At 37.0% G+C, this 1,153,433-nt stretch overlaps 2 pseudogenes; one reads left to right on the plus strand and one right to left on the minus strand.

Moving 5' to 3' along the window:
* The first annotated feature begins 133,563 nt into the window (after nt 1-133,563).
* On the plus strand, nt 133,564-135,402 carry LOC123826629 (annotated as a pseudogene).
* A 96,448-nt stretch (nt 135,403-231,850) lies between these two features.
* Nucleotides 231,851-233,219, minus strand: LOC123826630 (annotated as a pseudogene).
* Between the last annotated feature and the right edge of the window lie 920,214 nt (nt 233,220-1,153,433).

The raw sequence follows: 1,153,433 nt of genomic DNA on the forward strand, positions 1-1,153,433 counted from the left end.
GTTTTGCTAAATTCATTTATTATGTGGAGTGTTTTATTTTTGTGGAGTCTATAAGATTTTCTATGTACACTATCATATCTTTGCAAACAATGAGAGTTTGTTTCTTCCTTTCCAATTTGGATGCCTTTTATTTCTTTTTCTTGCCTGATTGCTGTGGCTAGGACTTCCAATACTATGTTGAAAAGGAGTGGTGAAAGTGGATATCCTTGTCTTTTCCCTGATCTTAGTGGGAAAGCTTTAAGTTTTCCTCATTGTGTATGTTGTTGCCTGTAGGTGTCTTGCAAATGGCCTTTATTATGTTGAGGAAGGTCTCTCTACTCCCACTTTGCTGTTTGTATCATAAATGCGTGCTGTACCTTATTCAATGCTTTTTCCACATCTATTGATATAATCATGTGGTTTTTGTCTTTGCTTTTGTTTACATGATAATCTCATTCTTGACCCATTTATTGTTTAATAACATGCTATTCGATTTCCCTGAGTTTGAGTGTGTTTGAGTTTTTTCCTTGAGGTTAGTTTCTAGTTTCAGCCCCTTGTGGTTCGAGAAAATGCTTGATATGATTTCAGTTTTCTTGAATTTGTTGTGGCGATTTTTGCGTTCTATCATGTGGTCTATCTTTCAAAATGTTCCATGTGCATTTGAAAAGCATGTGCATTTTGCTTTTTTAGGATGAAAGGCTCCATAATATATCAGTTAAGTCCTTTTGATCTATGATATTGTTCAATGACACAATGTCTTTGTTGATATTTTGTTTGGAAGATCTGTCCATTTTTGACAATGGGGAGTTAAAATCCCCTACTATGATTGTGTTGCTGTCAATATCTTTCTTGAAGTCCTCTAAGATTTGTTTTATGTATTTGGTTACTCCTATGTTGGATGCATATATATTTACAATGTTTACGTCTTCTTGATGGATTCTTCCCTTGAGTATTATGAAGTGACCTTCTGGGTCTCTTTTTATGGCTCTTTTTTTTTTTTTTTGAAGTTTATTATGTCTGATATGGGTATTGCTACCTTGGCTTTTTTTTTCTGTCCATTTGCTTGAAATATTTGTTTCCAGACCTTCACTGTAATTCTGTGTATGTCTTTTGTTCTGAGGTGGGTCTCTTGTAAGCAGAATATGTGTGGGTCATGATTTCTCATCCATTCAGCTATTCTATGTCTTTTGTTTGGAACACGTAGTCTATTTATATTTAAGGTTATTATTGATAGGTACTTATTCATTGCCATGTTTTTGTACCTGTGTTTCTTTCTCTCTCACTTTTTTTTCCTTTTTAAAATGCAGACCCTTTAGCATGTCTTGCAGAGCTGGTTTGGTGGAGGTATATTATTTGAGGCTTCTTTTGTCTGGGAAACTTCTTATTTGACCTTCCATTTTAGTTGAGAGCCTTGCTGGATAGAGTAGTCTTGGTTGTAGGCCTTTGTTTTTCATTACTTGGAATATACCTTGCCAATCCCTTCCCATTTGGAGCATTTCCATTCAGAAGTCAGCTGCTAATCTTATCAGGACTCCCTTTTATGTTACTTACTGTTTCTCCCTTGCTGTGTTTATGATTCTCTTGGTCTTGGAATTTTGCTATTTATTTATGATGTGTCTTGAAGTGGGCCTCTTTGGGTTCCTCTTGATTGGGACTCTCTGTGCTTCCTGGATTTGTGTGACTTTTTCTCTCATCAAATTAGGGAAGTTTCCCATCATTACTTTTTCAAACAGGTTTTCTATCCTTTGCTCTTCTTCTTCTGGTATCCCTATTATTGAGATATTATTATGTTTCATGGTGTCCTGCAGTTCCTTTAACACTTCCTTGTTCTTTCTGATTATTTTTTTCCTTTTCTCGCTCTTTCTTGGTGTTTTTTTTCTACCATGTCCTCAAGCTCCCTGATTTGATCCTCTGCTTCATCAAGCCTACTTTTGATTCCTTCTACTGTGTTCTTCAATTCAGAAATTGTATTCTTCATTTCCTCTTGGCCCTTGTGGATCATTTCTATTTCCTTTTTCATGTTGATATAATTTTCAGCGATTTCATTGTAGTTTCCCTGTAGTTTCTGGTAATTCTCTGTGAACTCATGGAGCTTCCTGTTAAGCATTGCTTTGAACGGAATATCTGATAGTTGAGTTGCCTCTATATCATATAGCATTCTTTCTGAGACTTCTTTCTTTCTTTTCATTTGGGGATTGTTTCTTTGTCTTCCCATTGTTTGTGAGACTCTTCTTGTTTGCCTCTGCTTCTTAAATTCATCTGTTTCGACTCCCTAGGTTTGTAGTGTGAACGTCTATGGTAGGAGATCTGTGAGTTTCAGTGGTGCAGTTTCTTGATCTTCTCAACTTGCTGATCTTACATTGTTATTTATGTTGGCTCTCTGTATGTTTTTGTGTTTTGATTGTTGTCAGGCCTTTTTTTTGGTGGGTCCTTCCCTCCAGCTGTTTAAATGAGGGCCACTCTGCCCACCATGTCTTCTATGCTGTTGTGCTGGTGCAGACAGTTTGTGTTGAAGATGGTATTTTTGTCTGTCTAAAGTTTTGAGGCTTCTCTGTTCCCATTGTTCATTTCTTTGTTCTAGGTAATTTCTCAACATTTAGTTGTACTTCCAGATTGGTCCTGGGTGGCAATTATTGTGGCTTCCACTCACTGTTTCACCATCTTCCATATTATTTTTTGGTAGTTCCTTTATTGGTGGATTCTCTCTTCCAGCAGGTATACTGGTGTTCACAGCTCCCACCTACTCTTTTATGTGATCATTTGGAGGGGGGAGGGAAAATGGATTAAGATGGTAGGAGTATATTCTATGAGATTTAAAGTACCAACCCATGGAGAAGAGATAGGAGATCCTTTGGATAAGTATAGCATTAACTGATATTTCACCCAACTAGCCTCTTTTTAAAAAGGGTGGAAAAGAGTTAAGACTCTTGTTAGATGGGGGAAGTATTGTGAGTTGAATCCAGATAACAGTGAACTTATGGAAGTCAGATTATGGGATATAGTGAGAGTAAAGGATAGAAAATAGGCCTAGTGTACAAGAGAACAGAGTTAACCACAACAGTAAGAAAGTTCCAGATGACAGTGAACTGGGCTAAGATATTGGAGGGCTTCTCTCCAATATCTTCTAGTATTTGCAATAATATGGAACAAAAATAATTTCTAATAATACTGGAAAAACAATCCTATGACAGAATCTATGTGATGTGAATAATAAGAATAGGAAGTACATGACCTAGGGCAGTGTGCTATTGGAACACAAATGTAGTGAAAGGAAAATTAAAAATACACTGTGAAAGAGAGAACAAGGAAAACCAGTGAAACATACAATTGAACAAACAAAAGAAGAAATTTTAATAGAAAGAAAAGAAATAAAGAAAATACTAATAAAAGAAGTAAAAATAGTGAAAAATAATAAGAACACAAATAAACAATAACATGCAAATTCTCTGGAATAACAAAGTGAAATTTGTCTCACTTTTTCAGTTGTTGGGGTTAGCTCTGTGATTCCTCTTTGGGTCTTACTCTGGTCCTTTCACAGCTCCAGTTCTTATTGTCTCACTTATGTGAGAAATAAGAAAAAAGGAAATAAATAATAAAGCCTCCTGCTGGCTTTAAATTGGGAGAGTGATTTCTGCTGGTCTTCCTGGATGCAGCAGTTTGGGGGTGAGGGTTGGGTTTTGCTTTACTCCCTTATTGTGTTTTTTCACTGACACGGGCCAGGTCTGGGTGGCACTCTTCATAGTTTCCCAGCTTCAGCCCAGTTTCTCAGTTCACTGTCAGGCCCCCAGTGCCCTTCTGTGCCAGGCCTACACCTTCAGTCTACCACTTGTGCTGTCCTTGATGTGTACCAGTTAAGGGTACCTCATACACCACCTTATTGCTCTTTGCTGTATTAGGTGCTAGGCACTCTCAAAGTTTCTTCAGGGTAGTTTGTCTTCCCCACTGAGTTAAGTCTTTCTGGGGACTGCCGACGCCCTGAGCCCTGCTACTCTCCTCTGGCAGTGTTGCCTCCTCCTTCTTCTTAGCACCAGTCTGGCCCTACTGAGTGGGAGCACCTTAGTGGCTTTGGAGGGTCCCACATGGCCTCTGCTGCTGCTGCTGCTGCTGCTGCTGCTGCTGCTGCAGGGGTATGTGGGTGGATGTGCATCTGCAGGGGTGGTGGGGTCAGGTGCACATGGCTGTCCCAGAGGAGAGACAGAACCACCAAATATGTGGCGGGTTCCAACTGAGCTCTCAGATTTGAAGTGCTAACTCCTGGAGTTAGAAGTGAGGCCATTGAAGCCTGGATGGAACCCCCAGAGTGCTTGGAGTCAAAGTTCAAGGATTCACCCAAGAGAATAGTGACCAATGTTGATTGGAAAGGTCCTGTGTAGTGGCAAGGGTCCCTGAAGGGAGGGTCCTCTAAGTGAGGAACAAAATGGGATGGAAAAGCCAGGAAGGAAGCTCAAGCCACTGTCTCCTAGGGTTTCTGAACAATTCCATGGTCTGGGAATCAGGGTGACCAGAGGATGGGAGTGCAGTTCTCTGACTAGGTGCCCAATCCCAGGTTTCGGCACCAAAAAATGTTAGGCTGGAGTCGCTCAAGAAACCAGACAGATGCAGTGAGTTAAGGAGCAGAGTTTATTAGCAGGGAATAAGAAGGAAAGTGGAGCCAACCAAGGGAGGTTGGGGAGTCAACCAAGGGAGGTGAAGACTCATGGGGGAAAGTGGAGAAAGTGGAGCCAACCTAGGGAGGTTGGGGAGCCAACCTAGGGAGGTTAGGACTTGCTCAGTTGTTCTTAGGGCAGGGTTTTGAAGTGCAAAACCTGTGAAAGGTAATTGGTTGGGGTGTCAGAGTCTGACTGGCTAGAGCTGGTTGCTGGGTGCCATTTCTGCTGACCATTGTTCTTGATACATCTTGTCAGGCTTAAGTTAAAGCTGCATCCTGTTATGCTGGATAGGCTGACCCCAGACTCTAATCTTAGCCAGGCATTTGTTTGTCCTGAGCAGGGTCAGCAGGCAGTTTCTCAGGCAGGCATTTTCCCAGGCTACAGTTTCCCATGGTACAGTTTTCTTGCCTGGTGATTTTCCATTCCTCCTAGGCCTACCTAGGTCTGTCATGTATATATGTGTGTGCGTGTGTGTGCATGTGTGTGCGTGTGTGTGTGTGTAAATAATCTCAGCTATGTTTTTTTGTTTTGTTTTATTTTCTATTGGAAGTCATTGTGATATCCAAATCTGAGGATTTTTTAAAGATTTTATTTATTTACTTTTAGAGAAAGGGGAAGGAAAGGAGAAAGAGAGGGAGAAAAATAGCAATGTGCAAGAGATACATCAATTGGTTATCTCATACACTCCCAAATGGGGACCTGGCACACAAATCAGGCATATGCCCTAACCAGGAGTTGAACCAGCAACTTTTGCAAGTTTCAGCAAACTTGCCAGTTTGCAAGCTGGCACTCAACCTGAAATGAGAAAAAAAAAAAAAAAACAACAACAACAGCATTTCGTGCTGCCTGTCACATTCTGAACACAATAAGCAGAAACAGGGATTGAATTTTTATGGGCACTTTATTCAGATTACTGGCAATCTGAGAAGATGGCAACTTTAAACCCTAATGGACTGCCTTACATTTTTTTTTTCCCAAGCCAGCCTTTTTATAACAGAGAAGAAAGTTCAGTGAGGGGTTTTGAAATTCAGGGAAAATAGATTAAAAAAACTGCAGTATTCTAGCCCTGGGCAGTTAGCTGGCCAGCTTTTGTCTCTCTCTGGAACACAATGACTTGGATGTCTCCAGCTATGCCCCAGGAGGAAATTTGAGCCATACCTGCAGTTCCTGAAACAATAGCTTTAACATATGTATGACCTACTATGCTTATTAACTATTTACCTTAAACCAAAATTTTCCAACTCTTGAGTCCCCTATCAAATCCACTGAGCTATATCAGCCAGGGTATTATTATTATTATTATTATTATTACATTTATTACTATCATCTTCTCATCTAGAGTTCTCAGTATTGGGATGTTCCAGGATCTCATCTCTGTCTCTCTCCTCATATCTCCACTTCCCCTTTCCTCTCCCTTTAGATTTCAACCTTTCTTTTTTTCTTTCTTCTCTTTTCTACTTATACTCATGTCCTAAGTGTTTTATTCAATGCCCATGGCTTTAAATGCCAACCACACACTTATGATGCTTAAATCAGTTATAAGAACATTGATTCTGCAGTACTAACAGACAACTCCAAATTTCATTAGCTTAGTATAACTAAGGTTTATTTCTTTCCCATGCTGAAAATATATATATATATATATATATATATATATATATATATATATATATATATATATATATATATATATATATCATCAGGCATCTTTCCTGATTGTTGGAACCAGTATCTTTACAGGAGCTTTCAATATCTTATCAGCCGCAAAAAAAACAATGTAATGAATTGCACATAGTTTCCTCTGAAAGGTTTTCCTTGGCACTGAGATAGGTACTATTGTTAGGCAGAAGTCAGAAATGAGCAATGCAGAGGAGGGAGGGGGCCACCACTCTTATTGAACCCATGCAAATAGTTGGAATAGTTTTAGTTCAAACAAAGAACAACAAAGAAACCAGGAAATCAGAGGAAAGACCTTTGTGAGGAGCATGTGCAGAAGACCATACTCAAATGACTTAGTAAAAATTTCCATTGCAGTGGGTAATCAGGGAGAATGTGGGAGAAGACATGCATAGAAAAGACTAAAGCCAAAATCTCTGTCAATCAATATAGAACCCCTCCCTGTTGACAATGCAATAATCATGTATGTACTTAAGGCAGGAGATTCAGGTAAATGGGCTTTTTATCACCACCCTCAGCAAGCCTATTCTCTCCCTTGACAATATCCTAATACAACTGTTACTACTTTCATCTCATTGATCTGTAATTCTTTATTGTATCTGTGAGAAGAACCAAGCTTCCAGTGACATCTTTGGTGCCGTAACTCAGATATCTTCATAGAGTGAGTATTGTTCTCTGCCCTCTTCCCTTCATTATGCTTTCATGGTCTCCTTGGTTCCTTGATCTTTTTGCACTCTTCTATATTGCCTGAACTTTCTGCATAGTCTTATGGTACATCTTTAGATTCTTAACCTTCAGCAGAAAATCCAGCTTTCTAGGCCCCTCTCTTCTAACCATGCCTTCACATTCAATCAGTCTTGCTCATAAGTCTTCATCTTTCCTTTTAGATCTTTTCCTGCACACTTTTTCAAATCAGGCTCAATTCCTAAAGAATCTTCAAAGAGAAGATAAGTTGACACAAACCTGTCCTTTGTATGCTTTTGAGAGACAGAGAGTACAAATTTGAGTTCTCAACCTTCCCCTCTAGTTCTTTACCAAGATAGGGGTCTTCCTCTTCCTCCTTAGACATCCCCTTTGCTTAAGGCACAGGGACTCACGAGACTGGGGCAGTCCAGACCATTGGTCCTAGAGAGTATTTCTCCATTCTCAGAATCCTTTTACTGGATTAGACAGTTCAGTTTAGGCCTCTAATCTTATCAGGACATGTGGTTAATAACTCACTTGGTCCCAGTGTTACAGTTTTTACCAGGAACCTAGCTTATAAGATCCCACCAGGAAGCAATGGGACCTAAGTTTTCACCTCTACTATAGTCATACCTAGGCTCTACATGACTCCCTCCTTCTATATTTCCCTTTAGTCCTCTATTGTTTCCTTCTCAACCCCTGGGTTGAACCTCCAGTTCCCACTGCTCTAGGAGCTTTTTCAGCTTCCAAAAGAAAGTGGGAACTACCAAGATACTTCTTATCAAGACTCCTCATACAATTGGTAAGCAACCCCTCAAGAAAGGAAGGAACAGACTTGCCTCTGCCTCTGGCAACCCCTCAGAAACGGAAGAGCAGACTTGCCTCTGCTTCCACTCCATCCACTATGAAGATGTCCATTTGTGGATCCCAGGTTCTCAGGACACTGAGGCCCAGATCCCTAGTCTCAGGATGCCAAAACCTCAGCTTTAGACCCCAGGACACCAGGCTCTCTAACCTTACAGTATTTATCCCTTCCAGATGTGAAGCCAAGAGTCTATTCTTGCTGACAACCCTCTAGGATGTACCCATTCTAATTGGCCCCAGTTTGATCTCCAAAACATATTTCTGAGGAAAAAACATTTATCTACAACATGGCTTAACCTCAATATCAGCTAGGGGATGGGGAGGTTTGGCCACTCAACAAGCTTTAAATTACAATACAATTTTAGAGGTTAACCTTTTTATTTTTGGCAAACATCTTGGTAAGTGGTCTGAAACCCCATATGTGGAGGCATGCTTTTATTTAGGAGGTCTTGGAGATTTATGTGATAAGTGTAAGCTTATTCCCCACTACTTCACCCTCTAATTCCCAGCACCTTCAGAGCCTACTCCAGCTGTAGAAACTCAGTAAAAGTGCCCCCACCTTCTTCTTTACTTCTCCCATATCCAGGGCCCTCAGCCCAACCAATGGCCCATGCTTCCTCCCCTCTAAGACTTCCCCACCCATAAGACATTTATCTCTAGTGGAAACTGTAGGAGAATTCGGCCCCCCGTTAATCCACAAACCCTTTTATTTTATGGAGTTTAGGCAAATTAAAGCCAATTTTGGAAACTATCCTGACAATGCAGATAAACATAGACACTTTTCAACACCTCAACTTGGCTTATGAGTTAACTTGGAAGGACGTTTAGTTGTCCTGGGGCAGACCCTATCAGATACTGAGCAGGAGAAAGTAATAAAGGAGGACAGAAAATTTGCTTACAGCTTACATTTATCAGATAGCAAGTCCCCAAAGGTGAAATAACCATCCCACCAATGGATCCTGAATGGGATCATAACAGCTCTTCCCAGAAGTGGGAAAGGAATCATTTCCTGTTCTGTATTAAAGCAGGACTTAAGTACAGTCATCAGAAGGCTATTAACAATTCCAAGGTCTCTGCCATTAGTCAAGGACTGGATGAAAATACCACTACATTTCTTAAAAGGCTAAAAGAAGCATTCATCAAGCACACCAATCTAGATCTAAAATCACATGAGGGCTGGCTAATACTAAAAGACAAATTTTTAACTCAATCAGCCTCAGATATTAGGAAAAATTTACAAAAGCTCACTCAGGAGCCCAGGGTGTCCTTCCATGAAATGTTAACTATGGCAATGCAGTCTTTTACAACTGGTACCAGGGAAGGGAGGCTAGGACTCAGGAAAAGGAAAAAAAGCAAGGAGTTGAGGTATGACCAGTTTCTAGACACTGTTGCAGGACAGCCACAGCTACACTCCACAGGCATCTCACAGTCTACTGCCAAGTACACTAAGTGTCATGTATGCTGAAAGGTGGTGCACTGGGCTAAAAAATATACAAATGGTGACAAGCCATTCCAAGTGCCATGTTACAAGTGCAAAAAGGCAGACCATTGGGTATCTCTCTGTCCCTTCACTTGGAGGACTTTTGGGCCCTAGTCCACAGCTACCTTACAGATGGTGGCACAGTACTGATGTTGCCCACTCCAGTTGGCCCCAGTCATTGTTACTGAATTGGAGTCTTGGGTACACATGGATGTGGCAGGTAGGGTAATAACTTTCTTGCTGGGTACTGGGGACACCTATTCTGTCCTTACTTCCTTCTCTGTACACTTCTCCTCACAATCCTGCACCATCTTAGGACTAGCCAGAAAGCCTACAACCAAAAATTTTACCCTTCCTTTATGTTGTCTCTGGGATGGGTATTATTTCACTCACTTTTTTCTCATAGTCTCAAAGTGCCAAACCCCTCTACTCAGAACAGACCTCCTTCAATTATTAGGAACCAGAATAATTACAGGGGGCAGCCCTACATTACGGTCCCCATTTCAAATGTTAGTTGTTCTGGCTAAGGATCACCCAGATACCCTGACTCCTTTATGGGAAAGCCAAATTGCTCTGGCAGTGTGGGATAACAGGGTTGCTGGCCAACCTAAAAATGCCATCCTCATTCTTATTAGCCTCAAAGACCCCACACAATTTCCTAATCAGGAGCAGTATCCTCTAAGACCTGAGGCAAAGGCCAGGCTTCAACCTATCTCAAAATTCTTTTCCCACAGACTACTTAGACCTACCAGCTCACCCTGTAACATTCCTATACTAGCAGTCAGGAAAAAGGATAACCCCTATTGCTTAGTACAAGATCTGAGGATCATCAATGAAGCCATAGTCCCAGTACATCCTGTAGTACCCAATCTCTACACTCTCCTAGGCACCATTCTCATTGATTCTATCTGGTTCACAGTTTTAGATCTGAAAGATGCTTTTTTTCTGCATTCCATTAGACTTGAGGTCACAGTTCTTCTTTGCCTTTGAGTGGACATCTCCTGAAGGATCTCTACAGCAATTGACTTGGACTATCTCACTCCAGGGGTTTAAGAATAGCCCACATCTATTTGGCCAGGCTTTAGCACAAGATCTGTCTAACCTTCAAATAGATGGTAGAATCCTACTTCAGTATGTAGCTGGGCTCCTCATCTGTTTTGCAAGTAAGTAAAAGGCTGTCAACCATGCAATTGAGATACTTAACTTTTTAGCCACATGAAGTTACAAAGTTTCCAGATCTAAGGCTCAGTTGGTTCAGTAAATGAATTACTTCTTAGTTCTTGTCCTTTATCTAGGAAAATAGGGTCTCTCCCAAGTCAGGGTTCAGGAAATTATTCAGTTCCCTGAGCCTAGCACCTGGAAACAACAAAGGGCCTTTCTCAGTCTCACTGGGTATGACAGGTTCTAGATAACTGATTATGGCCTCATTACAGAACCATTTCATTCTTCATGAAATGGTTGACCCCTTGAGCCTCAAGGGTCAAGAAAATTTAGCCTCTTGCAAATGGGGACCTCTTGCAAATTCAGCCTCTTTGCAGAATCAGCAAAAGGGATTCAATAGACTTAAGACCCTACTCACTCAGGCCCCAGCACTAGGACTCCCAAATCCTTCCAAGCCCTTCCAGTTATATACACATGGGCCTCGGTGATCCTCACCCAAAAGTTAGTTAACACCCATTAACCCATAGCCTACCTATCCAAAAATCTAGACCCTAGACTTTTGGATAGGTAGACCTTTGCATGAGGATAACTCCTGAGCCATTGGGGTCCTCACTCTTCTCTACACAGGAGGCATTTAAATTAACCCTTGGCACCCCAATCCAGGCATACACCAGTTATCGAATTCCAGAGCTTTTACAGACGAAGGGCCACTACTAGCTCTCTGATAATAGACTGTCAAGATATCAGGCTTCTTAGAAAATCCTGATATTATCATCTCTGTTTATGGGATCTTAAATCCTGCCAGTCCCATTCCCAACTCTGTGAAGACTCACCTTTCTATTCCTGCCCTGAAGTCCTATTCATCTCCTTTAACCCTCACCCTAATCTTTCTGATGAGTCAGTAGACATTCCAGACGTGTGGTTCACAGATAATAGCAGTTTCGTTCTCGAAGGCAAAAGAATGGCAGGGTATGCAGTAGTTTCATTCTACCAGACAATAGGGGTATGAACACTACCTATCCATTCCCCATCCCAGATAGCAGAAATAATAGCTCTCATCCAAGCACTTACATATGCAGAAGGGAAGAGAAAAAAAATATTCACAAGATTCCAAATAAGCCTTCTTAGTCCTACACATGCAGTCATCTGGAAGGAAAGGGGTTTCCTCACCACTAATCACAGCCCTATCAAATATGGGCCCCAGATAAATCCTAGATCTCCTTGAGGTTGTTCAGAAGCCTCAGCAGATATCAGTCATTTTTTGTAAGGGACATTAAAAGGGGGTTTGGAGGTAGCCAAGTGAAATCACCTGGCAGATACCACTGCAAGACAAGTGGCCTTTTATGATATAAAAACTTCAGATAGCTCAGTCACTATGGGACTTCTCATCCCCAAAACACCTTTACCCTCTCCATCTTATACCAAGGAAGAACAATCTTGGGTGACACAGAAGGGGTTTCAACTTCTCCCTTCAGGATGGTTTAGCTGAGGAGCTATTTTACTCCTCCCCCCAAATTTACAATGGAAAGTCATTAAGTCCTTCCATGATTAACTCACTTGGGAAGGAGATCTTTAACTACCACTATTAACAGGGTATGTCAGGGAAAGGTGTTATCCAAAATTACCAATCAGGTAGTATCCTCCTGCCCTACCTGCCTTCTTAATAACCTCCAGGTGTCAAATAAGCCATCACTGGACCAGCCTCCCCAGCATAAGGGATCTTATCTGGGGGAAGATTGGCAAGTAGATTTCACCCAAATGCCCTTTTCCAAGGACATAAATACCTGTTAGTCTTCGTATACACCTTTACGGGGTGGATAGAGGTTTTTCTAACCCTAATAGAGAAGGTTCAGGAGGTAGCTAGGAAGCTCTTAATGTGAAATCTTTTCTAGGTTCAGGACACCCTACTCACAGAGTGATAATGGGGCACCCTTCACTTCCTCCATAGTTCAAACAGTCTTCAAGGCTCTAGAAATAGATTATGACCTCCATTGTGCTTGGCATCCCCATCATTGGGACAGGTAGAAAGAGCCAGTTTTTAAAATCAGCTATTAGAAAGACTACCCAGAAAACTTCTCCCTGGAAGGAGGCTCCTTACTCTGGACTAGAGTAGCCCCCAAGGCTTGGCTAACGTTCAGCCATTTGAAAACTTATATGGCCAATCCTTTATATATTAAGAACTCCTACTAGACACAGAGACTTTCTCCCTAGAAGCCTATGTGCAAATGGTAGCTCAGTTTCAAACTACCCTTAGGGAATTTGGCCTGTGGCAAAAACCTGGCTAGGACTCAGGCTAACCCATTATACACTCTGGGAGCCCAGGTTTTGATAAAGGTTTGGAAAGATGATTTCCCCAGTTGTTACTACAACACTCGTGGAAAATGTCTCTCTCTTTTCTTACATCCTCTTCAACAGCCATCAAGTTCCCAGTAGGTCCAGCTGAATCCATCATTCCCGAGCTAAGACATGGAAGGAACCAGCTGAACCAGCAGAATGGCAAAATGATTCTACATATTCTGTCAAGTTGGAAGATCTCAAATTTCTCTTTCAAAAACATCTTCTTTAGCTAGATAAGTATCCTGCTCTATTTCTATTTCTCTCTCTCTTCCTTTCTCTCTCTCTTCCTTTCTCTCTCTCTCTCTCTCTCTTTCTTTCTTTTTTTTTTCCTACTCCCACACAGTCCCAACCAGAGACAGCTTATGATCTGACAAACCACACGGTTCAACTCCTAAGGCTAAATATTTCCTTCTGGTTTTGACTTTCTACCCAGAGTTGGTGATATGTCCAACCCTTGCCCATGGAACAGTGGGAAAATATTTCTGCCATTCTAGATCAATGCACTTACTACTCAAATTCATGGGTCATTTTGGCATCACAGAAGTTTTAAAAGGGTCAACCCATCCTAGAATCTCTTAAGCCTTATTCTACTTTTAGTGCTTCTTTTCCCAAGGGAACAATCTTCTCTCATATAGTAAATCATCTAGAAGTGAAATACCCCTTTTATGTAGTTAGTGATGCTTTAAAGGGAAGCCCTATAAAATAAATACAAATATTACAATATCAGCAATGCTTCATAGTACCTAATCCTCCCCAACTATAACCTGCTATGGAGTTGGCTTAAAATCAAACCTTGAAGGAATAGGAAGGGAAAAAAATTCAAGGTCCATGCAGAAGGTGTCCAGCCATGTAATATGAAAAGTAGAGACATTTATTAAAGAAGGTATAAGATATAAGAAACACTGTACATTGTAACCTCACACATTCTCCCAATTTCCATAAGCTGTCCTGTCATATTTTCCAGAATCTCACTGATGGTCTGAACTCTCTTCCCTTTCAGAGATGATTTTAGTTTGGGAAAAGCCAGAAGTCACAGAGTACTAAATCTGGGCTGTAGTGGGGCTGAGTCACTTGGGTGATTTGGTGTTTTGCCAAAAAACTGCACGAGACATGATGCATGAGCTGGCATATTGTTGCGGTGAAGCTACTAATCACCAGTTGCCCATAGCTGTGGCTTTCTGAATCAGGAAAATACTTTCTGCAGAGGAATTGTCAAGCTTAATGCAAAATTTGATTCAGTTTTGTTGCTCTACTTGCTCAGTCATTTTGAATGCAATGGCCACTGTACACATGTTCATTCAATGGTGTCAAGTGTCTGCCACTGACTGGTACAGTGAAGTCATCATTGTTCACACATGTGCATTGCAGTCTACTCTCCTTGGCTTCCAGGTTATATTGATGTCATGCAAACCATTCTCATTATATTGACAGTGACTTGACTTTTTCCAGACAGGCCTCATACATACTCAGTTTCCTCAACCATCCTATCCTAACCCTTCCCTAATGGTAAAGCTATATAAGTCCCCCAAGGGAACTGCCTATTATGGCTCTGAATACTGTATGGGTGGACCCACCTCTTTAATTAATTAATTTCTCCCAAAGGAGATGGACGCTTGCAGTACTCTCTTTTGTAACTCCCATGTTGGTGTGCATTTCTGGTCAAAATGGGCTCTATCTTTACTGTATTTATAGGCAATAAGGACTTTTCAAATCCTAGCATTGATTCCTTGGTAGCAGCCTCTCTAGGAGCCCAAGGGGTCCAGTGGTGGGGAACCAAGCCAACAAACACCCAATCATTAGTAAAGGGAAATATACCAATGAGGGCCCACCTCTCAAACTCATTGATTACACTCTAGCAGCAGAACTACCCCTGTCAGAAGGAGTATACTGGATTTGCAGGTCCAAGGCAAAGCAGACTCCTTCTTCACAGTAGAATTTGCTCCCTTAGGCACATCCTTCCTGATACCTCCATAGCTTGGAAAAATACTACTCTCACATTCCCAATAAGGGTACAAGGATACTTAATGAAGAGGACTGGTCCTCTCATTCCCCTAATATCAGTGACAGGTATTCCCTCAGCTTTGGGAATGACCATAGGAGGATCCTCCTTAGGCATCTACCATTGCCTCTCCCGGAACACTGCTGAAACACTAACTAAAACAGGGAAGACTTTAGCATTCCTCCAAGAGCATATGGGCCTCCTAGCAGGGTCACCCTCCAGAATCAAAGAGCATTAGATCCCCTCACTGCCTCAGAAAGAGTCATGTCTCTATGTCCCAAGGAGCAGTGTTTCTATGTGAACAAATCAAGACAAATACAACAGAATATTAATGAAGATATCCTTGAGTCTACATCCAAAATTAAAACTTTGACCTCATTTTGGGATTCAAAGCCATGGCTCATGTCTTTATTCCTCCCTTTTATGGCTCTCCTACTAATCCTAATACTACTAATATTTGAACCAATGATAATTAACCTATTAACTAAATTCATTTCTTCTAGAATAAAGGCCTTAAAATTACAAATGATCATTATAGAAGGATATCAGCCTCTGAGACTAGATTCCTTAACCATCTATCATGGACCATTAACAAGATAGGAACCCAAAGTTACTATGCCACCTCTCCCCAGCAGGAAGCAGCTAGAACAGTTATCACCCCAGTAGTCCCCAAATATTTGGGTTCTTATTGCTTGAGGGGAAAATGTTAGGCAGAATTCAGAAATAAACAACAGGAAGGAGGGAAGGGGCCACCACCCTTGTTGTCCCAGTGCAAATAATTAAAATAGTTTCAGTTCAGGAAAAGAACAACTGAGGGAAGGGGTAATCAGAGGGAAGGCCCTTGTGAGGAGCATGTGCAGAAGCTCATCCTCAAATGACTTAGTAAAAATTTCCATTGCAGTGGGCAGTGAGGGAGAATTATGGGAAAGGACATATACAAAAGAGACTAAAATCAAAATCTCTGTCAATCAATATAGAACCCCTCCTGGATGACAATGCAATGATTGTTACCAAACAGCAAATAAGGTTCTGCTGCCCACCACCACACCTAGGCAAAATTCTGGAAGCAGAGATTTGGTAAAAAAAAAAAAAAAGGAGTCTTTATTCAAAAGCTATGCAATTTTGTAGAAACAGTTTTCTAAATGCATTAATCAGTTAAGCCTAACAACTAAGGATAAAATATTTAACTCTTGAGTTCCCTTACTAGGTTTTAATTACCTTATTTCTATATGACTAGTTTACAAACTAAAACAACTTAAGATACAAAAGCTACACAATTTTGGAGGAGTGTCAGTCTTCTTCCTAAGAGCCCATCTTCTCTAGAATACTCAAAGAAAAATAACTTTGCCATCCTCTGCCAGTCCAGACCAGTCCTAGGATATGGCCAGAGGTCCTTCTTCCATTTGAAATACTATCCTTTGGAAAATGCAGGCAGCTATAGCACATCATCCAAACATCCTTGAGGAAGAGAAGAGAGAGCCCGAGTCTCTGCCCTCCTAGTGTTTAAATTTTCTGGCCCATAACTCTATGTGCACCAGAAACATTCATCTTCTCAGCCAATGCCATCCTAGACTGTTTACCATTGCCTTGTGCAACCTCCTCCTACACCCCTCACTACTTCTCCCCAGTGATCTGATCAGATCTTTCTGTATCATAACCATGTATGTTCTTAAGCGAGCAGATTAAAGAAAACAAGAAAATGGGCATTTCCCTTAGCAGGCCCACTTTTCTCCACTGAGAACATACTGTATTTTGTCATGTATAATGTGCTTCGTGTATGATGCACACCCCACGTTTTTGGCCCAAACTTTCAAGAAAAGAATATTTTGTTTCAATTTTTAATTCAATTTTTAAATTTATATTTAGGTATTTGTTTTTTGTATTATAAAGAATTTTAGCATTTATTTTTGAAGATATTATGGCACAAGAAATTTTATGTAACAAATAATTACAAAACACAAGAACAGGTACAAGGTACAAGAAATTAGGTACAACAAAACCAATTATTGTATTCCAAGGTATTATTTTGCATACAGATATCGTTATTACTTTCTAGAGTTACATTTTTAATGCATAAGCATAAATAAAAGAATTAAAAACATTTATATAGATACAGAATTAGTACTACCCATGTATAATGCACATCCTTATTTTTCCCTCAAAAATTTGGGCAAATGTGTGCATTAAACATGGCAAAATATGGTACCAATAAAACTCTTACTTATCTGTTTTTGGCTTGCAGGTCTGTAATTCTTTACTGCACTGGTGAGAAGGACTGAGCTTCCAGTGACACTATTACTGTTCCATTTCTCAGGTGAAAAACTAAGGCATTGGAAGCTAAAGTAAGTTATGGAGTTGGGTTATGAATCCATAGGTATTTTACTATCACTATCTTATGAATGAGAGACCTAGGCTCAGTGAGGTTGGCGTATTTGTCTAGGGCATTTTCCTCAAGATAAGATCATGCATAAGTGGAAATCTGCATGAGATTAAAGACCCCATCCCCCATCACTTTCTACAATTACTGGAAGTCTCATTTCTGTTTCTGAAGTAATCATTATTATCTCTGTGGCCACCAAGTTTTACTGGAAAGAGAGTTCTTAACAACAACTAACATGCACTACTGTCTCACAGAAATTAGCTCTGTGTAAACAGCACTGTGAAGTAGTTGTTACTGTAATCTACATTTTAGCACGAGGAATTGAGAGCTAAGAAGTGAATGCTTGCTCTAAGTTCACAAAACAAGAGGCTTGCAGCTGGGTGGATGGCCCCTGATCTCATCACACAACTTTTGATAACTCAGCCTTCATGTGCTTTTCCAACCTGAACACATTTGCTGTTGAGATCCATCTCATATTGGTACAGGTTAGTAGGCCAGGACAAATGAAATAGGGAAACTGAGAAAGATAAATGGTTGAACATTTTATAGCCATCTGCAAAAATCTTATCTTTCCTAACCAAAGACACTTAAGAGTAAATGGTTTACACTTCTCCTTCTCAACCTGAGAGGGTAAATAGCTTAAGTCACCTGATTCAGGGAAAGAGAGAGCAGGCATGCAATTAGTGCCATTTGTGCTAACCACACTCAAGGATGGGTGAAGTCAGGAAAATAAATCTCCTTTTGACACAGCAGCATAAAAACTGATGAATATTGTATTGAGATCCTTCCCTAAGATCTCCCTTAAAATTCTTGCCATTAGAAAACAGATAAGAATCCTCTATATGTCCTCCTTGGAGAAGTATCTGTTCAAGTCCCTTGCCCATTTTTTAATTGGGTTGCTTGTCTTCTTAGAGTGGAGTCACGTAAGTTCTTTATATATTTTGGAGATTAAACCCTTGTCTGAGGTATCATTGGAAAATATATTATCCCATACGGTTGGTTCCTTTTTTATTTTAATACTGTTTTCTTTAGCTGTGCAGAAGCTTTTTATTTTAATGAGATGCCATTTGTTTATTCTTTCCTTTATATCCCTTGCTCTAGGGGACATACAGAGGATCCAGAGACACATGAAAAGATGCTCAGTATCCTTAGCTATCAGAGAGATTCAAATTAAAACCACAATGAGATACCACTTCACACCAGTCAGAATGGCCATCATACACAAAGAAACAAACAAGTGTTGGAGAGGTTGTGGAGAAAAGGGGACCCTAGTGCACTGTTGGTGGGACTGCAGACTGGTACAACCACTATGGAAAATACTATGGAATTTTCTAAGAAAACTAAAAATGGATCTACCTTTTGACCCAGCAATTCCACTGCTAGGATTATATCTTAAGAACCCTGAAACACCAATGCAAAAGAACCTATGCACCCCAATGTTCATAGCAGCACAATTTACAATAGCTAAGTGTTGGAAGCAACCTAGGTGCCATCAGTAAACGAATGGACCAAAAAACTATGGTACATTTACACAATGGAATTATATGCAGCAGAAAGAAAGAAGGAGCTCCTACCCTTTCCAACAGCATGGATGCAACTGGAAAGCATTATGCTAAACAAAACAAGCCAGGCAGTGAAAGACAAATACCATATGATCTCACCTTTAACAGGAATCTAATCAGCAAAACAAACAAACAAGAAAAATATAACCAAAGACACTGAAATAGAGAATAGGCTGACAGTGACCAGGGGGAGAGAGGAGGAAATTTCAGGGGAAAAGGGGAAGGGTTTACAGGAACAATATAAAGGACACATGGACAAAAACAAGGGCAGGGTGCAAATGGGAGGGAGGTGGGGAGGGCTGCGGGGTGGGCTGAGATGGAAGTAAAAAGCAGAAAATGTATTTGAACAACAATTAAAATAAAAAGAAAAAAAAGAAAACAGAAAACAGAAAGTAACAGATTTACTTTCACAATAAAGACCAGGATGGGCTCTCTCTGTGGCATGCCCACACCTGTCTTCCCTCCCAGTGGTGTACCTTTACTTTTCCCATCTGAACTATAAGGGTGCTGAGGAGACTTCCAAACAAGGGAACAATCCCTTAGTGATAATTTTTGACAGAGTCCCCTTGTCTCAGTAGAGTGTGTACTTTATAGGTACAAAGGGGGGAATTATATTGCAGGAATAGCTAGCTGTGGTGATATACACTTCTGCCTTCTAAGCTGATGGCTGCCATGTCCTGCTGTCATCATGTGAGGCAGGACACTTTCCTAACATGGAGAAGGGTGTGCTGGGCTCCCCACCACCTCCATGTTTAGCCTTCTGAGCAAGCCTGCAGGACTCTGCCTCCTTTGACAATCTCATTTCTTGAAAATCCCATTTGTTCTTCATGCTTTTCATTCTGCAACTAACGTGCCTTCCTCACCCTGTCCCCTCTATTCCCTAATTTTGTTCCCAGCACTGCAATGGGGGCCTGTTTTTGCTCATACTGAAAGAGAACCTTCTTTCCACCTTTATACCACTGCCACTGTGTTGGGGACTGTCCTGCCATGTCTCAGGAAGCTGTAACCCCCCATGACTTGGGCTGAGTGAAAGACCTCCAGACCAGGAGTCACTAAGGAGACAAAAACTTATTTCCCTGGCATGATCGGCAGTCAATGACGGGTAATAATTCTCTAAGAAAGAGAATGAATCTAAGACACGATCATGTGGGAATGCCCTGGGCGAAGGGGCTGTGGAAATGAAGGGGTGATGGACATCAACCCCTGTCCCCTTGGCTTTGTCAAAGCATGAGTCTTTGCTCTTGGATGTGAGAAATCCAAGTCTCCTGGCTGCCTTTGTCTTCTCAGGCCTGTAGGGGCAAAACAGCCTAGACCAGAAACGGCAGACCCCTGGGGTAATCAGGCCTGGGATATAGAATATGCAAGATCCTGTGAGATCTGTTTGCTGAAGGATGTTATTATTTTGGAATTTAAAAGCACAGCAAGAAACTTTTGGAACCTGTAGTTCTTTCATATGTTAAAAACCCCAAACCTTGCCTGGATTCTCAGCAGGAGTTCTGTCCCCACCTTTGTAAGTTGTTTACATCTTTTGATATCTTCTGCCAGACTATGAATCCACAAACTAAGTCTGTTTTCTCAATAAAAGTCTGCTTGAGTATGGACACGGGGTGCTCCCCACAAGAGGATTGGCCCTTCTGTTCCTATTTCCCCCACAGGACCTGGTTGTCTTCTGTGTATGTTTTTAGCATGTTTCGATGAACATCCACAGCCGAGATGGATACTCCTGGACGGAATCCACCACACCACTGACCCATTTTCTTTCCCCTATGTGACTTTATCCAGGGAAAAGGGAAAGAGTATACACTTTGGGGTTAGACAGTTTTGGGATAAACCTTGATCTTGTTACTTAGCAAGTGAGTGACTTTGAATGTGCCACTTCAATTCTTTAGCCTCAGTCTCCACATCTATAAAATTGGGGAGCCACATCTACCTTATAGGTAATAGGACAGTTAGAAAAGGAGCACAATCTCTGTTAAAAGTGCTTGGTTCCCAGGTAAAGGAATGGTAATTTTCTAGTCTACAGTTTACTCTCCAATTACTGTACATGTGCAATTGACTGTTGCTTTACATGCATGTGTATGTGCATGTAAATATACACATTTGTATTATATTCATTTAGTGCGGTTGCATATTCACACATGCCCAGATGGACAAAGCAAATGTCCCTTCTTTATCTACCAGTAAGTTTCCCAAAGAGCTCCCACCTGGCCTGCTAGTGGGAAAACTTAAACTTGCCAACTTAAAAAAAATCTGTTTCTTTTGAATTACTGTCTTTTTGGTTTAAATATATTCCTTTAGGTCACTGCTAAGACTCTCAGTGTCCACTCTGCCCTTCTCTATGCCAACGTGCAGGTTTGTGTGTGTGGAGAGCTTATTGTAACCTTGTGGGGGGAGCAGGAAGCTGGCTGCTGTTCTCCTCTTGCTAACCTGCCCTCGTTCTTCTGGCCACTGATGCTTTTGTGGGCTTTGCTGTTTTTTGGCTGATGAGGTCAAGGGTTTTTTTCATGGGGTACTCAAGGTAGGTGCTACTTCTGCTTGGCCCAACCTCAGCAATCCCTCATGCCAGTTGCATTCCTGAGATTTGGCTGTGATTTTCCTAAGTAATTCTGTTACAGAACAAGCAAAGGGGGCCTGAGTCGATATACTATTATTGAAAAAAAAGCCCCTAGGTCCGTCATGTCTGCCGCCAGAGGAAAGATGTCTCTCAATGCCAGAGATTTGTGAAAAGGAAAGGAAATGTTTATTTAATGCTATACAAACTTAAAGTAGTGACCTAATGTCTTTATCAAAAATCCCAAAGTCCCTTAAAACACCCACAAACAGACACAGTCCTTCCTTCCTTCCCCCTTTGCCCAGTCCAGAGTACCGTATCTCAGGAAAGGAAATAAAAGTCCATGGCTCAGGCAGTCCTCTGGTTATTCCCAGTTAGTACTCCATCTCAACTGGGAGACCTCCCTGGGTTCCCGGCACCCTCAGCTGAGTCGCCGGGATCTCTGCTAAAACCAGGTGGTGGTTCCCCCTTCTAAAGCTGTGGGGGTCCCCACTCTAGCAAAGGCACGTGATCCTCTCTCCCAGGGCCACAGGAGTCCCACTCAACCAAAACCATGTGCTTCTCTCTCCCTACAAAGCTGTGGGAAGGGAGAGTCCCCACTCTGCCAAAGCTGCATGGTTCTCCCTCTCAGGGCTGCGGGAGTCTCCACTCTGTCAAGGCCACATGGTCTCTCTCCAGTGGCTGCTGTGTCTGGGTTTAAATCCCCTAGCCAATCTTCCTCTGCAGCCCCATTTCTGACTCTTCCTACACTCAGGCACACTTGCCCTCAATCTGCTGTCTTCTCCAACTTTTCTGGTTGCCATGGTGGGTCAGAGCAGGTATGACCGCATGTCATGGAGCCAATCTTCTCTGAGCTCCCACACAGGCGCTGTAACTCGGGGGACCTGCCCCCCAGTCCCATCTTGGGGGGAGGTCCCTTTCCATCCCCCTGGCCTAGAGCATGGCCATAGCTATTTAGCATATCTAAGTGACCAGCCAAAGGCTATAGGTATGTTAAATGACCATGCCATGGATTAGCTGCAAAGCTGCCCTGCATGTTCTTGCTCTGTGTGCCCCTACCCCCAACTCACACCCCTGGGGGAAGGGGTGGAAACATCTTAAAATCTCCTGGATGCCTTGAGTTCTGGACCCCATTTCAAATGCCCATTTGGGGTCCACCCTCTTGGCTGCACCCTGTAACAATTCTTTACCCCAGTACACTAGCCAGAAGCATTGTTACCTGCCTCCTACCTGCCTATACAGGATGACAAGGCTGCTTTCCACCCTATGTGATAATATCCAATGTGACAGGGAGAAAGGAAACAGAACATACAAAGCTTTATTGGGACCCTTATTTTAGGATGGGTAGGGATTAAGAGTTTGGAGATCCGACCTATTTTTTAAAAGTTAATTGAGCAAGGCCAATAAAATGCCCTTCAACTAAAGACATTCTAAAAATAATAAATGCATTTTTACCCAATGGGGTCATGTAAACTTTTTATTCTTTTTGGAATAAAGAAAGCATGTGGATTCCAAACTTCTTTTAATATGTCACTCATGTATCACATATCAAGGGGCTGGTGTTGAGGAGTGAGAGAGGAAGACTTTTTTCTGACATGTGTGCCTTAAATCAGGGGCCCCCAACCTCCAGCCGAGGACCAGTACCTGTCGAGCCTGTTAGGAACCGGGGCTGTACAGCAGGAAGTGAGCTTGAATGTAATGTTCCTGAGTCATCCTGAAACCATTCTCCTGACCGAGGTCACTGGAAAAATTGTCTTCTACAAGATTGGTCTCTGGTGCCAAAAAGGTTGGGGAGTGCTGCCTTAAATTACCTATTGTTCATCTGGCTTTTAAAATATGAAGTTTTTTTTTGTGGTTGTGAAATATATTTTGGTGAACCTATAATTTTTGTGAGAATCAGAATAACTTTTTTATCTAACCATGTGAAAGCTACTCTTTTGGTTCTCAAGGTACTAATATTTAGGGATCAGTGAATAATAATAATAGCAATCATCATATTCTGTGTGACTCTGACTTCTTTGCTTAAGAGCTGATGAGAGGTGCATGGACCCTGCACACATTATTCTAGGGGAGGAGATGCAATCTAAACACTCGGATTTCAGAGGCCCATGACAAGTGTGCTCACACAGCAGTGAGAATTGATGTCTGAAGTTTCTTTTCATGGGGACACATGGAGAAGGAAAAAGGGGAATGTAGACCCCTGTGTACTGGGTAACAGAGTAGTATTTGTGGCATAGCCACCAAGAAAAAGGCAACAGGGTTGCATGTTATAGGGCCTGTGTCTTTTATTCCCTACAACAGCACTGTGAGGCTGTGGGCAGCTGTGGGTACCTCACAGTGAACAGGACTGACGCAGAGACAGGTGATCTGCTGTGAGCATTGAGCCACCTTGGAAGCCTTGGTCTCTCAGTGCCAATAGGCAGGGCTCAGAACTTTCACAGCAATCCTCAAGAAAACCTTTCTGTTTGATTTTTATAGTGAGGTCTGCAGAAGTTAATAAAGCATCCAGTTTTTCCAAGTGTTTTTTTTTTTTTCCCCTGAAGTGACAGGACCTGGACTTTACCTAGTTCTGATTGATGTCAAGTGTAGTAAACTTTATCATCAGGCAAAAGTTATCACAGAACACAATACATAAAAACATGAATAAAAGTAACATTAGCTATATACTCATTTTATAAATCTGTATTGTAAAACTTACTTGTAAAATTAGTCAATTGGGGTATCCTGACAATTGCAAACATTAGAAAAAAATTTAATGTGACAAACAGTGTTACATCAGCTTGAGTGTCCAATTTATTTCTGTTTTATATTATCTGAAAATAAATTTTTGGTTTTAAGTAATATACTTTTATAAATAAAACATAAAATCAAAGTAACATTTTTGTCAGCCATATTGTATTCCTTCCTTTAAATTCAAAGATAATTAACACATTTACAAGCAATCTTTCTGTGTGTGCTGCCAGAGAGCAGTGTTTTTTCTATCCTGTAGTTGTTTATTTATGTTTATAGGACAAAGCTTAATATTGTACATTTACCTCTAGAGAATTCATTTTGTTAACTTGCAGTGGATTTTGTCACCTTATTGGAATTTTTCAATTTTGCTTCTGAGATTTCAGAATCACTATTTGCCTTCCTTGCTTCAGGTTGATCCCCATACCTGAGTGGAATGCTGGCAACATCAGCATCGAAGTTATTGATAAGATGATCAGGATAGGGCTCTGGGTTGAGCCCTGTGGCATACCACTAGACACTATACTTTATTTTTTAATGTAATTTTATTTTTTAACAAATGTAAACTGATAAACAAATAGAAAGAGACTCATAGATACAGAGAAAAGACTTACAGCTGTCAGATGGCAAGGGGTAAGAGTGAAGAGATTAAGCAAAAAACAAAAACAAAAAAACCCTCATTGACAAGAGTATGGTGATATGGTGATTATCAGAATGAAATGGGGGGGTAGAGGGAGGTGGAAGAGGATATAACAGGAATAAATGGTGATGGAGGGAGACTTGACTTGGGGTGGTGAACATACAATACAATATACAGATGATGTATTATAGAATTGTACCACTGAAATGTGACCCCAATAAATTCAATAAAAAAGAAAGCATAGGAAAACTTAATATTTGAAAATTTTGAATTTTAAATTGTAACCAGTTGAAAATACTAAGTTGTTTCTAGTAACTCCCTTTTTTGTCTCAAGTCATTTAAACCAATCTCAAAGTTTGGAAATTGGGAAAGGAATAACAGGAATATTTTATTTCAAAGTTGATGTCCCAATGATATTTCCTAAAAATGTCTGTCTAATACTTCTTATGATTTCTTGGTCAATCTAATTTTCATTATTTGGTAGGAAATAATTTAAATATCATGCAAATTTCAATAGTGCAGTTATATGAAATCTGTGATTTCTCACTGCTTCTTTTGAAGTAGCATCTCAAATATGAAAATGGTCAATCCTTTTGTTCTGTGATCCACGTTGATTATAAATTTTGATATTCAGCTTCTTCATTTTATTTGCTGCTCAAAGTATAGTTATGCTGTAACTTTGTGCTTCCAGTCTGTAGAGGGCAGTGTTGTTACTTTTCACTTCCTGTTGCCTGAAGGGCTTGCCCAGCCATGGCTGAGCTGGACAGTTCATTCAGCTGAGTGTGTGCATGTGTGCTTGGAGCAGCTCTACAGACATGTAAGCAGACTTCAGATGACTCTCACTAAAGAATGTATCCTTTCCTGGTAGGAGATAAAAATTTCAAATTTAAGTATATGCTTTGAGATGGTAAGAGAGGAAATTTAACCTGAGGTTAACCCAGCTGCCCATGGGTACCTCAGCAGACTACCTTATGTAAAAATTTCACTATATAATATACTTGAATATATATGTTTTATTGCAGCTTAAATTTTATCAAAAATAAGTGAAATGAAATGAGAATTGGATACACAAAAAGTCACCCATATCTTAGATTTAGTTGAATAAATAGGAGTTCTGGGAGGGGGAGGGGAATAAAGATCTCATGTGCTGTGGGTCCTCTGGTCCCTTCATCTCCTTCAGTACTGACTTTACTAAGTAAATGTACGATTGTGAAATATACCCAGATTAGTAGTCTCCAGGGAAATTATTTTGAGGTATACTTTCATGTCCTTTGCTAATTCACTATTGATCAGAGTGGGAATTAAAAAATTGATGATTTTTTAGCTACTTCCTAACCTTGAGAGTTAGAGGACTAATTGTCAAGTGTTCTTGTGTGTGGAGTCCCAAGTGATGTGGGAAAAGAGAAATCTAGGCCCAGCCCAGGTCCTCTTAAAGATTTCTGAGGACCTGATCCACACCCATAAATACAGTACCAGTGAAGAGGGAGGATGCCAGCTATTCGTTCACATGCAAAGGGTTGAGTCAAGACGTCTCCCCAAAGAAAAATGTATTAGTGTATGTTCCTCAGTACCAGTTTCTGGGCTGGCTGATATTAGATCACCAGGGGACCTTGAAAAGAAAGTTTCTAAATTCTATACAAAGAAACATAATTGCTTTTGTGCTAGACTTTTAATAAATTCAATACTTTAAATTCACATCTTTTATCTGTATTCCCTGTGTACATAGGAAGGGACCCAATGATGCATCAAGTCTTCTAATGGAAAGAACAATAGCCCCGCCTATCCTGCCCCATTATTTCCCACCTTAGTCCTAATCCTTGGAAACAATTGTACTTTTTTTCTTTTCCTTTGGATTTTAAAAAGAGAAATAACATGTTTCATCCAAAGTCTGGTTTTTTACCTCCACTACTTCCATTATTGAGTTGATTTGTCATATTATTTTGTTTGTTTGTTTTACATTTCTAAGTTGGTATGTGTTCATAAAAGAGCTGCCTTCATCATTTTACTAAGAACTTCTAGTTCCTTCTGCATGTATTTATTGAGTGTAGCAGATTCTATTTTCTTGGTGATTTTCTTCTGAGATCCCATCACCCAAATTCTAACATGGACCTGGTTGCACAGATGGAATTCTATAGTTTCTTTTTTTCATTGAACTTTTGAGTTAGACTCCTTGTTTTGTTGCTGTATTGTTTGTTTATAAAGCACAAAGTGAAAGAATTTACTAGTGAAGCAGTGGAACAAAGAGAAGGACACTCCACAGACAAAGCAGCCTAGAGCCCTTGTTGTTGAACTCCAAGTTTTCCTTTATCTTGAATTCCATTCTTTTAATTTGTTGGAGGATTTTAGATCATTTAAATTTAAGAAAAAGATATATGTGAGATAAATTTTCTGAATCTCTCTATGTTTGAAAATATATCTATTTTGCCATCCTATTTAATCAATTATTTGGCTGTTGGTTTGCTATCAACTCTAAGATCTAAATAATTTCCCTTATAATCTGCGGGTGTGCTGTTGTACTTTTTTGCTAAAAAGGAGTATGGTATCATGGAAGTGTGAAATGTAAAACACTGATTCTCAAGTGTTTCTAAGGAACTTCCCCCTCCTGCATTCTCTCAAGACTTTTTAATTTTCTATTAATTTTGGTATTCTGTAGTTTCATAAAAGTGTGTTGAGATGAGAATTATTTTTCATTTTTTTCTGCTCATCTCATGATGCACCTTCTCAGTTCAATGACTTATGTCTCTGTCTAGCTCTCGGAAGTTATTCTTCTATTATTTCTTCAAAATGTCTTCATCTCCATTTCATGTTCTCTTTCTTAGAGTGCTTGCTTTGAAATCCAATGTTCCTTTTCTCTCATCTCCTTTAACTCTATGGTCGAAAAAATTTCCTCAGTGCCATTTTCTAGGCATTCTAATTAAATTTTTTTGATAATTTTTTTCTTTGGGCAATAGCTTGTTCTTATTTCCTCTTCTCTTTTTTAAAATAACATCCAATTCTTTTTCAAATTAAATTTAATATTTAATCTTTAGAATAAAAGTTGGGATTTTCAAGTTTTCTTTTGTCTCTGAAACAAGTAGCAATGGTAGGTAAGCCTCTTTTTTTCTGGTGAGGAAGGCAGTCTGTGATATCATCGTGCCTGTTCCTGGCAGGATTTGATTCAAAATGCATGGAGATAGCCATTTATCACCCCCTCTCCAACTACAGACCCTGACTTGTTGCTAGAATCAGGGGACTTTTATCAGTGGTTCCAACAACCATAATAGAAGTCTCAGTCACTGTCAGCTGTCTGTACTTTTGTTTTTCTCAGAGATTCAATATCAGGCTGAATGTTGCCTGCCTCTCATGAGTTCCCTGGTTGTGATTCCATCTATTCTGCCTTTCAGCCCTGCTAACTCTGACTTTACTCCTCTCTAGAATCTGAGTCCTATCTCAGTTGTCATATACTTCCATTCTTCTTTCGCCTTCCAGAAATATGCTGGGTATATTTTGACCACTGATGACCACCTTCTCATTGTCTCTTGTTTTAGTCATATATATTCATTCCAGTTTTTGCTTCTGCTGTCATTTTAGGGTCCTAGAGAAGACAAAACCAATGTATATACTTAGTTAACTATCTGGAATACAAAGTCTCATTTTGAGATGAATTTCTAGCTCTGTTGTAATAATATAAGGGAGATGGAGGTCAGTTATGGGGTATGAAACAGAGAGGGTGAAAAAGTGGTGTGAGAGATGGGACCTGGAGGGACATGAGGGCCAGGGAGTGCATTGAAATGGGGTTGGGCTGGAGATTCCCAGGGTCACTGTGGGTGATGGTGGGATGCCAGCACAGACTGATGGAGCAGGCGAGGAATGGGCAGCAACAATCTTGTTCTCCACACAACATTCCCTCTCTTGGGTACCCTGCAATTCTGACTTCTTTTTGCTTGTATGCACAGCCTCCAGTCTGGCTGAGTCCCAGTACAATATACCACCTACAATGTCCCTCAAACTGTAGTTCCCCCACCCTGCAGATGTCTGGTAAGCAGAAATGATAAAGCATGCTCTAAACATGAAGGGGGAATCCAACCATAATTTGTGGTAACACATCTGGTGTTATCAGTAGTTCTGTTCCTGCAATTAAAACACAGTGGAAGGCTGTTTTCAAATCTGTGAAGTCTTGTCAAAGGATGCTTTGTGCAAGTAAAAAAAAAGTAGCTTCTCTGAAAATGCTACTATTGCAATAACAACCATTATTGATTATCTAAATCTTTCAGACACTTTAAGGCCTCTTGTCAAAGGATGCTTTGTGCAAGTAAAAAAAAAGTAGCTTCTCTGAAAATGCTACTATTGTAATAACAACCATTATTGATTACCTAAATCTTTCAGACACTTTAAGGCCTACCAATTATTACAATATCATGGTAGGTGTTGTTATTACCTTTCTACATACCATATACCTGAGTCAAAAGAAATTGAAATAAGCATGAGATCATGCACCGTTAATGAGCAGAGGCAGCACTGGAGCTTATACCTCCCTGATTCATTTCCATTGTCCCTCTTAATGCTCTGTAACACTCCCACATCAGCACTTCTTGAAGTCTTGCTTGCATATACTTACTTTCTCTGTAGCCTCAGGGGTCTTAATAACTGGAAATAGCTGAGGAAATCAGGACCTAGCTCATTGACCTAGTGCTATAACAATCAGGAACAGCTAGGTCCAGAAGAGGCCCATAGCTCCAAACAGATTCCCATTCAGTGCCACTGAGGAACCCAAAGAGAGTGCCCACTGGAAACTGGATCTTGGTGTCCTAGTGAGGTCCACGGTGTCCTGTGGCTTCATCCCCAATTATTAAGCATTGAGTAGGCTGCCATGTGAGAATCAAAGAGAAAGAGTTGGAGTGGCCAGAAGGACACACATTATTTGCCACCCCCAAATAAGTTTTACCTTCTGAAAGGAAACACAGCAGACACAGTATATATGCCTCCATTATCTTGCATTTCCCACACTACCTTGTTTAATTTATTAAACTAATTAATTCATTAGTTTAACTAATATTTATTGAGCATCTACTATGGGGGAGATGCTGTTTTAGTCACTGAGGATATAACAATGAACAAAACAAACAAAAATCTCTACCCTTGTGGAAACTATAGTCAATTGAACAATTAGGAGTATCAAATGGTATAACAAAGTGTCAATATAAATAACTATGTAAAATGTTTATTTTTATTTTTTAAAGATTTTACTTATTTACTTTTAGAGAGAGGGGGAGAGCGGAAGAAAGAGAGGAGGAGGAAACATCAATGTGTGGTTATCTCTCGTGTGCCCCCTACTGGGGACCTTGGCTTGCAACTCAGGCATGTGCCCTGACTGGGAATTGAACCAGTGACCTTTGATTCACAGGCTGGCACTCAATCCACTGAGCCACACTAGCCAGGGTGAAATGTTTATGTTAAGTGATACCATAAACAAAGACAAACAACAGACTGAGTAAACAAATTGCAATCTACATGCCAAAGATTTATGTATAATATACACTTGCCCACTGATTTCAGATTGTGTCACATTTAAAAGATCATATAAGTTCAGCATCCTTGGGTAAATTAATGGGGCTCTGTGTGGTCTGAACAACAAAGTCTGGTGTAATGATACCTTAGAGATGTCTGCTTGAGGACCAAAGCTATCCACATATCAGCAAGCTTATGACTCAAATATGGCAAATACCTACTGTGCACCATTTGGCAAGCTCTGCATAATATAACCAAAGTTCTGACAAATTGAAAAAATGATACTGCAATAGAATAACAGGAACATATAATGAATAGATGATTTACAGAGAAAATGCCAGGGCTTAAAAATTATATGAAAGGATGCTCAACCTTACCAACAACTAGTGAAATGCAAATAAAGTTGCCTTTCCTATTGCCAAGAACATCATTTAATGCTGCTAATGGGGAGATGGGTACACTTGAGCTTCCTGGTGGAAATTTCAGTTTAGTATTTCTGTAAAACAGCCTGATATGAGATATTTTTAAAAATGATGCCATTGCGGACAAGGACAGTAGAGTCTTGCTTGTAATGTCAAAGAACTTGAAAGAACCAAAATATCCATTGATTAAAGACTGGTAAAATAGATATGCACATAGTACTGGAGTCCTGTGCTGTTGGGAAAATCACGAGCATCACCTCTATAGTGGAATGGAAAGAGTGTCAAGACATAGGCCAAGAGAAGAAAGCCAAGTGTGGATCCCTCTTTATGTCTAACTTCTAAGCAGTCTGAGTATGCCTGAGTGTGTTTGTAAACTCCTAGAACTCCGGAGGACTCCACAGAAGCTGATTAGTTTGTGTATCTGTGTCCTGTCTCTTGTTCTCCATGAGAATAAGACTGCTCCTTAGTGAATGTGTTGGGAATGAATGGACTCATCCCAAGGTAGGAGGCAGTTCCAGGGAGAGAAAAATCCAATACAGATCAAATTTTGTGTTTGAAAATTGGTTTGCACAAGAAGGTAGGCACAGCCTCAGGGATACCAATATGTGTACATATAGCAAAGTGATGAGCCTGTTTTCCAAACCATCCAGGGAAGCAAGAAGGACAGGCTCCCCAGTGCATGGTACCTGACTCAGCCCTCCAATGCTCTACTCAGACCTTCAGCACCCCTCAGGCTTGTTTCTGATGGAAGGGAAGGTACCTCATCACAGCTACATAAGGCCTCTGACAGGGACAGCAGGGGATCTTTTACTGTTTCCTTTTTGTGTGTGTGCATTTATGCACACTTTTGAATGCAGCTAACAGACAATTTTGGATCCTGTTTTTTAACATAATTCTATAATGTATATGATTTTTATATTAATACAAGCTCTTAGAGATAAAATAGGCTGTAGTTAGGTGATTGTACTGCTTCTATTATTTTTCTTTACAACAAATATAACTGTAATGAACATATTTCAACAAAAGAAAGGTTTTACCTTGTAGACTTTCCTTAGGGTACATTGTAAAAGGCAAAATTAGTACAGTACAGGACAGTTTGTTTTTAGTTCTCTTTGTCCCTATTTGATGAATATTTTACACTGGAGACCTGAAGCCATATTCAAAAGCAGCACTATGCATGTTTTGAACATTTATCCACAATTTGGACTGTTTCCACAGTCTAACCTGAAGATGGTGTCCTAGGTAACAAGAAGCGTAGAAAGTAGCTGTCAGGTGGGCTGTGGAGAGAGTGGTCTATGGTCTGCTCACTCTCTCAATGTGTGCAGAGACAGTCCTCTGCAACAGAGAGGTGCACCATCAGGTGAGGATGAGGAGCAGGGATGCTAAATAGAGAAGGAATGTTGATGAGGACAGGTTGAGATTGGAGGAGGGCAACAGAGATGATTCTGAGGTTTGTCAGATGAGCAAAAAGGAAAACAGAAGGGAGTAAGGATAAAAGGGACCAAAGAGAAAAAACAGGGATCTAGAGGGGGTGTTCATGAGTTCACTGGAGCTCTGGGGTCATCACAGGTTTATAGTTGACATGGTTTAGAGGTCTATCTGGCTAGAAAGAGGGAAGTTCTCCCATTTCCACCAATCATGGAAAGGGGTGTCCAATTTGTGAGTAAGCAGTAACATGAGTAAAATAAAAATCATTATGTGCTCAGAGTCCAAAACTGACTCAGGCCATGACCCCGACTCAAGTATGCTCTCCCTCCTGGTGTGAACTGAAATATCTAAAACAGAATGCTAATATCAGGGGTCCTAAAATAGAGGTGGGGTGGTCATTGGTGAAGTCAGATTTAGGCACTATGGTACTCAGATGAGAATAGGATTTTTGTATTTTGGGGCTTGTCATAGAAGCACATTATGAAACTTGCCACCCCTCCTTGTTTCCATGCCAACACTTAGCTCCCTTTCATCACTGGGACATGGACCACACTAATCACTTTTGAAAGAGCCATCATATCATTTTAAGTAACCAATTAGAAAGTTTATTATGTTCCAGATTGTGGTTTTTACTTTGTAAGCTCTGGCACTATTTGTCTCCACATAGCACAGTTCAGGTTTTCTCCTGAAACCATGTGCCCTGGATTCAATTCCTTTAGACCCTAAATAAACTTTTAAAATGTTTTATAGTCACAAATCTCTTTTTGGCTGACACTGGAAAGTGCCAGAGTGAGCCTTCTCTGGGTTGGAATTCCCACTGGGTGCTCAGGTTCTAACCCTGTGCAGTGTGGGGGGCATACCGGCTCCCAGAGGGTTAAGTCTAGCTTCTGGCCTGAGGAGCAGGTAGCATAGGGAGGGTTAGGAATCTGGAAGCCTGATGACCTTGCTGCTGTTACAGAGCCTGGCAGGGCCCTGGGAAGTCTGCATTCCGCTCTGCCATCAAGAACTGATCCCCAAAGCAGAGAGCCTGTGTGCCATCATCCTTGGCATGAGTCCTCATTCAGTTCTTCAATTTTAGTCACTCACCAGATATCCATAGAACCTCTGTTCCATCAGGTCCTGCCAAGAGGGAAAGGTACATGCAAGTACAAAACTTGTCATTCCAGGCCTAGTCCCTGTTCTCATGAGGTGCACAGTTGGGGGACAGAGACATAAATGCAAACAATATGAGATGTATAGTGTTAAAGCGGACTAGGAGATTGGTTCTTATTTTACTTGTGTGTCTGGGACCAGCTTAGTGGGGTGGCAGTGAGAGGAGGGTCAGGGATGGCTTCTCAAGGAAGGAAGTTCACACTTGGCTGTGGGAATATAATTCGGTTTCAACATCTACCATAGTCCCTGACACATAAAGAATAAGCCAGTGAAGAAGTAGACGCAGCATGTTTCTGGCAGGAGGCACATCCAGAAGAAGGTAGGGCACAGTGCATTCTGGAAGTTGTGTGTGTTTGTGCACATGCTGAAGAGTTAGTTTAGATTGCATATTAAACACTGAGTATACTTGCTTAGTCTCATTCTTCAGAAGGAGGAAGGATGAAATGTATGCTTCTCTGCTGCCTTTAGGCCCACTCAGACTGATCAGATTGGAGTCCAGTCACTCTGAGGAGACACATTTTAGACCCTCATAAATACCCATACTAGCAACACATGAGGCTCAGAGCAAAGGGAGACCATCAATTCACACTTTCCTTACTGAAATTCTTTATTATTTTAAGCAATACATTCATAGGACATATATTTTCCACAGATAAAAAGGTAACAAATTTGATCATCTTTTAGGTGACATAGTTATCCTTACAAGTTTCACAGCACTTTGCACATAAATTATCTTCTTTGAATTTGACCTTTTTTCCCCCTGAGGGCAATAAAAACTAGAAAAAATTTTTTAAAAATCTTCTGATTTATAATTGGACCATCAATTTGGTGACTGCTTGTGATATTTTCTTAATCTTTTTCAGTCAATCAACATCAAACATGAATTTCTGACACACAATAAATCTTTGACAGATACAATCAATATTATAAAGTAGCAGATGTGGACATTTATAGTATATTTGGGAACCTAATTAACTTATAAAACCACATGCATGGATCACCAAAGAAGTCAATTCTTATAATTTGCTTGGAGAAAACTATTCTTATAGTTTTCTGAGAACAACTTGTGCTTGACCAAGAGTCTCGTCTGGAGGAAGAGGGATACAAATAATACCTAAATTCTAGATCAGACCCCGCCACCCTGTTGTCCCAAAACTCAGCCTGGTGTTTTGGAGCTTCCTCTGTAAGATGGAGACATTGGCACCATTACCTGCAGCTTGGAATACATAGTAAAGCAGTTTTAAAGTGTTCTAATCACTTTCACACAATGTGGTTTTATTTTCCACAGTGGTCCTTTGAAATAGCTAGACCATGATGTAGCATTTGTATTAATAATAATTTTAAAAAAAGAGATAAGAAGTCTAGAGAAATTCCAAGGCATGCTCAGAGTTGCAAGGTCCAAGCAGGGTCTCCACCCACTGCTGCCATCTGGAGCTCTGGAGATACCTGTCATTGTTCATTGTTCATTGTTCAGAGGGCTTCCTATGTTGAAGTAGGGGTCTGCTCAGCTTCCTGACCTGGTAGGTCACCCGTCTGTGCAGGCCTTCCCAGGGTAGGCAAAGGAGATTAAGACAGCATGTGAGAATTTTAATGAAATAATATGTAGTTCTAACTTTAAAACACAGTTTATTTTCTCTAACTTTCTAATACAATCACCAAAATTTGCATCCTTCAGATATGAAATTTGCTTTTTATGGGGGAGTGGCTTTCTTCACCAAACTCAGACAAAATTAAAAAAAAAATCGTTAAATTTAGTCAACAACTTTGGACTTTCCTGTTGTTTTTAATATGAGTATTATTAAGATATAACTGATCCACTTAAAATGGGTAATTTAATGGCTTTTAGTTTATTCACAGAATTGTGCAAATACCTACAACCAAATTTAGAACATTTCATTACCCCAAAACAATCCTGTAATCATTATCAATCATTTTCATGTCCTCTGAAACTTCCTCCCCCTCACCAGCCATAGGCAATTACTAATCTAAATTATCTTTATAGATTTTCACATTATGGACATTTTACATAAATGACATTATACAGTATGTCACCTTTTGAATCTAGCCACTTTTACTTAAAACATTTTCAAGTTTTATCCATGTTGTAGTATAATCAAAAATGGATCTAGCCTCCTGCAGCTTTGAAAGCAGACACTTGATACTCGTGAGACAGGTGCTGGTGTAATGGAAAGTGGCTTATTCAGAAACTGGCCACCTGCATCTGATGGGGGAACTCATGTCACAAAGCCAACCTTAATAATTTCAATGCAGGCAGAGATTTTTATAAGGATGGAGAGGGAAAGCAGAACAAAAAATCAGGGGTAGGAAAATGAGAAGCACTGCTCCTCTGGTGAAGAGGGGCTGAGGGAGTGGGAATCTTCTCCGGCATCCTCCCCTCATTTCAGTGCTATCTCTCTTCAAACAGGAACTTGTAGATTTACTGCAGAGGTTTGGTCCTCCTGGCTGGCTGCCAAGCAGCCTCCCTCCTCCTCCCCCCACCCCTCACCCCAAAACCAGACTTCTCTAATCTGTAAAAAAGGCTAGATAAGGAATGAAAATACAGGGCTTTATTTATACCCTCTAAAGAAACAGGGTTGACTGCAGCCTTGTAAAATACACACCCTATTATTGCTTAATTGGAATGTTAAGTCATGGCTACAGTTGCATGCATTAGTACTACTTCATGCCTTTTTATTGCCAAACAGTATTCCACTGTATGGGCATAAACATTTTATTTATCCATCCATAAATTATTATCTCTTTTGGGTTAATATGAATAATTCTATTGTGAACATCTGTATACCTTTTTGTGTGAATTAGTTTTTATTTTTCTTGGCTGATGTATAGTAGCAGATTTGCTGGGTCAAATAAAATTATTTAACTTTTAAAGGAACTGAAATTTTTCCTGAGCATCTAGCTGTACCATTTTTTATTTCTACCAGGCCTACCAGGAAGGCCTCAGGGTTCTAATTTCTTCACATCTCCACCAACATATGTTATTATTTACTTATTTTTATTATAACCATCTTAGTGGGTATGAAGTGATATCTCACTGTGGTTTCCTTTTCCATTACCCTAATTGTTAATGATAATTGAACACCTTTTTATGTACTTATTGGAAATTGAGTGTCTTCTTTGGATAAATGATTATTCAAATCCTCTGCTCATTTTTAAATTGGGTTATTTGTCTTTGTGTCATTGAGCTGCAAGTGTTCTTTATATATTCTAAATACAAGTGTCTTATTATACATAGTATTTGCAAATATCTTATACTATTTCTGTGTCATCTTTCAGTTTCTTGGTGGTATCCTTTGAAGTACAAGGTTTTTAAAAATACTACCTGTGTTTGTTAGTAGGCTTTAGTAATCTCACTGATCATACTGTACTGCAATTCACTTAAATAAATACTGCAATGGAATACTGGAGACCCTGATCTATTTTCCAGTACTGATCTACACCGCCTCATTCTTTCATCATTGTATGAAATTATTTCAGGGTTCCCTTTTTTCTGAAGGGAGATGCCAATGCCACTGCACTCAGATTGATTTCATCTCTTACCACAAATAGTAGTGTCCATCACTAATATGAGTCAACTTAAGAAGTAGACACAGTGTTTAACCAAGAATGTTGAAAATTCATTTGGGGAGGCAACAATAAAACATGTTGTGTACTTAACTTATTGTTTTTATGATGTTTCTTTGTCTCTTTGCTGTCAGCGTAGGGAAGTTTGTGTTATCTTCTGTAGTTGAGAGTTGAGCTGTGTCTGCAGTGTTTGTCACCCTTATGTACCAGAGGCTTTAAGTTTCACCAGTGAATGAATGCTGTGTTTACTTTGTGGGCCAGTAAACCATAATATTTTCCTCAATGCCTGTGCCCATTTTGGTTCAGTTCTACTTATTTAGCTCTGTATCTTCACTTTGCAATGAATGTTAGATAGAATCTTTCTCTCACAGTGCTCCTAGCTCTGTTCCACTCTAGTTTTACTTCGTTCCAATTAGTTTGATAGGAAAAGCAGGGGTGAGGGCTTCTCTAATGTATGATTAAGTCTTCTTCTTAGGCAGTCACTTACTCTGTATCTTGGTGGGTTGGCATTCAGTTTTTCTACAAGCAATGGTGAACATAGCATGTATTCCTGCCCCTCTTTTCTAGGTAGATTTTTCTTTCTGGTTCCCTTTCCCCAGCTGCAGTAGGTTTTTCTCCAGTGCCCTTAGGCTACTGCTTTTTGTTGCCTTTTCTCTTGTAGAGTTAGGTTTCTGTTCTGTAGGACAGATAGGGAAATAAATGGTTGTGGGCCAGTGCTTACTGTCCAGCACCTCCTGCTAGCATCATGGGAAAGCCTTCTCAGGTTTCTCCTGGGTCTCTCTGTGAGCCCCTGGTGGGATCCTGTGCAAAAGCCGTTAACAAGGAGTGGACCCCTCTATGTTCTGAGCCCACAGAGTTTTCACATTCTCACACTAGCGTACATTCACACTTTAGTAGTTCACAGAAATTTTCTTGCTGAATCTTGTTACAGGCATTTAGTAGTGTCTTGTTGGGTCTCACTGCAGGTAATTCTCCAGATTCTCATTTAGTTTTTGCCTTGTGATTGATGTCAGTTCTCTAATGAGTCCAAGAAAAATAATTACTTTTTCTTGGCATTCTTTCTATTGCAAAGGTAAGAGCAACACTTTTCTAGTTCTGTACATCTGAAACTAGACATTTCTTCTCACTTTGAGTTGGGGAAGCAGAAAAATATGGGAAAGAGAAAAATTATGAAGAATCTACTTTGAACCATGTAGTGTGCTAAATTACTCATATTATCTAATGTATTCATTGAATAATTCTGTGAGGAAGAAACCATCATCATCATTATTGCCTGCTCATGCTCTTAATCTTTTTGTGTGCTGCCTTTGCTTTATCTTGTGTAATCATTACACCAGTCATCTGAGGCAAGAGATTATGATTATCTTGGTGCTGTTACATGACTAGTATTAGAAGAATACAGAATAAATGCCTATATTATAACCTAGTGCAATGTGAGGTAATTATTACATTATCTCCATATTCCTTCCCCTTCCCACTGAAAGGCTGGGATGGGATAGGATCTGTGCATTCAGAAATCCACTCATTCATTTACTGCCTCTGTGAGACTAAAAGAGTGTGGAAAGGCAATCACAGAGCAACTTCTCCCTACTCCAGATTGCCCGTCAGTCTCACAGCTGAGTGTATAGAGGTGCACTATCTAACTTCACCCCACTTGCTACTTTCTTATGACAAAATAACTTTTTTTAACATTCCAGAGTCCTGCTGCCTTACTTAAAATCAGTTTCTCTGTGGGAACAGCATCATCAGGTGAAGGTATACATTTGTGATCTATACAAAGTATATATATGTGAGGGAAATGCATCTGTTCTTGGCTCACCAAGATAGTCAATGGGAACAGTGGCCAGTGGCTGCTAGAGAAACAGCATATTTTCACACTTCTCATATTTTATCTCATTTTATATTTAAATCTGTGGTTTGATGATGTCCCTGTTCTTGCATAAGACTGAGCCCAGAAAAGGAGCGAAGGTGTAGAATAACCCCTTCTCTCTGAACCCAGAATTTCTAGTCCTTCTCTAAGGTCACCAGAGTCCTTTCTCTGGCTGCCTCCCTCTAATGTTTCTTGTGTTTCTTCTCTCACATGCTTAGATTCCCTTTGTTTTGGCTTCATTTCTCCCTCTTCTGCATATGCTCCTCCTCCCAGCCAGCTTGCAGACAAGTACATAACACCAGTCCTTGCTTTCCCTGTCCATCCCTACTTTGTTTTTTGCTAGCATTCTGAAATTATTCCTGATACCTGCACTTGTCTAATCTTTTTTTGGCTGCTGTGGAGCTGCAAGGCCAGACTGAGAATCTGCTAACTACAGACTCAAGGTTAAAATATCAGAATGCTTTGCAATCTGGGCTGGATTCACAGGTGCTGAATTTTCTTTTAGCTTTCAAAAGCCAACAAAGCAAAAGAAAAATTTTCAACACCTCCCTTCTGCCTTTTCGTTCCCACCTACCTTTTTCATTAAACATTGGGTGTGAGGAGGGCAGCCCTCTGGGAACAAGATTCAAGCCTTTGTTTTCTCCCCAGAAATTAGAAAGGGTGTGGTTGTAGGTCTCTGTGTCCACTGCCCCTCTCTGTTCGTCTCCCTTCTCACACTCGCACTTGTAAATAATGTCACTACCCCCTGAGGCCAATGCATCTGCATTGGAAGACATGCTAAGCACCTGTGATAACCAGAAACTTGTCAGGCCTGAGGGTGGGGCCATCTGCCTACTGCCATCATCTTCAGGCTTGGGGACACATTAACTCTCTGATAGAAGGAGGCCAACATTCTGCTGACAGATGGGAACATTCCATATAAAGGGGTGGAATCAGAAAGGATCTCTCCAAGAGGGTTAAATGATTTAGCTTCAGAGGTAAGGATCAGGATGTCCACAGGTGTCACAAATTGAGTTGTACTGAAGGAATGCAAAAAGGAAAAGAAACTGTCACTGCAGCTCCTTGAACACACCTAGCACATTCCATCTCAGGAACTTCACTCTGGCTGCTCTCTTTGCCTAAAACACTGTCTTTTCCAATCTGCACATGGTTCACTCTCTCCCCTTATTGTGTGTTTGTTCAAATACCACTTCTTGACCATCCTATAAAAATGTTCTTAAAAAATTTATGTTTTATGGCACTTATTGCTTCCTACCTCTAACTTATTTATTTTTTCTAAAATATAAGATTTAAGAGGACAGAAATTTGGCCCTGGCTGTAACTCAGTTGGTTAGATTATTGTCTTGATGTGCTGAGGTTGTTGGTTCAATCCCCATTCAGGGAACACACAAAAAAGCAACCAATAAATGCATAAATAAGTGAAACAACAAATTGCTGTTTTCTCTCTCTTTCTCTTGAGTCAATAAATAAAAAAAATTTTAAAGGACAGAAATTTGGTTTTACTATACTATATCCTCAGTAATAGTAGGAGCTCATTAAATGCTCATTAAATGTTTATTCAATGTATTAAACCTAAAGAACACATCAAGTGGGCCAGGCACCAGGCCAGGGGCTTTACACATTTTATCTCATTGCATATTCAAATCAGCTTGCTGAAACAAGTGTCTATGGTCACCTGTGTTTTATAGCTAAGATGACTGGTTGTTTCTACAGGGACTTCATCTCTGGCCTGTATGATCCCAGACAATACATCCTTCCCACTGAAGCATGCTGTCTTCTGAGCACTGATGACCCCGAGTCTGAGTCTTCCTCACTCAGTCCTCAGCATATGGCAGGAGGATTTTTAGTTAGGGCCTCTGAACACTGTCATAGATAAAGAGTTTGTCAGGCCCTCTTTCTGAATACACTCTTCTGGTCTGAAACTTCTCACATCTATTGTCCTCCTGGTTGGCTTCCTGTTTTTCTTAGAACATTATTATAGATGGTACCTCTCTGGATGCACTTCCTCAGCTTCTATTTATGATTTAGGGGTGGGTAGAAACAAATTTTACTTACTGAGATCCACCAAATTCACAAAGGAATGAACTACCAAAGCTTTTTAAGTCATTAATATGTGTGTTTTTCCTTGGCAGAGTTGTAGCTTTCTGGATCACAATGTACAAACAGCACAGGTGAGCTACTGAGAATGTGGAGAAGTTTGTTCATTTAACTTTTGCTTATTGGGGATCATGTGAGTGAGCACAGGGATGTCTTGAATGTCTGCATCCCAACATACTCCTTGTCCCTTTCAGCACTCAACTCAGGATGCTGCCCTGCACAGGGATGTCTTGAATGTCTGCATCCCAACATACTCCTTGTCCTTTTCAGCACTCAACTCAGGATGCTGCCCTGCACAGTTTCTTCAGGCTGCAAGCCTACTGTACTCTGTACAATAGTCACCACTCACCACTGGCAGGTACATCTCTGCTAATGCTCATGTTTCAGTTTTGAGTTACTGGTATGTCCCTTTCCTCACCTCATCTTCTACATTGCTCTCTACTTGTTAAGCTTCCAGCCGCATTACCTGACTCCATTCTTACCTGAGCCTTCAGACTTGAGGCTGTGCACTGTCATTCTGGTTCTTTGTGGCTTTTTCCATACTAGCTATATAGCCTTGGGCAGGCTTGTTGTAACACGAGCTGGTAGAGAACTTGGTTTTAGATTCTGCTCTATTTTGGAAGACACTTCCTCTGGGTATTCCCAGGCCCTGAGCAGAAACAAGACCTCTTCTTCAGGTGCTTCTAGATAGCTTCCTTTTTTTACTGTTTTTAAAAATTAATGCATTGGGGTGACATTGGTTAATAAGATCATATAGGTTTCAAGTGTAAGGTTTCAAGTGTACATTGCTATTGACTCTAGATCTATATATTGCATGGTGTGCCCACCACCTAAAGTCAAACCATCTTCCATCACCATGTATTAGGTCCTCTCCACTCCTCACCCTCTCATCCCACCCTGTTCCCTCTTGCAACAGCCACTTCAAAGTCTGTGTCCATGAGCTTCAGTTTTATATTTCACATATGAGTGAAATTATATGTTTCTTAGCTTTTTCTGACTGACTTATTTCACATAGCAGAATATTCTCAAGGTCCATCAATGTTGTTTCAAATGATCATTTTTCATCTTATGGCTGAATAGTATTCCATTGTGTATATGTACAACATTTTATTTATCCAATCCTTTATTGAAGGACACTTTACTTGTCTTCATGTCTTGGCCCCTATGAATAATGATGCAATGAACATAGGGGTACATGTATATTTGTAAATGCCTATTTTCAAATATCTGGTAGGTATTCAGGAGAGGGATTTCTGGGTCATACGGTAACTCTATTCTTAATTTCTTGAGGAACTACCAGACTTTTGCAGAATGACTCTACCAGTCTACGTTCCCACCAGCAGTCAAAGAGGGTTACCTTTTCTCCACACCCTCTCCAACTCTTGTAATCACTTGTCTTGTTGATAATAACCATTGTACCAGGTATGAGGTGGCATTTCATTCTATCTGTTTGCTGTTGGTGTGTCTTCTTGGGAGAGGTGTCTGTATGGGTCCTCTGCCCACTTTTTAATTGGAATGTTTGTTTGATTGGTGTTAAGTTTTATGAGTTTTTTTTAAAGATTTTATTTATTTATTTTTTTAGAGAGGGAAGGGAGAAAGAAAGATAGAGAGAAACATCAATGTGAGGTTGCTGGGGGCTGTGGCCTGCAACCCAGGTATGTGGCCTGACTGGGGATCGAACCTGCGACACTTTGGTTCGCAGCCTGTGCTCAATCCACTGAGCTACGCCAGCCAGGGCACGAGTTCTTTACATATTTTAGATATTAAACCTTGGTAGGAGCTGTTTGCAAATATCATCTTCCATTCAGTCAGTTGCCTCTTTGTTTTATTGTCAGTTTCTTTTGCTGTGCAGAAGCTTTTTAGTTTAAATAGTCATATTCATTTACTTTTGCATTTACTGCCCTTGTCTTTGGGGTTAGATTCATAAAATGTTCTCCAGTAACAAGGTCCATACATTTAGTACCTATGTTTTTGTGTATGTAATTTATTATTTTAGTCCATATATTTGGGTCTTTGATGTATTTTGAATTAATTTTTGTACATGAGGACAAATTGTAATCTAGTTTCATTTTTTTTTCATGTGGCTTTCCAATTTCTCAGCACCATCTATTGAAGAGATTTTCTTTTCTCCATTGTATGTTTCTGGCTCCTTTGTTGAAAGAATTTGCCCATATACATGTGGTTTTATATCAGTTCTGTCTCATTGATCTGTGTTTCTGCCAGTATCATGATGTTTTTGTTATTATAGCTCTGTAGTATAATTTGAACTCAAGTAGTGTGATACTTCTGCTTTACTCCCCCCACCCCCAGAATTGCTTTGACTATTTGGGGGATTTTTGTGATTTTTTTTTCTATTTCTTTAAAAAACGACATTGAGATTTTGATATAATTTGCATTAAATCTGTATGTTGCTTTGGGTAATATGACTATTTTAACAATGTTGATTCCTTCAACCATTGAACTCAGAATATCTTTTCATTTCATTGTATCTTTTTCTATCTCTTTTAATAATGCTTTGCCATTTTCAGCATATAGGTCTTTTTACATCCTTTGTTAAGTTTATTCCTAGGTATTTTATTCTTTTGGTTGTAATTGCAAATGGAATTTTTTTCATTTCTTTTTCTGAAGTTTTGTTTCAAGTATACAAGAAAGCAATGGGTTTTTTGTACATTGATTTTTATATTCTGCAACTTACTGTGTTTGTTGTTTCTAATAATTTCTTTGGTGGAGTCTTTAGGGTTTTCTATGTACAGAATCATGTTGTCTGCAAAAAGTGATGCTTTTGCTTCTTCCTTCCCAATTTGGATGCCTTTTATTTCTTTCTCTTGCCTTATTGCTCTGGATAGGACTTCCAGAGATTTGTTGAATAAAAGTAGGTATCCTTGTCTTGTTCCTGATTTTGGAGGAAAATATTTCAGTTTTTCATCATTGAGTATGATATTGGTTGGGGGTTTGTCATATATGGATTTTATTATGTTGAGGTACTTTCATTCTATACCCATTTATTGTTTTAATCATAAAACAGATGTTGTACCATATCAAATGCTTCTTCTTTATCTGTTGATAGGATCATATGATGTTTGTCTTTGTTGTTGTTGTTGTTAATGTGATGTACTGTGTTGATAGATTTGCATATGTTGAACCATCCTTGTTCCCCTGGAATAAACCCTACTTGGTTATACATATGATGCATTACTTTTTGATGTATTCTTGTATTTGATTTGTTAGTACTTTGTTTAGGATTTTTTTTTATCTGTCTTATCAGAGATATTGGTCTGTAGTTTTCTTTTTTGTTTTTGTTTGTCAGCATTTGTGTAAGCCTTGTCAAGTTTTAGTATCAGGGTTATGTTGGCTTCATAAAATTTGTTAGGAAATATTGCCTCTTCTTCAATTTTCTGAATGCATTTGAGAAGGATATGTTTTAAATTTTCTTTGAATGTTTGGTAGAATTCACTGGTGAAGATGTCTAATCCTAAACTCTTTTTTTGGAAGGTTTTTGATTGTCCTTTAATTTTCTCATAGCAGATTGGTCTATTTAGGTTTTCCAGTTCTTCATACTTTAGTCTAGGAAAGTTATATATTTCTAGGAATTACCCATTTCTTCTAGGTTATTGAATTTGGTGGCATATAGTTTTTCTTTAAAAAAATATTGTAATTTCCATTACCATTTAACCCCCTTATACATCCCTTTCCCCTGCAGTCACCACATTGTTGTCCATGTCTGTGGATCCTTTTTCATTTTTGCTCAATCCCTCCACCACTAACCTCCACCCCAATAGTTGTCATCTTGCTCTATAAGTTTGTCTCTATTTCTTGTTAGATTCCATATATAAGTAAAATCATATGGTCTTTTTCTTTCTCTGACTGGCTTATTTCACTTAGCATAATGTTCTCCAGGTCCACCCATAATGTCACAAATGGTTAAATTTTCTTCTTTTTTATGGACAAGTAGTATTCCATTGTGGAAACATCCCATAATTGTTTTATCCAATCATCTATTAATGGACACTTGGGCTGCTTTCATATCTTGCTGATAATAAATAAAGCTACAAAGAATGTAGGGATTCTTACATTCTTTTGGATTAGTGTTTCGCACTTCTTTGTATATATTTCCAGAAGTGAGATCACTGGGTCAAAAGGTGGATTCATTTTTAATTTTTTGAGTTATGTCCATACTAATATCCACAGTGGTTGCACCATTCTGCAATCCCACCAACAATGAAAAGAGGTTTGTTCTTGTTTCTCCACAACCTCGCCAGCAATTTTTTTTTTTTGTTGATTATTGATGTTAGCCATTCTGACAGGTGTGAGGTGATATATCATTTTGGTTTTAAATTGTATTTCTCTGATTATTAGTTACATTGAACATCATTATATATGTCTATTCACCATCTGTATGTAGAATTTAGAGACATGTCTATTCAGGTCCCTTGACGATTTTTTAATTGGATTGTTTTTTTGGTGTTGAGTTTTGTAAGTTCTTTATAAATTTTGGATATTAACCCCTTATTAACCACATCAGTGAATATGTTCTCCCATTCTGTGGGTTGTCTTTTTACTTTGTTGATGATCTCCTTTGTTGTGCAGATTTACTTTAGTTTGATGTAGTACTATTTGTTTATTTTTTTCTTTTATTTCCCTTGCCTGGGAAGATGTATCATAAAATATTGCTACAAGCAATGTCTGAGATTTTACTGCCCATGTTTTCTTCCAGGATGTTTATGATTTTATTCTAACATTTAAGTCTTTAAAATCCATTTTGAATTTATTCTTGTGTGTGGTGTAAGAAGGTGGTCTAGTTTCATTTTTCTGCACATGTATGTCCAATTTCCCAGTACCATTTATTGAATAAATCATCTTAAGTTCATTGTATGTACTTGCTTCTCTGTTGAATATTAATCAACTATAAAGGTGTGGGCTTATTTCTGAGCTCTGTATTCTGTTCCATTGATCTATTTGTCTGTTTTTATGCCAGTACCATAATATATTGATTACTATGGCCTTGTAGTATTGTTTGATATTAGGTCGCATGATTCCTCCAACTTTCTCAAGATCTCTGTTGCTGTTTGAAGTCTGCTTTTCTCTTTTAATTTTTAGGATTTTTTTCATTGTCTTTAAGCTTTGCCAGTTTAATTATGATGTATCTTAGTGTAGGCCTCTTTGGGTCCTTCTTGTTTGGGATTCTCTGAGCTTCCTGGACTTGTGTGTCTTTTTCCTTCACAAAACTAGGGAATTTTTCAGTCATTATTTCTTCAAATAAGTTATTGATCCATAGCTTACTCTCTTCTCCATCTGGTATTCCCAGGATACAGATATTGATTCACTTAGTCCCAAAAGTTTCTTTCTTTTTTTTTTTACTGTTTCTTTTTTTTCTTTTTATTTATTTATTTATTTATTTATTTAATCATTGTTCAAATACAGTTTTCTCCTTTTTACTCCCAATCCAGTCCCCCCTCCCACTCTCCCCACTTCCCTCCCATTACCACCCTCCCCTTAGTTTATGACCATGTGTCCTTTAAATTTGTTCCTGTGAACCCTTCCCACTGTCCCCTTAAATTCCCTCTCTCCCCTCCGGTCACCGTCAGCCTGTCCTCTATTTCAGTGTCTTTGGTTATATTTTGCTTGTTTCTTTATTTTGTTATTTAGGTTCCTGTTAAAGGTGAGATCATATGGTATTTGTCTTTCACTGCCTGGCTTGTTTCGCTAAGCATAATGTTTTCCAGCTCCATCCACGCTGTTGCAAAGGGTAGGAGCACCTTCTTTCTTTCTGCTGCATAGAATTCCATTGTGTAAATGTACCATAGTTTTTTGATCCATTCATTTACTGATGGGCATCTTGGTTGCTTCCAGCATCTAGCTATTGTAAATTGTGCTGCTATGAACATTGGGATGTATAGGTTCTTTTGAACTGCTGTTTTAGTATTCTTAAGAGAGAGTCCCAGCAGTGGAATTGCAGGGTTAAAAGGTTCATTTTTAGTTTTCTGAGGAAGTTCCATACTGCTTTCTATAGTGGTGGTACCAGTCTGCAGTCCCACCAGCAGTGCACTAGGGTCCCCTTTTCTCCACAACCTCTCCAACACTTGTTGTTTGTTGCTTTGTTTATAATGGCCATTCTGTCTGGTGTGAAGTGGTATCTCATTGTGGTTTTAATTTGCATCTCTCTGATAGCTAGCGATATTGAACATCGTTTCATGTGTCTTTGGATTTTCTGTATGTCCTTCTTGGAGAAGTGTCTGTTCAAGTTCTTTGCCCATTTTTTAATTGGATTCCTTGTCTTCTTAGAGTGCAGTCGTGTACATTCTTTATATATTTTGGAGATTAAACCCTTGTCTGAGGTATCATTGGGAAACATGTTTTCCCATACAGTTGGTTCTCTTTTAATTTTGATACTGTTTTCCTTAGCTGTGCAGAAGCTTTTAATCTTGATGAGGTACCATTTGTTTATTCTTTCCTTTATGTCCCTTGCTCTAGGGGACAAGTGAGTAAAAAAGTTTCTTCGTGAAATATCTGAGATTTCCCTACCTACGTTCTCCTCTAGGACTTTAATGGTGTCACATTTTATATTTAAGTCTTTTATCCACCTTGAATTTATTTTTGTATATGGTGTAAATTGGTGCTCAAATTTCATTTTTTTGCACGTGGCTGTCCAGTTCTCCCAACACCATTTGTTGAAGAGGCTATTTTTACTCCATTTTATGGTGCTGCCTCCTTTGTCAAATATTAATTGACTGTAGAGACTTGGGCTTATTTCTGGGCTCTCTGTTCTGTTCCATTGGTCTATGTGCCTGTTTTTATGCCAGTACCAGGCTGTTTTGATTACAGTGGCCTTGTAGTATAGTTTAGTGTCGGGTACTGTGATCCCTCCTACTTTACCCTTCTTTCTCAGAATTTCAGCAGCTAGTCGGGGTCGTTTATAATTCCATATAAATTTTTGAAGTGTTTGTTCTATGTCTGTGAAATATGCCATTGGTACCTTAATAGGAATTGCATTGAATGTGTAAATTGCTTTGGGTAGTATGGACATTTTGATAATATTAATTCTTCCAATCCATGAACACGGTATATCTTTCTATTTGTTTGTATCTTCCTTGATTTCCTTCCTGAGTGTTATGTAGTTTTCTAAATACAGGTCTTTTACCTCTTTGGTTAGGTTTATTCCTAGGTATTTTATTTTTCTTTTTGCTATTTCAAATGGGATTTTTTCTTTGATCTCTGTTTCTGCTGTTTCATTGTTGGTGTACAGAAATGCCTTTGATTTCTGGATATTGACTTTGTATCCCGCTGTTTTTGCCAAATTCATTTATTAGGTCAAGCAGTTTTTTGGTATAGTCTATAGGATTTTCTATGTATACTATCATGTCATCTGCAAACAGTGACAGTTTTGTTTCCTCCTTTCCAATTTGGATGCCTTTTATTCCTTTTTCTTGTCTGATTGCTGTGGCTAAAACTTCCAGTACTATATTGAATAGAAGTGGTGAAAGTGGACATCCTTGTCTTGTTCCTGATCTTAGTGGAAAAGATTTTAATTTTTGGCCATTGCGTATGATGTTGGCTGAAGGTCTCATATATGGCCTTTATTATTTTGAGGAATGCTCCCTCTATTCCCACTTTGCCGAGTGTTTTTATCATGAATGGGTGCTGTACCTTATCAAATGCTTTTTCTGCATCAATTGATATGATCATGTGATTTTTGTCTTTGCTTTTGTTTATGTGATGTATTACATTTACTGACTTGCGAATATTAAACCATCCTTGTATCCCTGGAATGAATTCCACTTGGTCATGGTGTATGATCTTTTTAATGTATTGTTGGATGCAGTTTGCAGGATTTGGTTGAGGATTTTAGCGTCAATGTTCATCAGTGATATTAGCCTGAAGTTTTCTTTCTTTGTTGTGTCTTTATCTGGTTTTGGAATTAGGATGATGTTGGCCTCATAAAAAGAGTTTGGGAGACTCCCATTATCTTGGATTTTTTGGAATAGTCTGTGAAGGGTAGGGGTTAGATCTTCCTTAAATGCTTTGTAGAATTCTCCTGTGAAACCATCTGGTCCAGGGCTTTTGTGTGTTGGGAGTTTTTTGATTATTGCTTCAATTTCATTTGTTGTTATTGGTCTGTTCAGGCTTTCTGCTTCTTTTCCATTGAGTTTTGGAAGATTATATTTTTCTAGAAATTTGTCCATTTCACCTAGGTTTTCAAATTTCTTGGCATACAGCTCTTTGTAGTAATTTCTTACAGTCCTTTGTATTTCTATGGTATCTGTTGTAATCTCTCCTCTTTCATTTCTGATTGTGTTTATTTGGATCTTCTCTCCTTTTTTCTTGATGAGTCTGCTTAAAGGCTTGTCGATTTTGTTTATCTTTTCAAAGAACCAGCTCTTGGATTCATTGATCCTTAGAATTGTGCTTTTAGTCTCTATGTCATTTAATTCTGCTCTGATCTTGGTTATTTCCTTCCTTCTGCTTGCTCTGGGCTGCCTTTGTTGTTGTTCCTCGAGTTCTTGTAGACATAGGGTTAGGTTGTTTGTTTGGAATGTTTCTAACCTTTTTAGGTGGGCCTGTATCACTATGAACTTCCCTCTCAGGACTGCCTTGGCTGTGTCCCATAAGTTTTGGGTTGTTGTGAGTTCATTTTCATTTGTTTCCAGAAACCTTCTGATTTCTTCCCTAATATCATTCTTGACCCATTCATTGTTTAATAGCATGCTATTTAATCTCCATGATTTTGAGTGTTTTTGTTTTTTTTTCCTTTGGGTTGGTTTCTAACTTCAGTCCCTTTTGGTCTGAGAAAATGCTTGGTATGATTTCAATTTTCTTGAAATTCTTGAGGCTTGTTTTGTGTCCTACCATGTGGTCTATCTTTGAGAATGTTCCGTGTACATTTGAAAAGAATGTATATTTAGCTTCTTTTGGATGGAGGGGTCTGTATATATCAGTAAAATCCATTTCATCAAGGGTATTGTTCAATGCCACAATATCTTTGTTATTTTGTTTAGAAGACCTTCCATTTTTGATAGTGGGGTGTTAAAATCTCCCACTATAATTGTGTTGCTGTCAATATCTTTCTTGAAGTCCTCTAAGATTTTCTTTATGTATTTGGGTGCTCCTATGTTGGGTGCATATATATTTACAATATTTATGTCTTCTTGATGGATTTTTCCCTTGAGTATTATGAAGTGATCTTCTGGGTCTCTCTTTATGGCCCTTTTTTTTGAAGTCTATTTTGTCTGATATGAGTATTGCTACCCTGGCTTTTTTTTTCCTGTCCATTTGCTTGGAAGATTTGTTTCCAGCCCTTCACTTTCAGCCTGTGTAGGTCTTTTATCCTGAGGTGGGTCTCTTGTAGACAGCAGATATGTGGGTCATTTTTTTCTTATCCAATCAGCTATTCTATGTTTATTGATTGGAGCATTTAATCCATTTACGTTTAAGGTTATTATTGATAGGTACTTATGCATTGTCTTTTTGTACGTGTGTTCCTCTCTCTCTCTCTCTCTGTCTTTTCCCTCCCTTCCTTAAAGCAGTCCTTTTAGAATCTCTTGCAGAGCTGGATTGGTCGAGGTGTATTCTTTTAGACTTCTTTTGTCTGAGAAGCTTCTTATTTCGCCTTCTATCTTGATCGAGAGCCTTGCTGGATATAGTAGCCTTGGTTTCAGACCTCTGGTTCTCATTTCCTGGAGTATTTCTTGCCATTCTCTTCTGGCTTGAAGTGTTTCCATTGAGAAGTCAGCTGTTAGCCTTATTGGGGCTCCCTTGTATGTTACTTCCTGTTTCTCCCTTGCTGCCTTTAAGATTCTCTCTTTGTCTTGAAATTTTTTCATTTTAGTTATGATGTGCCTTGGGGTGGGTCTCTTTGGGTTCCTCTTGATTGGGACTCTCTGTGTTTCCTGGATTTGTGTGACTTTTTCTCTCATCAAATTAGGGAAGTTCTCCTTCATTACTTGTTCAACTAGGTTTTCGATCCCTTGCTCTTCTTCTTCTCCTTCTGGTATCCCTATTATACGGATATCATTACGTTTCATATTGTCTTGCCTTTCTCTTAATCCCTCTTCATTCTTTCTGAGCCTCTTTTCCTTTTCTTGCTCTTTCTCGATGCTGTTTTCTACTTTGTCCTCCAGCTCGCTAATCTGATCTTCTGCTTCATCAATCCTGCTTTTCTTTCCTTCTACTGTGTTCTTCATTTCAGAAATTGTATTCTTCATTTCCTCTTGACCTTTGTTGAGAGTTTCTATTTCCTTTTTCACGTTTATATAGTTTGCAGTGAGATGGATGTAGTTTCCCTCTAATTTCTGAAAGATCATTGTGAGTTCATTGAACTTCCTGGTAATCATTGTTCTGAACTCACTGTCTGATAGTTGAGTTGCCTCTATTTCATTTAGAATTTTTCCTGAGGCTTCCTCGTTTCCCTTCAATTGGTGGTTGTTTCTTTGTTTTCTCATTGTTTGTGGGTTTCTTCTTTTTTCTTCTTGTTTGTGAATTTGATCTGTTCTGATTCCCTTTAATTATGGTGTGAACTTCTGTGGTAGAATATTTGTGAGATTCAGTGGTGCAATCTCCTTCGTGTATCCTGGTGTTCACAGCTTCCGTCTACTCTTTTTTGGGATCAGTTGGAGGAGTAAGGCAAAATGGTTTAAAACAGCAAGACAGTATACTATGATATTTACTTTAGCAGCCAGTAGAGAAGAGATGGGTTATCCTTTGGCTCCTTATAGTGTTAACCGTAATCCTCCACCCCACTATCCGTGTTTTAGAAAGAATGGAAAGAAGGTAAGACTCTTATTGGGGATGAGAGGATTGTTAATTGGATCTAGAAAGCTGTGAGGCTGTGGGAGGTCCGATTCTATGGTAGGGTTGGACTAAAGATTAGTATATAGGAGTAGTGAGTAAAATAATAGAGACAACCCCCACAATAGTATAGTTCAGAAAATTGCAAAGTGGGCTGAGATCAGGTAGGGGTATTGAGAAGCATTTACAATTGTATAGACTAGGTCTTACTAGCAGTAATAGTAAAGTGACAGTCTCGTGGCAGAATCGATGAGGTCTAGATAACAAGAATAAAGAGTATAGAACCTTGAGAGGTGTATTAATGGAACACAGATGAAGGATAGTTACTTATCAACACCTTGTAACTGAGATACCAGGGGGAACCTATCAAAGGACAGTATAACCAGCCAAGCAAAGAAGATTATACAGAAAGAAAAAGAATACCAAAATATTATTAAAATAAAAAATGTTGGAAAAGTGAGAAAAAGATAATACAAATTTACAGTAAGTTGCAAGATTTAAAAAAAAGGAAAGAAAAGCAGAAGATGTAGTGCAGGAGAGATAAATTTGGAGTGGAAAGAATAATATTAGGATGAATGGAAGAGAAACATAAGGGATTGCGAGATAAAAGTAATAAGAATTGAAAAATAATATGTCACATAAAACACAAGATAAAACAATCAACCAACAACAGCCAGAGAAACCAAACAAAACCAAACAAAACCAAAAAAAACAAAAACAAAAACAAAACAAAAAAAACCTCATGTTGGTTTCTAACTGGCCAGACCAGTTTTTCTGATCTTGCTGGCTTCAGCTGGCTGAGGGGCCTTTGAAATGCTTCTATCTCTCCCAGCCAGATCCCAGCAAGTCTGTCAGGTTCCCTGGGCGCTCCCGCACACACTGGCTCTCTGGATCTCACTTCCACGTTCTTCCGGACTCTGGGGTCCTGCAGGTTTCCAGCTCTATGATCTCAGGAGGCACCCCTGACGTTTTGGGATTCACTGCACCCTCCCTGGGGATCGTATAAGGGCACACCCGTCCCCCAAACTTTTGAGATTTGGGGTCTAGGATCGCCCTAAGTGCCTCGCCAGGACCCTTCCGGGTTCAAAACGCGTGAGAGTTTGTCTTCCCGACAGTGCGACCCAAGCTGTTTCCAGCTCCATGTTCCCTGCCGAACCAACCTCTGACTGGGTGTTGGTGCCTTTCCTAGCTCCCCCGGTCGGGCTGGCTGGAAATTTCTTAGCCACTAGTGTAGGAACGCACCAAGCGTCAAGTCCCTCTGGGATCTCAGTGGCGATTCAGGACTCCCTATGGGGCTCGAGCCTAGCACGGCCCAGTTCTGTACTCTCCACCAATCTGCACTTCCACTGGGCTAGGGGTGCGGGCGCTCTTCCAGGCTGCCCCTGGTCCTGTCGGCTAGAGGCCCTCAATTCTCCCAGGTCTCTGGGCGGGTGTTCATAGTCCATGGGCGATTTTTTCCCAGTCCAACTGGCCAATCTGTTCCTTCTAGCAACACTTTCTCCCCTGGAGTTGCTCACCCCCCGTATTCAGGGGAGGGAGCAGCGACTTCCCTCTCCCGGGAGCCCCAGGGCAGACCCCGGAGCACCGGGCGGGCCTGGGGTCTGCACACCCCTAGACCCCACGCTGATCCCTGGGCCCCTTTTGTCCTGTAGCAGTCTCCTTACCATCTGGTTTTCCAGTGAGTGCAATAATTTTTGATGTCCTGCTTTCCAAAAGTGATTCGGTAACCTAGCCCACTTGCTCTGTTTCTCCACCGATCTGCAAGTTCCGCCCCTCTTCACAGAAGCTGAGAAAAATACTGTCTAGAGTAAAGCCTCCATCTTCTGTCCAGGCCAAAAGTTTCTTAAACTATCCTCATTCTTTTAATTTTTTTTCTCTTTGATGCTCTGCTTGGCTATTTTTTTCTACCTTGTCTTCCAAATTTCTGATTTGATCCTTTGCTTCATCTAACCTACTGTTTATTCCTTCCAGTGTATTATTTATTTCAGATATTGGATTCTTTATTTCTGAGTGGTATTTTTATTGTTTTATGTCTTTTTTTTATACTGTTGAGTATCCTTATAATCATTCCTCTAAACTTTATATCTGATTAATTGCCTGTCCCCACTTCATTTAGTCCTTCTTTAGGAGGATTCTCTTGTTCTTTCATTTAGGGCATGTTACATTGTCTTCCCATTTGGCTGTCTCTTGGTGTTTGTTGCTATGTAATAGGTAGATCTGCAAAGACTCTGCTGCTGACCTAGTTCATATGCTTTATGTGAGTGGCATTGGGAAACCTATTTGAATCTATCAGTGATCTACAGCATATGGCTCCCTCTGCAGGGTCTATTTGTATGGAGACAGAAACAGGCTGTGCACCAAGGCCAGCTTTTACCAGCACCAGGCTAAGGGGAAGGTAAGCTAAAGTCACAGTTCCTAGAGATCTACCTTATTTGTTAAATTTAATTATTGATATAACTTCAAGCTGTACTCAGAAGCTCAGTAAGGTTATTGCTTCCTTTCAGGCTGATGCCACTTGGAGGGGTGTGCTCTGCCTGAGAATAATGGCTCCTACAACATGGGGAATGACTCAGCACAGGTATCCTGGCAGCCCTTTCTCAGTTTTCTTTCCAGAGCCACCAGCCCCAGACTCTCCTCATGCTTTTCTAGTCCATTCTGCCCTCCTGGGGCCAGAGTCCAGGGTAAGTGACTGCAAGCAGAATTTTGTGCATTGGCCATTTAAGAAGCTCTCTATGTCTCCTGCAGTGGGGTGGTTAGGAACCCCACTGCTTTTCACAGCTGGTTGTTTGAGTTCTTTTCCCTGCCCTGGTACCATAGGCTGGTGAGCCCAGTTTGGGTTTAGACCCCATATTTCTCAGTTGGAACCCCTTGCCCACTTAAATATTGCCTGACATTTCAATTGGTGCATGTTGATGTCCAACCAGCCCCCTCCTGCCTCCTCCACACTTCTTACCAGTCACATTGTGATGAAGTGGCTTCTTCTTTCTGACTTTGGTTATATATCTTCTCTCCAGTTTATGTTCAGTTGGCTATTCAGGATGATATCTCTATAATTTAGTTGTAATTTCAGTTTTGTCCCAGGAGGAAGTTTGTGCAGCTTCTTCCTTCTCTTCTGCTATCTTGGATCAGTATATATTCTTTCATAGTATCCTAGTATGATCCTTTGTATCTCCTTGTGTTTCTGTCTATTGATTTTGTTTGGTGGTATCCCTTTCTTCTTTCCTTTGTTTCTTCTTTTTTTAATTTATGTGTCTCAGTTTTTGGGTTTTGTGTGTGGTTGCCATTACCTTTATGAAAAAGAAAGTTGTATATATGCAGTAGTTTTTTTTTTTCTTTTGAGTGCATCTGATCTCCATCTTCCTTTGCTAGTACACACCTTTGCCCCTCTCCTTTTATGTTTTTGTTGTCACATATTATCCCTGTTTATGCTGTAAGTGTTTTTGGTGATCTCACTCATAGATTTGTGACCTTTTGTTCTTTGTTTCAGGTAGGAACCCCCCCTTTAGTATTTCCTGAAGTAAAGGTTTTCTGGTAATAAATTTCCTCAGCTTCTGTATATCCAGAAAGTTCTTTATTTCTCCTTCATATTTAAAGGATAACTATGCTGGATATATTATTTTTATCTGGTAATTTCTCTCAGTATTTTGAATATTTGGTTCCACTTCTTTTGGCTTGTAGAATTTCTGCTGAGAAGTCTGATATAACCTAATAAGCTTTCCTTTGTAGGTCACTATCTTTTTTCCCCTGGTTGCTCTGAGAATTTTTTCTTGGTCATTGAGTTTTGGCAGTTTTAATACAATGTGCTTTGGAGAAGCCCTCTTTGGATTAAAGAAAATACTGTATTTTGCCATGTATAATACAGTTTTTGTCCAAAGTTTTGAAGGAAAATAAGGATGAGCATTATACATGGGTATAATGATTATATATCTTAGGTATGATAATCCTGTGTATAATGTACAGAAAAATGTGGGTGTGCAAAATACAGTAGGCGTTCTGTTTGCCTCATGGATTAGAGGATCTAGTTCTTTTCATAGGTTTGGTAAGTTCTTAACCACTATTTTTTAATAGATTCTATGTTCCTTTTCTTCACTTATTCTGGAATTACTTTTTATTTTTCTGATGCAATTAGATAGCTCTCATAGAGCTCTTTTTCTTCTTCTTCTTCTTCTTCTTCTTCTTCTTCTTCTTCTTCTTCTTCTTTCTTTCTTTCTTTCTTTCTTTCTTCTTTCTTCTCCTTCTTCATGGTGGAGGGGGGGTGGTCAGGTCACTCTCATTTTTCCCTTTTCATTATTTTTAGATTTTTATCTTTGATATCACCAATTCTTTCTTCCATCTGGTCGGCTCTGCTTCTTGAAGATTTTTCATTATCTTTCCAAGCTGCCTCACTACTTTGGTTATTCATGGTGTTTGATGGGCACCTTCTTTGTCTAGGTATCTATTGTATAAATTGTACTTTACTAACAGATTTCTATCAAAGGGTCTTTCTACTACTTTTCAGTAGATGGCAATCACAAGTTTTTAAGCTCTATGAACTCCCAGTGCTGACATCTGTGGCTGCTATCACTATAGCCACTTATAGCCACGATGTTTAAGGGTGAGGTTTGTTTTTCCCCCTTGGCAATGGGGACCTCAGACATCTGCAGGGTCCCCTGCCACACACTACAAACAGGGATCAGTCACAGAGAGAAATAGCAATTCTGACAAAATGTTCTTGATTTTGAATATAATGTGCTTCAAATCCCAATACCAATGCCATAAGAGGTAAATTTGGAGAGTCTAAAAAGCATCAGGGCTCTGTGGCTTTGTTTCATTTGGAACAGTGACTGCACAAGAGCCAACAGTCATGGAAGAACTCTTGTACTATATTCTTGCCCAGGCTTCTTGGCTGGCTAAGCCAGTTTGCACCACACACTCCTGCATGAGTGTCTATCAAGACTCTGTTCCTCTCGACCAAATAAAGTGCTGACTACTGTCAGTTTCCACCCCTGTCTGAGCCAAGAACACTACAACCTCTGGGTGTCAGGTCTCTGACCATGGCCCATCTGAGCTTTCCTCCCTCCTCTCCTCCCCTGGTTGTTCCCATTTGTCCACCTTTAGATGCTTCAATGCATGGATCTTTCAGGTGTGCCTGTATGTTGAACAGGGGACCATTTGTTGAGTTATAGCTGATCAACTCATTGAAATTTGAGGGGGAGAGACCAAGGAACTATGTCACATTGCCATTCTTTTGATGTTGTCCTGTAGATGACTTCTAATAAACATCATTTTTTAATTTGATTTTGGGTGCCCTGGACCCTTAGGCATGCCATAAATGAAACAGACATTTCTTAAACTAAAATTCCTGTCTTGGGAAAGTTTTAAATCTAGTTCATTTATTTATTCAACAAAGACTTTTTGATAATCTGACATATATCTGAGACTGTCCAATGCTGAAGGTAAAGAGATATATGAAACTTATCTTTCCTGTCATGAAGTTCAGAGCTACAATGTAGGATATAGAAGAGGAAGAGTAGAATTAAGCAGTGCCAGTCAGTATTTGCTGAGCCCTTTCCATATTCCAAGTCCTATACCAGAGGCTTAACATACTCATTCTCATCTAATTCTCACAAGAGGTCTGTGGTTTTGAATGTCTGTAAGTCTTATACATAAGTACCTAACTGTTATTTTTGCTTTGTTCAGCCCCCTTGGAAATGTATTTGCTGTCAGGACATCTCAGGGACTCCCTGTAGACTGACTTGATGATAGATGGGAAGGAGTACTGAGCTAGACATCAGAGAAATCAGGACCATGTAGCTTTGCCCATAAGTGACATTGGTCTGCACTCAATTCACACTCTTCTCAGAGTAGAGTCTAGCCCACACTCTTGCTCTGCTTAACATCTGTCATGTTTTTCTAACTAATCACCCTCTAGCCACTTTCCCCACTCTGACAATCCTCTGTGCAGCAGACTGAGCTATCTTTACAGAAAGACAATGTAACCATCTTTACAAAAAGAAATTTAATTAAAGAGTCCCTGCCTTCTTTGAAATTCTTAAATGACTTTATGTTTCTTTAGGATTAAGTTCAAAATCTGTGGCTTGGCTTCTAAGGCAGTGATCTATTCCTGTTTAATGTGCCACTGATGTCATCACTTCCTTCTGGCTCACTTCATTATAGTACCTCTGGCCATCTCTGGCTTCCTGGAATGCAAAGCTCTTTCCTCCCTCAAGGCCTTTGGTTATACATTTTCTTTTTTGAAAGACCCTTCTCCCTTTTTAGGCTAATTCCTGTTTTTTTTTGACATTTTTCAGTTTAAAACTATCCTCCCTCATCTTCTTTTTTTCCCCTAGAAAATTTCAGGCCTCTCATTAAATACTTTTGTAGTACCCAATAATTTTTCTTCTAGACTTTATCATACCTAGAGTTGTTATACATAAGGAGAAATGGTTGCATTCACTAGTCTTCTTTGGTTAGAGGATCACTTGTAAAAAAATAAAGTCAACCTGTAGTTAAAAGAGTTGTTGCTAGTTATCTGAAGTTATGCTAACAAGAACATTAAAAAAAAGAGAACTTAACAGCTGATATAGGCAAGAATATGGCAGCAAGGTAGGAGGGAGCAGATTCTACTTCCTCCTACATACCGTAGAAAAACCTAACTGATCTATGGAGAAATGGAAAACAGCCAACAGTACCCCAGCATATATGAAGATAGAAGACCAAAAACTGTAGAGGACATTGAAAAACCAGACAGTAAGAAGAGTGCTTCAGGACAATAAGGTCTCTGGGACCAGTGCAGGGGACTAGGGCTGCAGCAGCCCCAGGCCCAGCGCCTGCCAGATTTTCCACAAGGTTTTTGGGAGAAAGCTGGGTCAACAGCTCCCTCCCCTGCCAAACAAGGTTTGGACAGCACCTGGAGAGACCTTGTTGCTTAAAGTTGCAGAGAGGGGAATAAGGACTAAGTGGCAAACATACAGGGGCTATGATCACCCACAGAGTCTCTGGACACAGGCTGGGGAATGTTGAGAGTTGGGCCGTGACAGACCCTGACCTCGATAGTACCCAGTCTGATTGGAGAGTTGGGCTGTGTGAGAGGCCAGGCCTCTGTACAGAGCAACAAGTTGGAGTAGAAGGGATTTTTCAAAAAGAAAAAGTGAAAAAAGAGATACTGTTTTGAAAATTCTCCTGCAGCAGTCACTCTGGCCTCCTCCCCACCCAGCTGGGCAGCACTCCTGAGATAGTGCAAAAGGCCCTGTGCATCCCCATAGCCCTGGGAAGGGTGCATACCCAAATCTGAGGGACCGTGGAGGTGGCCTGGCTGAGTATGCATGCCAACAACCCAGGGAGAGTATGCTCTGTGGAAGGCTCTGAGCCCACACCCATAACCCTGGGGAGAGGCATGCAGCTAGCCCTGGGGAGAGTATGCCACTGAACTGTTGAACTTAAGGGACCAGAGGCTGCTGGAGTACTTAAGGGACCAGAGGCTGGAGGTTGACTGACTGCTGATCAAAAAGGGAGAAAAGCTAAACTAATCTCCCCTCAGCTTGCTGCAGCCAGGAAGACCAGTAAAACCAGTTTGGCCAGAATGAAGCCAGCAAAAAGACTTTTTTTTTAAAGTAATTCTTTCTTTATTTTTATTTTTATATTATTTTTATCTTTCAAATCCTTTTTCCTCACTTTCCTTCTTTCTTGTTTTATTACTTTTTCCTTTGTTTCCCATTTTATAATTTCTTTTCTTCTTCTTCTTTTAAATTCCCACAAGTGAGGCAAAAAAGCCCTGAAACTGTGAAAAGACCAGAGCTGGACCCAAAGAGGGGTCATCCCAACAGCTGAGACAATAAAACAAATTACGCTTTGCTACTACAGAGAACCTGCAAGTAATTGCATATTTGTATTATTAGTTTTTCATTATTCTTACATCTTTTATTTTAATAGTATTTGTATATTCTCTTCTTTCTGTTTAGTATTCTTCACTTGGCTGATTAAATTGTATTGTTTGACAGGTTTCCCTTCTTCTCTCTTTCATAGTGTATCTCTAATTTACTGTTTCACTTCACTGGTATTCCGTTAGCACACTACTCAAGGTCTGATACTTCCTATTCCTGTTATCCAGATCACATAGATTTTGTCATATGATTGTGGATCCATTATCATTATAAATAATAGTTTTTCCATACAATTGTAAATACTATACAACACATTTCCCAGATCTTAGCCCACTTCACTGTTCCCTGAGGTCTATTGCTATAGTGGTTAACTCTATTCTCTCACACACTACACCTATTTACTATCCTTTACTCTCACCTTACCTCAGAATCTGACCTCCCACAAGCACACTACTTTCTAGATCCAACTCACAATCCTTCCCGCCACAATATGAGTCTTATATTCTTTCCACCCTTTCTAAAAAGTGGCTAGTGGGGTGGAATATCACAGTTAACACTATACAAAGCCAAAGAATCTCCTGTCTCTTCTCTATTGGCTGCTACTGTAAATATCATAGAATACATTCTTGTTGTCTTAAACCATTTTGCCTTCTGCCTCCAAATGATCACAAAAAAGAGTAGGTGGAAGCCGTGAACACCAGGGTGCCTGATGGAAGAGGAAACCCAACAACAAAGGAATCACCAACAGATAACAACAGAAGAAGGTGGAGGGAGTGTAAGCAACACTAACCATAATCCAGAACCTATGTGGAAATACAACTAAATAGTGGAGAAATTACCCAGAACAAACAACTGAACAAGAGCAAGAGAGAATCCTCAAAACCTTGTACACACAGAAAAACCAGCTTCAACAAAACTTTCCCACACCAGCACAACAAAATATAAAAGATGATGGACAAGGTGACTCTCAGTTAAACAGTTGGGGGGAAGGACCCACCAAAGAAAGACCCAAAAATAATTAAAACCCAAAGAGAAATACAGAGCCAATTTAAATGACAGCCCAAGACCAGTGACCTTGGGAGAACAATGAGACTGCACCACTAAATCTCACAGGTATTCTACCATAGAAGTTCATATCATAAACCCAGGGAGTCAAAACAGATCAATTTAAGAAGCTGAGGCTAACAAGAAGAGTCTCAGAAACAAAGAGAAGACAAAGAAACAATCGCTAAATGAAAGGAAAGGAGGAAGCCTAAGAAAGAATGCTAATTGAAATAGAGGCAACTCAACTATCAGACATTGGGTTCAAAGCAATGCTCATCAGGAAGCTCAATGAGCTCACAATAAGCTACCAGAAAGTACAGGGAAATTACACTGCAAACTATATCAACATGAAAAAGGAAATAGAAACTATCAACAAGGGCCAAGAGGAAATGAAAAATACAATTTCTGGACTGAAGAACACAGTAGAAGGAATCAAAAGCAGGACTGATGAAGCAGAAGATCGGATCAGTGAACTGCAGGAAAAAGTAAAAAAAAAAAAAAATCCCAAAAGAGCAAGAAAAAAAAAGAGAGACTCAGAAAGATTGAAGAGGGATTAAGAGAAATGCGGGAAAATATGAAATGTAATAATATCCATATAATAAGGATACCAGAAGGAGAAGAAGAAGAGTAAGACACAGAAAACCTATTTGAAAAACTAATGATGGAAAACTTCCCTAATTTGATGAGAGAAGAAGTCACACAAATCCAGGAAGCACAGGGAGTCCCAATCAGGAGGCATCCAAAGAAGCCCACTCTAAGACACATCATAATTAAAATGGCAAAATTTGAAGACAAAGAGAGAATCTTAAAGGCAGTAGGGGAGAAACAGAAAGTAACTATACAAGGGAGCCCTGAAAAGGTTAGCAGCTGACTTCCCAATGGAAATGCTCCAAGCCAGAAGAGAATGGTGAGAAGTATTACAAGTAATTAGAACCAGAGACCTTCAAGCAAGGCTACTTTACTTAGCAAGAATCACAATCAAGATAGAAGGCCAAATAAGGAGCTTCTCAGACAAAAGAAGTCTAAAAGAATACATCTCCACCAAACCAGCTCTGCAAGAGATGCTAAAGGGACTGCTTTAAGGAAAGGAAGGGAAAGGTGGGGGGGACACAGGTACAAAAATGGCAATGAATAAGTACCTCTCAATAATAACCTTAAATATAAATGGATTAAATGCTCCAATCAAAAGACACAGAATAGCTGAATGAATAAGGAAGCATGCCCCACACATATGCTGCCTACATGAGACCCACCTCATTACAAAGACCTACACAGACTGAAAGTGAAGGGCTAGAAACAATTTTCCAAGCAAACAGACATGAAAAAAAAGCCGGGGTAGCAATACTCATATCAGACAAAATAGACTTCAAAAAAAGGGCCATAAAGAGAGACCCAAAGGTCACTTCATAATACTCAAGGGAAGAATGCACCAAGAAGACATAAATATTGTAAGTATATATGCACCCTACATAGGAGCACCCAAATACATAAAGAAAATCTTAGAGGACTTCAAGAAAGATATTGACAGCAATACAATTATAGTAGGGGATTTCACCATCCCACTTTCAAAAATGGACAGATTTTCCAAACAAAATTATCAACAAAGATATTATGGCATTGAACAATGCCCAAGATGAAATGGACTTAATTGATTATATATATATATATATATATATATATATATATATATATATATATATATATATATATATATATGTATGTATGTATATATATTCAATATATTCAGAATACACATTCTTTTCAAATGCAAATGGAAAATCTTCAAAGACAGACCACATGATAGTTCACAAAACAAGCCTCAACAAATTCAAGAAAACTGAAATTATATCAAGCATTTTCTGTGACCACAAGGGGCTGAAACTAGAAACCAACCCCAAGGAAAAAATCTGAAAACACTCAAAATTATGAAGATTGAATAGCATGCTATTAAATGGATCAAGAATAAAATTAGGGAATGAATGAAAAAGTTTCTGGAGACAAACAAAAATGAAGTCACAACAACCCAAAACTTATGGGACACAGTGAAAGCAGTTCTGAGAGGGAAATTCATAGTGATACAGGCCTGCCTAAAAAAGAAAGAAATATTTCAAACAAACAACTTAACCCTACGTGTACAAGAATTCGAGGAACAACAACAAAGACAGCTCAGAACAAGTAGAAGTTAGGAAATAATCAAGATCAGGGCAGAATTAAATGACATAGAGACTAAAAGCACAATTTTAAGGATCAATGAATTCAGGAGGTGGTTCTTTGAAAAGTAAGAAAATCGACAAGCCTTTAAGCAGGCTCATCAAGAAAAAAGAGAGAGGACCCAAATGAACACAATCAAAAGTGAAAGAGGAGAGATTACAACTGATACTACAGAAATGCAAAGGATTGTAAGAAATTACTATGAAGAACTATATGCCGAGAAATTTAAAAACCTAGGTCAAATGGACAAATTTCTAGATAAACATAATCTTCCTAAACTCAATGAAGAAGCAGCAGAAAGCCTGAACAGACCAATAGCATCAGACAAAACTGAATCAGCAATAAAAAAACGCCTGATGCACCAAAGCCCTGAACCAGATGGTTTCACAGGAAAACCCTACATGGAATTTAAAAAAGAGCTAACCACTGTCTTTCACAGACTATTCCAAAAAGTCCAAAATGATGGAAGACTAAATTCTTTTTATGAAGTCAGCATCATCCTAATCCTAAAACCAGATAAAGACACAACAAAGAAAGAAAACTTCAGGCCAATATTGCTGATGAACATAGATGCTAGTATCCTCAACAAAATATTGGCAAACCACATCCAAAAGTAAATTAAAAATATCATACACCATGAGCAAGTGGGATTAATCCCAGGGATGCAAGGATGGTATAATTTTGAAAATCAATAAATATAATACATCACATAAACAAAAGCAAAGACAAAAATCACATGATGATATCAATAGATACAGAAAAAGCATTTGTTAAGGTATGGCACACATTTATGAAAAAAACACTCAGCCAAGTGGGAATAGAGGGAGCATTCATCAACATAATAAAGGCCATTTATGAGAGAACTGCAGCCAATATCATACTCAATGGGAAAAAATAAAATCCCACTAACATCAGGACCAAGACAAGGTTGTTCACTTTCATCACTTCTATTCAACATAGTATTGGAAGTTTTAGCCACAGTAATCAGACAAGGAAAGGAAATAAAAGTCATCCAAATCAGAAAAGAGAAAACAAAACTGTCATTGTTTGCAGACAACATGATAGTATACATAGAAAATTCTATAGACTCTGCAAAAAGACTGCTGAACCTAATAAATCAATTTGGCAAAACAGGGGGATACAAAGTCAATATCCAGAAATCAAAGGCATTTTTGTATACCAACAATGAAACAGCAGAAGCAGAAATCAAGGGAAAATCCCATTCAATATAAGAAAATGAAAAATAAAATACATAGGAATAAACCTAACCAAGGAAGTAAAAGACCTGTACTCAGAGAATTACACAACACTGAAGAAAGTAATCAAGAAAGACACAAACAAATGGAAATATATACCGTGCTCATGGATCTGAAGAATTAACATCATCGGAATGTCCATACTACCCAAAGCAATTTACACTTTCAATGTAATACCTATTAAAGTACCAATGCAATATTTCACAGACATAGAACAAACACTCCAAAAATTTATATGGAACCATAAACAACCCTGAATAACTGTTGCAATTTTGAGAAAGAAGAGCAAAGTAGGAGGGATCACAATACCTGATACCAAACTGTATTACAAGGCCACTGTCATCAAAACAGCCTGGTACTGGCATGAAAAGAGGCACATAGACAAATGGAGCAGACTAGAGAGCCCATAAGTAAACCCAAGTCTCTATGGTCAATTAAGATTTGATGAAGCAGGCAGCAACATAAAATGGAGTAAAAATAGCCTCTTCAATAAATGGTTTTGGGAGAGCTGGACAGCTACATGCAAAAAAAAAATAATGAAAATTGATCACCAACTTACACCATATATAAAAATAAATTCAAGGTGGATGAAAGATTTAAATATAAGTCGTGACACCATTAAAGTCCTAGAGGAGAATGTAGGCAGGAAAATCTCAGATAGTTCACACAGCAACATTTTCACTGATATGTCCCTTAGAGCAAGAGCCATAAAGGAAAGAATAAACAAATGGCATATCATCAAAATAAAAAGCTTCTGCACAGCTAAAAAAAAACCAGAATTAAAATAAAAAGAGAGCCAACCATATTGGGAAAATGATACCTCAGAAAAGGGCTTAATCTCCAAAATATATGAAGAACTCACACGACTTCACTCTAAGAAGACAAGCAACCCAATTAAAAAATGGGCAAAGGACTTGAACAGACACTTCTGCAAGGATGGCATACAAATGATTCAGAAACACATGAAAAGATGCTCAGTACCACTAGCTATCAGAGAGATGCAAATTGAAACCACAGTGAGATACCACTTCACCCCAGTCAGAATGGCCATCACAAACAAAACAACAAACAATAAGTGTTGGAGAGGTTGTGGAGAAAAGGGAACCTTAGTGCACTGTTGGTGGGATTGCAGACTGGTACAACCACTATGGAAAACACGATGGAAATCCCTCAGAAAAGTAAAAATTGATCTTCCTTTTGACCCAGCAATTCTACTGTTAGGATTATATCCTAAGAACCCTGAAACACCAATGTAAAAGAACCTATGCACTCCAATGCTCATAGCAGCACAATTTACAATAGCCAAATGCTGGAAGCAATGTAGGTGTCCATCAGTAAATGAATGGGTCAAAAAACTATGGTACATTTATAGAATGGAATTCTATGCCACAGAAAGAATGAAAGAGATTCTACCCTTTGCTACAGCATGAATGGAACTGGAAAGCATTATGCTAATTGATATAAGCTGGGCAGTGAAAGACAAATACCATATGATCTCACCTTTAACAGGAACCTAGACAACAAAACAAACAAGCAAAATATAACCAAAGACATTGAAATAGAGAACAGGCTGACAATGACTAGAGGGGAGAGGGGAGGGAATTTCAGGGGAAGAGAGGAAGGGTATACAGGAACAAGTATAAAGGACACATGGACAAAAAGTAGGGGCAGGTGGAAATGGGAGAGAGGTGGGGAGGGTTGGGGGGGTGGGCTGGGTTGGGAGTAAAAGATAGAAACTGTACTTGAAGAACAATTAAAATAAAAAACAAATTGGATTGTGGCTTATTAAATAAACAATATATACATAGAAATGTATATATATTCATAGAAGATTTTCTGGAGGAAGAGTGACTTTCAGAAAACCTTCAAGAATGAAAACTACTCCTTTCAACCCTCAATGTCTAACAGTGGCATGCAAAGCTCTCCAAATATTCTCATCCTTAGCTATTCAGTTTTGTCACTCAACATTTTTTTTCATTCCCACATACTCCAATCATAGCAAACTGCTTATATTTCCTTGTGCTGTGTCTTATTATTTCAGACCTCTGAATACTTCAACATGCTTTTTTTCAGCGTGGCTTTGGGAGAACACCCTTCTGCCTGGAGAGAACATCTCAGTGTTTGAGACCCAGATTCCTTTCCCAACAATAAGATGCAGTTGGTTTTTACTCTTTGTTCCATTATGTACCTTATAACACCTTCTTTATGTCATTTTTCTCTCTATTGTTCATTCTTTTTTGTCTTAGTAAGGTGTTGCTATATTTATCTTTATATTGTGAGTTTAAAGACAAGGCTTTGGGACTTACTGTGGGCTCTACTCCAAGTTCCCAGTAAGTAACTAATTAAAAGTAAGTGATTTGTTTGTTGAATTAGTGAATAGATAGATGAATTAATGACAGATGTGGAGCTAATATTTTGATAAGTCCAAGAGTCAGGCAGTTTCATTGGGTAGAAATTGGTTCATGTAAAGTTTCTGTGGGTGTCCTAGGGCCAGAATTGCATGACTGGGCACTCTAGCAATGTTAGTTGGACCTGGCTTCTCTCTTTTCTTCTTTTGTGCCTTCTTCTGAATCCTTAAGTTTGCAAGTTGGCTACCAACAGCTCCCAGAGCTTTAGTCTTTTAGGATCTACCAACAGAAGGGTTGTCTTCTCCAAATGCTCTCTATGAAGAGAAAGGATGCATTTTTCCCCAAAGTGACTAGGTGATATTTTTCCAGTTTCATTACCCAGACTGGATTGGGTTTTCAGTCCTGAACAGCATCTATGACTGGAGGTGAGTTTTGCTGAGGAGTCACTGCTCTGATGGAAAGTATGTGGAATTGGCTCTGAGGAAAACACATAGGAAACTGCCCAATCAAACAAAGATCTCTCAAAGAGAAAAGGGCAGGATTTGGGGGTAACGACAGTAACTACAGTGGAATGGAAAGCATGTACTCAAAGCCATTTATGAAGTCTATGTTGACCCTGCACTTCTATTCCTGGTTGGGTGTGGATTTAGGGTTCTTGCTCACTGACCTCTTGCTTATAAAAACAAGTGACAGTTATAAAACTAAAACAAAATAGGTATGTGTGGTGTGCATACACTTCCAGAATTTGATCTCCAGAGTTCATGACCTGATTCAAGGTAAAGGTGAAGCTACCATATCTCTGTCAAGATGAGGTGAAACAAAGAGGGATCTATTATCCAGAGAAGCCAATTTACTGCTCTTGGAACCACACAAATTCCCTTCAGGGGACACATTTCTTACTGTCAAATACTGTCTCCTATACTCTGAAAAATTACAGGTGCAAAAATCCTGTCCAGTAAAGGAAAGCTTCAGCATTTGAATTCTAAACTCACTTGTTACCAGATCAAGGTGGTCCAACATTGTGGATCCCCAACATGTACTTACTCACTGTTTCCCTTAATTCTCCCTGCAGTTACATTAGATGAGGCCTGGAAGGGCCTTCACAGGGAAGGGACCTTGCCTTGTAATTCAGACATGTCGTTTTATACTTTCTTTCTAAGAAAGACGTTCCGATTGTATTTAGTTATCTTATCCTCAACTGGGGGGCCTAGCTGGGTGAGCCTCATACCATACTCCACTTAGATGTTCTCCTTTGGCCTAGAATGTTTTCCATTTCTGACCCTTCTAGTAATAGCCAAGGAGAAAAATCATGGTGATTTACTTCTGGGGGGATCTACACAATGCACATGCTCCTCAGAAGGAGCTGACACTTTGTGCTCCAAGGCTCTCATGAAAATCCTTTTCTTTATATCAGATATCCATAATGTAATGAGAAATTAAAACACATATGATTTGAAAGACATAAATCCCAATGAATATAAGGTATTATTATGTAGATCTCAACTCTAGAACCCAGAGCTATTGATTTTAGATGTCTCATATGCTGTTGGGAGGTAGGTCAGACACCCCTTTGAGCTCCCTAAAGTATGTTCATGAAGAGCTGCCAGCCATCTCCTTCACCTTATGAGACTGGTCTTACTGCAGGCCACTATTTTTTTTTGTCTGCTGTTATTTGAGTTTTAAAATGTTTATACCACAGTCACAAACTGAGTGCAGAGGTTAGATTTAGCTCACAAGTGAGAACTGTGGTTTTAAAATGCAGAATATTTGCCTTATAACCTAAATTTATGCCTTCTTTTGGAACTACAGATCTGGCACCTCTAACAGTTGTTTCTTCAAGGCAGCAGTTGACTAAACCTAAGTAATGGCTACCTCTGTAGTGTCCACAGTCCTCATCATTCCTCATTGTCTCACACTTAGCCCATTTTGTCCATTCACACTAACTGCCTAGATCCATCCTTTCCTTCTTCTATGTTATCCCACACCTTATCTGACCAGAGAGTTGATTGCAAGCTGAATCTAGGCAGCTTTATATATTTCCTATGAGTTTCCCACCATTATTCACTTGTTCATTTATTTAGTAAACAAACATTGAGTGCTTGCATGCACAGAGCTCTTCTATATGCATGAGTGTATTTAAACATGAGTATTGAAACATAATTGGTCTCTTCTCTTAAGTAAGTAGAGCACAGTTTAGTTGGGAATATGGACAAGATGGCCAACACAGTGTAATATCAAACTTAATTAAATGGAAGAGACTACAGCATGCTTTGCAAATATAGGGGGCAACATCTCATAAGGGTAGAAAGGATAGTCAAGGAAGACTGCCAATCTTTTCAGAGAAGTAGCCTTGTGTTTTTTCTGAAAGAAAATTAAAACTGAATCTGGGGTAAAGAAGGTCAGGATGTTCCAAGTTGGGGAAGTCAGCTTGTGAAAGACAAGAGGTACTTTTGCACATGCACATAAACAGGCCAGTGTGCTTATAATAGGATTTGCAAATATATGCAGAGGGCCACCGGCACCATCTGATACACAGGAAGAAGCTTGGAGGATGGGAGTGTGGGATCTGCGGAGCTGCTTTGGCAGCTATCTACCCTGCAGAGGTCCTGAATGCATTGGATATTGAAAATCTGGACAACTGGAAGGAACTGCAGTGGGTCATCAGTAATGAAAAGAGCTGGATTGTAAATGAGTACAGAACTGAGAATTCCATGCACAACATCCTTAGAGGCCTCTATAGAGCAGGGACCTCCAGTAGATGAAGTTGGGTGAGCCAGAGAGAGGTCTGGCTTCTCTTCACCCCCAAGAATGACACAGGATCACTCCTAACAGCTCTCCCTCTGCCTCCAACAAAAGGATGGGGGATTACAAGCAAAAAAGACAACCATGCTCTACTCCATCCCACCTTTCTGGAGACATATGTCTAGCTCAAGAAAAGCACAACTTGTCACTTGATATAAGATTAATGTTTAAACAATTTATAATTACTAAGAATGACTGAGACCTACAAATTCTGCACAAAATGTCACTGATGGACAGGAAGAGAGCTTGACAGAGTCTGATTGAAAGGAGTGACTAAAAATGTTTACATGTATAGACTCCATTGGCTACAGAACACCTAATGTGTGGGTTATACAAGACTGACCAAGGTTCAAGTCAACACGAAGATTGTTTGATTGACTGATCCTGAGGTCCAGAGGCAGACAAAATGATGTTGCAGTAAGAGGGGGCAGGAGCAGTCATGAGATGTATAGGACATGTAATCCAGTAGAGTGACTATAATGCAAAGGCACCTGCCCATTTTGCAGATAAATAACCAGCAGGGCAGCTGACCTCTCCTGATGAGGCTTCTGAGGGCTTGGGCACTGAGTAAAGAAGACCTGGTAAGGCAGAATGAAGCAGGTGATGTTGGCACTCGGATAGTGCCAGTCGGATGGATGGCCCTCGAATGGTGGGGCAGGCACACTTGCTCTATCCACCCTGTGGTTGGGATGTACAGGTGACAGTGACCTCCATGTCACCTTCTGAATGCTGGCTTCTTATGTTCACAGTGGCAATGGATACATAAAAATTAGAGTGTCTGTTATGTCCCCTCTTATTCTCAATTACTGCAAATTAATTTCTGCAGAATCACTGAGAAGTAGGAAGATTTACAACAGATTAATTTTCATTTACTTTAATGAAATTGTCTAAATGCATAAATCCAAGCCTGCCTCATGAGCCGGCCTCAGGATCATGAATTTTTATAGCTCCTGCTTGGTTGACAATCTTTTTTTCCTTTCTTTCCTTCCTCCACCCCTCCCAATTCCCGTTGCCCTTCTTCTCTGCCTGCAGAGCCACTTGCATTCTGCACCTTTGCCAGACACATCTCAAGCCGGGAGATAAAAGCTTCCAGAGAGCTGTGTAAACTATATTTATGGACTGTTTCTGAGAATGCTCCTGTTTAGACATAAATGAGTATAAATAAAGCATGGAAAGTAATTTGCTTCAAGGAAGCTGATATTAGTGACTTGACATATTCATAAGTACTTGTATAATCAGATTTTTTTTTTTTGCCAGTGATACATTCTGGTCAAAAGTGTCTTATATTAGGAATACCCTTCTACTCATATTTAGAAGAAAACATCTTCCCATGTTTCCATATTATTCTCATGGATGCTTAGAAGCTCTTTTTATAGTGAGACGTTGCCGTGGGAAGCAAGGTGTACAGGGAAGACAAGTTTCCCATTAACTGAATCAGTGAAATCTCTTAGACTGACTTCTTTTGTTACATGCTGGGTTCTGTGATGGGACAGGACTAAGATGGCCCCATCCGCACAAGCTCACAATCTATTGGCTGCTATGGGACAGCAAGGCCAGGGTTAACCTGGATGAATCTACTCAGTTTCCTGTCTAATGCTAAGTACCTGCAAGATTGTTGTGGAAAGCTCCCAGAACATCTCTGGGGTGATGTCAACTATGATGACTACACCCTGGTGGAAGGCAGATCAATATCTGCAGAAGTAAAACATTAATCAGCTCATTTTGCCCTCTTTCATGACTTCCCCCTTTGGAGCATTGTCCAGAATGGTCTTGTACAAAACAGGTCATCGTATAAAAAAAAGTAAAAAAAACTTATCAGGTTATTGTTTTAGGAGGAAAAGACCAGGATCAGAAGACAAAGACAGCTTTGAAAAACAGTTCACACCATGTGTTCACCTCCACTGAGACCAGAGAAACTATGGTCCTTAAACTGGGTGAGCTTAGAGGTGCTCTGCTTTATTGGGATCAGCCTTGTTTACCTACACTCAGTACTACACAACCAGATAGAAAGCAATGCAGATGGATTTCCCCCAGGACATTTCCTTTCCCATCCTCAAGACTATTTTAAGAGTTAGAAAGGGAATAATGGAGCAATCAGGTGCAGAGATGACTGATGTATTTGAGTCTGGAGAGAGAAGACTAGAGAGGATCTATTGGCTTACTCCATTCATGAAGTGTCATGTGCTGGAGTGACTACAATTCAGTATGAAGAGAGGTAGGTTTGTGTGTCCAAGAAAGGATGAAGGGAACAGTCTCATTGACATGAGGATTGTGCCTGGGTGTCTCCGTGGTATAAACTTCTTGATTCCAAATCATGCCTCTTACCTCCATGCTCAGGGTATAGTTCTTTTTGCACAACTCATGAGTTGTTTGACGTGAAACACAGAGGCCTTCTAGGTTAAAAATTAGTAAGAATGTTTGGACTTGACTTTTTATAATTCCATGATCAAAACAGATCTTGCAGAACAAGAATAAAATCTAAATTGTTAGCTTTGCCCCTGAGGGTTTCATAGAAAAAAAAAAGAGAAGAATTCTGTTAATTATTTTCTCAGGAGAGACAACCCTGCCACCCTGCAAGCTATTTTGTAACAACCTAGGAGATGAAAGGGCATAAAAGAAAACTTCTCTTGAGACTATGAAAAATAAAGTTAATTCCTGTTCTCAGTATAAGAAAGCACAATGGAAATTTCTCTCACTGAGCCCACAGGTGGCTCTGTTCCCTGGCAATTTGCAGGAGGCTGATTTACTTCAGCATGCATTAACCAGAGTTGCTCACACAAGGGTTGTACCTGACACTGGGGCTTTCATTCTGGAGCCTCAGTGGGGCAGCAAGGCACAGACGTGGGCAGCCCAGCTTCTTCAGAGGGTCTGATTCTGCACAAAGTCTTTAATATGTTAGCAATTGCAGGGTGTAATAGAGGGTATAAGGCCTTTCTGGGGGAATACTGCCCCTAGAAAATGAAGAAGACCAGGGCTATTGCTTAATGGTCCAGTTATATTTACAACTCCAGCTCTGACAGCCTAGACACAGTCTTTCTTCCAGAAAGACTTCTCAATGGCTTGAGAAGACCACAGGCTATGACATACAGCCTTCATGGCCAATCACAGTTATTGGTACCTGGGACATGCATGTGCTCTTGCAGCTCTTCTTTTGAAATGTGAACTTCTTCGCAGATTTGGTTGTTTTGTTTTTTGTTTTTTTTTTCTTGAGGTGGCTATTTTCTAGATTTGTGTTTTATTTTCTCAAAGATATATTCCTGCCTTGCAATTATCTGTGTCGATGTTTTGTTTCCATATTAAATTATAAACTACCAAAGAGCAAGAACAGGGCTTCATCTTCACTTCTGTTCATAGCATATGAAAAAGCTGTGCCTGCCTCAGGTTTTACCTGCTTCTTACAGTGTAATCTTATATAACTGACCTAACCTTTCTGAATCTCAGTTTCCTTAAAATCTATACAATATCCTTCACCTTATATAATAGGTATAGGTTTCCTATAATGTATAGGTTTCCTGCAACCTGTACAATAACCAAGTGCTGGAAGCAACATAAGTGCCCATCAGTAAATGAATTGATCAAAAAACTATGGTACATTTACACAATGAGATACTACGCAGCAGAGAGAAAGAAGGGGCTCCTATGCTTTGCAACAGCATGGATAGAACTGGAGAACGTTATGCTAAATGAAATAAGCCAGGTGGTGAAAGACAAATACCATATAATCTCACCTTTAAATGGAAATCTAATCAACAAAACAAACAAGCAAGCAAAATATAACCAGAGACATTGAAATTAAGAACAATCTGACAATAACCAGAGGGAAGATGGGAGGGGTTAATAGGGGGAAAGAGGAGAAGGGTTTTTAGGAACAACTATAAAGGACACATGGACAAAACCAAAGGGGAGGGAGGTGGGGATGATTGAGGGGGGAATGCAGATAACGGTACTTGAACAACAATAATTTTTTAAAAAAGTGAGATAACAAACAACTAAAACAGGGCCTTACTGTTAGGATGAAATGGCCTGACAAGAAATTAATAAGGAAGCAAAATATATCCAAAGACACTGAAAGTGAGAACAGGCTGACAGTGACCAGACGGGAGATGGGAGAGGAGATGGGAAAAGGGTGAAGGGTTTGCAGGAACTATTATAAAGGACACATGGACAATAACAAGGGCTGGTGGAAACTGGGGAGGGAAGTGCTGGGGTGGTGGGGAGGAGTGTGGGGAAAAGGCAGAAAACTGTACTTGAACAACAATAAAAAATTTAAAAAAAGAAGTGTTAAAAATGTTAAAAAAAACTTGATTGTGGAAGCTTAATGATTGGTCAAAGTCAGACAACTATTTCAACCTATAGCCATGATTTTCTACTGATAGGTAGTCAAGTATCACAGGAATATGGTGAAACAGTGATGGGAACAGACAGCAAATGGGCATTCAGACTGTTGTCTGATTTTGAATCTGTCTTCTACTTGTAACTCAGTCAGAATCACAGTATCTGTACTTGTCTATCACAATATTACATAGCCAATAAAGTATCTAAAGAAGGTTCCCAATAGAGAAAAGATCATGTAGTTAATTGTATGTTCTGGTTCCTTATGATTGTTCTGTTTCTACTTCTACAAAAGCCTGTCTGACAGGTCTAGGCTTAGTTTTTAATGGAATCCTGCTAGTATCAGTTACACATATGTAATTAATGTGACACTGCACATCATGTTAGAATAGAAGCTCCTTGAAGGTAGTAATTTTTGCCTGATTCATTTACTCCTGTGTCCCCAGCACCTAGAACAGTATCTGATTTATGTGTTCAGTAAACAGTGGATACATACTGCAGTGCCCCTGTGTTTTTCAGCAGATGTGGTTCCAGCTGATTGGTACCTAATCCAAGCTGTGATCAACTTGGATTAGGCACTGTGAGGGGCTGGAAAATGAGGAAAGCCTGGCTGTCCAGTGTGACTGCCTCTTGTAGTTGTGTTAATTCAATACCTGAGGCATCTTTTAGTGATTATGTCAAAACAGCTAGTGTTCTAGGCAGATAAGCAAGGCTCATAAATCTGCTTAATACATTCTCTCTCTCTTTAACAACAAAAAAATTCACTTTGAGGTAAAATGTCTTAAAGGGGCCTTCAGTAATAATGCATTGCTTGAACAAAGAGGGTCAAACACATTACCTCAATATTGGGAGGAGTATTTCATTGTTACTTAGTGTCAACCATCATCTCACTTGACAACAAAGAACTAGGGAAAATAAGTGCTACCTAAGGCAGGCACCTTGGAACAGGCTGGATCCTTAATCAGAGGAGTACATAAAAACACATAATATTTTTTACAGAAAGTATGCTCTGGTGTTTATAGAAAGAAGGCTCTGGTGAGTTTATCCCTTCCTGCCAATGGGAATTTGACAGGATATGGCTCCAGGCCCCTTCTGAGACCACAGGAAGCTAAAAACTAACTGATAGTCAACAATTGTATTTCATTTCCTCTTAACCAACTCACAACAATCATAGAAAACATGTATTTCCAAAGGGGTTACATTCTTTGTTTCACATAATAACTGAAATAATAAATAACAACAGAATGTTTGTGGGAAATGTGTTACCTTATTTTACAAAGGATTTGACTAAGGTCAAAGAGGATAAATACAGGGCTTACAGGATGAGTATTTTAAAGAAGGGGGAACATGTGGGCAGAGACATTTTTATTTTTACTTGAATATGATAGCTGTAACAGGGTGGAAAAAGGTTATGGGGCTTTGGTCTACCTTTTTCCTTCATCTCAAAGTTTCATGCCATTCTTAAGTATGTTCTGTTTTGTAAAGATTTTAGAAGTCAAATTCCATGGAAAGTGAAGTTGAGTTTTACATTTACAGATTTATAGATTGGTTTTTAACAGCTTTATGGATTTATACCAACTTATTTATAAATTTTTAGAGTCTGATAGCCTTTTTTCTCTTCAAAAAAAGTGTTGTTCCATTCATTGAAATAATTTGAAAAAATTCTCACTAGCATTTACTATTTTTCTTCATAGAGCATTATCATATTCCTTGTTAATGATTGTATTTTTATTCTTTGTTCCTATTATAACTACAGTCTTTTTCTCATTTCATTTTCTAACTGGTTAAACTTTTTATAGTGGGGAACTAATGAATTTTATATGTTGATTTTGTAATCAACCACTTTACTTGGTTCTTTTTGGTTCTTAATTGTGTTCAGCTTTTGGCCTTTCTATATATACTCTCTTATTTTTAGCAAATGACAATAATTTTGAATTGTTTCCAATTTCATGCCTTCATACTTCTTTCTCCTGCCTACTTGTCCTGGCTAGGACCTCTAGAATAAGGATAAAAATAGGGGAAATGGCCAATCTTGTTTTTCTTCTGACTTTAATAGGGATGCTTTTAGTGTTTCACCAAGTATAACACTGGCTTTTGACTTAATCTATTAGTACTATTAATAATAGAGCTTTATTTTCACTATAAAATAAGGAATGGGTATTGAATTTTATTTAATAATGCTTATCTAGCAGCTACAGAAATGCCTATGCCTTTTCATTTGGTGGCTATATATTCTTAAACTCATATCCCACAGGATTGGTTGTTAATGAGTTATTTAAGACATTTACAATGACATCACTAGTGAATTTTGTCTATGTCATATCATTTTATGTCATTGTGTTGTGTGTTTTTTTGGTCATATTTTCATACCCAGAGTATGGTGATTTTATAAGTTTGATTTGGGAAGTTTTGGTCTCTGTGTATGTTCTGGAAAATTTTGAAAGCACTTGGGTATTCTGTTAGCTTAAGAAAGATAGAACTCATATGGAACCTGTGATGTGTGCTATCAGTTTTATATTCCTTTAAACCCTGTATTTCCTGTAAACTTATGTTTAAATCTAAAGACCATATAAAATTTATATTAAATTTTATTTTTTACAAGATTACTTTATAAGAGTTGCAGTGTACTTCTATTAGGAATGTTTAATTTTCTGTCTTCTTGTGATGTTAGTAGCTTGTGAGTCATTGTCCAGATCCATTAATTAATTGAAAATTTCAACTATTGCTGTCGTTATTCTATCATTTCTTTCTTCTTTATTTCATAGAATATTTTAATAAACAGTAAACTTTTCTTATCAATATTGAATTATTTTATGGTATAGTTCATGTAGTAAAAAAAGGATAAATGATTGTTATTTGGCATTTTTTCACTAATTTTAAAAATGATTTGTTTACTTAGCGAAGACAAGTATTTTACCTTGTTTGTTGTTTTTGTATTTTCATAAACACCTGGATTTAGGTTTGTTTGATGTGTTTCACTCCATTTGATTATAAACCTAATTAACACATTTTCTCATTTCTGGAAAATATGAGCTTATTAAACTTGATTCATGAATTCTTTTGACATAACCTTGTGGTATTTGATATTTTCATAATCTTGGTATTTGACAGAAAAAAAAAACTGTTATAACCTCATTGTGTACAGTTTGTTTTGCGTCAGGTCTGGAGTCATTTTTTCCAAGGAGTCCTGGTTTATCTTAGCAGGAAACTGTTTAGGGAAAGTATTCTGGGCATGAAGGGTGTTTACTCCTATTGGATCAGTTATTGTTTTTAGGACTTTTCCATGTATAGAGAACAATATTTTTAAGTGGTTTTGTATGTTTGTATTGATACTTTAAGCTCTAATTATGTGCATCATAATGATTGACTTTCCTTATTTCATACCACCCACTAAACAATTTTATAATAATATTGACACTGCTAGCAAAGAGGTTTAAGTTTGCTTGTGTGGCAATTGTTTATACTTCTAGAGAATTCCCACTGGGTATAAACATTAAAAAATATATTGTTTACAAGCCATCTGGAATAGCCTTTCTGCACATTACACAATCAAACAAATACTCAATTTGGGTCATTTCTTTAGTTATTTATTTTAAGGGATAGCTTTCAAACTGAAGTTTATTATAATTGTGGGTTTTTTTTTACACAATAAAGTCAAATGTACAGAACTAGGTATATGCAAAGAATAACAGTTATCTCTCTGTTTTCTTCCCTCTTTCATACTCTCAGTAGTCATATAAAAAATTGTCATAACAGATTTAAGTGGGGTTCTGACCAAGATGGAAGTGTAGATAGAAACCCTTCACTTCCTCACACAACCATAAGGAGGATAACAACCAATCTAAAAACAATAAACAACCAGAAGTGCCAGAAAATCAAACTGCATGGAACTCCAACAACCAAAGGATTAAAGAGACAGTCAACCAGACCAACCAGACTGGTAGGAGTGAGACAGGGCAGAAGGCCGGACAGAGAGAACCTGCAGCAAGGTGGCAGACTGTGTGGGCGGGGCTGGCTGAATGGGAAACCAAGACTAAGAGCTGACTGTGGACTACAGCAAGGGTTGCTATGGTGGGAGAAACTCCCAGTCTCACATGAGAGAGTTTAGTGAAAAGTGGGGCTAGAGCCCAGCAAGTAACCTGCATTGTTACTTCTCTGACCCCTCCCCTACAGACAGCACCACAATGCAGCAAAGAGGGTTGCCCTGTCCTGGTGAATACCTAAGGCTCCATCCCTAAGAAATTAAAAACTTATTTGAAAAAATAATGAAGGAAAAATTCTCCAGTCTGGTGAAGGAAATAGACTTCTAGGAAGTCTAGGAAACCCAGAGAGCCCCAAAGAAGTTGGACTCAAAGAGGAACACACCAAAACACATCATCATTAAATTACCCAAGATTAAAGATAAAGAGAGAATCTTAAAGGCAGCAAGAGGAAAGGAGAGAGTTACCTACAAAGGAGTTCCTATAGGACTATCAACTGATTTCTCAAAGGAAACCTTACAGGCAAGAAGGGGCTGGAAAGAAGTATCAGGAAAGGTAAGGGCCTGCATCCAAGATTACTCTATCCAGAAAAGCTATCATTTAGAATGTACGCACAGATGAAGTGCTTCCCAGATAAGGTAAAGTTAAAAAAGTTTATCAAAACCAAGCCCCTATTATATGAAATGTTAAAGGGGCTTAAGAAATTGAAGAACATCAAAAACTATGAACAGTAAAATGACAATAAATTCACAATGATCAACAACTGAACCTAAAACAACAACAACAACAACAACAACAACAACAACAAAACAATGAAAATAAATACTAAGCAAACAACTAGAACAGGAACAGAATCAGAAAAGTGGAAATCACATGGAGGGTTTTCAGTGGGGAAGGGAAGGGGAAGAATAGTGGGGGAAAGGTACAGGGAATAGAAGCATAATTAGTAGGCATAAAATAATGAGGACAGGTTAAGAATGATATAGGAAACAAAGAAGTCAAAGAACTTATATGTATAACACATGAACATGAACTAAGGGAGGAATGCTGGAGAGTTAGGGGGGTGCAGGGAGGAGGGGTAATAAAGAGGGAAAATTGGGAAAACTAATAGCATAATCAATAAAATATACTTTCAAAATTGTCATAACATATCATCACAAAGAAATATGTATCTTTTGGGAGTTATATTTTGATATTTGAAAATTGTACCTTTTAATCAGTATCTTGATAGATATATAACTTTTAAAATATTGCCTTTAGTTCCTCTTTTATTAGATATTGTCTGTTTCCTACTAAGAACAGTAATGGAATTAAATGGAAACTTCTCCTTACTTGTTCCTGTTTTTCCTTCTAGTATCTGATTTGATATAATATACTTTTATTCCCAACCAATCCCCAAAAGGCAATAATTAAACTTATTTATACCTTTTATAAATAAGTTTATAAAAGGTATCAATACCTTTTTAGGTATCAAAGGTATTGATACCTTTTTATACGTTACTCCATTCTCCCCTCTATTTTGCAACAGCATTTTTGAGATATAAATTGTACCCCATACAATTCACCTACTGAATGTGTACAATTCAGTGGTTTCTAGTAAATGCACAGAATTGTCCAACCATCCCAGTCTAACTTTAGAACATTTATATCACCTGCAAAAATACTTTATACCCATTTGCAGTAATACCCCATCCTCCTTTTTTGTCTATATAATTTTTATTTTGAGAAATTTTCATACAATTTGAATTGTATCTCCATTGCCAGAGGAATGGGGGTAGAGAGATGAGTGGAAAGGTGAAGGGGAATACAATCAACAATGTTGTGGTAAGTTTACATGGTGACAAATGATTAGGAGACTTAGTGTGGGGACCAAATCATAACATATATAAATGTTGAATCACTGTGTTGGTCCTCTTAAAGGACCAACTGACTAAATCAATTTTGCAGCCACTCACCCTGGGCTCTGATGCAGTGAGGGCAGAACAGACTACATTCATGTGAGAAGTAAACGAGGTTTGTTGCTACAGGGAGAAAGATGAAGGGACAGCTGCCATGATACCTGTGGTGAGTCACTCTCCCACACTGCAGATGCCATCTTTCTGAAATGGAGCACTCCCCTCCTATATCACCAGTTTGTGGGAATGTAATAGCTCCACCTCTGGACTCCCTGTAGCCCCAAACTATGTGCATGTGTCCTGCTAAAGAGCCAACTGCCTGGCAAGGATATGGAGGCCTGAGAAGAATCATAAGGTGTTGGTGAATGAGTTGTGTGTCTTTGAAATGGGGGCCATCCCTCAAATTTCTTGTAAATCTGACTGGTGTATCCCCTCACGGAGGATCTGCTAGTTTCGCTCTCCAAGCTCCCAGTAGCCCTACCTTCTTGCCTTCTGGTAGTTCTGCCCTGACCTGCTAAAGTCTGGGCAGAATAAAGGACAGAATGAGTTGTGTTGCTCTATGGAAGGGGCCACAGTCCCTCTTCCCCAGGCCTGTTTGCAACTCTCCCTCATGAAAGATCCACTAGCCCTATTCTCTGGAATCTTGGTAGCACTACACTGCAGAGATCAGACTCCTAGCAGGATCAAAGACAGATTGGTTGTCTGGCTCTAGGATAGAGGCCATTTTTCACTCATATCTGAGAGGTGCAGAGCCCTTCCTTCACATGACCAAATCTTGGTCTGGTTGGGCCTCATAAACTTTGCTGGCCTCACTTTGATGAATCTTTGAGACCCTACCCCACGAAAAAGGAGTGTGAACATCCAGCAGCTGTCCAGTAGAATTGGTATACCCTGGAACATTTGTTGAGTGACAGACCTTGCACTGGCACCAAATTTAAACATGTTAACAATCTGGTAGACATTACTCACCCTTACCTAGAGACACACTGAGAACTTACCTCATGCACCTTGACTGCCAGAGGCTCTTTCAGTGAATGAGCCTAAATGGTAGCTGTTAGGCAGAAGCAGGTGGAAGAAGATCTTGGGGTGACTTGGGACTTTTGCTGACCTGTTTCTTGGCCCAGTGCTGGTAAAATCTAGGGTTGATTCATAGGTTGGTCCTTACTGTGCACACCCAGGCTCTGCAGAGGCAGCCGCAAAGTATGGATTACTTTGTAGCTCCAAAAAGGTTTCTCAGGGCCAGTTAGGCAGCATCTGACACAGGCCAGCATCAGAGTCCTTCCCAAGATGCCCAAGAAACCACACACCCAGTGGCCAGATTCAGACAATGTCAGAATAGGATAGAAGTATTTCACAAGTGGCATGTCCAAAGGGAAATCATAGCAGGCATCAGATCTTGTTGATGTGACCTTTGGGTCATGTGGTTAGTACCTGCACAGCAGCTCATACACTGTGATAAACATTGGTCCTAACAATCAGACAGTCTGAAGGTTGACTTTATGAAAAAAATGGACCGATAGCAATCGCTTTTGTGGCAGGAAGGCACATATAACACACAAAAGGGACATTCTGGAGCACCCAACTCAGGAGTTCAAGGACACTGCAGCAATGGGTCCCACAGGACACCTACTACATTATACCATACTACCAAATTGGGAGTAAACAGATAACAACTAATACACAGAAGAAGAAAAAAAAAAAACAAAAACCTAAAGTGGCAACCAAAATGAGATAAATAAAGATGCCCTAAATGAAAGAACAGAACAAATCTCCAAAGAAAAAGTTAATAGAAGTAAAGACAAGCAATTTATCAGATATAGAGTTCAAAAACTGCTAATAAGCATACTCAAAGATCTTAGAACTACAACAGCATAAAGGAAGACATATAAACCATAGAAAAGAAGCAGTCAGAAATGAAGAATACAATATCTGAAATGAAGAATACACTGGAAAGAATAAACAGTATTTGGATGAAGCAGAGGATCAGATCAGCAATTTGGGAGACAAGGTAGCAGAAAACACCTAAACAGAGCAGCAAAATTAATAAAGAATTTTAAAAAAATGAATTTTAAATAATTTTAGTAAGGGACTTTTAGGATACCATGAAGTATAACAACATCCACATTCTGGTACCAGGAGGAGAAGAAAGAGAGCAATGGAATAAAATCTATTTGAAGAAATAATGACTGAAAACTTCTATATCTTGGTGAAGAAAAAATACACTCAAGTCCAAGAAGCACAGAGAGTGCCAAACAAGACTAACCTGAAAAAGGCCCACTCCAAGACACATTATAATTAAAATCCAAAGGTTAAAGACAAAACTTAAAAGCAAGAGAAAAGTAATTAGGCACAAGAGAGGTCCCATAAGATTGTCAGCTGATTTCTCAACAGAAACATTTCAGGCCAGAAGGGATTGGCATGCAATATTCAAAGTGATAAAAAACAAAGGCCTATAACCAAGAATGTTTTACCCACTAGTCTATCATTTAAAATTGAAAGAGAAATAAAGAGTTTCCCAGACAAGAAAAGGCTAAAGGAGTTTGTAATGCAAAGCTTAAATGCAAATAGCTTAAATGTTCTAATCAAAAGACAGGGTAGCTAGGTGAATAAGAAAATAAGTCCTATATGCATGCTGTCTACAACCGAACCACCTCAGAATGAAAGACAGCCACAGACTAAAATAAAGAAATGGAATAAGATATTTTATCAAATGGAAATAAGAAAAGGCTAGGGTAGTAATATTTATGTCAAACAAAATAGACTTTAAGACAAAGTCTGTAGTAAGAGACAACAAAGGACAGTATATAATTGTGAAAGAAGTAATCCAACAAGAGGATATGACCTTTGTAAACATTTAGGAACCTATCATAGAAGCTCTTAAATATGCATTCCAACATTGTTAATATAATGAGAATGGTTTGTGTGACATCAATGTAATATGGCAGCCAATGAGAGTAGACTAGAATGTGCATGTGTGAACAATGAGGACTTCACTGTACTAATCAGTGGGGGTGGTAGATACCATTGAGTGAACATGTGTACTGTATGGCTGTCACACTCAAAATTCCTTTGCGAGTAGAGCAATTAATCTGCATCAAATTTTGCATTAAGCTTGAACATTCCTCCATGGAAACTAGATGATTCAGACCACAGCTACAGGAAACTGGTGATTGGCAGCTTCATCATGACAATATGCCTGCTCATGCATTATGTCTCATGTAGTTTTTGGCAAAACATTAAGTCACCCAGGTGTGTCAGCCCCCCTACAGACCATATTTGGCACCCTGAAACTTCTGGCTTATTCCAAAATTAAAGTCACCTTTGAAAGGGAAGAGATTTCAGACTATCGATGAGAACCCAGAAAATATGATGGGGTAGCTTGATGGTGATTGGGAAAACTGTATGAGGTCCTAAGGTGTCTACTTTGAAAAGCACTGAGATGTCATTGTACATTGTACAATGTACAATATTTTTTGTATCTTCTTCAATAAATGTCTCTACTTTTCATATTACATGGCTAGATAATTTCTGGACAGGTCAATTATGTAAAACAAATCTTGATAACATAAGGGGAGTAATCAACAGTAATACAATGACAGTAGGAGATTTTAACACCCCACTAACATCAATGGATAGATCTTCTAGATAGAAAACTAACAGGGAAACAGCAGCCTTAAATGACAGACTAAATCAAATGGATTTAAAGGAAAACATCAACAAAATTAAAAGACTCCCCCCAGAATGGGAGAACATAATCACCAATACATCTGATAATGGGTTAGTATCCAAAATTTATAAAGAGCTTACAAAACTCAACACCAAAAAAATCCAAACAACCCAATTAAAAAATGGACAAAGGACCTGAATAGACACTTCTTCAAAGAGGACACACAGTTGGCTCATAGACATATGAAAAGATGCTCAATGTCACTAGTCATCAGAGAAATGCAAATTAAAGTCACAATGAGATATCTCACACCTATCAAAATGGCTATCATCAATAAATCAACAAACAAGTTTTTTTACTTTAGATATTGTACTTTTCAACTCCAGAACTTCTATTTAGTAGGTTTTTACAATTTCCCTATCATCATGAATATTTAGATGTTTTATTAAATAACATTATTTATATTCTCAATTTGAGAAGAATAGTTTTTAATATTTTATCTATGTATTAATTATATCTTTTAGTTATTTGCATATATTTATAATAACTGCTTTGAAGTCTCTATCCATAAAGTGTCATATCTGGCCTCTCTCATGAACATTTTCTGTTGGGTCTTCTTTTTCCCTGTACATGTGGCATGCTTTCTTATTTCTTGGAATTTTTTATGATACTTTTATTGTTATTGTGGAACGCTGAATATTTTAGATAATATATTGTAGTATTTCTGGTCATACTCCTTACTCTTTATAATTTCTTTCTTTTTATTTACTGTTGCTGTTTTGTTTGTTTGTTTAGGGAATTACCTGGATAAATTCTGTAGATTCTGTATTATTTGTAATAAAAACCATTAAGTTCTCTGCTACATTTTTTTAAAAGTTTTTACTTTTAGTTTTATGCTTAGCTTCCCAAAACCCATCCATAATTAATATGATATAGTAGTCATCTCTTGCAAATCAGAAGATATCCATGAATGTTGTGCCAGTTTGTCCAAAAGAATCTGTGTAAGAAGGCACACCTTCAAACTTCAGGCAGTTTACAAGACAGACTTAGCTTTTACTTCCTCCATGTGCAGGGCTTTAAGTTCAACTGTTACAGAACAGACCTGGGGAGTGAAAATGATATGCTATTACTGAATGGACCCACCCTTGTGTTCTGGGGGTTCCCCCAGCATACTAGGTTCACCTTGCCTACACCAGGGAAAGACATCTCTCAACACCAGAGATTGGTGAAAAGAAAAGCGACCATTTGTTTAAAAAGTTATACAGACTTAGAGTAATGACTTAATATCTTCATTAAAAATACTAAAGTCCTTTAGAATACCCACAAGTGCACAGTCCCTCCTTCTCCCCTTTACCAAGTTCGAGGTACCTTATCTCAGGAAAAGAAGAAGTCCATGGTTTAGGCAGCCCCTCAATTCTGGCACCATCAGCTGTGTTGCCACCAGGATCTCCAGTTAATCCAAAGTCATGTGGTACCTTCTCATGGCCCACCAGCAAGAAGCCTTTCACCCCTTTTCTTCCAGGCAAAGTCTCTCCTGCTTCCTAAGCTGTGTGGCAAAAAGGGAGCACCCCAAAGCTGTGTGGTCCTGAATCTCCCCAAAGCCATGTAGTCCTAACCAGCCCTGCATGGATGCTGTGCCTGGGTTTAAATCCCAGCACCAATCTTCCTCTGCAGCCCCATTTCCAACTCTTCCTGAAATCCACTACACCTGCTAGGATTCCTGTAATCTTCCAGCTTTACTGGGCTGCCATAATAAGTCCAGGCAGGTGTGGCCCCACAGCATGGAGCCAATCATCTCCAAGCTCTCATGCAGGCACTGTAAACAAGGGGAGTTGCCTCCCAGTTACATCATGGGTTGAAGTCACTACCATCCCCCTGGCCACAGCTAATTGACATATCTATGAAACCAGTTAAAGGTTATAGATATGTTAAATGACCATTCTAGAGATTAGAGATTAGCTGTTAAACTGTTGCTATTCAAAACAATTCTCAATGACCCTGTTCCATGTGTCCCAGCTCCCAGCTTGGACTTGTGCAGGCTTGTGGGGGGTGAGGATATCATATGTGTGTGTGTGTAAAAAACTATATACATATATAGTTTTTCTAATATTTCTTATATACTCTGAGTTCTGGACGCCATTACAAATCCCTGTTTTGGGGCCCCCCTTGCCTTCACCCTGTTATACAACCAGATAAGAGTGGGTCTCTTAACCAGGTTTGTTTTTTTTTCTGGACATGTGCATAGCCTTGTGCATGAGCAAACACTGAGCTCTCCAGGAATATGTCAGAGCCTTTGAAATTTCATATAGTCATCTTGTTCTCTATTTCCTTTTGTATTCTTGGCAAGCCTCTTATTTGCCATAAGAAAATCAAGTCATAGCCTTAGGCAGCTGTTATCAAGTGATTGATTTTGCTTTGTTAATAACCTAAGGGTAGGATTTTTTTTCCTTCTTAATGAGATGAGCTCTGAGTTGAAGATCACAACACCTGGCAATAGGGGCTTTCCTGACATTAGAAGTTTAGAAAACATATTTACTGTGCTTTTAAGATGGTTCCCTTAAAGGTGTTTTAGAAGAGGTCATTCATCTTTGTTGGCTACAAGAATAGTGGCTTTTCATGTCTATCACATTACTGAGTAGGGTATGGAGAGATATGGGAATAGCCTCAACTTAAAAGGTCACATGCCCTGCTGTGTTAAGAAGGTTCAGTAGTTTATCATAGATAAGTAATTTTAACTTTTCTGTGACTTCAGTTAATTTCAAGTTCTGAAATAGTTTTGCTTTGTCAGTTTTTTAAAATTGTTTTGTTGGAGAGCAGTTCACTGTGGCAATAGTCTTCACTATTCTGGTGATCATTCCTTCCCATTGTTGCTAGTTAAACTAAATCTTCATTATCAAAGCATATTGTTAGCACTTACTGTACTGTATTCCTTATAATATTAATTACATAGAATTCACTATTCACAGTATTTGGCATCCATCATGTAATCAAATAGAGGTTTGGCTGCCTGTTGCAATGAAAGCCAGACTCATGAGACAGGTGCTGTGGAAAAGGAAAGGAGTTTATTCATATGCCAGCAATCTGAGAAGATGATGTCTCTTGTCTCAAACCCAGCTTCATATCTTGGTGCAGGAAGAGGTTTTTATTAGGAAGGAGAGGGGGAGAGAACAAAATGATCAAGGGGAGCAGACCGGCACATCCAATCTGATACGGACCTCGAGATTAGTCAAGTGATGCACAGTCCAATATGATAAGAATCTCAAAATTGGTCAAGTGATGGTCTGGTGTGCTTCATCTTGGTTTTATATTATCCTAATTCCATGGTTGAAGGTCAGCAAATCTCCCAGAGCTGGGACAACTGAAGTTTGGAGTCTGTGTCTTCTGAAGTCAGTTCCTAGGATTCTTATACAAACATGCTATTCATCTACATGCTACATGTTTGTTAGAATATGTATTCTGACAAATATGGAGACAAATAAAGATGCCCTGGTTACAGAACAAACAAGGGGGGCCTGAGATGATATACTATTACTGAAAGAAGCCCCAAGGTCCGTTATGTCCGCCGCCAGAGGAAAGGCATCTCTCAATGCCAGAGATTCATGAAAAGGAAAGGAAATGTTTATTTAATGCTATACAAACTTAAAGTAGTGACCTAATGTCTTTATCAAAAAATCCTAAAGTCCCTTAAAACACCCACAAACAGACATAGTCTTTCCTTCCTTCCCCCTTGCCCAGTCCAGAGTACCATATCTCAGGAAAGGAAACAGAAGTCCATGGCTCAGGCAGTCCTCTGGTTATTCCCAGTTAGTACTCCATCTCGACTGGGAGACCTCCCTGAGTTCCCGGCATCCTCAGCTGAGTCGCCAGGATCTCTGCTAAAACCAGGCTGTGATTCCCCCTTCTAAAGCTGCAGGGGTCCCCACTCTCGCAAAGGCATGTGGTCCTCTCTCCCTGGGCCACAGGGGTCCCCACTCTGCCAGAGCCGCGTGGTACTCCCTCTCAGGGCTGCGGGAGTCTCCACTCTGTCAAGGCTGCGTGGTTCTCTCCCTCAGGGCCGCGGGAGTCTTCGCTCTGCTAAAGCTGCATGGTTCTCTCTCTCCAATGTCTGTGATCCTCTCTGCACTTCCACAGCTGCATGGTTCTCCCTCTCAGGGCTGCAGGAGTCCCCACTCGGTCTAGGCCAAGTGGTTCTCCCTCAATGGCTGCCATGTCTGGGTTTAAATCCCCGCGCCAATCTTTCTCTGCAGCCCCATTTTCGACTCTTCCTACACTCGGGCACAGTTGCCCTCAATCTGCTGTCTTCTCCAGCTTTTCTGGTCGCCATTGTGGGTCTGGGCAGGTGTGGCCCCAAGTCCTGGAGCCAATCATCAAGTTCCCATGCAGGCGCTGTAACTCGGGGAACCTGCCCCCCAGTTACATCTTGGTGGGGAAGTTACTTCCATTTCCTTGGCTTGAGCATGGCCACAGCTATTTAACATATCTAAGTGACCAGCCAAAGGCTATAGATATGTTAAATGACCAACCAGAGGTTAGCTGCAAGGCTGCTGCTATGCAAAACAGCTCTCAATGGCCCTGCCCCATTTGTCCCTTCCCCCAACCCACATCCTGGGGGGGGGGGGTGAAGACATCCTAAAATCTCCTAGACACCATGAGTTCTGGACCCCATTTCAAATGCCCATTTGGGGTCCCCCCTCTTGGCTGCACCCTGTAACACCCTAAATGAAAGAACAGAACAAACCTCCAGAGAAAAAATGCTCCTTATGCAGCATTTACAGAAACAATGTTAAAAGAATGGGATAGTGGGTTATAATTCCTCACTGTTATAATAGGCAAATGCATAATTCATGTTCAGAACCTGTCTTGTTGATGTCATTTTGTTAGACAGAAGTTTAGGAGAAGGAAGAGGGGTGGGAGGGAGCTATCCATAGTATTTGCAGAAAAAGCCCATGAATAACTTTGATTAATTGTGTGTGGCCACATATATGTTTTTAAACAGGATAACAAAAGATTGTCTTCAGTAAGATAAAAATCTGAGTTAACAGACCTCTATCCATACTTTTGCTTAAGAGGTCATGCCCTCCCTTGGAAGAGTATTCACCACCTTCTCCCACCAAATCAATAATAATTCCCTCACTCTACCCATCAAATTATCTAAGTCCTTGGTCTAAAGAGTCTGAGACCCTATGTCTTTCCCACCCATCCCAATAGGGCTGTTCTCTGAGAATGTATTACTAATAAGATTTTGTTTGCATGCTAACAGTTGCTGATCTGTGATTCTCTACTGTGTGGACAAGAAGAAATGAGCCTCCCACAACATTTCCAGTCATTTAAATTTATTGTAGCTCACTTTTAGATTCTTCAGGAAAGAATCATGAAAAAATATTCTCTATAATCTTGCATAAAAATAAAACTGTGCCTGTGACTTTTGTACTTGAATATCAGTTTGATGGGATATTGTGCATGGATACCAGCCTGCAGTATCCATCTCGGCTGCGGATGTTCATCAACACATGAGAAAAACACACACAGAGACAACCAGGTCCTGTGGGCGAATAGGAACAGCAGGGCCAGTCCTCAAGTGGGGAGCACCTTGGCCACCTTCCCTGGTGGGGAGAACACTCTGTTCCCCCTCCGGAGAGGCTTTTTATTCATTTCCTTTGAATAAGAATTCAGGTAAAAGCTCATTACTCATTACTAGGAAGTAAGGATCAAACAATAGATAACAAGGAAGTCTGAGGGCCTATTTTGAGTCAGGGTCAAACAGCTGTAAGACTTTAAGGAACAAACTAACTTCTTCCTTGGACCCTTATCATTCAACTGAGAGCATTCTAAACAAAGCAGGTTTAACAGGATCTTACATATTCTTTCTTAGGCCTGATCACCCAGGGAACCTGCCCTTTTCAGCATAGAGCTGCACCACCCTCTTTCATTGTTTCAGGCTAAGGTGGAGCAAGGGAACTAAGGCAACCAAGAGATAAGGAGATTTTCTCCCAGATGATGAGGACTCAGGCTATGTCAAAGCTGAGGAGCGAGGGTCCATCACCCCCTTTTGCTGTAGCCCCCAAAGTCCTTTTTTGAGGGCCTCCCATGTGATCGTGCCTGTCTTAGCTAATTCCCCCCTTGGGGAATCTTATCCATCATTGGCTAACCAAGCTTTGGGGTTCAGTTATGAATGAAGCAGAAAAAGCAGTGCTCCTGCCAGGGAGATAAGCTTTTGTCTCCTTGCTGGTTTATAGTCCAAGGCCACTCCCTCAGCCTTAGCCTTGGTGGGGGTTACAGCTTCTGATACCAGACAGGGTGGTTCCCAACAGGATATAAGGTCTGATTTATATTTTATTTTCTTGAATACCTTAAATATCTTATGATATAAAATGTGACCATCAAATAATCTCATGGCTTCATGAGTTTCTTTCCCTTGGAAGTTATTTGGTCTTTAGCCAAAGAATGGTTTCTTTTTTTTTTTTTAAGATTTTATTTTATTTTTTAGATAGGGAAAGGAGGGGGGGAGAGAGAGAGAGAGAGAGAGAGAGAGAGAGAGAGAGAGAGAGAGAGAGAGAGAGAGAGAGAGAGAGAGAGAGAGAGAGAGAAATGTGTGGTTGCTGGGGGTCATGGCCTGCAACCCAGGAATGTACCCTGACTGGGAGGATGGTTTCTTTTTGGTGTTACAATAATTTGAGTTTAATGTTTCTCAGTTCAGGACATTCTGGGTAGACTTTCACAATTATGTGACATACTATGTTACTATATAGATTCAAATAGTTTTAATTCAGAAAGTTTTTTGAATTATATTTTTAGTATTTCATTTGTTGCTTCCTTTTTCTTCCTTGGGAACTCCAAATCTATGTGTAATGAATTTCATTTGTCTTTTTTCTATATCTACTACTTTCTCTTGCATCTTTTTTTTTGGCTCCATTTTAGTTATTTATTTTTTCTTATCACAAATTACGATCTTTGTCTTATTTATCATGCACTTTTTTTGCTAATTGTTTATTTCTGAAATAATGGTTTTCTTTTTTATAACTTTCCTTAAATCTATCACCTCTGTTTTTAAACCATTCTTTACTTTATCTTATAAATTTTTAGTATTTTCTAATTGTAATTTATGTTACCTTTACTTGGTGTGTAAATTCCTCTTAATTTCTCTTGGTTAATTTTGTGGGAACATTTTCTGGGGGTCTTGTTTATTATATAAACATTTCCTAAACTCTGAAGAAAGAAACTCATCTGAATAACATTTACAGCTTTATTTCTTTGGAAATCCCATTGTTTTACAAAGAGGTAAGTCTCTTGTTTCACAAAGAAAGAAAAATATGGCCACAAGCTTTCTGAGATATGTCTTCTCTGCTTCTATTCTTAATTGTATTTATATCTTTTTTTAAAAAAATTGATTTCCTGGAATGGGAGTGTAGCTTGTAAATTAGAGATGCCTTAGGACCAATATTGCTCCAGCATAAAGTTTTCTAGGAGTAATCTGAATTGAATACTGTAGGGCTCCCTTCAAATTTTGGATACTCCTCTGAATTGGTTAGTCATACTTTTCAGTGATTTTGTGTCAGCTTTGGAGTTTGTCTGTTCTCATAGTCATGATGAACCCTATTATCTTTCTCCATGTGGATCTTGTAGGTGTTGATTTTTTTTTCTTGCTCCTGGTTGGGGATCTGTAGAATACCTGTTCACCAAATTTTATAATAAATGTTGTCTATATGTTGTTGTGTTTTTACTTAACTTATTCTTGTCATATGAGAGAGAGAGAGAGAATATTTTTAGAAGACTTAGGGAAATTTAAAAAGCTATAGTGACATTTGCAACACCTTTCTAATATTCTAATGATATTTTAACAACCCACTGCCTATTTTGTTGTTTCATAACATTGTTATTGAAAATCCTGTATCTTTTTTTGATTTCTTGCATTATAGAGACCATAGATTACTTCTTCAATTTCCTAGAAAAATATTGATCACAACATTTATTATGTAGATTGTGTAATATGTCTGGTGTATATTAATCAATTATCTATGTGTTTGTTTCTTTCTTGTTTACTTTGAATATTTTTACTTGTTTTGCTAATATTTTCTTTTTATTGCTCACTCATATCTTAAAAGGAGTTGAGGAAGGAGATAGTAGAGAGTAAGTCTTAATGAGCTAAATTTTTTGAAATATATTTTCTTTAGAAGATACTAAAAGTATTTATAGCAAAACTTCAGCAATTTGAGAGCCCTTTTATTTATTTATTTGTCCATAAAATGTTCACTCATGCTCAGGCTTAATTCTCCTGTAGAATAGTTATAAAGTCCTGCATAAAGATATTGTGTGTATTAGTGTGTGTGAGAGATTTAATCTATACTTTCCTAGACTTAATAAAGATCTAACAGCCACAGATTTTACCACCCACATTTTTTTTCTATTCTAACATGTAAATGGTAATATTTTCCTCCTTTGCCAATCCATAAAAGTCAAACAGGGTTCAGAAATACTCTAGCTTTCTGAACAACTTAATTTTTTACTTTCATCTCAAAGAGGAATTATTTCGTTCCTTTGGTGGGGTACTTTTTGCAGAGTTCTAATCCTTTCATAGACCTGAGGAAAACATATTTTCACTAGGTAGTCTGTATTATCCTTAACCAATATTTACCTTATTTGTTCTGTTCTCATCATGTATTGCATTTTTTGGATTTAGGAATTTTCTATTGTTATGGTTTTATCTTTAATTGTTTTTCTTCTTTCTAAGCTTATTTCTAAGAAGATATCTTCATTTTGCTATCTTAAACCAGGGTTATCAGAATATGTTCTACATATTATCTTTCACTATCAGCACTATATCAGCTTTACCAGGTAAAGGGGTCCTTATGAATTTTATCCTGTAAAGTCTTTTATTGTCATATCCAGAATATTTAACATACAAAAGTCTTATAGCTTTCCTATGAAAATGTTAACTTCTACTTTTTAAAGTAAACCTAATGCATTTTTTTTCTGTTTCACTTCTAGGAAGAACCAGTTATACAGCTTACATTCAGTTTTTCTTTTATTAATTGCCTCAGTATTTATTCAGTCCTTGCTATGTTCAAAACAACATTTGAAGTAGAAGATGAGAAAGTCCTTTTCTTCAAGGGCTTTCATTCTAGTGAGGGATAAAGACTAGTCAAAGAAGTCTGCATGACTTCTACAGGTCTTCATTGTAAAGGCTTCCTAAACTGTTCACCTTCATTACCTTAAAATTTGATTATTTTTTCTCTATAGTTCAGTCTTCTGAGGGTTTTATTTGATAAGATACTAGTTTCCCCAATTAATTATAAATACTACTGAACATTTTATAATGCAGCTTTCAGCAAATGATTGAATGTGTCAGAACTTTTAGGTAATATAATTGAAGCCTCCATCATAGTATAATTTTAAAGTGTACTGAATGCCAGACTTTTAAAGAGAGAAAATGAAGCAGATTGTGTAATATAGTGTAAAATAGCATTTACAAGGTGGTTAAAGTAAATCTTGTATCTACAGGAATATTGACTGCTTCTCAAATCAACCATCCATCAATGTGCAGAGCTTTCCAACAAAGAGGTTTTAATGAGTTTAACTTTTATTCTGTTCAAATTGCACCCATAGAATCAATAAAAACCAGTTGCTCTTTATTAGCATTGTAAGATACTAAATAACTGAGAGCTATAGATATCTTTAGCCATCTAGTTAATTATTAGTATTTTGATTACCTTTTAATTTTAAATTTTCTATGAAGTGAAATCCTGCTCTGTCTTCTCCTCCAGTGGTGTGCCCTAACCCCATTATTTCCAGAAGCTAAGAATAAATCAAACCAATGATAATTAGTGCCCATTTAACCCAGAAATCCTTAGACACAGCAATATGGAGACTTTCATCAGTCTATCCTGAACTCTTATCTACTCAGTTCACATTCTCTTGTGTGCCTGTTTTTACAATAGGCTCATTATCAAAGCTGGTAAATAGACATTTAGTTTCAACTAATCCCTGGTTACACCACTGAGTTTATCTTGTAAACTGCAGAGCTGAGCTGATTAAAAATTAGCTTCAGTGGGCATATCATGATTTCCTAAACTACCTTTCTTAAATTTTTTCCTGCTTTGACCCAAATTGCCCCTGAGCTTGCAGACCACATCTAGGCAATTGGATGCCATCTGTTTATGGTTGAAGATGATATTTTAGAGATGTCAAGCTGCTGTGGGGACCAGGAAAAGCAGTAGTCACCAACTGTAGCAAACATTAAGTCAATGGTGTTAGAATAGTTTCCCTGAAAATGGACTCTGAGATGGGGCTGGTATAGGACCAAGGCTTTCTGAGTTGTAATAATAGGAGATGAACCTCTAATGAAGTGAGAAGTCAGAATTAGGCAAAGAGAAATGATGACCTGTACTGTGGTCTCATATAAGGCCCCAGACAAGCCACAGGAAACCCTGAAACTGGGACAACTTTTCACAGGAACCAGGACTTTGCCTGTATCACCTTCCATCTTAGTGGCATAACCATGCACATACAGTTCCCTGTTACTGAGGGTAATTGTCCAGTATAGATAGAGCTGGGAACTTTCAGCATCCAATAATCCTGGAAGCTGGGATGTATATATTTGGATTTGAAATAAGATCTGGTTGGAACTCCAGAGAATCTGTATAGTCAGTTAGTTAGGAAACCTTAGGGTTAGAGAGTGTACAGTTGTGCTTCTTATATTTTTAGAAGTGTGATGATTAAATAATAACACTGCTAAAGTTTTAAAGCCATATGGGAAGATTTAGGTGTAATAATATCTATGTTTTTTCAAAATGAGTGGTTTTCAGCCCAGATCCCAAATAAGCAATGGATTTCCCCATAAGAAAGAATGAACCACAACCCTTTATCATCATAGACTACAGATAATGGAAGGCAGGACAAAAATGATTTGGATACATGGGCAGGGAGAAAATAACTTCGAACAGATACACAGAGAGAAAGATATTTTTGACTTTCTTGGTTTTAAGTAAAGCAAGAAATTGTCTGTTCAAAGATCATTTAGGGGAATCCAACTACTACCACAATATTGATTATAAAAGCTGGAATCCGTAAGTAACATTTGGATTTTCCTTCTCCAGTAAGAACAGAGTGCTTGCTATTGCCCAATGCTCCTGCTAACAAAAAAACTACAAAATGTAAAAACAATACAAAATCAATAGAGAGAAGATGGTGGCAATGTAGGTGGGAGCTGAGCCCACTTGCTCATTCACCCAACTGGGACAATTAGCCAATCCTCTGAAAAACAAAGTGAATGGCCAACAGAATATCAGTTGATATAAAGTTTGAAAGCCAAAGTATGCAGAGGATGCTTCAAAATGGCTGGTAAGGAGGTTTTATAGGCCAATGGGGGAGGTCCCTGCACCTGGCACTGAAGACTGTGGCTGCCTCATGACATCAGAGGAGAGCCAGGTCAGTGATAGCAGCCCAGCAATTTCCTCCCCTTTCAGGGTGGGGAAGTCCCAGACATGTACCTGAAGAGACATGGATGCATAAAGTCACTGGGGGGAAAACAAGGCAGCAAGGGACACACAGCTAGCACTATACCCAGTCTGGGTTACCAGTTGAGATAGTGCCAGAGAATTTTGGGGATACTGGTGACAACTGAAGCAGGGAGAGGAGGTGGGCCGTGACTAGCTGTTGACCCACATAGACTCTGGACTTGCCAGAAAGTTGGACTGTGTGGAAAGGCAGGTGGTGTCTTGGAGTGTTAATGGCACCCAAAGATACTTTTTTCATAGGGGGAACTGAGGTGCACCGTGCAGGGACCTCAGGCATACAGTGGATAGGCCAGAAAAGAAAGAGGAGTGTTGGCATGGTCTGTTTCCATTCAGTGCACCTCATGGACTAATCAAAGGGGTGCAAAGTGAGGTGGCTTATCAGTGCCAGCCAGGCATGGATGCATAGAGTGGGGGGTGTGGTCACACAGCACTCTGAGGGCATGGGCTGAAAACTGGGCACCTGTGATTATCATAGTCCAGACTGTGCCCCCAACCTTGTAGAGAAAGGAAAAAAAGGAGCCCAGCCTCACTCTGCCTGCAGGATCCAGGAAGACCTGCACAACTGGCTTGACAGGGTTAAAATCAGCCAACAAGATGCTTCTTTTTTTCCCCACACTAAGAAAATAAGACTGGAGACAGATCCAGAAAGAAGTCAGGAGGTGACAGCTGAGGCAAATTGCATTTTGCTCTTCATTCGAACTTGCATTTTAAAGAATTTTTCTTGCTTCTTTCTGTTGATTTAGTTTTTTGTTTGATTTAGTTTTATTGTTTTGTTTTTTGATTCTCCCTTTCATATTGCATTTTAATGTTTCTTCTTTCACTTCACTTGTATTCCAAATAACATACTACTCTTGATATTTTACTTTTTATTCTGTTTACTCAAATTATATATTTCTTATCATACTATTGTTATTATAAATCCCACACAGCATCCTACCCTGGTCTTAACTCATTTCACCATCTTCATGAGCTTTATTACTGTGGTTGTAAACTTTATTTTCTCTCATACTACATCATGTTTCTATCCCTTACTCTCACTATTTCTCTTCCATCTAACCTTGCATAAGCACTCTTCTGTCTAAAGTCAGTTCACATTCTTTTTCTCTTCTAATCAGAGTCTCATTTCTTTTCTGCCTTTTATGAACAGTGGCTAGTTGGGTGAAATACCATGGTTAATGCTGTACCTCTCCAAAGGAACTCCTATTTGTTCACTAGTTCTTTGTACTTTAAATCCAATAGAATACTCTCCCACTATCTCACTCCATTTTGCCTTCCCCTGCCCCTGATCAGTTGAATGAGGACTTTATTTCATTGTTTCCTCTCTCAATTTTACCCCTTCTCTCAACCTGGGCTTTACTCCTTACTCTTATTAGTTTGCTTCCTCCATCCTCTCAAAATAATTTTTCTTTACTGTAGACATCTCATATCCACTTCTGGTTTTCTGTAATATTCTTATTCCTGTTCCACCTTTATTAAAATTCATTCAGTTTTCATTGCTATTGGTCCAGCTGTGGTATTTTTTTTTTTTTTTTGCAATTTTGCTTGCATTGGTCAAGTACCTTCTCAATTTTACTTCAAACCTCATAGTATACTCTTCCCATTTCTTAGCCCATTGTTCCCATCACACTTTCATGTTTTGCTTAAAATTTAAATTTTGTTTTCTCCCTTTCTTTGCATTGGTTGTATCCCAACTCTTATTAATTCTACTCTGCCTTAACACTCAATAACATTTTCCTTTCTTTTAATTATCTCATATTCTCTTTGTCATATCTTATAATATCCACAATCTCTCTTCACATTATTTTAATCTTAGTTCAGTTGCTATTGAGATTGCTGATGTTGTAGGGAGGTTCTTTTTGCTGGTGTAGATTTGAAGGCCTGGTAATACTGCTTTCTTAACCAACACCTGTGCAACAGCATAAAAAACAAGGTGGGAGTTATGACTATCAGTAAGCCCACTGAAGGGGAAAACCTATCAACAAAGAAGGCACCAACAGGTAAAGCCCAAGTACAACAAGAGAGCCCACAAAAATGAGACAAAGGGGAACTTCAGAGCATCCAGACAAAAAGATCAAAGAGACCTCACCACTGAGTCACACAGAACCCCTACCACAGAAACTCTCACCACAAAGACAGCTGGCAAAGTGCAGCATCTTAAATCACAGAAACAAACAAAAAAAGTTACCTAAATGGGGGAGACAAAGAAAGAACCCACTGAAAAAAAAGAAGTAAAAATCCCTCAGTGAAAGAGCTAAATGAAATGGAGGCAATCAAACTATCAGACATGGAACTCAAAAGAGTGGTTATAAGGATGCTCAAGAAACTAAGTAAAAACTACAAGGAACTGACTGGAAACGACAATGTGATGAAAAAGGAAATAGAAGCTAAAAACAAGAACCAGGAAGAAATGAATAATACAATATCTGAAATAAAAAAATACACTAGAAAGGATTAAAAGCAAGATGGGTGAAGCAGGGGACTGAATTACTGAGCTAGAAAACAAGGGAGAAAGAAATACACAGGTAGAAAAGCAGCATGAAAAAAGACTAAATATATTTAAAGATAGCTTAAGGGAACTGCACGAAAACATGAAACATAACAACATTCACATCACAAGAATACCAGAAAGAGAAGAAAAGGAGCAAAGGATGGAAAACCTGTTTGAAAAAAATAATGACAGAGAACTTCCCTAAGTTAGAGAAGGGAAAAACCGTGCAAGTTCAAGAAGCACATAGGGTCCCAATCAAGAGGAACCAAGAGGCACACTTCAGAACTCATCATAATTACAATTTCAAATATTAAAGACCAAGAATCTTAAAAGCAAAAGGGGAAAAACAAGAAGTAACATACAAGGGAGTTCCAACAAGGATAGCAGCTAACTTTTCAACAGAAAAACTACAAGCCAGAAAGGGATGGCAGAAAATGTTTCAAATAATGAAAAGCAAAGGCCTCCAAATAAGATTACTCTACCCAGCAAGGCTCTCAATTAAAATGGAAGGTGAAATAAGGAGCTTCCCAGACAAAAGAAGGCTAAAAGAATATACCACCACCAAACCAGCATTCCAAGACATGCTAAAGAGAGTGCTTTAAGAAGATGAAGAAATAGAGTGAGAGAGAGAGGAACACAGGTACAAGGGGGAAAAATGAATAAGGAACTACCAATAATAACCTTAAATATAAAGGAAAAATGCCCCAGTCAAAAGACATAGAGTAGCTGAATGCATAAGAAAATATGACTCCCACATATTCTGCCTGCAAGAGACCCACCTCAGAAAAAAAGACCCACACAGACTAAAAGTGAAAGGTTGGACAAAAATGTTCTAAGAAAATGAACAGGAAAAAAGTGGGGGTAGCAATACTTGTATCAGACAAAATAGACTTCAAATCAAAGGCTATAAAAAAAGACACAGAAGGAACTTCATAATATTCAAGGGAATAAACCATCATGAAGACATAAAACATTGTAAATATATAGCCACCCAACATAGTAGAATCCAAATATATAAAGAATATCTTGGAGGACTTCAAGAAAGATATAGACAGTAACACATGTATAGTAGGGGATTTTAACAACCTACTCTCAATGATGGGTAGATTTTTCAAACAAAATATCAACAAGGATACTGCAGCATTTGACTTAGGAACAATGCCCTAGATCAAATGGATTTAACAGATATATATATATAGAGAGAGAGAGAGAGCCTTTCATCCCAAAGAAGCAAATTACACATCCTTTTCAAATGCACATGGAATATTTTAAAAAATAGACCACACGATAGGACATAACACGAACCTCAACAAATTCAAGAAAATTGAAATATTATCAAGAATATTCTTGGACTGCAAGGGTTTGAAACTAGAGACCAACCTCAAGGAAAAAAACTCAAAAACATTCAAATTCATGAAGATTTAATAGCATGCTATTAAATAATGAATGGGTTAATAATGAGATGAAGGAAGTAACCAAACATTTCTGGAAACAAGTGAAAATGAAATAAGTGAAAGTGAATACACAATAGTCGAAAACCTATAGGACAGAGAGAAGGCAGTACTGAAAGGGAAGTTCATAGCAATACAAGCCTATGTAAAAAAAGATAGAAACATTTCAAATAAAGAAACTAACCCAACATCTACAAGAACTTGAGGAACAACAACAAACAAAGCCCAGAGTCAACAGAAGGAAGGAAATACGAAGATCAGAACAGAATTAAATGACATATAGTCTAAAAGGACAATTCAAAGGATCAATATATCCTGGAGCTGTTTCTTTATAAAGATAAACAAAATCAACAAGCCTTTAAGAAGATTTATCAAAACAAAGAGAGAGGACCCAAATAAATAAAATCAGAAATGAAATAGGAGAGATTACAACTGATACAACAGAAATAAAAATAATTGTAAGCAATTACTATGAACAACTATATGCCAAGAAATTTGAAAACTTGGGTGAAATGGACAAATGCCTTGAAACATATAATCCTCCAAAACAAAGTCAAGAAGAAGCAGAAAGCATAAATAGACCAATACAGCTAGTGAAATCAAAGCAGTAATCAAAAACTCCTGGCACAAAAAAGCCATGGATTTGACAGGTTCACAGGAGAATTTTACAAAACATTTAAGGAAGAGCTAGCCCTTATTCTTTTCAGACCATTCAAAAAAATCCAAGAAGAGGGAAGACTCCAAACTCTTTTTTTGAAACCAGCATCATCTTAATCCCAAAACCAGATAAAGACACAACAAATAAAGAAAACTACAGGCCAATGTCACTGATGAACATAGATGCTAAAATCCTAAACAAAATATTGGCAAACTGCAACCAGCAATACATTAAAAAAATAATACAGCAAGATCAAGTGAGATTCATTCCGGGATGCAAGAATAGTACAATATTTACGTCAATAAACATAATGCATCACATAAACAAAGGGAAAGACAAAAATCACATGACCATATCAATAGCTGTGGAAAAACATTTGATAAGGTACAGCACCATTAGTGATAAAAAACACTCAGCAAACTGGGAGTAGAGGGAGCATACCTCAACATAATGAAGGTCATATACGAGAGACCTACAACCAACATCATACTCAATGGGCAAAAACTAAAAGCTGTCCCACTAACATCAGGAAAAAGAGAAGAATGTCCTCTCTCACCACTTCTGTTCAACATAGTACTGGAAGTTCTAGTCACACTGATCACACAAGGAAAAGAAATAAAAGGCATCGAAATTTCAAAGGAGGAAGTAAAACTGTCATTATTTGCAGATGGCGTGATAGTGTATATAGAAAACTCCACAGACTCCACCAATAAACTACTCGGACAATAAGTGAATTTGGCAAAACAGCAGGATACACAGTCATATTCAGAAATCAAAGGTATTTTTGTACACCAATAATGAAAAGTCAGAAATCAAAATCAAGAAAAAAATCCCATTTGATATAGCAACAAGAAAAATAAAGTAATTAGGAATAAACCTAACCAAGGAAGTAAAAGACCTGCACTAAAAAACTACACAACACTGAAAAAAAATTAAGGAAGACACAAACAAATGGAAGCATGTACCATGCTCATGGATTGGAAGAATTATCATCATCAAAATGTTCCTATACCCAAAGCAATGTATAGATTCAATGCAATCCTTATTAAAGTACCAATGGCAAATTTCACAGAAAAAGAACAAACATTTCAAAAATTTATATGGAACCATAAATGACCCAAAATAGCTGTAGTAATTTTGAGAAAGAACACCAAAGTAGGAGGGATCACAGTACCTGATTAAAAACTGTTTTACATGGCTACTTTAATCAAAACAGTCTGGTACTGGCATAAGAAGAGACACATTGATTAATAGAACAGAATTGAGAGCCTAGACATAAACCCAAGTCTCTATGGTGAATTAATATTTGACAAAGGGGACAGGAGCATAAAATGGAGTAAAAATAGTCTCTTTAACAAATGATGTTAGGAGATCTGGGAGGCTACATGTAAAAAATTAACACTCGATCACCAGCTTACACCATACACAAAAATAAATTCAAGGTGGATAAAAGATTTAAATATAAGTTGTGACACATAAAAGTCCTAAAGGAAAACATCGGTAGAAAAATCTCAGACATTCCATGAAGCAATGTCTTTACTGATAATGTCCCCTAAAGCAAGGGCCATAAAAGAAAGAATAAACAAATGGAACCTCATCAAATTAAAAAGCTTCTTCATGGCTAAAGAAAACAACATTAAAATGAAAAGAGAACCAACCATATGGAAAAACATATTTTCCAATTATACCTCAGATAAGGGTTTGATCTCCAAAATATATAAAGAACCCACACAACTCCACTCCAGGAAGACAAACAACCCAATTAAAAAATAGGCAAAAGACTTGAAAAGATACTTCTCCAAGGAGGATATACAGAGGACCCAGAGACTTATGAAAAGATGCTCAGCATCACTAGCCATCAGAGACATGCAAGTTAAAACCACAATGAGGTATCACTTCACACCAGCCAGAATGACCATCATAAACAAATCAACAAACAAGTGTTTGACAGGATGTGGAGAAAAATGAACTCTCGTGTACTGTTGGAGGGAATGCAGACTGGTGTAGCCACTGTGGAAGAAAGTATGGAATTTCCTCAGAAAGCTAAAAATGGAACTGCCTTTTGACCTGGCAATTCCATTGCTGGGATTATATCCTAAGAACCCTGAAACACCAGTCCAAATGAACCTATGCGCTGCAACATTTATAGCAGCCCAATTTACAATAGCCAAGTGCTGGAAGCAATCTAAGTACCCATAAGTTAATGAGTGGATCAAAAAATTCTGGTACATTTACACAATGGAATACTATGCAGCAGAAACAAAGAAAGATCTCCTACCCTTTGTGCCAGCATGGATGGAACTGGAAAGCATTATGCTAAGTGATATAAAATCACCAGGTGGTGAGGGACAAATACCATCTCACCTTTAACTGGAATCTAACCAACAAAAGAAAAAAGCAAGCAAAATATAACTGGAGACATTGAAATTAAGAACAATCTGACAGTAACCAGAAGGAAAGTGGGAGAGAATAATGGGAGTGTAAGAGGGAAGGATTTTCAGGAACAACTATAAAGGACACAAGGACAAAACCAAGGGTGGGTGGAATCAATGGAGGGAGGAAGGTTTGGCTGGGGTGGTGAGGAGTGGTGGGGAGTAAATGCAGACAACTGTAACTGAACAACAATAAAATAATATAAAAAATAAAGAGAAAAAATGTTTTCCTGAAAATAAAAAATTAGAGAAATGAAAAATATAATATATGATATTACAAGCCCAGTAGATTGGTTTAACAATACATTTTTAAAAATTAGTTAAAGTGGAGATTGAAAAACATATATGATAGTCAATAGAAAATTATGATAGAAAATATCTAGATTAAAACATGGAAGGCAAAAATAATAAAAATATGGAAAAGCACAAATGATACAGGAAATAGTGAAAATGTTTAATCTATGTATGATTGCAGTCCCAGAAGAAGAGGTGAGTGAGAGTGGTCTAGAAGTGATATTTGAGGAGATGCTAGTAAATAAATTGCCAAAATATATAAAGACATCAAATCACAGATTCAAGTAGATTTATAAACTCCAAGTAGAATAAATGCAAAGAAACATATAATTAAGCACATCAGAGTACAACTGCTACAAACCAGTCCTTGAGACAATTTTAACTGAGAAGGAGAAAATTCATTATATTAAATTCAAAGAGCAACAACAAAACTCACAGCTGTCTTAATAGAAATTACTGAAGCTAGAGACATGAAATGTTACTTAAAAAGTGTTAATATAAAATTAAAACCAACATATAATTTTATAGCCAACTAAACATACTTCAGAAAGGTAAAATAACAAACAGAAACAGAAAATTTGTAACTGAATCTACATTAAGAGAAATTAAAGAGTTATTTAGATAGAAGAGAAGTAATTCTAGGTAGAAGTATGAAAATACAGAAATGGATAAATAAAATTATTAATTGAATGAATGGGGAAATATATGTAAACTTACGTTAATTACAGAAAATTATACCTTGTACACTTATTGTCAATGTGTAATTAAAATACATAAAAATAATGCCAAATTTATAAAAGGGGATTAAAACTTTTAAAGAACTGACAATATCTCAGATGTATACAAGTAACTCATTTTTATTTTATTAATAAGTAAAAGATTGTAAAGACACAGGAAGAAGAGTAAAATTATTTATGGTAAGCAAATCAAGAGGGAAATTAAATGACAAAATATTATTTAATAGATCTATAGGAAGGCACAAAAGGATAAAAAGAGTTTATGAAACATAAAAACATTGAAAACAAATGGTGAAATAAATTTAAACCCAGCTACATTAATAATTATATCAAATTTATAGAATCTTTTATTGCAGATTATATGGAGCAATTATATAGCAAGACACATAAAAGAATATGAGCAAAACTTTTGCAGTGCTCAAAGAGAAATACAGATAAAAATCAGAAACTTGGAGATGATATATCCTCAAGATGAGAAAATAAAGATGTACACAGTTTTCTGGTATATGCTTTTGCCTCACTTAAGGGTATAGTGCATATGTTCTTCCATAAATTTATTCTCCATTATTCTCAACTAATTGTTGCCATCACAAAGCGCTGAATTAAGTGACTCTGATGAGGATAAAGATAGGTTTCCTTCTTTCTACAGTAAGGATCCTGGTGCCCAGAGTGGGAAAATCAACAAGCTTGAATCAAATCCAAACATTGCCAAGTTTCTAAAATAAAAATACATGTTTTATTTATCTTAAATAATACTAATTTCTTATAAACACAACAAAGTGAATTTCCTCTCTCCCTGAGGCTTTATGCTGTTTATGGCAAGAGAGTCGATAGCTGATAGCCCAGGTTGATTAAATTGAGCATAAAAAAATTTCCCTCTTGTAAGCATTAGGAGTCTTGGAATTTCTGTTGATACTTTCATCTTGTCTACCTTTAAAGTTCTGTTATTCATGGATATGAATTGGGAAATATCTGTAATGTGTGGAAAAAAGCACTGGGTTGGATTGGATGGAGTAAGGCAAACTTTGTTCTACTCAGATTCAATATGTTTTATTACCCACAAGTTTGTGAACTACTCTCAGTGTCAGGCTACTATCTCTGAAATGAGAGAAGCAGAAGGAATTAATAAATATAATATAAGGTAATGATGAAAATTAGATGCTTGCATCATTAAGTGACTTTTCTTGCATCATTTATCCTGCAAATATTACAGTCCTCTGTGCTTTGCTTTTCGTGTTGGGGATTTAGAGTTGAAGAAAATAGACAGAAATCCTTGATGTTTAGTAGAATATATTCTCCTGAGAAGAGACAGTCAATAAACTAATAAACAAGTGAAATGGTGAGTATGAACACAGTGCATGGCTATTTTATGTGGGTTCATCAGAATGATCTAATTAATAGTTGGTTTTTGAGTAGACACTTGAAAAAGTGACCATTTCATTCTAATGCTAGACATTTTAAAAACAGCATCAAAAACAGACATTTTACCAGGAGAATGCCACATTCATATAATCTGTGAATTATGTGATTTTTCACATAATCTGAGACCCCAGAGAGTGGAGTACAAACATGTGCTCAACTTAAAGTAGTGGCCTTGAGAATGCTGACTCATTGAGTAAGTCACTGAGATAAGAAGTTGCCTTGCACATGCATCTAAAACCTCTTCACAGGTCTACAGGGAGACTATGGTGGCTGAAGTGACTACTTCAGGTTGCAGTTCTGACAGGTGACATGGATGGCTGCTTAACATGGCCTGATTCCAAGCTGATGAGCAGAGGCTACTTGGCACTGCTCTTCTCATAATGAAGGAAGAAGCATGACAGGGCAAGTACAACTATATACATGGAAGGAAAGTTGATTGTGATTGTAGAAGCATAAGCATCCTAAAATCTCAGCAAATAAATGAAATCTTATAAGAACTACAACTGCATTACATTTTTTATTTGGGGGTGGGAGAAAACAGTTTTTCTTTTCAACACCATAACATGTTGTTTTCCTTATTTCAAAATTCTCTTTGTTTTGACTTTTGACAGTTTTATTAAAATATACCTTGTGTGAATTTTTTGAATTTGTTATATGTGAAACTTCTTTGTATGTGTAAATTTCCATCTTTCATTAAATACCCAAAGGTTTCAACCATTATTATTGATAATATTCTCTGTGCCCCTTTCTCTCTTCTTCTTCTCCCACTTTCATCATATATATGTTGGTCCTCTTCCTAGTGTTCCACAGATTCTTTAGGCTCTTTTTTTTTTATTCTTTTTAGTTTTTTTGCCCTCTGAAATGGATAATACCAGTTGTTCTGCATTCAAAATCACTGGTTTTGTTTTTTGCTCAAGTCTGCTGTTAAAGACCATTTATGATTTTTTTATTTCAGTTATTGAACTTTGCAGAGCCAGACTTTTTATTTGTTTCCCTTTTACAATTGCCATATCAATGAGATTATAATTTTGTTTATACTTTGTTTTTCTAGTTTCCCTTAATTTTTTCTATGATTTCCTTTTGCTATTTGAGCATGTTTATGTCAGTTGATTTAAAGTATTAATCTAGTAAGTTTAAGTCTGTTTTTTTCAAATGATATTTTGTCAAGTTATTTTATTTCTTTGAATGGATCATGTTTCCATGCTTTTTGTATGACTTGTCATTTTTTTGTTGTTGAAAACTGGACATTGAATACTTTAATATGGGAACTCAGAAAATTAGATTCTTCTCTTTCCTTGGGTTTGCTGGTTTTGATTGTTGAATGCTGCAGTTGATCATTAGTCTTTTCAAACTATTAACCTTTTCAAACTATTTTTGAAAAGACTCTATTTCTCAATGCTTGTAGGAACTAAAATCTCTGTTCCTTTAGCTTGTGTTCAGCTAATGTTTTAACAGATATTTTCTTGAATATCTGCATCTAAAATAAAATATACACAAACAACAAATAAAAAGAACATTTTCTGTTTTTGCAGAATTTTCCTTTGCTGAAATACTTCTTTAATACTTAGGTAGGTGTTCACAATTCTGCCTTAGTCTTCATTTAGTTCCTGCTTACACTGGCCCTAGCATTCCTCCAGAGGTGAAAGATTAGGTATCCCCAGGTAACTTTCAAGCATCAATTCTTCTGTGAGAATCTGTGGGACTTTATAAATTCCTAGTATACATGACACTATTGAAGTACATAATTTCTGAAACTCTCCCCAGTTTTTCATCTCCAGTTTTACATACTCTATAGTATATTTTTTTGTTCCAGGAAGCTGTTAGTGTTTTATTTATCTTACAATGTTTTCAAACAATGTTCGCACTTACTGAATTTGCTTTTTCACACTTACTGAATTTGCAGTTAGTGAAACAGAGAAAAACGCCTTTTGTCAGTTCTTCAGGTAACCTCCCTGAAGGTTACAGCAGATAAACAATAAATAGTGAATAAAGTCTCCTTTGCAAACTCCCTCTGGAACCAGGGGCAAGGCCCAGCACCAGAAATATGGGCTGCCATCCACTAGATTCCACTAACCTAGGAGGGGGTTGGACAGAGGCAGGTAAAAACACCCCCAAGCTTTCATATTATTTTTAACTTGCCTTTTTCTTGATTCATTGTCTACTTGGTTGCAATAAATCTTTCACTGTTTTCCAGAGTTCTGATAAAGTTGCTTCAGATAATTTGTTTGTTTTTTAATGTTTCTTTAGAGGAATAGGAGTTTAGAATTGCTTATCTGCCATTTTGCTGACATCACTCTTTGTGAACTTAAAAAACGTAATTCTAATAATTTGTATTTGGATTCTTTTATAGTTTACATATATATTAACTTAGAAACGTAATAATTAGATTAATATTTTAAAACATTTTATTTATTTATTTTTAGAGAGAGAGGAAAGAAAGGAGAAAGAGAGGGAGAGAAACATCAATGTGGTGGCCTCTCATGTGCCCCCTACTGGGAACTTGGCCCACAACCCAGGCATGTACCCTGACTGGAAATCAAACTAGGAATGCTTTGGTTCACAGTCTGGTGCTCAATTCACTGAGCCACACCAGCCAGTGTTAATATTTAATTTTCATATATAGTTATATATCACTATAGAATTCTGTTATATGTAATACTATATATGAATATACACACATGTATATATAATATATACTACATATATCCATATATACATTATATATAATACATACATACTATATATTATACATAATGTGTATATATACATAATGCACATACACATATGTATATGTATGTATATATTATATGTAATATAATATATTTTATATATAATATAATAACTAGTTAGCTGGTTACCTAATTAACTAGATATTTTACAGGATTGGCTAAGACTGTTAAGATGTTGTGTGTATACAGTGCTACAATATAAGTATTTGATAGATATACTTAGTGGTGTTTCTTGTATGCCTAATTTGCTGAAAGTGAAAAATTATGAATATGTTTTAAACTTAATTGAATGCATTTTCTACATACATTCAAGTCTTTACATTAATCCTTTCTTAATTTGTTAAATGTATCAATGTATTTCTAATGTTAAACCATTGCAGTTTGGGGCTTTTTTTACAACTTTCTGTATCCTATATGCTGTACTTTGTTTAGACATTTTTACTTATATTAAAAACTAAGCCCTGGCTGGTGTAGCTCAGTGGATTGAGCACAGGCTACAAACCAAAGGGTTGTCAGTTCGATCAGTCAGGGCACATGCCTGGTTTTGCAGGACAGGTCCCCAATAGGGGGCACATGAAAGGCAACCACACACTGATGTTTCTCTCCCTCTCTTTCTCCTTCTTTTCCCCTCTCTCTATAAATAAATAAAATAAAAAATAAATAAATAAAAAATAAAAGTGACTCATAATTATCCTTTGTCATGCAAGTCTTGTTAATCTGTTTTATTATGAACTCACATTAATTGTATAGTATGTGTGCTTTTTCTTATAAAAGCTTTTATATATTTGATATGCTATTTTTGAGTGTTTCTAATAATTACACTAAAACTTTAATAATTATAGCCTAGTGACAAGGAAATTTGTTATCTGAACCACTGTACTTTCAAAAGTGAAAATGTCACTACTAATATTTTCACTGAGACAATAGGCATAGACTAGCATTTATGACAGCAAAATGGAATATAGGATCACTTTTTTATAGAGCTATTAAATTTTTTATGTTCTTTAGTTAGTTTTTAAATTCATATTTTTCCAGTAATTTGTGGTTTTCCAAAGTTTTTTACTATGTCAGCAAAGAGTTTATCTTAATATTTTCTTAGCAATTAGCAATGTCTCTGAGATTATTTTTCTTCTTTTTTTCTATAACACTTCACTAGAGTTTTGCTTTGGTTTCTTGTTTATGTAGAATTATCTTTATTTACTACTTTAACCTTATTAGTACTTTGTCTGGATCCAACATTCTGTATTTGTGGTCATTTCCACTAGGGACTTTGATGGTATAATTTAATTATCTTTTCTCTTTTGTTGTTGTTCATGAAATATCTTTTGTCAATATAATTTTGTTATCCTTTCATGTTAATCTCTTTTTTCCTGTTTAGTTGCTTTAAAGATCATCTCCTTCCTCTGGGTATTCCTCTGTTTCTTTATACCCTGTATTGATAACAGCTATGCAACACTCTATTAGTATTTCTTTCATTAGTAACTTTTTTCTATTCCTTTTAAAATCTTTTTTAGATGGATATGAAAACTTTCATTTTACTTTTATTTTGTTATGTTTCTTTACATACTTTTCATGTTTCTGCAATTTACATTATGATCAGGCAGTGTCCCTCAGGCATCCAGTTCAGTATTTACCCTTCATCTCAGTTAATTTTTTTTGTAAACATAATTTACATTTTCAGGATCTCCATTAGACTTTTAATTTAATTTTCCTATAGTGCTAAGGATATTATTCCATTCAATTTCCCTATTTACTTTGTTGATAAGGATTAAGTTCCTTTGTTTGTTGAGTCTGTTTTCATTTATTCAAACATTTCACTTTTTGTAATATTAGAGGAATTCTGCTTTGGGGCTCATGCTTGGAGCTGACATTCCCATTGACAAGCCTCTGTATCTGCATGGTTTGTAAGAAGCAAAGGGTGAGCTGTGTTGCTGGAATTTGCATTCAAACTTGCCAGTAGAAGTAAGGTAGGTTTAGGATAAGTTATTGAAAGGTGAGTTGTCTTCAGTCTCTTGGAAACTCTAGGTTTACTTGTTGCCTCTTGTCCCTGGAATATTGGCCTTATCTCTGGCTCAGGCTCTGAAACCCACAGATCTTACCTGACAGTGGAATGCCCATTACTGAAACCAAGCCCTTGGAGTGGCTACTCTAGATTTTGCAGCATACACTCCTAACACTTAAAAGATAATGTTTACTAGCTTTTTATAACCACTTTCCTGATAATGTAACAGTCTTTGCACTTCAACTTCATTAACTCTCTTTTACCTTTTGTATGGTTATTTTACTGTATTTTAGTTGTCTATGTTTTATTTTATTTTTTATTGCTCAGTTACAGTTGTTCCCACTTTCTCCCCATTACTCCTTCATGCCCTACCCACCCCCACATTCCACTTTCAATCCTCCATCCTCTTAGCCCCTGTTGTCTTTCCCCATGGGTCCTTTATATATTCCTTGACTTGATCCTTTCCCTTCTTTCCCATATTACCCACCTCCTACTTCCTTCTGGTTACTGTCAGTTGGTTCTTTATTTCCATGTCTCTGGTTCTAGTCTCAAAGGGTAGAAGTTCCTTCTTTATTTCTGCTGTGTAGTATTCCATTGCATAAATGTACCATAATATTTTTCACTTTTTAAAAAAGATTTTATTTATTTATTTTTAGAGAAGGAAGGGAGGGAGAAAGAGAGAGAGAAACATCATTGTGCAGTTGCTGGGGGCCATGGCCTGCGACCCAGGCATGTGCCCTGACTGGGAATTGAACCTGCGATGCTTTGGTTCACAGCCCGCACTCAATCCAATGAGCTATGCCAGACAGGGTATTTTTTACTTTTTCTTTATTATTGTTCAAGTACAGTTGTCTCCATTCCCCCTCAATGCACCTCACCCCAGCCATCCCCAATTCCCACCCTTGATCCCTACCCCACTTTGGTTTTGTCCACGGGTCCTTTATAGATGTTCCTGAAAACCCTTCCCCCTCAGCTCCCTTTATCCTTTCCCACCCCCCTCTGGTTAATATCAGTTTGTTCTTAATTTCAATGTCTTTGGTTGTATTTTGCTTGCTTATTTGTTTTGTTCACTAGGTTCTACTTATAGGTGAGGTCATATGGTATTTGTCTTTCACCATCTGGCTTATTTCACTTAGCATAATGCTCTGCAGTTCCATCCATGCTGTCACAGAGGGTAGGAGCTCTTTCTTTCTTTCTTTCTTTCTTTCTTTCTGCTGTGTAGTATTCCATTGTATAAAAGCACCATTGTTTTTTGATCCATTCATTGACTGATAGGTACTTAGGTTGCTTCCAGCACTTGGCTATTGCAAATTGTGCTGCTATGAACATTGGGGTGCATAGGTTCTTTTGAATTGGTGTTTCAGGATTCTTAGGGTATAATACCAGTAGTGGAATTGCCTGATCAAAAGGCAGTTCCATTTTCAGTTTTTTAAGGAAATTCCACACTGTTTTCCACAGTGGCTGCTTCAGTCTGCATTCCCACCAACAGTGTACTAGGGTTCCCTTTTCTCCACAACCCCTCCAATCTCTATGATTTTTAATTATTGCTATTTTTATGCTGTCATTATTTATTTAGATTTAGCTACCTATTTATCATTTCACTATGTTTCTTGCATATCTGAACTTCAAACACACATAAGTTTCATTTGGCCAGAAGAACTTTATTTAGTGTTTTCTTTGGTGTGCATATACTCATAGTAAACTCTCTTTTCTAATATTTGTTAAAAATGTCTTTATTTCAAAAAGAGAACCAACCATATGGGATAACATATTTGCCAATGATACCTCATCTCTAAAACATATAAAGAACTCACATGACTCCACTCTAATAAGACAAGCAACACAATTAAAAAATGGACAAAAGGCTTGAACAGACACTTCTCCAAAGAGGACATAGAGAGGGTCCAGAAACATGAACAACAATACTTGAACAACAATAAAAATTTTTAAAAAATTAAAAAATAAAATAAAATAAATGTCTTTATTTCACCCTTTCCCTAAGTTTACTTTGCTTGGTACAGAATTCCTATTGGCAATTCTTTTCTATAACCATAAATTTAAGTATGTAGTTCCATGTTCCATTGTCTTCTGGCTTTCATATTTTCTATAAAAAATGAGCTCTTCATTTTAGTGTTAGTCTTTGAAGGCCATATGCCTTTTGTTCCTTGCCTTTGGTTTGCAGTAGCATTATTATGAGATTCTTAGATTTGGGCTTTCTTTATTGTCTTAATCAGTGTGGGCCTCTATAGAAAAAAACTGTAGACTCAGTAGTATAAACAATACAAATTTATTGTTCACAGTTCTGGAGGTTGGAGAACCCAGGATCAAGGTGGTGATATATTTGGTTCTTGGGGAGGGCTCTCTTCCTGACTTGTAGACAGTTGTTTCTTTACTGCAGTCTCAAGGAATGGAGACAGGAAACTCTGGTATATATTCCTCTTATAAGGATGTTAATCACATCATGCAAGCTCCACCCTCATGTCCTCATCTAAACCTAATTACCTTCCAAATGCCCCACCTCCTATTACCATCACACTGGGGGTTAGAGGCTAAGCATATTAATTTTGAGGACCAACACATTCAGTCCATAAAATTTATATTTTTTAATCATAGGCTTGATATATTCTGTCAGTTATTCTCAGCCACTATCTCCTTATGTCTGCCTTTAAGTATACTGTACTTCTTGTTTCTATTGCCTGATTTTTTCTTTTAGTCAAATCTTTTATATTTTTATACACATAATTTTCATTTAAAAGTTGGACATCATATCTGAAATGTTTAAAGGTAATTGAAGCTCTTAATAATGTTCTTAATCTTTACTCATAGAGAATCTATGTTTGCCTTGGAAAGTAGCTAGTTTAAGGACAAAATGCATTAACATAATTAGGGATTAAGATAATTAAAATTTGGGATTCATTCTCCATGATGGCTTGTATATTTCTAATTCTTTCTTATTGTCAGGGTGTAGCTCTTTTGCAATTCCTAATTAAAAGCCTGTTCTCTTTACCAGATATACTTGTTTCTGGTGGTTTAGTATCCTCATCCCTAAGGCACTGATGGTCTACCATTTGGCTTCTCAGCTTCTCTGCAGCTACTTTTGAAATCAATAGTCACTCAAAGGGAAAAGTAGTGCTGAATATTGAGCTTGTGTCTCATGATCCCCCTATTTCCAGTCTTGAAGGTAAACATTCTCTAACTTTGTAGCTCTCTGGTATATTCCAATAGAGTCAATTACATATCCCAACATTTGTACTTGCTTTCTTCACACAGGTTGATAAACCAAAACTTGCTTGCCATTGTAGGAAGCACAGATCCAGGAGGCCCTTGTTTCAAGCTCAAGACTATCACTAAACTGAAAGATATTTTGATCTTATGAATGTTATTTACCTCATTTTTTCCAGTGGGAACCATAATCTGCCATGTTCATATCATGAGGTATTGAGAAGGTCACATAATGTAATAGCTGTGGAAAAGATTTTCAAATGTGTAACTGTGTTCAATACATAGGTAATCTTCTCTCCCAAATAACAGCTCACTGTACTAGCAGTCATTGAACAGGAATTGCATGCCAGGGAGTGTACTATGCCTTTTCCAAGTATTAATTCACTAACCTAACAGCACTTCTATAAAATGAACACTATTATAACCATTTTGCAAATGAGGAAGCTGAGGCATATATTATTAAGTTAAACTGCTAAAAGTCACAGAGTACAGAGGTGCCAGAATTCAATTTAAGACATATGGAACTGAAACCCTTATTATTTTTTTATTTAAATAGAGTTGACATACAACATTATATTAGTTTCAGGTGCTAATATAGTGATTCAACATTTATATAACTAACAATATGATCACTATACTAAGTCTAGAAACCATTTGTCACTGTGTAAACTTATCACAATACCATTGAATATGTTCTTCTTCACCTTTTTCACCTATCCTTCCATACCCCTTCCTTATGGCAACCAACAGTTTGATCTTTGTTTCTATAAGTCTATTTTTATTTTGTTTTGTTTTATGTTTTATATTTCACATATAGATGAAAACATACTGTATTTGCCTTTTCCTATCTGACTTATATCACTCATCTGTGTTTTCACAAATGACAAGATTTCATTCATTTCATTTTTATTGCTGAGTAATATTCATATATATGTGTGTATATATATATATACACACACACACATATATCACATCTTCTTTATCCATTCATCTATCAATGGACACTAATGTTGCTTCCATATCTTTGGCTATTGCTGGTAATGCTACAATAAGCATAGAGGTGCATATGTCTTCTCAAATTAGTGTTTTTGTTTAATTCATGTAAATACATGTACAAAAGTTATTTGTACAAGGATGTTTGTTAAATATCATTTATCATAGAAAAATAAAAACACGAACAATGACCCACAACAGTAGTTAAATAAGTTACATTCACATGTAGATTTACAAAAGTCCTAAAGAGTTCCATTCCCAAGAATACAAAATGGCATAGGATATAACATGATTTCTAATGTGTATGTTAATGTGTATTTGTGTATATTTATGACATGTATCTTAAATCTATTATTTTAAACCCTTTAAATTATTCTTTTTTGGCATTATCTACCTGTCAGACTCTCATATATTTTTATTTATTTTTCTATTACCTAATTACATAGACAAAGAACCATCCCAAAAATACACCAAAAAATGCTACTGGGAATAGCTTGAAATGGTAGCATGAAGAGAATTTTAATTTTTATTAATTTATTGTTTAGTACTTAAAAACAGGGGGTGTCTCCAGAAAAGATTCCTACAGAATTTATAAATGAGTGGGTTAAACTGAAGGGTATCTGAAAAGGAGAACTTCAACCAAAGATGGCCAAAAAAAACACCCCTTGACTAGTAGTAAATGCAGAGACATCTAAAATGGGCTGGCCCTGAACATAGGGATGGCAGGTTGAGAGGGAGGGCTGAGGCAGTGGGCTGAGGTAGTCATGCAGCTGTGGGAGCTTCCCTTCAGGAATGAAGCTAGGACCATAGACCAGGGTCCAAAGCACAGAGAGTCAGTACTAAGATCATCCCACTACAGAGCATCCAGCAGTGCAAGGCCATAGGGCTTTTTGTCTCTTCTGATGAGAGACAACAACTGCTGGAGACAAACCCACCATCTTTTTTTTTCTTAAGAGGGCAAAGCACATGGTTCATTTGTGGCTATTCACCATGGGCCCCAACAAAGGGAGAGTAGTACAGACTGGAGTCATGCACAGAGAAGCTGGAGTAGGAGGCACTGAGGAGAGACTTGAGGGAGCAGCTCTGTGATTTTCAGAGCCAGGATATACATGGATTCTACAGTAGCCATCTTTCTTGAGAAGAGCTGGTAGTCCCATCCTAGGGGAAAAACAATTACCTTACCAGGTGGAATGCTGCAAGCTCCACCCTCAGAAATTCTGATTGCCACACCCTCTGAAACCATGTCTGCTCCACCTGCATCTTTTTTTGTTCTTTTTTCAGTTTTGCTCTGTCTTGGAGTTTTCTTTGTTTGTTTGTTTATTTATTGTTTCTATTATCTCTTATCTTAACCCTTGCTGAGGAGAGAGCAACATAATAGACTTAGGTGTTGTCAAAGACTGGCTGAAGGGTACAGTCAATCCATACACTTTCCTGGAAAACAGACTGGTGCTTCCCCCTCACAGGTGAGCCAATAAAACACCTGCCCAGTGTCTGGCAGACCCAAAATCTGGGATTTGGAGGTTTAGTAAGGGCTGTGCCCTGCTGAGTAAAGGAAAAAAATCTCTGTCAGACTCAGAATAGTGGCTTGGGGGAAGGGCAATGCACCCACTATATTTCCTGAAGTCTGAAAGGCACCTGGCATGGGAGATCCAGGAATCACAGCCTCCCATTTCTGCCAGAATCCCTCTCAGAAATAGTTGGGTCTGTGACTAGCCTAACATTGACAGCAAACCAACAGGCAGAGATAGGCAGAGGCAGATCCTGTGGTGACATGAGATGTTTACTGACATACCACTGGACCCAGTGCTGATTAAAGTCAGCTTTGCCAAGTAGCTTGGTCCACCCTAGGAACAGACAAGCCTGGATGAATTAGACACACACTGGATTACTTGTATCCAGCAAAAGACAGCTAGACATGGACAGCACCTGACATTAGCTTACACCAGACTCAGACATGAGAGCAGCATCCAAAGGGATAAACCAGCAGGCAAACACTTCACTCCACTGAGATGAATCCAGTTGGTTCTTTTTTTCATTATTTTTGTTATTTTTCCTTTTTTATAACCTTTTATTATTTTTATCTTTTTTCTTTTTCTTTTAGTTTTGGTGCTCTAATTTTTCTTTCATATCCCCTATATTACTCTTATCTTTGATTAGTCCATTGTTCTTTTCTTCTCTCCTTTTATTATTTTTGTCATGTTTTCTGTGTTCCTTCTTCTTTTTTTCTTTTAGTTCATTACTAAGATTAGTTCTCTTCCCCTTTCTCCTCTTATAACCAGTTTTCTTTCTTTTGGTCTCCTCATATTCTTTTTCCTTTCCCCCTTTCACTTCTATTCCATCGCTCTTTCCTATTTTATTATGTTTTGCTCTCATCATTGTTGATGTTGGGAAAGTTGCTTGTATTTGATGTTGTTTTACTTTGTTCTTCCAGCACCTATACAACAGTGTACAAGGTGTGGTGGGGGCTGAGCCTCTTAGAAGAGAGTTCCCACCAATGAATGGACCAATAAGAATCAGAACCCAAGTACAACAAGAAAGTGCACAGATGGCATTCCTAGAGCATCCAGATCAAGAGATCAAGGAGTCTGCATCTCTGGGTCCCACAGAACTCCTAACAGAAAAGGACCCTCCAGAAGACAGAGAGAAAAGCAAATCAACCTAGCATATAGAAATAAACACAAAGAAACACCTAACATGGGGAGACAAATAAATGACCTCCAAATGAAAGAAAAGGAAGAATCTTCAGAAAAAGAGTTAAGTGAAATTGAGGCAAGCTATTTATCAAACATAGATTTCAAATAATGGTATTAGGGATGCTCAAGAAACTTAGTGAGGACTACAAGGAACTTAGTGGGAACTACATCACCATGAAAAAGGACATGGAAACCTTGAATAAGAACCAGTTGGAAATGAAGAATACAACATCTGAAATGAAGAATATACTAGAAGAAATGAAAAAAAGGTTAGATGTAACAAAGGATCAAATGAGCAAATTGGAAGACAACAAGGTAGAAAAAAATCACCCAATCAGAGCAACAAAATGAAAAAAAGACTCCAGAAGAATGAAGATAGTTTAAGGGAACTATGGGACAACATGAAATGTAGCAATATTCATATCATAAGGATACGAGAAGGACAAGAAAGGAAGCCATGGATGGAAAACCTGTTTGAAGAAAAATGACTGAAAGCTTTCCTAATTTGGTGAGGGGTAGAGTTATTGAGGTTCAGGAAACACAGAGAGTCCCAATCAAGCTGAACTCAAAGAGGCCCACACCAAGACACATCACAATTAAAATGGCAAAATTTAAAGAAGAAAAGATAATCTTAAAGGCAGCAAGGGGGGATAGCTAGTTATCTAAAAGCAGCTCTGATTAGGCTATCAACTGATTTCTCAACAGAAACATTACAGGCAAGAATACATTGGCATGAAATATTCCAAGTAATGAAAAGCAAAGGCCTACAACTAAGACTACTCTTTCCAGCAAGGCTCTCATTTGAAATGGAAAGTGAAATGTTTCCCAGATTTAAAGAAGGCTAAAGAAATACTTTTCCCCAAAACCAGCATTGAAATTTTGCTAATTGGATGACATTAAGAAAAAGAAGAAATAGAGAAGGAGGGAGAGAGGGAGAGAGAAAAAAAAACACAGTTACAAAGGACAAAAATGCCAATTATAAGTATCTATCTAGTAACATTAAATGTATATGTATTAAATGTTCCAATCAAAAGAAACAGAGTAACTGAATGGATAAGAAAACATGACCCACAGTATTGTCTACAAGAAACCCACCTCATAACAAAAAATTTACACAGGCTGAAAGTGAAAGGATGAAAAAAAATATTCCATGAAAATGTACATGAATAAAATATCGGGCAGCAATACTTCATCAGACAAAATAGACATGAAACTAAAGTCATAACAAGGAGGAAAGAAGGTTATTACATAATATGTAAGGGAGAAACTAAAAAACAGGATGTAAACCTTGTTAATACATATGCACCCAATATAGGAGACCTAAATATGTAAATAAAATCTTGGAAGACTTTAAAAAAGAGACAGATGGCAAAAAATAATTGTAGAGGATTTTAACCAACCAGTGTTAATAATGGATAGATCTTCCAAACAAAAAATCATAAGGATATTAAGACAAGGAAATGACACTCTAGATCAAATGAACTTAATTGATATTTACTGAAAATTTCACCCCGAGGAAGCAAAATATACATTCTTCTTATATGCTCAGGGGTTATTTTCAAAGATAGATCACATGGTAGGACACAAAACAAGTCATAACAAATCCAAGAAAACTGATATCACATGAATCATTTTTTCATATCACACAGCTTAAAACTAGAAATTAACCTCAAGAATAAAGTTCAAAAACATTCAAATTCATGGAGTCTGAATAACATGTTATTAAATAATGAATGGGTTAGCAATGGGGTCAAGGAGAAATCAAAAAGCACTTGGAAACAAATGAAAATAAACACAAAATATCCAAAACCTGTGGGACACAGTGAAAGTAGTATTGAGAGGGAAGTTCGTATTACAGGCCTACCTGAAGAAGATAGACAGAATTTTAAATAAACAACCTAACTCTACACCAAAAAACTAGAAGACCAGAGCATAAGGAAGGAAACATCCAAGATTGGAGCATAATTAAATGACAAAGAAACAAAAACAAACAAACAAACAAACAAAAAAACCCCAATTCAATGGATCAATGAATTCAGAAGCTAATTCTTTGAAAAAATTAAAGGACAAACCCTTAACCAGAATCATCAGAAAAAAAAGAGAGAGGCCACAGAGTAAAACCAGAAGTGAAACAGAAGTAACAACTGACACAACACTGAGACAAATTATTTTAAGAACTTACTATGAACAATTATATGCCAAGAAACTGGACAACCTCAATGAAATGGATACATTTCTAGAAACGTACAGTCTTCCAAATCTGAATCAGGAAGAAGCAGAAAATCTGAACAAATTTATAACAACTAGTGAAATTAAAGCAGTAATAAAAAAACTCCCAGCATACAAATTTCCTGGACCAGATGGCTTCACAGGGAAATTTTACCAACCATTAAAAGAAGAACTAACACCGATCCTTCTTAAACTATTCCAAAGAATATCAAGAAGAGGGAAGACTTCAAAACTCTTTTTAAGAGGCAAATATCCTAATCCCCAAAGCAGGTAAGCCCACAACAAAGAAAATTACAGGCCTATATCTCTGATGAGTATGTATGCTAAAATCTTCAACAACATATTGGCAGACCAGATCTAGCAATACATTAAAAAGATCATACACCATGATCAAGTGGGATTGATTCCAGAGATTTGAGGATGGTACAATATTCACATATCAATACATGTCATACTTCACAGTAAAAGTGAAAGACAAAAATTACATGATCATATCACCAGATGCAGAAAAAATATTTGATAAAATACAGTGCCTATTTATGATAAAAAAAAGCAAAGTGGGACTAGAGGGAGCATACCTCAATGTAATAAAGGCCATATATGAAAAGCCTACTGTCAACATCATATTCAATAGCCAAAAACTAAAAGTATTTCCTTTAAGATTGGCAACAAGACAAGGGTGTCTGCTTTACCACTCATATTCAACATAGTAGTGGAAGTCCAAGCCAGAGTGATCAGACAAAAAATAGAATTAAAAGACATTCAAATTGGAAGGGAGGGAGTAAAATAGTCATTATTCTCAAACATTATAGTTCACATAAAAAACTCTACAGGGTCCACTTAAAAAGCTACTTGACTTAAGCTTTGTATTGGGGTACAAAGTCAATATTCAGAAACTGAGGGCGTTTTTATACAGCAACAATGAACTACTAGAAAGAGAAACTAAGAAAAAATCCCTTTCACCAAAGCAACAACAATAGCAACAACAAAATAAGGTGCCTAGGAATAAATTTAACAAAGGAGATAAAAGATCTGTACTTGGAAAACTATAACAACCAGAAAAGAAATGGAGGAAGATGCAAATATATGAAAACATATACTCTGTTTGGAAGAATTAACATCATTAAAATGTGCATACTATCTAAAGCAATCTATAGATTCAACACAATTTCTATGAAAATACCAATGGCATATTTCACAGGTCTAGACCAAATATTCCAAAAATTTATATGGAACCAAAAAAAAAATACCCCAAATAGCCTCAGTAATCTTGAGAAGGGAGAACAAAGTTGGAGGCATCACAATACCTGAAATTAAACTATGATAAAGGGCCACTGCAATCAAAACAGTCTGGTACTGTCATTAGAACAGACACATAGATAAATGGAACAGAATAGAGAGCCCAGAAATAAACACATGTCTTTATGATCAATTAATATTTGACTAAGTGGGCATAAACATACAATGTCTCAAGACATCCTAGAGAGATCCAAGATGGTGGAAGAGTAAGTGGAAACAACACTAACTACCTCCAAGGACCAATCCGGAATTACAATAAATTGTAGAAAAACCATCCTGAATAACCAACTGAACACTAGCTGGAGTGAAGCCTTATAACCACAGACAGACAGAAGAAACCACTTCATCACAATGTGATTGGTAGGGAGTGTGGAGATGAAAGATGGCTGGCTGGGCTCCCAGGTGGGGCAGCTGCAGATCCTGGGGGATATTTCAGTGACTGAGTGGCTCCCTTGAGAAGTGTTTGGTCTAAACACCAAGCTGGGCTCCCCAGCCTACAGCAGCAGAGCCAGAAATAGACCCAGAAAACATCCAGCTGTAAAAAGCAGCAGGGTTTCTGTCTGCCAGAGAAAGATGGATGAAAAGTCGGAGACACTCTTAAAGGGTCAACACACAAAATTTCACTCAGTGCCACTTACTCTGGGCTATGTCAGAGGAAGGGCAGAGTGGACTAAAGACACTTCAGGAGAGTCTGGGATTGATGCCTCCAGGGAAAGAACAGAAGGAACAGCCACCAGGATCCCAATACTAAGTCATTCTCCATACTACAGAAGCCATCTTACTCAGGCCAATACTCTTCTCCTAGTGGCATCATCCTGAGGGGAAGAAAGACCCTGCCCACAGGAATTACTATGCCCCACCCTGTAGACCTTAAACCAGTCTGCTGGTTATAGCCTAATTAGTTTAACAACTGTTCAGTTTAATAACTAATTAGCTTAACAACTAAGGCAGAAAATACAAAGAGGCAGCTAAAATGGGTAGACAAAGAAATGGACCCCCAAAAAGAACAAGAAAGTTCTCCAGCAGAAGAACTAGATAAAATGGAAGCAAACAATTTATCAGATAGAGAATTTATAATAATGATTATAAGAATAATCAAAAGCTTATAAAGGACATAGAAGCCATAAAAAGGACCAGTTAGAAATAAAGAATGCAATATGTGAAATAGATAATACACTGGAAGGAATAAATAGGTTAGATGCAGCAGAAAGTTACACTAGTGATTTAGAAGACAAACTAAAAACAAAACACAGTGAGAACAGCAAAACGAATTTTAAAAAATTAGGAGAGCTAAAGAAACATTTTAGACAACATGAAACATAACAATATCTGCATCATGGGAATACCAGAAGAATAGAGTGAGCAAGGAATCAAGAACCTATTTGAAGAAATAATGACTGAAAATGTTCCTAATCTGGTGAAGGAAAATGACACACAAGTCCAGAAAGCTCAGAGAGTCTCAAACAAGTTGGACCCAAAGAGGCCTATACAGAGACACATCATAATTAAAATGACAAGGCCTAAAAACAAGGGAAAAATCCTAAAAGCCAAAAGAAAAAAGCAGGTAGCTACATATCAAGGAGCACCAATTAGACTGTCACCTGGTTACTTAATAGAAACATCAGGCCAGGACCAAATGGTGTGAAATATTCAAGGTGATAAAAAAAAAAAACAAAGATCTACAACCAAGGTTACTTTAACCTACAAAGCTCTCATTTAAAATTGGAGAAATAAGGAGCTTCCCAGACAAGAAAAAGCTAAAGGAGTTTGTTAACACCAATCCAGTACTGCAACAAATGTTAAAGGGCTTGCTTTAAAAAAAGAAAAAGAGAAATTAAAAAAGAGGAAAACAGTCTAACAATAAAATGGAACTACACAAATATCTATCAATAATCACCTTAAATGTAAACTGCTCAAATTCCCCAACAAAAAGACAAAGTATAGTTGAATGTATAAGAAAACAAGACCCATTTATATTATATCTCCAAGAGACCTATCTCAGATTGAAAGATACACACAGAATAAAAGTAAAGGTATGGAAAAGAAAAAATATTTCACACAAATGGAAATCAAAAAATCTGGAGGAACAGTCCTTATGTCCAACAATACAGACTTTAAAACTGTGGTACATTTATACAATGGAATATTATGCAGCAGAAAGAAAGAAGGCACTCCTACCCTTTGTGACAGCATGGATGGAACTGGGGAGCATTATGCTAAGTGAAATAAGCTAGATGATGAAAGACAAATACCATATGATCTCACTATAAGTGGAACCTAATCACCAAAAGCAACAAGTGAGCAAAATAGAACCAGAGTCATGAAAATAAAGAATAAACTGACAGTAACCAGAAGGGAGGTAGGAAGGGGATAATGAAGCAGAGAAGGGGAATGACCATCAAAGAACATGTAGAAAGCACCCATGGACAAAGACAACAGGGTCAGGGGGAGGATTGAATGTGGGAGGTGGTGGTGGGTAGGGTCATGGTGGGAAAATGGGGACAACTGTAATTACACAAAAATTAAAAAAAAAGAACTAACTTAACCCCAAACTTAAAACAAAATACAGGTCTATAGTAAGAGACAAAGGATACTACATAATGATAAAGGGAGAAATCCAGTGAGAGGATATAACCCTAGGAAACATTTATGTATCCAACATAGGAGCAACTAAATACGTAAAGCCAATTTTGATGGACCTAAAGGGAGAGATTGACAGAAATGCAGTCACAGTCAGGGACTTTTCCACATTATTGACTTCAAAGCATAGATCTTCCAGGCAGAAAGTCAATGAGGAGACAGTGGCCTTAAATGACACACTAGATCAAATAGATTTAATTGATACCTTCAGAGCATTTCACCCCAAAGCAGCAGAATATACATACTTGTCAAGTGCACATGGAACATTTTCTAGATTAAACCACATATTAGGAGACAAAACAAGTCTCAATAAAATTAAAAAGATTGAAATCATATCAAGGGTCTTTTGTGCCCACAATGCTATGAAACTAGATATCCATCACAAGAAGAACAATAAAAAACACACAAAAACATGGAAGCTAAATAACATGCTATTAAACAATTAATGGATCAACAATGAGATCCATTGAAAAAGATACCTTGAAAAAAAAATGAAAATGAGGACAAAACCATCCAAAATTTGTGGGACACGGGGAAAGCAATCCTAAGAGGGAAATTCATAGCATTACAGGCCGATCTCAAAAAAAAAAAAAAAACACAAGAAAAAGCTCAAATAAAAACATCTAACTTCACAGTTAAAGGAACTTGAAAAAGAACAACAAAGCCCAAAATACATAGAACGAAGGAAATAATAATGATCAGAGCAAAATAAATAACATATAATCTGAAAAAATAATACAAAAGGTCAATGAATCCAAAGCTGGTTCTTTGAAAAGATAAACAAGATTGACAAATCTTAAATGAGGCTCTTAAAAGAAAAGAGAGGACCCACATTAATAAACTCAAATGAATGAGGACAAATAACTGACACTGCAGCTATGCAAAGGACTGTAAGAAAACATTATGAACAACTATATGCCAACAAAATGGACAACCTGGACAAAATGGATAAATTACTAGAAACATACAATCTTCCAAAACTAAATCAGAAAGAAAAGAGAATCTGAATAAATAAATTATACCCAGTGAAATTGAACCTGTAATAAAAAAAAACTGCCAACAAACAAAAGCATGACTTCATAGGGGAATTTTACCAAATTTTGAAGAACTAACACCTTTCCTTTTCAAACTATTTAATAAAATTCAAGAGAAAGGAAGGCTCCCAAACTTGCTTTAGGGGCCAGCCTTATCCTAGTTCCAAAACCAGAAAAAGTCACTACACAGAAAAAAAATTATAGGCCAATATCTGATGAACACAGATGCTAAAATCCTCAACAAAGTATTGGCAAATGGAATAAAGCAATATATTAAAAAGATCATACACCATGATCAAGTGGTGTTTTTTCTGGGAGTATAAGGTTGGTACAACATTCACAAATCACTAAATGTGACTCACCACATAAGCAAAATAAAGTATAAAAACCATATGATCATATCAACAGATGTAGAAAAAGCATTCAATAAAATTTAGCATCCATTTATGCTAAAAATCTAGCAAAACGGGAGTAGAGGTAACGTAGCTAAACATAATAAAGGCCACATATGACAAACCAACTGCCATCACCATACTTAACAGGCAAAAACTACAAGTGTTCCCCTTAAGATCAGGAATAAGACAAGGATATCTGTTTTCACCTCTCTTGTTCAGCATAGGTCTGGAAGTCCTACTCACAGAAATCACACAAGAAGAAATAAAAGGCAATGGAAAGGAAGTAGTAAAACTGTCTTTATTCTCAGATGACATGATTCTGTACATAGAGAACCCCAAAGATTACACCAAGAAACTAATAGAACTGATAATGAATTCAGCAAACTAACAGTATACAAAATTAATATCCAGGAATCAGTTGCATGTTTATATGCCAAGAGTGATCTAACAGAAAGGAAAATCAAGAACACAGTCCCATTCACAATTGCTTCAAAAAGAGTAAATTACCCAGGAATAAACCTAACCAAGGGTGTAAAACACCTGTACATGGAAAATTATAAGACACTGAAGAAACTGAAAAGATACAAATAAGTGGAAGCATATACCATGTTTATGGGTTCAAAGAATTAACATTATTAAAATGTCCAAAGCAATCTATAGATTCAATTCAATTTCTCTCAATATTCCAATGATGTATTTCACAGAGCTAGGACAAATATTTCAAAAATTTATATGGAAACATAAAAGGACACAGTTGGAGGAATCATGCTACCTAATATCAAACTGTACAATAAGGCTATAGTAATCAAAATAGCATGGTACTGGCATAAAAACAGACACACTGATCAATGGAACAGAATAGAAATCACAGAAATAAACACATACCTTTATAATCAATTAGTATTCAAAAGAACAACCAAAGACATACAATGGGCTAAAGATATTTTATTCAATAAGCATTATTGGAATAATTGGACAAATATATGCAGAAAAATGAAACTAGTCCATCTTGTTACACCACACACAAGAATGAATTCAATATGGATCAAAGACTTAAATGTTAGACCTAAAACCATGAAAATCCTAGAAGAAAACATAGGCAGCAAAGTCTCAGACATTGCTCATAGCAATTTTTTACTGGATATATCTCCTCAGGCAAAGGAAAACAAAAGAAAAAGTAAACAAATGGGACTACATCAAACTAAAAACTTTTTGCACAGCAAAGGAAATCATCAACAAAATAAAAGACAAAATGGGAAAACACATTTACTGATACACCTGATAAGGGGTTAATATCCAAAATTTATGAAGTATTTACAAAACTCAACAGCAAACAAACAAACAAACAAACAAATTATAAAATGAGCAATGGATCTGAATAGACACTTCTCCAAAAAGGACATACAGATGATCTATAGATATGTGAAAAGGTGTTCAATGTCACTAATCATCAGAGAAATGCAAACTAAAACTACAATGAGATACCATCTCATGCTTGTCAGATTGCCTATCATCAATATATCAACAAATAACAAGTGCTGATGAGGATGTGCAGAAAGGGGAATTCTTTTTCACTGTTAGTCAAAATGCAGACTGGTGCAGCCACTGTGGAAAGCAGTATGGAGGTACCTCAAAAAATTAAAAATGGATCTGTCTTCTGACCCAGTGATCAGAAAGAACATAAGCACCATAGTTATGGCCAAGGTAGAGACATAGGTAGAAACCCTTCACTTCCTCACACAACCAAAAGGAGGATAACAACCAATCTAAAATCAATAAACAACCAGAAGTGCAAGACAAGCAAACTGCATGGAACTTTGACAACCAAGGCTTTAAAGAAAAAAATCAACCAGAACAACCAAACTGGTAAGAATGCAAGGCAAGGCCATGTGTGTGAGGCCAGCTGAGAAAAACTTCAGGCTGTGGACTATGAGCAGTAACCACTGTAGGAGAAACTCCCAGTCTCACACGAGAGTTCATTGAAAAGTGGAACTACAGCCGAGCAAAAAAGCTGCATGGTTCCCTATTATGACCCCTTCTCCATAGACACTGACCCAATGCAGCAAAGAGGGTTGCCATGCCTTGGTGAATTCCTAAGGCTCTGCCCCTTTACAATATAACAGGTGCATGAAGACAAAGAAATATGGCCCAAATGAAAAAAAAAGAGCAAAACTTCAGAAAGAGAGCTAAACAATGAGGAGATATCCAACCTATCTGATGGAGAGTTCAAAGCTCTGATAATCAAGATGCTCACAGAAATGATTGAGCTTGGTCAAAAAATGAAAACACAAATGAAAGATACCTAAAACAAAATAAAGCAAAATATTCAGGGAACCAACAATGACAGGAAGGAAACCAGGATTCAGAGCAATGATTTGGAACTAAAGGGAAAAATAGACATCCAACCAGAGCAGAATGAAGAAACAAGAATTCAAAAAAGTGAAGAGAGACTTACAAACCTCTGGGACAGCCTGAAATGTTCCAATATCCAAATTATAGGAGTGCCAGTAGGAGAAGAACAAGAGCTAGAAATTGAAAACTTATTTCAACAAATCATGAAAGAGCACTTCCCCAACCTGGTGAAGGAAATAGACTTTCAGTAAGTCCAAGAAGCCTAGAGAGTCCCAAAGAAGTTGTACCCAAAGAGGAACACACCAAGGCACATCATCATTAAGTTACCCAAGATTAAAGATAAGGAGAGAATCTTAAAAGCAGCAAGAGAAAAGGAGACAGTTATCTGCAAAGGAGTTCCCATAAAACTACCAGCTGATTTCTCAAAAGAAACCTTACAGGCAAGAAGGAGCTGGAAAGAAGTATTCCAAGTCATGAAAGGAAAGGACCTACATCCAAGATTACTCTATCCAGCAAAGCTTTCATTTAGAATGGAAGGGCAGATAAAGCTCTTATTATATGAAATGTTAAAGGGACTTATCTAAGAAAAAGAAGATAAAAAATATGAACAATAAAATGCCAACAAACACCGCTATCAACAAATAAACCTAAAAGAAAAAAAAACAATGAAAAAAATCTAAGCAAACAACTAGAACAGGAACAGAATCAGAGAAATGGACATCACAGGGAAGGAGTTCAGTGGGGATGTACAGGGAAGAAGAAGCATGATTAGTAGGCAGATGGGGAGAAATAAAAAATAGTATAGGAAACATAGGACTCAAAGAACTTGTATGTACAACCCATGGGCATGAACTAAGCGGTGAGGAATGCTGGAGGGTTAAGGCAGGATGAAGTGGGGATAAAAGGGGGAAATTGGGAAAACTGTAACAGCATAATCCACAAAAAATACTTAAAAAAAGAAAGAACATAAGCATCTCTATGTTCATTACAGTGTTACTTATAATCACCAAGTTATGGGTGAAGCCGATGTGTCCATCAATAGATGAGTGGATAAAACAACTATGAAACATATACACAATGAATACTACTTGGCCATAAAAGAGAAGAAAATTTTTTCCTTTTGTGGCCATATGCATGAATCTGGAGTATATTATGCTAAGTGAGAAAAGTCAGTCAAAGAAAGGAAAATACCATATGATTTCACTCATATGTGCAATCTAATGAACAAACTGAACTAATAAGGAAAATGAGTACAGGCTCATAGATGGAGAGCAGGATGACAGCTATGGTAGAGGGGAGGTTAGTGGGTGGAGGGATTAAGAAAAAAGGAAAGAGGACCCATGGAAATAGACAATAGTGTGATGATTGCTGGGTGGAATAGGGTATAAGGGGCCTAAATGGTAATGTAAAAATATATGGTAAAAATTAAACTTTATTTATTTATATATTTAAAACTTATCAATGGTGCACTTTGTTTTATTTTTATTTTTATTTTTTCTTGTTCAAGTACAGATGACTCCATTTGAGGGGTCACCACTCTCCCCCGCCCCACCGACCCCCACCTCCCATCCCCAATCCTACTCCCCTTTGGCTTTGTCCATAGGTCCTTTATACATGTTCCTTGACTTGACCCTTCCCCTTCGTTCCCCCATTATCCCCCTCCCACTTCCCTCTGGTTACAGTCAATTTGTTTTTTTTTTTTTATTTCAATGTTTCTGGTCATATTTTGCTTGCTTGTTTGTTTTGTTGATTAAGTTCCACTTATAGGTGAGATCATATGGTATTTGTTTTTCACTGCCTGGATTATTTCACTTAGCATAATGCTCTCCAATTCTATCCTTGCTGTCACGAAGGGTAGGAGCTCCTTCTTTCTTTCTGCTGCATAGTATCCTATTGTGTAAATTTACCACAATTTTTTGATCCACTCATTTACTGATGGGCATTTAGGTTGATTCCAGCAATAAAGGTTAAATTAAAAAAATAAAATTAAGAAAAATGACAGTCTCTTCAATAAATGGTGTTGGAAGAACTTAACATGCAAAAAAATGAAACTAGACCATCAACTTACATCATACACCATGATAAACTCAAATTGGATAAAAGACTTACATAAGTCATGACACCATAAAAATCCTAGTGGAAAATATAGTTCATAGCATTTTAGATACGTTGTGTAGCAATGTTTTTTCTCATACATCTCTTAGGGCATGGGATATAAAGGAAAAAATAAATAAATAAATGGGACTACTTCACACTAAAAAGCTTCTGCATGTCTGAAAATAAAACAGTATCAAAATGGAAAGTGAACAGATGTGTGGGAAAACATATTTGCTAATGATACATCAGACAAGGGTTTAATCTCCAAAGAACTTGTATGACTCAAAACCAGGAAGACAAGCAATCAAGATAAAAAATGGGTAAGGAACCTGAATAGGTTCCAAGGAGGACATACAGATGGTCCATAGACATATAAAAAATGCTTAATATCATTAACAATCAGATATGCAAATTAAAACCACAATGGGATATCATCTCACACCCATCAGAATGGCTGTCATTAACAAATCAACAAACAACAAGTGCTGGTAAGGATGTGGAGAAAGGGGAGCCCTAGTGCACTGTTGATTGGAATGCAGACTGGTGCAGCTACTGTGGAAAACAGTATGGAATTTCATCAAAAAACTAAAAATGAAACTCCCTTTGACCGGGTAATTCCACTGCTGGGATTATACCCTAAGAATCCTAAAACACCAACTCAAAAGAATTTGTGCACTCCTATGTTCATAGCAGCATTATTTACAATAGCCAAGTGCTGGAAACAGTCTAAGTTCCAATTAATAGATGAGTAGATTAAAAAAAAACTGTGATACATTTACACAATGGAACACTATGTAGCAGAAAGGAAAAAGGGACTCCTACCTTTTGTGCCACAAGGATGGAACTGGAGACAATTATGCTAAATGAATTAAATCAATCAGTGAAAAACAAGTGTTATATGATCTGACTTATAACAGGAATCTAATGAACAGAATAAACTAATGAAAAAAATAGAACCAGAGTCATGGAGTCATGAGATAGACTTATAGCTGTAAAAAGGGAGAGGGAAGGTGAGGACTGATTGAAAGAAGGTGAAGGCAGTAGTCAAAGAACATACATGAAAGACCCAGGGACATAGACAATAGTGTGTATATTGTCTATGGAAGTGGGAGGCAGACTGGGTAGAGGGGGTTGAAGGAGGAAAAATGGAACAACTTTAATAGTATAAACAATAAAACATTAAAAAATAAGATTTTATAAGTTAATTGGTTTGTTTTACATTCCCTGAAGCTTGTGTTATATCTTAATGCCCATATTCTCCTTATATTGGAAATTGAGATTATGTGCATGTATGTGAAAGAGCATGTCTGTTTGAAAGTGTGTGTGTGTGTGTATTCTGACTATACATCTACTTCCAGGAGCATCTCATCTCAGCTTGCTCCTAATGGAATGCTGGTTTACTATCAAATAGAATATCATGTTCTTTGCTTGGGAAATGAAGAAAAGGAGTCAGGTATAATCTGGGAAATTATCATCCAAAATATTTTGCTTAGCCAAATTGAAAACCTTGTTTGTTTTTACTCTCCTTTTAAACTACTAAGCATTTCTGGAAAATCTTAAAAAAAAAGAAACCCAGCCTTTTTTTTCATTCTTCTTAAACAGCTGGCTTTGACTATTGCTAATCATTTATTATGCAATGTTTTCCCCCTCTGATGTGCATCTATCAAGCAGTTGTCTGTATGTATAAGTGTGGTCTCCAGACCACAAGTTTTCTTAGAAGAACTTATCTCTGAGTTTGAGTCTAGAATTGGCAGTCAGAGAATATGGGGAGATGTCATATTTAGATGATTTTCCTATACATTCATCTATTCTATAGAATGAGGATTAGTTCTTGCCTACAATGTAAGCTAAAATCCCACTGAATGAGGTGTGTTCCCCTCAAAACAAGGATGGACTTAATATTAGCCAGCATTAGATATCCCTGTAATTCTACTCAGCCTGTATTCCAGCAAGTGATTCAGGTGGTAGACACAGAAAATATTCTTAAAGGAATCAGTGACTCAGTGACTACAATAAAAGGTTAGTTTTTCTCAGGTATTTTCTTTATCGCATCCTGGAAAAGCACTTTGTGACTCTGAGTCTGTGTCATAGTGCCTTTCATCACATCCCTTTGGAAATGTCAGCTCACACAGAAGAGCTGCACACACCTGATGTCAGAGATTGTCTCTTTATGGAAAGCCCTGTGAGAGCTGTGTGGGTCATTTTCCCACCTACCTGCACTGTAGACCTTCCTAGACTCCATGTGCAGCATCATTAGGGGAAAGAAATAGTTAAATGTGGGAAATAGGTAAGTCAGAAGGTTTGTTCATAAAATGGGTAGAGACTACTCATTCCACAAATGTTTCCTAGGCTGATATGGGCCAACCCTAAAAGAGTGGTGAGAATAGAAGATATGTTCCTGCCTGCCAGGAGCTCTGGGAGCCTTGTGCCACTTGTAAAGAATGGGAGACCCAGAGAGGATATGCTCAAGGCACCAAATTTTTCACTGGAAGAGTTGAGGCCAGAATCCAGGGTCTTGTTTCTTTTTCCACATTGACCTTCCAAAAGAGTGCTACCAAATTGGTAACTAAATAATACCAGTGTGTAGTGTTCTGTGCCCTGCTTCCCTGTGCTTTATTATTCTTCCATCTATACTACCAAATCTGTCCTAGCTAATCTTCATCCATTCATTCAAATGAATATGTAGTATCCATGCGTGACACAAATAATACTCAGTCGTTTTTAATTTCTATTTTGTAATTTTATAGTTTGTATGCTCGCAAGCCGTCTCCAATTGTTGAGAGTAAAACATAAAAATATAGAATATATAAAATATATGAGGAGAAAAATAGCTAAAATGGATAAATTAAATACCTACTGATATTTCTTTTAACTCACTTTCTAATTAAAACAATTTTATGAATCCATATATTTATTTACTTATTTGAGAGATTAGAAATGGCACTTATCTCAGTACCTACAACCTTTTCCCAAGTTTTTCTAGAAAAAAATCTCTGCTTCTCATCCTTCTGTAAAACTGAAATTTTCTTCTCAGTGGTTGCCTCTGAATGAACAATTTGCCATTTTTCTTTGTAAATACTATAGCTTCTTGTTTTCTGTGTCCTGTATTTGAGGAGTGCATCTCAACCCCCTCCTTTGTTGAAGGTTTCTTGCTGGCACTTCAAACTACTACTTGTATCCTGTCTTCTCACATTGGCTGAAGGACTATATAATGGAAAGTACATTGTGAAAGGTACAGCTTCTGGTGCATCAAAAGAACCCTAAGAAGTAATTTTCTATAAATAGGGTGTTTTTTATACCAGCAGTAAAGTGGGGCTTAGAAAAATATCTACTGTCAAATGAAAAAGAAAAGTGAAAAAGCAAGTAACATATACCTTATCATAGCACAGAAGAGGCGTTTTCTTAAAAATTGCTCACAGTGACTATCTATGAATAATAGAAATTGAATATAGAGCATCATGGCTAAAACTAGAAGCAAGTTAATATAAAAAAGGACATGGAGAGATGACATGAATACTCTGTGAATTTGGGTAGCAAGCCAGAGAAGTGTGACTGGTGTAGCAAAGTGCCCTTGACATTTAGAGGCCTCAGTTACAAGTCATGTGATCCCGAGCACATCACAACCCTCTAAAGCTTGGGATCACTTGAACGATGGCAGAAAAAATCTTACAAATTGAGAGGTTAAATAAAATAGAACAAAAAATAGTGTCTAGTGGAGTGCCAGAGAAATGTAAACTATTTTTACCAAATTCTAGTTTCCTGGAATTTCTCTCCTGAGATGGACTATTTGAAACAGAAATTACTTTGAACATAGGAGCATGGAATGAGGTCACCTGGGCACTGATAAAAGTCAACAGAGGTCTTTTTACAATCTTCCAGTGCTTAGAACATTCTATGATCAGAAAATTCTACCTTGTGTACAGAATGTTGTTCAGAATTTAGTAGTTTTTATTTTACAGTATATAGCACCCCAACATTCAAATCAAGCTCAGTTATGGACTAAGGGATTGGGAATTTAGAAAGTGAGAAAGCACCAGGTATAGCTCTAAAGAAACCCATGATATTAACAAACCTTGCATTTTCATACCCTTCTCTGGGTACTTCTGGTGTCCTTGTTCCCTGCTTACACTAAACTTGCTGATAGGAAAGGTTAATTTGTAAATTACATATATCTTTCTAGAAGGGCAGATACTTGATGGAGAAAAGCATTTTAGGAATAAGAAAGAGGTGGGGGGAGTAATTATTTTTTCAGATGTTTTTCTTTATTTCTCAGGATGGCTCTGAACTGCAAGTGAATAATAGAAGCTACCTTCAATTGATTTGAGGCTTTTGTAATATTATAAAGTGGGGCAGTGGAAGTGTGGCAATACTGATTTCCACAGCTTAAGTAGACTCTGGAAGGAGTAGGCATTCACCCAGAATTTGCGAAGTAGAAATAATAAAAGAACAGAATGTAAAGATGATCAAAAGCAAGACAGACTGGAAGTGAGGTGGGGCTGTGCCTGAAGACCTGCAGATGACCCAAGCAAACAGATATGTGTGTAGGTAGGGTGGTGGGTGATGGGACACAAGAAGCAAAAGACATCACAAAATTGTGCTGTGCAGTTTAAACTACTTGACTATATTAAACAATTGTATCTCAGAGTGATATGGTACAGTCTGCCTTTTAGAAAAATGTTTTGGGATATAGTCTGGAGATAAACCACAGAAGTTCAGCTTGGAGGCAGAGAAATTGGTTGAGAGACAGCTGCAAGATGATGAGAGTCTGTCATGGGTCTTGATAGTATCATGGTAAGGAGAAGGCATATATAAGAGCTACTTAGGAGGCAGGATTGCAAAGACTTAGTGACTATTTTAGGTGACGGTGAATAAAAAGAAAGAGCCTGGCTAGCTCTCAGGTTTCTAACTTATGTCATGGTGGTACCACTAACTCAGCTATGAAGAACCCACTGGGTGGAGGGTGGAACGCAGGGATTGGAAGGAGATAATGAGTTCAGATTTGAGTGTTGAATTTGAGACTTCCACCAGATAGTGATGAAGAGCATGTCCAAGGTTGAAGGATATCAACTTGAGAAAAGTCACCTGTAGGTCACAGCAGTAGCTTAATAGGAAGTGAATCTGATTCTCTACCAGGGCTGTGTCTCTTGAGAGGAGAGCAAGGGACAAAAACCTGTAGAACATTAAGGTTGCTGGCATGAGCAGCAGCTACAGCCAGGCCAGATGGGCTACATGTGAGCAGCAAGTCAGGTGGACATTCATGGAGCTGTGGGCCATGACACTTCAGCATAGGCTGTTGATTGCTGTGGTAAGTCTCATAGGAAAGGACAATGCCAAAGTTTGTCTGCATGTTTCCTTCTTAAGAGCTGTAAGTTATTGGCATATTTTGCTTATTTAAAGCATGCACCCATACATCCATCTGCCCACCCCTCCATCATTCATTGGTCTCTCAGTATGTGGCAGGCTCAGTTCTAAGACTAAGCATGTTTTCTGTCATGTAGAAAGTCAGTTTATCCAACCAGTTGCTGAAGTCTGTACCCCTACCTGCTGAGAGAAGAATATGGATTACTCTGAGACCTAGAACCTCATGCCTCTCCAGAAGAGCCAGGAGAACTGAGTATGCTATTTGCCTAGTGGAAATGATTCTGACTCTCCATTGATACAGGATAAAGTTCTTGCCTCGGTATGCATGGCCATACATAGACTTTCCTTGCCTTCTTGTGCAGCCTAAGCTTTGCCGTTGAATCCTGTGCTTTATCAATGCTGAGTAGAGTGCAGGCTTTCAACACAGGAATACTTTGTATACAGTCCTTTTTGTAATTTATTTTCTTTTGTCTGGGAGGCCCCTATGTATTTTTAAGACACAGTGAGGGCATCACCTTCTTTATGAAATCTTTGGTGATTATCTAAACAGAAGTGACCTTGGGGGTAATGCGGCGCAGACAGAGTCGATTCAACTGGGTTCCTGGCTGGGCTATGGAGCAGGTGAATGAGCTGAAAGAGAAGGGCAACAAGGCCCTGAGCGCAGGCAACATTGACGATGCCTTGCAGTGCTACTCTGAAGCAATTAAGTTGGACCCCCAGAACCACGTGCTCTACAGCAACCTCTCGGCTGCCTACACCAGGAAAGGAGACTACCAGAGGGCCTACGAGGATGGCTGCGAAACTGTGGACTTGAAGCCTGACCGGGGCAAGGGCTATTCTCAGAAAGCAGCCGCTCTTGAGTTCTTAAACCGATTCGAAGAAGCCAAGCGGACCTACAAGGAGGGTTTAAAGCATGAAGCAAATAACCCTCAGCTCAAAGAGGGTTTACAGAACATGGAGGCCCGGTTGGCAGAGAGGAAGTTCATGAACCCTTTCAACATGCCCAACCGGTACCAGAAACTGGAGAGCGATCCCAGGAGGAGGGTGCCACTCAGTGACCTTTCCTACCGCACACTGATAGAGCAGCTGTGAAACAGGCCGTGTGACCTGGGCATGAAACTGCGAGATCCTTGGGTCATGACCACTCTCAGTGTCCTCCTGGGGTTCGACCTGGGTGGCATGGAAGAGGAGGAGGGGGAGGTCTCAACATCGCCACTGCCTCCCAAAAAGGAGACCAAGCCAGAACCAATGGAAGAGCATCTTCCAGAGAATAAGAAGCAGGCCCTGAAAGAAAAAAAGCTGGGGAATGAGGCCTACAAGAAGAAGGACTTTGACACAGCCCTGAAGCACTACGACAGGGCCAAGGACCTGGACCCCACCAACGTGACTTACATGACCAACCAAGCAGCTGTGCACTTCGAAAAGGGTGACTACAGCAAGTGCCGGGAGCTCTGCAAGAAGGCCATTGAAGTGGGGCAGGAAAACTGGGAAGACTACCAGCAGATTGCCAGAGCTTAGGCATGAATTGTCAATTCCTACTTCAAAGAAGAAAAAAACAAGGATGCCATCCATTTCTACAACAAGTCTCTGACAGAGCACCGAACACCAGATGTGCTCAAGAAATGCCAACAGGCAGAGAAAATCTTGAAGGAGCAGCTGGCTTACATAAACCCTGACCTGGCTTTGGAGGAGAAGAACAAATGCAATGAATGTTTCCAGAAAGGGGACTATCCCCAAGCCATGAAGTATCATACAGAAGCCATCAAGCAAAACCCAAAAGATGCCAAGGTGTACAGCAATCGACCAGCCTGCTACACCAAACTCCTGGAGCTTCAGCTGGTACTCAAGGACTGTGAAGAGTGTATCCAGCTAGAGCCAACCTTTATCAAGGGTTATACATGGAAGGCAGCTGCCCTGGAAGCGATGAAAGACTACACAAAAGTGATGGATGTCTACCAGAAGGCGCTAAAGCTGGACTCCAACTGCAAGGAGGCAGCAGATGGGTACCAACGCTGCATGATGGCCCAGTACAACTGACACAACAGCCCCAAAGATGTGAAGCAGTGGGCCATGGCTGACCCAGAGGTGCAGCAGATCATGAGTGACCCGGTATAGCTCATCCTGGAACAGATGCAGAAGGATCCTCAGGCACTGAGTGAACCTGTGTGGAAGATACAGAGACTTATGCCCATGTTACTCTGCAGTCACTGCCTCTGGGACCTCCCAGCACATGCATGGTCTCTTCTGTCTTCAAGTTTCATGTCTCTGTCCCCTGTGCCCAGTCACTGTCTCAGCTGCTTTCCCATAGCTGGTTATTTTTTATTTGGGGCTGTGGGCATGTATGGGGAGGGGAGGGTGTTCTTCCCAACTTCAGGTTCATCCCAACTGTCTTCACATTGTTCGCTCCACATCCCCTTCTCCAATAAAGCAAGCCAGTCAGTTTTGTTGTAAAATAATAAAAAAAAGTGACCTTGAAATGTGCTTAAAAGTCAGCTTCACCTTTTTTTCAAATCTTAATGTGTTCAATGGAAGGAAATAGTTCCGTGAGTACAGTTACTTATATTCTCTGAATCTGACTCCCCCTTTTTAAAACAAAAGTTGTGATGCCCATTTTGTAAGATGGTTATAATTATAAATACATTATTTAAAATATATATAATATATTAATATATAAACATGAATGGTCTGTTGCCTAATGAGTAGATCTTCAGTCAATAGCAACCTTTACTATAATTACTTTAGGACCTCATCAGTTTTTCTTTTATCACATACATATATTATTGCCCACATCCCTTATTGTGGTATCTAGTTTCTGTAGACCCCCCAATAAACCCGATTCCCTGAATTCAGGGATTTTGAATGCAAGGCTGCTTCCCTTGAATTTGAGTTGGACTGGGATTCACTTATAATTAATAGAATGTGGCATACAGAGTTTGGGTGGCTTCTGAGGCTAAGCTAAAGGAAACCCTGTGCTTTCCTCAATGATCTTTTGGCATGCTTGTTCTGGAGGGCGTCAGACACCATGTAAGGTGTGGTGTCCAGCCTGCGGCCTATGGGCCACATGCAGCCCAGGATGGCTATAAATGCAGCCCAACACAAAATTGTAACTTTACTTAAAACATTATGAGATATTTTCATGATTACATGTCAATGCATTTAATGTGTGGTCCAAGACAACTCTTTTTCCAGTGTGGCCCAGAGATGCCAAAAGTTTGGACACCCCTGAAGTGTGTTCAAGTCCCTGAGCCCACCTGGCTGTAAAAAAGCCCAAGATAACCACAGGGAAAAGTCACTTAAAAGTGCAGATGCATGACCAGCCCTGACTGTTCTGCTGTACCAGCCCAGGGGCTAGACCCATGAGTGAGAAACTATCTCAATATCCAGCATGCCAAGACCTCAGATATCTCCAGCACTGTGCAACAACTGACAGCAGCAATCAGAGACGTTGTGAGTAAGCACTGCATCATTGAGCCTACAAATCCACAACCATGTGAGAAAATGATACACCATTGTTTTAAGCTGGCAAATTTTGGAGTTTATAATAGAGAACTGGAACACATACTTATTCGAGAAAGTCACCCTCAGGTTAGGCAGGGCATTCCTGATTTATCGTGTCCACTCACAAATGGTGAAGGGGCTACAAAACACCTGCTTGTTTGGTGACCTCCTGAGGGAATGTGCATGCCATGGAGTTGGAGTCCATGCCTAGCTTTTCTAATATTGGACTTCAGAACCTAGCAGAGTGCTAGGTTAGTCCAAATGCTAGGTTAGTCCTAGCTTAGTGCCAATTAAGTGGAACTAAGACAGTTTTTTGACTAAATATTCACACCGTAATATGATTAGAAGTCTTGATTTATGAGTTCCTATAAGACAGGATTCAGTGATACAGGATTAATAATTATACTTACCACAGAAATGTGATGTAAGAAAATACTTTATAGGCTTAGCATATAGTCAATGGTCAATAAGTATTAGGCGATACATTGCATGGTGAACATTCAGCCAGGCTTGTGCTAGATGCTCATTAAATGCTTGTTGAGCTCAGCAAAACCAAATGGTTGAGACCTGAGAGAGGAGCACCATGGACCAACCCAGTAGGGCCCAGGGAAAGCTGCTAAATGCAGGACCTTTGAGGCCTTTGCAAGGTCCTACAAGGTTCTGTACATCTGATTACTGAGGAAATTTTTTCACTCATTCCACACCAGAAGTGTTAAGTGGGGAGTTACCAGAGTGTGAGTGGAAAGGACTGTGGACACCAGGGTAAGAATGTGTCTGAGGATGCCCTCTACCTCTTGGAACTGATAGACATTAACAGAGGAAAAAAATGGAAGGAGGAAGAAAAAGCACAGTCCATAATAGAAGGCACTGGAAAGATAAATGCAAAATAACAAATACAAAGTCAGGCATAACTATTTGGTTAGTGATGGCTGATGAGATGCGAGGCCTGCCTGGCTTCTGTCAAGCTCCATGGTGACCAGGAGCAAAGCCCTGATGTTTCTTGCCTGGAGTCCCCACTCAGGACTACTGCTGCAAATGCTCACTTGTCTCTCAGTGTGTTCTTCACATCACCTTGCCTATGGTTCCCTAAGCTAGAGAAGGGATTGCCCATTGTCATATTGTTATCCTGTTGCCACTCTGGCTTTTGACATGTGGTTATTCTTGGCTATGATCCTACATGCCCCTCAACATGGCACTGCATCTATACCAGACTTGTACAACTATCCACTTGTACCTTACCCACTCCTAGGAAAAGGCCAAGCCATGTTACTAATTTGAAAGCATAGCTCAGAAAAAGTAATATATCAATTGTGCCATAGTGACTAGCACAGTGTATTAATAGGACTGAGATAATAAGTGTTATAGTCCTCACAGCTCCAACCACTTTAGGTTCTGCAATCATACCTGAGGTGCCAGGCAGCGAACTTTGGGAAGAACTGGCCCTTGGGTAGCCCTTGGCTTGTTCTGATTCTTAATCTTGGATTAAGATAGACATAGACACCATCTTAATCCAAGAAGATTTCTGCTCTTTCTCCTCTATTTCCACTTTCACCCCTAAAAAGGCAATACCTCAAATGGATTCTAGACCAATTTTCTGCATTTCCCTCATAACAGCAAAGTTAATGGGGTTTGCTTTCATCTAGTATAAACCACTTTTGACAGTCCCATCAGTGGATCTAGTTGCCTCAACAACCAGTACTTTAGAAATAGTAGTTTATTTAATCTTCATAGCAAGCCTATAAAGAAGTGCTATTGTTATTATTTCTATTGAGGGGTATTATTATTCCAACAAAAAAACAAAGCATGGAGAAGTTAAGGTTATACAGGAAATACATGGCAAAATTAGAATTGCTGGATTTTGCCAGATAATTTTTATAACAACATACAATATTTTAATACAATTACATTCCATGCAATTTATTGTTTATCTGAAATTCATATTTAACTGGGCATCCTGTGTGGTTTTTTTATTATTTATTTTTAGAGAAGGGGAGGTAGAAAGAGAAGAAGAGAAATATCAATGTGTGGTTGCCTCTCATGTGCCCCCAACTGCACCCCCAAGAGGGGATGTGGCCAGCAACCCAGGTATGTGCCCTGACTGGGAATTGAACTGGTGACCCTTTGGTTCGAAGGCAGGCACTCAATCCACTGAGCCACACCAGCCAGGGAGGCATCCTGTGTTTTATCAGGCAATCCTAAGCAAAACAGAATTAATCTTGTTTTCAAGCAAGGCAATATTGTTCTCAAACCACCCTTCTCATAACCCCATCTGAAACATGAGGTGCTTGTAGATTTTTGATTTTTAACTCTCTCACTCAGTGAACTGTCCACATGCTCTGTCCTGGCCTAGAGCAAGCCTCAGCCCAGGTGCTGCCACACAGCCATTTGCTCTCCCCTGTCCAGCCCATACCGTGTGGCTCAGTTGTGGTCAACACTCTCATCAATGTAGGAGGGATCCTTTGATGTTTCATGAATAGACATCTATAAAAACAATGCAGGGGTAATACTGCCCCCTTTTATTTTCCCATTTGAGGCTTCCTTTCCACAGGCTTGTAAGAAAATGGAACACACAAATAAGAGAAAGGAGAAAAAACTGCCTCTCATCTGATCTGGCCCTCTTCAATCCCTCAGAGCAGAAAGGCAGACATTTCTTCATGGAAGAAGGACGAGTTAGTGACATTTTCTCATATTGCTGCATGCGATATTCACATGGACTCCATTTATGTGCAGGATAGTTTCTAAGAGTTCAGCTATAAAGGGCCACCAGTTTTATTTTCAATTGGATGAAAACATTTTAAATCACCCTCACCTCATGCCAGCCAAAGTCATTGTTTTCTTTATAGGTAATTTTCTTCTTTTTTTTCTAAGCAAAGTACAAAAAAGGGAGGGTTACATTAAAGGAAAGCATTTGTTTTTAACAATAAACCAAGATCAGTGGAATTAGATTTCCTATAAATGAAAAAAAATGACATTATATAAAAAATAAATTCTGCAGAGAAAATGAAGGGTTGTTGGCTTAAAATCACAAAATAAAACATAACATTTAAATTTTCTAAGGTTACTTCACATTTCCATGCTTTAAGCATTTGCTTCAATGTTATGAACATCTATATCTCAGCAAGAAATATAACCAATACTTTGATGACTACTGTTTTATCTCTCTCCTTTTTTACAAAATATGTGAAATTCTTGTTCTCTTAATTCTCTGGTGGTGCACTACATAGGATGTGAAAATCTTTTGAGAACTTCAGAATAACCAACATGTTTTTAGTGGTTGGGAGGCTAACGTTTTGAGTGAAACTTTTCATGAAGTTATTTGCCTAAAAGGAAATCAAGGGGAGGGTCTAAAGATTTAAAGAAGTGTGTGTGTGTGTTTGTGTTGGAGGAGGGAGAGAAGGTTTTTCTGGGATAGATCTCCTTCTTGCACAAGGAAGCAAGGCATATTAACCCTGGAAGTGAAGCTAGTTATAGCATCCATACAGCTATTCCTTTTCCTTCTATTCTTCCATGCAGTTTGCCCTTGCTTAGTACACCAGCCAAGGATGCCCAGTGCTGCCTGCTGCAGGTACCGAGGGAGATCACAGTTCCTATCATAGGGACTGTGGAGGGAGGCCTTGGTGGCATATGAGTCTGTATTGGTGCTAATTAAAACAGCATTCACTTGTTTCCTGTCTTCTTCCAGACTCTGAGAGGCCCTCACATCCAGCTGAAATAAGAGAGAATCTCTAAGAGCCACAGTGCCCTTCCTAATTCAGGAACAAGACATTGAACCATCCAGAAGAATATTTCTCAGGGTGTGCCTCTTCAGCCCCTTTATTGGACACAAGGAGTTTATGAAATCTGCAGAGCCCCCACTGAAGTCGTGGTTTATGTATCTCATTTACTTTTGTACTTACCTCAGTGGATTATTTTGAGAATAAAGCAGGATGAATTTTTAATGTCAGTAAGTTCTAGGATTGTTTGTTCTGCAGTAATGTATAATAGAACAATGCTGAAAATGAAGGGAGTCTAGTGCATCCAAGAATCGACAGTAATGGCTTCAGGAAGGGGTGAATCTAGAGGCTCAATTTATGTCATTAGGATTCTGTCACTCTCCAGGTCCAAAACTTTTTTTCCTTCATTTTTTTTTTCATTAGTTAGATTCTCTGTATACAATTACAAATATATTAACAGATAGCTCAGCCTTACAACCTGCTGAGTTAAGAGCCTCTGTAGAAAGAGAAAATTTCTGTCCTGATGATTGTGGAAAGGCCCTGGACTTTATTCTCCTAGGCACTAATAGGATAATGTGCCCAGGCCTGACCAAGCCCTCTGGGCTAGAGAACCCACTCCCATGTCCAGTGTCTTACCTGCTGCTCTGGAAAAGTTTAGCCCCACCCATAACAGGAGCTGAGAAAGGGAAAGGCTGACTTCTTAACAGGACACTGAAGTGCTATTATCAGGAAAGTGGACAACAGATGTGAAAACAAATGAACACATGCTAGCTCAGGTCATTATTATTCAGGGTGGGCCCTGGGTTTGGGTTTGGTCCAGGAATTAAATCACACAGAGTCTTTGACATGGAAGGATACACAGTTGCATGGGGGAGGCTCACATGAAAGCAAATCAGTGCAATAGAGTCTTACAGGTGCTGTGCTGTACATGCTGGAAGCAGGAGGGGTCTGTGTGACCTGTTGGGGGCATTCCTCTTAATGACCATGTTCTGATTTTTGGCAGAAATCCAAGTGCACTCCTTTGTTTGAAGACCCCATATTCTGGCTGATGTCTCTCCAATCTGGGTTCTGGATTGAACTTTACACTTTCCAACTTCTGCAGAAATAAGAGTCAGTGTGTCAAAATTGAGTAGGATGGTTCAGAGAATCACTTAAGAGCAGGGGGAAAATGAATCATCCTTTTACAAAGTCTCCAAATAACAAAATAAATCTGCTAAATTATTCAGGGATAAACTACTCTGTTCTCTGACCAGGGTGTTTCACAAGTTATTACTAGCTATCAGTAGCTTGTTAAAGTGCTTGGGTACAGGAAAATCAAACTGCACAGGTCCTGGGAGAGTCTGGTTTTATAAGTGGGAATCCATTCCAAGTGTGAGTTATCAGTTCTGCTCTGAATATCACCATCATTAACTGCAGGGTGTTAGTGAAACCTCTGACCTGCTGGAATCTCAACATTCATCAACTATCCTAGGAAAATGACCGGAGTAACTGGTGATTACAAAAAAGAATATCTTTGGATTGGAAAAAGTACTTCAGGTGCTAACTAGTCCCTGGGAGACAGATGTTCTGTGGTGAGTGCACTTGGCTTCTGTAAGAAAAGAGTCTACCCTCTTCTTCTTCCTGACTTATTTCTCTTTCTCCCTCTCTCTTTCCACCACTCTGCACTCTCATTTTTCTCTCCTTCTTTTTCAGGACTCTGTTCAAACTGAACCCTGACTGTACCTTCTGATTCTTCCAGCCTGAGGGGTGGTTTTGAAGAAATTCAGATCTTGCTTCAGTTTCCTGCTCTACTAGCACAAGCTCTGTGACTTGGTCAGGTCACCTAATATCCCTCTTGATTCAATATTTCTCAACTCTAAATTGAGGATGACAATTGAACAGACCTCAGAGAGTGGTTTCTATAAATCACAGACATAAAGTATCAACCCAATCCAAGGAACACAAAGGTATTCATCAATCCCCATTTATCCTTTTATTTCCTTTCCCTAATAGTCAGTCTCATCATTCCCAACTGAACTGTGAATTACAGAATGCAACACACAGACAGGCCATTATTATTAATATTATCATTATTTATTATTATTTTCTTATTATGTAGTAAAATATCTGGCTCATAGCAGATACTCATTAAATATTATTAAATGAGATGAATGACTATTTCAATAATACTTATCCTTAAGGTATTATTTCTGCTAATTCCTGTCCTCCAGGAAGCCCTCTTAGACCACTGCTGTCCACAGATGTACACCCTTTCCTTGGTGCTTCCCACATGGTATCTGTGACTGTGGAATTATTTTGTTAGTATCAAGGAATCACTCTCATCTGTTCCCCAGGTGGCCCTTAGGAGTTCCCCCTCTGTTCTTTCTTTGCTCCTTCCTCCAGGGTGGTCTACTTGTTACTCTTTGTGGCTTCCTTGTTATATATATATATGCATTTGAAGGCTACTTCTTAATGAGATTTTTGGTGATACTGGTGATGGTAGTTGTTTGCAATAGGAGTGTTGGTTTAAAAAAGAAAATTATCAAAGAATTATTTTAGATAATTTCCTAAAAGTAAAGAACCAGAGTGAAAAATTCCTTAAATGTCCAGCACAAATGAATAAATATTGATCTACAGAGAGAGGGAGAGAGAGAGAGAGACTTGTCTGTTTGCAAGAGGCTGCCAAAAATGAATGGTGACGAGAAATTGAGATAATTCCAGGGAGGAGAGTAGAATGTTGGAGAGGAAGGGTGTGTTCACAGGGGGATAAAACAGAATCCTAGGACCTTTTAAGCCTAGAAAGAATAGTCTGGGACTATAGAAATTGTAGTATAAAGACATAAGGCATACTTAAGTCCAGCATTCACTCACTCAGTCAGATTAGGAGATTATATTTGAAATTTAGAAAAGATACCTTTACAGATCTCTTAATATAACATAATAAGTATATATGTACTATATATTATACACATGTATTTCACATATATAAGTATTATGTATGTTATATACAAATATATAATTACATATAAATATATTAATATATAAAGCATTTATATATAAAATATGCTTGGTATATATCTGTATATCTACATATCTATATCTTAATCATACCTTTTTCCATGTCAGAAAAGGTAACAGGAGTTAAAGTCACAATCACGTTCTTTTTTTAAAGTATTTTTATTGATTATGTTGTTATAGTTTTCCCAATTTTTCCCCCTTTATGTCCCCTCCACCGTGCCCCCCAACCCTTCACCATTCCCCTCCCTTAATTCATGTCCATGGGTTGTACATATAAGTTCTTTGAGTCCTCTGTTTCCTATGCCATTTTTTATCTTTCTCTGTCTATTTTATGCCTACTAATTATGCTGCTTCTTCTTCCCTGTACCTTCCTCCACCCATTTCTTCCTTCCCCCTCACCACTGAACTCCCTCTGTGTGATGTCCATTTCTCTGAAAATGTTCCTGTTCTGGCTGTTAGCTTAGCTTTTGTTTTCATTATTTTTCTTTTAGGTTCATTTGTTGATAGTTATGAGTTTGTTGACATTTTATTGTTCATATTTTTAATCTTTTTTTCTCAAATAAGTCATTTTAATGTTTCATATGGTGATGATGAACTCCTTTAACTTTACCTTATTTGGGAAGCACTTTATCTGCCCTTCCATTCAAAATGGAATCTTTGCTGGATAAATTAATCTTGGATGTAGGTCCTGGTTTTTCATGACCTCAAATACTTCTTTCCAGCCCCTTCTTGCCTGTAAAGTTTCTTTTGAGAAATCAGCTGATAGCCTTATAGGAACTCCTTTGTATGAAATTGTCTCCTTTTCTCTTGTTGCTTTTAAGATTCTCTCCTTATCTTTAATCTTCGGTAACTTAATGATTATGTGCCTTGGTGTGTTCCTCTTTGGGTACAACTTCTTTGCGACTCTCTGGGCTTCCTGGACTTCCTGGAAGTCTATTTCCTTCACCAGATTGAAGAAGTTTTCCTTCACTATTTGTTGAAATAAGTTTTCAGTTTCTTGCTGTTGCTTTTCTCCTACTGGCACCCCTATAATTCAGATATTGGAACATTTCAGGTTATCTCAGAAAGTCCTCAGCCTCTCTTCATTTTTTTGGATTCTTGTTTCTTCATTATGTTCTGGTTGGATGTTTATTTCTTCTTTTTGTTACAAATCATTACTTTGAATCCTGATTTCCTTCTCATCACTGTTGGTTCCCTGAATATTTTGCTTTATTTCATTTTGGGTATCTTTCATTTGTTTTTTCATTTGAGTTCAACAAAACTCAATCAGTTCTGTGAGCATTTTGATTACCAGGGCTTGAAATTCTCCATCAGTTAGGTTGGCAATGTTCTTATCACTTAGTTCTGATGTTTTGCTGTGTTCTTTCATTTGGGCCATATTTCTTTGTCTGGGCACACCTGATAAGTTGTAAGGGGCGGGGCCTTAGTAATCCACCCAGGCAGGGCAACCCTCTTCACAGTGCAGTCTGTGGGGGAAGGCTCAGAGAGGGAGCAATGCAGCTCGCCTGCTCATCTCTAGTGCACTTTCCAACAGACTCTTGAGTCAGACTGGAAGTATATCCCACTGTGGCAATCCCAGCCATAGCCCACAGTCAACTCTGAGTCTCAGTTTCCTTCTTATGTGAGTTCCCCCCACGCAGCAACACAGAGCTAGGTAGTCAGCCCCTCTCCTCAGCCACCTCACCTCAGTTTCTCTAAGTTGCCTGCCCTGAAGGGTCCACCTTACCAGTCTGATGGTTCTGTTTGATTTTTTCTTTAATTCCTTGGTTGTCGGAGTTCCATGAAATTTGATTTTCTGGTGTTTCTGGTTGTTTATTGATTTTAGATTGGTTGTTATCCTCCTTTTGATTGTGAGAGGAATTGAAGGGTTTCTAGCTATGCCTCCATCTTGGCTGGAATTCCCACAATCACATTCTTGATCACAATAGATCTCTAACTATTCAGATGTGTAAGTTCTGTTTTTCCCAAGTATTCTCATGAGTTTTCAAACAAAATCAAGAGGTAGTAATTATTACCATCCTGTATAAATGAGGAAATGGAGGCTCATAAAATAATAATAATTGCAATTTTTATAGAAATCAAACTTTCAAGCACAGCCCATGGTATATAATATCTCATTAGCATGAAATAAACTTATGATACATGTATGTTAATCTTATTTTACATTTTTTAAAAACCAAAAATCAGACAATTTTTGTTTCAAATTTCACAATGGTGGAGGTTATCTCAGTAAATTGAGGAGCTGGGATTTTTAACTCTAGCAGCGAAATTCTGCTGTATGACAAACCATCTTAACATGTAGTGACTTAAAATAACAATGCATTTAGCTCATAATTATGTTTGTTAGCTGAGGAGTTTATAGTCTGGATTAAAGCCTGGTTGTGCTTCCCTTGAATAGATTCCTAATCTGGCCTCTTAGCTTTCCTTCTCTGAAGTCATGTCTTTAATGTAAAGGAAGCCTATGAAACAACTGAATAACTTTCTCACACTAAGTCTTGCTTATGCAATGTTGGAAACAGGGGACTTTGTCATTTTAAGCAATCTTAGTTCTTTTTACCAAGCTGGTTGCCCTTTTGCTATTAAGATTCCTTAAAAATTGTGTGGACTTTCTATTGACCAACTTAGCATAGATAGTCATATAATTATTAATGAGAGAGGAAGCAAAGGGAAACAGATATTAAGCTTAATAAATTGGGAAGCTGAATCAGATATTAGGACAGCATTCTCCTAAATTTGTGAGGAAGCTATAGCATTTACAGACTCATTCACATACTCCAGGGAACTTCCATTGAGAGGATTTAATCTGCTGAGAGATGGGAAATCTCCCCAGGGGATGCTGGCAGCCTTGAACCAGATTATCAGAGGAAAAAGGAAGGAAAAAATTCCTCTGCTGGGCATATGTGCAGTAGTAACCAAGAGACATAACAGAACTTTTGGCATGAGCAATAGAAGTCAAGGTGGCTCAGGAGAAGGTGTTTCTACTTGGGGACATGCACCCTAAGAGCCATAAAGTAGCAGGTGAAAAGGAGAAAGGTAATAAAATCAGATAGAGGGCCCAGAATCCCTGTAGATCCTGGAAAGGTATTGGTCAGTGGGTGGGCCCAACTCAAGCCCTGGAAGGATCAGGAAGTTGGCTTAGGTGGTTTGAATGGTCTGTGATCATTACCAAGAACCAAGAAAAAATGTGAAGGATTAACAGGAGTTTTGGGGCAGTTGCTTCTAGAGCCTGTCTGCCTTGTATGTCCCTGTGGGCATATTATTTTCCCCAACTCCAAATAAAATCTTGCTGCAAAGTTTAAACTTCTCTACCTCTTTTATTTGAAATTCCTTTCTCTAGGCACCACAAAGGGAGTCATTTTCATCAATAGCAATCAGATTATACACAAGTTCATTTTTTGAAAACCACACCTAAAGTGTTTGAGGTCTGTTTCCTTCTTGTACCCTTACAAGTAGTTATTTTGGGATTAGGTTCTTAGAAAAACATACCTTTAGAATTCTTAGGAACATATTTGTGTAGCTGAAAAAATCTACTAGGCACTATGATAAACCTTTCCAAAGTCTTAATAAAGGAACCTACAGCCACACTTTGTTTTGTCCTTGGCCCAGGGTATCTGTTTACTTTGAGACTTTTTACCACCTGGGGAGTAGGAATGAAAATTAGTCTCATTTTCCAATCCAGCAAGCTTGGGATCCTCTATTACTTTAGTATATATTGTTGTATATATGACTAACAATACAACATCCTGTCTGGAAAACTCAAACAGATGAAAAAAGTTATAAAGTAACTGCTTTATTCTTCAATTTGCTTCAGGTAACTGCTTTGCAAACTGCTTTCTTGCACAAAATGTCATAAGTTTACTGGACTCCACTGAAAGTTTACTGTCCTTGATAGTAGCTTCCCCACTGCTTTTCCAGTCTCTACCTGAAACCAGAAAATACACCAGAGCTCATGCTGCCTGTCACTTGCCAAACCCAATAAGCAGAGATAGGGATTGAATCTTTATGGGCATTTTGTTCAGGTGGCCAGTGATCTGAGAAGACAGTAGGTTTGCATCCTAAAAAAACTGTCTTACATTTTCTTTCCAGACCAATATTTTTATAACAGGGAATAAACAAGGTGCCCTGTGAGGGGTTTTGAATTTCAGGGAGAATTAGGTGAAAGAAACTGCAGTGTTCTTGTCCTGGGCAGTTAGCTGTTCCTAGGGATGGGTGGTCAGTCTCTCTCCCTAGAGCACAATGGCCCTGATGCCTCCACTTGTCTCTAGGCAGTAATCTTTAGCAGTGCCCCAGGAGGGCAGCTCTTTCTCCTAGGAGCCAGGATGGCCCTTACCTATAATTTCTGAAACAAAAGCTTTAACATATGCATTATTTTAGGCTTATAACTACCTTAAACTAAAGTTTTCCAACTCTTGACTCCCCTATCACATCCACTGCCCATTTGCAAAGTCAATGCCATGTGTTGAAGAGTTTGCTTTTAACAATAGCACCCCACTTCTAGATAAAAGCTTTGTATTGGTTCCCTTTTGCTACATACAGACCACCCCAAAACATAGTGGCTTCAAACAACAGCCATTTCTTTAGTTTAAACATTGTGTTTGTTACTTGGGCAGTTTGGGGGCATTCTTATATGTCAGTGGTCGCATGGTATCGGAGGGCCTCATATGTGTGGCAGTTGGCCAAAATATGACAGTGATGTGGCAACATATCCATCAAGCTCTAGTAGGCTTTCAGACTTCACCACTTGCTGGCTACTAGAGCATTCCCCAACTGTAAGAGGGCAGATCTCACCAGCAATTATTTTTCATTCTTTTGATTATATTGGAATGGCTAATGATCCATTGCCAAAGCACATCATGTGGCCAGCCCTGATTCAAACTGTAGAAAAATAGACTCCACTTCTTGTTAGTGTGGGATGAAATGTGCACAGATTCTCAATTTACAACAAAACCTTAGCTGATCTGAGTCAACAGTCTAGTATTTAATCACTGCTCTAAATGGCTTTGTGTTTATTATCTCACTAAAATCCACATAGCCAATTAATCTCCAGGGAAGAAAAGGATATTAAATTCTTCATACTAATACTTATAGCCAATTGAAGGTAAATTCTCTCTGTGTCAGATTATTATAACTGTCTAATGATGAAGGCAGTGAAATATTTTGGACAATATGGGAAGAAATTTCACTCATTACTGTAGAATTACTCTTCCATATTCTTAATCACATGTCAGGAAGAAAAGAAGGGAATCAGGATGCTAAGTAAAGTATCAATCTAATGGGTAAAATTATAAAGCAATCTAGATGGCTCACCTGTAACCACACGAAGATAGACTTAAATTTCTTTGGAGGAATAAATTGGCTTTTCCTAAAGTAAATTTAGGAAAAACATATCACGATGTCTTCTTGTTTCATTCCATTCCAATTTACCAAGAGTAACACTTCATACTTCATTCATGCTTGGCAGTTTACACAGCTGCTTACTTTCATCAATTCACTTAACTTTTGAAGTGTCTGGGTAGTCATAGCACACATTATTATCTCCATTATTAAGATTGATGAGTTTTATTCAGGTACCCAGAAAACCAGTGTCAAGGTAAAGAGAAGGGAAAGAGAAGACAGGACCTTTCACAAGGAGTTAGAACAGGAGGGGATCAGAGCATTATGAGGACATGGGGGTATTACAACAATAGGAAGCTTGCTTGAGAGAACTTAATGCTGCAAATACTGCGGAAAGTCTGGAACTCAGTACAAGGCAAGGCTTTGGAGATCAGAGAGTTATTGATTTTTGTTTTGTTTTTGAATTTTGTAAAAGAAGCTTCCTTGGGGGCAAGAGAAAAAGGAGAGATGAGGCCAAAACAAAAATGCAGGAGGTGAAGAAAGTCATGTAGCCGCATGAGCTGTTGGGTACTCATATGCAGATTTCCCAACTGTAATAAATGACTTCATAGCCCAGAATTCTGGATTCTTTTAAAGGAGAATATTGTTGTTCAGTGGGCTAGCTCCTAGTCATCCTAAAGCAATTTAGGGGATTAATTTCATACATGCAAGAGAGGCATTTACATGAGTAAAGATGTCATTTATGTATAAGTAGAAACAGCTTTTAAGATTATAGTAAAAATAAGGGAACAAGCATTTTGTGTAAGACTTTAAGTGCAATAGTTTATGTATACAGTTTAACTCGTTTAATTATTTAATATATTCAGTAAATATTTATTAATGCCTATTATTTGTCAAGAAATTTGTAAAGCATCAAGAATATATAGATGATTAAGATCTCCTCACTCAAGTAGTGCTGTCCAGTGGAAACATAATTCAAGGTGCATGGGTACTTCCTAGTAACTTCCCAGTCACTCACGTTTCAACTCAAACTAGCCACACTTCATGTGCTAAGTCAATATACTGGATAGCACAGGTCTGGGGGAGACAAGGATGGAAACAATTACCACATAATTTGAAAACACCTATGACAAATATGTCACAAGGTAAAATAAATGGTGACATGGGCCTTAAATTCTTAGATTACCCAGAATGTTTAAGCCATAGTTTCCTAGACTACTCCATTGATGTCTGGGCTAGAAAAATATTCCATCTTCTTATAAATATAAGAACAGCTTCATGCTTCCCACCCTCACTGAAACCCCAAGTGCATGCTAATATATTCAAAGTTCTGAGAAGGCTTGTGGAAAAGATCTTTAACATATTTAAGCTGAAGTGTCCTCACAATTATTGACAATGAATCCTCTCTACATGTGTCTTTTTAATAATTATAAATAAATATGAGAAAAAATGGGAAAAGCCTACTTAAAGAGTATGAACTCTATTTAATAGAATTATTCTGTATAATTTAGAGCTCTATTTCAACTCTGGTCAATACTTTCTATCTCATACATGTCTAGCTGGGTTTTCCTGCCATGGGTAAATCCAATGATTGGACTTCTATATTTTTAGGAATCTATTCCTAGAACACACGGTTACTTCTGTTTAAAGTGTCTTTTCTAACTTTCTCCTCTGTTTTTAGAAAAATTCCTTGTTATTTTACAAGATCCAATCTAAATTTCACATTTCCTCTTATGGTTTCCCTGACTCCCCATGGTAGAAGTAATGGTTTTCTCTACTGAGTATTAAAACAGCTTCTGTAATAGTAGTAGAAGCAGTTAATTGTGTACAAGTTTAACCTTCTTAACACAAGGCAGGGACATGGTCTTATCTGTCTCTCTATCCCTAGAATATGGGACAGCTCAAGGCACATACTAGGTACCTTTCTGCTATATGTTGTCCCCACTTACTGTCATATACCTAAAACCATTCATGTGGTTTTATTTTAATGTCAGGATTGCTTTGTTTCTTGCCCCTGCATTGCCCTCTCAATCCCAGCCATGTGTCACTACAGGCCTAAGAGATGGCAGGTGAGGCCTTGACTTGGGCCATAGGACAGCACTGCTCACTAAGTTGCTATGGCTGGAGGGACCAGATGGCCCATCTTTTGTGGCTGGCCCTCCAGCTCCCTTCTGGTCTCCTTGCCTAATTATCAAACCTTCTAATGAGGCTCCTGCTTGATCCCTGACTTCTTTAGTCCTGGTTTCTGCTGTGGTGCTGGCCTTGATAAGAAATTTCTAAGGCACCAAATTCCATGCCTTGCTTTGACCTCTGTCAAGGGTCAAAGGGATAATCCCACAGCCCACTTTCCTGAGATCCTGATATTTGGCTAATGCCTATCCTCCTGCCCTCAGAACATACCTCACTCTGGACTGTTTCATCATCCTGTGACCAAACCCTTAGCCAGCTATAACCACTTATTCTCCAAACATAATAAAATTGCAGAGAAATTAACTTACTTCATGGATTATCCAATTCTAACTCTGTTCAGTACATCTGTCCCCTCATCCTTTGCCATTACACCATTGCCAAACCTTTCTTTACTCGCACACTGTCAGCCATTACCTAACGTCATCCTAGTCTTAATTTACTACACTGTACTGGGTCTCCATTCTCCCTGATCTCCTTATTTATTTGCTTCACATTCCATTGCACTTATTGTTGAATCACATCAAGTGATCTTGGAATGAGGTGGAAACTACATAGTAAATATCCTTTTTATTTTTATCTTTTCTCATAGAGTAGACCTGTCTTAGGGAACAATTCCTGACAGCCCCATTGAGGAGATTCAGATAAAAAAAATCTAAAGATAAACATATCCAATTATTTTTCTGTTTCACATGCCTAACTTCATCACAAAGCAAAGACTTTTGGCTAATAAAAGCTATGCATCATTGCTTCAGGGATGCATCAAAAAGCAGTGCCCTTTGGGATGTTATGGAAATAAGAATTGTTTAATGCACAGACTTTTCAACACTGGCTTTGTAGATCTGAAAAATTAATTACCAAGTGTCACATTTTACTCCCCAAAAAGTAGGAAAAAAGGAAAGGCAAACTTCAAAGTGAGAGCCCAGGACTCTTTTCACACAGTAACATCTCAAAGTCCAGAGAACAGCATGCCATGTGGCTTCTTCCAAATAGCTGACTCTCACTACCCTTCTTTCCTTGAGGCTGCAGCACAGAGCAGGAGAGGATGCTCTTTTGAGTCCAGCAGGCTAGAGGGTATGAAATTCTGCCTCTTTCCTTAACTAGTGGCATGCCATGGGCAAGACCTTCACTTCTTTGAAGCCCAATCTGCCCATGCATAGCATACATGGGAATCACTCTCTACTTCATAAGGTACCTGTAAAAAATTATATCTATATAATTTAGATATAAGAAGTTATATCCATCTGTATCTATATATATCTATCTATATCATCTGTCTATATCTATCTATATCTTTATCCATAATCTATCATCACCTATATCTGTCTATATTCTATATCTTCTAGACTGACAGAAATCCAAAGAGGTTTTCAATAGTCATCTCTTGTTCCCATCCCAGCATACTTGTTTCAGTCTGGGAACTTCTGGGGTACTCTCTTGGTGCTTTTTCAGCAATTTCCATTTCTCTCTGCCTCTACCTACCATGACAATAGGGACCAGAAAATGTCAATACCCACACCCCAGCCAACCTATGTCTTTCTCACATCTTCCCTGAATTGATTCATTTCTTTTGCTTATGACCAATGTCATTGGAAAGTGACCTCCCCCAAAATGTATTCACAGAGGTTAAACTTCCTTTTAGAACTGGAAGATAGTTTAAAGATATAACGTTATCCACCTCCTAACTGAAAAGGTGGGAAAAGTGAGCAGTGAAGAAGAGATGTAAGTTGCCTAAGAATATGCAGGTTGGAAAGTCAGGTCCCTGACTTTCTCTGTATTGTTTTCAGAGAATGGACTTTGTGTTAGAAAGTTTAAGGTTCTAAATCTAGTACTGCCATTTACTTAGTATATGATGTTCACCAAGCTACTCAGTATTCCTGAGCCTGTTTTCTCATCTATAAAGTTGGCAATCTTTCACTTACTGAGATATGGAATGTGATAAAATTTTTTGGAGTAGTCAAATGGTTCAGGGTTTTCTACTCAGCTGGTTTTGAGAATGCTATTCTCTGTCTTTAAAAATCCTTCGTGCTCAGATAACTTCAAGGCATCCAGGTGAATTTCCTTAGTCCCAGAAGTCACCCCTAGTTATTATCAACCTTCAAGGGAAAGAATGTGGTTACCAGGCTGTGTACACTTCTTTTGCCTATTGTGATGACCACACAATGCATGCTCTAACTCAGGTGGCCTGGTTGCTCACAGCATCCTACATATCTTGCTAAGTCATCACTGATGATCAGGCAGCCAGGTGCCATCTCTGCCTCCTATAGATGGGGTTTGGAGAGTCTGCAGTTGTAATTGGAGCTTGCATCTCTTCTCTACAGTGTGGCCATCATAGATCTTGACTCCCAAAGTTATAGCTCTTTAGAGACCCACTTTTTCTATTTTTTACTCCACTGTAAAACTATTTTATTAAGGCATGCCCACAATCTCAGAATGGCTGAGCATGGAAGGATTCTAGTCACAGAAATATGCAGGACCCTGATCCATTCCTATCCTCTGACCTCCAAGTCACAAATGTTGATGTACCAAATTATTTTCTCTTTTCTGCTCCAATATGAACAGTCTTTTTCCAGGTGAAAATTCCATTATCTCAAGCAGAAATGGTACTTTTCTTCCAGGGGTACTTTGAGGATTAATGGTGTGAGGTGTCTGAAGAAGGTAGGTGTTTTTCTTTCATTTTTACCACTCAGAATGAAGGAAGACTTAGATAAAGAGGTTTATGAAGAAGAAACATAGGAAGAGCAAATTAAAAATTAAAGTTTTTTTAACCTAGAACACAGAAGGAAGAAGGCTGTGTTGAAAGAATATAGGAGAGAATTAACACTTTGCTAGTATAACTTTCATCATACTTTGACTTTTTAAAGTCTTTCAATTGTTTACATGTTCAAAAAACAAAATAAAATCAATAAGAAGTGAAGAAGACTAAACTAAAAACTTAAGCAAATGAATTCATTTTTTAAGTAATACCCTAAACATAGTGAAAGGGTAAAGAAATAAATCAGGAAAAGAATAAATCTTAGTAATTAGTGGCCACAGTATTTGACTCTATTCCTTAATTTGGGACATGGTAGGATAGTGAGTGTGTTGGCATGTGAGGGATATAGATCACAGCATTCTGAACTTTTGAGAAGTTTTTTTTTTATTTATAGGCATAATTCTAGAGCTATTTAGAACTGAACAAATAAGTAAATGTGTTTGTGCTGTTGGGAGCCAACTTTTTCCCTATAAAATAATTAATGTACCAACATGAACTAGGAAGTGAATTAGAATTGAAGATGTTGAAGTGAACTCAGGGTTTCTAAAAAATATATATATATATATATATATATATATATATGGATGGACTTGCATATGTGTTCCTATCTTCTCTATGTATGTTCATATTTATGTGAATAATAAGCATCTGTTTCTTATCTCTAACTGCTGGAAGAACCTAAAAACAAAGCAATCCTAGTAGTTATGAGCACAGCTAATGTTCCAGTCTTGATCTCTAATACCATTCCCATTAAAATGCACTAGGCCTAACAGAGAAATGGCTGATTTCAACCCTGGACAACATGGGTACAAGATGAGCTTGGGGGCAACTTGTAACATGTTCAAAAATAAGGAGTGTTAAAAAATAATGGGAGCATATCAAGTCAAATATAGAGCAAGTCAAATATAGAACACATTGAGAATCAAAGTGAATTATAAATTGCAAACCATTTAAAATGGAAATTTATGAGTCAACATGGATGATAGATAAATTGTACAGAGGAATTATAGCAGAATGCTGAATGTCATCTGTTGAATGCAGAGGGAGTGCCAGAGTTGGGAAAAATTGTTTTTTTGCAAAGGGGATGGGAAACATTGCATCAGGAAAAAAATCACCAATCGATGCCACATGTAGGAAAATTTTGATGAGGAGAAGGGTATTTGTATGGCCTTAAGATGTCTCCCTACATTCTATTTATTAGTGTAAGGGGAGGTAGTAATTGTCTGGTGAAGGGATTGGGAAACTCCTTCACTAAGTGACCCAAATTAATTTCATCTGTGAAGGGTATATGGCCATACAAACTACAATACCCTGATAGAAACACATCAATTGTGTAATTTTATAAGAATGCATAACCTTAAGCTAATTTGGAAGAAACATCAGATGAATACAGAATGAAAAACACTGTATTTAACCAAAAAAGGGAGATTGTATTATTCCAAAAAGACAATGTCAGAAAAGTCAAGGATAGCCTATGAAAATGTTCTAGATTAGAGGAGGGCCAAGAAGTATGACAACTAAATGGAGTACCCAACTCTACTGGATGCTAAGCTAGAGAGGAAGAACACTATAAAGAACATTGCTGAGTCAACTGATGAAATTATATCAGGATAGTAGGCCAGATAAAATTATACTACCAATGTTAAACTTACTGAAGGAGGTAATTGTAGTGTGGTAATATAAAAAGCATATTCCTGTTATTAGCAAATGCACACTTAAGTATTTAAAAGGATACGTTTGCTGAATTTAGCTTATCCCCAAATTAGGTAAGCAGGTAGATAAATAGATGGCAGATAATAGATAAATAATGTAGATGATAGATAGATAGATGATAGATTATCAGTTAGAATCAGTAGATAATAAAGCAAATAAAGTGTTAATAGTGGGTCAGTCTGGGAAAATGGCACATGGAAATTCTTCACACTGTTTTTATTTTTGCATTTTTTCTTTATTTTCTAAATTCTTTGAAAATAAAAGTAAAAATGTTTTGATATTGTGTGTAGAGAAAGCAAACGAGGGCCTTGGCTCTTGTGAAGAGCTCGTGCTGAAGAGGCTAGAGCTGCCAAGAACCCTCAGGGAGAGCAGAACTGGAGATGAACGTCCATTTGTCCATATTAGCCCTAGGTTATGTCTACCTCTCTTATATAAACATTACACAAAGTAATGAGTACATATTTTCCAGCTCTGGACAGTCTTAGTAACACTCTAAATGTCAGAAGTAATCCCATGCTTAATAAATCAAATGCAATCCAGCACTTAATTATCTTCTTTTTTTCTCTCAAATCACTTGTACTTATAAATACTTTCGGGAAAAGCAACTATAAAACAGTTTACCATTGGCTTTTGACTCTTGACCGAAGCCTAGTGGAGTGTCAAACTAAAGAGGAGAACTCTTACCAGTCGGGAAAAGTGTGACATCAGAGGAAGCTGGAGGTGAAGGATCAATGCCACAATTCCCAGAGTTAGCTTTTCAAGCTGAAAAGCTGTTTGTTTGTTTTTTCCCCAGTCAAAGTTATTTCCACATGCTTATGCTCACTTGATCTATGAAAATCTCATTGGAAAAGACAAACTCTAGACTACATCTATTTGAATGTTTTACATTCTATTTCAAACATCTCAAGTCAGTATTTTTAGGTTATAGAAGAGCAGGGTTTTTCTTGAAAATATTTAAAATTATTTTGAATAGATTTAGAACCCAAGGAGATATCCTTATACCTCCCTTTTCTCTAGATCTAGCTCTTTATCTCATATGTGTGTATACATATCTATATAACACACACATAATTTGTGCATTCACGCATACATATGTATGTGTGTGGTGTAAAGTTTCTCAACATTTTTACAGAAATGAGCACTCTGATCCTGTAGGGTCAGCATTTGTTCCTTACATGAAAAGGGGCTTGTAAAGTGCCTTGAGGACAATCTCATATGAACTGGGCTGAAAAAAGAATGCCCATTTGAGCAAACACAGAAACAGCATAATGCCTTCCTGACAATATCATGTTACTCACACTCCATCAACAGATCTAGGAGCCAAGGAGGGTTAAACTAACAGTTGGTTACTTCACCCTCAATAATTCAAAGGCAAAATCAGACTCTCCACATAATGTGATGTCAGTGGTTATGGGAACAGCTTGCTACCATTTAAAAAACTCCCTCCCTCCTAACAGTGACTCCAAAATTCTTCATTCAACAAAAAGCTAAACTCCTCTTACCTCCCAATTTGAAGGAAGCACAGTGTTGGTTCAAATAGATTCAACATACATTTGAAGTAAACCTCTCTGCTTCTGAGATGTGAGGAGAGGAGTTAGGAACTAGGCCTTAATTTTAAAACATCAGCTTTCTAAATTCTAACCAATCAAACTTCTGAGATTAAGAATGATTTTTTGGCTTTACTAATAAATTCTGTTTTATATCAAAAGATTTACCTCCAAGTTTAAGTGCTAATGTAAGGCCAAGCAGCTTTATGTTAATATGATGAAAACCTCCCTGGCTGGTGTAGCTCAGTGGATAGAGCAAGGGCTGTGAACCAAAGCATTGCAGGTTTGATTCCCAGCCAGGATATATACCTCGGTTGCAGGCCAGGTTCCCAGTGGGGGCCATGTGAGAGGCAACCACACATTGATTCTCTCTCTCTTCCTCCCTCCCTTCCCCTCTCTAAAAAGAAATAAATAAAATCTTTAAAAACATATATGATGAAAACCTTGTAAGCTATTTAAGTTCATATGGCTGCTTGCCTCTACATGAAAAGGCTCAAATTTGCCATGAATTCAACTGATATCAAATGTGTGCCTCTGATGTCTAGTCTATATGTTAGTCAATAAGGAGACAAGGACAGATATGATAGTGTCTACTTATAGGACTCCTGTTTTAGTGACAGACGCAGACATGTTAATGATACATGATGTATAACTTATTGAGTGGTACATACAATTGACATATAGAACTAATTGAATGAAAAATGAAGGAAATAACATGCAAGTGTACCAAAGGGACTCAGGGAATCTGAGTAGATTTGCTGAAGACTCCAGGTGAATCTGCTACGTGAAGAATGTGAGAAAAACCATACCCAGCACCTGGAACAATCTGTGAAAAACCACGGGAATGGGGAGGGCAGGTGGGTAGGAGCTGTGAGGCTGGAACCTGGGATGTCCTGAGAGTAGCCAGAGATGAGGCCAGGAGAGACATGCAGAGGTGCCGTGTAAATGGCCTCATATCCTAAGAAAGAACAATTGTGTCTGCATTAATCATATTTTTATATTTTATGATGCTTTGTCATCCTAGGACCTGGCTGACCTCAGAGAGACTGCCTTTCCCAGGGCTGTCTAATTCCTAGAGAGAGTAACCTACTTGCTTGTGAGCATGCATGTGATACATATCAACCCATCCCAATTCACAACCACCTGCCTTCTTTTGCTAGGCTCCTGCAGTCTAGAACATCATACCCCTTTCCTAAGTCACTTCTGAGCCAGCTATGGGGCAGCTAGGGATCATTCTTATAGCCCAGAGCTTGCTGAAGCTATTCAAACTCTCCAAATAGAACCCTGCTCAGGGGCTGATCTCACCTTATACATATGCATGCACCTTCCTATGAAAGCCATAATAAAGCCTCCTGCTCAAGTTGCCCTGCTCCTCCTGCCTCCTGCCCAAGCATGGTGCTTTCCTGAGTAGCCCTACACAAATTCCAGGCACATTTTAAAGCATTGCCCTGAAGGCAAATGCTGTACAACAGAGGCATTAAAGTATGTGTGGCTATGCTCCTCTTTCTAATAACATTTCTGAGAATCACCTGGAGTGAAGGGAGATTCAGACCCCTTAACTTAACTGGTAGCAGGTAGTTGCAATAATCGAAAACAGCAGTAAGGAGGGAAGAAGGGAATGGCAGAGAGGCTGGTAAAACTCTTGAATATAGCCATTGGCACTACTCTGAATTTTACATTCTTATAACTTAATTTTATTGTTTTTCTATCTTCTTATTTTTCTGGCAGATAAATTTCCTGTTGTTAGAGGGCAACTTTCTAAAGTTACTATCTCCTCTAATTTGCTTTTTCCAACTCGGCATGGACTGGCATGCCAGGGGTTCTCTTTATTAGAAGAGAATGTGATGCCCTGGCTGGTGTGGCTCAGTGGATTGAGCACTGTACTGAAAAGCACAGGGTCACTGGTTTGATTCTTAGTCAGGGCACATGCCTGGGCTGTGGGCCCTGTTCCCTGGTATAGGGTTCATGAGTGGCAACCACACATTGATGTTTCTATCCCTCTCTTTCTCCCTCCCTTCCCCTCTGCCTAAAAATAAATAAATAAAATCTTTAAAGAAAAAAAGAGAGAATGTGAGAAAGGGAAAATGGATTGTATGAGTGAAAGCTTGCCGAAGTCTCCTATGAGCCAAAATGTATGGAAACATTGGGTCATCTTTGAATCTTCAGAAATTCATGTTTGAGCTAAATTGTAGGTTCTCAGAGTTCTGAATATTTCAGATAGAGAAGTACCATTGGGATAAGTTGAAATCCTCAGAGATTTGGAAAGGTTAAAATATTATAGATTTTTCATTATCTCTGGCTGCAGCATAGGAGCAGGCTGGCCAGCACCACGTTCCAGCTCTGCCATTGGCTTCCCACTTCCAGTGAAAGCACGTGGAGTAATCTGCCCCATTCAGTGTAAGACCTAATAAAAAACCTACCAACAAAAGCCCAAGTTTGATAAAAATTAGGACAAAAATATAGCCTACCTGCTGTTTCCAATAGCATTGTAGCAATGATTTTCAGTAGAGAACAGGAGAGTAATAGGAGGTGGGGGTATGTGTTTGAGAGGAAGCTGACCTTCCTGAATTCAAGCCACATTGCCTCAGCTCACACATTTCTACCTTGCTGCTTACAGTTCAATTTTTTCTTTTAATTTTCAAAAGCTGGAAGAAAAGTTTTATTATGATATCATGGTTAACTGAAGCTTTCTTAAACTTGAGGTCCCATTTGCAATGTGGATTCATTTCATTGTAAGTCCCACCCTGAAGTGACATTCATTTGGGTGGAAGGGTTCTAGTGATGAGGAGTGACTGAATCTGACTGGGAGGCATGCTATTACAGAAGCCCACATAGGGATCCAGTTCAAAAATAAAGAGGGAATCCACATCAGAAATAGACAAGAAAAGACAGAGGTAGGCATGACAAATAAGACAGATTTATGGTGGAAATAATTAACTATGAGGTAGACATCTGGGATTACAAGGAGAGTTAGAATCAGAGGTGAAATGTACACTACCCTGTGTCATGAGGAGCCAACTTGTAAACAAAAGGCCACCCATATGTTGATCTTTCAATAAGAGTCGTTACATTTATTTTGTCCCACTTTGTATACATTGTATCTGATTCTGAAAACAATTGTTGTCCTCCTCTCCACAGTCAAGAACTAGAATGCAGAAGCAGGGTCACACAGGTGGGTGAAGGAATGAAGGATTCAAGTCATAGTTGCTCCATAACTTTGTCTTTGATTTTTTTTAGTTTTATGTGATGCTTCTCTTTCACTGCAGGGAAGAATGTGGACATTTGAAGATAGCACACTAGCCCAGCATATAGGAAGCAAACACAAAAAATATTCCTGTTATACTCCTGGAAGAGTTCACATATAGTTGTAGTTTTATGTTCCCACATAAAAAAGGAAGGCGCTGTGAAAGATAGCACAGGATTAAAATACAAAGGTATTAGAAAAGAATAAGATAATATAGGAATGGAGTTGGGTCAGAGACTGGTATAAACAGGTAGAACTTAAGGTGGGCCACAAGGAAAGTGAGGTGTGGGTTGGCATTACAGAGAGGTGATCCTGAGGCAGAGCCCTTCTATGACAGGGAAGGAGACTTGGTGCTACAGGAGGGAACTCCTGTTCTCCCCTCTATGCTAAATCTGTGCTGTGTACTATCTTTCTAACCATCACTATGACCCACCTGCTCCCATTCCATACACAGAAAGATATGTAGGAATGATGCAGATACCGGCCCGCAGTGTCTGAGTCATTATGGATGAAATGAGACATTCACATGGACTACTGAGTCTGGTGGAGGAAAAGGGACAGCATAACTTTCCTCTCAAGGAGAGCAAAAGCAGTGGCCTTGGGCATGACAGGCCTTTATTTCTATCTCTCTGCACATTACCTGATGGTCCTCATTTACCATGCACAGGTTCACTTTAGGTGGTTACCTTTTACAGAAAACAAAGGAGAGGATGCCAGTAATCACATCACAGAAGAAGGATATTTGCAAATGAAAAGGCAAAAGTGGTTGAACTGGTTTCACTTGTCCTTGGAAGGCTTAGCATGGATTTTAGGAAGTTATTTTGCAGTAAATGTCCTCAGTACAAGGTGAGGGAGTTTTTTAGCAAGAGCAAGACTCAAAGCAGCCTAGGCACATTGCAGACCTGATTCCCCATGGGAGAGCCTATCCATGGGTGTAGGTCCTGTGTGTTTCCGAGTGGGAGCTGTGACCATGCCAAGCAGAATGGTCTCCTACAAGGAAGCATAATCTTGTTAAAGTTCTGGAACTTGTATTGGGCAACATTTTATAATTGGTAAACCTGACTGTGTATTAAAAGGCAGCTGTGACCAGATCCCTCATTCTTTACCCTCCTTTCTCCTGTGTCCTCTGTGTGGAATGATGAATTTATCATCATCCCTGGCAAGCTCACAGACCTCTCTGTCCCCAACTTCTGTCTTAGTTGTGGCTGTTAAAAGTGTAAAAGTCTAAGGTTTAAGGATGCAGTTGTACAGAATTGGGGCACAGGATCAAGTGCAGAGAGAGGTCTTAACCCTAAACTTGGCTCTCCAAGCCCACCCTCACATATCTATGCAGTAAGGCTGCCTGGGGGTGTCCTACCTCACACAATAACACAATCATTGATCTGGCTCCTGATATCTTTCTCTTGAGCTTCAATGTACTACTGACCATCAGGATCCACTGGCCAGACCAGCCATATGACTGTGAATAGTGGCAGAACTTGTTGATTGCTTCCCTAATAACATTCACTCCCCACTGTTAATTTTTAAACAGGACACAGATATATATAACAGTCCTCCACCTTGAATCCATATATTTTCAGGAGGGAAATCCTGTCTCTGGCTCCAGAGGGTAAAAATGGATTGGTGTGAGTCCTGGAAACCAGTGTTTCTCAAACTGTAGTGCATAGACCCACCATATTAGCATCATCTGGAAACCAGAATCTCTGGGGCTGAGTTCATAATCCATATTTTAACAAGCCTTTTAGGTGATTCTGATATATGTTAGAGTTTGAGAACCACTGGTCCAAATGAATGATATGGCCCTTTTATTCTCACAAGTGATTGGATAAAGTCAATGGTTCTCATCTGGGGGCAGTGTGTGACTCCCTGGAGAATTTCAGCAATGTAGGGACACACGTTTTATTCTCACACCTGGAATTATTCATTTATTATCTGAATAATTCCTGCTTTTGTTCCTAGTTTGATTGTTCTGCTTGATCATCTTGGCCAGTGCTTGTCAAAGTATGGTCATGGACCAGTAGTATCAGCACCACCAGGACCTCATTACAAAGGCAGTTGTCCAGCCCTGCCTTAGACCCACTGAAACAGAAACTCTGGGGCAAGGCCCCACGACTTGCATTTTCATCAGCAATTTGGTCAATTCTGCTCAGTGGCTGACAAGCACTAATTTTTATTGTTCTCTTTGAAGTTCATAAATGACACTTTGCTACTTGGATCTCATGTGGTAATTCTGGATGTTTCTGGCTAGTACATGTTTTCAGGAGTTGGAGTCCATGCCACATTAGCTGTTAAATATTTTCATTAAATTTCTTTATGATGTTTATTCTACTCACATACTTAGTGCTTTCAGTTGTGTGTTTATGGTTGTAAATGAAGATCTGGGTGAGCTGGTGAAGGAACCTGGTTTTCTCAGGAATAGGGTAGGTCTGTTTGACACCTATAGTTCCTTATCAGGAATTGGGGCATGCAAACAATTCAGATTCACCTTTGGGTGCATACCAAAAGCAGGCAGAGTGGGATTCTGGGAGCAAGGCATGTGTTCTGAATGTATTACCTCCTGAGAAGGTTCACCTTTCCCTATTTCCTTCCTTGTCTATTATGGAGGCTGCCCTGCTTCTTGCACAGGCCCAACACAGCCTGGCAGGCAGTTCACTTTCTTCACAGAAGGTTTAGGCTTTTAGCCTAGAGGCAGAGGTTGCTACATCCCCTTACTCAGAGGCTGCTATGAGTCACACACACTGTGTTTTGACTTTCCTGATGCAGATATTTTTTATTTATTTTTTATTTAAAAATATTTATATTTTTCAATTACAGTTGACATACATTATACTAATTTCATGTGTACAAATACTGATTAACATTTATATATCTTATGAATTGATTACCCTGATAATTCTAGTACCTACCTAGCACCACATATAGTTAATACAATATTATTGACTATATTCCCTATGCTGTACTTTACATCTTTATGGGTACTTTTATAACTGGAAATTGGTATTCTTTTTATTTTATTTTATTTTATTTTATTATCATTTTTTATTTTTTTATTTTAATTGTCGTTCAAGTACAGTTTTCTGCCTTTAACCCCCATCCCAGCCCACGCCCCCAGCCCTCCCCACCTCCTCCCATTTCCACACCCCCCTTGTTATTGTCCATGTGTCCTTTATGCTTGTTCCTGCAAACCCTTCCCCTTTCCCCCTGAAATTCCCTCCCCTCTCCCTTCTGGTCACTGAAATTGAAAACAGGCTGACAGTGACAGTAATTTGTATTCTTAATCCCTTCATTTTTTCTCACCCAACCCTCAAATCACCCCCATCTGATAACTGTCAGTTGCTTCTCTGTATCTATGAGCATGTTTCTGTTTTGTTTCTGAAATTGTTTTTTAGATTCCACATAAAAGTGAAATCATATGGTATTTGTCTTGCTTTGTCAATTTCACTTAGCATAATACCCTCTAGGTCCACCCATGTAATTGGGGAAATGCAAATTAAAACTGCAATGAGATGTATCACCTCTCAAACTTGTCAGAATGGCTACCATGAATAAATCAACAAACAATACATGTTGTCAAGGATGTGGAGAAAAGGCAACTCCCTTGCACAGTGATGGGAATGCAAATTGATTTTCCCACTGTGGAAAACAGTATGGAGTTTCCATAATATAACTAAAAAGAAAACTACCATGTGACCCAGAAATTCTACTGCTGGGTATTTATCTGAAGAAATCCAAAACGCTCATTTGAAAAGATATACAATATATTTATTGCAGTGTTATATAAAATAGCTAAGATATGGAGGCAACCTAAGTGTTGTGATAGATGAATAGATAAAGAAGATATGGTACAAATATACAATGGAATATTACTCAGCCATAAAAAGAATGAAATCTGGATGCAGATCTTTAACTCAGTGCTTCCCAAACCTTTCAATCATTTATGTGGGGTCTGATTCAGTAAGCAGGGTGGGACCTAAGTGTCTGTATATTCAATGAGCTCCGAGGAGATACAGATGCTACTGATTCTGGACCCTGCTTTCAGTAGCAAGGCTTTGATTCAATACTCTGAACATGGCACTAGAGCTTTTTTCTGATCTTTGAATTTATTAATTTTAAGCTTCTAGCTCTTACAGCTCTACTCCTAATGGCTGAACATACACTATGCTTTGAACTTGTTCTTTCTCTTTATTCATTTTACACTGATGGCTTTTTTTTTTGTCTCCTTCAGTTTTTCCTCACAATGTCCTATATACAGACAGATCAAAACTTTCTTGTTTTCTCAGTACTATTTTCAAACTAGTATAAAAGTGTACATAGTATAGGAGACAAAACAGCCTCAAGTGCTAGATGCAATTACTTTTGATTTCTATGTAAAAATTACATTTCCAGGATCTCCGCACCTACTCATTTTAATATACACTATTGGCTTATAAGCTAAAGCATGCTACACTGTATGCTCTGGTATTCTCAAGAATCATTCTTGTGATCTACTTCATTAAGTTGCCATTTGACATCTTGTTTTAACCATCTTGGTTCACTCTAGCCTTTAGGACTTTGTGATACTGAGTCAGTTTTCAGGGCCTCCCAACATTCTCACCCCTGCCCCTTGAGCAGCTTGCCACTTCCCACAATATTAATCAAAGAAAAAGTAGCCAAAGAAGTAGCCTGGCTACCGAGTAGTAATTGCAGAACACCAGCCACACCTTACAAATTCTGCATCCTGGAATGTGTCCCAGTTCTTCCTGTTGTTGGCCTGCATTAAACATCCTGCCCCAGAGGGAAGCATCAAAGTCAGTATTTGATGAAACTAGGGAGAAACAGGCTGATCCCATTTTCGCATGGGAGCTATATATAATATTTTATTTCTTGAGGATGCCTGATTGTATAAATGCATATATGTGAATCTTTTTTTAAATTTTATTTTAATCATTGTTCAAGTACAGTTTTCTCCCACTTACTCCCATTCCAGGCCACCCACCCAACCGTCCCCTCTTCCCCCCCATTACCCCCCACCCCTAGTTTTTGTCCATGTGTCCTCCAAATTTGTTCCTGTAAACCCTACCCATTCCCCCCTGAAATTCCCTCTTCTCTCCCCTCTGGTCACTGTCGGTCTGCCCCCTATTTCAGTGTCTTTGGTTATATTTTGCTTGTTTCTTTGTTTTGTTGTTTAGGTTCCTGTTAAAGGTGATATCATGTGGTATTTGTCTTTCACTGCCTGGCTTGTTTCGCTTAGCATAATGCTTTCCAGCTCCAACCATGCTGTTGCAAAGGGTAGGAGCTCCTTTCTTTCTGCTGCATAGAATTCCATTGTGTAAATGTACCATAGTTTTTTAATCCATTCCTTTACTGATGGGCATCTAGGTTGCTTCCAACACTTAGCTATTGTAAATTGTGCTGCTATGAGCATTGGGGTGCAAAGGTTCTTTTGTATTGGTGTTTCAGGGTGCTTAGGATATAGTCCCAGCAGTGGAATTGCTGGGTCAAAAGGCAGATCCATTTTTAGTTTTCTGAGGAAGTTCCATACTGCTTTCCATAGTGGTTGTACCAGTCTGCAGTCCCACCAACAGTGCACTAGGCTCCCCTATTCTCCACAACCTCTCCAACACTTGTTGTTTGTTGCTTTGTTTATGATGGTCATTCTGACCAGTGTGAAGTGGTATCTCATTGTGGTTTTAATTTGCATCTCTCTGATAGCTACTGATATTGAACATCGTTTCATGTGTCTTTGGATTTTCTGTATGTCCTCCTTGGAGAAGTGTCTGTTCAAGTCCTTTGCCCACTTTTTAATTGGGTTACTTGTCTTCTTAGTGTGGAGTCGTGTAAGTTCTTTATATATTTTGGAGATTAAACCCTTGTCTGAGGTATCATTGGCAAATACGTTTTCCCATACAGTTGGTTCTCTTTCTATTTTGATAATGTTTTCTCTAGTTGTGCAAAAGCTTTTTATTTTGATGAGGTCCCATTTGTTTATTCTTTCCTTTATGTCCCTTGCTCTAGGAGACATGTCAGTAAAAAAGTTTGTGTGTGAAATATCTGAGATTTTCCTGCCTTTGTTCTCTTCTAGGACTTTAATGGTGTCACGGTTTATATTTAAGTCTTTTATCCACCTTGCATTTATTTTTGTATATGGTGTAAGTTGGTGCTCAAGTTTCATTTTTTTGCATGTAGCTGTCCAGTTCTCCCAACACCATTTGTTGAAGAGGCTATTTTTATTCCATTTTATGTTGCTGCTTCCTTTGTCAAATATTAATGGACCGTAGTGACTTGGGTTTATTTCTGGGATCTCTGTTCTGTTCCATCGGTCCATGTGCCTGTTTTTATGCCAGTACCAGGCTGTTTTGATTACAGTGGCCTTGTAGTATAGTTTAGTGTCAAGTATTGTGATCCCTCCTACTTTACTCTTCTTTCTCAAAATTGCAGCAGATATTCGGGGTCATTTATGGTTCCATATAAATGTTTGAAGTGTTTGTTCTATGTCTGTGAAATAAGCCATTGGTACTTTAATAGGTATTGCATTGAATGTGTACATTGATTTTGGTAGTATGGACATTTTGATAATATTAATTCTTCCAAACCATGAACATGGTATATGTTTCCATTTGTGTCTTCCTTGATCTCTCTCCTCAATGTTATGTAGTTTTCTGAATACAGGTCTTTTACCTCTTTGATTAGGTTTATTCCAAGGTATTTTATTTTTCTTTTTGCTATATCAAATGGGATTTTTTTTCTTGATTTCTGCTTCTGCTGTTTCATTGTTGGTGTACAGAAATGCCTTTGATTTCTGGATATTGACTTTGTATCCCGCTGTTTTGCCAAATTCATTTATTAGGTCAAGCAGTTTTTTTGTAGAGTCTATAGGATTTTCTACATACACTATCACTGTCATCTGCAAACAGTGACAGTTTTGTTTCCTCCTTTCCGATTTGAATTTCTTTTATTTCTTTTTCTTGTCTGATTGCTGTGGCTAAAACTTCCAGTACTATATTGAATAGAAGTGGTGAAAGTGGACATCCTTGTCTTGTTCTTCATCTTAGTGGAAAAGATTTTAATTTTTGCCCATTGAGTATAATGTTGGCTGTAGGTTTCTCATATATGGCCTTTATTATGTTGAGGAGTGCTCCCTGTATTCCCAGTTTGCCATGTGTTTTTATCATAAATGGGTGCTGTACCTTATCAAATGCTTTTTCTGCATCTATTGATATGATCACATGGTTTTTGTCTTTGCTTTTGTTTATGTGATGTATTACATTTACTGATTTGCGAATATTGTACCATCCTTGCATGCCTGGAATGAATCCCACTTGGTCATGGTGTATGATCTTCTTAATGTACTGTTGGATGGGGTTTGCCAGTATCTTGAGGATTTTAGCATCAATGTTCATCAGTGATATTGGCCTGAAGTTTTCTTTCTTTGTTGTGTCTTTATCTGGTTTTGGAATTAGGATGATGTTGGCCTCATAAAAAGAGTTTGGGAGTCTTCCATCTTTTTGGATTTTTTGAAATAGTCTGTGAAGGTTAGGGATTAGTTCTTTTTTTTTAAATGCTTTGTAGAATTCTCCTGTGAAACCATCTGGTCCAGGGCTTTTGTGTGTTGGGAGTTTTTTGATTACTGCTTCAATTTCTTTTGTTGTTATTGGTTTGTTCAGGCTTTCTGCTTCTTTTCCATTGAGTTTTGGAAGACTATATTTTTGTAGAAATTTGTCCATTTCACCTAGGTTTCCAAATTTCTTGGCATACAGTTCTTCACAGTAATTTCTTACAGTCCTTGGTATTTCTGTGGAATCTGTTGTAATCTCTCCTCTTTCATTCCTGATTGTGTTTATTTGGGTCTTCTCTCTTTTTTTCTTGATGAATCTGCTTAAAGGCTTGTTGAGTTTGTTTATCTTTTCAAAGAACCAGTTCTTGGTTTCATTGATCCTTAGAATTGTGCTTTTAGTCTATGTCATTTAATTCTGCTCTGATCTTGGTTATTTCCTTCCTTCTGCTTGCTCCAGGCTGTCTTTGTTGTTGTTCCTTGAATTCTTGTAGAGGTAGGGTTAGGTTGTTTGTAATGTTTCTAACTTTTTTAGGTGGGCCTGTATCACTATGAACTTCCCTCTCAGGGCTGCCTTGGCTGTGTCCCATAACTTTTGTGTTGTTGTGAGTTGGTTTTCATTTGTTTCCAGAAACCTTTTGATTTCTTCCCTAATATCATTCTTCACCCATTCATTGTTTAATAACATGTTATTTAATCTCCATGAATTTGAGTGTTTTGGGTTTTTTTCCTTGGGGTTGGTTTCTAGTTTCAGTCCCTTGTGATCCAAGAAAACGCTTGGTATGATTTCAATTTTTTTGAAATTGTTGAGGCTTGTTTTGTGTCCTATCATGTGGTCAATCTTTGAAAATGTTCCATGTACATTTGAAAAAATTGTGTATTTAGCTTCTTTGGGATGGAGGTTCTGTATATATCACTAAAGCCCATTTCATCTAGGTATTGTTCAATGCCACAATATCTTTGTTGATATTTTGTTTGGAAGATCTGTCCATTTTTGACAGTGGGGTGTTAAAATCCCCCACAATAATTGTGTTGCTGTTCATATCTTTCTTGAAGTCCTCTAAGATTTTCTTTATGTATTTGGGTGCTCCTATGTTGGGTGCATATATATTTACAATATTTATGTCTTCTTGGTGGATTCTTCCCTTGAGTATTATGAAATGACCTTCTGGGTCTCTGTTTATGGTCCTTTTTTGGAATTCTATTTTGTCAGATATGAGTATTGCTACCCCGGCTTCTTTTTCCTGTCCATTTGCTTGGAAAATTTGTTTCCAGCCCTTCACTTTCAGACTGTGCAGGTCTTTTATTCTGAGGTGGGTCCTTTGTAGGCAGCATATGTGTGGGTCTTGTTTTCTTATCCAATCAGCTATTCTATGTCTTTTGATTGGAGCATTTAATCCATTTACGTTTAAGGTTATTATTGATAGGTACTTATTCATTGCCTTTTATGTGTTCCTCTCTCACTCTCTCTTTTCCTTTCTTTCCTTAAAGCAGTTCCTTTAGCATCTCTTGCAGAGCTGGTTTGGTCGAGGTGTATTCGTTTAGACTTCTTTTGTCTGAGAAGCTTCATATTTGGCCTTCTGTCTTGATTGAGATACTTGCTGGGTAAAGTAGTCGTGGTTGCAGGCCTCTAGTTCTCATTACTGGGATTATTTCTTGCCATTCTCTTCTGGCTTGGAGTGTTTCCATTGAGAAGTCAGCTGTTAGTCTTATTGTGGCTCCCTTGTATATTACTTCCTGTTTCTCCCTTGCTGCCTTTATGATTCTCTCTTTGTCTTGAAATTTTGCCATTTTAATTATGATGTGTCTTGACGTGGGTCTCTTTGGGTTCCTCTTGATTGGGGCTCTCTGTGTTTCCTGAATTTGTGTGACTTTTTCTCTCATCAAATTAGGGAAGTTTTCCATCATTACTTTTTCAAATAGGTTTTCGATCCCTTGCTCTTCTTCTCCTTCTGGTATCCCTATTATATGGATATTATTACATTTCATATTGTCTTGCATTTCTCTTAATCCCTCTTCATTCTTTCTGAGCCTCTTTTCCTTTTCTTGCTCTTTCTGGGTGTTTTCTTGTACTTTGTCCTCTAGCTCGCTGATCCGTTCTTCTGCTTCATTGATCCTACTTTTCATTCCTTCTACTGTGTTCTTCAGTTCAGAAATTGTATTCTTCATTTCCTTTTGGCCCTTGCTGAGAGTTTCTATTTCCTTTTTTATGCTGATGCAGTTTTCAGTGAGTTCTTGTAGTTTCTCTGTAGTTTCTGGTAGCTCACTTTGAGCTCATTGAGCTTCCTGATGATCATTGCTTTGAACTCAATATCTGATAGTTGAATTTCCTCTATTTCATTTAGCATTCTTTCTGAGGCTTCCTCCTTTCCTTTCATTTGGGGATTGTTTCTTTGTCTTCCCATTGTTTGTGAGACTCTTCTTGTTTGCCTCAGCTTCTTATATTGATCTGTTCTGGCAACCTGGGTTTATGTTGTGAACTTCTTTTCTAGAATAGCAGTGAGTTTCAGTGGTGCTGTTTCCTTGATCTCCCAAGCTCACTGGTCTTGGGCTGTCATTTAAGTTGGCTTTGTGTTTGCCTTTGGGTTTTGATTGTTGTTGAGTTTTTCCTTGGTGGTTCCTTCCCACCAGCTGGTTAAATGAGGGTCACTCTGTCCACCACCTCCTGTATTTTGTTGTGCTGATGGTGGCAGGTTGTGTTGAAGCTGGTTCTTCTCTGTGTATAAGGTTTAAGGAATTCTTGTTCAGTTGTTTGTATTGGGTACTGTCTCTACTGTTTAGTTGCATTTCCAGATAGGTCCTGGATTGAGGTTTGTGTGGTTACTACTCCCTCCTTCACTTTCTTCTGTTGTTATCTGTTAGTGGTTCCTTTGTTGTTGGGTTTCCTCTTCCAGTGGGTATCCTGGTGTTCACCTCCTCCACCTATTCTTTTTTGTCATCAGTTGGAGGGGGAAGGCAAAATGGTTTAAGACAGCAACAGAGAATTGTATGCTATTTACAGTAGTAGCAAGTAGGGAAGAGATAAGAGATCCTTTGACTATGTATAATGTTAACCGTGATCTTCCACCCAGGTAGCTGATTTTTAGAAAGGATTGAAAGAAGATAAGACTCTTGTTGGGGATGGAAGGATTGTGAGTTGGATCTATAAAGCAGGGAGGTTGTGGGAGGTCAGATTCTGAGGTAAGGTGAGAGTAAAGGATAGTAAATATGTGTAGTGTATGAGAGAATAGAGTTAACCACTACAGTAATACAGTTCAGGAAACTTTGAAATGGGCTAAGATCTGGGAGGGGTGTTGTGAAGTAATTACAGTTGCATAGAACAGCAGTTATTTACAGTAATATAATGGCAACAATCATATGACAGAATCTATGAGATCTAGGTAACAAGAATAGGGAGTACAGAACCTCGAGTAGTATGTTAATGGGACACGGGTGAGTTAAAGGACAGTAGATTAGCAATACAATATGGAAAGAGATATCAGGGAAAAGCTGTCAGGTCATACAATATATCCAGCCAGCAAAGCAGACTATACAAAAAGAAGAGTAATATAAAAATACTATTTAAAAAAGATGTAGGAATACTGGAAAATAATAATAATACAAATATGCAATAACTTGCAGCTTCTCTGTAATAGCAGAGTGAAATTTATCTCACTGTCCCAGCTGTTGTAATGCCCTTTCTTTGGGTTCAACTTTGGTCTTTTCAAAGATCCAGGATTTTGTCTCACTTGTACGTATTTAGAAAAAATTTAAAAAAGTAAAAATAGAAAAGGCATACAAAGGAAGGAAGAAGAGATAAAATTGGAGGACAGGGAGGAGGAAGGAATAATACAAGAAATCAGGTAAGAGAGGAAAAAGAAATAAAAAGACAATAAAAAAATAAAAATTACAAAATTAAAAATTGTTTAAAAAAGTAAAAAAAATAATCAAATTAAAAAGTCTCTTGGTTTCAAAGTGGCCAAACCAGTTTTTCTGCTCTTGCTGGCTGAGGCAGGCTGAAGGATGATTAGTCTGGCTTTTCTTCCTGGGCCAGCTCCTCAGCCTTGTGCCATGGGTGTGGGAATCAGGTCTTTCCCCACGGTTACTGCTGTGGACTGGGGTGCCTGGATGCTCTCCCTGCACGTGCGCCTGTGAGTCCATATGCTGGCGCGCCCAAGACTGGGTAGCAGGGAGGCTGAAGCCACTGATCACTTTAGGAGAATTCCCCAAACAGTGTCTGTGTCCTCTTGAGAAATTCCTCTTGAAAAATTCCTCCCGTTCAATCCTGTAGCTCCCCACAGTGGCCTGGCTTCTCCCACTGCCAAAAGCTCCAGCCAGACCAGTGACTGTGAGGGTCCGGGTCCACTGCTCGACTCAGCCCTGCCAGTGTCCACAGCCTCCAAATGTGCTCACAGCCCCCGTGTGTTTGCCAGCACCTGGATTCCTCCCAGAGCTGCTCAGACCTTGTTTGGCTGGGGAGGGAGTAGTTGACCTGGCTCTCTCCCAAGGACCCTATGGCAAACCCAGCAGTGGGCCCCAGGCCTCGGGCTGCAGCCCTGGGACCACACACTGGTCCCGGGACCCTACTGTGTTGCAGCACACTTCTTAGGGTCTGTTCTTTGGTCTTTCGGTTCTGACACAATCCTTGGTCCCCTATTTTCAAAAATGCTGAAGTATGTTGTTTGCTTGCCTCTCTACTCCATAGATCAGTCAGGATTTTCTCCCATGAGCAGAGGAAAGCTGAATCTGCTCCTTCCTACTCCGACACCATCTTAGCCCCCCCATATATGTGAATCTTAAAAAAAAATCAAAGCCTGAGGGGTGCTCATCTAAAATTAGCAAGACTCCAAGGCAGATAATGAAAAAAGATTCTTCAAAACTTTATGGGCTGAAATCTGAGCCAGCAGCAAATCCCCTTGAAGAAGGACTTCATCTTCACCTCCAAGCGATATCTGACTGCCTCTTTGTCATCCTCTGACTAAAACCTGCAGCAGTTGGACTGTCTAGGTTCTCTGTATATACTGAGGTTTAGATACTGTCTTAAAAGTACAGACTGGTTTTTCAAAGGCTAATAAGGTTGAACTTGGCATCATCTGTCACTAATCAGTGGTTTTATCCTTGGCTCCCCTTTCATGTTCTGCTGCATTGAATTTACAGCCTTCTGGTTCCAGATGACACTGGTGATGCTGAGGGTCAGTGAGCAGGCAGGGAATGGGGATGGAGGAACTGTGCTGAATAAATGTGGTACTAGCAAAGTGGTGTATATCTGACCTTTATCTTTCAAATAACCTGTGTAAATCCAGACCAATGAATACATATAGATGGCCGTGTTCAGAGAGATAATGGAATTCAGTGAGCAAAATACAATATAAGGAAAAATTGATATGGTGGTCCAGTCCATACCACCCAGTTCTGCAGTTTGTCTTAAATAGCTTCTGTAGGTGATGTTAACTGACCAGGAATGGTTTGCTAAGGGGAATGGATGGCCAATTTTGTTATGGGAACAAATGATAAGTACTTGATCTCAGAGGTTATTTTCAGAAGGAAAGAGATATTGTTATGACAATGACCATCAAGAAATGTGTTATGGGTGTTTTTTCTCTAAATCAGGGCAAAGAAAAGAAAGCCCACCTGTGTGCCATGTCCAAAATGGCTCAGGAAGAAAAATTTAAGAGCCTGATTCCTTTAAAAACAAAACAAAACCCTGTTTAGTTTACCCCACATTCACACTTTTGCTTCACTTGTCAGTTGTTCCTGGAACTTCTTTCCCCAAGTACAAAATTATGCTTTCCTGTGTTGCTTTGGGCTTACCTCTCTATTTCAGTTTCAGCATCTCTGTGCATTGAATGAAGTTATCAGTTCTACTCCAGGCTGTAAAGAAACCATCCCTGCCTGAGCCAGTATCTCTTGAGATAGATTCACACAAGACACAAAGGGAATGTGGAGAAGAGAGTAACTTTGGAATATATCATCCTTCATACTCATTTCCTTGTGATTTCTATTCTTAATTATTAAAATGTGTCTCAGATTATTATTTTATGAAAAGTTATAGACCTTTATTAATTAAGGAAGCACTTGCTGCTATGAAAGGTAAGTCTTTAAATCTCAATGACAAGATAATACAAATGTATTTCTCATTTACACAGAGTTCAAATGGAGGTGGTATAAGGGAGTAAAAGATGCTCATAGTTATGTAGGGTCCAGACTAACAGAACCTCTGCCATTCCAATATGTGGCTTCTAGGTTTATGTTCATTTCATAGATGCCAGCACACAGGTGAAAATTAAAATTTGCTGTGGGGGAATTTAATATGCAGGCCATAAGGACAGATGATGCTACCTATTTCTAAGTAAGGGTGGGAATTTGGTTGAAATTTGTGGTAAAAAAAAAGAATGAGAAGTATTTAGTGAACAGGTAGCTTGTTGTTGGCACATGTCTACTTATGGAAAAGAGCTGGACAGGAAGTCAGAATGATTGAGTCCTTCCTAGTTCTGGTGCTGCCACTAACTTAATACATGATCTCTTCAGCTATATAATCTACTCTGTTATTGATTTTTGTACTGATAATAAATTATAATACCTAGTCTGTAAGAAAACTTCTGACACTAATAAGTTATGGATTTATATTAATGATAAAAATAATTTCCCTGGCTAGTGTGGCTCAGTAGATTGAGTGCTGCTCTGCGAACCAAAGGGTTGCCATTTCTATTCCCAGTCAGGCACATGCCTAGGTTGTGGGCCAGGTCTCCAGTCAGGGGTGCATGAGAGGCAACCACGCATTGATGTTTTTCTCCCTCTCTTTTCCCATCTGTTTAAAGATAAATAAATAAAATCTTTTAAAAATAAAAATAGAAAAGATAAGATCAATAGATAAAGAGAGGCCATTTATTTTTAGTTGTTGGTTACTATATTTTCATCTTATATCTTAATATTCATAGATTATACCTACCCACCCAAAGCATTTCACATATGTATTTGGTATGTTTATATCACTTGAGTTCTGTGAGTTTAAATGCATTTTAGCTTATCACAGTTCATTCATCTTGGTTAAGCTCCTAAACAATACATCCATAAAAACTGAGAATGAGTTCCAGAATATACATAAAGATTCTCTAATATGAGATAGGAAATACTAGTAACTACTAATTTGAATGATTTATAACAGAGCAGTCATTTGTTTCCATACTGCTATTTCTCCATCTTCATATGCATAATCTTCTGCCAAAGTTTATAAAATTTATAAAATTCATAAAATGTATTCACTACTTCTTCACTTCTAACCACCCATTAACTCTCAGCAATTTACAAGTATTTAATGTACCCATTACTTGACTATAATTATTTTGACTTCTTTTACTCCTCTGACATAAATTTTCAGGTCCATGAAAATAAGTCTCCAATATATTTCATGTCTAAGTCATTGTCATGAACTGTCAAATATTTAATTGCCTGTTGATTATTTTCAAGTGGGTATCTCATGAACACTTAAAATACTGACCATAAAATTATAATTAATTTATTTATGCATTAATTAATTCCAGATATCCTCAGTATATATTTTTTGCCTTTGGTTATGAAATAGTAACCAGCATCAGATTTACTTGCTGGTCAAAAAACAAACAAACAAACAAACAAACCAGAAAACCATCAAGTGGTATATGGCTGTAACCCCAGAGAGATGAAGAACCAAAGGGATAATCCTTCAGAATGCCCAGATTTAAAATGAAAGCATTTTTAGGGACCATCACCAAGGGAGGTGAAGAATCTTATTGAATTGAGTGGATAGAGAACAAAGATATGCAGAGCAGAAGAATCTTGTTGAATTGAATGGACAGGGAAAAAATATATGCAGAGCAGAGGAATTTTGTTGAGTTGAATGGACAGAGAACAAAGTCCAGGGAAGCTTAGGTGGAATGGAATTGCGGGGGCAGAGTACAAACCAGGAGAGATAGACTCAGAAAAAACTTCAAAATTTTTCATAGGTGTTCTTTAATATCTAGCTGTGTCCTAATCTGTACATGCATAGGTAAAAATTCCATGAGGTTGGAAAAGAACAGCTTCTAAGGAATTTCAAAGTAAATCATTACCAAAGTTCATATGAGATTGGGACATGTTTGAATTCTGTCTGGCTAAACAAGATACACCACACTAAAGACACTGAATAATCAACAGAAATGCAAAATGTCATTTATTTTGTAGTATGGCTAAGTAGTATGGCTAAAATAGTACTAGAGTAAAGACTATTACACTAGACTGACCTTAACAAAGGTTAAAACCGCTCTCAAATGAGTCAACCTAGTCCAAATTAACTTAATTCCCTGGCTAAACAAACTTCAGCACTCACTAAAGTCATATAATAATATAACATCTAACACATTTAAAATTATTAGACATATAAAGATGCAGGAAATTTTGATACAACTATGTAATATTCAGTCATTAGAAATGGACCCATAAATGATAGAGATGATGGAATTAGAAGATAAATAGCTTAAAATAGTTATTATATGCAGTATGTTTATAGGTTTTAAAGACTTTTAAGAACAGTCTGAGGTTTATAACAAAATTCAAAGGAAGGTACAGAATTATCATATACCACTTGCCCTAGCACATGCATACTTTCCCCATTAACAATACCCCCAATCAGAGTGATATATTTATTAAAACTGATGAACCTGTATTGATACTTTATAATCACCTGAAACCATAGTTTGCATTATGGCTAACTCATAGTGTTGTACATTCTACGGGGTTGAATAAATATATAATGCCATGTATCCATCATTATAGTATCGAACAGCATATTTTCACTGCTCTAAAAGTTCTCTATGCTCCATCTAGCTATACCTCCCTCCTTACCTCAACCACTTATCTTTTTGCTGTCTCCATATGTTCATCTTTTCCAGGATGGCCTATAACTAAAATGATACAGCATAGTTTTTCAGATTGGCTTCTTCAACTTAGTAATATGCATTTAAGAACACTCCATGTCTTTTTAAAAATATTTTATTTTTTAAAGATTTTACTTATTTATTTTTAGAGATGGAGAAGAGAGGGAAAAGAGAGAGAGAAAAACATCAATGTGTGGTTGCCTCTTACCTGGCCCCCAATGGGGACCTGGTCTGCAACCCAGGCATGTGTCCTGACTGGGAACCAAACCAGTGACCCTTTGGTTTGCAGACTGTGCTCAATCCACTGAGCTACATCAGCCAGGGAAGATCCCTCCATGTCTTGATAACATTTAATTTTAGCACCAAACATGTATAAAATTTGGTCTGGATTTACCAAATTTTATACATTTACCTTCTAAAGGACATCTTAGTTTCTTCCAAGTTTTTAGTGAATATGAATAAAGCTGCTATAAACATCTATGTGCAAGTTTTTTTGTGTGGGCATAAGTTTTCAGTTCTTTTGAGTACATATCAAGAAGCATGATTGCTAGGTTATGTGAAAATAATCCAAACTATCTTCCAAAGTGGCTGCACCACCTTGCATTCCCACGAATAATGAATGAGAGTTTCTGTTACTCCACATTCTCATCAATATTTGGTGTTTTCATGTTTTGGATTTTGAGCATTTTAATAAGTCCAGTAAGGATATATCATTATCTTAAGGGTATCTTATTTCTGTTTTTAATCTTTTTTATTGTTATTATATTACAGTTATCCCAATTATTTCCCCATTGCCCTCCTGTGCCCATCCCACATCCCACTTCCCACTTCCACTGTCAATTCTCACACTGTTGTCCATGTCTGTAGGTTATTCATATATGTTCTTTTTTCTAGTCCCTTTCCCTTCTTTCCACCACTATCCCCTCCCCCTTCCCCTCTGCTCATTTTCAGTCCTTTCCATGGTTCCAATGTCTGTAGCTCAACTTAGTTTGTTAGTTTATTTTGTTCATTAAATTCCTCTTATAGGTGAGATCATATGGTTAATTGTCTTTCACCAACTGGCTTATTTCACTTAGCATAATATTCTCCAGTTCCATCCATGCTGTTGCAAAAGGTAGTTCTTTCTTTCCCCTGCGTAGTATTCCATTGTGTTAATGTAGCACAGCTTTGGATCCTCTCATTTACTATGGACACTCATTACTGTTTTAAACTGTAGTTCCCTGAGCACATGTGATGTTGACCTTCTATTCTTATGATTACTTACCATCTGTTTACCTTCTTTGATGAGATATTCTTAAAAACTTTGACACTTTATTTATTTATTTATTTATTTTTATTGGGGTGACATTGGTTAATAGAATTATATAAGCTTCAGGTGTGCAATTCTATAACACATTATCTGTATATTATATTGGTGTTCATCACCCTAAGTCAAGTCTTCTTCTATCACCACTTATCCCCCTTTACCCTCTTCTATCTACCTTCACCCTCCTTCCTGTCTGGTAATCACCATACTGTTGTCTGTCAATGAGTTATTTTTCTTAATCCTTTCACCTTTTTCACCCAGGCCCCCACCGCTCTTCCATCTGATAGTTGTCAGTATCTTCTCTGTTGATATGAGTCTGTTTCCATTTTTTTGTTAGTTTACCTTGTTTCTTAGATTCCACCTGTAAGTGAAATCATATGGTGTTTGTCTTTCCCTGGCTTATTTCACTTAGCACAATAATCTTCAGTTCTATCCATACTGTTGCAAAAGATGATATTTACTTCTTTTTTACAGCTGAGTAGTGTAAATGTACCACAGCTTTTTTATCCACTGACCTACTGATGGGCACTTAGGCTGCTTCCAACCTAAATCTTCATTATTGTAAATAATGCTGCAACGAACATACTGGTGCATATAGTCTTCTGAATGAGTGTTTTAGGTTCCTTCAGATATATTCCCAGAAGTGAAATTGGTGGATTATTAGGCTATTCCATTTTTAATTTTTTGAGATAATTCCATACTGCTTTCCACAGTGGTACATTTTAAAATCAGATTGTTTATTTTATTTTTAAAATTTATTTATTTATTTATTTTTAGATAGAGGAGAAGGGAAGGAAAGAGGGAGAGAAACATCAATGTGTGGTTGCTGGTTGCCTCTGGTGTGCCCCTTACTGGGGATCTGGCCTGAAATCCAGGCATGTGCCCTGACTGGGAATCCAACCAGCAACCTTTTGGTTTGCAGGCCAGCACTCAGTCCACTGGGCCACACCAGCCAGGGCAGGTTGTTTGTTTTCTTATTGTTGAGGTTTAAGTGTTCTTTATATAGTTAGGATAACAGTCCACAATCAGATATGTTTTTAGCAAGTATTTTCTTCCAGTCTGAAGTTTATTTTCTTATTATCTTGACACTGTCATTCACAGAATCAAAGTTTATAATTTTAATGAAATCCAGTGTATCAACTATTTTTTCATTGACTGTGACTTCGGTGTTATAACTAAAAAGTCATCACCATTTCCAAGATCATCTAGGTTTTCTCCTATTATCTTCTAGGAGTCATATAGTTTTATATTTTACATTTAGATTTTTTATCCATTTTGAGTTAATTTGTGGGAAAGATGTAAGGTCTATGTCAGATTATTATTATTTTTGCATATGGATTTCTAGTTGTTCTGGCACCGTTTCTTGAATGATTGTCTGTTTTCCATTGCATTCACTTTGTTCCTTTGTCAGAGTAGTTGACTCTGTTTATGAGGGTCTATTTCTATACTCTCTATTTTGTTTCACTGATCTATTTGTCTAATTTTTTGTCAATACAATACTGCAGCTTTATGATAAACCTTGAAATCAGAGAGTATTTGTCCTTCAATATCATCCTACTCCTTCAATATTGTGTTGACTATTATGGGTCTTTTGCTTCTTCCTATAATCAATAGGATCACTTTGTTAATAATCACAAATAACTTATGGGATTTAGATTGTATTGTTTTAATTTATAGATAAGTGGGAAGAATTGATATCTTGACAATAATGAGTCTTTCTATCTATGAGCATTTATTTCTTTGATTTTGTTCATCAATGTTTTGGAATTTTTCTCATATGTACTTTATACATATTTTGTTAGATATACACTTAAATATTTCATTATGAGGGGGAAACTAATATAAATGGTGTTGTGTTTTAACTTCAAATTCAACTTCTTGATTGCTTGTATATTAACCTTCTACCTGAAACTGTTATATAATAAATTATTAGTTTTAGGAGGTTTTAAAAAATTAGGCTTTAAGAATTTTCTATATAGACAATCATATCATTTATGAACAAAGACAGTTTTATTCTTCTTTGTAAATATGTATGCCTTTATTTTTTTCTTGACTTATTTATTTCTTTTTTTTAACATTTAAAATGTTTTATTGACTTTAGGTTGGCTGGAAACCATTACCTGCGTTTATACTTTTTAAGATTATTTCACCTCATTGAAAAAAAAGATAAATGTTACATTACAGACTCGTGTGACTTTCATGTGTTTGCTTCTTGACTTATTTCATTTGCTACAACATCTACTACAATGTTGAAAAGGAGTGATGAGAAGGGACATCCTTGCCTTGTAGCTGATCTTAGTGGTAAAGTTTTTAATTTCTCACCATTAAGTATATTGTTACTGGTAAGTTTTTTGTAGATCCCCTTATCAAATTAAAGAAAGTCCTTCTATTTATAGTTTATTAAGATTTTATATTTAAATCATAAAAGGGTTTTGAATTTTATTCACTTTTTCTGCAGCTGTTGATATTAACTTGTGATTTTCTTTTTTCTTTTTGATTCATTTTTTTATCATAGAGTTGTACAACCATTACCATAATCTACTTTTAGAACTTTTTCATCTCCCCATAAATTTTCCTCCTACCTATTTGTAGTCAGTCTCCAGAAAATCACTTCTTACTCTCCAGCCACAGACAGCCACTGCTCTGATTTCTTTTCATTTTCAAAACTTTCCCTTTTTTTCCCCCTTGGAATTTCATAAGTGGGTTACACAATTTTAGTGTTTGTATTTGGTTTCTTTCATTTAGCATAATGTATGCTTTTATATGAATATACCACATTTTGCTTATTCATTCACCAGTTGTTGAGTGTTTGGGTTGTGTTTGGATTTTGGCTATTATGAATAATGCTACTATGCATTATTCACATACAAGTCTCTGTGTGGAAATAAGTTTCATTTCTCTTGGATAGATTTATACAAGTGAAATGCATGAATCATATGGTGAGTTTAAAGATAACTTTATTTACTTTGGAGTAGAGCAGTTGTTTATTTTTATTTTAGACATGCAATATTTCTTATTTATTCTATTATGGATTACATTACTTTGTTTTCAAATGTTGAACCAGCCTTACATGTCTGGGAAAAATCCCACTTGATTATGTTATATAATTATTTTTTACATTGGTGGATTCAATTTGCTAATACTATGTTGAGGATTTTACATCTATTTTGCTGAGAGATTTTTCTATGTGTTTTCCTTTTTTTTATAACGCATTTGTTTTTTTTTTTTTTTTTGTATTAGTGCCCCAGAGAATGAGTTAGGAAGCATTCTCTCTGCTTCTATCTTCTTAAAGACATTGAACAGAGTAGATATGGTCTTCTTTCTTAAATGTTTTTGGAGAATTCATCCACTTGAAGCTTTGGCTTTTGGAAGGTTATTAATTATGGATTCAACTTATTTAATAGATTTAGGTCTATTTAGGATGTCTATTTCTCCTTGTGTGAGTTCTGGCAGATTGTGTCATTCAGGGAATTTGCCCATTTCATATAGGTTCTAAAATTTGTTGTCATAAAGTTATTCATAATATTTATTTTTATACTCATAATGTTCACAAGAATTTACCTCTTTAAAAAATTTCCAACATTCACAATGTGTCCTCTCTTGGCTTTGTCAAGAATCAGTTCTGGGATTTGTTGATTTTCTTTAGTTCCTATTTTCATTTTCATTATTTCTTCTATAATATTTATTATTTCATTTCTTTGGCTTAACCAGGATTAATTTCTCATTTGTTTAGTTCCCAGAAGTTGAAATTTAGACTACTGATTCAAGACCTTTTCTTTTTCTTTTTGTAAGTGCATTTTTATTGATTATGCTATTACAATTGTCTCGTTTTATTCTCCCTTTTATCCCCCTCTCCCTGCATGCCTCACCTTTCAGTTCCCTTCCATTTAGTTCATGTCTATGGGTTGTACATATAAGTTCTTAGGCTTCTTTGATTCCTATACTATTCTTAACATCTCCCTGACTATTTTGTGCCTACCAATTGTGCTTCTTATTCCCTGTACCTATTTACCCCATTCTTCCTCTCTCCCTCCCCACAGATGACACTCCATGTAATCTCTCTTTCTGTGATTCTGTTCCTTTTCTAGTTGTTGACTTAGCTTTTGTTTTTGTTTTTTGGGTTTTTTTTTTTTAGGTTCAGTTGTCGATAGTCATTGTCATTATACTGTTCATAGTTTTCAATCCTCTTCTTTTTCTTACATAAGTCCCTTCAACATTTCATATAATAAGGGCTTGGTGATGATGAACTCTTTTAACTTGACCTTACCTGGGAAGCACTTGATCTGCCCTTCCATTCTAATTGATAGCTTCGCTGGATAGAGTAATCTTGGATTTAGGTCCTTGCCTTTCCTGATTTTAACTACTTTCCAGCCTCTTCTTGCCTGCAAGGTTTCTTTTAAGAAATCAGCTGAGAGTCTTATGGGAACTCATTTGTAGGTAACCCTCTTTTCTCTTGTTGCTTTTAAGATTCTCTATCTTTAATCTTGGGTAATTTGAGTATGATGTGTCTTGGTGTGTTTCTTCTTGGATACAACTTCTTTGGGACTGTTTGAGCTTCTGGGATGTTCATGTCTATTTCTTTCACCAGATTGGGGAAGTTTTACTTCATTATTTTAAAAATAAATGTTCAATTTCTTGCTCTTCCTCTTCTACTTCTGGCACCCCTATGATTCAGATGTTGGAATGTTTAAAGTTGTTCCTGAGGTTCCTTAGCCTCTCCTTTTTTTTTTTAATTCTTGTTTCTTCATTCTGTTGCAGTTGGATGTTTATTTCTTCCTTTTGTTGTGAATCATTGACTTGAGTCCTGGTTTCCTTTCCTTCACTGTTGGTGCCCTGTATATTTTCCTTTATTTCACTTTGTATCACCTTCATTTCTTCCTTTATTTTGTGACTATATGCAACCATTTCTGGGAGCATACTGATTACCAGTGTTTTGAAATCTGTATTTGATAGGTTGTGTATCTCCTCATTACTTAGTTCTTTTTCTGGAATTTTGATTTGTTCTTTCATTTGGGCCATATTTCTTTGTCTTGGCACAGCTCTTATGTTGTAAGGGGCAGAGCCTTAAGTATTCACCAAGGCAGGGCAACCCACTTCACTGCCTTGTGGCACTGTATGTAGGGAGAGGGTCAGAGAGGGAACAATGCCATTTGCTAGCTTGATAGACTCCAGCCCCACTTTCCATCACTCCCCTCACTTCTCACACATGCATTGTGCCTTTTCAGGTGCCATTTCAGGTGGGTGGGCTTGTGTACATTCTATAATCCCATAGGTCTCTGCGAGGGACTCTCCTGTGAGACTGAGATTTTCTCCTGCTGCAACCTACACAGATTTTTACAGCCAGAGGTTTTGAGGCTTCATTTCCCTGAGCTGAAACTCTGGGTTGCATGGTTTGTTTCATTCGCCAGTTGTCCCTCCCAGCTCATTCATCTGCATGCAAATGTGGTATATCCCATCCACCTGCCACTTAGTCATGTGCCTTCTACTCCCCAGCTTCCCATCTCTGCCCCTCCTACCAGTCTGGGTGAATATTTCTTCCTCAACTCTTTGGTTGTTGGACTTCCATACAGTTTGATTTTCTGGAAGTTCTGGTTGTTTCTTATTTTTAAATTGGTTGTTATTCTCCTTTTTGTTGTGCAATGAAGTATAGTTTATCTACCTATGCCTCCATCTTGGTTAGAACTCCCTTCTTTTCCTAATATATACAGTCAATACTATAAATTTCCCACTGAGCACTGCTCTTTCTGCACTCCACAAATTTTACTAGGTTGTATTTTTATTTTGTTCAAAATACTTTAAATTACTTTTGAGATTTTTATCTTTGACCCATGTGTTATTTAGAATTTGTTGAATCTCCACATAATTGATGATTTTCCAATTATCTTTCTGTTTTGGATGTCTAATTTAATTTCATTATAGTTTGAGAACAGACAATGTATGATTTTAATTTTAATTTTTTAATTTTTTTATTGTCAGTTACAGTTGTTGTCATTTTCCCCATTGCTCTCCCCTTCCCTGCCCACTGCCCCCCACCGCATTCAATCCTCCTCCCCTTGTCCTTGTCCATGGGTCCTTCATACATGTTCCTTGACTTGAATGTAAAGTGTGTTTTATTGCCCATAATGTGTTCTATCTATCATAGTAAATGCTTCATATAAGGTGGAGGAAAATATTTATTTTTCTTCTTTTGGATGAAGTAGTTTTTAGATGTTTATTGTATAGTTTTCTTGAGATCAACTCTGTCTTTACTGATTTTCTGTGTTAAATCAGTTCATTTCTGGCAGAAGGATGTTGAAGTCTCCAGCTATAATATTGGAAATATCATCTATGATTCACCTATTTACCCTTGTAATTTTATCAATTTTTGCCTCATGAAATTTGATGTCCTATTGCCTATGACCAATGCCTGTTTAGGATTATCATGTCTTCTTAGAGAATTGACCTTCTTAATAAGAATATTTTTCTTCATCTTTGATAATCGTTCTTGATTTGAAGACAGCTAAATATGAAGTTAATATAACTACTGCTTTTTTGGATTAATTTTAGAATGATATATTTTCTTCACCCATTTAATTCTAATTCATATTTTTCTTTATATTTAAAGTGTGTTTCTTATAGGCCACATGTAGTCGAGTGTTAATTTTTGATCTCTTGAACACTATTTGTCTTTTAATTGGTATGTTTACACCATTGATGTTCAAAGTGATTATTGATATAGTTGAATTAATATCTGTCATTTTATTATATTTAATTTTTATTTTAATTATATTTTATTGATTATGCTACTACAGTTGTCCCAATATTTTCTCATTCGCCCTCATTACTTGGCTACCACACTCCCTCAGGCAATTCCCATACCATTATTAATATCTATGGTTCATGAATATACATGCTTTGGCTACTCCATTTTCTATACTGCACTTTATATCCCCATGGCTATTCTGTAACTATCTATTTGTATTTCTTAATCCTCTCACCTCTTCACCACACTCCCATCTGGCAACCATCAAAATGATCTCTGTATCCAAGATTCTGACACTATTCTACTTGTTTGCTTAGCTTGTTTATAAATGCAATTGTGTGTGCACACACACGCACACACACACACATTTGATTTTATTAATCATAGTTTTGATCTTCTTTTTCTTAAATAAGTGCCTTTAGCATTTCATATAATAATGGCTTGGTGATGATGATCATAGTTTTGATCTTCTTTTTCTTAAATAAGTGCCTTTAGCATTTCATATAATAATGGCTTGGTATTAGAAGTTCTTTATCTGCTCTTTGAGTTTAAATGATGTCTTTGGTGAGTACAGCAATCATGGCTTTAGTTACCTGCTTTTCATGACTTTGAATATTTCTTGCCAATCCTTTCTAGCCTGCAAAGTTTCTTTTGAGAAATCAGTTGACAGTCTTATGGGGAACTCCTCTATAGGTAATTAACTGCTTTTCTCTTGTTGCTTTTGGGATATTTTCTTTATCTCTAAGCTTTGGAATTTTAATTATCATGTACCTTAGAATAGGACTCTTCATATCTATCTTGCTTGGGACTCTCTGTGCTTCCTGTACTTACATATCTATTTCCTTCATCAAATTACAGAAATTTTCTCATATTTTTTCAATCCAATTATCCAATTTACTCTCTTTCCCTTCTCCTTTTGGCACACCTATGATGTGATGGTTGGAGTGCTTGAAGTAGTCCAAGAGGCTGCTTACATTGTCCTCATTTTGGGGGGTTGTTTCTTCTTGCTGTTGTTCTGATTGGTTGTTTCTTGCTTCCTTATGTTCCAAATAATTGATCCAAATTCTTGGCTTCATCCACTCTACTGTTGTTTTTTGTAAATTGTTCTTTATTTTAATTAGTGTATCCTTCATTTTTGCATGGATCTTTTATATGTGGTTGAGGTCCTCAGTAAGTTGCTTGAGCAGCCTTATAAACAGAAGTTTGAGCTCTGTATCTGATAGATTGCTTATTTCATTTTGTTTAGCTCTTTTTCTTCATTTTTGATCAATGCTTTCATTTGGTCCATATTGCTTTGTCTCCTCATTTTGGAAGCTTCCCTGTTTGTTTCCATGTATTAGGTTGAACTAATATGACTCCCTGTCTTGGTAGAATGGCCAAATGTAGTAGGTATACTATAGGGTCCAGTGGCACAGCCTCCCCTATCACCCAAGTTGGGAATTTGAGCTGCACCCTTCATGTAGGCTGACTACATCCTCTTCTTGTATTTGAGACTTGATCGCTGTTGGCAGATTATTGGTAGGTGTTTACCCAGGCCAGTCAGCTGCAAAGACTGGCTGTGACCACTGACCATCAAACTCTGCCCTCTATGGAGAATCAGATGTGGAGATGCAATATGGTGTTGCTCTGATGTGATCTGTAACTATCCTCATGTCCACTTGGTGCACAGACTCTGGGGTTTCCCAGATGGTGCAGCCCAAGATCAGCCCCCCACCTGTGTTCTGCCCAGGACCACTCTGCCTAAGCTATAAAGCAACCTGAGATAGCTGCTACTTGTGCTGGGATTAGAGATTCCTAGGTGAAGCCAAGTTGTGAATCTATGCTAGATGGTGCTAGTGCCAGGTCTCGGGCCACTTAGAAGAAGGTATGGGGGATGGGGGCTCACTGAGGCTGGCTGTATCTTATTTGATAGGATTCAGAAAGCAGTGAAACATGAGCCAAGATTAGTCATTTATATGGAAAATATACAGTTAACAGTTTGGGTGGGCCCATAAGTTGGGGTGGATAGAGTCTCATGGTATCCCCAAGGTGAGCAAACAGTGTTAGCCAGGTTGACAGGGTCTCAGATATGGCACCAGACCATCGGCTCTATGGCTCTTTGCAGGAAGAGTTCAGAGAAGAGACAATGGCTTCTGCCTGCCTTTCTGGGAGAAAGCTGTCCTCCAGCTCCTGCCTTGATGCCAGACACACTTCAGTTATTCCCTGCTCACCACTGATGCCTTTCAAGATGCTACCCCAGTGTGATGCTATCCCAGTGCTGGAGCTCAGAGAGAGTGAGTCTGAGTAAGTATGTGTGTGGGCTCTTTAAGGGGAATTTCTTGGGATTCTAGAAGTTTCTTCCACTGACTAAATCCCCACTGTTTGTTTTTTTTTAAAGATTTTATTTATTCATTTTTAGAGAGAGGAGAAGGGAGGGAGAAAGAGAGGGAGAGAAACATCAATGTGTGGTTGCCTCTTGCACACCCCCTACTGGGGACCTGGCCTTCAAATGCCTGAGAATGTGCCCTGACTGGGAGTTGAACCCGCAACCCTTTGGTTCCCAGCCTGTCCTCAATCAACTGAGCTATACCAGCCAGGGCAATCCTCAATGGTTTTTGTAGTCAGATATTATGGAAACTTATCTTCTTGGCACTAGAACCCTGGGCTAGGGGACCTGGTGTGGAGCTAGGACTCCTCACTTCTGAGATATCACTCCAGAATTTTTACCCATTACATATGGACATAAGAGTAGCCCATTCTGTGTGTCTGCCCCTCCTGCTAGTCTGGATGGATGTGGTTTATTTGATTGTGTAGTTATAAGACTTTCATTCAGCCTAGTTTCTGATGGTTCTGAGTGATGGTTGTTCTATATTTTACTTATGATCTTGATGTGGCTGTGTGAGGAGGTGAGCCATGTTTACCTATGCTGCCATCTTGCACAGGAAGTCCCCTGTTACTCATTTTTATTTGTTTTGCTGGTTCTTATTTTTGCTTTCACTTTGTTCTTTACTTCGTGATTTTCAATAAGCATTTTATCTAAGACCATATTCTCTCCTTTTTTTCAAGTGGTTTCCTTAGAATTAGCAATATACATTTACAGTGAATACAACTCCATTTTTTAAAATAACAATATACCATTTAATGGGTAATGTGAGTACCTTATAAAAGCAAAGTAAGTTAAATTTCCCTTCATGTCCCTTATATCAGTGCTGTCATTAATTTCATTTTATATAAGCATATATGCATAAGCTTATATAATTTAATACATTGTTGATAGTTTTTTGAACAAATATTGTCTGTTAAATCAACTAACAATATGAAATATAAAGCATATTATTTTACCTTCATTTATTTCTTATTAAAAACTCTCCCTTTAGGTAGATCTGAATATCTGAACTATATTATTTTCCTTGCCTCTGAAGAACCTCTTCTAATGTGTCTTGCATGGAAGGTCTACTGCAACAAATACCTTCACAATTTATTTGCTTGAGAATGTCTTTATTTCATCTGGCCAAGATGGAGGCACAGCTAGACAATTGTGCCTCCTCTTTCAACCAAAAGTACAACAACAATTTAAAAACAAACAGAACTTCCAGAAAATCTAACTGTATACAAGTCCGGCAACCAAGGAGTTAAAGAATACCATTCATTCAGACTGGTAGGAGGGGCAGAGACTGGCAGCCAGTCTGAGAGAACTCACAGCAAGGCTGCAGCTGGAGTATCAGGGTGGGTGAAGCAGCAGCTGGCAGATCAGGCAGTCCCAGACTTGAGTGTAGATAAACAAGGAGAAACAACTGGGGAGTGAGACAGACCACTCAACCCAGGGTTCCAGTGTGGGGTAGTAAAGCTTCAAAACCTCTGACTGAACAAAACCTGTGGGGGTTGAGCAAGTAGGAGAAACTTCTAGCCTCACAGAAGAGTTTGTTGGAGAGATCCACATGGTCCTAGAATGTACACAAAACCACTCACCCTTGAATCTGTACCAGAAGGGCCTTGTGGTTAGTGGCAGAAATGACTGAAAGCAGGCAAAGAGCTGAACAAGTGAAATTGTTCCCTTTCAGACCCCTCCCCCACAGAAACTAGCAATGTGGTCGCCCCACCCTGGCGAATACCTAAGGCTCTGTCCCTTACAATGTAACAGGCATGCTGAAACAAACAAAAAAAATATTGCCCAAATGAAAGAACAGATCAAAGCTCCAGAAAAAAATGCAACTAAGCAATGAACAGATTGCCAATCTATCAGATGCAGAGTTCAAAACACTGGTAATCAGGATGCTCATGTAAATGGTTGAGTATTGACACAAAATAGAGGGAAAAGTGAAGGCTATAAAAAGTGAAATAAAGGAAAATATACAGGGAACCAAAGTGAAGGGAAGGAAACCAGGACTCAAATCAATGGTTTGGACCAGAAGAAAGAAATAAAGATTCAACTAGAACAGAATGAAGAAATGAGAATTCAAAAAATGAGGAGAGACTTAGGAACCTCCAGGATAACCTTAAATGTTCCAACATCCAAATCATAGGGGTGCCAGAAGGAGAAGAGGAAGAGCAAGAAATGGAAAACTTATTTGAAAAAGCAATGAAGGGAAACTTCCCCAGTCTGCTAAAGGAAATAGACTCTTCCAGGAAGTCCAGAAAGCTCAGAGAGTCCCAAAGAAGTTAAACTGAAGGAAACCACACACCAGGGTACATCACAATTACATTACCCAAGATTAATGTTAAGGAGAGAATCTTAAAAGCAGCAAGAGAAAAGGAGACAGTTACCTAAAAAAGAGTTCCCATAAGACTATCAGCTGATTTCTCAAAATAAAACTTACAGGCAGGAAGGGCCTGGGAAAGAGTATTCAAAGTCATGAAAGGCAAGGACCTAAATCCAAGATTACTCTATCCAGAAAAGCCATCAATTAGAATGGAAAGACAGATCAAGTGCTTCCCAGATAAGGTCAAGTTAAAAGAGTTCATCATCACCAAGCCCTTATTATATGAAATGTTGAAGGGACTTATGTAAGAAAAAGAAGAGGATAGAAAATTATGAACAGTAAAATGAAAACAAACTCAAAACTGTCAACAACCAAGCATGGAATAAATAAAAACAAAAACTAAACAAACAATTAGAACAGGAACAGAATCACAGAAATGGATATCACATGGAGGGTTATCAGCAGGGGAGGGGGAAGGGGATAAAGAAGGAAAAGGTATAGGGAATAAGTAGCATAAATGGTAGGTAGAAAATAGACGGTGAGAGGTTAAGAATAGTATAGGAAATATAGAAACCCAAGAACTTATATGTGTGACCCATGGACATGAACATATGTGTGTGTGTGCATAATATATATTATATGTAATATATATTTATATAATATATATAATTTTCTTATAGTGTTCCATAAATCCTGTATGCTCTCTCATTCCTTTCAATTCTTTTTTTCTTTTTTTCTCTTTTAAATGGTTAATTGCAAATGACTTGTCATGAGTTCACTGATGCTTTCTCCTGCTTAGACAAGTCTGTGACTGAAGTTCTTTACTGAATTTTTAAAATACCCTCATTGTGTATTTCAGTTCTAAAACTTCTGTTTGGTTCTTTTTTTTCTACTTGTTGAATTTCTCATTTTTGTTCTTTTATTGTTTTATTGATTTTGTTAAATTGTTAATTCTAGGGGTTTTTGCTCTCTGAGTTTCTTTAAAATAAATATTTTAAATTCATTGTTAGTCAATTTGTGTATCTCTATTTCTTAGGATCAGTTATTGGAGTTTTATTGTATTCCTTTAGTGGTATTATTTTTTCCCTTGTTCTTTTGGATTCCTGCTGCCCTGTGTAGGTGTCAATACATTCAAAGACACATTTAAAGTTACTTTTTCCATATTTTATGAACTTTATTTGATAAGGAAAAACTTTAACTGCAGTGGGGTGATGTTGGCATGTGCTGTGACCCTAGATATATTTGTGCTGGGCAACAAGTTTAAGGGTGTGTGGAGGCTCCTAGTCCATTGGGGCTAGGTGTTTCATAGCAGCTGAGATTCATGGCCTCAACACTGCATTATCTTTGGTGGCAAGAGATGCAAGGTTTTATTTGCAGCTGTTGGGGTTTTCATCTGTACTTCCAGGTCCAGCAACATGGGACCAGAGTTTTTGGAGCTGTGGTGTACACATGCTCACATGCAGGAGCCATCTGCATGTGCCTGTGTTGTGGCATAGTTGGCTGTAGGCACATATACAGTGGAGAGAGCCTAGGCTAGTGGCAGAACCTTGGGCCAACTATGGACTCATCATGCACAGCTGTGTGAAACTGGACTGTTAGCATTTACTTGTGTGGCTATCAGGACTAATTTAGGCATAAGCATGGCAGTGGGCGGTGGTGAGGAGTCAGAGAAGAATTGAGTACCTGAGAAGCTAAGAGTGCCTGGGCTGTTGGTGTGCACATATGCATTTTCAGAGGCTACCCATGGACACAATATGGGAGTTGGGTCTATGATCAGAGTCAGGGCCAATGATGTAGGTATGTGGCTGCAGGGAATAGCTGCAAGTATGTGTTGCAGTGTAATCCTGTGACAAGGGTGAGGAAATAGCTAACAAGTAGCTGCAGTGCCCTGGCTGTCAGTGTGCACTCATGTGGCTGCAGAGGTTATCTGAAAATATGAATGTGCCACTGGGCACTCATGGCAGGAGTTGGGGTTATAGTGTGCAGGTGGCAACTGCAGTCCCTAGCTATGAACTCACACAGGTGTATATGTCAGTGGCAGGAGTCACAGCTGAATCCTGGCCCAGGGATCCTGGCCCAGCAGCTTCAGGGATCTTAGCTGGAAGTATGACCTTGTGTGGCTTCAGGGGCTACACATAGGCATGCACACAGCATTGAAAACCAATGACAACAGTTGAGCCTGCTGGCATGTAGATGCAAACTGTGGGAGCTAACTTTGAACATATGGAACAGTGCTGACCCATTACAGGAGATGGGACCAACTCTAGGGTCCAGGCTGCTGTGGGGACCCAGGCCATTAACATGTGCTTGTTTGGCACCACAGACTAACTATGGACACACGTAGTGGTGAGGGTCAGCCATAAGGGCCTGGGCTGTTATCATGAGTGTGTGTGGCCATTTAGGCCATGACTGGCAACCAGTTTAAATCCTGGTATCTGAGGAATCCATTGTATAGGGAACCAGTTTGTTTTGGCCTGGCAGAAGTGACTCAGCTCTGTATGGAAAACCTATAGAAGTGAAGTGGTGTGCAGGAGGCAGACCCTCAAACTGGCTTTTCCCGTGAATATCAGGCCTAGAAAATGCATGTAGACTGTTATGGCTTGCTCTTGCTAAAACTCCCTCATTCTGGTCTAAAATGGTAGATGTTTATTGCCTATCTTCAAGGTAGTTTCCCCAGCTTGTGTAAATTTTCCCAAGGATGGAGCTAATCAGCTCACCACTTTTCCCTTCTGCATGTGTTATTTTCATTTCTTTGATTGTACCTAAATGTAGGCAACAATATTCTATATAATAGATAATAAGTCCTTCTTTGATGTGAAACCTAAGAAAAACAATAAGAGCCCACCTAGGCAAGGGTCGGTGTGCTCTCCTCTTGAGTGAGTGGTCGAAACACTCAGAGGTGCTCTCCTCGAGACAGTAGCCGTGCCATTCCCTTTTACTCCACAGGATTGCTGTAGCCTGTGCATTTGTTTTCACCTTCAGGCACAACAGGCAGACTCCGCTGGCCAGAATCTGCCACACCATAGTAGTGTTGGTTGGGATGATTCCAGTAGGGTAAGGTGGGGTAAAGGACAAAAGGAAATCATGTAGCTAAAATCTGAGATTGCAAAATCTCATGGAGTCCTTAGCTGTGAGCTATGCAGAGGATCTGCAGCAGCTGTGAGGACTTGGTTTCCTCAGTTGAAAAAGCCTTTAGATTCCTCTGTGAAGCAGTCTATTGGGGTGGCAGTGGGGGTCAATGATGTCAGCTGCAAGCCTCTAAAATGTCTGAAAAGCCTGTTGAGGTCTTCAGTGATGAAGTCTATTGTAATAGTCTATAGAGCTGGCTACTGGGAACCATGGTTGATCCTGTTGCAGCCTAACACTGACAGACTACCCTTTCTTGTTTCTATCCATTTATAAAATTATCAGCTACATCAGTTGCTGGTTATGGTGAAATTAAAACAGATTCCTTTGTGCATTGAGGCAAAAGGTTGAGAAAGCTGGTCATACGCTCTGCTGTCTTTTGCCCAGTGAGGAAAAATATTTTGGAGTGAGATCGCTCCTGGCTCTGACAAGGAATGAAACAATGCAGGCAAAATGAAACTTTTTAAATTCTTTGTCTGGTGTTACTCTTAGATATGTTTCTATTTTTTAAATTGTATTTCACTTTATTGTGTTTCACAAATTATTTTTAAAACTTATTTTTCAATTACAGTTGACATGAAATATTTGAAACATTGTAATAGTTTCTGGTGTACATCATAGTGATTAGACATTTACATCTTATGAAGTGATCACCCCAATAAGTCTAATACCCACCTGGTACCATTCATAGTTATTACAATATTTTTGACTATATTCCCTATGCTGTAAATTATATTTCTGTGACTGTTTTAATAACTGGTAATTTGTAAGTAATACTTTACATTTTTTAACACATCCCCCAACACCCTTCCCATCTGGCATCATCAATTTGTTCTCTGTATCTATGAGTTTATTTCTGTTTTGTTCTTCATTTATTTTTTAAATTCCACATGGAAGTGATATCATATGGTATTTTTCTCGCTCTATTTCACTTAGCATAATACCTGGTAGGTTCATCCATATTGTCACAAATGGCTAAATCATTCATTTTTATGGCCAAGTAATATTCCATTGTATATATGCACCACATCTTCTTCATTCATTCATCTCTTGGTGGACATTTAGGGTGTTTCCATATCTCATTTAATGTCAATAATGCTGTGATGAACTAAGGATTGCATATATTTTTTGAATTAATATTTTGGATTTCTTCAGATAAATATCTAGCTGTAGAATTGCTAGGTAATATGGTACTTTTATTTTTAATATTTTGAGGAAACTTCATATTGCTTTCCACAGAGGCTGCACCGATTTTCAATCCTGCAAAGAGTGTATAAGGATTCCCTTTTCTCCACATCCTTGCCAAAATTTGTTTGTTGATGTATTAATTATAGCCTTCTGAGATGTGAGAAATGGTATCTCATTTTGGTTTTAATTGCATTTCTTAGGTTAATGAAATTGAACATATATTTATATATCTTTTGGCCATCTGCATGTCCTCTTTGGAGACATGTCTATTCAAGTCATTTGCCTATGTTTTAAAAGGTTTTAATTATTTTTAAAGAGAGGGGAAGGGAGGGAGAGAAACATCAATATATTATTGCCTCTTGAGTGTCCCCTACTGGGAACCTGGCCCACAACTCCAGCATGTGCCCTGACTGGGAATGGAACCAGTGACCCTTTGGTTTGCAGGCCAGGCATGCAATCCACTAAGCTATACCAAACAGGCATTTGCCCATTTTTAACTGGATTGTTTGTATTTTGGTGTTAAGTTGTACGAGTTCCTTATATGCTTTAGACATTAACCTCTTATTTATCTTTGGTGAATATCTTTTTCCATTCAGTATGTTGTCTCTTCATTTTTTGATGGTTTCCTTTATAATGCAAAAACTTCTTAAGTAGATACTTGAGGCCCTCCAGAGTTATTTTTGTTCATGGAAAGCTGTCTAATTATTGTTCTTTATTGGGGGATGAAGGCTGGGGTCTCCTACTGTGCCAGCTTGGTGATGTCATTCTCTCCATTTTTTTAAAATTCTCAACTGAAGAGATGCTTACTGATTTTAGAGAGAGGATAAGGGAAGGAGAAAGAGAAGGAGGGAAACATCAATGTGAGAGAGAAACATCAATCCATTGCATTTAGCACACACCCTGACTAGGACCAAACCCACAACTCAGGAATGTGCTGATAGTGAATCAAACCCATGACTTTTTGGTTTGTGGGATGTTGCCCAATCAACTGTGTCATACCAGCCAGGGCCACTTTGGAAGATAATTTTACAGGGTACAAAAATTTTAGGTAGGTGTGTTTTTTCTATCAGCACCTTAAACATTTCACTCCACTGCCTTATTACTTACATGGTTTCTAAGAAGTTGGATACATATTTTTATATCCATACGTAAGGTATTTTGCTTCTCTCAGTTCTTTTTTAATTTTAAATTTTATAATAAAAATGCCTAGGCATAGTTTGTTTGTTTTAATTTCTACTATGTGGTGTTTTCTGAACTTCTTGGATATGTGGTTTGACATCTGTCATTAATTTGGGGAAATTTTATGTCATTATTGTTTAAAATATTTCTTCAATTTATTTCTTCTTCTGGTATACCTATTATGCATATATTATGCTTTTTGTAGTTGTCCTAAGGTGCTTGCATAGTCTGTGGGGATTTTTGGTCTTTGTTTCCTTTACTTTTTGGATATGGAGGTTTCCATTGATATATTTTTCACCTCAATGATTGTGTACTTAGTCATGTTCAGTCTACTAATAAGCCCACCAAAGACATTCTTCATTCCTATTACAGTATATTTCACCTCTAGAGTTTCTTTTTTGGTTGTATCTTAGGATTTTCATACCTCTGCTTACACAGCATGTTCTGATGTACTATCTATTTAGCCATTAGAGCCCTCAGCATATTAATCATGGTTGTTTTAAATACCCAATCTTATAGATTCAACAATCTGACATGTCTTTTTTCTGATACTTGTTCTGTCTTTTCAAATTATATATTTTTTTCTTTTGATATAGCTTGTAGTTATTTTCTTGATAGCTGGGCATAATATACTGGATATTGTGGTAGTGAGGTTTGGGGGTAATGAAAGTGTTCTATTGTTCTATTATTAGGTCTAGTCTTTTAATGAGCTTATGCTTCTGTACAGTAAGCTTCACAAGAATTTAAAGGTTTTTCCTCTTTCTTTATGTGAAAAAAATGGTTAGAGTGGGCTGGACTTGGGTATTCTTCTTTCTCCATGTCAGTCAGGCCCTGGTTAACTAGTTTTCCCCAAGTGCAGGCCTTTTAAAGAACAGAATTCTCTGGCTTTCCTTTCCACCTCCTTCTTCTGGAAGCACAAAGGGATTTTTCTTCAACATTTACTGTGAGAACCTAGTAGAGCTTCTAAAAGTACATTTTACAGTATTGTGTGGGGTGTCCCAATATGTCTGGGTTTTCTGAAGTTTTTAACTCACCTCTTGTCCACACTTAAGCCTCCAGTAATTCGCCAATTACAGCTCAGTTTTCTTTCCCATTGCCAATTTCATTTGGATGTCTCTGCTCCGACAGGCTGCTGCTCTTTGTGTTTACCTATCTGTTTTGCCAATCATGGGGCAGCAGCTTTTCCCCCTACCCTTGACTATTTAAAAAATACCAGAATAATTGATTTTTCAAGTTAGTTCAGCATTTTACTTGCTTGGATGGGGTGCTAACTTCAAAACTTCTTATATGCAGAACTAGCTTCTTATAGATTTTTAAAAATGTATACAAAATACAAAGAGAAATAGAAGATATTTAGAAACAAAAAGAAAATGTTTTTCTAAAATTCAAAGTACAAAGGGTTGGATAAAGGATATATTAAATGCTAAAAATAAAAAAGTCAGTAAACCTGAATATAAAGTAAGTCACACCAAGGCAAATCATAATCAAATTATCCCCAAAGTCATGATAAAGGAAAAAATCTTACAGATATCTATAGAAAGACACATTAGTTCAGAGAAACACAAATAAACACAATCTCAGGCTTCTCACAAACTGTGCTGGCCAGAGGACAATGCAAGAATATCTTGAGAGTGTATGTGTTGATGGGGGCAGAACCTGTCACTTTGAAATTTACCAAAGTGAAAATATTGTTAAAAAATGAAAGCAAATGTAAATTTTTTCCAAGTATTCAGAGTAAGACAGTTCATCACCAGCAACATTAGTCTAGGAAAAAAAAATAAACAAAACACTTCATACAAAAGGGAAAATTTACCAGATGAACCCTTGTATCTACACAAGAGTAAAAACACTGAAAGTGGCATATTCATGGAAAAAAAAACAAACAACTTTGTTTTTTTCAATATTCAGTTTCTAAAAAGATAATTGCTTATTTAAACTAAAAATAATAGCACCATTTCAAAGTATTTACAGCATGTAGTAATAAGCTATATGTCAGAAATAGTACAACGAATAATGGGAAAATAAAAAAATACTTTTGTAAAATTCTTACACTAAGCTTAAAGTTGTATAGTATTGTTTGAAGGTACATTGTGATAAGTTAAACATACATATTTTAAATATAAACTTGGAAGAAGGAAAAGAGAACAATTAAATAAAACAACAAAGATGTGTAGCTAATATGCCAATGGTAGACTTAAAATCAAATCATGAAAATATTAAAATAATCCAAAGAAAATGACAAAAGAAAGAATATTACAAATTTCAGAGTATAAAAAATAATATTAATGGAGCCACTTCAAAATGGGGTTGGAGCTGCCTGTCATCCCACCATAACCATCTTGCACATCTTATGCCCTCAAGTCTTGCAATGTTATAATGGAGGGGGGGGGCGTGGGGGATAAGTTTTGGACTGTGATTAAAACACCACCATATCCAAAAGTACTGTTTACAGGGATAACAAGAAAGCAGATATTAGGACTCCAGGACTGAAAACTTGAAAAACATTGCTTGGATTAGTGTCACTCTGTTAGCTTATATGCACCAATATAAATGCACTCCTTCTACTGATGTAACTTTTTCCTTTTTCCTTTCTTATACATACTCTTTACTTTGTCTCCTAATGGGAATATTATTTCAATTTATGCCTGAATAAGTGGTTCCTACATTGCTATTTTTATAATCTCAAATAAATGTTGTTGCCTCTCACTTTGACCTTTTATTTTCTAGGTCAACAAGATGGACCAAAACAAAACAAAATGATTAGCATCACGATAGATAATATCCAGCCAAACTAATAAGTATATTAAAAGTAAATATTAATGTATTCCAAATAAATGATAGAGATTAGCAAACTGGATAGAACAGGTACAATCCTATACTGTCTACACAATATACATTTTAAATATAAAGACAGAAATAAGTAAAAAAACATGATTAGGAAAAGATACAATCTAAAAATTATAAGCATAAAAAAGCTAAAAAGACATTGTTAGAATAAGACTTCAGAGAACAATAGAATTAAAGAAACACTCCACGATGACAAAAAGGTCAATTCATCAGTAAGACACAATAATCATAGATGTTATGCAGCTAATAAAAAAGCTTCAAAATTTACTAAGGAAAACTTGAGAAATTTTAAAAAGTATTGATAAACTCCACAATTATATTTGGATTTTTCACCTTATCTTTCTCATAAGTTGATAGAACAAATAGACAAAAATTGTAAGAAAATGGAAGACTTCAAAGAGTATCAACCAACATACTCTGATTGATATTTATAGAACACTACAACACAGAAACACAGAAAAGATTTTTCAGGTGAATATTGAAAATTCATTGAGATAGATAATACACTGGTACATAAAATAAGTTTAAACAAATATAAAATGATTGAAATCATGTGAAATACATTTTCTGATTAGAGACAAATTCCCTAAAAGATGGACATTAAACAAAGCTATCCTAAATAATTCAAGGTTTCAAGGCTGAAAGGAAAAATTACATGTGAAACTAAAAATATTGTACACTTAACAAAAACTAAAAGTACCAAATTTGTAGGATACAGTTAAAATAATGCTGGAAAAAGAAATTTACAGCTTTAAATTATTATATTTTAAATTTTCACTTAAGAATTATTTTATTGTTGTTCAATTACAGGTGTCTGCACTTACCCCCCCATCCCCACCGCTCTCCCTGACACCAGCCAAATCCCCTCTCTCCCTTGCTTCCACCTGACCCCCTTAGTTTTATCTATGTGTATTTTGTAGATGTTCCTGAAAACCTTTCTGCCCATTATCCTCTCCCACCTCTTCTCTGGTAACTGTCAGATTGTTCTTAATTTCAATGACTCTGGTTACACTTTGTTTGCTTTTTTCTTTTGTTGATAATGTTCCAGGTAAAGCTGAGATCATATGGTATTTGTCCCTCACCACCTGGCTTATTTTACTTAGCATAATGCTCTCCAGTTCCGTCCATGCTGTTGCAAAGGGTAGGAGCTCCTTCTTTCTCTCTGCTGCATAGAATTCCATTGTGTAAATATACCATAGATTTTTGATTCACTCATTTGCTGATGGGCACTTAGGTTGCTGCCAGCACTTGGCTATTGTAAATAGTGCTGCTATGAACATTGGGGTACAAAGGTTCTTTTGAATTGGTGTTTCAGGGTTCATAGGATATAATCCCAGCAGGGTCAATGGCATTTCCATTTTTAGTTTTCTGAGGAAATTCCATACTGTATTTCAAAGTGGCTGCAGCAGTCTGCAATCCCACCAACAGTGTACTAGGATTCCCTTTTCTCCACATCCTCTCCAACACTTGTTTGTTGATTTGTTTATGTTGGCCATTCTGAACAATGTGAGGTGGTATCTCATTGTGGTTTTAATTTGCATCTCTCTGATGGCTAGTGATGCTGAACACCTTTTCATACGTCTCTGGACCCCTGCATGTCCTCCTTGGAGAAGTGTCTGTTCAAGTCCTTTGCCCATTTTTTATTGTGTTTTTTGTCTTCCTCAAGTGGAGTTGTGTAAGTTCTTAATATAGTTGGAGATCAAACCCTTGTCCGAGGTGTCATTGGCAAATACTGTATTTTTTGGACTATAAGATGCATTTTTCCCCTACCAAATTTGGAGGGGGAAATGAGGGTGCATCTTATAGTCTGAATGTAATTTACCTGGCTTGCTACAGGGTGGGGGGCAGCATTGGCGCAGGTCACAGGTTATTAAATATTTTACCACATTTTTAGTTTCAAACATTTCTTTTCCTATTTTCTTCCTCTAAAACCTAGGTGAGCCTTATTGTCTGGTGCATCTTATAGTCCAGAAAATACTGTATGTTTTCCCTCATGGTTGGCACTCTTTTCATTTTAGCACTGCTTTCTTTAGCTATGTAGAAGCTTTTTAATTTGATGAGGTCCCATTTGTTTATTCTTTTTTTAATGTCCCTTACTTTAGAAGATATGTCTGTGAAGATGTTCCTGTGTGGAATGTCTGAGATTTCCCTGCCTATGTTTTCCTCTAGAATTTTTATGGTGTCATGACTTATATTTAAGTTTTTTATCCACCTTGAATTTATTTTTGTGTATGATACAAGCTGGTGATCAAGTTTCTTTTTCCTTTTTTGCATGTAACAGTCCAGATCGCCCACACCATTTGTTGAAGAGGCTATTTTTGCTCCATTTTATGCTTCTTTCCCCTTTGTCAAATATTAATTGACTGTAAAGACTAGGGTTTATTTCTGGGCTCTCTTTTCTGTTCCACTGGTCTATGTGCCTGCTTTTATGCTAGCACCAGGCTGTTTTGATTACAGTATCCTTGTAATACAGTTTGCTATCAGGTACTGTGATCCCTCCTGCTTTGTCCTTCTTTCTCAAAATTGCTGCAGCTATCTGAGGTTGCTTATGGTTCCATATAAATTTCTGAAATGTTTGTTCTATATCTGTGAAATATATCATGGGTACTTTAATAGGGTACTTTAAAGTACCCATTTAAGAATGGGTACTTTAATAGAGCATTGAATCTATAAATCACTTTGGGTAGTATTGTTACAAAGCAAACAAGGGGGCCCTGGGACAATATACTATTATTGAAAAAAAAAGGCCCCCAGGTCCATCATGTCCACCGCCCAAGGAAAGACGTCTCTCAATGCCAGAGATTCGTGAAAAGGAAAGGAAATGTTTATTTAATGCTATACAAACTTAAAGTAGTGACCTAATGTCTTTATCAAAAATCCTAAAGTCCCTTAAAACACCCACAAACAGACACAGTCCTTCCTTCCTTCCCCCCTTTGCCCAGTCCAGAGTACTGTATCTCAGGAAAGGAAATAGAAGTCCATGGCTCAGGCAGTCCTCTGGTTCTTCCCAGTTAGCACTCCATCTCGACTGGGAGACCTCCCTGGGTTCCCGGCACCCTCTGCTGAGTCACCAGGATCTCTGCTAAAACCAGGTAGGTGGTGGTTCCCCCTTCTAAAGCTGCAGGGGTCCCCACTCTGGCAAAGGGACGTGGTCCACTCTCCCAGGGCCATGGGAGTCTCCACTCTGCCAAAACCGCATGCTTCTCACCCTGTGCAATGGCTGCAAGGGCGGGGGGGGGGGTCGCCACTCTGCCAAAGCCGAGTGGTGGTTCTCTGCTAAAGCCACATTGTGATTCTCTCTCTCAGGGATGTGGGAGTCTCCAGTCTGTCAAAGGTACGTGGTCCTCTCTCCCAAGGCTACGGAAGAGTCCCCACTCTGTCCAGGCTGCGTGGTTCTCTCTTCAATGGCTGTCGTGTCTGGATTTAAATCCCTGCGCCAATCTTCTTCTGCAGCCCCATTTCTGACTCCTCCTACACTCGGGCACACTTGCCCTCAATCTGCTGTCTTCAGCTTTTCTGGTCGCCATCGTGGGTCTGGGCAAGTGTGACCCCATGTCATGGAGCCAATCTTCTCCCAGCTCCCACACAGATGCTGTAACTCGGGGGACCTGCCCCCCAGTCACATCTTGGGGGGGGGGGTCCCTTTCCATCCCCTGGCCTTGAGCATGGCCATAGCTATTTAGCATATCTAAGTGACCAGCCAAAGGCCATAGGTATGTTAAATGACCACGCCATGGATTAGCTGCAAAGCTGCCCTGCATGTTCTTGCTCTGTGTGCCCCTTCCTCCAACTCACACCTGTGGGAGAAGGGGTGGAGACATCTTCAAATCTCCTGGACACCTTGATTTCTGGACCCCAACTCAAATGCCCACCTGGGATCCCCCCTCTCAGCTGCACCCTGTAACAGTATGGCCATTTTGATGATATTAATTTTTCCAATCCATGAGCATGGTACATCCTTCCATTTGTTTGTGTCTTCCTTAATTTGTTTCTTCAGCATTATATAGTTTTCTGAATATGGATCTTTTATCTTCTTATTTATTACTAGGTTTATTACTAAGTACATTACTTTTCTTGTTGCTATATAAATGGGATTTTTTACTGATTTCTGTTTCTGATGTTTCATTGTTGGTGTACAAAAATGTTTTTGATTTATAAGTATTGACTTTGTATCCCTCTATTTTGCCAAATTCATTTATTAGGTTGAGGAGTTTTTGGGTGGAGTCTATAGGATTTTCTATGTACACGATCATGCCATCTGCAAACAATGACAGATTTGCTTCCTCCTTTCCAATTTGGATGTCTTTTATTTATTTTTCTTGTCTGACTGCTGTGGCTAGGACTTTCAGTACTGTGTTGAATAGGAGTGGTGAAAGTGGGCATCCTTGTCTTGTTCCTGATCTTAGTGGGAAAGTTTTCAGTTTTTCCCCATGGCTGTAGGTCTCTCACATATGGTTTTTACTGTGTTGAGGAATGCTCCCTCTATTCCCACTTTGATAAGTGTTTTTTTTTTGTATCATAAATGGGTATTGTAACTTATCAAGTGCTTTTTCCACATCTATTGCTATGATCATGTCATTTTTGTCATTCATTTTGTTTATGTGATGTATTACATTTGTTGATTTGCAAATATTGTAGCATCCTGGAATCCCTGGGATGAATCCCACTTCATCATGGTGTATGATCTTTTTAACATATGTCTGGATGTGGTTTGCTTATATTTTGTTGAGGATTTTAGCATCATCAGTGATATTGGCCTGAAATATTCTTTCTTTGTTATGTCTTTATCTGGTTTTGGGATTAGGCTGATGTTGGCTTCATAAAAAGAGTTTGTAAGTTTTCTATCTTCTTGGATATTTTTGAATAGTCTGGAGCTTTTTGATTACTGCTTCAATTTCATCAGCTGTTATTTGTCTGTTCAGGCTTTCTGCTGCTTCTTCATTCAGTTGTGGAAGAATATAGTTTTCTAGAAATTTTTCCATTTCACCTAGGTTTTCAAATTTCTTAGCATATAGTCTTTATAGTAATTTCTTACAGTTCTTTATATTTTTGAGGTATCAGTTGTAATCTCTCCTCTTTCATTTCTGATTGTGTTTATTTGGGTCCTCTCTCTTTTTTTCTTGATGAGTCTGGTTAAAGGCTTATGGACTTCATCTTTTCAAAGAATCATCTTCTGGATTTATTGATCCTTAGAACTGTGTTTTTATTCTGTATGTCGTTTAATTCTGCTCTGATCTTGATTATCTCCTTCCTTCTATTTGCTCTGGGCTGTCTTTGTTGTTGTTCCTCCTATTCTTATAGGTGTAGGGTTAGGTTGTTTATATGAAATGTTTCTGTCTTTTTTAGGTAGGCTTGTATCACTATGAACTTCCCTCTCAGGACTGCCTTTGCTGTATCCCCTAAGGTTTGGATTTTTTTAGAGCTTTAAATTATTGTATTGGGTTGGCCAAAAAGTTCATATTTTTTCCATAATATAAAAGTTATATTTTTTCATTTTCATCAATAACTTTATTGATTTGGATATTTTGAGTGTGTCAGCTATCTTCTGCATGGTATAACATTGATTGTTTTCAGTTAATGTCCTTATTTGATTGCTATCAACTTCAACTGGTCTACCCAACCATGGAGCATCATTTCACAAGAAATGTCCAGCATGAAACTTTGCAAACCACTTTTGACATGTTTGATCAATCACAGCACCTTCTCCACACACTGCACAAATCTATTTTTCTCTTTTCAGTTGTGTTTTTACCTTTGTTGAAATATTATATCATAATGTGCCCAAAATGTTGCTTATTTTTTCCATCTTAATATTAAAATGTCTACACAAAAATTCACCACTTTGAATAAAGTTTTTTTAATGTGCACTGATATGATATCTGTCACAAATCAACCTAACAAAATTGTTTCAAATGAAGTTAAAGAGAATAAGTGGTACTAAAAGTCAACTTATGAAAAAAAATCATGCAAACTTTTTGGCCAACCCAGTATAATAAAATGTAAATCTGAAATTAATGAATAAAATTTTGGTATAAACTACAAAATAAGAGAAAATTAAGCCAAAACTGTGTAGAAATCGTGTGATACTAAAGACAAGGAAAATATTAATGAAAAGACAATAATGTCAATGCCAAAAGTCCTTATTTTAAAAGATCAATAAAAATGACAAGCTTTTGCCTAGACACATGATGGAGAAAAGAGAGACAAATCATTATTAAAATCAGGACTAAAAAGGTGATGTTACATTAAACTGTGCAAAAGTTAAAGGCAATAACTAAACTCTATGGACAGCTTAATACCTATACACGCTCTGACAGTTTCTTCTAAGATACAGCTATCAAAACCAAAGGAGAAATAGAAAACCTGAACATTATAATACCTATTAATGAAATTGAATTTGTAAAACAAAACCTTTTCACAAAGAATATCAGGCTTAGATTGTCTCACTGATCAAGTCTGTCAGACATATTTTATAGAAATGAATCCAGTACTACAGAGGGTTTTTGGAAGATATAGAAGGGAAGAAAACTTATCAGGACATTTTTATAGGCCAGTATTACTTTGATGTCCTACCAGACAAAGATATTAGAAGATAAACTATAGAAAAACCATTGAGTAGAAAGATTTATCATATTTTTGGATTGCAAAGCTACATATTGTTCAGATGTAAAGTCTACACAAATCAAACTATGTATTCAACAGAATACTAATCATAATCTGAGTATATTTATGTTTTGGTAAAAATTGACAACTGACTTTAAAATAGATACAAAAATTTCTTACACATTGCCTTAGATTTCTGAGACTGCCATAACAAAACACCACAAACTGAGTTGCTTAAAATGACACAAACTTATTCTCTCACAGTTCCAGAAGCTGGAAGTCAGATAAACTTGTCCCTAGGTCCATGTTTCCTCTGAGACTCTGGGTGGAATCCTTCTTGCCTCTGCCTAGCTTCTGGTGGTAGCCGAAATCCTTCATGTTTCTTGGGTTGCAGTTGCATCAGCCCAATCTCTGCCTCCTTTGTCTCATTGTCATCTTTACATTGTCTTCCTTCTATGCATGTTTGTGTTTCTGTTCAAATTTCTCTTTTTATAAGGACACCAATTATATTGGATTAGGATCCACTGTAATGATCAAATTACCTTGATAATTTGTGAAAACCCTATTTCTAAATATGAGTGGGCCCCCCAAAACTTAAATTATCTGCTGGAGGGTGGGCCCCTTTAGTACTGCTTCCCCCACTTGGTGAGTGCTTTAGGCACTCATCTGTATCAGTGCACCAGCTGGTGTGGTTGTAAGAGGCTGTGTTCTGCTTCAGTGAATTTTTTTGAAGACTCTCAATACATTTGCCTATTTCATGATGAATGATTTATGAGTCCATCTGCTCACAATCCACTGAGTGTTCAACAGTTTTTAACCAAAATTGGCATTATCCCCATGTTGTACCCTTCCTATTCTCCCTATTTCACCCTGAGCAACATTTTATTTATTTGTTTGTTTCTCCAGATGAAAACAGCCCTCAAAGGGAAATGTTTTGCCAATGTGGAAGAGGTGAAATGGAAAATAGAAGAAGCATAAAAGGTACCAAAATTGATGAGTTCAAAACTGTTTTAAGCAGTGGAAAAAAATATCTCAATAGGTGTATTGTATCAAATACTTTTAAAGGTGACTGATATTTAAACATATAAGAATAAATAAACAATTTTTAATCAATAAGTGTTATCTTTTGGGAGGTTCTCCTTCATAAAATCACACTTACTGGCACTGGATGATAGAACTTTAGCACATCAATTTTAGAGACACAATTCAACCCATAACACACATCACTAGAAAATGAAAATCAGAAATATAAAATAAATAATGCATCATTATTATGTGCATGTAAGTCAACTATTCAAGGTCAGTTTAATGTTTGAAAATAAATCATTATAATTAATTTTATTAGAAGAATGAAAGAGAAAAATTAATATAATTTCAAAAGATATATAAGAATCATCTGAAACAATTAACTACACAATTATAATTTAAAAAATATAGAAAAATACTTTTTCAATCTGAGAAATAAAGTATATCAAAAATTGTACAATGAAAAACTATTATCTTTGATTGTAAAAGAGTAAAATTTTTTCGCACTAAGATCAAGAACAAGGCAAGAATATCCACTGTCATCCATGCCCCTTCAACATTTACTGAAAGTTCTAAAATGAGAATTTAGGAATGAAAAAGAAACAAAACCATATACATTAAAGAGGTAAAATTATTTTTTATTTGAAGATGATATGTGTTGTGAATTTAAAAAATCCTATTAAATATTTTTAAAACAATTACTAGAACTATTAGTGATTTGTCAATATTGAAGAATAAATGGTCAATCTACAAAACAAGTAACATTTCTATATGCTAGTACCAAACAATCAGAAATTCAATTAGCAAAATAAAATTTATTTATAGGGGCATTATAAATGTAAAATATAAAATAATATATTTAAAAAATAAGGCCAAACAATGAAAAAAGTTTAAGAAACATTATAGGAGACCTAAACACATGATATTTATTATAGTTTGAAATATTTTATGTTGTTATTTATCATTTTTCCCAAGTTGGTTTTAACATAATTCTAATCAAAATCAAAGCAGGCCATTTTGAAAAAATATAAAAACTGATTTTAATGTATATGAAAATCCAAAAGACCTAGAATAGCCAAACAATTTTGAAAGAACATTAGTTCACTTTGTTCATTAGGTTTTATATTTAAGTCAAATCAAAAAGAAAAAGGACTAATAGACATGAATAATGTTGTGGTGACTGCAGCAGAGACAGAGGTGGAAGAAGGTATATGATTGATAAATGACAAAGGAAAAATACAAAAGAAATACATACCATTTGATATTCTAACCATGCTACCTGGCCAAGGGTAGCGTGTATTTTTTTTAACATTAGGGATATAGTAATGATGGGAAAAGTTACCCATAATGATTTCATTCTTGTTGGTTGTAAAGTATATATCTAAGAATTAGCAACTACCTAAAAACACGAACTTGTTGCACTGGAAAAAAGAGAAAGAAGAACATTAGAAGAATAACTCTGATAAATTTCAAGGATTACTATAAATTAATAGTAATCAAGACAGTATGCAATTGGTATAAGAATAAACATACACAAATTTTAAAGAAGTATGGAGATACATGTTCATATGTATATGATCAACTGTTTTTATAACAAAGTACTAATTTAATTCAATAAAAGATAATTTTTAACAAAAATGATTGTGGAACAGTTGAAATCCATATGCAAATTTTTAAATGAAGTTTGACCTTTTCCTTATAGCATTCAAAATAATTAACTTAAAGTGTTTTTAAATCCAATTGTAAAAGCTAAGCCTATAAAAACTCTTTAAAAAATAATTTGAGAAAGTTTTTGCAGCCTTAGATTAGATAGGGATATTACAATTATGGGACATAGAATAATAAATAAATTGACCTTCATCAAAATAACAATCTTCCACTGTTCAACATAATCTAACTATATGCTACTTGCCAAATTATAACTTCAAATTCAAAGATATAGGTAAGTTTCATGTAAAGTGTGAAAAAGATATGGCATGCAAAATTAATGGTAAAAGAAGGACTGACTATATTAATATTTGCCAAAGTATACTAATTCTCAGCCAAGAAAATTATTAGAGACAAAGAGGTGCAATTACAAAAAAAGTGAAAAGATCAATCTCCTAGAAATATGTAATATTTTAACTAAAAATACACCAAATAACAAAGCCTCAAAACAGAGAAAAGGAAAACTAATAGAGATGAAAGAAAACAGGCAAATTCACAATTGTAGTTGAAAACTTCAACCTTCCACCTGCCCTACCCCAACCCTAGAAACTAACACATCCACAAGACAGAAAATCAACAATGTAGAGGAACTGAACAATACAACCAACCAACAGGATTTAATTTAAGTAATGTAACACTGCATTCAATCACAACAGAGTACACTTTTTCAAGTTTACAAGGAACATTCACCAAGATAGAGCATATTTGATCCATGAAACAAATGTCATTAATTAATCCCTTCTAAAAAGTTCATGGGTCAAGAGACAGTCTCAAAGGAATATGAAAAAAGAGTTGAATGAAAACATATGTCAAATTTTGTGAGTTATACATAAAATAACACTGAAGGAAAATTTTCTGCATTAAAAGCTTATATTAGAAAACAGAACAGTTATCTAATAATATAACTTCATTTCCTACCTCAAGATACTGGAAAAAGTATAGAAAAATAAATCCAAAGCAAGCAGACAGTAAAATATTATAAATAAAAGAATAAAATCATCGAAATTAAAAGCAGGAAATCCATAGAGATGGACATATAGGCTTTTCAACAATAAAGAGAAACTACAAAGAACCTGAACATCATAATGACAAAAATCTGAATGCTTTCTCCTATAAATCAGAAATGAGGCAAAGATGTCCACTTTCATCATTCTTATTTAACATTTTTTTTGCCAGAAGAATCATAAGTTTTACTCACTGCAAGAAGACAAGAAAAATAAAGGCATACATCAAAAAGAAAAAAAAAAACTATTACTGTTTGCAGATAATATTGTTATTTTTGTAAAAAAATAAGAACTTTTTTTAAAGAAGCAAATGGTAGTAGTAATAAATGGATTTGGTAAGGTCACAAGATATAAGATCAACATGCACAAATAAATCACATTTCTAAACGTAAACATGTAGAAACTGAAATCAAATACACAATACCATTTATAGTTCCTCCTGAGGGAAGGAAATACTTGGGTATACATTCTACAAAACATGTATGCAATCTTCACTTTGAAAATTACAAAATGGTGGTAAAATAAGTGAAAGAAGACCTACATATGTAGGGATATATACCACATTAATGAATCAGAAGACTCATCTTTGTAATCAATTCTTTCCAAATATATCTATATGTTTAACACTATTTCTATCAAAATATCAGCTAGTTTGTTAATGGAAATAGATAATCTTATTTTAATACTTACATGGAAATGCATAGGCTCATCAACTGATGGTCATTGGTGCTAATTCAGTCTCAGCAGAAATCCCCAACTCGGGGTATGGTGAAGAAGGAAAATTTATTCAGTGCAAAACAGCTCAATTGTGATACAGCAGGGCTGTGAAAACAGCAGGACGTTGAGGATGCCCTGGGGCCAGCTGGCTCTTGAAGCTAGAAAGTTAAAAGCTAGATAGCTCTGCTCTCCTCCTTGAGGATCTGCTTTGTATTGTTCTGGTCTGTACTGGTCTGCTGTACCCTGCTCTGGTGAGACATCTCTGGTGTTTTGGCTCAGCCAGGGGGACAAAGTCTTCAGTCTTTGGTGAAAAGGGAAAGTGTTCTCCTGAAGCCAGAGGGAAGTTGGCTTATATATTCAGAAGTCTCCACCCCTGCTTCCTGATTGGTGTGTCCTCATGCACATGAGGATTCTGAAGTTTTGCAACTCTTATTGGATGAAGAAAGCCTCAGCCATATTTATTGAAATAAAATTTCAGGAATTCCTTTATAAGAGCTAGTTCAGATGGCAGGAACACAGTATAGGCAGGCACTTCAGTGCAGACCTCTCCCTGAAAGGTGATTTGTTTGATAGGCCCATGTATAGAAATGGTTTGTAGATTTTTTTTTTTTTGAGTCCAGTTAGCTACCAGGAGCCTTTCTTAGAAGGTGTCTTCTTTCTTAAGGTTCACAGTTTCTAGAACATATAAATCTGATGAAGAATATTAAAGTAGGAACAATTATTGTTCCCAGGATTGTGACTTAACAGTATTCAAAAATGTGGTATTGGCAGAGGGATAAATACAGAGATCAATGAAGCATATATTAAATCAGAAAATTAAAAAAAGTATATTTGTTCTTTCAAAGACACAATTTAAAAAATAATGAAATTCTACTTCTGGGAATATAAGCCAAAGAAAACTGAAACAATTCAAAGAAATATATGCACCTTTGTCACAGGTGTGCACAGGTGTGCACAGGTAACCAGGTTCTTAGTGATCGAGAACAAAGAATTGAACCGAACACACAAAGTTTATAGCATAAAGAGAGAGGGGAGGTTTATTAAGTGATAGTACACACCACAGGACACGGGAGTGAGCCAGCTCTGAGCAGAGGGAAAAAAAAGGGCACGTGGGCTGGGGGGATTCTATTCTTATAGGGGCAGAAGCCCCCCTGCTAGTCTTTGGCGGGCTTTTCCTGTGCAGGTACAAGGAGTTGGATTTTCAAAGCTACTGCGCATGCGTGGTTTCCCATGACTTTCTTGATTGGCTACTGGAGAAGGGAGTCCCACAATGTTATTTCATTATAATGATATTATAATGAATCAGGGGTAGCGCGCAGGCGCATTCTATGATTCAGAGTTATCCCAGAAAACAGGAACAACCCGTCTTAGGGGGGTCTTTGTCATGTATAGGTGTTTTCTACCTCAGCCCTGCGGGGGCCTCGGGAGCTTCCTTCCTGACTACCTCCTGCCTCAACTTCCCCCTGAGAGACATGGTTCTCAAAAATCTTTTTGGGGTTGTTGAAGGATGAAGATCCATCTTCCATAGCTGCTTCAGGCTTAGATTGGACAGTAGACCCTGCCTATTGAGAACCACGGAACTCTCGCCCTATTCTATCTAGGGGTTGAAGAGGAATTCCTGAGGCCACCGCAGATGCTGTATGTTGGTCAGCTTCAACATCGTTCTCAGGGATTGGTTGGAAACCTTGGAGCGTCATCAGTTTGACGTGGAACTGCTTAAGTCTAGAAGAGACAAATTTAACAAGTAAATTAAATAAGCAAGGTCCTAAAAGTAGTAAAACGAGCAGTGTTATTAAGGGCCCTAAGAAGGGTAATAACCATGTTAAACCAGGGAACCAGGAGGTCAGGGCTTCCTTAATCCCTTGGCCCTGTTGATTATACTTATGTAGCCATTCTGCCTGTTCATAAATTTTCTTTATGTTAGTTTTGATCATTCCGGAATTATTTACATAGGTGCAGCAGGTTTTATTGATAAGAGCACATACCCCTCCTTGTTCTGCTAGAAGATAGTCAAGGGCAAGGTGGTTATCCATGACTACATTTGCCAATGAGTCTACTGATCTTGAGAGTCCAGCTAGAGTACCAGCAGTATCTTTGGAGATTTCTTCTATAATCTTAGTGAGTTCCCTTAGAGTGGCCTCATGATAGGCGAAGCCTCCCCAGGGGGCTGCAGCGGCTATAGTGGCAGCAGCTCCAGCCACTACTAGACCAAAAGCTCATTTTTTTTCTGCTGAGAGATGGACTCCCAGGACCCATGGTTATATTTATAACGGTAAGGTCTTGGGGTGCCAAGGTCCCTAAGGTACAGTCACCCCCATGTTTAGAGTTGCTGAGATGAGTATAAGCAATAGCTTCCTGAAGTTCTGAATGATCCGTTAGCCAGTTATTGGGAGTCCCACATAGCCAGACGAGCCCCGGGGGTGCTGCAATAACTGTGGCATTAGTGGAGTTATATTTGTTAAGGAGGGCATATGGCAAAGGGGGAAAGGCAGTCCTTAAAAGGGCCTAAGTTATTTCCTTGACCTTTCCCCCCTGCAGGAGGTGGTAGAAATTTTGCTAATACTCCTTGAAGAGATTGGTTTAATTTCCAAGTAGCACATTTAGAAGTATCGTTTGTATCTGCATTGTGAGTTTTGTCAAAGCAACAATGGTTAATATTAGGAATACAGTTAGAATCATAATTCGGGTAGCATACTATATGTGACCAATTTAAAGGTTTGAAAATTTCTTCCTCAGAAAGATTCTCTAGAAAGCTGGAACTTGAAAGAGAAGCCAGGGCTTTAAATGGGTCAATGGCCCTTGTATGAGTATTATTATAACATGGGGTACATCCCATCGTACTGTTGCACTTAAGAGAGGTGCTGGAGTAATTAAATGGCTTTAATTCTAGTGGGGTCATACGGAAACACAAAGGAGGATTTCTCTCCCATGTGACTCTTAAAGAAAAAGGGGAATGCGTGTAATTGGCAGAGGAATTCAAAGCACTGATTAAGGATTCATTAGCTATTGGGTAGGCTTTTATATGAGTATTATATCTGGAAGGAGTTTCCGGGTTAGGATGCCATATCCAACATTGGGCCAGGTTTTCTCCTGCTGCTAAGGTTCGAGAAGCATTCACTAGAAAATTTTTATCCCATTCCGTTACACAGGGTGCAGGCGAGTAGAGAATGGTTAATAGAAACAACAAAGACATTTTCATTTTAGACAATCCACCCAGATACGATTCCACCCAAAAGGAAGTGAGCAAGCCTTTATATGAAGCAGAGGACCAGTACGAATAGGAAGTTTTCAAGAAGTGCAACTATCCAGAACAATGGTGATCTTAGTGCACTGTTATTGGTTATTACTTATCTTTTTAGGGCTTCCTCCTTTTGAACAGGAACCTGAGGTCCTCCAGTGGCTCGCAGGTATAGTCTGGGCTTTGGGTCTCCAGCCGGTCCTGAGTCAGATTGGGATCCGTGGGGGCTAGTTTTACCCTGGAAATATGAACCCAACTATCGACCCCTAAGAGTTTCACAGCCATAGGGGGTACTCAGGGCTACCTGGTAAGGCCCTTTCCATTTAGGGTTGAGTTGGTCTGCTGGTGATCCCTCCTTCCAGGTTTTAAGGAGTACCCAGTCTCCCGGAGATATGGCAGTTTGAAAATTCCCTTTTGGGGCTGGTAAAACTTTATTTCCATATTCCTGTAAAGCTTTCTGCACTTGTCCTAAGTTTATTATATACTTAATTGCTTGATGGGTTTCTGTATCAAATATTAGATCTAGAGTCAAAAAAGGGCCGGGCGTACAACATTTCAAATGGACTGAGTTTAGTATTGGCCTTAGGGGAGCCCCTAATTCTCATGAGGGCTATAGGCAGTAACTTAGCCCAGTTTTCAGAAGTCTCTTGACAAAGTTTTGCTAATGTCCTTTTTAAAGTTTGATTTGCTCGTTCTACCTTTCCAGAGGACTGTGGTCTCCAAGCAGAATGAAGATAATATTTTATGCCTAGAGCTTCAGAAACTGCTTGAGTGATTTTAGAAGTGAAGGATGGCCCATTATCACTTTGTAGGGATCGTGGAAGACCAAACCTAGGTATTATTTCCTTTAAGAGAGCCTTTACTACTTCTGTGGCCTTCTCTGTCCTTGTCGGAAAGGCCTCAATCCATCCAGTAAAGGTATCTACCAGGACTAGTAAGTATTTGTATCCTTTACAAGGAGGCATTTTGGTAAAATCAATCTGCCAGTCCTCTCCAGGATAAGTCCCTCTTCGCTGAATAGGTTCTATCAGCGGGGGCAGGGATGGCTTTTGCCCAGAGTTGTTATAGGCACAAAGAGTACAAGCCTGGCAAATATTCTTTATGGTAGTAGCTATTCCCCTACCTATGAATAATTTGTTAACCATTGTCATTGTAGCATCCCTCCCAATGTGGAAGGAGTCATGCAAAGCCTTTAAGAACTTCCACTGGGAGGCTTGAGGAAGGAAGAGCCTCTGGCCAATATATATCCAGGGTCCTTCATGGACACCTCCTTGCTCCAAAGCCCAAGATATTTCCTCAGATGTATAGTTGGGCTTGATATCTGAGACATTTACAGGGGGGAATAAAGCCATTTGTCTATCAGTCCCTAGCGCTGCTTTCTTTGCTTCTTGGTCTGCTCTCCTATTTCCCTGAGAGATATGGGACATATCCTTTTGGTGGCCTTTGCAATGCATAACTGCCACTTGCTTAGGGAGCCTAACTGCTTCCAATAAATTTAAAATTTCTGGTCCATGTTTAATAGGAGAATTCTTAGCAGTGAGGAGCCCTCTTTCTTTCCATATGGAAGCATGAGCATGCAGAACAAGGAAGGCATATTTGGAGTCTGTATAAATATTGACCCTTTTTCCTTGTCCTAGAATGAGAGCTCGGGTGAGGGCTATAATTTCAGCCTTTTGGGCTGAGGTTGAGGGTGGAAGGGGTTGTGCCTCAATGGTGTTATATAAACTAACTACTGCATATCCTGCTTTTCGCTGCCCATTCTGTACAAAGCTGCTCCCATCAGTGAACCACTCATGATCAGGGTTTTCTAAGGGCTGGTCTAATAAGTCAGTCCTGCTCGATTGAGTAAGACTAATAACGTCTGAGCAGGAATGGATCAAATCTGGGGATGATTCTGTAGGCATTAAGGAGGCTGGATTTAGGGTGTTACAGGTCTTTATAGTTACTTCAGGGATTGTCTAGAAGAAGGGCCTGATATTTGGTCAGTCTATTTCCTGTTAGCCAGAGGTGCCCTTTCATTTCTAACACCCCTTGTACCTGATGTGGAGTTAAGACTTCTAACTTCTGCCCAAGAGTTAGTTTACTAGCTTCCTCGGTTAGCATGGCTGTGGCTGCAACTGCTCTTAGACATGGAGGCCACCCAGCTGCTACAGTGTCCAGTTTTTTTTGAGAAATATGCAACTGGTTGAGGCTCATTCCCTAGTCGTTGGACTAAGACCCCTAAAGCTATCCCTTGCTTCTCTGCTATGTATAGAGAGAAAGGCTTGTTTAAGTTGGGGATGCCTAAGGCTGGGGCTTCGACTAGAGCCTGCTTGATTTTATTAAAAGCCTGATCACATTCTTTTCTCCATATAATGGGTTCAGTGTCTGGCCCCTTAGTAGCTTCATACAGAGGTTTGGCGATTAGCCCAAAGTTGGGGATCCAAATCCTACAGAATCCTGCCATTCCTAAAAAGGAGCGAAGCTGCTGTTTAGTAGCAGGTGGAGTTAATTCAGTAATGGCTTTAATTCTCTCCTGTGATAATTGCCTACATCCAGGAGTCAAAATATAACCCTAAGTAATTTACTTTTTTGTTTGGTAATCTGAGCCTTTTTCTTTGATACCCGATATCCTCTTTCAGCTAGGAAATTCAGAGTCTGGATGGTATTTTGATCAGAAGCCTCCTTGGAGGGGCTGCAGATTAGTATATCATCTACGTATTGTAAAATGGCCCCTCCTTGTAGCTGTAAATCTCTAAGATCCTTTTCTAATACCCTAGCAAAGAGATGGGGACTGTCCCTAAACCCTTGTGGCAACACAGTCCAAGTATATTGCTGATGTATCATTGTCTTTGGATCAGTCCACTCAAAAGCAAATAAATACTGAGAGTCAGGATGCAAAGGGATGCAGAAGAAGGCATCTTTTAGATCTAATACTGAATACCACTGAGCATCATCTGGTATCTGCGAGAGCAAGGTGTAAGGGTTAGCTACTATTGGATGTAAAGGGATTACTGCTTCATTGACTAACCTTAGGTCCTGGACTAGCCTGTATTCTCCTGTAGGTTTCATCACTGGTAAGATGGGAGTGTTGCAAGGAGACTGACAAGGGACTATGAGCCCATGTTGTATAAATTTAGTTATGATGGGCTGTAACCCCTCCAAAGCTTCTTGTTTAATAGGATACTGCTTCCTGTGAGGGTAATCTGACCTGGGTTTTAACTGGATTTTAACCGGTAATGCAGTCTTTGCTCTTCCAGGAACCCCTGACTCCCAAACTAGTGGGTTTACTGCATCCAGAACTGAACTTGGGATTTCTTCCTGATTTCGAACACTACTGATTATCATCACCTTACTTAACTCAAATGGCACTTCAGGGAACAACAAGATGGTTCCCATCCGAGCTAAAAGGCCCCGGCCTAACAGAGGAATAGGGCACTGAGGAACAATTAAGAAGGAGTGTTTGAATATTCGACTCTCAAATTGGCAAGTGATAGGGAATGTATAAAAATATGCCTTAGGATTTCCTTCGACCCCCATTACCTTAACTGATTTGGAGGAAAGAGGTCCAGAGTAAGAGTTAAGGACAGAGTAAGTGGCCCCTGTATCAACAAGAAAGTCGATTTTCTTACCTGCCACATCTAGAGTTACCCGGGGCTCCTCGGTAAAGATGGGAATATGAGTATTCCCTGGGGCCGATCTGTTCCCCGGGCACCTTCAGTCCTCAAGAGTAGCCATGGCCTTGGGAGATGACCCCTTTCCACTATGGGAACGGGGGCAGTCTACCTTCCAGTGCCAGGGATCAGAACTGAAGTTCTTGCATAGAGGACAGGGCCTCGGAGGTGGCTGAGTGCAGTTCTTTGACCAGTGTCCAGGGCGCTTGCACTTATAACAGGTCTGATCCTTTTGCCCCTGATTCCTTTGAGGCCTCCCCGAGCTCCCCTGATGGGGCTGGTTTCCGCCAATGGCACTACTAAAGGCTAGTGCAAGGAGCTCTGCTTGCCTCTCCCTTTCCTTCTTTCCCTGTTTTCTTTCCTCCAAATCCCTATTGTTAAAGACTGAAAAGGCTGTATCCATGAGCTGATCTAAGGGGGTCTGTGGGCCCATTTGTAATTTCTGAAGCTTCCTGCGAATATCAGGGGCAGATTGAATTATAAAATGCTGCCCTATCAAGATTCAACCCTCCGGGGATGAAGGGTCCAAGTTTGTATATTTTTTGGAAGGCTTCTACTAGTCTGTTTCTGAAGAGAGCTGGGTTTTCTTTCTTGCCCTGAAAGATTTCCCTAACCTTTTCATAATTCACAGGTTTCTTGATGCAGTTTCTCATTCCTGCCAGTAAGCAATCTATCATTGCATCCCTACTCCGGATCCCTGCCTGAGTATTGTATTCCCAGTTAGGTTCCTGGTCCGGGACAGCTTGGGCAGCTGGCTGGTTAGTGCCAGGGTTCTGGGTATGCAGCTGATCTGCATACTTACGGGCCTCCTCCCAGATCCGCTGTTTCTCGTCTGGGGAACAGCAGGTGGTCAGAATTATGTACAAATCCCTCCACGACATACTGAATGCTAGAGTAAGAGTCTGGAAATTACTAGTGAAACATGAAGGGTCCTCTGAAAAACTCCCTAGCCTGTCTTTACATTGTTGTAAATCAGTTATAGAGAATGGCACTTGTACCCTTATAGCACCTTCAGGGCCTGCTACCTCCCTCAAGGGTAGGAGTGCAGGGGTGGTAGGGAGATAAGAAGTGCCACTTCTAGTATGTCCTGCAGGGCTGGGTTTTTCCTCAGCTGGTGGCTTTAGGTTATCCATAGCATAAGGTGGTGGAGAGGTCGCTCCCTCTAAGGTAGGGGCAGAGACTTCAGAACTCTGGGGTTCCCTTAATCTCCCTTGAGAGACAGGTGGGGAGCTAAGGAGGGTATCTTCTAATTGATCAACACTTGGGCCTGTAGGTTTTGTCAGGGTGGGAGCTGGAGCAAAATGAGGGATCTCGGTACAGAGCCATAAACGCCTGCACGTAAGGAACTTCAGACCATTTGCCTTCCCTCCGGCAGAATAGATCTAGCTGTAGGATAGTATTATAATTTGTGCTCCCATTCTCAGGCCATATCTCTCCACCCCCTAATTTATACTGGGGCCAAACAGTGTTACAAAAGAAAACTAATCTCTTCTTTTTTAAATTTTCGGGGTCAAATTTATCCCAGTGATCTGCAACCCAACGGTGATTTGGAAGGGATGGAAGATGTAGTTCCCATCTCGACTGCGGTGATCCTAAGAGAGAAGAAAACACAAAGATATTCCTTTGCAGACTAGAGGCGTCCCTCTCTTTGCTGCCCTTAGGAGATTCCTAGTGGGCCATGGGCGTCCCCTGGGATCCCACCGAACTACCAGACGTCTCTGGCGAAAGAGATTCTAGTGAGAAAGATACTCCCTTGCAATCGAGAGGCGTCCCCCTTTTCTTGCCTCAGGAGCTTCCTAGTGGGCCACAGGGCGTCCCCTGGGATCCCACCAAACTACCAGACGTCTCTGGCGAAAGAAATCCTAGTGAGTGTCGGCCGACAGAAATTTAAAAGACTTGAGAGAATCACCACAGTCTACTTTTTGTCTCTAACTATTGGGAAGGAACCAGTCCTGCATTCTTGAGCAATTGCCTATAATCCTGAAAATCCCAGACTCTACCCTTGTGGCCCTAGTACATTTCCATTTCTGTATTCTTCATCTACGGGGACCCTCATTTTCCTGTAAGCTTTAAGATCTGGGGAAAAGGAAGTGTCTTACTAGAAAAAATAATTTCTGGCCCTGTAAACCATTAAGAGGAGCACCAAGATGATCTTATTATAAAATGACTCTTTTCCAGATCACAAAGAAGACCCTTAAATATTCTATGTAATTTTCCAGAGCTTTAAGAAATTGTGCCTGCGTCTGAAATCTCCCAGAAGGGACCTCAAGCCATGTCAAAAACACCACCCTTCATACTGGAGGCGGATCTCGTAGAAGGACAATGAACTGAGAGGGGAAATTAAAATACCCTTATAGAAACAAGTAAACCACCTTAGAATTCCAAATTCAATTAATTAGGTAAAAGTGGCTCTATGCAGCCATTCTAGTAACCAGCGACCAGCAGGCACCTGTTGTGCAGTTCTGAGCGATGTTGCTGCTTACAATGATAGTATACACGTGGCAAAGATGGGAGTGGCTCATTCCTGCAACTGTACTTAGCGCTAGCCTAACAATGACCCCAAGGTAGATATCTTAGTACAAAGACAGCAGGAACCCTTCATACATAAAAGGCAAGTGGGGTGTGAGTGAAGGTATAAAGATCAGAAGTCAGTTGGGGAGGAAAAGCATAAAAGACTGTCCGTGGGCCTGATGAAAAGACTGCAAAAGGAAGTCATAGCGCAGGTGAGGTGGTGACTGATATCCCACTTGGAAGGTCCGACTATGCCTACTGGGAGAGTGGCCGCGGGGTGGGGCAGTGTTTTGTGCTTTCCACAGTGTGCCTGACCGTTGTGCGGACATTTTCTTGCACCTGCTGGGGACTAAGGCTAACCCCGTTCCGCATCCAAGTTATCCTATCACAGGAGTCTTCAAGCGGCAGGCGCCCTTGTGGCTTTTAACTGACCGACCTGTGCCCGCAAATTAGCGGCCGACCTTCCATCACGGAACATCAGAGTCACCGAAACAGAATAGGTGATAACGGAAAAGGGCATCCCGGGTGTCAGAGCAGCAAAAGGGGGCTTACCACTCCGGTGTCTTCTCCTGGCTGGCTCGCCAAAAACTGTCACAGGTGTGCACAGGTGTGCACAGGTAACCAGGTTCTTAGTGATCGAGAACAAAGAATTGAACCGAACACACAAAGTTTATAGCATAAAGAGAGAGGGGAGGTTTATTAAGTGATAGTACACACCACAGGACACGGGAGTGAGCCAGCTCTGAGCAGAGGAAAAAAAGGGCACGTGGGCTGGGGGGATTCTATTCTTATAGGGGCAGAAGCCCCCTGCTAGTCTTTGGCGGGCTTTTCCTGTGCAGGTACAAGGAGTTGGATTTCAAAGCTACTGCGCATGCGTGGTTTCCCATGACTTTCTTGATTGGCTACTGGAGAAGGGAGTCCCACAATGTTATTTCATTATAATGATATTATAATGAATCAGGGGTAGCGCGCAGGCGCATTCTATGATTCAGAGTTATCCCAGAAAACAGGAACAACCCGTCTTAGGGGGTCTTTGTCATGTATAGGTGTTTTCTACCTCAGCCCTGTGGGGCCTCGGGAGCTTCCTTCCTGACTACCTCCTGCCTCACCTTTATGTTCACTGCAGCATTATTTATGGCAGCCAAGATTTGGAAGAAACCCAAGTGCCTATCAGCAGATTAGTGGATATAAATGCTGTTGTATGTTTATACAATGGAATACTACTCAGCCATAAAAAAAGAAGGAAATCTGACAGGTGTGAAGTGGTATCTCATTGTGATTTTAATTTGTATCTTTCTGATGGCTAGTGATGCTGAGCAATCTTTCATATGTTTCTGGGTCCTCTCTGTATGTTCTCCTTGGAGAAGTGTCTGTTCAGTTCCTGTGGCCATTTTTTAAATGGATTTTTTGTCTTCCTATGGTAGAGTGGTGTGAGTTCTTTATATATTTTGGAGCTCAAATCCTTGCCCAAGATATCATGGGAAAATGTGTTTTCCCATACAATTGGTTCAGCTTTTGTTTTGCCAATGCTTTCTTTAGCTGTGCAGAAGCTTTTTATTTTGATGAATTTCCATTTATTTATTCTTTCCTTTGTGTTCCTTGCTCTAGGACATATACCAGTGAAAATATTGCTGCATGGAATATCTGAGATTTTCCAGCCATCATAAACAAATCAACAAACAATAGGTGCTGATGAGGTTGTGGAGACAAGGAAACCCTAGTGCAGTGTTGATGAGAATGCAGACTGATGCAGACACTGTGGAAAACAGTGTGGGATTTCCTCAGAAAACTAAAAATGGAACTGCCTTTTTAAAAAAAGATTTTATTTATTTATTTTTAGAGAGGGAAGAAAGGGAGAAAGAGAGAGAGAAACATCAATGTGTGGTTGCTGGGGGTCATGGCCTGCAACCCAGGCATGTGTCCTGACTGGGAATCAAACCTGCAACACTTTGGATTGCAGCCTGCGCTCAATCCACTGAGCTACACCAGCCAGGGCTTGGAACTGCCTTTTGACCCAGCAATTCCACTGCTAGGATTATACTCTGAGGATCCTGAAACACTAATTCAAAAGAGCCTATGCACTCCAATGTTCATAGCAGGACAATTTACAATAACCACACGCTGGAAGGAACCTAGGTGTCCATCAGTAAATGAATGGATCAAAAAACTGTGGTAAAGTTACACAGTGGAGTACTATGAAGCAGAAAGAAAGAAGGAGCTCCTAAACTTTGAGAGAGTATGGATGAAACTGGAGAGCATTATGCTAAGTGAAATAAGCCAGGGGCTGAAAGATAAATACCATATGATCTCACATGTAAGTGGAATCTAATCAACAAAACAAACAAGCAAGGAAAATATAACCAGGGACATTTAAATAAAGAAAAAAATGACAGTAACGGGGGGGGGGGCAGTTAATGGGGCAAAGTAGGGACAGGACTGTCAACATGGATAAAGGACCCATGGACAAAACCAAAAGTAGGATTGAGGGTGGGCTATGGGGGGTGGGTTAAGCAGTGGAAAGTGATGTTGGGAAAATTTGACACACCTGTATTCAAACAACAATTAAAAAATGATAAAAAATACAAATAAATTTTTTAAAAAGGAAATCTTACCTTTTGCAACAGCATGGATAGACCTAGAGAATATTATTTTAAGCAATATAAACCAGTCAGAGAAAGACAAGTACCATTTGATTTCACTTATTTGTGGAATCAAATGAACAAAATAAACAAAGTGGAGACAGATTCATGGATAAAGAAAAGAGACTAAAAACTTTCAGAGGAGAAGGGATTGGAGGCTACATGATAAGAATTGGAGGGATTAAGCAAAGTAAAACAAAGAAAGAAAAGGACAGAGACAACAGTATGATGATTGCCAGAAGGAGAGGGAGTGAGGGAGGTAGAAGAAGGTAATGGAGTGAAAAATGGTGATGAAAGAAAATTTGAGTTGGGGTCGTGAACACACAATACAATATACAGATGATACATTATATAATTGTATATCTCAAATCTATTTAATTTTATTAACTAATGTCACCCTAAATAAAGAAATGAGTAATGAAAAATAGCCCATAATTTCAATATTCTCAATAAAGAAAATATTTATATTAAGAATATATAAAGACCTTTTACAATTCAACAATGTGACAACTAGCTTATAAAAATAATCATCAGATACTTGAACTATTACTTAACAATGGAAGATGTACAAATGATTAGTTAATATGTACATGAAAAGTTGCCCCCATGGTTATTCAGCAAAGTGCTACAAATTAAAACACAATAGAATACTCCTACTCACACATTAGAACAGCTAAACCAAAAGTTATGGCAACAGTAAAAGTTGACAAGATTATAGAACAACTTCAACTTGCACATTCCTGGAAGATAGTGATATGGTACAATGACTTTAGCAAATGATTTTATAAATTTATAATAAATGCATAAAATTATTTATAATTTTAATTGTAAAACTAGCATATTACATAGCAATAGCAGTCCTAGATATTTACCCTACTGAAATGAAATATATGCCCATGCAAAATTTGTCATTTAATATTTTTAACACCTTAATACTTAAGACAAAAACTGGAAGCAAACCAATGGTCCATAAACCAATAGATAAACAGGTTGTTGTAATTCCATACAATGAATATTTCTCAGCAATAATAAGGAATGAACTTCCTGATACTCACAACATTAACAAATCATACTGAGTGAATGAAGGGAAATATACTTTGTAATTTCATTTATATGAGTCCCTAGAAAATCCAAGTCTAAATTGTAATAACAGAAACAGTTCAGTGGTTGGTTGGGGCTAAGTTGAATGGGATATGGCCTAAAGAGATGTTTTGAATGTGACAAAAATGTTGTTTCTTTTGATTATGGTGTTGGTCACGCAGGTGTGTCAAAAATCATAGAACTGCATTTTAAAATTTGAAACATTTTATTGTAAATAAAATGTGCCTTGATGTTGATTAAAAAGTATAGGTAACTATTTCAGGAATGGAAAAAATGCATAAATTTATATATCAATACAAGGGAAAGAAAAATAAATAAAGTTAATTATTTCAATAGAGGCAGAGAAAACTATCTATTATTATAGGAAGCAAGCATCTGCATAGCTGAAGAAAACATCAACAAAATGGAAAGGGAACCAACCATATGGGAAAACATATTTGTCAATGATACCTCAGACAAGGGCTTGAACTTCAAAATATATAAAAAACTCATATGGCTCCACACCAGGAAGATAAGCAATCCAATTACAAAATGGGCAAAGGACCTCAACAGACACTTTTCCAAGGAAGACATACAGAGGGCCCAGAGATTTATGAAAGGATGCGTACATCACTAGCCACCAGAGAGACACAAATTAAAATCACAATGACATACCACTTCACACCAGTCAGAATGGTCATCATTAATAAATCAACAAACAAAAAGTGCTGGTGAAGTTGGGGAGAAAAGGGAACCCTAGTACACTGTTGGTGGGAATGTAGACTGGTGCAACCACTGTGAAAACAGTATGGGATTTCCTCAAAAAATTAAAGATGGAACTGCCTTTTGATCCAACAATCCCACTGTTGGGACTATACCCTAATAATCCTGAATCACTGATTCAAAAGAACTTATTCATCCAAGTGTTCATAGCAGCTTTATTTACAATAGCTAAGTCCTAGAAACAGACTAAGTGCCCATCAGTAAATGAGTGGGTCAAAAAACTGTGGTACATTTATACAATGGAATACTACACAGCAGAAGGAAAGAAAGGACTCCTACCCTTCATGACAGCATGCATGGAATTAGAGTATATTATGCTAAGTGAAATAAGCCAAGCAGTGAAAGACAAATGCAATATAATCTCACCTATAAGTTGAGCCTAATCGACAAAACAAACAAATGAGGAAAGTAGAACCAGAGACTTGGAAACAAAGAAGAAATTGACAGTGACCAGAGGGGTAAAGGGAGGGGAGCAACTGGAGAAAGAAGGGGAAGGGATAAGCAAAAGAACACAAATAGAGGACTCAAGGGCACAGACAATGGGAGGATTGATTTTGGGAATGAGGTAGAGATGGGATAGGGGTGAGCAATGGGGAAAAAGGAGAGACAACTGTAAATGAACAATAATAAATAAAAAAGGAAGGAAGGAAAGAAGGAAGGAAGGAAAGAGAGAGAAAAAAGAAGTTTGAATTTGAAGAGACCTCCTCAAATTCTGTGCTTATCATTTCCTAACTTGGGTAAATAATATATCCAATTCAGTTTCCTCATCTGCTTTTATAAGTTTAATATTTCTACTTACTTTCAGGTATAGATTTAATAAATTCTATGCATTTTTCTTAATGTTATACTATTGAGAATAGTATTTCTTAAGTAATGCACTTGCTTCTCACCTATTACCATGTTAACATTCTTGTCACCTACCCCAGATTGCCACTCTGCTTTGATTTTCTCAGTCCTTGTTGAGATGTAAAACTACAACTGCCATGCTCACTGTTGCCCCCTAGCACTAGCACCACCCTGTCCCTTGGGAGATGCTCAGTTCTCTTATGTGAATAATTGAGTAGGTGCTCCAGGATCAAGGACAAGAGCAACTGCATGCTTTCTTTCTGTGGAATTTCCATTTCAATATTTCTCAGGCATACTTACTCTCATTTTTACTGTGAAATAAAATACCTAGTTTCTGTGGATTTCTGGGAGATATGGGAGTCTTTTCTTGCTGTCTTGTTGAGTCTAGTTTGAATATCCAGAAGAATCTCATACTAGGAGGCAGGTGGGGGCATCTTGGCACACCACGGAATGTTTGGGCATTATTGTATTTGCAGAGGCTCCCCCACATGCCAGGTTCATTCTTTCCCTTTATTGCCTAGCACTTTGCTACTGCCTGCCTAAATAGACAGTCATTGTGCACTAATCTTGATTAAGATTTTTTAAATTACTCATAGAGCTTATCTCTACTGAAAACTTATGTTACATATGGAGATCCTTGTAAGACTGGGTTACTCTATATAACACCTACTTTTCTTTCATTGGTGGAGAAAGCTCATAAACTTGTCTCATATGCAAATATAAGAAATGTCCAAATCTGTAAGAATTTTTGTAAGTTTATTTGAGCCTAGATGAAAATAATTGCAGGGGAGCAAAAATCTCAACATTGAGAAAATGCTCCAGAAAGTGGCAGTTTTACCACTTATTTTGTACATTAGAATGAAAGAACAAGACAGGAGGAGGTTGCATAAAATTCACTGGTGATAGATTAGGAAGGGTGGAGAAAGCAAAGGGGGGAATCTCTGGGATTGTGTAAAATGTAAAATGGATAGACACATACTTCCTTTACACCTTTATGTATGGAATACTTAACAGTCAATAATTCACATGATAACAATAACAATGAGAGGATTTGTAGTTCTCTTCCATATGAGGTGGTTGTGCCCAGAGGAGTCCAGAAACACAGAATTTATCTTGACATTCCAAAGGTATGTGATCATAGATCACAAAAGACAATAGCAAGGTCAATTAAGGAAAAGATTGACCTTTGTCAGGGAAGATTCTGGCCTAGGACATGACTACCTGCCATGAGCTGCTTTTAGTTAGAAAGTTTTAATTTCAGACCATTCTATGTGGTTACTTTCATCTCTGTGTTTGTAAGTCTGCCACACAGACCTTCCCTGAGCTTGTCAGGTTTAACACGTGACCCGTTTTTTTGTCCACACATATCACACAGCTAAGTAGAGACAGAGCCACAGCAAGAAACCAGATCCTTGAACTTATGACATAAAGAACTAATGCTGAATAGTAAACTTTAACTTACCTGGGGTGTATTCTTTTTGGCTCCCAATTATTACTCCTCCACCACCCTTTTTACATCTGAACTGTGGAGGTTGTATGCCCTGGGATAGATCCAACTTCAGTGTTTTTCTCTCCCAATATCTATGTTGGTCACAATGCTGAGCATAGTGCTGTTTATATAGACATTATGTGCCTGAAGATGTTCATTCAGTATTGATGAATGTATAAAAGAATGATGGCCTCATTTCACGTGTATCGACAAATACACTTTTGGGTGTTTGTTTGTTTGTTTTTAAAGTTTAGACTTCTATAAAACATCTGTGTTCTGACAAATAAATGCTTGTTTTAAAAGAATTTAATGTTTAGTTGAGTTTTATTTGTCTTTCTTGTGAAAGGAACAGTGATAGTTACATACATAAATGTGTGCCTAATTAACTGTTAGCTTATCTTCCTCTGAATTCATAACATCCACAGCAGTCTTGGCTCTAACAGAAGCCAATGTGATTGTAGGGGGTTAGCTTTTATTACACTTGGACCAAACAGAAAAGGTATGAAATTGTAATTGAAGTCTGTGGAAAGCAGAACTCTCTATTTCCCCCTCTCCTCCAGAGATTACCAATAGAATAGAGTTTGTTCTGCACAATAACTAAGAATTGGCAGGCTGGAAGCCTATATCACTGCTTTCCTCTCATCCTGCTGTCCTAAGGGCCAGAAGTCCTGAGAGAGCAGATCCTCAGAAAGATGCAGGCCAGCAGGTGCAACAATGGAATAAGGGAGCTCTATAACTCAGGGGAAATAAAAATAATCAGTAATTTTATTTAAATAAGCAGAATTACCCTAAAGAGCTGTTTTTCAATTTTAGCAGCACTAGAAATTTTGTCTTCCTAACTCAACCCCAGGTATTGCCTCTGCTGCTGGAATGAAATATTAGCAATAGAAACACCATTCCAGTTAGTCTCTATTCAACCCCAAACTTTAATAAAAATAACCTGTCAGCTTTGATTGAGTGTGATATCACTATAGGAGCCTTGAATTTAAACTGGGGAATAAAGAAAATTGCATAGTGTGTGAGAATACTTTGACTAAAATCGAAATTTTACTTCAGTCCCATCTGGCTGTCAAAAGGCCACTTCTAATACTTTCACAAAGTGATTTAACTTCACAGTAAAATATAAAAAAGCATAAACTGAAAATGCAAAAATTCAAACTACAAATTAAACTAAACCTCTATCTCCTTTGCAAAGTTTGAGCTCTAGTTCTGCACTCTCTGCAGGAGCACAATTCACAAACTTGTTTATTAGGCTCTGCTCCTCTTTCTTATTAAGCACATTCTGTTGGGATTTTAAATCATTTAAAGAAGAAAAAATCATCCAGAAATAGAACTCCTACATAATCTGTCAAGTACTTGAATTAGAATGCATTCCACACTTGCTTCAATATTTTGAGAGAAGGCAATATGGGGTTTGCTATGGAGAGTTAGTTGGCTGAGTTTGCAAAGCATATGGATCTCTTGGAGACATGAGCCATATTCCAGATCCCCTGGTGGTCCTGGGACATCCACTTCACATCCATGACTGGGAATATTACCTCATATTCCTTGAGGAAATTTTGCTAAAACTGATTCTGAAAAACCTAAAGAAAAATGCCATTTTGGTGATAGTCATGCATGAATACATGTGAATGGTGGGAACTCTGGTGTGTTTGCAGTGAGGCTCAGGGTCCAAATGGAGGATGGAGACATTCTGATGGTACCAAAAGCATTTTTAAAAAGGCATTTGCTCCTTTGTCTCACTGAACACTCTTTGATGCTCTATTCCAGTGTTCATTAAGAATCTATACAGAAAGATACGTACTGTATGATTTCACTTATATGTGGAATCCAATGAACAAAAAAGCTAACAAACAAAAGAGAAACAGACTAATAGGGACAGGGAACAGACTGACAGCTGTCATAGGGAAGGCCGGTTAAAAGGCTAGGTGGAAAAGGTAAAGGGATTAAGCAAAACAAAACAAAAACAAAAACAAAAACAAAAAAAAAACCCTTATAAATACAGAAAATAGCATGATGATTACCAGAGGGGAAGTAGGGGTGGGGAGAGGTAGAAGAGGGAAAAAAGGGGGTAAATATAAATGGTGATGGAAGACGACTTGACTTAGGATGGTAAACACACAATGGAATGTACAGAAGATGCATTATATAATTGTACACCTGAAGCCTATATAATTTTATTTCATTTTATTTAAAAATATTTATTGATTTAGGGAGACAGTTATTATTCCATTTATTTATGTATTCATTTGTTGATTTTTGTATGCACACTAACCAGAATTGAACTAAAACCTTGGTGTATTGGTACAATGCTCTAACCAACAGAGCTACCCAGGCAGGGCCTGAAATTTATATAAATTTATTAAGCAATGTCACTCCAATAAATTCAATAAAAAGTGATCTACAAAGCAATATGATAAAGAAGGCAGATGGGATGTTAGAGACATACTTCAGAAGTAGGCACTGTTTGCCTATTAAAAATATCATGTTCACCCAGATTAACCAGAGAATCAAAGAAAACAAAACCTCATTGTCTGGGAGGAGAAAAGTGAGGCCATGAATTCTATCAGGAGTTCTAAACTCTTTGAAGAGTTTAGTTTGGTCAGTGAAAGAAGCAGAAGTTCTATCTGTACTTCATTACCTCTGGGTAATCACACACTCTCACAGACACTCACCCACCAAAAAAATACAAGTATTGACAGCCTTCCTTATTCTTACCACCAAAACAAAATACAGAACACAAGCAACAAAATGAAGAATCATTGGAGGATTTGTCTTTAAGCCTATGGGTCTGGAAATTGTCTAAATTATTATTACATATCCCTTTTACAGAGAAAACTGATGCTTTGTTATTTAGGAAGGTAAATTACTTACCCAAGATCAACCAGTTAATAAGTGAAATTTAAGCCTTATTTCTTTTATTCCGAGTCCATACTACTGTTCTATGTCTCTGCTGCCATCCGTCCTTTGGGTCTCTTTTTCTAACAGGTGCCCTGCCATTTTCCCATTAAGTATACTCCAGTAGCCAAGAGTTTTTCACAGAATCATAACAAAATTATTCTTTTAATTTTCAGGATATTCTTTGATCACTTCTCACCTCCTTGTCAAAACTTACATATCTGATCCATCACTCCTACAAAGTCGTGCTCTACAATTTCCAATATCAGACATAATTTTTATATTAACACATTTGTTCTAAAGTACCAATGTCTGATAACAATGTATCACAATTATATCCTAAATTAATTTGTCAAAATGCTCCTTTAATTACACAGTCATGCTGTATTGATTTCTCCACTTGCTCCTACTTATTAGCTCTTAGAATAGAGTTTATGTTTCTGACTTCTCACATTGTGTTTTTCCAGCCAGCACATACTTCCCAGGCTTTACTCCCACTCTCTTCTGTATGCCACTCCTAGTTTTCACGCCCTGTTGGGGGATGCACTCTACATAAAACACTGTACACATACACTAAAACTTTTCAAAACATATTAGCTATGCAAAGCAATTTTACATATGTTGTTTCATTTAATTTTTATAGAACCTACTGTTCTAAGAATTACTACTACTATTTTGAGTTCCAGCCAAGGTGGAGGTGTAGGCAGAAATGCTCACTTCCTCACACAACCAAAAGAAGGATAACAACCAATTTCAAAACAAAGAACAACCTGAACTGCCAGAAAATCATCTTCATGGAAGTCCAACAACCAAGGAGTTAAAGAAATACTCATCTAGACTGGTAGGAAGGGCAGAGACAGACAGCTGGGGCAGAGAGGACACACAGAAAGGTGGTTGGGGGACCAGGCTGGTGAGAGGTGACTGGCAGACCTCACAGGCTCTCCCACTTTTGTGCACAGATAAGCCAGGAGGAACAATTGAGGAGCAAGAAAGACCACAAAACCCAGGGTTTAGCATGGGAAACTAAAGACTAAAAACCCCTGACTGTAAAAAAATTGTGGGGGTTTGCAGCAGCAGGAGGAAACTCCCATCCTTACAGGAGAGTTCACAATATGCTAGTGGGAAGTGAGGGAAGAGACAGGAAGTGGGAAAAGAGTAGAGAAAGTGGCATTGTTCCCTCTCTGAACCCACCCCCACAGACAAGGCCACAACAGCAGAAAAGAGGGTTGTCCTACCATGGTAAACACCTAAGGCTCCACCCCCTTACCCCATAACAGGTGCAATAAGACGAAGAAATATGGCCCAAATGAAAAAAAACAGATCAAACTATAGATAAAGAACTAAGCAATGAGGAGAAAGACACTATATCTGTTGCAGAGTTCAAAACACTGGTAATCAGGATGCTCACAGAATTGATTGAGCTTGGTTACAAAATGAAGAAAGAAATGAAGGCTACATGAAATGAAATAAAGGGAAATATACAGAGGAACCAACAGTGAAGGGAATGGAAACAGGACTCAAATAAGCGATTTGGAACATGAGGACAAAAGAAGCATCCAACCAGAAAAAAAAATGAAGAAACAAGAATGCAAAAAAAATGAGGCGAGGCTTAGGAACCTATGGGACAATTTTAAGTGTTCCAATATCTGAATTATGAGGGTGCCAGAAGGAGAAGAGGAAGCAAAATACTAAAAACTTATTTGAACAAATAATGAAGGAAAATTTCCTCAATCTAGTAAGGAAATAGACTTCTGGGGAGTCCAGGAAGCCCAGAGAGTCCCAAAGAAATTGGACCCAACGAGTAATACACCAAAGCACACTATAATCAAGTTACCCAAGATTAAAGGTGAGGCGAGAATCTTAAAAGTGGCAAGAGAAAAAAAAAAGAAGACAGTTACCTAGAAAGGAGTTCCAATAAGACAATCAGCTGATATCTAAAAAACAACAATAACAACAACAACAACAACAACAACAAAATCCTGAAGGCAAGAAGGGGCTGGAAAGAAGTATTCCAAGTCTTAAAAGGCAAAGACCTACACCCAAGATTACTCTATCTAGCAAAGCTATCAGTTAGAATGGAAGGGCAGATAAAGTGCTTCACAGATAAAGTAAAGTTTGTTAAAAGGATTCATCTAAGAAAAAGAAGATAATCAAAACTATGAATATTAAAATGATAAACTCATAACTATCAACAACTGGATGTAAAAAAACAAAAACAAAAACAAACTAAGCAAACAACTAGAACAGGAATGGACTCATAGATTTGGAGATCATTCAGAGGTTTATTAGATGAGATGGGAAAAGGGGAGAATGGAGGGAAGGTAGAGGGATTAAGAAGCAAAATTGGCAGGTACAAAATAGACAAGGAGAGGTTAAGAATAGTATAGGAAATGGAGAAGCAAAATAACTTAAAGGCATGACCCATGGACATGAACTAAGGGAGGAGATTGCTGGAGGAAATGGGCATGACAAGCAGAGGGGGACAGAGAAGGAAAATTAGAACAACTGTTAATAGCATAATCAATAAAATATACTTAAAAAAACTGAAAAAATTATCTCCTGCCCTCATGTAGCTAAGCAAATATAGACCAGAATTTATTATCAGTGATGGTATGGGTTTTTGTGGAAAACTTAAGTGGTCTGAATAATTTTAAACTGGTCCATGAAGTGAGGTTTATCACTGATAAATGGGCCAGTTATTTTAACTTGGCAGCATACCCTTGACTTAATAAATAAATTTGTTCTAGAAAATTTGTCTGTAGAGTGAAACTTGCCTTTGTTTCTGGTAACTTTCAATATAAAATTGAACACCTTTTCTGGTGGGAAAAGTCATTTAAATTGAAACTTTTATGGTTGTGCCATGTAAGCAGCAAAGGAAAGGAAGAAAAGAGATTTGTGTTCACCTGGTTTGTGCAGTCCAAATAGCAGCTTGCTTATCTCAGCAATATTTGGGAAACTTTCCCAGCTAGAATGCACTTTTTTTCAACTTGTAGTATCATTTATTTTTTTTAGGTTATAGATACAATTAACTGTAGCAAGACAGTGCTCAACACTATTTAAGCCTCATTTTAAGTTCTTTAAACTAGCTCATAATGTGTAAATGTGAATTCACATTTCAGTAAAAGTGGAAACGAGAATATGATATTAACAAATTTTTTTAAGATTTTATTTATTTATTTTTAGAGGGGAAGGGAAGGAGGGAGAGAAACATCAGTGTGTGGTTGCCTCCCCTGCTCCCCCTGCTGGGGACCTGGCCTGCAACCCAGGCATGTGCCCTAGACTGGGAATCAAACCATGACCCTCTGGTTCACAGGCCTGCGCTCAATCCACTGAGCCAGCCAGGGCGATATTAACAAATTTAATCAATATTGATGTTAACTACAAAATTTTTATGAAACATGTGGACTTTAATATACCAGAATTTGGCCTTTATAACCTAGCTTACACATAAACAATTATTTTATTTGTCTTAACTTATTTTGTGTTTCACCAAAGGCCCTCCTACAGCTTTTAGTACACAAAGAGATTCCTCCCCTTAGGACAAAGTGAAAAAAGAAAAATTCCCACCCTCCCAAAAAAAGCCTAACAGAATTATCCAATTCTGAATCATCAGGAAATACAACACCAGAAATAGGTTATGGGCTACTCTTAAATCTTTTAACCTAAATATAAAAGGAAGTTACAGTATTGACAGAAAAAACACACAGGTTTCTCATTAAACTTCATTTTAATGGGTCTCAAAATTCTGTGACAGATTTTGGTCAAGTTGTTTCCATTAAAAAGTAGTGATTTTAAGCCCCTGGCTGGCGTAGCTCAGTGGATTGAGCGCGGGCTGGAAACCAAAGTGTCCCAGGTTCGATTCCCAGCCAGGGTACATTCCTGGGTTGCAGGCCATAACCCCCAGCAACCGCACATTGATCTCTCTCTCTCTCTTTCTCTCTCCCACTCCCTCCCTTCCCTCCCTAAAAAAAAAAAATAAATAAAATATTAAAAAAATATTAAAAAAAAGTACTGATTTTAAAAACTAATGACGTAAAAATTGCCACACACACACACACACTCAAAACCCCAAATGGTCCACAAAACATTTTCCTTTCCTTCTGAAGGTTTTATGATGCATTGTAATCATTAACTAGTACTTTACTATTAAACTTAAGTGGCCCGTTGAGGCAAATAGTTCTGAGACTGTTCTTCCATCACTGATTAAAGCTGGGGTGACAGGAGTTGGGGATAATATTCATTTAATCTCCTAAACTTTCTGGGCAGACTTGGTGACTTTGCCAGCTCCAGCTGCCTTCTTGTCCAAGCCTTGATAACACAGCAACTGTCTGTCTCATGTCAGAAAGAGCAAAGCAGCTCAGAGGAGGACAGGCAAAGAAGCTCTCAACACACGTGGGCTTGCCAGGAACCATATCAATGATGGCAGCATCACCAGATTTTAAAAACTTTGGTCCACCTTCCATATTTCTCCCAAAGTGATGATCATTCTTTTCCTTCAGCTCAGCAAATTTGCAAGCAATATGACCTGTGTGATAATCCAGAACAGTGCATATCCAGCACATATTTGGCCTGGATGGTTAAGGATAATCACCCAAGCTGTGAAGACAGGTGCTTCCATTGGTGAGTCATTTTTGCTTTCACCAGCCACATTGCCACAATGAACATCTTTGACAGACATGTTCTTGACATTGAAGCCCACAATGTCATCAGGAAGAGTTTTACTCAAAGCTTCATGGTGCATTTCAACAGACTTTACTTCAGTTGTAACTTTGACTGGAGCAAAGATGACCACCATGCCAGGTTTGAGAATGGCAGTATCCACTTGGCCCACAGGGACAGTACTAATACTACCAATTTTGTAGACATCCTGGAGATGCAGATACAGAGGCTTGTCAGTTGGACAAGTTGGTAGCAGGGTACAATCCAGTGCTTCAAGCAGTGTGGTTCCACTGGCACTACCATCTTTATGGGTGACTTTACACCCCTTGAACCAAGGCATGTTAGCACTTGGCTCCAGCATGTTGTTGCCATTCCAATCAGAAATTGGCACAAATGCTACTGTGTCAGGATTGTAGCCAATTTTCTTAATGTAGGTGCTGACTTTTTAAACAATTTCCACCTATCTCTTCTGGCTGTAGGGCAGCTCAGTGGAATCATTTTGTTAACACCAACAATCAGCTGTTTCACACCCAGTGTGTAAACCAGAAGGGCATGCTTACAGGTCTGCCCATTCTTGGAGATACTGGCTCCAAACTCACCAACATCAGCAGCAGCAATCAGAGCACCACAGTCAGCCTGAGATGTCCCTGTAATCATGTTTTTGGTAAAGTTTAAGTGTACTGGGGCATCAGTGATGGTCGCATAATACTTGCTGGTTTTGAATTTCCATAGGGAGATATCAATGGTGATGCCACACTCACATTCACCTTTCATTTTATCCAAGACTCAGGCATACTTGAAGGAGCCCTTCTCCATCCCAGCAGCCTCCTTCTCAAATTCCTCGATGGTTCTTTTGTTGATCTCCCCACATTGTAGATCAGATGATCAGTAGCGGTAGACTTGCCAAAATCTAAATGTCCGATAACCACAATGTTGATGTGAGTCTTTTCCTTTCCCATTTTGGCTTCATTTAGCGGAGGTTTTCTCAACCACTTGTGTTCTGGTGGCAAACCCATTGAGGAAAAAAAAAAGCTTAAATGTACTTCTTCATAAGAATAGTTTTCTGCTCTCCTTCATCTAATGTCTTTTTTTTTTTGCCTCTGACCAGAAATCTCTAACTTTTCTAATTTTGTCTTTTCCTGTTTACCTATGGGATTTAGAGCTGCAAATATACATCACATTTGCAGTGACCAGGTGTCCTGGAAATATGGCTAGATATTATTTAATGAATTTAAAGTTTATTCTTAAGTAAGATATATTTAATTTACAGGGTTAAGTGCATTTAAAATGATTGTTGGAATAATCCCCCATTTCTGTGCTGCTTTTGTGGGGAGGGGGAAATAAACCAAACCACTTAGCACTTAATTCCACATGTTCCCTCTCTATCTGCCCAAAATACAGTAGTCCCTTGGTCTGCAGGCAGCACATCTTACATTTCTTTAGTATCTTTGATAGACCTTGGTTCTATGCTGGACACAGAGTAATGATTTGTATTGCTCTCTTGTCAGTTATGCCCACACCTGGCATGAGTTACCTCTCCCATTTACTGACATAGTTGTGAGTTGCTTCCACACCTGAGAGTGAGCAGATTGAAAATGAAGACTGCTTCTGACTCATGCCTATCATTCCCACACTCAACAACATTATGCCTGGTGTTCTGTGGGTGGCCAGTGAATGTGAGATATATAAACAAATGGATGACCATTTATTTTTATTTACTTAACTACTTCATTTTGATGTTATTGTGACACTACTGTCAGTACAACAAGCCCTCAAATAATGTTATTTTTGTTATAGTATTGATGAGAATCCATGGAAACTTAACTCCTATTTTATATCAATTAGCATATGGTAAAACTTATTTTGTTGGCTTAAAATTACAGAACCTATCAACTACATTAAACAGAGACTTATAGATCTTGGCTGGTGTGGCTCAGTTGATTGGAATGACATCACAGAGCCGAAGGGTTGTGGTTCAATTTCCAGTCAGAGCACAAGCCTAAATTGTGTGTTTAATCTCTGGTATATGCACATATGATCCCAGGTCCAAGTGCATATGAGAGGCAACCAATTGATGTTTCTCTCTCTCCTTTCCTCTTTCTCTAGAAAGCAATGAAAAAAATGCCCTTGGGTGAGGAAATAAATAAAGACAGTGTATACAAACTTTGCTTTCAAGGATTACGTGAGATTTATGGCATGTAACCTTCCTTTTTGCCCTACCAGGCCAGCTTTGACCTGTCCTAAAGGATAAATTTTTCCCTGACAGATTTCCTGAATCTTGAGTAAATGGTGGCCTTTGCCTGCCTGCTACTTGCACAAAATGAGGTACAAATTACTGCTATGTTCATTACTTTCATACATGCTCCTGGCAGTATGCTGAGTTCCTTAACACTTGTGTTAACATCAAACACAATTGTTTGATGTTTGTCAGCTGACAGTTCCTCTCCCCACACTGGACCTATGGAGAAGAGCCAGCATGGTCACAGGAGAGACCCAATAGAACACCACTCCCCACACTTTAGCTCCATGTGTTCTCCCTGAGCCAAAGATTTGTGTTGTTCCTGGAAAGTGCAGTACTATCATGCTACCTAATTGAGCCTTTTTTTCTATGTAAAAATAGAACAGAATGGATAGAATAGAATAGAATAGAATAGAATAGAATAGAATAATAGAATAATTCAATAGAAATGTCTCATCTAACATCATGCCATGTCTTGTGTCTTTAATTGCATAAACTGAATTCCTGTGGCTTAAGGGACAAAATGTTTTTAAAATAACATAGATTTTCAAAAATGTCTGGCTTATGTCTTCTGGCTACATAATAAAAACCTCTATTCCATCTTTGGATCCTGTGGTTTGTCTAAGAAATCTGGGGCATGGCTCTTCAGGGGTCCAGTGTGTTGTCTTGTTTCATCCCTTTTTGAGGTCTGCTGGCAGAATCCTTAGCCTTGTCATAAATCATAAAGAGAGCTTTCTCATTTAGAGACATCACCCTTCTCTAGGTATCACATGGATCCACCATCCCTGCAGACTTTCTGGTGCTCAGGCCTCCACAGAGTTGGCAAGCTACATTTTTTCTGTCTTTCTGTATAACACTTGGTTCTCTGGGCCCTCAAACAACACTGATATTATTCTGTGTCCTGCACATTTCTTTATGAAGAAAACTTCTTCAGTTTTCACTGATGCCTTCCATCTCAGAATTCAGGCCTTGTGAATGTGGCTGAGTGAGTGGGGCAGAGGCCATTGAGTCTCCTCCATGGCTACTGATCCTCTCAGTGTGTATGCAGTTAAGTCACTTTTGTGTTGAGGTCTCTTTCTGTGATTCAAAATGATATCTGAAGGCCAGAAGGGACCAGTTCCTCAGACAGGCCAGACTCTGAACCCCAGTCTCTTAATCTAGGATGAAATTTCTGCAATGATAATCCATCAAGAATGAAGTAGAGATTCAAATAAAAAATGGTCAGTGATATCATGGAGTGAACATCTGTCCACAGATTACTGCTCTTGTGCATCTGGTTGCGGCACATGAGTCAGCATAATCTGCAGAGAGATCAAGACAGTGGTGTGCACTCAGCAGCACACAGCTTCAGGGACAGTCCAGGGGCTGGATCCCAGTCTGTCTTCTTCCCACCTATGTGTAGTTGGCAAGTGTTTTAACTCTTTCAGCCTCTGATATCTTATCTAAAAATAAGCATGATACTCAGTTCCTCACATTGTGAAGATTAGAAATAATGAACACAACATCTAGCACTTATTGAATGCTCAACTAATATGATGGCTCCCTCTCCATTAATTTAGAAGGAATTTATAATCCAATGAGTGAGATCAAACTGCACTTAAAGCTTTCCAATTAAGATTAAATAAAGTATTTTAAAAATAGGAAATAACTTCTGTGCTTTAGCTTTAGAGACTCAACTTAAGTGGACGGCAGGATAAAGTTTTCTCTTAATTAGGGAAATGGCTAATATACCAACTTAGTGAAATCTGAGTCAGGAGAGGTTTTAAAGATTTCTTGACATCTCTCCTAATCCCAAGAGCCATTATAAATTTTTCTAGAGTTCTTCCAATTAATATTCATGCCTTTTATGGTAGTAAGGGATCATTACAGAGTCATCAACCCCCTGAATTATTTTCTGGAAATGCTCAAAAGCAAACAGTTCCATGAAATTCGACTCTGCTTGGTTATGCCTGACCCTGAGAAGGCTACATGAGGGTGCCCATATGCTATAACAATTATCTGTGTGCTAATTTTTGAGTCATGTGGAAAGTGGGAAAAGAGTTTTGCACAAATTTGGTAAACCACAGTACCTTGGGAAGCACCAATTAAAAGGATGAGAAAATGCTATTTGGAGTGAGTAAATATTGATAAAGACATCCTTTTGTACTTTATGGCACATAATATTATTTTTTATATTTCCAGAATTGCATAATGACATGTTTCCCCAAGGAATGCATCACCTTTTTCATCATTTATCATCATTTACACTCTGTTTAAGTGGAGTAAAGAATTCTCTAAATGTTATAAAAATAGATTGATTTTAGCAGTTTAATCAGAATGATTTATTTTTCTTGCTCTTTCAGCAGACTTTTTTTGTTTTGCTTTATTTTTTATATTTTATTTTATTTAATTATTTTTTAAACATTTTTATTGTTGTTCAAGTACAGTTTTCTGCCTTTCCCCTCCACCCCTCTCTGCCAATCCACCCTTCTCCACCTCCCTCCCCTGTTTGCACTCCCCCACCATGTTATTATCCATGTGTCCTTTATAATTATTCCTGTAAATTCTTTACCCTTTCCCCCCATTATCCTCTCCCCTCTCCTCTCTGGTCACTGTCAACCTGTTCTCAATTGCAATGTCTTTGGCTATACTTTCCTTGCTTGGTCATTTTGTCTATTATGTTCCTGTTAATGGTGAGATTATATGGTATTTCTCCTTCACCCCCTGGCTTATTTCACTTAGCATAATGTTCTCCAGTTCCACCTGTGCTGTCACAAAGGGTAGAAGATCCTTCCTTCTTTCTGCTGTGTAGAATTCCATTGTGTAAATGTACCAGAGTTTTTTGATCCACTCATTTACTGATGGTCAATTGGGTTGCTTCCAGCATTTGACTATTGTAAATCATGCTACTATGAACATTGGAGTGCATAGGTTCTTTTGGATTGGTGTTTCAGGGTTCTTAGGATATAATCCTAGCAGTGGAAATTCCAAGTCAAAAGGCACTTCCATTTTTAGTTTTATGAGGAAATTCCATACTGTTTTCCATAGTGGTTGCACCAGTCTGCATTCCTATCAACAGTGCACCAGGGTTCCCTTTCCTCCACATACTCTCCAACACTTGCTGTTTGTTGCTTTTTTTATGATGGCCATTGTCACCATTTTAAAGTTGTATCTCATTGTGGTTTAATTAGCATCTCTCTGATGGCTAGTGATACTGCACATCTTTTCATATGTCTCAGAACTGTCTGTATGCCCTCCTTGGAGATGTGTCTGTTCAAGTTCTTTGTCCATTTTTTTTAATTGGGTTGCTTGTTTCACTGGGGTCGAGTAATGTGAGTTCTTTAGAATTTGGAGATCAAACCCTTGTCTGGGGTATCATCGGCAAATATGTTTTTCCATATACTTGTTTCTTTTTTCATTTTAATGCTGTTTTCTTTAGTCATGCAGAAGCTTTTTATTTTGATGAGATCCCATTTGTTTATACTTTTCTTTATGTCCCTTGCTCTAGGGGACATATCAGAGAAAATATTGTTGTGTGGAATATCTGAGATTTTCCTATGTTCTCCTCTAAGACTTTAATCATGTCACAACTTATATTTAAATCTTTTATCCACCTTGAATTTATTTTTGTGTATGGTATGTGTATTTTTGTTGCTCGAGTTTAATTTTTTTTTTTTTGCAGGTAGCTGTCCAGCTGTCCCAACATCATTTGTTAAAGAGGCTATTTTTGTTCCATTTATGCTGCTGTCCTTTTTGTTGAATATTAATTGACCATAGAGATTTGGGTTGATTTCTTGGCTCTGTATTCTGTTCCATTCTTCCATGTGTCTCTTCTTATGCCAGTACCATACTGTTTGATTACAGTGGCCTTGTAATAAAGTTTGATATCAGATATTATGATCCCTACTTTTTTATTCTTCTTTCTCAAAATTGCAGCAGCTATTCAGGGTTGTTTATGATTCCATATAAATTTTTGAAGTCTTTGTTCTATAAGTGTGAAATACAGCATTGGTACTTTAATAGGTATTGCATTGAATTTATAAATTGCTTTGGGTGGTATGGACATTTTGATGATGGTAAGTCTTCCAGTCCATGAACAAAGTATATATTTACACTTGTTTGTGTTTTTCTTAAATTTTTTTCTTCAGTGTTGTGTAGTTTTCTGAGTACAGGTTTTTTACCTTCTTGGTTAGAATTATTCCTGGTATTCTATTTTTCTTCTTGCTATATCAAATAGGATATTTTTCCTGATTTCTGTTTCTGATATTTCATTGTTGGTGTACAAAAATGCCTTTGATTTCTGGATATTGAGCAGTTTTTTGGTGGAGTCTGTAGGATTTTCTATGTATCATGTCATCTGCAGACAATGACAGTTTTGTTTCTTCTTTTCCAACTTGGATGCCTTTTATTTCCTTTTCTTGTCTGATTGCTGTGGCTAGGACTTCCAATACTGTGTTGAATAGATGTGGTGAAAGTGGACAACCTTGTCTAGTTCTGATCTTATGGGAAAGCTCTAAGTTTTTTTCCCATTGAGTATGATGTTGGCTGTAGGTGTTTCATATATGGCCTTTATTATGTTGAGGAATGCTCCCTCTATTCCCACTTGGCTGAGTGTTTTTATCATAAATTGGTACTGTATCTTATCAAATGCTTTTTCCACATCTATTGCTATGATCATGTGTTTTTTGTCTTTGCTTCTGTTTATGTGATATATTACGTTTATTGATTTGTGACTATTGTACAATCCTTGCATCCCTGGGGTGAATCCCACTTAGTCATGGTGTATGATCTTTTTAACATATTGCTGGATGCAGTTTGCCAATATTTTGGTGAGGACTTTAGTGTCTGTGTTCATCAGCAATATTGGCCTGAAATGCTCTTTTTTTTGTTGTGTCTTTATCTGGTTTTGGGATTAGGATGATGCTGGCTTCATAAAAAGAGTTTGAAAGTCTTCCATCTTCTTGGATTTTTTTGAATAGTCTGTGAAGGATAGGGGTTAGTTAGCTCATGTTAAATGCTTTGTAGAATTCTGCTTTAAACCTGTCCAATCCAGGGCTTTTGTGTGTCTAGAGTTCATTGATTGCTGTTTCAATTTCATCTGCTGTTATTGGTCTGTTCAGGCCTTCTGCTTCTTCATTCAGTTTTGAAAGATTATATTTTTCTAGAAATTTGTCCATTTCACCTAGTTTTTGAAAATATTTTATTTATTTATTTAGAGAGAGAGGAAGGGAGGGAGAAAGAGATGGAGAGAAACATCAATGTGTGGTTGCCTCTTACATGGCCTCTACTGGGGCCATGGCCTGCAACTAGGCATGTGCCCTGGCTGGGAATTGACCCAGTGACTCTTTTGTTCACAGCCTGAGCTCAATCCACTGAGCTACACCAGCCAGGGCCATTTAATCTAGAATTTTAAATTTCTTGGTATATAGTCCTTGGTAGTAATTTCTTACAATCCTTTCTATTTCTGTGGTATCAGTTGTAATCTTTTCTCTTTCATTTCTGATTGTGGTTATTTGGGTTTGCTCTCTTGTTTTTTTTTGCTGAGACTGCTTAAGGGCTTGTTGATTTTATTTAGCTTTTCAAAGAACCAGCTCCTGCATTTATTGATTTTTGAATTGTACTTTTAGTCTCTATGTCATTTACTTCTGCTCTGATCTTGGTTATTTCCTTCCTTCTTCCTGCTCTAAGCTGTCTTTTGTTGTTCTTCATGTTCTTGTGGGTGTAGAGTTAGCTTGTGTATTTGAAACATTTCTATTTTTTTAGGTTGGCCTGTATCACTATGAACTTCCTTGTCAGACTGCCTTCACTATGTCCCATACGTTTTGGGTTGTTGTGAGTTCATTTTCTTTTGTTTCCAGAAACTTTTTGATTTTCTCCTGGTCTCATTTTTGACCCATTTATTAATAGAATGCTAATCAATCTCCATGAGTTAGGGATTTTTTGAGTTTTTTCTTTTGGTTTCTAGTTTCAGTCCCTTGTGTTCAGAGAAAATGCTTGATATGATTTCATTTTTTTTTTAATTTGTTGAGTCTTGTTTTGTGTCCTATCATTTGGTCTCTCTTTGAAAATGTCCCATGCCCATTTGAAAAGAATGTGTATTTAGCTTCTTTGGGATAGATGGTTCCATATATACCAGTTAAGTCCATTTCATCTAGGGTATTGTTCAATGACACAACATCTTTGTTGATATTTTGTTTGGAAGATCTATTCTTGACAGTGGGGTGTTAAACACTCTACTATAATTATGTTGCTGTGAATATCTTTCTTGAAGTCCTCTAAGATTTTCTTTATGTATTTGGGTGTTCCTGTGTTGGGTACATATATATTTACAATGTTTATGTCTTCTTGATGGGTTTCTCCCTTGAGTATTATGAAGTGACCTTCTGGGTCTCTTTTTATGGATCTTTTTTTAAAGTCTATTTTGTCTGTTATGAGTATTGCTACCCCGTCTTTTTTTTTTCCTGTCTGTTTGCTTGGAATATTTGTTTTCATCCCTTCACTTTCAGTTTGTGTAGGTCTTTTGTCCTGAGCTGGATCTCTTGTAGGCAGCATATGTGTGAGTCACGCTTTCTTATCCATTCAGCTACTCTATGTCTTTTGATTGAGCATTTAATCCATTTGCACTTAAGGTCATTATTGATAGGTACTTATTCATTGCCATTTTTTCATACCTGTGTTCATCTCTTTCTCACTCTTTTCTTTCTTTTTCTTAAAGCAGTCCTTTTAGCATCTTTTGCAAAGCTAGTTTGGTGGAGGTGTATTGTTTTTGACTTGTTGTGTCTGGTAAGCTCCTTATTTAGCCTTCCATTGTAATTGAGAGCCTTGCTGGGTAGAGTAATCTTGGTTGCAGGCCTCTGGTTTTTATTACTTGGAATATTTCTTTCCATTCTCTTTTGGCTTACAGCATTTTCATTGATAAGTCAACTTCTAGCCTTTTCAGGGCTCTCTTGTATGTTACTTCCTGTTTGTCCCTTCCTGCCTTTAAGATTCTCTCTTTATCTTGGAATTTTGCCATTTTAATTATGATGGGTCTTGAAATGGGCCTCTTTGGTTTCTTCTTGATTGGAACTCTGTGTTTCCTGGATTTGTGTGACTTTTTCTTTCATCAAATTAGGGAAGTTTTCCATTATTACTTTTTCAAACAATTTTCCTATCCCTTGCTCTTTTTTTTCTTCTCCTTCTGGCATCCTTATTATATGGATATTGTTATGTTTCATGTTGTCTTGAAGCTCCCATGTCACCTATTCATTGTTTCTGAGTCTCTCTTCTTTTTCTTGCTCTATCTGGGTGTTTTTTTCTACCTTGTGTCCCAACTCACTGATTCAATCCTGTGCTTCATCCAGCCTTTCTAGGAGGCTTTTTGTTTTTAACTGCTGGTCTGCATGTACCACATTCATCACCCACAAAAGATAAAAAGAAAAGCAAACAGTGTCAATTTTTTTCTGGACATGGTATCATTAGCCTTAGTGCTACATGAGATTGGAAAATGAACCCATGTCAGGAAGGTGTGAGTTGTGAGCACTGACAGCAGTATAGGACTACCTTCTCCCATGGGCAGAAGCTGGGAATTGGTATATTAAGGAAGGAAGAGACAGGGCAAAAAGAGAAAAAAGAACTGAAATATGTTTCCCTGAAGGTAAATCTTCTGAGTCACCTTGGTCAGGTAACTTCAGTTATTTCATCTGTATCTTATATAAAATGAGGATACTATTCTGCTCAAAGTATTTTTATAAGTATTAGAAATAATATATGTAGTTTTCTTGGAGATCAGGTAAAGAATTTAGTTCCCTTTAATCTAGTTATAACATTGAAAATTTTATTTGCACAAGGTGATATCAAGAGTATGCCAGTGGGGATCACAGGGAATGGTGATTAAGCTAATCTGTGTGGCCATCAGACATCATACTGTAGTATGATGTGTGGGAATTTAAAGCCAGAGAACATTCAACACTTTTTACTTGGGGTCTTTGGGAAAGGCAATCAACTACAGCTGTGAGTCTCCCTGAAAATTCCTAGCTGAATAGACAAATATACAAATCCCTGACTACCAAAACACTTTTCAGGGTTATGTTTTCAATAAGCCACCATGATAACGAGGTCTTGTCTCTGTTGAAAACAAAAACAGTTTTGCTTACTGAGTGCTATATCATGGTAGATTTTCCAAACCCCATGTTTTTAAGCTATAAGACAAACCCACTGAGTGCACAGCATCTATATAATCCCATGATAGGGACTTGGGGTAAAGGAATTAATGTAAATTGTGCTATTGCTGTGCTGTGGGTAATAGAATTATTTATTTTTGATCCAGGAGTCTTTTGCTAACCTTCATGAAACTGTAATAGGCTAACTTACTAGCTGGAAAGGGAAAACCATATCCCAGATTTCATAATGCCAGAGGTCAAATTATTTCATTCTTCAAATTCTTATTTGCTCATCTGTAGAATATAGATAATAATAGCACTATTGGAGGATTGCATGAACATTTAATAAATTATTAAATGTTAAGGATCTGGTCTTGTTCCTGAACAACTGTTGAGTGGTTGGATCATTTTCAAGGCCTCAAAACTGTGTGGATGTTGCTGGATCATTTCTACCACAGGTCAGAACACACCATCTAACAAAACATTTGATTTTCTTTTTTTCCCATGTGTCATTTTCCCTTACCACGGGGCATTAAGCAGCTTGAGAACAGAGTCTGCATTGCATGTCTTTTCTACTTCTTGTTGTGTTTAACACAGCATCATAAATACTCCCTATACCCAGAAAACACATATTTGAGTATTACTCAATGGGCATACCTCTGACCTTCTGGTAAGACCCTAAATTTCATGAACTTAGACAATCCTGTTTAACTTGTCTCTTTTCCCTTGGGAGACAAAGACACAATCAATATATTTGTAAAATTATAAATGTCTAAAATTATAAAGCAACAAAATAATAACATGTGTTTATTAAATGTCTTTTGCATACCACCTACAAATTAATGTATCATTTTAGCCTCTCAATAACCTTTCAAATTTTAAGAAACTATTTTACAGATTAGGAAACCAAGACTCAGCAAAGTTGAGTAAGTTTCCCAAAGTCAAAAAGCTACTAAGTTATATAAACAGGATTTGAATTTAGTGCACTCAAACTCCAGAGTTGTGTTGTTCAATGTGGTTTGGTAGCCTCTAGTCGTATATGGTTATTTAAATTAAATAATTTCTGAATGAAGAATATTCCCATTTCATAAATATAGAAACCAAGTCTATGAGAAGCAAGACATTTCCACAAGGTTGGAGTGTTAACAAGTAACACAACCAGGATCCAAACTTAGGACTCTTTGCCAAACTGGTACTATGGGTCTTTCTGTAGGTGCATGGTTTCTCTGTCCCCAGGATGTATGGCTGCTTTGTTTTTGGGTTTTTTTTTTTCCTCAGCCTTATTCAGCTGAGTTGCCTATAATTTTTTTTTCACTCTATGTGAAGGAAAAGCAAAGAATATACTGACTTACAAATAATTGATGACCAACAAATGTTGGTTGTGATGAATTATTATCCTTTTCATCAATCGATAATGTTACACATGTGGAGTGGTGTTACAGATCAAAACAAATCTGGAATCTGTGGATGGTAAAGCTGTCTCATAGCTGGCAGGTATGAGTACTCAATATTTCCCATAGGCTAAGCAAGATCCCAGTAAAAGATAAGGATTAGGAATATAACAGAAATTTAAAAAAAAAAACTACAATAGTGAACACCAGCTGTGGATGAGAGCAGTGAGGTCAATCTCAAGAAGTGGAGAGCTGACTGGACCTTGAAGGGTACAGAACTAGGAGGGCAAATTTCTTAGCAAGATTAGTCTTTGCTTCCCTTTCCAACCTGATTTTCTAATGACTCACAGTATTAAAACTCCATATATTTTGCATTTTCTCATATACCTTTGATGTTTCCTGTTACCTGTGTACTCGTGCTCCTATATTTACCCTAATAATATACTTAACTAATTCTTCCTTGTGTGTTATCTTTTAAGCCATGCATAATCCACCTGTTATAGGAGAAACTTCCAGGAACTCAGTTCTTCTTGTCAATGCAGTAAAGCATTAAATATTGGCGAGTCTATTAGTGTGCAGGTAGAGTTTGCTGGTGATCTGTTCTCATGGAAAAGAATGGGCCTACCTAAGGTTGGGGTGGGGGCTGAAAGGCATAGGTTCAGGGTGATGCAAGGTAAGGGTGGTGAAAGGGTCATGAAAATAAAGGCAGCCAAAGGCTGGCATGGCAAGTGCAGGGGTGGTGAGGCCTGGGGTGGCAAGCAGGCACATGACCAGAGGCCAGGTTGCTGGAGAGCCCAGAGTGCCAAGCCTGCCTAGCCCCAAGTCCTTTATTCTAAGGACTTATATAGTTATCAGGATCAGATGGGGGTGAAGAAGTTACACATTGATTGTTAGCTAAAGTGGTTCCAGCTCTGAGGGGTGGAAAGTGTGAGTGAATAACCAAAGGTGTTAATAGGGTTCTTCCTTTGGACACTGTGAGCCCTTTACAACCTTTCAGGCTTTGGGATGAAAGCACAGTTTCAAATGCTTTCTTTCCCAGATAGTGGAGATGATACATAGAATTTCAAGGGCTTCCCTCTTTCCTGCCTTTAATTGCCTTGTGGCCACTAATTCTACCCTAACACGTCCCCATAGGACTCATTAGTCATTGCCCTTTGTGCTACCCAAGAATCCTGGGCTTACTTCTAAAACTTTACTTATCTGATTTCTTTATGCTTCTATCTCCCTGGACCAGTTAGCTTGTTGCTGCTTAAGAAACCAATGGAATACTTAGTGGCTTAAAATAACAATTATTTATTAGTGATCATGAATCTGAATCAGCTGTATAGGTCTGATGATTTTAGCTGGACTTGGCTGACCTCAGCTGGATTTACATATGTGTCTGAAGTCAGTTTGTGTGCAACCTGGAATCTGGATGATTAGAGATGGCCTTACATAGATGGATATTTATCGGGAGACAGAAGAACTAGGCCATATTTCTTCCCAAAATTCAGCCAACTATCCTAAGTTCATTACTATGGCACTGACAAAATTACAAGAATAAGAACAGAAGCCTAGAAGGCCTCTTGAGGTTCAGGTTTGGAAATGCCACAATGCTGTTTCTACTGCATTGCATTGCCAAGACTGAAAGCCCACATGACACAAAGGGTGGCAGTCATATTGCAAAGAGGTGATAATTGAGGCTACTTTTCATAATTTACCACATCCCTTAGTGTCTCTTCTCATCAACAAGGATAGCAACTGAGTTTTGTACATCCATTTATGTCTAAAACCCACCAGAAGTTTGGGTTTTGTGAATGCTTTATGATGGTGCTGATGAGTGGAAAATATTAGAGAAAATATCTCAGGCAAGAAGAAATCAGAGAATGAAGCAAATCATATCTTGGTTGTCATTATGGAAAACAGTTGCCCTAGATGAGGATCTTTGATTCTTCTACTGCCAGGCCAAATCTGGAAATATAACAATCATATCATCTTTTGCTTTTTCCATATATTCCATCTTACCCTTCACTGACATCTACTCTTCCCACAATGCATACAGAAAAATATTTCTGGGGAGGGATATATGGCTCTGAAGATACTCCTGGTAAGCTTGGGGTGGGGGGCTCTGCCTGCAGCCCGCTCCACCCCGGCTGCGATGGATGAGAATAAGTCTACCAAGACATGATTTGCTTGGGGAAGAAAGGTGGCCGATCTCTCAAAGGAGAAGGGCCAAGAGACTTTTCCTCAATGGGCTTTTATTGGGTTCATTTGCACAAGAATACAGGTAAAGCTCATTAATCATTATTAGGCAGTAAGGATCAAACAATAGATAACAAAGAACTCTGAGGGCCTGTTTTTAATCAGGGTCAGTTAGCTAAATAGCTATAAAACTTTGAGGAACAAACTCACTTCTTGCTTGGACCCTTGAGAGCATTCTAAACAAAGCAGGTTTCACAGGATTTTATGCATTATTTTTTTAAAGATTTTATTTATCTATTTTTAGAGAGGGAAGGGAGGGAGAAAGAGAGAGAGAAACATCAATGTGCGGTTGCTGGGGGTCATGGCCTGCAACCCAGGCATGTACCCTGACTGGGAACCGAACCTGCAACACTTTGGTTCTCAGCTCGCGCTCAATCCACTGAGCTACACCAGTCAGGGCTGGATTTTATGTATTCTTTCTTAGGCCTGATTGCCCTGGGGAACCCACCTTTTCCAGTACAGGGCTGCACCACCCTCTGTCATTGTTTCAGGCTTAAGTCAGGCAGGGGAAGCAAGGCAGCCAAGAGAATAGGAGACTTCCTGCAGATAGAATGAGGACTCAGGTTTTGTCAAAGCTGAGGGGCGAGGTTCTATTACGCCCTTTTACTGTAGCCCACCAAGTCCTTCCCTGGGTCCTCCATGTGATCATGCCTATCTTAGGTGGTTACCCCTTGGGGAATCTTACCCATCATTGGCTAACTGGTCAAGCATTGGGGGTCAGTTATGAAAAAAGGAACATAAGAAGCACTCCTGCCAGGGAGATAAGCTTTGTTTCCTTAGTGGCTTATGGTCCAAAGGTCACTCACTCAGCCTTAGCCATGGGGGGTGGGGTACAGCTCCTGAAATCAGGCAAGGTAGCTCCCAACATCTCCCCCTTTTTTGTTTTTAAGATCAACTGTAGTTGTTAAGCCTGTGAAACCTACTATTTGCTGTTTTCGAATGTGATCACAAGAAAATAACTTCCATATACATCATAAAGCTCAAATAAAGATTAACACAAGGAGAAGCCCAAGGGCTGCCAAGACCCAAGCTCCTAAATTCAGTCCATAGAAAAATGTTACAAATGCAAGGGAATAACAAGAGTAACAGGTCTGGTTATATTTCAGTCTTTGAGAGAATTAGCATAGACTTCAGGAAGCGCAAATCATAAAGCAGCCTAAGTATAATGCAAGTCTGATTTCCCACAGGATAACTTCTTTATGGGTGTGGTCCTGCATGCCAACTCACTCCCTACTGGTTTTCCATGTGGGTGCTGAGCCACATTTCCATGTCTGATGAAGTGGTTCCATACAGGTAAGTACTATTTCTTAATACATACAGAGATGTTGGGCACTAATTCCTTGTCTGCTCTCTACAAAAATTAATTGGGTTGAACAGGTATGAAATTTGAGAGTCAAGCTCCTCATGCAAACTTATTTTCATATTTCCTCTGAACTCCTTCTTGCTCACTCACCCTCTTCTCTATAGAGTTTACTTTCAGTCAGAGTGGTGGGAAAAATTTCAAGAAGGAAAGACCTGCAAACATGGGAGATGGAAACAAGTAGTAAATGTAGGGTTAAAATCAAGTAAATCCTGTCAAAGTCAATTAATAGTCTATTAAATACTCTCACACAAAGATAGAGTTTTAGCTATCTCTGAGGACTCATTTTGTTCTTGATCATAGCTCCTTGGGAGGGGAAAGAGAGGCTAGAGTATAGTCACACTCAAAAGATTTTTCCAAATTATGTTTTAAAGAAGTATTAAGATCAAACATAGAGGGAAAGTTTTCATGGTCTAAATTTTTTGTCACTTTGAGATGTGCTTCAGATTATAAATTCTTCATAGAAATGCATACACCATGCTATTCTCAGTGTTACTTAAATTTATTTCACCACGAAAAAACTAAAGTAAACTCTATGAATTTCCATTGAAACATATTATAGAAAAGGGTACTCCATTCTTTTTCTTTAATGTAATCTTTATTGTGTTTTTTCAATCACCACTTAGTCCGCTTATGTCACCTCCCCTGAGAAATCTTTAAAACAGACAAGACAGACTTCTGGCCAAGATGGAGGTGTAGGCAGATACAATTTGCCTCCTGGCACAAACAAAAGTAGGGAAACCACAAATTTAAAACAAAAAAATAACCAGAACTGACAGAAAATCAAGCTGTATAAAAGTCCAATAACGACAATGTTAAAGAGGAAACATATGTTCAGACCTGTAGGAGAGGCAGAAACAGGCATCCCATTTGGAGAGGACTCACTGCAAGGAGGAAGTTGGAGGACTGGGGTGGGTGAGGTCCTACCTGTCAGAGAGGGAAGTACCATGCTTGCATGTATATAAACTGGGGGGAAAAACTGGGGAGTGAGACAGACCACGCAACCCAGGGTTCCAGCATGGGGAAATAAAACCTCAAAACCTCTTACTGAAAAAAACTGTGGGGGTTGAGATGGCAAGAGAAACTCTTAGCCTCACAGAAGAGTTTGCTGGAGAGACCCACAGGGTCCTAGCACATAAACAAGCCCACTCACCTGGATATTAGTGCCAGAAGGGTCCAGTTTGCTTATGGGTAGCAAAGGAAGTGATTGAAAGCCTATGGAGAGCCAAGCAAGTGGCATTGTTCTTTTTTAGACCCCTCCCCCACATACAGTGTCACAATGCAGAGACATGGGTTGTCCTGCCCTGGTGAATACCTAAAGCTCCACTCACTACTAAACAGCAGGCATGCTGAGAAAAGAAAATATGGCTAAAATGAAAGAACCGATCAAAACTACAGAAAAAATAAAACTAAGCAATGAAGAAACAGCCAACCTATCAGATGCAGAGTTCAAAACACTGGTAATCAGGTTGCAAAATGGAGGAAGAAGTGAAGGCTATGAAAAGTGAAATAAAGGAAAATGTACAGGGAACCAACAGTGAAGGGAAGGAAACAGGGACTCAAATCAACGGTTTGGGCCAGAAGGAAGAAATAAAGATTCAACCATAAAAGAATGAAGAAACAAGAATTCAAAAAAATAAAGAGAGGCTTAGGAACCTCTAGGACAACTTTAAATGTTCCATCATGTGAATCATAGGGGTGCCAGAAGGAGAAGAGGAAGAGCAAGGAAGGGAGAACTTATTTGAAAAAATAGTGAAGGACAACTTCCCCAATCTGGCAAAGGAAATAGACTTCCAGGAAGCTCAGAGAATACCAAAAAAGTTGGACCCAAAGAAATGCACACCAAAGCACATCATAATTACATTACCCAAAATTAAAGATAAGGTGAAATCTTAGAAGCAGCAAGAGGAAAGGAGATAGTTACTTATAAAGGAGTTCCCATAAGACTATCAGATTTCTCAAAAGAAACCTTACAGGCAGGAAGGGGCTGGGAAGAAGTGTTTCAGTTCATGAAAGGCAAGAGCCTGCATCCAAGATTACTCTATACAGCAAAGCTATCATTTAGAACGGAAGGGTACATCAAGTGCTTCCCAGATAAGGTCAAGTTAAAAGAGTTCATCATCACCAAGCCCTTAATATATCAGATGTTGAAGGGATTTATCTAAGAAAAATAAGATCAAAAACTATGAACAGTAAAATGACAACAAACTCACAACTATCAACAACTGAACCTAAAACAAAAACAAAAACAAAAACAAAAACAAACTAACCAAACAACTAGAACAGGAATAGATTCATAGAAACAGAGATCACAAGGAGGGTTAGCAGATGATGGGGGAGGATGGAATGAGGAAAAAGGTACAGGGAATAAGAAGCATAAGTGGTAGGTACAAAATAGACAGGGGAAGGTTAAGAATAGTATGGGAAATGGAAAAGCCAAAGAACTTATATGTTATGACCCATGGACGTGAACTAAGGTGGGGGAATGATGGTGGGAGGTGGATATAAGACAGAGAGGAATAAAGGAGAGAAAAAAAGGGACAACTGTAATAGCATAATTGATAAAATATATTAATAGCATAATCAAAAAATAAATTAAAAAGCAGACAAAATAAAACCAAATAAATGAAAACCAAAATAAAACAAAGCAAAACAAAACCAAAAAAACCCTCTCAAATGGTAATGTCTATCTCAGTATATATGAAAGATGTTAGCAGATGATACTTCTCTGAGAGAAGTAAGAAATTTTTTAAGGCAAAAACAAGTAAATTTATTAATAAAGAAGTGAAAAAATGTGTTGTCATTTGTTAAAGTACAAATATAAAATCTGAGGCACAAATCACAAAATATTTATTAGCTGCTTGATGATTATATGCTAAAAGAAGTGACAAAAGATGAAGAAGGAAAGTTGTCTTAAAGTTTGAATTTTATTTAGTATTAAATTAAAAGTTAAAAAGAAATAAATAATAGAATGACATACTATATATTTAAATTTTATATTGTTTTTATAGAAAAATTGTATTTTTAATTTTATAGGGTTGTTTTCTGTTGTTTAATTGTAGGAGTTCTTTATATATTTTGGCTGTCAATTCCCAATATTGAATATATTATTTGCCAATATTTTCTCCCATTGTACAGGTTACTATTTCACTCTGTCCTCTCATGAGCTAAAGTTCTAAATTTTGATGAAGTCCATCTTATTTTTCTTTTATGGCCTCTGCCTTATGGGCCAAAATTCATGTTATGAAGTTTTTCTTTTATGTTTCTTCTCAGAGTTTTATTGTTTTAGCTCCTACATTTAGGTCTTTGATCCATTTTGACTTAATTTTTCTTTATAGTGTAAGGTAAGAGTCCAGATTTTTTTATTTTTTAATTTTTTTATGGGTGAATATACAGTTTCCCCAACACAGTTTGCAGAAAAAAATATGTACTTTCCCCAGTGAGTAGTCTTAGTGCCCTTGAATAAAATTGTTTGATCATATGCAAGAGTTTATTTCTGAGTTTTTCATACTATTCTGTTGGTTTTATGTCTGTCTCTATCTAGGACCAAACTATTTTGATTACTGTGATTTGTACTAAGCTTTGAATATTTTCATTTCTTGAAAAAGGAATATAAGTGATCTTGTTGACGGAAGAGACTTGGTTCTTCTTGCTGACGTATGTAAAGAATTACATATCAGCAAATCTAGTAGTATGTAATCAGTTTATTAGTGGCCTGTTCCCATGGAAGAGAACAGGACTGGGTAGAGTAGGGGGTGGAAGGCTAAGTTCCAGGGCAAAGCAGGGTGAGAAGAGCAAGAGAGGCTGAAGACCAGGGTAGCAAGCCCCTGGGTAGCCTGAGGCTGGTGGCCAGAGGCCCTGTGGCCCGAGAACCAAGAGCACCCAGAGCCCCCAAGAGAAAGAACGAGTCCTTTGTTCTCAGGACTTATATAGTTGGTGCAATAGAAGGGAAAAAGGTTACATATTGATTAATGGGTAAATATGGTGCCAGCTTTCCTGGGGAAATGTGACTATCCAAACTTAGGTATGTGTGGGGGTCTGTTAGCCCACCCAAATCCTTATCTTGCTCCAGACCCTATTTGTTCATCTTGTTGTAAAACAAATATGTGACAGGAGGCAGTTAATTAAAATTGGGGCACTTTCTGAAGTTATTTATGGGCTCTTTCTGTAAGCATCAGGGACTCTCTCATAAAACAGATAGTGACCAGAGGTAGGCAATTAACCAAAATTGTTTTATGGGCTCTTTCTTTGGGCACCGGGGACCCTCCCACATTCAGGCCTTGGGATGAAAGCACAGTTTCAAGGCTTTCTTTCCCAGATAGTGGAAATGTTACATAGAATTTCAAGGACTTTTCTTCGTTCTTGCTAACATAGTGTTTCTTGTAATGTTGGGACACATGGCAATATTATCAGACCAGGCTCAGGACTGCTGAGTTAGCGTGTGAGACTTTTCTCCTTCCTCCTTTCTGCCTCGGTTTACTATTTATTCTACCTAATTGGTAAAAGGTGTTTCCTGGCAACCAGAGTGCTAAATGTCCAGCCGACAGTATTGCAGTCTCAGAGTTCTTCCTATGCTGTCTCCTGCCTCAGTCTCATCTCTGAGATAATTATCTTGGCAAAACATTACTAGTCAGCTAAAGGAATACCACTATTACAAACCCAGGACTACAGACCCAGACAGGAAACAGGCAAGGTGAAAACTGAGTGTAGGTCTGGCTGCCTACAACAACAAAATCCAGACTTGTCAACAGCTACTGGTGAGAAGGAAAGCAATTTATTCAAGTGCCAGCCATCTGAAAAGATGGGGGACTCTTGTCACAAAACCCTTCCTAACATCTCAGTGCAGGTAAGGGTTTGTAACAGGAGGGAGAGAGAAAAAAAAGAACAAAGAAATTATGGGGAAGGGGCTATGAACATGCAAACAGTGTTTTTGGTAGTCGCCATATAAGTCTTTAATATTAGCTGAAGTCTGGTGTTCAAGCTGTTCCAGACCCAGGCAGGATCCAGGGCAGCAGGTTTCTGCAATATACTGAAAAAAAAAAGACTGTTAGAGACTTGTGGCAGGCATGAGTAACTGGGCCTTTGTTTTAAGGCATACATCCTATTTCCTGAGCTGGGGAAAATTATTGTTTTTATTATATATTATTTAGTCAAGGAGGCTATTTTGCTGGTTAGAATATGATTGTATGCAGGATGTGCAAGATACATAGGCTCTGTAGGACATCTTCCCATAGGCCTTGATATAGATCTTTATGGTCATCATTCTTGAGTTGGACATCTAGGCTTTTTGAGAATTGCTTCCCTGTGACTGAGTGGTTGGCATCAGCCAGGCCTTGAGGGCAGGTTGTTCCTAGGGTCACACAGGAACAAAAATTCCTGAATTGAAAAGTATACTTGAAAAAATCTTTTAACATTTAACTCTAGCTTCAAGAGAAAAATCAGGTTAGAGTAACAGACTGGGTTTAACATTTAATATGATTAGCATGGGTCACTTTATATAAATTTTTTTATAAATGTATTTTGTTAGTATTTTCTCCTTTTAGTTTTATTCTGTGGCTAGTCAGACTCATAAGTAGCATAACACATTCATTCCTCGTTACAAGGTCAGTAAAAGGAATAATTGAATGCAGAAACAAACACAGGAAGCCAGAGTTGAGCTGTGCGGACGGCTTCAGGGTTCTGCTGCCATTAGACAAACGAGGCTTTTTATTATCAGCCCCGAACTTGGCCAACAGTCAGGAGCCCAGTCTTTCTGCAACAGCCATGTATATTATAATGAGATGAAGATAAGCACATCAAAGACATTTCATTAAACAAAGCTGAAGATTGCTGGTTCTGCCCTGGCCTCATCCTGAAGAGAGCTGGTGTCATTCACTCATATTGTCCTTGTACAGGACTGTCACAGCTTGCCTGTGATAAAGGCAGAGACTGTAACAGAGTGTCACTGGAGAAGGTTCGGCAAGGAGAAAACCCCAAGGTAATTGAAGATTAGAAGTACAGTCGTCCCTTGCTATATTGTGGTTCACTTATTTTGGCTTCACTGTATTGCGGGGCAATAAGTGAACTGTGAGATAGCGAGGGACAACAGTATACTTCACTGGTGAATACCCATATAGAATTTTATATGTTGTTAAAATTACATAGGTTTAAGAGTGCAGAAAGTGTTTAAGAGCATATGAAGCGTTTATAAGAGTGTGGGAAAGGTTTATAGGAGCATGGGAAGGGTTTATAAAGCCTTAAGATATATGTAAATAATAAAATAAATATAACACCACTATTTCGAGGATTTTTGCCTATCGCATGGGTCTCTGGAATGTAACTCCCTTGATAGGTGAGAGATCACTGTGCTTGCCCTTTCTGAGAAGGGAGGGGCCACCAGAAGAGGGAACTTGCCTGAGGCAGGTGGAAAGCTTGTGACTGGAAAGCATAAGAAAGGAGCTTGTACAGAGCCTGTGTGACTGGATACTTTTCCCTTTTGCTAAAAATGGCATCCAAAAGAAGGGCAAAAGAAAACATGGATCTCTTGCTCTCTTGGCTTCTTGGGCTCTGGCTTTTGTCCCACATGGGTGAAGGCAGCAAACATAGGGTCCACCTAGGGCTTAGAGCCTGCACAGTTAGAAGCCAACTCCTGTAGGCAGGGTCCAACACTGGGATGCATGCCTTGCTGGGCTCTAGTCCTTTGGACATTATGACCCAGTGAATCACAACACATGGGTCCTGGACTGCTTCTGTTTCTTTTGCCCTGAGAGCAATATACAGAGACTAAGAATAGCACAAGGAGACATGAGCTATTCCCCTTCTTGACTGTCTGAAGTGATCTGGCAGTGCACCCCAAACCTTGAGAGAGAAAGAGCTACAGTTAAATGATGGTGACTCTAAAACCCACAAGTGAACACCCAGAGAGGATGAAGACCTCTTTGCATGTCTAGCTTAAGCTCCAAAAGGACAGATAAACAATAATGGGGATGACTTTAGGTGGCAATCTTTTGGGAGCAAGGGAAGTTCTCTGTCTTGCAGAAGAGAAGGCTCAAAACAGGAAAGCTTCCAGCTCCCTCAAACTGGGAGTCTTCTTAATAAAAACCTATTTTCCTTTCCCACAAATTTTCATGTTATGCATATACATGGTGACAAGTGGTTGGACCTCATGCTTCTCAGTTATAAGACCAGGACCAGTATGTAACTCAGGAAACACCCACCAAGCCCAAGGAGATTTCCTCAAGAAGCAGAGGGTGAAGGTATTTATTTGTACCAACTTCTCTCAGATTAATATTTCCAGGTAAGATTCAGTTAGAAACCTCTTCCCTTGTCTACAGTTTCATCAAAATTTTCCTTCACTGCATTTGAAAAACAGTATGGTAATTACCAGAGTGAAAGGGGGGTGGGGTGAGAGGAGGTAGGAGAGTGTAAAGGGAAAATAAATGGTGATGGAGAAAACTTGACTTGGGGTGGTGAACACACAATATACTATACAGATGATGTGCTATAGAAGTGTATCCCTGAAACCTACATGATTGTATTAACCAATGTAACACCAATAAATTCAATTTAAAAAAAAGAGAGCAAAGAACAAATACTAAACAAAAGAGATCTTGTCATATATATTCCTTTATATGTTTTTGTTACAGAAAAAAGTTCAGAATTTTTTGGGGGGTAACTTCCTGTCCAACATTGATTTGTATCTAGAATTCTAACCTGATCTCTTAAGGGGGGAGGAGACCTACATGGCTGTTAGATTTTTAAGGGAATTTTGGTGATTTTGCCTGAGGATCGTCCAAACAATGTGAACCAATGTTATCACTTCATATAGTTGCCTTTCTAAATGCCTGAGCACAGTCTCAGAGATTTCAGAAATGCCAGCACTGGGAGAGAAAGATCAAATTTGGTGTATATGTTGTCTATACCAGAAAACTAGTGATCAGAGAGAGGAGACCACTTTCTCTAAGTCAGGTGGCCTATGGGTGGCAGGCTCACTGACTTGCTAGGTGTTTCTCACTCCACTGCCCACTACCATCCACAATGAGTTTAATTTACAGTTACCAAGAGGAAAATCAAAGCAGCAGCTGCTCCCTTCAGGTACAAATTCTGAAAACTGAATACATTCAGACACTTCAGGGTTTTAGCCAGGTACCTTGAATTTAATAAATACTCAGAAATTTCCTGCAGCCCTGGCTGGCGTAGCTCAGTGGATTGAGCACAGGCTGCAAACCAAAGTGTCTCAGGTTCGATTCCCAGTCAGGGTACATGCCTGTGTTACAGGCCATGACCCCCAGCAACTGCACATTGATGTTTCTCTCTCTCTCTCTTTCTCCCTCCCTTCCCTTACTAAAAATAAATAAACAAAATCTTAAAAAAAACATATCTATAACTTTTGACTGGTTTCATGGATATGTTAAAGAGCTGTGGCCCTGCTTTGAGCCAGGGGGATGGGAGTGACTTTGACCCATGATGTAACGGAGAGACAACTTCCCCTGGTTACAGTGCTCCCCCAGCCACTATGGCAGCCCAGAAAAGCTGGTAAAATACAGGAATGCTGGCAGGTGTAGCTGATTGTGGGAGAAGTTGGAAATGGGGATACAGATTCAGGCACTGGCAGCCAGGTGGGTCGGAACCACATGGTTTTGGGGCTCCCTTTGCTACACGGCTTAGGAAGCTGGAAAGCAGGATATAGCAGTGATGCAGAGCTCTCTATTAGCAGTTTGGAAGAGTACAGGAGAGATGTTGTGGGAAGGAAAGGGTTGAAAGGACTCTTGCTGGTGGACCATGAGAACGTGCCATGAGGGTTCGGAGCAAGAACTGGAGATCCCTGTGACACAGCTGATAGTGCTGGGAACCGAGAGAGGTTTGCCAGCTGAGCACAGATTACTGGGAAGAACCAGGAGCTAGCTGAGCCACGGACTTCTGTGTTTTCCTGAGACATGGTACCGCTGACTGGCCCAACTGGGCAAAGGGTAAGAAGGAAGGACTGTGTGTGTTTGTGGGTGTTTTAAGGGACTTTTGGTTTTAACGAAGACAAGTCATTACTATAAGACTGTATAACTTTTGAATAAATAGTTCCTTTTCTTTTTACCAGTCTCTGGCATTGAGAGCTATAATTTCCTGGCAGTGGGTAAGGTGAACTTAGTACTGGGGGACCCCAGGAGAAGGGGGGATCCATTTGGTAATAGTATTTTATCCCCCCATGAGTCCGTTCTGTAACAATATCTTCTTGTTACAGAATACAAGGGAGGGCCACGGGCAATGCATTATTACCAAAAGGAACCACCCAGGTTCGTTATGTCTGCCACCTTACAGGAAAGACATCCCTCAATGCCAGAGATTAGTGAAAAGAAAAGGAAATGTTTATTTAATGCTATACAGATTTAAAGTAGTACCTAATGTCTTCATGGAAATCCCAAAGTCCCTTAAAACACCCACAAACACACAGTCTTTCCTTTCTCCTTTGTCCAGTCTGGGGTACCATATCTCAGGAGAAGAAATAGAAGCCTGTGTCTCAGGCAGCCACCAGTTCTTCCCAGTAATCCATGCTCGGCTGGTAGGCCTCCCTCAGTTCCTGGCACCATCAGTTGTATTGCCAAGATCCCTGCTAAAGCCGGGTTGTGGTTCCCCCTACTAATGCTGCAGGGGTCCCCACTCTGGCAAAGCTGTGTGGCTCTCTTACATGTCCACAGCCACGTGGCTCTCCTTTCTATTGCCACAACCATGTGGTTCTCTTGGCACAATGGCTGTGGGAGTTTCCACTCTGCCAAAACCGTGTGGTTCTCTCTCCACAATGGCTGCAAGGAGGGGGGTCGTCACTCTGCCAAAGCTGAGTGGTGGTTCTCCGCTAAAGCCACATGGTGATTCTTTCTCATGGGGCTGCAGGAGTCCCCACTCTGCTAAAGACCAAGTGGTTCTCTCTTCCTGCACTGGCTGTGGCCCTGTCCCTGCACTGCCATAGGTGATTAATCCTCTCCCATCAATGGCTGCCACTTCTTGGTTTAAATGCCTGCACCAATCCTCCTCTGCAGCCCCATTTCCAACTCCTCCCACAGTTGGCTACACTTGTCAGCACTCTCGTATCCTTCTAGCTTTACTGGGCTGCCATGTTGAGTCTGGGCAGGTATGGCCCCATGTCATGGAGCCAATCTTCTCCAGGGAACCTGCCCCCCAGTTATGTCTTGGTGGGGAAGTTACTTCCATTCCCCTGGCTCAGAGCATGGCCATAGCTATTTAACATATCTATGCAACCAGTTAAAGGTTATCAATATGATAAATGACCATGCCAGAGGTTATCTGCAAAGCTGTTGCTATGCAAAACAGCTGTCAATGGCCCTGCTCCATTTGTCCCTTCCCCCAACCCACACCTGTGGTGGGGGGGTGGGGTGGGTGAGGACATCCTAATATTTCACCTTGAGTTCTGGGCACCATGGACACCCTGAGTTCTGGGCCCCATTATAAAACCCTATTTGGGGACCCTTCTTGGCTGTACCCTGTTACACTCTAATAAGAGGAAGAATAGTGGCATCTGTACTCTAGAAGGCATAAGGCAGTGTAGCTTCTGTACAAATACACTGCAGACAGAGCACAAGCACTGTACATGCAACTACAGTGGAAAGTCATTCTTTTGTCTTTTGGTCCTTTAGCCTTCTTTTTTGAATTCTTTTTTTTTTCTTCATTTTCCTCCTTCTACCACCCCTTTCTTCTCCCTCCCTTCCTTCTAAGGCTGGTGCCCTCAGGATTTCTTTTAGCTGCACCATTGTTACCAAACTAACACAAACAGGCTTATTTTTTTTAAAAGGTGTCTCTAAACCCAGAGTTACAGATAAGTGAGTGCCCGAAGACCTGGCTCTCCAATGGATTTTAGAGGATGCATTATAGAGGGGACTAAGGTAGTTAAGGTCATGGTCAGGGTTGTGGTCTCTATTAATTGGCTGGTACTAGGGTAGGCAGTAGTCGATCATTGCATCTGGTCAAAATGTCAGCCACGAAATTTCTTTGTCTGGTTTTGCAAGTGTGGTAGGTGGAGTCATTCCACTTTTTGGTCTGAACCTGAAACAAAACTGAGGCCAAGATGTTATCTTTAGTTTGACAGAAACTCTGCTTTTTTGTGTGTGTTCAACAGATGTAAGGCCTTGTTCCTACGGCTGTTTGATGCTGACGTAATTGTCTTGAGGGCATAATGATTAAGAAATAGAGGTATAAGATAAAGAGAAGCAGGTGAGTCAGGGTGTTTTTAGGCTGGATGAGGCCAGTTTGAATCAAAGGGAAGGAAAGGAGAGAAGGTCACGTTAAAGAAATAAAGTCTCTGTGCAGTTATACTAGCTTTCACAAAGGTGCACTCATCTATACATACTCCATCTAGTTACACACTTCTGACTTAGTTCCTCCAGGCTTCCCCAGTTAAGCTAGTCTGGTCTCCACTCTCTGGATCTTCCACTTCTTCTGGTAAACCATTTGTTATAAGTATGTTTAGATGACACAGCTAACATCATATGAGAAACACCCTCTCCCAATTAAACACAAGAAAGCCAACATATATTAACAGGATCTTATAACACTGTACAAAAAAGTTTCTAGATTGGAGATAATTTGGGTATTTGTGTGGGCTTTGGGAAAGGCTATTTTGGGGAAAGGCCTTAAAGAACTCCTCAGAGCCCATGGTACATGTCAGCCCTACTCTGCATGAACCACCTAGGGATGGACTAAAAGGGGACAACCATTGAGAAGCTTCAGGTGGTAGTTATTTATAAAATCTTACAATGATTCTCAAGTTCAGCTACACATTAGAATTAGCTAGAGGATTTCACAAATACCAGCTCCCAGGTCAATTAAATCAGAAACTATGGGAGCAGGACCTAGGTATCAGTATTTTTAAAGGCTTCCTGAGTCATTGCAATGTGTAGCCAATATGAGAACTATTTCTTGAAATTCATAATAACATAAAAGAACAAGAAAGAGAATGAGATAAATATCACTAATGGAATTGTTATGCACTGAAAATATCTAGGGCCTTTGTGTTAAATACCATACTTAATTTTTTTATTGTAAGATAATAAAACATCATTTAATGTAATTTCATAATGATACTATGAAGTTGGTAATAATATTCTTACTTTAGAGAGGAAAAAACTGAGGATCAAAGAATTTAAATAAGTTAGCCAAGGCTTCACAAGTCACAAGAGGCCTAGCTCAGTGAAAAACTATAGCTAGATGGTCTATTTGATTCCAAAGACAGTGCAGTCCTGAATCCAGTCTCCCTTCCTTGTTTCCTCTCCCTCTTGTTAGTCCACTGCTGTCGAAGAATCTCTAGAGTATAGGACGTACTGGTAACCACAGTCATAGCAAGTAGGCTGCTAAAGCTACTCAGGTGCAAACACTGTGTTACCATTCATGAAAAAGAAAGGATGGCTCAGAGGGCAAAACCAAGAGCTCAGAGGACAGAGCTGAGGACACAGAGCACTATCCCAGGACTGAAATTTCATCAAGGACCTCCCTCTAGTTTGCCCAACTGAGTTTCAAAAGTGCTTTGTGTTAGTAACTCTTATTTTCCTTCAGTTTTTCCTCAGTTGGGATGGTATGTTCATACCAGCTATTGTATACTAAGAGTGTTTGGAGAAGATGACTTGTTTTCTCAGTCTCACTGGACCACAGATTAATGTGATACCTTTAGAAGCCTCACCCACACTTGATTTAAATGATGAGACCTTTAATACTCTAATGGATGGGATCCCTGGGAAACTTCAAAGGTTTCTCAGAGAAAAATGCATGGTATATTATATATGCTTTCATACTGGAAGAACAGGAGTTATAGAGGCCACAGGATAAAATGTGGTGGGCAGAATCTAGGATGCTGTCATGATTTCTGCCCTTAATGTTCCTCCTATAATTTTGTCCCACCACATGGCAAAGGGATTTTGCATATGTAATTAAGGTTTCTGATCAGCTAAAATTAAAATAGAGCCAGCCAAAACTAATTACACAAATCCCTTTAAAATATTTTATTTATTTTGCTATTACAGTTGTCCTGTTTTTCCCTTTTATTTCCCTTCACTCTGACCCACCCCTCCCCATCAGCAATCACCCCCTTAGTTCATGTCCATGGGTTGTACATGTAAGTTTTTTAGCTTCCACATTTCCTATGCTATTCTTAACCTACCCCTGTCTATTTTGTACCTACCACTTATGCTTCTTATTCCCTGTATGTTTCCCCCATTCTCCCTCCTCTCCCTCCCTGCCGATAACCCTCCATGAGATCTCTATTTCTGTGATTATCTTCCTGTTCTAGTTGTATGCTTAGTTAATTTTTGTTTTTATTTTTTGTTTTTTTTTATTTTATTGATAGTTGTGAGTTCGTAGTCCTTTTAGTAAAGTTATTTCCAGTGAGAAAAGCACTCTGTTGCTGAGGTAAAGAGAACCACATGGTAAGGAATGATCTCAGGAGCTGAGAGCAGTCCCCAATTTGACATATGTATGTAACTTATAATCACATAAAAATATAAAACTAAATTAATATAGAAAAAGTTACATTAATAGCTGCTTGTTTCAACATTGTATCAGGTGTACAAGAAGGCTGAATTGAGGATGATAAAAGAAATCACCTGGCAAGCCCTGGCTGGCATAGCTCAGTGGATTGAGCACGGGCTGCGAACCAAATCATCGCAGGTTCGATTCCCAGTCAGTGCACACGCCTGGGTTGCAGGCCACAGCCCCCATCAACAGCACATTGATGTTTCTCTCTCTCTCTTTCTCCCTTCCTTTCCTCTCTAAAAAAATAAAAATAAATAAAATCTTAAAAAAAAAGAAATCATCTGGCAACCCAAATTTACCTTAAGCTCAGGTAACCCTAGAAGAATCTGAAGTTGGTAGTGAACCAAAACACCAGAGCACCAGCAAATCTCACACCTAGAACAATTTCTAACCAGGTTGGCTAAATTCTCCAAAGTAGCAGCCTAGTAGAAAAGACATAATCCTTTTTACATGTCTCTGTATGATTTACCTCAGGCTCTTCTGATCTATTTACACAGCTAAAATATTCCTTCAACAGACTCATCATCAGTGGACTTGAGAGTGAACTTGAATATAGGTCAATCAAATATACTCTGAATGAAAAACAACAAGATTAGAAGAATAAGAATACCAAGAAGAAGTAAGCAGAGGAGGTGGAGGAGGAAGATGGGGAGGTGGAAGAAGAAAAGAAAGACAGCATCAAAGAGCCACAAGACAATATCAAATAGCCTAGCATAAGTATAATTGGAATCCTAAATGAGAAGAGAAAGTGGAGCCCTGGCTGGTGTAGCTCAGTGAAGTGAGCCTGAGACAGTGAAACAAAGGGTCCCTGGTTCAATTCCCAGTCAGGGTACATGCCTGGGTTGTGGGCCAGGTCACCAGTGGGGGACAAATGAGAGGCAACCACACATAGATGTTTCTCTCTGTCTCTTGCTGCCTTCCTTTTCTTCTTTCTAAAAATAAATAAATAAAAATTTTAAAATAAAGAAGAAAAAAGGGGAGGTTAAATGTTTGAAAAGATAATAGCTGTGACTTGTTCCAAAGTAATAAAATAGATTCACAAATGGGATTCATCCCAAGGATGCAAGGATGGTTGAATATTCACAAATCAGTAAATGTAATATACCACATAAACAAAAGCAAAGACAAAAAACGCATGATCATATCAATAGATGCTGAAAAAAACATTTGATAAGGTACAGCACCCATTTATGATAAAAACTCAGCAAAGGGGGAGTAGAGGGAGCATTCCTCAACATAATAAAAGCCATATATGAGAGAACTACAGCCCACACCATACTCAATGGGCAAAAACTAAAATCTTTTCCACTGAGATCAGGAACAAGACAAGGTTGTCCACTTTCACCCCTTCTTTTCAATATAGTATTGGACGTTTTAGCCACAGAGATCAGACAAGTAAAGGAAATAAAAGTCATCCAAATTGGAAAGGAGAAAAAAAACTGTCATTGTTTGCAGATGACATGATAGTGTACATAGAAAATCCTATAGATTCCACCAAAAAACTGCTTAACCTAATAAATGAATTTGGCAAAAGAGTGGAATGCAAAGTCAATATCCAGAAATCAAAGGCATTTCTGTACACCAACAATGAAACAGCAGAAGCAGAGATCAAGGAAAAAATCCCATTTGAAATAGCAAAAAGAAAAATAAAGTACCTAGGAATGCCAAAGAGGTAAAAGACCTGTACTCAGAAAACTACATAACACTGAGGAGAGAAATCAAGGAAGACACAAACAAATGGAAACGTATACCGTGTTCACGGATCTGAAGAATTAACATCATCAAAATGTCCATACTACCCAAAGCAATTTACACATTCAATGTAATACCTATTAAAGTACAAATGGCATATTTCACAGACATAGAACAACCACTTTAAAAGTTTATATGGAACCATAAATGACTCCAAATAGCTGCTGCAATTTTGAGAAAGAAGAGTAAAGTAGGAGGGATCACAATACCTGATACCAAACTGTATTACAAGGCCACTGTAATCAAAACAGCCTGGTACTAACATAAAAACAGGCACATGGATCAGTGGAACAGAACAGAGAGCCCAGAAATAAACCCAAGTCTTTATGGTCAATTAATATTTGACAAAGGGGGCATCAACATAAAATGGAGTAAAAATAGCCTCTTCAACAAATGGTGTTGGGAGAACTGGACAGCTACATGCAACAAAAAAAAAAAAAAAAAGAAAGAAAGAAAGAAACTTGAGCACCAACTTACACCATATACAAAAATAAATTCAAGGTCGATAAAAGATTTAAATATAAGCCATGACACCATTAAAGTCCTAGAGGAGAACATAGGCAGGGAAATCTCAGATATTTTGCACAGCAACATTTTTACTGATATGTCCCCTAGAGCAAGGGACATAAAGGAAAGAATAAACAAATGGGATCTCATCAAAATAAAAAGCTTTGCCCTGGCTGGCATAGCTCAGTGGATTGAGCACAGGCTGCGAACCAAAGTGTCGCAGGTTCGATTACCAATCAGGGTACATGCCTGGGTTGTAGGCCATGACCCCCAGCAACTGCACATTGATGTTTTTCTCTCTCTCTCTATCTCCTTCCCTTCCCTCTCTAAAAATAAATGAATAAAATCTTTAAAAAAAGTTTCCTTAAAATGTAAAAATTTATTTAAAAAATAAAAAATAAATGAAAAGCTTCTGCACAGCTAAAAGAAAAAAAAAACAGAATTAAAATAAAAAGAGAACCAACCATATGCGAAAACATATTTGCCAATGATACCTCAGACAAGGGTTTGATCTCCAAAATATATAAAGAAGTCACACAACTCCACTCTAAGAAGACAAGCAACACAATTAAAAAATGGGCAAGGGACTTGAACAGACACTTCTCCAAGGAGGACATACAGAGGATCCAGAGACATATGAAAAATACTCAATATTGCTAGCTCTCAGAGAGATTCAAATTAAAACCACAATGAGATACCACTTCACACCAGTCAGAATGACCATCATAAACAAAGCAACACACAACAAGTGTTGAAGAGGTTGTGTAGAAAAGGGGACCCTAGTTCACTGTTGGTGGGATTGCAGACTGGTACAACCACTATGGAAAACAGTATGGAATTTTCTTAGAAAACTAAAAACGGATCTGTCTTTTGACCCAACAATTCCACTGCTAAAATTATATCCTAAGAACCCTGAAACACCAATGCAAAAGAACCTATGCACCTCAATGTTCATAGTAGCACAATTTACAATAGGGAAGTGCTGGAAGCAACCTAGATGCCCATCAGTAAATGAATGGATCAAAAAAGTATGATACATTTACACAATGAAATTCTATGCAGTAGAAAGAAAGAAGGATCTCCTACCCTTTGCAACAGCATGAATGGAGCTGGAAAGCATTATGCTAAGTGAAATAAGCCAGGCAGTGAAAGACAAATACCATATGATCTCACCTTTAACAGGAACCTAAACAACAAAACAAATAAACAAACAAAATACAACCAAAGACACTGAAATAGAGAACAGACTGACAGTGTCCAGAATGGAGATGGGAAGGAATTTCAGGGGAAAAGGAGAAGGCTTTACAGGAACAAGTATGAAGGACACATGGACAAAAACTCTGGGGAGGGTGGATATGGAAGGGAGGTAGGAAGGGCTAGGTGGGTAGGCTGAGATGGAACTAAAAGACAGAAAACTGTACTTGAACAGCAATTAAAATAAAATTAAAACAATAGATTCAGTAAATGTCAAACCATGAAGTAAGTTCATAGAAACACAAATAGGATAAATATAACAAAAAAAAAGAAGAATGACAGAATATTGAAAAACTGCTTAAATATATTGTATTTAAATTGTTTAAAATCAAAATAAAGAGAAAAAGTTTAAGGCACCCAAAAATAAAAGACTGATTCCACATAGAGAAATGAGACTTATAGTTACTTACTCATCAGAAATTATGATAGAGTTTTAGCCAAGATGGAAGCATAAGTAGAAACACTTCACTTCCTCTCACAGCCAAAAGGAAGATAACAACCAATTAAAAAACAATAAACTATCAGAACTACCAGAAAACCAAACTACATGGATCTGACAACCAAAGAGTTAAAGAAACATTCATTGAGACTGGTAGGAGGAATGGAGATAGGTTAGAGATGACCCGTGGCAAGGTGGTGGACTGCGGGAGCAAGGTGGCATTGACTGAATAGGAAACTAAAGACTTAAAACTTCTTGGTGTAAAATATAGTGGGGTTGAGAAGATGGGAGGAACTCCCAGTCTCACAGTAGAGTTCATTGGAAAGTTGGGCTAGAGTGGAGTGAGCAAGCAGCATTGTTCCCTCTCTGAACCCTCCCCCACAGACAGCACCACAAAGCAGCAAATATTTCCCCACCCTGGTGAATACCTAAGGCTCTGTCCTCTTACAATATAACAGGTGCACTGGGACAAAGAAATATGGCCCAAATGAAAGAACAGATCAAAACTCCAGAAAAAGAGCTAAGTGACAAGGAGATAGAAAACCTATCTGATGCAGAGTTCAAAACACAGGTAGTCAGGATGATCACAGAAATGGTTGAGCTCAGTTGCAAAATGACACAATAAATGAAGGCTACACAAAGTGAAATAAAGGAAAATATATATAGGGAACTAAGAATGAAGAGAAGGAAGCAAGGACTCACATCAATGATTTGGAAGAAATAAACATCAAACCAGAAAAGAATGAAGAAACGAGAATGGAGAAAAATGAGGAGAGGCTTAGAAACCTTTGGGACAACTTCAAGTGCCCCAAAATCTGAATGATAGGAGTTCCAGAAGGAGAAGAACAAGAGCAAGAAATTGAAAACTTATTTGAACAAATAATGAAGGGAAACTTCCTAAATCTGGTTAAGGAAATAGAGTTCTAAGAAGTCCAGGAAGCCCAGAGAGTCCCAAAGAAATTGAACCCAATGAGGAACACACCAAGGCATATTCTTATTAAGTTACCCAAGATTAAAGATAAAGATAGAATCTTAAAGGCAGCAAGGGAAAAGGAGTTACCTAGAAAGGAGTTTCCATAAGACTATCCACTGATTTCTCAAAATAAAACTAACAGGCATAAAGGGGTTAGAAAGAAGTATTCAAAGTCATGAAAGGCAAGAACCTACATCCAAGATTACTCTATACAGCAAAGCTATCAATAGAATGGAAGGGCAGATCAAGTGCTTCCCAGATAAGGTCAAGTTAAAAGAGTTCATCATCACCAAGCCCTATATGAAATGTTGAAGGGACTTATCTAAGAAAAAGAAAAAGATCAGAAAGTATGAACATGGGTGGGTTGGGATGGGAGTAAAAGATAGAAAATTGTACTGCAACAACAATTAAAATAAAATTAAAAAAATAAAAAGAAAGTATGAAGAGTAAAATGACAACAAACTCACAACTATCAACAATTGTGCCCCCAAAACAAACAAACAAACAAACAAAAAAGCTAAGCCAACAACTAGAACAGATACAGAATCACAGAAATGGAGATCACATGGAGGGTTATCAGTGGGGAGGGGCAAAGGGAGAATGGGAGAGAAAATGTACATGGAATAAGCATAATTGGTAGGTATAAAGTAGACAGGGATAGATTAAGAACAGTATAGGAAACACAGAAGTCAGATAACTCATCTGTATGACCCATGGACATGAACTAAGGCTGGGGGTGGGCATGGTGGAGGGTGGGGGGTGCAGGACAGAGAAGGGGGAAAGGTGAGAAAAATTGGGACTACTGTAATAGCATAATAAATAAAATATACTTAAAAATAAATTATTATGTATAAACTAGGACACTAGGAAATTAAAATGTGTCAAGAAGTTGATTTGTCCTAGCTATTTCAATGTGATTAGTTTCCTCAATTTCATGAAAAGTGACAAATATCACCAAATCTGAAATGTAAGTTCACAGGACCAAAGGTTTGGAAATCTGAAAATCAATTGAACCCAAATGAAAAGAGAAGAGCAGAGCTCCTAAAAATTTCCTTAAACTCTGGGCTTTTTTGAAACGTCTTTAGTCTTCTTATGTATGAATAAGATATTAGGCTTTATGATCTCAAATTCATTTCAAGCTCTCTGAGTATCCATCCCCTGTACACCCTTCTCACTTAGCTTAAGGTAGGGGAAGAAACAGCCCTTCCCTCATGCTACCACCCTCCACAAAGTCAGTAAGTATATCTACAAACTCCTCTCCTTCTCAACTTTTCAATCTAGCTATTTTACACACTTGAGTGGGATAATGCTGTACTGATAGTTTAGTTGGTATTTTAATTTCTTAGAATGTCTTCTATATATGGCTGTCACCTAGATCATTATTGAAATTTTACACATTAAATATCCTGGTATTCTAGAGTACCTTATGTACACTGTGACAATGATTCTCAAATGTTCATCTACATAACCCTCAAGCTGAATAATTGTCTCTTCAAAATAACTATGCCCTAATCCAAGAAACCTGGGAATGTTCCCTTATATGTTAAAAGGGATTTTGCAAATGTAATTAAAGTCATGATCTTGAGATGAAGAGGTTCTGTATTCTCCAGGTAGGCCCTATGTAATCACAGTGTCTTTAAAAGTGGGAGACAAAATATCAGGGAGGAAGTTGATGTGACAACAGAAACAAAAAGTTGGAGTGATGTAAAGAAAGTATGAGTGAGGCACTGGTCTCCAGGAGCTGGAAAAAGGCAAGTACACAGGTTCTCTGCTTGACCCTAACGAAGACTCTGATATCTAGATTATAGCCCAGTGAAACTGATTCTGGAACAGTATGAGAATGCCTTTGAGATACTTTAAGCCATTATATTTGTAGTAGCTTACTGTATAAAACTAATATTCATTCAGAAATGGTAAATGTGAACTACAAATATTACTTGCAGAGATTGTGAGTTGTTCAGGAGTCTTCAGTTCTTCATAAGCACCTTGGGGATGGTGATGCTGTTGGTTGTGAAATACATTTAAGAAATACTGTAAAGACCTCACTGATTTCACTTAGTGTCATGCTCTCCAGATCCATCCATGCTATCATGAAAGGTAGGAGCTCCTTCTTTTTGCTGCTATGACTGTACTATTCTGTTGTGTAAATTTACTATCATTTTTTGATCCACCTAGTCACTGATGGGCAAGTAGATTGCTTTCAGCATTTGGCTATTGTAAATTGTGCTGCTATGAACATTGGGGTGCATAGGTTCTTTTGAACTGGTATTTCAGAAGTCTTAGGGTTTAAACCTAACAGTGGAATTGCCAGGTCAAAATGCAGTTCCATTTTTAGTTTTCTGAGGGAATTCCATACTACTTTTCACAATGGCTGCACCAGTCTGCATTCCCACCAACAGTACACTAAGGTTCCCTTTTCTGCACAACCTTGCCAGCACTTGTTTATGATGGCCATTCTGACAAGTGTGAAGTGTTATCTCATTGTGTTTTTAATTTGAATCTCTCTGATGGCTAGTGATGCTGAGCATCCTTTCATATCTCTCTGGGCCTTCTATATGCTTTCCTTGGAGAAATGTCTGTTAAGGTCTTTTGCCCATTTTTTAATTGGGTTGTTTGTCTTCCTGGAATGGAGCCCTGTGAGTTATTTATATATTTTGGAGATCAACCCTTGTCTGAGTTATCACTGGCAAATACGTTTTTCCATATCTTTGGTTCCCTTTTCATTTTAATGCTGTTTTCTTTAGCCATGAAGAAGCTTTTTATTTTTATGAAGTCCTATTTGCTTATTATATCCTTTTTGTTTCTTATTCTAGTGAAATAAGCCAGGCAGCGAAAGAAAAGTACCATATGATTTCACCTACAAGTGGAACCTAATCAACAAAACAAACAAGCAAGCAAAATATAATCAGAGACATTTAAATAAAAAACAAATTGACAGTAACTAGAGGGGAAGGGGAGGTGCTAACAAGGGAATAAGGGGAAGGGTCATCAAGGAACACATATAAAGTATACATAGACAAAGGCAAATGGGGGTAGGATTAAGGGTGGGAGGTGGGTAGGGTGAGGTCAGGGGGAGTGGTGGGGCAAAAATGTAAACAACTGTACTTGAACAACAATAAACAAATAAATTAAAACCATAAAATTAATAAAGTCTTTTAAAAAGGAAATATTGTAAAATCGTATAAAATGTCCAGTGTTTTTTCATCATGAGCTAAGGGAATTCAGGTTTAATTTTTTTCATTCAATAATTTCTTTTTAATACTAACTTGACACTTAAGATGAAATGGTGTTTTAGATGACATTTTATATATGCTTCCAAACATGGCAGTTACAGAACTTAAAATTATTTTACATAGCTTTTCTCTTAGCATCAAGAAATTTAAAATAGAAAATGCTTTTTCCCTCTAGGTGAACATATTGTAATTTGATAGGGGGCAACACACTGAACCAGACAAGCTCAGGGGAGGCCTGCATGGCAGCTTTACAAAGTCAGAGACGGAAGTAACTGCATATAATTGTCTGAAATTAAAACTTTCTAACTAAAATCGCTTCGTAACAGATAGTCATTTCCTAGCATGGTATTTTTCTCTAACAAAAGATAATCTTCCCTTTACCTGAGTCTGTCTGTTGTCTTTTTGCATCCAAGATAACATACCTGATAATATACCTTTGGAATATCAAAGTAATTTTCTTTCAGAGAACAACCACCTCACCAGAGCAGAGACCAGAATTCCCCTCATTATTATTGTTATGGTGTTAATTGTTGTCTGTTTAACTAACCTATCTTTAGGCCTCTTCTTTTGAGTGTAATATACAAAATAAGGTACATAACTGCCATTCTCTGAAGAATTTTCTTTGTTGAGATTTTGTTTCCCAGCAATTGTCTTAAGTTTGGCTGAAATAAACTCATAAAAATTCTTACAAGTTTGAATGGGAATGGCTTACAAATATAAAGGACACATGGACAAAAACCAGGTGGGGTGGAAATGGGAGGGAGGTGCAGAGGAATGAGTGGGTGGGCTGGGATGGGACTAAAGGACAGGAAACTGTACTTGAACAACTATTAAAATAAAATAAAAATATAAATAAATAAATAAATAAATAATCCTTACAAGTTTGAACATTTCTTACACTGACAGTGTTAAATGTTTTAAACAGACTAATTATTTTCAATCTCATTTGGAAAAAAGGAGAAGGAGGCCAACTGTAGATACTTTCAGTATTTCCTAAATCTAATTTCACAGTGTTGTATGCCACCAGGTATAGTTAAACAACTATTTTTTTTTCTTTCACGAACTTTCCCCATGTGTTTCTCCAAGGGACTTTGCCTTCTTTTACTAGTCTTTTTGTAAAATATATGTACATTTTAAAAATGTACAATGTAAAAGTTCAATAATGATAATCGTGAGAATCCCAGAACAGCTCCAGAATGACCCTATATGGAATAGGAACTTTCAAAATCTCATGATGAGCTCTCCGAGGTCCTCCTCAGGTGCCAAATGCTTTATTTGGAACAATGAGGAAGCAAAGGGATTTGGCATTGTTGAGCCTAATGGGGTGGGGAGAATAAGCTTATTTGCTTCACTAGGAAGTTACAGCTTAACACACTTTAGGGAATCCCAGTATTGCCCTGCAAAGGATTAACACTCTTCCCTTCTCCCCTCCATTACCAGATTGTTCAGGGGAACACGGGAGGTAAGCACATGTTCATTAAAAGTCAGAATAGCTCAGGGGAGGTGCTTGACCATAGAGGCCTGTCAGTCTAACTACGGGATGGACACATCAAAAGCCCACAAAAGCTTGGGAAGTTGATTGGTTATTTTGAAAAAACTCCTAGTCCTTCCCAAGATAATATAATACCCAGGGGAACAAAGAAGTGCACTCTTGCGCGTTCTCCCTCTCTCTCTCTCTCTCTCTCTCTCTCCCTCCCTCCCTCTCTCTCTCTCTCTCTCTCTCTCTCTCCACTCTCTCTCTCTCTCAGTGACCTTTACTAGCTCACTCTCTCTATGGCCATGTAACCTTAGCAACTGTGTAGCCAACTGCCCTGTGGACTCCAGACCCAGGATCCAGGTGGGAGCATGGGTACAGCAGTGCAACTGGCAATAACACTAAGCCATCTGGATGGGAACTGAGACTACTTAGAAAACACCTATAGGCTCCAAAGGACCAAGCTTTAATATGAAACAGAAACTCTGGACACTGCCCTTTGTTTTTGCCTTGCTGAATACATGGTTGGGCTCTTTCACAGCAGGACAGAGATGAACTCTGGACAGCCTTTTGGGTTCACTTCAACTTTAATTAACTTTACCACAAGACCACACCTCCTGTATGTGTGTGTCCCTGAAAATCTTTCCTTGCAAACCCATGAAAGAGCAGGACTACATTAAAATGCTTCAGTTTTGTATTGCAGAGACAAAGTACATAAGAACAAGAATAAAATGGACAGTCATCTTGGAGAAGTCTTTCTGAAAAACGATTTTTTTACTACTAGCATGTCCAAGGGCGTTGAGACAGAGTCCCACATATCCTTTTATTGCCCTGTCACTTTATTCTCTTAGAGAAATCTTCCATATTCATGCCATCACCTCACCTTTCATCACACACATTTAAACAATTAAAGTCAAGACACAGATAATTCCTAACAAAAATGAAGTATTGGCTTCCATACCTTGGATTCTAGATCAATCTCTCTTACCAGGACCCATATATATGTTTTCCTCGAACAATGGTTTTTGAAGAAGTTTGGATTAGAGACATATAACTTAAGCAACTTTTTATCTTTTATAATACCCAGAAAGGATTGGTAGATGACCAGTCACCAACATCAACCTGACATACAGGAAATACTGGTGAACACTTAGAATTCTCAGACTGGATCTATCGATATCATCCTTTAGCCTCTGCTCTACTTCATTCAAATCTCTAATTCATGCTACATCACACTTAACTGTGTGTGATTTTACTTAGAATAAGATCTTGAAAGGCAATTCATGTCCAACTTTTTCTCATCAGTACTTTAGTGCCAGAGTGGGCCTGAAGTGATTAATTGTTAATGCCCTTATTTACTTTCAGGGGCCTAGGAGATGAATCTTTATGTTGTTAAACATACAGGATGTGTTATGGGTTTATTTAAGGGAGCAAAGATTACTTTTCTCTTCAGAAATTAGCCAGAAGTATTTTTTAAAAGGTGTTGCTTGTAATCTGTATCCATATCCAAGTTATTCCTTATTAAAACAGAGACTCAACACAGAGACTAGAAATGCAGAATAGAAAGAGAACTAAAGAACCAAGCAGGTGATCATAAGATAAGCATAAAAATGCAAGCAATGAAAAATTTTAAAGCATGATGAAAAATGTAAGTTTCCATAGAAATCAGTGGAGGGAGACCTACTTTGAAAATAAATTTCCTGTTTTTAAATATGCAAAGACCAATTATTTTTTCAGAGAGCAGTAACTGTTCTAATTCATGGTTGTCTTTTTCCTAAGTTAAATGAGATGAGGCAAACAGAAAGATGTACTCAGAGGAGGATCAGCAGAACTCATCCACATGATACACATCAATTAAAAGGACTAATTCCTGCTGAAAGTATTATTCTGGGTGGAGAATGCTTCTCTTTCTTCTGCCAATCTCCCATACTATCTTCATCCCTTGGTCAAATCCTCTCCAGGGCAAAGACAGAACTATTCTGATGGATCAGAATTCAGACAATTCTTTGGATTCCAATGAGAGTCCCTGCCCTCATGATAAGAATTGGGCTCTGTACTTCTGCTTTTCACATCTGGTGCTCAGGTACAAAGGGCACCTTTTGTTTTCTGTCACTTTTTGAAGAGCACAGCTAGCAAGTGTCTCAAAATTAACAGGGGAATACTCTCCTGCTGTATCTCTGACCTCTCCCAAATTTGTGTGTAAACTGAGCCAGCCAGGCTTTCTGTAGGCAACAATTTTTAAACTTGATATTGTTCTTTTAATAAGCTCAGGTATTCATAAGCATTCTGGTTTCTGGATTTAGACTTGGGGAGGAAGTAAAAAACCCCACATTAACCTAAGGCCTAAGATTTTTAACATAGATTAATAAACTAACAAAAGCCATTTCCCTCTGAATTAACTATATTTTTCTTTTTCCCAGCCTTATTGAGATATAGTTGACATATAACATCATGTAAGTTTAAGGTGTACAGTGGATATATATATATATATATATATATATATATATATATACATGTTATTACTACAGTAATAACACATCCATAACCTCATCTATCTGTTTGTGTGTGTGTGTGTATGGTGAGAACATTGAAGCCTACTCTTCTAACAAATTTCAAGTATATGATAATAATTGTTGTCAACTATAGTCACCATGTTGAATAATAGATCCCAGAACTTATCTTATAACTTGAAATTAATACTCTTTGACCAATATCTCCCTATTTCCCTTACCCCTCAGCCTTCAGTTCCTAAAAACTACCATTCTACTCTGTTTTTCTGAAATTTTTAAAAATATTTTATGTGAGTGACATCATACAATATTTGTATGATGTTTCATCCATATATTGTAATGGCAGAGGTTTTTTTTTTTTCTTTTTTTCTTTCTTTTCTTGGTTGAATAGCACCTCAATGAATATGGAGGTGCAAATATATTTTTTTTCTAGATAACCATTTTGTTTTTTAAGATGTATACCCAGAAGTGGAATTGCTGGGTTATAAGGTAGTACTATTTTTACTTTTTTGAGAACACTTTGTACTATTTTCCAAGTGGTTGCACCAATTTACAATCCTACCAACAGTACACAGGAGATCACTTTTCTTCACATCTTCACCAGCATTTATCTCTTAGCTTTTTAATCAAAGCCATTCTAACAGTTATAAAGTAATATCTCACTGTGGTTTTGATTTGCATTTCCCTGATTATTACTAATGTTGAGCACCTTTGTATGTACCTGTTGGCCATTTGTATAATTATTTTTTGAAAAAAAATTATTAATATCCTGTGCCCACTTTAAACTTGGATTATTTGTTTTTGTTTATTATACTGTGGAGCTATATTAGTTTCTTATATATTTTAGACATTAACCCTTTATCTAATACATGAATTGTAAATATTTTCTTCTATTCCATAGCTTGCCTCTTCATTCCACTGATTATTTCTTTTGCTCTGCAGAATTTTTTTAATTTAATATAGTCTGCCATATTTATTTTTGCCTTTGTTGCTTGTGCTTTTGGTGCCATATCTAAAAATTTGCCAAGAAAAAGTCAAGAACCTTTATCTTATATTTTCCCTTGGAAATTTTATGGTTCTAGGCCTTGCATGTAAGTCTTTAATTCATCTTGAGTAAATTATTTTATGAGTGTTGTAAATTGGGGATCCAATTTCGTTCTTGTGCCTATAAATATCCAGTTTTTCCAATATATTATTTAAAAGATTATTTTCTCCATTGAATATTTTTGGTTGTATTGTCAAATACTAGTTGACTGTATAGGCATGGATTTATATGATCCTTTAAAGTACTGCAAAATTCAGTTTTCTGGAATTTTGTTGAGATAATTTGTACCTGTATTTATTGGGGATATTGGCTTATAATTTTCTTCTCTTGTGGTGTCCTTTTCTGGCTTTGGTATTTAGGAAATACTAAAAGTGAGTTTGATATTTCCTTGGAAAGTGAGTTTTGAAGTGTTCTCTCCACTTTAATATTTTGGAATAGTTTGAGAAGTATTTGATTAATTTTTTTCTTTTTTTTAATTTTATTTTACTTTATTTTATTTTTTAGAGAGAGAAGGGAGATGAGAGAAAGAGACATCAATGTGCGGTTGCTGAGGGTCAAGGCCTGCAACCCAGGCATGTGGCCTGACTGGGAATCGAACCTGCGACACTTTGGTTCACAGCCCGCACTCAATCCACTGAGCTACGGCAGCCAGGGCTAATATTTGATTAATTTTACTTTAAATGTATGGTAGAATTTCCTAGTGAAACCACATGGTCTTGGGCTTTTCTCTGTCTGGATGTTTTATTTTCTGTATTCTTAATGTTCTCACATTTAACTGCTCTTCCCAGGGTTAGGTAAATTCAGAGATAGTGACCAATTTACCCAGGGTGCACCTTTCATATGCAAGCTAACCAATCCAGAGGTTATAAACTTTGATTCTCAATTTCTTTATTGGAATCTCACACTCTGGGGCAATATTCCCCTCCCCTAATTACCCCAGGGCCAAGTATCATGCAACTAGAGACAGTCTCAATGCCATAGAGCATGCCGAAATTATTCAAACTAACCTAATCCTGTTTAGCCTGCCTGGCCTTGCCTTCCCCAGGAAAACCACAACAGTCTCCTGACCACATTTTTCCTTTGTTCCCTATCACTTCTGATCTACCCTGGTGCTTCCCTGTAAGCTCTGCATGGTGTAGCATACCTCCTCCTTTTGAAAACTATGAGTAATAGCTTATGTTTTTACTGGCAATATCTCCCGATATGTTGGCTTTTTTATACCTAAATATACAGAACTTTCATTTCAAAACATATTTACACTTATTGGCAGAATTTCTCCTATTGTAGAAGCTTATAATGCCATTTATTCTCTTTCTCAATTTTCTTGCAGTTTAAAGTTACCATGAGATCTAGTTATGGTCAATAAGAAATAAGTATTTTACAAGGCTTCTGAACATGGTATTTATCTTAAATAACAGTAAAAAATGCTTGAAGATAGCTCTGCTTTTTTTAGGCTTTAATCTTTGGGCACAATTGTATTAGTATGTAATATTTGGAGGTGACATTGTTATCCTGCAACCATGAAGCCACGCATCTCAAAATGAAAACACATCTCAAAATACATTGAGGATCATGGCAGAGACAGAAAGAAAACTGCCTACATTCCAGAAGACAGTGTTGAACCTCTATACCTCTGTGCCCACCTAAGTATAGCCTTACTCTAGATGGCTTCTTGTATAAGACAGTAAAATCCTTACCATTGAAGCCCCTTTTAGTAGCTTATTCTACAATTTGTATAGAATATCATTCTAAATGGTACATTCTACTTCTCAGGGAGATTGCAGAGCTCTTCCCAAGATAATTAAAATAATATTTATTTCTCAATTGGATTCTAATATTTGTGTGCTTTTTCTCCACGAAACAAAACCTTGAAATCTCTAGAAGAAAAAGCTGTACAAAGAATCCTTAATATGTACTATGATATTCTCATTGTCCACCGCGAAACTTTTTGTACATTTTTAAGAGGAAAAATTAGAAAATTATAACAAATGCAGAGCAAAATATTCATAGTTTATTGTAGGTGGCTATAATGAATTAACTTTATTTTTTAAGTATTTTTAAAAGATTTTCTTTATTTATTTTTAGAGAGGAGAAGCGGGGGAGAAAGAGAGAGAGAGAAGCATCAATGTGTGGTTGCCTCTCACACGGCCCCCACTGGGGACCTGGCCCACAATCCAGGCATGTGCCCTGACTTGGAATCAAACCTGTGACCCTTTGGTTCACAGCCTATGTTCAATCCACTGAGCAATGCCAGCCAGGGCGAGTTAACTTTGTAATACTATGTAAAGTTCCGTTTATATTTTGTGGGTTTTTTTAAAAAGATTTTATTTATTTATTTTTAGGGAGGGAAGGGGAGAGAGAGAGAGAGAGAGAGAGAGAGAGAGAGAGAGAGAGAGAGAGAGGGAGAGAGAGAGAGAGAAACATCAATGTGTGGTTGCTGGGGTTCATGGCGTGCAACCCAGGAATGTACCCTGGCTGGGAATGGAACCTGGGACACTTTGGTTCGCAGCCCGTGCTCAATCCACTAAGCTACACCAGCCAGGGCTATATTTTGTGTTTTAAAAGAATCAATAAATAAACTTATAAGTTAAAAATGCCTCGAGCCAATGCAAAACTTAGAGATATGGATTAGGGAGGTAGTTATTGCATGGTAGTTAAAACTAAAGTCCCTGGAGGGAGATCACCTGAGTTTATAATTGTGAGTGAACATCTTACTGTGTGCATAAGAATAGGAAATGACAATTCAGGTTGCCTCAGTTTTCTCATTTTTAAATGGGATTATGATACTAGTAGTTAGAGAGTGCGTGTATGTATAGGGCAGTGTTAAAAGCATAGTAAGTGATGAAAGTATTAGCTGATATAATTAACAGCTATATTTTTACCTGCTCTTATTTCATCTAGTTCTTACAAAGATAAATAAGTCCCTTCAAGAAATGTTGCAGAACACACACACACACACACACACACATAGTCTCAGATACATAGTTTTCTCTATTACTTTAATCCTTTGTATGTTGTCTATGCTAACTTGCTCTTTTACTTCATAGCCTAATTTTTCAAGCAGTAATATTTTTTTAAGAGAAGGAAGGGAGGGAGAAAGAGAGAGAGAGAGAGAGAAATATCAATGTGCGGTTGCTGGGGGCCGTGGCCTGCAACCCGTCATGTACCCTGACTGGGAATTGAACCTGTGACACTTTGGTTCGCAGCCCACGCTCAATCCACTGAGCTATGCCAGCCAGGGCTCAAGCAGGAATATTGATAGCAGCCCCAGAAGCTCTATAATTTGGGTAGATAGTGTTTTTCCTTATTGGTTTTATTTAAATGTCAAAATATTATTTGCACTGAATTCCAGTTCAGGGAACAATAAAAGACTAAAGCTTGGTGAACTGGTAGAATACACCAGAACCAGACCCCTGGGAATCACTGCTGCACACTTTCAGCAAATTTCCTTACAGTAAAACCAACCTCTAAGTCACTCTCCTTTTATATATTATATTACCTTAGAGAACCCATGTGATATAGCCATTCCCATTACTATGTCTCTACTATACATTAAATACTATGCAAAGTATTTGATCTGAATTAGTTGATCTTAGGAAAAACTCCTGTGGTACATGAGGTTCAGAGGTATCTGGAACATCTAGCCAGTTGTCCAATATCATAGAGCTAGAAGGTAGTAGAGCCAGGATCAGAACAAGAGTCTGACTTTGCCCTCAATATTTGTCCCCCATGAAACTCAACTAATTTCTATAGGATAAAATATTCCTAAAATGATATTTTGTGATTTTTATTTGCTGATAAAATACACATGACATAAAATTTACCACTCACTAGTGACATTTAGTAAATTTATAATTCCATGCAGCCATCACACCTAGTGCAAGAAAATTTCATCACCTCAGAAGGAAACCTGATGCTCATTAAGCAGCCACTCCCCATTCCCCCTGCTCTCATTCATAATAACCATTGATCCTTCTTCTGTCACTAGAAATGTTCCTATTCTGCATATTTCATATAAATGCAATTGTATAATTATTTAATGGTTTTTTATATTAGAATTTATTTGAAATAGAAAACATATGAGCAAATTATTAAAATCTTAGCTTATAATGGGAAAATTTTTGATAGCTTAATAAAAGAATTTTAATCTTGGGACTTTTGCTTAATTTACATCATAAAAACTATTGCAAAAAGAGCATGGGATTTGAAGCAAAGAAGTTTGAATCCAGGGTCTATCTCAATTATCTTTTGACTTTGTGATGCTGTTACAGAACAGAACAAGGGGGGGCCTGGGACAATATACTATTATTTAAAAGGCCCCCAGGTCTGTCATGTCTGCCGCCCGAGGAAAGACGTCTCTCAATGCCAGAGATTTGTGAAAAGGAAAGGAAATGTTTATTTAATGCTATACAAACTTAAAGTAGTGACCTAATGTCTTTATCAAAAATCCCAAAGTCCCCCAAAACACCCACAAACAGACACAGTCCTTCCTTCCTTCCCCCTTTGCCCAGTCCAGAGTACCGTATCCCAGGGAAGGAAAATAAAGTCCATGGCTCAGACAGTCCTCTGGTTCTTAGTTAGTCCTCCTTCTCGACTGGGAGACCTCCCTGGGTTCCCGGCACCCTCGGCTGAGTCGCCGGGATCTCTGCTAAAACCAGGTGGTGGTTCCCCCTTCTAAAGCTGCGGGGGTCCCCACTCTCCCCAGGCCTCGTAGTTCTCCCTCTCAGGGCTGCGGGAAGGGGAGAGCCCCCACTCTGCCAAAGCCGCGTGGTTCTCTCTCCTAAAGCATCACGGTTCTCTCTGGGATGCAGGAGTCTCCACTCCGTCAAAGCCACGTGGTTCTCTTTCTCAATGGCCGCCAAGTCTGGGTTTTAAATCCCCGCGGCCAATCTTCCTCTGCAGCCTCATTTCCGACTCCTCCCACACTTGACTTCACTTGCCAGAATTCATATCCTTCCAGCTTTACTGGGCTGCCATCTTGAGTCTGGGCAGGTGTGGCCCCATGTCCTGGAGCCAATCTTCTCCGAGCTTCCCCGCAGGCGCTGTAGCTTGGGGGATCTGCTCCCAGTCACATCTTGGTGGGGAAGTTACTTCCATTCCCCTGGCTCAGAGATGATCACAGCTATTTAACATATCTAAGCGACCAGCCAAAGGCTATAGATATGTTAAATGACCATGCCAGAGGGTACCTGCAAGGCTGTTGCTATGCAAAACAGATCTCAATGGCCTTGCTCCATTTGTCCCTTCCCCCAACCCACACCCTGGGTGGGGGGATGGAGACATCTTAAAATCTCCTGGACACCTTAAGTTCTGGACCCCATTTTAAATGCCCATTTGGGGTCCCCCCTCTAGGCTGCACCCTGTAACAATGCTAGTGAAATAATTCAAGATAACATACTGAGTCTCTAGAGCAGTTTATATCATCTTGAGGTTGTCTTAGAATTTTCCTTCTTAAAAGGTTATGCTTTTGAAAGAAGTTTTAACTCAGGTAGAAGCAACTTGGTAGCACCATCCATATTGTCCAGAGAATCAGGAATAGTTTTATAAGTAATATTAAGATTAAAAACATAGAGGTGGTTAATTACATAATATGATTTGAAAGTCATCATATAACTTAGTGTCACCTCAAATATATTTCCAGTTAGATTGTCCACTGTATCAAAAAAAATTGTTTGTTTCAATATTTGTATCATAGTACCAGGTCTGCATTCAGGTTCTGCCTTTCTTAGGAGGGATCAGCTGATGAGTCTCCTGTCTGACTGTTGAGAATCTCTGTCTAAACATTCTGGCTGAAACCAGATCAAGTCATTTTGTGTTGCCCACTGGACCTGGTTTGCACTATTATTCTTCACAGTGGTCAGTTTTAAAACCAACATCTCAGCTTCCCACTACTCTGGTCTCATCTCTTATGCTTTTCTTTCTTTGTTTACTGTGGCTGATGCTGCAGAGACTTTAGCAAAGCCCATAAGTGCCTGGTATGTGGCACCTGGAGTTCGTTGTAATTTCTGGCCCTCCACATAAAAGCTTGGTGACTGTGAGCAAATTTCCTTACCTCACCTCTCTAAATTCCTGTTTCCTTTCTTGTACAGTGGAAAAAGTAGATTTTGTTGTCACACAGTTCTGGAAAGATGTAATCCAACTTACAATGATGTGCAACAAAATGGTGAATTTAATAGGGATTTTGGTGTTTAATATCCAGGCAAGATTGACTGAGCTGGTTAAGATTCCATGAGCGCAGACCTCAGTGTTCTAGAATAAACCTGCCTTGGTCTTCAGGACTCCACTGTGTACTGCACTTGCTGGATCACTCATGGACATGAATTTTGACTTCTACACAGTCCTGAAAATGCCTGCTGCTATCCCCACCTTACAGAAGGAGACACTGGTCTCGGTTAGATACATAAATAGTTAATAGAGCATGGATAGTACCTCAGGCTTTCGAATTCCAAAGCTGATGTTCTTTAAAAAGCCACTTTGCATTATATTGAATTCCTCAACAACATCCAAAAATAATTCACCTGTGCAGTCAGACATGTCTGTTTCATTCATTACTGTGTTCACTTTAATTGTGGTGATATTAATGTAGATAAGGGGTGACAGCTTTCATAATTATAATTTGAATAACCCTCAGGTTGTCTTTTATTGTTGCTTGGAAATGGGTCAGGGTTGTAGATGGAATATTTAAGTTGAAATGTCATTCCTAATACTTAATAGAATACAATTAAGATTTTATTGATTAATAAGTGTCTATATGAAATGTTCTATTTTTCTAAAGGCCAGTAATGCACCTGACTGTTTTCTAAATGTTAACATATTCAGATAATTTTAACAGCATCATATTTGCTGCCTAGACTATTTGAATTATTTGTGATTACCACGTTTTTAAACTCAAGTAAAGCAGCTATCTTTCAAAGTAAAAATGGTATTTAAATAACCTAAAATATGTGTTACAGAAAATATTTTAGATACCCATCATTTATGCTTATAGACATGTTAGCACCTCCCTGTATAGAACCTCATTTACAAATACATTTTTTAATTATTAATTTTTTAATTTTAATTGTTGTTCAAGTACAGTTTTCTGTCTTTTACTTCCATCCCAGTCCTCCCACCCTCCCAGTCCTCCCCACCTCCCTCCCATTTCTATCCCCCTAGTTTTTGTCCATGTGTCCTTTATACTTGTTCCCATAAACCCTTCCCCTTTTCCCCTGAAATTCCCTCCCCCTCTCCCCTCTGGTCACTGTCAGCCTGTTCTTTATTTCAGTGTCTTTGGTTATATTTTGCTTGTTTGTTTGTTTGTTTTTCTTAAAACTTTTAAATAATTATTTTATTGCTGTTCAGTTACAGTTGTCTGCATTTTCTCCCCACCGCCCTCCTGCACCCCAGCCAAATCCACCTCCCTCCCTTGCTTCCACTCTCCCCCTTGGTTTTGTCCCTGTGTGCTTTACAGTGGTTCCTGAAAACCCTTCCCCCCTATTATCCCCTCCCACCTCCCCTCTGGTTACTGTCAGATTGTTATTACTTTCAGTGTCTCTAGTTATATTTTGCTTGCCTTTTTTCTTTGGTTGATTATGTTCCAGTTAAAGGTGAGATCATATGGTATTTGTTCCTCACCACCTGGCTTATTTCACTTAGCATAATGCTCTTCAGTTCTATACATGCTGTCGCAAAGAGTAGGAGCTCCTTCTTTCTCTCTGTTGCATAGTATTTAATTGCGTAAATCACCAACTTACACCATACACAAAAATAAATTCAAGGTGGATGAAAAACTTAAATATAAGTTTTGATACCATAAAAGTCCTAGAGGAAAACATCAGCAGGAAAACCTCAGACATTCCATGCAGCAACATGTTCGCTGATATGTCCCCTAAAACAAAGGACATAAAAGAAAGAATAAAGGTATGGGACCTCATCAAATTTAAGAGCATCTGCATGGTTAGAGAAAACAGCATTAAAATGAAAAGAGAACCAACTATATGGGAATACATATTTGCCAATGATACCTTGGACAAGGGTTTGATCTCTAAAGTAGAAAAAGAACTCACATGACTCCACTCCAGGAAGACAAAAAAAAAAAATAGACAAAAGACTTAAACAGACAGTTCTCCAAGGAGGACATATAGAGGGCCCAGGGACATATGAAAAGATGCTCAGTATTGCTAGCTATCAGAGAGATTCAAATGAAAACCACAATGAGATGCCACTTCACATGGGTGAGAATGGCCATCATAAACAAATCAATAAACAAGTGTTGGAGAGGATGCAGAAAAAAGGGAACCCTAGTGCACTGTCAAGGGAATGCAGACTGGTATAGCCACTGTGGAAAACAATATGGAATTTCCTCAGAAAATTAAAAATGAAAGTGCCTTTTGATCCAGCAATTCCACTGTTGGGATGATATCCTAGGAGTCCTGAACCATTCCAAAAGAACCTATGCACCCCAATGTTCATAGCAGCACAATTTACAATAGCCAAGTGCTGGAAACAATTAAGTGCCTGTTAGTAGATAAATGGTACAAATGTATTAATGATGACAAAAAAGGGATGGATTAAAAGGGAGACCCTGAAAGCAATGAAGATCCTTAGAATGTCTCAGCAGCTTAGGATCAAATGTAATTAAGGAATTTCAAATTTCAGATGTCAATATAATAGCATGAATGAGACATACAAGTTTAAAATTTAGACCTAGTAGCCCTGGCTGGTGTAGCTCAATGGATTGAACGTAGGTTGTGAACCAAAGGGTCACAGGTTCGATTCCCAGTCAGGGGACATGCCTGGATTGTGGGCCAGGTCCCCAGTGGGGGCCACATGAGAGGCAACCACACATTGATGTTTCTCTCTCTTTCTCCCTCCCTTCTAGTCTCTAAAAATAAATAAATAAAATATTAAAATTTAGACCAAGTATATCTAACAAGTGGTATTTGGTAAAATCCTCTCTCCAGTGTTACTTAGTAACTGTTTCTTATCACTATCTGTTTCTCTGAAATGAGCTGAGTTGAGATGAAGATACTCAGACACTCAGTGCCTGATGAAAAGGGGTTAACTGGATGAAATTAGGAACAAGTAAAAATAGGTTAAGCAAGTTTTTTGGGCCAAAGCCTATCTGTACTGGACCAATACTATCATAAATGCAAAGAGAATCAAAAGCAGATATGTATTGTTTTGGGGTAAATTAAAAGAATGAAATATCTGTGATATATATATATATATATAGGTCTGACATTGTACTCTGAAGGGAATAAAATTACTGATGATTTGGAAATATTTTCTAGTTATATTCAAAATAAATATTGTTTGTTATGAAAAAGTATTTTGCAGCTGCATACATATGTGTGAAAAATAATATTCCCTATTATCTCTGTGTCAGGCACTGCATTATATACTGTTCAAATTTCACAGCAACCTCATAAGGTAGTTTAGTTATCCTCATCTTATATACCTTAATGCTAAATAACTTTGACAAGATTAAGTAACTTGCCTGAGATAATTCAATGTGTCTAAACAGCAAATTCTGGCCTTATTAGAACTTTCTGATAATAATAATAGCAAAATTCCTGGGTCATCCAGTTGAAACTGAATATTTGAAGGTGAGACCAAGGTATCTGCAATTTATTTATTAGTCAGGATTTTCCTCCAGAAAAACAGAAGCATGCAGATACTTTTTTATATAAAAGATCCTTGTATCTATATAAGATACCTGTATATATAAATAACTATTGCATATAGAAAAATTCCTCTATGTACATAGAAGATTCTTATATGTATATTAAAAATACCAGTGTGTGTGTGTGTGTATATATGCATATATATATTCCTATGTATACATAAAATTCTTGTGTGTGTACATGGTCCCTGTATATACATAAAATATTCTTATATGTCCATAAAAAATAGATTCCTATATCTATATTATGCTTGCACATATATATCTTGTGTACAGATAGAAAAGATAGATAGATGGATTTATAAGCAGGATTTACTCACACAATTATGGAAGCTGACAAGTTCCAAGATCTGCACTCAGCAATATGCAGACTCAGAGAAACACTGATGTAATTTCCAGCCTAAAGCCAGCAGGCTCAAGATCCAAGAAGACTTGTTATTTCCATTAATGTCAGAAGGCACAAAAACAGCATGACACTCCAGCTCAAAGCAATCAGGCAGGAGGAGTAGGCAGGAGGAGTTTCATCTTAGTCATGGGAAGGTCACCATTTTTGTTGTATTCAGACCTTCAGCTGACTGGACAGGGCCCACCCACATTAGATTGGCAGTATGCTTTATATAGCCTACTGACTCAAATATTACTCTCCTCCAGAAACACCTTCACAGATACACCCAGAACAATTGATCGAGTTGCCACTTCATTGCCCAATCTAATTGACAGAAAACTAACCATCACATGTAGTTTTGGAGATCTCTCCAGGTAATTCAGGTGCAAAAAAGCATGGAAATTCTGGAATACCCTTACCATTGTATTGGATAATTCTTAAATTTAGTTGCATATTGAAATTTCTTGTGGAGCTTCAAAACTACTAATACCTGTATCCTACCTTTATAAAGTTTGATTTAACTGGTCTGATTCTAATGTGTGTCTAGGGCTGAGACTGAGACTAGAGTGTTCTGAAATGTGGCTGGTGACCTTTATTTCCAGCTACCAGTCAGTGGGGCCTTTCTTGCTTTCTCAGATGGCATGCCCATTGCTCACCCCGTACTGAAAAGTGGCCAGGGATCAAATTACATCTTGAGCTTTTACATTTTAAAATGTACACAGAGACAAACCTAATATATCTTGTGGCCATCTCCATTGCATTGCTGGGGGAAAAAGTTTTTCCCAAAGGGCTTCAGACCTAATTCCCTGTTGCATACATAGACAAAATATGTGCATCTTTGCCCTTCAAGCCTATACCTTATGAGTCATCGATGACATTCACACACCTAGGGAATTGTTGTTCCAGAGAAATTCAGAAATGTGGTATTTTACAGGTTTTGCACATCAGTACATTTGCTGAATGAGTAATTGTACTCTGTGTCTTTTGCTGGTACTTCTTTATACATTTTCAGCAGCTGTGTTGAGAGAGGATGTGTTTGGACACAGGAAGGGAAAATGGCTCAGTGGCATCTGAACCTCACCTATCCTCAGGAAATCTTAGAAGGAAAAAAATCAATGTTTTGTGGATGATATGTGCTCAACAATTGTGCATTAATGACATCAACCCCTGCTCTTGAGTGTCTCCCATGTGACAACCACAGTCCAACACTGTGAAAAGGTTCAAGGTGTGAGATGAATCTCTGCTCTCACAGTAATATGCAAAGCAGCACAAATAGGCTCATGTGAAGCAAGTAGAGAAAGGGATATAGTGGGAGACATAGGAGGGTAGGAAAAAAACTAGGCATAAGTGAAAGATATTTGGAGAACTTGAACTGGGTCTTTTTTAAAAGTGGGAATCAGGATATGCTATTGTCACTAAAATCTAATGTCATTACATTGTACTCAGAGTTCATGTTATGAAATATTCCAATAATTTTGTGATTCATTGAGATTTAAATTCCCAATATATAATCTGTCTTACTGGAGATTATAGGCAAATTTAAATGAATTTACATTATACAAGTATAAATTGTATGAAGGCTGATTATACCAATTTGCTTAACAATGTTGTTCAAATTTTCTATATCTTAATGTTTTTATATTGTTTTCATTGGTTACTGAGAGATAGATATTAAATGTAACCTAGGGTCCAGTGTCCCACCTTATACCAATTAAACCAGAATCACTAGAAGTGTAATCCTGTAGGTAATTTGAATGTGTCAGCAGGATTGAGAACTACCATTCTAGAGAAAAATAAAATTCTTGTTCACATTATTTGTTGACATAAATTACTTCTATAATTATGTCAAGTGATTAAATATGTGCAAAATAGAGATTTAAACTTTGCTTGTAACTTAATAGTTCTTAAAGGACTACAAAATCAAAACAAATGTAAGAATTTATACAAAAACACAAAACCAATATTCAAATTAGCAAAATTAATTTAATGTCTTATGATTATGTTGTGCTAGAACAGCATTGCATCTCCTCATTTTTTTGAATTCTTATTTCTTTTTTCTTTTCTGGTTGTATGTTTTTTTCTTCCTTCTGGTCCATTCCATTGATGTGAGACACAGCTTTCATTCCATCACTATTGATTCCCTGTGCATTTTTCTTCATTTCACTTATTGTAGCTTTCATTTTTTCATCTAATTTGCGACCAAAATCAACCAATTTTGTGAGCATCCTGATCACCAGTGCTTTGAACTGTGCATCTGATAGGTTGGCTATCTCTCGATCACTTAAAAGTACTGATTGTGGAACTGTCACTTCTGTTTGAGCCATCTCCCCCCGCCCCCGCAACCCTTTGGTCTGGTCTTGCCTGTTAAGAACCTCCAGGACATCTTAAAACATTCCAGCATCCGAATTATAGGGGTACCAGAAGGAGAAGAGGAAGAGCAACAAGTGGAAAACTTATTTGAACAAATAATAAAGGAGAACTTCCCCATTCTGGCAATGGAAATAGACTTCTAGGAAGTTCGGGAAGCTCAGAGAGTCCCAAACAAGTTGGGCCCAAGAAGGAACACACCATAGCACATCATAATTACATTTGCCAAGGTAAAAATGAAGGAGAGAATCCTAGAAGCAGCAAGAGATAAGGAGACAGTAACCTACAAAGGAGTTCCCATTAGACTGTCAGCTGATTTCTCAAAAGGGCCCTTACAGGCCAGAAGGGAATAGAAAGAAGTATTCCAAGTCAGGAAAGACAAGGACCTACATCCAAGATTTCTCTATCCAGCAAAGCTTTCATTTAGAATGGAAGGGCAAGTAAAGTGCTTCTCAGATAAGGTCAAGTTAAAAGAGTTCATCATTACCAAGCCCTTATTTTTTGAAATATTAAAGGGATTTATCTAAGAAAAAAGAAGATAAAAATGTATAGTAAAATGACAGCAAACTTACAATTATTAACAACCATACCTAAAACAAAAACAAAAACAAGCTAAGCAAACAACTAGAACAAGACCTAGAATAGAACCACTGAAATGGAGATCACATGGAGGGTTAGCAATAGGGGAGTGGGAGGAGGAGAGAAGGGGAAATGGTACGGAGAATAAGTAGCATAGATGGTAGGTAGAAAATAGACAAGGGGAGGGCAAGAATAGTGTGGAAAATGTAGAAGCTAAAGAAATTGACACATGGACATGAACTAAATGGGGGGAATGTGGGTGGGAGAGGGTGTGCAGGGTGGAGGGGAATAAAGGGGGGAAATGGGACAACTGTAATAGCATAATCAATAAAATATGTTAAAAAATAAATCAATAAAACAGCATTGCCAGTGCTGGTTTTACTATTGAAAAGTTGTAGACTCAGTTTCAGTTCTATATTTAATCTGTTTCTATATTTTGACTTCAATAATGCTAATGAAAAATCTATTTTCCTATAAGCACTTTGTACTAAATTATATTATTAAAGAATTATTAGTTGGTTAAAAATGATCACTCTTTATCTTTAACCAAAATTCTGCCATCAAGCAATTCTTTCAGGCTAATATTAAGTAAAACTACGTTCAAATCATAGTATTTGATCTCTTTTCTAGATTATAACAGATTTTTAGTGTCCTCTAATTGTTTTGTAGAAAAGTAAGTGTATTCTTTATTAAAACCAAAAACATCATGGACACTGGCCCAGCTGGTTGCACTTGAAGTAGATTCAGCTCCCCACTACCATTGGTCCTTTCCTTTGCTATTACATGCATGGTCACTATGGTGCCTGAGTAAAACTTCCAGAATACTGACCAAAATGGAGTTCTGAGACTGGTGCTCAGTGGTCAGATGACACTTACCTCTGTATTTGTTGACCTCTGCAACTTCAAAATTGATTACCTGAGTCAAATGTATAGTGTCTACAGCACTGGAAGTCTGTCACTCAAAACAGTCCCTAATTACTCCATTGTTCTGTAAGGCAAAAGAAAATACTTATAAGCAAGGATGTTGATCTTACTGGATGTCAAGCAACAAAGATGTCCAGGTTCTCCAGTGAATAGAAAATTTGGTGCCATCATGCTTCTGTAAGTGTATGTGCCAAGCATTTGAAGAGACTTCACAGGTATTATGTATATCACTTCATAATTTAATAAACTTGCTTGGTCTACTTGAAGATAAAGTTGAGATTATAATGTTATTAAAAGCTGACATACTGTAATTATTTATGGAATGAGGAACATAAAACTGTTGCATAGCTATTACTGTAAAGCTTTGCTCCTGAAAGGCAGGCAGAAAAGAAATACAAAGGTAAAATGGGGCTGAAATTGCAAAATTATGAATCGAAATAACATAAGGAGCACATAAGTTCTTATTGCTTTTGACTTTGGTGATATGGATGTCCCTCAGAAGCCTGGACACTTCACCATGGATCTAAACACCCACATGTAGCCCAGGTATCAATAAGTAAAAGTAGAATCTTAAGGACTGATAGAGGGCCTCAAATCTTGAGCCAGGATTCTGTCTTGAGGTGGTCATGAAGTTATCCTGAATATTGTATTATACTACTAATTTACAATTTAAAAAACAAAGCAATCAAAACTATTATGTATTTAGAATTGTCATGGAAATTACAGACCCCCATTTCAAAAGAAATTGCTTCACATTATCAATACTACATTAATTCAGACAATAAACCCAGTAAGCAATTACAGTGTTTTCCTCTATGCTGGGCAAAGTGACAAGGAATAGGACTATAGAATTAAGTACTAGGTTTTGTTCACAAGGAGCAGCCATCATCTAAGATAAAAAATCATGTGTTCCCTAAAATTCTATAGTCAAGCAACATCACAGGAGCCAGAGTTTTGGAGAAGCACTATAATTTCTGAGGTTTGCTGAAGCAAAGTAGCGTGTCCATCCATATTTTTTACTTCAGTTACCACAAGAGTCTAAAAAGAGAACAACTTGAGCTGATGGCCACTCACTGTTGTTTGTGTAATAAATATCTACTCTGAGATTCTCCTTATGTTTCATTAGCTATTGTGAGAGGCTACTTGTTCATTCCTTGCTTAAAACTAGAAAATGAGAACCAGCATTCTATGCTTCTCGTAGGTTTACTAGAGAAGAGTGAAATGTATGGCAGTCCCTTCAGGTTTTGTACAGCATCTTGTCTGCATTTGGCATTGATGATGTCTGACACTTGTACTATTTTTCCAAGAGTCATTGAGTTTTAGTAGACTTGCTGAGGTAGGTTTTAATGAGGCAAGCTGCTTTTTCCCTCTTTATTAAAAATTTTCCAACTGGCCCTAACATGTTAGCAGCACTGTTCTTTGGTGCCTGAAAAGGTTTATGAGGTAAAAGACAGTATAGGACAGAAAAAATAGTTTTATTTTCTTTTTCTCCAAAGCACCTTGTTCTGAGCTTTCTTACTGAACTCACCAGTCTGTAGTATGATGATCCCCAGTACTGAGTGCAGAAACTAAGATATGGGTAGTTAAAATGAAAATACCAAACCAAATCAAATAAAAAATAATAACAACAAAATATATAAAGAATAATGGATAAGTCTAGGTACCAGACACAGCAGAAAATATGTACAAGAAGGAGGCAAACTGGGAAGATGGGTTTGAGGGAGGAACAAGTTCCAATTAGATAGAAAGAAGGGTAACAAAGCTATTACTGACGCTAAGAGTAGAATCTACGTTCTAGGCTGAACTGCCTAGTCCAAGTGGAGAAGACAATAGCACCAGCTGCAGAGAAATCGATGCGACAAGGTAGAGTGTCTTGTATTTATTTCTGTGCTAGGTAGGGCAGTATAAGTACTTCCTCTATCTTGGGGATGAATAAATTTAGATCAGCTTATTTGTGATCTACTTCCTCACCTCAAAAACCACTCAACTTTTAATGCTGAGGCCAGAGCTTTTATCATCCTGTGTCACTGAGACAACTATGACTTGCAGCTGAGCTGGGAATGGGGGCTGGTAGATATTATTAGAGACCTATTATTAGAGACCTGTAATTGAGGCAGGTGTGATCAGCTGCACAGAGGTTTACATTTAAATGACCTCTCTGGTTCTTAAATTAAAAGAAAGCAAACTATCAGGGGAAAACATCAAAAACACTTCAGTTTGTAAAGGGGAATTTCTGAAAAGTGATGCCAGACACTCTTGTCAACGTGCACAGCAGGTAGGATTCCTGAATGGGACTTTCTGACCCAAATTCATAACCTCTTGGCAAATGAAGTAACCAAACCCTGAGTGTGCAATGACACAACCAGCACAGGTCGCTGTCACAAACCATCAAGTGACAGCAGCAATGTGTAGGTCTGGACATGAGGTGGGGTGAGATGAGAGGGCTGGCAAGAGTCATGTGACCTGAGTCATGTGAACCAGGGTGCAGCATGGATCCTTGGTGCCTTGGTACATTTCTCTGACCTTAAGCCCACTCTAGGGAAGGATCACTGTCCTAGCACCATGGCTTAGTGGGAAAAGTGTATCTAATACACATCTTTGAAAGGTGCTATCTGGTGCTAATGAGTCCTCTACTCCTCTAAGTTCAGGTGAGCTATCAAATTTGAAATCAGTTGAATTAATCTTTCTGTGAGCATTTTTCTGTATACCTGAGCCTAGTCTCCTTCAGTCTCCCACCAGCTTCAGACCCAGATGTGGTCTGACACACTCCATTAAACCAAATCTGATTTTGCCCCGGGCTCTTGTATATTCTGTGACTTAGTGCAGTGGCCTCTAAATCCCTGATGTGTGAGGTGGATGACACAGGATTACATTAACTGGGCAGGGAAACTTACTGACTTGGTTTTCTCCCATTTCTGTGAAGTCAAGCAGCTTAGCCAAATAAGTCTCAGTGATCCAAGAGAAGAGCAGTGATCCAGAAGCTCAATTTACCCTATCTGCCCTGACCATGTTTCATGTTTCTAAGTTTTTCCTGTACATGGGTGACTTTTCCTGAAATTGTCAGGGAAAGTCTATTCTCATTATGGTTTAGGACCATGCTAAGAATGACCTCTGATCATCTGCCACCTTCAGCTTCTACTCTGAACAATCACCTAGAGGAGGACAATTTGAGAAAGAGGGAGCTAGCAGTTACCAAGTTCTTACTGCATTCTAGGCTCTGTGCTTGATGCTATCTATCTACCAATCTATCTATCAATCATCAATCATCTATTATCATATGTCTACCTTCTTACCTCCCTGTCATTTATCTATCATATATGTAATCTAAGAACTGTTTCCTTATCTTGAACAACTGGGACATTCCTGCAGAGTGCAAGCAGAAAATAATTTATTTTTCTGTGTCACATGTTTAAAGGTATTAAATGACTCCCTCTTTCTCATCCTTAGAATGACATTCATGACAGATCTGATAACTTAAGTTAATCTCATTAAAGGAAGATATTGGTAGATGGTTTCATAACTAATTAAAATATTCAGTCCAATATAATAATGAGAATTCTGAAGTTTATTAGATTTGAACCTTTTTCCTTTTTCAGTTCAGGTCTTTTGAGAGCTGGGACTCTGCAATGAAGTAAAGTGTCAGTCCCTTTGTTTCTCAGCTTCCTCTTGAGGTTTAGATGAAAAGATTTAAGGGTAGGAGGGAGGAGAAATGTAGAGACAGGGATGAGTTTGACCATGACTTTTCATTGCTGCTCTCTGGTTTTGGTGGGTGTTTATAGCTGACTATTTTTATTGCATAATACTTCAGGAGTTTTTCAGATATTTCCCAGTTGCTGGTATATTTTGTCTGCACTTTCCTTAAATCAAGCAACAACTTCTCCATCTGCTCACCCATCACTTTCCTCAACCCTTGGTTCTGGTGGCCTATCCCACTCATTTAATCACCTCACTTTTTCCATCTACTCACTCAAGGCCACATGTCAACCTTTTTTGCTCTAATTCTCATAATGGCTCAACAAGCAGGCCACCTTTTTGAGTCCTATTTTCTACATGAGGAAAGTAAAGTTGCATTAGGTCAAGTACCTTGTACAAGTTTACACAGAATGAGTGGCATTGTGACTCCCAAACTACAATCTCTATGAACCTGTGGTTTTACTCTGTGTATAACCATGTACTTCTTTTCCTCCTATTCATAGCCATAAGAATTTCCTATAAAAAATGTGTGAGAAAGCTACAAGTTGATAAATAGTTGAAAAAGCTCAGAGAAGAACATGCTAAGATAGGAGCTACAATTGTAGAACATGTAAAACACCCACAAAAGGACAACAGAAATAAAATTGCTGGGAAAATTTTTCATATCATTCCAACCAGCTGGGATGTGTGTAACATATACCAACAAAATTTCAAGTCTTTTTTCTCTTGTCTTTAGTATGTTGATAATGATTGGATGTCAGGCATGTTACATACCTGTCATTAATATCACAATCACTCATTATATATACTTTCTCTAGAAGTTTACAAGTTTCTTCCTGCCTCCCTTCCTTCTTTAACTTTTTTAAAAAGTTTAATTGGGGCTATAAATCACATAGTATACAACTTATCCTTCCAAAGTATACAATTCAGCGGATCTAAGACAGTGGAACAGTAAGTGGAAGCTACACTAACCTTCTCCCAGGACCAAACTGGAATTATAAATAAATTGTGGAGAAATTATCTGGAATAACCAACTGAACACTAGCTGGAGAGAAGCACTATCTCCAGCTATAAGCACAATAGACAGAGAAGAAACCACTTCATAACAACGAGACCGGTAGGGAGTGCAGAGGAAGTGAGAGAGGGATGACTAGGCTCCCATGAGTTGTGGCTGATGTTCTGTAAGTGTGTTTCAGCAGCCAAGGGTTCCCCCAAGAAGTGTGGGGTCTAAACCCCAAGCTGGGCTCCCCAGCCTATAGCATCAGAGCAAAAAAACAAAAACAAAAACAAAACAAAACAACAACAACAACAAAAACCCAGATAACATCCAGCTATGAAAAGTAGCAGGACTTCTGTCTGCCATGGAGAGATAGTTGGAGATGCAGAGACCCTTAAAGGGTCAATGCCGAAAATTTTGTTTGCAACCACTTACCCTGGGCTCTGGCAGAGGGAGGAAAGAATGGACTAGGGATGTTTGAGGAGAATCATGGGCTAGTGGCTCTGGAACAAGAACTGAAGAAACAGCTATCAGGATCCCTATGCTGAGTCCATCCCCATACTACAGAAGCTATCTTTCTCAAGCAAAGCACTCACTCCATGTGGCATCAGTCACATAAGGGGAAGCAATAGTCCTGCCCAAAGGAATTTCTCTGCCTCACCCTGTACTACTTAGGCTAAAATTCTTATCACAGATTGATTAAATTGAAAAAAATACAAGCCCAACAGTTGATTAGTTTAACACCTAATGCAGAAAATACAAAGAAACAGCAAAAATGGGAAAACAAAGAAACAGACCCCAAGTGAAAGAACAAGAGAATTCTCCAGAAGAACTAGATGAAATGAAGGCAAGCAGGTTATTATGTAGAAAGTTTAGAGTATTGATTATAAGGATACTCAACAGGATGAAAAAAAAATATATAGAAACCATAAAAAAAGGACCAGTCAGAAATAAAGAATACAGTATCTGAAAACAAATAATACACTGGAAGGAATAAACACTAGATTAAATGAAACAGAGGATCACATCAGTCATTTGGAAAACAAGGTAAAAAAAATCCAGGCAGAGCTTCAATAAGAAAAAAATATATAAAAAGATGAGGAGAGCTTAAGAAACATCTGGGGCATTATGAAACATAATAACATCTGCATCATGGAAATATCATAAGGAGAAGAGACTGAGCAAGGGATCAAGAACCTGTTTGAAAAAAATAATTACTACAAAATTCCTTAATCTGGTGAAGGAAAAAGACACACATGTTTCAGAAGCTCAAGAGAGTCCGAAACAAGTTGTTCCCAAAGAGGACTACACTGAGACACCTCATAATTAAAATGACAATGCTAAAAGATAAGGAGAGAATTCTAAAAGCTGCAAGAGAAAAGCAGGTAATTACCTACAAAAGATCACTAATTAGACTGGCATCTGGTTCTGATTACTCAACAGAAATATTTCAGGCTAGAATGGAGTAGTGTGAAATATTAAAGGTGATGAAAAGCAAGAATCTACAACCAAGGCTACTTTACCCAGCAAACCTATCATTTAAAATTTAAAGGGAAATAAGGAGCTTCCCAGACCAGAAAAAAGTAGAGTTTAGCACCAAATAAGTACTACAATAAATGTTAAAAGGATTGCTTTAAAAAGAAGAAGAAAAAGAGAAAGACAAAAATACAGGGGAAAATGGTCTAACAATAAAATGACACTGATACACATGGGCATGCCATGATACACATGGGCATCTATCAATAAGCATCTTAAATATAAATGGCTTAAATGCTTCTACCAAAAGATATAGGGTAGCTGAATGGATAAGAACATAAGACCTATATACACACTGCCTCGAAGAGACCCATCGCAGATCAAAAGATACACAGACTAAAACTAAATTAATGGAAAAAGATATTCTGTGCAAATGGAAAGGGAAAAAAAAACTGGGATAGCAGTACTTATATCTGAAAAACATAGACTTTAAAACCAAGGCAATAATAAAAGACAAAGAAGGACACTACATAATAATAAAGGGAACAATCCAACAAGAGGATGTAACTATAGGAAACATTTATGTACCCAACATAGGAGCACCTAAAAATGTAAACCAAGTCTTAATGGATGTAAAAGAAGAGATCAACAGAAATACAGTCATAGTTGAGGATTTTAACACCACACTGACTTCAATGGATAGATTTTCCAAGCAGAAGATCAACAAGGAGACAGTGACCTTCAATGATATACTAGATCAAATAGATTTAATTGATATCTTCAGAGCATTTCATGACAAAGAAGCAGAATATATATACTTTTCAAGTGCATGTGAAATATTTTCTAACATAGACCAAATTCTGGGACACAAAACAAGTCTCAACAAATTTAAGAGGATTAAAATCATATCAAGCATCTTGTCTGACCACAGTGCTTTGAAGCTAAAAATCAGTCACAAGAAGAACACTGAAAAACATACATAAACATGGAAGCTAAATAATATGTCATTAAACAATGAATGGGTCAACAACAAGATCAAGGAAGAAATCAAAAGATACCTTGAAATAAGTGAAAATGAGGACACAACAATTCAAAATCTGTGGAACATTGAGAATGCAACCCTAAGAGAGAAATTCACAGCATTACAATTCCTATCTCAAAAAAAAGAAAAAGTTCAAGTAAACAATCTAAACTTCACACTTAAAGGAACTTGAAAAAGAACAACAAAGTCCTAAATGAGTAGAAGGAAGGGTATAACAGTGATCATAGCAAAAATAGATGAAATAGAGGCTAAAAAATGATACAAAGGATCAATGAATCCAAGAGATGTTTCTTTGAAAAGATAAATAAGATTAAGAAACTTTAAACCAGACTCATCAAGAAAAAAAAAAAGAGAAAGGACCCAAATAAATAAAATCAGAAATGAAAGAGAAATAACAACTGGCACCAATGAAGAACAAACATTCGCAAGAAAATATTATGAACAAATATATGCCAACAAACTGGACAACCTGGACGCAATAGCCTTCTGCATGGTTGCACAGAGCCTCAGGGTCAACACAAGGTCAGAGCTTAGATTCTTCTAAGTCTTCTTTTCTTAGTATGTGCACTGTCCTGGACAGGCACATAACCCTAATGGGTGGTGCTGTTCTAGAGCATGTGAGAGGCATCATGGTGTGATATGATTGGAATATCAAGACATTTAAATATTAAAACTGATTTTAATTTTTACCCAGTTGTCTCATCCAGAGTAAGTTAACTTCTCAGAGTCAGCGAACTTCTGTATTCACAGAAATAAGTCAGATTTCTTCAAAGCCCCTATGGACATCTCATTTCCCAGATGTTCCTTTGAAAAATTTTATTAGCTTATTGCTTGATGCAAATATTATTCACTGCTTTATCCAGATGCAAAGTTAATTTCTCTTGATTGTTTTTAACAAATTCCCTTGGAAAGAGGTTTTTGCAGCATTGGGTGAGCTCTGAGTGCAGAAAAATAAAGTCAGCCATGCAAGATGGACCTTCTATGACCTGCCAGACAGATGAAATAATGACTACTGTCTGGAAATGAGGCTTTGAAAGAGCTTCAACCACATTCTGCCTCCTAGAATACCTGCCATGCTGCTGGTTTACACCATGATTTCAGGCTACATTTTTTTCAAAGCTACTGTGGAGCTGGAGCAATATTGATGGAAATAGGGAAAGTAAAAACATGGCAACATTCACTATGCTTACTGAGATTCAGCTGTTTTCTCAAATAAATTGCATTGCCACAGTGCTTTGGTTAATTCCCAGAGTTCTGAAAAAGTTGATCCTCATATTTTTGTTAGTTTTCTTACTGCTCTTAAACAAGAGATAATTTTCAGTGGCCTTTATTTCATGATTTTTTATGATATCTAGAGATTGCATTTTGAGTAATAAACAAGATTTAGGGAGAAATAGTGATTCCAGACCCAAGAGAAAAATGAGAGTTGAAAGAAAATCATTTACAACTCTTGGTTAGGAAGGCTGTGTTATCTAGATATTTGTTGTCCTATTGAGTAGCCACTAGTCACATGTGTCTATTTAAATTTTAATTAATTAAAATTAAATAAAATTTCATATTCATTTTAACACTCACAGTAGCAAGATGTCAAGGGTTCAACAGACACATGAAGCTAGTAGCTACCATTTTAAACAGTAGACATAGAATATTTCCAACCTCAAAAAAGTTCTATTGAGAAGTTCTGGTCTAGTGTGCACACAACACATCATTGTGTTAGGTGAACATCAACATAAGATTAAAATTGGTTTTAAGATTTACAAACTATCTCATCTAGAGCAAGTGAGTTACTTTTTTTTTAGCACCAAGGGTTTTTAAACAGTAAGGGATGCAATTTTTTTAGTCCAGAAAACACATATGAAAATCTTTTAGCCCAGATTTTGATACATAAGTACTTCATAAATGTTGTCTCTGTTCCTCCCCATGTACATATATTTATCATGTTTACTTTCTCCTGGAATACTTTCAAAGTAAATTTTTTTCTAGTCCAGATAATGTAGAACATTAATCTCTAAGCAAGCAGGTACTATTACACAGTAGAGAAAAAACATCATGAACAATCAGCTACTCAGAGACAGAGAAAGGGTCACTTTCCTTTAGTAAGGGTCACCTTTATTTGTAATGGTATTGCTGGGACCTCACTGCAGGTCCCCTCTGTTGATATTTTCAACCATCATGATTTTGGAAAGAACCACAGAATAGGGCAAACCAAGTCCTTCGATGACCTAGCCCCTCCTGCAGTGTGGGTCCTCTCTGTTCTTTGGCATTGTGTTCTCCTCCTAAGTATATCCCATTACTTCACCCACAACTTTTTTTCAAATGGGAACCTGTGAAACTGTTTTTACTTACAGAGATTTTTTTCTAAAGTAAATAATATTTTCTCTTTATACTTAAGCATCTTTAAGTTAGAATTTTAGTCTAACAAAATGTAAAAGCTGGCTACTTGAACTTTTTTTATAACTCATGTATTCTGAGAAGAAATATGTATCTGTCTCATTGCTAATAAATATATGATTTCATTGTGATATTATCCTTAAAATACTTACACTGGAAGAAATACAGACATTACAAGCCATGGATTTTTTGCTGGTATATTAGGATGGTCATTTCATATCAGAAGAAAAATGAGTATTTTAAAATTTTCAGGATTTATTTAAGTAGAACAAGGTTTCAACAGTGATACAATTTCTCTATTAGGCTACAGTTGTACAGTCGAAGATGGAATTCAGATTTTCTGGAACCAAGCTCTTAAATGTTGTAGCAATAATGTGGAACTCTTCCCCAACTATCTTCAGAAAAATAAAATAATCCCTGTATGTGGTGTTTCTTGTAAAGCCAAAAGTTCTTAAGTTTCTTTTTTAGAAAAAATTGGGGACTAGGATATTACAAAGACTAATAAAAGCTATACTTTTTCACATTTAACATATTTTTATTTTTCAAATTACAGTTGAAGAACAATATTATATCAGTTTCAGCTGTGCAATCCACTGATTAGATGTTTATATAACTTGTGAAGTTATGACCCTGTTATTTCAAGTATTCATCTTACACCACACATAGCATTACAATATTATTGACTATATTCTTTATGCTGTACTTTACATTAACATGACTATTCTGTAACTATTAATTTGTACATCTTAATCCCTTCACCCATCCTCCCAACTTCACTCATATCTGGCAACATTCAGAATGTTCTCTGTATTTATGATTGTGTTTCTATTCTGCTTGTTCATTTATTTTGTTTCTACTTATTTACTTATTTATTTTATTATTATTTATTTTATTTTATTGTTGTTCAAGTAGTTGTCTGAATTTTGCCCCCACAATACCCTCACCACAGCTGTCTCACCTCCCTCCCCTGATTCCACCTCCCCTTGGTTTTGTCCATGGGTCCTCTATATTTGTTCCTGAAACCCTTCCCCCCTTCCTCCCATTATCCTCTCCCACCTCCCATTTGGTTACTGTCAGATTGTTCTTAATTTCAATGTCTCTGGTTATATTTTGCTTGCCTAGGTTCCACTTAAAGGTGAGATCATATGGTATTTGTCTTTCACCACCTGGCTTATTTCACTTAGCATAATAAGTGAAATCATATGGCATTTTTATTTTTCTGTCTGACTTATTTCACTCAGCACAAACCGTCTAAGTCCATCCATGTTGATGTAGATGGCAAGATTTCATCCTTTATTATGGCTGAATCATGTTTAATTGTTATATATGTACCACTTCTTTACCCACTCATCTATTGATGGACACTGAGTTAGTTTCCATATCTTGGCTATTGTAAATAATGCTGCCATAAGTATGTGTGTGTGTATACACACATACTTATATATATAAGTACACACACACACACACACATATATAATCTTTTTTGATGAGTGTTTTGGGATTCTTTGGATAAATACTCAGAAGTGGAATTGCTGGGTCCTTCTTTATACCATTTTTTATAGTCTTTGTTTTAAAGTCCCTTTTATATGGTATAAGTATTGCTACCCCAAATTTTGTGTCTGTTTATATTTTCATAAAATATTTTTTCCTTGGCTTTACTTTCAGCCTGTGTGTTTCTTTCAGTCTGAAGTGAGTCTCTTGTAGACAGCATATGCGAGGGTTGTACTTTCTCCATTCAGCTCCCTATGTCTTTTGATTGAATCATTTAATCAATTTGCATTTGAAGTAACTTTTGGTAGTTATATGTTTATTGTAATTGTATTCATAATTTTCCTAAAAAAGACCCTTTCACATTTCTTGTAATAGTGGTTTGGTGGTGATGAAGTCTTCAGGTTTTCTCATCTGGGAAGCTCTTTATCTGCCTTCTGATTCTATACGATAGCCTTGCTGGATAGAGTAATCTTGGTAGGTCCTTGTTTATTGTCACTTTGAATATTTTGTACCAACTTTCTCTGGCATGCAAAGTTTCTGTTGAAAAATCATCTGACAGTCTATTTTTTGTTGTTGTTGTTCAAGTACAATTGTTTCCATATTCCCCCCATCACATCACCCATACCACCCATTCCTGCTTCCTGCTTCCCACCTTCAGTCCTACTCCTTTTGGCTTTGTCCATGTGTCCTTTATACATGTTCCTTGATGATCCTTCCTCTATTTTCCCCCTTCATCCCTCCTGCCCCTCCCCTCTGGTTACTGTCAGTTTGTTCTTTCAATTTTTCTCATTATATTTTCCTTGCTTGTTTGTTTTGTCGATTAGGTTCCACTTATAGGTGAGATCATATGGTATTTGTCTTTCACTGCCTGGCTTATTTCACTTAGCTTAATTCTCTCCAGCTCCATCCAGGCTGTTGGGAAGGGTAGGGGTTCCTTCTTTCTCTCTGCTGCATAGTATCCCATTGTATAAATGTACCATCGTGTTTTGATCACTCATTTACTAATGGAACTTTGATTGCTTTCAGCACTTAGTTATTGTAAATTGTACTGTTATGAACATTGGGGTGTGTATATTCTTTTGTATTGGTGTTTCAGGATTCTTATGGTATAGTCCCAATGATGGAAATTCGGAGTCAAAAGGCAGTTCCATTGTTAGTTTCCTGAGAAAATTCCATACTGCTTTCCACTATGACTGCACCAGTCTGCATTCCCACCAACAGTGCACTAAGGTTCCCTTTTCTGCACAACCTTTCCAGCACTGGTAGTTTGTTGATTTGTTTGATGGCCATTCTGACTGGTGTGAAGTGCTATCTTATTGTGGTTTCAATTTGCATCCCTGATGACTAATGATGCTGAGCATCATTCCGCATGCCTCTGGGCATTCTGTATGTCTTCCTTGGAGAAGCATTTGCTTAGGTCCTTTGCCCATTTTTTAATTAGGTTGTTTGTCTCCCTGGAGTAAAGTCATTTGTGTTATTTATGTATTTTGGAGATCAAATCTTTGTCTGAGGTATTAAGGGAGTTTTCTTGTAGGTAAGTAACTGCTTTTGTTTTGTTGCTTTTAAGATTCTCTTTTTTGTGTTTAACCTTTGGCTTTTTATTATGATATGCCTTGGTGTAGGCCCCTTTGGGTTCATGTTGCTTAGGACTTTCTGTGCATCCTAGACTTGGATGTTGATTTCCTTTACCAGGTTAGGGAAATTTTTATTCATTTTTTCAAATAATTTTCAATTCCTTGCTGTTGCTGCTGCTCCTCCTCCTCCCACTCTGCCTCCCTCTCCTCCTCCACCTCCTCCTCCTTCTTCTTCCCTTTCTTTTCTTCTTCTTCTTCTTCCTTCTTCTTCTTCTTCATCTTCTTCTCCTTTCTTCTCCTCCTTCTTCTTCTTTCTTCTTTTCTTCTTTCTTCTTCTTCTTCCCTTCCTTGTCCTCCTCCTAGCATACCAATGATATGAATGTTGGTATGCTTGAAGTTGCCCCAGAGGCTCTTTAAACTATCCTCATTTTTCTGGATTGTTTTTGCTGTTGTTGAGGTTATGATTGGGTGTTTTCTGCTTCCTTGTCTTCCAAATCTCTGGTTTTATCCCCTGCTTTATCTATTCCATTGTTGATTCCTGTTAATGTATTCTTCATTTCAGTTAGTGTATTTTTCATCCTCACTGCTACTTATTTTCTATCTCCATTTATATTTTTTCTATCTTCTTGTTCAAGTCCTCACTAAATTCATCTACTCTTCCTCTAAGTTCATTTTGTATCTGTATATCCAGTGTCTTGAACTCTGCATCTGGTAGATTGCTTACTTCCATTTCTTTAAAAAAATTATGGAGTTCTGTTGTGTTTTGTTTACCAGGTGTACTTGCTCTGAGGGTTCCTAGGAGACACAGGCCAAGATTACCCACTCTATGTGCCCTGCTCAGAGTCTCCTGGCATGAGACACAAATCTCCTGCAGATGGATGCTTCTTGTGCAGGGCTTTGAGGTACTTAGGAAGTCCAAGCTGTGAACTAAGGCTGGCTGCTGCTAGTACTGAGCATGGGGTTTCTTAGCAAAATATATGGGATTCACTGAGGCCAGATGGTGTTTGTTTAGGGTTTGTAAACCTTTGAAAGATTTTAGGAAAGTTTGAAGAAGGAGACATGATAGTCCATTTGCATGGGAAAGCCAGTGAATGGGTTTTTAATTTGTGTAGGATGGGTCTCAGGGAATCACCAGGGAAGAACAGTGTTAGCCAAGGTGATGGAGATTTAGATAGGGTTCTTGAAACCCTATCTAAAGTCACCATATGGTGACTGGTTACCAAGTCACCTGAAAACTAATTACTTGAAAATTAGTTAACAACTTATGCAAAGAAATGTAGAATTAATTATTCTATATTATTATAGATTCTTTGGGTATGGTAAATATTTTTGTCACTATTAAGAGTTTTAATTACCAAAATGGCAACACTCAATGGATTCTGAAAATGGCCAGTGTTAGATACTGTTGTTTGTAATTTTTAAAATTCTTGACCTACATGCTTCTATGCATCCAGTCTGTGGACAAATCACCTTATTTTCAGGGTTAAAATGTGAAAACAAGGAGAGGCACAGAAAGAAGTTCTAGAGGCATCTGATAAAGAATCAACTATGAGTTAACATCAGAATTTTCATTTGATAGAAAGTGGTTACATGAGTCAGAATTAGGGAGCCTAGATTTCGGGGCTTGTCTCTGCCACTAAGAGGCTGTGAAGCCTAGGACCAGTACATATCTAGTCTAGGCATTAATCTTCCCATTTGTAAAATTTTGGCATTGCAAGGAAATTTCTCAAATCTCTTTTTGCTCTGAGACATTATGTAGGAAAATATATAGATTATTAATGCTATTTACATTATCATATGGCACTTTAAATTTGAAATGTTTGGAATATTTCCTCACATAATTATATCAACATTTTGTCTAGGAGGTGGGTTGAAAGAACTTTTTTCCTTTTCTAGTAAGTTTTGCTTTAGGAAAAAGGACATACAAGTATATACTAGCATTATGTTTTAGAAAACTAAAACACACTTAATGTCCATTTTTTTAAAGATTTTATTTATTTTCAGAGAGAGGGGAAAGTAGAGTGAAAGAGAGGGAGAGGAATATAGATGTGCTAGAGAAACATTGGTGGGTTGCCTCTCGCATGCCCCCAACCCAGGATTTGCCCTGCAACCCAGGCACATTTCCTGACCAGGAATCAAACTGAAAACCTTTTGGTTTGCATGATGATGCCCAAAGCACTGAAACACTCCAGTCAGGGCTAGTGCTCATTATTTTCTAATTATAATTATAGGCAATGACCTATGGACTTGGATATAAATTGGTAGAAAAATATGTGATTTATGTTTCAAAATCTTTTTAACACCCCAGAACAAAGATAAATATATGGCTATGAAATGCCTGTCCATTTTCTCATATTTCAACTAGAACTTTGGTGGCCAAAGTTCTAGCATCATGTTATTCTTTGGACAAACTGATTTTAGAAAGGCATCAGGAGGCACTTTTGTGAGTTTTAAGGTTTTGCAATAGTCCATCCACTCCTGATATATTTTATGGTTTTATATTGTCTATGAAGATCAAATTTCCCCCACCACTATATTTTTATTATTGTACCTATAAAATTGTTTTTGAAATCATAAGCTTGATAATGCTATACCTAGTTTAGCATAGGTATTCATAAATGTAAACTTCCATTACCCAAGGTTTTATATTTTATTCTATATAATATTATAACATGAATTTATTTTAACAATTGTTTTGCTTAAAATTAGTTAAGATACACTTGCCCTTGCAATTAGATGCTTACTTTTTACTTAAAAGGCAATTTCTTATCTTAATATTAAGAAGAATATATTGAAAATTGTAATCAGGCTTTTGTGTGTTATTTTCTATGCAATCAGTTTTTATTTGAAAAGATATTTAGCAAATGGAAAATAATCTGGCACTTAACTAGTAAATATTTTATGGTGTATGTGAAAATTTTACTGAGAGCTGTGATTATATTTCCATGTGTCAATGGTAGCTAATTTAAGAAAAACAGCATTTTTCAGGCTATAAATTTTGCTTCCCAAAACATACTCCCTTCTTATCTTTAAAATTTTCTTTTTAAAAAATATTTTATTGTTGTTCAATTACAGTGGTCTGCATTTTCCCTCCAACCCCTCTACCCCAGCCGAACCCATCTCTCTCTCTCTTGCTTCTGTCCTCCCCCTTTGATTTGTCCATGTGTCCTTTATAGTAGTTCTTGAAAACCCTTCCCCTCATTATCCCCTCCCATCTCCCCTCTGGTTACTGTCAGATTGTTCTTGATTTCAATGCCTCTGGATATATTATGCTTGATTTTTTCTTTTGTTGATTATGTTATAGTTAAAGGTAAGATCATATGGCATTTGTCCATCACTGTCTGGATTATTTCACTTAGCATAATGCTCTCCAGTTCTATCCATGCTGTCATGAAAGGTGGGAGTACCTCTTTTCTTTCTGCTGCATAGTATGCCATTGTGTAAATGTACTATAGTTTTTTGATCCAATCATTTACTGATGGGCACTTAGATTGCCTCCAGTACTTGGCTATTGTAAATTGTGCTGCTATGAACATTGGGGTGCATAGGTTCTTTTGGAATGATGTTTCAGAGTTCTTAAGATATAATCGCAGCAGTGGAATTGCTGGGTCAAAAGGCGGTTCCATTTTTACTTTTCTGAGGAAATTCCACATTGTTTTCCACAGTGGCTGTATCAGTCTGCATTTCCACCAATAGTGCATTAGGGTTCCCTTGTCTCTACAACCTCTCCAGCACTTGTATTTGTTGAATTGTTTATGATTGCCATTCTCATGGGTGTGAAGTGGTATCTCATTGTGGTTTTAATTTGCATCTCTCTGATGGCTAGTAATGCTGATCATCTTTTCATATGTCCCTGGGCCCTCTGTATGTCCTCCTTGAAGAAGTGTCTGTTCAAGTCTTTTGCCCATTTTTACATTGGCTTGTTTGTCTTCCTCGAGTGGAGTCATGTGAGGTCTCTCATATATAGCCTTTATTAGGTTGAGGAATGCTCTATTGTCAGTTTGCTAAGAGTTTTTTTTCAAAAATGGCTGCCCTGCCTTGTCAAATGTTTTTCCTGCTTCAATTGATATGATCACATGATTTTTGTCTTTTGTTTTCTTTAAGCAATGTATTACTTTTATGTATTTGAGAATATTGTACCATCCTTGCATCCCTTGGATGAATCATACTTGATCATGGTTTATGATCTTTTTAACATATTGCTGGATGTGGTTTGCCAATATATTGTTGAGGATTTTAGTGTCTATGTTCATCAAAGATATTGGCCTGAAGTTTTCTTTCTTTGTTATGTTTTTATCTGGTTTTTGGATTAGGATGATGCTAGCTTCATAAAAAGAGTTTGGGCGTCTTCCATGTTCTTGAATTTTTTGGAATACTCTGTGAAGGATAGGAGTTAGCTCTTCCTTAAATGCTTTGTAAAATTCTCCTAGTCCAGGGCCTTTGTGTCCTGGAGTTTTTTGATTACTGGCTCAATTTCATCAGCTGTTATTGGCCTATTCAAGTTTTCTGTTTCATCTTCATTGAGTTTTGGAAGATTATGTTTTTCTAGAAATTTGTCCATTTCACCTAGGTTTTCAAATTTAATATATAGTCTTCGTAGTAATTTCTTACAATCCTTTGTATTTCTGTGTCAGTTGTAATCTCTCTTCTTTCATTTCTGATTGTGTTTATTTGGATCCTCTCTCTTTTTTCTTCATGAGTCTGCTTAAAGGCTTGTTGATGTTGTTTATCTTTTCAAAGAACCAGATCCTGGTTTTATTGATCCTTAGAATTGTGCTTTTGCCCTGGCTGGCATAGCTCAGTGGATTGAGCGCGGGCTGCAAACCAGGTATTGCAGGTTCGATTCCCAGTCAGGGCACATGCCTGGGTTGCAGGCCATGGCTCCCAGCAACCGCACATGGATGTTTCTCTCTCTCTCTCTCTCTTTCTCCCTCCCTTCCCTCTCTAAAAATAAATAAATAAAATCTTAAAAAAAGAAGAATTGTGCTTTTAGTCTTTCTTTCATTTAATTCTGCTCTGATCTTGGTTATTTCCTCCCTTCTACTCCCTCTGGGCTGTCTTTGCTGTTTTTCCTCAAGTTCTTGTAAGCATAGGTTTAGGTTGTTTATTTGAAATGTTTCTATCATTTTTAGGTAGGCTTGTATTGCTATGAACTTCCTCTCAGGACTGCATTTGCTCTGTCCCGTAAGTTTTGGATTGTTATGAGTTCATTTTCATTTGTTTCTGGAAACTTTTTGATTTCTTCCTTAATCTCATTCTTGACCCTTTCATTTTTAGTAGCATGCTATTCAATCTCCATGATTTTGAGTGTTTTCTTTTTTTTTTTTTTTTTCCTGAGGTTGGTTTCTAGTTTCAGTCCCTTTGGTTGGAGAAAATTCTTGATATGATTTAAACTTTCTTGAATTTGTTGATACTTGTTTTGTGACTTCTCATGTGGTCATCTATCTTTGAAACTGTTCCATGTGCACTTGAAAAGAGTATGTATTTTGCTTCTTTGTGATGAAAGGCTCTATATATATCAGTTAAATTCATTTGAACTAGGGCATTGTTCAATGCTGCAATATCTCTGTTGATATTCTGTTTGGAAGATTAGTCTTTCACTACTAAGAAAGATGTTGGTTGTAAGTTTGTCTGTTTTTTATAGATGCTATTTGTCTGGTTGAGGCCATTATCTTTAATTCCTGCATTGTTGACTGTTTTTTTTTTAATAAGGGATAAATGTATTTCTTCAAGTGAATTTTCTGTCTGTTGAGATGATACGTTTTTTTCATTTTTGGTTTGTTAATATAGTGAATTATATTAATTGATTTTAAGTGTTAAAAACAATTTTCTATCCCTAAAATAGAAACTGAACTTGGTTATGATGCATTATACTTGTTATGCACTAAAGAATTACAGTTGCTATAACTGTGTTAAGAATTTTTACACCTATATCCATAAGGTATATTTCCTATAATTTCATTTTCTTTTTTTTTAATTTTTAAGATTTTATTTATTTATTTTTAGAGAGGGAAGGGAGGGAAATAGAGATAGAGAAAGAGAGAGAAACATCAATGTGTGGTTCCTGGGGGTCATGGCCTGCAACCCAGGCATGTACCCTGGCTGGGAATCGAACCTGGGACACTTTGGTTCGCAGCCTGCATGCAATCCACTGAGCTATGCCAGCCAGGGCTAATTTCATTTTCATATAATATCTTTATATACTTACATTATTAAAATAGTGCTTACCTCATGCATGTGTTGGGAAGTTGTCTATTCTCTTCAGAATTTTTGGAAGAGTTTTTGTAGAATTGGGTATGATATCTTCAAATATTTGGCAGAATTTATCTGTGAAATCCTCTGTGCGTTCTGTTGTTATTAGGTATATTTTTCTATTAAGTTCAGTTTTATCAAATTCATTGATAGTGTTGTTCAAGGCTTTTATCTTTCCTGATTTTGTCATTTTTATTGATGTCTCCATTTATAATTTAGAATTTTCTGTTTAACAATTTAGCTCTGTCATTTTGTGTAATATGTATTTTGAAGTTGTTATTGGAGCCATTGTCTTTTTAAGAAATTGATTTCTTTATTATAATACAATGAGCCTCTTTATCTCTGGTAATATTTTTGCACTGAAATCCACTTATTTTTATATTAATAGAGGCATTCTAGCTTAATTTGTATTAGTGTCAGGATAGTTTATCTTATTTTTTATTATTTTACTTTTAAATGATCATTTTCTTTATTTTAATTTTATTTTTTTTATTTCCAATTATGGCTGACACACATTATTGTATTGGTTTCAGGTATACACCTCAGTAATTAAACATTGCATAACTTAATAAGTGATCATCCCGGTAAATATTGCACCCATTGGACACCATGCGTAATTATTAGAATATTATTGTCTATATTGCATATATTGTACTTTACATCCCCATGATCATTCTGTAACAACCAATTTTCGCTTCTTAATCCCTTTACCTTTTTCACCCATCTCCCAACATCTTCCCATCTGGTAACCATGAGAATATTTTCTGTATCCGTGATTCTGTTTCTGTTCTGCTTGTTTATTTTGTTTATTAGATTTGATTGTTGATAGATTTGTATTTATTGCCATTTTATTGTAAATATTTCTTCTTATTATTATTCTTCAAGAAGACCCTTTCATTTCATATAATACTGGTTTAGTGGGGATGAGCTTTAGAGTTTTCTTGCCTGGAAAGCTGTTTATCTGTCCTTGAATTCTAAATGATAGCTTTGCTGGATGGAGGAATCTTGGTTTTAGGTTGTTTGCTTTTCATCACTTTGAATATTTCTTGCCAATCCCTCTGGCTTGCAGTTTCTGTTGAGAAATTAGCTGCCACTCTTATGGGAGCACCATTGTAGGTAACTAACTGCTTTTCTTTTGCTACTTTTAAGATTCTCTCTTTGTCTTTATACTTTGGTATTTTAATTATGATTAATCTTGATATGGGACTCTTTGGGTTCATCTTGTTTGGGACTCTCCTTGGTTCCTGGACTTGTATGCCTATTTCTTTCATTAAATTAGGGAAGTTTTCTATCAACATTTCTTTTCAAATAAGTTTTCAGTTTCTTTCTCTCTCTTCTCTTTTTGCCACTCCCATGGTGCAAATATTGGTACAATTGAAGCTGCCCCAGAGGCTCCTTACATTTTCCTCATTTTTTACTTGTGTTTTTTTTAATTGCTCCTGTTATTGTAGGGTCCTGTGGCACAGCTTCCCCTATCATGCAAGCTGGACACACAAGCTGTGTCCACATGTGGGCTGTACACCATCCTTCTGTAGTTGAAAAGTTGAGCCTTGATTGCTGTGGGCTCATCAGTGGGAGGACTTTACCTAAGCTAGTCAGCTATGAGGACTGGCTATGACCACTCACCACCAACCATGGAGACCATCATGGAGAATTAGCTATGTAGGGGCCCATACCATAAAGCAGAACTTACTTCAGATGGGTTTTGGTGCCCACTGAGTCCACCCCTCTTGCGTGTCACTTGTGGAGATATTTGGGTGGTAGTGCTTCAGTGTGGTCTGAAGTTGTCCACTGGATGAGCTGGCTCTGGAGCCTCCTGGCAGGTGCAGGCCAAGGCCAACCACAGCCTGGGTTCTTCCTGGGTCCACTCAGCATAAGCTAAAGAGAGATTTTCAGATGGCTGCTACTCGTGCTGGGCTTACAAATGCCTAGATGAGGCCAAGCTGTGAACCCAGACTAGCTGCTAGTGCTGGGTCTGGGGTCACTTAAGAAGTATGTAGATTGCTGAGGCCAGGTGCTGTTTGAGAGAATTTAGGAAAATCTGAAGTATGAGCCAAGACAAGTCATTCAGTTGGAAAAGCCACTGGAAACAGCTTGAGTGGGCCTGAAATTTGGGTGGGGCTGGGCCTCAAGGAATTACCAGGTTTGGGTGAAGAGTGATAGCTAGGTTGATGGAGACTGAGATATGGCCACTGTCTGCCCGTTCTGTTGGGGAAGGGTTCATCAAAGGAAAAACTGTCTCTGCCAGCACTTCTATCTGGAAGAAAGCTGCCCCTCTGCTCTCCCCCTCATGCCAGACAATTCAATTTGTCCCTGCATGTTTCTGGTGCCTTTCAAGCTGCTGCTCCCATGCTGGAGCTTAGAGGGAGTGAGTCCAAGTAAGTCTGTGCATGGGCCCTTTAAGAGGAGCTGCCTGGTACTTGAGAAGCCTCCATCTCCTTCAGCCTCAGTACCCCTGGGATTTTATAACTGGAAGTTATGGGGACTTCTCTTCCTGCCTCTGGAACTGTGGCCTGTAGGACCTGATGTGGGGCTGAGATTCCTTGCTCCTCAGGGGGGACCTCCACAGCCAAGATATCTCTCTGGATTTTTATGCTTTGTTGTTTGGACATTGATACCATGTGAAGATTGATATATTTAGTTTTAAATTAATCACTTCAATATACAGGGATGGGCAAAAGTAGGTTTACCACATTGTTTGTATGGAAAATACTGCAGTAATTTATAAATAATAATACAAACATAAACTATGTTTGGATACTCACAACTATAAACCTATTTTTGTCCACTCCTGTTTTATTGTTTTCTCCACTAGCTCTTTGTATTTTTTAAATCATTTTTACTGCCTTATTTGAGACTGTCTGTTTTCTATGAATTTATTTATTTTTTACTAATTTTTGGTATAATTCTTCTTTTGTTATTTTAGTGATTGCTTTGAGGTTTAATAGTGTATTTCTTTATCTGTCAATTTTGAGTGATATTATTTCATGTTAGATAGAGTTTAAGGATTTTACAATAGCATATTTCCAATTCTCCAATTTCAGTCTTTTTGTTATCGCTGTTATAATTTTTTTAATATGTTGTAAATGCCACATTACATTGCTGTTATTTTTGTCTATGCAGTAAAATATTTTTAAGATATTTAAATATTGGAAAAATTATATATATTTACTTTTATAGTTATCTATTCTTATGCTTTTCATTCTATTTACTATAGTCATGTTCCCCTGGTATAATTTGTTTTTCCTACCTGAAGAGATTTTTTAAAAAATGATTTTGTGGTGCATGTCTGTGGCTGATCCATTCTTCCACCTTTGGTATGTCTGAAAAAGTCTCTTATTTTGTTTCATTTTGAGATATATTTTAATATTTATCGATTTTTAGCAGTTTTATTATAATATGTCTTGGTATAGTTTTTTTGTTGTTTATTGTGGTTGGTGTGTGTTGAGATTTTAGATGTATGGGCTTATAATTGTCATTAAATTTATAAAATAATGTTGGGCATTGCTACTTCAAATATTTTCTCTATTTTTCAGTCACTCCAAATTATACATAATTTAGGCTAATTAAAGTTGAATTCCTGACTAATGCTATCCTCATTTTTTGTCTGTCTTGAATCTTTTACTCTTTCTGTTTCATTTGAAAAGTATCTATTGCTATGATTCTCAAACCATTAATCATTTTCTTCAATATCTATAGCTGTCTAACCTGTCACTAACCTCATCCAGTATACTATATTTTATTTCAGGCATATTCTCAATTTATAATGTACAATTTTTATTATCTTTTTTTCTATTTCACATGTTTAATTTGACTTTCTTCCTTTTCAATATATAAAACATAGTTGTAACAATTATATAACATATTTGACAATTATTTGGAATTCTATTTTCTTAATCTATTTTTTGCTAATTTAAACATTTTTGTCAATTCTGAACATATTTAGATTTACTAATTTTGTCCCTCATTTTAGATCATAATGGCTTTCTTGTTTGCATGTCAAACATTATGAATTTTACCTTTTGGGGGTGCTGGATATTTTTATGCTCCTAAAAATATTTTCGATCTTTTTTAGGGATATAGTTACAATATTTAAAAATAGCTTGATCCTTTGCATATTGCTTTTAATATTTGTTAAGTGGGGTCAGAACAGTCATTGTTCTAGGGTAAATTACTCCACACTACTTTGATAAGACATTTCTGAGTACTCTACCCAATACCCCAAGATTGATTCAACTTTTTAATCTGTTGGAAGACACTACTTCCAGTTGTGACTGAGCTCCAAGTACTATTCATTGTGTTTATTTTATTTTAATGTACTTTATCTTTGACAGTAGTATTAGGTTTATACCAAAAATAGGTAGAAGGTACTGAGATTTCTAATATTCCCACGCAGAACTTCCAGGTATTACTATCCCATACCAGAGTAGTACATTTGTTTTAATTGGTGAGCAAGTATTGATTGATACAGCATTGTCACCCAGAATCCATAGTTTACCTTAGGTTTCATCCTTGTTATTGCCCCTTTTATGAACTTAGACAGATGTGTAATGACATATATTTACCATTACAGTATCATAATTTTATACTCTAAATATCCTCTGTGATCTGCTTCCTCACCTGATCCCTGGGTACCATTAATATCTTCATGATCACCATAGTTTTTCATTTCTCAAGATGTCATATAGTTGGAATCACCATATGTAGTCTTTCCAGATCCTTCTTAAACTTAGTAATATTTACTTAAAGTCCCTCCATGTCTTTTCATGATTTCATAACTCATTTCCTTTTAGGACTGAATAATTAATTGTCTAATTGTGCCATAATTTATTCATCTATTCACTCACTGAAACATGTCTTATTTATTTTCAAGTTCTGACAATTATGAATAAAACTGCTATAAATATCTGTGTGCAGGATTTTGTGTGTATATAGTTTTTAAATCCCTTTGAAAAGTATGCAGAAGCACAATTACTGAATCATATAGTAACAGTATGTTTAATTTTGTAAGAAACTCTCAAACTGCTTTCTAAAGTGGCTGTACCATTTTGCATTGCCATAAGGATGTAATACTGTTTCTCATAAGAATAGGAATTCTTAAAGCTTTATTTGTTCACTAGCATTTGGTGTTGTTAATTTTCCAGATTTGGTCATTTTAATAGTTATGTGGTGGTATCTTGTTTTTATTTGCATTTTTATGATGACATAGGATGTGGAGCATATTTTATATGCTTATTTGCTATCTGCATATTTTTTGTTAAGGTGTCTGTTCAGGTCTTCAGCCTATTTTTATTTACTGAATTTATTGGGGTGGCATTAGTTAATAAAATTATATAGGTTTCAGGAGTACAATTCTATAATATATTATCTGTATATTGTATTATGTATTCACCACCCCAAGTCAAGTCTCTGTCCATCACACCCTCTTGTACCTTTCCTACCCCCTTCCCTCTTGTAACTACCATACTGTTGTGTGTGTCTATGGTATTTTTGTTTGCTTAATCCCTACACCCTTTTCACCCAGTCCCTTACCCCCTTCTCCTCTGACAGGTGTCAGTCTGTTCTCTGTGTCTATGAGTCTGTTCCTGTTTTGCTCATCGGTTTATTTTGTTCATTAGATTCCACATATAAGTATGATCATATGGTACTTGTCTTTCTCTGACTGACATTTCGTTTAGCATAACACTCTCCAGGTCCATCCACACTGTCACAAAAGGTAATATTTCCTTCCTGTTTTTACAGCCAAGTAGTATTCCATTGTCTTAAGGTACGACAGCATTTTTATCCATTCATCTACTTATGGGGCTTGGGCTGCTTCCAAATGTTGGCTGTTGTAAATAAGACTGAAATGAACATAAGGGTGTATATATTCTTTCAAATAGTTATTTTTCTTATTGTTGAATTTTAAGAACCCATTGTATATTTTGAAAAAGACCTTTACCAGGTCGCTTTCAAATAGTATGTTCTTTAAGTCTGTGGTTTATCCTTTTTTTTTAAAGTGTCATTTCACTTTAAATTTAATTTTTTTTCAAGACTGACTTTTACAGAAAATAAAATTTTAATTTTAATGAATTTAAGCTCGGCAATTGTTTCACAAATTATACTTTTGGTGTATCTAAAGTCTTTGGCAAACCCAAAGTCCTCTAGATTTTTCCAGTTATCTTCTAAGAGCTGTATAGTTTTTCATTTGTCTTGCTTACATTTAGGTCCCTGAGTTTGTTTAGTTAATTTTTGTGTAGCTGTGAGGTCTGTGTCTAGATTCATTTTTTTTCGCATGGAAATATAATATTGTTTTAACACCATTTGTTAGGAAGACTTTTCTCCATTGTATTGTCTTTACCCCTTTGTTAAAGATCAGTTAACTATGTATTATTATGGGTCTATTTATGAACACTTTATTCTGTTCCATCCATCTATTTTTCTATTTTTCTTTTTGCCAGTGCTACACTGTCATTATTATTATATCAATTGATTTTGAATGTTGAATCAGCCTTGCATATCTGGGATAAATCTCATTTAGTTGTAATGTATAATTAGTTTTATACATTATTAGATTTTATTTGCTGGGATTTTGTTGAGGATTATTGCATTTATGTTCATGAGATATATTGGTCTATAATTTTCTTTTATAGAATGTATTTGTTTTGGTATTAAGATAATACTTCCCTCACAAAATTAATTAGGAACATTCTCTCTGCTTTCATCTTCTGGAAGATGTTGTAGAGAATTGGTATATTCCCTTCCATAAATATTTGGTAGAATATACCAGGGAACTCATTTTGACTTGATGTTTTCTGTTTTGGAATATTATTTATTGATTCAATTTATTTAATAATATACCCATCAGATTATTTATTTTTTCTTGTATAAGTTTTGACATTTTCTTTCTTTCAAGGAATTGATCTATTTCATCTAGGTTATCACATTCGGGGGCATACAACGATTCATAGTATATTTTTATTACCCTTTTAATGTCCATGGGATCAGAATCAATGTTCTCTCATTTTTAATAGTACAGTAGACCTTTAGTATCCATGGGATATTTTTCAGTATGTACTAAGACCCCCAATAAATGCTTGAAACCACAGATAGTAGTAAACCCCATATGTACTGTGCCTTTTCCTATACATACATATACTTTATGGCTTCTCTTTGGAATATTTGAATCAGCTGCATCACTATTCTTGAGCTTTGGGGCCATTATTGAGTGAAATAAGGGTTGCTCGAACAGAAACATGTCAATACCTTAACAGCTAAGCTGATACTCCAGGTAGTTGCTAAGGGAGAAGTGGGTAGGTAGCATATACAGTCGGGATATGCTAGACAAAGGGATAGTTTGCATTCTGGGTCAGACAAAGTAGGGCAGGTGAGGATTTCATCATGTTACTCAGAAAGGAATGTAATTTAAAACTTATAAATTCTCTATTTATGTAATTTTCCATTTAATGTTCTCAGATCATAGACAACTCTGGGTAACCAAAGTCATAAAAAGTGAAGCCACAAATAAGGATGGACTACTGTAGTAGTTTTTGTCCTCTCTGTTTCTTAGTTAGCCTGGTTAAAGCTTATAAAATTTATTATTTCTTCCAATGAACCAGCTTTTGGTTTGATTTTCTCTATTGATTTCTTGCTTTCAATATAATTGACTTTTTAAAGTTCTGCTTCTTTTGGCTTTAATATTTTTAAATATTCTATTACATATTCTATGTACTACTCTATTACAGTCTGATAACAAAGATTGCATAGTTTCTATTCTTTTAATTTTTAAGGTGTGTTTTATGACCTAGAATGTGATATATCTTGGTAAATGTTTCATGTGAACTTGAGAAGAATGTATATTTTGTTGTTGAAAGATGCAGTCTATAGATGTCCATTATATTCAGTTGATTGATGGTGTTGTTGAATTCAATTATGTTCTTACTGATTTTCTGTCTGCTGAATCTGTACATTTCTGATAGAGGGTTGTTTAAGTTGCCAAGTATGATAATGTACTCATCTATTTCTTCTTGTAATTCTATCAGTTTTTGCTGCCTGTATTCTTTATGCTCTCTTGTTAGGCACATAGACATTAAGAATTGTTGTATGTTCTTGGAGACCTGACTCTTTTATCATTATGTAATGTCCATGTTTATCTTTGATAACTTTCCTAGTTCTGAAGACTACTCTATCTGAAATGAATACAGTTTTCCTGGTTTCTTTTTATTTGTATTAAAATGATATATTTTACCTATTTATTTACTATTAATTTATATGTTTTTGTATATTTGAAATGGATTTCTTATAAACAATATATTATTGGGTTTTGTTTCTGATCTACTCTGGCAATCTCTTTTAATTGGTGCATTTAGACCACTAACATTTGATGTAATTATTGATGTAGTTTGGTTAATATCTACCGTATTTGTTTGCTTTCTACTGTTTGCCCTTGTTTTTTTTCTTTTTTCTTTTTTATTGTTGTTCTATTTCAGTCATCCCAATTTTCCTTCATTGCTCTTCCCTGTCCCACCCCCTCACTCCCACAGTCAACCCCCACCCTTTTGTCCATGTCCATGGCTTATTTATACTTGTTCTTTAACTAGACCCTTCCCCTTCTTTCCACTATTATTCCCTGCCCTCCTCCTATTTTCATATTCCATTCTTTTCTCTCTGTGAAAAGAATGTTTTTGGTGTGGTTTTGTGGGATAATATACAATATGTTGGTCTCTTCCCCTAGTATCTTGCACAGAGCTCTTAAAACATTTATAATTTCCTAAGTGACAAGAAAACATGGTACATCTCTTATTCTAATACTTGTCTTTGAACAGTCTCTGATGTAGGACTACTAAAACCCTTGTAGATTCCTAAATGATAAGAGCACTAGGAGCATCTTTGTTCTGTTGAGGTGACTTTGATGTAATATAGGCTCCTGGATGTCCTGATGGAAACGGGTCACCAGAAAAACCAAGTCATGATTAGAATCTTATAATTCTTAGCTCACTTTCCCTCCCCCATCCTTTAGAAAGGGCAGAGAGGCTGGAAACTATGTCAGGAAACTTTCATAAATCCCAACAGTAGGAGCTTAGGAGAACTTCCATACTAGCAAAAACATCTGTACCAGGAGGGAGATGCACCTCCATTCTATGGAGACAGAAACTCCTGCACTTAGCACCCTCTCTAATGTTGCTTTGCATATCACTCTATCTGGCTGTTCATCTGTATATCTTTTCTAAAAATTGTTGTTCAAGTACAATTGTTTCCATTTTCCCCTCACCACTTGCTTTTACCCCACCTATCCCCACCTCCCACCATCAATCCTACCCCCTTTTAGCTTTGTCTATGGGTCCTTTATATATGTTCCTTGACAACCCTTTTCCTTTTTTCCCACATTCTTTTCCTCCCCCCTCCTCTGGTTACTGTAAATTTGTTCTTTATTTCAATGTCCCTGGTTATATTTTGATCACATGTTTGTTCTGTTGATTAGGTTCCATTATAGGTGAGATTATATGGTATTTGTCTTTCACTGTGTGGCTTGCTTCACTTAGCATAATGCTCTTATTATATTCTTTAATAAATGTTAAATGAAAATGTTTCTAAGTTCTATGAACCTCTCTAGCAAAGTAATTAAACCTGAAAAAAGGTAGTGGGAACTTCTGATTTGCAGCCAAGTCATACAGACTTTGTGAGTAATTGGGAAATACTGCTTGCCATTAGCCTGTGAAAAAGGGAGGAAGGAGCAGTCTTGTCAGACTGAGTCCTTAACCTATGGCATCTGGCACTATCTCTGGGTACTGAGTTGACTACAGTATTGACTTAAACTGTAGGACACTTAGCTGATAACACAGATAATTGCTTCGTGTGTGGTAAAATCTCTACAGATTTTTAGGCTAGAGCATCACAAGAAAGAAATATAGTGTGGGATAACTGATTTTTGAACATGAGGAAAAGACTGTTTTTCAATAAAGGATTATTTTTAATTGTATTTTTTACTGATTTGAGAGAGGGGTAGAAAGAGAGAGAAACATTCGTGTGATTATTGGTTGCTTCTTGTGTGTGACCAGACTGGAGAATGAACCTGCAAACCTGGTGTATGGGGATAATGCTTTAATCAATTGAGCTTCCAGGTCAGGGCTCAATACAGATTTTAAGTGAGCATTTTACTTTTTTCCTTTTTTTTTAAGTTTTTTTTTTTTTACTTTTATTAGTGGTTGCCCTAAAGTTTGCAATGTATTTTTATAACTAATCCAAGTTCACTTTTAAATGGACCATAGTACTTTGCAGTGTGAATTTTATAAAATAAACTAATCTTAAGTCCTCCCTCTCATCCCTAGTATTATTGCTGCCATTACACATATATGTATGTATATGAGTATATATGTATATACGTACATACACATGTGTGTATTGTAGTCTAGTAGAAGTCTAGTCATTGTTAACATAATGAGAATAATTTGTACAGCAATGATGTAACCTGGCAACCAAATACAGTGGACTGGAATGCACATGTGTGAACAAGGATGACTTCACTGTACTAGACAATAGAAGTGGTAGATGCTGTTGAGCTAGCATGTGTACTGTGTGGCCATTGCGTTCAAAATGACTGAATACAGCAACAAATCTGCATCAGATTTTGCAGTAAGTTTTAACATTCCTCCATGGAAAATATTTGGGTGATTTGGAAGGCTGCAGCTATGGGCAACTGGTGCCTGGCAGCTTCATCATGACAATGTGCTGCTCATGCATCATGCCTTGTGCAGTTTTTTTTTGTGAAACATCAAACCACCCAAGTGACTTAGCCCCCTAGAGCCCAGATTTGGTGCCCTGTGACTTCTGGCTTTTCCCAAAACTAAAATCTCCTTTGAAAGGGAAGAGATTTCAGACCATTGATGAGATTCAGGAAAATATGATGGAGCAGCTGATGGCAATTGGGAGAACTGTGTGAGTTGCCAAGGTGCCTATTTTGAAAGGGACTGAGACATCATTGTCCTATGTACAATGTTTCTTGTATCTTGTATCTTCTTCAATAAATGTCTCTATTTTTCATATCCCATGGCCGGATAACTCCTGGACAGATCATATCTATATCTCTCTCTATATATCTATATCTATCTATATTATCTATCTATCATCTATCTGTCTATCTGAGGGGAGGCCCAAAAATGGAATTTGCTTATAAAATTATGTATTTATCCTTACATGTTTAAACTTTAGTCACCTTCAAAGTACTCTCTAATTGATGCACTATATCTATTGAGATGCTTTTTCCACTGCTCAAAACAGTTTCTGAATTTGCCAATTTTGATGTCCTCCCTTTGAGGACTTTTTTCATATAGGGAAACACAAAAACCTCACTTGGGGTGATATTAGGTGAATAGGGGGGGTGGGTTACAGGGGCCATGCTGTTTTTGATTAAAAACAGCTGAACACTCAGCACAGTGTGTGCAGGTGCACTTGTAAATCACCCATGATGAAATAGACAAATGTGTTATCTTAAAAAACAAATTCACTAAAGCCAAATGCAGCCTCTCAGAACAACGCCAGCTAGTACGCTGACACAGATGGATTCCTATAATACTCACTAGTGGGGAAAGCTTGTACTACAAGCTGCCTGCCCTCCAGAAGATAATCCCAGGGCTTTTTTGGTCCCCTTCACACATGTAATTATACACACACACACACACACACACACACACACATTTTGCTATTATATATTGTTTTGGACACTTTTATTTTAGATCAATTAATAATAAACATTAGTTTATGTTCACTATTTTATTTCTAATTCTCTTTTTTCTTAAATACAATTCTTACCTATATTGTTAGATTGGCCAAAAAGTTCTTTTGTTTTTTTCTGTAAGATGGCTCTATTAACACTCAGTTGTCTCTAACTTCATTGGAAACAGTTTTGTTTGATTGTATTGTGACAGCTGTCTTATTAGTGTGCATTAAAAAAACTCATCAAAATTAAAGAATTTTTGTGTAGCCATTTTAATATTGAAGACAGAAGAAAATAGCAACACTTTCAGCATATTATGCTTTATTATTTCAAGAAAGGTAAAAACTCAACTGAAACACACACAAAAATGTTCAGTGTGTGGAGACGCTGCTGTGATTGATCAAACGTGTCAAAAGTGGTTTGTGAAATTCCATGCTGAAGACTTTTTGCTGGACAATGCTCCAGTGTTGGGTAGACCAGTTGAAGTTGATAGCAATGAAATTGAGACATTGAGAACAATCAATGTTATACCATGCAGGCCTAATTGACATAGTTAACATATCCAAATCAATACAATTTTTGGTGAAAATGAAAAATATGTCTTTTATCACTACATGGATGTTTCGGCCAATCCAATATTTCCTGTTCTAAGGAAGTTCCTTTAACATTTCTCGCAAAACAGGTCTACTGTCAACAAATACCCTCAATTTTTGTTTGTGTGAGAAAGTCTGTGTGTCTTTCCTTTTTCAAAGGTAATTTTGCAGGGTACAGGATTCTAGGTTGTTGTTTTTTTTAATCCTTTATTTCACTACACTTTCTTCTTGTTTGCATAGCTTCTGAGGAGACAATGTATATAATTTTTATTTTGCTGCTTCATAGGTCAGAAATTATTTTTCCTGTAGCTTCTGTTAGGACTTTATCTTTGATGTGGTGTGGTTTGAAATACAATGCATAAGTGTAATATATTTGACATTCAATTTACCATTCTCTGAGCTGTCTCAAGTTAAGACTTGATATCTGACATTAATTTGGGGAAATTCTCAGTCATTATTATTATAAATATTTCTTCTCACCCCTATTATCTTTCCTCTCTTTGTCACATTTCTATTAAGCATACCTTTTTGTAGTTGTCTCATATTCTTGAATGTTCTGTGTTTCTTGTTTATCTATTTTTCTTTGCTTTTGGTTTTGGAGATTTCTATTGAAATATAGAAATTAATCTTAGAGATTCTTTCCTCAGCTCTTCCCAGTTTACTAAGCCCTTCAAAGGCCTTCTTCATTTCAGAGTTTTCTTGACATCTAGATTTTTTTGTTGGTGGTGGTAGCATTTCTTAGGATATCCATCTCTCTACTTATATAGTTCATCTGTCCTTGAATGCTGCTACCTGATCCATTAGAGCCTTTGCTTTAATCACAGTTGTTTTAAATCTCTAATCTGATAATTGCAACATCATCTGATTCTGCTGCTTGATCTATTTCTTTAAACTATGTGGTTTTTTGTTTTTTGTTTTTTTGCTTTTTAGTATGTCTTGCAATTTTTTTCTTGATAGCCAAACAACGTTCTGGTCAAAAACTGATATACATAGGCCTTTAGTTATTTAATAGTGAGTTTTGGTGGGAAGGAAAGAACTCTGTAGTCCTTGGATTAGGTCTCAAGTCCTTTAGTGAACATTTTCTTATGGGGTGTGAACTTTTACAAGGGTTTCTCAGTGTTTCTCCACCCCCTTAGGTAGGACAGGAAAAATGCAGTAGGCTGGAGTTGGGTATTTCCTTTTAATGATATGAAAAGCTAAAACTGAATGAAGGTGAATATTTCCATCTTCCTAGGTTAGTTGGGCTCTGATTAACACAGCAGTCTAGGTCTGGTTAAATACTTTCTCCTGATGGCAGACCTTATTAAGAATATAATGCCCTAGTATATTCAAAGATGTTTCTCTTTCTTCTTCCCTTCACTCAAGAATGAGGTGTGTTTTTTTTTTTTTTCTTTTTCTGGTATTTACTCCAAGTACCTGGTAGAATTTCAGGAGATTAAAAAGAATCACATGTATTTGAACCTGTGATGACTGAGTCCCCCGGAGTTTTTATCTCTCAGGATTTTATCTCTTTGCACCCATACTAAGCCTTCAGTCATTTGTTAATGACATTTCAGGTTTTCTCTCTTTGGCTCTTGTCCTCAGAGACACTTCTGCTCTAGGGCTTTGTCATTCTCCATATTTGCCTCAGGTCCTTCTAGTTTTGAGGGCAGAACTTTGCCCTGTAACCTCATTTCTTTTATGCACCTAAGGTTGGTTTTTGTTTGTTTGTTTGTTTGTTTGTTTGTTTGTTTTGAGGTTTCAATTTCCCTAGCTTTTTACTTGTTAGAGTGGAGTGGTATATTCCAAATTCCTTACATGCAGGATTGGAAACTGAAAATCTCAAGAACTCTTCTCTCTAATACTTTCATATTATTTCTTTCCAGACCTTGATTAGTTTCCTTACAAGTATGTATTGATCTGAACTCTGTTGAAAACCCAAGCTGAGGGGCATGTACAGACATCTAGGTTCCCATATATTTTCTTATTTTCCTGTGTAGCTGAATTTATCTTGTTTCCCACCCTGAAAACTCTAGTCCCTTTGGACAACCTTGACTCTACACCCTATATTTTCAATTGTCTCCCAGGTTCTTTTCATGTTCTTCCTTGAGCTGCAGGGTAGAATCTACCTTAACAAGCACTATGGACAATTTTTCTGTTTAACCTTTGTTGGTTTTTCTCCATTTCCATTTAGTCCCCTTGTACCCCCTTACCCCAGCAATCACCACACTGTTGTCCATGTCCCTGAGTCCCTTTTCCTTTTTTTTTCAATCCCTCCACCCTCTAACCTCCCCTCACAACCCTTAGCTACCATCCTGCTCTCCATCTATGAGACTATTCCTGTTTTCCTTTTCAGTTAATTTTGTTCATAAGATTCCACATATCAGTGGAATCATATAGTATTTGTTTTTCTGTGACTGGCTTATTTCACTTAGCATCATGTTCTCCAGGTCCACCCATATTGTTGCAAAGGGTAAAATTTTATTCTTTTTATGGCCAAGTAGTATTCCATTGTGTAAATGTTCCATAGTTGTTTTACCCACTAATCTGAGGGACACTTGGGTTGCTCCCATATCTTGGCAACCATAAATAACACTGTGATGATCATAGGATTGCTTATGTTCTTTAGAATTTGTATTTTGAGTCCCCTATTTCCAGGAATGGGACTGCTGGTTTGAAAGACATATTCATTTTTAATGTTTGAGACATCTCCATACTGTTTTCCACAGTGGCCACATCAGACTACATTCCTACCAACAGTGCAAAATGGTTACCTTTTCTTCACATCCTTGCCAGACTTGCTTTTTGTTGACTTATTGATGATAGCCATTCTGACAGGTGTGAAATAATTTCTCATTGTGGTTTTAATTTGCATTTTTGTAATGATTAGTGGCATTGAGAATGTTTTCATATGTCTATTGGCTATCTGTATGTCCTTTTTGGAGAAGTGTTTATTCAGGCCTTTTGCCCACTTTTTAATTGGGTTGTTTTTGTTTTGTTTTTCAGTGTTAAATTTTGTAAGTTGTCTATAAATTTTAGATATTAACCCCTTATCAGATGTATCAGCAAACATGTTCTCTAATCCTGTGGATTGTCTTTTTATTTTGTTGATAATTTCCTTGCTGCACAAAGTCTTTTTAGTTTGATATAGTCTCATTTATTTAATTTTTTCTTTTGTTTCCCTTTCCTAGGGAGATATATCCAATAAAAAACTGCTACAAGCAATGTCCCAGATTTTTCTTCCTATGTCTTTTTTCTAGGATTTTTATGGTTTTGGGTCTAACATTTAAGTCTTTGATTCATTTTGAACTTATTCCTGTGGGTGGTGTAAGAAGGTGGCTTAGTTTCCTTTTTATTCACATATATGTTCAATTTTCCAGCACCATTTATCTTTAACCCACTGTACATGCTTGCTTCCTCTTTGAATATTAATTGCCTATAAATGTGTGGTTTTATTTCTGGGCTCTCTATTCTGCTCCATTTATCTATGTGTCTGTTTTTATGCCAGTACCATGCTGTTTTGATTGCTATGGCTTTATAGTGTAGTTTGATATTAGGTAGTGTGATTCCTTCAACTCTGTTTTTCTTTCTTAGAATTGCTGTTGCTATGTGGGGCCTTTTGTGGTTCCATATAAATTTTTGAGATATTTGTTCTAGTTCTGAGAAATATGCCACTGGAACCTTGATGAGAATTTCACTGAATCTGTAGAGACTGAGTTTATGTGTTCTAATTCATGGTCTAGGTCTGATTTCCTCCTACTTTTAGTGTGAAGTCCTTCAAGGTCTCAATTGTGAGCCTGGTTGTTTAGATAAGGTTTCTACTTTTTGTTTGGATGTATATTTATTTTTGTGCATTGTAGAGTGAGCCTCTCAAAAGCTCTGTTTAGCCTCTCCGCTATCAAAACCTACTTTATTTTAGGTATTTAGGTTTCTCACCATGTTGTGCCTAGAAATTTGTGGCAAATGACAACAGGGAAAACATGCAGTAGCATATTGAGCTTCCTTCTGTGTGCTCTTCCCTGATGTAATAAACTACTTTTATTTATGTGTGCCTGTGTGTGTTCCACAGATGTCCTATTTGTTTATGATGGGAGGTTTATTTGATAAAAAATGCCAAGTCATAGCTTTAGGAGGAGGGCTATGATACTTTTTGAATTTCATCTTTATTATTCACAAAGTCTATGATCTTCTAAGTCACATTTTTGTATTTGTTTTATCTTTAAAATGAAGATAACCTATTTTATGGAGCTGGTAAAAAATATTGTTAGATGAGTTGCTTGAAAGCACCAAGTAAGTTAAATTCTTAAAGATTGTATTCATTTATTTTTAGAAACAGAGGAAGGGAGGGAGAAAAAAAGGGAGAGAGACACCAATGTGTGATAGAAACATTGATTGGTTGCCTCTTGTATATCCCCAACTGGGGACCTGGCCCACAACCCAGATATGCGCCCTGATGGGGAATTGAACTGGCAACCTTTTGGTCAGTGGGACAATACCCAGCCCACTGAGCCACATCAGTCAGGGCTAAGCTAATTTTTTTTATAAAACATGATTACAAGTTATATATGACATTATTTATAACAAGAATAAACCAGTATTAAAAATTGCAATGGCTGTAACCCGTAACATATACAATAAACTATATATCAAGTATAATTTTTATTTGAATAATTTATAACAATTCTCACAATAATATAGATTTATTTATATCTCAATTGCAAGACACCATTTAATGTCATCTTTTGTTTTAAATTTGTTCTGATTGAGCATTTTTTAGAACTCTAAGGTCATTTTTGTAATAATTTGAGTAGAAAAAATACAGACATTTCTACTTTAAATTAAAAAAAATATTGTGATTTTCAATTCTCAGGAAATGTGGTTTAGTTTTAGTACTTTATCCTCTGTGACACTAAGCAATCTAACCTGAATGATAGGAATGATACTGCTCTCCTCACAGGATTATTAAGATAATATATGTAAAGCCCCTGCCATTGTGCATGAGGTATAGACATCATTCAAAATTGTTGCCAATACCTAGCATTTGATTGTGTACAAATAGTTATATAAACTTTGGAATTCACATAGAATAGTAGGTAATTCGCTTCTAGAATTCCTTGGAAGTTGTTGATATAAGTTAATATAAATAATGAGCTAATGTTTTGCTTTTAATTTGCATGACATGACTTTTGAATTTTGGTTTACTTTCACTGCTCAATAAAACATATTTTGTCTTCTCAATTTATTTCCTGAACCTCAAATATTTCATCCCTTTGGCCTTTCTGAATAACTATTTCTGGATAATTTTAACTATAACTTGCTCAAGAAGTCTCTCTGTCTAATCCAATGATATTAGTTAGAATCTTCTAATTTAGTAGGCTTCTTTATTCATTACACATACCTGTATCAAGTATTGAAGTTGCATTGATCATTTAAATGTCTCTATCTTAGCCCACTCCCCACTAGAAACTCTTGTTCAAAGTGTAACACTGTGAGTTTTTTATTTCTGAATCAGAAGGGCTTAGATCAATGCTTGACATTTAGCAAATGCTTTGAAAATGTTTGTTTCAGGAACATATTTTTAAAAGCAGGACTAAAGAATGAATGAATGAATGAGTGTTACAGTATTCTCAGCTGTCCCACAGCTTTAGAGAATATCCATCTAATGTGTGCATAAGAAGTAAATTTAGCTAAACCAGTGCTTTCTCATCATGGCTGCACTTGTTGAGAACTTTTAAAATATAAATGTCTAGAGCCCTTCTCCAAAGATTTTGAATTACTTGGCTTGAGAGGAGAGAGTTCTGGGATTTGTAGATTTTAAAATCTTCCTAGGTATTAAGCATTTTATGTTTCAAAAGCATTGAAGCAGGACGAAAAAGCAGATCCGTTTTTAATTTTCTGAGGTATGTCCATACTGTTTTCCATGGTGGCTGCACCAGACTACATTCCCATCAACAGTGCAAGGTGGTTACCCTTTCTCCACATCCTTGTCAGCACCTGTTTTTTTGTTGATTCATTGATGATAGCCATTCCGACACGTGTTAGATATCTCATTGTGGTTTCAATTTCCATTTCTCTGATGATTAGTGACATTGAGAATGTTTTCATATGTCTGTTGGCCATCTGTATGTCCTCTTTGGAGAAGTGTCTATTCAGGTCCTTTGTTCACTTTTTAATTGAGTTGTTTGTTTTTTCTAAATTTTGGATATTAACTCTTTATCAGATGTGTTGGTGAATAGTTTCTCCCATCCATGGGTTGTCTTTTTATTTTGTTGATTTCTTTTTTATTTGCCAGTGATTCCACTTCTGGGAATATATCTGAAGAAACCCAAAATGCTAATTCAAAAGAACACAAGCACCAGTATGTTCAATGAGCATTATTTACAATTGCCGAGATATGGAAGCAGCCCAAGTGTCCATTAACAGATGAGTGGGTAAAACAACTATGGGACATTTACACAATGGAATACTACTAGGTTGTAGAAAAGAAGAAAATTTTACCTTTGTGACAATACACATGAGCCTGGAGAACATTATGCTAAGTGTAATAAGCCAGTCAGAGGAAGACAAATACCATATGATTTCACTGATATGTGGAATCTAATGAACAAAATTAACTGACAAGCAAAACAGAGACAGACTCATAGGTGTAGAGTAGATGGCAGCTAGTGGTCGTGGGGAGGTTAGAGGGTGGAGCAAAAAGGAAAAAGGGCTCATGGATATAGACAACATCCATAATTGGATGGACAAAAGTGTGGTGATTGCTGGGGTAAGAGGGTATAAGTGGACTAAGTGGTAATGGAAAACTACAGTAAAGATTAACTTTTAAAAAAGGCATTGATGTAACCATTCTCCTCCAGTAAGGAATACTAGAAAGTAATTATTAATTAATACATATGTGACACAAACACCAGCCTGCAGTATCCTCGGCATCATGGATGAGACATGAGATAAATTCACATGGACTACCAAGTCCTGTGGAGGAAAAGGGCCAACATGGCTACCTTCTCAAGGGGAGGGTGCCTCAGAGCAGCCCAGCCACTCTCTCAAAGGAGAGCGCCCCAATCCTTCTCTTCACAGGGTTTTTATTGGGTTTCAATTTGCACAGGAATACAGGTAAAGTTCTTTAATCATTGTCAGCCAGTAAGGATCAAACAATAGGTAATGTTCAAAGAACTAAAAAGGGCTCCCACTGAGTTTGGGTCTTATCACCTAAAAAACTACAGAACTTAAAAAGCTAAATTCATTTCCTGCCTGGGCCTTCATAATCTAATTAAGAGCATCCTCAGTAAGCAGGTTTCACAAGATTTTACATATTTCTTTTTCAAGTCTGATTATCTTGGAAGTCTGAAGTCCCCAGTGTGGATTGCACCACCCCTTGTTATTGTCACAGGCTTGAGTTGGGCAGAGGAGACAAAGGCATCTGGGGGATTTGGATGTCTCGAAGGCAGAATGAGGACACAGGCTTTGTCAAAGCTGGAGGGTGAGGATTGATCACCCCCTTTCTCCACAATCCTCCAAGTCCTTCCCTGGGGCCCCCACGTGATCATGCCTATCTTAAGTGATTCCCCCCTTGGGGAATCTTACCGTCATTGGCTAACTGATCAAGCATGGGGGCCAGGCAAGGAGCAAAAGCAGCGCTCCTGCCAGGGAGATAAGCTTGTCTCCTTAGTAGCTTCTGGTCCAGATGTCTCTCACTCAGCCTTAGCCATGGGGGGGTTACAGTTCCTGAAACCAGGCAGGGTGGACCCCAACACATATGTTGATTTTAAAATCTATGTAGAAAATCACAAATATGAAAATAATAGCAAACATAGAATTGGTTGAAAAATATAATTGGGTTCAACTTGGGAATACTGGTTATTAGATTTTCAGGAAGAAACTTTCAGACATCTGGAATATAAAAGATCTATCTCTAGTTTAAAACTGCATTTAAATTAATTAATTAATTCTTTTTTCTTTCTTTTATTGTTGTTCAGTTACAGTTGTCCTGCCTATTTCCCCCATTGCTCTCCCCTGCCCCATATATGCAAATATAAAATTTTATTTAGTTATTGCATAAATCCAAATTACAATCCATGGGAGTTCTTTATTTAAAATGACCATCAGAGCTGGAAGCAACATAAGTGCTCATCAGTAAATGAGTGGATCAATAAACTATGGTACATTTACTCAATGGAACACTACAGAGCAAAAGAAAAAAGTGCTCCTACATTTTACGGCAGCATGGATGGAAGTGGAGAGCATTATGCTAAGTGAAATAAGCCAGGCAGTGAAAGACAAATATCATATGATCTCACTTATAAGTGGAACCTAATGAACAAAACATACAGGCAAGCAAAATATAACCAGAGACATGGAAATAAAGAACAAACTGACAGTAACCAGAGGGGAGAGTGGGAAAAGAAGGGGAAGGGTCATCAAGGAACATATATGAAGGACCCATGGACAAAGCCAAAAGCGGGTAGGATTGAGGGAGAGAGATGGGGGTAGATGAGGCAGGGGAGAGTGGTGGGGGAAAATGGAGACAACTGTAATTGAACAACAATAAAAAATGAAAAAAAATGACCCTCAGAGTAATCCCTGTGCTGAGTTTGGTCTGGTCTGTACACCAGGGTTTACAGACAAGGGTTTGACAGCACAGACACTCACACACACACACACACACACACACACACACACAATCTCTTTATTCCATGTGCCTAGCACAAAGCCTGGGATACTAATATAAATCAGTACATATTTAATAAATGATTGCACTATTACTTATATCTTAAATTTTTATTTCAAATGCTGTGGGTTTAGAAAATTTAATTTTAGCACCTCATTTCTTTATCCTAGAGTTTATATCTATATCACATCATTTCCTTTTATTACAGCACTTAAATAACAACTAATATTTATATAGAGTGTGCTATGTGCTATAAATTATTCTTAGAAGTTTTATGTATATATATATATATTTCTCAGTTATGGTTAATAATAATTATATATGTACATATGTAAAATATCATTATTATCCCCATCTTGTACATGAGAAAATTGAAATACTGGTTAAAATTTACACTACACCCTGACTGGTGTGGCTCACTTGGTTGGAGTGTTGTCCTGTAACAGAAAAGTTGCTGGGGTTTGATTCCCAGTCTGGGCACATACTTAGGTTTTGGGCACACATGAATCTCAGTTCAAGCATGTGTGAGAGGCAACAGATTGATGTTTTTTTCTCACATCAATGTTTCTGTTTCTCTCCTTCCTCTCTCTAAAAGCAATGAAAAATTGTATTTGGTTGAAGATTTTTAAAAAGTTACACTACTAGATTTTGGTGAATGTGAATCCAGACAGTGTAACTGCAGCATTGGTGTTTTTAACCACCATATGCTCCTGCCATCTGACATCAGGTGTCATTAGTTGGAGATAACCTAATCTCAGGCAAGACAGTAACTTCCTGGAAGAAAGGATGAATATTGTGTGTTTTTTGTTTATGTATTCACATAATAGCGACCTTGAAGAATCCTTAAAGTCATTATAAGTTTTAGGATTATGGGGAGGAAAGAAAGAAAACGAAAGAGAAAAAAATTCTGGGAGATGTTTCCTCAAAATCTGCAGGGTTAAGCATGTAGTCAAGATGAGGGTAATTTTATTGAAACTGAAAGATCAATAGGTTAATTTAAATAGCTAGACACTAGAGTGCCTAATTTAAATGTCTAAATGGATTTTTAGTGATAATGTCATTTATCTATTGCCCCTCCAGCTTCCACTATTAATTTCTTTTCTGCCCATACATTTCCAGACCAGAGGAGAGCCTTGCTGAGATAATGTTGCTTGCTTAGCCTCGGGGTGGCCATTCCATCTTGCCTGAATGGCATACTGATCACCACAAGCACTTGGAAAGAAACCATATCACTGAATTCACCGGAGCATATTGACAGGTAAGCTACATTCCAAGATATTATAATTAATACAATCACTTATTTTGAGAAATCATTTATTTAAAATTCCTTGAGTCCTTTAGTCCTAAGGTATGATTATCAAATCTATGCTTATTTTATTACCTACCACGTTATGGGTTATCAGGAAAATTGCTCCTGACATTTTGCTGGGAGAAAATGATGAGGAATAGCTCATTTTTCTGCAATGACTTTCTCCTTAACGGGGATGTGTGGAGAGGTGTGTGGATATTGAGCAATGGGAACTATGTTTATTCTCCTTTTGGCACTAGAGCTTTACCCTTACACCAATTATAAGAGAACAGGCTCAGCTGACAATAAACTGGAAGACTGATTTGAGAGGTGAATAACAAAGTAGGAAAATAAGCAGAAGACAGGCATTGTATTTATTCAGCCAGCAAATAGTGAGGGTCTCTGTGTTTGAAGCACTGACCTAAGAACTGAGCATGGAACAGTAAAAAAAGATTTGGTAAATTTCTAACCTTCATGACTCTGCTTGTCATGGAGAGGGTGGGATAAAATTCAAGGAGAGGATCTTTTTTTAGAATCACTAACTACTTGACTCCAGTTGAGGAAGCTTCAAAGTGTTTCTTATAGAAGCTGAGTGGAAATGAGTTAAATCACTGGATCAAATATGTTCATGCATCAGGTTTACCCAAAGGTCTCACTGAAACACCACTTGCTGGGTCCAGTGCTGGCATTTCCAGTTCGGCTGGAGAAGTTGTGCTTCTAACAAATTCACAGGTACTGCTGATGCTGGTGGTCTGAGGCTCACTTTTGTAGAATCACTGAATTAGATGGTAGAACTTGAGGCAAGAATCCCAGTCAGAAGTCCATTACATAAATACACAATATAGGAGAATTTTTCAGAAGAATCAAGACTTTTGATTAAGAACTGGATTTAAACTTAAATCCATTTCTTACTAAACATTTGCTTCTATGCAAGTGCCTTTAAACTGAGAAACCTCTTCACAATAAACATCACACTATTAAGAGTGATAGATGTGATAGTTAAGTAGGAAAATAGTTATAATATTGAGTGGGAGGCTGATATCCTAGTTAAGAATTTTGGAAGCCAAGAGGTGAAAGACAAATACCATATGATCTCACCTATAGGTGGAACCTAATCAACAAAACAAGCAAATGAGCAAAATAGAACTGGAGATTTTGCAATAAAGAACTAACAGTGACCAGAGGGAAGAGTGAGGGGAATAATGGAGTAAGAAGAGGAAGGGGCAAGCAAAGGAACACAAAGGATTCATGGGCACATACAGTGGGGGGTCACTGACTGCGGAGGTGGGGGTGCTTCATTGGCAGGTTTAAAAAAAACTTTTTATTGTTCACAATTGTCCCAATTTTTTCCCCATTGCTCTCCCCTGCCCCACCCACACCCCCACTCTGTCAGTCAATCCCCACCATGTTGTCCATTACCATGGGTCCTTTATACATGTTCCCTGACTAGACCCTTCCCTTTCTTTCCCTTGTTGTCCCTCTCCCCCATCCCCTATGGTCACTGTCAGTTTGTTTATAGAAGCCTATTATCACCAATATTAAATGTAAGAGCAACTCAACATCAAAAACAAAAACTTCTTTGCCCACCTCTGACTAGTAGCAGAGTTTCAATTCCTCTAATTCATGGTCTCTTGGTTCTATATACTTTTCCTTTATTGCATTTATGTCAGGTGTAATTGTGTAATGGTCATTTTTCTCTATATATACTTTAAGCACCATGGGAGAAATTGTCAGTGTTGTTCATTAACTAAAACTTAGTAAAATACTTAGCACATAATTGCTCAACAATTAGCCACTGACTGAGAGAATGAGTGAGTAGACCCAAAACAATGGGTCTATGTTCATGGGTCTATGTACAGGGAGAGAAATGCTTATGTATAAGTTGTGAGAGGAAGGATCACACATCAGTATTTCTTTAAAGCACCTGATGAGTAAGTTCTGTCTTGAGAACACAGTCCAATCAATGTTCTGATCTAGTGGCTTCCCAACAGAGATGTGATTGGTATTCTGTTTGAGGCAGTTCTTCAATGTGTGGGACTATTTTTTATGTGGTAGTATTACAGAACAGACCCAAGCAGGGTGTATGATATACTATTACCGAAAGGACCCCCCACTAGGTTCACTATGCCTGTTGCCAGAGGAAAGACATCTCTCAATGCCAGAGATTTGTGAAAAGGAAAGGAAATATTTATTTAAAAACTATAAAGACTTAGAGTAGTGACTAAATGTCTTCATTAAAATACTAAAGTCTTTTAGAATACCCACAGATGCACAGTCCTTCCTTTTCCCTCTGCCCTGGTCTGGGGTACCATATCTCAGGAAAAGAAGTATAAGTCCATGATTTGGGCTCCCAGCACCATCAGCTGTGTTGCCACCATGATCTCCAGTTAGTCCAAAGCCATGTGGCACCTTCTCATGACTGACCAGTAAGAGTCCTTTCACCCCTTTTCTTGCAGGCAAAGTCTCTCCTGCTTCCTAAGCCACATGGCAAAATGGAGCACCCCTAACCTCAGGGCCCCCACTCTGCCAAAGCCCCATGGTTCTCTCCTCGTATGGCTGCTGTGCCTGGGTTTAAATTCCTGAGCCAATCTTCCTCTTCAGTCCCATTTGCAACTCCTCCTACAATCAGTTACACCTGCCAGTATTCCTGTATTCGTCTAGCTTTACTGGGCTGCCATCATAAGTCTTGGCAGGTGTTGTCCCATGGCATGGAGACAGTCTTCTCCAAGCTCTCACACAGGTGCTGTAACCAGGGGGAGCTGCCTCCCAGTTACATGTTGGGTGGAAGTCACTTCCCCCCCGTAGCTCAAAGCTGGCCACAGCTATTTAACATATCAATGAAACCAGTTAAAGGTTAAAATGACCATGCCAGTGGTTAGTTGCCAAGTTGTTGCTATACAACACAGCTCCCAATGGCCCTGCTCCTTGTGTCCCATCCCCCAGCTTAGCCTTGTGGTTGTGGTGTGGGGGAGTGAGGACATCCTGTATATTTTTCCTAATATTTCCTGGACACCTTGAGTTCTGGACCCCATTACAAACCCTTAGTTGGGGCCCCCCTCTTGGCTGCACCCTGTTGCAGTAGGGATGTTAATGTTTCTGGTCTTTGCCCACAAAAGCTCAATAGTGCACTTCTATCGTCTTTTCTAAAGGGCCCAAACATACAAATATGCTTGTTAAGAGTAATGCTGCTGCTTTCTGAGAACTTCTGTCTAAATCACATTAGCATCTGCTTCCACTTTGCCGAAGAGCAAGAGAAAGAATGAAAAAAAGCAAGCAAAGGATCATTTTTCTCCTCCCACAAACATATCATCTAGTGTTGGCTTAAAGGTTACTTATGAAAACATAATAAGTCTTCAGTATCAGTATAGCACATGGTAAGCTCTCAATAAATAGTGGTTGTAAGAAATAGGAAGTGATGTTGAGGGCATAAACTAAGAAAATGAGGTGAAGTTAGAGAAAATAAGAAAGATTCAATAATTATTTAGGAAGTAAACTGAATTTGTTTTAGTAAAGTTTTGGGGGTCAGAAGGGGAAAATCACTTTGTAACTTATAGTTGGACACTGGATACAATTACTGGAGATCAGAATATATGCAGAAAGATGAACCTTCAAGGGGGAACATAGTGCATTCGGTGTTGGACACCCTGGATTTCAGCTGACTGTATGTGAGATGACCTGAAAAAGTAGGAGCAGTTGGACAATAGGACATGGGGAATTTTGGAATTCATATCATAGGAGGTGAAAATTAAAACTAGAGAAGTGACAGAGATTATCCAGCAAGAGGTTGTAGAATTGAAGCCTGGAGGAATAGCAATGCATAAGAGTTAAGCACAGGAATAAGAGAAATGAAAAAGATCTCTGGAAATAGCTGAGAAAGGGCAGGAGAACCATAAGTCCCATGTGCGTTTCATGGAATCCAAAGGAAGTGTATGCTTTAATACTAAGGGAGCCATCCTCAGAATGAGTTCACAGAGTGCTTTATCTCACATTCTAAGAGTAAATAGCTCAAAACAATAATTTAATAATTGTTTAATATACTTCATTTGTAAGTATATGCCTATGAAAGAGACCATTTTATTCTAACCAGCAGTATTTCTCCATCTTTAAGAAAAATACTTTGGAAAACTATGGCTCCTCTACTTCATGTGGTTCTGATGGATCTGCTCAGAACAGAATATCACTTCTTTTCCACAGGTGGGCATAGGACCTATGTTTGACCATCCCCCAATTTAATTTTGACTATCAACAACAATTTAATTTTGACTATTCTACAACTTAATTCTCTATCTCTTTAGCCATAGAGTTTTTTCCAAGAATGAAAATATCACTAAACTGAATTAATCTGAGTTCTTTACAGGAATTTATAAAAAGACCCTAGAATTGAGTAGTCTACAGTAGTCTCCAATATAAGATGATATAAGTTTGTGGTTGCTTACAGCCCAGCCAGCCCCTTTTGCCCTCCATCTCCCCTGCATCACCACATGGAGAAAGTTTCTACTAGAAATAGAAGATGAAGAGAGCAAGAGAGAAAGGAAAGAGAGAGAGACAGAGAGAGAGAGGGAGAGAGGGAGAAAGGGAGAATATCAAGACAAGTGGTGGCTAGAGAACAAAAACAATCCATAGAGATTGGGAGAACAGCTTTACCCTTAGCTTTTTGGTTACATGAGTCAATAATTTCATCTTTTCACTTAGGCTACATTTAGTAGGGTCTTTGTCACTTGCAACTGAACTATGCTAGGTCACAGTATACTTTGCTTCCTCAGGAATACCTTACCTGACCCCCAAGCCAGATCTAGGTTCTCAGCTAATTATTTTTGTCTTGTGTGGGTTCTTTAAACACTACCCCTTTTCCACCTCATTTATAACATGGATTCCTCACACCAAGGGTATTTTTTTAGAACCCCTTGCATATAGATTTACCTCTCAACCTTAACTCCTAGCTGTGTATGTATCTCCATAGTCACACCTCTTGATAAAACCCTCTATCTTAACTCCTTTCATCTATTTATTACTCAGTCTTTCTATACCTGTACACAACCAAAGGTGCCTTCTGTCTCCCACCTGCCTTCCCTCAGCCTGGGAAAGGCTTCCTACATCGATGTCAGGTCTCCCTCCCCATGAATCATCATATTCTCAGTTCATCCCAATAGTTCTTAATGTAATGAGGACATATACGTTTCTCTCTATTTTATATATGGCATAAACGAAGCTGTGAAAATTATTGGACATGCTAAATATTATGTGATATGAAAGAGAAAACACACTTTATTACAGACTATAACATTTTTACTTTTTTTACTCATTTTTACTCAATTTACCATCTTTCTCTTTGTCATCCTTTAATTATATCTACTCAAAACCTAAAATTAGTTTATTATAATAGGAAGCCCAGTAAATAATATGGAAACTATAAAGCCAATTCCTGCCCTTAAGAATCTTCTGCTGTCATTGATGAAACAAAGCTAAAAGTATATGTAATAACTAAATAATATTACAGGGCTATTTTTTGTGACACAAATAATGGGTTTGTTTTGTTTGTTTGTTTTTATGTAGAACTGACTCATAAATAAGGATTGTGCCAGTCCTGAGAATTTTCCTGCAGGAGGTTGTATTTGAGTAAGAACTTTAAGAAGTGCCCAAGAAGAAAAGGAGATATTGCAGCACTAATGAAACCATTATCTTGAGGGTGGTCCTCACTGGACCAGGTTAGAAAACTCATCATCAAGTTGAGGTAGTTTTCTATTCCTGACCTGGTAAGAGCTTTTAACATAAATGGAAGTTGTTTTTTTTGTTTCCAAATACTTTTTCTGTGTCCATTGAAAAGATAATATGAGTTTAGCTCATTGATATGGTAGAATATATCAATTGACTCAAATATTGAAGTTTTGTATATCTTAGAAAAACATCCTCTAATCTTAAGGTGTAATTATTTTTTAAACATTGACAGATTCATTTGCTTATATTTTGTAAAGAATTTTTGGGTTTAAGGGTTTTTTTTAATTTTAAATATATTTTACTGATTATGTTATTACAGTTGTCCCAATCTCCCCCTTTTACCCTCTAATCTGGTAACCCCCATTCCTCTAGCAATTCACCCCTTTAGTTCATGTCTATGGGTTATGCACATAAGTTCTTTGGCTACTCCTTTCCCTATACTGTACCTACCTATCCATTCTGTACCTACCAGTTTGTACTTCTTAATTCCTGCCTCTTTTGCTGTTTTCTCCCTTTTTCCCCTCCCAACTAATAACCCTTGAAATAATCTCCATATTTATGATTCTGTTTCTCTTCTGCTTCTTTGTTTAATTTGTTTTTTTTTTATTTTCAAATGTTAATAGTTGTGAATTTATTTCCATTATAATATTCACAGCTTTGATCTTTCTCTTAAACAAGTCCCTTTAACATTTCATATAATAATGGCTTGATGATGATGAGCTCATTTAGATTTTACCTTGTCTGGGAAGCATTTTATCAGACCTTCAATTGTAAATGATAGCTTTGCTGGATAGAGTAATATTGGTTGTAAGTCATTGCTTTTCATTACTTCAAATACTTCTTGCTAGTCCCTCCTAGACTGCCAAGAATCTTTCAAGAAATCAGCTGACATATCTTTTTATTTTTTATTGTTATATTACGGTTGTCCCAATTTCAACTGACAGTCTTATGGAAACTCCTTTGTAGGTAACTAACAGCTTTTCTTTTGCTGCTTTTAAGATTTTCTCTTTATTATTAACATTTAGAATTTTAATTATGATGTGTGTTGGTACAGTCCTCTTTGCATTGATCTTGTTTGGAACCCTGTGCTTCCTGGACTTGTGTGTCTATTTCCTTCCCCAAATTAGGAAAGTTTTATTTCATTTTTTTTTTCGAATAAGTTTTCAATTTGTTGCTCTTTCGCTTCTCCTTCCAGCACCCCTATGATTCAAATGTTGGTATGTTTGCAGTTGTCCCAGACTCCTTACCTTATTCTTCTTGTTGTTTTTTAAATTCTTACTATTCTGGTTGAATGTTTTTTTTCTTCCTTATGTTTCAAACAATTGACATATATATTTGTTCAAATACAGTTGTCTCCATTTTCCCCTACCATTCCCGCCACCAACAACCATTCCCACTTCCCACCCTTGATCCTCCCCTACTTTGGTTTTGCCCATGTGTCCTTTATACAGGCTCTTGAAAACCCTTCTCCCTTCACCTCCTATTATCTCCTCCCACCTCCCCTCTGGTTACTGTCAGTTTGTTCTTAATTTCAATGTCTCGTCATATTTTGCTTGCTTGTTTGTTTTGTCGATTATGTTCCACTTACAGGCAAGATTCTATGGTATTTATCTTTTGCTGCCTGGTTTCCTTTTATTGTACTATCTATTTTGGGCTTTGGTATCAAGGTAATATTAGCCTTATGAAATAAATTAGGGAATGTTCTGTTTTCTTGTATTTTCTGGAATGGGTCATGTAGAATCAGTGTTAATCCCTCCTGCTAGTTCTGCCCACCTGACATAAAGTCTCCTGGAAGGGACAAAGTCTTAGGCTTGTGAAAAGACTTTCTGGAAAGGTTGCTTATAATGTCTAGATCCCTCTTGATGATTTTTCCTGCTTACCTTTGTATATCTTGAAAGGAGATAGACATATCAGTCTTGGTGGGGAGAAGAGGCACTTACTCTGTCCACTTATTGTTGATGAGGTTTCCAATTGTTCTTTCTTGCTTGCAGTGTAGGGCTCTTCTGATGTCAGATGGACTTCCCTTGGATCCCTGAGAGGAATGAGTAACCAGAGGGCTCTTGTTGTAAGGCTGAGGGTCAAGAAACACAAGATGCCTTCTTCAATTGGGTAAGGGAATCTCAGGCACTTTTCTGCTGTGCCATTCCTCTTGTCCTAGGGTCTCAAATGAGTTTGTCTTTCTCTGCCACATCATTCTTTTGTCCTTTTGTTGTTTCCTGTGTTATTTCCATAGATTATAGTTGTGCTTATTGGGAGAAGATGGAAAGGAGTGGGTCTATGCCTTCTTGTCCAGTCATACCTTCATGCACATTTTTGTTTAGTCATGTGACCTCTCCTTTTCACTGTGAGCTCCTTAAAGAAGGTATGGAGGTTTTATTTATCTGTATTTCTCCAGAGCTTTGGATTGCACCTGGCATGTAGTAGCTATTCAATAAGTGTAGAATTAATAGACTGACAATTTTATGTTTGGGTAGGTAAGAGGGAAAAAAGAAGAGTATTTTGCTCATTAGACCATGCTAGGGAGCCATTCTTTTGGACATATAAAAACCTTTTTGAAATTAAAAAAAAAAGTGGACAATTGATAACATCTCTTCCATGACTGAATTCAAAGAGTCTGTAATCATGCCACTCCAGATGGCACCAAAACTAATAATCACAAGTAAAACAAGATGACATAATTCACCAGGCAATATTCTTATGTCTTGTTCATAGGGCCTTGGCCAGCCTAGATTTCATGAATGGCTCCATCTCTGTCTGTATATTATCACTACACTCAATTAAACTACTACCAGAGATGGGAACATTGAAGTCTAGAGGAGCAGAGAGAGAAAATGCAACTTCCACAGAGAAGAAATGCAGTGCTGTGCATTCAATTGCATGATAACATCAACAGGAATGCATAATAGAACAGAACTCCAGAGGTGATGGCATGTATATAATATAAATTATTAAAAGATGGAGAGCTCCTGAAAATTAAAATGCCATGTTTCAGTTCCAGTGTGTTCAGTCCATGTAAATTTATTTATATGTTCCCGAATTTCTTACAATAACAGGTAAGTGCTAATGTTCCTTTAACCCATTTCCTATTCTCCCCCAAAATACTCGCTGCCAGCACTTGCAGCTTAAGCATTTACCCCAAGATAACTAATGTTATCTCCAAAGTTTGCCATGAAATATCTCACTTTTATTATTATTTTCACTTCATGCTAGTATGTCAATAGCCTTTGGAAACAAATGGCATCATTGTATTTATATTACTCTGCTTTAAGTAGTGGAATTTCCATTTACTTTTTTTCTAAACTGGAAATGGGTTAAGCATTATGTGGACCAGTGGTATGTGACTGGAGGAGAGAAAACACCAACAGAAATTATTTCAGTTTTTGTCTGGGACTAGGCTTATTGTGCACTTCTAACCACAAGCAGCAAAGAGGAATCACATTTCTGGGGTCTGTGGTCAAGGACTGACATTTTTCAGATGAGATTTGCAAGGTACCATCTGTCACACTCTTTCTCCCAACTCCATGGAAAACCATGTCTTAATGGTCTATGACTGGTTTGAAATTCCATTGGTAAGCCATTCATTTTGGATCAGGCTACTATTCTCTTTAGTGTAATTCATCAAAATAACCCAAGAAGCCAATGCCTTAATTAAGTCATAGATTAGATATTAACTTTTCATGAGCCAAGAATGCCTGTTAAGCTGTACTGTCCCTTGTACTGCCTCTTCAGTGTCCTTGCATGGAAAGCATTTCCCAGACCCCAAAGGCAGAGCAAAGAGGGAATAAGCACATTTTTAATAGTGGTGGAGGTGGGGTAAGTTAAGAATATGAAATTGTGCAAAAAAAAGGCAGACCTGAATAAAAGGCTTTTGCATGCCTGAACTGGAGGTTACATGTGGTAAGGTATTGGGAGCCAACAGGAACTGGGGGAGGTGGATGCATAGTGGGGTAAAAGGTAGAAGTACAGCAAGATCAAGAAAGAAGGAACAATTATTTAGTAGCTGGCCCCAATATATTAAGTTTATGAATAGTCAACCATGCAAATATGCATGGTTGCTGGTTTGACACCTTAACTACTTCTTCCCCCCACTTGTCCAAGGCTGTACACCTCCTGACAGAAGTCACCATTGGTTCAAATATGGTATAAGGATTTACTTCCCATCTTCTCTGCTGTATCTGTTTTATTTCTTTCTTCATTCAGTATTTTTGAGCATTTTCTATGTTCAAACACTCTTCTAGAAATACAGAGTCAGTAACAGAAAAAAATCTTCTAATATTTCAAGGAGGTGGGGGATGTGTAGAGTAAACAAGTAAGTGGAGTTTGTAATATGTTGGTTCTACTACTCATGAGAGTGATCTACCCACTTTCACATTCCGGTAGGACTCCTGGATCACTCCTTCTTCTCCAGGCAGCTCCAAGGAAAATCATTCCCCAACCCTCAAGATTGTGTTTATCATGGAAAGGTAGTTTGATATGGGCTCTTTTGCTACTCTGTGTATGTTAGGGTCATCATATAGGTTTAAATACAGTGATAGCAGAAGATGATTCTGGTGTAGGCATTGTATGGGGAAGGGGAAGGTTTACATTTTCTAAATACTTTTTAATAATTAAAAATTTTCACACACAAACAGCAATAGGTTGAGCTGGATTCTATACTCATGAATCTTAAAACCTGCTAATTTGCCAGAGGTCCATAGTTATCCAACTTCATTTCCCATTCTTCAAGCCAAGAGTCACAGTTCTACACTTTCCTTCCTCAGCTCTATGTACCCCAAACATTTTGCTACTTATGATTCTCTTCTTCATGAAAGAGGTTTGACAGTGTTTTCTCCACCTATTTGTGGCTTGTCTAATATTCCATAATATTAATATGTGTGCAAGTCACTTTCTAAGTGGTGAACAAATGACTATGAGAAAGAGACAGTTATTCTCTGTCCTTGTGGCACTTATCTAGATGAGATCTCAAGCTTTAGCATGCATAAAAGCTTTGAAGTATGCCTTAAAACTCAGATTCCCAGGCATGTGTAGGTCTGTGGATGGTTCTGGAAATAAGTTTTTTAAATTAGCTCCCATGTGATGTTGATGATGTTGGTCTGGTGACCAAACTCTGAGGAACCTAATGAAAATAGTTAGGTATATTAGTTAGAATTCAATATTCTAAGAGGTTAAGTTCCAGTAATTCACATAAGCAAGAAAGGTAAGTACTGGTTCTAGGACTTGAGAAAAATCAAGGAAGAGCTGCTTAAAGTGGAGCTATAGGGTTTGGAATCAAGTTTTCATAGCCCTCTAGAAGCTTTCCTTTCTTCTCCCACTTCTGCTTTGTCCTGTTGCTCTGTTTTGCAGAGAAGACCTTCCATTACAGGGTGAATCTGGCCTCTGATGACTCAGGATTTTCCTCTTCTCATTTAAAAGTTCCAATAGAGATCAAAACACCAGCCCCAGGGAAAGGCTCTAATTGACACTACTGATGACTATGCCCACATTTTAAAGTCACTGGTGTTCCCAGGGGCATGGACCAAGGCAAATATGAATTAGAGGGATCTAATAAAAAAAGTGAAAGGGAAAATCTGCTGGAGAGATTTAAATCAATAGTTTCCATTTTCTCCTGGAATAGTTGTTTATGTTGGTTAGTGCTGTAATGGAACAAACACAGGGTGCTTATTGAGCACTTAGGAGGATCATTGACCAGGCAAATGAGCTTTTGGAAAAAGTTACATTGAAAACTAAAGCTGTACAGGTGAGTATGTGTTAAATATGTGAAGAAAGGTAGGAAAGAGTGTTCCTAACAAAGACAAAGGGAAGGGAAGGAGTGAAATTCCTCTGCCACAGGAGAGAAGAAGGAGTGAAAGAATGAGACAGAGAAAGAGCATTAGAGACAGAGACAGAGACAAAGGAGATACAGTGAAAGATAGAAAGAGAGCACGCAAATGAGAGAGAAAGAAGGAGCCTGTATGACCCAGGTTGGAATTTACTAGGTTCATCTGGTTTGACCACTTCTGTGTTGGATAAGGCATTTTAATTACAGCTATACTAGAACCAACAGGAATCTTGTAGATTTATTGATGGACTAAGATTATTGAAGACGCAGAAAGATGATGAACAGAGGTGGATATTCTGGCTCTGGTAAAGAGCTTGCTGATTTTTCATTATGCCAATCCTTTTGATAGCAATTTTTATCCGGTCACTAGTGAAATTTTTAAGACCTGATTATACCAAGATCTGATACTATGGCTGAAGGCTGGTGTATGAATGTTTTCTGAAATGTTTGCATTTCAATCATATCTATTATAAAAATTCAGGCTACAGGAAAGATCTTTCAATGTGCTGTATGCTGCTAAAGACCATCTTCTACCTGGTGTCCAAATCTAAGTGAAAATCACAGTAGAGTTGTACAACACAAAAAGGTACTAACCATGAAATAACCACTATTAATGCAAGTAGAGAGACAGAACGAAACCCCAAATTACACTACATACTAAATTGTACTCCAGGTGGATTAAAGACCTAATTATGAAAAGTATATAAACATACACATACACATACACACATTTTTCCTTCTTTATCAGAAAAATATATAAGAACATCATTTTGAAAAACAGGTGGGGAAGGAATTTTTAGAGAAAATGCAAAGCACAATATATAAGTAAGAAATGAATCTGAGACCATCAAAATTAAACTTTTTGATTAAGAAATGTATTAACTGTATGGACACATATATACAACTATATACACACATTATGGACCTCAGATGTAATGGTTTGAATAAACAATATTTCTCATGTTATTACATCGGTCAATTTAATACCTGTTTATTAATTTATTTACTTCTTTGTTTCCTACCCTTTACCCTCATTTTGAACCTATTTTCCCTTCTCTAGTGTCTTTAGAGACATCCTTTCTGAAGTGTTGTTGTGTGCACATTTGCCTGTAACTGTTCATGATTTTATGTAGTTTTCTATAAATTCTTAAATTCTTAACATGCTATTATGTTATACATCTTAGAGTCTTTTTGGTGTATTTTTCAGCTATGTGGCTTCAGCTACTATTCATTATCTTTGTTATATCAGTCTCTTTTTATAAGTTTGATTGTGGCCTATATCTTATTTTATTTATTGCATTGAATTCATATTCAGAAAGTTCAATGAATAACAAGTAAGGACAGAAAGTTTTAAAATTTACTCCTAGCCATATTATGGTGAAGCTACAGAATACCAGAAAAACTGAAAATTTAGAAGCGGCCATAGAGAAAAAATGGATCATCCATGAAGAACTGTGTATAGGGTGATCTTATTAATTAAAGGCAAATCTTAAACCTGGAAAATGAAAGAAAATAATTTTGGTGGAAAATCTTTACTATCAAGAGATTTTATAAGGAAATTCTGAAAGGTATGTGTTAGGCAAAGATTAAGGAATCCCAGGTAGAAGCTGTGAAATTGAATTTGAAATATATGAGCATTTAAAATAGGTAATACATTATTACACTTAGTAATATATTAACCTATTGTTAATACATAATCTAAGCATTCCCTAATGATTTAAAAGCCATAATACTTAATTTGTGTGTGGGGATAGGACAGGGCAACAGAAAAGAAGTAAAACAGACAAACCTGGAAAACAATATAACTTCAGGTGAAATAGAATAAAAAATTAAAATTTTCCATGGATTTGTGGTAGAAACATAATAATTTTATTAACTTTATAGTATATTATATATGTATTTTTTTAAAAATTCAGGCAATCTGCTGAAACAAGAAGTAAAGAGCATGGAACTTCCTAACAAGTAGAGGAAATACAAAAGGATGCAAATAAAGTTAAAAAAGAAGCTTATAACAATTAAAAATAATGGTAAAGAAAAATATCAAAACGAAATGGATATAAGGCACTTACTAAGATGTTAGGGATAAATACAAATGTATATGCAAAAGTGAAAACATTTAATACAAAGATATCAGGATAAAATATAAAAAGAAAATATTTTAAGTGTTTCAAAAGAAAATAAAATAGATTAAAGGATGAGAAAATATATCCAAGAAATAAACTAATAAAAAGAAAACTTGTGTAGATAAGATAAATTTGAAAAATAATAGTATTACATAAAATAATTATATAAAGGTACATATTCAATTTAGCTGAAAGATATAACAGTTCATTTTTTATTGTTGTTCAAGTGCAGTTGTCTTCATTTTCACTCCATTACACCTCCCTGCCTTAACCATCCCCATGCCCCACCCTTGAACCTACCTCCTCTGCCTTTGTCCATGTGTCCTTTATACATGTTCCTTGATGGTCCAGTTCTAACTTTGACATATCTAAAAGGGTGTATATACAAAATAATAATTGATTGAACAACAAGAAATAATTTACAAATTCAAAAAATCACTGGGAGATTTTATAACATGTCTCTAAGAAAAGCTATTTTTTAAGGAGAGGGAGAGAAGAAATTGTAAGAATTTTGAGGTTTTTGAATAGGACATAACCTTCATCAAATATATATATAATGCCTTTTTATTTTATTTTTACTAAATTTGTTTGGGTGACATTAGTTAATAAAATTACATAATATAAAGGACACACAGACATAGCCAAAGGGGGATAGGATTGAGGGTGAGAAGTGGGGATGGCTGGGGTAAGGGGAAAGAGTGGGGAGGGGGATGGAGACAACTGTACTTGAATAATAATAAATAATAAAAATTCTATAAATGTACAAAAGAAAAAATTACATAGGGTTCAGGTGTAGAATTCTATAATATATCATCCTTATATCTTTTTGTGTGTTTACCACATCAAGTGAAGTCCCTTTCCATCATCATTTATCCCCTCTTCTACCCTCTTCTACCTCCTCCCATCCTCCTTTCCCTCTGATAATCAGCATACTGTTGTCTGTGTCTCTGACTTTTTTCTTAATTCCTTCACCTTTTCTACCCAGTCCCTCAGCTACCCTCCCCTCTGGGTTTTTGTATCTATGAGTCCATTTTAATTTTGTTAGTTTATTTTGTTCCTTATATTCCACATATAAGCAAAGCCGTATGACACTTGACTTTCTCTGACTGGCTTACTTCTCTTTGCATAATAATCTCCAGGTCCATCCATGCTGTCACAAAAGGTACAATTTCATTTTTTTTAAATGGCTGAGTAGTATTCCATTGTGTAAAGGTACCACAGATTTTTCTTATCCACTTGGGCTGCTTCCAAATCTTGGCTATTATAAATAATGCTGCAATAAACAATGGAGTGCACATATTCTTTAAAATTAGTGTTTTGGATTTCTTCAGAAGTTCCATCTTTAATTTTTTAAGGGGACTCTGTATTGCCTTCCAAAATGGGTGCACCAATCTGCATGCCCACCAATAGTGCACCAGGGTTCTCTTTTCTCTACATCCTCACCAACACTTGTTGTTTGTTGATTTAGTGGTTTTCACTTATTATAACATACATAGTAAACATTTTTGGAAACTTCACATATGTTAGATAGAACTTAGTAACTCTCAAACATTTCAAATATTGATATTATATGAACTGCATTCTTTAATATAATTAAATGATTAGTAAGAATTAAAAGAACACTAGAAAAAAGCCATACACTTGTAAATTTAAAAGTGGACTTCTAAAAAACATGTATCAAAAGGCAAATTAGAAATTACTCTGAACTAAATGAAAATGAGATAGCCAAAACTTGGTGAAAAAAAGTGAAAGGTTGGACTTTGGAGAAATTAATAAATTTCATTACAGGATGGAAAATGTTGAAAATTGAAAACTAAAACAAGTAGACTATAAAAATAGGAAAAATATTAAAGATAATAGTAAAATTAATATGGGAAACTATTAGATGGAAAATATAAAAAGTCAAAATTTGATTTTTTGAAAAAGACTAAATCCATAACAACATTGAAGAAAAAAGAAAAGATTGAAAGCAGAAATAGCCAATGTCAATATAAAAGAGTGACATTACTATAGATCAGATATTACAAAAAGTATCAGGAGATACTGGGATACATCTGAAAATTTTATATAATAAACACCTAGATATATAAATTTCCAAAGGTAAAACTAAATTAATAAAAACATTTCATTTTAAAATTATTTTAAAATTAACTTTGTAAGTGAAAACTCTCCCCCCGCCCAAAAAAAAATTCTAGGACCAGAATTATAGGATTTACTGGTAAATTTTGTGAAATGTTAAAGAAAGTATGATGACCCTGGCACATGTGGCTCAGTTGGTTGGACAAAGTGAGGGGTCACCAGTTCCATTTCTGGTCAGGGCACACCTGAGTTGCAGGTTTGGTCCCCAGTCAGAGAATGTGCAACAGGTACCCAATGGATGTTTTTCTCTCTCATTAATGTTTCTCTCCCTCTCTTCCTCCCATCCCATCTCTCTAAAAATAAATAAATAAAACCTTTAAAAAACAAAGGGAAGTGTAATGGAAATCTCACATGAGTGCTTCTAAATAATAAGAAAAGATAAAATGCTTCCAATTTATTTTATGTGGTGTGCATTACATTCATCCTAATTCCAAGAAGAAAATTAAATCCCACCAATTTAGGAATACATATTAAAAATGTAAAGTGCCATATAGAATATTAGCAGATAACTAAACCAAGCTATGTTTACCTAGAAAAAACCCAGATTGTCATTACACAAATGAGTGTTGTAATTTACCAAATTTGCTTTAAAAAAGTGAAAACTGTATGTTTGTTTCAACAAAACAAAACAAAAATGTTGGAAACATTTCCTTAATGATCAAGGATAAGATAGAGAAAAAGATTATTATCACTTTCATTTCTTTTTAAATTAGAGCTTTCAGACAGTAAAGCAAGTCAAGGGAAGATAATCTAAGTTAAAAAAAATTAGAGAAGTCTTGATTATTTTTGAGCCATTAAGCATCAAACATTTAGCCAAATATTATTTTGAGTGTGTCTGTGAGGGTGTCTGAGTATGAAATTAACATTTGAATTAGTAGACTGAGTGAAGCAAGTCACCATCCTTAATATGGGTAGTCTTCATACAATCAATTGAAGATCAGAATAGAACCAAAAGGCTGAATAATAAGAAACTACTACAATTTGATTACTTTATCTGGGATATTGGTCTTCTCCTGCCCTTGGGGTATAATTTACATATCAAATTTCCTGGATCTCCAGCTCACCAACTATAGACCTTCCATAACTATATCTATATCTAATATTTTACTGACATCCTATTGGTTCTGTGTCTCTGGAGAACCCTGATTAATATAGGAGGAAGTATGTATTTATAAATAGTGTTTTCTATGTAGAAAAACCTAAAGGGTCTGTAATGTATAAAGAAATTTATAAAGTCTACTGAATTTAAAATTAATATGCAGAAATCACTTGTATCTCTATATGCTATCAAAAAAAGCTGTTAGAAAAGAAGGGTAAAACAAAGATACTGTTACATGTTGAATTGTGTTCCTCAGACAGATAGGTGTGTTAAAGCCCTAACCGCTGCAAAGGTGGTACCTGTGAATGTAACCTTATTAGAAAATAGCATTTTTAAAGACATAATTAGTTTGGATGAGGTAATTAGTATAAACTCTAATCCAATAGAACTGGTATTATAAGAAAAAAGGAAGAGGGTCATAAATGAATGTGTATAAAGGACCCATGGACTTTATAGGGTAGGGGCATGTGGTGGGGGTAAAATGGAGACAACTGTATTGAACATCACAAAAAAATTTGAAAAATTAAAAAAGAAAAAAAGAAGAGACATAGGGACAGACATGTAGGGTGAACACCATGTGATGACAAAGGGAGATTGGAATGATGTAGCTGGAGGTCAAGGAATGCAAAGTATCTACAGCTATTGGTAGAAGCCAGAAGAGGCAAGATAGGATTCTACCCAGTTTCAGAGGGTGTATGACCCTGCTCACAGTTCAATGTTTAGCTTGGGAGACTAGGCATGAATACATCTCTGTTGTTTTAAGTCACTCAGTTTGAGATACTTTGTAACATCAGGCATAGGAAAATTTACTTCAGAAAAACTAGTAAATGTTACACACGATCTCTATGCAGAAAGTACTGTATTTTTCGGACCATAAAACACATCTAGGTTTTAGAGGAGAAAAATAGAAAAAAAATTTTGAAGCAAAAAATTTGGTAAAATATTTAATAACATAATATTCCACCAATGTAAATGTAAACAGAACTCAACAGCAGCAACCATTATTCCTCCTAAATGAGGGGGTGCATCTGTACAGTCCAAAAAGTATGCTATAATACTATATTGAAAGATATTAAAAGAGGCATGCATAAAAGGGAAAACCATAATATATAAAATTTAATTTCTGACTCAGATTCAGTGGAATTCTAATCAAAATTCCAAAATGCTTTTCCTTGGAACTTGATAACCTTATTCTCAAACATATTTGAATGAGCAAATGTCCAAGAAATTTGAAAACATCCCTGAAAGGAATGAGGCAAGTAAGCTGGCTTTACATAGATATCAAATTTTATTATAAAACAATGGTATTCAAGAGTGTAAAGTGGCTTATGGGTTGATGAATAATATGGAACTGAATAGAGATTCTGGAAAAAAAACATTGTGGGAAAGATGGACTATTCAATAACGTGTGCTGAGCAACTTATTATCAACATGGCAAAGTCTAAAATTTTGTCTCTACTTCACATTATACAAATTTCACATGCATGAAATACTTTAATATACAAGGACAAATTATAAAACTATCTGAGGTCAGTATAGTGGAATATGTTATGTGATCAAAGTTTAGTATGAATAAGGTCTGTCCAGAAAGTATACAGCCATATGATCTGGAAAAGAGAGATGCTTATTGGATACAAGATAGAAGAAACATTGTACAAGGACAATGGCATTTCAGTCCCTTTCAAAGTAGGTACCTTGGGACAGGTACCTACAGTTTTCCCAGTGCCTTTTCCACTGTTCAAAACACTCTGCAAAATCCTTTGTTAGAATCACCATCAGCTGTCCCCTCATATTTTCCTGAATCTCACCATTGGTCTGAAATCTCTTCCCTTTCAATGGTGATTTTAGTTTTGGGAAAAGTCAGAAGTCCTAGGGCACCAAATCTGGGTTTTAGGGGTGCTGAGTCACCTGGGTGATTTGATCTTTCACCAAAAAACTCTGCAGGTGATGTGACATATGAATGGATGTGTTGTCATGATGCCAATCACCAGATGCCCATATCTGTGGCCATTTTAATCATGTAGCATCTCTCAATCAACCAAGAACATTGAAGTAGTTGTCCTTATTAATTGTTTAGCCTGGAGGGGCATAGTCACGATGGGCAGCACCTTCCCAACCAAAAAACACAGTTCATGTGGTCTTGATCTTGCTGCAACTTTGCTGCTACTTCTTCAGGTGTAGAGAGCAAGGAAACTTCCATTGGGATGACTGGACCTTCATTTATGGGTCATAGATGTAGACCCATGATTCATTTCCAGTTATGACCTTGAGGAAATCTTGTTCACTGGTAACAGTTTGAATCAAGTAATTAGCAACTGCAGCACAATGTTCCTCCTGCTGTGGTAGAAGCCCCAGAACGAGTTTTGCCATGGCATGTTTCTTGCCAAGATCCTGCATCAAAATCTTGAACACAGTAATTTTTGGAATCTCCAGATCAGCTTTAGTTCTTGCACTCTCAGTTGCTGATCTTTGTTGATTGTAGCCTGTACCAATGTTCAACATTCTCAGGTGTTCTACTTGTTGCAGGCCTTCCAGAAAGTGGATCACTTTCAACATATTCCCAACAATCTTTGAAGCATTTGTGCCACTCTTTTATTTGTGCTGTACTCATTGCATCATCTTTAAAAGCCTTTTGAATACTCTGAATAGTTTCCATGGAGGAATGTTCAATCCTAACACAAAAGTGCATGCAGATTCTTTGCTTTACTCACTCAGTCATTTTGAATGGGATGGCCACAGAATACACATGCTCACTCAACAGTGTCTATTACCCCCACTGACTAGTGCAGTGAAGTTATGACTGCTCATAAATTTGCATTCCAGTTCACTTTCCTTGGCTGCCTGGTTACATCGATGTTGTGAAAATCATTCTTGTTATATTAACAATGGCTGGACTTTTTTTGACAGACATGTATTTCATTACCTTAAATTCATGAATATTTGTTCATTAAAAACACATAAAAAAAGAGAAAAGACAATCCAAAAACTTAGTAAGGCATTTGCAATATATATGACTTACATAGCTAGTATCCAAAATACATAGAAAATATCATAAATGAATAAGAAATAGACACATTAACAGAAAAATAGATGAAAGATATTGGCAGATGTTGCATAATTGAGGAAACACAAATGACTGCAAATGAATGAAAAGGTGATCACTCAGTTTTCAAAAAGTGCCAATTAACACCAACTAAGCAGAAGGAGGTAAATTTCACAACTACTAAATTGGTAGAATTAAAAACAAAAAGGACAGCCCAGAAACACTAAGCATTTTAGGTATTGTGGAACAATGGGAGATTCTGTTGCTTATGAAAATGCAAGTTGGTGAAACCACCAAGACGTCACAGAGTGAAGATCAACAAATTCTAAGATTCAAGAACTCTACTCTTAGGTATCATTCATACTCTGTTATGTGTATGGAGATGGGTTGTAAATAAACGTTGTTTTATTTACAGCTTTATGACAACATGTAAATAATAACAAAATGTATAAACACAAAATCTTAAAACATCTGTCAGTGATATAAAGAATACATAAATTATAATTTATTCAAATAATAAACTTCTCTAATACAGTAAGTGTGAGTGGGCTATAGTCACATGCATAATGAGAGTGAATGTCAAAAAAAATTGAAACAAAGGAGAAAGTCACAGAAAACAGATAATATTGACCCTACTATAAAACCTTGGACAATAAGAATTTAAAGTACATATTATTAATGTCTTCATCAATAAGTGATACAATGCAATGAAAAGAAAGGGAATTGTTATCACAAAAATCAGATTTGGAATTACAACTGAGAGTGACAGGTGGGGCCTCAATTGAGACCAGGCATGAGAAGATGGGATGTGGATGCTTTGAGATACTAGAATTATTACATTTTTAAGTTGGTGCAGGGTAAACCTATATTAAAGCTTATCCTCTAAAATGTACATATATCCTCTAGTCATTTTTTTAATTTTTATTGTTCATGCATGTAAATCATTTGTATTATCTGTTCCAGCTGTAAATGAACCTAATTAAGAAAATAGTTTGAACCTGGTATTTGGCAGCTACTACTCATTGCCTATAGACCTCCAGGTAAAGTTTTAACCTTCCAAGCCTGCGTCTTGATCAATATCTCCTGACACTACTGGCTCTGACTGCCTATTCATCATTTACTTTAAGGCCCCACTGTAATGATTGCTGATTACAGGAGGCTGCCTCTCCCACAACTTCATTATTAGCCAGTTCACAGGGGTAGTGTTTGGTCCAGCAATGAACTGATAGCCTGCCAAAGAAAATGTATGACATGGCGTACTATATTGATTTTGATGGGAACAAAAGCAGAAAAGGTCAACCGAATGGCATCCAAAGTCATCATTGAGCAGAAGAAAAGAGTAAATCAAAATAAGCCATTATTTTTTTTGGCCATTATATGCTATGTTTCTGTAGCCTCATAAATGATCCCATATCTTGGTGTCAGAAATTTATAATAAGAGAGTAAAGAGACTGTGATGGAAAATTTGGATCTGTGAGCAAGGACATAGAAAAAATTCTTAAATTTTTCTATAAGAATAATTCAGCATTACATGTTAACAAATAGTCAACTTGTTTGGAAGATGTTTTATTTCTGACTCAAACCTGGTTTTCTTTGCCTCAATTCTCTGACTTCTCCAACTTGCTCTCAGTGTGCTCACCACTGGCAGGAGAGACAGGGAAGGAGCAGAGAAGGAAAAGGGAGTTAAGGAAATGAGAGAGAGAGGGAGAGAGATGCAGGGAGAAAGATGAAGAAGGAAAGGAGAGGAAAAGAGAGAGAGAGACAGAGAGAGCCAGAGAGAGGAAGGGAGAAATGAGGCAGGGAGAGAGAAATGAATGGAGGAAATATAAAGAAACAGACTTAGGGATCCTTAGCATAACTAAAACACAGGTTAATAGAACAGTATATTTAAATTCCGGTGTTTTGTGCTTTTTTCCAGGAAAAAAAAAACAGATGGCTGTTTGAAAAACTGCTTCCTACATATGTAGAAAACAACATATATTGGGCTGCATAGGTTCTATTGAATTGGTGTTTCAGGATTCTTATGGTATAGTCCCAGCAGTAGAATTGCTGGGTCAAAAAGCTGTTCCATTTTTAGTTTTCTGAGGAAATTCCATACTGTTTTCCACAGAGGACTTACCAGTCTGCATTCCCACCAACAGTGCACTAGGGTTCCCTTTTCTCCACAATCTCTACCGCACTTGTCTGTTAATTTGCTTATGATGGCCATTCTGATCGGTGTGAAGTGGTACCTCATTGTGGTTTTAATTTGTATTTCTCTGATGACTGGAGATGCTGAACCTCCTTTCATATGTCTCTGGGCACTTTATATATCCTACTTGGAAAAGTATCTGTTCAAGTCCTTTGTCCATTTTTTAACTATGTTGTTTGTCTTCCTGGAGTGAAGTCATGTGAGTTCTTTATATATTTTGGAGATCAAACCATTGTCTGAGATATTATTGGCAAATATATATTTCCCATATGGTTGGTTCCCTTCTCATTTTACTGCTGTTTTCTTCAGCCATGCATAAACTTTTTATCTTGATGAGACACAATTTACAATAGCCAAGTGCTGGAAGAAACCAAAGTGCCCACCAGTAAATGAGTGGATAAAAAAAATATGGTACATTTACACAATGGAGTACTATGCTGTAGAAAGAAAGAAGCTCCTACCCTTTGCAACAGCATGGATGGAACTAGAGAGCATTATGCTAAGTGGAGTAATCCAGGTGGTAAAAGAAAAATACCATATGATCTCATCTATAAGTGGAACCTAATCAACAAAACAAACAAGCAAGCAACATATAACCAGAGACACTGAAATAAAGAACAGTAACCAGAGGGGAGGGATAGGAGGGATAATGGGGTAAAATAGGGGAAGGTCTATCAAGGAACACATATAAAGGACACATAGACAAAGCCAAAGGGGGTAGGTGCCAGGGTGGGAGGCAGTGATGAGTGGGGCGGGGAGCCGTGGCGGGGTGAAAATGGAGAGATCTGTACTTGAACAACAATAAAAAAAGGAAGCAACATATGTGAGTGACAAAATAAGTGATATTAGCTGTAAGTGTAATAACATTATATTGATAGTTATAGTAATTGATTACTGTTTGTTGAGCATTTAATTGTTGACAGATTATTCTGTCTCATGTTATACATAGTTTATTTAATCTTTATAATAATCCTGAGGTGTGAGTGTTTATCTCCATTATAAAAACAAAAATTAGGAGTCAAGATGGTAAGGAAGATTTATCTCTATAGCTAATATGTAGCAGTATTGTAACACAAGAGTGCTAGACCTATACAACCTTAAAGCCTGTGTCCTAAAGCTCTGTTATGGTTACTTAAGCCAACCAGAGAGAAGTGTTGACACCTCATAGCTATAGCTTATGGATACTTCTCCAGGCTGATGGCAGAATGATAAAAAACAAACAAACAAACAAACAAACAAACAAACAAACAAACCCTGCTGCTCTCTAGAGAAGACTCTGAACTGTTGAGTTATATAGGGTTCAAACCTCTCAGTGTCCTGGTTACTGAGGGCATTCAGCACATCAGCTTATAAATACCAGCTGGGAGAGACCATGTGCTTGAGTTTTGCTGTGTTAATAGCCCTCATTCTAGACTGGGATGCTGAGGTTGTTCGATGCAGATGATCTGACTCAAAAATCCCCTTTGAAGAGGTCCGCTTGCATCTGTTAACAGTGAAATGGCACCAGATGTTAGACTTCAGTCCTTGGGTTTGGCTAAGAGAAGAAAAAATGAAAGGAGTGCTCATCATCAATAATCCATTATTATATGAAACTTTAAAGGGTCTTATTTAAAAAATAAGATCAAAATGTTGAATGATATAATGGCAATAAATACATATTTATCAACAACTGAATATATAAAGCAAACTAAGCAAAGAAGAACAGAGACAGAATCATGAATACAGAGAACATTTTGATGGCTGCCAGATAGGAGGAAGGCATGGGGAAATGAGTGAATAGGTGAGGGGATTAAGAAGTACCAATAGGTAGTTACAGAATAACCATGGGGATGTAAAGTACAGTATAGGGAATGGAGTAACCATAGAGCTTATATTCATGACCCATGGACATGAATGATGGTGTAGGAATTGCCTGAGGGACTAGGGCATCCTGGTTGGAGTGGGCCAAATGGGGAAAAATTGGGACAACTGTAATAGCAAAATCAATAAAATATAATAAAAAAGAAAAGAATTCATAGACAAGGAACTCAAATACAAATTAAAGTTTATTTAGAAGGTCACAGAGGTAGAAGTAAGCCATAGAAGAAGTGAGCTAGCTGGACTGCATGGAGTCAGGAGAAAAACATCACACAGACAAAAAAAAATGAACCACTGGAGCTTGGGAGGAAGAAATACAGAGAAAACACACTTGGAGGAAGTCAAGGGAGAAAGTCATGGCTGTGCTGGAGAGGGTGGGGGGTGAGAGAGAGAGGGAAAACTGAGTTCTTTGTTTTGAGGACTTTTATCCACTTTCTGAAAGCAGGGGCTCTAGGAGAGGTCCCAGAGGAGAATCTCAGCAGAATATTCATCAACTTTCCACGTGTGTCCTTTCAGGGTCACCGCCAGGGCAGGGAGTCATTAGTCATTGCAGCTGGTCCTGATGTCAACCACAGCATCACCCCACCTGGCTTTGCCTGCTTTACTGGACTTAGATCTGAAACATAGCTGAAGCCTAGATGCTATATCTAGTTTGAACAAAACTCTGTCTCTGTGGTCCACATATCCAAAGCTTTGTTCTTAATGTTATTTGACATGTGCTGGAACCTCATGGTCCTAAGGGATTAATATTTAAGGGTGGTCAAGCAAGAGCTTGTATGGAAATCCTATGAGGCTATTTGCCAGCCCCTGTGATCCTCCTCTAAGGAGGCCTACCACATGACTAGCAACATGCCAGAGGAAGGAAGGTCAGGCTCCAAGCTGAATTAAAGGCCAGGGATTTATACAACATGGCCATCAATATGCTAGGAGAAGAAACATGACATTGGGTCCTGCTGTTAGGCACCTTGGGCTTTCTGCCTTGGTGACCTTCTGTACCTGCTCCGTCATTCCTCCTCTGCTCATGCCTGCCAGACTTCCCACCACACATCTAGGACCACAGCATCTTTCTAGCTGTGGAATTTCCCACAGCTGCCTGCCCTTGCCCTTGCAGCTCTTCTATCACCAGCAACCCCCATCTCTAATCCATCTCCTTTGGTATGGGCCTCTTCTTCCCTTTTGTCTTTTCTTTCACATTTAGTGACATCTGGCTTTCTTGAAACCCTGCTTCCCAGAATTACTATTGCCCTGGCACAAACCCAAGACCTGTCCCCTGTGGTGCCAGTCCCCATCAAGACTTAATGTGGGTGGAGTGCCAGAGTGTACTCTTCCTCCCCTCCTACAGCTGAGAGATAGGGTCAACATTCTTCCTTCATTTCTTTCTCAGTCTTCCCCTCATGGGATTGATGGGGAGATTCTCACAGGACACACTTCTGAACAGGAAGTCTGGGTCATAACTTTGTTGTCAGGGTCCCATCTCTGTCTGATCCCAGCTCTGTGCTACCCCTTTCTCTTCAATTATGCTCTGACAACACTCACGTCTCAGGGCTCATCTATTTTGCTTCCTCTGAAAAGCTTCTCTGCTCAGCCCCTTTCCAGCATCCTCTTCCTCTCATAATCATTAACTCTGTCTCCATTTAACAACTTCATTGGTTCCAGACACTGTGCAAAGCAGTTCACTCATAAGGAGGCATTGCTCCTTTCAATATCCCTCTGAAGAATGCCCTCCGATTCTCATTCTACAGACATAGAAAACTAAACATTAGAAAATGAAGGATTTTCCTAAGGCCCTACAGATCCTGGTGGTGAGCTGAATAGAGATAAACAACTTCAAATGTGAGGAGGTCAAGATCTTTCCCCTCCCAAGAGGTTTATAAATAGAGTGGAACTTCAGAATTATTACAGTAGAGATTTAAAGATCATGGATGCCTGGGGTCCAGCCATGCTGAGGTCAGAGTTCCTGAGGGCAGAACCAGCTCCTCCATGTGATCAGAAACCAGATTTCCCTTCTTCCTATCCCACACTGTGAGCCACTATGAATACTATTTTTGTCCTTCCCTTATTTATGCACTAGCTACATCAATTTTGTCACGTGGCTTACGATTTCACAGTGGTGGGTGGCAGCCTGAGTTCATATCTACACATACACAAATACATATAGTGGAGACTTAAAGAAATGTGTGTGTGTTTTAAAACTTGTAGAAGTTACAGAATCTGTGGTGAAAGATGGCAGCTTTGCTCCAGGCAGCGTGATTCTCAGCTTCTGTGAAGAGGAGGGAAACTCGTGGATCGGTGGAAGAACAGAGCAAGTGGCCTAGGTTACCGAAACATTTTTGAAAACAGGACACCAAAAATTATAGCAATCATTGAAAACCAGACGGTAAGGAGACTGCTTCAGGACAAAGGGGACCCAAGGATCAGCTCAGGGACCAGGGGGTTTGCAGTCCCCAGGCCCGGTGCTCCCGGGTCTGCCTCAGGGCACCTGGGAGAGCGGAGTCACTGCTCCCTCCCTGGACTACAGGGTTGAGCAACACCAGGGGAGACCTGGTGGCTTGAAGGCACAGAGAAGGCAGTTGGACTGAGAGACAATAGCCCAGGGGCTGCGAGCACCTACCCAAAGCCCTGGGAGAAGGGAGTGCCTCCAGCTGGCATGACCAGGGGCAGCCTGGAAGTGCGCCCACACCCCCAGTCTGGTGGGAGTGTGGATCGGTGGAAAACCCAGACCTTGTAGCCCTGATCAAGGAAAGGGTGCAGGCGTTCTCAGGTTTCTGGAGCCTGCTGTGCTGAACTGTGGAAGCGCGCACCCCCTTGGAATCCTGACTCTCGAGCTGTGAACCCAGAAGGGATGCAGCACTTAGTGCATTCCTAGAGCCAGAAACTCAAAAATTTGGTGGATGGGCACGCCCTTTTACAATCCCCAGAGATTGCACCGTGAATCCAAAAAAGTTGCGGGTGCTTCCTGAGAACATAGTGCCCGCTGCAGTGGAATTTGGGGGAAGGGCACGTCTCCTTGCAACACCGGGAGCTTGCATCCTGAAACCAAAAAGACACAGGAGCCCTGCAGGGCCCCGGAACCCAGAAGACCATGGCAGTGAGCTCCCGAGAGTGTGCTCAGGAGCCCCCAGGGTCCTGTAGGGGAAAGTCAGATTGGCCCTGAGCAGCTGGCCCTGTGGATAGTACTTGAGAGACTTACTGAGTGATTACTGGGAAGAGTGATAAGCATTTCAAATGCCCCTCAGCCTGCTGAAGCCAACAAGACCAGAAAAACTGGGCTGGCCAGTTAGAAACCAAACAGAGGTTTTTTTGTTTTGTTTTGTTTTGTTTTGTTTTGTTGGTTGTCGTTGGTTGATTGATTTTATCTTGTGTTTTAAGTGACTTTTTATTTTTCAATTATTATTTTTATATCTCTCAATCCCTATGTTTCTCTTCCATTCATCGTAGTATTATTCCTTCTACTCCAAATTCATCTCTCCTGCACTCCATTTTCTGTTTTCTCCAACCTTTTTTTTTTTTTGAGCTTGCAAGTTATTGCAAATTTGTATTATCTTTTTCTTACTTTTCCGGCATTTTTTATTTTAATAGTATTTTGGTATTCTTTTTCTTTCTGTATAATCTTCTTTGCTTGGCTGGTTATACTGTCATTTGATAGGTTCCCCCTGTTATCTAAGTTGCAGTGTGTTGATAATTTACTATCCTTCATCTCTGTTCTATTAGTACACCTCTCAAGGTCCTATACTCCTTATTCTTGTTATCTAGATCTAATAGATTTTGCCACAAGATTGTTGCTTTAATATTACTGTAAATAAGACCTAGTTCATACAATTGTAAATACTACTCAACACCCCTACCTGATCTCAGCCCACTTTGCAATTTCCTGAACTATATTATTGTGGGGGTTGTCTCTATTCTTTTACACACTACTCCTGTGGCAGGAAAAGAAACTGCTCTCTGTAACACCTGCAAGCTTTGTTGGGACAAAAGCTGAGTGAAAGTTACTTTTAGGTAAGGAGCTGGCTAGCAGATATTGCTAGGTAACATTATCTCAAGGCCAAAATGCTGATCTTCATTTCACTTCTGCCTCTGTATGCTCCCTTGCTTTAGCAGATGAATCATCGTCCCCTCTTTGCTTTGTAACAAGTATTTAAAGGAACTGTGATGAGCCCGGATTGGGCTCAGGATTTGGAATTAACCCCTGAGGCCCCCCTCAGGTAATAAAGTTTGTGCTTCATCATCTTCCCCGCGTGTGAGTGACCTTTCTGCAACACTCCTATTTACTAATCTTTATTCCAACCCTACCTCAGAATCTGACCTCCCAGAGCCTCACAGCTTTCTAAATCCAACTAACAAACCTTTCATCCCCAATAAGAGTCTTACCTTCTTTCCATCCTTTCTAAAATGTGGATAGTGGGGTAGAGGATCATGGTTAACACTATAAGTAGCTAGGCTGCTACTTATATACAAAGAATATCCCATCTCTTCTCTACTGGCTGCTAATGTAAATATCATAGTATACTGTCTTGCTGTCTTAAACCATTTTGCCTTACTCCTCCATCTGATCACAAAAAAGAGTAGGGGAAAGTTGTGAACACCAGGATATGTGAAGGAGACAGCACCACTGAATCTCACAGGTATTCTACCACAGAAGTTTGCACCATAACCACAGGAAACCAGAACAGATCAATTTAAGAAACAGAGGTTAAGAAAAAGAATCCCACAAAAAATGAGAAAACGAAGAAACAATCCCCAATGGAAAGGAAAGGAGGAAGCCTCAGGAAAAATGGTAAATGAAATAGAGGCAACTCAACTATCAGATATTGAGTTCAAAACAATGATTATCAGAAAGTTCAGTGAACTCACAATGAGCTACCAAAAACTAGAGGGAATATAAAACAATCTCACTGCAAACTATGTAAACATGAAAAAGGAAATAGAAACTCTCAACAAGGGCCAAGAGGAAATGAAGAATGCCATTTCTGAACTGAGGAACACAGTAGAAGGAATGAAAAGCAGGATTGATGAAGCAGAAGATTGGATTAGTGAGCTATATACAAAGTAGAAAACAACACCCAGAAAGACCAAGAAAAGGAAAAGAGGCTCAGAAAGAATGAAGAGGGATTAAGAGAAATGCAAGACAATATGAAATGTAATAATATTTGTATATTAGGGATACCAGAAGGAAAAGTAGAGCAAGGGATAGAAAACATATTTGAAAAAGTAATGATGGAAAACTTCCCTAATTTGATGAGAGAAAAAGTCACACAAATCCAGAAACACGGAGAGTCCAATCAAGAGGAACCCAAAGAGGCCTACCTCAAGACACATCATAATTAAAATGGCAAAATTTCAAGACAAAGAGAGAATATTAAAGGCAGCAAGGGAGAAACAGGAAGTAACATACAAGGGAGACCCAATAAGGCTAACAATTGACTTCTCAATGGAAACAGTCCAAGCTAGAAGAGAAAGGCAAGAAATATTCCAAGTAATGAAAACCAGAGGTCTGCAACCAAGGCTACTTTACCCAGCAAGGCTCCCAATCAAGATAGAAGGCCAAATAAGAAGCTTCTCAGACAAAAGAAGTCAAAAAGAATACACCTCCACCAAACCAGCTCTGCAAGAGATTCTAAAGGGTCTTCTTTAATGAAAGGATGGAAAAGAGAGAGAGAAAGAGAGGAACACCCATACATAAAAGACAATGAATAAGTACCTATCAATAATAACCTTAAATGTAAATGGATTAAATGCTCCAATCAAAAGACATAGAATAGCTGAATGGATAAGAAAAAATGACCCACACATATGCTGCCTACAAGAGACCCACCTCAGGATAAAAGACCTGCACAGGCTGAAAGTGAAGGACTGGAAACAAATCTTCCAAGCAAATGGAGAGGAAAAAAAAGCTGGGGTAGCAATACTCACATCTGACAAAATAGACTTCCAAAAAAAGGACCATAAAGAGAGACCCAGAAGGTCATTTCATAATACTCAAGGGAAGGATCCACCAAGAAGACATAAATATTGTAAATATATATGCACCCAACATAGGAGCACCCAAATACATAAAGAAAATCTTAGAGGACTTCAAGAAAGATATGAACAGCAACACAATTATACTGGGGGATTTTAACACCCCACTATCAAAAATGGACAGATCTTCCCAACAAAATATCAACAAAGATATTGTGGCATTGAACAATACCCTTGATGAAATGGCCTTTACTGATATATACAGAACCCTCCATCCCAAAGAAGCTAACTACACATTCTTTTCAAATGTACATGGAAGATCTTCAAAAACTGACCACATGATAGGACACAAAACAAGCCTCAACAATTTCAAAAAAATTGAAATCATACCAAACATTTTCTCGGATCACAAGGGACTGAAGCTAGAAAACAACCCCAAGGAAAAAAACCCAAAACACTCAAAATCATGGAGATTAAATAGCATGCTATTAAAAACAATGACTGTGTCAAGAATGAGTTTAGGGAAGAAATCAAAAGGTTTCTGGAAACAAATAAAAACCAACTCACAACAACCCAGAACTTATGGGACACAGCCAATGCAGCCCTGAGAGGGAAGTTCATAGTGATAAAGGCCCACCTAAAAAAGTTAGAAACATTACAAACAACCTAACCCTACCTCTACAAGAACTCAAGGAACAACAACAAAGACAGCCCAGAGCAAGCAGAAGGAAGGAAATAACCAAGTTCAGAGCAGAATTAAATGACATAGACTAAAAGCACAATTCTAAGGATCAATGAAACCAAGAACTGGTTCTTTGAAAAGATAAACAAAATCGACAAGCCTTTAAGCAGACTCATCAAGAAAAAAAGAGAGAAGACCCAAATAAACACAATCAGGAATGAAAGAGGAGATATTACAACAGATTCCACAGAAATACCAAGGACTGTAAGAAATTACTGTGAAGAACTGTATGCCAAGAAATTTGGAAACCTAGGTGAAATGGACAAATTTCTACAAAAATATAATCTTCCAAAACTCAATGGAAAAGAAGCAGAAAGCCTGAACAAACCAATAACAGCAAAAGAAATTGAAGCAGTAATCAAAAAACTCCCAACACACAAAAGCCCTGGACCAGATGGTTTCACAGGAGAATTCTACAAAGCATTTAAAAAATAACTAACCCCTGTCCTTCACACACTATCTCAAAAAATCCAAAAAGATGGAAGACTTCCAAACTCTTTTTATGAGGCCAACATCATCCTAATTCCAAAACCAGATAAAGACACAACAAAGAAAGAAAACTTCAGGCCAATATCACTGATGAACACTGATGCTAAAATCCTCAACAAAATACTGGCAAACCGCATCCAACAATACATTAAAAAGATCATACACCATGACCAAGTGGGATTCATTTCAGGGATGCAAGATGGTTCATAATTCGCAAGTCAGTAAATGTAATACATCACAGAAACAAAAGCAAAGACAAAAAGACACATGATCATATCAATTGATGAAGAAAAAGCATTTGATAAAGTACAGCACCCATTCATGATAAAAACAGTCAGCAAAGTGGGAATAGAGGGAGCATTCCTCAACATAATAAAGGCCATATATGAGAGACCTACAGCCAATATCATACTCAATGGGAAACAATTAAAATCTTTTCAACTAAGATCAGGAGCAAGACAAGGCTGTCCACTTTCACCACTTCTATTCAATATAGTACTGGAAGTTTTAGCCACAGCAATCAGACAAGAAAATAAATAAAAGGCATCCAAATTGGAAAGGAGGAAACAAAACTGTCACTGTTTGCAGATGACATGATAGTATACATAGAAAATCCTATAGACTCTACCAAAAAACTGCTTGAACTAATAAATGAATTTGGCAAAACAGTGGGATACAAAGTCAATATCCAGAAATCAAAGGCATTTCTGTACACCAACAATGAAACAGCAGAAGCAGAGATCAAGGAAAAAAAATCCCATTTGATATAGCAAAAAGAAAAATAAAATGTCTAGGAATAAACCTAACCAAAGAGGTAAAAGACCTGTATTCAGAAAACTACACAACACTGAAGAAAGAAATCAAGGAAGACACAAACAAATGGAACCATATACCATGTTCATTGATTGGAAGAATTAATATAATCAAAATGTCCATAACACCCAAAGCAATTTACACATTCAATGCTATTCCTATTAAAGTACCAATGGCATATTTCACAGACATAGAACAAACACTTCAAAAATTTATATAGAATCATAAATGACCCCGAATAGCTGCTGCAATTTTGAGAAAGAAGAGTAAAGTAGGAGGGATCACAATACCCGACACTAAACTATACTACAAGGCCACTGTAATCAAAACAGCCTGGTACTGGCTTAAAAACAGGCACACACAGACCTCGCTGGCATAGCTCAGTGGATTGAGCACAGGCTGCAAACCAAAGTGTCACAGGTTCGATTCCAGTCAGGGTACATGCCTTGGTTGCAGGCCACACTCCCCAGCAACCGCACATTGATGTTTCTCTCTCTCCCTCTCTATCTCCTTCCCTTCCCTCTCTAAAAATGAATAAATAAATAAATAATCTTAAAAAAAACAGGCACATAGACCAATGGAACAGAACAGAGAGCCCAGAAATAAGCCCAAGTCTCTATGGTCAATTAATATTTGACAAAGGAGGCAGCAACATAAAATGGAGTAAAAATACCCTCTTCAACACATGGTGCTGGGAGAACTGGACAGCCATGTGCAAAAAAATGAAACTCGAGCACCAACTTTCACCTTATACAAAAATAAATTCAGGGTGGATAAAAGACTTAAATATAAAATGTGACACCATTTAAGTCCTAGAGGAGAACGTAGGTAGGAAAATCTCAGATATTTCACACACAAACTTTTTTACTGATATGTCCCCTAGAGCAAGGAACATAAAGGAAAGAATAAACAAATGGGACCTCATCAAATTTAAAAGCTTCTGCACAGCTGAAAAAAAAAACAGTATCAAAATAAAAAGAGAACCAATTGTATGGGAAAACATATTTGCCAATGATACCTCAGACAAGGGTTTAATCTCCAAAATATGTAAAGAACTTACACAACTCCACTCTAAGAAGACAAGTAACCCAATTAAAAAATGGGCAAAGAACTTGAACAGACACTTCTCCAAGGAGGACATACAGAAAATTCAAAGACACATGAAATATCGCTAGTTATCAGACAGATGCAAATTAAAACCACAATGAGATACCACTTCACACCAGTCAGAATGGCCATCATAAACAAAGCAACAAACAACTAGTGTTGGAGAGGTTGTGGAGAAAAGGGGTCCCTAGTGCACTGCTGGTGGGACTGCAGACTGGTACAACCACTATGGAAAGCAGTATGGAACTTCCTCAGAAAACTAAAAATGGATCTGCCTCTTGACCCAGCAATTCCACTGCTGGGACTTCATCATAAGAACACTAAAACACCAATCCACAAGAACCTATGCATTCCAATGTTCATAGCAGCACAATTTACAATAGCTAGATGCTGGAAGCAACCTAGGTGCCCATCAGTAAGTGAATGGATCAAAAAACTATGGTACATTTACACAATGGAATTCTATGCAGCAGAAAGAAAGAAGGACCTCCCACCTTTGCAACAGCATGGATTGAGCTGGAAAGCATTATGCTAAGTGAAACAAGCCAGGCAGTGAAAGACAAATACCATATGATCTCACCTTTAACAGGAACCTAAACAGCAAAACAAAGAAACAAGCAAAATATAACCAAAGACACTGAAATAGAGGACAGGCTGACAGTGACCACAGGGCAGAGAAGAGGGAATTTCAGGGGACAATGGGAAGGGTTTACGGGAACAAATTTAAAGGACACATGAACAAAAACTAGGGGGAGGGTGGTAATGGGAGGGAATAGGGGAGGGTTGGGTGGGTGGGATGGACTGGGAGTAAAAGGGAGAAAGCTGTACTTGAATAATGATTAAAATTAAAAAAATAAGGAAAAAAAGAACTTACAGAATCTCAAAGGGCTATATAAGGTATGTAAATCAGCTTAAATTAGGTTATACACACACACATGGTCATCTAAACTTATTTAGCTTTTTGATGTTCTGCAGCCTTTTAAAATCTGTTTCATCATCTGCAAATTAGGAGTAATAATCTTATCACACTATATTAATTTAAGCTCTTCTACTTCACACAGATGTCAATACAGAACTCTTTAAAAAAATAATAACTGTGTTCCTCCCAGAAGCCAATGGCTTTATCTGCAGTATCTCATTACTTTTCAATACGAGGGGAAAACACTGACTTTTTAAAATTCAGTTAAGACAATGGCTGCAAAACTATATGTGCTCTGAATAATTGGTGAAATGTATGTTTTTGATCCTAAGATCTGACGGCAGAAACAATTAACTAGGTGAGAGCTAATGTCTTCGCTATAGAAATCATAAAACATTCAATGCTGAATATAATGGATGACAAGTACATTAAAATGTTGGATAATTTATTTCCAAGATAAGTTAGTGCTTTATAAAAACTATATTATATCTAGTGTCCCAGGTTTGATTCCCAGCCAGGGTACATGCATGTGTTGTAGGCCATAACCCCCAGCAACCTCACATTGATGTTTCTCTCTCTCTCTCTCTATCTCCCTCCCTTTCCTCTCTAAAAATAAATAAATAAAATTTTTAAAAAATGAACCACTTTGTTAAAAAAAACTATATTATATCTATTTATATATAATATATTACATACACTGATTCAAAAAAAATTCAGCCCCCTCTTTGCTTCTTCCTTCTCTGCCAGAAGAATAATCTTTGAACTTAAAAGTGTAGAGCAAGCATTTCTGAGAATGAAGTAAATAACCTCTTGATGGATAAATAGACTGTTAAGAGTCCACATACTTGCTTTATATCAATTCAAACCTTCTGGCACATCTAAATGACACATTAGAGTCTCAAGAGAATTTCTAAATGGGAAAATGGTCATTGATGTCTCACATTCATATAAGGACAAAAATGGTTCTAAAAGACTGGAGTTGGGCAAATTTTATCAATATTTTAAAAGAAAAAAATAATGTTTATTCTGCAAACCACTTACTAGGCAGCTCTATTATGGACTGCTAAAAAACATTAAAATCTGCTTAGACTAACATTTCCACAGTCTAAGATGTGTCTTTTGCCACAATAAGATCATTCTCTTTTTTCTTTCTTTCATTCCTCCTTCCTTTTTTCTCCCCCTCTTTTCCTCCCTACATCCCTTGCTTCTTTCTTCCTAATAAAATTTTTATTTTTGAGCTGCTTTTACAAAGACAGTACAAAGAATGTAGTACCAAAAATTCACGAAGATATTGCAGAGTATCTATATAATTTTCAACTTGTTTACCTCATTAGTAACATCTTACAATAATATGGCATTTTATTAAAACCAATGAACCAACATTGGTGTATTGTTATTCACAAATGTGCACACCAAATTCAGGTTTCTTTAGTTTTAACTGTGTATTTTTATTTTCCAGGATCTTATAAAAGTATCACATCACAAATAATTGTCATAGCTCCATAGACTGGGACAGTTTCTCAGACTTCTTGTGTTTTTTTTTTTAATATATTCTATTGATTATGTTATTGCAGTTGTCCCATTTCTCCCTGCTTTATTCCCCTACTACCCACAGCACCCCTTTTACCAGTATCCCCCAACACCTTACTTTATAGTCATGGGTCATACTTAGAAGTTCTTTGGCTTCTACATTTACTACACTATTCTTAACTTCCTCCTGTCTATTTTGTAGCTACCATTTATGCTTCTTATTCCCTGTACATTTTCCTCCATCGTCTCCACCCCCCTTCTCCACTGATAACCGTCCATGTTATCTCCATTTCTGTAATTGTGATCCTGTTTTAGTTTGCTTAGTTTGTGTTTGTTTTTTTTTAAGTTGTTGATAGTTGTGAGTTTTTTATAATTTTATGTTTATATTTTTGATCATCTTTTTCTTAGGTAAGTCCCTTTAACCTTTCATATAATAAAGGCATGGTGATTATGAACTCCTTTAAGTTGACCTTATCTGGGAAGCACTTGATCTGTCCTTCCATTCTAAATGAAAGCTTTGCTGAATAGAGTAATCTTGGATGTAGGTCCTTGCCTTTCATGACTTGGAATGCTTTTTTCCAGACCATTCTTGCCTGTAAGATTTCTTTTGAAAAATCAGCTAATAGTCTTATGGGAACTCCTTTGTAGGTAACTGTATCCTTCTCTCTTGCTGCTTTTAAGATTCTCTCCTTATATTTAATCTCGGGTAATGTAATAATGATGTGTCTCGGTGTGTGCTTCCTTAGGTTCAACTTGTTTGGGACTCTCTGAGATACCTGGATTTCCTGCAGTCTATTTCCTTTGCCAGATTGGGGAAGTTCTCCTTCATTGTTTGTTCAAATAAGTTCTTCATTTCTTGCTCTTCCTCTTCTCCTTCTGGCACCCTCATGATTTGGATGTTGGAATGTTTAAAGTTGTCCTGGTGGTTCCCATGTTTCTCCTCATTTTTTTTTTGAATTATTGTTTCTTCATTCTGTTCTGTATGAATGTTTATTTCTTCCTCCTGGTCCAAATGTTTGATTTGAGTCCTGATTTCCTTCCCATCACTCTTTGTTCCTGGTACATTTTCCTTTATTTTACTTTTCTTTTTTTATTGTTGTTCAAGTACAGTTCTCTCAATTTTCCCCCACCACTCCCCCTGGAGCCAGCCATCCCCACTTCCCACCCTTGATCCTACCCATGTTTAGTCTTGTCCATGTATCCTTTATATATGTTCCTGAAAACTCTTCCTCCTTTGCCCTCCCATTATCCCCTTCCACTTCCCCTCTGGTTATGGTCAGTTTGTTAATGTCTCTGGTTATATTTGCTTGCTTGTTTGTTTTGTTGATTAGGTTCCTGTTAAAGGTCAGATCATATGGTATTTGTCTTTCACCACCTAGCTTCTTTCATTTAGCATAATGCTCTCCAGATCCATCCATGCTGTTGCAAATGGTAGGAGCTCCTCCTTTCTTTGTGCTGCATAGTATTCCATTGTGTAAATGTACCATAGTTTTTGATCCATTCATTTACTAATGGACACTTAGGTTGCTTCCAGCACCTGGCCATTGTAAATTGTGCTTTTCATAGTGTTCACATTTTCCTATATTTTGTGACCATAGTCAACCTTTTCTGCAAGCATCCTAATTACCAGTGTTTTGAACTCTGCATCTGATAAGTTGGCTATCTCTTCACTGCTTATTTGTATTTTTTTCTGAAGCTTTGATCTGTTCTTTCATTTGAGCCATTTTTAGGGGTGCTTTCCTGTTATGTAGTAAGGGGCAGAGCCTTAGGTATTGGCCAGGGTAGGGCAACCCACATCACTGCTTTGTGGCACTGTCTGTGGGTGAGGGATCTGAGAGGAAACAATGCCACTTGCTTGGCTCCAGGAAGGCTTTCAATCACTTCCTCTGCTACCCACAAGCAAACTGGGCTCTTTTGGTGCTGATTCCCAGGTGGGTGGGTTTGTGTATGTTCTAGGATGCTGTGAGTCTCTCTAGTGAACTCTCCTGTGAGGATGGAAGGTTCTCCCACCATAGCAACCCCACAGATTTTTATAGTCATAGATTTTCAGGGTTTATTTCCCCATGCAGGAACACTGGATTGCTTGGTCTGTCTTACTACCCAGTTGCTCCTCCTGGTTTATCCATACACAAATGTGGGACCCTCCAGTCCACCAGCTGTTGCCTCAACTGGTCCACCAGCTTCCACCTCACCTGACTTGATCCTCTAGCCCTTGCTTTTCTGTGTGTCTCTCTGCCCCTCCTACTGGCCTGGATGAATATTTCTTTGACTTTTTGGTTGCTGGGCTTCCATATAGTTGGATTTCCTGGCAGTTCTGGTTGTTTCTTGTTTTCAAATTTGTTGTGGTTTTTCTTTTTGTTGTTTGAGGAGGCACAGTGTATTTACCTATGCCTCCATCTTAACCAGAAGTCTAGTTTATGTACTTTAAGTATAAAGTGTATTTTGTGTAGACAAAATACAGTTGTATCTTTTTTTTTATCTACTTGGACAATTATTCCCTTCCAATTAGAGTGTCTAATCCATTTACTTTTAACACTGCTATATATTAGTTGAATTTACTTCTGCCTTCTGCCAGTTTACATTTTTATTGATTTTAGATTGAGCAAGCAAGGGAGGAAGAGAGAGAGACAGAGGGAGAAAGAAAAGAAAGGAGGAGAGAGAGAGAGTCAGTTAGACAGACAGACACAAAGATTTTTAGTTCCAGTTATTTATGCATTCATTGGTTGTTTCCTGGATGTGCTCCATTGAAATGGAATTTGCAACATTGGTGTATCAGGACAATGCTCTAACAAACCAAGGCCCCATTTTATTTATTTTTTACTCTACATCCCATGAACTTTTGTTCCTCTATTTTTCTTATTAATATTTTAATATTCAATTTTAATTTTTAATATTTGTATGATTATTGATACTTCATTAATGGCTGTCATACGGCTTATTACATACATTCTAACATGCAAAAATACATTTTATAAAACTATTGCAATCATATATAGAAATGTTAATAATACATTTCTCATTTTTGTGACACACACACACACACACACACATATATATATATAATACCCAACAATATATTGCTGTACTTGTAACTTTATAAGAAAAATTAAAAACACCTATGCATATATTTTGTTATATTTGCCCTTTAATTTTACAATTCCATTTCTTTGTATATGCCCTATAGTTTTTAATTTATTATCTGGATTTAATTTATTAGCCCAATACAGCTTTGCTTCCTCACTCTTCCTTGTAATATTTTGGCAAATATATTATATTTTCACATAATTAAGACTCATCAATATAACGGTGTATATACTGTTTGCCCAATCATTTTTAAAATCAGTGGATGGATTTCAGTGCATTAAATCAGTGCATTTAAATTGTTTTTCATAATTACTTAATTGCCTTTACCTGTAGATTTTTTTTTCTGTCACTTCAGATTAATACTTTGGGTCACTTGCTTTTGGTGTGGAAAACTTTCTTCACTATTTCTTGTAACATGGATTGGTTAGCAACACATTCTCTCAGTTTTTGATTTTTGAAATATAAATTTGCTAGATATAGGATTCTTAGTTAGCAGTTTTATTTGAGTAATTTTTTAAAAAATTGTTTTATTGTTGTTCAATTACACTTCTCTGCATTTTATCCCCATTGCTCCCTGCCCCCAGCCAAACCCAACTCCCTCCCTTGCTTCCACCCTCCCCCTTGGTTTTGTCCATGTGTCCTTTATAGTAGTTACTGAAAACCCTCCCCCCATTATCCCCTCCCATCTCCCTTATGGTTACTGTCACATGGTTCTTACTTTCAGTATCTTTTGTTATATTTTTCTTGCTTTTTTTCTTTGTCAATTATGTCCCAAATAGAGGTGAGATCATATGGGACTTGTCCTTCAACCCCTGCCATAGTTCACTGAGCATAATGCCCTTTAGTTCCTTTCATGCTGTCCCAAAAGGTAGGAGCTCCATCATTCTCCCTGCTGCATAGTATTACATTGGGTAAATGTACCATAGTTTATTGATCCACACATTTGTTGATGGGCACTTAAATTGTTTCCAGTACTTGGCTATTGTAAATTGTGCTGCTATGAGCATAGGGGTGCATAGGTTCTTTTGGATTTTTGTTTCAGGGTTCTTAGGGTACAATCCCAGGAGTGGAATTGCTGGGTCAAAAGGTAGTTCCATTTTTAGTTTTCTGAGGAAATTCCATTTTGTTTTCCACAGTGGCTGGACCAGTCTGCATTCCCACCAACAGTGCACTGGGGTTCCCTTTTCTCCACATCCTCTACAACATTTGTTTGTTGATTTGTTTATGATGACCATTCTGACCAGTGTAAAGAGGTATCTCCGTGTGGTTTTAATTTGCAACTCTCTGATGGCTGGTGATGCTGAGCATCTTTTCTTATGTCTCTGGGCACTCTATATGCCTCCTTGGAGAAGTGTCTGTTGAAGTCTTTTGCCTATTTTTTTAACTGGGTTTTTTGTCTTCTGGATTGGAGTCATGTGAGTTCTTTATCTATTTTAGAGATCAAACCCTTGTCTGATGTATTATTGTCAAATATGTTTTCCCACATAGTTGGTTCTGTTTAAGTCTTTTATCCACCTTGAATTTGTTTTTGTGTATGGTGTAAATTGGTGATCTACTTTCATTTTTTTTGCATGGTGCTGTGCAGATCTCCCACACCATTTATTGAAGAGGCTATTTTTACTGCATTTTATGGTTCTTCTCCCTTTGTCAAACATTAAATGACTGGAGAGACTTGGGTTTATTTCTGGGTTCTCTTTTCTCTTTCACTGGTCTATGTGTCTGTTCTTATGCCAGTACCAGGCTGTTTTGATTACAATGGACTTGTAATACAGTTTGATATCGTTACAGAAAAGACGACTTAGATGGCCTCAGAGTTTGCAATGTGGGGTTTATTCATGCATGCGGACCAGAGGAGATAAATTCCAAATTCTGGGCCCTGAGCTTAAGCTGGAGTTTGCTTATATTCTTATTACAAGGCAAAAAAAAAAAAAAAAAAGGCGGGGGGAACATCTGCTAAAAGCAAGCATACAGAAGCAGAAGCAAGGGTAAGTGTTTGACCTTGAGATAACTGCTTATCTGGGAAAGGTTGCTGTCTGGGAACGGCTGCTGGTCAGCTCCTGCCTAAGAATGGCTACTGTTCAGCTATGTCCCCTCACAATATCAGGTATTGTGATCCCTCCTACTTTGCTCTTCTTTCTCAAAATGGCTGCAGCTACTCCTGGTCTTTATGGTATCATATAAATTTCTGAAATGTTTGTTCTATATCTGTGAGATATGTCATTGGTACTTTATAAGAATTGCATCAAATTTATAAATCGCTTTGTGTTGTATGGACATTTTGATGATGTTAATTCTTCCAATCCATGAGCATGGTACATGCTTCCATTTGTTTGTGTTTTCCTTAATTTCTTTCAATCAGTGTTGTGTAGTTTTCTGAGTACAAGCCTTTTACATCCTTGGTTTGTTTTATTCCTATGTATTTCATTTATCTTGTTGCTATATCAAATGGGATTTTTTTCATGATTTCTGTATCTGATATTTCATTGTTGATGTACAAGAATGCCTTTGATTTCTGAATATTGACTTTGTATCCTGCAATTTTCCCAAGTTCACTTATTAGGTACAGTAGTTTGGGGGGGGGGGCAGTCTGTAGGATTTTCTATGTACACTATCATGTCATTTGCAAACAATGACAGGTTTGCTTCCTTTTTTCCAATTTGGATGCTCCCCCCCCCTTTTTTTGTCTGATTGCTGTAGCTAGGCCTTCTGATACTATGTTGAATAGGAGTGATGAAAGTGGGCATGCTTGTCTTGTTCCTGATCTTAGTGGCACAATTTTTGGCCATTGAGTATGATGTTGGCTGTATGTCTCTCATATATGGCCTTTATTATGTTGAGGAATTAGCTCTCTATTCCCACTTTTCTACGTGTTTTTATCATAATTCAGTGCTGTAGGTTATCAGATGCTTTTTCTGAATATGATCATGTGATTTTTTGTCTTTTGTTTTGTTTATCTGATATATTATGTTTATTGATTTGCAAATATTGTACCATCCTTGTATCCCTGTGATGAAACTGACTTGATCATGGTACATGTATTGCTGAATGTGGTTTGCTAATATTTTGTTGAGGATTTTAGCATCTTTTATTATCACCAATATTGGCCTGATGTTTTCTTTCTTTGTTGTATCTTTATCTGATTTTGGGATTACAATGATGTTGGCTTCATAAAAAGAATTTGGGAATCTTCCACCTTCCTGGATATTTTGAAATAATCTGTGAAGGATAGAAGTTATCCCTTCCTTAAATACTTTTTAAAATTCTCCTGTGAAACCATCTGTTCCAGGTCTTTCGTGTGTTGGAAGCTTTTGATTACCACTTCAAATTCATTAGCTGTCATTGGTCTGCTCAGGCTTCCTGCTTCTTCTTCATTCAGTTTGGGAAGATTATATGTTTTAGAATTTTGTCCATTTCATCTACATTTTCAAATATCTTGGCACAGAGTTCTTTATAGTAATTTCTTACAATCCTTTGTATTTACGTGGTGTCAGTTATAATCTCTGCTCTTTCATTTCTGATTGTGTTTATTTGAGTCCTCTCTTTTTTTTTTCTTGATGAGTCTGCTCAAAGGCTTGTCAATTTTGTTTATCTTTTGAAAGAAACAACTCCCAGATTTATTGATCCTTAGAATTATGCTTTTAGTCTCTATGTCATTTAATTCTTCTCTGATCTTGGTTATTTCCTTCTTTCTAGTTGCCGGGGCTCTTTTTGTTATTGTTCCTAGAGTTCTTGTAGGTGTAGGGTTAGGTTGTTTATTTGACATGTTTCTATCTTTTTTCGGGTAGGACTGTATAACTATGTACTTCCTTCTCAGGACTGCCTTTGTTGTGTCCCATAGGTTTTGGATCATTGTAAGTTCACTTTCATTTGTTTCCAGAAACTTTTTTATTTCTTCCTTAAGCTTATTCCTGACCTATTCATTGTTTAATAGCATGCTGTTTGATCTCCATGATTTTGAGTGTTGTTTTTTTTTTTTTTTTCCTTGTGGTTGTTTTCTAGTTTCAGTCCCTTGTGGTTAGAGAAAATTCTTGATGTGATTTCAATTTTCTTGAATTTGTTGAGGCTTTTTTTGTGCCCTACCATGTGGTCTATCTTTGAAAATGTTCCATGTACCTTTGACAAGAATGTGTATTTTGCTTCTTTGGGATGAAATGTTCTATATATATCAGTTAAGTCTATTTGATCTAGGACATTGTTCAGTGCCACAATATCTTTATTGATATTTTGTTTGGAAGATCTATCCATTTTTGACAGTGGGGTGTTAAAATTGGCTAACATAAATGTATTGCTGTCAATATCTTCTTGAAGTCCTCTAAGATTTTCTTTATGTATTTGGTTGCTTCTGTGTTGGGTGCATATATATTTGCAAAGTTTATGCCTTCTTAATGGATTCTTCCCTTGAGTATTATGAAGTGACCTCCTGGGTCTCTTTTTATGGCTCTTTTTTTTGAAGTCTTTTTTTTTTTTCTGATATGAGTATTGCTACCATGGCTTTGTTTTTTCCTGTCCATGTGCTTGGAAAATTTGTTTCCAGCCCTTCCCTTTTAGTCTGTGTAGGTCTTTTGTTCTGAGGTGGGTCTCTTTTAGGCAGCATATGTGTGAGTCATGATTTTTTTATCTATTGTGCTATTCTATGACCTTTGATTGGGACATTTAATCCCATTACATTTAAGGTTATTATCAATAGATCCTTATTCATTGCCATTTTTTTGTACCTGTGCTACTCTCTCTGTCGCTGTTTTTCTTCCTATTCTTAAGACAGACCCTTTAGCATCTCTTGAAAAGCTTGTTTGGAGGAGGTGTATTCTTTGAGGTGTATTCTTTCCCTCCTTTTGTCTGGGAAAATCCTTATTTGGCCTTCCATTTTAATTGAGAGCCTTGCTGAATAAATGAGTCTTGGTTGCAGCCCCTTGGTTTTCATAACTTGGAATATTTCTTGCCATTCCCTTGGAGGGTTTCCATTGAGAAGTCAGCTGCTAGTCTTATCAGGGCTCCTTTGTATGTTCCTTCCTGTTTCTCCCTTGCTATCTTTAAGATTCTCTCTTTGTTTTGGAATTTTCCCTTCAACTTATGCTGTGTCTTTAAGTTGGCTTCTTTGGGTTTCTCATGATTGGGAGTCTCTGTGTTTCCTGCTTCTGTGTGTCTTTTTCTCTCATCAAATTATGGAAGCTTTTCATCATTACTTTTTCAAGGAGTTTTTCTATCCCTTGCTCTGCTTCTCCTTCTGGTATCTTTATTATATGGATATTATTACATCTCATGTTGTCCTACATTTCCCTTAATCCCTCTTCATTCTTTCTGAGTCTTTCTTTTTCCTTTTTTGATCTTTCTACATGTTTCTTTTCACCTTGTCATCCAGATCACTGATTTGATCCTCTGCCTCATCTAGCCTGATTTTGATTCCTTCCTCTGTGTTGCTTTCAGAAACTGTATTCTTCATTTCCTCTTGGCCCTTGTTGATAGTTTTTCTTCCCTTTTTCATGATGATATAGTTTGCAGTTAGTTCATGTGTTTTTTGTGTAGCTTTTGGTAATTTTTGTGAGCTCTTTGAGCTTCCTTATGACCATTGCTTTGAACTCAATATCTTATTGTTGACTTGCCTCTATTTCTTTAGCATTCTTTCTGAGGCTTCCTCCTTTCCTTCGTTTCAGGATTATTTCTTTGTCTGCCCATTGTTTGTGAGACTCTTCTTGTTAGCTTCTGCTTCTGAGATTGAACTGTTCTGACTCCCTTGTTTTATGGTGTGCACTTCTATGGTAGAAGAACTGTGAGGTTCAGTGGTGCAGTCTCCTTGGTCTCCTGAGCTCACTGTTCTTGGGCTGTAATTTTGTTGGCTCTCTGTATGTCTTTGGGTTTTGATTGTTGTTGGGTCATTCTTAGGTGGGCCCTTCCCTCCAGATGGTTATCTGCGGGTCACTTTTTCCACCACAGCTTGCATTCTGTTGTGCAGGTGTGGACTGGTTGTTTTGATGCTCTATTGAATTTTTAATTTCAGATATTATACTTTTTTGTTTCTGAATTTCCAAAGTGTCCTTTATAGTTAAGTAGTATTTGACAGGGGAAGCAAGCATAAGGTATTTTATTTAATAAATGGTATTGGGAAAATTGGACATGTAAATGCAGAAAAATGAATCCAGACTACCTTCGTATAGCACACACAATAATAAATTCAAAATTGATTAAAGACTTAAATGTCAGACCCCAAACCATAAAAATCCTAGAAGAAAACATAGGCATTGAAATCTCAGATATTGCTAGTAACAATATTTTTACTGATATATCTCTTAAGGCAAGGGAAACAAAAGAAAAAACAAACTAATGGAACTGTGTCTCCTCTTCTGACTTTAAGATTTGCTAAATACTTCCCCTCAGAGAGTATGCTTCTTACAACTCTTTCATTTGCTATTGTTATACACAATTCCTGTTGATGTGCATGGGAAGGGAAAGTTGTGGTATGAGGCCTAAAATTAATATTTTTTTATTGCCTGACATTTGAAATGCGGCAAAACTCAAACTAGTTCACCACAAACTCCCTTACTCACTTTATTCCTGTAGATAATGTTGTCTAGCCAAGTAGTCCTCTTTACCACAAGGAAAAGGCAGAGTACAGTCAAACCTCAGTTCTCAAACATCTCCCATCTCAAACAATTAAGATCTTGACCAGGTTGTTCAGGGAAAAAAATGTGTCAGTTGTCAACTGAACAAAATTTTGGTTCTCTACCCGACAACTCTTTTATGTTGGTGTCTGTATAATCAAGCACGTGTCTCTCAGGCATGATTCTGTTTTTGAAAATGTCACTTCTCAAAGAGTCTTCTGGAATAAATTGAGAACTGAGGCTCCACTGTACTTGAGTGGACTTTAGTTCCCTGCCAGCTTACAGAATTATTCAAACAAGAGAGTGACATTCTCCTACAGAAATCAGGGTTACGCCACCCTCTTGATACTGCAAAGTCTGCCTCTTAACAACCCTTGCTTATTTACTGTTTCTGAGCTTATTCTAACCTGGCACAGCATGTCTTGTCTTTCTCCCCCAGGCCATGTATGTATGTGATTAATAAACTACTCTCGATATTATTTGTCCATGCAATTGGTCATCCTTATAATCCTAGAGTAGGAATCCTCCCTCACCAACAGGGTGAAAGGAAATGATTTAAACAGAAATATTCTACAATCTCATAATTAAATATTTTTAATTTAGTTGTCTTATGTCTGTGAGCTGTGGAGTTCACAAGTTGTTTTCATCCAGCGGTATTTTTTATGTCCTAGATAAGACATTTAAGGCTAGAGGGGGCCTGGAATTGTCAGAATGCCCTTCTCTCTCTTGGAATAATACCTGGTAAAAAGGGCTTTCTTTTGGAGTACAGGTTTTGGTTATGTAAACCATTCTGGGCATATTTCACCATGATTCCCATTTTTATCCTTCTGTGAGAGCCATGGGGGAATCTGTCTTTGATTTTCACTCTGAGACCCTGGTCGGATCTCAAAGATCCTGGTAGGTTCTCAAAGTGCTGAAAAAGCCACAAAAGTGTAGGGGCCACCATAGACCTGAGGCCTCCAGTATGTTCTCTCTTGCATTAACACTCCATCTCCAACAATTTGTCAAAGTTATCATTTAAGTGTACCTACAATTTATGACTCCAGCAGTTTCTATTCCAGGCGATGATATTTCAACCATGACACCCTGGGTTCACCTGTGTCTCCAGATTTCAGGGTGGCATTTTGTTTTGGAACCTGCTGTTCTCTGATGGGTCCAAGCAGAGTCATTGATTTTTAATTTACTTGGCTTTTCTTGTTAGAATCTTAATGATGACTTATAAACTCTTTATATGTCAGAACTGCAACCAAAAGTGCTGCACATTTTTCTTTTTCAAATTTCTGACTCATATACTGTATAATTGCTCAAATGTAAGTGTTCACATTATCAGAATCATTTAAGTAAGAACACAACTGTCATATGTCTGCATTCTCTGGAATCCCAGGTTTCTTCTTTCCTTTGAGAAAGGTATGGAGTCTGAATTTTGGTTATCATTATTTTTATGCATAATTAAGCCTCAGCTGATGTAGAATGACAACTCATTCAAGAGATTCTTTTGGCATCTTACACAGTCTCTATAAAACCCACTTATATACACAGTAGTAACATCAGGTGAATCTCCTGCTTGTTTTAGATAAATACAAATCCTTAGTTGAAAGCTCCATTATTTGCTGTACTATCAACTATTCAAGAGATTTTTTTTCCCCTGTTTGTTTTTCTAGACAAGCACATATGCAAATATTTTTGTTACTGTTTTGATTTGTTTTGTTTTGTTTTTTATCAGTGGAGATACCCCCTAGAGGCTGGGTAGTTTGAGATGTTTTAAACTCTCCATTGGTAAATTTCTCTTTGATCAAATATACAGATAAGAGCACAAACATAAATAGTTCACTCAGTAGAAATCAACAGATAGCTAAGCCATTCTAATCATAACTTAGATAAAATCACTATTCAAATTCCCCTTCATATCCTAAATTCCCATTTTCCCTAAAATGTGCATTATTAATGTTGCTTCTTTAAAAAATTAATGATTCTCTCAAGATTCATTTCAAGACCCAATTCCTCTATGACTCTCCACTAACAAGTAAGTCTGGATGAGGAAGTTATTCCCAAAGTGTACATGAATGGAGTCAAAAACTCATGCTCCTGTTTTCTAAATGGTGTTAAAGGTCAGTTCTCATAACAAGGAGCACTGCTCTTAGATTACTTTTTAAAATCCTGAAAACCCTTTTCTTAAACACAAAGAACACAGGTTACCTCAATATCCTGAATTATAGCACATTGTGATCAACCCTTCCAGAGCTCCATAGTAATAGAATAGTGCCTATTTCAGGATTAATTACAGTCCACGCACAGAGACACACTCAAGTCAATCCACTAATGTGCAAATGAAAATGTAAAATTTCTATCCATATGAAATTTTATAACTCAATTTTTATATGTAATGTACACTTTATATTGTGTGTTATATACACAAATCTGTGTACAAGATTTGTGAATCACATAATCAAATCTGAAGAGGATACACACACAAAATGTTTATGTGATAAAAATTTTGGAGAATCCTGATGTCCATAATTTGGTGCTGCTGGCTTCATTGTAGCTTCATGTATTTTAATCTCCAAACTGTTAAAGGAAAGAAAGTGTTGCTATTACATTTGTGCTATTTTTTTTCATATGAGGGAAGAAATACACAGAAAAAATAAAAATTTAAGGTATGATGAGGAGTGAATTGTTTGCTAAATTGCCAAATGTTACAATATTATTTCCTCTCGTATCTGTTTATGTTGAAGTCTTTGAAGTTTGATACTTGTTTGTCTATTTCTTGCTTCATATTTCACTCTGTCTGGAATTACTGTCCATGATCTTGTATTTCTGACAAACAAAATATACATATAAACTATGCATACTTATTTTTAAATTAATTTATCAAGTGTACAGACAAGTACATGCGATATAAATATTCCATTAAATGAACTAACAAAGCTAAACCCTTTTAATAATTACCAAGTTAATAAAATTATCACTCAAATCTCTCTTCAGACCCCTCAAATGGCCCCCTCATATCCCTTTTCATTCACTATCCCCCTCTCTTTTCTAAAGTAATGATTAAACAGAGTTTTAAAACTATGTTCATTTGCAGTTTTGATTTATACGAAAGGTGTAGTGTGGTATTCATCCTATTGTATTTAACTTTTTTTTTTGCCTCAACCTTTTCTATGATATTTATGCATGCTCTTAGTCATAGCTATTTATTGTTATTTTTCATTGCTCGATATGATTATACTACAGTTTATTTACTCTTACTACTATTGATCCCACAAATGATACATTTGTACTATCTTTAGTTAGGGCTAAATTATCCACATGTGCCTTTTACTTTAGTGCACATGAGCAAGTGTTTCTTTGGCAAACATTCCAGTATGGAGTCTCTGAGTCACAGAGTACATAAACATTCATCTTTTATAGATGTGTCAGATTGATTTCCAAAGTGGATGTACCAATTTAAACTCTCTCAGGAATGCATATCAGAAAATGTAGACATAATTATAAAAGGAAAGAGACCTATCCAAGCTAAAAGCAGAGAGATTTTAAATAATTTTCTCAGTAACTAATAGATAAGCAAACAACATTTATGAAGATATAATTTGAACAATCACAATGCAATGAATACGTATAAAACACTGAAACCAATGACCACAGAATATACATTCTTATAAAACACACATAGAACATTTTCAAAAATTGACTATACGCTGATCTATAAAATAATGAATAAAACCATATAAAGTATATTCTCTGACCTGAGTGTAACTAACTCCAAAATCAATAAGAAAAAGTAACTGATATATTTTTTAAATAGCATAAGTCAGAGAAAATATGTCAATGGACGCTATATGCCATAAAACATTCATACGAATGACTGATAACATATCCAGTGCTGATAACAACAAAGACCAATAGGACTTGCAGTATTTCATAAAAATACCACTTCAAATTTCAATTCATCTCTTCCATGTGGACTTTTCTCTCTTTCTTTCTCAATAAAATGAACACTGTTTTCTCTGTGTCCTAACTGCATCCTATAAAGCATATTATTTTGCATGCATTTTATCACTTATTTTAGCTTCATAAGAGCAGATATCTCAAATATTTAGCAACAGGAATGTAATAAATAATTAATAAGATAAATAAAAAATATAATCAGAGATGTTGAAATAAAGAACAAACTGACAGTAACCAGAGGGGAGGGGGAGAGGGATAATGGGGAAAAACAGGGAAAAGGTCATCAAGGAACATGAATACAAGACACATGGACAAAGCCAAAGGTGGTAGGTTTGAGGGTGGGGGGTAAGGATGGGAGGGCAGAAAGCCATGGTGGGGTGAAAATGGAGATAACTGTACTTGAACAGCAAAAAAAAAAAATTGAAAAAAATACATGTTGATTAATATAAGTTATACCTTCTTTTGATACTTGTTCTTGACAACTGAAATATCATCCCCATAAATATTTTCATTCTTACATGATAAGAGAAATACAATAATAAAATATGATTTTCTTATCAACAAAACTTTAACTATATATATTATCAGCTGTTCTTCTAATAGAAATTAGATAAGGTAAAGTAACCTAATGTTGGGAACTGCCCTTCCTGGTATCAGAAGCTGTAACCCCCGAGAAGGCTAAGGCTGAGGGAATGACCTAGGACCATAAGCCAACAAGGAGACAAAAGCTTATCTCCCTGGCAGGAGCACTGCTTCTGCTCCTTTTGTTACAGAACAGAACAAGGGGGGCCTGGAACGATATACTATTATTGAAAGAAGGCCCCGGGTCCGTTATGTCCGCCGCCAGAGGAAAGACGTCTCTCAATGCCAGAGATTTGTGAAAAGGAAAGGAAATGTTTATTTAATGCTATACAGACTTAAAGTAGTGACCTAATGTCTTCATCAAAATCCCAAAGTCCCTTAAAACACCCACAAACAGACACAGTCCTTCTTTCCTTCCCCCTTTGCCCAGTCCAGAGAACCGTATCTCAGGAAAGGAAATAGAAGTCCATGGCTCAGGCAGTCCTCTGGTTCTTCCCAGTTAGTCCTCCATCTCGACTGGGAGACCTCCCTGGGTTCCCGGCACCCTTGGCTGAGTCGCCAGGATCTCTGCTAAAACCAGGTGGTGGTTCCCCTTCTAAAGCTGTGGGGGTCCCTGCTCTGTCCAGGCCTCGTGGTTCTCCCTTTCAGGGCTGCAGGAGTCTCCACTCTGTCAAGGCCGCGTGGTTCTCTCCTAAAGCAGCACGGTTCTCCTCCTCAAGGCTGTGCATGGCTCTCCTTCTCAGGGCTGCGCATGGCTCTCCTTCCTAAAGCAGCATGGTTCTCCTCTCAATGGCCGAGGTCCTCCCCATTCTGCTAAAGCTGCATGGTTCTCTCCCTTAGGGCTGCGGGAAGGGAGAGTCCTCACTCTGCCAAAGCCGCGTGGTTCTCTTTCCTAATGGCCGCCAAGTCTGGGTTTTAAATCCCCGCGGCCAATCTTCCTCTGCAGCCTCATTTCCAACTCCTCCCACACTCAGCTTCACATGCCAGAACTCGTATCCTTCCAGCTTTACTGGGCTGCCATCTTGAGTCTGGGCAGGTGTGGCCCATGTCCTGGAGCCAATCTTCTCCGAGCTCCCACGCAGGCGCTGTAGCTTGGGGGATCTGCCCCAGTCACGTGTTGGTGGGGAAGTTACTTCCATTCCCCTGGCTCAGAGATGATCACAGTTATTTAACATATCTAAGCGACCAGCCAAAGGCTATAGATATGTTAAATGACCATGCCAGAGGGTAGCTGCAAGGCTATTGCTATGCAAAACAGATCTCAATGGCCTTGCTCCATTTGTCCCTTCCCCTAACCCACACCCTGGGTGGGGGGATGGAGACATCTTAAAATATCCTGGACACCTTAAGTTCTGGACCCCATTTCAAATGCCCATTTGGGGTCCCCCCTCTTGGCTGCACCCTGTAACACTTTTACTTCACCCTGCCTAGCCCCCAGTGCTCGGTCAGTTAGCCAATGACAGGTAAGATTCCCCAAGGGGAGAACGACCTAAGACAGGCACGATCACGTGAGAGGCCCCCAAGGAAGGACTTTGGGGGCTACAGCAAAAGGGGGTGATGGACTCTCACCCCTCGGCTTTGACACAGCCTGAGTCCTCTTTGTCTGAGAGAAAATCTCCTCATCTCTTGTCTTCCTTATTCCCTTGCTCCACCTAAGCCTGAAACAATGACAGAGGGTGGTGCAGCTCTGTGCTGGAAAGGGTGGGTTCCCCGAGGAATCAGGCCTAAGAAAGAATATGTAAAATCTTGTGAAACTTGCTTTGTTTAGAATGCTCTCAATTAACTGATAAGGGTCCAAGGAAGAAGTAAGTTTGTTCCTTAAAGTTTTTTACAGCTCTTTAGCTATCTAACCCTGACATAAAATAGGACCTCAGAGTTCCTTGTTATTTGATCCTTACTTCCCGGCAATGAGTAATGAGCTTTACCTGAATTCCTGTGTAAAGGAAGCCAATAAAAGCCATTAAGGAAAAGGCTCTTGGTCCTTCTCCTGTGAGAGATCGGCCACCTTTCTTCCCCAACCAGATCATGTCTTGGTAGACTTATTCTCATCCGTGGCGGACAGGGGGCTGACAACTCCGCAGGAAAACTCCCCCAGAACCTAAGAATTACAAGTCCTTTGTTACAAAATCTTCATCTTCATAACAGGCTTCTAACAGAACTATTGTTTCTTATTTCAATGCATTATTCCTTCTGGGCATCAGACATCAAGAATGTTTTATTCCATGCCTGGGAAAGTTCCATCACATGTATGCTTGAACAAATTTATTATTGTTTTCCATCAATAAATAAAAAGAAAGAAAAAAAGTCAAGCAATAAAATTAAAATTTAAGATAAAAGAAATTTGTGGGAAAAATATCTAGGGTACATATTACAATGGAAAATTACTTCATTATATAAAATATATATTTAAAGGTATTAAAAAAAAAACCATGTGTCTTCCACAAAGTCCTGTGATCACATTGTTTAAAATGTGAGAAATTGAAAAAAAAAATAGCCCAGTGTTTTAGAGGCTAATACATAATTTATGGATTGTCTTCATCTCACAGCATAGGCCAAGGACCTCAAATTGTCAAGATACACTTTTAAAGAGAAAAAAATTAAAGAACTGGATAATTATATAGCCAAACCCATTTTGGTCCATTAGTTAAGAGACATTTCCATACAGCAGGTTAGTCAAGGTCTGTGTCTTGTTCACTGCATCTTTCTGAGGAAAACAACTACTACCATCAATCTCCTCTGATGAAAGAGCCCATGCCTGCCATTTACTATAGCACCTGTTTTTTTCCCTTGAAGGCCAGTCGGTACCATATTCAATAATAATTAATCCATATAAACTGATCAATGGCATTTCATTTTCTTTCTTTGAAAGTTTATTCTATGTATGAATAATGGTAATTAACTAGCTATTTATATGAAAAATGTGAACCAGAGATGTTAGTAGGCTTGTTACCTGGTTGGGGGAAGTAAAAATCTAAAGAATGCACAGAAAAGTAAAAAAAAAAAAATACAGAGGATGAGTAAGGTGGAGTCAGCTATAGCCATGAATGTGTTAGTCTTCAAAGATGGCATCATCAACTTTTTTCTCCTAGCTTATAGGTACCTCTGTTACCCTTTAAGAAATTGAATCTATTCCCTGATTATCCTATATCTACATTTGCCTCATGATTAATTTTGATGAATAAAATGAGGAAAAGCCTGAAAGATTCTGCTTCTGCTCTTGAAATGGTCTATCAAGTAAGAAGTATGAGCACTACCATGATGTAAAAAAGCCCAAGTTACCAAGGCCAAAGAGGCCATGTGGAAAAAAACTGTGATACCAGGCATGTGCATAGGAACTTCTGAGACCTCACAGCCTAACCAAGTTGAAGGAAGTTAGAGTAACAAGGCAATGCCTTAGAGAGCAAAAGGACCATGTGTCAGAGTCCTGTCAACCTCTAAAATATGTATATATAAAATAAATTGTTGTTGTTTTGTGTCACTGTACTTTGGAGTTGTTACACAGCAATAGATAAATATGGGCAATGAATAAGAAGACATGACTAATCAGAAAATATATATGTCACTTTTACCACATATGAGAGGAGGCTACACAAGGGTGTGGATACCAGGAAGTAGAAATCATTGGGGATCTTTTTGAAGATTGGCCACAACAAATGGGCATATGCTCTAAGAAAAAAAAAAAAAACACAGAATAATATTTTAACACACTTTCTATAGATAAAAATTAAGTTATTTCCAGATTTCACCTTAAAATAATTACTAATTATTGATACAGATTATGAAGCTTCTTTAGCCAATTGTGTCTTCTGATTTTCATGTCTTGGTGAGAACACTGTGGTCTCTCATGACCAATAGTAAATGTAGGCACATATGTATTAGAAGTCACATGTTCATCGTTAACATTATTGAAAAATGGAAATTGAGTACTTAATTTTTCATCAAACACAATTTTACTCTTTTGAGTTCATTAATACTCAAACCCTTATTACAAATCAAAAAATGTGTTACCGCACAATAAATATTTACAGTTATGCATACAGGTTTTGTATAGTTAGTGACAAAACCTCTGCAGAAAGATTGCTCAGATTAATTTCCACACATCTGTATAGTAAGATTGCTCAACTCCATCCTTTTTCTACCACATATCATGTATACCTAAGTTATAATGTCTCCTCATTTTCACCAACACAACCTACTGAAGACCTGGTAGCTTTGCACATCTTACAGACTATGACAAGAGCAACCATCATGAATAAATCCTCACCCGTGTCTTGAGAGACAAAGGGATTGGATGTGGCCAGCTACTTCTACCTAAGATAAGATTTTGTTTTAAAGCATGTTCCTCTTGAGCACTCTTTTTCTTATTTTTCTAATACTTTTAAAAAATTTACTTATCCTCCCCCTCATTGTCCTTGTCAATGGATCCTTTATACATGTTCCTTGACTTCACCCTTCCCCTTCTTTCTGCCATTATCCCCTCTCTTCTTCCCCTCTGGTCACTGTCAGTTTGTTCCTTATTTCAATGTCTCTGGTTCTATTTCACTCACTTGTTTGTTTTGTTGATTAGGTTCCACTTGTAGGTGAGATTATATAGTATTTGTTTTTCCAGTTCTCTTGCATCTGAAAGGAAGTGGAAAACAAAGATGCACTATTTCTGATAACTTTCAGATTTAACCATGCCTCATATGTGATTAGAGAAGACCATTGAAGATGGTTACAGTACAAAGTGAAAATGTAACAGACCCATACTGGCTTATTTTTACATAATTTTAACACTAATACTTAGTTATTATTCCATTTATGAAAAGTTTAAAATCAGAAAAAAAGCTAATCTATGATGTTAGAGGTAAAAATATGGAGTTCCTTGGGCCAGGGAGTGTATAGGTTGCTGGAGATATTTCCTGTATCCTAATTTGGTCAGCAGTTACACAAGTGTGTACATATACAAAGCATATGAAGCCATCGATTTAAGGCTTTTACATTTTCTTAAATATATCTTAATTTGAAAATATAGTAAAATGATAAAAATAATACTGAGGTAAATAGGGAAAGACAATGGAAAAGTGTTGAATCACATGGAACACTGGGACAACAGGCACAGATCAAGACTAAACCAGGACTTATGTTCATCTTTTCTAGAAGCTAAGAGGTCAAAATTTGTTTTCTTTTTTTATAATAATCTCTTTCAATTTTTATTTCCACTTCCCATAAAATGTACTGTTGTCACATCACATGCAAAAAAAGAAAGAAGAAAGAAAGAAAGAAAGAAAGAAAGAAAGAAAGAAAGACACTATAACCAAACACAGAACAATAAAACTTCATGCATAAAGGTGTGTTTCACATTAGCCTAGAAATGCCAAAAGTTAATAGCTTTACAAAGCAAAAGTGTTGGGGATAATTACATGATTACAGGACTCTACAGACAAGATTCCACAAACTTGATGTTCTAATTCTATAAATTTTTAGAAAATAAAAAAAGGAGCTTATTGTGCTGTGGTCATCATTCTATTTCCTCCTGAAAGTGTGGTATGGTGCCTGAAGCAGGAAAGCAAATTTATGATTTAGTATTTCATTTACATTTCTATTTTAAAAGAAAATAATTATTAGTAAAATATCACTTCATCTGCATTGAAGATTCACTGATAAAATTGTATACATTGATTTTTGGAATGAGCACTTGAGAATAATGATTCTCATTAAAAGGAAATATAATGTCCATGGTCGTTAACACAATTTATTACCAAATAATACCTTATACTGATATGGATCTTTATGCTTTTCAGAATGTCTATATTTTATACTTTTTCATTGGTTCTCAAAATAAGTCTGTGTGAGAGACAGAGTAACTCTCTCATCTCTACATGTTTGAGGAGACTAAGACTCAAAAGTTGAGCCTAGAAGGACCTTAAGGAGGTTCACCTCTGGGAGGCTATTACCTTGTCATTTACACCACAGGGATGCCTACTTTCCTACTGCCTTTATCATGACATGAGTAAAAAAAGAATGTCTCAAGTGAAACAAAAATTATTAGATCTGACAGCAGAAACATAAAAAACTCTTTTGCTAATTCATATCCCCATGTTTGGCTCTCAAAGTTAAGCTGAAAAATCACAAAGTATATTTTATATTTTGGCTTTAAAAAGAATATTTTATATTCTCTAGTGACTAGAAGATCATCATGGTGCCAGTATTATCTTCCCTGTTTAATCTCATTCTTAGTTCATTCTTTCACTGGCCTATGATCAACTTGAAAATTTACCCTCACTGCTCATAGTCTACCAACTAACTGCCCAAACCTTATGAACACAGATTTCTGAATCTTACTTGATGTCCTTTGATATCTATGGGAATCAAATCTACTGTATCCCTGTCCCCTCCCCCCCCCCAAAAAAAAAAAACTATCACAGATCAGGAAACAAAAAGTAAGGTGTAGAGCTAATGGCCTTGGAAACAAACATATGTCTAATTAGTGGTGCAACCCAGTAGAAGGAGAGAGGCTCAAGAGGGAGGCTGGAATCCCGAGTCCAAAGATTAAGTTTTAAATTCTAACTCTATCTGAAAAGAACTTATTAGTTACCTATCTGTCTTAGCCATGTGTAAAATAGAGGGTATTAATAAGTACTTACAGAATTACTGGGGGGATTAACAGTGGAAAATGTAGGAAAAGTGCCTAGAATATTCTAGAAATGACACCTCTTAGAACAGGTAGGATAAGAACATTAACCATAAGAGGGATAAAATAAAAGTACTTATGGTAATAAAGAGTAGGAACAGGGACAAAGGGAAGGTCAGCCACTTCCCAGGCCTCTTCCTAGTTGTTCTGTAATGACTGAATAATCTTTGTTTCTATAATGTTGTGTTTGAATAGCTCTCGAATGGCAGGCACCAAATGATTATAAAATGGCAGTTAATGGAAGCCTTAGATAATTTTTTACAAGTAAAGTTTTCATATTTTGAATCTAAATTCATTGATTATGGATATGGTCAGGAAAACCTTGTGGCTTTATTAAATTGATCAGCATCGAATAACTTAATTATCTACAGAAATAGATGTTATTGCAGCTGAAAACAAATTTTCCTACACACAGGGAATAAAAATAAAGCATTGGATTTTGTGGAGATCTTTAAAATGATCATATTGAAACTAAAAGGAGAGAGAAACAACAAATATCAGGACTCCTCATTTGGACTCAAACTCTAATATACAAATGATTTTCATATTGAATCTTTTTTACATCTTATTTGACTCCAGTTTAGGAAATTTTGCCTACATACATGACTTTGGAGATGTTGAAATCTAGAAGATAGTGAGGTATTTCTTCTCTCATATTTCTAACTATTTGATCTTGTTTTCTTGGGGAAGGGAGTGGCCTTTCCCAGCTCTGTTCAGCTATCTTCAGCTCTTTAACTTTTGCTGAAGAGTCATTAGTAACTCAAAGTGTTTCCAGAGTTTTCTTTTTTTTTTTTTTCTGGTGTCCTCAGTCTTTTTCTTAGAGCACTTGCTTCTAGTTTATTTCTTCTGCTGCTTACTGTCTTAGTATATGATTCATTGTTAACATTTTTCCTCTTGAGAGAGCATCAGGTCAAGCTATCCTTGTCAGGCTACTCTTTCCAGTATATCCTTGGTTTTCCTTTGATGCTGAGTCAGGTTCACCTCATGACAGTGACACCTCAGTTTGCTGGGATCAATGCCTCTTCTATATATATGACCAGGTTTGGGACACTTTACCTTGATCATGCCAAACCCCACTTCAATCATGGGAAAGCATCTGTTGTGTTTGCCTTAGATTCTTGAGATGGGACTGATTTTTTAAAATAACTCACAGTCCATAGTTATAAAATTAATGAAAATTAAAGTGGAAGATGACCTTAGAGATTATTTATTCATAGCTCCTTTATCATAGATGGAGAACTGAGGCCAAATTAGGTTAAGGGATGTGAACAAGATGATAGATAGGAAAAAAAGACACTTCAGAATAAGAACCTAAAAGTTCTGCATTTGAGTGGACTGAAGTGAAGGAGCTGGGATTGTGAGGACTACTACCAGAGTAGGTATCAAGGAACATAGTGAGACAGGCAATGGAACCAGCTACACCAGCAAACATAATTTAAGGTCACTGAAGGCAAAGATTGATGGAGTAACACCCAATGTCACATCTGAGGAGAAAGGCAGTGAGTGGCTTTGGGAAGGGCGTAGTATCTAGAGCTCAGCTGGAAGGATCAGAGGAACCGTGTCTATCTTTCTCCTCATGTATATCTATAATAGCAACCACTGATTGAGAAGTTAATGAAACATTGTTTTAAGCCCCTGATTTGTGTAAACTCATTGATCCTTCAACAACCCGCTGGGCAAGTATCCTCCTGGTCATCATTTTACATGTGAAGAACCTGAGGTACAGAGCAGGAAGTGGTTGCCCAACCTCACAACCTGTCAACAGACAACACAGAACTCATCACCAGGCAAATTGGCTCCATGATCCCAGCTCTTAACTCAAATGGGCAGCCTCTCTCTATCCTATTGCCAGAATGGATATTTGGCACTTTGGCCATCAGCTGTTGTATCTGACATAAGAGTGAACCAGCATTCAGTTTATGTGAAGATGGAAATTTTACTAAACTCAAACCCATTAAATCCCTCTCCACACTTTCCTCTTTCCCACAACTCCTTGTGATACAAATCTGCAAAGGCAGACTAAATCTTCAAGGAGTTAAAGGTGTTACTAAGGCATTTTGAGGGAGAAGGAAAGAAGTATGAGAGATTATTACCATGTGCTGAGGTGTTTCATGCTTATGTTATTGGTAGTGATGAATGTGTGGGAGTGAGTGTTTGGGGAATAGAAAGCAATAATTCTGAAGACTGTTGCAGTGATATTAGCTTAAAGTGCTCATGTGGATGATACCAGCCAGCTGTATCCATCTTGGCTGCAGATGCTTGTCGAAACATGCTGAAAACATACACAGAGACAACCAGGTCCTGTGGGGGAATAGGGGCAGAATGGCCACCCTCTCTCTAGTGGGGAGAGTGCCCCGTCTCCATACCCAAGCAGATTTTTATTGAGAAAACAGACTTAGTTTGTGGATTCACAGGCTGACAGAAAAGATCAAAAGATGTAGGCAACTTACAAAGGTGGGGACAGAACTCCTGCTGTGATTCTGGGCAAGGTTTGGAGTTTTTAACATATGTAAGAACTACAGGTTCCAAAGGTTTCCTGCCTGTACCTTTAAGTTCCAAGTTAATAACATCCTCCAGCAAACAGATCTCACACGATCTTGCATATTCTCTGCCCCAGGCCTGATTACCCTGGGGGCCCACCATTTCTGGTCTGGACTGCACCACCCCTGCACACAGAAGACAGAGGCAGCCAGGAGACTTGGATTTCTCACATCTAAGAACAAAGACTCAGGCTTTGACAAAGCCAAGGGGTCAGGGTTTGATGTCGATCACCCCCTTATTTCCACAGCCCCTTCCCTCAGGGCATTCCCACGTGATCGCATCTGTCTTAGATTCATTCTCTTAGAGAATTGTTACCTGTCATTGACTGCTGAGCATGCAAAAGGGATGCCAGGCATTAGAACAGGCAGCGTTCATGCCAGGAAAGTAAGTTTTTTGTCTCCTTAGTGGCTCCTGGTCCAGAGGTCTTTCACTCATCCTAAATCACTGAGGATTACAGCTTCCTGAGACCAGACAGGGCAGTCCCCAACATGCTCATTGGAGGAACAATAGAGGATAATACAGAAAGAGGGAGAATAAGGGAGCTGAGACAGCTTAGTCCCCTGTGCTTGGGAGAAAAAAAAAAAGACAAAGATTCAGTTATTAGATTAGTATTAATCAAGCCCTGTTGCAGGCTGCCTTCTTTGGAAGCAGATGAGGGGTCAGAATTTGTCAGGCAGGGTTTGATTTAGGCATCAATATTAGTGGAAGAAAGGGTGAAGATATAAGATTGAGTAGAAGAAGGTGAAAGGACATCAAGGCTCTACTGCTTTGGTTTGAAATTGACTAATAATCTGTCACTAGATGTGGGTTGGCATGGAGCAGATATATCCTTGGACAAGGCAGCCACCAAAGGGGCTGGGAGCTGCCTGCTTACCACAAAGTCCTCCTTGAAGGTTATATGTGCTGCACAGTTCTCTGTCTACTCAAAACACCCAGTATAAGGAACATCAAGGTTTCTTATTTATTTTTCACAAGTCCATGAAACTTTGCAGAATAAAGTTGTGCAGAGATTCAGAGAATCCATTGCTTGTGGTCACACAGGCAGCTCCTAACGATAGTGTCCCCATTTCATCACACATTCCACTACTCCCTGCATTGGGCAACTTGAGAAGTGTTGGAGACCTGTAAAACTTTCCTGAAAATCAAGATCTAGTTTGAAAGAAAAGATTTAAAAATAGAATACAATGAGAAAGAATTTTTAGTCTTGACATCTAGTGTCAAAATTCTAATTATTATTAGTCAAATGTAAATTCAGCACGAGTTGAGATGATTTGAGAATTTTAAGTGAGGTCAGAGTTTCATTGGGCTTGGAAGATTATATTTTTATTCCTATGCATAAAATGTTTCACAAGTAGTAGTGTCATATTATGAAACAAAGATTATGTAGTCACTCACTCGGGACCAATATCAAAACCTAGTAACGACCACCAGTGTCAGAAATCAAGAAATCCCACAGAATCATGCCCAAAGGAACTTTAAATTCATTGTTAAGTTCATTTAAAATCATACTTAAGAAATAGCAATAATAAAGTCAATGTTCTCTCCACTATATTTTACTCTGAATGCTTAGAATTGCAGTGAAATGTAGTCTACAATGACATTTGCTTTTAAGCATGCAATTCCCACACAGAAATTTTCCCTAACATTTATCTATACTTTTTTTTAAGCTAACCTATATGTTACGGCACAGAAGACGGGGTCAAATGAATCATAAATTCACATGTAAGAAAAACAGGAACCCTCAAGAGAGCATAATGATTTTTTCCAGTGAAGTAGAATGGGGCAGTGCAGGGAAGAAGTGTTACAGAGTATTAGCTAACACTGTTCAATAATTTACCAATCAATTAAAATACCATTATTATTCTCCTTTGCCACTTAGCTTCTGTGATATTTAAAGGTCACATGGGCACTAATGGGGAGGACAGCTATTAGCAGACACATGAAAATAGCATTTCCATCTCTATAATAGGGTGTCAAGGTAATTTGTGTCCTGGTTCAAATTACACTCATCAGCACACAAGCGCAGATGTTTGACAAATCCAGTATACTAAAATAAATGAGCAGAAGAATAGTACTCAAAGGTCCAATGGGGGTATGGATAATCAGAGAGGCAAATGTCTTTTGATATTACATAATCTTTTGGATCTTTCCAATTTGGGCCAGAAGATTTCTGCCTGGAAGAAATTGTTAGGATCTAGTGCCTGGACCAGGCTACCTGAAGATGAGTGATTTGTTTGAGATCATATACAATATAGCTGCAATTACAAATAATTTATTAATTACTAAATAATAAGTATCTTTTCTTGAGCATTTAATATTTGTCAAGGGCTGTGTTAGATGCTTTGCATGCATAATACCATTATCATATAACAACATTGTCAATAAACTGTATATCTCCATTTTATAGACAAGACAATTGAAACAGAGGAGCTGTGTATCATGAAAGCAGTCTCATGAGTAATGAATGATGAAACACTGAGTCAATATTATTGAAACTTCACAGCTCCCTTAATTACTTGGAATTGGTCTGTTATTTCTTTCTTTCCGCACATATGTGCTGAATTTTACAGTGGGTTATATTATAAATATATTGTATATTGTAAAGGTGATCTGGACCTTTGATATATTTATTTAATAAAATAATCCCATGGACAACTGGATATGCAACATATGTTTAGGAAGTGGTCACAGAGAGCAAAAATGGATATTTGAATTTCTACTTTGGAGACTAATCAATGAAAGAAATGGCATCCTGTCCACACATCATATACTGCTCCCTGGTTTTCTCCGTGTTGATGGAAAATGTTACACATACTACACTATTCCTGAAGAGATGGCTTAGTTTGAAAGTCTAGTGCTCTCTGCATGAACATCCCTCTAATCTCTGGTTGAAAATGTAGTCTCATTATTCATCAAATTGCAAGCTAATGTAGCATAGTTACCAATCATTGGTTGGAATTTTATTTTAACCAAATAGTTCATTTTGTGTAATTTTCATCTGTAGAGAAACACAATCTGAAATTTCCTTTAGCTCAGTAATGTCTCACAAGAATAGAGCCTGTGAGTCAAACATAGTAGAACTGGCCACAAAGTTATTAGAGATGAATGAGATGCACACATCATCAGTGTTCTTTCTTTTTCAAATCTCTATTTATGTTCTATCTCACTCTTCCTAGGACATTTTATTCCATAGTAACATTGATAAAGGCAGTCATGGTCAATGCAAAGCTTACCGAAGACTTAGAATTATGAAAATGTGTTTGAAGTCCAGCTCTACTATTTTAGGACTTTGTGAGTTGGCACAAGCCACCTACACAGGCGGAGTCATAATTTCCTCCTATGCATAATCTCAACTCTAAAGTTTTTGCTTTGTTTTAAAATGTAAATAACAAAATGGTTCTTGATCTTTTATTATGAACTCCAATTATCTAAATTAACTGAGTTACTTGGAGTTCCTCCCTTCTCCTCAGTTCTTTTACTTACATTGCCTCCAAGTCTTTTCACTGCTTCACCTGGTAACAACCACAGATCAAAGTAGATCATAAATGGATTAACAACTCATAGAGAACAGAGGGAGTTGATTAAAAACTCTGAGGAATTTTAAAAAAGCGATATTCTGTTTCTTTCCACACATTAATAACAAGTTCAAAGCATCTAATAGAGATTTTAAAAAATTAGATTTTCATCTTGTATTTCATTAACACATTTGGTTTTCTTATCACGTTTTAAACTGTAACTTAAATAATCCATGTGAAGTTCTTCCGTCACTTAAAGGTGAGCTTAGAAACTTGAAAAATCATTTGAATTTCTGGTTAAAAATAATAGAGCTTAAAAGAGGGATATGATAATTATTTGCTATGACAAAGGAAAGATTTATGCTAAACTTTCAATTATAAGCATAAAAACATAACCTCAAGTTGTTATCAAATTGTGGTTGAGAACAACTTTTATGTTCAGTGTTTATATGTTACAAACGCCCCAAATGACTTAAGTTATAATGTGAGAGATCAGAAAACACAAGAGGGCCATGTGGATTATTTTAAAATCTTATCATCTACAAAATTCTAAAGGGTAAGGTTGAAGATTTTTTATTTATTAAAATCTGTGTTTAAGTCTAATAATGGTTGCAGTTAATCTCTAAAGTAAAACAGATTTGAGGTTAAGCTTCTGAAGATAATCCTATGGTTATCCTATTTCCATTTCACTGTCATAACCACAGATTGCAAGGCCCAATGTCCTTGTCTCCTTCCCTAATCTAGAGAGTACACTTCTCTCTTCTGCATTTTCCCCCAATAACAGCTTTATTTTATTATTTAATTGAATTTGATTTTATTTTTATTGATCTTAGAGAGAGAGGAAGAAGGAGAGAGAAACATCATTTTGTTGTTCCAATTACTTATGCATTCATTGGTTGATTTTTGTATGTGCCCTGACCGGGGATGGAACCCACAACCTTGGTGTATGGGGACGACACTCTAATTAGCTGAGCTACCCAGCCAGGGCCCAGCTTAATTAAAATTCACCCTTTCAAAGTATACACCTCATGTTTTTTAGTATATTCACAAAGTTGTTCAACCATGACCACTATCCAATTACAGAATATTCTCATTTCCCCCAAAGGACACTACACAATTAGTAGTCAATCTACATTCATTTGTCCTCATTTCCTGAAAAACACCAGCCTATATTGCTCCTATTATTTTTCTTGGTTTTGTCATTTAATACAAATAGAATCATACAATATATAGTATATTTTACACAGTTTATTTCCTTTAACATGTTTTCTAAGGTTTATCTATGGTGTTGCTGGTATCAGTATTTAATTCAGTTTTATTGCCAATTTATATTAGATTGTGCAAATAGATTTCATTTTGTTTATCATCTGCCAGTTGATGAACATTTAGGTTGTTTCCATTTTTAGCTATTATGAATGATGCTACACTGAACATGTGTATTCAAGGTCTTTGTGTGATTTCAATTTTCTTAGGTATACACTTAGGAGTAAAATTGCTAGGTAATGCAACAACTTCATGTCTTTACAAATTACCAAACTGATTTCCAAAGTGACTGCTTAATTAATCCCAAAGAGAATACACGAGGGGTCAATTTCTCCACATCCTGAATGACATGTAGTGTTGTCTGCCTTTTTTATTTTGGCCATCAGAGTGAATGTGAAGAAGTATCTCATTGTGATTTTGATTAGCATTCCTCTAATAACTAATGATATTAAGCATCTATTTTTATGATTATTCATTATTTGTATATCTTGTTTTAGGGAAATATTTATTCAAGTCCTTTGTCCATTTTTAAAATTAGATTTTTTGAAAAAACTTCTTTATTCTAAATATCATCACTAACCAGTTATATGATTTTTAAATATTTTCTCCCATTTTGTTTTTTTATTTTAATCATTATTCAAGTACAGTTTTCTCCCTTTTACTCCCATTCCAGCACACCAACCCAACCCTCCCCACTTCCCTCCCATTACAGCCCTCCTGCTAGTTTTTGTCCATGTGTCCTTTAAATTTGTTCCCGTAAACCCTTCCCATTCTCCCCTGAAATTCCCTCTTCTTTCCCCTCTGGTCCTGTCAGTCTGTTCCCCATTTCAGTGTCTTTGGTTATATTTTGCTTGTTTCTTTGTTTTGTTGTTTAGGTTCCTGTTAAAGGTGAGATCGTATGGTATTTGTCTTTCACTGCCTGGCTTGTTTCGCTTAGTATAAAGCTTTCCAGCTCCATCCAAGCTGTTGCAAAGGGTGGGAGGTCCTTCTTTCTTTCTGCTGCATAGAATTCCATTGTGTAAATGTACCATAGTTTTTTGATCCATTCATTTACTGATGGGCACCTAGGTTGCTTCCAGCACCTAGCTATTGTAAATTGTGCTGCTATGAACATCGGGGTGCAAAGGTTCTTTTGGATTGGTGTTTTAGTATTCTTAGGATAAAGTCCCAGCAGTGGAATTGCTGGGTCAGGAGGCAGATCCATTTTTAGTTTTCTGAGGAAGTTTCCATACTGCTTTCCATAGTGGTTGTACCAGTCTGCAGTTCCACCAACAGTCCAATAGGGTCCCCTTTTCTCCACAACCTCTCCAACACTTGTTGTTTGTTGCTTTGTTTATGATGGCCATTCTGACCAGTGTGAAGTGGTATCTCATTGTGGTTTTAATTTGCATCTCTCTGATAGCTAGCAATACTGAATATTGTTTCATGTGTCTTTGGATCTTCTGTATGTCCTCCTTGGAGAAGTGTCTGTTGAAGTCCTTTGCTCATTGTTTAATTAGGTGGCTTGTCTTTTAGAGTGGAGTCGTGTAAGTTCTTTACATTTTTGGAGATTAAACCCTAGTCTGAGGTATCATTGGCAAACATGTTTTCCCATACAGTTGGTTCTCTTTTGATTTTTATACTGTTTTCTTTAGCTGTGCAAAAGCTTTTTATTTCGATGAGGTCCCATTTGTTTATTCTTTCCTTTATGTCCCTTACTCTAGGGGACATGTCAGTAAAAAAGTTTCTGTGCGAAACATCTGAGATTTTCCTACCTACTTTCTCTTCTAGGACTTCAATGGTGTCACAGTTTATATTTAAGTCTTTTATCCACCCTGAATTGATTTTTGTATAAAGTGTAAGTTGGTGCTCGAGTTTCATTTTTTTTCACGTAGCTGTCCAGTTCTCCCAACACCATTTGTTGAAGAGGCTATTTTTACCCCATTTTATGTTGCTGCTTCCTTTCTCAAATATTAATTGACGGTAGAGACTTGTGTTTATTTCTGGGCTCTCTGTTCTGTTCCATTGGTCCATGTGCTGTTTTTATGCCAGTACCAGGCTGTTTTGATTACAGTGGCCTTGTAGTATAGTTTACTGTCAAGTATTGTGATCCCCCCTACTTTACTCTTCTTTCTCAAAATTGCAGCAGCTATTCAGGGTTGTTTATGGTTCCATATAAATTGTTGAAGTGTTTGTTCTATGTCTGTGAAATAAGCCATTGGTACCTTAATAGGTATTGCATTGAATGTGTAAATTGCTTTGGGTAGTATGGACATTTTGATGATGTTAATTCTTCCAATCCATGAACACCTTATATGTTTCCATTTTTTTGTGTCTTCCTTGATTTTTCTCCTCAGTGTTATGTAGTTTTCTGAATACTGGTCTTTCACCTCTTTAGTTAGGTTTATTCCAAGGTATTTTATTTTTCTTTTTGCTATATCAAATGGGATTTTTTTCTTGATTTCTGCTTCTGCTGTTTCATTGTTGGTGTACAGAAATGCCTTTGATTTCTGCATATTGACTTTGTATTCTGCTGTTTTGCCAAATTCATTTATTAGGTCAAGCAGTTTTTTGGTGAAGTCTATAGGATTGTCTATGTACACTATCATGTCATCTGCAAACAGTGACAGTTTTGTTTCCTCCTTTCCAATTTGGATGCCTTTTATTTCTTTTTCTTGTCTGATCACTATAGCTAAAACTTCCAGTACTATGTTGAATGGAAGTGGTGAAAGCGGACATCCTAGTCTTGTTCCTGATCTTAGTGGAAAAGATTTTAATTGTTGCCCATTGAGTATGATGTTGGCTGTAGGTCTCTCATATATGTCCTTTATTATGTTGAGGAATGACCCTCTATTCCCACATTGCTGAGTGTTTTCATCATAAATGGATGCTGTACTTTATCAAATGCTTTTTCTCTACTGCTGATATGATCATGTGGTTTTTGTCTTTGCTTTTGTTTCTGTGATGTATTACATTTACTGATTTGCGAATATTGTACCATCCTTGCATCCCTGGAATGAAGCCCATTTGGTTATGGCATGTGATCTTTTTAATGTACTGTTGGATGTAGTTTGCCAGTATTTTGTTGAGGATTTTAGCATCAATGTTCATCAGTGATATTGGCCTGAAGTTTTCTTTCTTTGTTGTGTCTTTATCTGGTTTTGGAATTAGGATGATGTTGGCCTCATAAAAAGAGTTTGGGAGTCTCCCATTTTTTTGGATTGTTTGGAATAGTCTGTGAAGGATAGGGGTTAGTTCTTCCTTAAATGTTTTGTAGAATTCTCCTGTGAATCCATCTGGTCCAGGGCTTTCATGTGTTGGGAGTTTTTTGATTACTGATTCAATTTCATCTGCTGTTATTGGTCTGCTCAGGCTTTCTGCTTCTTTTCCATTGAGTTTTGGAAGATTATATTTTTCTAGAAAGTTGTCCATTTCACCTAGGTTCTCAAATTTCTTGGCATACAACTCTTTGTAGTAATTTCTTACAATGTTTTGTATTTCTGTGGTATCTGTTGTAATCTCTCCTCTTTCATTTCTGATTGTGTTTATTTGGGTTTTCTCTCTTTTTTTCTTGATGAGTCTGCTTAAAGGCTTGTCGATTTTGTTTATCTTTTGAAAGAACCAGCTCTTGGATTCATTGATCCTTAGAATTGTGCTTTTAGTCTCTATGTCATTTAATTCTGCTCTGATCTTGGTTATTTCCTTCCTTCTGCTTGCTCTGGGCTGCCTTTGTTGTTGTTCCTCGAGTTCTTGTAGACATAGGGTTAGGTTGTTTGTTTGGAATGTTTCTAACTTTTTTAGGTGGGCCTGTATCACTATGACCTTCCCTCTCAGGACTGCCTTGGCTGTGTCCCATAAGTTTTGTGTTGTTGTGAGTTGGTTTTCATTTGTTTCCAGAAACCTTTTGATTTCTTCCCTAATATCATCTTGACCCATTCATTGTTTAATAGCCTGCTATGTAATCTCCATGATTTTGAGTGTTTTTGTTTTTTTTCCTTGGGGTTGGTTTCTAGCTTCAGTCCCTTGTGATCCGAGAAAATGCTTGGTATGATTTCAATTTTCTTGAAATTGTTGAGGCTTGTTTTGTGTCCTATCATGTGGTCTGTCTTTGAAAATGTTCCATGTACATTTGAAAAGAATGTGTAGTTAGCTTCTTTGGGATGGAGGGTTCTGTATTTATCAGTAAAGCGCATTTCATCTAGGGATTGTTCAATGCCACTATATCTTTGTTGATATTTTGTTTGGAAGATCTGTCCATTTTTGATAGTGTGGTGTTTAAACCCTCCACTCTAATTGTGTTGCTGTCCATATCTTTCTTGAAGTCCTCTAAGATTTTCTTTATGTATTTGGGTGCTCCTATGTTGGGTGCATATATATTTACAATATTTATGTCTTCTTGGTGGATTCTTCCCTTTAGTATTATGAAATGACCTTCTGGGTCTCTCTTTATGGTCCTTTTTTGGAAGTCTATTTTGTCAGATGTGAGTATTGCTACCCTGGCTTTTTTTTTCCTCTCCATTTGCTTGGAAGATTTGTTTCCAGTCCTTCACTTTCAGCCTGTGCAGGTCTTTTATCCTGAGGTGGATCTCTAGTAGTCAGCATATGTGTGGGTTATGTTTTCTTATCCAATCAGCTATTCTATATCTTTTGACTGGTGCATTTAATCCATTTACGTGTAAGGTTTCATTTTGTAAATTGACTTTCAATTTGACTCTTTCATGGTACAGTACAAGTGTTTTTTTTTTTATTTTAATGAGGTCCATTTTATCTATTTTTCTTTGGTAAATATGCTTTTGGTGTCAATATTTTAAGAGCTCATTGTCTAATATAATGTCACAAATTTCACATCTTTTATTTTATTTCCTGGGAGCTTTATTATTTTGTACTTAGATTTATGTCTATGAAGCATGTAGAAACATTTCTGCATTTAATTTAAGGTAGGAGTCTAGCTCTATTCATTTACAAACAGAAAATCAATTATCTCAGCACCATTTTTGAAAAGATTTAATTGTACTGATACCCTCATTAAAAATCAATTGCCATAAACTTAGGAGTTTATTTTTTGGTATGTTATATTTCATTGATTTGTATATCTAGTCTTAATGTCAATACCACACTGTCTTTGTTACTGTTGCTTTGTATATTTTTAAACTGGGAAGTATGGGCCACCAAACTTTGCCCATTTTTTTAGATTGTTCTGGATTTTTGGAGTCCACTGCATTTTCATATGAATTTTATATGAATATCTGATAACATGTTAAATGAGATATTTTTCTTTTTTTTAAGACTTTATTTATTTTTAGAGAGGGAAGGGGTGGGGGGGATAGAGAGAGAGAGAGAGAGAGAGAGAGAGAGAGGGAAACATCAATGTGTGGTTGCTGGTGGCCATGGCCTGCAACCTAGGCATGTGCCCTGACTGGAAATCGACCCTGCAATGCCTGGTTTGCAGCCCGCGCTCAATCCACTGATTTACGCCAGCCAGGATGAGATTTTGATAAATAATATGTTTGATCTGTAAATTAGTTTGGAGAATTGGCATCTTTACAATATTAATTTTTCTCTTCCAAAAATATAGATATCTTTTCACTTATTTAAAAAAGTTATTTTAATAATATTTTATAGTTTTTATTGTACAGGTCTTGAATTACTTTATTTAAATACTAGTATTTTATCTTTTGGGATATATTGTAAATGTGATTGTTCTCTTAATTTCTTTTTTGAATTATTTATTGCTTGTATATAGAAATGCAATTGCTTTTTTTTTTTGTATTTTGACCTTTTATCCTGCACCTTTGCTGCACTCATTTATTAATTTTATCCATTTGTTTTGTGGATTCATTAACATTTTCTGTATACAAGATCTTGTCTTGAACATGAGATATTAACCTTTAAAGATAACTTTAATTCTTCTTTGCAACTTGTAATCCTATTTCTATTCCATTTGTCATTTCTTTTTCAAAATCTACTTACTCTGATTAGAACTTCAAGTGTAATGCTGAATAGATATGGTGAAAGTATACAACCTTATCTTATTCCTGGTATTCGTAGCAGTACATGGTTCAGTATTTCCTATTTCTTTGCATGTTTCATAATTTTTGTTGAAAAATAAAAATTTAAATAATACAGTTTGGCAAGTCTGAAAATCACATTTCTTTTCTCTCTCTATTGTTTCTTGTTGCTGTTTTTGTTTAGTAAATTTTGGATTAATTCTGTGACATTTCTTTTTATTCTTTATTCTGTAAAGTATGCTTTTTATTGTGTGACCAATTTAGTCTCTGCAAGCTAATTTAGGGTAAATAAGTGATTTGACAAAAACTTTGTTAAATACCTTGAACCAATAAATCACCCAGCCCAGTATACATACTGAGGAGCATCTTCAACATTCTGGTGATTTATAATCACTTCCTAATTGCACAGAAACTCGAAGTCAATGGTGAGAGTTAGGTCTTTTTTCCATGCATGTTTCACAGCCTTAAGCATACACACAGTTTTATGCATATGTCTGGTCTATATTTCCAGGAATATTTCAGACATAATTAAAGTCCACTATGGACATCTCAATCCCAAGCATTTTTTAAAAGTTTTTTTGATCATCTTTTTGTTTGCCCCAACTTTGATCAACAGTTCTTATGTTCAACAGTTACAACTTGTATTTAAAAAAAAATGTGCCCTAGAAAATAGCTCTTCTCAGTGAGTATGTTCTGAGACAGGCCACAGAAAGACAAACCTTGTGAGTGGGGAGTTTTCAGAAGGCTGTCAGATAGGTTAAATAATGACAATTTTCTGAGAATAACATTTTTTGGAGCTCCAAATCCCTTGTGTCTACTCCAAGTGCTGAGAGGTTGCTGGTTTCAGAGCTGCTATGACTGAGAGGCTATTGGTCTTCAATGTGACCATGGATCTGGGAAAAAGTGGGGGAGGTGGGAATAGAATGTGTTAAATATTAGCAAGCTTACTGTTCTTATTGAGTTCGAGTTGCTTTTCTTGAATAAGTATTCCTCAGATTTTTAAAACATTTTGTTATTGTAGACTTCTAAAAAAGTTAATATTGACTGTTGTTTTACAGTTTTTCTGTTGCTTCCATGGATGATCAGGATTTTGGAGGTCCTTACTTCACCATTCTGTTTTTAATAGAATATCATATATATTCTGCACTTACTTCCTTTTACCTTCCTGTTATAGAGATTTATGTGAGATTGAGTCTTTCTGTGTAAAATGCTGAATGTAAGAGGAGTGTTCATGAAAGTAATTTTAGGAGACTAGAACTCTGGGAGGCACTGAAGATAGAATGCAGATGGTTTTGAAGATAGTCTTGAAAAATCAGATATTGTAATGAAGGTGTTAAGTCTAGAGCAGACACTTTGAAATGCAATCTTTTCTTTAAATTAAATGTTTTTTTTATTTTCCAATTATAGTTGAAATGCAAGTTTTTTACTTTAAATATTTTTGTTATTTTTCAGTTACAGTTGGCATATAATGTTATATTAGTTTCAGGGTACAACCCAATGATTAGATATTATATAATTTCCTAAGTGATCACCCCAATGAATCTAGTACCCATCTGATACCACACATAGTTACCACAAATTTATTGACTATATTCCCTATATATCCCCATGATTATTATGTAACCACCAATTTGTACTTCTTAATCCCTTCACCTTTTCCACCCATCTCTCCAAACCCTTTCCCATTTGGCATCCATCATAATATTGTCTATATTTATAAGTCTCTATCCTTCTAGTTTGCTGATTTTTCAAATTCCATATATAAGTGAAATCACAGGGCATTTGTTTTCCTCTGTCTGACTTATTTCCTTCAGCACAATACACTCTATGTCTGTCCATATTGCTGCAGATGGCAAGATTTCATTCTTTTTTATGGCTGAGTCATATTTCATTGTATATATGTGCAACACGTTTTACATATTCATTCATCTGTTGATGGACACTGAGGCTGCTTCCATATCTTAGCTACTATAAATAATACAGCAATGAATATATGGATGTATATATCTTTTCAATTTACTATTTGGGTTTCTTTGGATAAACAACCAAAGCAGAATTACCGGGTCCTTCTTTGCCTCATTACAAAGTCTACTTTGCCTGATATAAGTATTGCTACCCCAGCTTTTATTTGTTTGTTTGTTTGTTTCCATTTTTATGAAATATCTTTTTTTCACCCTTTTACTTTCAATCTGTGTGTGTCTTTTGATCTGAACTGTCTTGTGGATAGCATATGTAAGGGTCTTGTTTTGTTATTCATCCAGCCTCCATAAATCTGATTGGAACATTTAAAACATTTGCATTTAAAGTAGTTGCTGAGGAATGAGAAGATGGGGTGATGTAGGTGGGGGCTAAAACCACTTGCTGGTACACCCAACTGGGTCACATAGCTGACCTTCTGAAGAACAAAATGTAGAGCCAACAGAATCCTGACTTATATGAAGTTTGGAAGCCAAAGATTGCAGAGGACTTTGAAAGACAGATGGTAAGGAGACTGTGTAGGGACCAAAAGGTCCTTGGCACTTGTGTGGGGACCAAGGCTGCTGTGCTCCTCGGCCTGGCACCCGACACTGAGGATGGTGGCTGCCACAGAAGTTCTGGAGGACAGGAAGATCAGTGATTGCAACTTCACAGCTCCCTTCCCTCCCAGAGCAGGGAAGGCAGTCATGCACCAGGAGAAACCTGTATGCTTGAAGTTGCTGGAAGGGGAATAAAGACTCAGTGGTAGACACACAGAGGTAGCATCCCCCCACTAGGACTGTGGTCACTGGCCAGGACAGTACAAGAGAAATTGGGGAGCCTGGTAATATCCTGGAGATAGGAGAAGAGTTGGGCCACGAATGGACCTGACCCAGATAAGCTCTGGACTGGTCAGAAAGTTGGACTGTGGGAAAAGCTGAGTGCTTGTTAACAATAGGAGGGGCAAACAGAGGGATTTACTCAAAAAAAGGGCTCTCAACCGCTGTTCAAGGAACTCTCACACAGCTATTGGCCCAACAAAACGGAAGGAGGAGGGGTGCAATTTGCTCCAAATCAGAGTGCTTCATGCACTGATCAAAGTGGAACAACAAGGGCTCAGAGGGGTGTCCCCAGAGAGACTTAATTTAATAGGGTACTGAACTGCCCTGAAGGAACTTTACAAGTGCACAGCACCCAGGCCAGCAAAAAGGGAGGAGGGGTACAAGTTGCTCCCACTCAGTGCACTCCACAGACTAATCAAAGGGTGGCACAAGGAGGTGGATTAAAGACATGAGCCTGGTGCATATGGTCAGTGGGGGCTGTGCAACACTGTGAGGGCTTGGGCTGAGGTTACTGTATATCTGTGAATATTGGAGCCCAGCCCTGCTCTGCCTCTAACATCCAGGAAGACCAACAGAACCTGCTTGGTGGGTTCAAAGTCAGCAGGATGTGTTTCTTTTTCTTTTATCTTTGTCCTCCAACATGTAAGACAGTAAGACCTGGCACTGTGAAAGGACCAACGACAGATCCAGAGAGAGATCAGAAGACTAATACCAACAATTGAGACAAAATTCACTTCACTATCCTACAAAACTTGCCTTTTATTTCTTACTTTTAATTTTTAGTTTTGTTATTATTTTTGTTATGTTTTATTTCTCTTCCTTCTGTCATATTCCATTGTTTATTTTGCTTGTTTGATTTCATTGTTTGACTGGTTTTCTTTGTTCTCCTTTTCATATTGCTTTTTAATTTCTCTTCCTTCACTTCTCTCATATTCTTATAACACACTACACTTGGTCTTTTACTTTTTATTCTTTTTATTCAGGTCATATATTTATTTTCATTTTATTGTTGTTCCCATTCCCACGCAGGACTCTTCTCTGGTCTCGGTCCATTTTACTACCTTCCTGGGCTTTATTACTGTTGTGGTTAACTTCATTTTCTTGCATACCACACCAAGTTTCTATCCCTTACTCTACTACATCTCACCATCTAACCTCACATAAATGCTCTGTTTTCTAGAGTCAGCTCACATTATTTTTCCCCTCTAAAAGAGCCTTATCTTCTTTTTTGCCTTTTAAAAAAGTGGCTAGTTGAATGAAATATCACAGTTATTGCTGTACTTCTCCAAAGGATCTCTTAACTATTCTCCACTTGTTGGTACTTTAAATCCCATAGAATACTCTACCACTGTCATAATCCACTCTGCCTTTTTCCTGCCCCAGATCACATAAAAGATAAGGTGGCAGTTGTGAATACCAGTAAGATATGGTATTCTGCTGGAGGAGAGAACCCACCAACAAAGGAGACATCAATGGGTATAGACTAAGGACAACAAGAAAGCACACACAAATGGGAAAAAAAGAACAACTCTCAAGCATCCAGACAAGGAGATCAAAGAGACCACACCACTGAGTCCCACAGAACTCTTACCATAAAGGCCAACCCAACAAATACAGCTAGCAAAGCAGAGCATCAGGAAGTACAGAAACAAAACAAACAAACACAAAAAAAGAGTCACCTAAAATAGGTAGACAAAGAAAGGATGTGCAATCTAAAGCAATGAAAGACTCCCCACTATAAGAGCTAAATGAAATGGAGGCAGGCAAACCAGCACATATAGAATTCAAAATTATGGTTATAAGGATGCTCAAGGAACCCACAGACAACTACAAAAAACTGAGTAGGAACTATAACAGTATGAAAAAGGAAATAAAAACTATAAACAAAGATAGAGATAATATATTGGAGGAGTGAATGGAAGCAACACTAACCCTCTCCCAGGTCCCTCCTGGGGCCAATCTGGAATTACAACTAAATTGTGAAGAAATCATCCAAAACAAGCAACTGAACAATAACAAGAGAGAGGCCTTATAATCTTCGACAGAGAGAAAAATCAGCTTCAGCACAACCTGTTTGGTAAGGAGTGAGGTGGAGACTAGAGGGGGCTGGCCAGGCACCCACAGGTGTCAGTGCCAGAGGAATAATTAAGTGGCCATTGTAATCAACCTGAGAATAATGGAGTCTAAACTGTAACCTGGGGTTCCCAACCTAAAACACCAGAGCCCCCAAAAGTACATGGATAACAACTGGCTGAAAAAGGTGAAAGAGTTGCTATCTGCCAGAAATGGACTGCTGGAGATGCAAAGAGCCATTTAAAGAGCCAATGAAACAATTTTCATTTGTAGCCATTTACCCTGGGCTCTGGCAAAGGCAGGGCAGAGTAAGCTAGAGATGTCCAAGAAAAGACTGGGGACAAAAGCTTTTGGGGGAGAACTGAGAGAATAGCTGCTGGGAGCCCAGTGCTGAGTCAACCCCCATATGGAAGCAGACATCCTGCTCAGGCAGACCACACCACTCAGAGCAGCAGCAGCCTGAGGGGAAACACCAGTCCCACCTCCAGGAGAGACCCTGCTCTGGCTCCCTTGTGCTTAAGCTTGACTGCTGAGTTCATGGTGACTAGATTAACAACTGAAGGGGACAGCCACAGATCACAGATCCCTGGAAAAAGGGGATCAGAGTGAACTAGATATGCTTGAGGAGAAACTTGGGATGGAGGCTTTGGGGAGAGAAATGAGAGAGGAGCTGAGTCGTCACCCCTACAGCAGCAGCCATCCTGTTTAGGCAGACCATTCCCCTCCCAGTGACAGAGGTCTGAGGAGAAATAATAGCTCCAACCCAAGGGGGAATTCTGTCCTGCCCTATGGGGCTTAAGCTTCACTGCTGAGTGCAGAGTGAGTAGATTAACAACTTCAGGAGACAGTCACAGACAGTGGATTCCTGGCAGTCTCAGATCAGGCTGCCTAAGGTCAGATGGGGTCAACATCTAATATCACCAGAGGGAAATACAGAAAGAAAAAAACAGGGGTAAATACTAAAGGCCACCTAAAAGAAATGCACTTTGGTTTTCTCCATGAGTAGAAAAAGGACTCAAAGAGAACAATGAGGTGGTAAGGGAACTACCGGACAACATGAAATGGAATAATATTCGTATAACAGTGATACCAGAAGGAGAAGAAAAAGAGCAAGGTATAGAAAACATGCTTGAAAAAGTAATGATGGAAAACTTACCTAATTTGATGAGAGAAAAAGTCACACAAATGCAGGAAGCAGAGAGAGTTCCAATCAAGAGGAACAACTAGAGTCCCACTACAAGATACATCATAATTAAAATGACAAAATTCCAAGACAAGGAGAGAATCTTAAAGGCAGCAAGGGAGAAAGTGAAAGTAACATACAAGGGAGCCCTGATAAGACTAGCAGCTGATGTCTCGATTGTAAGACTACAAGCCAGAAGGGAATGTCAACAAATACTGAGTAATGAAAAGCAAAGGTCTGCAACCAAGACTACTTTTTCCAGAAAGGAGCTCAATTAAAATGGAAAGCCAAAAAAGAAGTTTCTTAGATAAAAGAAGGCTAAAAGAATACACCTCCACCAAACCAGCTCTGCAAGATATTCTAAAGAGACTGCTTTAAGAAAAGGAAGAAAAAGAATGAGAGAGAAACCAGCTACAAAGGGAATAAAATGACAATGAACAAGTACCTAAAATAATATTAGATGTAGCTGGATTAAATACTCCAATCAGAAGACATAGAGTAGCTAAATAGAAAAGAAAACATGACCCACACATATGCTGCCTACAAGAGACCCATCTCAGAACAAAAGACCTACACAGACTGAAAGTGAAAGGCTAGAAAAAATATATTCCAAGCAAATTGGAAGGAAAAAATGGCTGGGATAGTGACACTTACCTCAGACAAAATATATTTCAAAACAAAGGCCATAAAAAGGGACCTAGAAGGACACTTCATAACTGAAGGGAAGAATCCACCCAAGAACACATAAACATTATACTCATATATGCACCCAACATAGGAGCATCCAAATGCATAAGGGAAATTTTGGAAGAATTCAAGAAAGATAGAGAGAGCAGCACTTGTATACTAGGGGATTTTAATACCCCACTATCAAAAATGGGTAGTTCTTCCAAACAAAACTTCAACAAGGATATTGTGGCATTGAACAATGCCCTAGAACAAATGGACTTAACTGCATACACACACACACACACACACACACACACACGCTTTCATCCCAAAGAAGCAAAATGCACATTCTTTTCAAAGGCACATGGAACATTTTCAAAGATAGACCAACTAACAGGACACAAGACCAGACTCAACAAAGTCAAGAAAATTGAAATCATACCAAGCATCTTCTTCAACCACAAGGGCCTGAAACTAGAAACCAACCTCAAGGAAAAAACTAAAAAACACTCAAATTCATGGATATGGAATAGTGTGCTATTAAACAATGAATGGGTTATGAATGAGATCAAGGAAGAAATCAATAAGTTGTTTTGAAAACAAATTAAAATGAACTTACAACAACCCAAAACTTATGGGACACAACAAAAGCAGTTCTGAGAGAAAAGATCATAGAGATACAGGTCTACCTAAAAAAGAAAGAAGCATTTCAAATAAACAACCTAACCCTACACCTACAAGAACTGGAGGAACAACAGCAAAGACAGCCCAGAGTAAGTAGAAGGAGGAAAATAACCAAGATCAGAGCAGAATTAAAGGACATAGAAACTAAAAGCACAATTCTAAGGATTAATAAATCCAGGAGCTGGTTGTTGGAAAATATAAACAAAATCAACAAGCCTTTAAGCAGATTTATCAAGAAAAAAAGAGAGAGGACCTAAATAAACACAATCAGAAATGAAAGAGGAGAGATTGCAACTGATACCACAGAAATACAAAGGACTGTAAGAAATTACTATGAAGAACTGTATGCCAAGAAATTTGAAAACCTAGGTGAAATGGACAAATTCCTAGAAAAATATAATTTTTCAAAACTCAATGAAGAAGAATCAGAAAGCCTGAGCAGACCAATAACAGCTGACAAATTGAAGCAGTAATCCAAAAACTCCTGGCACACAGAATCCCTGGATCGAACAGTTTCTCCTGTGAAAGGAGACTTTCACAGGAGAAGCATTTAAGAAAGTCAACCTCTATTCTTCTCAAAATATTCCAAAAAATCCAAGAAGACAGAAGACTCCCAAACTCTTGTTATGAACCCAGTACCATTGTAATCCCCAAACCAAATAAAGACAGAACAAAAAAAGCTGCATGCCAATATCACTGATGAATATAGATGCTAAAATCCTCAACTAAATATTGGCAAATTGCATCCAAAATATATTAAAAAGATCATATGCAATGATCAAGTGGGGTTCATCTCAGAGATATAAGGATGGTACAATATTCACAAATGAATAAATGTAATATGCACTGGCTAGTGTGGCTCAGTGGATTGAGTGCTGATCTGTGAAGCAAACCGTTACTAGTTCAATTCTCCATTTGGGGACATGCCTGGTTTGCAGACCAGGTCCCCAGTTGGGGGCACCCTACAGGCAACCACACATTGATGTTTCTCTCCCTCTCTTTTCCCTTCTCTTCCTTTCCCTTCCCTTCCCCTCTCTCTAAAAATAAATAAAATCTTTAAAAAATAAAAATCATACATCGCATAAACAAAAAGAAAGAGAAAAAATCACACGATCATATTGACAGATGCAGAAAAATCATTTGATCATGTACAGCATCTATTTAGCATAAGAACACTCAGCAATGTCGGAGTCCAGGGAGCACTCCTTAACATGATAAAGGTCATAAAAAAGAAACCTACAGCCAACATTGTATTCAATGGGCAAAAACTTAGAGTTTTCCCACTAGGATCAGGGACAAGAAAAGGATGTTCACTTTCACCACTTCTATTCAATATACTATTGGAAGTCCTAGTCAAAGTGATCAGACAAGAAAAATAAATAAAAGGCATCCAAACTGGAGAGTAAATAGTAAAACTGTCATTGTTTACATATGGTATGATAGTGTACATTGAAAATCCTGTAGACTCCACCAAAAAACTGCTTGACCTAATAAATAATTTGGCAAAACAGTGGGATACAAAGTCAATATTCAGAAACCAAAGGCATTTTTGTACACCAACAATGCAATATCAGAAAGAGAGATCAGGAAAAAAGTTCCATTTCATAGAGCAACAAGAACAATAGTGTACATAGGAATAAACCTAACCAAGGAGATAAAAGACCTGTACTCCAAAAACTACACAACACTGAAGAAAGAAACTAAGGTAGACTCAAATAAATGGAAGCATATACAATGTTTATGGATTAGGAGAATTAACATTATCAAAATGTCTATACTACCCAATGCAATTTATACATTCAATGCAATCTCTGTTGAAATACTAATGACATATTTCACAGATATAGAACAAATATTTTAAAAATATATATGGAACCATAAATGACCCTGAATAGCCACAATAATTTTGAGAAAGAAGGACAAAGTAGGAGGGTTCACAATACCTGACATCAAAATACATTACAAGGCTTACCATTACTGTGGTAAGCAAAACATTCTGGTACTAGCATAAGAACAGACATATAGATCAATGCAACAGAATAGAGGGCCCAGAAATAAACCCAACTCTATGGCCAATTAATATTCAACAAAGGGGAGAGAAACATAAAATGGAGTAAAAATAACCTCTTCAAAAAATGGCATTAGGACATCTGGACAGTTACATGTAAAAAAATGAAACTCTACCACCAACTTACACCATGCAGGAAAATAAATTCAAGGTGGATAAAAGACTTAAATCTAAATCAAGAAACCATAAAAGTCATAGAGGAGAACATAGGCAGGAAAATTTCAGATGTTCCACACAGTAGTATTTTCACTGATATGTCCCCTAGAGCAATGGACAAAAAGGAAAGTATAAACAAATAGAAATAAATCAAAATAAAAAGCTTCTGCATGGCTAAAGAAAATGTTAGCAAAATGAAAAGGGAACCAACCGAATGGGAAAACATATTGGCCAATGATACCTCAGACAAGGGTTTGATCTCCAAGATACATAAAGAACTCACACAACTCCACTCCAGGAAGGCGAACAACCCAATTAAAAAACAGGTAAAGGACTTAAACATACACTTCTTCAGAGAGGACATTCAAAGGGCCCAGAGACATATGAAAGGATGCTCAGCATCACTGGCCATCCGAGAAATGCAAATTAAAATCACAAAGAGATACTATTTCACATCATTGAGAATGGCCATCATAAACAAATCAGCAAACAATAAGTGGTGACTAGGTTGTGGTGAAAACCTAGTGCACTGTTGGTAGGAATGCAGACTGGTTCAGCCACTGTGGAAAACAGTATGGAATTTACTGAGAAAACTAAAAATGGAACTGCCTTTTGACACAGTAATACCACTGATGGTGTTATACCCTAGGAATCCTGAAACAGTTTAAAAGAACCTATGCACCCCAGTGGTCACAGCGGCATGATTTACAATAACTAGGTGTTGGAAGCAACCTAAATTCCCACCAGTAACTGAGTGATAAAAAAAACTCTGGTACATTTACACAATGTACCAGACTATTGGTACATACTATTCAGCAGAAAGAAAGAAGGAGCTCCTACCCTTCCCAACAGGGAAGATGGAAAGGGAGAGCATTATGCTCAGTGAAATAAGCTAGGTGGTGAAAGACAAATACCATATGATCTCACTTATTCATGGAATGTCAACAAAACAAGCAAGCAAAACATAACCAGAAACATTGAATTAAGAACAAACTGACAGTAACAAGAGGGGAAATGGGAGGGTGATAATAGGGGAAAATAGGAGGAAGTCCATCAAGGAACACTTAGGACACATGGATAAAGCAAATGTGGTAGGTTCGAGGGTAGGAGACAGGGATGGGTGGGGCAGGAGGCTGAGGTGGGGTAAAAACGGAGATAACTGTACTTGAACAACAATAAAAAAATTTAAAAGTAATAAATAAATAAAATAAAATTAGATAATGATGGTGGCTGCACTGAATTAAATACTTCAAAAGGTTAAGTTTATGGCATATAAATTATATCTAAATCAATTATATGTACATAAATTATATCAGAATGAAGCTCTTTTATTCATAAAAATACAGTAATTGTTGATATGCATTTATTACCATCTTATTCATATTGTTGATCTTTTTCTTCTTCTTAATGAAGATTTTTTAACATTTCTTGTAATACTAATTTTGCTTTTTTTCATCTAGGAAGCTCTTTATTTGTCATTTGATTCTAAATGACAGCTTTGCTAGGTAGAATAATTTTGGTTGTAAGTACTTGCTTTTCATCACAATATTTCTTGCCAATCTCTGGCCTAAGTTTTCATTGATCAATCACCTGACATTTCATGGGAGCTCCCTTTTAAATAAATATCTTCTTTACTTGTACTGCTTTTTGTTTAGTTCCCATTCAGCCACAAACTCCACTGGTTTTTGCAGTCAAAAGTTTTGGGGACTTCTCTTCTTTGCAATTAAACCATAAGCTGGGAGGCCTGGTGTGGTACCATGATCCCTTACTCTTCAGGGAGTATCCCCACAGCAGAGATATCCCTTTTAATATTTATCCAGCACACATGGGTGTGGGACCAGCCTGCTTTGTCTCTCTACCCCTTCTACCAGTCTTGATGTGGTTTCCTCCTTACATCTTTAGTTTTAGAAATTCTGTTCAGCTAGAGTTCAGGCAATTTTGAAGGATGGCTGCTCTGAAGCTTAACTGTAACTTTGATGTGATTGTGGGAGGATTTGAGTACCACATTTACATATACTGCCATCTTGACCGGAACATTCTGAAATGCAGTCTTGAAAATCCTCACTCCTGTGTTCCACAGTGGCTGCACCAGTCTGCATTTCCACCTACAGTGCACTAGAGTTCCCTTTTCTCCATAACTTCTCCAACACTTCTTTGTTGATTTGTTTATGATGGCCATTATCAATGGTGTGAAGTGGTATCTCATTGTGCTTTTAATTTGCATTTCTCGGATGGCCAGTGATGCTGAGCATCCTTTCATATGTCTCTGGGCCCTCTGAATGTCCTCCTTGAAAAAGTGTATGGTTAAGTCTTTTGCCTGTTTTTTAATTGGGCTGTTCGTCCTCCTGGAGTGGAGTTGTGTGAGTTCTTTATGTATTTTAGAGATTAAACCCTTGTCTGAGGTATCATTGGCCAATATGTTTTCCCATTTGGTTGGTTCTCTTTTCATTGTAATGCTGTTTTCTTTAGCCATGTAGAAGCTTCTTATTTTGATGATATCCTATTTGTTTATTCTTTCCTTTATGTCCCTTGCTTGAGGGGACATATCAGTGAAAATATTGCTGTGTGGGACATCTGAGATTTTTGTGTCTATGTCCTCCTCTATGACTTTTATGGTGTCATGACTTATATGTAAGCCTTTTATAAGTGGAGTCACTCTCACGACTGCTTTGAAACTGCAATCAGGAGCCTTGTTCCTTCCCCCAAGCACTCAGTGAGTAGTCCAAGCTTGAGAGAAAGAGCAAAGATTTTCCCTTTAATCAGCTTTAGAAATGGCAACTAATACCAGAGCATGTCAGCAAATTATTTCCTTCAAATCGCTCTTTGTGGTGTTATTCGATCTTGTCCTTTCTCTCTGTCCACCTGCATAAAGGGAAGCAGATAGTGAATGAGGGCTTCGGTTTCGATCAGGCTTGAAAGATCCCTTCCCAGGATCATAGCCTTAGTCGCAGGTTTTGTATGAGGGCTTCTGGCATTTGCCAAGATCTGAAGACAAAAGGCACTTCCTCCCCTCACCCAAGAAATTGGGTGTTACCACATGAGACAGAACTTCATGAGAGTATCTGGGATCAATTCCTGAGATGTGCAGGGGCCTCAGCAGGGACCTCCCACACCACCTGATCTAGCTTCTGGCTCATCTGGGGAAGTGCAAAATAAAGGCTTGTCACCTAGTGCTTTGAGCTCCCTCCCCTTGCGGTCTTAAACGCCTGGTAAAGGTCCCGAGACATATAGGCAGAGTCATGGTGTCACAGGTGGGCACAGGTAACCAGGTTCTTAGTGATCGGGACAAAGAATTGAACCGAATACCCAGAGTTCATAGAAGAGAACATGGGAGCAGGCCAACTTCAAGCAGAGATTGACCTTATGGGCTGGAGAGACTCTATTCTTATAGGGAGGATCCTTTCTGGCTAGTTTCGGTGGGCTTTTACTGAGTATATACAAGTAATTGTATTACTTTAAAGCTACTGTGCATGTGGTTTCCCATGATCTTCCCCGATTGGCCACCAGGGAAGAGGGTCCCACAACGCTACAGAATTAATCCCCATTTCTCCTGGAGTCCTCCTGTACTAGGTTCACCTTTCCCTAAGCCAGAGAATTATAGCTCTCCATGCTAGAGATTGGTGAAAAAGAAGAGTTGTTTATTCAAGTTATACAGACTAAAAGTAATGACTTAATGTCTTTGTCAAAATCCCAAAGTCCCTTGAAATACCCACAAACACACACAGTCCTTCCTTCCCCCCTTTGTCCAGTCTGGGGTACCATATCTCAGGAAAAAAAATAGAAGTCCATGGCTTAGGCAGCTCTCGGTTTTTCCTAGTAATTTGTGCTCAGCTGGCAGGCCTTCCTTAGTTCCCAGCACCATTGGTTTTGTTGCCAGGATCTCCAGCTAAAGCCTCGTGGTGATTCTTCTTATGGCTGGGGGAGCAGGGGGATCCCCCTTTCTGGGAGAGCGGCGGCGGCGGCAGCAGCAGCAGCACCCAGAGCGCCAGCACAGAGCTTATTGTGTCCTGGCCCCAGGTCCAGAGCAGGTGGCTTCGAGGTTGGCCTGAGGCTCTGAGAGCCTGAGCGTTGAGCGTGGGCACAGTGCACTGAGGCCTGGAAGTGGCTGCGCTGGCAGGGCAATGACCGGGTGCTCCCAAGTCACTTACTGGTGGCCCCTTCTCTCAGTCTCGGCTGCAGAGCCAGCTGGGACTCGGAGCTGCAGGTGGCTGTGTCCTGGGGGTGTCTACGGGGCTATGGCAGGGCAGTCTGCAGGGCAGTCGGCCTCGGAGACTCCCGTCCTGTCCGCGCCGGGCCCTGCCCCCTCCTCACATGGCTGCAGAAGTCTCCAGTTAGCCAAAACTGCATGGATCTCTCCTCAGTGGCTGTGGTCTTCCCTGCACTGCTACAGCTGCATGGTTCTTTCTTCAATGGCTGCCGTGCCTGAGTTTAAATCCCCGCGCCAATCTCCCTCTGCAGCCCCATTTCCAACTCCTCCCACACTTGGCCTCACATGCCAGAACTCATATCCTTCCAGCTTTACTGGGCTGCCATCATGAGTCTGGGCAGGCGTGGCCCCATGTCATGGAGCCAATCTTCTCTGAGCTGCCATGCAGGCGCTGTAACTGGGGGCGGTGGGGGGGGGCGGTGGAGAGAACTGCCCCCCAGTTACATCTTGGTGGGGAAGTTACTTCCATTCACCTGGCTCAGAGCTGGTCACAGCTATTTAGCATATCTATGCAACCAGTTAAAGGTTATAGATATGTTAGGTGACCATGCTGGAGGGCAGCTGCAAGGCTGTTGCTATGTGAAACAGCTCTCAATGGCCCTGCCCCATGTGTCCCTTCTCCCAACCCACACCTGGGGGGTGGGGATGAGGACATCTTAAAATCGCCTGGACACCTTGAGTTCTGGACCCTATTCCAAATCCTTCTTTTGGAGACCCTTTGGCTGCACCCTTCTACAATGGCACTAGAATAATCTGGTGCCCTTTCTCTGACCGTCTTCCACCAACAGAACATTTTGACCCACTACACTTTATCCCTAGCTAGCTAAACTAAGGATCAGCACAGGTGGCAGGATTGGAAAGGACAAGGATCAAAATTAAAAAAAAAAAAACTTTTTTAAGGCAAAAATGGGTTCCAATTTGTCTAAAAAGCAGGAGGTTTTTCTGCATGTATTACAACAACTTCTTAGGGGAGTGGGATGTAAGGTGAAGGAAAAGCATCTGGTTCAGCTTTTACAAACTATAAAAGAATATTACCCTTCATTTCCTGATCAAGGAACTTTGGACATTGATATGTGGCAAGAGGCAGGTGACAAGCTGAAATCTTTACCGGATAATTGCATATCTATTGGTGCACACAACTTAGTAACCTGGGGATTGGTCAGGGATACTCTAGTGCCCATTTGGGCCAGGAAAACGGGGTTAGTCGAGGAGGAAAGTGAAGAATCTAGTTCAGAGGAGGAAATTATGTACAATTCCATAGAGCAGGCCCAGGAGGCACACTGCCTTCAGCCCCACTGAAAGGCTTGCCTCGTAGTTACTGCTCCTTGTCACAACTCTGAGAGTGTTCCTCCTCGCAGGATGAGTCAAGAAAGCAAGAAAATTCAGGCAGATACCGCGTCAGAGCCATGCGGAAATGCCTTCGGAAAGCGGCAGAGGCTAAGGATTGGGGCGCCCTATCAGCCTTCCCCGTTATTGTCAAAGGTCAGAGAAATGTCCACGAGCTCCTTCCTTTCCCTCTTTATAATGATTTAAAAAGGAGCATTAACCAGAACCGGCTTCTGTCTCCCTGCACTAACGCGCTGTTTCAAGCCCTTACTGATAGTTATAAAATGGCCCCTTGTGACTGGATTGCGCTTGCCAGGACAGTTTTAACTCCAGCGGAGTACACTGTCTGGCATTCGGAGTATTCCCAATGGGCCAGCACCCAAGCAGCCAAAAACACATTAATGCATAATCCTGTCACTCTCCCTATGCTGCTTGGGTCTGGTGAGTTCGCCACTGCTGCGGCCCCAGCCAGGCTCCATCCCTTTGATTAAGATCAAAGCGCGCAAATCGCCCTAAGATCTATGAAAGCTGTGCCCGATTCTCAGGCTAGAGAAATTTCTTCCTTCATCAATATCCGTCAGGGTGCTTCCAAGGCATATATTGATTTTATTGATCGCCTCCAAGAAGCCATTGAAAGACAAATAGGTAATGAAAGAGCATCCAAAACTCTTACTTCAGCTAGCTTATGAAAACACTAATACAGACTACAGAACTATCACAGGATCCCTTCGACCTACTACGAAGGACATTGGTGAATTTATTAAAGCTTGCGAAGATGTTGGCACCGAGCAGCATAAAGCTTCTCTTTTAGCTGCCGCAATTAGAGGAGATTCCAGATGTCATAATTGTAAACAACCTGGTCACTTGCGCAAGGACTGCCCATGCCTGCAGAAAGGGGGAGTGAGTAACGATAAACCTCCCTGCTTGGATTGTCCGCGCGGCGCCGTGGCAAAGGCAAGCACTGAGCAAAGGAATGCCGCTTCAAATTTAACAAAAGCGGCCAGCCCATACAGGGAAACCACCAGGTGGGCGCTCCAGTGTCCTGAACCCCAATCGGAGCTTTTGAAACAGCTTTCTGTATCAGGGAGTGCAGGGAAGTGCTGAGTTTTCCACCTTAGCTCAGTGACCTTCGGGAGCACAGGGCTGGACCTGGTCTCCCCCATAAGCCCAAAAGCCCATGAGTTCGTCTTAAAGGAACAGGATCAGGTAATTGTAGTTCCCACCGGGGCCTGGGGACCTTTACCCCAGGGGATGGTTGGTCTAATCATAGGAAGGTCCAGTATTACTACTAAAGGTATTTTTGTTCAGCCAGGAGTCATTGACTCAGACTATCAAGGGGAAATTGAAATCGTGCTCAAGGCTTCCAGTTATTATATTGTTCCTTTCCAAATACGGGTTGCCCAGCTACTTCGACTCCCCTATGTAACCCCAAAGACTCAAAATGTAGTGATTGGGGAAGGAAGCTTCGGTAGTACGATCAGTCCGTTTTTTTTGGACAGACTCAATTAAATTAAATAACCAATCTTACAAGTAAAGATAAAGGGTAAAGCCTTTCATGGCCTCATAGATACAGAAGCAGACATTTCTGTTATATCGAATCAGTTTTGGCCTTCCAAATGGCTTTTAACAGACAGTGGGACGTTTGTCATGGGCGTTTAAGGAGTCTCTCAGCCTCAGAACAGCGTGTGGTCTCTTAGATGTTATGGGCCAGAAGGACAGATAGGAAAAAAATGACCATATATTTTACCTATGCCCCTTAACATCTGGGGCCGTGATCTCCACCAACGGGGAATGCAAATCTCTCTGCTACATTTTCCCTAGCGGCCACTGTTGTTATGAATCCCCTACCACTTATGTGGCTCTCTAACAAGCTAGTATGGGTTGATCAGTGGCTGCTTAAAGGGGAATGGCTTGAACAGACCTACCTTTTAGTTAAACAGCAGTTAGAAGCAGGTCATATTGAACCTTCTAACAGTCCTTGGGATGAGCCTATCTTTCTAGTACCAAAGAAATCTGGCAAATGGAGGCTTATTCATGATTGAAGAAAGATTAATGAATCTCTCCAGCCTATGGGCCTCCTCCAACTAGGTGTCCCTAGTCCTGCCTGCATTCCAAAAAATTGGCTGTTCTTAAACATTGACTTAAAAGATTGTTTTTTTACCATCCCTTTAGCAGAAAGGGATCGGGAGTGTTTTGCATTTTCCCTCCTAGTCATTAACAACTGCTCAGCCTTTACAAAGGTTTCAATGGAGAGTTTTGCCTCAGGGGATGCTTACCAACCCAACAATCTGCCAGCATGTCATTTACAAGGCCATTCAGCCAGTGAGAAATCAGTTTCCTGATTCAATTATCTTTCATTATATAGATGGCATTCTGATTGCAGCACCCTCACAAGATATTCTAGCAAAGACCACTTCTTTTCTTAAAGACTCTTTAGCTTCTGCTGGACTAGTAATTGCTCCAGAAAAAAATCTAGCATTCACAGCCTTGGAAATACTTAGGCTACGTCCTTTTTAACAGGACAATTTGGCCTCAAACCCTTCAAATTAATCCACCGAAGAACTTGACTTTTAATTGCCTCCAACAACTCTTGGGAGCAATCAACTGGGTACAAACTGGCCTTGGAATACTTACCCAACAATTGACTCATTTATTTAACACCCTAAAAGGGGACTGGGATCTTAATTCCCACAGAAAATTATCTCATGAAGCTTTACAGGAATTAACTATAGTGAATCAGCATATACAGCAACGACAGCTTACTAGGATTAATCCTCAGTATCCTGTACGATTTTTCTGCTTTCTGACTTTGAATTCTCCCACGGGACTAATTGGACAAAGAATACCCCAGATAGCTATGATAGAGTGGTTTTTCTTGGCCCATCAGCCACAATGCACTATTACCACCTATGTAACTGCATTGTGCCGTATTATTATAAGAGGGCATGAGCTAACACAGCAGCTATTTGCATATGATCCTGCTTTTATTCATGTTCTGTTAACTCAGGTTTATTTATAGCATTTAACAGCTCAGTCTTTATTTATTTATTTATTTTAGATTTTAAAAAATTATTTATTTTTCAGAGAGGGAAGGGAGGGAGAAAGAGAGAGAGAAACATCAATGTGCGGTTGCTGGGGGCCGTGGCCTACAATCCAGGCAGGTGTCCTGACTGGAAATCGAACCTGCGATGCTTTGGTTCGCAGCCTTCTGCGCTCGGTCCACTGAGCTACACCAGCCAGGGCTCAGCTCAGTCTTTAGAATTTCAGTGTGCCATAGCTACCTTCGTAGGAAGGCTAGGAATTAATATGCCCTCAGATAAATTGCTTCAAAACATTCCTTTCCTTCAAATAAAACTAGCATAAAAAGTCAGCCCAATGCCGATAACTGGAGCAAAAACTGTGTTTCCTGATGTGTCCGGAAAAACCGGACGGGCTGCTATTACCTGGCAAGAAGGAAACAACTGGAGAAATTTTATATCCTCAGGACATTCCTCTACCCAAAGGACTGAGCTTTTCACTGCAATCATGGCCTTGTGGCAATGGCCCCAAGAACCTTTAAATATATTTTGTGACTCAGGATATACTGTCTATACTATTCTGCATTTAGATCAGGCATTAGTTAAGGCTTCTATTGATTCAAATCTACTAAATTTATTTCTGACTTTACAGTCCCTTCTTGACAAACGAGAACATCCCCTCTTCATTACCCATATTTGAACCCATTCGGGCCTGCCTGGCCCCCTAGTGGAAGGTAATGATAAGGCAGATGCCTTAGTTAGCATCCTTACTGCCTTCCAGGAAGCAGCAGATTCTCATCAGTTTTTCATCAAAATAGCCAGGCACTCCGAAAGCAATTTAACATCTCTCGATCCCAAGCTAAACAAATCATCAGGGAATGCCCTCTCAAGCTCTTCCTAAGGCACCTCCATCAACAAGAATTAATCCACGAGGACTAAGTTCTCAAATGATTTGGCAAACAGATGTCACTCATTATGCTCCCTTTGGAAGATTCAAATATATCCATATTTCTATGGATACTTACTCTGGTGTCCCACATGCATCTGCTTTAACAGGAGAATCTGCAAAAAAAATATACAAGCCCATCAGCTTGAGGCCTTTAGTCATTTAGGACGACCTCCACAGATTAAAACTGATAATGGCCCTGGATACCTTGCCTATTCTACTCAGGTTTTTCTTCAGCGTTGGAATAACCAGCATGAAACAGGCAATTACAGGCAATTACTTAAAAATTTAGGTATTTTTTAAAATACTTTAAAAAATCTTCTTAAAAAACAAAAAAGGGGGAGCCATGAGCCCTCCTCCCAAAATTTGATTATGTTAGCCATGTTTATGTATAATTTTCTAAATTGTGATGAATCACTTTGTATTCCAATTGAAAAACATTTTCAGACTAAAGAATCAAAACCACCTTACCCTTAGGTTTTATACAAAGATCCTTTAGGAGATGGCACTTGTCAGGGACCTGTAGACCTCTTAACCTGGGGAAGAGGGTATGCATGTGTTTCCATTCCTATAGGTCCTGTCTGGCTACTGGCAGAAAAAGTGAAACCTTACCATGAATGACAGGACAGCCGCCAGTTTCCACTATCTCCAGGTGAAAACCAATCACCTGTCAAAACAGATGGCCTGGCTGGAACTTGAGACAAATGTCAAGCTCCGCTAACTGGAGACGAAAACCAGTTATCTGGAGGACCAGAGGGCCCAGCCAACACCGAACAACCAGAAGGACACCAGACACCCACGGCGTCATGCATGGGGCCAGGCCCATCAACAGAGGAGGATGGGGCCTTTCCCAGTGACAGGGGCTGAGGCTCAGACACCTCCTGCAGTGAGCCACCATCTCCTGACACCCCATAATGCTCCCTGTGGGCATGCCCCCATTACATGGGGAGGCATTAAGGTTCTTAATGCTGGAGCTGAGAAAGTTCTCAATGAAACAAGGGTAGAAGACACCCCAGAAAAGTTTATTGCTTACCTAGCAGTATTGTCAGCCAAATCATCCAGACATTTGCTTTTAATTGCTATTATACTTTACCTAGGGGGCAGGGCCTAGCTGCTAAAGATAATTCCTCTTGTATCTATTGGGTCACATTATTGATTTACCGGTATTTAAGTTACATACCTGGTGGAATGTTGAGCCTCCCTTTTCCACTAACTATACTCAGTGGACTGGAGGAGTGTGGATGCCCCCTGATGGCCCCCTAGAAGAGAACAAGCACTGATTACCAGTACCAAAAAATACTGTGTATGTTGCTGAACATTTACCAGCTTGTTTCTCTATTCCTCTTAACACTCTATGCTTTCCTTTAAAGGAACAACTTTATGCTGCAAGCAAAAAGCAATGCAGCAGTTACTATCAGTTTTCCATGATTGCCACAGTTGGCCTACGTACCCACGAGGGGTTTACCATACTTCTAATCCCCCTCCGGTTCCTCCTTGTAACTTAGATAATAACCATAAAGATTCAGTCTTGTGGTCTTTATGCAGAGGACCAAATGCCACTGTCGCTTTTCTCCCCCAAAGTCCTTTTATGATAGAGAATTGGGGAGCTGACTGGAGAATTTTGGCTAAGCCTGACACAACAACATTTCCAGTTCAGCTTCAAAAACTATATACTACTATGTGGTGGGAGGGGCCTGGTACCAGAGCACCTATTATCAGAATTTTTTCTCCCAACCACACTAGCCCATGGCATTACAATTCTCGGAAAATGGGCTTGCCTTTTATTACTAGAAAACATCTGTATATAAAAGTTGGTTGTGACTCTAAAAGAGCTCTGGGATATTGGTACTAGGTTGACCCTCCAGAGCAAGATTGGGTCATGGTTTGTACCTCTCACCCCTACTTGTTTTTAGCAACCCCAGGGACAGCCCCGGTCTTTTATAATGAATCGGCAAGAATTTATTCTCTGCCTGTCCCTGAAGGTTCTATATATGCCAGTTGCCTTACCCACCTTAATGTTACTCAGCTAAACCTCACTACAGTTTATATAATTAGAAGACAAACTCAAGTGTGGATGCCAGTTAATATGGTTATATTAGAGAATGGGAGGATGCAAATAGCATAATAGCACTTAACAACATGCTGTCCTCCTTATGAGTCCGATGGTTTGTTGGCACCCTAATTGCATTTATTGTCTCTGCTATAGTTATCGCAGCTACTGCTGCCACAGCAACCACTGCCCTCATTTACTAAGTTCACACTACTCATACTGTTGATGTTCTTTTAACCAATACTACTTTAGAAATGATCCAACAGGCCCAGATCAATCAGGAGATCATGACTCATATTTCTGCAGTCAAATCAGCACTTGACTGGATCGGCGAGCGTCAGGAGGCACTAGCGACCCGTCAACACCTGACCTGTGACCCTGGATTCTCCAGACTGTGTGTCACACTGCTATAATGCAACTCCAGCCAGCATACTTGGAGTGATATTCAGCATTGCCCAAGAGGGGGTTTTTCTACAAGCTTAAAGGGACAAATTGATAAATTGCAGCTAGAGCTACATTAGCAACTGCGGGACATTCAACGCTTAACCAAGCAGGAGGTTTTTCAGACCCACATTGAAAATCTTAGTTGGCTGAACCCCAAAACCTAGTTTGATGGACTTAACCTCAGAATGTGGGTCTCTGGAGCTGCTGGTTGTTTACTGATTATAATAATGCTTTATATACTTTGAAGTATTTGCAAATTATTTTCCCAGGGTCGTATAAGAGCCCAGCAAGTAGCAACCTTTGTGGGACCTAGTGCAGTCCTAACTTAGAGCAAGGGAGAAGATTTAAAAAACCACCTTGCCAGATGTGAAAATGTAGTTTAACACCCATGTAGGAAACCAGTGGGGGGTGTCAGCACACAGAATCGCACCTGATTTTCTTCCATGGAAAATCAGGCCTGCATTATACTCAGGCTGCTTTGTGATTTTCCCTTCCTGAAGTCTGTGCTAATTCTCCCAAAGATTCAAATATAACCAGACCTGTTATTTTTGTTATTCCCTTGCCTTTGTAACATTTTTTTCTATGGGCTGAACTTAGGAGCCTGGGACTTGACAGCCCTTAGGCTCCCTTTTGCCTTAATCTTTACTTGTGCCTAATGATGAGTTTGTTTTTCTTGTGATTGCATTCAAAAACAGCAAATAGTAGGTTTCACAGGCTTAACAACAACTGGTTTAAATTACAAAAAAAGGGAGAGATGTTGGGAACTGCCCTGCCTGGTTTCAGGAGCTGTAACCCCCTCGTGGCTAAGGCTGAGTGGGAGACTTCCAGATCAGGAGACACTAAGGAGACAAGTTTATCTCCCTAGCAGGAGCGCCGCCTGCTCCTTGCCTGGCCCCCATTGCTTGGTCGGTTAGCCAATGACAGGTAACATTCCTCAGAGAAGGATGGACTTAAGCCAGGCACAATCACGTGGGAAGGCCCTCATGGAAAGACTCAGGGGGCTGTGGAATATAGGGGTTGATTGACTCTTGCCCCTCAACTTTGACAAAGCCTGCGTCCTCATTCTGCCTTCAAGACATCCAAATCTCTCGTCTGCCTTTGTCTCCTCTGCCCGACTCAAGCCTGTAACAATAACAAGGGGTGGTATAATCCACACTGGGGACTGCAGGCTTCCTGGGATGATCATACCTGAAAAAGGAATATGCAAGGTCCTGTGAAACCTGCTTGCTGAGGATGCTCTTAATTAGATTATGAAGGCCCAGGCAGGGAACGAATTTAGATTCTTAAGTTCTGTAGGTTTTTAGGTGATAGGACCCCAACTGAGTGGGAGCCCTTTCTAGTTCTTTGAACATTATCTGTTTGATCTTCTCTGTTAGACTATGGTTAATAAGCTGTATCCATGTTCCTACCCAATACTACCTAATAAAAAGCCTACTCAGTCAGCAGCTTGGGGCGCTCTGCCTCCTTTAGAGAGAGTGGCTGTGCTGTCCCTATTCCTCCACAGAACTCAGTAGTCTGTGTATATTTCTCTCGTATCTCAAGCATTTGCAGCGGCCGTGGACATTGATGGTCAGTATCTGCCACAGAATTTACAATAAGCTCACCTCTGAATACAAAATGAGCAAGCAGAAATTTATAGTAAAAAAAAAAAGGATGGAGTCAGTAGATGAAAAATTAGTGAGAGGAAACATCAGGTGGAAGATGGGTTCTGGCTAAACTGACATAAAACAATTTTTGATGAAATCAAGCCAGGGTGATCAGACTGTGTGTGACTGGAAGGATGAATAACTTCATCAGATCTTGTGGGTGGGGTTCTGATTAAACTGATTTAGCAGAGTTCTTGCTAAAATTGGATTGCTACAAGAAAGTGCCCAGATGGGCTGAGGAGAAAATGGGCCTGACTAAATTTTGGTTAAGCAAAGAATCTTTGTGACAACCTATATACTACAGGCAGTACTGGTGCATGGGGTACCCAAAGCAAAGGAATTGGATCTTCAACATTGTTGGTCTTATGCCTCCTATCCTTTCATGAAACTATTCTTGGCATTATATATTTGATCTGATAGCTGTGTTGTATTGTTTGTTTTAGCAGCCACTCTTCTCTCTGAGGTACTTTTTGTCTCTAGATTTTAATCTGTCTTGAAAGTCCTATGACAGCTTTAGCAACATGCAAAAATGGAAGCTGGCATTGTTCAGCTTTAATCCTGGGTCTTGTGTTCTGTCTTCATCTACGTTATTTATGGATTTTCTATCCACTATCCATGTCTGTCTTCAGCCACATATTTTTTTTTCCCTTCTCATCAAGTTCAGAATTTCTTGTGATTTAAACGTCCAGATGTCTTCTATATCCAAACCTTACTCCCCAGTTGGCTGCTTTTCAGGGCTTCAAACTCAGAACTCTTATTTCTCTTGCTTCCATTCATCATCATCTGCATCTCTCTTGTCTCAGCACCTCACTATTCTCCCAGTAATCCAGCCACCAGAAATCAGCAGGTTATCTGGATTCCTTCTTCTCCCTTTGTATATATCAAATCAAATATTAAATTTTAATCACCAGTTTTACTCCTGAATGTTTCTCAAATCAAGATCATCTTTTCTACCATCTTGCTGCCAGTGAAATCCAACTAAAACTTAAATCTGATGACATGACACTCCTGGTAAAAATTACTAACAGATAGAATGTACACATTCAGGTCTTCCCACTTAGCTCTAGCCATTCTATCTTCACTCCTGACCTTCTGAGCTGATGAACAACTGTGTGTGTCTGGGACAATCACTATTAATGGAAAGCTTTTAGTGCTATGGACTCTGTGGTAATAAACAGCAGAGAGCGATTTACTTAAAAAGTCACCTTTGAGCCTAAGTGTATAGGCAAAGTAGAAATTAAGCAAAGTTCAGAAAGTGGTATGAAGGGGTGTGGTGGCATTTGGAATAAAAGGGAATACATACACAAAGATCTTATGGCAGGATGAAATTTTCTTTTTCAAAGAAACATAAAGTGACTGGTGTGACTGGAATTGAAAAACAAGGGAAAGAATGCCATCAGAGAAAAGTACTTAAAATTCAAAAGTTTATTATTGTTGTTTTACATTTCATTCCATAAAAAATGAAAACACCTCATAACAATTGAACTTCAATTCAGTTCTTCTGGTACAAAATTCAGTACAATAATATCATAACTGTCATATCTCTCTATATTTATATCTATATATCTAAAATATCATAATGGTCATATATACACATGCATATATACATATATGAATATATGAATATGTATATATGAATATATGCATATATAAATATAGTGATTTGTGTGGATATGTTGATTATAAACCTATAATCCTTATAAGAGCATTAGATATATCAATTACACATGAGGGGACAGAAAAATGTGCGCAATTTAAATGCTTAGGAAACCATTGGGTTTTGGCAAAATGACATATACAAATAATTAATAAATATAATGTGCTTTAATAGCCAACTAGTTCAGACCTTCACATCAAAGTCACACTAATTATTTTAGAAAAACTGTTAAATTTCTATTTATGGTGCTTTTCAAAGTGAAGAGAACATTGGTGACATACTACAGTATGATCGCCAGTCAGGGCTAAACAGAGTAGGGCAAAGTCTCCTGAACTACATTTATTTTCATAAAAATGTCAGCAGAATATAACTTTCAGTAATAAGTCTGGGTTCATATCCTATTATAAGTGGAAACCAGACAGTAACATATCCTGTACAAACACTTTGGATTACCTTTTATGGCCATGTAACTGCAGTGTTTTTCAGTTAAAAAAATTAAAACATGGACATTTAAACAACAACCTGTAAGTATTGGCATCAAGGTTGTTTGTTGTGCCATATTTCATTCAGGACTGAGCTGAGGAAAGCGGTTTAGTTCAAAGGTCATGGAAAGCTACACCTTCATGAGCTGCATTTCAAAGACATTAGGAAACTGCATTCTATTTCAATAGCTATTTGGATAATTAGATATGTTCAATCAGTGGGAGTAGAGCAGAAAAACAATCATTAGATAAGAAAATACTTACATTTAAAATGTACTGGTGTCAAAAGAAAGAAAATGATTTTATTTTCAAAGTGACTGGAGTTTGGGGAAATGTGCTCAAAAATAAATTTATTTTCAAAGGAATGGGCTAGACTGATTATGCAATTTTTAGTTCCATTGGCATTGTTGGATAAAATGTAGATGCACTGATTTTCATGTGTATGTGACATGTCATTTTCTTATACAGAAAATATGGTGTTCACAAAAGAAAAACAGATGAGACATTTTTGGTTTAAATTGATAAATTTAACTTTCCATATTCATTTTCTTAAGTTATTTTTCTTCTGAGCTTAATAAATTATTTGTGATTTATTATGGGGAATGTTTGCTCAAGAAAATTAATTCCAGCAGATGGTCAGACTTCAAACCCCTTATGTTGGGCACTGCCCTGCCTGGTTTCAGAAGCTGTAACCCCCGCCAAGGCTAAGGCTGAGGGGGCAAACTTGGACCATAAGCCACCAAGGAGACAAAAGCTTATCTCCCGGTCAGGAGTGCTGCTTCTGCTTCTTTTACTTCATCCATAACCGATCCCCAATGCTTGGTCGGTTAGCCAATGACAGGTAAGATTCCCCAAGGGGGGAATGACCTAAGACAGGCACAATCATGTGGGAAGCCCTCTGGGAAGGACTTTGGGGGCTACAGCAAAAAGGGGTGATGGACCCTCGCTCCTCGGCTTTGACAAAGCTTGAGTCCTCATTCTGTCTGTGAGAAGTCTTCTAATCTCTTGGCTGCTTTACTTCCCCTGCCTGACTGAAGCCTGAAACAATGACAGAGGGTGGTGCAGCTCTGTGCTGGAAAGGGTGGGTTCCCTGGGCAATCAGGCCTAAGAAAGAATACATAAAATCCTGTTAAACCTGCTTTGTTTAGAATGCTCTCAATTAAATGGTAAGGGTGCAAACAAGAAGTAAGTTTGTTCCTCAAAGTTTTACAGCTCTTTAGCTATCTGATCCTGACTCAAAATAGGCTCTCAGAGTTCTTTGTTATATTTTGTTTGATCCTTACTGCCTGGCAATGATTAATGAGCTTTATCTGTATTCCTGTGCAAATGAGCCAAATAAAAGGCCATTGAGGAAAAAGCTCTTGGCCCTTCCCCTTTGAGAAATCAGCCACTTTTCCTCCTCAAGCAGATTATGTCTTGGTAGACTTATTCTCATCCATGGCGGCCAGGAGGGGGAGCTTGTGAGTGGAACCCCCCCACACCCTTATTTAATAGCTTCATCTTTAGAGGCAGTTTTGGAAATGGAAACAAGGAAAAGTATAAGTCACTGCACAGACACAGTCTTTCTTTAATGTATAGTCACACCAGGAGAGACCATTGAACATTATGCTTCTACAGAGAAGGAGAACTCTTTGGTGCACCTCTCAGCCTATCAATAACCAGTATTGCAGATGGACAAGCCCTTATAATTACTGCAAAGCACTCTTCAGCAACAACCATCATGAAACTTTGAAAAGATACAGTTTTATTACTTAACAAAACCTGGAAATTATGCAACATACCTGGGGACATGTGGTGGGGTTGGGGGCAAGGAGGGAGCTTGAAGTGGGGTGGAGACCAGCAGTTCTGCTTTAATTTGGCTCAAGGGTGTGGGCCTAGAGTTTTGAAGACTCACATTTTATTAGTGAATTTAAAACACAAGATCAGTGATTAAAGTGCAAGAAAGGAGAGAGAGAGAGAGAGAGAGAGAACCTGTAGCCCATGTGCTCAGTTGTAGAAATCAAATAAGATCTAAAACAAAGGAACCACTGTGTGGGGTGCAACTGACACTTTATCTATTCTTGTAACTGGTAGTGTATTTATTAGACTTTGAAGTGGATGCATCTTTGAAATAGATGTTGAGGCAATTAAAACTTAAGGCAGGTACTTCATTACAAATAGAAAACAACAAATGTCAGGGCTTACACTATAGAAAGTTATTTTGGCCCCCTTCATATTCTGTTCTGAAGTGCTCCAATAAGACTCCAGGGTCCTCCTTTGCTTATCCACAGATTTCTGGGAGGCCTGAATTTCACCTCACCCCTAAGAACAGTTGACCTATCTTGTAAGATTCTCCTCTTTGGATACTTGAGGCTGCCTTGGTCTTGGATCTTGAGGCTACAGAGAAGGAGATATGCCTGTGCAGCAGAGTTACCTGGTAATTAGCTCAAAATGAGTATCCATAGCAACACACAATATCTGACAAATAAGAATCTAATGGGAGAAGGAAAAAGGAGGGAATGTCAAGCAGGTCCCACACTGCTTGTTGAAAACTTGCAGTTGATTATAACATAATCTGTGTTCAGATTTCAGAATTTCAGTGAGCTGTTTAGATGGATAAAAAAGGGTATTGAAAATAAATTTATAATTGCTATAATCTTTTAGAAGCTATATAGTGTCTAAGTTCAGGTCAATATTTATTTAAAAGGCTCCTAAGGAATAGGATAATCATGGTCATTTGATTCAGTTTAATATCTTTTTATGTTGACTTATCATCTCCTCAATACTTCCACAAATGTATAGAAATTTGAAGATAGTAAAGCCTTTGTGGAGATTCTTATATATTATGACATACATTTTCTACGTTACCATTTAGAGAGTCTCAAAGTTTCTGGCATCTCTGATATTGCAGGAAAAATTCCCACTTTCCTGAGTCTTGTACTTGAGAATGTAGGGAGTTATAGATTTGTATATTCATGACTTTGGACAATCTGAGCTGGCTACAACTGCTGATAGCTATTGAATAATTCATAATGTGCAGAGAGCTTTCTTATATACTTTTTGTCATTTTTCATTTGTAGTAAATCTGTAAAGCTAAATTCCTCTGTATTCCTAATTTTTTACATGTCAAGATGTTTTTCAACAATACTTAATATCAAACAGTTATGCAACTCTGCCTACTTAAGATGTAAACCTTCAGTATGGTGTGATACACATCAGTGGAAAAATAAACCTAGGCTACTCCCTTCCATGTACAGGGATTAGTGAGATTAGATTTTGAAAGCTTCTGGTAGTTCTTACATGCTCCCCATGTGTGACAAAAGAAAGCAAAAACGGGAGCCTGGTGTTTGCAAAAACAGACCTGCAAATGAGAAAGGGGTAGCAAATGTGTTTCCTGCAACAATCATCCCATTTGCAGATGACATGATTGCCTGTGTAAAAAATACCAAAGAATCTACAAAAAGCTCCTACAGCTAATGGTGAATTCAGGAAGGTCACAGGTTATAAGGTCAACATAAAATAATCAATTTTACTTTTATGTACCAACAATGAATATGGGGGAACCAAAATTAAAAGCACCATACTATCTATAATTGTTCCAATTAAAATGAAATAACTAGGTACACATTTAATAAATCATGTGTATAATTGTTTCCTGAAAATGACAAAATGTTACTGAAAAAATCAAAGACCTAAATAAATGAAGAGATATAACATGTTTATGTGTTAGGAGTATCAACACAGGAAATATGTCAATTCTTTCTAAATTGATTTGTATGTTTAATCTAATTCCTATACAAATCACAGGAAGATTATAGTCATAGACAAACTTATCTGAAAGTTGATATGAAAAGGCAGAAACCTCAGGTAGCTAAAAGCAATTTTGTGAAAGACTAAAAAAGTAGAAGGAATCACTCTACTCAGTATTAAGACTTATGATATAGCTACAGTGACCAAAAGTGTGGTGTTCGTGGAGACAAACAAAGATCAATGGAATAGACCTAAGAACCAGAAATATGCCCACACAAATTTACCCAAATAATTTTCTACAAAGGTGCAAAAGAAACTCAGTGGTGGAAGGATAGCCTTTTTAAGCAAATGGTGCTGAAACAATTTACTATCCATAGCTCAAAAAGGAACCTTAACTTTAACATCATAATATATATAAAAATTAACTAACAATAGATCATGAACTTAAATGTAAAATGTAATTCTATTTACCTTTTAGATGACACATAGGAGAAAATTTTCAGTATCTAAGCTTAAACAAAGAGTTTTTAGACTTGACATATAACATAAAATAATCAATAAAATTAAATTGATAAATTGGAAAACATGAAGTTAAAATATTTGCTCTGTGAATTTCCATGATGAAAGGATGAAAAGACAAGCTGCAGATTAGAAGAACGTATTTGCAAATGACACACTTGACCAAAGATCAGTGTGGAGTATAGAATATGTCTCTAACTAAACAGTAAAAATACAATCAATACAATGGTCAAAGACATGAATAAACATTTTACCAAAGAGGATATACAGACAGCAAACAATCAAATAAAGAAGTGCTCAGCCTTTTCGGCCATTAAGAGAAATATATAGTAAAACCATAATGAGAGTATCATTATATACCTACCAGAATGGTAGAATGAAAGATAGTGACAACACCAAATTCGAGAGAGTGTGGAGAAACTAGACCACTCATACATTGTGGGTGGGAATGCAATGGCACAGCCACCCTAAAGAAGTATGATCCAGCAATTAAACTCTTGGTGAATTATCTTAAGAAACTCTTAGTTTCTTATCCACAAGAAACTAAACTATTTACACACACACACACACACACACACACACAAACACAAAACTATATGTAAATGTTCACAGTTGATTTACTTAAATATCCCCAAACTGGAAATAATCAGGTGACATGGACACCAGCCTGCAGTGTTTGAAGTGTTTTGGATGAGACGAGACACATTCACATGGACTACCGTGTCCTGTGGAAGAAAAGGGACAGCACAGCTACTCTCTCAAGAGGAGAGCACCCCAACCCTTGCCTTGACTGGTTTTTCATGGCTTTCAATTTGCACAGGAATACAGGTAAAGCTCATTAATCATTGTCAGGCTCTAAGGATCAAACAATGGATAGCATACAAAGAACTATGAGGGCTTATTCTGAGTCAGGGTCTGTTAGTTAAAGGGCTACACAACTTTGGGAAACAAACTCATTTCCTACTGGGACCCTTATCATTTAATTGAGAGTGTTCTAAACAAAGCAGGTTTCACAGGATTTTATGTATTCTTTCTTAGGCCTGATCTCCCAGGGAACTCGCCCTTTCCAGCACAGGGCTGCACCACCCTCTGTCATTGTTTTAGGCTTAAGTCAGGCAGGGGAAGTAAGGCAGCCAAGAGATTAGGAGACTTCTTGAGGACAGAATGAGGACTCAGGCTATGTCAAAGCTGAGAGGCGAGGGTCCATCACCTCCTTTTGCTATAGGCCCCAAGTCCTCCCCTGGGGCCCCCTCATGATTGTGCCTGTTTTAGGTTGTTCCTCCCTTGAGGAGTCTTACCTGTCTAACCGATCAAGCACTGGTGGCCAGGTAGGGTGAAGAAAAAGGAGCAGAAGCAGCACCCCTGCCAGGGAGATAAGCTTTGTCTCCTTAGTGGCTTATGGCCAAAGGTCTCTCACTCAATCTTATCCTTGGAGGAGGTTACAGCTCCTGAAACCAAGCAGGGCAGTTCCCAATGATCAAGATTTCCCTTAACAAGTAAATGGTTAAGAAACAATAGTATGTCCATGTCATAGAATAGCACTCATAAGTGAAATGGAATGAGCTATCATATATACACAATGGCCTGGATGATGAATCTCCAGAGCATTATGATGTGTAAGCAAAGCTAATCTCAAAAGCTTATATACTATATTTGTCCACTGGTATAAAAATTTGAATGATAATATAGAAATTAAGAATGAATTAGTGGTTGCCAGGGGTTAAGGACACCAGTGGTGGGGGTTACGGGGGAGAGTGCCTTTAGCAGGACAATTCAGAGATCCTGTGGTAATGGAATTGTTCTTGATCTTGACTGTGACAGTGCCAGTGTAACATGGTGTAGCCAAGAGGGGGGCCCAAAATAGGGATTTGGAATGGGGTCCAGAATTCAAGGTGTCCAGGAAATATTAGAAATATAGAAATATATGTCCAGGTGTCCTCACTCCTTCCCCCCACATGTGTGAGTTGGGGGAAGGGACACATGGAGCAGGGCCATTGAGAGCTATTTTGTACAGCAACAGCTTGGCAACTAACCTCTGGCATGGTCATTTAACATATCTATAACCTTCAACTGATTGCATAAATATGTTAAAAAGCGGTGACCATTGTTTTGAGCCAGGGAGAAGGGAGTGACGTCCACCCAAGATGTAACTGGGGGGCAGGTCCCCCAAGTTACAGCACCTGCATTTAAGCTTGGAGAAGATTGGCTCCATGACATGGGACCATACCTTCCCATCCTCATGATGGCAGCCCTGTAAACTTGGAATAATACAGGAATGCTGGCAGGTGTAACTGATTATAGGAAGAGTTGGAAATGGGGGTACAGAGGAAGATTGGCATGGGGATTTAAACCCAGATGCAGCAGCCATTAAGGAGAGAGGACCATGTGGCTGTGACCATGTAAGAGAGATCCACGTGGTTTTGTCCCCCCCCCCCCATGCCCCACAGCTTAGGTGCGAGAGGACCAAGCAGCTGTGGCAGTGCAGAATATATGTGGCTGTGAATAGAAGGGAGAGCCACAAGCTCTGGCAGAATGGGTATCCCCGCAGCCATGTGAGAGAAACCATGTGGCTTTGCCAGAGTGGGGACCCCCACAGCTTGGGTAGAGAGAATCGCTCTGCGACTTTAGCAGAGAAGTGCCACTAGGCTTTGGCAGAGTGGCAACCAACCCCCTCCTCCCTGAAGCTTTGCTAAGAAGAACCATGAGGTTTTGGCCAGAGTGGGGACCCCTGCAGCTTTGGTAGAAGAGGACCACGTGGCTTTGGGGTGCTCCCTTTGGCCACGTGGCCTGGGAAACAGGAGAGACTTTTCCTGGAAGAGGGGTGAAAGAACTGTTGCTAGTAGGCCATGAGAAGTTGCCACATGGCTTTGGATTAATTGGACATCGTGCCTGAACGGCAACACAGCTGAAGGTGTCAAGAGCCTGAATCACGGACATTTGCTTCTTTTCCTGAGATACGGTACCCCAAATTAAGGCAGGGGGAGAAGGAAGCACTGTGGGCATCTGTGGGTATCCAAAAGGATTTTGATATTTTGATTAAGACCACTTTAAGTTTGTATAACTTTAAATAAACATTTCCTTTCCTTTTCACAAATCTCTAGCATTGAGAGATGTCTTCCTATGGTGACAGACAATCAAACCTAATGGGGGGTCATTTCGGTAATTGCATATCATGCCCACCCCTGGCCCTGTGTGTCTGTACTGTAACAGTTTTTGGCATCCCTGGGTAAGGCAATAATTGTCTCCCCCACTCTGTTCTGTAACACCAGAATCCTGGTTATGGTATTGAAGTGTAGTTTTGCAAAGCATTATTTTTGGGGAAAACTGTGTAAATGATAAATGAGAAGTCTCTGTATTATTTTTATATCTTTAAGTTTATTTACATTATCTCAAAGTAAACTATTATTTAAAAACAAAGAGAAAGAAGAGTTGATTTCACATGGTGATATATAAGAGACCACTCTGCATGGCATGGGCCCAGCTTCCACTTGAAGATGAACAGGACCCATGCCCACGGATAGGTTCTCCTGTGGAGAATCAGGCCTGCAATGTGCCTAGACCACTCTGAGACTTGCTTTTTGCTAAAAACTCCCTCACCTTGAATTGAGACAGCAAATGCTTATTATAATTTCCTAAAATCCATGATAAACCTTCCAAGGACATGTGTAACTAGTCCAATTACTCTTCCCTTTTCATTTGCAAATATCCCTCTTCTGTGTTGTGATTAGCAGCATTGGCTCCGTTGTTTTCTGTAAAAGGTAACCACCAAAAGCCAATCTGTGCATACTAAATGAGGACCATCATGTAATGTGACCAGAGAGATAGAAACAAAGGCCTGTCATGACAGAGGCAACAGCTTTTTGCTCCCCTTGAGAGCAAAGCCACTCACCCTTTTCCTCCACAGGACTCGGTAGTCTGTGTGAATGTCTCTCCCCGATCCACAACCTCTCGGACCCCATGAATTGGGGTCCGCATCAGTGATATTATCAACTTTCAGTCATTTCCTATGACTGTAGGTAGGCTTTTCTAAAATGCTCAGTACCCTTTTGTAATAATAATAACAATTCTAATAATCTCTGTAACTTATTGAAATATGCTATGAGCCTGGCCATTTCCACACATTTTCCCTAAACATTACAACAAACCTAAAAAGCACATTGAATTATCAGGACTTTACGAACAAGGAGTTTGTGTCTCAGCAATGCCAAGTCATTTACCCAAGGTCACAAAGCTAGTAAATGCCACACTAGAAATGAGCCCCAGTCTGTCTGACCCTGAGACATGGTTCCAGATCCTTCCAGGTCAGCCTGACCTCAGCCAGCACAGACGTGGGGCTGGTGCCCTCATGCTACACCACTCATCCCCTTGTAGGCATCAGCCACAGTTGCATTAGTGAGGAGACAATGATGTGACTTTCAAGGTATGTGAATCATAAAGGTACTCAGCGTGTCAGTCAGGCTGGAGTTTTTGCCTTATTTGGAAAGCACAAGATGCTGTTCAGCAGGTGATGGTTTGTTTGAGACTGTTTGGAATAATCTAATCTTCTTTTTCAAATATAATTTAGATTTAAGAGGTATTTTACTTGTCTATTTCTCAAGTGCTTGAGGATCCAGCTGACCATATTATACATCACATTAGATTAAGGCCAATTAACAACACTGCCAGGGAGTTCCCCTTCATAGAGAGATAGAGCTACAAATCTGTGATTAAAATCTTATGTTAGTGCAAATGAACAAGGATTTTTATACAAGTTCCAATTATGATTAAGGCATAGAGTCTAGAAGGTCACACCATGTCATAACTCCATGAACTTTCTAATTAGCATTATGGAATAGCTTTGTACTTGGAGTCTAATAAGCAAAGGTGGCTGCTGTTCTGTGGACTGCATTCAAATTTTGGATTTAAATTTTGAAAGCCGCAACATTCATGAGGAAGAAATGGTTTTGCCCATGTGCTGTTCATAGCACACACATGCTCCTGTCAAGGTGAGACAGATGGTGACATGGCGGAGCTTGAGGAGGAAAAAGGACAGACAAAAAATTAGGGAGCTTATGTCATCAAGAAGGTTAAGTACCTGGTTGGACACTGAGCAGACCTGGATGTGAATAATGGCTTTGTCGTGTGTAAATTGTGTAGATTTGGACAAGACACTTTACCTGTTTGATTGTCTCCTCAACTATGCAGAAGTGATGAGACTTGGTTCCTTTAAAGATTCTCCTGCAGATGAAGTAAATGAAGTATCTAAAGCAGTGGGTGCAGCTTAATAAATGACAAACATGTAAGAACAAAACATGACAATTTCAGCACTAAAAGGAACAGTGATTTTCACCTAGTTCACCTAACTCTCTTACTCAGGAGGAAAGTGGGGATGATTTTTATTGTTAGGTGTAGTCTACTGAAAATATCTAAAATTAATTAAGAAAAATATTGACTGAATACAGATTACTATGAAACAGAAAATAGTTTCTAATTTCTAGGTCTGAGAGTTAATCAAATAGCACATGACATAGAGATTGAAACAATCCATGAACAGACACAGGCACCTAGGTATCTTAACATACTCATAAGGTGATGGTAAGCATGGAGATCTCTGAAGGAATGATTTCTACATTCTAGTGTTGTGACAATTGAGAGAGAAGAGACACTTCATTATTAATATTAGAGAGCCAGAGTGGATACCCACCACAGGAGTGATGAAGTGTGACCCAGTGGCATCAGAAATTTCCTGACTACCCCAGGGGATGGGCATCAGCAGGGAATCTCTTTATAACCCTGAACTATGTCTCATGAAAGACCACTTCTTCCCTCTCCTCTCAGGACATGCTCTGCCCATGCTCCCCACAGATTTGAGTGTTTTTGGCTCATCTTTGTTTGTTCTGATGTATATGCTTATTTAATTTGACAGTTCCTAACTTAGATCATCAGAAGGCTGCTGTGTGTATCCAAGGAATGCTTGTTTTCCTGGGTGGCTGCTGTTTCTGGCTCATACTGGTTCAAGAGAGAGGAATTTTAAATTTTCAGGCATTTTGAGAGCCATTTTTAAAAAGCCATTGGTAGCTTGAAATTAGCCGTAGTAGAGCTATTACACCACAGGATTCTTCAGACGTTACATATCAGCCTCAAGCTGCTGGGTATCCTTTGCCAGCACAGCTTTGGGTCAGGGTCTTTCCTGGTCAGTTCAGCCATTGTCACTAAAGTTTACTCATGTGTGCACCTTCTTGTGTATAGATGATGCTCATTTCCATATAGATTTTCTTCAGTGGATGAGTGGTTGTTAACTGTTGCCTTGATCATTGTCAAGATTGGCTGTAAACACTCATTGACACTGCTGTTAGTCTTAAGAACAGCATTTTAGGAAATCAAGATGGAACTGGTCAAGCTGGTGTTTGTTCTGAGGAAAAAGAAAATGGAAAATAAGTGTTTAAAAGGTGCCCTTGAATCAACCATAAACTACGACCTACAGTGTTCCTGCGGTACTCCCTCCACACACCATTCTCCCTTGAGTTTGAACCTCCTTGCTCCCTGTTTCAGACTCAATACCACATTTCCTCTCTCCTCTTCCAGGCTTATATGATTAGGCATTTGGGAGACCCTTTCATGCACATGTTGCTTCATCCAGTGTATCAGTCCAATTCTCCTCCTTGACACATGCTGTGGGTCAGTGCAGCTATAGTCCATATGTCCATGTCTCACCTCCTGAGCTGAACAGGCCCTGAGTGCTGACATCACTGATAAATGATTTGGGTAGGGATGAACAGGAGGTCACACAGGGACAGTCCCATTACTATTGATACTATTTGAGTAGTGCAAGTGGCAGGCTACCATCACATCCCTCTCTAGAACTGGCCATGAACAGTGGTCAGAGGGTGGTCAATAGGACAGGAGAAAGAAGTGTGAGAAATGGGTTGGAATCAAGTCATTAAGGACAAATGGATGCAATGTACAGTCATGTGGATTTTGTCCACATGAAGGGAAAGAAGCAGTCAGGGGTTTAGGCATGAGCCTGTGGGGCTAGGTTTGCATTTTAGAAAGATTGTTGTTTTAGAAAGAATTGTTTTGATAAAAGCACAGACAATACTCTGCATCCAAGAGAGATTGAAGACAGGAACTGACAGCAACAATCTGTGCAATGGAAAGGAGTGCCTGGAATTACAACCAAATGTTGGGAAAACAAAGAGGAGATGGTTTTGAAAGTTTTCCTTCTCTCATTCTCTTTGTCTCTGTCTCTGTGTCTGTCTCTCTCTCTTTAGTGAGGTTGACGGCAGACTATTAAAATCACTCCTGGAATTTAAGTTGATTTTCTAAGTCCCAAAAGCCTTGTTGCAAAATAGTTGATTACCTGTCTACAAATAAGTGAATTTACTTTGATTTCTCTTAAATTTCCAGTGTTTTGCCTCCTGCTTAATTATAGCAGATATGGTATACTATGTAACCCTGAAAGTAACTCTTACAAAAGTGAAAGGCACATAAAATCACAGCACTGAAAAATTGTGAAGAAGCCGCATTTACATGGTACATCTTTACTAGGAACTAACATCCAGTTAATTTTCTTATTAATTTTTACCATGTTCCTTTGAGACTGGGACAAAGAAGTTATCATTATCCTCATTTCACAGATGAAAAAAACTGAGGCCTAGGCAGCCTAAGTGATTTCTACTGTCTTGGTAATTCTGAAATAGAAGAAATTGATTCCTACACCAGTGAAACCCAAGGGTAAGAGAAAAGTAATTGAATAAGCTTTAGAGTAATCACTTAGGAAAGCCACAAACTGAAATAAATGATTAGGATAAACAGTGTCACACATCCCAGTTGGTCCTGTAGCTTGTTTAGAAAGAGCTGCACAAACTGTATGAGCTGGCTCCCTGGCTAAACTCTTGCCACATTTGCATCAAAAGCAATAAGGCAAGGGTGGTATGCAGACCTGAAGAGCCCAGCTCTCACAGGAAAGAGGGTCTCACACTGTGCTGCTCATTTACCAGTTATTTTCATTATGAGCAAACATATATGTGTGTGCATATTCACACAAAAGTACACACAAATATGCCTACCCATACACATACAAGGGAGGACCCCCCAAAATGGAATTTAATTATTAAAAAATGTGTATTTATTCTTACATGCTTAAATTTCAGTCATTTTTAAAGTACTCTCCACGTGATGCAACACACCTATCCAGATGTGTTTTCCACAGCTCAAAACAGTTATTGAACTTACTGATTTTGATGCCTGTTAGTGCTTCTGCCATTTTTTGTTTCTCCTCTTCCACATTGGCAAAACATTTCCCTTTGAGGACTTTTTTCATCTGGGGAAACAAAAAACAGTCACTCACAGCAAGATTGTGTGAATAGGGAGGATGAGACACAGGGGGGTCATGCCAGTTTTGGTCAAAAATTGCTGAACACTCAGCATGGTGTGGGCAGGCGCTCTCCTAGATTACCCATCATGAAGTGGGCAAATACATTGAGTATTTTTTAAAAATTCACTGAAGTTGAACTCTTCACAACAATGCCAGCTGGTGCACTGATACAGAGGGGATCCTAGAACACTCATGTAGCAAGGGCAGCTTGTACTACAAGGTGCCCATCCTGCAGAAGATAATTCCATTTCGGGGGCCTCTCGAGTATATACATGCATACACACATTCATATACACACATATACATCTAAAAGCACATTTATATACACATGTGTACACATATATGTACATGCACACATATATACATATGCAAAATTTCACACAACTAGATTAATGTGGTCCTATCATAGGAGAAGGTAGGGACCTGTACAGATTTGTTTTCCTCATACTTTATATCTGCCTCCTCATTCTACTGTCCTGTTTCCACCAAAAGGCCTCTTCTTTATCAGCAAAACAAATTAGTAGCCTAAATATAATCAAATTTACATATGATTTTATATTTACTATATACTTACATAATCTTTTATGTATATATATTTGGAGGATTTTTTAATGCTCAATATTATTGTTCCTCCCATGTAAGTGACACTGTATGCACACATTTTTCTTCATCTGGTAGGAATCCTTCTGAATCAATTGGTATGATTTCAAATTATTATTTTTTTATTGTTTTCAATATTCCATGCTACAGATATACAATATTTTATTCAAACGTTTTTATATTGATGCATAGTCCCTCTGTGTGACCTGTAGTTTTTATTTCTATAGGACAGATGCTCAGAGCTGTTCTTTCATGGTCAAAGAAAATACATGTTTTCAATGATCAGATTCTTACAAACTGTTTATTAAAAGTGGTAATATTATGATAGCAATGCAAGGGTGCCCTATTCCTCATATATCTGTCTTTGGTAAATACAATCTCTTTTTAAAAAGAACAATTGCTAGATTGCTAAATGTAAAGAAGTATTCAATATTACTTTAATTTCCAGTTCACTCATAAGTATTGTCTGAGCATCTTTTTGCATATCTGCTGGCCACTGGGATTTGCTTTTATGTAAACTCTCTCTTCCAATCTTTTTCCTGGTTTCCTTCACTTGCATTTTTATCTTTTGGTGAATCTGTGAGGGATTTTGTATATTATTGATAATGAGCATCTACATGTTTTCTTCACTGGAAATACTCTCCCAAGTATTTGTTTCCCAAGTATTTGTGTTTTGACTTCCTTTACAACACAGCACATCACAAATAATTCTACTTTTGCTTAGAGTATATCTATAGATTCTCCCAGGCTTTCTTGTATTTTTAAACATTTAAGTCTTTAGTCCATTTGGAATTTATTTATTTTTTAAAAGATTTTATTTATTTATTTTTAGAGAGGGAAGGGAGGGCGAGAGAGAGAGAGAGAAACATCAATGTGTAGTTGCTGGGGATTATGGCCTGCAACCCAGGCATGTACCCTGGCTGGGAACTGAACCTGCGACACTTTGGTTTGCAGCCCGAGTTCAATCCACTGAGCTACGCCAGCCAGGGCATTGGAATTTATTTATTTATTTATTTTTTAAAGATTTTATTTATTTATTTATTTTTAGAGAGGGAAGGGAGGGAGATAGAGAGAGAGAGAGAGAGAAACATCAATGTGTGGTTGCTGGGGGTTCTGGTCTGCAACCCAGGAATATACCCTGGCCGAGAATCAAACCTGGGACACTTTGGATCCCAGCCCGCGCTCAATCCACTGAGCTACGCCAGCCAGGGCATTGGAATTTATTTTTAACATAATGTAAAAAGAGAGTCCAGTTTTATATTATTCCAGATGGGTAACCAGCTGTGCCTATATCATTTAATCATTTACTAAACAATTCATCATTTACCATTGAATTAAAATGCCATCACTGGCATTTATAACATTCATATATACAGTGTGGTCTGTTACCTAATTCTCTATCTTATTACACTTATCCATTTGTGTGTTCCTAGCCCAAACCACAACTGTGTAACTCCAGAGATTCATATTAATGATTTTCTGAAACAAAAACTTTAAAAAATTAAAATGTCCTCACTCATTCTCTAAACTTCATACCTTTATATCATTTTTTCTTTGTTTCTTTAGTAAGAGTTTTATACTTTATTTTTTTGGTTTATTTTTATTACATCTTTCATTTACTATTTAGTCTTCTTACCCCATTCCCTATCCAAACACCACACTGTTGTCCATGTCCATGAGTCCTTTTTCCTATTTGCTCAATCCTTCCACCTTATAACCTCCCCCTCACCAGAGCTGTCAGTATGCTATCGATTAATCTGTCTTTATTTTGTTTTTTAGTACAGTTTGTTCATTAGATTCCACATATGAGTGAAATCATATAATATTTGTCTTTCTCTGACTGGCCTATTTCACTTAGCTTAATGTTCTCCAAGTCCCTCCATGTAAAGGACACATTTTTATTTCTTTTATGGCCAGGTAGTATACCTTTGTGTAAATACCCCATAGTTGTTTTATCCACTGATGGACATTTAGACTGTTTCCATATGCTGGTGACTGAAATGAACATAGCAGCTCTTATGTTCTTTTGAATTAGTGTTTGGATTTTCTTCAGATAAATTCTCAGAAGTGGAATTGCTTGGTCAAAAGGCAGATTCACTTTTATTTTTTTGAGTTATCTCCACACTTCTTTCCACAATGGATACCACCACCAATGTGCATTCCCACCAACAATACAAATGGGTTCCTTTTTCTCTATATCCTCTCCAGCACTTGTTGTTTGTTGATTTATTGTTGATAGCTATGTTGACAGGAGAGAAGTGATATCTCCTTGTGGTTTTAACTTGCATTTCTCTGATGGTTAGTGATGCTGAGAATCTTTGCATATGTCTATTGGCCACCTATCTGTATTTCCACTTTGGAAAAATGTTTATTCAGGTCCTCTGCCCATTTTTCAATTGAGTTGTTTGTTTTTCTGGTGTTGAGTTTTGTGAGTTCTTTATAAATTTTGGATATTAACCCCTTATCAGAGGTATTGGTGAATACATTCTCCCATTCTGTGCACTGTCTTTTAATTTTGTTGCTGATTCATTTTACTGTGCAAAAAGTTTTTGGTTAGATGTAGTCCCATTTGTTTATTATTTGTTTTGTTTCCCTTGCTAGAAGAGATATATCTGATAAAATATTGTTAAGAGTAACATCTGAGATTTTACTGCTTATGTTTTCTTCTAGGATTTTTATGGTCTAGGTTTCTGGTCTAATATTTGTCTTTAATCCATTTTGAACTTATTCTTGTGTATGGTATAAGAAGGTGCTCTAAATTTATTTTTCTGTACTTATCTGTCCAATTTTCCCAATACCATTTATTGAATAAACTATCTTTGGTTCATTACACTTGCTTCCTCTTTTGAACATTAATTTACTATAAAGGTGTGGTTTTATTTTGGGTTTTCTGTTCTGTTGCATTGATCTATGTGTCTGCTTTTATGCAAAGCTATGCTGGTTTGATTACAATAACCTCATGAATAGTTTGATATTAGATGGTGTGATTCCTCCAAATTTTGTCTTTCTCTGAATCGCTGTTGCTACGTGGGGCCTTTTATGTTTCCATATGGATGTCCGGTTTATCTTCTTTTTCCTGCCATTTTTTGTTTACTTAAAAATGTTTTATAATTCCATTTTCATTTGTTTATTATTTTCCATGTATATCTATTTGTATAACATTTTTGGTGTGACTTTTATTTATGTATTTATTTAATTCTTTTTTAACAGTTTTTTTAAATATATTTTATTGATTATGCTATTACAGTTCTACCATTTTTTCTCCCCTTTATTCCCCTGCTTCATGTACCCATCTCCCACCATCATTCCTCCACCTTAGTTCACGTCCGTGGGTCATACATATATAAGTTCTTGGCTTCTCCATTTCCCATATTATTCTTAACCTTCCCCCACCTATTTTGTACCTATCACTTATGCTACTTATTTCCTGTACCTTTTCCTCCATTTCCCCCTCCCCCTCTCTACTGATAACCCCCAACGTGATCTCTATTTCTGTGAATCTGTTCCTGCTAAAGCTGTTTGCTTAGTTCATTTTTGTTTTAGTTTTCATTTTTGTTTTTTTTAGCTCCAGTTGTTGATAGTTGTGAGTTTGTTTTCATTTTACTGTTCATATATTTGATCTTCTTCTTTTTCTTAGATAAGCCCCTTTAACATTTCATATAATAAGGGCTTGGTGATGCTGAACTCCTTATCTGGGAAGCACTTGATCTACCATTCCATTCTAAATGATAGCTTTGCTGGATAGAGTAATCTGGGATGTAGGTCCTTGCCGTTTATGACTTTGAATACTTCTTTCCAGCCTCCTCTTGCCTGCAAGTTTTCTTTGAGAAATCACCTGATAGTCTTATGGGAGCTCCTTTATGGTAACTATCTCCTTTTCTCTTGCTGCTTTAAGATTCTCTCCTGTGTTTAATCTTGGATAATGTAATTATTATGTGCCTTGGTCTATCCTTCTGTGGGTGCAACTTGTTTGGGACGCTCTGAGCTTGTTGGACTTCCTGGAAGCCTATTTTTTTTTTCACCAGATTAGGGAAGTTCTCTTTCATTTTGTTTTCAAACAGGTTTTCAATTTCTTGCTCTTTTTCTTCTTCTTCTGGCACCCATATGATTCAGATGTTGGAATGTTTAAAATTATTCCAGAGGTTCCTGAGCCTCTCCTCGTTTTCTGAGTTCTTGTTTCATCATTCTGTTCTGGCCAAATGTGTATTTCTTCCTTCTCCTCCAAACCATTGATTTGAATTCTGGTTTCCTTGCCTTCACTACTGATTCCCTTTATTTCACTTTTCACAACCTTCACTTTTTCCTCTATTTTGCAGCCATACTCAACCATTTCTGTGAGCATCCTAATTACCAGTATTTTGAAGTCTGCATCTGATAGGTTGGCCATCTCTTCATCACTTAGCTGCATTTTTTCTGGAGCTTTGATCTGTTCTTTCATTTGGATCATATTTTTTTTCTCAGCATGCATGTTATGTAGTAAGGGGTGGAGCCTTAGATATTCACCAGGGTGGGGCATTTCATATGCTGTGTTGTGGTGCTGTATGTAGGGGAGGGCTCTGAGAGGGAACAATGTTACTTGCTCAGCTCTTTGGACATCTTTCATTCACTTTCATTATCCACAAGCAAATTGGCTTCTTCTGGTGCTGATTTCCGGGCAGGTGGGTTCGTGTACATTGTAGGACTCTGTGAGTCTCTCCAATGAACTCTCCTGTGAGGCTGGGAGTTTCTCTTGCCTCCTCAACCCCTACAGGTTTTTTCAGTATGAGGCTTTATCTCCCTGCATTGGAACCCTGGGTTTTGTGGTCTCTCTCACTCCCCAGGTTTTCCTCCCAGTTTATCAGCATGCAAATGTGAGACTGCCTGCCCTGCCAGCCATTGCCTTGCACAGTTCTCTAGCCTCCACCTTGCTGTGAGTCCTCTCCACCTTGGCTGCTCATCTCTGTCTCTCCTATGAGTCTGGATGAGTGTTTCTTCTTCAACACCTTGGTTGTTGGACTTCCATACAGTTCGATTTTCTGGCAGTTCTGGTTAATTTTTGTTTTTAAATTTGTTGTTGTCCTTCTTTTGGTTGTGTGAGGAGGCAAAATGTATCTACTTATGCCTCCATCTTGGCTAGAGGTCCTCACTTTGTATAAGTTTTTAATTGGTTACTCTAGGTATTATATTAATATACCACAGTTTAGTGATGTCATCATTTTACAAGTTGGAATGAATTGTAGAAATCTTTGCTTCTCTTATGGATTGAATAGTGCCATTCAATATTTGTATGTTGAAACTCAGATGCACAATATGACTACATTTGGAGATGTCTTTTAAATATGAATTTTTGAAACATTTGTTCTAGTTCTGCAAAATATGTCATTGGAATCTTGATAAGAATTGTGCTGAATCTATAGATTGCTTTGGGAACCATGGGCATTTTAATGATATTAATTCTTCCTATCTATGAACACAGTTATGTGCTTCCACTTTCTTGTATTGTCTTTAATTTCTTTCTTCTGTGTCTTATAATTTTCCTAGTACAGGTCTTTTACATCCTTGGTTAGATTTATTTCTAGGCATTTTATTCTTTTTGAAACAATTGTGAATGGGATTGTTTTCTTAATTTCCCTTTGTGTTAGTTCATTATTAACATATAAAATGCACCTGATTTCTGAATATTAATTACATATCTTGCTACATTGCTGAATTCATTTATCAGTTCTAGGAGATTCTTGGTTGAATCTTTGGGGTTCTCTATGTACAATATTATGTCATCTTCAAATAAAGACATTTTACTTCTTCCTTCCTGATATGATGCCTTTATTTCTTCTTCTTGTGTGGTTGCTATGGCTAAGACTTCTAGTACTATGTTTAATAAAAGGGTTTAAAATGGACATCCCTGTCTTGGTCTCAATTTTAAGAGGAACATGTATAGTTTTTGCCCATTGAGTATGATGCTGGCAGTGGGTTTGTCATATATGGACTTTATTATATTTAGGTATGTTCTCTTTGTTCCCACTTTGCTGAGGGTTTTTATCATAAATAGGAGCTGGAATTTATCAAATGCTTTTTCTGCAACTATTGATATGATCATGTGGATTTTATCCTTCATTTTGATTATGTGGTGAATCACATTTACTGATTTGCAAATATTGTACCAACCTTGAATTCCCAGAATAAATCTCACTTCATCATGTTGTATGATCTTTTTGATGCATTGTTGTATTTGGTTTGCTAATATTTTATTGAACATATTAGCATCAATGTTCATCAGGGATATTGGCCTATGATCTTTTTCTTTGTAATTTCTTGATCTGGTTTTAGAATTGGGGTAATGGTGGCCTGATCAAATGAATTTCAGATATTCCTTTCCTCTTGAATTCATTGAAATAGTTTGAGAAGTAGAGGTGTTAGTTCTTCCAGAAATATTTGGTAAAATTCACCTGTGATGCCATCTGGTCCAGGGCCTTCGTTTGTTGGGGTTATTGTTTCATTTTCACTAGTTATAATAAGTCTATTCAGATTCTCTGATTCTTCCTGATTTAGTTTTGGAAGATTGTATGTTTCTATAAATGTATCCTTTTCATTCTTGTTGTCCAAATTGTTGGCATAATATTGTTCTTATAATCCTTTGTATTTCTTTGGTTTCAGTCACTTTTTCTCCTCTTTCACCTCTGATTTTATTTATTTGGGTCCTCTCTCTTTTTTTTCCTGATGAGTCTGGTTAAAGGCTTGTCAATCTTCTTTACCTTTTAAAGAACCAGCTCTTTGATTCATTAATATTTTGTATCAATTTTTAGACCCTATTATTTATTTCTGCTCTGCTCTTTAATGTTTCTTTTCTTCTATTTACTTTGAGCTTTGTTGTTCTTTTTCAAATTAAGTGGTTAGTTAAATTGGTTATTTCAGTTTTTTCTTATTTATGGAGATAGGCCTATAATACTATATATCTCCTTCTTAGGATTGCTTTCCCTGTGTTCCACATATTGTATGTTTTTTGTGTTCTTATTGTCATTTGTTTCAAGGTATATTTTGATCTTCTTTTATCTCTTTGTTGACCTATACATTGTTTAATAAAATGCTATTTAGCTTCCATGCCTTTGTGTATTTTTCAGTGTTGTTCTTGTGATTGATATTTAGTTTCATAGCATTGTGGTAAAAGAAGGTGCTTGAGATGATTTCTTCCTAAATTTATTGAGATTTGTTCTGTGTTCTAACATGTGGCCTATCCTAGAAAATGTTCTGCATACACTTGAAAAATATTATGTTCTATTGTTTTATGCTGAAATGCTCTGAATTTAATCTAATTTAATCTAGTGTGTTGCTTAAGGCTGCAGTCCCATTGTTGATTTTCTGCCTGAAAGATCTATCTATTAAAGTCAATGAGGTGTTCAAATCCCCCATTATGACTGTATTACTGTCAATCTATCTCTCTTTATGTCTATCAAGATTTGCTTTACATATTTAGGTGCTCTTATGTTTGTAGATAAATGTTTACTAGGGATTTATCCTCTAATTTAATTGTTCCCATGTCACTATGTAGTGTCCTTCTTTATCTTTTACTATAACCCTGGTTTTAAAGTCTATTTTGTTGTACATAAGTATTGCTACCCCAGATTTTGTCCCTTTCCATTTGCATAAAGTATCTTTTTTTTCAACCCTGTACTTTTAGTCTGTGTGTATCTTTCAAACTGAGGTGGGTTTCATGTAGGCAGCATATATATGGGTCTTATTTTCTTATACATTCAGCTACCTTTTGTCTGTTGGTTGGAACATTTAAGCTTTTTATATTTAAGGTAATTATTGATAGATACATATTTAGTGCCATTTTATTTTTAAAGCATTTGCCTCTTTTTTTCTCTTTTTCTTTTTCTTCTTCTTAAAGCAATCACTTTAACATCTGTTGCAGTACTTGTTTGTTGGTAACAATTCCTTTAGCTTTTTCTTGTCTGGGAACTCTTTATATCTCCTTCAATTTTAAATGAGAACCTTGCTGGGTAAAGTGGCCTTGGTTATAGGTCCTTGCTTTTTATTGCTTTGTAAATGTCATGCTAATCCTTCTGGCCGGAAATGTTTCTGTTGAGAAATCAGATGACAGTGTAATTGGAGTTCCCTAGCAGGTAACTATTTGCTTTTCTATTGTGGTTTTTAGAACTCTCTTCTTGTCTTTAATCTTTGCCATTCTAACTATGATGTGTCTTGGTGTAGGCTTCTTTGGGTCCTTCTTGTTTGGGACTCCCTGTGCTTCCTGGACTTGTGTATCTTTTCCCTTCACTAGACTAGGGGATTTTTTCAGTCATTATTTCTTCAAATAGGTTCTCAATCCTTTGCTCACTTTCTTGTGCTTCTAGTGTCCCCATGAAGAGGATGTGGTTATGATTCATGTTTTCCCAAAGGTTCTTTAAGCTCTCCTTTCAAAAAAAGTTCTTTTTTCTTTTTGTTGCTCTTCTTGGGTGCTTTTTTTTTTTCAACCTTGTCTTCCAAATCATTGATTCAGTCCTCTGCTTCTTCTAACCTACTGTTAATTTCATTCAGGGTAGTATTTATTTCAGATACTGAATCCTTAATTCTCATTGGTCCTTTCTTATTATTCCCATGTCTTTTTTCATGGTGTTGCATATCCTTTTAATCATTACTATAAACTATATCTTATAAGTTGCTTGCATCTATTTTATTTATTTCTTCCTCCGGAAATTTGTTCTTTCATTTGGGGTCTTTTTCCTTGTTTTCCTATTTTGGCTGCCTCTTTATGTTTGTGTCTATGTATTATGTGGTTCTGTAAAGACTCTGTTGCAGACTAATGTCAGAAGCTGCCCCTGGGCTACATATTTGTAACCAGCACCTGCCTGAAAGATCTATCTATTGAAGTCAATGAGGTGTTCAAATCCCCCTGGGCTACATATTTGTAACCAGCACCAATCCACAGCTTACGGATTCTTCATATCAGCTGTTCAGCAGCTTGACAGCAGCTAGCATGGATTTTGTTAATTTCCAGTTCCTGTTTCACTTTGTGGCAATAGCACATACTCTGTGTATTTATCAGGGAAAACAGAGAGGAGATATATAAGGAAGGGTCCTTCTGTATTTCCTCTCTTTTTTTCCTGACAAATAGGGGAGAACAAAAGTAGAGATAAAGGAACACAATTTCATGTTATACGAATGAAATAATACTTCCTAGATCATTAGAAATGACTTAACTTGGGGCAGGGTGGGATAATTTAGAATGGCTTTAAATGTATACAAATATCAAAAAAAGATCTATTTGTATGGTGTAAGTTGAAAGCATGATCATGTATGTTAAAAACTTATCAGTTAGTCTATAAATATATGTCTAAAATTATCTTGCTTGGAGTCACTGAGTACAGTAATACTGCAATAAGACATAATAATAATAATAATAATAATAATAATAATAAGCATGCAGTTTGGAAGTCAAGAAGTAAAATTGTCTTCATTTGCTGTCTACATTGAAAATCCTGTTACTATAAAAAAGTACTAGAAATATTAAGTGACCTTTGCAAGGTTATAGGATAGGAAGCCATTATATAAAAATAAATTGAAGTTCTATATATGTGCAGTGAAAAATTGGAAATATAAATTAAAATAGTAATATAATTCATAGAAGCAATAAAATGAAGATGCTTAGAAATTAATATAATGAATAATGTGCAAGAACAATATACTGGAAACTATGAAACATTGCTAAGAAAGATGTTATACAATCTAAACAAATGAAGATATATTCCATGATCATGTATCAGAAGACTCAGTGTTACGAAGCTATAACTGGCCTATAGCCACAACATAATCTCAATCAAAATCACAGCGGGGTATTTAAAGAAAATGATAAGATACATCTAACATTTATATAGAAATGTAAAGGAATAAGAAACAGTAGAACAAAGTTGGAAAACTTATTTTATCTGGTTTAAAGATTCACTCTGAAAGTTAGAGTAATCAGGTCAGTATAGTACTTTCCTAAGGACAGACATTTGGAGTAATAGAAAAGAATGCAGAGTCCAAAAATAGATTCACATATGTGGCTCAGTTGATTTCCAGTATAGGTGCTGAGGTACTTCAGTGTGGGAAACAACATCATTGACAACAGTATTTTCCACAAATGATGCAGGAACAACTGAATATCCATATTCAAAATAAATAAGTAAACACCAAATCCTACCTCACACCATCTATAAAACTGACATGTAATTGGTCATAGACATAAATGTACATCTTATAATTACATAACTTTTATAAAATTAGGAAAAAGCATGCATTAGGTAAAAATTTCTAGAAAGAATACAAAAAGCAGGTATCAAAAACAATAATGAGTAATTGTACATTGTCAAAAGTACTAAATATTTCTGCTCTACATAAAATATTAATAAAATGGAAATAAAGCAACACATAGAAAAAATATTTGCAAAACATATATTTTGACAAAGGACTTGTGGTGAGAATATATAAGAGAGTTTTACAAATTAGTAGTAACATAAACATCTCAATTAAAATTAAAATATAAAAAATATGACCAACATTTCACCAGAGAATATATGCAAAGGTCCAAGAGGCATATGAAAATATCCTTATCATTAGAGAAAAATGCAGCCGAAACTATGAGATACCTCTACAAGTCTCTTGGCTAAAACAAAGAGCAAAGCTGATAGTACCAAGTTCTGCTGAAGATTTGAGACAATGGAAACCACCACATTGCAAAACAGTTTCTCCCAAAGTTAAATACAAACTGCCATATTACCAAGCAATCAAAATCTTAAGCATTTATTTATCAGCAATAAAAACTTGTCCATAAAGAGACTTGGACATCAACTTCCATATCTTTACTAATAATGGCCTTGAACACAACCCAAATGCTAATTAGTGAACAAGCCATGGTGACTCCATACAATGGGATATACTCCTCCACAATAACAGATGGTAAACTATACTTTAAATAACATGGATAAATTTCAAAAGTATGTTAAATATAAAAATCAAAGCCAATAACTTCAAATAAAATGATTGCATTCCTATGATATATTATCTAGAAAAGGCAAGCTGAAGGACAAAAATCCTGTGGTTGCCAGGGATGAGGGTAGAAGGGGCATAAGGGACTTTGGGGACAATGGAAATACTTTATAGTTAAGTCATAATGGCAGGTACATGTCAGTATTCATGTGACAGGACTCATCCTTATTGTATACTTTAAAAATGTGAATTTTATCATATGCAAATCATACCTCTATTAAAAAGAATTTAAAATATTAGTTTCCATCATATGTACATGTTATTTTTTTCACCACAAAATAATATATTGAAAACTTCCTTTATCATGTACTGTTAGAGAACGATAATGAAAATATGAAAATAGCTTAAATAATAGAAATCAATCTATTTTGTTGTCTGTGGAAATATTTCTTAAGTGTGTTTCATAAATCTTTGCGTATTGAAACTTGTATGAGCAAAGTTGTTTGAATTGCTAGCTGTGATAAATTGATTTCACCATGGCTAATGTTAAGTGAATCACAATGCTCTTGAAATGCTAAGAATGTGGAATAGGGGGCAACTGAATTTGCCCCTGTATTTTTTTCCATGCAAAGTGGTAGAACCAGGTAGTGAACATGAGTCCATTGGACCCAGTTCCCATGTTCTGTACACAAAGTACACTGTTTCTAAATACTAATCCATGTGAGCACTGTGGAATATGAAATTTACAATTAGATATTTTTAATAAATAAGTTTGATGCTTTAAATAAATGTATTCAATTCAGAGGTCTTTTGTATATTACAAGATTGCCTTTTTTAGAGTCAAAATGTTCTTTGTTTTTGTCTCTTTGTACTTTGGATACTGGATACTGTCTCATGAAGATAGATAGATAGTGGCCAATCAAATATCATTTAATGTGTAACCCAAGTCATCTGAATACCACTATATTCAAGTTCATAGTGATCCCAAAGAATAGTTTTAGTTATTGTCTTTAACAAACTTTAGCAAAAAAAACATTTTGAATAGTTCGGCAACTAACTGCCCAAAAGAGAATTATTGTAAGGGCAAGCTCACTCAGGACAAAATCAACTGTTTTAAAGAACATTATGAAAGCAAGAACATTCTGGGCACCATAATCTTGACTGCAATTTTCAGAATAGGTCTTCACTGGCCACAAAAATACCTGGAAAGGCTATTTAAGGACTTCATGACTTCATCAGAAACAATTTATTTCAGGATAATCAATTAATAATATTAAATTAGAAATTTGTATAATTTATAATTTCTCAACATATAAACATGCTGAAAATGATATAGATTGAGTTATGATATTAATAATTATTATATCTTCACTTAAAAAGTCTAGGGGAGGAGTTGTGGCATTTCTGATCTTTAATAACCAACTCCATCTCCACCTTACCTTATCATACTGGGATTATAGCACACTTGTTTTAGGAAACAACTTTGTCATGGAAAGGTTTATTTTTAATCCCTAACAAAATGACTACTTAAATTTGAGTTTCAGAACTGAATTCTTTTAGTTGATTCTGTAAATTTCTTCCAAAGTGCTTTGTGAAGTAGCCATTTGTATTACTATGTAAGAATGGCTTCTCTCTTCTTTCTCAGCTCTTAGCCTAATCATGTTTTTAGCTCATTACAATGGAAGCAATTTATTCCTTTCTCTTTGGAAGAATCACTGTAGGAGTGAAATATGAGCTCCAAAGAGATCCTATCAATAAGCAGAAAGAGGTATGCATATCATGACCTCTTAAACCCGTGGGCATCTTCTCTGGAAGTCCCAAGTCAACATGGCATAAGCTATAGGAAAAATGCAATTCAAATTACTGAATTCTGTTGAGCACAAGACATGTATTTGGAATGCAGCCTCTCCCTTGGACCTCCACACCAGAAATGATTTTTTAAACACTTATATTTGTGCAGGTTTTATTTTTTAAATAAAATAATATAATATATGCCAACAAAAATGTAATGCAAAATTAAATAACTTAATGGTCAGTGAAGCTGTATCTACACTTTGACTTCTTCAGAACTAAGTTGTTTTGGGGTTGTTGGATTTCTTAAATGGTATCTGATTTCCTAGAATAAAAATAGTACTTGCAGACTCTTTTAAGACTAGGACCAGAACTAAATCAACATCACGTTTGGCACATTTTACTGGCACATTAAGGCAAATCAGAAGACCAACCCAGATTCAAGAGAGTGGAGAGAGATATCATCTGTTAAAGTAGAGTGGTATACCCATACAAAAAGGAAACAAAATATAGAATGATGGCCTTCTTTGGTAACCATTATTCAAAAATTTAACCTCACACTCTCACTAGACTCTTCTTGACCTTTAACAAATGAATTCTGGGCCTAGGTCCTCACACAACTTAAATTCTCAATATAAACTTGTTGAATTTATTCCTCTTCACTCTGGCATATATCTCTGTATTCATAACACCTGTTCTGTGCCAGCCTGGGCACAGTGTCAGCAAAATCTGCCCCTGTTCCCTTCCCACTCAGGGTTGAGACAAACATAGATTGCTGTGATACAGAGATAGACACCAACACAGGAAAAGTCCAGATATTGATGGGACACTAAGGATGAAGTCATTGGGGGTCTTGGAGGAAGTTAAGGGGGCATCCCAAAGAAACATCTGTGCTGAGTTTAGAATAAAAGATGTTAGATCCCAAGTTTATATCAGTAGTAACTGAGTCTTAAGTAGAAGGAAGAAAAAGTGCTTTTCCAGTGGTTTTCAAAGTGCAGGCGTCATCAGCATCATCAGTGAACTTGTGAGAAATGCAAATTGTCAGGCCCCACCAAACACTGAATCAGAAATTCTCTAGGTGGAGCTTGCATTGAGTTGGATACAGAAGTCTGAGACCCAATGCTTTAGACAGCAAGTACAGTGTGTGAAAGCATAGAGTCTGGGAAAGTATGGTTTACTCTAACCCTGATGGGGAGAGCAAATTCATTCAAAATTACATCAGGGTGAGGACCCGTGCAGTTGCACTCATAGTCTATTCTGGAGATGTCAGTATTACTGCTTCAGGTCCTAGGTGAGAATGAGTACAAAATGGTAAGACCAAAAGAAGAATTAAATAAGAAACTGTCTACCCATAAGATCAAATGAAACTATGGAGCTAATAGGTTTATGTGAACTTTTAAAACTATGAGACTTTTTATACCTACTGGAAATTTTCATTTTTATATTTGTGAAAACTTGACATAAGTGGACAAATTCAAAATGAAGCTAGAGCAGCCAGCCATTCCAGAGGAACTGCTTGAATGCTTTACTTCTTGAAGCTTGGGTATGTTTGAAGTGGGAAAAATAATCTTTGGACTTGATGAAACCATCATTGTTTTAAAAACAACTCTTTGTGAAGCTAACAGGAAAGCAGTCATCATGACCACAAAGGACTGATGATTACAGACTCTCTTTTTGAAGATCGACTCAGTAACCAGCTATGTGGAACTAAACAGTAACTCAGCTTGTTAGAATACAAATCCCTTTTTTCCATTCATATAATTATCTCCCTTTTTATCCTCATAAAATCCCCTTGCCTTCACCTAATAATTGGAACATTATTTGGGTCTTTTCCTGAATCTGTGGTACTAGAGTTGCTATTTTCTTGATCCTCAATGAGAGCTTGTTGCCTCTAATTTTGGAATTTTATTTCCAGGTTAACCAATTAGTGTAAATTATTTGTAATTTAAAGCAACAAACTATTTAATCTTATTTATTTGTAAGTGATGGCATGTGATTCAAAGATAGTGTTCTATTTTACTTGATTTATATCTCCAAGTACTAGACTATAATTCCAATTTGTGCTAAGTACTGAACAAATGTTAGATAAATAGACTTTTGAATGAGTGAATTGAGGACTCAATTGGGAGTTAAGATGCCCCTGTACAATATCAAATTTGCAATAACATGGTGTGAGCTTGGGTAAATCACTTATCCTCTCTGAATTTTAGTTTCCTTATCTAACCAAATCTGGATATTTAATCTTGTAGTTATATTTTAGTTATAAAATTATATTATAAATGCATTTTTATAAACAGAGAAGATCTGACTCTCTCTTTACACCTTCTATTTAGAAAAGTAGGACATGTATTATAAATTCAGGCAGAAAAATATTATTTTGACCTTCATATGAAACTGGAGTGAAATACTTTCTAAACTACTCCAGAGAGAAGGGAAGATAACAGACAAAGCACAGCAGAAGACAGGACAATTAGAGAGGACAACTCTTTGATTAGGGATTTAGACTGAAGTTTGAAAGAAGCTAAAATGTCTGAAAAGGTGAGTTATACATTTTTAGGTTGTTATGGCTTTTCAAAGCTTAAATGATTTATTCTGGTGAAGATTTAGGAACCAAAATATCTCATGAACACAGGGCGTAGATCAGGAGTAGAAGGTACTCAGAACAGAATTATCTGATAAATATAACAAAGATCCAAGAAATTCATAGAATTCAGGGGTCTCAAAGATATAAAATAAGAATACAAAAATACCAGATGATTGGGTGAATGACTAATTAATTGGTGTATTTTGTGTAATATAATTTTTCACAATTTAGGCCATCCCAAAGTTATTGCAGTTTTGATCCTTATAAATCCAATGGACTTTATATTTTATTATAGCATTAAATGTCATGATCTTTCTTTCTCTAAGTTTTCTAAATATGTTCCTTAAGATAGGTGAACTTTAAATTTTGAAATTTAAAAAAAATTATAGGCTAAAATGAACTCCTGTCTCCTGATGGTTGGACATCCTCAACCACTTTACTAGATATCATGAAGAAGGCAAACCTGTGAACATCTACTACCTGCCAGGCCCTGGTGTGGATACTAGGGATACAAAGCCTCATAAATTACAGACTCTGACCTCAAAGAATACAGGGCCTTCTCTCAGGAGTTACATTGAGTGCTGTTAAGAAAATGTCAGAAAAACAGGACTAGAAGAATGAGGTATGCAGGAAAGAGGGCACTGAAAACTCAGGGTGTTAAGTCTCTATAAGGGAACATAATTACCTTTCATTGACCCAGTGACCCTGAGATATAAAATTGATGACAATGTAGGGCAAGAGATGGAAGGCTATCAGAGTGTCTTTGAAACTGCAAGATGGGTTTCCATCCCTATTCTTGGTTTGCCTATCTGCTTATAGCTAGGGACCCTATATTCCTGCCTCCTCTCCCAGCAACTGACCAATAGAGCCTTGAGTCAGCTATCACATTTTCTCCAAGCAGATTCCATCTGTGGAGTTTATTAGTGATGATGTCACTAATGGAGATGACACTATTGCCATTATGTGAATGGAGGGTCCTCTAGGGAGGAGTCTGAGGAGTCCACATGCTGATTTCAGGCATATCTGCCACAGATCAGTGCAGGGTTGGGGGCTCGGAGGGACCCTCAGGATTCACAGCAGAAAGCTGAGGTTCCTAGGTCTAGAATGGGGGTCTCATAACACTTATTTCAATATCACTACTTAATTACTAACTGGTTAAAAACAGATGGCAAAGAATGTTTCCCCAGGTGTCTAACTTTTTCTTGGCAGCTAGACAAAGAAGTATCACTGGGAAAAGAACTATAATATTTCTAGTTCCAGCTCTGTTCTTTATAAAGTTCTCTTCTCATGCTCACTCTTTCTCAGCCAGAGTCCTTGTTCTATGTTTAAAATACTGAATGTTTTGGGAAAGTCTCTTTTCTTCTCTGAGGTTTTATTTCCATATTATGTTCAGAATGGGAATAAACTGGAAAGGATTCTTATTCTATATTTCTATGAAAATCAACAGTACAAAGGATTGAAGGTTGAGGGAGGTGGTCAGGAAAATATATGGTTACAGAGTGAGGTAGTTACAGAATTTTTATCCACTAGAGTCACAGAAGGAATAGATGCCATGATCAGCATGGTTCAGTTTAGTAGGGTTTTAAGGAAAGACTTATTTATAAAACTATGGGCAGGGCTACTGAAACAGGTAAGGCAAGACAAAATACCCAGGTACTAGTACCACTGGAAGTTGTTAACACTTTTGGTCTAAAGGAGATGGGCGAGTCTGTATCATCAGTATTTGGTGACAGTTGCAGCTATGTTAGAGTAACCATCTGAGCAAAACCAAGAGGAAGCATGAGAATATTGTATAAACACCTTCTTCCTCTGTTCTCTTCTCTGCTTGTGTCTGACTGCGCCTCTTATTTTCTAATTTTCTCCTGGTTAATCCTGTTGGCTAAAATTGATGAAAAGCTGGAGAGTGAGGGAGTCTAGAGGGTGCAGAGTAAAGATGTAGCCTCTCTGGGCACAAAGCAGGCCACAGAACGATGGCTGCCAGAAATCAACCTTGATGTGCTATTGCTCAAATACAGTAGAAATCTATTTCTTCTTTAGGTAGCAATCCAGAATGGTAGAGTAGCTGGTAGATTTATTTCACTCAGTGATTCAGAGACTCATGGCCTCTCCAGTTTATGACTGTACTTTCTCCTAGGGTGTTTCAGTATTGACATCCTAGCATCAGAAGGACAAAAAACAAGGAGGTGAACCTGTGCATGTTTCTTATGGGCCATATCTGGAATTGGAAAATCTTCATACTCAGTTTCTCTGGAGAAAATGTGGTTACATTTTCACACCAAACTACTAGGAATGTGATGCAATGGGGAATACTTTATGCCTCTTAAAAGAGAGGATGGAATTCTGTGAACAACTAGTATCTGGGAGGAAACTTGGTAGAATCCAGTATTCTGAGTTCTCCAGATGAATTTTTCAATACCTTAGACCACAGACTTTGAGAGTGCAATGATGTTGAATTAAAATCACTGAGCAGAACTCCTATCCTAACGTAGCAAGAGAAAACACTAAACTGGTTCTTCAGCTTCTGAGTACATGCAAACAAATTCATGTAGTGATGACTATTTCACTCTGCACTTTAAATCGGCACATGCTGGTTCTCTCATCACTGCTTCTGTTGGTGTTAACCTCCTCCTTTCTTTTCCCCCTTGTCCTGTGGATTTCTTCCCCTTCGAGTTTCACAAATTAACTTCACCTACAATTTTTCTTAACCTCAGAGACCACAGCTGCCTCAATCTAGTATTCCCCTCAATTGGCCTCAAGTCCTGGGAATGGAAATTAGTTGTAATTCTCTCAGCACACAGTAGAAAAAAGAGCTGTAGATGTAAATAAATATTTCTGCAAAAAGGCCTCAGCCTATATCATCTGTCAAGCAATTAATGTCATTAAATATATAACCCTGAGAGATGAACTAGAATGGACATGATGGCACAGTAAACCTCAAAATTTTAATGAATGTTTTTGGTATGTTTTTGTTGTTGTTTTTTGATAACTCATTTACATAAACCTCCAATTTACTTTCTTTTTTAAGATGTTACTTATTTTTAGAGAGAGTGAAAGGGACGGAGAAGGAGAGGGAAACAAACATCAATGTGAGAGAGAAACTGTGATTGGTTGCCTCTGGTATATGCCCGATGAAGAACAAAACCCACAACACAGACATGTGCCCTGATTGGGTATTGAACTAGCAACTTTCTGCTTTGTGGGACAATGCCCAACCAGCTGAGCCACACCAGGCCAGGCCTCCATTTACTTTCAGAAAATTATTTTTGGCTTCACCCAAAAGGCATAGTGTAAAGAACAGCAAAAGCCACCGTGGCTGTGCCTGTGAGCCTGGCTGTGTTTCTCTGTGTTCTTCATCCTGGGCTTCCAACCAATGCAGAAGATCTGTTATCAGCAGGGGATTATACATCACAGCTAGCTGCACTGCCTAACATTGGGCTTTAGTGTGCAGTTTTCTTTGTACTTCATCCATAATTTGAACTAGAGCAGACCTTTGCCATTTATAAGATATGTTCCATAATATTCTAAATTCTCCAAATTTGAATATGCTGTAGCATGTAATTTAAAACTTAGATGCAGTAAATATATTTGGAAAGTGTAGTTGAACCACACAGACGTATCCTGAATTGTTCTGTTAATAGAGACCCAAAGTAATTTATAAAGCTATTTTATGGCTAAGAAGCAAGCATTTCTCTTCATTACCATGGCTAACACTTGTGCATATTTCATTCAGAGTCTTGCATTAGACATTGAACTCTTTGGCTAGATCTTGTGACTCAGGAATGATAAAGCAATTGTCTACTTTCCTTGAAGAATTACCTTGAGAATTGTGTGAAGATATGTTATCAAGTACCACAAATTCAAGTAGTAGGTATCAGAGCTAGGGTTTGCTCCAAGACTGACTCCAAACCCAGGACTGTCTAGTTCATTTTCACACTGATGTAGATGCCTTTCATCATGCCTCATTTGTGCACCTTTCTGCAGGCTCTATTTAATACTTTTGGTTGTAGGGAGCCATTTCTGTCAGGAGCTTTGCAAATTCAGCCTTCAGCAATTGTTGAGATCATCTTGGGATATGAACAAGAAAAAGGTACCCCATTACCATTGAGAGGCTAAACCAAGCACAAATCCTATCTCACATATAGGCAAAATAATTTCAACATTTTTATCCTATTTCCTTTCTTCAATATCTGCTGTTACCTATTACTGTCCTAGCTATGTTTCTGAGTTCATTCCAAAACCTGCAGTTCTTCTTTCAGTATTATGTTCTTGTAAACGTTAGTCAATCAGTGTGGACCAGGAAGGGGACAGAACCTTGATCTGCAGTGTTGGCAGACTCAAAGCTAAAACAGTGGTCCAAGTATTTCAAGGACAAGGGCAACGTAGTGAAAAGTAGACCAAATTATGGGAAGAAGCCAACTTCATGATTACCGAAAGAAGTATAATAGGAACTTTAGCTCTGAGCATTTGAATAAGAGATGAGATTAAGGAATGTTGCGATGGCATTAGTGGTGAGACAGGGGTGCTATGGACAAAACAAGTAGGAAAGGGTCCATGCCTGGCCTGCACCTCTGTTTATGTGACTTAAATTTGTGTTGCTTTCTGTTAGTGCCCTCAGCCCTATTAGTTCACGTGCCAGAGAAGTCGCTACTAAGAAAGGCAACATAATGATGATGAGTATCTATGGGTGTCAGGTGGATGAATCTAGGAAGCAGTTTACTTTCATTTAAAAAAAAATACAAACCAAGAGCAACAACAACTTTGTGCATTTAGCACCAGGAAAAAAAAATCTCATATAGTTTTCTAAAAGTTATTCTTCACAAAAGCTTCAAGATGTTCTTTATTTAAAAAAAAATAACCTAAATAACTAACCCCAAAAATCCAAGTTTAATTGAGACTAAGTACCAGCAAGAAATTTTTTATCCAGAAGAAATACAAGCAGCAATTTTGAAGTAAGTATTTTAAGGAAATTTGTGAACATGAAAAAACTATTTTTTCCCCTCTGGACAAAAAGTTTCTAATAGGAGTGAAAAAAAAAAAACCTGTATGTTATGTGGAAATATCAATACAAGCATACCTCTTCTTTTTATTCCTTACCTGAAGATATGTTTATTGATTTTAGAGAGATAAAAACAGAAAGAAAGAGAGAAACATTGATGTGAGAGAGAAATGTCAATTGGTTGCCTGCCATATGCACCCCTAATGGGGATTGAAACTGCAACCTGGGGGACTAAGATGGCGTCGGAGTAGCAAGGAGGAGATTCGGCTTCCCTCTGCTCAGGGGAGAAAATCCTGGCCAATCTATGGAGTAGAGAAGCAAGCAACCAAACTACTTAAGCATTTTTGAAAGTAGGGGACCAAGGATTGTGGCAGAACCGAAGGACTGGACCCTAAGAAGAGTGCTGCAACAAGGTAGGGTCCCAGGCACCAGCATGTGGTCCAGGGGCTGCAGCCCCAGGCCCAAGGCCCGCTGCTGGGTTTGCCACTGAGTCCATGGGAGAGAGCCGGGACAACTGCTCCCTCCCCAGCCAAACAAGGTCTGAGCAGCACTGGGAGGAATCCGGGTGCTGGCAAACACACGGGAGTTGTGAGCACCTTTGGAGTCTGTGAACACCGGAGGGGCTGAGTCACGCAGTGGACCCTGACCCACATGGTCACCGGTCTGGCTGGAGCGTTTGGCGGTGGGAGAAGCCAGGCCACTGTGGGGAGCGGCAGGCTTGAGCAGGAGGAATTTCTCAAGAGGAAGGAGTGAATAGACACTGACACTGTTTGGGGAATTCTCCTAAAGTGATCAGTGGCTCCAGCCTCCCTACTACCCAGTGGTGGGTGCTCTGCGGGTGCACGTGCAGGGAGAACATCCCCGCACCCCAGTCCACAGCAGTAACCCTGGGGAAAGACCTGATTCCCACACCCAAGGTGCAAGGCTGAGGAGCCAGTGCAAGCTCCCTCCCATGGCCAAGGAAGAAAAGCCATACCAATCACTCTTCAGCCTACCTCAGCCAGCAAGAGCAGAAAAACCGGTTTGGCCACTTTGAAACCAAGAGACTTTTTAATTTGATTCTATTTTTTAACAATTTTTAATTTTTTAATTTTTATTGTTTTTATTCTCTTTTGATTTCTTTTTCCTCTCTTACCTGATTTTTTGTTTTATTCCTTCCTTATTCCTGTCCTCCAATTTTATCTCTTCTTCCTTCCTCCACCTGCCTTTTCTATTTTTACCTTTTTAAAATTTTTTCTAAATACCCACAAGTGAGACAAAATCCTGGATCAGTGAAAAGACCAAAATTGAACCCAAAGAAGGGGCACCACAACAGCTGGGACAGTGAGATAAATTTCACTCTGCTATTATAGAGAACCTGCAAGTTAATAATGCATATTTGTATTATTATTATTTTTCCAGTATTCCTACATCTTTTTTTAATAGTATTTTTGTATCCCTCTTCTTTTTGTATAGTCTGCTTTGCTAGACTGGATATATTGTATGATCTGACAGCTTTCCCCTGATAAATCTACTGTCCTTTAACTCACCTGTGTCCGATTAGCACACTACTCAAGGTTCTGTACTTCCTATTCTTGTTACCTAGATCTCATAGATTCTGTCATATGATTGTTGCCATTATATTACTGTAAATAACTGCTATTCCATGCAATTGTAATTACTTCACAACACCCCCTGCCCTCAGATCTTAGCCCATTTCAAAGTTTCCTGAACTAGAGTTACTATAGTGGTTAACTCTATTCTCTCACACACTACACCTATTTACTATCCTTTATTCCCACCTTACCTCAGAATCTGACCTCCCACAATCTCCCTGCTTTATAGATCCAACTCACAATCCTTCCTTCCCCAACAAGAGTCTTATCTTCTTGCCATCCTTTCTAAAAATCAGCTAGCTGGGTGGAAGATCACGGTTAACACTATACATAGTCAAAGGATCTCCTATCTCTTCCCTACATGCTACTACTGTAAATATCACAGAATTCTCCATTGCTGTCTTAAACCATTTTGCCCTCCCCCTCCAACAGATGACAAAAAAGAATAGGTGGAGGTGGTGAACACCAGGATACTCACTGGAAGAGGAAACCCAACAACAAAGGAACCACTAACAGATAACAACAGAAGAAGGTGAAGGAGGGAGTAGTAACCACACAAACTTCAATCAAGGACCTATCTGGAAATACAACTAAACAGTAGAGACAGTACCCAATACAAACAACTGAACAAGAATTCTTTAAACTTTATACACATGGAAGAACCAGGTTCAACACAACCTGCTCTCACTAGCACAACAAAATACAGGAGGTGGTGGACAGAGTGACCCTCATTTAGCCAGCAAATGGAAAGGAACCACCAAAGAAAGACAACAATCAAAACCCAAAGGCAAACACAAAGCCAACTTAAATGACAGCCCAAGACCAGTGAGCTTAGGAGATCAAGGACACTGCACCACTGAATCTCACTGCTATTCTACTAAAGAAGTTCACAACATAAACCTAGGGAGCCAGAACAGATCAATATAACAAGCTGAGGCTAACAAGAAGAGTCTCACAAACAATGGGAAGACAAAGAAACAATCCCCAAATGAAAGGAAAGGAGGAAGCCTCAGAAAGAATGCTAAATGGAATAGAGGCAATTCAACTATCAGATATTGAGTTCAAAGCAATGATTGTCAGGAAGCTCAATGAGGTCACAATGAGCTACCAGAACAGGGAAGCTACAATGAACTCACTGAAAACTACATCAGCAGGAAAAAGGAAATAGAAATTCTCAACAGGGGCCAAGAGGAAATGAAGAATACAATTTCTGAACTGAAGAACACAGTAGAAAGAATGAAAAGCAGGATTGATGAAGCAGAAGATCAGATCAGCGAGCTAGAGGACAAAGTAGAATACAACAGCCAGAAAGAGCAAGAAAAGGAAAAGAGGCTCAGAAAGAATGAAGAGGGATTAAGAGAAATGGAAGTCAATATCAAACATAATGATATCTGTACAATAGGGATATCAGAAGAAGAAGAAGAAGAGGAAGGGATCAAAAACCTAGTTGAAAAACTAATGTAGGAAAACTTCCATAATTTGATGAGAGAAAAAGTCACACAAATTCAGGAAACACAGAGAGTCCCAGTCAAGAGGAACCAAAAGAGACCCACCCCAAGACACATCATAATTAAAACAGCAAAATTTCAAGACAAACAGAGAATCTTAAAGGCAACAAGGGAGAAACAGGAAGTGACATACAAGGGAACCTCAATAAGGCTAATAGCTGACTTCTCAATGGAAACACTCCAAGCCAGAAGAGAATGGCAAGAATTATTCCAAGGAATGAGAACCAGAGACCTGCAACCATGACTACTTTACCCAGCAAGGCTCTCAATCAAGATAGAAAGCCAAATAAGAAGCTTCTCAGACAAAAGAAGTCTAAAAGAATACACCTCCACTAAACCAGCTCTCTAAGAGATGCTAAGGGGACTGCTTTAAGGAAAGAAAGGAAAAGAGAGAGTGAGAGATGAACACACACACACAAAAGGCAATGAATAAGTACCCATCAATAATAACATTGAACGTAAATGGATTAAATCCTCCAATCAAAAGACATAGAATAGCTGATTGGTTAAGACAACATGACCCACACATATGCTGCCTACAAGAGACCCACCTCAGGATAAAAGATCTGCACAGGCTGAAAGTGAAGGGCTGGAAACAAATTTTCCAAGCAAATGGACAGGAAAAAGAAGCCGGGGTAGCAATACTCATATCTGACACAATAGACTTCCAAAAAAGGACCATAAAGAGGGACCCAGAAGGTCATTTCATAATGATCAAGGGAAGAATCCACCAAGAAGACATAAATATTGTGAATATATATGCACCCAACATAGGAGCACCCAAATACATAAAGAAAATCTTAGAGGACTTCAAGAAAGATATTGACAGCAACACAATTGCTGTGGGGGATTTTAATGCCCCACTATCAAAAATGACAGATCTTCGAAACAAAATATCAACAAAGATATAGTGGCATTGAACAATACCCTAGAAGAAATGGCCTTTACTGATATATACAGAACCCTCCATCCCAAAGAAGCTAACTACACATTCTTTTCAAAGGAACATGGAACATTTTCAAAGATAGACCACATGATAGGACACAAAACAAGCCTCAACAATTTCAAAAAAATTGAAATCTTACCAAGCATTTTCTCAGATCATAAGGGACTGAAGCTAGAAACCAACCGCAAGGAAAAAAACCCCAAGCACTCAAATTCATGGAGATTAAATAGCATGCTATTAAACAATGAATGGGTCAAGAATAATATTAGGGAAGAAATCAAAAGGTTTCTGGAAACAAATGAAAATGAACTCACAACAACCCGAAACTTATGGGACACAGCCAAGGCAGTCCTGAGAGGGAAGTTCATAGCAATACAGGCCCACCTAAAAAAGGTAGAAACATTTCAAACAAACAACCTGACCTTACATCTACAAGAACTTGAGGAACAACAACAAAGACAGTCCAGAGTAAGCAGAAGGAAGGAAATAACCAAGATCAGAGCAGAATTAAATGACATAGAGACTAAAAGCACAACTCTAAGGATCAATGAATCCAAGAGCTGGTTCTTTGAAAAGATAAACAAAATCAACAAGTCTTTAAGCAGACTCATCAAGAAAAAAAAGGAGAAAATTCAAATAAACACAATGAGAAATGAAAGAGGAGAGATTACACAGTTACCACAGAAATGCAAAGGATTGTAAGAAATTAATATGAAGAACTGTATGCCAAGAAATTTGAAAACCTAGGTGAAATGGACAAATTTCTAGAAAAATATAATCTTCCAAAACTCAATGGAAAAGAAGCAGAAAGCCTGAACAGACCAATAACAGCAAAAGAAATTGAAGCAATAATCAAAAAACTTCCAACACACAAAAGCCCTGGATCAGAGGGTTTCACAGGAGAATTCTTCAAAGCATGTAAGGAAGAGCTAACCCCTATCCTTCACAGACTATTTAAAAAAATCCAAAAAGATGGGAGTCTCCCAAACTGTTTTTATGAGGCCAACATCATCCTAATTCCAAAACCAGATAAAAACACAACAGAGAAAGAAAACTTCAGGCCAATATCGCTGATGGACATGGATGCTAAAATCCTCAAGAAAATACTGGCAAAGCGCACTCAACAGTACATTAAAAAGATCATAAACCATGACCAAGTGGGATTCATTCCAGGGATGCATGGATGGTACAATATTCACAAATCAGTAAATGTAATACATCACAGAAACAAAAGCAAAGACAAAAACCACATGATCATATCAATAGATGCAGAAAAGACATTTGATAAGGTACAGAACCCATTTATGATAAAAACACTCAGCAAAGTGGGAATAGAGGGAGCATTCCTCTACGTAATAAAGGCCATATATGAGAGACCTACAGCCAACATCATACTCAGTGGGCAAAAATTGAAATCTTTTCCACTAAGATCAGGAACAAGACAAGGCTGTCCCCTTTCACCACTTCTATTCAATATAGTACTGGAAGTTTTAGCCACAGTGATCGGACAAGAGAAAGAAATAAAAAGCGTCCAAATCAGAAAGGAGGAAAAAAACTGTCACTGTTTGCAAATGACATGATAGTGTATATAGAAAATCCTATAGACTTCACCAAAAAACTGCTTGACCTAATAAATGAATTTGGCAAAACAGCGGGATACAAAGTCAATATCCAGAAATCAAAGGCATTTCTGTACACCAACAATGAAACAGAACAAGCAGAATTCAAGGGAAATATTTCATTTGAAATAGCAAAAAAAAAAAATTAAATATCTAGGAATAAACATAACCAAAGAGGTAAAAGACCTGTATTCAGAAAGCTACATAACACTGAGGAGAGAAATCAAGGAAGACACAAATAAATGGAAACATATACCATGTTCATGGGTTGGAAGAATTAATATCATCAAAATGTCCATACTACCCAAAGCAATTTACACATTCAATGCAATACCTATTAAAGTACCAATGGCTTATTTCACAGACATAGAACAAACACTTAGACAATTTATATGGAATCATAAACGACCCCAAATATCTGCTGCAATTTTGAGAAAGAAGAGTAAAGTAGGACGGATCACAATACCTGACACTAAACTATACTACAAGGCCACTGTAATCAAAACAGCCTGGTACTGGCATAAAAACAGGCACATGGACCAATGGAACAGAACACAGAACCCAGCAATAAACCCAAGACTCTACAGTCCATTAATATTTGACAAAGGAAGCAGCAACATAAAATGGAAAAAAATAGCCTCTTCAATAAATGGTGTTGAAAGAACTGTACAGCTACATGGAAAAAAAGAAACTCGAGCACCAACTTACACCTTATACAAAAATAAATTCAAGGTGGATAAAAAACTTAAATATAAACCGTGGCACCATTAAAGTCCTAGAAGACAATGTAGGCAGGAAAATCTCAGATATTTCACACAGAAACTTTTTTACTGACATGTCTCCTAGAGCAAGGGACATAAAGGAAAGAATAAGCAAATGGGACCTCATCAAAATAAAAAGCTTTTGCACAGCTAAAGAAAACAGTATCAAAATCAAAAGACCACCAACTGTATGGGAAAACATATTTGCCAATGATACCTCAGACAAGGGTGTAATCTCCAAAATATATAAAGAACTTACAGGACTCCACTCTAAGAAGACAAGTAACCCAATTAAAAAATGGGCAAAGGACTTGAACAGACACTTCTCCAAGGAGGACATACAGAAAATCCAAAGACACATGAAACGATGTTCAATATCAGTAGCTATCAGAGAGATGCAGATTAAAACCACAATGAGATACCACTTCACACCAGCCAGAATGGCCATCATAAACAAAGCAACACACAACAAGTTGTGGAGAGGTTGTGGAGAAAAGGGGATCCTAGTGTACTCTTGGTGGGACTGCAGACTGGTACAACCACTATGGAAAGCAGTATGGAACTTCCTCAGAAAACTAAAAGTGGATCTGCCTTTGACCCAGCAATTACACTGCTGTGACTATATCCTAAGAACACTAAAACACCAATACAAAAGAACCTTTGCACCCCGATGTTCATAGCAGCACAATTTACAATAGCTAGGTGCTGGAAGCAACCTAGATGCCCATCAGTAAATGAATGGATCAAAAAACTATGGTACATTTACACAATGGAATTCTATGCAGCAGAAAGAAAGAAGGAGCTCCTACCCTTTGCAACAGCATGGATGGAGCTGGAAAGCATTATGCTAAGTGAAACAAGCCAGGCAGTGAAAAACAAATACCACATGATCTCACCTTTAACAGGAACCTAAACAGCAAAACAAAGAAACAAGCAAAATATAACCAAAGACACTGAAATGGGGGACAGACTGATAGTGACCAGAGGGGAGAGAGGAGGGAATTTCAGGGCAAAATGGGTAGGTTTTACAGGAACAAATTTTAAAGGACACATGGACAAAAACTAGGGGTGGGTGGTAATGGGAGGGAAGTAGGGAAGGATGGATGGGTAGGCTGGAATGGGAGTAAAAGGGAGAAAACCGTACTTGAACAATGATTAAAATAAAATTAAAAAAAAAGAAAAGAAAGCAATACCCCCCCACCAAAAAAAAAAAAAAAAAAAAGAAACTGCAACCTAACTATATGACCTGACCGGGTATCAAACTGTACCCTCTTTGTGCACAGGTTGACGTTCCAACCAACTGAGTTACCCAGCCAGGGCCAAGCATATCTATTGTAATTGCATTTTATTGCACTTCACATATGTTGCATTTCTACAATTTGAGCGTAAGAACCTGCTACCAGCATAAAGATTGGAAGTAACCTACTCAGATGGTGGTTATCATTTCTTAGCAACAAATTATTTTTTATTTTATTTTTTTCAGATTTTATTTATTTATCTTTATAGAGAGAAGGGAGGGAGAGAGAGAGAGAGAGAGAGAGAGAGAGAGAGAGAGAGAGAGAGAGAAACATCAATGTGCTGGGGGTCATGGCCTGCAACCCAGGCATGTACCCTGACTGGGAATTGAACCTGTGACACTCTGGTTCGCAGCTCGCGCGTAATCCACTGAGCTACGCCATCCAGGAACAAATTATTTTTTAAATTAAAGTATGTACATTTTTTAGACATAATGCTACAGCACACTTAATAGACTATAGTATATTGTATATAACTTTTATATGCACTGGGAAATAAAAAAAATGTACAGCTCTTTATTGTGATATTTGCTTAGTGGCAGTGGTCTGGAACCAAGCCCACAATATCTCTGAGGTATGCTTGCAAATATCTTGAGAGAACTCAAGCTCTGCGACTTTAGAAGTTCATTACCATGTGTGATGTTTTCCCATTTAACAGATACAGTGTAGTCAAGCTGGGAGAGGTGATTGTTAGGAGGACAGCCATCCATGTCGGCAACCCAAAGATTACCATGGGATGTTATGGCCTAAAATCCCACCATTCCATACTATATATTTGTAGAAGTTTACTAGGAATTTTTTCCCCCAAGAGCCTTCATTTAAATACCCCAGGAAGGCATATTTTTCAGCAAACACCCTAGCATACTGACTCTCCATCCTGACTGCACATTCTTATTCACCTTGCGAGGTATACTTTAAAAACAATATCTGGACTCCTTTCTTAGGATTCTGAATAATTAGGTAGCCTTAAGAAGCCTAGCATAGGGCCTGAGCATGGACAATTTGTAAAGTCCTGAAAGAACAGAACTCCTAAAGAGCAGACCATCATGAAGACACAGCCTCTTGAGTAACTTTGGAACAAATTTTCACCTCTCCAGCATTAATGTGATTCTTAAATTAGAGCTAGTTTTACCATGACGAAAGCAAGAGAATGTTTATACTGTGGCCACTTGGAGGAAACTGAGGCCACAAATCTTTGCTGACCGCCTTCTAGTGCAATAATTCCTCTTTCTAAATATGTTGCATTCTCCCCTTTCAAAACCACAGATAAATGAGGGCAAGGGATGTCAAATTGGCTTCCTTTCACATATCACCTCAAATAGATTGATAATGATTGTTTAGGGAGCTCTATTGCAAAACAGAGTTGCATCTGATCCCAGAGTAGAAGCTCATGATGATTAGTAATCTCTGCTGTGGTTGCTAGGAAAAAGAGGTAGGTTGTACAATCTTTGAATAACCCAATAGAAGCAGAAAACTATCTTCAAATGACCTTGACTCATCTTTACACGTATGTTGTATTATACAGTGCCTAATTCTATTAGCATAATAGGGTATATCAATTTTACTTATGTAACTAGCCAGTATCTTAAAAGGCCTTTCAAACAAAGTCACAGAAAATAAGTACTTATTAAGTACCTATAGGTTTTTTGTTTTGGTTTGCTTTTAATTGTTGTTTTCTATACCTTTCTTAAAATACTGAGAGTACAGAAAACAACGTAATTCTTGATTGTAAGAGTCTTATAGTCTTCCCAGAGAGGAAAAGTATATATAGAAGTAATGATTAATGAGAACAGCATTATCTATATTACAGAATTATGTACTGTTCTAATAAAAATAATTAAGAGAGCAATTTATTAATTATGTGGTTTGAGGAACAATTGTCAGTCCTACAGTATACCAGATGCCACTCTGATCAAAGGCATTGAAGGAAAACAGGTTCATCCATACACTGAACAGCACTGCGTTCTCTAGCAAACCATCAAAATACAATACAAGCAACACAGCAAAACACAACCAACAAACAAAGAAATAAAAACAAGCAAACATACAGATATTCTACGCTTTTAGTATTACATAAGGAGTAAGGGCCTGGGCATTAAACAGACCTGGATGCAGGTTCTAGCTTTTTGGTTTGACTGACAGTGTGGCTTTCAAAGTTTCCGCATCTGCACATCCTTGCTCCCATCTGCAAGGCAGACTCACTGAAACCTTCCCTTTGAGGCTCTTTTGAGATTTATGAAGATGTGTCTACAATCTATTGCTTAATAAGTTCTCATTAAGTGGCAAGAGTTTATTTCTTCAGTTTTAAAATGACATTGATTTTAGGATGCACCCCTGAATTAATAAAAAGTTTTCAGGAAAAAATGAAGCCTTTTACCCTAATGTACAAGCCATTGTAATGTGAGTATGGATTTAAGAAACTGTAGTTGTGGATAGGAAGTTCACTTGGACTGTGAAGCAACATAAGGTCTAGCACAACCAGCCAAAACAGGCAGAGGGACAGCAGCAAATGCATATCTGGAGCTTACCATGTGCCAGGCACTTTCATTAAACATAAGTGTAATAGGCTGGTCCTATCAGCATACACATTTTACAGATGAGGAAAGTGAGGCATGTATTTAATAGTAAATAGGCTAAGACCTTAGAGCAAGACAGCCTGAATTTCACTGGGAAAGTCTGGCTCTGAGGGCCATTCCCCAGCACCATACTGCTTTTCTCAGGGCTTTCAACTGAAAGGAGACCAGACCATGTCAGGGGGGAACTTTGAGGAGGGAACATGAATGCAGAACTGAGAAGGAAGCTGATGCATATTCTAGAAAGATTGCCCTGTGAGCCAGAAGAAAAACATACAGGATGGCTGACATTGAGGTTGGAAGCCCTCAGAGCCAAGAGCACAGAGGAGACCAAAGCGTAAATCATGTGAGGCCTAGTGGTTCCATGAGATCCTGGAACACCAGCCACACATTTAGGTCATGGGTTCTAATGCTTTCTCTCAAGGGAAAAATGGACAGGAAAATCCTGATATTTTCCTACACAAAAGCAGACTTTGAGTCTTGCTACTTTTTCTTACCAGGTTATGGATACTTTAAGACAAAGAGAACAATTGGGGTATATTATAGGTTGAACTCTGCCCTCTTAAAAGTCATATATTAAAGTCCTAATGCCTCAATAACTCAGAATATCACCTTGTTTAGAGATAAGGTTTGTACAGAAGAAATCAAGCCAAAATGAAGTAATTAGTGGGGGCCTAATCCAATATGACTGGTGTCCTTATAAAAATGGAAGTTTGAACACACAACCACTTGTAGGGAGAATGCCATATGAATGTAATGATGGTCATGTACAAGCCAAGGAGAGAGACCTGGAACATATCCTTTTCTCACAACCTCAGAAGAAATCAACCCTCACAACGCCTTAATGACAAGCTTTCAGAACTGAGACACAGTCAATTCTGTTGTTTAAGTGACCCATTTGTGGTATTGTGTTATTATAACCCAAGCAAACTTATACAAGGACTGTTATAGGCATTTAGTTTTCAGTAGGCTTATTGTTTATTTCCACATATTTGAAGGAAGAATGTGTCTTCATGACTGTATTTCATATATGACCATTTAGTGTGGAGATCACATTTCAAAAATATGTATTGGTGTATTCTTATATTTTCTATGTGGTAATTCTAACAGGACACTTCCCTCTCTGTCTTTTCACATTCATATATATATATACTCTTGGCACCAAAAACTAGGGATAGGACCATGGACATTCATATTGACAAAACAAAAAAACAACAAAAAAAACCCACCATAATGCAAACTCATTCATTCATCATTAATTTATTCAACAAATACACATGCCCATTTTGCTGTAAACTGTACTAGTGTTGAAATTACAAAGATTAATAGAATTATCAGCATGGCCTTGTATGGAAGCCAGAACATGTATTATGAATGAGCAGTCAATATGCTTTGGGTAAATTAATGAAATAATTAGATAGCAAGGGAATATGGGCAAGGTGTAATTAATGTATGAGTAGGCTTGTAGAGGGCAAGATGGGTTAGAGAGAGCTTCCCAGAAGAGCTGGTTTCTGAGAGGAGTGTTAAGGTGTGCACCTCAAAATTTAATTTGACAGATATTCACTCACTTTTTCCTCCTTGTTTTCTTTCCTTTTAGTAAAACGGTGATCCTCACACCTCACCATGGATCAATATCAATGGAAGAACTTGTTAAAACACAGATTCCTAGGCTTCACTTAACATGCCTTATTCAGCACATGTGGAGGGACCCAGGAATCAGCATTTTTAACAAGTTCTCAAGTAGTGTTGATGCTGCAGGTCCTGGAACCACACTTTAAGATCCACTTAGTAAACATTTATGTGCATGTAAACTGGAAACAAGTATTGATCCTTTCTAGTTCTCAGGGATGAAGCCCTGAATAAAACATAGTCCAACCTTCATGAAAATACTGGCAACAAATTGATCAGCACCTTTACAATGCAATTGCGTTCTTGAATCTCTATTTCTTCACAGAAAAAAAAAATATGAGGTGCATAGTGAGAGCTATTTCTGTAACAGTGTAGTCCATGCTAATAGAGAAAAAAGGCTTTTACAAAATGATAAATGCCCAGGTTTATTAACTCTTTTTGCTATTTAACACTTGAGTAGTAGGGTCTTGTGAAATGGGATCTGGTGAAATGGAATCCGGTCTGCCCAGGTAAGAATTTGTAGATGTGGATATTTAGACTAACAGGTCTAACATACACAGATGCTAGAACTTTCCTTTCTTCCCTCAGCCTTTTCTTGGAGATGACATTCTGAGTCAGCAGCATTGGGCTGTCTTTTTGATACCCATGAAAAATTGAAGCATGACCTAATGTGCTTTGATGAAGGCTGTCAGGACTGGCTAATCATATGTTTATTCTCTATGATGCATGTTGAAAGGACGTAAGAACTAGCTGGGCACAGCAGTGAACTCTATCAGGAGGAAACCAAGCCAATGGAGAACAAAAGCAATAGTGTGACAGGCATGTGTTCTTTGATTTTCTCTAGCTTATGAGCTTGTGTGTAAATATTTGTATTTGTGTTGATTGTATCTTGAAATGGTCTTGGGGCCAGCTGTGCAAGAATGCATACACTTGACCAAAAGGGAACTCAATAACATCTGAACAAAAATGTCTCTCCTTTTTTCAAAAGCCAAACACTTGCCTTTAGAAGGAAAAAAGGATTCAATGAAATGTTCCCCTTTGTGCACAGTTTGCCAGTTCTCCATAAAATGCTCTGTTCCCTTAAAGTGAGTTTGCCTATTGTCTGTCCTCAGGAAATTAGCCTGCTTTTTAGGAGACTAGCAGGAGAATATAAGCAGGAGCTCAAAATCTAGGTGCCTAGTCACATCTCTAATGATCAGACGATTGTTTTAGTAATCCGTAAGTATATCTTGACAGTCTCTTGAAAGTATTTAAAATGTTTAGTGTTGTGGGAAAAACAAAAAAATAAGCTAAATATAACCAGGGACATTGAAATAAACAACAAACTGACAGTGACCAGAGGGAGGGGCGAGGGGGGTAATGGGGGAAAGAAGGGTAACGATCATCAAGGAACATGTGTAAAGGACCCATTGACAAAGCCAAAGCGGGTTAGGATTGAGAGTGGGAGATGGAGATGGGTGGGGAGGGGGGAGAGTGGTGGTGGGAAAATGAAGACAACTGTAATTGAACAACAATAAAAAATAAATAAAAATAAATAAGATAAAAAATAAGAAAAACAATAGCTTTCTTCAAGCTCCATGCCCTAATACATTAGAGATATATTATGTTGCTAACAATACATAACCTTCTTATCTGCATGGCCAGTTTGAATCAATGTAGTAATTGATTTTTTTACAGTAAAATATGTATTGAACTTTCAAGAAGACAGATTTACTTTAAAGTAAATGACAAGTATGCATTTAAATTAGTATTGCTAATATATTTACTCCACTGATACGAATGTTCCTCATTGTTCTATTTTAGATTAAATTAATTCACTTCTAAAAATATTTGCAGAACATTTTGTAGGTGTTGGGTATGCAAGCAAGGATGAATGCCTAGATCCTTAATTTTAAGCTGTACACAGATATGTTTTCCATATTAATGATCTAATTATCATTACTATCATTCACAGAGGTTTTCATGCACAGATTTCTACCTTTGGTGAAAATTTTTCTAACATACCAAACACCTCGTGCGCATAAGCCTATTTATCCCTTCCTAACCTTCCAAATTTAACCTGATTTACATTTATCTGATGATTGGTGATGTGAAACATCTTTTCATATGTCTATTGGCCATCTGTATGTCCTCTTTGGGTCTTTTGCCCATTTTTTAATTGGATTGTTTGTTTTTCTGGTGTTGAGTTTTATAAGTTCTTCACAAATTTTAGATATTAACCCCTTATTAGATGTATTGGTAAATATATTCTCTTATTCCATGGGTTGTCTTTTTATTTTGTTGATGGATTCCTTTGCTGTGCAAAACCTTTTTAGTTTGATATAGCCCCAATTTGTTTTTTTTTTCTTTTGTTTCCCTTGCCTGAGAAGATATGCCAGAAAAAATGTTGCTACCCACAATGCCTGAGATTTTACTGCCTATGTTTTCTTCTAGAATTTTTATGGTTTCAGATTAAACAATTAAATGTTTAATCCCTTTTGGATTTATTTTTGTGTGTGGTTTAAGAAAGTGGTCTAATTTCCATTTGGTTTTGTCCAAACAAAACCAAATTTATCAGATAATTTTCATTTATCTGCATGTATCTGTCCAATTTTCCCGACACCATTTATTAAATAAACTGTCTTTAGTCAGTAGTATATCCCTGTTTCTTCTGTCCATTGTTAATTGACGATACATTTGTGAGTTTATTTCTGGGCTCTCTATGCTGTTTCTGATCTATGTGTCTTGTTTTATGTTGGTACCATGCTGTTTTGATTATTATGGCCTTATAGTATCACCTCATACCAGTCAGAATGGCTATCAACAATAAATAAATAAACAAACAGCAAGTGCTGGCAAGGATGTGGAGAAAGAGAAACACTTTTGCACTGTTTGTGAGAATGCAGATTGGTACAACCACTTGGAGATACCTCAAAAAATTAAAAATTGATCTGCCTTTTGATTCAGGGTTCCCACTTCTAAGAATATATCTGAAGAAACCCAAAACATTAATTTAAAAGAACATAAGCACCCCATGTTCATTGCAGCATTATTTACAATCACCAAGATATGAAAGCAGCCCAAGTGTCCAAAAATAGATGTGTAGATGAAACAACTATGGTTGTTTCCAGCACTTGGCTACTATAAATTTGCTGCTATGTTCTTCTCTAGGATTTTTATGGTGTCACAACTTATATTTAAGTCTTTTATCCATGTTGAATTTATTTTTGTGTATGGGTTAAGTTAGTGAAAGAGTTTTAATTTTTTTCATGTAGCTGTCCAGATTTCCCAACATCATTTATTGAAGAGGCTATGAAAGATAGATACCATATGATCTCACCTATAAGTGGAATCCAATCAACAAAACAAACATGCAAGCAAAATACAACCAGAGACATTGAAATTAAGAATGAACTGAGAGTAACCAGAGGGGAGGTGGGAAATGATAACGAGGTGGGGGGGAAGGGGAAGGGTTTTCAGGAACATCTATAAAGAACACATGGACAAAACCAAATGGGGATAAGATCAAGGGTGGGAAGTAGGGATGGCTGGGGTCAGGGGGGATAGGGGTGTTAGTGGAGACAACTGTACTTGAACAACAATAAAAAAAGCTAAAATAAAACAACTATGGGGCATTTACACAATGGACTAATACTCAGTTATGGTAAAGAAGAAAATTGGCTGAAGAAGATGGCAGAGGAGTGAATGTAAGCAACATTGACCACCTCCCAGGGCCAATCTGGAATTACAACTCAATTGCAGATAAACCACCTAGAGCAAACAACTGAGCAATAGTGAGAGAGAAGCTGTATATCCTTAGGCAGATGGAAGAATCAGCTTCTGCACAACCTATCTGGTAAGGCATGTGGTAGAGACTCAAGAGGGCTGGCTGGGCACCCACAGTTGGCAGAGACAGAAGGATAATTAAGCAGCCAGTTGTATCCCCCTGAGAAGAATGGGGTCTAAACCCTAAGCTGGGATACCCAGTCTAGATTACCAGAGCCCAAAAGGTATACAGATAACAACCAGCAGTGAAAATCACCAGGGTTGCTCTCTGCAAGAGACAGACGGCTGGAGACACAACAGCTATTTAAAAGGCCAACACACAAATTTTTATTTGCAACCACTTACCCAGAGCTCTGGAAAAGGTGTGAGCAGAGTGGGTTGGTTATGCCTCAGGAGAGACTGAGGACTGATACTTTGGAGAGAGAATTGAGAGAGTGGACACTGGGATCCACTCTGGAGAGTGGATGCTGAGTCAACCCCCATTGGGCAGCAGCCACCGTACTCAGGCAGACTATTCCCTTCTGGGCAGCAGCAGCCTGAGGGGAAACAATAGCCCTGGCCCCAGGACGGTCTCATCTCTGGCCCTGTGGTGCTTAAGTCTGATTGCTGAGTACTGGACTAGATTAACAACTGCAGGAGATATCCACAAACAGTAGATCTCTGGCAAAGGCTGGGGGGCAAGATGGACTAGAGAGACTTGAGGAGACACTGGGGACAGAAGCCTTGGGGAGAGAACTGAGAGATGGCCTCTGGGATCCTGGTGCTGAGCCAAGTGCTACAGGGTAGCAACCATCCTGCTCAGGCAGACCACTCACCTCTGAGCAGCAGCAGCCTGAGGGGAAACAATAGCCCCCACCCTAGGAGGGATTCAGTCCTGCCCTATGGTGCTTAAACCTGACTTCTGAGTGTTTAGTGACCATATTAACAATTGAAGGAGACAGCCAGTGACAGTAGATCCCTGGAAGTCTTGAGCAGACTGCCTAAGGTCAGATGGGATCAACATCTGACATCACCAGAGGCAGATCCAGATAGAAAAAAAACAGTGGCAAATGTAAGAGGCTACTGAGATGAAAATCACTGTGGTCTTCTCCATGATTTGTGATATTTTCTTTCCTGTATAGCTTTTTAACATTCATTTCTTATTTGTACATATTAAGTCACTAGATTTTATACTATAGTGTATTTCAATTAACATATTTTGTCCCTCCCTCCTTTTAGCCCATCTTACCTTCCTCTTTCCTCACAACATTTTTATTTCAAATTTTGTTTTCTCTTTTACTGCAACTTACCTCCATTCCTCACTCTTACTCTTTCTCCTCTGTCCAGATACACAAAACCAATTTTCTTGTCTAGGGTCATCTCACATCCTTTTATCCCTGCTCTTAAAATACCAGTGTTCTCTCTCCAAGATCTTTGCTAGTTGGTTGTGGGGAGGGTAGTTGTTGTTGCATTGTTTTTTCAATGTTATCCCTAGAGTTTCACTAATTCTGCATTTCAAATATCTATTATTTATTTATTTATTTAATTTTTTATTGTTGTTCAAGTACAGTTTTCTGCCTTTTCCCCCACCCGTCCCAACCACCCCAGCCCTCCCCACCTCACTCCCCCTTTTCCACCCCCCTTGTTGTTGTCCATATGTACTTTATAATTGTTACTGTAAAAACTTCACTATTTCCCCCATTATCTTCTCCCCTCACCCTTCTGATCACTGTCAGCCTGTTCTCAATTTCAATGTCTTTGGCTATACTTGTCTTGCTTGTTCGTTTTGTTGATTAGGTTCCTGTTAATGGTGAGATCATATGGTATTTGTCTTTCATCATCTAGCTTGTTTCACTTAGCATAATACTCTCCAGTTCCATCCATGCTGTCTTGAAGGGTAGGAGCTCCTTCTTTCTTTGTGCTGCATAGAATTCCATTGTGTAAATGTACCATAGTTTTTTGATCCATTCATTTACTGATGGGCACATGGGTTGCTTCCAGCACTTGGTTATTGTAAATTGTGCTGCTATGAACTTTGGGGTACATAGATACTTTTGGATTGTTTTGAGGTTCTTAGTATATAATCCTAGCAGTGGAGTTACTGGGTCAAAAGGCATTTCTGTTTTTAGTTTTCTCAGGAAATTCCATACTGTTTTCCTTAGTGGTTGCACAAGTCTGCAATCCCACCAACAGTGCACTAAGGTCCCCTTTTCTCAACACCCTTTCCAACATTTGTTGTTTGTTGCTTTGTTTATGATGGCCATTCTAACTGGTGTGAAATGGTATCTCATTGTGGTTTTAATTTGCATCTCTTGGATGGCTAGTGATGGTGAGCATCTTTTCATATGTCTCTGGAATATCTAATTTTACTGGTCCCCTCACCTACTCTTTTTTTCATCTCAAATTTTAATTTTGCAATCTTAGACTTTTAAAAAATTTTTGTCTCTTGTTTATTTATTTTTCATCCCGCTTGTTTTTCTTTATTCTCCATTTTTTCCTTTTTATTTTTCCTTACATCCCAAGTTTTGATTTTCCCTCTCTTATCCTGGTTTTTATTCCTCACTATTAGTAGTCCCTCTTCCTCTTTCATTTCAAAATCACTTCCATTCCTCTGAACATCTCTTTCACTTTTCCTTGTTTTCCCCTCTTATTCCTATACCACCTATATTAATTTTAGCTCATTTGCTGATGGTAGAACTTTCTCTCCAATTTGGCTACTATATTTTTATTAATTATTTACTTTTTTAACTTTTTCTTTCTTTCTCTCACTTTATTTCATTCTATATTATTTTAATTTCTGTATAAACCTAATACTATACACTTTCCATTTCATACTCCATTGCACTTCTTCCTTCTCTTTGTTATTCATGATGTAAAATTTACCTTCTCTCTTTCCATTGCTCCAGCTCTCAACTCTTATTACTGCTCCTCCCTCTAACCTTTCAAAATATTTTTTCAGTATCTCATCACATATCCATTCTCCTTTCTTATAATAGTCTTAATTTCTTTACACCCTTATTAATACTGGTTCATTTGCTGTTGATGGTGGGATTCTGTGGGGTGGGTAATTTTAGGGTCATGGGTTTGTTTCCTAGGCTTTGTGATTTTCTTGTGGCAGCACCCTCACAACAGCGTAAAAGACATGGTGGGTGGAGTGACTCTCAGTCAACCAGCTGAAGGTAAGGAACCACCAAAGAAAAACCCAACAACAATCAAAACTCAAATCCATTTAGAGAACCAGCATAAATGGCATAAAAGGTATCCCAAGAGCATCAAGTTCAGGTGATCAAACAAATTACACCACTGAATCTCAAAGCTTCCATCCATAAAAGTTCATACCACAGCATCAGGAAGTCAAAAAAGTTCAATTTAAGAAGCAGCAGAAAACAAAAAGAGTCTCATGAATAATGGGAAGACAAAGAAACAACCCCCAATCCAAAGGAAAAAAGGAATATTAAAAAGAATCCTAAATGAAATAGAGGCAGATCAAATATCAGAAATTAAGTTCAAAACAATGATTATAAGGAACCTCAATAAGCTCAGTTCTAATTACAAAAAATTGCAGGGAAGGTGTGAGAAACTTACTGCAAAATATATCAGCAAAGGAAGGAAGGGAGGAAGGAAGGAAGGAAGGAAAGGAGGAAGGGAGGGAGGAAGGGAGGGAGGGAGGAAGGAATAGAAACAATCAACAAGGGCCAAGAGGATATGAAGAATACAATTTCTGAATTGAAGAACATAGTGGAAGGAATCAAAAGCAGGCTAGATGAAGCAGAGAATTGAATTGCTGAGCTGTAAGACAAGGTAGAAAAAAACTCCCAGAAAAAGCAAGAAAGGGAAAAAAAAAACAAAAAGAATGAAGAGGGTTGAGAGAAATGCAGGACAGTATGAAATAAATATTATATATATAATGGGGCTACCAGAAAGAGAGAAGAGGAGCAAGGAAGAGAAAACCTGTTTGAAAAACTAATGATAGGAAACTTCCCTAATTTGATGAGAGACAAAGCTACACAAGTCCAGGAAGCAGACAGAGTCCCAATCAAGAGGAATCCAAAGAGGCCCTAATCAAAGACACATCATAATTAAAATGGGAAAATTCAAAGACAAAGAGAATCTTACAGGCAGCAAAGGAGAAAAGGAAGTAAGTACAAGGGAGCCCCGATAAGGGTATCAGCTGACTTCTCAATAGAGACTTTCTAAGCCAGAAGGGAATGGCAAGAAATGTCCCAAGTAATGAAAAAAAAGGACCTTCAAGCAAGACTACTCTATCCAGCAAGGCTGTCAATTAAAATGGAAGGTAAAATAAGGAACTTCTCAGCCAAAAGAAGGCTAAAGGAATACACCTCCACCAAACCAGCACTGCAAAATATGCTAAAGGGACTTCTTTAAGAAAAAGAAGAAAAAAGAGTGAGAGAGAGAGGAACAAAAGTACAAAGGGAGTAAAATGGCAATGAATAACTACCTATCAATAATAACATTAAATGTAAATAGATTAAGTGCTAAAATCAAAAGACATAAGGTAGCTCAATGAATAAGAAAACATGACCCACACATATGCTGCTTACAAGAGACCCACCTCAGAACAAAAGACCTACACAGACTGACAGTGAAGGGTTGGAAAAAAATCCAAGCAAACAAGAAAAGAAAAAAAAAGGGTAGCAATATTTACATCTGGCAAAATAGACTTCAAAACAAAGGCTATAAAAAAAAGACGCAGAAAGATACTTCATAATACTCATGTGAAGAAGCACCAGAAAAATATAAATATTATCAACATATATGCACCCAACATAGGAGCACCCAAATATATAAGAAAATTCTTGGAAGACTTCAAAAAAGGTATATATAGCAACAGAATTATTGCAGGGAATTTAAACACCCCACTGTCAACAGTGGATAGATCTTCCAAACAAAATAACAAGGATATTATGAAACTAAATGACACATTATATCAAATGGACTTAACTAATACATATAGAACCTTTCATCCCAAATAAGCCAAATACACATTCTTTTCAAATGCCCATGGAACATTTTCAAAGATAGACCACATGATAGCACACAAAACAAGCCTCAACAAATTCAAAATTGAAATCACATCAAGCATTTTCTTAAACCCCAGGGGCTTGAAACTAGAAACCAACATCAAGGAAAAAAAAATAAAACATATTCAAACTCATGGAAACTGAATAGTGTGCTATTAAACAATGAATAATGAGATCAATGAAAAAATATAAAAGTTTCTAGAAATGAATGAAAATGAATACACAACATTCCAAAACATATGGGATACAGCAAAGGCAGTCTTGCAAGGAAAGTTCATAGCAATACAGGTCTACCTAAAATAGATACAAATATTCAAGTAAACAACCTAACCCTACATCTGCAAGAATTAGAAAAACAACAAAGAAATACAGAGTGAATAGAAGTATGGAAATAATCAAGATCAGAGCAGAATTAAATGGCACAGAGAATAAAAGAACAATTCAAAGGATCAATAAATTCAGGAGCATGTTCTTTGGAAAGGTAAACAAAGTCGACAAGCTTTTAACTAGATTTGAAATAAAAAAAAGAGAAAGGGCTCAAATAAATAAAATCAGAAATGAATAAGGAGAAGTTACAGCTGATACCACAGAAATAAAAAGGATTGTAAGAAATTACTACAAACACCTATATACTGAGAAATTTGAAACCCTGGGTGGAATGGACAAATATCTAGAAAAATATAATTTTCCAAAACTGAACCAAGAAGAAGCAGAAAGCTTGAACAGACCAATAAGAGTTGATAAAATCTAAGCTATAATAAAAAAACTTCTGGCACACAAAAGCCCTGGACCAGATGGTTTCACAGGAGAATTTTGCAAAACATTTAAGGAAGAGTTAACCCTTCTACCTCTCAAACTATTGCAAAACATCCAAGATGAGAGCAAACTTCAAACTCTTTTTATGACGCTAATATCATCCTAATCCAAAAAGGAGACAAAAACAGAACAAATAAAGAAAACTACAGGTCAATATTGCTTATTAATATAGACGCTAAAATCCTCAACAACTATTTGCAAACTGTATCCAGAAATACAGCAAAAAGATCATATACCATGATCAAGTGGGATTTACCTTGATCCCCAGGGATGCAGAAATGGTACAATATTTGCAAATCAACAAACATAATATATTACATAAACAAAAGACAAAAATCACATGATCATATCAATAGATGCAGACAAAGTATTTGATAAGGTATAGCACCCATTTATGATAAAAACACTCAGCAAAGTGGGAGTAGAGGGAGCATACCACAATATAATAAAAGTCATATATGAGAAACCTACAGCTGATGTCATACTCAATGGGCAAAAACTAAGATCAGGAATAAGAGAAAGATGTGTGCATTCACCAATTCTATTCAACATGGTATTAGAAGTCCTACCCACAGCAATCAGATATGAAGAAGAAATAAAAGGCATCCAAATTGGAAAGGAGGAAGTAAAACTGTCATTGTTTGCAGATGACATAATAGCATGCACAGAAAACCCTCTATCCCTGGCTGGTTTTGTTCAGTGAATTGAGCATGTGCCTGAAAACCAAAGGATTGCTGTTTCAATTTCCAGTTAAGGCACATGCATGGGTTGCAGGCCAGGTTCCCTGTAGGGGACAAGTGAGAGGCCACCACATATTGATGTTTCTCTCTCTCTCTCTCTTTCTCTTTCCTTTCCCCTCTCTCTAAAAATAAATTAATAAAATCTTTTTTAAAAGGAAAGAAAATAATTCTATATATTCTACCAAAAAGCTGCAAGATATAATAAGTGAATTTGGCAAAACAGAGGGATACAAAGTCAATATTCAGAAATGAATAGCATTTTTGTATACCAAAAACAAAATATCAGAAACAAAAATCAGGAAAAAATCCCATTTGCTATACCAATAAGAAAAATAAAATACCTAGGAATAAACCTAATTGAGGAGGTGAAAGACCTATACTCAGAAAACTACACAACACTGAAGAAAGAAATTAAAGAAGACACAAATAAATGGAAGCATATACCATGTTCATGGATTGGGAAATTAACATCATCAAAATATCCATAATACCCAAAGCAATTTATAGATTCAATGCAGTCCTTATTAAAATACCAATGACATATTTCACAGATATAGAACAAACATTTAAAAAATTTATAAGGAACCATAAACAATCCCAAATAGCCACAGCAATTTTGAGTAAGAACAAAGTAGGAGGGAATCACCATACCTGATACCAAATTGTGTTACAACTCCACGGTAATCAAAGCAGTCTGGTAGTGGCATAAAAACAGACACATAGAACAATGGAAAATAAAGAGCCCACAAATAAACCCAAGTCTCTATGGTAAAATAACATTTGACAAGGAGGGGCCAATTCATGAAATGGGGCAAAAATAGCCTCTTCAACAAATGGTGCTGGGAGTTCTGGAAAGGTATATGCAAAAACATGAAACTTGACCACCAACTTACACCATACACAAAAATAAGATAGTTAAAAGATAGTTAAAAGACTTAACTCTCTCACTCAGGATAGTTAAAAGACTTAAAAATAAGTCATGATACCATAAAAGTCCTAGTGGAAAATAAAGGCAGGAAAATCTCAGATATCCCATACAACAATATTTTCATCAATATGTCCTCTAGAGCAAGGGATGTAAAAGAAAGAATAAACAAATGGAACTTCATCAAGATAGAAAACTTCTGCACAGCTAAAGAAAACATTAGGAAAATGAAACAGAAGCCAACTCTATGGGAAAATATATTTGCCAATGATATCTGAGACAAGGGTTTGATCTCCAAAATATATACAGAACTCATGTGACTCCACTCCAGGGAGACAAATGACCCAATTAAAAAATGAGCAAAGGACCTGAACAGACACTTCTCCAAGTAGGACAGAGAGTCCAAAGACATAAGAAAGGATGCTCAGCATCACTAGCCATCAGAGAAATGCAAATTAAAAACACAGTGAGATATGACTTCACACCCCTCAGATTGGCCATCATAAACAATTCAACAAGTAATAAGTGCTGACAAGGTTGTGGAGGAAAGGAAACCCTAGTGCACTGTTGGTGGGAATGCAGACTGGTACAGCCACTGTGGAAAAAAGTATAGATTTTCCTCAGCAAACTGAAAATGGATCTGCCTTTTGACCCAGCAATTCCACTGTTGGGATTATACCCTAAGAGCCCTGAAACACCAATCCAAATGATCCTATGCACCCTGATGTTGATAGCAGCACAATTTACAATAACCAAGTGCTGGAAGCAACCTAAGTGCCCATCAATAAATGAGTGTATGAAAAAACTGTGGTACATTTACACAGTGGAATACTATTCAGTAGAAAGAACAAAGGAGCTCCTATCCTTTGGGATAACATGGATGCAACTGGAGAGCGCTGTGCTAAATAAAGGAAGCCAGACAGTGAAAGACAAATACCATATGATCTCACCTTTCAGTGGAACCTAATCAACAAAACAAACAAGCAAGCAAAATATAAATGGAGACATTGAAATAAAGAACAAACTGACAGTAACCAGAGGGGTTGAAGAGGATAACAAGGGAAAGAAGGGAAAGGGTCATCAAAGAACTTATATAAAGGACCCATGGACAAAGCCAAAGTGGGGTATGATTGAGCGTGTGAAGTGAGGGTGGGTGGGGCTGGGGAAAGTGGTGGTGGGAAAATGGTAACAGCTGTATTCAAGCAGCAATAAAAAATGATTAAAAAAAAAGAGAAAATTTTACCCTTTGCAACAGCATGAATAGACCTGCAGAACATTATGCTAAGTGAAATAGCCAGTCAGAGAAAAATAACTACCATATGATTTCACTCATATGTGGAATCTAATAAAAAAAACTGAACTAACAAAGAAAATAGTGACAGACTTATAGAGAGTAGGATGACAGCAATGGAGTGAGGGTAGGAGGAGGGACTCATGGGCATGGACAACAGTGTGGTGCTTGCAGGGGAGTATACAAGGGAGATAAATGGTAATGGAAAATAACATAATAAATAGCCTGGCTGTCATAGCTTAGTGGATTGAGCACGGGCTGTGAACCAAAGTATTGCAGGTTCGATTCCCAGCCAGGGCACATGCCTGGGTTGCAGGCCATGGCCCCCAGCAATCGCACATTGATGTTTCTCTCTCTCTTTCTCCCTCCCTTTCCTCTCTAAAAATAAATAAATAAATCTTTTAAAAAATTATCATTAATGAGAAACTGGTTTAATGAAATATAATACTTTTTCACTATTAAAAAAACAAAGGATGAATATCTTTTAACTGATAAATAGTGATTTAAGGCACACTATTAAATTTTAGAAAACAAGATACACACATACACACATAACATGTATACATATATACATATAGATTTTGTGTAAAAAGACTCCTTTTATTTTATCAAAAATAAACACAGAAGAAGAAAATCTCTGAGATAGGTGAGTGGCAGTGGTGTAGAAAAACAAAGGATAAATTCTCATTGTACACTTTTATAGTTTTGATTTTTAAATCACATTAAAAAGAAAATGTTATTAATTAATTATAAAAATATTAAACAAAGATTGAGTCTGTAGAAATAGTGAAGGAAAATAAAACAAGTGAAGGTTTATTGTTTACAGAAGAATGCTACATAATTAATATAGAAGGAATAATAAAATAATCATATAATCATTATAATAATTTATTTAAGTAAGGACTATCAACTGATTCTAAATGACTGGATGAAAGATTGTAAGCCAACTAATTTTCACAAAGGCTCAATAATTATTAAAACAAATTTTGTTTATTAATTACAAAGTAAAGAGATACCACTTCAATGGAGAGAGCTAATGGATAATATTTTATCCACATGAACAAAGTTAACATCACTAATAATGGGTTAAAATGAAGTTATGTGACTTCTGTACTTGAAACATGGCAACAAACAAATTTAAGTGGAATCTAGTAATATGACAAATCCAAGAACATGAAAGAAACATTCCACAAGAAAACTGTCCTATTTGCTAATGTGGGTGTCATGAAAGTCACACATTAAAAGAAGCTAAAGGGATGTTACAAACAAATGCAAAGTGAGATTCCTTATTGGATTTTGACACTTCCCACCCACTAAATACTGTAATAAAGCACTTTGGGACAACTGGTGAAAAGGCAATATGTCTGTGAGGTAATATTATTCACCAATTATCAATTCCTTTGATAATTGCATAGTAATTATGCAGGAGAATGTGTTTGTTTTCTGTATTTACATGTTGAAATACTTAATGTGTAGATGTTCAGTATTTAATCTTGAAAGGTGCAATTACTAAATAAAAAGGAGGGGAGTGATGGAGGAGAGAGAGAAAGAAAGAGAGAGAAAGAGGGAATTACAAAATGAAAGGGAGAACTATTTCAGAAAGGTAAGGAGATGTTAATTACAGAGTACATTTAATCTAAGAATATTGTTTTAAGATCACTTAAACAGAATATGATATAAAAATAAGCAAGTTATATAGACTTCCTACTTCCCTGTCCCTCAAAATTTGATTTACCATCCATCCTCTCAAAGGTTAGCACCCTGGGAATTTAGGTGCCTCCGTAAAAATCAGTGGCAATTTTAGCATTGTGATCCACCAGTAGCACATGAGACACTTTTCCAAGAAGTATCATATGGAGGGACACTGGTTTAAAATTAATGGCATCATACTTTCACCATGGAAATAGACTCAATGCAAAATCTGGGCTCTGATTTGTAGGGTGGCTTACCTTATATTTTAGGTAAAGCTCTTAATCCACACTGCCTAATATGATAACCACTAGTCACATGTGCCTATTTCACACTTTAAATGTGCCCATTGTTGTGACAGATACCAGCCAGCACTATCCATAGCTGCTGCAGATGCTGGAAACATGAGAAAACATACACACAGATGACAATTCCTGTGGAGGAATAGGAATGGCATGTCCACTCTCTCTAGTGGAGAGCACCCGAGTTGCTGCCTGGGTAGGCTTTTATTAAGAATACAGATACAGTTTGTGGATTACAGTCTGGCAGGGAAAATCAAATGAATAGGTAGCTTTCAAAGGGACTGGCAGAACTCCTGCTGGAGTTCTGGGCTGAGATTTTGGGGTTTTATCACTTAAAAAGACTACAGGACCTAAAAGGCCAGTTTTGTTTCTTGCCCGTGCCTTCATATTTTAATTCAAGAGCATCCTCCAGCAAACAGATCTCACAGGATCTTGCATATTCTATGTCCCAGGTCTAATTACCCTGGGGGTCTGCTGACTCTGGTCTGGGCTGCACCGCCCCTGTTATTTCCACAGGCCTGAGTCAGGCAGAGGAGTCAAATGCAGCCAGGAGACTTGGATTTCTCACAGCTAGAACAAGGACTCAGGCTTTGACAAAGCCGAGGGGGCAGGGGTTGATGTTGATCAACCCCTTCATTTCCACAGTCCCCCAAGTCCTTCCCTGAGGCCTCCAAGTGATCATGCCTGTCTTAGATGATTCTTCCCTTGGGAAATCTTACCTGTCATTGGCTAACTGATCAAGCTTTGGGAGCCAGGCAAGGAGCAGAAGCAGCATTTATGCCAGGGAAATAAGTTTTATCTCCTTAGTGTCTTCTGGTTCGGAGGTCTCTTACTCAGCCTTAGTTAGCCATAGAGGGTTACAGCTTCCTGAGACCAGGCAGGGTGGACCTCAACATATTGTAATAAATATTTGGTTTTTAATTTTACTTAAATTAACTCAAAGTTAAATAGTCACTTATGACCAGTGCCTGCTATAGTGGACTGACACACTGAGAACATCATGGGTTAAAAACAAAAGTTTTAGGATTAGATGCCAAGTCATAGATGACAGTTAAACTAGTTACTAGCTATGTGTCTTTGGGCAATTTATCCTTTTATAACTTAATTTTATTATTTTTAATACCAGGAAAACGTTCATAATTACTTCACAACATTGTTTTGAGTATTCAATGATGGTATCCATGCAGAGTACTTAGAAAATATTTGGTATATACTAAGTTTCAATAAAAGTTAGCTATTATTAATGTTATTGCCATTATTATTAGTTTTCCTTCTTTCTATTGGCTGGTGTCCAGTTCTACAGACTTATAGGAAATAAATATTCTTAGATTCTATGCAGCACTTTTTCTGTCTTTTTTCCACCTACTCTTAAATAAAAATACATTTCTGTAGTAGTGATGGAGCAAGATGTGCCAGATGCCTTTGTTTGTTGTAATGTTGAGAAAGAGGTGGGAAATGAAGCATGGAATGAACAGGAATAGAAAGACCAGAACCCTAAATCCATGGACTATTCAGAAAAACATGTATGAGCTCTGAATTATGATAAGTCTCAACCAGTATTTTCTTTTTTGGGAACTGGTAAATGTAACTGTGATTATGACAAAGCATTCCATCAACATACAAAGATATCTCATGTTGACTTCTGGCCAATTGCTATCTTCCATGGGTAGTCATTCTGTGGTTTCTATCAGCATAGTCTCTTGTATCTAGCTTATGATTATTATTTTTTATTGACTGATTTTAGGGAAAGAGGAAGGAGAGAGAGAGAGATTGATTTATTGCTCCACTAATTTATGCATTCATTGGCTGATTCTGTAAGTGCCCTGACCTGGAATCAAATCCACAACCTTGGCATAAAAGGCAGCACTCCAACCAACTGAGCTACCCAACAAGGACCCTAGCTTGGTTCTTTATTAACATTACAATGCAATATTTCTGAAATTCATTTATGTTGAGTTTTTATGAGTTTTTGAGTACTATTCCATTACATACAACAATGTTTATTCATTCTTCTATCGGAATACACTTGTTTTCACTTTGTTCCATCTTTGGGTATTATAAATAGAATTGCTATCTTGTACATATCCTTTTTTTAGACATGCATTGATATTTCTCTTACATACATATCTAACTGTGAAATTGTAAGGGCATTGGGTAGGTGCCCAAATTTCAAAAGCAAAGTTTTCATATTCTTACCTATATTTAATATTGCTAGTTGTCAGTATCAAAATAATTCATTAATGTTTGATATAATTAATTTAAATCATATTATTGGTTTTAAATAATCTGGTGGTGGTTTTATGCTGCATTTCTCTGAATAGTTATGATGTTGATATGCAGACTTTCTTGGTTTTCAAACTTTTTTATTTGTAAGCTTTTCAAGCTACTTTCCTTGGCAGGCTATGCTTTGGTTGTGCTTTTTATTAATATTCAGTTTAGAATATTTTATAATTTCCCTTGTTATTTCTTATTTAAAACAGATCTATTTAGTGATGTACTATTTAATTTTCAATATTTGTAGGTATCTTATAATGCTATGTTTGTGTTCAAATAATATGGTCTGTAAGATTTCAAGGTTTTTTTAATATATTGAGAGTTGTTTTATGGCTCAGCATGTGGTCTATCTTGGTGAACATTTTATGTGAACTTGGAAAAAAGTCGTGTGTTTTGAAATCATTGAATATAGCGCTCTTTAATCGTGAGTTGGGTCTAATTGAGTTGTAGTGTGGTTTAATTTTTTTTGTTTTTATTGATTTTTGGACAATTGCTAAATGAATTGCTGAGACAGGGATGCTAAACTCTCAAGCTGTGATAGAGAATATATTTATTCTTCCTTTTAGCTGTTTTTGCTCCATGTATTTGAAGCTCTGTAATTAGGTGCATATGCATTTATGATTATTACATATCCTAAAGAATTGATAATTGGTGTGCTAGTGATAGAGACTCTCATTTTTGCTTGTATAAATTGTTTTTCATACTTTAAAGGTACTTTCACTGGACATAAAATTCTGTGATTTTTTCCCTTCAGAACTTCAAAGATGCCATCATATCACTGGTTGTACACTTTAAATTTGTAGGGGCTTGGTTTAACATGTTGATGAAGTAGGTCAGTTAGAAGCATAAAATATTTACCAATACACTCTACATTTGCCAGAATTCAGACTCAAAGCTCTTTCTTTCTGTGTTGGAAGTCATGCTTTCCTTTGGACTCCTTAGAGTTTTGCTTACATGTACACAGTGCAGGTGTCCTGTCAGGATTTGAGGAGAGTTTATATGCAGAATGGAGATATCTTCACGTCTGTGGCTCTTTCATTTTTAGGATTCTACCTCAATTTCCACTGCTCCAGTTTCCTTGAGCTCTGTTTCTGACACTTGAAGACATCAAGACTGCAGCATGAGTTCCAGTGGTGCCATGCAAGAGGACTAGGTGTGCACATAGGGGAAGGGCCCCATAAATATGAGCCAGCAAGGTTTTCTTCTTTCCTGGGTTGACTACCCTCCAGTTTCTTCCTGTTTTTGCTTGTTCCTCATGCTTTTGTTGTCCTGAGCTTCGGTCCTATAAAAGTTATTTCTCTATTATAAGAGTGCAACTCCCACCATGTATATTTCTTTATAACCCCAATTTATATACTATATAACAGCAGGTATACATTAAATATTATTTGTTGGTTTCATTTTATATTTTATTTTATAGGGCACTTGATATTTTACATTTCTTTATTCAACTTCATTCCATTATTGACAATTACAAACTTTTTCCAATATCTTCAATCTTCTTATCCCTTGTTTCCCAACCTCAACACATGACCTTGCTTCTTTAAAAATGAAATCAGAACTACCTGATGAAAATACTGTCATTTTTTTGATTTTACATTTTCCTGATATAGAGGTGCTTAATTTGAAAGGACATTGAAGGGTCACTAGTATTCTATTAAAATAGTATTAGCTTGTATCTCTAAAGAGCTAATATTGGGAAATTAAAGAGCACAGCTCCAAATAACCCATAGTGAGAATGTCAACTCCTATAGTAAGTATCCAGTAAAAGAGGTAGAAAAAGATGTTAACTATCCTGTGTCTTGGGCTGCCAGATTTAATAAATGAAAATATAAGATACTCAGATTTACATTCTACATATACAAATGATTATTTTTAGTAATAGTATGTCCCGTGCAGTATTTGGGATATACTTGTCTTTAAAAGTATTTGTTGTTTATCTGAAATGAGAATTTAACTATGTTTAACTTGTCAACCCTATTCATTCACCCTCTTTACTTTACCTGTTGTTTGTTTTAACTTAACAATACCAAGCCATGAATTATCATAATTTATGAGTTTTGTATTCTGGGCACTATGAGATCTGGCTATGGAATAAAAGAGAAACATTCTTGCAGATTATTTGCTAACTTGCTTTATAGATTCTCCACTCTCTGACCTCTGGGGTAGACAGGAAATTAGGCACAGTGTAGAACCAAGTCTGGGTTTAGACTTCCCCCAGTGAGAACTTAGAATGTTTATGTTTGCCATAGTTGTTGAAGTGTGGCAAAAAAGTTACATCAGAGATTTTTTCCCTCTTCTCAAGGACATTTTAGGGTAAATTTATAAAAAATAATCACATATATCTTACCGGGCTGCAATTATGACAGAAGTGTCTCTCAGCTAATTCCCGTGGTATGTATTTATCAGAATTATTTACAAATTACTCTATTAATGGAAGTATTTCAAAACTTTCATTATATGGAAATAAATGGAAATCAAATGAATAAGAACACACAATGGACATTTATTCACAGTTTGCTATAGCAAGGGAGTAAGCTATCATCAACTGCATTTTGACAGAGACTCAAAGGCAGACAGGGGAGTGGGAAAACTTCATAGTGTACCCTCATTGAATCTGTCAGTAGGCTGACTAGAAGCAGAATATCTTATGTGACTGGTTAGGGAGGGTAATGTTTGGCTTTCTCAGGTTATGCCTAAGCTGGAAGCTGGGACAAAAAATTAGGGAAGTTGTCAGTTAGCAATCAAGAACTAATGATTCAGGGGCTGATTATTTAACCAGAAATGTTTAATATGATCATCATTAAATTAGTGGTTTCTTAATAGGGGTTATTATTGGGCTTCCTGATGCAGATACCAGCCTGCAGTGTTCACATCATTATGGGTAATATGAGACATTCACACGAACTACCGAGTCCAGTGGAGAAGAAGGGACAGCATGGCTTTTCTCTCAAGGGGAGCAAAAGTCTTGGCTCTTACTGTGACTGGCCTTTATTGGGTTTCTTGGAACATTACATGATGGTCCTTATTTGCACAGGTTTGCTTTAGGTGGTTATCTTTTACAGGAAACAAAGGAGCCAATGCTGCTAATCACACCACAGAAGAGGGATATTTGCAAATGAAAAGGCAAAAGTGGTTGAACTGGTTACACTCATCCCTGGAAGGTTTAGCATGGATTTTAGGAAGTTACTTTGAAGTAAATGTCCTCAATTCAGGCTGAGGGAGTTTTTAAGTAAGAGCAAGAATCAAAGCAGCCTAGGCACATTACAGGCCTGATTCCCCAATGGAGAACCTATCCATGGGTGTGGGTCCTGCACATCTCTGAGTGGGAACTGGGCCCACACTATGCAAAACAGTCTCCTACACTTCCTGTGTATTTAATCTTTCAATGATTAGAAATTATGCTGATCTATCATCCTTGTGCATGTTTCCTTGTTCTTCCTACTCACAAATAGGTAGCATAATTATGTCCCTATGTTTTCATATAAATTTTAGAATGAATTTGTCAAATACCAATGGTGAGCCCTCAGTGGGTCCTTCAAGTTACACCAGAGGTTAGGAAACTACATGTCATGGGCCTAATTAATTCCACTGTCATATTTTCTATAGTCCACAATGTTGTTATGTTTTTAAGTGAAAAAGAGGAAGAACAGGAAGAAATATAAGAGGAGGCAAAAAAGACACAGAAAATGTTATAAGTGAAAATTGTATGAAATTCAAATTTCAATGTCTATTAGTAAAATGTTACTGGAATACAAATAGGCTCATTTATGGATTGTGCATGGCTAGTAATGCAAAATTGAGTAGTTGCAAGACAAATCTATTATGGCCCAGGAAGCCATAAGGACTCTGTAGAAAGCCTATAATATTTGCAATCTGGTCATTGGCCAGTGATTAGTGGTCAGGAAAGTTTCCCGGACATTGAGCAAATATGTGTATATTTTCCATGACTAATATGGTTGAAATTTTTTCTTTAATAATTTTCTCTTTTTTATATCCTGATATGTTTTTCTAAAATTTATACTATGGTGACTTATGTCTTCTGGACCGATTGCTTTAATTTTCTATGTTGTTTCTCCAAGTTATCCTCTCTTATTCAGAAGTTTAAATACCTTCAAAAAACTCTATGAAAAGTTTTCTTATAATCAAAATTTTAAACACTAGAGCAACCATTAGAACCCATATTTTTATATGTCATTAAGGAAAAAGATGCACATCACGTGTACATGTGGTATTTGGTAAAGATGTTGAAATCATCTTTAAAATAGATTTAGCTTGATGGTAGAGAAATGACATTAGCAGAACAAAAAGAAAACAGGTTTCTTAATACCTTATTTGAGTAACAATTATGAGTGGTAGTATAAAACAGCAAAATGAAATACTTAAAAATATTGACATTCCATTTTGATATTGTTGTTTTACTATGTAATTTCCTAAATCAATATTCAGAAACTATAAAAATATATTAAATTATATGTTTGTATTGACTTTTAATTTGTGTTTCACATAAGATAACAAACTGTCAAAAAATATTTAATTCTTTAATTAAAGGAATAGAAGTTTGTAAAAATGCACTCTCACAGAAGGAAACAGTAAAATCTGTGTATATTATGACTAAAAAGCCACATGTCAGGGGGGAATGCAGACAATAGTAATTGCACAATAAAATAATTATTTAAAAATAAAAATGCCATGTGCTTTAAATAATTGAAAATAAAATGTAATTTCCTTTTTTACAGTCCAAGAAGGCTCAGGTATACACACATGAGACTGATATATGCATCTTTAATGGCACAAAAATGTAGTGTGGTTTATATTAAAATTTCCAGTTAAACATTTTCCAACTTTGAAAAATAATATGATGTTGCATCCCTATAATACTTTCACTCTCCCCAAGTGTTGATAAAGTATGAACTCTGACTGCTTTACATTTACAACCAGACAGCAGTTCTAGCTGCCTTTCCTAAAGATCTGCCACATAAAATTCAGAGTTCTGTAGCCATCCCCCACAATTTCATAAGCCAGTTCCTTACAACAAGATCTGTGCATATGTATATCATATATATATAGATAACTATATGTAAATATATATATCTATATGTAAATATATATATACACATATATACGTGTGTGTGTATATATAGAGAGAGAAAGATTTATATATCTCCCTGCTGAGAGCCAACCCAGACCTGCTGTCTGACACAGTCACAGAGGGAGCCGCACGTCCACACAGCAGACACGGCAGGGGAAAGTACCAGGCACTCCTCTGCTTAATCATTGTATTACTATCCATGCTTAGGGTCTACATGATCTACCATGGTACTGGGACAAATGGCAATTCCACAGAAGAAATACAGTTCTTTGGAAGTAAGCAAGAAAATGACAGCTCATTGGAGAGTGACTCCCCACCAGAGTGTCCTCCTAAGTGGGTTAGAGAGTTCAGAGAATGGGAATGGAAAAGACTCCTAGGATTACTCCTTTCAAAAGCCCCTACACCCACCCTTATTACACAATTCCTTAAAACCAAGGCTCTGGGAGCTAGACATAAATTCAAAAAACACATTTGGTCAGCATAGTACCAATATCCATGGTCTGTTCCCCCTCTAACTCCTAGGCCCACTGATCCCCCTTTACCCTATACCAGAATCTGTCATAAAGGGACATGATAGGTAAATATAAATGAACACTGGAAAGATTATTATACACTCCCCTTCTATGAAATGTTTAAGCGATCAGGACCCCCATGGTGTTTATTGCCTAAAAAGTCAGACATCAAAGATGGAAACAAATAACAAAAATACATCAACACCAAGGTAGATGGCAGGCAGCCGAATGGACTGAGCAAAACAAAGATTATTACTTACACAAGATGACAAGGTTCTGGCGCTGAAGTGAGAAGTGAGAGACAGATACTAACCACATTGACCACGAAAGCCTTCTGCATGGCCTTTGTCAGTGACCTAAAACAGTCCTGTGCCCAGCTACGTGCCCAGCTTACAACTTTAGAATATATAGATTAAAATTAAGTTAAGCTTTAAGAAATTAAGGTGTTATATAATGTGGTAAAATGTGTTACTGATTACTTGCAAAGATTAGGAGCTAAAAGCTTGCACAATAATATACAATGAATAGCTCCGTGTCCGTGTCATATTTTCTGCAGAACAATGATAAAGCAAATATGCCTTGAAAACCTCATTTTTTTATTGCTTTCACATATGCCACATGTACACACTCAACTGTATAAAAATAAAAAATTCAAGAGCCCAAGCAGAGATGACTGGTTGTTGAGCTTGAAACTGCACCTCTTGTGTCATTCCTTTGCTGACGCTGTCCATCCATTGGGAATCCCTGGACCAGCTGGAGCTGGACTCCGGCATCTCCCCTATAAATAATTCTGGTTTTGTTTTCTGTTTTGATTGAACCTTGACTGATACTGGTAGAGAGAGTCTTTAGTGATGATTAAATGTACAGTAAATTTTACAAACATTCAATATCCTTAGAGATTTAGATTCATTTAAATCACTTCTGGAAGCCCATTTAAATCACTTCTGGAAGCCCATCTTGAAATTCACAGACATATAACTATAAGTTTTTTTTTTTGGCGGGGGGGGGCACTATCTGACATGAGCAAAGCTGCTGTCCACAGAAAGAATTTCTTCTTTCTCTTCAGGAAATCCTTAACTTGACTCTTAAAGCCTTTCAGCTGATGAAATCTGTCCCAACCAGATTATTTAGGGTAATCCCTTTTATTTAAAGTCAACTGACTTTGGCTGTCAATCACGTCTATTAAATTCACAGCAACACCTAGATTAGTGTTTGATTGACTACCTAGGAACTACAGTCTAGTCAAGTTGGCACATAAAACTAATCATCACTATAATATATCTCATTATATATTTACTTGGGATAAAGATAAAACAGGCCTTGATAATTTAACATTTGTAATTACTATACCTCTAGCTAAACTATGTCATTCTTAAGGACAAGTACTCTGATTATTTAATTTTGAATTGCTATAACTGCTTTATTCTTAGCAGCCTCAACTTAGAAGTAAAAATATATGTGAATCACTAAATAGTGGTACATTCATATCATGACGATTACTTAGTAATGAAAAGGGAGGAATAATTTTTACAGTCAACACCATGGATGGATCTTAAGGTCATATACTTACTGAGAAAAACCAATCTGAAAATGTCATACATTATGTGATCTCACCTATAGGACATCTGGAAATGACACAATATTATAACCGGGGAAGGAACTGGTGGTTGCCAGGGTTTAGAGATGGTGTAGGGGATGGATGTGGGTGTGTTTATAAGGAAGCAGAATAAGGAAGATCTTTGTGAGGATGGAATTCTTCGGTATCTTGATCAGGGTAATGGTTACAAACCTGCATGTGTGTTCAAATAAAATGTGTCTACATGTGGGACCACTGTCTACCATAATTGCAACTTCTTGCAGATCTATAACTATCTCAAAATCCAAAGTTTACAAAAGACAGAAATATACAGAATACATACCTAATATTGAGGTTGTGAAGAACTTGCTAAGGGAGACAACAAATGGAATAATTGTAAGTGGAAATAAAAATACTGTTGAAAATGTAACACTTCACATTGTTTTTGTATGGCAAATGCCTGTATAAACAAAATCAATTAAATGGTAGAACTGAAAAATTATTTGCAATCCTCAAATCTTAGCTTTTTGGGTAGATCCTTTATAATCCCCAGGAATAGCCTCTTCTCCAGCAGGATAATAGGTTTATCCTTTATTTTTAATTTATTGTCTCATATTATTAGCCATTTTTTTCTGTCTGTAAAGCTTATCTTTCCAACTGGTATATAAATTCATTTAATTTAAAGGTCTCATGGAAGGCAGTGGGGAAAAGTGAAAGGATCATGCTCTTGGTACTTAGAAGGATGTTGGGAGCCGACCAAAAGCCAACCCTTGACACAGTCAGGATGGATAAGATGCATCTGCATAGCAGAGGCAACTGTGGCCAGATCTCCTGTCTATCTCTTCCTGTATGCCTGTCCCTGCTAGCAATAGGTGGTGGGATTTTTGGATACCTGTGTGTTATAACAAAAAATCTGCACAATGCCTCCAATTCTGTGTGAAATGACTTGCTGACCACAAAATAGAAAACCCTAACAACCCTAATGCTGCCTACTTGGGAAGTTAAGGACAAAATTAAACTATGGGCAGACCAACTGCCAAAATGCTAAAGGAAGCTACTGCTAGGAATATTTCTTTAAAAATCACCACTTAAAAGCTTAAGATTTATTAGAGCCACTACCCCTCCCATCTCCTGAACAGGAGTATAAAACCCCCCAAAATCTAATTAAAAATAATAATCTCAATACATAAAAACTAATACAAAACTTGCCCCCCCCACCAAGATGTATAAGTCAAAAGACCTAGGCAGGAAACCAGTTATCTAACCTAGACAAATCTAACCTCGATGGACAATAGCTAATTTCTATGTAACCTATAAATCACCACTTGCACCCATTTAACTTAGACCAATCCCTAGAATCTTAATAGACACCTAGTTACTAATTGGCACCTAAAAGTCTGTGCTCATATAGCTTCATTGGCTCTCTGATTAATAACCCTCTTGGTCAAAATAACCTTTGTTTAATATGGTTAATCTGTGGGACCTCCTGTATTTTTCGGTTATTTCTTTGTTTAACATAATTAATCTGTAAAACCTTCTGTACTTTTCAAAGTTATTTCTATGGTAACCATTTCTGTTTTAATAATCACATTATGCATTGAATGTTGTATAACCTCCCCTATAAAAATAAAAATTAATTCTTCTCAGTGAGTCAGTCAGACCCAAAAAGCCTGGTTGTCCTCCGGCACCCCACTTGGCATCTCGCTCCAGTTTCTTCACCTGTGCCGTGCATCCATCAGGGGCCCTGGGACCCTGCCAAGGCTGGACCCCAGCAGAAGGAGGGAATTTGAATATCAAATTGACTGTTTTATGTTTCAATGTAAATTATTGATGGTCAGAGTCTCAACCTTATTTATTTCTAAAGGAGATTAATAAATGTGATGTTAGATGAAGAATAAATACACATAAATATTCTGGCAGAGAGTAGGGGCTCAACAGAGGAAACTATTCTTATTAAATTTCATTGTATCTTTTTCAACTCATAGTTTCCTATGTATATTAGGTTAAGATACTATTGTTGATCAATTGGTTCTTTAATTCTTTTTAAAAAATCTACAGGGCCCTGTCATGACATTTTAAAACTTATACTGGTCCATTTAACCAAAGATTCTTCTACTCTGCCATCTTCCAAGATTATTTTATTGCTTTACAACTATTTTAACAAATTCTGTCTCTGATGAGACAAGGACTTCCTTGGGAGCGAAACTTTCTACTTTATCTTTATGTCAGGTACAATGCTGTGTGCTTGATGAATGAATGAGTGAATCGATAAATAAACTATTCAATCAATCAGAAGTGATAGCAAAATTGTTGAAGCAAATTTTAATAGACTTTAATAGACTTTAATAGTCTTTAATAGACTTCCAATTTTAATAGACTTGCTAGAAGAATAGATGGTAATTATTTCAGCCTCAAAGAAAGGAGAGCTGAGTGTTTGATGAATGGGATTGATGATGTGATGTGAGGATCGGTTCTGTTTCTCATGCACTCACTCATCTTTCCTAACATTTTTTTTTTGGTATAGGAAATACCTCGAGCTAAATCCTCCCCTCAATATTTTCAATGGTATATAAAATTGGACAAATCATTTATGCTCTAGAGGTCCAGTTTCCTTATTATTTTTGTAAATGAACTTAATTCTGCTTCCTTCTAAGGACTCAGTTTTCTTAAGCTAGCACATGTATGAAGGACTAACACACAGTAGGTCTTGCACATATACGTTCTTCCCCCTTCACACATTCTTTGCCCTTTCTACATGAAGATTTCAAGGATTACTGATCTCTCAGGCAGATCTGAATCTTACCATTATTGAGGCAGAGGATACTCACCCTAGTGCTTGTTGACTGCCTCCCAGTTCATAAAGCTGCCATTCAGAATTTTTCTGAATCTGTTTTTCATGTTTCCTGGTATTATGTTATCGTAGGCAATGAATTCCTCTGTAAGTTTCTAACATATAAAATGAAGATGATTATACCTCTTTCATAGGTTGTTGTGAGATTCAGAGTGGTCATGTATGGATTGGGATTAATATTTTGATATACGACACTTGAGGAAGAACTGTTGGTTTCTTTAGAATTCTTATAAAATATTACTTGATTATCTTATCCATTTTCTACAAGGTGGGTTAAGGGAAGGGCCCCTTCACATTCATGACCTGCTCGTGATGACTAAAAGATCTTCAAGGTGCCATTCTGATGAACGGGATCTTTCCTGGGGCTTTAGAACACAGAATAACCATTCCCTTTCCCAGTACAGAAATAACAAGCACTGCCAGACACATAAATAAAAACTCTATCTATATCTTATAAGAATTTACAAACTACCTAAAAATAAATGAACGGCCTTTATCCATTATCAGAAAAATAAATGTGCCCCATTTAGATAAGATAAAAGTAGAAAATTGGCTATTTTCTCTTCAATTGAAATAGTAGGAAAAAGAGAATTGAAACATTTGCATTTTAACAAACCATCTGTAGAATATCTAACTGGAAAAAAAAAGAAAAAGATCAAGGTTGATTAATCAAACAAAAGCATTTTGGGAAGCAGAAGTACTTTCTTGCACATTCTCTAAATTCCATCAGTGCTATTCTCTTTCCCTCAGCAGGAAACAAATTGCTACATTTCCCAGTGATCCCACAGTGGACTTTGCTGACTTTCCATACTTCTGCTGAATGGAACACCATTTCAATCAACCCTTTAATTATAAAATTAACTATGGTTTCCTGAGCTCTCCCTGGGATTATTGTCTCCATGATGACTCTTGAGAGCTCAGACACTGGGAAGATTCGGACAAGGGAATAACAAAATCACTTTTCCAAGCTATCCTGTGGGCACTGTTTTTGGATATCTTAAGGGCCATGATGGGGGAGGGTTAAATTTTGATACGTAGGTTTTTAATCATTATATCATGTAACTTTAAATAATCTGAGCTGCTTAAAAAAGAAATAGGCAGCTTTGTAAAAATAGCAGACTCCATATCTTCAATGTGTTCTAGCAGAAGCTAAATGATACAGTGTTATGTAGTAGCTGAGAAATTAGGAAACATCAATGCTTTCACCAGACACAAAATGGAGGAGAAAACAGATATTATTAAAATTGTACTATTTCCCTCAGAAACTCTATCCATAGGGGGAGGTCCTCTTTCCATTCTATGTCTACACTATTTTTTTCAAGTCAATTCGTTGGTCTGTATTCCTACAAATGCAGTGGTCTGCCTAATTTTCCCTTTCAGGAGTTCTGAACATACAAAAAAATGTTCTTTGAAATGAAATTCTGCTATGACTTTAAAATATCTGTTTTAGCATCTCTAGCATTTCTTTTTCTTCTTTTTTCTTTTGCAATAGTCCTTCAATTTTGTTTGTGAAAGGACTTAGCCATAATGAGTGGTTCAGGGGTAAGTGTGTATTGCAAATTGACCTCAAGGAGGGTAATCCCCAGCACTTGTACAGACTGACTGAAAAGATACATTCTCTCTTATTATATACCCCTCCCACTAGAAATGAAACTGGAAGAAAAATGCAAACTTAGAGTGTCCCAAGGCAAGCCACAGAGTCCAAGAATGAGCTTAAGGCAGCAGAAGACAGAAAATGCAGAAACTTACACAATGTTACACATCAATTATATCTCAGTAAAGGTGGAGGAAATTTTTAAAGAATAAAAATAAACAAAAATCGCAGAGAGTTGAAACCTTAGTTGAATTATTTGAGACCCTACACCAACTGCTCTCCTAAGAGATGAGTCACATGAATAAGACTGGGTCCCTTTACCTTGACACCACAATGAACCTATAATCTTTCTACTCCCATAAATTTTAGGGCTTCCCAAACAGTGGCCATCAACAACCCTCTTTTCCTGAGTTTTCTGGACCTGATTTATAAAGCTTCTTTTTGGGAACCTAAGGGAACTGTGAGGAGATCCAGACCTCAGAGAGAAAGGAGATGCCCCTGGAGAACCTGGGGTGGAAACAAGAACTCTTTAAGAGAGGAGAATGGCTCTGAGAGTGATGAAAATGGACTGGGCCCAGGATCTAGGGGAAGGTGAAGCAAGTAATAGGAGACTTGAAAGTCTGAGAAAAGAGAGGAAGAGGCTTAGTACACTGGGAAGCAGTTTAGTTCAGTGGAAAGAGGGCTTCACTACTACATGAAATGTGAAGTCACATTTTATTGCCAATTAACTAGTCAATTCATAGTAACATGAATTTCTGATTAACTTAAATGAAATGAACAACAATTGAATCTGTGTTTTAATTATTGCTATGTAAAAAAAGTAGCTCTGCATACAGATAAAAACAAACTACACTGAGAATGAAAATCCAGAAATTATACTTTTATTATATGATTCAAGTTGGTTTTGTTTTCTTACATTAAATTGAATCAAGTTGGTTTTGATTATCCACAATGTCTAACCAATATAGATCCAAAGCAGACATTTGTCTTGAACCAGCTCTTTCCCTTTTTCAAGTTTCATGAATTTTCAGGTCTGTTTCTAGAAAAATTTAAGAGGAAAAAGTAGAAGCCATGCAACTTAGAAAGTGTGCAATCTGAGTCTAAACTCCACTTTAGAAAAATTGTGCAAACTAGTTCCTGTTGGTGGACCGGGGGAAGAGCCACATACAACTCTGCTCTTTAAAAAAAAAATCTATTTCCTCACGTCACATACCTGTGGAAATAAGGGAGTTTTACCCCTTTGCTCTATGTCAAGGAATATTGGGAGGACCTATTATTTCTTCTTTTGCCTCTTTACTACCTCCCCAGTCCACAAGAAGAGAAGTGCCCTAATGATATAAAATATCCAATGTCCCCTTGGGCTGTATTTGTGATATGAGTAACTCCTCGGCTTTAAGGACAGGGGCCCAGGCTGCAATTTCTGTGCTCTTGCTTCTTGTCTCCATGTGTGAGTTGTTCCTGCAATTCCTACTTGCAGGGGAGCAATCAGCACAGGCCTAGCTTCTCCCAGCAGCAAGGCATCCTTTTCTCTTGTACTTCACTCAGTGTTTATCACTTCAGCTCAGGTTTCCTCTTGGCACTTGTCACATGTCCCTTCTTTTTTTCCTGTGTTTATCTTAAAGTTCAAATTGGGTAGATGAGGTGGGGAGAGCAAATAATTAGCTTCCCTTAGTTTTCCTGACCTCCGTCTTAATTTCAGGCCAACTTCTCTCAGCGATGTCTAAGGGGTCACTTCTCATATAGAAAGAAAGCTGTTATTTTGTTTTGCTTTGTTTTTTCATTCTGTCATTGTTTTTACTTCCTGTTGGTTCTTTGATGGAGAACTTCAAAGGGGAAGAAAGTTGAGTTACATGATTCAGTTAAAAAAAAGGCCACCTTAAATCCCAATCACATATATTTGTAAAATTATGTGAGGTACACATCACTTCCTCCATAGTTCTTAAAGTAGAAAAAGTTATCCTGTTTTAAAGATGATGAAACAGATGTACAGGGGACTAAGGGAGTTACAGAGTGTTTCAAAGTCAAGATTTAAATGTGCGTCTTCTGAATCCAGGTTTGACAACTTTCTTATAACAAAGCAAGTCAATTGAAGTTGCTCCTATTAGCATCATCCTAAATTACCCCTCAGACTGAGACCTGATTACATGCACCAGGAAACACTGTGAGAATAAGTTTCCCAGATACACAGAGGAAGTGAACTCATGCAATGAGATACAGTCACATCACCTTGAGACTTTGTAGAAATCCACAGAAACAAGGCCAAAGAATTTGCTAGAGCCTGAGACAGTTATACATAGAAATCCAAGGGCACAGAACCCTGGGAGAAATTTGGATCATGTTTTAAAATTACCTTAGATCAACCCCTGGATTCTGTAATGCTCAGTAAATGTGATTACTTTTGCCTCTCAATCCAATTTTATGTAACCAATAAAGATATTCTCTTTTCAAAAATTTATTTTATTTTAATTGTTCTTCAAGTAAAGTTTTCTGTCTTTTACTCTTATCCCAGCCCACCCACCCATCCCTTCTCATCTCCCTTCCATTTCCACCCCCCTAGTTTTTGTCCTTGTGTCCTTTATACTTGTTCCTGTAAACCTTTCCCCCTTTCCCCTGAAATTCCCTCCCCTTACCCACCTGGTCATTGTCAGCTTGTTCTGAATTTCACTTTCCTTGGCTATATTTTGATTGTTTGTTTGTTTTGTTGTTTAGGTTCCTGTTAAAGGTGAGATCATATGGTATTTGTCCTTAACCATTTGGCATATTTCACTCAGCATGCTTTCCAGTTCCACCCATGGTGTTGCAAAGGGTAACAACTCCTTCTTTCTTTCTGAAACATTGAATTCCATTGTGTAAATGTACCATAGTTGTTTTGAATGTTCATTGACTGATAAGCACTTAGGCTGCTTCCAGCACTTGGCTATACCCCTCTGGTCATTGTCAGCCTGTTCTGAATTTCACTGTCCTTGGTTATATTTTGCTTGTTTCTTTGTTTTGTTGATTAGGTTCCTGTTAAAGGTAAGATCACATGGTATTTGTCTTTCACTGCCTGGCTTATTTCACTTAGCATAATGCTTTCCAGCTCCATCCAAGCTGTTGCAGAGGGTAGGAGCTCCTTTCTTTCTGCTGCATAGAATCCCATTGTGTCAATGTACCATAGTTTTTTGATCCATTCATTTACTGATGGGCATGTGGGTTGCTTTTAGCACTTAGCTATTGTAAATTGTGCTGCTATGAATATCGGGGTGCAAAGGTTCTTTTGTATTGGTGTTTTAGTGTTCTTAGGATATAGTCCCAGCAGTGGAATTGCTGGGTCAAAAGGCAGATCCACTTTTAGTTTTCTGAGGAAGTTTCATACAGCTTTCCATAGTGGTTGTACCAGTCTGCAGTCCCACCAACAGTGCACTAGGGACCCCATTTCTCCACAACCTCTCCAACACTTGTTTGTTGCTTTGTTTATGATGGCCATGCTGACTGGTGTAAAGTGCTTTCTCATTGTGGTTTTAATTTGCATCTCTCTGATAGCTAGCAAAATTGAGCATCTTTTCATGTCTCTCTGGATCCTCTGTATGTCCTCCTTGTAAAAGTGTCTGTTCAACTCTTTTGCCCATTTTTTAAACTTTATTTTAATCATTGTTCAATTACAGTTTTATGTCCTTTACTTCCATTCCAGCCCACCTAGACAGCTCTCCCCACCGCTCTCCCATTCCCACTCCACCCTTGTTATTGTCCATGTGTCCTTTATACTTGTTCCTGCAAACCCTTCCCCTTTTCCCCTGAAATTCCCTCCACTCGCCCCTCTGGTCACTGTGATCTTATTCTCAATTTTAGTGTCTTTGATTATATTTTGCTTGTTTCTTTGTTTCACTGATTAGGTTCCTGTTACAGGTGAGATCACATGGTATTTGTCTCTCAATGCCTGGCTTATTTCACTTAGCATAATGCTTTCCAGTTCCATCCAGAGTGTCACAAAGGGTAGGAGCTCCTTTTTTCTTCCTGCTGCATAGAATTTTCATTGTGTAAATGTACAATAGATTTTGATCCACTCATTTACTGATGGGCACCTAGGTTGCTTCCAGCACTTGGCTATTATAAATATTGCTGCTATGAACACTGGGGTGCATAGGTTCTTTTGGATTGTTGTTGCAGGGTTCTTAGAATATAATCCTAAGAGTGGAATTGCTGGGTCAAAAGGCAGATCCATTTTCAGTTTTCGTAGAAAATTCCATACTGTTTTCTGTTGTGGTTGTACCAGTCTTCAATCCCACCAACAGTGCACTAGGGTCCCCTTTTCTCCACAACCTCTCCAACACTTGTTGTTTGTTGCTTTGTTAATGATGGCAATTCTGACAGGTGTGAAGGATTATCTCATTGTTGTTCCAATTTGCATCTGTCTGATAGATAGAGATACTGAGCATCTTTTCATGTTCTCTGGATCCTCTGTATGTCCTCCTTGGAGAAGTGTCTCTTTAAGTCCTTTGTCCATTTTTCAGTGGGGTTGCTTGTCGTCTTAGAGTGGAGTCATTTAAGTTCTTTATATATTTTGGAAATTAAACCCTTGTCTGAGGTATCATTGGCAAATATGTTTTCCCATACAGTTGGTTCTTTTTTTTATTTTAATGCTGTTTTCTTTAGCTGTGTAGAAGCTTTTTATTTTGATGAGATCCCATTTGCTTATTCTTTCCTTAATGTCCCTTGCTCTAGGAGACATATCAGTAAAAATGTTGTATGAAATATCTGAGATTTTCCTGCCTATGTTCTCCTCTAGGGCTGTAATGGTGTTGTGGCTTATATTTAAATCTTTTATCCACCTTGAATTTATTTTTGTGTGTGGTGTAAGTTGGTGCTCAAGTTTTATTTTTTTTGCATGTAGTTCTCCAGTTCTCCCAACACCATTTGTTGAAGAGGTTATTTTTACTCCATTTTATGTTGCTGCTCCCTTTTTCAAATATTAATTGAGCATAGAGACCTGGGTTTATTTCTAGGCTCTGTTTTGTTCCAGTGGTCCGTGTGCCAGTTTTCATGGCAGTATCAGTCTGTTTTGATTACAGTAGCCTTGTAATAGATTTTGGTATCAGGTATTGTGATCCCTCCTACTTTGCTCTTCCTTCTCAAAATTGCAGAGGCTATTTGGAATCATTTATGGTTCCATATAAATTTTTGGAGTGTTTGTTCTATATCTGTGAAATATTGCATTGGTACCTTAATAGGTATTGCATTAAATCTGTAAATTGCTTTGAGTAGTATGGACATTTTGATGATGTTAATTCTCCCGATCCATGAACACAGTATATGTTTCCATTTGTGTGTGTCTTCCTTGATTTCTTTCCTCAGTGCTGTGTAGTTTTCTGAATACAGGTCTTTTACCTCCTTTGTTAGTTTTATTCTTAGGTATTTTATTTTTCTTTTTGCTATATCAAATGGAATTTTTTTTTTTGCATTCTGCTTCTGCTGTTTCATTGTTGGTATACAAAAATATTTTTGATTTCTGCATATTTGATTTGTATCCTGCTGTTTTGCCAAATTAATTTATTAGGTCAAGGAGTTTTTGGGTGGAGTCTATAGGATTTTCTATGTACACTATCATGCCGTCTGCAAACAGTGACAGTTTTTTTTCCTCCTTTCCAATTTGGATATCTTTTATTTCTTTTTCTTGTCTGATCACTGTGGCTAAAACTTCCAATACTATATTGAATAGAAGTGGTGAAAGTGGACAACCTTGTCTTATTCCTGATCTTAGTGGAAAAGATTTTAGTTTTTTCCCATTAAGTATGATGTTGGTTGTAGGTTTCTCATATATGGCCTTTATTATGTTGAGGAATCCTCCCTCTATTCCTACTTTGCTGAGTTTTTATCATAAATGTGTGCTGTACCTTATCAAATGCTTTTTCCACATCTATTGATAGGATCGTGTGATTTATGTCTTTGCTTTTCTTTATGTGATGTATTACATTTAGTGATTTACGAATATTGTACCATCCTTGCATCCCTGGGATGAATCCCACTTGGTCATGTTGTATGATCATTTCAATGTATTGTTGGATGCATTTTGGCAATATTTTGTTGAGGTTTTTAGCGTCTATGTTTATCACCGATATTGGCCTTAAGTTTTCTTTCTTTGTTTTGTCTTTATCTGGTTTTGGGATTAGGATGATGTTGGCCTCATAAAAAGAGTTTGGGAGTCTCCCATGATTTTGGATTTTTTGGAATAGTTCTTCCTAAATGCTTAGCTCCTCCTAAATGCTTTGTAGAATACTGTGAAATCATCCGGTCTAGGGCTTTGTGTGTTGGGAGTTATTTTATTTTATTTTATTTTTTTTTTATTTTATTTTATTTTAATTGTTGTTACAGTACAATTTTCTATCTTTTACTCCCATGCTAACCCACATACCCAGGCCTCCCTCTTCCCTCCCATTTCCACTCAACCTTAGTTTTTGTCCTTTATACTCATTCCTGCAAACCCTTCCCCTTTTCCCCTGAAATGCCCCTGAAATTCATTCTCCTCTTTGGGAGTTTTTTGATTACTGCTTTAATTTCATCTGCTGTTATTGTTCTTTTCAGGCTTTCTGCTTCATCTTCATTGAGTTTTGGGAAATTATATTTTTCTAGAAATTTGTCCATTTCACCTAGGTTTTCAAATTTCTTGGCATACAGTTCTTCATAGTAATTTCCTACACTCCTTTGTATTCCTGTGATGCCAGTTATAATCTCTCCTCTTTCATTTCTGATGGTGTTTATTTGGGTCTTCTCTCTTTTTTTCTTGATGAGCATTCTTAAAACCTTGTCACTTTTGTTTATCTTTTCAAAAAAACAGCTCCTGGATTCATTGATCCTTGGAATTGTGTTTGGTCTCTAAGTCATTTAATTCTGCTCTGATCTTGGTTATTTCCTTCCTTCTACTTGCTTTGTGCTGTCTTTGTTGCTGTTCCTTGAGTTCTTGTAGACATAGGGTTAGGTTGTTTGTTTGAAATGTTTCTATCATCTTTAGGTAGGCATGTATTGCTATGAACTTCCCTCTCAGGACTGCCTTTGCTGTGTCCCATAGGTTTTGGGTTGTTGTGAGTTCATTTTCATTTGTTTTCCGAAACTTTTTGTTTTTTTCTCTAATTTCTTTCTTTACTCATTCATTGTTTAATAGCATTCCATTTAAATCCATGATTTTGAGTGTTTCTGTATTTTTCATTTGTGGTTTGTTTCTAATTTCAGTCCTTTGTTTCCAGAGAAAATGCTTGGTATGATTTTAATTTTCTTGAATTTTGGGGGGCTTGTTTTGTGTCCTATCATGTGGTCTATCTTTGAAAATGTTCCATGTTCCTTTGAAAAGAATGTGTATTTAGTTTCTTTGGGATGAAGGGCTGTATATATATCAGTTAAGTCCACTTCATCTTGGGTTTTGTTCAATGCCACAAAATCTTGGTTGTTATTTTGTTTGCAAGATCTGTCCACTTTTGATAGTGGGGTGTTAAAGTTCCCTACTATGAGTGTGTTGCTATCAATATCTTTCTTGACCTCCTCTAAGATTTTTGTTTTTATGTTTTAGGGTGCTCCTATAATGGGTGCATATATACTTACAATATTTATGTCTTCTTAGTGGATTCTTCCCTTGAGTATTATGAAGTGACCTTCTGGTTCTCTCTTTATGGCCTTTTTTTTGGAAGTCTATTTTGTCTGATATAAGTATTGCTACCCCGGCTTTTTTTTTCCTGTCCATTTGCTTGGAATATTTGTTTCCAACCCTTCACTTTCAGTCTGTGTAGATCTTTTTTCCTGAGGTGGATCTCTTGTAGGCAGCATATGTGTGGGCCATGCTTTCTTATCCATTCAACTATTCTATGTCTTTTGATTGGAAAATTTAATCCATTTACGTTTTAGGTTATTGTTGATAGGTACTTATTCATTGCCATTTTCATACCTGTGTTTCTCTCTGTTTCTCTCTTTTCCTTCCTTTCCTTAGATCAGTCTCTTTAGCATCTCTTACAGAGCTGGTTTGGTGGGTGTGTATTCCTTTAGACCTCTTTTTCTTGGAAGCCTCTTATTTGGCCTTCTATCTTGATTGAGGCCCTTGTTGTATAAACTACAAGGCCTTGGTTGCAGGCCTCTACTTCTCATTACTTTGAATATTTCTTGCCATTGTCTTCTAGCTTGGAGCGTTTCCATTGAGAAGTCAGCTCCTAGCCTTATCGGGGCTCCCTTGTATGTTACTTCTTGATTCTTTCTTGCTGCCTTTAAGATTTTTTCTTTGTCTTGGAATTTTGCCATTTTAATTATGATGTGTCTTGAAGTGGGCCTCTTTGGGTTCCTCTTGATTGTGACTCTCTGTGCTTCCTGGATTTGTGTGACTTTTTCTCTCATGAAATTAGGGAAGTTTTCCTTCATTACTTTTTCAAATAGGTGTTCTATCCCTTGCTCTTCTTCTTCTCCTTCTGATATCCCTATTATATGGGTATTATTACGTTTCATATTGTCTTGCATTTTTCTTAATCCCTCTTCATTCTTTCTGATCATCTTTTCCTTTTCTTGCTCTTTCTCGGTGTTTTTTTCTACTTTGTCCTCCAGGTCACTGATCAGATCTTCTGCTTCATCGATCTTGCTGTTGATCCCTTATACTCTGTTTTTCAGTTCAGAAATTGTATTTTTCATTTGCTTTTGGCCCTTGTTGATAGTTTCTGTTTTCTTTTTCATGTTGATATAGTTTGCACTGAGTTCATTGTAGTTTCCCTGACATTTCTGGTAACTCATTGTGACCTCATTGAGCTTTCTGATAACCATTGCTTTGAACTCAATATGTGAGAGTTGAGTTGCCCCTATTTTATTTAACATCCTCTCTAAGGCTTCCTGCTCTCCTTTCATTTGGGGGTGTTTTATTTTTTGGTCTTCCCATTGTTTGTGAGACTCTTCTTGTTAGTCTCAGCTTCTTAAATTGATCTGTTCTGGCTCCTGTGTTTATGGTGTGAACTTCTGTGGTAGAATACCTCTGTGAATCAGTGGTACAGTCTCCTTGATCTCCTGAGCTCACTGGTCTTGGGCTGTCATTTACGTTGGCTCTGTGTTTGTCTTTGAGTTTTGATTGTTGGGTTTTTCTTTGGTGGGTCCTTCCCACCACCTGGTTAGCTGAGGGTCACTCTGTGCACCACCTCTTGTATTTTGTTGTTCTGAAGAGGGCAGGTTGTTTTGAAGCTGGTTCTCCTGTGTGTACAAGGTTTTGAGGATTCTCTCTTGCTTTTGTTCAGTTGTTTGTACTGGGTAGTTTCTCCACTATTTAGTTGTATTTCCAGATCGGTCCCAGATTGGGGTTAGTGTGGCTTCCACTCCCTCCTTCACCTTCTGCCGTTATCTGTTGGTGCTTCCTTTGTTGTTGCATTTCCTCTTCCAGCAGGTATCCTTGTGTTCACAGCTTCTACCTCCTCTTTTTTTGTGTGTGTGATTACTTGGAGGGGGGAAGGCAAAATGGTTTAAGACAGCAAGAGACTATTCTATGATATTTACAGTAGCAACCGGTAGAGAAGAGATAGGAGATCCTTTGGTTATGTGTAGTGTTAACCGTGATCTTCCACTCAACTAGCCACTTCTTAGAAATGATGGAAAGATGATAAGATTGTTGTTGGGAGGCTTGTTGATGATAAGGCTTGTTAGTTGGATCTAGAAAGCAGTGACCTTGTGTGAGGTCAGATTCTTAGGTAAGGTGAGAGTAAAGGAGAGTAAATAGGTGTAGTGTGTGAGAAAATAGAGTTAAGCACTACAGTAATAGAGTTCAGGAAACTGTGAAGTAATAGATTTCAGGAAACATCCTCCCTCTGGGAGGGATGTTGTGAATTATTTACAATTGTATGGAACAGATATTAATTACAATAATATTAGAGGAACGATTATATGACAGAATCTATGTAATCTAGATAACAAGAATAGGGAGTATAGGACCTTGAGTAGTGTGCTACAGCAGCACAATTAGCAATACATTATGAAAGAGAGAACAGGGAAAGTCTGTGAAATGATACAGTATAGCTAGCCAAACAAAGAAGACTAAATAGAAAGAAGAGGAATCCAAAAATACTATTAAAATAAAGGATGTAAGAATAATGAAAAAAGTAATAATACAAATATGCAATAACTTGCAGGTTCTCTGTAATAGCAAAGTTAAATTTGTCTCACTGTTTTATTTTTTGGGATGCCCCCTCTTTGGGTCCAACTCTGGTTTTTTCACAGTTCTAGATTTTTTTGTCTCAGTTGTGGGTATTTTTTAAAAAGGAAAAAAAAAGCAGAAGGGAGGAAGAAGAGGTAAAATGGGAAAGAATGGAAGAAAGAATAAAACAAGAAAGAAAGAAAGAGAGGAAAAAGATATTGAAAGATAAAACAACAAAAATAAAGAAAAATAAAAGATTACTTAAAAAAAAACAAAAAAACCCTGTTGGTTTCAAACTGGTCAAAGAGGTTTTTCTTGTCTTGCTGGCTGTAGCAGGTTGAGGGGTGATTGGTATGACTTTTCTCCCTTCCAGATCTGCACTCAGCCAGTCTTATGCACACTCTCCCCAGAGCTGAGCCTGACACTTCTCCCTGGCGCCTTGGATGTGAGATCTGTGTCTTACTGAGAGCACGCTGTCCTGGGGTTACAGCTGTGGGCTGGGGTGCAGGTGTGCAGGCACTCAACCATGCTGCCTAGGTCCATTGGGCTAAGTGAGTACCTTTCCCAGTGCTATGGTGGTGTGCAGGGTTTTCCGCACAAACTTCCGCGCAACCTCAGGTTCATTGCCTGGATGGGTGGGGAGGATGCTGAGCGGCTATTTCAGGAGAATATCCCAGTTTTTCTTTTTGAGAAATTCCTCTTACTCAAGCCTGCTGGTCCATGTAGCCCAATTCTCCAGCCAGACCAGTGACTAGCATAGTCACAGCCAGTTACTGCGTGACTCTCAACCCTCCAAGCTGCTGTCCACAGACTCTGCAGGTGATCACAGCCCCTGTGCCACTTTGTCCTTATTCCCCTCTCTGCCACTTCAAACAACCAGGTCTCTCCTGGTGCTGTTTAAACCTTGATTGGCCTGGGAGGGAAGGAGCAGTTGATCTGGCTCTCTCCCAAGGACTCTGTGGCAGACCTGGAGGTGGGTGCCAGGCCTGTGGCTGCAGCCATCCTGGTCCCCGAGCTGGTCCCTGGGACCTTATTGTCTGGAAGCTTTCTCCTTACCATCTGGTTTTTCAATGTCCACTATTTTTGGTCTCTTATTTTCATATACGCTGGGTTACTGTTGGTTGTTTGCTCTGTTCCTCCATAGATCAGCTAGGTTGTTCTCCTGTGTGTAGGAGAAAGTGGAATCTGTTCCCTCCTACTGTTACAGGGTGCAGCCAAGAGGGGGGACCCCAAATGGGCATTTAAAATGGGGTCCAGAACTCAAGGTGTCTAGGAGATTTTAGGATGTCCTCACTCCCACTCCCCATGTGTGGGTTGGGGGAAGGGACATATGAGGCAGGGCCTTTGAAAGTTGTTTCGCATAGCAACAGCCTTGTAGCTAACCTCTGGTGTGGTCATTTAACATATCTATAACCTTTGGCTGGTTGCTTAGATATCTTAAATAGCTGTGGCCATGCTCTGAGCCAGGGGAATGGAAGTAACTTCCCCACCAAGACGTAACTGGAGGGCAGGTCCCCTGAGTTACAGTGCCTGCGTGGGAGCTTGGAGAAGATTGGCTCTGTGGCATGGGGTCACACCTGCCCAGACTCATGATGGTAGTCCAGTAAAGCTGGAACAATATGACTTCTGGCATGTGAACCCGGGTGTGGGAGGAGTCGGAAATGGGGCTGCAGAGGAAGACTGGCGCGGGGATTTAAACCCAGAGGCAGCAGCCACTGGGAGGGAGAACCATGCGCAGCACTGAGAGGGAGAGAACCATGCAGCTGTGGAAGTGCAGAGAGGATCACAGCCATTGAGGAAAGAACCACACAGCTTTAGCAGAGTGAAAACACCCGCAACCCTGAGAGGGAGAACCACGCAGCTCTGGCGGAGTGGGGACTCCCGTGGCCTGGGGAGAGAGGACCACGTGCCTTTGCCAGAGTGGGGACCCCCCGCAGCTTTAGGAGATACGGTACTCTGGACTGGGCAAAGGGGGAAGGAAGGAAGGACTGTATCTGTTTGTGGGTGTTTTAAGGGACTTTGGGATTTTGGTGAAGACATTAGGTCACTACTTTAAGTCTGTATAGCATTAAATAAACATTTCCTTTCCTTTTCACGAATCTCTGGCATTGAGAGACGTCTTTCCTCTGGCGGTGGACATAACGGACCTGGGGGCTTCTTTCAGTAATAGTATATCGTCCCAGGCCCCCCTTGTTTGCTCTGTAACACTACCTCATCACCATCTTCCCTCTCTGAAACAATAAAGATTTTCAAATTCAGCATTTTTCTTAGCTTTTTTTTAGTCATCAGCAGTTTTCCTGCCATCTCTTTACCCAATTCTCTTTTTAAAAAGGATGTAAAAGACTGATCGGACCTTCAAATATTATTTCTCCCAATGGGATGTACCTTGTTACAGACATAATCACCTTATAGGGAAGAAGTTCAGCTGTAAAGCTATAATTTGAATCAGCAGCATTAAACATAAACAGCTGTAAGGGACAATAGGACTCATTGGTGGGGACATATCTGTAGAAATACAGAGTATTTTATATAAGTTATGAACAAAGAACTGGGTATATTCAATGTGATACCACCATGTTAGTCACTACTAAAAGGTTTTGTTTTTAAAAAGCCAAACAGTGTCATCTCTTAAAATTTGAGATGGATATAAACATTCCATGCACTTCAACAAATATATACTGAAGCACAATTATGCAACAGGTCCAATGTTAGGAAAAGTGGATACAACAGTTAATATGAGCCTCTTTTATCAGGACTATTGGGAGGTAGGGGAGCTTTCTCTGGATTCATTTTTATGCTCCTTGTGAAATCTTGCTGAAGTTCCTGGAGGAAAAATCCATACAATTGGAGTAACTTCTATGACTGTGGTTTGCAGGAGCTTCAGTCTCTCCAGCTAGCCCGCATTTGCTGTCTAGAAATTTACTAAAATTTCTAGTTAATATTCCTTAGGCTTATGGTTTCCCACAATGTTTGTTTTAGAAAGTAGAGGAAGCAGAAAGGCTAGGAAAATTTCCACATGTCCTGGACTGCTTCCCACCTCACGTGCTACCCAGATAACCTTCCAATCACTTCTTTTGCCAGTCTTCTGGTTTCCATTAAATCAGCTTCATGTCATCATTACCATCACTATAGGTGCCAATTACAGCAGGACTTCAAGGCATTCCAGATGTTAGCTCAACTTCAGAGACCCAAACCAGTTATTACTCATGCCTAAAAATACCAGATCATGTTTAGAATTGTTCTGAATACAAATTTTCTATTATTTTTAAAAATCAATACTTGTAGCCATTGTCATTGCCATTATTATCATAATCACTATCATCCTCTTTATTGCATAGTAATCCAAGCATAATGCTTAAAAGTATGTGTTGAGAAAACAGTATGTATGAATTAGTGATTGTAGTGCTGCTTTTTCTTCTTCTTTTTTTTTTTTTTTGCATCTTGAATCAAAATTTCATCTACCTGCCTTTTCTTAGGATTCTTATTTAATACTTTTTAAATATATAGTATAAGAATTTGCCAAGGGATTGCAAATATTTTTTTTAATTCTATTATTTAATTTGATTTTGTTTATACATGCTGTGGCCATTCAAAACTGTGAAATATTAAATTTTCAATTGTTTTTATTTTTATTTACAATTACTCTGTTTGCTTTCTTCCTTAGCGAGTTCTTAAGAACCAAATGTTAGGTACCTATTCTGTATGTTTCTTTCTTTAAATTTTTATTTTATTTACTTATTTGTAGTGTAGGGAAGGGAGGGGGAAAGAGAGGAAGAGAAACATCAGTGTGTGGTTGCCTCTTGCATGTCCCCTACTGGGGACCTGGCTTACAACCCAGGCATGTGCCCTGACTGGGAATCAAACTCATGGCCTTTTGGTTTGAAGGCCAGAACTCAATCCACTAAGCCACAGAAGCAAGGACATTTTTAACTTTTTATTTTGAGATAATTATAGATTCACAAGAAGTTGTGAATATGGTGGAGAGTGGTCTCTTGTGTAGTTCCAGGTTATTTTAACACATTTGTAGTTTGGTAACAACTACCCCAATTAGGATAGCATTAAAAATTAATTAAAGAAAGAAAAAAATTCTTGTCTTTAAGAATGACAGTGAAGCTAGAGATATAGCAATTAAAAATGTTAAAATTGTTAAGGTCTTTTATTTTTTCTAAATAGATATATAATGAGATGTAGTGGAGTAATGGTTAGTTTTATGTCAACTTGGCTAAGCTGTACTTCCCAGGTATTTAATCAAACCCTAATCTAGGTATTACCAGGATTGTATCTTATAGATTGGATTGACATCCAAAGTCAGTTGATTTTAAGTAAGGGAGATAATCCTAAATAATCTGGTTGGGGCACATTTAATCAGATGAAATGTCATAAGAGCTGAGTTGAGTTTCCTGAAAAGAAAGAAAAAATCTCCCCTATGGATAGCAGCTTTGCTGATGCCAGAGAAAAGTTCCAGATGCTTCCTGAAAGGCTGCCACATGGATTTTCCACTTGTGTAGCCATCCCCACAATTGTGTAAGCCAGTTCTTTCAAATAAATCTCTTAATATATATTGTGACAGATACTGGGACAGCGGTATCCATCGTGGCTGCGGATGCTTGTCGCAACATGAGAAAAACATACACAGGGACAACTGAGTCCTGTGGGGAAATAGGGACGAAACGGCCACTCTCTCTAGTGGAGAATGTCCCGTTCTCCCACCCAAGCAGGTTTTTATTAGGTTTGTTTACATAGGGATTTAGGTAAAGCTCATTAATCATTGCCAGGAAGAAAGGATCAAACAATAGATAACAAAGAACTCTGAGGGCCCATTCTGAGTCAGGGTCAGATAGCTAAAGAACTGTAAAACTTTGAGGAACAAACTTACTTCTTGCTTGGACCCTCATCATTTCGTTGAGAGCATTCTAAACAAAGCAAGTTTCACAGGATTTTACATATTCTTTCTTAGTCTTGATTGCCCGGGGAACCCGCCCTTTCCAGCACAGGGCTATACCACCCTCTGTCATTGTTTCAGGCTTAGGTGGAGCAAGAGAAGTAAGGAAGACAAGAGATGAGGAGATTTTCTCTCAGACAATGAGGACTCAGGCTTTGTCAAAGCCAAGGGGTGAGAGCCCATCACCCCCTTTTGCTATAGCCCCCAAAGTCCTTCCTTGGGGGCCTCTCATGTGATCGTGCCTGTCTTAGATTGTTCCCCCCTTGGGGAATCTTACCTGTCATTGGCTAACTGACCAAGTATGGGGGGCCAGGCAGGGTGAAGTAAAAGGAACAGAAGTGGTGCTCCTGCCAGGGAGCTTTTGTCTCCTTGTTGGCTTATGGTCCAAGGTTGTTCCCTCAGCCTTAGCCCTGGCAGGGGTTATAGCTTCTGATACCAGGCAGGGCAGTTCCAAACAATATATCTCCTAATTATCATTTCTTTTTTGGTTGAACCCTGACTAGTATAGGCAAGCAGGGACTTAGTACATCATGTAGTACAGTAAATTGTGTAAATATTTTGTAGCTTCAGAGCTTTAAGGTTATTAAAGTCAAATAGAAGTACACTGTGTAATCCAGATACATATCATTGGTGAGGGTTTTTTTTAAAGATATTTTGGTTTCACCTCACTTTTCCACTTCAAGGCCAATAACTGGCTTCAAAGAAAATTCCCTGTATTACCTTAGTATAATTCTGAGTTGGTGACACAGAAACCAGCAAAGATTTATGAGAATTACTTCCTTCATCTATCAAAATGGGAAATCAAAAATGATTTTTTAAAAAAGCCCAATATTGACATTGATACAGAAAAATAGACATTCATTCTAAACACTTAATTGATGATTTCTTTTTTAAAATATATTTTTGATTATGCTATTGTTACAGGATGCAGACAAGAAGGAGGACCCCAAATGGGCATTTAAAATGGGGTCCAGAACTCAAGGTGTCTAGGAGATTTTAGGATGTCTTCACCCCCGCCCCCACCAAGGTGTGGGCTGGGGGAAGGGACAAATGGAGCAGGGCCATTGAGAGCTGTTTTGCATAGCAATAGCCTTGCAGCTAACCTCTGGCGTGGTTATTTAACATATCTATAGCCTTTGGCTGGTCGCTTAGGTATGTTAAATAGGTGTGGCCATGCTCAGAGCCAAGGGAATGGAAGTAACTTCCCCACCAAGATGTAACTGGGGGGCAGGTCCCCTGAGTTACAGTGCCTGCGTGGGAGCTTGGAGATGATTGGCTCCAGGATTTTGGGCCACACCTGCCCAGACTCATGATGGCAGTCCAGTAAAGCTGGAAGGGTATGAGTTCTGGCATGTGAAGCCGAGTGTGGGAGGAGTCGGAAATGGGGCTGCAGAGGAAGATTGGCGCAGAGACTTAAAACCCAAATGCAGTGGCCCTAAGAGGGAGAACCACACAGCTTTAGCAGAGTGAAGACTCCCGCAGCCTTGACAGAGTGGAGACTCCCGCAGCCCTGAGAGGGAGTCCCACGTGGCTCTGTCAGAGTGGGACTCCCGTGGCCCGGGGAGAGAGGATCAGGTGCCTTTGCCAGAGTGGGGACCCCCGCAGTTTTAGAAGGCAGAACCACCACCTGGTTTTAGCAGAGATCCCGGCGATTCAGTTGAGGGTGTCAGGAATCCAGGGAGGTCTCCCAGTCGAGATGGAGTACTAACTGGGAATAACCAGAGGACTGCCTGAGCCATGGACTTCTATTTCCTTTCCTGAGATAACAGTACTCTGGACTGGGCAAAGGGGGAAGGAAGGAAGGACTGTGTCTGTTTGTGGGTGTTTTAAGGGACTTTGGGATTTTGGTGAAGACATTAGGTCACTACTTTAAGTCTGTATAGCATTAAATAAACATTTCCTTTCCTTTTCACAAATCTCTGGCATTGAGAGACGTCTTTCCTCTGGCGGTGGACATAACGGACCTGGGGGCTTCTTTCAGTAATAGTATATCGTCCCAGGCCCCCCTTGTTGTGCTCTGTAACACTATGACAGTTGTCCCATTTCCCTCCCTTCACTCCCCTACACCCTGCACACCACCTCCCACACGCATTCCCTCCCCTTTATGTCCATGGGTCGTACATAGAAGTTCTTTAGCTTCTACATTTCCTATAATATTCTTAACCTCCCCCTGTCTATATTCTACCTACCATTTATGATACTTATTCACTATACCTTTTCCCCCTTTCTCCCCTCTCTTCTCCCGCTGATAACCGTCCATGTGATCTCCATTTCTGTGATTCTGTTTCTGTTCCAGTCGTTTGCTTATTTTTTGTTTTGTTTTGTTTTGTTTTGTTCTATTGTTGATAGTTGTGAGTTTGTTGTCATTTTACTCTTCATATTTTTATCTTCTTTTTCTAAGATAAGTTCCTTTAATATTTCATATAATAAGGGCTTGGTGATGATGAATTCCTTTAACCTGACCTTATATGGGAAGCACTCAATCTGTCCTTCCATTCTAAATTGCAGCTTTTCTGGATACAGTAATCTTGGATGTAAGTCCTTGACTTTCATTTTGAACACTTCTTTCCAGCCCCTTCTTGCCTGCAAGGTTTCTTTTGAGAAATTGGCTGATAGTCTCATGGGAACTCCTTTGCAGGTAATGTCTCCTTTACTCTTGCTGCATTTAAGATTCTCTCCTTATCTTTAATGTTGGATAATTTGATTATGATGTACCTTTGTGTGTGCTTCCTTGGGTCCAACTTCTTTGGGACTCTCTGAGCCTCCTGGACTTCCTGGAAGTCTATTTCCTTTGCCAAACTGGGGAAATTCTCCTTCAATATTTGTTCAAATAAGTTTTCAGTTTCTTGCTCTTCCTCTTCTCCTGCTGGCACCCTTATGATTCAGACGCTGGAAGGTTTAAAGTCGTCCCACAGGTTCCTAAGCTTCTCCTCATTTTTTTTTTGAATTTTTGTTTCTTCATTCTTTTCTGGTTTAATGTTTATTTCTCCCTTTGGTCCAAACCATTGATCTGAGTCCCAGTTTCCTTCCTGTCACTGTTGGTTCTCTGTGCCTTTTCCTTTATTTTGCTTTTCATAACCTTCATTTGTCCTCTATTTTGTGAGCATACTCAACAAATTATATGAGTATCCTGATTACCAGTGTTTTGAACTTTGCATCTGATACATTGGCTATCTTTTCGTTGCTTAGTTGTATTTTTTCTGGAGCTTTGATCTGTTCTTTCATTTGGGATTTTTCTTTTCTTTTTTGGTCTCACTGCCTGTTATGTAGTGAGTGGTAGAACCGTAGGTGTTTCCCAGGGCTGGGCAACTCACATCACTGCGTTGTGGCCCTATATGTGGGCAAGGGGTCTGAGAGGGAACAATGCTGCTTGCTCAGCTTTCACTGGCTTTCAGTTACTTCCTCCACTACCCACAGGAAATTGGGCCCTTCTGGTGCTGATTCCCAGGTGGGTAGTTTTGTGTATGTTCAGGACCCTGTGGGTCTCTCCAATAAACTCTTCTGTGAGGTTGGGAGTTTTTTTTGACGCCTCAATCCCCACAGGTTTTTTAAGTCAAAGGTTTTGAGGCTTTTCCCCCCCATGCTAATACCCTTGTTTGTGTGGTGTCTCTTGCTCCCCAGTTGTTCCCCCTGGTTTATCCACACACAAATGTGGGACTGCCCATTCCACCAGCCACCACTTTACCCACTCAATCTGCCACCACCTTGTCTACACCAGTCCTCCAGCTACCACCTTGCTGTAAGATCTCTTTGCTTGGCTGCCCATCTCTGCCCCTCCTATCTGTCTGGATGATGTTTCTTCTTTAATTCTGTTGCGCGTGGGTCACCGGCCAGCAGTGACCACGGAACTCTGTGGATGGCTCGACGATAAACACGCGAGAAAAAACATGCACAGAGACAAACTAGTTTCTGTGGAGAAGTAGGGACGAAATGGCCACCCCTTCTAGTGAGGAGCGCGCCGATTTACAGTCCATACCTGCTTTTATTGGGCTCATGCTACATAATAACTCAGGTAAAGTACAATACTCATTAGGGGAAGTAAGGAACTATAGAAAACAAAGAACTCTGCTGGTCTATTGAGTTGGGGTCAAAGAGCTGTAAGACTGAGGAACAAACTAACTTCCTCCTAAGACCCTTCTCATTCAACTGAGAGCATTCTAAACAAAGAAGGTTTCACAGTAATTTACATGTTCTTTCTTAGGCCTGATCACCCCGGGAATCCGCACTTCTCAGTACCGAGCTGCACCACCCTGTCATTGTTTTAGGCTTAGGCGGAGCAAGGGAATGAAGGCCACCAAGAGATAAGGAGATTTTCTTCCAGACGCTGAGAACTCAGACTTTGTCAAAGCCGAGGAGCGAGGGTCTATCACCCCCTTTTGCTGCAGCCCCCCAAGTCCTTCTTTTGGGGGAGCCTCCCAAAGTGATCGTGCCTGGCTTAGGTCGTTCCCCCCGTGGGGAATCTTACCTGTCTTTGGCTAACCGACCAAGCTTTTTGGGGTTCAGTTATGAATAAAGCAGCAGAAGCAGCATTCCTGACAGGAAGACAAGCTTTTGTCTCCTTGCTGGCTTACAGTTCCAAGGGCGTTCCCTTAGCCTTAGCTAGGCGGGGGTTTCAGCCTCTGATACCTGTCAGGGCGGTTCCCAACATAATTCCTTGGTTGTCAGATTTCCATACAGTTGGATTTTTTATCAGTTCTGGTTGTTTTTTGTTTTTAAATTTGCTGTTGTCCACCTTTTTGTTTTTTGAGGAGGTAAATTTTGTCTACCTATGCCTCCATCTTGGCCAGAAGTGTTTGATGATTTCTATTAACTATATTTAAGAGATCCAAAATTTCTACTTCTTTTCCACAAATACACAGAGGTATGACCGTAAAGATATATAGGTAAATGTATTAGATATAAAACATGTTATAATAACAAAAAATAGAAATTAACCACATACAAAATATTAGGAGAACAGTACCCACATTTTACTAAATCCTATATGGCTACTACTTAGAGAATTAGAGTTGTGAATGCTGGTTCAAGTAATATGAACTCATGTTTTCTTGCCCAGAATCTTGCTTCTTTTTTAGCTTCACCTGTTTCAGTAAGGGTCTTGTGGCAAGACTGGCTCATTTGCACAGCTTTCTCCTGAGGTAAAAGTAAAAAAAGAATTAGCAGCTGATGCTTGCACGATACCAGAGAGTTTTCTCATTCTCTACACATCATCTCATTTTTGTTAGTGGTAAGCTGACAAAGATGGAATTAGAGTCTGGAAGGACAAAGAGAAAATAATCTCCATTTCCCTTTGTGTTCAGAGTGGGGAACATTTGTCTCTACATTGCTGCTGCTGTTCTTGCTATTTGTGTATACTATACACAGGGATTTTGTTGTCCTGCTGCAGTTTCTAATTTGAGGGAAAACACTTGATATTGACTTTGTTTCAAAATAAATATAATTGTGATTTATATCTCATATAACTGCTATCATGTTTCAAGTTCTATTATATTTCTGACACTGAAATACTTCTAAAAACAGACACATGACATAAAATGGAAACACTGGGGCATAAACATTCTACTCAGCCCGTGTTTCCTTCTTTTCTCCTCTGCTCTAAATACTTTGGGAAATGGAATGAGGCTCCATCTTCCTGGGTAGTAAGCTAAGATATAGATGATGAAGCAGATATAGCCAAAATAGAATATACTTCTAAATTCTACAGTACTCTGGCATACATTTTTCAGTGTCTGCTGTTCACCTTTGTTTTAGGAAAAAGACATTGAAAACATTTTATTTCTCATTATATTTGGATGTTTCCTCCTTAGCTTGTCACTTCGACTGAATTCCTTAGAGAACAGAAGCTAAAGCAAGGATGAAAATGCTAGCTCTTTATTTGTGAAGTTCAAGCCCAGGGTGTGGTGGTGAGAAAAAGATACATGGAACCAGGAAAAATGCAATGCACTGCATGCCATCTATGTGTGTGGACCACTATACACATAGTAAAGCATTTCTTGCTTCACTAGAAAGGTAAAAAGAGGGTTAACTCTGGAACTGGGAGTCACAGAGTTTCCCCTTTAGCAGCATGGTCTCTCCCCAGGTTGGTAAACAGTGTGAGAAATGGAACTGTGACCTCAGGAAACCTCAGCAAAGTGATTGGAGCAGAAGGTTGCATGGAACCAAATTGAATCTCCTCACATGTAATGGGAGAGAGCTCTGCTTTGATATGCATTTTAATTGCTCTTTGCCAGTATAAAGTGAGTGGGGACAAGCAGTTTTACTAGCCTCTTACACCCCAGTCCCATCTGGATCTTAATCTAAGTGGAATGCTAATACCATTGTCCTCCCCAGACCCTGAGGGCCAGCTTGGCTAAGTGAGAGGGCAAAGTGAGATTTGTTTGATTCTGGGGTAATATTTCAGTACCTGGTATTCTCCTGTTTGGCTGCTGACTGCAGAACACTTTGGATTGAAATCCCTAAAACTCCTCCATCTGTAAAATGTGAAATATGATGCTTTTGATCTGTCTTGGTGTGATAGATGGCTCTGGGCCTTATGAGATCTAACGAGTTAACATTTACAAAGTGCTAGATGCTATTTTAGAGAATGGCATTTTCTAAGCACAAAAGATCATTATTCATTACCCAGAATGCATACAAATAAAAATAAAAGTGTTTCAGAATAAGAAGACTGATGTAGTGAGCTGTATCTGCCTGTGTGAAAGACAGGTTGGAGATTAATTCAGCGGATACACTGTTTCAAAACACAGCAGTTTCATGTTACTGGAAAAGAAGTCCACGAACTATATTTTGGTCTGGAGGTCACAGCAGAACTGAAAATGTCAAACTGGCATGATTCACTTCTAGTGCTCCCCCTCAGTTTTACTGAATACCTTCGAGTTATGAAGCCTAGGACTTCTGGAAGGAAAATTATGCTATATATAAATGTATTGATATGAAGAATATAGTTTTCTGCATCTGTATTACTCATAATAGATATGATATAAAGGACATCTCCACCAGAAATCAGGCCTCTGATTGCACATCTCATCTCAGGTGCTTTCCAATTTCTGTTCCTCACCAACCAGGTTTAACTCTTTCACCACTGTACCTTGCCAAACAGATGGTTTAATATATAATATTCTTGAGCCTGTTGATGGTAGACCTGTAGGCCTAATATTTTATAATAGACACATCCTCTTTCTCTAAATATATATGCATACATAAGGGTAGATAGATAAATAGACAGATATATCTATTTACCAAAGACATCTCATTTTTGCATCACTTCTTATTTTACAAAGGATTTTAGTGAAATTCATTGGTTTGTTTATTATTATTGTGGCAGGAAAAGAAAACTCCAAAAGTTTCTTATGCTCTGTAACTGTAACACTTGCAGAATTTCACACAGGACTGTAGAAGCTGACAAGTCATAACCAAAGCAACGGCCAGTTACTCAAGGTCATACACAGACTCCCATGATAAGCTCCTGTGCTCTGTAGCTTCTGCAAATTCCTCCTGAGTTTTCTCTTTGTCTCCCATATAAGGTAGCTGGACCTAACTTCCTCATTCAGCTTCTGTCACCTTGCTTCTCCACGTAGGTAGGAAGCCCAGGACGATTTAAACCCTGGGAGAGTGAGGATCGGTGCTCAGAGGATTTGGATATTAACCACCCCCTTTGGGCCCCCAGGTAATAAAGTTTGTGCTTCATTATCTCCCCGCGTGTGGGTGGATTTTCCACAACATTATAATCACATAATTGAATATAAGTTAAAGCTTTATGTATTCATTCTTTGTACAAATGCTATATATGTGCTAAAGGGCAGTGGAATGTGCTATTCCAAAATATCCCTCTTTCACATAAAGATTATTTTGAGAAACAGCAAACACAAGAGAAGCTCTGAAAGCAGAGTAAAGGTTACCCTTTGTTAGGGAAATACATGTTTATAAAGGAAATCTCCAACAGTAAGGGTGTTTACCTCTCTGTTCTGTGAAGAGAAAGAAGGCTAAATTATAAGAAAGTGATCAAGGAGATGGTACTTATTTAAATCTTCAACAAACCTAATTCATGTTTACCTGGACACTTCCCTTAACATCTTTCTCTCTTTTGTCTTTAGCTGAGGATGATATTTAAGCCTAAACTCTGAGCCACTTCTGAAAGTTACTCATTTTTCTCTGGATATTTCCCATGTATACTGGAGATATGTGTATTAATAAACCTTTGTTTGTTTTTTTCTTGTTAATCTGTATTTTGTTGCAAAGTTACCAGCCAAGATTTTGAAAGAGTAAAAGGAAAGTTAGTTTTTCTCTTCTACATTTCCAAACCCTGATTTAAGTACTGAAGATAGCACAAAATTCCTGCTTACATGGGGCTTGTAATAACAGAAAGGAGAGTAGACCCATACAAATGGAAATTGGTGAAAACTGAGATAAGGTTGAGTATAAGAAGGCATAATATGAGGCATTATAATTATAATTATAATTATATTATAATTATAATTATAATATAATTATATTATAATATAATATAATTATATTATAATATAATATATTATAATATATTATAATATAATATATTATAATTATAATTATATTATAATTATAATTATAAGGCATTATAATTAATCCTATAATTAGTTATATCATTATATAATTAATATGATATAATGATATAACTAATTATAGGATTAATTATAATATAATTATAATACAATTAATTATTAATTAATATAATTAATTATATTATTAGGTAATAATATAATTAATATAATTATCTATAATATGATCATATAATATGATCAAGATAATGTGATAGAGAATAAAATAGAGGATAGATTTTTTGATATAATAAAAGCTTCTTAGAGGAGATTATGTGTGATCAGATTTGAAGGTTAAGAAGTCTGTAGTACAAAAAGACAGGGAAAGAACACGTGGACAGAGGGAGTTAGTATGTGCAGAGGCCTTAGGGAAAGACTGGGCTGGGTGATTTTAGGGATCAACACAAATGCTGGGGAAAGGGAGTTGCTGGAACACAAGGGAAAAGTGAGAAGAGGTCTGAAAAAGAGCCTGGAAGTTCCCAGCCATTCTTAATGAAATGGTAGGCCACAGTAACACTGTAAGAAAAACATTGATGAGATTATATTTCTATTTTTCAAAAATTTCACCCTATCTACTAGAAGAATAATTGAATAAAGGTAGGTTGTCCAGATGCCCTGGTTTGCCAGAGATGGCTCCAATTTATGACTATTGTCACAAAAAATTATTAATGTTCCTCTTTTACTCCCAAAAGTGTAGATTTGGGTGATTCATTGTTTTAGTCCCTCTAACTGGAAGGGGCAAAAGTCAAAACTGAGAGTCCAGGGAAGAGGACATTTTTATAGCACAGGTGAAGGATGACATTGGCTTCTATTGGTGTAACTGCTGAGGAAATGTAGAGAAAAATCTAATCTTACCGATTTTCTTCAAATCTCGCGGAAAGTGAAGATGGAGGCAAGGCCAAGTTCTCAGTGCTGTGCATCTGAAGCCTACAGCTCATTGCTTTTTCTCAATTATAGTATCAACTCATCATGTGACACTGTTTGAAATGTGGATTCTCCCTATTACTTCCCAGACAACTGACTAGTACACTGTGTGCTAGTTAACCAGGTCAAGACAGGTAGGGAGTATTGGAAAGGGCAAAGTTGCCATTTGACTTTGACGATAAGAGAGGAGGTAAAGAGAAGAAAAAGTATTAGGAAGCGTATTTTTTTAGTAAGCAGAACCTGCAGGATTTAACCATGAACTGAATCTAAGCTAAGCATGAAAAAAAAAAAGACACAAGGATGACAAGTGTTTCAGCCTCAGCTTTCTTCTTAAAATGTTATGTTCTTTCAGGTCCTTCACAAAAGTCTCTTTAGTATTTAGTTACTTATTTGTGATGACTTGGGATCATTTCAAACTATACTGTAAGGAGAAGGTACCACACTGAGCTACATGAGTATTTATATCTTTACTAAATGACTCCATGGGTTATAACTTTGAAGTTCTACTTTACATTTCTTTACTTGTCTTCACTCAGGTTGTCAGCTGCCACTGTCTGCCTCCAGCCACCACCATCCCATTTTATTTGGGATAAATGCCCCAAGTTTTTAATTCTTAGTTGCATAAACCAACTCAGACCAGGATTCTCAATTGAAAAAAAACAGAGAGAAAATTTGGGGAAGAAATGAGATCCTACTATGGCCAAATGCACAGGGAGAAGCCCCAGTCATTAACATGGCTATATTTATGTACTTGCTTGTAAGATTCAAGATAAATACCTTGGTTCTCGTTTTAGCCCCATCTTCTTCCCTGTGAGCTCAGGTCCCTCCAACCCTTAGGTGTGTGCACCCTATAATGCAGCTTCCGTGCCTATTGCAGAGAGCCCCTAACCCAGATTTAGGACGTAGCGCCTCAGCAATGACCACTTTCTTCCCAGGGTCCAACCAGACTAACGCCATTAGGTCTCATTTATATAGGTCTGTCTTCAAAATCCATTGTATCAGGAGGCATTTCTACCTTAATGGCTAAAAATCACCATGTCATTGCTCTTCTCTTTACTCTGTCTTCCAGCATTGAGCATTTTTCAGTTAGCAGGGTGTTGCCAAGTTGGAAATCACACTTCTCCCCACTGTGAAATAGGCCAAAGGCACCCCAGCTGAAACAGCAGCTGAGTGTACACAAAGGTTGTCGGCTCAGATGGAGTTTTCCTCCCTACAGGCCACACCATGTGGAGAGCACCCCAGCTGCCATGCTAGTGTAGACTGAAATTAATTTTAGACTGTAATAAAGGTTAAAAGTTTGCATCTTTTTGAGCAAAAAGGAGCTGCAGTCTGGGATACAGACTCAGGTAGCAAACTAAATTGTGTTCCATTCAGACAAAGAAGAGGCCATCTTTTAGAAGGAAAGTTCCTGCCCAGGTTTTTAATTAGGTCTATTTTATTTAAATGAGGTATTTAAATTGTATACTTTTGCCCAGACTGGGATGATCAGGTCAGTCTTAGTCCCTTTGTAGCAAGTGGAAAAACAGGGTTTCCCTGAACTGGTTGACCAGACAGCATAAACAAGAGGGGCATAGTATGAAAAATGAGGGTTCAGTCTGAGGTTCTTCCTGGTAGACAGAGTATGTGAGTGAGCCCTATCAGCAAATGACCACTAGGCTCTTACAATTTATAAAATTTGTGTCCTTGGTTCACCATGGAGAGTTTGTCCCAGCAAATAAATTCCTTATTGGGTTTCACATAAAATGAATCTTCGTGGGGTCCATACTAGTTATGTGGAGATCTCCTTTTCTCTTACATATTTGCAGTTTTTGTTCTGTCCAGGGGTTCAGTAATTAATTAAGCTTCCCCTAAGTCAGACAGCTATCATCTTATATGTGAGAGGGTGGGGCATGAATGTCTCATTTTGTCTCATCTTATTCCGAAGGTTTGAATTAGATGATTCCTACGTTCTAGTAGCAAATGTTTTATATTCTTTATTCATTAGGGAAACCTATTTTATACATTCTTAATTTCTTTTTCAAAATATTTAGGCCTCCACAAAATTCAGTGTGTTAAACAAATATAAGTTGCAAAATTGGGTCAGTGGTCTATATTCTTGTTCCCAAGAGAAGAATTTATAAGCATGAAGCCTGCTCACTGGCCATTTTTCATTCCTTCTGCCTCTGCCCTCCTAGCCCCTCACACTCACAGCCACAAACCCCCAACTGAGGTCCCATCCACTCTACCAAGTCCCTAGGCCAATTTCTGTGGAAGAGAATGCATTATCAGTAGTGCAACCTCATCTTCTGTTTATACTGCTTTCTCAGTCCTGTCCCTACATATAGGATTGCATATTTTGTCAACTGCCTTACCCAAGTAAAGAATTAAGTATGATTTTTCTGTCTTTCATTCTGCTATATTTCTAACCAATTCAACTGATAAGTGCCTGTGTTCTCATCTATATCTGAACATTAAGTAAGTCCCTGTGTGTTACAAATAACTATCAATATACCAGATAAGACCTTCCCTCCGTCCCAGGCTATAGGTACCATTGATTTAGTCATTAATTTTTGAGTCTCATTTTCTAGGCTTGATGATTTGCTTTGCCCAGCATTTGTGATAATTGTGTTGCTGAATTTTAAATAGAGTCCTCAGTCAACTCAGTATCAATCCTGAGCAGGGATTATAGAGAACATTGTTTCCATTTTCCAGTGAGCAACTTCTGTTTCAGCTGAAAGAACATCATTACAGGGTCCTGTTTGTGGGTGACATTGATTACTAATTCACTAACAGAGTGGGTGGACAAAATGCTATTTGTTCTACTCTCTCCATTTTAAAAGTAGAAATTGCTGAAGTGAAACCTTATTGAATCTGTTGAAGCCAGCAGGGTTATAGAAAGAGGGTTTGGAACTCTTAAATGTTTTGAGCATACTGTGTATTTAGAAAGAATGTAAAATTTCTAGTGAAAATCAGGAATAAAAGAAAGCAAAATCCAAAAAAAAAAAAACATACAAAGCACAAGGTTAAGCTATCTTATGTGGACAAGTCTGATATATAGGAATTTTTTTTGTTTGTTCAATTTTTGTGTTTATTTTGCGGGTGGGGCAGGAAGGAGGCTGTTTTATTTTCCTTTCTCCCTATGCATGGAATGGAAAGGACTTAGTTCACATTTGGTACCAAATATGACCAGAAGAATGACTATTTTCTTTAGAGGGCCCATACTGAGGACTTCCACTGAGTTATGTATTTCTCTTTGCCAGTGATATAGGCAGAAGATGGTAAATATCAAAAAGACTGACCCTCAGTACATATTCTCCTACTGACCAGTTTACAAACTCAGGCAAATTACTCAGCCTCTCTGGGATTTAATTTGCTCTAGTAAATTGGATAACCTAAGGTTTCTTTCAGGCTCAGAATTTAAAAGGTAAACAATAAACAGTTACTGTTTCTCTTAAAATATTTTTAATACTGAAGTCTATCAAAACACAGTTGTTCTATAGGAACAACAACAAAGTGACTATATCAGTCTAATTAAAACCCCTTTTCTTGCCCTGGCTGGTGTGGCTCAGTGGATTGAGTGCTGACCTGAGAACCAAAGGGTCACCAATTCAATTCCCAGTCAGGGCACATGCCTGGTTTACAGACCCAGTCCCCAGTTGGGGGCACACAAGAGGCAACCACATATTGATGTTTCTGTCTCTTTCTCCCTCCCTTCCCCTCTGTCTTAAAAATAAATAAATAAATAAATAAATAAATAAATAAAAACAAAAAAAAACAACCCTTTTCTTGGAAGAGTTAAGGAATATATGAGGAGAACCAAAGCAGGACATACAGGTGAGGCTGTTGGCTCTTGGAGAAGGGGAATAGTAAGCATATTCAGAGATATTTCTGTGACACATACTCACCTATTGTTATGTATGCTCTCAATAGAATAAAAGAAAATTATGTTTGACCAGGGCTCTTCAACCAGGTTTCTCTCTCCATATTGTCAAGAATCACAGCAACCAGGAAAATAAAGTAGAGACCAATAGGATAGACTTTAGTGTCAGGTGAATTTAGATTCCAATGCTGGCTCCATTACTCTCTGTGTCTTTGGTACATCATGTAAACTTCCTTTGTCTTTTTTTCTCTGTAAAATGGGCGCAAACAATAGCAAATAGCTTACAGGGTTTTGTGAGGATTAAATAAAATGATAATTATAAGGCATATAGTACAGTTCTTTTTTACATAATGAAAACTCAACAAATATTAATTACAAAGATAATACTGGTGGTGGTGGTGGTAATAATTAGGATAACAATGACTCCTTTCAAGACTAAGTCTCATTAATGTTATTTACAGTGTGGCCTGGCATGATGACTTGAGCTTTTCAACTTTCAGTTACATACAAAAAGATATTTGCTTCCCCTTCCTGGACTACAAGATAAAAAAGAAGTGCTGTTATAGAAATTACACCAATGGTGTGTTTTATTGTTTCTACCCTCCAAAAGTTATAATGTATGGTATAACATATTTTATTTTTTTATATATCACAAAGAAAATTGCTGGCATGTAGAAAAATGGGACAAAAAATGCATGAAATGTATAAATATTCTCCTATCAATCAAATTTTTACAAATGAAAAAGCAATGGTAACAGAAGATAGAAAAAATGGTACCTCAAAGTGAAGTTGGGCATAAGTTCAAGAAAGTATAACTCTTAGTAATTTATGTGAATACTGAAATGTCTTCTGCATATAGAAATTAATCTGTATCACCTTATAAGGATAACAAATCTAAATCCATAGTTCCCAAAATTTGGGGTTATTTGAGAGTGATATTGAGTGGTCAATTTTGTCACCTAATATTTAAAATATACCCAATCAAACCTACCATTTATTATAATTAATATTTCATTATAGAATTACTTATAATAAACTTTTTAAAATTTCAGAAAAATTAAAAAGTCTTTCAAATTAAATAAATCTATCTGAAAACTGATAATGTTGTCCTTATGATTTTAATTTTGCTACAGACTCATAAAAGTTCCTGCCAGACTTTCACTGTTCCACAGGGCAGCATTCAAAATTGGCATTGGACATTGTCAGAGTGAGTAGGAATTTCTATTCTGCTCCTCACTGACTTCTGATGACATGAGTTTCCACATCTGGCTCCCTAGGCTCAGGTGGCACAGTGCATGTTCAGCAGGGATGCTCAGGATGAAGTGTCCAAGCTCTCAGCAGGCAGCAAGACCTTCTGGCTCCTGAGCACCAGGCATGCCCCTGTACAGAGGCTGCTCTGCGGGGCAGCAGCTCCCCTGCCACAAGTCAGACCAACCAAGCAGCTGTGTGTACCTAAGAAAATGAAATCTCATTGTTGGCTTTGCCATCCATATTTCACAGTGCACTAAGTATTGGCCTTTTATTTAGCAATTTTGGGGGAATTCCTTTCCTTTATTTTACAGCCACTCAGTGCCTGACATAGTACAAGCTCATACTATCTTTTCTCAAGCCATTAAATGTTAACTTCATTTGCTTGTATGAATTATGCTTTGCTCTTTTAGTTTTGTAATGAAAAATAAGTACAGGTTATGCAAGCAATAACCTCTACGCATGCAGCAGCAATCTTTCTAAATGGTTTATTATGCCACAGGCTGGTACTCCATTAAATATAGATTACAGAGTGCTGAATAAATGAAAATCAACTAAGTGTCCCCATCCCTCTGTATATATCAGTGCAAATAATGAGTTGTAGCATCTTGTGAAAATGGTAAACTAGAAAGAGTGAGCTCAAGAAATAATTACACATTTGTCTTATCTCATGCTTCTTGCCTTCAAAACAGCAGAATGCATTGGGGAGTGGAAATAATGACACAAAATTTTTTCTGATGTTATTGTTGGTAGAAACAGTCTATTTTTGTTTTCTTTTTCTCCACAAATTTTTATGTGGGAGAGATTCTTGGACCTGTTTTTCACTAATGTTTGCTTTAACTAAGCTGTGTAGAGTAAATCCTTCTGAAAGCTTAATCACAGTTCTGTGGAAGAGAAAATGTTGTCATGTGATTATGCCATCCTTCACCTGGTGCCTGTTGAATACTTACCTCCCTTTACCATATTGAAACTGGAAACTTCTTAGCCTGAGGAAAAAAGCTCAGTGTCATGATGAATGTAGACATGGACAAACAATTCTATTGTCGCTTCACTGCTGAATCTAGACTTCCAGCTTTAACCAGGTTTCCTGCTAGAGGCCTATTGACCCTTACTTAATTCACTCACACTTCAAATAAGAACTGTGTTGGAGAAATAAAATAAGGAAGAATTTCTCACCTGTGTGTTAGTAAGTTAAGTAGCAAGATAGCACCAAGGGTGTGTTTTAGTTATATTTGAGAAGTTAAAGTTTTATGACAATCAAGTCTAATTTTCAATACAAGAATTACCTGTACTGAAAAATTAAACATAAGATCTTGTTTCTTTTTGTTGGTTTGAATCACTCTGTCTCTTTACATGCTTGTCTTACATGATATTTCACCACTTCTTGCCCCTTTTAGGACCCCATTCCTTCAATTCCAAATTTCTTCTTTTAATTTCCACTTGCCCCTTCAATTCTGCTTTCTTAGCTTTCCTCATTCCTTGAGCTTAAAAAGAAATCATTGCTAGTGCTACCCTTTTTTCCTCCTTCTGCCAAATTTCTTAAATAAATGGAAAAGCACATGTACTTTCTCTCTGGCCACTTACTGCATTATTCACTAATCCACCACAATTTAGCTTCTCGCTTATTTCTTCACTAATAAACTTCCCACTTAGTGGTCTCCTGTAGCTTCCTATGTATGTTTCCCCCCTTGTTTCTTGCCCTCCTTGCTTGTCTGTGACACTTGATATTATGACCACCTCTGGTCTGCATCCTCTTGTGTTCACTGGCATTTGGTGTCTTATGTGAAGAGTCACCTTTCCCATTCTTTCCTTTTCTCCACCGGATTCAGTTCTTTTTCAGAGTTCTGAAATGTTGCTGCAACCTCAAGTTTTGTCTTTAAATAACTATTTTCTCTTTCTTTAAAGGTTAAGCACATTTTTTTTGCATCACCTGGGGGCAGGGAGGTTTTCTTCCTGCTCCAGCCCACTAGAAGCAGTAGTTTCCTCTCTCCCTCTTGACACCTAAATTGCCTGTTCCCCAAATTAGATGGTAGTAACTTCTTTCACCTTTTCAGCTCTAGTGACTGGTACACGGCAGGCTTTCAGTGAATATTTGTGGGACAAATGAATGAGTATAAGTATTGCAGAAACATCACTCACATGTGGGGAAGATGATGAAGCACAAACTTTATTACCCGAGGGAGCTCAGAGGAGAATCCCAAATTCTGAGCCCCAGAAAGGTTGGGTTAGGGGTCCTTTTTATATACCAGTTACACAGGCAGAAAGGGAGGGGGAACCAGCTGCTGAAAGCAAGCATTCAGAAGCAGGAGCAAGGTTAGCGACCTTCAGATAATGTTACTTAGCAACGTCTGCTAGCCGGCTCCTTACCTAAATAACTTTTACTCAGCTTTTGTCCAGACAAAACTTGCAAATGTTACAGAGAGCAGGTTCTTTTCCTGCCATATTCCCCCCTTTAATGCTATAAGGTGTTTTATCCCTTTTAGCATCACTAATACCTGGCTATAAGGCTGAGGTCCTTGAGAGGGTTACAATCTGCTGATACTGGTGTTGGTACCACTGGAGGGCTAGCACTGTGGTGGCTGCTCTATAAGTTACTGTAGCCCTAGCTGTTGGACTAAGGTCTGGAGGATGCAGGGTCCTATATGCCTGACATCTCCGGGTCTGGTACTTTATGGTCTTGGATGTTACTCCAGTCTGGTATACCTTCCCTCCCCAAGTGCAGAGGGATTGCTGTGACTGAATGTAACCCGATGGCATGTCAGTGGAGGAGCTGAAAGCTGACCCTGGGAGATAGTAAGAGACCACTTTACCGCTGAGCTTAATCCTATGCCTGGGGGTATTACATTTTCAGGCTGGGGCTGAGACAGGGGCCGCATTTGTTAAGCAGAGCATACAATAAATTAAAATACAGAGATCAAACAGAGACAAACTATTTCTAGGGTGACCCGCTTTGCAGGGATTCCATTCCTGAGGGGCCACAGTCACTAGTCCAATTGTCAATGTTCCTGCGATGGTGCCAATTAAAGTTAGGTACCCTGCGGAACAATGGTCTATTCCTTGGTGTCTTTTTTACTGGTTGGCATCCTCCAGTGTCTTAGCGTGGGTTTTTGGCACAGGCTTAGTCCTCAGGTTTTTGGGATCTGCTGCGTTCTTGGCCTGGCTGTAGTAGATCCAAGGCGTGACTCCTGCAGCAGTAAGTTTGTCCAGGGCGGTCCAATTTTCTGGTCTCCGTACTCGGTGACTTTTCTGCCCTTAACCATATAGCTGCTTTCATCCATGTAGTGGGTGACATTAACATCAGGTTGGGCCAGGAGCTGGTCCTGGAGGTCTGGCCAGCTGGCGTGGACTTCTTTAGTTACTCTAAGACAGTCATGGTCCAGCTCTCTAAGTTCTGCCAGTAAGTAGGTGGCTGGATTGACTTGTTTCATGGTCTTAACATGCACCCTCGGGTTTCCTTGGTGGATGCCTTGGTATCGAGTCAGTCTGGGGTTCGACAGCCACTTATGCCCCTTGCAAGAGGGTTATGGCAGCAGTGACTGCCCTCAGACGAGGTGGCCAGCCGGTAGCATCTGGTCCAACTGCTTAGACAGGTGAGCCACCGGGTGTTGCCATGGTTCGACAGGCTGAGTCAGGACCCAAGGGCTACCTTGTCTTCCTTGTGGGTGTACAGATTAAAAGTCTGCCCGGTTTTGACAGTCCAAGGGCAGGAACATTACTGAGGCACCCCTTGATATTTTGGAAGGCTTTCTCTTAATGTCCAGACCCTTCAAAGCCTGGTAATAGGGCCAAGTTCCACAGCCACAGGGTGTAGGCTGGATCTCCCTTAGGAGAATGAGCATTTTCCTCAGAAATTAGACAAAGTTCTGGAGGGCACTGGCAACTCTGCCATTTTCTGTCCGCGCCCCTGATCACACCGTGAGTACTTCTGGCAAGCCTGGTTGCTGAGCTCTGCACCTGGCGACATTGCTGGAGCCCCAAGGGAGCTTGCAGGCCACTGGGGCAGGCGAACCTGACGGAGCAATGTGAAGGGCCATGACAGAGACTGTGCAGATGGCTGTAGGGGGCACTTCAGCAGCGTGTGTGTTCCCTCCTGGCACCGTTCCTGGGATGGGGCCACCAGGAGAAGGTTGTCCATGTACTGCAGAATCGTCAGGTCCGTCCCCCCTTAGCAAGGGGTCTCCTGCTAGGGCTTCCCCAAATAGGGTTGGGGAGTTTTTAAACCCCTGGGGCAGTCTAGTCCAGGTCAACTGAGTCTTGAACGCTGTGTGCAAATCTTTTCATTCAAAGGCAAAAATGGGTTGGCTGGAAGGTGCCACAGGAATGCAGGAGAAGGCATCCTTCAGATTAAGGCAGGTAAACCACATTGCTGTTGGGGGAAGCTGGCTCGGGAGGGTGCACAGGTTCAGGACCACTGGGTAGCGGCTGTTGGCTGCTTTGTAGACAGCCCACAGATCCTGGACAGGCTGGTACCTGCTCCCGTCTGGCTGATATCATGGGTCTGGGAAGGTGTGGCCTCACGTTATTGAGCCAATCTTTTCCAAGCTCCCACTCGGGGGACCTGCCTCCCAGTCACATCCTGGGCAGGGGAGTCTTTCTTTATTTCCCTGGCCCAGAGCATGGCCACAGCCATTTAGCATATCCAAGTGACCAGCCAAAGGCTATAGGCATGTTAAATGACTATGCCATGTGTTAGCTGTAAAGCTGGTGCTGTACAAAACAGCCCCACATATTTTGCTCTGTGTGTCCTTCCCCAGCTTACACCTGTGAGGAAGGGGTGAAGACATCTTAAAATTTTCTGGACACCTTGAGTTCTAGACCCTATCCCAAATGCCCATTTGGGGTCACCCCCCCTTGGCTGTACCTTGTAACAATTTTTCATTTTAGATATATACCCACTTTAAATTTTTTAAAGGACAATAGATGAAGGTCTTATCTTCTTGTAACTGCTCCCAGCTGGAAATGGACGTTGTTCTACCTACCTGTGGGTCTGGGGTGCCCTGAAAGGGGGTGCAGCACGGAGGGAGTCCTTCCTGTAAGGGGAAAGACCTTACAGAATCCTGGTCAGTTGGCTGTTACTAGGAAGTTGCAGGCTCGGTGTCCAAAGGCTGGCATTACTGGACTGTTGGCATCCTGGTTATATTCTGGAGGTGACAGATTTGGAAAGAGTTGGAAGGCACAATTAAATCATAACCATTAAATGACAAAGGCAGGGGCTTAGGTATGGCTTATCTGGAGGAAAGTGTACAAGGCATTCTACACTTATCTAAAACTCTTGTGGTCTATTATACTTTACTCAGGCTGAAGGGAATATGTTATGATTTCCCTACTTTCAGATATCTAAACCTTTCCTGTTTAAGCCATTAAGATAGGAAAGGGAAAATCAGTTTTAAAGTGAAGTCCACAGATCGCCCAAACTGCTTAGTTTAGCCAAACCATTGAGCTCCAGGGGGCGATGATGAAAAATGGGCTCCTTAAGTGAGCCCTATATTGCAACCAACCACTCACGTAATGAAGTCATAGGCATACGTCCTATGAAAACAGAAGAACACACAGGTTAATTTACACAATAGTCCCCAAAGTCTTTGTACCTGTGAGACTGTTTTTGGGAAGGCATTCAGTTGCAAGGTCTTTCCTGCAATGACATTCAGCAATGGCAATTTGACAGGTCCTTCATACCTGTAAATCGTACATTTTTGATGATATTAGAAAACCAGTTTCAACTTTCAAATGAAAACAACCTTTTAAGACAGTTAGCTGCGGTATTCTGATGTTTAATACTGAGCACAGTGATTTTCCTTGAACCATAATTTTTCTCCTTAAGATCACCCTCACTGTTATTAAAGGGACTACTTTGAGTTCTGTTTTTTTTATTTTGACTGTTCATTTGCATAAACTCATGAAGAGAAGCCTGGATTACTTATGATCTTTAATTCTGCTTTGCTGGAACTCACACAGGGAGCCTTTAGATTGACTTCTCAGTCTGCCCCTGAGGGCACAGAAGCAGAGTCACACGTTCGCCATCTGTCTTTGCGTGTACCAGTCATTTCACTCAGATCCTTGAGGTTTTCATTGTGCCCACAGGTTCCTTTTTGGCCATCTTTCATGAAAGCAACCTTCGTTCCTTCCCTGGAAAGACTGCCATGAACTGCACAACCAACCAAAGTACCAGGCTTTTCTCGTGGGCTTACGCTAGCTTCACAAGTCAATCCCAGTTCCTCAGGGCTTTCTGGTGACGACCAGAACCTATACATGCCTCTATCAGACATGACGTTCCAGTCAAAGTCTTGGTTAACTAAACTACTATTAATGGCTGATCTTATTGGTCTTATGCAAAGAAACCTTATGTTTTCACTTACTCCTTCAGAAGGCCAAATTCTGTGGGGATCAGGTAGGGAGAAAAATACAAAGCCTGAAGGAAAATCTTTTTCTTTCTCATATTCACCGGGCTTCTTAAAACCTTTACTTCTACAGACTTTTTGCAACATTTACAACCCTTTTATTTTTTCATACATTTTCTGATATCCACCAGGAGCATATTTTATGCCTTATACCTTTTATTATTAACTAACATCACATAATTCCTTTCTAAAACTTTTACTTTTCCATTTATCTGTACAGTTTCCCACAAACCTTATATATATATATATAAATTATTTACTTTTCTACAGAATGTGAAGTTTTAACCTTCCCTGGAATCCTTAGTTTCCTTTTCAGAACAGATGCAGAGCAAAATCCAAAACACAGAGTTTCCAGAACAGTACACAGGTAGGGGTATTCTCTCGCACAGAGACATGCGCCTTCAGGCCCAGTCTTTTGGCAGAAGCATGCTGCTTTGCCTCTGGCTGAAGCACTCATCAACCCCAAATGACCCTTCCTGGGTCCTGAGTGGCAAAGGCATCCTCCCCAACCAGTTACAGGCAACCTTAAGCAGATTTTAAGTACAGAGGGGTTTTGATCAGAAACAACACTGTTCTTTTCCCACAAAACCAGAAAACAAATAGTTGAGGTTTCCTTCACTCCAGGTTTAAAACTTTACATTCTTTATACATAATTTTACTCATTCAGATTTAATCATTGTTTTTTTAATCCTGGTTCCTTTCCCACTCTGGGAAGGACAGTCGAAAGTCCCTGGCACTGCAAGTACCTTCCACTAAAATTCCCTAGATTTGTAGGGACATTCTGCAGTTTTCTGAAGCTCAGACCCTGCAAACACCCTACAGGCCAGATGTTTTCCCTAAACTTCAGTACATGTCCTTCAGAGCCATTCTTATCAGAACCAGTTACACAGAGAACCAGACAGGTGCAGTCTGGAGAGAGAGCCCTTAGCCTGGCACCTTGCCCAGTTCCAAGATGGAGGGGCTCTCACGTGACCTATCATCCAAGAGGACAACAACCATGCACCTCTACCCTGGGGGGGAACTCACGTGGCTTGTCCTCCATCTTACCCAAAATGGCGGCGCACCCACATACATGCAATATAGTTCTGTGGCAGAAACCACCTCCTCAACCCATGATGAATTCTCCCAGCTGACGCAGACAAAGGAAAAGGGGATCTTGCACACGCCCGCAGCAGGTGGGGGACCCAATCAGACTCCGTAAGCCTGGCCAGCCCATAGAGTTACAAATACATTCACACACAGTTAGTCACACAGTTCTCCCCCGAGTAGGAGTCTGATGGTCTGGGTCTTGGCCCAGACTCCTAAATTTTCCAGTTGGGGGTGATCAGCCCCACTCTGGTAGTCAATTCCAGTCCCCTGGGCTCACCAATTCCTGATTGGCACCTCCAACAGTTCGTGGTTTGTCTCTCCCCTCCACCCAGGTGTTAGAGCAGTTGGGGACGCGGCACAGGGAGTCTCTGCCCCGGGAAGCCTGGAATCACCAGGGCACGTGCTCCTCCACTGCAGCAGGGCTCCCCCAATCGACTCCCCTGGTCGCCTTCACTGGAGGCAAAATACCTGCTCAAGTGAGGGATTTCCCGGCCAATGCACCAAAATGTTGCAGAAATGTCACTCACGCATGGGGAAGATGATGAAGCACAAACTGTATTACCCAGGAGAGCTTGGAGGAGAATCTCAAATTCTGAGCCCCAAAAAGGCTGGGTTAGGGGTCCTTTTTATATACCAGTTACACAGGCAGAAAGGGAGGGGGAACCAGCTGCTGAAAGCAAGCATTCAGAAGCAGGAGCAAGGTTAGTGACCTTCAGATAACGTTACTTAGCAATGTCTGCTAGCTGGCTCCTTACCTAAAAAAAAAAACTTTTACTCAGCTTTTGTCCAGACAAAACTTGCAAGTGTTACAGAGAGCAGTTTCTTTTCCTGCCACATAAGGACATATTAAATTATTTTTGCCAATAATAAAAATAAGCTCCAGTGATTCATAAACATTTTTCATATAGCTCATATCTTCCTAACAATGAGGGTGCCACATGTGGTGGAGGCATATCTGGGAAGCACATATCTCCTGAGATTTGCTTGTCAGAAGTGGCAAGGGAGGATAAAGCTCTGATAGAGTTGAAAGTATTAAAAAGAATGTTACAGTATTTCAGGAGAAATTTATTTTGTCACAGAACTGTAGCTAAGAACTAAATCTGAGGATAAAAGGCATTAATTATTCTAACTCTACATTTATAAAGATACATACCCATGGAGACAGCTCCTAGGGAATTGAAAAACAGAAACACCAGTGCACTCTTGGCTCAGAAAGGGCACCTTTCCTTTCTCAACATAAAAAAATGAAATGCTAGAATTACTCATGAAGTAGTTATGAGACTGATAACTCTTTGGACAGACATCTGTACAGTCATAGACTCACTCATCTACACTCTCAAGACAAGACAGATACAATAGCATTACTGAGAGATGGTAGGGCTACAATGGAAAGCAGCAGTGGCATAGAATATAGTCCCACCCTCAGTGAAAACTGAGATTTCAAGGGAGTTAGTAGGCACTACAGAAGCTAGGTGAGCAGGCACCCCAATCAAAAGAGTTTCCAGATAAATGGGGGCAGTCACAAGAGGGTCCATGATGGAACACCATGGTGGGAATTTAGGAAGTGATTGCTTGTTAAGTAAAGAATGACAAGAGGACTATGACCTGCAGAGATAGGCACAACCCCAGCCCATGCTGAACAGAAGAGAAATGCTGCTCACTCTCTCCTGTTAAACAGTGACTTTAATTAATGTTCCAAATGAAGGCTAGTAGATACTTCCTTCTGAAGGGCCTGGTGTAGATGTGCTGCCCTGCATGGGGTGAGGGTCAGCACCCCTCACTGCTGCACCCTGTCATACCACATGCACATATGCACACATAGACAGGCATATGGATACACACAAGTACACATGAGCACACATGCCACCCTCAGACACACATACATATACACACATCCACAGAAACATATGAAGACACACTTGACCACACATAGATACATGCATACAAATACAAACAGACCCAAATATACAACCACATACTGTCATACAAAGACACACAGACACACTTAACGACATACCACACAGATACATACTACCATATGCCATACAAACAGATATACTCAACCATACACAGGAACACACAGATATACACAGACACAGACAACTACATGACATACACCTACACACAAAATTACATACTGCCCACATAGATATACACATCCAGATACAACCACGCAGAGACACAACCACAAAACACACATGTGCACACAAGACCACACACTACATACATAGAGGCACACACAACTACACACACACACACACACACACACACACAGAGAGACACATAACCACATACAGACAGATACACACAGACATACACAAACATACCTTTGATCTCCCCTCTATCACAATGTTACCAACAATGTGTCATGCATTCATTTCTTCCACGTATACTGTAATTTCTGCATAAAATTATTTGTGATTCTTAACCCTCTTCCTCCCAGAAATGTGGACAGGACTCTAGTGAAGTAGGAAGGGGTGGGGCGTGGAAAAGAGCGTGAATCTATGATACAGCTCTTTGAACTCCTACAGTACATACCTCTTGTACCACATGCCTTTCAGTGCATGTGCAACTCATGGTTTTTCTTCTCTAGACACTTCCCTATTTATATATTGCACTCAGACCACTAACTTAATATTATGGAGCAACTGGGTTGTGACAAGTAGTCATATTTATACCACTTTTTATTGGAAACTAGTGTGAAATCTCACTTGAACTGAGTTTGTCAAGTCCTTTCCTTGAAACTTGGAATTCACATTCAGATGGTCCAGTCTGAGCTTGAGTTTCTCTATTCTGTGGAGGAGGCATAAAAAAGACCTGGACAGAGAACATAATGCACTCCTGCCTTTGGGGTTAACGGCCAAGAAGGCTAATTTTCAGAATAGAGAAGAAGGGAACATTTACAGACAAAAGCATCAGAGAGACATGGTGGCAGGCCCGTGAGTTCTGGAGCTTGCTGTATTAATTTGGCTGCATTCTTGCACCTGCATTCTAAGAGACATCCACAACCCAAAGGGAATGTTTCATAAAATTAGACAAATGTCTTTAACCACATTCAAACCGTTCAAATTCAGAAAAAGCAGGACTTTAAGAAAGTTCTCATGAAAGTATATGTATGCCTCAATATTTAATAGAGAACTACAAATGTATCATGTATCTATGCCTATACTTAGGTCTCCATGCCAGTGAAGATTTTTAAGCCCTTGAAGCTAACCATAGGTTATCTAAATGTCTAAATATTCTCTTCTTTATGCTGACATTATGATATTTATATATGTCTGGTTTAAAATAACTTTTTTTTATCTTTAATTGTCTTTAACCAAAACATAAAGATCTATAGTTGACATTGATTCCACATTTTTTTGTCTTTACAAGGTATTGAGACAAAACTTGAGTTCTAAGAATTTACTAATATAGCCTCTCTGGTACTTCTGTTACTTCTTCCAAATCACATTTTCCTGAAAGTTTCATAATTAGTCTATGGATAACAGGTTTGTGCAACTTCAAAGTTTTCTCCTATTTTGTAACTTTAACACACACACACACATACACACACTTCTGGGAGTCACATTGCAGGTTTTTCTGAGGATGTGAATTTTTCCATAGTCAATCTCCTCTTAGGAGGAATGGTGCACCTGCTAGCTTTCAATTCTCATTCATTGGATTTCCACTGAGCACCAGGGCTTGTGAACATAAGATTAAGACATAGTCCTTTTGTCTTAACCCTTCATTTCTGGGTGAATACATTTGCAGAGCTGTTTCTGTGCCCAAGATATACTCTGAGTCAACAATACAGTCCCTTGTGGACTAGAACATTTACCTGACCTCTGGCTGACAGTAGGACTTTCAATCAAGTTAATCATACATGTTAGAGGTATGTCCAACATAAGGTCCATGGGTCGCATGCAGCCCAGGATGGCTATGAATGTGGCCCAACACAAAATTGTACATTTACTTAAAACCAGAAATGTTTGTGATTATGTGTCATAATGTATCAATGTGTGGTCCAAGACAACTCTTCTTCCAATGTGGCACAGAGACGCAAAAAGGTTGGACACCCCTGTTAAGACCATGTCAACAGCAAACTCTGGCTCTAGGACTGACTTCAAACATTTGAGCTTCAACTATGCTGGGCTACTTGCCACTTATCATGTCAGTTGTTCATTTACTGAGGTCATCTGCTCTCCCTTGGCCTAAATTTAGAGCCTTTCATTCACATCTCATTTCTCACAGGTATATGTATGTATGCTTCCAGGTTTTCAGGGCCCCAGATTACTCACTGATGGCCCATTCTTACTTTTGATAACTGCATTTCTTTCTCATTTGCTGCCAACCTTGGTTATTTGATTGGGATAACTTCTCTGAAGCTTTGAACATTTTTTTATGATGTGCTCACTTCAGGGATCATGGTTCCACTTTCAAAGTATGCTGTTTGAGAAACACTAACTTAATGATGTCCTAAGCTATACACATAGTAACATAATTAAGGGAAATATACTATATAATTATCAACAGGTAAAGAAAGAGGTGACTCCAATAATGGGCTATTGTAAAGTTAGATATTTTTAACTTTAGCAAACCAACTTATTTATAGTTTTAAAGTGCAACTTTACATATTTTAGTTTATAACTCATGAAAGTTCAACTCCAGATTTACACCTCAAATAAAACTAACAATTTATATAGTGGCAAAAATTGTGAGTATGTCCCCTGGAACACCAATTTCTTGTTCTTATGAATAAATAAAACAGATCTGTCCAGTGCTGGCATAAATCAGTCTAGTCAAACTTACTAAGATAACGTATGTCAGTCTCAAAGATGGCATATACATTAAGGTTTTTCACTTTAACTTTGATTACAAACTCATTTTTTACTTTAGAACTAAAAGCAGTTTTAAGATAAACTTACACTATTCTACAAATTCCCCTGCCAATGAAACAGATGCTTGGAGCAAAGCAATCTCTGAACTTTAGAAAACTGAAAATATCGAGAAAGCAGAAAACTGTACACATGTGCACACTGTCCTCTGTCCTTGGTACCATGTTCTATTCCTCCATAACCTCACAGAAATTGACTACTAGAGTTATGCTGCTCTTGTTTACTTAGTTGCACTTCTGTGCTCACCTGTGACCCCCTCACCAGGCCCTTGGCATTCTCGCCCTGCTTAGTATCTGAACATTATTTCCATGTGACCTTGGAAGTGTCTTAGCCTCATAGGGTCTCTGCTCACTGTTGACCAAAAACACATTCCTTCCCAAGGATCATGGTTCCTGTTTGCTCCTTTTTACTCTTTGACTTCTACGTGTCACTCCAGGTAAAAGGTATATAGGATCACCACTCCCATTTTTATCTGTAGATTTTGCATTGTGGACAAGAGTGAGTGCTTTGGTTATTAATCCATGCTTCATGGAGTCCTAAGAATAGGTGAAGAGTGTTCCCAGTAGGACCAGCCCCAGGGGCACATGTCTGCATCAGCCCATAAAATTCTCCTTTTCAATTTACTCTTATGTATTAAATTTCTCCATGATATTTTGGCTGGAATTTAACTTTTAGTATTAAAAAAATAAAATCCGTGCTCAGTACCAGATCTTAGAAATATGACCTCTTTAGATGTTAAACAATGAAGTATTGCATGTGTGTGTAGAGTGCCTAGAGGTTTCCTTTTCATTAATACAGCTAGACTAATAGGAATATGGAAAGTATAAATAGAGAGGCCTATTTTCAGGCTGGACACTCAGTGTTGTTTCTAAATTGATAGTGATGTACATATAGCCTTTAGTCTGGGTATTCAACATTCTGGTAAATGTCACATATCATATATGGATATGGGGAAAGAACATAAAATGAAAAGTATCCATTGCTTGGCATTCAAGGTAAAGGAGAAATGAAATGTAGGGTTAAATACACATACAACTCACATTCAGGACTCACACAAAAATTTGGTTGCATTATTTCTGAAAAAGCAATTTCTTTTAATTATAAAAATCATATAATATCTGTAATTTAGATCAGCTCTCTTAAGAATTGAGTAATTATTTACCCTTTTATATTTCACACTTTTATTTACTTATGGCTCATTCATTAAAGTAGTAAAAATCTCCTTTCTCTTTCACCTAGTTTTATAATGGATTTTTTCCAAACATATATTCAACATGTGTTATGATGTTATAAATCAAAATAACTTCTGTCCAATTGCCACAATAGTTTTGCAAATCCCTACTTTTGAATAGCTAATAAATAGCACTATTATTTTTGGTTTTGGTTTATTTAAGTCTGAATGCCATAAATGCAAATACATGTTATTAGTTGTTGAATGTACATAAAGCATAAAAGTATTTACACAGACATTAAAGTATATTATATACACGTTTATATATCTATCCCTATATATCTGTCTCATCTATATCTATATAATCTATCTATATCTATATCTATCTATATATCTATATATCTACATATCCTCTGATTTTCAAAAGTTTGCAGTAAGCCACTTCACTTTTATAAAACATCTACATTAGTACTTGTTTTTGCTAAGTGAAAGAAATCCAAAAAAGTATTTTTCTCTTCATGAAAAAAAGTAAAAAAATAAATAGTGTCCAGCATTGGTAGTGTATGCTCTGAGCAGTGGGAGGTGACCTGCCACACTCCTTCCCTAGGACCACCCTCCTCTCAGCATCTAGCTCTAGAGTTCTGAAATGTGTCTGTGAGCACCTACCTTGTACCTTCTTTGGTTTTGCGGATCCATTAGCAATTTGTGCCCTCAAGTTTCAGAAAAGCCTACCAGAGCTGGTAAGGCTGTTATGCTTAGTATAAAACTGGATGTTATTAAACATATTTTGCATAATTTGGTAGGTTATTTAGGGGCATACTAGAACACAATTTTTCCACATATAAATCGGTGGTATTTGTTTTTTGCTTTACCTTATTTCTGCTTACAAAAGGTTTCATAGGAATGTTCTTGTTCTGGATAGTGGGGGAAACCTGTATTCCCCTGGGTCACAGAGTCCAGCACTGAACTGGCAGAGGGGGTAAAGTCTCAGCTATCTTACTATGAGACTTGAAATCCAACATAGGAGATCTTTATTCTTATTAAACAAAGTGAGGCACAGGGGACATACAAATTCTTCCCCACTGCATTGCAGTCCCTCAGTCTGGAGTGTCTAATCTACTGTGCCCCAGTAGTGATTTAGGCATAGTGATGACTGAAATCCCCAGGCCACCTCCTTTTCCAAGAATAATTTTCTCCAGGTATTCTTGGGACAATACACATAAAATTTCTATGCATGCCAGTATATAAAAAAGTTTGGGGGTGAGGTGAGAGAAACTGCTGAAATCCCTAGAATCAAGGTAATTTCTTCCTCACTTTTTTATTGAATTTAATTAATTATTATTTGTTAAACATATGCCAGGCATTTGTCAGACAGAATAAGGTCTAATCTAATCTTTAAAGCAGAGCTTTGCCTGCTGAAAAAGGCAGGCACAAGCATACATTAATCTGCAATCTGGGAGTGTTTTTGCAGAAATAATAGTAAAGAGAATTTCACTTAATATTCTGGAGAATTGGAGAAGTTTTCTAAAGAAGCCAGTGTTCAAACTTTGATTTGTAGGATGAGGGAGGAGTTTGTTAGCAAAGTCACTGGGCAGGAGTGCACCAGGCTGTAGCTCTAGTGCTGCCAGAGCAAATGGGGACAGGCTTCAGCAGGTTTGTAGTGCACTCTGGTGTGTGTGAAAGGGAGGAAGATGAGAAGGTAGTTTGAGGTCTGGTTGCTGAGTAATTTGTATATCCAAGTGACATATGTGGATTTTATCCTCTAGCAGAGAACCACTACAAAAATTCTAACACGGAACTGACAATATGTTTAAGTTTTTTTGAAAGATAAAATGTGCTGTATGATGGCCATACTGTGTAAGGAGAAACTGGCTATAAAATTGTTTATTTAACCAAATTTTTACATTCCTAGTATGTGCCAGACCCTGCTTAAGGAGCTAGAAATACAGCATTGAACAAAGCACAGAAATATCCCTGCCTTCAGAGAGCTGAGCTTCTGGTGAGAGGATAGACACCATATACAAGTTAAATAAGTGTTACATAGTATATTGGATGGTGATAAATGAAGCAAGGGAGGCAGATGGAGAGCATTTGAGGGAGTCGTGACTTTAGTTTGGGTGCCAGGCAAGGCATCACTGTGAAGGTGATGTTGAGGGGAAGACATGACAGAAGGGAAATAATGAGCCAGGTGGACATCTGTGGGAGGATCATGCAGGAAGAGAAGCAGCTATGCATACATCACAAGGCAGGAGGATGCCCCAGAATCCATGTACAGACAGGAGCCCTCATGTGTGACCAGAACATGAGAGATGAAACATTATGCAGGGTTCTGTAGGTATAGAATGGTCTTTGACATTTACTGTAAGGGCATAGGGTGCTATTGAGGCAGCAGGTAGAATGTTCCCAAGACAATCTGAAGGAGAAAAGGCATGGCTCTAAACTAAGACATTCGTGAAGGAGGTAACTAGGAGGGGAAAAGATGTGTGAGGAACTTCTGGGAAAAAAAGTGGCTGAGCAAGCCACTAAGTGTTCTAGCCACATGAGAAGGGGAAAGTAGAAAATGCAGAAGGTTGATCAAAATTGAGTGCACACAACTAGAAGGAAATGCCAGAAAACAACTGGTCCAACTCTTTGCATCAGCAACAGGAAATATTCTATCCTACTCACCATGAAGCCCGTTAGGGCTCTGAGGTTAAGTGACATGTAGCACAAAGCACTTTAGCTAAAGTTCACTACTAAAGTTCACTACTAAAGTTCAGTAGTGAAGTTCAGTAGTTCAGTAAGTTCACTACTAAAGTTCACTACCCTCTGCATGCTCTATGTGAAACCTAATTATGTGTGAAGGCCAACAGCAATTTTAAAACAACAAATTGTTTTAAACTAACTAGTGAGGTAACTGGGCTAATTCTATTATCTTATTAAAGAATTTACAAGATTTTTGAAGGTCATAGGACAATTCTATTTCCACTTTCTACTGGATTTGGTATAAGAAAACAGTATGAAGAAAGTGATACAATAATTTTCCCTTTTAAAAATAATTTCCTTTAAGCAATTTTGTGACTCAGACTTTTCAGTGTATCATGTGGCCTTCCAGCAGTTCAATGATTGCAGCTGAATCTCCTTAAACAAATGATGAGCACATAAGAGGCTGGAATTAATAAGAATGTAAATTGTTCACATAGGTATTATTTATATTTCATGTTTCTTAGTTACATATCCATTACTTTCCTGTTGATTCTGTGATATGTTACCACAAATATGGTGACTTAAAATAATGCAGTTTATTCTCTTAGAGTTATGGAGGCCAGAAATCCAAAATCAGTTTAGCTGGACCAAAGGTTGTCTGTAGGGCTGCTGGTTCCTTTTGGAGGCTCCAGGGAAGATGTGGAGTGGCTGAGGACATAGCCCCTCCACCTCAGAGAATAGGTGGCTGCCTATTCTCTTGCCTATTTCCTTGCCATAAGGAGCAAGGAAAACAGTCTGTACCTGGAGTTCCAGCCTTCTCAATGCCCCTGTGTTTATCAAAAACCTGTAGCATTTTCACATCCTACCATGGCCCCCTCCTCACTGCCACTGCTCCCCTCTAACCTTATAAGTAGCACCAAGGCTGGTGGTGGGGTGTAGTCGCCCTACACCAATTCACCACATTACAGGTGTACTCTACTTTGATGTGAGTAATAAAGGTCATGTCCATATTTGTTGGTACTCCAGGATTTTGTTTTATTTTGTTTTGTTTTGTTTTTCAGAATATCACAAACACAAGTGTAGTAGCTCCCAGCTTGGGGCCCATGCATTATAAGAGATCTATTTCCTTGTCTTTTCTAGCCACTGTAGGCTGCCTGCTTTTCTTTGCTCCTGACTCCTTTCTCATATCACTCCAACCTCTTACTTTCTCCCTTCATTTACTACTTTCTTTTCTGTAGGATAATCTCCCTGTTTTCCTCTGATAAGGACACCCGTGAGTACATTTAGCAGCCACACTCCCCAGCCCAATAATCCAGGGTAATCTCCATATCCTTAAAATAATATTTTCAAAGTTACTTTTCCATGTAAATTAACATTCACAAGTCCTAGGATGAGGATGTCAATGTCTTTGAGAGGACATATTAAATCTACCACCATGCAAACTGTTTCCTATATATTACTTTATTGATGAGAAAAACAGTTTGTTATAGTATAGAAGTATATAATTCGAATTAGAAATAACTTCTAATTCCAGTTCAACCACTAAATAACTACTTCATATTGGAAAGTTCTGGACTTTCTTCAGTCTCAGACTTTCACTCTGCTAAATGGAGATAATGGCTTGCAGAGTTGTTGAGTACAAAGAAAGAATAATCATAGCAGCATCCATTAACTAAGCACCTAATAGAGCTCTGTAGTCCCTGGAGTAGCAACAGTATGTAATAAAGACCTGTCCTCACCCTCAGAGGCAGCATGACTGAGCATAGAGACAGACATTGAAATGAGCAAAAGTGCCAACCAGTGAAGGGTACTGGAGCAGAGAACAGGTGTTGTTAGAGTAAATTGTGTGGCATTAAAAAAAACCTTCAGTACCTGGCAATGGCTTCCAAGTGTGGTGACTTCCAAACCAAGACCTGGAATCTGAGAAGGGCCTAGCAAGTCAGGAGAATAAGAGTCTTACAGGCAAAAAGGGTGCAGAACACTTTAAAAAATAACGTAAGCAAAGGAACATGAGTAGAAGACTCATGGGCAAGGACAATTGTGGAAATGGTGGAGGGAAGGTAGGAGTGAGCAATGGGAAAAAAGATGGGACAACTGTAAATACAACACGTAAGTACAAAATGTGTGATGAAATATATAACATACCTAATTTTATGGCAAACAGACAACTGCAACTCTTTTCTTAATTACATTTAGTATAAGATTTAAATGTCCTTAATATGGCTGTTACACAATAAGGTAGAGCCTTATATAGGTATATATAAATATGCTAATTATAGGTATACAGAACAAATGTATTAGTGGATTCACAATATAACAATTATTCTTAATGAGTAAGTTACATGTCATGTGATAAAGAGTTGCTATACAGTAGTCCCACTTTATCCATGGTTTCACTTTCCATGGTTTCAGTTGCTCATAGTCAACTGTGATGTGAAAATATTAAATAGAAAAATCAAGTAAAAATAATGAAAAATAAAAACTTGCTAAACTAAAAATACAATTTCTCTATGACTTTCATGAAATTAAGAAGACATAAGGTAAAAATCTAAAAAGAATGAAGATCATGACAAGCCCAAGAAGTCATGTTTGTGATTTATCTTCAGAACCATGGAAAGGAATGACATTTTCAAGACCAGGGATGAAAGTGCCAGATCTGTGCCTTAGAAAGATCCTTGAATAGTGCCTAAGAAGGTAACAAGCCTGTGAGCAGGAAGGCCATACAGATTGGGACCTGGGAATCACAGTGCTTTGAACATAGAAACTGGTGATTCATTTATGAGAATGAAAGGAATTCTGTGATATTAAGGAGTTAGAATGGACAGGACTTGAAGGATATGGGGGATAAGGGATAAAGAGTAAAGATATGGTCAGGTATCTCTTAGGATGGCAACATATTCTGAGACAGGTGACAAGGAATACAGACAGAGTGGAGTGTGTGTGGAAGGGCAGGTGTGTGGTGGTGACATATCAGTTTTGAATATGATGAGCTTGAGAGGCTTGTGAACACCCAAACAGGATCGAAGACAGTGCTGTTCAGAGTACCTAGCCATAAGCAGAGTTTATAAAAAAGTCATCATCACAATTGGGTAAAAATGTTTTGGCTTGCATTGTCCAGCACATATATGTAGACTAGGAGAGGTGGAGTTATGTATCAGGTAACTATTTACTACAGGTGGTAATGCATGAGCTGTGGGATGGGAAAAAGACAGAGCAGAGAAGTATGGGAGCATCATTTCAGTGAGAATGTGTCACATATGAACTATGACATTAAAGAAAATCCAATTTCTTTTGTATAACCTGCAAGCTAGAGGAGTCTCTGAGAAAAACTGAAAAAAAAAACACTCCTAATGTGAAGTTTGTAAATATAAAAAATGTGGAAAAAAACATAGTCACTTCAAAAATAAAATATAGTGTAAAGAACATAACTTAAGGTGAACACTGTCCTATTATCTGACTTTTTATTGTATTTGAACACACACACACACACGCACACACACACAAACTGAGATACTAGCTCTAAATGGACTTAACTCCTCTGGAATTCTTGCTCCTTTCCAACAAGAGTCTCTGCTCTTGTTAGGCTGATGCCTTCTGGGGCTACAGGGAGCAGCAAATAAGCAGGGCAGGCATAGCACTGGAGACTGTGCTTGTGCAGCACTGAATCAAGAGCATCAAAGTGAACCTGACTGACTTAGATTGAAATGGGATGATGGATTGCCCTGTACTTGACTGTTATGACAGCTGTAAAGCTCAAATCAGATCCTAATGGTCAATTACTAGAGGGGCACATAAAGAGTGACCATCAGGCAGTCAATGGTTCAATTTCCTTGAGCTCCACTGCCTGCTTTTCATTAGGCCGATTCTAATATATTTAGGGCCCTGGCCTTGAGTACTTGGTTATTCCTGATATTCATGCCTAAATGACATTTTCCTAGTTCCCACCTTATTTTCTTCTTTTGTCATCTCCTAATATGCTCTGTTCAGATAGTGCACAGCTGAGGATACTGACGTGAACCCATGGACTGCTGACTGTATTTAGTTTTGTTACCATATTTTTTGGACTATATGATGCACTTTTTTTAACCATAGTTTTTGCTTCAAAAATTTTCCCCTATTTTCCTCCTCTAAAACCTAGGTGTGTTTAGGGTCTGCACCATAAGATGCACCTAGGTTTTAGAGGAAGAAAATAGGGGAATAAATTTTGAAGCAAAAAATGTGGTAAAAAAGAGAGTGTTATGGTCTGAAAAATGTGGTAATTCCCATCAATGTATTTTTAAGTAATTATACAAGCAAGAATTGCCAGCACCTACCATGGGAACTGTCCACCAAGCCCATGCAAATCACCAGCTCAATAATGTCAGCCTTCAGTCAAACTTGATAAAAAATACTGGGCTCTCTACCTTTTCTGAAGTCAACCAGTATGTGCTAGTGAAATCTTTGGCACTCTTACAGAATAAGTAAATAAAAATTACTCAAAATTATATCTCCCCATTGTTGTCATAAACATGGGTTGCTGCTAACACCTCTCTTTAGATTTCTTTAGCTACAAAGGATATGCAAAGAGAGTCTAATCAATTTTATTATATCAGAAAAAATCACTATTAAGCAATTGAGTTGATTAGGGCTTTCAGGAAGAATACATAGTGAAAACCCAGAATGGAACAAACTAGTTAAATCCACCACTGCTTCCCTGCCTAACTTATCAATGATATCACAGTCAGATGTACCTATAATAAGAACAACTTAAAAGCTAAATTTTATTGTGTAGTTATTCTGGATTATTTTTACATGAAAACATTATTTTGAGTTTTTGAGCTGAAGTGTAGAAAGCTATAATAAAAATAAATTATCCATGATCATAAGAACAAGAACAAGATTTTGAAAACAGGGTCTTCTAAGTGCAGTGTCTATACACACAGGCCAGCTCTTGACCTTTGAGTAGAATTGTTTGGCACAGCTTGCCTTTGAGTCCCTGTAATTTTCTCATTGTTCATTTGTTCTTCCTGCTGTAAATCATGATGTGCCCTCTATTCTTGAGATAGTGAGCATAGAGGGAAATGTATTAATTTTGCCATAAGCAATACTTGATTTTACATCTTTATTCATCTAGCCTCCATTTCTCTTATAATATAATGGGATAAGTTCACCTGCTTGAAAAGTTCCATAAGAAGAAGAGCATTTTGAGTTGAATCCTGTTTCCCAAGTAAGGGAGGGAGATTTATGTATCTGTCTGGTTGTCACACCCTTTCTTATGAATCCCATTGTGCCTCTGCACCAAACAATAAATAACCACTTATTCATCTCTCCCTCATTCCCATCAAAATATGCCTTTAAAAAATTATTTGGGCCCTGGCTGGTGTAGCTCAGTGGATTGAGTGTGGGCTGTGAACCAAAGGGTCACTGGTTCGATTCTCAGTCAGGGTACATGCCTGGGTTGTGGGCCAGGTCCTCAGTGGGGGCCACATGAAAGGCAACCACACACTGATGCTTCTCTCTCTCTTTCTTTCTCCCTCCCTTCCCTTCTCTCTAAAAATAAATAAATACAATCTTTAAAAAATTATTAGGCACCAGCAACTTAGTATCCATCATTAGGTTGATATTAAGAAGTCCATTATCTTATTCCTCAGAAAGACCATTCTGTCTTTGACTGTTTTTATTGGAAATATAAATACCTTGTAATAACTTGTACATTGCCAGGTGGGTACTAGAAATGTAGGGGGATCACATTATAAAGCATATGATTGTCTAACCACTGCTGTGCACCTGAGAATAATACAAAATAATATTGAATATAAATTGGAATAGAAAAATACAGTTTAAGAAAAATAAATAAATACCCCACATTGTTTAAAAGATAGAGAGAATATCCATATTTCATGGAAACATTTCACTTTAATACCTTTATTTGGCCAATTTCCTCTTTTTATGTAGCCCCATTATTTATTTGAAAACACCTTTGATTTTTTTTGTGATTTTAACAAAATTTCTATAAACTTTAATATGTACATGCTTGTGTTTTTCTAGTTTGTGAAACTGGCACCTTCAGGCCAAACCTTGTCTACTGCCATTTTTTAAAAACATGCAAAAAAGCATTTTTCTTAGCCAATGTTAGAAACATTCAATACCTCCTTAACTGCCCCTTCCCTCCACCATGCCCCATCTGTCTATGTTCATTCACATTCACAGAAGCATTTTGTTTGTTTGTTTTATACAATGCATACTAATTTTTAATGTGCTTTCACAATGTATACCTCAGTCTGCAAAAGGTAGCCTCCATGTGGGGAGTGTTCTTCACTTCTTTGGATACATCAGTTTTACTCCTTGTAGCAGCATTGTACCCTCTGAACATCAGTTTTGTTTTTAAAGTGGAGAAGGCTAGAGTTTGGGGGTGGGGGCTGGAAGTTCAGGAAGAGGTCAGAGAAAGACAGTGGGTAGAAGGAATAAAAGTTTTCTGTTCCAAAGTTAGAGGTGGAACTGGGGAAACATAGATCTGTGAAAACAGCACTTTACAAAACTCTAGATTCAAGCATATTTTTCAAAAATATTTTTTTCATTTTTGAGTTGACCTAATATCTTGTGACCTTACTAAATTCACCCAATAGTTTTAGGGACGTTTTCCTTTTTACTTTATTTGGAGTCCTTGGAATTTTCTATGTATATACTAATGTTTTCTGTTAACAAGGACAGAATTATATCTTTCTTCGCAATCTGCTTTTTCTTCTTTTTTATTATGATATCACACTGAGAAAGACTTCCAGTTCAATGTTAAATAGGAATACCAAGGGAATATTCTTGCTTGTTCTGTCAATTAAGTATGATACCAGCTGTAGATATTTTGTTGACACCCTTTATTGGTTTGAGAAAATGATGTTCTACTTCTAGACTTATTATATACTAATGTCTTATTATGATGTGTATGCATCATGTGCTTATTCATATGTCTATATAGTAAGTCTCAAACTTACTTGAAGAAACTATACAATCTTATGGAAGTAAATTAACATGATATAAACAAGTGGCATTTATGTTATTGAATGGGAAGAATTATTAGCATATGCCTCCAAGTTTTGGGCAGTTAAATAAAGTCATCCATAACCCTTAAACTATGTGAAACAATGATTACAATTGATACTGTTGTGGACATTTGATATTCCTTTCTTTTCCATTTAAACTTCATTTCCTGGCCAAATATGATGATTGAAATCCCAATATTGACGTCATGCTTTCCTTCAGGATATAGAGAATGATCTTAAATATAAATACATTTCTTGGAAACATCAGACAATAAATCATTTTTGTTCTTAGCAGGAAAATGATCAGTGTATACGAGATCTATGCAATATGACATTACTTGATGTATAATGGTTTACAAATCTAACGATGTACTTAATTATATGTTACCACTATTTTACCAAAATAGACACTGAAGTTTACAGAAGGACCATAACTTACAAAAGTCACAGTTTTCATAGGTGAGTGAATCAGAAGTCCATCCTGTGATATTCTGTTAAGATAATTCCCAGTTGTCTTAAAAATGATCATGAGTAAAAAATATTTACAGTTCCCCATCACACACATATGATAACTTCAAATTCCCTGGCATGATATAAATACTTAAATTTTTAATTTTTCTCCTCTTACTCTTCCAGCCTTATTTCTGACCACCTACTTTTCCCTAAACCATTTTATACTTAACTTCACAACCATGCTAGATATAGAAATATGGCAGTCAAATTACATATGAGCAAATACAAAATAACCATCAACTTATTTTCATAATGTAGAAGACATCATGAAAACTTGGATCTTCAAGAAGAAATAAAGACAGTAATGTCATAAAGATTGCAAAATAAGTCATTCCCAGCCTCAGTCCTCTTCATAAGAAGACCAACTAGCAATCTATCCATAAATAAGACACCATTGTGAAAATCCCAGAACACAGGGATGAGGTTGAGGCAACATGCCATCCCTAACACACACACACAGAGCAAGAAAGACACAATAGAAGAGTAAGTGGAAGAGGAATGGCTAATGGCTACAGTCAGACTGCATCACTCCTTTGCCAGGCTGGCAGAGTACCACACAGAGGGACCCTGGGGTTTATGTTTTCTCCAGTGGGGAAAAAAAGAGCACCTCAGCATTGTAAGTCACTTCCTAACAGGCCTACTCAAGTCTCACCCCACAGGAATTGCAAAAAGGATTCTGCAAGGCTTGACAAGCTGACAATCAAATTGTGAGAGAGAAAAGGTGTAGGGCTTTCACCAACCCATGCTCAGATCTTGTCAGAATTACCTCACAAAGAAGGTGTGCCATTTCTTTATGGCACCCAAAAAGAAATCGAAGCCAGAAGCTTTGCCCACCTGCAGAGCCAAGCCGGGAGCCCCATCTGGTCAGGAAACTCTTCTCACTCCTGCCTGATTTGAGACCCCAAACAAAAAGTCTTGCCAGCCTTGGAGGTGGTTCTACTCCTCTGCCACTGCAGGAAAGGTAATTTCTTGCTTCTCCCGTTACTAAATACTGCCTTCAACCCTGCACGACCAGAAAACTTAACTAGAGCACCTGGAAGATGGGTAGCCAAACTTACCATCTTGCTTAAGCAGTACTTAAGTAAAGAGACAAGTCAGCAGTTCTTCTTAAGTGCAGAGAAAAACAAGTGATCCTGTCTGACAAGGGATCTCAGTGCACAGTTCTACTTAATTTCAATCGCCAAACACTGAGCTTTGCCCACCTTGGTACATGCTCTTCTACACTGCTCAGGCAAGGAAGCTAATTTGTGGCCCCATATAATGCTAAAAACAACCTCTAGCCCTGACCAAGGAGATAACCTGAACAGACCATTTGAGAGCTATGTGACCCATCCTTTAACCATACTTATATTGGCAATTAAGCAGAGAACCCAGTCATCAGCTCTGCCAATCTACAGAGCCAAATGAGTCACCTTGCGTGATCAGGAAAAACTATGTGCATTTTGGTCTAATTTGAATCCATAAGCAATGAACCATGTGAACCTTATGAACAGTTCTGCTGCCTCACAGAGACATGGAAGCAAATTCACAGAATCAAGTGCTATTGAATGTAGCCCCCAGCCCTAAATGTCAAGGTAAATTAACCAGAGGAACAGATAACCACATAAGTGAAAAATCTCTACACTAAATGTTGTAACACATTGATTTAAAAAATGAAGAAGGAACAATTAGGAAGATGTACCATATTCATGGATTGGAAGAATCAATGTTGTTAAAATGTCTGTATGATACAAAGCCATGTAACTCAACATAATCCTGATAAGATTGCAATTGCATTTTTTACAGAAATAAAAAATTAATTCTAAAGTTCATATGAAATCACAAGCTCCAAATAATAAAAAGAATCTTGAGAAAGAAGAACAAATTTGAAGGCATCACATTTCCTGCTTTCATACTATATTGAAAAAACTATAGTCATCAAAACTCTATGATGTTTGAGTAAATACACACACGCCAACAAAACATAATTAACAGGACAGAAATAAAACCATGTGTATTTGGCCAATTGATATTTGACCAGGGAACCTATATTCTGTAAATGACACTGAAAAATTGGATATTTGCATGCAAAAGAATAAAACCAGACCCCTATCTTATAGGACTCACAAAAATTTACTTGAAATGGATTAAAAAGTTAAATGTAATACCTGAAATTATAAAAATCCTAGAAGAAAACTTAGAGAAAAAGTTCCATGATGTTTGATTTTATGCATATGACACTTAAGAACAAGCAACATAATTAAAAGTAAACAAATAGGAGAACTGAGGAACTTAGGAAAACTGAGAAACTTCTGTACAGCAATAGAAACAAATCAGTGAACTGGCAAATTTCAGAATGAGAGAAAATACTTGCATACCACACATCTTATAAGAGGTTAATAACTAAAATATATAAGGAACTCAAAAAACAGAAAGGACCTGAATTCTTAAAGGTATTTAGTTGGCTAACTGGTACATAAAAAGACACTCAAAATCACTAATTATTAAGGTAAGAAAAATAAAAACCATCCTCACACTTAGAATGATTATTATGAGAGGGAAAAGAGAGAGAGAGATTGAGAATTAGCAAGTGCTGGTGGGAATGTGGAGAAAAGAAAACGCTTGTACACTGTCAGTGAAAATGTAAACTGATACTTCACCTAAGAAAAACATGGAGGTTCCTCACAGAATTCAAAATAAGACTACTATGTGATCTAACAATTCAGCTTTTGGGTATATACACGAAGGAAATGAAAACTACCCTGTAGATATATCCACACCCCCATGTTCACTGCAGCTATTTAAAACAATACTTCCAGTACTGTGCTGTTTGATTACTATGGTCTTGTAATATAGTTTGATATAATATATCAGGTAACAGGATCCCTCCAGTTTTGTTCTTTCTCAAGATTGCTGTGGCTACTCAGGGTCTTTTGTGGTTCCATATAAATTTTTGGAATATTTCTCTGGTTTGGTGAAATATGCCATTGGTTACTTGATAGAACTTTCATTGGATTTATATTTTGCTTTAGAGTGTATGGAAATTTTAATGATCTTAATTCTTCTTATTAATGAACACGGTATATACTTCTACTTATCTGTATGTTCTTCAGTTTCCTTTTTCAGTGTTTTATAATTTTCTGAGACAAGTCATTTTCATTCTTGGTTAAATATGCCACTGGTGTTCTGACACTAGTTGCATTGAATCTATAGATTTGTTTGAGTAGTATGAACATTTTAATGATGTTATTCCTTTTTCTCCATGAACAAGTTATATATTTCTACTTTTTTTTATCTTGTTCAGTTTCCTTCCTCAGTGTTTCATAATTTTACAAGTACATTTATTTACATCCATAGTTAAATTTATTCCTAGGTATTTTATTCCTTTTAAAACAATTGCAAATGGGATTGTTTTCTTAGTTTCCCTTTCTGGTAGTTTATTATTGATGTATAAAAATGTAACCAGCTTCTGGAAATTTATTTTATATTCTGCTACTTTGCTGAATTTATTTATCAGTTCTAGTGGCATCTTTAGGATTCTCTATATGCAGTATCACATCGTCTGTGTATAATAACAATTTTACTTTTTCTTTCCAATGTGGAAGCTCTTTTTCCTCTCCTTGTCTTATTACTGTGGCTGTAATATCCAACACTATGTTGAATAAGAGTGGTGAAGGTGTACTACCCTGTCCTATTCCCAATTTTAAGGAAAATGCTTGTAGATTTTGCACATTTAGAAGGATGTGAATTGCAGGTTTGGCATATATGGCTTTTATTATGTTTAACTATGTTCCCTCTATTCCCACTTTGCTGTGATAGGCAACATATGGAATCCTGCTATTTACAACAACATGGATGGACCTTAGGAACACTATGTTAAATGAAATATGTTAGACAGGGAAAGATAAATACTGTATAATGTCAAAATTATAGAAATAGTGTACACATTGTTTGTTGTCAATATTGGGATTTAGGGTGGGATAATTGGGTGAAGATGGTTAAAACACACAAACTTTAGTTGTGCATTTTATGAATTATGAACATAATTTCAAAATTGAGCATAAATAAGTTTGATTTAGTTGTCACATAAGCAGGTCTGGGGATGTAATGTAAGCACAGAGGTTATAGTTCATTATACTTTAATATATATTTGAATGTTGCAAGGAAAGTAAACTTCAAAAGTTGTTATTATAACAAAAAATTGTAACTGTAGAGGTGATGGATGTTACTAAAATTATTGTGGTAATAAATTTTCAATATATATCTATATTGAATCATTATATTGTACACCTTACAAGTACACAATGTTATATATCAGTAATATTTCAATAAAAGTAGAGAGTATTTTGGAAAGCATAAAAGAAGAAACAAAGGGCATCAGAAACTAAATATATGGTTAAGTATAATATATGATAATGTTTTCTCTTTTTATCACTTTAAAGCTAATTGAATGCTTAAAGTAGAAAATAAAAAAGTTAAGCTGTGGGGTTTATTATAAATGACAGTAGTGTGCAATTTGACATGAATAAAAAATTCATGTGTCAAAAAATAGTTGTTTTGAGACACTCATTTACTGATGAGCACTTAGATTGCTTCTAACACTTGGTTATTGTAAATTGTGCTGTTATGAACATTGGGTGCATAGGTTCTTTTGGATTGGTGTTTCATGGTTCTTAGGATATAATCCTAGCAGTGGAATTGCTGGGTTAAAAGGCAGTTCCATTTTTAGTTTTCTGAGGGAATTACTGTTGGGAACCGCCCTGACTGGTATCAGAAAACTGAAACCCCCGCCTAGGCTAGGCTAAGGGAACGCCCTTGGAACTGTAAGCCAGCAAGGAGACAAAAGCTTATCTTCCTGGCAGTAATGCTGTTTCTGCTGCTGAACCCCAAAAGCTTGGTCGGTTAGCCAAAGATGGGTAAGATTCCCCACGGGGGGAACAACCCAAGCCAGGCACGATCACTTTGGGAGGCCCCCCCAAAAGAAGGACTTGGGGGGCTGCAGCAAAAGGGGGTGATGGACCCTCACTCCTCGGCTTTGACAAAGTCTGAGTTCTCAGCGTCCGGAAGAAAATCTCCTTATCTCTCGGTGGCTTTAGTTCCCGCGCTCCACCTAAGCCTGAAACAATGACGGGGAAGTGCAGCTCGGTACTGGGAAGTGCGGATTTCCCGGGGTGATCGGGCCTAAGAAAGAACATGTAAATTACTGTGAAACCTTCTTTGTCCAAGAATGCTCTTAGTTGAATGAGGAGGGTCTTAGGAGGAAGCTAGTTTGTTCCTCAGCCTTACAGCTCTTTGACCCCCCAACTCAATAGACCGGCAGAGTTCTTTGTTTTATATATTCCTTACTTCCCCTAATGAGTATTGTATGTTACCTGAGTTATTATGCAAAATGAGCCTAATAAAAGCAGGTATGGACGGTAAATCAGCGCGCTCCTCACTAGAAGGGGTGGCCATTTCGTCCCTACTTCTCCACAGAAACTGGTTTGTCTCTGTGCATGTGTGTTTTTTCTCGCGTATTGTCGAGCCATCCACAGTGTGCCGTGGTCACTGCTAGCCGGTGACCCACGCGCAACAAATTACATACTGTTTTCCACAGTGGCTGTATCAGTCTGTACTCCCAGCAACAGTGCACCAGGGTCCCCTTTTCTCCACATCCTCTCCAACTCTTGTTTATTGATTTGTTTTTGATGGCCATTCTGACCTTGATGAATTGGTATCTCATTGTGGTTTTAGTTTGTATCACTCTGATGGCTACTGATGCTGAGCATATTTTCATATGTCTTTGGGCCCTTTGTATGTCCTCCTTGGAGAAATGTCTGCTCAAGTCTTTTGCCCATTTATTTAATTGGGTTTTTTGTCTTCCTGGAGTGGAGTCATGTGAGTTCTTTATATATTTTGGAGATCAAACCCTTGTCTGAAGAATCATTGGCAAATACATTTTCCCGTATAATTCATTCTCTTTTCATTTTAAAGCTGTTTTCTTTAGCAAAGCAGAAGTTTTTAATTTGATGAGGTCCCATTTGTTTATTCTTTCCTTTATGTCCCTTGCTTTAGGGATCATATTAGTGAATATATTGCTGTGTGGAATGTCTGAGATTTTCCTGCTGATATTTTCCCCTAGGACTTTTATACTGTAATGACTTATATTTAAGTCTTTTATCCACCTTGAATTTATTTTTATGTGTGGCGTAAGTTGGTGATCCAGTTTCAATTTTTTTTCATATAGCTGTCTAGATCTCCCAACACCATTTGTTGAACAGGCTATTTTTACTCCATTTTATGCTTCTTCCCCTTTTGTCAAATATTAATTGGCTATAGAGACTTGGGTTTATTTCTGGGCCCTCTATTCTGTTCCATTGACCTCTGTGGATGTTCTTATGCCAGTAGCATGCTGTTTTGATTACAGTGGCCTTATAGTACAGATTAATGTCATGTACTATGATCCCTCCTAATTTGCTCTTCTTTCTCACAATTGCTGCAGCTATTCAGGGTCGTTTATGGTTCTGTATAAATATCTGAAATGTTTGTTTATATCTGTGAAATATATCATTGGCACCTTAATAGGTATTGCATTGACTCTCTAAATTGCTTTAGATAGTATGGACATTTTGATGATGTCAGTTCTTCTGATCCAAGAATATGGTATATGCATCCATTTGTTTGTGTCTTCCTTCGTTTCTTTCCTCAGTGTTGTGTAGTTTTCTGAGGATAGGTTTTTACATATTTGGTTAGGTTTATTCCTAGGTACTTTATTTTTCTTGTTGCTATATCAAATGGGATTTTTCTTACTGATTTCTGTTTCTGATATTTCATTATTAATATACAAAAATGCCTTTGATTTCTGAATATTGACTTTGTATCTTACTGTTTTGCAAATTCATTCACTAGGATGAGCAGTTTTTTAGTGGAGTCTATGGAATTTTCTATGTACACTATTATATCATCTCCAAACAATGACGGTTTCACTCCCTCCTTTTCAATGTGGTTGCCTTTTATTTCCGTCTCTTGTCTGATTGCTGTGACTAGGACTTTAAATCCTATGTTGAATAGAGATGATGAAAGTTGGCATCCTTGTCTTCTTCCTGATCTTAGTGGGAAAGCTCTAGATTTTGCCTATTGAGTATGATGTTGGCTGTAGGTCTCCCATATATGGCCTTTATTATGTTGAGGAATGCTCTCTCTATTCCCATGTTGTTAAGTGTTTTTATCATAAGTGGGTGCTGTACTTTATCAAATACTTTTTCTGCATGTATTCATAGGATCATGTAATTTTTGCCCTTGCTTTTGTTTATGTGATATATTATGTTTATTTATTTGTGAATATTGTGCCAACCTTGCATCTCTCGGATAAATCCCACTTGGTCATGTTGTATGATCTTTTTAACGTATTGCTGTATGGGGTTTGCTGATATGTTGTTGAGGATGTTTGCATCTATGTTTATCAGTCATATTGGTCTGTAGTTTTCTTTCTTTGTTGTGTCTTTGCCTCCTTTTGGGACTAGGATGATGTTAGCTTCATAAAAAGAATTTAGAGTCTTCCATCTTCTTGGAATTCTTGAGGCGGTCTGTGAAGTATAGGCATTAGCTTATCCTTAAATGCTTTGTAAAATTCTCCTGTGAAACCATCTGGTCCAGGACTTTTGTGGGTCAGATGCTTTTTGATTACTGTTTCAATTTCATCAGCTATTTTTGGTCTGTTCAGGCTTTGTGCTTCTTCTTCATTGAGTTTTAGAAGATTATATTTTTCTAGAAATTTGTCTATTTCACCTAAATTTTCAAATTTCTTGGCATATGTTTCTTCATAGTAATTCTTACAGTCCTTTGCATTTCTGTGGTATCAGTTGTAATCTTTCCTCTTTCATTCCCGATTTGCTTATTTTGGTCATCTCATTTTTTTTTTTTTTTTGATGAGCCTGCTTAAAGGCTTGTCGATTTTGCTTATCTTTTCAAAGAACTAGCTCTTGGATTCATTGATCCTTAGAATTGTGCTTTAAGTCCCTATGTCCTTTAATTCTGCTCTGATCTTGGTTATTTTCTTCCTTCTTCTTGCTGTGGGCTGTCTTTGCTGTTGTTCCTTGAGTTCTTTTAGATGTAGGGATAGGTTTATTTGAAATGTTTCTATATTTTTGAAGTAGGACTGCATCACTATGAATTTCCCTCTCAGGACTGCCTTCTTTGTGTCTTGTAAGTCTAGGATTGTTTTGAGTTCATTTTCATTTGTTTCCAGAAATTTTGATTTCTTCCTTAATCTCATCTTGACCCATTCATTGTTTAATAGTATGCTATTCAATCTCCATAACTTTGAGTGTTTTTTTTTTCTTTGAGGTTGGTTTTTAATTTGAGTCCCTTATGGTCGGAGGAATTATTTTTTATTTCATTTTTATTCATCTTTTATTGTTATTCAAGTACAGTTGTCTGCCTTTTCCCTCATCCCTACCCACCATCCAGTTATCACCACCTCCCTCCCCCGTTTCCACTCCCCCTTGTTATTGTCCATATGTTCTTTATAATTGTTCCTGTAAACCCTTCACCTTTTCTCCCAATATACCATCCCACCTCTCATCTAATCACTGTTAGCCTGTTCTCAATTTCAGTGTCTTTGGATGTACTTTGCTTGCTTGTTTGTTTTGTTGATTAGGTTCCTGTTAATGGTGAGATCATATGGTATTTGTCTTTCATCCCTTAGCTTATTTCACTTAGCATAATGCTCTCCAGTTCCATCCATGCTGTCGCAAAGGATAGGAGCTCCTTCTTTTTGCTGCATAGAATCCCATTGTGTAAATGTACCATAGTTTTTGATCCATTCATTTACTGATGAGCACTTGGGTTCCTTCCAACACTTGGGTATTGTAGATTGTGCTGTTATGAACATTGGGGTGCATAGGTTCTTTTAGACTGGTGTTTCAGGGTTCTTAGGATATAATCCTAGCAGTGGAATTGCCAGGTCAGAAGGTAGTTCCATACCTTTAGTTTTCTGAGTAAATTCCATACTGTTTTCCACATTGGTTGTACCAGTCTGCATTCCCACCAACAGTGCACTAGGGTCTCCTTTTCTCCCCAACCTCTCCAACATTTGTTATTTGTTGCTTTGTGATTTCAATTTTATTGAATTTGTTGAGGCTTGTTTTGTGTCCTATCATGTGATATATCTTTGAAAACGTTCCATGTGCCTTTGAAAAGAATGTGTATTTTACTTCTTTGGGATGAAAGGCTCTATCTATATCAGTTAAATCCATTTGATCTATGGCATTGTTCAATGCCTTAATATCTTTATTAATATTGGTTTTGGAAGGTCTATCCATTTTGAAAGTGTGATGTGGAAGCCCCTAATGTTATTGTGTTGCTGTCAATATCTTTCTTGAAGGTTTCCAAGATTTTCTTTATGTATTTGGGTGCTCCTGTGTTGGATGCATATATATTTACAATGTTTATGTCTTCTTGATGGATTCTCCCCATGAGTATTGACCTTCTGAGTTTCTTTTTATGGCTCTTTTTTGAATTCTATTTTGTCTGATATGAGCATTGCTACCCTGGCTTTATTTCCCTGTCTCTTTGCTTGGAATATTTGTTTCCAGCCCTTCACTTTTAGTCTGTGTAGGTCTTTTGTTCTGAGGTGTGTCTCTTGTAGGCAGCATATGTGTAGGTCTTGCTTTCTTACCCATTCTGCTATTCTATGTCTTTTGATTAGGGCATTAAATCCATTTTCATTTAATGGTATTATTGATAGGTACTTATTCATTGCCACTTTTTTGTACCTGTGTTCCTCTCTCTCTTACTCTTTTCCTTCCTTGTCTTAGATCAGTCATCTTAGCATCTCTTGCAGAGCTGGTTTGGTAGATGTGTATTCTTTTAGACTTCTTTTGCCCAGGAAGCTCCTTTTTAGGCCTTCCATTTTAATTGAGTGTCTTGCTAGATAAAGTAGTTTTCATTGCAGGCCTGTGGTTTTCGTTACTTGGAATATTTCTTGCCATACTCTTCTGGCTTGTAGCATTTCCATTGAGAAGTCAGTGTCAGTCTTAATGGGGCTCCTTTGTATGTTACTTATGGTTTCTTCCTTGCTGCCTCTAGGATTCTCTTTATTTTGGTATTTTGTCATTTTAATTATAATATGTCTTGCAGTGGGCCTCTTTGGGTTCCTCTTGATTGGGTCTCCCTTTGTTTCCTGGATTTGTGTGATTTTTTATCTCATCAAATTGGAGAAATTTTCCATCATTACTTTTTCAAACAGGTTTTTTACCTCTTGCTAATCTTCTTCTCCTTCTGGTATTCTTATTATATGGATATTATCACATTTTTGTCCTGCATTTCTCTTAACCCCTCTCTGTTCTTTCTGAGTCTCTTTTTTTCTTGTCTTTTCTGGGTGCTTCTTTATCCCTTGTCCTCCAGTTTTCTGATCCAATCCTCTGCTTCCTCAACCTGCTCTTGATTCCTTCTACTGTGTTCTTCAATTCAGAAATTGTATTCTTCATTTCACCTTGGCTTTTGTTGATAGTTTCTATTTCCTCTTCTTGTTGACACAGTTTGCAGTGAGTTCACTGCAGTTTCCCTGAATTTTTTGGTAATTCTTCTTAAAGTCAATGAGCATCCTGGTAACCACTGCTTTGAATTCCATATCAGATAGTTGACTTTCCTGTATTTCATTTAGCATTCTTTCTGAAGCTTCTTCCTTTCCTTTCACATAGGGATTGTTTCTTTGTCATCCCATTGTTTGTTTGTGTTCATTTTGAAGGGTAAGACAAAATGGTTTAAGACAGCAGGAGTGTATTGTATGGTATTTAAAGTACCAACCCATAGAGAAGAGATAGGAGATCCTTTGGATATGTATAGTGTTAACTGAGATATTCCATTCAACTAGCCTCTTTTTAGAAAGGGTGGGAAAAAGATAAGACTCTTGTTGAGGGGTAAAGACTGTGAGTCGGATCTAAAAAACAGTGAGCTTGTGGGAGGTCACATTATGAGGTAAAGTGAGAGTAAGGAATGAAAAAAGGTGTAATGTGGAATAGAATAGAGTTAATCACAACAATATTGAAGTTCCAGAAAGTATTGAGGTGCGATAAGATCCAAGAGTGGTGCTGTGAAGTATTTACAATTGTGTGGAACCACAATTATTTACAATAATAAAGGAGCAATAATCATATGACAGAGTATATGTTGTCTGTGTAACAAGAATAGGAAGTATAGGACCTAGAGTAGTGTGCTCTGAGAATACAAGTGAAGTAAAAGATGGAAAATTAAAAATACACTATGAAAGAGAGAACAAGGAAAACCAATCAAACAATGTAATTTATCAAGCCAAGTGAAGAAGACTAAACAGAAAGAAGAGAAATTAAAAAATACTAACAAAATAAAAGATGTAAAATAATAAAAAATAATAATAATACAAATGTACAATAACTTGCAACTCCTCTGGAGTAGCAAAGTGAAATTTATCTCACTGTGTCAGTTGTTGGAAGACTCCTCTTTAAGTCTAATTCTGTTCTTTTCACAGTTGCAGGTTTTATTGTCTTACTTGTGTAGGAAAAAAAAAGAAAAACAAGGGGAAAAAGGAAGGAAGGAAGAAGGAATTTAAAAAGAATAATAAAAAAGAAGAAGGTTATATTTTGCTTTTTTGTTTGTCTTGTTGATTAGGTTCTTATTGAAGGTGAGATCATATGGTATTTGTCTTTCACTGCCTGGTTTATTTCACTTAGTATAATACTTTTTCATTTCTATCCATGCTGTTTCAAAGGGTAGGAGCTCCTTTTTTTTCTATTTGCTGCATAGAATTCCATTGTGTGAATGTCCCATAGTTTTTTGATCCATCCATTTACTGGTGGGCACCTAGGTTGCTTCCATCACTTGGATATTGAAAATTGTGCTGTTATGAACATTGGGATGCATAGGCCTTTTGGATTGGTGTTTCAGGGTTCTTAGGAAAGAGAGGGGAGGAAATTTCAGGGGAAAAAGGTGAAGAGTTTGCAGGAACAAGTATAAAGGACACATGGACAATAAGAAGGAGGGTGAAAATGGGAGGGAAGTGCGGAGGGCTGCGGGTGTGGGCTCGGATGGGGAGGAAAGACAGAATACTTAAACAACAATTAAAATAAAAAATAAAATAAAATAAAAAAGAAAGAAAGAAGGAATACAAAATAAAAGCAGAAAAGAAAGGAAGAAGGAATTTAATAAAAGGAAGAAAGGAAAAAAAAGAAAGAAAGAAGGCCTCCTGTCAGCTTTAAACAAGCCAAACCAGTTCTGCTGGTCTTCCTGGCTGCAGCAGGATGAGGGGGATTGGTGGAGTTGGGTGGGATGTGCTTCTGGTCTGCATGATCAGGCGTGCTCATTCCCCATGGCTGCAAGGTGCAAGCACTCAGCCTCTGCTGCTGGAGCTGGATGGCCAGCTGCTGGGCAGGGGAGTTAAGGTGTGCATTGTCCTGTGTGCTTTGGGTGTGAGCACACAGCTTTCCCCACAGCTGCCTCAATAGCTTGGGTAGCAAGGTCAGGTGTGCTCAGTCCCCAGGGCTGTTGGCATGAGCATTTGACCTCCACAGCTGGAGAAGGACTGCAGTCACTCACCCAGGTGTTCATACACACTGTGCCCAGGGTTTCAGATTTGAGCACTTGGACTCTGCTGCTGTGGCAGTAGCCAGGGTGTGGTGGGTGGTAGCTGGGTTGGTAGCCCACCTCTGGTGTCCAGGATGTGGTTGGCACTGTCTGCCACTGGGGCCGGGTTAGGGGCACAGTCGTGGTCTTGGCAGCAGAGGTGGGTCCATGGCTGAGGCTGCAGAAGCTGCTCAGCAGCAGCAGGGAAAATCAGTGGTTGCTGCCCCTAGAGAATTCCCCAAACAGCCACTGAATGCCTCTTTTTTCCCTTTTCTTTTTGAAAAATTCCTCTTGCTCAAGCCTGCTGCTCCAAACAGGTGCCTGGCCTTTCACACAGCCCCACTCTCCAAACAGACCAGGGACTATCTGGGTCAGGGCTTATCATGGCCCAACTCTTCTCTGCCTGTATCCAGTCCCAGTGGGTATGCATAGCCCCCATGTATTCACTACCTCATCCTTATTCCCCCAGTGCCTTCAAGCATCCAGGTCCATCCTGGTGCTGCTCAAGCCTTGTTTGGCAAGGAAGGGGAACCCTTGACCTGGATCTCTCCAAAGAATCCTCTGGCAGACCCTGTGGGCACCAGGCCTGGGGTTGCAGCTGCTCTGGTCCCCACACTGGTCCCAGGGAACTTATTGTCCTGAAGAACTCTTTTTACTGTCTGATTTTTCAATGTCCTTTACAGTTTTGGCCTCCAATCTTCATATATGCTGGGATACCATTGGCTGTTCACTCTATTCCTCAGAAGATCAGCTAAGTGTTTCACCTGTGCACAGGGGAAGTGGACTCTGCTCCCACCTATCTCACCACCATCTTCCTCCAATCTTCATGCAATAATCTTATCTATCTTTTTAGAAAATATTTTAATGACCCCTGAAAGGAGATCCATTGTTTTCACTCTATATTTCCTCCTCCCCAAGATCCCAGAAATCACTAGTCTTCCTTTTTTCCATCACTATAGATTTACCTATTCAGGGAATTTCAGGGATAAATTAACTTATTGCTCATTAGAGAATAAAATTATAAAACCACTTTTAAAAACTCTTTGGAATATTCTTATAATATTAAACATTGTAAGTAACACAAATTGTAACACAAATGTCCATCATTAGGTGAATTAATAGTGAATTAATTCACTTAACTAAGTGCATTAAACATAGTAAAGGTGTTATTAAAAGGTAGTTACCTTTTGACATAATACTACTATACCATATTTACTCAAAGGAAATATAAAGTTATCAATACTTGTACCGATATATAAAAAGGGACTTTATAATAATCCCAAATTGTAAGTAACACAAATGTGCATCATTAAGTGAATTAATAAAAGCATCGTGCTACATTTAAACAGTGGAATACTATTACCGATAACATGCTACAGCATGGGTGCATATCAAAACTTCATTTTCAATAAAAATTTAGACACAACATTATAATAGTGTTCAATTCTAGTTATATTAAGTTCATAATCAGAAAATACCAATGTATGGTCATAGAAATTTATAACAATGATTGTCCATGTAGGTAGAGAATGGCCAGAAAAGGAACATAAAAAATCCTTTTGAGGTAATAGAAATTTTTTCATGTTTTAATTGATATGTTATTGTAGGCAGTTGGACTGTGGGCCTGGTAAACCACTTTAGAAGGGCAGGCCTTAAGTGAGCTGTGCAGAGGATGTGGGCATGCCTGAATCCAGTGGTGCCAACAAACTTTAATCAGCAGCTCCAGATGTGCCAACACTGTGTCCAGCATCAGAAGGCAGGCAGAGGGCTATGGCATCCCAAGGCTTCCTGATAGTGGGTCTGTCAGCAACTCTGGCCCCCCTACCATATACAGGCAAAGAACATCAGGGAGTCTCTCTCACTGACCAAGATGGTGCAGGGAGAAGATCTTATACTCAGTATGCCAAAATCTAGAAAGGTGAATGGACAGGGCATGAACATGCCAAAAACTAGAAAAATGAGTGAATAGGGCTTGAGTGCACCAATTCTAGCATAATTGGATAGAAAAAAATCTGTTCTCCATATTCTTATACCAACTTCGAACTTAAGCAGGGAGGGAGAATGGTCTTTGAGATGGGGTTCTCAAAGCCCATCACTGTTCTCCCAGGTAATGGCACCTGGGTAAACCTTTTCACTTTTGTAGCGATACCTATCTCACAACTCTGGCTTTTGTTGCAACAGGCAGGTAAACCTGCATTTTTGGTTACCATTTTTGGCAACCCAGATGGGACAGCATGGCCATCCATAAGGCCTGGAGGACTTGTGCTGGGGCCCCAACTGCCTGTGGCAGGAAAATCTCAGGAACTCAATTATGGTAACTTCCCAGCTGCTGCTGAGTTCTTTCCTTGTGGAATGTTCCTACACTCCATCTCAAGGTGCCAGTCACCTGAAATGCTTCACTGGTTAAACAAATGAGTTTCTGGGGAGCAGACAGACTCTAAGACAAGGTTAATTAAACTGACATGCCCACTAAGTGTCCTTTAACCATGCCAATTGGGCTTTCTGTTACTAGGGTCTGGTTAGGAACATTTGCAGTACTAGTTGGTAAGCTATCTCTGACACTTGGTCTTTGTGCCACTTGAGCTTTGTGGTATTTGGGTTCAGTCAGAATCACTTGTGGTACAGTTGGAAAGTGATAAGATGCTAGGACTTGCTTGTGAACATTCACTTGAATTAATGGAATTATGGGTCCAAGTTTTTATGTATATGCTCCCACTTTGTATAGGATCTTTTTATGGCTATGGTTTTTGGTTTGTACTTTTGTGCCAGAGGTTGTATTGTTTCAACTCCTGAAAGGAGCCCACTGGGACAAATTTCATCATACTGTTCCATTTGCAGTTGTAATTCAATTATTAAGAAATAAAAAAAATTATTGTAACATTGTTTGGACTATATAAACTTTAGACTATAGGAAAAATGGCCCCTAAAAAGTTTCCTAAATTATTACACCATCATGCATCCTGTTTTGTCAATGATCAGGAACATGGAACAAAATTCCTTATGTTCAGGAACTTACATCTTTAGACAATAAGGATTCAGCAAAGTAAGGGAACAACCTAAGATGCAGAGAAGGGGATTAGCTGCAAAACTCACCCTGATAGTAAGACACAGGAAGCAAGGAAAAATGAGAAGATAAATATATTTAATGCCCTTAACCCAGGGGACCCAAATTTAGTAGCAGGGTGATTTCTCCTACCACTTGTCCCACATCTAGATAGTGCTAAAACAGGGTCCAGAAGGGTGCAACTCCACATCTGTGTAATAAAGGAATTATTTCCTCTTTGAAGACTTGGCAGAGCACTCAATTTTCCCAGGGATCATCTCTAACCTGAGTGGGACAATCACCTATGAGGCAATACTGTATAGACAGAATATGTTGGGAACTTCCCTGCCTGGTATCAGAAGCTGTAACTCCCACCAAGGCTAAGGCTGAGGGACTGGCCTTGGACCGTAAGCCAGCAAGGAGACAAAAGCTTATCTCCCTGGCAGGAGTGCCGCTTCTGCTGCTTCATTCATAACTGAACCCCAAAGCTCAGTCGGTTAGCCAATGACAGGTAAGATTCCCCAAGGGGGAAGAGACCTAAGACAGACACGATCACGTGGGAGGCCCCCAAAAGAAGGACTTTGGGGGCTACAGCAAAAGGGGGTGATGGACCCTTGCTCTTCGGCTTTGACATAGCCTGAGTCCTCATTGTCTGAGAGAAAAATCTCCTTATCTCTTGATTGTCTTAGTTCCCTTGCTCCACCTAAGACTGAAACAATGACAGGGTGGTGCAGCTCTGTGCTGAAAAGGGTGGGTTCCCCACGTGATCAGGCCTAAGAAAGAATATGTAAAATCCTGTGAAATCTGCTTTGTTTAGAATGCTCTCAGTTGAATGATAAGGGTCCAAGGAAGAAGTAAGTTTGTTCTTTAAAGTTTTACAGCTCTTTGTCCCTGACTCAAAATAGGCCCTCAGACTTCCTTGTTATCTATTGTTCGATCCTTACTTCCTAGCAATGAGTAATGAGCTTTTACCTGAATTCTTATTCAAAACAAACCCAATAAAAGCAGGTTTGGATGGTAAATTGGCGCGCTCCTCACTAGAGGGGGTGGCTGTTCCATCCCTACTTCTCCACAGAAACTGGTCTGTCCTGTGCATGTTTTTTCTCAAGTTTTGATGAGCCATCCACAGCATTCCATGATCACTGCTGGCCGGTGACCCACGCATCAAGAATAGACCAGGAAGTCCAGCCTACCTGACACTATTGGTCCCACACTACATTTCCCATTTCAGATGTACTGAATTGGAAGAATTTCAACCCCTTGTATGGGGAGGATCCTCAGAAAATGGTAGATCTTATCATCTCTATTTTTTCCACTCACCATTCAAACTGGGAAGGTATACAGGCTCTCCTTAATACCCAGCTAATGACAGATAAAAGGCCGTTAAGAGGTAAGGCTAGTTAAAAGGCTCATTGCCTCCATCACAATAATCTCAAAAAACCCTGAACCCAACCAGGGTGATTCCCTTGAAAGAACCCAAGGGGGACCTAAATGGTGGGTACCTACTCTTCCTAGAAGAGTACAAAAATTTCATATTGAAAGGGCTTAAGAAAAGAGTTCCTAAAGAACCTGAGTAAGACACAAGCTCTTCAGAAGAAACAAAAACAAAAAAGGCCCTTCTGAATTTTTAGGAAGGATCTGTCAGGCCTATACAAAGCACACTGATACTGACCCAAAGGCCCAAGCACATATCCAGATGGTAAATGTGACTTTTCTTGGGCAAAGTGCCCTGGATATCAGAAGGAAACTCTAGTGTTCAGACAGGGTATTGGAACTGAATCCTCTCAGCTGGTAAGCATAGCCTTTAAAATTTACAATGGCTGGTAAACAAGGAAATAATATAGGTCACCATTTTCTTAGAAACAGTATATATATATAAAAAAAAAACCCAGAAGGAGAGGTGAGACCCAAAAGGAAAAGACAAAGACCCATTAGGCACTAATTGATGCAACTATTGAAAAGAGGAAGGCCATTAGAGAAAGGACTGCTCAGAACTCAAAAAGAAAAATAAAAAGGATAGAAACCATTGCCAAGAAATATTAGAAAAAAAATGACAAATCTGATGATGAACAAGGATGCCCGAGACAGTTCCCATCTTATTATTATTTACCCACAGTAACCTCAGGTACAATTGACAGTGGAGAACAAGCTAATTTACTTAGAGATACAAGAGCTACACACTAAGTGCTTAACACAAAACTAACCATGACAAGTTCAACAGCAGTGACAGATACTGGAGTGATTGAACAATTACAAAAACAGGTGTTCTTTCAACCTCTAGAATGCCATTTTGGGGATCAAAAACTTCTACATAATTTTTTCCACATCCATAATACCCCATTACATTGTTGAGCTGAGATTTACTTTGTAAACTGTATGCACAAATAGCTTCCCCACCCCCCTGAAAGCAGCAATTATGTTTACAAGTCCCACTGGAAAATACCCTCCAGCTCCAGGTTGTTCTGAGTTGCCCTGACAGACCTGGAAGTGAGCCCTTGTAACCCAAGTTCTCTGAGCAAGTCAATCAAACTGTTTAGGTCAATAGAACACAAGGTAGGGAAGTTAACATATAATCCATAAAAATGAACCTAAAAGAAGGGGAAAAATCCAATAGAAAAACAATATCTCCTTAAAAGTAGAAATTTAGAGGGAATTCAACCAGTATGGCAGAAATTCTTAAAATCAAAATTAATTGGGCCATAGCTATCTCCCTATAACACTCCTTTATTTTCCAGTCAAAAAGGCTCAAGGTTCACCCTGAAGAATATTAATTTGTATAGGACCTTATGGCCATAAATTATATTTTCCAAAACATCCATCTTATGGTGTCAAACCTTTACACTTTGTTGACCATAGTGCCCATGGATAGCAAATGGGTTTTGGTCCTAGACTTGAAGAATGTTTTTTTTTTCCACATTTCAATAGATGAACAAGCTTAACTATTATTCACCTTTGAATGGTAGGACCCAGGAACTAAAGCCATGCTCCAATACAGTGGGACTGTGTTACCACAAGGATTTAAGAATTCTCTGACAATATTTGGGTAAATATTAGCAAAAGATCTAAGGGATATTCAATTTAAATTGAGAATTGTACAGTATGTAGATGACTTACTAATAGGTTGCTATACTTACAAATACTCTTAAATCAATACCATCACAGTCCTGAATCATTTGGCAAAAAGAGGATATAAAGTGTAGCCTCACAATTCCCATATCTGCAAACATGAGGTAGCATAGCTGGGATTCCAACAGAAACAAGGAACTAGGAGATAGATGGCTGATTGAAAACAAGCCATTGTTATAATAAAAATCCCAGAAAACTGGGGACTGCTTTGTGGATTCTTAAGGATTACAGGATATTGCCGAATTTGGATTGCACATCTGAAGAGCCCTTATGTACAAACGAGCATTCATAAAATTATTAGACATGTGCCAAAACCAATCATAAAATGCCTAACACCATAGGGAACTTTAAATTTGTGTTAGTTTTTGTAGACACTTTTTCTGGATGGGTAGAGGCATAACTCACTAGAACTGAGAAGGCAACTGAGGTAGCAATACTTCTACTCAGAAATAATCCCTAGATTTTGAAATCCTCAGAGAATTCAAATGGCAATGAATTATTTCACTTCAGAAGTCCCCCAGAAGATAGGATAGGCACTAAATATTCAATCGAAACTGTGTGCATCTTGGAGATTCCAATCTATGAGGAACACTGAGAAAATGAACCATACAGTAAAGAAGACCCTGGCAAAAATATGCCAAAACACACATTTGAAATGGGAATCTACATTCCCCATTTTCTTGCTCAAGACTAAGGGAATTCTCTGAAGTGTGCCTTACTAAGCTTTTTGAAATAGTTTATGGAAGACCCTTCCAAGTATCTGTTTTAGGAACACCCACTTTAGACTTACAGCATGAAAGAAAATCCAGCAGTATACACAACATCTCAGGAAAACACTAACAACTTTGCACAAGTTTGTTCATTGCAGGTCTATCTACCCATCTGATCAGTGGTTAACACACATTCTAGCCAGGAGACTGAGTCTTATTAAAGGGCTGGGAGACTCAAATCCTGAACAACAGCTAGCTAAGCAATGGACCTGTCCCTAAATTTCCAGCTGACAATGCACTCATCCTTAAAGCTCACAGGATTCAAGCCTTGGATTCACCACACATGGATAAAGTGGGCACCACCTGAGGACTCGGATCTTACTGTCTTGTTGATACTGCAAGGAAAATCTGGACCTGCACTCCTAAAGGAGATTTAAAATTCCTCTTTCAGAAAGAAACTGCATTCTGAAGCTAAGTGACAAGTTTACTTCTTTTCTGCATTTCCCAGACAGTTGCTCCCTTGGCAAATTTGTCTTGCTGTTGGGTATACCACCCAAAGCCTCACTCAGGGTTAGATCATGGGGATCCTTTAGTCTCTTCAGTTTCTGGTTTCATTACAATTCCTCTGACACTACCAGGCATACCTCTCACTAAATACAATAAGTCTCACTTTGGAAGCCCATCTGCAACACCATCTTTTGAAACATGAAGCAGTGTACCTGTTCTGCTTCTTGAGCAGTGTCATCCTCTAGACACCATTTATGCCACTATCTGAAGACAACAATCCTCTTCTTTTCCCTCATGTAAAGGCTTTCCTCCATTCCTGAATACCCTTTTCTTTTAGTAGATAGTAAGAATTTCTGGACCCAGAGATAGGTAAGACTATAGCCTTTGACAGTTGAAAGAAACTATAGAAGATGAAACTTTCATCTATTTACTTTTGTAAGACTCCAAGTAAGATTTGAAGAGGGGAGTTGTTTTTGTAGAGCATCAGTCACTGTGCTGGAGAATCTCCCCCACTGACCAAGATCGTGGCTGGGGGAGCTTCTTGCACTGAGTGTACCAAAAGCTAAAAATATAAATGAAGACAGCTTTAGCAGCTGAAATCTAGAAAGATGAATGGATAGATCAATAATTAATAAGATAATTATATAGAAAAAGAATCCCTTCCTTCTCTATCCCCATGAGAATGGCAGACTTAGACCAGAAGGAAGTATAATCTTTGGGATAGGCATACACCATTCTATCAAGCAATACAGCACCTGAAGAAAAATTCTTCCTTTTGCACTAGTACCACCTCATAAGTTTGGCTTTCCTTGTGGCAGGCAACTGAATCTGCATTAATTTGGTTACAGAAACACAATTGGTGTTTGTAAACTGACCTTGCATTTATTGTATTTAATTAATTTATTAATTCTAATACTTAGATCCCATTGAATTTTCTATGAACACAGTAATGTCATTTGTAAATAATAATACTTTTATTTCTTTCTTTTCAAACCTTATAATAGTTACCTATTTTTCTTCATTTGGGTTTACTGCCTGTGATCATCTATTAAATATTGAATAGAAGAGATACTAATTAAATCCTTTCATGTTCTTCATCTGAAGGAGAAATATTTTAAGATCAAGAATACTTTTGTAGGGGAGAAAGGTGGCAGCATGGTAGGAGGGAATGGATTTCCCTTCCCCCTATGCATGGGAGAGAAACTGGCCAATCTGTAGAGGAACAGATAAAGAGGCCAACAATATCACAACATGTATGAATATAGGACATCAAAAATTATAGCGGACATTGAAAAACCAGATGATAAGGAGACTGCTTTAGGATAAGAAGGGCTCAGGGATAAGTGCAAGAAGCAGGTAGGTTGCAGCCCCCGATCTGGCACTACTGGGACTGCCTAGGGCACTCACTAGAGAGCTGGGCCAACTGCTCCCTCCCCAGCCAAACAAGGATTGAGCAGCACTGGGGGAGGACTTGTTGTTTGAAGGCACAGAGAGGGGAGCAAGGACTGAGAGACAATCACACAGGGCCTGCGAACACCCACTCATAGCCCTGGGAAGAGTGAGTACCCCAGCCTGAGTGACCAAGGATGGCCTGGCCATGTGCCTGCACCTCCAACCTGGAGATAGTGTAGTTTTGTGGAAGACCCAGACCCCGCTGCCCTGAACAAGGAAAGGGCATGGGCACTTGTGAGAACCTGAAGCCTGTAGCAGTGAACTCAGAGGAAGTGCAGGCCCCCTCAAGATCCCCGGAGCTTACACTGTGAAGTGCAGGCTCCCTCAGGATCCCTGGGACTTACACAGTGAAGTGCACACTCCTTCGGGTTTCCTGGGGCTTACACGGTGAAGTGCTCGCTCCCTAGGGTTCCCCGGGGCTTACACTGTGAAGAGCATGCCCCCTGGGATCCCCAGGACTTACACCATAAACCCAGAAAATACTTGAGCACTCTGCAGGATCCTGGAGCCTGGGAAGGGCCCTGCAGAGAGGTACCAGATTGGCTCTGGGGAGAGGGCAAGGCGATCCCTGGGGACAGTACTCAAGAGACTGACTGAATTCTGATTTGGAAGGGTGAAAAGCATTCCAATTGCCTCTCAGCCTGCTGAAGCCAACAAGACCAGAAAAACTGGTTTGGCTACTTAGAAACCAACAAGAGGGTTTTTGTTGTTGTTGTTGTCTTCTTTGTTTTGTTTGTGGTTGTTGTTTGATTGCTTGATTTTATTTTTTTAAGTAACTTTTTATTTTTTAATCCTTATTATTTTTATATCTCTCAATTCCTTATGTTTCTCTTCCTTTCATCCTAGTGTTATTCCTTCATTTCCAAATTTATCTCTCCTTCATTCCATTTTCTGCTTCTTTTCCTTTTTTTTTGAACCTGCAAGTTACTGCAAATTTGTAGTATCTTTTTTTTCATTATTCTTACTTTTTTATTTTAATAGTATTTTGGTATTACTCTTCTTTCTGTATAGTCTTCTCTGCTTGGCTTATTATACTATATAGTTTGATAGGTTTCCCCTGTTACCTTATTCATAGTATATTGCTAATTTACTGTCCTTCACTTGTGTTCCATTAGTACACTACTCAAGGTTCGACACTCCTTATTCTTGTTATCTAGATCTCATAGATTCTGCCATATGATTGTTGCTCTAATGTTACTGTAAATAAGACCTATTCTATACAATTATAAATATTACACAACACCCCTCCCAGATCTCAGTCCGCTTTGATGTTTCCCAAACTCTATTATTTTAGTGGTTACCTCGATTCTCTTACACACTACTCCTATTTATTATTCTTTACTCTCACCTTACCTCAGAATCTGACCTCCCACAGCCTCAATGCTTTTGAGATCCAACTCACAACTCTTTCTTACCCAATAAGAGTCTTATCTTCTTTCAATCCTTTCTAAAGTGTGTCTAGTGGGGTGGAAGATCATGGTTAACACTATGAGTACCCAAAGGATCTCCTATCTCTTTCCTACTGGCTGCTACTCTAAATATCATAGAACACTCTCTTGCTGTCTTAAACCATTTTGTCTTACTTCTCCAACTGATGACAAAAAAGAAAGGGGAAGCTGTGAACACCAGGATACCCAAAGGAGACAGCACCACGGAATCTGACAGGTATTCTACCACAGAAGTTCACACCATCCACACAGGGAACCAGAACAGATCAATATAAGAAACAGAGGTGAACAAGAAGACTCTCACAAACAATGAGAAGACAAAGAAACAATCCCCAAATGAAAGGAAAGGAAGAAGCCTCAGAAAAAAAGGCTAAATTAAATAAAGTCAACTCAACTATCAGATATTGAGTTCAAAGCAATGATTGTCAGGAAGCTCAATGAGCTCACAATGAGCTACCAGAAACTACAGGGAAGCTACAATGAATTCACTGAAAACTATATCAACATGCACAAGGAAATAGAAACTATCAACAAGGGCCAAGAGGAAATGAAAAATAGAATTTCTGAACTGAAGAACACAGTAGAAAGAAAGAAAAACAGGATCGATGTAGCAGAAGATTGGAGCAGTGCATTGGAGGACAAAGTTGAAAAAACCACCCAGAAAGAACAAGAAAAGGAAAAGAAGCTCAGAAAAAATGAAGAGGGATTAAGAGAGATGCAAGACAATATGAAACGTAATAATATCCATACAAAAGGGACACAAGAAGAAGAAGAAGAGCAAGGGATAGAAAACCTGTTTGAAAAACTAATGATGAAAAGCGTTCCTAATTTGATGAGAGAAAAGATCACACAAATCCAGGAAACACAGAGAGTCTCAATCAAGAGGAATTCAAAGAGGTCCACCTCAAGACACATCATAATTAAAATGGCAAAATTTCAAAACAATGAGAGAATCTTAAAGGCAACAAGGGAGAAACAGAAAGTAACATACAAGGGAATCCCAATAAGGTTAGCAGCTGACTTCTAAACGGAAACACTTCAAGCCAGAAGAGAATGGCAAGAAATATTCTAAATAATGAGAACCAGAGGTCTGCAACCAAGGCTACTTTATCCAGCAAGGCTCTCAATCAAGATTGAAGGCCAAATAAGAAGCTTCCCAGACAAAAGAAGTCTGAAAGAATACACCTCCACCAAACCAGCTCTACAAGAGATGCTAAAAACACTGCTTTAAGGAAAGGAAGGAAAAGAGAGAGAGGGAGAGAGAAACACATGTACATAAATGGCAATGAATAAGTACCTATTAATAATAACCTTAAACTTCAATGAATTAACTGCTCCAATCAAAGGCATAGAATAGCTGAATGGATAGGAAAACATGACCCACACATATGCTGTCTACAAGAAACCTATCTCAGGTTAAAAGACCTACACAGGCTGAAAGTGAAGGGCTGGAAACAAATTTTCCAAGCTAAATGACAGGAAACAAAAGCTGGGGTAGCAATATTCATATCAGACAAAATAGACCTCCAAAAAAGGCCCATAAAAAGAGAACCAGAAGGTCACTTCATAATACTCAAGGGAAGAACCCATCAAGAAGACATAAATATTGTAAATATATATGCACCCATCATAGGAGCACCCAAATACATAAAGAAAATCTTAGAAGACTTCAAGGAAGATATTGACAGCAACACAATTATAGTGGGGGATTTTAAAACCCCACTGTCAAAAATGGACAGATTTTCCAAACAACATATCAACAAAGATATGGTGGCATTGAACAATGCCCAAGATGAAATGGACTTAAATGATATATGCAAAACCCTCCAACCCAAAGAAACTAAATACACATTCTTTTCAAATGCATATGGAATATTTTCAAAGACAGACCATCTGATAGGACACGAAACAAGCCTCAAGGATTTCAAGAAAATTGAAATCATACCAAGCATTTTCTCAGAATACAAGGGACTGAAACTAGAAACCAACCCCAAGGAGTAAAACCCAAAGCACGCTAAATCATGGAGATTAAATAGCGTGCTATTGAACAGTAAATGGGTCAAGAATGAAATTAGACAAGCAATCAAAATATTTCTGGAAACAAATGTAAATGAACTCACAACCCAAAATGATGAGACTCAGCAAAGACACTCCTGAGAGGGAAGTTTATAGTGAAACAGGCATACCTAAAAAAGTTAGAAACATTTAAAACAAACAACCTAACTCTAAGGCTACAAGGACTGGAGGGACAACAACAAAGACAGCCCAGAGCAAGTAGAAGGAAGGAAATATGCAAGATTAGAGCAGAATTAAATGACATAGAGACTAAAAGCACAAATGTAAGGATCAATGAATCCAGGAGCTGGTTTTCTGAAAAGATAACAAAATCAACAAGCCTTTAAGCAGACTCATCAAGAAAAAAAAAAAGAGAGGACCCAAATAAACACAATCAGAAATGAAAGAGGAAAGAATACAACTGATACCACAGAAATACAGAGCATTGTAAGAAATTACTACAAAGAACTGTATGCCAAGAAATTTGAAAACCTAGGTGAGATGGACAAATTTGTAGAAAATATGATTTTCCAAATCTCAGTGAAGAAGAAGCAGAAAGCCTGAACAGACCAATAACAGCAAATGAAATGGAAGCAGTAATAAAAAAAAAAAAAACTCCCAACAAACAAAAGCCCTGGACCAGATGGCTTCAAAGGAGAATTTTAGAAAGCATTTAAGGAAGAGCTAACCACTATCCTTCACAGACTATTCCAAAAAATCCAAAAAGATGGGAGAGTCCCAAACCCTTTTTATGAAGCCAACATCTTCCTATTCTCAAAACCAGATAAAGACACAACAAAGAAAGAAAACTTCAGGCAACTATCGCTGATGAACATAGACACTAAAATTGTCAACAAAATATTGGCAAAATGCATCCAACAATACATTAAAAAGATCATACACCATGACCAAATGGGATTCATTCCAGGGATGCAAGGAGATACAATATTCACAAATCAGTAAATGAATTACATCACATAAACAAAAGCAAAGACAAAAAACACATGATCATATCAATAGATGCAGAAAAGGCATTTGATAAGGTACAGCACCCAATTATGATAAAAACACTCAGCAAAGTGGGAATAGAGGGAGCATTCCTCAACATAATAAAGGCCATATATGAAAGACCTACAGCCAACATCATAGTCAATGGGCAAAAACTAAAATCTTTTCCATTAAGATCAGAAACAAGACAAGGGTATCCACTTTCACCACTTCCATTCAACATAGTACTGGAAGTTTTAGTTATAGTGATCTGACAAGAAAAAGAAATAAAAGGCATCCAAATCGGAAAGGAGGAAACAAAACTGTCACTGTTTGCAGATGACATGATAGTGTACATAGAAAATCCTACAGATTAGCCAGAAAAACTGCTTGACCTAGTAAATGAATTTAGCAAAAACAGTGGAATACAAAGTCAATATTCAGAAATCAAAGGCATTTCTGTACACCATAAATGAAACAGCAGAAGCAGAAATCAAGAAAAAAATCCCATTTGATATAGCAAAAAAGAAAAATAAAATACCTAGGAATAAACCTAACCAAAGAAATAAAAGCCCTGTATTCAGAAAACTGCATCACACTGAGGCAAGAAATCAAGGAAGACAAAAACAAATGGAAACATATACTGTGTTCATGGATTGGAAGAATTAACATCACCAAAATGTCCATACTACCCAAAGCAATTTACAGATTTAATGCAATACCTATTAAAGTACCAATGGCATATTTCACAGACATAGAACAAACTCTTCAAAAATTTATATGGAACCATAGATGACTCCGAATAGCTGCTGCAATTTTGAGAAAGAAGAGTAAAGTAGGAGGGATCACAAAAGCTGATAGTTAACTGTATTACAAGGCCACTGTAATCCAAACAGCTTGATACTGGTATGAAAATAGGCACATGGAACAATGGAACAGAACAGAGAGCCCAGAAATAAACCTAAGTCTCTATGGTCAATTAATATTTGACAAAGGGGGGAGCAGCATAAAATAGAGCAATGATAGCCTCTTCAACAAATGGTGTTGGGAGAACTGGACAGCTACGTGCAAAAATATGAAACTCAAGGACCAACTTACACCTTACTCAAAAATAAATTCAAGGTGGATAAAAGACTTAAATATAAACCGTGACACCATTAAAGTCCTAGAGGAGAACGTAGGTAGGAAAATCTCAGATATTTTACGCAGAAACATTTTTACTGACATGTTTTCTAGAGCAAAGGACATAAAGGAAAGAATACACAAATGGGCTCTCATCAAAGTAAAAAGCTTGTGCACAGCTAAGGAAAACAGTATTAAAATCAAAAGAGAACCAACTGTATGGGAAAACATATTTGCCAATGATACCTCAGACAAGGGTTTAATCTCCAAAATATATAAAGAACTTACACGACTCCACTCTAAGAAGAAAAGCAACCCAATTAAAAAATGGACAAGGTGACTTGAACAGTCACCTCTCCAAGGAGGAAATACAGAGGATCCAGAGACACATGAAAAGATGTTCAATATTGTTAGCTATCAGAGAGATGCAAGTTAAAACCACATGGATACCACTTCACACCTGTCAGAATGGCCATCATAAACAAAGCAACAAACAACTAGCGTTGGAGAGATTGTGGAGAAAAGGGAACCCTGGTGCACTGTTGGTGGGACTGCAGACTGGTTCAACCACTATCGAAAACAGTATGGGACTTCCTCAGAAAACTAAAAATGGATCTGCCTTTTGACCCAGCAAGTCCACTGCTGGGACTATATCCTAAGAACCCCGAAACACCAATCCAAAAGAACCTTTGCTCCCTAATGTTCATAGAAGCACAATTTACAATAGCTAAGTTTTGCAAGCAACCTAGGTGCCCATCAGGAAATGAATGGATCAAAAATCTATGGTACATTTACACAATGGAATTCTATGAAGCAGAAAGAAAGAAGGAGCTCCTACCCTTTGCAACAGCATGGATGCAACTGGAAAGCATTATGCTAAGTGATATAAGCCAGGCAGTGAAACACAAATACCGTATGATCTTAACCTCTAAGAGGAACCTAAACAACAAAACAAAGAAACAAGCAAAATATAATCAAAGACACTGAAATATAGAACAGGCTGACAGTGACCAGAGGGGAGAGAAGAGGGAATTTCAGGGGAGAATGGGAAGGGTTTACAAGAACGAATATGAAGGACACATGGACAAATTCTAGGTGTGGTGGAAATGGAAGGCGGATGGGAAGGGATGGATGGGTGGGCTGGAATGGGAATAAAAGGCAGAAAACTGTACTTGATCAATGACAAAAATTAAAAAAAATACTTTTTTATAGCATCTTAACATATTTTATTGGATGAGTAAGATTCTCTCCATTAGCTTGTTAAGAATTCACATTAATTGGAACTTGTGTGGAATTATAATTTTTAAATATATTTGTATTTACTAAGATTATCATTTTTATTTTTATTCTCTTAATGTAGTGGAATATATTTATTTTTGAATATTAAAATAATACTGCATTTCTTGTAATAATCTGACTTAGTCAAGATATATGATTTTTATCACAGGCCCAACAATAATATTTTAGTGCAGATTTATGAAAAGAAAATTGGTGGTGTTATTTTTTTGTCAATGTCAGTTGCAGATATTTATATTAAAGTTAGTTCCTTCTTATAGTTCAACAAGAAGGTTACTTTCTTATTTTGGAATAAAGAGATGGGTTGGTGGATATTTTTAATTATAATTTCTTTAATATTGTAAGCTTAGTAAGATTTTTTATTTTTATTTTTGGGTCAATTTTGGTAAGCTGTATGTATATACTTCCCAAAGTTATCTAAATTTTCAATGATTGAAATAAATTTGTCCTATTACAATTTTGTAATGTTTGTAAAGTCCATGGAATATGAAGTTACGCTTTCCTTTTCTCATTTCTGATGCTGGATGTATGTTCTCTCTCTCCCCAGTATTTCATCAATTGTATTAACTTTTCTATATATCCTAGTTTCAGCTTTTTTGATGCTCTTTACTGCACGTTTTCCAAAAACAAATTAATTTCTAATTTCTTCATATGAAAATTCCTGTTCAAGTTCTCATTTTCTATCTTGTTAAGGTTAGTTGTAGGAGCATGGATTTCTAACCTTTCTTTAAGCATGCACACATACACATATAGTACACACACGTTTAACATTATACATTTCCCTGGAAGTAAATTTTTTGTTATCTTTGTTATCAAAACATACACTTATTTCCACAGTAATGTCTTCTTTAATAAGTTATTTCTTAATTTCTACATCCAAGGAAATAGCTAGATATTTTTGGGTTGTTTTCCCTTATATTTCTCTGTGATTAGATAATATACTTCTTACTGTTTAAATTACTTGATATTTGTTTGTATTGCTTTGTGGTTTAGTGCACAATTAATTTTGAGTAAATATTCTATCCCTGAATTATTTATGGTATGATTCTTTTGAGTTATTTAAGTATGTGTTTTAAAATCTTTGTAAGGCAATGGCCAGGTAGCTCAGTTGTTTAGAGCATCATTCTAATACACAAAGATTGATGGTACAATGTCCCATCAGGGCATATAAAAGAACCAACTAATGCCAGCGTGAATAAGTAGAACAAAAAATCAATGTTTCTCTTTTTCCATTTCACTTTCTATCTAAAAATCAATAAAAGAAAAAGAACTATACAATATTTACAGATGTCCTTATATCTCATTTTATCTCATATATGTCCTTATATCAATTTTTACTTAATCTATATCTTCTGGGCTAAGTTAAAAATTTTATAAATTAAAATTATATTTTGTCCTCAAATCAAAAATTTATTATTATGAAACATTATACTGTATTTTAAGTAATGTTGCTTGCCCTGAAATCTACTATATCTCATTAATTATTCTTATTCTTCTGGTTAGTACTTGTGTATTATAACATTTTGCATTCCTTTATATCTACCTGCCTTTAATTTTTATGGCTCCATGTTGTTGTATTTTGATACTTTATCCAATTTGACAGTGTTTGATTTTTCAATATATTTTATTGTTTATGCTATTATAGTTGTTCCATTTCCTTCCCTTTATTACCCACCCCCTACACATCTCCTCTCACCCACATCCCGCACACTTTAGTTCATGTCCATGGGTCATACATATAAGTTATTTGGCTTCTACATTTCCTATACTATTCTTAACCTCCCCCTGTCTATTTTCTGACAACCATCTATGCTACTTATTCTCTGTACCTTTTCCCCCTCTTTCCCCCTTTCACTCCCCTGCTGATAACCTTTTATGTGATCTCCATTTCTGCGATTCTGTTCCTGTTCTAGTCGTTTGCTTAATTTTTGTTTTAAGTGTGGTTGTTTTTCTGTTTGTTTGTTTGTTTTAAATATATTTCATTGATTATGCTATTACAGTTGTCCTTTTCTCCCCTTCACTCCTCTCCACCCTGCACACCCTCTTTCACCCACATTCCCCTCCTTTAGTGCATGTCCATGTGTCAGAAGTTCTTTAGCTTCTATATTTCCCATACTATTCTTACCCTCCCCTGTCTATTTTCTACCTACCATCTATGCTACTTATTCTCTACCCTACCTTCCTCTCCCATCCTCCTGCTCTCCTGTTGTTACCCCTCCATGTGATCTCCAGTTCTGTGATTCTGTTCTTGTTCTAGTTGTTTGCTTAGCTTGTTTTTGTTTTTGTTTTTGTTTTTGTTTTAGGTGTGGTTGTTAATAATTGTGAGTTTGCTGTCATTTTACTGTACATGCTTTTTATCTTCTTTTTCTTAGATAAGTCCCTTTAACATTTCATATAATAAGGGCTGGGTGATGATGAACTCCTTTAACTTGACCTTATCTGGGAAACACTTTATCTGCCCTTCCATTCTAAATGAAAGCTTTGCTGGATAGAGTAATCTTGGATGTAGGTCCTTGCCTTTCATGACCTGGAATACTTCTTTCCAGCCCCTTCTTGCCTGTAAGGTCTCTTTTGAGAAATCAGCTGACAGTCTGATGGGAACTCTTTTGTACATCACTGTCTCTTTTTCTCTTGCTGGTTTTAAGATTCTCTCCTTATCTTTAATCTTGGCTAATGTAATTATGGTGTGCCTTGGTGTGTTCCTCTTTGGGTCCAATTTCATTGGGACTCTCTGAGCTCCCTGGACTTCCTGAAAGTCTCTTTCCTTTGCCAGATGGGGGAAGTTCCCTTTCATTAATTGTTCAAATAAGTTTTAAATTTCTTTCTCTTTCTCTTCTTCTGGTATCCTTATGATTTGGCTGTTGGAACACTTAAAAATGTCCTAGAGGTTCCTAAGCCTCTCCTCATTTTTAAAATTCTTGTTTCTTCATTCTTTTCTGGTTGGATGTTTCTTTCTTCTTTCTGGTCCACACCATTGATTTGAGTCCCAGTGTCCTTCCTCTCACTGTTAGTTCCCCGTACATTTTCCTTCATTTTTCTCAGTGTAGCCTTCATTTTTTCATCTAATTTGTGACCAAATTCAACCAGTTCTGTGAGCGTCCTGATTCCCGGTGTTTTGAACTGTGCATCTGATAGGTTGGCTATTTCTTCATCGCTTAGTTGTATTTCTCCTGGAGCTTTGATCTATTCTTTCATTTGGGCCACTTTTTTTTTTGTCTTGGCACACCTGAGCCACAAAAGGTTAAGTACCTAAGGCAGGTTCTGCTGAAAGGACTGATGTGCCTGACTGACTCAGAATGTGCAGGTCAAAATGATGGGATAACTTTTCCTAGTATAAAAAGTCTACCCGCATCCACACAACCATGGTTCCTTAGAAGAAAGTACATTCTCGGTGGAAGGGATCACAGCTCTTTTCTTTCTAAGTTTTCTGCCTGCCTCATTCCTTCCCTCCAGCCAGTATTTGTGTTTTAACTGGATCATTTAGTCTACTTATACTAGTTTAAATATAACTATGTGTGGGTTTAAATCTACTCTCTTACTATTTGTCTTCTGTTTGCTACACTTATTTTATATCTCTGTGTTCTTTCTTATTATTTCTATTTGATTAGCATGTTATCATTTTGTATTTTACCTGTATTAGATTTTTAATCTCTTATTTTACTATTTAATCATTATTCTAGTTATTGTCACTTATAGCCTTGGCTGATTAAAATATAATAAAATTGGGGGATTTTACTATTTTATGGATCACAAACACATGTACTCTATGAATCTTTATTTATTATTAAATAATTATTAATTGAATAAATAATAATTAATTAAAATTGTTTATAGACATTACTCTGCTCAGTTTCTGTGGTTAATAGTCATTCATATATAACTGTGTATTCATTGTCTTTCTTGCTCTTCATTTTTTCTCACATCTTTAAGGTACCCTCTCAAATCATTTTCTTTTGCTGTAAGAACATGTTTTAGTGTTCTCAGTAGTGCAGGTCTCTTGTATCACATGCAAACAGATTTTGTTTATATTTTGTCTTCATTTGCAATGTAATTCTGGTTATAGAATTAAAAATACATGTTGACTATATCTTTCCATATTCTCTCTTAAAATTGTAAACTTAATTTCCCTTTCTGTATCTTATTCTTTTGTTTGTTTTTTCTTTTTCTCTTTATTTTTCAGCAGTTTTATCATGATTTTCTTAGATATAGTTTTCTTTACGTTAATTTTGGTTGAGGTTAATAATAATTTTTTCAACAGTTTAATGCATTTTTTGAGTTTTGATAAATTCTTAGCTAGTTTCCCTTTAAATATAAGATCTCAATTTTTCTTTTTTTTACAATCAATAAATTTTCACCTTTTCTTACTCCATTTTTTATCTGTTGTCCTTGTTTTATTTTACTCATTTTCTTATAAACAATTTTCTAGCTTATTAATTTGCTTAACTTAGTCATTTATGCTGCTGAACCTATTCTTTGAGTTCTAATTTTAAGAATTGTTTTTATTGTAAAATTTTAGTTTTTATTCTAAAACTTCAGTTTTTATGCAGTTTTGAATCTACTGAAATTCTCAACCTTTAATTTTTCTTAACATATTATATCTATATATGTTTAATTATCTTGATAACTAGATTCTTTGTAAGTCCATTATTGCGATGCATTTAATTTCTTGGTTTCATATTCCTTTATGTCATCATTTGCCTGCTTGTTTTTAATAAAATTAAAACTTTGAAATATTTTGATGAGATGCCATTTGTTTATTCTTTACTTTATGTCCCTTGCTCTAGGGGACATATCAGTGAAAATAGTGCTGTGTGGAATATCTGATATTTTCCTGCCTATGTTCTCCTCTAGGACTTTTATGGCATTGTAACTTATATTTAAGTATTTTATTCACGTTGAATTTATTTGTGTGTATGGTGTAAGGTGGTGATAGAGTTTCATATTTTTGCATGTAGCTGTCCAAATCTCTCAACATTGTTTGTTGAAGAGGCTATGAAAGACAAATACCATATGATCTCACCAATAAGTGGAAACTAATCAACAACAACAACAAAACAAGCAAGCAAAATATAACCAAAGACACTGAAATTCAGAACAAACTGACAGTAACCAGAGGGAAGATTGGAAGGAATAATGGGGGGAAAAAGGAGTAAGATTTTTAGAAATATGTATAAAAGACACATGGACAAAACCAAAGGAAGTAGGATCAAAGCGGGAAGTGGAATGTCTGGGGTTGAGGGACCAGTGGGGGGCAAATGGAAACAACTGTATTTGAACAACAATGAAAACTGTGAAGAAAATAAAAACAGTTAATTAGATTAAAAAGTAGAAAAAAAATTGAGATCAGAGATAATATTATATTTTCCTGGAGATAACTTACTTTTGCATTTAACAAAGTAAAAGTACGAGAATCACATAATCATTTTAATCATATTTTAGTTATCAAGCTATTTGAAACTGGACTTCATTACTTGCTTTTTATAAGATTGTATATCTTCTGACAATTTCTATTTTTGGTCCCAATTTAGTTTTATATGTAGTATGTATATTACAGATTTGAGAGGATATGTCTCCTTTCTTGGTATTTCCTGAATTCTCATTTTTTGTGCCTAGCTCATGAGTCTTTCCAATCTGTTTAACTTTTTTTTCATATTACTACAGTCTCAGTATACTTTTCATATTTGATATATGCTTCCAAAATCAAAGGGATCCCAAAATGACAGCTTATGTCTCCAAGATACTTTTTTCTGGAATTTATTCACTAATATTTTACTCTAATTTAAGTTTTACTTTTTTGCTTGCTCTAGTTCTCATCAGAGGATTGGGCCAAATTATGTAGTAGCTAGTACTAGAAGCACCTGAATCAGTGTGTTACAGAAATTAGTGGAGTGTTCGTATGTTTTGGGGTTGAATCCAACTAGTTTGCCTTACAAAACTAATACATTTCCTTTGAAACAAATTATTTTTATTTGAAATTATTTCCTATTTTTTTCTGGGAAATATGTAAAATCCAAGCTTATCACAAATTAATAAAGCAATCAATCAGACATAGGTAAAATACTTTTGTATTTTCTCAGAAGTGTTAAAAAGGATGCCATTAATTAGTTTGGAGAAAGAGTAATTTTATGTGCTGATTGAGTTCTTTAACTTATAATTACATTTTGTAAAATATATTTTTTGAAAAAATTTTATATGAAATATTAAGGAGGTAAGCTAAAAATGATAAGGACATTTGGAACGTGTGTAGAAAATATCCATCCTGGCTGGCGTAGCTCAGTGGATTGAGTGCGGGCTGCGGACCAAAGTGTCGCAGGTTTGATTCCCAGTCAGGGCACATGCCTGGGTTGCAGGCCATGGCCCCCAGCAACTGCACATTGATGTTTCCCTCTCTCTCTCTTTCTCCCTCCCTTCCCTCTAAAATAAATAAATAAAAATGAAAAAATATATCATCAAAATTGATAGGGCTTTGTGCATGTTTATACATATTTATTTGTATAGTTCTTATGACAAGTATATCAGCTGTTAAAAATCCATGCCTTTATCCCAAACATATGAGAGTCAATGTAAAAATAAATGATCCTTGTATTCAAAAAAAGAAATAGGAAGGCACATTTCAAGAAAGAGAAAGGAGGACTGAAGATGGTGCCAAAGTAGGCGAGGGCAGAGCCCAGTTCTCTCTGTTCAGCCAGAATACCTAGATGATCATCTGAGGAACAGAGTTAACAGCCAATGGAATCCCAGCTGATATGAAGTTTGGAGGCAAAAAATTGCAGAGGACATTGAAAAACAGGGTGAGGAGATTGCTTGGTGACACTAAGGTCCCTGGAATCTGTACAAGGACCAAGGCTGCTGTGGCCCCCAGTCTGGTGCCTGCTACAGGGTATGGTGAGTTAGATCACCAGCTCCCTCTCCTACCAGAGAAGAGAGGATAACCCAGCACCAGGAGGGATCTGGATGCTGGAAGTTGCTGCAGGGAATAGAGACAAAGTAGGAGACACATAGAGGAAGTACACATCTGCTAGGACTATGGACTTCAGCACCTGAGAAATTGAGGTGCCAGGCAACACCTAGAGAAGGGAGAAGTTGGGCCTTGTTGGATCCTGACATGGATAGCCTCCAGACTGGCTGGAAAGTTGGGCTGTGTGAAAAGCCAGGTGCTTATTAAGAATGGCTGGAAGCTGCTTTGTAAGGAACTCTCAGCAGCTGCTGGCACACCTGAAAGAGATTTCAGCTGTGCGCCAAAGAGACTGAATAGCTGAGCAAAACCATGCGTGCTCAGCATGTCTCAGACTTTGCACCTGAGATTGACTCACTTTGTGTGCTTAGAGACTGAGTGGCTGATTTGAGCTTAATAGCTCATGGAGTACCTGGGATAGCAGAGGCTGGGAAATTGCAAACCAGACCTGGTCTCCATGTTCTCAAAACCATAGAAGAGGGAAAGCAAAGTGAAGCTCCCCTCTTCCTGTGGCATCTAGGAAGACTCACAGAACTTTATTCCAAGAAACTTTATTATTGTGGTTAACTCCATTCTCTTGCACACAACACTTACTTTCTATCTTTACTCTATATCTCATCATTTAACCTTGCACAAGTGCTCACCTCACAATCTTCCTCCCCTCTAACAATAATTTTATCTCTTTCACTTTTCATAAAAAGTGGCTAGTTGGGCGAAATACCACAGATAATGCTATACTCATCCAAAGAATCTCCTATGTCTTCTCTGCTTGTTGGTACTTTAAATCCCATAACATACTCACCTGCTGTCTCAATTCTTTTTGTCTAATACCTGCCACTGATCACATAAAAGAATAGGTGGGAGCTGTGAACATCAGTGTACCTGCAGGAGGAGAGAAACCACCAACAAAGGAACTACCAAAAAAATAAAAGCCAAAGTACAACAAGATAGCCCACGCAAACAGAGGGAAGGGCAAACCTGGGGCATCCAGTCAAGGAGATCAGATAGACCACACCACTGAACCTTGTAGAATTCCTACCATAAAAGTTCACCCTTCAAAGACAGCTAGAAAAGTGAAACATCAGGAAGGACAGAAACAAACAAAAAGAGTCACCTAAAATGGGAAAATAAAAAAAAACAAAAACCATGAAATCAAAAGGAATGGAAGACTCCCCACTAAAAGAGCTAAATGAAATGGAGGTAACCTATCAGATAAAGAATTCAAAATAATGGTTATAATGATGTTCAAGGAACTCATAGACAACTACAAGGAACTGAGTGAGAGCTACATGAGCATGAAAAAGAAAATAGAAACTGTAAACAAAATCCAGGAAGAAATGAAAAATAAAAGATCAGAAATAAAAAAAAAACCACTGGGCAGAATTAACACAGTCTGGATGAAGCAGAAGATTGAGTCAGTGTGGTAGAGGACGAGGTAGAAAAAAACACCAAGAAGGAGCTGACAAAACACACACACACACACACACACACACTCACACACACAAGACTCAGAAAGAAAAAAAAAACAGGTGGTAAGGGAGCTGCAAGGCAACATGAAACATAATAATATCTGCATAATAGGGATACCAAAAGGAGAAGAAGAATAGGAAGGGATAGAAGACATATACGAAAAAGTAATGATGGGAAATTTCCCCAATTTGGTGAGAGAAAAAGTCACACAAATATGGGAAACACAGAGTCCCAATCACGAGGAACCCAAAGAGGCCAACTTCAAGACATATTATAATTAAAATGGCATAATCTTGAGACAAAGAGAGAATCTTAATGGCAGCAAAGGAGAAACAGGAAGGAACATACAAGGGAGCCCCAACAAGGCTAGTGGCTGACTTCTCAATGGAAACACTCTAGCCAAGAGAGAATGGCAAGAAATATTCCAAGCAATGAGAACAAGAGGCCCACAACCAAGACTACTTTATCTAGCAAGGCTCTCAATTAAGGTGGAAGGCCAAATTAGGAATTTCCTGGACAAAAGAAATCTAAAAGAATACACCTCCACCAAACCAGTTCTGCAAGAGATGCTAAAAAGACTGCTTTAAGAAAAGGAAGGAAAAGAGTGAGAAAGACAGAAACACATGTATGAAAAAATGTCAAAGAATAAGTACCTATCAATAATAACATTAAGCATAAATGCATTAAATGCTCCAATCAAAAGACATAGAATAGTTGAATGGTAATAAAGCATGACCCACAAATATGCTGCCTACCACAGAACCACCAAAGGACAAAAGACCGACATAGACTGAAATCGAAGTATTGGAAACAAATTTTCAAAGCAAATGGAGAGGAAAAAAAAAAGCTGGGGTAGCAATACTTGTATCAACAAAATAGACCTCAAAAAATGTGCCATAAAAATATACCCAGAAGGTCACTTCATAATACTCAAAGAAAGAATCAATCAAGAAGACATAAACATTGTAAATATATATGCACCGAACACAGGAGCACCAAAATACATAAAGAAAATCTTGGAGACTTTCAAGAAAGATATTGAGAGCAACACAATAATATTAGGGGATTTAACATCCTGCTGTCAAAAATGGATGGGTCTTCCAAACAAAATATCAACAAAGACATTACAGCATTAAATGCCCTACATCAAATAGACTTAACTCATCTATATAGAGCCTTTCATCCCAAAGAAGCAAAATACACACTCCTTTCCAATGCACATGGAATATTTTTAAAAATACACCACATAATAGGACACAAAACAAGCTTTAAAAAATTCGAGAAAATTGAAATCATATCAAGCATTTTCTCTGACAACAAGGGATTGAAACTAGAAACCAACCTCAAGGGAAAAATACCCCTCAAAAACACTAAAACTCAAGGAGATTGAATAGCATGCTATTAAACAATGAATGGGTCAAGAATGAGGTCAAGGGAGAAATCAGAAAATCTCTGGAAACAAATGAAAATGAACTCACAACAATCCCAAACTTATGGAACATAGCAAAGGCAGTCCTGAGAGGGAAGTTCATAGTGATACAGGCATGCCTAAAAAAGATAGAAACATTTCAAATAAACAACCTAACTCTACACCTACAAGAACTCAAGGAACAACATCAAAGACAGCCCACAGCAAGAAGGAAGAAAATAACCAAGATCAGAGCAGAATTAAAGGACATAGGGACTTAGGAACAATTCTAAGGATCAATGAATCCAAGAGCTGGTTCTTTGAAAAGATAAGCAAAATCGACAAGCCTTTAAGCAGGCTCATCCAAAAAAAAAAAAAAAGAGAGAGAGAGAGGGGGGACTGAAATAAACATAATCAGAAATGCAAAAGGAGAGATTACAACTAATACCACAGAAGTACAAAGGACTGTAAGAAATTACTATGAAGCCTTTCATAGTAACATGAAAGAAATTTGCCAAGAAATTTGAAAATCTAGGTGAAATGGACACATTTCTAGAAAAATATGATCTTCCAAAACTCAATGAAGAAGAAGCAGAAAGTCTGAACAGACCAATAACAGCTGATGATATTGAAACAGTAATCAAAAAGCTTTTGACATACAAAAGCACTATACCAGATGGTTTCACAGGAGAATTTTACAAAGCATTTAAGGGTAAACTAACCATTATACTTCACAGACTATTCCAAAAAATCCAAAAGATGGAAGCCTCCCAAATTCTTTTTCTGAAGCCTGCATCATCTTAATTCTAAAACCAGATAAAGACACTTTAAAGAAAAAAAAACTTCAGGCCAGTATTGCTGATGAGCATGTATGCTAAAATTATCAACAAAATATTGGCAAACCACATCCAGCAATATTTTAAAAAGATCATATACTATGACCAAGTGGGATTTATCCTAGGGATGCAAGGATGGTACAACATATTCTCAAATGAATGAATGTAATATGTCAGATAAACAAAACAAAAGACAAAAATCACACGATCATTTCAATAGTTTTAGAAAAGGTATTTGATAAGATACAGTACCCATTTATCTTAAAAACACTAAGCAAATGGGAATAGAGGGAGCAGTCCTCAACAAAATAAAGGCCATATATGAGAGACCTACAGTCAACATCATATTCAATGGGAAAAAACTAAAAGCTTCCCCACTAAGAGCAGGAACAAGTCAAAGTTGTCCACTTTCACCACTTCTACTCAACATAGTATTGGAAGTCCTAGCCATGGTGATCAGACAAAAAAAAAAAAAAAGGAAATAAAAGGCATCCAAATTGGAAAACAGGAAACAAAAATATAATTGTTTGTAGATGACATGATAGTGTACAAAGAAAATCCTATAGACTTTCCCCCAAAACTACTTGACCTAATAAAAGAATTTGGCAAAACAGCAGTATACAAAGTCAACATTAAAAAATGAAAGGCATTTTTGTATGCCAACAATGGAACATCAGAAACAGAAATCAGAAAATAAAATCCCATTTGATATTGCAACAAGAAAAATAAAGTGCCTAGGAATAAAACTAATCAAAAAGAGCTATACTCAGAAAAATACACAACACCAAAGAAAGAAATCAAGGAAGACACAAGCAAATGGATGCATATAGTGTTCATGGATTCAAAAAATTAACATAATCAAAATGTCCATACTACCCAAAGAAATTTATAGATTCAATGCAATGCTTATTAAAGTACCAATGACGTATTTCACAGATATAGAAAAAACACTTTGAAAATTTATATGGAACCACAAATGACCTCAAATAGCTGCAGTGATTTTGCAAAAGAAGAGCAAAGTAGGAAGGATCACAATACCTGATATCAAACTGTATTACAAGGCCACTGTAATTAAAACAGCCTGGTACTGAACAGACACACAGACCAATGGAACAGAACAGAGAGCCCAGAAATAAACTCAAGTCTCACTGGTCAATTAATATTCAATAAAGTGGGCAAAATGATAAAGTAGAGTAAAAATATCTTCTTCAACAAATGGTTTGGGGGGAGTTGGACAGCTACATGCAAAAAAAAAATAAAAAAAGAAAGAAACTTGACTGCCAACTTACACCATACACAAAAATAAATTTAAGGTGGATAAATATTTAAATGTAAGTCATAACACCATTAACTTCCTAGAGAAGACTATAGACAGGAACATCTCAGATATTCCACACAGCAATATTTCCACTGGTATGTCCCCTAGAGCAAGGGACATAAAGGAAAGAATAAACAAATGGGATTTTCTCAAAAAGCTTCTTCCCATAAAAAGCTTCTGCATGGCTAAAAAAAAAAAAAAAAAACAAAAAAAACAAAATAAACAAAAACCAGCATTAAAATGAATAGAGAACCAACTATATGGGGAAACATATTGGACAATGATACCTTACACAATGGTTTAATCTCCAAAATATATAAAGAACTCAAATGGCTCCCCTCTAAGAAGACAAGCAACCCAATTAAAAAATGGACAAAGGACTTGAACAGACACTTCTCCAAGGAGGACATACAGACAATTCAGAGATACATAAAAATGCTCAGTATCACTAGCTATCAGAGAGATGCAAATTAAAACCACAATGAGATACCATTTCACACCAGTCAAAATGGCCATCATAAAGAAAGCAACAAACAAGAAGTGTTGGAGAAGTTGTAGAGTAAAAGGAACCTTGGTTGGTGGGATTGCATACTGCTGCAACCACTATGGAATACAGTATGTAGTTTACTCAGAAAACTAAATATGGAACTGCCTTTTGACCTGGCAAATCCACTGCTAGGTTTATATCCTAAGAACCCTGAAACACCAATCCAAAAGAACCTATGCACTCCAATGTTCATAGCAGCACAATTTATAATAGCCAAGTGTTGGAAGCCACCCAAGTGCCCATCAGTAAATGAATGGGTCAAAAACCTATCATACATTTACACAATGGAATTCTACGCAGCAAAAAGAGAGAAGGAGCTTCTACCCTTTGCATGGATGGACCTAGAGAGCATTATGCTAAGTTAAATAAGCCAGGCTGTAAAAGAGAAATACCATATGATCTCTCCTTTAACAGGAACCTAATCAACAAAATTTACAAGAAGGGAAAATATAACCAAAGACATTGAAATTGAGAACAGACTAACAGTGACCAGAAGGGAGATCAGATAGGATTACAGGGAGAAAGGGTAAAGGGTTTGCAGGAATAATTAGAAAGGACACATGGACAATAACAAGAGGGGATGGAAATAGAAGAGGGAGGTGTGGAAGGCTGGGGTGTTGGGGAGTGGTGGGAGGAGAAGGCAGAAAACTGTTCTTGAACAACAGTAAAAAAGTTATATATATATAATGTCTCTATATATAACACATATGTGTTACATATAACCTATATAACATATATAACACATATATTATAATGTATGTTATATATATTAGAACACATATATATCTTCAAAAAAAGAGAAATAGAGGCACCAAAATAGGAAATATTCAAATATGCCTATTTAAAATGCCAATTATTTGACATTTTGATTATGAAGATAAAGTGCTGGTTCTAAATAAATTTATATAGTAATTTTAGAGTGTAATATGGTAGCCAGGATGCAATGATATTTGTTACTGTTACTGGCTCCCAAACATTGCAATTTCTGGTAGAAAATTTGAAAGAGCAAATAATAATGAAATAATTTAAAGGCATTCCAAAAATTTTAGTAAAATACCAAGCCAAATTTTTTTAGTGTGTGTTTGTTTATTTATTCATGCATACATTTAATTTATATAGTAATATCCTTCACTGTTATATAAAAATAGGCTCTGTATTTCTCCTTTGTGGTATCTAGTTGTTTCTCTCTTTCTCACTAATATAAAATAAGTCATTTATTATGTTCTTTATTTTTCCGCTTCTTGTGGAAACATCTGTGTAAGGATTTATATAACCAACATATATACTGATTTATCTCAGTGTTCTCTTCCCTACTATAGTTTACATAGAAACTTCACAATGTAATAGAAGAGGTATGGATTCTTGAGTCTGACTCTTATGACTGTGGGGACTTAAGTGTTCATTCCTTGAGGATTATTACTTGATAGAATATTGTAGTGGTAAATGTATAAGTAGACATTGAAAAAATGCTAATTCTCTCTTTCTCTTTCTGCCCTAGAATCCATTTCTGTTCTAAAATACATGGACCCTGATTATATTCTATAATGCATAATTCCTAATCATTTATTATACAGCTCTTCTTACTCAAAGAATTTTGAAATTTATCAAAAAGTAGCATGGCATTACAAAAGACAGCACTATATTTGGACTCAGAAAGACTAAAAATTAATCTTGCCCTTGATAATTCTTAATTGTGTTACCTTAGGAAAGTTACTGTTTTGTCTCTCATCTGTAATGAAATTAAAATGTCTATCTAATTAAATCACTATAAGGATTAAATAAAACACTTTATAAAGAAAATTTACCCTAGTTGTTGACAGAGTGTATGAGTCCTTCTTCCTGCCTTTCTTGCTTGAGATAAGGCTTTATATCTTTTCCTTAAATATTTTGTTCCTCACTATACTTACCACTTTAGCATGGATTAGATCAATGGACAATCAAGAGGAATACTTGGTATTCCAAACACAAAGTGACAGTCAATATACTCCTTCCTCTGTGTTTTTTCATTTTTCATTCCACAATATGTTTTTGATTGTATGCTACAGGAGACACAATCCTAGCTGTTTAGATCAGAGTGAAGAACTTGCAAATAAGAAAGACACTGACAGCTCTGCTAGAACAAGAGCATCATCTGACTCATCAGACAAAGTGAAAAAAGACAATAAAGTCATGGAAATGAGGATGGCAGGAAAGAGTTTTTATATGGTTGTACTGCACTCTTTTCTGCCCACAACCCAGTCAGGATGTTTCTCTCTGAGAAGGTGATCTTTTTGTTTTCTTTTAGTGCACAACTTCAGGAAACAATTGGTGTCTTTGGGACATGGTTGGTAGAAGATTCAAGCATGGGGGGAGATAAACTTCTCAGCATGGTGTACAAAATACATCCTCTAACCTACTACCCTTTTCTGTATCATTTGTACCCCAGGATACATGACCTCCATACAAATGAACTACCCAAGATTTTAATTCTGTTTGTGTCTGTGCATGTGCAGGTGAGTGATGAGGTGAAGACTGAACACTCATTTCAACTGCACAGAAACAATGTAGCTTAAAAATACCAGGAATTTCATATAAAATCTCAAAGAAACCTGAATAGCTAAACAATACTTAAAAAAGTTACAAAATACAAAAGCTGACTCATATTTTCTGATTTTAAAACTTGTATAAAGCTATAGTAATCAGCCCTGGCTGGTGTAGCTCAGTGGATTGAGAGCAGGCCTGGGAACCATAGTGTTGCCTGTTTGATTACCAATTACAGCACATGCTTTGATTGCAAGCCAAGTCCCCTGTAGGGGTTGTACAAGAGGCAGCCACACATTGATGTTTCTCTCCCTCTCTTTCTCCTTCCCTCCCCCCTCACTAAAAATAAATAAAATCTTTAAAAGAAAACCTATAGTAATCAAAACAATGTGTTACTGAAATAAACATTGACTCATAGACTAATGGCATAGAATATAGCGCAGAAATAAACTCTCACATTCATGGTCAAATTAATTTTGATAAGGATCAAGAACATTAAATGAAAAAGGTACAGTGTTTTCAACAAATGGTTCTGGGAAAACTGGATGCCCACATGTAAATAAAAGATGTTAGAACCTTACCTAATAACATATACAAAAATTAATGGAAAATAAATGAAAGACCTCAATGTAAGGCCTAATACTATAAAATTTTAGCAGGTAGTATAGGACAAAATCTGTACAATATCAAATTTGGAAATAATTTTTTGAATATGTCACCACAGATACAAGTAACAAAAAATAAAACAAACAATTAGACTTAATAAGAATTCAAAATTTTAGTGCATCAAAGAATATCAAAAAAAAATAAAAAGTCACATCACAGAATGGGAAAAATACAAGGAAAACATATATCTAATGAGGGACTCATATCAAGAATATATAAAGAAATCTTACAACAACAACTACAATAAAACAAACAACTAGATTCAAAAAAGGACTTGCATAGAGACTTTTCCAAAGAAGATACACAAATGTTTAACAAGTACATGAAAATTTACTCAACATTACTTACCATTCGGGAGTTGCAAACAAAGAAACACATTGAAATACTACACCACACTCATTAAAATGGCTACAAACAACAACAAAAAAACCCCAGAAAATAAAAAGTATTGGCAGGGATGTGGGGAAATTGGAATTCTTGTGCACTCACTCCTGGTGGGAGTGTAAAATGATACAGACACTATGGAAAAATACCTAGTGTTTCCACAAAAATATAAAGATGTGATTACTATATGGTCCAACAATTTTACGTATGCGTATGTATTTTTTAAAAAATGGAAAGCAGTCTTGAAGAGATATTTGTGCACCATGTCCATTGTAGAATTATTGACAGTAGCTAAAGCATGAAAGCAACCTGACTGCCCATAAACAAATGAATGGATAAGCAAATATGGTCTATAGATACAATGAAATATTATTTAACCCTGAAAATGGTGGAAGTTCTGACATAGTACAATGTAGATGATTGTCAAGGACACCATGCTAAGTGAAAAAAAATCACAAAATCACAAATATTGAATGATTATACTTTTGTGAGTTACAGGAATTAAGTCATAGAGGCTAAGAGTAGAATGGTGGTTGACAGGGGCTGGAGGCATGTAAGAATGGGAAGTTATTGTTTAATCAGTATAGAGTTTCCTTTTAGAAGATGAAAAAAGTTATAGAGATCAGTGTTGGTAATAATAAGTGTTATGCTATGTGTATTTTATCACAATAAAAGAAAATTATGAGAGACAGATAACAGGAATTGGACTGATTGATACATTTTACTGTTTTATTGATGAATTTTTGACCCAGAACTAAAGAGCCATATATGAACAAAATGTAAATTATACCTACATTGGTCTTTTGTAAGTTTCTATAGTCCTGGTGGTGTGTTAATATAGTTTTATCTTATTGAAAGAGAAGATGGCAGACAAGTAGGTGGAAGCCAAGTCCACTTGCCCTCGTCCCCAACTGGGATACTTGGCTGATCTTTTGAAAAACAAACTAATCATTCAACAGAATCTTAGCTGATATGAAGTTTGGAAGCCAAGAGGTAAAGAAGGTATTTCACAATGGACAGTAAAGAGATTTTAGAGGTTGAAAGGGAAATATCCTGAGCGTGACTCCTGCAGCTGTGGAAAGCTTGGTCAGAGATTGTAGCTCTGAAGCTCCTTCCACTCTCAGGGCAGACAACCCACAGACCCAGGCTGGGAGTTACTTTGATACACAATGATGGCGAGATCCAGGCTACACACACTCCTATACACTGAGTAGCATACCAATAGCTGCAGCAGCAAATGTCAACCAGGAGAGAGAGAGAGAGATTCTATCTGCATCTGGGTCAGGCAGAGACAGGCTGCAGCCAGCCCTGACTGTGAAAGACTTTTGGGTTTTTGGAGAGATGGTGTATAAGGAATGCTGGATAGTGGTTTAGTGCTGCAGTGGGAGTGCCCAGAGAGACGTTTGAGAGTGGAGCTGAGGTGTATTGGGCAGAGACCCTATACACAGCTGCCCTGCCAGTAGAAGGAAAGGACTGAGGGTGCTGTTTGCTCCTCCTGAGTGCACTGGGGCAGAGAGATCAGAAAGTTACACAATAAGGGGATTCCCGGCCCCCATCTGGCACAGCTAGCAGACTAAAGCCTGTGCAGAGTGCAGAGTTTGGGACTGTGTCTGCTATAAGGGCAGTGGGCTGCAAAATGGACAGATGGGAGAGGAGCACCTGAGTTTATCTACAGCCAAACAGAGTGGCATTCCCCAGTGGGGATCAAACTTCCGGGAAGGGAAGAATGCACCCAGTCCCCTCCTGCAGGACTGCAAGCAGGAGGGGCTCAAGACCCCCCTTCAAGGTGCATATCTGCAAGAGGAAGCCAGAAAGAGAAATGCCTAAATGGCCAGTTTTGTATTTCTCTCAGGGAAACAAAACACACTGGTTCTTTGTGCCCTATTTCACTAAGGCCAGTGAAGCAGAGAGATAAGAAATTTTGCAGTAGCAAGGAGGAATCAGGGTCCCACTCAGCCTCAGCCAGCACACAGTGTTGCCCTCAGCATCCAGCAGGAAATAGCTGACCTCTTACACAGATTGATCCTTCCCTTGAACCAGACAGCTAATTCAGCAGAAAATATACATTCTTGGAAATAAGCTGAGACAGACCGAGACAGGTCATGTAGGGACAGGGGGAACAATTCTACCACTTTCCCAGAAGGTTGAACAGTGTCTCCCAGGGGAGACCCAGGGAATCCACATTCCCAATCACAATAGAAGCCCCCTCTAGAGGCAGGTGAAGGTAACTCAGGCAATGTTGCCAGAAGTTGGATGGTCCAAGCTGGGAACCATGAGGAGATAAAAAACCAGAGGCAGATCCAGAAAAGAGGACAGAAGGCAAACACCAAACTCTGCTGAGATGACACCAACCTCATTCCTCTTTAGAATTTGTTATTTTTTCTTTCACATAGCATTTTAATACTTCTTCTTTTGCATCAATTGTATTCTAACTAATTCACTATTCTGTCATTTATTTCTTATTCTTTTCATTTAGATTTTTATATTATTTTTATTTTATTTTTATTTGAAATTGTGTATTGTATGCTTCTCTTGCTTAACTTCATTTTGCTTTATTCCTGCCCTTTCATAGTAAACCTTATTTCCCCCCGCCAAAAATTAAAATCATACCGAGCATCTTCTTGGATCCTAATGGCTTGAACCTAAGAACAAACCTGAAGACAAAAAATTTAAAATATTAAAATACATGGAGATTCAATAACACATTATTAAATAATGAAGGGGTCATCAATGAAGAAATGAAAAAGTTTCTGGAAACAAATGAAAATAAAAAAAAAAGAAAATGAAGACACACAGCCTCAAACCTATGGGACACAGAGAAGGCAGTCCTGAGAGGGAAGTCCATAGCAATACAGGCCCACCTAAAAAATAGAAAACTTTCATATAAACAGCTTAACCCTACATCTACAAGAACTGGAGGAACAACAACAACAACAACAACAAAAACAAGCAAAGCCCAGAGTGAGAAGAAGGAATAAAATAATCAAGATCAGAGCAGAATTAAATGACATAGACACTAAAAAAAATTTCAAAGAATCAATAAATCAAGGAGCTGGTTATTTGAAAAGATAAACAAAATTGACAAACCTTTAAACAGATTCATTAAGAATAAAAATGATAGGAATCAAATAAATAAAATCAGAATGAAAGACAAGTTACACTCAATATCATGGAAATACAAAGGATTGTATGAAATTACTATGAAGAACTATATGCATAAGAACTATATGCATGAGAACTAAAAAATAAAAGCTTTTCTTGTAAGATAAGAAACAAACAAATTGGACAACCTGGGTGAAACACACAAATTTCTAGAAACACATAATCTTCCAAAACTAAATCAAGAAGTAGAAAGCCTGACTAAAATGATAACAACTAGTGAACTTGAAGCAATAATCAAAAAACTCCCTCCACACAGAAGCCCTGGACCTGATGGCTTCACAGTGAATTTTACCAAACATTCAATGAAGATCTAACTCCTATCCTTCTCAAACGATTCCAAAAAATTTAAAAGAGGGAAGACTCCCAAACTCTCGTGTAAGGCCCATATCACCCTAATTCCAAAGCCAGGTAAAGATACATAAAGAAAGAAACTATAGGCTAATATATCTGATGAACATAGATCCTAAAATACTCAATGAAATATTGGAAATCTGGATCCAACAATACATGAAAAATATCATACACCATGATCAAGTGAGATACATCCCAGGAACACAAGGGTGGTACAATATTCACAAACCAATAAATGTAATATACCACATAAACAAAATGAAGGACAAAAACGTGATCATATCAATAGATGCTGAAAAAGTATTTGATAAAGTACACACACATTTATTATAAAAGCACTCAGCAAAGTGGGAGTAGAGGGAGCATACTTCAACATAATAAAAGCCACAAACAAGAGACCTACAGCCAAGATTATACTCAATGGCAAAAAAATAAAAGCTTTTCTTTTAAGATAAGAAACAAACAAGTCTGTCTACTTTCACCACTGTTATTCAACATAACACTGGAAGTTCTAGCCACAGCAATCAGACAAGAAAAATAAATTAAATGCATCAAAATTGGAAAGGCAGAAGTAAAACTCATTATTTGCAGATGTCATGATAGTGTACATAGAAAATCCTACAGTCTTCACCAAAAGACTAACACTCTATCAAGCAATTTAGTAAATACATCCAAATACAAAGTCAATATTCAGAAATTCATGGCATTCTTGTACACCAATGACAAAATATCATAAAGAGTAACTAGGAAGAAAATCCCATTTACTATAGCAACAGGAAAAATTAAGCACTTAGGGATAAATTTAACTATGGAGGTAAAAGACCTGTACTTGGAAAATTATAGAACATTGAAGAAACAAATTAAGTATGATACAAATAAATGGAAGCATATACCATGTTCATGGGTTGGAAGAATTGACATCATTAAAATCTCCATCTTTCCCAAAGCAATCTATGGACTCATTGCAATTCATATTAAAATACCAATGGAATATTTTACAGGTCTATAGCAAATATTAAAAAAAAATGTATGGAATCAAAAACAACCCTGAACAGCCTCAGCACTCTTGAGAAAGTACAACAAAATAGGAGAGATTGCAATACCTGATATCAAACCATACTACAAGGCCACTGTAATCAAAACATTCTGGTACTGGCATAAGAACAGATACATATATCAATGGAACAGATAGAGAGTCCAGAAATAAACCCATGTCCCTATGGTCAATCAATATTTGACAAAGGGGGCAGAAGCATATAATGAAGCAAAAATAGCCCCTTTAATAAATGGGAGAATTAGACTGGTGCATGCAAAAAAAATGAAAGTATACCACCAGCGTTCACCATACACCAGAATAAACTCAAAATGGATGAAAGGCCTAAATGTAAGTTAAGACACCATAAAAGCCCTTGGGGGAAACAGGCAGGACATTTCAGATATCCCATGTACTAATATATTTGCTGATATATCATCTAGGGCAAGAGTAATAAAGGAAAAGTAAAACAAATGGGACTACATCAAATTAAAAGCTTCTTCACAGCTAAATAAACCATCATCAATATGAAAAAGGATCTGACCATATGGGAGAGCATATTTGCCAATGATACGCTGGAGAAGGTTTGATCTGCAAGATATAAAAGAACTGCAAGAACTCATGACTTAACACTGGGAAGACAACTAATCTAATTAAAAAGTGGTCAAAAAGCTTGAATAGACACTTCTCTAAGGAGAACATACCAATTGCCCATGGACATATGAAAAGAAGCCCAACATCATTAGCGGTCAGAGAGATGCAAATTAAAAGTACAATGAGATAGCATCACACCTGTCAGGATGACTATCAACAATAAATCAGCAAACAACAAGTATTGACAAGTATGTGGAGAAAAGGAACATTTTTGCACTATTGGTGGGAATGCAGATTGGTGCAGCCACTGTGTAAAGAATTATGGAGATACCTCAAAATATTAAAAATGAATCTGCCTTTTGACCCTGTGATCCCACTTCTGGGAATATATCTGAAAAAAACTAAGAAACTTATTCAAAAGAATATAAGCACCCCCATGTTCATTTCAGAGTTATTTACAGTCACTACAACATGGAAGCAGCCAAAGTGTCCATCAATAAATGAGTGGTTAATAAACTATGAGATATTTACACAATGGAATACTACTCAGCAACAGCAACAACAAAAAAGAAACATTTTCCTTTTTTCAAGAGTATTGATGATCTGGAGAACATTTTTTTAAGTGAAAAGCCAGTCAGAGAAAGACGAACACCATATGATTTCACTTATATGTGGAATCTAATGAACAAACTGAACTAACAAGGAAAATGAGGACATACTCATAGATAGAGAGCCGATGACAGCTATTGTGAGGGGAAGTTTAGGAAGGATTGAGGAGAAAGGACTCAGGCATGGACAACAGCGTGGTGATTGCAGTGTAGAAGTGAGTATAAGAGAACTAAATGGTAATGGAAAAATACAATAAAGATTAAATAAAAAATAGTAACATGATTTTTAAATATTCTTACCTGCTTTTATGTTGTATTGTTTATTAAACTAATATTACAGATATAAGGTAATTAAAAATTAACAGTGAGGAAATGATAGGGAAACTCAAGAATTAAAGATATTTTTTTCAGTTATAGTTGATAAGCTTAAGTGATTAATGAATGTGGAAAGCTGTTATTCCAGGAACTGGAATGGGTGACCTAAGTGACTCCAGGAAATTGACAAGAAATTTAAACTTTGTGCCCCAGGGTGTCTGCAAGTGATGATGTTATCTGAGCCATTATGTTCCAGGGAGGGAACACTGTGACTCAGATAAAGAATTGCTGATCAGCAGATAAGGGAATACTAGGAAAATGGCTGCCAGAATGGGATTCTTATTACTCTTTCCCAAACCCATTTTCTACCCATTTCTTCTCCCTATAAAAGGGTCAGCTTGAGATGAGATGTTAAGATACATTTTCGGGTATATAACCAAGCTGTCTCCTCAGACCACCAACATCTGAATGAAGTGCCCATAAAAATTCAATCCTTGTTTCTACTTACCGGTTCTAGCAGTGATAGGTAGCATGGATGCTAACTTTCCCAGTTTCAAATACATAAGATCAGGATGTGCAGAGAGTTCCAAACATGACGGAACCAAAGAGGACCACACCAAGGTCTATGATAATTAAAATATCAAAGTGTAGCCCTGACTAGTGTGACTCAGTTTGATTGGCCTGTGAATCAAAGGGTTGCCAGTTCAATTTTCAGTTCCAGGCACATGCCTGGGTTGCAGGCCAGGTCACTGGTGGGGGTGCTGCATGAGAGGCAACCACATACTGAAGTTTCCTTCTCTTTCTTTCTCCTTTCCCCTCTCTCTAAAAATAAGTAATTAAATCTTAAAAAAATAAAATAACGTGGTAAAGGGTAAAGAAAAAGAAAGAATTTTAAAAGCAGCAAGAGAAAAGTAGTTACCTATAAAGACGTTGCCAAAAGACTGTCAGCTGATTTCTCAACAGAACTTTGCAGGTCAAAAGACATTGGCACAAAATATTTAAATTGATCAAAAAAGAGACTTACTAACAAGATTACTCTACCCTGCAAAACTATCATTAGTATCTAAGGTCAGATAAAGATATTATCAGACAGAAAAAAGTTAAAGGAGTTCATTCTCACCAAACTAATGTTACAAGAAATGTTAAAGAGTCTTATTTAAGAAAAAAATGGAGAAAATAAAAAAGGAACTGTTATAAATAATAAAATGACAATAAATACATACTTATCAACAGCCATTATAAATATAAGTGTATTAAATGCTCCAATCAAAAGACAGTGGGTAGCTGAATGGGCAAAAACAAGACCCACATGTATGTTGTCTGCAAGAAACCCACCACTGAAAGAAAGATACTACATACTGAAAGTAAAGAGACAAAAAATATTTCATGTAAATGGAAACAAACAAATAAAAAGTTGGGATAGCAATAATTTTCTACACTGATTCATAGACAGAGACCACATTGGTGTTTGCAAGAGGGAAGAGAGTTTTAAGGACTGGATAAAAAAGGTGAAGGGATTAAGAAGTACAGATTGGTAATTACAAAGCAGTAATGAGGATGTAAAGAACAGCATAGGGAATTTAATCAATAATAATGCAATAACTATGTATGGGACAAGTTGAGTCCTGCATATATTGAGAGGAATACTATGTAATTTATAATTATGTAACCACTGAGCTTTACAACTGAAACCAATACAAAATAAAATTAAAGGAAAACTAAAACTAAAATAAAATATTTGGTATGTACTGTTACAGAAAAAAATAAATTTAATGTAATATATTTTTAAAAAGTAATAGACCTGGTGGAAAAACAGACAAATACACATCATTCTGATGATTTTGACATTCCTTCCTCAACAATTGTGAAGAGGACTACACAGAAATTTAGGAAGAGATTGGAAGAACTGAACAACATCATCAATTAGTAGAGTGTAATCAATATTTATAGATAATTTTACCCAATAAATGCAGAATACACATTCTTTTCAAGTGTCCATAGCATATAATTAAAAGAGACTACATTTTGTTCTATAAAACTTAAACAAACTTAAAAGTATTAAAACCATGTAAAGTGAGTACTTCAACCATAATGAAATCAAACTGGAAATCAATAACAGAAAGAAAACAGACAAATCTCCAAAAATTTGAAAACTAAACATTTTTAATGATTAATGTATTAAATATGAAGTCTGAAAGTTAAAAAGTATGGAACTAATTGAAAATAAAAATACAACATATCATGTCTGTGGGATAGGCACACAGATCAACAGAACAGACTACAGAACCCAGAAATACCCCATATGCTTGCTTAATTGATTTTTGACAAGAGAATGACAGACTTTCAATGGATATAAATATAGCTTTTTTTTTTCAACAAATAGAGCTGAAAGAATCAGGCATCCAAGTCTTCTAACTTATATAAAAATTAACCTAAAAAGGACCACAGTCTTAAATGTAAGTAATAAAACTAAAACATTTAGGAAAAACAGAATAAAATCTTTAGATTCTAGAGTGAGGTAAAGAGTTCTTAGACTTGACACCAAAAGTGGAAAGTTAAAGAAGCTGATCATTTGGAATTCATCTAAATGTAACCTTTTGCTTGTGTGAGTCCATGCTAAGAGAGTGAAAAGATAATCTACAGGTTTGAGTACAATATTTGCAAAATTGCATATTTGAAAAAGGACTAGTGTAGTCTAGACTAGATTAGAATAAAATACAATAGAATAGAACTCTTAAAAGCTCAATGCTAAAAAAAATTTAATTAGAAAATATACAAAATGCATGAAGGCACATTTCACCAAAGAGGATACAGAGATAGAAAACAAACACATGAAACGATAGTTATTATGGGATACAAATTAAAACTACAATCCAATATCACTACACAACTATCAAAATGGGTAAAACAAAAATAATGGCAGCACCAGTTGTGAGAAAGGATTCAGATATAATGGATAATTTGTAATTGTTGGTGGAAATGTGAAATATTATAGTGACACTGAGAAGCTGTTTGCAACTTCCATAAAATCCAACAGCTATATTCTTGGAAATTATCTCTAGAGAAATGAAAACTTATGTTTACATAAAATCCTGTTTAGTAATGTTTACATCTTTATTTATAGTAGCCTCAAACTAGAAAAAAACACAAATATCTTCCAAAAGGTGAAAGGCTAAACAAACTATGGTAAACCCATACCATGGAATTCTAATGAACAATAAAAAGGAACAAGTTGCCAATATAGATAACACCCTGAATAACTCTCAAAAGAAATTTTCTAAGTAAAAAGAAGCAAATTCCAAAGGCTACATACTATATGATTCCATTTATGTATATAGCAAAATTATAGAAATAGAGAAAGGTCAGTGATTACCAACAATTACTGAGAGATGTGGGGAGTTGAAGGCAAGAAGGAGGTGGTATAGATATCAAAGGGCAAAGTCAGAGATCTTTGCTGTGATAGAAGTATCCCATATATTGACTATATCGATGTCATTATGATAAAATGACATTGTGATAAATGTATTGTGATAAAATGCAATAATTTTGCAAGTTGTTATATTACCATTGGTGTAATTGGGTAAAGAGTAAATGGCTTATGTCTATGTCATCTTTGCAACTGCTCATGAATCAACAATCATTTCAAAGAATTCAATTAAAAATAATAAATCTTTATTTTGACCTAAAAATTATCTGTGCTATATTAATAAATAAAAGAAAATCAGGATAGTACACACAATGTGATTCCATTTCTAATTTAGAGAAAAAAAAACATAGTAATTTATGTGAGTATATGCTTGTATAAGTGGATACATGCCAGACTATTAACATTGATCTCTTCATTGATAGGATACTTGAAAAAAGGCCTATTATTATTTTTTTACATTTCTGAATGTCTTAAAATATTACCATAAGCATGATTACTTTTCAATTAGGAAAATATGTTAGGGTCAATGAAACTTTATATTTTGATGAGGAAAATAGTGTTTATAAGAGACAGTAAATTTTTTTTTAAATCTGTGTGTCTAGCAGATATGAGACTCATAAAGAGGGCAGCCACCTTTTACCTGGGTAGTAGACTTCCTAAATAACTAGCTCCAGTTTTGGATGTACTTTACAGAGTCCCTAAGATTCTTTGAATCAGAGTTTGAAAAACACTATACTATATTGAATCAAAGGTATTTTCCATGCCTAAAACTATTGAAGAGATAGGATCCCAAGAATTTGTGGGAAGATCTCTGTGGTCTCAGAATAATAACATTAAGGATGATTTCCCTAGCCTTCCTTCTACTAATGAGTGTCAATAAACCCCTTATAAAGGCCTCAATGTTCCTTTACATTTTTAAAAAGTGTAACCCAGGTCAAATTCAACGTCATTGGGATGGGTGCCATTGACCTAGATTTAGGCTGTCTCTATGAACACCATGTACCTATCTACCTTGCCAATATCATTGACCTTGTAGTGCCCACATGCACCACAGTAGTACTGTACAATCTCCTCCAGCAAGAACATTACATCCATGTTTGTGGTTGTCTTGCAGATTTAGGGAAACCTGTCATTCAGCATTTTCCCACTGAGTCTCAGAAGTTTAATTGCACAAGTACATAACACATTGCTTATTTTTAAAATGTTTGTTTAACACCCATGTATGTGTGTGTGTTCTTGTGCACAAGTATGTGTATACTCATAACATGAAAATGAGTGTTTTTATATATACACATGTACATATGTGTGTATATATGTGTATATATACATATATCTTTATACACATATATCATACATATATAATTTTCTATATATAAAACTTTTTAGATTTTGAAGGCAAGTGGAATAAATCTTTTCCATAGCTAATTTTTTCATTTTCCTTATTTTTGTATGCTTTTCTCCAGTAAAATCTATTTCATCTACTTGTATTACTTTCTGGGGACGGCACTACTGAAAAGGGGAAAGAGACACAAATATACACAAGCAAGAGAGGAAATATTTTTTCTGTTCCACACATAACGAAAATCATAACACTCTTTGCTTCTGTGACACCATCAAGTTTTCTCCAGTCATATTTAATCCCACGACCTTGAAAGGCTTCAACCATAATAGAAAAAGAGGAAGAAGAAAGGGTTTGAGATCTTGTGAGTAGAAAGATACTCCAATTCTGAGCCAGAGCTCTTAAAGTGAGTTAATCATTTTACTCTCCATAAAGGCAAAGGACCCTTGGCTGTCCAAAGGTGCTCAGAAATGAGTTTCTCTTACAGAAGATAAGTTTGGACCTTTACAGTAGTGATTGACAATGAGAAAAATAAAGAAATCTTTGGGTAAATGCATTGGAGAATGGTCAAGATCTTAGGAAGATAGACAAACAGAATGGAAAATGTGTCCTTTAGTCCTAATGGTTCAGCATGAACAAAGTATGTATTTGGAATGAGTAAAAGATATTGGGAAATTTCATGTTTTGACAGAAACCTATTCAAATGTCTTCTCATTAAAGCAAACAGATTTTTAATGCTGAGAAAATAAAATGTTAGGGAGAAAAAAATACCTATAATCATATTCCTCAAAACCAATGTATTAAAGTTTAAGGCTATTTCCTTTCAGTATGTCTTTATGTACAGTTTTACAGAATTATGATTATTTAAAATATCCTGGTTTATAACCAGTTTTCTCCACTATTAAAGCAAAATCTGTACTATTCCTCTGTATTATCATGGGCTTCTGTTGCAGGCCATGAGGATAAGGAACTGGAGCTTGATTCTGAGTCTTTCTCATTGACTTTGTGCCTGAACTTGGGTACAATTATAAGTTATTTTTTTCTCATTTATAATGGTAGAATGAATAATACATTCTTTATAGGGGCATTGGAATGATCAAATAATAAAATAGACTCATCACAATTGCTGATACATAGTAAATAGTCAGTAAAGTTAGTTAAAAGAAATGATAACTGATTTCATACACCTATTTATTTATCCAACCACTCTGTAAAAATTTAGTTAATGAAATCACCATCATTAGGCTTTTAAATCATGTAAGGTATTTTTTCTTAATAATGATCATTAAAGTATTATTGACAGTATAATGCTTTCCAGGCAGTGAGAGACAAATATATGATCTCACCTTTAACAGGAACCTAATCAACAAAACAAACAAGCAAACAAAATATAACCAGATATTAAAGTTGAGAACAGGCTGACAGTGACCATTGGGGAGAGGGTAGGGGATTACAGGGAGAAAGGGTGAAGGATTTGCAGGAACAATTACGAAGGACACAGAGACAACAATGCAGGGGAGCTGGAAACAGGGGAGGGTGGTGGGGAGGATTGGGATGTTGGGGAGTGGTTGGGGGAAAAGGATGAAAACTGCACTTGAACAACAATTAAAAAAACTATTATTGATCATTTTACTCATATTTTGTATTGAATCCTTACTTCAGTTTTCCTGATGTAAGATTGCTGTGTTAGCAGTTATTCTCTTTTTAATTTGCCTCAATTCACATGAATTTTGTTTTTTAAGGAGTTTATCAGGCAATTCTTTACACCCAAAATATATAAATGTGTATTTCTCAAATACATTCCCAAGAACTGAGTAGTGCATTTACTTCTCTGATATAAAATTTACCTCTTCATTGTCAATGACGTCATTTGTTATTATTCTAACTGAATCATATTTTATAATTTTACTTGTTCAGTATATATTGTTAAATCACTTATGCATTTTAAAATTATTCTTTCTCACATCCTTTTCTCTTGCTACCAAAACATGAATATTTAATTTGGAGACAAATCACCATTTAATATTCATAACTTGTATTAATAAGAAGAGCTACCTGATTGGTACTTCATGAATTTTCCTAAATTTCTTCTATATAAAAAGATTAAATGTAGACGTATCTGTTCTTGCCTGGGTGAATAATTGGCTTGTGTTGAGTTGGCAGATGTATCTACAAAAGTTATCATGAATTGTTAATTTTACTTAACAAGTAATAAACCTTACTTACCAAATAATTTATAATAAAACTAACCAAGTACCACAGCTAAAGTTGTTATATTAAAACACTTCAATTCAATGAGGTGTTTGGGGCGCTATGGGGCTCTCAAAAATTTTACTTAAATGTTAAAGGCAGTTTGTTTTTATTACTTTTTAAATAATTACAACATAATCACTCCGCTTCTCAGCTCTGTAAATTTGTGCTATTTCCTCTGCCTGGATCATCCTCTCAAACAAAATCTTGTTCACCATCCAAAACACAGATCCAACAGCTCCTTCTCTGCTGGTTCCTGTGAGCCTCTCCAAGCAAAGTCAATAGTTACTCTTCACTCTGCCATGGTACACATCCCTAAAAGAGCACTTACAACAATTTGGAAATTACTTAATTTAGATTATCATTCGATGATACTGAAAGGTCATCGAGGGCAGGAATTGTCTTATTAACCAGTGCATTTCTCACATATCAAATCAATGTTCGGTTTTTAAAAGGTACTCTGTAGTATCATTGGCAACTGTGTTTTCCCATACAGTTGGTTCTCTTTTTATTTTAATACTGTTTTCTTTAGCTGTGCAGAAGCTTTTTATTTTGATGAGATCCCATTTGTTTATTCTTTCTTTTATGTCCCTTGCTCTGGGGGACGTATCAGTAAAAAAGTTTCTGTGTGAAATATCTGAGGTTTTCCTGCCTATGTTCTCCTCTTGGACTTTAATGGTGACATGACTTATATTTAAGTCTTTTGTCCACCTTGAATTTATCTTTGTGCATGATGTAAGTTGGTGCTCGAGTTTCATTTTTTTGCACGTAGCTGTCCAGTTCTCCCAACACCATGTGTTGAAGAGACTGTTTTGACTCCATTTTATGTTGCTGCCCCCTTTGTCAAATATTAATTGGCTATGGTACATTTACACAATAGAAATCTATGCAGCAGAAAGAAAGAAGGAGCTCCTACCCTTTGCAACAGCATGGATGCAACTGGAAAGCATTATGCTAAGCTAAATAAGCCAGGCCGTGAAAGACAAATACCATATGAACTCACCTTTAGCAGGAACCTAAAGAACAAAACAAAGAAACAAGCAAAATATAACCAAAGACACTGAAATAGAAAACAGTCTGACAGTGTTCAGAGGGGAGAGGAGAAGGAATTTCAAGGGAATTTCAGGGGAAAAGGGGAAGGGTTTACAGGAAAAAGTATAAAGGGCACATGGATAAAAACTAGGGGTGGGTGGAAATGGGAGGCGGGGGGGGGTGGGTGGGTGGGTTGGAATGGGAGTAAAAGAAAATTGTACTGCAATAGTTAAAATAAAAAAAATATTTTTAAATGTACTCTGTAAATGTTTATGTGGCTTCACTTAGGATTTGGAGAATGCTATCAGTCTTTTCAAGCATAAGGAAACATACAGAGTCCAGTCTCTTTTGGTTCATATATCAAATACATTCTCTATAATTAGTTGCTCTCTCACCTCCTGGGGCAATCCAGTGTATATTAGAGCATTTTCATGATTCTTGTGCCCACTGTTCTCCAGTGCTTGCTATCTAAATTTTTGTAATTTTTGCATTTTTGTAATGGTGGTTATTAAGTGTAGACCAGAGTTATGTGGAGACTTGTTTGATATTCAAAGTTGGATGCTGGCGGACAATATGAGAGTCCACACAATGAAGACATTATTAAGATATCTGCAGTTAAGCAGACGTCAAAGATTTTATTGATGATGTCTATTGCTCCTGTGTCTGTTGATAACACACACCTTTGACAGCTGTTATATGATGTCAGATGTTCAATCGCAATGAGATGGAAGAGTATTACAGAATATTGTAATTTGTGAGTTATTTTAAAATTGTATTGGACCATTTATCTTTTTAGTTAGGATAGATGCAACTACAAAGATTCCATGATCCTGCTGAAAATTATGTGGCTAATGAAAATTCATGTGCTATTGAAAGCCTAGAACTGTCTTCTTCTACTTAGCACTGCATAAGTCCCCATCTGTTTTGGCTATGCATAGATTATTCTGAGGGAGCTAACAGTTTGTGGAATGAAAGAATGAATGATCCAGTAAATTACTACATTGCTAAACATAGTAATTAACTGTGCATGAATATGATGTAATTTTATTTTTACTTATCTCATTGTATTTGTGAATTTAGCATGGCAGTTTTACTTCAAACAGATACTCAATGGATACTTTTATCTAAATAATGAAAACATTTGCATTGTATCTGTGCACATTTTAAATCTTTTCTTAATACAAAGAAGTCTTCAAAAAGGCTGAAATCTGTTTTTTAGCTTTATTTCCTAGCAAGCATCCTTTAAATAACAGACTCACAGTGGGAGGTCAGTTATTTATTGAATGAGTAGATGCTTAGATTCAAAAAGTAAACTGGACTCCAGCACAAGACAACTAGACTTAAAAATAAACAATTGTTCAGGATAGCAATTGTGCCTAATTTTCTTGCTTAGCCAGCCTGTCTAATTTTCTTGCTTTAATGGCAGCCAGCCTGTCACTTTACCAATCAGACAGATGATGCAATGATTTTGATTTGCACTCAAGACACTAAAATGACCAGATTGATTAGTCAGTGGTTTTTGTAGGCTAATTTGACAGTAATGTGGTCCATTGTTTATAAATTGTTATTTATTTAACCGGTTCTGAAGACTGGGTAAAGATTAGGAATAATTTTTTCACAATTTTGTTGTCATGCTGAAGAACACAATAACTATAAAACTAAGTTCATGAGATTAAAATCCTTAATAATTTATTTAGTTAAACATATTATATTTTGAATGTTAAGTAAAGGATCTGAGATGTCTATAATTATATGAAAGCAACACTTGGCTAGCATTCCACAAATAATGAATTTTAATCCTTTCCTTTCATTCTAGTGATTGAACATTGCAGAATCACATAACTTACTTAGGTTTTGGGTCATTTTCTGAGCCAGGTTAAGGAATTGGAGTACATTTTAAAATTTCTTTTCACTTCAAATAAGCTATAGGTGGGTACAATGTGAGGGTGTTGCTATACTATTGAGAGTAAAGGATAAATCAGTGGGATCACCTTATCAAAGCACACTATGTAGTTCATATCATTTATTTTCAATCTGTTCCATAGGCTTCCATATACTTCACCTGTCCCTAAAGGTTGATTTCATTATGTTTAATTTATTTTTCCATCCTATATATATTTCCTAAACATCCATTTTAGCCAGGCACCAAGTTAAAAACTTGAGATAAACAGAAAGATGTTTATACTTAAAGAGTTCACAGTTGAAAAAATGACAACAGACAAGAGAATCAAATGTGATGAGTCACTGTGATTCAGGTTGAAAGATGAACCTGGGAAGGCTGTTAGTATACATAAGAGGGAAAAAGGGAAAATTCCACTTCAGACATTTCCTCACACTGTTCAGCCCCCCAAAACTAAATAAAACCAACACACAAAAAAACAAATGCACCGCCCAAAAGTATCATCTAATCTGGAATGCATTACATTTAAATTCTAAATCATCAAGTAGAAACTTAACAATATAAAATTTTCCTGAAAATGAGGATTATGTTAGTGGTAATGGGACTTATTCTGTAACTTGAAATAAGAAAACCTTTGTATTTTATGTGATGGACTGGAGGTTCAAGGGAAGACAATACAGAAAGGGACAAATAGAATGAATATTTATGCCAGATTTCATAGCTTGCACATATTGTTTTAAACAAATCTTTTAGGCAATAAAAGTCCTATTGGATCGAGCTATATTATTTTAAACATGTCACACATTTATTCCTAACCTAACTATTTTTCCTTATGCTTCAGCTTCTTTTTGGAAACTTTTCTCTATATTTATCCCATGTCACCAGCCCACAAAGGTTTAGTTCAAGATTTAATTACTATTTAATGGGCGATTAGATAATGTGCTAGACTCAAATTAGAGAGATGAGTAAGACAGTTTGGTCCTCATTCTATTAGAATTTTTGTTTTCTTGTGGTTGACTCAAACATCAGATCACAGGTTATACAAACTGTCTGACTACAGCTCTGATAAGTGCTATGAAGAAGGTGGGTACAATGTGAGGGTGTTGCTATACTATTGAGAGTAAAGGATAAATCAGTGGGATCACTTTATAAAGTATATAAATGTATAACTACTGAACTGTATACATGAAACTAATATAATAATAAGTGTTACATGTAATTAAAATAAAATAAAGCAAACTTTTAAAGAATAAGGGATAAAAAGTAGCATTTGAATAGAACTCTGAAGTATAAATTTAAATGAATTTGGTTGAGAAGGAACACTTCATTGTAAGATCCTAGTGTAGGATGGTCCATTAGATTAACCCATAGAAAGGTATAAGGATGAGAAAGAGTAAGTTTACAGCTGTTTGTATGGAAAAAACACATGAAAGTTATGATTATTACAATAGTTTTATTAACCATGTGTTTCATGTACTGACAACTGTAAACCTAATTTTTCTCCACCCTGTAATGCTGCTATATCACAGAATGTCATGGTGAATATAGTTTGCTCAAGGTTGTACTTGTAAAGAAGATAGAGGTCAGATTGTACATTGTCTTGTAGAACAGTGTCAGAGTTTGAAGATTTTTCATCTGGAGTGAAGTTTATTAATTATTGTAAATGCATTTAAATTATATGCAATATAAATTTATATTTTGTTTACACAGATAGATATGCAAAGAGGGAACATTGGTACACCTATAATATAATAACAATAAAAATCTTTTTAAAAAGCAATAAATTTAGGGTAGGCAAAAGAAAGAAAAATGTCACAAGGTAAAATTGGTAGTAACTATTTGTTTATCAAGATAAAGAAATGAAGAATAAAGAATCTCCAGAGTCTCATTGGTGGTTTGTGAGACTGGTAAGACTGTGGTAGACAGAATTCCAATGATACAAAAATATAGAGTTAAGGGTAAAGATCAATTCAGGTTTTTTTAGAAATTTAGAGAAATCTTTAATAATAAATAAATAAATAAAAATTTATTGAGAGAAATATTAGATTCATTGCATAATTTAGGGCAAAGTACTGAGATATATTTCTTATATCCCAGAGATATATCTCTTTGATCAAAGTACTGGAGATATATTTCTTATATCTTCAACCCTGCATATCCATAGCTTCTCTCATTGTAAATATCTCCCACCAGAGTAGTACACTTGTTATAACTGATAAACCTACATTAATCACCTAAAATCCATAGTTTATATTATGTTTCACTCTGTTTTTGTGTGTATGCTTTACTTATTCATCCATTTTTACAATCCCCAACCCTTGTAACCATGTTCATTTTACTGTCTTCACAGTTTCACTTTTTCCAGAATGTCATCTGTTGAGTCATTCATTGTGTAGCCTTTTCAGATTGGTTTCCTTTACTTAGTAATTCACATTTAAGGCTTTTTCAAATCTCTTCAAATGAGTTCAGCTTTGAACATGAGAAGTTGGCCACCTATGAGAGTTTCATGTAAAGATACTGAGTAGGATTTTGAAGTTGGAAGTTTTTAAGATACGTCTGAAGTAAGGATATACATGAGGGGATTGCAGAATAGAAATTTGAATCACTAAAATATATAGTGATAGTACTAGTGGATATGGTAGGAAGAGAGGAACTGGATTAAGCTGAACATCTTAGGAAATGCTTATACAGGGGTGGGCAAAAATAGGTTTACAGCTGTGAGTATGTGAAATAGAGTTTATTAACTATTGTATTACTTATTTGATTTATTTATTTTCCTTGTCTTATTATTATTGTTATTATTTTATATCCTTACTTATGATTTATCTTTTAGGTAATGATGGCTGGTAACTTACTTTTGTCCACCACTGTTTATATTATCAACCTGTGCAAGAAAATCAATTTGCAAATAAAATAAATTGGTTATAACTTAGCCTAACCAATTCAGCCCAGCTTAGGTTACTTGAACTGAATGTCAGATAACTATGCTATGACTTTCATTTGACTGTGCTCAAACATAGTTAGTAAATAGGAAGCTCTGTTTCTTTCTTTTTTTTTTTTTAAGATTTTATTTATTTACTTTTAGAGAGGGAAGAGGGTGGAGAGCGAGAGAGAGAGAGAGAGAGAGAGAGACATCAATGTGCGGTTGCTGGGGGTCATGGCCTATAACCCAGGCATGTACCCTGACTGGGAATTGAACCTGCGACACTTTGGTTCACAGCCTGCACTCAATCCACTGAGCTATGCCAGCCAGGGCTTCTGTTTCTTTCTTCATGTGCAAGACTAATATAAGGAGTGCTTCTATCACACTATTCTGGAATTCTCTATTGTACTGCCAAATTAAAATATTTCAATATATATAAAGTTCACATGAACAAATATATTACTGACAATAATTGGAGCTATGTTTCTTCTGCCTAAGGAGCTTCCAGGATGTACAAAGCAGAATAAGATGAATAAGGAGAATAAGCATAAGAAGTGAGATTCAGTCTTTCAGTAGTTACTTAACTGGAATCTTGACCCCTGTTTTCCTTTCCCCAAATTAGGAAGAAAACAAAATCATCACTCTCAGAAAAGAAAGTTACATGTTAAAAAGGAATTTAGTGATGTTGAATTGGAACTGAAGATACTAGTAGCTACTTAGGGTTTTTAAGTTAAAAAATAAATAGATGATGATGGTACATCATACATACATACACACATATACATACATATATGATGTCCTAGCTCTATCAGCATAGAAGGCCTAGAAGTAGTGACATCCCTATAGCAATGAGCACATCTAGCAACTAAATTTTAGTTTCCCAGTATTGTTGTGCACTAGTAGGAACAAGAGCTTTTTTGAGAAATGACTGGTTCCAATTTGCATCTGAAAGCACATACAAGTCTGGAAGACCTTTTGGTTCCAGGAAGTTGAGGACTGCTTAAGGAATGACAGAAACTTGTTAGAAGGACTAAAGAGCCAATTTAGGCATTTTAAGGATCTCACACTCAACAAATATAGGACAAATATTTTAAAGATTTTATTTATTTATCTTTAGAGAGATAGGAATAGAGGGAGAAAGAGAGGGAGAGAAACACCAATGTGTGGTTGCCTCTCATGTGCCCCCTACTGGGGACCTGGCCCACAACCCAGGCATGTGCCCTGATTGGGAATTGAACTGGTGACCTTTCAGTTCCCAGGCCTGCACTCCATCCACTGAACCACAACAGCTAGGGCAAATGTAGGACAAACTTAAGGGTCACAATAAATGAGGGTAGTAATGAACTATAAACCATTGAATAAAATAGGAACTCATACACTTACATATACATATACATATACATACATACATATACACACAAATACATGTAATAATAATATTATTCTTTGTGGGAGAAAGGTAATTAATAAATGCAAAATGGACGTGATGGAATACTATGCAGCAGAAATAAGGAAGGAACTCCCACCCTTTGTGACAGCATGAATGGAACTGGAGAACATTATGAAATAAGCCAGATGGTGAAAGACAAATACCATATGATCGCACTTGTAAGTGGAACCTAAGCAACAAAACAAACCAGCAAGCAAAATACAGTCAGGACATTGAAATTAAGAACAAACTGACAGTAACCAGAAGGGAGGTGGGAGGGGATAATGAGGGGGAAAGGGGGAAGAATTTTCAGGAACAACTATAAAGGACACATGGAGAAAAGTAAGCGGGGTGGGATCAGGAGTGGGAGGTGGGGATGGTTGGGGAGAGGGTAGTAAGGAGGAATGGAGACAACTGTACTTGAACAACAAAAAAATAAATAATGTAATTAGAAAGTCAGCATTTGGCCACAAATATATTAATAATTGGGTAAGAATCAATAGTGGGTTATTCTAATGGGTAAAAGTTTTAATGGAAGTAAGATATTTTCAAAGTCTCAGTGTCTTTCCTCACTAGATATTTATCAATCACAGTGTAAAATAGAGAGTTTAGAGTGGAGATGCCTGGAAGACACTGCATAAAGCAAGTTGTTAAGTGCTTTGAGGTACAATGCATTGAGAAAAATGGGAGAGTACCTAAACAGCGTCTTTGCCAATATTATCTAATTTTTCTTGTACTCTAAAAAGTAAAATAAAATAGCCCTGCCTGGTGTGGCTCAGTGAATTGAGTGCTAGTCTGTGAACGAAAGGGTCACTGGTTCAATTCCCAGTCAGGGCATGAGCCTGGGTTACAGGCCAAATCCCCAGTAGTGGATGCATAAGAGGCAACCACACATTGATGTTTCTCTCCATCTCTTTCTCCCTTTCCCTCTGTCTAAAAATAAATAAATATTTTTTAAAGTAAAATACAGTAAATATAAAAAGACAGAGAAACTGTTATAGATTAAAGAAAAATAAAAAGACATGGAACCTAAATGCAACACACATTAAGGTTTCACTTTGTTATAAATATCATGAGTAGAACAACTGGCAAATTTTGATAATTTCTCCAAAATAATATTTTATCAGTGTTAATTTTGGGATTCAAAACTTTTGCTCTAGTTAGATAAAGTTTCTGTTTTAGTAAACACAAACTGAAATATTTAGGAATCAATAAAAGTTAGGTTTTCAGAAAATATGTAGATATGTATGAAGATAAAAACAATAAAGTAAGTTCTTAGCATATAGGGGCATCTGATTATAGTGTAAAAAAATTACTTGTGCTATTCTGGTTACCTTCCTTCAGGTCTAAAATTATATCAACATAAAAGTCAAAAGAAAAAATAAAAACATTTATGACTTTTATAGGGCAGGCTGATTATAAAAAACTTCAAATATAAAAAGTATGTAAAAAAGAAAAAAACACCATTATTTTCTCACTAAAATATGTTCATTGTTAACACTTTAGTAACTACATTACAGTCTTATATTTTTAATGGAAATACATGCATACACATACAAAATTTCAATAGCAACCTTTCATTTAACTTTAAAAAACTCATTTCTCCATGTTGTTAAATATTCTTATACATTTTAATGCATGTATAATTACCTTTAATATTTAGATTGTTTTCATTTTTACAGTTATATGTTATACTATGATAAAAACCAATTTTTATGAAATTTATATACATGTATTATTTCCCTAGAATTAGTTCATAAGAGAGGAATATATGTGAATGAAGTTATAGATGAAGTTACATGAATACTTTTATTTCCCTTAAACATTATAAGCCATACTTCTATATTCAATTTATCACTTTTCTTTTTTCAGTCTTCAATTATGTTACCCTTCCCACCCCTCTCAGAAAATATTTATACCTTCAAAGCACAGAGAAGGGAGGAGGTAAATCTTCCATTTTTTGCAAACCAACTTATTGATAGATTAATGCTTTTGTCCATTATCTTCTTTTCTTTTGGTTACAATAAAGGAGCTATTCTTCCTCTTATCTAAGGTCAATTTCTTTACATCTCATAACTCCATATCTTCCCAGGAATCTTCTTTGTTCTTTACTTTCACTTTAAATAGTCAACATTTAAACCTAGACAGTTTTCTTCTTATATGACAAATAAAATACCCTCTAATGAAATATATTTAAAAAATAAAATAAAATATATAAAAATTAAAAAATGAATAAAATACCCTTTAAAGTATAAATTCATTGAACATTGTCCATACTGTCTTTATTTTGTCATCTTCTTTTCTTCAACTTACTCCAATCTGCTTTTGTTCAAGTTACCAGATAATAATTTTTCCAATGCTCATCAACTGCAAATTCAATAAAGTTAGTGCAAACTTTTATGCATCACATCACTTACCTTTGCAATAACTCTCATCAGTGTTAAACACAAGTTCCTGTCTTTTCACTCTATGTTTCCTTACTAGGCATTCCTATCTGAACACATAATTTTAATTATCATCTACATATTGACAACTCCCAAATATTGTTTCAGTCTTACCTTTTCCACTGATGTACACATTTTATCATTGTATTCACTTAATTTTTTAAATGTCTATTCACAGCTCAGTTGAAGTTTGATAAAGTTCAGTCAGATGTTCATCAAGTAATGTCTTAAGGATTCAGTTTTCTTCCACAATGTTCCTCTGTTATTTTGGAGTCCTAGGCTTTCAAACATGTACACAAGAGACAGAAAAAGTGGAAGATCACGGAGGACCTTATAAGAACCAAAAATGGAAGTGGCCATACCAAATCTGCTCTCATGATATTGGCCAGAAGTCACATTTCCAAATTCTAATGTGCTGGAAAAATGTAGTTTTCTTAATTCCTCAGGGGAGAAAGAATATGTGGTGAATATATTGTCTCAGATGCTACTCCCAAATGCAAAACTTTAAAACCTCTTCCTCCCAATCAGGTATTCTTCAAGTGCTTCTGCTTTATCTAAACACTTGGCAATGTCATTTAATCAGTGGTGTAGACACCACCGAAAACCACCAAAAGGTGTAAACTGTATTTAAGGTGGCTTTTTCTTAAAGAAAAAGTAGAACATAAAGACTTCAAACTGATTTTAAGGTTCAAAAGTAACACCAGTTTTTTTTTTTTTACACCAGCTCCACACAGAAACTCCAAGGGGATCCTAAACTCCCAACTTTTGAGAAAAGTGACCACAAAATTTGATAAATGTAATATCAGACCAGAAACTCTGTGTTCATAGTTTTCTCCTTAGATTTCTCATTTTCTTATTTTACATCACTATTTTCCTGTTTCCTCTCTCTTCCTCATTGATTTTTTTTTACACCACATTTACTAGAGTTCTGATTCTCACTCAACATTTGGTTTCACCTTTCACTTGTCACAATTTCTCAGTCTTGTTTGCTTGATGGGTTTTAATGTCAAGTTCATTATTTCTGGAGATCTAAACAATACTACTGGGGGTTCTATAAAGTTTTATCTAGATGGAAGGCAAGAAGTAGGACTGATTTCCAATAGGCCTTATTTTTTAGAGACAGATTACAGCCTTTCAGTTCAAACCTCCAGGGTAAATACATCCATGTAGGAGAAATTGATTTTTGTCATTAGGTTAAATGATAAGAGAATATTTAGGGACACACCATCCACAAATAATTTAATAAGAAAGCCACAGACACTCTGATGCTAGTTATATGTCTACAGAACATCCTAGTTATTTATAAAGAGATTGCTCTAGATATGATAAGTTCAAGAATACCTCTTGGGAAATAGTCTTTTCTGCTCATATTATGTATTCCCTGACAGGCAAAATGAATTAATTATCTTCTAATCCCATCAGGCTTTTGGAGAAGTTATGTACATGTTAAAACCAAATCTATGCACATATTTGAAAAAAAAGTTAGAAATACTTTGGAGGAATGAAAGTGAGAAAATGTAACATATATATTGAAAGTTAAGATATGCTATACAGTATAATCTTTACAAGCTTTGGAATGTGAAATGCATTACATTTTGTCAAAGTTGATAAAAAGCATTATCTTATCTAAGTTTACCAGTTCAGAGACAGTTCAACACAAAAAGTCTGGCCTGATTTGACAACTAAATAGGGCTCAACATAAAAACTGCCTAATCACAGGGTTGAAAAACTGGAATTTGTTCGTTTAATAAATACCACAATGAACTCTATTTAAATAAATATAAATATACATGGAGAAAAATAGAAACAAAATATTTTGAAATGACAAAACAAAGAGTTGGATCATTGCAGCACAATTGAAACTTTTTTTCTTTTTGTCATAGCCACATGATTTATAGTTTTGGTAAATGACCTTGTTTATTAAAAAAATCAAGACTGATTGCTGATTTTTGTTTCAATTGTAATAACAATTTCAGCAAACATGTGAGACATAAAGCCATATTTTCAGAGAATATAATTCATTTTTTTTCAAAATGCTGACATTTTAAATTTAAATAGACTCCTATGTTTCTTTAACATGATTTACTCAAGGATATTTACAGAGCACTCACTGATTTATCCCATTTAGAGCAAAGTACTTTTATATACTACTTATAATGTCCATTCTCAGCTAACCAAGAAAGAGCAACAAACATTTTTTTTGAGTGATCACATCTATAAGTCTATATAGGACATAATATGAGGAGCATGTAGAACACCAAGAAGATTTAGATATAAATTTCTTTTTCCACTAATTAGTACTCTTATAGGGCATATGTCTGGTATCAGGAACCAATGTAGACATTAATTCATCCATCTATGGAAAATATGTTTTGTCACAATTTATTGTAAATATTTAGGTGTAGGTTATTAATCTACACTGGTGGGGTAAGCTTAATGAAAATAAAAATATAGGTTCTGATAAGATAATTAATTTGGAGGTTGAATCATAGTGTTGCGGAAAATCACTTTCACACGTGGAGAGAAAACAAAGCACAAACTTTATTTCCCGGGGGCCCAGAGGGTTAAATCCCAAATTCTGAGCCCTGATCTTTACTCTCCTGGGGTTTAGATAGTCCTAGGCATCCTGCCTACGTGGCAAAGCAAGGTTACAGAGGCTAGATGCGGAAGTTAGGCCTAGCTACCTTATATGGGAGACAAAGGAGCAAAACGCAGGAGGAAAAATTTGCAGAAGCTACAGAGCACAGGGGCTTATCATGGGAGTTAGTGTAAGACCTTGAGATAACCGGCCGTTGTCTTGGTGAGGACTGGTCAGCTTATACAGTCTTGTGTGAAATTTTGCAAGTGTTACAGTTACAGAGCATAGACACTTTTGGGGTTTCTCTTTTCCTGCCACAATAGGTCTCAGTAGCTGATTAGATATGGAACTCAAAGGCAGTTGTGAAGTCAAACAGAACTAAAGTTTTCAAGCACTGAGTCATGGAGTGTCAATTAGCACTGCCTCAAAGAATGACTTGATAAATGAATGAATGTGTGAACACGTTTTGGTAAGAGGATGATACATTTATTTCTAGGGATATTAAGACTGATAAACCAGTGAGATTTGCAAATGACAAAAATATAGAGCATTACCAGGAATGGCCTACTTCAGTCAGAACACTAGGATCATCCCTAAAACATAGTAGACATTTTCAGGTCTCTGCATCTTCTTTTAAAGCCTATTTACATTAAGACAGATGACATTGGAGGACTTTACTTTCAGACAAAGTATGAGGTATTCTTCAAATTTTTGGTGAAAAATGCCTTAATTTTTATTCAAAACCTAGGTGCTCAAATACACAACTATGTTTCTAATTTAATCAATGCATTTCCTGGCTCAATATTTATAATATGGTTACTCTCCAATTCTACAAGTCTACTCATATGGATACAGAAAAAAAACTTCTTTCTGTTATCAGCTTTCAGGGGACTACATAAAAGCAGAGAGTATACAATTAAGTACTGAAGTAGACAATTTAATCTAGTCCCTGTTTGTACTTTCAAATCCCTCCTCTAAGGTTCTATCACAATGAAAATATTTGGAGAAGGATCATTGTTTATCAGACTCTAATCTCCTTGAAGATACAGGTATTGTCAAATTTATATTTTGCCTTCCACAGAGCATTATTTATAATGGATATCAAATGTGTTTCAAGAGAAACTTTTAAGACAGTGCATTAGAAATAGGAAAGCAGAGACTGACTAGATATGCTGACAAAAATATAAAAAGTAAGACATTAGTACATATTTCATTTATTCATTCAGAATTTTGTATTTATTTTAAAATGTTAACAAACATCCCAAACAGGAGAAAAACAGGTGGAGATATAGAAGTGAGAATCGGAACTCAATATTTCTCAAGTAGTGACAGTCTTGCTGGGCTAGAATGTGATGCAGGACTTGTGTCTTAACGTCAAGACTGACCATGTTGGAAAGCTAGAGGGGGGAGATCACATAAGCAAAGAAGGATAGACCTGATGATGTGGGACTAGCCAGTGCTTATACAGGCCATGTGGGAAAGTACACAATAAACCACATCATCTGGGCCCAGATCACATACTTTCTTGTCAAACAATTTTTTAACTAAATTTCAGGGTAATTTTGAGAAAATGGGCATTATTTGAGAGCATTTTACTTTTTAAACAACCTCTATACAAATTAATAGTTGCATGGAACAAAAGAAAATATATATGTGTGTGTGTGTCTGTGTGTCTGTGTGTGTATATACATATCCTAAAATACAGTTTTTAGAACTCTCAAAAGTACTGTCTTTGGAACTCTGAATGTTGCCTAATGAAAGTTTCTAATTGGCTACCATTGAAGTAATGACCTCATCTATAATGTGTCACTACATGTTTTATGCTTTATTTTTATTTTATATATTCTATTTCAAAATCTTGGTAAAGCATGATAAGCAGGGCAGTTTGCAGAAATTATGACATGTTTCAAGTAACTAAAATTCCTGAGTTTATAGCTACTGTGCCTTGTTGTAGAATCTGAGGCAAGGTAATGCTCACTCTAATGTGCTTATGACCTACCTATTCTGCCTCATCATTTAAGTATGTAATATCACTTTATTGCATCCCAGGAAGGTTTAATAAGTGACACGTGGGTATAAAAAAACTGATGGATAGTTCTTAAACAGTCACATAGAAAATGAATTCATTTACAGTTGTTTTCTCTTCAGGAAACAATATCATCTTTGGACCATTAAAGAAGAAAAACTCAGAACAGATATGCTTGAGATTTCTATACCAGAATATTTAAAATGGTCTCATAAATGATTTGGAATGTTTAGGAGGAAAAAAGGCTAAAAGCACAGATAGAGTCACTCTCCACTTTAAAGCTATTATCTGAGCAAGTCAATTGACCTGTTCAATTCTAAGCTTTCTCATGTAGAAGTTGAATGATGACACCTTTTAGGGTTCTTTGGTTATCGATGAGATAACTGAATGGTTCTTGGACCATGATACACTTTAAGTAAGTAGTGGCTATTTAACCACCTCACACCCCTTAATATTCTCTTCACTGTGTCTGTTTTTAAGTATATTTTATTGATTATGCTATTGCATTTTTCCAATTTACCCCTTTATCCCCCTCTGCCTTGCAGCCACCAACCCTCCAGCATTCCTCCCCTCCTTAGTTCATGTCCATGGGTTTTACATATAATTTTTTTTGAGTTCTCTGTATCTTATACCATTTTTGATCTCTCTCCATCTATTTTATGCCTACCAATTATGTCTCTTGTTTCCTGTACCTTTTCCCCTCTATTCCTCCCTCCCCACTGAAGTCCCTCCATGTGGTGTCCATTTCTCTAATTCTGTTCCTGTTCTAGTTGTTTGCTTACTTTATGTTTTCATTGTTTTTCTTTTATTTTAGGTTCATTTGTTGACAGTTGTGAGTTTGTTGATCAAAATGCTACCAGAACTGATTGGGCTTGCTTGTAAAATGAAAAAAAAAAAACAAACAAAAACAAATTAAAGATACCCAAAATAAAATAAAGCAAAATATTCAGGGAACCAACAGTGACAGGAAGGAAACCAGGACTCAAAGCAACAATTTGGAACAAAAAGAAGAAATAAACATACAACCAGAAAATAATAAACAAACAAGAATTCCAAAAAGTGAAGAGAGACTTTTGAACCACTGGAACAACTTGAAACATTCCAATATCTGAATTATAGGTATGCCAGAAGGAGAGGAACAACAGAAAGAAATTGAAAACTTATTTGAACAAATAATGAAGGAAAACTTTCCCAATCCGGTGAAGGAAATAGACTTCTAGGAAGCCCAGGATGCCCACAGAGTCCTAAAGAATTTGGGTCCAAAGACAAACACACTAAGGCACATCATCATTAAGTTACCCAAGATTAAAGATAAAGAGAGAATCTTAAAAGTGGCAAGAGAAAATGAGACAGTTACCTACAAAAGAGTGCCGATAGGACTATCAGATGATTTCTCCAAAGAAACTTTGTAGGCAAGAAGAGGCTGGAAAGAAGCATTCCAAGCCATGAAAGGCAAGGACCTACATCCAAGATTACTCTATCCAGCAAAGCTATCATTTAGAATGGAAGAGTAGATAAAGTGCTTCCCAAATAAGGTTAAGTTAAAGGAGTTCATAATCTCCAAGCCATTATTATATAAAATGTTAAAGGGACTAATCTAAGAAAAAGGAGATAAACAAATATGAACAGTAAAATGACAACAAACTCACAACTGTCTTCTCTGTGTCTTATCCGAGGAACCAATGTGGAATATGACTGCTAGCCACACAGCCATTGTCAGAGTAAGGATAGGAATATATGGTCAAACTGGCCAACAAGGGTGAGAGAAGAGCTTGAAAGTTTTCCTGGAAAAGTATGTCATCGGTTTTTCTGCCCATGGATATATTTTATCAAAGGAAAGTTAAGCAGCAATATAATGCCAAAGAGAGAAAAAAGCAGATAAAAAATGTGGATCTAGTTAGAAAATGAGAAGAACAAAATGGGTAGTGGAATGGGTCCCTAATGTCTACCTCAGATTAGAGTCAGGCAGCTTCACTAAAGGAGTTGGATTCCACGCATCACCATGTGTATGTGGAGAGTCTGAGCATGTCTGTCCTTGCTGCTTTTCACCTGAAGTCAATCCCAGTAGCACTTTTGTATGTAGCACCTCATTCCCATCTAAATTTTTATGTTGTTTTCAAATTGTATTTATTATTTATGATTTGATTTCATTCTTGACGTTGTTCAAGTGCAGTTGTCTTCATTTTCTCCCCACCACTCCCCCCTACCCAAGACATCCACACCTCTCACCCTCAATCTTACCCTCCATTGGCTTTGTCCATGTGTCCTTTCTACATATTCCTGATAACCCTTCTCTTTTGCATAGTTAAAATTATATTTAATTTTATATAGGTAATTTTTCTCTCTTATCCATATCCTTTGACCTGGCCTGGGCCAATGGATAATGATATTTTACTGTATAATCTGCTCAGATGTCCTACTTCTTGGCTTAGTCCACTGAACTCACATGGCTTTTCCAAGTCTAAACTTTGTCCACTCATCCACACATCCAAGTCCTAACCCTGTCAATTCTTCCACAGATCCATGTTCTAACTTTGTCTACTCCACAGATCCAAGTTCTAAGAATCCCTTCACAGATTCTGCCTTATTAAAATTTCCTTGAACTTCATGTTAATCACACTGAATCTTTTCATATGAAATTGCTTCCACTAGTACTCTCTGATTGCTTCAAATCTATTTCCTAACTTGGTCCCTGACCAAGGTGATGGTTGTGCTATAGGAATATTATGTTGAATTTACCTCATGGAGTAAGAACACAGGAGTGGGTAACCATGGGGGCAACAGTGACCACATTTTACATCTGGACACACACTGAAGGTTCTCTAGCTATTACATGATCACTGACAACAATCTTAACTTAGCATAAAAAATAAAAAAGTCCATGTGCACAGAGCTCATTTTGAATCTATAATTAGCAGTTATTCTAAAGCCTCTGCTAATTGTGATTTTAAACATCCTAGCACTGTTCAGAATATTAAGCCATGTTGCCTTTCTAACTAACTGTGTGTGTTTAAACCATATCATGCTAAATGCAATGCAGTATCCTGGATTGAATCCAGGACAGAAAAGAAGATGAATAAAAATAATTAGCAAAATTCAGGTAAAGTCTGGAGTTTTACTTCATGCTAATGTATTATTAACAGTAATGTAGGTTTCTAGTTTTAAATAATATATTTTAGAGTTGAAAAATATTAATATTTTAAAAAGTAAATATTTAAAGCAGCTGAGTAAGAAGGATATAGAAAGTTCCTGTACTGCTTTTGCAACTTTTCTATAAACATAAAGTTATTCCCAAATAAAAATTTATTCTAAAATTATAATTTTTGTTTACTGCCAAGATGGTCAAGAAAGCATCATACTTCTATAGCTGATTAAAACAATAACTGATTAAATACAAAGAACCCCCCCCCCAGCTATCTGCAAACTCAAATTGAAAAATAGCAAACAGATTGAGAAGTCAATCCTTAAAGAATGACCAGGAAGTTACTGTAAATTTTCTATTCTCTTTCTTTTATCTGCCAACTATGTCCTGAAAGCAGGACAAATCAGAGAAATAGAGGATACAGACAGCCAAAGAGATCTCCAAAATAATATGTGCTTTTCTAAAAAAGGGAATCAGGGAAAAGAGATACCCTAGACTGTGGGGGTAAAATCCTCCCTTGAAATATTTTTATTTCTCTCCTGGTTCTACTCAAAGCCAACAACTTCAGAGAACTGCAATCCTGAATCATGACAATGTCAGAAGAGTCATCAGAATCACCATAACAAACCATGTCTCTCTGGATAGAGGGACCAGGAAAAGAATATAAGTACAATCACCATTCATTATATTTTGTTACATTTTCCAGGACAGGTTTGATCATACAGAACTGTATGATTGCATGGGAGGCTAAAATTCTTAGAAAAGCCTCCATTTGTAGATTAAAAAATGAGGAAATAGGAAAGCAGATTCCTACCTGTGTATAATCTAACACATCTTGAAGTCACTCCCTATTATATATATATATATTTCACTCCCTATATATATATATATATATATATATATATATATATATATATATATTTCTACTACTATATTGCTATTGTGTGGAGTACTCTACAAATGTCTATTAGTTCTTGTTGGTTGATAGTGTTATATATGTCTTATTATTGATTTTCTGTCTAGGTGTTTTATATTTTATTAAAAGTGGGATATTGTGGGTACTTTTTAGTTTAATTTTCTACCTCTTCACTTTTGTCAGTTTTTTATATTCAATTGTCATGGCACATATATTTATATTAGTTATGGCTTCCTGATGGATTGGCAACTTTATCATTAGATATATGTCCCACTTTTTTTTCTAGTGACATGTTTGTTCTTGTTCTAAAGTCTATTTTGTCTGACATTAGATAGAGACACTTTAGCTTTCTTGAAAGTTGCTATTTGCATTGTATATCTTTTTCTAAGCATTTATTTCAATTTGTTTTATCTTGGTATCTAAAACATTTCTGCTGTAGAAACCATGTAATGATTTTATAGAAGAACTTAGACTGATAGTCACTCTTCTTGAATTCGAATGTTTAATACATTCCATGTATTATTGTTTTTGATGTGGTAGGATTGTATCTGCCATTTCACTCCATGTTTTGTATTTTTCTCATGCATTTTGTCCCTCTAATCCACTCCTAACATTTTTTCTCATTTTTAAATGTTTTCTAATGTAGCAGTTTGATATGTTACTCATTTTTTACATTATCTTCTTATTTTTCTTTATAGTGGCTGCTCTAGAATTTTTCATAAACATTTTAACTAATCAGAACTAGCTTTAAAATTATGGTTGTTTAATTTCAGTGATCCAAATGTTACTTTTATATATAGCTTTAGAACCTTTTTCCACTTTATGTATAAAGCACCTATTAATGTTACAAACACAATGACATATTACTGTAATTATAACAGTACCATCCGTGGTCACTTTCTTAGATGGGTATTTTGTTGTTTTCATTCACCTCTGTACTATTATTGGAAAATATATAGCACATATATGTCATATTTCAATATGTGAAAGAAAAAGCAATTCATTATATACACATTACCTTAGTCAATTGTTTTTAATAAAATGTGTTAAGAGAATGAAGAAAGAAATGAAGCATTTAAATGGCCTTTTATATTTACGTAATTACCTTTTTCAGACGAGTTCAGGTGTGTTCAGGATGGTATGACTATAGACCATAATTATCCTTTTCAGTGTTATTTGTTTTCTCATGTGGATTAGAATGACTTCTGGAATCACTTGCTTCAATCTGAAGAACTTTCTATTTTCATGTAAGGTATGTCTGCTATCAACAAATTCTTAGTTTTCATTTACCTAAGAATTTAATTAACCTTTATTTTTGAAAAATAGCTTTGTTAAAAACAGGATTTGTGGTTGAGAGCTTTGTTGTTTGAGCACCCAACAGGTTTATCCACTGCTTTCTGGCCTCTATGGTTTCTATTGAGAAGTCAGTTATAAAAGTTATTGGAGTTCTCTTGTAAGTAACAGATTGTTGTCCTTGCTGCTTTCAAGATGTTTCCCTTATCTTGGACATTTTTATTCTGTTTATGTTTGCAGATATCCCTGATACCTTATGTTTATGTTTGTGGGACAGTGGCACTCATTGGACCTCTTGATGTGCAGATTATATTTTTCAGTATATTTGAGAAGTTTTCTGCCATTAATCCTTGGTATATGTTTCTGTTCCTTTTCTCTCATTCTTTCTAGTATTCATATTATGAATATATTGGTGCATTTAATGATCCCACATTTCTCTGAGGGAGTCTTCATTTTTTTCTTTTTGTTTATACTTGTATAATATCTAAAAATCTATCTTCAAGTTCTTTTATTTCTCCTTCTGTCAGTTCACATCTACTCTTGTGCCACTCCAGTAAATTTTAAAATTTCAGTTATTTGACTTTTCAACTCTAGAACTTTCTTTCATTTGTAATCTATATCTTATTGATATGGTCTATATGGTGCAACATTGTTTTCATACATTTCTTTATTTATTTAATCATGGTTTCCTTTTGATCCGTAAACATGTTTATAGTGGATATCTTGAAGGTTTGTTCTGAAAAATCCAACTTCTGGTCACTCTTACACATTTGCCTACATTTTTTCAGGGTATATAGGTCATAATTTTCTGCTTCTTTGCATATTTTATAATATTTTGCTGGAAATCAGAGATTTTAGATAATATATTGTAAAAAGTCTGAGTACTCCTCTCTCTACCAAGAAGAATCTGTTATTGTTAAATTTTTTGTTCCTTTTGAGTGTGTTTGGCTGAATTATTTCAGTGAAGTCTATTTCCTCCTTCCCAATATAAAGCCTGTGTTGTTACTCCTCAGGGAGACAAAGCTTTGGGTAGGCCCACAGGGAGGCAGTGGTCTTGGTAGGGCTCTCTTTCACTGTTTCTCTGATCACATACAGCTGTTAGATTTAACAAATTGCTAGCTGCCTTGTGGCACAAATTGCTGTAAAAATAAATCAAATCAAACTGTGGATCATTATTGAAATGCAAATATACCTCATTTTACTGCACTTTATTGAACTTCACAGGTGTTATAGTCTTTTACAAACTGAAGGCAAGACAATCCAACAGCAAAAATATTACAACTAGCTTTATTGCAATACTTGTTTTATTATAGTGGTTTGGAACCCAACCCATGATATGTCCAATGTTTGACTGTACTTGCTTTATTGCTATGGTCTGGAATTGAGCAAAATCGTTGAGGTGTGCCTATAGTTTCTGATGTCAGTGACTGATATTTATTCTGACTCCAGGAGCTAACATGGTCCTCAGTTATCTCTAGGAAGCTAGCTGTCCTAGAGTTTAGCCTCTACTTTGAGCTTCTTCTTAGTTGTTCTTTATCATAACTTCCATTTTTAATGGTGCCTTTAGTCTTGAACTTCTTCACTCTCTGTTATAAATAAAATCAGTTACTTTGAGAAGAAAGTAGGGACTTTTACAGCCTCCCTCTTATCCAGAAAAATCTCTAATCCAGAGCTCTGTGGTAGGGTATAGGGACAATGGCAAACTTCTCTCTGAGTGATGCCCCTTCTGTAGAAGCCAAGGACTTTTCAGTTTGTCCTCCTGGCATGAAACCACTGCCTCATGCACCAGGGCAAGGATGACCAGTGCCCCTGTTTTTTTCAACATGTGCCCAAGGAAGCTTATAATATAAGTAACCATTATATGAATTGGAACTAGGCAGCAAAGGGGAACACTTACCTCTTCATTGCACCCATTCAGGACTTAGTCTAAGCAACCAGAGGCTGGTGCATGGAGAGAAACACTGTCATTCTCTTCCTCCCAGGAATATAGTACTCTGATTGATAGTTAAATGGAAAGGGAGCTATACACTTTTGGCTAAAACATTGTAGAGTGGAATTTATACCTTACTGAGAAGAAAGGGGAGAAAAAGCAGTTTTGTTTCAAATACCACCAACTTTCACATTTCTTACCATATTTTTGTCAATGTTCTTAAACGGATGTTTATTCAGCATCTTTTTTATTTCCTGAGGACTTTTCCCAAGGGCTTTGTGCTGTAATCTTTTAGTATGGTCTTTGCTAGTTTCAATGAGGAGAATCTGTGGAACCCTCAACACTCAAACAACACTCAACTCTGTCATACTAGATAGAGGTAGCACTCCTATGGCTATAACTGTATAAATCTTAGTTTTTTAATACATACAGACTGAAATACGTTTGGAAGAAATAATATGGTATTTGAGATTTAATTCAAAATATTCTAGGGAAGTGATTGGGAATGTGCCAATAGATGAAATTGATTTAAACTGAGTCAAGGATGAATCAAGTTTAGTACATTATTCTCTTCCTCTCTCCCTCCCTCTTTATCCTTTTCTATCTAAAAGTATGTGTGTGTATGTGTGTGTTCAGTTTCAGAAACTATCTAGAGGATATAGAAAACAAAAAAACCTTTAGCTGTAGCTGCCTCTGGTGTCCAGGGTAGTAGAGTATAGGATGGAGACTTAAATTTTAGGATATGTCTTTTTCCTCTAAAATTAGTTTTAGATGATTCTGAAATATGACCATATTTCTAATTTAGAGTCTATTAATTAATGAGGCTTTCTATTTTGTAAAAAGAAGACTTGTTCAAGATCAATCAATATGTTAGTGGCAGAGTTAGAGTGTGGGTCTAGATTCTTTAACACTTAACTCCTGGTCCAGTGTTTGTTTACATAGTGCCATGCTGTCATCCTGATTTTAAGACAGACTTATTCTATTCTTCAGATAAGTAAAAAATGACCCCTTAACACAGGGGTGTCAAACTCATTTCCAACTGGGGGGCCACGTCAACTCCATGGTTGCCTTCAAAGAGGCCAATACAATTTTAGGACTGTATAAATGTAACTATGTCTTAACAGTTAAGCCAGAGCTTGGTGCTGCCGCCCGGTAGAAACAAGGTGCCAGGCCAGATAAAACAAGGTGGAGGGCCAGATTCAGCCCGCAGGCCTTGTGTTTGTCACCCGTGCCTTAAAAGATATTTGAAAACATGTGATTACAAAATAAAAAGAACATTTTAGAGGATATAGATTAGCATGCTTCATGCAAAGTTGTAACTAAAGATTGATTTAACTTACCTTTGGGGGGAGAAACATGGTTGTGAGCAGTGACACTGAATCACCTTATCAAGGTGAGCTTATATGGTGGCATCCATTGATTGTGATCCATATTTGGCTAGGTAATTATTTAACTTAGTCATCCAGGGTAAAATAAATCCTTTTTTTGGTAATTTTTCCAACAACAACACTAATGACATATATTAATAAAAATATAAATGACTAGATAGACCATGTATTATAATATCACATAATGAAAAATGGGCTATTTTAAAACCTTTAATAAATCATAAATATTTCATAAAAATCTTCATCTCTCACCATGCCTTAGATATCATGGCAGTGCTATAATATTTTTTAATCATCTTTCTGTTTATAAAAAAAGTAATTCTGTGCTATAAATACTCTATGTTCAAGTTTAATTTACCAATGGATTAGCAAGAAATCAACAAATTTCCTGAAAATTTAACAATTATTTCTCACATGTTGGTAAGTGAGCCTTAGTATACCCATCAAGTGTCACTGCCATATGGGAGCATATGCATTTGAAAATTAAACTGAATTTAGAACTAGGTTTTCAAAGACAAACAATGACAAACTGAAGTTTTGAACATATAATGGCTAATTTATGTATTAGCTTAACTGAGCCAAGGGGTCAAAAATTATCCTGAGTGTATTTATGTCTTTCTGGGTGAGACTACCATCTGAATTGGTGGACTTAGTAAAAATGTTGTTCTTCCTAATGTAGGTGTTCCTTATCTAATCAATCAATGACCTAAATAGAACAACAAGAACAAGTATAAGAGAATACTTTCTGCCTGATTCTTTGAACTGGGACATCAATATTTTCCTGCCTTTGGACTTGAAGTGAAAAATCACCTCTGCTGTGTCTTGAGCTTCCCAGATATCAGAGAGACACTTACTCCATCAGGTCTCCTTGTCAGGCCTTTCACTTGGACTAAAATGATGTTATCACTCCCGTCTCTGCAGCTTATCAAACATAGATCTTGGAACTCCTCAGCCTCCATAATTGTATAAACCAATTCCTTTCATCTATTTATCATGTATCATATGCTATCTATCTATCATCTATCTATCTATCTATTTATCTATCTATCTATCTATCATCTATACCTATCATCTATCTCTCATCATCATCTATCATCTATCGATCAATCATACATCTATCTAAAGGGTTCTGGTTTTATTTTTTAAGAATCCTGAATAAATATTTATACCTTTCCTGCCTTACCTACTAACAGTGTCTTATTTTTCTGTATCTAGAAAACAGCTTACAATTTTTCAAAGCTTAGTTTAAGTCTTGTTTCTGGCATAAAACCTTTTCTGCCTATATCATCACAAAGTAATTTTCCTTTCTGTTAAATTATTGAGTTTTTAATCAAATTAATAAAATAACCACCATTAATTGCTGAAGCCTATCAAAGCAACATGTACCAGGGACTCTTGGGTCATTTACATTTATTATTTTGAAATCTTATGAATATAATGCCTTGAAAGGAACAATATATGCAACAAAGAATCATAAAATGTGTTACAGTGAATTAGGGACTTTGTAGCAAATAAAAGCACCCAGATATTCCATTCAAGACCTATCTCACACCAAAGCTCACAGTATTTTCACCTCATGTTAGGCTTTATAACTCTTTAAATGATGGAGATTGTTACATAGGCACAAGCACTCCTCTCCAAAGGACATTATCACATTCATACATATTGTGGACCTATGGAATAAAATAAAACAAACATTAGCAGAACATCTGGGTCACATGCTATGTTGCCAGTTCTTCTATTAGGTCATTTAATGCTCCTAACAAGCCTGCGTGTAAGGATTATTATTCTTGTTTTACACATGTGGAAATAGGCTCAAATATTTTCAGTGACTTTCTTATGATTATACACCTAGTATGTGAACAAAAAGAAGTTAAAACCCATTTTTCTTTTTTAATTATATTTTATTGATAATGCTATTACAGTTGTTCTGACTTTTTCCCCTTTTCTACCCTCCACCAAGTATCGCCACTCCGTCAGGCAACCCTCACAACATTGTTCATGTCCCTGGGTTATGTATATAAGTTCTTTAGCTACTCCATTTTTTATACTGTACTTTACATTTGCATAGCCATTTTGTGATTACCTATTTGTACTTCTTAATCCCCTAAACTGTTCATCCATTCCTTAAAAACCCTACCCATCTGGTAACCATCAAAATGTTCTCCATATCCATATTCTGTCTCTGTTCTTCTTGTCTGCTTAGTTTGATTTTTTAAATTCAATTGTTGTTAGACATGTATTTGTTGCCATTTCATTGTTCAGAGTTTTGATTTCCTTTTTCTTAAATAAGTCCCTATAACATTTCATCTAATAATGGTTTGGTGATGATTATCTCCTATAGATTTTTCTTGTTTGGGAAGCTCTTTATCTCTCCTTTGATTCTAAATGATATCTTTGCTGGGTAGAGCAATCTTGGCTGCAGGTTCCCATTTTTTCATGCCTTTTAACTATTTCTTGACAATCCCTTCTAGCTTGCAAAGTTTCTTTTGGGAAATCAGCTGACCGTTTTATTGGAACTCACTTGTAAATAACTAACTTCTTTTCTCCTACTGCTTTTAAAATTCTCTCTTTATCTTTAACATTTGGCATTTTAATTATATAACCCAGTTTTAAAATGGTGTGTATTTCTTGCACTATCTGAATGTTCTCTATAGACCTTGTAATAATAATATGGCATTCATAAAACCATAGGCTTATTCTACAATGTCTTCCCACATGCTGTTCACTCAAGCACTAGGATTCCAGTCACTGTCTTACCATGAATTTAGAGTATCAAAGCAATAAGTGTGATGCTGGTTAATCACATTACATAAGTTTCAAGGGTATGGTTCTTTAATACATCATCTGTATACTGCATTGTATGTTCATCACCCAATGTCTCAAGTTTCCTTCCATCACCATTTATCCCACCTTTACCTACCTCACCACACACACATCCATTTCCCTTTGGTTATTGCCATACTGCTGTCCGTTTATGAAATTTTAATTAATTAATTAATTAATTAATTAATTTGCTTGATTCCTTCACCTTTTTCACCCAGCCGCCTAATCACTCTCCACTCTGACGGCTGTCAGTTTGTTCTCTGTGTCTATGAGTCTCTCTATTTTGCTTATTGGTTTAGTTTGTTCATTAGATTCCACATATGAGTGAAGTCATATGGTATTTCTCTTTTCCCGACTGGCTTATTTCCTTTAGCATACTACTCTCCAATGTCACCCCAATAAATTCAGTTGAAAATAAAAAAAATCAATCGATATAGAAAAAATTCCTCACATTACATAAGAGTAAAAATTTCTCAGTAGCTTCTTTATATAAATGGATGGCAATAGTGGAATGGCTGACTGGTGTCCTTTGTTTCTGCTCTCTCACTCCCATTCACTTTTTTCCAGGTCAAAGACTTTATAGGTTCAGAAAGGACATTTCAGGATGCTGTTCTAGCAGAAGTAATAGTGTGCAGTCACAGATTCAGAATGACTAGGGGATCCTCACCAAAAATGTCATTTTCTTCCTTCATAGTTTGTCACAATCACTAAGGTTCAAGATTATATAATATTTTTATAGGTCTGAAATATCCTAAGTGTAAATGGGATTTCATTCTCTGTATAAAGCAGTGGATTAAAAAATGAGTTTTAAGATTAGGACTCTCTTAGTTACACTCTGTCTTGGGCACATTTCTTTTAAAGAAGATTTTATTTTATTCTTATTGAATTTGTTAGGGTGACGTTGGTTAACAACATTACATAGATTTCATGTGTATGGTTCTAGAACACATCATCTGCATATTGTATTATGTGTTCACCACCCCATGTCAAGTCTCCTTTCATTACCATTTTTCCTTCTTTATCCTCTTATTTTTCTGCCACCCACTTTCCCTCTGAAAATCACTATGCTGTTCTCCATGTCTATAAGATGGTGGTGGTGTTTTTTTTTTCTTAAACCCTTCACATTTACCTTTTCCATAGAGAACAGACTGACAGCTGGGGAGGGGGGTTGGACACATTTCTTATGTAAACCTTAATCAGTGGTGAAAATGTACAATAATATAACTTATTGTACAGAGATGGCATAGAAGTTAAATGGGATGGTTTTAAGTACCATTGTCATTATTGTCATTGTCGTCGTCGTCATCATCATCAACTCCTCATCATCATCAATCATCTCATTTTAGAGTTAAGAATCTAAAGTCCAAACAGAAAAACTTCTGGTGACAGAATTTAGTACAAATATTGCAGTTTTATAACCCAGTGACCTCTTGGCAATCTGATTACCTGTTATAACAAGTAGAGCCAATACCTAAATAATGTACATAGGGGAAATATTTTATTTTTAAATCATTAAGTTAAAAATTGGTTAATTGACTCGATTTTTATGGACAATAAGTATATATAATGACAAATTTTATTATTTGAGAGGTTTGTTAACATGTACTAAAATATAGGGAGTTTATTTATTAAGGTAATTTATATGGGGGCTGTAACTTAAAAGATATTCTTTTATCAGTATATTTGGGAATATCTCATAAAATAAATGTAATAGAACCAATTCATAGAGTGAGATCAATATATCTTATTTAGCTAGGGCACCATTTAGTCAGCAATATACTAAGCAACATAAAAAGAGTAAAGAAAAAGCTAATTTATAGTTTTATGTGCATATAAGAGTGAAAACACTTACATAGGATATTATTTGGGTCATGAATAAAGGGGTTGTACTAAGTCTGTGTTTTCCTGTCATTTTTGACATGGTATATGCTTATCTTTCCTTTGACTGGTGAAGAGACTAAAAAATGAAATGTATGTATAGCTTGCTCTAGAGGTCTAGACTTTCAGTATTCATGATTGGAAGTACACCTTAAACATCAGAATTATGAAGTGATCATGGCAACCTGTTGCTTTGTTTAGTCTCCTTGACAATTGTTTCCACTAAAACTGACTAAAGAGATTGGAATTTAAGGGAAAGATTAAATATATAGACCCAGCTACTTTAAAATTCATTCAGGTATTTATAAATATTTAAATCTAAATTTTTGTCTATTACATAACCCATCACCTTTCAATTACTATTAAAGTAATTAGATATTTATATTTATTCAAGTTATGGAGTATATCATAAGTTATTAAATGATTTTAGAGAAATTTTTTGACTTTGCAATTAACTTGTTTTAGCACATAAGTCACCATTTTTATTTTATGGTGACACAACTTTATTTAATTTGACATTTCTTATGAGATCATGAAAAATTGCAGCCAGTGTTTTTTGGTTTAAAAATATAAGGAGAAAAGTGAGGACATTAAAGTATACAAAATATTTTTTAATAATTTAGGAATCTGGTTATATAGAAATATACAAGGTCTGTCCAGAAAGTATCAAACCATGTAATATGAAAACTAGACATTTACTGAAGAAAATACAAGATACAAGAAACACTGTACATAGGACAGTGATGCCTCACCCTCCTTCAAAATAGGCACTTTGGTACCTCACACAGTTCTCCCTGTCACCACCAGCTGTCCCATCATATTTCCCTGAATATCATCGATGGTCTGAAATTTCTTCATTTTCAAAAGTGATTTTAGTTTTGAGAAAAGCCAGAAATCACAAAGTGCCAAATCTGGGCTGTAGGGGGGATGATTCACCCAGGTGATTTGATGTTTCACAAAAAATCTTTGCTCCAGACATGGTGCATGAGGGAGTATATTGTCATGAAGCTGTCAATCATCATTTGCCCATAGCTGCAGCCTTCTGAAATCACCCAAACAGTTTCCACAAAGGAATGTTCAAGTTCAATACAAAACTCAATACAGATTTGTTGTTCTACTTACTGTCATTTTAAATGCAATAACCACACAGTACAAATGCTCACTCAATGGCATCTACCACCCCACTGACTAGTACAATGAAGTCATCATTTTTCACACTTGCACATTCCAGTCCACTCTCCTTGGTTGCCAAATTATATTGATGTCACACAAAGAATTCTTGATATATCAACAATGGCTGGAATTTTTCTGGGCAGACCTTGCATGTTATTTTCAGGTGAAAATTTTTTCAGTGGGCTGCTTGGGAGAAATTAGTTCATAAACAAAGCATAGGTGAGTGGCCATCTTAAATGATAAAATAATGAAAACTAATGACCTCACATTTTTATCTCCAGATATCATCTCTGCAATGGCTCTATGGTAGACTGGTCACTGGCACCATATGCTTATCTGTAGAATGTAGCTTAAGAGAAAACATTCTAGATTGCTTTGTTGAAAATGAACAACATGCCCTTTGTGGTCATATATTTTCATTTAGTTTTGGTATATAACAAGGAATGGATTTTGGATGGCATGGTAAATATTTAGAGAAACTATAAAACTGTATTCCAAAACAACAGAATCATTTTACATTTCTACCACCAGTGTATGGGTGTTCCAACTTATTCACATCCTTTGCAGAACTTGTTATTCCATATTTTAAAATTATAACTAACAAAATGGGTGTAAAATTGTATCTCTTTGTGGTTTTGTTGATGTTGGAAAATTTCATGTGTTGGCTATTTGTATATCTTCTGTAAGAAATGTCTATTCAGATACTTTATCCATTTAAAAATTATTTCTATTTAGGGAGGGAAGATGGCAGTGAGATAGGCAGGAGTGGAGTACACTCTCCCTTGCGCACAGGTGTAACACTCAGCCAATCTTCTGAGAAACAGAGTGAACAACCAGTAGTATCCCAGCATATATGAAGATTGGAGGCCAAAACTCTAGAGAACATTAAAAAATCAGACAGTAAGGAGAATGCTTCAGGACAATAAGGTCCCTGAGACCAGCATGGGGACCAGGATGGCTGCAGTGCCACTGGGTCTGCCACAGGATTCTTGGGAGAGAGCCAGGTCAAGGGCTCCCTCCCCTGCCAAACAAGGTTTGGGCAACACTGGGAGGGACCTGGATCCTTGAAGTTGCAGGGAGGGAATAAGGACAGGGTGGCAAACACATAGGAGAGGTGTGCACCCACTGAGACCATGGATGCTGGCTGGGAAGAGTTGGGCAGTGATGGACCCTGACCCAGTCAGTTGCTGGTCTGGTTGGAGAGTGGGGCTGTGTGAGAGGCCAGGCGCTTGTTTGGAGAGACAGGCTGGAATAGGAGGAATTTTTCAAAAAGAAAAAGAGAAAAAAGAGGCACTCGGAGACTGTTGGGGAATTCTCTGCAGCAACTGCCCCTTCCTCATATGCCCCTACCCTTAACCAGCTGCAAGCTCATACCCGAAGCCCCACAGGAAGGTGCTCACCCAATCCTGCGGGCCCTGCAGCTGGCCATCTCTCTCCAGCAGCAGAGGCTGAGTGCTCAGGCCAGCAGGCAGGGGAAGGAAAGCGCCTGACCCCACTGCGCAGAGGCACCTCCCTCCAGGCCTCTGGGCCCAGGGCCCAACTGGCTTGCTAAGAGGAAGGCAGAGACACCCTGGCAGAGGAGAGCTGTAGGACTCAGGGAGTCAGCAATGCCCAGAAAGACTTAACTCAATGAGGGGGCTGAACTACCCTGAAGGATCACTGAGAATCCCTAGTATCTAGCACAGCAAAGAGCAAGAAGGTGTTGCCTGAGTTGCTCCTAATTGGTGCACTTCAAGGATGGTGCAACTGGTGGACTGAAGTGGTAGGCCAGTTACAGAGGGCACTGGGAGCCCAGCAGTGAACTGAGGAACTGGACAATTGTGTAGAGCGCAGCTTAGATCTGGCCCCCCATCCCCAAAAACCACAGGAAAGAAGAAAAGCTAAACCAATTCCCCCTCAGCCTGCTGCAGCCAGGAAAACCAGCAGATCTTCCTATCTGGCTTGGCAAGTTTAAAGCCATCAGGAGGCTTTTTTTTTTTTTAATTCCTTCTTCCTTTCATTCTTTCTTCTTTTTTTAAATTTAAATTTTATTTTATTTTAATCATTGTTCAAGTACAGTTTTCTCCCTTTTACTCCCATTCCAGCCTACCCACCCAACCCTCCCCACTTCCTTCCCATTACCACCCTCCCTGTAGTTTTTGTCCATGTGTCCTTTAAATTTGTTCCTGTAAACCCTTCCCATTCTCCCCTGAAATTCCCTCTTCTCTCCCCTCTGGTCACTGTCAGTTTATCCTCTATTTCAGTGTCTTTGGTTATATTTGCTTGTTTCTTTGTTTTGTTGTTTAAGTTCCTGTTAAAGGTGAGATCATATGGTATTTGTCTTTCATTGACTGTCTTGTTTCACTTAGCATAATGCTTTCCAGCTCCATCCATGCTGTTGCAAAGGGTAGGAGCTCCTTCTTTCTTTCTGCTGCATAGAATTCCATTGTGTAAATGTACCATAGTTTTTTGATCCATTCATTTACTGATGGGCATCTAGGTTGCTTCCAGCATCTAGCTATTGTAAATTGTGCTGCTATGAATATGGGGGTGCAAAGGTTCTGTTGTATTGGTGTTTTAGTGTTCTTAGGATATAGTCCCAGCAGTGGAATTGCTGGGTCAAAAGGCAGATCCATTTTTAGTTTTCTGAGGAAGTTCCATATTGCTTTCCATAGTGGTTGTACCAGTCTGCAGTCCACCAACAGTGCACTAGGGTCCCCTTTTCTCCACAACCTCTCCAACACTTGTTGTTTGTTGCTTTGTTTATGATGGCCATTCTGACTGGTGTGAAGTGGTATCTCATTGTGGTTTTAATTTGCATCTCTCTGATAGCTAGTAATATTGAATATTGTTTCATGTGTCTTTGGATCTTCTGTATGTCCTCCTTGGAGAAGTGTCTGTTCAAGTACTTAGCCAATTTTTTAATTGGGTTGCTTGTCTTAGAGTGGAGTTGTGTAAATTCTTTACATATTTTGGAGATTAAACCCTTGTCAGAGGTATCATTGGCAAATATGTTTTCGCATGCAGTTGGTTCTCTTTTGATTTTGATACTGTTTTCTTTAGCTGTGCAAAAGCTTTTAATTTTGATGAGGTCCCATTTGTTTATTCTTTCGTTTATGTCCCTTGCTCTAGGAGATATGTCAGTAAACAAATTTCTGCATGAAATAGCTGAGATTTTCACACCTACGTTCTCTTTAATGGTCTCACAGCTTATATTTAAGTCTTTTATCCACCTTGAATTTATTTTTGTATAAAGTGTAAGTTGGTGCCTGAGTTTCATTTTTTTGCAGGTAACTGTCCAGTTCTCCCAACACCATTTGTTGAAGAGGCTACTTTTATTCCATTTCATGTTGCTGCTTCCTTTGTCAAATATTAATGGACCATAGAGACTTGGGCTTATTTCTGGGCTCTCTGTTCTGTTCCATTGGTCCATGTGCCTGTTTTTATGCCTGTACCAGGCTGTTTTGATTACAGTGGCCTTGTAGTATAGTTTAGTGTCAGGTTTTGTGATCCTTCCTACTTTACTCTTCTTTCTCAAAATTGCAGCAGCTATTCCGGGTCGTTTATGGTTCCATATAAATTTTTGAAGTGTTTGTTCTATTTCTGTGAAATAAGCCATTGGTACTTTAATAGGTATTGCATTGAATGTGTAAATTGCTTTTGGTAGTATAGACATTTTGATGATATTAATTCTTCCAATCCATGAACATGGTATATGTTTCCATTTGTTTGTGTTTTCCTTGATTTCTTTCTTCAGTGTTACGTAGTTTTCTGAATATAGGTCTTTTACCTCTTTGGTTAGGTTTATTCCTAGGTATTTTATTTTTCTTTTTGCTATTTCAAATGGGATTTTTTTCTTGATTTCTGCTTCTGCTGTTTCATTGTTGTTGTACAGAAATGCCTTTGATTTCTGGATATTGACTATGTATCCCACTGTTTTGCCTAATTCATTTATTAGGTTAAGCAGTTTTTTGGTGGAGTCTATAGATTTTTCTATGTATACTATGATGTCATCTGCAAACAGTGACAGTTTTTTTACTCCTTTCCGGTTTGGATGCCTTTTATTTCTTTTTCTTGTCTGATTGCTGTGGCTAAAACTTCCAGTACTATATTGAATAGAAGGAGTGAAAGTGGACAGCCTTGTGTTGTTCCTCATCTTAGTGGAAAAGGAAAAGATTGTAATTTTGCCAATTGAGTATAATGTTGGCTGTAGGTCTCTCATATATGCCTTTATTATGTTGAGGAATGTTCCCTCTATTCCCACTTTGCCGAGTGTTTTTATCATGAATGGGTGCTGTACCTTGTCAAATGCTTTTTCTGCATCAATTGATATGATCATGTGGTTTTTGTCTTTGCTTTTGTTTATGTGATGTATTACATTTACTGATTTGCGAATATTGCACCATCCTTGCATCCCTGGAATGAATCCCACTTGGTCATGGTGTATCATCTTTTTAATGTACTGTTGAGTATGGTTTGCCAGTATGTTGTTGAGGATTTTAACGTCAATGTCCATCAGCAATATTGGCCTGAAGTTTTCCTTCTTTGTTGTGTCTTTATCTGGTTTTGGAATTAGGATGATGTTGGCCTCATAAAAAGAGCTTGGGAGTCTTCCATCTTTTTGGATTTTTTGGAATAGTGTGTGAACAATAGGGGTTAGCTCTTCCTTAAATGCCTTCTAGAATTCTCCTGTGATACCATCTGGTCTGGGGCTTTTGTGTGTTGGGAGGTTTTTTGTTTTTTTTATTACTTCAATTTCTTATTGCTTCAATTTCTTTTGCTGTTATTGGTTTGTTCAGGCTTTCTGCTTCTTTTCCATTGAGTTTTGGAAGATTATATTTTTCTAGAAATGTGTCCACTTCACCTTTTCAAATTTCTTGGCATATAGTTCTTTGCAGTAGTTTCTTACAATCCTTTGTACTTCTGTGGTATCTGTTGTAATCTCTCCTCTTTCATTTCTGATTGTGTCTATTTGGGTTTTCTCTCTTTATTTCTTGATGAGTCTGCTTAAAGGCGTGTCAATTTTGTTAATCTTTTCAAAGAACCTGCTCTTGGATTCATTGATCCTTAGAATTGTGCTTTTAGTCTCTATGTCATTTAATTCTGCTCTGATCTTGGTTATTTCCTTACTTCTGCTTGCTGTGTGCTTTCTTTTTTGTTGTCCCTCAAATTCTTGTAGATGTAGGGTTAGGTTGTTTGTTTCAAATGTTTCTAACTTTTTTAGGTGGGCCTGTATTTCTATGAACTTCCCTCTCCGGACTGCCATGGCTGTGTCCCATAAGTTTTGGGTTGTTGTGAGTTCATTTTCATTTGTTTCCAGAAACCTTTTGATTTCTTCCCTAATTTCATTCTTGACCCATTCATTGTTTAATAGCATGCTATTTAATCTCCATGATTTTGAGTGTTTGGGTTTTTTTTTTTTTTTTACTTGAGGTTGGTTTCTAGCTTCAGTCCCTTGTGGTCTGAGAAAATGCTTGTCATGATTTCAATTTTTTTTGAAATTGTTGAGGCTTGTTTTGGGTCCTATCATGTGGTCAATCTTTGAAAATGTTCCATGTACATTTGAAAAAAATGTGTAGTTAGCTTCTTTGGGATGCAGGGTTCTGTATATATCAATAAAGCCCATTTCATCAAGGGTATTGTTCAATGCCACATTATCTTTGTTGATATTTTGTTTGGAAGATCTGTCCATTTTTGATAGTGGGGTGTTAAAATCCCCCACAATAATTGTGTTGCTGTCAATATCTTTCTTGAAGTCCTCTAAGATTTTCTTTATGTATTTAGGTGCTCCTATGTTGGGTGCATATATATTTACAATATTTATGTCTTCTTGGTGGATTCTTCCCTTGAGTATTATGAAATGACCTTCTGGGTATCTCTTTATGGTCTTTTTTTTGAAGTCTATTTTGTCTGAGATGAGTATTGCTACCCCGGCTTTTTTTTTCCTGTCCATTTGCTTGGAAGATTTGTTTCCAGCCCTTCACTTTCAACCTGTGCAGGTCTTTTATTCTGAGGTGGGTCTCTTGTAGGCAGCATATGTGTGGGTTATGTTTTCTTATCCAATCAGCTATTCTATGTCTTTTGGTTGGAGCATTTAATCCATTTATATTTAAGGTTATTATTGATAGATATTTATTCATTGCCTTTTACATATGTGTGTTCCTCTCTCTCTCTCTCTCTCTCTCTTTTATTTCTTTCCTTAAAGCAGTCCCTTTAGCATCTCTTGCAGAGCTGGTTTAGTGGAGGTGTATTCTTTTAGACTTCTTTTGTCTGAGAAGCTTCTTATTTGGCCTTCCATCTTGATTGAGAGCCTTGCTGGGTAAAGTAGCCTTGATTGCAGATCTCTGGTTCTCATTACTTGGAATATTTCTTGCCATTCTCTTCTGGCTTGGAGGGTTTCCATTGAGAAGTCAGCTTTTAGCCTTATTGGGGCTCCCTTGTATGTCACTTCCTGTTTTTCCCTCGCTGCCTTTAAGATTCTCTTTGTCTTGAAATTTTGCTATTTTAATTATGATGTGTCTTGAGGTGGGCCTCTTTGGGTTCCTCTTGATTGAGACTCTCTGTATTTCCTGGATTTGTGCAACTTTTTCTCTCATCAAATTAGGGAAGTTTTCCATGATTACATTTTCAAATAGGTGTTCTATCCCTTGCCCTTCTTCTTCTAATTTTGGTATCCCTATTATACGGATATTATTACGTTTCATATTGTCTTGCATTTTTCTTAATCCCTCTTCATTCTTTCTGATCTGTTGTGTGTGGGTCACCGGCCAGCAGTGACCACGGAACACTGTGGATGGCTCAATGATAAACACGCGAGAAAAAAAACACACATGCACAGAGACAAACTAGTTTCTGTGAGGAAGTAGGGATGAAATAGCCACCCCCCCTAGTGTGGAGCACACTGATTTACTGTCCATACCTGCTTTTATTGGGCTCATTTTGCATAATAATTCAGGTAAAGTACAGTACTCATTAGGGGGAAGTAAGGAACCATAGAAAATAAAGAACTCTGCCGGTCTATTGAGTCGGGGTCAAAGAGCTGTAAGACTGAGGAACAAACTAACTTCCTCCTAAGACCCTTCTCATTCAATTGAGAGCATTCTAAACAAAGCAGATTTCACAGTAATTTACATGTTCTTTCTTAGGCCTGATCACCCCGGGGAATCCGCACTTCTCAGTACCGAGCTGCGCCACCCTGTCATTGTTTCAGGCTTAGGTGGAGCAAGGGAACTGAGGCAACCAAGAGACAAGGAGATTTTCTCCCAGACGATGAGAACTCAGGCTATGTCAAAGCCGAGGAGCGAGGGTCCATCACCCCCTTTTGCTGCAGCCCCCCAAGTCCTTCTTTTGGGGGGCCTCCCAAAGTGATCGTGCCTGTCTTAGGTCATTCCCCCCGTGGGGAATCTTACCCGTCTTTGGCTAACCAACCAAGCTTTTTGGGGTTCAGTTAGGAATAAAGCAGCAGAAGCAGCATTCCTGCCAGGAAGATAAGCTTTTGTCTCCTTGCTGGCTCACGGTTCCAAGGGCGTTCCCTTAGCCTTAGCCTAGGCGGGGGTTTCAGCTTCTGATACCAGTCAGGGCGGTTCCCAACACTGATCCTCTTTTCCTTTTCTTGCTCTTTCTGGGTGTTTTATTCTACTTTGTCGTCTAGCTCGCTGATCTGATCTTCCACCTCATTGATCCTGCTTTTCATTCCTTCTACTGTGTTCTTCAGTTCAGAAATTGTATTCTTCATTTCCTCTTGGCCCTTGTTGAGAGTTTCTATTTCCTTTTTCATGCTGATGTAGTTTTCAGTGAGTTCATTGTCACTTCCCTGTAGTTTCTGGTAGATCATTGTGAGCTCATTGAGCTTCCTTATAATCATTGTTTTGAACTCAATATCTGATAGTTGAATTGCCTCTATTTCATTTAGCATTCTTTCTGAGGCTTCCTCCTTTCCTTTCATTTGAGGGATTGTTTCTTTGTCTTCCAATTGTTTGTGAGACTCTTCTTGTTATCCTCCACTTCTTAAATTGATCTGTTCTGGCTCCCTGGGTTTGTGGTGTGAACTTCTTTAGTGGAATAGCAGCAAGTTTCACTGGTGTTGTTTCCTTGATCTTCCAAGCTCACTGGTCTTGGGCTCTCATTTAAGTTGGCTTTGTGTTTGCCTTTGGGTTTTGATTGTTGTTGAATCTTTCTTTTGTGGTTCCTTCCACCAGCTGGCTAAATGAATGTCACTCTGTCTACCACCTTGTGTATTTTGTTGTGCTGGTGAGGGCAGGTTGTGTCGAAGCTGTTTCTTCCATGTGTATAAGGATTAAATAATTCTCTTTTGCTCTTGTTTAGTTGTTTGTATTGGGTACTGTTTCTCCTGTTTAGTTGTATTTCCAGATAGGTCTTGGATTGAGGTTTGTGTGGTTACCACTCCCTCCTTCACCTTCTTTTTTTGTTATCTGTTAGTGGTTCCTTTGTTGTTGGGTTTCCTCTTCCGGTGTGTATTCCAGTATTCACCGCCTCCACCTATTCTTGTTGCAGCACTCTTCTTAGGGTCTGGTTTTTTGGTTCCACCGCAATCCTTGGTCCCCTATTTTCATATATGCCGAAGTATGTTGGCTCATTGCTTCTCTACTCCATAGATTGGTCAGGATTTTCTCCCCCGAGCAGGGGGAAGCCGAAACTGCTCCTTCCTACTCTGATGCCATCTTAGCCCCATCTCCTTCTTTCTTCTTTTTATCCTTCCTTCCTTCAGTTCTTTCTTTTTTTTATCCTTCTTCCTTCTTTTCTTTCTTTTTTTAATTCCCACAAGTTATACAATGAAACCTGGAGTTGTGAAAAGACCAAAGTTAGACACAAAGAGGGGTCATCTGAACAACTGAGACAGTGAGATAAATTTCACTTGGCTACTCCAGAGAACCTGTAAGTTTTTGTATATTTGTATTATTGTTTTTTCATTATTTTTACACCTTTTATTTTATTAGTCTTTTTTTTATTTCTCTTCTTTCTGTTTAGTCTTCTCCTCTTGGCATGTTAAATTGCATTGTTTGATTGGTGTCCCTTGTTCTTTCTTTCATAGTATTTTTATTTTTCTATCTTTAACTTCACTTGTGTTCCAATACCACACTACTCCAAGTCCTATACTTCCTAATCTTGTTATCAAATGGATTCTGTCATACGATTGTTGCTCTGTTACTATTGTAAATAATTGCTGTTCCATACAATTGTAAATACTACAAAACACCCCTCCCAAGTCTTAGTTCACTTCACAGTTTCCTGAACTTTATTACTCTGGTGGTTAAGTTTATTCTCTTGCACACTACACCTATTTTCTATCCTTTAGTCTCACTTTGCCTCATAATGTGACCTTCAACAAGCTCACTGAATTCTAGATCCAACTGATAATCCTACCCTATCCCTAACAAGAGTCTTAACATTTTTCCACCCTCTGTAAAAAGTTTCTTGTTGGGTGAAATACCATGGTCAACACTATACATATTCACAGGATTCCCTATCTCTTCTCTACAGGTTGATACTTTAATACCACGGAATACATTCCTGCTGTCTTAAACTATTTTGCCTTCCCTCTCCAACTGATCACAAAAAGAGTAGATGGGGGTTGTGAACACCAGTATACCTGATGGAAGAGACAACCCACCAACAAAGGAACCACTAGCAAATGACATTGGAAGAAGGTGAAGTTTAAAGTGGAAACCACATTAACCTCAACCGTGGACCGATCTGGAAATACAAACAACTAAATGGTGGAGAAATTACCCAGAAAAAGCAACTGAACAAGACTGAGAGAGAAGCCTCAAAACCTCATACACAGAGAAGAATCAGCTTCAACACAATCTGTCCACACCTGCACAACTGAATGCAAGACATTGTGGATGGAGTGATCCTCAGTTAACCAGCTGGATGGAAAGACTCACCAAAGAAAGACCCAACAACAAGCAAAACCCAAAGACATACAGAAAGCCAACATAAACAACAGCCCAAGACCAACGAACTCAGGAGATCAAAGACACTACACCACTGAATCTCACAGATCTTCTTCTATAGAAGTTCACACCAGAAACCCAGGGAGGAAGAACAGATCAATTTAAGAAGCAGAGGCTAACAAGAAGAGTCTCACAAACAAGGTAGAGACAGAGAAACAAACCCCTAATGAAAGAAAAAGATTGAATCTCAAGAAGAATGCTAAATGAAATAGTGACAAGTCAACTATCAGATATTGAGTTCAAAGCAATGGTTATCAGGAAGCTGAATGAGCTCAGAGAATTACCAAAAACTATAGGGAAACTACAATGAAATAACTGCAAACTAATCAACATGAAAAAGAAAACAGAAACTATCAACAAGGGACAAGAGGAAATGAAGCATACAATTTCTGAATTGAAGAACACAGTAAAAGGAATGAAAAGCTGGCTAGATGAAGCAGAGAATCAGATCAGTGAGCTGGAGAATAAGGTAGAAAAGAACATCCAGAAAGATCAAGAAAAGGAAAAGAGACTCAGAAAGAATGAAGATGGGATAAGGAAATTCAGGACAGCATGAAACACAATATCTATATTATAGGGCTATCAGAAGGAGAAGAAGATCAAGGAATAGAAAGCCGGTTTGAAAAAGTAATGATGGAAAACTTCCCTAATCTTATGACAGACAAAGCCACACAAATTCAGGAAACACAGAGTCCCAATCAAGAGGAATCCAAAGAGGCCTACTCCAAGACATATCATAATTAAAATGGCAAAATTTCAAGACACAGAGAGAATCTTAAAGGCAGAAGGGAGTAACAGTAAGTAACACAATAGAACACCTATAAGGCTAGAAGCTGATTTCTCAATGGAAATGCTTCAAGCCAGAAGAAAATGGCAAGAAATACTCCAAGTAATGAGAAGCTGAGGCCTGCCACCAAGAGTACTTTAACAGCAAGGCTTATAATTAAGAGCGAAGGACAAATAAGGAGCTTCCCAGACAAAAAAAGTCTAAAAGAAGACATGTCCACTAAACCAGCTCTGCAAGAGATGCTAAAGGGACTGCTTTAAGAGAAGGAAGGAAAAGAGTGAGAGAGAAAGGAAAACAGGTACAATAAAATAGCAATGAATAAATAACTATCAATAATAATCGTAAATGTAAATGGATTAAGTGTTCCATTAAAAAGACATAGAATAGCTGAATGAATAAGAAAGCAAGACCAACACATATACAGCCTACAAGAGACCCACATCAGAAAAAACGAACATACACAGATGGAAAATGAAGGGCTGGAAACAAATATTCCAAGCAAACAGAAAGGACAAAAAGCTGGGGTTGCAATACTTATATCAGGCAAAATAGAGTTCAAAAAATGACTCATAGAAAGATTCCCAGAAGGTCACTTCATAATACTCAAGGAAAGAATCCATCACAAAGGCACCAACATTGTGAATATATATGCACCCAACATAGGAACACCAACATACATAAAGAACATCTTGGAGGACTTCAAGAAAGCTACCGACAGCAACAAAATTATAGTAGGGGATTTCAACAATCCACTGTCAAAAATACATAGATGTTTCTAACAAAATATTAACAAAGATATTGAAGCATTGAATAATGTCCTAGAACAAATGAATTTAACTGATGTATACAGAGCCTTTCATCCCAAAGAAGGAAAATACAAAATATTTTCAAATGGACATGGGACATTTTCAAAGATAGATCACATGATAAGCCACAAAACAAGTCCCAACAAATTCAAGAAAATTGAAATCATATCAAGCATTTTCTCTGACAAGGGATTGAAACTAGAAACTAACCTCAAGGAAAAAAAAAAACTAAAAACACCCACTCAAATTCAACAAGATTGAATGACATGCAATTAAACAGTGAGTGGGTTAAGAATGAGGTCAAGGGAGAAATCAAAAAGTTTCTGGAAACATGAAAATGAACTCACAATGATCCCAAACTTATGGGACACAGTGAAGGCAGTCCTGAGAGGGAAGTTCATAGTGATACAGGTCTGCCTTAAAAAAGAGAGAAACATTTCAAATAAACAACCTAACCCTACACCTTCAAGAACTGGAAGAACATCATCAAAGACAGCCCAGACCAAGTAGAAGGAAGAAAATAACCAAGGTCAGAGCAGAATTAAAGGACGTAGAGACTAAAAGCACAATTCTAAGGATCAATGAATCCAGGAGCTGGTTCTTTGAAAAGATAAGCAAAATTGACAAGGCTTTAAGCAGGCTCATCAAGAAAAAAAAGAGAAGACCCAAATAAACACAATCAGAAATGAAAGAGATTACAACTGATACCACAGAAATACAAAGGACTAAGAAATTACTACAAAGAAACATATGCCAAGAAATTTGAAAATCTAGGTGAAATGAACAAATTTCTAGAAAAATATAATCTTCCAAAATTCAATGAAGAAGAAGCAGAAAGCCTGAATAGACCAATAACAGCTGATGAAATTAAAGCAGTAGTCAAAAAGCTACCAACACACAAAAGCCCTAGACCAGATGGTTTCACGGGAGAATTTTACAAAGCATTTAAGGATAAATTAACCCTTAAACGTCAGACTGTTCCAAAAAATTCAAAAGATGGGAGACTTCCAAATTCTTTTTATGAAGCCAGCATCATCGTAATTCCCAAATCAGCTAATGACACAACCAAAAAGAAAACTTCAGGCCAATATCGCTGATGAATATAGATGCTAAAATCCTCAATGTAATATTGGAAAACCACATCCAACAATACATTAAAAAAACCATACACCATGAACAAGAGGGATTCATCCCAGGGATGCAAGGATGGATCAATATTCAGAAATCAATAAGTGTAATACATCCCATAAACAAAAGCAAATTCAAAAATGACATGATCATATCAATAAATGCAGAAAAGACACTTGATAAGATGCAGCACCCGCTTATGGTAAAAGCACTCACAAAGTGGTAATAGAGGGAGCATTCCTCAACATAATACAGACCATATAAGAGACCTACAGCCAGCATCATACTCAATGGGTAAAAACTAAAAAATTTCCCACTAAGACCAGGAACAGGATATAGTTGTCCACTTCCACCACTTCTACTCAACATACTATTGGAAGTGCTAGCCACAACAATTAGACAAGAAAAGAAAAGAAAAAGCATCGAAATTGGAACAGAGGAAATAAAACTGTCTTTGTTTGCCGATGGCAGAAAAGTGTACATAGAAAATCCTATAGACTCCCCTGCAAAACTGCTCCACCTAATAAATTAGTTTCGCAAGACAGTGGGATTCAATTTCAATATTCAGAAATCAAAGACATTTTTTTGTATGTAACAATGAAGCATCAGAAAAAGAAATGAGGAAAATATGCCATTTGATATAAGAAGAACAAAATAAAATACCTAGGAATAAACCTAACCAATGAGGTAAAAGACCTATAGTCAGAAAACTACACAACACTGAAGAAAGAAAGGCAAGGAGACACAAACAAATGGAAACATATACTGTGTTCATGGATTGGAAGAACATTGCCAAAATGCCCATACTACCCAAAGCAATTTATGCATTCAATGCAATACCTATTAAAGTACCGATGGCATATTTCACAGATACAGAACAAACAGTTCAAAAATTTATATGGAACCATAAAGGACCCCAAATAGCAGCTGCAGTTTTGAGAAAGAACAAAGTAGGAAGGATCACAATACCTGATATCAAATTGTATTACAAAACTACTGTAATCCAAACAGACTGGTAGTGGCATAAAAACAGACACATAGACCAATGGAACAGAACAGAGAGCCCAGAAATAAACCCTAGTTTCTATGGTCAATTAATATTTGAGCAAAGGTACAGAAACATAAAACAGAGTGAAAATAGCTTCTTCAAGAAATGGTGTTGGGAGAGGTGGACAACTACATGCAACACATTGAAACTCAAGCACCAACTTACACTATAAACAAAAATAAATTCAAGGTGGATAAAAGATTTTAATATAAATTGTGGCACCATTAAAGTCCTAGAGGATAACACAGGACAGAAAATCTCAGATATTCCACACAGCAATATTTTCACTGATATGTCCCCTAGAGCAAGGGACATAAAGGGAAGAATAAACAAATGAGACTTCATCAAAATAAAAAGCTTCTGCATGGCTAAAGAAAACAGCACTAAAATGGAAAAAGACAACCAACTGTATGGGAAAACACATTGGCCAATGATACCTCAGACAAGGGTGTGATCTCCAAAATATATAAAGAACTTACATGACTCCAATCTAAGAAGACAAGCAACCCAATTAAAAAATGAGCATAGGACTTGAACAGACACTTCTCCAAGGAGGACATACAGGGGGTCCAGAGTCATATGAAACGATGCTCAGTATTGCTAGCAATCAGAGAGATGGAACTTAAAACCGCTATGGTATACCACCCCACACTCTTGAGAATTGCCATCATAAAGATAGCAACACACAACAAGTGTTGGGGTGGTGTGGAGAAAAGAGAACCCTAGTGCACTGTCAGGGGGACTGCAGAGTGGTGTAGCCACTGTGGAAAACAGTATGGAATTTCCTCAACAAACTAAAAATGGAACTCCCTTTTGACCTGGCAATTCCACTTCTAGGATTATATCCTAAGAACCGTGAAACTCCAATCCAAGAAAACCTATGCACCCCAATGTTCATAGCAGCAGAATTTATAATAGTCAAGTGCTGGTAGCAACCTAGATGCCCATCAGTGAGTGAATGGATCAAAAGCTATGGTACATTTACATAATGGAACACTATGCAGCAGAAAGAAGGAAGGAGCTCCTACCCTTTGTGACAGCATAAATGAAACTGGGGAGCATTATGCCAAGTTAAATAAACCAGGTAGTGAAAGACAAATATCATATGATCTCACCATTAACAGGAACCTAATCGCCAAAACAAACAAGAAAGCAAAATATAATCAAGGATGCTGAAATTGAGAACAGGCTGACAGTGACCAGATGGTAAAGGGGAGGGGATTATAGGGGAAAGAGCTGAATGGTTTGCAGGAACTAATATAAAGGACACAAGGACAATAACAAAGGGGGGATGGAAACAGGGGAGGTAAGAGGGGAGGGCTGAGATGTTGGGGAGGGTTTGCGGGAAAGGCAGAAAACTGTACTTGAACAACAATAAAAATGTTAAAAATTATTTTTAAATTATTCAGTTTTAAATATACTTTATGTATTCTAAATACTAATTTGATATTAGATATATGATAGACAAAACATTTTTACAATTATATATATTATCTGTTAACTTTATAGTGTGTTTTGAAGCACGAATATTTTAAATTTTGATGAAGTTCAGTTTATTTAATTTCCCTCTGTAGTTATGTGTACTTTAGAAGTGAGGTGTAAGAGAACTTTCACAAAGAGTTAAGCATAGTTAGATGATGATGAGATAATTAATATGTGAATCAAGGGTTCAACATCATTTTGTTTTTGCATGTGGATATTCAGTTGTCCCTGAAACATGTTATCAAAACTCTTCTTCCCTAATTGACCTTTCTTGATACCCTTGTCAAAAGTCAGTTGCTGGAATCTTTAAGATTCTTTATCTACAATATCATATCATCTGTAAACAAAGACATTTTTACTTCTTCCTTTCAAATTTGGATGCTTTTTATTTCTTCTTGTCTGATTGTTATAGCTAGGAATTCCAGTACTATGTTGAATAAGAGAGGTAAAAGTGGACATTCCTGTTTTTCCCCATTCTTAAGGGGAACACTTGCAGTTTTTGCCCATTGAATATGATGATGGCAGTAGGTTTGTCACATAAGTCTTTATTGTATTCAGGTCTATTCCCTCTATTCCCACTTTGCTGAAAGTATTTATTGTAAATGGGTGCTTGATTCTATCAAATACTTTTTCTGCTTCTATTAATATGATTGTGTGGTTTTTATTCTTTATTTTGTTTATTAGGTATATCCCATTTATTATTTTTCAAATGCTGTACCAACCTTTCATTCCTAGAATAAATCTCTCTGGATCATGGTGCATGATCTTTCTGATGTATTGATGTTTTTATTTTACTACTATTTTGTTTAGCATTTTAATATCTGGGTTCATCAGGGATATTGGACTGTTATTTTCTCTTTTAATAGAGTCTTTATCTGGTTTTGGAATTAGGATATTTCTGGACTTGTGAAATGAGCAGAGCGTCATCCTCCTTTTGATTTAAAAAAAAAAATTGAGAAGGAGAGGTGTTAGTTCTTCTCAGAATGTTTGGTAAAGTTCACCTGTGAAGCTGTTGGTCCAGGGCTTTTTTTTTTTTTTTAATAACTGCTTCAATTCACTACATGTAATCTGCCTATTCAGATTCTCTGATTCTTCATAATTTAGTTTTGGTAGATTGTATGTTTCTAGAAATTTATCCATTTCATTCATGTTGTCCAATTTGTTGACATATAATTGTTCATATTATTTTCTTGACATATTTTGTATTTCTTTTGTATCAGTTGTTTCTTCTCCATTTTCATTTCTGATTTTACTTATTTGGGACCTTGCTGTTTTTTTTCTTGACATGTCTGATTAAAGGTTTATCCATCGTGTTTACCTTTTCAAAGAACCAGCTCTTGAATTCATTGATATTTGTATCATTTTTTAAGAATCTATTTCATTTTTTCTTCCTTGATCTTTATTATTTTCTTCCCTGTAATCAATTGGGGCTTTGTTTATTGTTATTTTCAAGTTCACATAAGTGTAAAGTTACATTGTTTATTTGAGTTTTTTCTTGTTTCTTGAGATAAGCTTGAAATGCTGTGAATTTTGCTCTTAAGATTGCTTCCTCTGTGTCCCACAGATTTTGGGTTGTTGTGTTCTCATTTTGATTTGTTTCAAGGTATCTTTTAATTCCTTCCTTGATCTTGTTGTTGACCAATTCATTGTTTAAGAACATCATTAATTATTAGAGAAATGCACATTAAAACCATAGTGAGATATCATTTCACTGTGTCAATGAGATGTCATTTCACTATGTCATCTTCACCAGTCAGTAAGGCTATCATCAATAAGTCAATGAACAATAAGTGCTGGCAAGTATGTGGAGAAATGGGAACCATTTAGCTCTGTTGATGGAAATGCAAATTGGCATGACCACTGTGGAAAGCAGTATGGAGATACCTCAAAAATTAAAAAATAATCTGCCTTGTGATCTAACAGTCCCACTTTTGAAAATATATTCAGAGAAATCCAAAATACTAATTCAAAAGAACATAAGGACCCCTATATTAATTGTAGTTATTTACAATGTGAAGATATGGTAGCAGCTCAAGTGTATGTCTGTAAATGAATAGATGAAACAGCTAAGGAACATTTGCACAGTGAAATACTGCTTGGCCATAAAAAAAATTTAAAAGAAAATCACACTTTACAACAACATGGGTAGAACTGGAGAACATTGTGCTCAGTGAAATAAGCCAGTCAGAAAAAGACAAATACCATATGATGTCTCCCATGTGTGGAATCTGATGAATAAATTGAACTAACAAGTAAAATAGAGACATATTCATAGATAGAGAGCAGGCTGACAGCTATAGCAAGTTGGGGTTATGGGTGGAAAGATGAAACAAAAAGAAAAAAGGACTCATGGACATTCATGTCTACAACAATGTAGTAATTGCGAGGAGAGGGTGTAAGAGGGATAAATGGTAATAGAAATAATACAATAAAAAGTCAGTTGGACACATAGGCAAGTAGCTTCTTTCTGAACTATTGATAGGATTCCATTGATTTATATGTCCATTCTCATGCCATTGTTTCTTGATTATAGATTTTCTTGATTATTGTAGTTTTTCTATGTAGAGATGTGAGTCTTCCAAATTAGTCTTTCTTTAACAATATTTTTGGCTATTCTAAGTCTCTAGCTTTTATTATAAATTTTAGAATCACTTTGTAAATATCTACAAAAAATATCTGGGATTTCATGGGGCTTACACTAAATCAGAAAATAAATCTTAGTACTTCCATGTTGCCAATATTAAGTCTTGGCAAAAGTTTTGACTTTAAACTGTATTTATTCCAATAAATGAATACAGTTTTTCTTTAAACCTACTTAGGTTTTTAAATTTTTAATGGCACTTTGTAAATTTCAGTGTTCAAATTTAAAGGTTCTTTTGGTAAATTTATCCAATGTGTGTTAAAGCTTTTTTTTCCTCACCTGAGGATATATTTTGCATTGTTTTTAGAGAGAGAGGAAGGGACAGAGGGAAACATTGATGTGTGAGAGAATCATAATTGGTTGCTTCTCATATGTGCTGAGTCTCAGGGGCTAAGACCAGGGATTGAACTCACAATGTAGGTAGGTGTGCTGGCCAAAAATCAAACCTGCAAATTTGAAGTTACAGGGCTATGCTCCAACTGAGCCACACCAGGTAGGGCATCTTTAAAAAAAAATTGATGCCACTTTAAATGTAACATTTTTCATAATTTTATTTTCAAATTGTTCATTCACAGCATAGATATATAATTTATTTGCACATATTGATATTTTATCCTGAAGTGTTCCTGATCTCATTTATTAGCTTGAGAAGTTTTTAATTAAATGTCAGGACTTTCCATATGCAAGAATGGGTCATCTACACTTGGAGACAGATTTACATTTCCCTCTTATCTGGACATCTTTTATTTCATTTTCTTGTCTAATTGCCTTTTGCTAGGACACACTGTAATATGTTGGACAGAAGTGCCAAAAGCCATATCTTAATTTATCCTGTTCTTTCTTTCACAATTAAGTGTGTGATGTTTCTAGTAATGTGTGTGTTATTTCATTGTTTTTGCCTTTTTAATTTCTTTTTGTTTGTTCTTACAGATGAGCTTTATAAGATTTAAGAATTTACATTTTATATCAAGTTAATGGAGTGTTTTTATTGCAAGGTGGTGTTGAATTTTGGCAACTACCTTATCTTTATCTTTTTTGAAAAAGATTACAAGGTATATCTATTCTACTGATGTGATTATATTTTATATTGATTTATAATTTTATATTAATTTATTTTTAAAAATTAAACCAACTTTACATTATTAGACTAGATCCCAGTTTGGTAGACATTATTTTTATATTTTTGTATAAAATTTTATATTACTCATTTTGTTGCTGTTGGAATTGGGATCATTCCACAAAGCTGCAAGAAAAGCCTTTTTAGAACCAACCTATGGGAGGATGAGATGTATGGTGATATTTATTGGGATAGAAACAAAAAGACTGCCACTAGGCTCCTGGTGTATCCTCTCCATGTGTTTTGCTTTGGAAGAATCCCAGCCTTGTTTTGATCATGCTACCAACAGCCACAGTAGTAATCAGGCACTGATAGTTGGGTTTACTCTGTTCAGTCAAGTCGCCTTACCCTCACATTGACAATGTTTTTTAAGATCCCTAGTAGGAAAAGAGCCACCCTTAGAAGATAAGAAAAAGCATTTTAAAAGATGACTTATGAAATAACAGAGCAAAATTTCAGAAGGAGAGTTAAACAATGATGAGATAGCCAACCTATCTGATGGAGAATTTAAAGCCCTGGTAATCAAAATGCTCACAGAATTGATTGAGCTTGGTTGAAAAATAAAATATACCCAAAGTGAAGTAAAGAAAAATATTCAGGGAAACAACAGTGACAGGAAGGAAATTAGAACTCAAATAAATAATTTGGAACAAAAGAAAGAAAGAAGCATCCAATCGGAACAGAATGAAGAATCAAGATTTCAAAAAAATGAAGAGAGACTTTTGAACCTCTGGGACAACTTGAAACATTCCAATATCTGAATTATAGGTGTGCTAGGAGGAGAAGAACAACAACAAGAAATTGAAAACTTATTTGAACAAATAATAAAGGAAAACTTACCCAATCTGGTGAAGGAAATAAACTTCCAGGAAGCCCAGAGAGTCCCAAAGAAGTTGGATTCAAGGAAGTACACACCAAGGCACATCATCATTAAGTAACCCAAGATTAAAGACAAAGAGAGAATCTTAAAAGCAACAAGAGGAAAGGAAACAGTTCCCTACAAATGAGTGCCCATGAGACTATAAGCTGATTTCTCCAAAGAAACCTTGCAGGCAAGAAGAGGATAGAAAGAAACATTTGAAGTCATGGGAGGCAAGGACATACATCCAAGATTATTCTATCCAGCAAAGCTATCATTTAGAATGGAAGAGTAGATAAAGTGCTTCCCAGATAAGGTCAAGTTGAAGGAGTTCATCATCATCAAGCCCTAATTATATGAAGTGTTTAAGGGACTTGTCTAAAAAAAAGAAGATCAAAAATATGAACAGTAAAAAAAACCTCACGACTATCAACAAATAAATGTAAAAAGAAAAGAAAAAAACAACAAAAACAAAAACTAAGAAAACAACTAGAACAGGAACAGAATCAGAGAAATGGACATCACATGGAGGGTTTTCAGTGGGGAGGGGGAAGGGAAGAATAGCAGGGAAAAGACACAGGGAAGAAGAAACATAATCGGTAGGCATTAAATAGATGGGGAGAGGTAAAAAATGGTATAGGAAACAGAACTCAAAGAACTTATATGCACAACCCATGGATATGAACTAAGTGGGGTGGAATGCTTGAGGGTTGGGGTGCAGGGTGGAGGGGGATAAAGTGGGAAAAATTGGATATACTGTAATAGCATAATCAATAAAATATATTTTAAAAATTATCCTTTGAATAATATTTTTGCAAAGTTTTAGGCCTATTGTTTTGTTTATCATAATATCTATTTTCTGGCTACATTTAATTTTGATGAGAGAAATCTGATGGCCAATAAACTTCCAGATATCAAGTAATATGAAAAAATATAAAATAATTTAATTAAATTTGCTTTCTGGATGATATTTGAAATGCTAATCTTATTATTTTGTTATCTTCTGCCTTTAAAATATTCTGATATCATAGGCCTCAAGTAGATTTCAAATCAAAATATGAGAGTAGAGCACCTTTCCAATTTATCAAAATACATAATTTTTTTAGGCATGTGGTAAATCCAACTTAGTGAATGTGATATGCCACCAAATCAAAGGGACACTTAAATAATTAAAGAGTTACACTATAAAGTAAAATCAGAAAGAGTAAAAGAAATAACATAATTCTGCCTGCCTCATGTATTGTCTGTTATTTCCTTTAAAATAAAATTTTATTGCTATTTAAAAAAATAAGATAAAAAATAAGATTTCTATATTATCCAGGGAAGGAAGACAGAGAGAACACCTTGGGAACTGTGGGCAAGTCTTCTTGGCATTTTCTAGGATCATAAAATGCAGGATATTCTTGAGTTATGAAAGGACGCAAAAATTGTGAAAAAAAGTTAACAAACATTGAGTCAGTCTCAATATAATTTTCCTCTTGTGGGGGTTCTTTTAAATTATTACATTCCATTTAGTTTATATAAACATTCCCATTTATGTGAGTAACTACATTTGAGGCTTTATATATGTATATGTACATGTATATGTATATGTATATGTATATCTTTAGAAGCATTGAGACTGGTATCTGGAAGTTTTCAGCCTTGGAGACGTGATTTTCCATGTATACAGTACAGCTAGGGGAATTTCGCATCACCAGCCTCTCATGGCCATGGACTTCAGGTGGGTTCTCCAGCCATGGCACCAACTGCCATTTCACGGGGCACCAGGCTATGCAGCAGCAGCCATGGTAGCAAACCTGATTGCTAGGGTGTGCTCCCCAGATGTGTGCCAACAGGGTGGATATGGAGAGGAGTATAAGGGCAAAACTGTATGTCCAGGAGTCATGCCACTTTGGTTGGGCTCAGTGGCAGTTGCAAGAGGCCCCTGGGCTACTCTCCCAAACAGTCACAGCAGCTGATAGGGAAGAGGCAGCCTGAGGTCTCGCATACCAGGAGCAGGACCCACAATAGCAGCAGGCACAAGGGCATTCCCTCTCCCTGCTTTTGCATCCCCTAGAACTCATCAGCCCATCAACCCACAGGAACCCACAGGAACCCACAGTGCTGGGGCGTGAGACCTGTGTTCACTAGGTGCTGGGCTGCGTAAGCACTGTGCTGAGGGTGTGTCAGCTGACGGAAGCACTAGGCAATAAGATAAGGCTGTGCTGCCCACACCCAAAAATGTGGAGCTGAAGGGAATTCCAGATCTGGAGATGAAACAGCAGGGGCATAGACGAGAGAAAAGGAACCAGAAATGTACATAGGCAGTAGCAGAGGGGAAAGACAAATGAAGAAAAGATCTCCCAGCACAGTGAAACTTGGTCCCACTTCTTACCACAAATCATGGCTCCTCTCATCCCCTTTGTGTTTGCCAGATGTTATTTGTAGAAATGGGTTTTTCCAAGTGTTCACAAGAAAACCATACCAGGGACCCATGTATGGGAGGATGAGATGTAGTGGTAAGATTTATTGAATATAAACAAAAGACTGCCTCCAGAGTTCTGGTGTTCCATGCACGTGTGTCCTGTTGTGAAAGAAATCCAGACTTATTTAATCAAGCCCAGAAGTAGGACTGGGTCCAGAAATTCTGTGCCACTGGTTCTTTGTCCATTTTAGTCTCTGCCTCATCTGGCTAGCTGAACCTCACTTTCTTTCTGTTCTCTGGCTAGTGTTGCCTTCCTTGACATATCCAGTACCCAGGTTCATATTTTGAGCCCACTTCAAGCCCACACACCTGCTGGGTCCACACTTGGAACCCACACTTTGAGATTGATCTTGGGCCAGTCTTGCATGACTGCTGTGGAGAGAGAACATGTGAATGAATGGGCAAATGAACATGTATTTCTGAGAAAGTGGGCTTTGTTAAGATTTTGTTTTATTATCTCAGTCTTGGTAAGGGTCTGACTTTCCTTCAAACCAATCAATATCCTTAACTTTTGTAAGCTTGTCCTGGGCCCTCCACCAAACCAATCAAGTCTTTTTCCAAGATTACATATCATTCCTTTATGGTCACCATCTTGGCTTCTACTGCACACGCCTCAAGGAAGAAGCAGCTTCCTCTGTACCATTTTGACTTATACTACACGTTCTCCACCTGTGCCATGGTGGTTTCTATTATGCATGAGTCCAGCAGAAAAATTTCTTATTATTGTTTTATCTCTTTCTTGGTAGTCCCAGCTAATGAATGGTAGTGATAACTTCATATCCACTTAAGGAAATATGGTACTGAGAGTGTGAAAGCAGTGGTCCCCTGTGGAGCCTAGTGAATCAGGCTTATTGTGCTCAATATCTGATTCTTTTTGCTTACTTCCTTCATTAATATCTAACTACCTATGCTATCACTTTGAGAAATTTTATGACTACATTGATAACATGTATTACTTGGTAGTTTATTTTTTTCTTCTTGTGATGGCTTTGTTTGTTTTCCTATCATTGTAATGTGGCAGGAAAAGAAAACTCCAAAAGTTTCTTATGTTCTGTAACTATAACACTTGCAAAATTTCACACAGGACTGTAGAAGCTGACAAGTCATAACCAAAGCAACGGCCAGTTACTCAAGGTCGTACACAGACTCGCACGATAAGCTCCTGTGCTCTGTAGCTTCTGCAAATTCCTCCTGCGTTTTCTCTTTGTCTCCCATATAAGGTAGCTAGACCTAACTTCTGCATTAGGCTTCCGTAACCTTGCTTCGCCACACCAGGTAGGTAGGAAGCCCAGGACTATTTAAACCCTGGGAGAGTGAGAATCAGTGCTCAGAGGATTTGGATGTTAACCACCCACTCTGGGCCCGCCGGGTAATAAAGTTTGTGCTTCATTGTCTCCCCGCGTGTGGGTGGATTTTCCACAACAGTAACACTAACTTTCAAGAATGAGTGGTAAAGCATTTTCTCTTATTTTTTTTGAAGCTCATGTGAAAAATCTGTTTTCATTAAATATTTAATTTACTGGTGAAGCTGTGTTTCCTAGGTTTTTCATGAGTTTTATTTATTACTAATAAAAATATCTTTCTTTTTGTACGTGAGTCATATTGTCTATTTATCCTTGAGTCAATTTTATGGTTTGTGTCTTTCTAGAAATTAGTCTATTTGGTTTAAATTGTCTAATTTTATTGTTATACAATTTTCCATAGTATTCCTTTTAGTCTTTTTTTATGCATGTTTAGGAATAATACTATCTCTTTTATTTCTGACATAAGTAATTTTAGACTTTTTCTTTTGTTTGATCAACCTAACTTCAGGTCTGTTTATTTTGTTATCTTTTGAAAGAATACTTTTAATTTTTTCTCTCTCTGTTTTATTCTTTTATTTATTTATATTTTGATGTTTGTTATTTCTTTTATTCCATTTTTTAGGAATGGAATGAAATAAATAACTTTGCTCTTCCTCCTTTTTGGTGTCTTATGGTTAAAAGTTAGCCTACTTATTCAATTTTTTTAATATAGCAGTTTTACAGCTATGAATAAATCTAAAACTGTATTAGTTATATACCATACTTTTAAAATAGTATGTCTTAATTTTAATTCATTTCAAAGTTTTTAATAATTTTCCGTGATTTATGACACATTCAATATTTTGAGAGCACTGTTTAACTTCTACATATTTTGAATGTTTCCAAAATTTATTGTGATATTGATTTAAAATTTTATAACATTGTGATTGAATAAAATACTGTATAACATTTCAGATGTTTTAAATTTATTGAGGTTTGTTTTATGGCCTAGCTTATATTTTGTCCTGGAAAATGTTCCATGGATGCTTGAGGACAATGTGTATTCAGCAGCTGTTTGTTGAATTGTTTTGTAATGTCTTTTAAGACTGGTTATTTTTTAAATATTATGTTTTATTTTCTTGTTGATCTTTTTTTTCTAGTTACCCTATCTATTATTTAGAGTAAATTATTGAAATCTGCAACTGTCATTGCTAATTTGTCTACTTTTTAAAATGCTTTTAGTTTTGCTTCATATGTTTTGGGAAATCCTATTAGGTGTCTATATGTTATGTCTTGTTCATAGAGTATTTATTTTATAATATAATACCAATATTTCTAGATATTTTTAAATTCATTTTTTGTGATATTAACATAATCTCTCCAGCATTCTCATTGCTGTTTACATAACAAATCATTTTCCATGCTTTAGCTTATTTATATCCTTCAATCTCTTGGGGTATTTTTAACCTGTAAACAGGATACAGGTGGATTTCAGTCTTACACACTCTGCCATTTGGGTTGTTGTTGTTTTATTTTTTATATGGGACTGCAGGAACCAAACTTTTGCCACCCTGAAGCTACCTTTTTGAGATATTCATTTCGAACTTTAATTAAGAAACACAACTCAGATATAAATTTTGACTCCTCCTCTTTTGCTGCCTAAGAGTTTCAGACAAAGAAACCTGCTTCAAGGAGAATATCTAAGAATTCCACCTTAGCCTAATTTAAATTAACTATAAATAAAAGGGTTTCAGCCAGATGACTGTTAGCTAAATATCATCTGTGTCTCATTGTTATTAAGTTGCTTATCAGTATAAATCTGCTCCTTTCCACCTAGTTTGTGCTGTTATTGTCAAATACATGACATTTATATATATACCAGCAATATTATTATATACATATTACATTATATAATTTCTTATAAAATCAGTTTATAAGAAAAAATGCATCTTTTTTATAATTATACAATTACCTTATCATTGCTCTTTGATTTGTTGTGTGGATTCAAATTATCACCTAGTGTCATTGCTTACAACCTCAACAACTTCCTTTATTATTTCTTTTTTAATATATCTTATTGATTATGCTATTACAGTTGTCCCATTCCCCCCTTCATTGCCCTCCAACCTGCACACCCTCTTTCACCCACATTCCCCTTCTTTAGTGCATGTCCCTGTGTCATAAGTTCTTTAGCTTCTACATTTTCCATACCATTCTTGCCTTCTCCCTGTCTATTTTCTTTCTACCATTTATGCTACTTATTCTCTGTACCTTTCCTCCCTCTCTAGTTCTCCCATTTCCCTGTTGCTAACCCTCCATGTGATCTCCATTTCTGTGGTTCTGTTCCTATTCTAGTTGATTGGTTAGTTTGTTTTTGTTTTTGTTTTAAGCATGGTTGTTAATAATTGTGAGTCTGCTGTCCTTTTACTCTACATGTTTTTTATCTTCTTTTTCTTAGATAAGTCCCTTTAACATGTCATATAATAAGGGTTTGGTGATGATGAACTCCTTCAACTTGACCTTATCTGAGAAGCACTTTATCTGCCCTTCCATTATAAATGAAAGCTTTGCTGGATAGAGCAATCTTGGATGTAGGTCCTTGCCTTTTATGACTTGGAATATTTCTTTCCAGCCCCTTCTTGCCTGTAAGGTCTCTTTTGAGAAATCAGCTGACAGCCTGATGGGAACTCCTTTGTAGGTTACTGTATCCTTATTTTTTGTTGCTTCTAGGATTCTCTCCTTTATTTTAATCTTGGCTAATGTAATTATGATGTGCCTTTGTGTGTTCCTCTTTGGGTCCAACTTATTTGGGACTCTCTGAGCTTCCTTGACTTCCTGGAAGTCTATTTCCTTTGCCAGATTGGGGAAGTTCTCCTTTATTATTTGTTCCAATAACTTTTTCACTTATTGCTCTTCCCCTTCCACTACCCCTATAATTCAGCTGTTGGAATGTTTAAAGATGTCCTGGAGGTTCCTAAGCCTCTATCATCTTTTTGAATTCTTGTTTCTTCATTCTTTTCTGTTTGGTTGTTTCTTTCTTCCTTCTGGTCCACTCCATTGATTTGAGACCCTGTTTTCTTCCCACCACTACTGGTTCTCTAATCATTTTCCTTCATTTCACTCAGTATATCCTTCATTTTTTCATCTAATTTGTGACCAAATTCAATTATTTCTGTGAGCATCCTGATCACCAGTGCTTTGAACTGTGCATTTGGTAGGTTGGCTGCCTGTTTGTCACTTAGCTGTATTTGCTGTAGGGCTTTGATCTGTTCTGTTTGGGCCATTTTTTTTGTCCTGATGCACCTGTTATGTATGAGGGGTGGATCCTTACATGTTCACCAGGGTGGGGCAACTCAGTCCCTGGGTTGTGATAGTGCATGTAGGGGAGGGTCTGAGAGGGAATAATGGTGCCTGCTCCACTCTCTGTCAGATCCCAGTCCCTTCTGCTGCTTCCCTGAAGCAAACTGGGCCCTTCTGGCTCTGATTCCCATGTGGGTGGGCCTGTGTACATTTCAGGACCCTGTGGGTCTCTCCAACAAACTCTCCTGTGAGGCTGGGAATCTCTCCCTGTGCCTCAACCTCCCTAGGTGTTTTCAATCAGTGTTTTGAGGCCTTATTTCCTGGCACTGGGACTCTGGGCTTCGTGGTCTGTCTTGGTCCCAAGTTTTGCCTGGTTTATCAGTGCATGAATGTGGGGCCACCTGGTCAGCCAGCTGCCTTGCACGCAGTGCCTTGCTTCACAATTGCCACCTCACTGGGTCTGCCTGTTGCTACCCCCATGCCCAGGGTCTGTCAGCTGCTGCTTGTTCATCCAGGGTCCACCCGCTACTGTCCTGCACACCCAGGGTGTCTTCTGCACCTGGTGTCACCACTTTTTGTGTCATGACCCCTCTCTGCCCGGCTGTCCGACTCTGCCCTGCCTACCTGTCTGGATGAATATGTCTATTTTAACTCCTTGGTTGTCAGACTTCCATACAGTTCAATTTTCTGTCAGTTCTGGTGGTTATTTTGTTTCTAAATTGTTCTTGTCCTTATTTTGGTTGTGCAAGGAGGCACAGTATGTCTACCTATGCCTCCATCTTGGCTGGAAGTCCCTTTACTATTTCTTAAAAGGCATATTTGCTAGAAGTAAATCCTCTCAGTTTTTGTTGACCTTGGAATGTCTTTATTGATTTCTAACCTATCACACTTAAAAATGCTCTTGCAACAGAACCTTGTTTGGCCATTCTCAACAGAGTACCATATCCATGAATGCTGCCATCTTTGATCTTCTATGTGAGCCAATCCACTGGCTGAAAATTACTGAGTGACTTTGGTGTCAAACGAAAGAATGTCTAGGGAAGTCATGTAATGACTATCTTTTGCGTTATTCCACTGAGGTTGCTAAAACAAAAATATCATTTACTGGGTGGCTTACAAACAACATAAATTTATTTCTCCCAGTTCTAGTGACTGAGGAGTCCCAGATCAAGGTGCTGGCAACTTCAGTTTCTGCTGAGAATCCACTTTCTGATTCACAAGTGGTAATTTCTTGCTGTATCCTTGCATGGTAGAAGAGGTGAAAGATCTCTTTTATAAGAGCATTAATCCTTTTTATGTGGATTCTGCCCTTACTAGTTAATTACCTCCAAAGTTTCCATCTTGTGATATCATCATCTCTAACATTAAGTTTTCACTACATAGATTTTGGGGAAATACTAGCATTCAATATATATCTATCTTCTGATGAAGAAGAAATGCTGAAGGGATTTTTACTGGCTGTTGAGGACATATTGGTTCTCAATATTCTGGCATACACTTCTATTTATCTCTTATCTATCATCTATCATCACCTACCTACTATCATTTCTTTATTTATCTATTTATTTATCACCTATTTATGTATTTATCATATATATATATATATATATAATCTATTCATTTATCTATCATCTATCACCTAACTATTTATCTCTTTCTTCTCTTTCTTTACCTCAATTTGGTTGCTAGTGAGGAACCACCAAGGGATTTTAGAGTTCATCAATGGATTACCCACAATTTGAAAATACTAGCCTTCTCTATTATGTCTTTGTTTGTTGTTGGAAAGATAATAATAAGTAAGATATAATCCACTATTGAAGCATTAGTAACTTGACAACTGTTTAAGCAATCACCCTGTGAGTGTCCTGAATTGGGAATCAAAAGGCCATTACTCTCAGTGGCGAAGGAGATAAGATTTTTACTTTCTTACAGTTATCAGTTAAGCTTGAGATTTTTATAAATGAGTAGTTAAGAATAAAGTCATGTCTCTCTTTAAACCTAATTTCCATATTTTAATAAATTTATCATCTCTCTCTGTATAACATTTAATTGCATTTATCTATATATCACAAATGAGTGTTAGAGCATTACTTCAGTGTGACCTCTGAAGGCTGTTAGACACTACAATCTAACCCTTCTGATGGAAAGAGAAGGTCCCCAGTTCTCCTTTGTATAATAGCAACAGCATAAAAGTCAGAGATGGCATCAGTGAAATTAATGGCTATTGTCTCTTCTTAGAAAAGAGAGAAAGTAAAAGTTATCTTCCTTCTGTCTTTATTTCTTTTTCTTTTAACTAGAGTGGACTCAGGGGCATGCCTTGCTTGGCACCAGAGGAGGTGATGGTTCATTACAAAAATTTCATTGGGGAGTCAAAGAGATTACTTATGTAGCATTCTGTGAACTATCTCTTGGCAACCAAGAGTAGTGCTTCTTGAAAAGTGGTTTAACAGCACAAGTGCATTTGGGCAAGGAAGCACTAAATTCTAACCCAAGAGATAGGAATAGCAAATTTTTATGACTATGTCTTATATTTTCAGCTATTTTATAGACGATTTTCCTCATGAACAAGCAGGAAGCAAACCATTATGTCTGAGAATGCTTACTGAGCACCGAGCGCACTTTCTGGCAGCATTTATAAACTTTAAAATTCAAAAAACCCTTGTAAAATGGTGACTTTTCTACCTGTATAATAGTATTTTCTGGGGAAGTACAATTGTGTGTAAGGAACTTTTATTGCTGTAATAAATGTTGCTTTTGAGATATATTATGGATTTGATATAGAGAAATCAAAATCATAAAACTTCACAGTTGAGTTCTCTTTTTGGCAAATAAAATTTCCTCTTTATGTTGACCTTTTTGTATGCCAAAAAAGAGGGAGTACCTTTATTTTCACTTTCCATGGACAGAAAAACATGGGACATTAGAAGTATGAGCTTATCAATAGAACTAGTGATATACCCAGGTACACATCTTGTCAGCATGACCTGTTTGAATTCTGGATTCTTGATCCCAGACCAGTGATCTTTTGATAACTTGTGTCATAAAGCTCAAATAAATCACGTTTTTTAGATAAATAAATTTGCCTCAACTGAGAGGCAAATTTATCTGCAAAGTGATTTCTCATACATATTTTATAGACTTCCCATTATGCAAAAATAAAACTGACCACAAAATAGTAAAATGATTGTCCAAACTTAAACATTTAACACATGACAGAGTTGATGTAAAATCTTTAACTTCTTGTTCTGTTAGCCTTTTAAAATATTAGCAAGAGATAAAATATTTAGTCCATACATAATTAATCCAAACAGAAGTTAGTACACTTACTAAAAATGTAATATACACAGAACACAATTTGTTAATTTTTTTTATCTGTAGGGTTATTTGACCATTCATTTGCTATATTTGAGAATATACATTTGATTTGAAAAATCAAACTCCACTTAATTATGCTCAGATTTTTTGTTTGTATTATTTGTTTTTTACTGCAAGCATAAAATTAATATTTAAATTTTATTATGCTGATTCTTCTTACCCATGCTAAATTCTAATTGTCAAGTGTTTGCTTCTGATCAAAATCTTGAAAAATTAATTAACTCATGCAGAATCTGGAGTCCAATTTCCTTTATTTAGCCCATGAATACCATTTCCAGCATTTTGAAAGGTACCCTGTTAGCTATTCATCTAAGTAATTGATACAAGTAAGGATCAAATGAGGCCCTGCATTTGCTTTCTTCACAAACCATTAGTCAGGGACTTTTACTTCATTTCTCTGCTACCTTATTCTTCAAGTTTGTGATCTTAGCAACTGGATTTAGTTGAAAAATATGTTGTGCTTATTTTATTTGTATTTATTTAATTTTTATCCTCACCTGAGGGATATTTCCTTAGATTTTTAGAGAGGATGGAAGGAAGAGAGAGGCAGAGAGAGACAAACATTGGTGTGAGAGAGAAACATCAATTGGTTACCTCCAATATACACATCAACTGGTGATGAAACACAAATCCTAGGCATGTGCACTGATCTGGAATAGATTAGGCAACTGTTTCATTTTTTATCCTTAATCTAGTCCTTTCATGCTAAAATGTGGTGTCTATAATTTTGAGGAAAAAAAATGACTTTCTTAAACATAATATTCCCTGTCTTTGTGGTCTGATTATGTTCATAATTAGCATAATCAAGGCTAGAAATGATCAGTATGGTAGAGAGAAATATCTCCAGATGTTTACCTACATTAGTATGGTGTGCCTCTTCAAATTCATTTCAATAATATGAAAAACTTTTTATTTGTTATGGCATAAAGTCAGTGTATTTTATTAAGGACATTACTTTGTGCAGAGAATAGAGGCTAAAAAAATCTTAATACTTTTTCTTCCCACCTTCAGGTTTTTCTAGCTGGACTAATAACCAAATTAACAGAGAAATATTAACAAGAAAAAATCAAAGTTTAATACATACCCATGAGAAATTCACATAGACACAATCATTCTATGAAAATCCCAAAGACAGTGAATAAACATGGGGTATATAAGACATTTTTGGACAAAGGGAAGGAGGTAGGGTATTAGATTTCGTAAGTGAGAATTGATGATTTAGAGGTAGTTGAGGAAGGGCAGAACACATATGGCAGGACAATTCTTGTTAGCTGACTCAGAAACAATGGGAAACAGTGGGTATCTAGCTAAAAACCACCTGCCTCAAATCCTTCTATTGACCATAATTAATGCAAATTAGGCTAAGACTGTATCCTGAAATCTCTTTCCTGAAATAGGATTTGATGTCTGAATCTCTTGGGCATGAAAGGTGGGAGGGTTGATGTTTATTTCTCAGTCTTTTTTTTCTTTAAGATTTTATTTATTTATTTTTAGAGAAGGAAGGGAGGGAGGGGAGAGAGAGAGAGAGAAAGAGAGACATCAATGTGCGATTGCTGGGGGCCATGGCCTTCAACCATTCAGGCGTGTGCCCTGAATGGGAATTGAACCTGCGACGCTTTGGTTCGCAGCCCCCACTCAATCCACTGAGGTACGCCAGCCGGGGAGTCTTTTGTTTCTTAAAAAAACAACTTAAAATTAATATCATCAAAATTAGCTTCAGAATGGCAGGATATTGCAACAGCAATAGTACAATATCATCAAACTTTGAGTTTTAGTTGTCTGATTGAACAATCAAGATCCATGTGAAAATTTTAAACTCTGAAAGGCAAATTAGAATCAGAACAGGGCCTAGGGTCTAAGAGACTCATAGCAGAAGTAAAAAATGCATTCATTTTATTATGCTTTGGGTCAACCTGATAAAGTTGATGACAATTGTTAGGAAGCAAAAAATCTCAACAGGTTGAGAATATGCTCCAGAGAATGGCAGTTTTGTACCTTAATTTATAAATTGGAATCAAAGGAGAAAGTGCAAGGGGGTTACGTGAAATTCATTGGTGATATATTAGGGAGATGGGAGAAAGCAAAGGGGAGGAATCTCTGGGATTGAATAAAAGTAAAACAAATAGACACATCCTTCTTTTACATTTGTCAAAATATACCATTAACAATGAACACAAAAACAGTTAACAGTTAACAATTAACACAAAAACAATAACAATGAAGGGTTTTGTGGTGTCTGCTCTGGTTTAGCTAGGAGTCCAGAAAAAAAAAATACCATGACATTCTAAAGGTATGTCACTGTGGGTGAAAAAAGTCAATAGACAGGCTCAGTTAAGGTAAAGGTTGACCTTGTCAGGGAAGATACCTGCCTAGGACATGACTACTCACCATGATTTTGTTTTAGTTAGAAAGTTTTGATTTAAGACCATTATATGGGGTTACTTTAGGTCTCTGAGTTTGTAAGGCCAATATGCTGGTCTCCTCTGAGTTTGCCAGGTTTAGTTTGTGGTCTCTAAAATAGTCCACAGGTTCTAAGCACACAGCAGGGCTTGCCAAAATTATTATGAAAGATTTTGAACTAGATTTTTCTGTGTTTAGTTTTGTCCTTTTCCAAAAGTTATGATATATTTTGATAAATTCAGATTAGAAAACCAAATTATCAATGCCCCCCTTAAAAACTGACCTCAAAGAGTTTATTCCATTGGTCCATAAACACATTATTCGAGCATTTTAAATATGTTTTAAAGATTTTATTTATTTATTTTGAGAGAGGGAATGGAGGGAGAGAGAGAGAGAGAGAGAGAGAGAGAGAGAGAGAGAGAGAGAGAGAGAGAGAGAGAGAGAGAGAGAGAGAGGTCAATGTGCGGTTGCTGGGGGTTACAGCCTGCAATCCAGGCATGTACCCTGTCTGGGAATTGAACCTGCAACACTTTGGTTTGCAGCCCGAGCTCAATCCACTGAGCTACGCCAGCCAGGGCTATTTTTTTAAAAAAATTAAAAACTATTGGATATAGCAAAGAAAGAAGCACTTATCAGAGTCATTTCTTCTTATCACTGCTCTTTCAAGATATTTCCATCAAAATTGAGGTTTAGTTTTCATTAATAATTTATTTCTATTGAATGGGGATCCTGCATAGTAGTGGTAAAACTTTATTCTGTTTAGGGAAAAATAGTATTAATACATAAGTAAAACATTTGGTCAGGTTTTATTTACCAAGTTTAAAATTATTATAATTATTAATTTTTTGTGATAAGTAGATTTGGTATTTAAACAAAAGACAATGCTTACCACTTTTCAAAGATATAATGTTTTTACAAAATTGCTATACACAAGTGAGCATGTTTAGCTAGATATTAATAAAGGAAGGGACTAAAGGATATTAAGAAACCTAAGAACTGGGGAACAGAGTTGATCACTGAGCCTGCTTCACTAGGAAGCTGCAACATTCATGGTCTCCCCATGGGACCCCTTCATGAAGATCTAATCTCCAAAGTGGACAGAAAGGGGGCAAGAAGGATGGTTACTGGTCATTACCAAAGTAGAAATGAAAACAGCAGGAGAAATTCCTCTGCTGGGCGCATACACTGTAGAAGTCAAGATGAGATGGGGGAAGGGGGTGTTTCTGCTTTGATGCAAGCACAGTAGGAGCCAAGAAGGTGATTTCAAAGGCCTGTCAGTCTAGCCTGGGAAAAGGATCAAATTGGAAAGGGGACATGGAACCCTGAAAGATCTAGGAATAGGTTTGGTTAGGTGAAGGACCCAACAGAGGCCTGCAAAAGATTGGGAAATTGATTGCTTGTTTTTCACATTTATGTATTTTTGTTTTTTAAAATTATTTTATTGTTGTCTAAGTACAGCTGTCATCTTTTCCCCGTACCTCTCCCTCACACCTCAGCCAAACCCGTCTCCCCTCCCTTGCTTCCTCTCTCCCCTTGGGTTTTGTCCATGTGTCCTTTATAGTAGTTCCTGAAAACCAAATTGACTGTTTAGTTTGAAAGGGTACTTAGTCTTTTCTTTGCCCAAGATAATATAATTCCAGCTTAACAAAGAGCCCTCTCTCTTTCTATTTCTCTGTCTCTTAGAATCTCTCTCTCTTCTTCTCTCACAGTAACACATTCTTGCCTTGTTCATTTGCATTTTCTCTTTCCATAGAAGCCATGGGACTACAGCTGACTGTATTGGCTCCAAGCACGAACCTAGCACAGTACCTGCTGGAGTGCAGTTGGGACCAGAGATTAAGCTAGCCATACAGGGACATTGACTACTGGACTAAGTTTGGGCATGGCCCAGTAGTTTTGGACACTGGTCTTTGTTTTGGGCCTGATGATAACAAGGTTGAACTTATTTAACAGTAGGACAAATGGAGATGGAACATCAGAATCCTGGGGGAAGCCTTCTATTTCCACCCCAATAAATCTTACATTTAGACCTCATCCTCCCATGTGGGTTCCCAGAAATGCTTTTCTCATGACACTGCAAGAATACCACATCCACAGGCAACAGCATATTCTCTATTTTCTTTATCCTCCAAGGTAAAATAAAGCAAAAGTAAATTTAAGAAATATATAATTCATTACTTGTTCAAATTTAACTCCCATAATGCAACCAGAAAAATCATAATAAATCACAAATCAGATTAAGCCATCTCATGCTTAAAAACCCATAAACCACATAATACATTTTTAAAATTTACTATGACTTGCCTAGTTCTTCATGCGCAGTTGTTGCTTCATTGTTAATACCTCTTAGCACTCCCATCTCTTGTGACACTGTGTATTGCAGTGTAGAAATATCTGTTCATTTCTATTTCCTCTGGTCTGCACACTTTGGCTTGTTTTTCAATAAAAAGAAGTCACACTATTTTTTCCAATAGTCATCACAAATGTTTTTAAGTGAATGAATGAATAAAGGGTGTTTTTAAACTATTCCTTAGGTTCTCTGTCTCCACTCTCTCTCCACAATAGCACCTTTGCTTTCAGTATTCTTTATCAGTTGTGTGATTTATACCTGTCCATCTCTTTTTCTTTCCTCAAACTTTGCTTCACCAACTTATCCTACCACCAAAGAATGATTTATTTATTTAAACCAGATTAATCTATTTTCTTTCTGAAAAGTATACATTACATTGACATTACCTAAATAAGAGACCAGAGTCTTTGGCACTCCAATGAAAACTCCCACAATATTTTGCCATGTATAATGCACACCCACATTTTTGGCCCAAACTTTCAGGAAAAAATATTTTATTTTAATTTTTAATTCAAATTTTTGTTTATTTATATTTAGATACTTTTTGTATTATGAGGGAATTTAAGCATTTAGTTTTTAACATATTATGGTACAACAAAGTTTATGTAACAAATAATTACAGAACACAAGAACATATACAAGGTATTTCAGGCACAATCTGTGTATAATGCACATCCTATTTTTCTCTCAAAAATTTGGGCCAAAAAGTGCACATTATACACAAGAAAATATAGTAGTTTCAAATTACTTTACCAGTCTCAACTTATATATTCACATGGTACCAAGATAAATATCCCCCCCCATGAATTTACCTATAAAGTAGTCCAAGCTACTCAACACTTCCCTGTGAAAAATTTTATTTCTATTTCTATGTTAAAATTAGTGTTGTTAGAATGTCATTCATTCTTCAAGGTATATCTCAAATGTTACCTGCTTCCCAAAACTACAAGCATTCTATGGTCCCTGAGATAAGTAAAGATAACAACTTTTTTTGTTTCAATTACATTCTACTATAAATACTTGTTTTCACATTAGTGTTTCTGTTTTAAAAATTCTTTAATGAATCTGGACTTGTTTCTATAGACTTTCTACCTGAAAAAGTGACAAATACATATTCATTTCTCACTAAGTGTGGGATACAAAATGAGAGATAGACAATGAAATCGACAGACCAAGATTAAGACTATAAAATATAAAATAATGTCTCCAGGAAACATCACAGAATAACATTTATTACTTTTTACATTATCAAAAGTTTTTTTCATGGGCTTTTAAAAATTAAATTTCACAATATCCCTGTGTTTTCATTTATATAAAGTTGAAGAGTGAAAATTTACAAAATATTTTAAAATATTTTTTCTTTCTGAGAATGCATAGTCCTGAATTGTTTTTCCTTTCTACACTTCTTTTTTTTTCTTTTTAAAGATTTTATTTATTTTTAGAGAGAGGGGAAGGGAGAAAGAAAGAGAGGGAGAGAAACATTAATGTGTTGTTGTCTCTTGTGAGCACCAACTGGGGACCTGCTCCACAACCCAGGCATGTGCCCTGACTGGGAATCAAACTGGCAACCCTTTGGTTTGCAGGCAGCACTATCCACTGAGCTATACAAGCCAGGGCTCCTCTCCATGTTTCTGACACCAAATGTGTTAGTTTTCCTCATATTAATCAATTATCCTACTCTTCCTCCACCACATTGGTATTCTATAATTCATTTCAAATATGACACAATCTACCCAGAGTCTATAGAGACCCCAAAGTTTAAGTGCTAAGTCATATAATCCTGTCTTTCTCCAGATGTGAATCACTAATCTCTGCCACCTCTACTTCGAACTGGGCAGTTATAAAGTCAGAAGGCACTCACAACATCCTGTGTAGGTTGAATAATTTGCTAGAAGAGCTCACAGATCTCAGGGCAACACTACTGACATTTAATGATTTATTGTAGAGAATTCAACTCTGGAGCAACCAGTTGGAAGAGACACATGGAGTAAGGTATTGGTGGGAGGGAGTTCAGGGAGCAGAGCTTTCATGCTCTCTCCAGGTGTGCCACCCTCCCAGCACTTTGTTGTATTCACAAACCTGGAACCTGCTCACCAATGGAGAAGCTCTTCATACACTGTGGTTTAAGGATTTTTATGGAGGTTTCATTGCATACGCATGATTGATTGATTCACTTTTATCACCTAGGAAGTTCCAAGTGCTTTAGGAGGTCTGCATCAAGAAGAAGGAACAAAGACAAAATGCATTTCATATTATCAAAATAATTTAAACAATTATGAATTAAACATTTAATGATATTTACTTATTTTCATTTATCATTTGTCATTTAAATTCATTTCTAAAATTATTTGGGCATGAGAGTAGCAACAGTAAAGCCTATTTCTAGTTTTTGTGGTGGGTCATCTATTGTGAGAGTTAAGTTGTGACTCTGCAGGCATAAATTAAACTGTGATGGCTCTACCCAACAGCTACTTGGGCCCTTTCTACTAAGAGAAAGCAGCACAAGACAGAACAGGAGGAAGAGGAAGGGAAAATATCTATGTATCTACTTTGCTTACAGATTTCAACACACACACAGCACAAGTCATAGTTTTAGTAAGTTCAAGGGTCTTTGTTTTTCATTTTCTCTGAGTGAAAAAAAAAAACATTTCTGTATAGGCTTTAAATTCAGAGAAAAATAAAGCCCTTATATTTAAAGAACTACTAGGTTTTCTGTTACACAAATGTATTGATGGATTCTTATGTTTACAAATTTTTGCTTGCTTTTTACACACTGGCAAAAATAAAGAAGGGTGGATTCCTTTCAGGTTCTACAGAAACTGAAGCATTCATAGATAATTTTAATTAGCAACTTTTAAATAGTTCCAAAACAATCATTTCTCAAATTTTAGTCTCCCTGCACATGCAAAATTCTTGTTTTACTTATATAGTCATGTATGTAAATGATGGTAAATTGAAAGTTTATTTTTTTTCCAAAATGATGTTTCCTCTGTAAAAAGTAACATGTCCAGAAAACCCTACTTCTGTGCAACAGAAAAAAGTGTTCAGTAGCCTGTGGTTTTCAGAGGGAGTTTTACACTGTGGAAAGGGCCACATAGGACTGTCCACAGCTGTAGGTAGCCATGTGATGTAATTAATCACTCTTCCTCTTTATCTTGACTTCAATTATCTCATCTGGAAAATGATGAATTGGTGACGTTAATGAATTTCCAAACCCTAAATGCTGTGATCTTATTGTTCCACAGTAATAGAGGGAAGACCAGAATTCTAGGTATAGACAATGAAGAAAAACAATAAGCAAGCACCTGAGGTTAACAGGGGAACAGTGTTCACAATCCAAGTAAAGAGGTTAACCATCCATGAGTAATTATATTCTGAAGCAAAAGTTCCATTTTGGTTAATCATATTCTGCTCTGGGTCAGTTGTTGGGATTATACTGGGTCATATATCCTGGTCTGTAATCTACATGTTTTTGAACAAGGCATGAGAAAATATCTTGAAATTGCATATTTTTCATCCAAAATTTGGATACTGTCCTTTCATAAAGTAAAAGCAAATTATATTTTATATGTAGTATTTAATGTAATATTCTACATATTGTAATGCCAAAGTAGGGTCTTGTTTCTAAGAAATGGTTTATAGGGAAGGAGCAGGGTTGAGTCTTCTTCATGTTACTTCACTGTTTTAAACATGACAATACCTCAATTTTCAAAAGAAAATATTTGGTCATTTCTTGTCTTGGATTGGAAACCTTGAAAATAGTCTCAGACCTCCTCCTTAAGGAAGATTTTACAAATGTAATAAGCATAGGCATTTGAATTTATGTAAATTTCCAGGGGCAGAGCAGGAATATAGCATACTTTAAAGAACTGAGCAAATTGAATTTTATAAACAAATGAATGCTCCAAGACCCAATGTTTCCTGCTATCTTTCTTGCCAGAAGAGAATCATTCTTGACGTTAAAGAGATAGATTATCCTATGGCAAAAGTCATTACATTTTAGAGTGAATAAAGGCAGTTTCAAATTGAAAGTTAAAGAAAAGGAAGAATAAAAGCTTGACATTTAAAATCTCACTTGCATTGTTTGTGTTTCATTTCATAAACTAAGGCAGTTATATTACCTCACCTGCAGCGTGTCAGGTAAACAATCACATGTTTTTAAACACTGACAATGAGATAAACTCGAAGAAAACAGAGAATGGCTTCTTAAGTATAGGGAACTTTGTGTTGATCAATAGTTGAAGAATTCAAAAGGGTATTTAAAAATCATGCACACAATTGGGATTAATTACCCCTTTCCCCTCCTCCATTTATAGGCTGCTCCAGCTGCTTCACACTTCTGTCTCTCTGCAAGATGTTGCTCCAAATGTCTGTCTATTTCTCTGTTCATCAGTCTCAACCTTCCTCCTTTCTCTCTCCTTCTGTTTCTATATCATTCCATCAGGCCTTTTTAGTGTCACAAATTACCTAAGTAAGTGCAGTATTTTTTAATTTTCTGTCATGTAATGGGTCATGATGCATGAGTACGGTTCGCACCTGCTATTCTGCTGATGATTTAAATATCAAATTGCATCCAGGAGGTACCAGAAGGGTGCTGCAGGGAAATGTAGCAGCACATTCATTCAAAAAGGGTTTGGCTGATGAAGCCACCTTCCAAATGCAAACCAGATCAGGGAACTATTCAAGTAAGTATAACATGACCTCTCTTAAAAAGGCATATTTAATGCCTTGTAATTCTCTCTGCTTTCTGAGGTTGTTCAATTCCTTAGGTTTATTTGAATCCAAAAGAGTGTATTAAGAGGACAAAGCAGCCCTCCCAATAAAGACTCCTGTATTTAGATTGACACATTAAGAGGTATTCAAACTTGTTTGCTCAAACAACTACATTTTTACCAGGAGATGATGATTTTACTCTGACTTTCCACTTTGTGTCACCAGCCAAGGAAATTAGCTTAACTTACTTACCCTTTTCACTTTTCTTTATTTGTAGATTATTCTGCCAAATAATTGCTTGGTATAGAAAGTGGCTGCCATGTATACATTAAATAACCTTTTTCTCTAAATGACATTTGTATAAATTTTTATCTCGAGAAATTAGTCACAAGGAAAATGAATAATAAAAATATAGTAAATTAAATTGTTATTTATGGATAAGTTTCCTGTAATGTATAACATAAGTACCTTCTAGAGGACTCCAACAACAGCAGAACCAAAATATTTTATTTCATAAACAGGCAGTGAATTATTCATTAATTCCAGAAATATGACTGTCTTATTAGTTATTATAAATTGACCAAAAGAACACCCAGAAATATAGCTTCAGGGAATGTGGGATGTCATGGAAACCCCACAATTCATTTTTGTTATCATCCTGTTATCATTTTCACTAGGCCAGGACTAAAGAGCAGTGGCCCTACTTATATAAGTGTAGCTGTGTATTTAAATGTTCATATTCTCACATGTGTTTATCAAAAGAGTTATTGAAATTGGTCTTTGAGATGACCAAGGTATTGAATTATTCAGAAATGGGCTGAGTTTTGGCTCATGTAAACCCTAAATCTATGTATTTAATACATTTATGAAGTGGCAGAACCCTTTCTTTTGTTGTAAGAAGCCTACTAAGTAAATCAGAAAAAAATAAAGTTTTGGAGGTAATAATAACTGAGGCAACTCTGCAAAACTTTTAGGACTCTGTAGTTTTTCTAACTCATGTGCAATATGTTTACATATGTAATTTGATGTATATAAGTAAGTGTGTATTTACAAAATGAGTATGTGCCAACTTTACTGACATGGAGGAACAAAAACCATCCTATTATTAAGCTCTTCAACATGAATATGAGTTTCTTTGATTACAAAGGTTGTGGGTTAATCTAAGGCATATGAGACTTAATAATTAAGAGGAGCAAGATGTTAAGAAAACTTAAAGCCTGAAGCACCATATAAGCCAGAATGTAGGGAAGAGATGAAACTTTTGGAAGTAAATACACCATGTCAAAAGTTCTCTATTTGATTATAATCTAAGACAACACTCTATGACCTGGATTTACAGGGAAAATGCTGCAAACTGGCTCAAGCAATGCTTTCTTCAACTACGTTCCACCTTCCATTTCTCTGCTACAGAGATTATTGCCCAAATTCTGTTGCATTTGCATTATATGGATTCTACCTTGAACATATAGGAGACTTAGCAGGTAGAAGTGAACAGCTTGTCATAGTGTCACAATCAGGGATACTAAATCTAGGGCAGAAATTTTCATTTTCTAGATCAGGTGTGGTGGAGTTTCTATCCATGGTCCCATGGTACATATGATGATATGTACCCAGAGTTAGTGATGGGAGGCATTTTTTATTAGCATAGTCCCATAGTGTGACCAAGCATTTCTGCCAATTGCACTGTTCTTGGATAGGTAGCATCCAATCTTGGTTCCATGACATTTTAGAATCTTTATAAGCTATAAAAATAACATGAAATAAATCTCTTTTAAATAATTAATAACTAATTATGCATTTCCTTATTTACAACTGAGAATCTTTATAAATATAATTGTTCTATTAAATGGATAGCTTGTGAGTCTTAGAACATTTGTCTTCAATGAACAAAAACAGACAATTTCAGAATTACTTGAGAAATGTTTTATAAATGGCCATTCTCCAGTCCCTTACCAAACTTTATTTCAACATTCTATTAATACCACCTGGCATACCAGAGCCTCCAATAATGTGACAGTCTTACATAGGCTAAATAGGATAAATGCTGAATAAATGAAACTAATATAAAATAATATTGAATGTAAACAGCTTTACATATATTACATATGATATATATATGCATATATATATATGCATATATATATATATATATTCAGTCATCTGAATCTGACTTTCAGCAGAGCTACAAATTATAATATATATATAGTGCCCCAGGTATACCCCTGACTTATTGAAACATATTCCATGAGGTACAGACTAGGAATTTGTATATTTATTAATCTTCTCAGGTTACTAAACTACTGGCAGCTGGGGAATTTTCTAAGACCCGGTGTTTAGAAGCCACTGGTATAGATATCTACCATTTATCAGTGCAGTTTACTGTCAGTTCATTAATCAACTTAATTTTTTTTCTATGAGAGTCCCAATAGATTACTTAAGCAAGGGAAAGCTGTGCAAATCTTAGACCAAGATTTCAGGAAAATATTCGATAAGACATTTTATGATATCTTTGTAAAGAAGACAGGTAAATAAAGCCAAATGCAAAAATTATTTGGTGGATTATTCAATGGTGCAATGTATATATACAAAAGATACTAATCAACAGAATACTATTCTTCTAACCTGGAGGTTCCATCTGTGAAATGGTCAGTATAGATTATTAAATTATATTATAATAACAGCAAAATTTATTTTATTTCTCTTGTTACATATTCATTGTTATATTTGTTCATTGTATATTTTGTTATATAACATTTTAGTGTAAAATTATTCACAGCATTTTCACTAGAGGTCTAGGCTGAAAGAATGTCTTCAATCTGAAAAATCTTTTGTAGGACTGAGCAGATAATAGACATAGTAAGTTTTATATTGACCTAACAGATAACTGTTTTTTTCTACTCTCAACACCTTTAATATTAACTGTGTTGTTTTATTTTTCCCACACTAAACAGTTCTGAAACTAACTCCCTCATGTTAGCATGGACCACATTGGTTAAGGACTCAATTCTACAAGACTGTCCTTCACTTCAGATTCCAATCAGAAGTCTGGGTCATCTGTACTTCTGACTAACTGGATATAGATCAAGGGTTGCCCAAACTGCCTCCTTAGGTTTGGTCATTTGCTAGAATGGCTCACAGACTAAAGAAAACAGTTGCCTTACTATCACAAGTTAACTATAAGGATAACTGTAAAAGACACAAATTAACAAAAAAACACACTAATTAAAGTCTGGAAGGATCCAGAGTACAGAAACATTCTCTCCCCACTGAGTATGTGTATGGGGGGGGAGGGGTGTCAACCTCCTGGCATGTGGATCTACTCACTAACCTAGAAGCTCTCAAACCCTGAACCCTTCATTTAAGGTTTTGATGGAAGTCTGAGTGACCCCTTGACAGAGGCAGTGTGGTAATGTGTTTCATGCACATCTGAGTACTAGTCTTGCTGTCCCTGGGAAACTGGCCCCTCTGCCCATACACTCTCATAAACAAACATCAGCTGTTTCCATGCCTGGAGATTCCCTCCAGGATCCAAAAATGTGGGGTATCCAAAAAAGCAGGGAGAGACCAGGGGTAAAGAGACTCCTAGACAATACTATCCTCCTAAAATGGCACCCTCACTTTCATCAGGAGTATCTTTGAGAGGTGCTCCTTATAGCTGATTTACTCATTTTTGCATCATTTAATTATATTATAGAAACTTTTATTTATTTTCTTGCGTAGAAAATTTGTCATCCCTCTGTCAGTCACTGTTCCTCTCAAAACAGATAAGTACTTGCTGTGGAGGGAATCCAAATATTCTATTCTACTTAATGATCTTTGAATCTAATACCAATGGTAAGTAAACATTTATTTTTTAAAATCCTGGTTTCATTAGCATATATAAATTCTCTGTCTTTACATATAAAATAGTGGAAACTAACAACATATGCTAAATTATAGCCTCTTATTAATTAACTTTATTATTTCATTCACTTAACCTCTCTGAGCATTGATCTCCTTATTTATACAAACTAGTTATAACATCTACCAAATGGAAACACCATATCAAATGTAAAAGGTGTTTATATGATCTGGGTTCAATAGATATTACTTATTTACATTTCTTGAATGTTTCAATTAAAAGCAATTAATTCTGTATGAGTTATTTATAAATTATATGTTTTCTTTTTGTTTGCTAACTCCATCAAACGAAGTGCTTTACATTTTCACTTTTGTGTTATCTATGTGGTATACAGATTGCTTTGGAATAATACAATTTGCTCTCCATTCCACTCCCTTTTGTCTGCCTGTTATCATTAAACTTAACTCTATTTTGACTTTTCATGCTCATTTATTTCTTACAGAAAAAAAATGATGCAGGATAACAAAGGTATAAGAAAGTGTCAAATTGTTTGCTTGCCAAGTTCAAGAGCTTAGGCTTAAACATGGAGAAGAATTTTGGATGTATCAATGATGAACCAAAGCAGTTTTTCCCACTGCATGATATCCTGTATGGGGGATAGGATGGTAAGCCAGGGGGAAAATCAGGGTCACTTAGATGCTAATGGAGCTGCTGAGAAGAGACAAAGTAAATTCTGGTCAGGATCCCATAGTACTTCTAGATGGTGAAACAATTGAAACAATTGGTTCCACTAGAGAACTAAGCTTTAATATCCTATGAATCTGGATGACACTAGTTATGTAGTATTGGAAAAATTAGAAAATAGTCACTGAAATCAGTTATGTGTATGTAGTTCACAAGAGGAATCCTGGTCTAAGTAAAAGAAAAAAGAAAAGAAAAGAAAAAGTTTCTAAGCATTTTCTGCATCTCCAAAGCCACATAGGAGAATAAGAATATTCTCATATGAACAAGAAAGGAGAAAGTAAATATTGCTGGAAGAAGTCCTGACCTGAGGAGGCTTGACACTGACATAAGGAAGGACTCAGAATGGTATCTGTGAACTGATAATTGAGGCCAGATGGTAACACTGTCTCAAGAGACACCATGGTGGATAAATGACTAACAAAAACTAAATCACCTTCCCCAGTGCCAAGCCCCACCTTTCTTCAAGAAGCCTCCACACTGTCTAGGGTCTGAGAAAGTAAAATTATGTATTGTGTGTAAGCACAAATGAAGTGCAGTAGACATTGTCAAAATAGAAATTAAAATTTAGAAAAAGAAAGTTATGTTCCCTGGATATGTAGACTAGAATTTTTATTGTTACATTGAATTTTGTATTACTCATAATTGAAGTCAATATTTACTATAGTGTTAATTGAATTGATTAGTGTAAAAGTATAAAACTATCTCAGAAACAATTTTCTTAAATAGTTGGTGTTTTCCTGTGTTATACATTCAGAAACCCTTATCCATCTTATATATAATAACATTCTAGAAAAATTTTACCTATAAAAAATAAACATATAGATGCAAAATGTTGGTTAATATAATATGGTATTCATAAATACAGTTTATTTTATAAATATTAAATTAAAGGCAATTTTATGAAAAATTGATATTTTCTTTTACTTCTTTAATTTGTACATTGAAGTTGTAAAATAACAGAGAACTAAAAAGAGTAAACATTAGAGAAATTATATTTTTGGAATTTTGAAAGAACTCTGAAAATTAATATATTAGGATTTTCTAGCTCTTTTCCACAGAAATATAAAATTAGAGATTTATGAAAAATACAGGGATATTAAACTTCTTTGATATAAATCATGACATATTAATAACTAATGATCAGCAATATCTTCCCTCATGTCATATTTGAAACAGAATTGACTTAAGCGAGTGTAAAATTATGAAGTATGTACAATAATTATTGAACTTATTAGAAAAATAATTCAGCAGCTGGGAATTATTTGGAAGATTATTTCATATTCTTGCCAATCTCTGCTTCAGTGAGTAGAAGCATTAAGCAAAAAAATTATGTCTTTCAATTGTGTGACACCTTAAATAAGCTATATCCATTAGAAATCTTGAATGTTGGAAGACTCAGCTTCAGTAAATTTTCTTTTCCTCTAACAATTAAGTTCAAAATTCTCAAGCTTCACCATCATTTAACCTCAAATCACTTTTTTTCTTTTCATTTTCTATCCTCCTGTCTCACTGCTTGTTATTTCTAATTCATGGTCAGTGTTAATTATTTTTTCAGCTTACAATTTCCTCCACAGATACCTAACATTATTTTCTGAGTTCATAAAAAGTTTTATATTCAGTAACTTTTTTACAACTCTACACACACATACATAAACACACATGTGTGCCCACACACATATTCTCATTTATCCACAAAGGGCATAGGAAAAATTTTAAGAGGAATATATATTTAGGTTCTTGCCGAAGTATGCTCTGGAAAATGACTGAACATTTGTTCTGGAACAGTTCAGTAATTGTTTAGTATTTATACTAATGAGCTCAGATGCTGTCCTGAGAAAAGAAGGAAAATTATGTAGTTATAGACATTTACAAAATAATATATTGTCAGAAATATATGTTCTTTGAACATGGTTTACCCTAAAACATCTTAAAAGGTAGCAACTTTTAAAATTTTATTAATCAAGTATATCATTAATCTATATATGTAACTACTCTATTATTTAAAAAGTCAGCAAAAATTGTTTTTTGGGGATTAAAGTTAGTTATTTTTATATGTGCCATATAGGCAGTCATGTTATGTGTCTATCTCCATGTAAAACATGGTAAGATGCATGAAACAGGATAAACCATCCTAGGTTAAAGCTACATCATTAGAACAATAAATGTATGTATTAAGAAAAAAATAAGATCCAAAATAAAAATAAAAAACTTTATACTTCAAAAACCTAAATGTAGTTGAATATGTAGGCCTAAAGTTTGTGGAAGGAAGGATAGCAAATATCAGAGTAGAAAAAAAATGAGAGACCAGAAAATAAAAATTTCAACCAAAATAAAACTGTTTTCCTTGAAAATGTAAGCAAAATTAACAATCCTCTGACTGCTGAAGAAAATATATAGAAAACTCCAATCAATAGAATTGTAAATGAAAGACAAGACATTACAACTGAAACTACAGAAATACTTAGAATCATAGGAGATTATTATAAACAATTATATCCCAACACATTGTAGAAATGGAAAAATTCCTGGAAAGATACATCTCACAAAGACTAAGTTAAGAAGTGCAAATATGAATAGACAAATAATGAGTAAAGATATTTAATCAGTAATAAAAAAGCTCTCGATATAGAAAACTGCAGGAATAGATGGCTTTACTGTCAAACTGTACAAACGTTAAAAGAACTATTAAAGCCAATGTTTGTCAAACCTTTTCCAAAAATTGGAGAGGAAGTAGTACTTCCAAACTCATTTTATAAGGCCAGTGTTACCCTGATATGAAAAGCAGATAAAGAACTACAAACAACTATAAACCAATTTCCCTGATGAATTATAGATGCAAAAATTATCAACAAAGATTTAGCACACTACATTCAGCAAAACACTAAAAGAATTATACACTGTGACCATGTAGTATTTATCTCTGGGATCCAAGAATAGTCCAACTTACAAAAATCTATAAATGTGTATACCATGTTAATACACATAATAAAAATGGTATAACCATCTTGATAAATTTAAAGAAGTATTTAACATAATAAAATTGTTTTTTTAAAATAAATATTCTCAAATAATTTGGTATAAAAGGAATGTAACTCAACATAATAAAGACTATATATAAAAACTCACACTTAACATTATGCTAAACAATTAAAAAAAGCTTTTCCTTTAAGATCAGGAATAAAACAAGGGTATTCATTGTCACCACTCTTATTCTACATAGTACTGGAAGTCCTAGCTAAAGTAATTTGTTTGACCAAAGAAATAAGGGCATCCAAATCAAAAGAAATAAAAAAAGCTGTCATTATTTGATCATACAACATGGTATACAGAAATTCTACATACTCATCCAAAAAGCTGTTGGAACTAATTAAGGAATTCAGTAATGCTGCAGCATATAAAATTAGCATATAGAAATCATTTGAATTTTTATACACCAGCAATAAAATATATAGAAAAAAATCTTGTTCATAGTAGAAAATAAACAATCAAATATCTAGGAATAAATTTAACTAACAAAATAAAAAGTAGGTAATATGACACTACAAGACCTTCGTGAAAGACGATTGCTAAAATGTTCATACTTGTGAGACTCAAGATGGCAGAGGAGTAAGTGGAAGCCACACTAATCTCTTCCCAGGACCAAAGTGGAGTTACAACTAAATTAAAGAAAAATCATCCTGAATAACAAACTGGACACTAGCTTGAGAGAAGTCTATAACCAAGGACATATGGAAGACACCACATCACCATAATGATACTGGAGCATGAGAAGGCTGACTGGGCTCCCATATGTGGCAGCTAAAGTTCCAGAGAGATATTCAGAGTCCCTGAGAAATGTGGAGTCTAAACCACATGTTGAGCTCACCAGCCTAAATAAAGCATCAGAACAGTGAAAGGAACCCAAATGACATCTGGTTGTGAAAAGAACGGGGTTTCTGTCCACCAGGGAGAGATGGCTAGAGATGTAGAGAGCCTTTAGAAAGGCCAAAGGACAAAAGTTTGTTTGCAGACATTCACTCTGGGCTCTAGCATAGGAAGGGTGGAGTGGACTAGAAAAGCATGAGGAGAGACTGTGGTTGGTGATTGTAGGGAGAAAGCTGAAGGATCAGTCATCATGATTTCTGTGATGAGTCATTCCCCATACTGCAGAAGCCATGTTTCTCAGGCACAACACTCCCCTCCAAGTGACATCAGCCTGAAGGGAAGCAGTAGCTGTACCTGCAGAAATCCCTTTTGCACTACCCCGGGAGCTTAAGTCTGGCTGCTGAAGAGCACAGCTGGAGGCTATTTCACAGACAAAGCCTAACAAAAATCTTGCAGGAAAAGGCAGATTGCTGGAAGTTCTGAGATTTTAGCTGACTCTTTTCAGGCCCAGTGTTGGTAGAAGTTGAACTTGGTGCACAGCCTGGTTCTTTAATAGAAATGCCAAAAACTAGGAGACAAAGCCATAAACTGTGGATCATAGATACTTCCAAATAGGCTTCCCAGGGCCAGTGACAGGAAGCAACCAACATAAGCCTGCACCTTATGTACCAAGGGTACTTGCTGATCTAACTAATATACAGAAACAAATACAAAGAAGCAGCCAAAATAGGAAGAGGAAGAAACAGGCCTCAAATGAAAGAACAAGATAATTCTCCAGAAAAAGAACTAAAGGTGGTATAGGCAAGAAATATATTGGATATAGAATTTAGAATAATGTTATAAAGATACACAATAACATGAAAAATACATAGAAACCATAAAAAAGGACCATTCAGGAGTAAATAATGCAAAAGATGAGATAAATAATACACTGGAAGGAATAAAGAGTAGGTAAGATGAAGTAGAGGATTGAATCAGCAAATGGGAAGACAAGGTAGAAAAAAAATCACCCAAATGAGCAGCAAAGAGAAAAAACAATTTTTTATAAAAGAGGAGATCTTAAGAAACTTTTGGGGCAACATGAAGTGTACCAACATCTGCATCATGGGAATATCAGAAAGAGAAGAGAGTGATCAAGGGGTCAAGAATTTTTTAAAAATATTTTATCCATTTATTTTTAGAGGGGGAAGGGAGGGAGAAAGAGAGAGAGAGAAACATCAATATGCAGTTGCTAGGGGCCGTGGCCTGCAACCCAGCTATGTGGCATGACTGGGAATCGAACCTGCAACACTTTGGTTCGCAGCCTGAGCTCAATCCACTGAGCTACACCAGCCAGGGTGGGGTGTGAAGAAATAATGATAAAACATTTCCTGAATCTGGTAAAAGAAAAGACACATAAGTGAGGAAAGCACAGAGAGTGCAAACAAGATGAACCCAGAGAAGCTTACACCAATGCGCATCATAATTAAAATGGCAAAGTTTAAGGACAAGGAAAGAACCCTAAAAGCTGCAAAAGTAAAAGAATTATATTACCTTAAGGGATTTCCAATTAGACTGTCTCTTGATTTCTCAACACAAACATTTCAGGTTAGAAAGGAACGACACAAAATATTCAAGCTGATGAAAAGCAAGGACCTATAACCAAGGCTACTGTACCCAGCAAGACTATCATTTAAAATTGAAAGAGAAATAAAGAACTTCCCAGACAAGAAAATGCAAAAGGGGTTGTTAATAACAAACCAGTACTGCAAAAACTGTTAAAGTGCTAGCAAGAAGAAGAAGGAGGAGGAGGAAGTAGAGGAGGAAGAGGAAGAAAAAGAAGGAGAAGAAGGAGGAGGAAAATAAAGTAGCAAAATATGCATCTATCAATAATCATCTTAAAAGTAGAAAAAGAAGGAGAAGAAGGAGAGGAAAAAGAGAGGAAAATAAAGTAGCAAAATATGCATCTATCGATAATCATCTTAAAAGTAAAAAGTATTAAATGCTCAAACCAAAAGACATCATGTAGCAGAATAGATAAGAAAATAACTCACTTATAGGCTATATCCAAGAAATCCACCTCAGTTCCAAAGATATACACAGATTAAAAGTAAAAGGATAGAAACAGATATTTGATGCAAAAGGGAAGGAAAAAATGGAAAGGAAAAAAAAAACTAACAAAACAGACTTTAAAACCAAAGAAGGAAACTACACAATGATAAAAGGAATAATCTACCAAGAGGGCATAGTGCTGGTAAACATTTATGCAACCAACATAGGAGTATCTAAGTATGTAAAGCACATCATGATTAACATAGAAAGAGAGATCAACAGAAATATAGTCATAATAGGGGATTTTATCCCCCCATTGACTTCAGTGGATAAAGGTCTAAGACATAAAATCAAAAAGGTGACAGGGGCCTTAAATGACACAATACATCAAAAAGATTTAATGGATATGTTTAGAGCATCTCGTCCTAAAGTAGCAGAGTACACATACTTTTAAAGTGCATATCAGGTGCCTGGCTAGCTCAGTCAGTAGAGCATGAGACTATTAAAGTGCATATGGATCATTTTTTAAGGATAGACCATGTGAAAGGATACAAAACAAGTCATAATAAATTTAAGAAGATTGGAATCACATCACTCATCTTCTCTGACCACAATGCTATGAAACTAGAAATCAATCACAAAAAGAACACTAAAAAAATACACAAAACCTGGAGCTAAATAACATGTTGTTAAACAATGAAGTGTGAACCACAGGGAAGAAAGAAGAAACTAAAAGATACCTTGAAGCAAACAAAAATGAGAACACAACCCAAACTGTGGGACACTGGGAAAGCAATCCTAAGAGAAAAATTCATAACATTAAGGACTATCTCAAGAAACAAGAAAAAGCACAAATACACAATTTAACATTGTACCTAAAGACTTGGAAAAGAACAACAAACAACCCAAAATGAGTAGGATGAAGTAAATAATAAAGATCAGAGCACAAATAAATGAAGTAGAGTCTGAAAATGATGCAAATGGTCAATGAATGAAAGAGCTGGTTCTTTGAAAAGATAAACAAGATTCACAAACCTTTATCCAGGCTCTAAGAAAAAAAGAAACAATACACAAATAAATAAAATCAAATATGGGGAGTGAAAGGGAGAAAACTGTACTTGAACAACGATTAAAATAAAATTCAAAAAAAGACAACATGAAAAACAATATAGATAATACCAAAAAAATCAAACATGAAAGAAGAAATAACAACTGACACTGAAGAAATAAAAAGGATTGTAAGAAACTATTATGAACAACTATATTCCAACAAACTGGACAACATGGATGAAGTGTTAAATTGATAAATTCCTAGACACGTACAATCTCCAAAACTAAATCATGAAGAATCAGAGAATATAAATATATAGATTACACCTTCTGAAATTGAAGCAGTAATCAAAAAGCTCCTAAAAAACAATAGCCCTGGACCAGATGGTTTCATGGGTGAATTTTACCAAGCATTCCAGGAAGAACTAACAACCCTCTTTCTCACTGTAGTTCATAAAATTCAAGAGGAGGGAGTACTGCCAAGCTTATTTCACAAGGCAGCATTATTCTAATTCTAATACCAAATAAAGACATTACAAAAATGATATCATATACCAATATCCTGGATTAACATAGATGCTAAAATCTTCAAAAAAGTATTACAAACTGAATAAAGCAATGCATCAAAAAGATCCTACACCATGATCAAGTGGGATTTATTTTTGGAATTAAAGTTTGGTACACCATTTGCAAATCAATAATTGTGATAAATGACATAAACAAAAAGAAGTATAAAACCACATGATCATATAAATAGATGTTGGAAAATCATTTGATAAAATCCAGCACCAATATATAATAAAAACCATCAGCAAAGTGGGAATAGAGGGAACATACCTAAACATAATAAAGGCCATATGTGACAAACCCTCTGTCAGCACCATGCTCAGTGGACAAAATCTGCAAATGTTCTCCTTAATATTTGGAGCAATCAGGAATATTCCCTTTCACCTCTTATTCAACATAGTACTGGAAATCCTAGCCACAGCAATCAGACAAGAAGAAGAAATAAAAAGCACCCAAAATAGGAAGGAAGAAGTAAAAATGACTTTCTTTTCAGATGACATGATACTGTACATAGAGAACTCCAAACATTCTACCAAGAAATTACTAGAACTGATAAAAGAACTCAGCAAAGTAGTAGGATACAGAATTAATATCCAGAAATCAGTTGCATTTTTATATACCAATAATGAACTAATAGTAAGGAAAATTAAGTAAATAATCCCATTTATGGTTGCTTCAAAAAGAATAAAATACCTAGGAATAAACCTAACCAAGGATGTAAAAAACCTGTGTTTGGAAAATGGTAAGACACTGAAGAAATAAAATGAAAAAGATACATATTAGTGGAAATACATACAGTGTTTATATTAGGAAGAATTAACATAATTTAAATACCTGTGCTACCCAATGCAATCTAGAGATTCAATGCAATTCCTATTAAGATTCCAATGATGTATTACACAGAGCTAGAACAAACATATTTCAAAAATTCACATGGAGACACTAAAGGTCCTGCATAGCAAGAGTGGTCCTGAGAAAAAATAACAAAGTAATGTAATTCCTTTGATCAAACTGTACTGTAAGTCTATGTTGATCAAAACAGGATGGTACTGTCCTAAAATAGAGACATAGATCAATGGAAGAGAATAGAGAGCTCAGAAATAAACCCATACCTTTATATTCAATTAATATTTGACAGAGGAAGCAAGCACATGCAATGGGCTAAAGATAGTTTATTCAATATATGGTTTTGGGAAAATTGGGCAAATACATGCAGAAAAATGAAACTAGACCACCTTATTAAACCATACACAGGAAAAAATTCAAAATGGTTTAAATACTTAAATGTTAGACCAGAAATCATAAAAGTTCTAAAAGTAAATACAGGCAGTAAAATCTTGACATTGCATGTAGCAATATTTTTTTTCTGATATTTTTTTGTTTCCCTCAGGCAAGGGAAACAAAAGAAAACAAATGAACAAACAGATGGGTATACATCAAACTGAAAAGTTTTTTTCACAGCAAAGGAAATCATCATCATGATTAAAAGACAACCCACTGAATGGGAGAACATATTCCCCAATGTACCTGACATGGATTAAAACTTAGAAATGACATATAGCTCAAGACCAAAAAATATTCAATTAAAAAATAGGCAAATGACCTGAATAAATACTTCTCCTAAGAGGACATACAGATGACAAATAGGCATATGAAAAACTTGTCAACATCACTAATTATCAGAAAATGCAATTTAAGGAGTGCTCTGTACACCTCCCTTCCTCATTCAGCACTCCCTGTGGTCTATGCCCCTAACAGCAGCCAAAGGGGGCCTTTCAACATCTAACTCTCATCACAGCGCTCTCCTGCACAAAACCTTCCAGTGATTCCTGCCCTCCTCGCCACTCCCCATCATCAAATAAATCCTACCTCAAAACATTGATTTAATTGGAGATGGGAAGACGGCGGCTTTACTCTAGGCAGCGTTTTTCTTGGCTTCTGTGAAGAAGAGGGAAACTCGCAGATCGGTGGAGAAACAGAGCAAGTGGAATAGGTTACCGAATCACTTTTGAAAGCAGGACATCAAAAATTATTGTGATCACAGAAAAACCACACGGTAAGGAGACTACTTCAGGACAAAAGGGGCCCAGGGATCCGCGCGGGACTAGGGGTGTGCAGTCCCCAGGCCCGGTGCTCGGGGCTCCCGGGAGAGGGGAGTCGCTGCTCCCTCCCCTGAATACAGGGGGTAAGCAACTCCAGGGGAGAACCTGTTGCTAGAAGGAACAGATTGGCCAGTTGGACTGGGAAAAAATCGCTCAGGGACTATGAACACCTGCCCAGAGACTTGGGAGAAGTGGGGGCCTCTAGCCTCCAGGACCAGGGGCAGCCTGGAAAAGCGCTCGCACCCCTAGACCGCACCCCTAGCCTGGTGGAAGTGCAGATCAGTGGAGAGCACAGAGTTGGGACTCTCGGTTCAAGCCCCATAGGGAGGCCTGAATCTTGCCCCGGGATCCCGGGAGGGACTTGGCTCTTGGTGCATTCCTACAGTAGTGGCTCAGAAATTTCCAGCCAGCCTGACCGGGGAACCGAGAAAGGCGCCAACACCTGGTCAGAATGCAGTTTGGCGGGGAACACGGAGCTGGAAAGGGCTCCCCTTGCGCACCATCAGGAAGACTGTCTCGAGCTGGCTGTGAACCCAAACGGGCACTGCGAGGCGCTTAGGGCAATCCTAGACCCTGAATTTCAAACGTCTGGGAGAGGGGTGTGCCCTTTTACGAATCCCAGGGAGGGCACAGTGAATCCCAAAACGTCAGGTGCCTCCTGAGATCATAGACCTGGAACCCTGCAGGACCCCAGAGTCCGGAAGAACTTGGAAGTGAGATCCAGAGAGCCAGTGTGCTCAGGAACGCCCAGGGTACAGCAAGTCTGTATTCAACAGACTTGCTGAGGTTTGGGCTGGGAAAGAGAGAAGCATTTCAAAGGTCCCTCAGCCAGCTGAAGCCAGAAAGATCAGAAAAACTGGTCTGGCCAGTTAGAAACCAACAAGAGGTTTTTTGTTTTTTTGTTTTTTGTTTTGGTGTGTGTTTTTTTTTTCTTTTCTTTTTTTCTCTTTTTTTTTGTTTTGTTTGGTTTTGTTTGGCTTTGTTTGGTTTTGTATGGTTTGGTTTGGTTTTTGTGGCTGTTGTTAGTTGATTGATTTTATCGTGTGTTTTACTTGACATTTTATTTTTTAATTCTTATTATTTTTATCTCGCAATCCCTTATGTTTCTCTTACATTCATCCTAATATTATTCTTTCCACTCCAAATTTATCTCTCCTGTACTACATCTTCCGCTTTTCTTTCCTTTTTCTTTTTTTTTAATCTTGCAAGTTACTGTAAACTTGTATTATTTTTTTCTCACTTTTCCGACTTTTTTATTTTTATAATATTTTGGTATTCTTTTTCTTTCTGTATAATCTTCTTTGCTTGGCTGGTTATACTGTCATTTGATAGGTTCCCCCTGGTATCTCAGTCACAAGGTGTTGATCAGTTACTATCCTTCATCTGTGTTCCATTAATACACCTCTCAAGGTTCTATACTCTTTATTCTTGTTATCTAGACCTCATCGATTCTGCCACAAGACTGTCACTTTACTATTACTGTTAGTAAGATCTAGTCTATACAATTGTAAATGCTTCTCAATACCCCTACCTGATCTCAGCCCACTTTGCAATTTTCTGAACTATGCTATTGTAGGGGTTGTCTCTATTCTTTTACACACTACTCCTATATACTAATCTTTAATCCAACCCTACCTTAGAATCTGACCTCCCACAGCCTCACAGCTTTCTAGATCCAACTAACAATCCTCTCGTCCCCAATAAGAGTCTTACCTTCTTTCCATCATTTCTAAAATGTGGATAGTGGGGTGGAGGATTAACACTATAAGGAGCCAAAGGATAACCCATCTCTTCTCAGCTGGCTGCTAATGTAAATATCATAGTATACTGTCTTGTTGTCTTAAGCCAGTTTCCCTTACTCCTCCAACTGATCACAAAAAAAAAGTAGGGGGAAGCTGTGAACACCAGGATACACGAAGGAGATTGCACCACTGAATCTCACAAATATTCTACCACAGAAGTTCACACCATAATTACAGGGAATCAGAACAGATCAAATTCACAAATAAGAAGAAAAAAGAAGAAACCCACAAACAATGAGAAAACAAAGAAACAACCCCCAACTGAAGGGAAACGAGGAAGCCTCAGGAAAAAATTCTAAATGAAATAGAGGCAACTCAACTATCACACAGTGAGTTCAAAACAATGATTATCAGGAAGTTCAATGAACTCACAATGAGCTTTCAGAAATTAGGGGGAAACTACATCAATCTCACTGAAAACTATATAAACATGAGAAAGGAAATAGAAACTCTCAACAAAGGTCAAGAGGAAATGAAGAATACAATTTCTGAACTGAAGAACACAGTAGAAGGAATGAAAAGCAGGACTGATGAAGCAGAAGATCGGATTAGCGAGCTGGAGGACAAACTAGAAAACAGCATCCAGAAAGAGCAAGAAAAGGAAAAGAGGCTCAAAAAGAATGAAGAGGGATTAAGGGAAATGCAAGACAATATGAAACATAATAATATCCGTATAATAGGGATACCAGAAGGAGAAGAAGAAGAGAAAGGGATCGAAAACCTAGTTGAACAAGTAATGAAGGAGAACTTCCCTAATTTGATGAGAGAAAAAGTCTCACAAACCCAGGAAATACAGAGAGTCTCAATCAAGAGGAATTCAAAGAGGCCCACCACAAGACACATCATAATTAAAATGGCAAAATTTCAAGACAAAGAGAGAATCTTAAAGGCAGCAAGGGAGATAAAAGGAAGTAACCTACAAGGGAGCCCCAATAAGGCTAACAGCCGACTTCTCAATGGAAACACTTCAAGCCAGAAGAGAATGGCAAGAAATACTCCAGGCAATGAGAACCAGAGGTCTGCAACCAAGGCTGCTATATCCAGCAAGGCTCTCGATCAAGATAGAAGGCCAAATAAGAAGCTTCCCAGATAAAAGAAGTCTAAAAGAATACACCTTGACCAAACCAGCTCTGCAAGAGATCCTAAAGGGACTGCTTTAAGGAAGGGAAGGAGAAGAGAGAGAGAGAGAGGGGGGGGGGGGGACACACATACATGAAAGACAGTGAATAAGTACCTATCAATAATAACCTTAAACGTAAATGGATTAAATGCGCCAATCAAAAGACACAGAATATCTGAATGGATTAGAAAAAATGACCGACATACCTGCTGTCTACAAGAGACCCACCTCAGGATAAAAGACCAACACAGGCCGAAAGTGAAGGGCTGGAAACAAATCTTCCAAGCAAATGGACAGGAAAAAAAAAAACGGGGTAGCAATACTCATATCAGACAAAATAGACTTCCAAAAAAGGTCCATAAAGAGAGACCAAGAAGATCAGTTCATAATACTCAAGGGAAGAATCCACCAAGAAGACATAAATATTGTAAATATATATGCACCCAACATAGGAGCACCTAACTACATAAAGAAAATCTTAGAGGACTTCAAGAAAGATATGGACAGCAACACAATTATAGTGGGAGATTTTTAACACCCCACTATCAAAAATGGACAGATCTTCTAAACAAAATATCAACAAAGATATTGTGGCATTGAACAATACCCTTGATGAAATGGGCTTTACTGATATATACAGAGCCCTCCATCCAAAAGAAGCTAAATATACATTCTTTTCAAATGTACATGGAACATTCTCAAAGACAGACCACATGGTAGGACACAAAACAAGCCTCGAGAATTTCAAGAAAATTGAAATCATACCAAGCGTTTTCTCAGACCACAAGGGACTGAAGCTAGAAACCAACACGAAGGAAAAAAAACCCAAAAACACTCAAAATTATGGAGATTAAATAGCATGCTATTAAACAATGAATGGGTCAAGAATGATATTAGGGAAGAAATCAAAAAGGTTTCTGGAAACAAATGAAAACAAACTCACAACAAACCAAAACTTATGGGACACAGCCAAGGCAGTCCTGAGAGGGAAGTTCATAGCGATACAGGCCCACCTAAAAAGGTTAGAAACATTCCAAACAAACAACCTAACCCTACGTCTACAAGAACTTGAGGAACAACAACAAAGGTAGCCCAGAGCAAGAAGAAGGAAGGAAATAACCAAGATCAGAGCAGAATTAAATGACATAGAGACTAAAAGCACAATTCTGAGGATCAATGAATCCAAGAGCTGGTTCTTTGAAAAGATAAACAAAATCGACAAGCCTTTAAGCAGACTCATCAAGAAAAAAAGAGAGAAGACCCAAAAAAACACAATCAGAAATGAGCCCTGGCTGGCGTAGCTCACCCTGGCTGGCATAGCTCAGTGGATTGAGCATGGGCTGGGAACCAAAGTGTCCCAGGTTCGATTCCCAGCCAGGCTACATTCCTGGGTTGCAGGCCATAACCCCCAGCAACCGCACATTGATGTTTCTCTCTCTCTCTCTCTCTATCTCCCTCCCTCCCCTCTCTAAAAATAAACATAAATAAATAAAATCTTAAAAAAAATGAAAGAGGAGAGATTACAACAGATACCACAGAAATACAAAGGATTGTAAGAAATTACTACAAAGAACTGTATGCCAAGAAATTTGAAAACCTAGGTGAAGTGGACACATTTCTACAAAAATATGATCTTCCAAAACTCAATGAGAAAGAAGCAGAAAGCCTGAACAGACCAATAACAACAAAAGAAATTGAAGCAGTAATCAAAAAACTCCCAACACACAAAATCCCTGGACCAGATGGTTTCACAGGAGAATTTTACAAAGCATTTAAGGAAGAGCTAACCCCTATCCTTCACACACTATTCCAAAATATCCAAAAAGATGGGGGTCTCCCAAACTCTTTTTATGAGGCCAACATCATCCTAATTCCAAAACCAGATAAAGACACAACAAAGAAAGAAAACTTCAGGCCAATATCACTGATGAACATTGATGCTAAAATCCTCAACAAAATATTGGCAAACTGCATCCAACAATACATTAAAAAGATCATACACCATGTGCAAGTGGGATTCATTCCAGGGATGCAAGGATGGTTCAATATTCGCAAGTCAGTAAATGTAATACATCACATAAACAAAAGCAAAGACAAAAACCACATGATCATATCAATTGATGCAGAAAAAGCATTTGACAAGATACAGCACCCATTCATGATAAAAACACTTGGCAAAGTGGAAATAGAGGGAGCATTACTCAACATAATAAAGGCATATATGAGAGACCTACAGCCAGCATCATACTCAATGGGGTATAATTAAAATCTTTTCCACTAAGATCAGGAACAAGACAAGGATGTCCACTTTCACCACTTCTGTTCAATATAGTACTGGAAGTTTTAGCCACATCAATCAGACAAGAAAAAAAAATAAAAGGCATCCAAATTAGAAAGGAGGAAAAAAACGGTCAGTTTTTGCAGATGACATGATAGTATACATACAAAATCCTATAGACTCTACCAAAAAACTGCTTGACCTAATAAATGAATTTGGCAAAACAGCGGGATACAAAGTCAATATCCAGAAATCAAAGGCATTTCTGTACACCAGCAATGAAACAGCAGAAGCAGAGATCAAGGAAAAAAAATCCCATTTGAAATAGCAAAAAGAAAATAAAATATCTAGTAATAAACCTAACCAAAGAGGTAAAAGACCTGTATTCAGAAAACTACACAACACTGAAGAAAGAAATCAAGGAAGACACAAACAAATGGAAACATATACCATCTTCATGGATTGGAAGAATTAACATCATCAAAATGTCCATACTACCCAAAGCAATTTACACATTCAATGCAATTCCTATTAAAGTACCAATGGCATATTTCATAGACATAGAATAAACACTTCAAAAATTTATATGGAATTATAAATGACCCCGAATAGCTGCTGCAATTTTGAGAAAGAAGAGTAAAGTAGGAGGGATTGCAATGCTCGACACTAAACTATACTACAAGGCCACTGTAGTCAAAACAGCCTGGTACTGGCATAAAAACAGGCACATAGACCAATGGAACAGAACAGAGAGCCCAGAAATAAGCCCAAGTCTCTATGGTCAATTAATATTTGACAAAGGAGGCAGCACCATAAAATGGAGTAAAAATAGCCTCTTCAACAAATGGTGTTGGGAGAATTGGACAGCCACGTGCAAAAAAATGAAACTTGAGCACCAACTTACACCATATACAAAAATAAATTCAAGGTGGATAAAAGACTTAAATAGAAAATGTGACACCATTAAAGTCCTAGAAGAGAAAGTAGGCAGGAAAATCTCAGATATTTCACAAAGAAACTTTTTTACTGACTTGTCCCCTAGAACAAGGGACATAAAGAAAGAATAAACAAATGGGACCTCATCAAAATTAAAAGCTTCTGCACAGCTAAAGAAAAAAGTATCGAAATTAAAAGAGAACCAACTGTATGGGAAAACATATTTGCCAATGATACCTCAGACAAGGGTTTAATCTCCAAAATATATAAAGAACTTACAAGACTGCACTCTAAGAAGACAAGGAATCCAATTAAAAAGTAGGCAAAGGACTTGAACAGACACTTCTCCAAGGAGGACATACAGAAAATCCAAAGACACATGAAATGATGTTCAATATTGCTAGCTATTAGAGAGATGTAAATTAAAACCACAATGAGATACCACCTCACACCAGTCAGAATGGCCATCATAAACAAAGCAACAAACAACTAGTCTTGGAGAGGTTGTGGAGAAAAGGGGTCCCTAGTGCACTGTTGGTGGGACTGCAGACTGGTACAAACACTATGGAAAGCAGTATGGAACTTCCTCAGAAAACTAAAAATGGATCTGCCTTTTGACCCTGCAATTCCACTGCTGGGATTCTATCCTAAGAACACTAAAACACCAATCCAAAAGAACCTATGCATCCCAATGTTCATAGCAGCACAATTTACAATAGCTAGATGCTGGAAGCAACCTAGATGCCCATCAGTAAATGAATGGATCAAAAAACATGGTACATTTGCACAATGGAATTCTATGCAGCAGAAAGAAAGAAGGAGCTCCTACCCTACGCAACAGCATGGATGGAGCTGGAAAACATTATGCTAAGCGAAACAAGCCAGGCAGTGAAAGACAAATACCATATGATCTCACCTTTAACAGGAACCTAAATAACAAAACAAAGAAACAAGCAAAATGTAACCAAAGACACTGAAATAGAGGACAGACTGACAGTGACCACAGGGGATAGTAGAGGGAATTTAAGGGGACAGTGGGAAGGGTTCACAGGAAGAAACTTAAAGGACACATGGTCATAAACTAAGGGGAGGGTGGTAATGGGAGGGAAGTGGGGTAGGGTGGGACCGGGGAATGGATTGGGAGTAAAAAGGAGAAAACTCTGTTTGAACAATGATTAAAAAAATCCAGTGTTTATAATACAATAAAAAGAATGCAATTTAAAACCACATTGAGATATCAACTCACTCCATTCAGAATGGCTATCATTAATAAATCAACAAGCAAGTGTGGGCAAGGTTGTGAATAAAGGGGAACCTTTCTGTGTTATTGGTGAGAATATAGTTTGGTGCTGACACTGGGGTAGCAGTATGGAGATACCTCAAAAAGTTAAAAATGGATTTGCCTTTTGACCCAGAAATCCCACTTCTGGAAATATATTAAAAAAAAAAAAACTGCCCAAAACACTAATTTGAAAGAATGTATGGACTTCTATGTTGATTGTAGCATTATTTACAATCTTTAAGACATTGAAGTAGACAAAATGTCTATCAGTAGATGATTGGATAAAACAATTATGAGATCGTTACACTATAGAATACTACTTGGTCCAAAAAAATTTAAAAAATTTTACCCTTTGTGACAGCATGGATATACCTAGAGAACAATATGCTAAGTGAAATAAACCAGACAGAGGAAGACAAATGCCATATGATTTCACTCATATGTGGAATCTAATAAAAAAACTGAACTAACCAGCAAAATAGAGACAAACTCATAGAGAGAAAGATGACAACTATAGGGGAGGGTTAGTGAGTGGAAAGATTGAGCAAAAAGGAAAAAAGTACTTATGGACATGAACAACAGTGTGGGGATGCAGGGATGGGTAAGGTGGAAAGTGGTAATGGAAAAATTAAAATAAAAATTTATAAACATTAAAAAATAAAATCTTCATACTACCCTAAACCATTTATAGATTGGTACAATTTCTATCAAAATTCCCATAGCTGTTCTATTTTTCACAAATAGAAAACAAGTCCTAAATTTTGTATAGCACCACAAAGACTCCAAATCTCTCATGCAATCCTGAGAAAAAAATCAACCAATAGAGTCATCATAGTTCCTCTTTTCAAACCATACAACAAATATATATTATATGTATGTGTATGTTATATATATGTATATATAAAGTATATATTTGTATTATATACTTTTGTGTGTGTCACTATATATATATATGGCTTAACATATATATATATATATATATATATATATATATATATATATATATATATATATATATATGGCCTAACATTAAATACAACACCATTGGACCAGAATAACAAATGCTGAAATAATTTCCATATATGAAAGGGCCCTCCAAAAGCATTATTTATTTATAAAAAATTATATAAAGGAAAAAAGACTCATAGACATGAACAACAGTGAGGTGATTGTGGGGGGAGTATAAGGAGACTATATGATAAAGAAAAAATATAATAAAGATTATATTAAAAACATGTATCTTTTCTTGGATGTTTAAATGTCAGTCAATTTCAAAATACTCTCCATTTGATGCAATACACTTATGAAGTTGTTTTTTTTTTTTCCACTGCTAAAAACAGATTTGGACTCAAGTTTGGTGCTTTTTAGTGCTTCTTCCTTTTTTGTTATATGTCTTCGATATCAGCAAAACATTTCTCTTTCTGGACCTCTGGGAAAATAAAAAATATATAGTTGCTTGGTGTGAGATGGAGTAAAGAGAGGCTGGCACACTGGGGTCATGTTATTTTTGGTCAAAACTGAACACTCAGTGTGTTGTGGGTAGGATCACTTGTAAATCACCCATAATGAAATGGACAAACACTTTGAGTGTTCCAAAAAAAATGCACTGAAGCCAAATGCAGCCTCTCACAACAATACCAGCTGGTACACTGACACAGATGTGTTTCTAGAACATTCACCTAGGTGGGAAAATGGTACTACGATACACCTGCCCTCCAGAAGATAATTTTGGGGGGAGGTCCTGCTTTGTACATTGTCAACTAACATATGACAAGAGAGCCAATAACAGTGAATGAGTAAAGGATAGTCTCTCCCACAAGTGTCACTGGGAAAAGTGGATAACTACCTACAGAAAAATAAAATATGACTTCTATTTTACCCCATTCACAAAAATTAACTCAATTTGATTAAATAGTGAAACACAACACCTGGTGCCATAAAACTTCTATAAAACTACAGATAAGTTTCTTGACATTAGTTTGATGTTTTTAATATGACAACAAAAGTACAATCAGCAAAACCAAAATTAACAAGTGACATTACATCAAAGTAAATAATTAAATAAACTTTCTGAACACTACACACACAAAAAGAACAAAGTGGAAGCATAATACATAATGGTAGAAAATATTTGTAATCCATATATCAGATAAGTGGTCAATTATCAAACTATATAAAAAATCATGTAACTCAATAACAAAAAACAATATGATTTAAAAATGTGCAAGGAACATAAATAAACAACTTGCCAAAAAGACATGCAAGTGAAAAACAGTTATATAAAATGTTCCTCACTTTATTAATCATTAGGGTAATGTAAATTAAAATCACTATAAGATGTTATTTCACAAATGTTAAATGGCTATTATCAAGAAGACAAGCAATAAGAACAAGTGTCAGTACGAATGAGGAAATAAGAAAACCCATGAACACTTGATAAAACTACAAATTGTTTCAGTCACTATGGAAAATAGTATAGAAATTCCTTGAAAAATTAAAAATAGAACTGCAATATGATCTCATAACTTCACTTCTGTGGTTAATGCAAAGAAAATGAAAACAAAATATTGAAAAGATATATGACTTCCACATTAACTGCAACATTGTTTTCAATAACCAAGATATGAAAAAAACCTTAAAGTACATAAATGAATGATTGGATAAGAAAATATTTTATAAATATTTATATATGAATATAAAATATAACATTATTTAACAATGAGAAAGAAGAAAATCTTTCTCTTTATGTCCACAGTGATGGACCATGAAGACATTATGCTTAGTGAGATAAGTCAAAGACAAAACTGTACATGATGTATATGTGGAATCTAAAACAAAAAAACAAAACATGGAAAATCAGAGTCAACTTGTGGTTACCAAGGGCTTGGAGGTTGGGGCCTGGTGAATGAACTGAGGATATGTTGTTTAAGAATAAAAACTTGTGACTAAAGCTCTAATGAACAACATGGTATTACAATCAAATAAACTTTTGTAAACTTCAAACTTCCTAAGAGGAAATATCTTAATTGTCCCACCAGTAAAAGGATATGAAAATAACATGACATGTCATTGTTGTTAAGCTAATGCTATGGTGGCAATCATATTGGAATATACAAATGCATCACATCAACAATCTAGTCATGGTAAATGTTCACATTATATATGTCAATTATATTTGAATAAAATAAATGTGTCATCATTTAAAAACTAATTAAACATTCCATCTATGTGTAGAGAGTAGATTTTAAAATCTCAGAATACAGAAGATAGCAGGGCTTCCAGCAAAGACAGAGGCATAGGTAGATATGCTTCACTTCCTCACACAACCAAAAGAAGGATAACAACTAATTTAAAAATAAAAACCAAACAGAACTGCCAGAAAATCAAACTGTATGGAAGTCCAACAACCAAGGAGTTAAAGAACCATTCATCCAGACTGGTATGAGAAGCAGAGACAGGAAGCCCGGGAAGCTAGAGTACTGAGGCAGGAGAGATGGAAGCTGGTGGGCCAGGTTCTCCCATGTTCACATGTGCATAAGTAAAAAGCAACAACTGGGGAGCAAGACAGACAGAGCAATCCAGGCTTCCCATGTGGGGAAATAAAACCTCAAAGCCTCTCACTGTAAAAACCTCTGGAGGTGGTGGCAGCAGGAGAAACTCCCAGTCTCACAGGAGAATCCATCGGAGGGGCCCCCAAGATCCTAGAATGTATACAATCCCACACACCTGGGAATCAGCACCTGAAAGAGCATATTCCACTTGTCTGAAGGGACAGAAGTTATTGAAAATGGGACAAGAGCCAAAAAAGCAGCATTGTTTCCTCTCTGACTGCTCTCCCATATAGTGCAACAATGAAATAAAGTGAGTTGTCCCACCCTGGTGAATACCTATGGCTCCGCCCCTTAGAAAATAACAGGTGTGTTTCAACAAATAAGTATGGCCCAAATGAAAGAACATATCAAAACTCTAGAAAAGGAACTAAGCAATGAAAAGATTGCCAACCTATTAGATTTAGAGTTCACAACACTGGTAATCAGGATGCTCACAGAAATGGTTGAGCATGGCTGCAAAATATAGGAAAAAGTGAAGGCTATGCAAGGGAAATAAAAATATACAGGGAATCAGCAGTGAAGGGTAAGAAACTGAAACTCAATTCAAATATTTGGAACAGAAGGAAGAAATAAACATTCATCCAGAACAGAATGAAGAAACAAGAATTAAAAAAAAAAATGAGGAGAGGCTTAGGAACATCTGGGACAACGTTAAACATTCCAACATTAAATCATATGTATTCCAGAAGGAGAAGAAGAAGAGCAAGAAATTGAAAACTCATTTGAAAACATAATGAAGGAGAACTTGCCTAATTGGCCAAAAAAAAAAAAATGAAGACTTCCAGGAAGTCCAGGACACTCAGAGAGTCTCAAGGAAGTTGGACCCAAGAAAGCACACACCAAGGCACATCATAATTACATAACCCAAGATTAAAGATACACAGAGACTCTTAAAAGTAAGGGGAAAGGAGACAGTTACATACAAAGAAGTTCCCATAAGGCTATGAACTGATTTCTCAAAAGAAATCTTGCAGGAAAGAAGGGGCCAGGGAGAAGTATTCCAAGTCATGAAAGGCAAGGACCTATATCCAAGAGTACTTTATCCAGCAAAGCTATCATTTAGAATGGAAGGGCAGATAAAATGCTTCCCAGATAAGGTCAAGTTCAAGGAGTTCATCATCACCCAGCCCTTATTATATGAAATGTTAAAAGGACTTATCTAAGACAAAGAAGATCAAAATTATGAGCAGTAAAGTGATAACAAACTCACAACTTTCAACAATTGAACATAAAAAGCAAAAATAAAAATTAAGCAAACAACTAGAACAAGAACAAAATAATAGAAATGGGGACCACATGGAAGGTTATCAGTGGAGAATGGGTAGGAGGAGAACTAAGGAAAAAGGTATAGGGAATTAGAAGGATAGTTGGTAGGCACAAAATAGACAGGGAGAGGTTAAAAATAGTATAAGAAATGGAGAAGCCAAAGAACGTATAGGTATCACCCATGGACATGAACTAAGGAGAGGGAGATGCTGAGGGATGCAGGGTGGAGGGGGGTAAACTGGGAAAATAAATGGGAGAACTGTAATAGTACAATCAATAAAATATATTTAAAAATAAAATTTCGGAGTTTATACATAGTCTGTAGTAGCTAGGCTTTTCAATAAAGTATAAATCACTTTTTCTGGCCTTGAAGGCTGACATTTTTTTAAAAAATTACCACCAATTAAATCTTGTTTTTTTTTAATTCAGGCATGTTCTCTATTTGGAAAAAAGTTACCTTTGTAGTGATAACTATGGCCTTTATTATCTAAAAACACATTTCTCATTAATTGTTTAATGATAAATATTGCCTTTACAACATTGGGATGTGTGTATGTGTGTGTACATACTATTTTTGGCAAATATAGTTAAGTGTACATCTGTTCAATTTAGAACAGGGACTATGTCCTCATCGGAACATTCTTTTTTAGTTTTTTAATCATATTTTATTGATAAGCTGTTATGGTTGTCCCAATTTTTCTACTTTACCCCCCTGCACTCAGCGCCCAACAGTTCCTCAGGCAATCCCCTCACCACCATTCATGTCCATGGGTCATACATACAAGTTCTTTGGCTACTCTATTTTCTATACTTTAATTTACATCCTAGTGGCTATTATGTAACTACCTATTTGTGTTTTTTTTTCTATTTTATATTTTTTACTGTGGTTCAAGTACAGTTGCCTACATTTTCCCCCAACCACAACTACTCACCATCCCCACCTCCCACCCTCGAAACAACCTCCTTTGGCTTTGTCCATATGTCTTTTATACATGTTTCTTCATGGTCCTATTTGTACTTCTTTTTAAAAATATATTTTATTGATTATGTTATTACAGACATTCTACTTTTCCTCCTTTATTCCCCTCTTTCCTGAACCCCCCTCCCACCGGCATTCTCCCTACCCATAGTTCATGTCTATATATATATATATATATATATATATATATATATATATATATATATATATATATATATTTATTTATATATATATATTTATATATATAAAGTTATTTGGCTTCTTCATTTCCCATACTATTTTTAACCCCCACCCTGTCTATTTTGTGCCTACCATTTATGCTTCTTATTCCCTGTACCTTTCCCCCCATTCTCTCTCTCCCCCTCCTGCACTGATAACCCTCCATGTGATCTCCATTTCTATTATTTTGTTTCTGTTCTAGTTGTTTGCTTAGTTTGTTTTTGTTTTGTTTTTTTTTTGTAGGTTTGATTGTTGATGGTTGTGAGTTTATTGTCATTTTACTGTTCATAATTTTGATCTTCTTTGTCTTAGATAAGTCCCTTTAACATTTCATATAATAAGGGCTGGGTGATGATGAACTCCTTGAACTTGACCTTATCTGGGAAGCATTTTATCTGCCCTTCCATTCTAAATGATAGCTTTGCTGGATAAAGTACTCTTGGATATAGGTCCTTGCATTCATGACTTGGAATACTTCTCCCTGGCCCTTTATTTCCTGTAAAGTTTCTTTTGAGAAGTCAGCTGATAGTCTTATAGGAACTCTTTTATAGGTAACTGTCTCCTTTTCTCTTGCTGCTTTTAAGTTTCTCTCTTTATCTTCAATATTGGGTAATGTAATTATGTTGTGCCTTGGCGTGAGCTTCCTTGGGTCCACTTTTTTGGGACTCTCTGAGCTTCCTGGATTTCTTGAAAATCTATTTTTTTTTGCCAGACAGGAGAAGTTCTCCTTCATTATGTTTTCAGATGAGTTTTCAATTTCTTGCTCTTCTTCTTCTGGCACCCCTATGATTCAAATGTTGTAATGTTAAAAGTTTCCCTGGAGACTCCTAAGCCTCTCCTCATTTTTTTGAATTCTTGTTTCTTCATTCTATCCTGGTTGCATGTTTATTTCTTCCTTCTGGTCAAAACCATCAATTTACCCTACATACAGTGCCACAGTGGAGCAACATGGCGTGCCCTGTCCTGGTGAATGCCTAAGTCTCTGCCCCTTAAAATGTAATAGGCACATGGGGACAAAAAAATGTGTCCCAAATAAAAGAGCAGATCAAAGCTCCAGGAGAAATACAACTAAGCCATGAAGAGATAGCCAACCTATCAGATGCACAGTTTAAAACACTGGTAATCAGGATGCTCACAGAAATGGTTGAGTATGTTCACAAAATAGAGGAAAAAGTAAAGGCTATGAAAAGTGAAATAAAGGAAAATTTATTTCCTTGGGACCGACAGTGATGGGAAAGAAACAAGGACCTATTTGTACTTCTTAATCCCCTCACTTCCCAAGAACTCCCCCTTTCATCCAGCAACCATCAACTGGCTCTCCATATCCTTAATTCTGTCTCTCTTTCTTTGCTTAGTTTGCTTTTTAGATTCTATTTTTGGTACATATTTGCTGTCATTTTATTTATCCTAAGTTTCATCTTTTTTCTTAAATAAGTTTCTTAAATAAGTTTTACTGTGGTTCAAGTACAGTTGCCTACATTTTCCCCCAACCACAACTACTCACCATCCCCACCTCCCACCCTCGAAACAACCTCCTTTGGCTTTGTCCATGTGTCTTTTATACATGTTCCTTCATGGTCCTATTTGTACTTCTTTTTAAAAATATATTTTATTGATTATGCTATTACAGACATTCTACTTTTCCTCCTTTATTCCCCTCTTTCCTGAACCCGCCTCCCACCGGCATTCTCCCTACCCATAGTTCATGTCCATGGGTCATATAACTTTATATGAACTTTAACAGTTCATATAAAAATGGTTTGGTGATGATGAACTTCTTTATATTTTTCTTGTCTCAGAAGCACTTTATCTTTCCTTCTATTGTAAATGACAGCTTTGATGGATACAGCTATCTTGGCTATAGGTTCCCTGGTTGTTTTTCATGACTTTGAATATTTCCTGTCAATCTCTTCTAGACTGTAAAACTTATTTTGAGAAATCAGCTGACAGTCTTATGGGAGTTCCCCTGTAGATAACTATCTGCTTTTCTCTTGCTGCTTTTAAAATTCTCTATTTTCAGTCTTTGGCATTTTAATAATGATGTGTCTCAGAGGGGGCCTCTTTGCATCCACCTTGTTTGGGACTCTCTGCGCTTCCTGGACTCGCATGTCTATTTCCTTCACCAAATTAGGAACATTTTCTTTCCTTATTTTTTTCAAATAGATTTCCAATTTCTTGTTCTTTCTCTTCTTCTGGAATGCCGTGATACGATGTTGGAAAACTTGAAGTTCCCCCAGAGGCTCCTGACACAATCTTCATTATTTTTATTCTTTTTTTCTTCTTGTTGTTCTGATTGTTTGTTTTTTGTTTTCTTATATTCCAATTAATTGATTTGATTCTCAGCTTCACTCCCTCTACTGTTGTTTCCCTGTAAGTTGTTCTTTATTTCAATTAGTGTATCCTTCATTTCTGACTGGATCTTTTTTATCCTGTTTAAATCCTCACTAAGTTCCTCAAGCATCCTTGTAACCAGTGTTTTGAACTTTGCATCTGATAGATTGCTTATCTCCATTTTGCTTCGTTCTTTTTCTGGAGTTTTGATCTGCTCTTTCATGTGGTCCCTGTTTCTTTGTTTCCTCATTTTGGCAGTCTTCTCATGTTTGTTTCTATGTATTAGAGAGAGTACTATAACCCCCTGTCTTAGTAGCATGGCCCTAATGTAGTAGGTGCTCTGCAGGGTCCAGTGGCATAGCCTCCCCTATTACCCAGGCTGGTACTTGAGGTGCACCCTCTGTGTGTAGTGAGTATATCCTCTTCTAATTGAGCCTTGATTGCTGTTAAAAGGTCAACAGGAGAGATTAACCCAAGTTAGTCAGCTTCAAGGATTGGCTGTGACCACTGAAAACCAACCTCTGCTCTGAATGGACAATCAGCTGTGCAGAGGCAGGGTGGTGGTGCTCTGATGTAGTCTGTGGCTGTCCATTTGGTGCACAGGTTCTGGGGTTTCCTGGATGGTACAGACCGAGGTCATTCCCCACCTACTTTCGGCCCAGGGCATCCTGCCTGAGCTATAAAGCAATATGAGATGGCTGCTACCTGTGTTCAGCTTGAAACTTCCAAGGTGAATCCAAGCTGTGATTTTAGGCTGGCAGCTGCTAGTGTCAACCCTGGGGCCACTTAGCAAAAGGTACTAGGTATGGGGGCTCACTGAGGCTGGCCTTATCTTGTTTGATAGAATTTAAAAAGTTGTAAAGCATGAGGGAAGACCATTCATTAATATGGAAAAGTAACAGTTAATAGTTTTTGTGGGGCCATTAGTTGGATGGGATAGAGTCTCAGGGGATCTCCAGGGCAGGGCAAACAGTTTTAGCCATGGTGATGGAGTCTAAGATATGGCACCTGCCTTCTGGCTTTGTGACTCTGTGGATGGATGGCTCAGAAAATCAATAATGTACACAAATAAACAATCTCATGTAAATATATACCAGCAGGTTCTCTAAGATAGATTAATCATTTTAAGATCTTTGTTTATTATTTGAAGTATCTATAATAAATAATGAATGCATATTATTCTAATATACATTTATATAAATATATAATTATACACAATATAAATATATATTTTAATAAAAAACTTAAAGCCTTAGAAAATGTAACTGACTAGATAATATCAATAGATACATAAAAATGAAAATTGCCACAGAACTAAACTAGTAGAGATCAAAAACATCATATTTAACAAAGTTAAAAGTGTAGGAAAGAGTTGCATATATTGCTACGATGATGGACATTAACATATCAATGAGTAGGAAATAAGGAAAAATGGTAAGGCATTGAACTTGGATCTATACTAAAGAATAGAAAGAGCTAAAATGATAAGTATGTAACTACATATAGAAGACCTTTGTTATAGGTTAAAGATCTTTAAAAAAAGTTCATTGTTAAAGGCACAATAAAATTCTATAGTGGAGATTATGAAATATAAAAGTAAACTATTTGTAAAAATTTATACAAAGTATAAGTGACGAAAAATGAAAGTTTTCTAAAGCAAGTCCCTTAATAATATACATAAAGTAGGATAACATAACTTGAAAAATAGGTGACAAATTAAAAATGTATAACTCTGAAACAACAACTAAATATAATAGTTATAGACTAAATTAAAAAGATGAAGTAAAAATAACTGACTAATTAATAAGAAAGCAGAAAAAGAGAACAAATTAAATATAAAACAAGTTGGACAAACAGAAAATAAATAGCAGGGTGGGAGCTCTAAATAACCCAAGTTACATTAAAAATAAACTATATAAACAAAACAATAAGAAAGCAAAAAGCATCAGATTAATTAAAATCTGTATACTGTCTATATGAAATCCATTTTAAATATGAAGATACATACTGGCCATTATTTCTTCAAGGGGTAGAGTATACTTTCTAACAGTTGAAAGTGTTAAGATAAAAAAACAAAAAGTAAGATCCTTTAAGGAAGAAGAAGTTCTGCTTCTAGATTCCCTTCAGCTTTGAGCTGCAACATCTACTTTTCCTTCATTTTTCAGCCTGCCAGTCTACCCATGAAGATTCTGGATTTACTGGCCTCCACAATGAGTCAGTTCCTTAAAATTAATCTCTCCCACTCCCTCCCCCTCCTCTTCCCACTTCCTCTCTCTGTCTCATCTTATCTTTTCCTGATATAACATGTGTTATCATATTTTTTTAACTGAAGTTCAAGTGCCTGCTATAATAGGAATAAAACTTACAAGGTCTAAATTCATTTCTATTAGACATAAGGTAGATACAGTGGAAAACAAAGGAATGGATGCTAAAGGAAATAAGATTTGTAAAATGTTGAAGCTTAATGAGCTGATCATTCTAATATACTGTTGGTGGCATATAAAATCATAAATAAAATGAGAGTTAACATAGGTATAATTTTAAAAGTTCATAGTCATTGATCCCACTTTTGAAGAGAAAACTTAGAAATATAAACATGAGTTCCTACTAGTTTGTTCAAAAAATGTTCTTAGAAAAGTTCTTGACATTATGTAGTTTAAATCAGTAATAAAAACAATAAAAATAAGCCAAATATCCCAAAAAGGCAATAGTTAAAAAATTGTGGTATAAACGGATATTGGAGCAATTTAAAGACACTAAAACAATTTGAGAAAATTTTAAGTACATGGGATAATATTGATGATTTAATACAAATTAAAAATATAAAGCCAAAATCTATAATCACATGGCAAACAAATCTTTGAGTCTATAGGTTTGGTAATAAAAAGTTAATAACCCCCAGAGTGCTGAAAGAATTTGCATCCTTATGTCGAAAGATAACATTTTTAATTGTATTTCCCTCTGTAAATTATTTCCAATTAGCAGTTAAAAATTATATAATGTATTTTTATTGAAAATGAGAATAAGATAGATGGAGTTTAAAAAGGAAAAAGCAAAGAAGTACAAATGGAATAAAGGTGAAGGAGGGCAGAACAGAATATAATGTCAGGGTTCCCATGCTTAATTGTGTAGTTTGTTTTGTGTCACATACGCAAGCTAGTACTGTCAGGAAATTGTAAACACAATACTGTTGATTTGATTTACAATGAACATACCTTAGCTTGTTTACTTGTGTTTTGGCATATATCAGAAAATTGTTACAGAGAAATTATACTTGTGTGTGTGTGTGTGTGTATACATATACATATATATATATATGTATGTATCTTCTATATCTATATCTAGAGACAGAGAGAGAGAATATTTTGATTAAATACTTAATGTTTGAGTTCTAAAGTCAATAGTCAAGCAAATTTAAGAATGCATGTCACGATCATATATTAAGTTTCTGGAATACAAAGACAAATCCTAAATTGTATTTAATAATTATTGTTAGAATTCAAAAGTCACTATGAAAGTTTGCCACTACTTACCAGCATTATCAATGGCTGGGTGGCTCCTGAGTTGTTTATATGACATATTTGCAAAACTAAACAAAATTTCTACTAGGGTTGGTGTGGAATCTGAGTATCATCCCTGCTCTGTGGATATAATACACTGTAGATGATGATGTTGCCAACCAAATCATGAAAAATTCTTCTTCTTTAATTATAACTAACTAAAGTGAAGACAAATTTACTTTCAGCTTTTGGACTTGAAGATTTGATCAATGGCTGTCATGTGATTTCAATGAGATCCTTCCACGCATAGAAGCTTTGTGTACCATTTGAAAACATTGGTGTCTGGGTATTTACAGAAGCAGAATTAATATGGTTACTTCATATTTTTAACTTATAGGGTTTGTATATGAAATTTTTGCTTCACAGCCCTGACTGGCGTAGCTCAGTGGATTGAGTGTGGGCTGTGAACCAAAGTGTTGCAGGTTCGATTCCCAGTCAGGGTACAAGCCTGGGTTGCAAGCCATGACCCCCAGGACCGCACATTGATGTTTCTCTCTCCCTCTCTCTCTCTCTCTCTTTCTCCCTCCATTCCCTCTCTAAAAATAAATAAATAAAATCTTAAAAAAAGGAACTGTTGCTTCACAATGGCTTGAAACAGATTTGTCTTAAATCTTTCTATCTAGAAATGAGGATGGAGCAGTGTAACTGGCACCAAAATACTGACCGAATTTTCATTAGCATCTCAGCATTCATTGCATAATACCAATTTTAGCCTCTTCCCTGGAGTGGAATGATTTGTACATTTTTACAGCAGATTTTCTGTAAGGAATACTTGCACTCTTGAAGCATAGAAATTTGATTACTTATACAGCACATACCAGTAAATGAAATTCTTTCTCTGCCAGCTCTTCATTATTAAAATCTTTAAGGTACAGTATTAAGGCTTTCTATTGTTTAAAGAGCTTTTTAAAAATATAATAGCTGCCATTCCATATTAGTTAAACAATTTGTGTGTAATAAGAAAGGTAAAAAAATCATGTAACTTGTCATTTACTAAAAAAGAAATGACTAAAATGACTGTCGAGGCCTGGGCAGAAAGTATACAGCTATGCACTGTGAATAACAGAGACATTTATTGAAGAAGATACAGGAAACATTGTACATAGGACAATGATGCTTCAGTTCCCTTCAAAGTAGGCACCTTGGGACTTCACACAATTTTTCCAACATCATTGGCTGTAGTTTGAGTCAAGTAATTAGCAACTACAGCATGATGTTATCTCCATCTGCTCTGGTAGCAGAAGCCACAGAATTAATTTTGCTATGACATGTTTCATGCTATGCTGCATGCCATGCTCCTTTGTCAGAATCCCAGGCTGAGTAGGTTTTTCAAATCCCCAGATCAGCTTCTAGTTCTTACACTGTCAGTCACCATCTTTAATAATTGCCGCCTGTACACATTCAACATTCTCAGGTGTTCTGCTTGTTGCAGTCCCTTCAGAATGAGGATCACTTTCAAAAGATTCTCAACCATCTTTGAAGCATTTGTGCCACACTATTATTTGCACTGCACTCATTGCATCATCCCCAAAATCCTTCTGAATCATCCAAATAGTTTCTGCAGAGGAACATTCAAGCTTAATGCAAAATTTGATGCAGATTTGTTGCTCTACTTGGTGATTTTGAATGCGAAGTCCACACAGTACACATGCTCACTAAATGACACCTACTGCCCCCACTGACTAGTACAATGAAGTCATCATTGTTCACACATGTGTATGCCAGTCGACTCTCTTTGCCTGCCAGGTTCCATGGATGTCGCACAAATCATTCTCCTTACATTAACAATGGCTGGCTTTTTTCTGGACAGACTTCATGTGTGTGTGTGTGTGTGTCTTATATATACATATATATATCACATATATATATATATATATATATACATTCACATATGATTAGTCCATTATCTTTACAGTCATGCATTGCTAAACAATAGGATACCTTCTAAGAAATGTGACATTAGGCAATTTTGTTGTTATGGAAACATCAGTATAATTTACACAAACCTAGCTGGTATAGCCCACCACAGACTTAGGCTATATGGCATAGCCTATTGCTCCTGAGCTATAAACCTGTACAGAATATTACTGTAATGAATATTCTAGGCAATTGCAACACAATGCTAAAAATTTGTGTATCTGAACATATCTAAACATAGAAAAGGTACAGTAAAAATATGGTATCAAAGATAAAATGTGTTACACAGTCACACCTGTGTTGTGACTGTTCAAGTCCAAAAAGGTTCACATGGAATTTAGGGAGATGGAAGAATGTACATAGATCATATATATGCAGTATATTTATATATACATACATAGATGCATGTATATCATCAGTATTTATTTTACAGTATTAGTGCTAAACACACAATAAAAATGTGATGAGGACACTGTACCCTTGGGATTCCTAAATTAATCAGAGCCTGTTCCATTGTCAATATCATTGCACAGCACATTTACCTCTCAATTTACCATTTTAAAGAATTTTTTCATATAGTCACTAAGTTGCTAGTTGTTTGAGATCCTGAATTTTTTTTTGTTAAGCAAGTAGACCAAAAGTATAATCATTAATTTGTTCCAAGTTATTTGAAAACATTTCTCATACTTTCTGTCCCAAATATCTGATTAGACGGAAGTAGCACACTAAATAAATATTTTTGCACAGTATAATTTATATTTATATTAAATGAAAAATTGTTTTATTAGCATATTTTCCAAAAAGAATATTTTATCTGGGATTTATACCTTGAAAACAAAAAAAAAATAAAACAAAACAACAAAAACCTTTTGTCTTTATTGAAAATTGTTGGTAGCTCTAGAATATTTTATCAATACTTTAATTTAAATATTTAGACTGAAATCTTTAAGTATAGCTGTTATAAACAATTTTGAAACTTTACAAGTACTGAAAATTTAAGATGGCACAACTGATATTTTGTTCATTATAAAAATTCTCAAATAACTTTTTAAAATTTGATTCCCAGTTTACACAGAATCAGGCAACCATAAGATAGATATAGTTCTATCATTATTCATTATTTCATTATTTTGGTCAAACTATGCAGTCTAATTCACCTTTAACTTCACACACATTAAATTATAAAATTATTTTTTCTTTTTCTATCCTATTTTTAAATTTTTTGCAGAAAGGATAAAATGTTGCTCCTGAAGTTATCTGCTTAGCATCCATTCTCAATTATTTTAATAGTTTAACAGTTTTAATAGATTTAATAGTTTTAATAGACTTAACTGTCAGTATTTCTCCACATTTTATTTCAAAGTTTCTGGTAATGACTCTAATATATAAATCTAACATAATTACAAATGATTGTGTTATTTTCTTTTGCAATGATAAATAATTCATCTGACTGTCACTCTTTCTCCATATAAATCACAAAAATATTGTATTTAAAGATATGCTATGGTATTTTCCCCTGTTTAAAATTGAGTATGGAGATATTAACATTAAGTCAGAATCACACCATTATTTATAATCCTGACATTGTGATAGCAATTAGATATGATGTTGCTTATGAGATCACATAGTCAATGATCAGATAGAAATTAGAAATTCAGCCAGGTGATGCTGGCATCAGGTTGTTTGCCCTTCTAAAGGCCAAGAGTGAATCTAAGGCTAAAGAGTATATAAAATGGCAAAATCATGCTTGTTTGTATTTGCAATATGTATCCTGTGTTTATTTATAACAAAGAGAGGATGGTGTTCACATTTGTGGGGACATATTTAATAATATTGCTGAATATTTTCTTTGGGCCACATTACATGCTAGGTGCTAGGGAGGCATTGGTAGACTTCAGGTTCAAGGCCTGTCCTCTCACAAATCCCTGTCTAGTGGAGAAACTCTAAGGTGAACATGTCATAGTTAGTCTATGTGTCAAGTGCCACCAGAAAGGTGTTCACAGAACAACTGTAGGGGGCAGTGAGGCCTCAGCACCACAAAGATATGTTTTGTTGAGGAAAGACAGGTGTAAAGGCATTTCTTACAGAGGTAACAGCATGAGCTCAGGACCTGGAATCTTCAGGAAGCTGAAACTGTTTTGTTTCTCCCCTCACAGGGGAAATACAGTACAAGGAGAGGGGTGATGAAAGCTGAAGTGGGAGTATTACCAGAACCAGACTGGGCAAGGTGCAGAATGTCATGTTGGGGGTTGATTTTCAGAAATTATTGCTAACTTAGTTGACCTTGGATGAGATAAATGAACTTTATTTTAACAGGAAACATTGCTATAGGCAATAAACTATGGATATATTTTAAGTGTAGTGAATCTGTGACCATATTTTTGCTCCTAAAACATCAGTCCTGTACTGATGAAGGGATAAATTTGATGGCTGTGTAAAAGGATAGAGATGATGGGGATGGTGAAAACTCTGATAGTTATCCAGTCAAGGCCTAAACTGGTTGTGATGAGCAGGGTAATGAGAAGGAGATAGCTTCTAAAATTATCAACAGAGTAAACTGAAAGGATAATTGGAGCAGATGTTACACACCAGGATGAGGAAGGGCTGTGAGATAAAGAAGGAATTAATGGTGAATTTAGCTACGTATGTTCAGGGAAATTATGAAGTTTTGAAAACCCAAGGGAAATGTTAGAGTAGGAAATGAAATTTGTAAATATTGAATTTAGTAGAGAACCCTAGCCACAACTGGATTTTGTTTTCAGCAGTTAAACATGATTAGATGAGGGAGAATAAGATGATCTAAAGATAGCATATAAAATGGGAATAAAAAAGAGATGAGATGAGAGTCTTTATTTTCAAACTTGGACTACTCTGAACACAGCCAATGTTGTTGAGTTTTCAGGGTCACAAGGTCATTAGGAAGGAAAGAGTTTGGACTTGCATTTGTAGCTCAAGTACTTTCAAGTCACCCACTCTGCCTCCACAACTGATGTTCACTAGTTACCAGCCCTGACTGGATTTCTACTCCACACAGGCTTCACCTCAGTTTACTCTTTCATGTGTCTCCTGATCTTTCTAAGATGCTTCTAATGCTTGCTTTTATGTCATTAAAATGTACATGAAAAGGGTCTCAGAGTACAATTTACTTGGTCTTGTTTATTGTCTATGATTACATAAATCTTTTTTCCCCATCCTGTGAAGGTTGAAAAATAAGATCTGATCTTGAGACAGCAAAGTTATTTGACAATGAATGTCTTCCCTTAGGGTGATTTCAAAAATGACTGAGAAGATACAAGAATAAAGCACGAAGCCAAACAATGAGAAACTGGCCTGCATGTTATATATCTACTTTGCCTATGAACATGGCCAAATTGCCTGCCACTGAATAAGCCTGGCCTCCAAAGGAAAGGATTCATGAAAGGCTTGATCAAGTGGTCTGTCTGGTAAAAGTCCAACCATTGTTAATATAATGAGAATGGTTTGATGACATTGATATAACCTGGCAGCCAAAGACAGGGGACTGGAATGTGTATGCATGAACAATGATGATTTCACTGTATTAGTCAGTAGGAGTGGTAGATGCTGTTGGGTGAGCACATGAACTGTGTGGTTGCTGAATTCTACATGACTGAGTGAGTAGAGCAATGAACCTGGATCAAATTTTACATTAAGCTTGAACATTCTTTTGCAGAAACTATTCAGATGATTCAGAAGGCTGCAGGTATAGGCACCTGGTGACTGGAACTTCATTAGGACAATGTGCCCACTCATGAATCACATCCCTGCAGGGTTTTTTGGTGAAACATCAAATCGCCCAGGTGACTCAGGCCCCCTACAGCCCAGATTTGGTGCCCTGTGACTTCTGGTTTTTCCAAAAAACTAAAATTGCCTTTGAAAGGGAAGAGATTTCAGACCTTTGATGCAATTCAGGAAAATATAACAGGACAGCTGATGACTATTGGGAGAACTGTGTGAGGTCCTCAGGTGCCTCCTTTGAAGGGGACTGATGCATTATTGTCCTATGTGCAATGTTTCTTGTATCTCCTTCAGTAAATGCCTCTATATTTCATACTACATGGCTGGATACTTCCTGGACAGATCTCATTGTATATTCCCTTAGCATCCCAAACAGCACAAAGAATTGCACCATTCCTTATGGGAATAAATATACTTAAGCTCACATTCATCCTGACTATTTAAGTTTCCACAGGCCACCACTGTTCTGTATTTTGTTCTGACAAAGGCATAGAGCTGGCATCATCTACTATCTTCTTAAACCTTTTCTTCTTTCTCCCTGGGGCTTCAAGAACACAATCCCTCTCAAGCTCTGTGTATTCCTGCAGCAGTGAAGGCAAACTGGCCTGAGTCAATGGGTATCTAGATAGGTTTAAAGTTTTGAAATTGATTGTATGTAATGTTTAATTGAACATATATCTAGGGACCTGAGGGTTAGTAATTTCTAATCAAAATAGAAAAGTAATTAGCAGACAATATGAGGTGGAAGATAAAGTCTAAAATTCCTCTGACCCATTTGACACATGTGCTAAAGGCTTCCTGTCCTCTCATTACAAATTCATTTTCCTAATTAACAAAATTAATATTGTAGTTTATATGAATATCATGCAAGCATGGTTTAGTGTCAGATTTAAATGAAGGAAATAAATTCAAGAGACATAAACTCTATTTAACCTGGCAAACTTTCTACTGCAATGTGAAGGAGTAAGTGTGAACTGACTTACTCCTGGGTTAAGTGAAAGAATTCTGTTCTAATTTCTAATTTTGAAAACACCCAGTTTTTACTGACTATAGGATAAGCATGAACAGAGGTCCTTTTCATATCAGCTCCATTCTGATTCACCTCCAACTAAAACCTCTACCTAACCACTGTGCTTATCTTATATTAGCTACCCTTCAAGTGGCATCATGCCATTCCCTTCCCTGGAAATTGCTCCTCTCTTTTCTTTTCTGTCAAAATTGTATTGTTTTATATGCTATCTTCACTTAGACATGTTCTCTAGTCAATCATCATCATTTGGATGAACTATCCTTTTCTCTATGTCTTTGCTTAGATCTATATTTTAGCATATTTTCTTGTTATATGCCCCCTATTTGCATATCTCTTATCACTAGGAAGTTCCAGCAAAGGTCCTTGAAATCAAGACCAAATATATCTGCAAGTAGTAAGGCTGCAAAAAGATTTATTGAACTCACTTGAGCAGAATTAAATCAATTATATTTCAATAGTAGTAAGAACATACTAAAATGGAAATGGTAAGGGATGCAAAATTCATACAATTTATTTCAAAATTCAATTTATTAAAAATAGTTTTAGAAAGCGCTACTTGTAAACCATGGTTCTAGACCCTAAGGCTATACCAGTGAACAAAATATCAATAATCCTCTGACCTTCTGAAACTTTCAGACTAGCAATAGAACAGAACAATAAAGAATGAAAGAAGACTTCTGGCCAAGATGGAGGCATAGGTAGACACACTGTGCCTTCTTGTACAACCAAAATAAGGACAACAGCAATTTAGAAATAACATAACAACCAAAACTGAGAGAAAATTGAACTGTATGGAAGTCGGACAACCAAGGAGTTAAAATAGACACATTCATCCAGACCAGTAGGAAGGGCAGAGTTGGGCAGCTGGGCAGAGAGGGCTTGAGGCACAAAAAGCAGTGACACCAGGTGAGTAAGACATCCCAGGTGTGCAAGACCACAGCAGGCGGACCCTGGGAGTGCAGTCAGTGACTGGTAGACCCCGGGTGCGGGATGGCAATGGGAAGACCCAGCAAGGTGGTGATTGTGAAGCCAGTCACTTCAGGCAAGGTGGCCAGCTGACTTGGTGATCCCACATTCATGTGCAGATAAACCAGGCGAAATTGGGGAGCGAGACAGACTGCACAACCCTGGGCCCCAGTGCTTGGAAATAGAGCCTCGGGACACTGATTGAAAACACCTGGGAGAATTGAGGTGCAGGGAGAGACTCCCAGCCTCACAGGAGAGTTCATTGGAGAGACCCATAGGGTCCTAGAATGTGCACAAGCCCACCCACACAGGAATTAGCACCACAACTGCCCAGTTTGCTTGGAGGAAGGGGGGGAAGGGACTGAAACATGACAGAGAGCAGAGCAAGCGCCATTGTTCCCTCTCAGACCCTGTCCCCACATGCAGCATCACAACCCAGCCACTGGGTTGTCCTGCCCTGGTGAACACCTAAGGCTCTGCCCCTCAAATGTAACAGGCACAACAAGACAAAAAAATGGCCCAAACAGAAGAACAGATCAAAGTCCCACAGCAAATACAGCTAAGCAACAAAGAGGTAGCCAACCTATCAGATGCACAGTTCAAAGCACTGATGATAAGGATGCTCACAGAATTGGTTGAATTTGGTTGCAAATTAGATGAAAACATGAATACTGTGGTGAGTGAAAGAAGAAAAAATGTATTAAATAAAAGAAAGGGGAAGATAAAGTGAAGCTAATGTTTTGGAAAATGAGAATCACAGGATTGTGAAAACAATCAGAGTGGCCTAAAGTGTAGTGATAGTGTGCAGAAGAAATAGGATAAAGGGAAGATGCCAAGGTGCAAGAATGAAAGAGGGAATTGGAGAAAATTATGAGATGGTGGTTACATAGAGTGATGATGTTTACACAAACAAGAAGCAAATAGAAGCCCTGGCTTGTATGATTCAGTGGATTGAGTGCTGGCCTGCAATCCAAGAGGTCACTGGTTTGATTCCCAGTCAGGGCACATACCTGGGTTGTGGGCCAGGTCCCTGGTAGAGAACACATGAGAGGCAACCACAATTGATGTTTCTCTGTCTCTCTTTCTCCCTACCTTTCCCTCTCTTTAAAAATAAATAAAATATTGAAAGAAAGAATGAAAGAAAGTTGAGAATGGGTTAGTACACTGTAGAATGATGCATACTACAGAGGAAAAAATAGAGCAATGTAATGGTGTTAGGGAATGTTAGATATGGAGAGTAATTTTAATTTTAAATATATTGTCTACTCATGTCTCACTGAGTTGGCATCTTTGGCACAGACACTTTGGAGGCATAAAATTAGGCATAATCATATCTGGGAGATGATCTTTCCAAATAGAGGCAATAGCCAGTGCAGGGTATATGAGGCACTTTTGAGGAATAACCTGGAGGCCAATATGTCTGGAGCAGACTTACAGCAGAAAAAATTGATACTGAAAAGGCACTAGGTGAGGGGGAGAGTCAAAGAGGACATGTCATATTTTACAAGGAGGCTTTTGTATTGGCTTTGATGGTTAGGGAAATGCAGAGCCATTGAAGAATTTTGGAAAGAAAAATAGCATGCTTAATCTTGTGTGTTAAAAGAATGCTGTGTTGAAAATAGATTGTAAGTAAGCAGGGTAGAAGAGCTCATTATGTGCTGTAACTGAATCTAAATGAGAGATGCTAAAGGATCATATTCAGGTGGCTACAATAGACATGGTAAAAAGTATTCAGATTTTGGATATTTGAAGATAGAATCAGTAGAATACTTAATGGGGGTGAGAGATAAATAGAAGAACAAAGGACAACTCTAAAGATTTTAGTTTTATTTTCCTGAGCACCTGGAAGGATGGATTTACCATTCACTGAAATGGGAAGGCCCATAGATGAAAGAGGATCAAGAATTCAGTTGCAGACATACTAGTTTTGAAATCTCTACTAGGTGTCTGTGTAGACTGTAGAGTGTGAGTAAATCAGTGGAAATGTAAGTCTGAATGCCAGGAGAGAGGTCTGAGATAGAAATATAAGTTTGAGAGAAACTGGCATTTTCATGGCACCTTAACATGAGATAGGAAAAGATCACAAGCAGGGCTCCTGTAAATAGAGAAAAGAAAAGAACCAAGGTCCTGGGGAACTTGAACATCAAGTTTGAGAGTGAAAAGAAGGATCAGCAAAACAAGGTCAATGTGAAAATGAACTAGTTTGAAATAAACCCTCCAGGGAAGTTAGTTAACCAAGCACGGTTGTATGTTCAGGGCATGTTACTACAAAGCCTGAGTTGGACAGCACTGAGGGAGGCAGAACTAAAAGAACTGCTTTTGCCCTCAAGGGATTTATATAATCAATTTAGGAAGCAAGATAGATAGATGTATACGGACAGGTAAGTATACATACAGAAAACATTATTGATAATGTCAAAAGTCAAAATAGTTAGCAGAATGTATAATATATTTATAGAATGTTAGAACATTTGCTTTTCCAAATAAAGTGGAATTTGATTTGGATCTCTAAGGAGAAGTTTGATCCTCAGTTAGAGACAACATCCTAAGCAGTGGAGAAAGCACAAGTAAAGAAGTAGTTGTTCAAGGAAGGCTGTGATAGGTGAGAACTTTAAGCAGACAGTGGAGGAGTAAAGACTTGAACATGGGGGTAAGGAGGAGTTGCACTGGTTGTTTGAGCTTTCCTATTACTAATAAAAGACAGATTTGAAGATATAATTGAGTGTTACCTGAGGAGCTAATATCCTTCTGCATTTTCTTTCTAACCTTTTATTTTTTAATGTGTTCATTTGACTGGCCTGAATCATTGCCCTGCTTCCTCTAAGGTGTTTTCTTTGATGAGAATAGTGACCAACATGGCTGGGCAAAATTCTGGCTTGGCTTATGAGGAAGTGAATTTACAAAGAAATTGCTAACACTTTCCAGGAGATTTTAACCCAAATCCCCCAACTTAAATTGCACAGCATAAATGAAATAAAGCTTTCCATATCAATTCAATTTAATTTGATAGGCAATAAGCCTAGAGTTGCATTCCATTCACATAACAGAAAGTGGATCTGCATGGTCTCAGCCTTGATTTTTCACTGTCAGTGATCTAGAAACCAATGCTTTCCATGTGTTATGACACAGAACAAGATGGAAGTATGTACAGCTAAAAACTGGAACCAGAGGAACAAGACATTTAGGCTGGGGAAAAACTTCCTGGTGAAGGTACTACCCATTCACTGTGTTTTGGCAAATGGATGGATACGTAACTGTCAGTATTGATGGCTCTTCTTTTGCTCTACTTATATAAATATTAAAATGTTCTTTATTTTAATTTAGTTTTTAAATGAGAAGCTGTCATGCTGTTAGAAGGGAGCTGAAATTGTTTGGAATACTCACTACATTATTTACATGAAAAATTCAGTATTTGCAATTTTAAATTCTATTTTACACTTTAATAGAGAGGTCATCTCACAAAGAAATCTGTGGAAGAGTTTCCTAGGCATCCTGAACAGCATGAGCAGATGCCAGGAGGTAGAGGGCAGCATGGAGTGCACCAGAAATTACCAGAGCAGGGTTTGTTAGATGGGACAGAAATGGGTGCCCGGGGAGCGGGGTTGTGGGATGGGTTATATGGGAAGCCTCGACACCAGAAGTGAAGCACAGCTTTCAGTCTAGGTGCTACACATCACAACCATATATTTCAGAGATGATTATTTAATTGTCTAATTTTTCTATCCTCTTCTTTTACCTGGAGAGTACAGGCTTAATAAACACTGATTCATTACTCAGACTTCTAATCTCTTTGTCTTTTCAGAACAAAGTAGGCTTTCAGTTTGAACAGTAAAATCAAAGAAAAAGGCACTCATGTTTTCTCAGAAAAATAGTCCCCTGAATGAATAAGTAGAATAAAGCTAATAGTTAACTCAAATCTATACATTCTATTATTAATTAGATGCATTTGTGTTTTTGTACTCTGCAACCCAAGTATAAAAACCCAGGATATACTGACAGCTGAGTCATGGCTGACAATTCTGAAAGAATCCTTCAAGATAAGCAGACAGCTTCATTCAAGACAATGGTGAGTCTCAGATCTTACTGGCTCTATCAGCTCACCTAAATTGTTACATATACTTGAGTTTTATTGACATTTTAAGCAAAAAAAAAAGAGAGGGATGAAAATAATAAGATTTATTCTTAAGAACCAAGCTCAGTATTACTAAATTGGATCAGAAAATGACTGTGATTATGAGTATGCACACATCCCTACCTTCCACACACACCAGATTTATAAGAAAGTGACACTGAATAATAAAATAACAGCTTTAATAAAGTTTTTAGAAGTTCTGATTACTAATCAATCATTGTGTCCATACTGTTTTTATTACTCTGACACTATGGTATATTGTGTCTTAAATTGGTTTCCCTGGAAACAGACTCTGCAATAAGATGTTGCTTGCAGAGAATTTATTGGGGGAAACTCCTGGGAGATACAACTGTTTGGAAAGGGAAAAGCTAAATCGTAATGTGGCCCTGACTGAGGTTTCTGAACATCATACAGGAAGCTTTGTAACTGGAGAGTTTTATAGAAGTATTCCGAATGGGATCATAGAATGGGTCATTTATATTTCTGCATCATCTATTCACCTGCTGTGGGCTACTCCCTGACAGCACTCTGTCAGTAGTGGGTATTCTGGCAACCAAGAAATGAGTGCATCAGCCCTGGGGTTAGGATCTTGGATGTATTGCTGAGACCAATTACACAGTCTTCCAACCATGACAATAATTATAGTCATACTGTTTACTGAAAATTATGAATAAACTATTCAGCCCTTTGCATGTGCTTGCTTCCTCTGTCCAATATTAATTGACTATAAAGGTATAGGTTTATTTCTTTGCTCTCCATTCTGTTCCATTAATCTATGTGTCCGTTTTTATGCCAGTACCAATCTGTTCTGATTACTATGGAATTCTAGTACAGCTTGATAAACTGTATTGGGAAAATTGGGCAGATATGTGCAGAAAAATGAAACTACACCACCTTCTTACACCATGTACAGAATAAATTCAAAGTGGATCAAAGACTTAGATGTTAGACCCGAAACCATAAAAATCCTAGAAGAAAATATAGACAGCAAAATCTCAGACATTGCTCATAGAATTTTTTTACTAGATATATCTCCCCTGGCTAGGGAAACAAGAAAAAAGGGGTGGGGGACTACATCAAACTAAAAAGTTTTTGCACAGCAAGGAAAATCATCAACAAAATAAAAAGACAACTCACAGAATAAGAAAACATATTTGCTGATACATCTGATATGGGGTAAATAACCAAAATTTATAAAGTACTTACAAAACTCACCACAAAAAAAAAACAAGAAACCAAATTAAAAATGGGCAAAGGACCTGAATAAACACTTCTCTAAGAGAGCATATAGATGGCCAGTAGACATAAGAAAAGGTGTTCAATGTCACTAATTATCAGAGAAATGTGAGTTAAAACCACAAGATATCATCTCACACCTGTCAGAATAACTATCACAAATAAATCAACAAACAACAAGGGCTGGCCAGGATGTGGAGAAAGGGGAACCTGAAAGGGTCAGGCCAGTTTCCCAGCTCACCAAACTGCTAATGATCCAGGCAGGCCAGTTTTCCATCCTACTGGACTTCACATGATTCAGTTATCCTTACTCACTTGGTAGCCCACAGCTTAACTGAAACTCTCTCCAATCAAGCACAATAGACATGTAGTACCAGCCACAGTGGTTGGTGGTCAAACTGACCCTCCTATACCTGGGAAGAGCCCAGCCCTTTACCTAACCCACTGTCCTGGCTTGTAGCCTGAAACTCTGAGGCACCTGCCCAGAAGAGCAAGAGACTAATCCCTCCCTTATCCCCTCAGAAATCCCATGCTTTTTCTTTTAAAAATCCCATTCCTGCCCCCACTCCACCTCTGGGGCTGTGGTCAATCCCAAGTCAGCCCACCTGTAAGTGCAGCATCAAATAAAGGCAGTTGGATCAGATCATCCAGTTCCTCCCACCTCTACCTCTCCCACATTTCTAACAGAACCCTTTTGCTCTGTTGGTAGGAATGCAAACTGGTACAGCCAATGTGAAGACTGGTATAGAGATAACTCAAAAATTAAAAATGGATCTACCTTTTGACCCAGTGATCCCATTTCTTGGATTGTAACTAAAGGAAACCAAAACACTAATTTGAAAGATCATAAATACCTCTATGTTCTTTGAAGTGTTATTTATAATTGCCAAGATATGGAAGTAGTCCCAGTGTCCATCAATAGATAGAGCAACTATGGGATGTTTATACAATGGAATACTACTTGGTCATTAAAAGAAGATAATTTTACCCTTTGTGACAGTGTGGATGGACCTGGAGAACATTATGCTAAGTGAAATAAGTATCAGTCAGAGAAAGACAAATGCCATATCATTTCACTCACATATGGAATCTAATGAACAAACTAAACTAACAAGCACTACAGAGACAGGCTCATAGATAGAGAGCAGATGACAGCTAGTGGGTGGGGGTTAGGGGGTGGAGGTACTGAGCAAAAATTAAAAAAAAAAACTCACGGACATGGACAACAGTGTGGTGATTGCTGGGGGTTAGGGGGTATAAGGAGACTAAAATGGTAATGGAAAAAATAAAAATAAAGATTAAATAAAAATAAAATAAAATTTAAAAAAGAGTTATGATGAGAAAATTTGCATGTTTCAGTGTTAGTCCAAGTATGATTTAAACTGAGCTGGTTCATGGAATCTCTATGGATCCAAGGTAGACCTTTAACTGTGAAGTTTTATACTGTTTGGGGTATTTCACTGCAAATAGTTTCAAACATTTTAACAGAATTTTTCTTTACTTTGGAATATAATGCTTCTAATTTATCAGAGGGAAAATAGAGAAATGCAGCAAATGGAAGACGCAGAAATGAGAAAATAAAGCTACCACCACAAGACCTGCTTGGTAATAGATTTAAATGCACTCAGCAGGTTGACAAATTCTACTTATAAATTGTCTACTTTGTTCTTTGCTTTGTGTTGAGCAGAAAGAAAAGAAATATCAGTTCAAAGGCCAGTTGAACTGATATGATTTGTATGCACAAAATGAGCAGAGTGGCAGAGAAACTGTGGCCAGTTTCATGGAGCAGTAGGAGATGTATATTATAATCAGTGGGAGTAAAAGTAGCACTAAAATAAAAGGTGGAACTGTGAGATGGAAGACTGAGTCTTGGCTTCTTGCCATAGCTTTGAAGTAATCATGTGTCTTGGCCATGCCCTCTCATCTAGGTGTATCTCAGTTTCTCAGTTGTTTTATGGGGCTTGGCTTAACTGAAAATGTTATAATGAAGATAAGATAATAGATCAGTGTATACAGTTTGCAAATTATAGACACCAAAGAATAATTAATGGACAATTTAATTGTAACAGATGTTGAGTTCTAGAGGGCTGAAGTAATGGGTCAGAAAAGTCCAAAGTTCCAGATGGAAATTTCAGGTCACTAAATGTCACCTGAAAAATAAAAATACTTTTAAAAAATAGGTATTGGGATGAAAACTTAATGCTAAGCACACTGCCCTCACACAAGAAGCAGTTCATGAGCACTGTTATTCTCTATTTTGTAATCAGAAATGTTGTCCAATTTGCATTGTAAAATGTATAATACTCATTCAGGGAATTAAATATTTACTGGACAGTAGTAAACCTATCTACATCATCTTTAATTATTATTATTTTTTTGGTCATTTCTCCAGTAAGACATCCTAGATCAGTTGATAACACCAGGGTCACACCCAGGGCTAGTTTTTCTTTTTTCAAGATTTGTTTTTTTTTTCTCTTTGACTAAAGTAGTACAATATAAAGGTAAGAGTGGAGAGCAAGAGTATTCTTTGAAAGAACATTCCTTCTATGACCATAACTCCAGAGTTCCTTATATTTGTATGCAATATACCTGTTATTAAGGCAAGTATTCAAAATGCATTTATATTTGATTTTAATGATGCATGATTCTCATGAACTAGATAAATGCATCATGCTTATAAACCAACAAGATCTGATTGAATGTAACATATGTTTTAGTTTATGTTGAGGAAGAATTCAACTCTTAATAACTTGACTTTACTTAGATGTTTTGCCATTTCTTCAAAAGAGATAAAAACTCAGGCAATTATAGATACAGCTTCTGTTACTAGTGACAAAATGTTCTTTGACCTCAGTCTATTTTACTTAGGATAAACTTGTCTTGAATAGACTTTCTGTTCACTTTTATGTTGTAAATGGAAGTCACTTAGCATAAAGACAATGGCCTAAATGAGCAATGACAGACAACACACTTGATCCACAAGTACTAAGGGAGGAGATCAAACATATATTCTACAAAGCAGTGGTGGAACATCATAAACATGATAAAATAATGCAGATGAAAAGAAATTTCATGAATAATGGATGGGGAATTCATTGACCACTATTAAAATATGCAGACTCTGTATGGCTGATGGATCCCAGATAAAACTGGTTCAAAGGACAGGTTAGTAAAGGAAAAGGCCAAACAAGGGAAGCTGATTAAGTGATTTTGGGGCAAACTCCCAAAATGGGAGCTCTGTAGAGAAATTTTAGTTGTACATGCCTAAATTACCTGCCAGCTGAAGACTATCATAATGTGAGTATGACACTAATTAGCAAATATAAGTGGTACAAAAATAGGGAAAGAAAAATAAAAGAAGGTCAGGGAGTACAAAGTATAATGGTCTAACATTGCACATGTAAACTATGAACATCATGAAAGCAATACACTTTCCTTTAACAAAGAAGAAATGAGTGGTAGGTAGCTGGCAAAGAGCATGTTACTGGAGAGTATATGTTGTGTCAATAATAGCAAATTCAAAAGAATCAAAAGATATGCTGAAAAAACAAACAAAAAAAATTCTTCAGAAAGTCTAAAGCAGAAATATTTGTTATTGAAGTAAAAGAGATGTTTTTCCAAAAAGCTTGCTATTTATATTTTAAGGGAAAACTGCTTAATATACTAACAGTTCTTTATTTTGCCTAATGGAGAGATAAATTTTCTTATAAATAAATTTTCCAGATTATGACAATAATTTCCATTCAAATATCACTTTTAAAAATATATACACGCGTGGATTGAGCACGAGCTGCGAACCAAAAATGTTGCAGGTTTGATTCCCAGTCAGGGTACATGCCTGGGTTGCAGACCATGGCCCCCAACAACCGCAAATTGATGTTTCTTTCTCTCTCTATCTCCCTCCCTTCCCTCTCTAAAAATAAATAAATAAAATCTTTAAAAAATAAAATAAAATAAATAAATGTGATATATATATATAGAAATAAAATATAAAATATATATATATAATACAATAAATAAATGTGATATATATATATATATATATATATATGCACACACATTATTTCATATAATTCATGCTTTTCACCTCTGGTAAATATCAACATTTTTACCTTCATAGATAAGTTTTACCACAATTTAACTTCCATTAATAGTGGAAATAATAGGAGACTCAAAACTTGGAAAATTTTAGGTTAAAGTAAAAAGTTATAAGTCTGGCAAGTAATGTGTATGTTAAAACTTTTGTTTCAGAAACTACAGATAAGGCCTATCCTGGCTCCTGGGAAAACAGCTGACCTCCTGGGGCACTGCTAAAGATTACTGCCCGGGGACAACTGGAGGCATCTGGACATTTGTGTTCCAGGGAGAGACAGATGACCACCACACCTGGGAACAACTAACTGCCCAGGACAGGAATGTTGCAGCTTCTATCACCTAATCCTCCTTGAATCTCAAAGCCCTCACCACACCTTATTTGTTCCCTGGTATAAAAAGTTTGGCCTGGAAAGAGGAGGCAAGATGGCCTGTTAGGGTATGAACCCACAGTCTTCTCAGATCACCAGTCAACTAAACAAAGCACTCATAAAGATTCAATCACTGTCATTGCTTATTGGGTTTCATAGTGACAGGCAGCCCAAATGTCAGTGTCTTTTCTGGTTACAGAAACAAACATTATACTATTTTATTATGCACTATTATAATTACCCTATTAAATCAACCATTGCCATGATTTTGTCTTCAAAGTAAATGTTATTTACATATTAATCCATATGTTTCTAACTTAGTTTGCTAGAGTTTTTGGAAATAACACTTACAGAATAATACTTTGATTCTTAGTTTTATTAGGTCAGACTATTAACATATTTTATCATACATTTTTATAACTTTGTTACAAAATCAAATATGCACTCAGAGTCAAACTGTTCAGGCTTTATGGAGGGAAGTTAGTAGTTTACCTGTAGAGACAGCACAGAAGTTAAAAGGGCTTTATTTCTCATGGGATTTGGGAAGAAGATCCCTTAGGATAATCCATGGATGTTTTGCTAAATCAAGAGATAAAGTATTAGCATCTGACTTTTATTAGAATTTCTCAGGCATTTTGTTAAATATTGACAAGCATATTTAATATGTTAAATAGAGATAACATCACCTATTTAACATCAATCTGTTAAACATAGAAGTCTTTAACCTCCATTCCCCCACAAAGATCAACATGAGACAATTATACATGAATAAAAATAGCCTTAAGAGAGCTCTGGAGTACACTTCAGAAACTTCATCACACTGTAGAACAAAAACAAACAAACAAACAAACAAACAAACAAACAAAAAACCCTGAGAATAACTGCACAAAAAAGAAGGGAGAGGCAACTTAATTTAACTTTCATCATCCCATCTATCAAGTTGATATTGCTCAGTGCTAAGAGGGAACTCCTCGGCTAGAAAAAGTTCTCATCACTGTGAAAGGAAGAGAAAGAATGGCAGGCAGTTCAGGCCTCTGCAGCTGTGTGAGTGTAAGATACAAGCCCAGACCTCCAAAACTGACCCTCACGACTATGTGAATACTCAGGGCTAGCCCTTCTAGCTGTGCACCTGCACACCTCTGGCCTGATGCTCATCACCAGCTTCTACTACTGTATACATTCTCAAAGGGAGACTATGTAGCCACAGGACAGCATACAAACATCAAGAGACCTCACAGGTGTTTGTGGCTTTGGATCTGGCCCTGTCTTCAGTAACATGAAGCACCCCTCTCAAGTGTAGCTAGCTCAACCAGCAGTTCACCTGCACAAACTACAACACTCTTTCATCATCTAGTGCTACATACCTGTGATGTTACCCAGCAGCCATTGCAGTACATGTCAACAGTCAAAGCCTCCACTATGTGTGAATCTGAAACCAGGCCCTGCCACTACACACACAGGTGCAACTAGCTTTCACAGCCAAATGCATTGCTTGCCACTGACACAGCTGTCAATCTGGTGAACTCCAGATGCTTGAGACAAAGAGATGTCACGCATCCCTGGATTTGATGCCATCACCCCCATCTCTGGCAACTTAGTGTCCAGCAATACTAGCTCTGGGGTCAGATCATAGCATAGTAGGCCCCTACCAGATGGGTAAAGTCTTACTATATCAAAGTCAATATGTGAAGCCTGGAAGACTAGACTGTGTCTTCAAATATACAGATAACTATTGAAGGACACTGGGATTAAAAATAACTATGGAAACAAGACTATACCAAAGGAATAGAGCAAACCTCTGAGCTTTTACAAAAAATAGAGAGACATGAATTATCTGATCCAAGATAATTATACTAAGGATGCTCAAAAAACGACAAGAGATAAGCAATTTAAAAATACCAGAGATATGTAAGTTAACACTTCAGCGAGAGATCACCTCAAACTTGTCAGAGTATCTATCACCAATAAATCAACAAACAAGTACTGACAAGGATGTGAAGAATGGGGAACACTTTTGTACTGTTGGTGGGAATGCAGATTGGTGCAGCCACTGTGGAAAGCAGTATAGAGCTATATCAAATAAATTAAAAATGGATCTGCCTTTTAACCCAGAAATCCTGTTTCTGGAAATATATCCAAAGAAACCCAAAACACTAATAAATTGAACATAAGCACCCTGATGTTCATTGCAGCATTATTTACAATCACCAAGATATGGAAGCAGCCCAAGAGTCCAGCAGTAATTGAGTTGATAAAATATCTATGGGACATTTTACACAATGGAATACTACTTGACCACGAAAAAGAAGACAAATTTCCCCTTTGCAAAGTACAGATGGATCTGGAGACTATTGTGCTAAATGAGCTAGTCAGAGAAAGACAAGTACCATATGATCTCACTAATATGTAAAATCTAATGAACAAACTAAACTAATAAGCAAAATAGAGACGGACTCATAGCTAGAGAGCAGGGTGACAGCTATGGGGATGCAGATGTTAGCGGGTAGAGGGATTTAGTCAAAAGGAAAAAGGATCATGGACAAGAGTGTCATGATTGTAGCCGGGAGAGGGGTATAATAGCACTAAATGGTAATGAAAAAAACAATAAAAATTAAAAAATAGAATAAAGAAATAACTCAAATAACATAACTTTAAGCAATAGAAGCTAGAAAAAAAAGACAAATTAAACCCAAATTTAGCAGAAGAATATGACAGTGATCCTAACTTAAGTAAAGGAAATAGAGACCAGAAAACCAGTAAAAAATATCAACCAAACTAATACCTGTATTTTTTAAAGATAATATTGACAAATCTTTTCCTAGATGAACTAGAAATCTAGAGGCCCCCCCCCACCCCCTGCCTGCTGGATGAACTTTGAGATGGGAAGTCCCCCATTCTCCCAAATTGTTCAGCATCTGAATAAAATCTCTTTCCTTTTGCATCAGCACCTACCTCATGAGTTTGGATTGTGTTACAGCAGCTGGATAAATCTCTTTTTTTGTGGGTATGTTCAGTTACACTATGAATGAATATATGTCAATAAATTGGACAATCTATAAGAAATGAATAAGTTTCCTAAACTATACAACTATCAAGCCTAAAGTAAAGAAATAGAAAATCTTAACAGAAAAATAGTGAGTAAGAATTGAATGAATAAGCAAAAAATAAGGAGGAGGAAGATGGTGGAGATGAGCCCACTTGTTCATGCACCCGACTGGAACACCTAGCTGATCTTCTGGAAGAACAGAGTGAACAGCCAATAGAATCTCAGTTGATATGAAGTTTGGGAGCCAAAGTATACAAAAGATGCTTAAATATGGGCAGTGAGGAGATTTTGTAGGCCTACAGGAAATTTTCCCTGGCTGAGTGCCAGAGACTGTGGCTGCCTCAAGAGCACTGGAGGGGAGCTGGGTCAGTGATAGCCACTGAGTGACTCTGTCCCCTCATAGAGCAGGGAAGTCTCAGACCTGTGCCAGCAGAGATCTGGGCACATAAACTTGCTGGGGGGATAAAAAGACAGTAAGTGACACACAGCTGGTGGCATACCCCAGCTGAGGCACTGGTCGCTGGCTAGGACAGTACCAGAGAAATTGAGGAGCTGGGTGACCCTGGAGCTTGGAAAAGAGATGCTCCATGACTGGCCATGACCCAGATAGTCTCTGGCCAGTGAATTGGACTGTGTGGAAAGCCAGGGACTTGTTAGGAGTGGCAGCCTGCACCCAAGGGGACTTTTCTCAAAAAAATAACTGACAGCCATGCAGGGTACTTGTATACACAGCTGCCAAGCTAGTGAAGGAGGGGGAGTGGGAGTGCGATTTTCTCCCACTCAGGGCACCTCACAGATTGATCAGAGGAAGGCAGCAGTGTCTGGTAGAGGCAGTGCCTCACAGAGTGACTTCTTCCAATAGCAGAACTGAGCCAGGCCAACAAAGAGGGAGGAGTGGGCCACAATTTGTGCCCACTCAGTGCACCTCATGGATAGATCAAAGATTCTCAAAACAAGATGAATTATTGATGCAGGCCTGGCACAAATACGCAAAGTGGACAGTATGGCCGCACAGTGCTTTGAGGGTGTGGGTTGGAAATTGGACACCTGTAATTGTTGTATCACAGACTGAGCCTCCATCCTTGTAGAACCACAGGAAAAGAAAATAATGGAGCCCAGACACCCTCTGCCTTCAGGATCCTGGAAGACCTCCAAAATAGGTTTGGAAGGTATAAAATCAATAAGAGCCTTTTTTTTTTCAAGAGTAAGCCCATAAGACCTGGAGATGTGAGAAAACCAGAGATGGATCTAGAAAGAAGTCAGAAGGTGGACACCATCAGGTGAGACAATTTAACTTTGCTATCTTTCAGAACTTGCATGATTTTTTATTTCTCTCATTTCCATTTATTTAGTTATTCTTTGTTTTGTTCATTTGCTTTCAGTGTTTGATTTGTTTTTTATTCTCCCTTTCATATAGCATTTTATTTTTTATTCTTTCACTTCAGTCATATTCCAAATAACACATTACTCTTGGTCTTTTACTTTTTATTCTTTTTATTGAGATGATATATTTCTTATCATGCTGTTGTTCTTCCAAATCCCACCGTTCCCTGGCCTTAATCCATTTTGCCATATGCCTGAGCTTTATTATTGTTGTGGTTAACTTTATTTTCTCTTACACTCTGCCAGGTTTCTATCCCTTACTCTCCCTACTTCTCCTTCATCTAACTGTGCAGAAGCATTCTTCTTTCTTAAGTCAGCTCACATTCTTTTTCCCTTAATAATTATTTTATATCTTTTTCACCTTTTATAAACAGTGGCTAGTTGTGTAAAATATTAATGTTATTGATGTATTTTCCCAAGGAACTTCTGTTTGTTCACTACTTGTTTGTATTTTAAATCCCATAAAGTACTCTCCTCCTATCTTACTCCATTTAGCCTTTGCCCTGGCCATGATCAGTTAAGAAAGGTACTTTATTTTATTGTTTTTTCTCTCTCTCTTTTTCTTTTTCTTTTCTTTCTTTATTCTCTCTCTCTCAACTTGGGCTCTACTTCTTACTCTTATTAGTTTGCTTCCCCCAACCTCTAATAATCATTTTTCTTTAAGGTAGATATCTCATATTCACTTTTTGCTTTTCTACAATATTCTTATTGCCATTCCACCTTTATTAAAATTTATTCAGCAGTCACTGTTATCTACCTTGCTATGGTTTTTCTGCAATTGTGCTCCCATCGATCTAGTACCTTTTGCTCTCATTGATCCAGTACCTTTTGAAAGCACATAGTGCATTCTTCCCTCTTCTTACCCCATTGTTCCCATCACCCTTTTGTGTTTTACTTACATTGTAAATGTTGCTTTCTGACTTTCTTTGCCTCAGTCCTATCCCAACACTTATCAATTCTCCTCCCTCTTACTACAAAACATTTTTCCTCTTTTAGTAAAATCATATTACCTTTGTCATATCTTATAATATCTGCAATGTCTCTTCACCTTTATTAATCTTTATTCAGTAGAAACTGCTGATGTGCTAGGGGGGTTCTTATTGATAGTGTAGGTTTGGTTATCTGGTAATACTGCTTTGTTAACAAACACCTGTACATACATGACAAGGTAGCAGTTGTGAATACCAGTAAACATGCTGGAGGGGAGTACTCACCAACAAAGGAACCACCAACAGGTAAATCCTTAGTACAACAAGAGATCCCACACAAATGGAGGAAAGGAAACCCAGAACACCCAGACAAGGAGATAAAAGAGACCACATTACAGAGTCACATAGAACCTCTACCACAAAAATTCACCCTACTAAGACAGCTAGCAAAGCAGAGCATCAGGAAGCACAGAAACAAATAAAAAGAGTCACTTTACATGGGGAGACAAAGAAAGAACCCACAATCAAAAACAATGAAATATCCTCCAGTAAAAGAGTTAAATGAAATGGAGGCAAGCAAACTATCAGATATAGAATTTTTAAAAAATGGTAATAGGGATACACAAGGAACTAACTGACAACTACAAGGAACTGATGGGAACTACAATAGTATGAAAAAGAAAATAGAAATTATAAACAAGAACCAGAAAGAAATGAAGAATACAGTATCTAAAATAAAATTATAAGAAGGAATTACAAATGGGTTAAATGAAACAGAGGATTAAATAAATGAGCTGGAAGACAAGGTAGAAAAAAATTCCTAGGTAGAGCTGATGCATGAAAAAAGACTAAAAAAATATGAAGATAGCTTAAAGGAACTGCAAGACATCATGAAACACAACAACATTCAAATCATAAGAGCACTGAAATTTAAGGAGAAGGACCAAGGGATAGAAAACCTGTTTGGAAAAATAATGACAGAAAACATTCCTAACCTGCAGGGGTGAAAAGCCATGAAAGTTCAGGAAGCACAGAGGGTCACAATCAAGAAGAACCCAAAGATGTCTACTCCAATATATATCATAATTAAAATGCCAAATTTTAAAGACAAAGAGAGAATCATAAAGTCAGCAAGGGAGAAACAAGAAGTAACATACAAGCGAGCCCCAATAAGGCTAGCAGCTGACTTCTCAACAGAACCATTGCAAGCCAGAAGGGAAAGGAAAGAAATATTCCAAGTAATTAACAGCAAAGGCCTCAACCAATACTACCTTACTTAGTAAGGCTCTCAATTAAAATGGAAGGCGAAATAAGGAGTTTTCCAGGGGAAAAAAAAGGCTATAAGAATACAACTCCACCAAACCAGCAATGCAAGAAATTCTAAAGGGACTGCTTTAAGAATACAAAGAAAAGGAGTGAGAGAGAGAGGAACACAGGTACCAAGGGAGTAAAATGGCAATGGATAAGTACCTATCAATAATAACCTTAAATATAAGCTAAGTAAATGCTCCAATCAAGAGACACAGGAGAACTGAAAATATAGGAAAATATGACTCACAGGTATGCTGCTTACAAGAGACCAACCTCAGAACAAAATACCTACACAGACTGAAAGTGAAGGATGAGAAAAAAATATTCCAAAGGATTTGGACAGGAAAACAAAGCTGGGGTTGCAATACTCATATGAAACAAAATAGACTTTAAAACAAAGGTCATAAAAACAGACATAGAAGGACACTTTATAATACTCAAGGCTAGAATCCATCAAGAAGACATAAATATTATAAATATATATGCACCCAATATAGCAGAACCAAAAAATATAAGGACAATCTTGGACAACATCAAGAAATATGTAAATAGCAACACACTTATACTAGGGCATTTTAACAAACCACTGTCAAAAAAGTATACATCTTACAAACAAAATATCAAAAAGGATATTGTTGCACTGAAAAACACCTTAGATCAAATGGACTTAACTGTGTGTGTGTGTGTGTGTGTGTGTGTGTGTGTATGACCTTTCATCCCAAAGAAACAAAATACACATTCTTTTCAAATGCACCTGGGACATTTTCAGAGATAGACCACATGATAGGACATAGAAGAAGCTTCAACATAGAAGAAGCTTCATAGAAGAAGTTCAAGAAAACTAAAATTATATCAAGCATTTTCTCAGACCACAAAGGCCTGAAACTAAAAACCAACCTACAGAAAAAGCTCAAGAACATTCAGATTCATGAAGACTGAATAGCATGCTATTAAACAAAGAATAGGTTAATACAGAGCTCAAGGAGGATATAAAAAGTTTCTGGAAACAAAGGAAAATGAACGTACAATGACCCAAAATTTATGGGACACAGCAAAGATGAGAAGGAAGTTCATAGCAGAACCGGCCTACCTAAAAAAGATAGAAACATTTCAAATAAACAACCTAACTTACATCTACAAGCACTGTAAGGGCAATAAATAAAGACCAGAGCAAGTAGAAGGAAGGAAATAACCAAGATCAGAGCAAAATTAAATGACATAGAGATAATAGGAACAATTTGAAGGATCAATAAATCCAGGAACTGGTTCTTTGAAAAGATAAACAAAATTGACAAACCTTTAAGAAGACTCATTAAGAAAATAAGAGAAAGGACCTAAATACAAAAAAAATTACAGAAAATAAAGGGTACATAACAACTGATGCCACAGAAATAAAAAGGATATAAGAAATTAGCATATATGCCAAGAAATTTGAAAACCTGGGTGAAATGGACAAATTTCTAGAAAAAATATAGTCTTTCATAACTGAATCAAGAAACATAAAGCCTAACACTCTGATAACAGCTAGTAAAATTGAAACAGTAATTGATTTGATTGGTAAGTTGATTTGGAGTAATCAAAAATCCCCTGGCAAACAAAAGTCCTGCAACAGATGGTTTCACAAGAGAATTTTACAAAACATTTTGGGAAAAGCAAACTCCTATCATTCTCAGACTATTCCAAAAATACCAAGAAGAGGAAAGACTCTCCAACTTGTTTGATGAGGCCAGCATCATCCTAAACCAAAAACCAGATAAAGACACAGCAAAGAAAGAAAACTATAATCCAATATTGCTGATGAACATAGATGCTAAAATCCTCAACAAAATATCAGCAAACCACTTCCAGAAATACATTAAAAAGACCATACACCATGATCAAGTGGAATTCATCCCAGGGATGCAAGAATGATACAATAGTCACAAGTCAATAAATTTAATACATCAAATAAACAAAAGGAAAGACAAAATTTACGTGATCATATCAATAGATACAGAAACAGCATTCAAATGGGTGCTGCATGGGTGCAGCACCCATTTATGATAAAAACACTCGGTAAAGTGGGATTAGAGGGAGCACACCTCAACATAATAAAGACCATATACGAGAAACCTATAGCCAAGGTCATACTCAATGGGTCAAAACTAAAAGCTTTCCCACTAAGATCAAGAACAAGGCAACAGTGTCCACTTTGGTCACCTGTATTGAATATAGTTTTGGAAGTTCTAGTCACAGCAATTAGATAAGAACAAAAAAAAAATGGAAGGCATCCAAATTGAAAGGAGGAAGCAAAACTGTCATTGTTTGCAGATGACATGATAGTGTACATAGAAAACTCTGTAGACTCCACCAAAAAACTACTAGACCTAATAAGTGACTCTGTCAAAACAGTGGGATAGAAATTCAATATTCAGAAATCAAAGGCATTTTTGTGCAGCAAGAGGAAAATATCACAAAGAGAAATCGGAATATATCCCATTTGCTATAGCAACAAGAAAAATAAAGAACCTAGGAATAAACATAACTAAGGAAGTAATAGACCTCTACTTAGAAAACTACACAACAATGAAGAAATAAATTAAGGAAGACACAAATAAGTGAAAGCATATACTATGTTCATGGACTGGAAGAATTAACATCATTAAAAAGATCCATACTACTCAAAATAATGTATAGATTCAACACAATCCCTTTTAAAATATCAATGACATATTTCACAGATATAGAACAAATATTTTCAAAATTTATATGGAACCATAAATGACACAGAACAGCTGCAGAAATTCTGAGAAAGGAGAACAAAATAGGAGGGATCACAACCCTTGACATTAAACTCTATTACAAGGCCACTGTAATAAAAATGGTCCAGTACTGGCATAGAAACAGACACATAGGTAAATGGAACAGAAGAGAGAACCCTGAAATAAACCCATGTCTCTATGCTCAATGAATATTTGACAAAGGGGGAAGAAGCAAAACATCAAGTAAAAATAGCCTTTTTCAACAAATAATTTGAGAGACCTGGACAGTTACATGCAAAAAAGAAATGAAACTCAATCACCAGCTTACACTATAGAGAAAAAGAAACTCAAAATGGGTAAAAGACTTAAATCTAAGTCAGGACACAGTAAGTCCTAGAGAAGAACAAAGGCATGAAAATCTGAGATATTCTTCTTCACAATATTTTTACCGGTATGTCTCCTAGAATAAGAAACACAAAGGAAAGAATTAAGCAATTGGACTTCATCAAAATAAAAATCTTCTGCATGGCTAATTTAAACATCAGCAAGAGGACAAAGGAACAAACTATATGCAAAAATACATTTGCTAGTGAAACCTTGGACAAGGGTCTGATGTCCACAGTATATAAAGAACTCACATGACTCCACTCCAGGAAGACAAGCAGTCCAATTAAAAAAATGGGCAAAGGCCCTGAAGAGACACTTCTTTGAGGATGACATACAGAGGGCCCTGAGACACATGAAAGGTGCTCAGCATCAGTAGCCATCAGAGGGATGCAAATTAAAACCACAATGATATACCACTGCAAACCATTCAGAATAGCCACCATAAACAAATCAACAAACAAGTACTGGAAAGGTTGTGGAGAAAAGGGAACCCTAGTACACTGTTGGTGGGAATGCAGACTGGTTCAACCAATGTGGAAAACAGTATGCAATTTCCTCAGAAAACTAAAAATGGAACTGCCTTTTGACACAGCAATTCCAGTGAGGGGATTATACCCTAGGAATCCTGAAACATCAATTTAAGAGAACCCATGTACCCCGATGTTCATAGCAATACAATTTACAATAGTCAAATGCTGGAAGCATCTTAAGTGCCCATCAGTAAATGAGTGCATCAAGAATCTATGATGCCTTTACACAATAGCATACTTCGCAGCAGAAAGAAATATAGAGCTCCTATCCTTGATAACAGCATGGATGGATCTGGAGAGCATGATGCTAAGTGAAATAAGCCAGGCGGTGAAAGACAAATACCATATGACCTTACCTATAAGTGGAACCTAATTGACAAAACAAACAAGCAAGCAAAATATAATGAGAGAAAGTGAAATAAAACACAAACTGATGGTAACTAGAGGGGAGGGGGATAATGGGTGAAAGAAGGGTTTCAAGGAACATGTATACAGGACCTAAGGACAAACCAAAGGGGTGTAGGATTAAGGGTTGGGTGGGTGGGGGAGAGAGTTGGGGGTGAAATGTAGACAATCATACTTGAACAACAATGAAAAAATGAAAGAAAAGAATACTGACCACCACAGCCAACAACAAAAATGTAGGATTGGATGGTATCCCTGATAAATTCTACCAAGCATTTAAATAAAAAAAAATAAAACTAATCTTTTCCAAACTCTTGCAGAGTTTGGAAAAGATTAGGAAATTGTAAAATGGAAATGTAAAATGGAAATGGTAATGTAAAATTGTAAATGGAAAATTGTAAAATCTTCTCAAAACATTTTCTGAGGCCAGTATTACCCTAATATGAAAGCCAGGTAAGAAAACTGCAAAAGGTAATTAGAGACCAATATCCCCGATGACTATAAATGCAAAAATCTTTAAAAAATATATTAAGAGCCCTAATTCAATTGCCCATTAATTTGATCACACAGCATGATCCAATGATTTATTCCTGCGATGTAAGAATGGTTCAAATCCAACCAATCAGTAAATGACATATACAACATCAATTTAACATTAGAACCTAAGTTCTAACTAAGTTTATTTGAGCTGAGCAGATGACAATTGCTGGAAAGAAAATCCTCAGTGAGTTGGAAAAATACTCCAGACAATGGCAATACTGCCCCCTGCTTTATGTATTACAATCAAAAGAGAAGATGTAAGGGAGTTACATGAAATCCATTCATAATGGATTCAGGAGGTAGGAGAAAGCAAAGCAGAAAACCTGTGGGAATGGATTAAAAGTAGTGATAAACATATACTTCATTCACATAAGTGGGTACAGGATAATTAATAGCAAACAATTAATATGATAAAATGATAATGAGGGTATTTTGTCCTGTGATTTAAAGAGTTCATAAAAAATGAAATTACTTTGTTTTTGGAAAGACATGCTTATCATGTGTGTTATCCTACAGGCAAAATGACAACAGGCAGGCTTTTTAAAGTAGAAGATTGACCTTGTTAGGAAAAAATACTGCCTCAGGACATGACTACCTACCATGTACTACCTTTAGTTAAAAAGCTCTAATTTCAGACCAACCTGTGTGGTTATTTTAGGCCCCTGAGTTTATAAGGCCACCACACAGGGTTTCCCTGAATTTGTCAGGTTTAGTAAGTGACCAACTTTCATCCACAACATCATCACCCATTATTCTGGATTTCACTTTCTGTATTTTCAATTACCCATGGTCATGAGTTATTTCTTAATCTAGTGTGTCCATGCTGTATATGCTACCCATTCGTTAGTCACTTAGTAGCCATCTCAGTTACCAGATCAACTATTGTAGTATCTCAGTGCTTGTGTTAAAGGAACATGTTTTATTTATAATAATGGACCAAAAGTATAAGAATAGTGATGCTGGCAATTCAGACATGTCAAAGAGAAGCTATAAAGTACTTCCCTTAAGTTTAAAGGTATAAGAGGCAAAAGTTCTCAATAAAAAGAGAAAAAAATCACATGCTAAGATCTATGGAAAGAACAAATCCTGTACCCATGAAATTGCCTAAATTATAAATTAAACTTTATTATATGTTTGTATGTATAGGAAAACCATAGTATGTATAGAATTTATTACTATCTGTAGTTTCAGGTATCCATTTTAAGTCTTGGAACATACCACCATGGATAAGGAGGGAAATACTTTATCACATTAATAGAATGAAAGAGAAAACTCATATGATTATTTCAATATGCAGAAAAAAAAACATTTGACAAATTATAACATCTTTTCATAATAATAACTAAAAAAACTCAACAAATCAGGTGCTGCAGGAATATACCTCAGTATAACAAAGGTCATATATAACAAACCCATAACTAACATTAAATTCAACAATAAGAAATTAAAATCATTACCTCTAAAATTAGGAACAAAACAAGGTTGCCCACTCTTTTACCATCTTTATTCAACATAGTACTGGAATTCGTAGCCACATCAATCAGTCAATTAAAATGAGTAAAAGCCAAAAAAGAGAGAGGTTTCTGGCTGAGAGAGCTCTTTGACTCCTGAGCTTGTTTTCTCTCTCTGGCTCTGAGTCTCACTCTCTCACTCTCCTTTCTGGGAGCTACTTGCTATAGCTTTCTGCCTTTCCCAATGGACAATATTTTTGCATGGCAAAGAACTCCCAGCACAGCCTAGGATCAGGCTGGCCTGGCAGACAGTAGCAGGTTTATTCTGTGGGTGTTCCAGAGTGAACAGGCTCAGACACAAAAGCCTGACAATCTTTCAAAATTGTGTAGTTTTTGTATTGTTTTTATTGTTTTGTATTGTATTATATTGTTTTTAGTTTGTAAACTACCCCTACAGAAACAAGACAACTAAAAACTGACAGGGAAAAGATTGAAGAAATCAGGTGTTAGAGTTTAGCCTTGAGAAGCTTAAGTGATTAAAACTGTGACTTGATAGGCTGACGTAACTGCTTTTTTATAAAGACTCTTTCCTTTATCACTAATTAATTAAGTCAATTACAATTAATTAATTAAAAGACATACAGAAGTAAAATAAAGAAGTAAAATTTTCTGGTTGCAGATGACATAACCTATATACAAAGAAAATCTCAAAGACTCAACCAAAAGAACTGTTAGAACAAATTTAGAAAACTTTAAGGATACACAGTAAGCACATATAAATCAGTTACAGTCTTACACACTAATAATGAAATATCTTAAATAGAAATAAAGAACTACCTATTTTACTGCAGCATGAAAAACAGTAAAATATGTAGGGACGTTTAACCAAGGCAGTGAAAGATTTGTACACTGACAACCACAGAAGACTTTCATGAAAGAAAGTGAAGAAGGCATAAACAAATAAAATTATGTCCCATTTTAGGGACTGGAAGAATTTATAGTTAAAATCTCCATACTTTACAAAGCCAGGCCATCTACACTCAATGCAGTCATTATTAACACTACGATGACATTTTTCACAGTATATAAAACAATACAAAAAATCTACATAGAATCAAGCCCTGGCTGGCGTAGATCAGTGGATTAAGTTCGGGGTGCAAACCAAAGCATCGCAGGTTTCATTTCCAGCCAGGGCACATGCATGAGTTGCAGGCCATGGCCTCCAGCAACCGAACATTGATGTTTCTCTCCCTCTCTCTCTCTCTCTCTCTCTCTCTCTCTCTCACTCACTCTCTCTCTCTCTCCCCCCCACCCTTCCCTCTCTAAATAAATAAATAAATAAATAAACAAACAAACAATTAAATAAATAAATCTTTTTAAAAAATCTGCATAGAATCAGAAAAATACTCCAAATGGCCAAAGCAATCCTGAGGAATAAAGAACAAAAGGACATCACACTGCTTGATTTCAAACTATCCTCTAAAGCTATTGCAATCAAAATATATGGTACTGGCATAAAATGGACTCAAGTAACAATTGAATAGAACTGTGAGCCCTGAAATAAACTTCCATATATTGTAAACAAATGGAGTAAATGCAGTCTCTCCAGTAAACTTCCTGGAAAATCTGAATAACCACATATTAATGAATGAAAGTAAACCTTTATTTAAACCACTGACAAAAATAACTCATAAATAATTAAATACTTTAAAATAAGTACAGTAGCTGGAGAACTCCTAGAAAAACACATTGGTGATATTTTGTTGACATTTGTCTAGGCAACTTTTTTATTTCACTGTGACACCAAAATCACAATCCCCAAAAGCAAAAATTTAATAAGTGTATTACCTCAAACTGAAAATCTTCTGCACAGCAGAATAAACAATGAAAAAATAAGAAGATGACTTACTGAGGGAATAAAAATACATTCAAATTATATATCATTTTTTTATCTTTCAAAACTGAAAACTAAACTCATTAAAACAACAATATTCCCTTCCCCCAAGTTTCTGGTAACCACAATTTTATTATCTGTTTCAATCAGATTGACTATTTTAAATACCTTATATAGGTGGAATTTTACACTATTTATCTTTTTATGACTGACTTATTTTACTTAGCATAATGTTCTCAAGGGGTATTCATGTTGAAGCATATATCATAATTCTTTATTTTTAAAGTTGAATGTTAGCCCTGGCTGGCATAGCTCAGTGGATTGAGCGCGGGCTGGGAACCAAAGTGTCCCAGGTTCGATTCCCAGTCAGGGTACATGCCTGGGTTTCAGGCCATCACCCCCAGCAACCGCACATTGATGTTTCTCTCTCTCTCTCTCTCTATCTCCCTCCCTTCCCTCTCTAAAAATAAGTAAATAAAATCTTTAAAAAACAAGTTGAATGTTATTCAATTGTGTGTGTATATATATATATATATATATAATCACATTTTTTTACATTTCATTCAATGATAGATATTTGGGTTGCTTCTAAATCTTGGTTCTTGAAAATAGTGCTGCTATAAACAGAAGTGTGAAAATACTTGAGATTCTGCTTTGAAATATTTTGCATATTTCATTTCCCATGTACCCATATGTGGGATAGCTGCAACCTTGAAAATAGATCAATGGATATTACATATTTAAAAACAAACAGAAAAAAAATGAAGAAAAAGGCAGACTTAGAAAAATGTGGGCACCATTAAGTTAACAAACATATTTATAATGGGAGTACCAAAAGAAAAGAAAAAAAAGAAGAAAAAATATTCAAAGAAATAATGGTTATCTCAACCAACTCCAGATGGAATAAACGCAAATGAATCAACACAGAGACACATCTTAGTAAAATTATTGAAAACCAAAGGAAAAAAAATATTGAGAGCAGCAAGAGCTAACAACTCATTACATAGAAAAAACAATATATAAGCAGCTAATTTCTCCTCAGAAACAACTCAGATAAGAAAGCAGTGGATGTCATGTAAAATGATGAAAGATTATTTAAACAATACATTAACCTAGATTCCTATGTCCTATACAAGTATTTTTAAAGGTGAAATTATGACTTTCTGTAAGACTTAAACAAAAAATCAAGAAGATTCATTGCTAGCAAATTCATCTTATAAGAAATAGTAAAGACACTTAATCAAATCTAAAATATACACTCTCAGTCACTAAAACAAATACACTCACATTAACAAAGGGGCACTAGTGATAGAGTATGTAATTATAAAAAGATGCTATAAATAAGTATATCTTCTTTTCTGAATTAATTTAAAATAAAAAAGCATAAAATATATTTACATAGGTATCATTGGGCCTATAACATATACAATGACATATATTTATGATTAACATCAAAGAAAAGGGTGAATGGGAGCAAAGTTCTATAATTGTAAGGAAATTATACTAGATGGTAACTTAAATTTCTAGGAACCAAACAAATATAGAAATGACAGTTAATATTAATATAAAAACCCCACAAATATACACTTTTCTTTCTTATCTCTATCTTTTAAAAAGATATGTATATAAAGAACTCACATGACTCCACACCAAGAAGACAAACAATCCAATTAAAAAATGGGCAAAGGACCTGAACAAACACTTCTCCAAGGAGGACATACAGAGGGCCCAAAGACATATGAAAGGATGCTCAGCATCACTAGCCATCAGATGGGTACAAATTAAATCCATAATGAAATAGCACTTCACGCCTGCCAGAATGGCCATCATAACTAAATCAACAAACGACAAGTGCTGATGAGGTTGTGGAGAAAAGGGAACCCTAGTACACTGTTGGTGGGAATGCAGGCTGATGCAGCCACTGTGGAAAACAGTATGGAATTTCCTCAGAAAACTAAAAATGGAACTGCCTTTTACTCAGCAATTTCACTGCTGGGATTATACCCTAAGAATCCTGAAAAAACCATTCAAAAGAACCTATGCACCCCAATGTTCATTTCAGCACAATTTACAATAGCCAAGTGCTAGAAATAGCCTAAATGCTCATCTGTAAATGAGTGGATCAAAACACTGTGGTACATTTACAGAATGGAATACTATGCATCAGAAAGAAAGAAGGAAATCCTACCCTTCATGACAGCATGAATGGATCAGGAGAGCATTATGCTAAGTGAAATAAGCCAGGCAGTGAAAGACAAATACTATATAATCTCATCCATAAGTGAACCTAGTCAACAAAACAAACAAGTGAGCAAAATATAACCAGAGACACTGAAATAAAGAACAAACTGACAATAACCACAGGGGAGGAGGGAGAGGATAATGGGGAAAAAGGGAAAGTATCCTTAAGGAACATATATAAAGGACACATGGATAAAGCCAAATGGAGGTAGGATTGAGGGTGGGAGGTGTGGATGATGTGGCGGGGGGAGTGGTAGGGGCAGGAGATAACTGTACTTGAATAACATAAATAAATAAATAAATAAATTTTAAAAAGAATAAAGAAGATGCAACTACATATAATGTAATAAATAAAATAATGTATTTTTGGTCTCATATATATAGATGTAATATTCTTACCAATTACAGCACAAAAAAGAGGAAAAAAGAATAGAGTTGGAAAGACTAATGTTTCTTTACTTCACTTGAATTATATTAGTGTAAAATTGAAGTAGACTGTAGTGAATTAATATGTATTTTGAGAGTTATAAATCAAATACCAGGAAATAATTGGGAGTAAAAATACATTTGTTATGGTATTAAATATTATATAAAGCATTTATTTGAATTAAAAAGAAAGACTAAAGAAGTAATAGGGGGACAAATATATATTTGGAAAACAAAAAATGTAAAATTTCAACTCATAAATCCTAGTATATTAATAACAACATTAAATGTGAGTTAATGAAATAATCCAATTAGAAGATAAAGATTGTGAGAATGGGTTGAAAAACAATTACGACCCAACTATATGCTGTCTAAAAGAGACATTTCAGATTAAAAGATACAAATAGGTTGAAAGGAAAATGAAATGAAAAATATGAACAGCAACTATATGGTAGAGTAACTATACTAATCAGATATACTAGGCTTTGAAACAAATATGTGACTAGGCATAGAGACATTTTAAATGATAAAAGTCAATAATTTCAGAAGTTACACAACTTATCAATGTACTTACATCTAAAAACAGAGGTTTACAATATATGAAACCATAACAGATTTTTTAAAGTAAACAATTCAGCAAAAGTTGAAGACTTCAATACCCCACTTTCAATAATAGTTCAAAATCTACATAATTGTATTAACCAATATCATCCCAATATATGTGATGATTTTTTAAATAATGATGAATATTTCAACTACTTAGAAGACAAACAAGTAAAACACAAATAAAATTACAAACCAGTAGATCTAAGATACATTTCTAGAATGCTCCATTTAGTGAAAGAACATAATGCTTGAGAATGTAAAATATGACATATTCTTAAGAAGTGATTATAAACTGACATTAAACAAATCTCAATACATTTAAAGTGATTCATATCATTTAAGACATGTGTTGACAACAATAAGATAAAATTAGAGCATAATATCTGAAAGATTTTAGGAAAATGAATAAATACACTGAAACTAAACAACGCACTTCTATGTAAGCAATAAGTTAAAGAAGAAATGACAGAATAATTTTTTAAATGTTTAGAGATAAATTGAAAGGAAAATACAACATTCAAATACTGCTGCAGACTCCAACCAGTGGGATCCCTGTGTTGTGGATGCAACAAACAAATTCACACTGACTGCAGAAGTCCTGTGGACAAAAAGGGATGGCATGGCCACTCTCTGAGTGAGAGAGCACCTTGACCCTTGCCTGGACAAACTTTTATTGCTTTTCTGGGCACATTACATCAAGGATGGTCGTCATTTACTATGCACAGTTTCGCTTTAGGTGATTACCTTTTAGGGATAACAAAAGAAAGGATGTTGCTAATTCAAGGGGAAAAGTGGTTGAACTTGTTACACTCCATCCTTGGGAGGGTTAGCACACACATTAGGAAGTTACTTTAAAGAGATGCAGAAAACATTTGCTGCCTCAATTCAGGTGAGAGAGTTTGAGCAAAATCAAGCCTCAAAGCAGCCTAGGCACAATGCCCACCTGATTCCCCATAGGAAAGCCAATCCATGGGCCTGTTTCCTGTGTGCCAACTCACTCCCACTGGTTTTCTGAATCAGGTGCTGGGCTACATTCACCACTGTCACATGAAGCAGTTCCCTACAACATACAAGTTGTTTTTGTCTACATAAACAATAATAAAAATAAAAATAAGAAAATAATTTTATTTATAGTGAAAAGGAAACAAAATAATTCAGAATAAATAAAATTTAAATTTGGAAAAAAATTTACACTGCAAGTGTTTTGAAAGTAATTTTAAAAGACCCAGATAAATTTAAAACTATACATTGTTCATGGATTGAGAAATATAATACATGTGGTGGTAATACTCCTCAATTTGATCAACAGACTCATCAAAATACCTAACCAAATCCCAGCTAACTTCTTTGCAGACATTGCAAACTGATCTTAAAATTCATTTGGAAGTCTAGCAGATACAGAATTGCCAAAATCATTTTTAAAAAAGAATGGTTTGTGAACTATTCCAATTTTAAAATGTACAATAAAGCTACCATCAGCAAGAATGTATAAAGGAATCATGGATAAAGCCAAAGGCAGGTAGGATTGAAAGGGAGGTGGAGGTGGGTGGGGTGAGAAAATGGAGACATCTGCACTTGAACAACAATATCAATTAATTAAGTAATGAATGAATTAAAAATAATATTACTGAAATAAGGATAAAAATACACATTAACAGAATTAAATTTAGAATCCAGTGATAATTCTTCATATTTATGATTGTTTTTTGACAAGGGTGCCAAAACTGTTAAATGGGGGGAAGAACAGGCTTTTGAAGAAATAGTGCTATCACAGCTGAATATCCAATGTGAATGATTTGTGTTGGGTCTCTCACTCACATATTCCACAGTAATCCAAATGTAAAGGATAAAACTATAAAGTTCTTAGAAAAATTATGAAGATAAAATTTCAATGTCATTGATTTTGCAATGGTTTCTTAAATGCCACAACAAAGATGTTTAGCAAGCAAAAACTAAGTAGATAAATTGAACTCAAAATTAACAGTTTTTGTGTTTAACAGATATGATGAAGAAATTGAGAGTACCATCTTTTTGACCAACACACAATATTGAGAAATCAAATATCTAATACTGAACTTGTGTCCATCTCTTTCCATTTTCCAACTCCCAACTCTTATTACTACTCCTCTCTCTCCCTCTGAATATAATTTTTCTTTAAGTAGGTCATCTCATATAGCCTTAGATAGTCCTAATCTCATTACATCCTTATTAATATAGGTAATTTGCTATTGATAGTAGGGTTATGGAGGGAGTTGTATTTGTGGGTGTGGGTTTGTTTCCTGGGCTTTGTGGTTTTGTTGTGGCAGCACCTGCACAACAGCAAACAAGACATGGTGGGTGGTGTGATCCTCAGTCAACCAGCTGCAGGGAAGGACCCATGAAAGAATGACCCAACAACAATGAATACACAATTACATCCAGAGAGCCAACATAAACGGCATAAAGAGCATCCCAAGAGCATCTAGATCAGGTGATCAAGGATACTAAACCACTGAATCTCACAGGCCTCCTACCAAAGACATTCACACCACAAAGTCAAGGAGTTAAAACATATAAATTTAAGATGCAGAAGCAAACAACAAGATTCCCACAAATAATGGGAAGACAAATAAACAATTCCCAATCAAAAGGAAAGGAGGAATCCTCAGAAAGATTGCTAAATGAAATAAAGGCAAGTCAACCCTCAGATAAGGAGTTCAAAAGAATAGTTATGAGGAAGCTCAATGAGCTCAGCTCAAATTACCAAAAACTACAGGGAAACCATGAGGAACTTACTGAAAACTGTATCAGCATAAAAAAGGACATAGAAACAATCAAAAAGGGTCAAGAGGAAATGAAGAATACAATTCCTGAATTTAGGGATACAGTAGAAGGGAATCAAAAGCAGGTTTGATGAAGCAGAGGAATGAATCAGTGAGCTGTAGGACAAAGTAGAAAAAACTCCCAGAAAGAGCATAAAAAGAAAAAAAAAATCTATGAAACAATGAAGAGCAGTTAAGTTAAATGCAGAACAAGATGCAACAGAATAATATCCATATGATAGAGACACCAGAATGAGAAGAAGAGGAGCAAGGAATAGAAACCTGTTTGAAAAAGTAATGATGGAAAAATTTCCTAATTTGATGAGAGAAAAAGTCACATGTGTCCAGGAAGCAAAGAAGGTCCAAATCAAGAGGACCCAAAGAGGCCCATTGCAAGAGAATTCACAATTAAAATGGCAAAATATAAAGGCATAGAGAGAATCATAAAGGCAGCAAGAGACAAACAAGAAGGAACATAAAACAGAGCCCTTATAAGGCTAGCAGCTGACATCTCAATGGAAATGCTACAAGCCAGAAGAGAATGGCAAAAAATATTCCAAATAATGAAAAGCAAAGACCTGCAACTGAGACTACTCTATCCAGCAGGACTCTCAATTAAAATGGAAGGTGAAATAAACAGCTTTCTGGACCAAAAACAAAAAAAGGCTGAAAGAATACACCTCCACCAAAACAGAAGTTCAAGATATACTAAAGGGACTGCTTTAAGAAGAGCAAGGAAAACATTGAGAGAGAGAGACAAAGGCATGAAAGGAGTAAAATGGCAATAAGTACCTATCAATAGTAATCTTAAATGATAACACATTAAATGTTCCAATCAAAAGACATAGGGTAGCCAAATAGCTAAGAAAAGATGACTGAAAGCCCTGGCTGGCGTAGCTCAGTGGATTGAGCACTGGCTGCGAACCAAAGCATCACAGGTTCAATTCCCAGTCAGGGCACATGCCTGGGTTGCAGGCCACAGCCCCCAGCAACCGCACATTGATGTTTCTCTCTCTCTTTCTCCCTCCCTTCTCTCTCTAAAAATAAATAAATAAAAAAAATCTAAAAGGAAACATGACTGGCGCATATGCTGCCTACAAGAGACCCATGTCAGAACAAAAGACCTACACAGACTAAAAGTGAAGGGTTGGAAAAAATATTCAAGCAAAGAGACAGAAAAAAAAAAGATAGGGTAGCAATTCTTATATTTGACAAAATAGATTTCAAAACAAAGGCCATAAAAGGAGGCCCAGAAGGACACTTTATAATACTCAAGGGAAGAATCCATCAAAGAAGACATAAACATTATAAACATATATGCACCGAACAAAGGAGTACCCAAATATGTAAGTAAAATCTTGAAGGACTTCACAAAATATAAAGACAGCAACACACTTATACTAGGGGATTTTAATACTCCACTGTTGACAATGGATAGATCTTCTGAACAAAATATTGACAAAAATATTGTAGAATTGAACAATGTCCTAGATCAAATGGACTTAACTAATATATATACAGAGACTTTCATCCCAAAGAAGCAAAATGCACATTCTTTTTAAATGCACATGAAATGTTTTGAAAGATAGACCACATGATAGGACACAAAACAAGCCTCAAAAAATTGAAGAAAATTGAAATCATATCAAGCATCTTCTTAGACCACAAGAACTTGAAACTAAATACCAACCCCAAGGAAAAAATTCAAACACTCAAACTCATGGACATTGAATAGTATGCTAAGTAGTGAATGGTTTAATAATGAGATCAAGGAAGAAATAAAAAAAATATGGAAACAAATGAAAATGAACTCACAACTGTCCAAAACTTATGGAACACATGTCAAGGCAGTCCTGAGAGGGAAGTTCATAGCAATACAGGCCTACCTAAAAATGATAGAAACATTTCAAATAAACAACCTAACCCTACAATAACGAGGAGCAACAACAAACAAAGCTCAGAGCAAGTAGAAAGAAGGAAATAACCAAGATCAGAGCAGTATTAAAGGACATAGAGACTAAAAGCACAATTCTAAGGATCAATGAATTCAGAAGCTGGTTCTTTGAAAAGATAAACAAAATCAACAAGCTTTAAGCAGGCTCATCAAGAAAAAAAAGAGAGAGGGCCCTAATAAAATAAGAAATGAAATAGGGGAGATTACAACTGATGCCACAGATATACAAAGAGTTGTTAGAAATTACTGCAAAGAAATATAAAGAAATATATGTAAATAAACTTGAAAACCTGGGTGAAATGGACAAATTTCTGGAAATATATAATCTTCCAAAACTCAATGAAGAAGCAGAAAGCCTGAACAGAACAGTAACAGCAGTCGAAATTGAAGCAGTAATGAAAAAACTCCCAGCACACAAAAATTGTGAACCAGATGGTTTCACACGAGAATTTTATAAAACATGTAAGGAAGACATCACCCCTATACTTCCCATACTATTCAAAAAAATCCAAGAAGAAAGATGACTCCGAAACTCTTTTGATGAAGCCAGTATCATCCTAATTCCCAAAATACACAAAGACAAAACAAAGAAAGAAAACTACAGGCCAATGTCACTGATGAAAATAGATGCTAAAATACTCAGCAAAGTACTGGCAAACCACTTTCAGCAATACATCAAAAAGTTCATACATGATGAGGAAGTGAGATTCATCCCAGAAATGCAAGGATGGTACAATATTCACAAATCAATGAACATAATACATCACATAAATGAAAGAAAAAACCACATGCTCATATCAATAGATGCAGAAAGAGCATTTGATAAGGTACACCAACTATTTATGATAATAATGCTCAGCAAAATAGGAATAGAAGTGCATACTCCAACATAATAAACACAATAAATGAAAAACCTCCAGCTAACATCATACTCAACTCACAAAGACTAAAAAGTTCCCCACTAAGATTAGGAACAAGACAAAATGTCCACCATCTTCACTTCCCTTCAATATAGTATTAGAAGTCCAAGCCACAGTAATCAGACAAGAAGAAGAAATAAAAAGCATACAAATTGGAAAGGAGGGAGTAAAACAGTCATTGTTCACAGATGACATGATAGTGTACATAAAAAGCCCTACTTGACCTAATAAGTGAATTGGACAAAACAGTGGGTACAATGTCAGTATCCAGAAATCAAAGGTGTTCTTGTACACCAACAATGAAATATCAGAAACAGAAATCAGGAAAAAAATCCAATTTGCTCTAGCAACAAGAAAAACAAAGTACCTAGGAATAAACCTAACCAAGGAGATAAAAGGCCTGTACTCAGAAAACTATACAACACTGAAGAAAGAAATCAGCCCTGGCTGACGTAGCTCAGTGGATTGAGCACGGGCTGTGAACCAAAGTGTCGCAGGTTCAATTCCCAGTCAGGGTACATGCCTGGGTTGCAGGCCATGACCCCCAGCAACCGCACATTGATGTTTCTCTCTCTCTATCTCCTTCCCTTCCCTCTCTAAAAATAAATAAATAAAATCTTTAAAAAAAGAATTCTCATACCCTGTTGGCGAGTAAACCGTTTATTTTTTTAAAAAAAGAAAGAAATCAAGGAAGAAACAAACAAATGGAAACATATACTGCGTTCATGGATCAGAAGAATTAACATCATACAAATGTACATAGTACCCAATGCGATTTATAGGATCAATGCAATCCCTATTTAAATACTGATGACATATTTCACAGATATAGAACAAACATTTCAAAAATATATATGGAATGATAAATGACCCCAAATAGCCACAGCAATTTTGAGAAAGAAGAACAAAGTAGGTGGGATCACCATACCTGACAACAAACTATATTACAAATATGGTAATTGAAAGAGTCTGGTACTAGCATAAGAAGAGACACACAGATCAATGGAACAGATCAGAGAGCCCAGAAATAAACCCAAGTCTCTATGGCCAATTGATATTTGAAAAGGGGGGCAGGAGCATAAATGTAGTAAAAATAGCCTCTTCAAGAAATGGTGCTGGAATATCTGGATAGCTAGATGTAATAAAAAAAATTAAACTCGATCACCAACTTACACTATACACAAAAATAAACTCAAGATGGATTTATATATGAATGGTCATACCATAAAAGCCCTAGAGGAGAACATAGGCAGGAAAATCTCAGATATTCCACCCAGCAATATTTACACAGACATGTCCCCTAGAGCAAGGGGCATAAAGGAAAGAATAAACAAATAGAACTTCATTAAAATAAAAAGTTTCTGCATGGCTAAAAAAATAGCAAAATGAAAAGAGAACAAACCATATGGAAAAATGTTTTTGCCAATGGTATCTCAGTTAAGGATTTGATTTCTAAAATATATAAAGAACTCACAGGACTCCACACCAGGAAGACAAACAATCCAATTAAAAAGTGGGCAAAGGACCTGAACAGATACTTCAGCAAGGAGGATATATAGAGTGCCCAGAGACATATGAAAGGAGGTTCAGCATCTCTAGTCATCAGAGAAATACAAATTAAAACCACAATGAGTTACCACTTCATACCGGTCAGAATGGCCATCATAAACAAATCAACAAACAATACATGCTGTTGATGTTGGGAAAAGGGAACCCTAGTAGATTGTTGGTGAGAATGCAGACTGGTACAGCCACTGTGGCAAACAGTATGGAATTTCCTCGGAAAACTAAAATAGGAATTGCCTTTTGACCCAGCAATTCCACTGCTGCATTTATACCCTAAGAATTCTGAAACACCAGTTCAAAAGAACCTATGCACCCCAATATTCATAGAGTACAATTTACAATAGCCAAATGCTGGAAGCAGCCTACGTGCTCATCAGTAAATGAGTGGATCAAAAACGGTGGTATATTTACAGAATGGAATACTATGCATCAGAAAGAAAGAAGGTACTCCTATCCCTCATGACAGCATGGATAGGATTGGAGAGATTATGCTAAGTGAACTAAGCCAGGTGGTGAAAGACAAATACCATATGATCTCACATTTAAGTGGAACCTAATTAACAAAACAATCAAGCAAGGAAAATATAACCAGAGACACTGAAATTAAGAAGAAACTGACAGTAAGAAGATGGGAGCGGGGTGGGAGATAATGTTGGAAAGAAGGGAAAGGGTCATAAATGAACATGAATAAAGGACCCATGGACAAAGCCAAAAGGGGATAGGATTGAAAGTGGGAGGTGGGGTTTTGTTGGGTGGGGGAAAGTGGTAGTGGGAAATTGGAGACTACTGCATTAAAACATTAATAATAAAATAAATTAAAATTAATAAAAATTGCTGTCCCTGAACCATTGTAGTAGCTGAGAATCCAAAGAGATACCTCAGCTGCAAAGATCCACCCTGAGAAACCTGGGTCTCCACCCTACACAGGGATATACACCCTGGAGCAACAGAGCCCAGAAAATGTATCCAATTAACATGCAGCTTTAAAAATCAGCAGAAATTCTGCCTACCTGGGAGATACAGGGGTCTTACAGAAACCTGGATGTGCTCTTAAAAGATCAATGCACAGAATGCACAAAATCTTTGTAGCCACTCACCCTGGAATTCAGCAATGGGAGCTTGGCTGGAAAGTCTTCTGAGGCAACACTGATCTGTCTTGCTTTGAGAATAGAGCTGAAGGGACAATCACCAAAATCCCTGTGCTGAATCACTCCCCCACACTTCCCGGAGAAGTCATTTTTCCTAAAGCAAACAGTTCCCTGAATCTGCATAAACCTACAGGGATATGCACAAGCTCCACCCACCAGCCCCAATGTTGCCTTGTGGAGTTTGAACCCTGTGGAAGGGTCTTCTGCCTGAGACTTTGGTAGAGACTTCCTTGAAGGGAATGAACTCAGGGAGAATCAGGGACAGAATTTTGTGGCTCTGGAGAAGAAACAATTTGCCTTCCCCATCCGCCTTGAGCCAGAGGAGCCCAGCCCAGTGCTATGGCTAGACTACAACACACCCTGGAGTCCTAGTAACCCCACTGAGCACTACCCAAAATGTCCCACCCCACCAGAGCCAGTATAGCCAAGCTGCATGCTGGCCAAGAGTGACAGGCACCCTTCAGACAAATTAGCCAGAAAGCTGGTTCCAAACCCCCACAGGTGATCTAATAGTCCCAACAGGAAAGAGCCATTAGCTCTATTCTCTTGACTCTTGATCACATCACCCTGCTAAGCATGTGCTCTGCAGTATTAAAGCTGTTCATAACCTATGCAGAAGGCTCTCTAATAGGTATGGACAGACTCTGGGAAGAGCTGAGTTGTGTGGCTCTTAAATTGTGCCATTTACTCCATGCACACTGGACAAGCACCATTGTTCCTGTGCAGAGCCCTCCCTTCCCACACCGAGTCATGGTCTGTGTGGGCTTGATGAATACTGCTGGACTCACACTGATGAATCCCTGAGACTTGGCACCACCACATAGGTCCATTGTGTACATGGAGAATGGTGGTCGATGGCTGATCTTGGTGAACCATGAGACTGTTGCTGACTGGCTTCAAACCTAGCACTGGGGTTAAGTTTAAATATGCATCAGTCTGGTGAACACCACTCACCCCTACCTAGTGACTAACTGAGTTCCCTCAGGCAGCTCACATACCACCAGATGCTCTTTCAGTAACTGAGCCTAAGAGGCATCTGAATGAGATTAGATTTTGAGGAGCTTGAGTCTTTTGTTCACCTCTCCCAGGCTTGGTGCTGGTGGAAAGGAGTCTTGGTGTCCAGCTAGGCCCCTCACATGCACACTCAGGTATAGCAGGGGAAGCCACCAACTATGGATTGTTTTGCAGCTCCAAACAGTCCAGGGTCATCACTGGCAGCATCTGACATCGACCAGCACTGGATTCTCTGCAAAAGAATCCAAGAACCAACACAAGCAGTAGTTCAGAAAACATCTGAGCATGAAAAAATTATATCATTAAGTGGCACATACAAAGGAAGATCTTGGCAGACACCATACTCTGATGGAGTGGATTCAGTTTTGTGGAGCCAGCCACAAAATAGCTTATACAACAGTTTATACATCATGCTTAGTGTCAAACATCATAGACAACAAAAAGGGCAACAGAACCTATAGACAGACTAAAATAATCAATATTGAACTACAATAGGAGGGCTTCCATTATCAACAGAAGGAACATTCCTGGAACACCTAGCTCAGGCAATCAAGAAGATTGAACCTCTAAGCCGCAGAAGACATCTACCACATAAGACTACCATATCAAGACATAGCATACCTACCTAATACACAGAAAAAAAAAAAACCACAAACAGGCAGCCAAAATGAGGATCCAAAGAAACATATCCCAAATGAAAGAACAGGAGAAATCCCTAGAAAAATAATTATATGAAATGGAGGCAAGCAAGCTATCAAATATAGAGTCATAAAAATTATTATAAACAAGATTAAAAAAATAGTGAGAACTTCAACAGCATGAAAAGAAAAGAACCACAAAAAAGAACCAGTCAGAAGTGAACAATACAGTATCAGAAATGAATAACACATTGTAAAGAATCAATAGCAGGCTAGATGAAGCAGATGACTGCATTAGCAATTTGGAGGGTAAGGTAGTAGAAAACATCCAATCAAAGCAGCACCCCCCAAAATAATGTGAAACATGTGGATATTCTAAGGGACCTTTGGAATAATTTGAAGCATACCAGTATTAAATCATAGAGGTGCCAGAAGAAGAACAGGGAGAACCACATATTGAGTATCTACTTGAAGATAGGATGACTTAAGTGAAAGAAAAAGATGCACAATCCAAAAGTGAAGATTATCAAAAAAGATGAAGCCAAAGAAGCAACACCAAGACACATTATAGTTTAAATGGCAAAGTTTAGAGACAAAGAGAAAATGTTAAAAGCAACCAGAGAAAGAGTGTTTGTCACCTAGCATGGAGCTCCTGTAAGATGTCAGCTTATTTCTCAACAGAAACATTTCACACCAGTGGGGTTGGCATGAAATATTCAAAGTGATGAAAAGACCTGCAACCAAGACTAATTTAGCAGCAAGGCTATCATTCAAAATTGAAGGTAAAATAAAGAGCATACCAGACAAGAAAAAGCAGAAGAAATTCATTACTATCAAAACAATATTATAAAATTATTAAATTATTTTTCAATTAGAGAAAAATGAACAGAAATATTATTATCAAAATAAAATGGAAAGAAATACATTGCAATCAATAATGACCATAAGTGTAATTGAATTAAATGTTCCAATCAAAAATCATAGGGTAGCTGAATGGATAAGTGAACCAGACACCTATATATGCTGTCTACAAGAGACCCACCTCAAAACCAAAGATGTGCAAAGCATGAAATTAAAAGGATGGGAAAGGAAATATGATGCAAATGGAAAATAAATAAAAAGATGGGGTAGGAGTTTTTATATTATGCAAAATAGACTTTAAAACAAAAGCTATAATAAAAGATGAAGAAGGATATAATGTAGTTATAAAGGATCAATCCAACATGAAGCCATAAGCCTTGTAAACATTTAGGCATGCAAGATGGGAACAACTAAATATGTAAAGGAAATCTTGATAAAGGAAGAGAATGACAATAATACATCATAGTAGGGGAAATTAAAACCTTATACACATCAATGGATAGATCTTACAAACAGAAAATCAACAAGAAAACGGCGACCATAAGTGACACACTATACCAGTTATTAATATCTTCAAAGCACTTCACTCAAAAGCAGCAGAATATACACTTTTTTTCACATGCACATAAAACATGTTCTAGGTTAGATCACATGTTAGGACACTAAACAAGTCTCAATAAATTTAAGGAAATTTCAATCATATCAAGCTTCTTCTCTGACCACAATCATATAAAACTAGAAATCAAATAAAGGGAAAAAGCTAAAAAACACACAAACACATGAAGGGTAAATAACATGTTACTAAACAATGACTAAGTCAACAATGACATTGTGGAATAAATAAAAAGTTGTTTTGAGACAAATGAAAATGAACACACAACAATGTAAAACCTATGACAGTGAAAGCAGTCCTAAGAGGGAAGTTCATGGAAATACAAGCCTACCTCAAGAGGCAAGAAAAGTCTCAAATAAATAATCTAACTTTAAAACAACAAGATAAACAAAAATAGCCCAAAATATGTAGAAGGAAGTAAATAATAAAGATTAATGGAAATAAATGACTTAGAGACTAAAAAATTCTAAAATAAATCAAGTAGAACCGATAGCTGTTTTTTGAAAGATAAACAAGACTGACAAACATTTAACCAGACTCATCAAGAAAGCAAAATAAACTATGTTTAGCCATTATGTGTGCTTGATTCCTCTGTCAAATGTTGACTATAAAGGTGTACGTTTCTTTCTCAGCTCTCTATTCCTTTTCATTAATTTGTATGGCTGTTTCTATGCTAGTACTATGCTATTTTTTATTACTATGGGCTTATAATATAACTTGATACTAGGTAGTGTGATTCTTCCAACTTTATTCTTCATTCTTTAAACTGCTGTTGCTACCCATGGCCTTTTGTAGTTTCATACAAATTTTTGAAGTATTTGTTCTAGTTCTGGAGAATTTTATGCTAAATGAAATAAGCTCATCAGAGAAAGGCAAATATTATTTTTTCACACTTATGTGGAATCTAATAAACAAACTTAACAAACAAGTAAAATTGAGACTGGCTCATAGATAGAGAGAGGGCAGACTGTTCTGGGTGGGGAGGTTAGGGGGTGGAGGGATGGAGCAAAAAGGGAAAAGTACTCATGGACATGGACAAGCGTGTGGAGATTGCAGTGGGGAGGAAGTATAAGGGGGTAAGTAATTATAGATAAAACACAATGAAAACAAAGAAAAAGAGAGAGGTCCCAAATAAATAAAATCAGAAGTGAAAGAGGAGGATAACAACACCACAGAAATACAAAGGATGGAAAGGAAATATTACGAAGAACTGTATGCCAACAAACTAGACACATTAAATAAGATGGGAAAATAATATAGACATAAAATATTCTAAAACAGAATAAGAAAGAATCAGAAAATCTGAACAAATCAATCACAAGCAATAAAATCAAAGCAATAATGTTGAAACCCCAAGCAAACAAAGGTACTCTATTTGGTGGCTTCACAGAGAATTCAAACAAATATTCAAAAACATACTAACACTTATTATTCTCTATTCCACAAAATTCAAAAGGAGAAAAGATCCACAAGCTCATTTAATGAGACCATCATTGTCCTAATTTCAAAGCCAGATAAGAGACACAAACAAAGGAAAATTATAGTCCAGTATCTTGGATGAACAGAGATGAAAAAATCCTCAACAAAGTATTAGTAAACAGAATCCAACAATATATTAAAAAATATATACACTATGAATAAGTGGGATTTGTTTCAGGGATTCAAGGTAGGTACAAGTCTACAATTTTTTTTTAAAAAATACATTACATAGAGAAAATAAAATATAAAAATTACATGATTATATCAATAGATACTGAAAATATTTGATGAAATTTAGCACTTACTTATGATAAAGGATCTTAGCAATGTGGGAATAGAGGAAACATATCTCAATATAGTAAAGGGCATATATGGCAAACCTATAGTCAACATCATATTGAATGGACAAAAACAAAATATTTCCCTTATGATTGGAAACAATATAGGGAGGTACACTTTCACCACATTTATTCAACATATTACTAGAAGTTCTTCCACAGAAACCATGCAAAAAGAATTAAAAGGCTTTGAAATTGGAAAGGAAGAAGTAAAACTGTTATTATTTCCAAATGTCATGATGCTGTATATAGGGAAACCTAAAAATTACACAAAAAACTACAAAAAGGAAAATGAATGCAGCCCTGGTTGGTGTGGCTCAGTGGATTGAGTGCTGGCCTGAGCATCAAAGGATCGCTGGTTTGATTCCCAGCCTGGACACATGCCTGGGTTCAGTCCAGGTCCCCAGTAGGAGGTGTGTGAGAGGCAACCACACATTAATGTTTCTCTCCCTTTCTTTCTCCCTCCTTTTTTTTTTTCTCTATATCTTTTTTCCATATCGATATCTTTGGTGAGGTGTCTGCTCAGGTCTTTCGCCCACTTTCTAACAGGGTTGTTTCTTTTCTTATTGTTGAGTTTTAAGTGCTCTCCATACATTTTAGAGAATAGTACTTTATCAGATGTTTCTTTTTCAAATATTTTATCCAAGTTTGTGACTGCTTTCTAATTATCTTGGTTTTGTCTTTTCTTTTTTTCCATGTGTTGTTTCTGGAGCTGTGTTAAAAGGCATCTACATACCCAAAGTCATCTAGGCTTTCTTCTATTTTATCTTCCATGAGTTTCATTGTTTTCATTTTTACACTTGGGTCTATGATCCAGTTAGAACTCCTTTAGTGAAGATGGTAAGTTTTGTCTTTAGGTTCTTTTTTTCTTTGTTAACATGTGGATGTCCAGTTGTTCCAATATCTTTGTTGAAGAGACTCTCTTTGCTCTATTGTATTACCTTTATTTCTTTGTCAAAGATAAGTTTGTTATATTAATAGGGCTAGTTTTGGGATTTCTATTCTGTTCCATTGATCCACTTGTCTGTTCTTTCTGTCTTAATCTCTGTTTTATTCATTTTTATAGCTTTTCTGTTACTTATTTCCATTAGCTTTGCATGTCTACTTTCTTGACAATTTTCAAAGTTTACTTAGATTTATTCACCAATTTTAGCATTGCTTTCTAATATATTAATTCCTACTTTCACCTATACTAATTACTTTTATTTGTTCTTTTGCTAATGTCATATATATAATCCTAAATTCAATTATACTTCAAATTGCATCTTATTTAGCACTAAAATAGTTTTAGGATATGGATTGTGTTATAGTACACTTTGGGGAACATCACAAAGGTGTTGATATATGCTGTTCTAATTTTAATTATGATTTATAATCTAAATATTTTATAATTGCAAGTTTGATAGTTTGTATGATACAGTAAGTACTTAGTGAACTTTATTTTTTAAATGGCTTGTCTTTTATTTGTAAATACTTATTAGATTTATTATGAATACATATTAGATTTATTATAAAGTAATTAGAAGTGATAAACTTCATATTTATGTATATGTTGATTTTTGTCTAATGCATCAATTTTCAAAGATTTTTTCTTAATATTTGTCTTTTTACATATTAAACCATTCTTTTAATGTGTCTATGTACAAAAATGAAGTACTTTTTAAAATTTTAGTAATATGCTTGTCATAAATAAATTAACTCTATATAACAATTGAAACAAAATATACAGAGAAAATTTTAACTTTTCTCCTCCACCCTGCTTTATATTCAATATAAAACAGTTATTAATATTAATATGTATTTTAAGTGGTCAGATGTACTCATCAGATCAAAACTTCTGGTATTTTTAGTTAATGAGATTTTTGTTATTTTTTATTTTGCTTTGTTTTCCTGATACTTTTACAAATGATAATTGTTTATACAATACTGATCACTCTGAAACTTAAATTTTTATGTAATGAATTAACAGAGATATTTTTAAAAGTCAGTGTCATGCATATCACCAATCACAACCCTGGCTCTGTATTTTTGCCAACATTTCTCATGAACTGACTTGTTATTTTACATATTTATTTATTTATTAGTCAGACAAGTATCTAATATGACGTCAATGTAATCTGCATTTCCAAGACTATGAATTGATTTGAATATCCTTACACACATTTATGGATCTTCCTGTATCTTCTGTAAAATTCCTATTCATGGCTCTCTGCACTTTATATTTGATTGGATTTTTTCTTAGAGATCTATAATAATTTTTAAAAGATTTTATTTATTTATTTTTAGAGAGGGAAGGGAGGGAGAAGAGAGAGAGAGAGAGAAACATCAATGTGAGGTTTCTGGGGGTCATGGCCTGCAACTCAGGCTTTTACCCTGACTGGGAATCAAACCTGTGACACTTTGGTTCACAGCCCGCAATAATTTTTAAAAATATTTTGAATACTAATCCTGATTCAGGATGCAATTAAGATATTTTTTTTTCCTCTTTTGTGGCTTGAATTTTAATTTTATTTTGTTGTATCTTTGATAAGATTTTAATTTTTATGTATTTTTATTAAATTAATCAGGGTGACATTTGTTAATACAATTTTACAGGTTTTAGGTATACAGTTTCACAATACATCATCTGTCTTTTGTGCTCACTAACCCAAATCAAGTCTACTTCCATCAGTATTTACTCCCCTTTACCCTCTTCTCCTTCCCTCCATTTCACCATCCCTTTGGCAAGTTTTTAAATTTTACTAGAGCCTAGTTCTTTTATATAGTTTACATTCTATGTTAGTACAATTTTGTTTTGTTTAGGGAATCCTATCAACTTAGAGTAATAAACACATTTTTCTATATCCTCTTTCAAAGCTCTTAAAATTTTGGTCTTTGTGTTCAAGTCTTTTTTTGTTGCTGACATTTTTTGTCTTTATTTCTGTGTATATGCATACAAAACATACAGCTAAAACAGTAGTTCCATTTTTACATCCTAATTTTTACTTCATATTGTATCTTAAGCATTTCTCCAACATCTTTATATATCTTTTTTTATTGTTGTTCAAGTACGGTTGTCTCCATTTCTCCCCCACCATGCCCCCTACCCCACCCATCCCTGCCTCTCACCTAATCCAATGACAATAAATATTTGGAATGGTATGAAAGTCAGATAATCTTTCCTTTTCTTTTTTCCACATTAATAACTAATGATCATGACATTAGTTTCTGAATGCTGAATATTTTACCATTTTTAATTCATTCAACTGATATTTTTTAAACATCTACTAAGGGCCACTCACTGTTTCAGTCTGACATTTATATCACTAAAAATATTAAGGTACTCAAAATACATTAGTGAACAAAATAGAAAGGATCCTGTTCTTAATGGAGGTTTTGTTCTTGTAAAGGGAAACATATAGTAAACAGCAAATAGCAAATTATTACCATGTAGAATAAGTCAGAGGGGTTAAGTGCTGTGGAAAATAAAAGCAGGCTAAGCTAAATGAGAAAGTGAGATTGTGATAAAGACAGAGTTCTTGAGACAGGCATCACTAAAATATAACATTTCGGTAATTAGCTGAAAGATGCATGTTTCTAAGGAAAGAATATTATAGATAGAATACCCAGTTCAAAAGTCTTAATGGGAGAAAAAATAAGAGGATGAGGTGTGAAAGATAGAAGGAAGAAGTAGGAGAGAACTGTAAGACAAGGTGTAGGAGGACATGGAGAAAAGGAGGGTGGGCTAGATCATACAAGTCTTTTAGGCCACTGCAGAGATGTAGGCTTTTACTAGATGAGATGGTAGTCCCTGTAGGATTTATAGTCAGGAGTGAGTTTATCTGATTATATTTATTTTATTTTATTTTTAAAACATTTCAAATTTTATTTATTTTTTAAAGATTTTATTTATTTATTTATTTATTTAGAAAGAGCAGAAAGGATCAGACAAGGGAGAAAGTGGAGAGAAACATCAGTGTGTGGTTGCCTCTTGTGCACCCCCTAATGGGGACTTGGCCCGCAACTCGGGCATGTGCCCTGACTGGGAAATGAACCAGCAACCCTTGTTTGGTTCACAGGCTGGTGCTCAATCACTGAGCCACATCAGCCAGGACTATCTTATTTTATTATTTATTTTATTTTATTCTATTCTATATTTTAAATTTTATGTTTGGAGTGAAACAATGATAGAATGTTGCATTTATTTTTTCAATATTCATTTACAAAGTATGCACTAAGACTTACTATGTGCTAAGTGCCATGTTTTTTGCCTGTTATACTATACTAGGTGTAATTTATTCATAAGTGCTAAGTTTTTTCTCTTATTTTTTTCTTTTTTTGAAAGATAAACATGTTTTATCATTTATGCTATTGCAGTTGTCCCAATTTTTCCTCCACATGGGGAGAAAAGTTACTAAATGGGCTTTAATGCTTTAATAACAGGTATTTATTTTACAATTATAATCACTTTTATACAAACTTACAGTAACATACAACTTTCTTCAATTATATTAAATAAGACAGATTTATAGATCTTCAGATTCAAAGTAACAAATGACTTCTAAATCAAAATAAGTTTGGACAGTTATTCATGGAGGAAAGGTAGCACTTTGCCTTTTTAAAAATATACCAAAGGTTTCTTCTAAGTATCATCAAGGACAAGTTTAAAGTAGAGCTTTGATTTGATTTTGTATTTCTTATTTAATTATATTCATTGATTTTTCTTTTAAATAAGATTGCATATAGCAAGATATTAACTTATCTTAAAAGTTATGTGGAAAGCTTTTGCTGGATACATATCTGCTTCCTGAGCAGCAGATTCTTTTCAGTATATCAGTCTGTTATAACTATGATTCCTAGATTCACAGTCTATGCTAGTGTCCTAGATACGTGACTAAGTTTGCACATATTCAAGTAATGACAACATCGTCATAACCTTTTCCATCTATTAGCTTTCACTTTAACATGGGTTTTAGAATCGATCCTCTTTCAAGTCTTCTTTCTTCACACATCTAACTCAGTTTTCCACCATGTCAATCCCACCTTTTACCATTTTCATGTCATTGTAAATTCTTCACTGGAACTATTTCCCTAACTTCTTTTTAAACTCTTAGCTTAAAATTCATCTCAATTTGTTGTCCTGTCTCATTAATCATCAAGGCCATGCTTCTTTGATGTGCATAAAAAGAATTTTCTGTGGTAAAATTTTACTCTGATTTATGGAACTAAATTTGAAAGTACTTTCATCTGTCTCTTATATGCTATATTTATTTTTTCTTCTTTTATGGTATAAAATTTATTCATAGAAGAATCATGTTTTTGTTTTCTTTGTTCAAATTTCTATTGCTCAAACCTAACAAAACCTACTAGTTAAGTTACTGAACAGCAAGTGGGGCTCTACTGCCTATCAATAGGCAAACTCTGGAGGCAGAGGTTTGGTGAGAAATGAAAGACGTCATTTAATCAAAAGTGATACCATTTTGGAACAATGACTGGCTTCTGCCTCAGAGCCAATTCCTTCTAAAATACCCAAGGAAAAATAACCCTGCAGTCCTTTGTCAGATTAGTTCAAAATTGTGCCTGTAATTCTTTCCCCCATTTAAAATACCATCCTTTGGTAAACACAGGAGTCTGCAGCACCATCATTTAGGTGGCTTAGCAGGTTCCTGGTTTCAGTCTTGGTTTAGGCACCATTCTGGAGTTTGTATGCCTGTGAGGGAACAATCACCTCACCTGTTACAGCTTCTTCCCACTCCCAGGACCCAGGGGCGCTGCTAGACCACTGCACCTGGTAGTGCAGGGGTTCTGTTCATGTGCCCAAGGTTAATAGCATGCCTAGGGTTTGCGAACATTTTGGCCCCCACGTCCATGTGCTAATCTCAGAATGAGAGAAAGGGCATAATCCAGGGCCATCTTTGTGGCACAGAGCTGCAGCATCCTGTGGGCCGCTGCCAGGGCAAACATACCTGAGACATGGCCCTGTGCATATCACTTGGCCTCCACAAGCTGTCTCCTGACTGGATGAGAGAGGGGGTGCACAAGGAGTGAGACTTTGCCCACAATCCATTTAATTCTCTGGCCCAAAATCCCATGCGCTGCAGATGCACTTGTCCTAGACTGGCAGGTCTGCCCCTTCTCAGGCCGCCATGTTAACCTCCACGGTACATGTGTGCTGTGACCTTTTCAGCCTGCACAGACTCTGTGCAAGCTTTCTCCTCCTGTGTCATGAGCCACACTAGTTTGTTAACCCTTACCGGGGTAGGGAAATCTACAACGTGCCAGCTGCAGTTTCAGTCCCTCGACCTGCGGCACTTACTGCCCACTCCCGGCTTCAGGGAGAGCAGGCTCTCATGCCACTCTGTGGTCCTTGCCAGCTCCCCAGCAATCTTGCTAGAACTGCCCTGTAACAGTTACTTCAAATGATTTTCTAGTTTCTTGTTGACTCCCCTTGTATAATTTTCTGGGTACTGTTAAACATCTCTATTTTTAATTTAATATGAAGGCCTAAGTTATTTAGATTTATATTATTAAATGTATTAATTTAGCTTGAGAATAATATGAGTTTATCATTGTTCAGTAAGGGGACTTTATATCTGCATTTTGTTTTCTGGAAAGCCCATAGCCAAATAATTTTCTGTTGGGTGAAGATGGATTAATTTTCTTGAACTATATTAACCAACAAGGTAAAAATGACTCTAAGCACAGGAAGAATTCTGGTCTTCCTCATGATCTCCCTCTTTTTCTGATATTGTCTTTGTTATCTCCAATTATTTGTCTGAACTATGGGGTAAAAATGATGTGACAAAGAGCCATGCTGAACTGCAAGCCAATATTTAATGTGAATGAAAACTTAAATGTTTGCTGTTACTCAGGTTTGGAGTTTTTTATCATTGAAGTCCAATCTATCTGAAGTAATATATGTGTTGATGAGGATATCCTCTACATTTCCTTTATTTTAGTTACATGATTTTTTTAAGGGAGTAATTTAGATATGATCAGGTACATTCAGGGTGATATGGCCACAGACTAGGAAGGAATTTAGGAAAACTTCTAGGCTACCATTTTTTCTCCATGAATGTGTTTAATTTAATTAATTAATTAAATTAAGTGAATTGAACGATATTACTAAATTTAACCTAATTCAACCTATGTTTGTAAATATATTTATTCCAAATATTACAAGAAAATAAATTGAAATGATTTTTATTTCTGTTTATATCTAATTTCATTTAGATATCAGTGTACTATCTACCACATTTCTGGACATTATTCTAGCCCAGTTTTCTTCTAACTTCATATTACATCCTTTTTCATCCTCCACTATAAGTTTCCTCTATACTCATGCTTGAGAAATAAGGCACCCAGGCATAAAGACCTATGTATAAGTAATTGTGTTAAATTGCATAACTGTAAGGTTCAAATAGATCATATCTATAAGGTTCAAGTATTTTTAAGCAGAGAAGTGATTGACATTGGTTTAAATTGTTAGAACAATTAGGAATGAGTTAATAAGTCTGAAGGTGGGCAATTAGGAAACCAGAGGGTGGGAGCAGAAAATGTGTTAATCTGTCTCTGGTGGTCTGGACCTTTGTTATCCCAACAGATGGAGAGTCTCAAATACCAAATGTTTGAAAGTAATGATAATTTGAATAATGTCATTTTCTTTCAATGGCCACTGAAAAAAAAATGTGCAACTGCTCCGCAATGAAAAAGGATTTTGAAATATGAAGAGGGACATATATATTAGAAGGATATTCTGCAAGGATAATTTCCATTTTTAGGAGATGTTCAACTGCTCCTGAGTCCAACAATTAAGATAAAGAGAACCAAGTCAACAGTTAGCAGCAATATCTGTGGTACTAAATTTTGAATTTAATTATATGTATCTTTGAAAAGTTAATATCTTTAAAAATGTCCAATTCCCAGAAGTCTTGGACATTAATGTGCTACCATTTGTCTTGTTTCCTTTCATGTCCCTATATTACAAAGACACTTTCTTTGTAATATAGGAAGCAAATCCACTTTCAAATATTTACCCAAGGAAACCGCAAACATTAATTTGAAAAGATATATTCAACCCTATGTTCATTGTAACATTGGTTACAATAACAAAGATATGGAAGCAACCTATGTCCACTAATTGATAAATGAATAAAGAAGAGACAGTACATATACCAGGTGGAACAAAAGTAGATTTGCAGTTGTTTATATGGAAAACAATACAATAATTAATAAATAATAAAGAAATAAAATCTATCTTTCATGTATTCACAACTGTGAACCGACTTTTGGTCCACCCTGTATACAATGTGATACTACTCAGCCATAAAAAAAATGAAATTTTATAACAACATGAATGGACCTAGAAGGTATTATGCTAAGTGAAATAAGTCAGACAGAGAAAGTCAAACACCATGTAATTTCACTTATATGTGAAATCTAAAAAAATAAATAAACAAACAAAACAGAAATAGACACATAGTACAGAGAACAAATTGATGTTTGCCAAATGGGAGAAGGATTAGCAGAATGGGTGGAAAAAAGAAAGGGAGTAAGAAGTGCAAATTGGCCATTATAAAAACTGTCCCACATATGAAAAGTGCAGAATGAGCAATATAGTCAGTAATATTGTAATAACTGTGTAGGGTGTCAGATAGGTACTAGACTTATTGAGGTGATCATATTGTAAGTTATATAAATGTCAAATCACTATGATATGTGCTTGAAACTAATATTATATTGTATGTCAACTGTAGTTAAAAATAAATAAATTTTTTTAAAAAGACAATGCAAATCAAATGAATAATAAATAATAAGAATCAGTAATTTCAAAGGAGACATGAATCCCAATAAAACTCATAGTAAAAAATAGAGCATATGAAAACATTAGTGTGATACCAAGTATCACCTTTTAAATTAATAAAGTAAAAAGGAATGATGATACAAGTATGGAAAGAATATACAAAAGTCAACATTCTCATATATGTCTAGAGACAGGGCTAAATTAGTGCTTTCTAGTGGGCAATTGGTATATTGCATCAAAAATTTTTAAAACTCTTAATTTCCTTTGAACCCACAGTTTCACTTTTTATAACTTATCATAAAAATAAAACCACCCTATAGCCATGAGGTGCTGGGATGCATGAGGGTTATGTAATTACCTACACAGAACATAATGATGTCCCAATTTAACCTTCTATCCAGAGTAGGGAAGGGGTCAACTATAATCGTTTTGACATAGGTAATGATAGTGTTGGGAGGGGTGAGATAAATTTCACTTGGTGGGCCAGATGAAATCTTGCTTCAGTAAACATTGTTAGTCATATATCTGATTATTATATTGGTGGTATACCTGCCCTGCTCCCAATGATTCCCATTTTCTTTTCCATATATACCACCTTCTGATAATTTCAATAATTTACATATTTATTATTTTATTATATGTTTCCCCTCTCATAAAAGAGAGAGTATTACATGATTTCATTGAGAAGACCTGTTAGAAAAGGCAAAACACTAGAAACAAAATTAAGATTGCCATGGACACCTCTCAGGTGTAGAAAAGGGGTTAATTAAAAAGGGGCATGAGGTAATGTCTTTAATGTGATGGGGCTGCTTTATATTTTGATTGTGGTAGTAGTTAAAAAACTGTGCATATTTGCTTTACTCTCCTCCCTAAGTGAGATAAAATGTCCTATGCATTCATTATTTATTTACATTCTTTCAAAGCTAGAATTAGCTAATATCAATAATAAAATTTACAGAAAATTCACAACTTGAGTGTCTATTTTGTGCCAGTATTATGTTGTGTTTCAATGCTCTTAACCATTTAAACAACACCAAAAGTTATCATTATTTCCTTTCTACAGATAACATATCTACAATCAAATAATTTACAGGTAAGTATTGAAACTGAGGACTGTAACTCATCATTCTGAATCTAAACACATGTGCTAACACATATGGTGATGGAAGTTTGCTAGGAAAACTGCCATTCCAAACATACATTGGGACATATAAATAAGATCATATTACTTTCCTGCCTAAAACTTTCATTTACTTCCTTTGCATAGTTAGTAAATTCCCACTCCTTGTCATGGCCTGTGAAGTTTTACATATGCAACCTCTGCAATACCATCTGCCTTATTCTACCTGTGCTCCACCAGGCACCAGGCAATGTGTGGTTCTCACCTTTTGGAAATTCCGTTATTCTTCTTTTTTTTATAAAGGGCTGTTTACATTCTTCAGATCTCAGTGAAAATATTAACTTCATCAGAGATATATTTTATCATCACTCCCTATGGGGAGGTATCTTTTCTCTTGGGGTTATGTGTTTACTATCATATTCTTTGACAAACAAGCACAGCATATTGATTAAGGCATAACAAATAGAAGGGAATAAGATGGCAGCCAAGTAGTTGGAAGCTGAGTCCACTTGCTCTTGCCCCTAACATGGATTTTCAGCTGATTTTCCAACAAATGACCTGAACACCAATGGAGTCTTAGCTGATATGAAGTCTGGAAGCCAAGGTATATAGAAGACACTTCACAATGTGTGGTCTTACAGCGATTTGATAGGTTGAATGGAAAATATCCCATGCATGGTACCTGCAGCTGCAGAGATACTAGTCAGAAATCACATCTTTGCAGCTCCCTCGCCTCCCAGGGCAGGAAACCCCCAGACACAGGGCGGGAATGACTTGGGAGGATATAGGATGTTGGGGAGAGGCAGGCAACACACATAAAGCTAGTAGCAAGTCAATTGCCAACCAGAAGAGTGCCAAACAGGAGAGTGACAGAGAGAGAGGGACTCTACTCTACAAAAGGATCAGGGGCTGCATCTGGGTCAGGTGGAGGCTGGACACAGACATGACTGTGACAGACTTATGGATATTCAGAGAAGTGGTGTGTGGAGGGGCTAAGATGGCATTGGAGTAGAAAGGAGCAGATTTGGCTTCCCTCTGCTCAGGGAAGAAAATCCTGGCCGATCTATGGAGTAGAGAAGCAAGCAACCAACATACTTCAGAAAATAGAGGACCAAGGCTTGTTGCAGAACTGAAAAACCGGACGCTAAGAAGAGTTCTGCAACAAGGTAGGGGACCCCACACTGGGGTCCGGGGGCTACAGCCCCAGGCCCAGTGCCTGCTGCTGGGTTTGCCACGGAGTCCTTGGGAGAGAGCCAGGACAACTGCTCCCTCCCCAGCCAAACAAGGTCTGAGCAGCACTGGGAGGAATCCAGGTGCTAGCAAACACACAAGGGTTGTGAGCACCTTTGGAGGCTGTGGTCACCGGAGGGGCTAGGTCACGCAGTGGGCCCTGATCCCCATAGTCACCAGTCTGGCTGGAGAGTTTGGCTTCAGGAGAAGCCAGCCCATTGTGTGGAGCTGCAGGCTTGAACAGGAGGAATTTCTCAAGAGGAGGGAGTGAAAAGACAGACACTGTTTGGGGAATTCTCCTAAAGTGATCAATGGCTCTAGCCTCCCTGCCACCCAGCCAAGGGAGTGCAGGCACGTGTGCATGGGCAGAGCATCCCTGCACCCCAGTCCACAGCAGTAACCCTGGGGAAAGACCTGATTCCCACACCAAGGGCACAAGGCTGAGGAGCCACGTTAGCTTCCCAGACAGTGGGGAAGCCAGTGAGCGCCATACCACTGACCCCAGAAGAAAAGCCATACCAATCATCCCTCAGCCTGCTGCAGCCAGGAAGAGCAGAAAAACCGGTTTGGCCACTTTGAAACCAAGAGACTTTTTAATTTGATTCTATTTTTTAACAATTCTTAATTTTTTAATTTTTATTATTTTTATTCGCTTTTAATTTCTTTTTCCTCTTTCCTGCTTTTTTGTTTTATTCATTCCTCCTTTCTTTCCTCCAATTTTATCTCTTCTTCCTTCCTTCATCTGCCTTTTCTATTTTTAATTTTTAAATACCTACAAGTGAGACAAAATCCAGGATCTGTGAAAAGACCAAAATTGAACTCAAAGAAGGGACATCACAACAGCTGGGACAGTGAGACACATTTCACTCTGCTATTACAGAGAACCTGCAAGTTATTGCATATTTGCATTATTATTATTTTTCTAGTATTCCTACATCTTTTTTAATAGTATTTTTGTATCCCTCTTCTTTTTGTATAGTCTGCTTTGCTAGGCTGGATATATTGTATGACCTGACAGTTTTCCCCTGATATCCCTTTCCATACTGTATTGCTAATCTGTCCTTTAACTCACCTGTGTCCTATTAACACACTACTCGAGGTTCTGTACTCCCTATTCTTGTTACCTAGATCTCATAGATTCTGTCATATGATTGTTGCCATAATATTATTATGAATAATTGCTGTTCCATGCAATTGTAATTAGTTCACAATGCCCCTCCCAGATCTTAGCCCATTTCAAAGTTTCCTGAACTATTACTATAGTGGTTAAGTATACTCTCTCAAACACTACACCTATTTACTATCCTATACTCTCACCTTACCTCAGAATCTGACCTCCCACAACCTCACTGCTTTATAGATCCAACTCACAATCCTTCTTTCCCCAACAAGTGACTTATCTTCTTTCCACTCTTTCTAAAAATCAGCTGGCTGCGTGGAATATCATGGTTAACACTATACATAGTCAAAGGATCTCCTATCTCTTCTCTACTTCCTGCTATTGTAAATATTATAGAATACTCTCTTGCTGTCTTAAACCATTTTGCCTTCCCCCTCCAACTGATCACAAAAAACACCAGCATACCTACTGGAAGAGAAAACCCAAGAACAAAGGAATCACTAAGAGATAACTATGGAAGAAGGTGAAGGTGGGAGTGGTAACCACAAAAACATCAACCCAGGACCTATCTGGAAATACAACTAAACACTGGAGACACTACCTAGTATGAACAACTGAATAAGAGCAAGAGAGAATCCTCAAAACCTTATACACACAGAAGAACCAGCTTCAACACAATCTGTCCTTACAAGCAAAATAAAATGCAAAAGGTGGTGGACAGAGTGACCCTCATTTAACCAGCTGGTGGGAAAGAACCACTGAAGAAAGACCCAACAACAATCAAAACCCAAAGGCAAACACAAAGCCAACTTAAATGAGAGCCCAAGACCAGTGAGCTCAGGAAATCAAGGAAACTGCACCACTGAAACTCATTGCTATCCTACTACAGAAGTTCACACCACAAACCCACAAAGCCAGAACAGAAAAAATTCAGAAACTGAGGCTAACAAGAAGAGTCTCACAAACAATGAGAAAACAAAGAAACAATCCCCAAATGAAAGGAAAGGAGTGAGCCTCAGAAAGAATGCTAAATGAAATAGAGGCAATTCAACTATTAGATATTGAGTTCAAAGCAATGATTGTCAGGAAGCTGAATGAGCTCATAATGAGCTACCAGAAACTACAGGGAAGCTACAATGAACTCACTAAAAACTCATAAACATGACAAAGGAAATATAAACTATCAACAAGGGCCAAGAGGAAATGAAGAATACAATTTCTGAACTGAAGAATAAAGTAGAAGAAATGAAAATCAGAGTTGATGAAGCAGAAGATCGGATCAGTGAGCTAGAAGACAAAGTAGAATAAAACACTCAGAAAGAGCAAGAAAAGCAAAAGAGGCTCAGAAAGATTGAACAGGGATTAAGAGAAATATAAGACAATATGAAACATAATAATATCCATATAATAGGGATACCAGAAGGAGAAGAAGAAGATCAAGGGATAGAACACCTATTTGAAAAAGTAATGATGGAAAACTTCCCTAATTTGATGAGAGAGAAAGTCACACAAATTCAGGAAATACAGAGAGTTCCAATCAAGAGGAACCGAAAGAGGGTCATGTCAAGACATATCATAATTAAAATGGCAAAATACCAAGACAAAGAGAGAATCTTAAAAGCAGCAAGGGAGAAACAGGAAATAACATACAAGGGAGCCCCAATATCAGGGAAGTCAGTTAGCAACTGACTTCTCAGTGGAAACACTCCAAGCCAGAAGAGATTGGCAAGAAATATTCCAAGTAATGAGAACGAGAGGTCTACAACCAAGGCTACTTTACCCAGCAAGGCTCTCAATCAAGATAGAAGGTAAAATATGAAGCTTCAGAGACAAAAGAAGTCTAAAAGAATACACCTCCACCAAACCAGCACTGCAAGAGATGCTAAAGGGCCTGCTTTAAGGAAAAGAAGGAAAAGAGAGAGAGAAAGAGAAACAGAGGAACACAGGTGTGAAAATGGCAATGAATAAGTACCTACCAATAATAACCTTAAACTTCAATGGATTAAATGCCCCAATCAGAAGACATTGAATAACTGATTGGATAAGAAAGCATGACCCACACACATATTGCCTACAAGAGACCCACCTCAGGACAAAAGATCTACACAGACTAAAAGTGAAGAACTGGAAAGAAATTTTCCAAGCAAATGGACAGGAAAAAAAAGCTGTGGTACCAATACTCGTATCAGACAAAAGAGGACCATAAAAAGAGACCCAGAAGGTCAGTTCATAATACTCAAGGGAAGAATCCACCAAGAAGATATAAACATTGTAAATATATATGCACCCAACATAGGAGCGCCAAAATACATAAAGAAAATCTTAGAGGACTTTAAGAAGAAAATTGACAGCAACAAAATTATAGTAGGGGATTTTTACACCCCACTGTCAAAAATGGACATAACTTCCAAAACAAAATATCAACGAAGATACTGAGGCATTGAACAACACCCTAAATGAAATGGACTTAACTGATATATTTATAGCCCTTCATCCCAAAGAAGCAAAATACACATTCTTTTCAAATACACATGGAACATTTTCAAAGATAGAACACATGATAGGACACAAAGCAAGCCTGAAAAAATTTAAGAAAATTGAAATTATACCAAGCATTTCCCCAAGGGAAGAAACCCGTACCACTCAAAATCATGGAAATTGAATAGCATGCTATTAAACCATGAATGGGTCAAGAATGAAATTAGGGAAGAAATCAAAAAGTTTCTGGAAACAAATGAAAATGAACTCACAACAACAAAAAAATTTGTGGGACAACGCCAAGGCAGTCCTGAGAGGGAAGTTCATAGTGATATAGGCCTACCTAAAAAAGCTAGAAACATTTCAAACAACCTAACCCTACATCTACTAGAACTCAAGCAAAAACAACAAAGATAGCCCAGAGCAAGCAGAAGGAAGGAAATAACCAATATCAGAGCAGAAGTAAATGACATCGAGACTAAAAGCATAAGCATAATTCTAAGGATCAATGAATCCAGAAGCTGGTTCTTTGAAAAGATAAACAAAATTGACAAGCAGTTAAGCAGACTCATCAAGAAAAAGAGGAAGGATCCAATAAACACAATCAGAAATGAAAGAGGAGAGATTACAACTGACACCATGAAAATACAAAGGATTGTAAGAAATTACTATGAAGAACTGTATGCCAAGAAATTTGAAAACCTAGGTGAAATGGACAAATTTCTAGAAAAATATAATCTCCCAAAACTCAATGAAAAGAAGCAGAAAGCCTGAACAGGCCAATAACAGCAGATGGATTTGAAGCCTGTAATCAAAAAAACTCCCGACACATAAAATCTGGGTCCAGATGGTTTCACCAGTGAATTCTACAAAGCATTTAAGGAAGAGCTAATCCCTATCCTTCACAGACTATTCCAAAATATCCAGAATGATGGAAGAGTCCCAAACTCTTTTATGAAGCCAGCATCATCCTAATCCCAAAACCAGATAAAGACACAACAAACAAAGAAAACTTCAGGCCAATATCGCTGATGAACAAAGACACTAAAATCCTCAACAAAATATTGGTAAACCACATCCACCAATACATTAAAAAGTTCATACACCATGACCAAGTGGAATTCCTCCCACAAGCAAGGGAAACACACCCACAATTTTCCCAAAAGACTGAACAGTGTCTTACAGAGGAGACCCAGAAGTCCCACGCTCCTGACTGCAAAAGAAGCCCCCTCTAGGGGCAGGTGAAGGTGATGTATGTGATGCTGCTAGAAATTGGATGACCCACCTGTGGACTATGAACTGATAAAAAGCCAGAGATGGATTCAGAAGCAGAACACAGAAGACAAAGAGCAAACTCTGCTGAGGTGAATTCTAACTTGCTCTTCTTCAGAATTTGCATTATTTTAGTCTCATGCATAGACTTTTAACATTTGTTCTTTTTCTTCAATTGTATTCCAAATAATTCACTACCTTTTGTCTTTTAGATTTCATTAGATTTATTTAGATTTTTAGATTTATTTTACTTTCTATTTTTATTTTTATTTCAAATCTTACATTGTACTTTCCTTGTCCTACTCCATTTTGCCTTCTTATTGCCCTTTCTTACTTTCATTTTAAATGTTATGTTTTCCCTTTCTATTCTTTGTTCCTATTCCTTATTCTATTTCTACTCCCTATATTCTCTCAAAATCATTTTTTCTTTCTGTTAGACAGCTCATATTCTTTTCCTCTTTTTTATGATAATCGTATTTTCTTTCCATTCTTATTAATCATTGCTTGTTTGGCATGGATATTTTGGTTGTTACTGTTTTTCTTCTATTTTATTCCAATATGTTCACTTTTTTTATCTCACATCTCACAGGTTATGCTCACCCTGTCCTAGTACATTGTGCCTTCCCCCTGCCCTTTCTTATTTGAGTTTGGAATTTTATTATTTCCCTCTCTCAGCTTGGATTCTATTCCTTACTGTTATTATTTCTCCTCCCTCTATTGTCTCAAAATCATTTTTTACTGTACACATCTTATATTCTCTATTCTCTTTCTTATATTATTTTATTCTCTTTCTGCCTTTATTAAACTTTATTCATCTGTCATTGTTATTGAACAAGTTGAGGTTTTTCTTCAATTTTGTTTCTATTGGTTCACTATTTAAATTTTATTTCAGACCTCATATCATACTCTTCCCTTGTCTTACTACACTTTACCATCACTCTTCCCTTGTTTACTTATGTTTTAAATTTCTTATCCTTTTCTTTGCCACTTTTCTATTCCATACTGTTATTATTTCTCCTCTCTCTTCCTCAACAAAATCATTGTTCTTGCCTTTAGTTACCTCAGTTGCCTTTAGTTCTTTTTCCTATCTTATAGTATTCTTAGTCTCTTTATACATTTATTAATCTTTGCTCATTTACAAGTGATATTGTTGATGTGGTAGAGAAGTATTTTTGCTGGTGTAGGTTTAGTTTTCTGAGTGATTTTACTTTGTTCTGCCAGCACATGTGCAACAGTATACAAGATGTGGTGGAGATTATTACTCACTGTTAGCCAGCTGGAGGGGAGAACCCAATGAGTGAACCATCAGGAATCAAAGCCCAAGTACAACAACAACAACAACAACAAAGACCCTACATAAATTAAATAAAGAGCATCCCTGGAGCATCTACCTCAGGAATCAAAGAGATTGCACCACTGAGTCCAACAGAATTCCTTCTACAAAGGACAATGCCACAAAAACAGGGCATCAAAACAGAGCTATCAGAGTTGCAGAAACAAACAAAAATAGTCACTTAAAGTGGAGAGACAAAGAAACAATTCCCAATCAAAAGGAAAGGAGGAATCTTTAGAGAAAGAGTTAAATGAAACTGAGGCAAGTAATCTATCAGATGAGGACTTCAAAATATTGGTTATATATGTGCACAAGTAACTCAGTGAAAAAACAAGGAAGGTTAGGAGAGCTACAAGGAACTTAGTGGGAACTATAACATGAAAAGAGACATCAAAACTATGATTAAGAAACAGTAGGAAATGAGAATACAGTATCAGAAATAAAGAACACACTAGAAGGAAGAAAAGTAGGCTAGATCAAGCAGAGGACCTAATCAGTGAGCTGGAACACAAGGTAGAAAAAAAAGTCTAGTGAGAACAACAAAATGAAAAAAGACTAAAAAAGAATGAGGGTAGTTTAAGGGAGTTGAGGACAATAGGAAACATAACTGTATCTGTATCATAGGAATATTAGAAGGAGAAGAAAAGGAGTAAGGGGTAGAAAACCTGTTTGAAAGAATAATGACAAAAAGTTTCCCTAACTTAATGAGGGAAACTGTCATGAAAGTTCAGGAAGCAAAGAGGTTCCCATTCAATATAAACCCAAAATGGCCCACTCCAAGGCACATAATTAAAATGGCAAAATTTAATGATAAAGAGGGAATCTTAAAGGCATCAAGGAGAAATAGCTAGTGACATGCAAAGGCCAGAATAAGGCTATCAGCTTATTTCTCAACAGAAACACAACAGTGCAGATGAGAGTGGCATGAAATATTCTAAGTGATGAAAAGCAAGGACCTGTAACCAAGACAACTCTATCCAGAAAGTCTCTCATTTAAAACAGAAGGTAAAATAATGAATTTCCCTGACAAAATAAATTCTGAAAAAAAAATTTTTGAAAAAAACCCTGCACCCATTTATGATAAAAATACTGAGCAAAGTGGGAATAGATAGAGCGTACTTCAACATAATAAAAGCTGTATACAAAAACCCTACTGCCAATATCATACTCAATAGGCAAAAACTGAAATCATTTCCCTAGAGCTTAGGAACAAGATAGGTGTGCCTGCTTTTACCATACTTATTCAACATACATAGTACTGGAAGTTCTAACCACAGTGACCAGACATAAAAAATAAAAGGCAACCAAAATGGAACAAAGTAAACCTGTCATTTTTGCAGGCTACATGACAGTATACCTAGAAAATCCTACAATCTCCACCAAAACTACTCAAAATTATAAGTGAATTTGTCATAGTGGCAGGACACAAAGTCAATATTCAGAAATTGATGGCATTCTTGTCCACCAAAAATGAAGTATCAGAAAGAGAAACTAAGAAAAAAGTCCCATTTAATATAGCAACAAGAAAAATAATATACCTAGCAATAAATTTCACCAAGGAGGTAAAAGACCTGTACATAGAAACATGTAGAACACTGAAGAAAGAACCTGATAAATATACAAATATATGGAGGCATATACTGTGCTCATAGATTGGAAAAAATAGCATCAGTAAAATGTACATACTATCTGAAGCAATCTATAGATTCAACACAATTCTTATTAAAATACCTATGGCATATTTCACAGACCTAGAACAAATATTCAAAAAATATATAGAATAAAAAAGGGCAGCAATCCTAAGGAAGAATAAAACTGGAGGGATCACCATACCTGGTTTAACATAGATGTTAAACTATATTACAAGGCCACTGTAATCAAGGCAGTCTGGTACCAGCATAAGAATGGACACATAGATCAATGCAACACAATAGCGAGCCCAGAAATAAAATCATGTCTCTATGTTCAATTAATATTCAACAACAGGGGCACAAGCATAAAATGGTGTATACACGGTCTCTTCAATAAATGGCATTGGGAGAACTGGATTAGTGCATACAAAAAATTAAAATACTATCAACTTATACCATATACCAGAATAAACTCAAATAGGATAAAGGACTTATAAATATAAGTTGTGATACCATAAAGGTCCTAGTGGAAAACACAGGAGGTAAAAGTTCAGACATCCCACATAGCAATATTTTTGCTGATATTTCTTCCAGGGCAAGGAATTAGAGGAAAAAAAATAAACAAATGGGACTATATCAAATCAAAAAGTTTCCACATGGTTAAAGAAACCACCATTAAAATAAAAAGAGAAGTAAATCTATGGGAGTACAATGATACATCAGACAAGGTTTAATCAGACAATGATTCATCAAACAAGGGTTTAATCTCCAAAATGTATAAAGAATTCATAAGACTCAAAAGTAAGAAGACAAAAACAAAAACAATTAAAGAATGGGCAGATAGCCTGAATAGACATTTCTCCAAGGAGGACATACAGATGGTCAATAAACATGTGAAAAGATTCTCAATGTCAATAATCATCAAAGAAGTGCAAATTTAAACCACAATGAGGTATCACCTCACACTCATTAGAATGGCTATCAATAATTCAACAAATAAGTACTTGAGAGGATATGGAGAAAAGTGAACCCTAGTGCACCATTGGTGGGAATGCATACTGGTGCAGCCACTGTGAAAAACAGTACAGAATTTCCCCCAAAAAATTAAAAATGGAACTTCCTTATGACCCAGTGATTCCACTGCTGAGAATATACACTAAGAATCCTGAAAAAACAATTCAAAAGAACTTATGAACCTCTAAGTTCATAGCAGCACTATTTACAATAGCTAACTAATAGCTAATAGCTAATAGAAAACAGCCCAAGTGCCCATCAATAGATTAATAGATTAGAAAACTGTCTTACATTTACACAATGAAATACTACGCAGCAGAAAGAAAGAAGTCCTACCTTTTGCAGCACCATGGATGGAAGTGGAGACTATTTTTCCAGGTCTAAGAAGTCAGCCAGTAAAAGACAAATTCCATATGATCTCACTCAGACTGGAATCTAATGAACAAAATAAACTCATTTTCTAATGAGAAAAACAGAACAAGAACATGGGAACATGGAACAGATTGATAGCTGTAGGAAGGAAGGAGCGGGGGAATGAGTGAAGGAAAGGGAAGGGACTAGTCAAAGATTATTTGTGAATGACTCACGGACATGGACAATGGAGGGAGAATTGACTGCAGGAAAGAGGAGTGCAGAGCAAAAGGGAAAAAATAACTTAGGACAATTGTAATAGAGTAAACAATAAAAATAAAATAATTTACAATAAAAAACAATATTCCTTTGTTGAATATTAACTAACTATAAAAGGTGTGGGATTAGTTCTGGGCTCTCTCTATTGTGTTCCATCAAGCTATGTGACAGTTTTTATGCCAGTTCCATGCTATTTTTATTACTATTGCCTAATAGTATAGTTTTAAATTAGGTAGCATGATTCCTCCAACTTAGTTCTTCTTTCTCAAAATCACTGTTGCTATGTGAGGCCTTTTGTGGTTCCATATAAATTTTTGAAATATTTGTTCTAGTTCTGTGAAATACATCATTGGAATCTTGATAGGAATTGCATTTTTTCTACTGATTGCTTTGGGTAGTGTAGATATTTTAAAGAAGTTAATTCAGCCTGTCCATGAACACAGAATGTGTTTTCACTTATTTATATCTTCTATTTCTTTCTTCAATGTCTTATAATTTTCCAAATACATGTCTGTTACATGTTTGGTTAGATTTACTCCTAGGTATTTTATTCTTTGACCCAGTGATCCCACTTCTGGCAATATACCTGAAGAAACCCAAAACACTAATTTGATTGAACTTCAGCATCCCTATGTTCGTTGCAGAATTACTTACAATCACCAAAATATGGAAGCCGTTCAAGTGCCTGTCAATTGATAAGTAGGTAAAATATATGGGCATTTATGCAATGGGATATTATTTGGCCATAAAAAAGAAGAAAATTTAATGCTTTTGACAGTAGGGATTGACCTTGAAAACATTATGCTAAGTGAAATAAGCCCATATGAGAAAGACAAATAACATATGATTTCATTCATATGATTTCATTCATATGTAGAATCTAATGAATAAACTGAACTAACAAGAAAATAGAGACAGTATCATAGAGAGCAGGATGACAGCTTTGTGGCAGAGAATTTAGGGGATGGAGAGATCGAACAAAAATGAAAAAGGAGTCATGGCCATGGACAACAGTGTGGCAAATGCAAGTGGAAAGGTATAAGAGGGATAAATGGTAAAGTAAAAAATACAATAAAATACCATGGAGAGATACATGTGTGTCTTCTTATGGTTTGATGTCTAATTTTTTTATCACTGAAAATATTCTATTTTATGGGTGTGGCACTATTTGTTTGTCTATTCACCAGTTGAGAGTTATCTTATGTATCTGATCTTCATTTTTTTCATGTGAAAAATATAGTATCCATTTTAAAAGATTTTATGAGTTAAATATGAAGATTTCCAGTAAGTTTATGAGAAATTTATTTTTAAAATATTAGTTCTTCATTTGTTTTTATGCATAGAATTTTATTTTCTAACATTCTTATTAAACCTTTTTTAAGCTATCTTCTAATGCCAGTGATATCTGAGTGGGTAAATATGAGTTAAAAATAATAATTTTATAAAACTTTAAGTACTGGGTCATGCTAAAAAATGAGATTGCTTTGTTGTTAAAGGTCTATTGTTATTAAGTTTTGCCATGTAAAAGGTTGACAGCACGTTAACATCCAATAGTTTCCATGCTGAATCTAAACACATACAGCACACACAGCAGACCAACTCAGTATAAACTGTTTTAATATATATTATTTATTAAAAGAAAGGTTTTCATTTATTTATTTATTTATTTATTTATTTATTTATTTATTTAGAGGGGGAAGGAGAGAGAGAAAGGAGAGAAACTTCAATGTGTGTTTGTCGCTCTTGTGCCCCCTACTGGGGACCAGGCCCACAGTGCAGGCATGTGCCCTGACTGGGAATTGAAATGGTGACCCTTTGGTTCACAGGGCTGTGCTCAGTCCCCTGAGCTACACCAGCCAGAGTATTATTTACTTTTTTATTGCAGATGATGTTAACAATACCTGCTTGACATTTGATGAGCACTTACTGTATGCCAAACAACAGGTTTTAACATTATCTTATTTAATATAACTATTATGATTCAATGTGTAGGTAAAAATCTTTAATTTGCTCAACATAATAAAGTCAGTGAGTGACAGAGCTTATTAGCACAGAACCACAAACATATTACATGCTCAATATATATTTGCTAAATCAGTTACTGAAAGTGCTGGGATACCATCTAAAGACTGGCTCTCACCATTTTCACATTTTTACACTGTGTCATTATAAAATATCTCAAGGATTACTTTCTAGCAGTAGTACTTCAAAAGTTGAACATAATTGCTTCAGGGTACATGACTTACAAAGATTTGATTTCCTGTTGCAGATGGGGCTGGAGTGATAGCAAAGAGTCAGTCAAAATGAGGGCTCAAAACAGCACATGTCAACTATCTACTACTCTGCTTTCATGTTGGAGAGTTTCAATTTTTCCTGAAGATAACAACAGCATGTGGAATTGCATAATGATTATGACCTGGTGACACCCTTTTAAAACATTTTGTAAAACCATAATGCCATAAATGCCATAAAGGTGAGCTCCTCAATTTTTACATCTATGATGTGATTATTTTTGATACTAAAAAGAATTACTAACAACAACAGGAACACTAGTAGGTAGACAATAAGCTGTGGTCACTCACATGTCACTTTTGTAACTCGATCCCATTAATAATCTGGATTGTTTTGTATTAGCACTCACATTTCTTCGGAAGAAAACTTAGGGTTAAATGATGGAATGAGAATTTGAGTTTGTTTCTATGTTGACTTTTATGTTCATGCATCTGAGAAAAACCTGGGGCTGAGGTGAAAGACAGCAAAGGCTGTGTTCTTCCCATTTGGAACTTTTTCAGAATTTAAAACCAGTAATACACACATTAATAATACATATGTTCCTTGATTTATGATAAGATTTATATCCCAATGAACACATGATAAGCTGAAAATATTTTAAGTCAAAAACACATTGAATACACTTAATCTGTCAGACATCCTATTTTGGCATACCCTAACCTCAATGTGTTCAGAACCCTAACAGCCTAGAGATGGGCAAAATCATACTCACTTTCACAAGAGAGAACCTAACTGTATATTGCTAGCCCAAGCAAGCATCAAAATTTAAAATACCAAGTACAGTTTCTACTACCTGTTTATGACTTTCATACCATGGTAAAGTCAAAACATCATAAGACAAACCACTGTGAATCAGGGACAGTCTGTATATTAAGTCTTGCCCTTTTCATGGCACAGTCATAATTTGCATAGAAAGACTAGGAGCCAGGCAGTTCTTGTTCTTGACACATTGGTTCTCCCTGGACACTGGAACTTCTACTTTTGTTCCCTGCCAAACATATATGCAATCTATCTAAAACTCAGGCACTTCTTTCCTTCACTTGTGTGTCTTATACAAAATACCCAAACTGCATGAAGGAGCTTCTGCAATCCAGAGGTGAATATAGGGGGAAGGAAAAGGTCATGTCTGGATAGTAGGTGAAACTTTTGAAAGGAAAAATATCAAGGTAAATTCCAAGTAGGGCTAGGCATTTTTCACCTAGTATTTGGGGCCAATCACTGGGAGGACTTCATGGGCAAGAGGGTCTCTTAAAATTTCAGGCCCAGTTTAAAAAAACAAAACGTGAGCCTACTGAGAACAAAAATCACTGGGAATATGAATTTCTAAATAATTTTTCCCTTTTAAAAAATACATGTGTAAAATCTGAAACATTTCAAGCTCCTGGGACATCATAGATGTCCATGCATGCACTCATACTTTTAATAAGTTAGCTTTGAGTAAAATTCAGGACCAAATTCATCTGAGAATTGTTACTTGTTCCTGTTACTTGTTTTTCAAAAATCTTTTGAATTTATATCTTTTATTTTTTCTAATTTCTAATCAAAATTTACTTCTCAGAATACATAAAGGAAATGATTGATAAATTTAAAAATAATATGCGAGTTACCAAACAACTACTATAAGTTATAAATTATATTGTACTACGGTTTTACGCATATAAAGTTATATATTCTCATGGAGCCCTATGGACTTATTCTTTTATTATACCCACTTTAAAGATGAGAAAACTGAGGCACTGATAAGTTAAATAACTTTTTCAAGATCATAATGCTAGTGAAACAGCAGAATTGTAATTCAAATCTACATGATCTGACAGGTAACACTATATTATCTATCAAATTTTTTATGGCACAAAACAATCAGTATAAACAAAATCAAATGACTGAAGACAAAGTTGGAAATTGTAATCAAAACACAATGGTATATAAAAGGCTAATTTTATTATTTTAACATAACTTACATAACTCACCAAGAAAAAATGTAAACAACCTATATTAACATATGTGCAAAAGATGTAAACAGTTTCTCATTTTATAGAACAATGGCCAATAAGCGTATGAAAAAAGCCACTAAGGAAATTTTTTCTCCTATCAAAAAAATAAAAATAAAAAAGCTTAGTGATTTCCAGTACCAGTGTATATGTGGCAGGACAAGATCTCTCATAAAATTGATGGGAGTGTAAATCAGTGTAAAGTTTGGCCAATTTGGCAATGTTTTTCAATATAAAATGCACAGATACTTTGACCCAGTAACACATAATGCGTGTTTTCAATTCACTGTACACATTACCAATGTGTTATATAAGATGTGGTTATTACAGCACTATGTACAACAGCAGAAACCTGAAAACTATTATATTGTGAATAAATATGTTCCTGAAAGTATCACATAATTACAATGAAATACTATTAAGCTGTTCTAATTTAGCCAATATACAGGATATTTTAGATAAATAATTTTTTTAAAGCATGGAACAGTACCTACAATATAAAACCTTTTATATAATTTCTCCCATACTGAAGAATCTAATAATAGATTTTATGGATCTGAGGGCACTTGGGATGGGTGCCGACCCCATGTTCACATGTCTTCAGCTTGCATAGGGAGTGTTATTCTCCTGGCTGTGACAGAAGTCCATCTTCCATCTGGGATGACCATTCCCAAGCACGTGTCATGGTATTCCCTTTCTCAAGAGGTCTTGGATGTAATCTAAACAAGGTAATTGTCTCTGTGTCCAAGAGACTCCAGGTGGTATAGCCACTCAGTATCAAAGGCCTTGTACGTGAAACCTAGTTCAGCAAGTCAGATTTTACCTGTGGTTTCTGAGCACTGTATTTGCTCCCTGGCCCTCTAAGACTGTCTAAGAGCAGTCTTTCTGCTTTTTCTTTCTTTGTTTTTTAATATATTATAGAATCCAGAGATAGAGAGAAATGGTGAGAGAGAGACAAAGAGAGAGAGAGAGAGACATCAGTAAGAGAAACATTGATTGGTTGCCTCCCCCAAGTGCCCCAACTTGGGACCAAACCAGCAACCTAGGTATGTGCCCTGATAGGGAATTCAACCCACAGCCCTTTGCTGCATGGGACAAAAACCAACCAGCTGAGCCACACAGACTGAGATCTCTGCTTTCTTAGCTATCTAAATCATAGTCATAAAACCCATCTTCTTCATTTTCTAACCTGTTTATGGCAGTTAAATTCCTTCCTTCTTCTGTCTAAGTCTGCCATTGAACAGACATTCATGTTTTACTGAAGGTAGTCACGTACAATAAATGGGACATTCCTAAAACCTGTTGGGGCTGTGCACATGTAACTACCTGAGTGATCAAGATAGGCTAAACTAGAAATAGTTAAACTAAATATCCCTTAACACCATATAGATTTATTTATTTTTAGCTCCTTTGCCAGTTATGATCCTGTGTGAAGGTGGAGTAGGGTTGGGAGGCTGGGTGCCACTCAATCACTCAGCATCTTGTCTGATGAGGTCCAACCATATCTTGGCTGCACTATCAGAAACTCATGACATCCTCAGAGTTCATGGTGGGGAAAAGAAGGTTAGAGAATCATCACTTGCAAATATTTCAGCGCAAAATAACAACAGTTGCTTCAACAGAATTTGTCATGTGAACTTGCTTAGATGCATCTGAATGGGACACTAAGATCCCCTATACCCTGGAAAGAAAACAACCCTGGATCCAAGTAAGCATCAGAGGTCACTGTTCAAAGGTGGTACCTCCCACATACTCTCACCTTTGCTTTTGGATTAGAATCAGAGGTATATCCTGGGGCCTGAGACAGGGCTTTCTCCATATCAGGACCCAGTGGAAGATATTAGACAGGAAACACTTCCACAGTCCACCAGCCTTTAAAAATGTCTTCACACCAGTGGAAAAAACTGCCTTGCATAGGTAAGTGCATGGCCTCTAATGTCAGACTGCCTGGCTTCAATCCCAGCTTTTATACTCACAAGAAGCTATGGGCAAATCACAAGCCTTTATGTGCCTTACTGTACTTACCTGTACAATGAGGGACTTGAGAATAACCTCCAGGCATTGTGAGAGTTAAATTAATATATGTGAATTGCATTAAATTCTTTCTAGCACATAGTAAATTTTATATAAAATTAGTTATAATAGCAATTGTTATTAATTAATTAACTGATCTATTTACTATAGTGGGCCCCTGCTTAGAAGCACTCTGGGAAGATAGATGATCTCTTTCTTGAAGGTGATAGCTATCCTAAATTTGCAGAACACTTTTCTTGAATCACGGTAACCAGACACTGACGTGTCCACAGGACTCAAAACAGGGATATTCAGGCTATCACAGTTAAACCCGGAATGTTAAGGGCTGTTAGACCCTTAACAGATATGGTGACCAGACCCCTGAGGGTTGCATGTCCTACCATTACAGAACAGGGCCAAGGGGGGGGGGTATGATATACTATTACCAAAAGGACCTCCAACTAGGTTTGCATTGTCCATCACCAGAGGAAAGATGTCTCTCAATGCCAGAGATCTGTGAAAAGGAAAGGAAATGTTTATTTAGTTATACAGACTTAAAGTAGTGACCTAATGTCTTCATTAAAATATCAAAGTCCTTTAGGATACCCACAGATGCACACAGTTCTTCCTTCTCCCTCTGCCCTAATCTGGGGTACTGTTTCTCAGGAAAAGAAGTAGGAGTCCGTGATTCAGGTTCTCGGCACCATCAGCTGTGTTGCCGTCCAGTCAGGATCTCCAATTAATCCAAAGTCATGTGGCACCTTCTCATGGCCCACCAAAAAAAATCCTTGCACCCTTCTTCCAAACAAAGGTCTCTCCTGCTTCCTAGGCCATGTGGCCAATGGGTGCACCCCAAAGCCATGGGGTCCTCATTCACTCCAAAGCCACAGGGGTCCTTCCATCAGAGTTGCAGGGGTCCCCACTTTGGCAAAACCGGATAGTTCTCTCTGCAAAGCTGCAGGGGCTGGAGAGGGGGGCATCATCACTCTACCAAAACCAAGTGGCAGTTCTGTGCTAAAGCTGCATGGTGATCCTCCCTCACACTGCTGCAGGGGTCCCCACTCTGGCCAAAGCTGAGTAGTTCTCTCTCCAATAGCTGTGCAGCCTGAGTTTAAATCCCTGCACCAATCTTTCTCTGCAGCCCCATTTCCGACTCCTCCTACAATTGGCTACACTTGCCAGCACTCCTGTATCCTTCCAACTTTACTGTGCTGCCACAGTGAGTCTGGGCAGGTGTGGCTTCATGGCATGGAGCCAATTTTCTCCAAGCTCTCATGCAGTCACTGTAACCAGGGGGACCTGACACCTCAGTACATCTTGGGTGGAAGTGCTTTCCATCCCTTTGGCTCAAGGCATGGCCACAGCTAGTTAACATAGCTATGCGACCAGCTAAATGTTACAGATATGTGAAATGACCATGCCAGAGCTTAGCTGAAAGACTGTTTTTGTACAAAACAGCTCTGTAGTTTCCTGCTCCATGTGTCTCTTCCCCCAACTCACACCTGTGAGGGAAGAGATGAGAACATCTTACACATCTTTCTAATATTTCCTGGACACCCTGAGTTTTGGACCCCATTCCAAATCCCTATTTGGAACCCCACTCTGGGCTGCACCCTGTTTCACTACATTTTACTATAGACACATTGTGGCAGGGAAAACAACTGCAATTTGGAAGGCTTGGCCACAGGCCGAAAGGCTGCTTTGCGTCTTCCTTTTCCAAGCATACTGACTGGTGCTAAATCCTTTGATCAGCCTCCCAAAGACCATTTTATATCAAAGTAAGAATTTCAAAGAGAGAAGGAAAGCATCTTTCAGAGAGTGTTATGAGCCTCAAAGAGATCTAATTTTAAAATAAAAAGTCTTGTGACTATATCTCTTGGCAATAAAATCTTATACAAAGATTAATTATAGTATCTATTCAACTAACTATAATAAATGAATAGGTAGATGCAGCATTGTTTGTGGTTATTTTTTTGTGTTTAATTTCATATTTTCTTATTTCATGCTTTTTAATTGAACAAAACTGAATAATGGATATGTGAGACTAACTGAAAAAACAACAAAAAAACCCCACGAATTCAGCAAAGTTTGGTGAGAATATTTGTTGATATTAAAAGGCATATTGGGTGAATTTGTGCTCACACACAAAGCTTAGGGTTCCTCTCAATCTTGAGTGGTCATTGTGAAACCACAAAAGACACTGGCGTTTGGGCTGCCTGTCACTACCAAACCCAGTAAGCAATGACAGTGATTGAATCTTTATGGGCACTTTATTCAGATGGCCAGTGATCTGAGAAGAAGGCGGCTTCATACCCTAAAAGAACATCTTGCCTTCTCTTTCCAGGCCAGACTTTTTATAGTAGGGAATAAACAAGGTCTGGTGAGAGCTTTGAGATTCAGCGATTATTAGGTGAAAGAAGCTGCAACATTCCTGTCCGGGGCAGTTAGCTGTTCCCAGGGGCAGGTAGTCTTCTGTCTCTCCCTGGAACATAAATGCCCAGATGCCTCCAGTTGTCCCCAAGGCGGTAAGCTTTAGCAGTGCCCCAGGAGATCAGCTGTTTCCCCAATAGCCAGGATGGGCCTTATCTGTAGTTTCTGAAACAAAAGCTAGCAAGTAACATACACATTACTTGCTAAACTTACAACTTTTTACCTTAAGCTAAAATTTTCCAACTCTTGAGTCCCGTCTCAATTGCTCTCTCCAAAAGATTACACTCACTTGTAATCTCATTTTAACAATGCATCGGCTTCTCCAGTTCTGAACACTGACTTTTCTTTCACAAAAATCTTTTGCTCATATCTATCCTGTGTCATGAAGAGCGTGTCACATTCTTTGATTAATGAATTTTTTCATCTATGACTTTGAGTTTCTTCTCATAACAGTGAGATAATCTGCAAGCATTATTATTTTTTTAATAAATCGGGGGTTTGTTTTATCTAATCTCTTTTAAACAATATTCCTCAAATTCCATAAAGACACAAATACAAAGGGTCAAATAAATTGTAATTTCTCATTGCCTCTTCAAAAGTGTGAAACATCATCTACTGCCATATTTCAAATCCCCAGTTTCTGCTAATCTGAGATTTTTTTTTAAATTAACATACAGAAATTAAAGGTATGACTATTGGAGCATAGGATAACATTAAACATTGTGGGGACCAAAAGTAGATGCATATTAAGTTTTAAAATCCGTTGTTGCTGCCCTGGCCAGTGTGGCTCAGTTGGAGCATTGCCCTCTACACCAAAAGGTTTCAAATTTGATTCTCAGTGTACAGAGCAAGACCAATAAAATGGCAATGGTCCTGTCAAGATAGCATAAAGCATATAAAACAAAATGGAGTCAGTCATGTCAACCTATATGGCTTCCAGTTAGCCATGTTACTTTGGTTCAAGAGGGAACCTATAACAGGGTGCAGCCAAGAGGGGGGTTCCAAATAGGGATTTGGAATGGAGTCCAGAACTCAAGGTGTCCAGGAAATATTAGAAAGATATGTAATATGTCCACACCCCTCCCTCCCACAGGTGTGAGTTGGGGGAAGGGACACATGGAGCAGGAAACTACAGAGCTGTTTTGTATAGAAACAGTTTTTCAGCTAAGCTCTGGCATGGTCATTTCACATATCTGTAACATTTAGCTGGTCGCATAGCTATGTTAACTAGCTGTGGCCATGCCTTGAGCCAAAGGGATGGAAAGCACTTCCACCCAAGATGTAACTGAGGTGTCAGGTCCCCCTGGTTACAGTGCCTGCATGAGAGCTTGGAGAAAATTGGCCCCACTCTGCAGATCTGGATGTTCTGATCACTGGTACAGAAATCTTGGGTGTGTCTCCTTGCCAGATGTGTCTTAGTGTGACTTAGGTAGTTTTGTTGTAGAACAGGGCTAAGGTGGGTACCATATACTATTACCAAAAGGACCCCCACTAGGTTTGCATTGTCCATCACCAGAGGAAAGATGTCTCTCAATGCCAGAGACCTGTGAAAAAAAAAAGGGAGCATTTATTTAAAGCAACACAGTGTCATGGATAGGGTTCCTAGGGACATTCCCCACTTGACATCAGGAATGCCAAGACATTTATAAGAAAGACCCAGAAGAGTGTATACAACTTTCAAGGTATAACTGAGGCCAATTCCAGACAACTGCTGAGAGCTGAGCTCCACACAGCAGAGTGCTGCTCCATGTCATACTGATTTCCCTTAGCATCAGCCACTGGAGGCTCTGCCCTGATGGACTGGGGACTTCATCTGCCCTGCTGTCCACCTGGTTACAGAGATACTTCTTTTCAAGGCACTGACAACTCCCTTGCCCACTGTGATGTCTCCAGGTCCTGCAGACTGAGACTCTGGCACTGGGGTTCGTTATCCCCCATTGCTTGCTGTGTGTGTTATAATTCTCTCAGATTGTCAGAGTGTAAGTAGGATATTAATATATGTTGATGTTCTACTTTGAGTGAATCTGCCTTCAAATAAAGCTGAGTGAATAGCATACCTACTCTATATAACTCTTCCTTGGTGCCAGGTTGTTCAGCAGGCAGCTACCCGCTGACTTATAGGAACGACTACATCATGAATCTATGCTTGTGACACTCAGTCAGGGCACATGACTTAGGTTGCCAGTTTATTCCTAGTCAGAGTGAAGCATATGGGAGGCAGCTACTTGATGTTTTTTTCTCACATCGATATTTCCCCCTTTCTCTCCCCCTTCCTCTCTCTCAAAAAATCAACAAACATATTTAAAAAATTAAAAACTAAAAAAAAATCACTGTTGTCTTGAAATGGTGGTTGGTCCAGTGATAAGTTTAATACAGTAGAGTGAAGCCAAGTTACACTTACTCTCACTCCTTTATTTAAACTTGGCCAGACCCTTGATTCCAATCACCCATTTTAAAGGTGCATTTTGTTGACTTTTTACAAGAAAAAAGAAGTAGGGTTCTAGTTGCTTAAAAGCATTTCTTAAAATTCAAGTAATAAACACCAGCACTACAATGAATGTAACTGCAGAATGTTTTACAATATTTAGCATGAGTTCTTAGTTGCCTGATCATAAAAATAAAAGTTGAAAATATGTGTTTTTTTAACAGTGGAACCATGTAAGAAATTTTGGGGGTTTTTGTTATTGTTTTATAAAAATATCAAGCCATTAAAAAGAAAAAAATCTGCAAACTATTCAACCATAATCTTAGCACAGTCATACACATTGGCCAGTCAAAACAAATATCAGAAACCATTCTCACAATTACTTCTTTTCTTCTGAATTTTTTATTTGTAGGAACTACTTTTTATGGGTGATTTTGATGTAGGAATGGAAAATAACTTAAATAATAGTGTGTTCTGCAAAACTGCCTGTTTACCTGGGTGGCTGCATCTGTGGAAAATTCCCCATCCAAACAGTGTTATACTCTTTAACAACTGTTAATGTCCCCCACCCCCAATTCTCATCCACTGGGATACTCACAAAATAAACATTGTTGATAGTCCGTTTTGGTGATACCTTGATCAGGTCAGCAAAATTTTTGGATTGTTTTTTTAGCTTTGAATCTACAATTTTATAAGTGGAGAGGAAACTGACACTGAGTTTCAATGACATAATCAAGGCTGCTCAGAAACTCTAGAGTAGATATGGTACTAAAATCCAGCTATGTAGTCTCTTCCCATCCCAGTTCTAAGACATAATAACATGGCCTCTTTGAGTCCTAAAATTTATGGCCATGTTTCTCTACTTTACACACACACATGAGACTTTATTATTTGGTAAATCAAAGTTCTGGTCTTTGTATATACCTAGATGGAGCCTGAAATATAGGGTGTGCTTTTATGCAGATGATTTAGTTTTAGTGATAATTTCTCCAGGTAGGTAGAGCTCTGAGAGTTGTGGGGATAACTACAAAGTCTTACATGAGGCTGATGAAAATAAGGGAATTTCATTTGAAAATGTCATGGGGAAAAGTTGATAATAAAGAAAAGAGGTTCACAAAGTAAGAAAAATGCACTGAAATCTCGCATTATCGTAATACTCCAAGCCAAGTGCAAGCTTCAATACCACATTTAGCTAAATTTCATCTTTATTGACTATAACATTTTTACCATACAAGCATATCCTCAAAGCTATAAAAGATATGATTAAGGAAACATATTTCTGTTTACAGAAATTTATTTAGCCTCAGTTTTGTGGACTTCATCTCAAAATTTCAAATCTCTCTTTTTGGTATAGAAATATGGTCCATACTCCATTATAAACTGTATTATACTATTATTGGATGTGTTTCTATGTGGCTTTTCTGAGCAATGAGAAGATCTGAGAAGTCTTTTTCATTGAATCTGAATTCATTTTCTGTAAAGGAAGGCAAAGAAAATATTTTAATCTTATGGAAGGAAAACATAAACATTTCTGTGATGGATACCAGGCCAGTGGTATCCATTGTGGCTGCGGATGTACATTGAAACAAGAGAAAAACATACATACGGACAACTGAGTCCTCTGGGGAAATAGGTACAAAACAGCCACTCTCTCTAGTGGAGAGTGCCTTGGCCACCCTCTCTAGGGGAGAGCATCCTGTTCTGCCCGAGCAGGCTTTTATTGGGTTCGTTTACACAGGAATTCAGGAAAAGCTCATTAATCATTGCCAGGAAGTAAGGATCAAACAATAGATAACAAAGAAGTCTGAGGGCCTAGTTTGAGTCAGGGTCAGATAGCTAAAGAGCTGTAAAAAACTTTAAGGAACAAACTTACTTCTTGTTTGGACCCTTATCAGTTAATTGAGAGCATTCTAAACAAAGCAGGTTTCACAGGATTTTACATATTCTTTCTTAGGCCTGATCATCCAGGGATCCTGGCCTTCCCAGCACAGGGCTGCACCACTCTCTGTCATTGTTTCAGGCTTAGGTGGAGCAAGGGAAGTAAGGCAACCAAGAGATTAGGAGATTTCTCACAGACAATGAGGACTCAGGCTATGTCAAAGCTGAGGGGCAAGGGTCCATCACCCCCTTTTGCTGTAGCCCCCAAAGTTCTGCCTTGGGAGCCTCCCATCTGATCGTGCCTGTCTTAGACCATTCCCCCCTTGGGGAATCTTACCCATCATTGGTTAACCGACCAAGCATTGGAGGCCAGGCAGGGTGAAGTAAAAGGAGCAGAAGCAGTGCTCCTGCCAAGGAGATAACCTTTTGTCTCCTTGGTGGCTTATGGTCCAAGGTCATTCTCTCAGCCTTAGCCTTAGCGGGGGGGATGGTTACAGCTTCTAATACCAGGCAGAATGGCTACCAACACATTTTATTATATATTATGAGCTGATATCTTAAGGAATAGAAACACATTTACAGATACCTATCTATCGATAATCTTCCAAGGGAAAATACATGATTAAGGAGGAGAGAAATAGCCTAATGCTGACAGTATTGATACCAAACAACTTTCAGAAGCATCTGGTGCTGTCAGCTGGGGTTCCAACCTGGCTTCTCCACTTCTTCCATGAAAGAATTTGTGTAAGGTGGTTGAAAGGACTGATATAAAATGCCTTGAGGACAAATGTGATTGTAAAGCAAAACATATTCTGCCATTCGACACATCAAAAATAATCATTTCCCATGATTTAAAACAGGGAGGCAGAGGGAAGATAGTGATCATTTTATAAAGAATAATGTTGAGGCAAACAAAACCATACATCCATATCCTCACAATATATTTCATGGTTATAATACATATGAACCCACTTTCACCTGCTATAATGTTTTTATGTTTAGACAAATGCGTCATAGCTGTCAGTGTGGTGTCACTTTCCTTCTTAACGTGTCTCCAACAGTTAGCTACATTTCCCAATTCTGAGAGATCATTTGAAACTGACAATTATCTTGAGATTTAGCCAAAAGCCAGCAGTTTTTAATTATAGGCCTGGAGTAATTTTATTTTTGTATATTTAAAGCATCCAATAATTTGTTGATATTGTAAACATTAATATTCAACGTAGTTTGTCTGTAAAGTCATTTGCTTGAACAGAAATACAAATTATAACACACTTCATAATAGTACCAATGTAGAGACTGCTTTTTCTTAATAAAGTTTTAAGCAACTATCCAGAAACCTAGAAAATTAAAGTATAAATTATAATTATGTATGATATAGGTGAACAATTATTATAGATATTTAGCACTGCCAATTTTATTTTATTAAAAATGTTGATGTAAAAATTAAAATCTACATCATATAATACTTTTGTATATTCAAGCTACATCTCATTTTATTGGTGGGATCAAACCCAAATAATATTATTATGTTTAGGATCTTTTAGAGAATAGATACTTTAATTTTCTACATAATCTATTCCAGAAAATTAGAGAAAAATAATGGTTTATAGCTTTCAGTACCTGGTAAATTTAAAAACTGTGTATTCAAAAATGATTCTTGAGCTAAATGATTCTTTAGCTTATACAATTTATAAGCTAAATTCAATTAATGAAGTATTATTAAATCCATACCTCTATTCATTTATGTTTTTATTCATTATTTATTGAGCATTTATGTAGTTTTAGGAATTCAATTTGACCTCAGGGGAATAAATATGAATGAATCACAGGTTCTGTATTCAGTTCTCTTGGCCGAGTAGAGAGTAGAAAAACATAGTATAGTGTGTCAAGTTCTCTGATAGCTGCAATGTGGGTGTTCCTGCTATCCTCAAGATTCAAGAGAGACTTTTTGGAGAAACTGGGGAAAATGATCATAGAACTCATAGAGTCTCATGTCCCCTGGATTTCTTAATGAAGATAAAACAAAGTTAAAGAAAGTAACTATAATAACAATAAGAATAAAATAAGCACAGTGATGCTAATCAAGGGAATATGAAGTAATAATAAGGAAATTCAGAATCGCAATTGAATTCTAGGAATGGAGTAGATTTTACAAAAGAATTGGCTATTCAGCTAAGAGATAAGTAGAACATTTTCTATGGAGTAGTGAATAAATTATTTCATACCTAGGAAATAATTAACAAAGGCACAGAAAAACCCAATTGAAAAGCATGTTGGTAAAAGTATGTTCTTCCATTGACATTGGAAGACATGTTGCATGTAGAACTGACCAGCATGGAGAGTCTTTCAGGTGCAGACAACACTTGTTGTTTTAGTTATTCCAGTTCAGTATAACTTCCAGTGTGCAAAGAAGCAATAGGAATAAACTGAGTGGTATCTTCATCTACTCTACTGAGTGCTCTGAAAAAATGAGATAAAGGTTAAATATGTGAATGTCTATCCACTGCGCTGTATACCTAAAACTAATACAAAATCATGTTGAATGAAAAAAATGAATAAATAAATATACTGGCAGTAAATAAAATAAAATCTTGTTTTTTTTTCACATTTTTAAATTGTTGTCCAAGTACAGTTTTCTCCATTTCCCCCTCACCATTCTCCCCAACCCCAGCCATCCCCACTCACCACCCTTGATCTTACCCCCGCTGCCTTTATCTGTGTGTCCTTTATACATGTTTCTGACAACCCTTCCCTGCTCCATTATCCTTTCCCACCTCCCCTCTAGTTACTGTCAGTTTGTTCTTAGTTTCAGTGTCTCTGGTTATACTTTGCTTGCTTATTTGTTTTGTTGATTAGATTCTACTTATTAAAACCTTGTCCTTTACATCACACACACACACACACACACACATACACACACACACACAGAAAAAAGAACACATCTTCCCTTTGGTTACATAGTTTCTGTTTTTGTTTTTTTGTTTTGTTTTTCCCTAAAGTAGCCCCTGCTCTTTTTTGGCTCCATATCATTGTGCCTTACCTGATGTTTATCCCACTAGAGCTACACCTTCTTCCTTATCCCTCAGATTTGAAAGGAGCATTTCTACTTGTAATCTCAGCCTTATTTGCATCTCCCACTCCTACTTTGAACATTCAGGCTTTCAGTAAACTGGTGTTTACTTTCCCATGGAAACTTTCCTAAAGCAGTACTCACCAATCTCCTCCTCCTTCCCATATGACCTGTGATATTATTTACCTACAATCTTGCTTTACCCTTTACAAACACTGCTTACTATGTGACATTATTTAGTCTTTTGGTTTGTATACTTGTTTATTTTTGTCTTCCCTATCTATAATAGAGACTCCCTGTGGATGTGGTCTTCTCAGTCTTGTTAATTCACAGTGGATTAATGAATGAATCAAAATCAATTGGCATCAATTTTAACAAATCATATCCACTTTTTAACCAGAGAATTGAGGACCAGAGGGTTTTTTCTACCTTACCATAACCCAAGGAAATAACAATAGATGAATTGGTAAATGTTCCCAAGTTTTTCATAATGCATTAAACAAATATTATGAGAAATTAAGCAGTACTGTCTTTTTTTTATTGTTGTTCTATTACAGTTCACCTGATTTTCCCCTGTTGCTCTCCCCTTCCATGCCTTCCCTCCCCTCTCCCACAGTCAACCCCCACCCTATTGTCCATTTCCATGGATCATTTACATTTATTCCTTGACTACACCTTTCCCTTTCTTCCCTCCCTTACCCCCCTAACCCTCTCCTTTGGTCACAGTCAGTCTGTTTCTTGTTTCCATGCCTCTGGTTCTATATTGCTCATTGTTTTCTTCATTAGGTTCCTCTTATAAGTGAGATGATACAGTATTTGTCTTTTGCTGTCTGGCTTATTTCAGTTAGCATAATACTCTCTATAGGAGACCATTCTGCTTTTTGTGGGCCCAGCTCCCACTCAGAGATGCACAGGACCCACTTCCACAGATAGGTTCACCCATGGGGAATCAGGCCTGCATTGTACCTAGACTGCTATGAGACTTGCTTTTGCTAAAACTCCCTCACCCTGAATTGAGACAGTAAGCGTTTACTGTAACTTCCTAAAATCCATGCTAAACCTTCCAAGGATGAGTGTAACTGGTTCAACCACTTTACTCTTTGCCTTTGCAAATATCCTTCTTTTGTGATGTGACTATCAGCATCATCTCCTTTGTTTTCCGTAAAAGGTAGCCACCTAAAGTGAACCAGTGCATAGTAAATGGGAACCATTATTTACCCAGAAAAGAAATAAAGCCCGACCAAGGCAAGGGAGGGCAGAGGTTTTTTCTCCTCCTGAAAGAAAAGCCATGCTGTCCCTTTTCCTTCACAGAACTCGGTAGTTCATGTGAATTTCTCATCTACATCCACAATGTGGTGGACCCCACAAGCCCAGGGTCCACATCAACTCTCCAGTTCTTTCTATGCTGTCACAAAAGGTAAATGTTCCATCTTTCTTTCTGCTGTGTAGTATTCCATTGTGTAAACATGCCACTTACTTAAAAACATCAATGAAGTTCATACTTTGGGCCTATTCCTAGCAGATCTTCTATTGAGCAATCTCAAAATTTAAAACCAAGATGGACAGAGCCCTTATTCCCAAGCCTGTGCACTCTGGGTCTCTGGTCTTCTGATGAATTTTTCATTGTATTTGGGGTCCTTCTTTTCTTTTCTTGAGGGAAAATGCACTTTCACAGCCTAATAATTTTATAACCTCATCCCATAAAATCCAAGATGTCCAGCAATCATCATTCTATCCCACTTTTCCTGTACCATTTAGTTCAGATTGGCAGCATTTCTGCTAGCATGATTACATCTCGATTCCTGACTTCTGCAGATTGTTCAGCCATGCACTTAGTTTCTTCACCAGGTTTTTTTGTTTGTTTGTTTAGGTAGGCTAAGAATTTTATAACTTCTCAAGTTTTGGTTCTTGTTTGCTTAACACATTTTTCTTCAATTCATTTATCCTCTTTTGCATTTTGTGTAAGTAGACAGGAGGGTCAAATCCACTCCTTTAACAATATGCCTAGAAATCTCAGCTAAATACTCAATTTGTTTGCTTACAAATCCTGCCTTCTACAAAACACTAGAACATAGTTCAGCAATGTCCTTCATCACTCTCCGAAAAGAATTGCTTTTCCTCCAGTTTTCAATGACATTTACATGTTATATCAGCAAAATTACTTCTAGTGTGTATATTTTTAGCATGAATCTGAAAATTCTTGCAGCTTCTACTCACTACCTGTTTCCAAAGCTATTTTCACATGTTTGGTAATTTATTACAACAGCATCTCATTTCTCTGTACGAAAGTCTATCTTAATCAGCTAGCTGCCATAACAAAATACTATAGGTTGGATTAGTTACACAATATAAACCTTATTTTTTCAGCTTTGGAGTCTGAGGAGTCCAAGATCAAGATGGCAGCATGAATGAGTCTAGAGAGAGCTCTCCTCCTAGATTGGAAACAATCACCTCTCACTGTCTCCTCACAGGGCCAGGAAAAAGAGAGAGTAAACATTTTAGTGTTTCTTTTTTAAGGTCACTAATACAATCATTCAGAGACCTGCCCTCATGACTTCATCTAACTCCAATTATCTACCAAAGGCCTCATCTCCAAATACCATCACATTGGTCATTAGGGCTTAAATAAATAATTTTGTGAGGGAAGACACAAAACTAAAAGGACATAAAATTTGCAAATTAAAAGTTATATTCTATTTTTGGCTACCAAACATATGTTCCCTTTTGTGCCTTTTTCATAAATCTTCTCCTTGAGGACATGCTTATTGATTTTTCAAGAAAGCAGAGGGGAGGGGGAAAAAGAGAAAGAAAAACATTGATAGGTTGTCTCTCGTACATTCCATAAAAAAGGACTAAACCCATAACCTAGCCATATGCCTTGACTGGGCATATTGAACCTGCAAACTTTTGATTTATGGGACAATGGTCCAGCCAAATGAGCCATACCAGCCAGGTTCTTTTTATACCTTTTTTTAAATTATATTCTGAATTAGACTATAATCATCTTGGAACAGAGGAAAATTGCTGACCTCAGTTAGCCATAAATTCAAATTCTACTTTTGACATTGACTGGTGTAAAGTTCACTGTGTTGCTTATGTTTATCAGTATTCTGTTTTCTCTTCTAGAGCATGAAAATGTTCATAGCTACATCACAATGTTGTTTAAATAATTAATAAGTGATATATCTCATCTGCACAAAGTGAATAATAAATGGTATCTATATTTAGCATTAATAGTGATAGCACAACCCACAGTTGTACTATCCTCCCTTTTAGAATAAAAAAATATTGGAGGGCAAAGACTTTATATTCATCTACAAAGCTGATAGTCACCTCAGCTAGCACTTAACACACAAGCTCAAGAAATACCTGTCTATATTAAAGGCAGAGGAAATTATAAAATGTTGTCAGACAAGGAGGGTCTTCATTTTTGCTGACATGGATGGGTGCATATGGGGCAGAACCATGGGCCATGGAAAAGGGCCTAAAACATGAGTAAGACTGGCTAAAGTCAGGCTGTCTCTATGGACAAATGCAGATCCAAATAGTGCAGTTAAAGGACAGAATCAAGACAGCAAAATACTTCTTCATGATCAAGGAATGAAAGGGGGTCAGAAGCCCCTGTTTGTGTGTGGCTGTTCGGGTTATCAAGAAAAGATGAGAGTGTGAAAGGAAATAGATTCATACCTGTTATCTCCCAATTTCCCCTCCAGATCACCCTTTCTCTCTCTGCTCTGTCATCATAGGCTGAGTTGTGCAGATGATATCGAATTGTTTCTGTGGGTTTAACCATCAGAATCCCAGAAGTAGGTCATAGAAAGAAGGCAAATGAGATCAGGGTGCATCTGCTTTCACTTTTGGAGGTTATTTTGGGCTTACTTTGTCAAATATGATAGTTTCTATCTTGGCAGCTTGATCTATCCAACTATCCTTCCAGGTCACAATAATTGTTTCCTTTCTGCTGTGTCTAACCTTGAATTATTGCACTATTTTTTATAGACATTCTGTTTATACAATGTCTATAAAAAAGATTGTTTATAGACATTCTGTCTATATCTTTGTAAATCAATCCCTTGTAATTAAGTCTTCTTTAATAACTCTAATTTGAGAGCCCTACTATTTCTGTGTGGGAATCTGAGAGAGATTAGATAATGAGGTTCAAGAGAAGGTTGGGAAAAGAACCTGAGGGCCGAGTTTCCCTCCTGTGGGGGCGGTCACTGAGTAAGTGACAGAGCAGGCTATACGCAAAGGATTAATGGTCTTATCAACAATCATGAGTGCACAGGGAGCCATCACTTTGATGACAGATAGAGAAGTCTCACTTGCATGTGTCTGCAAGAAGAACTGAAGCCTGAAGACTATCTATCTGCCATGGGTTAATCAAGGAATTTAAAATGCATTAATTTATTTAAATTCCATAAAAATGTCATGGGATGGTTTTATTCTTCTCACTGTATAGTCTAGGAGGACAGAAATTAAGACTCAACCTTAACTGCATCCTATGGATCTGTTACATAGCAAAGCATGGCTAGTGCTCAGTAACTACTAGTAGATATGAAGTAGATGTGAATGGACCATGTCCTTTCTTTTTAATCATTTCTCTAGTACCTTGGTTCATACCATTACCATCACTAAAGATTTATTCATTTACAAAACTAGTCCATTATAAATGAGTCTGCATTTGATAATGAGGAAGAATGCATTTTAGAGGCTATATTATACTGAGTAAACTACAATTGTCTAATCTTTGGTTTCCTTACTTGCCAAATGGAAACAAAAATTATAACTTCCACAACCATATAGAAGGATAGTTGTGAACCTACAATAAAATCAAAGATTAGAAAATGCTAAGAAGTAGGTAAATAACCAATGGCTGTCAGATAAGATGAATCTTAGCTCTACTAAAATATGGATTTAATAGAAAGCAGGACATAGGAGCAGCCTGATGAAATGGCTTTGGCTTATGATTTTGGAGGTCCTCAGACACTCAACACATCTAATCAAGAGTGGGTGTAGGGTGAAGTCAGTGTTAGAACTCAAGATTTTACAGAGGACCTAGCCATGCACTGCCCCACTGTGTTAGACTGCCAGGAAAAATTTAGGGACTGGAGAGGTGGAGGGTGGAGAGAAACACACTGAGTTGGGGTCAACTCTAGTTCAAGTTTCTAAAAGCTGTACAACCTAAGGCAAGTTACCTACTAGTCTGCGCATCAGATGTAAATCAAGTGGAACTAATAATCTCTTCCTCATCAGGTGGATTAAATATGCACAGTAAATATCTGCAAAGCCCCACATAGTGTCTTACATAGTTCTGACATTATTGAGGGTGTTTTCTGTACTCTCCCAGAACCTCATTTCTCTAAAATGAACCCAGAAACCTTTTCAAGCTTGACTCACTGAGGGAATGAGGAACAGGGCACTCCTTTTTTCTCCTTTTTTCTTTCACTATACAGGCACTGGTTAAAAGGGAAACCATTTTAAAGATCCTTTTCCTTCACATCTGACAGGGCAGAAGAGGTATAGTATGGTTCCAGCTTCTGTAAGAACATTTTCTTTCACAGTGATAAATCCTTAGGAGATCAATGTTTCAAATAGTAAAAACTTCACTTTGATTTGAAATATAATAGTGGGTAACCAAAGAGATAGCAGAAGCACTGGTTAGAAATAAATCCTAACTCTATAATATACAGAATCCAAACAAGAACAAATGGGCAGCAAAAGGAATTCAAAGTTGTCTTGGCCATATGCTTTTTAAGCAATGGGAAAGAATAATTTCTAAGGCCCAACCTCCAGAGTTGAGAGTTTTTACCAGACACTCCAGGTGAATAACCATTCATCCTATCCATCATCTTGTACCATTCACCCATACCTCATCTAGCAGGATGACATTCAATATAAAATAGTAACGGTGATGGTCACAGGAATTTGTGCAATTTATTCTTGATTTCAAGCCATATTTGTTTAGCCAGTGTGTGACTAAAATTTGCTTAGTACAATTGTCTCTCTCTAAAAAAAAGGTTGCTATTATTAAGTATTTTTTCAAAAATAAATTCCTACTGAAAGAACCAGATTAGCCATACATCACCTGAATCTTTATTGAAGGAAATGTCTTCTCATGAAACATGCTTTTCTTTCTCTTCTATGAGAACCATACTTAATACTTTCAATTTTTGAGCAGGAAATTTTTATTTTTATCTTTATTTTTAAAGAAAATGCGGTTTTTAGCCCTGGCTGGCGTAGCTCAATGGATTGAGCGCGGGCTGGGAACCAAAGTGTCCCAGGTTCGATTCCCAGCCAGGGTACATTCCTGGGTTGCAGGCCATAACCCCCAGCAACCGCACATTGATGTTTCTCTCTCTCTCTCTCTCTCTCTCTCTCTCTCTCTATCTATCTCCCTCCCTTCCCTCTCTAAAATAAATAAATAAAATCTTAAAAAAACAAACAAACAAACAAACAAACAAAAAAAGAAAATGCGGTTTTAATTCTTTTAATTTTAAAATTATGAAAAGCAAATTTACCTAAGTCACTGTGTTGGGGGGGGCGTGAAATTAGGAGGCCTCAGCTCCCTATATGTATGTTTATTTGGTGAGTGACATGAATGAAGGCCTAGGAATCTCCCAAGAAGGCAGCCTAAACTGTGAATACAGAAAAGGCCACTGGCAGTGAGTAAAATGAAACTGAGGCCAGGGATCCCCACTGACAACAGAACACTTGTAAAAAAGGGTCTGATTTGAGGGAGAAATTATCCAAATAAAAGAAACAGTTTAGAATGATGATCTAAATTCGGAAACAGGACATAAAATTTGCATGGCCTTGGGCGGTTGTAGAAGACAATGGTGGGAGTTTGCTCATTCATCTCCACCCAGTTTCCATTGTCACCCAGCCTGTTTTATGCACAGTGGGGACAAAGGAACTGTCCACACATGGGAGACCTAAAGCAAAACACTTCTTTCCTTCAGCTTGAGTTAATTCTCCATATAAAAATACAATTTTAACACATGGGTAGGAATTGATCATTTATTTTGAAAGGGAAGGCACCTCCAGAGGACTAGGAGAGCCTGGGCTTTAGTCTGAGTGAGTGAAAGGGCAGGAGACCAGCAGTGAAGAGGAGCAGCTGGAGCTGTCACCCACATGGAGTGCTCAGGTTCCCTGAGGATGAGCAGCATGGGGACCTGAAGGCAAGGCCCCCACCCCACCCCTGTCTGGACAGTCACCTTTGAAACTTCAGAACCAACCTAGCTAGTTGATGATTACTCTCTATTTGAAACAGGTAAACATTTTATATAAAGGGCCTAATACAAAGTATACTATGTTCAGCTTTTCAGTCTAAACAGCCCATCACAGTTATTAAACTCCATCATTCTTTGTTTTTACTTTTTCTGTATTTTTATTGTTGTTCAAGTATATTGGTCTCCATTCCCCCCCACCACTCCCCTCCACCCCAGTCAACCCTACTTCCCACTGTTGATCCTATACCCTTTTGTTTATGTCCATGTGTCCTTTATACATGTTCCTGACAACCTATCCCCCTTTCCCCCACATTATCCCCTCCCACTTCCCCTCTGGTTTATTGTTTGTTCTTCATTTTATCGTCTCTAGCTATATTTTGCTTGCCTGTTGGTTTTGTTGATCATGTTCCACTAGTAGGTGAAATCATAGGGTATTTGTCTATCACCACCTGGCTTATTTCACTTAGCACAATGCTCTTCAGATACATCTAGGCTGTCATGAACTCCATCATTCTAATGTAAAAATAGCCATAGATAATTGTCAACCTAAGAAACATCCAAACCTGTAAATGATTTTTTTTAGTTATTTGAGCTAAACTGATGATAATTACCAGGAAGTAAAACCTCAATGAGTTGATCAAATGCCCTGGAGAATGGCAATTTTGCAATTTATTTTGTATATTATAATCAAAAGAGAAGGCTTAAGTGGGTCATGGAACCTGTTGGTGATAGATTAGGGAGGTGGGAGGAAGCAAAGTGGGGAAACCTCTGGGATTGGATAAAAACTACAATGATAGACTCATACATTTATACATATGGGTACCAGATAGCTAACAATCAACAATTAACACAATGATAATAAAAATGAGGGGATTTGTGGTCTCTGCTGTGGTGTGGTGACTTGCTTTGAGTGGTCCAGAAAAAGGGAAACTGCTTTGTTATTGCAAAGGCATGTTTAGAAGGTATGTTACTCTAGATGCAAAGGCAATAGACAGGCTTAGTTAAGGTGAAGATGGACCTTTGCTAGGGAAAAATACTGGCCTAGGACATGACTACCCAGAATGAACTGCTTTTTGTTATAATGTTTTAGTTTCAGATCATTCACTGTGGTTGCTTTAGGTCTCTGAGTTTGTAAGGCTGCCACACAGGCCTTCCCTGAGTTTGTCAGGTTTTCCATGTAGCCCCCTTTCTTCCACACAATACATAAAGCAATGGGCATATCTATTTTGCAGTAAAACCTAATTAAGACTAAAATTTGACTACCATCTAATTTTTATGCTGTTAAAATTATTCTAATTTTGATTTTTTCCAACCACTTAAAAAGTTAAAAACAATTTTCAGCTCAAAGGCCATACAAAAACAGGTGATAAGCTTGATTCTATCCAACTGCTGTGGTGTGCAGAAGCCTGCCCTGTATCATCCACAATCTCATATCATTAAAAATCTTGGTAGTCAATCTAACAGAAACAACCAGATGTTGTTAGAGGGCTCTCAGAAACAACCTGATGATAGAGGCCTCTCAATTTCTGTCTACTTTCTTTAATTTTGTTCTTATGGTTACTACTCAGACCCATTTGCCACACTCCCTCAGTAGACTGTCATCATCTCATGAAGAAAGAGAAGAGGGCTATTTTATTTATATTTGTATATTGCGTCTGGCACATTGCATAATTCTTGCCATATTTTTGGACCATAAGATGCACCTAAGTTTTAAAGGAGGAGAATAGGAAAAAAATTGAAGCAAAAAATGTGGTAAAATATTTAATAACATAAGTAACATAATATGTCATAATGGAAATGTAAACAGAACTCAACAGCAGCATTACCAACCATTATTCCTCCCAAATTTGGTGGGGAGGAAGTGCATCTTATAGTCCAAAAATACAGGTAATTGTCTTTACAATAAATAAGAAAGAAAGAAATTGTTTTTCTCCTTTTAGAGAGTTTTCCTTCTTCTTAGCATTTTTCTTTGTTTTTTAAAGATTTTATTTATTTATTTTTAGAGAGAGGGGACAAGAGGGAAAAAGAGAGGAAGAGAAACATCAATGTGCGATTGCATCTCAAGCACCCTCTTCTGGGGACCAAGCATGTGCCCTGACTGGGAATTGAACCAGAGACCCTTTGATTTGCAAGTTGGCACTCAATCCACTGAACCACATCAGCCAGGGATTCCTTCTTCTTAGTGTTTTAAGAGAGCCTTCCCACTAAGCTAAGGCATATCTGGAAAGATCTTTCAGACTAGGATCCCTTCTGCAGTCATTACTTGCATAGCATGATTATGTGGAGAAAACCAGAATGTGTTGTCTGAATACTGTTCCTAGTATTCTGCTCAAATTCAGCATGTGTCTTTCAAACTTTCCAGTTTATATTTGCCAACTGCTCATTCCCAGTTCTTTGGCTTTGCTGATACAATTTCTCTTTCCTAAAATGCATCCCCACTTTTTTAACTTCTTTCATGTATTCCCATCAAGTTATCAGTAATACCCACTTACCTATAAATTCACTGACTTCTCATTCAACACTTATTTAAGAATCTGACATGGGGCTGTCATAAGAAGATACTGAAGGAATATTGTTGAATAAATTATTTAATTAATTTATGGAGGACAGCTCCTTATACCTGTGTGAATCCCTAACATATAACAAGACACTCTTACCAAAATAAGTACTAAGAATTGTTAAAGTTAATATTTGATTTGACAATTTTCATTAATAATATGTTATAAATTTTTTAACTTTATTTTTATTGTTGACAGTATTACAGATGTCCCTATTTTCCCCATTTGTACACCTCCACCTAATCCCAACTTTTCCCCTCATTCTGGGTATCACCACACCTTTGTTCGTGTCTGTGGATTGTGCATATATGGTCTTTGGCTAACCTTTTCACCTTCTTTTATATAATCCCCCCTCCCCTCTGACAGCTGTCAGTCTGTTCCATGTATCCATGCTTCTGTTTGTCAGTTTATTTTGTTCATTGGATTCCACATATAAGTGAGATCATATGGTATTTGTCTTTCTCTGATTGGTTTGTTAACATAAAAATCTCCAGGTTCATCTGTGCTATTGCAAAAACAGTTCCTTCTTCTTTTTTTTTTTTTTACAGCCACATAGTATTCCATCGTGTAAATGTACCACAGCTTTTCTTTTTCTTTTTTATCTACCCATCTACTGATTGGCATTCAAGCTGCTTCAACTTCTTGAGTATTGTAAAGAATATAGGAGTGCATACATGCTTTTGAAATAGTATTTCAGAATTTTGGGACATATTCCCAGAAGTGGGATCACTGGGTCAAAAGGCAGTTGCATTTTTATTTTTTAAGGAAATTCCATACTTATAATTCTGTCTCATTTTTTTGCAGAATGATGATACAGTCCCCCAATAAGGCTTGCGTGGAATTAAAAAAAAAGATAGAATAATTAATGAATAATGAATGAATCAAATAATGTCTCTGGTTTATAAACAAACTTCAGAAAATTACTCTCCTGATTTTCAAAAATTGCAAAATGTTTTCAGTTTTATCTTCCTTTCTCTTCATGCTGAAACAATTTGCATGACATTACCATCTACAGAAAATAAAAGATAAGAAAAGTAGCTACCAAATCATGTTTCCCTGACATTTATTTTCACTTATTTTTTCATAATTTCTCCCCATTCTTCATTCAGACAACGCTTCAAGTCTCTTAATGGGGATGCTGGAGCAGTATCCATGCCTATGTCTACTCTGTAATTCCTGGAAGATCCAAAGTGTTCCACTCACAGTACATCTTATAGGACCTCATATTCCATGAGTTGTAGGGAACTGCCCTGCCTGGAATCAGAAGCTGTAACCCCCGCCAAGGCTAAGGCTAAGGGAACAACCTTGGACCATAAGCCACCAAGGAGACAAAAGCTTATCTCCTTGGCAGGAGCACTGCTTCTGCTCCTTTTACTTCACCCTGCCTGGCCCCCAATGCTTGGTCGGTTAGCCAATGATGGGTAAGATTCCCCAAGGGGGGAATGGTCTAAGACAGGCACGATCAGATGGGAGGCTCCCAAGGCAGATCTTTGGGGGCTACAGCAAAAGGGGGTGATGGACCCTTGCCCCTCAGCTTTGACATAGCCTGAGTCCTCATTGTCTGTGAGAAATCTCCTAATCTCTTGGTTGCCTTACTTCCATTGCTCCACCTAAGCCTGAAACAATGACAGAGGGTAGTGCAGCCCTGTGCTGGGAAGGGCAGGATCCCTGGATGATCAGGCCTAAGAAAGAATATGTAAAATCCTGTGAAACCTGCTTTGTTTAGAATGCTCTCAATTAACTGATAAGGGTCCAAACAAGAAGTAAGTTTGTTCCTTAAAGTTTTTTTACAGCTCTTTAGCTATCTGACCCTGACTCAAACTAGGCCCTCAGAGTTCCTTGTTATTTGATCCTTACTTCCTGGCAATGAGTAATGAGCTTTACCTGAACTCCTGTTTAAAGGAACCCAATAAAACCATTGAGGAAAAGGCCCTTGGCCCTTCTCCTGTGAGAGATTGGCCACCTTTCCTCCCCAAGGAGATCATGTCTTTGTAGACTCATTGTCATCCACAACAGATGGGGTGTGCTGTAAGCAAAGCTTCCCCACAACGAGTGGCTTCTAGCCATGGCAATATGGCTTCACTACAAGTCCCCTAAAATATTTGGCTTTAGTTGGCACAATTCATTGTAGAGGTTCATTTCAAACCAAAGGTTACGATACAGATTCTTCTCATAAGGGAATAAAAAATTATGTCTAGAGAGAAAAATACCTTTATAGAAATAAAACCAGAAGCAGTATCAGAATTTTAAATTTCATTTTCTGAAGGTTTTGTGGGCAGATTCAGACAAAAAGAAATTATAAAAATTAAATATCAGTAATTAAAATGTCATCACTCATTCCTCTTTATTATGCAGTGATAATTTCTCCAGGATTACTTTGCATAGGATTCTTTAATGATTCTTCAAAGAAACGCACCTCCCACAAATCACCAACATTTCACACTTCTATTATGATCATCTATCAAGATACTCAAGAAAAAAGGGGCTCAAACTTGGCTAAGGAGAAGAATAAAAGCCAATTAAAATATATCTTCAGGGATAATCAGCTAATATTTTTAAATGATAATTTAATGTCATAATAGATTTCTACAACAACTTAATCACAACATGTCTGGTTATTTCATGTCAGTTTTCAAGTTTGAGGCTTAATGTCTGTTTAAATCTAGACATAGATTGTAGGAGATTACAAATTGAATTATAGCTTTGCCATACTGACTAAAACATTACCTAAGGAGCTGGGCTTCTTACATAAATTGGCTACATACATTGGCTGATAAAATGTTCTGATAATTAGAAATGAAGAAGGCAATGATCATCATATTTTCATAGTATTACATACTCAATTGATCAATCAAAATATTAATACTACTTTCTTCTACATGTGAACACATCAGAAAGCTTTTGCTTGCAATTAAGAGAATGTTCAATTAGAATTTCTATCTTCAGGGTGCTTATTGTTTAAGCAACATGAATTTTAATGTTTAGTGGTCTCATGGTCGATTCAGCTCATTAATTTCAGTTGATGAAATTTTTGGTCATTTGCTCATGGTCACAAGTCTCAAATAACAGTATCCTAAGAAGTACAGAAGAGATAAGGACAAAAAGTTTTCTTCAGACAAATGTATGGTGTTTTAATCTGGGAGGGAAAGTAAATACCCCGTAGACTCCTTCATGGACCAATCATTGGCAAAGGAGAAGTGAGTAGCTATTATTTTGGTCAGTCATAATTCATTCTTTGAAGGTGGGGGAGGAAATTAAGGTTATGTTAACAATGAAGAATATGTAAACTGACACTTTCTTAGGCAATTAAAAGTGAGAAAATAAATGCTTGTCAAACACATAATGATTAAACTCCCATGTAAAATATAGTTAAGTATTATTAAATTATTAAAAACATAGATATTTATACATTTTGTTCTAAAAGGATGTCTAAATTTCAGAAAACAAAGTTGTGAGGATGGAACATGGTGGCTTTACTCTAAGCAGCATTTTTCTCGGCTTCTGTGAAGAGGGGGGAAACTCGCGGATCAGTGGAGAAACAGAGCAAGTGGGCTAGGTTACTGAATCACTTTTGAAAGCAGGACATCAAAAATTATTGCACTCACTGGAAAACCAGACAGTAAGGAGTCTGCTACAGGACAAAAGGGGCCCAGGGATCAGCGCGGGGTCTAGGGGTGTGCAGACCCCAGGCCCGCCCAGTGCTCCCGGGTCTGCCTCAGGGCTCCCGGAAGAGGGGAGTCGCTGCTCCCTCCCTCCCGCAAATATGGGAGGTGAGCAACTCCAGGGGAGAATGGGTTGCTAGAAGGTCAGTTGGACAGGGAAAAAATCGCCCAGGGACTATGAACACCCGCCCAGAGACCTAGGAGAAGTGAGGGCCTCTAGCCGACAGGACCAGGGGCAGCTTGGAAGAGCGCCCACACCCCTAGCTTGGTGGAAGTGCAGATCGGTGGAGAGTACAGAGCCAGGCCATGCTCGGCTCGCTCCCCATAGGGAGGCCTGAATCGAGCGCTGCGATCCCAGAAGGGACATGGCGCTTGGTGTGTTCCTACAGTAGTGGCTCAGAAATTTCCAGCCAGCCAGACCAGGGGAGCCAGGAAAGGTGCCAACACCTGGTCGGAGTGAGGTTCGGCAGGGAACACGGAGCTGGAAAGGGCTTGGCTCGAGCACTGTCAGGAAGACTGTCTACGCATGCTTTGAACCCGGAAGGGTGGTGGCGAGGCGATTAGGGCTATCCTAGACCCCAATCTCAAAATTTTGGGGGAGGGGCATGCCCTTTTATGATTCCCGATTCCCAGGGAGGGCACAGTGAATCCCAAAACGTTGCAGGTGCCTCCTGAGATCACAGAGCTGGAACCCTGCAGGACCCCGGAGTCCGGAAGAACGTGGAAGTGAGATCCAGAGAGCCAGTGTGTTCCAGAGCTCCCAGGGTACCTGACAGACTTGCTGAGATCTGGCTGGGAGAGAGAGAAGCATTTCAAAGGTCCCTCAGCCAGCTGAAGCCAGCAAGATCAGAAAAACTGGTCTGGCCAGTTAGAAACCAACATGAGGGTTTTGTTTGTTTGTTTGTTTGTTTGTTTGTTTTTCGTTTTGTTTGGTTTTGTTTGGTTTCTCTGGCTGTTGTTGGTTGATTGATTTTATTTTGTGTTTTATGTGACATTTTATTTTTCAATTCTTATTATTTTTATCTCACAATCCCTTATGTTTCTCTTCCATTCATCCTAATATTATTCTTTCCACTCCAAATTTATCTCTCCTGCACTATATCTTCTGCTTTTCTTTCCTTTTTTTTAATCTTGCAAGTTACTGTAAATTTGTATTATCTTTTTCTCACTTTTCCGACATTTTTTATCTTAATAATATTTGGTATTCTTTTTCTTTCTGTATAATCTATTTTGCTTGGCTGGTTATACTGTCATTTGATAGGTTCCCCCTGGTATCTCAGTCACAAGGTGTTGATCAGTTACTATCCTTCATCTGTGTTCCATTAATACACCTCTCAAGGTTCTATACTCTTTATTCTTGTTGTCGAGACCTCATCGATTCTGCCACAAGACTGTCACTTTACTATTACTGTTATTAAGACCTAGTCTATACAATTGTAAATGCTTCTCAATACCCCTACCTGATCTCAGCCCACTTTGCAATTTTCTGAACTATACTATTGTGGGGGGTTGTCTCTATTCTTTTACTCACTACTCCTATATACTAATCTTTAGTCCTACCCTACCTTAGAATCTGACCTCCCACAGCCTCACAGCTTTCTAGATCCAACTAACAATCCTCTCGTCCCCAATAAGAGTCTTACCTTCTTTCCATCATTTCTAAAACGTGGATAATGGGGTGGAGGATCACGGTTAACACTATAAGGAGCCAAAGGATAACCCATCTCTTCTCAGCTGGCTGCTAATGTAAATATCATAGTATACTGTCTTGCTGTTTTAAACCATTTTGCCTTACTCCTCCAACTGATCCCAAAAAAGAGTAGACGGAAGCTGTGAACACCAGGATACACGAAGGAGATTGCACCACTGAATCTCACAAATATTCTACCACAGAAGTTCACACCATAATTACAGGGAATCAGAACAGATCAAATTCACAAATAAGAAGAAAAAAGAAGAAACCCACAAACAATGAGAAAACAAAGAAACAACCCCCAACTGAAGGGAAACGAGGAAGCCTCAGGAAAAATTCTAAATGAAATAGAGGCAACTCAACTATCACACAGTGAGTTCAAAACAATGATTATCAGGAAGTTCAATGAACTCACAATGAGCTTTCAGAAATTAGGGGGAAACTACATCAATCTCACTGAAAACTATATAAACATGAGAAAGGAAATAGAAACTCTCAACAAAGGTCAAGAGGAAATGAAGAATACAATTTCTGAACTGAAGAACACAGTAGAAGGAATGAAAAGCAGGACTGATGAAGCAGAAGATCGGATTAGCGAGCTGGAGGACAAACTAGAAAACAGCATCCAGAAAGAGCAAGAAAAGGAAAAGAGGCTCAAAAAGAATGAAGAGGGATTAAGGGAAATGCAAGACAATATGAAACATAATAATATCCGTATAATAGGGATACCAGAAGGAGAAGAAGAAGAGAAAGGGATCGAAAACCTAGTTGAACAAGTAATGAAGGAGAACTTCCCTAATTTGATGAGAGAAAAAGTCTCACAAACCCAGGAAATACAGAGAGTCTCAATCAAGAGGAATTCAAAGAGGCCCACCACAAGACACATCATAATTAAAATGGCAAAATTTCAAGACAAAGAGAGAATCTTAAAGGCAGCAAGGGAGATAAAAGGAAGTAACCTACAAGGGAGCCCCAATAAGGCTAACAGCCGACTTCTCAATGGAAACACTTCAAGCCAGAAGAGAATGGCAAGAAATACTCCAGGCAATGAGAACCAGAGGTCTGCAACCAAGGCTGCTATATCCAGCAAGGCTCTCGATCAAGATAGAAGGCCAAAGAAGAAGCTTCCCAGATAAAAGAAGTCTAAAAGAATACACCTTGACCAAACCAGCTCTGCAAGAGATCCTAAAGGGACTGTTTTAAGGAAGGGAAGGAAAAGAAAGAGAGAGAGAGAGAGAGAGAGAGAGAGAGAGAGAGAGAGAGAGGGAGAGAGAGAGGAACACACGTACATGAAAGACAATCAATAAGTACTATCAATAATAACCTTAAAAGTAAATGGATTAAATGCTCCAGTCAAAAGACATAAAGTAGCTGATTGGATAAGAAAAAATCACCCACATATCTGCTATCTACAAGAGACTCACCTCAGGATAAAAGACCTACACAGACTGAAAGTGAAGGGCTAGAAACAAATCTTCCAAGCAAATGGACAGGAAAAAAAAGCCGGGGTAGCAATACTCATATCAGACAAAATAGACTTCCAAACAAGGTCCATAAAGAGAGACCCAGAAGGTCAGTTCATAATACTCAAGGGAAGAATCCATCAAGAAGACATAAATATTGTAAATATATATGCACCCAACATAGGAGCACCCAAATACATAAAGAAAATCTTAGAGGACTTCAAGAAAGATACTGACAGCAACACAATTATAGTGGGAGATTTTAACACCCTACTATCAAAAATGGACAGATCTTCTAAACAAAATATCAACAAAGATATCGCGGCATTGAACAATACCCTTGATGAAACGGACATTACTGATACACACAGAGCCCTCCATCCAAAAGAAGCTAAATATACATTCTTTTCAAATGTACACAGAACATTCTCAAAGATAGACCACATGATAGGACACAAAACAAGCCTCAAGAATTTCAAGAAAATTGAAATCATACCAAGCATCTTCTCAGACCACAAGGGACTGAAGCTAGAAACCAACCCGAAGGAAAAAAAAAACAAAAACACTCAAAATCATGGAGATTAAATAGCATGCTATTAAGCAATGAATGGGTCAAGAATGATATTAGGGAAGAAATCAAAAGGTTTCTGGAAACAAATGAAAACGAACTCACAACAACCCAAAACTCATGTGACACAGCCAAGGCAGTCCTGAGAGGGAAGTTCATAGTGATACAGACCCACCTAAAAAGTTAGAAACATTCCAAACAAACAACCTAACCCTATGTCTACAAGAACTTGAGGAACGACAACAAAGGCAGCCCAGATTAAGCAGAACGAAGGAAATAACCAAGATCAGAGCAGAATTAAATGGCATAGAGACTAAAAGCACAATTCTAGGGATCAATGAATCCAAGAGCTGGTTCTTTGAAAAGATAAACAAAATCGACAAGCCGTTAACCAGACTCATCAAGAAAAAAGAGAGAAGACCCAAATAAACACAATCAGAAATGAAAGAGGAGAGATTACAACAGATACCATGGAAATACAAAGGATTGTAAGAAATTACTACAAAGAACTGTATGCCAAGAAATTTGAAAACCTAGGTGAAGTGGACACATTTCTACAAAAATATAATCTTCCAAAACTCAATGAAGAAGAAGCAGAAAGCCTGAACAGACCAATAACAACAAAAGTAATTGAAACAGTAATCAAAAAACTCCCAACACACAAAAGCCCAGGACCAAATGGATTCACAGGACAATTCTACAAAGCATTTAAGGAAGAGCTAACCCCTATTCTTCACAGACTATGTCAAAAAATGTGAAAAGATGGGAGTCTCCCAAACTCTTTTTATGAGGCCAACATCATCCTAATTCCAAAACCAAATAAAGACACAACTAAGAAAGAAAACTTCAGGCCAATATCACTGATGAACATTGATGCTAAAATCCTCAGCAAAATACCAGCAAACCGCATCTAACAGTACATTAAAAAGATCATACACCATGTCCAAGTGGGATTCATCTCAGGGATGCAAGGATGGTACAATATTTGCAAATCAGTAAATGTAATACATCACATAAACAAAAGCAAAGACAAAAACCACACGATCATATCAACTGATGTAGAAAAAGCATTTGATAAGGTACAGCACCCATTCATGATAAAAACACTTGGCAAAGTGGGAATAGAGGGAGCATCCCTCAACATAATAAAGGCCATATATGAGAGACCTTCAGCCAACATCATTCTCAATGGCCGAAAATTAAAATCTTTTCCACTAAGATTAGGAACAAGACAAGGCTGTCCACTTTCACCACTTCTATTCAATATAGTACTGGCAGTTTTAGCCACAGCAATCAGACAAGAAAAAGAAATAAAAGGCATCCAAATCAGAAAGGAGAAAACAAAACTGTCACTGTTTGCAGATGACATGATAGTATACATAGAAAATCCTATAGACTCTACCAAAAAACTGCTTGACCTAATAAATGAATTTGGCAAAACAGCGGGATACAAAGTCAATATCCAGAAATCAAAGGTATTTCTGTACACCAACAATGAAATAGCAGAAATAGAGATCAAAGAAAAAATCCCATTTGAAATTGCAAAAAGAAAAATAAAATATCTAGGAATAAACCTAACCAAAGAGGTGAAAGACCTGTATTTAGAAAACTACATAGCACTCAGGAAGGAAATCAAGGAAGATACAAACAAATGGAAACATATACCGTGTTCATGGATTGGAAGAATTAATGTCATCAAAATGTCCATAGTACCCAAAGCAATTTACACATTCAATGCAATTCCTATTAGAGTACCAATGGCATATTTCACATAGAACAAACACTTCAAAAATTTATATGGAATTATAAACGACCCCGAATAGCTGCTGCAATTTTGAGAAAGAAGAGTAAAGTAGGAGGGATCACAGTACCTGACACTAAACTATAGTACAAGGCCACGGTAATCAAAACAGCCTGGTACTGGCATAAAAACAGGCACATAGACCAATGGAATAGAACAGAGAGCCCAGAAATAAGCCCAAGTCTCTATGGTCAATTAATATTTGACAAAGGAGGCAGCACCATAAAATGGAGTAAAAATAGACTCTTCAACAAATGGTGTTGGGAGAACTGGACAGCCACGTGCAAAAAAATGAAACTTGAGCACCAACTTACACCATATACAAAAATAAATTCAAGGTGGATAAAAGACTTAAATAGAAAACATGACACCATTAAAGTCCTAGAGGAGAACGTAGGTAGGAAAATCTCAGATATTTCACAAAGAAACTTTTTTACTGACTTGTCCCCTAGAGCAAGGGACATAAAGGAAAGAATAAACAAATGGGACCTCATCAAAATTAAAAGCTTCTGCACAGCTAAAGAAAAAAGTATCAAAATTAAAAGAAAACCGACTGTATGGGAAAACATATTTGCCAATGATACCTCAGACAATGGTTTAATCTCCAAAATATATAAAGAAATTACAAGACTGCACTCTAAGAAGACAAGGAATCCAATTAAAAAGTGGGCAAAGGACTTGAACAGACACTTCTCCAAGGAGGACATACAGAAAATCCAAAGACACATGAAATGATGTTCAATATCGCTAGCTATCAGAGAGATGCAAATTAAAACCACAATGAGATACCACTTCACACCAGACAGAATGGCCATCATAAACAAAGCAACAAACAACAAGTGCTGGAGAAGCTGTGGAGAAAAGGGGACCCTAGTGCACTGTTGGTGGGACTGCAGACTGGTACAACCACTATGGAAAGCATTATGGATCTTCCTAAGAAAACTGAAAATGGATCTGCCTTTTGACCCTGCAATTCCACTGCTGGGACTCTATCCTAAGAATACTAAAACACCAATTCAAAAGAACCTATGCATCCCAATGTTCATAGCAGCACAATTTACAATAGCTAGATGCTGGAAGCAACCAAGATGCCCATCAGTAAATGAATGGATCAAAAAACATGGTACATTTACAGAAAGGAATTCTATGCAGCAGAAAGAAAGAAGGAGCTCCTACCCTTTGCAACAGCGTGGATGGAGCTGGAAAACATTATGCTTAGTGAAACAAGCCAGGCAGTGAAAGACAAATACCATATGATCTCACCTTTAACAGGAACCTAAATAACAAAACAAAGAAACAAGCAAAATATAACCAAAGACACCGAAATAGAGGCCAGGCTGTCAGTGCCCACAGAAGATTGTAGAAGGAATTTAAGGGGACAGTGGGAAGGGTTCACAGGAACAAACTTAAAGGACACATTATACACTTAAAGGACATCATAAACTAAGGGGAGGGTGGTAATGTGAGGGAAGTGGGGAGGATGGGAGGGGGGACTGGATTGGGAGTAAAAAGGAGAAAACTGTATTTGAACAATGATTAAAATAAAAAAAAGAAGTTAGTTCACATGCAAACTACAGCAAAAAAAAAAGAAAAGAAAGTTGTAAAAAAGAAACAGAAACAACAATGGATATATCAGTTTTCTTTAATTTTATTTGCTTGTGCTTGGAGATAATTGGAAAAGTATATAATCTAACTTAACATGAACTAAGTTCATTGGTTGCTTCACAGGAGGAAAGAATCAGTATTGATGATTGAGTTTTTCTCCATATATTTTTGCCTTCATATAAACTTACAATGGCTTCATGCTTGCTCTTCCAAGTAAAATTGAATATTTTTTTAAAAAGAAGCTATTCTATATTTTTTAAAATAGAACAAAGAACACATTAGAAGTAATTATAAAATGCTAACCAATATAAGGATTCATTGCTGAGTATGAGTACAATGATAGAAGAGGGTAAAAAAAGAAATTAAAATGTAATAATTACTTATTGTAGGCAAAGAATCACCATGATGGATCTGTAAGTATAATATTATTTCTATGACTATTCTAGAAGATAAATGCTATTGTTATTCCATTATGATAAAAAATAAAACTGTGCTTTAGGTAGATAAAGACACTTTTCCATAATCATACAGTTCAAAATCTGGAATTCAATTCTGGTCTAAATGATATTGAGTACAAACAGGCCAGAGTTAGTGACTTAGAAATTAAAAGTAAAGCATATCCTTTAAGCCTGGATGATTGGTACTGTTTATGATGGGCTGTGATAAAAGGCAGAAAGGTAGAGATTGGTAACATCTCCATATGTATATAATGTTTATATAGGTGATGAGTATGAAAGAATTGAGTTAGAAAATTTGACAAGAGACTTGAGAGAAAATGTATAAAATATGGCAAAAATATTACTTAAAGGTAACTATTACATAAAGACTCTAGATCTTCATGGTTGGTTTATTTTAACTTAGTTTGAATTAATTTTGTTTGCTGAAAAATGTTTTAAATAGTAAATGCATTGAAAATTAATACTCACAGATATCTCTCATTTTAAAGAATTTCTACTGAAACAATATAGTCTATGTATTTAATTTAGAAAATATGACAAAAAATAAAATTCATAAGTAATCTCTATCTTACACAATATTTTGGTGAAATTATTTCCAGACCTTTCCCTCCACCAAGGTATATGGGATTATCCTGAATATATTATGTCCTAGGACACATATTTTTTCTTAATATTATCATTATTTTTCTATCCCATTTAATATATTTATACAGCAATATAATTTTAATATATTCTATGTTCTACAAAATTGGTATATCTTGATTTATTTAATTATATTTTATGCTTATTTTATCATCCACATTTTAATTTTTAATAAAATAAAACAAATGTTTTAACTAAAAATGAAAATCAAAAATTACTAAAATGTGGAATAAAGTGCTAAAATATTTTTAAGTAAGAAAATTGTCCTTAAATTAAAATTTAAAATAAATAAAAAATGAGAAATGGAGAGGAGACTGAAGGAGATGGTGGCGAGGTAGGAGGGAGAGCATTCCACTTCTCCCTACACATGGGAGAAAAACCTAGCTGATCTGTGGAGGAACAGAGCAAACAGTCAATAGTACCCCAGCATATATGAAGATAGGAGACCAAAAATTGTAGTGGATATTGAAAAACCAGACAGTAAGGAAAATGCTTCAGAACAATAAGGTCCCTCAGACCAGCTTGGGGGCCAGGATGGCTACAGCACCAGTCCTGGTACTGGCCAGGTCTGCCACAGGGTTCTTAGGAGAGAGCTGGGTCAATGGATCCCTCCTTGCCAAACAAGGTTTGAACAGCACCAGTAGACACCTGGTTGCTTGAAGTCACAGAGAAGAGAATAAGGGTTAAGTGGCAAACAAACAGGGACTGTGAACACCCACGGGGTCTGTGGATGCCGGCTGGGGAAAATTGGATCCTGATGGGCCCTGACCTAGATAGTTCCTGGTCTGGTTGGAGAATTGGGCAGTGTGAGAGGCCAGGCCTCTGTACAGAGTGGCAGACTTGAGTAGGAGGAATTTCTCAAAAAGAAAAAGTGAAAAAAGAGATGCTGTTCAATGAATTCTCCTGCAGCAGTGACTATGGCCTCCTCCCAACCCAGCAGGGCAGTGCTCACAAGGTAGCACGGAGGGTACCATGCACCCCCATAGCCCTGGGAAGAGCACGCACCCGCAACTGAGGGACCAGAGGCAGCCTGGCAGAGTGTGCATGCCCGCACCCAGGGAGAGTGAGCTCTGCAGAAGGCATGGAGGCCACACCTGTAACCCTAGGGAGAAGCACAAGACTAGCCCTGGAGAGAGTGTGTGCCCTAGGCTGACTGCTGATCAGGAAGGAAGAAAAGCAAAACCAATTGCCCCTTAACTTGCTGTAGCCAGCAAGACCAGCAAAACTTGTTTGACCAATTTGAAACAAGCAAGAGACTTTTTTTAAAAGTAATTCTTTATTTTTATTATTTTTATCTTTCTACTCCTTTTTTGTCCTTTCCTTATTTCTTGTTTTATTCCTTCTTCCTTTCTTTTGAATTCTATCTCTTCTTCCTTCCATCTTCTTCTTTTTTTATTTTTATGTTTTTAAATTCCCACCAGTGAGACAAAAAAAAAAAACACAAAAAACCTGGCACTGTGAAAACACGAGAATTAGACCCAATGAGAGGTCATCCCAACAACTGAGACAGTGAGACAAATTTCACTTGGCTATTACAGAGAACCTGGAAGTTATTGTATATTTGTATTATTATTTTTCATTATTCTTACATCTTTTATTTTAATAGTATTTTTGTCATTTTTTCCTTTTTAAAATTTTTATTTTGATTGTTCTTGAAGTACAATTTTCTATCTTTTACTCCCATCCCAGCTGACCCACCCAGCCCTCCCCTCCTCCCTCCCATTTCCAACCACCCCTGTTTTTTTTTATCCTTGTGTCCTTTATTCTTGCTCCTGTAAACCCTTCCCCTTTTTGCCTGAAATTACCCTGAAATTCCCTCCACTCTCGCTTTTGAACACTGTCAGCTTGTTCTCTATTTCAGTGTCTTTGGTTATATTTTGTGGTTTCTTTGTTTTGTTGTTTAGGTTCCTGTAAAGGTGAGATTATATGGTATTTGTCTTTCACCGCCTGGCTTATTCCGCTTAGCATAATGCTTCGCAGTTCCATCCATGCTGTCACAAAAGGTAGGAACTCCTCTTTCTTTCTGCTGCATAGAATTCCATTGTGTAAATGTACAGTAGTTTTTTGATCAGTTCATTTACTGATGGACACATAGGTTGCTTCCAATACTTGCCTATTGTAAATTGTGCTGCTATGAACATTAGGGTGCATATGTTCTTTTGGATTGTTGTTTCAGGATTCTTAGCAGTGGATACTAGCAGTGGAATTGCTGGGTCAAAAGAAAGATCCATTTTTAGTTTTCTGAGAAAATTCCATACTGTTTTCCATAGTGGTTGTACCAGTCTGCAATCCCACCAACAGTGCACTAGGGTTCCCTTTTCTCCACAACCTCTCCAACACTTGTTTGTTGCTTTGTTTATGATGGCCATTCTGACTGGTGTGAAGTGGTCTCTTATTGTGATTTTAATATGGATCTCTCTGATAGCTAGTGATATTGAGCATCTTTTCATTTGTCTCTGGATCCTCTGTATGCACTCCTTGGAGAAGTGTCTGTTCAAGTCCTCTAACCAATTTTTAATTGGGTTGCTTGTCTTCTTAGAGTGGAGTGATGTAAGTTCTCTATATATTTTGGAGATTAAACCCTTGTCTGAGGTATCATTGGCAAATATGTTTTCCCATTCAGTTGGTTCACTTTTTATTTTAATACTGTTTTCTTTAGCCGTGAAGAAGGTTTTCATTTTGATGACATCCCATTTGTTTATTCTTTCCTTTATGTCCCTTGCTCTGGGGGACATGTCAGAAAAAATATTACTGCATGAAATATCTGAGATTTCCCTACCTATGTTCTCCTCTAGGACTTGAATGGTAACATTGCTTATATTTAAGTCTTTTATACACCTTGAATTTATTTTTGCATATGGTGTAAGTTGGTGCTTGAGATTCATTTTCTTTCACATAGCTGTCCAGTTCTCCCAACACCATTTGTTGAAGACGTTTTTATTCCATTTTATATTTCTGCCCCCTTTTTCAAGTGTTAATTGACCATAGAGACTTGAGTTTACTTCTGGGCTCTCTGTTCTGTTCCATTGGTCCATGTGCCTGTTTTTATGACAGTGCCAGGCTGTTTGGATTACATAAGCCTTGTAATACAGTTTGGAATCAGGTATTGTGATCCCTCCTACTTTGCTTTTCTCTCTCAAAATTGCAGCAGCTACTCAGGGTCATTTATGGTTCCATATAAATTTTTGAAGTGTTTGTTCTATGTCTGTGAAATATGCCATTGGTACGTTAATAGATATTGCATTGAATCTATAAATTGCTTGGGATGGTATGGACATTTTGATGATGTTAATTCTTCCAATCCATGAACATGGTATGTGCTTCCATTTGTTTGTGTCTTCCTTGATTTCTTTCTTCAGTATTGTGTAGTTTTCTGCATACAGGTTTTTTATATACTTGGTTAGATTTACTCCTAGGTATTTTAGTTTTCCTTTTGCTATATCAAATGAGATTTTTTTTCTTGAATTCTACTTCTGCTGTTTCATTGTTGGTATACAAAAATGCCTTTGATTTCTGGATATTGACTTTGTATCCCACTGTTTTGCCAAATTCATTTATTATGTTGAGCAGTTTTTTGGCTGAATCTATAGGATTTTTTAGGTACACTATCATGTCATCTGCAGACAGTGACAATTTTGTTTCCTCCTTTCTTATTTGGATGCCTTTTATTTCATTTTCTTGTCTGATTGCTGTGACTAAAACTTCCAGCAGTATATTGAATAGAAGTGGTGAAAGTGGCCAACGTTGTCTTGATTCTGATCTTAGTAGAAAATATTTTAGTTTTTGCCCATTGAGTATGATGTTGGCCGTAGGTCTCTCATATATGACCTTTATTACATTGAGAAATACTTCCTCTATTCAAACTTTGCTGAGTGTTTTTATCATGAATGGGTGCTGTACCTTATCAAAGGCTTTTTCCACATCTATTGATATGATCATGTGGTTTTTGTCTTTGCTTTTGTTTAAGTGACGTAGTACATGTACTGATTTGAAAATATTGAACTATCCTTGCATCGCTGTGATGAATCCCACTTGGTCATGGTGTATGATCTTTTCAATGTATTGTTGGATGCATTTTGCCAATATTTTGTTGAGGATTTTAGCGTCTATATTCATGAGTGATATTGGCCTGAAGTTTTCTTTGTTTGTTGTGTCTTTATCTGGTTTTGGGATTAGGATGATGCTGGCTTCATAATAAGAGTTTGGGAGTCTTCCATCATTCTGGAATTTTTGGAATTGTTTGTGAAGGATAAGGGTTACCTTTTCCTTAAATGCTTTGTCAAATTCTCTGTGAAACCATCCACACCCGGACTTTGTGTGTCAGTAATTTTTTTGATTACTGCTTCAATTTCATTTACTGTTGTTGGCCTTTTCAGGATTTCTGCTTCTTCTTCATTGGGTTTTGAAAGATTATATTTTTCTAGAAATTTGTCCATTTCATCTAGGTTTTCAAATTTCTTGGCATACATTTCTTCATACTAATTTCTTACAATCCTTTGTATTTCTGTGGTATCAGTTGTAATCTCTCCTCTTTCATTTCTGATTGTGTTTATTTGGATCATTTCTCTTTTTTTCTTGATGAGGCTGCTTGTCAATTTTGTTTATCTTATTGGTTATTTCCTTCCTTCTACTTTCTCTGGGCTGCCTTTCTTGTTGCTCCTCGAGTTCTTGTACACATAGGATTAGGTTGTTTGTTTGAAATGTTTCTAGTTTTTTTTTAGGAATGCCTGTTACTATGAACTTCCCTCTCAGGAATGCCTTTGCTGTGTCCCATAATTTTTGGGCTGTTGTGAGTTCCCTTTCATTTGTTTCCTGATAGTTTTCGATTTCTTCCCTTATTTCATTCTTGACCAATTCATTGTTTAATAACATGCTATTCAATCTCCATCATTTTGAGTGTTTCAGGTTTCTTCCCTTGGGGTCGGTTTCTAGTTTCAGTCCCTTGTGGTCAGAGAAAATGCTTGGAATAATTTCAATTTTCTTTTTTTTTAAGATTTTATTTATTTATTTTTAGGGAGGGAAGGGAGTGGAGGGGGAGAGAGAGAGAGAGAGAGAGAGAGAGAGAGAGAGAGAGAGAGAGAGAGAGAGAGAGGGAGAGAGAGAGAGAGAGAAACATCAATGTGCGGTTGCTGGGGGTTATGGCCTGCAACCCAGGAATGTACCCTGGTTGGGAATCGAACCTGGGGCACTTTGGTTCCCAGCCCATGCTCAATCCACTGAGCTATGACAGCCAGGGCTCATGGGTGCATTTATATTTACAATGTTTATGTCTTCTTGGTGGATTCTTCCCTTGAGTATTAGGTAGGACCTTCTGTGTCTCTCTTTATGGTCCTTTTTTAGAAGTCTATTTTGTCTGATATGACTATTGCTACCCCAGCTTTTTTTCTTTGTTGGTTTGCTTGGAATATTTTTTTCCAGCCCTTCACTTATAGTCTTTGTAAATCTTTTGTCCTGAGGTGGATCTCTTTTGGCAACAATTGTGTGGGTCATGATTTCTTATCCATTCAGCTATCTTATGTCTTTTGATTGGAGCATTTAATTCATTAATGTTTAAGGTTATTATTGATAGGTACTTATTCATTGTCATTTTTGTACCTGTGTTCATCTCTCTCTCTCTCTCTTTTTCTTCCTTTCCTTAAAGCAGTTCCTTTACAATATCTTCCAGAGCTGGTTTGGTAGAGTTGTATTCCTTTAGACTTCTTTTGTATGGGAAGCTTCTTATTTGGCTTTCTATCCTGATTGAGAGCCTTGCCGGGTAAAGTAGCCCTGGTTGCAGGCCTCTGTTTCTCATTACCTGGAATATTTCTTGCCATTCTCTTCTGGCTTGGAGTGTCTCCATTCAGAAGTCAGCTGCTAACCTTATGAAGGCTCCCTTGTATTTTCCTTCCTGTTTCTCCCTTGCTGCTTTTAAGATTCTCTTTCTCTCTTGGTATTTTGCCATTTTAATTATTATCTGTCTCCAAGTGGCCTCTTTGGGTTCCTCTTGATTAGGACTCTCTGTATTTCCTGGATTTGTGTGACTTTTTGTCTCATCAAATTAGCAAAGTTTTCCATCATTACCTTTTCACATAGGTTTTCTATCCCTTGCTCTTCCTCTTCTCCTTGTGGTATCACTATTAAACGGATATTATTATGTTTCATATTGTTTTGCATTTCTCTTAATCCCTCTTCATTCTTTCTGAGCCTCTTTTGCTTTTCTTTCTCTTTCTGGGTGTTTTATTCTACTTTGTCCTCTAGTTTGCTGATGTGATCTTCTGTTCATCAATCCTGCTTTTCATTCCTTGTACTGTATTCTTCAGTTCAGAAATTATATTCTTCATTTCCTCTTGGCCCTTATTGATAGTTTCTATTTCTGTTTTCATGTTGATATAATTTTCAGTGAGTTCATTGTAGCTTCCCTGTAGTTTCTGGTAGCTCATTGTGAGGTCATTGAGCTTCCTGACAATCATTGCTTTGAACTCAATATCTGATAGTTGAGTTGACTTTATTTCATTTAGCATTCTTTCTGAGGGTTCTTCCTTTCCTTTCATTTGGGGATAGTTTCTTTGTCTTCCCATTGTTTGTGAGACTCTTGTTGTTAGCCTCCACTTCTTACATTGATTTGTTCTGGCTCCCTGGGTTTATGGTGTGAACTCTGTGGTGGAATACCTGTGAGACTGAGACTTGATCTCCCTAGCTCACCGGTTTGGGTTGTCACTTAACTTGGCTTTCTGTTTGTATCTGTGTTTTGATTGTCTTTGGGTGTTTCTTTGGTGGTTCCTTCCCTCCAGCTGCTTAAATGAGGGTCACCCTGTCCACCACCTTTTGTATTTTATTTTGCTGGTAAGGACAGGTTGTGTTGAAGCTGGTTCTTCTGTGTGTATAAGGTTTTGAGGATTCTCTCTTGCTCTTATTCAGTTGTTCATACTAGGTAGTGTCTCCAATGTTTTGTTTATTTCCAGATAGGTCCTAGATTGAGGCTTGTGTGGTTTCCACTCCCTTCTTCACCTTCTTCTGTTGTTATCTATTAGTGGTTCCTTTGTTGTTGGGTTTCCTCTTCCAGTGGGTATCCTGGTGTTCACCTCCTCCACCTACTGTTTTTTGTGATCTATTGGAGGTGGAAGGCAAAATGGTTTAAGACAGCTAGAGAGTATTCTATGATACTTACAGTAGCAGCCAGTAGAGAAGAGATAGGAGATCCTTTGGCTATGTATAGTGTTTACTCTGATCTTCCACCCAACTAGATGATTTTTAGAAAGGGTGGAAAGAAGATAAGACTCTTGTTGGGGAAGGAAGGATTGTGAGTTGCATCTAGAAAGCAGTGAGGTTATGGTAGGTCAGATTCTGAGGTAAGGTGAGAGTAAAGGTTAGTAAATTAGGTGTAGTGTTTGAGAGAATAGAGTTAACTACTACAGTAATAGAGTTCAGGAGACTGTAAAGTGAGCTAAGATCTGGGAGGGGTGTTGTTTAGTATTTACAATTGCATGGAACAACACTTATTTACAATAATAATGGAGCAACAATCATATGATAGAATCTATGTGATCTAGATATCAAGAATAGGGAGTATAGGACCTAGACTAGTGTGCTAATGGAACACAAGTGAAGTGCAGGACAGTAAATTAGCAATACACTATGAAAAAGATATCAGGGGAAACCTGTCAAGTGATACAATATAACCAGCCTATCACAGCAGACTATACAGAAAAAAGAGGAATACAAAAATACTGTGAAAATAAAAGATATAATAATAATGGAAAAAATAATAATAATGCAAATATGCAATAACTCACAGGTTCTCTGCAATAGCAGAGTGAAATTTGTCTCACTGTTGCAGCTGTTGTGATGCCCCTTTTTTGGGTTCACCTCTGGTCTTTTCACAGTTCCAGGTTTTTTTTTTGGGGGGGGGGGGGTTTTGTCTCACTTGTAGGTATTAAAAAAAAAGCAGATGAAGGAAGAAGAAATTAAATTGGAGGAAAGAAAGGAAGAAGGAATAAAGCAAGAATGAAGGAAATGGAAAACAAAATTGAGAGAGAAAAAAATAATAAAAAATTTAAAAATTAAAAACTGTTGAAAAAATAGAATAAAATTTAAAATCCTCGTGGTTTCAAAGTGGCCAAACCAGTTTTTTTGGTCTTCCTGGATGCAGAAGTTTCAGGGGTGATTGGTATGGCTTTTCTTTCTTCCAGATCTGCACTCAGTCTTTCTGGGGAACTATTGTGGCACCTCTCCCCTGTGCCTTGGGTGTGGGAACCAGGGATTTTCCTACGGTTACTGCTGTGGGCTGAGATACGGGTGTGTGCTCCCATGCTTGCCCTTTGTCATGCTGCTTCACCCAAGTGCTATGGGGGTGCACAGGGCCTTCTGCACAAACATAACCTTCCGCGCAACCTTGGGATCACTGCCTGACTGGGTGACAGGGCAGCCTGAGCAATTGCTGTAGGAGAATTCCCCAAACAGTGTCTGTCTTTTCACTTTTTCTTTTTGAGAAATTTCTTCTATTCAAGCCTGCTTCTCCGTACTGTTTTCTGGCCTCTCCCACAGCCCAGTTCTCCAGCCAGACCAGTGACAATGGGGGCCAGGGCCTGTTGCATGACTCTCAAATCTGCTGGTGTCCACACAGTCTGAAGGTGCTCACAGCCCCCGTGTGTTTGCTAGCAACTGGGTTTCTCCCGGTGCTGTTCAGACTTGTTTGGCTGGGGAGGGAGCAGTTTCCCTGGCTCTCTCCCAAGGACTCTTTGGCAAACCCCATAGCGGGCGCCGGGCATGAAGCTGCAGTCCCCCTGAACCTCTACGTGTCCCTGCGGTCTTATTGTCCTAAAACACTCATCTTACCATCTGGTTTTTCTGTTCTGCTACAACTTTTGGTCCCTAATTTTCACATATGTTGAGGTATGTTGATTGTTTGCTCTGTTACTTTGTAGATCAGCTAGGATTTTCTCCCATGTGTAGGTATAAGCAGAAAAAGAAAAGAAAAAAAAAAGAAGACCTGAATAAACACAATCAGAAATGAAATATGAGAGACAACAACTGATACCACAGAAATTCAAATGATTGTAAGAAATTGCTGGCAAGAATTCTATGACAAGAAATTTGAAAACCTAGGGAAATGGACAAATTTCTAGAAAAAATATAGTCTTCCAAAACTCAATGATAAATAACCATAAAGCCTGAACAGACTAGTAACAGCAAATGAAATTGAAGCAGTAATCCAAATACACCCAACAAACAAAAGCCCTGGACCAGATGGTATCACAGGAGAATTCTACAAAGCATTTAAGGAAGAGGTAACCCTTATCCTTCAGAGACTATTCCAAAAAACCCAAGACAATGGAAGACTCCCAAACTCTTATTATGAACCCAGCATCATCCTAATCCCAAAACCAAACAAAGACACAGGAAACAAAGAAAACTTCAGGCCAATATCATTGATGAATATAGATGCTAAAATCCTCAACAAAATGTTGTCAAAATGCATCCAACAATACATTAAAAAGATCATACACCATGACCAAGTGGGATTCATCACAGCGATGCAAGGATGGTACAATATTTGCAAATCAGTACATGTACTACGTCACTTAAACAAAAGCAAAGACAAAAACCACATGATCATATCAATAGATGTGGAAAAAGCCTTTGATAAGGTACAGCACCCATTCATGATAAAAACACTCAGCAAAGTTTGAATAGAGGAAGTATTTCTCAATGTAATAAAGGTCATATATGAGAGACCCTACGGCCAACATCATACTCAATGGGCAAAAACTAAAATATTTTCTACTAAGATCAGAATCAAGACAACGTTGGCCACTTTCACCACTTCTATTCAATATACTGCTGGAAGTTTTAGTCACAGCAATCAGACAAGAAAATGAAATAAAAGGCATCCAAATAAGAAAGGAGGAAACAAAATTGTCACTGTCTGCAGATGACATGATAGTGTACCTAAAAAATCCTATAGACTCGGCCAAAAAACTGCTGAATCTGATAAACAAATTTAGCAAAACAGTGGGATACAAAGTCAATATTCAGAAATCAAAGGCATTTTTGTATACCAACAATGAAACAGCAGAAACAAAATAAAGAATAAAAGTTTATTCAATATAGCAAAAAGAAAACTAAAATACCTAGGAGTAAATCTAAACAAAGAAGTAAAAGACTTGTATGCAGAAAACTAGACAACACTGAAGAAAGAAATCAAGGAAGACACAAACAAATGGATGCATATGCAATGTTCATGGATTGGAAGAATTAACATCATCAAAATGTTCATACCACCCAAAGCAATTTACGGATTCAATAAAATATCTATTAAAGTACCAATGGCATATTTCACAGACATAAAACAAACACTTTAAAAATTTATATGGAATCATAAACGACCCCAAATAGCTGCTGCAATTTTGAGTAAGAAGAACAAAGTAGGAGGGATCACAATACCTGATACCAAACTGTATTACAAGGCCACTGTAATCCAAACAGCCTGGCACTGGCATAAAAAACAGGCCCATGAACCAATGGAACAGAACAGAGAGCCCAGAAGTAAACCCCAGTCTCTATGGTCAATATTCGACAAAGCAGGCAGCAACTTAAAATGGAGTAAAAATAGCCACTTCAGCAAATGGTGTTGGGAGAACTAGACAGCTACATCCAAAAAAAAAAAAAATGAATCTCAAGCACCAATCTACACCATATGCAAAAATAAATTCAAGGTAGATAAAAGATTTAAATATAAACTATGACACTATGATATCCTATAGAAGAACAAAAATATCTGATATTTTATGCAGCAACATTTTTACTGATATGTCCCCCAGAGCAAGGGACATAAAGGAAAGAATAAACAAATGGGATCTCATGAAAATGAAAACCTTCTTCATGGCTAAAGAAAACAGTATTAAAATAAAAAGAGAACCAACCATATGGGAAAACATATATGCCAATCATACCTCAGAAAAGGGTTTAATCTCCAAAATATATAAAGAACTTACAGGACTCCATTCTAAGAAGACAAGCAACCCAATTAAAAGTGAGCAAAGTACTTGAACAGACACTTCTCCAAGGAGGACATAGAGAGGTTCCAGAGACATGAAAAGATGCTCAATATCACTAGCTATCAGAGAGATCCATATTAAAATCACAATGATATACCAGTTCACACCAGTCAGAATGGTCATCATAAACAAAGCTACAAACAACAAGTGTTGGAGAGGTTGTGGAGAAAAGGGAACCCTAGTGCACTGTTGGTGGGACTGCAGACTGGTACAACCACTATGGAAAACAGTATGGAATTTCCTCAGAAAGCTAAAAATGGATCTGCCTTTCGATCCAGCAATTCCATTGCTAGTATTATGTCCTAAGAATCCTGAAACAACAATCCAAAAGAACATATGCACCCCAATGATCATAGCAGCACAATTTACAATAGCCAAGTGCTGTAAGCAACCCAGGTACCAATCAGTAAATGAATGAATGAAAAAAGTATAGTACATTTACACAATGGAATTCTATGCAGCAGAAAGAAAGAAGGAGCTCCTACCTTTGGTGACAGCATGGATCGAACTGGAAAGCATTATGCTAAGTGAAATAAGCCAGGCAGTAAAAGACAAATACCATATGATCTGACCTTTAACAGGAACCTAATCAACAAAACACACAAACAACCAAAATATAACAAAAGACATTGAAATAGAGAAAAGGCTGACAGTGAGCAGAGGAGTGAGGGGAAGGAATGTCAGGGGAAAAGGGGAAGGGTTTACAGGAAGAAGTATAAAGGACACATGGACACAAACAAGGATGGGGTAGAAATGTGAGGGAGGTGGGTAGGGCTGGGGTGGTGGGCTGGGATGGGAGTAAAAAGCAGAAAACTCTGTCTCAATAACAAAATTAAAAAATATGAAGTTGAAAAAAAAAGAAAATATCACTAATAATTGAGAAGACCATAGTTGATTTCATCTCAGTATCTTTCAGTGTTTAGTACTTCTTTTTTCTTTCTGGGTCTGCCTTTAGTTGTGTCAGATTTTGACCCTGTCTCACATTAGACAGGCTGCTTTGTAATTACCAGAAATCTGCTGTCTATAGTTGTCTATTTCAGTTGTTAATTAGTCACTTTTCACTTAGCCATCAGGTTTAAACTCCACAGAGTGTGGCAGAATTCCTCCTGGGGTTGTGGCTATTGAAAAAAAAAGAGGGAAATGACAATGATCAATAATTACTTATGTTGTCAATGAAATATCAACTCAACAAGTTTATTTTTGACCAAATTTCTTTCATCCAATGTATTACAGTTATAACACCCCTTCAGAATTAATGTATTAAGGCAAATCTGAAGGGAGTTTACCGGACCATATGTTATTTTTCAACACCTTTTACTCTTAAGTAATGTTAGCACAGATGAAATAACAATAACCACAATAATGATGAAAATAAGATGTTAATAAATTTAAATGTAATCTAAATTCCTCCTTGATAAATTATTAGTTCAAAATAACAAAACATTTTATTTAAATTATACAGATGGAAAGATTGAGGCTCTTAGATCCTCAGCAATTTAACTAAGAATACAGAACATACATATTAGTAATGCACATAGGATTTCAATCAGTGTTGTATTAACATTAAACATTTAATCCTGTTACGGAGAAGACGACTCAGAAGGCCTCAGAGTTTTCGAAGTAATGTTTATTCATGCATGTGAACCCAGTGGAGATAAAAAAATCCAAATTCTGGGCAATGAGCTGAAGCTGGAGGCTTCTTTATATGCTTGTTACACAGGCAGAAGGAGGAGGGGAAGGAGTGCAACTGCTAAAACGGGGGTGAGTGTACGAGCTTGAGATAACTGCTTTTTGAGGAATGGCTGCTGTCTGGGAACTGCTGGTCAGCTCCCACCTAAGAATAGCTACTGCTCACCTATGTCCTGTCACAATCCTCCCTTTGATGCTATAAGGTGTTTTTATCCCTTTAGCATCACTATATACCTGGCTAGATGGCTAAGGTCCTTGGGAGGGTTGCAACTGCTGATACTGGTGTTGGTACCACTGGAGGGCTAACACTTTGGTGGCTGCCCTATGAGTCACTGCGGCCCCAGGTGTTGAACCAAAGTCCAGAGGATGCAGGGTCCCATATGCCTGACACCTCTGGATCTGGTATCCTATGGTCCTGGGTATCACTCCAGTCGGGTATACCTTCCCTCCCCAAGTGCAGAGGGATTGCTGTGGCTGAACGCAACCTGATGGCATGTCAGTGGAGGAGCTGAAAGCTGACCCTGGGAGATAGTAAGAGACTGCTCTACCACCGAGCATAATCCTATGCCTGGGGGTATTACATTTGCAGGCGAGGGCTGAGACAGGGGCCACATTTGTTAAGGGAAATATACAATAAACCCAAATGCAGATTCCAAAAAGAGATAAACTATTCCTAGGGCGATCGCTCCTCGGGATTCCATTCCGCAGGGGTCATAGTCACTAGTCCAATTCCCAATGCTCCTGCAAAGGTGCCAACTGAAGTCAGATACCCTTCGGAACAATGGTCCATTCCTTGGTGTCTTCTTTACTGGCTGGAGTCCTCTGGTACCTCAACGTGGGTATTCTAGGTATAGGCCTAGTCCTCGGGTCCTCGGGATCTGCTGCTGTTTTGGCCCAGCTGTAGTGGATCTAAGGGGTGACTCCTGCAACCTAGGCAATGCTAGTGGCAGCAAGTTTGTCCAGGGCAGTCCAGTTTCCTGGTAGAATTTAGCTAAGGTTCCATTTAGGGTTACTTCTGACAAGTCTGGTTGCTGAGCGCTGCACTGGGTGATGCACCAGAACCCCGACAGAGCTGGTAGGCTGCTGGGGCAGGTGAACCCAATGGAGCACCATGAAGGGCCATGACAGAGGACTGCGCGGAAGGCTGTGGGGTCACTTCAGATACACAGCGAGTGCCCTCTGCAACTCGACGTGAAGGGTAGGAGTGTGTTCAGGATGTGCTTCTGGTATTCTTTCCTTAATTCAGCCAGGTGCTTCAGCAGCGTGTGCGTTCCCTCCCAGCACTGTTCCTGGGATGGGGCCACCAGGAGGAGGTCGTCCATGTACTGCAGAATCATCAGGTCTTCCCTCCCTTAGGGAGGGGCTTCAGGTCTCCTGCTAGGGATTCCCCAAATAAAGTTGGGGAGTTCTTAAACCCCTGGGGCAGTCTAGTCCAGGTTAACTGAGTCTTGACCGCTGTGTACGGATCTTTCCATTCGAAGGCAAAAATGGGTTGGGTGGAAGGTGCCACAGGAATGCAAGAGAAGGCATTCTTCAGATCAAAGCAGGTAAACCACGTTGCTGTTGGGGGAAGCTGGCTCAGGAGGGTGTACCAGTTGGGTAACAGCTGCTTTGTTGACGGCCCACAGATCCTGGACGGGCTGGTACCTGCTCCCGTCAGGCTGCCATCATGGGTCTGGGCAGGTGTGGCCTCATGTTATGGTGCCAGTCTTCTCCAAACTCCCACACAGTTGCTGTAACTCTGGGGACCTGCCTCCCAGTCACATCTTGGGCGGGGGGAGTCTTTCTTTATCTCCTTGGCCCAGAGCATGGGTCAAAGGCTATAGGTGTATCAAATGACTATGCCATGGATTAGCTGTAAAGTTGTTGCTGTACAAAACAGCCCTGCATGTTCTTGCTCTCTGTGTCCCTCCCCCAACTCACACCTGTGGGGGAAAGGGTGAAGACATCTTAAAATCTTCTGGATGGCTTGAGTTCTGGACCCTCTCATTTCAGATATACACCCACTTTAAATTCTTTTAAAGGACAATGGACAAAGGTCTTATCTTCTTGTAACTACTTCCGGCTGAAAATGGACATTGTCCTACGTACCCATGGGTCAGGGGTGCCCTGAAGGGGGGGGCGGGCGTTGCAGCATGGAGGGAGTCCTTCCTGTAAGGGGAAGGACCTTACAGAATCCTGGTGAGTTGGCTGTCACCAGAAAGTCACGGGCTTGGTGTCCAAAGACTGGCATTACTGGACCGTTGGCATCCTGGTCATATTCTGGAGATGACAGATTTGGAAAGAGTTGGAAGGCCCAATTAAAGTACTGTGGCAGGACCCCCCCACCCCGAATTCTCCCGATTGGTGCTGACAGACAAGGGAAGAGACTCTCAGGTCACCCTCCTGGTCTCTCCCCTCTCTGGGTACTTAGGTTCCATCTTAGCTAAAGCTGCACATGTAGAATTCGGGTTAAACTCCCAGCTGTCATGCCGTATGACAGACCGAGGAACCACAGGTTAGGGCTCACTCACACTCTGTAGGCTTGCACCCATGGAGCAACAAACATAGTCATTCACACAAACACACCGACTTTGTTACGTTCCCACCAGCCTGAACTGTGGGAACCCTGTTTGGGCCTTCCAGCCTGAGGGGTGATCAGTCTCTCTTTTCACTCCAAGAGTGGGCCTGGCTTTCAGGCTCCTGCTCCCAGGGGTACTTACCAGATTAGTGTCTTCCCAGATACCACCAGTTTGCACCCCGCCAGCTTGGGTCAAAAAGTTGTCTGGGGGCCGAGCCTGGGGAGCCCGGGATGTTCAGCACCCGAAATCACCGGGGCGGTCACCTCCCTATCACCGCCGGGCCCCACCAGCCACCCCAAGGCCACCTTCACCGGAGGCAACAGCCTTCTAGTGTGAGTCGCTTCCCAGTCAGGGAATCAAAATGTTATGGAAAAGACTACTCATATGGCCTTGGAGTTTACGAAGTAGGGTTTATTCATGCATGCGGACCCAGAGGAGTTAAAAAAATCCAAATTATGGGCAATGAGCTGAAGCTGGAGGCTTCTTTATATGCTTGTTACACAGGCAGAAGGAGGAGGGGAAGGAGTGCAGCTGCTAAAACGGGGGTTAGTGTGTGACCTTGAGATAACTGCTTATCTGGGAATGGCTGATGTCTGGGAACTGCTGGTCAGCTCCTACCTAAGAATAGCTACTGCTCAGCTATGTCCTGGTAAAATACTTCCTACTCACAATTGCTCAACTATAAAAACATATTGAATACATTAAGACTGGTGGTTGCCGTGTCTCTGTTTCTGTGTGTAAGGAGGTGGTGCATAGTTGGAAGTAAAACAGTCAAACTAGATCTGATACTTCATTAGCACACAGTAAGGCCACTTTTAATAGAGTTATTCTTGAGGAATACCCATGCATCTCATGTATATAAATGTGTCGTATTTTCTTATTAAATGGTTTAAGATTCACATATTATTAAACATCTTAGTAGTTGGTTGCCCTACCTTCCAGGTGTTATGAATATTGTCTCATTAGAACTCACAGATTTCTCTTTCTCACCATGCTATTCCACACATGGAATAACCTCAGCCAATGCATAGGTCAGGTACAAAACCTTTGTATTCTTTCCCCAATTTGGTACAACTCTGGTGCAACTTATACTTAAGAGCTCCCCGTATCAAACTGCATCTGCTTAACCAACTCCTATACCTATGGTAGGGTAAAGTCATCAATAAGCAATAGTTATATCTGGATCAGAACCATGAAGAAATGGAAATCAAGTAGAAAGTGTTATTATAGGCTCATCTCTACATTTCTCTTAAATAAATTACATTTATTTATTTGTTCATTCACATGCCCATCCATCCTTTTATTTGATTATTAGTTTATTCAAAATATTACCTGAACATTGTTTTTTGTTTGTTTGTTTTAAAATGGAAGTATCTAATGTTCTGAGTCATGAAAGTAAGAACTAATACAGAGTTTTCACTTTCAAAGAACTTATGGTCAATGAAAGAAACAAACGTATAAAGGTATCTGTATGGTAAAGTGTCTGGTGTTTTGTAGGAGAAACCATGAGTGGCTAAAGAGAGGTATGAACTGGTATGTTCATGTGCTCTTTGAAACTTTCTCTTCTGAAAAAAGGGTGTTGCTTATTTTCTCAGCAACATATGATAATCCACCAAGTAGAACAATCTTCATTCTGAGATGTACTATACATCTTCCACTTCAGCATGTTTTCCATGAATTTGATCTCAGAATACAAATATCTGCCTTTGTGTGTCTTCTCATTTTTTAATAAGTTGGCAGCTTTGAAGCAGATTATTCTACTTAGCCTTAATTAAATCCACAAATAGAAAAGTGGGTATTTCTAAAGGTCATAAAATGTCTAAATACCATAGCTTAATGTTTTTTGACTTATAGGATAATTAAGTATAGAGATAACAGAAAAGTCTTTAATGTATTTTTGGTATGTCAATGGGGAAAGTTGAAAATCTGATAGTTCACACAATCCAAAATTTTGCCTGAAATATTTTTAAGGTAAAGCATGTTGGGACAGGAGGAAAGGGCAACATACATGCACCACTATCATCATATGAAAATGTCAAAGATGTATGCAAACCTCAGCATTAACAGTTAATTTTATCAAGAAGTTGTGAAGCTTTTCTTTGTACCTATTACTTATTCATATATATAGCCTAGCTTTTATGGTAATAAAGGGAAGGGAATACATATTTTTAGGTACCTACTAAATGTTCATGAGACACTTCATCTAATCTTTTTTACAGCTCAATGTGTTCTAACATTCCAGATAGCAGACAGGTTCACAGAGGGAAAATGCCACACAAGGGTAACATCAGGATTCCAAAGGAATTCCAAGAGAATTCCTTTCTCAGGCCAAGTCTCATGTTCTTTGTCAACCTGCTTTGTCATATTACATTTTAATCTACTTTAAACTATTCACTTTCAAAATCCAATGGAGCTCTCCTACTGTTAAAATTCCACAAATAAAACATACAGTATAGGAACAATCAGATTGCTTAGAAGTAAATAAAAATAATAAACTGAAAAAAACTTTCACAATATCTAAAGGAAGTCAGAAAATAAAAACTGCAAATACCAATTTCATTTTTCTTTCAGTGGGTGGAGCTTTAAGACTTTTTTTGAAAATAATACCTAAAAGTGATAGTCTAATAATTTGAGGATTCCTGTCTTGAAATGGCCAGTCTTTTCCCATGTGGCTACTGGATACCTGTATAATTTTCCTCCAGTTCTGTGTTGGTCTTCATCATCCTAAGAGATATCCCACAGCTGTTCTACCTATGAGGCCTTGAATGTGTCTTCATCACTAACTGGATCAAATATCTGCCTGGGGTAAATTTCATTTCATGTGGTCTCTCTAAAGAGTACCTCTTAATAACTAAAAAGACTGAGGACAGCTTATTTGTTCTTGCCTTTTCTTGTTTTAATTAGGTTATTCAAGGGAAAATGGTATCATTCATTTGTATGCTCATTGTAATAAAACTGGCAGCAATCAAATCAATTTTAGTATTTGTTGTTGGCTATTTACTTATTTATTAAAGTATAATTATGTATAGTGAAATGCACAGCTTTTTTATTTTATCATTTTTAATTTTCCATTATAGTTGACATACAATATTATACTAGTTGCAGGTATACACTTCAATGATTAGACATTACATAACTCACTAAGTGATCATCCCATCTGAAATTATACATAGTTATTAGAATATTATTGACTATGTTACCTATGCTGTACTTTACATCTCGCATGAGTACTGTGTAACAACAAATTGGTACTTCTTAATCTCTTCACCTTTTTCACCCATTCCCCTATCCTCTTCCCACCTGGCTACCATCAAAACATTCTTTGTACTTATGAGTCTGTTTCTATCTGCTTGTTCATTTATCTTGTTCTTTAGATTAAATTGTTGATAGATATATATTTGTTGTAATTTATTATACATATTTTATCTGTTTTTTCTTCTTTGTAAAAAAGACCCTTTAATATTTTACATAATACTGGTTTTCTGGTGATGAAGTCCTTTAGTTTTTGTTCTTGTCTGTGAAACTCTGTATTTATCCTTTGATTCTAAATGATAGCTTTGTTGGGTGATGTTGGTTATAGGTCCTTGCTTTTCAGCATTTTAATACTTCTCGCAAATCCCTTCTAGTCTGCAACATTTCTGTTGAATCAGCTGACAGTCTTATGCGAGCCCCCTTTTAGGTAACTAACTGTTTTTTTTTCACACTTTTAAGATTTATTCTTTTTCTTTAAGCTTTTGCATTTTCACTATGATGTGTCTTAATGTGGGCCTTTTTGAGTTCATCTTGTTTGGGACTCTGCCCTTGTATGTCTATTTCCTTCATCATGTTAGGAAAATTTGTCAAATCAATTTTAAAATTGTTAATCAGAAAAAAAAACAATTCCTAGTTAATGAATTCAAGACAAATTTCAATATGGGTAATGGACTTGCATAATAAAAATTATTCAATTATTATTTTGCATATTTTTAATTTAGTAATATTTATAGATACTGTTCTAAGTGTTTTGTGAGTATTAATTCATTTAATGCTCCTAACAGCCTTGTTGCTATAGCAACTCCTAAATTATTTCCTATTTTACACATGTAGAAACTAAGCCACAGAGAATTAAAGGACATACTTAATATCACAGTTTTTAACAGAGGGATCACAGATTTAAAACTAGGTATTTCACCTTCCCCCCCCACTTGTTTTGCTCTATCCTCATCAGTTAACTTAAATGTTCCATCCCTTTCACCTTTGTTCCCATCTCCTTCCATTGGTAATGCTAAAAGAGGCAACCTACTCCAGCAAGAGAGCACACAAAACTTACTTGTGTGCAGTTGATGTACACTAAAAATGTGCATTCCAGATGAAATTCTATGCAAAGACATGATGATGCCAGATTCATAGCTTACAGGGATGATGGAACAAGACAGGAAGAAAAATAAGAGAGAAGGCACTAATTTTAGTGCCCATGCTGAACAAACATGATGCTAATTGAAAGGCCACTGACTGGTAGCAATAAAAATGATTCCACCATGGCCTGGACATCTTACCTGTTAAGAAATAAACTTGGATTCTTTCTACTGTGAGCCAAACCATATAAAACAGTATATTGGTATCAGGAGGCCCTAAAATGAAACTAAGAGGTCATTAGGAAAGTCAGAAATATACACATAAGAACCCAGATGAGGTTTTCAATTTTCCTACTTGCCATAGAGGTACAACCTGGAACTTCCCGCCCCGACCTACCATCACCACCACACCACCACACCACCACTCTTGTTTCCATAACAACAACTACCGAGAGTTTTATCACCCAATCTGATCAATGCTTTTTGAACTTACGATCACACCATGTTAAGTAGACAACAGGAAAAATGTGTTTAAAACTTTTACTCTAAATTGTCATCTGTGCCTTTATAAACCCTGCTTTTTTTGTTCTTTCCAGAGTGCAGTTGCTGTCTGCATTTACCTCTTATGGATTGCAATCCTTTTGTTGAAACAAATGCTTTTTATTCTTTATTACAACCTGTTTTTGGTTTTTTGATACTACTGAAGGAATTAGCCAATATACCTTATCCACCATTCTAGGGAATAGCAACAAAGTTACGTGAAGGGCTTTATTTACTCATCAAGTGACCACACAAGGTAGATTTATTTTTCATGTCTCTCTTCCAGATGAGTTCACTGAGCTTTATGAATATAATGCTCTAGTTTAAAGGTTAACAGCCTCTAAAATAAAAAAAAATTCTAATTTTAATGTAAACTTTTTTAAATATATCTCCTTATATGCTGCTCTGAAAAAAAAAAAAGACAACCAACCTTGATAATACAATTCTGTAAGGGTAGAATTGTTTTTACAATACAGTCCAGTGATAATTACCTTTGGTTACCTTTCATGGCTCTTTTTTTTTTTTCATGTCCACACTTATATAATAAAGACATTATATTTAAAGTTGGTTCTTGGCCAGTTACTACCACCGTAAAGGGATAGTGAATCAAAGGAATAATATTCCCCAAAGTCTTGTAATTTAGTCAGAAGTATAGCTTTGGCAAACTTATTATTTTATATAATACTCCTTGCTTTTCATACAACTTCCCACTTAATATTATTCTATGTCTTAAGGCTAGACTATAAACTATGAATCTACTTTAAGACCTTGGTTTCCACTATATTAGAGATAGTAAAAAAGAAATGAAAACTCATTATGAAGATTAAAGTATGATATTTTTATTATTCAAAAATTATGAGAGGTATTACAAACAATTTCAGTGAAGCATTTTCTGTTTATTATCTAGAGTGTGTAATTACAGAAGGCCTGAGTTATATAAAAGTTGGGAATTTAAAGTTGATTTTAAGAGGAGGACTTGAATATTATAATAATGTCTACAATTTAAAAAATCAACATACAATTTTGTCAAACCTTTACAATTCTGAACAATAATGAAAGAAATAAAGAGGTAAATAAATGTTAGATAAAATTGTGTATGAATTTGTTTTAGAGCTTATATTAATCTTTTCTGAGTTGATACCTGTCTAAAAATATTAATCCAGATAAACATATTGCCAATCTTGACTTTTATTTTAAATGAATCTCATGTCTTCTGTTTGCATTTTAATCCACTTTCAGGAGTCACAAATAAAATGTATCATAAGAATCATAAAATGCAGGCATTGGGATGAACGAGCATCTTAGCACCTGAATTATATGGGGGTATAAAGAAGATGTATAATACAGTCAAAAGAAAGATTGTTTTGCCTTTGTTTTATCTGAGAAAGATTTAAAAGTATTTGGTCTACCTAAAGAGAAACATGTGAACTACTAATGTTTTTTTAGAATAAAAGGGGGGTATTTCAGGCAAGATGGCCTCGTAGGTAAACATGGACTCTCTTCCTTTCACAACAACACCATAATAACATCTAAACTACAGAAAAACCATTATTCAGAACGGTCTGAAATCTAGCTGAATGGGAGTCCTGCAACTAGGGAATTAAAGAAGAAGCCATATTAATACTAGTATGAAGGGTGGAGACAAGGAACACACTGATCCCACAGCCACTTGTGGCAGATAAAAATTTGTAGGGGTATCTCAGTGGAAAAGGTCCCCACTGAGGAGTGAGGTGCCCCAGTTATATACCAGGCCCCACATCCTAGTTTCTGCAAATAGACAGAGAAGTCTCCATGGTTTCTGGCTGTAAAAAACAGTGAGGGTTCAGGCTGAGGAAAATGCAAGGCTTCTGGATTCCAAGGTAGTTCTTCTTACAGGGTTCACAAATGGACTTACTTGGACTCAATACAACTGAATTCCAGCATTGAGGCAAGAATGTGAAAGGCATTAGATATACCAAAACAGTTTTCCCCCAGACAGAAGTGCTGGTGTAGACCACTGTTCTTTTAATGAGGTCTCCCTAAACAGAGCAGGTATGCAGGCACCATATCCAAGAGGCAATCCATCAACATGGCTCACAGTGTTTGACCTGCCCCAGGGATTCCCTGAGGTCCTGGCTTACCCAACTTTCAGGCTGACTCAAGTTGTATCTAGTTACTTTTCCATATGAAGGTTCATGCTTCAGATTTTCATAAAATTTTCAAACAAGTAGTATCTGGCCTCAGTGTGCTCCATACCTCTTGCTAAGTGGCCCCAGCCCTGGAGCTAGCAGCAGATGACCTGGTTTACAGCTTGGCCTCCCATAGGCACCTCCCAAGAACAACACAGAAAGCAGCCTTCTGATGATTGCTCATAGCTCATGCTGGGTGGCCCTGGGTAGATCATAGGTGGAAGCTGACCTTGGTCTGCACCTCCCAGGAGTCCCCAAAGCCAGTCACCCAGGCGACAGCTTCATACCATGTCAAAGCATCACCACCCAACCACCTCCAAAAACAACACACTTAAGCGGCCAACTCAGGGGTTACCAGATCTCCACTGAAGCAAATCCTGCTCTGTGGGATGAACCTCTGCCTATCTGAACCTCTACAGTGGTTGAAGGTCAGTGGTAGGTGGTCACAGCCGGTCCTTGAAGCTAATCAGTCTGGGTAAATCCCTCCCATTGATGTGTAAATAACAAGCAAGGCTCAACAAAGGAAGGAGGGTATACTCGGCCCACCTGGTGAGGTGCATCCTGAGTACCCAGCTTGGTTAATGGGGAAGCTGTGCCACTGGACCCTACAGAATACCTACTACATTAGGCTGTTCTACCAACCCTAGGAGACATAGCAGCTTTACCTAATACATAGAAACAAACACAGGGAAGCTGCCAAAATGAGGAGACAAAGAAACATGGCCCAAATAAAATATCAGAAAAAAACTCTACAAAAAGAGCTAGACAAAATGGTTTTAAAGATGCCCAATAAACTTAGTGAGAACCTCAATATCATAAAAAATGACCAGTCAGAAACAAAGGATACACTAACTCAAATGAAGAATAATTTATAGAAAAAAAAGAGAATAATTTAGAGGGAATCAATGATTGAGTAGATAAAAATGAAAAAATAAAAGGAGAATAATACAAGACTTGCTTTAGAGTAAGAACACTCATGTTACTAATAATATATTTTGACAAAATACATTACTTGTATAAAATACATAAATTATTAGGGATGTGTATGCCATAACTGTCAGTTTTATTTGTCTTTCTAAGAAATAAAACTGGGCTACAAATCCCAAAGCACTTCTCTCATTCCACCCCACCCAGAGCTTGTGCCTTGGCTTTTTACTCCTGAGTTACAGGTGTATTCTTAAACCCTGCTGGAGGAAATGCCAGAAGAGTCCTGGGTCAAGTTTGGCATACTGGAAAACTCTAAACAAGTGCAAATGTGTAGATCAAAGGCAGTAACAATAAATCCACATATGTAACTGGCAGCCAGGGCATTAAAATAATGTTAAGAAAATGTTTTTAACAAAACAAAATTAGACAACAACCTTAGAGGGAAAGATCCGTTTGCCCTTAAAAGAGCTTGACACACAGAGTTGGGCTCTAGGACCACATAAACACTTATGAACTTTTAAAGTAGATGCTTCATTTCAGGTTGGTATTTATTTGTACCTTGATTTCAATGCTTTTGAGGCTGACTTAACTTTACCCTAAATGGGACAGGTGGAAATAAGCTGTCATTGGGAACTTCCTTTTGCTCCTGGAGGTGGTGCTTTCAAAAACAGCCTCTGAAAATTGCTGTTGAAATATTGGTGGTGCCTCCAATATTCTATGCTAAGAAGTTAATGCCAGAAATACTCCACATCCCTTGTTGAACTGAGCACTTCAAAATTTGATACTAAAATATATTACCTACCAAGGAATCCTCATAAGTCTATAAGTTGATTTCTCAAAAGATACCTTGCAGGCAAGAAAGGACAGGCAAAGAAGTATTTGAGTCATGAAAGGCAAGGATCTATATTCAAGATTACTCTATCCAGCAAAGCTATCATTTAGAATGGAAGGGCAGATAAAGTGCTTCCCAGATAGGGTCAAGTCAAAGGAGATCATCATCACCCAGCTCTTATTATATGAAATGTTAAAGGGTCTTATCTAAGAAAAAGAAAATAAAAATATATAAACAGTAAAATGATAATGAACTCACAACTATCAACAGCAGAACACACACACACACACAAAAAAAACAGATACAAAAACAAAAACTAACCAAACTAGAACAGGAACAGATTCACAGAAATAGAGATCACATGGAGGCTTATAAGTGGGAAGGGAGAGGGGAGGATGGGGGAAAGGTACAGGGAATAAGAAGCATAAATGGTAGGTACAAAATAGACCAGGGGAAGTTAAGAATGGTATGAGAAATGGAGAAGCCAAAGAACTTGTATATAAGACCCATGGACATGAACTAAGGTAGGGGAATGATGGTACAGGGTGGAAGGGAATAAAAGGGAGAACAAATGGGATAACTGTAATAGCATAATCAATAATATATATTTAAAACGTAAAAAAAAATGTTCAACAAAAATGTTCTCTGCTAGACTACTTTGCTTAGGAAAAACAGAATTTAAATACTAACCAAAATAATTTAAAAAATTTCAAAGCTACTGCATTTGGTCATACTTTCCCACCAACAATGTATTTATTATTGCAGAGCACCTCAGTTGTGCACAGTACCATGGGTTGCCAAGGTAGGGGTAAAAAGGGATGGGAAAATTAGCCTAGGTAATATTTTTATATATGAAAACAAAATAGAATAAAATCAACATGCTCAACTTACTTTTGGAGCAGAGGACCATTAGAGAGGAAAGTTACAGTAAGGATCAAAGATGAGTGTCTCCAGAAACTAATGGAAAAAATATGGGGAGAGAAAAACCCAAAGGGATGATGAGTAATTGTGCAACCAGAATACACCAACTTGTTCTCTATGGCTTGTTGACATTATCTTTGCTGATACTCATAACAATTCTGCATGGTAGTGAGTGTTATGCCCTCTTACAAATAACCAACATCAGGTTCAGTAATTTATATATATTATATATATATATATATATATATATATATATATGTATTGTATATATGTATATAATTTTATTATTGTTCAATTACAGTTGTCTGTATTTTCTCCCCACCTCTGTTTCCCACCCCCTCCAAAGCCAGCTCCCTCTCTTGCTTCCACCCTCCCCCTTGGTTTTGTCCATGTGTCCTTTATAGTAGTTCCTGAAAACCCGTCTCCCCTCTGTCCCCTCCCCTCCCCTCCCAATAGCCCTCTGGCTATTGTTAGATTGTTCTTATTTTCAGTGACTCTGGTTATATTCCATTTGCTTTTTTTCTTTTGTTGATTATGTTCCAGTTAAAGGTGAGATCATATGGTATTTGCCCCTCAGCACCTGGCTTATTTCACTTAGCATAATGCTCTTCAGTAATATATATTTTAATTTTAGCTGTACTTAAATTCTGAAAGAGGATCATATATCCCCTCAAGTACACAGCTTTATCCACATTGCACTTTGTGTTTATGCATGCAAGAGTTTGTATTTTCCTAACAGTGACAATGGTGCTCACTTTTTGCATTGGGGGATAAAATGTTCATTCTCATGTAGCTAATTGTTGTCACACTACTTAGGACTCTCAAAATTCTAATTTTTAGAATTTTCTAGTCTTTCAGACAATCATATTTGGGTCAAAATGGCCTTATCACTTCTAATGTGTATTCAGTACAGAAAAATCAAATAAAATCATTGACTGAACATTTTCTATTAATCAGATTATGATAATTTTCTTTTTTAAATGTAATGATCTAAATTCTGTTCTTAAAATAGGATTAAGTGACTCAGTATTAAGAATGAATGAAAAAATTAATTTGTAGTTTGGTATATTACAAATATTTTTGTCATACCATTCTAAATTTTCCTCCAACTTTAGTTAGAATTATTAATCTATTATCATCTCATGAGGTAATAAATGAATAGACATTAAGATGAAAACATAATTTTATTTTTATATTTTCCCATCAAAACTCTTCAAGACAGTGAAAGCTGGTCCAAATTTGCATGAAATAAGGTGAGATTACTTATTTCAATTTTGAAGAAAAATAAAAAAGAAGAGATGAGAGGAACTTAAAAGTGGAGGAAAGCCAGAAGAAAGGCAAAGTGAAAAGGAGAAATGATGGTCCACAATGGGATTGCCAAGTGCTTTTTTAGCAAAGTATGGGCATATGCTTCACTTGAAGTTGCTTGTCTTGCTTTCCTTCTGATCATAATTTTGAATTAACATTAATGAAAGAACTGAATTATCTGGGTAAGTTTAGCATGGGATGAAGAGAGCACCCTAAGAATGAAAAGTAGCTTGAAACTTGGAAGAACAATTAATGAAAGATGCCTAGAATTGTGCTGAATTTGTAGAAGGGCTCTGAGTCTCCTACAAACATTCTCTCCCAAAAGAATTTTTACTTAATGGCCTTTTGAGCCCATTTTTAGCTTGAGGGCTAAAGAATTTCACTGACAATCTGATGACATGCATATTACTTACCTGCTAATTCATGTCTGCATACATATCTACACACATACATGTATTTATGGTTTAATTGAGAACTGTGTCTTTTGCAGGCCTTATTATTCCTTGTAATATTTTTTAAGTAATTTCTACTTATATCCTCTTTTCAAACATGAAAAAAATGGGTAAAATAAGATTAGATACTGTTTTAGCATGTAACTATTAGCTATATTTAGTTAGAATAAAACGCTAATGTGTCTGATTCCAAAGCCCATGACTCCAAAATTCCATGATATTTATCGCTAACTTTCTCTGGCTTAAGCAAATTGATAACAACAAGCATAGCAAATATATTCTTACATACTTACTATGTCAGCATTATTTAAAAGCATTTGTTAATTCATTAAGTCTCAATAATCATGATATATTACTAACATTCTCTTCTTCACGCATTTTAAAGAAAGTCAATAACTAGGTCAAGGTCACAACACTAGTTAAGTGGAAGAGCCAGGATGTTAGCATTAGGTGGTTTCTCTTGAGTTTGGGTACTTTACTGTGTATCAGAGCACCTCCTGCATGTCATAGAAACCACTTGTCAATTCCCAGTTAAGGTGGCAGCATAGGTAAATAGGGTGCTTAGCCCTCTCATAACCAGATAAAAATTACAAGTAAGCTGCAAAACAACTATCATTGAACACTACTTAAAGTCTAGCTGAACTCAAGTTTTACATATAAGGATATATAGAAAAAGCCATGTTGAAAGTTGTGGGTGGAGACATGGAATGAGCGGTCCCCACACCTGTTCTGTTGTGGTTAAGAAATAAGGATATCTTGGCTACAGAATTCTACCTGGGAATTAAGGCATCCCAGCCCCATAGAAGGCTCCCCATCTCAAGGCTCCAGTGCTAGGCAGAGAAATCCCCATAACTTCTGGCTTTGAAAACCTACTGAATCTTGGCTAAAACAGAGGTCTTCTGGAGTCCCAGTTGTTCTCCTAAAGGGGCCACATACAGATTTACTGCCTGATGGATTCATTCACTTTTAGATCCAGAGCTTAGGCTCTAGCTTGAAAAGCACCAGAGATATATGGGGATGAATTGAATTGTCTACCTTCAGAGTGAGGACTAGAGAAGCAGCTTTCTCCATGAGAGAAACGCTAGAAGATATTGTTATTTCACTGTTGAGCCCTCCTCCAACAAATCCAGGTGGACAACATTTCTGAGTCTTCACCAACCTGTCTAATACCCTTTTCCCTGCCCCAGTGATTCCCTGGAACCCTGCTCAACACAATTTGCAGGCTTACCCAAGCCACTTCCATTGGCCTTTCCATACAAGCAGTCTCTCTTGGTTTAAACTATAGTTTTATAAATTTTCTCAAAGGGTCATAAGTCCCCAAACAAGCAACAACTGACCTCCACATGCTCTGTGCCTCCTGCTAAAAGGCCCTAAGTGCAGTAATTGTGGAAGCTGACTTCAGTTTGAAGATTAGTTTTTCTCCAGGTACCTACAAGCTCAGCACAAGTGGCAACCATCTGCAGAGTGTCAATCTCTCTTATTACTGTGTTAATAGCAATAAATGATCAACCACAACAGGGGGGTACACACACAAGGGATATACCTGGAGCACCCAGTTCAAGTGACAAGGGACAATGGATCACTGTACCCCACAAGACATCTACTAAGTAGTGCCACTCTACCAAGACTGGTAGACCTAGCAAATACATCTAGTGCATAAAACAAAATACAGAAAGCCTGTCAAAATGAAGACTAAAGAAATCTGCCTTCAGAACAAAACTCCAGAAAAAAAACTAAACAGAATAGAGAGAAACAATTTACCACATGCAGAGTTAGAAAGGCTAGTTGCATGGTTGCCCAATATACTTAAGAAAATTGATGGACTTAGCAAGTACTTTAAAAAAGCAATAAAAACCAAGATCCAAGATGGCTGCAGAGTACCTGGAAGCTCCATACACTTACTCCCAGACTCAGACCAGTATTGCAGCTAAACTGCAGAGCAATCCATTCAAAAACCCAGCAGAGAGTGAGTGAGAGTGTATGAATGTGTATGCAGACGAGAGTGCAGTGAGTGGGCAATAGACTGCCTGCTGAAGGGCACCTGGCAACAGGTGGCCTAGGCTCCCCAAGCAGAGCAACTGCTGCCACTGTTGCCCAACCCAGCACTACTAGCTGTGCATAGTCGAGGCAACTGCAGATAGGCTTAGGAGCCATTAGATCCAGGGGTGAAGAGAGACAGCTGGGGAGGTGCTGGCTCCAGAAACAGCATGGTGTGAGCAGGCTTACCTGAGGCTGAAAATCTCTACAGGGAGTGGAGATAGCACCCTGACACCACCTGGTGTTACAGTATCACTGTGGAACTTTTCCCTATGCCATCCTGAAGAGATCCAGAGAGAAATTTTATCTAAAACTGTTAGAGTCTCTGGCAGGTTATCGCCAGTCCTAACCTAAGAAGACCCTGATTTTGGGAAGGGGTGCATGTGGAGAGCAGAACCCCCAGGGATCAGTGCTGTAGCATGGGGGCCACATAAAAACTCACTTAAAAGAGGAGTTAAGGTGACACTTGAGACTCACCAGGGACCTAGTGCTCGTGTGCATGTGTACGCATGTGCAGCAACTCTGACAACAAAGAACTTGAAGAGACAGAGTGACACTGAAGGGACTATGGGACACAACCTACGAGAGCTAGAGAGCAGAGGACTGTTCTGAGTGAAAAATTTGGGCTAAGCCTCCTGTAAGAGAGCAGCAGGCTGGGGGCTGCATAGCAAGTAGCTGAACACCTGAGTTTTGCTGCAGCCAGGCAGACCTCCTCACAGACAGGAAAGCCCGACCCTTACTTTCAAGATTACAGGCTATGCAGGTCAGTGAGGCCAGGCTCAGAAGCCCCTTGCCAGGTGGACTTTCTGAGGGGAAAGAAGAAAAAGCTCTGAAAGTGCTTTTTACCAGATGTTAGAAGCTACACTGTTCCTCGGGCCCTGATCCAATAAACCCAGCAGAGCAGACAGATTAGAGACAGGTGCAACAAGGGGTGTTCAGGGCCCCACCCAGTATGAGCACCTAGACAGAGCTGCCCTCTACACTAAGGCAGAAAAAGTTGCCCCTTTTACACAGATAGCTCCCTCACCTGAAATGGACAGCTATTCACCAGTAACCATACATTACTGAAAAGAATCTGGGACAGATCAAGACATGTGGCAAAGGGAAGGGGAAATTCTCCCACCATTTTCCCTGGACTGAATTTTCCCTGGGTTGACCCATGGTTTCCACCCTTTTGACCATACCAGAGGTCCCCCCTCTGGAGGCAGGTAGACAAGGTAGTGGCAGTCCTCTCAGGTAATTAAATGAACCACTCCTGGGCCCAGGGCTGATGGAATGTTGGCGAGTCAGAACGTGGGGACCAGCCAAAACTGAAGGAGACAGCCACAGACTATGGACCACTTATAGTCTCCAACAGGCTGCCTAGGGCAAGACTAGAACACTATCTGACATTACCAGAGGCAGATTTAGAAAGAGAAAACAGTGGTAAACACCAGATTCTACTGAGATGAATTCCACTATGGTTCTTCATGATTTGTGTTATTTTCTCTCCTTCATAGCTTTTTAACATTCATTTATTTTTCCTCAAATCTGTGCCTATTATGTCACTAGTTGTTATATTTTAGTTCATTTCAAATCTCAAATTTTGCTCCTCTCTTCTCTTGTTCATTTTACCTTCTTCTGTCCTCTTCTTAGTTTTGTTTTGATTTTTATTTTCCTCTTGCTATGACTTGTTTCTATTCTGTACTCTTTGTATTTGCCCCTCCTCCAGTCTCTCAAAACAATTTTTTTGTCATTAGTCATCTCACATTTTTTTTCCCATTCTTAAAATACCTTTATTCTCTCTCTCGGTTTCTATTAGTCTTTACTCATTGGTAGTGGATATGGTAGTTGTTGTTGCATTTCTTCAATTTTATTTCTAGATCTTTATTATTTTTGTATTTCAAATCTGAAATTTTACTGTTCCCTCTACTACTTCATTTTGCCTTCCTATTGCCCTTTCTCTTTTTTTTTGTTTTAAATTTTATTTTTTCCCTGTCTTAACTTGGATTTCACTCCTCATTCTTAGTATTACTTCTCCCTCTGTCCTCTTAAAATTGTTTCTTTCCTCTAAATATTTCTTAAGCTTCTCTTTCCTTCTTTTTTCCTTCTTATTTCCCATCCCATCTATATTAATATTTGGTCATTTGTTGTTGATGCTGCTTTGGTGGATCTTTTTCTCAAATTTAGTTCCTATTTTTTTTCACTACATTTTATTTTATTTTTTTGTTGTTGTTTAAACCTAATGCTGTATAGCCCTGGCTGGCATAGCTCAGTGGATTGAGCGCGGGCTTGCGAACCGAAGTGTCGCAGGTTCGATTCCCAGCCAGGGTACATTCCTGGGTTGCAGGCCATAACCCCCAGCAACCGCACATTGATGTTTCTCTCTCTCTCTCTCTATTTCCCTCCCTTCCCTCTCCAAATATAAATAAATAAAATTTAAAAAAAAAAAACAAAACCAAACCTAATGCTATATGCTTCCCTTCTGTTACTCTATTCTGCCTCTTCCCTCCCTTTTTCATTTATGATGTAAATTTTATTTTCTCCCTCTCTTCACCTTGACTCTATTCCCTAATCTTATTATTCCTCCTCCCTTTATCCTCTCAAAATCACTTTTCTTTCAGTTAATCATTTCATATTCATTTTTCCATTCTTATAATAGTCTTAATCTCTTGACACCTTTATTAATATTTGCTCCCTTGATATTAATAGTATGGTTGTGGGTCAGGGTTATTTATGTAGGTATGAGTTTATTTTATGAGTTGTTTGGTTTTGTTCTGGCAGCACCTGTATAACAGTATACAACACATGGTGGGTCGTGTGACTCTCAGTCAGCCAGTTGGAGACCCAACAAAGAAAGACTCAACAATGACCCACAAGAGAGCCCACATAAGTGACATAAAGGGTATCCCAAGAACATCAAGTTCAGGTGATCAAGGAGACTGTGCCACTGAGTCCCACAGAACTGTTACCACAGAAGATCACAGCACAGACAGTGAGTCAAAGTAGATCAATTTAACATGCAGCAACAAACAAGAAGAGTCACCTAAAATAAGGAGACAAAGAAACAATCCCCAATCAAAAGGAAAGGAGGAATCCCCACAAAGAATGCTAAATGAAATTGAGGCAAGCAAATTAGTTGACATTGAGTTCAAAATAATAGTTGTAAGGATATTCAAGGAACTCAGTGAGAACTACAAGGAACTCCATGGAAGCTGCAAGAAATTTACTGCAAGTTACACCAACATGAAGAAAGACATAGACATAATCAATAAGAGCCAGGAGGAAATGAAGAATACAATATCTGAAGTGATAAATAAATACATTGAGAGGATTTAAAAGTAGGCTAGGCAAAGCAGGAGATTGAATTAGTAAACTTTAGGACAAGGTAGAAAAAAATTCCCAGAAATAGCAACAAAACAAAATGCAAAAAAGAATGAAGAGGGTTTAAGGGAGCTGCAGGACAACATGATTCATAATAATATTCATACCACAAAGATATTAGAAGAGGAAGAAGAGAAAAAAGGATAGAAAACTTTTTTGAAAAAGTAATGAGAGAAAACTTCTATAACTTGTTGAGAGAAAAAGTCTCGGAAGTCCAGGAAGCATAGAGGGTCAAATCAAGATAAACCCAAAGAGTTCAACTCCAAGACACATCATATTTAAAATAGTAAAATTTAATGGGATATCTTAAAGTCAGCAAAGGAGAAAGAGCTAGTAACATAAAAGGGAGCTCTGATAAGGCTATCAGTTGATCTCTCAACAGCAACACTACAAGCCACAGGGATTGGCATGAATGGAGTAAGGGTTGGGCAAGGCAGTGGGGAGCCACAGGGGAAATTTAGGACAACTGTAATAGAACAACAATATAATATTCAATAAGAAAGAGATGAAAAACATTAAAATTAAGTAGAAAACAGTAAGAGATTTGTTCAAAAATGAAGAGTACAATGACTAAAATGAAAAATGCATGAGAAGGAATCAACAGTGGATTAGATAAAGCAGAGGATCAAATTAATGATTTGGAAGACAAGGTAGTAGAAAACAACCAATCAGAGCAGTAAAGAGAAAAAACAAAACAAAACAGCTTTAGGGTCCTCTGGGAAAATGTCAAGCATACCAACATTCACATCATAAGGGTACAGAAAGAGAAGGAAAGAGAACAATGGTTTGAAAACTTATTTGAGGAAATAATGATGAAAAATTTCCATAACCTACTGAAGAAAACAGGGAATCCCAAACAAAATGAACCCAAAGAGGCCCACAACACCTGGACATATCCAAATAAAATGCCAAAAGAGAGAGAGATAATTTTAAAAGAGGCAAAATAAAAACTGTTAATTACCTACCAAAAAAGCTCCTACAAGAATATCCACTAATTTATGAAGAGAAACTTCAGAGGTAGAGGGATTAGATAAACTATTCAATGTAATGAAAAGCAAGGACCTACAACCAGGATTACTCTACCCAGAAAGGCTATTATTTAAAATCATAGGATAGATAATGAACTTCCCAGACAAAAGAAAAGCTAATGGATTTTATAACCACTAAACCAGTATTATAAGAAATGTTGAAGGGACCTCTTTATGAAGGAAAAATAAAAAATATAAATAATAAAATGCCTACTTACCAATATGTAGTTATTTCATTTTACCAATAACAACTTTCAATGTAAAATAATTAAATGCTCCAATCAAAGGTGGATGAATACATAAGAAAACAAAACCCATACATATGCTGTCTACAAGAGAAATACTTTTGATCAAAAGACACATGTAGACTGAAAGGAAAAAATGGAAAACAAATTTTATTCAATTGGAAATGAAAAATAAATCTGGGGTACTCATGCTTATACCAAACCAAATAGAGTTTAAAACAGAAGCTATAATAAGAGACAAAAAAGGATCAAGCTAATTCTACTTCTGGATTTATCTGAAGAAACTCAAAACACAAATTTGAAAGATATATACATCCATATGTTCACTTTAGCATTATTTATATGTAGAAGCAAGTTACGTGTTCATTGACTAATGAATAAATATAGAAGTGGTACATATATAATATGGAATATTATAAAGCTTTAAGGAAGAGTGATAACTTACCATTTGTGACAACATGGAGTAACCAAAAGAGTATTATGCTATGTGAAACAAATCACACAGAGAAAAACAAATACTGTATGATTTCACTTATATATGGAATCTAAAATTCAAAATAAACAAATAAAAACATTAATAAACTTATAGAAACAGAGAACATTTTGATGGTTGCCAGACAAGAAGGGTGTAAGGAGAATTGGTAAAAACAGGAAAGGGATTAAGAAGTAAAAATTGACAATTATCAACAATCACAGAGATGTAAATTATAACATCAAGCATGTAGTCAATAGTATTTTAAAAACAATGTATAGTGTCATATAGGTGCTAAGGTTATTGGGGTGAGCACTTCATACATTGTATGTCTAATCACAACATTTTACACCTGAAACTAATATAACATTTTAGTAAACTATAATTAAAAACTAAAACATATTTAAACTCTTAAAAATAAAGAATGAAAGGAAACCATTTGAAAGTTTGTTTTCACATAAAAATATCTGATAATTAAACATTAAATGGCAGTCTCAGATATTGAGGCACAGTGTAACAACAAAACCTGTTGTTTTTTTTTTTTTTGTTCTAGTGAATTAGTGGTTCTCACACTATTGGTTTCAATTATTTGTAAAATCAGATGTGAAAAATACCACCTAATAACACTATGTTGCCTATTTCAAAGTTGTTAAAAGAGCAAATCTTAAAAAAAAAATCATCGCAAGAAAAATCTTAAAAGAGCAAATTATCACAAGAAAAAAAATTGTATTAATGTTTGGTAACAGATGTTAATTTATTATCATCATTTCACAATATATACAAATATTAAATTATTATATTGTACACCTGAAAGTGATAAGTAATATAATATTTATGTCATGCCACCCCAGTAAAAAAGAAATAAAGAGTAAATGGGACCAACAGTACACTGTAAATTTTAGACGTCATTTCCAACAACCTATCTGGTTAGCAAGAGAGAGCAATATTTTTGCAAAACCTCATACTTATAATATTTGTAAAACTTCAAATGGTGAAGCTTTTAAATTTTGTTTAATTTTATCAGTCTAACAGTAATGCATTAAATGTAGCTAAGAGACACTTGCCATTGTAGAGTAAATTCTAATAATGTTGGTACTAACAGCAGTCTTAATGTTGCTATACTCTTCAAAAATAGTGAAAAAGTTGGTAATTTACAAATAAATATTTTTCTTTCAAAGTATAGTTTCTGTAGCATAGCTGACTTAAAACACATATAAATATGATAGACATTTAAAAATATTTTGACCAATTACTTATGTCAAATTTAAATAAAGAATTTAAAATAAAATATAAAAATAAATTCATAGGAAAATTTAATAGTACACAATATACACAAATATCCCTCTCACCATCTAATTGAAATATTCAGACACTTAAATAAAAAGAGCAAACACTTTAAAGGTGGCAAATGAAAAGGAAATCTTTCTGTATGCTGCCTCTGTCAGCACTGAAACAGGAATACTTCATTTCAGAAACAGAAAATCTAAACCATTCACAGTTAATACAGTATTTTAAAGTACAGCTTAATGTTGCAGGGGCTTTTCAGAACCTTAAAAACAAAACAAACAAAACAAAACACTGTTTCTTGATCATTATGTAAAGGAAGATCATTTGACCATTTTACACCTGAATGTACGTGAAAACACATTTTTAAAATTTATCTTACATTTTTATACACTAAAATTCTTTATCATCATCAACTAAACTTCTCTGGAAGACAGTAAATAAATGTCTGCTCGTTGGAAAGCTTGGTGACAGAAAATCTGGTGGAATAATGAAAAACACAAAGGGCATCCTACCCTGGGGAGAATTCTGTGTGAGACCAAGACAATAATCAAATCTCTTGTGAAAAGTAAGCTCACACCATGGCTATGGGAAAACACAGCGTGGGGGGGGGGGGCGTGTTGAAAAAGTGAAAAGAAAAGATACTATGCGCAGATGTTGTGAAAAGGCCCACATGTTACAGGGTACAGCCAAGAGGAGGTCACCAAAAAGGGATTTGGAATATGGTCCAGAACTCAAGGTGTCCAGGAAATATTAGGATGTCCTTACTCCTCCCCACCACAGGTGTGATTTGGGGAAAGGGACAAATGGAGCAGGGCCATTGAGAGCTGTTTTGCATAGCAACAGCTTTGCAGCTAACCTCAGGTGTGGTCATTTAACATATCTATAACCTTTAACTGGTTACACAGATATGTTAAATAGCTGTGGCCATGCTCTGAGCCAGGGGTATGGAAGTAACTTCACCACCAAGAGGTAACTGGGGAGCAAGTCCTCCGAGTTACAGTACCTGTGTGGGAGCTTGGAGAAGATTGGCTCTATGACATTGGGCCATGCCTGCCAAGACTCACAATGGCAGCCCAGTAAAGCTGGAAGGATATGAGTGTGCTGGCAAGTGTAGCCAATTGTGGGAGGAGTCGGAAATGGGGCTATAGAGGAAGATTGGTGTGAAGATTTAAACCCAGATGCAGCAGCCACTGAAGGGAGAACCATGTGGCTTTGCCAGAGTGGGGATCTCCACAGCTTTAGAAGGGGGAACCACCACCTGGCTTTAGCAGAGATCCTGCCGACACAGCTGATGGTGCCAGGAACTGAGGGAGCCCTACCAGTCAAGATGGATTACTGGGAAGAACTGGGGGCTGCCTAGAAGCCATGGACTTCTATTTCTTTTCCTGAGATACAGTACCCCAAACTGCACAAAGGGGAAAAGGAATGACTGTGTGTGTTTGTGGGTATTTTAAGGGACTTGGGGATTTTGATGAAGACACTAGGTGACTACTTTAAGTCTGTATAGCATTAAATAAACATTTCCTTACCTTTTCATGAATCTCTGGTATTGAGAGATGTTTTTCCTGTAAGGTGGCAGACATACAAACCTGGGGGGTTCCTTTCAGTAATAGTACATTGCCCTTGCCCCCCCCCCCACGACTTCTGTAACACACGCATGGTGGCAAAGCTTTGTCTCTGGTGGAGGCAACAGCTCTATAAAGAGGCTCTGGACCCTCAAGTACATGCATTTTAATTATCTCCCAATTTGATCTTCTCTTTCATGTTTTTAAAACAAAATGCATTTTAAACCCCAGTTATAGTGATGTCGGAAGATTGGCAGTGTGAGAAATCCCCTTGGTCTCCCCTTGAAGTTTTGACAATATTACACCTATAATTCAACAAATGATTTCTTGCTTAATACACCTGAAATATTTGTGCTATGAAATACCTAAAGGTGAGCAAGTGAGAACAGAAAGGACAGGCAAGAAGGAAGGAGAGCTGAGACAAGCCATGATACAGTCCTACAACTGAAAGTTCATGGCAGGGCTCAGCCTTGAGAGAGGAATCTGTTTGTGGCTGATGCTTCCTTCAGCCAGGCAAAGCAAAGCAATTTTGTGGCCATTTCTGCAGGAGTGAGCAGTACAAGCTGAAGCTGATCCCAGTGGCCCGGGCATAAGAACACAGCACAGAGGTAAGACCATGATTATCTGGTGGTCAACATTCCACACAGAGGCAGGGCCTGACCACCCCATAACCTTGGAACATGTCTCCTTTCTCCTTTGGTGTTGGGATGTGAAACACATCTGCAAACCTGAGTACTGGTACTATAGAGTGGATTTTTTCCTCAGCAAAGTGTCCTGGAATCAAGGGCCCAGAGGGTCTTTGTGGAGATCCAAGGTCGCCATCATCAGGAAGGCAAGGCGACTTAGAAGGCAACTGGGTTATTATAGCTTACCCAACACTGACACACTGAACTATACTGATTGCAGCATCTGGCTGCAGGGGACAGAACAAAAATTTTATAAGTTTGGAAACCCACTATCCATCATGTTCCCTTAGGGGATTGGTCCGCTGAAACAGGAGCAACTGGATCTCAGAAAAGACACTCACTTTTTTATTTTCATGAGCTTATAGAGATCTGAAATGCCAGATAAGTGTACGAAGGCTAAATATACTTGTGATTCAGTGCCAATGACTGGAAAATAGTAGAAAGACTTCCTTGTATCAATCTGTTGGAGAAGTACCAATCATACATAGATGCCTAGACAGAAAAGAAATCTGTTAAATACCATGAATAGTGTAGATATTGCAGCAACTAAGAAAAAAATGAAAAAACCTCCCCCAAACAAAGACATGGAAATGTGTGATTCAAAGGACAGATTACAATTCTGGGAAAAAAAATAAAAAAACATTATGGCAGCAGGAAGAGGGTGGTGTGGTAGAAGGGAGCATATTCCCCTTCCCCTATGCATGGGAGAGAAACTGGGCAATGTGCACAGTAACAGAGCAAGGGACCAACAATATCACAACATTTATGAAAATAGGACATCAAAAATTATAGTGGACATTGAAAAACCAGACATGTTATTCCTTCCATTCGAAATTTATCTCTCCTGCATTCCATCTTCTGCTTTTTTTCCTTTTTTTTTTTTGGAACCTGGAAATTACTACAAATTTGTATTATCTTTTTCTAATTATTCTGACATTTTTTTTATTTTAATACTATTTTGGTATTCATTTTCTTCCTGTATAATCTTCTTTGCTTGCCTGGTTACATTGTATCATTTGACAAGTTTCTCCTGTTATCTCATTGATAGTGTATTACTAATTTACTGTCCTTCATTTGTGATCCATTAGTACACCACTCAAGGTTCTATACTCCTTATTCTTGTTATCTAGATCTCATAGATTCTGCCATATGATTGTTGCTCTAATATTACTGTAAATAAGACTTATTACATACAATTGTAAATACTACACAAGAACCCTCCTAGATCTCAGCCCACTTCGTGATTTCCTGAACTCTATTATTGTACTGGTTATCTCTATTCTTTTAAACACTACTCCTATTTACTATTCTTTAGTCCCACCCTACCTCAGAATCTGACCTCCAACAGTCTCACTGCTTCCTAGATCCAACTCAAAATCCTTTCCTCCCCAATAAGAGTCATATCTTCTTTCCATCCTTTCTAAAATGTAGCTTGCGGGGTGGAAGATCATGGTTAACACTATAGTAGTGAAAGGACCTTTTATCTCTTTTCTATGGCTGCTATGGTAAATATCATAGAATACTGTCTTGCTGTCTTAAACCACTTTGCCTTACTCCTCCAACTGATCACAAAAAAGAATAGGGGGGAGCTGGGAACACCAGGACACCTGAAGGAGACTGCACCACTGAATCTCACAGGTATTCTACCACAGAACTTCACACTATAAACACAGGGAACCAGAAAACATCAATTTAAGAAACAGAGGCTAACAAGATGAGTCTCACAAACAGTGAGAAGACAAAGAAACAATCTCCAAATGAAGGGAAAGAGGAAGCCTCGGAAAGAATACTAAATGAAATAGAGGCAACTCAATTATTAGATATTGAGTTCAAAGCACTGATTATCAGGAAGCTCCATTACCTCAAAATGAGCTACCAGAAACCACAGGAAAGTTACAATGAACTCACTGAAAACTACATCAACATGACAAAGGAAATAGAAACTATCAACAAGGGCAAAGAGGAAGTGAAAAATACAATTTCTAAACTGAAAAACAGAGTAGAAGAAATGAAAAGAAGGAACAATGAAGCAGAAGATTGGATCAGTGAATTGGAGGACAAAGTTGAAAAAACCACCCAGAAAGAGCAAGAAAATGAAAAGAGGCTCAGAAAGAATGAAGAGAGATTAAGAGAAATTCAAGACAATATGAAACACAATAATATACATATAATAGGGATACCAGAAGGAGGAGAAGAAGAGCAAGGGATAGAAAACCTTTGCTGTTCTTGAAAGTAATGATGGAAAACTTTCCTAATTTGATGAGAGAAAAAGTCACACAAATTCACGAAACACAGAGAGACCCAATCAAGAAGAACCCAAAGAGGCCCATCTCAAGACATGTCGTAAATAAAATGGCAAAATTTCAAGACGAAAAGAGATTCTTAAAAGCAGCAAGGGAGAAAAAGGAAGTAACATACAAGGGAGCCCCAATAAGGCTAACAGATGACTGTGCAATAGAAACAATCCAAGCCAGAAGAGAATGGAAAGAAATATTCCAAGTAATGAGAACGAGAGGTCTGCAACCAAGGCTACTTTACCCAGCAAGGCTCTCAATTAAGATAGAAGGCCAAATAAGAAACTTCCCAGACAAAAGAAGTCTAAAAGAATACACCTCCACCAAACCAACTCTGCAAGAGATGCCAAAGGTCATGCTTTAAGGAAAAGAAGGAAAAGAGATAGAGAGATAGAGGGACACAAGTCTGAAAATGGCAATGAATAATAACCTTAAACTTCAATGGATTAAATGCTCCCATCAGAAGACATAGAATAAATGAATGGATAAGAAAGCATGACCCACACATATGTTGCCTACAAGAGATCCACCTCAGGACAAAACAGCTGCACAGGCTGAAAATGAAGAGCTGGAAACAAATTTTCCAAGAAAACGGACAGGAAAAAAAAAGCTAGGGTAGAAATCCTCATATCAGACAAAATAGACTTCCAAAAAAGGGCCATAAAGAGAGACCCAGAAGGTCACTTCATAGTACTCAAGGGAAGAATCCACCAAGAAGACATAAATATTGTAAATATATATGCACCCAACATAGGAGCACCCAAATACATAAAAAAAATCTTAGAGGACTTCAAGAAAGATATTGACAGCAACACACTTATATTGAGGAATTTTAACACCCCACTCTCAAAAATGGACAACTTCCAAACAAAATATCAACAAAGATATTGAGACATTGAACAACACCCTAGAAGAAATGGACTTAAGTGATATATACCGAGCCCTCTATCCGAAAGAAGCTAAATGCATATTCTTTTCAAATGCACATGGGACATTTTCAAAGATAGAACATATGATAGGACACAAAATGAGCCTCGCTAATTTCAAGAAAATTGAATTCATGTCAAACATTTTCTCAGATCACAGGGGACTGAAACTAGAAACCAACCCCAAAGAAAAAAATGAAAACACTCAAAATCATGGAGATTAAAAAGCATGCTATTAAACAATGAATGGGGTCAAGAATGAAATAAGAGAAGAAATCAAAAGGTTTCTGGAAACAAATGAAAATGAACTCACAACAACCCAAAATCTATGGGACACATCTAAGGCAGTCCTCAAAGGGAAGATCATAGTGATGCAGGCGTACCTGAAAAAGATTGAAATGTTTCAAACAAAAAACCTAACCCTACATCCACAAGAACTGGAGAAACAACAACAAAGGCAGTCCAGTGCAAGTAGAAGGAAAGAAATAACCAAGATCAGAGCAGAATAAAATGACATAGAGACTAAAAACATAATTCTAAGGATCAATGAATCCAGGAGCTGGTTATTTGGAAAGATAAACAAAATTGACAAGGCCTTAAGCAGACTCATCAAGAAAAAAAGAGGAAGGATCCAAGTAAAAACAATCAGAAGTGAAAGAGGAGAGATGACAACTGATACCACAGAAATACAAAGGAGTGTAAGAAATTATGACCAAGAACTCTATGAGAATAAATTTGAAAACCTAGGTGAAGTGGACACATTTGTAGAAAAATATAATCATCCAAAACTCAATGAAGAAGAAGCAGAAAGCCTGATAAGACCAATAACAGCACAAGAAATTGAAGCAGTAATCAAAAAATTCCCAACACACAAAAGCCCTGGACCAGAGGGTTTCACAGGAGAATTCTGCAAAGCATTTAAGGAAAACCTAACCCCTATCCTTCATAGACTATTGCAAAAAATCCAAAATGATGGAAGACTCCCAAACTCCTTTTTTGAGGCCAACATCATCCTGAACCCAAAACCAGATAAAAACTCAATAGAGAAAGAAAACTTCAGGCCAATTTTACAGATGAATATAGATGCTAAAATGCTCAACCAAATATTGGAAAACTGCATCCAACAGTACATTAAAAAGATCATACACCATGACCAAGTGGGATTCAATCCAAGGATGCAAGGATGTTTCAGTATTTGCAAATCAGTAGATGTAATACATCACATGAACAAAAACAAAGGCAAAAAACAGATGATTATATCAATAGATGCAGTAAAAGCATTTGATAAAGTACAGCATGAATTTATGATAAAAACACTGAGCAAAATGGGAATACAGGGAGCATTCCTCAAAATAATATAAGCCATATATGAGAGACCTACAGCCTACATCATTCTCAATGGGCAAAAATTAAATTCTTTTCCACTAAAATTAGGAACAAGACAAGGCTGTCCACTTTCACCACTTCTATTCAATATAGTACTGGAAGTTTTAGCTACAGCGATCAGACAAGAAAAAGAAATAAAAGGCATCCAAATCAGAAAGGAGGAAACAAAACTGCCTCTGTTTGCAGATGACATGATAGTGTACATAGAAAATCCTATAGACCCAGCCAAAAAAACTGCTTGACCTAATAAATGAATTTGGCAAAACAGTGGGATACAAAGTCAATATCCACAAACCAAAGGCATTTCTGCACACCATCAATGAAACAGCAGAAACATAAATCAAGAAAAAAAAATCCCATTTGAAATAACAACAACAAAAAATAGAATAATAGCTAGGAATAAACCTAACCAAAGAGGCAAAAGACCTGTATTCAGAAAACTACATAACACTGAGGAAAGAAATCAGCAAGACACAAACAAATGGATGCATATACAGTGTTCGTGGATTGGAAGAATTAATATCATCAAAATGTCCATACTACCCAAAGCAATTTACACATTCAATGCAATACCTATTAAAGTACCAATGGCATATTTCACAGAATTGAACAAACACTTGAAAAATTTATATGGAATCATAAACGAGTCTGAATAGCTGATGCAATTTTGAGGAAGAAGACTAAAGTAGGAGGGATCACAATACCGGACACTAAACTATACTACAAGACCACTGTAATCCAAACAGCCTGGTACTGGCATAAAAAACAGGCACATGAACCAATGGAACAGAACAGACAGCCCAGAAATAAACCCATGTGTCTATGGTCAATTAATATTTGAGAAAGGGGGCAGAAACATAAAATGGAGTAAAAATGGCCTCTTCAACAAATGGTGTTGGGAGAACTGGACAGCTACGTGAAAAAAAAATGAAACTCAAGCACCAACTTACATGTTACACAGAAATAAATTGAATGTGAATAAAAGAGTTAAATATAAAATGTGACACCATTAAAGTCCTAGAGGAGAACATAGGTAGGAAAATCTCAGATATTTCACTCAGAAACATTTTTACTGAGATGTCCCCTAGAGCAAGGGACATAAAGAAAAGAATAAGCAAATGGGACCTCATCAAAATAAAAAGTTCCTGCATGGCTAAAGAAAACAGTATCAAAATAAAAAGGGAACCAACTGTATGGGGAAACTTATTTGATACCTCAGACAAGGGTTTAATCTCCAAAATATATGAAGAACTTATACGACTCCAGTCTTAGAAGTCAAGCAACCCAATTAAAAAATGGGTAAAAGCCTTGAACAAACACTTCTCCAAGGAGGACATACAGAGGATCCAGAAACACATGAAATGATGCTCAATATCACTAGCTATCAGAGAGATGCAAATTAAAATCACAATGAGATACCAATTCACACCAGTCAGGATGGCCATCATAAACAAAGCAACAAACAACTAGTGTTGGAGAGGTTGTAGAGAAAAGGGGACCCTAGTGCACTGTTGGTGGTACTGCAGATTCGTACAACTACTATGGAAAACAGTAGGGAATTTTCTCAGAAAACTAAAAATGGATTTGCATTTTGACCCAGCAATTCCGCTGCTGGGACTATATGCTAAGAACCGTGAAATACCAATACAAAAGATCCTTTGCACCCCAATGATCATTCCAGCACAATTTACAATAGCTAAGTGCTGGAAGCAACCTAGATGACCATTAGTAAATGAATGGATCAAAAATCTATGGTACATTTATACAATGGAATTTTATGCAACAGAAAGAAAGAAGGAGCTCCTACTCTTTGCAATAGCATGGATGGAACTGGAAAGCATTATGCTGTCATGGTCTGCCCTGCCTGGTCTCAGGAATCTGTAACTCCCCATGACTTAGGCTGAGTGAGAGACCTCTGAACCAGGAGACACTAAGGAGACAAAACTTATTTTCCTGGCATAAACACTGCCTGTGCTGTACCTGGCCTCTAATGCTTGATCAGTTAGCCAATGACAGGTAAGATTTCCCAAGGGGGGAATTGCCTAAGACAGGCATGATCATGAGGTGGCCTCAAGGAAGAGGCTTGGGGCTGTGGAAATGAAGGGGCGATCGACATTGACCCCTGCCCCCTCGGCTTTGTCAAAGCCTGAGTCCTTGTTGTTAGTTGTGAGAAATCCAAGTCTCCTGGCTGCCTTTTTCTCCTCTGCCCCATTCTGGCCTGAGGAAATAAGAGGGGTGGTGCAGTCCAGACCAGATTTGGCAGACCCCTGGGGTAATCAGGCCTGGGATATAGAATATGCAAGATCCTGTGAGATCTGTTTGCTGGAGGATGCTCTTGAATTAGAATATGAAGGCTTGGGCAGGGAACGAAACTAGCCTTCTAGGTCCTGTAGTCTTTTTAAGTGATAAAATCCCAAACTCTGCCCAGAGTCTCAGTGGGAGATCTATCAGCGCCTTTGAAAGCTACTTATTCCTTTTGATCTTCCCTGCCAGACTGTAATCCACAAACTATGTCTATATTCTTAATAAAATCCTACTCAGTCGGGGACTCGGAGCAGTCTCCAGTAGAGAGCGTGGCTGTTTTGTACCTATTTCCCCACAGGACTCGGTTTCCCATGTGTATGTTTTTTTCATGTTTTGATGAGCATCTGCAGCGATGGGTACCACTGGCTCGGTATCTATCTCATTATGCTAAGTGAAATAAGCCAGGCAGTGAAAGACAAATACCATATGATCTCACCTTTAGCAGGAACCTAAACCACAAAACAAAGAAACAAGCAAAACATAGTCAAAGACACTGGAATAGAGGGCAGGCTGACAGTGACCAGAGGGGAGAGAAGAGGAAATTTCAGGTGAGAATGGGAAGGGTTTATAGGAACAAATTTAAAGGACACATGGACATAAACAAGGGGGGTAGTGGGAGGGAAGTGGGGAGGGATGGGTGGGTGGGCTGGAATGGGAGTAAAAGGCAGAAAACTCTACTTGAACAATGATTAAAATTTTAAAAAGTTAAAAAAAGGAAAAATACAACAAGATGCAAGAATATACAGATAGACAGTTTAATAAACTCAGAAAACAAATCAGTGAAAAAAAATTAATATATCACTAAAGAGATTTAAACTTTTAAAAAAGATCCAAACAAAAATTCTAGAGATTAAGAATATAATAAAAGAGAAAATAGTGAACTAGGAAGCAAAGGAAATAAAAAGACCAGATGGAGAAAATGATTAATAATATTTAAGATAGAATCTAGAAATGATGCAGAAAGAAGAAAAAGAGTTGAGCATAAAAATATGAAAGAAGTCCTCAAGAATTATCCAAGTTCATCAGAAAAAAGCAATATATGAGTAACAGATATACCAGAAGAAAAAAAAGGGGAATAAGGAAACAGAGAACCTATTCAAGCAAAGAGTTAATAAGAATTTTCCAAACTTATAAAAGGAGCTAGATCCTTGAATCCAAGAAGAAAATAAAGTTCCTTATTACTTCAACCCCCAAAAAGACTACTGTAAGGAATATTGTATTAAAACTGTCAAAAATTAATTACAAAGAAAAAATTTTCCAGGGAGCAGGGAATAGAAGAAAGTAATCTCTAAAGGAAATCTCATTAGGTTATCCTCAGACTTCTCATCAGAAACCCTGCAAGCCAGAGAAGAGTGGAACTAAATATTTAAATAACTTACAAAGAGAAGTTACCAGCTAAGAATAATATATCAAGGAAAGTTATCCTTTATGTATGAAGGAGAAATACTTTTCCAAACATACAAAAGCCAGGGAATTTATTATCAAAAGACTTTCATTGCATTAAGTACACAAGGTGGTTATTATACCTGAAATAAAGAACAAAAGGTCATGAAATTACGGGTTTGATCACCAACAAATTTACAGCATATATAGGAATGATTTGTGACAATAAAAGCATAAAAAAGGAGCAAGTAACTGTAAGAATTTGAAAAGGAGGATAGAGATCGGAACATTCAAAAGGATGTATACATGAAATTCCTTTTTCATAAACCTACTATATACATAAAATTTATTTTTTATAAAACTAATGATAACCAAACCAAAAAACAAACAAACAAACAAACAAACAAACAAAAACTGATATACATAACCTAAAAAAAAAAGGAAACAGAAGAAAGAAAGAGGTATGGAATACCACCAAACCAAAATCAACAGGCAGAAACACAAAGGAAAAGAACCAATGGATTTTGCTGCCTATGTTTTCTCCTATGACTTTTATAGTTTAGAGTCTAACATTTAAGTTTTTGTTTCATTTTGAATTTATTTTTGCATGTGGTGTATGAAGGTGGTCTAGTTTCACTTTTTGCACAAATACATCCAATGTTACCAACATAACATATTAAATAAGCTGCCTTTAGCTCATTGTATGTACTTCCTCTGTCAAATATTAATAAACTATAATGGTGTGGGTTTATTTCTGGGCTGTCTATTCTGTTCAATTGATGTATGTGTCTGTTTTTATGCCAGTGCCACACTGTTTTGATTATTATGAACTTATAGTATAGTTTCACATTACATAGTGTGATTCCTCCCACTTTATTTTTTTTCTTTCTCAGGATTATAGTTGCTATGTGGATCTTTTTGTAGTTCCATATACATTTTTTGAAATATTTGTTCTAGTCCTGTGAAATACATCATTGAAATCTTGATAAGAATTTTATTGAGTCTACAGGTTGCTTTAAGCAGTATGTGCATTCTAATGATATTAATTCTTCTGATCCATGAAGAAGGAATGTGTTTCCACTTATTTGTATCTTCTTCAATTTCTTTCTTCAGTATCCTATAATTTTCCAAGTACAGGTCTTTTATATCCTTGGTTAGGTTTATTCCTAGGTATTTTATTCTTTTGGTAGCAATTATTATTGGGATTGTTTCTTCATTTGCCTTTATGTTAGTTTGTTAGTGGCATGTAAAAATGCAACTGCTTTCTGGGTATTGATTTGGTGTCCTACTACCTTGCTTAGTTCATTTATTAATTTTCATAGTTTCTTGGTGGAATCTTTGGAGTTCTCTATGTACAGTAACACATCATCTAAAAATGATGACAGTTTTACTTTTTTCTTTCCAATTTGAATGCCTTTTTTTCTTCTTTTTCTCTAATTGTTGTGGTTAAGACTTCCAGTTCTATGGTGATTGAGACAGGTGAAAGTGGATATCCCATCTTGTTCCCAATCTTAAGAGGAACGCTGGTAGTTTTTGCCCCTTGAATAGGATGCTGGCAGTGGGTTTGTCACATATGGCCATGATTGTGTTTAGGTGTGGTCCCTGTAATCCCACTTTGCTGAGAGTTTTATGAATGGGTGCCAGATTTTATCAAAATTTTTTCCTACAACTATTGATTTGATCATGTGGTTTTTATCTTTCATTTTGTTTATGTGGTAAATCACATTTATTGATTTTTGAATGTTGTACAAACCTGTTTCCCTGGGATAAATCTCACTTGATCATGGTGTATGATCTTTTTGATGCATTTCTGCATTTGGTTTGCTAATTTTTTTAAAGATTTTATTTATTTATTTTTAGAGAGGGAAGGGAGGGAGATAGAGAGAGAGAGAGAAACATCAATGTGCGGTTGCTGGGGGTTATGGCCTGCAACTCAGACATGTACCCTGGCTGGGAATCGAACCTGTGGCACTTTGGTTCGCAGCCCATGTTCAATCCACTGAGCTACGCCAGCCAGGGCGGCTAATATTTTGTTGAGTATTTCAGTGTCTATGTTCACCAGAGATATTGGCCTATAATTTTCTTTCGCTGTAGTGTCTTTATCTGGTTTTGGAATCATGCTTGCCCTGTAATGAGTTTGGGAACCTTCCTTCTTCTTGAGTTTTTTGCAATATTTTGAGAAAGAGAGGTGTTTGGTAAATTCTCATAATTTTTGGTAACATTTACCTGTGAAGCCATCCAATCCAGGGAGTTAGTTTGTTAGGAGTTTTTTGATTACTACTTCAGTTTCACTAGATGTAGTCTCTCTACTCAGATGATCTCATTCCTCCTTATTTAGTTTCAGAAGATTGTGTGTTTCTAGGAATGTATTAATTTTATCCAGCTAGTTTGTCCAGTTTGTTGGCATATAGTTCTTCAAAATATTTTCTTACAATCCATTGTATTTCTTTGGTGTCTTTTATTATTTCTCCCTGTTCATTTCTGATTTTTATATTTCAGTCATCTCTCTTTTGATATTGATGAGTTTGGATTAAAGTCTGTCAATCTTACTCATATTTTATATACCTTCTTCCCAGGCAAGGGAAGCAAAGAAAAAATAAGTGGGAACTACATCAAACTACAAAGTTTTTGCTCAACAGAGGAAACCATCAATGAAATAAAAGGACAACTCACATACTAGAAGGGAATATTCACCAATACATTTAATAAGGGGTTAAAATGAAAAAAAAGTATGAAGAGCTGACAATAGTCAACACCATGAAAACAATAAACCCAATTAAAAAATGGGCAAAGGATCTGAACAGACACTTCTCCAAAGAGGACATACAGGTAACCATTAGATATGTGAAAAGGGGCTCAGTGGCACCAATCATCAGTGAAATGCAAATTAAAGCCACAGTTAGATATCATCTCACATATGTCAGACTGGCTATCATCAATAAATCAACAAATAAATGCTGCTGAGGATATGAAGAAAGGAGAACACTTTTGCTCTGTTGATGCGAATGCCAACTGGTATAGCCACTGTGGAAAGTGGTATGGAGATACCTCAAAAATTTAAAAATGGGTTTGCTTTTTGGCTCCATTTTCCAACTTCTGTGAATATATCTGAAGGAATCCAAAACACTAATCTGAAAGAATATATGCACTCCTATGTTCATTGCAGCAATATTTACAATTACCAAGATATGGAAACATCCCAAGTGTCTTCCAGTGGATAAAACAACTCTGGGATATTTACATGATAGAATACTACCTAGCTGTAAAAAGAAAAAAGAAAAGAAAAGAAGAAAAGAAAAGAAAATTTTATCCTTTTGTGACAGTATAGATGATAGAAAACATTATGCTAAGTAAAATAAGCCAGTTAGAGAAAGACAAACACCATATAATTTCACTCACTTGTGGAATCCAATGAACAAACTGAAATAGCAAGGAAAATTGGTACAGACTCATAGATGGAAAGCATGATGAAAGCTGGGAAGGAAGTTCAGGGGGTAGAGAGACTGAGCAAAAAGGAAAAAGGGCTTATGGACATGGACAACATTGTGTTGATTGCTGGGGCTAATGGGTATAAAGTGACTAAATGGTAATGTAAAATAATAAAATAAAGATTAAATTAAGCCCTGGCTGGTATAGCTCAGTGGATTGAGCGTGGGCTGAGAACCAAAGTGTCACAGGTTCGATTCCCAGTCAGGGTATATGCCTGGGTTGCAGGCCATGACCCCCAGCAACCGCACATTGATGTTTCTCTCTCTCTCTTTCTCTCTCCCTTCTCTCTCTAAAAGATTAATAAATAAAATCTTTTTAAAACATAAAAAAGATTAAATTTAAAAAGAATCAATGCAGGCATAGAGGTACTAGAAAATAAAAGATAAAATGGTTATGAAAAATCATTATTCATCAGTAATTACCCTAAATATAAAAGGACTGAATTCACCAATAAAAAAAATTACCAAGTAGCAGACTGTATCAATAAAAAAAATATAAATATGCTGCCTTAAGGAGACACATCTAAACTGAAAAGACAAAGACTCAAAGTGAAGGGATGGAAAATGATTCCCTGAGCAAATAGCACCCAAAGAAAAGCAGGTGTAACCATACTTATGTCTGATAAAATAGATTTCAAGATAACAATGGTAAAAAGAGACAAAATGGACATTTTTTATTGTTAAAGGTGACACTACATCAAGAAGACATTAGTACTTCTCAATACATACCCAATTATGGAGCACCAAAATACATAAAGCAACTACTAGCAGAAAAAAAGGAGAAAGAGACAAAAACAATCATATTTGTGACCTTAATTCTCTAAATGACAGCTCTAGATAGATCATTAAAACAGGAAATCAATGAAGAAATATTCAACCTTAAATGATACATTAGACCAAATAGTCATAACTGACATTTATAGAGCCTTTTATCTTAGAGCATCAGATTATACATTTATTTCCAGTGCACAAAGAGCATTCTCAATGATAGCCCATATATTGTATCACAATACAAGCCACAATAAATTCAAGAAAATTGAATTTAAATTAAGCATATTCTCTGACCAAAAAGCTTTGAAATTAAAAATCAACTACAGAAAGAAAGTAAAGAAACATACAAATCTGTGGAAATTAAACATTTCTATAAAAAATGACAAGGTCAAAAATGATAAAATCAAAAGGTATATAGAGACAAATGAGAATAAAAATATGGCATATCAAGACTTGTGGGATACAATAAAGGCAGTAATAAAAGAGAAGTTTATATTATTATAAGCATATATCAGGAAACAAGATAAATTCCAAATAAACAACCTAACATTACATCTTAAAGGACTAGAAAAAGAAGAATAAAGGCAACATAAAGTCAGAGGAGGAAAGGAAATGACCAAATTATAGCAGAAGTTAATAGAGAACAAAAAGGCTATAAGAAAATTAATGAAACAAAAAGTTACTTCTTTTAGAATATTTATAAAATTGACATACCTCTGGCTGCACTCACTAAGGAAAAAAGATAAAAGACTCATGTAAAAACTCAGAAATAACCCTGGCTGGCATAGCTCAGTGGACTGAGCACGGGCTGCGAACCAAAGCATCACAGGTTTGATTCCCCGTCAGGGTACATCCCTGGGTTGCAGTCCACGGCACCCAGCAACCACACATTGATGTTTCTCTCTCTCTCTTTCCCCCTCCCTTCCCTCTCTAAAAATAAATAAATAAATACATAAAATCTAAAAAAAATCAGAAATGAAAGATGTAGTTATGACAGACACCATAGACATACAAAGACATACAATCATACTACAATACTATGAAAGACTATATGCCACCGAATTCAATAACCTAGAAGAAATTGATAAGTTCCTATAAATATATATCCTTCTTATACTGATTCATGAAAACTTGGAAAATCTACATAGACTGATAAAAAGTAAGGTAATTGAAAGAACCATCAAAAACCTATGAAAAATATGGAAGTGCAACACTATTTGGTTCACTAGTGAATTATATCAAGAATTCAAATAAGATTTAATATATATCCTTCTCAATATTTCCCCCAAAATTGAAGAAGACACAGTACTTCCTAACACATTTTATAAGGCCAATATAACCTTAATACCAAAACCTGGCAAGGACGACACAGATTAATAACTCTGAAATAAAGATGCAAAACAATCCTAAACAAAATATTAGCAAATCAATTACAACAACACATTTAAAAAACTACATTCCAGGGGGACAGGATAATTCAACATAAGCAAAATTAACAATATAGTAAACCATGTTTATAAGACAAAGGATAAAAATAACATGATCACATCAATAAATGCAGAAAAATATTTGATAATACAAATACACTTATTATTAAAACACGTAATAAAATGTGTATACAGGAAAATTACCTCAATACATAAAGGCCATATATGATGATCCTCAGCAAATATCACACTCAATAGTGAAAATCTGAAAGCTTTTTCTCTTAAACAAGGCAAAGATGTTGACTCTTACCACTCTTATTTAACATAGTTCTGGAAGTTCTAGTCAGAGCAATCAGGCAAGAGAAAGAAATAAAAGGTATGCCAATTAGAAATGAAGATGTAAAAGTGTCATCTTTTTGGAGAGGACATGATTCTGTATAAATAAAAACCTAATGACTCCACCAAAACCTATGAAAAACAATAAGCAAATGCAGTAGTTACAGAATTCAAAATCAATGTATAAAAAATCCACTGCATCCCTATATAGTAAAATTGAAATTTCAGAAAAAGAAATAAATTCCTTTTGTAATGTAATTCCTTTTGCAAATGCAACCAAAAGAATAAAATACCTAGGGATAAACTTAATAACAGATTTGAAGGAAATACATACTGAAAACTACAAAGCATTGCCTTCCCAGTTGGCTCAGTTGGTTGGAACCTGGTCTCATACACCAAAATGTTGTGGTTTTGATTCCTGGTCAGGGCAAATGCCTGGGTTATGGGTTCAGCCGTCAGTTGGCGTGTGTATGGGAGGCAACTAATCAATGTTTCTCTCTCACACTGTTATTGCTATCTCTTTCTCTCTTCTTTTCTCTCTCTAATATTAATAAACATATCCCGAGTTGAGGCTAAAAAAACTAAAAGCAGTATTAAAAGAAATATAGAGATGTAATACAATCATCAAAAGAAGGTGAAGTGTCATCAAGGAACTTGTATAAAGGACCCATGGACCAAAGCAACATGGAGGGGGAGAATTGAATGTGGGAGATGGGGGATGGCTAGAACAGGGGAGACTAACAGGGGTAAAGTGGGGACAACTGTAAATAACAGCAATAAAAAATTCCAATGTAATTGTTTAAAGAAATAGAACAAAACCCCTCAGATTTGTAGGGAACCATAAGTGACTCCAAATAGCTAAAATAATCTTAAGGGAAAAAGAAAAAATGCCAAAGGTACCACATGAACTGACTTCAAGTTATGCAACAGAGTTTTGAAAATCAAAACAGTGTAACTTTGGCAGAAAAACAGACACACAGATCAATGGAAGAGAACCTAGAGACCAGAAATAAAGCCACATTTATATGTGCCAGTAATTTATGATGAAGTGTTATAAACACAATGGATAAAAGAAAATAAAAAGCCTCAAATAAATGGTACTGAAAATATTGGAAAGTCACATGCAAAAGAATAAAATTAGATTATAGTTTGTCCCCCTGTACAAAAATTAATTCAAAGTGTATCAAATACCTAAACGTAATATCTGTTACAATAAATAACATCAATAAAAACATAGGTACTAAACATATGGACCTTGGTGATAGAGAACATTTTATGAATTTGACTCCAAAGGCAATGGTAGCAAAGGCAAAAATCAATGAGTGGGGCTATATCAAACTAAAAACCTTATGCACAGCAAAAGAAACCAAAAACAAACTAAAAAGACAATGAACTGAATGAGAAATTATATTTTCAAACAGTTCTGATAAGGGGTTAATATCCACAAAATATAAAGATTTCATACAACTTAACACCAAATAAACAATTAAAAAATGGGAAAGAGACCTGAACAGACACATCTCCCAAGAAGACATACAAATGATCAATGGAAATATGAAAGGATGTTCAACTTCACTGACTGTTAAGGGAATGCAGATGAAAACTACAATGTAATACTACTTCACACCTGTTAGAATGGCTATTATCAACAAGACGTGTAAAGCAAGCGTTGGGGATATTTTGAAGAAAAAAGAACACTTACTCACTGCTGGTGGGAATGTAAACTGGTACAGCCACTATGTAAAACAGTAAGACAGAGCCTTGAATATTTAAGAATGGAGTTACCATAAGACCAAGCAATCCCTCTCCAGGATATCTACCTGAAAAACTCAAAAACAGGTATTCACAAAAATACATACACCCCATGTTCATTGCATCATTATTCATGGTTGCTAAAACATGGAAACTATTAAAGTGCCTTTTGATAGACGAATGGATAAAAAAGAGGGGTAATGGGGAAAATATGGGAAGGGTCATCAAGGAACATGTATAAAGGACACATGGAAAAAGTCCAAAATGGTAGGATTGAGGGTGGGAGGTGGGGATGGGTTGGGTGGATGGGAGTGGAGGGGGGTAAAGGGAGACAACATTACTTCAAAAACAATAAAACAAATAGAGAAGATGTGGTACATATGTACAATGGAATACAACTCAGCCATAAGAAAAGATGAAATACTTCCATTTGCTACAACATGGATGGACATTGAGAATATTATGCTAAACAAAATAAGTCAGACAGAAGTTAAGGACCATATGATTTCACTAATATTAGGATATAAAACTGAAAGTCACAGATAGACAAAAGTATGGTGGTTACCATAGGGAGAGGGATAATAGGCAGGGGGCCAAATAAATGATTTCAGAAGATGATTTTACTTTGGGTGTGGGCATACAATGCAATATAGAATTCATATGTTATATAAATAACATATACAAATAACAAATAACATACACTTGAAAGTTATATGATCTTCTTAACTGATGTCACCCTATAAATTTAATAAAAATGAATAAATTCATTGATTTAAAAGAAAACATGTTAAACAAACACGATTATGCTCCATCTCAGACCTTTCTGTCTAGAGAAAACAAGGGACACATTTGCTCAGCTACCTTACTGTGTCATGTCCATGTCCAAATTGAGGCCTTTGAAAACAACTCACATACTGATCCTTCTTCAGAGAGGATGTATTCACTAACTGTATTTTTTATTACATTAACATTGCAAATAATAAATTTTGTTATTTTTAAAAAGATTTTTTGCTAATTTAGAGTTGAGAAAATTTGTGTCACTAAATATCACATTAGAATTGGAAGAAAAACTTTTAGATCTCAATGTCATAATTATGAGTGTTTCAAATACTGATTTCTTAAGCAAAACAAAACAAAACACACACATGGAATTTTGCTCTTTAGAAATACAAAACTTAACTGAAAGGAAACATGAATTTAAGCACTGGTCATAAAAATTTAAAGAGTGAATACTTCTAAGTATTTAATTTGTGATTTTATCTATTTATTTTTTAGAAAGAAAAGAAAGGGAGGGAGGAGAGACGAAGAGAAATATCACTGTGAGAGAGAAACATTGATGTGTTGCCTCTTGTATGCTCCCCAGCTGGGGCCTGAGCCCGAAACCCAGGCATGTGCCCTGACTAGAAGTTGACCAGTGACCTTTTACTTTGTGGATGACATCCAACCAGTTGAGCCACATCTGTCAGGGATATGTTCATTTTTTGTACACATATAAAAAGTTTAGTGTAAACATTTTAGCCATAGTTTTTCATATACACCATTCTCTCAATGAGCACATTAATAGTAATTGTGGGGTCTTGCTCAGATATATAGATACACTATATTCTCCTATCTGATCATTCTTTATCTCATCTTTTGAATTCTTCCTCCGATTACATGTTTTATACCCAGTGGTAATAAGATTATGCAGTTTACCACATTTGGAAATGAATATCAAATTTTGAATATCACTTTTGGAAATGAATATCAAATTTTGAGTAACAATTGAAAACAATTCCTTATTAACAAGCCATATGACAGCATATCTATAGGAATGCCCAGTACTTACCTCTTCATGTCAAATGGAAAAATTGTAGTTGATTAAAGAACCCCCTTAAAATCTTCCACTTCCTTCTTCCATCTTTTCATCATTTTGAGCTCCGGGACATAACTGACAGCTAGAAATCCCAATTTCATGCCAACTCTGTGGGAAAATTTTTCCTGTAATAAACTCTGCTTCCTTTCACTTATATTAACAAGTATTCAAAATCTTCACCCATCACTCATCTATGTATTTATTTATTTGTAGTAATAAGATTTAGTCTGATCTTCAAACATAAACATGTCAGTATGAAAATGGTGAAGTCTACCTTCATTACTTAAAAAAATAAGCCTTTATTTTAAAACTAGAACAGATTTTACTCTGTGTAAAATTACATTTTAAGGAGATATAATAACATATTCTTTAAATTTCAGAGTCTGTGTTATTATGTGTACATTATCTTAAATGCAGTGAAATTTTGCAGTTTTACCTTTAGGCCGCTTCCATGATCAATCTCCATTTTTTTATTATTACCTACTGTATTTCCTGCTAAGAAGACAGTTTTGTTTCCATTTGTTTATTTGTTCATATATTCACCTTACATGTAGTTGACACGATGAATCAATGTACAATCACACATTGAATTAATACTGTATGCCAAACATTATCCTAACATTGGAATTAAATCATAAATGACACAACATCTCTATCTTCAGATAATTTTGCATTAGTGATGAACAAGTCAACCCAATGATTAAATTTTTATGTGTCTCCTGTTATCCTCTGTGCAACCCAGGGCTCTTTGGGAAGTACTTCCTCACTACTCAAAATCATAGATGACTTCCTATAAAAAGTGAGTTATAAATTTATTCAACAGCCTTGAATCTTGGAGTCACAAAGATCTAGATTTAAGTTCTGGCTCGCTAAATATCTAGTCTTAGAATACTTTGAGCTTATTTGTCAGTGCAGAATTGTTAATATCATCCATTTAAGGGGATACTGTAAAGAGCATACAAGACATTTAGTTAATTCATCCTTTCAACAATTCCTTATGGAATCTGTGAATATGCTAGGACAGCAGTGAACAATGTTCCTGTTCTCACAATTTAAAAGGAAGAAAGAAAATAAACAAACAAGCAAATTGATATATAATGTTAGGTAACTGAAAGAGTTATGAAGACAATATTGATGGACAGCAGCTGGAAAATAAAGAATGCAATTTGCAATGTGATAGTCAAAGTTCTCAGTGGTAATTTGACATATGAGCTGAAACAAAAGTGACTGATATTTATCTAAAAAATATGAGGATTACGCCATTCTAGACAAGTTCAAAAGCCCTGGGGTGTTAACATATTGAACTTGTTAAAGGAACAGTAAAGAGTCTAGTGAATCTGATCATAGTTAGTAGGAGAGTAGTAGAAGGAGGGAAAACTCAGAGACATAAGTTAGGGAACATCACACATAGCCTTTCAGGGTTGCCTTTAAATTCTATTCTAAGTGTATTGGGAAACAATCAGTGTGTGCTGAACATATAGGTATCTGACTCACAGACGTCTCTCATTGTTAAAAGGAAGAAATATCTGGGGGTGGAAAGTAAAGTGAAAGTAAATTAGTTAGGAAGCTATTGCACTTAGGCCAGGTGGGAGATGATTGCACTCTGAAAATGCTAGGTGATGGGAAGGGGACAGTTCAAAGTACATTGGAAGGTACTTACACGATACAATGGTGTGTTGGATGTGGTTTTTAAAATGCAGTGTCCCGGTAAATGTTCAACAATCAATTCTCTGAAAATAAAAAGTCTGATTTGTTACAATTGCCAGTTTTGCTCATGTGCATACTTCTAACATGACTGATTTTAAGCTATAAATGTGACATCACTGAACACAGAATTCAAAGGAAATTAACACAATCTACTCTCTCAAGTTGATACCAACCATTTCAACACACTAGTTGTGGTCGGCAGCATTGAATATGGCACTCAATGAACCTCACCTCCTGGTATTGTGATCCTGATGGAATAATCCCCTTCAGTTGACTATGAATAACATGTAGCAAAAACTGATAAAATTTCAGTGGAAATTAGTTGGCCAAAAGATTGTGACTTTCATTGTGGACATGCAGTCTTATTCTCTCATTGTCTCTCTTTACATGTATGAATTCCCCTCCATCTCTTGGATCACTCATACTAAGGACATTTAGCTGTCATGTTGTAAGGGCCCCCATGGAGAAGCTCAAATGACATGGAAAGGATTTGAGGCCCCCAATCCAACAGACCATGAGGAATTTAAACCTACTAAAAAAAACACACACTTAAGTCTTGAAGCAAATCTCTGACTCCCAGTAGAGTCTGGAGCTGATGAGAGCTCTGGAAGACAGTTTTACTGTCATTTCCTAAAGACTTGGAGCCAAAAAAAACAAAACAAAACAAAACAAAAAACCCCCACAATTAACCTGTGCCTTGATTCCTGACAAGGACAGGTTAGGATAACTCAAAGTTGTGGTACCTGAGCATCTGGGCAAATATAGCTGTCATTTAGTGAGGCAGGGAACACTATGAGCAAACCGAGTTTGGAGATAGAAACCCAAGATTTGGTAAGACCAGAACAAGCTTGAGACATTTAAATATCCCAATGGAAAAGTCAGGTAGATAGTTGTTTCTTTAAATCTGAAGTTCAAGGAAGGCATTATGGATAATGATGGATATTTGTGGACCATTAGCTGGGCTTTAACTCCATGGAGCTAGCTGATAATCATCTAGAAAGTCAAAGCAGATTGCAAGAGGAAAACATGAGAGGATAAAGCAGTGAGGAGTGAGGGTACAAAAGGAATGTAGAACATGTGAGCCTGAGTGAAAGAACGGTATGAAGAATGAGTGTTATAAGCGAGGGTAAATATGAGTCCTAAGGTGAACGAAATGCATTTTGTGAATTCACCATTAGACTTGTCATTGAGGTCATCAGTGAATCTTATAGAGTGCTGAGGGTAGTGGTAGAAACAAAAGTCCAAAAGAGACTGGGAGGTGAACAAATGGAGGTAATAAATATTGACTAATTTTTAGATAATGTTGCTATAAATATGTGTTCAGACAAAATGAAACATTAGTCCTTGGGATAGTGAATGTGTTTTAATGGGAATAAAGAATACAGAGGTATGATAGGGAAATCAGAATAAGGAAAGATGTGGCTGTGAGGGGAAAAAGAAAGGACTTTCTGATTGCTTTTCTTTTCTCAGTGAAAACAAATAAGATAAACAATTGAAAACAAACAAAAAAGGTTATTTGTGGTGAACTTTTACAGAGTTATTAATAGTGTAAAATAGCTTTTGCAGACATTGGAACAGTGTTTTGATTTGTTGAGAAATTCTGAGATCCCATTTGAGATTTATCTATCAAATATTTTACATGAGAGGAGTCAATATTTTTTTTCTGTTCTGGTTGAATGTTTATTTCTTCCTTCTGTTCCAAATATTTGATTTGAGTCCCAGTTTCCTTCCCTTCAGTCTTGGTTCCCTGTATATTTTTCTTTATTCCACTTTGCATAGCCTTCACTTCCTCTTCCTCTATTTTTCAACCATACTCAATCATTTCCATGAACATCCTGATTACCAGTGTTTTGAAGTCTGTATCTCATAGGTTGGCTATCTCCTCATCACTTAATTCTTTTTCTGGAGTTTTGATCTGTCCTTTCATTTGGGCCATAATTCTTTGTCTCGGTATACCTGCTACATTGTAAGGGGTGGAGCCTTAGTTTTCACCAGTAGGGGTGACTCATTTCTATTTCTTGTGGTGCTGTCTGTGGGGGAGGGGTGAGAGAGGGAACAATGCTGCTTGCTTGGCTCTCACCCTACTTTCATTCACTTTCCCCACTACCCACAAGAAAATTGCACCCTTTGATGCTGATTGCCAGATGGATGGGTTTGTGTATGTTCTAGAACCCCATGGACCCCTCCAACTGACTCTCCTATGAAACAGAGTTTCTTCTGCCACCATCACCCCCGTAAGTTTTAAAAGCCAGAAGTTTTGAGGCTTTATTTTCCCCATGCTGGAATCCTGGATTACAGAGTCTGTCTCGCTTCCTCAGTTGTTCCTTTTGGTTTATCCATACACAAATGTTGGACCACCAGGTCTGCCAGTGCCAATTTGCTAACTGGGACCACCAGCCACAGCCTTGTCACATGTCCTCTCTATGCCAGCTGCCAATTTCTATCTTCTACCAGTCTGAGACACATTTGGGCTTTTCCAATACTTAGTTGTTTTAAATAACACAGCTATGAACATGGGGGTGCGTAAGTTTCTTTTGAATTGGTGCTTCAGGATTCTTATGGTATATTCCCAGCAGTATAATCACTGGGTAATAAAGCAGTTCAATTTTTAATTTTGAGGGGAAATTCAATACTGTTTTCCACAGTTGCTGGACCAGTCTGCATTCCCACAAACAGTGCACTAGGGTTCCTTTTTCTCCACATCCTCCCTGTACTTGTTGTTTTTGATTTATTAATGATGGTCATTCTGACAAGTATGAGGTGATACCTCTTTGTGATTTTAGTTTGTATCTCTCTGAGGACTAGTGATACTGAGTATATTTTCATATGTGTATGGACCATCTGCATGTCCTCCTTGGAGAAGTGTCTATTCAGGCCATTTGCTCATTTTTTAATTGGGTTGTTTATATTCCTGGAGTTGAGTCATATGAGTTCTTTATATAGTCTGGAAATTAAACCCTTTTCCAATGAATCACTGGCAAATATGGTTCACATATGGTCAGTTCCCTTTTTATTTTGATGATGTTTTCTTTAGCCATGTAGGAACTTTTTAATTTGATATAGTCTTATTTATTTATTTATTTATTTATTTATTTATTTATTTATTTATTTATTGTTTTCCTTACCCTGAGAGATATATTGGCAAACCTATTGCTATGTGAGATGTCTGAAGTTTTACTGCCTATTTTTTCCTCTAGGACTACTATGGTATCACAATTTATATAAGTCCTTCTAAGTTGGTGATCTAGTTTCATTTCTTTGTATCTACCAGTCCAGTTCTCCCAACATGTTTATTGAAGAGACTGTTTTTACTCCATTTTGTGTTCATGCTCCCTTTATAAAATATTAATTGACCATAGAGACATGATTTTATTTCTGGGCACTGTATTCGGTTCCATTGATCTAGGTGTCTGTTGTTATGCCAGTACCAGACTGTCTTGATTACAGTGGCCTTGTAGTAAAGTTTAATATCTGGTATACTGATCCCTCCAATTTTGATTTCCTTTCTCAGGATTCATGCAGCTATTCAGAGACTTTTTTGGTCCCATATGAATTTTTTAAATATTTGTTCTAGATCTGTGAAATATGCCATAGGTATTTTAATAAGAATTATGTTGAATCTATAGATTGCTTTGGGTAATATGCACATTTTAATGATGTCAATTCTTCCAATCCACAAACATGGTATGTGCTTCAATTTATTTGTATATTTATCAATTTCTTTCTTCAGTTTTCTATAGTTTCCTGAGTACCAATCATCTACTTCTTTACTTAAATTTATTTCTGGATAGTTTATTTTTCTTATTGCTGTAGTAATTAGGATTTTTTTGGTTTTAGTTTTCCTTTCTGATTTTTCATTGTCAATGTACAAAATGTCATCAATTTCTGAATATTGAGTCTGTGTCTCACTACTTTGCAAAAATTACTAATTAGATTGACTTGGTTTTTGCTGGAGACTATATGGTTTTCTATGTACACTACCATGCCTTGTGCATATAATGACAGTTTTATTTCTTCTTTTTTTCAATTTGGATGCTATTTATTTCTTTTTCCTATCTAACCACTGTGGCTAGAATTTCCAGTACTATGTTGAATAAGATTGATGAAAGCAGGCACTCTTGTTTTGTTCCTAATCTTAAGGGGAATGCTTTCATTTTTTGCCCATTGAGTATGATGTTGGTAGTAGATTTCCCATACATGGCCTTTAGTATGTTTATGTATGCTTCATCTATTACCACTTTGATGAGTATTTTTATTATAAAGTCATGCTGGATTTTGTCAAATACTTTTTAAGCATCTATTGATATGATCATGTGATTTTGTCTTTCATTTTATTTTCATCATATATTATGTTTATTGATTTGCAAATGTAATACCATCCTTGTATCCCTGAGATAAATCCCACTTGATTGTAGTGTATGACCTTCATAATGTAATCTTGGATCCAGATTGTCAATATTTTTTAGGAGTTTAATATCTATGTTCTATCAGAGTTATTGGCCTGTAATTTTCTCTTTTAAGATTTAATTAATTTATTTTTTAGAGAAAGGGAGAGGAAAGAGAGAGATTGAAACATCAATGTGTAATTGCTTCTCACATATTCCCAACCAGGGATTTGACCCTAAACCCAGACATGTTCCCTGACTGGGAATTGAACTGGTGACCCTTTCCTTCATGGGCTGGCATTCAGTCCACTGAGCCACACCAGCTAGGGCTCGCCTGTCATTGTTTTTTCTTTGTTGTGTCTTTACCTAATTTTGGAATTAGGATAATACTGACCTCATAAAAAGAGTTTTGAAGTCTCCCCTGTTCTTGAATTTTTGGAATAATTTAAGAAGCATACATGTTAGTTCTTCTTTGAATACTTGGTGAAATTTGCCTGTGAAGCCATCCCTTCCAGGGCTCTTATGTGCTGGAATTTTTTTTTGATAACTGCTTCAATTTCATAGTTGTTATCAGTCTATTTAGGCTTGCTGCCTCCTCCTTGATTCAGTTTTCTTACTGTTCTTTCAATTGTGTTTTCTTATTCATTCAGCTACCTTATGCCTTTTGATTGGTGTCTTTACCATATTTTGCTGTGTATAATGAACACCTTTTTGCCTAAGTTTTTAAGGAAAAAATAAGGACATGTATTATACATGGGTAGTACTAATTCTGTACCCATATAAATGTTTTTAATTCTTTTATTCATGCTTATACATTAAAAGTGTAACTCTAGAAAGAACTAACACTATCTGTATGCAAAATAGTGCCAAAGAATATGATAATCATTTTGTTTATAAATATAAATAAATAAAGAATTGAATTTAAAAAGTTAAAATGAAAGATATTTTTCCTGAAAATATGGGCCCAAAACATTGATGTGCATTATACACAGGAGCAAATTATACATGGCAAAAATTTACATTTAAATTTAAGGTTATTACATTTAACCTTACATTTAAGGTTATTATTGATAGGAACTTGTTCATTGCCATTTCTTTTTTTGCCTGTGAGCCTCTCTCTCTCTCTTTATTTCTTCTTAAAGCAGTCCTTTTGGCATCTCTTATAGTACTGGCCTGGGGGAGATATGCTCTATTGGCCTTCTTTTGTCTGGGAAGCTATTATTTTGTCTTCCATTTTGAATGAACTTTTTTGGACAGAATAGTCTCAGTTACAGATCCCTGTTTTTCATTGCTTGGAATATTTCATGTCAATCTCATCTGGCATGTAGTGTTTTTGTTGAGAAATCAGCTAATAACATTATTGGAGCTCCCTTTTATGTTACTGATTGTTTCTCCATTGCAGCCTTTAAGTTCACTCTTTGTCTTTAAATTTTGCCATTATTTATGAAATGTCATGGAGTGACATTAAAGGTAAAAAGAAAATAAGAATATTACTTAAAAGAGAAAAATAATAGGAGTGGTTTAAAAGAAGGAAAATTGATTTTGAGAGGATAGAGATAGGAGAAATAGAATAAAGAATAGGAAGATGCAAAAAGGGGAAAATAAAATTTAAAATTAAAATAAAAAATACAGAAAGAAGATAAAATGGAGTAAGATGGGGAAAAATACAATGTGAGATTTGAAATAAAAATAAAAATATGAAAGTCTAAATAAAAGAATAAAAATAAAACACAAAAATAGTGAATTAGAATACAATTGAGAAAAATAAGAAATGTTAAAATGCTATCCAAAGATAAAAATAATATAAATTCTGAAGAAGAATGAGGTGGAATTCATCTCAGCAGGGTTTGGTGTTTGTTTGCTTTTTGTCTATGCTTCTGGATCTGCCTCTGGCTTTTTGTAAACTCATGGTCCAGTGGTGGGTCATCTAACTTCTGACAGTACCACATGTATAACCTTCACTGGGATCTAGAGGGAGCTTCTGTTGTGAAGGGGAGGGTGGGATCCCTGGATCTCCCTTGGAAGGCACTGTTCAGTATTCCGGGAAAATTGTGTGTTACCCTGTCTCTGCACCACCCATCTTGGTGTGCCCCAACTTATTTCCAATAATGTAGTTTCTGATGAACTAGTCCATTTCAAGAGAGGGGGCAATCTATGTAAGAGTTTCAGCTGTTTCTTGCTTGGTGCTGATAGCAGCTCTGAGTTCAAGCCAAGGCTGGGTGGGGCCCCGATTTCCAACTGCTGCACCAATTTCTGATTGCCCTACCTTGCTGACCTCAGTGGAACAGGGCCCTAAGAACCAGTGTATTTTGTTTTTCTGAAATAAGTAAAAAAGGGTCTTTTTGACATATCTCTTCCTGTCTTTCTCCTGTGGATATGCACCCTTCAGAGGGTTCTTGAGCCTGTCCTGCCTATTTTACAAAGCATCCTGGTCGCATGTTGTGCTTACAGTCTTGCAAGTAAGTGGTGGTGACTGGCTATATCCTTCCATTTCCAGAGGTTTTAACTCTGCCGTGGAAGGCCATTCTGCCTGACTGTACGTAATTTCAGGTGTTCAGCTCTTGCCTGTCCAATTCCCAGTCCACTGCCTTCATAGCAGACACAGTCTCAAACTCTCTGCTCTGCACATCCCCCAGCTAGCTAGTGGCACTAGACTGGGGCCAAGAAATTCCCTTACTTTGCAACTTTTTTACCTTTCCACCCAATTGTATTCAGTGAAAACAAATTGCAATTCAATCTTTTCTCATTGCTGACAGGACAGATTTGCACTGGGTTCCTGCCCAGCATGCTTCAGCTCCCCTTTGAAAAACTTTCTCTGTGTCATATCCACTGCAGTACAGAGTCAATGTTCTGATTTCTGCAGACACCACCTGTTCAAAAAGCCAAAAGTCTCTCAGTCACTACTGCATCCAGCCTCCACCTGACTCAGCTGCAGTCCCTGATCCTTTTGGGAGACAGAGTCCCTCTCTCTACATTTCATCCTCCCGGTTGGTGTTTGGCAATGCAGCTATGGACATGCAGCTCACTGCATGTGTAGTCTGGATCTCTCTGATTTCCTATATTCTTTCAATTCACTCTTAGCCTGGGTCTTGGGGTTTTCTGCCCTGGGAGGGGAGGAGGCCACAAAGTTATGATTTCTGACTAGTCTCCATAGCTACAGACACCATGAATCTGTTTTTTCCTTATAACCCATTTTAAACATAAAAATGTCCTTACTGCCTGTTGCAATGCATCTTCTGTACTCCTTGGTTTCCAGAATCCATATCAGCTAAGATTCCATTGATTGTTCAGGTTATTCATTAGAAGATCAGCTGAGAATCTGAGTTGGGAGCAAGAGCAAGTGGATTCAGCTTCTACCTATTTGGCTGCCATCTTCTCCTTCTAAAGATATTTTATTCAATAAATGGTGTTGGAAAAATTGGATAGATACTTGTATAAAAGTGAAATTAGACCACCTTCCCACACCATATACAAGAATCAATTCAGAATAGATTTAAGACTTAAATTTAGACCCAAAACCATAAAAATCCTAGACAAAAATACAACCAGTAAAATCTTGGACATAATTTGTAGCAATATTTTCTCTGATATATCTCTTCTGGCAAGGGAAAAAAATAAAAATAAATGAGACTACATCAATCTGAAATGTTTTTACATAGCAAAGGAAACCACTAACAAAATAAAAAGGCAACCCATGGAATGGGAGAACATATTCACCAATACATCTGAAAAAGACATACATGAATCTTAAGTGCATATGTTAAGTAAAAGAAATAAGTATGAAAAACTAACATCTGTGTAAATTCAATTATATGACATTCTGGAAAAGAGAATCCTATTGCAATTGTGTAAAGGTAAAACTCTAATGGTTGCCAGGAGTTTGAGAAGAGAGGCGTGGGTTGATTAGGCAAAATACAGGTAAAGTTTTAGAGCGGTGTTCTGCATGAGTCTGAATATATAACATATGTGTTGGTCAAAATTAATATAAATTTTTAGCAAAAGTAATAAAATTAAGTAAACCTTATTTTTCTAATAGGAAATAATAAGATCTTAAGATAGAATCAAGAATGTTGTGAAATAATCTAATTGTATAACAAATGTATGAAACATCTCTCTGTATGGGGTAAAAGGGAAAGGTGCCTGCCTAAGTAACTTTGTATGTGAGTGGAGTTTGTAAGTATAAATGTAAAAGGAACTGTACATAAGCATTTAACTATAGTTTGTAAAGTTGTTTCCCAAGAGATTGCTAGTTAACAATTCTGATACTGCTATACATGTGTACTGGAATTAAATAATTAAGATGGATGGTGAGAACCAAGTTCTCTACTGTTTGAATCTGAAGTTTTAAGCACACAAGGGAAGAAGACCAGAATGATCCATGTAGTGGTGGATTTGAGTTAGGGACATTAGTATGATAAAATATATGTACAGTCACAAGTATATTTCTGGGTTAATATGCACACACATATCTCCTTGCTCTGTCAGTTAGGAGGATCTAGGTATGTGTGCACACACATGTCTCCTAGGAGGATCGATCAACTAGGAGGATCTAGAGTTGACAACATCCCAGGAGCAATGAGCACACCTGGTTCTCTGATGTTAGCTTCTAATACCACCCTTTAATTAAAGAAACCAGGTGTCCTTGGAGAAATAAATGATTCTAGGTTTGGGGAAGGAAGAATATAGTATGAGCCTGGGACATGTTGTAGTGCCATAAAATAAGGCGATGCTCAAAAATCCAATAATAGGGATGTGTCAAACAGAAACAAAAGTCAACTGAAGAAGCTTTCAGTGGTTAAATTTGGAAAAATAGGAGCAAAGAAACAAATGTGGTAGTGTTGCATTGTAAGACAAAGTAGAGAATAAATTTCCATGAGCCCAAACTGATTTTAAAACCATTAAATAAATAAATAAATAAATAAATAAATAAATAAGAGTCTACTCTTTCATGAAGGATTCCAAATGATTTATGTAGATGATTAACCATGAAATGGTGACTTTTTTTTTAAAGTAATGCAGCATAGAAAGAGGGGCAAAGACTGAATATACAGTGAAGAAAACTGACCATTATTCCCTTAGTCAAGTGATCAATGTTAACACTAATGGAAATGGGTCATGGTAATAGTAGGTATACTTGGTATAATGTCATGGAATGACAACTTACCTCAGTGGTCTTTTTTTCCCCAAAAACATTATCACAGTCCAACAATGAGAACAAATACAATAAATCTTAACTTAGATAAAATTTCTGTAAAGCACTTGACTAGTGCTCCTTAAAATTCTCATCTCACCAAGTCATCAAAAACAAGGAAAGTTTGATAAACTTTCATAGCCAAGAGGAACCTAAAGAATTTTGATGACTTGGTGCTTTGGGATTTTTAAGGCATATTTCCAGAAGTGAAATCACTGGGCAAAAAGGCAGTATTGTTTTCCACAGTGGTGGCACCAGCCTTCATTAATACCAACAGTGCACTAGGGTTCCCTTTTCTCGACATCATTGCCAGTAATTGTTGTTTGTTGATTTATTAATTATGGCCATTCTGACAGGTGTGAGGTGATATCTCACTTATTTAATAAAAATAAATGAGACAGATGCAAATTAAAAGAGCATCTTTCAATATGTCTATGGACCATCTGTACATCCTCCTTAAAGAAGTGTCAATTCAGGTCAAAAGAATCCCAAAAACCTTATGCACATTTATATTAATAGCAGAGTTATTTACAATAACCAAGTACTGGAAATAGCCTATGTGCCCATCAGTAGATGAATGGATCAAAAAACTGTGGTACATTTGCACAATGGGATACCATGCATCAGAAATAAAGATAGAACTCCTCCTTTTTTCAACAGCATAAATGGAGCTGGAGAATATTAGATTAAGTGAAATAAGCCAGTCTGAGAAAGAAAAATACTGTATGATCTTACATATGGGAAGAATCTAATGAAGAAAACAAGCAAAATAGAACTAGAGACATGGAAACATGGAGCAGCCAACAGTGACCAGAGGAGAGTGGGATAATGGTGGGAAGAAAGGGAAGGGACTAGTCAAAGAACATGTATGAGTGGCACATGGACATGGATGACAGGGTGGGGAATGACTGTGGGACTGGGGCACTGGCTGGGTGGAAGAGGGCAAAGGAGGAAAACTATGACAACTGTAATAGAATAACAATAAAAAGGAATCTTAGTAACTAGATATAATACATTATCCTGTAGGTGATCTTGGAACAAAGAAACAATTTTGGATGAAAGCTGGGTGATCTGAAGTATGGACTTCAGTTAATAAAAATAAATCAGTATTGGTTTATTAATTGTAACAAATGTATCATGCTGATACAGGATCTTGATGTTCCAGAGTTGGTCATGGTGTATATGGAGAATTTTATTATTATTGTTGTAAATTTTAAACATATTTAAAACTTATCTATCATAAACATTTATATTTTAAGTCAGAAAAAATCTTTTTAGATATATTTGTCTATGTATTGCAGTTTTTTTCAATTAACCCCTCACTAATTGTTAGAACTTTTTAAAGCCCAGTGAATAAGAATTTGATTCAAAGATTTGTCTTATGAAAAATATACTGAGTGAAATAAAAGAAGTGAATAAATAATATTTCAGCCTCATGGAGTTCTGCTGTATTTATTTAGGAAGGACAATCCAGAAGCACAAACTATTGTCTTTTAAAATACAAAATTTACTCATATACATACATACATACTGGATCAGCACAATAGAGAATGTTTATATGCCACCTGTTACCAAATTCCATCTTCAGCTTTTATGATTTGCACTAAATTTCCCTGATTCTTTTCTTCATAAAGTGGTTCATGTATTGCAAGTTTAGTAAAGAATGAAGCTTTCTCCTTTCTAGGAATGATGAACATTTGTAAAATCATAGATTATAAACAACATTATCCTTTAAAGAAACTCCAAAAGCATTGTGTAATGCAAGAGATGATAAATTTAATAATGAAGGAATGTCAGGTTTACATGAGACTAAATATTTCTACCCTGGATTCCAGCTACCTCCTTTCTCACTTTTAGCAGATAAACTTGCCTTCTTCACAGAGGAAAGAAATTATTTGACAGCAGCACTTGAATGCATTTATCACTACATGTTGTTGTCCTACAGATTAAATAAGTTAATATATGTAAAGTGATTAGAATAATACTGATAAACTTATTAGAATTTCCAGTAGATTAGAATTATTATTATATGTTTTAGTAGGTAAAACGGACATGCATATATTACATATTTACATATTATTTATATGCACATCTATATATCTTTATATCTAGGTATGTGTAGACATAGATGGTAGATAGACAGATAGATAGATAGATGATAGATAGATATATAGATATAATGTGGGTTTCTATAACTTCCTACAGGCACCTTAAATTCAATGTCTGAAAGTAAAACTGTCTTATTTTCTTTAAACCTAGTTCTCCAACTGATGCCCTTAACTCAGTAATTGATGCCATGATTCCAAAATTCAGAATCCAATGAAGTGTCAGTTATTTCTACATTTTATGACCTGTTTGATGACTTGTCAGACTCCCCACAGCTACTACATTGGTTCATCACCCATAGGCTAATTCACAGTTCTGAGTATATCTCTTTCACATGTATCTTTCTTATGAATCATAGACAAAGTGACCTCTCTAATATACACATCCTTACTACTTTTTTTTTTTTTGTCTTCACAATCAGGCTCCTGGTGACCCCCTCTAGTCTCATCTCTTGTGATACATTTTACACCTTGTTATTAAACCAATCTGAGCTATTTAAATTTTTTGTCATCTCTGTTGTTGCTGTGTTTATTCTCTTTTGTAGGATGTTCTGTCACTTATTTGCAGTTTGGCGAAGAATTCATTTTCAGTATTTTCTCTTCTCTGATTTCTTAACATCACCAAATTGTGATGATATAGTTTCTCTATTTTCCCACAGTCTATCTGAACTGGTTGAAATCATAGTGTTTCTCACACTTTTTTTTATGAATGTATTAGGTAACATAAAATACAGTATCAGTTTGAGGTGTAAAACATGGTGATGCAACATTATAAACCCTATGATGTAATTATCACAGTAAGTCTAGTAAACACCTGACACCACACAAAATTATTACAATATTATTTGTTATTGTTCTTCAACTACAGTTGTCCCCATTTCTCCCCATTACTCTCATCTGCCCTACCCATCCCCCACATTCCACTTTTAATCTTTTTCCCACCTCCGTTATCTTTGCCCATGTGTCCATTGTACATGTTGCTTGATCTGACCCTTCCACTTTTTTCCCTTGTTATTCCCCTCCTCACCCCCTCATGTCACTGTCAGTTTCTTCTTTATTTCCATGTTTCTGGTTCTATTTGGCTTGCTTGTTTGTTTTGGTGATTAGGTTCCAATTATAGGTGAGATCATATGGTACTTTTCTTTCATCGACTGGCTTATTTCACTTAGCATAATACTCTGCAGCTTCATCCATGCTGTTATAAAGGGTAGGAGCTCCTTCTTTCTTTCTGCTGCATAGTATTCCATTTGTAAGTGTACCACTGTTTTTTGATCCACTTATTTACTGATGGGCACATAGGCTGTTTACAGCACTTGGCTATTGTAAATAATGTTGCTATGAACATTCCAGTGCATAGGTTCTTTTGAGTTGGTGTTTCAGGATTCTTAAGATATAATCTCAGCAGTTGAATTGCTAGGTAAAAAGTGGTTCCATTTTTAGTTTTTTGAGGAAATCTCATATTGTTTTTCACAGTGGCTGCACCAGTCTGCATTCCCATCAACAGTGTACTAGGGTTCCCTTTTCTCCACAACCTCATCAGCACTTTTTTTTGTTGATTTGTTTTTGATGGCTATTCTGACTGGTGTGAAGAGGTATCTCATTATGGTTTTAATTTGCATCTCTCTGATGGATAGTGGTGCTGAGCATCCTTTCATATGTCCTTGGGTCCTCTGTATGTCCTCCTTGGAGAAGTATCCGTTCAGGTTTTTGTTCATTTTTTTCGTTTGCCTTCCTGGTGTGGACTCATGTGAGTGTGTGTGTGTGTGTGTGTGTGTGTGTGTGTGTGTGTGTGTGTGTGTATTGGTTCCCTTTTCATTTTGCTAATGTTTTTATAAAATATTTTGTTTATTTATTTTCAGAGAGAGGGGAAGGGAAGGAGAAATAGAGGGAGAGAAACATCAATGTGTGGTTGCCTCTTGAGAGCCCCCTACTAGGGACCTGGCCCACAACCTAAGCATGTGCCCTGACTGGGAATCAAACTGGTGACCCCCCAGTTCGGAGGCCCACACTCAATCTGCTGAGCAACACTAGCCAGCACTGCTGATATTTTCTTTACCTATGCCGAAGGTTTGTATTTTGATGAAGTCCTCTTTGTTTATTCTTTCCATTATTTCCCTTGCTCTAGGGAACATATCAGTGAAAATATTGCTGCATGGAATATCTGAAATTTCCCTGCCTATGTTCTTCTATAAAACTTTTATGGTATCAGGACTTATATTTAAGTATTTTATCCATCTTGAGTTTACTTTTGTGTATGGTGTAAGTTGGTGGTCTAGTTTCTTCCTTCCTTCCTTCCTTCCTTCCTTCCTTCCTTCCTTCCTTCCTTCCTTCCTTCCTTCCCTCCTTCCTTCCTTCCTTTCTTTCTTTCTTTCTTTCTTTTTTCTTTCTTTCTTTCTTTTTCTTTCTTTCTTCTTTCTTTCTTTTTTTTTGCATGTAGCTGTCCAGTTTTCCCAACACCATTTGTTGAAGAGGCTATTTTTACTCCATTTTATGGTCCTGCTCCCTTTGTAAAATATTAATTGAACATAGAGGATATGGTTTATTTCTGGAATCTCTATTCCATTGCATTGATTTATGTGTCTGTTCTTATGTCAGTGCCGGACTTTTTTGATTATCATGGTCTTGTAATATAGTTTGATATCAGGTATCATGATCCCTCCTACTTTGTTTTTATTTCTCAAAGTTGCTGTGGCTATTCAAGGCCTTTTATGGTTCCATGTAAATTTTTGAAATGTTTTTTCTACATCTGTGAAATAGGTCATTGGTATTTTGATAGGGTTTGAGTTGAATCAATAAATTGGTTTGGGTAGTATGAACATTTTGATGATGTTAATTCTTCCAATCCATGAATACAGTATATGCTTCCATTTATCTGTGTCTTCCTTAATTTCTTTCTTCAGTATGTGTAGTTTTCTGAGTAAAGGTCTTTTACTTCCTTAGTTAAGTTTATTCCTAGGTTCTTTATTTTTTTGTTGCTATAGTAAATGGTGTTTTATTCCCAATTTCTGTTTCTGATATATCATTTTTGGTATACAAAATGCCTTCAATTTCTGAGTGTTGACTTTCCATCTCACCCTTTTGCCAAATTAATTTATTGAGTAGTTTTTTGGTGGAGTTTGTAGGGTTTTCTATGTACAGTATTATGTCATCTGAAAACAGTGACAGTTATACTTCTTTCTTTCCAATTTGGATGTCCTTTATTTCTTTTTCTTGTCTGCTGTGGCTAGAACTTCCAATGCTATGTTGAATAAAAGTGGTGAAAGTAGATACCCTTGTCTTGTGTCTGCTCATAGGAGAAAATCTTTTAGATTTTCCCTGGTGGATATGATGTTGGGTGTAGTTTTCCCATATATGGCCTTTATTATGTTGAGGTGTGCTACTTCTACACCCACTTTACTGAATGTTTATTTATCACAGATGGGTGCTGTAACTTACCAAATGCTTTTTCAGCATCTATTGATACAATCATGCGGTTTTTGTCTTTTGTATTGCTTATGTCATATACTACATCTATTGATTTGCATGTACTTTACCACCCTTGCATCCATAGGTTGAAAGCCACTTTATCATGGTGTATTGATCATTTTAGTGTATAGTTGAATCTGGTTTGCCAATATTTTTTGGCATGAATGTTAGCATGGATGCTCATCAGTGATATGGGCCTGTAGTTTTCTTTGTTGTGTCTTTATCTGGTTTTGGAATTAGGGTACTGCTGACCTCATAAAAAGAGTTTTGGAGTCTTCCTTATTCTTGGCTTTTTTGGGAAGAGTTTGAGAAGAATTAGGGTTACCTCTTCCCTACATGTTTGGTAAATTCTTTTGTGAATCCATCCAACTCAGTTTTTTGTGTGCTGGAGGGTTCTGTTTGTTTGTTTGTTTGTTTGTTTGTTTTTTTGTACTGCTTCAATTTCACTAGCTGATATCAGTCCTTTGGTTTTCTCCTTCTTCTTGACTCAGTTTTGGAGAATTATATGTTTCTAGAAATTTGTTCATTTCACCCATGTTTTTAAATTTCTTGGCATATACTTATTCATAGTAATATCTAACAATATTTTGTATTTCTGTGGTATTAGTTGTAATTTTTCCTCTTTTATTTCTGATTTTATTTATTTGTGTCATTTCTCTTTTTTCCTTGGTGAGTCTGGTTAAAGGATGGTCAGTATCCGTATATTTGAATATTTTTGAGTTTTTTTCTTTGAGATGGGTTTCTAGTTTTAATCCTATGTAGTCTGAGAAAATGCTTAATATGATTTCAATTTGCTTTTGAGACTTGTTTTGTTTCTATCATGTGATCTTTCTTTGAAAATATTCCATGTTCATGTGAAAAGAATGTACATTTTTCTTGCTTAGGGTGAAGATTCTATATACACCTGTTAAGTCCATTTGATATAGAGTGTCATTCACTGCCACAATGTCCTTGTTGATTCTTTTGGAAGACCTATCCATTGTTGACAACATGGTGTTAAAATCCCCTACTATTGTGTTGATGTAAAATCCCCTACAAGTGTGTTGATGTATATCTCTTTCTTGAAGTCCTCCAAGATTTTTCTTTTATGTTTGTGTGCTCCTATGTTGGGTGTATATGTGTTTACAATGTTTATACCTCCTGGTGGATTCTTCTTTATAGAATTATGAAGTGACCTTTGTCTCTTTTTACGGCATTTGTTTTGAAATCTATTTTGTCTGATATAAGTATTGCTGCACTGGCTTTTTTTTCCTGTCCATTTGCTTGGAATATTTTTTTCAACCCTTCACTTTCAGTCTGTTTAGGTCTTTTGTCTGAGGTGGGTCTCTTGTAGGCAGCATCTATGTGGGTCATGTTTTCCTATCCATTTAGTTATCCTTTGTTTTTTGATTGGAGCCATTAATCCATTTACATTTAAGGATATTATTGATAGAGACTTGTTCATTTACACTTCTAATTACTTGTCTTGTTGATAATAGTCATTCTAACATGTATGAAATGGTATCTCATTGAAATTGTTATTTGCATGTCCTCAATAGCCAGTAAAGTTAAACATTTTTTCATATACCTCTTGGCCATTTGTATGTTTTCTTGGGAGAAGTGTCTTTCATGTCCTCTGCCCATTTTTTAAAAGGTTCATTTGTTTGGTGTTGGCTTGTGTGAATTCTTTATATATTTTGGATATTAAACATTTTACAAGTTGTTATTTGCAAATATCATCTACCATTTGATTGGTTGCCTTTCTGTTTTGTTGTCAGTTTCTTTTGCTATGCATAAGCTTTTTAGTTTGATATAGTTCAATTCATTTACTTTTGGCTTTACTTCCCTTGCTTTTGGGGTCAAATTCATAAAATGTTTTCTACAACCAATGGCCATAAGTTTATTACCTCTATTTTTTAATGTAATTTATTTTAACATCTCATATTTAGGTCTTTGATCCATTTTGAATTAATTTTGTACATAGGGACTAACCATCATCTAGTTTCAATTTTTGTGTGTGGCTTTCCAATTTTTTTATTTTTTCTAAATTTGCTGTCATACATATCATATCTGAAGCAATTTGTATCACATTCTAGAGAAAATTACTTTGATTCATTTTCCAACTTAATAACTAACTCTTCAGTTATATCCATTCTGTTCAACATCCCATCTGTTAAGTTTTTTAAATCTTAATTTTGGAAACATATTATTTTCTAATGGCTTTATTTTATAATTTGTATACCAGGTGTGATATTGTCTGCATATCTTTGAAGATATGAATTTCTCAGCTACTGTGTATCCTTTTTTATTGATTTTGTTTTCTTTCACAATGTTGGTTGAATTTCAAATCTTAGCAAGTTTTAATTATTCTGTTTTGGCAAATTCTTGCTTAACTACCTGTGTTTTCTACTAAATCCTGCCTGCTGAGTAGTGGTAACCAGGCATATGCTGCAGGGAACAGTAAAGATTTTCTCTGAGTTTTAGGAATATCCTGAGCTCCTCCTACCTTGAGAAGGCAGCTGAGTGAACAATTACCCCTGATTTGACCTGTAGGCAAAAGCCCTTTCAGACAGCATTTTTGAATGAATAAGATGATAAGAAGAGCAGGCACATTTATCTTCTCTGAGTACTAATCTTTAGCTTCTTGACTTCTCTGTAATGGTGAGAAGTTCCCCAGGACTTCTCTTTACTGTGTTTCAGGATGTGCTAGTTCGTGAATTTACCTGTCTGTGTATATAGCTCATAACTTTTTAAATTTAGAAATTTTTCAACACATGTAAACATTTATGGCCTTCTAATAAACACTTTTTCTCTTATTTTAATGGAGTATTCATTTAATAATGATTTAATGATTATCTACTATGTAATGACAGTAAAACAGTGTTGTTCTTTGGGATTCAGTGGTGAACCAAAGAAACAAAGGCCCTGTCCTTATATGGGCCAAGCTGAAGAATAAGACAAGGAAGTAAAAACATAACACATGTGAATATTCCAATGACAAAGATTAAATGCTACCTACATTTTTCTTTTCTTTTCTAAAAAAGATTTTATTTATTTATTTTTAGAGAGGGAAGGGAGGGAGAAAGAGAGAGAGAAACATCAATGTGCAGTTACTGGGGTTCATGGCCTGCAGCCCAGGCATGTGCCCTGACTGGGAATCGAACCTGCGACACTTTGGTTCACAGCGCATGCTCAATCCACTGAGCTATGCCAGCCAGGGCTTTCCATTTTTCAAAAAGGAAAAAAAAAGAGAGAGGAAGGAAAGAAGGAAGGGAGGGAGGGAGGGAGAAAGAAAGAGTCAAGTCAGGGAAGTGTTACAGAGTAACTGTAGAAGCCATTTCATACTGCATGGAGACCTGGAGAGTGAAGTTTCTCTGAAGATGGGACATTTGACAGCAATGTGATTAAAACAACAGAAGGAAATGGATACAAATAGGAGAAGACAAAACAACAGATGCAAGATGTGAAGGTATAGCATGATGGACATGGGTATGGGGTTGGAGGAGTTGGAAGGCCAAGGTAGGTGAAATTTTGTGAGCAACAGTGACGAGAATAGTAAGTACTAATTTGAGCAGCTATCTTCAGATCAGGTACATTATAGACTTTTCTCACCATTACAATTATATTATTGTCATGTCAGCACATCAAAAATACTATATTTCTAGAATACAGAGGGCTGGTTCTTTTAAACAGCATTTCCTATTGTCATTTTCCTTGTATAACATTTATTATTACTACAAGGAATTAGTGCTTTGTAGAACCATATTTCATGAGAATTTTGCAATAGGAACAATTTCTACTACATAATTGTGAGATTGATATTTGACTTATTAAAATGTCTATTATTTCAAAACTTGATCAAAATTAATTTTGCCATTGACCTACTTCCTTAAAGTTTATAAAAACAACACTTGTCTTTAGTGCATAATTTAATAAATAGAAAAAGAATAAAATTATTTAAGAATTTGTCTATACTAAAAGTCATCCTTATAATTCAAAGGGCAAAGGGGTTTTTAAAACTAAGGTGATATGTGTGTATCAGGGCTTTATGTGAATTTTGACTGTGTTTTTGTTGATATTGTATATTCTATATTGGTTGTACTTAGAGATAAAAGTCATCTGAATTGAAATTGCCACTTTTCCCATTTATTCTGTATTTTTGAAATTTAACATATTTTTAGTAATTTTTATTGATTGATTTTAGAGAGATAGAGGAAGGGAGCACAAGAGCAAGTGTGAAAGGAGAGAGAGAAGGAGAAATGAACATTGATATCTTGTTCCACTTATTTATGCAATTATTGGTTCATTCTTGTATGTGTCCTGACCAGGGAATGAACCTGCAACCTTTGAGTACCAGGATGATATTCTAACCAACTGAACTATCCAGCCAGAGCTAAATCTAGCATATTTTTAAATATTTTTACTTTTATAGTAATAAATTTATCTACAGCCATTACAAAGTAAAAAGTAGATTTTCATTAAAAATATCACTATCATGTGCTAGACACTTGATATTCATTTTCATAAATTAGTTTTATTTCCTGTGTATTTTATACCTGCAAAGTAGGTATTATTAGTTCCACTTTTTAAAAAAAATAACAAAGCTAAAAATGTGTGCTGACTTGTGTAGAAACTGTAGTGGAGAGATAACAGAATAATATTTGAAATGTTTTCTAATGCCAACATTAATAATAAATTAAATTCATCAGCCAATGCTTATATTCAAAAATACAAAAGTAATTATATCACCATTACTCTTAATAAGTGTATTTAATTTAAATAAGTGTTAGTTAATATAAAAAAGCATAATGTCTAGGATTACAACTGTAATAATGATAATTTTGGACATTTGTATACATTATCAAATGTTACCTTTTATTTTCAATAACCCTAAGTTTGCAAATAAGGAATCTAAGGCTCTGATGGATTAAATGGTTTGCCAATGTCTCAGAGTATCAAAGTGGCATACCTGAATCTCAAAATTTAGCCTCACTATGTTTGGTCATTCCCCATGGAACTTCTGTGTCCCTGTATGCATCACCTCTACCTATGTCCTTTATGTGATAAGCTCAGTGAAGCTTCATTTCTGGGAGAATTACCTATTACTAGAAATAAACCCACTGTTTTAAAAGAAATTAGCACATTCATGTTTTTAAAGATATATATTGAGGTATTTATCCTGTTTGACAATTATATGAGTGCAGTGGATGTGGTAGGGAGGGGAGATGTGGGAGAAGGAAAGAGAATAGTACTATGCCAAGTGAACACAAATGCTGTGACAAGATCTGCTTGATTTAAGAACAGAGACAAATGATTGGTCTGATTTCTTCAGGGTGAACTCTTGGTCTATCCTCATTTTACAAGAGAAAAGCATATCTCAGAAAATGAAGGGATCTTCACATTTTAATGCCATCACCATGGAAGTCACTGAAAGTTGTTGTTGTGACCTTCCCCCTCACTAGATGATTTCATACTGTATGTTCTCTACATGAAAATTCAGAAGACCAGGGAAGTGGATAAAATATAGCTAAGTGATACAGAGAGTAAATATAAGTGATACAGAGAGTAAATATTAGGTTCAGTGACTGATTGCCTGATATTTTAAATATTTCAATGCTCCCTACATTACTGGGTAAGGGTAAAGTACTCAATATTTAGCAATAAAATTGCTACAAAAACTGCTTAATAGCATCATTCAAAATATGTCTTATCTATTTTAGAGTAATGGGCTTTTGATGATAGTAATCACAGAACGCTGCCTTTGTAGACTGGAGACATAGCCACATTGAGAAGTGATGACTGTTCAAGATATTGGTTTTTTAGTAATTGTCTGCTTTGTTTAGTCTCTCTGATTTAAGCTTAGTGGCAGCTCGATTGGAGAGGGCAGGGTTACTTCCCCCTGACAGAATGGGAGACTAAGGCAGAGAAAGGCAAAGAATTGAATCTGCAATGAGATGTACTCTGAGAAAAAAACAATGGGGACAATTAGAGACTAGAAAGAGGTGGGCTACATAGTAACACAGCCAAGATTCACAGACCTGGGCTGTTAACTTGGAAAATAGGATTTAGAGTTCAGATTGCAAGGGATGGTATATGATAGGCTGAGAAATAATGCATAATGCTTGGGGTAGGGGCAGTATTCTTCTAGTAATCTTGGCTTTAATGAAAAAAAAAAAAAAAAGACCAGACACAGGAGACTGTGAGTGAAGAACATATGAAGACAGCATAGTTTCCTGGTCTCTGTATAGTGAGTCAGTTTTAGTCTTCTGTGTTAAGTGCCCTGAAGGTTAAGCAGCTTCTGGTTCTATATCACATTCAGCTTTTTTCTATGGTGAGAGTTCCCAGAATATAAACAAGAAATATCCAAACCAGTAGAGAATTATTACAAGTTTATTTGAACCAAACTGATGACATATTCCAGGGACCAAGATCTCAAATGCTCCACAGAATAATAGTTTGCAGCTTCTTTGATGCATTTGAAATTGAGGGGGTAGAAGGAAGAATATATAAAGGGAGAAAGCAAGGCAAAGATTGCATTATAGGATAGTTGAGAATATTTGCCCTCTTGAGAATGATTATATCTTCAAAGGAGAGGTCTGAATGAGTGGTTCATGTATTAAAAGGAGGGGTCTAAAAGGAGGCATTTCAAAAGTGTGTTAATCTAGATGCACAGCAACAATTAGCAGGCTTCCTTAAAGTACAGAAGTTATGGGCATGGGGCATGACTATGCACCATGACCTGGCCAGTTAGGAATTTATGGTCAGATAACCCTGTGAGATTACTTTCCGAAGAACCTTTTTTTAGTCCACACCAGGCACCCGAGGGAAAAAAAAAAGTAATTTCGTAACTCAGAAAGGGTGTTGAACTGGGCATCTGAAGAAGGTGGATTTTATCTCTGATTTACCACTTAAGTTATTGCAATCTTTGCCATTCTATTTAGCCTCTCTGAGATGCTGTTTCCTGCTCTGAATACATCATATATTTATAAATACATTGTGGGGAGAGAGCTTCAAGAGTCTAAATTTAGGACTAATTCCAAAGAACTGACCCATAACCTCACTCAAATTAATAACTTTAATGACCAGAGGAAGTTCTATATACTAGCAAAGCAGCTGCTCCCGGTGGTGGCAAGCCAGGAGGAATCCACACCACTTGCAAGACAGGATCTCTTTTTAAAGGGGGTCAATAACAGGAGTTAATAGTGAAACTAGATTGTGGGCAGTTTTTCAGACCTCTTAAGAGGACAATACATAACTAAATAAAAAGAAAAGTTAAACCATAATATCAGGTAGTTGTTACATGGTATACATTTATTATCCTTCTTCTGGGGGCATGCCATTTGCCTTTGGGTGGAATTCTACCTCTCTGGGAAGTTAGCCAAGTGTGGAGTTGCAAAGAGTTCAACATTTACAGAGAGTTCAAAATTTCCCAGATGCTTTTGTTGCTGGGGTCATATTGCATTTCTAAAATGAGGCCCGCTGCACTCCATTCCAGATGTAATATGGGTCCTTTCATTCTATTCAACAATCTTCTGTAATTTCCCTTGGAATTTTTGCACCATAATGGTTTGAAATCTGAGGGCACAACAGTGTACTACACATATGCCCACCATAATTAACAAATAGATAATAATAATGCCCAATAGAGCTCCCTTTCACAATAGCAGTATTGATTGAAACCGAATGGATAAAGGATCAGTTTCTAACAGTTGAACAGTTGAGATTTGGGTAGCCATTTTGGTCAGAGAAAAGGATTTATTTTGATGATGATCAGGATTACATAATTAAAAATCAGTATGTATAAGGATGAAGTTCCTCCTTGAGCAGCAGTCAGTATACTCAAAGCCATGTGATTCTGCAACATCACTTGTATCATTTGTGTAGTTTCTTGATCTAAAAGAGATACAGCAGACATACAACTATTAAGAGCTTGGACAGAATGATTATATAATGCAGTGATTTGCCACTCTAGACTAACAATGGTTTACAGGTGAGGAGAAGAATGGTAAAGAATACATTCAAAATGCAGTAGGCTTGTTTCTCCCCCAACAGGCATTCATGGGAGGACAATTAGCTGGGTGTGTGTCCAGAGTATTCTAGATATACCAGAACAAGTAGAGCTGTTCTAGCATGCATGTACCTGCCCATGTCCATGTCCATAGCTGGTAGGTCCAGAGATAAATGCCACATGTCCACAGCAACCCTGAAGATGCTCCACTTCTATTAGGTGTCTGGGGTTGGAGCCACTGAATAGAATTTAAGGTTATATTAATTAAGCAATCAACAGGGGTTTAATCACCCATAAAGCAGCTCCTGTTATAAGTAGTAATGAAGTAGGAAGTGTGATGGGCAAGAACTACATTAATTGGGAATAGCTACTCTAAGCAATCCCAAATGCTAGTGTACATAACCAGATGAGAATTAATGATCTGCTTCCACCCAAGGGGGTATGTAATAGTACTAAGAGTCTTATTCTGTGAAAGAGAGAATAAGGGGACAGGGGTATCATTATAGGACAGACAAACCCCACAGTGATCTCTGTGGGTCTCCAGGTAGCAAGCACACATCAAGTAGTAAGGTTGGTAGGATGGATTTTTGCATGGAAGTTCATTGGCAACAGAAAAGGGCGTTTCTCCACAAACCCAGCAGTTGCTCTCATTCTGAAGTACCACCAGTGTGTGAGCCTAGGTGACAAATAGGTTACCTTGCATGCTATAGCTGGAAAGACAAAGAAGTTATAAGCAGAAGCAATGGTAAATCATAAGCTTCAGGCAAAACACAAGCCACTTGGTCATCTGTACTATATGAAAGGATGCTCAGCATCACTAGACACCAGAGAGATATAAATTAAAACCACAGTGAGGAACTTCTGGCCAAAATGGAGGTATACATAGATACACTTTGCCTCCATACACAACCGAAAGAAGGGCAACTACATATTTAAAAACAAAAAAATAACCAAAACTGACAAAAAATCAAACTGTATGGAAGTTTGACAACCAAGGACTTAAAGATGAAACATTCATCCAGACTGGTAGGAGGGACAGAGACAAGCAGCCATGGTGTAGTGGATTTGTGGCAAGGCCATGGCTGGTGGAGTGGGTGGTCCCACATTTGAGTGAAGATAAACCAGCAGGAACAACTGGGGAGTGAGAGAGACCACACAACCCAGGGTACCAATGTGGGAAAATACAGCCTCAAAACCTCTGAATGAAAAAAAAAAAAACTGTGGGAGTTGAGGTGGCAGGAGAAACTCCCAGCCTCACAGGAGAGTTCTGTGGAGAGACCCACAGGGTCCTAGAGAATACACAAAACCACCCATCCAGGAATTAGCACCAGAAGGGTTCAATTTACTTTTGGGTAGAGAAGGAAATGACTGAAAGACAGCAGAGAGCTGAGCAGGATGGTTCCCTCTCTGACTGCTCCCCCATGTACAGCACCACAACGCAGCGACATGGGTTGCCTTGACCTGGTGAATAACTAAGGCTCCACTCCTTACTATGTAACAGGCATGCCAAGACAAAATATATATATATGTGTGTGTGTGTGTATATATATATATATATATATATATAAAATATATTATATATACATATATATTATATATAATATATATTATATATACATATATGTGTGTATATATATACAATATATATAATATATATATACATATATATATGGCTCAAATGAAAGAATAGATCAAGGCTTCAAAAAATACAACTAGGTGTTGAAGAGATAGCTAATGGGTTAGATGCACAGTTCAAAATACTGGTAATCGGGATACTCATAGACTTGATTGAGTATGGTCAAAAATGGAGGAAAAAGTGAAGGATATGCAAAGGGAAATAAAGGAAAAAAATACAAGGAACCAACAGTGATGGGAAGGAAACCGGGACTTACATCAACAGTTTGGACCAGAAGGAAGAAGTACAGAGTCAAATAGAAAAGAACGAAGAAACAAGAATTCCAGAAAAATAAGGAGAGAGTTAGGAACCTCCAGGGAAACATTAAATGTTCCAACATCCAAATCATTGGGGTGCCAGAAGGAGAAGAGGAAGAGTAAGAAATTGAAAACATTTTTGAAAAACTAATGGAGAACTTCCCCAATCGGTCAAAGGAAATATTCTTCCAGGAAGTCCAGGAAGCTCAAGGAGTCCCAAAGAAGTTCTCCCCAAAGAAATAGAGAACAAAACACATCAAATTACATTACCTGAGATTAAAGAGAAGGAGAGAAGCTTAAAAGCAGCAAGAGAAGAGGAGACAGTTATTTACAAAGGACTTTCCCATAAGACTCATTGCTAATTTCTCATAAGAAACCTTGCAGGCAAGAAGGAGCAGGAAATAAGTATTTGAAGTCATGAAAGTCAAGCGCCTACATCCAAGATTACTCTACCCAGAAAAGCTATCATATAGAATGGAAGGGCAGATAAAGTGCTTCCCAGATAATGTCAAGTTAAAGGAGTTCATCATCACCAAGACTTTATTATATGAAATGTTAAGAAGACTTATTTAAGAAACAGAATAAGATCAAAACCACAAACAGTGAGATGACAACAAACTCACAACTATCAAACACTGAACCTAAAACAAGCAAACACACGATACACACAACTACAACAGGAGGAACAGATTCACAAAAATAGAGATCACATGGATGGTTATCAGCAGGGTGAGGGAGGGGGAAAATGGGGAAAATGTACAGGGAACAAAAAGCATAAATGGCAGGTACACAATAGACGGGGGGAGGTTAAGAATAGTATGGGAAATAGAGAAGTTAAAGAACTCATATGTATGACCTATGGACATGAACTAAGTTGGGGGAATGATGGTGAGAGGGCATTACAGGGTGGAGGGAAACAAAAGGGAGAAAAAATGGGACAACTATAATAGCATAATTAATAAAATATATGTTTTAGAAAACCACAATGAGATACCACTTCACACCAGTCAGAATAGCCATCATAAATTGACAAACAATAAGTGCTGATGAAGCTGTGGAGAAAAGGGTACACTGTTACAGTGTTACCCTAGTACACTGTTGTTGGGAATGCAGACTTGTACAACCACTGTGGAAAAGAGTATGGAATGTCCTCAAAAAACTAAAAATGAAACTGCTTTTTGACCTGGTGATTTCACTGCTGGGAGTATACCTTAAGAATCCTGAAACACCAATTCAAAAGAACCTATGCACACCAATGTTCATAGCAATGCAATTTGCAAAAGCCTAGTGCTGTTAACAGCCTAAGTGCCCATCAGTAAATGAGTGGATCAAAAAACTGTGGTACATGAACACAGTGGAATACTATGCAGCAAAAAGAAAGAAGGAATTTGTACCCTTTGTGACAGCATGGATGGAACTGGAGGGTATTATGTTAAGTGAAAGACAAATACCATATGATATCACCTATAAGTAGAATTTTTTCCATATATTTTATTAAAATATTATCTACATATATAAAAGCACATTGAAAGAACAATACATAGAATCTATTTAGAAAAATTGTTTAAAATTATTCTATATTATTTTTTGTTAATAATAAGTAATCTTTCCCCTTTTTTAATTTTATTTTAATCATTGTTCAAATACAGTTTTCTCCTTTTTACTCCCAATCCAGTCCCCCCTCCCACCCTCCCCACTTCCCTCCCATTACCACCCTCCCCTTAGTTTTTAACCATGTGTCCTTTAAGTTTGTTTCCGTGAACCCTTCCCACTGTCCCCTGAAATTCCCTCTACTCTCTTCTGTGGGCACTGTCAGCCTGACCTCTATTTCAGTGTCTTTGGTTATATTTTGCTTGTTTCTTTGTTTTGTTATTTAGGTTCCTGTTAAAGGTGAGATCATATGGTATTTGTCTTTCACTGCCTGGCTTGTTTCGCTTAGCACAATGTTTTCCAGCTCCATCCACGCTGTTGCAAAGGGTAGGACCTCCTTCTTTCTTTCTGCTGCACAGAATTCCATTGTGTAAATGTACCATGGTTTTTGATCCATTCATTTACTGATGGGCATCTTGGTTGCTTCCAGCACTTAGCTATTGTAAATTGTGCTGCTATGAACATTGGGATGCATAGGTTCTTTTGAACTGGTGTTTTAGTACTCTTAGGATAGAGTCCCAGCAGTGGAATCACAAGGTTAAAAGGCAGATCCACTTTTAGTTTTCTGAGGAAGTTCCATACTGCTTTCCATAGTGGTTGTACCAGTCTGCAGTCCCACCAACAGTGCACTAGGGATCCCTTTTCTCCACAGCCTCTCCAACATTGTTGTTTGTTGCTTTGTTTATGATGGCCATTCTGTCTGGTGCGAAGTGGTATCTCATTGTGGTTTTAATTTGCATCTCTCTGATAGCTAGCGATATTGAACATCATTTCATGTGTCTTTGGATTTTCTGTATGTCCTCCTTGGGTAAGTGTCTGTTCAAGTCCTTTGCCCACTTTTTAATTGGATTCTTTGTCTTCTTAGAGTGCAGTCTTGTAAGTTCTTTATATATTTTGGAGATTAAAACCTTGTCTTAGGTATCATTGGCAAATATGTTTTCGCATACAATTGGTTCTCTTTTAATTTGGATACTGTTTTCTTTAGCTGTGCAGAAGCTTTTTAATTTTGATGAGGTCCCATTTGTTTATTCTTTCCTTTATGTCCCTTGCTCTAGGGGACAAGTCAGTAAAAAAGTTTCTTTGTGAAATATCTGAGATTTTCCTACCTATGTTCTCCTCTAGGACTTTAATGGTGTCACATTTTATATTTAAGTCTTTTATCCACCTTGAATTTATTTTTGTATATGGTGTAAGTTGGTGCTCAAGTTTCATTTTTTTTTGCACGTGGCTGTCCAGTTCTCCCAACACCATTTGTTGAAAAGGCTATTTTTACTCCATTTTATGTTGCTGCCTCCTTTGTCAAATATTAATTGATCATAGAGACTTGGGCTTATTTCTGGGCTCTCTATTCTGTTCCATTGGTCCATGTGCCTGTTTTTATGCCAGTACCAGGCTGTTTTGATTACAGTGGCCTTGTAGTAGAGTTTAGTGTCGGGTATTGTGATCCCTCCTACTTTACTCTTCTTTCTCAAAATTGCAGCAGCTATTCGGGGTCATTTATAATTCCATATAAATTTTTGAAGTGTTTGTTCTATGTCTGTGAAATATGCCATTGGTACTTTAATAGGAATTGCATTGAATGTGTAAATTGCTTTGGGTACTATGGACATTTTGATGACATTAATTCTTCCAATCCATGAACACGGTATATGTTTCCATTTGTTTGTGTCTTCCTTGATTTCTTTCTTCAGTGTTGTGTAGTTTTCTGAATACAGGTCTTTTACCTCTTTGGTTAGGTTTATTCCTAGATATTTTATTTTTTCTTTTTGCTATTTCAAATGGGATTTTTTTCCTTGATCTCTGCTTCTGCTGTTTCATTGTTGGTGTACAGAAATGCCTTTGATTTCTGGATATTGACTTTGTATCCCGCTGTTTTGCCAAATTCATTTATTAGGTCAAACAGTTTTTTTGGTAGAGTCTATAGGATTTTCTATGTATACTATCATGTCATCTGCAAACAGTGACAGTTTTGTTTCCTCCTTTCCGATTTGGATGCCTTTTATTTCTTTTTCTTGTCTGATTGCTGTGGCTAAAACTTCCAATACTGTATTGAATAGAAGTGGTGAAAGTGGAAGCCTTGTCTTGTTCCTGATCTTAGTGGAAATGATTTTCATTGTTGCCCATTGAGTATGATGTTGGCTGTGGGTCTCTCATATATGGCCTTTATTATGCTGAGGAATGCTCCCTCTATTCCCACTTTGCCAAGTGTTTTTATCATGAATGGGTGCTGTACCTTATCAAATGTTTTTTCTATATCAGTTGATATGAACATGTGGTTTTTGTCTTTGCTTTTGTTTATGTGATGTATTACATTTACTGACTTGCGAATATTGAACCATCCTTGCATCCCTGGAATGAATCCCACTTGCTCATGTTGTATGATCTTTTTAATGTATTGTTGGATGCTGTTTGCCAGTATTTTGTTGAGGATTTTAGTGTCAATGTTCATCAGTGATATTGGCCTGAAGTTTTCTTTCCTAGTTGTGTCTTTATCTGATTTTGGAATTAGGATGATGTTGGCCTTATAAAAAGAGTTTGGGAGACTCCCATCTTTTTGGATATTTTGGAATAGTGTGTGAAGAATAGGGGTTAGCTCTTCCTTAAATGCTTTGTAGAATTCTCCTGTGAAATCCTCTGGTCCAGGGCTTTTGTGTGTTGGGAGTTTTTTGATTACTGCTTCAATTTCTTTTGTTGTTATTGGTCTGTTCAGGCTTTCTGCTTCTTTTTCATTGAGTTTTGGAAGATTATATTTTTCTAGAAATTTGTCCATTTCATCTAGGTTTTCAAATTTTTTGGCATACAGTTCTTTGTAGTAATTTCTTACAATCTTTTTTATTTCTGTGGTATCTGTTGTAATCTCTCCTCTTTCATTTATGATTGTGTTTATTTGGGTCTTCTCTCTTTTTTTCTTGATGAGTCTGCTTAAAGGCTTATCAATTTTGTTTATCTTTTCAAAGAACCAGGTCTTGAATTCATTGATCCTTATAGTTGTGCTTTTAGTCTCTATGTCATTTAATTCTACTCTGATTTTGGTTATTTCCTTCCTTCTCCTTGCTCTGGGCTGTCTTTGTTGTTATTTTCGAGTTCTTATAGATGTAGCGTCAGGTTGTTTGTTTGAAATGTTTCTAACTTTTTTAGGTGGGCCTGTATCGCTATGAACTTCCCTCTCAGGACTGCCTTGGCTGTGTCCCATAAGTTTTGGGTTGTGAGTTCGTTTTCATTTGTTTCCAGAAACCTTTTGATTTCTTCCCTAATGTCATTCTTGACCCATACATTGTTTGATAGCATGCTATTTAATCTCCATATTTTTTATTCTTTTTGGTTTTTTCCCTTGGGGTTGGTTTCTAGCTTTAGTCCCTTGTGGTCTGAGAAAATGCTTGGTATGATTTCAATTTTCTTTAAATTCTTGAGGCTTGTTTTGTGTGCTATCATGTGGTCTATGTTTGAGAATGTTCCGTGTATATTTGAAAAGAATGTATATTTAGCTTCTTTTGGATGGAGGGCTCTGTATATATCAGTAAAGCCCATTTCATCAAGGGTATTGTTCAATGCTACAATATCTTTGTTGATATTTTGTTTGGAAGATCTGTCCATTTTTGATAGTGGGGTGTTAAAATCTCCCACTGTAATAGTGTTGCTGTCCATATCTTTCTTGAAGTCCTCTAAGATTTTCTTTATGTATTTCTGTGATCCTATGTTGGGTGCATATATATTTACAATATTTATGTCTTCTTGATGGATTCTTCCCTTGAGTATTATGAACTGACCTTCTGGGTCTCTCTTTATGGACCTTTTTGGGAAGTGTATTTTGTCTGATACGAGTATTGCTACCCCGGCTTTTTTTTCCTGTCCATTTGCTTGGAAGATTTGTTTCCAGCCCTTCACTTTCAGTCTGTGTAGGTCTTTTATCCTGAGGTGGGTCTCTTGTAGACAGCAGTTATATGGGTCATTTTTTCTTATCCATTCAGCTATTCTATGTCTTTTGATTGGAGCATTTAATCCATTTACATTTAAGGTTATAATTGATAGGTACTTATTCATTGTCTTTTATGTACGTGTGTTCCCCTCTCTCTCTCTCTTTTTCTTCCCTTCCTTAAAGCAGTCCTTTTAGAATCTCTTGCAGAGCTGGATTGGTCGAGGTGTATTCTTTTAGACTTCTTTTGTCTGGGAAGCTTCTTATTTGGCCTTCTATCTTGATCAAGAGCCTTGCTGGATATAGTAGCCTTGGTTGCAGACCTCTGGTTCTCATTACCTGGAGTATTTCTTGCCATTCTCTTCTGTCTTGAAGTGTTTCCATTGAGAAGTAAGCTGTTAGCGTTATTGGGGCTCCCTTGTAGGTTACTTCCTTTTTCTCCCTTGCTGCCTTTAAGATTCTCTCTTTGTCTTGAAATTTTGCCATTTTAATTATGATGTGTCTTGAGGTGGGCCTCTTTGGGTTCCTCTTGATTGGGACTCTCTGTGTTTCCTGGAATTGTGTGATTTTTTTCTCTCATCAAATTAGGGAAGTTCTCCTTCATTATTTGTTCAATTAGGTTTTCTATCCCTCACTCTTGTTCTTCTCCTGGTATCCCTATTATAGGGATATTATTACGATTCATATTGTCTTGCATTTCTCTTAATCCCTCTTCATTCTTTCTGAGCCTCTTTTCCTTTTCTTGCTCTTTCTGGATGTTGTTTTGTACTTTGTCCTCCAGCTCAGTAATCGGATCTTCTACTTCATCGATCCTGCTTTTCATTCCTTCTACTGTGTTCTTCAGTTCAGAAATTGTATTCTTCATTTCCTCTTGACCTTTGTTGAGAGTTTCTATTTTCTTTTTCATGTTTATATGGTTTGCAGTGAGATTGATGTAGTTTCCCTCTAATTTCTGATAGCTCATTGTAAGTTCATTGAACTTCCTGATAATCATTGTTTTGAACTCACTATCTGGTAGTTGAGTTGCCTGTATTTCATTTAGCATTTTTCCTGAGGCTTCTTCATTTCCCTTCAATTGGGGGTTGTTTCTTTGTTTTCTCATTGTTCGTGGGTTTCTTCTTTTTTCTTCTTGTTTGTTAAATTGATCTGTTCTGATTCCCTGTAATTATGGTGTGAACTTCTGTGGTAGAATATTTGTGAGATTCAGTGGTGCAATCTCCTTTGTGTATCCTGGTGTTCACAGCTTCCCCCTACTGTTTTTTTGTGGTCAGTTGGAGGAGTAAGGTGAAATGGTTTAAGGCAGCAAGAAAATCTACTGTGATATTTACATTAGCAGCCAGTAGAGAAGAGATGGGTTATCCTTTGGCTCCTTAGAGTGTTAACTGTGATCCTCCACCCCACTATCCACATTTTAGAAAGGATGGAAAGAGGGTAAGACTCTTATTGGGGACGAGAGGATTGTTAGTTGGATCTAGAAAGCTGTGAGGCTGTGGGAGGTCAGATTCTAAGGTAGGGTTGGATTAAAGATTAGTATATAGGAGTAGTGTGTAAAAGAATAGAGACAACCCCCACAATAGTATAGTTCAGAAAATTGCAAAGTGGGCTGAGATCAGGTAGGGGTATTGAGTAGTATTTAAAATTGTATACACTAGGTCTTACTAACAGTAATAGTAAAGTGACAGTCTTGTGGCAGAATCGATGAGGTCTAGATAACAAGAATAAAGAGTATAGAACCTTGAAAGGTGTATTAATGGAACACAGATGAAGGATAGTAACTGATCAACACCTTGTGACTGAGATACCAAGGGGAACCTATCAAACTACAGTATAACCAACCACGCAATGAAGATTATACAGAAAGAAAAAGAATACCAAAATGTTATTAAAATAAAAAATGTCGGAAAATTGAGAAAAAGATAATACAAATCTACAGTAACTTGCAAGATTTAAAAAAAAGGAAAGAAAAGCAGAAGATGTAGTGCAGGAGAGATAAATTTGGAGTGGAAAGAATAATATTAGGATGAATGAAAGAGAAACATAAGGGATTGCGAGGTATAAAAATAAGAAGAATTAAAAAATAAAATGTCACATAAAACACAAGATAAAAATCAATCAACCAACAACAGCCACAAAAACAAAACAAAACAAAATTTAAAAAAAAAGCTCTTGTTGGTTTTTAACTGGCCAGACCAGTTTTTCTGATCTTGCTGGCTTCAGCTGGCTGAGGGACCTTTGAAGTGCTTCTCTCTCATCCCTGCCAGATCTCAGCAAGTCTGTCAGGTACCCTGGGTGCTCCTGATCACACTGGCTCTCTGGATCTCATGTCCACGTACTCCAGGGTCCTGCATAGTTCAAGCTCTATGATCTCAGGAGGCACCCGTGATGTTTTGGGATTCACTGTGCCCTCCCTGGGAATCATAAAAGGGTGTGCCCCTCCCCCAAACTTTTGAGATTCGGGGTCTAGGATTGCCCTAAGCACCTCGCTGCAACCACGCGAGACAGGCTTCCCGAAGGTGCAACAGCCGAGCCCTTTCCAGCCCTGTGTTCCCCGCCGAACCACACTCCGACCTGGCTAGGGATGTTGGCGCCTTTCCCAGCTCCCCTGTCCAGCTGCCTGGAAATTTCTGAGCCACTACTGTAGGAACACACCAAGTGCCACGTCCCTCCCGGGATCACAGCAAGCGATTCAGGCCTCCCTATGGGGTGCGAGCCGAGCCAGCCCAGCTCTGTGCTCTTTATGGATCTGCACTTCCACCAGGCTAGGGGAGCGGGCGCTCTTCCGAGCTGCCCCTGGTCATGTCGGCTGGAGGCCCTCACTTCTCCCAGGTCTCTGGGCGGGTGTTCATAGTCTCTGGGCAATTTTTTCCCAGTCCAACTGTCCAATCTGTTCCTTTAAGCCACACGTTCTCCCCTGGAGTTGCTCACCCCCTGTATTCGGGGGAGGGAGCAGCAACTCCTCTCTCCCGGGAGCCCTGAGGCAGACCCGGGAGCCCTGAGGCAGACCTGGGAGCACCGGGCCTGGGGATTGCACACCCCTAGACCCCGCGGCTGATCCCTGGGTCCCTTTTGTCCTGAGGCAGTCTCCTTTTCATCTGTTTTTTCAGTGGTCGCAATAATTTTTGATGTCCTGCTTTCAAAAGTGATTTGGTAACCTAGTCCACTTGCTCTGTTTCTCCACCGATCCGTGAGTTTCCCTCCTCTTCACAGAAGCCAAGAAAAACTCTGCCTAGAGTAAAGCCACCATCTTCTGTCCCCAGTACCTATAAGTAGAACTTAATCAACAAAACAAACAAGCAAACACAATAAAACCAGAGATATGGAAATAAAGAATAAAGTAACAGTGGCCAGAGAGGAAGGAGGAGGGGGATAAAGGGAAGGGTCAAGACAAGGAACATGTATAAAGAACCCATGAACAAAGACAATGAGGGGAATTGAATGTGAGAGGTGGGTGTGGGTAGGGAAGGAGAGAATAATGAATGAAAAATGGGGACAACAGTAATTGAACAACAATAAAAAATGAGCACAAATAAAAATAAATCACTGTAGCTTGGAGCTGTTTTCTACCATGGTTTGCAGTACTAGACCAAGTTCCTAGCAAACAATGGGATTGCTGTGGTTACTAATGTAAAGTGAGGAATGATAATATTCTAAGTTACTGCCATTAGTGTTTGGTCTTTTAGATTTTGCACCACAAACCACTGAAAGGGTGTTAGAAGCAACCAAGGAATTATTTGTAAGTTAAGATTTTTGTCCCTCCCTGAAGGATTTAATGAGCCCAAACCATCCGGAGGGGAATCTGACATACTAAAGGTACCTGTAGGTGACTGGTCCCTGGTGCAAAGTCTTGTAGAGCTGTCAATAATTTGCCACTGTATGGCCCCATTTGCAAAGTCCTTTCAGCAGCCAAGCTCTCCAGCTGAATCCTCATCACTGTTAGTGGTCCACTGGTTAAGAGGTGATATGCACTGGAATGTGGTTGTCTGGTGTAGCTGTGAGTTCCATCAGAGCTTCTGGTAACCTATGTGTTCACCTTTTTAAAGAGTGGGTTTCTCTTCAAAGAGCTTGTATCAATAGTCCCTTTATCCTCTCAATCAATCCAGTGGATTTAGAATTTAGGGTAAACAAAACTGCCACATTATATTGTTCTTGCTGGCCCATTCCTATACCTGGTGATGAGTGAAATGAGTCCTTTGGTCACTTTCAGTGTTCATGGGCACACAATTGGCTAAGTCCTTGTCTGGTAGCCCTCTGGGTTGCTTCATTACTACAGTATGCTTGTAACAGATCAGTGGCAGTGTCTATGCTCATCAAAGCATATTTACAATTCTGAGATAACAGCAAGGGCAAAATGTAATCCATCTGCCACCTCATGGCCTATGTTTCTGCCTTTGCTATCTGTCCAAGATGCCATGATAACTATCTCTTGTGTTCAAGTGGACAAGTGGTATACTTCTGGCATGCCTCCTTAATATGGGCATGGGTGAACTTTATGTCCGTCTTTTTGACAATTTCCCAAAGGGCATGCACCCTTTGTTTACAGTCTCTCTATATAGCCAGTACACCATTTCTTGCTTTCCTCTATGTTTCAGAATTGGGCCAATGGATCTGCCTCCCTATTTCCCAGAGGGGATATAACCCTGTGGGTTGGTACATGGCATAATGTGACCTCCAAGATTTTTATCCTTTCTCAGATTTTATTCCATATTTAATCTCCCAACAAGGGACAGTGCTGAAGTTACTAGTTGTATTTTTTTTTCCATTTTCCCATCTGTAGAGTGAGACAGCATAGCTCTCAGTCACCAGAGCAATAGGACTCAGTTCATGCACCAGTACCATCCAAGCCACTCTCAGTTCTGCCCATTGGCTGCTTTGCTGGCTTCCTCCATCCAGTCATATAGTGGCTTTACTATGCTGTATGACCACTGCAGTCCAAAGAGCAGATTGCCCTTAGCAGACCCATTGGTATACCATGTAGTCATGGCGATTGGTAACTGACTTCCCTTACTATACTACTCTAATGGTTGGTGTGTCCACAAACCATGCCAGTGTCCACAGGCATTTCACCAAAATACATGACTGGGTCCAAGATGGCATGCAGCACAGCACTAAGTGGACTGATCAATAGAGCACATTGTCACTGCCGGTTGGCATACCACTTGTGCAGGGTAGTAGACTGGTCACTCCCAATTAAGGTTTGGAAAGCTCCTGCTTCCATCCTGCAATTGGATATTGTTTCCTTAGTGTTACTGGCAAAGCTTTCATGAAGCTCTCTACTGGCTGTAGACTAAGATACGCTGCCAAAAGTTGTTTCCCCATAGGACTATTCCTCTGTTTAGTTCCCTTCTAAATTGGGACCAGAAACCTAGGGGCACCTTCCTCCCATTTTACTTTTTCCAGAAGCTCCACCCAAAGTCCTTTGGATAGACCATAACATCTAATTCACAAGGGTTGGACATCCACTACCCTCAATTCTTGCATTTGTCTCACTGCCAACTTTGCATTGGTAAAGACATCTGTGTGCTCTTGTCTCCAATACCAAATTACTCTTTTCTTTACTAATCTATACAAGGGACATAACAGCTAAGCTAGAAGGGGAATACAAGATCTCCACTGGTTCTGGCATAGGATAATTTCAAATTTTATCCAACACAGCAGTGGGAGTGACTTTCATACTACCAGACTAGACAACTCCCCAAAATTTGAACAAACATCCAAGCCCTTGTACATTGTTGCAGTTTATGACCCATTCCCACCTTTCAGGTGCTCTAGTGACCCTCTGCTACCTGATGTAAAATAGAAAGGTAATTACCAGGTAGCATAATGCCATAGATATAATAATGTAATGCCACCCTTCCCCACCTCTCCACACAGATATATCTTTTGCTACTAAACCATGACAAATTGTGAGACTATGCATGTGACAACACCTGAAATATCCAGTATTCCCCATTCCAACTGAAATAAAATTGATCATGGCTTTTAGGGTCTATAGCAATACTAAAGTAATATCTAATACAAAATAATATGTCCCCAGAGACTCAATGACTTCATTTAGTAATTGGGTGATATTAGGAACTGCAACATGGATTGAGAGAACTACTTTACTAAACTTCCAGTAGTTCACTGTCATTCTCCATGAGCCATCTGGCTTGTGGACTGGCAAAACAGGACTGTTAAAAGGACTTTGAATGGAACAAATTATACCCACTCTGCATAACTCTTTAACCATGTTAGTGATCTCTGCATGCCCCCTAGGTAAACAATACTGTCTCACTGATACTATCCACTTAGGTGCAAGGAGCTTCATGGGTGCCCATTTTGCCTATCCCCTGAATGTGGGACTGCTTTCTTATATCCACAAATGAAACTCTCTTATCATGATAAATATTTGGCTTAATTGAGCTAACGATGTCAATGTCTAATATGTATTTAAGCATGGGCAAAATGAACACCTGATAGAACCTCAGGTACAACCAACCAATCTGCATGCAGAGTGAAACTTCCTTCACCTTTATGGAACTACGCCCATGGCCATCTGTGTCAGTAACATAGTCCACAAACTTATGGATATTACCAAGATCACTGCATTCTGCTCCAGCATCTACCAGAGCAGATGTTAGATGATTAGCTCTACATGGGGTCTCTTGTAACCCCATACTATCTTTGTTAAGAAATGTCAGCCAGTTTCCTAAGCCAATGGCTCAGGTCCCTCCCATAAATAAGGACTGGGTGGCATAACCTAATTCCAGTCTATGATGGGTCTACTCTTAGGTGGCAGTTTCTGAAATTTCTTTTTAGACTTTAGTTTCTACCACAATTGCACCAACATGGTGTTTGGCTGTTTATCAGTCTTTTCTAATGGTGTCCCCACTTCATGAGATCAAACCACAATTGATTCCAACAGACGTTAACAGGACCTCTTTTTCCCCTTCTTTCTTCCTTTCTTCTCAGTAGCCCGGCTATCTTCCTATCTTTGAGTCTTTTATGTTTCTCCTAAATCAGCTATATCCTGGGCTACTTGATTGACTGGCTGCCTAAGCATAGTGTTCAGGATGGAGACTAAGGGTCCATACTATTAGGAGAAGACAAGAATAATGTCCTTCATGCCAGAGGTAAATATCTCATTATCTGATCCTGAAAATTCTGAGCATAAATGACATTTCTCATTCTTAACTCTCTAATTATTTCCTGAAGTTCTTTTATGGTCTTCTGGAAGGGTGGAGAAAAGGGCAGATTGCCAATATTTGGCTTTGTACCTTTACATACCCCCTATACTTAGACTAGTAAAGAAACTACCTGATCTTCATTCACTGCATTGTGTAACTGCTGTCACAAGGTTGGCTGAGTAGTTACTGAGGCAAGCTTGGAAATTTCTCCTCCCAGTCAAAATAACTCCCTTGGTGCCTGAATCCCATAGGCAAAATAGTCAGCCTGACACTGACTCTTTCTCTTATGTTGGTACATATTCCCCAATTCTCCCAATTCCATGGACATATGACAGGCATATTCTCTCATGGACATGAACTGGCATCTTTCTGGTGCTGGGAAGATTGCAAGATTCACACTCTGCCACCATGGTTGTTCTGTTTTTATTTTAGTTATCACGATCAAGTGGGACTCCAGGGAGACCTGAGGGATGTCAATCATTTCATCCTTATCAGACAAGGACGGAGGGAGGGATGGATCTTTTGATGGATTCTAGGTCTTTGGATCTCAGTTGACCTTAACTATAATTGCCCAGACTCGGCCTCCTGGGACCCATTTTATGTTGAGGCTAAGGTATCTACTTACTCATCACTTTCTGGCAAATGTTATGCAAGCCCTTCATTTGTAGCCATCTGTGCCCAGTGGGCTTCCCTTTCTAATCAGAGATCACATTTTATCCAGTGATTCCCAGTGGCCAGTGCTGATGCCTTTTCCCAAGAAAACCTCTAAGCACAAAGTTAGGACCAGGCTACAGTGGCCACCATATACACCTTCCCTTTATCTATCTTACTCCTCTCGGATAACTGTGCTACTCTGGCAGGCATTTTCAGGGTATCCCCATACTCACACACTGGTCCCCATTGTTGTCAAAATATAGAGTGTTGACTATGTTACACTAGGGAAAAAAGTTCCACATTACTAAATTCAAAAAATTCAATTTTGTAACAAGAGAACCTCTACCTTTAGCAAAGAGCTATCTTGGCTAAGTTCACAACACATTCATTTTAGGGCAGGGACTGGAACTTCTGTCCTGCCTGTTGATTCACTGAACTTCTTTTTACCTTTAATACCCCCTGAGGAACATATAAGAAATTTCTGAGACTTGGAGTATTTCACCAAAAACTGCTAAGGACAATAGGAGATTTAACTAAAAGAATTGATCTTAAGCTATTTTTAAATAAAAAAAAATGAACGGAGTGACTTTTCTTGCATTCATGGCAGATATCAGTAGCTGGTCAACCATTTCTTGGGCCACTGTGTGACCTCATCATTTTCTCCAAGCAACAGTCCAAGCAGCCATCACTAGTTCACCTTGTATGACCAGTTGGATTTCTGTCACATAGACCAGAGCCACAAAATGGACTTCCCTGTCAATTTCAGCCAATTAAGGTTTAGGTACTGACTCTAATACTGACTGGCTCTGTGACCTCCAGCAACTTGCTATCTATACACCAGATTTCTCAGAATACAGAATGAAGCCTCAATAGTTTCCACCTCCAAAAGCAGAATGTCTTAAACTTTATCATGCAAAAGATAAATTTTAGAATTATTTATATAAAGACCCAGAATCAATGAAGTACAACTTTCCCATCTGACTCAGATATAAACTGTTTAAGAACTATTACTGTAGTGAATAAAATGATACTGGTAGAGAATTTAACACTATCTGACACAAAAGTAAAATCCAATATATTGTCATTATCCTCTCCTATATTAGATTATTTTTCCTGTTGTCTCCATTTTATTCTTTTATATAGCCAAGTTTATACATAAATGCATATATATATTTACACACACACACACATATATATATATATATATATATGATATCTATATGATATCACATCTTCTTTTCCATTTACCTCTTTTAAAAATTTTATTTTATTGTTGTTCAAGTACAGTTTTCTTTTACTCCCATCCCAGCCACTCACCCAGCCCTCCCCACCTCCCTCCCATTTCAACCCCCACCCCTAGTTTTTGTCCATGTGTTCTTTATACTTGTTCCTGTAAACCCTTCCCCTTTCCCCCTAAAATTCCCTCCCCTCTCACCTCTGGTCACTGTCAGCCTGTTCTCTATTTCAGTGTCTCTAGTTATATTTTGCTTGTTTGTTTGTTTTGTTGTTTAGGTTTCTGATAAAGGTGAGATCATATGGTATTTGTCTTTCACCTCCTGGCTCATTTCACTTAGTATAATGCTTTCCATTTCCATCCATGCTGTTTAAAAGGGCAAGAGCTCCTTTCTTTCTGCTCCATAGAATTCATTATGTAAATGTACCATAGTCTTTTGACCTATTCATTTACTGATGGGCAACTAGCTTTCTTCCAACACTTGGCTATTGTAAATTGTGCTGCTATGAACATTGGGGTGTATATGTTCTTTTGGATTGGTATTTCAGGGTCAAGTCTCCATGGTCAATTAATATCTGACAAAGGGGGAAGCAACATAAAATGGAGTTAAAATAGCCTCTTCAACAAATGGTTTTGGGAGAACTGGACTGCTGCATGCCAAAAAAAAAAAAAAAAGAGAAAGAAAGAAACTCGAGCACCACCTTACACCATACACAAGAATAAATCCAAGGTGCATAAAAGATTTAAATATAAGCAGTGATACCATTAAAGTCCTAGAGGAGAACATAGGCAGGAAAATCTCAGATATTTCACACAGAAACATTTTTGCTGATATGTCCCCTCCAGCAAGGGACATAAAAGAAAGAATAAACAAATGGGACCTCATCAAAATAAAAAGCTCCTGCACAGCTGAAGAAAACAGTATTAACATAAAAACAGAATCAACTGTATGGGAAAACATATTTGCCAATGATACCTCAGACAAGGGTTTAATCTCCAAAATGCATAAAGAACTTACACAATTCCACTATATTAGATAATTTAATGGTCCATTCTAAATTTAATTGTTTATAATTCTATGGTTCTATAAGACTGGTGATCTAGCAATATATAGAAGAGTTAACTACTTGAAAGGCATTCTTATTTTACTCAAATGAAATTAATAAGAATACAGACATTGTTAAACAGAGTTAGAGTAGTTATTCATTCGAATAGATTTTAACTACCCATGAAGAATATCTATTTAATAGTGATCTAAAATGATGGAATTGTTGCTCTGAGTAGAATTCTATATTCCCATGTCAGTAACTTCTCTCAGTAATGAAAGTAAAACAAATAATTCTGGTGAAGTGTCTTTTGAAATGTACCTAAAGTTGTATCTTAAAGACAGATGTTAATTTATTCTAAGTGACAATGTTCTAGGACCTGTTCCCTATAAGGCCTTTTATCACTGCAGCTGAGTGAACTATAGGCAATTACTTAATGAACCAAATTTACATTTTGTGGAAATTTCCATGAGAAGTAAAATTCTTAAGAGACTTTATTTAAAAAGAATAAGACACAGTCTTCTCTTCTGATTCCACACATCCCCAATTACTTACATCTTTAGGTATTTGATGCCATATTTGATATCTCTCTTTGTAACAACATTGTATTGGGAGTTCATATGGTTTCTAGGGGAGAGAAACATTTAAGGACCATGAAGGTGCATATATTAATTAAGCTTAAGATCATGAAATATTGCTATAGTATCATCTGTAAGAACCAAAATGGGACATGTGGCCTTGCAAACCACACTTATAGCCTATGCTGTTATATTTTTTGCAGTAGCACATATGCACATGGAAAACAGAAATAAAAAAACATAATCAAACATTTATAATGTGTGAGACATTATCTTAGACATGTTACTTATTTACATTTCCTCTTATTCTAAAACCCTTACATTTTACTTGTCAGAAGAAACAAAAAGAAGGTAGTGTTGCTATTAAGAATTTCAAATAGAATGATTTTGAGAAACACAGTGATTGTATTTAAAGTCACCTTGTAAACTATTTATTATCTTTTCTAGTTCATTGCCATGATCTACAATGAAATGTGTTCCTTGGCTTTAATAGGGCAGCTTCACCTTGACCCTTCTGTTAATTTGATATTTATTATCTTTCCCATTTCATGTGGCCAATTTCTGATAACATGCACTCCACCTCTCCCAATTCTGTTTCACTCTGGCTGGCAAGAACAATCTAGCCTGGTTCCTCTGGTGGGCAGGAGATCACATCATTCACATATTTGCAAACTTTACTAAAAACACTGTTTTGAACAAAAGGCTCTATGACTCTCCAGGTATTTGGTATCTTCTAGATGGAATATTTTTAGAGTCTCGAAAACATTTTAGGAATAACAGAATCTAATAGCATATTATATGCTCTATATAAAACAATTATTTTTGAAGTAACATTTAGGATCCCTAGAGGGCACAAACTAAGCATTGTCAATGGCTATGCCGTATGGTAATTTATGTTCTCTCTTAAGTCCAAACATAATACTGAGATAAAATTAAATGTTTATTCTATTAATGCCATTACTTTACTTCCTTAGACAATATTATTAGTATGTGCTGAGTTATCATTTATTAAAATCATATTGACACAACTAACAGAATTCAGGGTATTATGAATCTGAGTCCACTTTTAGTTAACTGAGTAAGCAAATACCTTCATTATGTGCATTGCTACCCATTATAAAGTACAGACCTTTGTTCTTCCATTTGGTTTTATCAGTTGGGTGTGTTATACCACATCTGTTTCTCTCCATCACTATGTACCTGTCTCCAGTTGAGCCTCACCTACCTTCTATCTGCCTTTTGATTTCAACCTTGGGCTTTATGTTGGACTTTGGTTGCCCAAACTCAATAAAAACAATGTCAACACTCCCTTACCAGAAACTAATAATGTTTGCATTTCACAATTTGAGACAGCAAAATACCAGGACCTAATCACCCCCCTAATATTAGCCTATACTTCTTTCTGTCATAACTTCTGATTTGAAATCAAATATACCACCTGATATTTCAAATATGCAAATTTCATAAATTTTTTAATTGATAACTTTTTTAAGTAAGATTCTATTTAAAAGTGTATTGGTGGTTCATACCAGCTTCCTTAAAGACCTATTTGTAATTTTATTCTCCAAAATGTGGAGTCAGAAGAAACAAAAAGAGAAACATACAATAATTTAACTTCTAAAACTTATAACCAATGAATAAAATTATATCAGTCAAAAGATACTTCAAGAATTACAAAACATTAAAGAAAAAGAAATCAACTATCTAGAAAAATGAGTGATAAAAAAACAGTCAAATTAGAAAAAAATAAAAATATCATAATACTACATGGAATAAGATTTTCAAAGTTACTAGCAATCAGAGAAGTCATATAGAAGTCATATAAACAATAGTATTTTTATGTATTAGAATGCAGATCTTAAAAGGTTTGATAGTATCAAGACTTGGTGAATTTGTTGAAAAATTAAAACTCCTGTACACTGCTGTGGGAAAATAAATTGGCACAAAAAAATTGAATGGCAATTTGGAATTGCTATCGAAATACAAATACAAATACTGCATGAAAGTTTTCAAGGCATCCTCTTTGGAAAATTATTCCCACCTATATAAAACAAAGTGCGAAAAGGAATTTTTATTGAAACAAAATAAAACAAAAACAAGTTATTAAAAAGGTGACTGATAAACTAACATATTTGTACTTTGGAATATTATATTTTAAATGGTTGAAGTAAACAATTATTATTGCCCAATGAAAGCATGTAAAATTATATACTGAATAATGTAGTTAATGTAATTAATTACTATATATTTTATATATGTGTGTATTAAATAAATGTCTGCATTATAAAGTGTTGAGAAGGTCATCTGTAAATTAATAACACAATCTTAAGGAGGCAGAGGGGAGAATGGGATGTTTGAGGGATACAGGCAAAGGAAAATTTTACTTGTCTGTAATGTTTTAATTTTTAGTAAAAGGAATCCTCTCACATGTCTCCTACATAATTAAAACTTAATACTAATTTTTATTATAAAAGAAATAGGGAAGTTCTCTAAAGGATAGCAAGCATTATAATTTGCAGTACATGTTGAGGCTGTGTGGATTTGTTCCTGCTGTTATTTTTTTAAATTTTGTCATTTTTAATTATTATACTATTAAAGTTGTAATACTAAAGCTTAACTGATTTTTCAAGCACTCCTAAAGCATACTACCCATGTGGGAGGCTATATGGCTTAACATGTAAGCTTTGTAGTCATGTTGTCTGATTTCAGGATCACCACTTGCAGTTGTTCAACTTTGTCAAATTGCTTCACCATCTTGTACTGCAGTCCCCCTATGTATTCAATAAGAGTGTTCAATGGGATCAATAAAAAAAAAATCCAATTAAAAAACTATCACCTATAATAGCAGTAACCATTAATGAGATTCTCAAGAGCCTTTAGACCAAGTTGAGGCATTTAGTGAATGAGCCCTCACTAAGAGACATGTTAATTCTCTGCTGTGCAGAAAGCCTCCTGTTCTCAAGGACATTTTTTTTTTGTACACATACATACACACACACTTTTTGTTATAATGAAATTATAAGAAATATTGAAACAATGGTACTAAAATGTGATTTGTATACTTAAAAGAATGGTAAAAATGTACTGTTTTTAATATGTTATTTTAAAATCATTCTCCTGTAAACCCTTTACCCTTTTCCCCCCATAAAGGACATATGGATAAAAACAAGAGTGAGGTGGAAACTGGGGAGGAAGGGGAATGGCTGGGGTGGTGGGGAAGGGTGGGGGGAAAAGGCAGAAAACTACTAGAACAATAAAATTCAAAAGTATTTAATAAAAAAACAATGAAAATATAGTGAAAAAATAATTTCTGAACTAAATCAGATATGTTTCCTTCAAATAAATGAATAATTACAGTGACTCTTGCTGTCCCACAGTTTGGACACAATGTTTAAAGGAATTCTATAAAAATACGTGTCTTATTTTTCTATTTCTGATTATTTAAATAAACATCATTAGATTAAAAATTTAAAATAAAATATTTCTCATATTTACATAAAATATAAGCTAAAATATTATTCATTATTTTCCAGAAACTTGAAAATGCTCAGCACTTATCAGAAAATTTGAATAAACCATCACTTTATCATATATAGGGTGACTGATGTAAAACACTAAGACATTGAATTGAGCTAATTTAAAATTGCCTCCAATGATTTACAGTTTCAAGTTCTTCATCTATTTTGGTTTAAGTTTGAGTTTGTCATATTCTGACATTTTTATGTTACTACATGTCACCATATTAGAGAAAAAGAAGCTATTATATAAAGTGCCCTTGAAATACTTTTAACTGCAAATTCCATGTGTTTGGGGTGCATAACATATAGGGAAGCAATATTTTGTCACAGAGTTCAGAAGAATACATTGTTTGAGAAGCTAAGAGTTTATGGGGTAAAGGGCTTATCATAATCCAATAATTTCACTTCTTTACCCTCACTGAATCTTTTCTTCAAAGTGTAAATTTATTTATTTGTTTGTTTATTTATTTATTTACATTTAGTTTATTGGAGTGATATTGGTTGGCAAAATCATGCAGGTTTCAAGTGTACAACTTAACAAAACATCTTTGACATAATGCATCATGTGCACATTGCCCAAAGTAAAGTCACTTTCCATCCCCATTTAACCTCCCTTTATCCTCTCCAACCTCCCCCCACCCACTTTCTATCTGTTATTATCTTTATGTGTGTTATGATAGGTAGATGATAGATAGATGATTGATTAAATAGATAGATATAGATTATTTTTTGTTTAATCCCTTCATTTTACTGAGTCAAAAAATGTGTGCATGCCCCCCCTCCACACACACACCATTTTTCTGTTTGAAAGGTGACTTCTACAGCAATCACAGCTAACAATAGTGGATGCTTGTATAAATAAGTATAATCTTTTTGTTTTCAAAATATTTAATAGCCTACTTCACATGAAATTCAAATTCTTTGCCTAGGCTCAAGACTTTGAATAATCTATATGATTTGATTTGATCCATGCAACCTTACTTTATGTGACTGCTCTACCAATAATCTCCTATTCTGTCTTCATATCTCTACTGTCTCAAATAATATTACTAATATTTTCCTTCACCTCTTTGCTCTACTGAGACTATCTTATCTCTCTTTTTCAACCACTGAAATCTTCAATCATCATTTGGGATCCAATTCAATTCACACTCACCTCCCTGGCAGTTCCAGTCTCACTAGTCACCCTTCCCTGAATTTGCACAGTACGTACTCTCCATGCCAACAATTCAGCTTTTAAATATTTTCTTTAGTTTATTAAAGATCTATATGTCTCATTCTCATATGCATAAACTGAATGTAAAATCTTCAGAACCAAGATTTGGAAACCATTCCACATGAAAATGACTTTGTTCCATTAGAAAGATGAAAGAGGGTAGATTCATTATATTTGGTTATTAAAAGAGTATTTCAACTTTATTCTGTAAAAGATCCTTTAACTGAAATTAAGTATTCAGCACACAATTATTTTGAGTTTACTGAGCCCTGGATCTTCTGATAGGCCCTGAAAATATGTCAATTTAAAAGTCAGACTTTTAACCAATGCCCTCAAAAATGTTATAGTCAATGTTATCAGCTATTGCTAAGTATTTGGGTACATGTTACATGAGCAAGAGTACTGAGACCACATGCAAGCTTCACCCTGGTGTTTTGTTGTCAGCTTGATCTCTGGAGGCCCAGGTCTGACATAAGTGCTAAAACCTGAAGGCAATGTGGGAATCTAAAGGATGCTAAGGAAAAATAAGGATGCACATTTCTTTGTGAGGCCATTTTTGTCTATGTTGTTACATATATCTAATCTCATCACACTGAGTTCCTGGAATATATAATGAAGTGTTCTAGAATAAGTTACATTAAAATAAACACCATTTAATTAACAGTGAACAACAACTTATTATCTATAGTGCTTAGAGCTGTGGCATTTGAGAAATTGATCTCCTTCTACTCTGAAGAAGATCATAACAAATATACTCAGAATTCTTCTTTGCCAAGTTTGAGAATTTAATTTATATTTAATCATGCCTTTTATGTATGAAGGTGCAATTCCAGTAAAGTTAAAACACAGACTAACAGAGCCATACACCTAGTTTCAAGGTTCTTTATAGTACTATGCACAAGCACTCACAATGTGGCTCTTGGTGTTGCTTTAAGAAATAATGAAAATCAATGTATAAGTGCTGTGCATTATATGCTTTAAATGAAGCTCTTAATTTTTAAAAATAATTTTAGAAATAATTATGCTGTATCTGACTAATATTTTGCCAAATTTTAGTCACATTAAAAACCTTAGCTTTATAAATTTTAATACGATTTTAAAAATTAAAAGTTTATTTTAAATTAAGATTATAGAACATGTTTTAACTATCATCTTGATTTATAATATTTAAATATTTGGACATACAGAAAATTCAGCTCACCTTGTGCTCTTGACACAGCCATACGAATGTCAGGGTGATATTACAGAGTGTGGCTCTCCAGCCTCCTTCACAGGAGAATGGAACTTCAAGAGAAGATGAAGTGGTAAGATAGGGTTAGATAAAGTGAAGAAAGAGAGGAAAAATGAAGTTGCTTTTAAATCTTTAATGCCTAGGCTCTGGGAAGGTGTGATAAACTTCTCAAAAAGCTGAACATGGGGACACCAGCAGACCAGAGCTTCAGAGCATCCAGTGGGGTGGGGCCTCCTGAGAATCACAGCTCTGATTTGAAATGAATCTCATCCTGGGAGACTCAGCACTGTCTCTTTTTTTTAGAGGAATCAGACAGGAAGCTGAGTAACTTTGAGGGAGGTGAGTAATATAAATATAACTAAACATCACTTCACAACAAATCAAACAGTGAGCTAAATAATTTAGGAGTGACTAAGAAACTAGATATCAAAAGTCATGCATTGAATGTGCTACTCAATTCCAGTAAAGTGAAAAATGGAAGAAGGTTAAATTCACTGTTGGGCATCTTCATAATTCCAATGAGAACCCCTTTCTTATAAAGAAAATTTTCTGTTAAATGCAGCATACTTTAAATAAAATTCCAGGACATGAAATATGGATTGGTTAATTCAATACATATCTTGGCAGACCCTGAAAATGAGACAAGATGATATTTTTACATTTTAATTAATCCTATATTTAAAGCCCATTGTGACAAATAATTTCCAGTTTCTCTAAAATATATGCATAGTGATTAGAATGCTAATGTAAATGTTTTTAGAAACTATCATCAGTACAGTCAATCCATGTTAGTCCCAGATATCATTACAAGTCTTTTTCTCTATACAAAAGGTTGATAACACTCCTGTAGAATGATTTCACATTGACATGTGTTATAACCTAGGAGATTACCTGAACCAGGTACAATTCAGCTTTATCCCCCAGCAGACTGGGAGGCAATATCCCAGTGATAAGTATCAACTTTTGATTCTCTTGCCAAAACTTGTCATCTGCTGAACATGCCTTTTCTTTTCAGCGCCTTGGCTTTTATGTATTTTTCTGATGCCATTGTTCCTTTCACAGGCATCTTACCTTTCCTGAGGGACTCTTTCATGGTGAGTCAATTGATGCAATGGAATCTGCAGACTATAAAGTCAAATAGTTGGTATGCGTCTGAGTCTTAGTCAATCTAATTTATTAGTTTTTCATGTGTGGATGCAGATAATAACTTTATGCAAGATATGAAAGTAAATATAGTATCTACTTTATAAGATTTCACAAAATTATAAATGAGTGAATATATGCAAAGGGTTTAGCACAGTGCTTGGCACATAGTAGATGTTATGATATCTATTACTATTATCCTCATTGTTACTTAATAACATGTAAATGTTTGGCATGTAGTAAATTTCCATTAGTGACAGCTCCTAATAGTGTTCTCATTTGAATTTCATTTTAGCCCTGTTTGTTTTATATTTCAATTTAGTCAATATGACAAAGACAGGTAGGAGTAAGGTAATCAATTAGATTTAGATAATTTTTCTACTTCTTAGCTTTAAGAAACCTATATGTGCCCTGGCTGGCATAGCTCAGTGGATAGAGTGTGGGCTGTGAACCAAAGTGTTGCAGGTTCGATTCCCAGCCAGGGTACATACCTGGGTTGCAGGCCATGACCCCCAGCAACCACACATTGATGTTTCTCTCTCTCTCTCTCTCTCTCTCTTTCTCACTCTCCCTCTCTCTCTCTCTCTCCCTCCCTTCCCTCTCTAAAAATAAATACATAAAATCCTTAAAAAAGAAAAAGAAACCTATATGTAACCTTAAATATTCATTCACTAATCAATTATCTCTTTCCAGAATCATTCATTCATTCAAAAATATTTATTGAATAGTTGTTCTATAACAGCTCTGTACTGGATTCTTATAAATATATATTATTTCATATAATTCTAAAAATAATGGGCAACATAGAAATTATAGCATTAACTTTAGTGATGAGGACAACTAAAAAAATCAAGAAAGTTGTAGAGGTCCACTCAGGGCTTAGTATTGTACAATCCTGCATCTTGATTTCTCTTGCTTGCCCCAACTACCTTCTGTGTAATGTTTGTCTGCTCAGCTGTCTAAACCAAGTGTAGAACCTAGTCAATTACATTTTACAAATAAGAAAATAAAACCTGGGAAAATCATTCATTTCTGTAACATCTATGTATGTGAAAGCTGTATGATTTCCCCAAATTACAAACCCATGCTTCAAAGCATCCAGTCTGTCACATTTATGTTGTCATAGACTGATTTGAAAGTTATGTGCAGCCTCTGAAGTGGTGATTTTTTTTGGAAATGGTGTATTCAGCTATATTAATGGTCACTCAGTGTAGATGATCAGTTCAGCTGGGTGGTTAATTCAATTTGGTCATCAGCATAGCCATTGAAACCAGATGGATCATTTTTTCCCAATCAAATGCTGTTGCTGCTAAACAAGCAGAGCCTTAAAATTATTGGTACATTGAGTGTTACCAGCACCTGCATGAGCCCCACAAAGACTTGGATATGGAAAATCAACTCTTTCATTGACTTACTGGCCAGTGTCTGAGAGGCTTGGAGGGAGCTGGGGCTATGCATATTTTGTTTGTCATGGCAGTTTGTTAGTTTTCCTTGGGGAGAAAAAAAGAAAAGAAAGAAAGTTGATAATTTTTTCCCTGAACATTAAATCAAAACTTGAAATGCCCAGAATTCCATTTCTTTTCAACTACTGACCAAGAGTCTTTTATTAATGTGTTGGAACATGACTATGTGCCTGAATGGAACATTACAAACATAAAGAATTTAGGAACTCTCTTACCTGTTTTTCTTTTCCACAAAAGTATGTGGTATTTAAGTGGGTCTCCAATTTTTGCCTGTTATTTCTATAATGATTTTTAAATTGGCTTATTAGAATCTTAGGGAAGAAAATTTTTCAGTTTGTTTTTTTTAAGTTTAACAATTTATCATGTTTTTAAATAATAATATATATGCATTATTATAAAAAATTTCCAATTGATCTTCACATATTTTTATGAATGAGAGCCATGACTTTGGCTTTTTTTTTTTAAGATTTTTTTATTTATTTATTTTTAGAGAGGGAAGGGGGGAGAGAGATAGAGAGAGAGAGAAAGAGAGAGAGAGAGACATCAATGTGCGATTGCTGGGGGTTATGGCCTGCAACCCAGGCATGTACCCTGGCTGGGAATCGAACCTGCGACACTTTGGTTCGCAGCCCGCACTCAATCCACTGAGCTACGCCAGCCAGGGCTAGACTTTGGCTTTTAACATGAGCTATTCTTATATTTCTCCTTATTCTTCACACTCATTACAGTTGTATTCTTCAAAATAATGAAAGCTTGGGGGAAAAACGCCCGAGAACAATAATTGGGGCACTAATCAATAAGGAATTTCTTTTACATCCCTTAGAAAATTATTATTTTGTCATCATCATTATTATCATCATTATTTAGAATCCATATAATAGTAATACTCAAAACATAACATACTCCATTGTTCATCACCCTTTCCAGCAGGTATAGACTATTTCCACAATAAGATTTTGTTTCATCATTCACTAAGATTTCTAATGCCCCTTAACACATAACATTCATAACCATTTGATGTCCTGTGTCTCAATTAACATGAACTCAGACTTTCCTGATTTTCATGCATACATGATCTATATATTTATCTCGAGATCACTCTCCTGAACTTATAAATACCATTATAAATAAAACAGTGTTGCATATCCTCAAGGTATATTTCAGGCTGCTTTTCCACCAGTTTACCATATAAAGCTATTTCCTTCATTTGTATCAATTGCTATACATTGTTTTTCTTTAAATAAACATTCTCTTAAGGGTAATATTGTGTGTCCTAAAGTTTTTATAATAGTTGCTCTTCTTCCCTACTTGAATTAGACTCATTGACAGTAGGTTTCACCATATCATCATTTTATTCAAAGTCATGTTCTAATAAGACATATCCTAATGAGATATAGTGTGAGAGAAGAATCTGCTACCAGGCTCTGTTCTCCCAAGTGTTATTTCTTATGAGTTAAATAAGTATTGGTTAGATGTCTTGTGACAGGATGATAACAAGCTAGAAAAATTCCTGGGCAAGTGGAATGGAAAAATTGAGACCAGAAAATTACAAAAAAAAAGTCAAACAGTTTGAGCAGCTTACAGCCAGCTGGTGAATCGCAAGACCTTATCTCCTCTAACCAAAGACATTTGAGGGTAAATAGTTTATACCTCTTCTCCCTAACCAGAGAATACATAGTTTCTTTGGCCATAAACCAAAGAGGGGAATGCTATTACCAAGGGAGAGATAATGCAGGAACAAAAGGAATGAACTTGGGAAGAAGCTGCTCAACTCCTTTCAGAAATAGCATGTCTGTGTCCACTCCCCATAGGAATACTCCACCTCCCAAATCCCTACTTTTCCCTTATATAAATTTACTTCTCACAGTTCAAGGGAAGGTGGGTGTTAAGGTTTCAACTGCCATCTTCTCAAATTGAGGGCTTCTAATATTAATAAAAGTACAATTTTAATCCAGTCCCTGTTTCTTCTTTTTGGCTGAGTGATGACAGGCAGCAAGAGCCCTGGACCTGGTTGCTCTCCAATTTCAGTCTGAAGATGTCTGGGTTCAGTCTGTGATCTACAAGCCACACATTTCATCATCTCATCCTTTCTTTTCTGCAATTTCCCCTTTTTCTATCCTCTTGTAAAATAAGCTTTTGTTTTTCCAAATTGTCAGATAAGTAGAGCATCAGATTTTGGTGTATAGTTTTGATCTTTTGTATATAAAACACACACAATTCACTGGCTTTCTTCTTTCATGTTTGTTTCATTTTATTATGGAATTTGTGCTTTCTCATAGAACATTTTAGCCATTTAAATTAGCTTTGGAAAAGAGGATAGAGGAATAAATGGTGATAGACAGAGACTTGATTTGGGGTAATGAACACAATGCAGTGTACAGATGATGTGTTGTAGAATTGTGTGCCTGAAACCTGCATAATTTTGTTAACCAGTGTCACTCCAATAAATTCAATAAAAAGGAAAAATTAACTCATTTATCAATGAGCTCAGTATGATTCAATTTATGAAATAAATACATAAATAAATACATGAATAAAATCACTTTCAAAATCAGAATGTTATTGCTTTCTGAGGAAGCAATGCAGCAAAATGTATAAGACACCTTAATAATGTTTATGATTTTATCTAGTCATTTTTAAATTAACAATTGTGCATACACATAATGCAATATTGTTTTCTTATTTTTTTCTCTTAGAGAATTTTAAATATTTTAGAAAATGCTTAAAAGATAGTTATTCAACAAATATTTATTGAGCTTCATTATATGTCAGGCACCATTTCTTTGGTAAGCAAAAGTTTGATGAGAAATTGTATGACAATATTGTCACAATTATTTGCAATTAAATATAAAGAAACTATTTCAAAATAGAATGATAAAGATTTTTGGAAAAATATGAGTATGCTTTATGTTTTTAAAAACATTACATGTAAGCTCTGTCTGGCGTAGCTCAGTGGATTGAGTGCGGGCTGCGAACCAAAGCATCACAGGTTCGATTCCCTGTCGGGGCACATCCCTGGGTTGCAGGCCAGTGGGGGCCATGTGAGAGGCAACCACACATTGATATTTCTCTCTCTCTCTTTCTCCCTCCTTTCCCCTCTCTAAAAATAAATAAATAAAATCTTTTAAAAAATAAATAACTAAAATATTGCATGTTTTATAATAAGTATGCACTACCTTTGTAATAAAAAAAGTCAACCACTTGTTTTAAAAGTACAGTACTTAGCAGGTAACAACTTTTTCTCCATGTTCTTGATGTCCAGGTAGAGTGAAAGAGATAACAGTAGCTAGGATGATAACAGTAATATTGACTGGGCCTCAAGTGTAGGTAATATCAAGCTAAGACATCTGGATTGGAAACTTGTAAGAGTTCCTAAATACCTCGTGTTAGAATAACTGCATCAGGCTCAAGAGGATGATTATATTAAATATATATTGTGTTTTTTAAAATTTAATCTTCATTGTATTTTTTCTCTTACCATTTAGTTACCATATATATCCCACACCCTAACAATCCCCACACTGTTGTTCAGGTCTACAAGTTCATTTTCCCTTTTTGCTCAATTTCTCCACCTCCTTACTTCTGCCCACCTACTAGCTGTCATCCTGCTCTCCATCTTTGAGTCTGAACCTATTTTCCTTGTTAATTCAGTTTGTTCATTAGATTCCAAATATAAGTGAAATCATATGGTATTTGTTTTTATCTAACTGGCTTATTTCACTTAACATAATGCACTGTTCTCCAGGTCCATCCACACTGTTGCAAAGGGTGATTTTTGTCCCTTTTTCTTTTTCATGATCAAGTAGTATTCCATTGGGTACATATTTGAGAGTTTTTTTTTCCACTCATCTACAGATGGACACTTAGGTTGCTTCCATATCTTGGTGGTTGTAAATAATACTGTAATGAACTTAGGGGTGCTTGTATTCTTTTGAATTAGTGTTTTGCATTCATTTGGATATATTCCCAGAAGTGGGATTGCTGAGTCAAAAAGCAGATCCATGTTTAATATTTTGAGGTATCTCCATACTATTTTCTGCAGTGGCTACAACAATCTACAACAATGCTAAAGTGTTCCTCTTTCTCCACATTCTTGCCACCTATTGTTTGTTGATTTATTGTTGATGGACATTCTGACAGGTGTGATATGATATCTTATTGTGGTTTTAATTTACATTTCTCTGATGATCAGTGACAATGGGCATCTTTTCATATGTCTGTTGGATGCCTATATGTGCTCTTTGGAGAAATGTCTATTCAGATCCTTTGCTCATTTTTTTTATTGTTTGTTTGTGTTGAGTTTTGTAAGTTTGTTATACATTTTTTTTTATTTTCCCCTTATCAGATGTACCAGAGAATATGTTCTCTCATTCTGTGGGTTGTCTTTTTTATTTTGCTTATGATTTCCTTTACTGTGCAATAACTTTTTAGTTTGATAATGTCCCATTTGTTTATGTTTTCCTTTGTGTCCCTTGTCTGGGGAGAATATCCAATAAAATATTGCCATGAGATATTGCCAAGTTTACTGCCTATGTTTTCTTCTGTGGTTTTTATGATGTTGGATCTAACATTTGAGCCTTTGATCCATTTTGTGCTAATTCTTATGTGTGGTGTAAGAAAGGTCATCCAGTTTCACTTTTCTGTATGCCTCTGTCCAATTTTCCCAACACATTTATTGAATAACCTATCTGCAGCCCATTGTCTGTGCTTGTTTCCTCTGTCAAATATTAACTGACTATAAAAGTATAGATTTATATCTGGGCTCTTTATTCTTTTTCATTGATCTATGTGTCTATTCTTATGCTAGTACTATGCTATTTTGATTACTATGGCCAAACTATATTTTGATTAGTGTAGTTTCATATTAGGCAGTGTGATTCCTCCAACTTTGTTCTTCTTTCTCAGGATCACTGTTGCTATGCAGAGTCTTTTGTGGTTCCATACACATTTTTGAAATATTTGTTCTGGTTCTGTGAAAAACATAATTGGAATCTTAATAGGAATTTCACTGAATCTATAGATTGCTTTGGGTAGTATGGACACTTTAACTTCTTCCTATCCATGAACATGGTGTGTGCTTCCACTTATTTGTATCTTCTTCAATTTCTTTCTTCAGTGTCTTAAAAATTTCCCAGTACAGGTCTTTTACATCTTCAGTTAGGTTTATTCCTAGGTATTTTATTCTTTTTGTAGGAATTGTGAATGAGATTGTTTTCTTGATATCCCCTCCTATTAGTTCATTTTTGTCATATAAAATGCCACTGATTTCTGGATATTAATTTCATATCCTGCTGCATTGATAAATTCAGTTTTTCAGTTCTAGTAGTTTCTTGGTGGAATCTTTGGAGTTCTCTATGTACAGTATCATGTCATTTAAAAATAATGAGAGCCTTACTTTTTCCTTTCCAATTTGGATGTCTTTTATTTCTTCTTCTTATCTGTTTGTTGTGGCTAGGACTTACAGTATTATGTTGAATAAAAGAGGTAAGCACAGACATCCCTGTCTTGTTCCATATCTTAAGGGAAACACTTGTAGTTTTTGCTCATTGAGTGTGATGCTGGCAGTGGGTTTCCCACATATGACCTTTATTATGTTTAGTTTCAGTCCCTCTATTCCCACTTTGCTGAGAGTTTCTTATGATAAATGGGTACTTGGTTTTATCAAATGCTTTGTCTGCATCTCTTTATATGATCACATGGTTTTTAGCCTTCATTTTGTTTATGTGGTGAATCACATTTATTGATTTGCAAATGTGTCAGTCTTGCATTCCTAGAATGAATCCCACTTGATCATGGTGTATGATCTTTTTGATGCATTACTGTGTTTGGTTTGCTAATATTTTGTGGAGAATTTTAGCATCTATGTTCTTTGGGTATATACTTTCCTTTGTTTGTAGTGTCTTTATCTGGTTTTGGAATTAAACATAATGCTTGCTTTGTAAATTGAGTTTGTTAGCCTTCTCTCCTCTGAACTGCATGAAAAAATTTGAGGAGACGTGTTAGTTTTTTCTCAGAATGTTTGGTAAAATTCACCTCTGATGTCATCTGGTCCAGGACTTTGGTCTGTTGGAAGTTTTTTGATTACTGCTTCATTTCATTAGGTGCAACCTCTCTATTCAGATTCTCTGATTCTTCCTAATTTTGTCTTGAAAAATATATGTTTCTAAGAATTTATCCATTTTGTCCAGATTGTCCAGTTTGTTGGCCTATAATTATTCAAAATATTTTCTTACAATCCTTTGTGTTTCTTTGGTTTCAGTTGTTATTTCTCCTCTTTCATTTCTGATTTTATTTATTTGGGTCTTTTCTGTGTTATTCTTGACGAGTCTGGTTAAAGATTTGTCAATCTTGCTTATCTTTCCAAAGAATCAGCTCTTGGATTCTTTGATATTTTATATATGTTTTAACTCTATTTCCTTTATTTCTGCTTGTACCTTTATAATTTCCTTCCCTTTACTCACTTTGAGTCTTGCTTGTTCTCCTTCAAGTCCCTTTATGTGTGAGATTAGATTGCTTATTTGAGCTTTATTATTTTTTTTGCAGGACTATAATGCTATGAAATTTCCTGTTAGGATTAATTTCACAGGGTCCCACAGATTTTTGGATTGCTCTGTCCTCATTTTCATTTGTTTCAAGGTATCTTTTGATTTCTCCCTTGATCTTCTTGTTGACCCATTCATTATTTAATAATATGTTATTTAGCTTCCACGTTTTTGTGTGCTTTTCCTTGTTCTTCTTGTCATTGATTTCTAGTTTTATAGTATTATGGTCAAATAAAATCCTTAATATGATTCTAATCTTAAATTTATTGAAACTTGTTTTGTGTCCTAACATGTGATCTAACCTAGAAAAAGTACATGTACATTTGAAAAGTATGTATATTCTGTTTTGGGGTGAAATGCTCTGAAGATATCAAGTGCATTTGATCTAGTGTGTCATTTAAGGCCACTGACTCTTTGCTAATTTTCTTTCTGGAAGACATATCCAATGAAGTCAATGAGGTGTTTAAATCCCCATATATGACTGTATTTCTGTCAGCCTCTCCGTTTATGTCCATTGAAGTTTGCTTCATGTATTTAGGTGCTCCTATGTTGGCTGCATGAATATTTACTAGGATTATATCCTCTTGTTGGATTGTTCCCTTTATCATTATGTAGTGTCTTTCTTTATCTCTTACCATAGCCTTAGTTTTAAAGTCTATTTTGTTGGATATAAGTAGTGTTATTCCAGCTTTTGTTCCTTTTGTATTTACATGAAATATTTTTCCAAAAAAAATTCCTTTCATATTTACTTTTAGTTTGTGTATATTTTTCTATCTGAGATGGGCCTCTTGGAGGCAGCATATGTATGGGTCTTGTTCTCTTATCCATTCAGCTACCTTATGTTGGAGCATTTGAGCCATTTACATTTAAGGTGATTGTTGATAGATACATATTTAGTCCTGTTTTACTGTTAGACTATTTCCTCTGTTTTTTTTCCTTTCTTTTTTCTTCTTATTCTTAAAGCAAGCCCTTTAACATTTGTTACAGTACTAGTTTGGTGTTAACAAATTCCTTTAGCTTTTTCTTGCCTGGGAAGTTCCTCATTTCTCCTTTGCTTGCAAATGATAGCCATGCTGGGTAAAGTAGTCTTGGTTGTAGGTCCTTGCTTTTTATTACTTTGATTATTTCACACCATTCACTTCTGTCCTGAAAGTTGTTTCTGTTGAGAAATCAGATGATAATCTAATTGGTGCTCCTTGTAGGTAACTAACTTCTTTTCTCTTGAAGCTTTTAAGATTCTCTCCTGGTTTTTAAGCCTTGTCATTTTAATTATGATGTGCCTCAGTATAAGCCACTTCAGGGCCAACTTGTTTGGGACTCCCTGACCTTCCTGGGCTTGTGTGTCTTTCTTCTTCACAGATGGACATTTTCAGTCATTATTTCTTTAAACAATTTCTGGGCCTCTTGCTTCTTTCTTCTTCATCTGGTATTCTCATGGTGCAGATGTTGTTCAACTTCATTTTGTCCAAAATGTTTCTTAAGCTCTTCATTTTTTTATTATTATTTTTTTTCCTGCCCTGCTTGGGTGCTTTCTTCTACCTTGTCTACAAAATCACTGATTCAATCCTCTTTTTTTGTCTAACCTACTGTTTATTCCTTCTAGTGCATTAGTTATGTCAGATATTTCATTCTTTATTTCTGACTGGTCTTATTCTATGTTTTCTATGTCTTTTTTCATGCTGACTATCCTTATAATCACTACTCTAAAGTCTTTATCTGATAAATTGTTTGCCTCCATTTCATGTAGTTCTTCTGAAGAATTCTCTTGTTCTTGCACTTGGTGTCTGTTTCTTTGTCTTCACATTTTGGCTGCTTTTTTGTATTGTCTGCCTTACTGGTTAAACTAGTCAGTGATATAGGCTTAAGCTATAATCAGCATCTCAGCTTAAACATCACAGGGTGGGGCTGAGTAATTTCTGATGGTGGGGCTATTGCTTCCTCACAGGCTGATGCTAATCAGAGAGAGCTGCTCTCTATGGGAAAGATGTCTCCTGAAGTATGGGGAATGACTTACCAAAGGGATATTGGTGGAGTTCCTTCGGTTCTCTCCTCAGAGCCGCCAGCCCCAAACTCTTTTCAAGCATCTTTAGTCTGCTCTGCCCCCACTTTCCCATAGCCCAAGGAAAGGGACTTCAAACAAAATTTTCTACGTTGTCCTTTTAAGAGGCTCTCTGCATCTCCAGCCATCTCACCCTGGCAGACAGAAACCCTGCTACTTTTTACAGCTGGATATTTTCTGGGTTCTTTTCTCTGCTCTGGTGTTTTAGGCTGGGGAGCCCAGCTTGGGGTTACACTCCACACTTCTCAGGCGGAACACTCTAACTTCTGAAATATCCTTCTGGTACTTCAGCTTCTGCCAGTGGGAACCCAGCAAGCCCTCTTGCACCTTCTCCACACTACCTACCAGTCTTGTTCTGGTGAAGTGGTTTCTTTTGTCTGTCTGTGGTTATGAGGTTTCTCCCCAGCTAATGCTCAATTACTTGTTCAGGACAATTTTTCCACCATTCAGTTGTAATTCCAGATAGGTCCTGGGATGAGGTTAGTGTAGCTTCCAGTTATTCCTCTGCCATCTTGGATCCTCATATATATTCTAAGTTTTGCCTTAAGCCCATTGAGTCAGAGATTCCAGACATGAGTTTTAATTAGTTACTACTAGTGTAAATTAGTATGCTGTGTACCGAATTACACCAACACTTAGCTGCTTATAACAATAAATCTGATGGAAGGAAGATGGTGGTGAAATAGGTGAGAGTTGAGCACACATGTTTGAACACCCAGTTGGGACTTTTAGCTGTCCTTCTGAAGAACAAAGTGAAACACCAACAGACTCTGAGCTGATGTGAAGTTTGGAAAGCAAAGCGAGGAGAGGAAGTTTTAAACTATGTGGTAAGGGGGTGTTATAGGCAGACGGGGAAAATCCCCAGCATGGTGCCTTAGGGCACAGTTTCCACACAGACAACATTGGACTTTGGAGGAGAGCTGGTCTGTGATAGTAGGCTAGCAGCTCCTGCCCCTCCCAGGAGAGCAAGACCAGGGAAGGCTCAGGGAGTCTTAAATGTGCAAAGTTACTTCTGTGGAAACCAAAGGCTCACAAGCACACACACAGTGCACCCAAATTGGGGCAGTAGTAGCCAGCCATCTGGGGCAGTGCCAGAGAGTGGTTGAGAACTTCACCGCACCTGGAGCTGGAAAAAGAGGAGGGCCACTACTGGCTGTGTCTGGACTCTGGACTTACCTCATGGATTGATCAACAGGGTGAAAAGTGAAGTGGTTTATACACATGCAAAGGTGCAAAGTGGAGAGCAGATCACATGGCACTCCAAGGGCATGGACTGGAAACTGGGCAACTGTGATTATTGCAGCCCAAAGTAAGCCCACTTCCAAGCAGAAGCACCACAGAATAAAAATGGACCCTGAACCCCATTGCTTTCAGGAGCTTGGAGGATCTGCGAAACTGGCCAGGCACACTTAGCAACAAGCAGTAGGATGGTGAGCTGGGAGAAAACAAGAGCAGTTCCAGAAAGAAGTGAGAAGGCAAAAAGCAACACCTGAAACAAAGTTCACTTTACCCTTCATTGGAACTTGCATTTTTTAAAAAATTTAATTTCTCTTCCTCTTTTCATTTATATAGGTTATTGTTATTTGTTTTTTTTCTCTTTTTGTTTTATTGTGGCTTGTTTTTCTCCCTGTCGTATTGTATCTTTTCTTCTTTTACTTCATCGTGTTCCAAATAACTTACTAATCTTGGTCTTTTACTTTTTATTCTTTTAATTTAAATTATATTTTTATCATATTATTGTTATTCTAAAGACCATGTAGCACCCCCCCGTCTTTACTCATTTTACCATCTTTGTGAACTTTATTACTGTCATGATGAACTTATTTGCTTTCACACTATGCTGACTTCCTATTGCCTTCTTTCACTATTGCTCTTCCATCTAACCTCACATAAGTGCTCCTCTTTCTTAAGTCAGCACACATTCTTCTCCCCTTCTGATAAGAATCTTGTTTTTTCCTCCTTGTATAAACAGTGGCTAGTTAGGCAAAAGACCACAGTTATTGCTATATTGCTCTAACAGAATTTATAGGTGTTCACTATTTGTTGATTCTTTATACCTCATAGAAAACTACCCCACTGTCTTACTCCATTTCATCTTCCCCTTAACCCTGATCAGTAGATTGAGGAAAACTATTTCATGTTTTTATATTTGTTTTGCTTCCCCCTCTCCCAAATTGGGCTTTACTGCTTACTCTTATTATCTTGCACCTTTCATCCTCTTAAAATCATTTACTATATGGAAGACATCTCATATTCAATTTTCACTTTAGTGTAATATTCTTATTCCCATTCTACCTTTATTAAACTTCTTTCAGCTGTCATTCCTAATGACCTATTGCATTTTTTCACTAATATCGCCCCTATTGGTACAATAACTTTTTAACTGTACCTCATACCTCATACTATACTTTTCCTTTTTCTTATCCCGTTGTTTCCATTGCCCATATGTGTTTTACTTACATTTAAATTTTTGTTCTCTCCCTGTCTCCACCTCAGTTCTATCCACACTCTTATCAATTCTCCTCCCTCTTACTATTCAATAATATTTTCTCCTTTTTTGATAATCTCATATTCCCTTTGTAATGTCTTTTAATATCTGTAATCTCTTATCACATTTATCAATATCTGCTCAAATGTAGCTGAGATTGCTTACATGGTAGGGTGGTCCCATTTATTGGCATAGGTTCAGTTGCCTGATAGTACTGCTTTGTTAACCAACACCTATACAACAACACAGAAGACAAGGCAGGAGTTGTAAATAGTAGTAAACCTGCTAAAGGGGAATCCCACTAGCAAGTAAAGCCCAAGTACAACAAGAAAATTCACATAAACAGAAGAAAGGGCAACCCTATAATATCCAGACAAGGAGATCAAAGAGACTGCACCACCCAGTCACACAGAACTCCTACCACAGAAGACCACTGCAAGAAGACAGTTGACAGAATATACTGGGTTACAGAAAAAAAAAGCCACCTAAAATGAGGAGATAAAGAAAGAACCCCTAACTGAAAGTAATGTAAGAATCCTCAGTAAAAGAGCTAAATAATTTTGAGGCAAGTAATCTATCAGGCATAGAATTCAAAAACATGGTTATAAGGAAGCTCAAGGAACTCAGAAACAACTATAAGGAACTGAGTAGGAACTGCAACAATATGAAAAAGGAAATAGAAAATATAAACAAGAACTAGGAAAAAATAAAGAATACAATTTCTGAAATAAAATACACTATAAGGAATTACAAGCAGGGTGAATGAAGCAGAAGACTGAATTAGTAAACTGGAAGACAAGGTGGAAAAAAATACCCAGGAACAGCATCAGCATGAAAAAGGACTCAAAAAGTATGAGGGGAGTTTAAGGGAAATTCAGGACAACATAAAACAAATAACATTCAAATAACAGGAATACCAGAAGAAGAAAAGAAGCAAGGGAAGGGAAACCTATTTTAAAAAATGACAGAAAGCTTCCCTAACTCACAGAGGGGCAAAAGCAATGCAAGTGCAGGAAGTCCAGAGGATACCAAGGAAGATGAACACACAAAGGCTTACTCCAAGGCACATCATAATTAAAATGCCAAATTTTAAAGACAAAGAGAGAATCTTAAAAGCAGCCAAAGAAAAACAGATAGTAATATATGAGGGAGATTGGATAAGGCTAGCAGCTGAGTTTTCAACAGAAACACTACAAGCCAGAAAGGAGTGGCAAGAAATATGTCAAGTAATGAAAAGCAAAAGCCTGCAACCAAGACTATTCTACCCAGGAAGGATATTATTTTAAGTGGAAGGCAAAATAAAGAGTTTCCAAGACAAAAAAAAAGGTTAAAAGAATACCCTCTATCAATCCAGCACTGCAAGACATGCTAAATAAACTGCTTTAAGAAGATGGGGGAAAAGAGTGTGAAAGAGCAGAATAGAGGTGCAAAGGGGAAAAATGGTGATGAATAATTAACTATTAATAATAACCCTACATGTACATGGATTAAATGCTCCAATCAAAAACATATGGTAGCTGAATGTATTAAAAAAAAAAACAAAACATGACCCACAAACATGCTGCCTGCAAGAGACCCACAAAAACAAAAGACCTACACAGACTGAAGTGTTGGCAAAAAATTTTCCAAGCAAATGAACAGGAAAGAAACGAGGGTTGGCAATACTTATATCACATAAAATAAAGTTCAAAACAAAGGCCATAAAAAGAGACACAGAGGACACTTCATAATACACAAAGGAAGAATCGATCAAGAGTACATAAACATTGTAAACATATATGCACTCAACTTAGGAGCACCCAAATACATCATGAAAATTTTGAAGGATTATAAGGAAATATAGACAGCAACACACATTTAGTAGGAGAATTTAACATCCTACTGTCAACAATGGATAGATTTTCCAAATAAAATATCAACAAGGATATAAAGGCTCTGATTCATGGAAAAACAAATGGAAGTAACTAATACATACATTTTATATATATATATATCTCAAAACTTTCATCCCAAAGAAGCAAAATATACACTCTTTTCAAATGCACATGGGATATTTTCAAAGATGGACTGTGAGATAGGACACAAAACAAGCCTCAAAAAATTCAAGAAAATTGAAATCAAGAAAACAAACAAACAAGCAAAATATGACCAAAGACACTGAAATCAAGAACAGGCTGACAGTGACCAGAGGGGAGGCGGAGAGGGAATGGAATTTCAGAGGAAGCGGGGAAGGGTTTGCAGGAACTAGTATAAAGGACACATGGACAATAACAAGGGGGGGTGGAGACAGGAAGCAGGAAGGGAAGGCGGGGGTTGTGGGCTGGGATGGGGGTAAAGGGCAGAAAATTGTACTTGAAGAACAATTTAAAAAATAAATAAAAAAACAAACAAAACAGCAATAAAAAAAAGAAAATTAAAATTATATCAAGCATTTTCTATGACCACAAGGGACTGAAACTAGAAATCAACCCCAAGGAAAAAACTCAAACACACCCAGACTCGAAGATTGAATAGCACACTGTTAAATAATGAATGGGTCAAGAATAAGATCAAGGAAGAAATCAAAAAGTTTCTGGAAATCCAAAACTTATGGGACACAGTGAAGGCATTCCTGAAAGGGAAGTTCATAGTGACATAGGCCTATCTAAAAAAGATAGAAACATTTCAAATAAACAACCTAACCCTACACCTACAAAAACGGGAGTAACAACAACAAAGACAGCCCAGAGCAAGTAAAAGGAAGGAAATAAGCAAGATCAGTGCAGAATTAAAGCACATAAAGACTGAAAGCACAATTCTAAGGATCATTGAATCCAGGAGCTGGTTCTTTGAAAAGATAAACAAAATCAACAAGCCTTTAAGGAAATTCATCAAGAAAAAAAGAAGGGAAGATGGTGGTGTGGTAGGAGGGAGCATATTCCACTTTTTCCTACATACTGGAGAAAAACCTAGCTAATCTACAGAGAAACAGAGAAAACAGCCAACAATAGCACAGCATATATGAAAATAGGAGATCAAAAATTATAGCAGACATTGAAAAACCAGACGGTAAGGAGAGTGCTTTGGGATAATAAGGGTCCAGGGATCAGCCAGGGGACGAGGGAGGTTGCAGCCCCAGACCTAGCACTACTGGGACTGCATAGGGCACTCAGGAGAGAGCCTGGTCAACCGCTCCTTCCCCAGCCAAACAGGGATTGAGCAGCACCGCGGGAGGCTTGGTTGCTTGAAGACACAGAGAGGGGAGTGAGGACTGAGAGGCAATCACACAGGGTCTGTGAGCACTCATACATACTTCTGGGAAGAGTGTATACCCCAGCCTGCATGCACTACCAAGGGTGGCCTGGCTGCGAGCCTGAACCCGAAAACCCGAGAGAGTGTGGTTTTGTGGAAGACCTGGAGCCCACAGCTGTGAACACGGGGGAAGTGTGCGCCCCTCAGGACCTCTGAACCCACACACATGAACTCAGGGGATGTGTGTGCCCCTCAGGATCCCAGAGACCACACCCATGGACCTGGAAAAGGAACAGGCACTCCGCAGGAGCTGCATAGCTCACAGCCATGAACACTGGGAAGGCAAACACACCCCGCAGCACTCCGCAGGATCCCGGGAGCTCATGGCCATGAGCTCCGCAGAGCATGCTTAGGAGGGCTCAGATCCCACACCCAGGGCCTGCAGAGAGGCACCAGACTGGCGCTGGGGAGAGTGTGTGGCTAACCCTGGGGAGAGTACACAAGGGGCTGTCTGAGTGCTGAACAGAAAGGGAGAAAAGTGATACAAATCGCCCCTCAGCCTGCTGAAAGCAGCAAGATCAAAATAACCTGTCTGGCCACTTTGAAACCAACAAGGGTTTTTTTGTTTGTTTGTTTGTTTAATTGTTTGATATTGTCTTTTCTTTAAAGTAACTCTTTATTTTTATAATTTTTATTATTTTATATCTGTCAACTCCTTATGCTTCTTTCTTCTTTCTAGTGTTATTCTTTCTTGCTCTCTTTCCAAATTTATCTCTTCTTCCTTTGATCTTCTGCTCTTTTTCTTTTTTTTTTTTTTGAACCGGCAAGATATTGTATTACAATTTTTTCATTATTCTTACATTTTTTTAATTTAATAGTATTTTGGTATTCCTCTTTTTTCTCTATCGTCTTCTTTGCTTGTCTGGTCATATTATATAGTTTGACAGGTTTCCCCTGTTATATCATTCATAGTGTATTGCTAATTTACTATCCTTCATTTGTGTTCCGTTATACACTACTCAAGATTCTATACTCCCTATTCTTGTTATCTAGATCTCATAGATTCTGCCACATGATTGTTGCTGTAATATTACTGTAAATAATAGCAATTCCAAACAATTATAAATACTACACAAAAATACTCCCAGATCTTAGCCGATTTCATGGTTTCCCGAACTCTATTAACTCTATTTTCTCACACACTACACCTATTTACTGTTCTTTACTCTCACCCTACCTCAGAATCTGACCTCCCACAACCTCACTGCTTTCTAAATCCAACTCACAATCCTTCCCTCCACAACAAGACTCTTATATTCATTCCATTCTTTCTAAAAATTGGCTAGTGGGGTGGAAGATCACAGTTGACATTATGCATAGCCAAAGGATCTCCTATCTCTTCTCTACTGGTTACTACTGTAAGTATCATAGAATACTCTCTTGCTGTCTTTAACAATGTTGCCTTACTCCTCCAACTGATCACAAAAAAGAGTAGGGGGAAGCTGTGAACACCAGGATACCCCAAGGAGACTGCACCACTGAATCTCACAGGTATTCCACCACAGAAGTTCACACCACAAACACAGGGAACCAGAACACATCAATTTAAGAAACAGAGGATAACAAGAAGAGTCTCACAAACAATGAGAAGACAAAGAACCTATCTCCAAATGAAGGAAAAGGAGGAAGCCTCAGAAAGAATGCTAAATGAAATTGAGGCAACTCAACTATCAGATATTGAGATCAAAGAAATGATTATCAGGAAGCTCAATGAACTCACAATGACCTACCAGAAACTACAAGGAAGCTGCAATGAACTCACTGAAAACTACCTCAACATGAAATAGGAAACAGAAACTATCAAAAAGGCCAAGAGGAAATGAAGAATACAGTTTCTGAACTGAAGAACACAATAGAAGGAATGAAAAGCAGGATTGATGAAGCAGAAGATTGGATCAGCAAATTGGAAGACAAAGTAGCAAAAAACACCCAGAAAGAGCAAGAAGAGGAAAAGCAGCTCAGAAAGAATGAAGAGGGATTAAGAGAAATGAAAGACAATATGAAATGTAATAATATCTGTATAATAGGGATACCAGGAAAAGAAAAAGAAGAGCAAGGGATAGAAAACCTATTTGAAAATGCAATGATGGAAAACTTCCCTAATTTGATGAGAGAAAATGTCACACAAATCCAGGAAACAGAGAGTCCCAATCAAGAGGAACCCAAAGAGGGCCACCTCAAGACTCTGGGGAGAGTAATTGGGGAAAATGACGACAGCTAAAACTGCACAACAGTTATATTTAAAAACAATAAATTTTATTATCTTACAGTCTACTCTGTGGGTAAGCTAAACTGGGTGGTCATTTTGTTAGCTCGGCTAATTACCTAAAGGTGTGTTTGGATACCCACTCCAAGGGTGTTTGCTCATATGACCCCTGACTGAAATCTTGATGGACATAAAAAGAGAGGTAAACAGAAATACAGTCATTGTTGGGGATTTTAACACCTCTTTGACATCAATGGACACTTTCTTCCTGGCCATTAAATGAAAGCCCTGATTCCTTAATAGAGCTCTTCTATATGGTGTCCGAGTGCTTCATGACTTGACAGCTGGCTACCCCCAGAACAAGTGGTCCTAGAGAGAGAAGAAAGACACACCTAGTCTTCAGTCATACACCATCATTCCACTAGATTCTACTCTTTAGAATTGGGTTACTGATTCTAGTTCACACTCAAGGAGAGGGGAATTAAAGTTCAACTCTGAAAGGTAAGCAACTTAAGAATTTATGGATTATGTTAAAGCTACCCAAAACCTCAGTATCTGTGACTATAGTACACACCCATACTTTCCTAATTGTGAAGCACAAGTAAATGTATAGGCTAATTGGCACCCTTCTTTCACCCAGTGCAGGAGTCATTTCTGATAGAAGGTCCCTGGGTAGTGATTACCCATCTCTCAGTTAAGACCTCACTCTAGAGTGGAAGGACTCATTTCACATAATGTCACATTATTTCTTTGAATAGATTAAAGTTAAAAAAATATTTCCTTTATATTGAGTCAATTTTTGTACTGGATAACCTCTTTATATTAAAGTTGTTATCAATAGACTAGATTTAAAATATGTTTTATCCTTATATTTAGGGAATTTGATCTATAAGATTGTAGATGTATTTAAAAGTCATCATAGGTGAATATAATCAAAAGGAAAGTTTAATATGTGGAATTCACTGGAAAACTGCTCAGAGTGTAGTGGAATAAAAAACAATACAGAAAAAATAAAGTCTGAAAATTGAGGTGAGTGGAATACTTAGAGAAAGGAGTTTAAATGTAAAGAATATGTATTCAAAGCACATCTTCAGGACTTTTTCAAAAGATTTACATTTTCTATGTATGAAACATGATACTAGAAAGTGCTGTCAACAGTTAAGAGCTGGGAGAAAAAATGTTTTTTCTGCAAGTGGGGTAATTAAAAAAAAGAACAACACATACACAAACACACAACATGTAACATCCAGTATCTCATTGTCCATACAAAAAAGAGTTGAGAGAAGATAATTATTTAGGTGCATATTAGAGCCTTTGAATGACATGTAATCCTCCCTCTTTCATGAAAGGACTATGGTAGTAAAATTATAAGTCATTTGTTTCTCTCAAGTCTGGGTGGAGGGAAAATTGCTTATGAAAACCAGAATTTCTACAAGAATGAGATGGCTGCATCTGGATCTTTGCCAGATGGTGGGCTGAGCTGCAGTCCTGCTTATTCCTCACTGCTACCACTGCATGGTGAGAGGAACTGAGAGAGAAAGAAAGGCAGAGCTATTCAGAAAACGGATGCTGTTTTTCCTCATGTTAGTATGACAGATGTGGGAATCCTGAAGGGTCCTGTAAGCCCAGAATAAATCCTGAAAGGGGATGCCTGCAGTTGCTGGCTGGCTCCTGTGAATCTTCTGGGTATGGCCCTGCTATGTAAGGGCTCATAGACATCTGCCATTAGAGAGAGACTGTGGAGGGGCTATAGATGTGCATCCAGAGCTCTATCTTGTCTCATATCCATGCAAGACACCATCCAGAAAAATTAGCACGTAGAGTCAGCAGAAAATGGTCTGTGTCTCAGTTGCTTAATTTCCTTTGCTACCAGAGGGTTTTGATTCACCTTGGTAAATGTCCTTTTCTGTTCATCACCACTTTGTTGTGCAGGAAAGAGATGGGGTGGTTTAAGAACTTTCCTGGTCCTTACCTCATCCCTTCTAGGATCACCAGAGCTAGGATGTATCCCATCTGATGGGATCTTTCAAACATCTGATGTTTGAAAGGGAAGTGTGCAAACTAGAGAGCCACTGGAATTTTTGTAGCTCTAAAATGACTGCCACTAATGTTGGCAATGGATAAAAATATTATCAAGACACTAAAATGACACAACTAGCAACTTTATTTCTTCCCTGATCTCTTTCTTTCACCAAGTATATTTTGCATCTTTAGGGTTATCACACTTAGAATTCTCAATAATATGATTTTTAAAACTTTTACAAAAAATCAAACTCTATTATATATTGCTAATTTGAGATTCTAATTTATATCTGTTGCAAACTAAATCTGTGTGATGTATAGCTTAAATTACTGTCTCAGTGACTCCATATGAAGTTGAAACAAAATGATGCTAAATAATACATACTGATTATTTATAGGGTGCCGGTACTGGGTGAGGTACATTACAAGTATTGTTTTATTTGAAGTTAATAATAATTTTATAAGATGACATCTATGGTGTCCCTCATTCTAAATGATTAGAAAGTAAAGTACAAAGTAGTTTTTGGCAGGGAATAAACCTAGATAGGTAGGCAATGTTCAAAGTCACAAAAGAGTTATGTGTGCAGTGGGGATTTGAACTTTGGTTATCTGATTTTACAGCACAGCATTAGTCTTTGCTATTTTCTATTTGACTGAAACTATGGAAATGAAACCAACACAATTTCTCATCATTCAAACGAGCTAGTCTCAATTAAATCACATGCTCTCCCTATTTTGCAAAAAAGTTAGTCAGTGTGGCTCTCTGACTAAAAGCTGTTGCTACAGTAATCATCAAAGTTAAACCACTGATAAAATGAAGTGGTTTCACTGGTAAATATTTTCTTTCTGAAACAAAAATGACAGATGCTACATAGCTGGAATTCAATATAGCACATAAAACATTGACATCTTAGGATGTATTCTTTTCTATGCTAAATTTACATAACACATTTCATGATTAAACTTCTCAAATCTCATTTTATTCATTCATTCATTTAATTATTTATTCACTTATTCAGCAAATATTTATAGATTTATGAATTATCCATTATGAGAAAAACTATGCCATTGCTGAGAAGACCAAGAAAATCTCTATTTTTAAAAAGATTTTATTTATTTATTTATTTATTTATTTATTTATTTTTAGAGAGAGGGAAAGAGAGGGTAAAAGAAAGGGAAAGAAACATAAATGTGTGGTTGCCTCTCCAGTTTCCCCTTTGGGGACCCAGTCATGTGCCCCAACTGGGAATTGAACCAGAAACCCTTTGGTTCACACCCCAGCACTCAATCCACTGAGCCACACCAGCCAGGGTGAATAATTATCTATTTAGACGGTGAAGTTATTGATAAATTGATCATCATGCTATTGGAAGGATGAATAGGTATGAACAGGGGAAAAGAGATCTTTCTAAGCTAGGGAAGCTAAAGTGAAGAGGGGTTTCTCAGAGCTTGGTATGCTGATATTTCAATTATTTCAGTGGGACTCATGTAGAGGGGTCAGTTTAAAGTTCCTGTGAAGGTGGATGAAGTCTAAACACTAGTGTGTATTTTATACCAATGTTTGAATTCTATTTTAAAAGAAAGGAGAGCCTTTGAACAGTTTCAGGTTCACATGTAATGTGATAGATAAGGTCTGTGTTTTAGGAAGGTGATTCCACCTGTAGTAATTTGGAATAGATTGTTGAGGAGAGAAGGAAATCTATGAAGGAAATTGAAAATTCAAATAAGAAATGATGAATATTCTGCTTCAGTTCAAGATACAGTTATAAGAACTAATTTATCCTTCTCATTGAAACAACCATAAATAAATAAATAAATAAATAAATAAATAAATAAATAAATTATATATATATATGCAACTACATTATTTAAAAAAATACAATTAAAAATGTGAAAGAAAATAAAGACAGTGTGCATCAGTCAATGAAGGACACTGATCAATGAGAGAAGGGAAACAAATGGGGTAAACTCTGTGATTGTCCCAGCTAACTGCCTTGAGATATTCTAGGCCATGGCACAGATTGGGTGATCCCAGCTAGGAAAAGTCCAGTGGACTCTCTGAGTTGAGAATATGAATCTCAGAGTGTGCATAGACCAAGACATTAACTGTTTTCAAAACAGAGTACTGAGAAAATAATTTTTATAAAGAGAAATCTCTAGACATGTATGGAGAGTCCTCACTACATATTTAGCTATGCAACATTTAGCACATACATGTGAGGCTACTTGAGGCCAGAACAAGACCAAACTGAATAGAATAGAGGAAAAAACTATCTCATGTGGCCCAGGATCAGAAAGAGTGCCAGTTTCCAAAAGTTAGACTAGAAACTCTCATGAATCCTAGGTCACTGGGCAGAGCACATGGAACAGTTTTATCTCAGTTGTGGTAATATTTACCCTTACAATGAGCACTGCTGTAGTCCCACTAAATCATAACATAAAGCAAGGTCTGAAAGTGTTAATTGTTTCCGAGTACACCGAGTGCACCTCATGACAAATCTCAAGATTTTTAGTAACACAAAAATACTGGATATTCAAGAAGCAAAAATCCATACTCTCTGGTACCCAATCAAAGATTATTAGGGATGCCTCAAAGCAAGAAAATATGACCCACAATCAAGAAAGAAGCAATCAACTGACAAAAATACAGAACAGACACAGATGTCAAGTTTAACCAACATTTTAAAAAGTTACTATAATTGTGTTCCATATATTCATAAAGTTAAGCACCTCAATTAACCACAAGCTCAGAAAAATGAAGAAAACTGCACCAAAACCAAATAGATTTTAAACAAAAAGACAAGCTATATAAAGAAGAACAAAGGTAGAATAACAGCCAATTTCTGTTAAAAATCCTGCAAACATATGGTATTTGTCTTTCACCACCTGGCTTATTTCACTTAGCATAATGCTCTCCAGTTCCATCCATGCTGTCACAAAGGGTAGAAACTCCTTTATTTCTGCTACATAGTATTTCATTGTGTAAATTACCATAATTTTTTGATCCACTCATTTAACTGTGCTTGAAAAAAAGAGAGAAAAATAAATCTGCAGGCAAATGTTAGTGGATCACCATCTTTTAAGCTCTGAAAGAAAATACTGTTAACCCAGAATTCTATACTCAGTGATAATGTCTTTAAAACATAAAGAGAGAATAATGACTTTCTCTGACACATAAAAACTGAAAAATATTCCTGACTGTATTAAAAAAAAGTTCCTTAACATACAGGGTCCAGTAGAAGTAAGGCCTGCTTTAGTGTGTTTGGTAGGGTAATAATATGGGTGTAATAATTTATAGTTTTAATTTGAACATTTCACCTAAAATATTACATGGTGTGCTTGAGTGTGATATTGTTATGTTACAGAATTATATGCTTCTGATTTTGTAATAAAATATTTTGTAATACAAAGGGGTGTTACTTGTGCCAGACTCTATATTTTATGCATATGGAAAAATAAAACCAAATTGAAATCTGAATCTACATAAAAAAGTGAAAAAGGATCAGAATCAGTGTCTACATATGTTATAAATAACACAGTGGCTCTGCCTTGCTCTCTTAAATCACTTGCCCTGAAGAATTCAGTTCATGTAGTCCATGTAGCCCATGTGGATGAACTGCGATCTCCTACCAACAGTCAAATGAGCAAATTATATTGAAAGCAGATCTAGTCTTAGCCAAACTTTCAGATGAAGATGAAGGAATTACATTTCAGATCAACACCATTACTGCAACCTCATGTGAGTTCCTGAGCTAGTAGATACCAAAATTCCTGTCCAACAGAAATTGTGAGATAAAAAAATATTTGTTGTTCTTAGAAAAGTAAAAATAAAAGACAGAAATAAAACAAACATACAGACAGAACACAAATTCACATATACTTTGTTTCAACATTTCACTTTTACAGGTGTGTTTTACAGAAATGCTAGTGTTTGCAAATATATATATACACACATATATATGTATGTATATATAATTGTTTACTTCAGCATTGTCTACAAGAGCAAAACACTGGAAATAACTGAAATAAGGATTAAGTAAATTATGTTCATTCAAAAAACAAATGATGTTAAACAAGAAAGTAGAAGGTAAAATGAGAATAAAAGAAGGTTGTGTATCTGACAGATATGAAGATGATCAAATCAAGTATTAAATGTTGGGGATAAAGTAAGTATATCAGATATGGATGACAGGATCTTCTGCATTTCTTAGTCACCACACCACTTTTTCCTGCATAAATCATTGCAAAAGCTACCTAGCTTATGTCTCTACTTTCATTTATCCTTCCCCTTACAGTCATTGTCAACTAAACTTCCTTTTAAAATGGAGGTTGAAGAACATCATTCTTCTGTTTAAACCCCATGACTCGACTTTTCATCTGATCCTGTTGTTTTTCTTGACTTCTCTGTAAATTTACTTCTCTCATACATGCCTTGGCTCATTGAATCTTTGCCATACCACTCTCACTGTTCCTCACACATGCTAGGCTTGCAGTACTCTTTCTTTAGAGCCACACAGCTGTCATCCCCATCTGCAAATATCTGTTTAGATAAGATTTTCTAAGACAGACCAACCTTGACAACTTCCCCCGTTTCTATCACTTGGAATTGACAGTCTCCCTTATCCTGATTTATATATTTTTTCTTTCATTGATTCACAAAGAAAGAATGTGATTTAATTACTTATGTATTCATTTATTCTTAGTGATGTATCTCATGTTCATCAAATAATGCCTGTCAAATAGAAAAATTGTCTAATGCATATTTTTATATGAGTAAATAAATTATTGAGTTTCAGTGTGATTAAAGGACTCCACAGTGGTATTACATTCATTAACATTGTAAATTTCAGATTCCAACTAATTCAGTTAATACTGTTTTGGATTTTATGGTGGTTTTCTAACTATTTATTCCAAAACCATTTTTTTCAAAGGGATGTCATAAAAGAGTAATTAGTAGTCATTGATGAAGGTATTAAACTTGTGCCACATAATAATCAAAATTGTTCTTAAAATACATTTTAAATAGAGTTAAATAGTGATGAGCAGTTAAAAATTTTTAAAGAACAAAGTTTATTTATTTACTATTCAAAATAATCAACTTCAAATGTTGCTTTGGATTTTAGACCATGTGATTGAAACTGACCTATTTAACATGGTCCTAAAATGAGTGCAGTTTTACACAATTATTCACAACCCTTTTGGTGTGATTCTGGAGGAACTGGGAAGTTGTGGAAAGGAAGTGGAGTGGTGACCTCTCAAAAGTCTATTTATGAAGAATGTCCTACAATGAGGTTTTATCTTGAGAAAGGTGGTGTGTGATCTATAAACAAACTCAGAGATCAAAGGGAAGTAAAGATTTTGAGGAGAGCATGTTTTCTCTTATTTATGCTTCCTAACGGAAACTGCCTATACTCATACCTGAGTCCTATATAAGGTAATTAGTCAAAAAGTAAAAAAAAATATATATTTTACTGTTTGCTAACATCAGTATTATTTACAAATAATCAAGGACTTCTAATAGATATTTCTAGCAGAATTTGACACACCAACACACATATGTGCACATGCACACCTACTCATCTACACAGTGCCATTCCAAGTTTCTTAGTCGTGGACTAGACCATTATGCCAATGCAGTAGTGATAATGCCTAGCAGGATGATGAAAGTATCCATTAAACATAATGGTAACTCAAGCAGGAGATAGTGGCTTTAAATCCATATTGTGATACCCAGTGAATGAAAAAACGGTAACATCTGATGAGGCACTACTATGTCACATAAAACAATGGTGGTACCTATGAAAGATGTGTTTTCCAAGTGTACATTACCCAGTTCATATTCAGGTGAAGAAAATAAATAGAAAACATAACAATCCTCACCAGAATCAAGTAAAAAAGTTCTGATGTTTACAGGAAAAGGGAGCTTTGCTTAAGGGAAGCTTTGTTTGTTTTTTTTCTTTTTTTTTTCATTGTTTTTCAAGCACAGTTGTCTCCATTTTCTCCCACCACTCCCACTCATCCCAGCTATCCTCAACTCTCACCCTCAATTCTAACACCCTTTGGCTTTGTCCGGGTGTCCTTTATGCATGTTCCTTGATGACCCTTTCCCTTCTTTCCCCCATTATTCCCCTCCATTGTCCCCTCAGGATACTGTCAGTTTGTCCTTAATTTCAATGTCTCTAGTTATATTTTGCTTGCTTGTTTGTTTTGTTGATTAGGTTCTAATAATAGGTGAGATCAGATGGTATTTGTCTTTTACCACCTGTATTACTTCATTTAGCATAATGCTCTCCAGTTCCATCTATGTTGTTGTGAAGGTAGGAGAACCGTCTTTCTTCCTGCTGTGTGATATTCCATTGTATAAATACAACACCTTTTTTTCTTCTGAATATTTTTATCATTGTTCAAGTACCATTGTCTCCATTTCCCCCCACCCTAGCCATCCCCACTTCCTACCCTTGATACTACCCCCATTTGGTTTTGTCCATATATCCTTTATACAATATTCCTGGAAACCCTTCTCCCTTCACCTCCCATTATCCCCTTCCACCTCCCATCCACTCAACTATAAGTGGAATCTAATCAATAAAACAAATAAGCAAGCAAAATGTAATCAGAGACATTGAAATTAAGAACAAACTGATGGTACCATCATACTTTGATTTTCTCATTCACTGATAGGCACCTAGGTTGCTTCCAACACTTGGCTAATATGAATTGTGTTGCTATGAACATTGGGGTGCATAGGTTCTTTTGAATCAATGTTACAGGTTCCTTAGGGTCTAATCACAACAGTGGAATTGATGTGTCAAAAGGCAGTTCCATTTTTATTTTTTGAAGAAATTCCATGCTGTTTTCCACAGTTGCTGCACCAGTCTGAATTCCCTCCTACAGCATACTAAGGTTCTCTTTTCTCCACAGAGTCCCCAGCACTAATTGTTGATTTGTTCATTATGTCTATTCTGACCATTGTGAAATGGTATTTCACTGTGATTTTAATTTGCATCTCTCTGATAGCTAGTGATGTTGAATATCCTTTCATATGTCTCTGGACTCTCTGTATGTCCTCCTTGGAGAAGTGTCTATTCAAGTCCTTTGCTCATTTTTTTAATTGGGTTGTTTGTCTGGAGTGGAGTTGTGTGAATACTTTATGTATTTTGGAGATCAAACCCTTATCCGAGTTATCATTTGGAAATATATTTTTTTCCTATATGGTTATTTCCTCTTTCATTTTGGTGATGTTTTCTTTAATGGACAGATAGATTTTTTTTTAATTTTCATTAACTCCCATGTGTTTATTTTTTCCTATCTCTCCCTTTCTCTAGGGGACATATCAGTGAAAATACTGCTGCATGGGATATCTGAGGTATTCTTCCGATGGTCTCCTCTAGGACTTTTATGGTATCACTACTTATATTTAAGTCTTTTATCCATGTTGAGTTTGTTTTTGTGTATGGTTGTGTAAGTTGATGGTCAAATTTCTTTTTTTCTTTTTCTTTTTTTTTCTTTTTTTTTTTTTTTGCATGTAGCTGTTCAGATGTCCCAACACCATTTGTTAAAGAGGCCACCTTTATTGCATTTTATGTCCCTGAACGCTTGGTCAAATATTAATTGACGACAGAGACTTGGGTTTATTTCTGGGCTCTCTGTTCTGTTCCATTGATCTATGTGTCTATTCTTATGTCAATACCAGGCAGATGTGATTACCATGGCCTTGCATATAGTTTTATATCAATTATGGTTATCCCTCTTACTTTGTTAGTCTTTCTCAAAATTGCTGAGGCTATTCGTGGTCATTTATGTTTCTACATAAATTTCTGAAGTGTTTGTTTTATATCTGTGAAATATGTCATTGGTATTTTAACAAGGACTATGTTGAATCTATAAATTGCTTTGAGTAGTATGAGGATTTTGATGATGTTTATTCTTCCAGTCCATGAATATGGCATATGCTTTAATTTATTTGTGTTCCCTTAATTTCTTTCTTCAGTGTTGTGCAGTTTTCTAAGTACAGGTCTTTTATTTCCTTGATTAGGTTTATTCCTAGATACGTTATTTTGTTGTTGTTGTTGTTGTTATATCAAATGGTATTTTGTTCCTGATGTCCATTTCTGATATTTCATTATTAGTGTACAAAAATGCCTTTGTTTTCTGAGAATTGACTTTGTATCCCACTACTTTACCAAATTCACTCATTAGGTCAAGCAGATTTTTGGTGGAGTCTATAGGGTTTTCTATGTACACAATCCTGTCATCTGCACATGATGACAGTTTTATTTCCTCCTTTCCAATTTGAATGCCTTTTATTTTTTTTCTTATCTGATTGCTGTGGCTAGGACTTCCAATACTATATTGAATAGAAGTGGTGAAAGCAGATGTCTTTGTCTTGTTCCTGATATCAGTGGGAAAGCTTTTAGCTTTTGTCTGTTGAGTATAATGTTGGCTGTAGATTTTCCATAGATGCCCTTTATAATGTTGAGGTGTGCTCCCTCTACTTCCACTTTTCTGAGTATTTTTATCATAAATGAGTGTTGTACCTTATCAAATGCATATATTGCTATGATGATGTGATTTTTGTCTTTCCTTTTGTTGATGTGATGTAGTACATTCATTGATTTGTGAATATTGTACCATCCTTGCATCCCTGGGATGAATCCTACTTTATCATGGTGTATGATCTTTTGATGTATTGCTGGATGTAGTTTACTAATATTTTGTTGAAGATTTTAACATCTATGAACATTAGCAATATTAGCCTGTAGTTTTACTATTTTGTTGTTGTTGTGATGGTGGTGTCTCTGTCTGGTTTTGGGATTAGGATGATGCTGGCCTCATAAAAAGAGTTTGGGAGTCTTCCCTCTTTTGGGATTTTTTTTGAATAGTCTGAGAAGGATAGGAGTCATCTCTTTCTTAAATCCTTTGTAGAATTCTCCTGTGAAACCATCTGCTCCAGGACTTTTGTGTGACAGGAATTTTTTTTATTACTGCTTCTATTTCACCAGCTGTTATTGGTCTGTTTCTGCTTTCTGCTTCTTTATTCAGTTTTGGAAGATTATACTTTTCTAGAAATTTGTCCATTTCCCCTAGGTTTTCAAATTTCTTGCATATAGTTGTTCATAGCAATTTCTAGCAGTTCTTTGTATTTCTGTGGTATCAGTTGTAATTTGTCCTATTTTATTTCTGATTTCATTTTTGGGTCCTTTCCTATTTTTCCTGACGAGTCTGGTTAAAGGATTGTCAATTTTGTTTGTCTTTTCACCTAACCAGCTCATAGATTTATTAATCCTTTGAATTGTTTAGTCTCTATGTCATTTAATTCTGCTTTGATCTTGATTATTTCCTTCCTTCTATTCACTCTCATCTTTGGTGTTTTTCCTACAGTTCTTGCAGATGTAGGGTTAGGTTGTTTATTTGAAATGTTTCAATATTTTTTAGTTAGGACTGTATTGCTATGAATCTCCCTGTCAAGATTGCCTTTGCTGTGTCCCATAGGTTTTAGATTGTTGTATGTTCATTTTCATTTGTTTCCAGAAACTTTTTGACTCCTTTCTTGATTTCATTATCAACATATTCATTGTTTAAGAACATGCTATTCATTTTCCTTGAGTTTGAATGTTTTTTTTTTTAATTTTTTCCTTGAAGTTGATTTCCAGTTTTAAGCCCTTGTGGTCCAAGAAGGTGGTTGATATGATTTCAACTTACCTGAATTTGTTGAGGCTTGTTTTGTGCCCTATCATGTATTCTATCTTTGAAAGTCTTCCATGTTTATAAATGAGAAAAAAATGTGTATTTTGCTTCTTTGGGATGAAAGGTTTCATGTATGTATGTGTATCAGTTAAGTCCACTTGATCTAATCTGTTGTTCAGTTGCACAATACCCCTATTTATATTTCGTTTGGAATATCTATCTATTGTTCACAGTTGGGTCTTAAAATCCCCTACTATTATTATTTTGCTGTCTATATCATTCTTGTTGTCCTCCAAGATTTCCTTTATATATTTGGGTGTACCTATGTTGGGTGCATACATGTTTACAATATTTATGTCTTCTTGATAAATTCTTCCCTTGAGAAGTATGAAATGCCCCTCTGTGTCTCCTTATGGCCTTTGTTTCAAAAGCTATTTTATATGATATAAATATCACTACCCTGGCATTTGCTTGTAATACTTCTCTACACATTTGCTTGTAATATTTTTTTCCAACCCTTCACTTTCAGTCTTTGTAGATCTTTAGTTCTGAGATGGCTCTTGTAGCCATCTTGTAGCCACATTATATGTGAGGGATATGTTTTGTTATCCATTCAGCTACCCCATGTCTTATGATTAGAGCATTTAATCCATTTACACTTAAGGTTGTTATTTATAGGTACTTACTCATTGTCATTTTACCCCCTTTCTATCTGTGTTCCTCTCTCTCTCTCATGCTTTTCTTCCTCTTCTTCTTTTAAACATATTTTAATAATGCCATTATAGTTGTCCCATTATTTCCCGACTTTATTTCTCAGTGCCATGCACTGCCCTTCCCATCATCATTTTCCCACCTTAGTTCATGTCCATGGGTCATACATATAAGTTCTTTGGCTTCTCCATTTCCCATACTATTTTTAACCTCCCCATGTCTATTTTATACCTACAATGTTTTATTCTTATTCTCTATTTCTTTTCTTCCATTATTTCCCCTCTACTTCTCCAGTGATAACCCTCCATATGATCTCTATTTCTGTGAATCTTTCCTTCTCCAATGTTTGCTTAGTTATTTTCTATATTTTTTTAGGTTCAATTGTTGATAATTGTAAGTTTGTTGTCATTTTACTGTTCATACTTTTTATCTTTTTCTTTTTATTAGATGAGTGCCTTTACCATTTCATAAAATAAGGTCTTGGTTGGCCAGTCAGAAAGAACAAGAGGTTTTTCTTTTTTGTTTGATTGTTTGTTTCTTTGTTTTTTTTTTTGGTTATTGTTGTTTTTATTTTGGCTGTTATTGTTTGTTTGATTTTATCTTGTTTTTTAAGTAACTTTACTTTTTAATTCTTATTATTTTTATATCTCTCAATTCCTTGTTTCTCTTTTATCCTAGTGTCATTTCTTTCACTCCAAATTTATCTCTCCTGCATTCACTCTTCTGCTTTTTTTTCCTTTTTTTTTTTTGAGCCTGCAAGTTACTGAAAATTTGTATTACATTTTTCAAATTCTTTTATTTTAAGAGTATTTTGGTATTCTTTTTCTTTCTGTATAATCTTCTTTGCTTTTCTGGTTATACTGTCATTTGATAAATTCCCCCCGTTATCCCATTAATAGTGTGTTGCTAATTTACTGTCCTTCATTTGTGTTCCATTAGTACACCTCTCAAGGTTCTGTACTCCTTATTCTTGTTATCTAGATCTGATAGATTCTGCCACATGATTGTTGCTTTAATATTACTGTAATTAACACCTATTTCATACAATTGTAAATAATATACAACACGTCTCCCAGATCTCAGCCCACTTTGCATTTTCCTGAACTATATTATTGTAGGGGTTATTTCTATTCTTTTACACACTACTCCTACTTACTATTCTTTATTCCCACCCTACCTCAGAATCTGACCTCCCACAGCCTCACAGCTTTCTATATCCAACTAACAATCCTTTCCTCCCCCAAAAGAGTCTTATCTTCTTCTCATCCTTTATAAAACATGGCTAGTAGCGTGGAAGATCACTGTGAATACTATACATAGCCAGAGGATCTGCCATTTCTTCTCTGCTGGCTGCTAATGTAAATATTATGAAATACTGTCTTTCTGTATTAAACCATTTTACCTTACCCCTCCAACTGATCACAAAAAAGAGTATGGGAAAGCTATGAACACCAGGATACCCAAAGGAGACTGCACCACTGAATCTCACAGGTATTCCACCACAGAACTTCACACCATAACCACAGGGAACTGAAACACATCAATTTAAGAAACAGAGGACAACAAGAAGAGTCTCACAAACAATGAGAAGACAAAGAAACAATCACCAAATGAAGGGAAAGGAGGAAGCCTCAGAAAGAGTGCTAAATAAAATAGAGGCAACTCAACTATCAGATATTGAGATCAAAGAAATGATTATTAGGAAGCTCAATGAACTCACAATGACCTACCAGTAACTACAGGGAAGCTGCAATGAACTCACTGAAAACTATCTCAACATGAAATAGGAAATAGAAACTGTCAACAAGGAGAAGAGGAATGAAGAATACAGTTTCTGAACTGAAGAACACAGTAGAAGGAATGAAAAGCAGGATCGATGAAGCAGAAGATTGGGTCAGCAAATTGGAAGACAAAGTAGCAAAAAACACCCAGAAAGAGCAAGAAGAGGAAAAGCAGCTCAGAAAGAATGAAGAGGGATTAAGAGAAATGAAAGACAATATGAAATGTAATAATATCTGTATAATAGGGATACCAGAAAAAGAAGAAGAAGAGCAAGGGATAGAAAACCTATTTGAAAACGCAATGATGGAAAACTTCCCTAATTTGATGAGAGAAAATGTCACACAAATCCAGGAAACAGAGAGTCCCAATCAAGAGGAAACCAAACAGGCCACTTGAAGAAACATCAAAATTAAAATGGCAAAATACCAAGACAAAGAAGGAATCTTAAAGGCAGCAAGGGATAAACAGGAATTAACATACAAGGGAGCCCAAATAAGGCTAACAGCTGACTTCTCAATTGAAACACTTCAAGCCAGAAGAGAATGGCAAGACATATTTCAAGTAATGAGAACCAGAAGTCTGCAATCAATGCTACTTCACCCAACAAGACTCTCAATCAAGATAGAAGGCCAAATAAGAAGCTTCCCAGAGAAAAGAAGTCTAAAAGAATACACCTCCACAAAACCAGCTTTGCAAGGGGTGCTAAAGGGATTGCTTTAAGGAAAGGAAGGAAAAGAGAGAGAGAGTGAGAGAGAAGCACATGTACATATATGGCAATGAATAAGTACCTGTCAATACTAACCTTAAATGTAAATGGATTAAATGCTCCAATCAAAAGACATGGAGTAGCTGATTGGATAAGAAAACATGACCCACACATATGCTGCCTACAAGAGATCCACCTCAGGATAAAAGACAGGTTTAAAGTGAAGGGCTGGAAACAAATTTTCCAAGCAAATGGACAGGAAAAAAAAAGCTGGGGTAGCAATCCTCATATCAAACAAAATAGAATTCAAAAAAAGGGGCATAAAGAGAGACCCAGAAGGTCCCTTCATAATACTCAAGAGAAGAATCCATGAAAAAGAGATAAATATTGTAAATAAAAATGCACCCAACATAGTAGCACCCAAACACATAAAGAAAATCTTAGAGGACTTCAAGAAATATATTGACAGCAACACACTTATATTGGGGGATTTTAACACCACACTGTCAAAAATGGACAGACTTTCCAAACAAAATATCAACAAAGACATTGTGGCATTGAACAACACCCTAGATGAAATGGACTTAAGTGATATATACAGAGCTCTCTATCCCAAAGAAGCTAAATACACATTCTCTTCAAATGCACATTGAACATTTTCAAAGATAGACCACATGATAGGTCACAAAACAAGCCTCAACAATTTCAAGAAAATTGAAATCATACCAAGCGTTTTCTCATATCACAAGGGACTGAAACTAGAAACCAACCCCAAGGGGAAAAAACAATCCAAAACACTCAAAATCATGGAGATTAAATAGCATGCTATTAAATAATGAATGGGTCAAAAATGAAATTAGGGAAGAAATCAAAAAGTTTCTGGAAAGAAATGAAAATGAACTCACAACAACCAAAAACTTATAGGACACAGTGAAGGCAGTCCTGAGAGGGAAGTTCATAGCAATACAAGCATACCAAAAAGATAGAAATGTTTCAAACAAACAACCTAAGTCTACATCTACAAGAACTGGAGGAATGACAAAAACGACAGCCCAGAGCAAGCATAAGGAGGGGAATAACCAATATCAGAGCAGAATTAAATGACATAGAGAATAAAAGCACAATTATAAGGATCAATGAAGCCCAGAGCTGGTTCTTTGAAAAGATAAAAAAATTGACAAACCTTTAAGCAGACTCATCAAGAAAAATGAGAAAGGATCCAAATAAACACAATCAGAAGCAAAAGAGGAGAGATTACAACTGATACCACAGAAATACAAAGGATTGTAAGAAATTACTACAAAGAATTATATGCCAAGAGATTTGAAAACCTAGATGAAATGGACAAGTTCTAGAAAAATATAATCTTCCAAAACTCAGTGAAAAAAGAAGCAGAAAGCCTGATAAGACCCATAACAGCAAAATAAATTGAAGCAGTAATCAAAAAACTCCCAACACACAAAAGCCCTGGACCAGATGGTTTCACAGGAGAATTCTACAAAGCATTTAAGGAAGAGTTAACCTCTATTATTCACAGACTGTTCCAAAAAATCTGAGAAGATGGGAGACTCCCATACTCATTTTATGAGACCAACATCATTCTAATTCCAAAATCAGATAAAGACACAACAAAGAAAGAAAACTTCAGGCCAATGTTGCTGATAAACATAGACACTAAAATGTTCAACCAAATATTGTCAAAGTGCATCCAACAATACATTAAAAAGATTATACACCGTGACCAAGTGAGATTCATCCCAGGGATGCAGGATGGTACAATATTCGCAAATAAGAACATGTAATGCATCACATAAACAAAAGCAAACACAAAAACCACATGATCATATAAATAGATGCAGAAAAAGCATTTGATAAGGTACAGCACCCATTTATGATAAAAACATTCTGCAAAGTGGGAATAGAGGGAGCATCCCTCAACATAATGAAGGCCATATATGAGAGACCTACAGCCTACTTCATACTCAATGGGCAACAATTAAATCTTTTCCACTAACATCAGTGACAAAAGAAGGTTGTCCACTTTCACCACTTCTATTCAATATAGTACTGGAAGTTTTAGCCACAGTGATCAGACTAGAAAAAGAAATAAATGTATCCAAGTCAGAAAGGAGGAAACAAAACTGCCACTCTTTGCAGATGACACGATATTGTACACAGAATACCCTATAGACTCAGGCAAAATGTCGATTTACCTAATAAATGAATTTGGCAAAACAGTGGGATACAAAGTCAATATCCAGAAATCAAAGGCATTTCTGTACACCAACAATGAAATAGCAGAAGTAGAAATCAAGAAAAAAATCTCATTTGAAATAACAAAAAGAAAACTAAAATACCTCAGAATAAATTTAACCAATGAAGTAAAAGACCTGTATTCAGAAAACTATATAACACTCAGGAAAGAAATCATGAAAGACACAAACAAATGGAAACATATACCATGTTCATGGATTGGAAGAATTAATATCATCAAAATGTCCATACTACCTAAAGCAATTTACACATTCAATGCAATACTTATTAAAGTACCAATGGCATATTTCACAGACATAGAACAAACACTTCAAAAATTTATACGGAACCATAAATGACCCGGAATAGTTGCTGCAATTTTGTGAAAGAGGAGTAAAGTAGGAGGGATCACAATACCTGACACTAAACTATACAACAAGGCCACTGTAATCCAAACAGCCTGGTACTGGCATAAAAACAGGCACATGAACCAATGGAACAGGACAGAGAGCCCAGAAATAAACCCAAGTCTCTAGGGTCAATTAATATTTGAGAAAGGGGGCAGCAACATAAAATGGAATAAAAATAGCCTAGCCTCTTCAACAAATGGTGTTGGGAGAACTGGACAGCTACATGCAAAAAAATGAAACTTGAGCACCAACTTACACCTTATACAAAAATAAATTCAAGGTGGATAAAAGACTTAACTATAAACTGTGACACCATTAAAGTCCTAGAAGAGAACATAGGTAGGAAAATCTCAGATATTTCATATAAAAACTTTTTTTATTGACATGTCCCCTAGAGCAAGGGACATAAAGAAAACAATAAACAAATGGGACCTCATCAAAATAAAAAGTTTCTGCACAGCTAAAGAAAACAGTATCAAAATAAAAAGAGAACCAACTGTATGGGAAAACATATTTGCTAATGACACCTCAGACAAGGGTCTAATGTCCAAAATATATAAAGAACTTATACAACTCCACTCTAAGAAGACAAGTAGCCCAATTTAAAAATGGGCAAAGAACTTGAATAGACACTTCTCCAAGGAAGACATACAGAGGATCCAAAGACACAAGAAACAATGTTCAGTATCATTAGCTATCAGAGAGGTGCAAGTTAAAACCACAATGAGATACCACTTCACAGGCGTCAGAATCGCCATCATAAATAAAGCAACAAACAACAAGTGTTGGAGAGGTTGTAGAGAAAAGGGGACCCTAGTGCACTGTTGGTGGGACTGCAGACTGGTACAACCTCTATGGAAAACAGTAGGGAATTTTCTCAGAAAACTAAAAATGGATCTGCCTTTTGACCCATCAATTGCACTACTAGGATTATATCCTAAGAACCCTGAAACACCAATCCAAAAGAACCTATGCACTTCAATGTTCATAGCAGCACAATTTACAATAGCCAAGTGCTGGAAGTAACCTAGGTGCCCATCAGACAATGAATGGATCAAAAAACTATGGTACATTTACACAATGGAATTCTATGCAGCAGAAAGAAAGAAAGAGCTCTTACCCTTTGCAACAGCATGCATGGAGCTGGAAAGCATTATGCTAAGCAAAATAAGCCAATCAGTAAAAGACAAATACCATATGATCTCATCTTTAACAAGAACCTAAACCACAAAACAAACAAATAAGCAAACTATATTCGAATACACTGAAATATAGAACAGGCTGACATTGACCAGAGGGGAGAGAAGAGGGAATTTCAGGGGCGAATGGGAAGGGTCTACAGGGACAAATTGAAAGGACACTTGGACAAAGTCTAGGAGGGGGGTGGTAATGGGAGGGAAGTGGGGAGTGATGGGTGGGTGGGATGGAGTGGGAATAAAAAGTAGAAAACTGTACTTGAACAATGATTAAAATAACATTAAAAAGAGGAAAAAAAACCTTGTTAAACAGTAAAAAAAATTCTTGCTTATTTGTGTTGCTCTGCTTGGGTGTTTTCTGGTATATTGTTCTCTAAATATCTGATTTCATTATCTGATTCATCTAACCTGCTGCTGATTTCTTCTAGTGTATCCTTTATTTGAGAAACTGTATTTTTCATTTCTGACATTTTTATGGCATCAATGTCCTTTTTCTTTTGTACCCCTCTGTGTTTAAGTTTTCACAGAGATCATTCATTCTTCTTTTAAGGTCCTTGAGCATCCCTATAAACATTGTTTTAAACTCTCCATCTGATTTCATGGTTGCTTCCATTTCATACAATCCCTTTTCTGGAAATTTCTCTTGGTCTTTCATTTGGGGCATATTTCTTTGTCCCCCCCATTTGCCCAATTTTTTTAGTGTGTTTGTCTCTGTTAATAAACTGATCTTCTATGACTTCCAAACTTGTGATGATGGCTTAATGATGTAGGTGTCTTGTGGGTCTTAGTGGCACAATCTTACAGATCACCTGAGCTAGGTGCTCTGTGAATGTTTTCTGTGTGATCATGTGTTCCCTCCTGTTGTTGTTGAGTCTTGAAGGCCTTGGCCGGTTTGTGGATAGAGTTAATCCTCAGGCTTACTGATTATAATGTTACACCTCCTTCATCATATATGTGTCACTCTGATATGGTTTCCCCCTTGGCAGAGTTGTTCGCAATTGTCTGAGGACTGCAGGAATAATCTTTTTTGTGTGTGTTCCACTTGAGCCACTAATTAGATTGAGCTCTGGTGTGGTCTGAAGTCCACCACTGGTTGTGTTGTTTCTGTTCTCACTTGGGTGGGTTTCCCTTGCAGGTTGATGTCAGATATTGTGTGTAACCAGCCTTGGGCTACCTTTCTGGAGCTACCACATTATCCACTGTTTGTGTCTGTGCCTGTTGGGGCTAGGTGTATGTGGGAGTGCCACGTTGTATACAAGGGTTGGCTTCCTGTATTTCTGAACTGGGGCAGATCAATAAAAGATGCAAGGCTCCCTGAGGTAGGCATCCAGCTATCAGCTACTTTGCCATCCCTAAGGTTGACTTCTGAAGAAACACTGTAAAGTGGGCTCAAGTTTTCCACAACCCACAGACCCTTCCACAAGATACAATATCAGTAGGGCAAGGCTATTGGAATCAGAAGGACAGTGCTACTGTGTATCCTCTTTACGACAGTGTGGTCAGGCATGCAATAGAAAGAATATTTGCTTATATTCCAGAGAAATATTACTCACTCTCTGACAGAGTCTCCAAGTCTAGCTCCTCCAAGAGGATCGTAACATGGTTCAAGCTGTGTTTAGCCAGCCATACCTACTGCAGGAGAAAGCTCAGGGAAAAGCTGTAGGACTTGGGAGTGCACATCAAAAGATACTTCCTTTGGTGGTGATGCTGGTAGAGCCCACAGGAAGGGAGCAAATCACTAAGTCTCTCCCCAGCTTTACAGTTGTGCCCATCTAAGTCCTATAAAAGACACTCTGAGGGAGTCATGCTCCAAAGTTTACAGCTCTAAGAAGTACTTTGTCTCCCCCGATGGAACTGAACTCAGCAAGGTGGGACCACCAAGGCTTGAGAGGACAGATCAATCCTGTTGAGGGTGGTGATGGTCGAATCTTTAGATGTGGGGAAAGACTTGCCCTTGTTCTACAACTATACATCTAAATGACTGAGGGACTACCTAAAGCTTCTCCAGAAAATGAGTTCAACAAATGACACAAATGTAGCTAACTGCCCCTTTCTCCAGGACTTGAGCTTGGCAGAGTGGTGCTGCCAGTAGTTGGAGGTTCAGGTTAGTTTATTCCCCAGGCTGGTGCTGTAAGAATAAGAATACTTGACCCTGGGAAGATGGAACCTGAAGGTGGTTTGAGATACTAACTTAGGACTGGAACTTCAGTGGACAACCCTCCATGTCTCTCCTTGGTGCCATGACACCTGTATCTCTTTTTTATAACTTTTGTATGCCCTGAGTTGCCTTCCCAATACTATAACTCTTGGTGAGTGCTTGAGAGCCAGATTCTGTGTGTTGGCCCTTTAAGAGAGCCATTGGATTTCTAGCAAAATCCCGCCTCTTCCACGTGGACAAAGTCCCCACTGATTTTCTCTTCCTGATGCCACACTGGTTCTTTTTCCCAGTCCCAGTACTGTTCATTGGAGATCCTGGTGTGGAGCAGAGACTTCACACTCCCTATGGGCACTTTTGCAGCTGGGATATAACTCTATAGCTCCTCAACCACTGTGTGTGCCTCTCTGTGTCTCCACCCTTTTTATAAGTTTCTATAGAGCTTCTTATGTAAATTCTTGATTATAATATTCTAGTTCAGCTATCCTTCAGTTGGTTATTTAAGTTGATTAATCTATAATTTAGCTGTAAATCTGGTTTAGCATTGGGAATAGGTGAGGTAGCTTCCACCTTCTCTGCAGTCACATTGGAAAGTCATTTAATATTATTGTTTAAATTATTCTGTATTACTTCATAGACTGAGCCTTTTTTTTTATTTATAACTATTGTGTACATATTGGAGCTTCTAAGTATTTCCTAATTATTTGTGTCTTGTAATATATATTTGTTTTAGGAAAAAAATTTTGGTTAAAGGTTAAGAAATTCCCTTCCCCTTTTCAGGACACAGATTGAGTACAAAGGGACTAAGAGGACTAAATGGCAATGAAAAAAATCAAATAAAACCTATACAATATAGTGATTATTTCTGATAGTATCTCCTATTGTCTTTTCAAGCTAACATTAAAATATTTATTACTCACACATGATTCTCAGACTTCTGGTCAGGGCTCACAGGAAGAGTGACTGAAAGAGATACATGCAAATTTATGGGTATGGTCTGGCTGATGCTTCTCCACAGATGATCAACAGTGGTCACTGGTAATTATATATTTTTTTCTTTTTTATTTCTTGAACTGACAGACACTGAGATACTAAAAAGTACCAGTCATGGAAAAATTATCACTACAAAGAACAAGAAGTACAAATAGAAGAAAACACTGTATCTCTTATTTAAACATTGTTAAGGTATTTAAATTGCTTTAAGGGAAAGGAACAATCTAAACCTCACTTTCCTAGTAAAAACAAAGAAATATGGTCACATAGCAAAGAATCACACCATTTACGTACTGCTATGGGATCATCCAAGGACTTCACACAATATTCATGTCTCTGATAGTCTTCTTAACAGAATTTGTATTTCTTTGTTTCCACAAGCTATTCTCACAATCCACGTGGTTCAAGGAAGATTAAAAGTTTTGACTCTATCTTTAATTTAAGGGTAGATCCTAAGTAGAAAAAGGAAAAAAAAATTACAACACCATCGACTTGCTTGTTTTTATTTAGACTGTGTAATTTTACTTTAAATATTAACTTCAAAAAGAGCATGTTAGAGGTGTTTTAAATGTTTTATTGTTCAATTACAGTTGTCCCCATTTCCCTGGCATTACTCACCCCCTGCCACCTCCACCGTCACCTCCCATATTCAATCATCCCTTCCCCATTGTCTTTGTTCATAGATCCTTTATATATGTTCCTGACTACCCTTCCCATTCGTTCCCCTGTTATCACCCTCCAACCTCCCCTCTGGTTACTGTCCATATTTTTTTTAATTTCCATGTCTCTGGTTTGGTTTTACTTGTTTGTTTGTTAAGTTCCTCTTATAAGTGAGATCATATGGTATTTGTCTTTCACCACCTGTTTTATTCCACTTAACATAATGAAATGAGAGAATTCTAAGAAGATTTCTAAGAATTCTAAGCATAGTAGTTGTGGATTCTTCCTGATTTTCATCTTTTTCAAATTAATTTAGAGGCCAGAAAATCAGAAAAAAATTTGCAAAAAACATAAAAACTGCATATAATATATTCTTATGAAGTCTAAAATATGAGTGGATGAAGGCAGAACAGGCATAGTCATGCAATACAATTGGTATTATAAATTGTGTGGTAAGGAGGAGAGAAAGTACAAGAGTTTATGTCAGCCCAGAGGGCTTGAAAACCTCCTAATTAGCTGTTCAATATAAAATGGGTTTGTGAAGGGCAACCAATAAAAAGGAGAGGAAGACAAAGTGGAAGAGAGGAGGAACCGAAGAAAATTAAACTGTTATAATTTTTTGAAAATGACAGAAGAGTTAGACAGAAAAATGTTAAATTATAAAAGTTTTATTGGCCCATTTCATCCTAAAGGTACAGCAAAATTTGTTTTACCTAAAATAAATATCACACAATATTCTTCCAAGTTATATTTAAGTTATAAATAAACAAAAAGCAGAATAACTCAACTATGGATTATGAAAGTAACTCAAAAAAAGAATTGAAAACTTTAATCAAATAATTCAGAACAAGCCAAATAGAATAAAGAAAATCATAGAAACTAAAGAACAACAAAATAAATCAAAATTAAAAGAAAAATGTTTTCAAAGTATAAATCATACAGATTTGAAAAGAAAGATAAATATGTTGGGATATAATTATTAATTTAAGTTCAGAAATAAAAAATAAAATGCAAGTATCATATAAATTTAGAAAATACCTTAAAAGAAATAGAAAAAGGAAAAAAAGCTTCCTTAAAATGAAAAATAAATGAAAAATAGACATGAAGTAATATGCATATGTGTTTTGATAATGTAAGAATATTTTATGGTGATTAAAATGATTAATAAAAATACATATTAATAGGATATATTTCTCTAAAGAAGACACACAAATTACCAACAGAAATAAAATATGCTCAACATCAGTAATCATTGGAGAGATACAAATCATAACCACATTGAGATACCACCTCAAACCAGTGAGAATATCTATTATCAAAAAATGAGCAAACAAGTTTCAAATGATTCAAAGATGGTAGGGAAGAAAACATGGCAAAGTCTCAGCAATATCAAGGCCATATTAACTGTATTTTTTGTTGGGAGGGTGTTGTCCATTATAAGTATGCCCTTCCAGGCCAAACAATTAATAAGGAGTACTACCACAATGTTCTTCATAGGCTAAGAGGTGAAATACAATGAAAAGAGCCACAACTGTGGGCAACTGGTGATTGGCATCTTCATCATAACAGTGCACCCACTCATGCATCATGTCCCATGCAGAATTTTTTAGCAAAACATCAAATCACCCAAATGACTCAGCCCCCCTACAGCCCATATTTGGCACCCTGCAACTTCTGGCTTTTCCCTAAAGTAAAATCACCTTTGAAAGGGAAGAAATTTCAGACCATTGATGAGATTCAGGAAAATATGACAGGGCAGCTGATGGTGATTTGGGACAACTGTGTGAGGTCCCAAGGTGCCTACTTTGAAGAGGACTGAAGCATCATTGTCCTATTTACAATGTTTCTTATCTTTAATCTTCTCCAATAAATGTATTTATTTTCATTTGAGAAATGCAAATCAAAATCACAGTGAGGTACCACCTCATACTAGGCAGAATGTCAATCATAAAAAAATCAACAAACTACAAGTGTTGGAAAGGATGTGGAATAAAGAGAACCCTCATGCACTATTGGTGGGAACAAACATTGATGCAGACACTGTGGAAAAGAGTACAATGTTTCCTCAAAAACTAAAAATTGATATAGCTTATAATACAGCAATTGCAATCTGGATATTAAAAAAAAATGAAAACACTAATTCAAAAGGCTATAAAACACCTGTCCAGAAAAAGTCCAATCATTGTTAATATAATCAGAGTGGTTCACATGACACGGATATAACTTGGCAGCAAGGGAGTGTGGACTGGAATGCCCAGGTATGAACAATGATGACTTCACTGGGCCAGTCAGTGGCAGCCATAGCCACCCTTGAGTGAACATGAGTGCAGTGTGGCCATTGCTTTGAAAATGACTGAACCAGTAGAACAATGAGTTGTAATCAAAGTTTGTGTTAAGCTTCAACATTTCTCTGCAGAAATTTTTGGGTGATTAAGAAGGCTGTAGTTATGGGCAACTGGTGACGGGCTGCTTCACCATGACAATGTGCCCACTCATGTCACATGCAGAATTTCTTAGTGAAACATCAAATCACCCAGGTGAATCAGCCCACCTAAGCCTATATTTGGTGCCCTATAACTTGGCTTTTCCCAAAACTAAAATCACCTTTGAAAGGGAAGAGGTTTCAGATGGTCAATGAGATTCAAGAAAAATATATAAAGAACTGACATGACTCTGCTCCAAGAAGACAAACAACCCAATAAAAAATGGGCAAAGGGCCTGAACAGATACTTCTCCAAGGAGGCTATACAGAGGGCCCAGAAATATACGAACAGATGCTCAGCAGCATTTGCCATGGGAGAGATGCAAATGAGAACCACAATGATATAAGACTCCACACTGGTCAGTATGGCCATCATAAACAAAGTGACACATAAGTGCTGGAGACATTGTGGAGAAAAGGGAACCTTAGTACACTGTTGGTGGGAATGCAGACTTGTACAGTCACTGTAAAAAAATAGGATGGAATTTCCTCAAAAAACTAAAACTGGAACTGGCTTTTGACCCAGCAATAACACTGCTGAGATTATACCCTAAGAATCCTGAAACACCAATTCAAAAGAACCTATGCACCCCAATGTTCATAGCAGCATAATTAACAATAGCTTAGTGCCAGAAGCATCTTAAGTGCCCACCAGTAAATGAGTGGATTAAAAAAGTATGGTACATTAAAACAATACAATACTATGTAACAGAAAGAAAAGAGGAGCTCCTACCCTTCACAACAGCATGGATTGATCTGGAAAGCATTATGGTAACTGAAACAAGCCAGATGGTGAAAGACATATACCATATGATCTCACCTATGAGTGGAAGCTAATCAACAAAACATACAAGTGAGCAAACTACCAATGTAAGGGAGATATTTCTCCTTTCTCTCTCCCTTCCCTTTTCTTAGAATCAATCAATAAAAAATAAATTAAATAAATAAAAAATAAAATGTTGCCACTTGTGAAGATATAGATGGATTCAGAGGGTATTTTGCTAAGTGAAATAAGTGTGACAGAGAGAGAAAAATACCATATGGTTTCAACAAAAGAAACACAGGGTTATGGAAAGAGAATATAGGGATGATTACCAGAAGGAAGGCTGTGGGTAGGATTGGTGATAAGGAATAGAGTCAATAATAGTGTGAAAAGTTTTCACGGTAGCAGGTGATTACTAGAATTAGTGGTGTAATCACATTGTAAATGATATAATTGCCAAATCACTGTATTGTGTAGCTAAAATTAATATATCCAATATAATATTGTATTGACTATTATGAATAAAAATAATTTAAAAATAAATACATACAAAATAAATAACACAAAATAGTACATTTGATATCTTAGAAATTCAAGCAGATGACTCAAAGCCAAGATACACTTTTCTAAAATTATTAGGGCCTAAAATGAAAAAAAAAAATACCAGACTTTTTGTAACAGGAGTCACCCCCTAGTCCTGGAAATCAGGGAGGGCTTGGGACATTACCTGTGACACTATGCTGCGGAACCGCACAGGTCACACTGGCAACCACAGTGACACATGCTGTCCATATAGGGTGTTCTGGGGAAGCCTTTAAAAGAAGAGAGCATGGAAATTCCACTCCCTTGGATTTCCCCCTCTTTCCTGGCCTCCAGGAGCTGGAATCCCTGGGGCCTGAGCTTTGGGGACTGGGTAATTCCAGTAACATTCCAGGGCATTTCCCTGAGCATTCTTGGGTCTGCCTGGAGCACTGCAGGCTCCATGTAGGGGGCAGAGGAGGGGGATCAGGCTGGTAGGTTAGCGAAGTGTGGCTGGGTGGCAAGCCCCGTGTCCCTCCTCTACACAGGAAGCTGTGGTGGCTGCTGCCCAACTGCCATCTCCAGCATGGCTCCAAGACAAGCCTTATGCCCCTTCACTTCACAGGAAGCCATGGGAAGCTGCCTCAGTAGCCACCAACCTGCCTGTTGCCGTGGGCTCCTCAGTGACTCCCCCACCATCAGCAGCAGCTCCAGCATAGCAGCCTTAATGCCCAGAAGCTGCCACAGCAACTGTCCGCCTGCTACCTGCGTGTTCCTCCAGCAGGGGTCCCAAAAACATCAGCTCCTGCCATTATTGCCACTCCTCCAGTTGTAGCCCTGACAGGATCTTGGATCCATTACAGGACCGGGCTCAGACCACTGGCGGGGCAACTGCTGAAGGAAGAGGACAGCACACTGTGAGTAGGATGTCTAGATGCCTGGACATAGGGACTACGGAAGATGAAAACAGGGGCACTTTGGTTGTAGGAGAGGTTCCTGGTATAACCTTGAACTGAGCTTGCTGAGGGTGGCAGGGTGATTTTCTTTTAGGGGTTTTAAAGGAAACAGCCTTTGAGGCAGAAACCTACCATTATTTCAAACTGCATATACTGTAAATAAAGTATTCATTTTCCTTTCCACTGGTTTCTGCCTCCAGACTTTTTGCCTGTGGGTAACAAGTGTAGGGCCCCTCTAGTTCTTGGGCAACAGCACCAAGCTCTTTGGTAACATTTTCATAACAATGTTTTGTTTTCTAAGACAGTGCAGTAATATAGTGTACAATATGCAGGAACTGGAAATGAGAGCGAACATTTATATATCTGGTAAATGAATCATCATGCTTGAAGGGCACAGAAAACTCCTTGAACATGTAAGGACTTTGAAAATATGTTTGTTGAAACACTACTAAAGAATCTGCTAAAAAAATAGGGCCAACAAAAATGACAGTAGTAATGTTAACAATAGGACTTCCACTGAGCATTAAATATATATATATCTTTCTATGTAAATTAGATAAATTGCAATTACAATGGATTAAAGACTTTTAATGGTTGTAACTTGTAGCAAAGTAAAAAGGTAAAGTTGTACCAGATTGCATTACAGGAATTAACTGGATATATAGAATGTTACTTTAAATTAGATGTTAATAGAGAAAAATGGAAAATAGAAGTTATTAGCTGATTTCACTCTTTCTCATAGTACGCAACCGATAGACTATAGGCCATTTCTCCATAAAAGAACCTTGGTTAATTTATAGTTTTGTATGCAAAGTAACTGAGAACACAAAATAAAACAAAAGAGATATTTTAAATAATGAGTGTTAAATCAAAATGATCACACACTGATAGACTGAATTTTGGAAAACTATATAAATAGCATCTACATATCCCTCACATCACATAAAAATTTTGAAAGAATGAAAGCTAGACTATGGTTAATGATTTCAATTCACTTACAGGGTAGGCAAAGATAGGTTTATAGTTGGTCATATGGAAAATAATACAATAATTAATAAAATAAGAATAAACTGTATTTTGAATGCTAACAACTATAAGTTTACTTTTTCCCATCCTGCATAATTACAAAATAAACAATATGCAGTGGGGAGAAACAAATTTATAAGATTAAAAAAAGAAAATCTAGGAAAGATATAACAGGTATACACAGAAAGAAAACTGGAGAGACAATATCAGTATTGATATCTGTTATTGTAGAATTAAGAGCACAGGGCATTAAAAAATAAGGGTGTTTCATAATGCTTAAATCAAACATTTACCATTAAGTAATAACCATATTCATATTTATGAATCCAATTAACACAGCAACAGCTTTTACAAATAAAAAAATATTAGAGAACAACCAGAATCAAAACTCAATGGAACGCTTCAAACATCCTCCAAGACAGATTCAATAGCCAGTAAGTTAGAAGAATTATAGAAAATCTAAACTACTTAATTAATAATGTGAATTTTATAGATTTAAAAATTCTGATAGCATCAAACAAATCACTTTTCTGACTGTGATAAAATTCACATCTTCTCTTGTCTTCAGTAAATATTAGGTCTCCTATTTAAGGTAAATAATATTCTGAAAAATAAATCACTGCTAGTAGTGCCAGTGCTTCTATTGGTTAGCATTTAAACTGCAATTTATATTTAAACATATTTTAGAAGCTGTAACTGGAATAATATTTGAATTCTTCAGTTTGAAGTTCCTTAACTGTTAATGGCTCATTTTGGATAAGTCTAATTTAATTCAAATATGTCATTTCCACTGTAAAAAGATGGGGGAAGAAATTATTAAGTGGTTCCATTGTGCCAGGCACTTAGCATCTATTATTGCTGATTGAAGCTGACCAGAGCTTGAACCCAGATCAATCTGACTGCTTCCCTATTATTACACAGCAGCATACCTCTCCATTCTACTATTAACCAAAATTCAAATAGTTTAGATCTAATATACATGTTTTGTCATTGAAGATGGCATGTATGATGGTATCAGTAAGAATAGTTACTACAAATATAAATTACTGCTAATATAAAAATACTTGTTCTATAGCTGTAAAATATGCCATTCATATTTTAACAAGGACTTTGTTGAATCTATAAATTGCTTTGAGTAGTATGAGGATTTTGATGATTTTTATTCTTCCAGTCCATGAATATGGCATATGCTTTAATTTATTTGTGTTCCCTTAATTTCTTTCTTCAGTGTTATGCAGTTTCCTGAATACAGGTCTTTTATTTCCTTGGTTAGGCTAATTCCTAGATACTTTTTTTGTTGCTATATCAAACAAGATTTTGTTCCTGATGTCCGTTTCTGATATTTTATTGTTAGTGTACAAAAATGCCTTTGTTTTCTGAGAATTGACTTTGTATCCCACTACTTTGTCAAATTCACTATTAGGTCAAGTAGTTTTCTTTGGTGGCGTCTATAGGGTTTTCTATATACACTATCCTGCCATCTGCACATGATGACAGTTTTACTTCCTCCTTTCCAATTTGAATGCCTTTTATTTCTTTTTCTTGTCTGATTGCTGTGGCTGGGACTTCCAATACTGTATCAAATAGAAGTGGTGAAAGCAGATGTCCTTGTCTTGTTCCTGATCTCAGTGGGAATGCTCTTAGTTTTTGTCTGTTGAGTATGATGTTGGCTATAAATTTTCCATATATGTCCTTTATAATGTTGAGGTGTGCTCCCTCTACTTCCACTTCCCCAAGTGTTTTTATCATAAATGAGTGCTGTACCTTATCAAATGCTTCTTCTGCATCTATTGATATGATCATGTGATTTTTGTCTTTCCTTTAGTGTATGTTATGTGTTATATTTACTGATTTGTGAATATTGTACCATCCTCACATCCCTGGGATGATGAGGGATGACTCCCAGCTGATCATGGTGTATGATCTTTTTAATGTATTGCTGGACATGATTTGCCAATATTTTGTTGAGGATTTTAGTGTTTATGTTCATCAGTGATATTGGCCTGAAGTTTTCTTTCTTTGTTGTGTCTTTATCTGGTTTTGGAATTAGCATTATGCTGGCTTCATACAAAGAGTTTGAAAGTCTTCCGTCTTCTTGGATTTTTTGGAGTAGTCTGTGAGGGATATAGTTAGCTCATCATTAAATGTTTTGTAAAATTCTCTTGTAAAACTGCCCAATCCATGGCTTTTGTGTGCCAGGAGTTTTCTGATTACTGCTTTGATTTCTTCGTATGTTATTGATCTGTTCAGGCTTTCAGCTTCTTATTGATTCAGTTTTGGAATATTATATTTTTCTAGAAATTTGTCCATTTCACTCAGGTTTTCAAATTTCTTGTCTTGTAGTTGTCTGTAGTTATTTCTTATAATCCTTTGCATTTCTGTATTATTAGTTGTAACCTCTCCTCTCTTTCATTTCTGATTTTGTTCATTTGGGTCCTGTCTCTTCTTTTTCTAGATGAAACTTCTGAAAATCTTGCTGATTTTGTTTATCTGTTCAAAGTACCAGCTCTTGGATTTATTGATCCTTTGAATTGTTCTTTTAGTCTCTACGACATTTAATTCTGCTGTGATCTTGGTTATTTCCTTCCTCTACTCATTTTGGACTTTGGATGTTGTTGTTCCTCCAGTTCTTGCCAATATAGGGTTAAGCTGTTTACCTGAAATGTTTCAATCTTTTTTAGTTAGGCCTGTATCACTATGAACTTTCCTCTCAAGACTACCTTCACTGTGTCTCAAAAGTTCTGGACTTTTGTGAGTTCATTTTCTTTTGTTTTCAGAAACTTTTTTTATTTCTCCCTTGTATCATTCTTAACACATTCATTGTTTGATAGCATGTTATTCAAGCTCCACAAATTAGAGTGTTTTTTGAGTTTTTTCCTTGAAGTCAGTTTGTAGTTTCAGGACATTGTGGTCCAAGAATATGGTTAGTATGATTTCAATTTTCTTGAATTTGATGAGACTTTTTTAGTGCCCTATCATGTGGTCTATCTTTGATAATGTGCTATGTACATTTGAAAAGATGTGCATTTTGCCTTTTTCAGATGAAACTTTCTACATATGTGCTTTAAACCCATTTGAATAGGGGATTGTTCAATAGTGCAATATCTTTGTTGATATTTTGTTTGGAAGATCTATCCATTTTTCACAGTGGAGTGTCAAAATCCCCTAGTATAACTGTGTTGTTCTCTTTATCTTTCTTGAAGTCCTCCACAATTTTCCTTATATATCTGGGTGGTCCTATGTTGAATGCATATATGTTTATAATATTTATGTCTTTTTCATTAATTCTTCCCTTGAGTATTATGTAGTGTGTTCCTGTGTCTTTCCTGATGGCCTTTGTTTTGAAGTCTATTTTGTCTAATTTATGTATTGCTACCTCAGCTTTTTTTTTCCTATCTGTTTCCTTGAAATATTTTTTTTCCAACTCTACCTTTTCAGTCTGTTTAAGTCTTTTGTTCTGAGGTATGTGTCTTGCAGGCAGCATCTATGCAGGTTGTATTTTCTTATCTATTCAGCTTCCCTATGTCTTTTGATTGGAGCATTTAATCCATTTGCATTTAAGGTTATTATCGATAGATACTTATACATTGCCATTTTATTCCCTTCATATCTGTGTTCCTCTTTCTCTATCTTATTCTTTTTCTTCCTTTTCTTAAAGCAGTCCCTTTAGTATATATTGCAGTCCTAGATTGGTAGAGTTGTATTCTTCCAGCCTTCTTTTGTCTGGGAAACTCCTTATTTCACCTTCTAATTTAATTGAGAGCCTTGCTGGATAGAGTAGTTTTGGTTGCAGGCCTTTGCTTTTCATTACTTGGAATGTTTCTTGCCATTTCCTTTTTGTTTATACTGTTTCTATTGAGATGTCAGCTGCTGATCTTGTTATAGCTTCCTTGTATGTTACTTCCTTTTTCTCCCTTGCTGGCTTTAAGATTCTCTCTTTGTCTTAATTTTGCCATTTTAATTGTGATATGTGTTGGAGTGGGCCTTTTTGGGTTCCTCTTGACTGGGACCTTCTGTACTTCCTGAATTTGTATGACATTTTCACTAATCAAATTAGGGAACTTTTCCATCATTACTTTTTCAAAGAGGTTTTCTATCCCTTACTCTTCTTCTTCTCCTTCTTGTATCCCTATTATATGGATATTATTACATTCCATATTGTCCTGTACTTCTCTTAACCCTTCTTCATTCTTTTTGTGTCTTTTTTTTCCTTTCCTTGCTCTTTTTGGGAATTTTTTTCTCCCTTGTCCTCCAACTGACTGTTTTGCTTCTCTACTTCATCTAGTCTGCTTTTGATTCAATTGTATTCTCATCTCTTCTTGGTTGCTGTTAATAGTTTCTATGTCCTTTTTCATGCTGTTGTAATTCAGAGTAAATTCCTTTTAGCTTCATTGTAAGTTTTGGTAATTCTCAGTGTGTTCATTGAGCTTCCTTATAACCATTGTTTTGAACTTAATAACTGACAGTTGACTCACCTGCATTTAATTTAGCATTTTTTTCTGAGGCTTCCTCCTTTCCTTTAATCTGGGGCTTGTTTCTTTGTCTTCCCATTGTTTGTAAGACTCTTCTTGCTAGCCTCTGCTTCTTAAATTAATCTGTTTTGACTCCCTGTGTTTGTGGTGTGAACTTCTACAGTAGGAGACCTGTGAGATTCTGTGGTTCAGCCTCCTTGTTGTCCTGAACTTATGCTCTTGGGATTCCCTTTATGCTATTTATGTTGGCTCTCTGGATGTATTTGGGTATTGATTTTTGTTGGGTTGTTCTTTGGTGGATCCTTCCCTCCAGCTGGGTGATTGAGGGTTACTCCACATACCACATCTATATGCTATTTTGCAGGTGCTGCCAAAACAAGACCACAAAGCTCAGGGAACAAACCCACATCGGCAAAAATATCTTCCCCCTGCAATCCCGCTATCAACAGCAAGTTAACTAGTATTAATAATGGTGTAAAAAGATTAAGACTATTATAAGGAAAGAGAGAAACAAACTATAGTATAAAGTGGAGTGACTTAATATACAAAAAACTGCTGGACAGAAAATGAACATTGAAAAGCTATGTAGGAAGGAAAATATTGCTAATCACTGAGAAGGCCACAGTTGATTTCATCTTGGTAGCCTCTAGTATTTACTACTTTTTTTCTAGATCTACCTCTGGTGATGTCAGGTGTTGACCCCATCTGACCTTTGGCAGCCTGCTCTGAGACGGCCAGAAATCTGCCTTCTGTGGCAGTCACCTTCAGTTATTAATCTAGTCACCCTACACTCTGGCAGCAGTCTGGCTTAAGCTCCATAGCACATGGCAGAATCCTTCCTGGGGTTGGGACTATTGTTTCCCTTTAGGCTGCTGCCACTCTAAGGGGAGTGGTCTGCCTGAGCAGGATCGCTGCTGTTGTATGGGGTATGACTCAGTGCCAGGATCCTTGCAGTTACTCTCTCAGTATTTTCCCCAAAGCCTCCATTCCCAGTCTCTCCTCAAGCATCTCTAGTTCACTTGCCCCTATCCTTTGCCAGGGATCTACTGCCTGTGGCTGTGTTTTTCAGTTGTTAATATGGTTGCTTTGCACTCAGAAATCAGTGTTAGGCATCATAGAACTGGGGCAGGGTCTCTCCTGGGTTTGGGGCTGTTGTTTATCCTCAGCCTGCTCATCCTCAGAGGGGAGTGGTCTGCCTGAGTACTATGGCTGCTGTGGTATGGGGGATGACTCAGAACTTGGATCCTAGTGTCTATTCTCTTAGCTCTCTCCCCAAAGCTTCCATCTTCATTCTTTCCTCAGGTGCCTATAGCCCACTCTGCCTCCACCTTTGCTGGAGCCCTGGGGAAGCAGCAATCAGTTAGTGCTGAAGATGATTCTGCTGTCTGAGGTTATAAGGCTCTTGCTATTGTTCAGTTGTTTGTTGCAGGTGATTTCTCCACAATTTAATTGTAATTTCAGATTGTTCCTGGGAGGAGGTTAGTGTGGCTAACCTCTAGGGAGGTTAGTGAGACTAACCTCATTCATTCCTCCACCATCTTGTCTCTTTCTCTCTTTTTTTTCATTTACTTGTTTTTTCTTTCAATAATCTGTGTTCCTACATAGTTTTGTTATGATTAAAGTATGTATCTTTTGTGGGAGCTTTTCACTTCCTATATATATTTTACATTCCTCATGTTGAATTTTAACCATATATTTATAACTTTAATGACTACATGATGCCACCTTGAATTTAATATAGGATATTATTAAGTCCTATATAAAGACTTAATGTATAATACTCTAAGTTTACCCATTTTTACCATTATATGTTTGCCCTTAAAAATTACACTGCTGAAAAAACCTATGTACATACAAGTTATTTCACTTTGTCTGAATTCTGTTCTTAGATAAATCTCCAAGAGTGATTCAATGATGTTCAAGTAAAAGAACATTGTCTTTAAATATATATATGATTTTTTGGTTGACACTGGTTCATAAAATTTTATATGTTTCAGGTTGTATTAAAATTCTATAATACATCATCTATGTATTGCACTGTATACTCACCAACCTAAGTTGAGCCTCCTTTTATGGCCATTTATCCCCCTTGACCCTCATCTACTCCCCTTCTTCCCTCTTTCCCTCTGGCCATCATCATACTGTTGTCTGTATCTATGAGTTTTATTTGTTTGTTTTTGGTTAATACTTTTATATTTTTCACCCAGTCTCACAACTCTTCTCCCCTCTGATATATGTCAATATGTTCTTAATATCTATGAGTCTGTTTCTCTTTTGTATGTTAGTTTATTTTGTTCATTAGATTATATGAGTCAAATCATATGGTACTTTTCTGTCTCTGACTGGCTTATTTTGCTTAGCATAATACATTTCAGGTACATACATGTTCTCACAAAAGGTAAGATTTCCTTCTTTTGGGGGGGGGGGCTGAGTAATATCTCATTATGTAAATTTACCACAGCTTAGTTTTCAGTTCATCTACTGATGGACATTTGGCTGATTCCAGAATTTTGCAAGTGTAAATGACACTAAAATGAACATAGAAGTGCATGCATTTTTTTAATTAGTATTTTGGGTTTATTTAAATATATTCCAAGAAGTGGAATTCCTTAGTAAACAGAGAAATGCAAATTAAAACTACAATAAAATATCACCTCACACCTGTTGGAATGGCTATTATCAATAAATCAACAAACACGTGTGAGCGAAGATGTGGAGAAAAGGGAACCCTTGTGCACTGTTGATGGGAGTGTAGACTGGGGCAGCCTCTGTGGAAAAGAGTATGGAGTTTCCTAAAAAAAATTAAAAATGGAACTGACTTAAAAACTTTGTCTTTTGACTTCCATTACCTCATAATACTCCAGTGTCAAAGACAGTTGATCTGATTCACTACACTTTTGTCAATGCAAAACTGTATTTAACTATCCCAAGCTTTATCAAGGTTAAATACTATAAATATTTTGTTTTCAAACAAGTATTAAAATTTTTACCTCAATAAAATAAGCTTTAAATTAATAACATTAATATTACATTAATGTTGTTTTAATTAAACATTAATATTTGCAGCAATTGATCATTTGATGACACCTTTTAAAATTTTAATATATTGTTTTATTTGAGTTTTTATTCAAACCATTTGTTATTTTATTATTTTAACTTTTTATATAATCATTTTTGAAACATAATTAAAATAAAAATGTATTTGAGGCTTTTTACGTACTAAATATGACATGACATCAGAAAATTATATTTAATTATATCAGGAAAATAATGGCATTGCGACTTTGTAAGAGTCTATCCTTTTAAAAATATTTTTACTGAAACATTTAGTAGTGATGGATTTATGCCTGTGTTTTAAATACTTTCTCAAAATAAAATAATGGAAGTAGAAAAACAAAATACTATATAAAGTTAAAGTACTAAAATCATGATCTTTATTTTATATCTAGTTGATAAATTAATTGAGATTCATTGTATTATTTCTCTTATGTGTTTTTTGCCAATTTTTACATATATTTTTAAATACATTGAAAAATGTGTATTTATTTAAGTGTACTTTTAAAATATATTTTAGATATGTGTAAACTTTGTCATATTTTTTTACTATACTCTTTCAGATTTCAAAACCTGATGCACTAAATATTACGTTTTAGAATTTTATGAAAAGAATAAATGACAAAATTTAAGATCATGGGTAATGCTATCCTTTGCCTTTTCTTAGAGAGCTAAGCAGGACTTTCATCATAACTTTTCCATAATAAACATGCTCTTTTTTCTTCTGTCATTAACATTTTCTTTGTTTGTGATTTTGACAGCCTGTGGTGTTAAATTTACTATGTATTGATTCAGATGTGCTCTTGTTGTGTTTTGATCAAAGCAAACATTGTTTTCCTTCTGCACGGATAGAGAAAGACATTCTCTGTTTCATGAGGACTCTGTTTGGAGTCCTGGACCCAAGTGAATGACTGAATGTAAATGTTCTCAGTGATTCTAAATGCACTCCTAGGTAAGCAGATCAGGTAAGTAAATATTGTTAAGTATAAGCTGAAGAAGACCAAAAACAACCCAATGGTTTACTTTCCAGACAGCAAGCACTAAATAAGGAAGACACTGCTCAAAGGGATTCCTCAGCCCTATGTTTCATCTCAAAGAATGAAAGAAAATATCACAATATTTTATAGAAATGCTCACTATAGTCCTACAACTATTTTTCAGGTTTTTTTTCTTTTTTTTTTAATGGGGTGGATATCTTCCCTTATGAACTTGCTGTATTGGTACAAGCCTGAACATTGGATGTTAAAAGCTCTGGGAAGTGTAAGAAATACAAGAGGTTGTATTTCTGCTTGTGCCAGATTTGGACCCAATTAAGTTATTAACAAAGAAAACAGTGTCAATCACCATAAAACTTCTACAAAAATTTTATTTGCTACATATTCTATGAATTTTGAAAGCGAGAGATAAATATTGCTCCTTAGTTAGGATGGGAGATGTTATTCTATCGATCCTGAACCCTATAATCTGCTAAAAGACCACTAAGCAGGAAGGGAGAAGGTTCTACCACAAATAAACAATCTGCCCCAATGATCCCTTGACAGTATGCTATTTATTTGATTGGATGCATATTGCATAAATACCAGACCTTTTGTGTGAAAGATAATGTAACCCTTCTCTGGACTCTAAAGCATTTTTCATTTTCAAGGGATTCTTGCATTTGCGGAACTGTCTTTGAATGTTCATTAATTTCAGTGTGAGGTAAATATCAGCTTGAAACTAAAGGTGACCTAAATGTTGTGGTGCCCTATAAGTGTTAATATAAAGAGTGTTCAGAAATTAATGAGCTTAATGGACACTAGTTCTGTATGCAGAACAAGAGACCATGGCAACTTCATTCAAAGGCTCCACAAACACTGACATCCCTCAGCCACCAGGTCACAGTGTGGAAGAAAGTGTCATTTGGTTATGACTTACAAAATGAATTTTGTAAATTCATTTTTACAAAATGAATTTTTAAATGTTAATCAAAAGTACTTGGACCACTTTCCAAAATCATATAGTTCTAAATCAATGGGAGGCAGTGCATGGAATATACAGAAAACAGAAATAGGAATCTGAATACTGGGTCTCTATCACTTGTGGCACTAATTCATTATGTTAGCATAGAAAATTTAACTTAAATCCAAACTGGTTCCTTACTCTGTACCTCCTCTCACTCTTCTCTCCAACACCTGCCCCAAAATCAATACTCATCTTATTTGTATTCATGTTATATGTTAACCCTTCCAAATAAGTTGGAAAAAGTATGTTTAAAATGCAAATCAAGAGTTCATTGTTTCAAACATTTCTGCATCCATTTATCCCCAGGATATTAGGATGACAGGCCTTGATCCCCCCAAGATAACACCCAAACACAAGTTTTAATTAGTTCTGCATTTAGGTTTCTTTCCTTTTTTCTCCTTTTCTCCTTCCCTCCATTCTTTCCTTTTCTCTTCTCTCTCTTTTCTCCCTTTCTCTTTCCTTTTCTCTTTCCCTCCTTGCCTATTTCTTGATCTCTCTGGTGTTTACCTACTTATCTCTAAATAATGTGCTTATACATTTATATTAAGATTTGTCAACTTTGTGTACTACAAATCATGTTCTGCAAATGATAGTGCCACATTTACCTCTCTACTGTGCTCTAAATTTTTGAAAGGCATGCCATTGTTTCTAGTTTACTTTAATTAACTATTTAACTTTGAATAATATATATCAATCCCAATTTTCTCTACCTTTCAACACACAATCCCTTCATTTCTGAGTGGGTATAATGAAACAGGCTTCAGCCAGTCTCTTGCTCCTCCAACCCTGCCCCTCATGTTTCTCAGTTTGTCTTTTTCTTTCAAGATTTTATTTATTTATTTTTAAAAATTTGGAAGGGATGGAGAAAGAGAGTAAGAGAAACATCAATGTGTGAAAATACTTTGATTGGTTGCCTCTTGCATGCCCCCAACGCGAGACCTGGCCCACAACCCAGGCACTTGCCTTAACCCGGAATAGAATTTGTGACATTTTGTTTCCCAGGCTGGTGCTCAACTCACTAAGCCACACCAGCCAAAGCTAAAAGCAACACCTTATAATTATGATTCAACCTACTTATTAATGTAAGCTTTTTCTTATTATTTGTCTTAGTACATTTTTCCCTCAGATATGGGGTGCTTCTTGATTTACCTGATATATGTATTAATGATATATCAAAAAGTTGATTTCAGCCTAGACTGTTTTCTATATTATATGCTTTAGTTGCATCTAAATAATTCATTTAAATATTTGCAAATATTAGTACTTTACTTTTTTTCAGAAAGTAAATGTTTCTCTTCATTTACCCAGAAGAACAGTATAGTTTATTCCTTAATATAAAGGTCTTCAATATTACCCCTGTTTTAACAAATCTCAATTTCTCCTTTTTGTTTTCTATGATGTCTATACTTACCAGGACTGAAATCCCTCCTCACAGTTCTGTTTAAAGTCTGACTCATTTCAGCTTCCCATCCCTCTAGGAATATTTGAGAATGAGACTGACTCTGGTGTTTCATCAATCAGTATTCTTCCATTTACTTTCCACCTGTCAGAAAGTTGTAGAATTCTCTTACAGATGGTTTGGTCCATTTTCTTTGCTTTTATAAGTACAACAACTTGTGCCTCATTATTATTGTTGTGTTCAGATAATAGCAAAACAAACAAGGAAAATATGTGAACTCAGTTTATCATCTTGTTTATGTTGGCTTTATTTGTCTTTGGGAGATCACTCTAGCTATAGAGTGAATTTCAAAAGGAGGCTGAAAGTAGAGACAGGGGTGACAGTGAGGAATTTGATGTGATCATCTAGGAGTAAAATAGGGTAGCTGTTGCAGTGGGGATGGAGAGGAGGTAAATGGAGAGATATTTATGAGAGGTGATGCTACAGGATTTTGCAACATTTTCCTTATCTCTTTTTCTGTCACAGTGAAGTCATTGCTCTGATGTTAGGATATTTTTTCTAGGCCTGCCCTACATGTCTTTGATGTATTAAGCTCTCTCTATCTCTCTCTCTCTATGTATAGATATATAGATATAGATATCTATATATCTATATCTATATATCTATATATATATAGAGAGAGATATCTATATATCTATATCTATATATCTATATATAGAGAGAGATATCTATCTATCTATATATATAGAGAGAGAGATATCTATCTATCTATATATAGAGAGAGATAGATGTATATATATATATATTTCCTTTGAATATATATATATTCAAAGGAAATATACACACAAAGGAAATATACGCATGTATGTGAGTATATACACACTCACATACATGCATACACATGCCCTTGAAATTTGAAATTTGGTGTGTGTATGCGTGTGTGTGTGTGAGTGTGTATGTGTATGTATATATTTCCTTTGACTTCAGTTTTATGGTCCCATCACATATTTTATATCTATTTCCTCTTCTTTGACTTTGGTCTCACCTACTGACGGCTGAGACTTTTTTCTGCCCTGGTGGTGTACATTCTTTGGATTTCATGAAGTAGCTTATCTCCCTAACAAAACATTGTTTTTTAGATGTTCCCAACACTTTAGTTTACACCTCTTTTATTATCAAGAAACATGGATTATAGTATAGAACAGACTGTTATTAATTGCTTGTACCTTTCTATTTATTCCTGAAAAGACAACTAGAACATCAAAGTCCTTAGACCTATATTTTAAATTCAAATCCCTAATGAATTTTTGTTCTATTTTGAGGACTGTAATTGGGTGCATTTGCCACATACTGTCTGTCATTTTATTCTGTCTTTTGTTGCACAATCTTGTACTATTTCTCCATTTCATCTACTGTCTTGTTTTCAGTCTTCATCTCTCTTTATGGATCTAAACTTGTTTCCCTTTTCTTACCTTTCTTCCAGCAATAATATCTATGGCAGATTTCAATCTTTTCCATTTCTATTGTTACAAGGGCATATTTTGGTTGTGACTATTAGTTCATTAACCTCTCCCGAACCTCATTGTATCCCTGGGGAAGATGAAGGGCAAGAGAAAAGGGAAGAGAAAACACTGACTATCAAGTAGGCCCACATAATTATTTGAGGACTAAGAACCCAACCAATAAATTGACTTAAGCTTTTTCATTCCCCACCCCAAACTATTAAAATGAACTTAACTTATTTTCCTGACTTGATATATCTATGTTATTCCCTATGCCAAACTGATGTCAGAATTATTGTTGTAAAATAGCAAACAGTATATTTTGTCAGATTTCACATCACAAGCTCTTTAAAACTTTAGCCTCTGATTGAGACAATATTTATGAAGAGATAAAGAAAATTATTGTATCCCTAGATTTCAAGGGGTCTAAAGAATATATACTAGTTCAACATCCTATCTTGTAAGAGAGTGGGAATGGTGGGAGGTAGGCTGAACTGAAATTCCAAAGAACTGTAGGAGAAGCAAAAAGTAGCAGGTAAAATGGGAGAACAGGGTAGAGAATAGTGTGCTCCCTGCTTTCTTCATGGTCTTTAATAAAGCTGCTAAGTAGCAAACTCTGAGTGAGATTTGGCCTGATGTGTTTTGGAAAACAGAAAGTGGAGATCTTTGCATCTTGTTTGATGTGATTGAGAAGCAAAAAAGGCCATAGTTTCAAGAGAAGAAACCAAGGAGGCATGGGATGTAATGTGTAAAGGTAAAATGGGTGGGTGGGGGGCTCTGAGATTATATAGAAACTGGAACTCAGGGCTAGCACAATATAAATCCTACATTAATAAGTTGCAAGAAGTTCCCATTAGTCATGTATAGCTTGTTTGATATCAGAACCCCAATATGTAACATCTTTGTGCAGTGGGGGCAAAATATATGTTGGAATGTGATGAGCTGGCCTCAAATACTCTTCCCAATCATGAGCTGTAGGATTTGGAGACAATCATTTCACTACTCTGCACCCCAGGTTACTCATTTATAAACTAAAGATAATAATATCTACCACCCAAGGTGGCTATGGCATTTACTTGAGGTAAATTTAAAATCTCTGGTTACATTGTACCTGATCCTGTTACTCCTTTTTTATATATAAACTTTGCCCAATTTGTATTTCTCCAATGATTAATAACATCTCTAGTTCTGAGGTATAAATTTCAATGACCAACAATTATCTTCACGAGAGAGTCATTCCTTATCTCAAGGCAAAATCTTTTTTTCCTGTCCTTTTCACTTATTAGCACTATAGTAGCTTAAGGAACAATAGAAATGGGGTAGTAATGAAAAGTTAGATTGTTGAACTAGGTCACAAATATTGGTGAAGAAAAGACATTCAGCTTAAATTTATCCTCAATTTCCATTCTCCTAGAAACAATTTCCCCTCTGAGAATTCATCCTTGTAGTATAGAAATCTTTTTTTGTATGCATCCTTTGAAAATGAGGATAGCAGTACATGTCTGGCTATACAACTATATTCTACTTTTAGAGAGTACCATTTTGACTGTCCTTCATAATAACTAACATACAGGTCACACACCGGGGTATACAAGCAATTCCATATCCTCTTTGAAGGATCAGCCTTGTCTTCAGCAACCATTCTGGAAGCTCTCTAAGGCCTTCTTCAAACCTGGAAGACAGCTAGGTCGATGTGAGTTTTACTCCAAAGAATATGCACAGAGAATATGGACAGGTGGCAGCAGTATCCTCTTTGTTAAGGTTTTTTTTTGTGAGGCAGTCATGTTTGACAGTTTGATGTTCAAGATAAATGTATTTTTATTAGTGTCTTAAGGCTTGAACATTCAAGATAACTCTGATTTTGAGGGAAAACATGCATTACAGAAGTAATTTTACACTTTCCATGCTTAATAATCCTTAATAGTTTACCATCATATTTGTCCTTATATTCATATCAGCACACTGACTTTGGGGAATACTAAGTAGTTAGGCTTAACATTATTACACCAATACATCTGATTTTTTTCTCATAAGTGAATTTTTAATTATCTAAGTTACCACTGCACTCATGTTTACATGGTACAGCTTTTTTAAAAATAAAATAAAATAAATACTGAAATTTAAAAGAAACAGAGAGAATGGAGGATGGTGGCTAGGTAGGTGGGAGCAGAGCCCATTTCTTTCTTTTCCCAGCTGGAGCACCTAGCTAATCTTCCAAGGAACAAAGTAAACAGCCCATAGAATCTAGCTTATATGAAGTTTGGACGCCAAAAATTGCAAAGGACATTGAAAAACAGATGGTGAGGAAATTTCGATGGGACGGTAAGGTCTCTGGGATCCGCATGGGACCAAGGCTGCTGTAACCCCTGGCCTGGTGCCTGTTGCAGGATATGGGGAGGGGAGTTAGATCACCAGCTCCCTCCCCTACCAGGGTAGGGAGGGCAAGCGGCACCAGGAGGGACCTGGATGCTGGAAGTCACTGGGGGGAATAGAGACAAAGTGTGAGACTCACAGAGGTGGTATACATCCACTGAGACTGTAGATGTTGGCACCAGAGAAACTGAGGAGCCAGGCAACACCTAGAGAAGGGAGCAGTTGGGATGTGCTGGGCCCTGACTCTCTTAGTCTCCAGACTGGTTGGAAAGTGGGGCTGTGTGAAAAGCCATGCACTTATTGGGAACTGCTGGCAGCTGCTTTGTAAGGAACCCTCAGTAGTGGCTGGCATACCCCAAGGGAGGTTTCAGCTGTGAGCACCGGGAGTGAGTGGCTAAGCAGAACCTTGCACCTTGATTATCTGGCACTGCTGGCCCAGAGACAATAGCTGAGCAGAACAGTGTGCCCTGACTGTCTCACGCTGTGCCACAGAGTGAGGGGCTGTGCAGAAGCGTGTGTCCCACTTATCTTGGGCTCCATGCCAGAGGTTGGCTCATGCTGTAAGCAGCTGAGTGGCTGATTTGAGCCTGGCAACTCACAGAAGACCTGAGCCAGAGGCCAGGAAACTATGAATATTGCCACCCAGACCTGGACCCTATCCTCTCAGAACACAATGAAAGGAGAAAAGCAAAGCCCAGCCCCTGTTTTCCTGTGGCATCTAGGAAGACCAGCAAAACTCGTTGAACAGGTTTAAAGTCAGCAGGAGGCTTATTATTATAGTTTTTTTTTTCTTTTTGAATCCTCTCTCTTTTTTTCCCTTTTTTTCTTCCCCCAAGTGAGACAATAAGACATGGAGTTACAAAGGGTTTAGAGACAGATCAAAAGGGGGAGCACAAGGCTGACCCCTGAAACTGAGAAACTGAGATGAATGTCACTTTGTTATCCCACACAGGTGGCATCTTATTGTATATGTGTATTATTATTATCTTGTCATTATTTTTACCACTTTTATTTTTAGTATTTTTATTTCCCTTCCTTATGTTTAGTTTTCCTCATTTTATTTCCCTATTTAATTGCATTGTTTGACTTGTTTTCCTTATTATCACTTCACTGTATTTTAATTTTCCTTCTTTCACTTCACCCATGTTCCAGTATCACACAACTCTTGATAGAGTACTCTCTCTTCTGGTTATCCAAATCATATATTTCTTGTCATATTTTTGTTGTTCCAGAACTATAGTAAATAATTTTTGTTCCATACAATTGTACATACTACACAGCGACCTTCCATGATCTTCCTCACTTCACTTTAATCCTTATCATTATTATTGTTGTGGATAACTCTATTCTCTCTCACACTACGCCTACTTTCTACCATTTAAACTCACTATATCTCATCATCTAACCTTGCATAAGCACTCTGTTTTCTGGATTCAGCTCACAATCATCTCCCTCTCTAACAAGAGTTCTCTCTCTTTTACCTTTTATAAAAAGTGGCTAGTTGGGTGAAATATCACAGTTACCTCTATACTTACCCAAAAAGTCAATCTCTTCTTTTAATTGCTAGTACTTTAAATCCCATAAAATTACTCTCCTGCTGTTTTAATCCATTTTGCCTGTCACAGACACTGGCCCACAGTGTCCGAGGTGTTTTGCATAAGACAAGATACATTCACACAGACTACCAAGTCCTGTGGAGGAAAAGGGATGGCATGGCTACTTTCTTAGAGGAGAACGCCCTGACCCTTGCCTTGACAAGTTTTTATTGGCTTTCAGTTTGCACAGGAATACAGGTAAATCTCATTAATCATTGTCAGGCAGTAAGGATCAAACAATAGATAGCATACAAAGAACTATGAGGGCTTATTCTGAGTCAGGGTCTGTTAGCTAAAGGGCTACAAAACTTTGGTAAACAAACTCATTTCCTGCTCTTACCCTTACCATTTACTTTAGAGCATTCTTAGCAAAGCAGGTTTTACAGGATTTTATGTATCTTTCACGGCCCTGATCACTCGGGGAACCCGCACTTTCCAGCACAGGGCTCCACCGCCCTCTGTCATTGTTTCAGGCTTAAGTCAGGCAGGGGAAGTAAGGGAGCCAAGTGATTAGGAGACTTGTTGCAGACAGTATGAGGACTCAGGCTATGTCAAAGCCAACGGGCAAGGGCCCATCATCCCCTTTTGCTATAGCCCCCCAAGTCCTTCCCTGGGGCTTCCCCATGATTGTGCCTATCTTAGGTCGTTCCCCCCTTAGGGAATCTTACCCGTCATTGCCTAACTGGTCAAGAATTGGGGGCCAGTTATGGATGAAGTAAAGGGAGCATAAGCATTCCTGTCAGGGAGATAAACTTTGTCTCCTTAGTGGCTTATGGTCCAAAGGTTGCTCACTCAGCCTTAGCCATGGGAGTGGTTACAGCTTCTGAAACAAGGCAGGGTGGTTCCAAACATTTGCCTATCTCCTGCCACTGATCACATACAGGAATAGGTGGGGACTGCAAACATCACTATACCTACTAGGGGAGAGAAACCACCAAAAAAGCTACCACTAGAAGGTAAAAACCCAAATACAAGAAGAGAGCCCACACAAACAGAAGAAAGGGCAAACCCAGAATGCCCAGACAAAAAGATCAAAGAGACCACACCACTGAACTCCAAAGAAATTCTACCATAGAAATTCACCCTACAAAGACAGCTAGCAGAGTGAAACATCAGCAAGCACAGAAACAAATGAAGAGTCACCTAAAATGGCGATACAAAAAATAAACATGCAATCAAAAAGAATAGAAGTATCCCCACTAAAAAAGCTCAACAAAATGGAGGTAATAAAACTACTTGATATAGAATTCAAAACAATGTTTATAAAGATGCTCAAGGAGTTCACAGATAACTACAAGGAACTGAATGAAAACTATATCAACATGAAAAAGGAAATACAAACTAAAAACAGACACCAGGAAGAAATGAATAATACAATCTTATAAATAAAAAACACATTAGAAGGAATTACAAGCAGGCTTGAAGCAGAGGATTGAATCAGTGAGTTGGAGGTCAAGGTAGAAAAAACACCCAGATAGAGTAAGAAAAAGAAAAGAGACTCAGAAGGAGCAAGTGGTAAGGGAGCTGCAACTCGACATGAAACATAACGATATCCATATGATAAGGATACCAGAAAGAGAAGAAGAGCAAGAGATAGAAAACCTGTTTGAAGAAGGAATGATGTAAAACATCTCTAATTTGATAAGACAAAAAGACACACAAATCCAGGAAATACAGAGTCCCAATCAAGAGGAATCCCAAAAGAGCCAGTTCAAGACACATCACCATTAAAATAGCAAAATACCAAGACAAAGAGAATCGTAAAGGTGGTAAGGAAGGAACAGGAAGTAACACACAAATGTGCCCCAATAAGGCTAGCAGCTGATTTCTCAATGGAAATGCTCCAAGCCAGAAGAGAATGGCAATAAATACTCCCAGTAATGAAAACCGAAAGCCTGCAACCAAGATTACTCTACCCAGCAAGGCACTCAGTTAAAATGGAGGGCCAGATAAGGAGCTTCCCAGAAAAAAAAAGTCTAAAAGAATACACCTCCACCAAACAAGCTCTGCAAGAGATGCTAAAGGGACTGCTTTATGAAAAGGAAGAAAAAGACTGAAATAGATAGGAACACAGGTGTGATAAAATGGCAATAATAATTAAATATCAATAATAACCTTAACCATAAACAGATTAAATGCTCCAATCAAAAGACATACAGTAGCAGAATGGTTAAGAAATCATGACCACCACATATGTTGCCTACAAGAGACCCATCTGAGGACAAAAGACCTACACAGACTGATAGTGAAGAACTGGAAACAAATGTTGCAAGCAAACAAACAGGGGGAAAAAAAGCTGGAGTAGCACTACTCATATCGGACAAAGAGACTTCAAAGAAAGAGCCATAAAAAGAGACCCAGAAGGTCACATCATAATACTCAAGGGGAGAATCCACCAAGAAGACATCAATATTGTAAATATATATGCACCCAACATAGGAGCCCCCAAATACATAAAGAAAATGTTGGAGGACTTCAGAAAAATATTGACAGCAACACAATTACAGTAGGGGATTTCAACACCCCGCTGTCAAGAATGGACAGATATTCCAAACAAAATATCAACAAAGATATTATGGCACTGAACAATGTCCTAGATCAAATGAACTTAACTGATTATATATATATATATCCTTTCATCCCAAAGAAGCAAAATCTACATTCTTTGCAAATGCACATAGAACATTTTCAAAGATAGATCACATGATAGGGCACAAAACAAGTATCAACAAATTCAAGAAAATTTAAATCATATCAAGCATTTTCTCTGACCAGAAGGGACTGAAACTAGAAGCCAAACACCAGGAAAGAACTAAAAAACTCTCAACCTCATGGAAATTGAATAGCATGCTATTAAACAATGAATGGGTCAAGAAGGCAATCGAAGAAATAAAAAAGGTTCTGGAAACAAATGAAAATTAACTCACAATAACCCAAAACTTATGGAACACAATAAAGGCAGTCCTGAGAGGGGAGTTCATAGCAATACAGGTCTAACTAAAAAAGATAGAATTATTTAAAATAAACAACCTAACCTTACACCTACAGGAACTGGAAGAACAAAAACAAAACAAAACAAAACAAAACAACAACAAAAAACAGCCTAGAGCAAGTAGAAGGAAGGAAATAACCAAGATCACAGCAGATTAAATAACATAGAGACTAAAAGCACAATTCTAAGGATCAAGGAAACCAGGAGCTGGTTCTTTGAAAAGATAAACAAAATTGACAAGCCTTTAAGCAGACTCATCAAGAAAAAAAGAGAGAGGACCCAAATAAACACAATCAGAAATGAAAGAGGAGAGATTACAACAGATACCACAGAAATACAAAGGATTGTAAGAAATTACTACAAAGAACACTATGCCAAGACATTTGAAAACCTGGGTGAAATGGACAGATTTGTAGAAAAAAATATAATCTTCCAAAAGTGAATGAGGAAAAAGCAGAAAGCCTGAACAGACCAATAACAGCAGACAAAATTGAAGGAGTAACCAAAAATCTCCCAACACACAAAACCCCTGGATCTAACAGTTTAATGGGAGAATTCTACAAAGCATTTAAGGAAGAGCTAACTAACCCCTATCCTTCACAGACTATTCCAAAAAATCCAAGAAGATGGAGGACTCCCAAACACTTTTTATGAAGTCAGCATCATCCTAATCACAGAACCAGATAAAGACATAACAAAGAAGGAAAAATCAGGCCAATATTGCTGAAGACATAGATAGTAATATCCTCAACAATATATTGGCAAACTGCATCCAACAATACATTTAAAAGATCATACACCATGAGCGAGTGGGAATCTTCCCAGGGGTGCAAGGGTGGTACAATATTTGCAAATTAATAAAGGTAATACATCACATAAACAAAAGCAAAGACAAAGATCACATGATCATATCTATGATGCAGAAAAAGCATTTGATAAGGTATAACACCCATTTATGATAAAAACACTCAGCAAAGTGGCAATAGAGGGACATTCCTCAACATAATAAAGGCCCTATATGAGAGACCTACAGTGAACATCATACTCAATGGGAAAAAACTGAAAATTTTCCCACTAAAATCAGGAATAAGACAAGACTGTCTGCTTTCACCACTGCTATTCAATATAGTATTAGAAGTCCTAGCCCCAGCAGTCAGACAAGAAAAGGAAATGAAAGGCCCCAAATTGGAAAAGAGGAAATAAAACCATTATCATTTCAGATGACATGAAAGTATACATAGAAAACCCTATAGACTCCAACAAAAAAGTGATTGACCCAGTAAAAGAATTTTGCAAAACAGCAGGAGATAAAGTCAATATCTAAAAATCAAAGGCATTTTTGTATACCAACAATCAAACATCAGAAACAGAAATCAGGAAAAAATTCCCATTTGATATAGCAACAAGAAAAATAAAATACCTAGGAATAAACCTAACCAAGAAGGTAAGAGACTTATACTCAGAAAACTACACAAAAGTGAAGAAATTAAAGAAGACACAAACATAAGGAAGCATATACCATGTTCATGGATTCAAAGAATTAAATCATCAAAATGTCCATAGTACCCAAAGAAATTTATCGATTCAATACAATACTTATTAAAGTATCTATTTCACAGATATAAAACAAACACTTCAAAAACTTAAATGGAACCGTAAAGTACCCTGAATAGCCCCAGCAATTTTGAGAAAAAAGAGAATAGTAGGAGGGATCACAATGTCTGATATCAAAATGAATTACAAGGCCACTGTAATCAAAACAGCCTGGTACTGGCATACAAACAGACACATTGACCAATGGAACAAAATAAATAGCCCAGAAATAAACCCAATTCTCTATGATGAATTAATATTTGACAAAGTGGTCAGCAGCATAAAATACAGTGAAAATAGTCTCTTCAACAAATGGTGTTGGGAGATCTGGACAGCTACATGAAAAATAATGAAACTTGAGCACAAACTTACACCATACATAAAAAAATGAATTCAAGGTGGTTAAAAGATTTAAATATAAGTCATGACACCATTAAAATCCTAGAGGAGAACATAGGCAGGAAAATCTCAGATATTCCTCACAGCATTATTTTCACTGATATGTCCCCTAGAGCAAGGGACATAAAGAAAAGAATAAACACATGGGATCTCATCAAAATAAAAACTTCTGTATGGCTGAAGAAAACAGCATTAAAATTAAAAGGGAACAAACCTTATGGGGAAACATATTGTCCAATGATACCTCACACAAGGGTTTGGTCTTCAACTATATGGAGAAGTCAAATGATCCCACTCCAGGAAGACAGGCAATCCAATTAAAAAATGGACAGAGTACTTGAACAGACACTTCTCCAAGGAGGATATACAGAGGGTCCAGAGATATGTGAAAGGATGCTCAGTATCGCTAGGTATCAGAGAGATGCAAATAAAACCACAATGAAATACTACTTCACAATGGCCATCATAAACAAAGCAACATACAACAGATATTGGAGAGGTTGTGGAGAAAAGGGATCTCTAGTACATTGTTGGTGGAATTGCAGACTGGTACAACCACTATGGAAAACAGTATGAAAACTAAAAATGGAACTGCCTTTTGACCTGCCAATTCCACTGCTGGGATTATATCCTAAGAACCCTGAAACACAAATCCAAAAGAACCTATGGACTCCAATGTTCATAGCAGCCCAATTTACATTAGTGAAGTGCTGGAAGCAACATAAGTGCCCACCAATAAATGAATGGGTCAGAAAACTATGGTGAATTTACACAATGGAATTCTCTGATGCAGAAAGAAAAAAGGAGCTCCTACCCTTTGTGACAGCATGGATGGAACTGGAGATCATTATGCTCTAGTGAAATAAGCCAGGTGATGACAGACAAATACCGTATGATCTTACCATTAGCAGGAACCTAATCAACAAAATAAACAAGCAAAGTGTAGCCAAAGATATTGAAATTGAGAACAGGCTGACAGTGACCAGAGGCAAAATGGGGGGGAAGGGTGACGGGTTTACAGGAACAATCATAAAGGATGTATGGACAATAACAATGGAGGTGGTGGAAACAGAGGAAGAAGGTGGGCAGAGCTGGAGTGGTGGGGAAGGGTGGGGAGAAAAGGCATAAAACTGTACTTGAACAATAAAAAATAGTAAAAATAGAAAAGAAACAACAATCTCTGGTTTACTGCTGCTTTCTGTGAAATAAAGGTGTACCAATAACATATATTGCTTTCAGTCTTGCTGATCAAGCATTTAACTTTCTGTCAAACTGGTGGATGCCATAGAATGCTTTTGAATGAGTTATCCTGAAGCATGTTCGATTTAGCAATGGTAAATTCCAAGGTAGCTTTCTGATTTGTCCTTTCAGGTACCAAATCATTGTTTCTCTGCATACAGTGACTCTAAATCAACAGAAATTAATTCAGAGAAGGCACTCTCACTTTATGATAACACATATTTGCATAGCCTTCCATGGAAGTAGAATTCCAGGGCCAGGCATCAAATCACTCTTTGCAGGCAAAAAAAATGCTTAAAAGAATATATATTTATATATAATATAAACATATATATTATATACATTAACATCATATATTCATATAACATTTTGTATCAACATAAGTTATTATATATTTATAGAAATATATAATATATTATGCATTTATATATGAAATATATGTTATATATATTTATAATGGATGAACAACAACAAAAGAAATGTCAGAGGAACCTGTTGGTTTGTCTAAGAAGATGACCAACTACATGTTTAGAGTTTATGGGAGAGAGTGTAGGTAGGGCAACAAAAACATCAGAGAACTTGAGAGGTTTGCAAATCAGTCTTCAACAAATGTCAATGTCTTTTTTTCTTTCTTTGGAGAGAAAGATGAACATGATGATGATAGCGATAGTAAAATGGTAACAAGAATAATAATAAGGCCCTGGGTGGGTAACTCAGTTAATTACAGTGTTGTCTCTATATGTCAAAGTTGCAGGTCTCATTCCTGATAAGGGCACATATGAAATCAACCAATGAATTAATGAATCAGTGGAACAAATCAATCTTTATCTCTCAAATCAATCAATAAATAAAAAATAAAAAGACAATAACTTCCATGATATAAGCCTAGATAAAATAATTAAATATTCTAAGGTACAATTTAGTCAGAAGAGGATTTGGGGATTAAAACTGTGGCACTTGCCCTGGCTGGTAGCTCAGTTGGTTAGAGGGTCATTCCCATATGTTAAGGTTGCAGGTTTTATTTCTGATTGGGGCACATATAAGAATCAACTGATGAATGCATAAATAAGTGGAACAATAAATAAATGTTTGCTTTTCTCTCTTTCCCCTTCTTTCTCTCTAAATATTAATCAATAAATAAAATTTAAAAAATAGCTAAACACTGTGACTTCAGAAATGAGAGCTTCATCAAAACTTGACCTCTAGGTTTTGAGGGAAAAGGGGGAAAAATTGGGCAACTGTAATAGAATAAACAAGAATAATAAAAAAGGATTTCCATAAAATAGTACCTTGAAAATAAAGCTTTTGAAAAACAAATATGTGTGTTTTGTTCCTAAATTCAGCAAACTAGAAGATGGCCAATAGACATACAAAGATATGCTCAACATTACTAATCATCAGAGCAATGCAGACTAAAACCACAATGAGATATCATCTTACATGTGCCAGAATGACTATCATTACTAAATCAAAAAACAACTGTTGCAGAAGATGGGGAAAAGAGAATCTTTTTGCATGCTTGATGAGATTGGAAATTGATGCAGCCACTGTGAAAACAAACAAAAAAAAAACAACAAAAAAGAAAACAATATGGAGGCTCCTCAAAAACTTAAAAATAGAACTACCTTATAACCCAGCAATTCCACATCTAGGTATTAATTCAGAGAAGCCCAAAACACTAATTAGAAAATATATATGACTTTTAAGGTCATTGCAGTATTATTTACAATATGCAAGCTGGGAAGCAAACTAAATGTCCTTTGATAGATAATTGGATGAAGAAATGGTACATACATACAATGGAATATTGTATGTATTCAGCCATAAAAATAAAATGAAATCTTACTATTTGTAACAACATCAATGGACCTATAGAATATTATGCTGAATGAAGTATCAGACAGAGAAAACACAAATGCTACATTATTTCACTTTTGTGTGAGAACTAAATAAAAATATACAAGTAAACAAAACAGAAACAGATTCAGATATACAAAACTTACTAATGGTTGTCAAATGAAAGACAGGTCGGGGGGCTGGGTGAAAATTTGAAGGAATTAAGAAGTGCAAACTGAGCCCTGGCTGGTGTAGCTCAGTGGATTGAGCGCAGGCCTGCAAACCAAAGGGTCTCAGTTCAATTCCCAATCAGGGCACATTCCTAGGTTGCAGGCCAGTTCCCAGCAGGGGGCCCATGAGAGGCAACCATACATTGATGTTTCTCTCTCTCCTTCCCTTCCCCTTTAAGATGAATAAAATCTTTTAAAAAATTAGAAAGTGCAAATTGATAGTTAAAAAATAGTCACAGGCTATAAAATGCAGCACGAGGAATATAGTCAATAATATTACAATGTTATTACTAGGTAGGTACTAGATTTATTGAGAAATTACTTTATAAATATATAAATGTCTAACCATTATTCTGTACACATGAAACTAATATAGTGTCAACTGTAATTGACAAATAAAAAATTAAAAAGTTATTGACATTTTGGGGGATTTTGTCTCTCCAGATAAACTTTAGAATTAGTTTACTGTTATCTATAAAGTGACTTGCTAGAATTTTGGTAAGGTTTACATTGAGTCTATATAGACTGAGTTGAGAAAAACTGACAACTGACAATGTTGAATCTCATTATCCATGAACATGGAGTATATCTCCACTTTCGTAGTTCTTCTTTTATTTCACTCATCAGAGTTTGTAGTTTTTCTCATATAAATTGATAATTGATTTTGTTAGATTTATAACTATTTATTTTTGTGCTGCTTATATAAATGATAGTATGTGTTTAAGTTCAAATTCCACTTCTTCATTGTTTTTATACAGGAAATAAATTGACTTTTGTACATTAACTGTTCAATCTAGTACCTGGCTACCACGACTTAGTTCCAGGAGATTTTTGTTGAGTATTTTGGATTTTTTTTCTTGTATAGACAATTATATTTCTGTAACAAAGAAAGTTTATGTCTACCTTACCAATTCATATTCTTTTTACTTCCTTCTTTTTGTATGACATATTGAATTAGCTGGAATGTCCAGTACCATGGTGGGAAATAGTGGTGAAAAGAAAATTAATAGGAAAGATTAGCTCTGAGTTCACTGGATCTTTAGTTTGAGGTATGATATGAAATAGTCATTGTTGTTTAAAACATCACTTGCTTCTTTATATCTTTTTTTCTCTTTTTAGTATTCTCATTTTGTATATCTTACATCTTTGGTAGTTGCACTGTAATCTTTCAATAATGTGTTATTTTTTTAACAGTGTTCATTTTTTTTTTAGTTTTGGAGATTTCTACTGAAATATCTTCAATATCAGATATTGTTTCCTTAGACATGTGCATTATGTAAATTATCACATCAAAGGTATTCTTCACTTCCTTTAAAGTGTTTTAGATCTAAATAATTTATTTCTTTATTTGTCATGTCTCCTAGTGTTTTTATTTTTATTTAAAAAGATTTATTGAATTTATTGTAGTGTCATTGGTTAATAAAATTATAAGTTTCAGTTAAACAATTTTATAACACATCATCTGTAAATTGTATTTTGTGTTGGCCACTCCAAGTCAAGACTCCCTTAATCACCATTTATCCCCCATTTACCCTCTTCCACCTTCCCCACCATCTGTTTACCTCAGGTAATCACCATACTGTGTGTATTACATTTTTTTCCCTTTGCTTAATTCCTTCACCTTTCTCATACAGCCCTGCAACCTCTCTCTCATCTGACAGCTGTCAGTCTTTTCTATCTATGAGTATCTTTCCATTTTCTTTGTCAGTGTATTTTCTTCACTAGATTTCACATATAAATGAAATCATATGTACTTGTCTTTCTCTGGACTATTTCACTTAGGGTAATACTCATCAGGTTTATCCATACTGATACAAAATATAAAATTTCCTTCTTTTTGCAGTTGAGTAGTATTCCATCCCATCTCATCTTCTGATGGGCCCTGGAGCTGCTTCCAAGTCTTGGTTATTGTAAATAATGCTAAAATGAACATAAGTGTTCATATATTCATTCATTTCAGTATTTAGGGTTTCTCTGGGTATGTTCCCAGAAGTGGAATCACTGGGTCAGAATGTGGCTTCATTTTGAATTTTTTGAGGACATTTCATACTGTTTCCAACAGTGGCTGCACCAATCTGCATTCCCACCAGCAATGCACTAGGGTCCCCTTTTCTCATATCTTCTCTAGCACTTGTTTGTGGACTTATTTATAATAGCCTTCTAACAGGTATAAAATGGTATATCATTACGGTTTGAATTAGCATTTACTGCGATTAGTGACATTGAGCATTTTTCATATGTCCACTGGCAATCTGTATGTCCTCTTTGAAGAAGTGCCTATTCATGTCCTTTGCCCATTTTTTAATTGGAATGTTTGTTTCTTTGGTATTGAGTTTTAAAAGTTCTATATAAATTTTGGATATTAACCCCTTAGCAGATATAACATTGGAAAATATGTCCTCAAATTCAGTGGGTTGCTTTTTCATTTTGTTGATGGTTTCCTTTGTTGCGCAAAAACTTTTGAGTACGATGTAGTCCCATTTGCTTATTTGTTTGTTTGTTTTCCTTGCCTTATGAGCTATATCAGAAGAAAATATTGCTTTGAAAAATGTCCAAGATTATAGTGCCTATGTTTTACTTCCAGAATTTTTACAGTTTCAAGTTTTACATTTAAGTCAGTAATTCATTTTAAGTTTATTTTTGTGCATGTTTTAAAGAGGTAGTCAAGTTCCATTTTGTGAATGTATCTGTCCAATTTTCCCAACAATATTTACTTAATGGACTGTCTGTAGACAATTGTATATTCTTGCCTCTTTTGTCAAATATTAGTTGACCATAAAGGCATGCATTTATTTCTGGGCTCTCTGTTTTGTTTTATCTATATGTCTTTTTTGTGCCAGTTCCATGTTGTTTTGATTATTATGGCTTTGGAGCGTAGTTTGATATCACATAGCATAATAACTCCAACTTTGTTCTTTTTCAAGATTACTGACATTATTTGGAGTCTATTGTAGTTCCACATAAATTTTTGGAATATTTGTTCTAGTTCCGTGAAATGTGCCATTGGTATTTTGGTAGGAATTTCAGTGAATCTATACATTGCTTTGGGTAGTATGAACATTTTAATTATGTTATTTTTTCTATCCATGAACATATTATATACTTCCACTTATCTGTGTATTCTTCAACTTCTTTTTTGTATGTATTATAATATCCTTAGTACAGGTCTTTACATCCTTGGTTAAATAATTCCAAAATATTATTTGAGATTATTTTCTTCGTTTCCCTTTCTGATAGTTCATTTTCTGTATATAAAAAATGCAACTGATTTCTGGATATTTATTTTGTATCCTGCTACTTTACTGAATTTATCTCTCAGTTCGAGTAGATAATTGGTGAAATCTTTATGATTCTCTATATACAGGACCATGTCTTTGCAAATTATGACAGTTTTATTTCTTTCTTTCCAATTTGGATGACTTTTATTACTCTTACTTGTCTGATTTCTGTGGCTAAATCACCAGTGCTATATTGAATAAGAGTGGCGAAAGTAAACATCCTTGTCCTGTTCTTGATCTTAAGGGAATAACTTAATTTTTCTACTGATTATTAAGTTTGTGTAGAGTCTACCATATGTTGCCTTTATTATTTTGAGTTTTTTTTTTATATTTCAACTTTGCTGAAAGTTTATGTAACAAGTGGCTGCTGTATATAATTAAATATTTGTTCTGCATCTATTCATATAATCGTATGACTGTTATCCTTAATTTTGTTATGTGATATATCATGTTTATTGATTTGCAAATATTGCACTAAACTTGCATCTCAATAAATCCCACTTGTTTTTGGTTTATAAACATTTTTTAATACTTTATTTATTTATTTTTAGAGAGGGAAGGGAGGGAGAAAGAGAGAGAGAAACATCAATGTGTGGTTGCTGGGGGTCATGGCCTGAAACTCAGGCATGTATCCTGACTGGGAATCGAACCTGCGACACTTTGGTTCGCAGCCCATGCTCAACCCACCGAGTTATGCCAGCCAGGGCTTGGTTTATAAACTTTTTAACGTATTTCTGAATCTGGTTTGCTAATATTTTGTTACAGATATTAGCATCTATGTTCATCAGGGATATTGGTCTATTATTTTTTGTAATGTCTTTATGTGGTTTTGGAATTAAGATAATTCTGTACTCATAAAATCAGATTGAGAGTTTTCCCCTCTCTTAGAAGTTTTGAAATAGTTTGAGAAGGAGAGGTGTTAGTTCTTCCTTAAATGTTTGGTAAAATTTGACCTGTGAAGCCATTTGGTTCAGGGTTTTTATTTGTTGGGTGTTTTTAAATTGCTGCTTCAAATTCATTAGTTGCAATCTATTCAGAGTTTTTTTTAATAGTTTATATTTTATTGTATTTGTCTTCATTACCATTTATCCTCCTTGTACCTTCTTCAAACTTCACCAGCCATCCTCCCCATCCATTGACAGTCATCCACAGTTGTCTGTGTCGATGAGTTCTTTCTTCTTCCCTCCCTTCCTCCCTTCCCCCTCCCTCCTTCCCTCCTTTCTTCCTATTTCCTTCCTCCCTCCCTCCCTTCCTTCTTTCCTTCCTTCCTTCCTTCCTCCCCCCCTCTGTCTCTCTTTTCCTCTTTATTTTTCTTTCTTTCTCAATTCTCCACCCACCATGCACCACTTGCAGTTTGCTATTCTTCCTTATTCAGTTTTGAAAGATTATATGTTTCTAGGAACATATCTAGTTCATCTAGATTGTCCTATTTGTTGTCATTTAGTTTTTTTATAATAATATTTTCTTAGAATTTCTTGTATTTCTGGGAAGTTGTTACTTCTCCTCAACCTTGTTTATCTTTTCAAAAACCAGCTTTTTATTTCATTTATATTTTTTACTGTTTTTGTACTCTATTTTGTATATTTCTGCTCTTTACTATTTCCTTTCTTTTACTCACTTTGGGATTTATTTTTTTCTAGTTTATGTGTGAAGTTGGATTGTTTGAAATCTTTCCTGTTTCTAGAAGTACGTTTGTAACACTATGAATTTTCCTCCTAAAACTGAATGTGCAATGCCCATACATTTTGGATTATTGTGTTTTCATTTTCATTTGTTTCAAGGTATCTTTTGATTATTTCTTTGATCTCATTGTTAACCTATTTATTGTTTCATAAGATGTTATTTAGCCTACATGTCTCAGTGTGTTTTTAATTGTTTTTCTTATGATAGATTATGGTTTTATAACTATGTTCAGGGAAGATGCTTCATAAGATTACAGTTTTCTTACATTTATTTAGACTTATTTGTTCTTATTCAGACTTATGTGTTCTAACATGTGGTCTATCCTAGAGAATGTTCCATGTCCACTTAAAAAGAATATATAGTCTTCTGCTTTGGGGTGAAAAGCTCTGAAGTTGATTAAATCTGTCTGCTCTCATGTGTGACTTAAAGCTGCTTCTCCTTGTTGTCCACAAGACCTATCCATTAATGTAAATGAGGTGTTAGTACCCTTACTATGACTATATTACTATCAATACCTCCCTTTATTTCCATCAATATTTTCTTTATATATTTAGGAGCACTGTGGGTTATCCTGGCCAGAAGGATCCATGTATGTTGTGACTGCTCGTGAACAAATACACATGGACTACAGGAATCCTGTGGGAAAAAAGGATGGCATGGTTGCACTCTAAGTCAGAGAGAGAGAGCTTCAACCCCTGCCTGGACAGGCTTTTATTGTTGTCCTGGGTACATTACAAAAAGGGTAGTCCTCATATACTATGCACAGGTTTGCATTATGTGGTTACCTTTTACGGACAACAAAGGAGAGGATGTTGCTAATCACATCAAAGAAGAATATTTGCAAATGTAAAGGGAAAAGCAGTTGGATTGTTAACACTCCATACTAGAGAGGTTTAGCTCACATTTTAGGAAGTTGCAGTAAGCCCTTACTGCCTCAATTCAGGGTGAGGGGGTTTTAGCAAAAGCAAGCTTCATAACAGGCTAGGTACAACAGAGGCCTGATTCCCTACAGGAAAACCTATCCGCGGGCATGGTCCTATGTGCCAACATGCACCCTACTGGTTTTCCACATAAGGGTTGAGCTACATTTCCATGGCATGCAAAATGGTTTCCCACAGAGCTCCTATGTTGGGTGCATATATGTTTACAAAGATTATATACTCTTATTGAATTGATCCCTTTATTATAATATAGTGCCTTTCTTTGTCTCTTATTAATTCTTTGTCTTAAAGTCTATTTTCCTGATATAAATATTGCTGTTCCATTTGCATGAAATATTTCTTTTTTTCCATCCCTATTGCTGTTCCATTTGCATGAAATATTTCTTTTTTTCCATCCCTTTACTTTTAGTCTGTATCTTTTGATGTGAGATGTGTCTCTTTAAGACAACATATATATGGGTCTTGTTTTCTTATTCATTTAGTTGTTCTATGCCTTTTACTTGGAGGGTTTGAGTCATTTACATTTAAACCAATTACTGATAGGTATGTATTTATTGCCATTTAGTTATTTATAACTATGTTCCTCTGTTGTTCTTCTTTTCCATCTTTCTCTTATTCTTTCTTTCTTCTTTTTCTTCTCCCTGTCCTGCTCTTCTTCCTTCTTCTTTCTTCTTCCTTCTTCCTTCTCCTCCTCCTCCTCCTCCTTCTTCTCTTCTTCTTCCTTCTCCTTCTCTCCTTCTCCTTCCCCTTCCCCTTCTACTCATTATTCTTCATTAGAAGACCCTTTAACATTTCTCATAATATTGGCCTGGTTGTATAGAACTTCCTGAGCTTTTTCTTGTCTGGGAAGATCTTTATATCTCTTTCAATTAAAAAAAATATATATCCTTGCTGGGTTGAATACTTTGGTTGTAGGTGTTTGCTTTTTATCACTTTGAATATTCTTGCCAATCCCATCTGGTTTGTAATGTTTCTGTTGAGAAATCATCTGGGAGTCTTATGGGAGCTCCCTTATTAACTGCATTTTTTTTGCTTCTTTTACAATTCACTCTTTATCATAATAATTTATATTTTATTTATGATATGTCTTGTGGTGGGCCTCTTTTGGTTCATCTTGTTTAGGACTCTCTGCACTTTCTGGATTTCTGCACCTATTTTCTTCAACAGGTTTGGGAAATTATCAATCACTTTTTCTTGTGAGAGTTTCAAAACTTTGCTCTCTCTCTCCTTCTTATGTTACTCCTAGGATGTGGGTGCTTTTACACTTCACATTGTCCCCAAAGTCCCTTCAACTATCCACATTTTTAAAATTATTTTTTTTTTTGCTGCTCTGATTGAGTGTTTTTGCTACCTTGTCCTCCAAATCACTGATTCTATCCTCTGCTTCATCCAGCTTACTGTTTATTCCATCTAGTTTGTTCTTCATTTCAGATATTGTGTTCTTCATTTTTTACTGATTCTATTTGATGGTTTCTATGTCCCTTTTCAAGTTTTTTAAGGTCTCACTAAGTTCTATAAAGTTCTCACTAAGTCCCTTCGGCATACTTGTACGATTTTTCATTATTTTATATCTGGCAAATAGCTCCCTTCTATTTCATTTAGTTCTTTTTTTGTTTGTTTGTTTGTTTGTTTTGAGATTTCCCTTGCTCCTTTATTTGAGATTTTTTTCTTTGTTTCCCCATTTTGGCTGCCTTTTTATGTTTTTTTTTCTATGAAGATTAGGTAGATCTACTATGTCTCCCAGTCTTTGTATGGTGGCCTTATATCATTTGTTTCCTGTGAGACCCAGTGACACAGTCCATTGATGACCTGAGCTAGGTGCTCCAGGAATGTGCCTTGTGTGGGTTACATGAGACTTCCTGTTGAAATTTATCTTTGGTTGCTATTGACCCATTCATTTTTGCAGTTGACCCTCGGTCTGAGGATTGAACCACATGTATGAGCTGTGTTTCAGGAGCTTACTGAAAAAAGCAGAGTGTCTCAAGAGATTCTGATACCTGCCAAGATCATACTTTGAATATGCCACTTGTGAAGATAATTTGATTCTACTCTGATGTTACCTGAAGCTGCCCACTGGATGTGTCTATTCTGGAGTTTCTTGTGGAGAACTCTGGTGTATGTGAATATCAGACGCTGCCTGTGACTGACCCTGGGCAATGTCTTGAACTACGGAGCCATCCACAGTTGGTGGCTGCCTCTGCTGGTTCTTGGTGTGTACGAGGGGAGTCCCAAGCTATATACCAAAACCAGTTTTAACCAACACCAAGACATAAAGCTATTCAGCAAAAGGTCCAAGGCACTCTGAGATCTGCCATCTTTCTCTACTTGCCAGCTGCTGTTAGGCTCAGTCACTGAAACACCTTCTAGTGGCATTAGATTTGTATGAGGTAGGTTCTCAGTGAGTCACCAGACAGGGATAATGATGTTAACCAGATGAATACAGGTTCAAATTTAGTGTCAGTGCTGTGTCTAAGGCAACTCAGAATAAGCCCTATGGTATACCAAGTCTAGCTGCCCCTGCCCAGTGCCCACAGACCTAAGTGGTGGAGTGGTTTCCCAAGGGAGTCATCAAGGTGAAGCCAGTAGAGTTATTAGGCCAAAACAGATGAATATATATTTGTGGAAATGGAAGGCTCTGCACCAGTTGGTTGTGCAAGGGGAAAAAAAAGTGGCTCCAGTCCCAAAGCCACAAAACTCAGACTGATCCAACAATGTGGTGATTACAGAGAAATTGGGTGGGTAGAAGTAAAAGAGGGTGTAGAGGGAATAAATAACGATGGGAATAAAATTAAAATATTTAAATAAGGTAAAAGAAAATAATAAAAATTAAAATAATTAAAGTACAATTAAGAAAATGTCTATTTCAGATAATGTCACCAGGAGTTGGGAGGGTGTAGCTAGTGGATGTTCTATGAGGGGAAGGAATCCATCAAACTTGGGAGGAATTGGGGTAAGTGACCCTCAACCCAGAGTCACAAAACTCAGTCTGTCTTGGATTCTGCCCAGAACTCCTGGGAAATTCATTAGCTATTAAGTGAGTGGGGCCTTTTAGACTTAAAGGGTGGGATTAGTGGGTATCTTGTAAGGAAGAAGCATAGATCAGGCTTGGGGAAAGATGTGGGGAGTGACCACCTCTCCAGAGCCACACAACGCATTCTGTTTTGGATCCTGCCCAAGCTCCCTGGGGACCCCACCAGGAATTAGAAGTGTGGGGCTATTGGGTATCCCTTGAGGAGAAAGCACTGGTCAGATTCACTGAAAAATGGGGGAACGGCCACCACATGAAAGCCATGCAACTAAGTCACTGACAATACCTGAGGCTTCCTGAACCTCTACACCTTGGCCTAGGCAGCTGACTTTTTTAGTAGGTAACTAGCTCTGCAGGGTGAGATGACAGGTATTCCAGAGGTTGGGGCTATTGCATTCCCCCAGGATAACGCTGTATGAAGGGGAGTGGCTCCACCTAAGAAAGATGATGTCTGTGGTGTTAGAGAGGAATTCAGCACAAGGGTCCTTGTGGCTGTCCCTTCAGCTCTTTCTCCAGAGTCAGAAACTCCCTCTTTCCTCACATAACTCTAGTCATCTCTGCCCTTTCTCTACTATCTCTCCACTCTTCCTCCACAAGAGGCCATGGTGGGTGTCTTAGAAGGAGATTTTGCGCTTTTAACTTTTAAGAGGGAATCTGTGTCTCTACCAGATGTCTGTATCTTCTTGGAACAAAATCCCACTAATTTTCACAGCTAAATGTTATATGAATGATTCTCCTTGTCTCTGGTGCTCTGGGATAGGGAGCTCATATGGGTTTGAGACTCAACGCTCCTCTGTGAGAAACTTTGTAGCTGAGATACTTCCAGAATCTCAGGTGCTGCCTGAGGGAGTGGGGTCAATCCTTTTTACTTCTCTGCTCTTCCTAACAGTTTCAGTGTAGTTTCTTCTGTAGACACTTGGTTATATGACTTCTTTTCAGTTAGTTTTCAGTTGGTTCTTTAGCTTGGTTGCTCTATATTTGAATTGTAATTCCAGTTTAGTCCTGGCAGGAGGTGTGTGCACCTTCCATGTACACTACCCTCAACTTTGATCTCCAAACTCTAGCATTTATTATTGGTTCTTTTTTAGGTTGTCTAACTCTCTGTTTACATCATCTGCCTGTTTTTGCATGCTGTCTATTTTATCTGTTAAAGCTTTTAGTATATGTGTCATAGATGTTTTGAAATTCTGGTATGATAACTCTTACAATAAAACCTTGTCTACTTCTGATGCTGTTCTCTCTTCAAGTTGTGATTTTTCCCTTATAACAGTTTTTGATAGCAGACGCAATATATCAAGTAACAGAAACTGCTATAAATATACTTTAATAATGTTATGGTGAGGTATAAAAGGAGGGAAAATGTTCACACTCTTATGATAATGTTTTTGGCTTTTAGTGACCTTGGGTGTCTAGATTATAATCTTCACAAGTATTTCTCACTTTGTTTTCCCCTTTTAGGGGAGAGGTTGGCTCAAGTGGGATATAGCTGTGTATTTTCCTTTATCCATATGGAAGGCTAGAGGTGTCCAGAGTTGGATATTTTCTTTCTTCCATGTCAGTTAGGCTCTGATAATACCCCAGCTGGTTTGGATCTGGTTAACTAGTTTCTTTTGAGACCAAGTCTTCTTAAGAAGAACATTATATTTGACATATTTAAAATTGTTCTTTCCTCCCTTTCCCTCTCAAAATCATGAAGGATTTTTCTCTGATATGTATTGTGAAACCCTGTTTGAGCTCTTGGATACAAATATCACAAAATTATGGGAGGCCCCATTACCAAGTCCCCCTGTAGTTTTTAACTCTCAAGAGTTCACACTGAGCCATCAGCAGTTCATCAGCCACAGTTCATATTTCCTGATCTAATGCTATTCTAACAGATGTTTCTGCTGGCAAGTCTCTGCTCTGGTGATACATGGCTAAGTGTATCTGCCTGCCTTTCTCTCCAGTCTTGGGAATAGAGCAGGAATTTGCTCTATTTCTCACTTTCCTTGCTGATTCCAGAAGAGTTGTTAATTTTTCAGTTTATATACTTTTTCACATGTTAGGACCAAGTGGAGGCTTCTAAGATTCTTACATGTGGAACTAAGAACTGGCAGTGCCTTATATAGACTTTCAGTGAGACAAGAGTAAATAAGTTATTGAATAAATAAGGGCATGCTCCGCCCTGGCTGGCATAGCTCAGTGGATTGAACATGGGCTGCGAACCAAAGTGTCCCAGGTTCGATTCCCTGTCAGGGCACATGCCTGGGTTGCAGGCCACAGCCCCTAGCAACCGCACATTGATGTTTCTCTTTCTCTCTCTTTCTCCCTCCCTTCCCTCTCTGAAAATAAATAAATAAAATCTTTAAAAAAATAAGGGCATGCTCCCATAAAGACAGTGAAATAAATATATGGCTTCAGCTCATACATTTAGTGCTTTAAGTATGAAGAATCAGGAGAGAATGTGTCCTCATCCATTCATTCAAGAAATATTGATAGAATAAGAACTATATGCCAGGCACCACCTCAGCCCAGGGAGGTATTTTAAGCCCAGTGTTGGGAGGTTGGATTGGAGATTCCCAAGGAATGTACTGCAAAGATTAGATAAGGATGTGTGCTGTTTTACAAATATTGCTAGCCAGGTGTGGTTGGCTCTTAACAGCTTTTCTGCAAATTTTTATGTTTCCACAGAAGTCAAGTTTTATTTTGTGAATTGCATATGATTTAGCATGATTCATCTTTACATCACATGGATAGACACACAAAATGGAAAAATATGTCCAGCCTTAATATTTATTTAGAAAAGTTTAATAATACACAAGTATAAAGTAAATAAATTCTCAGTAGAACCACTCTCCCTATGAATAAAGAAAATCATGGCTTCGTTGAAGGCTAAACATTTTAATAGGAATAAAGTAAGTAAGAGAAAAAAACAAACAAAATAATGGGTCAGTTGCAGAAAATATAGCAGGTAAAAGTAACTTAAAAATAGATCACATGTGTGTTTGTATATTGTGTATTTCAGAAAGTAACTGAACAAACAGCTGGGCCAGAAGTTATATTTCTTATTCCATGTTGACTAAAATTAATAATTTTGAAATGAGTTAACAACCAAAACATGTAATACCTTTCTGTGTAAGAAAAAAGGTAGAAACACTGTGGTTTTTATTTTTATTAAATGTATTGGGCTGACATTGGTTAATAAGATCATGTAGGTTTCAAGTGCACATTTCTATGATATATAATCTGTAAATTGCTTTATGTTCCTATCACACAAAGTAAAATCATCTTTTATCATCATATATTTGGCCCCCATTATCCTTTGCTACCCTACAACCTTTTCCTTCTGGTAATTAAAATACTGTTGTTTTTGTCTGTGAATCTCAGTGTTTTATCCTACATATGACTAAAATCATATGGTTCTTGGCTTTTTTTGAGTGATTTGTTTTACCTAACATAATATTGTCGAGGTCCTTCCATGTTGTCACAAGTGACAGTATTGCATCTTTTTATGGCTGAATAGTATTCCATTGCATATATGTTCCACATCTTTATCCAATTCTTTATTGAAAGACACTATGGTTGTCTCTATGTGTTGGCTACCATGAATGTTGATGCAGTGAACATAGGGGTGCATATATCTCTGTGAATAAGTGTTTTCAATATTTTTAATAGGAAATTCTGGGTCATATGGTAACTCTATTCTTAATTTTTTGAGGAACTGCCATACTGTTTTCCATAGTGGCTGTACCAGTTTACATTTCAGTCAGCTTTGAATGAGTGTTCCTTTTTTTACCCCCACAACCTCTTCAACACTTATTATTATTTGTCTTGTTTATAATAGCCTAATAGGTGTGAGTATAGCCTAATAGTCTAATAGGTGTGAGGTGGTATCTTATTGTAGTTTTGAGTTGCATTTCTCTAACAGCTACTAAAGTTGAACATTTTTTCATTCATCTGTTGGCTATTCTGGGGAGAAGTGTCTGTTCAGGTCTTCTGCCCATTTTTCAAATTACATTTTTTTGGTGATTAGTTGTATAAGTTCCTTATACATTTTGGGTATAATTCTTTGTTGAAGCTTTTGTTTGCAAATGTCTTCTTCCATTTGGTTGATTCTTTTGTTGTTCTTCTTTTCTTTTCCTGTGCAGGAGTTGTTTAGTTTGATATATGGCTCTGGTTTCCTTTTTCTCTCTTCTTTTTAAAATCTTTATTTCTTTCACTTTTTGGGTCAAATTCATAAAATGTTCTCTATGATCAAGGTCCATAAGTTTAGTTCCTATGTTTTCTTCTATGTTATTTATTGAATCAGGTTTTATGTTTAGGTCTTTGATCCATTTTTAATTAATTTTGTACATGGTGACAAATTGTAATCTATTTTTATTTTTGTATGTGGCATTCTAATTATCCCAGTCCCATTTATTGAAGAAGCTTTCTTTTCTCCATTTTGTGATTTGGCTACTTTGTCAAAAATTATTTGCCCATGCACATGTGGTTTTATTTCTGGCCTCTGAATTCTGTTCCATTGGTCTGTGTTTTGTTCTGCCAATATTATGTTGTTTTGAATACCATAGTTCTGTGGCAAATTTTAAGTCAGGTAGTATGATATCTTTGGCTTCATTTTTTTTTTTCTTCTGAGGACTGCTTTGGCTATTAGGAGTATCTTGAGGTTCCATACAAATCTGATGATTTGTTGTTCTACTTCTTTAAAAAAGGACATTGGGATTTTGATGAGGATTATATTTAATCTGCATATTGCTTTGTGTAATATAGTCATTTTAATGGTTGATTCTTCCTATACATGAACATGAAATATCTTTCCATTTTATTATTTCACTTTCAATCTCTACAATGACTTGTAGTTTTCAGTATATATAGTTTCCCCGCATCCTTTGAAAAGTTTATTCTTAGGTATTTTCTTTTCTTGGTTGCCTTTGTAAAAGAAATAGTTTTTTTCTTCATTTCTATGAAATCCCATTGTTAGTATATAGGAAAGCAGTGGATTTTTGTACATTAATTTTGTACCTTGTAACTTTATTTGTCTATTGTTTTCAATATATTTTTGATAGAGTCTTTAGGGGGTTTCTATATACAGAATCATATCATCTGTAAAAAGTGACAACTTTATTTCTTTTTTCTCAGTTCGGATGTTTTTTATTTCTATTTCTTTCTTGATTGCTCTGACTAGGACTTCCAGGACTATCTTGAATAAGAGTGTCCTTTTTTAAAACAACACTTTAAGAAGCACTTTTTAATAAGGGCATACAAAGAGCAATAAGAATGTGAGTTCTTTTCTTATAAATTTGCTAAGAATGAGAGAAAAATACTCTAATAACTAATACAATGAGATGCCACATTACTAAATTGGTATTAGTGATAATCAGGTAAACCAATGATTCCAGAGGACATGAGCATTTTGCGCAATGCTGGTGGGAAAGAAATTTGATACAGTTAATACAGTTCATTTTATTAACTATGCTTATAACCTAAGACTCAACAATTCCATTTCTGAAAATAAATCTCAATTATGCATAAGAAATCTATAAAGGAAACTGCTCCAAAATTAATAAAGCTTCACTTATTTGTGTGAGGGTTGAATACAAGCTAGAGTAGGGATAATTATAGAAGATATAATAAATACTTTAGTATAGTATGTAGCACTTGGAAGCAATAATCTAAATGCACATGGTGCAAAACGTGTATGGTTTAAATACATGATAGGTGAAAATGTGATAAACTGAAGGAGTCCTATAGTCAATATCATTTAGATAAATTAAAAATAAATTTACAAGACCACCCTCATTTGTAATGAGGTTACAAATTATATATGTATTCACAGACATATATAACATACATTAAGTCTTTATGCAGCACAAGAGAAATAGGAATGGAGATCAGGTTGAAGTTGAGAAAATTCAAGAATGTGGTGTGACATGGACCTATGATGACTGTGCACCATAAAGCAGGAACTATAATGAAGTCAACCTCTTGCATATGAGAGAGTTAAATGAAAAGAGAAGGCATTAAACATAAATATGTCAAGGTAAACACACCATGATTAATATTGGCAATTCATTACATTTATTATACATTTATTAAAGATATGCAGAAAAGTAAGAAATTTCTTCATTACTGAAAATAGTTCAAACCTCAACCAGCTAGGAATAGAGTTTACAATACCTTTAGCTCTAGTCTCCCAATCATTGCTCTGTCTATTCATCAGTTGGGCTCCTATGCTTCTGTTCTCACAATGGGTCATTGGGCTAAGATTGTTACTTTGTTTTTGTCTTTGTTTATGCAACTGCCAAATCTGTGTGAATCACATTCAAAGTCCTAAGCAAGAATCTCACTGGCATGACCCATTGCTTTGGTATCTGTGTTGTGTTGAGCATTTTTCTCATGACAAGCAAGCAGTTAGATAAACATTCCCTTCTTCCATGTGGTGGCCTTTCAGATAAGTTTGGTTTCTTGGACTAGTCTTTTATGAGCAGCATCATCTGCTCTGGCTGTCTTTGGCATTGAACTCATTGGTTTCATCCAAAGATCCACTATCACTTCATAATTTCATTGCGACTACACTTGTATAATTTGTCACCTTGGCATTACTGCATAATCTGTGGTCATTGTGAAAAGATTGGTGCTGATGGTAAAGGATAAAAAGATTTCTGACCCTTGCATGGTTGTGTTACCATGCATGTTAAAGCTAATTTTGAAACCATAAAAGGTAATTATGCTAGTAATTCAGGGTGAAATAGTAAAAAATAAAATTCATTTTATAAATCTCCTTTGGGGTTTCTTTAATTACTGATGGTTATGGCCGACAGCACCAGCACAACCTCCTTTCCCATAAGGAATTGTATAGACATATGGAACCATGTTCACTTGACATCATTCAGCCTGAAGTAGGTTGGTGTGTTTTGCTGAGAACAATAGTAACTTATACTAAATATTTATTTTATAATGCTAATTTTATTTTTAAATATTTTATTTATTTATTTTTAGATAGAAAGGAGGGGAGGGAAAAGAGAGAGAGAAACATTAATGTGAGAAAGATCACTCAGTTGCCTGTCATATGTACCTGACCAGAAACCTAACCTGCAGCCCAGGCATGTGCCATGACTAGGAATTGAAACAGCAGCCTTTCACTTTGTGGGATGATGCCCAATCAACCTAGCTAAATGGTAAGGGTTAGAATCCTAATTTAACCAAGTCTCTCATTTAGGCTTCACGCGGGCTTCCCAGTACATAGCACTGGAAAGAACTCAGTGGCACAGATACCCTCCAGAAAAAAAAACAATATATGTAATTTTTTACATATATATTTATATTTATATATAAATGATATATTTATATATAAATTGTGTGTGTGTGTGTGTGTGTGTGTGTGTGTGTGTATATATAAAATTTGTTTCCCAGAACACTATTTATAGGATATTTTACTTTTGTCTTAAATGAAGTAGCAGGAACCATATTTTCCCTCCAACACAAAACAATAGTAAATAGTGGGTAAATATAAATGATTTTAAGACATTAGAGATAAGACAATGATAGGTAATAATTGTTTAGATCTGTGAAACAAATAATGTGAACTAAATGATTGCCACAGCTTAGAAGGTCTCCATACTTTGGTTCAGAAAAGGTAATGAAGCAAACTTCAGATGATAAATTAAATTAAGGGGATGAAACTAAAAGTTTAGGAGATCTAATTGGCCAGAGTTTATAAGACAGAGTGCAGCTGAGGAAAGTGTTGCTCAGAAAACAACTCTAGAAAACCACTGGTGGGTCTCTGTTCAGTATTCAACAGAATGCTGATTAGTACATGTATGGAGAAATTGTAAAGCACTTCAAAATAGTCATCTAAGAGATTAGAAAGAACAATGGCCAGTGCTTAAGAGCTCTAGGAATAGTGATGGTTCCCAGTAGGTCAAATGAAAAATTATACCATTATTGGGGCATAAGGTTCATAGAAACATGGTGGAATTAGAGTGACAAAAATAAAGCACCCAGGGAACAAATTTAAAGAAGCACACACTTTCAAGTTCCTACAAGTACAGGACTGGCATATAAGAGTGAGTACTTTGTGTTTTCATTTTACAACCTGGAACTTATTCATAAGTAGCTACTTATGCCAGGGAAGTTGCATGCAGGAACCAGAGCATGAATGCTTCCCTATGTTTGCACTCTGGATGCTTCACTTGTCTCACCCATGTCTCAGCACTACTCAGAAGACAGGAATAATTTGTTATACATTAAACACATCTGTGATCTTTCTAAAAACATCTTCAAAGGAAGATCAAAATGTTTTCAAATAATTTAATAAAGCTCAAGAATATTTCTAGAAATACAAAAAAGACAATACCCATACAAAAATGCAAAAAATAACAATATTTTATATTCAAATATAAACTGACATGCAAAGGAGCAGGAAAATATACTTCATATTAAAGAGTAAAACCAAACCAGAGCTGACACAAATGTTAAAATAGCAGACAAAGGTATTAAAGCAATAATAATTTTACTCCATATGTTTAAAAGTTAATTGGAGACAAAGAAGATATTTTTAAACAGAGCCAAAATAGCAGCAGCAACAACAACAACAACAAAACTCCTTGTCAACATGGCAGCATGGATAAACATGGCTTGCCCCCTTGCACAGCCACATCAAATTTTCAACTAAACTATAAAACAACCATCATTCAGAACCATCAGAAATTGAGCTGCATAGAAGTCCTACTACTATACAATTAAAGAAGAAACCACATCAAGACTGCTAGGAGGGACAGAGACATAGAACAGGCTGGTCCCACACCTACCTGTGGCAGATAAAAAATAGGGAGAGACATCTTAGGAATGAGAGGGTCCAGGCACAAACCATCCCCCACCAGCCTAGGATTTCAATGCCAGAAGAATAAATGTCCATAACTCCTGGCTGTAATAACTAGTTGGGGTTGAGGCTATGGAAGATAGAAACTGCTGGACTCTCTAGCAGTTCTTCTTAAATGGCATGCCCAGACTTATTCAGAGTGACTCCCTTTGAGCTACAGCATGGTGGTAACAAATTGAAAGACACCAGATACATCCTTGGAGAAACCAAATTGTCCAGCATTAGGGCAAAAAACTGGAGGTAGCTTTCTCCCAAACAGAAATGCTGGCAGAAGTCACTGTTGCTTTTCTGAGACTCTCCCCAACAAAGACAAAGAGCTGGCAGATGGGCACCAAGTCTGAGACTCCACTCAACTGGCTCATGCTGCCACCCTCCACCACTGGTGATTTCTTGAGGCCTGCCCCACCCAACATTTGAGTCCACCTAGGCTGCTTCCAGTGGGTTTTCCTTATGAATGGCTTTCCTTAAAATTTAGCTCATGTTTTGGATTTTCCTAATTTTTCTTCAATAAGCAGCACCTGGCTTCAGAGAATCTGGTATACCTCATTAAGTTGCTCCAGGCCCAGCACTAACAGCAGCCAGCCTTGGTTCACAGCTTGACCTCACCTAGGTACCACCAAGCCCCACAAAACTAACAGCCATCAGCAGATTGCTTTGTAACTTATTCTGTGAACACAAGGGGTGGCTTACCCTGGACGAAATACAAGTGGTGGTTGACCTTGGATGTGCTAACATGTCATCAAGGCTCTACTATAAGTAGAAGCCATACATAGCCCACACAGTGAGTGAACCTCGAGCACCCGGCTTGGACAATAGAGGAGGCTGTGCTACTGGACCCTACAGGACACCTACTACATTAGACCAGTCTACCAAACCTGGGAAATGTAGCAGGTCTACTTAATACACAGGGAGGCTCCAAAAATGATAAGACAAAGAAACATTGCCCAAATAAAAGAACAGAACAAAACTCCAGATAAAAAACTACAGAAAATAAAGAAAAGCAGCCTGTTATGTACAGAATTCAAAACACTGGTTATCTCTGGCTGGTGTAGGTCAGTGGATTGAGCCTAGGCTGTGAACCAAAGTGTCGCAGGGTTGACTCCCAGTCAGGGTACATGCATGAGTTGCAGACCATGACCTCCAGCAACCACACATTGATGTTTCTTTCTCTCTCTCTTTCTCCCTCCCTTCGTTCTCTAAAAAATAAATAAATAAAATCTTAAAAAAAACTGGCTATAGTGATGCTCAAAGAACTTTGTGAGAACCTAAATAGCAAAAAAACAAACAAACAAAAAAAAACACCCTCCAGTCAGAGAAAAGGATATGCTAATTAAAATAAAGAACAATTTACAGTGAATCAAAATTAGAGTGGATGAAGCTGAGAATAAAATCAACAATTTGGGACATAGGAGGCAAAAAAACAACAACAAAAAAACAACAACAACAACACCCAGTCAGAACAATAAGAAGAAAAAAATTTGAAAAAAGTCCTCATAGTGTGAGGAGCCTCTGGGACAACTTAAAATGTGTCAACCGTCACATCATGGTGGTGCCAGAGGAGAAGGGAGCAAGAAATTGGAAACCTATTTGAAAAAATAATGACAGAAAACGTCATTAACCTGGTGAAGAAAGTAGGCATACAACTCCAAAAAACACAGAGTCCCAAACAAGATAAACCCAAAGAGGCCTACACCAGGATACATCATAAGTAAAATACTGAAGGTTAAAGACAAAGAGAGGACCTTAAAAGCATCCAGAGAAAAGCAGTTACTTACCTACATGGGAGCCCCATAAGACTGCCAGCTCTTTTTCCAAAGCAACTTTGTAGGCTAGGAGGGATTGGAAAGAAATATTCAAAGTGATGAAAAGCAAGGACCTACAACCAAGATAGCTCTATCCACCAAAGCTACCATTTAGAATCGAAGAACAGGAAAAAGAGCTTCCCAGACAAGAAAAAGCTAAAGGGCTTCATCACCATCAATGCTGTATTTTGTGAAATACAATATTAAAGGATCTCCTTTAAGAAGATAAAAATAAAAATATTAACAATAAAATGGCAATAAATACATGTCTGCTATCAAGTGAATCTAAAAATCAAACTCACAGAATAGAAATGGAATCATAGATACAGAGACTGTTTTGATGATTGCCAGATGTAGTCAGGGGGATGGGAGCAAAAAGTGCAGAGATTAAGAAATACAAATTTGTAGTTAATAGTCATTGGGGTATAAAGTACAGCATAGAGAATAGAGTAGCTAAAGAACATACATGCATGACCCATGGACACAGACAATGGTGTGGAGATTGCCTGAGGGAGTGGGGGCAGGAATGGGTAGAGGGAAGCAAAGGGGAAATTGGAACAACTGCAATAGCATAATCAATAAAATATAATTAAAAAATGAAAAAATAGTTAACCTTTCATTTTAGTTATAATTCAAGAACTTTCTAAAAATGTATGATAAAGCAAAAAGGGAAAATAATTAAAAAAGAAAGCATCAGGGACCTGTGGATAACAATTCAAGTGTTCTAATGCACATGCAATTAGAATTTAAGATAGAAAAGATGGCAAAAGAATTTTTAACAAATATTGAATGAAACTTTTCCAATTTTGGTGAAAACTATAGACCCAAGGTTCAATAAGTGAAATGAATTACAATCTCAATAAATATGAGTAAAAGCACAACAAGGTATATCATAATCAGACTACTCATAAACATGATGAGTGCTAAATCTTAAACGAGTCACTGGGAAGGCAAGACATTTTACACAGAGAAAATACATATAAAATGACAGCAGTCTTCTGGCCAGAAATCATGAGAGTGGGAAGACATTAGAGCAGTACATTTTATATACTTAGTGAAACAACAACAAAAAACCTTGTTAACCTATAGTTCTATTCAAGAAAGGTATCTTTCAAAACCTAAGGGCAATAGACTTTTTCAGACATAACAAGGGCTGAAAAAAATCAATACTATTATGCCTACACTACAAGAAATATTGAAAGAAGTCTCTTTTAAAATATATATTTTATTATTGTTCAATTACAGTTGTCTGCATTCCCCCTCATCACCTCTCCCCCACAAGCCAGCCAAACTCACGTACTTCCCTTGCTTCCACCCTCCACCTTGGTTTTGTCCATGTGACCTTTACAGTAGTTCCTGAAAAACCTTCCCCCTCATTGTCCCCTCTCACCTCCCCTCTGCTTACTGTCAGATTGTTCTTAATTTCAATGTCTCTGGTTATATGTTGTTTGCTTTTATCTTTGGTTGATTATGTTCCAGTGACAGGGGAGATAATATGGTATTTGTTCCTCTCTGCCTGGCTTATTTCACTTAGCATAATGCTTTCCAGTTCCAGCCATGCTATTGCAAAGGGTAGGAGCTCCTTCTTTCTCTCTAAATAAACAAATGGGACCTCATCAAATTAAAAAGCTTCTTCATGGCTAAAGAAAATGACATTAAAATGAAAATAGAACCAACTATATGGGAAAACATATTTGCCAATGATACTTCAGACAAGGGTTTGATCTCTGAAATATATAAAGAACTCAATTCCACTCCAGGAAGACAAAAAAAATGGGCAAAAGACTTGAACACACACTTCTCTAAGAAGGGCATACAGAGGGCCCAGAGACATATGAAAGCATGCTCAGCATTGCTAGCCATCACAGAAATGCAAATTAAAATCACAATGAGATACCACTTCACCCTGGTGAGAATGACCATCATAAACAGAGCAACAAACAACAAGTGTTGGAGAGGATGTGGAGAAAAGGGAACCCTTGTAAACTGTTGGTGGGATTGCAGACTGGTACAGTGACTGTGGAAAACTATGCAGTTTCTTCAGAAAACTAATAATGGAACTACCTTTTGATCAGCCAATTCCACTGCTGGTATTATATCCTAAGAATTCTGAAACACTAATTCAAAAGAATCTATGCACCCCAATGTTCATAGCAGCACAATTTACAATAGCTAAGTGCTGGAAGCCACCTAAGTGCCCATCAGTAAATGAGTGGATTAAAAAACTATGGAACACTTACACAATGGCATACTATGCAGCACAGTAAAAGAAGTCTCTTTACGGCAAATAAGCACATGAAAAATGTTCAAAAGAGAAATGCAAATTAAAACTTCAATGAACATTGGGGTGCACAGGTTCTTTTGAATTGCTGTTCCAGGATTTTTAGGGTACAATCCCAGCAGTGGAATTGCCAGGTCATAAGCAGTTCCATTTGTAGTTTTTTGAAGAAATTCCATTTATTTTCCACAATGGCTGCATCAGTCTACATTTCCCCCAGCAGAGTACTAGGGTTCCCTTCTCTCCACAACCTCGCCAACACTTGTTGTTTGTTCATTTATTTATGATGGTCATTCTAACTGGTGTGAAGTGGTATCTCATTGTGGTTTACAATTGCATCTCTCTGGTGGTTAGTGATCCTGAGCGTGCTTTAATATGTCTCTGGGCCCTCTGTATGTCCTTTTTGGAGAAATGTTTGTTCAGGTGCTTTGCCAATTTTTTAATTGTTTTTTTTTTCTTCCTGGAGTGGAGTCATGTGAGTTCTTTATGTATTTTTGAGATCAAACCCTTGTCTGAAGTATCATTGGCAAATATATTTTTTCATATGTTTGGTTCCCTTTTCTAATGAACAAAACAAACAATCAAAGAAAATGTAACCAGAAACATGGATACAAAGAACAAGGTGACAGTAAGCAGAGGGAAGGGAGATAATGGGGCAAAGAAGGGGAAAGGTGATCAAGCAACATGTATAAAGGACCCATAAACAAAGAAAATGAAGGGTAGGATTGAATGTTGGAGGTGAAGTGGGTAGGGCGGGGAGAGTAATGGAGGTAACATGGGGACAACTGTAATTGAATGACAATAAAAAAAAGGAAAAAAACTTCAATGATATACCACTACACACCTGTTAGTATTGCTAAAAATAAAAAGCCTGCCTACATCAAATGTCAGCAAGCATGTGGAGTTACTCAAATACTTGTATATTCCTGGTGGGAATATGCAAATGTGCAACTTTTGGAAAAAAGTTTGACAGTTTTTTTAAAGTTAAATATACAAGTACCATGTTATCCAATTATTCCACTTGTAGTTACTTACTTGAGGTAAAAGATGCATATATCCTTACAATGACTTTTACAGAGATATTCATTGCACTTTAAATTTTAATAGCCTAAAATTGTGTAAATATATATAATGTGGTATATGCTTACAAATGATACTATTCAGCAATAAAAATAACTGAACTATTATTACACTTGACCATGTGAATGCATCTTGAATAAATCATGTGGAGTGAAGTAAACCAGACAATAATGAATATATAACATAAGATTCCATTTGCATAACTCTCAAACACATTAAAACTATTGTGTATTGAGAGAGAGGAGTCTGCAGTGACCTAAGGAAAGGTGAGCTGAGAAATGGATGAGGAATTCCAGAGTCCTGAGAAGAGCTCAAAAGGTAATGATATATTGATTTTCTTGAGTGTGATGACATGTTCACAGGTATATACATATACTGAACCTTATCATCCTATATAAATTTCATGTGTGTAGTTGATTTTATGTTAGTTATAGCTCAATAAAGATGTTAAAATACCATTTATAATTATGAAAATCTAGGAACAATTTTAATGTCAAGCAATAGCAGATTCATTTCATGTAGTGTGATACAATCCATGTACTGAAATATTATGTAACAATTAAAAACATTTTAGAATTAAATTTATTGATCTCAAATAATGTTCAAAATAATGTTATGTTAAAAAGAGATAGATTGATGCAATATTATTTGGTAAGAGAATAATTTGTACATGTGCATTGAAATACATTTAGAAATTCACCCTAGCTTGTGTGGCTCAGTGGACTGAGTGCCAGCCTGTGAACTGAAAGCCATTGGTTCAATTCCCAGTCAGAGCACATGACCAGTTTGTGGGCTGGGTCTCCAGTTGGGAGGTGTGCGAGAGGTACGAGGCAACCGGCCAATGTATCTTTTGCACATTGATGTTTCTCTCCCTCACTTTCTCCCTTCCTTACCCTCTCTAAAAATAAATAAAACCTAAAAAAAATAAAAATACTTAGAATTTGAACTCTCTAAATAGTTATTTTGAGTTCAAGTATTATCAGTATTTTTATTTTTCTGTTTAGAAATCCTGCATTTTTCATTTTAGATAAATAACTGTAATAAACATTTTCATAGAGCATTATTGAAATTTAAAATATTATTTCAAAATAAAACTATCAGTTATGTAACATAAAATATAAAGAAAAAGTTAAGAAAGTTTTCATTGATGTCCATATAGACTTTCTTTGAAGTCCTCAGAAAGAAACAGCCATGACAGATATAGGAATAATAATTACTGAAATTTAATAGTGCTTCAGTTGCTCCTCTTGTGCAAAGTCCTCCACACAAGAGGCGAGAATGATTTTTTTATTACAGAAATGAAATTTAAATCCCACGGAGATAATTAACTTGCTTAATGTCACACTATTATGTATCACTGAAAAGGACAGGTTGACAAAAGTTGATTACCTGTATCTTTGTATAATGTTCCTTCCAGGATAACAAAGAAATTCAGTTAAAGCTAGGTATTGCTTTCCTGCATGAACATTCATATTTTTTTATATTTTTATTAGAAATTAATTGTGTATTTGAACAATTTTTCACAGAGAAAACTGATGAATGGATTTATTAGTCACTTGCCTCTGTCTTCAAAAACAAAACAAGCTAAACAATAACCGATTTTCCTAAAACTATTGATTCCTCTAATTCAATATCCTCATTTCACACACAAAAAAATCCCACAATTGGTGGATATACTTGGACAGATGGAGGTACTCATCATTTTTTAGAGAGGGAAGGGAGAGAGAAAAAGAGAGAGAGAGGGAAAGAGAGAGAAACATCAATGTACGGTTGCTGGGGGTCATGGCCTGCAACCCAAGGATGTGCCCTGACTGGGAACCGAACCTGCAACACTTTGGTTCACAGCCCATGTTCAATCCACTGAGCTACACCAGCCAGGGCGGTACTCATCATTTTTAATGAGGATTTATTTCTCATACTGGATACTCCAACTTCTATACTCTGAAAGGAACAATTAAATGATGTTAACTCTTATGTGATGTCCATGTAGTATTTTCAGAACAAGAGTGAGGTGTCCAACAACTTTGAAATAACACTAATGGTCTTTCTGCCAACATATTTACTAGTATGAGATCATTCATGACAGATAGCCTACATTTACTAGATGAAAAGTTTTAATGACTATTATTTTATAGTTTTGCTATATTAGACAAAAAAGACTTAAAAGTTATAACAAGACACAATGAATATAATTATATGATAATAAAGAAATATTACAAAGGATATTACAATTTCTCAAGATAATATAATAATCAAAACTATATATGCAACTGACATCAGAGCAAGTGATTATGTTAAACAAATACTAACAGACCTGCAGGTAGATATAGATAAAAATACAATAATACTAAGAGACATTAACACCCTGATTTCAATAAACCATTTACACAGAAAACAAATAAGGAAATATTGTGCTTAACCTGGAAAAAAAGAAACCTTTGTGTATTGTTGGTGGGAAGTGAATTGTTACAACCAACAGGAAAACAGTTTCTATGGGAAAACAGTAATCCAATTCTTCAAAAACTTAAATAGAACTACAATATGATACAGAAATCCCACACCTGGATATTTACCTATAGAAAGTGAAATCAGGATCTTGAAAAGATATCTACACTCCCATATTTACTGCAGCATTTTTTTTTACAATAGGCAAGACATGGAAACAACCCAAGTGCCTCACCTCAGGAGAATGGGCAAAGAAAATGTGGTATATATAGTAGAATATTATTCAGCCATGTAAAATAGGGAAACCCTGCCATTGGCAACAACATGGATGGGCCTTGAGGGAATGATGCTAAGTGAAATAAATCAGACAGCTAAAGACAAATACTGCATCATTCACTTATATGTGGAATCTACAAAACAAAACTCAGAGAAACAGTAAAATGAGAGGGCTCAGCATAGGGAGCAGGGAGAGACATTGGTCCTAGGACATAACCATATATTTATAAAATGAATAATTTCTGGAACTTTAATGTACAGGTTGAGAAATACAGTGTAGTGTATCATATAATTGAAAGTTGCTAAGAGAATAGATGTTAATGCTCCTACCACCAAAGGAAAAACAAATTATGTGAAGTGATAAAGGTGTTAACTAACCATACTGTGGTAATCATTTCACAATATTTATTAAATCATCATGTTGTACACCTTAACTTTATGCAAAGTTAAATGTCATTTATATTTCAATAAAGCTAGAAAAAAGTATCTCTCCATAAAATGTTTACTAAATATGAAGGGGAAAAAGTGTAACTATACAGTATAGAAGGCTGACAGATACCAACTTGGTCAAAATTATGTGTCATTTGATAGGATACACTCAGTATCTGTGGTGTGTTAAACCTGCCAAAAAGAGACAACTTAAATATAATTATGAAAAATGTCAGATAAATGCAAATTAATAGAATTTCTATCAAGTAGCTGGCCTGCAACTGTTAAAATTTTCAGGCTCATGAAAGTCAATGAAAAACTCAGTGCTTGTTGGTGATTGAAGGAGAATATAAAGATATAATAACTAAATAGAAAACATGTTTCTGAGCAGTACCCTTTCCTATTAAAGATAATAATGATACATACATTTAAATGAAAGTTCAGTAGGATCTGAAGACTCATATGTAATACTCACTATTTAATTTTCTTTTAATGTTTATCATAAATATATGGAAGAATGTGATTTTAGGATAGTATAAGAGGTTATAGAGCATGGTATATGTAACTGAATTTTAATAGGCCAGTGAAAAATTATTTCCACTTTACTCACAACTTTTCTGTAAACATATGTAACTAAGATATTTTAAAGAATGCATGTATTGATATTTATGCCCCCCAAAATCCTGCTAAAATGATAGCAAGAGAACAGAAAAGATGTAAGTGCACATAAACTAAGAGAATAGGATGTATGACAACTGATGAAAGATATCCTTGTTTGGGAAGAAATGTAAAAGAACAAGAGCAGAATGCTAAAGAGAATTAAGGAGCATTCCAGAACACACCCTGCAGAGCCACCTGAATCAGAGATGCTAAGCAATTAGGAAGGATAGTGATAAGGCTGAAAATAGGGAGACTGTTTTTATTTTATTCTGAATAAAAAGCAGTTAGAGCCCCAGGTATCTTTTTCTCCTATGGAAGGGAACAAAGACTTATCATCTAGAGACCCTTAAACCAGGAAACCTGTGAACTCAGAGCACCAAAGATGAGCTACTAAAACCTCTTGTAGGAAATCCTATCCACCAGCAAGCCCCTCCCACCCAGAGGACATTCCTATCTGATTCTGCAGTGTCACTCTGGATTCAAAATGAATACCTAAGCACTACCAAACACATGAGAAAAATTTCCAACATGTACTGTTGGTAGGGAAAAAAACAAATCTAAGTAAATAAACACAGTACAGTTACCAGTAACAAGTAAAAGGAATATAGTAAAATAAGAAGGAGAATATATTGCATCTATGTTCAGGTTATCTCTATTACTTCATAGTGAGCTGCCACAGAACTTAATGGTTTAAAACAGTTAATTGTTACCCCTCTGAGTTTTAGATTTTGGCTGGACAATTTTTGCTTGAAGTTAGATGGCACCTGGGTCTGGAGGCATATGAAGTTGTCCTCATTGAACACAGGGGCTGGTCAGGTTTCTCTCTCAGTGTGACCTGTCCTTGTGGCCACCTTGGGCTTCCTGAGTAAGCTGAGAGGGTATGTGAGATGGATACCAGCCAGAAGTATCCATCTCTGCTGTGGATGCTCGTCGAAACACGGGAAAAACATACACAAAGACAACCAGGTCCTGTGGGGAAATAGGAATGGAATGGCCACTCTCTCCAGTGGGGAGCGCCTCATCTCCATTCCCAAGCAGACTTTTATTGAGAATGCAGACTTAGTTTGTGGATTCACAGTCTGGAAGAAAAGATCAAAGGAAGTAGGTGATTTACAAAGGTGCAGACAGCACCCCCACCGTGATTCTGGGCAGAAATTGGAGTTTTGTGGGGTTTTTTGTTTTTGTTTTTAATTGTTTAAAGAGTTTATTTATTTTTAGAGAGGGTAGGGAGGGAGGGAGAGAGAGAAACACCAATGTGTGGTTGCTGGGGGCCATGGCCTTAACCCAGGCATGTGCCCTGACTGGGAATCGAACCTGCGATGCTTTGGTTCTCAGCCCATGCTCAATCCACTGAGCTACTCCAGCCAGGGATGGAGTTTTAACACATTGCTTAAAGGGCTAGTTTTGGTTTCCTGCCTGTGCCTTCAAATTCTAATCTAATAACATCCTCCAGCAAACAGATCTCACAGGTTCTTGCATACTCTATGTCCCAGGCCTGATTACCCCAGGGGTCTGCCGTTTCTGGTCTGGGCTGCACCGCCCCTTCTATTTCCGCAGGCCTGAGTTAACAGAGAAGACAAAGGCAGCCAAGAGACTTGGATTACTCACTTCTAAGAACAAGGACTCAGGCTTTGACAAAGCCAAGGGGACAGGGGTTGATGTCCATCACCCCTTCATATCCACAGCCCGAGTCTCTTCCTTTATGACATTCCCACGTGATTGCATCTGTCTTAGATTTATTCTCTTTCCTAGAGAAGTGTTACCTGTCATTGACTGCCAGTCATGCAAAGGGAGCCAGGCATTATAACAGACAGTGTTCATGCCAGGGAAATAAGTTTTATCTTCTTAGTGGTTCCCGATCTGGAGGTCTTTCACTCAGCCTAAGTCATGGGGGGTTACAGCTTCCTGAGACCAGGCAGGGTGGTCCCCAACAGGTATGTTAAGGGGTCACCTTCTCAAAAGGAGTTGATCCTATTTTGGGTTTAGTGCAGGAAACAAACTTACTCTAAGTACTTTACACATGAAGAGGTTTTGTTTTCCAAAAGAGATAGACTTTCATTTCTTTTCTACATCAGAGTAGAAAAGTGAGTGAGCCAGAATCGGTAGGTAACAGAAATTTATTCTCTCAAAGCTGTGGTAGCTAAAAGTCTGAAATCAAGGTGTTGATTCCCTCTTCAGGTTCTAAGCAAGGGTCTGTCCTTGCCTTTTCCTAGCTTCCAGGGGTTGTTGGAAGTTCTTGGCCTTTCTTGCTTACACATGCACCAATCAATTTCTGCTTCTGTCATCACATACCTTTCCTCCCTGCTTGTCTCTGTGTTCCAATTTGTCCTTGCAAGAACACCAATGATTAGATTTAGGGCTAACACTAATTCAGTATAATTACATGTTACTTAATATGATTGCATCTTCAAGGACCTTATTTATAATTAAGGTCAGATTCTCAGTTACCAGGAATTAAGACTTCAATAAATCTTTCAAGGGAACATAATTCAATACACAATATAAGTAAAGTCAAAAAAATAGCAAAGGGTTTTGGGATTTTTTAAATCAAATTTACACTTTTAAGTAATTTTTTAAAATTGGAGTGTAATTTATGATACAGAAAAGTGTCTAAATTTTTAGTGAACACATTATTAATTTTAGTATCCATTCTATTATAAAAAAGGAATAACATCAGTAAAACCAGCGGTCTCCCTTATGACCCACCCAGATATGTTCTTCCCACACATGAGTTAGCCACTGTCACATGTTGTTCATTGGTGCCAATTCAACACCAATGGGAATTCCCAATTTGGGGAGCAGTAAAGAAGGAAACTTTGTTTAGTGTAAAACATTTCAATTGTGATACAGCATGGCTGTGGAAACAACACGGTAGATGCCTACCTTAGCAGAAATCTGGGACCAGACCCACCTCCAGCCAGACAGCTCTGCTCCATTCTTCTCCTCACTGCTTTGCTCTGTTCTGGGAAGTCATTTTCCTTGTTTCACCTCAGCCAGCATTCTTCAGTCTCTGAGGGAAAAGGAAAGTGCACTTCCAGAACCAGAGTAGAACTGTCTCTCCCTGGTCCCCATTTGGTCCATCCTCATGCAAATGAGTACTGCAAGTCCTTCTCAGTTTAATCCAAAAACACTGTGCTTACTAGGCAAAATAGAGTAGATCTTGTTGGTCACAGCTGCACAGCTCCAATTGGATGGGGAAAGCCTCATTCTTATTGGTTGATTCCAAGAACTGCTTTATAAGGGCTGGCTCAGAGGTCAGAAACACATGAAAACAGTTCAGTACAGAAACTTCTCCCTGAAATTCAGTTTGCATGACAGACCCTGAGCACAAATGGCTACTAGGCTCTGATTTGTTTTGTTTTCTTTTGAGCCCAGTTAGCCATAAAGAGCCCATCTTAGTAGGTATCTTACATCCCAGGGTCCAGAACAGTATTCTGACTTCAAATGCGTTCAATTTTGTACAATGAAACTATACAATATTTAATCTTATTTTTTGCCTTTTTCTTTCTTTTTTTAATTTTAATTGTTGTTCAAGTACAATTTTCTGTCCTTTGCTCCCATCCCAGACCACCCACTCATGCCTTTCCACTTCCCTCCCATTTCCACTCCCCTAGTTTTGGTCCATGTGTCCTTTATATTTGTTCCTGTAAACCCTTCCCATTCTCCTCTGAAATTCCCTCCCATCTCCCCTCTGGTCATTGTCAGCCTGTTCTCTATTTCAGTGTCTTTGACTATATTTTGCTTGTTTGTTTGTTTTGTTGTTTAGGTTCCTGGTAAAGGTGAGATCATATGGTATTTGTCTTTCACTGCTTGGCTTACTTTGCTTAGCATAATGCTTTCCAGTTCCATCCATGCTGTTGTGAAGGGTAGGAGCTCCTTTCTTTCTGCTGCAGAGAATTCTATTGTGTAAATGACCATAGTTTTATGATCCATTCATTTACTGATGTGCACCTAGCTTGCTTCCAGCACTTAGCTATTTTAAATTGTGCTGCTATGAACATTGGGGTGCAAAGGTTTTTTTGTATTGGTGTTTCAGGGTTCTTAGGATATAATCTCAGCAGTGGAATTGCTGGGCAAAAAGGCAGACCCATTTTTAGTTTTCTAAAGGAAATTCCATGCTCTTTTCCATAGCAGTTGTACCAGCCTGCAATCCCACCAACAGTACACTAGGGTTCCCTTTTCTCCACAACCTTTCCAACACTTGTTGTTTGTAGCTTTCTTTATGATGGCCATTCTGAGTGGTGTGAAGTGGTATCTCATTGTGGTTTTAATTTGCATCTCTCTGACAGCTAGGGATATTGGCATCTTTTCATGTGTCTCTGGACCCTTTCTGCATCTTCCTTGAAGAAGTGTTTGTTCAAGTCCTTTGCCCATTTTTTAAATTGGGTTGCATGTCTTCTTAGAGTGTTGTAAGTTCTTTATATATTTTGGAGATTAAAACCTTGTCTGAGGTATCATTGGCAAATATGTTTTCTGATACATTTGGTTCTTTTTTTAATACTGTTTTCTTCAGCCATGCAGAAGCTTTTTACCATGATGAGATCCCATTTGTTTATTCTTTCCTTTATGTCCCTTGCTCTGGGGGATGTATCAGTAAAAATGTTGCTGCATGAAATATCTGAGATTTTCCTGCCTATGTTCTCCTCTAGGACTTTAATGGTGTCACAGTTTATATTTAAATCTTTTATCCAGCTTGAATTTATTTTTGTTTATGGTGTAAGTTGGTGATGGAGTTTCATTTTTTTCCATGTAGCTATCCAGTTCTCCCAACACCATTTGTTGAAGATGTTATTTTCACTCCATTCTATGTTGCTGCCCCCTTTGTCAAACAGTAATTAACCTTAGAGACATGGGTTTATTTCTGGCCTCTCTATTCTGTTCCATTGGTCCATATGCATGTGCCTGTTTTTATGCCAGTGCCAGGCTGTTTTGATTACAGTGGCCTTGTAATTTGGTTTAATATGAGGTATTTTGATCCCCCCCTACTTTACTCTTCTTTCTCAAAATTGTAAGAGCTATTCGAGGTCATTTATGCTTCCATATAAATGTTTGAAGTGTTCCTTATATGTCTGTGAAATATGCCATTGGAACTTTAATAGGTATTACATTGAATGTGTAAATTGCTTTGGGTAGTATGGACATTTTGATGATGTTAATTCTTCCAATCCATGAACACTGTTTATGCTTCCATATGTTTGTGTCTTCCTTGATTTCTTTCTTCAGCATTATGTAGTTTTCTGAATACAGATCTTTTACCTCTTTGGTTAGGTTTATTCACAGGTATCTTCTTTTTCCTGTTGCTATATTGAATGGAATTTTTTTTCTTGATTTCTGCTTTTGCTGTTTCATTGTTGGTACACAAAAATGCCTTTGATTTCTGGATATTGACTTTGTATCCCGCTGTTTTGCCAAATTCATTTATGAGGTTGAGCAGTTTTTTGTCCGAATCTATAGGACTTTTTAGGTACATTATGATGTCATCTGCGAACAGTGAGAGTTTTGTTTCCTCCTTTCCAATGTGGATGCCTTTTATTTCCTTTTCTTGTTTGATCACTGTGGCTAAAACTTCCAATACTATGTTGAACAGAAGTGGTGAAAGTGCACAACCTTGTCTTGTTCCTGATATTAGTGGAAAAGATTTTATTTTTTCCAATTGAGTATGATGTTGGGTGTATGTCTCTCATATCTGGCCTTTATTATGTTGAGGAGTGCCCTCTTTATCCTACTTTGCTGAGTGTTTCTATCATAAATGGGTTCTGTACCTTATCAAATGCTTTTTGTGCATCTATTGATATGATCATGTGGTTTTTGTCTTTGCTTTTATTTATGTGACTTACTGCATTTACTGATTTGTGAATATTGAACCAAGTGAGATTGCATCCCTGGGATGAATCTCACTTAGTCATGGTTTATGATCTTTTTAATATATTATTGGATGTGGTTTGCCAATATTTTGTTGAGGATTTTGGTGTCTGTGTTCATCAGCAATATTGGCCTGAAGTTTTCTTTCTTTGTTGTGTCTTAATCTGGTTTTGGGATTAGGATGATATTGGCTTCATAAAAAGAGCTTGGGAGTCTTCCATCATTTTGGATTTTTTGGAATAGTCTGTGAATGATAGGGGTTAGCTCTTCCTTAAATGCTTTGTAGAATTCTCCTGTGATACCATCTGGTCCAGGGCTTTTGTGTGTTGGGAGTTTTTTGATTACTGCTTCAATTTCATCTGCTGTTATTGGTCTGTTCAGGCTTTCTGCTTCTTCTTCATTGAGTTTTGGAAGATTATATTTTTCTAGAAATTTGTTCATTTCACCTAGGTTTTCAAATTTCTTGGCATACAGTTCTTCATAGTAATTTCTTACAATCCTTTGTATTTCTGTGGTATCAGTTGTAATCTCTGCTTTCATTTCCAATTGTGCTTATTTTGGTCACCTCATTTTTTTTTCGATGAGCCTGCTTAAAGGCTTGTCGATTTTGTTTATCTTTTCAAAGAACCAGGTCCTGGATTCATTGATCCTTAGAATTGTGCTTTTATTATCTATGTCATTTAATTCTTCTCTGATCTTGGTTATTTCCTTCCTTCTACTTGCTCTGAGTTGTCTTTGTTGTTGTTCCTCCAGTTCTTGTAGGCTTAAGGTTAGGTTGTTTGTTTGAAATCTTTCTATCTTTTTTAGCTAGGCCTGTATCACTATGAATTTTCCTCTCTTGCCTGCCTTCACTGTGTTCCATAAGTTTGGGTTATTGTGAGTTCATTTTCATTTGTTTCTAGAAACTTTTTGATTTATTATCTAACTTAATTCTTGACCCATTCATTGTTTAATAGCATGCTATTCAACATTCATGATTTTGGGTATTTTAGGTTTTTTTCCTTTGGTTTGGGTTCTAGTTTCAGTTGCTTGTGATCTGAGAAAATGCTTGGTATGATTTCAATTTTCTTGAAATTGTTGAAGCTTGCTTTGTGTTCTATCATGTGATATATCTTAGAAAATGTTCCATGTGCATTTGAAAAGAATGTGTACTTAGCTTGTTTGGGATGGAGGGCTCCGTATATATCACTTAAGTCCATTTCATCTAGGGCATTGTTCAATGCCACCATATCTTTGTTGATATTTTATTTGTAAGATTTGTCCATTTTTGTCAGTGGGGTGTTAAAATCCCCCACTATGATTGTGTTGCTGTCAATGTTTTTCTTGAAGTCCTCTAAGATTTTCTTTATGTATTTGGGTGCTCCTAGATGTTTATAATATTGATGTCTTCTTGGATTCTTCCCCTGGGTAGTATTATGAAGTGACCTTCTGGGTCTCTCTTTATGGCCCTTTTTTGGAAGTTTTTTTTTGTCTGATATGGGTATTGCTACCTCGGCTTCATTTTCCTGTCCATTTGCTTGGAAAATTTGTTTGGAGAGCTTCAGTTTCAGCCTGTGTCAGTCTTTTGTCCTGAGGTGGGTCTCTTGTAGGCAACATATGTGTGGATCATGCTTTATTATCCATTCAGCTGTTCTATGTATTTTGCTTGGAACATTTAATCCATTTATGTTTAAGGTTATTATTGATAGGTACTTATTCGTTGCTATTTTCATACCTGTGTTTCTCTCTCTCTCTCTCTCTCTCTCTCTCTCTCTCTCTCTCTCTCTTTCTCCTTTTCCTCCCTTTCCTTAAAGCACTCTCTTTAGCATGTTGCAGTGCTGGTTTGGTGGAGGTGTATTCTTTTAGACTTCTTTTGTCTGTGAAGCTTCTTATTTGGCCTTCTATCTTGATTGAGAGCCTTGCTGGGCAAAGTAGCCTTGGTTGCAGACCCCTGGTTCTCATTACTTGGAATATCTCTTGTAATTTTCTTGTGGCCTGCAGCATTTCCATTGAGAAGTCAGTTGCTAGCCTTATTGGGGTTCCCTTGTACATTAGTCTTGTTTCTCACTGTCTTTAAGACTCTCTCTTTTTCTTGACATTTTTCCATTTTAATTATGATGTGTCTTGAGGTGGGCCTCTTTGGATTCTTTTTGATTCGGACTGTCTGTGTTTCCTGGATTTGTGTGACTTTTTCTCTCATCAAATTAGGGAAGTTTTCCATCATTACTTTTTGAAATAGGTTTTCTGTACCTTCTTCTTCTTCTCCTTCTGGTATCTCTGTAATATGGATATTATTACGTTTCATATTGTCTTGCATTTCTCTTAAACCCTCTTCATTCTTTCTGAGCCTCTTTTCCTTTTCTTGCTCCTTATGGTTGTTTTTCTCTGCTTTGTCCTCCAATTTGCTGATCCAATTTTATGCTTCAATGACCCTGCTTTTGATTCACTCTACTGTGTTCTTCAGTTCAGAAATTGTATTCTTCATTTCCTCTTGGCCCTTGTTGATAGTTTCTGTTTCATTTTCCATGCTGATATAATTTGAATTGTGTTCATTGTAGCTTCCCTGTAGTTTCTGGTAGCTCATTGTGAGCTTGTTGAGCTTCCTTATAATCATTTCTTTGTACTCGCTATCTGATAGTTGAGTTGCCTCTATTTCATTTAGCATTCTTTCTGAGTCTTCCTCCTTTCCTTTCATTTTTGGATTATTTCTTTGTCTTCTCATTGTTTGTGAGACTTTTCTTTTTAACCTCTGTTTCTTAAATTAATCTGTTCTGGCTCCCTGGGTTTATGGTGTGAACTTCTGTGATAGAATACTTGTGAGATTCAGTGGTGCAGTCTCCTTCAGGTATCCTGGTATTCACAGCTTCATCCTACTCTTTTCTGTGATTAGTTGGAGGGGAAAAGCAGAGTGGTTTAAGACAGCAAGAGAGTATTCTATGGTATTTACTTTAGCAGGCATTAGAAAAGAGATAGGAGATCCTTTGGCTATGTATAGTGTTAACTCTGATCTTCCACTCAACCAGCCTCTTTTTAGAAAGGATGGAAAGAAGATAAGACTCTTGTTGGGGAGGGAAGTATTGTGAATTGGATCTAGGAAGCAGTGACGTAGTGGGAGGTCAGATTCTGAGGTAAGGTGAGAGTAAAGGATAGTAAGTAGGTTTTGTGTGTGAGAGAATAGAGTTAACCTCTACAATAATAGAGTTCAGGAAACTGTGAAGTGGGCTAAAATCTGGGAGCGGTGTTGTGTGATATAATTGTATGGAATAGCTATTATTTAATGTAATACTATAGCAACAATCATATGACAGAATCTATGAGATCTAGATAACAAGAATAGGGAGTATAGAACTTTGAGTAGTGTACTAATGGAACACAAATGAAGGACAGTAAATTAACAGCACACCATAAATGAGATTACAGGGTAACCTGTCAAACTATACAATATAACCAGCTAAGCAAAGAAGAGTATACATAAATAAGAGGAATACCAAAATACTATTGAAATAAAAAAATGTAAGAGTAATGACAAAATGATAATACAAATATGCAATAACTTGCAGGTTCAAAAAAAGTAAAGAAAGAAAAAAGAAGGAAAAGAGCAGAAGATGCAAGGATGAAGAGATAAAATTGGAAAGAAAGGAAGAAGGAATAACACTAGAAAGAAGGAAAAAGAAGCAAAAGGAATTGAGAGATATAAAAATAATAAGAATTAAAAAATTAAAATTTACTTTAAAAACTCAAACAATCAAAAAAAAAATTCTCTGGTTGGTTTAAAACTGGCCAAACAGGTTTTTCTTATTTTGCTGTCTTCAGCAGGCTGAGGGGTGATTTGCATCACTTTTGTCCCTTCCTGTTCAGCACTCAGACAGCCTGTTGTGTACTCTCCCCAGGGTTAGCCACACACTCTCCCCAGAGCCAGTCTGGTGCCTCTCTGCAGGGCCCAGGGTGTGGGATCTGGGCCCTCCTAAGCACACTGTCCCAAGTTCATGGCTGTGGGCTCCAGTGATCCTATGGAGTACTGACACCTTCTCCAGTTCACGGTTGTGGACTCAGAGCCTTCCACAAAACACACTCTCCCCTGGTTGCGGGCATGCAGCCAGGCCATCCTTGATAGCACAGGCTCCCATGCACACTATTCCCAGGGCTATGCATGAGTGCTCATAGCCACTGTGTGTCTGTCACTCAGTCCTCACTCCCCTCTCTGTGCCTTCAAGCATCCAGGCCTCCCCAGGTTATTCCTCAGTCCTTGTTTGGCTGGGGAGGGAGTGGTTGACCCAGCTCTCTCCCCAGTGCCCTTAGGCAGACCTGGGAGTGCTGGGCCTGGGGCTGCAACCTCCCTGGTCTCCTGGCTGATCTCTGGGCACTTATTATCCTGAAGCAGTGTCCTTACCATCTAGTTTTTTGGTGTCCCCTATAATTTTTGATCTCCTGTTTTCATATACGCTGTGGTACTGTTGGCCATTTGCTCTGTTCCTCCAAAGATCAGCTAGATTTTTCTCCGGTGTGTAGGGGGATGTGGAATCTGCTCCCTCCTACCACATTACCATTTTCCCTCCCTTACTTTTTTTCTGAGCACAATCATTAAACATTATGTTTATTAGATCATCTTTGTTTTTGCATGTAGCAGATCTTTCAGTAAGGTCTCCCCAAATGCTGCAAAACTGAAACAAGAGGGGTGCTATCAGTATGCCTGGAGAAACCACTGAGTCCAAAAACCAATTCCAGGAGCTGTGATCTGGAATTAATATGGCTAAATCAGTAAACTGTGATCACTGTCACTGCTGCCTCCATGCCTCTTGGACACCCTCCCAAAAAATTAATGCTGAAATACTGCAGCCATGTTACAAAAAATACCTTTAGAACCTCTTACAAGAGTACCTAATCAGCACTACCTCTTATACATCAAGAAACTGCAAAAAGAATCTGTTACAGAGTGCAGTCAAGGGCGGGGAGCCCAAATAGGCATTTGAAATGGGGTCCAGAACTCAAGGTGTCCAGGAGATTTTAAGGTATCTTCACCCTTTCCCCCACAGGTGTGAGTTGAGGGAAGGGGCACACAGAGCAAGAACATGCAAGGCAGCTTTGCAGCTAATCCATGGCATTGTCATTTAGCATATCTATAGCCTTTGGCTGATCACTTAGATATGCTAAATAGCTATCACCATGCTCAAGGCCAGGGGGATGGAAAGGGACCTCCCTCCAAGATGTGACTGGGGGGCAGGTCCCCCGAGTTACAGCGCCTGCGTGGGAGCTCGGAGAAGATTGGCTCCAGGACATGGGGTCACACCTTCCCAGACCCATGATGGTGACCAGAAAAGCTGGAGAAGACAGCAGATTGAGGGCAAGTGTGCCCAAGTGTAGGAGGAGTTGGAAATGGTGCTGCAGAGGAAGATTGGCTTGGGGATTTAAACCCAGACACAGCAGGCATTGAGGGAGAACCATGCGGCCTGGACAGAGTGGAGACTCCCGTAGCCTTGGGAGAGAGGACCACGTGCCTTTGCCAGAGTGGGGACCCCCGCAGCTTTAGAAGGGGGAACCACCACCTGGTTTTAGCAGAGATCCTGGTGACTCAGCAGAGGGTGCTGGGAACCCACAGAGGTCTCCCAGTCGAGATGGAGTACTAACTGGGAAGAACCAGAGGACTGCCTGAGCCATGGACTTCTATTTCCTTTCCTAAGATATGGTACTCTGGACTGGGCAAAGGGGGAAGGAAGGAAGGACTGTGTCTGTTTGTGGGGGTTTTAAAAGGGACTTTAGGATTTTTGATAAAGACATTAGGTCACTACTTTAAGTTTGTATAGCACTCAATAAACATTTCCTTTCCTTTTCACAAATCTCTGTCATTGAGAGACATCTTTCCTCTGGCGGCGGATGTGACGGACCTGGGGGCTTTTTTTTCAATAATAGTATATCGTCCTAGCCCCCCCTTGTTTGTTCTGTAACAAGTCTAAGAAATGCATTTTTTAACTTCCCATTCTCTGAAGTAGCAAAAGATATCAGAGAACAAGGAGTGGGAAAGGACATGGAGCAAGTTCTCTATAGCATCCTCATAGTAATGAGCACCAAAACACATAAAGACTCTGAGACTATGTTGGATTCTGAAAAACAAGAGGGAGTTATCTATAAGGATGATACAAAGAGAAGAAAAAATGCATGGCAGGTTCTGGGCACTACTGTAAATGACTGTAATCTAGTGTGAGATTGTAAGAATTATCAAAAATGATACTGTGATCAAGGAGACATCCATTTCTATTTTAATCTTGTTTTTATTTTAAAGAACAGTGACTTTTTATGGGACAAAAGTAATATTTTCCTGTGGCAAAACCCTTACTGAGCAAGAGTTTAGACAATAGAAACACACAGTCTTATTTGTGCCTGTAGTCTCCTAGTTCCACTCTTCAGAGTTGGATTCCACTGTCAGTTTTTCCTTGTAGTCTTTTAGAGAGAGAGTTTAAGCATGTAAAGCATTGGAAACATTGCATTGTGTGTGCGTGTGTGTGTGTGTGTGTGTGTGTGTATGTATAATATATATATAATATAATATATTATATATAATATAATATATAATATATAATGTATAATGTATAATGTATAATGTATAATATGTGTAATATATAATGCATATAATTTAATATGATTTATATATATAAATTATATATATATATAATTTATCTCCATTTATCCCAATAAAAGAATACAATAAATACATGCTTTCTGTATCAGGATTTTATCTTAAAGAAGTTTCCTAAATAGCACATATAAATCTACCTCATTTAAAAAGTAGGTGTTTACCCTTGGCCAAGTGACTCAGTTGGTTGGAGGTGGTCCTGTATGAGGGACGGGGAAGAGAAGAAAAAGAAAGAAGAAAGGAAGAAAGGGAAAGAAAGAGAGAAAGAGAGAAAGAAAGAAAGAAAGAAAGAAAGAAAGAAAGAAAGAAAGAAAGAAAGAAAGAAAGAGAAAGAAAGAAAGGGAGAGAGAGAAAGTGAGAAAGCAAGGAAAGAGAGAAAAGATAAAAAGTTGTTGGTTTGATATCTGGGCTAGTTGTGTTTAGGAGGCAACATATCAAAGTTTCTCAGCATGTATGTTTCTCTCTCTTTCTCTCTCTCCCCCAACTTTCTACCTTCACTCTCTCTCTAAAATCAGTAAATATATCCTTCAGTGATGATTTAAAAAATAAAAAGTAGGTGTTTAATATTTTATCTAAACAATGCATTTTAATATGTTACTAACCACCAAGTGGTGGTCATTTAAACTGTCCTCATACCTTTATTTCTTATACCTGTGTATATATATTCTTTTATTTGAATGTGTCTTTCAGACATATGTATATATGTGTGTGTGTATATATATATATATATATATATATATATATATATATATACTTTAATGAGTCACATAGATTTTTTATTGATATTAATATGCATTGCCAAGTCTTCTAAAGAGATTGTTATAATTTTCACTTACAAAAATAGTGCTGCAGAGTGTTTATTTTTCTAGTTATATCCACAAAATTAGCCTTTGCTGAGATGAATAAACATGCCAAGATTAACACAAAATATATTGCCTGGATTAATAAACATGCCAAGATTAATACAAAATATACAAATAAAATTTATTATATTTTAATTTGCAATTATTTTACTTATAAGTTACATTGCATCTGACCAGTTTGAATTTCAGAAGATGTCACTGGGAGAACTGTATGGTAGATGGAGATTGGATCTCAGATTTGAACAAAAATCACAGAGTGGGACAAAGTTGATGTGGTCTTGTAAATGGAAAGGATATGGGATTTTTACCTGAGAAGAATATAGTGACAGACTGTCTGGTCATTTCCCCTATTGAACAATATGTTTGGCTTAAGCATGTTGAGCTTTTTTATTTTTATGTTTTTTGAAAAATAGTTTGTGACACAGGAAAATTTACTACAAAGTCATCCACTGAGTTTGTTGTTCCAAGCAACAAAATTGTAGATAGTATCATTTTAAGGGTTTCTTCAGTAAACATTGGAAATAAAGCCATGATTTAGAAACAAACTAAAAAAAAAAACACAAAATATAATAATAGCTTATAGTTTGCAAGGAAAAAGAATGCGGGCTGACATACTTAAAATAATCTCATTAATGGCACTATCTGGAATGAGGCTGTTTTTCTAAAAAAATGGGCTTGCAGGAAAATGGTTTATGTCTGACTCAGCAATTCTACTTTGGGGCTGTATCAGAAGAAACCTGACACTAATTCAAAAGAGTATATGCACCCCTATGTTAATTAGAGTGGTATTTATATAGCCAAGACTTGGAAGCAGCCCAAGTGCCCATCAGTAAATGATTGGTAAAAAAAAAAATGTGGTACATTAACACAATGGGATACTACATTATAGTGTTTTTATTTTTAAAGGGAGTCTAACTGTGACTCTTAGGTGAGCTAATTTAAAATTCTTACTAAAAGCTAAATTTGAATATACTTCTTCTGTTATGATATGCTGTTGGTTCCCCCTACACATGGAGAGTTTGATGATGGCCATATTCTGAACTTTACATTCTTGCTGGTAATGTTTGAATTTTTAAGGCATTAAGAGGGCCATCATCATTAACACTCCTAATAAAAATCATCTGAACAGAAAACGAAATTTAAACCACTTAAACTACACAAGTATTTTGCATGATTCACAACGATTTGGCCAAAAGAAGTTATAAAATGAAATATATGTTTTAAATTAATCACATTATTTTTATTAAAAAAACTATTACTTAATGATGAAATCAAATTCCAAAAACCTTCCCACTACATCCCACTGTCCCTTACAAGTGATCCAGTTATTTTACAGTGAAGTTGCTGGAGTAAAAGCACTTCTGAACAAGATGGAGGTGTAGGTAGATACACTTGTTTCCTCACACATCCAAAAGAAGGACAACAACAAATTTAAAAACAAAAAAATAACCAGAACTTCCATAAGATCAAACTGTATGAAAGTCCAACAACTAAAGAGTTAAAGCAGAGCCCTGGCTGGTGTGGTTCAGTGGACTGAGTATGAGTCTGCAAACCAAAGGGTCGCTGGTTCGATTCCCAGTCAGAGCACATGCCTGGGTTGCGGCCCAGGTCCCCAGTATGAGGCACACCAGAGACAACCAGCAACCACACATTGATGTTCCCCTACCTCTCTTTCTCCTTCCCTTCCCCTCTCTCTAAAAATAAATACATAAAATCTTTAAAAAAATATATGCTAAAAAAGGAGTTAAAGAAGAAACATTGATCCAGACCAGTAGGAAGGGTGGACATAGGCAGCCAGGATGGAGAGGACTTACAGCAAGGAGGCAGCTGGCAGAGCAGTCAATCCCACATTTGTGTGCAGATAAACTGGGAGGAACAGCTGGGGAGTGAGACAGACCGCACAACCAAGGTTCTAGTGCAGGGAAATAAACCCTCAAAATCTCTGACTGAAAAAATCTGTGGGGGATTGAAGCAGCAAGAGAAAACCCCATCCTCACAGAAGAGTTCATTGGAGAGACCCACAGGGTCCTAGAACACACATAAAACCACTCCCCCATCCCTGGGAATCATCACCAGAAGGGCACAATTTTCTTCTGGGTAGATAAGGAAGTGTCTGAAATCCTACTGAGAGCTGAGTAAGCAGCATTGTTCCCTCTCGGACCCCTCTCCCACATACAGCTCCTCCAGACAGTGATGTAGGTTGGCCTGCCCTGATGAATGCCTAGAACTCTTCCCCTTACTATGCAACAGGTGGGCAGACACCAAAATATATGGCCCAAATGAAAGAACAAATCAAAGCTCCAGAGAAAATACAACTAAGCAATGAAGAGATAGCCAACCTATCAGATGCACAATTCAAAACACTGGTAATCAGAGTGCTCACAGAAATGACTGAGTGTGGTTGTAAAATAGAGGAAAAAGTGAAGGCTATGAAAAGTGAAATAAATGAAAATGTACAGGGAACCAACAGTGACCAGAAGGAAACCAAGACTCAAATCAACGGTTTGGAGAAGAAGGTAGAAATAAACATTCAACCAGGATAGAATGAAGAAACAAGAATTCAAAAAAAAAATAAGTAAAGGCTTAGGAACCTCCAGAACAACTTTAAAGGTCCCACCATCTGAATCATAGGGGTGCCAGAAGAAGAGGGAGAGCAAAAAATTGAAAACATTTTTGAAAACATAATCAAGGAGAACTTCCTTAATCTGGCAAAGGAAATAGTCTTCCAGGAAGTCCAGGGTGTTCAGAGAGTCTCAAAAAAGTTGGACCCAAGGAAGCACACACCAAGGCACATCATACTTACATTAGCCAAGATTAAAGATGTGGAGAGAATCTTAAAAGCCGCAAGGGAAAAGGAGACAGTTACCTACAAAGGAATTCCCATAAGATTTTGTTGATTTCTCATAAGAAACCTTGCAGGCAAGAAGAGGCTGGAAATAAGTATTCAAAGTCATGAAAAGCAAGGATGTACATCCAACATTACTCTATCCAGCAAAGTTATCATTTAGTGGGGCAGATCAAGTGCTTCCCAGGTAAGGTCAAGTTAAAGGAGTTCATCATCACCCAGCCCTTATTATATGAAATGTTAAATGGACTTATCTAAGAAAAAGAAGATCAAAAACACAAACAGTAAAATGACAACAAACTCACAACTATCAATCACTGGACCTAGAAAAACAAAAACAAAAATGAACTAAGCAAACAACTAGAACAGGAACAGATTCACAGAAATAGAGATCATATGGAGGGTTATCAGCGAGGAGGAGAAGCGGGAAGAATGAGGGAAAAGGTACAGGGATTAAGAAGCATAAATGGTAGATACAAAATAGACAGGGGAAGGTTAAGCATAGTATGGAAAATGGAGAAGCCAAAAACTTATATGTATGACCTATGAACATAACCTAAGGTAAGGGAATGATAGTGGGAGGGGGCATACAAGGCATAGTGGGATAAAGTAGATAAAAAATGAGACAACTGTAATATAATCAATAAAATATATTTTAAAAAGGAAAAATATAAGGGGCAATGTGAATGAATTTCTTCAATGTTTTCTCACTGAGGAAGATACTAAATTCCTGAGCATGGCATGCAAGGGCCCCAGGACAGGGTGCTGGTTTTCTCTCCAGCCTGGAACTGATTACCCCTATACCTAACCTAATAAATATTGTGCTGAACTAGGTGTATTTTCCATAAAGTTTCATGATTGCCTTTTAAAAAATCTCTGTGAAGGACTATTGGACATTTTCCTCCTCAGACCATACTTGTCTTATCTTTCCAGGCTCAATACAAGTACCATTTAATTGCTGATGTTATTTCCCAGATATCTTGATTAAAACTACTCTTTTCCTCCTTTCTGTCCTTACCCTCTGCAATAGACATTTATCATTCTTTTTTTTTTGTCCTGTACACTCTTTCCTCATTGAGAGACTTCAAATCCATGACACTAGCTATTGCTATTGGGTACTGGGATTTAGGATCTCCTCATAGCCTGGGCACTCTTGCCTCTTGTTGACCAGAATCATTAGTCCAGTGAATCGGTAGGTGAACCATTGCTGTTCAGTGTTATTACTACATTTTTGTTTTAAAATAAGAGCTGTGACTCAGGGGAATCTGGAATAATGTGGGTTGGATGTGTTGGGAGCTAGTATTTGTGGATTAAGTAGATGTTAAGGAATGAAACTTCCTGAGAAAGAAACAGAGAAAAGATGCAGATAGAATCACAAGTCAACTTTTGCCCTTGGCTCCAATGTCTATTCCTTTTCATGTTTTGTTACATGACTTTTCCAAATTTGTTATTTTCCTTTTCCAAAGTAAGCTAGTTTGAGTTGTGTTTCTTTAAAAACAAGCAGAATGTTCGGGACAGCCTTCTGTGTGGACCTGTATCATGGCTATTATACTATTTTATTAAATACATTTATTCTTATGTTTCTAGCTTTCAGTATTTCAAAGTCTAAAATTAGCTATTTATGCCCTGGCCAGGTGGTTAATTTGGTTGGAGCCTTTTCTTGTACACTTTTCTGAAATAGGAAAAGAATTAAAGGAGCATTGTCTTTACCACACTGATGGTTAAATCAAAATATATATGATGAACAGTATGGTTCTAAGAATGCCCTATGTCACTACTGATAAAATCACCACAATCTTATTATAACTTGTGAGATATCCCTTAATGTGGTCTACAAAATAAATATGGGCACTAAAAATGTGAATATTTTAATTTTCAAACTGCTTTCTCTGCCATACTCAAATCCATTCTCTTAAGCATATGCAATGGGGAAGTCATTAGAATTTCTGCAGCAAGTCTTTGATGGAAGCTTGTTAAAAGTGATCTAACATGGTAGTTATCTCTCCAGTCTATATTTTTGAAGGGGGAAATGTGAGACTGCAAATTCTCAAATGATAGAGGAGCAAAGTAGCAAAGTGTTACTACTGAGTTGTCAGCAGGTGCCAAGGGCAGATGGAGGAAATAATTACCTTCTGTAACCCTTGGTACTAATTAGCCTGTTGCCCATAGATCACATGCAGTTGTCCACAGTCCATTTGGTGTTGTACTTAATATTTCAGAGAGCGTTCTTTTTTTTTTTCTATGCAATGGACATGCTTGCTTGCCTCAGAATATGAACACCTTTCCACTTTTATAAACAGGATGGGTGTGTTTTGAAGCAATACATTCTCTATTAAATTTCAACAAAAGTGATTTTCTGGGTGTGTCTCCTAGTGAATGGGAAGGGAGGTCATCAGATAATGAATATTAACATAAAAAGATCCAGGATGTGGCAGCTGTTTTTAATTCAGACAGTTTATTAAGGTCCTAGTGGACTCTCACTGCCCATGTCACAATCAAAACAATGAAAATTGGCTGGATATAAATGCCAGTTAGAGCAAAGTCTGAACAGTTTCTCATGAGGTGTAAGAATCTTGCATGCTTAGAGTATATAACTTTATTCAGATCCAGAATATTATTCAGACTTCTGTTTTATAAATGGGAAAAAAATGAACATAAAGGCATTAGGTCAAGTCAAGGAACATTTATAAAAAACCTATGGACAAAGACAACGGAGGGAAGGATTGTATGTAGTAGGTGGAAGGTGGGTAGGGCTGGGGAGGGTAATGGGGAAAATGGGGACAGCTGTAATTGAAAACAATAAAAAATAACTAAAAATTAAAGACATTTGGTAGACAAGTCAAAATTCACACAGCTAATTCATGACCCAGATGAGACAGAAAAATAAACAACCTACTAACAACACACAAGCAGCACTTCCTTAAACTTATTTTGGAATCTTGCTGTGTTAATTATGTTTCATTTAAAAAAAAATTTGAATGTCTCCCTTTGTGCTTAAAACTGTTCAGAATTCTTATATATTAAAATGATTTTTAAGAAAAACAACCTTCACCTCTATCCTTCCCCACTAACTCTATTCTATCAATGTTTTTTCCTTAACTCACTGCTTTCTACTTCTACATTGTGCTCACTCTCTCCCACTCCACCCCTACTGACACACACTCAACACCTAATTTACTGGGTCCATTCTCTGTCACACCCCTGACTACTATTTCATGGTCCTCAGTGGTCATTAACAAAAAGCCAAGAACATATTTGTATATTCTTTCTGGATCTCTATATGACATTACTGGGACTGCTGATTACATTCATCTTAAGTCATTCTTGATTTCCCATGAGCACTCTTACCTAAGTCTTCTCAGAGAAAGATGTAAGGAAGAGTGCTCATGGTTCTGATTCTTCTCTAAAGGCACTACAGGACCATTTCTCTGCCCTAAGTACTGATTTCCCATATTTTAAATCATTTTTACTGTCTTTTTGTTGCATTCATGTATCTTGTTTCAGGCTTCAATGGACCCAGATTTGTTGCTTGAATCTGGGGGACATTGTGCAATTGCTACTCTACTATCTGCACTTGGGAAATATTCACACATTCACACATGCACATGCACACACACACCACATATGAAGAGTACCTCAAACACCACACACAAAAATAAAAGTTGTTAATTCTCTCATCCTTACCTTCCAACTGTGTGCCAGCTTTGTTGAACAGTATCACTATTTATGTAGTTACCTAAGATAAACACCTGGCAAGTAGTCCTAACTTCTCCCTCTGCCTTCCTCCCATTTTCTATTTGTCCCATTTTCTGTTTATTCATTGACTGAAATGTCTCTTGAAGTCTCTTGTCCTCTCAAATCCCACCCAGAACCTTAGTCACTATCTCACTGCAGATCTATGTTGTATCTTGCCTACATGATCATTACTTCCTAATAGTTTCCCTATCTACCATCTCACTTAGTGTAAGAATTATTTTGTACCACAGTGAGAAAGAGAAAGAGAAAGAGAGAGAAAGAGAGAGAGAAAGAGAAAGAGAAAGAAAGAGAAAGAGAAAGAGAAAGAGAAAGAGAAAGAGAAAGAGAAAGAGAAAGAGAAAGAGAAAGAGAAAGAGAAGTTATGTCATGTGCTCACCTAAAAACTTCAGTTCATAGTTTTGGGTTCAGTTCAGTTTCTCACATCAGTAAGACAGAGCTTTGTTGTAATGTCAAATCTGAACTCTTGTTAAGTCTCCTTTGCCTGGAAACACCAGCTCTCTTTTCTTGAACTTCCCTGCAGGGAAAATAAACCTCCATTGTGCCTTGATGATCACACTTGTGATTATAATAGAGCACTGGCAACACTTGAGTCCTGGCCTCTGTGTGTCTGCCTCCTTTCTTGGGTGCATGATGTTTTTAATGACTGGGACTCTATGTGTGTGTACATATGTTTCCCATTTTCTAGCACAAAATTTGTCATACTGTAGGTTTTCAAAAATTGCTTTTGGATGAAGGGTTAATGGATGATCATGGGTATCCACTCACACACAAACATTATATTATGTGCATGCATATATCTGAATGTATCAGTCATCTCTACTGGTTCATCTCATCTTGGCTTCTCCTATCTGTTACTCCAGCCATCACAGCAGATAGCACTTCTGAGAAGCCCTGAGTAACTTCAGACAGAAACAATCTACAAAGCCCTTGCCTCAGGATTGGCTAAGCTACTCTTGTCTCATACTGTGGAAGCTTCTGGGTACCTATACCAGTGCATCCACTACTTGGAAGTGGGAGGGCAACTTAAGTCCTCACAGGGAAAAATATTTGGCCAATGGGGATGGGATCCCATTGATAAATGTGTCCCTTTTCTGCATCTGGGATTTATCTCCTATACTTCATTTCATGTGTCTTCTCTAAAGGTCATGATGCCTGCAGTGCTGGTCATGCCTTTATCTCATTTTTTTTCATGTATACTTTATTGTACTTTTTGCCATTACCATTTATCCCCTTTACATTTCTCTGTCCCCCAGAAATCAAAACTCTGTTGTTCATGTCCATGAGTCCTTTTTTTCTTTTTGCTCAATCCCTCTATCCCCTAACTTCCCCACCCCTCACTAGCTGTCATCCTGTTTTTCCTTTTTAGTTCCATTTGTTCATTAGATTACACATAGGAGTAAAATCATGTGGTATTTATCTTTCTCTGAGTGGTTTGTTACAATTAGCATAATGTCCTCCAGTTCCATCCACATAGTCACAAAAGGTAAAATTTTCATCTTTTTTACAGCCAAATAGTATTCCCTTGTGTAAATGTCCCATAGTTGTTTTATTTACTCATCTACTGATGGACACTTGGCCCGTTTCCATATCTTGGTGATTGTAAATAGCACTGTAATGAATGTAGGGGTGCTTATGTTATTCTGAATTAGTGTTTTGAGTTCCTTCAGATATATTTCCAAAAGTGGGATCACTAGGTCAAACGTGAGAGCCATTTTTAATATTTTGAGCTATCTCTATACTGTTTTCCAAAGTGGTTGCACCAAAATGCATTCCCACCAACAGTGCAAAAGGGTTTAAGAAAACAATCACATTTGCAATTGCTTCAAAAATAATAAAATACCTAGGAATAAACCTAACCAAGGATGTAAAAAACCTGTACTCAGAAAATTATAAGTTATTGAAGAAAGAAATTGAAGAAGATACAAACAAGTGGAAGCACATACTGTGTTCATGGACAGAAAGAATTAACATCATTAAAATGTCTATACTATCCAAAGCAATCTATAGGTGCAATACAATTCCCATTAAAATTCCAATGACACATTTCATAGAACTATATCAAATATTTCAAAAATTTATGTGGAACCACAAAAAACCCACATAGCAACAGGGATCCTGAGAAAGAACTAGTTAGGGGAATCATGTTACCTAATATCAAATTATAATATAAGGTCATAGTAATCAAAAAAGGATGGTACTGGTATGTAACTCATTCTTATATTTGTTCTCTCTCAATCACTTTCTATTTCTCACTTCTGTTTCTGAGAATTACATTCTACATCAGACCTGTGCTATTGTCACATATTCTGGTTTGGGGGAAACCTATACTAAAACAGTTACTAATGGTCACAATAGAGAAAAGCAATTGAAGATTTTGTTAGATAAATCCTCTTTATACTACAATTTTCCATAAAAAGAATTTTCTGATTTTATAAAATATATGTATTCAGGAATTTTTTTAGTTTGATCAGCTAAATTTTTATGTGGATTTAGATATGTAGTTGGTAAGCAATTTGAGTCTCACCTCTACCATTCATAAAATATCTAATGTGGTCAATTTAATAATCTCAATAAGTTCCAGTCATCAATGAATGACATAGGGGTGACCATAATCCCCTCACAGTACTGCTGTGAGTCTAAAATTCATCAATGAATAAAAATATATTCAGAACCTGACATTCTGAACATGCAATTCTATCCTTCGCTACATAAAAATACATTTCTGTAAAGGTGCACAATTATCAAACGGAGAAGTGTGAACTACTGTCATTTGTTATATGCATGACTTTCAGTAACAAGAAACTGACAATAATACATTTAAGGACAAATCAATTTTGAATATTGCTATTATTACACTTTTCTTTGTCTTTTTTCCCCTTTAATGGCTTAAGTTTACAGATGTTGAGCTTACAGAAGCCAAGGAGTTGCTTGATCAGCATAAAATATGATTTTTACTTTCAATTGCATTAGTTTAAGAGACACAAAGTTCTTATCACTTATATCAGCACTTTTATGATTCCATTTTTTTAGTTATAAGGCAGGATGCAACAACATTTACAAAACAGTTCTGTGCTAATACATGTGAAAATAACCATCAAATTACTCAGTGGACAATAGAGTGCTAATCTGGAATGGCCTGAAATGTTGATTCACTAACTAATGTACAGCCATTTGAGTTCAGCATATGCAAGTAATTTGACACCTGTCTATGTAAAATGTAGGAGAAGACTGGTGAACATAAGTTAAGTGAACTAATGTCCAGACCCACCAATATCTGCTCTAGAATAAAATAGCTCCTTTATCTTTACAACAATAATGATTTTAATTCATTATGATAGCATTTCCATTTATGATAAAGAGTTCTACTTTAACTATTAAATGGAGCTGCTTTATAGATAAAATGCATTGGAATGATATAAACTAACAACTGTTTTTGTGTGTTGTGTTTTTGAGAGAAGTGTATGGCTGCAGAATGAGTATTCGTTGAGAATACCACATATGACTTAATTATTTGCCACATTGTTTTAGAAATGGACACTTCAATCCTCAAAATAATATGCTTTACTAGTTCTTCATCTACGTGAAAGCCTTTACAATTATGTAGTGTTAGGCTCCCACATTGATGTTTATCATATATGTAAATGAACAAATATATTACAAATATAGCATTATAGGTGTGTGGGGCCTTTGTTTTGAGCCAAAAATCATTTTGATGCTGCTCAAAAATAAGCTATAAAGCTTGTGACTTCCAAATGGCTAATTGTCAAAACAGTTCTCTACTTCTAAAAAATGACAGCATCATACTCTCCTTGTCTCAGCCTACACATTTGGACTATCATTCTTCTACTATCATTCTTCTTTTTTCACTTACACTTTACTTTCTAGTCTTGTCACATTTTTCTTCAAAGGGTCTCAAATTCATCAATTCTTTTGTCTCCTAGCAAGCTTCTTTATGCAGAGCCTGCATAACTCTTGTTTAAATTATGGTAATTGTCTACTATAAGCTTCCTTTTCTGCCTTTATTTTTCTTCTCTGCTACTGTCCCTTCCCAAATGTTTGTTTAATCTTCCTTAAATGCTATTTTTCTCATTTGTTACCTCCAGTGAGTAACCCACAATGCCTGTAACCTATAAATTTCTCCACTTTTATTTTTGTTTAAGTTTTCCACCTGCAGAATATGAAGAGCAAAATTTGAATCCACCAAATCTTCAAGACATCCCCAATCCCATGGGTTTCATTTCCCTAGGATACCAGTCAGATGCTTCTCATCACACATCATAACATAGCCTCCCCAGGCTTGCCTTTTTTTTTTTTCGCCAATACTAGGTTGCAAACTACATTCTTACTACATTAAATTGTTTTCACTTATATTGACATGACACCATTCTTCTTGCTTATTCTAATTTTTCCTAGATATTTTGCCACTTTTCTCACTCTACATTCCACACTGTTCATTAATCGTATTAATTTATTAAGTCCCAACATAAGGCCTCATTGCTGCCATTCTGGAAGAGTTGAGAACATATTTCTCATATTTCTTTGGTTGTTTAAAGCTAAAACTTTTCATGGAACTTATTATTTGTAATCTTCTGTCCATTTCTTGTGAATATTTGTGAATACCTCAATTGAAAGGCCTGTGTATTACTTGTTATTACACCTAATCTTGTGCCACATAATTAAGGCAACACCCCAACCAAAACCTGTCAAAGCTTTGAGGGTACAGACCACATCTATCTTTAATTTTTAAACAAGAAAATTTTTAAAGATTTTATTTATTAATTTTTAGAGAGAAAGGTTGGAAGGGCTAAAGAGAGGGAAAGAAACATTGATGTGTGGTTGCCTCTCATGCACCCCTTGCTGAGGACCTGGCAGCAACCCAGGCATGTTCCCTGAGTAGGAATTGAACCTGTGATGCTTTGGTTCACAGGCCAGTCCTCAATCCACTGAGGCACACCAGCCAGGGCTAAACAAAATTTTTAAACCATGGTATCCTGGCAGGTTTTCTAGTCTTCAGCTTATAGAAGACCTTAAGAAATGTGAGCTGAATTATCATGGCTGGATGATTGAATATGCATGTATTTCCTACATGGGTGCAATCACAAACTATCATGTTAAATCTAGCTTATTTCAATTTGTATTACCTCATGTCTTGAGCTTCCCTTAACACAAAAACTCTGAGTGACTAATGGACATGGACAGTGGAGAAAGGATTGACTGTGGGTAAGAGGGGTGGGTTGGGTGGAGAGGAGCAGGCTGAGTGGAGAGGGACAAAAGGAAAAAATGGGACAGCTGTAATAGAATAAACAATAAAAAAGAAACATCAGACATATATATGTGATATTGAACTGTATAAGTATATTTTACTTATTTATAGTATTACATATCTCACTTGCCACCGTATTTTACTTTAGTAAATAATTTTAGGCATATGCTCTTATTTGTATTATAACTACATATTTACACTAGATTCCTGATTTTGAAATTATTAGGTCAATGGCATACATTTTTAAACTTTTAACTAACATAGTTATAATAACAAAATGATTTCCTAAATGTATACAAAGGTTTATACCTTAACAAACAGCACATCCAACTATGTTTTACCATAACCTTTAAAACACTGAGTATTTTAACTTATTTAAAGACTTCTGATAAAAATTTAGTTCAGAAATTTCAAACATGCAAAAGAAAATAAAATGACCCAATGGGTCTCCACATACCCAGTTTCAAAAAAGACCGATTCAATAATGACCAATCTTACCTTTCTATACTTTCACTCCAGTCCACAGGATTACTATGAAAAAAATTCCAGACATATTATTTTACCCATAAATATTTAACTATGTATTTCTAGTAGATAGGAATTCATTTTGTAAATAAAACCACAATAGTATTATCAAAATAAAACACAATTAATGTGTGCTTTGCATTATTAAATATTTAGTGTTAACTTTTTGCCTTTACATATAAATGTAACAAATGCCCACTCATTAACAGTTTCTTTAATGTAATATTTTTTGAAGAAACCAGTTTATTTGTTTTTTTAGGATTGCCAAAAGTTAGGATATTGAAGGGTTTGTATTCACAACACTGTTTCATATATTCCTCTGCTTCCTTTATTTCCTGAATATAGGTAGCCAGATTAATTATATAATTAAACAATTTATTTATTCATTCATTGGTAAGACTACTGCAAAGTTATTGATAATATTTTCAGGAAATTCATAATGCATGTTTGACTTTTTATACTAGCCAGTTATTAGTGACATTTATATGATTAAGGTTGAAAGTTGTAATATTGTAATTTTAATGTTCTTTTTTCATTATTTAGCTAGAATAATCCCTTAAGAAACTTCTCATCAACTATTCATTTACTATAAGGTCCAGATGAAACAGGAAAAGCTGGACAAACACTTGAATCTTCTGTTTTATTTTCCAATTTTCAAAATAATTAGTGGCTTCTTTAGTACTCTCAAAAAATGTCTAACAACCCTGGCTGGCGTAGTTCAGTGGACTGAGCACGGGCTGTGAACCAAAGTGTCGCAGATTTGATTCCCAGTCAGGGTACATGCCTGGGTTTCAGGCCACAGCTCCCAGCAACTGCACATTGATCTCTCTCTCTCTCTCTCTCTCTCTCTCTCTCTCTCTCTCTCTCTCTCCCTCCCTTCCCTCTCTAAAAATAAATAATTAAAATCTTTTAAAAAATGTCCAACAAAAGTGTAGTCAACAGATTTTCAGAAGATCATAGCTTTAAATGTATATAATAAGTTTTAATCCATTGACATTATAATACTAGCAGAGACTCAGAGCACCTTGTCATTGGACGATAGAACTCAGTCAAGTTGGGTTCTGCAATTCTTTTGATATGGTCTTAGTAATCTTTGACTGCTTTCTTATCTTCTCATTTGACATGAGGCTCAAATCATTTTGTACATTTACATTTAAGAAAGTGCTAGCCCCTATCCTTCTTAGACTTTTCCAAAATATTCAAAAAGTGGGAAGACTCCAAACTCTTTTTATGAGGCCAACATCATCCTAATTCCAAAACTAGTAAAAGACCCAACCAAGAAAGAAAACTACAGGCCAAAATCACTGATGAACATAGGCACTGAAATCCACAAGAAAATCTTAGCAACAGATCCAGCAACACATTAGAAAGATCATACAAACAAACAAGTGGGATTCATCCCAGAGATGCAAGAATGGTACAATATTCTCAAATCAATAAATGTAATACATCACATAAACAAAAGCAAAGACAAAAATCACATGATCATATCCATAGATGCAGAAAAAGCAGTTGATATGGTAGAGCACCAATTTATGACAAAAACAGAAAAAGTGGGAGAAGAGAGAGCGTATCTCAACATAACAAAGGGCATATATGGGAAACCTAAAACCAACATCATAGTCAATGGGCAAAAACTGAAAACTTTCCCACTAAAATCAGGAACAAGACAAGGATGTCTGCTTTCACCACTTCTATTCAACATAGTATTGGAAGTCCTAGCCACAGAAATCAGAAAAGAAAAGTAAATAAAAGGCATCCAAGTTGGAAAGGAGGAAGCAAAACTGTCATTGTTTGCAGATGACATGATAGTCTACACAGAAAACCCTATAGATTCCACCAAAAAAACTACCTGACCTACCTGACCTGCTATTTTGCCAAGTGAATTTGACAAAATAGCAGGATACAAAGTCAATATTCAGAAATTGAAAGCATTTTTATACACCAACAATGAAATCAGGAACAGAAATCAGGAAACAAAATCCCATTTCTATCTCAATAACAAAAATCAATTATCAAGAAATAAACCTAATCAAGGAGGTAAAAGATCTATACTCAGAAAACTACACAACACTGAAGAAAGAAATTAAGAAAGACACAAATAAATGAAAGCATATACTGTATCATGGATTGGAAGAATTAACATCATCAAAATCTCCATACTATACAAAGCAAATTATAGATGCAACACAATCCCTATTACAATACCAACGATAGCCCTGGCTGGCATAGCTCAGTGGATTGAAAGCGGGCTGCAAACCAAAGCATTGCAGGTTTGATTCCCAGTCAGGGCACATGCCTGGGTTGCAGGCGATGGCCCCCAGCAACTGCACATTGATGTTTCTCTCTCTCTCTCTTTCTCCCTCCCTTCCCTCTCTAAAAATAAATAAATAAAATCTTAAAAAATAAAAAAGATAAAATAAAATACCAATGATATATTTGCCATATATAAAACAAACACTTCAAAAATTTATATGGAACCATAAATGACCCTGAATAGCCTCAGCAATTTTGAGAAAGAAGGAAAAAGTAGGAGGGATCATCATACCTGATATAAAACTATATTTTAAGGCATGGTAATCAAAACTGTGATACTGGCATAAGAACAGACACATAGATAAATGAAAAATGATAGAGAACCCAGAAATAAGCCCAAGTCTCCATGGTCAATTAATATTTGACAAAAAAGAGAAGAAGCATAAAATGTAGTAAAAGTAGCCTCTTTAACAAATGGTGTTGGGGGATTTGGACAGCTACATGCAAAAAATATAAAACTCAACCACCAACTTATGTCATGCACAAAAATAAACTCAAGATGGATACAAGACTTTAATATAAATCATGAAACTATAAAAGTCCTAGGAGAGAACATAAGCAGGAAAATCTCAGATATTCCACCCAGCAATATTTTCTCTGATACGCCCTAAAACAAGGGCATACAGAAAAGAATAAACAAATGAGACTTCATCAAAATAAAAAGCTTTTGCCTGGCTAAAGAAAACATCAGCAAAATTAAAAGGGAATCAATTGTGTGGGAAAACATATTTACCAATGATACCTTGGGTAAGGGTTTGATCTCCAAAATATATAGTGAACTTACAGAACAGCACTCCAGGAAGACAAACAATGCAGTTAAATAATGGGCAAAGGATCTGAACAGATGCTTCTCCAAGGAGGACATACAGAGAGCCCAGAAACATACGAAAGCATGCTAAACATCACTAGCCATTTGATAGATGCAATTGTAAACCACAGTGAGGTACCACTGCACACCACTCAGAATAGCCATCATAAACAAATCAACAAACAACAAGTGCTGGTGAGTTTTTGGAGTAAAGGTAACCCTACTACACTGTTGGTGGGAATGCAAACTGGTGCAGTCACTGTGGAAAACAGTATGGAATTTCCTCAAAAAAAACTAAAAACAGAACTGCCTTTTGATGTGACTGCTGATTCCACTGCTGAGATTATACCCTAACATTCCTGAAACAGCAGTTCAGAAGAACCTGCCCATGCCAATGTTCATAGCAGCAGAATTTACAACAGCCAAGTGTTGGTAGAGACCTAAGTGCCTGTCAGTAAATGAGTATACCAAAAACCTATGCTACATTTATGCAATGGAATGCTATGCAGCAGAAACAAAGGAGCTCCTATGCTTCACAATGCATGGATGGGTCTGGAGAGCATTATGCTAAGTGAAATAAGCCAGGTGGTGAAACAGAAATATCATACAATCCCACTTATAAGTGGAATTTTTATTTTATTTTATTCATTTTATTTTATTTTATTTTACTTTATTTTATTTTATTTTATTTTATTTTATTTTATTTTATTTTATTTTATTTTATTTTATTTTATTGTCATTCAATTACAGTCATTGGCATTTTCCTCCCACTGCTCCCCCTAACCCTAGCCAAACCCATTTCCCTTCCTTGCTTCCATCTTCCCCCTTGGTTTTGTCTATGTGTCCTTTATAGTAGTTCCTGAAAACCCTTCCCTTCATTGTCCCCTTCCCTGATCTCACCTATAAGTGGAACTTAATCAATCAAACAAACAAGCAAGCAGAATATGACCAGGGACATTGAAATAAATTAAAAACTGACAGTAGGCAGAAGTGGAGGAAGGGTATACAGAGGAAAGAATGGGAAGGGTCATCAAGGAACATATATAAAGGTCACAAGGAAAAGATAAAGGGAGTAGGATTGACATTATGAGGTGTGGATAGGGGCAGGTGGGGGTGGTGGGGGGAATAGAGATAATTATACTTGAACAACAATAGAAAAAAATGTCTCATACATTTTGTAGATAGGGTAGGTTTTTTACTCATTACTTTAGCTTTTAAGATATATAATCATATTCATAGTACATGCATATTCATTTTATATATTTAAATTGTAATTTACATAATAGCACTATAGGAACTTCAATAAAAATATTTCCAACAGGCTGCGAACCAGTGTCGCAGGTTCGATTCCCAGTCAGGCTACATGCCTGGGTTGCAGGCCACGGCCCCCAGCAACCGCACATTGATGTTTCTCTCTCTCTCTTTCTCCCTCCCTTCCCTCTCTAAAAATAAATAAATAAAATCTTAAAAAAATATTTCTGACAAAAATTACATGGTAATAGAAGCAATAAATAACAATCCTGATATATTGAAGTTTTTATACCATTTCTTTACAACATTCACCCACAAAATGAGACAAGATTTTTTCAATTAGAAAATATTCATTGCTATTCCCAGGCTTTGTTTATGAAGATTCTTTAGTGTTCATTTTTGGATTCACTACCAGGGTCATATATATGTTTAATTTCTTTTTTTATTTTGAGTCTCAAACAGTTTATCTCTGAAAAAAATAGATTAATAAACTAAGGTATAAAATATTCTTTTTGAATGATACCTATAAAATTCTAGAGTGTTAAAGTTTGATTGTTACCTATATCTCTCAGTCAAATTGTGGCTACTGGACACAATCTTAACTGTTTCATCATCCCTGTATTTCTGAAAGCCAGCACAGAGCCTAGCAGAGAAGAGGTGTTAGTAGATATTTGTAGAATGGATGATTAAAATTCTTGTGTTATGCTGCTAAATAATAACCCTCTGATTATTTTTCAACTGTGGTTGTAAGGATGATCAGTCTAACCTACCCCCAAATTTAGCAACTAATTGATCCATAATTACTTCTTGTTATTTTTTTGTTTGCAATTATATAGTATGCTCAATGATGAGTGACCTTGTACCAGGTAAGGAAATGCTGTTACTTGTATCCTGTAAAATCCAAAAGAACACAATTGATAAATCATAATGTTGCCAGTAGAAGTAGAGTCCTTGAGGTGTCACAAGAAAAGCATTTCAGTTGTGCAAAAGGGAGGATGAGGTCTGGTGATAAGATTTCTTTGTGGAACCAGATGCAAAATCAAAGGAATTCTCCTGAGTTTTCAATGTCTCATCTTATGTCCCACCATGGAAAAAGACCAATTTTGCCTTCATCAGGCCCAGAAATAGGGCCAGGGTCCAGACATTTTGCACTATACCAAGGTTAGTCCAATCTGGTCTTACTTACAATTGGCCATCTTAGCTACAGGAAGCTGCTTGTCCTACATGGCTGCTACATTGACAACATATGAACAAACAGGACGTGTGTATGTGTGTGAGAGGGAAGGAGTCAGGAAGGACAGAGAGAGAGAAAGAGAGAGAGAAATCTTTATTAAGGTGATTATATTATCTTGGGCTGGAAGGATGAGGTTCCTTTTTGAAACTAACCAATCAGTTTCCCAGGCTTTTATGGACTTCTGATGACTCCACCTTCTATTAACCCCTTTGCTAGATCTTATGGGGTGGTGTTTTTCATCCAACCTGATCCGTTCCCTGGGTTAGACTGACAGGCCAGTGTGGTTGCCAATATGGCTGCTACTGTACATGTCCTTACCTCTCCCTTTATTTTCTATTTCTTCCCCCAGTGATCAGAAGGGAACAGACCAATGGTTCCCTGAAGAGTGTGTAAAAGTGTAACTTCCTAGGAATACAAGCCTATATTCCTTAGTTGATTATGCCTAATAATGTCTGATAACCTTTGTTTTCTTACTTTATTGGTATCTAGTGACTTATGCTAACAATAATATTGATTCTTAATAACAAAATAACAATCACCTATATTTACACAAATACATGATTATTTATATGTTATAATTCAGTAATGAAAGAAATATGAAGACATTAAATACAATGTATACATTTTTCTTTCTTCACCTAAGGATATGCTTATTGATTTTAGACTAAGAGGAAGAGGAGAAGAAGGGAGACAAATGTCAATGCAAGAGAAAAACGTTAATCAGTTGGCTCTCACATATGCCCTGACTAGAAACAGAACCTGCAACTTTGGCATGTGCCCTGAACAAGAATTGAACCCACAACCTTTTGGCTTATGGGACCATGCTCCAACCAACTAAACCATACCAGCCAGAGTACCAACATCCATTGTTGATATGAAAAACATTTTTGATACATTTTCACATAAATGGGCTTCAAAATATAATCCATAGTATAATTTCAATTTATAAAGCTATATACATTTTATTAGTTTTTTATTAATGTATAACATATAACTCAACTTTATCATATTTAATGATACCTACTTATCACATTATAGTAATATAGGTCAGAATTTTAACTCAAGGTGACTGGATTCTCTGCTTAAGGTCTTACAAGCCTAAAATCAAAGTTTCACAGATGTGCGTATATTTTAGGAAGGCTCTGAAGATCTCATTCCTGCACTCATTTTCATTTTGGACAGAATACAATTATTTGCAGTTTTAGGACTGAGGTCTTCATTTTCTTAATGCATGGCTCCCTTTATCTTTAATATATTAATGGACAGTTAAGTCATTCTAAGGCTTCTAATTTCTCTGAATTTACTATTTTTCCTTCTTTTGCTGCTTCAGAAGGCTTGTATGGTTTACATTGAGCTCACCCCCAAAATTCAGGACAATTGCCCCATCATAAAGTCAACTGGTTAATACTTTTAATTACATTTCAAAGGTCTTTTTGCCATAGGGTAATGTATTTTGTCATAGAATTGGGGTACAGAATATTCTTAGGAGCCATAATTCTGCCTATCACATGTTTTCACATATAGCTAAAACAATATACAATCTGAAGCTTATCATTGTATTTGAATGATGATAGTATTGGTGATTTCTGTTCATTAATTTTTAATTTTTAGTTAAGTAAATATTTTACCTGTGTGTATTTTCATTTTTAAAACTAAAAATAATGCATAGGTTTTCCATGTTTAGCAAATGAAGAATCTCCAACACATGCTTCTGATTATTTTTCTACCTCCATCCCCAGGCACTCAGTAATGGATGAGACCAGCCTCTCTGAAACACACATGAATGGTTGTCAAGTATTGATGTAAATGGGTTATGACAGAACAGGTTTAATGATATGAATCTCTAAAGTCTTTGGTTCATATTTGTGTTTCTCAAAAATGTTTAATGAGATGGGTGTTTCTGTGGGAAATCAGATGTATCTAGGCCCTATAATGAGATGCCTGGATGGTAAGCCATAATGAGATAATTTCTGGGGAGGTAATTAGATACCTTGCTGAGAGTGTGTAATTAGACATTTGTCTTGGAGTGTACAACCAGTGATGTGGCCAAAAGCATAATTAGTTTGGGTGTAGGGACATCATGCTGCCATTTATACTGAAGCCAGACTGATAGGAAACACATGTAGAATGTGATGATGTGAACACTAGGAATGAATGAGCCACATGGGAATGTTCCATTGGGATGGGAGGGTGATGTGGTCTCTTATTAGTATATAGTCATTCGTGAGAAAGAATACAATGCAGGATAAAGCTATGGGAATAGACTTGCCTGTGTGGCAGAAATGACTGAGCATGGATGCTGCTTCCAAACCACCAAGGACAGAAGCTCTGCTTAATCACCGTCAGAACAACTTGAGAGAAATCACTGACATTCCACCTGTCACTATTTTCATCTTTATATTTGGGACTATAATATCATTTATTCCATAAGACTGCTGTCAGGATTAAATGAGTCATTGTATAAAGTGTTTAAAACAGTACGTGGTATACAGGTAAGTGCTCTATATCAGTTTTAGCTGTTATGACTTGCCAGGACCTATAAGTAGAGTACTAGATTTCATCCTTATTACAACTCTGTAAGAAAACAAAGGCTTAGAGACATTTATTTACTTGCCCCAAATCACACAAGCAATAGTAATTAGTGAAAAGTTACCCATAATGTGGCAGCATAATATTACTGGTTTAAAAATAAAATACCCATTGCTGAAAAAGAAAATTGGAAACCTGTAAACCAGATTCTTTTGGGTAGATACAGGGAGGGAAGAATGAGCTATAAAAGTGATCTGATGGATGTGGTAGAAGAATGGTTTCACCATAGGTTTCAGTTTACTCATCTGCGAATTACATCCTGTGTCTTAAGTGGTTTGAAGTTAAAAGTGAAAAATATGTTAAGGAGTTAGAGCAGTAAGCTACATGGTAAGTTTTGTGCAATTAGAGTAGTGTTTGTCTGCAAGCAACAAAACATGACCAAAAGTGATTTCACAAGTATAGGGGTACACATTTGTTATTACTAAATTAGAGAGCTAGGTCTACCCAAATCACAACTGAGATCAGCATCCTGGTGATGTCTTCATGGACTCAGGTTATTGCTGTTTTCCTGATCTGCTATGCTCATCCTACAATCTTCTCTCCACTGGTCCCAACACAGAGCTTCTTCCGCTAAATACATCTGGATTTCAGAAAGAAGAGGGTAGGGTAATATTTGAAAGGCAAAAGGCCTAAGTTAATTTGCCTCATTATAGAAGTCTTTCAAGTTCCAACTAGTAATGACTTCTGCTAACTTCCCATTGGCTACATGGAAGTATAGTAGGGTAAGTTTCTTTGCTTTCCAATGTATACATGATGAAGCCATAAAGAATTTCTTGGAGATTGGTCGATAGTCTCCATTTATTAAGGATATTACCTTTTTGTCATCATTTTCTCTGTGAACATTGAGGTAAAACTTCAATGTTGTAATAATTGGCTCCTTACTAGAAAACTTTGGCAAATTAACAAAACCTTCAGGGGAAAATAAATTATTCTCCCTGCAAGGAGATTGTTATTCTAGATGACAATCACATTCTTGTGATCTTCCATAGTTTTTGCTTTGTATAAGCTTACAAACAGAACAACAATGTTTTTGATGTTATTTTTTTTAAATCAAAGACATAGTTATCATATCTGCCTTTACGTCTACTTAAAATGCAAGGAGCTGTATTTCTATGGTAGAAATCCAATAATGATTACATAAATTAAAATGAGAAGTTAATTTATTTCTGTGAATAAAAAGGGTTAATTAAACTCTGAGCATTTTACAAGAGACATTTTACAAATTTATGAACTCACCCTGGCTGGCGTAGCTCAGTGGATTGAGCACGGACTGCGAACCAAAGTATCACAGGTTTGATTCCCAGTCAGGGTACATGCCTGGGTTGCAGGCCATGACCCCCAGCAACCGCACATTGATGTTTCTCTCTCTCTCTTTCTCCCTCCCTTCCCTTTTTAAAAATACATAAATAAAATATTAAAAAAATAAAAAATAAGTTCATGAACTCCAGAGTGCTGAGTAGCTCTATCTTTATGGAGCCATTGGTGGTCTATCTCCTTTGTCTCTTTTTCTAAGATTGAAAATGAAATGTATTGCACAGTACAAATTATCTATCTGAAAAAAATATGCACCTGAGACTGGGCACTGCTGTGAATGTTTCCTTTGTGATGGAAATGTAATGGTGGATTATGTATTATTAAAATTCATCTAACTTATACTGCCATAAAATAAAACCTCCAGATTTTAGTAGTTTAACAAAATCATAGGATTATTCCTATTCATGTTTAGTGTCCAAAAAAAGTTGACAAAGGAAACTGCTTCCCAATACCCTCAGAATGGTAGACAAAGGCACCACCATCATTATCATGTTATTTTCTCAGAATAAGGGTGAGAAGTCATGATAGCATTCACAGCTGGAGTGTTAAGCACAGAAAAATGCTTTGGTATGCAACTGACATGTATTATTGTTTTCTCATAATTCTTTATACAAACCTAAGCACATAGTCATACACCCAGAGGTAAGAAAGGATTTATTTGCTCTATCCACTTTTTTACTTGTTCTGGCTTCAATTGTCTGCCTCTCCTGAGAAAACTCCAACACAAGGTGACCAGGAACTAACATAGTCCCACTCCTTTGACCTTAAAACCATAGACATTTCTAAAATAAGTAGCCTTGCTAAAGACTTACTCTTGGTTACTGATTGTTCATCATATAAGTGGAATTACACAGTTTTTGTCATTTACTGACTGATTTATTATATTTAATGTAATGTCTTCAAGTCTGATTTATGTTGCAGTATATGCCAGAATTTCTTTTTTAAGACTGAATAATAGTGCAGTATATGTATTTATTAAATTTTGGTTTTTATTCACTCACTATTAGTTGGGTTGCTTTAATTTCTTGGATATTGTGCAAAATGCTACTATTAACATGGGTATGCAGATATCTGTTTGAGTCTGCTTTCAATTCCTTTGAATACATAAGAAAAATGGAATTTCTGGTAATTCTGTTTATATTTATTAATATGGAGATTTTACATTTACTTCTTTGAATAACAACTGTACTGTTTTCCATAGTGGCTGTATCCTTTTACATTGAAACCAACGATGAACAAAGATTTGCTTTCTTTACATCTTCATTCATACTTATTATTTTTTCTTTTAATAATAGCCTAACTTTTTGCAATTTTAACTTGAATTTATGTAATGACTAGTGATGTTGAGCAATTTTTCATGTGTTCATCAGCTGTTAATATGTGTTCTTTTTCACTGTCTAAGGAACTCTCACCTGCTGTAGCTAGTCCAGCAAAAAAGAGAGGAGGAGGGGTGCTATTTGTTCCAAATCAGAGTGCCTCATGGACTGATCAAAGTCGGGAAGCAGGAGCTCAGAGGAGTAACAGTCCTCATAGAGCACTAAATACGGGAATTAAACTACCCTGAAAAGACTTGGTGCCTGGGCATCACCCAGACCAGCAAAGAGGGAGGAGAGGTTCCAGTTACTCTCAGTGCACCTCATGGACTAATCAAAGGGTGGCACAATGAGGTGGATTAAAGGCACTGGCCTGGCATGTATGAAGGGTGGGGATTGCACAGCACTCTAAGGGCTTTCTTTGGCTGGAGGCTGAGCACTTCTGAATATTGGAGCCCAGATGGAGCCCCCAACTCAGAAACACAGAAAAGGGAAAACAATGGAATCCAAGCCCCCTCTGTCTGCAGCATCCAGGAAGACCAGCAGAACCCACTTGGCTGGTTTAAAGTCACGAGGAGGCTTTTTTAAAAAAGACCTAAAGCTGTGAAAGGATCAAAGACAGATCTAGAGAGAGATCAGGAGGCTAACACCAACAACTGAGACAAAATTTACTTTGCTACCCTACAGAATTTGAATTTTATTTTTTACTTTTTATTTTCGTTTTTATTTTTGTTATTATTTTTTATCATTTTATTTCTCTTCTTCCCATTTAGTTTTATTTGTCTTGTTTGTTTGATTTCATTGTTTGATGAGTTTTGTTTTCCTTTTCATATTGAATTTTAATTTCTTTCACTCCACTTGTATTTCAAAAACACACTACTCTTGGCCTCTTACTTTTTATTCTTTTTATTCAGATCATGTATGTCTTTTCATATCATTGTTGTTCCCATCAACAATGTTGCCATCATTGTTGGCATCAATGTTGCCATCAATGTGGCCATCATTGATGGCAACATTGTTCCCATCTCACACAGCATCCTAACCATGGTCTTGGTCCATTTTACTATCTTCCTGAGCTGTATTACTGTTGTGGTTAACTTCATTCTCTTGCATACTATGCCAAGTTTTTATCCCCTACTCTCATACCTCAACATCCAACTTAGCATAAGCACTCTGCTTTCTGGAGTCAGCTCACATCCCTTTCCCCCTCTAATAAGAGTCTTATCTCTTTTTCATATTTTATAAAAAGTGGCTAGTTTTTTGAAATATCACAGTTATTGTTGTACTTCTCCAAAGGATCTTCTATCTCTTTTCTACTTGTTGATACTTAAAATCCCATAGAATACTCTCCAAATATCATAATCCTCTCCACTTTGTACTGCCCCAGATCACATACAGGATAAAGTGGGAGTTGTGAATACCAATAAACTCCCTGGAAGAGAGAAACCAGCAACAATGGAGCAGCCAATGGGTAAAACCCAGCTACAACAAGAAAGCCCATTCAAATAGAAAAAAAGGGCAACCCTAAAGCAAAGAGATCAAAGAGACCATACTACCTAATCTCACAGAACTCTTACCATAGAAGTTCATCCTCCAAAGACAACTAACAAAGCAGAGCATCAGGAATTGCAGAAACAAAGAAAAAGAGCCACATATAATGGGGAGAGCAAGAAAGAATCTGCATCCAAAAGGAATGGAAGACTCCCCACTAAAAGAGCTAAATGAAATGGAAGCAAGCAAACTACCAGATATAGAATAAAAAAGAATGGTTGTAAGGTTATTCAAGGAACTCACAGACAGCTACAAAGAACTGAATGAGAACTACAACAGTATGAAAAAGAAAATAGAACTATAATAAAAAAGCAATAAATGAAGAATATAATTTATGAAATAAAAAAACACACTAGAAGGAATTACAAGCAGGCTGAATGAAGCAGAGGACTGAAGAGCACATGAAAGACAAAGTACAAAGAAATACCCAGGTAGAGCAGATGCATGAAAAAAAGACTAAAAAAATATGAGGATAGCTTAAGAGAACTGCAAGGCAACATGAAATGCAACAATATTTGAATCATAGGAATACCAGAAGGAGAAGAAAAGGGGCAAGGGATAGAAACCCTGTTTGAAAAAATAATGGCAGAAAATTTTCTGAACTTGAAGAAGGGAAATACCATACAAGTTCAGGAAGCACATAAGGTCTCAGTCAAGATGAACCCCAACAGGCCTACTCTAAGGCACATCATAATTAGAATGCCAAGTTACAAACAAAGAGAGAATTGCAAAACCAGCAAGGCAGAAACAAGAAGTAACATACAAAGGAGTTCCCATAAGACTAGCAATTGATTTGTCAACAGAAACCCTATAAGCCAGGAGAGAATGACAAGAAAAATTCCCAGGAGTGAAAAGCAAAGAGCTGCAACCAAGACTACCCTACCCAGCAAGGCTCTAAATTAAAATGGAAAGTGAAATAAGAAATTTCCAAGAAAAAAGAAGGATGAAAGGATACACCTCCATCAAGCCATCACTGCAAGATATGATAAAGGAATTACATTAAGAATAGGAAGAAAAAGAGTGAGAGAGAGAGGAACACTGGTATGAAGGGAGTAAAATGTCAATGTACAAGTACCTACCAATAATAACCTTAAATGTAAATGGATTAAATGCTCCAATCAAAAGGTATATGGTAGATAAATGGATAAGAATACATAACCTGTGCAAATGCAGCCTACAAGAGATTCAACTCAGAACAAAAGATCTACACAGACTGAAAAGAAAGGGTTGGGAAAACATTCCAAGCAAATGGACAGGGAAAAAAAGCTGGGATGGCAATACATATATCAGACAAAATAGACTTCAAAACAAAGGCCATAAAAAGAGACACTGAAGTTTACTTCATAATATGTAAGGGAAGAATCCATCAAGAAGACAAATACATTGTAAAAATATATGTACCCAACATAGGAGCATCCAAATATATAAGGAAAATCTTGGAAGGTTTCAAAAAAAGATATAGACAGCAACAAACTTATACTAGGGAGTTTTAACACCCTGCAGTCAAAAACGGACAGATCTTATAAACAAAATATCAACAAGGATATTGTGGCATTGAATAATGCCTTAGATCAAATGGACTTAACTGACATGTATATAAAACTTTTCATTCCAAAGAAACAAAACATACACTATTTTCAAATGCACATGGGACATTTTCAAAGATAGATCACATAATGAGACACAAAACAAGACTCAGCAAATTCAAGAAAATTGAAATTATATTAACCATTTTGTTGGGCCACCAGGGCCTGAAAGTAGAAACCAGCTGAAAGGAACTAACAAACACTCAAATTCATGGAGATTGAATAGCACTATATGAAACAATGAAAGGGTTAATGACAAGATCAAATAAGAAAGCAAAGAGTTTCTGGAAAAGAATGAAAACAAACACACAACAGTCTAAAACTTATGGGACACAGGGAAAGTAGTCTTGAGAGGGAAGTTCATAGCAATAGAGGCCTACCTAAAAAAGATAGAAACATTTCAAATAAAGAACCTAATCTTACATCTACAGGAAGTGGAGGAAAAACAGCAAACAAAGGCCAAAAAAAGTGGAAGAAAGGAAATAACCTAGAGCAGAGCAGAATAAAATGTCAAGAGAATAAAAAAATTCCAAAGGATCAATAAATTCAGGAGTTCATTCTTTCAAAAGATAAAAAAATGACAAGTCTTTAAATAGACTCATTAAGAAAAAAGACAGAAGGCCCAAATAAACATAGCCAGAAGTGAAAGAGAAGAGATTAAAACTGATACCACGGAAATACAAAGGATTGTAAGAAATTACTAAGAACATGCATAAAGGACACATGGACAAAGCCAAAGCGGGGTAGGGTCAAAGGTGGAAATGGGGATAGCGAGGGTTAGGGAGGATTGGTGGGAGGAAAATGGAGACAACTGTACTTGAACAACAATAAAAAATGCAGGAAACAAGAAATTACTGTAGCTATTCAGGGTTGTTTATGGTTCCATATAAATTTCTGAAATGTTTGTTCTATATCTGTGAAATATGTCATGGGTACTTTAATAAGGATTGCATTGAATCTATAAATCAGTTTGGGTAGTATGGCCATTTTGATTATGTTAATTCTTCCAATCCATGAGCATGGTGCATGCTTCCATTTGTTTGTGTCTTCCTTAATTTCTTTCTTCAGTGTTGTATAGTTTTCTAAGTACAAGTCTTTTACCTCCTTGGTTACTTGTATTCCTAAGTACTTTATTTTTCTTGTTGCTATATCAAATGAGATTTTTTTCTCCCTGATTTCTGTTACTGGTGCAGCCACTGTGGAAAACAGTATGGAATTTCCTCAGAAAACTAAAAATGGATCTGCCTTTTGACCCAGCAATTCCTCTGCTGGGATTATACCTTAAGAGTCCTGAAACACCAATCCAAAACAACCTATGCACCCCAATGTTCATAGTAGGACAATTTACAATAGCCAAGTGCTGGAAGTAACCTAAGTGCCCATCAGCAAATGAGTGGGTCAAAAAAACTCTGGTACATTTACACAGTAGAATTCTGCACAGCAGAGAGAAAGAAGGAGCTTATACCCTTTGCAACAGCATGGATGGAACTGGAGAGCATTATGCTCTAGTGAAATAAGCCAGGTGTTGAGGGACAACTACCATATGATCTCACCTTTAACTGGAACACAATCAACCTAAGAAGAAAACAAACAAAATATAACCAGAGTCATTGAAATTAAGAACAACCTAACAATAGCTGGAGGGGAGGTGGGAGGGGATAGTGGGGAGAGGAGTTTTAAGGAACTACTATAAAGGACACATGGACAAAACCAAGGGGGATGGTGGAAGCAAGGGAGGGAAGTGGGTTTGGAGTGGGTGGGAGGAGTGGTGGGGAAAAAGTAAAGACAATTGTAATTGAACAACAATAAATTAATTTAAATAAACTTAAAAAAACTGTTTTGAGCAGTAGAAACAATGTCTCAGTAGGTGTATAGCATCAAATGGAGAGTACATTGAAGGTGACTGAAGTTTAAATGTGTAAGGATAAATATATAATTTTTAATAAATAAATTTGTTTTTTTTCTGTCTCTATGCCAGGACCACATTGTTTTGATTACAGTTGCTTAGAGTTACAAGTTGAAATAAAAAAAAAAGAAACTCACGCTACTTTGTTGTTCTTTTTCAAGCTCAGGGTTCATTGAGACTCTGTATAAGTTTGCAGATTGCTTCTTCTATTTATTCAAGACAAAGAATTAAGCTTTTAATATGAGTCACACCAAATTTGTAAATCACTCTGGGTTGTATTTATATCTTTGACAATATTGAGTCCTTCAATTCATGAACACAGATGTTTTTGTATTTACCTGGGTCTCCTTTAGCTTCTTTCATTAATGTTTTGTAGTATTCAGTGTATAAGTCTTTCACTTTATTAGTTAAGTTTATTACTAAGCATTTTTTCTAATTGAGATATGAAAAATAGAGTTGTATTTTAAATTCCCTTTCAGACTGTTCATTGTTGGTATATAAGAACATAACTGAATTTGTGTGTTGATAATGTATCCTACAATACAACTGAATTAATTTATTAGTTATAACACTTTTCAGTGTTGAATCAATAGGGTTTTCTGTATAAATGATTTTACAAAATTGGATGCCTTTTTTTCTTACCTAATTGTTCTTGTTAGGAATACATTGAATAGAAGTGATCAAAGCAGTATTCTTGTCTTTTCATGATCTTAGGGGAAAAAATTTTCAGTCTTTCACCATTGAGTAGTTAGGTGTGGTTTTTTTCACATATTGACTTTATTATGTTGAGATAATTTTTTCCATTGCTAGTGTATTCAGTGTTTTCTTTTAAATGAAAGAGTGCTGAATATTTTAAACTCTCTCTCATTCAATGAAGATGATCGTATATGTATTTTCTTTCATTCTCTTAATACATTACAAGGGTTGATTTTTATTTATTCAACTATCCTTGGATTCCAGGAATAAAGCCCACTTAGTCATTATGTATACTCATTTAATATGTATTTTAATTACTAAATTTGGCTTAATAGCACTTTGTTGATTTTTGCATCAAATTTCTTAATGGGTAATGGTTTATCTTTGTGTGTGTGTGTGTGTGTTTGTGTGTGTGTGTGGTGTCTGCCATTTATATCACAGTCATGCTAGACTCAGAATGAGTTTGAAAGTATTCTCTCTTCAACATTGTGAGACAGATTATGAAGAATGTATTAAATCTTCTTCATATATTTGGGAAAATTCACAAGAAGCAAGATTCTACTGGGTTTCCCTTGTGGGGAGGTTTTTCATTACTGATTTAATCTCCTTAAATCTTATAATTATGTTCAAAATTTGTTTTTGTTTTCTTCAGGTTTCAGTCTTGGTATGTTGTGTGTTTCTAGCAATTTGTCCATCTCATCTTATGTTATCCATTTTATTGTCATGTAACTTTTCACTTTACTCTTTTACAATCCATTTTATGTCTCTAATATGAGTAGTGAAAAATCTGGTGTGTCATCCTGGTCAAGATGACAGCATAGGCAAACATGGTTCACACCCTCGTACAACAAAATAAAAATTACAACTAATATATCAAACAACCATAACTCAGAATTATCATAAATTGAGATGAATGGAAGTGTGATAACTACAAAATTAAAGAAACCACATTCATGCAGACTGGTAAGAGGAGCAGACATACAGAATGGTCTGGTCTCACATCCAAGTGTGGTGGGAAAAATTCAGAAGCAATATCTTTGGAGTGAGGAATATCACCCCCACACCAGGCCTACCAGCCCAGGGATCCAGTGCTAGGAAGATAAGTCCCCATAACCTCTGGCTATAAAAACTAGAAGGGATTGAGTTGGTGGAAGAAACTTATGGAGTCCCCAGTAGTCCCACTATAGAACCCATACACAGACTTACTCAGACTTACACCCTCTGAGCTACAGCACCATGGTAGCAGGTTGAAAGGCACCAGTGTCATACAGGGAGGAACTGAAGTGCATGGTATCAAAGAGAGAGCTGGGGACAGTTTTGTCTTAGACAGAAAGGTGGGTAGAGGCCATTGTCCCTTTCTGAGCCCTTCTCCCACAGAGCTGAAGAGCTGGCAGGCTGATGCCATATCTGATACTCCATCAACCTAGATAACACTGTTTTGATCCTGTGAGACTCCTTCTCACCAAACTTAGTGATTTCTATATGAATGGCTGGTCTTGGCTCATGCTATACAAATTCCTAAATTCCATCAAACAAGGAAGAGCCCAACTCAGTAAACCCTCAGCCCCTGTACCACTTCTTAGGTGGCCTCAGGCATGGCACTAACAGCCACCAGCCTAGATTCACAATGTGGCTTTGCTTGGGAATCTCCAAGCCCAGCACAAGAGGCAGCTATCTCATATTGCTTTATATCTCATGTAGGGTGGCCCTGGGCAGAACACAGGTGAAGGTTGAACTTGGCCTGCACCACCTGGGAAACTACAGAGCCTCAGTGGGCAGCTACAGACCATGTCAGAGCGTCATCACCTTACCCCTGCCTGCACAGCTAATCCTCCATGGATGGCAGAAGTTGGTGGTCAGTGGTCAGAGTCAGTTTTTGCAGCTGACTGATGAGGGTAAGTCCCTCCCATTGATCTGCTAACAGCAACCAAGGCTCAACTAAAAGAGGAAAGTGTACTCATCCCACACTATGGGTGCACCCTAAGTACCCAGCTTGGGTGATAGGGGACGCTGAGCCGCTGGACCCTACAGAAGATCTACCATATTAAGCTATACTGCCAAGACAGAAAATTGTAGCAGCTCTCCCTAAGACATATAAACAAACACAGGCAAGTTGCCAAAATGAGGAGACAATAAAACATGGCCCAAATGAAATAATAGATAAAAACTCCAGAAAAAAAAAAAACTAAACAAAATGGAGATAAGCAATCTGTCAGATGCAGAGTTCAAAACACTGGTAATCAGGATGCTCAAGGAACTTAGTGAGGACCTCAAGAGCATAAAGAAGATCCTGTCAGAAACAAAGGATACCCTAATTGAAGCAGACAGTTTACAGGGAAACAACACTAGAGTGGATGAAGCTGAGAATAAAATCAATATTTGGAAAATAAAAAAGCAAAAAATAACCAATCAGAGCAACAACAACAACAAAAATAATCCATAAAATGCTCTGGCACTATTTCATGCATTCTAACATTTACATCATAGGGGTGCCAGGAGGAGAAGAGACACAGCAAGAAACTGAAAATCTATTTCAAAAAAATAATAAAAGAAAACTTCCCTAATATTATGAAGGAAATAGACATGCAATACTGAGAAGCAAATTATGATGGATGCATAGAGGCCCACTCCAAGGCACATGATAATTAAAAAGCTAAAAGTTAAAGAGAGAATCTTAAAAGAAGCAAGAGAAAAGATGTTAGTTACCTACATAACTAACATCTCATAAGACTGTCGGCTGATTTCTCAAAAAAGCTTTGTAGGACAGAAAAGATTGACAAGACATCTTCAAAATCATAGCAGGGAACTACAACCAAGTTTGCACTATCCAGCAAAGATATCATTTATAATCAAAGGGCAGAGTAAGAGCTTTCCAGACAAGAAAAAGCTAAAGGAGTTCATCATCACCAAACCATTATTTTATGAAATGTTGAAGGGGCTTATTTAAGAAAAAGAAGATAAAACTATGAATAATAAAATGATAACTAATGCATACTTGTCAATAATTGAATCAAAGAAACAAACAAAGCAAACAAGAATAACAGAGACAACATCATGGATATGGAGAGAATTCTGATTGTTGCTAGATAGAATGAGGGTATGGGGAATGATAAAGAGGTGAGGGGATTAAGAAGTACAAACAGTTACAGAATAGCCATTGGGGTGCTGGGTGGAGGTATGCAAAGTGGGAAATTCAGACAACTGTAATAGCTTAATCAATAAAATATTAAAAATAAAAATAAAATGAGTAGAATTCTCCCTCATTCAGTTTTTATTTTAGGTCTTTGTGTCTTCTTATTTTCTTAGTCAACCAATCTAAATGCTTGTTAACTTTGTTGATCTTTTCGAAGAACTAACTTTTGGTTCTACTTATTATTCTCTACATATTTTCTATTTGCAATTTTATTTGCTTCTACCCTAATCTTTATTTTTTCTTTCTTCTCCTAGTTTTGTTTTTAGATTATTCTTTCTAGTTCATTAATGTATAAAATCAGGTTGTTGCTTTGAGGATTCTCTTCATTTTAAAGCATATTTTATTGATTATGTTATTGCAATAGTTCCAATTTTCCCTCTTATCTCCCTCAGCCTGGTATCCTCTTCCCTCCAGCAATTGCTCCCCTTAGTTCATGTCTATGGGTCATGCATGTAAACTCACTGGCTTCTCCATTTTCTATGCTATTCTTAACATTCTCATGTCTATTTTGTTCTTACCAAGTACGTTTCTTTTTTAAAAAAAATTTGTCCAAGTACAAATCTCCATTTTCACCCCACCACACACACCCTATCCTACCAAGATTATAGTGACTTTTTAATCCTTTGATGGGTTACATGTATTTGTGATCTTTAATTGAAGATCAGTCATCTGAAAAAAACATCCACTTATACCAGTCTTGTAGACTGGTTTAATATAGACAGAAGACTTTCTGTCAGGGTATGATATGAGTTGTGGAAGTGACCCAACACAAAGTCTTAAGGTTTTCTCAGTCCTTTTTTGGCCACTTACCTTTTATAGGCTTCTGTATCTGTTTTTTTTTTTTTTTTGACTGTTTTTATACAGTTTTTTAGTATCTTGTTTTTATTGAGAGTCTCTCCTTTTCTTCTCTGGTCCCTAGGTGTGCTGTTGTGTTCCTCAGTTAGTGATCACTTGCCCCAAGCATCTGCAGGCAAATGATCTACTTGTGTATTCCATGAGCCTTTGCCTGCTGTTTCTTATGGCTTTCACTAGCAGAGACCTGAGATGTGCTTTTTTAGAATTTTTAGCTTCCAAGTTAACTGATGGGAAGACCAATTTCTCAGTCCCCAGCCAAGTTAGAATGTTGCAAATTAGGTCTGCTTTGCTTTCTCTTTTCATGAAAGGAAATTGGGGAATAAGGTGCTGCTGAAACACCACATTGGAGAAGATGTGAGGCAAAAACAAGTAAAGACACATCAAATTTTCCACCATTTTGAATTTTTTCCCTTGGTTGATATTTCTCTTGGTTTCTGTAGATCTTTGACTTATTTTCAGAGGCCCACTAACATTATTGTAGCCAATATCTAGTTGTTTATTTATTTTGGGGGAAGGGATGAGGGAGTGCAGTTTCCTAATCTGCCGTCTTGCTGACATCACTCCCAAATATATTCTAAAATGAGACTAAAACATGTGTTATATCTAATATTCATTTTATTTTACACATAAGAGAACCATGATATAAAAAGACTGAGTAAAGGTTTTGAAACAGGTTCCATAATTTCAAATGTTTATTAAGCTTGGTTTTATTCTAAGATAAATAAGAAGCCTTAATATTTTTCTAAGATGGCAATGATAAGATAAAGATATTATATTATAGTCTAGGAGAGAAATCTAATTGAAAGTAGAGATGAAACTTTTGCATCCCCATTCTGGTTTTTAATCTTTTATTCTGATATTAACGTTAGAAATCACAGAGGGAGTAATATGCTGATATTTAAATCCAAATTCTATGTCATAGCTAAGCAGGATAAATCCAAGTAGAGTCAGAAAGAAAAATTGGTGCATCATTTATATAAATCACACTTAAAAAACTTGCTTTACCTTTCAGATGTACAGAACATCTGTGAATAAAAGCTTTAAAAAAATTTTGCTACTCCTTCATTAAGTGTTTTGAAATCAAATGAGTATGAAAGATCACCAGAAGGATGATTTAGTGGAAATTGGAAAATAATAGTTATGAAAGAGTGCTTGGTTTCAATATATATCTTATGCTTCCGGGGAATTTTTTCTTCTTAGCATTGAGACCATGTCTGGCAAGGAATTGTCAGGAGGCAAAAATGTACAGCAAGGGACTCCAAAAAAACAATGACCATAATTCACAAAAGCAAAAAGACTTTTCTCACATACCAATGTGCATGTCAAACAGCAGTTTTATCTTAAACTTTGAATAGAATGCAACAGCCTATTTCATTCTAGCTTGTGTTTAAATGCCTACTTGGTTGGAGGTTGGAGGTCTACTCCCAGAGTAACCAAGTACTTTTTTTTTCTATTATTGTTATTGTTGTTCAAGTACAGTTGTCTCCATTTTACTGCAAACACTTTCCCTCGTTCTACCCACTCCCACCTCCCACCTTCAATCCTACCTCCTTTGGCTTTGCCCATGGGTCTTTTATACATGTTACTTGATGACCCTCACTCTTCTTTCCCCCAGTATCCCCCTCCCCATTCCCCTCTGGTTACTGTCCATTTGTTTGTTTGTTTTTTTTATTTCAGTGTCTCCTGTTATACTTTGCTTGCTTGTTTGTTTTGTTGATTAGATTTTTAAGGTTAATATTCATTTAAAAAGAAATAAATGTGATAGGGCATACAACAGTAGTTTAGAACTTGTATTATGGATGTATTGCAATTGATTTTTTCAATAATTTGTGAATAATTCTCACACATTTATAAATGCCATAAAATTTAATTTAACAAATATTTAGTGAATGTCCAAAATGAGCCCAACTTTTCTAGTTTGTTGGGAGAAATAGATGAATAAGATATCTTTAGTTCAAGGAGCTTAATAAGCAGGAATGAGAGGAAAACAAATAAATGTAATACAACTTGATTCATTAATTCAGGACACATTGTCTGAGTGTTTGCTCAGTCCTTAACACTAGGATTAATGTTAGGGTTAAAAACAACAAAAAATTGCACAATGCATTGTCCCAGCCCTGAAGGTTCTCCAGAGAGGCATAGAAGAATGACACCGAAGTAAATAAATAATCACAGTATGTCACCATGTATGCTAAGGGAGGAGTGCATAACAAATGATATAGAAGAGAGGTGAGGCTCTGTTCCCAGGAGAACTGAATTGCCTCTTGCAAAACTCAAACCTCACTTACTGTTGCAACTCAGATATTGGCTGAATATGAACTAGTTAGGTAGACAAGGTCTATATGGTAGCATTAAGAAAATAGCTGAAATTAAAAGAGGGAGGAAGCTGCTAAAAGATAAATCAGGAACAAAACTTTGCTTAGTCTTTGGAATAGTGCATGTACACAGCCTTGTGAAAATCTGTCTTCTGAGATCTGCAGTGAGGGGGCTGTTACACCCAACTCTATGGATGTGCATATGGGGAACGAGGTGGATGTAAAACATTAGTTCTCTGCTGAAGTTCAAATCTCAGTGAGTAACCAATGATGGTTACCTTAATGGATAAAATGTGAGAGAGAGGGTCATTTTCTATCTTTGCCTTAAATCCCAATGGTCACTCATTGATATAGCATACCATGATGTGGCTTAGACTCTATGTGTGCCCAGGGAGGCTAGTGAGGTGCTAGTCCCCCAGCAGTGGCCACAAAACATAGCCTGTGTGGACCAGCAGGGATATACAATGAAGGACAGAAAAGGCACCCCACAGAGTGAGGCATACCCAAGGTGACAGCAGCAGGCGTGAAAAGGACAAGTAGAGCAAAGAGCAGGCTCCAGTGCCAGTGGAGTTCTGTGGAGTAGACCGCAGAGCTCAGAGCACTGAGCAAGGATGCTGGTTAGGAGAAATGTATTGGTGTACACATGGTAGACACCCAAATATTACTGAGGAGAGTCACTTTGGAATAAACCATGGCCCAACATAAAAAAACAAAGACCAAAGCCAGGGAGATTGAGTTGTTGGTGCTAACGTGACTCCCATCAGTACAAGTAGAGGAAATTTAGGATGATTTGTTTATTTTGAATTGGATTATCTATCAAGTTTTTAAGTTGAAAGTGATTTTTATATATATGCTTGATATAATTCCCTTATCAGATAGACAATTTGTAAATATTTTCTGAGTTCTGTACTTTGCTTTTCACATTCTTAATGGCATTGTTTGCAAAACTAAAGGTTTTTTTTTAATGTAGTTTTATTTATCCATTTTTGCCATATGGATTTTAATTTTGCTGTTTCATAAAAATAAAAACAAAGCCCAATGTAAAGTCATAAAGATATACTTCTATGTTTTATTCTGAAAGTTTTATACTTTTAATTCTTACATTTGCCTTATAATTTATTTGGAGTTAATTTATGTGCATGGAGTGAGCAGGGTGATTAACTTAATTCTATTATATATGGATACACAGGTGTCTCAGCACCATTTGTTGGGGAAATAATTCATTTCCCCATTAAAAGGATTTGGTACCCTTGTCAAAAATCAACTGAGCATAGATGATGGGTTTTATTTCTGGCCTTTTTAAAAAATTACACACACACACACACACACACACACACACACACACATATTCCAGTACCATGTTGCTTTGATTATTCTGACTTTACACATAGTTTGAAACTTTAAAAAATCTGATATGTATATACACAGGTGGAGGATACTGGCCAGCAGTATCCATCCCTGCTGCAGATGCTTGTCAAAACACAAGAAAAACATATACAGAGACAACCAGGTCCTGTGGGGAAGTAGGAATGGAATGGCCACTCTCTCTAGTGGAGAGTGCCTCGAGCCCCCGTCTCAGTAGGTTTTTATTAAGAATACAGACACAGTTTGTGGATTCCAGCCTGGCAGGGAAGATCAAACAAGTAGGTAACTTTCAAAGGTGCTGGCAGAACTCCTGCTGTGATTCTGGGCAAAGTTTGGGGTTTTATCACTACAGAACCTAAAAGGCTAGTCTTGTTTCCTGCCTGTGCCTTCAAATTCTAATTCAATAGCATCCTCCAGCAAGCAGATCTTATAGGATCTTGCATATTCTATGTTCCAGACCTGATTACCCCGGGGGATCCACCAACTCTGGTCTGGGCTGCACCACCCCTATTATTTCTACAGGCCTGAGTCAGTAGAAGAGACGAAGGCAGCCAGGAGACTTGGAATTCTTACAGGACTCAAGCTTTGACAAAGCCAAGGGGGCAGGGGTTGATGTCCATCACCCTTTCATTTCCAGAGCCCCAAGTCTCTTCCCTGAGGCCTCCATATGATCGTGCCTGTCTTAGGCAATTCCCCCCATGAAATCTTACCTGTCATTGGCTTACTGATCAAGCATAGGAGGCCAGGCACAGAACACACAGCGTTCATGCCAGGGAAATAAGTTTTGTCTCCTTAGTGGCTCCTGGTTCAGAGGTCTCTCACTCAGCCTAAGTCATGGGGGGTTACAGCTTCCTGAGACGAGGCAGGACAGACCCCAACATTCACACACATATATATATGAAGGTATATAATTCAATTTTAATAAAGGATGAAATCTTGCATTTATGATAACATGGTAACATGGGTGAACCTGAAGGGCATTATATATTGCCAGAGAGAAAGACAGACAAATGTGATATGATCAAACTCACAGAAACAGAGAGTAGTATAGTGGTTGCCAAGGACTTTGGAGTGGGAGAAATTAGAAGACGTTAATTAAAAGGTACAAAATTTCAGCTTTAAGTTAAACAAGTTTTATGGATCTAATTTATAGCATGGTATCTATAGTTGTTAACATTGTATCTTAAGTGTTCTTGCCAAAAAAAGAAGGGAAGAGAGAAAGAAAAGAAAAGGAAAGCAAGAAAGGGAAGGAAAAGAAAAGAAAAGAAAAGAAAAGAAAAAAGAAAAGAAAAAGAAAAAGAGGGAGGGTGGGGAGAGAGGGAAAAAGGAACAAGGAAGGAAGGAAGGAAGGAAAAAAGAAAGAAAAAAGAAAATAAATTACTATAGAAAGAAAAGAAAAAAAATATGTGAGATGATGGGTGTGTTAACTTATTGTGGGGATCCTTTCACAGTATATACATATATCAAATCATCAAATTGTAATCTTTAAATATAGTATCATTTTATTTGTCATTTGTACCTCAAATAAAATTGAGGAAAAATAAATCAAGAATTCTCAAACATTGTGATATTTTTCAAGATTATTTTGGCTCTTATGCATCTCTACATTTCCATATGAATTTAAAGATTAGCTTGATAATTTCTGCAAAAGGTGCAGCTAGACTTTTTATTGAAAATACATTGAATCTTTACAACAATTCAGGGAGACTTTTATTTTAACAATATTAAGAGAACACCAGTCCTTGTACCCACATCTGTGTGAAATAATTAAACATTTACAAGGCAAAGATGGGAAGATCGTGCAAGAAGAGATCAGTGGACTGTCCTTCCTGGAGTGAAACTATAGTTATAGCCTAGCAGCTGCTATGAGTGTGCATGCATGTTCTTGGCTGAATTCTTCCATTACAGAGCTCCCTGTACACCAAGATCAGAGTCTGTCATGCCACAGACTCACTGTTTTTACCAAGACTTTAACACATTTTCCTAAATATACGCATCTCTGTCTTCTGTTTGTGCTTAGAAAATTTCCAAACTAACTGGTTGTTTTTAATTTGTTTTGTTAGTTTTTTAAAAAATAATTTTCAGCAATTTAGTGATTGTTTCACTGGGGAAAACATATACCAATCATTCTCTTCAGTCACTGTCCCCATATATAATTTCTAAACTAATTCTTTCTTTGCTGATTTCTCTCATAAGAAGTCATTGTGGTAAATTGCTCTACAACCAACCTGCTCTACTACTCTAAAGCCGACTAATAAAATGTTGGCTCCTCTGGACTTCCAGGAAGTGTTGTGCTCTCCTATGTACACATGCTTAAAATTACTGTTATTATTGTATTTAATCCCCTAATAATATTTCAATAATTTTTCTAGGACCTCAAATCCATGACTGTGTCAGATTCTTCTGTGCGATATGAGTATGAAGCACAAGAAGTATTTATTGAATAATAAAAATAATCCATGTATGCATAAATAAGATTTGCCAGTTGGGACCCAGAAGTAATTTGACTTTTATCTCTGTAGTTGATAATATGGATAATGAAAGCAATATCATATTACTCCTCTAAATATTTTCATTGACTCCCTCTTGCATACACAACAAATATAAATGTCAAATATTAAATATAATTCTTGAATATAATTCCTTCTCCCAGGGTAACTGGGAGTTGCTGACTAAAGGCTACTTAATGGTAAAGTGTTTTATAATATGGTGGATGAAGGCAGAGAGATCCTTCAATAAAGGAACAGCTTGGAGTGAGAGGAACATTAGAATCAGAAAATTTTTGAACTAACAAATTAGAAAATATTATTATTATTTTCACCTCTTGTACTCAATAATAACTAAGTACTTGTTCTAGTGTGCATTATGGTTTATTAAATCATCTATGTGCTACCAGCATCTATATTTCTATTATTGCACTTATCACACAGTGCTGTAATTACATTTATTTATTCATTTATTTCTATCATTAACTGGAGTTCTTTTAAGAGTCATCACTAAGTATTGAATATCTGTATCCCTCAGAAGCATAACACATAACAGTGCTCAAGGAATATGTTGAATACATCATTTCATGTATTATTCTTTATTGTAATGATGTGCTTTTATGTTGATTCTCTCAAATTTCTCAAAGATAGCCTTCTATCTTCATGACAATATAATTGGACTAGTAAGTCAATAAATAAATGAGAGAATTAATGACTGAACACTAAATGACTAAATCACTGACATTAATGACTAAAACACTAAAAACCATGTTTTATGTTTCTCAGCCTTGAATAGACAAATGGTTCTATTAACATGTATGTCCAAATATCAGTGACTATGAACTTCCTCCTGCTTGACTACATAGTCAGATTTCTCATGAAGTCTCTAACCTGAATATTTTCAAGAGAATTCTCCAAATTCAGGCATAGTTGTAGCATTTGTTTCTTTAAATGGCATTCATTACTTAATGGTGATATTTCTATGCCAGCTTTCATTGTTTCCCCTATACTAAGCCCTCTAAAAGATCTATCCAAGTCTTTTAGATAAAGTTTTAATACTCCAAAGGGAAATATGGCTCAAATTCTATATGTACATATGTATGTAAGTATGTATGTTTGTATATATTTGGATGTTCAACATTCATGTCTTTAAACAAAATGTTTTGAGGAAACTCCCAAGGGTCTAGCCTCAATGAGACAGATAAACTCTACCACTCTAAATCCTAGGAGACAGGTCATTTATTTTCTTAGTTTTGCCAGCAAAAGATAAAGACAGATAATATGGGAAACTGTTCTGCATGGTGTGGACCCAGACAGGAAATACATCCACAGATAGGTTCTCCCACAGGGAATCAGGCCTGCATTGTCTTGGGCCACTTTGAGACTTGTTTTTGCTAAAACTCCCTCACCCTGAATTGAGGCAGCAAGTGCTTACTGTAACACCTTAAAGTCTGTACTAAATCTCCCCAGTATGGAGTGTAAACAGTTCAACCACTTTTCCCCTTGGTCTGCAACATCCTTCTCTTTGAAGTAATTAGCAGCATCCTCTCCTTTGTCTTCTGTAAAAGGTAACCACCTAAAGTGAACCTTTGCAAAGGAAATGAGGACCACCATGTAATGGGCCCAGAAAAGCAATAAGAGCTTGTCAAGGCAAGGGTTGGGTGCTCTCCCCTTGAGAGAGTGGCTGAAGTGCTCCAAGGCTTTTCTCCTCTTGAGAGAGAAGCCATGCCATCCTTTTTCCTCCTCAGGATGTAGTAGTCCATGTGAATTTGTATCATGTCTCATCCACCATGTCGCGGACCCCACGAGCTGGGGTCTGCATCAGCGGGCACCCAGGAACAGGGACCCAGGGCTATGAGCCTGTTGTGGACAACACATTAACTGGTTGGAGTACGAGCACATCAGCCAAGGTAAGAGCCGAGGACCGAGGACCCTGAGTGCTTTTCAGTTAGTTTGTAGGGTGTGCTGGATTTCAGAGGAACAAGGTTTGCTTCCTAGATCATCCTCTCTTGCAAACGCTTTGCAACTGTACCTTCTTTAGTAAGCAAGAGCTTTGCTCTCTTTCCCAAGTATTTGCTGCAAACTCTTGGACACGGGCAGAGCAGTTAAGAGCCACAAGGCACCCTCTAAAAACTCCCACAAGCCCATCCTTGCAGAACAACCCCCAACTAGGTCTAGGATTGGGAGAAAGAGCAAAGATTTTCCCTTTAGTCAGCTTTAAAAACATCAACTAGTTACAGGACAATTTACAACTATCTCAGCAAATTCTTTCTTTTAAGCTGCCTCTTGCAGTCCCTTCAGTTTTGCTATTTGCCTCCATCCTCTGGCATTAGGATTTAAAGGTACAGGTGGAGAAAAGGCATAAACGAGACTGGTTTTATAATCACCATACTTGCGGTGGGAGGAATTTCAGAAAAAGTTTCTTTTATTTGTTAAGAAATATCTTTAAGCCCTGGCTGGCCTAGCTCAGTGGATTGAGCGCTGGCTGCGAACCAAAGTGTCGCAGGTTCGATTCCCAGTCAGGGTACATGTCTGGGTTGCAGGCCATGACCCCCAGCAACCACACATTGATGTTTCTCTGTCTCTCTCTCCCTCCCTTCCCTCTCTAAAAATAAATAAATAAAATTAAAAAAAATCTTTAAAAGTTTTTGCCAATCCTCAACCATGGAGAATGGGCTCTCTGGGGAACAAGAGCAATGTTTGAAGCTAGTTCAGCAGCGTTTGGGGGCTTCTGAATGTCTCCCTGATAAGGGATCTTCAGACTTATTTAGGGAAAAGATGGGCAGATGTTGAAATAACACCAGGTGGTGTAAGATAAGATTCTAGGTTAGTGTCTTATTCCCTCCTTTGGAGGATTTAATTTGAAAATATTGGTTTGTTTGAATTTTACTTTTGTTTTGAAAGGAACAGCTCAGTCTCAAAAAATTTTGCTAAACTTCTGGTAAATAGAATAAGATCTCTAATGTTCATAAGAATTCTACTCAGAAAGAATTTAAATTGATTGTTTAAAGAAGGAAAAAGATCTCACTTCCCTCAGACAGTAAAAAGTGAAGGAATAAAAATAATGAGAAAATGTGTTTTTTAGCCACTCTGAATCCTCCTTCTGGAGGTCCAGGGACCGCTTTGTTCCTGAGAATAAGCCATGCGGAGCTTAGCATCCTCCCTCCCTCTTTTCCAGCCTAGCTACAGTTGTCAAGGGAACTAGATAATGAGACAGCTCACTTTCTAGCATACTCAATGAATGCAGTAATCAATAAGAATCAACAACAACAACAACAACAAAGTAAATGTATTTTCCAGTGTAGAAAAAACTGTTTCTAAAAGTTATGAATGTGTTCATAAATTTGTCAATCTAAACCATGCTGTAAGTGGGATGGGTGGTATGATGTGTTAAAGAAATATCAAGAATTCTCATTGTTTATGCTGGAGCCATGACCCTTTATTTCAAAAATAAAATATAGGTATACTGTCTCCCAGGGAGAACTAGTGCTTCTCCATGGAAGACAAAGTACCATTTTTAACTCAGTCCTGTAAACACTTATCATTTCCTTGGAGAAGAACTGGTTATTCTCCCTTAGGGAATGGTTAGTAAATAGAGTCACAAAAGGCCCTTGGTGCATAACCATTTTCACCTAAAACACATCTGGGCAGAGCACCCCACCCCCCATCTTCCCCACTTTCCTTGAAAACCCTGAACCTAGGAACCGCCAGGTCCAGAGAACAACAGGGTCATTAACTTGCTGCTTGAACTCATTGAAGCCTGCAGAGACAGCAGGGGGCCTGTCTTTCCAAGCTAAGCAAATTATTAAAAAATTTCCTGATTGCCAAGCCTTAGCAAAAGGCACCCCCATTTACAGGAGTTAATCTTCAAGGACTAGGTTCTCAACTAATTTGGCAAACAGATGTCACTCATTACGCCCCCTTTGGAAAATTCAAATACATTCATATTTCTATTGATACTTACTTTGGTGCCCTACATTATCTGCTTTAACAGAAGAATCTGCTAAAAATATACAGACCTCAAGCCAATAGGCTTGAGGTCTTTAGTCATTTAGGATGGCCTCAGCACATTAAAACTAATAATGGCCCTAGATATCTTGCCCATTCTACTCCGGTTTTTCTCCAGCATTAGAATACCCAACATAAAACAGGAATACCTTATAATCCCACTGGTCAGGCAATTGTAGAACAGGCTCATCAGACTTTCAAAAATCTTCTTAAAAAACAGAAAATGGAGGAGCCATGAGTCCTCCCCCGCAAATTTGATTATGTTAGCCATGTTTACATATAATTTTCTAAATTGTGATGAATCACTTTGTACTCCAACTGAGAAACATTTTCAGAAGAAAGAGCCAAAGTCATCTTATCCTCAGGTTTTATATAGAGATCCACTGGGATATGGCCCTTGGCAGTACCCTGTAGATCTCTTAACTTGGGAAAGAGTGTATGTGTGTGTTTCCATTCCTACAGGTCCTGTCTGGCTACCAGCCAAAAGAGTAAAGCCTTATCATGAGTGGAATTGATGCCAAGCTCCATTACCTTGAGCTGAGAACCAATCAAAATAAGCCCTCAGAGTTCTTTGAATATTATCTATTTGATCATTACTGCCTGACAGTGATCGATGGGCCTAATCTGAGAGTGTGGGTCTTTGGAACCGCTGGTTGTTTACTGATTATGATAATGCTCTGTGTACTTTGATGCAGTTGCAAATAATTTCCCCAGGGTCATGTGAGAGACCAGCAAGCGGCAAACTTTGTGGGATCTATAGTGGACTTAACTAAAAACGGGGGGGGGGGGGTATGGGAGACTTTTCTACACGGTGTGGGCCCAGACAGGACCAACACCCATGGATAGGTTCTCCTGTGGGGAATCAGGCCTGCATTGTGCATAGACCACTTTGAGACTTGCTTTTACTAAAACTCCCTCACCCCGAATTAAGGCAGCAAGTGCTTACTGTAACTTCTTAAAGTCTGTACTAAATCTCCCCAGTATGGAGTGCAAACAATTCAACCACTTTTCCCTTTGGTCTGCAACATCCTTCTCTTTGAAGTAATTAGCAGCATCCTCTCCTTTGTTTTCTGTAAAAGGTAACCACCTAAAGTGAAACTGTGCATAGTAAATGAGGACCATCATGTAATGTGCCCAGAAAAGCAATAAAAGCTTGTCAAGGCAAGGGTAGGGGCACTCTCCCCTTGAGAGAGAAGTCGTGCCATCCCTTTTCCTCCACAGGACTCGGTAGTCCATATGAATTTGTGTCATGTCCCATCCACAATATCAAGGACCCCATGAGCCAGGATCCACATCAAAATAACATAGGCTTTACCAATTGTATAATTCTCCATAAAATGTTGAATCAGGAGTAAGTGGGGTGAGAACTATTTAGAACGCATTGAATAACTCATTGTTTAATCAATGTTTCTAGGCATTGGTGCCTAGTTGTGCCAGCACACTGTCTAGACAACTTTAATGAAGTATCAATATTCAATTAGCTGCTTTTTAACCATTCAGGCCCTCCATGGTTTTTTCCTCCTAATCAAGCTTATTTTCAAGACTCTCATCAATAATGTGAGCTATTATGGGTATATATTTAAAAACATAAATCTCTATTGTTTAAATGTCATCAGGGTCAGATTTTCTACAGGAACCCAAAATCTTAAATGACACAATACTCAAAATTTAAAAATGAAGAAGGTTTAAACACTTTACTTTCCAGGAAACTACTCAGCCCCAACATAAATGAACAGATGGAAATGAATTTTTCAGATAAGAATATAATTCAAGTTTCTCCATGATGTGGCTATTATGGTCTTTCTCAGCTGGAATACAAAATAGTGAATTCCTTATACTATCCCTTGAATCTCTTGATGGAGACCAGCATCTTTGAAACTACATTCACAAAATATTAGTTTCAGGAGAGTTGAATGAGTACACTGAGAAATGTGGATTCATTGTCACACAGCCCTGTGGTATACTGGGTGCTAAGTTCTCCTCTGGGTGATTCACTAATTCATGATACACTTTAGCATATTTAAGACTCTGAAGAGTCAAAGTAAAAGTGCTCGGTTATTTTTTTTTTTCACTGTGTGGAGGACCTCCCCATGAAGCAAGGGTTCCAGTCGTACAACACAGTCCACAAAACAGAGCATTAGTGCTAGGAAAAGGAATCTCCACAATATCAAGGTGTGAAAATTAACAGGGGTTCCATCCAGATGAGATGGGGGCTGCTGCAGACCCAGGTTCTTTTTAAAAAGACCCATGTGTAGACTCTCTGGTCACAAACATTCACCCTAAGGGACAACAAAAGGATCAACAGCACAAAAAGTGCAAGGGCCATGCAGGGAGGAACTATCTGGCTTCAGGGCAAGGGATAGTGAAGCAGCTCTCTCATACAGAAGTGTTGGTCAGCATTGCTGTTAATTTGTTGAGCCCTCTCCTTTCCCATCTTGCAGACAAAGTTGGGTACCTAATCTGAGTTTCCATTATCTCGACTAACAGAGCTTTTTCCACCTTGATTATTCCCTGAGACTTTATCCCAGCCAACTCATATAACAACCAGAATCTTCTCCAGTGACTATTCCTCACAAGCAGTGGCCTCAACCCATCCTGCATACTTTCCTAAAAGTCTTTTAAAGCTCCACAAATCCCAGAAAAACAGTGACCCAAAAATATAAAACTCCTAGAAGAAAACATAGGCAGTAAATTGTTTGACTGCTTTGTTTAACAAGCTAACCAATGTGACTTTATCAAACTAAAATGTTTTGCATGCTGAGAGAAAATCCTCAACAAAACAAAAATACAATCTACTGAATGGTAGAAGATACTAAGCAATTATATATCAGATAATGGATTAATGTTCAAAGTGTATAAAGGACTCAAACAACTTAACACACACACACACACACACACACACACACACACACTCCAGTTAAAAATGGGCACAGAGCCTGAATAGATATTTCCTCAAAGAGGACATACATATGACCAATAGACATATGATTAGATATTAAATGTCACTAATCATCAGAAAAGTACAAATTAATACGAAAGTGAGATAATTCACAGCTGTCAGTGTGGTTATCATCAATAAATAAATAGATGAATTTTGGTAAGGATCTGGAAAAGAAGACACCCTCCTGCAGTGTAGGTAAAATTGAAAATTGATGGAGTCATTAGGGAAAACAATATGAAGGTTCTTCAAAAATTAAAAAAAAATAGAACTACTATATGAACCCACAATTTCACTTCTGGATATTTATTCAAAGAAATCCAAAACACTATTATGAAAAATACATACATCTATATGTTCATTGCAGCAGTATTTACAAAAGCTATATTATGGAGGAAACCAAAGTGTCCATTAGTAAATGGTTTTTAAAGAAAAAGTGGTCCATATTTACAATAGAATGTTACTCAGCACCACCCTCCCACACAAATCTTACCATCTGCAACAGTATGATGGACCTAGAGGGTACTATGCTAAAATAAGTTAATCAAGCAGAGAAAGACAAATATGATATGACTTTATATGTGTCTAAAAAAATAAACACACCAATTGTGGGCAATTCTTTTCTGAATTAGTTCAAGCATTAACTAAATTATCACAGGCATGTTCATAATTAAACAGCTTCAAGACTTGAGTGAAAAAAAATTCCTAATGGTGGGATTTCAGTAACCATAAATGACTGTGGACAAGATATGTTGAGAAGAAACTATTCTGATTGCCTTCAAATATAATCTCAGGGCTGAAACATCACTAAGGCTGAAATTTCATTGAGCATTGTACTATCTTGGGTATTTCACATGTGAAATTATACTTAATTTACATATATAATTAAAGGAAGTTACATAGCTTTTATTTTCACATTTCATTACCAAAATTATGGAAAGTGAAGTATTGTTATTAAAATAAGAACATGATTTTACCACAAAAGTCTAATGGATATTAACTATTTTGTTCTGTTTATTTGTAATACTTTTAGCAAATATATAACCTATTCTTTTATAATTTACATTAAGTATATATAAATTATGAACCCTGTTTTTTCATTTCTCATGTATTTTAATACTGGTATAATATTTCATCATATGGTTATATATGAATTTAGATATTAATATATTATACCAGGAAACATACAGGAATAATATAAAACATACATTAAAAAATATTGTCCCTGGCTGGTGTGTTTCACTTGGTTAAAGTGTCATCCCATAACCAAAAGGTTGTAGATTTGATTCCTGGTCAGACACACACCTAGGTTGTGGGTTCCGTCCCCAGCCTGGGACTGTATGAGAGGAAACCGATCGATGTTTCTTTCTCACCCTTCCTCTGTCTACAAATGCAATGAAAAAATTTCCTTGGGTGAACATTATGTATAGCTTCTGCTGGAAAATTCAGTGAAAAAGTGTAGTGACATTTAGAATTGATTCTATTGATTTTTATAATATAAATTAACATCAAAGCACTATTTAAATTTTCTTAATAACATTTATTTTCCAAGAAAATTTGAGGTTTATTTTCAATGGTCATAAAACTAAATTTTTGAAATATAGTCTCAAAAAGGTCCTGATGGTTTTAATACTTTATATGCCAATGTTTGTATTTAAAATTTATATGGAAATAATACCAGGGGAGAAAAACAACTTCCTTATCATTGATGCTACCTCTCTTTCTTTATATTTTTAACCTTATATTGAGATATAATTAGACCTACTGGTGATGTATCTATTGTTCAGAACAAATCAAGAGGAAATAGTGAATTTTTGTTGGGGAGACAACCATAGAGTTCTCATCATAGTGGTACTCAGTCACATTTCCTGTGCATGTGGATGATCAGTAGCAACTTTGGAGCAATGGCAACATCTCTGAAATGGCCTGGATATAGGTTGATGTCTTCAGAATAGCCCAACTCATAGGACTTCTCTGCTGTCTGTAAAGCACTAATCAGTACCATGTCAATATGAGAATCTGTTTCAAAGTTCAGAGCAATTTTCTCTGGAAAAAAATTTATAAAAATCTGATCATTTTATAATATATTTATAAACTAGTTAAAGCTTTAATATAGCTATTTAGATGTAGATGTTCTGTCTCATTTATGTATGTATTTATACATATACATGAGTCTACACAGAAAAAGCCCAGTCATTGTTAATATAACAAGAATGGTTTGTGTGACATAGATGTAATCTTTCAATGAAGGAGAGTAGACTGGAATGCAACATGCATGAACAATAATGACTTCACTGTATTACTTAGAGGGGGTGGTAGATGTCATTGAGTGAACATGTGTACTGTGTGGCTGTCACATTCAAAATGACAGAAGAAGTAGAGCAATGAATCTGTATCAAATTTTTTGTTAAACTTGAAAATTCTTCTGGGGAACTTAATCAGATGATTCAAAAGGCTGCGACTATGGGTAAATGGTGATTGGCAGCTTCATTACAACAATGTACATGCTCATGCATCATGTCTATGAAAAGGGTTTTTTTTGTGTGCAAAATCAAATAATCCAGGTGACTCAGCTCCCCCACAACCTAGATTTGGTGCCCTGAGACTTCTGGCTTTTCCTAAAACTGAAATGATCTTTGAAAGAGAAGAGATTTCAGACCATCAATGAGATTCAAGAAAATACAATGGGGAAGCTGATGGTGATTCCAACAAAGGATTCTGCAGTGTTTTGAATAGTGAAAGAGACCCTGGAAGAACTGTGTAAGGTCCCAAGGGCCCCACTTTGAAGGGGACTGAGGCATCATTGTTCTGTATATAACATTTCTTGTATCTTGTATCTTCTTCATTAAATTTCTCTATTTTTCATATTGCATTGCTGAACACTTGATTGGCAACTAGCAGTGTGACAATTAGAAACTGATCTGGTGATTCCAAAGACAACTGCATCTGAGATTTTGATGCAGGATCTTGGCATGAAATGTGTTGTAACAAAATTACTTGCACAGCTTCTGCTACCAGAGCATAAGGAACATTGTGCTGTTTCTGCAAAGAGTTTAGAGTGTGTGTGTGTGTGTGTGTGTGTGTGTGTGTGCGTGCGCGCATCTGTGGGGAGGATGATGATGGTGAAGCTAAATAGGCAAACTGGCATTGGGATCAGATTTTATACTTACTGGTTTCTGGACATTCATGTTTCTTTACAAACCAATGTTGTTTCTTAATACTCATAACCACAAGATCTGAGGGTATGACACAGAAATGTACCTCAGAGTAATCAGCAGTAGGGCCAGGCACTTTGAGAGCTTCAAGCAAGGTCATTTATCCCCAGACTGTGATTTTAAAAGATCACATTGTGGACACTAATGGAAGTTACACTGGCAGTTTTGAAGAGACAGTATCAGAAGTTAATGGCTCTGCCATTCAACCCAGCAATTCCACTGCTGGAATTACATCCTAAGAACCCTGAAACACCAATCCAAAAGAACTTGTGCACCCCAATGTTCAGAGAAGCACAATTTACAATACCAAGTGCTGGAAGCAACCTAATTGCCCATCAGTAAATGAATAGATCAAAAACTATGCTACATTTACACAATGGAATACTATGCAGCTGAAGGAAAGAAGGAGCTCCTACCCTTTGGGACAACATGTATGAAACTGGAGAGAATCATGCTAAGTGAAATAAGCCAGGCAGTGAGGGAAAAGTACCATATGATCTCACCTTTAAGTGGAACCTAATCAACAAAACAAACAAGCAAGCAAAATATAACCAGAGACATTGAAATTAAGAACAATCTGACATTAACCAGAGGAGCAGTGGGAGGAGATAATGGGGAAAGGGGGGGAAGGGTTTTCAGGAACAACTATAAAAGACACATGGACAAAACCAAGGAGGGTGGAATCAGGGGAGGGAGGTGAGGATAGCTGTGGTGTGAGGAGAGTGGTGGGTAGTAAATGCAGACAACTGTACTTGAATAACAATAAAATAATTTTTAAAAAGAAGTTAATGGCTCTCAAATTTAATACAAATAACAATCCCCTGCAGTGTATGAATAAAATGCAGATTTCTTTTTTTCTTATCCAGAGAATATGAAAACAATCTTTGAGATGATAAAATCAACCACCATCTTCTACAAATAAAGAAACAAGATCATGGTTGGGAAAATAAAACAAAATTATCACTATGTAAAGCATAAGAGGGCCTGCAATATAAAAGACAAAAGTAAAATAAGGAGTAGCTATTTCTTTGCTGATAATTTCAATAATGATGATGATGGTATGATGATTAGTTTACTTAGGATCTAGGAAGAAGGGTCACATCTGAAAAAGGTAGATCCTACACAATGTAAGTTACTTTCCAAGGGTGCCTAACTTCATTGCTCTGGTTCTGTAAGGCAAAGTTCCTCAGCTCTGAGTGTGCCTTAGAATAAACTGAACATCTTTACAAAATACTACACCAGAAGCAATTAAATTAGAACTTTGGGTGTGGGGACTAAGCATTTGAATTTTTATAAAGATCACCAGGAGATTTTAATATGCAGATAGGTTTGAATCCTGCTGGCCATATAACCGAACACTTAACATTATCTGTTAAAAAATTGGGCCAGCATCTTGGGCCTAACCCCAGAGGTAATGAACCAGACTCCCTTTGGGCAGGGGTGTAATATTCATGTTTCCAAACACTCAGTTTGACTTCTGTGCATATTAAAACAAAAACCTGCCTCAGAGGTATGAATTGCATAAAGGTAATATCCTATCTTATTAACTTACTTCAAGGGAAAGGTCCCTGCCTCACTTAATATACAATAAATAACCTCTAGTTTTTATTATAATGCTTGATACATAGGACTACTGAATATTTATAGATTGCTAAATATCTTTAAAATTATTTTTTTTTTAATTTAGTAGAACACAGACATGTACATAAGTTCTAAAACCAAACATCACTGGTCTAACATTTTATCTAAAAAACACAAATGTAAAGTTAATTTTGGTGGATTTTTCATAGTTTTGCTTTTCCTTCCTCCATGGAGGTGAAAAAAAGAATATTGGGAACCTACTTTCTCCCAGACACTGTTGCTCTGCTCTCCACTGATGCAAATTCATCCAAGAGCAATTGAATAATAATATGTCTGAAATAAAATATTTCCTTGGGTTAGTTAAGTATATCCCAACAGTAAGTTTTAATTTTATTTGTTATCTTTTCTGTGCTATGCCTGCTTCATTTATGATCTCCAGTTTTAAGTAGAAACTTTCAACAAACAGTAACCTAGTACCTGAAAAATGGTTAATGCTTTTCTAGTTATTTTTATGTCATCCTTTTTTCACAGTGTTGAGGAAGCATAGATGTTATTATTTCTCTGCAGTAGCATTTGTGCAGATAATTAGCCACTTCCTACCCCTCAACTGCAAAACAAGACAATGGAGCTTGTTATTAAAGTGTACACATTTTTTTCTTCATTTTTGGTTGTTCATAAAAAAGTATTATGATAAGTTTCTCTTCAGTCAAATGTAACAGTTCTCAATGATTAATTCTATTGACATTATAAAAGTAAATAAATTATCTAAATAGAGAGATGATGGAGGCACCATTGCAAGATGGAGAATGGTAATCCTGAGAGGCTCCAGATAGTCCTATACATATATATTTATGTAAATATATATTTTAAATAATAAATCTGACAAACTTTGTATTTTATATATTTTTCTTTTTTAAAAAAAATTTCATGTACAGTCGTCTCCATTTTCACCCAACCATGGCCCCCTGCCCCTCCTAACCCCACCTCACACCTTCAAAACTGGAGGAAATAGGGGAAGGTCCATCAAAGAACATTTATGAAGGACACATGGACAAAGACAAAGAGGATAGGTTCAAGGATGTCGTTTATACTTTACTTAATGATGTTTTTGAGAGTTTGATGATCCATCCTGTCACATTTTTCACAAAAAACATAGCAACATAAATAAAATGTTGGGGTATAAAACAAATGTTTTAAATAGTTTGATATAAAAGGTGGGACAATAAAGGAGTTACAGTTGCTTGTATGGAAAATGATGTAATACTCAATAAATAATAATATAGGGATAAACTATGTTTGACATACTCACAACTCTAAACCTACTTTTCCCCACATGGTATAACTCTTCTGAAAATTTAACCTCTTTAAAAAGCATAAAGTTTATTGTCTGATTTTTTAAAGCTTTTGTTCAAATTTTTTCCTCAAAGTTATGCTTACACATGGCAGATATGTATTTGATCATAGAATTTATGAATCATATTATAAAGCTCTATTCATATCTATACTATAAAGAAAGAGAAATGGAAAATTAAATGAACTATGCCACGTGTATGCAACTATTGCTACCATAAAAAGAAAAAGGCAGAATTACCTCTCAGGACACCTAAGATAGGACAGAGAAGTTGAGGAAAGTGGCTCTAGTTAGTAAAACAGTGAAAGAGTCGTTCATGAGGCACTATCCTTTCACTGCCCAGACTTCCTCATGCCCTATCAGAGGTTGGCCACAGACCTCTTGATTATTCAACTGCCAGGGAAATGTAGATGCATGTGAGTTGATACAGAACCTTCTGCTGGAGTGACTTGGGGGCTTGGTTCTGCTTCTGAATCTCCAAGAGCGTCTTCGCCTCCACACCTGTGAGGGACTTTGTCTTCTGTCTCTTTGTATCTCTTGACTATAATACAGTCTTCTCATTTTATCTCCCATTAGAATATTTCCTCTACCCCATTTTTCACATGTATTATTCCAGTGTCAAATGATTCTTCACTGTGTCTCTCTCCAGTGTTAAAATTATGTTTGTTTCTTTTGCTCATTGTGTACCATTTGTATTTTTTAACCTCACTGCTGTCCTCTTGATCATTCCCATTATGTCCTCTATTTGAGGAAAATCCCCTGTAGTATAGAGTGTTTTCTGTCAGTTTCCAAATCCCTGTTATCTTTTCAATTCTTTTTGGCACTTGCAGAACATCTGTGTGCCAGGGTCATGTTAGATATTAGTGATTCCAAGAATAGAGGGATTTAACCTTAAAGAGCTCAACATGGAGCAGGGGAAAATGGTGTCTACACAAGGCCAGCACAGCATGTTTCACAAATCAAGTGACTGAGGAAGACAAAACTCACAGACAAAATCACTTTGTAACACATGCTCATTCTGTCCTAATCCTGTCATTGCCTTTCCTCTTAGGTTTATCTTCTGTGGTATAATTAGAAGTAAAAATTGAACCCATTATAAAATTTATTTAAGCCTCTGTGTACAAATACTAAAAAAATATCCTTGTCCTGGCCCATGTGGTTCAGTTGATTAGAATGTCCTCAGTATACCAAAGACTGGGGGTTCAATTTTCCAAGGCACATAGCTAGGTTGTGGGTCCAGTCCCTGGTCAATTGGGGCACATATGGAAGGCAATTAATCAACGTTGCTCACATCAATGTCTCTCTCTCTCTCAACAGTAAGCATGTGTTTTGTTTTGTTTTAAATTTGTCCCTGCTTACAGACAACATGATATATATTTTTACTGATTTTTTAAAAGATTTTATTTATTTATTTTTAGAGAGGGAAGGGAGGGAGAAAGAGAGAGAGAGAGAAACATCAATGTGCGGTTGCTGGGGGCCGTGGCCTGCAACTCAGGCATTTGCCCTGAGTGGGAATCAAACCTGCGACACTTTGGTTTGCAGCTCGTGCTCAATCCACTGAGCTACGCCAGCCAGGAGCATGTGTTTTTTTGTGGGTTTTTTTTTTTTTTTATAAAGTATCCTCTCTTTCTTCCACAGTTGTTTCTGATGTGTCTACTCCATTAAGTGCAGCTTCTGCCTCTGCTTCCATTCCTTCCTCTCTTTCTTCCTCATCCCTAATGTTCACACAGGACTATTGCATGTCTCAGAGGCTTCCCTGAAGAGATTCCATATTTTCCTAAGAAGTGTAGCCATTCACTCTGAGAACAAAGAATCACAATTTGGCTGTGTCACCTTATATTTCTCACTGTGCTGCCATGACTTATCTCTTGCCTCTTATGGAGAAACACAAGTTGCTCCAAGCTTTTCAAAACAACTTATCCAAGCAGACAAAACTACTTTTGAAGCTTTTCATTTTCTATATTCTCTGACTGGATATCTACTTGGCTCTCTTTTCTTCACTGCCCAGCACCCATATTTGTCTGGAGTTCTACACAAGTCTCCATGATGATTCCCATGGCCTAGTGTGGACTTTTGGGTAGGCTCCATGCAGCTCCATCATCTAGTCTGGCACCTCACAATGAATAGCAGAAGACTTACTGAGTTATAGTGTATATGTGTACTGCAATGCATCTTTAAAAAATTAGTGATTCTGGTTCAACATAACAGCTTAGGTAAATGTTGCATTCACATCCTCCCAAAACCACATCAAAATTCCAGCTAAACTACAAAAAAAAATCATTCAGAACTACCTATAATGTAGATGAGCAGAAGCCCTATAAGTAAAGATATAAAGAAGCCACATCCAGACTTGTAGGAGGGGCAATAATGCTGAACAAGTTGGTCCTACACCTACAGATGGCAGTTAAAAATTGAGAAGAATATCTCAGCTGTGGAAGTACTCCCTGAGAAATGACGGGTCCCAGTCCCACAACAGGTCCCCAGCCTAAAGCTTCAGTGTCTAGAAAATAATTCTCCATAACTTCTGTCTATAAAAACCAGCAGGGACTTTAGGGTGTCTGAGTCCCAGGTCTTCCCCTTAAGGACCCCCACACAGACTAATTGGATTCTCTTGCTCTGAACTCCAGCACTGGAGAAGCAACTGAAATGTAATAGGGACATACCAAGAGGAACTGAATTGTCTAGCTTCTGGAAAGAACTTGAGGGGCTGCTTTATCCCAGATATAAGTGCTGGTAGAAGCAATGGTTCCTTTTCCAAGCCCACACCCAACCCACAGAGATGGCAGGAGGGCACCACATGTACATCTCCATCAACCTGGCTAACACTTTTCATTTTGCCCTGGTGATTCCTTGAGACCTCATCCTAGCCAACTTTTGGGCCCACCTATGGTATTTCCAGTAGCTTTACCATACAAATGGCCTGTCTTGACTCATGCCACAGACTTTTCTAAAATCTCTGAAATAAGAGAGACTTTAGAAAAGTCAGACTACAGTGTGCCCATAACTCTTGCTAAAGTGACCTCAGGCCCACCCTTGTTTCTCAGCTTGACCTCTCCCAGACACCACCATGCCCAGCACAGGTAGCAGCCATCTGGAGATTGCTCTGTAACTCATGCTGGGTGGCCCTGGGCTGGCACAGGTGGTGGCTAAACTTGGCCTGCAACTCCTTGAAGGCTGTAGTCAGTACACCCAATTCACAGTTTCAGACCACATCAAAGCATTATTCAACTACCCCACAAGCAACACACTCAAGGGGCAAACTTAGGGGGTATAAGAGAACTGCTGAAGTAAGTCCTGCTCTGAAGAATGGGACGCTTCTCAGGTGATCCTCCACTGTGGCCACAGCCAATTATTGAAGCTGATTGTCCTGAGGTTAAATTTCTCCCACTGATGTGCCAATAGCATCAAGATTTATCTCCAACAGGCGGGTGTATATAGTTCACATGGGATAGTGGTGCACCTAAAGTGCTCAGCTTGGGTGAACACAGAGGCTGTGCCACTGGACCCTAGAGGATACTACATTAGGCCACTCTACCACGTTCTGAACATGTAGTAGCTCTACCTACTATATAGAAACACAGGGAGGCAGCCCAAATGAGGAGGTAAAGAAACATGTTCCAAAGGAAAAAACAGGAGAAAATTCCCCTCCCCCTCCAAAAAACAAAACCTAAACAAAATAGAAAAAAGCAACTAGATGCAGAATTCAAAACAAAGATGGTAAGTAAACTTAAGAAAAGAGTATGTGAACTTAATGAGAACTTCAACAAAGAGATAGGAAACATAAAAACAGAACTAGACAAAAATAACAAGTCAAGTAAAGAATACATTAATTGAAATGAAAAATACATTACAGGGAATCAACAGTGGAATAGATAAAACTGAGGATCAAATCAGAGATTTGGAAAATAAAGAAGTGGAAAACACCTAGTAAGACCAGCATGAAGAACAAAGAATCTCCCCCAACAACAACAAAAAAATGAAGATAGTATAAGGAGCCCCAGGACAATTTCAAGCATACCAAGATTTGCATCATGGGGTGTCCAGAAGGAAAAAATCTCTCTTTGTTTTTGTAAATAATTTAAAACCCAGGTGAAAAATAATAATGGAAAACTTTCCTAACCTGGTGAAGGATATAGACAACAAGCTGAGAAAGCGCAGACAGTATGAAACATGATTAATTCTAAGAGAGTCACACCAAGACACATCATAATTAAAATGCCAAAGGTGAAAAACTAAGAGAAAATCTTAAAAGCAGCACAAGAAAAGCCGTTAGTTATCTATAAGGGATCTTCCATAAGACTGTCAGCTGATTTTCTCAACAGAAAGTTGGCAGGCCTGAAGGGAATCACAAGAAATATTTAAAGAAATAAAAAGCAAGGGCCTACAACCTGAATTACTCTACCTATGTAAGCTGTCATTTAGAATAGGAAGATAAAGTGTCCATCAGTAAATGAGTGAATCAAAAAACTATGGTATATTTTCACAATGGAATACTATTCAGCAGAAAGAAAGAAGGATCTCCTACCCTTTGCAACAGCATGGATGAAACTGGAAAACATTATGCTAAGTGAAATAAGCTAAGCAGTAAAAGAGTAATACCATATGACCTCACCTATAAGTGGAACATAATCAATAAAACAAACAAGAAAGCAAAATACAAGGAGATATGTTGAAATAAAGAACAAACTGACAATAACCAGAGGGTGGGTGGGGAGGGATAACAGAGGGTAATGGGAGAAGGGCCATCAAGGAACATGTATAAAGGACACATGGACAAAGCCAAAGTGGGTAGCTTCGAGGGTGGGAAGCAAGGAAAGTTGGGAAGGGGGGAGTGGTGGGGTGAAAATGGAGACAATTGTACTTGAACAACAATAAAAAAATTAAAGATCAGTGCAGAATAGCTAGTCTAGATACTGTGTCAAGCTGCAGGCTGGGGCCAGGTTGGTAAAGAAACTTTAAAAAAAAATGTTTTACTATTTTTTTTACTATTTTCAAGTACAGTTGTCTCCATTTCCCACCCACCCCAGCCATCCCCACCACTTATCTTAAGACAACTTTGTCAACTATGCTTTAATTTACAAGGTTATTTTAAAATCCCATTCTTTTCTAAAGATTATTTGTTCCAAAGTATCCTTGTAAAAACTTGGTTTTATATGCTCACAGATTTTTCTATAATAGAGCACTTTGATGATTAAATTTGACCTTTTTTACAGAAAATAGATCAATGGAGTCCTAGGGGTGGGGAGGAATTGGTTGCAGAGAGGCATGGGTGAGTTTTGAGAAACTGTTAATTGTAATGGTTATTGTGTGGTGCTCAAATTTGGGATAAGTGTTACTGAATGTAAATTATGCTTCAATAAACAGGACTCTAAATTTTTTAAAAACATTTAATGATAAAAAAAGATCTTTTCAGACTAAAAAACCTGAAGGAGTCCATCATCATCAAAATAGCATTACATGAAATGTTAAAGGATCTTCACTAAAAGAAGAAAGAATTATCAAAAATATGAAAAATGGTAATGAGTACATATTTATGAACAATTGAACCTATAAAACAAAATAGACAAACAAGCAGATCAGAAACAAACTCATAGATAAAGAGAACATTTTAAGCATTGGCCAGGTAGGTTAATTGGTTGGAGCATCTTCCCATACACCATAATGTTGTTGGTTTGATTCCCAGTCAGGTCACATTCTTAGGCTGTAGTTTCAAACCCAGGTCAGGCATGTATGTGAGGCAACTGATTGATGTTTCTCCCACATCAGTGTTCAATCTCCCTCTCTCTCTCCCTCCCTCCCTCTCTGTCTCTCTCTCTCATCTCCCCTATAGTAAATAGAGAAGAATTATATCCTGGGGTAAGGATTAAAAAATTATAGGATATTTTAAAAGTTTCCAGATGGTAGGGGAGTTGGGAGGCTGGGTAAAAAAAGTAAATGGATTAAGAAGTTCAAATTAGTAGTTATAGAATAGTCACAGATATAAATACAGCATAGGGAATATAGTCAATATTATTGTAATAGCTTTGCATGGCGTCAAATGGGTGTAAGATTTATTAGGGTGATCACCTATTAAATTATATAATGTCTAATCACTGGGTTATATGCCTGAAACTAATATAATATTGCATGTCTACTGTAATTAAAAATAAAGTTATTTAAAGTCAGAAATATGAAGCAAAATCAGTGAAAACAATCTAGAAATATTAGAAGGAATAGTATTTGCAATTAAGTAAAAACATAGGAGTACTGACATTTTTGGGATGGGTCTAAGACAAAGCAGGGAGTTCAGCACCAACAGCATATCTGAATGACAACAGGAGCTGTAACAAGTTTTTAATTTCCTGAATAAAATCTTGGACTCTTAGTGGAGGTAAAACAAAACACAACCAAACAAATATGAAAAACTTTTTCTCTTTATGCTCAAAATAATGACTATTGGCCACTGTTCACAGATTTCCACAGATATGTTTATCACATCTAAAATCAAACTATTGCATTTTATTAGTGTGCAGATTAAAGATGCTAAAGTATAACTACTCATTTTTCTGAGAAATTAATAGAGGAAGGAATCGACATTTTAGCCCTTATTGAAAATATTTGGTATTCACCACCAGGATATTTACATTGTAAAACTAAGCAAATAAGAAGTATTAGAAAACATGGCCCAATAGTTTCTCATAACATAATGACATATGTATCAATAACAGAAGAAACTGACATGCATAACCTTCTCTTTGACCCAAATGATTTGTAATTACTTACCAGTCAAATGGTTCACTTAGAAATGGGATAAAATAATGTTGTGTTAAATATATTCATGGAGATTTCAGGAAAAAAAATAGAAATATCACAGAATAACACAGAGAAAAGGGAGTGTAAAACTTTTTTTTGAGAAAAACATTCTTCTAATGTGTTTCCAACATACCTTTTGCCAAGCAATAGCTATCATAAAAGGCACAATTTAGACCTTTTGTTCATTGTTGTTGGTTGATTTCTTGATTGTGGCTAAAAGAGGACAAGGTGAGAAACACTACCAACAATAATTAAAACTCAATGAACCTACGATTGCACCATTGGGAAGAGATTTATTTTCATCATGGAGTTCAAATATTCATTCATGTCCTGTCATTAATCCTCAGGTGTCACTGGCCCCATCCTACTCAGGTAGGCACTGTCTGGTGTCCTGGGGACACAGCCATAAAAGCACATGTTACCTCAGATCTAGTAGTCTCATTGGATGTGTTTGGTGCTTTTACACTGGCTGAACAAAAGAGTAAAGGATTCTGTAGGGCTGTGGCAAAGGAAGCAAGAAAAGAGATTAAAGTAGAAATATATTTATTTTCAAAATGTGTGATAAATCCAGCATATGACATTTTAGTCTAGAATTGGTAAAAATGTTTATTATTTGCAAATAATATAATTTTAAAAGACATTGCAGACTACTGTATACTAAAGTTCACTAACATTGTTTAACAGTGTTTGAATTCTAGATTGCACCTTACTTGATGTCTGCCAATATTTACAAGTAAGCTCAGTATTTAGTAGCTATTTGGTTTACTGAAAAGAATCCTGAAATATCAGCAAGAAAATACGGTTCTAATTAAACCTCTTAGTCATATGGTCTTGGATGAAACACCTACATTTTGACACTCGATTATGTGGACAGCACTACCTGCATAACCCAGCCCCCTCACCACTGGTATCATAAACAAAAGGCAATATTTTGGGGCTTTCTGTGTGGCTGACAGAGGTTCAATAATCCAGTCTCACCCAAATTGGCTTGGATCAAGTACAGCTATGATCAACTCTGCTACTCCTACAGGCATATCCCCTCTACTCACAACTATAAGCATGGAATGTCTACAATGCTTTTGTGAAGGATGAGAGTATAGAAAAATTCCAGAATCATCTGAAATATAGAGTAAGCCCATCTCCTGAGCCCCAGAACAAAGTCCACATTGTTTAAGTATCCTTCTTCTGGGTTTTCCAAACCCAGTATGACACATCTTCTCTGTGCCTTGCCCTATATTCCTTATAAGTCTGTTGTTCTGAGACTACTCTGCCTTTTTCTTTCTGTGATCTCCTGTTTCCCTATCAAGGATCTTTATCCTGTCCTCATTCCCCATCACTATGCTGTTTGAATCCTGCTCACCTCAAAATTGATTTCTAGTTCTTCATTCTGGGGCTTCTAAGGTCATGTGGCCACCAATGGCTCTCTCTTCTAATCACATAGTGCAATTTGCCACCTCATGGTTTTGCAAACTGTGTATCACTATGTATTTCTTGTTTTCTATCATTTGCATGCATTATTCCTTGAAGGAGGAACTGTGCCTTAAAAGGTGTCTTATCACCCAGAGCACCTAGCATAATTTCTTGCTAATAGACATATAGAAAAAAAGATACTGTTGACTGATGGCACACTAGATAGAAATATCTGAAAACATTTTTTGATGTGCAGGTTATATGAATATTTAATACTTCCATTTACACATAAAACTATTTTTTGTCACAGTGCATAAAGTGACGATTATAGAATGAAATTTTTTGGAAGACCCTTTTTTGTTGAAATAAAATTATACTCATGCCACCCTGAGTGTGCCTTCTAAGAGTCTGTGAAATGCATGTGTCTCCCTTCTATTAAAATATGATTTTCTTAAACCTCTATCAGCTTCTAAAAAGGTTTTTTAAAATATTATATGAGAAGTTATCTCTTTCCATTAATATTCTTGCTTAAGTTACATGTGAAGCCAGCACGCAGATTTAGAGAGGGTTGTGAGAGTTTTCAAAGCGTAAAGGCACTTAGGAAGCAGCTGCACAAAAGAAAAACTTACAGAACTGATGCTTCATTCTGAACTTTAAATCTGAAGTGGATGCTTCCATTTCTGAGAGAATTATTTGAAATGAACTGAAAAAATGTTCTTCTTTTTAAGGAATAAATAATAAATGGTCATTTTATTGCAATCACCTTTTTGTTACTTGTACAAAAATAATGCATAGTTTCTATTATGTGAGTAAAATAATTAGCCTCTGTAAATAGAGAAGTATCCTTGTTGCAAACAAATTGCATAAAGACCCTATTAAAGATCCTTTAATAGACGTAGGGTAGCTGAATCGATAAGAAAACATGACCTGCACATATTCTGCCTACAAGAGACTCACCTCAGAACAAAAGACCTACACAGACTGAAAGTGAAGGGTTGGAAAAAATAGTCCAAGAAAATGGGCAGGGGAAAAAAAGCTGGAATTATAATACTTGCATCAGATGAAATAGACTTCGAACAATGGCCATAAAAAGAGACACAGAAGTACACATCATAATACTTAAGGGAAGAATCCATCAAAAAGACACAAACATTATAAACTTATATGCACTCAACATAGTAACATCCAAATATATAAGGGAAATCTTGGAGGACTTCAGGAAAGATATAGACAGCAACACTCTTATAGTAGGGAAATTTAATAACTCATTGTCAACAATGGATAGAATCTCTAGACAGAATATCAATAATGATATTGTGTCACTGAATGTTGCACTAAATCAAATAGGCTTAACTTTATATAGATGTAGATGTAGATTAGATAGATAGGTGATAGATAGATATAGATGTAGATATAGATATATAGATATAACATTTCATCCAAAAAAAGCAAAATGCACATTCTTTTCCAAAGCACATGGGACATTTGAAAGATAGACCACATCGTATGTGTGCCATTAAGGCACATGCATGAAATCCTGACCATTTAACTTGGAGATTCAGATTCTCACACAATAAAAACCCCAAGTCAAATGTGAATAGTTAAGCACTTTATTAAGCAACAGCAAAGAGAAAGGAAAGAATCAAGAACACACATCGTCAGATGGGAAATCACCAACATCCGAACATAGATGCTAGGAATCCCAGAGACAGTATTCAGGGTCTGACTGGGAAAAGTTCCCAGTGAAGTGTCCTTTCCTCAGGTGAGATTCCAAAGTCTCACATTGGGGGTTATGAGTAAATATGTTTTGGTCAAAAGTGGTATATGCACCAAAGACCTTGTGTGACTTGACTAACAAACCAGTCTGTCTGGGAGAAGGGCCAATTCTCCCCAAAGGAACAGTTAAAGATCAAAAGTACTAATGTACTGGGGAGAAAGGCCAGTGCTCCCTGGGAGATAACATGTCTATATTTCACTCTTCCAATGAAGGTCCCAGCTTGGGGGTAAACAGGGAGGATTTTCAATGTCCCTTTAACCCATCATTAGGACACATAACAAGCTCCAACAAATTCAAGAAACTAGAAATCATAGCAAGCATTTTTTTTTTTTGGACCATGAGTGACTGAAACTGGAAACCAACCTCAAGGAAAAAACTCAAAAACATTCAAATTCATGGATACTGAAAAACATGTTATTAAGCAATGAATGGATTAAGAATGAGATCAAGGAAGAAATCAAAAATTTTCTGGAAACAAATGAAAATGAACACTCACCAGTCCAAAACCTATTGGACATAGAAAAGGCAGAAGTTCATAGCATTACAGGCTTGCCTAAGAAAAGATAGAAACATTTCAAATAAACAATCTAACCCAACATCTACAAGAACTAGAGCAACAACAACAAACAAAGCCCAGAGCAAGTACAGGAAATGAAATAGTGAAGATCTTGGAAGAGTGAAATGAAATTGAGACTAAAAGAACAATTCAAAGGATCAATAATTCCAGGAGCTGGTTCTTTGAAAAAATAAACAAATTCAACATGCCTTTAACCAGATGCATTAGGAGAAAAAGGGAGGGGACCCAAGTAAATAAAATCAGAAATGAAAGAGGAGAGATTACAACTGATACCACAGAAATACAAAGGATTGTAAGAAATTACTACAAATAGCAATATGCTAAGAAATTTGAAAACCTGGGTGAAATGAACAAATTTCTAGAAAAATATAATCTTCCAAAAGTGAATGAAGAAAAAGTAGAAGGCCTGAACAGAAAAATAATAGCTGATAAATTTGAAGCAATCAAAACCCTACAGACACACAAAATCCCTGAACCAATCAGTTTCACAGGAGAATTTTCTAAAACATATAAGAGCTAACCCCTATCATTCTCAAAATATTCCAAAAAAACCAAGAAGAAGGATGATTCCAATACTTTTTTTTTTTGAGGAAAATGTCATCCTAATCCCAAAATCAGTTAAAGAGGCAATATAGTAGAAAAACCACAGGCAATTTTGCTGATGAATATAGAAACTAAAATCCACAACAAAATATTGGGAAATCACACCCAGCAATACATTAGAAAAAGCATATACCATAATCAAATGGGATTCATCTGAGCATTGTAATGATGGTACAGCATTAGCAAATCAATAAATGTAATATATGACATAAACAAAAGGAAAGACAAAATCACATGATCATATCAATAGATGTAGAATAAACATTTGATACAGTACAGCACCAATTTCACTCAGCAAAGTGGGTAAAGGTAACATACCTCAAAATAATAAAGGTCATATATGAGAAACTTACAGCCAACATCATACTCAACGAGCAAAAACTAAAAGCTTTCCCAGTAAGATAAGGAACAAGGTAAGGCAATTACTTCAATTCAACATAGTATTGGAAGACCTAGCCACAGCAATCAGACAAGATAAAGAAGTAAAAGGCACCCATATTGAAAAGGAAGAAGTGAAATGGTCACTGTTTGCAGATGACATGATACTGTACATAGAAAACCTCCTAAACTCCACCAAAAAATTACTCAATCTAATAAGTGAATTTGGCAAAACAGTGTGATACAAAGTCAATACTCAGAAATCAAATATATTTTTATACACCAACAGGGAAACATCAGAAAGAGAAATCAGAAAAAGACATCCCATTTGCTATAGCAACAAGAAAAATAACATACCTAGGATAAACTTAACTAAGGAGGAAAAAGGCCTGCATTTAGTAAACTACAGAATACTGAAGAAAGAAATTAAGGAAGACACAAATAAATGGAAGCATACACCATGTTCATGGATTGGAAGAGTTAACATCATCAAAATATCCATACTGCCCAAAGCAATTTATAGATTCAATGCAATCCCTATTAAAATACCAATTACATATTTCACAGACAAACATTTCAAAAATTTACATGAAACTGTATATGACCCTGAATAGCCTCAGCAACTTTATGAAAGAAGAACAAAGTAGGAGGAGCCACAATATCTGATTTCAAACTGTATTACAAGGCCATGGTAATCAAAACAGCCTAGAACTACAAAAACAGACACATAGATTAGTGGAACAGAGTAGAGAGCCCTGAAATAAACCTATGTCTCTGTGGTCAATTAATATTTGACAAAGGGAGCAGAAGCATAAAATGGAATAAAAATAACCTCTTCAAAAATTGGTTTTGGAAGATCTGGACAGCTACATGCCAAAAAATGAAATGGAACAACCAACTTATACCATACAGAAAAATAAACTCATGATGGATAAAATACTTCAGCATAATTTGTGACAACATAAAAGTCCTTGAGGAGAACATAGGTGGGGAAGTTTCACAAATTTTAGGCAGCAATATTTTCACCAACATGTCCCCTACAGCAAGGGTAATAAAGGAAAGAATAAACAAATGGAACTACATCAAATTAAAAAGCTTCTACACAGCTAAAGAAAATACCAGCAAAATGAAAGGGGAACCAACCATATGGGAAAATATATTTGGTACTGATACATCAGTCAAGGGTTGGATCTCCAAAATATATAAAGAACCCACACAAATCCACTCCAGTAATATAAACAATCAAATTAAAAAATGGACAAAGGACCCAAAGAGACATTTTTCTAAGGGAAACATACAAAGGGACTAGAAACATTTGAAAGGATGCTTGGCATCCTTAGCCATCATATAGATGCAAATTAAAACTACAGTGAGATACCACCTCACACTAGTCATAGTGGCTACCAAAAAAATCAATAAACATCAAGTATTGGGGACATTGTGGAAAAAGGAAACCCTAGTACACTGTTGGTGGGAATGCAGACTGGTGCAGCCACTATGCAAAACAGTATGGAATTTCCTCAAAAAATGAAAGGTGGTACTGCCTTTTGACCTGGCAATTCCACTCCTGTGATTATACACTAAGAATCCTGAAACACTAGTTCAAAAGAACTTATGCACCCCAATGTTCATACCAGCACAATTTACAACAGCCAAGTGCCTGGAAGCAACATAAGTGCCCATCAGTAAATTAATGATCAAAAAATGGTGGTACATTTACACAATGAAATACTGCATAGCAGAAAAGAAGAAGGAACTCCTGTTTTTCACAACAGCATAGATGGAACTGGAGAATATTATGCTAAGTGAAATAAGGCAGTGGGTGAAAGACAAATTGCATATGATCTCACCTATAAATGTAACCTAGTCAACAAAACAAATGAGCGAACAAAATAGAACCAGAGACATGGAAATATAGAACAAACTGACAGTGATCAAAGTGAGCTGGGAGCGGGATAGTGTGGGAAAGAAGGGGAAGGGTCAAGTCAAGGAACATGTATAAAGGAGCCATGGACAAAGACAATGTGGGGGAGGATTGAATGTGGGAAGTTGAGGGAGAGTAGGGCAGGGGAGAGCAATGGGAGAAAATGGGGACAACTGTTTATTGAACAACAATAAAAATAATTTAAAAAATATTTCAGTAATTTAGTTTAGCTGAGCATTGCAGGTGTAATTAATTAATTAAAAGAGAATATATAGTATTAAGTTGAGTCACTAATCATTATTATTTTTAATAATAATGCAGTTTATATTTCTTTAAAAATATATACAGTGAAAGGAATCAGAGCAAAAATACATATTATATTATTCCATTTATGCAAAGTTCTGAAAAATGCAAAATAATCTATACTTCAAAAAAAAAAAAAACAGATCAGAGGCTCCCCAAAGATGGGGTCTGGAAGGAGGCATTAAGAGGGCATTAGAAAACTCTGGAATGTGATGAATATGCTCACTATGTTGACTATGGTGATAGTGTCCCAGTTTTATACTAAATAACACAGATGAAATTGTACACTTTACATATGTGTACAAATAAACTTTATTCAATTATACTCTTAAAATATTTTCACTGATGCTATATGAGATTATTGAGCCATGATCATTGGCTTCACAGCTCATAACCCTATTGCTCAGGCAGGACCCCTTGTCCAGCTCCACTATGTGCTCAAAGAGAGGAGCTGTTGGAGGCAGTAACTTCTCTTTCCCTTTTAAAACTTTAGTTCCCTCAGACTTCCTACTTCAAAAATCCAAATATGCATGCAGAGTCATGACTCTATTTCAATAGATAACAGAAACATTGAGTGGTATTTACATAACTGGATTAGCAGGCATCAAGATGGATGGAAAGTTTATTAGGCCCTTGTATTACCCACAAAGATGTTATATATATATTACACTCAGGATCAGCACTGCTCAAACCTTTTCTTATATTTTAACTCACTCACTCATCCATTTACTTTCATATGATATACATTTCTGAAGACCTACAAGGGGTGAATCCTGAAACTCAGTCCGAAGAATTCAAAGAGAGAGAAAATAACCTCTGTCCTTCTGCCTTCATAAAAGACAGAGGTTAATAAATAGATAAGAATTTATAGTGTAATAGAGAGTTATTAATAGAGTTCTGACAAAAATCATATTTTCATTCAAATGTACCACTTTCTGTTTTTCATTAACATTCACAACTTTATACATTTGTTGTGATGTATATTTAAACAGAATATACCATGGCTTTATATTTTTCAGATTTACTTTAAAAGAATATCTGCATTTCTTGAATAAGAAAGTAAGTTAATTACTCAATTCCTTTTTGTGTGTATGTATTTTTGAATATTGTTTATAGGTGGATGGAATTAATAAATTGGTCTTTTTTTTTAGTCATTGTTCAAGTACAGTTTTCTGCCTTTTATTCCCATTCCAGCCCACCCAGCCATCCCTCCTCACCTCAGACAAAAACTAAGGGGGGTCTTTTTTAACATTTATCAATTATTGTTGACAGACCATATTACATTAGTTTCAGATGTACAACATAGTGATTAGACATTTACATATGTATGAAGTTATCACTCTGATAAGTGTAGTACTCACCATAGATTGTTATTATGATATTATTGACTATATTCCTTATGTTGTCCTTTACATTCATATAACTATATACTTGGTTCTTTTAGAGAGATCTTTTAGAGGCATTCTGGAAGAGGTGATATAGAATCTGTAATCTTGAATATTCTACATTGCCATCATTAAGCTTAATTTGTGGTGGTATTAATATTTATTTTTCACAATAGTAAAGGTTCCCATTAAAGTTTTCCACATCAGTATCCTTATCACATCTGTAGGTGCTCATATCACTAAATTATTTTGCATTGATTTTTATTTCTTCACTCATAAACTTCTGGAAGTCTTAAAGCAACCAGAGAATTTTGCTAAGTTTAATGAAATAAAAATAAAAAAACAAAACCAGTAAGTATATCGATTTCCACCATGGATGGGGACTTTAAGTCTGGTAAAGCAGGAGTCTGCAATAACATTAAGAAATAAGAATCAGAAATGGCATGTACCTTCTTTTAAATTATGTATACTTGGGTATGTCCAGCCCTTTTATTATATAGCTACAAAATATTAGACATGGCTAATAAATAATAAAAAGCCCATTTGTTAGGCATGTCTGAAAGATATAATGATATACCAACCTTCTCCCTGAAGATTCCAATTAGGAGGAATCTACTGTAAAGAAAAGAAATCAAAAGTAATCTCAAGAAACCTAACTATATTTATAGCAAATGTTACAAAAGAAAAAAAAATTGAAATCAATAATCTAAATTTTCACCTTAGGAAACTAGAAAAAACAATTTCAAAGTAACAAGAAGAAAAATATAAAATAATTAGGGCAGAGGTTAATATAATTGAAAACAGAAAATAAATATGGAATATCAAAAAAACCTAAATCTGGTTCTTTGACAAGATCAACAGAATAGATAAGCCAAGCTTAATAAGGAAAAAAAGAGAACAAAAAGTAATAATATCAGAAATGAAAAATGTGAGACATCTCTATAGATTACATGAAAATTAAAAAGATAATGAAGAGATGCCCACAACTTTGAAAGCCTAGTTGAAATGGAACAATTCCTAGAAAGACAATCTGTCAAAACTCATACACACAAAAATAGGACTATATTTGTTAAATAGGACTGAATAATACTATATCTATTAAAAATAAAATCAAAATTAATAACTTTCTGCAGAAATCTTTAGTAAAAGGTAAAAGATTTATACAATCTGATTGACTGTGGGAGTTGGGGGTGGGATGGGCAAAGAAGGGTAAAGGGAGAAATATTAGGGCAACCATAGTGGAATAACAATAAAAAATGATTTAATAAAAAAGGAAGGATAATGCAAGTGAAAGCATTTACATAGTACAAGATTATGAACATTTTTCATGGCTACAAAAAATTAATAACTTTCCAAAAGAGAAAACACCAATCTCAGTTTAGTGCATTAGTGAGTGCTACCAAACAGTTAAGAAAAAAGTTATACCAATTCTCCATAATCTCTTCCAAAAGATAGAAGAGAGGGAACATTTCTGAACTTATTCAAGGAGGCCAGAATTATTGTAGTAGCAAAAACAAACAAACAAACAAACAAACAAACAAAACCCTAACATTACAATAAAAGAAATATAGACCAATATTTATTATAAACATAAATGAAAAAATCCTCAAAAACATTAGCAAATCAAATCCAAAAGAACATTAAAAGAGTTATATACCATAACAAGGTGAAATTTATCGGAGTTATGCAAAGTTCACTAAACATTTGAAAATCAATTAAGGTATTTGTCACTTCAGAATGGCCATCATAAACAAATCAAAAGATAACAAGTGTTGGGAGAGGATGTGGAGAAAAGGGTACCCTAGTGCACTGTTGGTGGGATTGTAGACTAGTGCAGCCACTGTAGAAAACAGTATGGTATTTCCTCAAAAGACAAAAGGTGGAACTGCCTTTTGACCCAGCAATTCCACTGCTGAGATTATATCCTAAGAGCCCTGATAAACACCAATCCAAAAGAACCTATGCACCACAATTTTCATAGCAGCACAATTCACAATAGCCAAGTACTGGAAGCAACCCAAGTGCCCATCAATAAATAAATGGATCAAAAAATTATGGTACATTTACATAATGGAATTCTATGCAGCAAAAAGAAAGAGTACCTCCTACCCTTTTGACAGCATGGATGGAACTGGAAAGCACTATGCTAAGCAAAATAAGCCAGGGGGTGAAGGACAAATACCATATGATCTCATCTTTAAGTGGAACCTAGTCAACAAAACACATAAGCAAGCAAAATATAACCAGAGACATTGAAGTAAATAACAAACTGATGTAACCATAGAGGGAGTGGGAGGGAATAATGGGGGGGAGGGCAAAGGGTTTCAGGAAAATCTATGAAGGACATATGGATAAAATCAAATGGAGGTAGGATCAAGGGTGGGAGGTGGAGATGGCTGTGGTGGCAGGAATGGTAGGAGGAAAGTGGAGACAACTGTACTTGAACAATAAAAAAAAGAAGGTATTCTTCACATATATATCCATTAAGGTATTTGATTTTTCATATCAGCATTGAAAAAGAAATATCACATGTTTATAGCAAGAGGTGTATAAAATATTTTTAAAAAACTGGCACCCATCATGATAAAAATTCTCATTAAAGTAGAAATCCAGGGAATTTTATCAGCTTCATAAAGATTATTTCCAAAAGTCTAAAGTCAACGTACTCAGTGGTAATACACTTGAAGTTTTCACTATGATCAGGTACAAAACAAGGATGTTTCCTCTCACCATTTTTTTAGTGTCATACTGGAAGCTCATGCTAATGCAATAAGGCCAGAAAAATAAATAAAAGATATATAGTTTGGGAAGCAAGATATAAAACTCTCCTTTTTTCCAGGTTTCATAACTGTCTATATAAAAATATATAAAGGAATTGATTAAAATATCCCTAGAATTGTTTATCACAAGGTTTCAGCATAAACAACTAAACACAAAAATCAACTGCTTTTCTAGATAGCAAGGCTAAACAAGTGGAATTTGAAATTAAAAACACAATATCATTTGTATTAACACCCCCAAAATAAAATACTTCGGTATAAATCTAACAAAATATATTTGAGATATATATGGAAAAAATTGCAAAACTCTGATGAATAAAATCAAGGAAGATCTAAGTAAGTGAATAGGTACTCCATACTCATGGACAATAAAAGTCAACATTCATCAGCTGTCAGTTTTTCCCAGCTTGATCTTTAGATTCAGTGGAATGTTAAATAAAAATTCCTGCATGCTATTTTGCAGATATCAACAAACTTATTCATTTTATATGGGAGGCAAAGGACACAGACTAGCCAACACAATTTTGAAGGAGAAGAACAAAATTGGAGGAATGACACAATCCATCATTAAGGTTTACTATAAAGCTACAGTGATCAATGTAACAGAACAGAGAGTATAGAAATAAACCCACGTAAATACAGGTAATTGACTTTTGACAAAGGAGTAGAGGCAATACAATGGAGCAAAGATAATCTCTTCAATACATGATACTGGAACAACTGGGCATCCAAATGCAAAATAATGAATCTATACACAAATCTAATACCCTTCACAAAAATTAACTCAAAATGAATCATAGACCTAAATGTAAAATGCAAAACCATAAGACTCTTTGAAGATAAAATAGGAGTAAGCCTAAATGTCCTTAGGTATGGTGATGTATTTTTAGGTAAAACACTAAAGACATGATCCATGAAATAATTGGTTACCTGGAATCTATTAAAATATATAAATATCCCTGCTCTGTGATAGACAGTATCAAGAAAATTAGAAGACATACCAGAGATTGTGATAATATGAACACACATATATCCACATCTGATAAAGGACTATTATCCAAAATATACAAAGAACTCTTAATGCTCAGCAACAAAAAATCGCCCAATTAAAATATGGATTAAATACTTTAACAGAATCCTCACCAAATAAGATATACAAATGTCAAATGTCATTAGTAAAATGACAATTAAGCAACACTTTGATAAAACTGCGCAGTTATTAGAATAGCCCTATCTGGAACACTGATGACACCATGTGCTATTTAAGAACATGGAGCAACAGAAACTCTCAAACATTGCTGGCACAAATAGACACTGGTCCAGGCACTTTGGAAGACACCTTGACATTTCTTACAAGGCCAAACATACTCTTACCATACAATCCACACATAAGTTATTCCTTGGTATTTAATCAAAGACATTGAAAGTTTATGTACATACCATACCCAGTATGTGGATGTTTATAAGGCTTTATTTCCAATAACCAAAACTTGAATGTAACCAAGGTGTCCTTCAGTACATGGATAAGTATAGTGTGATGCATCCAGACAATAAAATATTATTCAGTGATAAAAAATTAGCTATCAAGCCATGAAAAAATGGAAAAATCTTAAATATCTATTTAATGAAAGAAACCCATCTAAGAAGGCTACCTAATGTATGATTATAGTGATGAATGTATGCCATTCATTATACATTTGTCTTAAGCCATAGCATATACAACACCAGAAGTAAACACTACTGTAAACTGGACTTTGGGTAATTATGATGTGTCAATATATGTCAAACACCAATGGGTGTAGGATGGTTGATAATGGGGGAGGCTATGCAAGTGGGGCAGGCAGTAATTGGGAAATCTCTGTTTCTTCACAATTTCATTTCAAACATAAAATTACCCTAGATGAATTATTTAAAAATGTATATGCTAGCACTGGCTGGTATAGCTTAGTGGATTTAGCACAGGCCATGAACCAAAGGGTCACTAGTTCGATTCCCAGTCAGGGCACATGCCTGGGTTGCAGGTCTGATCCCCAGAGGGGGCCATGTGAGAGGCAACCACACGTTAATGATTCTTTCCCTCTCTTTCTCCCTCCTTTCCCCTCTCTCTAAAAATTAATAAAATCCTTTAAAAATGTATATGCCAGATGCTTTGGAATATTTGTAATTTCAAGTTGTGGCAATATATTATGTGGATATCGGGGACTTTACTCATACTACTTAGAGGAAGAAAGTGTCTCTTACTGGCTGTAAGTTTTTAAGGGAACAATGTGAAACCCTTTCCTTTTTCTTCCCTATGCTTCTAACTGTAACATTTTCTTCTAATAAAAATGTTATGAAATATTTATTTTATTTTATTTTTCCCTTCTTTCATCACTGCTGTGGGCACAAAGCACTCTGACATTTATCTAATTTCAGAGATACCATGTCCTAAGGCTTCTAATCAGCATGGCACTATGAGGTTAAATTTCCCCAGAAACTTTCCTGTGGTACAGGCTCAATGTAGGAAAAAGCAGCAGGAAATGGATAATTCAGAGAAAGAGACATATTGTATTTCAGGCTCATCAAAGAATCATTTTTGAATTCACTTCTCTTGTCAGGTGTCTGGTAATTTCTCATGGTGTCTTCACTAAGGGGTCCCATTATTTAGGTTTCAGTTTTAATTTGTTTTTCAGATAAAACAACAAAGAAAGTCGTGGTAAAATCTAGAAAGACTAACTATAGTACTGAGGCGAGGGAAAAAACAAACTGGTTTATATGTATTTTTCTCTTAATTGTGCCTTAGTAGTCCATTATTTATAACCTATGATTTAAGAATAAATATGCTAGTTAAGAAAATATTTTCTGGGAGCTAAATATAAATATCTGCACTAGACAGTGGGTAAAGATCAAAGAGCCCCTGATTTTCTTCTATTGATAAGCTTAAGTTCTACTAAGGAGGATAGACGAATGTGACTATAACAAAGTCAAAGTTGTGACACCTGACAAAAATTCTATTCAGTAGAAATATTTCTTATCAGTTAATGAACTGAGTTCATGCAGAATGTTCCTTATTCCACTTGAAATAATGGAAATTCTAGGAAACGGTTTAAATAGAGAGTCAAGATGAACCACCAGAATGCTTTCAGTAGCTTGGTTTTGGGGAAACAGATGACCTCATATAAGTCTTATGGTAAACATAAAATTGGGATAACCATTATGAAAAATAATTTGAAAATACTTAACAAAATGAAAAGTAAATTTTACTTTTGACCCAATTATAGGAATTTACTGTGAAGGTACATCACAAACACTATAAACTTAGATATGCATGAAGTTACTGATTTCCACACTCTATTAGAAAATGTTGGAAATAGCTTTAAAGGTCATATGTAAGAGGTTTAGTGAATAACCTATGACCCGTCCAAATGTTATGGAATGATCTCCAAGATATATTGCAAGGTAGAAAAGGCAAATTAAAAAGTATGCTATTTCTTGCAAGAAAATATGGAAAATAAGAATGCATGTGAATTGAATTTATTGTCACTAAAAGAAACACTATAAAATAAACCATACAATAATGAGATTGATTACTTAGGAAGGGTGGCTGTGAATGAAGTAGAAATGAGGACGAAGGACAGTTACTTCTTTGATTGCATGTTCTTGTATAGTTTTCACTTAGGGAACCAGGTTAGTGTTTTATATATTTCAAAATACAAAATAAAATCAATAAGGACTGGGGAAAAATCCTAAATTTGGATTAAAAGAAAGCCAAATGACATAACTATGTTTCCAGGGTATATTGTAACCACCATGAAGGAAAGGAGGTGTAATTTAAGTAGTTTTGAATGTTTTGACTATACACACTCAGACTAAAGATGAAAATAATTATAAACAATGTGTGAAATGTAGTCATAAGTGTCTTTTTCAATTTCTGTGTTAGTAGTTCTAAAACTACCTTCAGTGTATTACATGTTTGAGCAAAAAATTAAATATGAGTGCAATGTGAACAGGATTTTCAGTATTAAAGAAACTTGCACATATAGTTTAGAGGAAAGTGTCAAGTGAACTATGAACTATGTGAACTTGGATTGGAATTGGAAGTGACAGTATGAAGTCAAATTTTTAGATAAAGATATGAAGATATCAAAACATTTATAACTATTCATATTTCCCAGCTCCACTGAGCCTCGTAGAATGGTACATCACTGGTAATGTAAACACCCAAATCCCACATCTTGGTTTTGTTAATTAGGGTAGTTAATAAACTAAGGCAGGGAGGACGAGGGAGAGATGCCTCACCCATTAATTCAGCAGTCTGGAGCTTGGTCTGATAAGATTGCCAGGTGTTCCAAATATCACAAGCAAAGATAGTACAGGAGGAAGAGAGTCTTTGAAATTCTATGTACTGGGAAAGGGAGCCTCTGTAGGAATTTTATTAACTAAGACAAAAGAGCTTTTACTAGCTGAGAAAGAAAGCCTTTGTAGCTGTACATTATTCCCAAGGTTTAGAAGAGGGAGAAGGAGGGGATACCTAGAAGCTGACTAAAGTGTGTAACCCCTTACCCCCAGTAGTCAGCACATTTCAGATTAGCTGAGTGCCCACTTGTAGGCTTAGCTCAAGTGTATAGAACAAACTTAATAACAACCTTACTTCCTCTATAGGTGGGGCATTTAGACTAGCTGGGTGCCTGCCTATAGTCTCGTGCTCGTGTGTTTCATAAACTTGCTATCTTGTTTCCATTATGCATATTGTTTCTCAATTGAATTCATATTTTGCAAGCAAGACAGGAACTGAGGAGAGACAGGGAGCACCAAGACTTGTGTTTCCTTGGTAATAGTTTTTAAATACTCTTCTCTGTCAAAGAAACCCAGAACCCCTTGGGGACAATGTCTGATTTCAGGAATAGGACAGGGAAAGTACAAGATATGCTTTATGAAACATCTCAAGAGTTGTAGAGACACACCAAAAAGATAGAAGCCAAATTGAAGGAGCTCTCAGTGGCCAAATTTGGGCACCTTGATCAACCAAGCAAATAATGATCATCACAAATTATAATACATTCAACATAATGAACATACTCGTGTTTATTCTGATGTAAATAGAGAATAATTTCAGACAAAACCACATGTATATGAAAATTAATGGGTGTTTCATGAGGAACATAATATTTACATGGTCTCAAAGAATTTTTCTACATATTGCCAATTAATTACAAAGGGAAAAATAGCAGCCTTTAGAGTGGAGAATCCTGTTAAACACTATCTTAACTAAGAGATTAAAGTAAACATTTCCAGTGATGGGGAAAACTGACATTCTGTGCTTTCTGTTGTAATTTACTGGGAAGAAAATAACATTATTTAATTGGAATTCCTACAAAAATATATAAACAGATAGAATCATGTGAAAATTTAATATATTAAAAAATACAAGTATATTCTAGAAAATAATTGAACTGAAAAGTTTAAAATATCAAAATTATGAATAGATTTACTATGTTGGCACAGATAGAAATCAGATTTCAAAAGATAAAGTAGTGAAGGTGTAGAAGTGAAGATAGAAAATAAATTTTATTCATTCATGTATCTGATCAAAAATGGAAAAATTAACTGGAAAAATGTGACAAGGTAAGAGGAGATTGTGTTTAGTTTGTCTATATATTGCTACTCTTGGCATAGTTGAGCCTCTCACTATCTGGGTCTATGAGATTAACAATAAGTAACTTGCTTAAAATAACCAGCTAATTAGTCACTTAACCAATCTCTAACATGGAAAATTTACTAACACAGAGTGTGTTACTCAAGTTTTCTCTTTGTTATTCTATAGTAAAAACAGCCCTGAATTCTCAGTGGTGTATTACAAAAAAGGTTGGATTCTCATTCATGCCATACACTTGCCATTATGGGTCCCCTCTGACTCTATTCTACATTTCTTTTTATTTTTATTATTTTTAATTTTTTTATTGTTTTATTGTTCAATTACAGTTGTCTGCATATTTCTCCACCAATCCCTGCCACCCTAGCCAAACCCACCTCCCACCTCCCTCCCTTGCTTTTACCCTCCCCCTTGGTTTTGTCTCTGTGTTTTTACAGTAGTTCCTGAAAACCCTTCCCCCATTGTCTCCCCCCCCCCCCAATCTGGGTATTGTTAGATTGTTCTTAATTTCAATGACTCTGGTTATATATTTTTTTTCTTTTTTTGATTAGGTTCCAGTTAAAGGCGAGATCATACGGTATTTGTCCCTCACCACCTGGCTTATTTCTCTTAGTATAATGCTTCCCAGTTCCATCTATGCTGTTACAAATGGTAGGAACTCCTTCTTTTTCTATGCTGCATAGTATTCCATCACGTAAATGTACCATAGTTTTTTGATCCACTCATTTACTGATGGGCACTTAGGTTGCTTCTAGTACTTGGCTATTGTAAAATGTGCTGCTATGAACATCGGGGTGCATAGGCTCTTCTGGATTGATGTTTCAGGGTTCTTAGGATATAATCTCAGCAGTGGAATTGCTGGGTCAAAAGGCAGTTCCATTTTTAGTTTTCTGAGGCAATTCCACACTGTTTTCCACAGTGGCTGCACCAGTCTGCATTCCCACCAACAGTGCACTAGAGTTCCCCTTTGTCTTTTTTATTTTGAGATCTAGATTAAAAGAGAAGCACCTCTCAGGGACATTGCAGTTCTCAGGCATAACCAATAAATGCACAGTGGAGCCACATGAAGGCTCTCAGAGGTTTTTCTCTGTAGTGGCACATGCTACATCTGCTTTCACTCCAACAGTCAAAATAAGTTAATACACAAGCATGGCCTCTGTGCAGAAATAAATAGATATGTATTTGCCACACTATTGAATTTTGTAAGTGTAAATATATAGATTAGGTATAGTAGATAATTTGTCAATTGAGAAAACATATTAATGGGAAAAACACGAAACACAATAATCTTAAGCATTCACAGGTCATTGTTGCTAACTGTATGTTAATTAATTTCCTTTCATTCTCTGTCTTCATATACACATATTCACAAACACATTTAACACATACATATTTACAAAGGGTCAAGTTGCACACATAAATTTATATCCAACTCTTTGCATTTACGATTATACTTGTAAAAACATCATCTGGTCACCAAACAATTTATAAACATTATTTTAAATGGGCACACAATAGTTTACTATAGTGATGGACACTTTTCATTTAAACTTTTAAAAATATTGGGTATCTAGGCTATTTCTATTTTTTTAAATAATAACAATGAAAAACATTTTTGCTTACATTTTTATTTTCACATATTATTTTTCTTATTTCTTTTTAAAATTTTATCATAGTCCACATTCAGTTTTATTCTGTATTAGTTTTAGATGCATAGCATAGTGCTTAGAAAATAATGTGCTTTAAAGAGTGGCCTGCTGCTGCTTCAAGTACCAGCTTGAAGATGTAGATTCCATATCCCTCCCATTTCCACCCCACCCTTGTTATTGTCCATGTGTACGTTATACATGGTCCTGAAAACACTTCCCCTTCTTCCCTGAAATTCCCTCCCCTCAGCCCTCTGGTCACTGTCAGTCTCTTCTCAATTTCAGTGTCTTTGGTTATATTTTGCTTGTTTGTTTGTTTTGTTGATTAGGTTCCTGTTAAAGGTGAGATCACATGGTATTTGTCTTTCACTGGCTTATTTTGCTTAGCATAATGCTTTCCAGCTCTATGCATGCTGTTGCAAAGGGTAGGAGCTCCTTCTTTCTTTCTGCTGCATAGAATCCCATTGTGTAAATGTACCATAGATTTTTGATCCACTCATTAACGGAAGGGCACCTAAGTTCCTTCCAGCACTTCATATTGTAAATTGTTCTGCTGTGAACATTGGGGTGCATGGGTTCTTTTGGATTGGTGTTTCAGGGTTCTTAGTATATAATCCTAAGAGTGGAACTGCTGGGTCAAAAGGCAGATCCATTTTTAGTTTTCTGAGGAAATTCCATACTGTTTTCCATAGTTGTGATACTAGTTTGCAATCCCACCAACAGTTCACTAGGGTCCCCTTTTCTCCACAACTTCTCCAACACTTGTTATTTGTTGCTTTGTTAATGATCGCCATTCTGACAGGTGTGAAGTGGTATCTCATTGTGGTTTCAATTTGCATCTCTCTGATAGATAGCGGTATTGAGGATCTTTTCATGTGTCTCTGAATCTTCTGTATGTCCTTGTTGGAGAAGTGTCTGTTTAAGTCCTTTGTCCATTTTTCAATTGGGTTGTTTGTCTTTTTAGAGGGCAGTCCTGTGAGTTCTTTATATATTTTGGAAATTAAAACTTTTTCTGAGGTATCATTGGCATATATGTTTCCCCATACAGTTGGTTCTCTTTTCATTTTAAGAATACTGTTTTCTTCAGCTGTGAAGAAGCTTTTTTTATTTTGATGAGATCCCATTGGTGTATTCTTTCCTTTATGTCCCTTGCTCTAGGGGACATATCAGTAAAAATATTGCTACATGGAATATCTAAGATTTTCCTGCCTATGTTCTACTCTAAGACCTTCATGGTGTCAAGACTTATATTTAAATCTTTTATGCGCTTTGAATTTATTTTTGTGTATTTTGTAAATTGGTGGTCAAGTCTCATTTTTTTGCACATAGCTGTCCAGTTCTCCCAGCACCATTTGTTGAAGAGGCTATTTTTACTCCATTTTATGCTGTAGCCCCTCTTGTTGAACATTAATTAACCATAGAGACTTTGGTTTATTTCTGGACTCTCTGTTCTGTTCCATTGGTCCATGTGCCTGTTTTTATGGCAGTACCAGGCTCTTTTGATGACAGTGGCCTTGCAATACAGTTTGGAATCAGGTATTGTGATCCCTCCCATTTTACTCTTCTTTCCTAAAATTGCAACAGCTATTTAGGGTCGTTTATGGTCCCATATACATTTTTAAAGTGTTTGTTCTATGTCTGTGAAATATGCCATTGGTACTGTAATAGGCATTGCATTGAATGTGTAAGTTGCTTTGGGTTGTATGGACATTTTGATGATGTTAATTCTTCCAATCCATGAACACAGTATATGTCTCCATTTGTTTGTTCCTTTCTTAATTTCTTTCTTCAGTGTTGTGAAGTTTTCTGAGTACAGGCCTTTTATCTCCTTTGTTATGTTTATCCCTAGGTATTTTATTTTTCTAGTTACTATATCAAATTAGATTTTTTTCTTGAATTCTGCTTCTGATGTTTTATTGTTGGTATACGAAAATGTCTTTGATTTCTGGATATTGACTTTTTATCCCACTGTTTTGCCAAATTCATTTAGTAGGTCAAGCAGTTTTTTGGCAGAATCTATTGGATTTTCTATATATACTCTCCTGTCATCTACAAACAATGACAGTTTTGCTTCTTCCTTTCACACTTGGATGCCTTTTGTTTCCTTCTCTTGTCTGATAGCTGTGGCTAAAATTTCCAATACTATGGTGAATAGAAGTGGTGAGAGTGGACAACCTTGTCTTGTTCTTGATCTTAGTGGAAAAAATTTTAGTTTTTACCTATGGAGTATGATGTTGGCTGTAGGTCCCTCATATATGACCTTTATTATGTTGAGGATTGCCCCCTCTATTCCCACTTTGCTGAGTGTTTTTATCATAAATGGATGCTGTACCTTATCAAATGCCCCCCCATCTATTATATGATCATGTGGTTTTTGTCTTTGCTTTTGTTTATGTGATGTATTAAATTTATTGATTTGCAAATATTTTACCATCCTTGCATCCCTGGGATGAATCCCCCTTGGACATGGTGTGTGGTCTTTTTAATGTATTGCTGGATGTTGTTTGGCAATCTTTTGTTGAGGATTTTAGCATCTATATTCATCAATGATGTTGGCCCAAAGTGTTCTTTCTCTGTTGTTTCTTTATCTGGTTTTAGGATTAGAATGATGCTGGCTTCATAAAAAGTATGGGAGTCTTCCATCATTTTGGATGTTTTTTTTAGAATAGTCTGTTGAGAATAGGGGTTAACTCTTCTTCAAATGCTTTGTAGAATTTTCCTGTGAAACCATCTGGTCCAGGGCTTTTGTGTGTTGGAAGTTTTTTTTTAAATTACTCCTTCAATTTTGTCTGCTGTTATTGGTCTATTCAGGCTTCTGCTTCTTTTTCATTGAGTTTTGGAAGATTATATTTTTTTCTACAAATTTATCCATGTCACCTAGGTTTTCAAATTTCTTGGCATACAGTTCTTCATAGTAATTTCTTACAATCCTTTGTATTTCTGTGATGTCTGTTGTAATCTCTCCTCTTTCATTTCTGATTTTGTTTACTTGGGTCCTCTCTCGTTTTTCTTGATAAGCCTGCTTAATGGCTCGTTGATTTTGCTTATCTTTTCAAAGAACCAGCTCCTGAATTCATTGATCCTTATAATCATGCTTGTATTCTCTATGTCATTTAATTCTTCCTTGATCATGGTTATTTCCTTCCTTCTACTTGCTCTGGGCTGTCTTTGTTGTTGTTCTTCCAGTTCTTGTAGATGTAAAGTTTGGTTGTTTATTTGAAATGTGTCTATCTTTTTTAGGCGGGCCTGTATAATTATGTATTTCCCTCTCAGGACTGCCTTCGCTGTGTTCCATAAGTTTTGGGTTGTGAGTTGATTTTCATTTGTTTCTAGGAACTTTTTGTTTCATTCCCTAACTTCATTCTTGACCTATTCATTGTTTAATAGTGTGCTATTCATTCTCCATGATTTTGCGTGTTTTGGACTTTTTCCCTTGTGGTTGGTTTCTAGTTTCAGTCCCTTATTGTCAGAGAAAATGCTTAATATGATTTCAATTTTCTTGAATTTGTTGAGGCTTGTTCTGTGACATATCATGTGGTCTGTCTTTGAAAATGTTCCATGTACATTTGAAGAGAATGTGTATTTTGCATCTTTGGGATAAAAGGCTCTGTATATCTCAGGTAAATGCATTGGATCTATGACATTGTTCATTGCCACAATATCTTTTTTGATATTTTGCTTGGAAGATTTGTCCATTTTGACAGTGGGGTGTTAAAATCCCCTACTATCATTGTGTTACTGCCAATATCTTTCTTGAAGTCCTCCAAGATTTTTTTTTATGTATTTGGGTGCTCTTATGTTGAATGTATATATATTAACAATGTTTATGTCTTCTTGATGGATTCTTCCCTTGAGTATTATGAAGCGACCTTCTGGGTCTGTATAATGGCCCTTTTTTGGAAGTCTATTTTGTCTGATATGAGTGTTGCTACTCTGGCATTTTTTCTCTGTGCATTTGCTTGGAATCCTTTTTCCAAATCCTTCATTTTCAGCCTGTGTATATCTTTTGTCTTGAGTTCGGTCTCTTGTAGTCAGCATATGTGTGGGCCATGCTTTCTTATCCATTCAGCTATTTTATTCTTTTGCTTGGAGCATTTTATCCATTTAAATTTAAAGGTATTACTGATAGATACTTATTCATTGCCATTTTCATACATGGGTTTTTCTCTCTCTCTCTCTCTTTTCCTTCCTTTCCTTAAAGCAGTCCCTTTAGCATCTCTTGCAGACCTGGTTTGGGAGAGGTGTATTCTTTTAGATTCCTTTTGTCTGGGAAGCTCCTTATTTGGCCTTTTATCTTGATTGAGATCACTGCTGGGTAAAGTAACCTTGGTTGCAGACCTCTGGTTCTCATTACTTGGAGTGTTTCTTGCCATTCTCTTCTGGCTTGGAGCGTTTCAATTCAGAAGTCAACTGCTAACCTTATTGGGGCTCTCTTGTATGTTACTTCCTGTTTCTCCCTTGCTGCCCTTTAAGATTCTTTCTTTACCTTGGAATTTTGCCATTTTAATGATGATGTGTCTTGAAGTGGGCCTCTTTGGGTTCCTCTTGATTGGGACTCTTTGTGTTTTCTGGATTTGTGTGACTTCTTCCATCATCAAATTAGGGATGTTTTCCATCATTACTTTTTCAAACCGGTTTTCTATCCCTTGCTCTTTTTCTTCTCCTTCTAGCATTCCTATTATATGGATATTTTATGTTTCATACTGTCCTACATTTTCCTTAATCCCCCTTCATTCTTTCTGAGTGTCTTTTCCTTTTCTTGATCTTTCTGGGTGTTTTTTACTACATTGTCCTCCAGCTCACTGATTTGATCTTCTGCTTCGTCAATCCTGCTTTTCATTCCTTCTACTGTGCTCTTCAATTCAGAAATTGTATTCTTTATTTCCTCCTGGCTCTTGTTGATAGTTTTCATATCCTTTTTCATGTTGATATAGTTTCCAGTGAGTATATCATAATTTTCCTGTAATTTCTCATAATTCACTGTGAGCTCATTGAGCTTCCTTATAACCATTGCTTTGAACTCCATATCTGATAGTTGAGTTGATTCTATTTCATTTAGCATTCTTTCTCAAGCTTTCTTCTTTCCTTTCATTTGGGGATTGTTTCTTTGTCTTCCCATTGGTTGTGAGATTGGTTGTCTTCTTGTTAGCCTCAGCTCCTTAAATTGATCTGTTCTGACTCCCTTGTATTTATGATGTGAACTTCTATGGTAGAATACCTCTGAGATTCAGTGGTGCAGTCTCTTTGATCTCCCTAGCTCCCTTGTCTTGGACTGTCATTTATGTTGTCTCTGTATTTTTCTTTGGATTTTGATTGTTGTTGGTTCTTTCTTTGGTGAGTCCTTCCCATCAGCTGGTTCACTGAAGGTCACTGTGTCCACGTTCTCTTGTTATTTTGTTGTTCTGGTGTGGACAGTTTGTGTTGAAGCTGATTCTTCTGTGTGTACATGGTTTTGAGGATTCTCTCTTGCACTTGTTCAATTGTTCATTTTGGGTAATTTCTCCACTATTTAGTTGTATTTCCAGATAGGTCCAAGATTGATATCAATGTGGCTTACACTCCCTCCTTCACCTTCTGTTGTTATCTGTAGTCGCCATCTTCAGTCGACCATATATAATTATCTGTTGGTGGTTTTTTTGATGGTGGTTTCCTCTTCCAGTATGTATCCTCATGTTCACAGCTTCCACCTACTCTCTTTTGTGATCAGTTGGAGGGAAAAGGAAAAATGGTTTAAGACAGCAAGAGAATATTCTATGATATTTATGGTAGCATCCAGTAGAGAGGAGATAGGAGGTGCTGTGTCTCTGTATAGTGTTAATGTGATATTCCACCCAACCAGCCACTTTTTAGAAAAGGTGGAAAGAAGGTAAGACTCTTTTTAGGGATGGAAGGATTGTGAGTTAGGTCTAGAAAGCAGTGAGGTTGTGGAAGGTCAGATTCTGAGGTAAGGTGACAGTAAAGGATAGTAAATAGGTGTAGTGTGTGAGAGAATAGATTTAACCACTACAGTAATAGAGTTCAGGAAATCGTGAACTGAGCTAAGATCTGGGAGGGGTGGTGTATAATATTTACAACTGTATGGAACAGCTATTATTTACAATGATAGTAGAGCAACAATCATATGAAAGAATCTGTGTGATCTGGATAACAGGAATAGGAAGTATAGGACCTTGAGTAGTGTGTTAATGGAACACAAGTGAAGTGAAACACAGTAAATTAACAATACACTATGAAAGAGAGAACAAGGGAAACCAGTCAAACAATACAATTTAACCAGCCAAGCAAAGAAGACTAAACAGAAAGGAGAGGAATACAAAAATACTAATAAAATAAAAACATGTAAGAAGAATGACACATAATAATACGAATATGCAATAACTTGCAGGTTCTCTGTAGTAGCAAGTGAAATTTGCCTCACTGTCTCACGTGTTGGAATATCCCTTATTTGGACTCTAATCTTTTCACAGTTCCAGGTTTTTTGTCTTACCTGTGGGAATTAAAAAAAAAAAAAAAGAAGGAAGGAAGGAAGGAAGGAAGGAAGGAAAAAGAGATAAAATTTGGAAAGAAGAGAAGAAGGAATAAGACTAGAAAAAGTAAAAGGGAGGAAAATAGTGTTGAAAGGTTTAAAAAATAAAAATAATAAAAAAAATAAAGATTTAGTTTAAAAAAAAAAAAAGCTTCTTGCTGGCTTCAAACTGGCCAAACTAGTTTTGATGGTCTTCCTGGCTATAGCAGGCTGAGGAGTAATTGGCTTTGTTTTTTTTTTTCTTTTCCTGATCTTCACTCAGTGAGCCTCCAGCCCAGTTCCCCAGCAGTCTCTGGTCCCTTGGGTTCCACAGGTTTAGTTGCACTCTCCCTGGGTCTACAAATGTGAGAGCTTTTTGCCTCTCCCTGGAGCTTTGGGTGTGGGCACCAGGCCTTCCTCAGAGTGTACTCTCCAAGTTCTGGACATGCGTGCTCTGCCAGGCCACCTCCAGTCCCTCAGGTTAGGGTACATACTCTTCCCAGGGCTATGGGAGTGTGTGCAGGCCCAGCTGGGTGGAGAGGAGGCCAGAATAGCTGCTGCAGGAGAATTCCCCAAACTGTCTCTTTTTTCACTTTTTTCTTTTTGAGAAATTCCTCCTACTCAAGCCTGCTGCTCTGTATAGAGGCCTGGCCCCCCACACAGCCCAATTCTCCAACCATACCAGGGACTATAGGGGTCAGGGTCCTTCACAGACCAACTCTCAACTCTCCACAGACTCTGTGGATGCTCACAGCCTCTGTGTGTTTGCCACTCAGTCTTTATTCCCTTCTCTGTGACTTCAAGTAACCAAGTCTTTCCCGGTGCTTCTCAAACCTTGTTTGTCAGGAGAGGGAGCCATTGATCTAGCTCTCTCCCAAGAACCCTGTGGCAGACCCAGCAGGCACCAGGCCTGGGACTGCAGCCACCCTGGTCCCCGAGCTGGTCCCAGGGACCTTATTGTCCTGAAGCATTCTCTTTACTGTCTGTTTTTTTCAATGTCCTCTACAATTTTTGGTCCCCTATCTTCATACATGCTGGGGTAATGTTTGATGTTTGCTCTGTTCCTCCCTAGATCAGCTAGGTTTTTCTCCCATGTGTAAGGGAAAGTGGAATCCTCTCCTCCCTACTTCACCACCATCTTCAGTCTCCCATATATTATCATTCTTAAAGATGGAATTCTGAAAGTGACATTGCAAAATAAAATCTTTAAAATATTTAAATGTTTTTGACACATATTTTCAAATTGCTTTCCCGAAAACTATTGCCCAATTTCTTATGTGTTCATTTCCCAGAGCTACCCTTACATCTATTGTCCTAAGTTTCATTCTATAGAACTTCTTTGTTGAAATATCCATGATTTCTGAGATGAGACCAGAAGATGGGAAGATCAACTTCTCCCCTCCTGGCAATATGTATCCACACAAACATCAATACATCTCCCTTGAAGCGGACTTCACCCTTTGTTTTGTACTTTCTAGCAAATAACATTTTATCCTTATAAACTTTTGCTCATGCTTACTGGAAAATATCAGCTCAGGATTTAATATGTTGAATCCCTGCATGCCTCATGTCCTCTAAAAACAAGAGAAATGTATAAGATAAGCTGTGTAGGCAGAAGTCCATTAACATATTTAATGAGGCTGGGGATAGAACACCAATAAGTAAAGTGCTTTATTATTTCTGACTATGTGACAGAGACCTGGAGGCACCTGGGACTCTGTGTCTTCCCCTGTAGTGAACTGTCAAATCAGCAGCAGAAGAGAAAACAACTTTATCATGCTCTTCATTCACCAATCCCCCAAACCAGCTTCCCTAGCACTCCCCTTACTTCTTTGATTATTCACCTCATTCATAAAAAATAAAACAAATAGTGGGGAGATGTGTTTTCATGAACTACTATAAAGGACACATGGAGAAAAACAAAGGGGAGGGTGGAAGCAAGGGTGGGAGGTGGGTGTGGAGGGGTGGAGGGGAGGGGTGGGGAGAAAAACCAAACTGTAATTGAACAACAATAAAATAATAAAAAAGAAAAATAAATAAATAAATAGCTTTTAAATGATGGCAGACACTTAATGCTGCCATTCAGTTTTCTTTCTGAAACTAACTTGATGAAAATTCTATTATCTAAGGCAATTATATGTAAGACTAACTTTAAAACTGAGTACTTGCAGGACACTCATATTTGGTTCATTAAATTATTTGTGTATAACTATTTTCATAAATCCCATGCTCCAAAACACTTAGTCAACAAAACTCAAATTTGACAAAGTTATGCACAGTGGATTCAATCGTAAAGTACAAGATTCCTCTCTTTCTCCATGTTCTGATAACAGCTATCTTTAGGACTGGAGGGTTCTCAGACAGTCTGGTCTAGAAGAATATGATTTCATGAAACAAATTCCCCAAGATCTACTTTTGTTTTTATTTGAAATTTGTTAGTGACTTTAAATGACACATGACTGACTACCATTCTCCTGTCTGATTAAGAAAACATATTTAATCCCTTTTTCTATTCATAACCACCTCAGAGAAAAATAATCTGACTTTGATTCCTTGTATCCATATCTATTTATTTTAAAATCAACCATTAGGATCTATCCTCCTGTTTATGCATTTCTCTGCCTTTTGGGCTTAGATAATCCCTTCTTTCTTCTGATAATCAGGGTATGCATTGCATCTGGCCACCAGGTCATTGATTGCTCCTTTCTGTCTTCTGTACTATCTATTTGAAATTATTTCACAACTTTTCTCAAGCTGTTCTGGCAAAGATCATGTCCTGCTCATTTGTATATCTCAAACTATTGTCCTGAAATTTAGCAGAGACACAATTCTAAAAACAATGTGCATCTAATCACTTATTTAAAAACCAAAAACAAATAAATAAAAATAAGAAGCAGAAAGAAATAAGGAACTCTTACCTTTTGTAACAGCATGGATGGAACTGGAGAATATAATGCTAAGTGAAATAAGCCTGTCTGTGAAAGACAAATACCATATCGTATCACCTATACGAATAATTGAATTAAAAAATAAGCAAATGAACAAAATAGAACCATAGACATGGAAACATGGAACAGAGTGAAAGTGACCAGAGGGTAAGCAGAATGAGATAGTGGTGGAAAGAAGGGGAAGGGACTAGACAAAGAGAATGTATTGAATGACCCATGGACATGGACAACAGTGTGGCGATTGACTATAGAAGTAGCAGAGGGGATGGGCAGAGAGGGAAAAGGTGGGGAGATTGAGACAAATGTAATAGAACAACAATAAAAATGATTAAATATAAACAGATGTCAGATGCCATTAACCTAACCTTAGGCAGTCAGATTTTTACACATTGAATGGGACCCAGGTATCCAAATGTCTGTAACTGATAAAGCTTCAAATGAAACATGCTATATGGTGAAGATGGAACAATTGCAGGAAGCACCTAACATGTGAAATGACTGATAATGATTAGGTCAGGTACAAACTTGGCCCAAGCCTATTTGTCAAAGATACCAGTGGGTTACTGACTTGGCCACAGACGTGCATCTGCCAGATAACATTTTTTTTAAGATAAACTGTTTGCAAAGCACATGTTTCTAAAACATATAAGTATCCAAGATTGATATTTATCTCATCATCTTGTTTCATTGTTTGGTACTTGCCTTACAGTACATATTTTGTTCTAAGAGAGGATAGCCTAGGCAGAGAGAGCAAGCCAGAAGCTAAGAAGGAACTTAAGAATTTCAATTTATCTTTCCTGAGATCTGTGAATTAACTCTTACATCTGTGCATACATTCTGTGATAGCTGTCTTTCAACTGACAGCAGTTAAATGACAGAAAATATTTTAATTTTACAGATAATGTTTCTCGTGTTTGGTTCAAAAAGTGTTGGGATTAAAAATATCACCATTATGGTAGAATAGATATTGTCATGGTGAATGAATCTGCAACTGTTGAAAAAAAGACAGAGATGTGTATCTAGATAATATAAAGCAATAAATGGCAATTACAGTCCTAAGGGAAGGACATGACACTCAATGAATCCACTCTTCAGTGATAAAAGGGAAATGACAAAATGCAGTTGTGGAAGTTATTGGTAAAATAAAACTATTTCACAATTACCCATCACACATGTGACTCCTCAATTTCACACATGTCTTTCCTCCCTAGATTTTTCATAAAGGGGCTGTGTGTTATTTATATTCATAACTTCAGTGACCAACATAGCCTCACAACTGCACAAACTCAAAGTTTATTGAATTGAAGTCAAAAACATTATTTTCAAAAATAAGGACCTGTATCTAAGACAATCCTTTTAAATGGTTTCACTTATAATGATTTCTTTTTAAATAAATGTTTAAAAGATTATTCATTTGTTTATTTATTTTTAGACTGAAGTGAAGAGAGCAAGAAAGAAAGGGAAAGAAACATCAATGTGTGGTTGCTTCTCATGCTCCCTGCACTGGGGAACCTGGCCTGCAACCCAGGCATGTGCCCTAACTGGGAACTGAACCAGCAAACCTCTGCTTCACAGTCTAGTGCTCAATCCACTGAGCCACACCAGCCAGGGCTCACTTATAATGAATTCTATGGTTATTCTTGTAAACTGTGATTGGGCCAAAGGATGAAGAATGATAGAAAAATAAACAGTAAATAGAAAAAGGAGATAGAGTAGAAGGAAATCAAGAGGAGTTGGGAGAAGCAGATCAAGTAAGATTGAGAGAGTCATGGGAAAGGGAGGCAGGGAGAGAAGAGAGAATAAGACAGATAAGTAGAGATGTGTAGGGATACAAAGGAGGGAGTTCTCACTATGGTGAGAAGTACTTCAAAAGCTAAAGCATCCTAGGATTCTGTGAAATATGTGAATAAGGGTATCTTTTTTCAGTATCAACACAAAATCTAGTAACAACTGTAGAAAAGTAAAATCAGAGTAGACCCAAAGGTAAGGGGCATACATAATTATATGGGCATCAAGGAATTACCATCAACTTCAAGCCTATTAGTTTTGTGTCTCATTTCCCCTAAACTTGGATATCTTGCAGTCCAACTTGGAAAAAAAAAGACTGAGAAACAGGATTGAGTGAAATACAAGAATATATTTTTTGCTAATTTACTATAACAACACATTCATAACTAAAACGAGAGAAAGTTCATTAGAGTTGTATCTTCAACTCTAAAAGTTGATTAGAGTTGATTAGAGTCAATTAGAATGTATCTTCAAAAATTGAAGATACATTTCCATGACCCTCTGAGCATTGACACATGGTGTGTAATCAGATCACATATAAGAGGAAGCAGTGCTCAGCTACTTAGTGGGCTCTATATTGCTGGAATATCTTGGCCAGTTTGTATTTTCTTCTTAACATAGACTTCAGGTGTTTTTCATTATGTAAAAAAAAGTTTTATTATCAGCAAAGGGGCATTAGACCTGAGGTAACTTCAGATGCTAGAGTTGTTTTTCTTAGTTTGTGAAAAGTAAAGTCAGAGTTAGAAGAAAGGAGGAATTGATATTTTGTAAAGACATTAAGCGGACTTTTGATAGTACTAACAAGCACCAGGGTTGCCAGAGATCAATGCCAAGTGGTTGATGTCTATGTATACCTTGGTCTATCATCTAATTTCTGAAGTGCCCAAAATGCACTTAACTTTAGGAAGTCAGCATTAACCACCTTCAAATCAAATAGTTGTTATGGTGAGGATATTCCTCATATTATTTACACACCCTTTTAGGTTATAGTATCAAAATTGCTCAGAGACAACAATTAAACCTTTCAGCATGGGCAACCTTGTAATTTCTTTAGATCATGAAATTCTCAATTTGGAGAATTTTTAGAGATTATCTCATCATCTGTTTTTATAATCCTTTAAAGATTGGAAGCAACCTAGGTGCCCATCAGTAAATGAATGGATCAAAAAACTATGGTATATTTACACAATGGAATTCTATGCAGCAGAAAGAGAGAAGGAGCTCCTACCCTTTGCAACAGCATGGATGGAACTGGAAAGCATTATGCTAAGCGAAATAAGCCAGGCAGTGAAAGACAAATACTATATGGTCTCACCTTTAACAGGAACCTAAACAACAAAACAAAGAAACAAGCAAAATATAGTCAAAGACACTGAAATGGAGGACAGGCTGACAGTGACCAGAGGGGACAGAAGAGGGAATTTCAGGGGACAATGGGAAGGGTTTACAGGAACAAATATGAAGAACACATGGACAAAAACAAGGGGGGTAATGGGAGGGAGGTGGGGAAGGATGGGTGGGTAGGCTACAATAGGAGTAAAAGACAGAGCACTGTACTTGAACAATGATTTAAAAAAAGATTGGAAAATGGTGAGCCAGAACAAGGGACTTATCCCAAGCCCAGGGAAGGTGGAGAACTTCTCATATCTCCCAACCTCTATGTCCCAGGTTTTCAGACTAACTTGAAAGAGAAACACAAAGATGATATACAGTGAGAAGTCTTCTTGCACTGAGTCTGTCTTCCTTGGAGGTAGACCAGCAAAGTGTCTAAAGCACGGTGATATCATTTTTTTTTATTTCATAAGGCAGAACCAAATCAACAAGTGCAGGTCTCCATGGTGTACCCTTGTATCTCCCAATAGAGAGATATGCATTTTTCTTTAAGAACTGACTATGTATCATAATATTTGAATGGATAATGTACTGACTCTTTATTTTTGTGGATGTCTATTTTGAAAAGGAATACTAGAGGTAGCATAGGATAAATAATGATCTAAGTAACAAATCTCTATCTCCCTCTGTATATCTATTTAAACTTGTTTATTTTCTGTTTTTTTACAAACAACAACACAAACTTATCTCTCTAACTCTACCAAATGCCATCTTAAAATAGGTCATATAGAGTGACAAACTTCAAATTAATTTATGAAAATCATTCTTTGGAAATTTTACTTAAAAATTCCTAAAAATATGAAAAGTCAAGGGAATCTGCTGCACAGCTGGCCTTGTTTTATATCAATAAATATTAATGAGAGCCAACTACATGCCAGGAAGTCCATTAGAAGCTATGAATACAAATTGTGGTCCTGCTCATTGCAAGCTGTGTATGTTCTATAGGTCTCAAAACTCGGTATGTGCAAGTACAGTCAACAATATTTCTTTGATGAAGTTATGAGAATTAAATATGCTATTATCATGATCAATTTCTTTAAGGACAATTTTTGTACTTTCTTGCCATCTAGTTGTTTCAAAGAGTCACACTACAAAGGTCATGTTCATGAATTTTCACCCACCTGTACAAGCCACCTGCACAACTCAGGTCCTGAGCCAGGCAAAATGTTTGGTTATACTGACAAATGCCCTATGAAGACCCTTTTGTTTGATATGTCTTTAACTCTGAATGTTTCATCCACCAAGATATTGGAATATTGTCTTAGGGTAAGGACCTTATCTTTCTTTGTTAAAGGTTTACCTGTATTATATACATAACCCATACCTTTTAATGACTGATTGTCTTAGAAAAACATCACATATATTAATAAAAATATTTTACTTCTGGGTTTGATTTTTTAAAAATGTTTTATCCTCACCCAAGGATACGTTTTATTGCCTTTGGAGAGAGAAGAAGGCAGAAAGAGAAACACTGATGTGAGAGAGAAACATTAATTGGTTGTCTCCCATTCACTCCCAGACCAGGGGTCAAACCTGTAACTTAGGCATGTACAACAACGGAATGGAACCCACAATCTTTCAGTTACAGACAATGTTCCTACCAACTGGCCACACTGGTCAGGACATTTTTCATTTTTCATAATATTCAGACACTAGTCACACTGAGCTGACATTCTCATGTCAGAGTTTAACAGATCATAATCTCCCAGGAGCATCCCACTCCTGTCAGAGTGTGGGATACTTACTTTGCCCAGTTTTGCTCTGTGCTTACTCTATTGTTGTTGCTTTTGTTCTCTCACACTGTGGCAGAGACTCCCATTTCTCACCCTAAATCACCCTTTGAAATTAACATCTGAAAAAAGCCTTTCTGGATTTAGTCCATATTTTTCTCTAGTAAGGAGATGGCCTGATATGGACTCATTCTCTATTTCTTTCTACCTCTAACCAATTTAAGTACAATGCCTAAAGTTCTATATTTTTCAGACTATAAGATGCATTTTTTATTACATTTTTTGCTTCAAAAATTTTCCCCTATTTTCATCCTCTAAAACCTAGCTGGGTCTGGAGTCCACACCATAAGACACAAGTAGGTTTTAGAGGAAGAAAATAGTAGAAAAAAATTTAAAGCAAAAAATGTGGTAAAAAATTGTGTCTTATAGTCTGAAAAATACAGTATTTCAATAAGTAGACAGAATTATAGTCACCTTGTTTCCATGATATGTGTGGCAGATACATAATCTCAATCAACACAGAGAAATACAAGTTATCAAATTTAATTTACATAATTTGGAACTGAGCTTCTGAGATATTAACTTCTTAGAGTTTGCATAGATATGATTAGTCAGTTCTAAGATGTTCAGCCGTGTCAACTTTCTTCTCCCTCATGACTTAAATATGGCAACATGTGATTAATTCATTGCTCTATGACCACTAGACAACAATTACTAGGTTAGACATTGAGTAGATAAGACAGAAAACAAGAATACTTTTTTAGTCCTTATTCTATCAGATCTTTGGTTAACTTACATTTCCACAATGGCCTTCTTGTCAAGACGTTCATCTGCCTTGGCTTCTGTAACCTAGCTCTCTCCTGTGCTTTCTCATGAAGACTCTTGTTCTTTCTCCATTCTTTCTTTGGGTACTAAATGTTGAATTCCTCATGTTGCAATTTTAGGCCCTCTCCCCTTAGATGTTCTATGAGAGGCAATATTGCACCACACCCACAGCTTCAATTACCATCTATTGTGTGGACTAAACTGTATCTCCCCAAAATATGTATGTTGAAGTATCAATCCCTGCCTCAGAACCTCAGAATTTGACTGTATTTGAAGATTGGGATTTTAAAGAGATAATTAAGATAAAATAAAGCCATATGTGTGGGCTTTACCCCATATGACTATTGTCTTTCAAGAAGACAGGTTTAGGGTGCAGACGTGAATAAAGGAAAAGACTGTATGAAGGTATCTATCATTAGATGGTAGCCATCTACAAGCCAAGGAGAAGAAACTCACCTTGGCAGCAACTTAATCTTGGACTTCTATCCTCTGGAACTGTGAAGAAATAAAATTTTATTGTTAAGGGCACTCAGTCTGTGGAACTTTACTACAGCCTCATCAGACTAGTGTGCTGCTTATGTGTAGCTATGTTTCTAAGGTTACGTTTCTAAGCCATATTTCTTCTTAGTTCTTTATCTGATTACAACTATGACATATCCCCTTATGGGATATTTCAAAACCACATCTATAAAACCAAACTAATGATCTCTCCCGTTCAAATATGGTGCTATTTCCAATATTCTTGTACTGGCTGCTTCAAACCTCTCTTGTAGGTTTCCTGATCAGCTCAATGACAAACACATGCACTTTCTCCCTGGAGGACCTGGAACATCTATGGACTGCGAGATTTTGTTTTTTTATTTGCTTCCACTGCAAAGGACCAGGGGTCTCTTAGAGAACAAAAGAAGAAGCAAGAGGTCAGGTGCTGATCAGAGCGAACTTTAGAGCCATATAGTCAAAACAGAGAATGACAGAGGAGAAAACAGAAGCAAGTGGACATGAAGAAAGTCAGTAAATAAAAGCAGCCAGCCTTAAAATTTCCACCCTAGTTGAAAAGAAAAGTCTATTTCTCTCATTTCCAAAGAAACCCAGAGCAGACAGATACTTTGGGATAGTCATTATTTCTTTGAATCTGTAACTAGGTACTTCAAATCTTCACAATTAAAATATTTTTAAAATATAAAGTTTAGATTGAAAGGAATCTATGAAAATGAATGTTACTGACTCTTCTGGTCTAAACCCATGGCCCTGTTAAAAACAGGAGGGACCCATGGTGCAAAGACAAAGGCTTGAGTGACTGGTTACAGGAATCATTCAGACTATCTTCCCTGTGTTAATGGCTAAAAATTAAGAAGGATGGGAAGAGACAGGAGATTATGATCAATTCAACTCTAACTGTAAATGGAGATATGCACTCTGAGAGGCAATACCTTTCCAAATGCCTGTGAGAATAACAGTCAGGGAAATTATAGTCCATGCCTTGACCTCTGCTTCTGTGCTCCTGATATCCTGATCAATGTTGTCCATGCTGGAAACTTGCCTTGCTCTGATGCTGTCACATTGGACTCTGCTCTGGTGTTCCCTAGCTTGTGATTGCTTTTGTAACATCCATGTATTCTCTGTTCCCTCAAGTTAAACTAAAATTCTCACAACCAGGTGTGTGCATTTTCCTCTTTGTGTAAGGAGTTCTGCCCAGACTCTGAAGCAAAAGCATATGAAGGAATCTTAGAACAGCAATTTAGAATCAAATCATTGTCTTTCTTACTGCTTACTGTGTTTGTTTTTTTAACCCCATCTATGGTGTAGTTTTGGCCTTTCCAATATAATGAAGCCCACAGGGAGTATTCTAGAGCTCTTCATCTCACCCAGTGCTCAAAATAAATTATGACAGAGGTTCTGTGCAATTGTCACAAGAATTTTTAAGTTCAAAATCCTAATCCTGAACTATGTACCATAGCTGAACAATCATCACTTTCTCAGAATCTTCTTGAATCTTTGAAGCACATACACAGTTTTCTGAGACCAGGGTGGCCTGGCACCATACTCTACACAGGCAGACATATGGTCTGATGTTAGGCCCATATGAGGCTGCAGCACAGTTTTTTCTGGAAGGACATCCAGTCTCAGAGGCTCCATAAGTCTCTTCTGACCTGACTTACTCTATTGTTCTCTGTAGCTGGCTTTACAACTTGCCTGCTACTACCTAAGTATTTTTCAGATTTCTGAGAGGCCATTCTCTCTGATTGAAATTTTGGTACTTCCTGGGTTTCCAGTGGGTATCTTTTACTGTGTCATGGCTTTGGTGATTACTGGGTATAGTCTACTTCCATTCATTGCCTCTAGCTTGTTTCTTCAATCTGTTTTATCTCTTTTGATTTGTTGTGGTGCCATATTGTTGCGCGTGGGTCACCGGCCAGCAGTGACCACGGAACGCTGTGGATGGCTTGACGATAAACACGCGAGAAAAAACACCACATGCACAGAGACAAACTAGTTCCTGTGGGGAAGTAGGGACGGAATGGCCACCCCCCCTAGTGGGGAGCGCACTGATTTACCGTCCATACCTGCTTTTATTGGGCTCATTTTGCATAATAATTCAGGTAAAGTACAGTACTCATTAGGGGGAAGTAAGGAACTATAGAAAACAAAGAACTCTGCCGGTCTATTGAGTTGGGGGGTCAAAGAGCTGTAAGACTGAGGAACAAACTAACTGCCTCCTAAGACCCTTCTCATTCAACTGAGAGCATTCTAAACAAAGAAGGTTTCACAGTAATTTACATATTCTTTCTTAGGCCTGATCACCCCGGGAAATCCGCACTTCTCAGTACCGAGCTGTACCACCCTGTCATTGTTTTAGGCTTAGGTGGAGCAAGGGAACTAAGTAACCAAGAGATAAGGAGATTTTCTTCCAGACGATGAGAACTCAGGCTATGTCAAAGCCGAGGAGCGAGGGTCCATCACCCCCTTTTGCTGCAGCCCCCCAAGTCCTTCTTTTGGGGGGCCTCCCAAAGTGATCGTGCCTGGCTTAGGTCGTTCCCCCCCGTGGGGAATCTTACCCGTCTTTGGCTAACCGACCAAGCTTTTTGGGGTTCAGTCATAAATAAAGCAGCAGAAGCAGCATTCCTGCCAGGGAGATAAGCTTTTATCTCCTTTCTGGCTTACAGTTCCAAGGGCGTTCCCTTAGCTTTAGCTAGGCGGGGGTTTCAGCCTCTGATACCAGTCAGGGCGGTTCCCAACACCATATATCTATGCAATTGAGCACAGCTCAAATTTCTGTCATGGTTCTAGGGAATTAATCAAGAGTAGTGAGGGAATGAACATTTATTTTAAAGTTGCCCAAAGCAATTCATAACTCTTTAGAAATGCCATATTATTACCATCAGGAACAAAACAGCTAGGTATCCAGTGAACGTTTTCTCAACCACAGTGGGGATAACTCTTCCTGTAAACCATTTGCTCTAAGGTTCTTCAGATTTCTCTAGTTATATAACAAGAAATTAAATTATTATTATTACCAAAAAGCATTCCATAAAGAATGAAAATTAAGAAAATTGGGTGAGTATTCATAAGATTGTTTTGTTGTTGTAAATCTACCACTCAGATAGTGGTCACTCAACACTTTGAGGTGTTCACTAAGTCCTTTGAAGCTTTGTGTGAGAAATTTCAGAAAACTGTAGAAAATATATCCCCTAAGTAACATGGTGGTAAAGCCTTTCTCTGTTCTGGTGCCTTTACTGCTCAGATACAACCTCAGGCTTCTATGGAAACTATTTATTCCTAATGGAATGAGCCTTCCCAGTGTTGGAGGACCAACATTTCCTTTAATAACTGGCCAGTGATGCTTTCCAATGGCTTAACAGCAATGCTTTCAAAGAAAGGTCTCAGTCAAAAGGGGGAAATGTAGAAAGTAGATATACGAGAAGCTACTTTAAAATGGAGCCAGAGCAGCCATGCTAAAAGAACTTCCTTTCATTTCTTTCTCCTTTAACCTTTGGAATGTTTGAATTGGGCAAAATACCCTTTGGACTGGGTCAGGCCAACATCTTCCAAACAACTCTTTGTGAAGATGACAGGAAAACAACCATTCTGACCACAAAGACTGATGATTACGGACATTATTTAGAATCAGTAAGCAACCCTGTATAGTTAAAGAGTAATGAAGCTTCCTAACACCAAAGATTCCCCTTTCTTCTATTCATGTGATTGTTCCCTTCCTTTTCCCACAAAATCTTTTTGCCTTCACCCTGTATTCTGGACATAGTTTGACTTTCTGTCTGAATCCATGCCTTTAGATTGCAAGTCTATGATTGCAAGTAAAACTGCAATGCCCCTCATTTTGGCTTTTTTAATTTTATTTTTAATTTAACAGTAAGATTCTATTCCAATTTTAAAGTTGAAGACATGAAAACTTGGAGAGCTTAAATGAGTTTCTCATACTCACACACCTATAAGTAGCAGAATTGGGGATTGACTCATGGTTTAACTAACTTCCCAAAACATCACTTCCCACTAAAGTCCAGAAGCATTTCCCCTAGAGAAGTCCTATAACTTCAAAATTCATTTCTGGTATTGACTGTTTCTGCTTCAAATGGTTTTTATCTTTTAGGTAAATGTCAAATGACACTTAGCTGTCATCGAAAGCTGGACACTGCATGGATAGAAAGGTGAACAACCTCCAGAGCCTGACTTCTAAATATCAAAAATGAACTATCACAATTTCCACAAAGAATTTGGGTTACGGGTGCAGTACAAATATAGGAACACATTTCCTAACTGCAGTTGTGAAGGCATCTTTAGCTAAGTGTTACCAGAGAGCAAAGAGATGGAAAAGTTAGTACAGCACTTTCTAACAGTCTTACTCAGCCTATAAATGGGGTTATACATTTTTCACTTTTTTTCCGTAAAGTTTATTTTGTTTTATTTTATTTTTATTAAATATTATACTATTCTATTATAGTTGTCCCAATTTTCCCCCTTTGCTCTCTTCCAACCAACCCACCCCTGTTCCCACAGTCAATCCCCACACTGTTGTCCATGTCCATGTGTCATTCATACATGTTCGTTGACTCGTCCTTTCTCGTTCTTTTCACATTTATCCCCCTTACACCTCCCCTCTGTCACTGTCAGTCTGTTCCCTGTTTCCATGCCACTGGTTGATTATGCTTGTTTGTTTGTTTTGTTCATTAGGTTACTGTTATAGATGAGATCATTTGGTATTTGCCTTTCACTGTCCAGCTTATTTCACCTAGCAAAATATTCTCCAGTGCCATCCATGCTGTTACTAAAGTTAAGAGCTCCTTCTTTCCTTCCACTGCAGAGTATTCCATAAAAACAGAGGAAATTCCCTACTGTTTTCCACACTGTCTGTACCAGTCTGCATTACCACCAAGAGTGCACTAGGGTTTCTTTTTCTCCACATCCTCATCACTACTTGTTTGTTGATGTGCTAATGATAGCCATTCTGACCAGTGTGAGGTGGTGTCTTATTGTGGTTTTAATTTATATCTTTCTGATGGCTAGTGATGTTGAGTAGCAGTTCATATGTCTATGGGCCATCTGTATGTCACCCTTGGATAAATAGATATTTAGGTCCTTTGCCCATTTTGCAGGGGAAGGTTGTCTTCCTAGTGTGGAGTAGTGTGTGTTCTTTATATATTTTAGAGATCAAACGCTTTCCCAAGATATCATTGACAATGATGTTTTTCCATGTGATTGGGCAACTTTTTATTTTGCTCATATTTCTTTAGTGTGAAGAAGTTTTTTAATTTGATGAAATCCCATTTGTTTATTTTACTTTATTCCCCTTGCCCTACGAGATACATCAGAAAAAATATTGCTTTGTGGGGTATCTAAAATTTGTCACTATGTTTTACTCTAGGACTTTTATGATGTCATGGCTTGAGTTTATTATGGTGTATAGTGTAACTTGGTGGTCTAGCTTCATTTTTTTTTTTTTGTATCTGCCTGTCCAGATCTCCCAACACAATTTATTGAAGAGGTTATTTTTTTACTCCACTTTATTCTTCTGCCACATTGTCAAATAGTAATTGATCATAAAAAACACGATTTTATTTCTGGCTTTGTATTCTGTTTCATTAATCTACATGTCTGTTGTTATGGCAGTATAAGACTCTGGATGACAGTGGCCTTGTAAAATTGTTTGCTATCAAGTTTTGTGATTTTTTTCTATTTTGTCCTTCTTTCTCAAGATTTCTGATGCTTTCCAAGTCATTTACAGTTCCATATAAATTGCTGAAATGTTTGTGCTACATCTGCAAAATATGTAATTAGTATTTTAATAGGGATTGCATTGCATCTATAAATTGCTTTGGGCAATATGAACATTTTAATGATGTTAATTATTCCAATCCATGAACATGGAATATGCTTCCATTTGTTTGTATATTCCTTACTTGTTTCTTCAGTGTCCCATAGTTTTCTGAGTACAGGCTTTTTACCTCCTTGGTTAAGTTTTATTTTTGTAATAAGCAAAATTACTTTTATTTTTCTTATTTCTATAGTAAATGGGATTTTTTTTCTGGTTTCTATTTCTGGTATTTCACTTATGGTGTACAAAAATGCCTTTGATTTCTGAATAATGACTTTGTATCCCACTTTTTGCCAAATTCACTTATTAGGTCAAGTAGCTTTTTGATGGAGACTATCTCAATATTACAACATATACTTTTTTTGTTGTTGGTCAAGTACAGTTGTCTCAATTTTTTCTGACCACACTCCCCAGCCCCATCCATGCCTACCTCCCATGTTCAATCCTACTACCCTTTGCCTTTGTCTATGGGTTCTTTATACATGTTCTTTGGTGGCCCTTCCCATTCTTTCCATCATTATCCTCCTCTAAGTACTCTATCATGTCATCTTCATACAGTGACAGCTTTACTTCCTCCTTTCCAATTTGGATGTCTTCTATTTTTTTTTTTCTTGTCCGATTACTGTTGCTAGAACTTCTGATACTATGTTGAACAGAAGTGGTGAAAGCAGACACCCTTGTCTTGTACCTGACTTTAGGAGGAGTTTTCTTAGTTTTTATCCATTGAGTATGATATTGGCTGTAGGATTCTCATATATGGCCTTTATTATGTTGAGGTATGCTTCCTCTATTCTTGCTTTCCTGAATATTTTTATCATAAATGGGTACTGTACTTATTAAATGCCTTTTCATCATCTATGATATGATCACATAATTTTTGTCTTCCAATTTGTTTATGTGGTGTATTACATATATTCATTTGCAAATATTGTACTATCCTAGCATCCTGGGGATGAATCCCACTGGCCATGTGTATGATCTTTTTAATATATTGTTGGATCTGGTTTCCTGATATTTAGTTGAGGATTTTACTGTCTATGTTTATCAGAGATATTGACTTGTAGTTTTAATTTTTTATTGTGTCTTTACTTTGTTTTGGAATTTGGATAATACTGGACTCATAAAAAAGAGTTTGGCTGTCCACCTTCTTGAATTTTTTTGGAATAGGGAGTCCGTTATGAATTAGATCTTCATTAAATGTTTTGTAAAATTCTCTTTTTAAGCTGTCCGGTTTATGGCTTTTGTGTGCTAGGAGTTTTTTTCATTGCTGCTTCAATTTCAATAGTTGTTATCAGACTATTCAGGCTTTCTACTTCTTAATTCAGTTTTGGAAGATTGTATGTTTTTGGAATTTGTCCATTTCACCCAGGTTGTCAAATTTCTTGGCTGATAGCTGTTCATAGTAGTTTCTTAAAATCCTTTATGTTTATGTGGAATCGTTTAACATTTCTCTTCTTTCATTTCTGATTTTACTTATTTGGGTTCCCTCTCTTTTTTTCTTGATGTGTCTGGTTAAAGGCTTGTCAATTTTATCTTTTCAAAGAACCACCTCTTGAATTTATTGATCCTTTGAATTATTTTTTTAGTTTCTGTGTCACTTAATTGTGCATTAATCTTGATTATTTCTTTCCTTCTACTTGTTCTGGGGTTTGCTTGCTGATGTTCTTCTAGTTCTTGTAGATGTAGGGTTAAGTCAGTTATTTGAAATGTTTCTGTGTTTTTTCAAGTTGCCCTATATGGCTATGAACTTCCCTCTCAGAACTGCCTTTGCTGTGTCCCATAGGTTTTGGACTGTTGTGTGTCCGTTTGTATTTGTTTCCAGGTACTTTTTTGTTTAACTTTCTTGATCTCATTGTTAACCTATTCACTACATAATAGCAAGTTATTCAGAGTCCACATATTTGAAAATTTTTGAGTTTTTTTCCCCCTTGGGATTCATTTCTAGTTTCAAGCCACTGTGGTACAAGAAAAATCTTGATATGGTTTCAGTTTCTTGAATTTGTTGAGGCTTGTTTTGTGTCCTATCATGTGGTCTATATTTGAAAATGTTCCATGTGCATTTGAAAAGAAGGTATACTTTCCTTCTACAGTGTGGTAGGTTCTGTATATATCAATTAAGTCCTTTGATTTAGCATTGCTCAATGCCAACATTTTCTTGTTGCTTCTTTGCTTGGAAGATCTGTCAATAGTTGACAATGGGGTAGTAAAATCCCCTATGAGTATGTTCCTGTAGATATCTTTCTTGAAGTACTCCAAGGTTTTCCTTATATATTTAGGTGCTCCTATGTTGGGTACATTTATGTCTACATAGATTCTATTCTTTATCTCTTTATGGCCTTTATTTTGTAGTGTATCTTTCTGATCTAAGCATTGTTACCTGAGCTTTTTTCTCATGTCAGTTTTCTTGGAATATTTTTCCATACCTTCACTTTCAGTCTGTGTAGATATTTTGTTCTGAGTGAGTTTCTTATAGACAGCATATATGCAGGTCATGTTTTCTTATCCATTCAGCTATACTGTCTTTTGAATGAGCATTTAATTCATTTGCATTTAGGGTTATTACTGATAGGTGCTTATTCATTTTCATTTTTTCCCTTTGTATCTGTGTTCTTCTCTCTCACTTTTTCTTCATCTCGTTGAAGCGGTTCCTTTAGCATCTCTTATAGTGCTGGTTTTGTGGATACATATTCTTTTATCCTTTTTCTTTTCTTTTTTTTTGGGGGGTGGTGTCTGGGAAGCTCTTTATTTCACCTTCCATTTTTTAAAAGATTTTATTTATTTATTTTTAGAGAGGGGAAGGGAGGGAGAAAGAAAGAGAGAGAAACATCAATGTGTGGTTGCCTCTCACTTGGCCCCCACTGGGGACATGGCCCGCAACCCAGGCATGTGCCCTGACTCGGAATTGAACTTGCGATACTTTGGTTTGCAGCCCACACTCAATCCACTGAGCTATGCCAGCCAGGGCTCATCTTCCCTTTTAAGTAAGAGCCTGGCTGAGTAGAGTAGACTTGGTTGTAGGTATTTGTTTTTTGTTACTTGGAATAGTTCTTGCCATTCCCTTTGATTTGTAGCATTTCTGCTGAGAAATTAGCTGATAGCCTTATCAGATGTCCTTTGCATGTTAGTAACTATTTCTCCCTTGTTGCCTGTAAATTCTCTTTTTGTCTTTAGTATTTGCATTTTAATTATAATGTACCTTGAAGTGAGTTTCGCTGGATTCACCTTGATTGGGACCCTCTGTGATTCTTGGACTTGTGTGAAATTTTCCCTCTTCAAGTTAGGGAAATTTTCTGTTATTAATTTTTCAAACAGGTTTTCTATCCCTTGCTCCTCTTCTTCTGTTTCTGGTGTCCCTATAATATGAATATTACTGTGTTTTATATTGTCCTGCAGCTACCTTACACACTCTTCATTCTTTTTTTAGTCTTTTCTTGTTTTGTTGCTCTGTTTGGTGTTTTTTTTTCTTTTTTCCACCTTGCCCTCCAGCTCACTGATTCAATTCTCAGCTTCATCTAGTGTCATTTTAATTCCTTCTTATGTATTATTCATTTCAAATACTGTATTCTTCATTTTCTCCTTACTCTTCCTGATAATTATTGTGTCATTTTTCAGGCCAATGAAGTTTGCAGTAAGTTCCTTGTACCTTATATGGAGTTTCTTATAATTGTCACTGAGCTTGCTGAGATTATAACCATTATTTGAACTCAATGTTGGATCATTTGTTTACTTCAATTTCTTTCTATTTTGGGGGGGAATTAAGTATTTATATTTAAAGAAGTTTAAATATCAAGATTTGATCTAAATATGAATGTTTTACAATATACCTGATAGTTGGTCTGATTCTAAAAAGAACAAAGAGAATAGTTTGTATGTATGCAGAAACAAAACCAAATATTTACATCAATTCTTACTTGATGGTAAGAATTTAAAATAAATACTATTTAAATCAACTCTTACTTGATGGTAAAACATTTTTTACCTATTCTATTTAGTTGCTTAAAAGGCATAGAGGAGTTCCTCAAAAATAAAAACAAATTTCTACATAGCCATTAAATACTGTTTTCAACATCAAGAGTCATTTTAGCTGATGGTAACATGATAAAATATTTATATTTAAAAATGTGTACCCAAAGTATAGTTTACATGGAAAAAAAGAATGTCCAGGTGATTTATTATACCACATAATTTTAAATGTCACCCACTATGTTTAACTGATGGCTTTGCTGATATGTATTAGTATCTATAAATCTGCCTTATTAGCAAAGACTATTAATTACCTTGCCTGAGAGACAGGTCAGAACAAATTTAATTCATTGGCCGTATTCCTAGATATACTAAAACAACATCACATGTATATCACTATATTATTTTAGCAAGTATTTAAACAATAACATTTAACATATTGATGTTGCTGACTAGTGGCTTTTTGTTCAGAAAGAGGTACATTGGCTTCACAACTTCAGATGCTTTTATCTTCTAAACTATGTGACTATCCTGTGCATTAATCATGAATTTTCTTTAACTTCAAAAACTGAAAGCAAGTAGTACAGACTAAAGTTACTTAGAGACATTATCAAAATCAGCATATACTCTAGGTTAATCTGGGATGTTTACACATATTCCATTTATTCCTTCTGTATTTTCAATACTCAATGTCTGTATTAATTTTGACACAGTGTATCTGTATTAAACCCATTGATATATTTGTATCCTTCTAAATATTTAAATATTTGCTTCTAAATAAAATCATTTATAATCAATATAAAGAGGCATTTTAGAAATCATTGATTATATTTCATATCACATGAATTTCTTTTAAGCTGGAACATGCTTTTAACTTTCTCACACAAAAATCAGAAAATAAAGTAGGAAAGACTGTCACAATAATAGTAAAACATAATATTTTAGACTGAAAAGTATGAATTCTTTACTTTCTCTCTCTTAGAATTACAATTTATTACAATATTTTTGTTCTTTTTTATTACATCTTCATTGTTTTTTCAAGTACAGTTTTCTGCCTTTTCCCCTGAGCCCAGCCCACCACCCGAGCCCTCCCTACCTACCACCCACATTTCAACCCCACCATTGTTGTTGTCCATATGTCCTTTATAATAGCTCCTGTAAACCCTTCATCTTTCCCCCCTTTATCCCCCCCTCCCTTCAGATCAATTTCAATGTCTTTGGCTATACTTTGCTTTCTTGTTTGTTTTGTTGAATAGGTTCCTGTTAATGGTGAGATCACACGCGGTATTTGTCTTAGATCATCTGGCTTATTTCACTTAGCATAATGCTCTCCATCTCCATCCATGCTGTTGCAAAGGGTAGGAGCTCCTTCTTTCTTTCTGCTGCATAGAGTCCCATTGTGTAAATGTACCATAGTTTTTTGATCTATTAATTTACTGATGGGCACTTAAGTTGCTTCCAGCACTTGGCTATTGTAAATTGTGCTGTTATGAACACTAGGGTGCATACATTTTTTTGGATTGGTGCTTCAGGGTTCTTAGGATATAATCTTACCAGTAGAGTTGTCAGGTCAAAAGGCATTTCCATTTTGTTTTCTGACAAAATCCCATACTGTTTTCCACAGTGGCTACACAAGTCTGCGGTCCCACCAATGGTCCACTAGGGTTCCCTTTTCTCCACAACCTTTCCAACACTTGCTGTTTGTTGCTTTGTTTTTGATGGCCATTCTGACTGGTGTGAAGTGGTATCTCATTGTAGTTTTAATTTGCAACTCTCTGACATCTAGCAATACTGATCATCCTTTCATATGTTTCTAGACATTCTTGATGTCCTCCTTGGAGAAGTGTCTGTTCAAGTCTTTTGCCCATTTTTTAATTGGGTTGTTTGTCTTCTTGGAGTGGAGTTGTGTGAATTTTTATATATTTTGGAGATCAAACCCTTGTCTGAGGTATCATTGGTATATACGTTTTCCCATAGAGTTGGTTCTCTTTTTATGTTGATACTGTTTTCTTTAGCTGTGCAGAAGCTTTTTATTTTGATGAGATCCCATTTCTGTATTCTTCCTTTATGTCCCTTGCTCTAGGAGACATATCAGTAAAAATATTGCTACATGGAATATCTGATATGTCCCTGTCTATGTTCTCCTCTAGACTTTAATGGTGTCAAGACTTATATTTAAATCTTCTATCCACTTTGAATTTATTTTTGTGTATAGTGTAAGTTAGCACTCAAGTCTCACTTTTTTGCATATCGCTGTCCAGTTCCCCCAACACCATTTGCTGAAGAGGCTGTCATTGCTCCATTTTATGCTGCTGCCCCCTTTGTCAAATATTAATTGACCATAGAGATGTAGGTTTATTTCCGGTCTCTTTATTCTGTTCCATTGTTCCATATATCTGTTCTTATGGAGTGCCAGGCTGTTTTAACTACAATGGCCTTGTAATACATTTTGATATCTGGTATTGTGATTCCTCAAACTTTGCTCTTCTTTCTCAAAATTGCAGGAGCTCTTCAGGGTCATTTATGGTTCCATATAAATTTTTGAGATGTTTGTTCTATATCTGTGTAGTATGCCATTGTTACATTAATAGGAGTTGCATTGAATCTGTAGATTGCTTTGGCTAGTATGGACATTTTCATGATATTAATTCTTCTGATCCATGAACACAATGTATGTTTCCATTTGTTTGTGCCTTGCTTAATTTCTTTCTTCAGTGTTGTGTAGTTTTCTGAGTACAGGTCTTTTCCCTCCCTGGTTAGCTTTATTTGTAGGTATTTTATTTCTATTTCACTATATCAAATGAATTTTTTTCCTGATTTCTGTTTCTGATATTTCATTGTTGGTATACAAGAATACCTTTGATTTCTGGATATTGACTTTGTATCCCACTGTTTTGCCAAATTCATTTATTAGGTCAAGCAGTTTTTTGGCGGAATCTATAGGGCTTTCTGTGTACAATATCATGTCTTCTGCAAACAATGACAGTTTTGTATCCTCTTTTCCAATTTGGATACATTCTATTTCTTTTTCTCGCTTGATTGTTGTGGCTAGGACTTCCAATTCTATGTTGAATAGGCATGGTGAAAGTGGACAACCTTGTCTTATTCTTGATCTTAGTGACAAAGCTTTTAGTTTTTGTCCATTGAGTATGATGTTGGCTGTAAGTCTCTCATATATGGCCTTTATTATGTTGAGGAATGCTCCATCTATTCTTACTTTGATAAGACTTTTTATCATAAATGGGTGCTGTACATTATCAAATGCTGTTCCCACATCTATTGATATGATCATGTTATTTTTATCTTTGCTTTTATTTATGTGATTTATTACATATATTGATTTGGGAATATTGTACCATCCTTGCATCTGGGGGATGAATTCCACCTGGTTGTGGTGTATGATCTTTTTAATGTGTAGCAATATATTACAATGCTGGATGTGGTTTGCCAATATTGTGTTGAGTGTTTTAGGATTTATGTTCATCAGCAATATTGGCCTGAGGTTTTCTTTCTTTGCTGTGTTTTTATCTGGTTTTGAGATTAGAATGCTTTTGGTCTCATAGAAAGAGTTTGGGAGTCCATCTTCTTGGATTTTTTAAAATAATCTGTGAAGGATAGGGGTTAGCATTTCCTTAAATGCTTTGTAGAATTTTACTGTGAGAACATATTGTGTGGGACTTTTGCATGTCAGGAGTTTATTGATTACTGCCTCAATTTCATCACATGATATTGGTCTGTTCAGGCTTTCTGCTTCTTCTTTATTCCAGTTTGGAAAGTTACATTTTTGTAGAAATTTGCCCATTTCCCCTAGGTTTTTAAATTTCTTGGCATACTGTTCTTCATTGTAATTTCTTACAATCCTTTGTATTTCTGTGGTATCAGTTGTAATCTCTCCTCTTTCATTTCTGAGTATGTTTATTTGGGTCCTCTTATTTTTCTTGATGAGCATGCTTAAAGGCTTGTCAATTTCGTTTATCTTTTCAAAGAACCAGCTGCTGTATTCATTGATCCTTAGAATTGTGCTTTTATTCTCTGTCATTTAATTCTTCTCTGATCTTGTTTATTTCCTTCCATCTCCTTGCTCTGGGCTGTCTTTGTTGTTGTTGCTCAAATTCTTGTAGGTATAGGGATAGGTTGTTTATTTGAAATATATATATTTAGGTAGGCCTGTATCACTATGAATTTTCTTCTCGGGACTGCCTTTGCTGTTTTCATAATTTTTGTGTTGTTGTGAGTTCATTTTCCTTTGTTTCCAGGAAGTTCTTGATTTCCTTCTTGACCCATTCATTGTTTAATAGCATGCCATTCAATTTCCATGAAGTTGAGTATTTTTGAGTTCTTTCCTGGAGTTTTGCTTCTAGTTTCAGTCCATTCTGGTCAGAGAAAATGCTTGATATGATTTTAATTTTCTTGAATTTGTTGACACTTGTTTTGTGTCCTATTAGGTGGTCTATCTTTGAAAATGTTCTGTGTGCAATTGCAAAAAAATGTGTATTTTGCTTCTTTGGGATGAAAGGCTCTCTCTATATACATCAGTTAAGTTCATTTGATCCAGGACACTGTTCAGTGCCACAATATCTTTCTTGATATTTTGTTTGGAAGATCTGTCCATTTTTGTCAGTAGAGTGTTAAAATCCCCTACTATAATTGTGTTGCTGTCAATATTTTTCTGAAGTCCTCTAAGATTTTCTTTATATATTTGGGGGCTCCTATGTTGCGTGCATATATATTTATAATGATGTCTCCTTGATGGTTTCTTCCCTTGAGTATTATGAAGTGACCTTCTGGGTCTCTCTTATGGCCCTTTTTTGGAAGTCTATTTTGTCTGATATGAGTATTGCTACCCTGTTTTTTTTTTTCCTGTCAATTTGCTTGGAATATTGGTTTCTATCCCTTCACTTTCAGTCTGTGTAGGTCTTTTGTTCTTAGGTGGGTCTCTTGTAGGCAGCATATGTATGGGTCATGATTTCTTAACCATTCTGCTACTCTATATCTTTTATTGGAACATTTAATTCATTTAGGTTTAAGGTTATTATTGACATGTACTTAATCATTGCCAATTTTTGTACCTTTGTTCCTCTCTCAGTTTCTTCCTTCTTTTTCTTTTTCTTTTTTTTTTTGCATTAGTCGATTTTATTTTTTAATTGTTGTTCAAGCACAGTTTTTTGTCGTTTACTCCCATCCAAGCACAGCTCCCCAGTGCTTCCCACCTCTCTCCCATTTATATCCACCTTAGTTCTTTCCATGTGTGCTTTATACTTGTTCCTGTAAACCCTTCCACTTTTACCCTGAAATTCCCTCCCCTTGCCCCTCTGGTCACTGTCAGGCTGTTCTCTATTTCACTATATTTGGTCATATTTTGCTTATTTGTTTTGTTATTTAGGTTCCTGTTAAAGGTGAGATCATATGGTATTTGTCTTTCACCACCTGGCTTATTTCACTTAGCATAATGCTCTCCAGCTCCATCCATGCTGTTGCAAAGGGTAGGAGCTCCTTCTTTCTTTCTGCTGCATGGAATTCTATTGTGTAAATATACCACAGTTTTTTGATCCACTCATTTACTGATGAACACTTAAGTTGCTTCCAGCACTTGGCTATAGTAAATTGTACTGCTATGAACATTGGGGTGCATAGGTTCTTTTGGATTGGTGCTTCAGGGTTCTTAGGATATAATCTTAGCAGTGGAATTGCTGGGTCAAAAGGCAGATCCATTTTTAGTTTTTTGAGGAAATTCCATACTGTTTCCTATAGTGGTTGTTCCAGTCTGCAATCCCACCAACAGTGCACTAGGGTCCCCTTTTCTCCATAACCTCTCCAATACTTGTTATTTGTTTCTTTCTTTATGATTGCCATTCTGACTGGTGTAAACTGGTATCTCATTGTGGTTTTAATTTGCATCTTTCTGGTAGATAGCAATAATGAACATCTTTTCATGTGTCTTTGGATCCTCTGTATGCCCTCCTTGGAGAAGTGTTATGTTGAAGTCCTCCACCCATTTTTTTAATTGGGTTGCTTGTCTTAGGGTGGAGTCATATAAGTTCTTTATATATTTTGGAAATCAAACTCTTGTCTGAGGTATCATTGGCAAATATGTTTTCCCACATGGTTCTCTTTTCATTTTAAGAATTCTGTTTTCTTTAGTTGTGAAGAAGCTTTTTTTTATTTTGATGAGATCCCATTTGTGTATTCTTTCCCTCATGTTCCTTGCTCTAGGGGACATATCAGTAAAAATGTTGCTACATAGAATATCTGAGATTTCCCTGCCTATGTTCTCCTCTAGGACTTTTATTGTGTCAAGACTTATATTTAAGTCTTTTATCCACTTTGAATTTATTGTTGTGTATGGTGTAAGTTGGTGCTCGTGTTTCTTTCTTTTTTTTTTTTTTTGCACATAGCTGTCCATTTCTCCCAACAACATTTGTTGAAGAAGCTATTTTTACCCCATTTTATGTTGCTGCCCTCTTTGTTGAATAATTATAGATGGCAGACTTGTGTTTATTTCTGGGCTCTCTGTAATATTCCGTGGGTCCAACTGCTGGTTTTTATGCCAGTGTCAGGTTGTTTCGATTACAGTGGCCTTGCAATACAGTTTGGTATCAGGTATTGTGATTCCTCCAACTTTGCTCTTCTTTCTCAAAATTGCAGAAGGTATTTGGGGTCATTTATGGTTCCATATAAATTTTTGAGGTTATTGTTCTACATCTGTGTAATATGTCATTGGTACATTAACAGGGATTGCATTGAATCTGTAAATTGCTTTGGCTAGTACGGACAGTTTGATGATGTTAATCCTTCTGATCCGTGAACATGTTGCATATTTCCATTTGTTTGTGTCTTCCTTGATTTCTTTCTTCACTGTTGTGGTGTTTTCTCCAAACAGGTATTTTACTTCCTTGGTTATGTTTATTCCTAGGTATTTTATTGTTCTTTTGCTATATTGAGTGGGACTTCTTTCTTGATTTCTGTTTCGGCTGTTTTATTGTTGGTATGCAAAAATGCATTTGATTTCTGTATTTTGACTTTGTATCCCACTGTTCTGCCAAATTAATTTATTAAGTCAAGCAGTTTTTTGGTGGAGTCTATAGGATTTTCTATGTACACTATCATGTCATCTGCAAACAATGTCACTTTTGTTTCCTCCTTTCCAATTTGGATGCCTTTTATTTGCTTTTCTTGTCTGATCACTGTGGCTAAATCTTTCAATACTATATTGAACAGAAGTGGTGAAAGTGGACAACCTTGTATAGTTCCTGATCTTAGTGGAAAAGGTTTTAGTTTCTGCCCACTGAGTATGATGTTGGCTGTAAGTCTCTCATATATGGCCTTTGTTATGTTGAGGAATGCTACCTCTATTCCCACTTTGCAGAGTGTTTTTATCATAAATGGGTGCTGTACATTATCAAATGCTTTTCTCATATCTATTGCTATAATCATGTGATTTTTGTCTTTGCTTTCGTTTATGTGATGTATTACATTTACTGATTTGCTAATATTGAACCCTCCTTGTATCCCCGGGTTGAATCTCACTTGGTCATGGTGCATAATCTTTTTAATGTATCATTGGATGAGGTTTGACAATATTTTGTTGATATTTTAGTGTCTATGTTCATCAGTGATATTGCCTTGAAGTTTTCTTATTTTGTTGTGTCTTTATCTGGTTTTGGGATTAGGATGTTATTGGCTTCATAAAAAGAGTTTAGTTGTCTTCCATCTTTTGGATTTTTAGTATAGTCTGTGAAGGATAAGGGTTAGTTCTTCCTTAAATGCTTTGTAGAATTCTCCTGTAAAACCATCTGATCCAGGAATTTTGTGTTGGGAGTTTTTTGATTACTGTTTCAATTTCATGTGCTCTTATTGGTCTTTTCAGGCTTTCTACTTTCTTTTCACTGTGTTTTGAAAGACTATATTTTTCTAGAAATTTATCCATTTCACCTAGGTTTTCAAATTTCTTGGCATACAGTTCTTCATAGTAATTTCTTACAATCCTTTGTATTTCTGTGGTATCTGTTGTAATCTCTCCACTTTCTTTACTGATTGTGTTTATTTGTGTCCTCTCTCTTTTTTTTTCTTGATGAGTTTGATTAAAGGCTTGCCAATTTTGTTTATCTTTTCAAAGAACCAGCTCCAGGTTTCATTCCTTAGAATTGTGTGTTTAGTCTCTATGTCATTTAATTCTGCTCTGATCTTGCTTATCTCTTTCCTTCTAGTTGCTCTGGGCTGTCTTTGTTGTTGTTCCTCCAGTTCGTGTAGGCTTAGGGTGAGGTTATTTGTTTGAAATATTTCTATCTTTCAACAGGTAGGTCTGTATCGCCATGAATTTATCTCTCATGACTGACTTTTCTGTATCCCACAAGTTTTGGGTTATTGTGAGTTCATTTTTGTTTGTTTCCAGATACTTTTTGATTTCTTCCCTAATTCCATTCTTCACCCATTCATTGTTGAATACATGCTATCCAATCTCCATGATTTGGGGTGTTTTCATTTTTTTCCCTTGGAGTTGGTTTCTACTTTCAGTCTTTTGTGGTTGGAGAAAATGCTTGGTATGATTCCAATTTATTGAGTTTTCTTTTGTGTCCTATCATGTGATCTATCTTTGAAATTGTTCTATGTACATTTAAAAGGAATGTGCATTTAGCTTCTTTGGGATGAAGGGCTCCATATGTATCAGTTAAGTCCATTTCATCTAGGGCATTGTTCAATGCCACAATATCTTTTTTGATATTTTGTTTGGAAGATCTGTCCATTTTTGACAGTGAGGTTTTAAAATCCCCTACTATAATTGTGTTGCTGTTAATATCTTTCTTGAAGTCCTCTAAGATTTTCTTTATGTATTTGGGTGCTACTATGCTGAGTGCATTTATATTTACAATGTTTAAATCTTCTTGGTGGATTCTTCCCTTGAGTATTAGGTAGTGACCTTCTGGGTCTCTCTTTATGGCCCTTTTTTGGAAGTCTGTTGTGTCTGATATGACTATTGCTACCCCAGCTATCTTTCCTCGTTCGTTTGCTTGGATTATTTTTTCCCAGCCCTTCACTTTTAGTCTTTGTAGATCTTTTGTCCTGAGGTGGGTCTCTTGTAGGCAACATATGTGTGGGTCATGCATTCTTATCCATTCAGCTATCCTATGTCTTTTGATTGGAGCATTTAATCCATTTATGTTTAAGGTTATTATTGATAGGTACTTATTCATTGCCATTTTTGTACCTGTGTTCATCTCTATCTTTCTTTTTTCCTTCCTTTCCTTAAAGCAGTCCCTTTACCATCTCTTCCAGAGCTGGTTTGGTAGATGTGTATTCATTTAGACTTCTCTTGTCTGGGAAGCTTCTTATTTGGCCTTCTATCTTGATTGAGAGCCTTGCTGGGTAAAGCATCCCTGGTTGCAGGCACCTCTGTTTCTCATTACTTGGAGTAATTCTTGCCATTCTCTTCTGGCTTGGAGTATTTCTTGCCATTCTCTTCTGGCTTGGAGTGTCCCCATTCAGAAGCCAACTACTAACCTTATGAAGGCTCCCTTGTATTTTCCTTCCTGTTTCTCCCTTGCTGCTTTTAAGATTCCCTTTTTGTCTTGGTATTTTGCCATTTTAATTATGATCTTTCTTCAAGTGGTCTCTTTGGGTTCCTCTTGATTGGAACTTTCTGTGTTTCCTGGATTTGTGTGAGTTTTTCTAACATCAAATTAGGGAAGTTTTCCATTATTTCTTTTTCACATAGGTTTCCTGTCCCTTGCTATTCTTCTTCTCCTTGTGGTATCACTGTTATATGGATATTATTATGTTTCATATTGTCTTGCATTTCTCTTAATCCCTCTTCATTCTGAGCGTCTTTTCCCTTTTTTCCTATTTTTGAGTGTTTTTTTTTATCTACCCAACTCACTGATGTGATCTGCTTCATTGATCTTGCTTTTGATTCCTTTTATTGTGTTCTTAGTTCAGAAATTCTATTCTTTATTTCCTCTTAGCCCTTGTTGGTGTTTTCTATTTCCTTTTTATGTTGATGTAGTTTGCAGTGAGTTCATTGTAATTTCCCTGTAGTTTCTGGTAGTTCACTGTGAGCTCATTAAGCTTCTTGATAACCATTGCTTTGAACTGTATATCTGATAGTTGAGTTGCCTCTATTTCGTTTTGCATTCTTTCTGAAGCTTCATCCTTTCCTTTCATTTGGGGATTGTTTCTTTGTCTTCCCATTGTTTGTGAGACTCTTCTTGTTAGCTTCAGCTTCTTAAATTGATCTGTCCTGACTCCCTGAGTTTATGGTGTGAACTTCTATGGTAGAATACCCATGTTGATTCAGTGTTGCAGTCTTCTTGATCTCCGGAGCTCACTGGTCTTGGGCTGTCTTTTAATTTGGCTCTGTTTTTGTCTTTGTGTTTTAGTTGTTGTTGGGTCTTTCTTTGATGGATCCTTCCCATTAGCTGGTTAACTGAGGGTCACTCTGTCCACCATTTCTTGTAGTTTGTTGTGCTGGTGAGGGCAGGTTGTGTTGAAGCTGGTTCTTCCTTGTGTTCAAGGTTTTCAGGATTCTCTCTTGCTATTATTGCATTGTTTGTACTGGGTAGTTTCTTCAATATTTAGTTGTATTTCCAAATAGGTCCTGGATTGAGGTTTGTGTGGTTTCCACTTCACCCTTCAACTTCTTCTGTTGTTATCTGTTAGTGGTTCCTTTGTTGTTGGGTTTCCTCTTCCATTGGGTATCCTGGTGTTCATCTCCTCCACCTACTCTTTTCTGTGACCAGTTGGAGGGGGAAGGCAAATGGATCAAAATAGCAAGAGAGTATTTTATGGGGTTTAAATTACCAGGAAGTAGAGAAGAAATAGGAGCATATTTGAGTAAGTGTAGTGTTTAGTGTGATATTTCACCCAACTAGCCACTTTTTATTAGAGGTAAAAGAGCAATAAAACACTTTTTAGAGGGAAGGATGATTGTGAGCTGAATCCAGAAAACAGAGTGCTTGTGCAAGGTTAGATGATGAGATATAGTGAGATTAAAGTATAGGAGGCAGAAGTAGTGTGAGAGAGAGTAGAGTTAACCACAACAGTACTAATGCTCAGGGTTAAAGTGAAGTGGGATAAGATCCTGGAGGGTTCCTGTATGGTATGTACAATTGCATAGAACAGTTATATACAATAGTACTGGAACAACAGTAATATGACAAGAAATAAATGACTTGGATAAACAGAATAGAAAGTACCTGATCAAGCATTAGGTTTTATTGGAATATGGGCAAAGAGAAAGAAGGAAAATTAAAATACAATACAGAAAGAGAATAAGGTAAAGCAGTCAAGCAATGAAATTAAACAGGGAAATAAATTGAAGAAAACTAAACATAAGGAAGATAATTTTAAAAAATGCTAACAAAAGTGATAAAAAAATTGCTGTGCACTAATAATAATATACATACATGACATGCCAGTTCTGTGGGATAGCAAAGTGACTTTTATCTCAGTTTCTCAGTTTTGGGGGTTGGCCTTGTGCTCCTTTTTATCTGTCTCTGGACCCTTTGTAACTCATGTCTGATAGTCTCACTTGGATGAAGAAAAAAAGAAAGAAAAGAAAAAAGAAAACAACAAAAAAATAAGGGGGCAGGAGGACGAGAGAGTATCCAAAAAGAAAAAAAAAAGATAATAATGTTTTCTGCTGACTTTAAACCTGTTCAGCAAGTTATGCTGGTCTTCCTATATGCTACAGGAAGATGGGGCTGGGAGTCACTTTTCTCCCTTCCCTTAGTTCTGAGAGGATTGGGACCAGGTTTGGGTGGCACTATTCACAGTTTCCTGGCCTCTGGTCCAGGTCTTCCATGAGGTGCCAGGCTCAAATCAGCTACTGATCTGCTCACAGCATGAGTCAATCTCCAGCAGGGAGTCCTCCTACTACTGTCTTTGTGCATGTAGTGCAGGAGCAGCAGCAGGGTTCACGGTTCCCCTCCTCCATTCACTCTGGATGCACACAGGATGAGACAGGCAGGGTGCAAGGTTCAGTTCATCTACTGTCTTTGGATGTGCTGTGTGAGACTAGCAGGTGCACAGTCTCACTCTGGGTGAGCAAAGCTGAAATCTCCCTCAGGGCACACCAGTCACTGCTAGATAGTTCCTTACAAACCAGATGCCCACCATTTTTAAACAAGCGCACCACATAGCTCCACTCTTTTTATCGTCTGAAGACTACCCAAGTCAGGGTCTGACATGGTCAAACTTGTCCCCTCTCTAGGTGTCACTGGCATCCCAATTTCTCTGGTGCCAGCGTCCACAGTCCCAGTGGGTATGTACTGCCTCTGTATTTCTCCCACTTTGTCTCTACTTCCCCCAGCAACTTTCAGCACCTAGGTCTCTCCTAGCTCCAGGCTGCCCTCCCTGCTCTGGTAGGAGAGCGAGCTGGTGCTCTAACTCTCCTCCCCATATCCTGTAGCAGGTGCCAGCTGGGGGCCACGGTATCCTCGGTCCCAGCGCAGATCCCAGGGACCTTGCCATCCCAGTGCATTCTCCTCACTGTCTGTTTTTCAATGTCATCTGCAATTTTTTGCCTCCAAACTTCATGTAAGCTGAGATTCCATTGGTTGTTCACTCTGTTCCTCAGAAGATCAGCTAGGTGCTCCAGCTGGTCACAAGGAGAACTGGGCTTCCCTCCCACCTACTTTTCCACCATCTTCTGAGCCTTCTGCTTGCTTCCATTTTAATTAGCATTCTTTTGGGGGATTGCTCCTTCCATTTTAATTGGGGGTTGTTTCTTTTCTCCCCACTTTACATGACTAAGCCCCACTTCTTGTTTGTTTCTACATATTAGATTGATCTGCTTGGACTCCCTGTCTTCATGGTGTGAACTTCTGTGGTCAAAGACCTGTGAGGCTCACTGATGCACTCTCCTGGATTTCTGAGTTACATACTTTCCTATTCATCCAATAATATCTCAGAGTAAAATGGAGTTCTTAAACTTGTATAAGAAACTAAATTTTAATATTTTCTCAAGTTATTGTTGTGACAATATCAATTTTTTTAATGTTTTAAGGAATTTTATATTTTCTGGCCCAAGATACCCTAAAGGGTGACAGTCTTTCCGGTTTCCATGTTTGCTGCTAGTTTAGTAATTCCAAATGTGTTTTATTGGCCAAGGGATCACACTATTTTACATTTTGAGCAAGTGAATCTCGCTTTCCTCCAAATTAGGTGGTCTTATCTTTATCTAGAAAAATCTTAGTCATTTTTAAAAGAACTTCCTGTTTCTTCACTATAGTCACTCTTTTCTGTAACTTCTGTGCTATGTTTCTTTTTATTATCATAACATATATATGCATATATACACACATATATAATACATACTTCTCTTTCTAGATTGTGAACACACTAGAGCTTAGGTTTCGCGTATTACTTAGTGTATTATTTGTACTAGAAAAGTTGATTCTAAAGAATATTTAAAATGGGAAACCCCATTAAGACTTTAAATTTGCCTGGGACTATTAATACCTGCACAGTGGGGCCAGGTGGCCAGAAAAGTACACCCACAAGTATTCTGAGGCAGGAAATCAGGTTCTTTGGACAATAAGTCAGTATGAAGCAGGACAGACTGGTAATGTGATTCTGAACTAAGGTCCTAGGATCAGAAAAGTAGAAACTTATGAGGAAGAAACTAGAAACAGACACCAACTATGAAGACATACATGGGTCATTAAGTAGGAGAGAAAGCCAAGGAACTGTGCCAGATGGCAAGAAGATGTAGAAATGGAATAAATCAAGCTGAGGGACTCAAGACAGGAATGACCAGAGCCCACACTCTTATGTTCTGGTGCACATGTCTACTGTTTGGGGAAGGTATGAGGCCAGCACAAGAGGACTGACTTACAGATGAGATTCACTACCAAAATCCTGTTACAGAAAATTAGATCTATTTTTACCTGTTTGAAATTCATTGTAGAATCTTTACTCACAAATGCATGGCATCACCACACATATTTCTCTCTGGAATACAGTCTTGAAGTGCCTTGGATGAAAATAAAGACAGGGTTAACTTTTCTGGGGTCTATAGCTAATTTCATAATTGAATGATAGTAGAATGTTTCTTTGTATATTTAACAATATACATATTTTTACTAACTAATGGGATCACATAAATCAATCTTTAGGAAAAATATTGACAGTGAAAAGAGTATGTTCAATATTTAGCATTTGGAGAAAGATTTTTGGTTTCTGAGAATGTCAAACATAATTTTTGGCTTCTATATTATAATGCAAACCTAACAGATTCTTATTCATGTGTCAGGGATTGTGCATTTTTTTCTAAATGGAGGATAAAGCAGTGTCATCTGCTCAGTTCCTGTCAGTGTATGGAATTATAAGCATTAATACCAATCACATACACTTTCTGTATATTCAGGGAGACTCTGCCACTCAGGATGGAAACACATTTTCCCATCCATATTTACCACAAAATCTATATACTTTTTTATAGAATGAATTTGTAATGGGCCTACAAAGACCTGCAATTCATGATGCTCCTCTTTTGGGGGGAAAACAAAAAACAAACAAACAAACAAACAAAAAAAAGGGATACTGAGTTAGTGTCATATAAACCCTGAAACTAGAATCAGAAGACCTGGGGCATGTATGCAACTGCGCAAGTCACAAATTCTTTGATCATAAACAAGTAATTTGTTATGTTTGAAAGTTAACTTCAACCCATAAAATGGGGGGATTATTTCAAACCTTCCATGTCTTTTGTGAGAAGATAAAATGACAAGAATATGAAGATCTCCATATATGGTTCTCAGCACATAAAATGTACCTTTGTATTTACTTCATTTCCAAGATGTAAAAGCTTGCTTCTTGGAACCAGTCCCATCTTGCCAAAGTCTTCATTAAGCCTTGCCCTACTGCTACTGAAAAATTGTTAAATCACACCTATCACTTCCCAAATTTACTTATTCTGATTTCTAAACCAGTAGAGTATTATTTTATGTCTTATATCAGTATTAGTTTCCTCTTGCAGTCATAATAAATTACATTAAACTTACTGCCTAACCCCAAAGCACATTTATTCAGTTACACTTCTGGAGGCCAAAAGTCTAAAATCAAGGTGTTAGCAGGTCTGCCTTCTCTCCAAAGGATCTGGAGGAGTTTATGTACCTCATTTATTTCAGCTTTTGGTGACTACCACCAGTCCTTCACTTGTGGTCATATCACTCCATTCTCTGACTCTGAGGTCACGTTGCCTCTTCCTTTGTGTTTGTGCCTAATCTGCCACTGTTTCTCCCTTAGTGTTGCACGTGGGTCACCAGCCAGC

Source organism: Phyllostomus hastatus, unplaced genomic scaffold (genome assembly GCF_019186645.2).
Source record: "Phyllostomus hastatus isolate PE091 unplaced genomic scaffold, TTU_PhHast_1.1 phas_contig_84, whole genome shotgun sequence".
Lineage (NCBI taxonomy): Eukaryota > Metazoa > Chordata > Mammalia > Chiroptera > Phyllostomidae > Phyllostomus > Phyllostomus hastatus.